General features: G+C 47.0%; 9 protein-coding genes, 7 long non-coding RNA genes, 1 other non-coding gene and 1 pseudogene across 44 annotated transcripts; 8 read left to right on the top strand and 10 right to left on the bottom strand.

The window, feature by feature from the left end:
- The first annotated feature begins 204,680 nt into the window (after positions 1-204,680).
- Positions 204,681-218,720, top strand: LOC144367573 (uncharacterized). 2 transcript variants are annotated; one of them, XR_013427100.1, is made up of 2 exons: positions 204,681-206,122; positions 212,575-218,720. It is a non-coding gene; the product is annotated as an uncharacterized LOC144367573 (long non-coding RNA). The 2 variants fall into 2 exon arrangements; XR_013427097.1 differs by lacking the exon at positions 204,681-206,122 and adding an exon at positions 206,657-206,987.
- A 60,820-nt stretch (positions 218,721-279,540) lies between these two features.
- On the top strand, positions 279,541-286,783 carry LOC144367572 (uncharacterized). 2 transcript variants are annotated; one of them, XR_013427096.1, is made up of 3 exons: positions 279,541-280,141; positions 280,492-280,886; positions 281,079-286,783. It is a non-coding gene; the product is annotated as an uncharacterized LOC144367572 (long non-coding RNA). The 2 variants fall into 2 exon arrangements; XR_013427095.1 differs by having other exon boundaries at positions 279,541-280,886.
- Positions 286,784-291,166: 4,383 nt separating this feature from the next.
- LOC144366169 (uncharacterized) lies at positions 291,167-292,424 on the bottom strand. The gene is made up of 2 exons (XR_013425081.1): positions 292,153-292,424; positions 291,167-291,464 (listed from the first exon to the last, which is right to left on the bottom strand). It is a non-coding gene; the product is annotated as an uncharacterized LOC144366169 (long non-coding RNA).
- A 41,178-nt stretch (positions 292,425-333,602) lies between these two features.
- On the bottom strand, positions 333,603-335,428 carry LOC144366168 (uncharacterized). The gene is made up of 2 exons (XR_013425075.1): positions 334,807-335,428; positions 333,603-334,515 (listed from the first exon to the last, which is right to left on the bottom strand). It is a non-coding gene; the product is annotated as an uncharacterized LOC144366168 (long non-coding RNA).
- A 21,040-nt stretch (positions 335,429-356,468) lies between these two features.
- Tex36 (testis expressed 36) lies at positions 356,469-369,736 on the bottom strand. Its single transcript, XM_005320829.4, is given in 4 exon segments — positions 356,469-358,044; positions 363,849-363,929; positions 364,635-364,766; positions 369,686-369,736. Coding segments are annotated over 4 exon segments (618 nt in total). The 3' UTR covers positions 356,469-357,690.
- Positions 369,737-374,207: 4,471 nt separating this feature from the next.
- Positions 374,208-382,999, bottom strand: LOC144367571 (uncharacterized). Its single transcript, XR_013427093.1, has 2 exons — positions 381,949-382,999; positions 374,208-377,645 (listed from the first exon to the last, which is right to left on the bottom strand). It is a non-coding gene; the product is annotated as an uncharacterized LOC144367571 (long non-coding RNA).
- An 18,752-nt stretch (positions 383,000-401,751) lies between these two features.
- Positions 401,752-445,839, top strand: Edrf1 (erythroid differentiation regulatory factor 1). Of its 4 annotated transcripts, none has more exons than XM_078024384.1 (25): positions 401,752-402,700; positions 403,559-403,688; positions 405,093-405,159; positions 405,767-405,892; positions 407,314-407,438; positions 407,953-408,109; positions 411,817-411,918; positions 412,173-412,294; positions 412,955-413,066; positions 415,968-416,115; positions 416,823-416,931; positions 417,316-417,427; positions 418,469-418,729; positions 420,809-420,880; positions 421,137-421,287; positions 423,663-423,851; positions 424,200-424,400; positions 425,559-425,777; positions 427,234-427,457; positions 428,892-429,050; positions 429,207-429,356; positions 430,702-430,855; positions 438,226-438,341; positions 439,452-439,603; positions 444,998-445,839. In XM_078024384.1, exons 1-25 carry the CDS (start codon positions 402,271-402,273, stop codon positions 445,170-445,172), a joined length of 3,963 nt encoding a protein of 1,320 aa, XP_077880510.1. In that variant the 5' UTR covers positions 401,752-402,270; the 3' UTR covers positions 445,173-445,839. The 4 variants fall into 4 exon arrangements, with proteins under 4 accessions (XP_077880510.1, XP_077880515.1, XP_077880516.1 ...); XM_078024390.1 differs by having other exon boundaries at positions 402,464-402,700; positions 403,480-403,688; XM_078024389.1 differs by lacking the exon at positions 411,817-411,918 and having other exon boundaries at positions 401,753-402,700.
- LOC120885926 (U6 spliceosomal RNA) lies at positions 408,325-408,427 on the top strand. Its single transcript, XR_005728725.1, has one exon. It is a non-coding gene; the product is annotated as a U6 spliceosomal RNA (small nuclear RNA).
- Mmp21 (matrix metallopeptidase 21) lies at positions 444,460-457,217 on the bottom strand. The gene is made up of 7 exons (XM_005320762.4): positions 455,601-457,217; positions 453,959-454,478; positions 452,842-452,981; positions 452,433-452,574; positions 451,262-451,519; positions 448,962-449,131; positions 444,460-448,723 (listed from the first exon to the last, which is right to left on the bottom strand). The coding sequence occupies exons 1-7, from the start codon at positions 455,760-455,762 to the stop codon at positions 448,424-448,426; spliced, it is 1,692 nt and encodes a 563-aa protein (XP_005320819.1). The 5' UTR covers positions 455,763-457,217; the 3' UTR covers positions 444,460-448,423.
- Positions 457,218-459,162: 1,945 nt separating this feature from the next.
- Uros (uroporphyrinogen III synthase) lies at positions 459,163-483,433 on the bottom strand. 2 transcript variants are annotated; one of them, XM_005320763.5, is made up of 10 exons: positions 483,292-483,433; positions 477,956-478,043; positions 477,681-477,764; positions 476,532-476,628; positions 474,222-474,296; positions 469,749-469,823; positions 464,452-464,532; positions 463,694-463,779; positions 462,655-462,753; positions 459,163-459,609 (listed from the first exon to the last, which is right to left on the bottom strand). In XM_005320763.5, exons 2-10 carry the CDS (start codon positions 478,016-478,018, stop codon positions 459,472-459,474), a joined length of 798 nt encoding a protein of 265 aa, XP_005320820.1. In that variant the 5' UTR covers positions 478,019-478,043; positions 483,292-483,433; the 3' UTR covers positions 459,163-459,471. The 2 variants fall into 2 exon arrangements, with proteins under 2 accessions (XP_005320820.1, XP_013212057.1); XM_013356603.4 differs by lacking the exon at positions 464,452-464,532.
- Positions 483,434-483,801: 368 nt separating this feature from the next.
- Positions 483,802-497,963, top strand: Bccip (BRCA2 and CDKN1A interacting protein). Its single transcript, XM_005320765.4, has 7 exons — positions 483,802-483,969; positions 488,808-488,882; positions 489,522-489,602; positions 493,939-494,031; positions 494,943-495,130; positions 496,456-496,627; positions 497,526-497,963. Exons 1-7 carry the CDS (start codon positions 483,802-483,804, stop codon positions 497,694-497,696), a joined length of 948 nt encoding a protein of 315 aa, XP_005320822.1. The 3' UTR covers positions 497,697-497,963.
- Dhx32 (DEAH-box helicase 32 (putative)) lies at positions 497,921-551,763 on the bottom strand. 5 transcript variants are annotated; one of them, XM_078024420.1, is made up of 13 exons: positions 551,636-551,763; positions 537,952-538,026; positions 536,751-537,273; positions 528,159-528,352; positions 522,109-522,481; positions 516,184-516,429; positions 514,958-515,057; positions 514,712-514,870; positions 503,153-503,344; positions 502,348-502,497; positions 500,587-500,774; positions 499,394-499,575; positions 497,921-498,272 (listed from the first exon to the last, which is right to left on the bottom strand). In XM_078024420.1, exons 3-13 carry the CDS (start codon positions 537,069-537,071, stop codon positions 498,101-498,103), a joined length of 2,277 nt encoding a protein of 758 aa, XP_077880546.1. In that variant the 5' UTR covers positions 537,072-537,273; positions 537,952-538,026; positions 551,636-551,763; the 3' UTR covers positions 497,921-498,100. The 5 variants fall into 5 exon arrangements, with proteins under 5 accessions (XP_077880546.1, XP_077880538.1, XP_077880551.1 ...); XM_078024412.1 differs by lacking the exon at positions 551,636-551,763 and adding an exon at positions 551,062-551,312; XM_078024425.1 differs by lacking the exons at positions 537,952-538,026; positions 551,636-551,763 and adding an exon at positions 551,062-551,312.
- Positions 551,323-621,666, top strand: Fank1 (fibronectin type III and ankyrin repeat domains 1). Of its 10 annotated transcripts, none has more exons than XM_078024462.1 (11): positions 551,325-551,458; positions 602,049-602,226; positions 605,204-605,328; positions 611,452-611,533; positions 612,542-612,616; positions 613,367-613,432; positions 617,540-617,705; positions 620,358-620,501; positions 621,084-621,161; positions 621,278-621,322; positions 621,429-621,666. In XM_078024462.1, the coding sequence occupies exons 1-11, from the start codon at positions 551,446-551,448 to the stop codon at positions 621,489-621,491; spliced, it is 1,035 nt and encodes a 344-aa protein (XP_077880588.1). In that variant the 5' UTR covers positions 551,325-551,445; the 3' UTR covers positions 621,492-621,666. The 10 variants fall into 10 exon arrangements, 6 of the variants coding, with proteins under 6 accessions (XP_077880588.1, XP_077880572.1, XP_077880591.1 ...); XM_078024446.1 differs by having other exon boundaries at positions 620,358-620,549; XM_078024455.1 differs by lacking the exon at positions 551,325-551,458 and adding an exon at positions 551,866-556,510 and having other exon boundaries at positions 620,358-620,549.
- Positions 621,667-625,070: 3,404 nt separating this feature from the next.
- Adam12 (ADAM metallopeptidase domain 12) lies at positions 625,071-936,212 on the bottom strand. The gene is made up of 23 exons (XM_078024409.1): positions 935,559-936,212; positions 890,973-891,070; positions 845,367-845,440; positions 752,247-752,325; positions 737,645-737,721; positions 726,798-726,981; positions 720,294-720,359; positions 719,122-719,193; positions 714,422-714,591; positions 711,859-711,943; positions 708,228-708,376; positions 690,006-690,183; positions 685,555-685,644; positions 683,761-683,956; positions 673,721-673,829; positions 673,415-673,613; positions 671,447-671,524; positions 669,045-669,153; positions 665,957-666,092; positions 665,273-665,381; positions 663,309-663,482; positions 631,503-631,630; positions 625,071-629,806 (listed from the first exon to the last, which is right to left on the bottom strand). The coding sequence occupies exons 1-23, from the start codon at positions 935,644-935,646 to the stop codon at positions 629,746-629,748; spliced, it is 2,709 nt and encodes a 902-aa protein (XP_077880535.1). The 5' UTR covers positions 935,647-936,212; the 3' UTR covers positions 625,071-629,745.
- Positions 936,213-953,248: 17,036 nt separating this feature from the next.
- LOC120885604 (uncharacterized) lies at positions 953,249-956,505 on the bottom strand. The gene is made up of 2 exons (XR_005728317.2): positions 955,353-956,505; positions 953,249-954,030 (listed from the first exon to the last, which is right to left on the bottom strand). It is a non-coding gene; the product is annotated as an uncharacterized LOC120885604 (long non-coding RNA).
- Positions 956,506-967,781: 11,276 nt separating this feature from the next.
- C1H10orf90 (chromosome 1 C10orf90 homolog) lies at positions 967,782-1,153,195 on the bottom strand. 9 transcript variants are annotated; one of them, XM_040272139.2, is made up of 10 exons: positions 1,152,385-1,153,195; positions 1,132,034-1,132,106; positions 1,034,115-1,034,206; positions 1,025,158-1,026,274; positions 992,622-992,912; positions 989,669-989,853; positions 987,491-987,668; positions 971,337-971,400; positions 968,278-968,377; positions 967,782-968,192 (listed from the first exon to the last, which is right to left on the bottom strand). In XM_040272139.2, exons 1-10 carry the CDS (start codon positions 1,152,673-1,152,675, stop codon positions 968,154-968,156), a joined length of 2,430 nt encoding a protein of 809 aa, XP_040128073.2. In that variant the 5' UTR covers positions 1,152,676-1,153,195; the 3' UTR covers positions 967,782-968,153. The 9 variants fall into 9 exon arrangements, with proteins under 9 accessions (XP_040128073.2, XP_040128075.2, XP_077880480.1 ...); XM_040272141.2 differs by having other exon boundaries at positions 1,152,457-1,153,195; XM_078024354.1 differs by lacking the exon at positions 1,152,385-1,153,195 and adding an exon at positions 1,149,975-1,150,082.
- Positions 1,026,041-1,030,115, top strand: LOC144367559 (uncharacterized). The gene is made up of 2 exons (XR_013427067.1): positions 1,026,041-1,026,177; positions 1,026,762-1,030,115. It is a non-coding gene; the product is annotated as an uncharacterized LOC144367559 (long non-coding RNA).
- Positions 1,099,908-1,100,008, top strand: LOC120885935 (U6 spliceosomal RNA; annotated as a pseudogene).
- Positions 1,153,196-1,153,433: the final 238 nt, after the last annotated feature.

Raw genomic sequence — 1,153,433 nt, 5'->3', positions numbered from 1 at the left:
ATTCCACGTGGCAAACCCCAGGTTGGGCTTCACATTCACCGGGAGCGTTCTCCTTCCTCACTGGAGGAAAGAGACGATCGAAAAAATAGCTCATAAACCCAAACCAGTCATTATTAGAGCAGCAAAAACACAGTGCTTATGCACAGAATAGTTTACGTTAAATTAAAAACCATAACTTATCTCTGAGACACTCCATTTAGTACATCTGAGGTTAAATATGGTTCAGAGCAGCTCCTTCAATTAAATTGTTCTTCCTTTGTTCTGGTAAACTATATTAAACATAATTTCCTGAAAAGTAACAGAGATCATTACTCTGTTTGCAAATTGATACCATGCTATTAAAATAGAAAATATTTGTAAGGATATTTAAGATAACTGTGTTTTTACAGAGACTCTGGGATCTGCCCTGATTTCTGGCTTTCTGGCCTGGGTGCGGGCAGGAACTCTGGACGCAGCAGGACAGGAGGACTGGACGGGCCAGTGAGTCTCCAGGCTGGTCCTGAGAAACCAGGAGAAGTTTTCTGGAGACTTCCTGCTGTGACCCCACCCGGTATCTCCCTGGCCGGAGAGCTCCAGCCTCGGCTTGGGTTGGTTCTGAGCTGCTCATTTCTGTTTGGCTGAGGTTCCTGTACTGAAGCTGACTCCATGGCCGAGGCTGGCTCTTCTCTTTGCCACCTGTCAGGGAGGCCGTTACAGTTACCTGGAGCGAGGCTGTCTCTCACCTCTGCAACCCGAGTCTTGCTCACAGGATGATTGCAAGTTCCTAAACAGCCTCTGGTTGGTGTCCCCAGGTTGGTGAGCCCATCATGCAGGTCCGGCTGCCATCCGGAGTGACCGGCCATGGGAGGAATGGAAGGCCCTGGTGAAGGACTGGGGGACACAGCCTGGCTGAGCTCTGGTACTTTGTCAGGGACAGAGGCTCTGGGAACCAGGTGGCTCACCACGTGGAAGCCACCTGTCCAGGGCAGTAGGGTGCCCGGTCCCGCCTGCCAGGGACCCTGTCACCAGAGGCCGAAACTGGAGACTGATGGGATTGCAGAGGTAAGAGGAGGGTGGAGCCTCCTTTGAGTGCAGGAGTAGACAGGACGTGTTCCTTGCTGCTCTGGCCTCAGCTGTGTCACCTGAACGCCATGGTGCAGGAAGGCAGCGCCTCACGTTATGTGGAGAACATGCAAGAACAGTCTTCAGGGCCACCCGCTCGCACGGTGGAGACTCAGCCCACCAGGGGGCCACTGTCCCTGGGACAAGGAGAGATACTTGAAGACCTGGGGCCTCCAGGCTAGAAACTGCTGCTGGGGCGTCCCGTGGCCGCTCTGCGGGTGCCTGAGTTCCAGGCCCCCTGCCTGTGTGCCCCAGCATGCAGCAACTCCCAGCTCTGTCCCGGGCCCCCTGGGCCCAGCCGTGACCTGGACGGGGTGTGTGGTCTATAACAAACGTCAGACAGTGTGTCACGAGGGTCACTGAGCCGTGGGGAGATTCCAGGTGTGACAGCCACACCGCGCCCTGTGCCCTCCCCCCAGCTCTCGCCAACATCTGACGGGGGCTGAGGGCCGACCAAACCTCCAGCCACCGGTGAGTAAAAAGGTTTCTTATTAGTGGCTTCCTCTTGCTTTTTCCGACACCAGTGAGGTGCAGCGCCCTTCACTCGCCTCTGGGCCTTTTCCATTTCCTCTCTGAATGGCCGTTTTGGCCCGTTTTTCCGTGGGGCTGTCATGGAAAGCATTTCTTTGTGACCTGGCGATGAACACCTTGTCTTTCATGCATGTTGCAGATACTATTTCCCAGTCCACTTCTCTTTTCACTTTGTTTCTGGTTTCTTTCTTCCCACAGAGGTAGGTACTCACTGTTTTCTCTAGAAGGACACTCATCTGTGCGGAAGAAGCCAAGAGGGGACCGGTGTGGTGGCACACTCCTGTGATCCCGGTAACTCAGGAGGCCGGGGCAGGAGGATCGCACATGTGTGAGGCCAGCCTCAGCAACTTAGAAAGACCCTCCCTGGCTCAATATAAAGTAAGATGAAATAAAATAAAGTAATAAAGGGTTGAGGATGTAGGTCAGTGGAAGAGCAGTTGGCTAGTATGCAGAGGCCCTGGGTTCAATGCCGTGCACCACTCACACACAGCAGTCAAGGATACCCATTGCAACCTTATTTTTAATAGTGAAGCACTGTTAAAATAAAAAATAAAGCAGAATCTCATATATTTATCAATAAAAGACTAGTTACACAAATGAGTGACACATCCCTACTAAGTATGGGGCCACCACGTCGTAGAGAAAAGACAACTGAGGCCAGCGTGAGCTCACTGATTGGGAGCATCGTGCAGAGTGAGGTGCAGAGCAGGTTGGGGGGCGAGAGCGTTTGGATTCATCAAAGCCCAGCAGATAGGAAACTCAGCTGTGTGTTTCCCTATGTGATGTGTTTTATATTTATTTAATTTTGTTTTCTATGGTGCTGGGAATGAAACCCAAAGCCTCATGCATGTGAGGCAAGTGCTCTTCCACTGAGCTGCCCTCCAGCCCTTTCTGCTAATAGTTACAAATGCACAGCAGCACAGCTAGAAATACCCCCACGGCACAAACGCACGCCAGCAGCCCCAGGGAGTCAGATTCCTAGGGAGCTTGAGTTGTGTGTCCGTATTATTATCTGTTTTATTTTATCTATATTATTTGAATATTTCAGAATGGGCTGCATTCCTCTTTCACTTGAGTGGCTGATAGAGAGACGCTGGTGTGTAACACAGGCTCCAGCAAACGCTTCGAGATCAGCAAGGAAGCCAGTCCTCGGGGTCCACCTGCTTCACCTGCGCAGCCCAGAGGAGGGGGAGGAAGGAAGCGGCATCTAGTGAGGGACATCTCCTGAGCGTCCAGGCTGAGTCAGGGTCTGCCCTTGCGTGGACATTAGTTCAGAAATCACTCTCCCTTAGTGCACGTGTTACCCTTGCTGATCTGTTGACCTGTGTGACCTGGAGGGGACACCACGCCATTCGCTCCTTTGGGTCTCAGCTCCTTCATCTAAGAGAGGATGCTGTCACCTGGGTTGTCCAGGTGGAGCTTGAGCTGCTACCAGAACAGCAGCCTCAGGGAGCCCATAGCCCCAGGGAGAGAGGTCAAAGGCCTGCAGGAAGGGAATCCAGGGGCTGGCACTGCTCGGTGGCCACGGGGCCAAGGAATTTTCCTGGAGACACCGTCAGATGGTGCTGCTTATCCTCGGGGAGGCCAGAGGCTTGGCCAGGGCCGAGACCCTCGCTGTTCCCTTGCCCTTGAACCCTTGGTCCCAAAGAGGCCTGCAGACGACAGAAGAAAAGTGAGTTCTGTTGGCGGCGTGGCACTTAGAGAGTTAAATCCACTCAGGGAAATCGGGAGGATTCCAGATGGAGAAGACCCTCCAGGGGGAAAATTAAGGCGAGAAGAGCCATCCATTAGGGGCTGCGTCCTCCCTATCGGAGGCTGTCTCCAAGGCCATCCGTCAGTGCCAAGGCCAGCGAGAAAGACCTGCAGAGATCAATTCCTCTGTGCAAGATAAATAGTTTAAAATAATTGTATCTATGTAAAGGGTTTGCCTTCCGTAATTGAAGAGAACAGAGGGAGCCACGCACATTTCAGGGCGACTCTCCCCTGCTCCGAGCTGCCGAGGCTGCAGCCTTGTACAGATGGGTTAGTGGCTGGCACAGAGCCAAGGCGCTTAATCAGTCTCCAAAGTTTATTATGAATAACCCCCAAAGCTCATGGATCATTCTTAGCAAGAACAGCATCCTGGTGATTTCCTCATTTTTATAAATTGATCCATAACTTTGAATCCGGGTCCTTGAGAGCTGCAGGGGACATTAAAAATCAGCAAATCCAGCTGATCTTTTATTCTCGAAGAAATCAAAGCAGACTGTTCTTGTTGACGTCGGGGCAGGTCCCTGTCCTCTCAGACCCCGCTGTCCTGTGCCCTGCAGGGCCTCACAGCGGACCCAAGGGCTCTGAAGGATGCACTGAAAACCACTGGTTCATCAAACTCCCCCATTTTCAGATGGGGAAGCTGATGCCCAGAGAGGGCAAGTAACTTGACTAAGGTCACACTCAAGGTCAACGTGGTGGTCACGATGGGTGGCTCCCTCAGCAGCCTTTGCTTTTTTCTTGACTGAAGAGCCTGTTCCAGCCAGACCCGGTGGTGAGGGCCTGTAATCCCAGCTATCTGGGATGGCGAGGTGGGAGGATCTCAGAGCCCATCTCACATAGTAGGGACTGAAAGTGCTATTTCTTCAATTTCCCGACCTGCCTTCTAGCTGGAGCATGGGCCTTGACCTAATTCTGGAAGGGTTTACCTCCTAGCAAAAGACTCAAGCAAAGAGAAATCATCATTCTTCTTGACCTTCAATGTGGCTGTGTTGAGGATGTGTTGACTGGAGCTGTGGCAGCTAACTTGTAGCCATGAGAACAAGCTTGAGAATGACCACTGTATGCTCTAGGAAATATAGACCACTCTGGGTGTTTAAGGCAGGGGAAATTAGGGATTGCTCACAGAGATGATAGAAGAGCCAACAAGTCGAATGGAATGATGAGGTACACCTCTCCTCCAAGAGGTCAGCAATGTTAGGATACTGTGAACACTCCCAGGGCTGGGGGACAGAGGAGGAAGAAACGAGAGCTCAGGATCTGCACTGGGGTCTAAAATCACGGCCAAGAGCCTCTTGGAAGGAGCTGGGCACCAGGTGTGGGTTGAGGGGAGGCTGGGCCATAGTACATAGAGACCCAGGCACTGCTGGGGTGCCTCAGGAAGCCAGGGAGAGGGGGAGAAATGGCCCCACGCTACTCCTCTCTGTCCTCCAGTCCTTCATTGGTGCCTCCTGTTGGTTGAGGGTCCCCAGAATCCTGGGAACTGAAGTTCCTCAAAGTGTAGTGGAGCAGGGAAGGGGCCAGGGACACAGTCAACCCTTGCCAAGGATGGGTGGCCCTGGAGGGTCTCACCGAGGCCTGGACCAGTCCGTGCCTCGCCTGCTCCTGAGGACAGCAGGGTCTGAGGTCGTCCTCTTGGACTTGCTGGGCATCGAATTCTTGCAGCTGAAATAGCTCATGGTCACAGCCAGATCAGTACCAAACCCAGTCCCCGCCTGGCACCTGCCCCTGCCCGGCAAAGTCAGGGACAGGTCAGAAACCTGCATCTTGCCCACTTGGAGCAGAAAGATGCTGCGCAGGCGGCCGGGCGTCGGGTTCCAGCTCAGAGGCAGGAGGGCAGGGTGCTGGGCCACCCACGTAAGTTAAAGCAACAAATACGATCCCTTTTAACTCACAAGGCCCGAGGCTTTAGCCCTGGACAGAAGGCGCCTGCAGGGCCATCCCCGGAGCCCAGGTGGACAGCCCACCTGAGCTGGTCATTTGACATTTGTTTAGACTCAGAACATTTCTTGGAAGCCCAAAGTGGGGCTCCCCCTCCTGTTTGAAGCCCCCGAGGGTCTTCCTGGTACTTTGAGGGGGCAGATCAAAAACAATGAATTTAGTCCCAGCTCAACTGACAGACAAGGAGACTGAGACACAGGTTCCCTATTATCTCCCCCTCGAGCCAGCCTGCGAGGTCAGGGGACTTACTGGGGTGGGCACAGGCAGAGCTGGCCTCAGGGACGTGGACCTGGGGCCCCAGCAGCTTGTGCCGTTGGCTCTCTCCCCCTCCCCACGCCCACCCTTCCCCTCCGCCTTCGCCAGCCTTGATGCTGCCTTCAACCCTGACCCTGACCTGATTCTCTTTCAGGGTCAAGAACGTGGCTGCTAGTGTCTCCCGACTGGCCTCTGCAGCCCAGTCAAGGTCAGAAATCTGAATGTCCCTCTCTCCATTCCAGGATGAGAACTTCTGAGGACACACTAGCAGGGTCAGGGACGGAGATGTCTGTGACCCGCCTTAGCCACAGGCACAGCCTGGGGGGGCGGTGATACCAGGGGTGATACCTGGGGGGGGGCGGTGAGACCTGGGGTGATACCTGGGGGGGGGCGGTGATAACAGGGGTGATACCTGGGGGGGGGCGGTGAGACCAGGGGTGATACCTGGGGGGGGGCGGTGATACCAGGGGTGATACCTGGGGGGGGGCGGTGAGACCAGGGGTGATACCTGGGGGGGCGGTGATACCAGGGGTGATACCTGGGGGGGGCGGTGATACCAGGGGTGATACCTGGGGGGGGGGCGGTGATACCAGGGGTGATACCTGGGGGGGACGGTGATACCAGGGGTGATACCTGGGGGTGGGGCGGTGATACCAGGGGTGATACCTGGGGGTGGGGCGGTGATACCAGGGGTGATACCTGGGGGTGGGGCGGTGATACCAGGGGTGATACCTGTGGGGGGCGGTGAGACCAGGGGTGATACCTGGGGGGGGCGGTGATACCAGGGGTGATACCTGGGGGGGACGGTGATACCAGGGGTGATACCTGGGGGGGGCGGTGAGACCAGGGAACTGGCAGACGGCACCTGGGAAGGACCCAGGTGGGACGGCCCCAGCTGCTCCCATTCCCGTGATGCGCCAGAAGAGTCGGTTCAGAAACCTGCCCGAGCCCCGCGGGTCACGGGATGCCACCTGATCTTGACGTCCTGAAACTCTGGTCCTCGCTGTCCTTGGCTGTCAGACAGGAAGTCATTTCCCATCTCTCGGTCCTCGTTTGGTCACGTAGGATCAGAATCGCGGGATGCTTCACACTGCAACCGAGGAGGAGTGTGGGCAGCGGTGGGCTGGCCCTGGCTGGCCGCTGCCCCAGGTTCCTTCCCAGAGCCCCTTGAGGAAGGCAGGTGGGGCGGGGCCCAGCCCAGCGCCTGCAGCCTCCTGGAAGCGTCTCCCCCCTGGGCTGGGAGCGCTGGTTTCCAGCATCTTTATTTCTGGGGCTGTGATTCTTATTTGGTTAAATAACACATTTTTAAAAATTGTTGTGATTCCATACTGAAGCTTCCCATATGGTTAATTGGAAGTGTTCTCACCAATATTGCAGGCTGTAAAAACTAATGAGGTAAATGGAAAATTTATCAAGTGCCACAGTTAGAAATTAACTTATAGCTTGATGCTGCGCTCATGGCTGATGCAGTCAGAGGGGAGCCGGAGTCAGGCTTGGCCACCCTTCTGGCCCCGGGTGGGGAGAGCCTTCCCCCTGCCCATCTTGAGCTCTGTGCCCACCTACCCTCTGCACACAGCGAGTGAGTACAATGAATGGCGTAGCAGTCCATTTCCTGTGGCTGAAAACACAACACCACACCTCGGGCTGGGTGTGTTGTAAAGAAAAGGGGGTTTATTCTGGTTTATGGCCCTAGAGGTGCAAGGCTGAGCCATCTAGTGGCCCTGCTGGCACAGTGTGAGAGGACAGGGCATCCCACAGGAAGACACAGGGAGCTGTGCATGTGGGTCCCTTCTGGTGTCTCTCCCTCTTCTTATAATTTTTTTTTTTAAATTTTTGGTACTGTGGATTGAACCCAGGGGCACTTGATCACTGAGCCACACCCCCAGCCCTATTTTGTACTTTATTTAGAGACAGGGTCTCACTGAGCTACTTACATCTTGCTTTTGCTGAGGCTGGCTTTGAACTCACGGTCCTCCTGCCTCAGCCTCCTGAGCCGTTGGGATTATAGATGTGTGCCAACCATGCCTGGCTCTCTCCCTCTTCTTATGAAGCCACCAACATTCCATCGTGGGGGGCTGTGCCCCAGGACCTTACCTGATCTTAGTCACCTCCACAGCCCCACCTGTAACAGGGTGGGGTTAAGTTTTCATGCTCAGTACCCCACGGTGGGGACGACTTTCCACACAGGAAGCCTTGGGGACACTCGAACAAGAGCAGACCAGGCTTTCTAAGACCGTCACTCACAGTACGTGTGTAGCCGGCCATCGGGTCCCCAGTGGTGACTGCAGTTAGCAGTTATGGTCCGGGCACCTCCTCTGCAGTCTCTTGTGCTCCCCTCCCCTGGAGGCTGTGGGGAGGTCTGCGACTGTGGTCATCTTCAGGTCAGGAGTCTCCGAGGGCCGTGAGTTGTCGGAGGTCACGCAGCCCTAAGAGGCGGGCTGGGATTTAAGTCAGCTCTGGTTCCCGTATCCGTGTGTCCCCATCCACGCAGGAATCAGTCCTTTAACCCAACCATACACAGACGCAGGGAGCCATGTGGTGTGGGCACCATGCTCTCCTGGAGACACCAGGAGGGAGCAGGGTAGTGACCAAGATCTGGCTGCGAGTCCCATTTGCTTTGCCACTCGCTGGCCTGGGTGGTGCCCTTTTGGCTGCCGCCCGCCCCCCCCAGATCTGTCTTACCCTCTCCAGTTTCCGCTCTGTGCCCCGGGAGGCTGGCCTGTGGCCCACGGATGGACCCCTTGCCTGTGCTCCTGTTGAGCTTGGTCGGTGGCAGGTGTTGGATAGAGATGGAGATGGCAGGAGGGTGAGGCGGAGCCATTTATTCTTGGGTCCCCAGTAGTGACAAGTCCCTCCTTGCCAGATGCCGTAGACTGGCTGTATCTCTCCAATGAAAAATGTGGCCTCCCCTGTTAGTCCTTTAGACCCAGGAGGGGGCGGACCCCTGCCGTCGACAGCCCTGAGAGTCTGTGCCGTCCCTTCTTGCTTTCTTAAACCTAGCCTCCGCTTCTGCCATTTCCTCCTTTGAGGACCTCCTCTCAGCTGACTACTTCGAGTGACATTTCTTCCCTGCTGGGACTGTGGGACGGTGGGAAGGCGACTGGCATGGGCCTTGGTTCCTTCACCCCGAGGTGGGTTCAATAAAGAGCTGACATGAGAATTGCAGGAATTTTGCAGAAAACATTTGCACATAACAGAGGCTCAATAAACACCAGCTCTTTTTGCTAAGACAGGATTCTGCCTTTAAGGACAAGTGCCGAGGGACTCCATGCTGAGTGTCCCATGGGACCACCTGCATGTGTAGAATCCAGCCCTAGATTCTTGGCCCAGGACTAGTCACACACAGGTGACGCTGGAGACCCTCAGAGGCAGGCTCCAGCCATACCCCTGGGAAGCCACAGGAGACTGGGCTGGGAAGACTTTCTGGGAGCTGCTGGTGAACCCACAGGAGCTCAGGGAATGAGGATGGGCAGGGGGCAACCTGAGGTGTCGGGAAGTGGGTTGCGGCGGGGCTCTGGCCGCTCTGCTCTGTGGTCTAGACAGCAGCACTGGGTGGAAGCGGTCCTGCGGGTTCTCACTGGAGAAGCAACAATGGGCAGCAACACCTGCTGGGGCAGGGCTCCAGGGTGTGGGTCTCCCGCCCCACGCTGTTAAAAAGAGGGACTCATCATGGTGGGTGGGCAGCAGAGAGAAATCTACCTCCCGCAGCCCACACTAGACCCTCTGATTTGGGAGCTGTCATAATGTGGAGAGGACTGGGTGGAGGGGACGGAGGGCAGGACGCCGGGTCTTGGCTTGCAGGACATGTCCCTGGAGGAGGTGGAGGAGGTGGCTGAAGGGGTGAATTCGAGGGCTTCTGCTCGCGGCTCTTCTCTCGGGGACTTCCCTGCCAGCCTGCCCCCCCGGTTGACCTTTAGTGCCAGCTCTTTCCACCTGCGTCACTCTACGCCACCATCACCGTTGTCCCAGGCCCCCTCCTGGGATCAGGAAGTGCATCTGATGGCCACAGGGTCCCCTCCTGGGAAAGCCAACAGCAAAGCAGCGTCTTCCGTCAGAGCCCAGGCCTTGGTTGGGTGCCCATGGGCCCTACATTCTATGTGGGGTGCAGGGTCTGGAGCCCACCAGCCCGGGTTTCAATCTTGTCCTCAGACAAGTGGTGTGACCTCTCTGGTCCTCTGTCTCCTACTCGGCAACACTAGGTAGCAATGCTGACCTTATCCGATGGCACATATTGTCACCTCGTTGACTAGTCTGAGTGCCGATGGGGGACAATCCCATTGTTTGAATCAGGGTCACGATGCTGCACTCAGAAGAAGGTCTAGGATCAGACCCTGACAGGGTGGAGAAGGATGGAGGTCTTTACTTTTGTGTTCCCGTGTTAAGCTCACCACAGCCCTAAGCAGAGCAGGGATGTGCAGAGGGTCATTCCTGCTGTTGACCACCTCTGGGCCGGGCCTACCTGGCCACCTGGGCTGGCGTGGTTTCCTCCAGCAGATCCAAGAAGGGGTCTGTCTGCCTTGGGCCTGCTCGACCTCCCTGGGCACCCCCTCACCCACCCAAGTCGGCTCTAACACCACCCTCTATGGGCTCAGTGTGCCCCATCCTCTGGCCAGTTCATCCTCCTCCAGATCTCCAGCACTTGACTCTGGGGGAGGGGCGTTTCTGGGACCCCTCTTTGCTCTTCTTCCTCCGCTCCTCTGTAGCTCGTCCTCTCCTGCTATCTCCCCTTACCTCTGTCCACTATGGCTGTCCCCAGGTCTGCTCACTGCCACCACCCTGACCACTCAAGTCCCTCTTCTGCCTCCCACATGGACAACACCACAAAATAAGAGCCCTCTCCTCTCGGCCCTCCACTGGATTCCCAGTCTCTCTGACCCTGGCTTTTCCCAGAGAGACCACGTGCCGACGGCTGATGGCCACAGTCACCAAACACAAGGGCTCAGCCGGCCAAATCGCCCCCCTCATGAGCCCTTGGCACAGGGGCCAGAGGTAACCCCCAGGCCTGGAGGTGCCGTCTCCCCTGCAGTCCCTTGGGCGGCGGCCACACCTGAGTCCAGGCCGGGAGTCCCGCTTCCTGGGTGCTGCTCACAGGATAGTTGAGTGCGTGAAGCCAGATGGGCCTCTCCGACTCTGAGGCTCGGGGACTGGTCTCTTCTGCACTGTGCCGGGAACTCTGGACAGAAGAGAGGGACTCCTACCTGCCCCTGGCAAGCCGACGACCCTGCAGCAGAGAACACTCAGTGCACACGTCCCTCCCGATGCCCTGGATGCTCTGCCTGTGGCAGGACACCAACGTCCCAGTCTTGTCCCATCTCTGAGGTTACTTACCTCCCCCTGGCCTGCGGCACCACCTCCAGGCTGGCCTCTCCTCTCCAGTCCTGCCAGACTCTCTGAGCCGACAAGTCTTCTGGAAGAAGGCAGGTCACAGCACGACCCTCCTGAGCCTCAACAGTCATTTGTGAGGAACCCACAGGTGGCCACCAGGTGGGTGCAGGCCTGTCTTTGTTCAGCGGTCTCCCCACCCTCCAGCCATTTCCTCTGTCCCTGGGATGTCCCTTGCTTAGAGCAGTGCCCCACCCCGCAGCTCCACCCTTCCTGACAGTCTCCTGCGCACCTTTTAGGCCCCTTTGCCAATCCCACTTTCTCCTGAGGAACTTCTGATTAAACAGGTAGCAGGAGAATTTTCAAAAACCGAGAGCACTCAAAGTGGCCCAGCAGGCAATCACTTCTGTTGCAATAATTCAGAAATCCAAATTTGTCATATCTATCCAGAGATTTTAGAGTTCTCTGCTTAAACCCAGTAAATCCACTTGTGAGAACCTATATTACAGAAATACCTGGAAGTGCCTTCAGATATTCCTACAGAAGGAGGCTTGCTGCAGTGCGGTGTGCGTCCGATCCTGAAGAGCAGCAGTCTGGGATGCACCATGACCTAGCTGGTCAGCGGCAGGGCTGCACGGGTGACTCTCCCGCTGGCAAACGTGTTCTCAAGATGTATCCACGGACGTGGGCAACTGCTGTGGCCTGCGATGTGCACAATGTAGGCTACTCAGAAGATCTCGATATTTACTACGTGTGTGTTGATACGCCTGTATACAGGCACAGACACCGGAAGGAAATAGGAACAGGCCAGACTGTGGACAGTGGCTTTCTTTAGTTGGTGGTTAGTGGATTATTTCAGGTTTTATTTTCTATGATTTTCTCTTTGTATTGCTTCATGATGGAAAATAAAATAAACACCTTTCACTTCAAAAGAAAGCAGACTCCAAGGAGCTCTGTGCATCTTTTAAGGAGGGGACGTTCCTGCGATGATGCAGGGTTTTGGGGTGTTTGTCTTGTTTCTTCTTAGAGGCCGACTCCCTGGAAGCACATGGACTGGCCTTTGCTTCTAGCTCACCTAGAGAGCCCTGCGTGCCTGGACTGCGGGACGTGGGAGCTGGTGGGAAGAATTGGTGCTTCCTTGGAAAGCAGCCCTGGCCGGGGCCTGTGACTGCTGCACAAGATCTTTTTGTTCTTTAAGGACTTACTCTTGTTTTTGCTTAACCATCCATTTTTATTTCTTGCTGATTTGGGGGTCTATTGTTGTGGAGATTAAACTATTTTATTGTTAAAACCCTCCAGTCTCCTGCCTTTTCCCTTTCCATTTCAGTTTTATTTTCCGATCACCTGATGGAGAGGGCTTTACCGTCTCAGATGGGTGAGTGCTTGAAAGTGAACCTGAACAGGCGCCCCCACACAGGGACCAGGCGGCCCCACACGGGGACTAGGTGAAGGTCCCTGGACCCGCAGGGCTCTCCCCCTTGCTGTTCTCTTGGCTCTCTCCTCAACTCAACTCACGTCCCGAACCCCAGGGGAAGTCAAGTGCACAGTCTTCTCTAAACTCTGAAGTAAAGAAGCCGCCCCTCTGATCCACGCGGCCCACCTCTCCCTGCAGAGAACCGAGGGACATTGGTTCAGGGGCCTGAAGACACAGAGCATGCTGCTTCTGGACGCTGGGCACTCCCCCAAACAGGAGAAGGACCTTACCTTGATTTTTAGGTGACAAAAAGAAGTTGAACTCAAGTTGGGGACAAATGTGGGACCAGTGCGACGGTAAGGGCAGTAGCTCAGTTGAATGCACCGCACATTCGTTCAGTCCACAAGAATTTGTTGAGCACTTTCTAGGTGCCAGGGGCTGCTACAGACTCTGGGAAAAGTAGTGGGCAAAGCCAGGCTGGCTCCCGCCGTCCCCCAGAAAGCAGTCCTGTGGGCATCCATCAAACACAGACGACGTTGGAACTGTGGCAGGCAGCTTCCACGACACCCTGTGGGCCCCAGGTCCAGGACTGCTCCCTGAACCCGGCTCTGTGAGTGGGCCCCTTACCCACACCTCTGCTGCTGAGGCACCAGGATGCTCTAAGGAAAGGGAAGGAGGCTCACAGCGGCAGTCTGTGTTGGGCTGCTCTTCAGAAAACCAGGCAGCGGGCAGTTTACAGAGACAAAACTTTCACTGGCTAACAGTGTTGGAGACTGGGGGGTCCAGAGCAGGGGTCAGCTCTGGCAAGGGCCTTCATGCTGTGTCATCCCATGGCGGAAGGCAGAGGACAAGAGAAGGTGCGGACCAGAGGGAGCCCACCCTGAGATGACCTTGTTCCTCCTGACCTAGCAGGTCTTAGACCCCACTCCTAGGACCGTTGCACTGTGGGTGAATCTTCCAACATGGGAACTGTGGGCGACACCTTCAGACATGGCATCTGGTCGTCTCTGGCATCTGAAGGCAGCTGCCTCCCTGGATGGGGGGGGGGCTCATGGGGGCCCGGGTTTGGAGCCTCAGCCTAATGGAAGAGTGTCAGGGAACCTGTGTGGGTCCTTCCAGTCAGGACTCGGCCACCCTGGGACCAGGAGTGGGAGCCAGAGGAACAGGCTGGCTGTGGGGGTGTGGGGGCTGCGGGGGCTGCTTCTCCCAGCCATGTCGAGAGTCCTGAGCACGTGGCCCCACCCACAGGCCCCTGGGGCAGGGGGCTGGTGAGCACCATCCCATCAGGCCAGAGAGGAGGAAAAGGCAGAGAGAGTCTGTCCAGAGCATGGCCACACCTCTGCGGAGCCAGCTCTGAGATTAGACAAATGGGTTCTGGCTCCCAGACCTGCCGCCGAGCCCCAGACCCACGCTGTTTCTTGGCAAAGTCTTTCCACATTCCTCTAATTCAGATCCACCCTAGTTTCGTCTCTGGAAATATTGTAGCTGTCATAATCCTTGTTCTAATAAAATACTCATCTGACGACCTATTAGGAAGGCATATTGTTGACAGGAAATGTGCATTTGCCACGTTTCCTATTATATTGTCTATTTCCTGCCTCATTTTTCTTGGGAGGGCAGGAGTCACTGGAGATAATAGCATATTGACAGAAAGAGAAGGCGAGGGAAGGGGATCGTTGGAAGTGGGGAATTTAGTTCTCTTCTTCAGCAGAGGCTTCTAGCAGGAAATCCACCACTCATTTCCTGTCGGTCTGCTCAAAATCACATCTGCCCCTTCTCCCCTTAACAGATTGTCCCCAGCCCTGGAGGCCAATGCCCTGGTAATACGTGGAGGCCACGTCTGTCTTTTCTGGGGGTGATGGCCAGATGAGATTCCTTGTCGGGGTGAGAAGGTGTCCCGTCAGTCAACAGGACCTAGTTGAGGCTGCTGGAATAAGAAGAAAGAGATCTGACTTTCTAGAAAATTCTTGCCCCACACCTTTTCTCTCTCAGTATCAAACTGCAAATAGTAAATTGCCAGGGTGTCAAACCCCTCTTCCTGGCGGTGGAAACACCAGTGGTGTCTGAAGACTGCAGTCTGTGGATGGGGAAGCCACCGGCTTGGCCCCCTTCTGGAAGGACCCTGCCCTGCACACCCTGGTGGGGCTCTGGGTGGCAGAGTTCTGAGAACGGCCAGTGGAGTGTCCCCAGGAGGGAGGGGGCTCAGACCTGCCCATGGGGCTAGTGTATGAGGAACCCAGAGCTGACCTTCCCCTCCAGGACTTCCTGTCTCCTGTTTTTCCTTAGCAGGTGCAGGTGTATCTACAGCTGGGAATGTTGGCCGAGAGGGGAGACAGAGCAAATCTGGGGTGGCCCACCATCCCGGTTTGCCCAGACAGTTCCTCTTTTAGCACCGGAACTCCACAGTCCGGGGAAGAATATGATGGTGGGTCACTCTCAACATGTGAATCTTTTGTTTATCAGTCACGTACAACGCTTTCTAACTCCATGCCAGCCTCCGGGCTAGGCTCCGGGGAGCAAGCATCCTACAGGTCTGGGAGGGATGGAGATAGGTATCTAGATTGATATATAGAGGTCTGCCTGGATATCTAAGTAGGTGGGTAGGTAGACAGAGTGGCGCTGGGGATTGAACCCAGGGCCTTGTGCACGCTAAGCAAGCGCTGTACCACCGAGTTACATCTGTGGCCTTCTTTGTTTTATTTTGAGGCAGGATCTCCCTAAGTTACCCAGGCTGGCCTTGAGCTTGTGATCCTCCTGCCTCAGCTTCCAGAGTAGCTGGGATGAGAGACGTGCATCCCTGTGTCTGAGTAGCTGAGAGAGAGGTATGGACGCAGGTTGTGCAAATGACTCAGATGGTCTTAGGTGAAGAGTTGAGTTTCTTGGTTCAGATAATCTAAAGTGGGGACATGTTGCTTCACAGGTATGGCTGGATGGGGTGAGTGCATTGCTGTGAGGACAGCACTCCCTGTAGAAGATACCCAGGGAGACAGTCAGCTCCATGCCAACTGAGGGTGGTAGCAGGGGGTCCCCAAGGATCACTAGGGTGTGCTTGCTGGAAGCAAGGAGCTGATGCTGTAAGGGCACAGAGAGCAGAGGACCCTGCTCATCTGTCAGCGCTCTGCCTTCCCCAGCCTCCATCCCCGGCCTCCATCCCCGTCCAACCCAGAGTTCCAGGCATGCTCCCTGTTTCCCCTTTGAAGCATTTTCCTGCAGATTCACAGTTGTTTGTCCCAGGATCTGCACGTCCTCCAGGGCCGAGTCCTGTCTCAGGTGAACTTCTCCCATGCCTTAGGAGATTCTGTGTTCTGAGTTAGGAGGGATGTTGGCCATGGTTTGCCTTTGTCACTTATCTGGCTTTTTCCTTCCAAAACTCAGTAGAATGTTGCCTTTAAGGAACCCACAGTGAGCACGATAGAGGAGTAAACAGAGGGAGACTCATCTGAGCACCTGCTGGTCCGTGGCCTGGGCAGGGCTAGTGGCTGGGTGAGAAGGAAGTTGGCCCCTGGGCCTGGGAACTGGGCAGGAACATTCTAAGCCAAATTGAGGGCACCTGAGTGAGTTCTTGCTCTGTGTCCACAGGCTCCAGGTCCCAGTGGGATGGGAGCCTCCTGTGAGTTTCCCAGCCCCCGCCAGGCACTCCTTTTGGAGCATGCCCCTGCCTACAGTCTGGCTCCTGGTCTGGTTCATTCTTCTCCCCAACACCATGAAAGCAGGAATAAGCTCTGTTCACTGTGGGAGCCCAGGACTTGGCATGGTGCCAGGCACACAGTAGGCACTTACTACATGTCATAGCTACTATTGCTGGGATTATGCTGTCACACTGAGGTAAACACATTACATATGTTATTCGGTTTAGTATTCACATTAACTCCATAAGGTCAAGGTTGGTCTTTATTTCTTAATTAAAAATAATTAAAATACATACCAAAGTCTCCCAATTTTATCCCTTTTGAGTGTACACTTTGGTGGTGTTAAGCACGCTCACACTGTTTTGCCGTCACCACCACTGTCTGTCTCTGGAACGCTTCATCTTCCCAGCCTGAAACTCTGTCCCCATTCGTCAGCTCCCTGCCCCTCTGCCCATCCCTGTCAACCACCCTTCTACTTCCTGTCTGTATGAATGTGACGACTCCCGGAACCTCAGAGTGGCTCCCACCACCTGCGTCTGGCTCCTCCTGTTGGTGTGGCATTTTCCTTCTGGGGTTGAGTCACATTCCACCGTGGTCCAGCCCACGCGTGTCTGCCTGCGATGGACGCTCAGGGTGCTGTTGCCCTTTGGCTCCTACAGATAAGGACCAGGAGTTTCGGAACCACCATCTTACGGAAATGAATGTGGACGGTGAGGGAAGGTAAGCGACCCCGCTAGGTCTCCCCGGTCACACAACCCCCCACGGCAGAAGCAGCTGTTGGCTTCACCTGTTGGAGGCTGCCACCCCACAGTTCCTCGCAGCCATGGGGTGAGAAGTGCTGCAGAAGGCTCTCCATTGTACCAGTAAGGATCAGAGCAGCTGCTGTCATCTACGCCACCATTCGATGGGCTTAGCCGTGGAGTAGAAGTTCCCTTCTCATTTAGGTAAAGTGCAATTGTGGGTTGGTCCCGAGCGAGGGCGCTATTTCTCCATGGGGGTGACTCAGAGGCCCGGTGTTCTTCCTTGTTTGGCTCCACCATCTCTAGGGTCCTGGGTCTCTGCCTCCAGATGTTGGAAGGGGAGGGAAATCAAGGTGGAAGCTTCTCAAAGCCCCTGGCCTGGAAGCGAGCACCCCACTTCTCATCTCTCGGTCTCGAGGGGCACTGGGAGATATAGTCCCTGCTGGCTGCTATTGCCAGCAGCTCTACCTGCTGCAAGTTGGGGCATCTAGTTTTGCGTGGGTCACTTGTGCCTCTGTCACACCAACAAGTGCTGTGAGAATCTGGGTGCGATTTCTCACAGAGGGAGCTGTGTGTGTGCAGGAGGCCGAGATCTCGGGGTGCGCAGGAACATCGTTGGGATCCGACGCGGTCTCCGCTGGTGAATCTCACTTTCCAGGCTCCCCCAATGTCACGGGTTATCCCGAAGGTGACTTCTTCGACGGCCTCGGTGTGGAAGCGTTTCCATAGGCAGTAGATAAAGATCTCTTAACCTTGTGTTTCCCTCATATCATCATAAATAGCTCATGCAATGCTATTTCAGTGAGCCTGACAGTTTCTACAATGAGATCTGGATGCAGCGGCGTATCTTCTTGTTATATATAAAAAAGAGTGACAGCATCCATCGTTTACGGTGACACCAATGAAGTCTGCTCCTAGAGGTTCCCTCTCCATCCATTCATAATGCCGTTTATGACTTCAGGCTTTTAAACACGGCGCTCCGGTCTATTTTTCAAATGTACCACCATTATCAGCTCAGGAAGCCATTCTTCAATATTTCATTTTTCTAAGAATATCTGGAATATCTTAATTCCTATGAGGTTTCTCTGTGGGCGAGGCTGTCAGATAGGCCTTTAATGTGAAAAAGGGGGAAAGGAAGCCGTGGCCGGATCACTCTCTCCTTCGGGAGGCTTCCATTTTCCCCTTCTTGTCACGTTCGCCCAATAAAGACCCGCAAGACGTGTGGCTCCCGAGCGCAGCCGTCCACGCTGTCTGGGGAAGCAGAGGAGAGTCACCACAGGGGCCGACCCTGCCCCGGGTGCGCGGTACCTCACCGAAGCCATGAACCTGCCGCTGGAGGTGAAGCAGAGCCCCCTGGTCCCAACGGGGGCTTGGAGTGAGGAGACCTGCTCTCTGCGTCCCGAGAGACCCCTGCTGATTAGAAATGCCCACTTGCACCCCCAGGAGCAACCATATGGATCCAAGGAGAATCACAACTGGCATGGCTTCCGGATGTCCCAGGCCTTGCAGGCACACGGTGTCTCCCTTGGGCCCTTGTCTGCCCATCTTGCCAGAGCCGGGCACGAGCCACTCCAGCGGGAGCAGAGTCTCCAGCAGCGGGTCTCTCCACGGGCTGAACACAATCAAGGCAACTCCCACAGAGACGCAGAAGGACCCTGACCTGAGTTCCCTCTAGGGAGAGAAGTTGTGGAGCACCCGGAGCTGCCCACGAGCAGCCACTGAGGGTCTGAAATGGACATGCTGGGCACTCGGAGGATGGGAACGTTTGACCTATTTTAGCAGTAACAAATCCTTTCCCTCACTCGTCCGTCTTTAATTACAAATGAGTTCTTGGTAGGCTTAGCCAGGGTAAATAAAATTGATTCTCTCCACATAGTATCAGAGATGATAAATGTGTTCAAGCCAGGGCTTCAAAAGCCTGTTTGCTGATTAGAAAAGGCAAAATAATTGTGAGATGGTGACTAATAGGTGGAAGGGATCGTGGTGGAATTGGTCTCCTTGCAGAAATGTCACAGGTCTGATCTTTTAGAGATAATTGCCACCAGATGTCTGTGTTTTATTTTCTACCCTTGGGTTGGCTGGGGCATTATAGGGGCTCTGTCCCCCGGGGGTGTTCTGCCTCTCTTGGCTTGAAGTTTGTAATGGAACCTCTCTGTTTCCTTGAAAGTAAGGGCTGTGCCCCATTCATTTGTTCCCTGGTGCATCACTGGGTCCAGCCGGCAGTGCCATGGAGAAGTAGCTGGCAGGTGCTGCCATGGCTTCCCGTCCAGCTGCGGCACACACCCACCACAATCTGGGAAGTCACATGACCTCGGAGAGCCTATTCTACATTTTTGGAATGAGGTTAAACAGCACATAGTTTGCAGGATGCATGTAGAATGAATAGGATAAAATATTTAGTTTGACTCATAAGAAATTGCTGATATTTAACTTTTTAAAACTTAATAAAACAGGGATTCTATATGGTTCCACCTAAGATGTATTAGTTGTTCATTACTGCATAATAAATTGTCCCTAAACTTAGCGGCTGGAAACCACAAACATTTGTTATCCTGTAGTTTCTGTGCATCAGGAATCCAGGTTGGCTAAGGCTGCTGCCTGTGCCTCATGGTCTCCGGCAAGCACAGCCAACGTGTGGGCTGGGCTGCGTCTCGTCTCAAGACCCGACTGGGTGCACCCCACCGGTGACGCAGGCTCACTCACCTGATTGTGGGAGGTTTCAGTTCCTTGTGAACTGAGGGAAAAGGATCCTCAATTCCTTGATGGCCACTGGCTGGGGTCCCTGCCCTGTCAGGTCTGCAGGGTGGACTTCTGCAGAGGCTGCCCCAGGGCATGGCAGCGGGCTTCTCCTGGAGTGGGCAGTCGTGGGGCACCTAATCCAGAAGCCATATTCTTTATAATCTAATCCTAAGAGTGCCATGTCCTCACCCCTGCCATGGTCTATGTGTCAGAAGTGAGCTGTGAAGTAGCTCACTCCACACTCAAGGGAGAGGTGTTACTCAAAGATGCACAAGCCAGGAAGCAGGGTCACTGGGGTCACTCAGGAGCTTCCTCCCAAGGTGTGTGACCCTCAGCATGGAGTCTGACACATGGATCTCAGAAATGGTAAAGAAGATCAAGGAGGGGAAAGAGTTGCAGTTTCAGAGGTGTTTGCATTTCCATTTGTGTGTGTGTATGAGTAGGTATATGTGTATATGCATGTGTATGTGTATGTGTGTGTATGCATGTGTTTATGTATGTGTGTGTATGTGTGTATATATGCATATGTGTTTATGTGTGTATATGTGTGTATGCATGTGAAAGCGTGTGTATACGTGTATGCGTGTATGTGTGTGTGTGTGTGTGTGTGTGTGTGTTTGGTGCTGGGGATTGAACCAGGGCAATATCCCAGCATAGCCCAGCCTCCATTCACATATATTTTTTTAATATTTATTTTTCAGTTGTAGTTGGACACAATATCTTTATTTATGTGGTGCTGAGGATCGAACCCAGGGCCTTGCACATGCTAGGCGAGCGCTCTACCGCTGAGCCACAACCCAGCTCCTCCATTCACACCTTAATTTAATTGGAATGGAACTTTTTTCCATGTGAAATGATGTGGATGAGATAATCCGGAGTAAAAATTCCCAGTAGCAGCAGTCTCCAACAATCCCTTTACGGAGTGCCTTTGGCCTGCTCTGCCTTGTTCTCTGGGGTCTCCTCAGCATTCTGAGCACCTGTCTTCTGGGAACACCTCCGTGGCTGTCCAAGGGACCTTTCAGTGCCCTGGGTCAAAGCCTGGGGTGGGGGTGCTGCCAAGTGCAAACGAGGTAGAGACTTCTAAAGGAGGGACCAGGGCTGAGTTGCCTGACCTTGTGATGTTGGGGTGTGGGAGTTCCAGCTAAGGGACAGACCCCTCTGGGAGAAGACGCTAGGGAGTGGAGGGAGGAGGAGGGGGAGGGGATCCTGTGTCTGGGCAGGTACGGGGCTCCCTAGATGGCTCAGCACTTCCTGAGAGCACCCGCTGTTCCCTTGACCCCTTTACACCCAGCAGGAAGCTGTGGGGCGGAGCCTGCTGGAGCCGTGGCTTGGGACCACTGGAGCATTTGACACTGGCAGCCGCCATTTGTTGGGCGAGCTCTTCCTGGTTTCTCCAGAGCAGCTTCTCTTCTGGGTTCACAAGAGTGGACGGAGGGGAGAGCTGTCATTTCCCATTCACAGACTCAGAGAAACAGGTCAATTGCCCAAGGCCACTCAGTGAGGCTGCGTTCAGCTGAGACAGGGTGTGAGGAGAGCATCCTGCAGACCTGCAGCGCTGGGGAGCTGGGGACGCTGAAGGGGCCACCCAGGGTGGTGCAGCCTGGACTGCTTCTGACTGCAGCACTCTCTTCTCCAGGACCTTAAGTCTGAATTTTGCTGCTTCATCATAACCAGCCTAGAACCCACCCAGAGGCCCAGGCCAGGTGGAACTGTGGAAGGGGAGCGAGGCAGGAAGTGACACAGAAGCGTGCAGGGAGCTGCGCTGGCAGCTGGGGACCCCTGACTTGGTCTTGACTTCTCCTCCCCCGGGTCGCCTGGGCAGGTCCCCTAGCTTTCTGAATGGGTCTTTCCCACGTTCCTCTGATGAAATAATCATACTACCTGAGGCTGGATACTACGAGTTTCATGGCCTGTGGGCCCCAGGAGGACAGTGGCAGCCTCCTGAAACCTGTGTTGAGGACTTGGATTTGATCCCAAGCTCAGATGAAAGCTTTGGCGTTGGCCAGCCCTGTCTGCCATGGCAAGGGAGGGCAAAGCAGGGGTGGTACATACACCTGGCTTTTGCCAACCCTGACCTAGGCTCCCGTGAGGGTCCAGAGCGAGGATGCGTGCGGAAGGTCCTCATGCCTGCTTGGTACCAACGGACGCCTAATATTTTTCTTTCAGTTCATTCTGATGCAACTTATGACCAAGTCAGTACTTCACTTGGGAAGCACTGAACAGGCCACAGCAGGTGCCCAGTCAGTATCCCCGGAGTGCTGACAGAATCCAAGGCAGGCCAGGATCTCTCTCGGCCATGCTGACCCCCACCGGGGATCCCTGCACCCACCGACTTGGCAGAAGTAACCCACCAGGACCCCAGGGCTGCCCACGTGAAGCCAGGGAGGAGGCATCAAAACGGCCAAGGTATTAAGTTGGTGTATTTACACCCCAAGAGCTTCACTGTCACCAGGAGCAGCCCCTTCATGAGATATAAATAATTTGTGCAGGCTGATCCCGGTTTTCTCATTAATATGCAAATGAGGCATGCCAGTTGTTAGGTTAGAAGAAAGCTGTCATGTTTATTGTGACAGATTTAATGGATGTGTTTGGATTGTGCATTCAATGTGTTTTCAAGAGCATGTCTTATCTTTGTTTAGGCAGTAAATCAAAAATGTAAACAACAATTCATTAGCATCTGTCAGAAGCTCAAAGCCACATTGTTGTACTTGACAATCTTCCCAGAGGTGGGGGAAAACCTATATCTGACTTATTCAAGATTAGTTAGAAATCGCGCTGGTATTTCTCCTCTTTTGCTCACCAGTGGGCAAGTGGCCGTTGTAGGACAGCAGCTTTCCTTGGAAAGCTTCGAGGGTCGCAGGCCATGGCAGAGACCAGGCAGACTCACCTTGCAGCCTCCAAGTGCCCCATGGTGACCAGGGTTCTGGAATGGACACATTGCGTCATTCCACCAAACTCCACCAGCAGCCTGTCGGGAGAGAGAGTGGAACAGAGACAAGTTGAAAAGTAAAAAGATAAATTAGGGACCAAGGGAAACATAGACAGAATGTCATGATGTGGCTAAGGAGAAAACGAATTCAGACTTTTATTTTCTGTTCTTCCATGTGATTCTTTCATTTGGCTGCAGGCTTAGCTCTGAGCTTCCTGGGGACCAAAGCAAAAAGGGGCATTTGAGGTTATAGTGTTTCCTTTTAGGTTGTAACATTTAATTTAAAAATAAAAAGCAAAACCCGGGGAGGGCAGCCCATCATCCTATTTAGGAGAGACAAAGATTGTCACGAGACTTGGTTCTAAAAGCTTCCTGAATTGTGCAGCCCAGGGTAGGCACACAATTGGAGAGTCTTTAGATTCTTTATAAGACAAGGACCTAACATCTAGCCTCACCTGGTTCCTCTCTCTCCTGGCTTCTCATCAACACTTACACCCATCCCTCAAATCTTTCTTTGCCTGCCCAGGCAAGCTCCTGGGAAGGGCAGGCTGACTTCCCCGTCCTGTTTCATGTCCTTTCCTCCAGCTGGTTGTCCTGCTGTCCTGGACTGGCTCCTGCCCCAACCCTGCCCACAGTGCTGGCCGCTCTTGCCTCCTCCTTTGTGACTGCCGGGACCTTCTGCCCCTGGAGCTCCCCCCTTGGGCACAGTCCTGGTTTCCACTCTCTGGTGTGGCTCTTGGTGGCCTGCTCCTCTTCCTCAGCCTTCCAGCCTCTTTCTCGGAGTCCGTCTCAGTGCTATTTGTCCTCTACCCTTTGGTCACCTCTTTGGGTCTCTTTCATCTGGTTCTGTCTTCTGGATTTCAGTCCTCACGCCCAGTGTCCCCTGAGGTCCCTGAGTTGGTACCACCCTGGCTCAGAGCCTCCTTCTGGCTGCCTGGTGCCCAGGTGTCCCCTGAGGTCCCTGAGTTGGTATGTACGATGGACGAGGCAGGGACCACGCCTCCACCTTCCCTGGAGGCCGGGCTCATGGGCTGGGGGTGGGGAGCACGCAGTAGGTGGGCTGTTGGGAGCTTCTGGTGTCCACCCTACCTCTTTGGGCGGCCCCTCCCTTACCTGGCTTCTACGCGGTTGGCTCTCAGTCTGGTGTGTGGAGGTGCAGGGGGGCAGAGGAGGATGTCAGGGGTTCTGGGGAGGGGGGGGCACTGGGAGCAGACTGCAGGCAGAGGGCCCTCCGGACAGGCTGCGAGGCTGTGCTCAGCCAGTCCCGAGGCTGAAGCTGCACAAAACACCCCAAAGGTGCAGAGGCCCCGCCTGCCCTGGGGTCTACAGAGCCACCCAGCAGGGGCCGGGCCTGGGAGGGGCTGTGGGAGAAGAAGGTTAAGAGCCTTCACTCTGAGCCTTCATGGAGATTTAAACCCAGAGCTAAAAGGGTGCATGAACCTTCCAGCAACTCTGGAAAGCCAGCCCCGTGTCCAGCAGGAGTTAAAGTAATTGATGAACTTGTTCTGCAGACGTAGGATCACATAAATAAAGAGCTGCGGGTTCTAAAAATAACACTCTGGGGCCTTTTTTTTTTTTAAAGTAAGGTAAAGATTGACTCTCAACACGCCCCGCCCCGAGGCTCTGTGTCAAGCATTAGGAAGAGAAAGGACGTTGAAAATGCTGATTCAGAAATCAATCAATTTATTCTAAAAGGGGTTAGAGAACCACGGGAGTAAAAGCTGGTCCCCCTGCAGCCCCCAAACGCTCTGGGCAAGGAAGCTCCGGGCAGGAAGGGGTTAAGGTATGGATTTTTTTTTTTTTTAAACTCTGGATTTGAAGGAGGACCCCTGGGTGAGCTTTTCATTGTGTCGACTAAAAATGTTTTAAAAATCAATATAACAGTATATAAAAGGATCTTCTAGAGATTGAGACAGCCCAACCACCGCCCAGTGGGCTGCAGGGAGCAGAGCCAGAGGGCGTCTAATCCTCCCAGGTTCCCCGCCAGGAGCAGGGAGGATTTGGGTGATACTCAATGCTCAGGGTGGAGAGACCATTTCTAAAGAGCGCTAATTACTTCTGCAGAAGCTGGTGATAAGACCCTGGGCCCTTCCCACTGGCCGAGTTTGTGCCCAGAGACAGTAATTACACACTTTCCCTGACCCCAACTGGGTCCAAGTTGTACGTGATGCTGTCACCTAATAACTATGATAGGGACAAGGATTCAGTCAACAAACACTTGCTGGCCTGGGCGCTACACATGGGGATGGCTGTCGGGCTCAGGAGGCCAGAAGTCTGCCCTCAGTGGCTCAGACTCGGGGACAGTGCACTTCCCATGTTATCACTTGACCCATTGACAGAACCGTGGCTGCCCCTGTGATCCAGCGCACATTCATAAGCTTCCGGAAAAGCCACTGGCAGCCAACGCTCACTCTGCTTTGTGTGACGTTCTGATCTTTTCTGTTCTTGCCTGTTATTTCATTGAAAAAAAAAAAAAGTGTGCTGGTTGCAGCCCCTAAAATTGATTTCATGACCACTACCAGTAAACAGTGACCGGAAGTTTGAAACATTCTCATCAATGAGTGGGCGTGAGTAAAAGGTGACTCAAGGGGAATGCCATGTGATAGAGTGGCAATGGCCACGGCTTCTAGCTGGGGCATCAGGGAGGGTGTCACAGGGGAGGTGGCATTTGAACTGGGGCCCGGAGGACAGGGTGCTGCTTCCTCTTTAGCTGGGCTGTGCTGGGCAGAGCCATGAGGTCCGGGCTCGCCTTTCAAGGGCTTTCCCACCTGTGGCTCTACCTGGCACACCTGGGACCCACTCAGACAAGGTGTTCGTCATATTGTATCAATGGGGAAACTGAGAGTCAGAGAGGAGGGACTTGGCCGGGAGACACACGGCTTCTAGGCTTGGGTGGGGCCACTACTTTGCAGCCCCTGCCCTGCTGCACAGCGGGAACCCTGGGCTCTGACTCTGCTCGGCTTCGGGTGCCCGGTGGCTGAGAGCTGGGCTTGGGAGCAAAGCTTGGCTCCTATCCTGGCCCTCTCTCCTGCTTCGACAGGGACAGTGAGCGACATGTCTCCCAAGCATCACCAGATAAACCTTCTGCCTTCTCCACAGGGAGATCTGAGTGAGGCAACTCTAAGGGTCCCACCTGACTGTGGACACCCGCCCCTCCTTCCCTAGACATCTCCTGCTCCCTGTGATCTAACCTCCCAGGTTAGAGGCCAATGTTAAGGTCACGTCTCTCTGTTCCTTAAGCAGAGGATCTCCTCTCTCCTAGCCACCAGGCTGAATCCCAGCTTCATCTATTTGACTTCCTTTCTCTCAAGGAACTTACAATTTAATCAGGAGTCCCTAATAGTACACGCATTCTAAATTGCAATCATTTATTGCATCTAGCCTGGGGCTTTTCTGTCTGTTAGAAATATCAGGGTTATTTCCTTCTTTTTAAGAGTTTATGTTGGAAAAAAAAAAACTTTACAAATAATGTTTGCTGTTTAATGTTCTCCCCTGAAATATCAATCTGCAAAAAATAGAAATCCTTTTTTACAATTCATCTTAAGGATAGAGTTCCAGTTTCTTATAATGTAATGAATGTACTGCAGATAATGGTCCAATCGTGCAAATGAAAGGCGCATATAATCAAAATGATAATGGAGCGTATTGTACTGCTTGTATAATAAAATCCATACCAATATGGAAATCATATCTCAAGGCAATATTCCTCTCTTTGATTTTTGTAATAATTGTACATGTAGGAGCAGGGCAGCGACGGGTGGGGGGAACACAGGCCTTTATTGCTTCATTAGGCAGCTGGCCTGTCAGCAGCCGGCCCTTCATTTCCAAGGGAACTTCTCTTCTTCACAGGGATGATTCACTGCTCAAGTCAGCTCCCTTCTCGTCCTCGTGGAAAAGAGTCACAAGGAGAGGAAATGGGCTTGCAGCACCCTTGGAAGGGCCCCTTGTGCCTGCTGGGTCAGGTTTCGCTGGGCAGGAGGCAGGTGGCCAGAGTCTGAAGGGAAGAGGGAAGTAGTCCTCATCTTTGGTGGGACCTGAGAGATCCCGGGACTGGGCGGTCTCCCCTGCCAGCTGGGTATGGGGCGCAGGCAGGGTCTGAGCCTTGCAGCGTGCTGGGTCAGCGCACACCAGCTGGCGGAGAAGGTCCCTGCTCAGCTGGTTCATGCACCAACTTGAGTAAGACTTTGGGTTTGACCTCTCCGTTCCACTGAAGGAGGTGGATCCCATGCCCTCTGCTCTTTCCACCGCCGCAGGGTGGGCTTTGCTGTGTGCAGCCTGGGTGGGGGGCGCAGGCCTGTGGGTCTGGAGTTTGAAAGGCAGTCTTCAGAGGCTGGGCACTGCCAGGGTCCTGGTGACTGGTGGGCCTCACTCAGAATCTTGCCCGTAGGTCCTTGGTGCCCGACCTGTTCTGTGGTTCCTGTCCTTAGCCAGTCTTGGTCTGACCATCCAGGCATCCCTTGGCCCCCTTTGGGCACCAAGGCTTTGGGCATGGATGGGGCAACCCTGCCCTACAGGACTCGTGTGGGCCAGAGCACCAGCTCCTTCCTGGGTGAGTGTGGAGTGCAGTGACAGCAGCTGCCATCGACACCTGCTGGCGAGAGCTGGGTAGCATTAATCCTGTGGATTCTTCACCAGCCCTTTCAGGTGTGTGCTTTATGATCCCCTGTTACAGATGGGACACTGAGTCCATGGCCAAAGTCACAAAGCTGGTAGGCAGAGGCTAAGGGAGAGTCTGACTGCCTAATGAGGTGGACTCTGGTTTCCCTTGAGTCCTGAGAACAAAGGACCCGGCGTGAAGCAAGTCAGACCCGTGTGTCCAATGCCAGAGAGGCAGATGCTGTGACAAGAAGACTGAAAGTTACTCCAGGATCAGGAAGTTGCTCCTTGCTCCTCATCCTGAATGCCATGTGTCTGGCCCCTTCTCCTGGCCCAGTGGGGCCTGGGGCTGTGTCTTCTGGGATCCTGGACAGTGTGGGTGGGCTTGGCTCTGGAAGTCCCCATCGCTGTGTATGTGTGTGTGTGGGGGCAGATAGTGCCCTTCGAGTGCCAGGTGTCAGCTCTGGGCAGGGACAGGAGGAGGAACCTGGGAGGTCCAGAGCTGCAGCTGAGTCCATGGAGATGACCCAATGATTGAAAGGGCACCTGTGGCCTGTCATAGGCTGGCTGAGGGACGGCAAAGGGATACAGGAACCTTGCTTATGATAGGGCAAGATGCTGGCCCACTTCTCTGGAGGGATGACTTTTTTTTTTTCTTTAAGGGGGAAAGTTTCTCTGCTACTCAAGGTTTCAGAGGTCTCATTTTGTAGATTACCAACTCCATTCCTCAGGACCTGATGATAAGGCAGGACATTATGGCAGAAGAATGTGGTGGACAAATGTGCAAGCAGGGAACTCCACTGGTCTTTTCTCAAAGGAATTTTTACTTTCACACCCTTGAGACTGAGATGTGTGTGATCTTGTCAATTCCTGAGAACCCTCAAGTCATCTTTCCTATTTCTCTGGGCAAAGTCTTTAGCATTTCTTCAGTGTCTGTAATGACTTTAACAACCACATATTCCTTAGCCCCAGTTTTACTAGCAGATTTCTGGTCAAACTGAAAGTTTTCCAAATCTTTCTGCTTTGCTTTCTGCTTCTTATTATCACGATAAATTTGACTAAAAAAACTGCCAGCAATTTCCATGTCACCCCCCAAAGGCTGTGCTGCCTTAAAAATTTCTCCATTAATTAGAATTAATTAGTCCATTGCCTTTAAATTCAGTCTCACAGAAAGTCTCAGGACATGGGCAAAGTGTAGATAATTTCTTAGCCAGAACTAACAAGAATGGCCTCTGGTCCAATTTCTAATAGAGTCCTCCTTCTCTGAAACCTCATGACCCCAGTCTTTACTGTCCACAGTCCTATCAGCATTGGTCTTCTGAATTTCCACCAGAAACACCCATTAAGCTTCACTTACAATAATTTATAAAACCTTTACAGCTTGCATCTGTAAACTCAAAATTCCCCCATAAATTCCATAAAGTTTCAAAAGCTTCTGAACTACATGGTTAAGTTAGTCACAGCAACAATTCAACTTCTCGGTACCAAATTCTGTTTCAGTTAATTTTTTTTTTGCTGCTGTGACCAAAATATCTAACACAAAAATTTTACAGGAGGAAAAGTTTATTTGGCATTCACAGTTTCTGAGGTCTCAGTCCACAGATGGCTGACTTCATTCCTTAGGTCTTGAGGTAAGGCAGGACGTCATGGCAGAAGAGTGTGGTGGAAGATAGCAGCTCAGAACATAGTAACAGCAAGTAGAGAGTGGGTGACTGTAGTTTGAAGTAATACTACTTCCTAACCTTGGCCAGGGGATGCTGCCAGAGAGCCAGGGCTATCTGACCCCTCACTATACGCTGAGCCCAGAGTGGGGAGGATGGCCTTTGGCCACATGGTGAAATAGGGTTCAACAAAAGCCGTGTTTCCACTTTCAGGTCCTTTGGCTGGAGCACGGTGGCCCACTGACTTCTCCAGTGTTTCCAGAGCAATCCCTGTGGGCAGACTCAGTTCCTGGGGAGACAAACCTGCCAGGTCCCACCCTGTCATGTTGTCTTTCCTGCCAACATCCACTCAAGCCTTGTCATTCCCAAGTCTGTAGAGGCTCAATGGAGGGCAGGAGAGATTAGTGGTTAGGTGTGCACCCTCAGGGACTGGATTTGCTGAGCTTAAGTTGTAGTTCTGCTGTGGTCTAACTGGGTGGTCTTGGCCAAGCCCTGGCCCTCTGAGTCACAGTTTCCTTCTGTGAGACACAGGGCTTGATGGGAATAACTCCTGCTGGGAGGCGTGAAGGGCTGAGTGAGTCCATCAGGCAATGGACTCTGGCCATACATGCTCTAGTGCCTCAAGTGTCACCTGCAGGGGCAGCAGGCTCACCAGCCTGGGGAGGTCCCCAGCCTGCTGAAGGTGGTGCACCTGCAGCAGGAGGAGTGGGAGTTGGGGAGGGGTGGCTGTCTGGTAAGCAAGCACCAGCCAGGGTAAGGTGGGCACTGTGGTCCCGCAGAGCCCTTTACAGTGAGCCAGGGTGATGGCCTGCTGGCAGCTCCTTGGCTGCGTCACTTTCCTGGAATTGCCCAGAGCCAACTTGTCCAAGGTTGTGCCCACTCCCCAGGGGTATCTGGTTCACGGTGGAGAGGAATAAAGACCTCAGAGCCCCAAACGTACCGTGTACTCAAACGAGACCACTGTGGCAACTTCACTATCCTCGTTCTCCCATGGTCCAACCTTTGCCTTGTATAGGTGCTGATCTCGAAGGGATCCCTCTGCCATGCACACCTCAGACTATTTCTGGTGCCCACCTAGGACATCATTCCAAGCACTTCATATCCTTGAACCCAATTACTTTCCTGTGAGATGAGTACTATTATAATCCTCATTTGCAAAAGAAGAAATTGGGGATACTGAGTGATTGAGTAACTTATCTAGGATCTAATGTGACTACACTTTTTTTTTTTTTAAGAAAGCTGTACAATAAGTAAGCCAAGGTACTTCTCAAGGTGTTCCAAGGAATCCTGCATTGGAATCACCTGAATTGCTTGTTGAACGAGCAATTTCTAGACTCTGATTGAGTCAGACTCTCTGAAGGTGGAGTTCAGGAATTGTATATTTTACAAACAAATTAATGTAGGTGCCACTGAACTCTGGGGATGTTATGGTTTAGATGTGGTGTCCCCCAAAAGCTCACTTGTGAGACAATGCAAAAAGATTCAGAGGAGAAATGATGGGATTGTGAGAGTCTTAACTCCATCAATAGATTAATCCCGTGATAGGGATTAACTGAGGGGTAACTGAAGTGGTGGGGTGTGGCTGGAGGAGGTGGGAACTGGGGGTGTGGCTTTGGGGTGTGTATTTGTTTCTGGAGTGGAGTCTCTCTCTCTCTCTCTGCTTTCTGATCATCATGTGAGCTGTGTCCCTCAGCCTCACTCTTCTACCATGTTGTTCCTGCCTCACCTCGAGCCCCAAGGAATGGAGCCGGCTATTTATGGATTGAGACCTTTGAAACCGGGAGCCTTTAAATAAACCCTTCCTCCTCTACAATTGTGTGGGTCAGGTCTTTCAGTCACAGAGGTGAACAGCTGAAAACAGGGGAGACGCTCCTGCTGTGGTAACTAGAAGGGATGTTGAGGATCGTCAGATGCTTTGGGCTGCAGTTACGGAAACAGGGCTTTGAAAGGCAGGAGTCTCGTCCAAGTTCAGGAAGGCACCAGAGAGCCCGGGTCCAGACTCCAATTCTCCCAACTCCCAGGACAAGCAACTGTTTCCACCCAGGTGTGGACGTTGCTCACCTGATGCTGCACATGGACAGGATTACAGCCGAGACTTAGAGGACATCTTCAGTATTTTAAAAAATACTGAACCATAGTTTTGGGGCTGGGGATGCAGCTCAGTGGTAGAGAACATGTGTGAGACCATCACTAGCACTGAAAAAAGCACTTTTTGATAGTAAAATAGACAAAATTCAACATTTTAACCACTTTAAGCATGCAGTGGTGTTAAGTACATTCACGTTGTTGGACAGCCATCACCCCATCCGCCTCCAGGACCTTTCATCTCGCCAAAATGAAGCTCTGTGTCAGGAAGCACTCCTCATTCTCTCCTCCTCCGGCCCCCGGCAAACCCTCTGCTTTCTGACTCTGTGGATCTCATGGCTCTAGGAACCTCACAGAAGTGGCCTCAGTTAGTAATCATCCTTTCAAGACTGGCTTACCTCACTTAGCGGGACGTCCTCAGGGTTCTTCCCTGTCATGCCAGAATCAGCCCCCTTTGTTTTCGAGGCCGTGTGACATTCCACTGGGATCCATCCCTCCACCTGTGGACACGAGGGCTGGTCCCACCTTTTGGGTATTGTGGACAGTGCTGCTGTGAGCACTGGTGCAGAAGCTTCTGTCCGAGTCCCTGCTTTCATTTGTTCTGAAAGTATACCCAGAGAGAAAGCTGCCAACATCGAGTCATTCTGCATTGACTTTTTGGGGAAACTGTCAAATTCTGGTTCAGCAGGTCTGGATGGGGCCAGACCCCGACAGCTGGCCGGCTCTCAGGGATGCTGCTGCTCCCTGGCCCACCTTCGAGTCCTGAGGACCTGGCTGATCTTGCTGCCTTGTCTCCAAGGCCTTCAGCCCTGGGACCTCTCTGCATACTGCTTCCCAAGCTCTTTCTGATGAACTTTCCCTGCAGCTCTGACAAAGGGTATGATGTTACAGTTCCTGTGGCAGCTGACCCCCCTGGGGCTAAGGACATTTCATTTATTACGTATGGAACCTGCTCTAAGGATGGGGACTGGGTCTCACCTGTCCTTTTGCAGGTCTCAGAGGACCAGCGACGGGCTGCACAACGAGACTTCTCAGTGCTATGTTTTTGAGTAGTGGTTACAGCCCTTCTTTAAGTATAGATACTTTGCATTCAGACACCTTCGTGTACTGAATTCATGACCTGCCGTTTCTTTTCCCACGGACCTAGCAGTTCCTCCCAGCCTACGTGCTGGGCGTGAATTTTCTCATTTTTATCATCACAACAGTTCTATGAGTTATTCAGACAGGTATTGACCTGCCTGCAAATAAGGGGAAGCTGTTGTTTGGAGAAATTCATGTGCTGCCCAAGGTATCCTAGAGGACAGTGGCAAAAATGGGATCTGTCCCCAAGTAGCTGCTACCACTTCCCCAGGAGAGAGTTGGGGTCACCAGCAGGAGCAGGGTCTTGGGCTCCAGACAGGGGTTATTCCTTCTCACTGGGCCGTCCTAACATTGGCTGGCCAGTGTTTCTAGGTGCCAGTCCTGTGGGCCTTCTTGCCTGGTGGCATAGATGAACCCACATGGCTTCTTTCCTGTCCTGGCAGCACAGGCCCTAGCCCTGCAGGGAGACAGCTTGGCAGAGTGGACACTGGCCTTGCCTCTGTCACTTTGGACCCTGGGGTCCTCTGAACTTTGGCTTCCTCTTCTGCAACACGATGCTGTGTAGGTGGCCGGGCAGCTCCAGGTGAACATGCTTCGTGAGTGTCCAGAGACGCACCTGCTGCTTGCTGATCGAGAGTGCACGATGTATGATAGAATTGCTTTAACGTTTGAAAAGTTGGGTGGTCTCAGGTGGCACTGCCACAAGTCTTCATTTGAGCAGTTCATGCCTTGCTGTGTGGAACAGTGAGACCCGAACCTCTGTGAAGTCACCGGCGTCTCCTCGCAGCTCAGAGAGCCGATTTCCTTTGTCGTCCTTACAGTTCCCCAGGGTTAGCCTGAGTCATCCCACATCGATGGCAGCTTCAAGTTAAAAGTTAATTATTCTTCTTCATCATACTGAAGACTCTTAACATTTTTAGTGATTTACTTTGCTTTGTAATTATAGATGTGGTGATTAGAATGTCTTAGTGTCTACATTAGATTTTTTTTTTTTAAAATATGATTTACCCCCATTGCTGATTTAAAACTCTTCCTTAAGTTTTTATTCCTGTTTCTGTCTCAGGTTTAGGGACTCTGGTCCAGCCCGGTGCCTCTGTGGGGGCTATTAAAGTCTCTGTGTACATATATAATTAAGGAATTTCAAAACACAAATTACCGCCTTTGGGGCCAATCGCCAGCGCAGTTACCATCTATCATGTCAGCTCTGGAGACGGTGCTGTGTGTTTGGCAAAGTAAATTAACATACAACAACTTTGCTTAAAACAATGCTCACATTTAAGATGCAGCAAGAATCAGGAAAAACAAACAATAAAGGGTCCCAGGGACAGCCAAAGTCCCATGTTTAAAGGAGGAGAAGATTCCTGCCTGGCCCCTTTTATTGTCTGTAGATTTCTGCACAAAGCTGTCTGTCCACCCAGGCTCTCTGCACCTCTTTCTGTTCCTGGCCAAAGTGTTTTGTTTACATCACCTCTGAGCGGACCGGGCTTGGAAGAGACTTTGGAGCCTCATCTGTGTCGCCTGCTTTATCAGGACTTATTATCACAGAGACCACGGAGCAGCTTTTCTGAGTTTGGAAAGCAGGAGGGAAGTCTCCCACTGCTGTCTCCAACCTCAGCACAATGGGAGGGCAGCCTCTGGCTTTTGCGTCCCAGCTGGGACTCTTGGCCTCAAAAGCCTGCTTCTGGTTTTCAAAGTTGGTCCCTTCCCAACATCATTGCATTAAAAGATTTTTTTTCCACCAATAAAACCACATTCAAGGCTAATACTCATGCTTTAAAAAATTCAATTGTCCTTTGGAGGCCAGTTAAGAGAAACACATTTTTAAAAACAGATGTGTTTGTGGTCCGATGCTGATGTGGACAAGGTCCTGTTGGGATGAGTGAAGTTTCCCCATCTCAGTAAGAAAGATATAGGTGATGGTTCCTCACACACAAAAGTCAGGGATCAATGGTGTTGTACAGCTCAGCTAGTATTTTGGTGCGTATTTTTTAAGACCTACTTCTATAGGGATTGATTGATTGATTGATCAATTCCAGTACTGGGGATGGAACCCAGGGTGCTCTACCACTGAGCTACATCTGCAGCCCTTTTAATTTTTACATTTTGAGAAAGGATCTTGTTAAATTGCCCAGGCTGGTCTTGAACTTGTATCCTCCTGCCTCAGCCTCCTGAGTAGCTGGGATGACAGGGGTGGCCACTGCTCCTGCTCTATACATAAAGATTCATCTGCTTAAACTGAAAATCTGCTTCATAGCCTTTTTGCTCTACTTACCTACCTTGAACAGCTTCACTAGTTAGTGAATTTTTGATTTTTAATGGTTGCACATGACTTTATCCCTCAGCTGAGACCATCATTTCTATAGTCTTTGTTGCTGATGAAAATTTAGACTCTTCTCTCTTTTTTTGGGGGGGTGGCTATTAAGGATAATGCTTCAGTGAACATCCTCCTACATGCATCTCTGTGCATGTCTATGATAATTTCCTTAAGATAGATTCTTAGAAACGGGGATACTGTATCAAAGGTTATGCACATTGACATTACCATTTATTCCTCTTAAAAATAGCATTTTCCTTGGTAAAAGAAGCAAATTGCTTTAAGACAGATGTGCTGCACTTCTTGTGGTATTCATGCAGAACATCTTGGTAAGAAGGGCTCAAGGCATGTTTTTGATGGCAGCCCGACTAAGGAATGTCATCCCAAGAAGAGACTAGCCACCTGCAGGAGAAGTGGGAGCTGAGAGGGCAGTAATGGAGACTCTTTCTCCCCGGAGTGCTGGCACCAGTCCCTACCCAGGAGCAGAGACCAGAAATGACAAAGGGAACATGGAGCCACAGCTGTCTGGGTAGGAAGATGCCAACTGCTCCCAAGCCACGGGCAATCCTCATGGGGAGGGCAGACACCAAGGATCTTTACCTTTGGGAGGCTGTTCATCTGAAATGGTCCAAGAGTTGTTGTAGCAGCATTGTGAGGGCATCACAGTCACAGAAGTTTCCAGAAGTTTTACCAGTCAGACAGTTGCAGAGTGTCAGATTTCCATTGGGTGGAGTTCTGCGGGATCGGGCACTAGGAAGTGAGCAGTAGGTAGCAGTGGCAGCTTTGGCTCAAAGCTTTTTTTTTTTTTTTTTCCCCCAATTCATTAGAGAACAGCTGAGTCCCCCAGGGGTAATTCACTGGCTGGGTTAGATGATATCCTTCCTGGTGGGCTGTCATCTCAACGAGACAATGTGGTTTCAGCCCTCTCCGCATGCCGCCATCCCTGTCTTCTGATAATAACCGCCCTGAATTTTCTCAGGAGACATTCATCACCCCATTGTTGGTCCTTGGGTTTGGATAAGGTTGACCCCACTCACCTGGACCACACAATTCTCATCTTCCTCATCACTGTGATTAATCTAGGGATGGGCACATGACCCAGTGCATCCAATCAGAATGTTCTCAGGATTTTTGCTTGAGCACCTGTAGAAAAGTGTTCCTTCTTCCCCTTGGAAATTAGCTCCAGCAGAGGCAGGAGCTTCCAGGAGCCCTGGTCCAGGAGAAGCACTGCTTGGTTTGGGAAGCATTAAAAATATTTTTAGTTGTAGATGGACACCTTTATTTTATTTACTTATTTTTATGTGTTGCTGAGGATTGAACCCAGTACCTCCTACGTGTGAGGAAAGTGCTTTACCACCGAGCCACAACCCCAGCCCCTTGGGAAGTATTTTTAGAGAATAAAGTCAATGCAAAAAAAAAAAAAGTGAAACAGAGATCTAGAAATACAGCTTTGTACAATATAATCTGAGCCCCTGGACCTAGGTGTACTTAAAGTAGAGATCCATGTGGAGTGTTCTGTTACTTGAGCCAATATATTCGTTTTGTTTTCCCCCTCAAGCTGATTTGATTTGGGTTTCTGCCACTTACACGGAAAATTCCTGACTACTACAGTGTATTAAATTTCAACTTGATCCATACTCTAGATGAGATAATGTTGCCCCTGAGCTTCTGTGAAAGGGCTAAGTCCTATGCTTAAGGTTTCAGGCAGGAGTACAATGTCTCAGAGACAAGGCAGTAGTTGGTGAGTGCTAGATCACCAGGGAAGGGAAGAATCCCATTCTTCTGGTAGAATAAAGACAGGGCTCATGCAGAAGGTGATATTTTCTTTGAGATTTGGGAAAATGTCTCCACTTATAAATGACATGATGTGTACATAGAAAATCCAAAACAATCCATAAATTTTTAGCATTAATAAAACAGTTTAGTAATGTCTGGATACAAGACATATAAAAATCTACATATAAAAATCCTTTGTATTTCCTTATAGCAGCAGCAACAGCAACAACAACAACAGCCCAAAACACAAAACAGAAAAAGAAACTATTGCCAGTAGCACTCAAATCAAAACCAGCCCAGTATAAACAAGCATTCCTTCCAGATCGGTATCAAACATCTCAGAATTAATCTAATAAAAAAGTGTAATGCTTCAGCACAGGAAGTACCAATTTATTATAAAGTGAAATTCAAGAAGATCCAAATAATGGACACTCTGTGCAAATAATGGAAAGAAAGGTATACCATGTTCATGGATTAAAAAATTCAATACTGTAAAAATATCAATTCTCTCTCAAATTAATTTGTAGATTCAATGCAATTTCAATCCCAATTTTAGGATGTTTTTTTTTTGAAATTGTCATTCTGATTCTTACATTTATATTTATACAGCAAAAATGAATGAGCAAATAAATAAGACAGTCTTAAAGAAGAACAAAATTAGAGGACTTACACAAATAGATATCTAGGCTTATTATATAGTTACAGTATGGTAACTAGAGCATGATATTGCACAAGGGTGAAAAAATAGTCTATCAGAAGGGAATAAAGTCCAGATACACACCCACCCATACAAATTTAGAAGACTTTTCTCAAAAGTGAATGGCACTGGGGAGTATTAGAGATAGGATAGCCTTTTAATAAATGGTACTGAATTATTGGGATATCCATATTGAAAAAATGGAAACCTGGGTCCTAACTCACACCATCTACAAAGAGCAGTTCTCAAAGGAATGATTCCAGAGTGATCTTAGATCTAAATTGGGAAACTAAATTATTAAAGCTTCTAGAAGAAAATGTAGAGAACATTTTCATGGCTTAGGCATAATTTCTAAAAAATGGTCAGAAAAAGCACAAATTATAAAAGGACAATTGATATGTTGAACTGTGCTAAAATTAAAAGATTTTTGTTCTCCAAGGGGAGGAGAATGTAAGCCTCATATAAGATATTTGCCATATATATATATATATATATATATATATATATATATTACCAAAGGCTCATGACCACAATATATGAAGGACTCCCACAAGCCAATAAAAGATAACAACCCAGCAGAAAAACAGGAGAAAAAGTTGATAAACATTTTACAAAAGAGAATATTCAAATTACCAAAAAATAGCTGAAAAGGGGCTTCATTTGTCAATCCTCAAGGAAATGCACATTAAAGTCATAGTAAGGGGCTGGGGTTGTGGCTCAAGTGATAGAGCACTCACCTTGCATGAATGAGGCACTGGGTTCACTCCTGAGCACCACATAAAAATAAAATAAAGGTATTGTGTCCACCTACAACTAAAAATATACTTAAAAAAACTCATAGTTAAACATCTACCAAAATGGTTGATATTAAAAAGGCCCACATAAGCATGAGTTGGAGAGTATATGAAGTCTTTGAAACTTTTATTCTCTGTTGGTGGGAGTGTAAATCATCACATCTGCTTTGGAAAACCTTTAGGTTTGTATACTAAGTTTGAACATAACACATACCCTGTGGCCAAGTATATGCTCAAAATAATTGTGTACATTTAGTCAATAAAAGACACCTCACACAGTACTATTTGTAACAGACCCAAACTGGCACTATCACACATGTCCATTGATAGTAGTATAGATAATTAAACTGGGGCCCATGCAACACCATACAGGCAGGATCTTGGCTAGTGGATGGTAGTTCCCAGGCCTTTAGCGCTTCCAAGGTCATTGGACACTGACACTCTGCGCAACAGCTTGCATATTTGAGCATTTTTCTGAGAAAGAGAGCCAGAGTTTTTTCTTTTCTTTTAAAGTGCACTTTATTTTTGAGCATAGTCTTAGGCTCACAGCAAAACTGAGGTGCAAGACACAGAATTTCCTATATACCCCTTGCCTCCTACACACACAGCCTCCCCCATGGTCAACACCCCTGCCAGGACGGTGCCTGTTACGAGAAACCCTCAGAGACACGTTGTTTCCTCCCCACACCACAGTGTACCGGGGAGTTCACTCTTGGGGGTGTACACTCTATGGGCTTGGACGTGTGTAAAGACATGTACTCGCCCTCACACTATCATGCAGACTATGTCAGGCCCTTAAAGTCCTTATCTCTCTCTCCTGACCCCTGACGATGGCCGTTCTTTTTTACTGCCTCCACAGTTTTCCCTGGACTGACGTCATCTTGTTGGAATCGTACTCTAGGTGGCCTCTTCACACTGGCTACTTTCTCTCAGCCCTATGCACTGAAGTTGCCCCCATGCCTTTGGTGGCTTGATCGTTTGTTTCTTTTTGGTGCAGAATAATGCGCCTCCGTCAGGATGAGCAAGATCTTATGAATTGGCTTACGAAGGTCTTCTTGGTTGCCTCTGAGCTTTGGCAATTACAACTTGAGCTGCTATGAACCTCTCCACCCTTGGCCGTGCACCAAGGAGTGGGATCTCTGGACGGCGTGGTGAGGGTCAGTTCTGCAAGAAGCTCACAGACTATTTTCCAAAGTGGCTGGGTCATTTCCCAGCAGCTGTGACTGAGAGGTCCTGTTGCCCCTCCACACCCTGCCCATCATTTGGCATTGTCAGGGCAGAGATTTTTTTAAAATCAAGTTTTTAAAGGTGCCTGGAGCCTACAGAGGTGAAGAGCCACTGGAAAGATGACCTCCAAGACACCTCCAGCTGTGCTGGCCACCGAGACTGCAGGCAATCTGGAATCCGGACGGTCAGCGGTCAAGGTGAGGCTAAAGCAGTCTGTGGCTGATGGTGGGAGAGTGTGTTGGAAGGAAAAGTGAGACCCCTTCTGCCTCAATTGCTGGACACACAGAGGCAGGTGGAGAAGAGGCCGTCTCTGTTCTCCAGCAACACTGTTGCAACTGTGATTTCTCAGGCCTTTGTAACAGCACTGCCTAGTTTCTGTAACGTACAGAGATGTGGCTTTGAGGGCACCCAGAAGTTGTCATAATGGATCAAGTCATCCATGAGCGCTGGATACAATGGGAACTGCTAGACGCCATCCCAAAAGGGCATCTTTTCTCTTAGGAAACAGGTCACACGACCCATTACATCAGGAGGAATTAGAAGCAAGTCGCTGAGGCCAGAACTTGGCCTGAGGATCGAGAGAAACCTTTCCTTCCGCTTCTGACATGAAGTGATCTGACTTCTTTGATGACAAAAATCTTGTTGTAGGTGATGGATAAATGCACTTTATTAATATTGACTCATGGCACTGTTCTGGAATTTTCAGCAGATTTCACATTTGCATGCTCAATGTGGCAATTTCTAAATGAAAACAGGCCCACGGAGGGGGGTGGCCTGGGGATGGGACGTGTGGCTGGCGTGTGGCAGAGTTGGGAGAGCCATTCACACAGCCTTCTGAGGCTTCTAGCTGTGGTCACAGAAGTCCTCTCGGCTGGGGTGCCTGTCTGACCTCCTCCTCGGATTGCAAGGGGCTTTTCGCGGGGTTTCACAGGGAGAAAGACGTCTCACAGTGTCTGTGCCCACTGGCGAGCCTCTCTGCAGCTGTGTGAACTGGAATTCTCTCCCCGTTGGCTTTCTCCTGGGTAAGACGATGCAGAGGTGCTGGGCTTTGGTGAAGTTTAGGTGGCACACCTGGATGACGGGCCACCAAGCGCAATCAGCAAGTGCCCATGTGGTCATGAAAGACAGAACAAAGGAGGAGCCTCCACAGCGAGGACTGGGGGAGCCCAGGAGGGACAGTCTGTGGAGACCTCAGGGACATGATATTCGCGATGAGCTTTGAAGGATAAGGAGGGTTTTGGTGGAAGTGGCAGAGAGAAGGCTTTTAGGCAGAAGGAAAAGTCTTGAAAAGAAATGTGGAGACTGCAAATCCATTGGAGATTTGGGGACTCTTGGTCCAGGCCACTCTTTGAGTTGCCTAATGTGACCAGAGCTGAGGGCGTAAGGGAGGATGCCCTGGGGCGGGATGGTGAGTAGCTGGGGAAGTCCTCAGTCCGTGGGCTGAGCAGGCATTGGGGGCGGGAGCTTCACATTCCATTCTGGAACCATGACTGTCCTCCTAGTTAACGTGCCAGCAGTACCTGGGGCTGAGGTGGTCGACTCTCCGGGCCACCCCAAGAGGACGTGGCGTCATGCCTCTGCTCCGCTGGCTAATTTTATCCTAACATTAAAGCAAAGGCTAAATTAGACTGTGAAGGTAAATATACACAGAGAAAGCTACAAAATTAAAAATAGAAGGGAGGGGTTGAGTTGTTAATCATATTGCAGCATTTCAAAAAGAATGGGCTGAGTTTTCCTACCAAAGGATGACTCCGGCATATGAATTAATCTTTTGTATAGGAAGAAATGAAAGTCATTAAATGTCATTGTCTTATTTTAAAAGCAGCAATATCCTGCCTGATTGCAAGTGCTCAGGGGAGGATGATTAAACAGAAACCTTATCTCCGCTGTTGCAAGGAGAAAATTGGAGAAAAGTTATCCAATTACAGATGATAAAACTGAGAAAAATTCTGAGAAGAGGCCAGCTTGGATTGGTAGGTCGTGCAAGAACATGGTCACCTTGGTCCTACGATGTGCTCACAGTCAACAGCCAGAAACACACAGCCTTGGAAGTTACAGCCTCACTCCAACCTGTGGTCGAAGACATTCAAAAAGTCTTGCTTCCTTGAATCCTTCTGCAAGTTCCTGTTTTAACAGAAGAGGCCCATGTTGTCATGTGCTCCTATAGAGTAAGCTCAGGACTTTCAAACCTTGTTCATGGCCCCTGCACTCGGCCACCCTCTCTGTAGCCTGGGTCTATAAGTGCCCCACACTGGGTGTTCCTGATGGGTTACGCTGGGTATTAAGTGACATCTGGTACAGTAAGGTCACTCCTCTCACCCTCTTGACATTCTGGGCTGGATGACTTTGGTGGTGGGGGCCTATCCTGTTTTTTTGTAAAATGTTCAGGAGCGTCCCTTGTCTCTATCCCCTCCAAGTCCCATTCCCCCCACCCAGTGTGACAACCGAAAAATGTCTTTGGCTCTCGCCCTGATGGAGAGCCATCTGGGTAGTCAGTGCTCTGTCTCTGTGCTTCCTGGAGTTCACCATCAAGAGTAGCTGGAATTCTTACTTTTGTTACTGTTGTCACAACCTCCTAACAGTGGCTTTCTAGCCTAATGTTGTTGCTAATGTACCCAGTACATGATTTCTTTTCTTTCTTTCTTTTTTTAACTGTATCAAAGTATTTAATTTCTAACTTATCAATCTAGGATTCTAATAATTTTTTTTTCTGCAAAGGAATAAATATTTTCCTAAAAATTAAAATTTGGACTCCACATTTTCCTTGTGAATAAAACCTCAGGGACAGGTATCATCTCAGAAGAGAATACCACATGAATCCCATCTGGTAGTATAGAAAATTATTGAGCTATCACCACGTGAAGCTGTCACCTCATAGGTGACCATTCCAGGAGAATGTGGGCTTTACTGGATACAATCATAAAAAAGCACATTTTAAATAAAAATCAGCCGGATAACACAGGTATGAAAATGGGACCATGGCCACAGGGGTCCCTCTGGCAAAGGAGGGACAGAGCTGCTGTTTCTAAATATTTACATCCGTTTAGGTAGTTGGGACTCTATTTCCTGGAAGAAAAAAATAATTTAACTATAATCATCCTTTTACTTGGACCATTCCCATTCCCTTTAGATAAGTTTTTATCACCAAGGAGAAGTTAGGGGAAGGGGAAACGGGTTTTATCAGAGTTGGTCCACACCGGCCACAGCTCCGTTTGGGTGATTTAGAGAAAGGGGCTGCTGCAACCGATCACCCGAAGTGCAGTGGCTTTCAGCAGCAGAACTTGACTCTCACCATCTGGGGGTTGGAGGTCCCAGGTCAAGGGACTTCTGGGCTGAGCTCCCCCAAAGCCTCCAGAGGACCCCTCTTCCTTCCTTCCTCTTCGAGTTCCTAGTGGCTGCAGCCCTGGGCTTGTGGTGGCAGCTCTGCCTCTTTCTGCACAAGGCCACCTCCCCTGTCTGGGCTCTTCTTTTCCTGTTTCTTATGGGACACTCATCCCTGGATTTAGGACCTACCCTCATCTGGTGCTTCTTGACCCTAACCACCTCTGCAAAGACCTTCATTTCAAGTCAGGTCACATTCTGAGTTTCAGGGTGGACAAGTCTGTTGGGGACAATCTGGTCACTACGTCGTGTACTTCCAGGTGGAGCCCTTGAAGGCTAAATCCACATGGCTGGTCACACGAAGAAGCTCCTGGTAAAGGGGATCCTTTTTCCCTCCCTCAGCCTTCAGATTTCCTCTCCAAACAAAGGGATCACAGACAAAATGAGAAGAATATTAGGCATCCCCCCTTCCTCAGGGAGTTTCACCTCTTCATGGGGCTTTGAGGGTGAACCGGGAACCCTCTGCTGATGGTGACAGCTCTGTTAGGAGGGTCGACAGAAACTCCCCAGGGCTCTTCCCCCGTCCCCCAGGCAAAGCTAGAGGGAGGACAGCCTTGAAACTCTAGTGCTTCTAGATTCACCGATAGTGGCTGACGCACTGACCAAGACGGGAAGTTAAAATAAATGGTGGGCCTTAACTGGAACACGACTGACTGGCCATTTGTTTCCCCTGCTTTGAATATCAGTTAACGTCTGCTCTGTGACTACCGTGGTCTCCTCATAAGCATTTCCTTGTGGGTGGCTCAATGATGGAAATTCCCGATCTTCTGCTCAAGGTCCCGTCCAACTAAGATCTAGTTTTGCATTGTACAAACTAACTTAAGATGGAACTCCTACCCTTTAGTCAAAAACTTTCAGGTTCTCCTTAGTTCTAAATGTTTCCCTGCCTTTACCCATCCATCCATCCATCCATCCATCCATCCATCCATCCATCCATCCATCCATCCAACTATGCATCCATCCACATTTCCTTCCTTATATCCATCTGTTCATCTTTCCTTCCTTTCGTCCATCCACCCATCCACCCATCCATCCCTCTATCCCTCCCTCCATCTATCTGTCCATTCATTTTATTTCCTCCCTTCCATCCATCTGTTCATCCCTTTATTTATCTGTTATGATTGGGATTTGGAATGTCCCCTAAGGACTCATGGGTTGAAGGCTTGGTCCTCAATGAAGCAATGTTAGAGATGGGGCTTTGAGAAGTGATGGGTCATGAGGGCTTTGACTTCAACACTGGATTAATCCAGTTGTAGCTGAATGGACTCTTGGAAGGGTGTTCTTGTCCCCATCCCTCTCCTCTCTCTCCTTCCTGGCTGTCATGTGCGGAGCAGCTTTAGTCCACCAGGCACGTTTAGCATGATGTTCACACTCAAAGCAATGGATCCAGCTAACCATGGACCAAGATCACTGAAAGCATAGCCTTAAATAAATCCTTTCTCCTCTAAGTGGTCTTTCTCAGCTATTTGTTATGGTGATGAAAGCTGACTAACACATTCTCCTTTCATTCAATCAACTATTTATCCACATTCTCACCTTCCTTCTATCCCACTATCCATCCATTTATATTTCTTTCCTTCTGTCTGTCTATCCACCCATCCTGTGCACTAAGTTAAGAGTTGCCTGTGTCCAGGGACAGTGCTGGAGGACTCCAAGGACATAGTGACTACACAGAGCGGACCCAGGGATTTGTGACCTGAAGCTAATGCAATTTGGGGGTCCTTTTAAAAAGGGTCCTGCCAGTGAAGAGCCCTGAAACTTAGGTTTCAATAGCTTCTTAGCAAATCCTCCTTTGCAGGTGTGGCCTCTCCTGTCTTGGAGCTCATACCCTGGTGCCACCGAGGAAGGCTGGGTCTCAGCCAGGAGAGGATTTTGGTAAACATGGATGAAATCCCCAAGACCATGGCCCAGGAGAATCCTGAGTCCCCTGTCCCCCAGCTTCCTTTTCAGTGCCCCGTCTGACTCTGTTCAGGGTGCCTCAGCTCTCTCCCCACTGCTGTACACAAAGCTCCCCCTCCCCTTTTATACAAGATCACAGGTGCTTCCTGGTCACTCTGCTGCCCCATGGTGCTTTGCATAGCCTTGCTCCCGTGTCTCTCCGACCCCTCCCCTCCTCTCCCTGTTTCTTTAACTCCTGCCCTTGTCGGGCATCTTCACAGCCCCTGGGTCCTGGGACCTTCTGTTTTAAGCGGGTTGTCGATTGATTCTTCCCATTAAAGAGAGGCGTCTGTCTACCTGAGCGGGATCCACGTGTCAGCTGCAGGAGGACATTTTCTCCATCTTGTCACACTGGTTAACATCGAGTTACTGCCAGGGTGACACTGGACCAGGAAAGGGGAGCTCTGTTTCAGGTCACCTTTGCTTTTCCATCCGTAAGAATGGGAGCCACACTGGTGAAGCTGCGGGACACACACCTTGAGGTCCGTGAGTGCACAGGGCTCAGTGTCAGAAACAGTCAAGGTGACCTCATTTCTCATCTTCTCTCGCCTGGTGTCCAGGGAGCTGATCTCCTCTGACCTGAGCGTGGACTTGCCGGAACTATGCAGTTCCAGTTGGGATTCTCGGAAGGCTCGGATTCATCTGGGCTCCTTTTTGCTGGTGTTTTGTTTCTGCTATTGTGCTGGAATCTTCCAACTCTGCTGGGGCAGGGCTTGCCCTTTGTTTAAAGCCTGCAGTCATTCACAGTATTGTGTAGCGATGCCCATGTGGCTTATATAAATAACAGCAGAAATAACTGTAAAAACTTTGCTCCTCAATAGCGCTTTTCATCATCAAAGCGCTTTGAAAATATTAATTAATTAATAAGCAAAACAAAAAGCCATAAGTATATTTTGAGCAAAACAGACTTGGTGTTCCTGGGTGGGAGACCTCGGCAAGTTTGCAGGTGCAGGTCTAGTGGTCTGGTCCAGGGGCTACTTGATGAGCTAGGGAGTCAGGTGGAGCAAGGCCTGCAGGCCACCGGGCAGGTTGAGGGATTCTGACCTTCTGTTTCCCGAGGGATCCCTACCCAGCTCTGCCTTAATGGGGGGACCGCCATGTTCCTTCCGTTCCCAGCAGAGAAAACTTAGAGATGTCAAATGGGTCCCCAAAGTCTGAGTGTGATTGGTTCCAGATTGCCCACAAACCATAAACCCAACTTGAAAATCACCCAAGGTACAGCTCAGTCTGACCGTGTCCCCCGTGGGCTCAGGGGGCAGGCCTGCTTCTTTTCACCCTGATCTATCTGGCACCCAGTCCCCGATCTTTCTGATACACAACCTGAATTGAGCCCGATATCTTCCAGTTGCCTGAAATGGCAGTTATAGAAAGGCATGTGTGTGACTTTAGAGCTCAGAGTTGGGGTCACTCTGAACATCTCTTCTTTATCACCTGGGAGTGGGGTGGGATGTGGAGGCTTGATGGTCCCTCAGTCAGGGCTTGGGTGGGGTTGGGCCTCACTGTGGTGACTGAGCCCAGCGCTCCTCCTTCCATGACCAGTGTGTACTGTGCACTGATCTTTGTTTGCATTTTGTATGGGTGCGTCATAGTTAGTCATCGTAGTAGGACTGATGATGCTCTGTTTGTACTTGTGCACGACACGTTCGATCAATCCCACTCCCCAGCACCTTCCCTTTCTCTCCTTTCCTCCTTCCCTGATCCACTTTCTCTACTGACCTCTCTTCTATTATTATAATTATTATTGTTCTTAGTGCATTATAATTATATGTGTGGGTGAGATTCATTATGGGATATTCACACACGGACGTAGCATAACTGGGTAGATTTCTTTCCCCAGGGCTTCCTGGTTCGCTCCTCTCCTCCCTCCCTCTTGATTCCCTTCTTCTTCTCTATTGCTCTCCCTTTTATCTTTGTGAGACAACTTTTTTTTAAAAAAAATCTTTCTTTTTTTTTTTAAACTCTAGTGTTTACATGTGAAAGAAAACATTCAATCCTTAACTTTCTGAGTCTGGCTTATTTCATTAAGCATGATTTTTCCATCCATGCATTTATCAGCAAATGCCATATTGCATTCTTCTTTATGGCTGAGTAAAACCCCCTTGTGTATACGTACCACGTCTTATTCATCCATTTACCTGTTGATGGACACCTAGGCTGTTCCCATTACTCGGCTATTGTGAATCGTGCTGCTGTCAACATTGGTATGCTTTGGTCACCATCGTATGCTGATTTTAGTTCTTTTGGATAAATACCAAGGAATGGGATAGCTGGGTCATATGATAGTTTCATTCTTATTCTTTTGAGGAGTCTCCAAACTACTTTCCAGAGTGTTTGAACTAATTTACATCCCACCATCAATGTAGAAGTTTCCTTTTCCCCAAGTCCTCACCAGCGTTTATTGTAGTTTATTTTCTTTATGACTGCCACTCTAACCGCAGTGAGATGAAATCTCGGTGAAGTTTTGATTGCTAATGATGTTGACCATATTTTCATATATTTGTTGGCTATTTGTATTTCTTCTTTTGAAAAATATCTGTTTAGATCAGTTTCCTATTTATCTATTGGGTTATTTGTGCTTTTTTTTGGAGTTTAGTTTTTTGAGTTCTTTATATATTCTGAATATTAATCCCCTGTCAGAAGAGAAGGTAGAGAAGATTTTCTCCCATTCTGTAGGCTTTCTCTTTACACTCTTGTTTCCTTTACTGTCGGATTTGATGATGTCATTCTTGATTTTATTTCTTGAGCTTTAGGAGTCTTGTTGAGGAGATGGGTGCCTGTGCTTATATGTCGCAGGATTAACCCTGTGTTTTCTTCTAGCAGTTGTGGTGTTGCCCATTACCCTCGTAATAACATCCTGACTGCACCCCAACCTGGACTTTTAATCTAATCTTATTACAAAATTTAAAAAATTACACTCCAGATACAACACTGTAAAACCCCTGACTTACTACTGATGCTAACTTCTAGGAGTTTACCCTGCAGAGGCCGAGAGATGAAGGGAACCAGTAAAGTATTTAGAAACATTCAACCCCAGAAGCTTTCAAATCTGACTCTATGTGGTGGCCCCTCAACAAACTAAATCCTGCACTTTAGACAAAGTGTTTTTTATCTGCAAAGAATTTTATCAGCTACATGAGAATCCGTGCAGATTGTATACTGAGGCTGCTTACCGATCTTGCACTTCTCTCTCTTTCTCTCCCCCGTCTCTTATCTTCCTCTTGCAAGCCATCCATTGCAGCCAAGCAAAATTCTGAACCCAGGCCTCTCTGCCTGCATGGTCCCATCCTTTCCCTGGCCCCCAACTGGAAGTCCAGGTCCTTGAGAAGTCTTCCCTGCACTCTGCTGTGAGATCTACCTGTCTCCGCACTTGCCTCTTCCCCCTGGAAAGGGGTAGTTTGCCTCACTTGAGGGATCTTTCTGGGCTGGGAGCCTCTTGAGAGCCAAGGCAGGTGTCCTTCAAGGTCCCCACTCACTCCCGCCACTGCCCAGCGAGGTCGTGTCTTGGTGGGCACTGTGAGCGACACTATCCCTACTCAGTGTCTGCCTTCCCTGGTGCTCACCCACCCAGCTGGTGGCTCAGATGCCTGGGGCCATTTGTCTCAAGGGTCCAGAGGGTGAGCTGCGGTTTCCATGACAACCCTCACACGTGGGTATTGGAGGTCATGTCTGCACAAAGGAAGGGATAAGCCCACTCTGTCGACATACGTGTTTTCTTCGCCTGCCACATCCACAGTTTTGTTGCCATAACATCCAAAGTATATTTACCGGGGCTCCGGCTAATGCGGCTTCTGCTGTCTTCTGACCTCTGCATGCAATTTTAGAGAGTCTATTTATAACACCTTCTTATGGCTCCCTTTCCAGAAAACTGAAATTCGGCCCCTCAAGTATATTTTTTAAATACTTTCAAGGAATCAGAAAAGAAAAAAAATAGGTGGATTCGGTAGTGAGTAAAGGAACGGAATTCTGCCTTCTAAATAACCACTCCAGGTTCCGCCGCGACCTGTTACTCTGGAGGGAGCGGAGACCAGGACTCTGCCTTTGCTGAAGGGAGGCTCAGTCTCCCCTCCCCTCCTATCAACCCCACCCACCCCCAGCTGGCTTCCCACCTACTTCCCAACAGGGCTTTCTCCTTTCTTTTCATCTTCGCCAGCGATGGTTAGGAATTATCATCCGCGTGGCTTTAGAAGTGTATGGATGTAAAACAAGCACTTTCTGAAATCACAGTCGTGGCGATCTGCTCTGAAATTCCTGTTTCAAGTGGATGTGTGATGTTTTACGTCTCCTTGACTGAGTTGGGGGTTAGTAATTTCTGCCTATTGGATTTCTTCAAAAGAAAAAAATTCATAGCTGTATTTATAAATTTAGAGGATGGCTTTTAAAAGGACATAAATTATGCAAATCTTCTGAAAGTCTTCTGATCTGAAAATGAACTTGGGGTCCTCCCCACCTGTCTCCCATCATGCCAGGACCCTCCCTCCCGACCCCTCTTCTTTCTCTTAGCACATCAGGCTTGTTCCTGTTTGGGGGCCATGTCTCCTGCCCTGGTTCTGGCCACAGAGTAGACATCCAGGAGCTTTTGTTGAGGTTGACAAGTGGATTCTGCAGATTTAAGATAAGTGCTATGACACACAGGAAAGCCAATGTGTTGGGAGTCGGGGCCCAAGTTCAAGTCCTGGCTGCAGCCCTGCCTGGCCTGTCTTGGGCATCTCGCTCCACCCCAAGAGCACCGCCTTTCCATCTGAGATGGGGTTGGTGGCACCTGGTCCCCAGGACAAGTTGAGGGAGTGAAATCCTGGACAACGTGTTGGCAAGTGTGGTGCAGAGGGGAAGGGGTCTGTCTGTATTGACAGTCACAGTGACAGCTTGGCAGGGCCGGGGGACGATGAGCTACTGTCTTGCAGATTAGGTTTCATCTCAGCTTTTTTTTTTTTTTTTTTTTTTTTTTTTTAAGCACCTTTGGAATTGGTTCCAGAATGATCTTCACTCCTGTTGAAGTTGGGCTGATCAGGGACAAGAACTGTTGTATGATTGTGGAGGGGTGGAGTCACCCAACCTCCCCATGTGGTCTGGCCAGCCCAGGACCGCTCCTCAGAACTCACTTATCTGTTCCAGGCACTGTGTGGAGGACAGAGAGGCCAGATGACCCTGAGCCTGGGCACGGCTTTGCCAGCAGCCCTGGAGCAAGTTCCCTCCTGGTACGAGTCTCTTACTCTGTTTAATGCTCCTGTAAAATGATATTGACACTGGGAAATTGATAAAGAACAGAAAGTCATTTCCTCACGATTTTGGAGGCAGGGAGGTCACAATCAAGGTGCTGGCATCTGGCAAGGGCTTTCTTGCCACACTTCCGAGGGGAGGAGCACTGAGTCCTTGTTGTTGAGGGTGGACGGGCAAGGCCATGGGTGCCGTGAGAAGCAGCCGCCGTTGTTCAGCCTTGAACACTCACCAGGGTGGGCACCTGAGTGGCCTCATCACCTCTTGGGGCCCCCTGCACAGGGCTCCCCCACACAGGGCGACACCTGGACTTTGGGGGAGACACGTGTAAAGCACAGCTGGAATGTCATGAGGGGGCGCTCTTTGCACATCTGCCAGCATCTGCCCCTTGCCCCATCAGGGCCGCAGGATTGTGGCAGATATGGACTGTCACCTGCACCAGGCACATGCCTCCCAGCAGTGGTGGGACTCAGCGGAGAAGAGAGCAAGATGTGTGCACAGGATTGGGGGATGGTGGTGAGGCAGCCTGTGGGCTGAAAGGGCCCCTGACTGCCATCCAGCAGGAATGGGAAGGGCCTGGTAGAAATGCAGAAGAGGGCTGGGGCTGTGGCTCAGCGGTAGAGCGCTCGCCTAGCATGTGTGAGGCCCTGGGTTCAATTCTCAGCACCACATGAAAATAAATAAAATTAAGATATTGTGTCAACTACAACTAAAAAATAAATTTAAAAAAATGCCGATGAAATGCCGTTTCTCATCTTTCCACCCTTTGTCCACCCATCGTCCATATGTCCATCTGGTAAACATTTGAGCTAAGCATCTACCACATGCTAGGCACCATGATTGACACTGACACCCCCAATTGAAACCATTGCCCATCGATTGCCCATCCTGGAGGCTTAGTGGACACAGTGGCTCATATTGAAGATGCCACATCAGTTCAGAGTCAGGGAGGCTGTGTCCATTGGCAAGTGCACTAAGTGGAGGTCAGGGAAGGCTTGGGGAGTTCAGTGGAGAAGGGCCTCACAGATGAGGATGGGCAGGACTTGGGTGCGTGGAAGAGGGTGAGGGAGGAAAGGGCTGCCGGGAGGAGGCTATGTGTGAGCGGGGACCTGTGGGCAGGTTTGGGAACTGCAGTGGGGTTTGCCTGGAGAGCCAGCCTTCGGAGCAAGGTGCCGGGATCTGGCAAGGGCTTTCTTGCCACACTTCCGAGGGGAGGAGCACTGGGTCCTTGTGTGGTGAGGGTGGATGGGCAAGGCCACAGGTGCTGTGAGAAGCAGCCGCCGTTGTCCAGCCTTGAACACTCACCAGTGGAGGAGGGCAGAGCTCATGGCCACACCCAGCTGGGCTCGCCCCTGCCCATTCTACCACACTTAACCGCTCTCTTGCCTGGGAGGACCTTGGTCCCCCTTCCCCTTCGCCATGAGGACACAGAGGCAAACCAGATAACTGCTGGGGAGCTCCCAGTGGCCCGGGGATGCACACCCAGGCTCATTTGGGCCCATGAACTGCACTCAACCACTCTGGGGCCACCTCCAGCAGCTGTTCCCCATGATCCTTGGCTGCCGACCCCCTTTGGGAGGCACTTGGCTTTGGGGGTCCTTCCTGGAACACCCCCACACACAGTCACACATTTCTTCCTGGCAGGGGGGAGAGGCCAACCCCAGGCTGCCGAGCTCAGCCCTTCCCAGCCCACACCGACCCTTCGAGAGTCCTTTCTCCTTGCTGCCTTCACGCCAAGGTGATCTGCTCACGGATGTACAGAGTAAATGAGGTTGTTTGGCTTATGGATACAAATAGATACTGCTTTTTGACTTGCAAAATGAATTCCACCGTGACTGGCTCAAACTTAAGTATGCTAATGCTCAATGAACCAGTTGTCTATTTATTTCTGTTTACGCCTGCAGACCCATTAGCAACTTTTTCTTGTTTTCTTTTAGAATATTAAACGGTTCCAACATATTCTAAAAATTAGTTGATTAGCTTGTTAGGGCACATTTTAACTGCTAGCTCTGCCGAACCAAAGGAGAAAATGAAGGTAATTTTGTTTGCAAGGAATGTATGATTCGGAGCTGACTGTTGAAAGATGTGCGGCGTCAACGTAATGAGGGAGTGTAATATCTTAGTTTGCATCAATATGGAAATAACCGTGCGCTTTGACAGACCTGATGCTGAAGGCATCACCAGCCTGCTCATTATGCATGCCGGCTCTGATTATGAAAAATAGTGTGTTTTCTTTTAAAGAGGAATCCACATTATCAATCAAACCACACCAATTATTTCAGAAGGGGATCACAGTGAAACAGACATGGGGGCTTCTCATCGAGAGCAGCGCCTGATAGGCAGGCGGATCTTAAGGGGTGTGATATTTTTATTTCGTGACAGTTGTTAGTATTAATTAGGAGCGCTAACGAAGTATTTTGTGTGGTGGCACCCAGACAACCTTCTTTCCCTGCTATCATCTGGATCTTTATTATTTTGTTTTAATGAGCCCTGTCTTCAGTAATATCAATGCACCTCTAATGATACCTCTCATCCAGTCTGACTACTGCAATGCTCTTCTCACGGGGCTGTCATGTCAGGGACACATGGAAAAGAAGGGAGATGAACAGAGAAACAATAGGAAAACCGCAGCCTGCCAGGCACAAAACCCAAAGAGGTATGCAAACAAAGTGACGTCCACTGCAGTGCGCAGCCTCTCCGTTCACTGGGAGCGCGTGCAGGGGTGTGGGTGTGTGAGCTGTCCGTGTGTGGGGCAGGTGCATTTGAAGATTACTCAGTTAATATTTTTATTGCAACCTTGCAGATGGGTCATCAGAAGACAGGATCATCTTTAGGTACAGTCACCTGGGATTGCTGTTCTTCCCCATGGCCCCCCTGGGTCTGTGAGCTGCATGGGGAATGGACAGGTCTTATGATTTTGGAGGGAGCCCAGCCACTATTCTCACTCAGGAGCTGATGTGCAGTTGGAGCTCAGGCCTGGCTGAAAGAAGGAGCTCTCTCCTTCCGGTTTAAGCCAGCATCTCCATACACTTGTCTGTTTCACTGTGGTCCCCTTCTGAAATAATTGGTGTGGTTTGATTGATAATGGGGATTCCTCTTTAAAAGAAAACACACATGTTTATCTAGAAGGAAACACAATAAAAAGTTAATGAGAGGGGCTGGGGTTGTGGCTCAGTGGTAGAGCTCAGCTAGCATGCATGAGGCACTGGGTTCGATCCTCAGCATGACATAAATGTAAAATAAAGATATTGTGTCCATCTAAAAAACTAAAAAAAAAAAGCTAACGAGAGGTGCTGATGAAGTGTGAGGATTTGGGCAGACCTGGACACACTCATCTGGCGACCTTGCATTGCGTCACTTTTCTGAACCTTAATTTCCTGAAGAATAAGCAGGGGTGTGAATTAAGGATAATACACCGTAGGGTGACATGTGACAATACACGCTCAGGGCATCCATCCCCAGAGGGTCAGCACTCAGGGAATTCTTCTTGTTGCATGAAACGTGGAGGCAAGAATGCTGCACCTCTTGGTGATCTTCCTCTCGAGTCCCCCAGCAGCTGGACAGACCGACCAGAGTGGGTCACCTTGTGGCACTGGGGCTGCTCGTGGCCTGGCATGTTCTAGGATGGGGCCCTGGCACCTTGGACACGCGCTGCCCTCCATGGCGTCTCAGAACTGCTGCCCAACCTGCCCTGTTGCCCCCGCTCACCCTCCCACTGAGCCCCAACCTGGGCTTCAGGGCTAGTGACACCCCCCAAAACAGACTTTCTCTGAGTAGATTGTGTTGGGTTGGGGATTCCGTCTTTCTGGGGTGTCGATGTGCACATTGGGGATTCGGGCCAGGGGAGTGGCTGCATAAACCTGGGCCATGAAGCCAGGGGTCTGAGTTCCAGCCTGGATGGAGAAGCCATGTGAAGTCAATGCTGAGAGCCTTGAACTGTGGTGTCCTTTCCCAAAGCACTTCACCGGCCCCAGGGACTCAGCCCAATTGCCTGCACCTGCTCATGCCTCTACTGACGCGTGCATTCAAAACACACATGCTCATAGTCGCCACAGAAGACTGCAGGCTTGGGTTCCACCTGGTAGAGACTTGCAGTCTAATGGGAGGAATAAGACATCCTCTATAATCCCAGTCGGAAATGGCAGGTGCAGTAGGTAGCTCTACTCTGTGCCAGGCCAGCTCGGAACCTGGAGGGATCGCAGGCTGCTGGACAGCTTCCTGGTCGAGTTGGCATGGTGTTCATTGGATCACAGCATTTTTGGAGCAGGCTTCCTAGGGCTCTGTACTTGCCAGGCCCTGGGTTATAGGGTCCCTGCTCTAAGGGGTGTTGACCGAGTAGCAGGGGTGAGGTGCAGAGACTGGCAATGAACCATCCAACAAGTGCCTGGAAGGGACACTTTGCAGAGTGGAGACAGCGGCGGGCAGGAGGCATGTGCTGAGCTGGGTCCGTGGAGAGGAGCAGGCCAGGCCCTCTGGGCAGTGTACAGGGAGCAAGGTCAGGAGCAGCACCGAGTGCAGGGGAGAGAAGGCGGGAGGGGAGGGCTGGGGTGTTGGGACGCTGGCTAAGGAAAGAGCATTTTATCCAGCGATAGTGGGGGACTTGTGCAGGGCATCATGTGGGAAGGTGCTTGCAAGGGGCAAAGGTCCTGCAAGCTGGGAGTAGCCTGAGGCCCTCTGAATGGGGAGAGGAGGCGGCTTCCTCAAAGGGTGAGCAGGGGTCGCTGCAGAGGTGGGGCAATGGAGGGAGATGCGGAGGCAGCCAGGGACAGGGTGCTTGACAGCAGTCCACTCTTCAGGGCACCTTCGGCCTGCTGCTCCAGGCTTGGTGACCCCAGAGGGACATGCCGTGAGTGGGAGGCAGGGATCCCTCCATGGGCCTCTGCGGGAGACAGCACACCACACCCCTCCCACCCCCGTGGCCACGTCTGCTCCGTGCCTGAAGTCATCAGCAGCGGGGAGGGTGAGATGGTTAGCCTTGGTCGTCAACTTGCCTGGATTGAGAGATGCCTGGGGAATGAGCAGAACGCTTCTGGGTTTGCCTGTTTCCAGAGATAACTGGCATGTGGGGTAGGAAACCGAGGGGGAGCCTGCCCTGAGTGTGGGCAGCACCGTCCGGTAAGCTGGGGCCTGGATGGAGCAAAAGCGAAGGAAGAAGGAAGGCCCTCACCCCCCAAGTGCAAGGTCTTCTCAGGCAGGTGTGTCTCTTGCCGTCGGCGTGTCTCTACTTTTTGGTATTGAGAATGAACCCAGGGGCTCCCTACCACTGAATGACATCCCCAGCCCTTTTTAATGTTTTATTTTGAGACAGGTTGTTGCTAAGTTGCTTAGGGCCTAGCTAAGTTGCAGAGGCTGCCTTAAACCTTTAGTTCTCCTGCCTCAGCCTCCCCATTGCTGCAACTAGAGGCGTGCACCAGGCAGGGCCCAGCTTGGCTGTGGACACCAGAGTTCAGCTTCTGCAACCTCTCATCCTAGACTCACACCAGCGGCTCTCCAGGGGCTCTCAGGCCTGCCTCAGCCTGGGCTGCTCTGGGTCTTCCAGCTTCTTGGACTGAGCTGTCCTGGTCCCTCCAGCTGTCCTGCCTGCAGATGGCCTTTGTGGGACTGCCCAGCTTCTCACCATGTAAGCCAATCTAATCACCCCCCTCATAGGTCTACGTATTTTCTATTGGATCTTCTGTTCCTTTAGAGAATCCTGACAAATACAGCAGACTCGCCAGACTCAGGGTAAAAATACAGGATGTCCAGTTAGATTCCAAGTTCATTAAAATTTATTTATTCATTGCTTATCTGGAATTCAAATTTAACTGGAGGCCTTGTGTTTTATATTGTCTCTACTCTTCAGTAAAAAGAATAGAGAAGCCAGCCACGTCCTGGGGAAGAATGTGTTTTTGGGTGTAAACATGAGAGAGAGAGAGAGAGAGAGAGAGAGAGAGAGAGAGAGAGAGAGAGAGAGAGAGAGAGAGAGAGAGAGAGAGAGAGAGACAGGGTTGAGGGGCAGAGGGAGAGAGAAGGTCTGTATATCTGTATATATCAGTTTTGGGAATAGAAACAACAAAAATTAAGAACAAGTCAGGTTTGAAAATGTCTTACCAAGATGGATGCTTGGACTCTTTCCCAGCAGCAGCCTGACCCGCAGGAGAGCCCATTCACTGACGGTGCTTTTGCTCAGAGCCTGGGCCATGGCGTCCCTTGCCGACAGGCTCCCTCCTTCCATGGTCAGTGGGCACCACACCTCAGGGGCAAGTCTGAGGAGGTCTCAGAACATGGCCATGTTCAGGCTCCCGAACCCCAGGAATGAGCAGAGGGCTGACATCCCTACCTGCCCAGTGCCTGGGCCCAGGAGGTAGTGATGGGGTAGGAGCTCCCGGGAGGCGTCGGTGTCAGGTTGTCCGTGACTGTCCTGAGGGGAGCAGGACCCCCTGGGTGGTCCGAGTGTACCAAGCTACCCAGCAGAGCTGGCCAGGGGGTGTTGGTGTGTCCTTAGGACCTCCTGGGTTTGTCCTTCCACTGAGATGCTCAGACATGACAGCTCTGAAGGCTTCGAGGCAAACCCAGCCCGGCACGTTGTCGTCACAGAGAATGAAAAGGTGAATTTAATAATGGGCTTGCTTGGGTTCTGGGTGCTGCACAGCCTGGGAAGCCCCTGGCAGTGGGTGCTGAGGGTGGGCCTTTCTTGGACGCGGGCAACCTGGTGGTGCAGGAGGGGAGGCAGGAGATGGCTTCAGGAGCAGCTGTTCCTGAGAGGCCTCCTGCTGCACAGAGAGCCCTGAGCCCCTTCCAGAGAGTAATTTCAATGAACCCAATGGGTCGATCTTCACTCTGGACCACATCTCACACCACCACCCACTTGGACGCAGCCGTGGGGGCTCAAGGTGGAATCAGGCAGGACAGCAGGGCGGAAGGTTGCCACAGTGCCGCTGTGATGTGAATTCCTTGACTGGGGCATTTTTTTTTTGAAGAAAGGGCGACGTCCCTCCTCGAGATTCAGAAAGGGCACGGGGTCAGGCCAGGCTCTGGATAAGACAGGGACGGCCTTAGCTCAGGGAGTGGGCTGGGTGGAGGAAGGGCACTTTGGATTCAGAGCTAGGAGTGGGGACCCAGACTTCTACTGGGTCAGTGGCTTTGGGGAAGCACTTGACCTTGGTGTGCCTCAGTTTCCCACCTTTGAAGGAGCTGTGAATGGTGTGGGAACAGTGAGGCATGGAGCACGTAGAGGCCCCTGACCACCGCAGAGCACCTGCTTGTGCTGGGTGCCTCCTCCAGTGTTCCGTTTATACCAGCTCATCCTCTCCCAACGACCCCGAGATGTGTCTATGTCCATTTTGCAGATGAGGAAACTAAAGGAGAAATGTTCTTTCCCCCAGATGAGTTAGGATCCGGTGGCAGGTGCAGATGCATATACAGGTCTCTTTAAATGGTGTGTGTGGCCTGGCAAGTACCATCGAAGGGCTGTGAAAGGCACGTGGATTAGGGATCGGGCTTCTTGGCAGTGGTGGGTTTTAAGAGGACCTTGACGGATTAAAGGGACCTTGCTGGGGAGAGACAGGAAGAGGGCGTCTCAGACAGAGCCTGAGCAATGGCAGGGAGCAGGAGAAGATGTGCCGGTCCTGCTGAGCTGCAGCTGGGTGCAGGCTGTGTGTGAGTGTGTGAGTGTGTGGGCTGAAAGCTCAGCCAAGCTCTTTGGGTGTCTTTCTGTGGAAAGTGGGGCTATCTCCTCCCCGATGCAGACTGACCCTAAACTCTGCTTACCTCTCCGATACTGGATCTGTCCCTCTTTTTAATATGGTGTTTTGGTGTGCTGCAAGTCTGCCCTTTCTGATCAAGATGGGCTGCCAGACTTGACATTTCAAGGGAAATAGATCCCTGTCTGCAAGAGAAGATGAGTGAGCTGGGCATGTGCTCTCTGCCACCTCCCTGAAGTGGTGGGCAGGTGCGGCTGGTGCCAGGGTCTTTGCCGAGCTCAGCCACGTTCATCAGTAGAGAGCCGAGTCGCTGCACACCCACCGCCCTGGCAGGCACCTGGGAGACTTCTCCAATAGCTTGCTCACAGCTACCCCTGTGGGAGGATTGAGGGACAGGGGTGGAAACAGCTGTGACAAAACCCCAACGTGCCAGGTGTTCTGAAGTGTGCATGTGGAATGCATGGGGGAGGGGAGGTCCTGTCCACCTGAGGGGGACAACCCTGTGTCAGGTAGTCCCAGAGCTGGCCTCTTAGGGTTATAGGGCTGTTCTAGTTCCTGGGAGCAGCTGAGCAGGTGTCACTGGCCATGTGGGGTGACCTTGGGCAGCACAGCAACTTAGCTCTGATGAGAAAAGTTTACGGGGGGGGGGATAGTGGGGGAGGACTGGTGAAGGTGGAAGCTGGGGCAGGAGGGGGCTTGGCGGGGGCAGGGACTGCGGATGAGCAGGAGGAGGTTCTCACAGCTGCTCCTGGCTCGGGGCTTCTCAGCAGCCTCTGAGGACCTGGGAGGAGCAGCGGAGCCCAGGTGCCCAGGCTGCACACAGTAGAAACTCACTCTGGATGTAAGCACCTCCATTATTCCTGCACACCTGGGCTCCCTGCTCAAGACCTGTACTCGGCCAGGGCTCAGCCCAAGAGCCCTTGACTTGGAGAAGACAGGCCCTACCTCTAGTCCCTCAGGTAAAGTAATTCCACTCGGGGAGACAGGTGTGCCCTAAGGAAGCGATGGGAGCTGGTCACCCAAGGCGCACCAGAGTGTGCTGCTTGTCTGGGGAGCCATGGCCTACCCTGGTTGCCCAGAGAATCATCAACAGACCCGAGTTCTCCTCTGCCCTTGAGGGTAACCTCAGAGTTTTCGAGTGCCTCACCTTTGGGTGGTGGGCCAGGGCTCTGGGCAGGATTGTCCACGTGTCCCCTACACTATGGAAAGTTCACATCCTGGCAGCAGCAGGCCCAGGGAAAACAGGAGAGAGCCCACCCGCGGTGGCTGAGCCAGGAGCCAGCAGGACAAAGTTTCAGCGGGTTTTAAAAAGAATCTTGCCGCCTGAGCCGTTATTCCCCCAGGAGTACATGTGTTTCATGAGAACTGCAATAAAAGCTGGGAAAATATGACAAGTTATGATAGACTGAGCCGCACGGAAATGACAAGCCATGTGACAAGATGGTATTTTGGGGTTGGGGATAGAGTTAGAAATAATTACAGTATAACCAAGCACAGCTTTCCCACCCCTCTCACTGTGCCACTGGGGTCTCGTGCGCGCGGATTGGAGAGAAGGGGGAGTCGTTTGACTCTAATTTCAAGCCTTGTTCCTCTGATGGTTCCTTGTGGAATGATGTTAAATAATGATAATTATTACAGAGCCCTGAGCTCCGAGCTCGTCTTGTCATCGCAGCTGTGGCCCGTGGGGTCTGCCATCTCTCTCTGAGCCTGGCTGGTGAGGCTGGTCTCCAGATGTCCGCCCAGGACTCCTCCTTCGTCCCTGTGACTGTGATTTGGTAGGTGCCAGCCAATGAGCACAGGTACCTTGAGGTGGCACGGCACCCACAGAGCCAGGGTGGGTGCCGTGAATTGCAACAGGCAGGGGTACTAGCAGCAGGCACATTGCAAGAAGAGGCGAGGGGCACGAGATGCCAAGAGAAGGCCAGAGCCTGTTTTAAATTCTGTGTTTTCTGGGTTAGGTGTTGTAAATGATGAGACCCACGGCTGTGTTGGGTTCTGCTCTCTTTTCTCCTGCCCATACCCTTCCTCTCTGCGTCTGCCCCCTTCTGCTTGGGTGTCTTCCCTCAGTCAGTATGTCTCCTTCCCTCCTGCTCCAGAGCTGGGGTGAGTCTGGGCAGAGCCACTTCCTGTCGGGCTTACGGATCCGGAGGGCTATCCCCCATCTTCAATACTCCTCCTGGGCACCGCGGGGAACGGCTCGGAGTTATCACCCCCTATGATCACACCGCTGTTTTCTAAGCTATTCCTACACTGTGGAGCATTTAGTTTGTTTTCAGTGTTCTGCTTTATAAATAACACAGCAATGAGAGACACTTTTGTCCACGATTCTGAGGATTTCTCTGGGAAGAATTCCTAGAAGTCTAGAAGTGAAATTAACGGGCATGACTATTTCCAAGTTTCTTGAGCTACATGATTAATTGAGCTCTTTTTCTTCCCCCACAAAAAAGTTCATACTTTTTTTTTTTTAAAAAAGGAGCCCATCCCTTCAACTCGCAGGTAAAGATGGCAGATTGGACACGCTAAATTTGTCCCCCCAGTACAGAAAGCTGATTTTTAAAAAGGCATAAACTTTCGAGAATGTGCGAGGAGAACAGCAGTGCTGTCTGGAAGCCTGGGAACAGATGGACAAGGGGCGACGGCTTCAGCAGATCTGAGCCGGCCGAGTCTCCAGCCGGTGGCTGAGAAAATGGAAAATCAACCAATGTACACAGCGGCGCCCTCAAGACCCGCGGGAGTGGGTGGCAGCCGCGAGTCTCAGGCTGGCTGAGGCCGACCCTCCTCACTCCTGGATCTCCCCCCCTCCCCGGGGGCTGGGCCAGGGTGCTCCATCTTGCCTCCCGTTCTCTCCACTCAGATTCCAGGGACGCTGACATCAAGGCTGAGATGGGAGGGATCTCCTTTGGGGAGTCTGGCCAGCAGAGGACAGACTGCGAAGGTACCAACGTGCGAGGCCACTGCCAGGTGATTTCCGGGTCCCACATGCTTGCAGTTACTCTAGACGGAGTTTTAGTTCCTCCAGGTCAAGCATGAGAACATGACCAAGGATTGCCCCCCTTCTAGTTTCCCACCTCAAAGAGAGAGGCCAAGACAGACCGTCAGAGAATAGTGACCCCCCCCTTAGGCCACGCACAGAAGCCAGTTGGAGATGGACAATAGAAGCCCACTCGAATGACCCAAGAATAAGGCTTCTAGCAGAGAGAGGGAGACTGTGGTCAGGATCTTAGACCTGCGAAAAGCACAAATCATAAAATAAAAGGCTGGTTGTTTGGAGTTCACTAAAATTTAATATTTCTGCTTCTCAAAAGATGACCATTTACAGAATATAAAAGTAATCCAGGGAGTAGGGCTAGATACATACATTAGACAAAGGCTTCTATCTAGATCATACAAAGAACTGCCAAAAATCAATAATTAAAACTGCTGTCCCCAGAAAAAAAAAAAAAAAAAGATTGCTCGAAGACTAAAAGTCTTCTAGAAGTGAAAAACCCAGAATAAAGATTGGAAGAAAAACTTGAGGAATCTCATGAAAATTGAACAAAATTTCGAACAGGTGGAAAAATTAAAAAGACTAGAAAATGAGTGGACCAGCTCTGAGAGTAGGAAGAGAGAAAACGTAGATGGAGTTCAAGAAAAATCACCAAAACAAAGGACGCACGTTTCAGATGAAAAGGGCTCATGGATTTACAGTCCATCAAAGCAGACCCAGGTGATGAAGTTTCAAGGCACTGAGGACAAACACGGTGGAGAGCAGACATAAAACACAACCTCCTACAGGAGAAGCTGTGTTTGGGGATCAGGTGTCACGGTGGCCTCGGGTTTCTCAGCCCAGAGGCAACCCCAACATCTGAAAGGCAGTGAGCAACCTGAGGGGAGGGAAAAGGATCCCTCCACCCAGAATTCCACCCAAACTATCAATCACACTTGAGGGCAGAATAAGCAGATTCCGACTCGAAAAGCCTTAAAATTTTTACATCTCATGCATCCATTTCCCAGGAAGCTGCAGTAGTTTGTACTTCACCAAAATAATTAGTTAACATAGGAAAAAAAAATCTGGGAGATGAGGAGACGCAACAAGGGGTCAGACGAAAGGATTTGCAGAGGACCCAGATCAGGGCCGTGGGAGCCAAGGTGGGCACAGGCTGTCACCACAAAGATGACCTTTGCTCTTTTTTTTTCCTTGCATTTTTGGAAGTGTTTTTTTTGTTTTGTTTTGTTTTGTTTGTTTTTTTAGTTTTAAATAGACACGGGTTTGGGCCCCAATCCTGGAAGACACAATCCCTAACACTATAATTCTGAATGTTGAAATCCTGAAGGAGACACTTACCTCTCAGAGGAGACACTCTGATCTCAAAGGTGGTTTTCCCCAGGCAGGGCTTATCTGCAGTCCAGATGTGCTGACCCTTGCGATTTCCCCAAATATCTTGGCTTAAGAACCTGATTCCTCAATGAGGCTCCTAAAGCACAAGAAGTAACAGCAAGAATCAATAAATGGGATGGATTCAAACTAGAAAACTTCTTCTTAGCAAAGGAAACCATTAAGACCATGAGGAGGGAGCCCACAGAATGGGAGAGAATCTTTACCACATGCACCTCAGTTACAGGGTTAATCTCCAGGATATACAAAGAACTCAAAAAAATGTAACACCCAAACCTCCAAATAACCCATTCAATAAATGGGCCTGGGAAATGAATAGGCACTTCACAGAAAAGAAATACAAATGGTCAACAAATGCATGAAAAAATGTTCAACATCTCCAGCATTTAGAGAAATGCTAAAGATTTCATCTTACTCTAGTCAGAATGGCAATTATCAATACAAGGAACAATAAATGTTGGTGAGGATGTGGGGGAAAAGGCACACTCATACGTTGCTGGTGGGACTGCAAATTGGGGCAGCCACTCTAGAATGCAGTATAGAGATTCCTCAGAAAACTTAGAATGGAACCACCATTTGAACCCGTTATCCCACTCCTCGGTTTATACCCAAAGGACTTAAAATCAGCAATACTATAGTGATACAGCCACATCAATGTTTATAGCAGCTCAGTTCACAGTAGATAAGCTATGGAACCAACCTAGATGCCCTTCAATAGATGAATGAATAAAAAAATACCACTGAGCCATAAAGAAGAATGAAATGACGGCATTTTTTAGTGAATGGATGGAACTGGAGAATATCATGCTAAGTGAAATAAGCCAATCCCCCAAACCAAAGACTGAATGTTCTCTCTGATATGCAGATGCTAACATGCAATAAGGGGGTGGGAGAATAGAAGTCCATGGACTAGACGAAGGAGAATGAAGGGAAGGGAGGGAGGATGGGAGTACAACAGACAGTAGAATGAATCGCACATGACTTTCTTATGGTCCTATATAATATAGGACCAGTGTAAGTTCACATTATGCAACCACAAGAAGGGGAAGTCATACTCCATGTATGTATAACATGTCAAATACATTCTACTGTCATATCTAAAAAAACAATACTAAGAAAAAGGAAATCCTAAAAGATCAAAATTATATCCAGATAATTCTGGAAGACATGATTTTAAAATTCTTTTAAAAAACTTTTATTACATTTTAAAAGGGGATTTATTTGAGAAACATAAAAATTCAATAGAGCACTTCATAAGACATTTTGCACAATAAAAAGGGCGATGATAGATATTTTTGCAACATAAACACTCAGATATACCAACAACAGATGCACAAGCGTGACAGTTATGAGCTGATGGACTGTATTCACAAGGAAGTAGGTCAAAAAGAGAAAGGCACAGACGCATGTTGGGATGGCTGGTAATTGCGCACCCGGCTTTATAACCAGCATCATCCAAAATGCCCCGACAGACGACCCAAGTCTTTGAGGAGATCAGTCAAGAACCCCCCTGGGTCATCACTGCATGTGAGTCACCAGAAAGCCAATGTCTTGAGAAATTTTGCCTTTTGTAAATGCAATGTACAAAAGGACATCTCTTTATCTATTGAAAGAGTTTCCACATTTTTATGTCCAGGCACAATACTTACACACAACATCAGTGTTCTGCTAACGTACTTTCTCAGCATCCAATTTGTGAAAAATGCATAAAGCAAATTACAACTCTCTAAAAGTCTCTGCACAATTTACGTCTCTGCCATTGGAAATGGGACACAGCCACGCAAGATGAAGTGCGCGGAGCTGAGCCTTGAGAGACCGAGCTGACGGGAGGGGAGCGTGGCTGATGGCATATTTGTAAAAATGATTTGAATTCATTTATACGGTATTTATGGGAAAGCCTACTCAGGGGTCAAGACCTGTTAGGGAGAAAATGAAGGAAAGGGTAGAGGTGATCCATTCGGGCTTTGTGGAGATATAGCTCAGAGGAAAGAGGAGAGGGTCAGGCTCCGACAGTCATAAAAATGAATATATCGTTACAACCTGTGATGAACACCGTAAAGAAGAATTTCAGGTTGTAAAAGGATTGTAAAACAAAAGAATTGACCTGCACATTAACATTATATCAGTAATATGTTTTCATAAATTGTTATCTATTTCATTTTCTTCAGCTTTTTTATTCCAATAAACTGATGTCGGTGCATAGAGTAGATATAAAAATAGCTAGCTATTTAAGTCTCTAATGTCAGAGAATAGTTTGGAATCAACTTCTTTTGCTAAGATTTTATCTCTAGAATTTACTCCGATGACTTTGTGGTGCTGGTTACAATCTGGAAGGATACAATCCTGGATACGGCTTTTCTTGTGTGGTTTCTAGGATTTTATTGTTTGGGATGGCGATCTTTGGGATTTTAGACTTTAGGCATTTTACCTTTTGGGATTTCAACAGGATTTGGAGGCTTGGAATTGTCTTTCGGGATTATGATGGACACAGTATACACACACACACACACACACACACACACACACACACACACACACACACTTACAGATGCATAAAACTTGCCATTTTGACCATTTTAAGAGACAGGTCAGCGGCCCTGGAAATGGTCACCATGTCCTATGACCATGGCTGCTGCCTGTTTTCAAAATCTTCATCACCTTCCGCAGAAGCTCTGTGCTCTTCAGTAAAAACCTCCCCTTTCTCCTTCCCCTAGCCTCCGGTAACTTCTATTCTACTTTTGTCTTTCCGGATTTGCCCACCGCAGGAGCCTCTCGCAGGTGGAACCTGTGCTTTTGGGACTGGCGTCACTTTCCTAATGTCTTCAAGCTCCTCCAGGCTGCAGCCCGTGTCCGAGCTCCAGTCCTTCAATGGCCGCATGAAATCCACCGCACGCAAGGCCACGCGTGGTGGGTGCTATCATCCGTTGATCGCCGCCCCTGTCATATACTGGGGGGTCTTTCCTGCCTTGACTTCCTCGTGGGGTGCCCTGGTGAGGTGCTTCTGCCGTCCCTGCCTCGTTTCAGAGCTGTCTGCTGTGACCGGCCGCTGATGGCCGTTATGTGAGTCCAGGTGCAGGAAACCAGGAGCGGCCCGTCTTCCACACCGGTTCCTGTGGGACGCCCATGTGGATCCGCACCCTACCCCTTGCTGATACCTTCGAGAGCGGGCTGTGTGTCACTTGGCTCCTGATGGCTTCCTCCACCAACGTCTCCAAATAGACTCAGTCTTTCTCAGGGAAGCTGGAGCCAGACTATGACCAGAGACCTGTCCATCTTCTCTCTAGGGACCGTCACACCACCCTACGCAGTGAGCCTTATGCCTTGATGTTCAATTTTCATATAAATTGTCACACCCATTTACGTAAAAGAAGCTGTTGATAAAATAGTAATATCCTATTGAGAAAAAGGAAAGTTTAAACTAATCTGATTCTAAGAAGGGTACTCATTTACCGTACAATGTAAAGTTTTAATATTTGCTAATTTGATAACCTCTGCATTTGGAAAATGTTCTCATCCAAAGCCATGACCCGTGGGTAAGGGCAACGTTTTTTAAGAATGGCCTCCCTTCCGTGTGCTCCTTTCCGCCATCTAATACATTTTGAGAGGAGGCAGAGGGCTGGACCCTGCACTTTAGGCAATATCCTGCTGAAAAAGTATCTGAGATGCTGTCCTGCTGCCCTGGAGAGGAGAGTTAGAGAGGCCAACTCGTGGGCTTCACCTGCTTGTTTCCCACGGGTGCCCCACCCTGCGTGTGCCTTGTCTGCTTTTTGGTGGGTTCTTCAATTATGGGCATATGTGTTAAGGGCAAGAACTCTGAGACATGGGCACGTGCTGATGTCCTCTGGATGCTGCTTATTGGTGCACTGTTGTTGGCCATGGTGACTGTAACTACACATCACGCAGGGGAGCAGGTCTGCTGTGTCCCCACCACTCACAGGAGGAGTCTGCACGTGTTAAAATTAGATTGCTGGAGTTTGTAACAAGAGTCAAAGGTGCTTAGAGTGTGTTGGTAAATAAAACCACACACCGTCTTATTACAACGACAGAACTGATCTATCCACAGGGGAAAAGCATGGAAGGAGGTCCAAAGCAGTGCTCTGTTGGCTGATTGTGGAAGTGGAACTCTGGACGAGAGCCTGGCTCCCGTTCTTTCCACTTCCTCAATTTTTAATGAGAGAATGGCAATTATTGTGATGGAGTGATCTATCAGAAATAAGGTGCATGCATGGGCCAAGATGTGGAACCAACCTCAGTGTCCACGGACAGATGAACAGAAAAAGAAGATGCAGTATACACACATGATAGAATATTATTCAGCCACAAAAATGAAATTCTGTCATTTTCAGCAACATGGATGGAACTGGAAGACATTATGATGAATAAAATGAGTTCAGGCACAGAAAGACAAACACTTGAGATTATTACTTATGTATGGAATCTAAAAAGTGGATCTCAAAGAAGTGGAGAATAATAGAACAGTGTTTTTCAGAGCCTGGGAAGCGGGTAGGCAGGGAGGGATGGAGAGAGAATGGCTAATGGGACAGTTGGATATGAGGAGTAATTTCCAAAGCTCTGTAGCACAGTAGGGTAACTGTGGCTGAAAGCAATTCATAGAATATTTCAAAAGAGCTAGTAGAGAGGGCTTTGAATGTCCCAAACACACACACACACACACACACAAAATCTGAGGTTTTAGATGTGCCCAATTGCTCCGATCTGATCATGACACATTATATCCATATACTGAAATGTCACAATGCAATCCATAAATGTGACAATCATTGTGTGTCAATTAAAATGAAAATACATTTAGAAAAGGAACTAAGGCGTGTGCTAATACTCCTACATTTGTCCAGACAGCTGGTGTGTGGACGGGCGCCTCCTCGGAGCTGCCTCAGCCCTGGCCCAGCCCTGCTCACCCAGGGCAGCCTGCAGAGGTATTCGACCACCCCTTGCTTCTGTCCCTCTGCTTCTCTCCCCTGTGCAGACACTAAATAACTAGTGCTGCGCAGAGTACAGAATTGTTCTTAATGAGGCAGACAGGCCCTTGAGACTGGAGTCCAGGCACGTTTTGGAAATAGACATTATTCTCAGGAAGTGCAGGAAGTGAATCTGGTGGCAGAACGGGGTGACCCGAAGGTTCTCGTATCTTATAAAAAAAAGTCAGATCTTACACTGCAACTTGCTTGTCTGTTTTGTTTTATTTTTTATGAACAGGGCCAGGTTAGTGTGCCAGACGCAGGGTTCTCTTGCTCTGCTGGCAGGAGGGTGAATTAGCACAGTCTCCCTGGGGGACACTGGGTGAGTCCTCAAGGTTCTACACGTCCATTGATAGAGCAGTTCTACAAGTAGGGGCTCATTCGAAGGAAATAATCCTGGATATTTGTAAACAGAGAGTTGTAAAGTCCTTCACAGCAGGACTTACCATAACAAGCAATTGGACATAATCAAAAAGGTTGGTTTGATAAATTATGGAACATTTATACATGGCATATTATATTTTTGAGGAATATAGAATAAAGAGGAAATTATTTGACATCCATTTTTATGTGAAAACAGACTATAAAGTGGCATATGGCAGCATGATCCATTTTTGTATTGGAAGTAGATACTTGCTAATTTAAAACAATGGAAAATTACACACAAAGTTGGTAACTATTACTCTGTTTCTGGATGGGAGATTGGGGTTGATTCATTTTCTACACTTTGTTTAACAGATTCTTTCATTCACCCAACACATGTGTCTGAGCTGCCCTGCTCCACGGTGTGCCTAGAGGCCACGGAGGCATGCCCTAGGCGAGGTCTGTTGTGCTGGCCTGGGAGCTGCGCAGAGCAGGGCTTTCAAAGCCAATGGCCTTGACTTTGGGGAAGGAAGTGATGTAGTAGGTTGGCCAATGGGGCTTTTAAGTGGGTTGGCTTCTTCCAATCCACTTAAAAAAGATGGAAGTCTTCCTTTCAGCCTTTTTGGAAAATGATGCCCTGAAGACTCTTTAAGATCATGTTTTTTCAAGTAACCAATCAATCAATGGGCCAAGGAACTGAGCAGAGGCTTCACAGAAGAAGAAATACAATCAATCAGCAAACACACGAAAAAATGTTCATCATCTCTAGCAAGTAGAGAAATGCAAATCAAAACTACTCTAAGGTTTCATCTCAGTCCAGTTCGATGGCAATCATCAAGAACACAAGCAATAATGAATGCTTGAGAGGATGTGGGGAAAGGCACACTCATACATTGCTGGTGGGACTGCAAACTGGTGCAACCACTCTGGAAAGCAGTATGGGGATTCCTCAGAAAACTTGGAATTGAATCACCATTTGAATCAGTTATCCCACTCCTTGGTTTATACCCAAAGGACTTAAAATCAGCAATACTACAGTGATACAGCCACATCAATGTTTATAGCAGCTCAAGTCACAATAGCTAAACTATGGAACCAACCTAGATGCCCTTCAACATGTGAATGGACAAAGAAAATGTGGTACAAATACACAATGGAATATTACTCAGCTTTAAAGAAGAATGAAATTATGGAATTTGCAGGTAAATGGATGGAACTAGAGAATCTCATGTTAAATGAAATAAGCCAATTCCCAAAAACCAAAGGCCAAATGTTTTCTTTGATAAGTGGATGCTGATCCATAGTGGGGGAGGAGGGAAGAATGAAGGAACCTCACATCCAAACCATAACACCATCTATCATCCTCCTGCCCATCCGTGCATCCACCCCACCCATGCACCCATCCATCTGTACACCCATCCTTTGGTTTCTCCATTCACTCCTGTGGATTGTGCAGAGGGGAGTGAAGGGAGGGGAGGGGCTGTGGAGTGAGACAGACATTATATACATTATATACATGTAGGATTTTACTAGTGGTGTGACTCTGCACCATGTACTGCCAGAGAAATAAGAGTTGTGCTCCATTTGTGCATAATGTGTCAAAATGCATTCTATGGTTATATGTAACTAATCAGAACAAATTAACACATTTAAAAAATCATGTTTTTTTTCTAGTGGGTTATTCATCCATCTACCAGTCAATCCATCCACCCTTTCATCCACTTATCCACCAACATACATCCATTTACCCACCTGTCCAACTACCCAAGAAACTACCCATTCATCCAGTTATCTACTTATCCATCAACCCACCCACCAATCCATCCACCTCTCCACCCACTTATCTGTCTACCTATCCACCCAAGCGTCTGCTTTCCTCAGCTTTTTCACTGCTGTGACTAAAGGACCCGACCAGAACAACTGTAGAGGGGAAAAGGTTTATTTAGGGGCTCACGGGTTCAGAGGTCTCAGTTCATAAGAGGCTGGCTCCATTCCCGGGGGCTCAAGGTGAGGCAGGGTATCATGGCAGAAGAGTGAGGCAGAGGGCAGCAGCTCACAGGGTGATCAGAAAGCAGAGAGAGAGGTCTCCACTTGCCACACACAAAGCCACACCCCAGTCCCCACCTCCTCCAGCCACACCCTACCTCCAGTTACCCTTCAGTTAATCCCTATCAGGGAATTAATTCACTGACTGGATTAAGACTCTCCAGCCCAGACATTTCTCCTCTGAACCTTCTTGCATTGTCTCACCCATGAGCTTTTGGGGGACACCTCACATCCAAACCATAACAGCATCCATCATCCATCTCTCTGCTCAACCAAACACCTGCCATCCGTCATCCACCCCACCCATGCACCCATCCATCTGTACACCCATCCTTTGGTTTCTCCGTTCACTCCTGAATCACTGACTGCGCTTCTCGGACCTCATACCTGGCTGGTCCCGGGATACAGGCTCACTCCCACCCCTTCAGGAAGCTCAGTCTAGGTCGTCTCTAGCACCTGAGCAAAGGAGGGTTGGGAGCCCGGTGTGGCCTGGTGGGTAAGTGGCAATCTGTGGCCACCCCACCTGGACTTCCTGGGGGTGTGGCAGAAGCCAGGAGGCTCTGCAAGATTCACTTTCCGGAAGGTGCCCATCACACTCACCCCCAGTCCCTGCCCTCTTGTCAGCACTGGATCTATCAACAGGTAAGATCCCGGCTTTACCACGGGTCCAGCAGTGGCCCTTTTTGTGCGTTTCTCTGACTATCGATGAGGCTGACATCGTTCTTTCATTGATTGTCGGCTTCTCCTCTCTCTCTGGCTGCGTGTTATACTGCAGGCGATCTGCCTTCTGCCCCGGGAAGCCTGTGTTGAGGCCTAAATACCCGAGAGCCGTGCTCCAGACACGGATGGCCTCACGTGGCAGCCACGGCCGCAGCGCTGCGAGAGGACTGTGGGTGTCCTGGTAAACCACGTGCAGGGTCAAGGCCGCTGAGGTCAGGGACGTCTCCAAAGGCAGAGTGAGGAGGGCTCCGTGAGGGATTTTGAATTAATTATCCGTGAATACAAGAGTGGGGTCAGTCCAAGGCTGGACAGGCAGTTCTCGGGCAGATGTCCTTGCAGAAATGTCTTCTGTGTGACGTTGTGGGGCCTCCGAGCAAGGCCTTGGTTCTGGCAGAGCCTTTGTGAGAGTTCTTTTTATCAGGCACGCATGGGGGACACCCCTCCTGCAGAGCCTCCTGGATTTATTTTGTTAGTGTGGTGTGTGTGTGTGTGTGTGTGTGTGTGTGTGTGTGTGTGTATCAGGGTTTGGCAGGAGGAACTCCATTTTGTTTCTGACAAGTCTCATACTTCTCTCGATTGTTGCATTTGGAAGCAGATGTTTCATTCCTTGGTGCTGCAGTTGCTAGGACCCCTGCCGCACCCTTCACTTGGTGTGGCTGAGTATAATGGGAAGTGCTCAACTCAGCTCCTTTTCTGCTCCCTTTCACAAAGCATGGGGCCTGGGTGTGTGTTGGTGTCTTCCCTGACTGGACTTCATGTTGGCTGAGACTGGGGCTCTTCGATTTTGTGCTTTTATTTATTTATTTATTGGCACCAGGGATGTAACTCAGAGGCACTTGACCCCTAAGCCACACCCCCAGCCCTATTTCTGTATTTTATTTAGAGACAGAGTCTCACTGAGTTGCTTAGCGCCTCGCTTTTACTGAGCCTGGCTTTGAACTCGAGATCCTCCTGCCTCAGCCTCCCCAGCTGCTGGGATTACAGACTTGCGCCACCGCCCCGGGCTATGTGCTTCTATGTTTAACCAAGTGCTGTGAATTGAGGTATCAAAGTGTTTATATTATTTAGTAATCATAAAGTCTTCTTTAAAAAAATATCTTTACAGTGGAGAGATTTGGCAGACAGAGCTTAACTAAGTGATGGGAGCTGATGTCACCAATGGGGGATGAATTGGCCCACAAGCTGAAGACCCGGTGTCATTTGTATTGCAGTTCTGCCTAGAATTCACAGCCTGGATCTCATTCTACTCCAACAAATTCCCATCGAGGAAGGTACTGGAAAACCACTGGCCTGTGCCTTCTAAGCTGTCTATGTGGGAAAGGCAGACGGGCTTCGGATCTGGTCTATTCTGACAGAAACTGCAGCCATGACAGTCAGTGTGACACGGACTCACAGTTTGGATCCCAAGGCCCAAAGATGTTTCTCTAAAGGACATTCTTGGGACAGCTGGGAATTTGCAAGTGGACCCTATGGTAATAGGATCATGTCAAAGTTAAATTCCTGAATTTAGTAATTATACTATGGTTTAATAAAAGAGAGTTTTTGTTCTTATAAAAAGCAAGGCTCAAGTATTCAGGGATGAGGGGATCATTATTATGCAATGTATTTCCAATGAGTTCAGGAAAAAAATCAATAATGAGAGAAACAGGGTGGGGGGTGCGGGGTGGAGGAGAGAGAGGGAAAGGGAGGAGGACGAGGAGGAGGAGGAAGAGGAGAGAGAGAGAGAGAGGGTGGGGGGAAGCAAATGTGGCCCCATGTTAAAAGTTGATTTGATGAATCTGGGTTTTTTTTAAAAAATGAGAATAATAAAAAATAAAAACTTACCACGTTTTTATTTTTTATTATTCTCATTTTTTAAAAAAATTATTTATTTTATTCATTTTAGTTATTGATGGACCTTTATTTTTTATTTGTATGTGATGCTGAGAATCGAACCCAGTACCTCACACATTCGAGGCGAGCACTCTACCACTGAGCCACAACCCCAGCCGCTTATCACATGGTTTTATTTTATTAATTTATTTTTAAATAAATAAAAGAGAGAGAGAATTTTTTAATATTTATTTTTTAGTTTTCAGCGAACACAACATCTTTGTATGTGGTGGCTGCACGCATGCCAGGCGAGCGCGCATCCCCAGCCCTTATCACATGCTTTTAAAAAGTGGATTTGGCATTTTCCAAAACAAAATCTAGTCTCTTATGCTTGGAAAGGGGATCGACACCTCTCAAGTACTGTTGAAATCAAGTGTTTTTCTGGAGTGGTCTGGGCGTGGTATCTGCCAGAGCATATCACCCACGACACTAATGGAGACGCATGGAAACTTCTCTTCCCGTCAACGGGAATGAGCTCTGCACCAAGGAGGGCAGGCTGCATTCGAACACTGCTTCCCCATCATCTCCTACGGACCAGCCCAGCATCCCTTGATCCCAGGCCAAGTTCAACCCCAATGCTGTGGCTGCCGCCTGAAGAGGAGGACCTGTGTTCCGGGAACTCTGACCAGCTCTGGCCACTGGGTAAGCCACTGCTGCGGCTCTTAGGTTCGTGCCACGTGCTGGGTTTAGTTCAGTGATTTGTGGTAGGCGTCTGTGCTGGTCAAACTAGCAGAATGACCCCTGTGTCCTCTGTACTGACTCCGGCGTTTGTTTGCCAAACGTGGAGTCAACACGATGAAGGACGTGTGGTTCACAGTGCACCAGAACAGTAGCCATCTGACAGGTGACAGGTGTCACACAGAGAAGCAGAAATTGCTGAAGCCATGAGCCTCTCGCCTGGGTGCTGGCGGGAACGAGGAGGCCGCTCACTGCAGCGCTTTCGCGGGTCTCTGGGGCCTGTTTCAGAGCAGAGAGCCCGCATCCTCGGCACCAGCCCTGTCAGGAACTGCTGTGGGAGGCAGAGTTAAGTTTAGGGTGGTCTTCCTTAGGGTCAGGGGGGCTGGGGACACCAGGCTGGAGAGACGGCGGAAGCCAGGGGTGAGTTCAGCAGGCCAGGGCTGCTCAGGGGCCGTTGAGAAGGGCACGTCCAGGAAGCCACGCTGCAACAGGAGAGTGAGAAAGTCCTTGGGGTAAAGTTGGAGCCCAGGGGGTGGTCGGAGCAGGGAAGTGGGTCGGCCGTGCACCCAGCGCAGCCCTGTTCTGGGCACCAGCTCTGGGCTCAGCTCAGGGGTGCTCCAGGGCCCATGGGGTTCACAGAGAAAGCCACAGAGACTTTTTAGAGGAGAACAAAGAAAAATATGAAGGAAGGGCTGAAAACTAAGAACTTGGGTAAAGGTCGTGGGGCTGGATTTCGCCAGATAAACGAAGCCTATGGGGCAAGCCCATTTTAGACACAGGGGCACAGCGGAGCATCAAGGGAAGAGGGACAGGGACACAGGTGAGACCACTCCTGCAGCAGAGACCCACTTATTTGGTGTCTCCCACTGTATAGCTCTTGTGGAATGGAATGATCCAGGACACAGCCCGCAGGACACTTAGGAACCCAGGTCACCTCGGCCTTGAACACGGGACTCTGCCATGGCCGAGCTGGGAGGACAGGCTCCCCTCTGGACTTGTCGGGTTGGGTCTTATTTTTCTTTTTCTTCAAACTTCCTCAGTGTGGCAGGTGCCTGGGCTCCGGGGCCACCTGGACCCAGAGCCCAGAGCTGTGTCTTCAAGGGGGTGATAACCTGGGGGTTTGTGGTCCTCGCCTGGTGGCTCCTTTGTCACCCTCTGGAGAGTCCTGGTCTTTTGCTTAATGCAACAGGGAGGGCTCTGTCGTGCACCGACAAAGGACTGAGGTGATTGGAAACAGGTGACTCCTGGATTAATGTGGTGATTTGATTTGATTTGTGACCTTTAGTCCCCATTTTAGGCAGAAGAATGAGCAACCATAATTGTGTATTGTGTTATTTTTTCCTGCACTTAACCTTCGACATTACCTCCAGGCGGTGCCTGCTTGTCCTGGGCCCAGGAGACGGAGGCCTTCTCTACTCATTTCATTCCCAGTCCTCCCTCCCTTCCAGAGCTGACCATTGTCAGCTGACGTGGAAGATGAGGGAAGAATGTAGGTGAAAATGTCAGATTCTCTGCCAAAGAACTTCCCCCTTGTTTCAGAAAAACAGAGATGTCTGGCTTGAATGATTTCAAAATTCTTGCCCCATTCCCTTTAAGCCCGTGTTGGGGTGCATCGTAGGCAGCTCCCCCTTGCCCACGCCCCCTGTCCCACCGTGGGGCAGCAAGGCAGTGGGGAAAGATGACCCTGATCTTTCCCCACTGGTGAGACTGGCCTAAGGCTAAGGGTTCCCCTTGCCATTGACTGACCATCCAGTTCCAACCAATGAAACTTGAAATATTCTTCTGGAAGTTTCTGAGAAGATTCTGCCTCCTTCTTAAGATAGCCAGGATTTCCTCCCTCTGAGTGTGGAGGAAGAAGCCTGTTTTTTGGATACTACAGTCAGCTGAATAGTGTCAGGATAAAGCAAACGATGAAGAAGGCAGAAATGGAGAGAGAGGGAGGGACATTAGGTTTTGGTGAAATTGTTGGGCTTTCTGGTCAACCGTCTCTGACACCCACTCTACCCCCAGTTTGGTGTTCTATGAGCCTAATCCAGTTTGTGCTGGGGTTTTGCTTCTTGTGACCAAAGCCCTTAGTTAAGAACTAAAACCCTGCCCTCCTTTCCTTCTCCCCGCCCCCAGTTTAACTGGAATAGGCAAGCTTTCTTCTGCTGCTCAGGAATCCCTCTACCCTCCCTTCCCGCCTCCTCTGGGGTCTTGCATGTGTGTGCATGTGTACACAGATCTGTTCAAAAAATTGATAAATACATTGTTCTTTTTCCTTTCTGAGTCTCCCAATAGATCCCCTCTCCAATTCGGTTTGTCTGGGCCTCACATTCTCCAAGACCCAGTTCAAATATCACCTTCTCTGAAGCATCTTCCCAAGGGGAGTTGCTCCTGCCCTCATTCTGTTACCCTTGTCCATCTATTAAGGGGAACTAGCCAAGCCAACTTGAGGACCAGTCTTAGGGTATGGTTTCTGTTGTGTGGGATAAAGACCTACCATAGTTGAACCAAGATGGGTATCCATTCCCACTCACACCACAGCCTGAGCAGGAATGGGGGGCTGGTCCATAAAGTCGCCAGGGCACAACTCCTTTTCTCTCATGGCTCCACATTCAAGCCTTTGTGTGCATGGTGCAAGGTGCTGGCCACCCCGTCCCTGTTCTGGCCAGAAGTGGGCAAGGAGAGGGAAGGGCATATCTTTCCTTAAGGACACACCTGACTTTTACTCATCCCATTGGCTAGAACTTAACTCAATAGCCTCAGCTAGCTGCAAAGAAGTCTGGGCAATGTCGTCTTTGCATTCAGCCATCAGGTGGCTGAGAACCTTGCATTCAGCCATCAGGTGGCCAGCTGAGAACTTGGTTACAGTGGAGGAGCAGGGGTTAGGTGCAGGGATGACTCTCTTTTCGGCAAACACCATTGATGCCAACTGCAGGGTAGCTGAGGCAAGTTTCCACATCTGATGGTTTACCCAGCAGGTAAAAGGTAACTTAGTTCTATTTGCACCTGGAGCAAGCCTGTGCACAGAGAGTTCCTTGCTGGTGCCAACCCAGCGAGCGATGCTGCACTGGACACAGGCCAGGCACAGAGCACCCGTAGGTCACACCCTGTAGTCTGAGACCTGTGACTGACAGCTGCCTGGCATCTCAGAACACCCACATAGTGCACGGCAGAGCTCTATTTCCTGGGAATGAAGCGTTCCTTTCCTCATCTGCATGGAGACAGTCTAGTCTAACTCCACTCTGCAGACAATACTCTCCTAGTTTGGCAAAACAGCAAATGAAAACTGCAATGAAAACAGCACTATAGCAACATAAGAAGCATCCTATTGGCAGCAGAACCTGGGAAGAACTTTCAGTTGCATTTTGAATGGGACTTAGTGGCCAAGTCCATGCAGAATACCTCGGTTCTTAGCACAGGGAGGGAGGGACCCAGGCTCTCCAGATTGGGGCATCAAAACTTTGCTGAGAAGAGACACTGCCAATCAAGGTGCTTGGAACATGTGGTGAGTTGTTGATTTCAGCCATAAAGAAAAGGCACGCTATTCTTATTAATAATAATTCAAAAGTAATTTCCTCTACCTCTCTAAATGTTAAATATTTAAAACGAGTTGCTTTAAAAGGTGGGTGGCAGATAATTAAGGGAGCCTGCTCTCAGGTTAGACAGTCTTTTGCTGGATCCTGGCAGACACTGGCTGACTGTTATTTGTCAGTGATTCTCATATCCCCAAGGTCAAGGTGGTGCTTTAAATCTTAATCCCCTAGATACTGGGTGCTGTGGGTGATGCCTCCAGAAGGCTTTCTCGCAGTGGCCTCTCACCTGAGAACTCCCGTGGCCCACTGATTTCCAGGAGCAGGTGCAGAAGGCCCCTGCTGATCCCTTCAGCAGGGCTGCCACCTTGTTTCCCGTACCTGGCCGCACAGATCCTGTCCAGGTGAAGGCCTCCATGGGGTCAGTGGGAGACTCTGCCTGTGACATTCAATATCTGGAAATTCGTAGCCTGCTCTGGAGTATCAGCAGCTCTGAGAGGGGTTGGTGTGTGGAATTGATTTAGCTCTGGTCGCGCCGGCGTGTCCCAGACACACATGAGCACCCTTTTGTGGAGTTATCTTCTGGCTTCTTTGAAGCAGTGCCGTTGCGATGTTCTGAGCACTCAGGGAGGTACAAAGGACAGCATGGTGTGACTCTGGTCCCTCTCGGGGCTGTGCTCGGTCTTAACGTTTGGTCGTATTGGTTCCGACCTCTAAAACATCCAGCCCCCTTCTGACCTGACGCTTGGTGAGGTGGGGAGGACCTGCAGTGGTGAGGCTGGCCTCCTAAGAGGGCTCTCCCAGCAGACTGGGTCCAGTTCCCGCCCCGCACTGCTGTCAATCAGCACTCCCCACGCATTGCCATGGAAACCCCATCTTTCCTCTCAGTACCTTCCTGGCTCCCCATGGCTCCCCAGGGAGAGCCTCCCCCTCTCTTCCAATCCCAGGGTCCTTGTTTCTGAGCTCGACATCCACTTCCTGAGTTGTGGAGGACCACTCCCTGGACAGTGTGCGCACACAGGTCACTCACGCTCTTTGCTCATTCAGGCCCGTCTCTCTTGCCTGTGGACAGGTCTGCCCTTCCCAGCTCAGATGTGTCCTCCTTCACTGTCCTCTGCGGAGTCATCTCATGCTCTTCAGGCCTCAAGGCCTCTGCAGACACCTGTGTTTTGTGGGGTTTTGGTCACTTTCATGTTCAAGCTTTGTGAGGGCAGGAACTCTGTTCCCCAAAGCTGAGGATTTCCTAGTTCTGGTGCGGACAATGAATTAAAGAATGAGGGCAGACAACCACCTGCCTTTGGATGCTGCTGAAGTCTAAGATTCGGAGACTGGCCTGAAAGAAGAATCTGGAATGATCTTGCAAACAGTGTTTTGAAAAGATTTGCCCTGGGCAAGGGTTTTAGGCTATAAACCCATTGGTGAAGTAGCCCATGTAGTGGGGACCACCAGCAGGGAAGGACCCAAGGGCTGGGGTGGGGGCAAAGCCAGTTCCAGCCCTGGAGGTTTGGATCACACCTACTGTACAAGCCCAGGTAATTGGATTAGGGTTGCAAAGAGGGTTTGGGAATGACTCAAAAAGTCAAGTATGGCATTGGCATAAGACTGTAATTCTCCTCCTGATACATACCCCAAAAGATTGCAAATAGGCATTTAAAGAATAAGTATGATGTCCACAGCAGCACAACAGGCAAAAGGCAGAAACCAAGTGATTGTCCATCAAGTACACGTGCACAAACAAATTGTGGCATCTCTGTACCATGGGATATCGTTCCTTAGGAAGGAACGAAGAGTATTGTCTGCAATTTGCATATTCCAAATTGGGGGCCTTTGAAGAAACCAGATAGAAAGACCAGGAGTGATATGATTCCACTGAAACCAAACGTCCAGAAAGGCAAATCCACAAGACAGCAAAGGGCTGCGTGGGTGCCAGGTCGGGGTATGAAGGCAGGAGGAGGAACTGCATAGTTGGTAGAGGGTCTCTTTGGGGGTGAAGAGACTGTTCTGGAACTTTATAGAGGTGGTAGTGCACAAAATTGGAATTACTAAATGTCATTGAATTATACACCCTAACATCTTTACGTGTATGCTATATGACTTTCATCCCAGTAAAAAAAGAACACTTTTTTTAAAAGTGGGGGTCATGGATTTGGGAATCCCCAGCTTGGGGCAATGATGGCCTCTATCGAAAAAGCACCAGAGAAGAGGTGACCAGGGATCTGGAAGTGGCCAGGGAGCTAGAGAGACACGGGAGCATTTAGGAAGAGGTGCTAAAGGCCCTGGGAACTGGAAGGAGGGATGCGGGGGGTGCAGTGTGCACCTGGCTCAGGGTGGCAGAGCAATGGGGAGGCTGGAGGAAGGTCACCGGGTTGAATTCTTTAACACATCCTTAGTGAGCACCTACTATGTGCCAGGCTCTGTACTGGTCACAGGAATTTCAGTGTTTTTGGTGGAAGAAGCTTCAGCCCAGGGCTAGGAGAGAAGCAGCTCCTGGTCAATTCAGGAGGGGACAGTCAAAGGGGAAAGTGACAGACACAGAGGGATGGAAGTGGAGGTGGTTCTGGAGGGGGCTGCAGATCAGGTGAGGATGTCCCTCCGAAGATGGTAGGTTCAGAGGATCATCAAGGATGGAGGGAGAAAAGGACCTCAGAGGGGCTAGACCCCCAGAGGGGCAGAGCAGGAGGGAGCCAGGCTGGGTATGGTCAACCCAGAGAGGGGTGCCTTGACGGGGTGAGGTGGGTGGGGGTGGTAAGGTGGTGGATGGTATTTCTATTTTGGATGAAGCCAGAAGCTGTCAGGCATAGCCCCACTGATCCCTGGCCCCTGGGGGAGGGGACCAGAAGTGTATTGAGTGTCAGACGCTTGGAACTCTCTAAGTCCAGTTGGGTATCCCGTTCCTGTCTGCCAATCATGCCTTCTTTCCCTAAATTATCTGGCCAAGGGGGCACCTGGCAATTGTAATCATTGCTATCAGATCACTGAGGCCCAAATTAAGCCCAAAGGTTTGAAGACTGTCATGATAGTTTTTATGTCTCTCTGCTACCATCCCACTGGCCAAAAAGTGTTGGCATATGCAACTCCATTCTGTCCAAAACTAATTCAGTGCTTAAGAACACTAGCACTTCCCAAAGACCATCTGTTTACGCTTCTGTTGAAGGACCTCCCCTCTCCCGCAGTCTCCCAGGATTGGATTCAATAAACCCTGACACGGAGGGATGTTTTCTTGGCAGGCCCAAGAATTGAATGTTTTCCAAATGGTACATTATTGATATTAAAACCGATTTGTGCATTGCCAGCCATCAAAGAAATATACTAAATAATATCTCCAGGAATGAAGAGGGAGTTGAGAAGCCTGTCCAGGTGCATTTATCAGCAAAAACACCCGACTTGACTGTTAAATTCAGCAAAGCAAGCCATCTACGAGTCCCTGCAAATCAAGAAAATCTTCTCAGGATGTTCAGACCTTAAATCCAACTATGTGCACCTCACATAGACCAAGCTTCCCCAGGTAGCCCTGGCTCCAGCTCCTTCTTCCAGCCTTGGCCACCTTGGGACCCACCAGGGCAAGATGACCTCTCTACCTTTGCACACATGGAAGGGTGCACGTGTGATCTTGCATGAGTTATTCCAACCCTACCGATCCTCATTTGGTTGGGGTGAGTGGTGAGTGACAGGGCAGTAGGGGTCTTGCTCTCACTTTCTTTCCCCTGGTGCTGTGGGCTCCCCGGCCTGTGAGTGGGCACTGGAACAGTGCGCATTAGCTCCTCCTGTCCTGGCTGGGTCGGTTTGCTTGCTCCTGTTTGCTGACTCAAAGAATGTAATTTCCTAACGCACAGCACTAAACAGAGTGGTGGATATTTAATCAACGTTTTGTTGACTGCATAAGGATCACATGCAACATAATTCCACGAGTAACTTAAGCACAGCCGTGACATAAATATTTAAACTCTTTGAGGGTACAGCTGCAAGACTGTATTGATCGCCACTACACACTTTATAGAATGTTCTGAATTTCTATGGATCATCACAAGAAAGAAGGGCAGATCTCCCTGTGATTTGGAGGGGGCGCAGTTTCTGCTGGTCATGGGAGAGAAGGCTCATCTGCCTTCCTGTCACTGGGGTTTCCAGGCTGGTCAAGGGCGCTGAGTGAGCCTCCCAGGGTGGAAACTGTGCACATTTCTTCTGAATTTTCTACTGTTATTTAAATATCAAGACAGTGGTATTCATGCCAGAATCACCAATGGCACACCAAATGTTTGCCTTAAATTTTATCTTTAGAATATATTTATTTGTGACAAGTGTTTTAGAATCATATTTTTTTTTAAAAAAAGCAACATGCTTATTTAATTGTGTTATAATCAAATTTAATTGGTGAAGGCTACTGGCTCAGTCACTTGGCCTAACCCTGGAATAATGTCCAATAAATAAGCAGATCTGTCTGAACTCCTAATAAATGTGCCACTGTGAAAAACAATCATGGCTCTATGTTGGCTTTTTTTCTGAGTTTGGGTGTGTGCACCCAAAGAGACCACAGGTTTATAAGTTCAAGTGCATCTACTTGGCACCTCATCCCAGATAACAAAATTAGTTAATGGTGATGTTGTCTAATGATGGTTCTAGGACTTGTGAGCTTCGAGTGTTTATTGTCTGACTTACACTTGACAGATCATGTCAAGGCAAAATATTATGTTGTCTAAAGGAAAACTGAGTACCTTCACAAGGGTGGTTTAGGCAAAGCCACAGTGAATAGGACTCGTACATATAAATTAATTAATTAAAATAAGAGGTGGCCAGATTTACTTCATTAAAATTAAGAACTTCTGCTTATTAAAATATAGTTTTGAGAGAGTTAAAAGTCAAAGATTGGAGAAGATATTTGTGAGATGTATATCTGGTGAAGGACTTGTACCTAAAATATAAAAAGAACTCATATAAGCCAAACAGAAAAAGATAACCTAATTAAAAATAGGCAAAATAAAATAAAATAAAAAAGCAGGAACTTCATGAAAAAAGGTTTTCAAATGGCAAACAAACATGTGAAGAGATGCTGAGTATCATTACTCTCTGGGAAATGCAAATTACAATCATTAAAGACCCCTCTGCACCCTCTCCTGAGTGGCTGAAAGACTGTTAGTGACTGAATGACTGTTAATACTAAGTGCAGGTGAGGACATGGGGCAATAGGACTCTCACGCTGCTGGTGGGAGAGTATGCTCTTTGGAAAACCATCTGGCAGTATCTACTAACACTTGGCAAACTTACACACTGTGCTCAGCTACTTAATTTTGCCCAAGAGACAAAAATGCATTTGCCACCAAAAGAATGGGCAAAAATGTTACCAGTTTTATTTAAAAACTGAAAATAATCCAAATGTCTATCAAGAGCCGAATAGATAAATATGTCGCAGCACATTCACACAATGGAACACTCCACAGAGATAAAGAGAAAAAGTACTGCTACATTCAACAACATGGATGAACCTCAGCCACAATGAAGATTGAGAAACCAGAAAAACAGAGAATACACCGTGTGTGGATTTATAAGACGTTTAAGAGTAGACAAAATTCACCTATAACAGAAGAGGTCAGGATGAAAACTTCGTGTGTGTGTGTGTGTGTGTGTGTGTGTGTGTGTGTGTGTGTTGAGAGCAAGAGAGAGAGAGAGAGAGAGAGAGAGAGAGAGAGAGAGAGAGAGAGAGAGGGAGGGAGGGAGTTGTGAACAGCAAAAGGCACGCAGGAGTGTTTTAGGGTGAATGCATTCCATTTTTTGTTCAGAGTGATTAACTTAAAGGCTATTTGGTGCATATATATATATATAAACCCATTGAGAAAACACTTAAGATTTGCACTTTATGATGTGTAACATTGCATTGAAAATGGAAAGAGGGGCTGGGGATGTGGCTCAAGCGGTAGCGCGCTCGCCTAGCATGCGTGCGGCCCGGGTTCGATCCTCAGCAGCACCACATACCAACAAAGATGTTGTGTCCGCCGAGAACTAAGAAAAAATAAATAAATGTTAAAATTCTCTCTCTCTCTCTGTCCCCCCCTCTCTCTCACTCTCTCTTTAAAAAAAAAAAAAAAAAAAAAAAAAAAAGAAAATGGAAAGAGGATGGGGGCCAGGGGTGGGCTAGCCAACCTATAACAACCTGCCCAGTGTCTCAATAAAACCCATTGTCCACACATTTTTCATCATGTGTGAGTCGATATGTAGGATAAGTCATCACAGAAGAACGGCTAAGTCAAGCGACATGTGCATTTACATTTTTATTGATATCCTTAAATTGTCTTCCTTAGAGCCTGTTGCAATCTGTACCCCACTATCCATTTATAATAGTCCTCCGTCATGGGAGAAGTGTTCCAAGACTCCTGAAGATGCCTGAAACCCCGTGGGGGCCTAATCCTATCCATACTATGTTTTTTCCATTGTGTCTATGCCAAGATACAATTTAATTTATACATTAGGCATGGTAAGGGATTAACAACAATAACTAATATAATTATAACAATATATTGCAATAAAAGTTATTTAAAACTTACTCTCAAATTCTCCACTTGATGTTTCCAATCCTCAATGGCCTGCAGGTAACTGAATGGGTCGGAGGTGAAACCAGGGACAAGGGGCTGTTGTAGTGCTTTGGAGGGTACGAAAGCCTTTGCATTTTAAGAATCAAAATAGAACAAAACTCAAACTACCCACCAGTTCTAAGTCTCAGCATTGTGGAGACCAGGACAAATCATATGTAAGTGTTTAGGATGGGCAAGCATTAGCAGGTAGAAGAGAGAGCATTTTCCAGGTAAATATTATGGCTGACACTAACTTTTGTTTTTGTGGGACTGTAATCCACAAGAAGTTCCCGCACGGCCCAAATTTAAAATATTTAAAAATCACTTTATGTAACACAGCGTAAGTCTCTTATAACCCACCTCATCTCTTTTAGTTTATTTAAAAAAAATTCTTCCATCTCTTAAAATTCCCTTGCTGGTCACAGTATTTTCGTTGCCTAGTTGACCGGAATGGGGAAGACCTAAAAAGTTGGCATGTGTCAACACATGAACCACCTATTTGGCAGTATTTTCAATAAAGTCAACTGCTCAGAGGATAAATTTACCACGTATCTATCATACATACGATTTCTGAAAAGTGTTTGTTTCTGCTTCAATTTAAGCATTCCCATTGTCTAGAAACTGCCGGGTTTTTATTTTAATGAGTCTTAAATTCCAGGAGGGTGATCATAACCTGCGAGATGATCTTGGCAGCTGACCAATCATGAACAATGAGCCAGCTTTCCCGAGAGAAGCTGACTGTGGCGGGGTGGCCTCTGGGCCGTCGCCTCCCAGGGATTTTGTTGTACTAAACCCAGCCAATCATATCCCATGCTGGCACTTTCTTCAAAAGTTCTTTCTTCTTCTTCTTTTTTTTTTTCTTTGCATTTTTTCCTCCACAGAAAGCTTGCAAGTTAAAGGAAAAGCAAACAAACGAAAAAATAAAAATAAAAACAAAAAAACTGGTGCAGAGAGGATTTTTCCCTTGCAGTGGACCTCAGATCCCAGCGAGTCATTTTGCAGATGTGAGTGACAGATCAGGAAGTTTCTGTGGAGAGGCAGAGGACCCAACAGAGCCAACCCCACACGAAGGGGGACAGCCCTGGAGGATGGACGCTGCCTGAGGTCAGAGCTTAGGCTAGAACTGCAGTGAGCAGAGGCGGCAGAGGGAACAGAACAGGGATCCCAGAAATCAGACGGTGCAAACGCAGTCAGCTGACATTGACAAAGGACCGGGACACCTGGACAGCCACATGCAAAAGAGAGAAAGACAAAGAAAGACAGATGGAAAGAAAGATGTCGGGGAGGAAGTCGGCAGAGGCACCAAGGGCACGTGGACTTCCCTAGGAATTCCCAGCCCCGGCCCCTGTTGGCAAGGTCAGCATGGCTGAAGTTCCTGAGACGCCGGAATTCTGCAGGACTTTCCTTCTCTGACTTGCCCAGGCTGCCTCCACTGACCTTCTTTATGGTGCCCATGGGCGATGCAGAACCATCAGAGAGTGTCCAGGCTTATTACAGCTAACCAGGGGCTTCCGCTCCTAGCAAATCGGAGTGTAAAATAAATACTCATTGGCTTGGTCCAGGCTTATCTAAACAGGCTCGTTAATGGTTGCTTCCAAAAAAATATATTTTGCTTTTCCGAGTAGAGGAAAATCAATAACAATATGAGGTTTATGTGAAGGTCAGTGGGCTTGGCACTTATCATCTCTTATCCCCGGGTTTTAAAGGAAGCCATGAAGCCGTGATTTCTGACAGTCCTGCCTGGGAAATGTCTTCACTGAGATTCTTGGACTTAATAAAAGATTTATGGGGGGAATTCTGCAAGTAATATCTTGTTAAAATAACTTCTGTGCTAACCTCAAGTGACAAGCGATTGCTCAGACTTGTTCCTGCACTGCCTGGCCCTTCTCTTTAATCTTTTATTAGCTCGGTTCTCCAAACTTGAAATACAAGGGACAGCAATTGTTTGGGTCCATTATCTTTGATGGGAGTGTCTCTTTGCTGTATTCGGATATGTGTTTTCTTTTTCTGAATTACAAATGAAGTAAATGTCAGCATTTGATGGTAATGGATGGCATTTAAATGCACACTGAATGTCGCATTGCTTAAAAGTCAAGACCCTTGTAAGCACCATTAAGTGATGGGCAGAGAGTGTTTTCTGGGATAGAGAAGACGTGGGAAGGGTTCACAGCTCTGATGGCGACCAGCAGAAGCTCTGCCTGCTGCCGGCTCTGCAGGGACACGCCGTGCCAGGATCTTGATTGTTACAAACCGAAAATAAAGAAAAACCTGAGTGTGTGTACACACAAGGCCTGGATAACTCAGGAGGAATGTTGGCCAGAAGCCCCTCACAGTCTGGTCATTAGGGCAGATAACCCTGATGGTCTGCTGGTAGGGACAGAGCAGGTCCTCCCCATAGCCATGTATTGAACCCTAATCCCCAAGGGACTGTCTTTGGAGACAGGGCTCTGCAGACGCTAATGAAGGTGAAATGAGGTACTGAGGGTGGGGTCCTGGTCAATCTGACTGGTGTCCTTACAGGAAGAGGAAGAAGCACCAGGAGTTATGTCCACGGGAAGGGGCCACGTGAGGACGCTCTGTCTGCCAGCTTGAGAGAGAGGCCCCAGGAGTAGCCAAACCTTCTGGCACCTTGATCTTGGAACTGCCAAAAAAAAAAAAAAAAAAAAAAGATCATTGAGTGAGTGCCCCAGTCTGGGGCATTTTGTTACAGCAGCAGCCTGGGGTGACTGCACATCGACCCCTTAGCTCCTCCCCTGCCTGGCAGGAGCACCTCCTTCTATGTGTGGAAAGTGCCGGATACTTGCTCCCCAGCCTCCCTTGCAGCTCAGCCACGAGCTTGAGACTCAACCCCGGCCACCAAGGCTTAAGGAGAAGACCCCTGGAACCCAGGGAGGCGGGCGAGGGGGGCCCTCTGAGGGAGCCCTCGCCCTGTCCTTGCTTTTGGAGGCCATCGCATGCGGAGGAGGAGCCTGGAGCTGCTGTGCTGTCTTAAGGCCTGTGGGGAAGGACCAGAGAAATAGGAGAGTCGTCCAGAGCCCCAGCGCTGTGGAGCCACGGAACTGGCCCTGGAGATGGTTCACCTGCCCTCCGCGGAAAGCCAGGAAGACGGATCACATGTTTAAGCCACTTTTACTTGAATATGCATCGTTTGGGTGAAAATACTGACCCACGCTTTTCTGTTTTAAAGGAGGTCTTCTTTTGAGAAGTCCGTCATACCACGCAGGCAGACATAGAGAATTCATGGTAGAGACTTCAAATTAACCCAGGCCCTTGGAAAGCTTTCCGTGTTGACATCTCTTATGGACCGTGAGCAATCACAGCGACGGTGCGTGATTCTTACAGAGGTGGCACGGGTTGATACTCGATAGTCCCCAGCTTCTACAGATCACTTGAATTTGGCTCCTTTCCCCATCTTTTAGGAGCAGCCCGACCCAATACCCACACAGCCCCGGAGCAGGTCTGCACCCCCACCCACTGGCTATCATCCACCTAAAAGATTCCAGATCAAGGTGATGCATGCACATGGTGTGACAAAGAAAGTCAAGGGGCTCAAGAGGGCTCCTGCCTCCCGCCCCCGCCCCTCGCGCCTGCTCTTTCAGGTCATCCCTTCAACTGCGACACCGTCCTTTCTTAGCTTTATGCTCCCCCCTCCCTTCCCCATGTGCACGTCTCTAGTCACTATTTTAAATGTTTAAAAGCGAGTTGTGCCTATAAAAATCTACTTGATCTTCTCTTGTTTGGCAGTTTCTTAAAAAGCTAGACATAATTTCAGCAGGTGACTTGCTAATTCTTCTTAATATCCACACATCAGGAAGAATAGCACGTCCACACAGCGGCGACTACGAGACAGTCCCAGCAGCACTGCCGGGGGATGGGTGTCCACCACCAGGGAGTGACTGGTTCCAGGAGACGAACGTGTGTGACCGGTTTAACGTTACCCCGTGAGTCCGGGTGTCGCAGCGTCACATACCCCCCAACCAGGTACAATTTTGGTGTGTCAGTCAAAAAATAAATTTGATTAAAACAAATTTTACCTAGCCCAATAAAGAACAGATTAACAACCTATAGAGAGTGGCAGCCACTCTCTATGTCCACAAGCTGAAGAACAGATAAATGTGTAAATCCATACAAAAATATGATTTGCCAACCACAAGGAGGGCAGGGCAGACAGCAGAACCCCAGGAGCAGCCGCGGGACACAGCTAAGGGAAGAAGCCGTGCCCACCAGGCCATCTGCTGTGCGGTCCCATTTAGTGTCGTGTCTGGGAAAGGCCAGTCGACAGAGACAGCAGCGGCGTTTGCTGGAAGCTGGGGTGGACAGGGAGAAACTGGGGGCCCGAGGATCTTTCTGAGATGATGGGTGTCAGACAGGCAGTCCTGACGGTGGCGCAGCCCTGGGAGCTTAATAGTCACCGAATCTGCCTGTGAAGAGGGAATTCCATAGTATAGAAATAAACCTAAAGAAAGCTGCTGAAATTAGACGTTCCTAGTTATCCACTTCCTGTTCCATTGCCTAGAGAAGGTACTCTTTGTTTACTTCTTTGGAAGGTGGAATGATCTACTTCCAACTTCAGTAAGTTGTCTATTTACTCTTTCTTTGCAAAGAATGCTAACATTTTATTCTTTAAAAAAAACTTTTTTTTTTTTTTCCAGTGTTGAGGATTGAACCCAGGGCCTTTGTGTGCTAGGCAAGCACTCTGATCATTTTATCTAAATGTTAATTCTATATTTTATCTAATGTTAAAAACAACTTGCAGCATTTGCATTAAAATGATTTTACCTTTTTTTTTCACCGGAGAGCCACGTCTGTGCTATGGCTGTATTTCCTTGCCTGAGGCTCGGAAGTCACCTTTCCTGGGCCGCTCACAAGAGGGTGTTCAAATGGATTTTCCATTTTGCTTTCCATCATTTGCTTAGAGTCTTGTCACATTTTATTTTTCTTCATACTGGAACAATGCCTCTCTTACACAGTTTCATCCTTCCTTTGCCCCTAAATTATTTAAAAAAAACTTTATATTTTAAAATCGTTTTAGATTTACAGAAAATCTCTGAAGGTAGTACAGAGGTCCCACATGTGCCACACCTAGTTTTCACCATTATTGACATTTGACATTACTATATTTGTCAGTATTTTTATGCCTGATATTGACACATTATTGTTAATAAAGCCCATACTTTATTAAGATTTCCTTAGTGTTTTTTTTTTTCTTTTTTGGTTCCAGGGATTGAACTCAGGGGCACTTGACCACTGAGCCTCATCCCAGCCCTATTTTGTATTTTATTTAAAGACAGGGTCTCACTGAGCTGCTTAATGCCTCACCATTGCTGAGGCTAGCTCTGAACTCGTGATCCTCCTGCCTCAGCCTCCTGAGATACTGGGATTAATAGGTGTGCGCCGCGGCACCTGGCGGGATTTCCTTAGTTTTAATGTATTGCCCCTTTTCTGATTCCATTCTGGAACCATTTTACATTTAAGTTATCATGTGCCTCTGGCTCCTTTTGGCTGTGACAGTTTCTCAGGCTCTCCTTGGTTTGGATGGTTTGAGGAATAGTGGCTGTGCGTATTGGAGAATATCCCTCCGTTGGTATTTACCTGATGTTTTTCTCGTGACCAGACTGGGGATCAGGGAGGAAGACCACCAGGCAAAGCACCGTCCTCACGATGACTGTCCACATGATTCATCATGGTCGACGTTGACCTTGATCACCTGGCGTTGACCTCGATCACCTGGCTGGGGAGTGCTTGTTACTTCCCCACCTCCTTCCTGGACTGTTTGGAAGAAGGTCACTATGTTTAGTCCACAGTTAAGGAGGGGAGAGTTCTGCTCACATAAATTATTTGGAATTCTTCTTAATGGAAGCTTTGTATATTTTCCCTTATGAACCTGTGGAAGTATTTATATCGGACTTAGGAATAAGGACACAGTCATATTGGATTAGGGTCCAACAGTATGATCTAACTTACTTACCTCTTTAAAGACCCTCTTTATGAATACAGTCACATGCTGAGCCATTGGGGGTTAGGACTTCAACATGTGAATTTTAGGGGGAAAGAACTGAGCCCATAACATCCCTTAATTCTAGTAACCCCTTGAATCTCTATGACCAGTCTCCAGTCTTCAGGCCTATGGGAGAGGCTTCCGAGCGGTGGTTACAAGGTGTTCACTTCATAGTAATACAAATTGTGTAATCTAGGAATAATAATGAATTATTAGGTAACACACTTGCTTTTTTGTGTTTTTTACATGTATCATTCTACAATAAAAAGGTATAAACAATTATAAGAGGAGAAATGGGGGGCTGGGGTTGTGGCTCAGCAGTAGAGCACTCGCCTAGCATGTGCGAGGCACTGGGTTCCATCCTCAGCACCACATAAAAATAAACAAAATAAAGGTATTGTGTCCAACTACAACTTAAAAACATATAAAAAAAACAGGAGAAATGGAATGACTGGCAATTTCATGAAACCTGGGAATATAAAAGAAGGTGAAAGAGGACACAGTACTTGAGTTAAATAACAAATGAAGAAAAAAATAAAATCAAGCACCTATCATTATACGAATGGGTTAAATTTAACCACTAAATACAGAGATTGTCCTACCAAGTGCTAAATGCCAAAGCCAGTCAAGTACAGTTTACACACCTTCAAAGGTAAGTGACGAGTGGCTGAGCGCCAGTGTGGGTGGACCGCCACTGAACAAACGCCACCAAGCCCTCGGCAGTGGGCCTGGAGCACAGAGAAAGAAGAATGAACACGGACAGTGTGCGACGGTGACAGCAGGGCTGACAGTAAGTTACAACCGTGAACACGTCCAGGCACCTAACAACCGAGTGACTGGTTTCTAAACAAAAGTGACGTGAAACGCAAGAAAAGTCTGATGTAAAAATACAGTGGAGAGTTGAGTTCACATTTATCAGAATTGGACAGATCTGGTGGATAAAAATAAGTAAGGCTATAAAAGAATAAAATACCAAGATAAGAAACTTGGTTTAATTAGTACATGTAAAAAATTATATGCCTCCACGAGATGAGATATATTTTTTTTTCCTATATTCATTGAACGTTTGCAGAAATCAATTATGTCTAAGTTGGTTTGCAAAGGAAACCATATTCTCCAGTATAAAAAAATTAGAAATAACTAAATAATAGAAGGGCAACAGAAGAGTTTTAACTTGTAAGAAATTAAGTATACTACTGATTAACAGAACAAAAAGTCAAAGAGAAATTACCTACCATCTAAACAGCAAGAAGAATACAACATTCTGTACGCAAATTGACCTGAGAGTAAACGTTAATTACCAGAGGTTGGGAAGGAGAGAGGGTGAGGGAGGTTGGAGAACAGGTACCCAAACACAGTTGGGGGAAGGACTCAGTCCTGGTGTCCGCAGCACAGAGGGAGGTTGCAATTCACCATAGCTTTTTACATGTTTCATGTGATTCTACAGGAGAGGGGCTCAAAGGTCCAACCATGAAGAATTCACAAGGAGGGGGAGATGCCGATTTCCTGGGTTCCACCAGTGCCTGCCATGTTGGAACATCACCCTGCCCTGCCTAGCCGGTAAATTAGTACATTAAAATAACGACGGGGGGGGGGGGGCCGAGAAGCTTGCATTTACAGAAAAGTTTAGAGCCTTAAGTGTCTTCTACATTAAGAAATAAAAACAATGAAAGCATTAAACATTCGTCTTAACAAACTAGAAGACACTGAAATCAACCCAAAGAAATAAAGAAGAAAGAATTAATAAAGACAAAAAGCTAAAATTAACTCAGATATGGTGGCACATGCCTATTACCCCAGCTACTCATGAAGCTGAGGCAGGAGTCTGAGGTCAGCCTGGGCCACTTAGAGAGACCCTATCTCAAAAAATAATAATAATAAAATGCCACAGTCCGGCTGCAGCATAATAACCGGGGGATGACGAATAACTTGTGTACGTTGATACAGCAGGAATGGAAGCCGTTTATTGTAGGACAACAGAGCTATTTATACATTTTGCACAGCTTATCTTAATTAGCATAAACTAGATACATCAGTCAACCAATAAGGAATCTCCACACTTAATGGCTCGCTTTTATTACTTCTCAAACCACTCCCTCTGACATTTTGCCAGGCACCATCCAGACTTGTTTACGAACTCTAACATTTCTCTGGCAAAATACCACGTGTTATTTTGACTTGTCTACAGACCTTAACAATAAAAAAGGGATGAGGATGAAGTTCAGAGGTAGAGCACTTGTCTAGCATGTGCTAGGGCTTGAATTCAATCCCTAGTATGAGAGTGAGGGAGGGAGAGAGGGAGAGAATATAAAATTAATGGGATAGAAAACAAAAATCAGTACCAAGAATAGATAAATCCAACTGTCTATTGAAAATACCAGTGAAGCCAGGCGTGGTGGTGCATGCCTGTAATCCCAGCGGCCCAGGAGGGTGAGGCAGGGGCATCGTGAGTTCAAAGTCAGCCTCAGCAATAGTGAGGTGCTAAGCAGCAAGTGAGACCCTGTCTCTAAATAAAATACAAAATAGGGCGGGGTGTGGCTCAGTGGTCGAGTGCCCCTGAGTTCAATCCCTGGTACCAAAAAAAAAAAGAAAAGAAAAAAAAAAGAAAAGAAAAGAAAAAGAAAAGAAAGAAAGAAGGAAACACCAGCGAAATAGACAAACCCCATATAACCCTAATTAAACATAAAATGGAGCAAAATATGTAATAATAGGAATTAAAATGGGGATATAAATTGGATAAAGACATTTTAAATGTCACAAGAGGACACTGAGTGCCATTCTGTGATAGCAGACACAGATGTCCCTGAAGGAGTGGGTCCCCCAGGGTTGGAGAGCCGCTGGTAGGTATGAGCAAGAGACAGGGTCGTCACCTGCGCGAGGGACAGTGCTCAAGGCAACACCTGGCCAAATGGAGCGAGCTGCCTTCTGGGGACGGGCCCATGTTCTCGGGGGAGGCTCATCACCACAGGCAGACGGGGGCACACTCTGGCGCGTCTCAGGGCCAGGCCATACCTCGCACATCCAAAATTGTGTGGTGGGGAGTGCGTGGGTCATAGGAGGAGTCTACTCCAGGTCACCTACGGACGGTGAGTCAGAGTGGCCGCACGATCCTGGCTGGTTCTTGTGAGGCTCTCGAGGGCCCTTTCTAAACAGCACAAAAACAGCTCTGGAGGAGCGTGGCACTCACACCCAGGGCAGCAGCACCCCAAGCAGAGGCGATGGCCCCAAGAGGACCTGTGTATCGCACCAACACCAAAGCCAAGTGCAGTTCACCAAAACGGACAAAGAAGAAATGAAAGTCTGAAAGGACCAAGGATCACAGAGGAAATTGGAAAAAATGTTTAAAGATTTATTATTGACGAGGCCCACAGGACCAGACGATTCCAGCTGAGTTTGATCTAGTTGTTAAAGAGCAAACATCCAGTGTTTTTAACCCAAGCTTTAGAATAAGACAAAATGTTTGCTGCCTGAATCTAGTATACAGCAACAAAGGTACTAACAAAACTATAAAACTGGTTTTACTCACAATTATAGTTGTAAAGTGTCAAAGATTAACAAATAGAATCGACACCATTACCCTACATGCATATATGACTACAGGACTGGTGGGATTCCACATCCCGCACAACCAGGAGAATGAGAAATTATACTCCGTTTAGGTATGACGCGTATGATGTGTCAAAGCGCATCCCACTGTCATGTGTCACTAATCACAGCAAACTGAAAAAGAAGAAAAGAATACACATACCTAACAAAAATCGTACTCATGTCTGTGTAAGGCTTATTCTAGGAATCATGGTGGTTCTGCACAGGGATAGAAAATACAAGGGGAGGTAGAAAGGAGACCAACAGGGAGGGACAGGAGCTTGTCACTTTAAATGCAGGTAGTCTCGGGAGCACCTCCCCTTCACTCCACAGGAGAACTTTCTCCAGTCCTAGATTATTTAAAAGCCCTGATTATTCCAGGATTTGAATCCAAATGATTAATGCCCACGCACACTGCTAGCTTACACAACATATTTTCTTTAGATTACATAAAGCAAACGGAAAATATCATGAGATACTCATGTCATGGGTGTGTTCCAAACGTTATCTCTTGTCTGGATGACGTCAACCTAGAGACCCTGAAAGAACCAGACCTGCACTCCACCACGAAGAGCTGAGCTCTCCAGGCTCACAGTTTGCCCTGCCCGACCCCTCGGACTTCTCATGTTCACCGTTTACAAAGATTCCTTTAAAAAGAAGAGCCCAGGACACCAATGTGCATCTCACTCTTGAGTGCCTGCCTCCTCCCTGGGAGTAGGCGTCCCGCTCTGTCGAGGCTTTCCTGAGGGAGCTGCTGGCTGTCCTAATACATCTTTGTGCCCACTATTGTGTCCTGAAATCCCTTTCTGTGGCAAAAGTCAAGAATCTGCCAGCGTGGAGTAGAGGCCCCTTTTCCCTTCTAGGGGGATCTCTTCGGACCCCTGTCTCGTGACAGTCCAATCTCAGGAAATGTTTGACTCCAACGCATTACATCAAAAACTAAAAAAAATCACATGATCCTACCAATGGATGTTAAAAAATTCATTTAGTAAAAGCTGGCAGACATGTACATGAAGAATTCTCCGAAAAACAGAACTAGGAGGATGCTACTTCAATAAAACACCCTTTACCAATACTTACTCGAAAAGACAAAATCCTAAAATCATTTCAATTAAAATCAGAAACTAAGAAGGCCCACTATCACTATTACAGCTGACTTTTTCACAGAGATTTTAGCAAATGAAGTACAATAAAATTGAATAAGTTACACGAACAGCAGAAAAATAGGAAAAACTCTAATCTTTGTTGTTGATACTTTAATATGCCTAGAAAACAAACAGGAAAAAAATCTTTAGTGAATAAAGAACTATATTTTAGCCAGGTGTGGTGGTGCATGCCTATAATCCCTGTGGCTCAGGAGGTAGAGGCAAGAGGACCACAAGTTTAATGCCAGCCTCAGCAACTTAGCAAGAGGCTGTCTCAAAATAAACAATAAGAAAAGGCTGGGAATGGAGCTTAGTGATAAAGTACCCCGGGTTCAGTCTCCAGTACTGCAGAACAGAAGCAAAGACAAACACAAAAAACACCAAACACCAAACCAAAACCACACTGAAAAACTAATAAATCAAACTATACCTTAAAGAAAACTTGGGAAGATGAATGATTTTAGCATAAATATACAAAAAAATAGCAATAAGCAACTTGAAATAAAATGTGAAGAACATATAGTTGACAATAAAATATGAAGAACACATAGTTGGCAAAAACCTGTAAAATACTTACAAATAAATTTAACGGACCCTTGACCTCAAGGAACTATAAAATCTTATTGAGAGACATAGAGATCCGAACAAAAGGGAAAACAACTATTATTTTGCATAGCATTATTTTACATAACATGCATACTAATACCATATAAATTATTATACACATTTAATGGAAAACTAAGCAGATTTGTTTTTTAAATTGGGCGAAATAATCTTGAAGTTTTCTATAGAGGAGTAAGTTCTAGAATATGAGTGAGCTTAATGAGGGGAAACTCACCTCATTGGCCTCTGCCCACACTGTCAAGGTACTGCTGTGAAGTTATTGAGTGAAATAAAAATCAAATATCATTTTTATATGACTAGGCAATTAAATCAGTAGAATAGAATAGTGAGCTGGAAATTAGATCCAGGAGAGAATCTAATATGGAACAAAGGCAATGGTTTACTTTGGTGGGGGAAAAAAAGATTATTTAATATACTTTGCTGGCACAACTCCTCACTCAGCTAGAAGAAAAAAAAGTGAATTCCTATCTTACTTCCTACTCAAGAACAAATTACAGTGGCACTCTAGAATAGACGACAAGAAGCCAAATGTAACAGACTCCACATACAATTTGGGAATGGGTGGCCTCGTGTACCTGACTGGACCATTTGGAAGCTTTCATGAAAAGATAGACATACCTGGACATATAAAAATTAAAACCCTTTGTGTGGGGAATATTTAAATAAATCAAGGAACAGATGTGAAGAATGTCTGGTAGAAATGGTGAAGTCTATGCCTATCTATCATATACAAAGAGTTCTTACAAACTAATAGTAAAACACTGACAGAAGCAACCCACTAGAATAATGAATAAAGTATGGGAAACAGGCTGCTCACCAGAATACAAACAGAAAGGCCGGCATATGGGCCTTAACTTACCAGGGGTACAGAAGTTGCAAACTGCAGTGCCCATGTGGTAACCTGTACATCCCAGTGTTTAAAATTGAAGTAATACTGTTTGTGGAAGAACGTCTACCTGTGTATGTGGATATGTGCAAATGTGTACACGTGTAGCCATGTGCCACTTAACAATGGAAGCATGATCTGAGAAACGCATCATCAGGGGATTTTGTTTTGTGCAAATGTCAGAGTATAAACCCTAACCAAGATGGTATGGGTCACTCGCTCCATGGGGCCTTTTGATGCAATCGAGAGTCATGCACGTGCATGTCGGAGGCCGTGTGACACCCTGTGCTTTACAGTGAGCTCGGTAAATACGCAGGAGTCCATAACAATAAAGTACAGCATGAAAGACCTAAGCCAGTGACGGCTGCTTGTTTCATCGAGTACCATGAACTACACCTGACTGATGTGCCATTATGTGTGTGACCAGCAGTGTGGTAGGCTTGTTTCCCTGTCACCACACGTACGTGGGTACAGCACAGGGCTTCGGTGTTGGGACTGCTGTGACATCACTAAGAGGTTGGGGGGTTTTGGCTCCACTGTCATCTTCTGCGTCCACCCTGCACATGGGGCCCGTTGCTGACTGTCGTGGTGTTAGGTGGTGCTCGGCTGCTTGCACGCTCCTGTCTGCAGGTGAGTTCTCGGGCATCGAGGGCGTAGAAAGCCTTCTTCCTCGATGGCTCACCAGGTCGGTGTTGGAGGGCCGCTGTGAGGGGTTGGGAGGGGAAGGGGCATGATCAAGCCAGGACACAAAGGAAAACAGAGAAGGAGAAGGACTTTCATGCACTTATGAGAAGCTATGAATGTGGACCTATACATACACCGACATTCAGAAAAATCACATTTCCTTAGAATCTTGAAGCCCTGTCTCTTCCACCATTTATTAAAAAAAAAAAAAATTTAAAACAGAAAACTTGAAGTAGTAATACAGCGTCAGCTGGATCTCCTCTCCCTAGTCAATCCTGGGCAACAGGTGGGCCTGTGGGCTACCTGCAGGTGTGTGCACAGGTGTGCACGCATCTGTCTCACACCTGCATTGATTTTCTAAGCTATTTGAAAGCAAGTTGCTGGTAAGACGTACACTTCATCCTTGAATATGCCAATATATGTACCTCTTTAAAATAAGGACATTTCCCCACTATAACCAAACACCGTCATCACACTTAGGAGACTTTGTGTGGGATTTCATGTCATCAAACACATTCCATGTCCATTTCCCGCTGTCCCAGGGACACATACATCATAGGTTCACTCTTTTGGAACCAGGATTCCGTCAGGTTCACACACTGCGTCATGTTGTCATTCCTCTTGGGGTTCTTTTTTACGCCATCAGCTTTTAGAAGAGGGCCGCTGGTGGCTTTGTCCAGTGGCGCTTAGCACGGGCCACTCCTGGTCTCCTTTGACCACATCCTTATCTCCAGTCGCCTGGGTGGAGAGCTGATGCCGTTTCCGCATTTCTTTCTGCCTGTTTCTCTGTCCTGCCACGTTGTGCAGTGTTTCTTGTTCTGGTCATCCAGGGTCCTTGAGGGTGGGCCAGCACCCCCGACCCCCTGCAGAGCTCTAACCTCTTCATGCTAAGTCTTGCCTGTGGCCTCCCCAGCTGGGCCTGGGCTGTCACCACCCGCTGCTTTCTCTCTCCTCCATGAACTTTGTCCTGGGCCGGCCAAGCAGAGGCGAGTCATGAGCTGCCACCTCATTAGGAAATGCCATCTCAGGTAGAAGGGGGTTGGGCAAGGGGAACATCTCGGGAGAGCCAAACAGGACAAGCTGGCCAGGTAGGCACCACAGATTGCCGATCCCATCCCCCCACTCCAGGGGCCCGAGGGTTCCTGTCTCCCAGTAGTTTAATGTTTACTCCCGGGGCTCCACCGCCCCACCTCCAGGCTGCATGCTGGCGGAGCCCTGGGGGGCCCTGCACAACCAGGCCTTGGCATCAAGGGAAGCCTGAGGCAGGGGACAAGGCTTGGTCAGGCCCTGCCTGCTGGAGCTCAGCCGAAGCCCTCCAGAGACGCTTTGCTGTGGTGTGGCCAGGACTGGAGGCTTCTGCAAGGGTGCCTAGAGGTGTCCTGTGTACCGCTCCTGCCGATGGTCTCCCTCTCTTCATGATCATTGGCCTCCACCCTTGTTGCTGCTGTCCACTGTAATTTTGAAAGGAAGATGGACACGGATGCTCATAGTCAGTCCTTCACCAAGAACTCTCATATCCTCTTCATATGCTTTGTGTGCTTCCTGAAATAGGAAGATGTGAATTCTGTGGTGTGGGGGCAAATGCTCAACAATGGGGCTCTGTGGGGGACAAGCCTGACATGTGGCCTTGGCTGTGCAAGGTGTAATGCTTCCACGGTGATCATCGTGATGTCACCACGGGCGGAGTTAAGGAGAAAGGCACATGGGAGTCTCTGTGAGCTGGAAGGCACTGGACCGTGGGGAGGGAAGGCTGTAGTGGGCATGGGAGGCCTGCTGCATGGTCATGTTGAGTGGCAGGAAAAGTAAGCAAGGCCAGCAAATCAAAACCAAGCCAAAGGACCTCCTCCAGTTACTGACCCTGTATGTGCAACGAGTGATCAACTTGCCAATGAAATTGGGGAAAACAGGTTGGCCCCAAGATGCAGGAATTCTGTTTATATTTCTCAGAGGTGCCTGACTTTGGGGGGTATTTCCAAATCCAAATACAATATCAATGGCTGTGACAGAAACTAAGGACGGTTTGAAGGGGGGTGAAGAAGTGAGTCCCGCTCATTGAGCCCAAGGGCTTCACAACCAGTCAGACCTAGGGTCTTCTCTGCACTCCTGGCCAGGCAGCTGCAGGACTTTGAAAGGACCCAGCCTTCCAGCCAGCACCCCTCCCACAGTGTCCCCTGGTCTGTGCATTCGACTCCCACGCCCACCTCCCCGAAGAGGGGTTTTCTCTGTGGAGGACACTAACGTCACCTGCCAGCTGTGGATGGAAACCTTCAACAGGCCCCCGTCTAGACTGATCAAATAAAACACCCAGTGATTCTGATGTGACTCCAGGGCCGAGAATCACTGCTGTTGTATAAACACTTTGGTGGACCTGGGGCCACGGAATCAAGTCATTGCAAGACTCTGGAGGGACATCCAGGGACATCACTGAAAATGCAACTGCACCTAAGAAAATTCTTCTAAGGGCTTCAGCTGTCCCTGGCAGATCCTGAGGGTTAGGGTTCGGGTTAGGGTCAAAGGCCAAGGCTGGTGGTCCAAGGGCAGTGGTCTGGCAGTTGCCCACCTGTTCCAGCTCTGCAGACGTAGGCAGCAGTCGCTCCTGTCGGGGAGGGAGGCCTCCGGTGCTGAGGTGTGTTGGGGCTCTTCTTGTTCTTCCGAGTCCCGACTGGCCGGAAGTGGTCATAGTCCTGAGACACAGTCCGGCTGGCCTGGTTCCTACGTCTTGGGCACTAACGTCCACGTGTGACCCTCAGCTCCTCCTGCAGACTCCTTTCGCATTCGTGCTTTAGTTGTCCCAGCGTTTTAGCACCTGGTGCTCAGGTCCACTGACCTTATCAAGGACACGTTGACCATATTTACTCCCAGATCCTGCCTTTCTAGACCACAGGCCCAGGGCTTGCGGCCCGTCCTCCTCCGTGTCCCCAGTGTCCCTTCCTCACTTCCATGGGCCTGCGGTGGCAGATTGGCAGCTGTGTACATGGAGGGCTGCCCAGTCTTCTGGGATCACTTCTGTCAGTCGATGCTCTTGGGAACAACAGAAAACCCAGCTGGAAGTGACTTAGAGAAGAAGTGATCTCATGCTGGGGGAATCCTGGAGGTAGGCGGGTTCAAGGGCGGGTTAATTAGGCGGTGCAGATGTTATCAGAACTAGGTGCTTTCTGCTCCCCCCTGGCATCCCCCACACGCTGCCCATTGTTCTCGGGCTTGTTCCCTGATACGCAGACAGGCGCTGCCCTCCCAGCGCCTTGGGCAGACTCAACCACGCCAACAGGAGAGGAAGAGCCATGTTTCCCTCTTCCTTTACCTTTAAGGAAAACCTTGCTCAGGAGTGATCTGCACGGTTCCCCTGGTGTCTCACGGCAGAATCTCATCATATGCCCACTCCTAACTGACCGGGGCGAAGAGAATGGATGCCTGGTTTAGCCTAATTTATAATTGCCCTTCAGAGACATTGCCTGAAAGCACACTGTCCTCTTGAACTGAAGAAAATTGGGGTTTGTTAGCCAAGGGGGCGGGGGTTCGTGGGCCAAGCAGCCTGCGAGCCTGCAGGCCTGGGTCTCCATCCCAGCAGTGGGGTTGGGAACAGGCCCATCCTGGTCTGTGGGAAGATTTCTCCAGCTCTTTCTGCCATATGCAGAGGCTCCTCTAGCTCTGAGCGCTGTCCCGCAGAACTGGAGGCACTGTCCACTGTCTTGCCGAGTCCGGTGTCTGAGGAGAAGGCTGAATCCAGTCTGACGCCTCTCCAGGAAAAATGCTTTCTCCTTCTCAGAAGGGTCAGGAATTTTCTCTTTAACTTTGGAGTCCTGAAATGTCACCCAAAATACCGAGGTGCCGCCCTTCCTTCCGCCATCCCCCAGGGCTCTGTGGGCCCTGTTAGTCTAATGCCTGCACCTTGACTGGCTCCTTTATGGACTCCTTTCTGCTGTTGGAATTCCAAGGACATGGGCTTGAACCTCCTGGGTTGTTGGACTTGTGACTTCCTCTCTTCCAGCACTCTCCTGCTTTGTCTCTGCTGTACCTCGTCCGAGGCTTCCTGGTCTAGATCTCCTGGACCTGGCAGACGACAGCTCCCTAAGCAGGTAAGTCCACGGCGCGTTTTGTGTGGACCTCGAGTTAAGAATGAGTGGATTTCATATTTTCAAATGGTTTAAGAGAAAAATAGTATTTCACCATAGGTGAAAATTATACGTGATTCAAATTTCAGCATTCATAAAGTTTTATCAAAATACAGCCATGCCTGTCCATCACGTGGTCCTAGGCAGCTTTGTGCTCCAGGAGCAGAGCTGAGCAGCTGTGACAGAGACGGTGGGCCACGGCGCCTGTTGTAGGGACAAACCAGACAAGGCACTGAAGATGGCAGGAAACAGTTTTATTTACTGCAGCCAGGTTCAGAGGGCACAGCTTTTGCTGTAATCAATTAATCCCCTGAACCCTGAGTTCAGGGAATTTCAGAACTTTATACCCAGCATGTAAGGGGAGGGGCTCAGAAGTTCACAGTCTGCGGAAGTTCACATAAAGCAGCACCTCGGTATTTTTGGCGACATTTTTCTTTCACTGTTCTGGGCAAGTTAACTCTTCAAGGACAACACCTGAGAAGGGGAGAGCTTCTTCTCCCCTTTTTTTCCTCCCCCTGCCAGATGTTACCATGAAGCCCAGTGTAACTTATCTTAAAAATGTAGACATCTCTGTGAAGCCCAGCTCAAGGCCAGAGGGCTTGTTTGCACATTTCTACAAAGTACTATACTGGATATGTTTGTGAAAAACTAGTGAGGGGGGTGTCCAGCACCTGGAGTGCTGGTATCTTCTCGGCCAGTGGCCAAGTAAACAGGGCGACAAGAAAATAGGAAGTTTATCTACAATGGACTCTTTCTCAGAGACTCTTTTGCTGACAGTCCTAAAATCAGCCATGGGGAAGAGGACTTTTGGAGAAAGGGGGTGCAACTTCACGCCCAGGATGCTCACTCTCTACCCTTCACAGGGAGAGTTTGCCGATCCCTATTCTAGACCATCAGCTTGGGGTTCAGCCATGATCATTCTACTCAGGCAATTCACTGAATATTTCTTTTCAATAATGATAATTTTAAATTCTAAGAATGTGTGTTCTTGGGTTATTTTTAAAATCAGATGGGCCAGCTATTTTGTTATGGGTTTAATATTTATTTTTTATTTAAACTTTCTATGTAAGTTCAAAAAGATACATTATATGTGTAATGATAAATGTAAAATCCAATAATCTTCACAAAGGTCAGTGGCACCCCAAGAGCCCTGTTTGTATTCCCATTATTCACTGTGCTCCAAAAGGTACCCACTATCCTACTTCCATCTGGCTTTGGATTTTGTATAAACAGAAGCACTCAGTAAGCATCCTTTTGAGTACATGCTGAATTTCATTCAACTTACTGTTTGTAGAAATTATCCATGTTGTTGTGTATAGCAATTGTTTCTTCATCTGCATTTCTAAATCCTGGGTCATAATTTCCTAATAATTCTAGTGACATAGTTGTTTCCAATTTAGGCTTAAAATACCACTGCTACAAACATTATTGCATGTGTTTTAAGGATCAGATTGTGCACATTTCCATTAAGCAGGAGTAGATTGCTGAGCCTTAGAATGTAGGTACATCCAGCCTCAGGTAGTGCTGTCAAATCCCACCAGCAGCACATGAGGGACTCTTGCTCTGTCTTCACCAGCACTTGGTAGTATTAGTCTTTTTAGTTTTAGTTATCTTGGTGAATGTGTATAGTCATGTGTCTCTTAGTGATGGGGATGCACTCAGAAATGCATCCTCAGATAATTTCACCATGTGCAAATGTCATAGATTGTACTCACACATGCTAAGATGGCCACAAAGTCACTAGGTGATATAACTTATACGAGCATGATCAAATGTATGGTCCATCATTGACTGAAACAGAACAAACATCATAATTTAATAGAGAAATACTGAGCTCTTTCCCCACTGAGGTTAGAAATGAAGCAAGATTGCCCACTATTATTTCCATTCAGCATGGTACTAGAGGTTTGAGCCAGTGCAAGAAGGTAAGGGAAAAGTTTAAGAATAGAGAAAAAACCCACAATTTGCCATTATTCACAGACCTTTTTTCCCTCTTGGTTGATACTCTTAAGGAAGTTCTCACTGTTCCCTTTTTATTATGAACGGGTATTGAATTTTATTAAACGCTTTTTCTGCATCCATTGAGATGATTATATAATCTGATGATGTGGTACATTATGCTGATTGAATTTAGTATGTTAAATCAACTTTGCATTCTTAGAATAAACCCGACTTAATAATGATGTTTTATCCACAATTGAATTTTATTTGCCTGTACTTATTTATGTCCTTTGCATCTATGTTCATGAAGGACATCAGACTGTAATTTTCCCTTCTGGTTGGCTGAAGATTCTAACATAGCCTGTTTTATATCCATGTTTCTTACAGAAAGGACGGCCAGCTTATAAATGCCACGTGTCAGATGTGGAGAGACTTCAGCACCCTCCACGACTTTGGCAGCCCGTGGGTGAGTATGATTGAGCTTACCCCAGGCTTTCACATTTCAGCCAATGGGGTCTCCATCCACCGTCTGGTCAGGCCAAAGACTTGGTACTCATTACTACTGCTGCCTCCCCTCTTACCTGTGTCCAGCACACGAGCAGCTCCATTGAGGTACCCAACATGATTTAAAGTTCAAGCTATTCCTTGCATCTTTACTTCTCTGCCTTCTCCCAGCCATTGTCTTTGTTTGAATTACTGAAACTCTCCCCAGACTCATTTCCCTACTTCCACTCTTGTCTTCTTCCCACAATCCACCCTACATTCAGAAACCAGGGACCTTCCAAACAGCTGTGTCTAATCCTCTTCTGGGCTTTGATCCCTCTGCTGGCTTCCCATTGCAACTGAGCAAATTCCAACTTCTTATGGGGTTTTAAACATGGTCCAGCCCCTGTCCACCTCATAAACCACCTGTCCTGCTCCCTGTACTCATTCCTAAATACTCCATCAAATCTCCAGCTGTTATTTTCTTTATAGCAACTATCTATATGAAACAATGTTCGTCTGTTCCCTGTTCATTTCTTCCTACTTTGCCCGCAGTCCCTGGGACCGGGACATTCGCTGACGGCTGAGTCTCAGCACTTTGGCCAGTGTCTAATCATAGGTGCTGGATACACGCTTGTCGATTACCTGCCTTGTTTAACTGTCAGTTAAGTCCCACCTGGAGCAACCAGGTTTCCCCCATCTCCCAGCCAGTGGCAGTCTCCCTCCCTTTCTTATTTTTCAGGAATGCTCATTTCCCCCTTCCTTTAAAATATAGGTGGCCCTGACGTAACATTGGCTCAACTTATGACTCTTATGTTTCTGGTGGTGCAAAAATTAAAAACAGAGGAAGAGGCAAGGGGACCAGACAACACAGGCGCAGAGGGAATGTGCATTCAGCAGAAACCTTCCTTTGAATTTTGATCTTTTCCCAGGCCAGCGACCTGCTGCTTGGTACTGTCTCATGACGCTGGCCAGTGGCAGTGAGCTGCAGCTTCCCTCCCCGGCAACCCTGCAGTCAGTCAGGAGGGGACACAACCTCACCCTGCAGCCCCATCAGGGGACTTTGTCGCCTGCTATGTCAAGGAGCACCTGCATCTTCTTTCTGTCCTTTCAATGGGGCCTTGCAAAGGAGGAGAGAAGTCTGGCCATGATTTGGGCGGCAGCCGTTGTTACAGTACACGGTGTTTCTCCAGGAGCACCACATGTGTTCGTTGCCCTGGTTCTCCAGGTCCTGCTATGAGCAGGCACTGAACTGGGCAGTTGGGACATATTAGGGAACCAAACAGAGTCCTATCCTCAAGGAGTTCACGATCCAGTTGGGAGGACCCAGGACAGATACTTAACACACAATGAGGAAAACGATGTAGGACATCAGGAGACAAGGAAAGAAGGAGAGAGCAGCTGAGGTGACGGGGAGAAGGTAGGTGGCAGTGTGCAGCACAGGGCCAGGGGTCTCAGTGGGAGGTGGCAGAGCAGACTGAGGAGGAGAAGGAGCTAGCCCAGCAGGTGTGGGGAAGAGGGTCCAGGCAGGAGGCTACCAGACTAGGGTGGGCAAGGCCAGGGGTTGGGGGGCAGCCAGAGAGGATGCGGCTGGTGCTGATGGGTGAAAGGAGAGGTACAGGAAGGGCCCAGCCCAGGTAGATAGGCCGTGTTTGCCCCTGTGAGGGCTTCTGCTTTTCCTCTGAATGAGTTGCCACTCGAGGGTGAGAGTGGAGGGCTGGTGTGTCTGAGAGGGTGTCTCTGGGTGCTGTATGGGAGTAGACTGGGGGGCAAAGGTGGAACCAGGGAGGACTATTTGGAGGCTAGCACAATGTTCCCAGCGAAAGATGACAGTGACTTTAAACAGGGCGATAGCGGAGGTGGAAATGTGTATTTTTAACTTTATCCAATATGTTTTTATGAACATTTAAAAATATAGAAGATGAGACAGCATCTTCTGTCTGAAGAAGAAACCAAGCCCATGAGTCTGAGATCAGCCTGGGCCACAGAGCAAGATCCCATCTCAAACAAAACAAAGCAAAGCAAAACCACGATAACAAAACCCAGGGAGTCGGCCTCTGTAAAATTGTACTGTCTTGAAAATGGGTTGCATTTTCCTGCTCTCGTCATGAGTGATTTGGGGTTGTATGCTAGACATGGTGACACGTGGTGTAGAGATGCTGGGTTCTGGTAGAAGCCTTTGAAGAGTGCTTGTTGTCACAGCTGGCCCTTGACTTGCTTGGGAACAAACTGTGAGCTTGTCTTCCCTGAGTGGCAGGTCCCTCAACGTCACTTCTATCCTTCTGGCCTTGGCTGAGCCTTTTGGATTCTCACGCGTGACTTGGTGTTAGCCAGAGATTCAGGTTGCGTCTATACCCAGGACTTGGGCCTCCACTTTTCTGGCTCTTCTTTCCAGTATTTTCCCCCTCATTTTTCTTTCTATAGGATTTGGTTGCCTTGGGCTCCCTTCTCTAGTTATTCAAACCAGAAAGACCATCAGTTTTCTGTCGGACTTCTAACAGTGCCACGTGGTGTCCACTCGTGCCTTCACTTGGGGAACGCCCATCACAAACAGGAACCTCATCTAGCGACGTCCCCTCCTTTGAGAGTCCGCCTGCTCTGAGTCACTTTCCAATGCGTTTGGGGGCCATGTTTTTATATCTTACTCTCTGCATAACAACTTGTTGGATTGAAATTTCTCATCCACATTATCAGAGCTATTTTGAAGTTAGAATGTGACACTTGAGGGAAATTTGGTTTTACTCCAAGGGGTAGGATGGGAAATTAGTGAAGATGGAGCTGGCGCCATTGGGCTGGGGAGAATTGAGGTGGGACAGGATTTGGGGAGGGAAGAAGTTTGGTTTTGAGGACAGTGAGTTTGAGAGGTTTGCTGAGCAGGCCATTGGATACATGAGTTTTGGGAGGTACATCTGGGCTAGATGAGTCATCACCCCACCATCCTCGCCTCCCGATGTTCACACACGGGGAACACATTTTCAGGGGATCAGGGCTTTGGGAGAGAGTAAGGCTGCAGTTTTATTATTCTTACAGACATCAGGGGATTATTTCTGCTCCATCATTCACGTCTTTAATACAATTAGTCAATACCACGTGCTTTTCAGCCCCAGAGTCTGAGTGCTTGGCCTTCTGTACTCACCATGTGTTTGTAGATTGATTGTTTAGTGTTTTGTTTTACTCAAACTTTTCAGGGTTAGTGATAAGCCAATGAGCAAACGCCTCCTCTCCCTAGTTTCCTGTTTCTCCCTCCTGCCTCCTGCCCCCCATCTCTCCTGTGCCTGGTCCCTGGTGCACTAAGGTCTCCTCAGCTCCCAGCTTAATGGTGCCTCTGAGCTGGATCTTCCTGGACTGTCCTGGAGAGTCTCCCAACCCTCTTCCCAACCTGCTTTCCTCGGTCTCAGCGCCCCCTTTCCGTCACAGTGCTTACCGCGTTGTATAATTATTGATTTGCAGACTTCCTCATCAAACCCTCTGTGTGTCTCCTTAGGGTCTATCTCTCAGGGAGCAGGGCCACCTGTCCTCTTCAGCAGCATTCCTGCACCTGTTATAGCATGTGGACATAGCAGCCATTTGGTGAATGATGGCCGGGCAGGTATTAACACCTCAGTTTTACAAATGACAAAATTGAAACCCAGGGAAGGGGCAAGCTGGATTCCGGGGCAGGTCACCCACGTTTCTTCCCATTTCCATGGCTCCCCAGGGAAGTGGGCAGGATCAGGGTCTCTTCCTCCATCCTGGTGCACTGAGACAGTTCTTAGCACACCCTCTGTCGAGAGCAGGGGCTTGTTTTCCCATTCTCAGGGTCTGGGCTGGTCCTGAGACTGAGCTGGCCAAAGGACGCCGTGGACGGAAGCTGCAGCCGTTCCAGTGTGGCTTCCTAAGAGCACTGGCAGCTGGGCTTTCTCCCTCTGGAGCTCCGACTGTTGGGAGCTGCCACATGAGTGGGCTACCTTTCTGCAAAGTCCACAAGGCAAGATCAAGTGGAAGAGGCCCTAGAGCACGTGGAGGGAGAGGCCCAGCTGACTGGCATTCCAAAACAGTCCCCAGAGAGTCCAGTCCCACTACCCATCCACTACAATTGCAAGAGAGACCTGCGGGAGACCAGCGGAAGAACCAGCCAGCAGAGCCCTTTTATAGACAGAACCACGAGGGATTAAAAAGGTGTGGAGCAGGTGGGGACAGGGTGGGAATAAAGGCCTCCAGGGGGTGCTCACTCCCAGGGGCTCCTTCCCGGATGTGCTGGACCTGGGAGAGGGTCCTTGTCCTGAGCTGGTTTTCAGCCCTGGTGTCTGGTGAAACCTCCACGGCACCAGCCTGAAGCAGGCCCTCAGCCACCACGCTGACCACTTGAGATGTGCCACGACTTCCCAGGAGGTCTTTCCACAGGAACTCGGGGCTCTGGGTGTCTGCACCGGACCTCTCCCCACCCACCATCCCCCACTTCCTCACACCTCTTTCCCAGCTCCCAGCTCTGTCTTCTTCTCTGCTGGGCTCAGCGCTGACCTCGGTCCCCTGGGTGTGTGTAGGGAGGTGGGGGAGACACACAGAGAGCCTGCTGAGGTCGCTGGGGTCAGCCAGAAGGTCAACAAAAGTACTTGTAAGCCTTCATGGCCCTTGGGGATCAAGGTCCTCTAGAGAAAAGCACCGTGTTCTGGGGCCCATGGCTTCAGTCTCAGTGAAAATCCCGCGGCAATGATACATGTCGCTGGTGATGCGAACGTGCACCTGGTTCTTGATGCTTGTGTTTACGTAACCATCCTTTGTTATATTCCCATGTCCAGCTGAAGTGTGGCCAGAAAGAGTTAACCAAAGACTGGACTTGCGGACCCTCCTCATCTGGCCTTGGGAGGGGTCGGGCGGTCCTCTTCCTTCAGCCTCTCCTTGCTCAGGAAGGCTGTGAACTCAGTCCTGGGCCAGGCAGGTGTCATAAGCAGGAGCACATGGAGGATGCCTTGGGCTCCTCTAGAACAGCGGCGAGATGCGGCAGATTCCTGCTGTGGCGAGCACAGGCCTAGTGTCCTGTGTGGTCAGAACCTCTGAGTCCACTCAGAGAAGGTGGACATCTGGGTTCTCCTTCGAAGTCAGCAGGAAAGCACTGATGGATGGAACAGCGCCTGTCACGGGTTCCCGCTGGGCACCAGGCTGAGGACAGGGGGTCAGGCTCTGGGTTCTGGTCAGGCCTCTGGCTGTGTGAAGCTGGCCAAGCCACATCCTTTCCTGGACCTTAATTCCCTCATCTGGAGAGTTGGGAGTCTAGAAGGGTCCACCTCCAACTTGTCCCCTGCAGGTTTCTGAACCTCTCGTGTGCAGTGGGAAGTATTTTCATTAAACAGTACCCCGGTGTTGAGTTCATAAAAGAATAGATTAGCCATCTAGCCTTTTTTTCAAAGATAATCTACCTTGTACGAAAGTCTTCGGCCAGCCCTTCCTCTTCTCTTCACAAGTTCTCCATTGTTTCTAACTTTTCCTGGATGCTATTTACACCCCTTCCCCAAGATTTTGGTTTCTTTTTCCATTAAACCACAGCTTTTGAAAAGAGACCCCCAGACGTCCACACTGGGAACCCAGGGAGGGTCGACTGCGCTGAACCTGGCCCATCTTCTTGGGTGGTCCGGATGGGCCCCACAGTCAAGGGTCACTGATCCATGGACACGCACCTCTTCTGCATCAGATGGACGTGAATCTCTGTGACAGCAGGAATCCCCTGAAGAAGCTCAGGACCAAGATTGGTGCCAGCCTCTGAGGGTGGCACCGGTGGCCCAGGGGCCAGATGGGACCTGGCTGGTGTGCTCCGTTCATCTTTTGGACGTGGAAACTGAAGCTGGAAGGGCAGGCGGTGTCCCATGCACAGAATCCCCCACTGTGCAGAAGAGTCAGCCCGACCTCTGCTGGGCTGGAGAGTGTCCCAAAGATGTCACTCATTGATCTGGGGTCTTCCAGCATATGTAGAATCCAAGAAATCTTACACTGAAGGGACTTCAGAACCAGGACAGCTGGAAGAAGAACTCACCTCCCAGCCACCCGTCTTCTGAGAGCTGGATTCCACGCCATCCGCAGCTTCAACGCAGTGTCATCGTGACACCTTGCTAACCAGAGGATGGAGGTGCAGGTGAGGAAGGGGCTCTCCCCACATCCCAGCGCCCTGAGCAGCAGAGTCCAGACTCAAGCTCACTCCTACTCCTCCGTGAGGAATCCGGGACGGTGTGGCCCCTGGCTGGTCTCCTTCCCTGGCAGGTGAGCCAGCGTGGCCCCCGGAGTTCGGTGGCCGAGGTAGAGCGAGTGGCCCACAGCGGCGCTCTGCCCAGGGTTCCCCTGTCGGAAGGCCTCCTGGAGTCCTTGGGATGTGTCCAGCTCTGGGTGACACCAAGTGGGTGGAGGCGACCCCTGAGGCCCACTGCTTCCTCTTGTTGGTGTCCTCAACCCCAGGGGTCCCTCTGGATTAGACCACGCCAAGTCTCCTTCCAGAACAAGCAGCTGGGGTGGCCATCTAGGCTTGGGATGAGGACTGGGGGCAGTGGTCCTGGTGTCGGCCCCACCTGCTGGTCACTTCTCCCTGCAAAGCCCTCTTTCCACCTCTGGGTGCTGGTCTTCTGGAGCTGTCCGGCCTGTGGTCCGGGGACTTCACTGGGGGCCACAGCGAGGGTGACCCAGTTCCTCATTCCTGCCTCTCCACCCTGCGCCGCCAGCCTCATCCGTAACCTTGCTGTGAGCCTCCACGTCGCCGCAGCCAGCCCGTCTTCAGATGATCTTGGCCTGGTGGGTCTCCCTGCCGCTGACCACCTGTCTCCTGAGAGGACCCACAGCCAACGCCTCCCACGGCAGATGGCCGCCCCCTCCTGCTCCACTGTGGCCTTCTAGCCAAGGCCAGGCCCAGCATGTACAGAAGAGGACCTGAGTGGCCTGCCAAGGTCCAGGTGTCCATCTGGACACAGGTGTCAGCAGGGCTGAGGGCTGCCACAGACACGGCTTGGCACAGAGCCGTTTCCCAGGTGCTGGGCTCTGGGTTCCTGCTCCAAAGTCTGAAACTGTGCTCAGAGGCACGGCTCCTCCAGCCAGCGCCTTCCAAAGCCCCTCCTGGGTCAGCCACTGCAGGTGACCGCCGCGTTCCTGTGCTGGAGGGGAGCGTGGGTGGAGAGGGAGCCCCTCTGCCTAGCCCAGGCCTGGGGAGGGAGGTCCAGGTCACAGTGGGCCCTGGTTCCAAACTTCCCTCCGCAGCCTCTCACCTAGACACTCCCTTCTGGCTGTCAGTCTGACCCCAGTCTGCCAGTCGGTCAAGTTCAAATGCGAGGCAACAAGGTCCCACCAAATTGTTTACAACTGGAGACCTGCAGAGGAAGCCGCCTTTGTTCTCTGAACAGCGAGGAGCCTAGACAGACTTGCTGCTTTCAATTTTCTCATTTTTGTATCCAGACGGTCTTGTGAGAGCTTGTTTTTAAGCCAGACCTTCTCCCTTCAGATCCCGTTGGCAGGGCTTGTATTCAGGATTTTTAAAGACCCCCCCCCCCCCGAAAAAAAGCATAAAAACACCACTGCATCCGGAAAAACTCATTTCTTATTCCAAACAAGTGAGCAAACATTTGTCTTCAGGGCCAAGATGTCAGTGTTAAAAATATGTTTTAGGAAAGAAAATGCAAAGCTGCACCTCCAAGCCCGGGCAGGATGACTGACTGGGAGCCACCAGGCTTGTCCCAGGGTCCCCCCCGGTGGCAGTGGCAGGAAGGCGTCTTTGTCTCCATCTAACATGGCCCTCATGGGGTTCATGCCTTCAAAATGGCACCGGGAACGGCTCATCAGCTTCCCCTGTAACTGGTGCCAAGGAGATGGTCCCCGACCCATCGCTCTCTCTCCTGGGTGACGCACGTACGTTCGGGTGAGGAATCTAATTCTCCTGAGCCCGTGGGGGGTGGCGGTGGAGTGGGCATCAGGGAATCAAATGTCGGACTTGCGCTCCTGTTGGACTTCAGACTGACATCAGCGCTGACTGGTCGCGGGCTCTCGCGGTCCTTTCCACTGGCTTCTTTCTGGATGGGCAGGTCACCTGACAGGAGCCGCCTGCCACCGGGCTGACACGGCAGCTTTGCCATTCTCAATCGGCTTCATCGGATGCCTGCCGTGGCTTGCCAGCCTCATTTACATGTTGCCAGTTCTAGGGGGGAAATCAGATCTAATTTGAGCACCGTTTTATCTGCTTATTTTACCCACAGACGTGAATATATCTCTCTATATTATGTAAGTATTTAAACTCTCATTCCAACTGCCTTTCAGCGCTCACTACACAGACAACCAAACAGACAACCTCACGGCGCCAGAAATACCTTCTCATGTGCCTTTCTTCTTCAAAAGCGATGACACTAAAATGTAAGCAAGACTAGGGGAGGTCACAGTAAAGTCACCAAAAATTACCCGAATGTCTCTCTGAACTTGTTCGAATGTTCCACAAGTGTGTGCTGAGAAGTGGGGGTGGAAAAGAAGTCTTCTGTGTTCCTGGTTTTGGCTCCTTCAAATGAAATATTAATAGTATTATTCCTGGTGCATCTGGCAATACGGAGAAGCTTCGAGTAATAAGTTGAGCTTACAAAAATGTTTGTATTCATGGCAGGTTAGCAGAACCACAATTTATGTAATAGAGTAGGTGCGGTTCCCCAGGCACGGAAATTGATCCCGAGTCACTGAAACCTCTGGGGATGATTCATTCACCCACATGAAGCATCACCCAGAACAGAGAGTGAAGGGCTATGCCACAGGAAAACCCGGCTCCTGTGAGGCAGGACTCACCACTTACCCTGGAGACTGGTCCCAGGTGCAGACGACTTCCTCTTGGTGTCCGTGAAGTCAACTTTACAGGTGCCGAGAGCGTCCGAGAGCAGGCAGATGGCTGGGGTCTCTCTCTCTGGTGGGCCCTGTGGGCTGGGCTGCCTCGTGGTGTGGGAATTCAGAACAGAGACCCCGGGGAGATGGGGAAGCAGGGCTGCTGATGGCCCTTTGGCTGGAAGTCAGGAGGGGCCTGACTCAAGGCCAGCCGGACACGAAGAGCCCAGGAGCAGCTGCTGCCACAGGGCGCGGGTGGCTCAGAGCTGAGATCCCCTGACCCTGCCAGGAGGGGGCCTGTGGAGAATTTCAACTGCGCTGCACTCCTGGTCCCCAGCTGGCCACACCCAAAAGTTAAGCACATAAGCTGGAGTTTGTGGTTCCAGTTTTGAGATCGAGGAAAAAGGTGGTTCAGGGTTGAGCTTAAAACCTAAAGGACTCTAGGGGGAGGGGTTCCCATGGCCACCAGGGTCACTGAGATGGGGCCTCTGTGAGCACCTTAGGCGAAAGCCCCTTGGCCGAGCTTTGCTGTCCTCAGCTGCGGACCAGCTGTGGGCAGGGAGAGGAAGGGTCCCTTCTTTCAGGGTCACTTGGGGTCTGTGCAGAATTCTGGGTCCAGACATCGTCTCCCTGCTGTGAGATGCTTAGGTCTTGAGACGGGACAGCTCTGGTGGCTAGCTCCTTCTCTCTCCCTGGCTTCAGGGCCAGGCAGACAACCGGAATAATGTAGGACTGGGCTGTGTCTAGAGCAGCTCTTGGCCAGCGTCTTCTGGAAAGGGCCAAGTGGGAGCTCTTTTCTGCTCTGCAGGGCTTACAGTTTCAGTAGCACGGCTCCTCTCTGCTGTGATTTCACCAAAGTGGCCACAGATAACAGGTGACTAAGTGGACCAAGGGCAGGATGTAGCCCCTGCTGAATTTGCTGATTCCCACCCTAGAGGATGTTGGTTGGTCACGTTGCCCAGGAAATAAATCATTCATTCATGTAGCAAGTGTTGACAATGTGTCCACTCTGTACCAGGCACAGTCCTTGGTCTTGAGATAGACCAAGGAGCAAAACAGCCAGGTCCCCACAACTCTGTGCTTTCAGAACTTGCATTTTAGTTGGGGAGACCGAAAATATACCAGTGTGGTGATGATCACCTTCTCTCTCTGTTTTCCATCCCTCTCCATCTGCTCCAGAGATGCTCTGTATCCTGGTGGCCTATATGGACAGCTTCAGAGGCTCTCATGCCTGCATTGTCCTCCCATGGCCAGCTGTGAGAAGTGTTTTTAGTCTTTGAGCTCATCAAATACAGAGTCCATGATGTATATTAGAGTACAGAGCTGGGGGTGAAACACAGCTGCATACATGCTGTGCTTAAGCAGCGTAATTCTTCTTAAGAGACCCTGCGGCCATCCCAGGGCTGAGCAAGTGGAGTATGTGGTCAGCTGGGTTCAGGTGTCACTGGGAATTTCTTAACTTGATGGAGCCTCTATTTTCTCATTTGCAAAATGAAAATAATAAGAAAACGGCCAACTGACGGGGTTGTCATGAGGAGTAGATGTGACAGCACAGGTACAGCGGTTGTCATGGTCCTGGCACATGCAAAAGCCTCCGTCAATGGTAGTGATCATAGAATCCTGTGGTGAGCTGTAGGCCATGCTGGTGACTGAATCATTGTGCTGATGGTGAGCTTGTCCCTCTGTGTAATGAGTACATTGGCCTAAGGAAGGTGACATGAGGAGACATTCAGTTAACTTTGGTGCAAGTGTGTCCTATATTGATCCTGGCACACTTCTCCCCAAAACATCCCAAATCAAAGCAGATTCCCATAGCGAAATAACCCTGAGACATCAACTCTCATTCTCTCATAGTAAAACTTCTAATTTTAGGTCTAAAGGGGACCACTCTTGCCAACTAGAAGCTTTAGGGGCTGCCTGGGAGCAGCAGAAGGGGAGTCACCATCTTGCCAGGGTAACTGCCTGGCCAGCAGGGAGTGGCACACTGACCTAAAATGCTCTTTGTGTTTCATTGTCTAACTGCTTTAAATTGTGTCAGTCCAAGGTCAAGACTTACAAAAATGCACTTACGTAAATATGCCTTCCATTCTTTGACTCAAGATGATCAATAATCAAAATCAATAAACACCATTTACGTTATTATGCCTACATGACTGTTATCCCAGTGCCTAGTCATATAGTGAGTTGAGATTACATTTTTGTCCCTAAGTTCCCAATGTCACAATCCCTGAGACATTCAAAGGAGAATGTTTATTTGGCTCCATGTTTGTGTTGTGATTTCCTTGTATAGTTTTATTTATTTGTTTTCTTAAGAGTTTGTGATTGCCTCTCTTTTTTCTTGTTTATAGGCAAAATATAGACCTTCCTTACCATAATGTTCATGGCTCTTTCCTAACTTATTATTGCTTGGGTTTCATTCCAACCTTCCCCTTGAAAACATTCTCCTGGTTGGTTACTGATTTATGGTATACCTGTATTATTTCCTAACCCTTCTATGGAGCATTATTCTAGGATTTCCTAATTAGTTCCACTGTTGCTGTATTCACTCCTTTTTCTTTTTTGGTTTTAACATGTTTTTTCTTGCTAAAATTACATCCTTAATACTCTTTCTCAAAAGAATGGATTTAGAAATAAATTCTCTCCATCTTGAACTTGTGAAAATAAATGACTTTATTAAAATCTTTCCAATTATTCTGTTTGAGGGTGTTCAAGCCAGTACTTGATCAATGCATTAGTTCAAAATTATATACCTGCAACCTCTGTGGATCTTGCCCTACTGACTTCTTGCATCCGTTTGGTTGATGAGATGTCCGATGTCAATCTAGTTCCTTTCTTGCTGCTATGAAATTTTCTGTAGATATGTTATTTCAGTTAGGAATATTTGTAGCTGTAAGTTAAGGTAAACAATACTCCGTCAACAGTGGCTTCAGCAATATGTTTAAGAAGTAGGCGGTTCCAGGTTTGGGGCTCCAATCCGGTAACTGAGGGCCTAGCCCTGTCTGACCTGCCTGACGCAGCATGTGGAGGGAAGGGAGCCCTGGCGTGCTGGTGCTGACTGCCTCCTAGGTTGCAGACAGCTCCCACGTCACGTTCTTGCACTAGTGCCAAGCAAATCACTTCTTTTTGCTCTGGGTTTTATTGCGACAGAAGCCATGCCTTCACCATTTACCAGCCAGAACCTGGCCATGTTGTTGACTCCTAGATGCTCATGGAATAAAGTCAGATTTACTATGATTGGTAAGATCCTTCTGTGAAGCTGGTGTCATGGGATCTCTCCAGCTACCTGAGCTCAACATTTGGAGAACTGTTAGCAGGGAAGAAAGAGGAAAATATTTGAGGGTAGGCTGTGGAAGGTATCTGCCTTTTATGTCAAGGGATCATCTTTTTTGCTATCATGCTTTTTATTTAAAATCTCAGTTTGCCTTTAAGCTCTAGGAATCTGCCCCTCATTATTTATTTGATAACTTCCTCCTTTGTGTGTATTTTCTTCCTTCAAAAAGTTCTATCTGGAATACTTCCAAGTGCATGCTGTATTTCCTAGATCATTCTTTGTATATATTAACTTTCCTTCTGAATTTCTTGGGTATCTGTCTTTTTTATTCTTCTTTGTTGTCTAAGAGTTCCTTGAGATTGTCTTTTAACCCTTACATTTTATGTATTTTATTTATTATTTTATCATAGGTATACTATATATATATAAGATCTATGATACATACATAGTAGATACTATGCCATACATATTTTTAAACTTCTGTTCTCTGTTCTTTTTCAGTAGCATCTTGGTCTTGTTTTAATGATGCAGTATAATCTCAGATCTCTTGGAGAATGTTACAGGGTTTAAAAATTTTTCTTGTCTATTTCCTAAGTCTTCTGTTTCTTACAGAGTCATTTTTGCTGACGTTGCTGTTTATCTATCTTTCTCTTCCACGACGTATACATCCTTAAATATCTGGTGTAAAGACAGGCGAATGGAGAAGCTTGCTGGGGAGTGGCAGCATGTCTGGGGCTTGTTGACCTGAAGCCTCAGCATTCACTAGGGGCCTGATCCCATGTGCAGAATGAGAAGGTCTCTGTTCTGGACCCGACACCCCCACTCAACACCCTTGTTAACTGCAAGCTCTTCAACACAGTTTTAGAGAACCCTGGGATTCCTCCTTAGGTAGAAAGGCCTAGCTGGACACTGGCCGGCCTGCAGAGAAGGGCTGTGTGATGGTGTTTGAGGCTTGACCATTCAGAACAGAGGCCTTTAACAGAGGCCAGTTGGTCAGCGCTGCTCACCAGGGATCTGCAGTGTTCAAGTTTGGCGGCTGTTGGGCACTTTGGGGGCCAGCTGGCCCTCCTGCCCACAGCTCTGCTGGGGTCTGACCCTCTCTGCTGCCACCTGAATAGGATCAAGAAATTGACTCGAATCCTTCTTCTACAATGGTTTCCTTCACTGGTGTGGGCTGCTACATTTAAAAATTCCTTCAATATTGTTTTAATGGATTCTCAGGAAGGAGAGACTGGCCTGGGATTGGTCTCCATCTTGCCTTGCAAGGCTCTGTTTTATTTTTTAAAATCTATAGCTTCATTGAATTTAAAAATTCTTATTTTTAATTGTGGCAAAATACATATAACATAAAATCTTTCATCTTAGCCATCTGAAGTGTGTAGTTTGTTAGTATTAAGTACATTCCCTTTGTTATATATCCAATCTCCAGAACTTTTATTTTATAAAACTTCAACTCTATGCTTCCTAAGTAACTACTTCCCATCTTACCCTCCCCCCAGCCCCTGGAACCCCCATTCCACTTTCTCTGCTATGAATTCGACTGCTCTAGTGACCTCACGTGTCTTTTTGTGACTGGCTCATGTCACAGCATACCGCACTCAAGGTTCACTCTTGCTGTGTGTGTGTGTGTCAGATTTGATTTCCCTTCCTTTTAAAGGCTGAATACTATTCCATTGTGTGGATATACTGCATCTTGTTTATCTTTTTATCTGTGGTGGACCTGGTTTCTTTTACCTTTGGCCGTTGTGAATAGTTCTGCTTTGCAGGTGGATACTGTACTGCTGGGTTTTAAGAGGGCTGTGAGGTTCTCAGCCACTCAGCTCCAATGCAGTGTATGTGCATATAAAGTCCCCTTGGTGTTGGGACTAAAACAGCACCATCACCATCATCCAGGGTTCAACTTTTCACTCAGCATACCTCTTCCATCATCATAACCTAAAGGAGCTAGGATGGACGGAGTTGCTTCTGCACTACATGGACGGCTTTGAGCCACAGAGATGTTAAGCAACTTGAAAAAGCCAGTAAGGGGCGCAACTGAAAGTACTGAATAAGTCTATCCACCTGAAAAGACACTGCGGAAAGGTGTTGTTTGCAGATTCTATTATGGGTTGACTATGTAGACAGGACTAGAAAACCATTATCTTTAATCTAGTAAATTTAATGCAACTTTTCCTAACAGATGAGCCAGGTTGACATTGTAAATTTCATGTGGAAAAGAGAAACCTGTCTGAAGCTCTGCCAGCTAAGATAAGACAGAATAGCAGATAGGATTTAACTATTAAAATTACAGAGATGCGTTCCTGTTTATTTTCCAGGGAGGGAAACAAGGTAAATGTTCTTGGGTTGTTGGCGCTGTCTTCCATTTGTATATTTCTTCTGAACACGAGCATTATGTTGTTTATTCATCTGTTAATGACAGCTGATTATCAAACCATAAATATACATGTTGGATCTAATGGTTTATGAATGTTAAGCATCAGACAGCAACATTTGCGGGTATTTAGAGAAACTCTGCAGCTACCTCCCAATCACTATCTAGCTTGTCAGTTTTCTGTGGAATTATCTTGATTCTTTGTGCTGTCAACTGAATCGTGTGTTAGGTGGAAAGAAGATTCCCCACCATCACTATTGCTATTTTTTCCCTTTTCATCAGTAAACAGACTTTAAAAAAAGAAAAGGCAGTGGTGGTGGGGGGGAACCTCCACATAATTCTCCTGTGTAATCTAAGGCTCCAAATATCACATTTTCTCAATTTCTTCTGGAAAATAGCAAATGTGATTTCTTAAGGCTTTCATTTTCAAATCATCTCAGGAACATTAGCAGATACATGTGCTCAGTACTTTTGCACCCTACACAGGAGAAAATAACAGATAGGGAGAGGCTGAAGTTCAAATTAAAGGCATCCGTCCTGGCTGCCCTGAAGTTCCAGGGTTCTTATTTAAAATTAAAAAATACTGGGCCCCCCGGGGTTTGCTCCCTGCATCCTGAGGTGCAAGGGTGGACTTCCTAAGCAGAGAACCAGGGTCGCCGGACGCTCAGGCTTCGGCTCTATGCTGGAGAAGTCTGGCCCCTCCCCAGGACGCAGCCAGGAGGCTTGGAGAACTTTCTGTAAGTGCCTTCATTCTTCCATTTACCCTCCACCAGAGATGAAGCATCTACTCCAGCCAGGTCTGCACTCGGCCCTGGGCACATAGAAAGCCCTGTGCTGCCCTTCTTGAGGCTGGTCCAACGGGAGGCAGCGCAGCAGAATCCCAGCCTCCCTGCCAAGGGCCTGGCCGTAACCTCCTGGGGAGCTCTGCTTGGGTGGGGATGGAGACACCACTCCTCGGAGCTGGGAGAGTGAGCGGTCCTGGACGCTCTGGTTCATTTCCATTTCTTCCAGCCCCGTGGCCCTGCCCACCCGATTTCCACCCCAGACATTGGACCTTGCGGACCTCAGACTCCTGCCGTCTCTGAGCCCATTTTCAGCCTGTTAGGGTCTGTCTCTCTGATCCCTTCTTCTTTGGGAACTTGGCTTTCTTTCCCTCTTTGTTTCTTTTCTCTGTGGATCTTTTCCAAGTCTCTGCTGGAGGAGCCCTTCATGGTGTTCTCTCTGAGCATCAACCTTTTATTCTCTAGACAGTATTGATGTCTGTGTTCCTGTCTTCAGCTGCCATCTTTACTCCCAAGAACCTGCAGTTAACATCTAAATCCTCGGCCTTCTGGGTTTTCCTGAGATGATTGGCATCTGTCTCTTGCTCCTCCTAAGTTCTCCTTCTTCCCTTCATGGACCCTGAACCACAAGTGAATGGCTATTTCCTGATGATGCACTTTTGCTTTTTCACGTGAGCTCTTTTCTCGGCTCCTCCATCTAGAGAGATCTTCGTCTACCTTCCAAACCCAGCCCCTCTGTCCCCTGTCTGGGAAGCGCCCCAGCACCCTCCTGTACTATAACATCTGTGCATGGTCCTTGGTGATCAGAGTGCTTTGGAGTTTTCTGCTTTGGTTCAGGGGAGCCTGCAGAATCATAGCTTTCAAGATCCTCAGACTCTTGCCTTCAGGAGACATTTGTAATCTTCCCCCCGTTTTACTTTACACCTGTATCTGGGCTTTGCTCCAGTCCTGACAGTCTAGTCCTAAGTACAAGCGTGGGGCCACCAGACTCTTGAAATAATAAGTGAATGGACGGGTGGACACTCCTCGCCTTTACATATTAGATATTTCTTATTCAAACACCTGCAAACATAGACAAGCACGGTGATTTAAATGACAGTGTCAGGCATGTTGACTTGAATCATTCCTATCAATCACTCTTGGAATACTTAGCAATTTTATTTTGTAGTCATAAAGAAAGCCCATTCTTGTTTTAAAGCCTACTTTTAAAAAACATCAAGGAAGCTGAAATTATAGAGTAAGTAACTTGATTAAATATGATAGCTTAAGCACTTGACAGCTTTGTCAGTGAAACTTGTCTACAGAGAGAACTGCAGGGCCCTCGGTCAACTCAACTCGGCTGTGGAACAGGAGCAGAAAGAGCCCTGCCTCGGGGATCTTGAGCTTTCAGCAGGGCAGTTTATGGAAGAGGTCTGAACACAGCAGGGGCCCGGCAAATCTGAGTTTAACTGAGTAAACTTCCTTGTAAGAACAGAAACATATGGGAGCTGCCCACAGTCATTCCCTTGGGCCAGCGACTCCCCTCAGGTACCAGCCCCTGGGAAAGTTCGCAGAGGTGCACCAAAGATGTGACAAGAGTCCAAACAACGTCACAGAATGGAGAAAGGCAGCGTGCGACATTCCTGAGGTGGAATATCAGCATGGAGGGGGAATGAGGAGCCAGGGCGGATCTCCTGAGCCAGGCACCAAGGGAAGAAGTCAGCGGTGGAGGTGCCCAGGTGGTGCTCGGGCCCCTAGGAATCGCGCGATGCAGAGGCCAGGAGGCGCGTGGCACCAGGAGCGCTGTGACGCTCCAGAGCCCGAGCTTTGGGGGTTCCCTGGGATGGGTTCACTTTGCAACAATGCCACGAAACTATCCATGAACCCTGTGCTCCCCGGGGTGGATGTCACACTTCAATGAAAGCTCAGCTAAGACCAAAGACCAACTGGCTGGGTGTCCGAAGGATGGGCCAGGCGAACACAAGGACGAGGACTTGCTGGTGTTCAGAGGCACAGCAGAGGTGAGGGGAGGCAGCCGGGGTGCATCCAGGAGAACTAGAACCTCTGGCAGTGACGGCTTTCAACAAGAACGCTGGCTGCCTGGTAGGACAGTAGCCACCTGGAAAGACGGATAATCTAAACTTCACAGTGTGATCGGGACGCATGCTACGGGAGTCAAAGGTTTATATGGAGAAGGGAAAGTCCTGAAATACTAGAAGAAAAACGGGAGAATTCCCTTTTCATCCTGGAGTGGAGAAAGCCTTCTTAAGCATGACCCACCAGCAAGAAGCCATGGAAGAGAACACAGTTTGACAGTAACAAAACCTCTGTGTGGCCAGACAACCACAACCCCGCTCACAGTTGCTTGACCCGCACAAAAGAAGCCAAGAATCTCAAAAACAGAGGCCACCTGTGTAGGGAGGTGGAGGTGATATGCAAATTGAGTGGGGAAGGGGATGGGGAGGAAAATTTTCCCGGGGTTCCCTCTTCATATTAAATAGGTTGGTCTTTGTGGATATGTTGGCTGTTCGTCTCTGCTTGCGCTAGGCACAGGTTTATGTAGAACATCCTGTCTCCTTTTTAAACTGGAGAATTAGAAAAATAAGATTAGAGAGATAGTTTTTGTTCTTTTATGGGTTTGGTTCTTTTCCTTAGTAAAAGAGCAAGTAGAATGCTTCATACCAAGCATCAAGACAAATTCTAAGTGAGTCAAAGGTTTAAACACGAGTACAGGATCCATGTTTCCATCCCGCGGCTCGAGGTGGAATTGAAGGAGTCCGGGTGTCGCCCAGCTGACTCCCGAGCTTCATCTTAAAGGGCAGGGATTGGAAGCCTGGAACTGACAAGGAGCCAGAGCCCGCAGAAGAGCGGGAGCTTGAGGATCGCTCGCTTGTCGCTTTGTAGGTGGAGACGAAGGTGGACGAAGCAGAGGCGGCGGGCAGCCGGGATTGGCAGAAAAACGTCACCGACTCCAATTTTACCCAGTTACTTGGATATTTCAAACTAAATTAGCTTTCAGGTGGAAATAGTTCTGGACGTGATTTCTGACTTTATTTTGTGGGACTCAACAGAGCCCCCGTGTCCGAACTCTGCAGCCCCTCTATGAAGGGCAGGATCTGGTTGGTGCCATTCAACAGGGGCCTCTGAGTGAAGCCCTGAAGGAAACGGTGCGGCGGTCTCCGTCAATGGGCCAGACCTCCAAGGGCACAGCCAGCAGGTTCAAAAGCAGACTAATGTGAGGTCCATGGGCTGGTGGCTGCTGGGGGCAGCGTGGGGGGGGGCTGTCAGCTTGGACAGTTCTCCTGAGTGTCCTGTGCCTCTGTGCTAGGACTGTCCCTCCCGAGTGCAGGGCCAGCGTGCACTCCGCCCTGCCTGGCTCTCCATTAACTAGAGAACTTGAGGTGAAGTTGTCCTCTGCAAGTTTCAGGTTTTGAGAAATGATCTTAATAAAGGAGAACTTCATTTGGCCTTAGGTGAGAGCAGATCAATAAATTAGTTGGCTGAGGGCAGAGATGAGCAGGCAGAAAGAGGGTCAAGGTCTACGTAAAAACCAAGAGACAGTGAAGAGTCAACCCGTGTCCGGGGAAGACGTGCCATTTACAAAGGCAAAATAATAAAATAAAAATCACTCCAACCACGGCACACGGTTTCCTTGTGATGTATAAACTAGCGGATCTCCCTTAGCCTTGGGAAAGGCAGAGGAGAGGGGGACTGTGTCATAGGACAGTGGTTATCTATTTCCTCTTGTGATTGTCCCCATTAGGATTGGGTAGAAGGGAGATCAATCAGAAAGCCACTGTCACAGAGAAGACGTCCTGGGCCTGTAATTCTGCTGTGAGCTGTAGCTGATGATGCTAATGCAGCTCCGAGAGGTGTCCCTGCCTAGCCCCAGGCCTGAGGCACAGGCTGGGCCAGGTTGCTGAGCCGAGGGGTGCTCTATCACCGGGGGTGGGCTGGGGCGACGGCCCTGGGCTCCCAGCTGGCCTTGTAAAACTTGAGTCATGGCGACAGAATTCTTTCCATCATCGTTTATGCCGCGCCTTCCCGGCTGCATTACTGTTATTTAGCATCCTGCCGTCATCCATAAAGCACCTCTCTGCCATTTGTTTTTTATTTCTCACTCTCCTGAGGTTGGCTGTTCTCATTCCCTGTCTGGAGCGGAGACACAGAGAGAGAGATTAAAGGGCTCTCTCCCGGGCTGCTGCACACCAGCTCCCTGCGGGGTTGGGAGCCTGGCCTCCCCTCTGAGGGCCCTGGCCCTGGGAGGTGCACCTGTCAGGTGATGGCTGCAGGGCTAGCAAGACGGGGCTGGCATCTGGCCCACTCTCCCCTACAGTTCCGCTTTATGACCCCGTGCAAATCTTTCCGTTTCTTTTGTGTGTCCTGAGCCATAAAACAGACAAATTACCGTGGTCCCTGTTTTCCTCACAGAGATGCCAGGCCGGATGTTATGTTTCTCCCTTATGTAATAAATCTGAGAGACCAAATATGATCATCAAAAAGAAAGCTCACTGAGTTCCTGAGAAGGGCACAGTCTAGACTCTCCTGCTCACCTGGACCCTTGCCAAGCAAGGCTGCTGTCTGGGAAGTCACCCCAGTGCTCCCCCTCCACCTTCTCAGCTCCTCTCTGCTCAGAACCCCCCAGGGCTAGGCAGCATGTGCAGAGTCAAAGCCGGTCTTTGGAATGGCCTGGGCTCTCCCAGGTCTGCCCCGCCCCTCACCTGGCCTCCTCTCCTCTGCTCTCGCACACCTGACAGCACCTCTGCCACCTGGCGATGCGACTTCACAGCGCTGCGCGGCTGCTCTGGCTCTTTTCCCCAACGTCCCCTTTTCTGGGAGCACTTCCCTGGCCACCTTGGGCACCCCTGCCTCAGTTTCTCCACAGTGCTTAGCACCATCTGTGCGCTCGGGATCCTACCTGTGTGGTCTACCTGTGCATGTCCTTGTCTCGGCTCCCCAGGCCACACCTGAAGGCCTCCAGAGCAGGGACAGTGCTGCTTTGCCCCCTACTTTGCCCCAGGACCTTCCTCAGTGCCTGGCGCATACTGGGTAACAGCTACTGAACGAGTGGACTTGGCTCTGTTCGCTAACAACAGCACAGCCTGTGCTACAAGTTGCAGAGCGCTTTGGAAGCAAAGCCAAGTGGCGTTCATGTTTTGCAGTCACAGTTGCCAATCAGGGATTCAGACCCACCAAAACGGTCACTTTATGTGCACTGGGAGTGCAATTGCTTCCCCATCCCTAATTCCACCCAGGGGAGAACATTCCATCTTGCCAGCACAAGGACACAGCGTTTCACTGTCCTCCTGGCCCTGTCCCCAGACTGCTTCCAAGGCAGCAGCCTCTGGCAGCACTGCATCCTCCGACTGGTCTACCTCCCTCTGTGCAGGCTGCCTGGGGCAGAGAAGGGCTCTCCTCCACCCTAGCTCTCCTGCCAGTGCCAGGCTCAGCAGCCTGGCAGCCTTGCTCTGGAGCCCCCCGTGTACCAGGTGCCAGCAAGCCCTGACTCCTCAGCTACCTTTTGCATGCCACCTAGAACAGGCAGGGGACACTCTCAGGTCTTCTGCCCACTCGGAGGAACAGTTTCTTCCCTTCTGTCTACGGCGGCCGCTCAGCCATTGTTTCCCTCTGATTCTCTTCAAGGCTCTTTCCTCTCTGCGCGCCACTGGGGAGTAGTTTTGGGTCTCCAGATCCATTAGGAGGTCTCAGATGTCAGCCTTGGCGTTGGGGAGAGGAGGACCACACCAGTTCTCCTCTTCCTGGCTTCTCGGGCCTTTCCCTGAGCTCGGCTCGGGCTCCTGCTCCCCGGCTCACCCCCTTCCTGGCACTGGGGTCCACACCGCGGCCCACCAGGTTCAGCCTTGATGGACGGGCCAGCTAAGTTTCCACAAGACCTCCTGGTCCTCTCTCTGCCAAGCCCTGGGCACCTCAAGGCTGGCTGTCACACAATGGCCCAGGCCTGACCTTTCCAAAGTCTGTTTTGAAACAGGGAAAAGCAAGGAAGCATCCAGAAGGGAAAGTGTTTTGAGCCACGTATGAAAGCGTTGCCGCCTACAGACCCGTTTCTGACCGACAGTGTCCCCACACATCTTCACCTCCAGAGAACATTCCACCGGCACAACCCTCTTGTGCAGACAGAGCAGGAGGCCCAGGGTCATGAGGGGCACGAGGGCGCTTCCATTCGGAACCCTCAGTCTCTTGGTTCCCAAACTGGCATTTCTTCCCTCTGGCCCTTAGTGGGGTCTGTGACGACTGTAGTTGACACTAAATAGGCGCGAGGCCTCCTGCGTCCTGATGCCTTACACTTCACAGACGGGAAAAGAGGGAGTTCTGTAGGTGAATTTCTACCCCCAAATGCAGCCACCCCGGAATCACCTTTTCTCTCTTAGCCTGTTGCTCTCGGTCTGTTTTCCTTGTGCTGATGTCTGGGCCTCTTTTCTATCTGTCTGGAACGCATCTTGCTGGATGATGTTTTTTTGTGTATTTCCTCATCCAATGCCAGACAAATCAGTACTTCATAGTATGTTCGAGTAGTAAGGGTCTTGTTAAATTTCCTCTTTCATAACTATAAAGCAGATAATAAGTTGCTTTTTCAAAGAAATATTTTCTATGGGGCACAGTGGTGCATGCCTGTAATCCCAGTGACTTGGGAGGCTGAGGCAGGAGGTCTCATTTGAGGCCAGCCTCATCACCTTAGCAAGGCCCTAACAACTTACTGAGACCCTGTCTCAAAATAAAAAAATTAAAAAGGTCTGGGGATGTAGTTCCCCAGTGGTAGAGCATCCCTGGGCTCAACCCCTGGTACCAAGAAAGAAAAAAAAAAAGAACTATTTTGCAAACAAAAATAAGAAGTCCCTTTAGTCTTCAAAGCAGATTTTCAAAGAAGCTAAAAACATAAATATCCAGTTATTTCCTAGACGGCTGCCTTCTTTTAGTTAGGGAAATGATGTGTTTTTGCAAATGGGGGATTTTATTTTATTTTTCAAAGCAATAGGACAGGTTTTGTTCAGTAATAGGGTTGCAACAGGGAAAAGATAAAGCATGACCCGAACTCAGATCCCTGACAGCAAAGGCTGGAGACATTTCAAGTTTGGGGACAAATGGGATTTTAAAGACAAGTTTCTGGCTTTATTTTTCTCCTGCTGCTCCTCCCCCCCTTCCACTAATCTCAGTCTCTATTCTGCTCACGAAGAACTTTTTTTTCTAAATTTTGTTTTTTAAAAATTAATTAATTTATCTGCTCTAATTTGTTGTACATGACAACAGAATGCATTTCGATTCATAGTACACAGATGGAGCAAAATTCATAGTACAGAAAGTAGAGTCACACCATGTCTTCCTTCATACCTGTACTAGGGTAATGATGTCTACCTCATTCCACCATCTTTCCTACCCCCTGCTACCTCTCTTCCCTTCCCTCCCCTTTGCCTTACCTAAAGTCCCTCCATTCCTCCCATGCCCACCCCCATTATGGATCAGCATCCATTTATCAGAGAAAATATTCGGCCTTAGGTTTTTTGGGATTGGTTTGCTTCACCTATTATGATATTCTCCAGCTCCATTCCTTTACCTGCAAATGCCATGATTTTATTCTCTTTTAATGCTGAGTAATATTTCATTGTGTATATATACCACAGTCTCTTTACCCAATCATCTACTGAAGGGCATCTAGATTGGCTCCACAGTTTAGCTATTGTGAATTGAGCTGATATAAACATCGATGTGGCTTTGTCCCTGTAGTATGCTGTTTTTAAGTCCTTTGGGTATAGACCAAGGAGTGGGATAGCTAGGTCAAATGGTGGTTCCATTCCAATTTTTTAAAGGAATTTCCATACTGCTTTCCAGATTGGTTGCACCAATTTGCAGTCCCATCAGCAGTGTAAGAGTGAGTGGGCCTTTTCCCCACATCCTTGCCAACTTATTGTTGCTTGTATTCTTAATAACTGTCATTCTGACTTGAGTGTGATAAAATCTTAGAGTAATTTTGATTTACATTTCTGTAACTGCTAGCAATGATGAACATTTTTTCATATGTTTTGTTGATTGATTGCATATCTTCTGAGAAGTGGCTCACGACCATCTTTTGGTGAGAGATTGGGTTGCGAATGCCTTGGAGTTGCCTGAAAAGTCTTACTGCATTTCTCTGGTTGTTAACTATGCATTATGCTGGGAGTTGCATGTTTAACACATTTGAAAGGCTCCAAAATGTGGTTTCCCAATTGGTGGGTGATGCAAGCTATAGTTCTAATTTTAGGGATAGCAACAAATTAAGGTAACATTTCATAGTCATTTTTATGTTGTAAAAGTACCAAAGTAGGCAAACATAGTATCAAAATTATGTGCTTGCTTTTCTCTCTACTCCACCTCTTTATTTATCAATTCATTTAAAAATCAATTCATTGAACGTATATTTATTGAGCACCTACCATGTCCTGGGGCTGTCTGGGTACCTGCCGGGTGCTGGGATGCAGTCTCTGACCCCTAGGAGCCGACACAGAGGAGGCGCTGGGGTCAGGGAAAGCTTCCCCAAGAGGAAGGAGCTTGAGGTGGGCTCTGGAGGAGAGGATTGGGGAAAGAAGAGCCAAGGGAGAGAACCTTTTGCCAATTTCCAAAAGACACTGTCTCCCCCACTTTTACTGCTGATCCTGCTTGGTTCTGCTACTTCATGCCTACACCCGTAGACCACCCTTTTGTCAAAGCCCCCTCCGTTGACAGAGCCACAACCTGTTTTCTATCTCACGCCTTACCCTTGTCCATACAGCGGTGTGGAAAGCCATGGGCTGGGCCCCAGCTCAGCAAGGCAAGAGCCGAGGTGTCCTCGGTGTTGGTGTGAGACGGGGACTGTGGAGGGCCCCCCAGGATGGACCTGATGGGATGGGGTTCTGGAGGTGGAGAAGACTCAGGGTGGGAAGCAGACAGGAAAGGAAGAGGGTCCTTGGCTTCTCCAGGGTGGCCCACAAAATGACGCTCCAGGAGCCAGTGAGGTGGCCTGAGAGTCTGGGTGCAGAGCCCTGTCTGGCCAGGAGCTGGCAGAGCCTTAGAGTAGAAGAGCCATTTCCATACCCCCATGTCCACCTGGAAGGGGACATGGAGGCCTACGTCATTTTCCTGAGCTTTCTGTGAATGCTCAGCTAACCATAACGTTATTTGATGATGGCTCCTCCCCCACTTCCACCGAAGGGAGCACAGTACTGGATCCCTCTCTCCATTCTCCCCGAAAGATGGAAATATCACCAGAGGCTGAGGCAGGAGGATTACTTGAGCTCAGGAGTCTGAGGCTAACTTGGGTAAGGCAGTGAGACTCCATTTTAAAACGAAACAACCCCAGATAATTGGAAGCCACCAAATGTTCAGCAACTGGGGATAAGTTTATATTTGTTCAGTGAAATAAAATGTAGCCACTGAAAAACAATAATCACAGAGATAATAGTGGACATGGAAAATGTTTTGATGTATCTGTTTGTTTAAAATGAACAAAAAGGTCTACGTGCTATAATCATAGCTGGGTAAAAATAAACATACACAGACCAAAACCTAGAAAGGAATATGTAAAAAGTAAAAGCAAGTTTAATTATGGCGATTGTATTAGTTAAGGTAATACAGGAAGTTATAGAAGAAAAACTCTGAAATCCCAGGGGCTTGATGTGCTCCAAGTGAAGTTTTGCTCACATCAAGTCCAAAACAAGTCTCTAGAGACCCAGCTCCTTCTAGTCCCTGGCTGCTCACCTGCTGGGGCCTTGAAATCCCCATTCATAGGTGGACCAGGAGCGTACTCTAACCCTCTGTGGCCTGGAGGTGTCAGTGTATTTCTGTTCACGTTTGATTGACCTGAATGAGTCACGTGGTGCCGTCCGGATGCAAGGAGCGCTGGGAAATGTAGTCCCGCTACTTCCCAGTAACCCGCCCACACTAAGAAGAGGGGTCAACACTTTAGTCTTGTACTTTAAACTCTTGGATGCTTTTAATCCTTCAGTATTTGGTCATCTACCCCAGCTCCATTGGCTCCAGTGGTATCTTTTCTTCCTTTTAAGCTTCTTTAAATTTTATTAGTTTCTTTATTTTAAAAGAAACACAATTAATGACTCTTGTGTGTTCTTTTATTTCCCGAAAGTAAAGCAGGGGCCTGTCCACTCGGGAAGCTGAGGTGGCTGGGCAGCAGAGAGGTGCAGGCACAGCCCAAGCCGAAACCAGGGAGCATGTCAGACGCAGGGTTTCCTCTGTCTCTAAACTTGTTGGATTGATTGTTAGGGACGGAACTGTGGCCCTCTCTCTTCCTGTGCAGAAGTCTTTGCCCTCCATGTGACAGTATGTACAGCCTTTAAAGAGGTCCTGAAGGTCACGTGAGGTCAGAAGCATTCTGAGGAGAGGAGCAGACACCAGGGAGGGGTGCACAGGAGGAAAGCCACCCAGAAGGCAGCGCCTGCAAGTGAAGGTCAGAAGCAAACCTGCCAAGACCTTCAGCTGGGGCTTGCGGCCTCCGGAGCTGAGAAAATGAATTTCTGTTCCGAGGCCACTCTGGCCTTTTGTTGGGGCACCTCTGGGAAAGGAACCCCCAGTTGCCCCTCCACCAACTTCTTATGAAGACTCTGCCCTTAGAGCTCAGGTAGGTGCCACCTTGCTGGACGCCATCCCTTGGCCCAAGCTGCACTGACTGTCACTCCCTTGAGCCCTCTCCGCGCCCTGCTGTCATTCTGCCCTGTTGCTTGTGAAACCTGCCAGCAAAGCTGCCCCCTTATCTGGAATGCCAGCCGCACAGTAGGGGGAACCTGACCTTGTACCTCCAGCACCAAGAACAGGGCCACACAGTGGGTGCTCCTAAAAAGGGGCGAGGAAGTGAGTGGCCTGCTGAGAAGCAGGTCATCATTTTGACTGGTTGAAGCTGGCCAGTGGCTGTCTTTGAGCCAGAGGAGAGTCAGAGAGGCGTCTTCTGTACACTGCTGAGCGTGCAGGGCCCAAGCACAGCACAGGTGCGCTCTGGTGAAGGAGAGGCTCCCTCAGCACCTACCTGCGGTGGTTCGGTGTGCTCCGTGTGTCCTCCAAGGGCTCCTGTTGAAAGTTCTACCTGTTAAGAGGTGAAATCACCTCCTGTGATCCAAGGTGAGCCTTTGGGAGGTGCTTAGGATTCCATGAGGCCATCAGGGCAGAGCCCCCAGGATTTAACACTGTGCGCTGTATGAGAGGAGGAGAGAGACCAGACACGCCCAGCTGCCCTCCCCCGGGGGCCCTGCACAGCCCGGAGACTTCTAGCAGGAAGAAGCCATCAGAGGTGGCCCTTGGCTTGGGACCAAGCCCTTAGCAAAATAAACCTCTTCTGCTTATAACTCATTCAACCTTGGGCGTTTGTCACACTAATACAAAAAGGGGTAACAAGGTGCTCAAATGGGATAGGCTTGCAAACTTTGGAAAAAAAATTTTTTTGGTAGTTTTTGAAATTAAGTCTCTGGTGGCCTTCTTATCTGAACTGATCAAATATGAGCAGAAAATTTCTTAGAAGAATAAGTGCCCCAGGGTTTCCCCTTTCTGGAAGGTGCCATCCCCCCTTCTTCCCACCTGTCAGGTAGCTGCTCAAAGTCCTGTCTTTCTTTCAAGGCCCCTTCTGCTTCATGGGGCCCACCCTAGGGCCTGGCTGTTGCCAATCTCTGTGAGGGGTCTGGATCTCAGAAATCTCCCAGGAATTCTACTTTGGAGGCAGGGGAACCAATCCTGCAGCCACTCCGCTGTCCGGAACACAGCCTTCCCAGACTTAGCCCTGAGTGTATTCACACACCCCTATGCCGAAGTCCGGCTGCAGCAAAATAACCTGGGGGTGAGGAAACTGTAAAGGTAAAATTTCTAAGCTGATTCTAAGCTGCAAAAGCTTGAGTTAAAGTGTAAAAGACTGGGCTAAAAAGTAAAGACTAGGTATTGTTAAAATTCTTCTGCTACCCCCGGAACCTGTAATCTCTGTAGCTGTTAGGACAATGCTGGAACTGCCCAGTAAATATCTCCATTGATTCCCTGGTTGTTTAATAGCTAAGGGCTCCAGGTAGCATGGCACGTAAGCATCTAGGCTCCAAAACCAATCAGTTTAAATGTGTCCCCCCCCCCTTAGAAATGACCAATCACCCCTGCCCAGATTGTTCCCGCCAATGTATGTACTAATCCTGTCTCAGAGTTGTTGTTCAATTTTCCCGCGCCTCATGATGATTTGTTCTGATGTATGCAAAGCCCACCGCCCTCTCCAGAAAGTGTACTTAAGCTCCGCTTGACCTCTGCTCTGGGCTCTGGGCTGCTCTCCCTTCTTGAGCGAGCACGGAGCCCCAGCGCGCTGGAATGGATCCCCAATAAATCCCCTTTTGCCAATTGCATGGAGCCAGTCTCTTGTGTGGTCTCTTTCTCCGACGTACCCCTTTTACAAAACAACTTGTGTACATTGATACAGCAGGAGTAGGAGCCATTTATTGTAGGACAGGAGGGGTATTTATACATTCCACACAGCTTATCTTAATTAACATAAACTCAATACAGCAGTTAACCAATAAGGAATCTCCACACTTAATGGCTCGCTGGCATTACTTCACAAACCACTCCCTCTGGCATTTTGCCAGGCGCCATCTTGACTTATTTACAGACTAACACCCCTAATCAAATTTCTGATCTATTTTAGCCGCCATCACATGAGAAACCAGACTCAAAAGAGGAGTCAGGTCCCTCTTTGCTTTTCCAACTTGAATTCCCAAGGTACGATCTTCTGTGTGACTGTCTCATGCATGTTCTGCCAGGTACACCCTAGGCAAGTATGGCGGTATTTGCTATGACCTTCCGGCTCTGCTGCGGTAGCTGCTCTGCCTCAGCTCCCCCAGCCAGTTGAGAAACACAGGGCACTTTTCAAACCCAGCGCACAGGGCAGCCTCTGGATCATCGGAGTTCAAACTGCTTTTCTGATCAGGGTTTCCTGTGCCAGATCTGCCCATCAGGTCTCTTTCTCTTTGCTATCCCTTCCCTCTGTGATGAACTAGCTAGTACCACCGTTGCCACCACTGCTGTGGCCGCTGCCCCAACTCCCTGGGACCAAGGTGCTCTTTCTTTTTATTTGTTCAAAGCACCTAAATTTCTGAGTCTCTAAGATACTCGACCGTACAGTGTTAACTTCACTGATTTCCCTCTTTCACCCACCTTGTTGAGCAGCTTGAATCCTGAGTCACAGGGCAACAGGAATGTAGCCTTTCTCCCATCCTCTTGAAGTTGCTGTAGGATGGTAACATTCAAAAGACCCTGGGTTTAGATGATGCCAGTAAAATGGGTGGAGTAAAGATCTCTAAAAATCAACTCCTCTAAAGAAGTAATGAGAACACTGACAAAAGTGGTCCTAACCAACTTTTCCCAAACTCAGGAAACCAAATAAAGGCTTGCAGTAACTTGGGGAGAATTTCCTCAAGAACAAAAAATGGCTGAATCTGAGTATGAAACATGGAACTTTATGGTAATTTAATTTGCCCTGTTTCCATCTCCCTCTTCTTAGCACGGCAGTGTAACCAACGGCGGGCAATCATGGTGAGATTCACCAGGCTGGCAACCCCTGGAAAAGGAGGAGCAGAGCCGGAGCTCCTTCAAAGCCCCACACCTAGAGAAGTGCCCCTCCGAGATTGTCCAGTGGTCTCCTGGAAAGCCCCACTCCCAAGGCTGTGTTTATTTATCTGTTTGTAGCTCCCCCAGTGCAAACAGCCTTGTCCTCATGGACAGTTCACTAAAAATCCAAGCAATGATTAAACATTGTAACTTCCCTAGATGGTAGATAAGAGTTGGGGAAAATAGTATATAAACCATAAACAGCAAGGAAAGCTAGGAAATGAGATTCCCATCAGGAGCTTTGAACAGTTCTGATTTATCATTAGCAGCCTAGAAGTTCATGCATACATTTATATCCATGCATTGCCCATGGCTAAGCACATACCCAGGAAAAGTTCTGGCAAGGCCCTCAACTTTTAGCTTGAGCTAACTTTGAGTCTCTGCAGAAGCAGGAATTAGAGGCTATTTGTAAACTGCCTGGCTGAGTGTTGAAGGAGGGACCCAACATGCACACAGGAGCCCTCAGCAAAGCCTGGAGACTCATTGGCTATAAGCATTTAAGAAAATCTCCAGCCAATCTTTAGCTGACCACTGAACAAACAGACTTCAGTGGCTTCCCACAAAAAAGAATAAGACTTTACAGAATTGGCTCAGAGAAGTTACTAAAAAAATAATAGCTGCAATAAACAGCAACAACAACAAACTCTGGGGAGGGGGGAGAATCTAATTTCCCACGTTGCCACATTATATTATTTTGACTATCTAGTTTTCATCATCAGCAGCAACAAACACCAAAAACCCTACAAGATTTACAAACAAACAAACAAATAAACAAAAAATGATTGAGACATAGGGGAAAACCCTCAGTCAATAGAAACTATTCCTGTGGAAAATTTACTATTTATATTGAATTTTCTTTTGTGTGTGTTGCTGGGGATAGAGCCCAGTGCCTCACACATTGTAGGCAAGTGCTTTGCCACTAAGCCCCATTCCCAGCCTGGATTTACTATTTAAATGACTTTGACTCATTTATTTAAAACGTGTTCAAAGAACTAAAGAAAACCATGCTTAATGAGCAAGGGGAAAGCACGACAATGATGGCTCGCCAAGTAAAGAGAGATCACGAGAAAGAACCAAATGGGAATTCTGGAGTTGAAAAGTACAATGACTGAAATGAAGAGTTTACTAGAGGGGCTCAGCCACAGATCCGAGCAGGCTGGGAAAGAATTTTTTAGTATGAGAACAGAAAAAAAAAAAGAATGAAGAAAATGAACAATTTTAAGATCTGTGGGGCTCTAAAGAGCATAAATATATATGCACAGTGAGGATGCTAGAGGAGAGATGGGAGGGGGAGGGGCAGGAAAAACATTTAAAGAACTAATCACACAAATCTCCCAAATTTGACAAAAACCATTACACATGCATGTGTAATGGTCTCCATTCTGCTTTCCACATTGGCTGCACCAATTTGCAGTCCCAGCAGCAGTGTATGAGTGTACCCTTTCGCCCACATCCTCGCCAACACTTATTGTTGCTTGTGTTCTTGATAGCTGCCATTCTGACTCAAGTGAGATGAAATCTTAAGAGTAGTTTTGATTGGCATTTCTCTAACTGCTAAAGCTCAATGAAATTCAAGCAGATGAATTCAAAGGACTCACACCTAAACAAATCATAATCAAATTGCTGAAAGCCAAAGACAAAGAAGAAATCTTAAGATCAGCAAGCCAGAAGCAATTCTCATCACATACAAAAGATCCTCAACAGGATCTTAACAGCCGCATTCTCACCAGAAACTATGGAAACCAGAAAACAGCAGGCGACATGTTCAAAGTACCAAAAGAACAACTGTCAAACAAAAATTAAATCCAGCAAAATTATCCTTCAAAAAAGGAAGGAGAGGTTAAAATATTCCCAGGTAAGCAGAAACTGAAAGATTTTGTTGCTAGTAGACCTAAGAAGAAATACTAAAAAGAGTCCTAATGTTAAAATGAAGGACACTAAACAGTGGCTTGAATCCATTTAAAGAAATACAGAACAATAGTAAAAGTAATTTCTTAGGTAATTATAAAAGACAATAATAATGTATTTTTTGTTTGCAATTCTTTGATCTGACTTGAAAGAAGACTGCATAAAGCAATGCTTATAAATTTGTGTTAATTGACCTACAATGTGTAAAAATGTAATGTATATAACAATAACATAAAATGGGAAGAGAACTACATAGACACAGAGTTTTTATATAATATTGAAATAAAGTTGGCATTAATCTGAATTAGATTATTCAGTTAAAGTGCTAATTATAACCCAGAACAAGCCCTAAGAAAATAACTCCAAAAGGCAAAGAGTGTGAAAAAAATGCTAATGGAACAAAAATGACATATGATTCTACTTATAAAAGAAAGGAGTAAAGGAAGAAGAAAGATGTAAAATGGAGTGGATTAAATGCTCTAACGAAAGGACTGATGTTAGCAGCATGAAAAAATGATTCAATGATATGCAATCTATAGGAAAAACACTTTAGATTCAAATATACAAATAGGTTGAAAGTCAAGGGATCAAAAAGGTATACTGTGCAAAGAGTAATTAGAAAAAGAGCTATACTGAAGCCCCTCTACTTATGATGGGGTTACATTCTTATCAGTCCATTAGTTGAAAAATCAATAGTCAAAAATGCATTTAATACACCTAACCTACCACTCAGGCTCATCAGAGCCTGGCAGCAATACATTGGGTTGCTTACCCTGTGATCATGCGGCTTGGGAGCTGTGGCTCACTGCTGCCGCCCAGCATTGTGAGAGAGTATTGCACTGCATATTGCTAGCTCGGGAAAAGAGCAAAATTCTAAATTTGAGGTACCCGGTCTACTGAATGTGTATTACTTTCATACCACCATAAAGAAGGAAAAAACCCCACAAACTAAAACATTGCAAACCAGAGACTGTTTGTACTAATGCCAGACAAAATAGACTTTCAGAAAATAATTTTTCATTAAAGATAAATAAAGGTATTTTATAACAAGGAAGGGGTCAAGGTAGCAAGAACGTTTAATAATAATAAACATACATGCACTTAACAACAGAGTTCCAAAAAGCATGCTACAGAAACTGATAGAAGAAAGAAATAGACCAATTCAACAATAATAGTTGGAGACTTCAATAACTCACTTTCATTAATAGACAACCAGACAAAAGATAAACAAGGATATAAAAAATTTGAGCAGTGCTATATACCAACTAATCTACAAGATATCTATAGACTACTACACCTAACGGCAGAAATTCATTCTTCTCAAATGCAATGGAACATTCCTGTGGACAGACCATATATTTGCTCGTCAGTAAATTTACAAGGGTTGATACAATATAAAGTATGTTCATTAACCAAAATGCAATGAAATTGGAAATCAATTATGGAAGGAAATTGGAATATTCACAAGAATATAGGAATTAAATAACACACCCCTAAATAATTGATGAATCAAAGAAGAAATCACAAGGGAAATTAGAAAACTCTTTGAATCAGTTAAAAACAATCCAGCTCCGTAACACACCAAAAACCATGGAAAGCAGCACTGGTTTCTAGTGCTGGAAACTAGAAAAAGGAGAGCAATTAAATCCACAGCTGGCAGAGGAAGAAAATAATACAAACTGGAAAGAAATAAAATAGAGATTAGACGATTGACAAAATCAACAAATGAAACCAAAGACCAGCTTTAGAATGACAGAGATGAAAGAAGGGGCATTACTGCCAAATAAAAAAGATGGCAAGGGAGTACTGGGAGCATCTGCATTCCTAGAAACAGAAAATCCGAGTAGAAGCAAAAAGATTAAAGTGTTCATTTAAAAACTTCCTTCAAAGAAAAGCCCAGGACCAAATGGCTTCACTGCTCAATTCTCCCAAAGCACAGAGAGGAATCAACAGGAATCCTTCACTGTGTCTTCCAAACAGGATAGTGAGGACCACTCCCCAGCTCATTCTAGAGTCCAGTAGTACCCAGACTCCAAACCCAGAGAGGATATCACAAGAAAAGAAAACCCAAATCTCTTATGAATAGAGATAGAAAAATATTCAACAAAGTTCCAGCAAGCCAAATCCAGCAACACATGAAAAGGATCACCACCATGACCAGGTGGGATTTACCCAAGAATAGAGGTTGTAAATGAATCTTAATGCACTATACCATCTTCATGGAATGAGGGGGAAAATCCATCTAGTTGTCTCAATAGATTCCAGGAGACCCTGTGTCTGAATCCCATCTCTTTTGCTCACTGCTGTGTTATCTTGAGCAAATGGCTTGGCATCTCTGAGCTTTAGATTCCTCAGTGGTAAGGGATGAAATTGGTTAACATGACCAGCATCATCGATGGATGTTAATGTTTCTTATTGGAGAGTATGAGAGAGTCTCATGAGTAGTGGTGCCCGTTATGGGGTATGTACATCTAATTAACAAGTTTCAGTTGAAAAGAAGAAAAGTTCTTCTTAAAAAATCACAAAGGCGTAAGTGGTTGAGCCCCTCCCTGTGGTGAAGAGTCTCTGGCCTTTCTGGGGGCACACTTTCTCACTGGCCCACTGGGCTGTGACGTGGGAGCCACGGGGGGCACCCTGCTGAGTTGAGACTCAGACATGCAGGAAGCCTCCTGGAACATGGAAGAAGCGCGGTGCACGTCAGTCCTCCTTGTGTCTTGTGCCTCTGGACTGACCTGGACGTGGCTCGTTACTGTGCATCTTCTTGGGCCCTGAATACTGGGTCTGTTGGACTCAGTCATTAGCTCCCTTATGTGTGTGTGGGGGGCTCCATCTTCTGCCTCTGTTGTGTTCACCACAGATTATGTGCACAGTAGTTGCACAAGATTTGCTTTAAAAAAAAAACAAGTTGTTGAGAACTTATTAAAATTGGCAATCTACATGGCACAATTAATTTCTATTTTATTCTAATTTGTAAAGTCATTTGGAAATGTTATCATCTAGCAGCAATGAGCTAGATCCATCAGAGAGGCCCTTCAGGTCTCCCTGCTAGCACAGGATTGGCGGCAATGGCTGTGCTGGGGCTCTGTGGGGGCACAGCCCTGACTGCTTAGTAGGTGCTTGATAAACAGTGGTTAAATTCACGGAGGAGCGGGAAAACGTGGGCTCATTTTTATTGATGAGAGAACAAAGGAAAACACAGAACCTGTTTAAGACATGAAAGATGTTAGTGTCAGGATGAGCAATGTGTTCTTACCTGCACCAAATGTGCAAAGCAGACTTTAGGAGACAAAAATAAAAGGTTATTTTGAAGGCAATCAATTCTGCTTAATTTTAACATGGCCACACTTATGCCAAGCGATTAGTGGTTTTCACCAGCTTTGCAAATGTGATACAGTTAAATATTTGGCGAATGCTGATTTTAGAAGTTAGAAGTTGTGCCAGCCTTGCTAAATGATCTGGATATAGTTTTTAAACCACCCAACCACTTCACCATTGTTTAAATGAGCCCTAATAGCTGTTCATCAGATGATATTTTTTTTTTCCTTGATGGAAAAGAAGATATTTAAACAATGGAAGATAATGTCACAGATTAAGAAAAAAGGAACGAGTTTGAGGCATTTGAAAGGTAGATATATTGGATATTAAAGAAAAATCACTCCCTAGAGGAATCTGTCATCCTCATTCCCACAAGGCTGGGTGCAAGACTCTGAGTGAGATACCTTCCTAGGTGACTCGGAAGCCGCTCTGCGGGTTGCAGCGACGGTGAAGAGTTCCTACCGTTCACCCTGGAATTCCATTTTGACTCTGCCTTTTCGTGTCAATTAGAGACTCTTTGTTAAAACGATTACATAATTTTCGCAGAACGATGTCACTGCAGACTGGAGGATATTAAGCCTCTTAAATGTGACTAATGTCCTCACAAATTCCTGCCCAGAGCACACTTTCTCACGGAGGCTTTCCGCACCCCATCTTTTAAAAGTATAGCAGAGGGAGACGCAGATACCCAGGAGACACAGGAGGCTTGGGGCTGAGAGGGGACAGACTCCTTGTGGAGACCTCGGCTGCAGAGTTTGCGGGAACTAACGCCCGCTTTGCCTGGGAACACATCTCCAGCTCGTCCCCGTCTTGTGATAAGGTTACACTGAATGGGGCTGGCATCCTTCAAGGTTACTGTTCCAGAAAATATTTGCAAATAATTTGACATGCTGTCAGCTAGCAGGCTGCAGTGAATCCTTATAATTCAACATACTAATGTGGGTTTTCATGCCTTAAGCTATAAATAAGTCGGATATGCAAAAGTTTCTGTAATGTTTATTTAATAACAATATTTTAAAAATAAATCTTGATTATCCCATCGCGCTCCAATGGAGACCTTCCACTCTGATGGCTGTCTGTGACCTCGGGCGCTTCCTTCCGTCCTCTGTCTCATTGGATACCACTAAAGAAACACGCTTGCTTTTCTTTTCAGGCCTTTGCAGCACCACTCGGTGCCTCTGCCTACTTGCTCCCCATCCAAGACTCGGGCTGTGAAATGGTTGAACTCAATTCAAGTTGAATAATCCCAGGGGATGGAGTCCCTGCGCGTGCGCCTGGGCGGGGACTCGCTGGGCATGGGAAGCTAGAGGCCAGCCGGAGCCCTATGCTCAGAAAACAGTGTAATGGCACAAAATCAGTGTCCCTGACTTTAATAGAACACGGAGGGGGCAACTGATTGGCTTGTGGGGAGGGGCCTGCGTGGGACCTCTGCAGATGTGCACTGCCCAGGACTCCTCCAGGTGGAGGTGCAGCAGCCAGGGTGTGAGGCCGAAGGCCTGATGACAGGGGGCTGGTGACGGGGGTCCCCGATGGCAGGACTGGTTGCATGGTGATTCTCTCACTGACACTTTTCTGGAATGAGGCCATTTCAACTCCCAGCCAGCAGAGTGTCCTGTGTGGCTCTGGGGAGTCTTTACTGGGTCTCCTGGAGCTGCTGTTCAGCTGACCGCTGGGGTCGAAGTTCACAGGTTCGCAGGACCCTGGAGGATTGAGTGGCATCTGTCAAGCCGGGGCCCTTCTGAGTGTCCCTGAAGGTCCTTGGCTACGTGCACCTCCCTGGGGTGCTGCAGCCTGTTCTCAGGAAGCCTGGCGACTGAATGGAAGGACACTGGAGGGCGGTGTCCCACTTGTGACAAGCGCTTGCCCCCGACCCACATTTGCATCAGGCTGAGTGGGGTTCTGGGGGCAGAAGGCAGCAGGTGGGGATGACTTCCTGCCTTCACTATATCCCCCTGGCTGCTTGTCCTCAGAGCCAAGGCAGCTGCTCTGGGGCACATGCACAGGAGCAGCTGGTGTGCTAGGGACACCTGAGCTGAGGCCATGGGTGTTCACCTCCTTGCTGGGATGGGTGGCTTCTCAAGGAGCTGTACCTTTTAAAAATAAAGGACCTTTATGGAGCTAACTCACACAACCCTTGCTCACTTACGGAGCCAGGTGACTTAAGCACTGGTTCATGAGGACATTCACCAAGGTGTGCCTCTTCCTCGGCTATGGATTTTAGAGCATTTCACCAGCCTTCAGAGAGACCGACCCCTCACCCCTGCCGGTCCTTCTTGCCCTCTTCCGTCCCGGCACCCTCACGCGTCTCCTCTCTGTTCCTCTAGGTCTGGCTTTCTTACCACTGCCTGTGCTGGGGACAGAGAAGCAGGGGTCTTGTGTGACAGTTTCCTGGCGTTCTCTGGGTTCACTCTGGGGGCGGTGAACTGCAAGCTCCCAGCCAGCAGGAGTGGTGCTTTCTTGCATACGCTATTTCTACGGTACCTACTAAGCACCAGACACACAGTAGGTTTACGACATGGTGCAGATAGTAGTGGCCGTGGGGTCGCTGTGCTCCTGGACTTGCCAGCTGCAGGCTTGGGTCCGATCTCATCTGCAACCTGGAGGGCCATAGTCTCTGGTTCATGGAGACTTAAAATCGACTCAGAGATTTGTAAATCTTAATGTGGTTCCCAAATTTAGGGAAACGTGTTGAAGAGATCAGGTAAGGAATATGAAATTCTTTCAGCCTCTGGGGCAGGGCTGGTGTGCCGATAGTCAGTTCACAGCGCAGACAGATTTATCAAGAGTTTACAGGTGATGTAAAGGTTAAATCAGCTTTGAAAATGTCTTTGTGGCTTTTTGGGTATACACAATATAGTTGGGGGAAAAAAAGCACCCATTAGTTATACTCTGCTAAGTAGAAACATATCTACAACTATGATTTCTTTTTATATTTTAAATAAGTAGACTGGCTTTTTTTTCTCCTCAAGCAAAGTCATAATTGTATTTATTTTAAATTTATATCCTGTCTGCTTCAAAAAGGAATTTGAGGCAGCTAGGAAAATCATAAGCTATAAAATGAGCAAGCTCCATTTTATACTAATAAAATAAAAGTTAGGATCTCATCAGTGAAACAACTTCTCTTTGTGCTGTACTGTGTGCAAATATTTGGATTACTAAAGTGAATTTATGAAGCAATTACTTTTAATGCTATAAGAGGAAATTAAGTACTCATTGATTCTTGATTTATAAGCTTGAGCTAAAGATCATGAAAAAGCAAATATAACTTAATTAAATGTCCCTTGGCTTTGCTACTATTGAGGTCTTCACTCATAAAGTTAGTAAAACAAACCATTCCTAGAACATAAATGTATATTGGTTCTTCCAGTTGGGAAGGCAAATAATTTACTGGTTAAATATATTCAGCAAAGTTAACCCAAGTGAGAGATTTTCCCAGTGTCCTCTGGGGCTTGAAGAGATAAAAGCTATTGTAGTTTTAAGGAAACCATTGTCCTGGGAATGATAGGCACTAACTCGATGTAAAACGGAGTAAACAAAAGGGTGCTTCATTTTTTTCTTCTATTAGAAAATATATTTTAATATGCTAACAAAATAGACTATAGATTTGTGAAGGAAATGGAGCTTTATAGCCTATTCATTGGCTGTACACTGGTGGTTATTCATTGCTGACAGTGAACACATTAACCTGGGATAATTTAATTGAATCTTCTAGTAATGTTGCTATTTTTCTACTCTGAAGTGTAAATGATTTTTAAAAATTGGGTTCTAAAATGTAACACTTCAAGTGATGTATACAGCAAATCAAGGAGCCACGGTGCGAGTCCCCCTTTGTACTCCATGAATTGTTGACTAGAAAAGAAAGAAAAGGAAAAAATAAGAGAAAGAGAGAAACCCAGCAGCAAAAGAATGTCAAGTGGAAATACGACCCCCGAGGACAGGGAGGGTCGCTGGAAGGAAGCCCCGCGTCCTGCAGCCCTGCCTCTCACCCACAGTCAGAGCTCAGGCCTCCTGTCGGGCTGAGTTACGGGAGGATTGAAAGGAGAACAAGCCTCATGGGTTTCAGTGTCTAGTGGAAAAACCAAGGTTCTGAGAGTTTTTCTTCCCACCTCGGGGGCAGCTTGGGATCTCATCTTCAACGGCCCATCCAGCTGGCTGTGGGTGGCCACAGCAAGAGCCGGGGAGGGGAGGGACGGACTCTAGACTCTGGCCAGGACGTGTCGGGGTGCTGGTCACAGGAAGGGGCCTCCTGGCTTCACGACGGCGAAGCCACCTGGCAGGGCCTGAACTGCAAGGGCACTGTTTGGGGGGTACTGATGGGTGCCAGCCTTCCTCCTGGGTGGACATTTTTGCCTGTGGCCAGTTGGGATCAGCGGCACTTTTCAGTGGTGGAGATGATTTTTCTCTTCGGGTCCTGTGACCAAGCCTGTGGTTTTGTCCTCATTGACACAAGCACTCACAGGCCCAGATTTGCATGCCGGGCCTAGCAGCGCACTAGGACGACAAGAACATCAGTGTAAGGAGGTGTCTTAGTCTTCAGGGCTGCCGCAACACAGTACCACAGACCGAGTGGCCTGAACAATAGATATTATTTTCCCCCACTTCCTGAGGCTGGATGCCCCACATCAAGGTGTCTGCGGGTTGGTTTTTCTAAGGTCTCCCTTGGCTTACAGATGCCCTCTTCGGCCAGTGTCTTCATGGGGTCGTCCCTCTGTGTGTGTCTGTGTCTTAATCCCCTCTCCTTATAAGAACATGGGTTTGTGTTGGATCAGGGCCCATCCTAATGACCTCGTGGAAACTTAATTCCTTCTTTAAAGACCCCATCTCCCAATGAAGTCCTATTCCAAGGACTTCAATGTGAACTTAGGACTTCAATGTGAACTTTGGGGGTAGATGGGAAGACGAAGTACACTACAAGCAGAAGATGAAGCTGAGATCGCATGCCCAGGTGGATGAATGAAAAAGGAACTGAGTGCCCACTCCCATCTTTCCTACGATCTGTGTTTTGTCCATTTTGACAGAGGGGTGCTGGCAAAGGCTGGAAAGGTTCTCCGAGAAACGAGAAACCTGACAGGTAGAATTCATTGATTTCCGTGGTGTGGCTCCCCCAGTTGTATGGCCCCTGTCAATCCACCAGTGTGGCTTCCTGGAGTATGGAACTGAGGTTCTCCTGGGCCATCAGCTCTCAGCAGCTGTCTCCAGAATGTCATTGGTTTCAGAGATTAAGACCCGAAGAGTAAAGGGGAAGAAACAGAAGCTCGGTTTTGGTAATTTCAAAGCTATCTCTATTAGGCTTGATAACAGGCAGAGGTTCAAAAATGTTAATTAAAATAAATTATCTATAATTTTGTGATTGTGCTCTTATTTTATCATAAAAAGTCAGTTTATAGAAGTGGGGAGAACAGGGACCTGGCACAAGGAGATAATGGTATAAAACGTGTCGGAGGCGCTCCTCTTCTTGCCTCGGGACCTGCAAGCACACACCCAGGCACACACCTGATGAGTCGGTCGGGACGACAGAGGCCGAGAGAGAAGGAGAAACGGAGGTAAGACAAGGGACCGGGAGCAGAGGGCATTAGCTAATCAGAGTTACCTTGAGCGTTGGTTCCCACAGCTCCAGGAATCCAGAGACCAGCTCAGCTCCACCCAGCATGCGGTGGGCACAACCCCTCCTGGAGCTCCCAGGAGCCCTTGCTTCTCACCTGGGCTGACTTTGCCACCCTGGGACTCTGGCGGTGTCTGGCAGGAGAGGTTGCTGCTCGACTCTGGTGTCTGAGACCAAGGACGCTGCTCAGCCCCTGGGGTGCAGGACAGCCTCCCTCAGCGCAGAGTCATCAGGTCCACACGGCCAAGAATGGCCTGTGAGAGACCCAGCCCTGAAGGTAACATCGCCAGAAGGAGAGCCGTCTAGACATCAGAGGTGGTTACCTTTCTCTCAACACCCTCCACAAAATTACGTCCTTGAACATGATTTTTCTGGGGCTGATGTACCTCCGTGGGAGTCAGGAGCCCAGGCTCGCTCCTCACGTAGACCTGAAGCTCAGAGTCATCCCAAGGCGAAGTGATCTCACGAGGCTCAGGCTGATTTAAAGTTCCAGGCTGGTCGTCCTCCTCGTTGCTTGGCCGACACAAGCCACCTCCATCCTCTCTGGGAAAATCACCTTCAACCCAGACCACAGACAACCCCCACATGTAAAGCGCTGACAAACAGACACACCTAGTAAAAGACTCGAGAAAATGCCTCATTGAGAGCGAATGCTGACAGAAAGAGGAGAATCAGACTCCCAAAGACTTTACAGGGTACAGGAGAAAAAAAAAAGATAGTTAATATGCCTAAAGAAAGGACACGAGTGAAGAAAAGGATCAAAGAATAAGAGATTATAAACAACAAATGAGCCGATTTGAAAAATAAACAAGAAAACTTTAAAAATTAAAAAAAAAGATTAATTTAAAAAACTCAATAGAAGACAATCCTGATGGGAGTCAGCAAACTAAAAGGTAGATCTGGAAACATCCGGAGCAAAGCAGAGAGATGAAGGAGGCAGGGAGCGAGGAGGAGAGGTGGAGAGGGAGGGAGGGAGGGTCCCGCGTGTCTAGGCAGGGTGCTGTGAAGACAGGAGGGGGAGAGCAGGCCGGGGAAGAGGTGAGGAGAACTCAGGAAAGGGGCCAGAGACTCCAAATCAATGGGCAAATAGAAAGGAAGGAACCCAGACCCACCCCAGGGGAACCCAAGGACAGGACACGGGAGCAGAGGCCATTTCCAAAAACCCAGAGGAAAAGCAATGACCCTCTTGTCTTCCAAAGTGACAAACTGACCGATGACATTGCATTAGGACAAAAGAAGCCCCAAAGTGGGAACAGCAACATCACTACTGCAGGAGAAAATAACTCCCAACCTAGAGTAACGTGCCACGTGAAGTCCTTCCGAGGGACCGGGTCCCTGCTAGCAGGCGACTCGAACCTGAAGGAAATTCTGAAAGACAGACGCTGGGCAGAAGGAACGTGATCCAGATGGACGGCGAGACGCAGGAGGGAACCCGAGTGCAGACAGTGTGTTCGGGAGACCACGGGGGCTGGGCAGAGCCATACCAGCCATGCCCCAGGCTGAGAGAGACAAGTGAGGACACATCCCACGGCACCTGGGTCTGGAGGACCTGGCCGGAGTGAAGGTGTTCTAAGGTCTTACGTGTGAGTCAGCTTTTTGTCACTGTCACCAACATACCCAACAAGGACAATTTGGTGGAAGAAAGATGGATTTTGGCTCATGGTTTCAGAGGCCTCCGTCCATGGTCGGCTGGCTCCCTGGCCCTGGGTGAGGCAGATCACCAGGGCAGAAGGGCACGGGGCGGTGGGGGAGGAAAGCTGCGGGCTCCTGGCAGGCAGGGGGTGGGGTGTGGAAGAAAGCCCCTTCTAGGGCAGCCCCACCTGGGAACACTGCTGCATCGGGGATCAAGGCCTCAACACCTGAGCCTTTGGGGGGACACTTCATATCCAGACCAGAGCATCACGTGTGGTGTGATAGGAGAGTCAAACAGGCCCGGGTTAGACATCTGGTATAGTTTAGCACGCGTGTTAAGATCTCTAGTGTGATTATTGAAATCACAAAAGTGGGATGCACGATTTCTAATTTAATACATAGGAAATTAGAAGTTTAGATCAAGCAAAGCTAAAATACACACACACACACACACGCCACATATATATGTGTTCATGTATATACATGTTTAGGAATCCAAGGATAGACTGTAAGGAAAAATAAGAACATGCCTGACACGGTCATGGTGTTTACTTGGCGGAGACGGAAGAATCAGATCAGAGAGGAGCACCCAGGGGACTGGCTTCAGAGACAAGCCAGACCTTTTTTACATTGGGTGATGGGTTCATGGTCATTGAACAGTTATTTGCATTTTAAATGTAATCAATACTATTTCTTATCCATTCCCCTCTTACAGGGACTCTCCCAAAGAAGAGGCGCTCCCAGCAGGTCCCACTTCCCATGGTGCCGAGGACACTCTGGGAGTCCCAGGGATGGGGTAGACACAAGCCCTCTCCCCAGTGTCTGGCCCAGCACATCCCGTGGTGAGGTTGGAAACACGTGCCATTGGATTTCTGAGCTTAAATAAAAGAGAAGCCGTAACTGACTGGTATGAGGTACTCAGAAATCATTCATAATTCTTCAAATAATTTAAATAAACGATTTTCGGTGTGGAAGCATCCAATCGTTCTTTCTTCTCTCCGGGATGCTGCCGTGATTTGGGTCCCCCAGCATCAGATCAGGGAGAAGGACGAAGGCACAGGTAGGTGGATTTGCTCCCGGAAAGGCCAGGGGTGGGGAAGTGAGGCTGGGAGGCCAGGGAGCCAGAAGGGCGAGCCAGGGAGCCGGTTCTGCAGCCCTCGGCCCCAGGGGCAGGAGGTGCAGAAGGTGCCCAGAACTCACCAGGGCGGCCCCTGGGTCAGGGCTCAGCTGCTTCCCAGGCCTGCCCTCACCAGGCTTCTGGGTCCTGCATGGAGTTCAGCCCACTCCAGCCACATAAGCTGCTTGCAGGGGAGGCCACAGCCTTTGCAGAGCGCCTTTGACTGGCGGAGGGGACCCGGGGGCGAGCAGAGAGACATGTGCCCCGGCAGGAGGGGCTTCACTTGGGGAAAGTAAGTCAGAGAAGAGCTTCAGAGACTCAAGGGATTGGAATGAAGGGACAACCTCGGCCAGCGTCATGGTCCCCGTAGCAGGAAGCGGCAGAGGTGCTCAGTCACACAGACACACAGGTGGGACCACGTCAGCCTGCACACACTGGAAGCTTAGGAGCTGGGGCACCACAAGGATGAGCTCTGGACATTCGACCAGGTGCGTGCTGAAGTTATCACTGAAAAACTGGGAACTTCTGCAGGGAGGGGTGGAGGGTCCTGCAGGAGGACAGTGGGTGCGGCTCATTTGTAAAGGACAGAAGTAGACTAATATGCAGAATCATACTACAAGGGTCGGGCAGAGCGTGGCCAGCAGGATGGAAAATACAAAGCAGGGAGAGGCTAAGTACGGATATCAAATGAAGATTTCAAGGCAAGAAGAGGCATTGAACCAAACAGTCTTGGCAGGAAGGTAGTGTCTGGACACTTGTGGGTTGGTTTCCCCTTAGTATTATCTCAGTTTCCCGTGAAGAACTTGTCATCCTCCCATTACTGTGTCTTGGGGTGGGAATGATATCCTTTCAGCTTTGGGAAGAATACAGGTACCTCAAAAGTAAGAGTAAAAAGATAGAAACCACCTTCTTGGTGACATCTTTAGGGGCTGCTGGATCAAGCCCCACCTAAAGATTGTTTGTTAGTTACAAGAATCAGTAGATTTCATTTTTTTTTAAAAAAAGCAAATTAGAGCTGGGTTTTCTATCATTTGCAAATGTTCAAGATTTTACTAACACTAACAGTATTATTAGTGTTAGTAAAAAATTAACATAAAATCGCTATGATTTTTTAAATTAAATCATATATAGATCACTGAAATACATAAAGCAAAATCTCTGGAAGTGCAGGAAAAGGTAAATAGAAATAGAATTGTAAGGGAAGACTTTAAAATTCCTCTTCAGGGGCCAAACATGGAACAAAACAAGCATGAGTAGTGGAACTCACAGACCCACCGAATGGATACGTCAGCTTCACACCGCAGGCCCCCGAGGCTCCCGGTGGCACACATGCACATTGCCACAATTAAACCACCATAAAAGCTTAAAGCAAAGTCCCATGGTCCTTGTCAGACAATCAGTCTTGGGGTTAATGACAAAAGTATCCCCAAATCCTCCAAACCAAACCAAAACCTCCTGTAGGCCTTTAAAAATAAAAAATAAATAAATAAATACAATAAAAAGAAGGAAATAAAACTTGTAATTCTAGATTGACTATCTAGAAAATAATTCCAAAAAAAAGAAAAAAAACTCAAAGCCTTTGAGATGTAGTGAAAGCTGGACTCCTCCCAGGGCATCTTCTACTAAGTGCTTTATTAAAAAAAAAAGAGAGAGACTCAAGCATCCAATTCAAGTGATAAAAAGAAACTGCACTTTGGGCTCAATTTTGCTATGAACAAGTTTCCATTGTACCCTTGATACACCTGCAGCCTATAATGGGGGAGCTGAGGTCGGGGTGCGGAGCGTGGCTACCTCCTTTTGCAGCCTTGGGTTTGCACGCACACAGCTGCTTGTTTCCTTGGTCTGACCACGGCCGCCAGGCACAGGTTGTTCTAGAATCCAGCATTAGAGGTTCTAATAGTTGCTATTATTCTAATGCAGATTGTTTTCTTGAGTCTCAGAAATGAGTTCTTGCAAATTAATTTTAAAATTACTTTGTCAGCATCCAAGAAAGTTCTGTTGACATCTGTCTGAGTGTTGAATTCTAGTTTGATTTAGAAAGAAATAGAATTTGTAAGAGTAAAATGTTTCTCTATTTTAAAAATCTCTTTCATTTCCCTCAGTACAGGCTCATAACTTTATTTATGAGCATCCTATGCATTGTTCTGTTACTTCTTTTTTAAGACCCTTATATTTTTGGTACTATCGTGGTTTTACCATTCTATTTTTAAACTCATAACTGTTTTCTAACTGGTTATTGGTTATATATTAAAAGTCATCCATATATTAATTTTAACTGGTAACCTTAGTAAATTCTACCATTCTTCCTATTAATTTTTGAGTTCACATAACAGTACTGATCCTATCTAAAAATAATTATTTTGCCTCCCCCTTTCCAATATTTATACATTTTATGTATAAATAAAATCTATTTTTTCATAATGACTAATAATTCCAGAACAATGCTAAATAATAATAGATTGCAATTGCTGAGCACGAATTATATGCCAAGTGCTGTACTAAAGTCTATATAGATTAACTCTTTTGATTCTCAGAATAACCTAATAAAATTAAAATTATTATCTCCACTTTTTAGATAAAAAAATCAAAGTTTGGGCAGGACAAGTATTGTACACAGATTTTCACAGTTAATAAGCTAGAACCAGAGTTTGGGCCCACAGAGTCACTCCCTTTGCGGAGCTGTGATTTTTAAGACCTTCCAATTTGTCTCTGCCTTATTATTTGATTTTTATAATTTTGTTTACCACATGCTTGGATTGATTTTCTGTCTATGAATTTTGCTTGGAATTAACTAAATTCCTAGATTTGTGAATTGCTGTTCTGTTTTTCTTGTCAGAGTTAGCCAGTGTGACTTCAAATGTATCTGGATCCTGTTGTTCTCTTCTGAGGCTCTAAACACAGGTGTGTTGGACTCCTTCAGTCTGTTCTGTAGGTCGTGGAGATTCTCCTCACTTATTTTCCATTGCTTTTCTACCTGTGCTTTGGATTGCACAATTTCTGCGGACCCATCTTAGAATTCACTAAGATTCTCTCTGGTCGCATCCCCTCAGCTGCGAGTCTCATCAGCGACTTTAATTCCCACTGTTGTAACGTTCCGGCTCTAGAATCTCCACTGGATCCTTTGTGACGGTTTCCTAGTTCTTCTGCAGGTTCCCCGTAGTTTCACCATCTCGGTGGACTTCGGCACATTTCCATAGTTACCTTAAACATGCGTCTCCTGCGCCCACACAGGTGCTTTCTGGGGTGTTGGTCACCATTGCTCTTTTGACTGTCCTCTCTCTTCACTTGTCAGAGGTTTTTTAAATCGTATTTGTTCTTTTTAGTTTTACATGTCAGAATGTATTCTAACACACACACACACACACACACACACGGAGTGCAACTTCCCACCCTGTGGTTGCACGTGAGGTGGAGTCACGCTGGTCGTGTATTCCTGTCGTCCTATTCCCCTCCCTCCCTCCCTTTCCTTCATTCCCCTTTGTCTAATCCAGTGAACTTCTCTTCTTCCCTATTGTGTGTTAGCATTCACACATCAGAGGCAACATTAAGCCTTTGATTTTTTGGGATTGGCTTATTTCACTTAGCATGATAGTCTTCTTCCATCCATTTACCAGCAAATGCCATAATTTCATTTTTTTCTTTATGGCTGAGTAATATTCCATTGTGTACATGTACCACGTTTTCATTATCCATTCATCTGTTGAAGGGCACCTAGGCTGGTTCCATAGCTTAGCTATTGTGAATAGAGGTGCTATGAACATGGATGTGACTGTGTCACTGTAGGATGCTTATTTTAAGTCCTTTGGGTATATACCAAGGAGTGGGATAACTGGGTCAAATGGTGGTTCCATTCTAAATTTTCCGAGGAATCTCCATACTGCTTTCCAGAGTTGGTTGCACCAATTTGCAGTCCCACCAGCCATGTTTGAATGCACCTTCCCCCCCACATCCTCGCCAACATTCACTGTTAATTATATTCTTGATAACTGCCCTTCAAGTCAGGGATTTCTTATTGACAGCAGGACGCAGAGCTTGGATCCTTCTGTCTTCCTCTGAGTTTTCTTGTAGCAGGGGTTAAATTACTGACCGATCGCCTTGAACGATTGATATTTGGTTTGTCTTTCTTATGGATCTCTGTGGGGATCTAACTTTTTCTTCTAAGGCATGCCCCTCTGAGATTCCAATGGAGGGTGCAAGGTGTTGGCCAAGCCCATAAGCTGGGTGACGCTGGCCCAGTCCTGTCCCCTGTGCTGAGCAGCACTGCCGTCCCGACCTGCTCCTCCAGGCCCAGGCTGCTGTTCTCAGGAGTCCCGGGGTTCTGACCTGAGCATGTGCTGCTTAGGGCTTGGCCAAGAATTTGAGGTGAATCTTTATCACATTTTGAATTTCCCTTCTCTGTGGTTCTCCTTTTCAGGATTCATCCCTCAATCTAACCCTCCTGGTTGTCCCCACCTCTGTCCTCTAACTTTTCAGTCCAACGACCCTTAATCTTTTCACCTGAATTCCTGTTGCCCTGAGCCAGGGAGAATAAGGAGAACCCCCAAGGGGGAAGTCCATATAACTATGGGTTGGCCTGTTCTTGGTCATTTTCTAGGCCTTTGAAACTTTTTTAAAGACAGTAATTCTACTTGAGGGAGAACTAGTCTGACGCACATTGCTGATCAACGTAGGGCCTCACAGCTGTCAGAATGGCCGTCTCCACTGGCCCACAGCTCAGAGGGCCTGCTCTAAACTAGTGTCACTCAAAATTGAAATCAGGATAAGATTTTTACCTAAAAACCATGACATGCTAAGGTCAATAACAGAACTTCATGGAAAACAGTGGTCTTTCCAAAAACCAATATCATAATAAACGGAGTGGCGTTGGTTTACTTTTTTTGTAAATCTCTTCAGTGTTTGCCCTGATCCAAGATTCTCTTTTTTATGGTGACATCATAGAGCACGTGCCCTTTGAAATTCCACTATAAAAGAATGACCGTGAAAAGGACAAATGACATCATCGTGTTATTATGAAATCCTCAAGATTCCCGAGGGTCCCTAAAGCGCACTCTGAGAACCACTGCTCCAAACCCCGGTTACTGATACGGTTCACACGGCCAGAAAACACGGTTCAAGAATGAAAGCTAGCTTAGGCTTATTGAATGCCAACTCTGTGCCTATTTAGTGCTGGATTCTATTTAAAATTCCAGAACCACCCTGCCTGGTAGGCACTGTCACTGCCTGCCCCACCTCCACCTTGCGCCCTGTCCCCGCTCCTCCGCATCTCAGAGGAGATGAGCCAATTGAAAGACTTTGTCATTTCCTCAGCGTCATAGATCCCGGTGGGTAGAACCCAAATCGAGAGTACCTAACGTCAAAGCTCAATGCTTCTTGTCATCCCTGTCTCCCAACACTCTCCTCCTTATTAAAAATTCTGTCTGAAGGTGAATGACATGGCAGCGGCCTCTGCTCCCCCCCTGAGCCATCTGTTTTAATGCCACAAGCCCCCGGGGCTCTCTGTGTGGCCAGGAGCAGGGCTGGCCTAAGCCCTTCCTGGGCTCCCTCCAGGAGCTTCGCCACTGTTAATTCTGATAAAGAGCTCGGAACATATTTTAGCATATTGCATCACCCGCTTTGGCATAAGGACGATTATTCTGTAATAAATGAAAGGCTCACATCCCCCCGTGAAGAATAGGCTGCGATGGTAGATCAATTCCTTAAAAAGATTTTCTCTTTATTACCGTCAAGGGGTTAGATCTAGGATAGTGTAGCCTACAGATAATAAAGGTGAAATACAGGATACTTTGCAGATAACTACTATCCGCTTTCTTCTTTCTGACAGTTATGGAGGGAAAGGAAAACCACAGATGTCTGATAAGACCCAGAGACATCCTTTCATTATGTGTCTTAAGAGATAGGAACAAGTGAGAGGAGAGTAGAAAGGCGCACAGGAAAAAAGCAGGAGTCTAAAGAAAAATCGGAGCACTCCTCCATTGTCAGGGCAGACTCTGGTTACTGCAGATCTGTGGACGATACGTGAGGTCTATTTCTTCTCTCTGGGGACTCCTTGGTAGGCTGAAGTTGATGTCTGGTGCTATATCCGGCTTTTGAAAGGATCCCTTGGCAAATTAAATTCCACAGTTTAGTCTTCATTCATAATGCATGCTTTATACATCTCTGCAAATAACCGTTGGAATTTAAACCAGAAAGTGACAGAGGAGTCCTGGCTGTGGGTCTAAACAAAACTGGAGTGTTCACCTCTTCTGAAGTCATCTCTGGTCACTTGAACATTAGACTCATCCTTTCCCCGTGGAGATGGTTCCTTTTCACTGTTAGCATCATCAACAGTGAAGAACGGAAACAAAGACGCTGCCGCACAATTTCTCAAAATAAGTCTCTATGTTAGTGTCATCCAAGTGAAAGATGGGAGACAACCGCGGTGAAAATTTAAACTTGAGAAAGGAGACAAGACGAAAGCCCACGACTCGCTCCTTCCCTCGCCGGCCCGTCCTGGTGAAGAGCAAAGAGACTTTGCGGGTGACTGCAGCCACCGTGGGCACAGTCGACTTTCAACAATGATTTCAAGGTCTAACCTTAAGGTTTCCATTAACACAATGCATGACCTGTCACTCCTATAACTGGAGAACTAAGACACCCTCGCACTGCCCTGGCCATCGAGGAGGTCACTAACTTAGAGACGGGCGCTAAAATGTCAGAGCAGGATCCAAACTGCTCAAAACTGAAGAACTGACGGACTCTTCAGTCAGCCTGGCAAGGTGTGACCTAAGCAGATGCATTGGAAGTTTAGGTAAAACGTGTTCCTTTTCTTTATTTGTTTGATATGTATATATATGTGTGTCTGCACACATATAACGAAAAATATGCATAAATATATTTTGGCATTTGGAAGTGAACCCAGGGCACTCTACCTCTGAGCTACATCCCCAGTCCTTCTTTACTTTGATACAAGGTCTTGCTAAATTGCTGAGGTTGGTCTCCAACTTGCGGTCCTCCTGCCTTGGCCTTCTGAGTTGCTGGGATTACAGGTGTGCACCACCACGCTTGTCTCAGCACACTGTTTTAAGGAAAGAGAAGTAAGAGATAGATTACAAAGAATCATGAAACAGAGGATATGAAAATGAATATTATAAGAATGTAGACATAACAGCGAGGAAAAGAGTTGCCCATAATCTTACCCTTTTAACACTAATACAGCATTTTAATTTTTCCCTCCTGCTCTTTTTTCTCCCATGTGTATATATAGTACATGTTCTTTTTGGTAAAAAAATTATATTCATGTTATAATTTGCATCTTGTTTTTAAAAATTATACTCCATGTCATAAGCATTCATGAAGTTCCTGTGCAATCTCAACAGTCCATTTAGCAGGTGCCACGAGAGATCATTCTTGGTAACCATGAGTGCCAGCGGTGCCTGGATTCTGTGTGTGATACTGTGTGTGGAGTGCCGTGGTGCACACTACTCCCTTTCTGCTTCCTTTCCCCATTTCCTTTTGTTCTCAGTCCCTACCAATACTTGCAAAATGCGTGTTCTTGTTTTTTTGTGTGTGTTTTAATTTTGTGTAAGTGGATTTGGTTACATCTCCTTCTGTTTCTTACTGTCTTCACTGAGCACCAAGGTTGAGGTCCACGTTGCTAAAGGTGTGTCTGTGTCATTGCTTCTGACTGCATGAACACCCCGCGGCCGGCCATGCCAACTCTGCTCTTCCAGTGCTGGGATCTCAGATGGTCCCAAGTCCCCACTTCTCCTAACAACCCCATCTTTGTAGGCACCCCTTTTTGGAACGTGTTGTGCCTGTCTCTTTCTGGATCTGTTTGAGAATTTCTTGGGGTTTACATCCAGGGGGACACGGTGGAGTTGCAGGGCTCCTGTAAATTTTGACTGAGAACAACGAGGTGGTGCCTGCCGCGGCAGGGACATTCTGACTTGCACCGTGTAGAAGTTTCTCAGCTCAAACCCCCTCCAGCGCTTGGAGTCCACTCCTAGTTTTAGCCAGTCTCTTAGACATGAAGTGGAATCTCATTGCCTGAGTAATTGTCACTTGATTACAATTTTTCTTTATATCTACTCGTTAATCTTTGGGGTGCCTCTTCTGTAAACTTCCTGTCCATATCTTCTGTTTTCCTACAGGCTCTTTTTCTTTTGGTTTTCAGGACTTCGTCCAGTGTCCTAGACACCTCGGGTGACTTCTATTCTCAATCCTCCTTTGATCTTCGTCTAGTGTCCCTCGTGGACCAGGACACCTTGCTTTTAGTATCATCAGACCCTCCTTGTGCCTTCCTCCTGGAGCCCAGACCCATTGCTTTGTGCTTTATTGTTTTGACGTCATCATTTCAGACTCCACTCTTACATTTCAGTTCCTCTAGAATTTGATTTTGAATATGGTCATTGGCAGGAATCTGACTTTCTTTTCCCTTCACAATGAGCAAGCTTTCCCAAGCCTGTCCATTAAAATCACCTGCCTGTCCATGCTGGTGTGGTGTCCCTTCTGTCCTGAGTGTAAGTGGATTTGGTTACATCTCCTTCTGTTCTCCTTCAGGTTCTCCTGGATACTTGAATCAGTCTCCATTCTCTTCCTTGTTGGTCCTTTGGCTTTGTAGCGGTTCTAATGCTGTTAACCCTTCTTTTCACAGTTAATCCAGCTAACCACGACCCCTCCCCATTTATATGTTAGATCAATAAATACAATGAGTTCCTAAAAAAAATTCCAGAGGGAACGCTGATTGGGATTTCTCTGTATTATATTAAAGGAATTTGGAGATGATCCACATCTTATAATATTAAGTCATCCCGTCCAAGGGCACAAAAGTCATGCTATTTATGCAACTTCTGAACTATGCACTTTACTAAAATTTTAGTTCTCTCCATAAAACTTTTATTTATTCTTTCTTAACTTCTAGACATATTTTTTTATATTATAAGTAACATTTTAAAAATTATGTTTTCTAGTATATATATTGCTGGTATTCTCTAAATCTAGCAATCTTACTGACCTTTCTTTCTTTCTTTTAAAATATTTTTTTAGTTGTAGTTAGACATAATACCTTTATTTATATTTATTTATTTATTTTTATGTGGTGCTGAGGATCAAACTGAGGGCCTCACATGTGCTAGGCAAGCGCAGTACCGCTGAGCCACAACCCCAGCCCCTTACTGACTTTTCTTATCAGTTATTTTGTTGGTTATTTTTTAAAAAAATACTTATTTAATATTTATTTTATCAAAAATTTTAAATTGGCATACAGTACTCCAAAATTTTCATCACATTTTAAAATTTCCATTATGTTGGTAGTAATTTTTTCTATCCATTTGATAATTTTGCTCTTTTCCTAAATAGATGATTATATGGTCTGCACAGAATAACCAATTAGTCTCCTCTTGATCCCTCTAATCCTGTGTCTCTGTTCTGCATGAGACAACACTGGTATGAGTGGGTGTTTTCCTCTCGTCTGATCTTAAAGGAAATGAATGCAAAGCTGCTTCATTAAGTATATATTTTGGTGTAAGTTTTTGGTACGGAACATGCACTAAGTGCCCTTCTATGCCTAGTTTTCTAAGAAATATTTTCAAAACCACAAATAGCTGTTGTTTTATTATATAACTTTTAGCCTTCGATTTTGACAATCATTTGCCTTTCTCCTGGAGGTCATGAGAGGGGTGAGTCCTGACCAGCCCTCCTGGATCCCATGTGCAGTTAGACCTGGCCCAGTTACAAGTTTGTTTGTCCATCTGTGTTCATAAATAAAGTAGACGTGTGGTTTTCCTGTTTTCTTTAAATCTGACTGGGGCGCTGGGGATGTGGCCCAAGTGGTAGCGCGCTCGCCTGGCATGCGTGCGGCCCGGGTTCGATCCTCAGCACCACATACCAACAAAGATGTTGTGTCCACCGAGAACTAAAAAATAAATATTAAAAATTCTCTCTCTCCTCTCTCACTCTCTCTTAAAAAAAAAAATCTGACTGGGGAATTAAAATACACTAGCTTCACCAGATGATCTAGGCAGCTTCTTCTGACTTCTGGGCAAGTTGTTTAAATGAATAAATTTTTTGAAAGATTGGTACCAACTCACTCGTAAAATTGGTAAGGTGTTTGCTGGGGGTGCTGAGGAGGGAGATAAAGTCTTTGAACACTTTTCAGTTAACTCGACATTTTCTTTATTAATGTTTTAAAGCACAGGTGCACCTTGTTGTTCTTTCTTATTACACCTTAACTTTTCCATTGGGTTGATGGTAATTTTGTTCTCTACTTTTTGATATTTATTTATTTGTTTTTTTTCCTCTTGATCAATAGTATAATGGTCCATCCAACTTGTTACTTTTTATTTTAAATATTAAAAATTTTTTTTGTCGTTAGTTGTTGATAAACCTTTATTTTTTTTAATTTATATGTAGTGCTGAGAATCGAACCCAGTGCCTCACACATGCCAGGCAAGTGCACTACCTCCGAGCCACAGCTCCAGCCCCCTAAAATATTTTTTTAGTTTTCAATAAACCTTTTATTATTATTATTATTATTATTATTATTATTATGCAGTGTTGAGAATTGAACCTAGCGCCTCACACATGCTAGGCAAGCACTCTACCACTGAGCCCCAGCCCCAGCCCAGCTCATCACTCTTTTGAAAGAAGTTTTGTCTTTCTTTAGTCTCCTTTATCATTTCTTTTTTCTCTACTATATTACCATTTATTGTTTCTTGTTATTTGGCTTAGATTATTCTATAAGCTCATTTTCCAATTTTTTTCCTTAGCTTTATTTTAATCTGTGTTGGACCTTAAGCATTTGTTTTTAACTGGGTATGATTTCTATAGAGTGACCTGAGTGACCTTCAGCATGTCATTTGATGAATGTCAGCAGCTGTAGGTTTCTATGTGACCCAGACTCCAGTAGACATTCAGAGTGCTTCCGCCACTCCCAAGTTTTCTTCTGCTTCTTTCCATTCAGTCCCCACCAGTCCCTTGGGTCTTGAAGGCACCACAGTTGTGACCTGGGTCTTGAAGTCACCACAATTGTGACCCTCACCATGTAGAGGACCCTGCAGAATGTGCTCTTGGGTCCGGCTTCTTTGGCTTAGTGTGGTCTTGAGACTCATCCATTTTACTGTATGGATCAGTGGTTAGCTTCCTCCTATTACTAGCAAGTATTTCATTGTATAATTGAAACCACGGGTTGTTTATTATTCACCTGTTAATGGTCATTTACTCCTCCCCCACCAGATCCTCATTAATAAATATGCCAAAATAAATTTGCATAAGTCTTGCGGTGGACAAATGTTTTTTTCATTTTTATTGAGTAAATCCCTAACAGCAAAATTACTGAGTCTGAGAGCAGATGTATGTTTAGTTTATGGGAAACCACCAATGTGTTTTCCAAAGTGTTCCAAATGCCGTTTTGGGGTCCCACCTCCAACGTGGGAGTGAGGGAGTCGCCCTGTACCCTCGTCAACATTTGGTATTGGCAGCCTTTTCAACTCCAGCCACGCTAGTGGATGTGAAGTGGTTTGTGACTGAGATTTCAATGTACATTTCCCTCATTGCTCACGATGTTGAGCATCTTCTGGGTTGAGAAGACATTCATATGTCTTCTTTTGTAAAGTATCTGTTTATGGCCCCTGGCCCAGTTGTAAGTTGGGTTACTTTTCTAATACAATCATGTGACGCAGAATGACTTCTGTCAACGACAGACCACGCGTCTGAAGGTGGTCCCATGAGATTACGTCACTTTTAAGTACACTCTATGTTTGCACAGTCCTGGTGCCTAATGACACACTTCTCAGATGTGTCCCTGTTGTTAAGTGGTGCCACACCACTCTGGCTGCATGAATTGTTTGTGTGTCCTCCATTCAAGTCCTCTGCCAGTACACTCATTAAGGTGCTTTCCCCCGACCCTGTGGCTTGCTTCTCTCTCTTAAGGGCATCTTCTGAGCCACAGAATTCTTAAATTTTTATAATATGACACTTATTAATCTTTTCCTATCATGGCTAGTGCTTTTCAGGGCCCTACTGACAAATATTCAGGAAGATATTCTCATGCATATTCTTAACTTTTATATGGCACCCATGCAAAAATGGTAAGGGTGCCAGCAACATTTTGTGGAAAGATTTTTCCCATTGAATTGCTTTGGTGCCTCATCAAAATTCAATGAACCATTAAAGCGTGTGTCTTTGGACTCCCCATCCGGTGCCACTGATCTGTTTGTGTTGCTAAAGCCACGCTGCTTTGATGACTGCAACTTCATACATCTCCAAATAATAGAATGTCTTTCAACTTTGTTTTGGTTATTTTAAGTCCTGTGCATTTCCATACAAACTTCAGAATCACCTTGACAACTTTCAAACACTCACTCACACACACAAACATAAATACACACACACACACACACACACACACACACACAGACTTTGAATTTGAATGAAATTGGATCAAATCTATGGGTTAATTTAAGGAGTCAACAATTTTGAATCTTCCAATCCATGGCTGGGATACATTTATCTATTTAGGTAGATCTGAACAATGTATCACAGATTTAATATATGGGTCTTGCTCATGTTTTCTTATATTTATCATTAAATATTTCATGTTTCTTGATGTTATTGTAAATGGTATTTTAAGATTTTTCATTTTATAGTTGCTTATTGTTGGTATGGAGAAATAGGTTAATTTTTTAAATCCTGCCTGACTATAATTTTTAAGTTTGTTAAGTTTGTTTATTAATATTAATATCCTTTTTGTGGTCTCCTCTATAGATTATCATGCTACTTGTGCATGAAGAAAGCTCCCCTTCTCTTTTCTAATCTATATGCCTACTATAATTATAATCATCATTATTACTTTATTGCATTGGCCTGGACATGCTAAATAGGATAGAAGGGCTGAGAATAGACAGTGTCCAGGATTTCATCATTAATGTGAGATAGCTACAGGTTTTTTGTAGATGTGCTTTATCAAGCTGAGAAAATTCTCTTTAATTCAGTTTGGTGAAACTTTTTTCCCTTGATTGGGTGTTGAATGGGTTTCCTCTTGGGTTTCTTACATGATTTTTCTAAATCTATTAAGGTGATCATATGGTTTTCTTCTTTATTTGGTTTGATGTGGTGAATACATTGATTGATATTTTTAATGTTACATTAAACTTGCATTCCTGTAATAAAAATGGAAATCAATTAAATGGAAAAATCGATAGTGGGGAAAAATCAATAAAACCCAAAGATGGTCTAGTTTTGCTTATATTTGCAAATCAATCAAGGTTTGGATCACCTAGAAAGCCTATATTATTCTTTTTATGTAATATGGGATTATCCTTGATAAATTATCATTTTATATAATAGTGGATTCAATTAACTAATATTTTGCTGAGGATTTTTGCATTTATATACTAAAGAATACTTTCATTTCTTGGAACATTTTTTGCTTGGTTTTGATTTCAGTATAATTTTAACTTCATACAATCAATTGGAACGTATAACAATACCAATTATTTTGTGTGTGGTATAAAATAGGTATTGTTAAAGTAAATTAAAATGGAGACCAGACCTAAGAATTCATGAGCAGACAAAACCAGCTATGACCAGTAAGTGACCTAAACCTTGTTTGATTTGCAAATGTAAGCAAAGTGCAACTTGAGTTATTTCTTATAAATGCCTATACTTATTTTTTTTGGGGGGTGGCATTAGGGTTGAACTCAGGAGTACTTGACCATTGAGCCACATCCCCAGCCCTGTTTTGTATTTTTATTTAGAGACAGGGTCTCACTGAGTTGCTTAGCACCTCGCTTTTGCTGAGACTGACTTTGAACTCATGATCCTCCTGCCTCAGCCTCCTGAGCTGCTGGGATTATAGGCACAACATCCGGTGCTAATACCTAAATTTTAAAACAATGACAACAACAGACCTCAAAGTCAACCAATCAGAAATAGTCAACAAACTTAAAATTTTATGTATAGGAACTTTCCAATGGGACAGACCAAATTAGGCAATTGTATCACTGTGATCAATAAATTAATTTTTATTGTGCTTCTACATTTTATCCCTAAATATTTGCTTCTGACAGGTCATCATCAGAGCACTAAACTCTTTCTATTATTCCCAAATCATGAATGACTTCTTACTCAAATAAACTCTAAGGTTGGGCTGTGCCTCAGATTTTTTTCTTTTCAATGTTATTCCTTCCTTAAATGTTAGATTAAATTAATCAGTGAAACATCTAGATCTAGAGTTTTCTTTGTGGGAGGAATTTTTTTTTTTTTACAAATCACATTTTTAAAATTGATACAGAGCTGTGCGAATTTTTTATTTTGTTTGATGACAGTATTGGTTATTTCAAGGGCATATCCATTTTATTCATATTTTAAAGTTGTCCATAATAGCTTCTTCTTGTTATTTTCATATCTGCTGTAGGATCTGTAGTGATTTCCCCTCTTTCATTCCTACTATGGATATTGTGTTATCTTTGTACTTGATCAATGTAACCAGAGTTTCATCATTTTATTGATGTTTTCAAAGAACTAGCTTTTGGTTTCATTGATTTATTACCACTATTTGTTTGTTTTCTATTTTTTAATCTCCATTTCTCTCTTCACTATTTTCTTCTTTTTATTTACTTTGGATTTAATTTGTTTTTCTTTTTCTAGATTCAAACAATCTTTTAAAAGTATGTGTTTTCCTCTAAATATTGCTTTCATTTCAACCCCCAAAGTTAATACATTACATTTTTATTTCTTTCAATTTGAAATATTTTCTAATTTCTCCTGTGGTTATTTCTTTGTCCCACAAGTGATCTACCAATGCATTATTATAATTTCAAAATGTTTGGGCCTTTGCACTGATTTCCCATATAATTCTGCATCAGTTAGAGAACATGTTTGTATAATTTCAAATTTAGAAACACTCTTTCAGCGAATGTCCCTGAATTTTGCATTGTTGGGTGGAGTTTGCTGCAAATATCCACTAGCTTGTGTCTGTCAATGGTGTTATTCTTTGCCGATTGTCGTCTCCTGGTCCATTAGTTACTGAGAGTGGAGTATTGAGAGGTGACAACACTGGTTTCCTTTTCCCTACTTCTCCTTACAGTCATTTAATTTCCCAGATGTGCCCTTGTGCTCTGTAGTGGTCATGCTGACACATTTAGGGTTGCTATGGCTTCTGAGTGGATGAAGCCTTTCATGATGAAGAATCCTCCTTTCCATCGATTGCAGTGCTCCTGGTCTATAATTGGTTAATCTGTTATCATGGGTCAGACTGTGGTGCGCCTTGTTCTCTCCACCTGCTCTTAACCCACCAGGGCCTTAGCAGCCTCTGTGTTTGGAGCAGAACTCTAGCAGAATGAAGGTTTGGGTCTTGCTGCGATTGAAGGCCAATGGAATTAGGTCAGGAGAAGACAATTCAGAGTAAAGAAAGCATTATCCTAAAGGGGTCCAGAAACTGGTAGGAAATGGGAATTGCTTCGGTAACGGAGGCAATGTCTTGTTAATTTGGAATAAAGAACATCTTAAATCCAACTATCCAAGTGGTCTGAATTCAATAAACCATCTCTTAACTCCTGGAATCCTGTTTTCTTGACAGGAATGTCAGAGTCTTGAGAGAGAAAGTCACTTAATTTCAACATCTTTGAGGTAAAAACAAAAAAAAAAAAAAAAAGAAAAAGAAAAAGAAAAAAAATCAAATCAGGAATTTCTGATTGTTTCATCCAGACCGCTGCCTCTCACTGAAGGTGGGCTCCCTGGGTGGTAGGCACTGGTGATAAGGGTTGTGGTGCTGACTCTGAGAGGCAGATTTCATTATTTTCCAGTAACCCGTGGTCTCTAGGCTTAGGGCTCCTGAGATCATGCTTTTATCTCTGCGGGGGCAGCATCTACTCCTTTTGCTACAGGCCCAGCATTGCCAAAGAGGCCACTGTTTCACACAAACAGTCACCAGTGTCCATCAGTGGGCAACAAAGTGCTCCAAAAATGTAAACTCCCATTTTAAACAGCCTGACTTTCAGTGGTTTTAATGAATTTTTAAAAAGAAAATAATTATCAACATCAAACAATTGGTTTTATCAGTTCTGCAAAAAAATTATAAAGATCTGATTGCTCTTTGGTAATCAATTTTCATGACATTCTAATAACAGTTATAAGACTACGTCTCCCAGTCTCGTACCTCAACAGTGGTATGTAAGCTGTAATTTTCATGAAACCTAGTCATTTCAAAATACAAATCCTGAACTCATCCTACCTGCTAACTTTTATGCAAGAAATATGGCTTAATCTACATATGTCCTGCGCTATCCTGTCAGGCACCTAATAGTAAAATTAAGGTTCATCCAAGAATTTTTATATATTAGGAATGTTTAACTTTGGCTCATAATTTAGTTTCAAAGTTCTCAAACTAATGTGGAATATATTTTTTTCCCATTTTGGAAATATCATTTTAATAAATGTGCAATTGCAACACAGGGTTGATGACCTTTTTGAAAGAGTTTGCTAAATGATTAAAATACCAATTTTAAATTCAGGCTTCAAGAAACACATTGGACCATAAATTGAATTGCTCTTTATAAGACTCTCCCTGAATATGCTAAAATTTTCTATTTTTTTTTAATTTTCTAAATCTAATAGGTTCTCTGCCATGCTGAGTTTGAAATCAGAAGGAGCAAGATTTCATTGCTGCTGTGGTTTCCGACTACATGTCCTGGTGCCCCTGACCTTCACTCCCTCTACCCTCTGAACTTACTATACCACTCGATAGATCAGTGGCCGAGGCCCCTCTTGGTAGCTGAAAAATTGATGGAGAAGGATGTCATTCCATAAATATGTAAGACGTCCTCAAGCTGAGAGAGCCATCATTTTGGCCTCATTTGTCAGAGACAGAGCAGAAAAGCTGTTCTCCGGAGACCCTGGGGCTCCCGTTAAAGCCCTTTTCTGCAAAGGAAAAAGCTGTCCAGCGACTCTTTCCTTCCTGGCTATGTTGCCCAAAAGAGAAAGGCAAAGAAGCCATATTCAAAACTGTGCAAAGGGAAACCCCAGCAGTCAGTACCAGGCAACCCTGACCTCTTCCCCAGGCGAAGCCAGGTATAGGGGCAGGAGATTGGTGTAGGTCTGTTTTTAGTTTGGGAACGAAGGACACTTTAATTCCACTGTGTGGAATTGATCTCTTGCGATTAGATGTGAATACGCATCAGAGGTCAGAACTGAAATTTGGGGCTTAATTTCTTCCTTTAAGCATTTTGAGATGCATGCAGAATGTGCAGGGTAAATGTTTAGAGCTGGCTTTCTATGAAAGCGATTACACATGATTCCAAATAACTACAATTTATGGTTCTCTGGGAAAACAGGAGGAATCAAATTATTCATGAAGTCAGAATTAACATGGTTATGAATGGGCCACAGGAGACTGACTGACAGGTTAAAATGCTGCCCGTCAACACCAAGTAGATAACGTGACCTTAAGTTCCTTCATATTCCACACGCCTCCAGGATCGAGCCTGTCTTCCAAACACAAAATAGAAAGGCTGTGGGAGGGCGCAGCCCCCTGACTCAGGTGTATTGAGGGAATTATTTCTGCCGTCATCTGCTCTTGTGAGTATGCTGCGGAGCATTTACCATGGAGGTGGGGATAGACGGGGATGTAACAGAATTGCAGAGAAAAGTAAACAAAAGGCAAGCAGGGCCTCTTGTATTTGAAGAGAGACTGTATCCTATTTTCCTTTTCATTCATGTACGCCGGATACGACAGTTGGACTTCAGACAAAACATTCCACGCTTGTTTTTGTCCCTTGATTGTGTTGTCTTGATATTTTTGAGGAAGAAGGGGCAGGGAGTTCTGCAGTTCAGGGTCCCCCAGGTGGGGAGTGCTCACAGATGGTCTCTGACCAATTCGTCCTGATTCCTTCCAAGTAACCGACACTTCTCCCTCGCTCAAGGCCACCTGTGAGCTGTACTGTCCGAAGTCTCCTCATGGGATCAGAGCTCCCGCGGCATCTGTTTTGCGATGCCAACCACGGCCTCTTTAACGGCAGAGACACTTCTGATGAGATGACCCTTCAATGTGGGGAGAAGGGTTCCAGAATCTTCCAAAGTCCCCATTCCAGGCTGAAGAGTTAGTTCACACCCTTCTCCTTAGAAAGCATAGTGAAGCAAGAAAAAATGGCTTTTGGGGCTGGGGATGTGGCTCAAGCGGTAGCGCGCTTGCCTGGCATGCATGCGGCCCGGGTTCGATCCTCAGCACCACATACAAATAAAGATGTTGTGTCCACCGAAAACTAAAAAAAAAATAAATATTTTTTAAAAATGACTTTTGGTCTCCTTTGGGTCATTGTGCCCTTGAAAAGCTCAGATGCAAGTTGAGGAACTTCTAAAGAAAACAGATGGGTGCCTGTGGTCGTAGAAATGGACAAGGACCTCAGGACTGGCAGGACAGAGGTCCGTAAACCACCCCTCCTGGGTCTCCTGGCATCACTTGGGTCATCTTGGGGACCATGAGAGGCCACTGATATCAAGGGGGAGCGGTCAGCTGAAGGAACATTCAGCCCAGGAAGGAATGGGGACATTGACGTCTGTTTTCTTTTCCATGGAGCTGTTGACTCCGGGCTGCTTGTTTGAAGGGCTGAATGCTGACAACTTCTGCTGACAGAAGCTGAGGGAGCACCAGGACCTTGGGAAGCCGTGCGCATTTGAAGGCCATTTTCCAGAGAGTAGCAGCAGGGTCATTGTCATGCATGAGCCTGGCAGGAGACCCTGTGATTGGCCACTCTCCCCCTTCCTCTGATCATTGTGAGCTGCGTGTGACGTGCACGTCCCCACTGGCAGATCTGCAGAATCTCCTTGTGTAGCATCTGAAACTTCAGAATCGCTGCAGCGATGCCGGGGCCTCACAAGAAGCAATGGTGGAGAGAGTCCATCCCCATCTTATGGACGGAGACGAGATGGGGCTACAGAGGTGGAGGTGTCTGCATGCGGCTGCTGGACGTGCTGCGTCCCCACCCACAGCTCTTTTCCTTCACAGAGCTAATTCCCACCTCCTAGCCCACGGAGCTGAACATAATGTAGTCAAACCGACCCTTGGCCAATGCCACTTGTCCAAGGCCATGTCTGTATAGCAGATGGTTTCAAGTCCCAGGAGCAAACCTGTGTTAGCTTCTGTCACAGCACACAAATTACACACAAGAACAACTTACAGGAGGAGAGGTTCCCCTGTGCTCGTGGTTTCAGAGATTCAGTCCCTGGCCTGCGGACTGAACTGTTCTGGGCCCAAGGTGAGGAAGGGGTGGGGAGAGGTGGGCCAGGGATGGCCCTGGTGACCCACCTCCTCTAGCCATGCCCCACCTACCTGCTGTTGCCACTCAGATAGTCCATTCAAATCATTAATCCATCGAATGGCCCCATGGCTCAGGTTACAGTTTCTATAATCTAATCATCCACCTCTGAATATTCCTGCATGAACACAGGGTTTTTTTTGGGGGGGGAACCTCTATCCAAACCATAACAAAATCCTTTACTGCTGATCCCAGCGGAGCCAGAGGTGGTCAGAGGAGGAGAAGCCCTAGGAGGGGAGGTGACTCGGGAAAAGAGGTGGCCCTGTGCCCTGGGGGAGGTGGTTTGCCTGACTCCTGCCTCTGGGTGGTTTGAGCCCTGTGGCTGGGAACTGGATAACATCAAACAGAAAACAGGTTTCTCCAAGAAACCCGCCCTGCCCCTGGCCCACCCAGGGACTGCCCCAGACAGCTCCGTGGGTAAGACTGGCAACAGCGCTATGGCAATCAGTGCCTGGAGGTCGTCTCAGCTCTCGGTTTGGTTGTTGGGCGGCAGACTCCGGCGACTCCAGCGGTGCCTGCTTCACATTTATGCTCCTTTATGACCTTTCTGACCTTGAAAATGTTGGAAAATGGTTTTGGGACTATTCACTTGGAGCTTCAGCAGTGAGGTCCAGTCATGGCCAAGAGGGAGCTGGCCACTCCTGTGTGGACAGGAAGCCACGTCCAGGACAGCTTGCTAGGCTCTCCAAATAGCTGGAGGCCACATGCCCTGGGTCACTGGGCGGAGAACGATGATGCGTGGGTCAGAGAGACGGAAACAGGTAGGTGTCCTGCCTGGGCCCCACAGGACACAGGATGCTCGGGCACCGAGGGCCCACAGGCAAGCTGTTCTCTTGAAATCTGTCAGTGAGATGCTCCTTTGGAGAAAATGAATCAAATAAAACATTTAAAGAAAATGCAGCTGTTTGCTTATTTACTTATTTATTTATTTTTGAGCCTCAGAACGTCTGTGAATTCTTCAAGAAGAATCTGGACCATGACGGAGGTCATTCCCTTCCCAGTGCCTTTGCAAGGCTCTGACTTCTGCTAGGACCCCAGTCCCAGCTGCTGCTGGTCTTCTACACCCTTCTCAGCCGGGCCTCAGGATCCTCTCCTGCAGGGCAGCCAGCTCTTTAGGGCATTGTTTAGCTCTCACTGCTGCCTTTTTTTAATAATATTTTTTTTCTTATTTGCGTCAAGTGATGTTTTTTTCCATTTATGGAGTGGCCTAAAATCAATGTATTGTTTAAATGAAAGGTAATCAAAGAAAAATATCAAGTTAGAGGACGGGCGCACAAAATCTTCCGAGCTTTGAAATTGCTGTACAAGACCAAGGGTGCAGACTTGAACTTGAACCCTGGTTCTGTCATTTCCTAGCCTGTGCAGGCCACTTAATTACTGTGAATTCTGTGAGACTGTGCGTGGGAGTTCTCCTTGAACTGTAAGGAAATAGTCGGTGATCACTTGTCACTGCCGTCCAATCCTTCTTAGGAAGCACCTCCTCCCAGGCCGTTTGCAGTTCTCCTTGTTGCTGTGACACTGTGGGTGGGCAAGGGTCTGCAGAGCTGCCAGCTCCAATACTCTTAGGGATCACCCCCTGGGTGGAGAGCCCAGGGCTGGGGCTGAGGCAGCGGGGCGGGGGGAAGGTTGGTAGTTGGGCCAAGAGCAGGAACTGCAGTTACCGTCCTTCTAACAGCTTCCTGATGGTTTCACAGAGCAAGTGCTGTCTGTCAGCTGGGCTTGGGACCCAAGCTTCCGGGCTCTCACCCCAGGGAAGGGGTGGGTCCCTGCCAGCAGAGGACCCCGAGGGGGACATCAAGGACTCCAGAGCCGGAGGCCCATCTCTCTGCTACAGAAGGGAGCCCAGGCCTGGAGCCAGGTGGACTGTGCATGGAGAGATGCCCACCCTTCCTTTAGACCAGGCATCCCGCCCCTGGGTGCCAGGAGTGTCGTCTGCTACAGAAATTTCACTCGGAGGAGGGGGGCTGCTTCTCCTGAGCTCAGCCCCTCCCCGTGGGCAGGGCACGTCCAGGACTTTATCCTGGGGGTTGGGGGAGCAAAGCCCAGCAGCCTGTGCCAACATGGGACAAGCCTGTGCGTTGTCCCAGCTCCTGGGCTCACGAGGCCTGGCTGTGTGTTCCATGGTGGAGCCACATGTCCCCACCCACCCAGACTCCTTTGTGCCCAAGTATCTGTGGCTGGGAGCCCTCCCCAGGGCCTTCCTGCACCCAGATCTCCCCTCGGAGTCCGTTTCTGCAGAACATGACCCATGACAAGAGGGACCAGGCTCCCTGGTGGCCACCTGTGTGCTGCTGGCCGAGCAGGGCTCTGGACCTGTCCTCTTTGACAGTCTCACGTAGCCCCCGTGGGGTCTTTGGATGTGAAGCAGCCCGTTTTCCAGGCTACATTCTTAGCGTGGTGCGTGTTCAAGTCCCGGGTGGGCAGGCGACATTCCCCAGCTCCTGGCTGAGAAGGGGAAAGCGAGAGCCCCTCACTGCCCTCCCAGTCTGACTCCCGATTTGCTTGCCTTAACATTTGCTGCTCGCCAGCCAGTGTGGCCCCAGCTTTCAAGTTAGAACGGGGACGCCCACCTCCTGTGGGTTGTCTTCCAGGGTGGACATGATGATAGACAAGGCGAGAGGTAAACTTCTTAGGTGGTGAGATAACGGGGTGCGTGTGTACACCGCAGGCAGGAGGTTAGCAAGGGCCTTGCCGAGGGGGGACGTGCAGGCAGAGAGCAGCAGGGACCTCCTGCCCCTTGGGACCCGGCTGCCTTCCTGGGCCAGGTCCTTTCTCCTGTCTTCATGGCATAAACGCACTTATTTCCTGCCTGTGGCAGTCATTGCCGGTGATTCAAGAACCGCTTGCCAGGTACTGTGATGGTCGCTGGAGTTAAACCCATGAACCGGGGGGTCTGGACTCTAGTGCTGATAGGGGAATGGGGGAACCAGCCGGCAGGCAGCACATGACCAGCGGAAGGACGCCTGGCCGAGGGGCTGGGCAGGAAGAGTGGCAGGAAGAGCGGAGAGAGGGAGGGAAGCTGGGCCTTCCAAGAGGACGGCTGGAGAGGGCCCCCGGGTCCAGGATCTGTCAGGAGGTTGGGGCCAGGAGCTGGGGAGGGGGCGTGTCAGGTGGAAGGACCAGTTGTGCAGAAGCCCTGAGGGTGGCAGGCCCGAGGAGCCTGAAGTAGAAGCCCTTCTACGGTGTGAGGGACGCTAGTGACCTGGTGGTCCCCTATGTAAGGCCACAGCTGAGGCTCATTTTCTCCCTCATCCATTGTTTTGTTTGCTTTTCTAAAAAACAGCTTTATTGAAGTATAATTGACACATAATGCACGACACATATTTGAAGGGTGTAATTTGATGAATCTGGGCATGTGTGCACGCCCGCCGTCTCCACCGTCAAGACAACGAGTGATCATCTCCTTCCAGCGTTTTCTCATGTCCCTTGCTAATCCCTTCTCCCAGCCCTCCCTGCACGCCCCATCTGCTTCCTGTCCTTGTGAATGAGTGCACATTTCACAGAATTTTATGTAAACAGAATCATACAGTATGTACTTTTTTTTTTTTTTAATTGCTCCTTCCACCGGGCATGGCTAATCCCCGACACATCTTGCTGTAGGTCTCGCTCATCAGTGTTGAACCTCGGCCCGTCGATGGATGTACCGCAGCTGGTTCCCACGATCACCTGTGGGTGGGCACTGGGCCTTCCCCCCGGCTCTTGGCTATCATAAACAAAGTTGGGACGAGCTCTTGTATACAGTCTTTGTATGAACATATGTTTTCGTTTCTTTTGGGTAAATACTAGGAATGGAATGGCTGAGTCATATGGTAGGTCTATGTTTAACTTTTTAAGAAACTGCCAAAATGTTTTCAAAAGGAGGATCATTTTATATTCCAACTGAGAGCGTCTGGGGGTTTATTTCAGCTTCTCAGGTCCTCGCCAGCATTTGGTGTGGTCATTCTTTTTCGTTTTAGCCTTTCTGATGGACGCCTCGGGAGACACATTGGGTATTTCCGTGCCATTTGTAACTGAGTACTGACTCCAAGATGTTTCCACGGGTAGGAGTTTTCTGGGTGTCTTCTGTTAAATCATTTTCCCCATTTCTAAATTGGGTTGTATGTCATCACTGTTTAGTTATAAAAGTTCTTTCTATATTCTAGATACAAATCTTTTGACAGATGAATTTTGACAAATATTTTCTCCCAGTCCGGGGCTTGATGTCGGTAGGACTTTTGCTCATGCTTGTCATTAAGAAATACGGTTGTTCCAGCACCTTCCGCTGAGAAGTTTACCCTTTGCCCGTGAATTGCCGAGGCCCCCTGATCCCTGGTGTGTCTCCATCTTGGCTTCTTTTCCAGGCTATTTGGGAAAGTCTAGTCCTTGGGATTCCCACATTACTTTTCGAGTCTAGTTAACATTTTCAGGCTGCTTTCTGCTTGACGGCGGCTCCAGGCATCTTTGGCTTCTTGGTGTGGGGAGCAGCCCCTCTGCCGGGTTGGCAGAGGCCTGGGCAAGGTGTCCGTGTGTCTGTCCCTCTCTTTCCTTGCACCCTCTACCCCTAACTTGTGTAATTATTCAAGGAACAGTGGCAACTAAAATCCGGTTGATAGCAAGTGTGTCTCCTGGCTGGTCTCCCACGGTGACTCTGCAGTCAGGACTGGCAGTGCAGGTGGTGGCTGGGGACACTTGCTTTAATCATAGGCTAGAAGATTTTCTGGGATGTTGTGGGCAAATTGTTCTTCGGTGATGCAGAACGGGGTTAAAGTCTGCGAAGAGTGCCAGCCGGTGTCACTGGTCACACCTCCGTCTGCTGTGTTTACTGTTGTATTGTCCCTCTGGAGTGGCAGGAAAGGACTCTGTGACTGGATTCGAGAGAGCTTTGTCTCATGGCTGCAGACAACACACAGGACCTGGCTCTTTGGACTCAGGTCAAGACCAGATAAGAGGTCTGGGGGTTGGAGGGGACAAAATGAAATCCCCAGGAATGGCCTAAAGCAAGGCCCCACCGCTGTGTGCCCTAGATGCCTTGTCTCCTCACCCTGGTCCTGGCCCTGCAGGGACGTCAGTGGGATGGTTCTGAAGCCCAGCGACTTGGTCCTCAAGAGTCCCCTTCAGTCAGGTGTCAGGCATTCCCTAAATTCTTTTAAATTGATTTTTTAAAAGTTTCTTGGCCGTCCCCAAATCAAACTCAAAGAACAACAACGATAAAACTCACTCCCTGAATTCAGTTCATATGTTCATGGGCTTAAATTCTTTCATAAATCAAACTTTTCTGGTGGGGGTCCCTCCTGTGTGCCAGGCCCTGGCCCTGACAGGAGAGCACGGCCTAGGGGCAGGGAGAGCACCCACAAGTGAGAGGGGTGCTGGGGAGGAGGGCGGGGGCCGCGAGGCACTGCAGGGAGGGAGCCAGGGAAGAGGAGGCACCTTTGAGAGGGGCCGAAGTCCCATCTCAGCCTGTGGAGGCCAACCAGACCCCAGCCCCACCCAGCAGGTGGCAGGAGCCCAGGGCCCTCCGCCTTCCTCCTCCACCCCTCATGGCCCTGTGTATGCACATTGCACATCGCCCATGTTGCACAGGGAAGAAGACCAGGGCTCAGAGAAAGACCAGGTCAGCTGCTGCTAGTGAGCTTTAGCTGGAAAGTTGAAGAGCTGAGAGCCCGGGGCTCTTCCTTCACAGAGAAGAAGGTCTCCTGTTTTTTTTTTTAAGAATGTTTCAATCTTTACGTTTAAGTGCATGGAGAAGGCCAGCAGCACGTGCTTCCTGCCTTGGGTGCGTGTGCGCTGACGCTGCGCAGGCCTCACCTGCACACGGCCCGGCTGAGCACCGGCCGCACTGCTCTTTGCCCTTCTGTGCATTCAGGAAGCTAAATAAGACTTTCCCAGCTACCAGAACCCCGTCCGTCCGTTATCTGTGCTGCAGTGTAAACAATGAAATGCTTATTATGTCCTCAGAATCCACAAAGCCATCGCCATGGAAACTGTTTTCCTGTCATATCTTTAATGAATAGGTAATGAAAGAAATGCTGCATTTACAACTTCATTACGAGTTTAAGAAAAAGAGAGGCGCGTGCGGCCGTGTGCACACACACACACACACACACACACACACACACACACACACACCCTTAGCCATAAATTTAAATCATGGTCCTTGTCACGTTTCAGAGCATGGTGAGCATCACAGAGACGTTTCCAAGGCTGTCATCTTGGATTGAATGAATGGAGAGGGAAAACAGTCATTTCCGAGACCCCACACTCCGGGCTGACAACTCAGGGTGTGGGTTTGTCTCGTTAGGATTTTCATTACTGTGGCTCAAAATGATCCCCTGCCCTTGCCGCCAGCGAACGTAATTGGGAGTGGAGGGGGCTCTGGGTGAGCTCCAGCTGCCCGGCACTCCTGGGCTGTCTCCTGCAAGGCTGTCCACGAGGAGGGTGGCCCGAGCGGGCGTGGTTTGCTGGGGAACTGCTCTGAGCTGACCTACAGGATCCACTGTCCCAGCATCGACTGCTGAGGGAGTCGACCCTTGTGGCGTCAGGGCAGGCACCTTAGAAAGGAGTTTTACGAGAATTATGAACAGAGCATGTCATCTCCAAGAGGACAGTGTGGCCGGGACAGGGCCGGGCCCAAGTGGTGGCTGGCAGTCAATGGCAGCGGGATGGCACCATGCCCGTGTGTCTCTGGACAACCCTGTGGACAGGCCAGTGCTGTAGCACACTCTGCTTCACCCTGGACCCCGATGGAGGGGGCAGGTGGGTAAAAAAAAAAAGAGAAAAGAAACCTCAGCTGCTGTTCCATCAGCACAGAGAACAAATGACACCTCAGTCTGCACTCTGTCAGTCTGTCCCGTGCCTCGTTCTTGGCGCCGGTCAGGTTACTCAGTGCCCGGGCGAGCCCACCTGTTTCCCAGTGTAGCTCTCCGTCCTCACACCCCTGAGCTGTGGAACCCCCTTAGCTCGAGGCGCAGCAGGTCCTCCTTCACCGGACCCCACTTTGGGGCCTGTGACCTCTGCAGTAACCGGCTGAAGCTCCCCTCTGTCTGTTCCTGGGAGCGCAGGCCAAGAAGATTCACAGGGAAAGAGAAATGTCGGAGAAGACATGTCGGCGACTTTCAAGTGCCCTTGGGGGAAAATGTCTATTTGTCTATAAAGCATGTTGTTTATTCATTAAAGTTCTTCTGCTAAGAGCTTTGGACCAGAGTTTTAAAATTTTCTCAGTGTGATTCTTAAGTACTTGAAAATAGTAGAGCCGTGTTTCTTTAATAACGCTTCCTTGATGAGCGGACCCTGCTTCAGTGGAAGAAAACACTGCCCGGGCTTTGTCGCTAACTGCTGTGCCATCTTGGGAAACCCACTTCTCTGGGCTTCTCGGCGCTTGGCTTCCTCATCTGACCTGGAATGGGATGGATAGAAGAAGTCGATTGCAGGACCTTCAGCTTTGATATTTTATGAACTCACGGCTTCTCACAGAACCCCAGCGCCACCTGTGATCTGTCCACGGTGCCCTGGGAGGACTCGGGGCTCCTTCTCCAAGTGTCAGCCATCCAGCCTCGGCTCACGCCCAGCTCGGCCCCTGGGGGATGTGGACCTGGGCCTGCAGATGCCCTTGATGGGAACGGGGTGGACTACGTGGCCGGCACGTTGCATGGTCCTGTCTCTAACGTACCCTCCAAAGGGTGTCCACTGCGGGGCAATGTGGTGGCCCCGAATATAAACCACAACATGCCATGCTCAGGAAGGAGCTCACGTCTTAGGGGTCTAGATCTTCCCTCTAGAGCTTGCAGGCTCCGTGCCCTGAGGCCCTTGGGCTGAGGCTCCCGTGGTCTTCGAGTCAGGGTGGCTGCGGTCTCCAGGTCCTGCCACGGGACTGCTACAGAGCAGCCTCCTCTTCCCTGAGGGCAGAAGCCCTTCCCTGCTTCCTGCCCTCAGCACCTTCCCTGAGGCTGCGGCCCAGGACCTGCACACCCCATGAATGTCTGCGTCCTTTGGAACGAGCATTTGTAGAAACCTCACAAACCCAGAGCCCGTTCCCTGCAGGCGCTAAGGGACAAAGGCCCCTGGCTGACATTCTCCTTCTAGGACTCAAGGCTGCCCCCAGTTTTGTGAGTAAAGATGGGGAGACAGTCATCGCCTGTGTGATGACGTTCCCTGCAGGTTTCACCTATCGGGACAGCATTTTAACTGACTTGAGCATCCGGAGGATCTCCACCATGGGGCTGTCCTAGTCACCTGGGCTGCTGTGATGGCTCTCCACAGACGGGGTGGCTCTCATGGGGAGACGGGAAGGCCAAGACGAAGGGGCCAGCGTGGGGGGCTCCCTCTTCCTGGCTGTGAACTGCTGACTTCCTGCCGGTCCCCCGTGGCTCAGCTCCTGGGCCTCTTGTACGAGACGCCAATCCCCATCGTGGGCTGCACAGTCACGACGGCATCACTCCCAAAGGCCCTGCCTCCTGACACCTCCTCCTGGGGTCCTCCCTTGTCTACAGTGGACCTCAACTGATGTCTGAATCGCAAGATGGGGACATACGCAACAGTCAGTGCAGTCTAGGCAGAGGAAACAGACAGCGCAAAGGTCCTGAGGTGGGAACAAGACTGGCTCCTTTGAGGAGGAAGCAGGAGGGCAGAGTGGCTCTGGTGGCCACTGGACAGGGTGAGCAAAGGCTGGAGAGGAAAGCGGGACAGATCCTGAGGTCTGGTAAAGAAGGGCCAGCAAAGGAGGTGGAAAGGGGCCTAGGAGGGAGCACAGGGCAGGGACGCCATGCTCAGCCCTGTGTGTGCAGCAAAGGGTCCAAGAAGCGAGAGCAGGGACGCCGGGGTCCTCCCAGCAGGGGAATTCATGGCAGAGGCCACTAGAGACATGCATCCCTGGTGCCCAATCAGCTGCTGGGCTGGAGCACACGAAGGAGCTCTGCTGACAGGAAGCGGAGATGGCGAGAGCAAGAGGGGTGACACCCAGCGAGGACCGTGCTCCCCAGGAGGAGCCGGGGCAGCCCTTCTGTGCTGTCAAGCTCTGTGTGACATGGGGTATTTGTTTCCCAGGGCAGCTGTGACAAAGTGCTGCAAACCGTGTGGCTTTAAACAATTGCAATGTATCGTCCACAGGTGACCACGCAGTTTTCCATTTTGGAGGGAGAATCTGATCCACATCCCGGTGTTTGCAGCCGCCAGGGCGTTCCTTGGGCTGTGGCAGAATCTCCGCTTTCTGCTCTGCCTCTGTCTTCCCGCGGCACTCTGTGTGCGTGCGTGCGTGTGTGTGCGTGTGTGTGTGTGTGTGTGGCTGGGCCCACCCCATCAGTCCTGCCGAGTGCTGGCTCATTTACTGACTCACCGGCCTGCGGGACAGTTGCTTTCATTAGTTTCAACTTGCCGACTGACCAAGGCTTGCAAAGGCGTAGGATTCGCCCAAGCCCCGATGGCTTCAAGTGGCCCTGCTAGAACCGGTCTCCAGACTCTGTCCTCTCTCCACTCTCAAAGCCTTTCTCAAACTGGGATTCGAGGACATCCACAATAATTTATATTATTTTCTTTGATTCTGACAACTCTCTCTGTCTTCATGTTGTAGAACTTTGCCATGTAACCAGAGGCTGCCCTGTGACTCCTGTGTCCATCTTGGAATGAGGCCAGGGTTGTGTTGGGCTCAGGCAGACCAACAGGTCTGAACCCAGGTCTGACTGTGCACGGAGGAGTGGCCCCAAGAGGCCCGGGCTCTGCGTGGCTTGCTGACACAGGGTCCTGGAGCTGCGGTGGAGAAAGGTGAGGTTGGGTGTAGCCCCTTTCCAGTGCGGGCTATGAACCAAGGTCAGGCGGGTGAATTTGGGGTGACAGGAGATGACCATGCAGACATGGAAAACATCTTTTCTGGGCGTCAGGACGGCTTCCCTGCCTCCAGCCACAGGCTCTAAAGCATCTATGGGCCGAGAGAAGCGGGTGAACAGTGGCCCACGTGTCATCCTGTGCCCACCCAGCCAGGGCTTGCAGGAGGCCACCAGGGGTGCGTGGGCTTGGGTGGCAGAGGTGGCCACCCCAGAAGGAGACGGGGCGAGACGATGGGAAACAGAAGATGGACATCAGACACAAACCACTGACCACCAAGGGGGGGAATCTGCAGGGGAGGTGGCAGGCCACTCCCTGCATCTGTCCCCGAGTCTGTCCCCAGCTCTGTGGCTTAGTCCCAGAAGCTCCAGGTGCTTGGTGCCCACAGGAATCACAATGCCCGGCAGGTGGGTTTCTGTTTGGTAAGAATTAAACCAGCCGCCTCTGGGACAGATGTCCTCGGCAAGCAGTCGCTGTCACCAGTGGCAGTTTTAAACTTGTCCCTAAACAGGACAAAATAATGATGAGGAAGACGCCTGGCTTGGGGCTGTGGGACTGCTCCAGGCTGGACCAGAGAACAAGCCGCACTTGTTTAGGGGAAATATCTGCGAGTCACACCACCCTTGGGAATGGGGTTGCTGGCGAGGTTGATGGGGGAGAAGCTCAGCTTCCCAGACGTACTGGGTCGGTGGAGAGCAGACAGACAGACAGACAGACAAGAGAGAGGCTCCTTTGGCTGCCAGCCATGTCTTTCCTCACTCTCCCTGTTTGGTACGAAAATGACAAGTGGCCCCTCCAGTGGGCATCGGGGCAGTGGGCACTGTACCATGGGCCCAATATCCCTGGGACGGGCAGGACCATCATCCCACACTGGGTCAGAGAGAGGGACGCTGGCTGCAGGCCCCTTCTGCTCAGGTGGTCGATCGGCCGCTCACCCGGGGCTGAGGGGCACTAGGCTCTCTTAAGACATTTTGGTTTTCTGGTTAGGGGTCTAGCGCCCGTCCACGGGAACAGCCAATGGAAAACCGTAACGTGGAGTGGACAGAGAGGGTGCCCTTGGGTGAGCGTGGCCGCTCCGTAGAGTGGAGGGGTCCCTCCCCAAGAGGGTTCGCTGCGCAGGACTGAGAACCAGTTTTGAAGATGAGCACAGGAAAAGCGACGGGCAGTGGGATGCCTCCTTAGCAGCCTCTGACTCACGGCAGGGCTGGGAACAGAGGGACGAGGTCAAGGCCACCGGGCTGTGGGTGCAGGTGGACCTTCCAGGTGGACGTCCAGCCCCCAAAGTGAAAGCCGTCTCACTTCCTGACACCGAGAAGGGCTGGGATCCTGTTCCTGCCGCTGCCGCTCACCGGACTTGGATACAGTTGTTAAAAATAAAACCCTGGGACTGTCCACCAGAGCAGCTCTGTTGTTTTCAAAGGAAAACGCTCCACGGCTCTCACTGGCTGGCTCTGGGCTTCCGTTTTACATTTTTTAATTAAATTTTCAAAAATGTTTAATAACAGACAAATACCCAGGAGTTAATGCTCAGTGTGAAAATGCAGTTTAAACCCGTCTATAGTCTGATTCCCATTGTGTTCAAAATGCACAGGTGGAGGAGGCCCCCTGACACACAGGGCAGTGAGATTGGGGTGCACTTACCTTCTTCTTTCTATTTTCTTTCTGGTTGTTGCTGCACCTGAACACCTGTCCCATTCCCATGCACGAAAGCCATTTCAAAGATACTTAGCTAACAGGAAGCCAGGGCCCCAAATGCTGTCCTCTTCTACCTTTAAGTGACAATTAACCTGGTGGCCCAGGTAGAGGGCCACCTCCCTGGTGGAGGCCTCTGCACCTGGCCTGGACGGAGTCCTGGTTCACGTTCCTGCTTCCCTCGGTGACAGGGTGGTATGGACACTGGGCAGCCGAGTAATGGGCGCTCCCGCTGCAGAGACCAGCTCTCTAGGGACTCAGAGTCCAGCAGTGTGCTCAGCACATGACGGACACGCAGGAGAAGCCTGTGGCATGTGCCCAGGGACAGGCCCAGGCTGTGCACTCGGGTGTGCGCTTGTTCACCTGGAGCCGGACACAGCGGCGGGCCTCCGTGTGCACCTCGGGGCTCTGAGGGAGGCCGCAGGGGCTGTGGATCCAGGCTCCTTTCTTTCTTTGCCTTGTTTCTCTGCATTCAGCGTATTTTTTAAAAATTATTTTGAACAACATGAAAACATACATCACCATCCCACATGTAGTGTATAAAGTAAAAATGAGTATTCTTGCCCTTAGTCTCTCTATGCACACGTGTGCTTTAGAAAAGTAGAAAAGGATTATGCTATGTTTATTGTTTTGAAAATAGCCCATACCCCTTAAAAATATTCCATTTTCCCAGTCAGTTTCTATAGTTCTTGCTCATCCCTTTTGGCAATGGTATAGTATTTCAGCATGTGGACATTTTATCTTGCTCTTCTAATGCTGCAGACTTTGGCAATGTAAAATGAAACGTTCACAACTGGAAGTAATATATTATTTTGAAGGAATGGTAATCCCAATAAAGAGCCATGGGCCAATTGGGAAAACAAAGTGTTAAAATGCCTTCTTGCTTCAAAACAATGCTCCGTAGTAGAAAGAAGAAAACCTTCTCCTTCCTTCCCTCCACAATCTCCAGGCTCAGGTGGTGCTTGTTGGAGAATCCTGTGGTATTTCCACACTTATCACTAAAGTTTACAAAAGCTTGAGTAAGAGATTCTCTTCCTGGCCCGAGTCTCCCGCCCTGCCTTGCCCTCCTCCCCAGCCCAGTGTGTACCTCTGCCTCTGGAGCAGGTCACTCCACAGGAGGAGACGGGGTGGACAGCCCTCCAAATCGTTTGGGAATTTCTGAATTTTGACTTCCCGAGGCAAACAAGTACTCTAGCAATTAAGAAGTTCCCAGAATTGTTTGTTCGTAAACAATCAGACTCAACGGAACTCTAGAAAGGCCTTTTGTCCTGTCTGTTGACTATGACAATGAAGTTTGGTGGGAAAGCTCCTTGCTCCTTAGTTTTCAAAATAACAAAGTGGAGTGTGCCAGGCTCCCTGTTTTTCTCTCCAGGGTTCCTGGAATTTGTGTTTCTCATGACCAACGTGTAGTACCCAGGTCACTTGTAACGTCCCCTACCCGGGGACCACGACAACGGTCCCCACAGGAGTTCCAGGTGGGTTTCTTTCGTGGGAAGTGTGTGGCTGATATTGAACCACGGAAACCAAAGCAGCCGATGGGCGGGCGGACCTCACCCACTGAGGGCAGAGGCCACGGGCAGTGGGTGATGTGCTCACTAAAGAACTGGAGGCCCATCTCCTCTTGCTCCGTGGTGCCGGCACCTGCCTGGGGAATGTAGGTGACTTAGGTCTCATTGTCATCATGAGCAGTGTGAAGAAGAAGCGCCCAGTCAGAAGCCAGTGTGCTGAGACATCAGTGACCACAGGAGGTCCTGGGGTCCCGGGCACTCAGGCCGACTCAGTTTCCTTGGGCTTCTGAGGACTGGAGGAGTCCTTAGGGGTCACCGTGGTTCAGAAGACCACAGCCCACTGGCCACAGCAGCAGATGAGCAGGGCTGCTGGACGGCTGAGGGGAAGCGCTGGGAGCAGAAGACCCCGGAGGGCTGTGCCCAAGTCCCCGGGGGACTGCTAATGTGAGCATGTGCACAGAGACTGCAAGGAGCCAGCAAACACCGACTGGAACTAGGGCCAGGGCCTATTCTGAAAGTCACACTGGACCTGATGAGATCTGCCGTGTCCTCAAATGAGTTCCCAGACCCAGGAGCCTTCCTGGCTAGAGGCAGCCAAGGGAAGAACTTGAACTTGGCAAAGTAACTAGAAGTTGAGGGGTCCACAGGGAAGAAGAGTCCCAGGTCTGAGTGGAGCTGGGTCTCTGTGCTGATTGGACTATGCCGTGACCTTCTAACAGCTGGAAGGTCTGTGCAAAGGCTTGGGCACCACTGTGGCCACTGTCACTGACACAATCCTCCCACTGTCACAGCCGAAGCCAGGTCTGCAGGTCCTCAGACGGCCCTCAGCTTCTCTGACTCCCGGGCAGCAAATGGACATAACTGTTTAGCCACCTCCCACAATTCCATAAAGTTGAATCCACAGGACAAATTGAGCCCTCTCTGTTGTTCCCAGTGGCTCTTGCTGTCACCGTGGTTGTGAACCACATTCTGAGCAAGGCCCCTTTTAAGCCGGGGCGACTGTATTAATGTCACCTGAAATAAGTTTAAGCCAAAGAAAATTGCCAGATACCAAGATGGATAGTTCACAGTGGCAACAGGTGGATCAAGGCAGGAAGTCACACGGCTCTGAATGTGGGTCTGGGTGACAACTGTCACAGAACGGACAGGACAACAGGAGAAGCAGAAGAATCCACAGTGAGGGTTGGGGGTCTCAAGACTCCTATTTTAGCATTGATTTAAAAGAATCAGTAAGGATCTAGGAGACTTGAGCAATATTGCCGACCCACTGGACTTAAATGACCTTTATTCCGTCCAGTCAGAGCTGAGCCCAGTCTTTTCAAGGACATATGGCCCAACTACTGAGATAAACCACACGCTGGGCCATGAAACGGGTCTCAGCCAATATAAAAGGATCCAAACAGCGCTACACCATGTTCTCTGACCGCAAGATAGTTAAGCTGGGGTCAACAGAAAGATCTCAGGAATGTCCCCAAGCATCCGGAAATCAAGCAAACACTTCTAAGTAACCCATAGATCAAAGAGATTTCAAGACAAATTAGAAAATGAAAATGTAATGAATGACATAGATATAATGAAAATGAAAATACAGTTCGTCAAAATTTATGATGTGCAGCTACGGCCAGGCTTAGAGGAAAATAAGTAGCTCTCAATGGTTACGTTAGAAAGAACAAATTCTGAAATCAACGAGCAACCTGAGCTCCCCCCCTTAAAAAGCTAGGAATATAAGAGCAAATAGCCCTAAATGTAAGCAGCGAGAAAATCATCCAAACCAAAAGGTGGTTCTTTGAAAACATCCATCTGTTGAGTCAACTTCTGCCTAAACTAAGGGGATCACAGAGACAGAGGATGAAAGGCACCAGCGTCACGGACGAGAGAAGGGACATGGGCACAGATTCTACAGACGCTAAAAATCCAGGGCTCGTCCCCCACAACGATGCCAATGAAGGTGACGACGCAGAGGAGACAAAAGACACCAAATGTCAGAGTGAATTCAAGGAAGGACAAGGACGTGAGCAGCTCAGGCCATGAGAGAAGCTGACCCTCCACGCATCCTTCCTGAGAAGACTCTCCAGGTGTTCAGGAGCTTGGGGGTGAACGGTGCCAAGAAATTAAGGAGGAAAGAAGTAACGCCCATCTTACAGAAAACAGAGCGGGAGGACGGCTCCCCTCCCTCCCTCCCTCCCTCCCTCCCTCCCTCCCTCCCTTCCTTCCTTCCTTTCTTTTTGGTGGTATTGAGGATTGAACCTGGGGATGCTCTGCCCCTGACCTGCCTCCCAGACTCCCCCACTCCTTCACCATCATCATCAACGTATCCTGAGATCCAAACACGAGGTCAGCCTCCAAGAGTCAACAACACTTTTATGGGCCAGCAATGAACAACTGAAGAGTAAAATATAATTTTATTATTTCCTTCTTACTACTTAATTTGGGTTCAGTTTGCTCACTTATTAAAGCACCAAAACCACGAAGAATTAATTTAACAAACTATGTATGACACCTGTGCACTGCAAAACACTGACAAGACAAAAATTTAAACACAAAGAGAAGGGGAGACGGAACCTGCACGTGGACCATTGTGACCACGTCAGTGCCCACACACACTGATCTGTAGAGGTAAAGAAATTTGGGTCAAACTCTTGATTGGCTTTTTGTGTGTGTGCATAAATTGGCAAGTTGATTCTAAAATTTCTATGAAAATTCAAAGGAACTAGAATAGCCAAAGTGACTTTTTAAAAAAACCACGTTGGAGGATTCGCGTTACCTGATTCCGGACTTGGTAGAGAGTCACAGTTATCCAGGAGTGGGGCACTGACATTAGGAGGGAACCTAGTCCACGACTCTTATTTATACGGTCAACTGTTTTTCCACCAAGGATCAGGGTGATTCACTGTGAAAACTGGGTCTTTCCAGCCTCTGTGCTGGGACAATTGGACGGTCCTATAGAAGATGAGGTACCTCACCCCTTACCTTCCACCATGATAAAAACTAACTAAAAATAGCTCCTGGACCTGGCCGTGTGAACTTAAAACTCTAAAACTTTCGAAAGTCAACGTCAGAGAAGGTCAATGTGACCGTAGCTAAAAAAAGAAAACACACACACACACACACACACACACACACACACGAAGTGAAAGTGGTTTACCTTTCACCAGAGTTATGGAGGCCAACAGGTGAGCCCCAGCCTGGTATATTTGTAAACCCTGCTCCGGAAAAGGGCTGGTTTCTAGAACGTGCAAAGAACTTTGCAAAAAAAATAAATTGAAAATAAGAAAACCACCCAATTTAGAAAATGGGTTGGAAGATTTGAACAAACACTTCACAAAAGAAGAACTCTGAGCGGCCAGTGAGCAGACAGCGAGTCACAGAAGCAAGTCAGCCAGAGTGTGACCACTCACCAGCCACGGGAATGGCTAAACGGCCACCAACCAGAACTCAGGAGGACGCGGGGCAGATGGAGCTTCAGCGTGTGCTGGGGAGGGTCCAAGATGGAGATGGCAGCCCTTCAGAAGAGCCCGGCAGCTCTGCTGAAGCTCAGCATGTCCTTGGTGAAGGATTCCCAGTACCAGGTCCCTACTCCAGAGAAACGAGTCCCGTGCCTTCAGAGACACGATGTGTGGACGTCCAGGGTCCCTGTGATCACCTGCAGCCACCGCCAGCTTCTCCTTTCCTGCTGCGACTTCACCCCACAAACCCTGGTTTGCACCTCTTCCCTCTTGACCAGCATGATGCCTTCAGGCAGGAGCAGCTACCGTCCCAGTTCCACCACCGTCTGTCCCCATCATCATCTGTGATTTCCTCTTATCTAAAATTTTATCCAAATCCCTAATGCTTCCGCCTCCTCTCAGTCCCTTCCCTTACGTCCCTGAAAGTCAACGAAGCCAAGCTTCCAACCATCTTCTGAAAATAACCTTTCACACCATCGAGGAGAATCAGAAAATCCTTCCCATCCCTCCACCCTGAAATAAGTACTCCTCCTATCCTGCTATTTGCGTATTTCATATTTCTCCCTAAAGAAAGGCTTCTGGGGCTTCTAGTTGAGAGGACACGGTGGTAAATGATGTTGTTTGCCAGGAGCTCGGAATTTCAGGAAGCAGGAAACGAGTTTAACTTTAGTTTATGCTACTTAATCCTTGTGCAGCCTTGAGGCAAGTGGCCTCTCTGAACCTCAGTCTCTTCATCTGATTATTGGGTGTCATACTATCTATGAGAAGTGCTGACAATGAATTTGTATTCTCCACCTTTGTTCGGTAACATAGAAACATGCTGAGTCCTCTTGTCCCTTGGAAAATGTTCCTTGGAGAGTGCTATGACTGAACTCTACTTATCTGGGTGATTAAGATATTGCTTAGACACTGTACTTTTGAAATTAATGTAGCAAGATAATAATACCTAGTATTGATATAGTCTTTGATCTGTTATCTTAATTATGCTTTATGATGCTACTATAAAACTGTTAAGTAAGATTACTGCAAATTAATTAATATTTATTATCCCCCTGGAAGCAAAGTACCGCCTTTATAAATCAGGTAGGATGAACAGTAGAAAATTCTTCCTGAATTTGCAGCATCAGTGGTACCAAAGCTGTTGACTTGCAGCTAAATTAACCCTCAAATGTCAGCCAAGACTACTGGACTCATCAGAGACCCTTTTGTGTAAGACCTGGCCAGAACTGGGAGATAAGGACTCACTGGGCTTCCTGCAAAGTGGCAGTAACTGTGATTTTTTTTCCATTTTATTTCAGGTAGGATGAACAATAGAAATTCTTTAGATTTTCTTGCTTTTCTTTAAATCTCAATGCTGACTTCCTAAACTTTGTTTTCCCACTAGCTCCTACCTGTTGTTTCAGAAGGTAGAGGAGGGTGCAGTCAGGGGTTGGGAGGGGCTGAAAGATGGCAAAACATTCTGGACCCAGAGCAGCTGTCAACATGTCAATCAGCTCGATTTGTACTGCTGCAGCCGCGTTCTGTCGCCTGGTGGTACCTGCAACTTGGTGACTCAATAAATAATAATAAAAACAAATAATATTTGGTTTCTATCCATGCTCCGGGTCCATGGCCACACGGATGCCTTTGGTAAGGCGTGAGTGTGCTCTGCACACAGTCTCACTTATCGCAGATTTTCTATTTGAGTTTGTTTCAAAATTGGTTCACGTTTAATTCTCTAATGTAATCTCTTGACCAATGCAGGGAGAGAGGGTGGGTTTTTCTAGATCTAAAAGCCTATCCTGGGCCCAGAACAGGCGTGTGTGTATGCGTGTGTGTGTGCGCGCGCGCTCTGTGCACACATTGGTTGTATATAAATATTGACATAGTACCATATGTACAACCCATATTTCTAGGATTTGTTTAGATGTTGGGATTTGACTACAGTGTGGTGTAGGGGAGGAATGACATTCACTAGAACAGCCCGAGAGCAAATCCTACTCTCGGAATGTCAGGAAGTCACCTGGGCTTCCCCTGCCTCGGTTTCTCCTCCTGAACAGGAGAACAAGGCGGCAGTTACAACAACCCCACCTGCCCCTCCCACCTCGGGCCTCATGGCACTTCCCAGGCACATTCACCAGGCACACGAAAGTGCTTTGTAAACTGTGAAGTTCTGCCCAAAGGTGGTTAGTGCCTCAAGATTTTCCGGTAACAGATATGCAGACTCTGGGATAGGAATGGAATTGCGTTCAACATGAATAACACCCTCTCTGAACTAAAAGACAGAAAGTCCGTGTTTCCCACATGGGCCACCCCTACACACCACTAAGACGCTACGATCAAAGAACCCAGGAGAGAAAAGAAGCATGGGCAAGGAGGAGGCCACACCCGAGCCCTGTGCCCACTGATGGCTGCAGCACCGGGGTCGTGCAGAGAACAGCAGGGCGGCCCCCAGAGAAGTCATCGTAAAAATACCACACCATCCGGAAACTCCCTCCCCAAACCTGAAAGAGTTGTGGACAAGGGCTTGAGCAGATGTCTGTCAACCAGTGGTCACAGCAGCAATATCCACAGTCACTCAAAAGTAGAAACCACCCAAGTGCCTGTTGGTGGATAGATGAATAAATAAATTCGACACATCCAGATAATGGAATATTATTCAGCCTTAAAAAGGAAGAAAATCCTGATACAACGTGGACAGATTTTGAAGATATGCTAAATGGAATAAGCCAGACACAAACGGACAAATAAATGCCACATGGTTCCTCTTACGTGAGGCGCCCAGAGCTGCCAGATATAGAGACAGACAGTAGAGCAGAGGGTGCGGGGGACTGGGCTGCGGGGGACTGGGCTGCGGGAGGGCAGGAGTCATCCAACAGGGCTTCAGGTGGGGACGGTGCCGCGCTCAGGTGGAGGTGATGGGCGCAGGAAAGCGCCAACAGCGCCCCCCGAGGAGGAGCCAAACCTGGACATGTTCAACTTCAGAGCCTCCCCTCCAAAAGCCTCGGGAGAGAACTTGGAGGCAGCTGATTTGGGGCGGAGGGATCCAGGTTCTGCGGCCACACGTCAAGTCGCCTGTGCGCAGCTCGCGCCACGGCATGCTGGCCCCGTGGTGTCCCTCCTGGCCCAGACGCCTCAGTTTGCATTCCTGGTGACCTTAATGGCAACCGCGGGCCTTCTTCCCGTCACTTGTCACTTGTGCCGGCTCTCTGCAGCTCTAGGGATTCGTCAACCCCACGACCTCCCCCTGCGTTGGAGCTTCAGCAGGTCCTCAGAGCTGTCGGGTTTACCCCTCCCCGTGTCCCCGGGAGGCACTCTCCTCCCCTCGTCTCCTCCTCTCCTTCCCGCCATCCTCCTCCTCCTCCAGGGCCTTCCCCCTGCGGGTGGCGGGTGGTGACGTTTCCTCACATCTCCGTTCACTGTCCTGCTTCGGCCTCCGCCCTGGACCTCGCAGCCCTTCCAGCGCCATTGGCCTGGGTGCAGCCCGGGCACAGGGGACATGTGTGAGTGCGCGCCCGGCACAGGGGACATGTGCACTGGGCTCGTCTTCCCGGCTCCTGCCTCTTCTCATCTGCGAGTCCTTTCACTGGTGCCGATGCTCTTCACGGTGTCTGCACAGGACGCTGGAAATCTGAGGTTCCCGTGTTCCTCCCGATGACGCTATTACAGGAAACACAGGTGGCCCCGAGAGAACGCGGCTGTCCTGGCGGCTCACCCCCCCCTCCCCCAGCCAGGTTTGCTGTCCCCTCATCACCCAGGGCCGTGTCGCTCCATGGGGTGATTCCAGCCTCCACCTGGCCTCTCGCTGGCTGTGGGTCGCTGGATGGAAGGTGGGGCCTACTGCCACGGGGACAGGAACCCTCCGGCAGGTTCACCGTGCGGCCCTGAGCCCGGGGTGCAGGTTGGCCACTGGCCACCTCCTGCTGGTCTGCTGTGGCTCTGTGAACCTGGGACTGTGACTCCTCTCAGTGGGCCTCTTTCCTGGTCTGCAAACCAGGTCTTTCTGGTCTCCAAGACCCAGTGGGACTCAGTGGACCCTGCTGTGGACCCTGTGTCCAGCCTCTCTGGGCCTGGGCTGCCCAGCTGCCCTGGATGGGGCCTGCCTGGCTCACCACAGCGTCGCTGGGCCTGGCACCGCGCCAGCTGGCAGAAGGGTGGAGGCAGGGAGAGGGGTCAAGGCAGGGGATGCCTTATGGAGCCTGTGTGCCCCCAAGGCTCCAGAGCCAACCCAGCGCCTTCTCTTTCTGAATGTGGCTCCGGGGTTCGCTGGCCTCGTTCTTGTGCCTGAGTAGAAAGGCACAGGCCCTCCCTGTCGCCCTCCGCCCTTGGACTCTGGCTCTTTGTGTGCCAGCTTCTCAGGTTTCTTCTGGACTTGGGTGCCCCTGTTGGTCCCTGTTGTCCCGACTGAGAGGGGAGCCTCAGAGTCCTGTGCCTCCCCCCAGGCTCACCAGGTGGCTTCACTCTTGTGTCACCTTTGCTCTGCCTCTCTCTCTCCAGGGAAGGAAACCGCGACCTGCCTGGCTCGCGTTCTTGGGCAACCCTCAGGCTTTCTAAAGAGAGCCCTGCATGCTGCTATGACCTGATTTTAATAAGGCGGGGGCTCCCACTCCTGGGAAACCTTTTCCCGTTTTTTCAAGCATGTCTTAACTGCTGTCCTCGCTGCCACTCAGCAGGCCATCTCGGGCGCTGGGCAGCCTCTTCTCAGATGCAAGCGGTCACTGTGTCCTTTCTAGATTCCCCAGAAACCTCCTAACTGGGCTGTGCCCTGTCAGTCCTGGGGTTCCCCAATCCAGTGTCCAGCCCAAAGCCAGGGAGATTGTAGCAAAACAGAGCTCTGACCACGGCTCCGTCTACAGCCCCTTCTCGGGTTTCCCACTGCATCGAGGACACAGATCCCAATTCCTGCCAGGACCCGTGGGCGCCTGTGATCCCAGCCTCCCCTCCCACCCCTCTGCCCCGGCTCCCACCAGCTTGGCCTCTCCCCACATCCCCATTCCTCCCGGCCTTTGTCGTCTTCCACAGGAGATGTTCCGCGCCGCAGCTCCCCTCCCAGCTTCCTTCAGAGCTCTCTTCAAATGCCAGCCCAGGAAAGCCTTCCCTGACCCCCAGGGCCAGGTGGGCTCCGGTCAGAGTGCTGGAGCCCCCTGCTCCTTCCCAGCCCCTGCCGTGGTTGGTCACGTCACAGTCATTACTGCCATTCTGTCTTTCACGAGACCACAGGTTCCCTGAGCGGTGGTTTTGCTCACTCCTGTCTCCCCGGGGCCTGGGACAGTAGTAGAAATGCAATATAAATTAATGAGTTCATTATTAATTTAGAGGCCATCGAGCAGTGCCCCACCAATGGGCTCCTTCAGAATGGAATTTGGTGCCAAATTCCTATGAAATTTTAAACAGCTTTTACTAAAATTTGGGGAGACCTGTCATAATGAGAGCCTGACACGGGGGAGGGGTGCATTTCGCATATATTTGCAGAGGTGATAATGTGTATCAAACGACATCCTCTGGAAAAATTCCCAGACTATTAATATTAACTCCAGGTTAACTCTAAAGCCATTCCCCCAGTGAGTTCATGGAACCACCAAATAAGGCGTGAGGGAGTGGCACCGAATCAGAGACCCCCAGCTTCTCGTGACTTCAGGAGAGGGAGAAGAATACTCCCGAGGCAGGAGGGAGCGAGACAGTGTGTGTGCAGCCACTGCTGTAACAGACTCATTTTCGGTTGCGAGATGGTGCAATACGGACGTGGAATTCATCATGTCTATCATTAGGGTGCTAATGAGAAAGCATCACACGCATCTCACCTGAGAGCTTCAATTGAAAGAACCAGGGTATCACTGGAAGAAGCTAGAAATAGAGTAATCAACATCAACAAAATCTATTGTTCCCAGGTTGCGAAATTGAGGGATTATTTCTACGGCAAGTCAAAATGAAACCTGTTTACATTTGTCAGCAAAATGATCACATTTTACACCATTAACATTTGGCAAGATGGAGCACCCTCCATTAGCTAATCTGCAGATGCCCCAGCAGCAGATCCAGGAAAACAAAGAGCAGCGAGCACAGGGCGGCCTCTTCTCCATCACGCCACCTCAGGGAGCCCAGGCTATGCCTCAGGTGTGGTGGGCAAGATGGCCGTCCACACTGTCAGGGGCTGTTGATGGCTGGGAGGAAATGTCATCGGGATGCTTGGACGTCAGGTGGTCCTCAGGTGGGGACTGATACACAGAGGGTGGCCAGCAAAAGCTTGGGACATAGCAGTCCATAAAACGAACACCCCTCATTAAGTGACTGTCCCAGGGATGGCAAGTGGTGTCCCTGAGTTTGGCTCTAATGTCCTCTCTTGAGCACGCTGCCCCATGCTGCAGCGCCCACTCCACCATGATGGCTGCTGTGCAGCTACCCAGGCGTCATTGTCGGCCCTGGCGTCTCCCAAGGATGTGGCCACTTCACGGTGTCCTTCTTCATGGGACCTAGCTAATGGCTTTCCAGCTTAAACTGCCCCCACTTCCAGCTGTGCTTCTTGGCTCAGAAGTAGTCACCTGGGAGCTGCAGCTCACAGGTACCCAGTCCCTGGCCACTGTGCATTCTCCCCAGAGCCACCAGCCCTCCTGAGAGGCTGCCAAGCAGACCTTGCTGGCCGGGGAGTGGACGGGGCCCCACAGTGAGCTGTGAACCCTGACACTGAGGATGCTCCTAACGACTCAGTGGAGATTATCCCACAGATCCATCCAGAGCCCTGGGCCAATGACCAAACACTGGTCATTGGCCCCCAAGTTGGTTTTAATAAATGGCAAGCTTTATAAATATGAGTCTACGAAAATATTCTAAAGTATAAATGCTGCAAGATTTATTAAGAGAGAACCATAATCCAGAATTTGTGCTGACACACAATGGGTGCTGAATATATATGGAAGGAAGAACAAATGAGTCCTGCCCCTAGGAATAGACCCCACAGGAGGGGCAAAGCTAGGCACTCCGTCTTAATACTCTAGTCGTCTTCCTTGGCAGAAATATGACAAGAACCAGTCTACATGACGTAAATAAAAATAGAGTCCAGGAAGCAGAGCTGCCACAAATACCTGCTTCATGCATAAAGCTTGTGGAAACTGAGGACCATAGGTGTGACCTTCCCTCAGTCGGCATGAGGCCATTTGGTATGTACCAGCAGGACAGCTGCCATTTGCAGCAGAATGGAGCCTCTGACCCAGAAGGCCACACTAATGCTCTGCCAGTGTCACCCCAGACCTAGGAGGAGACATGGATGAATCTGAGCTCTGGACACTGGAGGTGGGGTTTTGCATCTGAGTGCCGCCTTGCAAACTTAACGCTCTCCCGTGTTCCATTTGCACACCCAGCGACTCTGGGAGGAGAGGGGGGCAGAACTATCACAAGAAGGCCTACGCCTGCCCCTGATGGCCACGGCTCAGGTCACTGGGTGGGGCCACGCCCTCCTCTCAACTCCATCTGAGCCTCGCAGGGTCCCAGTGCCCCAGGACTGCAAGTCTTCCAGCTCGGGCTGCTGGTTCCTGATGCTCCCTCTGCTCAGAGAAGCCCCCTCTCCACCTGCCCGTGCTCATATTCTGTAAGTGGGGCCTCGTGTCACCCTTCACCTCTCAGCCTGAGGAACTCCTCCGGAGGCCTCCCTGTCCACTCCTGTCCTCTTATTTATGTCCTTCCCAGAACTTATCAAACTCTGTAATCATGTTCTTGTATATTTTTCAATTTCTGTCCATCTCGGTAGCAGAGACCTTTCCCATAGGTTCATCGTCTGCCCCACACTGTCTGTAATGAAGTCCTGTCCATCAGCCCCAAAGTCGCCTCTGTACTCGGGCACCGACAGATCTCTGCGAACCCCTGTCCTTGGCCATCAGGTCCCGAGCAGGCACTAGAGGGAGCTCAGGGAGGGAGCCGGCAGGGGCAGGAGCAGGAGGGGACCAGATGTCCCCAGCAGTGTTTCTGTGTTTGTGGCTTCCTCTAGCAGTGTGCCGTGGGGTTTTTCTTCCCTTACCACACTAGAAGTTCTCGCTGTGCCCCTCGGGGCTCAGAGGTCTGGTTCTCAGCTCAGCAGGGATCTCAACAGTCGGGTTAGATAATAGAACAGCAGAGCCTGGCATGGAATATGACAATATAGGTAATAATGTCAGGGTCCCCGGCCCCAGCGGGGCACAGCTGCTTCTTGCATCACTCTGTTACTTCCGTGGTCCTTCATTCCTTCTGATCTCCAATAATTATTTAACCAGTTCCTTACAATATATTCTCTCTGTTAAAGTAGCTGGTGCAGCTTCTGCCTGCCTGATGGATGTGTCTGCACCTTCATCATCCTCGTGGCTGGCATTTACTGTTTATTACATGCCAGGTTCTGTCTCAAGAGTTTTTCTTCAGTCTCTCTAATTCGCCCGACTCTGTGAGGGGTGCCCAACCCCTGCCCTCAGTTTAGGAACAGAAGTGGAGAAGTGGAGAGGGTCAGTGGACTGCCTAAGACTTCACAGCTACCAAATAGCAGAGCTGTGTCCCTTCCAATGGTCAGTGAGCCGCCCAGTCCATCGGGGACCAGCCACACCGAGAGCTGCCTGGTCAGTGTGGCCATGGGATTGCTGGGCCCACTTTCTGGGGCTCGGGGGCTCTTCTGTTCGTGTTGATCTCTACCCTGAATGTTTCCGGCTGCTGCTCTGTGGGTCTTTCTCAGAGATAGGCCTGGAGGGGACCCCAGTCCTCGGTGTAGCCTCTACCTCCACCCTGGTGCTCCTTAGGTGGCATGGGAAGCATGACTGTGGCCACCAGGGAAGTCGCTGGGATCCTGCTGCAGCACTGAGAGATCTGTCCCATAAGCCTGGCGCTGTACTTTCCTCTGCCTCACCAGGCCCCGAAGACCCAGGAGAAGGGCAGAGCGCTTGGCAGGGCCATAATTCAGAGAGAGGATGCTTCAAAATGTTGGTGAGAGCCCAACACTTAGGTGGAGCTACGGTTTTGGAGGAACGGTTATTAGGAGTTCTGCTGCACTCTTTGTCTAGGGTACTCTGGTAGAAGAGGTTTTCCTCTGCTCTGCAAGATAATTACTTCAATTTCCCTCTCTCACACGGATATTTAATTTTATAACATTGCTTTTGGGCCCAGAAAAATCCCTCCAGAGTCCATTATTAACATCCTGAAAATGGAGAGCATAATCTCAGGACAAATAGCTAAAATAATATTTTGTCAGGGTTTTAGTTTTTGCGTTGTGAGGGAGGAATGGGTAGGCAGTCTCTCTCTCTCTCTCTCTCTCCTCTCTCTCTCTCTCTCTCTCTCTCTTCCTCTGAAGTTTGATGAGCTCAAATAAAAATGCTTTAGAAACAAAGGATGCTAGATGGGATGGGGTGGGAGAGGCTCGGAGACTTCTTTCCTCCCACAGCCTGGAGTTCCGTGTGACCATGGCCTTGGCAGAGAGGGGGCTAAGGACAGCTGCAGAGGTGAAGCCTCTCCTGGGAGAGCCTGCATCCTGTACCTTGCCTACTTGCTCCTGTGTGGTGGCATGGTCCCTGGATTGTCCCCCCTCCATTTTGCCTCTTGCATCTGTGAGCTCAGAATCACCCCCCCCCCCCCAAATAACCAATTATTTCAACACACTGCATCCTTGGTCATAGCTGGGCTGGGAGCTCCATGTACATCCTCCCCGTCTCTAGAGCTTCAGGCTGGCAAATGGGTTTGGGCCCATTTCCTCAGTCCCAGGCTGGGAGTTTGGATCAACCTTATCCCAGGGCCCCAGTTCAAACAAAAAGCAAAGGAGAGGACATGGTCTTCCTTTGCCTGAGCTCCTTAGCTGTCTGCATTGAGTTGGTGCCAACAGAATTCATGCTTGTTGGTAGGTGGATCCTCATGGATCTGTGGTGGGGCCGCCAGTGCCCAGATCTTGCCCTAGGAGCAGGTGAGAGCTCTAGCTGTGTCCCCTCCTGCAGCCATGGTGTCTGGGAGCACACGTGGGTACTTGACACCACACTGACCTGAAGCAGCCGTCGTCTTGAAGTGATTTACTAAAACACAGGTTTTAATAACATCCAATTTTATCTAATAAGCAATCACAAGAGAGGGATGTATAAAATACATGCACTAATTTAGTGGTACAGGAAGCCCTCACTTGGAGACTTAGGCAGAAAGAGGCATTAAAATCACAATCTGGAAATACAATTTAAATGGTAAATAAACACACGAAACGGTTACTGCACTTTGAGATGTGGTGACGCCCGAGTCTTTGCTGGCATCCGTCCTGGCGCGCTGGCCGCTGACTTCCAATCCCTGCATTGCGGGTTGGATAGATTGGAGGTCGTGCGGGAACCTTCGAAGGCTGCAGAACCGCGGCCAAGAGAGAGGCCAAGACGAGGGACGGGCTGGCTGCGCCACAGAGAAGGCCAGTTCCTGCAGAGGCCCGTTTTAATCACATCTGCAGCGTTGCACGCTCCCGTGTCTGAGGCGCACGCGGCCGCGCACACGGGGCTTTATTTCATCCACTTAACGCGCCGCGCTTGGCTCAGGTACTTACAATCTCCCATTACTACCGCTCTGGCTCCTTTACGGCTTTTTTTATTTGCTCTATCATTTCACAGTCCAGTTGTTCTTTTCGGTCAGGTGGACTATAAAATACTCGGATAACAAGTTCACACCGGCAGCCGGTGGCGGCCCCATCCGTAATGACCGCACACTCTTCCCTTAGAGCGCGTCCCAATCAGGGCTTTCCACGCCGGCCGCCTTCTCCTCCCGCTCTTCCCGGCTGCTCGGAGGAGAGCTCTTTCCGCGCTCACATTTTTCTCTTAAATAATCAAGGCTTTTCCACCCTTGCCTCTTAATTACCTCTCTGCTCTAAAGGTATTTTAATCTATTGCTATGCATTTGATATTTTCCCTCTCTGCATTAGCGTTCATAAATATGAAGGAGGGCCAGCTCGGTGCCACGGCTTCATTAGCATGCCGCCTTCGTCCTGTCTTCAAGGCGCACTTTCCCAGGCTTGGTACCCGGTGGTGAGGGATGCTGGCCGAGAGCCTTGTTCCCAGAGTGCAACTGCCCTGGGTCTCCCCACCCCCAGGCTGTCACTTCTGTGCAGTGACCTTGACCTCAGGGTTTTCCTGAAGACCGAAGGAGATGGCTTGGAGAGCTGGTGCCCCCACTGGTTCACACCTCGCCGGTGACATCACAGCCCATCCCTCTTTGAGAATGATGGCTCAGGAAATGGCGCGGTCCTTGCCTCTCCTGCTCAGCTTGTTCCCATCTCAAGAAAGAATCACCCAGCAAGGCCCGAGACCCACCATGCTGGTTCTGAGAACACGCGGTCCTGAGCAGGTGGCTGTGACATGGAAAGTGGGGGCATTTGTTACAAGGTCATCAATTCAGGGCTAAGACTATTTTTAGGCCTGTGTTGACCCAATAACAACCTGATTTCTTATTTCATTTTACACCACCAAATTTGCTTTTATTTTACAAAAAACATACCCAATGGCTTATAATATCATTAACCCAAATCTGGTATCCATCAGGTCAAATTCAAGAGTATTATTGTTGCTATTTTTCCTTAAATCTAATTTATTGCATATTATCTGTATGCCAGGCTGAGTGTGAGGTGCTTGGTAAGCGCTCTTAACTTGTAGCACCCTGTGACATGGGCATTAATTTCACCCATTCCACAAGTAAGGAAACTGAGCTCTCAGAGAGGCTAAATTTCTTTGCAAGGTCAACTAAGAAACTAAGTGGGTACAGGATGCAACCCCAAGGTCAACTAAGAAACTAAGTGGGTACAGGATGCAGCCCCAAGCCTGCCACCTCTCACTCTCAGATGCACTTCCCAAGTCCACCTTCTGCAAGGGAATGGGCTTGGACAGGCTGAACCCTCACTTCTACGACCGCCTCGTCTCCAATTGCCTGAGCGAGGAGCAGAAGGTTCCGGGGGTTGAGAGCAAAGTGTAGAAGGCACCAGAACATCAGCTCTGAGTGTGAAGGATGAAGAATTCATCGTCTGTGATCATTCTTCACATTGAACTCCTGCCATGCTGATTACCAGCCGGAACCTCATTCAGCTCCACCTAACGACCGCAGTCCATTCGGATCACATCGATCTTGTTTTGCATAAAACTTGGGAACTTTTTCCTCTCAATTTATTCAACTAAGAATAATAATCTAAAGTTGAGATTCTTCAGTCTTCCATCTTATTTTCCTCTAAGATATTTCATCCTTCTCTGAATAGAAAGAACCTTGAAAATAAGATGAATGGATAATTCATCAGCAGGATGTGCAATCCACTGATGATTGCAGATAATCATATTAATTTATAAGATACCCCCTTCATTTCTTAAAGTTATTTGAGGTGACTTATGGTAACAAATTTACAGAGGCCAAGATCATTAAAACAAGTAAAAAAAGAAGTCGAAGCCCATAGATTCGTAGGGAGCAGGCAACACCCAGTCAGTCGAGAGCCCCAGAGAGCTATATCCCTGGGAGATTGTCACAATAGCAAAGGTGACCTCTGCTACTTCTTAGCGCTTGCTTGCTTTGGTTTCATAGAAACTCTAGCCATGTGTAGAACAAAGGTGTTCAGTGGATGATGGACCACACATGTCTGGGGTCCTATAGGTTGTGACAGAGCCAAAACATTCCTATTGCTCACTGATGTCATAGCAGCCTTGCAGGGCAGAGCCGTACACACCTGCCTGTGGTGGTGCTGGTGGGCAAGCCAGCTTATGCCAGGTGTTCAGAACAGGAACACACTGCAGAGTCCTGCTGCTCGGAGCCATGGTCCGCACATCAGCCTAGCTGTGGTGGGCTGCAGCTTCCTGGCATACTCAGGGATGTTCACACAGAACTGGTCCAACTATTAACACATCCTCCCTGTTAACCACACAAGACTGTATTTCACCAAAGCTGCTAAAATGGCCTGTGGATGTATGTGTTGTGCCCCCGGCTTCAGGATGGGACGACAGACCTGTGACTATGGGAATTCATCGACGCCTCGGGTTCTGAGGTCCCAAGGAACATGCTCTCTGCAGTGTCAGCTCACTCGGCTGCACAAAGCCCCACCCCTGGTCTCCTCGCCCCCCACGTCTTGGGAAACTGCTCTCTCCAGACTGAGCCTATGGACCACTGGCCTCCTTCCCCTCCCTGTTCTTTGACGCCAGTCCATCCTCCCAGATGCCTCGCTTGTGTTCGGCTCACCCCTGTGGCCATCTTCCCTCCTGTCACACTTCCAGCGCTGCCTGAATCAAGGAGCACGGCCTCCTTGGGTCACAGGGCTACTCTTGCCATTGCAGTGTGACCAGTCAGCACTCTGACCATGAGGCTGTTGGCCCCCATCACCCCGAGTAGGTCTTGCTCTACCTGCGCATCACCTGCCAGACCATCTTCCTTTCTTCAAGCTCCCAAGCTCTCCACCTGGGTGACAGGTTTATTGCAAGGGCCCAGGGAGTATGTGGACTCAACCACTGAATGACTAAGTGATGGAGAGACCACACCTGCAAGGTGCAGTACCAAGTTTGCCATCTCCAAAGCTTAGGCTCTTTTCTCTGTGCCCTGGCCTCCTTGGCATGCTGTGACTTCTCGAACTGTATCCAAGCATGTTGGGCTCCAAGTGTGCTGCACGGCCTCGGTCCTGTCCAACCTGGATTCCCTGAGGATGGCACTTCCTGGACATGTGCAGAGGCCCCCCATCCTCCCTCCACACCTTGGCCTTTTGCAACAGCTCCCCAGCCACAGGAAAGCCCACCCACTGCAATTCCAGAAGGCTGGATGTGCCCTGGTACCCTAACTCCGCCATCAAAGATGTGTCTGTTACAGTGCGACTGGCCAGTCTCAGTGGGAGAGACTTAGAGGGACCAAACTGCACAGGTGGTGGTGGCTGCCTCTGCCCTGAAAAGCAACAATGGCATCTTCTATGAGAGTCACACTTGGTTTCCTTATAAGGCCCATTCAATAGATTGCTTTGATGGAAACATCACAAATCCATTTTGTGAAAAACCAATGATATTTGCACCCGAGAATTCAATAATAGGACATGAAACTCAGGGAAAGAAATAATCAAATTGTCCATCCAGAGTAGAGTTAAAATTGTCATAAACATTGATCCCTCATTGCAGGGAACAGAAATAATAAACAGTTGCTGAAATTGCATAGCTGCAGAGATTTCATTCTCTAATTGTCAGAAAGCATTAAACATCAACTATTTATTTTGCAGCGGAGGAAGCCGAAAGAGACTTCAGTGCGTCCCTTCACTAGAGGTTGTCCCTAATTGTCATGCATGGATTGCAACAGAGGTTACTGAGAAAAATTGTTTGCATTTATTAATCAAAAGGAGTCAAAGACACACAAAGATATCATCAAGGCTCCCTTGTGCTAGGGGGAGGCTGACAAGGAACATTCCTGATGAAGTGTTTGCAGAGTGCTCGCAATCTGTTCAAAGCCTTTTTTCTTTGCAGGTGCAAACCTTTCTATCTGAAACATCAAAGAAACAATTGAAAATTAAACAGAGTAAACATCGCGATGCAGGTTTCAATCTTCCATTTTTTAAGACAATGGGAGAGGTATAATTAATTTCAAGGCAATATTTGTGTTCTTTCAAAATTCATTTGTGCACATTAGCATTTCATTAGCTGTGTAGGAAGCGCTGTTGCTCTTTCCCCCTCTTTTTTTGCCCCTTTTGTTTCTGAAAAATTAGAAAGTTGAACTGCTCCCCAGACGTCCTTTACTCCAAAGCATCCATGCGTAGATAATTATCTTGTTCTGCCTGTTTGATCAGTAGAATAAGTCAGAACTGCTTGGGTAAAGTCAGGCCGCAGAAAGTAGATTAAGGGAGAAAGAATTCCTTTATGGTGACGGGGATGTAAGAACTTCAGAGGCAAATGTGGCCTTGCTAAATTTTGCTATTGAATAATGCATTTTAATATACTCGTGGTAGGACCTTTTAATATGTTAATTTTCTTTAATTGCTTCTCCCCAGCCCCATACCATTTAGTTTTCGACTCCTTTCCACTCAAGGTAAGTTAAATGAAAAGACAACCTGCAAATATTACTTTGTTTAACGTCTGAATGTTAGAAGCTCATTTTGCATATTTTGATTTTAATCATATCTGGTCTTTGGCTACTGTGTTCAACTGGTGAGATTTTTCTGAATTATCTGAGTTGGACACTAACAACTTTCTCCCTTAAGGTATATTAATTTTACAGAATTTAGACAGGCGGTAGTCTTTCTCAGGGCACAAGGTCACTAATCTTAATAAAAACACGACACTTTATTGTGCACCATGAAATGGCATGATTTAATGTGAATTCTGTGATCATTAACATTTTCTAGCAAATAAAAGTAATATTTCAGATTTTGACTGAAAATATCGAGATGACGAGTTGTTCCGTTAATTTGCCCATTACTCAAACATGATAGAGACAACTATTCTACTGGTGTTTTAAATCATTAATTTGTGTAGCTCCAGTGAGTGGGAAATTAAAGTTTTGTTAGAGAAAATTTGACATTGAGACCAAATGACCTTGACCCTGTTGGTGGCAGATTGCCTTGGACCTGCCTCCTGCCGCAGCTCCCATCACAGCCTCGGCCACACAACAAGCTGCGATACCATGGGATTCCACAAGCTGAAATATGCTCATGAAGATCATGTCCCCTTCTCGGGTAGCATGCCCTCCCCAACCAAGGCTGGGTGGACAATGGTTTATGTTCAGGTTTGCTCGTTATAGCATTTTAGAAGGGCGGTAATAGGAGTTCCATAAACATTTTATTTGGCTGGCTTTTGCAGTGTCACAGGACTGTTGTCATGTCCTCCTAATCAACCCTGAAAATGGTAGGAGGAGCTGACCCTTAAAACAGTCTCCACCTGGTGTTATAAAACTGCAGTCCAGCAAAATAGTCCTGGACTGCCTGGCCGGCGGTCAGAGCCTTGGAGAGGCGCAATGAGCACATGCGTCCTTGACTTCTTCTCTTGCAGGTGGACATGTGTCTTTCTGATTGGGCCCCTCACCCAAATGTCCATCCTAAGATCTTAACCAACTGCAGTTGAGGTGGAGTTTAACCCTATACTCCAAGGAAAAGGGAAGAATAAGTGACAGTGTTTTTTGATATGAGACGCTTTGGGTTTCTCCACCTTTATTGAAACAAGCAATGATTAGAGGAATTTTTTTTTTAACCCACAATGAAGCCTCGAGTTTTCCTGAGTGGTGGGCAAAGCCCCCTGTTCTCTTGCTCCTGCTCTCCCGGGTGGGCATGCCAAGCCCCTCATTCATTGTCCAAACAGTGCAAGGAAATGGGGGGGGTCAGACCAGGCCAGGGAGTCAGTGTTCTGGAAAGCTCACTCCAGCCTTGCTGTGTCTTCCGACCTGGGGCAGCACCCGCTCAGGAACAGAAAGCCGGGCTCCCACAAAATGTGGCAAAACCTACAGGGAAAAAGTCTTCAGGAGAGTAGTTCCCTGTCCCCATAGGACCTTCCTGGGATATGTGACAACTCTGCGTCACCTGCATGGTGCCCTCCTGCACCCTGTGCAGGCTCAGGGCCACTCAGATCCGTGTCCAGCATCAGGCCGGAACACATGGCACAGTCGCTGGGTCGGGCACTGCTTTGAGGCCGCCAGCCCCTCTGGAGCAGGTGGTGAAGGAACAGCTGCAGCGCTGCACTCTCCTTGTGGGGCGTCCTGGCAGGTGTATTTTGATGCTAGAGACGGTGGGCAGAGAGTAGTGTGCAGATGAAGGAGACCTGCTCTCTGGAGGCCTCACAGCTGGAGCGGCATTTGGACATCCTCCAAGGCGTCCAGGACAATCGGGTGCACATGCTTCGTGTGCCCAGGAGTGAAGGGTAAGTCTGGGTAGGGTAGCTTTGTTTATTTGCTAGGTCAATAATTTCAATGACTCTTTTCAAAGGCCTCCTTCAGAGAGGAGAGAAGTGGTCGGCTCAGATGTGGAGTTAAAGGATCTTCAGTGAGAAATGCTGTGTTTTTCTTTTGAGAGCCTAAGGCCACATACTGATCAAGAAATACAACTTCCATTTCATACGGAGTACGGTGATTTGAACTGCGATGAAAACTCAAAGTGTAGAGTTCCCCCAAATTTCGTGTGCCTGCTGAGACTTGAAAATGATTCAGTTCTAGGGAGATTAAAATTTTCCATTCAAGTAAAAAAAGAACAGGATTATTTTATTCTTTTCTGTGGTTCTAAAGTGACTTGCTGTGTGACTAAAGAGGACGGCAGTCACTCATTTTGTAGGAAACCTCTAGCGAGCACCTACTGTGTGACAAGCCCTGAGTTCATTTCTAGATGTGCAGATGAAAGCTCTGGACTTTCTGGGGGCTGAATGCCCGGGGAAGATGAGCAAGTCACAGTCAGGAAGACCAGTCCCTCCCAACAAGTGGCAGAGGGGCTGCAGTCCCCGGTGCCATCGCCCTGGCGTGGGGCACAGAGCTGGATGGGGTGGATGGAGGCACAGAAACCAAGCCAGTGATTGCACGGTTATCTAATGACGATGTGGCCAGTGTTGTGAGGCATGGAGTAGGGCACTTGTCCACGCCCAAGGAGCCTGGAGGCCTCAGGAGGAACTAACACGAGTGCCAGCCAAACAAGGCCACCGAAGGCAGAGCTGGTCCGAGATCCGTATTTATGATAATTTTTTAAGAGCCTCAGAGTGGTCACTGTGTGAAGATCAGAACTCTTTGGAATGGCCATCCGTTTATGGCACGATCCAGTGTTGTCTTTGGATCTCATGACATTTTGCAGAGAGGCACGATCTGTCACTTCAGGGCTTTAGCTTTGAAAAGTCTCATCCTGATTCTGGACTGGGACCAGAGGATACTCATCCACAGGGACCAGATCAAGGGTCTGGGGCATTGCTCTAAAGAGTGAAGAGAAACACCAGGAGCTGACTGTGCTGTCAGATCTCCATGTTAGGACCCTCTATCTGCTCTGCGTGGCAGGCAGAGGGAAGCCAGGGTGCACCTCTTACCCAGCCAGCCTCCCAGGCCCCTCCAATTACTGCCCCGCCTCTCCCCACCCTACCCACAAACCCTGGTGTCACTTAGCCACCTGCTTACCTGAGGACAGTGCCCAAGCTACTGAAGTGTGCTGCAGGAATGAGCTCTGTCCTCATGATTGGCACCTGAACTACCCGACAGTCCTTCTGACCTTCCTCTGTAGACTAGGTTTTCTCATCTCTACAATAACCATTTCATACTTTCCCTCTTTCCCAGGCTCCCCCACCAACCCCAGGGCTCCTACTGCACTCGCCTGTCACCATCCGCTGTCACTACCCAATCCCTGCCCTCCTACCTCAGCCATCCACGCCTCCACTGCTGACCATATCTGGGTCTTTGGGGTCTTTGTCTCTTCCATATGTCGAGCCCCTTGCTGCCTGGGCCTCTGCACCTCCAGTTCCCCCTGCAGAGAGCGGTTCCCCAAGACCCTCCGCTGCTCGCCTCTCCTGCCTCCCTGTCCTGCCACCGAGTCGGTTCCTTTATTGCACTGTCACCGTCTGCCTCATCCTAATTTACTGGCTTTCTTGTTTGCTGTTTCCTCTCCCACTAGAATAGAGGCCTCAGGAGGATCTGGTTTGCTGGCTTGTAACTGGGTCCGCAGCCCGGAGCAGTGCCCAGCGTGTAGCACTTGCTCAGGAACCAGTCACATAATAAGGATCGTGTTCAACAGGAACCCAGGTAACTAAGGCGACCTTAACCTAAGTGACTGCAACACAGGAAGGAAAAACTCATGCTCCGTGCCCTGGGAAGGGAAAGGAAAGGAGCTCGGTGACGTTTCAGCTCTAGATTCAGCTCCGAGCCAGTTGTCTCCGATGCCCCTTACTATGTGTTGGGGTTATGGCCCCATAAATCCATCACAAGTTGGAAATATCACAAATCCAGAATACATTTCATCCATCCTGGCCCAGCAACGTGGTGTGCTGTGGAGTGCCGGTTGCCCGCCCCGCCCCCCCCCCCCAGCCAAGGCGCTGCCCGGAGGTGCGCTACCTACCCCTGCAAAGCACCCAGGGTGGAGCAGCACGTTGTTAGACTGGGAAAAGATGGAGATTCAAAATTCAATGTATGGTTTCTGCCAAATGAATATCCATTGCACCATGGAAAAGTTGAACGATTCTTAAGTGGAACCTTGTGAGTGTGCGTAGGAAGCATTGATGACCCCAGGATGTGGACATTTGTGGTCCCGTGGTTTAGATGAGGAAGATTGAGGACAGGAGGCAGGCACTGGCCCAGTGCACTGGTTGGCTATGGCCAAAGTCCAGTTCTGACTTGGGATGTGGCACCCAGATACGGAGTGGAACGTCCTTCTGAGTGCTTCTGTGAAGTGTTTTGGGATGAGATCAACATTTACATTGAAGGACTTTGAGTTAAAGCAAACCACCCTCCATTCTGAGGGCCACATCCAGGCAGTTGAAGCCTTAACCGAACAAACAACACGACCTCTTCTGGCAAGGAGGAATTGGATGGGCCACGTGACTCCCAGGTCTGACCCCTCGGATGTGGGGACCTGCCGGGCCTTTCTGTCTGTCTGCCTCTCTCCCTGTTCTGTTTCCCCAGGAGCCCTGACTCATGGAGCCTCAGAAAGGAAATGGGGTTGGTCCTCTGGGTTAGAGAACTTCAAAGCCCATATCCTTTCCACTGGCCCATGTGCTTCCAGATAAAAAGGGAAGAAATAGGCTCATTAGGAAGAGGGACACAGGGATATGCAGAGGTGTGTGAGGGACTGGGGCCTCCTCCTGGGGCCCCCGAAGCTGGGTCAAGTTCCCAGCAAGAGAATTCCTGGGCCCACTGAGGGCTAATGGTGGCCAGAGGGGGTGGTTTATGGCAGGACCACAAGTGGGTAAAAAATCCCCCCCAGCCTCATGTGTTTTCACTGCACCAACGATGAGCTCTGACATTGCATTGCCCTGTGATTTCCCAGCCACCTGAGGAGAAGGTCCTGCCTTCATGGGAAAGCTGGGTTGAGGGCTGTGGCGCTAAGGCCCGACTGTCAGACTGAGAGCAGGACTCTGACGTGATGGTGTGCTCCTACAGTGGGTCTGTGACCACATGACCCAAAGAGGCAGCTTGATGAGAAGTTGGGAATATAATCCAATTAGCAACTCGAGCCCTCGATGTGCAATTATGTCCAAAAATGCTTTTAAATTGCTATGTTTTTAATGGAAAGATGAAAAACAGGGATATTTTATTAAATATTTATCTCATTAATAAACACAGGATAATCATTGCTTTTTATTTTGAATTAACTTTTCCATTTGGGTTCAATGCACATTTCACAGACATTCTTTTCTCTTGATGTGCGGGACTTAATTACAAAAGCACAATTGGACTTCTACTCTGTATGAAAATGAAGCAAATGAAATTGCTTTTCTCCCCCCAATGGTTGTTGCTGCAAAGAAACACAATTGAATCTGACAGTTCTCGGCTACCCAGGAACTGTTTGTGGATGAAGTTTGGGGATTTTATGCAATTATACAACGGTACGCTTTCCATGACCACTCGTGTTCAAGGACTTATTTTAAAAATAAAGTCAAAGCCAAGCTACAGAATCAATGGAAGCCTGATAACACGTGCCCTGGCCACCTCTGCCGTATCAGCGTGGCAGAGAGCGCGACCAGTCTAAGAACCCAGGCGGCGGGGAGCCGGCGCCCTCCCTGCTGATCCACGGTGGGAAAACGTGTCCTCACGGCTCGGCATCTCCCGCACTTCCACTGCTGTGTCCCAAATATTCATGGCTCCTCCTTATCACGCAGCTTCCTCTTCTTTCTTGTGTGGTCGGTTGAGATGAAGGGAAAGTTTAGGCATCTGGCATCTAATTGGAGCCGTGTAGCCCCCTGAGGTAGATGGATCAGCACCCTCCGTCTCCTGGCTCACACCCCAGGCCCTGGCTATCAGGTCCGCAGATGGTTCCCCCAGCAAGAACCACGGCCCAAGAATGATGCCAAAGCTGCGCGGGGCAGGTGAGGGAGGGGCCGCACTCACGGGCTGCGGGGTGAGCGGGCCCTGTGTGTGGTGCGGTGGAAGGCCTGCTTTCTAAAACAACCCTCAGGGGAGGGGTGACCCAGCCCCCACCTGGTGGGCTTCTGGGACCTGGCCTTTAGCTCCTTCCATCCACTGGAACCTTAGTACTAGGGCCCTTCCTGGTGACCAGCCCAGAAGCCCTTTGTCCCTGAGTGGACCCTGGAGCCACCACACCCCCCTGGTCACATGGATTGGCTCAGGGCTCTGGGATCAGTCATTGACTTAGTTTTTCCCACCGCGTTACAAAGGTTGTCTGGCTCTGGAGCCCAGCTTCTTGCTGCAGTGTGGAAGCCCCACCCGAGTGGCCCCAGCTCTGGTTCACCCCTCCCAGAGTCCCAGCCTGCCCAATCCCACCCCAGGGGCAGGGTCAGATCCTCTGGAAGGAGTGCAGCCTGTCCTGCCCGGGTTCTGATCTGTGCCTGTTGGGCCCCATCAGTCTAGCTGGACAGTCGTCCGAGATCCCAGAGCTGGGGCCTGAGGGGTGCCTTCGAGGACCGTGCCCCCCCCCCCATGATGGCATTCCTTCCACCTGGCTTCCATCTCGTTCTAGGAGCAGGCCACTCTCCAGGCTGCCTTGGCGGGCTGCCCCTTCTCTGACAAATGTCCCTAGAGAGGAATTCCAGGAAAGAATTTTATCTGATCACTACAGGCAATGATCAAAGAGAACTAATTCCACTGAGTTTGTAACAACAACATCAGTGAGAGAAGTCAAGAATATCGTCTCAGAAGGAACATAAAGTATGCAATCAAGGCCGATGCATAATTAACAGAGGCTCGCCTCTCACGCAGGGCTCATCCAAACCCAGCCCACCGAGAAGTAGGGAGCGGGCAGAGGCCTGTGCCTTGTGTAAATAAGCCAATGGGAGAAAGTCCAGGCAATTTTCCCAAAGGAAATCACCATAGAAAGAGAATGGAACCCAGTCACCTCGAAACCCAGTTGCAGTTCAGTGAAGTACCCCTCCATCTCCGGCTCCCCCTCAGGCTCCCACTAATCCCAGACAATCATTTGCCTGTTTCACAGTTGAGGCGGCTGAGAATCCCAGTGCTGTCCCAAGTTCAAACCAGTCTGGGTGTCACCCAGGAAAACTCACTAGTTAGAAATGGCCCCGTGGCCCCGTGGGTGCTGCTTCCGTCCCTGTCCCTGTTCTGCCCGGCTCACCTCACGAGCTCCTTGGAAGGATGGAATTTGGAGGTAGGTGGGTCCCCAACTGAAGACTAATTAGCACACGGTGCACACCATATGGGCAGCTGCTCTAGCAACTGAACTGCGTCCACGTTTCATTCCACTCCAAAGTGGGGCACTTGGCCCAGCTGATCACCCTTCGTTCTCATCCTAATCGATTCAGAAGGGTCTTGTTGCTGTTTTTGTTTTGTTTTGCAGCACTGGGAACTGGACTCAGAGGTGCTGTGTCACTGAGCCACATCCCAGCCACTTCAATTTGTTTTTAAAGTTTTCTTTTACTTACTTTTTCTCATTAAATTGCCCAGACTGGCCTTGTACTGTGATCTTCCTACCTCCGCTTCCCAAGAAGCTGGATACATGTGTGTACCATATATATTTATAGTGATGTAAGCTGAATACATCTAACAAAATGGTTTACGTGATTGTAAAAGCAATAGGATTTTTCTGAAGGTGGGCAGACTCCAGTGTCTCCAGGTGGGGGTTAGGGATATGCTAAGTGTGGGCACAAGACAACCACCCTGGACCGTGTGGCTGAGCCGCACTTCAGGGGGTGTACAGTGGGCGCCCACTCATGATGAGCTGGTCACACGTACCACCTGCCCCATCGCACTGTCCTCTCCAGGTCCCTGCCTCCCTCTCACGTTCACAGAAGAAAGTTTTAAGAAATGTTCACATGGATCACACTCAGTGTTCAGCCTTTCCCTTGTCTTAAAAGAGCCAAAAGCCGGTTCTGGGTGGGAGGTGTTGGTCGCCTTTGGCTGCGGGGATCCCCGTTCTCCCCGCAGCGCCCCAGCCTGCCATTGTCTATTGATGTCAACCTGACGGGTTCTGGGGGATTGGGGTTTTCATGTGCTCCCTTTTCTCTAGTGTTGGAGGGAAACTCCTCCAGTGTAACAGCAGATTTCTGCTCAGCCTCAGGAACAAACCTACTATGAAGCACCAAGCCATATCCGGGGCTGAGCTAGGCAAACATGAAAGGATTTCAAAGCTCAGCCGCGCCGCTCATCCATCAGTACCCAGTGCATGTGTCTTATTCCACCGAATCCTACAAAGGCCCATAAGGCCATTCCTATTAGGATGCTGTTTCCCAGAGGGGAAACTGAGCAGAGAGAGCTCCACACCTTACCCAGGGGACACAGCCGCTTAAGGCAGACTTGGGCTGAGGACCACACTTGTGTCCTGGGAGACACACCTGTGCACAGCGGCTGCTGTGACTGCAAGGCCCCCAGCGTTCCTGGGCAGAGCGCCTCGCTCCCCAGCACAGGCACTTCCCACCCGACCTTGGAACATGAGCAATAAATAGCGAAGGGCAAGGCTGAGCCACAGCTCTCTTCCTCCTGCCCCAAAATCCTGCACAGAGCAGGAAAATAGTTCTGTCATTGTGGTTGCTTTTTAAATAACTCCATGGCATTGAAAAGGAAAGGCTTCTCAGATGAAAGACAACAAGAGGGACAGGTTCAGGGAGAATGGTGACTGGAGGCGTCATCGGCAGCAGGAAGCACTTCCTAGGAACCCACAGGTCAAGCAGACGCAAGGCCCGAGGACAGCGCCATGAGTAAGCCCGAGTCACTATCTTTGCTACAGAACTTTCTAAGCCGAAACAGAGAATAAACACTCTCTTCAAACCTCCTCGAAGCAGTCACGGAAATCAAACATGATTGATGCTGAAAATGGAATCCCAAGACGTCCCCAGAGGCAGCAAGCTCAGCGTCCACCCTGGCTGCGGTGCTGCATCCAATAAAGAGCAGGGAGACTTAGAAATGGGGGGCTGTGGTGTGAACGTGCCCCCCAAAGCTCAGGTGTTGGGAACTTAACCCCCAGGACAACAGGGCAGGGATCAGACCCGGGGACTCCACCCTCAGGATGGATGATGCTGTGACTTCAGGAGTGGGCCGTCGGGAGGGGTGGGCCGGTTGTGACCCTGAGTTGGCCACACTTGATGGCTTGTTCTCTTGCCCACCCACCTTCCAAAGACGCAGCAGAAAGGTCCCCACCAGAAGTGGCCCTCCTGGTCCTCGCCCGACTTCCCAGACTTCAGAACTTCAAGACAGAGCTCTTTTCTTTACTAATGATCCAGTCTGGTATTCTGTGAGAGCAGCACAAAACCAGTTAAAATGGGGTAAAAAAATAAATTCATCTTTTAAATTTGTTCTATATTGTTTTAAAATGACATAATGTCTTTATTTTTAATTAACTAATTAATTTTAATTAAGTATATATGATAGCAGAATGCAATTGATTCATTGTACACAATTGCAACCCAACTTTTCATTTCTCCGGTTGTACACGATGGACGTAGTGTTGCACCATATGTGCGGTCACACATGTACCTAGGGTCATGGTGTCCATCTCATTCCACCATCTTTCCTGCCCCTGTGCCTCCTCCCCACCCTTTCCTCCTCTTTGCCCAGTCAAAGTTCCTCCATTTTTCCCATGGCCCCCCACACACCATTATGGATCAGCAGCCACTTATCAGAAAGAACATTTGGCCTTTGCTTTTTGGGGATTGGCTTACTTCACTTAGTATGATATTTTCCAACCCCAGCTACTTACTTGCAAATGTCCTAATTCTCTTCTCTTTTAGTGCTGAGTAATATTCCATTATGTATATATACCACAGTTTCTTTATCCATTTATCTATTGAAGGGCATCTAGGTTGGTTCCACAGTTTAGCTACTGTGAATTAAGTTGCTATAAACACTAATGTGGCTGCATCTCTACAGTATGCTGATATTAAGTCCTTTGGGTGTAGACGGAGGAGTGGGATAGCTGGGTCAAATGGTGGTTCCATTCAAGTTTTCAAAGGAATCTCCACACTGCTTTCCAGAGTGGTGGCACCAATTTGCAGTCCCACCAGCAACGTATGAGTGTGCCTTTCCCCCACATTCTTATTGTTGTTTGTATTCTTGATAACTGCCATTCTGACTGGCATGAGATGAAATGGGCTTCATCTCATGAAACATTGTTTCTTTTGCTGAGAAGATTTTTAGGTTGAGTCCATCCCACTTATTAATTCTTGATTTTATTTCTTGCGTTTTAGGAGTCTTGTTAAGGAAGTCGGGGCCTAATTCGACATGATGAAAATCTGAGCCTACTTTTTCCTGTATTAGGCACGGGGTCTCTGGCCTAATTCTAAGGTTCTTGATCCATTTTGAGTTGAGTTTTGTGCATGGTGAGAGAGAGGGGTTTAGTTTCATTTTGCTGCACATGAATTTCCAGTTCTCCCAGCATCCTTTGTTGAAGAGGCCATCTTTCCTCCAACGTATGTTTCTGGCAGCTTTGTCCAGTATGAAGTAACTGTTTTTATGTGGGTTTGAATAAATGACATGATATTTAAGTGCCATGTATATAAGTATAAGCAAAGATGTAGTGAGGTCAGTTTTATGAGGCCGTGACTGGAGATGGAAAGAAAGAAATGGACAGAAGATCAAACCCAAAGAAAATCAGAAATGAAGCCCTCATTGCCTAGGGTCCAGTCTCACTTTGCCTGAGCACGACCCCCTCTTGCCCACCGCTGGATCTCAGAGTCCATCAGAGACCAAGTGACGATTTTTGGTGTAAGTCTGTACGTAGGCCTGTCCACTACGAATGGGATCCCACTTGATGGAGCCATTGACGTTTAGCTACAGATCCCGTGCCTGGCCAGACCTGGAGAGACATGACCGTCTTACTGGATGAAACTTTTCCATGTCAACTATTTAGTTTCAAACCTTAAAACCAGATTATTATTCCTATTTTTGAGATGCTGAAACCCAGGCCCAACTTGTCCAATATCTGGCAAGTGGCAGTGCTCTGATCTGGAGTCATGTACTGTACAGGGTAGCTGAGGAGTCTAAGAAAATCAGTAAATAAACGAATGTGTGCTGAGGGCCTACTGTGCACTAAGCACTGTGATAGGTGATTCTTTTATGACCTATTTTTCCTTCACAAGGACCTTGGAAGGACATTTATAATCTGTATTAATGTTCTGTACCCACGAGGACTCTGCCCGGGATCACACAGCCAACGAGAGCAGGAGCTTGAACGTGAACCCAGGTCATGGGTCAAGGTCATGCTGTCCTTACTCTGACCCAGAAGTGTGGTCAGAGCGCCACCGAGTAAAATTGCCAACGCGATTTACATCTGACCTGGATCTTTTCTCGGGGAGGATGCTGCCTTTGTAATTTGAAAGTGATGCTTTAATTCTGATTAACTAAGCAAAGGAACTAGTTGAGAAAGGGAAATGCTATTGATGGCTTAATAGCGGCTGCATAAATCACCAGGGGACACAAATCATCCTTTGCTCCCCAAAGAGCAGGAGCCGAGCATCTGGGAGAGGAGAGCCAGTGACGACACAGGGGTGTTAGGATCCCCAGGAAGGCTGGCCACGGGGGCCGTGATAAATACTTCATAGGCTCAAGCGTTGTTTATCCTATAGTTCTGGTTTTTATAGACAATCCTGATCTGTTATTTTTAAGGGAACATCCAGAAGAGGATCTTAAATTCTTATAGGTAAGTACAATCATATTATAAAAGCACAAATCATCTGGGTTAATTTTAAGTGAAGCATAGTCTAAAAGATATCAATTTATTGATTTAAGAAATAAGTTTGGAGACACAAGCAATTCTTGGAGCTCTTCATACAGCAAAATGAATAGCTTTAATTATTAAGCATAACACCCACTCTCTGTTTGCTACAAATTTTGCAGCCATAAATTTAAAAGCTACTTAGTGCTCCATATTTTAAAAGTGAACTGAAATTAGGATCAATTTCCACCCACTCTGGAATATTGCCTTGAAAGAATAAACACCAAACTCCAATTTTTTTTTCATTCTGGAAAAAAAAAAAAACTGAGGAGTTTATGTTGGGACATAGGCTAGGCTGGTGAGGGGGTGTGTTTATTCATTCTCTTACTCATTCACAACTTCAAGGAGCATTTGTGGAATAGCTATCAGGTGCTTTTATTTGGGGCAGAGATGAGGTGTAGGTGAGCTGCAGGTAGCAGGAGCCATTGATTAGTATCCCTTAAAAACTTTAGGGACAGTTGGTGTCTGGCGTGGATCTGGAGCTGGGTTGAGGACTGGACCAATGCAGTAGTGTTCAGGGCGGGCTCTGGGAAGTGATTGGCACCCGAGGGCTCTGACCTCATCACTGGATCAGTCTGCTCATGGGTTCATAGCCGATGACATTGTTAAGAGGCGGTGCATACTGTAGGAGGTGGGACCTAGCTGAAGGTCATGGGTCTACGGGGACTGAGTTAGCTTTTCATTGCTGTGACCAAAATATCTGACAAGAATAGCTTCAAGGAGGAAAAGTTTATTTTGGCTCCTGGTTTCGGAGGTTCAGTCTGTGGTGACTCCTTGGCTGTGGCCTGAGGTGAGGCAGAGCATCGTGGAGGAAGGGACTGGGAAAAGCTTCTCAGCTCATGGCAGCCAGGAAGCAGAGAGACAGAGAGAGGGACAGAGAAAGAGAGGGAGGGAGGAGAGCACTAGCCGGCCAGGAACAAAGTATAACCCCCAAGGACATGCCCCCATCTACCTACTTCCTCCAATCACATCCCACCTGCCTGCAGTTACCACCCAGTTCATTAGTCCTTTCAAATCACCAGTCCTTCAAATGGATTAATCCACTGATTAGGTCACAGGTCTCATGATCCAGTCATTTCACCTCTGAACATTCCTGCATCGCCACATGAGCTCTTGGAGTGGGAAGAACATCTCTTATCCAAACCATAACAGAGACTCTATCTTCTCCCCGGCCACTTCTGCTCTCTTTCTTATAGATTAGTATGTATCTTGTAGAATTTCATGTAACTGGAATCATGGCATGTAGTATTTTGTCTGTTTTTTTTTTTTTTAAACTCAGCATAATTATTTTAAGATTCATCCACATGGTTGCATATATTAATAGTTTAATTCTTTGATTTCTGAGTTGTATTCCACTGTGATACTGTAATTTCCATATCCATTCACTTGTTGATAGACATTGTGTTTCTAGTTTTGGTCTATTGCAAATCAATCCACAGTGAACATTTGTGTACAAGCCTTGGAATGAATTTAAGTTTTTATTTCTCTCGGTCAAATACTTAGCAGTATAATGACTTGTTCATATGGTAGGTCTAGGTGTGACTTTTTCAGAAATTGAACTTCACCCAAACTTAACTAGGTGTACACAAACACACTGGTTCCTTCCACCAGTGGTGGGAGTTCTGGTTGCTCCTCCTTCTCTCCAATGCTCCTTTGGGTAGTTGTTTACATTTTAGCCACCTGTCATTTGTAAATAAGTTCTGCAAGTCTGTAGTCCATCTTCTCAGCTCTTAATGATGTCTTGTGAAAAGCAGGAAGATGCGTATAGCTGGATCTTGTTTTATGTTTCTAAATCCAGCCAGATAACCCCTGCATGTTGAAGTGCTTAATCCAGTCAAGTTGAAGCCATCGTTGGGTGGTTGGCTGTATGTCTGCCATTTTGTTCTTGTCTTCTGTCTGACCAGGGCTTTCTGTTCCTCTTTCCTTCTTTACTGCACTCCTTGGTAGTACGAAGGCATTTCCTAGTCAACCTCCCTCCTCCTTTCTTTGTGCTATGGTGGTTATATACATTTCATCTGTGCATGTTACAACATGTAGTTTTATAATTATTGCTTTTTAAAATCTTGTAACTTTTAAAGAGGTTAAGAGAAGAAAGAAGGAAATGACAACATAGTCTTCTACGTAGCCCACATGCTTGCCATGTTGGTGTGCATTTGTCATTTACGTCACACAAACATGTTGTATGTTCAGTTGCACCACTTTATAACTGTTGGTTATGCAATTGTCACTTAAATAAATCAATGGAGAAAAGCAGAAAAGATTATTATGCTGTCCTTTATAATTACTCATGCAATTGCTTTTACTGGCACTCTTGATTTCTTTGTGCGGATCTGAGCTACAATCTGTTTCCTTCCGACCTGAAGGACTTCCCTTAGTATTTTTGGGTGTGAATTTTTCTGCACTCTGCGCTACATGAAGTCAGCCCTGGTAAACTGACGGCACCATGGAGCCGGGGTGTGGTGTGGGGGGAAGAGAAAGGCGGCAGCCCTGGATAAAAACCCCACAGGCTCCCCCTGTGCCTTCCAAGCCCCAGGAATTTTTTTTTAAACCACTTTTCAATTTGTTGCCTGTGTTTGGACAAGTTTTAAAAAGTCTGAAATGACCACACTTGACCAATTTATCTGGCTCTAAGCTGCTCTGTGGACAGCAGATTGCCTACAGCTCTCCTGTCCTCCTTCAAAAGTTGAAAGCTGTCATTGCTGTTTCTTCAGTTGTCCCCTCAGTTCTCTGTGCCCCTCTTCTTCTTTTGCCTTCTTTTGGATTGGTTTTAAAATTTTCTGTTTTATCTCCTTTGTCATCTTTTTAGCCATTATTTCTCATTGAATCATCTCAGAGATGGCTTCAAGCCTGGTTATCCATATTGAACTCATCACAGCCTCGGTCCAGTGACGTCGGACCACGTGACGTCCGTCATCAGAGCCCGTCAGGCTGTTCCTCCTCCGCCCCTTGTTTCAGCACCTCCATGTATTTTATGTCCACATGTATTATTAACCCATGATACTTTTTAATTTTTAAATTTAAATGGTATATTATTTTTTGAAGAGATTTTAAAAAATCTATCTACATTGTTACTATTTCTGGATCACTTCATTTTTTTTTTTTTTTTTTTTTTTTGCATAGACCCATGTTTCCATTTTCCTTCCACCGAAGGACTTCCCTTCACAGGCTTGGCGCTCAGGCCGGCTGCTAATGAACTCTTTCGGCTTTCGTACCTATGTGCGTGCATTGCCCTTATTTTGGAAGATATTTTTTCATGATAAAGAATTCTAGGTTGAGATTCTCTTTTCATTTCTTTTCACTCCAGTACTTTAAAGCTGCCATCATTGTCTTATTAGCTTTCAAGAATTCCATCAAGAATCTGTCACCTGTAGTTTTGTTCCCCTGTGTGGAAGTCTCTTATTAAGACTTTTTCTTATCACTCATTTCCAGTGGTTCGATCCTGATACACATTGGGTAATTTTATTCACGTTTCTTTGCTTGGTTTTGCTGAGCTTCTTGTATCGACGGGTGGATCATCTTCATCAAAAGACTGGAAAGAGACTAGTCATTCTTTCTCCAATTTTTTTTTCTTCCCTACTTTCTCCTTTCCGTTGGCGGCTCAATTACAGCAAACCAGGTGGCTTGAGCTCTACTCCAGCTCTCTGCTGCTCCGTTCATTTTTCTGTTCAGGTTTTGTATTTTCCTCTGTGTGTTATTTGGGATGGTTTCTGTGGCCGTGTCTTCGAGCTCTCTAAACTTTTCTTCTGAAATGTCTCATCTTCCATGAATCCCACTTAGTGATTTCTTGTCTTTTTATTACAGTTTTCAACCTCAAGAGTTCAACTTGCATTCTTTTTTAATTTTTTTTTGTATCTTCCATGTCTCCGTGTAAGGTGCGCTGTCTTTTCTCTAGCTTCTTGCTATGAATACAAAATACCCTCACAGTGTTTGTTTTAATGTCCTCGCCCACTGATTCCATAACTTTTGTTATTTCCTGGCCAGTCTCCATGTATCGATTGTGTCTCCACTGTGGGTTTCTCTGTGAGCCTTGTTATTTTTTATTGTTTGTTTATTCCTAAAGACATCCTTGGGCTTTGGTCTGTGAGCCGGCTTAGCCATCTGGAGAAGTCCCATCGTTGGGGCTTTGTTAGGTGGAACCAGGGTTAACAACTGACCACTGAGGCCAGGCCCCTCATGGTCTCCACTCTGGCAGCTGGGAACCGGCACTCCATTCTGCTCTGCGTGAACTTGGGGACCCTTCTCTCTGATCCTTTCGGCCACTCTAGTTTCCTCCTGTGGGTGCTCTGATCAGCAGTCAGTTGAGAACTTCCGTGAAACCCTCCGTGGTCGTCGGAGCCCCCTTTTCCCCGCTGTCTCCCAGGCCTTTCAGACGCTCTGGCTTCAGGACTCCCTCTGGGTCTCTTCTGGCCCTGTCTGGATGTCCCTTATTTGCTGTGGCCTGAAAAGTCTACCCAGGCCGACGGCTGGGGCGATTACAGCACACAGTTCATGAGTCCTCCAGCTCTCAGGCTCTTTCTTTGTTCTCGGTAGCCACTGTCTCGGGAGTCATTGCTTCCTATGTTTCATCTTGCTTCTTAGGCATTTGTGATGGGAGAGTAAATCCAGTACCCGCTAGTTCATATTGAAGCAGGAGTTTGATTTCAGAGAACTTTTTAAGAACACCTACTATGTGCAGAGACTGTGCCTACTATGTTCAGGTCCTGTGGTTTTTGTTTTGTGTCTTATTCTGAGGGGGACTAGAAAGTGGACATGCAAAGTGGTATGAAAGCACCCCCCCCCTGCAGAAATCTATAATCTAGCTGGAAATACAGGACATATTCACAGATCAGTAAAGATACCTAATAATCAAGAATGACAATAACTCAGAATCATCTTTTCCATAAGTATTGATTGAGGCTCTGCTCTTGTTGCTGTGAGAGGAGGCTGAGCCACACGAACACACCTTCCCTTTTGAAGTTTACATTTTAGCAGGAAAATAGACAATAAGCAGATAAATAAAGAGCTGTTATCTTGGGAGGTAACAGGGACAGTGAAGGAAGGTCAAGCAAGGTCGCGGACAGGATGACCAGGGTGTGAGATGAATAGACAGTCTGGTGGTCCATTTTCAGAATGCAGTATTTAGCGTTAAATGTAAGACTACTGGGGATATAAGAAAAACAGCCAGAGGGAAAATCGAGCAGAGTGGAAATTTACAAGCAGTTAACTCACATAAAGCACCACAGCCTGTGGAGACGGTGCAGTCCAAGTCCACACACCTGAACAGTCCTTGGCAATCAGGAGGCTGTTGAGGAATAGTAACTTAAGAAGTCAGCACCGCTAGGTGCCACAATGCACTCACCCCCAAAGGCCTTCCAGCCACAAGCGACCAAGGGGAGGTGGGGACAACTAAAGGTGCATTTCTTTAAGTAACCCAACAGGAGACAGTGAAGCCGAGGCAACGTCTGGGGAGATTGTGCCCCTATCACACTCAGTCAGTGTGGAACCGGGACCTTGCACACGAGGGCATGAGAGGCTGATTGTGACAGCCTGGGTTGCTGCCCACCAGACCCTGATCTTGCCAGACCATCATTAAAGTCTCACCTCCACTGTCTCCGTGTCTCCCAGTCCATTCTCTGAATTTGGGGAGGTGAGTGTGTTCCTCACAGGTGCAGGGCCAGGGGCACAGAGAACCTGTGTCTAAGGAAGCTAATAATAGCAGCAAATGACCCTAAGCGGTCCCTAAGCAAGACACGGGCTTCCCCTGAGTAGTCAGGGAATGTCCACAGCTATGACATTTGGACTCCCTCAGGATTTTCTCAGAGAATGGTGCATCCAGGGGCAGGACCGTGGTAAGAGCAGGAAAGGCACCATTGTAGGGCAGAGAGTAAAGAGGTCTGCCTGCAGCTGGCCACTCTGGTCACTTGGGCAGGGGAAGTAAGAAGAGGGCGGCTGGGGACCAAACTACAGAAAACCCCAATGGACAGGCTGGAGAGCTGGGCCCCTCTGTGGCTGGAATTGTGCAGGAAATCCAAGTTCCAGGAGCTCCCCTCAACTCTGCATGTAATATAAGTGTAAATTCAAAACCTGGGGTCTTGGTGGAAGCATGATGCGGGGCGGGGACCTTGCCCAGCAATGGTTGTGTGAGGAGGGGTCACGTCGGACCTTGAGTGGGGTCAGGAAGGGGACAACACAGCTCAGAAGAGTCTTCAGCACAGGGACACGTGGTGGGGTGTGGGGGTCCACGATGCCACTGGGTTTTTAATTAATTGTAAAGGCTCAGGGACCACAGGATAAGGTGGAAATGGAGCCTTTTCTCAAAGAACGAGCCAACTTAAAAAAACCTCAGGTCATTGATTCTAAACTGGTTTCCACTCTTCCTTTTCTGGGTCCCCTGACAGGACAGCGGTGCCACCCAGCTCTTGTGATGAAACAGATTTGATGTTCCAGTGAACAGCTCCAATCCTGCATCTTTGAAAAGTCTGAAGCGTTCCTCCCTCCCTGCCAAGGCAGGGCACCGTGTGATCAAAACCAGCACCTTCAGAAAAACTTTTCAGTTTCATCATCAGGACAAAGATTTCTAAGAAGACAGAGGCCAGTTTCTTCAGATGTCCCATCACGCGGACCACACTGAAGGGACAAGTAGATGAAACATGACAAACAACCATCACTTCCTAATGGTCCCTTGAGGGCCGGAGCGGCCTGAATGAAACAGAGGCCCATGAGGATGGAAATGATGATCTCAGGACAAGGGACACTTAATGATTTGCCAGTGTAAGTACACAATACATATTCATCCATGTCCAACCGGTCACTTTCAAGTTCTGGCCATTTTGTACGGCTGAGAGCATTACCTGGAACAGTGGGGACACTTGGAGAATGAAAGGAGAAACAAACAATTCATCTTTCATTTTAATTTCAATACAATTGCAGAAGACGGTGGTACCTACAAATGTGAACGATGCACAGAGGGTATCTTTTTTACATTCCAGAGTATCTCACTGTTTGGGCAGAATGGTTCTCTTACTGGAATTGTTCACAAAGCAACCTATTATATGGTGAGAGGTACCCTCCGGGCACCATTGAAATTAATATGAAAGGAACAATGGAGAATGCCAAGTGCAGCACATAAAGCCCAGGTAGGTGGTGGGAGACAGATAAGCAGCCGAGGAGGTTTAAGTTTCAGAATCTGAGGCAGCAGAAAGATGTGTTGTACGTTTTGCATCACCAACACTCAGGATTTTAGAATGGGTAATGAAAAGCTCATATAGTTAAGTATTGAATCCATAAAAAACACAAAAAGCTTTGCAGCACAAGGGAGCTAAATGATGGGTCAATGGACAAAGGAGATAATCAGAGAGCAGGAGGGGAGAGCTGGATGCGCTTGCACAAAATTCCTCTGGTTTTGGCAACTTCACCTGCACGTTCAACATGGCGATGTGGCCACAGTTGGGTAATTTGAAAAACGGGGTTTGTCAACCTTGGCACAGCTGACGTTTTTTGGCCAGACGAGTCTTTGTGGCGGGGAGTTGTCCTGTGCATTGGAAAATGTGCAGCAGCATCTCAGATCTCAGTGTCTGGGTGCCAGTAGCACCCGCTCCCCAGTTGTGACAAACCAAAATACCTAGATGTTGCCAAATGGTCCCTGAAGGGGAAAATGCCCCCCGCCCCCCGTCTTTGAGGACCATTACCTTAAAGGAAGGCAACAGTATAAACCATTTCAGCGAGTTGTTTCTCCTTGTGATCATGTCTATTTCACCCCTTAAAGACCATTAATTATGATAAAATGTTATTGGTCAAAAATTGAAATTCATCTGGACGGTTAACTGATCATAGTTTCAAACCACCAATTTGCAAGTGATCTAGAAAAATCTCTTCGTTGACTTCTCCCTCAATCTATCTTCAAGTGACCGGGGAAGTATTTAGTCTCCCGTCCATTCATGTAGTGAAGCGTTGCTTGGTCAACTGCATGGATCCGAGGGCCGGCACCCTCCTAAGAAAGAGGCAGAAGTATGGCCCAGCACTCTCTCCACTTGAGGACGTGTGAAAAGAACGTTTCCTGTTCCGAGAGTGAGAGAAGGAGAGTCATAGAGAGGGGCAGGTCTGCAGGGCTGAGGGCAGCATGGTCTCACTGTCAGGCAGCTCTTGGAGGAGCGAGAGGGGCATTGGATCTTCCCTAGTGAGCTCCTCTGTAGAGTCGCTTGCACGGTGGCCACTGTCACTTGTGCTGCATCTTTTCCTAACCTAGAGATAATTCTGGATCAACTCCAGAGGGCAGGGATGTTATCTCAGCCTTGTCCACCTCTGTACCCATAAAACCTGGCCCAGTGCCGGCTCCATCCCGATCACCCAACCAACCACTAATGCTTCTTGAATGAATGAGCAGGACAGAGATGCTAGCTCCCACCCCAGTAGGTCTCGGGCCTGTTCCTTCACAGGCCTTTTCTGACCTCTGTGCCCAGCCAGCTCCGAGGGTGACACACAGTTGGGGTCAATGAGTGTCTGTGCAGCTCCTGGCATGAGGTTCCGTCTGTGTTTTGGGGGCAGCAGAACCCGTCTGGCTGAGGCCTTGGCAGTGTCCCGCCTGAAGCCTGTTTAGATGGGCAAGCAACGTCTGGGCCACTGCTCACCTGGTGGTTGTGTCCTCGTGCATTAGAAGGACAGTCTCCCACCAGGAAGAGCCAGATTAAGACATCTCGAGCGAAGGATGTCAGCGCAGGCTTTGCCCAAGCGTATCACCACTCGGTTTGGCAGGAGAGGACACATTCGGAGTTGGTTCCTCCACATCACAGTCCTGTTACTGGAGAATTTCTCAAATGGCACTACGGCCACCACATGCAGGACGGGACACATGGGTCATGCTGTAATTTAGGCAAAGTCTGTGCAAATCCAATCCTCTGAGCCATCAAGAAGCTCATCCTCACCTTGATGGCTTTATCTCTCATATTGAAACTCTAACAAGCAACTAGAGAAACCCAAAAGCAGAGCTGGGGGAGGGATGTGCCTGCGGCTCTGGGGAAGGGGCCGAGGCTCTCCCCAGGAGCACAGGCTCCCAGAGTGGCCCGTGGGGATGTGCATTAGGCTGGTGGGATGACAGTGCCCAGAAGCTACTGTGAATGGCAACGACAGACAATAAAATACCCCTTTGAAAATCCAGCAAAAGATAAAGACAGTAGATTGTAGCAAAGCTGCAAAACCAACCATTGTAGATTAGCATCGGCAGGGCAAGAAAACACAAGTAAAAATTATTCAATCATACCAAATGCTTGCAGGGAAACCAGGCCAAGAAAGCAATCAAAGTCAAATAGAAGCAAGGTGTGTTTATATAACTCAGCGGTTCAAAAAAAAAATCGAGAAATGCATTGCAAAGATGTTTCAAGGGGTTCTAGCTCTAATTTAAGAGGGAAAAAAGTTAATGAAGCATTCATTAACAGAGGGAAAAGAATAACACCGTTCTCTCTTCTTACCCCCACCTCCCAAGCAGTCTTACCAGAGTCATCGTATTTCCTGTGAAAATCCCAGGATGTGATCATAATACAACACGTACTTATGCAAGTTTGGTGGTACCACATACGTGGCAGACCTCTTGAATTAACTGCATTAAATGTTTTCAGTTATAGAAAGAAGATTCATGACTCACGAAGACCATAAATGAAACACGGCACACAGGTGGTAATTACCTCGAATTGCATTCTTGGGTCTTTGCAGATAAATTAGCCAACAATGAGGATTTGATAGCTAATGTTGCAATTAGTTATAGATACAGTATGGTGACCTATATAACTTACTACTTTTTTTTTAAAAAACCTAAAATTTACACAGGTTAATAGCATAAAGAATTCTTCTCTATTACTCACGGCAGAAATGCTGTTCTGTGAATGCTCCGGTATGGCCTTCTTATAATAATCACTGAACTTCATAAAGAGGTGGAATTACTCATGCTAATTCTTTGGCTTTGAATAGGAAAGGCTCTGGTTTACATTCACTTCTGTGTCCTAGACACGGTGGGCTCTTCATTCCATCTTTTGGTGGGTGGTGTGCGATGAGATACATCCCATTCCACAGAGGAGGGAAAGGCAATTGGTGGTGGTAACAGGGATCCCAGAGGAGACGTGGGCAAGGGCTGGAGGCCCTGTGAGAATGCTCTGGGTGAGTCAATAGGCAGGTGGCCACGGACACAAGCTGGGGCTGCCGCCCACTCCTTCTTCTGGGAATCTTCCAGCTCTCCCTCAGTCCCCAAGAATCTTGCTGGCCGCAGAGTTGAGTGGCATTGACCCGAGTCCAGGAAGGAACACATGGTCCTGGCTGGCCACTTGGCACAGGACAATGCTGGGTCCACCCCAGAACCTATTTCTATGCTGAAAGGACCACAGAGTGCGGCACCTGCCTGAGGAGAGACCACACAGGGACTGGAGACAGAGACGCCATCGGCATCAGCCAACTCTGTCCATGAAGAATGCATTGTGAAAAGCCCACCAGGTTCCATACACGATTAAAATGTCATTACTTTCTTCCCAATGACCCCTTGCCGTCCCAGGACCTCAGCCAGGCCACCGTGCGATACTAAGTCACCAGGTCTCCCCGGGCCTCCCATACTGTGGCAGTTTCTCAGATCTCCCTCGTTTGGGTTGACCTTGGCGGTTTGGAGGAGGGCTGGCCAGGAACCCAGTGGGATGCCCTCGATTTGGGTTTGTCTGACCTTTTCCCCAGGGTTGGGCTGGGGCCATGGGTCTGTGGAAGAAGACCACGAACGCCGAGAGCCACTCTCATGCACGCGTGTCAAGGGTACGCGATTGTCCCCAGGGCTGTGAATGTCCTTCAGAGACCTTGGGGACACACCGGCATGCAAACAGGTTCCGTGCTCCCTGCAGTGAGGGAGGACACCCGCCAAGGGACTGTGGGTGTCTCCCTAGGACGAGGTTGGAGAGCACTCGAGGTAGAATCCAGGCTTTGGTGGGGTGATTTGGGGTGGATCTAAGGAAGCAGAGGCCCACCCTGTTGTCAGGAAGCAGGATTTGATAGCTAATGTAGTTCTGTGGCCAGGCAGCCGCATGAGTCTCACCTACAGAGAGGAGAGACCAGTACAAGTGGTTCCACACCCTCTTCTGTGCTGAAATAAGAATTTACATCGAAAAACTGACTCCAAAAATAAAATGAAAGTTTCATACTTTACTTTTAAAAAAAAAGAAAAACTGACACCAAAATAGGAGGTCATTGCTAATTGTATTAGTCTGGTTTTCTTTACAAGAAACTAACTGAGGCTGGGTAACTTATAAAGAAGAGGGGTTTACTTAGATTACAGTTTTGGAGATTGAAAATCCAAAGAGCGGTGATGCAGCTCTGGCGAGGCCCCTGGCTGTGTCGCCTCATGGATGACATGGCAGGACCGTGTGCCAGAGGAAAACAGGAAGCCAGTCACTCTCTCAGAACTGAGGTCCCACAGGGACGATGTGATCCCCTCCAAGGATGATGCTCCCAATGACCTGATCATCTCCTAGCCAGCTCCACCCTTTAAGGGTCCCACCACCTCCCAACATCATTACACTGGGGACCAAGGAAACCCTTAGGGGACCCACTTAAACCATATCCAAATCATGCCAGATCATTGGAACTGGATTTCATGGAGATGTGAGATGGGGACCACCATAGCATCAGTTGGCAATGCACTCCTGGTGTGTGCCACCCTCCGCCCGAGTCTGCCTTGCATCATTGAAGTCAGGTGCCCTTGAATGTTCTTCGAAGAACAGCTGGAGTGCGTGCTCTTGAACAGCTGGGGTCACGGCAAGGGGCAAGATGCTGGAGTTGAGTACACTGTCCTAAGCCAATCAGCGTCCCCACCCCTGCAATGAGACAGGCTCCCTTCTGTGGTCCAGGGAGCCAGGCTGACATCTTGTCATTGGAGCTGTGTCTCCCTTCCCAGACGGAAGCCCCAGGGATAGTCCTGCCTGTGTTTGCTCTGCTCTGATTTCGCGTCCATTATCATCCGGTGAAAAGACCCCAGTGTCTGGCATCAAGGCGCCTGGGTTTCCAAACCCCAGAACTAGAAACTTGAACTCTCTCTGCAACAAAACACAAAGCCGGGAAGCTGCATGGGTGACTGCTGCTGCTTGAACGAGCGTCCTTTTCCGAGCCTGCCTTTTCCCCTTGGCTGGCACAGCCCTGCTGAGCAACCTCCGTAAGGAATTGCTGCCTGATGTGGTGGCGAGTCGTGATGACCTGTGGCAACCGGACATTTTACATCTCCAAAAAAAAGCACTTGGATTTTGAGCTGCTTGTTTCTTTTTATATTTTTTCTTTTCCGTTTCCAGGGATGGATATAATAAGTCTCTAGCCACAGATACGCTGATCCTCGCCTAGGCCATCGACCTGCACGTAGTGGGCTGGAGCTCTCGGAATCTCATCCCTGGGAAGCGAGACCAGCTCAGGGGAAACCTCTGGGTGTGAAGGGGTAGCAGGCGCTTGTTTTGGCGGGCCGAGAGGGAGTGTTTGGTACTTCCTGGGAGGCAGAGTGACATTGTTTTTATCTGTGATTAGACAAAATTATGAAGTGCTTTGTCTCATTTTATCACCGTCTCAGAACAACTTGGAGTTCGCTTTTCGGAGAGATTGTCTCTGTCAATTGGAGAACAGCCTGGCCCAGCTGTGGAGGCAACCAGCTTCTGAATGGCAGGGTGCCGTCCCTCAGTGCCACCCAGGCCCCTCCGCTGGCCAGACTCCTCCTCCGTGGGGGCACCGGCCCTCTTCCCACATGCTCTAAGGGAAGCCTTAAGGGGTGACCAACGTGGGGCGGGGGAGTGAGGCTCTGCCTCCTGCACGGTGATCTCTGAAGTCCTGAATCTTTCTTCTATGAGCTGATTCAAGTTGGAATGGGGAGCCCCAGAGAGCCCTGGCCACTGTTCCCAGCCTCAGTGTCCTTCTGCAGGTCCTTCCCTCTGCCGGGCCTGGCCTCCTATCTGCAGTTCTGATCCAGGCCTGCCCCTGACAGGGCATCATGTCCACCTGGACTCAGCACCCGGACAGCTACTGGGCAGACCAGCCTTTCTCCCTACTCTGGTCACCTGCTCAGTCCTCTGCTGCTTGGGGTGGCTCCCCCTGCACTGTCACCTGGCTACAGGTGGGGGTCCCTCTGGGAGAGCCATGCTGGACAGAGTTAGTGCCATCGTGATGCCATCGAAGGGGAACTTGGGCTGCTTCCCTGGGAAGGACAGTGACCTGAGATGGGATGGGGGTGGGCGGAGGGCTGCAGAGGTGGGGACTCCTGGGGCCTTTCTCCCCCTGGTTTTCGTGAACATTTTCCAAGCTCCAGGCAGAGCAGAGCCTTGTCAGCTGCTCTTTCTGGTTCCCCAGCCCCTTCCCCCCACTTCAACCAAGTCACAGTCCCACCTGGGTCCCTCCATGTGCTCCTGAGCTTCAGGGCACTAGGGGAAGCTTCAAATGGCTACTGCCTTGGGGCAGAGGACAAGGTGCAGGGACAGCAGCCGATGTAGGAGGAAGGCTCTGCTTCGTGGTGAAGCGTATTTGGCGTCTCCCCCAAGGCCTGAGTCTGATGCCACCAGTGGTGACTGAGTGACTGCAGGTTACTTAACTTTCCAGTGTCCAACGTCCTCGTCTGTAAAATGGGAATAAAATCAGGACAAAACACACAAAACGATCTCTTCAACCACTTTAAGTGACAATGACGGCAGTGTCACGCATCCGCCTGACAGCACCTAGTCCTGTCGTGGGAAGATGCAGGGAGAGACCCAGCCGACTCCCGCCAGGTCAGGGCTCAGCGTCAACCCCACCCCAGCGATAGGGGCAGCTGTGTCTACCGCCCTCTGGTTAGTGAATTCACCAAGATTTCTTTAAAGACAGACTAAGGAAGATGACGTGTCCAGACCCATGAGCTGGGCCCTGGGTTTTCCGGGCCTGGTGCCGGGGAGAGGGCCCCCTGCGGGAATGCAGACCCTGTGGGCGAGGGGTCCTGTGTGTGGACCAGGAACATCGTCACCTCTGGGAGCTGGGAGTCTCCTGGGCTCCAGAGAAGATCCAAGGCTGAAGGTTCAGCCCACGCAGAAAGCCAAGTGCCCTCCTGTACCGTGCATCCTGGAGCGTCCCGCCAGCAGCAGGAGTGTGCCCGCTGATGGATAAGCAGCCGCCTTGTGGCCCCGGCTGGCGAGATTTGAAGAAATGACGTTGCTCTTTAAAAAAGAGAGAGAGAAAAAAAAATAGGAGAGAGAAAAAAATAGGAGCTTTTGTTCTGCACTAGAAAAGATAGAGTTCTTTCACTTCAGCCGCCACTTTCCATACACCACGGGCATTCTCCTGCACAGGAAAATCAATAAAGACAATAAATAAGTGGCAATCCCATTGGGGGCTGCTTACCCAGTGATTAAATGTTTCAAACCCCAAAGACTTGCACGCTTCAGGGAGACAGATCTGAATGAACATATGTAAATGGAATTAATGCTCAAATAATTTTCTAGTTACTTAGCACAAATGTGCAATTATTAATACCACCATAATTTATGTTTGAATATTTATCCCCATTTTCCTCAGCATAAAACCTTTAATCTACTTTTCTGACATAATTTGAAAATAGACATGGGAATCTTTTTTAATCATCTTATGCTTTTCATGGAGAAGGGAAAGAGACAAAAATTTGGGGAAAAAAATCCCAAACAACAACAAAAAAACCCCAAATCTAAAAGCCTGTCAGGGCACCTGTACCCAAGGTGAGGAGGGACAGCTTCCACTGTCCCCACTGGAAAGACATGCTCCTGGTTTCCCCAAACCCATGCTGAATTTGGTATGAGAAACCAGATTTCTGTTTGTCTCCTACTTGCAAGGATTGACGATGCAAATAGGATTTCACAGGTCAGCTGTAGGAAAGGCCCTTGTAGTGATGAGGCTGCTGCAGGGGTGCGGTGCTGGGCGGCACCCCGAGTCTGCCCACACCGCTGCCTTGGAGGCAGGGCTTGCACCTGCAGAGACAGTGCTTTCTGCTGCTCTTGCTCCCTTGGTGAGCACCCCAAGGCCACCGTTGGGGTCAGCCTGCACCCTGCCTCTCTCCAACAGGCTCGGGCCTGTGCATCACTCCCAGCCTGCAGTGTCCTTGTCTTGGCTTAAAAACTTCAAGGTGCTTCCCAAGCGTTGCCTAAACTTCCACACAGGCCCGGAACACCCACACCAGCTCCCTCACCTCACGGTCCCACCACCCCCTGGAAAGAGACACAGCAGACACTCTGCAAGGTCATGCAGACAGCCTCACTGTCTATGTCCCTTCTCTGAGAAAGGAGATTTGGGTTTGAGTTCCAGTTCTGCCACCCACTCCCTGAGTGACCCTGGAGTAAGTTCTCCACTGTGAACCTGTGGTAGGGCAGGGGACAGAGGTGAGGAGGGGGAGGGGAGGTGGGGAAGGGAAAGAGAGGAGGAGGGGGAGTGGCCAGGAGGGCTCTGAAGCCTTCCTCTGGGCTTGGCAGCCCATGATTCTGAGTTCCCAGGTCCCTCAATCCTCATTTGCTTCGCCTTCTGCTGGCCCACGTGCCCTGCCACCTCATCTCTCCCATGGTGGCTGCTTTGTGACCGTGATCTTACTCTGTCAGAAGGTCCAACCAGATAAGATTAGACTTGAGAACTGTCCACAAGGCTCCAGAGTCCCAGGGACCTTGGGATGGGGGAAGGAAGCTGGTCTGAGGGCCAGTGGGACCAGCGAATCCCTGTGGGACCAGGGGATGGGGTTGATGTGGATTTTAATCCTGGAGCGTGGAGATCCAAGAGGAGGAAAACTATTAAAAGTGGATTTGGCTATAAAAGTAGATCATATTGTCACTCATGTTAAACCCTTACTTATCATTGCCACCAAGAAATAGATGCCAGATTAGAGTGCTCAGAAATGTAAATACATGTGTGTTGTTGATTGCTAAGCAGGGTCTTGTTCCCAAAGGTGGAGCAGCACAGGCAATGCCAGCCTCCTGCCCTCCCGCAGCCACCCCGTCCCCCTCCCTAGAGGCAGACAGCAACACTGGGCTCCTGCTTACCTTGTTTATGAAAGAAAACATATGGGTTATAAATAACGAGCTGCCATAAGTTGTGTACATTTATATCATTAAGAAATCAACTGGTCATGTGGGCTCAGCCCTCGTAATTGCTCATTAACTTGAAGAAACTTGGGCATATTGTGATCATCACTGACTGCACTTGTTTGTTTATGTAGTGAACATCTCCAGGGCACGCTGCATCTCAGGCATTGTTCTAAACTCCAGGTTTTAACCAGCTCTATGCTCACCTATCCCGCAGTCTGGCCAGTGCGTCCACTCAGCATGTCCTAAGGAAGACTCAGCTTGTCCTAATGAGTAATGCTGGGGGAGGACTGTTCGCCACCCCCCTAGGGGCCACTGTGTGAACTTGCAGTGATATTTTGGGGTTTTGCAGATGAGTGAGCACCAGGGGTATCTGTCACACATGACAAAGCACTTCCATCTCTGTACCAAGTTTCAGTGTCCCGTCGCACATTCCAGTAGGGGAAAAACCCTGCTTGTGATTGTCCACTCCTGGACCCTACCTGTGTGAGGTGCTAGCATGAAACACTTTTTAAAAAAATATTTATTTTTCAGTTGTAGTTGGACACAATACCTTTATTTATTTATTTATTTATTTTTATGTGGTGCTGACGGTGGAACCCAGGGCCTCGCACGCACCAGGCAAGTGCTCTACTGCTGAGCCCCAGCCCTGGCCAGCCCTGGTGTTTTTTATATACATCGAGCATCCAGGAACACAGTGTGATGTAAACTGAGGGAAGTTGTGTTTGTTTCACTGGTCACTTGAACGCAAGGTCTTCCTTGAAAATCAGCTGCCAACACCCCGGCTCCTGCCAGCCTGCTGATGCCCGTCCTCACCCTGATGCTCAGGCTCATTCTCTCCAATCATTATCTAGAGATGGGCATCAGGTACGTTTTCAAACATGTGGAATGTTCTTTCCCTTCACAAGCCATGGCCATGCCAGAGGTGGGAGTCACTCAAGAATTGCAGAAGGTGCTGGGTGAGCTGGTCACACCAGTAATCCCAGTGACTCAGGAGGCTGAGGTGGGAGGATTGCAAGTCCAAGGCTAGCCTCAGCAACTCAGTGAGACTCTGTGTCAAAATGAAAAATAGAAACACTGGACAGGTAGCTCAATGGTAGGATATGCCTAGCTTCAGTCCCCATCACTGGAGGTAAAACATTTAAAAAGAATTCCAGAATGTGTGTGACTTTTATTTTAGGACTTGTGATGTATTTTGGATGGTCCCCAAGGCTACCTCAACTTCACTTCTGGACAACTGGGATCCTGGAACTTGGTCCAGGTGGGATTCTCTCAAAGCCAGGTGTGGAGCGGGCAGAGCCACTGAGGTGTACGTCCTGGCCTGTGCTGGCCCAGAAGCCAGCAAGGGCCCCAACACCCAGGTGAGTAGGAGAGCAGAGGAAGCCGGAGTTTAAAGAGATTCCTGGTGGGGTTCAGGGTGAGGGAGCCTCGTGGTAACCTGAAGGAGAGCCCGGGAGCAAGAGGGAGGCTCCAGGACCCTGGGTGGGCCCCTCACAGAGCCAGCACAGAGCCGGTCAGCAGCTAGGTACGATGGAGCCAGGTCGGACCTCACCCCTGGGCTCTGCGGCATGGCGGACGGACATCAGGGTTGTTTAATTATGGTGCTCTACGTGGAGATGCAGAGAAAGAAAGTGCACGTCTCCCCTAGGAGGACTTAGACGGCATGTTAATTGATTCTTTAGGGATTTAAATATAGGACCTACCATTTGTGCAGTAAACTTAATCCAGTGTGCATATTTGGGAAATTTAACCTAAAAACTGTTTTTCTTTAGTGTAAGACTAAAAGTGAGGTTAGCTTCTCTTTTTCTGTTGGGCAGGAAGGAATAGGAAGGAACAGACCTAGAGGATGAAGGCCAGTGTTTGAGGGGTGCCTCTGCCCCCACCCCCGCTCCTCCCAGAGGGCGCCCTCCTCCCCTGTAGGTGTCAGCCTAAGTGGTTTCCTCAGAACGGTCACGTTGTCAAGGAGTCCCCAATGCCAACAGAAAACGGGAGACTAAGGGAAGAAGTTATAGGAGAAATAAATTCTACTGCAGAACTAATCAATCCATTGTGATCAATACGAAGAAAAATCAGCTTTGCAGAAAACTGAGTCAGAGACGCAGGGAAGAAATTTGAGAAAGGTGAACAAAATGCAGAAAGAACCAAGAATGAAAAGATAAGAAGAGTGATGGCAGCTGAGGTGGGCAGATCACAGAGATGAGGGCAGACGGGTAGAGCAGGGACAGGGCAGAGCAGGGACAGGGCAGAGCAGGGACAGGGCAGAGCTGGCACAGGGCAGAGCAGGCACAGGGCAGAGCAGGCACAGGGCAGAGTGGGCACAGGGCAGAACAGGCACAGGGCAGAGCAGGCACAGGGCAGAGCAGGGACAGGGCAGAGCGGGCACAGGGCAGAGCGGGCACAGGGCAGAGCACAGGGCAGAGCGGGCACAGGGCAGAGCGGGCACAGGGTAGAGCGGGCAGAGGGCAGAGCAGGCACAGGGCAGAGCAGGCACAGGGCAGAGCAGGGACAGGGCAGAGCAGGGACAGGGCAGAGCAGGCACAGGGTAGAGCAGGCACAGGGTAGAGCAGGCACAGGGCAGAGCGGGCACAGGGCAGAGCAGGCACAGGGCAGAGGAACACGCCCCTAGGACCATGGAACCAACCTTTGCTGAGGTGACAGAACTCACACTACTCATCCCGTGGAGTCGCTAATTCCATGAAGCAATGACCAAGAACAGGAAGACACATTTCGGGGGAATTGACTGAATTTTGGAGATAAAGAAACTGCACTCACTGAAGATGGAACAAAGTTTGGAAGGGAAGAAGTCAAGCTGGCCGGCTCAGTATCTGAAGCCAACTGATCTTGATAAGTTTTGGAGGAAAAGAGAAGGGACCTGAGACTCGCTGTGTGCAGTGACACTGTCACCTATCATGAGAACACAGCGTGTCCACAGTGTGCCAAGGGGACAATTTGCCTTCATAGAGGAGTGAGAAAAGTCTGCCTTTGAGCAGCCTAGTGAATTCAGAGACGGTGTGAACAGGAAAACTGATGTTTGAAAGGATTAGAGGTGAACAATCCACATAAACAGAGCTAAGTGACTATGTAATCATGTTACTGAACACAGTGTAAGTTCATGTGCAAGAAACTAAAGGATTTCAATAAAAAGTTAATTTTTATAAATTGTGTTGTGATAAAAAATATAAATGTTTGATGTCAAAATAAAAACACAATGGAAATAGACTAGGATAAAAATAATCCAGTTAAATATATTGGAATCTATCAGTTAAAAATAGGGAGCACAGAAGTGGGGAAAGCAGAAGGGAGGTCAGGGTGCTGGTGACCTCCGATGGTTTCAATCCCTAACTGGTGTCTGGAGAGAGACTGAAGATATTGTGTGAAGTTGTGAAGACAGACATTAGCTGGGTGCTAAGACAGGCCAGGGGTCTCCCATAGGCCCCTCCAGCCACCAACAGCCCCAACAACAAAAGATAGAACAATCAAGAAGAAAAACACAGAAAACATGAAATAAGATTACGAAGTTGAATCAAAACATCGCTATTTTAAAAATAAATGTGAATGTGACAAAAGTTAAGTTCTATTTTTAAAAAGAGAACCGACCTACAGGATCAGAAAGCAGATCCGGCTGTCAGCAGTGAGGGACAAATCAGAGAGTCAAAGGTTGGCCAAGGGTACTGTCAAGCTAAACAGCAAGCAGAGTCTCCTGGGGTGTGAGGGAATCTGCAGATGCCGCTCTGGCTGCCAGGCGGGGCCATGGGCTCACCCAGGGAGGCCAGGGAAGAAGGGGTTTTAAGGCACCACGAGGGGGCTATGTAAGTCGTTCTGAAATGTTTCCCCTTGGCTACCAGGATCAACCCCGAGGGTGGCGTCTGTCCACGGTTGCAGGTGACGGCTGGGCCTCGTCCTCATGGAGGAGTGTTTGTGGGTGAGGTGGTGGTGACCTGCATGAGGTTGTGGTCTTCAGAGGGTCCTCGTGAAGTGTCTCTCATAGGTGTGCGGACGTGTGCCCACACGTGTACACTCTCCCTTCGGGGCCTCCTGATGCGTTTTATCAGACTTCCACACAGCGACCTCAGTTTTATTCTGACAGCTTTCACAACGGGCAGCTCACAGGAAGAAAGCAGGGTTTGCAATCTCAATACTGGACAAACTGGATTCAAAGAGAAAAGCTTTGTGATGCTGAGGTATAAAACCTGCAGTGAAAAAATACATTTGATTCATCTTTATATGCCAAATAATTAAACATCGAAATAAAGTGAAAATTTCAGGAAATAAAAGGATAAACTGAAACAAAATAATAAGGGAGGCTGTAACACACTTTTCTTAGTTGCTAATGACTTCCATAGGCTAAAAATAAGTAAATAACAAAATCTCACTCAATATGACTAATATAATTAGGAGAAAATTTTTTCAAGTGTCCGTAATTTGTAAAAATTGAGTAACAAACAAAACCTCAATAAATTTTAAGGAAACAAACATCATTAAGGTTTTTTTGACCACAATGCAATAAAACTAAAATTAATAGCAAATGAGAAAAATAAAGCTCCAAATGTACAAACATCTCCTAATCTTATCTTAGACCAAATAAGAAATCGAAGCCATAAATCACAGTAGCTAAAAATAATAACAAAAACAACACATATTAAATCCTTAAGCTGAACTCAGAGAAAAATGTAGTTAAGATTCTCTCACTGCTAATCATTAGAGAATGAAACTGAATGGGTGAGGCTTCCAAATCAAGTGGGTAGAAAAATACTGACAAAATAAACACAAAAAGAAAAAGTAGGGAATCGATAAAGATAAATGCAGATATGAATAAATTTGCAAACAGAAATGGCAGAATAAAATCAAGAGCTGTTTTTTTTTCTTAATAGGAAAGAAAGCCACAGTAAAATAAACTAACTACTTGCTAGACAAATAAAACAAAATGAGAAAGTATGAAAACATAAAGCCAGAAATAAAAATAGGAAAATAACCATGGTTATAAAGGGGAGTTCAAAGAATTCAAATAATGCTTTGCCCAAATCCAGCTGGAGGGGCTTGGGATATGGCTCAAGCGGTAGCGCGCTCGCCTGGCATGCGTGCAGCCCAGGTTCGATCCTCAGCACCACATACAAACAAAGATGTTTTGTCTGCTGAAAACTAAAAAATAAATAAATATTAAAAAATTCTCTCTCTCTCTCTCTCTCTCTCTCTCTCTCTCTCTCCCCCCCACTCTCTCTTTAAAAAAAAAAAAAAATCCAGCTGGAACATCTTTGCAACCATAGGAAGGAGCAGGAGGCTCAGACATGGTTGAGCCACGGAGTGAATGAGCGTCTATCTCTGGCTTTCTTGTTATTGGAGAAAAGGAACTTTTTGTTAGACTCTCTGTGACTGCATTTTCTTTATCCACTCCTCTGTTGAAGGGCACCCAGGTTGGTTCCATAGTTCAGCTGTTGTGAATTCAGCTGCTATGAACATTGATGTGGCCGCATCACTGAAGTATGCTGATTTTAAGTCCTTTGAGTATAGACGGAGGAGTGGGATAGCCGGGTCAAATGGTGCTTCCATTCCACATTTTCTGAGGAATCACTGGATTAGACAAAGGGGATTGAAGGGAAGGGAGGGAGGATGGGAATGGGAAAGACAGTAGGACATAAATCTCCTATGTTCATATATGAATACCCGACCAGTGAAACTCCGCATCATGTACGACCAAAGAACGGGATCCTAATAGGAATAAGTTATACTCCAAGTGTGTATAATAAGTCAAAATACACTCTACTGTCGTGTGTATCTAAAAAGAACAAATTAAAAAATCGTAAGAAAAAAAAAGAATCTTGTTACCCAAGTCTTCTGTTATTTGGAATAAAATGCATCTCTAACTGGAAAGTTTCCCTTTTCACCTTGCCAAAGCCAGTGCCTCGAATTCGTTTAGGCAAGGACCCCTCTGTGGCAGTTTCCTTTTGCACTGAAAGCACCGGCTGATGAAACTTGATAGAAAACCCAATGAGAAACTCAAGTGGAAAACAGAGAAGGCAAATCATCATTATTTTTGACCCTATGTCTGATCATTAGAGAACCCAAATGAATTGAAAACAATTAGAAGTATAACTTAATAAGGTGGCTGTCTACAAAATTAATTGACAAAAATAAATGAATCAGCTATAAATATGATCGCTAATTAGAAAATACAATGGAAGAAAAGATCCCACTTATAATAGCAATAAATTGATGAAACAACTAGGAATACATTTGGAAATAGGGCTTAAACCTGTATGATTTTTCTCATTCTTAAAGGGTAATGCTTAATATTATAATGTGAGTCCTCTCTATACAAATTATAAATTCAATGCAATATTAAAAAGAAGGTTAGTGGAAAATTAAAGCAAACCCAGATGGAAATCAGGAGGAAGATATTAAATGGAACAAAGATACTTGATCTTATTAGAGAAACAATCAACTAAGCAAATTAAACAGTTAAAATGTTCGGCATGTTTAGAATTGTGAAATGCAAAAACTATGAGAAAAATCAAAGCAATACTAGCAAAACCAAAATAACAGTGAGAGAATTTAACACGATTCTTTCAGAAACTGAGAGTGAAATGAAGACATTGAGGGATTTGAATAACATAGTGAATAGTGGAAATCTAATAGGTTCACAGAGTTGCCCAGCACACAGAACATGCTCATTCCACTCAAAACCACAGAACATTTCAAAATATATGTTCACATGTTATGCTACAAAGAAATCTCAGCTTGTGAAGGAGGCAGAAATCGTAAATGCTGCTTTCCCTGATTGTAATTAAATAAGAGAAACTAGAAGTTAATAACTCTAAAACCTTGGGCATTTAAAAACTTTCCTCTGGATAACACAAGTTAGAAAAGAAAATACAAATTAAAGTGTAGAACACTTAGAAACTAACAAACACCCAAATACAACAAATCAAAGTTCTCGGCATGTGGCCCAAACAGTACGAATAGAGGAAAACCTACTGTCTTAAGCAGATTTATTAGAAAACAAGAAAGATGAAAGTTAAATGAGAAGCACACGGGTCATAAGGTACAAAAGGAAGAGCACTAACATAAAACAAAGGCGAATCTACGCCTCGCTCAAGAATAAAGTTAGAAGTTAACGAAATGGAAATCAAAAAGGAGAACTTGATAGGCACCTCTTCAATATAGCCAGTGAATAGGACCAGTCTCAGGAGACTCTAACCAGAGAAAACACAATTAAAATATTACAAAAGAAACACAAGTCATAATCAAAATCGGGGGGAAACATCACAATAAAAGAAAATGTACACATTTTCTTTCTTCTAAGAAGAGGTTTTAATAAACAGTGTGAATTACGTTACAAGAAGTCACACAGCTTCCAGACAGAGTTGTGCTCAGATGGCCACTGGCTACTGTCACCTGCACATGAGTGAGCTTAGCTTTGCTTAGAAGCTCTTTCTTCCTGCCACTGTGGCCTCAGTAAAGTTAGTAACACTGGTGGAACCACGAGCAGTTGGGTTTTTAACCTAAATTTACACCCTTCATGTCACAAGAAAGACACCCGATGTCTTCAAAGCTGAGCACACCTTGACGGAATATTGACGAGCTGGGTCAGCTCAGAAGTCTCCTCAAATTCTCATCTGCCAGTGCTGATATTGCAGACCCTGATTTCTTTCCACTTACTGCCCAGTGTATTGTGAAAGTAGTCAGAATAAAAATGGAATCACTTACATCAAACTCTAGTAAAATGAAGTTAGGAGACCTTGAAGGGAGAGTTTCAAGGTCAAGGGTCCATCTTGTTGCAGAGACTCAGGAAGCAGAGAGGACCCACGGGTGGCTGCTTCCTAGGAGAGATCGAGAGTCGCTGGATAATTCCAGCTATGAAAACCTGATTGCATGACCCACAGCAAGTACTTATACCCAAATAAGTGGAAAGAAACAATGCCCAAGCCAGATGGATGCAACAGCACTCCTAGGAGCCAGGGCTTGTACCTACTCACGTTCTTCAATAAAGGAACCAGGCTCCTTGGAGAAACAGAATTTCTAGGACAGGAGCAAGATGCAACCTGGAGTTTCTGTTAGGACAGAAAGTAAGATGGTCTCAGAAACAGACCAAAAAGACAGTGGTGGGGGAGAAGACCCACCATGAGAGGAGGTGGTAGAGGGACACAGGAGCTAATTGAAAAGAAGTTCTAGAAGCTGAAGCTGGAGCAATTCGAGCAAAAGTGAATAAATAAATAGGAGTATTGGACTATAATCCAAAGCATAAAATAAATATCCAGGGATTCATAGTGATAGTAGCACATGACTGAACAGACTAATCAGTGGAGATGGAGAGAGGATCTCCCGCAGAATCCCAAGCAAGCAGGTGGCACTCTGCCCTGGACGAGGGAGCACAGGCTCCCTCCATAGGTGACAATCGCACACGGCGCCTTCCTTCCCAAGTGCACAGTGTAGAGGGGGAAGAACAGTCTGCAGGGGAGGGACCTCACAGGCTGACCTCAGCGGTCTTCAACCAACACCACAGTCGTGAGTCACTCGGGCAGCAGGTGCGCGTGGACACTGAGAAACAGCACTGCACCTCTGTGGCCCTCCTGCCGAGACCCAGAGCCCGATCTTAGGATGGAAGGAAAGTGGATGAATTCCAATGGGGAACCTCTGAGCAGTGCTCCTCAGAGCTGTCAAGGTCATCGAAAACAGGAATGTGAGAAATGCCAGGACAACCGGGGGCTAAATGTCACGTGGGCTCAGAGGGGGACCTTGGAACAGAAAAGGGGCACTAGGTAGAAACTAAAGGAATCTAATCAACTATGATCTCCAGCTAATGATAACGCAGCAACCTTGATTCATTTAGTACTGCAAACACACCTACGAGTGTAAGTTGTTAATAATGAGGGAACTGGGGGCAGGGTGTATAGGAACCCAGTTTTCCATACATCTAAAACTAAAATTAAAAAATGAAGTCTGCTAAAAAAAATAGTACAGTGGTGGTGGTAGGAGACAGACGCTGTAGCCTGAATCCTCAGACCATACTGCGAACACAGTGAGTCACATCGTAGGAAAATAAAAATGACCAGTTTTCTCCACAGAGGGAATAAAAGCCAGTAAAAAGCCTGTCTGTCAGTGTGCCTGATGCCTAGAACAGGTAGAACAGGTAGTCAAAACCAGAGGCCTTTGGCCTTCCCTCCCCAAGAGGCACTGGGCCATGTGGCTTAATAAACAGGTTTGGCCCAAAGTACTCACAACACTTGTGACACTAGATTTTTCTAGAGACTAAAAACAAAAACAAAAACAACAAACAACAAACACTATCACAAATATAACCCAATGCCTTTTGTGGACATTCACAAGAAATCTAAAGTAACAATGTTATGGGGGTGCTGGGGTAGCTCTGGCAGGGTGAGCAGGAAGGTCACAGGTAGCAGCTGTTTACCAGCTAGTATGGAACTAGTTCAGAATTTAACAGCTTCCCTGGTATGTTCTGGCTGATGGTCAGCCCAGCCCTGGGATAGCCCATTTATATTGCTTATCTGCACATGCTTATATTTTTAAGTCTATTAATGTATCTAAACTGAGACTGGAAGAGTGCACCCCGAGCTGCTAACAGGGGCGAAGAGAATGGAATGGGACCATGGTTGGTAGTAAAGGCAACTTGTGCTTCTTATTCAATTATCTTCTGTTACTTAGTTTTTTAATAGAGAAAACAGGACATATGTGTTCAATACAGTCCAATCAAGATTCCAGTGAAAACATGTTTGATGTGACGTAAGGTGGGTCGAACACTCAGCTGTGAAAACAGCATGCGCAAGTGGAGAATCCAGAGCTTAGGAGTGAGGGCTCGCCCCAGCTCATCTTCAAACATATTGGGATCTCGGCGTTTTAAAGTGTCATACCGACTCGGGGCGAGGGAGAAATGTCGATAGATCAGAACACACTGACCAGAAATAGACTCCAGTATATACAGAAATTTAACGCATGATAAAAGTGGCATTTCAAATCAATGGGGAAATGATGGATGAGTCAGAGGGCTAGCCATTCGGAAAACATAAAGTTAGATCTCTATTGCACTATTTACACTGAAATAGGTGGTAGACGCTTCAAGGACTTAAATGTAAAAGTCTAAGACCATGAAAGCACTAGAAGAAGACATGAGTGACATACACTCTGGGCGTGGGGAAGGCTCGTCTAGGAAGTTGAGAAAACCAGAAGTGCAGAACTGGATGATGAACCCCCCCTGAAAACTGAACATTTTGCACATAATCGGAGTTAAAAGATAGATTGGGGGTGGGGACAGGGACCTTTGCTCTATGAAAAGGATTGGAATTCATATCCTTTGCAAGTAATAAGAAAAGGTGAAGATTCCAAAGACCAACTTAAAAGGGAAGTGGTGAGGGGGAAATGGCTAACTCCTTCCGGCATGCCATTTCAAGGTTCTTCTTAATATAAAATGGGCACACTCTGGCCTCAACATTCACTTCTAGGAACCCACTCTCTAGAAGTACAAAAACTGCAGCATTGGCTGACAAAAGAAAAACCTGTAAAAATCCAAACGTACATAAATAGAGTATTGATTCAATAAACTGTGGTCTACCCATAGAAGGGGGTATTCTGCAGGCATAAAAAATAAAAAGGTAAATCTGTAGGTGCTGATGTGGAAGTGCTTAAGATAATTATTTAAGTGAACAAAAGTTATACAGCCAAGTGGTCACATTTTTGTCTAATAATTAGAACATGCATATTTTGTATGAAAGCAGAAAAAAGTATCTTGACTGCATACCAATCTGCTGCAAGGATGATTTCTGAAAGGTGGAAAAGTGGAATTACGGGAGACATCTCTATTCTGTTCTCTACCTTAGATTACATTGGAATGTTTTTTTCTGCTTGCAATCGATCATCAAGAAAAACAACAATTAGAATTCAGAAATGACTTTGAAATTGTTAAGGTTCTTTTCTCACTTCCGTATTCTGCAGTATTAGCAAAAGGGACATTTCTAGATGGGCAGGCCACCAGCCTGACTGATAAGACACTGAATGAGTTCAGTGTCGTAGGAACCTCAGTTTGGGGCTCAAGTGTCTTTCAAAGGGAACTTTCAAACACAGGATTAGGAGAAAAGCACCCTGGGGCGGGGCGGGGGAGGGGGAGGACCATTGCAAGCTTGTCCTTGTCCATCCCTATCCTAGCAGGCTGATGGTGGCATTAGCCGGGGACAATGAGTGGTGAATAAATAGCTTTGGACAGGAAGTTGCCACTCCAGTAGGAAACTTGGCAGAAAAACCAAATGAACAGGGCTTTGTGGAGGGAAGAAAGCCCTCCAGCCGCGGAACAGGATGGGCAAGCAGGGTCCAGTGAAAGGGCACTGGACGTGGGTCGGGCGTGCCCCTGGTGAGTAAGATGGAGAATCAGATAATGTTTTGGAGCCTCGTTTCCTTCATCTAGAAGTGGGATAAAGGCTGCCTATCTCACCGGGTTGGCTGGAGGTGATATTTAAATGTGTGCGTGGAATACTTCATGAATGGCGCATGTGTAAGTCGGTGCTCTGCTACTTGTGGAATGTGCTAGCTCACCGATGCCCGATGCCGAGTGGGGCCACAGCTCTCAGCTCCTGAAGACAAAGCACCACCCCAGGGCTGGGGTTGCCAGATAAATGCAGGGTGCCAAGTGGAATTTGCATTTCAAATATCAATGAATAATTTTCTAGTATAAGAAAGTCCTGTGCTAACAGAGCCTGTGAGCATTTAGTTTTAACTATTTTGTTGTTCTGTCTTCATTTCTAATAAATCATCTCCCCAGTAAAAGTTTTAAAAGCTCCACAGAAGTAAAGATCACCTGGGGTACTGATCTTGGATCCTCCAGGCTGCTTGAGCACTGTCTCACGCTGAACAGGGACTAAATAAATGCTGCCCAGAGCAGGATCCCTATGGATGTATTAGCACCTCTGATCCCTTCAGGGCTTGTGCACACATCTGGGTATCCTTCGGGCCCTGTCTGTCTTCTGGCTGCTCTGAAACTGGGAATCTGCTGGTGCTCAGGAGCTTAGGTACTGGCCCCACCTGGGAATCAGGGAAAGATCTCAGAGATGTCCACTCCCACACGAAGCAATAACTCTCGGGTGTTACTAAGTCTCCTGGACCTTGGCTTAAAAATCTTAAAATTGCTTTCTGGTTATGATTCACTGGGTGATAAATAGAAAAGTTTAAACTTCATTTGAAGCATTTAAAAAGAAAAGACGATTTACGCCTTTCAACACAGGAGCTAACTCAAATTTGGCTGGGTGTTAGGCTGCTGGATTTTGAAAAGGAGGCAGCTTTTCCTAAACACTGGTCTCTGTCATTCTTTCTCATTTGGCTCTTTTTTGCTAAACTTCTCAATGAGGTTTTGGAACTGCCACAAATATCCCTGAGTTAAAAGAACATATTGAATCAGTGTTTGTAAGAAGGGAGAGAAAAACAAAGAATATGGGAGTCGTTCCAACCATGGACAAGGCGATAACCTGGATGCACTATGCATAACCAATGGTATTTCTTTTCTTTTCTTTTTTTTTTTTTTTTTGAGGGACGATACAAAGCTTCCTCCAGAATTCTTTGATAAAATATACACTGACTCATGAAAAAGAAAACATGGCAAGGAAATACTTTGCATACAGAGCTATGGCCATGGTTATGTAGGAGTGTACACCATTTCCAATTAAACAAAGAAATAGGCAGTAGAAAACACTTAAAAAGAAAAGAAAAGAAAACCTCAGAGTCTCTTTGAAAGAAGAGTGGAATTTTCACTCTACCTTATTCATTAAAGTTAGAAACTGCCATCCCTTTAATGAGCAGCCTGAGGGTGGACAAATGGTCTTGAATAGCTATATTCCAGAGAGAGCTTGGCATCATCACTGAAACATAATGTGGGATTGCAATTGTGTGGCGTTTTTTCCCAGTGAATAGGAAGTGATCAAAGATAACATTGCTTGAGAAAGAATTAAAATAGTGTAACATTGCATCAAGTTATAGCCCATGCCAATCATTACACGGGTGAATGAACAAGATCCTTTAAATAATGGTAAGGACGTGCTGTGGCATTCAAAATACAATGACCAACTTCAGTGGGGTTCAAATAAAAATGCAAAAGCATGTGCCCACTCATCTGGCCAGAACAGTGAAGTATAAGCACGTCGCTCTCAGTACATCTGCAAGCCACATCCTTCATTGACATCATCTATAAAACACTGGACACAGGGAAGTAAATGAATTCACAATGGCTGACTTAGGAATTTTATCTTCGCAATGGAAATGCTATCTATGAGGAATCCAGAAAAATTAGAGGCACAATCAGGAAAGAATAAAGTAAAAAGGACTTAAATAATTGCCTGTGATCACCTTTCCCTCTGTCAAAGGACGGGAAGGCACAGTGGAGGAACTGAATTCATCAGTGTGCAGATGAGAGCTCCTGGCATATAATGCCAGACAGAGCTATTTACTGGAAAAAGTGTTGGTTTATTTACATGCTAAACAGCACCACCTTCCAGCCTCCACTGAGAAATAACAGCCTCGCAGGGAAGAGAGAGAAAAGGCGGTTCCCCCCATTCTGGGGAGAAGCAGGACAGGACAGGCAGGGATTGTCACACGCGCTAAGGTCTTTCGCCTTGACCCCGTCAGTCCTTACAGAATGAAATGCATATATCTCCAGAGGTAATCTTTGATCTTTTTGTTTTAAACAAGAATCCTAGCAAGGAAACCTGACTTCGCATGCATAAGGCGTGAGAGAGGAGGAAAATCAACCGCTCCTAAATTCAGGAAATCTCTGTGGTACAACTCTTCAAAACCAAGGGAAAAGTGACATTTCATCTCGGTCTGAGGATTCATCAGCAGGGCCAAATGCATCCCCTTGTGCACTCTGCAACAAACAACAACAACAACAACAAATAAAGCTGAAAGAAACTGCCCTGATGAGCAAAGGCCAGCCAACGAATGGAGTGGATTGTTTAATACAGTTAACAGGAGATCTGAGCAGAGATCAAAGGAGCCCAGAGAGCAGGAGGCACCCACAACCCCTTCGCTCCCAGCCAGAGGCTGGAGTGGAGCTGGGCGAATGAGCTCGGGGAGCACTGCCACGGATTCTAAACGAGTCAGGCACAACCTTGGCGCTGCCGTTGCAAGTTTTCACTTTTTTGACTTAGAAAATAAGGCTTGAACTTGCAGCTGGTGTGTACAATTCTGGAAGACACCAGGAGGAGCACTGCATGGGCAAATGCCAGTCCTGTCATTCCTGACATACAAGCTTTGACGAATAAGTTTGTCTCTGGTTAGTTTTGTGTGCTCACTTTATCCTAAACATCGTATTTAACGATAATGTTTTAATACACTAAAAAGAGATCTTTTCTTTTTCCTTAAAAACAAAACAACAACAACGACAAAGACTGGAGAGAAGACTGGCTAGGGAGCTGTGTGGACAGACCTCCACATTCCCCCCTCATTCGATCGGTAGCACGGCGAGCAGGGTGAAGTCTCGGAGGAGGGAGTCTGGGTGACACTGTCCTACACTATGTAAAGACCCTAAAGGGGTGACTGGACTGAGAGGAACAAGACTTGTTTGCGTGGCCCTGTTGAGTTTTCATTGGCATGGCCAGAAGGACAGCAACCTCGAAGCCGAGCAGCCCCTGGGACGGAGGTGGCGCCATGACAGAGGAAGGCAGGTGGCAGGTGGCCTAGAACTTGACCATGTTCTTCCATCGACGCAAGAACTTCGGTGTGTCAGCGAGTGGCTTTGCAGATGGTGGACACTCACCAAGGGTGTGCCCCGCGAGGAAGTAGGCCACACGTGGCCAGAGTGTTTCTGGGCCTTGGTCGGGCAGCAGGGCCTTCACCCAGCCACCATTGCTGGGGGCCAAGATGACAACCTGTGGCCCTGCTGGGTTGAAAGGGGTGCAGACGGTTGTGTGCACCATGGACACTTCACTTTGGGGTGGGGGGAGGATGCTCTGAGTCAGACTGCCCCAAGGGTGGGACCACCATAAGCTTCTGCTTTCCCCAAACAGGGCGGCCCTGCTGCCCACCTGTGTGAGTCCGCCTCTGAGCTTCCCCCCACCCCTCATCCCACCCATAAGTAAATCTATAGGATGGTGCTGAGCAGTGGAGGAGGAGGACTTGGGTTCACCAGGAGTGTGTCACCCTGTTGCGTTTCAGACCTGAGCTTGGTCACTCTGGTGTGGGTGGGATAGGTCCATATCAGAGGTGTCCCCGTGAGGCATGGAGTGGAGCAGAGCCCCAGAGCATCGGGAGGCCTCGTCCACAGCAGCTGAAAAGGGTGGGGAGAGCCAGCAAGCGGCACAGGGGTCCTGGCTCCAGGGGGAGAGGAATTAGGGAAGGGGCTTGAGACCGCCCTGGGGCTGTTTTCTCCCCAGGCTGTGCGGCCTGGGAATGCAGGCGACTGAAGCTGCCAGGGCACCTCTGAGGCTGGACGTTTGGCAGACAAGGCCTGGGAATGCAGGCGACTGAAGCTGCCAGGGCACCTCTGAGGCTGGACGTTTGGCAGACAAGGCCTGGGAATGCAGGTGACTGAAGCTGCCAGGGCACCTCTGAGGCTGGACGTTTGGCAGACAAGGCTGGCCGAGACCGGCTTTGGAGCTCACTCTGCAGCAGGCCCTGTGGGGTGAGTCAGAGGGAGCCATCCCATTCACCTTCCAGTGTCCAGGAGTGGCCTGGGCTTTGGCCCCCTGGACCAATCCAACACACCAGACGTCCCCAAGCTCAGGGGGCCGCTCCTTTCCACCGAACTCATGTGTGCCCGTTGGGTTTGGCTCAAGTGTTCATACTGATGAGGTTGCCAGGCCCAAGCTCCAGCGTAGAATGATTTCTGTGAAGAAATCAATGGAACCTGGATTTGTTCCTCTTCAAGAGTTTTCAGCACCCACCCCAGACCTAAATGCAAGTTGCAGAATTGAATCACGTCCTAGGACTGCATAAGGAGGACAGGTTTTGAAGGAGAAATGGCCCCTCCAGCCTGGATGTAGGATTTGGTCTTGGAGACATCAAGGCCATAAGCGTACCCCAGTCTTCCTGGTGTGGACTGATGATGTCAATGAAGGGGTGCCGTCATTGTACCATTTCTGAAAGTAAATATCAGGCGTCACTAGCACCCCCTGGTAAGGTCTACTTTTTGGTCTTGTTTCATATTTTTAGGAGAAGGCATTCCTGATGGAAACAGAATCCACGAGGAGATGGTCCAAGCTCCTGGAGGCCTGGCCGGGCGCCGTGGGTCTTGAGTAATACCCACCGTGATCTCAGTGGGCATCTTCACTCAGGGCTGGGGCAGAAAGCACGGAGACTCCTGCTGGGATTCCCAGGGTAGACTCCACAGCGAGGGGAAGAAAGACCCTCCCCAGACTGCTGTGCTCCTGATAGGAATGAGAGACGTCAGAGCTTGACAACATCTTTGCTGGCAGGATGTGCGAAGGAAAGACAGGGACCATGTAAGTCATTAAAAGAAAAAAAAAAAAAAGGCAGAGAAATGATCCTAAATATTAAGGAGCAACTTAGGCAGAGAAGATGAGCATATAAAGGAATAAACTTTGATATAAACTGATGGAAACTTCCAAATATCTGCATTAAAAAATTCATCTCTATCACATTAGAAAACTTCTGTCTTCAGCAGGAACGAAGGACCACGGAACCCAACATTTCCAAAACTGAGGGACTAAGATAACGAAATCCACGTCCTCTTCCTTATTTTTAGAACAAAATAAACTTAAACCTAAATTTGAAAGCAGGCAAGTATTCAGATCCGTAATACTGTGATTTTATTCTGAATAATTGCCTTTTATTTTCAATGCCTATTGTGTCTTTACTGCACCTCATGTCACAATTTAATCTCTCTTTAAACTTAATTTAATGCCCAATTTAATCTCAATATGACAGCTAATAATTAAGAGAGCTCATGTTGTGTAGCTTAATGTTTGGTTGTGCTGGTCATGTGTATGTGTCATGTACGATGTTGTTTCATACCATGCAATTTAATGAACAGCATCCCTTGATGTGTTTATTTCCAAAGAACAAAAAAACAAGACATCATTGTTTGAAAGTCAAAACATACATTCTCCTGGTACCGTTGAGAAGAGCAAAAGATGTCACAAGTGACGGAGGCCCACTTTTGATATTTGTATATCACATACACAAATAGGTAGATTACCTGTCCCTTACACGTACAAATCTGAACATCATATGCACAAATCTGAAATAACCATTTTATATGTGTGGTAATTACTTGAATTCATAATTTGTATCTTACTGATACAATAATTTATATTAGATACAAAACTAACAGTAATTTTTATTGATAGTGACTTTTATTGTCAATCATTTTTATTGCCCATGAAAACTTTCAAAGTAATCCTTACCGGGAAGCCCAGTTTGCAAAACAGGCCAGGGTGGCTCTGCTTTGATGAAAGTGCTGGTGGGGACTGGACTTGGGTGCAGGGCCCGGCAGCAGTCTCCTGATCTCCTCAGTGGCACTCCTGTCCCTCCATGCAGCCTAGGATTCCTGGAGCACACTGGGAAACATGGGCTTAGACAATGTCCTACATGGGCAGAGGGCTTCCCTGTGTCACCGCGTCTCAGCCTCACGACATGGGTCAGGGTCATCCACCCTACAGGTGGACAGGTGAGGACATAGAGCCATTAATGTTCCAGCAGCCACATAAGTCCCAAGCGATGAGAGCTGGGATCTGAACCCGCTGTAGTGTAGTATCTCTCGCGAGGAGCTCTGACTCCAGCCTCCCATCCCCCGTTATCTACACTGATTATGACAGTAGAAAATGAGGTCAAGAAGGACGAGATGGAGTTCATGTGCAGCTCCAGGGCTCCCTCGGCCACTCTGACCCATGGTCCTCGTGAGTGTCACACTCCCGTACTCCCCCAGATCACCAGTGGCAGAGGGCCGTGAGCAGTGTGGACCCTGGCTGCCAGCTGAGCACCTGGCCCTTTCTGTCCACTCCAGAAGGCCTGCAGAGTACAGGGACGAGGGTGAGGTTGTTATCTGAATCCATTCCTATTTACAAACAAAGTGAACAGTTCATAAATTTCAGTGGTTTCCCTATTAGTGGAAATAATGGCCTTTTGTCATCCTCGAGAGAAGATACTATATATAAAGAAGTAGAATTGGTGCTCAGCACCTTGAGAAATGACATTAGAACCAAAAGTTACCTTGTGGGAAAAAAAAACTTGTCAGAGTCAAGGGAAAAAGGCAAATCCAGAAAGAAAAATTAAACTGCATATAAGATGGGGAACGCTTAGCTGGGATGAAGGAACAGAGACAAGCCCTTAATTTTGCATGTTGTCAGATGTTCCCGAACCCCGTGAACAAGCGTGGGACCATCGTGCCCCGTGTCGGACAGGCGGGACAGGCATCAGGTGAGCGGCACCAGAGACCTTCCTGGTGATGGACAGACAGACCAGGAGGGGAGGGAGTGCAGCCGAGAGGTCCCTGTAGGAAAAAGTCTCCCCCATCTCAACAGCCATTTCTGAGGGTGAGGGTGAGGAACAACAATGCCCTTGGATCTTTCATGAAAAGTTTTATGACTCCTGCGGCCATCAGAGTGCCAGAGAATTTTTAGCAGAGGAAGTGTAGAAATATAGTAGTGTCCCATTAAATGTTAATAAATGCCACAAGATACTTGGTTTTATGTCCAAATCATTTTGGGAAGTAGAATGTTTGCAAGTTATACAAGTGTCTTCCAGACAGGACTTTTCAGAGCTCTGGATGTATTAATTTGCACTGTAAAGCTCTGAGCACAAAGAACTAGAGGCATTTTTTAATATATATATATATATTTTTTTAATTTTAGGTGGACACAATATCTTCATTTTATATTTACGTAGTGCTGAGGATCGAGCCCAGGGCCTCATGCGTGCTAGGTGTGCACTCTACCACTGAGCCACAATCCCACCCCAAAGAACTAGAGGCATTTTATAAACTTAAGAACCCTTCACACCTCCCCAACACTAGAGTTCCACAAACCAGTTTGGGAAGTGCTGATGTATGGCAGTGTTTTGAGCAAGGATGCATAGTTAGGAAATTGTCAGATACCTCTTAATTAATAAGAAAATTAGTTATGTCCAAGGCTCAACTTAGCAATTTCACTGCAGTTCTTCTCTGCCCACCACCAAATCACATAGGATGAGGGTTCTGTGGGACACATGGTCCCTTAAGACATGTCATCGCACACAAACAACTGTTTCTACTTTCCCAGTGCAACCTGTAAATTCCCACCCTCCCTTCCTGCTTACCTGGTGTTCCTCTCTTAGGGTGGCCTGTGCCAGGCACTGACAGAGCACAGAGCTGCAGGCAGGTCAGGAAGCAGAAGGGGAAGGGTCCTGTGCTGGTTCAGCACGCAGCCTGACCAGGGACTTCCCAAAGCCCTCCTTGTTGTTGACTCTTTGGATCCTGCAGCTACCAGGTTCACCCCTCTCTTGTTAACTCTCACCGTATTTTGATTTGCACAATAGTTCTTTTAAGTTTAATATTGACTGAACACCTACCCCATGCTGGGCACTGGGCTAGCGCTACAGAGGGCGAGGAGGAGCCTTGTCTTTGGAGAAGTTAGCATCAGGGGACAGTGGATTACGTGCAGAGGTAGGTGTTGATTGTCACACAGGGCTCATGTCCCTCTGTCTCGGGAGGAAAGGCACATGGTTTCTGTTAGTTTGAGACAGACAGGCAGATGCACAGGCACACGCTCCAGGGCTGGTTTTTCTCTGCCTGCCCTTCCTAGCCTCCGTCCCATACAGGAAATGAAAGCCTCTTTCTAATTTAGCTTCAAGTTCATATCTCTGTACATAGACATGTGACCATGTCTAAAGGGCCCTGAACCAACTTTTAAATTAAATGATTTGAAGGAGAGGTAGAAAATTTAATATCAATGTTGCCCAATATTATATTCTTTTTTTTCTTTGCAATCTTTTGCATTTACCCTTTATTTCTTAATTGTTTTCTTCTTCCACACATATTTTTTCCACTTGAAGTCAAATAACACAAAATGAGATGAAAGTGGAAATATTAAAAAGGAAACAATTATTCAGTATTACCCCTTAGAATTTAGCTTTATGAAAATATTTTTAAAGCTATTACTCATGTTGAAGTTTTAGCATTCATTAATATAGGCATTTTGTGCAAAATCAGCAAATTCTACATTCCCAGTTTGGCTGTTATACACACAAATTAATGAATGTACTTAAATGAATTTGATTAATATGCAAGCAGTTTAAGATCCACTTTGTATTATTAGCACAGAAATTTCCCTCATTGAATGCTGCTGAATCAGAATGTTGTGTTTGCTTGGAGAGGCCTATCACACACCACACACACACACACACACACACACACACACACACACACATACACACACACTACAAATAATGTAAAGCTAAGATTTTCATAATTATCATAATTCACTCATTAAGATATTAGCAAACTGTCATAACCACAAGAGATTCTCCATGCATGGAATTTTCCATCTTCTGCCTACACCAAAGATGTACACACAGCGCCAGTGCCAGAGAGTGTTAAATGGGAACTCCTGCATTTTATTAGCAAATTTTGCAAACTACAAACAGCTTGAGTGTTGTATAAATTTATAGTTGTACTTGCACATTTGTGACGATGGTGTTCAGCATGCAAGTTTTATCTAAGAGCTTTTACTTGGAACTGCACAGAGCAATTCCAAAGCCTCAAAACTAAAGGAAAATAAAATTGAAGTGCCTTTACAATTGAGTGATTTATACATTAAAGTATTTATTTTAAAACAAGATTAAAAATATTGCACTCTTAGAAACATTCTCTCCCGGTAGAAGCACTCAGATGGAAAATTTCATCCATTTCAAACTGATTTTTTGCCTGAACAGCTCTCCAATATTTTCCTAAAACCTAGTCATGTCAAATGATTTATTCTACTTTAACAATACAGGGCCAGTAGCCTGGAAGCTCCGAGCGCTGAAGGGATGGAAGGTAGTTGGCCAATTAGGCATTCGACTCTATTTTGAATTTTTATGCTAACTCACATTTAATCTTTTCTTCCCTTCCGATCCCCTAATCTGCAGTACCTTCTTGTAGATGAGAATTTCTGCATATTTCTGTCCTGGAGATTTTAGCCAAAGTTGAGCTACGGAATACATTGTAGACCAAAATCCCAAATAAAGATCAAGTGGGAAAACCCATTTTCCCGTAGTTTAGGAGACAGTATCAGGAGATCAGGTATGCCACATAGAGAGCACACCCGTTCCGATGTCCCCACAAGGCCCGCCCCACCTCCACCCTCATGTCACAGCACAGTGCCATCTGTGCCATCCCAGGCCAGTGGGACACTCTGAACCTTGTCAACAATGACTGACCTGCCACCCAGGAAGTCATTTTTCAGATAACATGCCCTCCAGATTTTTTTCTCTTAATACAAACTTTGTTTTCTACTATTGTCCTTTATTCCCCATCCTCTGTGGCAACCTATGTTGTTTCTGGAAACTTGACTTTAAGGGAAACAAGTAACGTGCAATGTTCCTGAGATACGATTAGTAGGCGGAAAAGTTAATGGGAGTCTGTTTTTCTCTGAGGGGGTTCACGTCATGAACGGAAACCTCCATTTATGGTCTCAGATAATGAAGGCCACAAACAGGTCCAAACTTTGAAATATGGAACTTCCTCTGACTGTAGGAAGAAGTCGGCTGTGATAGCAACGCCCGTGAGTCTTATTAGGTGGGTGTGCAGTTGTTTTGATTCCACTCAAATAATCAAGGGAGCCATCGCTGTTTTTGTAGGTAGCAGGACCAGAAGCAAACCACCAGACAAGCATTCCCGATGCGGTTCCTTCCTGCATCTGCCCGCACTCTAGAGCAATCCCCTGAGTATGGAGCTTCCTGGGACCAGGCCGTCCACAGAGAAAGAGCCACAGCCGGCAAGGCCTGCCCGAGGCACTGTGCTGCTCTGTGATGCCGGCAAACTGAGCAAGCCTAAGCCTCAGGCTGCCTCCTTTACAATACCCCACTTGGAATAAAGTGATTGAGAAAATGGGCTCTTTCTTGCCACCCTGACACAAGCCATGCAGGGGCAGGAAACATGACCTGTCAGGCCGTCCATCAAACATTATCATGACTTCTGTCTACTCCCTGAGGACTATTTTTATTTTTCCTCATTCAAAGACACTTGTTTAATTAAAATGGAAATATGAGGTTGCCCAGAAAGGGTTTGCCTTTTTCCACCGTCCAATGACACTTTTAACTTTGCAAATCTACTTATTTGTTTACAACTTAAACGAAAGTTTAATGCACAACTTGTGCATCTGTGCCTACAGCTAATTTGGAATGCCAGGAGAAAAATATCTGTGTGCCACTAAATCTTTGTAGAACACACAGTTAATAGCATTATTTTCCAATTTGGGGAAATGTATGTTGTACATGTATCAGTCAGGGTTCTGTTGTAAATAATCGAGAGCATTTTCACTATTTTTAGCAGAAAGAAATGCTGCACAGGGAACCAGGAACTCGTGGATTGGTACTCTTGGCTGGCCTGGAGGGCTACCCCAGGCAATTGTGCAGAGCTGGCTTCCAAGGACCCCGAGTCAGGAAGCTGCAGTGCTAACTGCCTCCGGGATCCTCCAAAGCTCCAATTTAATTGGTTTCCAGAGATTGAGAGGTCACTACTACAAGTCACCTAGGTGATGACCACTTAGGCTGAAGTCTGCAGATGAGAAATGTCAACCAGAACTGTGGGACTCCCGCGAAATCCACAGAGGAGAATGGGCATCTCCTGCATCATCGCCTGTCTCCCCCTGCCCCCCGCTTGGGTGGGTGAGTGCCTCTGATGAGTCAACCCTAAATCCTATCTGGTTCTTAGCTGCAAGGGAGTCCAGGAAATGCAGTTCATAGGAGTTTTCTAGCCTTTTCAGTGAGGAAAGGCTACTGATAAGAGGTTAACCAGAAGCAAACCATCCGTCAGAAATGACGTAGTTTACAAGTCTACTCCAATGTCTGGAGACTCTTTTTCTATTACTGGTTAGCTCTGCACAAAATGCTTCATAGTTCATTTAAAAATTGACATTGCTCCCTCTTTTACTCAGTCCTTACATGGGGTTATCCTAAAGCCATTTTGAGGTTGCCCGATCACTTCCTCCTTCAGGAGCAAGCTGGTTTTTTAGTGTAAAAAGCACCTCGCATCCTCAGGAAGTTTTCCACATCCTAATCTCGGGACCTGTGAAAAGGTTACGTGGAAAGGGAGCCGTGGAATTAAAGTTGTTACTCAGCTGGCTTTCGCGTAGAGGGCTTATCCAGGATTAGCAGCCTGCGTCTGAGCAAGTGTCCTGAGGTCCGGGTGGGGCAGCGTGAGGACTTGCTGCTGCTGTTGGCTGTGATAATGATAAGTTTGTGGGATTTTTTTTTTTCAGTATTTATTTTTTAGTTTTCGGCAGACACAACATCTTTCTTTGTATGTGGTGCCGAGGATCGAACCCAGGCCGCACGCATGCCAGGCGAGTGCGCTACTGTTTGAGCCACATCCCCACCCCATAAGTTTGTGTTCTTTGGAGCCATTAAGTTTGCAGTAATTTGTTACAGCAGCCGCAGGACACTAATACGCCTGATATTTGAGACAGCTGGCGGCTCTTCCAGCTGTTTCTTCTCCCCTTGAGCTTTGACATTTCAGCTCACAGAATTATCCTGAGTAGTGTTTCCCTCTCTGGCTGTTTGTGCTCAGTAGGAAGCTCCCAGGACCCCAGGTCTTCACCTGGCTCTTCAGTGTCCTGTCCCACAGTGCTATGGGCCAGCCACCAGGCTAACATGTCCCTCGGCTCACTCTGGCCACATCAGAACGCCCGACCCCGCCCTTGGTTGGATGAAGAAAACCAACTCTGTCCCCGGCTGCATATCTTGTGCTCCTGCTCAGATTTCCCCACAGGATTCAAGTCCTCCCACCCCACCAGCCTTGAGTGCCCAGAGCCCTGCCAGCTCATGGCTTGAGACACAGTGTGTACCTTGTAGTTGTGTTTCTGGTACCCAGAGAGCTTTCGCGCGCTTCTGAGCACAACCATGCTTTTACACTTACGTTATCCATTTAATATGAAATTCAGTTGGTCAAAAACATGAGCTATTGCCTGTATATTTTGTGGCAGTTGTGTTTGGAACAGAGGGTGAAACTCAAGTGCTCCCTGGACCAAATAACTGCCCGTGGAGGATGGAGGATGCGCACTGGACATCCCACCAGCTGCCGTGTCCCAGCGTCCAGCCTGGCTGAGCTGAAGAGATAATGTAGTCTGTGGCAAGAGAGCTCCATCGCTGTTAGCAATCGCTTTCTGTTCCCAGGCATGTCACTTTCTGTAACAAATAATACCCTCTTGGCAAAGGCTCGGCTGGTTGGAAATTATAAGAGGAAGTTTCATTGTATTGCACTTTCAGGTGGTCGTTGGAGAAATTCATCTTGAAACTTGCTATTTCAGGAAGCTGGCTCAGCTCCTCCAATTCTTCTATCGCCCATCCATTCCATAAATTGGTGAGGCGAGATTGGAGGATGATTGTTAGGGTCAGGCGTGGGGAGGAACAGAACACCAGGTGTTACATTAAAAAGGTGGCATAAGTCCCTGGTTTAGTCATGTACTTTAAGAGTGTGGAAAATAGCTGTTCACAGTTAACACCAGAAGTGCTCATTAAACTGATTTTCTGTTGGGAATGATTCCTCCAAAATGTCGCAAGCTATCAAGTAGCTAGAATTCTATCAGGATTATGATGCCCACTGAGTTGCGAGTCATAAGAAATGATACTTGAAATAAAGGCTTTGCAGGCAAATTAAAATAGTAATAATTTCAGTTAATGTAATGATATCTTTTTTTAAATCCCTTAATATCATTCAGCCAAAATTACATATTTGGAAAAAAATGAGCCACTAAAGAAGATTTCCTAATTGTATGTAATATGCCTGAAGGCAGATTGCGGGTGTAATTCGGATGCCTGGACACCGAGGAAGATGATGACACTGTGCGACAGAACACATTTTAGTCACAAACAGTCATAATGTCGCATTATCTTCAGAAAGAGGAAGCCAGGAGCATGTGACGGTCTCCACGGTGAGCTCTGTGATCCTGGCTGTTCTCGGGAGATCATATTTCTGCACGTGCAGACTTCTCGGTGAGCCCCAAACCCTTCAGATCAGATTTTGACACTTAACATCTCAGTATCGTGTAACGACACTTATTTTCCTGAAATCCAGCTGCGTCTTTAGCTTTCTTCATTTTTTTTTTTTTTGCCAAGGTGGTATTCTTTCAGTTGGTTCACTTTGGCTCTCCCCATGTCTCATCTACAGGCTAACGAAACACCAAATACATTTTTTTTTTTGAGGTGAAAGGAGAATTATATAAACCATTAATCTTTTTAGCTATTTACAAGGGGCTGGTGCTGTAGCTCAACGGTCGAGTGTGTATTTAGCCTGGGTGAGGTCCTAGGTTCAGTCCCCAGCACCACAAAAATAAACAAACTAACCAAAAAACCCCAACTTAAAACAGTTTGCAAATTGTGTGTGTGTGTGTGTGTGTGTGTGTGTGTGTGTGTGTGTGTGTGTGTGTTGCTGGGGATTGAACCCAGGGCCTCACTAACTTGTTTTTATCTTTTATGTCATTCTTGAGCTACAAAGTGCTACCTATCAATCTGTGCACTAAAGCTCTTCCATTAGTTACAGTTCAGTGACCACAGGATTTTGCAGACTCTCATGAAGATGCACAAGTGATCTTAAATAACTGCTTTAGTGTGCCATGCTCTTACCATGTTGTGGTTCAACTCGGGAGAGTGAACTTGCCATTGGAGTTTTGTTTGCTGCTCAGGCAAGGCTCTGACGCCAGGTTGGGAAGTGTCCTGCTGGTTCAGTCACCGAGCTGCCCAACACAGAGAATCATTAAAGCACCAGGCTCCACGTTCCCTTCCAACCCCCAAATTCTGTGGTTTCTTTTCTTGCTTTTGCTGACTCAGAGGTCAGATTCCACCCCTCTATGGTGCTGATTTTAATCTTCCTGAGATAAAGTCTCAAAAACCCGTCTGGTCTGCACTGCTGTGAGCTCAGCCTGCTGCCAGCTCCTGGCATCATGGTGGGGCCCTCCAGACAGAGGAAGCCAGGAGCATGGTGGGCTTCTTTTCAGCAAGGTGGGCTTCCTTTCTGCCTTCCCACACCCCTTCTGTCCAGGATAAATGCAGCCCATGGGGCGGCAGAACAGAGGGCTCTACCGCTCCTGGTTGCCTCTGGGTAGTCCCAGCTTCCACGGGCTTCTGGGTTGGTGAGTCTGGGCTCACGTCCCGCCTCCTTCCTAGGCCTGTGGTCCATTTACACCTGTCTCCCAAATGTCGTGCAGCTTTGTGGTGGCTCTTCAGTGGCGACTCAGCCTGACGGGAGCCCAGCTGTGGGCTCTCCTTGGCCATTTGGTCAGAACTGCCATGGGTTGGGCTTCATGCATCCAAGGCCAAGCCCAGGGACGGGAGAGCAAAGCAGAAAGAAGAGTCGGATCAGAAGTCTCTCAGCTCCTTCCAGACGCTTGGAGAGGAAGGCGGCGTTCAGGACACTCCAGACTCGTCCTTCTAGGAGATGGAGATGAAGGCCCATTCCTAACTTCAGGGCAGGCCTTGTAAGCTTTCCTCCACTGCAGAGGCTGGGCGAGGGGCCTCCAGAACACAGGAGGCCCTGCTTCTGTGATTCCAGGGGCTGGTGGGCAGGTGTGATGAGGTCGGGGACGGCACAGGTAGCAGGTATGACCCACAGCGAGGAGGGAGGTAGAGGGAGCTGGGGTTTCAGAGGCCCCGTGATACTTTGAGCAAGGCAGAGGCTTTGGCTAAGCTAGGGACAGGTCCAGACTTGTGCATGACCTCTCATCTCATGACGCCCGAGGTCTGCCCTCCCGCCTGGCCTGTTGTCAGCATGATGATAGAGACTCGGGGTGCCTCCCCGGCCCCTCCCAGGAGGGAGGTCTGTGTCCAGGTCTATTTCCTCCATCTACCTTTGTGTTTGTGAAGCTCCACGGATGCAGCCTTCGTTCACATGGGGAAGGATTGGATGAGGACCCTGAGCGTCTAGGGTTGATTCAGCACCTGTGAGCCAGTGCTCCCTGGTTCTCAGTTTTTTCCTCTACAAAGAGAGTTGGCAACACAAAAGCTGTTCTGGTGTCCGGCTTTGTCTCGGGAAGGCAGATCAGGAAAGGGGTGTGCACACCCTCAGAAAGTCCACAGATGTGTACAAGGACTGTGTGGTGGGCAGCAACCACCGTGCCAGGCACTGGGGGTTAAAGGTGAAGGTGCTGAGCCTCTTCAGGAGACCCGTGATTTCAGCTGTTGAGAGGTGGTTCCAATACCCAAGGTTATGGCGTCATCGTTATGACCTGATTGCTCCTGTACACCCACCTCTCCCTGCAGAGACGTAGTATTTGGGGGAATAAAGGGCAGGACACCTGGGAAATGTGTCCGGTCTCCACTCTCATCACCAACAACTTTCTCTTTTAAAAATTTGCAGGTGGAGTCTTGGTGCTGATAGTGTATAGTCTGCTGTTCTTAGGAAATGCTGGGACAGGGCTGGGGGCCTGCCGGCGTGAGGTACAAACCAAGAAGATGATGATTTGAGATCTTAAACAAAAGGCAGTTCTCAGACTTGAGAACATACCGGGGAAGTTCTCTAAGGTCCGGCTGCCTCTAATTCATTGTGTGATTTATTGTTATTTATTTGGATCCCCTTCACTGAGTGGTAAGCAAAAGAGGTAATTTCTTATTCTTTTTTTTTTTAATAAGTCAATAAAGAAGAAAGAGTTCCTCTGCTTTCTAACCTATGTGGTCTCCCACAGTGCCCTTTAATTTGAAAGATGAAGAATTATTATAGAAATGCACCAAAATATTTTAATGCAAAATGAGCAGAGCTGTTTTGTTTCTGGGCTGGTGGTGCAATATTTTCTCACGGTTATGTTCTCGAACCATGAATCTGTGATAGTTTAAGAGCTGAATACATAATTTAATACTGCCCAAGGCCAGCATTAGCTAAAGCAGATGTTTGTGAAAGATGCATGCCTTTATGGAGGGTTGTGCTGCCCTAATTTGGTCCATTTCACTCTGCTCCCTCTCTGTGCTCAGCCCATCCTCTCCTCCACCTCGAAGATGATTGGTGCCTCCCTAGAAGGTCTACCCAAAGGGTGGCCCTGCAGGCTGCCTGTTAGGCACCTGAACGCACAGCTGCCCAGGATGGACTGGGTGGTCATCTTTGGGGGTTGTATTCATATCCTGCCTTTAGCACGCCATCAAATCCCTGAATTTCACAAGTGGAAGGCCCGGGAAGGCCCATGGGTCTCCTGGATGCCTGGGTCTTCTGCAGTGCCCCTGGCAGACGGCTGACCACCTCCACTGATGGGAAGCTTCAGAGTGGCACATTTGCTCTGTGACAACATAACTCTCACAGGGAAGTGGGTGGAAGGTGGAGACAAATAGCGAGATCCCAGCTGAGGTCACGGGCTCCAGAGCCCTCACTCCCCACTTGGATGGGGCATCTGGATGCCCTTGTGCTGGCTAACTCAGCTGGCCTGCATCTGCCTTCTCGGGAGGTTTTCCTCATGGGGCTGCTCTGAGGTCCAGCGGGTGGTGGATGGAAACCTTCAGCAATGGCTGGCACACCCTGGGGGCGAGATCAGGACAGCCATTGCTGCAGCCTTGTTCTAGTGGCCATCTTGCTGGGATTTCCACCCACTGGTCCTGACTCTTCCCCTTAAAACTCCCAGCTCACAGAAGAGCCCCGTCCCTCCACCCGGGACCCTCTTGCAGAGGTTTGAACAGTTGTTGTTTTTGCTCTTTCCCCTCTACCTTGGACTCTGTTGCCATCACCCGGAAGCACTTGGCTTTCTCGGAATGTCCCTGTTTCTCACCTGCCTTTTGCATGCGCTGTTTTGGCCCAGCCTGGGTTTCTTTCCGGAAAGTTCCTCTTCCCTTAAGCCTTAGGTTAAATTCGACGTGTCCTTCAGGTCTCAGCTAGATGTCCTCCTCCCTGGAGGCCTTCCTGGTTGTCCACCCTGCTTTGTGCTCTGGCTGCAGGCCTGTCCTGGTGTGCTCCTTTTTATTCTGCAGCAGACTGTAGTATCCCAGGGACAGAAGCTGGGTCAGTGTTGCTTGTTGATAAATGCTCAGTGCCTGCCATGGTGTCTCCATAGTGTCTCTCCCCCACCAGGTGCTCAATGAATATTTACTGGAAGAAACCCTGATAGATTGTTTCTGCCCATTGATAGACTCCTGTCTCTATTGACCCTTGGGGAGTTTCCATGAGATGCATTTCAACCCTGCTTGCAGGTGGCTAGTCATCAGAAAACAGTATTTAGAGTTCAATAACACGTGTCCCTCTCTGAAATCCAATGAAGTACAACACGAAGAGCCATCAACTAAGTGTCCTTTCGCCATAGCCTGGTACACTTGTGGCTGATGAGGGTATTTTCCATCAGGATGAGGAGCACAGGGAACCCAACAGAGCAAAACTCAGAAGAGTGGATTCTTTTCTCCTTTTAATTGAGGGGAAGTGTTTCATTCCCCACCTCTTTCTTCTCCCCATGAAACAAAGTACCTTTCCTAGGTACTTGCTCAAAGTCTTGGGTTCTGACCCTTTCTTTCATGAAGGAAAAACCCCTCTTTTACATACATGTCAACAGTATATGCAGGATGTATGCAAAACCATTGGATTTGCAATAATTATTTCTTATTTTATTCCTTTTGACAACTTTTAAATAATTTTTGAGGAGATTGTTTAAAGAAAGGTATGCCAGGGGATTGGAGTGTAGCTCAGTGGTAGAGCACTTGCCCAGCATATGTGAGGCCCTGGGTTCCATCCTTAGCTGCAAATAAAAAGAAACAAATAAAATAAAGATATTGTGCCCAGCTACAACTAAAAAAAATTTTTTTTTAAGAGAAAGATACGCCAGTAGCCCTTACATAGAAGTAAAGGTTTCATCATAAGGACTCTGTAGGTAACAAAGTGTCTCGACTGGAAAATCATGTCAAATGGAAGTCCTGCAGGTGGAATTGTCTTGAAGAAAACTCCACCCACCAGCACCAGCAGGGTCTAGATATGGAGGAGCAGAGGGCCTGAGATGGAGGACAGAGCTGTACAGCTGCAGGCAGAGCCGTACTGTAATTATGTCATAATGGGACACAATTATTTATTCACCTAGCAGAGCCCAGGAAACAATTTTTAGACAAAAAACACAAAATAGTTTGTTCCTGCCACAAACTTCCCTGCCCTGTTCAGCATCCCTGCTGCTTCCTGTCAGGTCTAAAGCGCACGGGAGGGCGCTGACCACGGCCAGCTGGGCTTAAACGCCATCAGTGAGAGGCGGACAACTCCGGCCCCACAAGCTGCTTGCTCCGGTGGCTGGGAGAAGGCCAGGGAGGGTTGATGTGGGCACTGGTGGGACTGAAGGAGTCTACGGTGTGGGCAGGCACAGGGGTGCTGCTCTGCACCCAGAGACCACGGAAAGCTGGCCCGTGTGGCCCTGACCCCAGCCAGGACCTGCAGCCTGGCAATGTGACCAGCCAGGCCCCTGGGCATGTGGATGACCCCGTACCAGAGACTAAGTGGCCGGAGGAGGAGATGTCAAAGACAATCCCGGCTTCCTGTTCACAGTGCCACTGCCTGACTCTGACCACATGGTCCATCAGTGAAGTCCACAACCCACAGGAGTGTCTTTGCCAAGCTGTTTCCCCTCCCAAGTCGTGCTTGATTTGAGATCTATAGTATGTTCTGTCAATGTTTTTTTCCCTTCAAAAACCATTTCTCAGGTTATGTGTGTGTGTGTGTGTGTTTGCTAAAACTGGAAGACATCTGTCAAAAAATTATTTCATTTACAATAGATTCTGTGTTTGTCTTTTTGTGGGCTGAGAAATGTTTTATTTTCCTTTACTCTTTGTCTTCCTTCATCAGGCAAAGCCGAAGCCGTCTGTCTGTCCCCAGTGATTGAGAACAGAGGAGGAATTCCTATCAGGGCCTTTGTGTAACAGCAGTGACTACGGCTGCCATTAAACAACTTTGACTTCCTCTCCGAGTAGCCGAGAAACTGTCTTTCCTCAACCGAAATGTCAAATGAACACCGTCCTTAAATAAGAACATGAATTTGACCTTTACCAGATGTCTTTATTCTTTAGCATTCTTTGGAGATGCATGCTTGGGAAGTTAGTGCTTGTGCTACCCAGCACGGATGCTTTCTTGTCTGCTGTTTCCAAGCTGCCTGAGGCTGTCTTCTGTGGACAACCGACTCTTTCTGTCATAATGGGACACAATTATTTATTCACCTAGCAGAGCCGAGGAAATAATTTTTAGACGAAAAACACAAAATGGTTTGTTCCTACCACAAACTTCCCACAAAAGCAGAAATCTGATTTCCTAAGTAGAACCAGACCCTCACTCCATTCTTTGCCCAGCAGAAAAAAATTACATGGCTTTTAGCTTTAATGGCCTTTTAGGCTTGTCGCCAGAAGAAGTTCCAAAAAAACTTTGCTGGTCCCAATTTGCCCTCTCAGCCCAGCTCTTTTGTGAGTGGGGAGAGGAGTCGCTGGAGAGCGGCCAACAAGGCCAGGGGAACTCCATGAAACGAAGCCAGGGGCTGAAGCACCACTCCACACAGTTGAGAGGAGAGAAAAGGAGCCCCAGGGTCACAGTGAATCAGACTGCACAGGGCAGGTCTCAGGACAGCGGTGAGGCTCAACTGACGGAGCGAGTTGTTGGGTACATGTGTTATTAAGGTGGTGCCGCTCAGCGTGGGCTGCCCAGTGGGCTGTGCGCACCTGGCACAGGCTCTCTGCCACCCTGTGCCCTAGCTCATCTGTTTCCGCCTGCAGTAAACAAGCCTGGCCTTTTTTCTCTGGAAAGTTTCATCTCCCTATGTCACACCCCAGCGCTGAGCCGCCATGGCAGCAGAGAGCACCCTGCCTTCTTCCTGGGGCTTCAAGTGTGGAGATTCCAGGAGAGTCTAGGAACGGTGAAGGCAAGGTCGCACGGGGGCCATGTCCACCCTCGCCTGGCAGGACATTGTCCTCCCACACTCCCTCAGGGCCTCCTCAAGCTGATGGTGGCTGCAGGTCATCTGTGCCCATGCCAAGCACCTGGTCCACTGTTTTCCCTCCCCCAGTCGCTGGCCCCCGTCTCCATGTGCGTGTGCTACTGAGGTTTGAATCAGGGCAGTTCCTGGCTTCAGAGAACCCAGAGTTCTGCAGAGATCCGAGGGTGAGGTACATGGACAGGAAGAGCCATCCTGCTTTGTCTGAAATGGCAAGTGGCCTTGGAAGACACCGGAAGGACAGCTGAGCTCCCCTGCAGTGGATGACCGCACAGAGGCACATCCCTGTGTTCAGGCAGCCGCCGGAGCATGGAGAGTCACGTCTCTCCAGTTCCCGAGGGAGCTGGAAAGTGCCCCAGTGAGGCTGGTGGCTGTGCCCAGGCTCCCCACAGCCATCCAGGGTGATACGTTTTTTAAAGCTGATACAAATAATAAAAATAAAAGCCTTCACAGGTCTGGATTTGCAAAACTTTTTTAAAAACAAAGATGGGAATGCTACTGTGTGGACTTCGGCTGGGATGGAAACTGTGCCTAGGTGCCCTTTGGGCCCCACCTTGGAGTTGCTGGAATGTTCTGGGCATCTGGGAGATTCTCGGACAGGAGGTGCAGGTTAATGCTCCGCTATCCTCAGGGGATGGAGTGGTGTGACTGTCAGCGACATAAAACACGACGCCCGAGAAACAGAAACCTGCCAACGGCCGACAATCTCACACCTCGGGTTTCGCAGGCACACACCTGAACCTGTGACTGGAGCGTGCTCACAGTTATTAAGTTCCCAGAGCGCCCGCGTTGACTCCTAACCGTGTCATTACTGTGGAGACATAAGAGGAGGAGAGCTGGGAAATGACACCCTTCTGAGTAGGTGTCGGTGAGCCAGAGATGTCATCGTCCAGACACAAACATCCCCAGACCTTTCAAAGAGATGACAACACAGTCAAATCATTTTTATTATAGGCCTAAAATTAAAATTAGTATAGAATATTAAATGTTTATGAGTGGAGATGATGCTTTTTACAATTTTCAATTTAGATGGGATGATCTTGGCCATTGAAATTATTTCGCTATTACTCTCCTTGATTCATTAAGTCCACCCAGTGTCACCTCCAGGCATCTCATGGCAGGAGACAGTGGCATCTTTATCTCATTTGAAATAGGCTCTGCAGTTGGGGAGACTCTCCCACAGGGCCTTTCCTCTCTGTCCCCTCTCTCCCAGTGGTGCACAGTGGTCTGGTTCCAGCCCCTGGAGCGAGCGCTGGGCCCAGAGCTCCACGCCCCCTCAGACAGCAGCTGCACCCTGGAATCCTGCCCTCAGCTGCACTGAGACAGGGCGCCTCAGGGGAAGGCAGCAGTTGCCGTGGAAAGGGCTGCAGGTGGCAAAGCTCTCCTGTTGCAAAGGCCACTTGTCCAGGCCTCCTGAGGTGTGGGAGCTTTCACCCAGGCAGGCCAGGTGGATGGGGAGAGCCTCCACTGCCACCCCCATTTCCCGGGACTGTGCAGCCCCCAGACGCCTCACCTGGGTTGCATCTTGCTAAGGCACTGTGATTGGTAAAGGGGTGGTAGAAACCCATCCCAAAGCCCGTTGGACTGAGCAAGGTGGACACGACGGCATGGGAGCCATAGTGGCCAGAGCAGGGAGTCTCGGGGGTGCTTATGCTGGGGACAGAGTGGCTTCCCAGTGCAGACAGGGCAGCAGGGAAGAGAGGCCTTGTGGGGTGTGGGTGGCTCATGAAGAGGTCAGAGCCTGCGTGAGTGAGGAGGCCAATGCTTCCTGATGTGGGTGAAGGGAGCCGGGTCTCCTGTTGTCGGAGAAGGAGGGACAGCGCTGGGGAAGAAGAAAGCTAAACCTGGTGAGGGCTGGCCTGGACACGTGGTTTCAGTGTACACCCATCCGTGGGCTGTGTGCACGTGTGTGCACGCAAACTCCCCAGCACCATCCAGAAAGGACAAGGAAGCAGGGCCACCACGGCAGCACTGACCACACCCTCACCAGACGCTTGCTACCAAGTACCACTCTCTGAAGAAGAAACCAGGGCCCCTGGAGAAGCGGCCGATCTCATGACTGGTGCAGAGAAAGGGCAAAATGAGCTCGGAATTTCCTTTTGTGCCCCAAAGTGAGCAAATGCCTGATGGATGATGAGGGCGAGGGTGCCCAGAGGACACGAAGTCAGGCAGAAGGGGTCTTTGAGAATCAAATTAAGTGAGTTTAGTGATGGATCCTAACCAATTGAGTAAGATGGGAAACCACGAGTCTGAGTCCATATGGATAAATGAGCAAACTCTGAGGAGGAATGGGACGGTGACAGTCCCAACTTACCTCTCCACAAAACACTCGTCCACTTCAAAGGGAAAAGGGCAGACTCCAGCCTCATGGATAGGTCAGTGGGCAGCATCCACAAGAGGACCACGGAGACAAGTGCCACTGGAAGAGGGCAAGACACAGTGTCGTGTCTGTCACAGATGTCAACCAGACTCGGACTCTCATCACCAGGAAATATCAAGCCCCAACTGAAGGAAATTCCCCCAAATGGCAGCCTGGGATCTCGGAAGTGTGAAGGTCACGGAAGTCAAGGCAGAACTGAAGAGGTTCAAGAGAAACGACAACTACGAGTCACGACTGAACGGGACCTTCTGCTGTAAAGGACATTACAGGGACAATTTAAACCTTGAATGCAGTCTGCAGGCCAGTGAGTGCTACCGTGTCTCTGTTAAAGTCCTGTCGTACGGCTGGGTTTTATTAGGTAGGAGTCCGCAATACAAACTGAACGTTCAAGTTGGCCGCTTCTGAAACGGTTCCCAGAAGAGTTCTTTGTACCACACTTGCCTTTTCTCCTGTAATTTTTTTTTTAAGTACCTGATCAATGGCTTCTCTCTTCTATGTACGTTGACTCTAATAATGAAGTCTGCGATGGTCCAATCTGCAATACTCACTCTCATGAGAAGATGGAGTTTGGAAGCATTAAGAACAGTTTGCTGTATAAACAATTCAATTTCTGTTCTTATTACTACAAATAGATACTGAATTTTCTTTGTTAATCATCTATTCTCTCAGGAATTGCCACGTTGCAGAAGATTTCAGCTAGCGACAGTGCCAGTTTAAATGCTCCTGTCACATGGATATAAGTCTTCAGTAGAGGCAGCCATGTGATTTTTTTTTTTTTGGAAAAATGATATCCTAATGATGCAAATTATGTATGAGTGTATCATCTTGATGTATCTCTTCCAGTAGAGATTTGCCTGGTTCATGGACCTTAGGTGCACAGGACCTGATGCCCAGTGCGTAAACACTCAGTGAGTGAATTGGCCATCTGGCTACTTCCTTCTTGATCTAAACCATAGCATCTCTTAAAACCATGCCGTGGTTTATCTCTTGGAGAGAGCCTTTGATAGTTACCCCTCCCCTTGGAATTTTCTGGATTTCTGTTCTGTTTTGTAATTGCTTTGTTTCTCCATTAGAAAGTAAACGGTGTTTTGGTATGAGTCATCAATGAAGTTACATCCTTTTAAAGTGGAATGATTATTTTTATTTCTTTCATATGTTTGCATTATGTCTCAGTAGATTGTATGCACTCATTTTATGTTGTTGGCAAACTTAATAGTTTTTAATACTAATAATTTCATTTTTTATGTTTCAGTACTTATACATAAAAAGGATCATATTATGCACATATTTCTGCATCTTGCTTTTGAAACTCAACAAACCTCAAGGCAATTCCTTGCAAACAACTAGTATAACTTTAATTCATTTTTAAAGTGCTGCGATAATATTTTATAACCTGGGTGTGCCTTAATTTATTCAGGCCTTCTCCTACAGAGGATATTTAATTCCTCCCTCCTTTTTATTTTTGTCAAGTTATGCACATGTAAAACAGTCTTTTATGTATGTCCTCATGTGCTGCTTTTATTTCTAAGGGTTAGCTTTCTTCTTCCTTTTTGGTACTAGGGATTCAAACCTGGAGCATGGGGCTCTGTAGAGTAGATTCTTTAAAAGTGATGGCTGTAAACCTGGTGCGGTGCACATGCCTGTAATCCCAGCAACTCAGGATGCTGAGCAGGAGGATCACAAGTTTGAGATCAGCGTCTGCAATTTATCTAGACCTTGTCTCAAAATAAAAAAAATAAAAAGGGATGGGGATGTAGCTCAGTGATAGGACACCTCTTTGTTCTATCCCCAGTACAAAAAAAAAACAAAAGTGAGGGCTATACATTGCCTCCCAGGAGTGCCACACATATAGATTCAATCAACCACTTAATGTTTCAACCATTCAGTATTTTCATATCGAAACTATTTGAGACAATACTGTGTCTGTACTGAAGCTCAGACGTTTCCCCTCGTCATTATTCCTTAGGCAGCACAGAACAGCGAGTATTTACACATCATCCTTGATGCATTAGGCCCTGGGAAGGTGCAGGAAGCTCTGTGGGGGTACATACAAACACTAAGCCATTTCGTATCTAGGAGCTGAGCATCCAAAGACTTGGGTACCATGGGGGTCCTGGAAGTAATCCCTGAAGAAACTAGGGAATGACGCTGCATTGTTAATTTTGACAGGTGCTTCCAGATAGCACACATCCTTGGCTCTAAGGATTTACTCTGCACACATCCTTTTATGCTCATTCCTAATAATACTCAATGTTAGAAATCGAGTGACTTAAGCCTTTTTATCGTCTGGCTGTATTGCCATTCACTCACTCGGTTAATAAACATACATAGGACACCGTCTGCACACTACGCACCAGTTGTTGGCACTCAGGTGGCAGCAGTGAACTAAGCTGGTCTGGTGCCTGCACCCACACAGCTTCCAGTACACACCAAGGTCCCCTCTGGTGAGTCAGAGGGGACCTGAAGAAAAGCGTCAGGAAGGGCAAAGGGGCTGCTATGCAGGGACGGTGCTGGGAAAGGTGCCTAGAGGTGACATTCGAGCACAGACCTAAGCAAGTGTGGAGCTGGGGCAGCGGGGAGGACTCTGAGGCTGGTCGAGGTGGGGTGAAGGAGGGAAAGCCAGGGCAGGCAGGACTGCAGAGGAGCCCCCTGCACACCTCTGAGCTTCCTGGAAAGACACCGAGGGAGGCCGTGTCCCTGGAACTCCCTGGGGCTGGGCACTGCCAGGTGTCCCACATGCCACCCACAGCAAGTGCCCGTTGACGACCCGCTGGGATCAGGAAGAAGGACCCCTTTCTACCGTTCCTCTCCGGTGCCTCTATGGTGAAATTGGCACCTAACCCTTGACCTTTTCCCAATGACCTTCTGCCTGCTGACTGTAAAGAGCCAAACTTGTCTTCTAAAAGCTTAAAACCTGGACCTACTCATATTTACCTTTCGCTATTGTTTTTGTAACCTGTTAACTTTTAGATTTCTAGCCATGGTCAACAGAAACAGCTCCTCAGTCCTGGATGGACAGTGCAGATCCGAAGGGTTTGTGGGAATTTGATTTTTTTACATTAAAGTCTGGAGTCCACCTAGGTTTTGTTTTTCGATGTGATGTACAATAGGGATCCAATTATATTTTCTTTCAGATACCCTTTGTGCTGACACTACTTATTAAATAATCCATCTTTTTCCCACGGCAACGAAACTTTGACACATATTATATTTTTGTATTTGCTAGCATCTATTTCTGGGTTCTCTATTCAGATCCACGGATCTATTTGTCTATTCCTCTCGGACACCCTGTGACTTGATTGCAGGGCTTTATGTCTCAAACTGTTATTCTGTAAGGCAAATGTACTTGCTGTTCTTTTCCATAACTTTCTCAGCTGCTCGGGAGGCATTATTCCTCTACGTAAGCTTTAATATAATTTCATTCAACTGAAAAAAAAAAAAACAAGAAGAAAGGGATAAAAACCCTCACTGAGGTTCTAATCAAAATTAGATTTCTTTTACATATTAGTTTGGGAGAATTGGCATTTTGGGATTGTTTGTTCAGATCTTATTTTACGTCATTCAACGAGAGTCTTTGGTTCTCTTCTTTTCCAAACGGCATTTGGTTGCTGAATTCATTCTGAGGTCTTGCGGCTTTTGCCATCTCTAAGAGCTCCATCAGTGTCCCGGCAGGCCACACGGGAATGCTCAGCAGGCCGGGGAGCCCAGGAGAGTTTCAGAAGAAAGTATCCGGAAAGGTACTGGTGGGTCAAGGGCAGCGGAGAAGCCCCAGGGAGAGCCGGGGCCCAGCGGTTCCTAGAACTGGCAGGGAAAGGCGGTCACTCAGGAGAGGTCCCTGGAGAGGGGCTGAGCCCTCGGTAGAGGAGGCTGCATGGCCACCCCTCAGTCCTGTAGAAAGGACAACCTGTGTCCACCTCCTACCTTCATTCCCCTGCTGCATCCCATTGGCTGAGCCAGCTGGAAGCCTTGCGTTGGGCCACCTTGGGTTTTTTCCATATTGATTCTATTAACCTAAAATAATTGGAGCCCTTAGGTTTCGTAGACCTAAAATGTGTCATGGTTGAGAATGAGTGATTCTGTCCCTTCTTTTCCAACGTTTGTATCGCTCACTCCATTTTCTTGTTCCATTAGATCATAAGCTGGCTAAAACACCTGATACTTATCATCTTACGTTTCTGGGGCAAGAAGTCCAAGATCGAGGTATTGGAGGGGTCTGCTTCCTCTGAGGCCACGTGGTGTTTCGTCAGCTCTTCATTGCTGGGACAAAATACCTGAGAAAAACAGCTGAAAGAGGGAAAATTGATCTTGGCTCATGGTTGCAGAGCTTTCAGTCCACGATTGGCTGGCACCAACAGTCTCTGGGCCTGTGTTGAGGCAGAACATCATGGCGTAAGGTGGATAAAGCTGCTCACCTCGTGGTGGCCACAAAGCAGAAAGAGGGAGAATGAAGGAGAAGGGCATGAACAGGATACAGTCCCCAAGGTCACACCCCCAAGGCCTACTGCCTCCAACTGGTTCCACCTCCCACAGTTTTCACCACCTCCCAATAACATCATCAAATTATGACTCCACTGGGGATTGATCCATTGGCGAGATCAGAGCCGCCTGACCCAATTACTTCCCCAGCCTCTGAGAACCGCTGCTCTGGGCACCAAGCCTTTAACAAACGAGCCTTTGGGGGACTGTCCAGATCAACCTGCAGTGGAGGTAGAACCTGTTCTGGCCCCTCCCCTGGCCGCTGGCCACTTGCTGGCCATCTTTGGTGTTTCTTGGCACCAGGGAAGGGGGACTCACTCCCAGCCCTCCCTGTGTGTCTGCAGGGTGTCCTTCTGTGTGTGCCTGTGTCCAGAGTGTGTCCCTTATGAGGGTCCTTGTCATACTGGATCAGGGCCCAACCCCAGGGACTTCATCATAACTTACCTTCTGTGACGATCTCATTTCCAAATGAGATCCCATCACAGGTGCCAGGGGTTAGGACATGGACATCCTTTGGGAGGTCAAGTTTGTGTATATGGGATTTATTTATCTAATCTTTAAATTTGGATAAAATGCAACGTGAACCCACCTTATCCTGCGTGTCCTTAACGGCACATCTCTAAGCAGCCTTACAACTTCTTCTACTGTCATGGGTTTATTAAAAGTTTTCACCTCTTGTTGAGCCATATTTAGGCAATTTCTAATCAGTTTTTTAAATCCACATTTTTAAAGTGTTTGCCACATTGTTTCACAAAAATCTTGTATACTTTCACTCTCTCACTATCCCATCCTTAATTAAGTGGGAAAGGAATTGATCTTTTTGGTTGTTCTTTTCAGAGAAACAGCTTTGGGATTAATTTGCCTTTCTACTATTTTTCTTGCTATGGTTTTTTATTTTATTAGTTTCACCTTTTAAATTAATGAATCTCCGTTTTCTAGCTTCTTTTTATTTTTTGTAGTTCCTTTTCTAATTTTGATTTATTTTGATTATTTTACCTTTTAATTTTAATGCCTTATTTTCAAACTTGATGATTAAATATATAGACTCAAAAGCATGTATGTGTATGCCATAAGTATTTATTTATTAAAAATTGTAACATATTTAAGGTGTACAATATGATGTTTTGATTTACATGTACCACACATAATACCACATAGACCCTATATTTTTACAGATCCATCCATCATCTCACATAACTAACTGTTATTTTTGGTATGGTGCAAACAATTAAGATCCATTAAGTTCTATTCAATAACAAATTTCAAGTACACCATTCAGTATTAACTACAGTCACCTTGTAATTCAGTTGACCTTCAGAACTTGTTCCGCCTACAGAACCGAAACTTTATACCATGGACTGCACTTTCATCTAGCTCACTGCCCTGTGTCTGGAAATCGCATTTACTTCCTGCTTCTATGAACTGAACTTTCCAGGATTCCACCTCTAGGTGACACCATCCAATATTCTCCTTTCTTTATCTGGCTTACTTCATTTAGCATAATGTTCTTCAAGTCCATCCACCAGTGGTACAATGTCCATTCCCGTGTGTGTGTGTGTGTGTGTGTGTGTGTGTGTGTGTGTGTGTGTGTGTGTACAGACCCTTAGGTGGTTTCCATATTGTTACTAGAACCTATTGTTAACAGAGCTGCACTGAACTTGGGTGTGAAGGATTCTCTTCCACATACTAGTTTCACTTCCCCTGGAGACATCATGTTCTGGACTGTATGGAAGTTCTAGTTTTGATCTTTTGAGGCCCCTCCACGCTGGTGTCCATAATTGCTTTATCCATTTATCACGAGTGTCCTCTTTTCTCCCATCCTCACCAACACTTGCTGTCCTTGCCTTTCTCAGAGAAGCTGTCCTGGCGGATGTGAGAGGCTGGCTCACAGTGACTTGGGTTTGCATTTCCCCAGTGATAAGTGACATTGAGCGTGCTCTCATGTAGCTATTGACCATTTGTCTCCTTGGGAAAATGTCTGTTTAGGTATTTGCCCCTTTTGTGATTGGGTTGTTCTAACTTTATTTTAGTTTTGCTGTGGATTCGCTTGTTCCTGACTTTATCCTGGACGTTGACCAACGAGGGCCTCCTCCGTCTTTCCCCTGGTCGGTGGTTTCTTTGCTGTGCAGAAGCTTAATTGGACAGAGTGCTGCTTATTGTTGATTTGTCACCAGTGTTTTTAATGTCACATGCAAGAAAACCATTGTCAAGCCCTGAGCCACGGAGCTTCTTCCCTGTTTTCTTCCAGGAGTTTCATGGTTTACTTTTTGTCATTAAACGTCTAATCCATTTGAGTTGGTTCTCGTGGGTGGTATAAGATGATCGTCCTGTTTTGTTCTTTGCTCACATGGGTGTCCAGTCCCAGCACCAAGAGACACACGTCCAGGTTTGCTCCTGGGCTCTCCATCCTGTGCCAGAGGTTTTTAGAATACAGCGTTTTCCTCATTGATTTCTAAGTAGTTTTCTATTCTTTTAAATTTTCTATTATTTGAACCAATGATTACCTGGGATTGTGGTTCTTAATTTACAACATTTTTCATCAACATTTAATTATTTGTTTATGACTTTTTAAAATTAAAATAATTATGCTTTTTGGTTTTAAGATCTGTTTATGTTACCAAGTGGGATGTGAGTGGTTTTTAAAAAATTATTATTGTATACAGAAACAGAGAGTACATCCTCATTTGGAGATATAAAGGCTCAGTGTTTGCCAGTGGAGTTGAATTTATTGATGGTATTATTGAGTTCCTTCACAACCTTACTTTATATCCAGTACGTCTGTATCTCATGATAATACTATTGGGGGTGGGGTACTGGGGATTGAACCCAGAGTGCTTAATTACCAAACCACATAGCCAACCCTTTTTATTTTTTATTTTTATCTTGCTAAGTTGCTTGGGGCCTTGCCAAGTTTCTGAGACTGGCCTTGAACTTGTGATCTTCCTGCCTCAGCTTCTCAAGTCACTGGGACTATAGATACGTGCCATCACATCAGGCCATAATAGTATTTTTTTTAAATATTTTATTTTTTAGTTGTACACAATACCTTTATTTTGTTTATTTATTTTTATGTGGTGCTGAGGATAGAACCCAGGGTCTCACACGTGCTAGGCGAGCACTGTACCGCTGAGCCACAACCCCAGCCCCCATAATAGTATATTTTAGATCTGCTTTCCACAGCATTTCTAATAGTTTACACATTTAATTAATTGCTACATTGTTGGGCACACTTTTATGACCATCATTTCTCCTTTGTGAGTTTTGCCTGTATCATTATACAAGGCACTGATCATTCTATTTAGCGTTTTGAACCCAGAGGTCTATTTCATGATATTAATATTGTCATGCCAACTGGTTTTGGTGTGCTTTGTCTGCTAGCTCTTTGATTATGAGCATATCCAATTTTTCGACTAAACTTTGCTCCAGTGCATTTCTTGTAAACACAGAGAGCGCTGGGTTTTGATCTTGAACCTGATCGGATTCTCCGTCTCTTACTAGGATCACTTGACATTCTTGTTGTAATAACCGATATCCTTGGTTCTTCAGGCCCATTTTTCGTTTTTGATTCCTCTTTTTCTTGTTTCTTTTTTTTTTTTTTTTTTTGGTCAGATTCCTATTTGGTTTCATTTTCTTCTGGTTAATGTGGAGCTTCAACCAAACATTTTTATTCAATTAATGGCCACAGGCTTTCCCCCAGAACTCTTAATCAGAACCAGATTTCTAAATGATTATTTGAAATCGAGATACTAAGGCAATTCCCCTCCTAAGAATGAACTAGTTCTTCTTCTACTCCCTTCTAGTAAGATGAGACCACTTTCAAGATGTTCTTAATTATTTTTGAGATTTTATTCCCATAAAATTTAGAGTTGATTTGTTAAGCAAAAATAAACAAACAACTCAAAACTCAGGAGAAAATTGCGATCGCGGTGGGAATCGCCGTGAGTAGAACTTGAGGAGTGGTGGCACCTTCCAACATTGTCCTTTCTGATCCGAAAACATCCATTGGTGAGCCTGTGTTTTCATTCTTTTTGTTGTTTTGTTTTTAATTTTTATTTTTCTGTGGTACTGAGGATCAAACCCAGTGCCCCATGCATGTGAGGCAAGTGTTCTACCTCTGAGCCACAACCCTAGCCCAGATTTTACAGCCACTGAATTTTGCATAATCATCATTTTGGTATGTGTAGCTGTAGGTGGTGGGGGTGGCTGGAGGAAGTAGGCCACTGGGGGTGTGGTGTTGGGGACCATACCTGTCCCTGGACCCTGCCCTCCATGGGCTGAGCGGCTTTCCTCCACCACACCGTCCCCCCATGGTGTCTCTGCTTTAGAGGTGGAAAACCATGGACTGAATCCTCTGACACTGTGAGCCAAAATAAATCTTTCCTCCTCTAAGTTGTTTTTGTCAGGGTTCTTGGTCACAGTGGCGAAAAGCTGACTCACCAAGGATAGTGTAACTGTTCAGAAAACAGCCAGCATCAGGACAGAATGAGTCATCATAATTCTCCCATGGATCCTCTTGAACTTTCTAGAGAGACAATCATATGATCTGGTATTCATGATGATCTTCCACATTGATATCTTTTCTATTTTTCTTGTTCCTTTGCTCTGGCTAGACCTAAAGCACAGTGAGGAATAAGGATGTCTTATTCCTGACCTCATCTTTAGTGCAATCCTAGCAAATAGTAATTTGTTGTGTTCTAATATATGTTCTATAACACATCAACAAAGCTTGATTTCACAGCTATTTTCTAAGAGTTGTTTCTTTTTTTAAAAAAAAATTCAAAATAAATCTGAATTTTCAAGGATATCTTGTCTCTTGAGACGATCACATGAGATTTTCTTTCTTAATCTCAATGTAATAATTTGAATTTGCAGAGTTTCTAAAAGTTGATGATCTTCACATTTTTAGCCTGTTTTATATCCTATTGATTGATTTGCAAATATTTTGTTTTGGATTTTGCATTTTGGTTCATAAGTGAGAATGACCTCTAGTTTTCCTATCCTGAACTGCATTTGTCTGATTTTGATATAAGGGTTATATTAGTCATCTGAGATGTCTGAAAGGCATTTTGTGATCTAAAAAAAAAAGGAATACATCTTAATTGTATTGAGATGCGTGAGGCAGGCCAATAAATTCTCCTTGAAAGGAAGGGATTCTATGGTCCAACAATTCTGAAAATGTGTCTCTCTGTTAGAGGTTATACCATGGACACAAACTCTAAAAGTTCCTGCAGGGAAGAAGCCTATTTCATCAACTCAACTTTGGTTAATTCAGCCTTTTCCAAACTAATTCAAGCACAGGGTACTTGTAAGGGGAGAGGTGAAGATTACCTATTAAATCATCCTGACGGCTTTTTCTTTTCTCCCTCCCTCCCTCCCTCCGTCCCTTCCTTCCTTCCTTCCTCCCTTTCTTTTTGGTACAGGGAATGGAACTCAGGGGGCTCATTATTACAGAGTGTCTTGCTAAGTTGTTGAATCTGGCCTCCAACTGGCAATTTTCCTGCCTCAGTCTCCTGAATTTCTGGGATTACAGGTGTACACCACCGCCCCCAACTTCTATAGACTATCTTTTTAAAAAGCAGTTTCAGAAATGCTGCTTTAAGCACAAAGATGCTTTTTGCAAATTATTTATAATAGCAAAGATTAGGGAACAATAGGGGAATGTTTCGGTAAATTACAATAGAACGGAACATGACATGATCATAAGCTGATTGTACAAAGATATTATCAAAAGTGTGTAAATGCATTCATTTTAATATTAAGTGGAAAACCAAGACAAAAATTCTATGTGATCACACCTATATTCAAACCAAATAAACAATAAAACAGAAAGAAAAAAACTAGGATTGAATTCACAAAGATATCAAATAGCTGTCTTGGATGTTTTTTTAAAATTGTTTTCCTTCTTTTTACGTTTTGATAAGTACGTATTGCTTTCATATTTTGGAAGAGATGACAATGTCAAAATAATAAAACCTTCCTTATCCACCCAAAGGGAGTATGAAAGAAATAGTTAGTTGACAGAGGGAAGAATGTCAGGAGAGGGCGGGGGTATCCGTGCCTGGAACATTCTTTTTTCTACTGCTGCCAGTGCCCCTGCTGTGCCCTTGAGTGACGGCTGATCCTGCTGCAGACCGGCCTCAGTTCCACCTTAGCTGCCGCAGCACCTAATACACCCCCCTCCCTCTTCCCTTCCCATCCTGGACTATTTGACTGTAGGCTTCTCCAAGGATAGGGACCTGGCCCCCTCTGGCAATGACCACAGGGCTTTACGCAGGACTCGGGTCAACAGATGTCTGTTCACATTCTAAACATCAGGTGCTGTTGTAAGTGTACCCTGCTCAGCACAGAACACAGAAAGGAAGCAGCAGGGTCAAACAGCTCTGGGGGAAAATGGAAGATTTGGAAGGGACAACAGGTGCTGTGAGTTACTGTGGTACTTCAGGATCTCACCCTCCAAATCCAGTTTGTCCCTCTGGAACCTCGGTCCGCCTTACTTTCAAAGTAAGAATTTTCGTCTATTGAAGGGCACCTAGGTTGGCTCCATAGCTTGGCTATTGTGAATTGAGCCGCTATAAACATCGATGTGGCTGCATCATTGTAGTACGGTGTTTTTTTCAGTCCTTTGTGTATAAACCGGGGAGTGGGGTAACTGGGTGAAATGGTGGTTCCATTTCTAGTTTTTTGAGGAATCTCCACACTCCTTTCCAGAGTGGTTGCACGAATTTGCAGTCCCACCAACAATGAGTGAATGTGCCCTTTGTATTCTTGATAATTGCCGTTCTGAATGAAGTGAGACGAAACCTCAGTGTAGTTTTGATTTGTATTTCGCTAATTGCTGGAGATGCAGGACATTTTCTCATATATTCGTTGACCATTGTATTTCTTCTTTTGAGAAGTATCTGTCTAGTTCTTTCCCCCATTTATCGATTGGGTTATTTGATTTGTTTAGTGTTAACTTTTTTGAGCCCTCTGCATCATCTGGATATTCATGCCCTGAGGAGGGGTGGCAAAAATCTTCTCCAGTTCTGTCGGCTCTCTCTTCATATTCTTAGTTGTTTCCTTTGCTGTGCAGAAGCTTTTAAATTTGATGCCATCCTATTTACTGTTTTTTAAAATATACTGGGGAGTGAATCCAGGGCACTTAATCACTGAGCCACATCTTAAGCCCTTTTTCGTATTTTATTTAGAGACAAGGCCTCACTGAGTTACTTAGGGCCTTGCTAAGTTGCTGAATCTAGCTTTGAACTTGAGATCCTCCTGCTTAGCCTCCCAAGCTGCTGGGATTACAGGCATGTACCACCATGCCCAGCTCCACTTACTGATAATTTCATTTCTTTAGGAGTCTTGTTGAGGAAGTTGGTTCAAGGGGCAAAAGGCTGAATGGAAAAACAAAATGTAGTATGTATACACGATGGAATATTATTCAGCCATAAAGAAGAATGACATTATGGCATTTTCCAGCAAGTGGATGGAACTGGAAACTATCATGATATGTGAAATAAGCCAATCCCCCGAAGTCAAAGGTCCAATGTTTTCTCTGATAGACGGAAGCTAATCCAAAATAGGAAAGTTGTGGGCAAGGTATGATAAAACAAGAGACAGAAAGAGAGAGAAATGGGAGAGGGAATTTCATCAAAATAAAGGAAACATTAGTAGAGTAGGTGACAGGGAATGAGGAGGAGGGAGAGGGGACTGGAAAGGAGAAGAGAGTGGGAAGGAATCTGAAGGACTTTCCTCTGCACATGCAAGGACGTGGCCAGTGGGTCCTGGCCTCGGCGTGTCCACAGGACACTAATTTTTTTAAAAAAAGTAAACCGTAAATTGGTTGAAGAGGGGTTGTGGAGTGAAGGGAGGGGAGTGGGGGGACGTGCTGGGAACTGAACTGGAGCAAGCTTTTGTGGGTATCAGGGTGTGTCCTGGTGTTCTACATGATTGAGATAATAAATAAATAACTTGAAAAGTAGGATCTTTTACTTGCATAATGGAAGTTTATTTGACTACATGCGACTATTACCCAGTGTCAGAGTAACAGTGAAATGCTGTCATCAGTGAGGGACAGCTGTTTTTCAGTCATGGAGAATTGGTTTATGGGGTGGCAGCTCCAACCCTTGGCATATGTATTAATGGTCTGCTGATTCTAATCGATTATACAAAGGTTGGCAAATCCTTTACCTCTTCTAATACGGGGAGCTCTTGTTCTCCAGTGTCTGAAGGCCAGCAGGACCAAAGGACCTGGAAGGGTTAAACCCACAGCACAGAAGTTCAGGGAGGAATCCCTGTCCACCTTCAGAACTCACGTGTGCAGTCCAGAATCCATCTGGCCACTCTATCCCTCTCCAATACTTTTATCTTCTCTGTCAAATAACACAAAGTCTGGTTTCCTAAGTTCTTAGCCCAGACAATCAACAGCTTCACACCAAGAACAGCATCATCATGCGAGTTCCCATGGGCTGAGTTCTTGCTGTGTGCCAGGCCCTGGCCCCAGGCTACGTGCATCACAGACCCCAGGTGGTGAGTCATGCTGTTAGAGATGAGCCGGCCAGGGCACAGGGAGGTTAAGTCACTACACAGGATAACACAGCTAGGAAGTCTGTGGCAAATCAGGCATTGGATACTTGATAACTTTGGATTCTTGATAACATTGGATTCTTGATAACTTTCTGCAAAGCGGGACCATTTGTTAATAACTGCTGCATGGGAAAAAGTGCAATTAGCATGTAGATGCCTGTCATCGGAATGGCGATGGTAGAAGGAAACCCCAGGTGGCTAGCACCCTGGCACTGAACACCAGCCAGGCATGTTCGAAGTTCTCATCCGCTAGGAGCCACGATTGACTCTACGCGGTAGGAACTATTATTTCCAGCTTACAGGTGAAGCTACCGAGGGCTGTGAGGCTTGACAACTGGCCCAAGGCCAGGTCCCTGTCTGCAGCAGGGCAGGGTCTGGAAGCCAAGGAGTCCAGCTGCACCTCTGGGGGAGAAGGTGCTCTACCTCTCACGGGAACAGCAGGACCTTGGGGCTTTCTTACAGCTGTTGGTTGTCCCCATTAGTCAGCGATCTCCCTGCCACCCTCAGCATGGAGGGTTTTGGGATGATCCTTGGAAACCAGTGCATGTGTCAGTCAGGCAAGCTACTGAGGCTCCGCTCAGTAGAACGCATCTTCAAGCACCTTTGGGGGAAAAGGGAGTGGAGAAAATCTGGCTATTAAGACAGCGTTGTTTAAATCTGCATGTCATTTGGGCTTCACAGGGACCTTTTGTTTGGCTCCAACATCTCTATTCTGGTGGGCTGTGTCCAGATCTTCCTGAATCCAGCAGATAATCAGACGGCAGAAGGAAGCAAGTGATGTATTTTTCATCTTCACATTTTGGGCCATCAGCTGCCCCAGAGCCACATTACTGACCCTATGAAGTACTGTTTTTTCCCTAAGAGATTTTTGTCGTGAGAAAGAAGCCTCACATTCGCATTTTCCAAGAGCTTCTATTCCCTTCACATTTATTATTTGGCTTCAAATTACCTCAGTCAATAAAATTACCATTGTTGGTTCGCACCTTTCAGAAAATTTGTGTGCATTAAGCACTTTGGCAATATTTATTTATTCTGCCATCTGTCTCAGCATCTACACATTCTCAACAGTCTGGCCTAGAAAGAGCCCAAAATCACCTGAGCATCGTAAAATTAGTCCATGGCTGTCAGAGTATCGCATGGAGAACACAGCTGCTGTCCTGCTGCCTGACTTAATGAGGTTCAGAAAGTATGTGGACAGGAGGCTTTCCCTTGGTCGCCATGGAAACAGAGGTGCTCCGAGCCAGTGCCAGCAGCATGGAAATCAGGATGAATCAGCTGATGGTTTGTCATCTGAGGAGGAGCTGGCCACACCCTGGTGGCCCCAGGGCTGGAGTCTCTGTTCCTCAAGAACAGAAATCCAACTCTTTCCTGACTTCGTTCTGAACATATTGTGTTGCCGTATAAACTTTATCAGCCTAGAAGGACTTACTCTTGGAGGGTTTCAAAATTAGAAATTTGGAGTGCTTCTGCTCTTTCAGATCCTAATTAATTGGTGATCTGTTGTTTTATTTAAAAAGACAGAAACAATACAAGATGGACCCCAGCCCCAACCTCCTCCAATCTGGGTGTATTTCATTTTATTCAAAATCAACTTGCTTCAGGAACAAATTTTTTGTTTTAATGATCAGGTTAGGATAACCAGGGCTCTGGCTGCACTCACTACGGGCAGGGTCAAAGCTTTTTGCACAAAGCTGGTTTTCCTCCTGAATTCTGCTATCCAAGGTAGCAGCATAATTGATAAACTTCAGTGTGAGCTCTATGAACGACTTCTCAGACTCCACACCACTTGTAAAGAACAGAAAATTCGCTTTGGTTCACTATACTATGTGCACATACTGCTTTCAGGTGAGAAGACTGGAGTGGAGATTGGGTAACTCAAAAGCTCCTGCAGAACCAAGGAAAGACAGGAAAGTTCCAGTTTGGCACCAGACCCTTAAATCAGAATGACCCCTGGTAAACACAGATCTCTACAACCTTTGCAAAGGGAAGGGAACTTTAACCCTCTAGCTTTATCTTCTTAAGATTTGTCTCCATCTTTGCACGGGATCAAATACAATGGCATTAGCCAATTAGCTCAGAAAAAAAAAATAAAGCAGTGTCTATGCTATTTCATGTAGAAAAAAAGAGCAAAGTGTTCAGTTTTTCTGCTTTTTTGGCTGAACTGACAGATATTCTTTGTTCTTTAGGAATGTGATGATTTAGGCCAAAATTCCGCTTCCCGAATAATTCAGATAATTGCCTCAACGCCACACTTCACTCGAGTGTAAGTGATTTGACTTCAAAAGGCAGGTGGTCAAATTAAAATGTTTTGATGGACTTTAAGTTCTTTTTAAAAGAAAAAGATATTTACTGCTTAATTAAACATCTTGATGTATTTTGAAAACATAAATGAACCACACAAATGCTGCACAGGATGAGTGGAACTCTGAGTGGTGAGCTGTGGAAAGCTCTTGCGGATCGAGTGGAGACCGTGTCTGGAACACCAGGCTTTGTTCCCCAGGAATCATCCAATCAGGCGCCCTTGTCAAGCACATGTTAGTTCTGATGTTTGAGGAGAGGAAGCTTTCATCCTGGCCCTCGGGAGCTGTGTGCACAAAGAGATGCTTGTTACGCGGCTCTGTAGCTGTCAGTCTGTGTCATGTCACTCAGGGCCATTGTCTGTCCTGTGCTGTAAACAGAAGAGGTTGCAGGCTGGAGTGACATGAGGTATTTCTTGGGGCAGTGTTGACCTAGGAGCATATAACATGCACACATAGAATAAAAGTTACCCCATAAAAAGAAATTCAATAAAAAGATTTAAAGAAGCTGTTATGTCGTGAGACTGTAACAGAACCCGCGTTTCATTTTGTTGTCCCTGTGTGGTTGTTTTTTCCCTTTGTGGACATTTTCCCAGCCTTTGGGCGATGCTCCTAACTTAAAATAGCTTTCTATACCAACATAGTTTAAGCACCCGAGTTGTCCGGCTGGCAGAGTCCATAATCTAACAGGAGCCATCTGCATGGTGTCCTGAGGGACCCAAGGGCCAGGTTTGCTGCCAGAGTAGACACGTGCACCACTAGCCAGAGCAGAAAAGAATCAGAGGGAGCTCTGTGGCCCTCGCAGGTGACACTGGGTCAGAGTGCAGCTCAGAGGGCTCTTGCCACAGTCCAGGAAGGAGGTGATGGGGCCTGAAGAGACCTGTCAAGTAACAGAGTCAACAGTTGGTGGGTAACTGGGTGTGGGGTGAGGTAGAGGAGTCCTCCCACACCCACACACGCCCACATGCATCTCTAAGGCATCTGGCTGGAGGCTCTAGAAATACACAGACTTTCTTCCTGGAGGGGACCCCAGACACAGCTGGCCCCCAGACCTTGGTTCATGTGATGATCACACAGGAATCACGGCTATAAACAGATCAAAAGTGGAGCCTCCTGTGGTGGGCTACTCAAATACTGCTGCAAGCCTCCTCCTCTCCTGCACTGGGGACTCCCGAGTGTGCCCAGCAGGGCCCCAGCTGCAGGCAGACAACATACAAGAGCCAGGCGGAGCGCAGCCCCTCTGGACGCTCAGAGACTCTGCTCTTTCTGCAGGACCTTGGGCAAGTGGCTCAAGCTCTGCAGGCTCCTCAGCCTCATCTGTAGATAGGCGATAAAGATGGTCCCGCCTGCTCGGTGCTGGTGAACTTGACAGACAGGCCATAGAGCCCACTGTGTGTGCATGGTCTGCACAGCTTACACACTGCTGTGGTCCACTCTGCCCAGAGCACCTGCCTGGGGCTGGGGGTGGCCCGTGGCTCTGATGGAGTGGGATAGTGGCCCTGTGCTGGCCTGTGCTAGCTTGGCGGGGCGGGGGGGGGGGCACTCATCTGCCAGAGGCATTTCAGTGGTGTGTATTTCCGCCCTGGGGGCCCTGTGGTCTGTACCCCAACAGCTCACCCCACCGTGTGGGGAGGGAGCAGCCACCCACAGAATGTAAATGGCAGGCCTGGCTGTGTTCCAGTAACACTTTATAAACCAGGGCAGGCCGTGGCTCTCCACTGTCACGGTTACAGGGCATCTTTGGTCACGGAATTCTGGGACGCCTGACTGCCCACGGCTGGGGGTAATTCAGCCAGCGCTCAGCCTGGCTTGGTCACCATGACCACCTCCTGCCGGGGTGAGGGGTTTGAGCAACCTCTTCCTTGATGCCCCCTCTGCCTGAGCAGGTCGGACCCCTCCTGGTGCACACTGCCCCTCAGGCCCAGAGGACCCGGCCAGTCCTCAGGGGAGCCTGCTAGGCCTCTCTGGGTGGTGTTGTCTGAGGTTTCTACTCTCTCGACCCCAGTGCTGCCTCCTCGTTTGGGTCCCCCTGGAGCAGAGCATGGGTCAGGGCCTGGGTGCGGTGGTCCATAGGAGAGCGTCCCAGGAAGCACCAGGAGGAGAGTGAAGGCGTGAAGGACAGGCCATGCAAAACAGACCAACCTGGCACCGCAGGCGGAGCCAGTGAAGGCCGTGCTCTGGGAAGGCCACGGGGCCTGCTTTCCTACAGCAGCGGCCAGGCAGACCTTCTGGGAGGGCTGTCCTCCACGTTCCAAGGCTGGAAAAGAACCTTGGTCACCAGAGGCCGGTAATCAGGGCTGCAGTGACCTGGGTGGACAGACCCGTGGAGTCATCCTTATCTTCCACTGGCTTCTGTCCCTGCTCCCATATCTCTTAGTGACCGCCCTGGAATTTAACCCTGGACCCATCCTTTCTTCTCAGACTTGCTGGTTTTTGTCTAGAAAGTAAAGGGCACCATGCTTTGGTCATTTCTTTGTCTTCACTCTCCCAGGAAGACCTCCACGTACACGTAACAGTAATAAACTGTGCTTTTTCTTATTAATCAGCTCTAGTATTAACGGGATGCCCAGATCCAGCCACAGAGCCCACATGGGAACTAAGGGAGGGAGGAGGACGCTCTTTCTGCTGCAAGAGGAAAAGTGCAAGGAAAGGGAGAAGCCAGCAAAGGGTGCATCCGCAGAGACTTGAAGGAACTGTGTGGAACCTTCCAGAACTGGCCCACTAGGAAACAGAGGGGGGTTGTTTAGCCAGCCCTTCCTTCCCTCCTGACCTTGTGCTGTGTCCCTGGTACTTCTGAGCAGCCCTGCTGGTGCAGGCTGCTGGACGGGCTGCAGAGAGCAGAGCCTGCCTGGGGAGAGAATTGGAGAGACAGGACCCTCGAGGCTCGGAAAGTCCTTGTGCCAGAACCTGACCCCAGCTGCTGTCAGCGACGAGGAGCTGTGGGTGGCCTGGACAGCCTGCACCTCACCTCTCCCCGCCCTTCCTCGATGTCACACTACCTGGCTGCTGCCTCCACCCTGAGGCAGCCATGGGCTCAGTGACTCCCAAGTCCCCAAGGTGGCTGTCCTGTCTCCTCGTGGACCCCTGAGTGCCACATACCTTGCCCCTCCACACACACACACCTGTCAGCTCCCCCGCCAGCAACCTCCTGCTCCGACACTGCTAAATGCACTCCCTTCCCACTTGCCGGCCAGATGCCCCGCCCGACCGCTGCCCTTCCTCCTGACTCACTGGCTCACACTCCACTCACTCCATGCCGCGTGCCTCAGCGGGTGTTTGCCAAGCACTCTACCAAAGGCTGTGACTCAGGGTGAGCAGGGACCAGACCAGACACAGCCCCGTTCCCAAGGGCCGCCACTCCACACTGCCCTCCCCGTGCATGTCCCTCACTCTCTGTGGGTCTTGAAGCCCTGCAGCTTCTCCCCAGCCTTCAGCTTCCTGCCCACCGGCACTGCTCTCCCTGGACGGCAGAGACCTCCGGATTCAGCTTCTGCTACACTTTCGCCACCACCATGCATCCAGGGACCCACAGGCAATAGCCCCACTGACTCTGAGCAGCCCCCGCCTGGCCCCAGGCAGCTGCCTGATGATGCTGCACACCCAGGATTGCAGCCTGTGCCTGGGCAGCCACGGCCACCCCCGCAGCTCCTCCCAACACTCACTGAGGTGACACTGAGTGTGGGCTCCTCCAATGTCTGCCCCCTCACCCTCAGCCACCCCTCACAGCAGGAGACCCTGCCCCTAGTCACAGAGAAAGCAGAGCCTAGGTGGGAGCCTGACTGACCCTACACGCCACCCGGGAGTCCCCATCCTGTCCTCATGTCCCCTGATCTAATCACGGGGCCACAACAGGGAGCTCATCCAGCCCCTTCCATGATGCAATCTGCACGTATCACCTGTCTTCATCCTCATAACAGCTGGGGAGGGCAGCCCTAGGAGGCTCCCCATCTCACAGATGAAGAAACTGGGGGACAGGAGGGCCATGGTCCTCTTCCAGGGCCACACATGCCGGGTGTGGCAGGGCCAGGATGTGACCCACTGTGCTAAGATGCATATCAGCCCTTTGCCTTGGACCAGGCTCTGGAGCCTGCCCCACCCTAGCTTCTGGGGACTCCTGCGAGGCTCTTGTTCTTCCCATCAACCACCAAATACATGCAAGTCCCACACCCCACCACCCATCTTCAGAAGGTGCTGGAGCCCCCTCCTGTCCTGGCTCCCTCTGCTCCCTCTTGCTCCTCCCCCCTCCACAGAGCTGCTGCGTGCTGACGTCACTGGCCACCTGGGCCCCATTCCCTCCCCTCCTGCCCACTCCTCAGACCTCAGGGTCCTGGGTGGGTCCCCTGCTCACCCCACGGCGCTCTCTGGGGGATGCTGGGCTGGGGTCTCCTGGAGGAGACTCTCGGGCACAGAGGAGTTGCGGGACCACAAGTGCCGACTCGGTGATCATCCTCCAGGGATGGGGTTGGAGACCCTGCTTTGAGAACACCCCCGGGTACAAAGGAAGGCCAGCGCCACCCTGATGGTGGCTTGCTCCTGATGGTGCTGGGGCCTCATCCGTGCTGGCCTGGGGACTGACGCTCTCCCCTGCACCAAGGCTGTCGTCCAAGGTCACAACAGAACTCCAGCAGGCGCCATCGAGGCCGCAGACGAGGCTCTGATGGGCTTCTGCTGACAACCTGGAAACCCACGAGCTGTTCTCTCTGCTCACACTTTTGGGAACAAGAGGATTTTATTTAGCAAGAGAATCGTGGATGAGAGAGCTCTTCCCCTTCTGTGAAGTGCTCTGCCTTTCCCGTTCCCTGTAATCAACGACTCCGGGACTTCCTGTCACTTGCTGGTTTGCCACTCACACCGCGCCACCTGTGCCCCAGGATGGGGTGGGCGGGGCCGTCTACGCGTCACTCTTCTGTCACACCCAGTGGGTGCCATGGGAACAGAAGAGCGTCTGAAGAGGGTGCTCCTGGGCTGCTGGAGGAGATGAGCCACAGACACAGCAACAAGCACCACGTGAGACGAGGGGCGAATTCCTGGAAGTGGAGAAACAAGACCATCTTTGTAACTTTGTTGCCAAGCCCAGTGGCCGGCGGGAGTCAGTGGTCCCTGAATGTGGTTAGATGAATGAAATCCTCAGGTGCATGGGAAATTGGGAGTTGGGTGGGATGGGGTCAGGGCTCACTGAAGGTGGGCCTGTTTGGACCTGCAGATCTCTAGAACCTGAAGGATGTCTCACCATCTCTTTGCTCAAGCCTTGACAGAGCGCTCAGGTTTCTCTCAGAGTGTGGACCTAGATATATTTCAGCCTCAAGAGGCAGAAGGCTTTCTCTGGTATTGTCTCACTTTGCTATCAATTTCAAAGGGTTTTCTCCTCGGTTTGTTTGCTTTTACTTTATTCTGTGCTGCAGTTAGGATGTTGAATGTCCCTCAAAAGCTCTTCTGTTAAAGTCGTAGTCCCCAGGGTGACACTGTTGGGAGATGGTGGGACCTTCAGAAGTGGGGCCTACCAAGAGGTCCTTAGGTTGTTGGGGTGGTGGTCTCACAGGGGATTAGGGGACCCTGGCCTATCCTCATTGTTACTACTGTTTCCTGATTAAAGAGCTTGAGCCGTCGGCTCTGCCACACACTCCTACCACATCTGTGGCCTTGTTAGAGACCAATGTGATGAGGAAACCCAATCGTGGACTAAAACCATGAGCCAAAATAAATCTTTTCCCTTCATAAGCAAATTGCTTCAGGTATTTTGTTATAGTGACAGCAAGTGACAGCAAGTCTGAAGTGGAGTCCCACATGGCCAGAGCCCAGGAGGGTCACTAAAAGTGAGCTAACATATTTTGATTAAAACAAACTAATGCAGTTTCATTATAAATTTTGAAAGTAGAAAATATTTTGAGAATTAGGGGAACAATCACCCATAACCCCATTACCTAGATCTGAGCAAGATTGATATTTTTGGCATATTTCCTTATAGTGTTCTTATATCTATGTGTTTTGAATGTTGATAAACATATATTAAACACACAATTTAGAGTCCTTTCCCTCTGTCATTAAAAACTTAATGTGAAAGAGGGCTGGGGGTTTATCTTAGTGGAGAGCGCTTGCCTAGCATTTGCATGGTCCTGGGTTTGATCCCCAATGTTGCAAAAGACAAAGCCAACCTCAACTAAAATACTCTCAAAAACTTGTAGAGACACCACAGAATCTGACATTGCTGATGCCATAACTTAAATTTCCATCACCTTGGTGTATGCACTGCTCTGATTTTACGTTAACACGAAGGACACTGAAGTGACGTCTCTGGAAAGTGCAGTTCACACTCTGGGTCACTTGTAGCATGAGTACCTCAAGAGGCCATGTGGGATCACAGAGGTGGCATTCGGGGTCTTAGAGAATATTGCCCCACTGCTTTCTAGGCTGCCCCCTACCAGCTTGGAGGGGAACTGCAATGCTCAGCCCCGGGTCCTCCTGCACACCACTGCAAGACCAAGTGCCCCCCCCCCCATTGAGGGGACTTAAAGTGACAGTCCTCTATTATCTCTCACAATTCTGAGGGTCAGGAATCCAGACAGGCTCAGCAGGTTCTGCCCAATAGGCATGGACTGAAGTTTTCCGGTGGAGTCTAACCAGCAGCTGGTCAGAGGGTCCAAAGTGGTGGCCCACATGGCCAGAGCCCAGGAGGGTTGCTGGACAGAGGCTCAGTGAGCTCCCTTCTCCTTCCACATGCTCTCAGGGCCTCTTCCTCGGTCCTCGGCCACAAGACTCAGGACCCCATGAGTGAGTCAGGGGTCCCAGAGGCCAGAGGTGGAAGCTGCCACTCTCTTCAGGCAGGGTGTCACTTCCACCATACCCTGTTGCTCAAAGCAGTGACAGAACGACCTAGGTTCAAGGGCAGAGAATAAGACTATTTCTCAATGGAGGAAGTGTCAAAAAGTGAGCGCCCACCTCCTATTTACTATGTTGCTATTGAATATATCACATGAAATATTTATTTGTTGCTGATTTGAAACATGAGACACAATAAACCAGCGTAGCTTTCATCTGAATTCGCTCATTCCAATCTTCAGCTTTTCATACGTGCATCAGCCATGTGAACGATCCCCCCTGTGCACTGCTCGGCCCTGCCCTTCGGGTCTCCAGCTCTGCCACTTACCAACATGAGATGTGGGACAGGCTAGTTGGGCTCTGAGGCTCCTCTGGGGCTGTAGATGAGGGTTCTATTATTACCCGTCTGCAAACCCGAGAGGCCTACCACGAAGTCCAAGCGAGAGAAAGAGTCTGCGTGCTTATTTAACACCACACGGGCCACGAGAAACCCTTGCCAACCTGCTGCTAATCATGCCATTTGTCCAGAGCCTGTGGCAGTGCTCAGGTGCCATGTATGTGGAAAAGGCAGGCCCCGGGTGGCTGGAGGACCTGGCGGCTCCAGAGGAAGGAAAGCCAAGCATCCTCCGCGTTCCACCCTGAGCCAGTTTAAGGCCACGATTCCTGGCACTTCCACTCAAGGGCAGGAGCTGCCTGCTTTTGAGCGGGCACCATGCCATCCTGCGAGATGGGAATGAGAACAGGCAGCCAGGGGATCATGTGTGTCCTGCTGCGTTTGTTAAACAAACCGTTCCCAGCCGGGGAGCCCTGAACCAGCTGTCAATCCTGGTCTTACAAGCCCGCGGTAGGGAGACGTGCAGGCACGAATCCATCTCTGCGAAGAATCACCTTTCCAACTTTGTTTTTTTTTTTTTTTAAGAAACAATACAGCACTCCCCCAAGATACAGAGCAAAAGGGGGCTTGGCATTGATGTATACCTCCACCAAAATCAATGCTGTGCCAAAGAAACAAGACCAACACAAACAAGGCAATCCATCCCTCCAGGGCCTGAAGGTAGTAAACGCACCTGCAGCCCCGACAGAGGAGGACTCACCTTGGTCACTCCCTCCTCTTGTTTGAAGGTGACACTCTGCACCTGCCACCAGCAGCCCAAGCGCTTCTAGTGATTCTTCCTCCCCACGGTGACAGTGGGCTGTGTCTGTTCTGCCACATGCTCCCTTCTTGATTGGAGCCTCTCAAAGCTGACCCCAGCTGGTAGCCTTTTGGGTGACATCCTGGACCACAACCAGCCACAGCCTTGTGGACCCTCAGGAGGCAGGCCAAGATCTTCCAGGTGAGTGAAGGGCCTGGGTGGATGACAGGCAGGTGACAAATGTGACAGAGAGGGAGAGGCAGGCATCGAGGACTCAGAGGGCAAAGGCACCTGTCACCAACACCTGCTGACTCGGGCTCCCTGAGCCTCAGTCTCTACACCTGCAAAGTGGAGATGCCTGTGCTGTCCTGCCTGCTTCCCAGGGCACAAAAGCACACAAATCGGGGTCCCTGTCACTACACGTGGTGCCGCCCGAATGGAGATAAGCATCACATGCTCTTTCTCTGTGGTCCTCTGAAAAGGGCTTTTGCATCTGGCGTGCTATGGTATCGGGTCTGGAAGGCTGAGAAGCATTATTTTTCATTTGATAGAGTGGACAGCTGAGGTGTCTTTACAACCCAGGACTCGTCAAGGCTGTAGAGTGGAGCCAGGTCTCTGATTTTCCAGCTGCCCTACCCTGGACCTCTCTGTCTCCAGGGGGGAGGAGGAGGCAGGGCTGGGAGAGCACCCTGGTGTCACCCTCCAGGGGTCAGTTCCGGCTGGGCCTACTGAGCCACACTCAGGTCCTGCAACTCAAGGTTTGTCACTGGAAGCTCCTGGAGGTCCTCCTTCCTCCCTGTCAGCCCTCAGAACCTGACCAGGCCTGGGCTTGCTGGGAGGGACTCGGGCTGCAGTGTGGCAGTAAGTCTTGAAAGGCAAGTGCTCTCCTGGAAAAGCCAAGCTCATCGGTCAGCAAGGTTGGCTTCACTCTTCATCTACTGGCTGGGTGAGTCACGCAACCTCTCAGAGTCACGGGGCTGACCAGCTGGGGGACTAGATGATGCTCAGCGTGGGGAATATCAGACCTGGTGCCTGGGGCAGGGCAGCGGGACTGTGTGTCCCTCCCTCCCTCCCTCCCTCCCACCCTCCCTTCCTCCCTCCCTTCACACTGTCTCTTTCTTTTCTTTCTGCCTTTCAGTTTCAGCTCTTTCCCTAGGGATCTTGGAAGGTCTCTCACATGAACCAGAATGACTTGGATTTGAGGATTCACTGAACAGACATACCTAAGTTCATGTTCTTCCAATTTGCTCAGACAATCCAGCGCTCCAGCAGATGCACGGTGAGCTCTCTGGGTTCCACTGGGCTTCAAAAGGACCAAGCGACAAAGCGGGAGGAGGCGTCTGCACCTCACACAACTCCCTTCTCTGAGTGCTCGTCCGCTGGCCGTGGCTCCTCTCATGCTGGGCAGTAATGGTCTCAGAGTCCTCAGAGCTGTTCATCCTTTTCCAAGTCAACCGAGTGTAACCTGAGCAAGTCCTCGGCCCCATGTGGCCAGTGTCAGCGCCGTGTCATGTTAGAAACTGCTGAGCAAGAACAAATGAGTGAAAATACTTTGAACCTCCTTTATAAGATTACCAGTGGAAATCCAAATCACACTATTCAGAGACACGTTCTCAGCCTCTCCAGGTCCCACGCCATCCACACAGGGGCTCGGAACACTTCCCTCTCAAAATATGGCCTCAGGTGTCCCAGGAACCACAGCCCAGGGCCCTTCCAGTCTACTCCTGTGCTTCCTCTTCCTCTCACCTCTGCAGCCCTGTCCTGCTCCACTCCATCTTCTGGCTTTGTAACTCAGAAGTCTGGGGCTGAATTCTCCTTAGAAGGCAGGGAGCAAGGGGCAGAGGAGCCGAGCACACCTGGTTGTCTTTTTCAGTCCATGTCTGGGGCCAATGAAACTCCAGCATGTGCTGCTTGGGAAGGCCAAGATGATGGAGCAGAGATGGGACATGGTGCTCCCCCTGCCCACTGGTATCCCTGCAGGTGGGAATGGCATGCCAGGGACCTGTGTGTAGGGATGCCCAGCTCTATGCAGACAGACCAGGACTCTTAAGGTCTCTTCCTTTTGCATAGAAGTACTGTGCAATTTTAAAAATCACCTGAGTAATCAGGAATAAATTTTGTAGATCTCCCTAACATAGCTCCTGGGTTTCTGTACAAACAAAGACATTTTTTTTTTTCATCTTCCTGCATGGAATGCAGTTCAGGCAAGGCTTATCATCTTCCAGGATCTATAGCAAGGCCTTTCTTCCCCTGGATGGCTCATAATTCCACCTGACTCTGCCAAGTGCTTAGTAACATCACTGCCTTTCCAAACTGTTGTCCTTAGCAGGGTGTACCATCCGCAACTGCTCCACTTCATGTCGCTGAGCTTTGCTACAAGAACACTGGCTTATAAGGTCCCTGCCTTTTCATTTAACATGGTGGTTGATGACAGAGTCCTGCTGAAAGGCAGCAATACAGAAGTGCCACACCTCTTGTATTTACCCAGCTGTCGCATTCTACGTGACAAAAACACTCAGGTTCATTCCAGGGGAACTGGGCTGCACGGAATATCCACACAAGAGACACAAATACCTTTTTCTTTGGGGGTCCTGTGATGGCTCCTCTGACCTTAAGGGTCTGCAGAAAGAGAGAGAGCCAGCACCTGCTGACCCTTTTATTGAGGAGAAGTCATTCAAATGAGTCAAGGGTCAGGTTTCAGGAGGTTTAGTCTAGCTTCCTAATATCTGCTGTCAGCAGGTTGACTGACATCTTGGAAGGCCACACAGAAAGGAAGAGCAAGAGAAGGGGACACACAAAGGGCGTTTCCATGGAACATTCTATCCCAAACAGGGCAAAGGAGTAAAATCACAAAGGAACAGGTGAGCAAAGCTCGATCCCTGGGGCTGCAGGAAGGCACGCCTACACATGAAGACACAGTCCGTTACTTCGAGGATCGGGGTAGCGTCTAGGACCACTATGAAAGTGACCAGATCACTTAGAAAGTGACTGACAGAGCCTCTACCAATTATGGGAAGAAAAATGCTAGTTATTCAGTGCAACGGCCTCCCACACCTGACCTCGTAATCCTGCAGACATTCCGCTCCCTCTGAACAGCACCCTGTCCCCACACCTTCTTCATCCAGCCACTGAGGCTCAGTTCAGACCCAGGCAGCCCTTCCTGGTACCCCTCATCCTTCATTCAACAATACGTACAGGAGACTGGGCAGAGCCTGCCTCCAGAGCTTTCTGCATCAGGCTGTTGCTGGGTCGTCTCTGCACCCTGCTGTGTGAACTCCTGGGTGGGGTCTTGGCCGCCTGCACACCCTCCAGCTTTGCCATCCCAGGTGCTCACTGAGTGCACAAGGACCAAGTGAGCCCAGGATCCCCACCAGAAAGTCCCCCCCAGGTTTGCCCTGCACTGTACGATCCTAGTTGCCACCATTAGAGGACTGTCCCATCAGGAGGTTGCCAACAGCCCGTCGTGCCTGGTGTCAAGTGGAGAAATCCTCTGGATCTCCCTGGGCAAACACTCCAGAGGCACTCCCTTCCGGGGAGACCCCTGTGAAACACCTGCTTCTTGCCACTTTGTGCCTTTCCTGCCAACTTGAGCCAGGTTGGGTTCCTTCAAGACAAGCAGCCAGCTCCACAAAGGGATGATGAAAGGCGCGCTCCTGGGGACACAGGTGGTAGCAAGGTCAGGGAAAGGGAAGCGGGAAGGGGAGAGGCCGAGACAGAGCAATTCCTGGGAAAACCCCAGCCTCAGCCTGGTCCCCTGGGGAGTCCCTAGCTGGACTGACACCTCAGCTTTGAACTCGCAGTGGGCTTCGTCGCCCTGAGCCCTGGCATAGGCTGGGAGCTTCAGGGGAACACAGTCCCTCAGGTCCTTTGGGCTCCGGGACCTGTGGCCCTCAGACAGCCCTGTGAAGGAGCAGAAAGGGCCAGGTGCAGAAGTGGCCAGGAGAGACAAAGCCTGCAAGGTGGGGGCCTGGGAGGGGAAGGAAGGTGTCCTCTACGGCCTGTGGGGACAAGGAGGCCGAAGAGTCCTAGGGGTGGGGCTCTTGTTTCTCTGCCTACTTCGGGGTCTGTGCCTAACTCACAACCAATGCCAAATGCCATGCTAGGCAGGGACCCGGCTCCCTCTGCTTGCACACGGCAGGTTCGTGCCATGCGCACAGCCTAACCCACCGTGGGCTCCTGGTCTGGTTCCACAGGAGCCTCTACTCCTCCTCCCAGCCCTTGGCCAAGATGAACTGCATCATACAGTGCTGGGCAGGAGTGGCCTGGTCACCCTGTGCCTCACCAGGAGGACAGAGAAACATCTTCCCAGGGAACAGGGTGCCGACTGCGTGAGAAGGAACCGGGGAAGCCGCCTCCGCTGTCCCTTCTCTGGGGCGAATTTGTTTCCAGAAAAGATTACTTTTTAGAAAATCATTAAGAGTTATATTCACGGACACCATGGGCAAGCACAGTAGGACGTATTGCCACTGTTTTAGTCCCTATTGTCCCCAATTCGTGGGAATGAAAGTGTTTTTCTCCAGGAAGATGAAAACCAACGTTAGAACTAACCACTTGGGGAATAAAACCACTTAACTAATTTCTTAAGTGTTTACAGCAAACAGAGCCTCGGTAGAAATTTGGGGAGGCAAGAGAGAGCCCTTCAAAGCCTTTGCATGAGGTAGCAGCACCCCTCTGACACCAGGAACAAGGCGGGCACACATAAAAGCGTGTCTTCAAACTCCAAAGGAAGAGAGGATAGCGGCCAGGGGAGGGAGGCCACGCACACATAAAAAGATATTATTCCCACCAGCGCTGATGGCGGAGCCCACGCCAATCCTCCCACGCCGGAAAGAACAAAGTGCTCATTTTTAGCAACTCAAGAACAGAAGAAGGGGATATTGGCGGAACCTCTTCATATTAAGGAGCAATTAAGTTATTAGGAGCTTTCAGAGAAGTCCCGGCAGCTCAAAGCCCCTTCCACATCAGCATGCACGGAGCCGTAGGAAATCTCCAAGCCCAAGGCTGCCACGCTGCTCGGTGGCTCACTGACTGTTAGATTCACTCGTTCATTCAACAGATATTTATAAGGTGACCTACATGTGTGGGTCATAGAAAATCATCTTACGGACACAACAAAATCCTGTAAAAAAAGAAGAATCTAAGAGCTGGAGTTGGGGACCCTAGGTCAGAGAGACTGCTTTGACAAGCAGTGATTTTAACTGAAATGCCAATTCCTGGTCTTGGTTTTCTCATCTGTAAAATGGCACCGCAATACTGTCTTGCCGAGTACACGCAGTGACACTGCAAACGTTAAAGTCCTTTGAAAGACAAGTTGTCATTATTTTTGTCAAATGCCCTGGCAGCGAGGAAAGACTGCTCACCCTGGTTTGCCCAAGACATTCCCAGATGCACCTCCTTTCCCAGCCCCTTGCCATTCCCACAGGAGTGCCAACATAGCAGACAATTACACAGGCCCACCCACGGGGCCGTCTGTGTAAGAGGAAAGTGAGAGGGTGACCAGAGTCCTACTGCTGGGTTGCAGTCAATTCCCATTCCTTTCTAACGGTGGAAATTTCTCTCTGCCCAACAATATCAGAGCTCTTTGAAGTTACAAGCAACTCAGATGTGAAAATTAAGTGTGTGCAGAAGTGAGTATTCCATGGAGAGTTAAGTGCACAGAGGTTTTTTTTTTTTAAAAAAAAAAAAAAAAAGGAAAGAAAGGAGCAATTTGTGAAGCACTCATCACAAATGCAGAACCTGGATGCAAGGAAGTGTTCTGCAGAAGGGACCCTTTCAACAGAAACGGAAACATGTTTGAAGGCAACAGCACTGCCCGCCGCTATGGCAGACACAGCACTGCCCCAGTGGTAAACGTGGGTGATTTGGGTCTTACAAAGTGGAACTGGGCTGTGGAGTCGCAGCCAGGTATGGACACGGGCCGAGGGGAAGATCTTGCACTGGACTCTGGCTCTGCTGCCTTGAGCGGGGTCTCACGGCCTCGCCCAGTTTCTGCCTCCCGACCGGGGGAGCGGCTCGTGTCTGCCTCTCCTCGTGTTGCTTTGAGGGTTGGGAGGGCCTCCAGCACCTGATCTTGCAGACTGTCCGTAAGTCACGGCAAGGCAGTGTTCTCAGTTCGGTCCCTCCTGATAGAACTTTCTGTCAAGGCAACAAGTAGGTGGCAGAGCTAAGGGGCCTCCCCTACTTACGCCTCTCCCCTTTGACCTCGTTTCCAAGGAGTTTGAAATGGACCCTTGAGTTTGGATCCTATCTATGTCTGTATCAGTCAATCATCCCTGAGATTATCCCATAAACTAGCACCCCAGACCTGGTGGCTTATGACAGAATGATGTGCTCCTCATCGGTGTGGGTCAGCTGGCATTGCCTGACCTGGACTGAGCTCTACTCCAAACTGCTGTGGCTGGAGAAGGAGGGAGGAGCTCTGTGTGGACACATCCTCATCCTTCTGCCACCAAGGTCCTATGCAGGGGATGTACTTGTGATGACCACAGCAGGAGCCCTGGAGGACCAGTGGAAACCTCCAGGGCTCTTAGGTCAGAGCTTAAAACCAGTCACTGTCCCTTCTGCCTGCGTATCATTGGCCGGATCAAGTCACATGGCCTTGCCCAAAGCCAAAGAACAGGAAGATGTCCCCAAAAAGGCATGGCAAGGATGTGCAGGGTAGAGAGGAGAAGAAGTGGGTCAATAACCCACCAACCCAATCTATCTCATCTTCCACTGAAAAAGGGTGCACAAACAAATGTGGAGCACCCACGGGTGCCAGGGCTCCTCTGGGCCTCAAGAAACCCTATGAGGGAACGTACCACTCACATACACCAGAAAAATAAAAATGTGTCTCTCATCTCCTATGGGTCTGCCCTGGGTTCATTTGTATGGGGGTGACCTGGTTCCAAGGGCAGCAAGAGAGCTGGCCTCAATGTGCAAGCACTTTTGAAGCCCTTGCTGTCTTGTTTGCTAATGTCCCAGTGTCCAAAGCAAGACCTAAGGCCAGCACAGAGTGTGGGAGGGGACTATAGCGGGGGTTGATAGAGGAAGTCAAATAAATCATGGCTATTTTTGAATCTGCCACAAGCACCTTGCTCGAGGCACACAGTAAATGCATGTCAGACCTTCTTTTGTCCTTGGGGCTGACAGGCATGTGGCAAGCACAGCCTTACATGTCCCTAATGTGTTCCAGACCCACATATCACTTCCCACATGGCTGTGTAAACTGCCTGGTCCTCCTCAGACCTTTTGGTCTACTGATCCCAAGAGCCTCATGTCTCAGGAGTTAAATAGAAATGAATGAATAAAAGCATTTGCACAACCTTTGGAAAAACTCTGTTAATGTCTTCAAAGTAACATTTACTTTCAGAAAAAGAAAACTTGCCTATGTGATTTGAGACTGAATCCCTGAAAGCATTTTTATACAGTGAAGTAGGGGTGGTCCGCAGATCCCTGCCCGCAGGCCCACAGCGATGCTTCGGCTTCTCGATTAAGGCTAGGCCTGGTTTCTCAAGAAGCACCAAGGAGTCCCCAAGGCCTCAGTAAGTGAGCTTCTACGATGTAGGTGTGTTTGGATCAACCCACACATTTTGCATCATGTATCTGGAAAAGGGCAAAATCATTTTCCAAATTGGAGAGAACAGAGAATGGGAGAAACATGTTCAGAGTTATTGCAATTCGTCACACTTTGGAATATCCTGGAGGAAATCTACCCTCGAGTTATTACTGACCCAGTGAAATGGAAGTGGCTAAAAAGACCGCGGGCCCCGTTAATTAACCTCCCCGTTATTTTTATTTCTCTGTGCGTTGTTTCTGATGGCCAGAAGATCATGGGGTCAAACCCTTCTAGAACTGCTGGCATCTCTGCATTCACAGAGCCAGGGCCTGTGGCCAGAAACAGGAAGCCAGAAACAGGCAGTGACCACATGTAGTGGGCAGGGCTCCCAGTGTTTGTCAGGCGGGTTCCTCCCCATGTCTGCTCATGTCCCAGTATCCAAAGCAAGACCTAAGGCCAGCACAGAGTGTGGGAGGGGACTATCAGGGGGGTTGATAGAGGAAGTCAAATAAATGATGGCTATTTTTGAATCTGCCACCAGCACCTTGCTCGAGGTACACAGTAAATGCTGGCCTCCAGGGCTCACAGGAACCTTCTGGATGTATTTCTCCTTCTCCTATAACCCTCGGCCTTTCTTGGTGCCTTGCAGTAGACACTGGGACTCTGCCCTGATCCTCTCTGTAAGACCAAAGCACTCCTTCCTGAGCTGTCCACAGCTGCAGCACTCATTGACAACTGCCACCAGCCACGGAAAATCGTCTCACCCAAGTTTCTGTCCCTTCTGAGGGCATTCTGCAGCCAGCAACTGGTTGAGGGTCAGAGACCCAGGAGATAGCTGGGGCCCCCGCTGCACCTGGGTTACTTCCTGATGGCTTCACGTCCAGAGGACATTCCCTTGGAACCTTCCCTGCAGTTCCCACCTCCTGTCCTTCCAGGGAGCTAGAGCTGGGACACGTCCTCATGGCCCTGTATCTTATTTTCTGTTTGCAAGCTGGGCACTCTGAGGCTGAATTCACAGTTTTTAAAATCTTAATGGCTAAAAATGAGGAAAAACTCTTATTTTTGAAGTTGTCTGCAGTTTCCTATTTGCCTATAGAAAGAGGCCAACCATGTCCCTGGGGACAGACTACACAGCTGTTTGTTGGAGGGTGGGAAGGACATTTCAGTGTTCTTGGGGTCATGTAAGTAGAACCCCAAGCCCATTCTGGCATGGACAGGTTGAGATCACAGCATGGCTGAGTTCAATGTCACCTTTGCCAGGCAAGGAGAAGGTGATGATCCTGGGGAAAACCAGTCGGGGCGGGAGTGGGCTTCCTTCTTCTCCCTCCTCCCAGTCGAATTGACTCAGGGTCAGAGGAGTCTAATGAAACTGTTCCTACATTCCTGTGACCAGCTGGCCTGCCCTGCCCAGAGCAGCAATGCCAGATGGACACCAGAGGAGACACAAAAGCAGACCCTTGTGAGCTGTGGTCGCGGCCACCCTGTAATCCCAGGGACTCAGGAGGCTGAGGCAGGAGGACTGCAAGTTTGACACCAGCTTCATCAACTTAGTGAGACTCTGTCTCAAAATTAAAAGTAAAAATGGGCTGGGGTAGCTCAGTGGTAGAAAACCACTAGGTTCAGTTCCTAGTTTTGAAAAGGACATGGCCAGGGGACTCTGTATGGGGGTTTCAGAAATGATTCAATCAGTCTCTTTATCTAGCCATGCCCCTGGCCACCATCAGGGAGTGGTCTTTGCTAAACTCTGCAGGATTGAGGTGCCTGGCTCACACTCGGATGAATGAGGGGAGACCAGCAGCCTTGATGTGGAGAGTGACTTGGGGATTCCTGGGCCATGGGGAAGCTTTGGACTTGGGGGGTGGGGGCGGGGCATTGGGGGGACGGTCCTCCTGGAGAATCGGGCTTCATGACTCTGGTTAGCTGGGCTGTTTGCCTACTGGAGCTTGTAAACTCCTCAAGTGCAGGGATCGTGCCTCACTCCTTTCCTGGGTCACCCACAGGGCCTGGAACGGCATGTGCACAGCGGGACAGCCTGTGCACAGTGGGACACCTGTCTAATATTTGTTTTTGAACTCAAAACTACCTGGGAGCACAGGGATTGCTCAGAGGAAATGTGCACTGCCAGGGTCCCTGGGTGAGCAAGTGACTGGCAAAGGCCTGGGTTTGTGGACCCCAAGCTGTGCTCCTCCCATCTGGACCGCCCTCATGCCCAGGGCATAGTAGGGCTAGCTTCAACCTCCGGGAGGAAGGACTTTGAGTTACCTTGAGCCAAGGATGCACCCCCAAGCAGCCAGGGGCCAGCAATTCCCAAGGTCTCTGAGGTGGGCAGAATTCTAAGAGGGCCTGCCTCTTGTGGGACTCCCCTCATGCAGGTGCGATGAGACCCCACTCCAGTGATCACGACATGGGAGGGGACTTTGCAGCTGTCACTAAGTGACCTTAAGGAAAGGACATCATTTAGTTTGGTCTAACAGTTTTCTTAGGCTGATGGTACACAGGGAAATTAGAGAAATTTGAAGTGCAAAGAGGATTGAACATGCTGCTGTGGACTGGGAAGATGGAGAGGCAGGCGCAAAGCTGGAGAGTGTGCCACAGCGCCTAGAGCAACCCCATCCGGCCATCGGCAGGGGCCCGGGGCCCACACGACAACCACAAGGGAACTGAATTCTGCCAGTAACCCAAAGGCAGCAGCTTGTCTTTGAGACCCAAAGCAGAACCCTACTGAGCCCAGGGGTCTTGTGACCTACACAGATGTGAGATGAATACATGGAACTTACCCTAATGGAGCCTCGGTCACACTGCTTATTCCCCATATAGCTCTGAGCCTACTGCTCTCATCTGTAAAGATGAGTGTAAAATCTGCCTTGTGGGGTTGCCCCGGTTACTGGAGTCTGGGAATCTGGGGTTACAGACTCCATTCCTCAGGAGATGGCTGCTCTTGGTAGGAAATCACTTCACCATTCTGCACCTTAGTTGTCCCCTCTGTGAAACGGCTATGTGATCCCTCACCACTCTTCTAAGGATTACATCAAGGGAAGCAGTGATTCAGGGCCCAACATCAATGCTCATTATGTGTCCCACCAGCCCACACACACGACACAGACATCCCACGCTCCAGCACAGGCTGAACAGGGCCATTCCTGCAAACACTGTCAAGCACCATTGCTTTTGTATAACTTTTTGGAGGTTTCGGACCCTCTGTTTAAGAAATGTGTTAAACATTTAAGGAAAGCCATCTAAATACCATGTCATCCTTTTGGTAACCAGGTATCCTGGTGTAATATTTTCTTCAATCAAAAATTAAGGCATCATGGAAGCCACAGGAGGTCCTGAGCTTGGAGCCTCTATTAGGAACGAGCTGGATCGGCTTCGCTCTTCTCCAGAGAACCCTATCGCCAAATGAGTTTTTGCCGTGAGAAGCTGTCAGATCAGAAACTATGTTGTCATTCATCTTTTCACTCAGATCCCCTCCTCGATGTCACATAGGAAAAGCTCCTGATTAGCATCCAGGTGGGCTGTGAATTAGGTCACGGAGCTGCCTGGCTCTGCCTGAGGAAGCCATGTGGCCAACTGATGGACGCCCGGGACGTGGCTGTTTCCCACGCGGTGCACCCTCTCTGAGCAGTGGCATCCCATGCAGTGATTCATGGGTGCCCCGATCACAGGCCCCATGTTATCTAATAGATTGCTGAAGTTTTCCACCAAGCATTTTATTTTAAATGACAGTTATTTCTATTAATGGGTGGGCCCTGTCAGTTTCCTGACCCCGGGCAGGAAGGATGTCTCTCTGTTCAAATGGCAGTCATCATTTCTGTGAAGTGATGCATGTAAAAGACACAGCCACTGCGAGGCACCTCGCACAGGGCTGTCACTCAACTTGACATCTCCATGTCGGAGCATTTTCTCAAAGTTTCCTCCATGTGACCTGCAAGTTAAAGATCAGGGGGCTCCCTTCATCCAAGCCATCCACGTGCCAATCATCCTTACCTAAAAATGAAAGTTACAAATAACCAGTGCTACTATTTATACCCTGCCTGGCCCGTCTTCTCCCTGTCACTCGCACTGTCCTGGACACAGGACGCCTCAGCCGGAGATCATGGATTAGCTGCTCCTGGCTCTATGGCTCTTTCCCTGCACCTTTTGAGATGTTTTGTAAAATAATCATGTCCTCTTGGCCTCACGCCTTCTCTCTACTAAGGGGAGAAGACAATTTTCTCTCTTTTGCTTTTCCTTTTCCCTCCCTTCCTCCCTCCCTTTCTGGCCGGCCCTCTTTTCTTCCTTCCTCAACCGCCTCCTTCCATCTTTCCTCTTTTCTCCTTCTTGCTTTTCTCTGGTCTCCTCTTCCTCTTTCCTCTCCACCCCTCGTTCTTTCTGTGCCTTTGTGTCTCTTTTCTTCCCTCCCTTTCCCGAGGTCTTCCCAGGAGGACGGTGAGAGGTCCTTTCTGCAGGCCACTCGCTGGCTGCCCTCGCAGGGGCCCCTCCTGCACACCGCCAGGCCTCTTGCTGGGCTGACAGCCTGAGCCTCAAGCAACACCCTCCTCTGCTGGAGCTGAGCTGCCCACTTCTGGCTGACTCATCTCCTGCTGAGCCTTTCCTGTCCCCTAGGACCAGCCTCCCCTCTCTACCCGGGCTGTGGCCTCCTTCAGTGTTGCCCCCAGGGATTTTTCCAGCTCACCCTGATGGAAGCTCCGTCTTGAGTTAACACCCTGCTTGTTCCCTGGACAAATGACCTCGATGCAGCTCTGGAGAGGCACTGGAGCATGTGGTGAGTCAGACAGAGGGGACCCTGCCAGCAAGAAGTGTGAAGTCCACCAGGGAGAAGAGACTTGTGCAAGTGTCCATGGACACTCTTACCCACAATTGTGAGTGTCACAAGGAAGTGTCTGTCCTCAGTCCACACCTGGCCTTTCATGCCCTGCTCCACACAGGTCCTCCCGACCCCAGTGCTGCCCGTCAGTCAAGCCACTCCTTAAGAATGTTCTGGTTTGAAGACTCTCCCTCCCTTGAGCAGGGTTCCCACCTCAGGGTGGAGGCCCCTTGCTGTTGACAGACATCTTCAGAGTCCCACTGGATGGTGGGAGGGGACCGGAGAAGACCTGCTGCGCTGTGTGGTCCCTGCTGGCCCAGGGCGCCCAGGCCTGTTTACCGCCACATCTGAAGTGTTTTGCTCAGTCTCAAGTGTCTTCTCAAGTGTTTGTCCTGAAGAGAAGCGAGAGAGCACTGTCCCGGCCCTCCCCTCCACGTGGGCGCTGCTGCCAGCCCTGCCCAGCAGCCCCGGCTCTGCAGCCCTGCCACCCACCGGGGAGGCTCAGACACGCACCTGAGCCCAGGAGCCTGGGTGCCAGCTGAGGCAGCCCACGGTGCCTGTTCAGCCACGGGAAGGGGAAGAAAGCAGAGCTAAGAAACACCGAGGTAGTGAAGGAGACCTCCCGGGTGTTAGAAGGGGTGCCAAAAGCCGACTCTGGAGCCTCACGTGCATCATTTGTCCCAGTAAACATGGACCCTCTTTCCCTGGTGTCAGGGTTGAGAATGTAGCTGTAAGGCGTCACGGGGGGTGGGGGGCTCTGTACTGGAAGTGAACACAGTGGGGGCAGTGCTGGGAGGGGAGCTGCAGGAGCCTGTTAAGAGGACAGGACAGGGAGAAGGGAGGGAGAGCAGGGGGCACTCCTTTTTCTACTCTTCCTCTACTTCCTGGTTGTCGTGGTGAAAGGAGGTCCCTGGGGTGAACCGGGGAAGTAGTGACCTAGGGGGATGGACTGCACCCGGGGCACTGGGTTTGCAGGGCTCAAGCCAGCCTTGGGGTCTCCTGCAGAGATACTGGCAAACTGAGACCCGTGACAACTTTGCGAGGTTTTCTAATGGGTGTTTCTCTTGGTGACTTCAGAAAGTTGACATATGTGCACAGCTATCGGAGGCAGACCTTGCTAACCTGACTGACGAGGTGGCTCGGGAATCGCCCACTCGACCTGCACAGCTGACTCAAACGTAACAGACAGACGGGCTGGGCTTGTGGCGCAGTGGTAGAGCGCTGGCCTAGCATGTGTGAGGCACTGGGTTCAATCCCCAGCACCACATACAAACAAATAAATAAAATAAAGAAGTTCATCAACAACTAATAAAAATACTTAAAAAAGGAGATAATAGATATTTAAAAAAAAAACTACTGTTAACTTTAAAATAGCAACCCTCAGTCAGACAATTAAATGGGAAAGCCATGCACAAATGCCACAGAAAGGAGAGGAGATCAAAGTAACCTCCCTCCCTGATAAAAATCAAGAGGATGGCTCAGATCTTTAGAGCATTTGCTGACCAGTGGCTGAAGTGGAAAAAACCCACCACATGACTCGGTTTCTCAATCTCTCTGCAGAAAGGACAAGAGGCTGCAGGGATCGAAGGTCGGCCTCCGACACAGTGCACCACAAGAAATGGCATGTGCTTTGTTTTTATTATTATTTGGGGGGCAGTTTATATTTCACACCCAGACCTCAAGGTGGGGAGCCCAGGAGCCTGTGTTAGGAGAGGCGGAAACAGTGGATACTGCCCGAGAGGCCTGTCCTTCTCTTCTCTCAGACCCTCCGGTGAGGCACGTGCCGGGTGCCCTGTCACTGTTACTTCTGGCAATTCTTTCTCAAAACCCCCCTGAGCCTGGCCTTGCCCTTCACCAGCTCTATCTTCACATCGTTTTCATCATCCATCGTCCAAGGCTGGTCTCCTTTGAGTTGCCATAGTTACGTCTGCGTCCACAGCCCTGAAAGTTAGCCATCCCCTGATTTGCCCACATGCCTAGCCGGCAGATGAAACATCCAGATGTGAGACTCCTTGGGTTCTCATCTGGAACCTGGGCGTCAGGTTGTGATATCTTGGGTGAAAGCAGGGACAATCTTTCGATTTTCCATACTCGTTACCATTAGGCTAGTTTTTGTTATCTCTGTGTCTTTACCAACTCCTCTAGGTAGCCATCGATGAGCATAATAATTTGGTTAATATTTTACACAAACCATTACCCTTCAAATGTAAGTTAGTAAATGGATTACAAATGAATCCAAGAATATTTTGGCAGATATCCCTGGGAAGCTGCATTGGGACTAAAGCCATGGTAACCGAGCAAGGTATTCCGGCTGGGGAATCAATGGTTTGTTTGAAAAGCTTAATAAACATTAAGATTGTTGATATTGCTTATGCCAGGAAGGCAGGTAGAGAAGTTTAATCCGTGACCAGGTGACACAGAGAACAAAAGTAAAATAGAACAGAAATGTATGTCCTATAATCATGATATTTATTTCTCTCTGGTAGAAAATTACATCACAGAACAACGCTCAGATTTTCATGATGGATTAGAAGCAAAACCATACGTTGCTGGTGGCGCTCCCGATGGGCGTGGCCCAGAGCCTCAGGACAGCACAGAGCTCCCCTCCCCCATGCACTGGGAGCCCTCCCTGTGCAGACTGTGGTTCAGTCCGAGCTCCTATGTCCTTTTTACATCTGGTCGCTCCAAAAATCCAGATCCTCCCTGGCTCTTCCTCAACATGGCTTTTGCTAAAAAGAGCTATATTCTTTTCTTAGTTGCTTTTTTTGATAGATAGTTTCAAGCATACACTTTCCTAAATTTTACTCCATTCTAAATGTATTTACTAAATTTATTCTAAATGAATTTTACTAAATTACATTTCACTAAAATAGAGGCAGCAGCATAATGAACTTCAATGGACCCACCACACAGCTTCCACACTTAATGTCTTTTCAATCTTAGAGCTTTCTTCTTTTTTTTATTGTAGTAAAAAAAAAAAAAAAACCCACACGACATAGAATTTACCATCTTAACTGTTTTTAAGTGCACACTTCAGTAGTGTTAAGCATATTCACGTTGCTTTAAAATAGATCTGCAAAACTTTTCCATCCTGCAAATCAGAAACTAGACCCATTACACACTAACTCTCCATTTCCCGCTCCTCGCCACCCTGGCAGCCACTGTACTTTCTGTTACTAGGAATTTGGCTACTTTAGAGACCCATATAATTGGAATCATAGAGCATTTGTCTTTCTCATCGCTGGCTTATTCACTTAGCATAATGTTCTCGAGGTCCGTCCACGTTGTAGCATGAGGTTTCTTAAGGCTGAGAGACGTTCCGCTGTGTACATACATCATCACACTTACCCATTCATCCCTAAAGAGGGGCAAGTTCCTCCACCTCTGGGCCATTGTGAATAGCGCTGCTATAAACAGGGGAGTGAGTGTGTGTCTTTGAGACCCTGCTTTCAGTCCTTTGGACCGTATACCCAGAAAGGGATAGTTAGATCCCACGGTAGCTCTGTTTCTATTCTTCGAGGAACCTCGGTACTATTCTCCACCACGGCTGTGTCGTGTTTCAATTCCATCAACCAGGGTCCTGTTTCTCCACGTCTCTGCCAACACTTCTCATTTTCTGTTTTTGACAGTAGCCAGCCAGGGGATGCTAGGATGCATTCACATTTCCCTGATGATTAGCAATGGAGCATCTTTGCTTGTGCTTGCTAGTCATTTCTCTATTATCTTTGAAGAAATATTTATTCAAGTTATTTGCCTGTTTTTCATCCAGGAACCAGGAATTGAAGCCAGGGACACTCAACCACTGAGCCACATCTCCAGCCCTTTTTATTTTTTATTTTTGAGACAGGGTCTCCCTAAGTTGCTTAGAGTCTCACTAAGTTGCTGAGGCTGGCTTTGAACTCGTGACCCTCCTGCCTCAGCCTCCCCAGCTTCTGGGATTACAGGCGTGCACCACCATGCCTGGCTTATTTGCCCACTTTTTAATTGGGTTATTTGATTTTTTTGCTGAGTTGGGATTGCTTCAGGAGAGACATAAGGGAGGTTTTCTGTTTTGTTTTTAACCATAACAAAAGAAAAAGAAAACAAATGGCTAGATTGTTGTAATGGAGACACAGATGGTCACACAGAGGTGGTTTCCAACAGGAGCCAGAGACAATCAGTAGGCAAATGTGGACTGTGGATATGGCCAGTCCTCGCAACAGACCCCTGAGGCGCTGGGATCTGAGTGTGTGAAAGGCGAGACTTCCACCTTCTCTGAGCCTAGAGCGATTCTGGGTTTTGTTTTGATTTTGTGTTTTATTGTTGCAGTGCTGGGGATCGTGCCCAGAGCCTCACCCGTGTTAGGCAAGTGCTCTACCACTGAGCCACACGGCAGCCCCTCGGTTTCATTTTGCAACCTTATTGAGACAGACTTCCTATACCACACACTTCATCCATTTAAAGAATACAATTAAATGGGTTAGATACAAGACATGATTGATTTTTAAAATTATGGTAAAATATAAATAGCATAAATCTTTCCATCTGAGCCATTTTTAAGTTGTCTGTTGGATTTTTTAAATCAAAGGACTGTCTAGCTGTGTCAAGGTGCCTGCCTGCAAGGCCTGCGGAGTCTTCGGGAGGACCCACGGAAATGGAATAAAGGACAGACATGGTCAGGAGGCCAGTTCCGAGCCCCCGGACGCACCATTGGTAGGCCTGCTTCAAATGCAGCCCCAGACACGTGCCACAGCGGGGGGAACAGCAACATGGACCTTGGCACAGGCCTTCTGTGGGTGCTGTGAGCCGCCATCCCAGTGACCCAGTCCTCCTGCCACCCCAGAATAGAAGGTGGGGTGCTCTTCTTGGTTGCTTGTGAGAGAAGGGAAACACAAAGACCTCATTCCTGCCTCCATTGTTCCCTTGGGTCAAAGGTCAAATACAAGAGTATCTAAATGTGCCCCTCTGTGGTCACTCATCACTGGTTACTTGGCATTACAGATTTTTCACTAAATAATTATTCGATGTTTTGACAAATAATTCCTTCACTTGCTTCAAATATGGAAGGCACCAAATAGAAACCCTTCCGTTCCTTCCCACCCCATCTGCTGATGCCCAACCCACAGGGGACCAGGATTATTAGATTTGCTTTTTGTTGTTCTTTATTCCTCAAAAGACATTTAAAAACATTTACAAGCCAACACAGATGTGTACTCTTCTCCTGCCTACTTTTGCCATAAATGGTAACATATTATATGCATTGTTCTGCATCTTGCATTTTTCACTTAACAATATATTTGGAGAGCTTTCATGATGAGTTTTTGATCATCACAAATAGTAAGAAATCAAGCCCCCTGATGGGAGTAATTTTTGCAAAGTGTTTAGTTATTACTTGATGACTACGTGAGTCATTTACAATCAGTGTCTACAGAGTGCAACACAGTTCACAGCCCGAATTACCTGGATCACTTAGGTGGAGAGAGACCCTGTTTCCCTGAATTATCCAGGCAATTGTGGTTGATTAGAGTGGATCTAAAAATACATAGCCCCTTCCCATTTCCCATCAGGGACACTCCGAATCTTGATCCTGTCATGATCAGTTACTATAGTCTCAGTCTGAGGTGCAGTTAGAGTCAATCAAATCTATTTTATTAGTGCTCAACACACTTCAGACACACATCCTAATTCTAAGTCCTAACTGAGTCTACACCCAAGGGTCCCAGACGCTCACCTGTGACATGTCTTAAGTCAATCTGGGCCCGAGGAGTCTGGTGCAGGGGGAACGACAGCGATGGAGGTCTCGGTCTCTTTGATCGGGTCCTGTTAGTCCTGTCACCCCCCAGAAGTGTGGGTTTTGAGTCCTAGTTCAGTTGTGCTTACAGCTGACAACTGGGTGAGGTCTGGGGTGTATGCCCAGGTGTAGACGCTTACATCCCTAACTTAAGTCTATCTAAGCTCTGCAATTTACCTAAGTTTTGCAGTTCACATTACATCATGGGCACACTGCTTGCAGTCTTTTACTCAACACACACACACACTAATTAATATAATCAATATAATTAATAATCCCATAATGTTTCTGGTGCTCATATCTGATCCCAACTTATTTTCAAAATGAGCCTAGCTAGGAGGAGGCTCAAATTGATTAGCCAGCTTTTCAAAGGCAGGTGGTAGCTCAGAAAGAGAAATGGCTCAACGGAGCCATTTTGTATTCTAGAACACGGCAGAACACTCTGAAGAGTAAATAAAGAGTGCCCGAAACATGAAAGCCATTCACGAAAGTGAGGTGGCAGGTTCTGAATCAGTAGATCAGCTCCCCCAAGCTAATGGCATCATTTATCAAAAGTGAAAGGAATTACCTTTTCAGGAGGGATATATATTGTGGGAAACTCGACTTGAAAATTCACCTCGTCACTCCTGATGGGCTGTTCTTGAGCCGAGCTTTTGATTCTCAGCCAGAGTTCAGGCCACAAGACAAAGGTGGGTGGGATTAATTCCGTCAGAGGAAACAATGGAGCACAGAGGTGGGTTATTGAGGATTAAAAGGGACTAACGTAATGCATAGCAAATAACAAAACTTCCCTCTTGACCTTATGTGGGGAAAAAAAACAGGTGGAAAAAAATGGGAACGTTTCATGGGGGGGGAGGACAATCCATGTGTAAGTCTCCATGATAACATTCACCATCACCCACCTGCAAAATTGCCTTCTCCCTGTAAAATTGTCACCCAAGTCAGACCAACAGCTACCACCCTGCCTTCCTTCCTCCATTCTTATCCTCTCAGCTGTCAATCCATCTGAAATCGACAGTGCCACGCGCTCCATCTCCCCTTCAGCTCTAATGAAGGAAGGGCTTCGCTGGTGTGTGTGTCCTGGTCCAGGTGGACTCTGTTCCCGAGGCTGTTTCCATCTCCGATGGACAGCGCCGGCTGCCTCGATCTTTCACCCCATGAGCAGCTCCTTCCATTCTTCCTCTGGCAATGCTCAAGAATTTGCAGAATTTTAATATCGTCCCCAGATGTCCCACAATTGTGCCAATCCAGTGTTATAAAATACTCTTTATTTTATTTCGTTGATCCTGTTAAACAGATTTATGACTTAACATTTCCTCAGTAGCACAAATTTGTGAGGGTTTTAACCAGAGGAAGCGGGTTAAATCACTGGAAATTGTCTGTTGCCACATTATTCTTAAACCTCTGGTGAGAGGGGCTGGCTGAGAGTCTCCCTGTGTGCCCGGGGATGAATTCATTTGTGCCACCTGCCCCAAAGCCATGACACGGTTTGAGCGAGGAGAAAGCTGGGGTTTGCAAGCGCATTGTTTTGGAGAAAGATAACGTGGCAGGAGGTTGTTATTTAATAACCAGTTGCCTTCTGAGCTGGAGAGTTAATCACTACTATTAAGCAGGGATCGCTCCAGGTGAGACGATGAGAACAGCTCCACGTTTTTGAAAGTTTGAAAGTCAAAAAGCTAATGGGATGATGCAGCCAGAGCTTGACAAGGATGCTGTTTTTTTGTTCCAAGTACATCCAGCTTCAGTGCCTTGCTTTTGGGTTGAGTTCTTTTTGTTTCTAAATGGGAAATTAAAACAAAACAACTAGATACCAGGAGACTGGCCCTTTCTGGGCTTTATCTGCCCATCATGCTTGGAAATGTCGACAATACGCCTGTATAATTTTTTGTAATTAGAAAAAGCAATTGACATTTTTGAAAACAAAAGAAAACAGTTTGTATTTTCATTCTTGCTTTTTGTCTAGCTCCCTCTTCTGTGGTGAGCAGTAGGAGCTCAGGGTTCAAGGCTGTTGATCCAATTGTGGTAAACAACAGCAGATTCTTGCTTGTGCTTCCTGACTCTCTGAAAGCTGAGATCCACGAAGACCGTTTCCAAGTCAGACAGCACAATTAGAAACAACAAAGAAGATGGAGAGGAAAATAGTCATCATTTCTATCCCACTAGGCATTTGTCTTTCAGTTCCCTGAAGCCGTTCGAGCCTCTGCCAAGAATCGGCTCTGGCATAAAGAGCCCGAGAACTCAATGTGCAGGTGGGAGTGGTGTGGTTCATGGAGGGATAAACTCGGCCGATTCTGGCTCCGTGACACTGCCACTCAGCCTTGCCTCCTTTTTAATCACCTGGGGGACTTGACAAAACACTGATGTCTGGGTCCGTCCCCGGGGATTCGGATGCTGCTGGTCTGGACATAGGCCAGGTACTTCTATTGTGCAGTGAGGGCTAGAACCTTTCGCTGTGCTCCTCCCACTGCCACCCGCTGCCACTCTTCTCAGCCTCAACCACCCAAGCTCCCCACTGTCCCCTAGGGGCTCTCCTTCTCAAGACCGTCTCCTTATTGAAGGGGTCCAGAATAAGCCACAGAGACAAGATAAAAATTATTTTGAGCTAAAGGCATTTGGGTGACTGAAATCCTTTTCTCTGCCTTAAAAGCAGAGATTCTTAAAAGAACTCAATTATCACAAATTCCCTTCTGGAAGCAAATTTAATATCCTCTGAGGTGAGAAATCAGCACCAAACCCAGAGAGGCATCGGGGCAAAACCATCAGACCACCCATCTCTTCTCTTGAGGGCACATTTATTTTCCAAAAGAGGCATTTGTTTTCCCATAAGTGTTGTCCTCCCAGAAGTGCCCATCTAGCCCTTGCAGTCCCTTGCTAGGATGGCATGTGAGCCCCAAGTCCTAACCACCTTCTGAGTCACATCTCTTTGTGAACTCTCAGTGGCAGCCATATGGAATTAAGTGTGCTCTTGTTTCTCTTGCCGATCTGTCTTCAGGTTGATCTGCAAGTCTTAAAGCTGAACTGAGGGGCACAGTGTAGGGCCTTCCCTCCCCGGCACTATCCATGATGCCCCACTAACGCCCATCCAAGGTGGCAGCAAAGCCACCTGGTGCTAGGCTCTGCCTGCACTTCCTGTGTGTCCCTGGACACTCAAATCCTCGTCACCAATCTGTTCCTCTTAGCTAGTTTTCTCTCTCACTCGTCTCCCCTAACAATCACCCATTCTTCAAGCCCAGCCCCAGCACTGGCCCCCACAGGATGGCTCTCCCTGTTTTCTTCCCAAAAAGGCCGCTCCTCTGGGTGGTGTCCTTGGCGTGTTGCTTCCCCTCCCTTTGCCCACATTCTAAATGCTAAAGAGAAGCCGTGCCTGAGTGACGAAGATGTTGACTGCTAATAATCTGTTTTCAGATTTACGGAAACCAGGACATCCGGTGACCCTCGGATAACATGGGAATGCACCGGGCCCCTCCTGAGACTTCAGTCCTGTGCATGAAGCGACACGAGGCTCTAAGTCACTGTGGGCTTCACCTGTGGAAAAGTAATATTTGTCCACAGAATTAGAGGAACTGGCCCCGGGAGGTGGAGGTCAATCATGAAGTTCTGTCAGAGAAAGAAAAGACCAAGACACCGCCCGGAGGACAGCCGCCCAGCACCTAGTCTCCACAGCCCCCGAACCTCCCTTCCTCCCTAGTAAAGCCTTTTCGAGTACCTGGGTTCCCAAAGATGGTCTTTTGGGGGGATAACTCCCCCATCTTCTCAGAGTGCCGACTCGTGAATAAACTTCTTTCCTTCTGTCACTGGTGTCGCTGAGTGCTGGCTCTCCAGTGGTGGACAGACAGACCTGGGTCTGGTTACAGGTGCCCAGTGCTCCCGTCCCAGAACCCAATGTGGTACCTAGTCCCTGGGAGGTGCTCGGAAAACAGTTTTGTTTGAATAAACATATGGATAGAATAAAAGCCTTTTTTTCCAAAGCTGCCCTCCATAATATTAAGGATATTTGAAGATCAGACCATCATTAGTTCCCTGCAAGAAAGGCTCTATTCTGGGTTCTGACTTTCCAAAGGCTCTTCATATCATAAATACACATGATGAATGTTTTAAAGAAGCATGGGTGCCTCTGTTACCCAGAGTGTGACAGGTAATGTTGGCAGAGTGTCAACCCTAAGTGTCCCTGCAGGTGAATAACAAGGAAGCACCTGTCAACATCTGTTTCCCTATTCCTCCAAACAAAAAGCAACTGAGCTCCGGTGAGAGGCTCTGGGTGGTGCCTCTCCTGTCAGGAACACACTGCCTCAGAAAGGGGCCCAGCCAGGGGGCTGGAGAGCAGGAGTGCTTAGGTAGGATAAATGACTAATTAACTACTCCTGAAACCCATCCTCCTAGGTAGGTGGCACTCAGTAGATTCCTGCAGGAGCAAGCTTCTTTCTCTGCCGAGTTGCAAATCCATTTCCATGTGCCTCTAATTTCCATGTTTTCTAATTTGTGGCCCAGAGGTACTGAGGAATTAGTGCATCCTTTGCAACAGTCACATCCGATGTCTAGAGAGTATTTTGCAATACTGAGATAATTCATATTACCTTTAAATTCATGAACACACGGATCTAGATATAACAGGAAGAAATCCTGATACTGACACCTGTATTTGCAACTAGTTGGACATCGAATACCAGGGCTGAAATGCAATCTGTTTTTGTTAACTATTTAATGATACTTAGTTGAATTTTCAAAATTAAATGAAAATTTCATGTTTTAAAAATGTTCACTTTTAAATAGTTAATTCTATTTTTCTTTTTAAATTTTAATATTCAATCTTGTAACTTTTTAAAACATAAAATTTGCTTTTACATTCTTTTTGACATGAGCATTTACATTTTATTTACTTTAAATACAACAATGTTCTCTATATTCTCTTTTCAATCTTTAAATCACTGATAATAAATATTAGGCCATGTTGTCAGAGGAATAAAAAAATAGAAGGCAAAACTCATGGGAAATAAATCAAAAACAGAAATAGAAGATCTGCCAGCAAGTGGCTTACTTGTATTTTTAAAGCTAGAAACAAGAAAAGTGAAAAGTCTCATATCAAGCATGATTTACATAAAATTTGCTAGTACAACATTATAAATTCTATAGTGAGCAAGTTTTAATAACGGATCAAAACAATAAAAATGAACAAGAAAATTATTCTCATGAAATTCACAGTTTCACAAGGTCAGTGGAAATATCCGGAGCCTCGTGTTCTTCCCTACGGGGAGATTTAATTAGTGATCAAAGAATGAGTCTGAGAAAGGGGATTGTTCATAACTAATCCACATTAAGAAGCAGCTAGTGTAACTGGCCTGTCCATCAGAGGAAGAAACAAATCCATTCATGAATTCAGCACATTGAACAGGAGGTCACTCCAGAGTTTCACTCACATAAGATGATAATCCCAAAAATGGTGTGGTCATATCCTCCTGACAGCCTGAGACTCTTTCTAGAAAAATGAAATCTGATTCAAATTAGAAAATACAGTTTTTCAGAGGATGTGCATGACAGAGAACTTACTATTTCATTTTATACCCTCATTCTTTCAAATGGAAAGAGCCCCTAGAAGCAGATTTTTACACCCCATGACAAAAGGTAAAGTATTTTGTTACATCTGCTATGTGAATCACACCAATTTTCAAGATGAATTTTGGCCCAAGAAGTTATCTGTGAACAGAAGCATTTGAATAACACAAAATATCATTCACACATTTGTGATAAAGTACACATGCAAGTACCAGCGATTTTTAAATAGGCCAAATAAATAGCAAACTTCTAACGGTGTTCAAGAATGATAAATGCCGGTTTAGAACACTGTTATAATGTTCTAAAAATATATATTGGGTCTACGATTTAGTCGGGAGTAATGTGCTTTTCATAATACTAATAAGCCCAATACCTACAGAAAGCAATAAATAGTTTCTAGGCTTAATTGAAATAATTCCAAATTTTTGTTTTAGAATGGTAAAAAAATTTGTAAGGTGGACAAAAAATAATGAAACAATCACTGTTTACGATTTAAAAATTAAAGATGAGATTATTAATTTAGTGTGTAAGAATGCGAGAGACTAAAACATACATAACTTTCAAACATAAGCAAATATTAGCGTAACTCGCTGGTACCAGAGACAAAGGACAGGAGGAAGAACCCTGTGTGCTGTTGAAGAAGGAAAGGAGAACTGGTTACATTGTTGTTACCCCTGGAAGTACCAGTTTTGATGTCCGTGAAGAGCTGGAAAGAAAATTTTTAATTTTAGGCACTGAGTTGAAAGATTGCTGAGGGTAATGTGAAAAATAAAAAGGGCGGTGGTCCATTTTGAGAATACGGTATCTAGCCTTAAATGTAAAACTGGGATGGAAGAAGGCAAAGGAGGAGAGAGCAGAGCTAAAATAACAAACGGTGACACTTGGGTGTGACAGATTCACAGCCTCTTGACAAACAGGAGATGAAGAGGAAGGGGCCGACCTGGCCAACTGCAGACCCCCAAAAGGCACTCCATCCTGGAAGACTTTCCTGCCACAGGAGACCAAGGGAGGTGGGGACAACTAAAGGTGCACTCTTTAAATAACCCCATAGGAGACAGGGAAACCCAGGTGATTTTCGGAAGGTTGTGCACCCCAGAGAGCTCAGCCAGTGAGGAACTGGGGGGGACCTGGCACTGGAGGGGATGAGAGGCTGGGTAGCACTCTGGGGGTGTCTGCTCCCCCAAACAGAACCACAGCCAAGAGACAGTCCCTGGGTCCTGGAAGCCTCTGTCCACACCTCCATCCCCAGCACACCCACCTTTCATGAAGCCTGGGACTGCCCCCACTCCAGGACAGCGTCTCCGATTCCTGAGTCCCTGTAGTGCTTCCTGCTTCCCCAACCCCTGGATGGTCCTGGAGGGAGATTAAACCAATGCTAGTTTAGGAAATGCCCTAGCTTTGTAGACTGGGGACCATACCTTCAAGGAGCTGTGTTTTATGCTGTAAACTACTCTCAGGTCTATATGTGGCTTTTACGTTTGCATGATATTGACACTGAGTGAACTTTATGTCCATCAGGCACAGTTATAACCTTTGGGATTTCTGATCAAGTTGCATCAAACAACTTTCGACGATGATTCATTAGGGCAAAATGGTCCCACCTGACCTCTAGGTTTAACTATTATACTCTGAGAGTGAAACAATAGAACATATCTCACTGCCTTAAGAAAAGAAGCAGAAAGAGCAGATCATTAGAGCATTTTTCCTGCCTGAGAGACTATCCTGTGACCCTCGCTTCAATTTATTTCTCAAAGGAGGCTATGAACACAGTGGTCCCTTCTTATCCACTGTTTGCTTTCTGAGATTTCAGTTACCCACAGTCTAAAAATAAAGTGGGATATTCTAGAAATAGTCAGATCATATTTTAAATTGCCTGAGGAGCGTGATGGATTCCTGTGCTGTCTGGCTCTGTCCAACCTGACACATAACTCCTCTTATTGTCCAGGTATCCACGCTGTGTATACTACCTGCCCGTGAGTCATTTCTCTCGGTAACCATCTTGGTGATCAGATGACTGTCCCGGCATTGCAATGCTGTGTTCAAGTGTCCTTATTCTATCTAATAAAGGCCCCAAATCCCCAGAATAGTGATGCTGGCAATTCAGATACACCAAAAAGAAGCCACGAAGTGTTTCCTTGAAGTGAAAAGGTGAAAGTAGAATAAGATATTTTAAGAGAAAGCTCATGTTCACGTAACTTTTATCACAGCGTGCTTTTATATTTGTTCTATTTTCTTATTAATTGTAGTTAACCTCTTACTGTGCCTAATTTGTAAACTTTATTATAGATGTGTATACGAGAAAGCATGGTATGTATAAGGTTCAGTACTACCCGTGGATTCAGGTACCCACTGGGGGACTTGGAACACCTTCTGCTCCCGTGGATAAGAGGGGGCTGCTGTAAATACTGGTGAGCGCTCACCAGGCAGGCAAGACTAGATGTTATTGTTTTTTCCCTAAATAACACTATCCTATTAGTTAGGATTCTGGGGCAAATGACAGAAACCTGACCTGAAAAGCTTGAGCTCAAATAAGGGGGATCTGTCGGTTCTCAGGCCTGAAGGAGGCAGCAATGGGGTATTCGAAGGGCACTGGGACCCCATCTTCTTGTTCTTGTCTGATTCCCCTGTGGGTCTACTGAGGCTACCCTTGCCTGTGCGGAGGGGGAGAAATCACGCACAGCCTCCCACTGGAGACCTTGTGGTCCAACCATCAGAGCAGGAAGGGGAACTTACTCTTAAGCTAAACACCACAACCCAGTGGAAGGATTTAGTGTGACCTGTCCTGAGTTCTTGCCCATTGCTGCCCTGGGGCCAGAGTCTGGGGCATCGTTACTGGCTCCTTTTGGATCACACATGTGCCCACACATGTAACCAGAGGAACAGTGACAGGCACACAGCAGAGGGCCAGGCAGAAGCAGAGGATGAAGGCTTCCAAAGGGTCTCCAGGGCTCAGCAGGTAGTGGCTACAGGTCTTCAATAGTCTAAGTCACGGAAAAATCTTGAAATGTGGAGTGAAATCATTACCCATAACCCCGTCATCTTGAGACAAGGTGACCAACACTGTGGAGTATTTCCCCAGGTGCACATGCATGCTTAATATGGTCAGACCAGACAGAAAGAGAATTTCACGTCCTGGTCATTTTACTTGAAATTAAAGCAGAAGAGTTTTCTAGAGTTCTCTGTTCCCTGCACAATCCACCCCCCTGCCCACTCAGCCCTCGTAGAAAATGTTGCAGACTGCACAAGGAACTTGAAGGAGTACTGGCTTTGGGGTTGGGGGAATTTAAACAAAGAGAAGAGAAGGAAGGATTAAAGGGCAGGTCTCTGTGACCCTACAGAGCTGCTGAGATGACCAAATGGTGTGTCAGGTGAATGCCTTGGGGCTGGCTAGGTCTATCAGAGTCAGAGTTCTTAATCACTCCATGTGCCTCTCCCAACTTTTAAATAACTGAGTCCATCAGATGATCTTGAGTGCTGGTGGACAGCTGTCCTCTCCTGACACAGGCCACAGCAGGGAACGAAGTGGTCTTCCAGAGAATCTGTGGAGCTGTTGGCAGAACCAGGCAGGACTTTCCAAAAGCTCTTCCAGCTTTGGTAAGGAGAGGATGCTCCGCTGAGAAACTCTGTGGATCCAAACACAGGGCCCGACTCCGCCTGCTTGACAGCCGCATCAAAACCGAATCCTGGCTGAGTTCTGCTTGACTCCTAGGGATGACAGGGCACAGGGGTGACTGATGGAGCCCGTGTGCTGACATAGATATGACATTTCAACTGTAATTAAATCGTCCTCAGTTAATAGAGCCACATTTCCTGTCGTTCTCTGACGTGGATTTGCTTGGTGTCTGAAGATAACCAGGACAGGACCCAGGTATTCTCAGTTTGGCTCTGGGCTTCCAGAGCACCCCGCAGGCTCCCCCTCAAGAAGGGAGCCTTGGGAAGGTGGGGGCCTCGTCCCATCCTCCTCTGCCTCCTCACCTGGTCCCACCAGTCCTACCTCTGTGGCCCTTTCAGCTACCATCCGACACCACGCCGTACCCGCCTCTCCCCTGGACTACCGCAGTCCCCAGCACCAGTCCCACAGAGTAAGGGCGACTTTGCAAAAAAAAAAAAAAACCAAAGGCACACGTGCCATGCCCCTGCTGGCAGCCCCCCAACGGCTCCCTGGAGCACCAAGACCAACATCTCCATTCTTTGCCATGGCCCTCCTAGCCCTGCCCCTGGAGCCCCTTCCTCATGGGCCCACAGGCGGTGCCCCAGTCACTTATGCCTTCTCTGTATTCTTGAGCACCCCAAACACGTCCCGCTTCAGGTCCTTGGCCCCTGCTCATGCCTTCCCCCTCACCACGTGAAGAACCCCTGATTATCTGGGCCTTGACTCTGAAGTCCCTGGAACACACTCCAGAGAGAGGTCCTGGTTTTCCACACTGCCTGCTCTCTGTTGCCCCAAGGCCAAGTGAGCAGCTCTGTGAAGGCAGAGATGCCCTTGATCTCAGTGCACAGTTTATTAAGCACCTGCTGTCTTCTTAAGAGTTCAACAAAAGCATGGACATTGGATTCTGAGCAGTTGTGTTCTGCATTATCCCACAGGGAGGACGGTATTCTGGAGCTGGTTGCTCTCCAGTCAACAGCCCCTGGTGGTGGTTGTTGTTGTTGTTACTTTTATTGTTTTTTGCTTTGTTTTGGTTTTGTTTTGGCACCAGGGATTGAACCTAGTGGCTTTCAACCACTGTGCCATGTCCCTGGCCCTTTTTATTTTTTATTTTGTTTTGAGAGGGTCTCGCTAAGTTGTTTAGGGCCTTGCTAAGTGCCCCTTGGGTTTTTCTACTAGCTTCCTGAATGTTGGATTAATCTTTCAGCTATGAAAGGGCCCCTAATATTCAATAGGGTTAGAAACGTGAGAGTCTTATTTCTAGTAAGGGAAAGTAAAATCTAGGAATCTAACTAAAATGTCAATTGCCCTGAGGTGTGAAAAATATTTTAAATTTCTCCATTTGCTCTTTTGTGATAGCATTTTTTGTCAAAACCTCTTCTCCAAATTATATTCATGTTTGATAAATGGAAAAAGAGAGTTTCCCTGTATACCATAAAACACAGCCAGCTAGATGAAGCTTAGCAGTCTAACACCTTCCCAGCTGCCCCAGTGCCTGCAGGGCTGAAATTAAGGGGTGGAAAGGGGAAGAGGAAAGTCAGGATCTACAGAACTCCAAGACTGCTGGGCAGGAAAGGGGCAGCCCTCCGAGGGGGAAGGAATCAAGGCCCCCAACCCCCTCACCAACGGTGCACATTACTGAGGCCAGCTAGATTGGCGGGTGCTGGCCAAAGTCCCACGGCCAGGAAGGACCACTCGCTTCTCCTGGCCTTACTGGCGGTCACTAGGGATGCTCAAATGATCCATCCTGGGCCAATCATAACCCTCCATCACCCTGACCACCGTGATTGGCCCAGGGAACAGTCACATGACCCAACCAGGCCAATCAGAATCCCTCCCTGGGATTTCCCTGGTGGGAGCTGGAAAGAAGAATCCTTCTTAATATGTAAAGACTCAGCCCCCAGAGGCTTCGGATGAGTTTCCAGAAGAAAGGCCACTGCTTCAGAGACAGCCAAACAACCCAGCAGGGACGGACGAAGGAGACCGAGCGGCATGGGTGTCCAGGACAGAAGGTGCTGCGCCCCCTGCGTGGCCCTGGCCGCCTGGGTCCGCGCAGCAGCAGCCGCCACCCAGGGCAGCTTCCCAGCTCGCACCCCGTCTTGCCTCTCTGCCAGAGGCCTCTCTCCAGGCTCCTGGCTCGGATGCAACCCCAAGCACAGCCCTCGTGGAGACGCCTAGGTTCCCAGGGCAACCCTCAACCAACACGGGAAGGGAGGTGATGAGTCTGCTCCCACAGAGGGAGGCAGCCCGAGAGCAGACGGAGCCCCACTCAGACAAGGCCGCAGTGACACGTGCTTCTCAGGGCAAGCAGGGCATCCCCCAGACCTGGGTGATGGCACTTTTGGAGCAGCAAACTGGAGAAGGCCACGGGGAGGCGACTGAATAAGAAGCACAGACCTACTGGGCCCTTCCGCCTGAGCTTACTGCTCAGGGAGCGGCCCACTGAGTCCAGGGCATGGAGTCCCTGCTGGGCCTGTAGCCCACACCTCAGTGCTGTGTCATTCCTCAGAAACACAGTGCCTTTCATCTGGGTGACGTCTAACCATAAAGCACTTTCGCTCCTGTTATTTATGTCCATCTACTTCTTTAAAGTTTTTGTTCTTTTATTATTATATTTTGTATGAGGGATTGAACCCGGGGCGCTTAACCATTGAGCCACAACCCAGCCCTTTTTTATTTTGAGACAGTTCTTCCTAGATTGCCAAGTTGCTAAGTCTGGCTTTGAACCTGCCATTCTCCTGCATCAGCCTCCTGAGTTGCTGGGATTGCAGGCATGCACCACTGCACCCGACTACATCCATCTTCTTAACCTGGAATTCTAGAGCGCTGGTTCTGTGCACATTTCACCCAGGATGGTGATAAGGTTCTGGCTCTGGAGGGTGGGGTGGCTGCCAATTCTGCAAGAACAAGGACCATCCATGAGAAGAGAAAGTAACTTCCCTACATTCCAGAGGACAGACATGCCATTCAAATACACATACACAACTTCAAGTTTGGCTGCTCACAGACCCAAACTGGGGCCCCAAATGCACTGTATTTTTCTTCTGATGATTTGAATGAACTTGATGACTTAATTAGTCTCTTAAAAGTTCACTTTATGAGTGACTCAACTGTATACACCTGTCGGCACAAATCCATTTGTTCACACAGACAATCAGCAAATAAACCTCAGGAATTTGCTGGGATTAGGAATCCAAAGACTTCTTGAGATGTCATTTTTCAATGCTTATTCACTTTGGGTTGCTAGGAGATAAATTGGATTTTTTTAAAGCAATTTGCATAAAGACCAGGAAAGCATTTTAATAATGTCGATGTATAGCCAAATGGACTAAAGTGCTAAAGTGACCATTTTTCTCTAGATAATTAAGCTTCCAAATTTAAATGTTATAAAAAAGATATACTTGTATTCCACGAAGGTCTATTCCACTTAGGTAGCTAATTATTTCTCAAGAACAACAGTGAGTCATGTTAGACATCTTCTTGCTAATCTAATAATAGGCTACTGGGAGATGGTTCCTGTCCCACCTCATCCTCAGGAATGGGAAACTGGTAGAGCTTTAGTTGCAGAATTCCAGGAAATTCATTCTTCTAATCACTAGTACAAATGTGGCAATCTGTCCAGCAGCCAGCAACCAAATTTAAGCTTAGAAACATAGAGCCCATGCCTAAATTGAAGTTTTCTTTCCTTAATACATATGCTGTAAATTTTATAATTCACACTCAGTGAGAGGACAACTGTCTTGGTCTACTTTTGCTACTATCACATAATGCCTGAGAATGGGTAAAACAACAGAAATTTATTGCTCATGGTTTTTGAGGATGAAAGCTCAAGATCAAGGCAGTGACAGGTTTGGTGCCTGGTGATGGCACGGACTGTGCTTCCAAGATGGCACCATGTTGCCTCATCCTCCAAAGGGGACAAATGTTGTGTCCTCACAAGGTAGAAGGGACAGAAGGGTAAAGGACTTCATCCCATTCATAACCAAAAAGCTCTCACCACTTAAATCTACTCCTTAAGGCCCCACACCTTATACTGCCCATTGACTGTCAAGTTTCAATGTAAGAATTTTAGGAGACATGCTTAGACCCTGGTAAAAAGCTAGTTGATTTAGGTAAAGCATAGTCAACCCTAAGACCTACCTAATACTTTTTTAAAAGGTTGCCCCCTTAGGAAGTGTGGCACTCAGAACTCAAGACCCCAAAACACAGCGCCTTGGCTTGCTGAGTACTGTGACCTGAGTAGGAGGCCCAGGAGCAAGGTGTCTCCAACCTTGTCCTGCTCATTCCCACCCAAAGTGATTCACAGAAACCGGAACTCCTTTCCCCCAGAGTTAAAACCTGCAGGTGGGTCCTCTGATCCCCTGTCTTTCCCCCAAAGTCCTCAAGTGACAAGTGTCCTGCCCCATCCCTAAGGGAAGAGTCGGAACAAACAGGCCTGGCTGAGTTTGCGTAGCAATCTCTCTGAATTCTCTTTTAAGGCCAGTTGATCCTCTTGGGGTTTTCAGGTAAACAGCTGTAACACCTGTGAATGACGACAACTTTGTCTTTTTCTCTCCAACAATGCCATGTAATATTCCTGTCTCTCCCAGGGGTCTCTTCCTACACCGAGGTACAGTTTCCAGAATGCAGTAGGTAGTGGGTGGTAGTGGCCAGCTTTGTCTCATGACTGACAGTCAGGGGGTCCCAGCATGGCACAGTCACGTGTGATTAGGGTTGACAGGTTGAGCAGATACTCTTTAACAGTATGAAGAGGTGTCCTTCCATTTCTGATTTACTGACAGACTGTTTTTTTTTTTAATTTAATCAATACTGGACATGAAGTCTTAGTAAAATCTTTTCAGAACATAGTCAGAGAATCACATTTCTCCTTTGTCGTTTTTGATAAATTGTACTGATAAATTTCTAACCTTGAACTATTCCTGCATTCTTGAAATAGTGTGTTAAGCTTCTGATAATAGTGTACAATTCAGTTACGAGTATGTTAGACAGGATTTCTGCATCTCTTATGTATATTCACGTGAAGAGCTACATAATGCTTTTTGAGGATTTTGTTTGTTTGTTTTGTAGGAAGCTCATTGTATGACCCTGGGCAATTATCAGAATAATACTGTCTGATGCAGACATGCAATTCATCTAAGCTGATCTTTTGACCGACGTGTTTGTGAAGTCTGGCTGTCACGACTGGATTGTTCTTGAGCAATCTCCATCTTTGAGTGTCATTTTCTTTTCTAAATTCTGCCTAGTCGAGTCATAGCTTAGTTTCACAACCAGCACCACCTGTCTGCAGGGTGTCGGCAGGGAATCCACGTTTAGTGGATTCTCCTCTATTATTTAAGAAGGGAGGAGGCAGGTGATAATAGTCCTGTCTCATGGTAGCTGTGTTTCCCCAAGGATCAGAAGACATTTTATAAAAACCATAGCATGATATTCCAGAGTAGGCGCTCAGAAATGTGGCAGATCTGACTGTTGTTGCTGGGCCAGTCCCATCTGAAGGGAGCAAACGCTAAGATGTTCTTCCTCGCTGCACCTGCCCGCTGTGTGTCTTGTGAAGGCTTGAGTCAGACCATGTTTGTGAAACTGCGTTAGAAGCAAAAGCACTACACAGAGGTCTGATGTTGTCAGAACCACATTTCTAATGGGGAAACGTGACTTGCTCCGGAACACAAAGCCTTTGGAACTGATGTGGTGGGCAAGAACACACCGTGACACAACCCAGAGATACATACGTGCACGCATATGTAAATGATGCTTTACCAAAGTACTCAGAAAGTCGCTCTGTCGCACAGTTTAAATGTTCCCCTGCGGTTGTTACAGGAGTGGTTTTAAAGGAATACATATTTTGCCCACACCTGGCTGGAGGGAGGTGCTCTTCCCGAGGAGCTGGCCTGTGCCCCACACCTGAGAGACGGCACAGGCTGGTGGTGGGGGCAGGGATCGGGAGCCCATGGGTGACAACTGGGATCTTTGCTTTTTCCTTCCTCTCTGCCTACCGTGAGATGCGCACAAATGACTGTCTTCTCTGCATCTTGGAATGATATTGACAGAAATCCACCTCATCTGGAACTGTAAGAATCAAAACGTGAATCACTAATGGCAAAAGGTTTAAAATCATGCCCGGCTTCTGGGAAGCGCTGGGTGAGGGGGGGGTCATTCGGTTATTTTCATTACTGTGCTGCACTCTTGAAAATCAACCCCTCGCCATTTAGTTCTGACCTTAGTAACTGGGAGCCAGCCAGGCCCAAGTTGAGGAGCCCCAGGCTGCACAGACACGTCCTGCAGATCTCTCCCACAGAGGGCCGTCAAGAGTGTGGGGGCTTCACTCTCTGTGTGCCCACACCGGGGACCTCCCTGAGAGATGCCACTGGGTCTGCATGGTTCTCCCTACACTCTGATTTATCTGAATCAACAGGAAGTTGCAGCTCCCGTATCAGAGCAGACCGCAGCCTCCCCTCGACGGTGCACCTGTAATGCACATCTGTTATGGTTTGGATTGAGGTGTCCCCAAAGGCTCACATATGAGACAATGCAAGCGGGTCCAGAGAGGGGATGATTGAGTTATGAGGGCCTTAACTCAATCGGTGGATTAGTCCCCTGATGGGATCAACTGAGTGGTCCCTGGAGGCAGAGGTGTGGCTGGAGGAGGTGGAGCTTTGGGGTATATATTTTGTATCTCCCAAGGGGAGTCTTTCTCTGCTTCCTGATCATCATGTGAGCTGCTTCCCTCTGCCTCTAGCTTCAGGTTCACAAATTCAACAGGAATCTTTCTTCACTCAGGCAAAATGCAGTTACTTGAATTTTGTGTTTCAATTTCTGTAGGAGAAACAGAAAGAAAACAAAGCACAGTGTTTTTCTTATTCTCTTACAAAGTCATTCAACTCAACGTTTCTGAAGCCAGATGCACAGGGTTTACATACACACACACACACACACTCAGCAACTGCCCGTCCTGTAATTCAATTCACTCTGATAATTTCTACCTGGAGGTAGCGCTGGATTCCAGAGGTGGAGTTTCAGTGCCGCTGGCACCCCCCAACTTTCAATGGCAATTGAAACCCCCAGGTGGTACCCTGTGCTTCTGAACTTAGGGCTCTAGAGGGGAGCCTATGACCCCCTCTTTCAGGTTGGATTAGTTTGCTACAGGAGGTTCTAGGACTCAGGAAGCACTTTGCTTAGACCTGATAACAGATATCACAAAGGATACAGAGGAGCAGCCAGATGTTAGAGAGCCCCAGGGCAAGGGCAGTGGGAAGGTGCCTTCTAGGCGGCCATCCTGCAGGACCGCCCCACTTCTGCAGCCTCACGGAGCTTTATCACCCAGCTCTCCCGAGGATCCCATGCTGGGCCTCACTTCCAGGCTTGAAATGGGGCTGGAAATTCCCACCCTCCAATCCCGCAGTTGGCTCCCCTGCCCCACCTGAGGGGATCTATCCCAGGGCCTCGGGCTCCAGTCATTCACAGCATACAAAAGACACTGAAAACTGCAGATTTTAAAGGAGTTGTGTGCCAGGAACATGGGCAGAGACCACATATGATTCCCTTCTTTCTTTTTTCTGTTTTATAATGCTGGGAATTGATCCCAGGGTGCTCTCTACCACGGAGTCACACCCCAGCCCTTTTTATTTTTTGAGACAGGATCTCACTAAATGGCCAAGGCTGGCCTTGAACTTGCAATTCTTCTCCCTCAGCCTCCTGCGTCATTGGGATTATAGGTGTGTGCTATCGGGCCAGCTCTATTTCTTATTATATCACATCAGCAGATTTAAGAAGAAAGAAATAAACCTCAACTTCTGAGAAGTTGCCACATTCTAGGAAGAATAACAGAATCTGAAGATGCAGGCTTCTGTGCTGCTTCTGCCATTGCTGTGTGACTTCAGACAGCACAGCAACTTCTCTGGACCTCAGTCCATTTAGGGTGGCCGTCCCTGGTGAGGTTGCCCTCGGGGATTGTTAGAGGACTCAAACAGGCGGATCATTAGAAAATCCTTAGAGGGTGCAAAGCACCACACAAGATAAAAGCTGTTCTATTTAAAGTGGTGTGTGAGGTTCACTCTTAAGTAGGCTTTGATGAGGAATTGTAAAGTAAAATTCGTAAAGTGAACAGATGCACAAAAGGACAACTGTGATTCCCCTGGGATGCGGCCCCTTGAACAGGCACATTCTTAGAACGGTGGTCATCTGGGAGGAGGAGCGGGGAGTGCTGAATGGTGGAAGTCTCCTTGCAGGACGAGGGGCAGCCCTGGAGATGGATGGATGATAGTGGGAGGAGAGCGTGAGTGTGTCCAGTGACAGAACCACCATGGAGAGGTTAGTTTTACGTCATGTGAATTCCATCCAAATCTTGTTTGAAAAAGAAAAAGAAAAGCAAGGACATGGGTTTTCCTAGCAGAGCCAGGTCAGGGATGTTGGAGGAGTCCAGAGGAGGGGTGAGTGTGCTGTCCTTCCTGGGGCAGAGGGGCCCCTGAGTGGAGTGGGAGCCCAGCTGCCACCTGGGCCACACTGGCGGAGGGGCGTGCCACGCCTTAGCCCCCAGAAACTTACAATTTAAACTTCTGGTTTTTAGAATAGTAGCCAATTGTCTTCTCCGACAAGGACAGTGATCGTCCATTTACTAGATCATTCCTAAATAAGGCAAGGTGGGTGTGTATGAATACACGTCCCCGCTAAGAAAGACAAAAAGAAAGCAGCTGCGTAAAAGGGACACCCGACAGGATCTTCATGGTGGAAATCATTAAAGGAGACAACAGGGATATTTAATATTGATGGAAAGTTTAAGCTTGAGCTCTCCTAGACTCAGCAACGCGGCTCCAAATCTGTGAGATCAGAAGGGATTGATAAGCCCACAGTTGTGGGTTAACATGTCTCTCAGAAATTGATCCAGCATATAAAGCAGTTTCCACCCAAAGAGCCCCCAAACCCATGTATCTGGAAACTTAAAAGCACAATTCCATAGAAGGCATATTCAAAGAAGAAAGCATGCCGACATTTTTAAAAAAATATTAAGATGTACCTGGCCAAGAAAATGTAAAATATCAAAATCTGTGTGTTTTATTTAGGGAGAAAATCAGAATTATATCTATTTGAAAAAATAAAAGATTTTACATGTTGATAAGTTTGGCTTAACCTCGAATATGAAGAGAAGCAAGGAAAGCAGAGAGAGGACATGATGAGACCAGCAAGAAACAGAGGGGACGAGGGCCAGGGCTGGGCTGGGGGCAGAGCGCCAGCCCAGCACGAGGGAGGCACAGGGTTCAATCCCCGGCACCGCATAAACATAGACAAATAAAATAAGGAAATTGTGTCCATCTACAATTAAAAAAAAAAAGAAAAAGAATTGGGTGGAAGAGCGGAGGAGACCACGAAGCCCACACAGGCTTTATTTAACTTAGATGAACATCTGGCAAGGTCGAAGAAGAGAGTAAAAACAGAGGGGTCACAGTAAAGCGTATTAGACCTAGAAAAGGGATTTAACTACAGCAATAGTTAAGGTTTCAAAACTCAAAGGAATGCTTTGCAGTAGGTAAGGTTCTTTGTACCACAATGTTTAAAAACAAGTGAAATAGATAATTTCCTATAGATACAGATATTACGAGTAGTGGATTTAGGAAATGAGAATGTACCTATTAAATAAGTGGAATGTGAGTCAAACATTCTCTCACACCAAAGGGCTCTGACCCAGCCATCTCGATGATTGAGTTTTACCAGACCTTGGAATAGTGAATGGATTGTTCCTTCTTGTATAAACCACCCTCCCTCCAAAATAAACACGGACAGGAAACGTCCACGTTCTGCAATGCATTCTGTGACGCTAACGTCACACTGACATCAAAAACGGTCAGGAGCGTTCAGAGGATGTGTTCTGCATAATCTTCAGCCACCGGACTATTCTCCCAGCACTGTTCTTGTCCCCTTAGGGTTTATCTTCATTGCGGCCCGTGGTGATCCACTTAAAGAAAAGTAGGTTATGTCAGTGCCCTGCTCAGAGTCCCCTTCTGCTCAGTAAGTCCTGCATGTCTTCCTGTCCTTTGCTGCTGACTGTACAATCATTTGCTGCCCCAACACACCAGGAGTGCGCCCACCCCAGGCCCTTTGCACTGGTCCTTCCCCTGACATTCACATGACCCACTCCCCTTCTTTCTCCACCCTGTGCTTAAATGCCCCCTTCTCAGAACAACCTGCCTGAACCCACAATCTAAGGTGCCAGTCACTCTCTACTTCCTTCCCCTAATTAAAAATAATATAACATGTTTACATATTAATATAACGTGCATAGAATATAACAAGTCTTCAAACAGTAAACATTTATGTGCACTTATTATAATCTCTGCCTATATAGTATAAATGCCACAAGAAAGAAACTTGTCTATCTTATCTCTTGATGAATCCTATGGTCCTGGAACAGCCTCTGATATATTATTAGCACTCTGGAATTTTTGTTAAAGAAAGAAATCTCATTTATAAAGTTAGATGCCGAGATCCTCATTAAAATCAGCAATCTGAGTGGGCTGGTGTTGTAGCTCAGTGGCAGAGCACTTGCTTAGCATGTGTGAAGAACCGGGTTCAATCCCACCACATATAAATAAGTAAAATAAAGCTATTGTGTCCATCTACAACTAATTTTTTTTTAAAATTAACAATCTGAATACAGAAATTGCTTAAAAGTACTAATCATAAATGCATCCTGAGTAGGTTAGTGTTTATCTCAGGAAAGCAAGGATGGTTCAACATGAGAAAATGTGCTAAAGGAACTGTGGTGACTGAACAATGGTCCCCACTCACAGCCACACTCTAAACACCTGGAACCTGTGGGTATGTGACCTTATATGATAAAAGGACCTTTGCAGATGGGGTTAAGGACGTTGACACTGGGCTATCATCCTAGATGATTCAGGTGGACCAAAAGTCATCACCAAGATCCTTCTGAGAGAGCAGGGGTCAGTGTCAGAGAGCGGGATATGAGAGCAAAAACCGAGAGGTAAGGGGGAGGGAAATGGAGACGGAGGAGAGAGAGAGAGACTGACATTTGAAGATGCTAAACTGTTCACTTTGAAGATGGAGAAAGGGGCCATGAGCAAAGGAATGAATGCCAGAGGCCCAAGAAGCAGGAGAAGACAAGAAGACAGATCCTCCCCCGAGCTTCCAGAAGGACAGCTGACAACTTTCTAAGACTTGGGTCTCCAGCATGGAAGGCCCAGCACCATTCTCTACAGAACACTGTTGCAAGTGCAGCTGAGAACCCGTCACCTGGGACTGGATCCAGGCCTTCCTGGCTGGGATTCTGGACTCAGCACTAACTTGTAGGTTCTCCTGCTACTTTCCTCACCTGGAAGACAGATTGAAGAATAAAACCGACTTCAGAAACCCATGGTCCCCACTATGGCATGACGTGGCCCAGCAACACTGCTAGAATTCGCTCCTACCAGCCGCCTGCCCAGGAAGAGTGCTGGCTGGGCCCCGCAGGTGAGCCTATCCAGCTTCAGGGTGGTGACCATTTCGAACCGCTGATGTCACTGTCACCAGAACTACAAAGCACTCACACCTTCTGGCTTCATGTTCCACCTGACTTCTCCCTCCACTGCAGGGGGCGTTTGAACCCGAGGCCTGTCCTCCACATCTAACCTACATCTCTCCACCAGGCTGTCAGCCCACTGTCCCACTTGGTCCCTCCCTCCAGAGCCCAGCCACTTCCTCAGGTTGGGGCCATCTCCATGTCTGATTCTAGCTTGCTGCCAGGGACAGCAGGACACACTGGCCTCCTCGCTCTCCCATTTGTGGTCATTTGCTGCATTCTCCAGCTTACATTTGGGGACGGGACGCCAACAGTAATGGAACAGTGAAGGTCTTCATTTAGGCTGGGACCTGCGCACCTGTTGTTTATAAGGTCACAACTACCCCAGAGGGTAGCAACAGTGGAGGCCCCAGGATCACAAAGACAGAGCCAGTCACCCCATCCGGGTGACACCGAGGCCACTGCCCCTTCTGTCTTCACCCTGGGCCTGGTCTGGGTCTGCACGCTGTTCAGGAGCCAGGGCCCACAGATCCCTAGGGAGTGGATCCTTGGGAAATTGTGTCCTCCCGGACCATGACAAGGCCAGCTCCCCAGACCAACAGGGCCCATCGCTGACTGTCCATTGCCAAAGTGGCCAAATTTTTGTGCTGAGAAAATAAATTCAGAAAGTGCATTTTTACCATTCTCAACATCTCTTTTTAACTCCATCTTTTGCTAATCAGTAGGTTTTACTGATTTTTTTCTTGGAGGTTTTTAGAGACCCAGCAGATTCATTATAGGAAATCAAATCCACTCAGAAAATGGCCAGGCCATGCTTGATCACTAGCCAGGCTCAGAACTGCCTCCACAACCACTCACTCTTCCTGAGTTCAGCTGCAGCTTTGCTGTGGTGGAAATGCAAACATTGGGTTGCCTTGAAAATTCCATCCCGTGGTCAGAGCCCCCGGGTCGAGAAGTCCCTCTCCAGTCCTATCGGACTGCAGCAGATCAGGTAAAGATGGAGTTGACCACATGCCCCACATTCCTCCACAATGGGACGCTCCCTGCCAAGTGTCACTTTGTCTCAGCTGCAGCTGTGTCTCCCTGCCCCATGCCCTCTCCCTCACCTTCCTGAAGAACCGCAGAAGATTAAAAGGGGACTCATCCGGAATTTCTTTCCTCAACAAAATAGGGGTGACATCCTTTTGTTATAAAATACAACCACATTAAAAATTTGGCACATGGAGAGGGAAAAATACCCCGCCCCATCATCCCTGCAAACACAAACAGCTCGTGGCACGTGTCCACATTGAGCCTCTTGAAGATATTAAAACTGAAATCCAGTTCAGTGTGTAACCATGGAGACTTGTGTCCCTGGCCTTGGGATGGACTGAGGACCAGATGACATGGGGGACAGGCCACCACACCCGCCCATGCTGGGGCAGCGTCCTAGATTGTCCATCAGCTAAGAACAAAGGCCCCTCTCGGTTCCCTGGTGGGGGCTCATTCCTACTCATTTTGTATTTTCAGCTTTGTTTTCCTACATTTCCTTGCAGGCAAGGTTGCTGAAAGAGGAGGCCCTCATTATACACATGCACGAGCCCCGCCCGAGCAGGACGTGGGGAAATGGCGGATGGGACTTGTCCATCTGCTGTGGAGAGATGGCCACCCGAGCTCCAAGGTTCACCCTCCCCCAGCGCCACGCATCCCACTGAATTAGTAGCATTTCTGCTGCTTCCAACAACTTGCTAGAAAATTCTTTAACAATATCTCCCCAAAGTGCAATAGCACTTTGTATTATGTTTGTGCAAAAACCACTTTGTAACCCAATATTTGGGGATGGGCACTGGTCAGAGGCTCCCACAAAATGTCTCTGTTTCCCTACCAGTAAATATGAGGGGTCTCTCTGGGCCCCTCAGGTGGGCCTTCCCCAGCTCCCTGGCCACCCTAGCCCTCTTCAAAGGAAGCTGTAACTGAAAGACCCTCTGCCCCTGGCTCAGCCCTGTCCTAGACTGCAGGCCCATGAGCTTCAGCCCCTCACTCCAGGATGTCCCACTTGATCCAACCCTAATGTCCCTAGTCCAGTTCAGGAATCTGGACTTAGGTTCCATTTATTCAGGCAGCAAATACAAATGGCCACCTTTATTTCTTGCCTGGATTATTACAATGAACTTTGTGCCTTCATATTCTCTACCCTCTAGCCAATGTGATTGTCCTAAAGTGTAAATCTATCTGGCACCCCCCCCCTGCTTCAAATCATTCAGGGGTCGCTGCCTAACCACGGTGGGGTTCTCTGGCATCACCTTTGCCTGGCTGTGCGCTTACCTGGTGATAGGTGCCTGCCACACTGGCCTGTTTTCACTTGCTCCTGCAGTTCCTCGTACCTCAGGACCTTCACACATGCTGCCCTTCCTATCTGTCTTCCCCCAGCTCCCTCCCACCCTCTGGAATCAGTCCTGGTCACCAGCCTGCCCTGACAGTCTGCCCCACTGCTGCCCCCAGTGCACAGTAGTACTATGCACCACTGTGGTGGCTCTCAAAGAGTGGTCCCTGGATCAGCAGCAGCAGTAGCACCTGGAAATGCGTTAGAAATGCAAATCCAGTCCCACCCCAGACCTCTTGAACCAGAGACTGGAGCCAGACCCAGCCATCCTTCCTTAACTAGTGCTCCACTGAGATGCCCTTGCCTTCGAGAACCCCTGCTGAGTTCTCATCCCATGCCTTTGGTCCTCCTGGCTCTTGTGAAAGCTTCGAGAGGGGTAGAAAGACCAGGGCATCTTCACCAGCTGATGCGGTGGCCAGCACATGGTAGTTTCCAGGTAAATATTTGTGAAAGGAAGGAAAAAAGAAAAGGGGAAAAGAGGGAAGGTGGAGGAGGCAGGGAAAGAGGTAGGAAGGCGGGAGGCCCAGTCCCGGGAAGGTGCAAGATCTCAATACATCTGGTCATAGGTAAGGAAGCCGAGGGTCAGGGAGACAGGGGACTTGGCTCGCAAGGAAAGTTGCCGAGACAGGAAGTCAGGTCTGCAGATGCATCGGCTGATTCTCATTCCGCGGCCCACATGCTTTGCTCAGTCAGATGAGGGCAGAACAGACACAGAAAATGCAAAGAAGGGCCTGTGCAGAGAAGCCTCTGAGAAACCTGGCCCAGAGAGAGAGAAGGGCTCAAAGGTGGCCCTGGGTCAACATCCTCCAGACGTGGGAAGAAGGTGGGAAGCAGGACAAAAGGAAAGAAAATGCTGAATGCATCTTGGGGTATTTTCTGGGCTATCTCAGGCTGCTTGCTCCCTGGAGGACACGTCACTGTCCCTGACTTGCTGAGAAGTGCAAGACAACTCCCCTCTCTACTCCAGGCCACACCCAAGGAGCAGGCAATCGATGCAGGGGGAGCCTGTCCACAGGCTGGTCAGTGACTCATGACCAGTTTCACTTACTGCAAGGAAATCCAGGGCATTGGGACAGCCAGCTGTCGAGACAGGAGATGCAAGAGAATCTGTGTGGAGGGCCAGGAGGTCCTGAGGGGTCTCATGCAGGCTGATGAGGGAGCAGAAAGTGGGACCTGGGGCAGGAAGAGCCAGACCTGGGGGCAGAGTCACAGGGAGATGGAGAGAGGTTCAAAGGACAATCACCCAGCCGTGCCACCTCCCCCTCGTTCAGTGAAGTCCACTCTATCATCTGCGTACTTCTAGTATCTCCTTCCTCTACTTGAGCTACTATGAATGGGTTCTGTTTCGACTTGAATTATTTAAAAATAAGAAAAAGGGAAGGGCTCGGGTCTACGTTTGTGGAAACCGAGCATCACCAGCAGGCAAGTACTTGCCCAGACCACCCAGTGATACCCCAGGATTCCATCACAGCCTATTGAGTCATAAGCACAAGGGGGCAGCCCTCCCATGTTTAAACTACACAAGTCATTCCATTTCTAAATATAACCCCACGGTATGAGCTGAAAATCTCTGGGCATAGAATACTTGAAGTCCTATCTATGAGACTGTATAAAGATTTGGTTTCACAAATGTGAGATACTGACTACCACAGCTGATGGCCATGTGGGTCTTACCTGGAACTGCATTAATTCAAGAGCCTAGCTAATGCCTTAGCAAGCAAGACCAATTGCTAAAGAATAGCATATATTTTCAGAGTCACAGAGAATTTTATCTTCGTTTACTTGTTTGGCCAGAGGAATTGAGCATGTGTACATGCTGATTCAATTTGGCTCTCTGGTTGAAATAGGAACCTGGGAAACTAAACATATTTGTGATATCTAAGCATATGTGTGTCTCTATTAATGCCTATATCCTAATATTTTTGATCTACCTTTCAGTTAATAACAACAGATAACATTTATTGTATGTTTACTATGTACAAGGAACTTTTAATTAATATTCACATTTAATCTTTACAGTAACCCTATGATACAAGCATATTATTGTAGAAACTGTGATAATGACTACACGGGGAACTTCCTGTAACTTGCTGAAGATGCACAGCCAGGAAGTGGCAGCACCAGGTACCTACCCTGGAGGTCTACCCCTTCCAGCCTTTTAGTCTTATCCTCCCAAAGAGGGGTAGCTAAGGAAACAGATGATTGCCCATTTGTTTGAGGTACAGATACAGAAGATAATTCAGGAATTTGTAATTGCTCATCCCTGCTGGGGGATATTAGCTGGCGTTAGCTGTAATGTGAATCACAACACTTGTTTCCGGCTGAGTTATCACCTATGCATAATGGTACTCCCCAGCTTGCCAGCTGAGTTTAGAAAATACTGGGGAAAGATGGTGCTCACTGCTTCCAGTGGCTCCTACTCCTGATGGCTCAACCACAGAGCCATGGTCCCATCTGCCCTATATTGTTAGCTGGCCATCTCTGGCCTCAGTCCTACCTCTGGAGGTGGGTTAAGACCCTAGGTCATTTTTAAATATGTTGATGTGTCACAGCCTATGGACTCTGCAGATGCCCTGGAAGAACACTGAACTGCTAAAGCATGGAAGGGCAGCACTGAGCTCAGCCATACTGGTTGGAAAGCTTCCTTGGGGTCTCCTCCCTGAACAGGGCCCAGAGGCGCAGATAAACTCTAGAAGCATCTGGGTCCCTGCTCTCATTGCTCTACAGGAGACAAGCACCATGCCCTTGCCCCCAGCAGGGAGGTAACCAGACTCCTAGCAAGACCCACGGAAGCTGCAAGCTGGTGCCAGGAAGGCCTACCCAAGTGTTCCGTCTCCGCGCTGGGCAAGTCGCTGCCCCTGTCTGAGCCTCAGCTTCCTGATCTAACAAAAAAGAAAAAGCAGGGCAGTCCTGGGGTGGACAGAGAGAGCTCAGCTGTAACAGGGGCAGAGACACCTCCCATTTCCTATTGGGATGTGGGTTATTCCAGTGCCTGTGTCCTAGCAGGTCCACCTAGAAATAAACAGGGTGCTCTTTTGCCGTGAAATTTGTCATTCTTTGCTTAAAATACAGGAGGGGAAACCCTCTTCATCTATTAAATAAACTCCCAGCTTCTAACATATCCCTCACCGCTCTGTGCTCAAGCCAGAGAGGGAGGGTTTTGTTCTGTTTTGCCCAGGCCAATCTCACCTCACAGGCTCAAGTGGTCCTCCTGCCTCAGCGCCCCAGCAGCTGGTACAGCAGGTGCCAGGTGCGTGCCCCTGCACCAGCCCCAGGGAGGCTGTCCATCACTCCCTCTGCTCGCAGGAAGCTCCCCACCCTTCCTCACAACCGAAACCCTGAAACCCTCCGGGTGCTTCCCAGCAGAGCCCCAGGGTTCTCGGCCTCGCGTTTGGATCATTCATTCAACAACCCGGCCCTGAGCGCCCCAGAAGTCAGCAGCAGGGAAACGGAAGAAGAAACACCCCCAAACTCTCCTGGCAGGTTTTTTGTGTATTTTTAAATTCTTGATTATATTCCCATACTCTGGAAATTTCGCTCCATTTGGAAAGAATTACATCTTGTCCTTGCCACCGAATACGGGCGAATCCCCGAGAGGCTAGTCCCGGGAGCGCGCCCGCGCGGAGCATCCCGCGGGGGCGCGCGCTGCTGGCCTCAGGTCCCTGCCCCGAAGGCGCCCCCTGCGGTGCCGCCCACAGGCCCACCCAGCGCCCGCACCCGCGAGCTGGAGGGGCGGGAGCGGCGGCCGTTTTCCAGGAGCGATTCCCCCTGGGGCAGGCCACCGTCCCAAGAGTCGCGCTGCTACGACCAAGACTTGAATAAAATGTCCACCCCTCCCCCCGCCCAGCGAGAAACTAGCCGAGGAGATGGTTCCCCTAGGACCCTGGGACTCCCACGGACCCCTCCGGGAAGACGCGCCCTTCCCTGCGCCAGAGAAGGGGAGAAGGGTCAGGAGGAAGCCCTGGGCTGCCCTCGCGCTCCGCGCCCCTCTCTGCGCCCCTGGCTGTCGCCCTCGGCTGCACCTTCGGCCCTGTCGCCGCTCCCCCCATGGCCACCCAATATTCTTCTGTAACGAGGCCCCAAAATTTGCCGATTAACAAACTGCAGTGTGCACCACTGTCGTTCTGACTGACCCCGAAGTTTGGGAGGGCCACACAGCCACAGTGCAGTGGGAGTGGGTCGGTGCACCTGGACTCCGCTGCCTTGGACCTCAGTAGGAACAGTCTCCATGGTTCTCCACAGCCCAACACCCCGACCCCACAAGCCTGTGCTGCTCTCACAACGACTGAGAGCAGGACCCCCAAGAGGACCCTCTGACAAAGCGCTACAGTCCAGGTAAAAGGGAGGCCTGGGTGGGCACAGAGGGCCGCTCAGTTACAGGGCATTTGACTCTGCCGCTGCAGGATGAAAATTTGAGCCTTAGTCTCTAGTTCAGTCCAGGCCTCTCCAGGGGACCGGCACCAGGGATCCTCTGAAAAGACCTGGTGAGAAGCGTTGGAGGAGGATCGGTGTGCCAGTGTAGGTAAGTGGGAAGGACGCCTCCGGAAAAAGATGTTTCCTATAAAACAGAGTGTGATAGAATTTGGCAAAAGCAGGCGGGGGTTGTGGCTCATGGGCGGGGGTCGTGGCTCCGGCAGAGCTTGCTTAGCGTGCGTGAGGCACTGGGTACCATCCCCGGCACCATATATATATATATATTTAAAGTAAACAAATAAAATAAAGATATTGTGTCTCCCACCACCACCACCACTCCAAATTGGCAAAAGCAGGGAGAAAGAACTCGGTATGGGAGGAAAGAGGAGGATGCTGGAGGGCTGGCCATGTGCTTGCTCCTGCTGGGATAGGGCAGTGGTGCCCAAGTCCCCCATCTCCCACCCCTCTTATGTCCTCCCTCACTTTATTTGTCTTGCCAGACTGTGAAGTCTATAAGGTTAGGACCACATCTTCCCAGTTAATCTCAATACCCAGCATGGTGCAGTCACATGGTAAGTGCTTAATACATTTTTTTGTTGAATGAAAAAAAAAAGTATAAATAAATGATGGAAGGAATGAAGGAAACCCAGAGTCCAAAACTTGTCTACTTTTAGATTCCAGTGGCAGAGAATCTCTCCACAGTTCTGCTTATTTATCAAAAACAGCTTTTGGGCTGGGAATATAGCTCAGCTGATAGAGTACTTGCCTTGCATGCATAAGGTGCCAGATTCAATCTCCAGCACCATGAACAAAACAAAAAAACAGCTGTTTGAATTTTCAAAAAGCATTCAATTTATTCATCTACAAAGCTTTTATTTAGTACCTACTATGTACTTTTTGTATTGGGGATTTACTAGCCCTGTGGGAACATTCTTAGATTGTATCAACGTTCTAAAAATCAATTCCTAAAGTACTGACAGTCATGTTAGTAGGAAAGGGAAAGTCCTTCTAACTGAACACCTTGGTAGGATTATTTTTTTCCTTCAGTGAAATATATTCAAGAAAGACGAGATGTCAATAGAGTCCTAAGTTTTCAAACATGACTGCAAAAATCCAAACCCTAGACCACATCTTCCTGCCTGTCCAAACAGGTAATTATGCTTTGTGTATTAAAGCCTTATATCTTTGACCTATCCAGTGCACCAAAAACAGTTTAACCTTTAAACCAAGTCATGTACACCATTTTACTCCTAGAAAGATGAATTTGTGTTATTCCGTCAAATCAGTATCAACCTGACCTTTAAACACATCAGTGTTTCTTGGAAAAGTATTATGGCTGGATGCCTACTGCGGTAAACAATATTAGCTGCGCCTGCCCAGGGTTGAGCCATGCTGTGCTGCGGCTTATCAAAATAAGGGGTTGGGAGCCAGCAGGGACCAGAGCTCTTCTGACAAACTCTACAGGATATGAAGAACAATGTAAATGCACCAGAGTTGGCAGATATATTCCTATATTACTGTTCCAGAGATAACAGCTAAGGTGAATCATTTCCCACCACCTACCATTCCAAATTATTTCAAATTCTGAAGGGACCCTATTTATTTCATTGGTAGCTAGCAATTTACTTAGCTGAAGATCATTATATTTATGTGTCTGTGAAATCCTCACAATAATTACACATTTGAGCTGTCTCAGATGTGCTATACGTATTCTCATTAGTCATATACTTGCAAGGATATTATCACATTTTTTGTAGCAACCTTCACAACATACATATAAAACGCCCAACTGGATGTGAACTTTGATTCTTGTGGTTTTCTTACATATCAGATTTATCAAACAGCAGGACAGCCTGCATTCACATGCAAATGCTTACAGAATGCTGGGAAATTGTCTTAATTTCCCTTTTCTCTGGATCACTCAGTGCCGCAGCCCTGGAAGATATTGTATTGGGCAGCAGGGAGAACAAACCTAGCTGAGATCTGAAATTACTTTAGGAGCTTACCAAAAGTTCCATAATAGGAAATATTTATAAAGCAGTGCGCTTCCTTCCAAATCATAAAGTCACTGAAGGGTAAGTCTGAAGCATTTCTAATTTCCAGCGTTCTCGAGCGAGCATCCTCAGGTTGAATTCTGGACCATATTTGGGAGGCTGATAGGTTTATCTGAAAGGTTTATTTTGTCGTTTTAAAGTCCGATGTCATAAAGGGAGCAGCCTGGTGGCTTTGCTTATTTCTGCCTTCCCTGTGCCAGCTACCATCATAAATGTGGTGAGTCTCAGAACATCTTTATCCTTGACAGCAAACAAGAACGGTCCTCTCTCCTGAGCAGTGACTTCAGGAAAACATGGGGATTTTTCATGTGGCAAAGAACATATAGAACCTGAGCTTAGGGTCAGGTTTATACTGCATTCACCATAATCTAGCAACACACATAATATTCTGTGCGGTCTTTGAATTTACCTGGCTTTGAAGCCCCATGAGCCTGTCTTCCTTCATTTCCCCTGCACAGAGGTGCTGCATGAATATTTCCTGGTTAGTAAATGAGGGAGGTATCTAAACCAGCTCCCTGTCTTTTCTCTATAATTCACCTTATATCTGACCTGCCTGAGGCTGAGAAGTCACATGACTTTCCTATATAAGGTTGAAGCCAGAATGAGAAATCCAATCTCCAGACCCATCAGGTGCTGTCCACACTCCTCAGTTCATGCAGCGATGATTTAAAGAGCACCTACTAGGTGCTAGGAACAGCCATGTTGAACAAATCACACAGCTGGGACCCTGTCAGCTCGGAGTCTTCACCGGAAACACGTTTAGCAAGAGCTCACAAAAAGGAGATTCCAGAGCAGGAAAAGAGACAAGAGCTGAGTACACCCTTCACAATAAAAAGAGTGTGGCTTCTGTTGGCTGTGAAACCAAACACCCCAAAGGCTAGTTAGTGCCTTAGGAGGGACCCTGCGGGTGGTTAAAAAGGTCTGTGTTTCTGTCAGTGGTCATTTCACCAGGTCTGTGCATTTGTCCAAGTTCATCAACTGTACTAAATTTTACTAAATATGAATAATTTCTTGAAAACTGATTTTATAGACTAAACAACCAGAACACAGCAAGCACAGAAGGTATCCCAACTGGGAATCTGGGGTGGACATGGTGGAGAAGTTGGTCTCCCCTCCCTGAAGCTGGGACCTCTGCTGGGAAGCCCCACAGGCTGGACGTGGCTAACCCTGCTTGGTTGCTTGGGTGCTGGAGTCCAGTGACCGGAAGGCGAGAATGTCACCCGAACGTCTCCACGTCAGCCTCTCCATTCCACAGATCCTCCTAGCTCCGGGCACTGTTGTGGACACTAGGGACACATTAACATCACGGGCAATATCCCACCCTGTGGACGTTCCAAAGGGAAGACAGACGAGAAACCAATATCATCAGTAGTCAAGAAATGGAATGTTAGAGGGAACACAAATGTGGAATAAAAAAAAATTGAAGAAAAGAAAGGAGAGTGGGGAGGGCGGGAGGGAAGAGTCCCTGCGAATGCCATCTCCTAGAGCTGAGCAGCTGGTGGCCCTGATGTGTTGTTTTGCCAATCTGACAGTGAAAAATGGTTTTAATCACATTTCCTTGGTTACTAGTGAGCTGAGTAACTCTTCAGAAATGTGGCGGAGACTGCTAGCTGGTCAGCCAGCATGGTGCCTTTTTCTGGGACACCATTTGACTACATCTCCCAGCCTCCCCTGAAGTTAGCCGGGGCCCTAAATGGAGTTCCAGTGAATGGGCGTCGTGAAGGGAAGTGCAGGTACCATGTGATGCCAGGTCCAGCAGAGCTTTGCCTCCTCTCACCAGCCTAGAACATGTTCCCTGTTTATATAAGCAAGAAATAAATTTCTGTGACAGGGTCTATGAATTGCAGCAGCTCCCCCATCCTAATACATGTTTATTGGTCTTTTGGTTTCTCTCCTTCTGAGAATTGCCTGCTCAAGAGCCTCTGGCGCAGTTACTCTGAGATTTTTATTCTTTATATTTACTCATCTGTAGGAATCCTTTATAGCCTTTCTGTTCAAAGTGTCGTCTATGGACCAACAGATCAATTGCACCTGAGACCTTGTTAAAAAATGCAGAGTCTTGGGCCCCACCCAGACCTGCTGAATCAAAACCTGTGTTTCAAAAACCTCCTGGTGATTCCTGTATACATTAAATTTTAAGATGCACTGCTTCAAATGTTCAGAGATCATTCCCCCTACTTTTTTAAATGTGCACTAAATTCATTTCTGCGGGTCTGCAGCTGCCTTTGCATTTTTTGGCTCTGAATTCTAATGTACAGATTTTTAAACACGTTTGAGCATTGTAGTATTTACCAATATTTTGCTTTATGGTTTGTCGGTTCTCTTTGTCTCTTAACAAATACCTGTTTATGAAATATATTGTTGTACCTTCAATTACATAAAAGCATTAATTAAAAAAAAAAGAAGAAGACTTCTTTCCGAGGTCATCCAGATTTGTGCCACCTTGTCTGCTAAGAGTTTTAGCTGTCCCTTCACAGGTTGTCATTCCTCTGGAACTTATGTTTGTCTGTGATGTGCTGAAATGTTTATTTCCATATGGATAATCAACTAGCCCAGTGTCATGTCCTGAACTATCCATTCCTTCTCTGGTGCTCCGTAAAGTGGCCCTGGTCATGGGCGGCAAATCAGGCTTCCAGGCACGGGGGTGTGGTTCATGTCTTTGGTCTCTCTATTTGCTTTGTTCCCCATTTAGTCACATGCTGTGAATATGTCCCACATCGTCAGGTGTTCTGCCACGATGTCAGTTTTAATAGTTGCCTGGTATTCTGTCACTGTTTATTTTGTTAGACAGTTATGTTGTTTTCAGTTTTCCTCTTTTGTAAATAATGCTGAGGTTAATATCCTTCTCTCCTTCTCTGCACACAAGTGCATTGATTTCCTTAAGACAAATTCTTTGGGTGAAATTACCAAGTAGGCATATTTTTAAAGCATTTGATGGATACTGCCAAATTACCTTCCAGAAAAATTTATACCAATTTATATTCCTACCTGTTTCCTGCTACTCTCCTTCAACACTTTAATACCTCGGCACTTAAATCCCTGTCAATTTCAAAATAAATAAATAATAACGGCATACTATTGTTAGAATTCATTTGCCTTTGATTGCGACTGAAGGCAAACGTTTTTCTGTTTCTTGGCCTTTTATATTGACTTATTTTAATGTGCGTGTGAGCTATCCTAAGTCCATTTGTTTGGGTAGGTATGTCTTTTATTGATAGATACAGCTCTTTGTATTTGAAAATTACAACTCTTGCTTGAGTTGAATGTGAATGGTTTTTTCTGGTTTGTACGTTGCCTTTGACTTTTGCTGGTAGTGATTTTTCAATGCAGACACTTCAAATGTGGACAGGGTCAAATCTAGCAGTGGTTTGTTTTGTTTGGTTGGTTGGTTGGGGTTTTTTGGTATGGTGCTAATAGCTAAATAAGTCCTATCCTTCAATTATTCCCCTACATTTTCTTTCAGACTTGTTTTTCACATTTTTCTGTTTAATCCACTTTTTAGCTATATTCAGCTCTCAAGTGGCGACTTGTGTCTTTCCTAATTTCCTGGGCCAGGCAGAGTCTCCAGCGATGCTCGGGCACCAGGCCCTCTCCTGCATAGCGCTTGGCACAGGGCAGTGTTTTCTGGGATGGGTGTTGTGTCCTACAGTAGCACACAGGCCCCACGAGGGTAGTGCTCTCTCTCGTTTCCAATCTTGTGTCCCCAGCATGCATGGAAGTGCCAGGTTCCTGCATCTGCTCAGGTGTGACCACTCAGGGTGACTGAGGGTTTCTGTTTCTCTCTACCAGCCCCCGCCTGAATCTAGTTATCTCTGTCAGTGCATCTAGCCAGAAACATGTATGTGCGCACGTGCATGCGCACACACACACACACACATACACACGTAGTTTCATGGCTGTACAGTGATGTCCTGTCAGGTCTTTCATGATGAGTGTGCAGTCAGGGAGGGGCCAGCTGAGGCTCAATGCTATGTTGTCCCCTTCTTACCTACAGTAGCTTTCTCCATGATTCTTTGGGTTTTAGAAGCAGGCAGATATAATATCTGAAAGTAACTGAGGTCATCTTCTACCGTTATAACTCACTTTTTTGTTTATTGCATTGGCTAAAACTTTCTGTACACATAGTTCTTTTATAATCAGAAAACAAAGTACCTATAACCAAAATAAGAGGTGGTTTTCATTTAGGTTGTAATTTTTTTAAGTTTAATTTTTAAAAGCTATCCAGAAGATCTCTGGATGTGCACCCAAAGGTACTCTTCATTTAGTAAAAAGCAGCCCCAGCACTCCCCGCCTTCCCCCTCCCCAAGCCCACTCTGGTCTCATTTGCACCAGCACAGTGAGTCCAGTGCTCCAGCTGGAAGCAGGGGTCGTGTTCCCCTCCACCCCCACCAAGAGCTTGAGTCGGGCAGCTGTGGGTGCTGTGTGCCGGTGCACCCCCAGGCTGTCAGGAGCTGCCCCTGAGCTGGCACCCTGTCTTAAAAAGTCACTGTCCCTCTGCAGATCCCCTCCCCACTGGAAAGTGGGGAGGACTGCCAACCACCTTGCACCCCACTACACGGTAGGGCTCCCAGCTTCTGCTGCAGCGGCCCTCCAGGCAGTGCAGGTCCTGCCACCTCTCATCCTCAGTCTCCTCTGAGAAAGGCCAGGTTTGCTGAAGGGGGCGCAAGCCAAGGGAGGACTTAGGCAAAGGCTCACTGGCACCCTGTGGGGGTGAGGGTGTTAAAGGGACTCACCTTGGCGTCTCTGCTCCACTGCTGGGGTGAACCTGCACAGGTCACAGGGAGAATCAGCCCTAAAACCCTGTAAGCCCCACCCAGGAGCAGAGCACTCGAGACAGTGAGGCCAGGAAGAACAGCAGCAGCGGGCACCCCCGCCAAGGCCAGCAGAGGCAGAGACCAGCAAGGGCACCACCCTCCAGGAGTCCCTCCTGGTGCCATCCCAGGCCCCAGGCAGCGCCGACGCTCGGCGAGGTCAGGGACCCCTCCTCTCTGTCTTCTCTGAGATCTTCAGATGCTCAGATGATGATGTATTTTTTCACTTTTTTCAAATCATGTTTTTTCTAGTTATGAAAATATCAAATGCTGGCTTTTGAGAATTTAGAAGCTACAGAAAATCAGCGGAAAATTCATCATTGCCACCTCCAGAACCCAGAATCCAGAAATCCCAGCTCACATTTTGGTGTATTATATTTCTTCTCTGCTTTCTATAATTTTTTTGTTCATTTTGTTTTGTTTTGTTTTTGTACAGATCTAATCCTACCATACTAATAACCTACATGCTCATGTCATTGTAAACATTTCTCACATCATTAAATATCCTTCTAAAATATGATGGCTATCGCTTGGATGGAAGGTGTCCCCCAAGTCTAACATGTGAGACAATGCAAGATTGGGAGAAATGATGGGACATAGCCTTAACCTAATCTGTGAACTGATCCCTGATGGGATTAACTGGGTGGTGACTGCAGGCAGGTGGGGTTTGGCTGGAGGAAGTGGTTCACAGGAGTGTGTGGCTATGGGGTATATATTCTGGGTCTGGCAAGAAGAGACCTTGCTCTCTGCTTTCTGATCATCATTTGAGCCGCACACTTCTGCCATGATGTTCTGCCTCACCTTGAGCCCCGAGGAATGGAGCATTCGGCCTATGGATTGAGACCACCTCTGAAACTGTGAGCCCCCAAATAAACTCTTCCTCCCCTATAATTGTTCTGGTAGTCACAGTGATGAAAAAGCTAACTAAACAATGATACTTCAATCAAATTTTTCATCTTGTTCCTAAGCCTTCTGTTTTGCCAGATATTTAGTCCTGGTCTTGACCTGTATAAGTAACTCTGAAATATGCATCTTTGCTCCCAAATCTTTGTCTAAGTATTTTGTTGATCCTCCAGACTGATCCTTATTGGGTCAAATGACATGGACTCTTATAGGGCTATTGATGTGGGCTATCACACTTCCTTACAGAAATGTGCCAATTCTCAAGTTATCCATCTAACAAATCCTTGCCAGGATTAGGTATTTAAATTATAATAATAAAAATCTTTACTCGTTTCATAGTGAGAAATGGAAACTCATTATTGCTTTAATGGGCTTTTCTTTGATTATTAGTGAAGCTGAACATTTTCTCATTTGGTGACTGTCCATTTGTAATTTATCTTTTGTGGATTCTCTATTCATTCCTTCTTCCCTTCCTCCCTCTCTCTCCTGATTCTCCTTTAACATCCAGTAGAAATGGGCTGAACATCTATTTGTTGGACCCTGACCAGACCCCAGTAGACACGAATCCGGGAGACATAGTTGTTGTCAACACAGTGTTGAGACCTGGGGCCAAAACGCTGCCTGGCAGCTGATGACAACTGCTTTGGGAAGGTAGCCATGAATAATTTTTGAATTGTAATAAAACTTGCCATCTTAACTTTTCAGTGCTGGGGTGGAACCCATGGCCTTGTGTGTGCCAGGATCGCTCTGCCACTGAGCTACATCCTAACCACTTTAAATGTTCACTTCCGTGCTGTTAAGCATATTCATATTCTTGTGCAATCAGTCTCTAGAACTTTTTCATCTTGCAAAACTAAAACTCTGACCCCATCAGATCACAGTTCTCCCTCTCTCCCTCCGCCCATCTGGAAGCCACCATTCCTTCTCTGTCTCTACGCACGTGCTGACTTTAGGAACCTGGCATAAGTGGAATCATCCAGAGATGGTCTTTCTGTGGCAGCTTGCTTCATTTAGCAGAAAGGCCTTGAAGTTCACCCACACTATCACAGGCATCAAACTTTCCTTCCCTTTTGAGAACATGGTCTTCCATTCTACATATGGACTCATTTGTCTGTCGGTGGACCTTGGGTTTCTTCTACCTTTTGGCTATTGTAGCTAGTGCCGCTCTGGAAGTGGCTGTACCGATGTCTTCAAATAACTTCTGGGTATATATCTGAAATATGTTGGAAAAAGTGGAATTGCTGAATCATACAATGATGCTGATTTTAACCTTTTGAGGAACCGCCGTGCCGATTTTACATTCCCGCCAATAGTGCCCAAGGGCTCTGGTTTCTGCGTGTGCAAATCAACATTGACATTTTGGGCATTTTCTTCCCCTCCTCCTCCTCCTTCCCCTCCCCTTCTCTGCCCTCTTCACCTCCTCCTCCACCTCTACCTCTTCCTCCTCTCCCTCCTCCTCCTCCTCCTCCTCTTAGTAGTCATTCTGATGTGTTTGAGGTGGTACCTTGTGTGGTTTTGATTTGCATTTCTCTGATGGTTGGTGATGTGGAGCATCCACTCGTGAGCTGCTTGGTCGTTTGTCTGTCTTCACAACACATAATCTGTGGCACTGCCCCGTGTTGGTGTAGCCTAGTGATGCTGGGGGAATTTGTCCTTCTGCATTAGTTCCCAGCTTTAGGAATACCTATCATCTGAAGCTGGCTTGAAATCGTCCTGAGATGGGTCGATTGCCAATGGAAGAAACAGCTTGTGTCAGCCTCGGAGACAGTGAGGTGGGAGGCTCTGCAGGTCTGATAGGTAGGGCTGAAGCAGCTCTGTGTGTGAGAGAAAAGCACTTTGCCTTCCTCCCAGCCTCACCGTGAATGTTGTATCAGCAAATATGTACCCAGGGATTTAATAACACATTAAAGAAAGGATTGGAGGTAAATTATTTTGAATGACTGTCTATGCCGCTTGAATCTACAAATACGGAGTTGCCTCTTTGCTTTGACTCTGGAGGCGTGGGGACACAGGACAGCAATCACCTTATCCCCACCTTGGAGTGGACACGTGAGGGAATCAGCAGGATTAACACATGTGGACCACCAGAAGGTTTTCTAAGACATTGATTCCCCCGCCCCCAGGCATCATCAATTCCTAAGTCTCTGCTGTCAGAATTGTCTGCAGTAGTAGTTTTTGATCCTCAGCTGGGCAAACGTTGCAGACCAGTTCCCTTCTCCCAGCTGTGTATGGTTACAGGCTCAGAGAAGCCACTTCACCTCAGCATTCGTGAAAGCAAAGCACATTCGGCTGTTGGATCTTTTGATCTCCTCCCAAGACCTCCCTGCAGTCCACTATCAAATAGACCAAGAAGCTCCCAATGATAGCAAAGGACCCACAGATGCCTACGTGAATTTTGGCAGGATTCTCCTTCCCCTGAGTGGGAGCAGGTGTGACTCGGCCCTGGGTGAGCTGGTTACCAAGCTATTTGGGGTCAAATAACTTGATTCTGCCCTGAGTTCTGCAGAAGAGATCAGTAGGGCTAGAGGAGGAGACGGACAGGTCACTGCTTGCCCAGCTGGCTGGTAGCCAGTCAGAGGAGACTATCTGGGCTCCCAAGGTCTGCCAGGCCCCCGTCCAGATTATTCTTGTGAGCTTTTCCTCGAGATGACCAAATACAGTTCTGCAGTTAAAAAAAAGGCATCAACGCAACAGCTGAAGCCATACAAACCACATGAACTTGTCCAGGGAACGTGAGGAAATGGATGCACAGAGGGCTTTGTGAGAGGAGGCTCAGAGGCCGAGGATTCCAGGAAAAGTGACTGTCCCTCCAAAGGCAAGCTCAGAGATCTGAGAGCAAGCCGCCTTTGTGCACAGAAAGATAAGGACGGGGCACAAAGGCAAGAACAGCAAACCAAGGAGCCCGACTGCAGAGAGGTCCAGGGTGACCTTGGCATTGGGAGAATAAACACGAGCAAAAAGCAGTTTCCAGGAGACGAGCCAGATAGTCTAGATAGCAATCTCGCCCACGTCTGGCACCTCTTCCAGAAAACCCATGCTGACCCTGGCCCTCCCTTGTCCTCTGGTGGCTCAGCCACTACTTAGCTCTTCTCATGACACACACCTGAAGCTCCCACCACCCAGGAGTCTCTCACAGGCAGGGAGTGTGCCTCATTCAGTCTGTTTCTAGGCCCAGAGCCAGCAACGGTGCACAGCACTAAGGAGATGCTCAATTAAACTTGGAGCAAAAGGAACTGAAAATAGTTGAAATCCTGCCCAAGGGTCTTGCCTTATTTTTTAGTCTTTAATTGAGTGAGATGGAAGTTATTGAAGAGGTTAAGTAGATAATGGAGAGTTGTTCAAATTTAAAGTAAAATTCAGGTTCTATCCAAAGGTTATTTTGATGTCCTGGCTCAGTTCACAACTTAGCTCTAAAAAGTCTATTTTAGACATTTGGTGGTTGGCAGAACTGTGTCTGCCTGTGATATTTTCCCTTTTTAAAGGAGTGATAGGCTGAATGGAAGGTTAAACAAATGCAGTTGTTACAAAGCAATTTTAACAGCTTTATTGAGGTGTAATTTCTATAATGTATAAGTAGAAAGTAAACATGTCATAAGTGTGCCACTCAATGTAACCCCACACCCAGAGCAAGACACAACCTGGCCAGAAGCCCAGAGGGCCTGAGCCCCCAACGGTCCCAGCACCTGTCCCAGGCAGTAGTCCTGTGGCCACAAAGACCCTCCTGTCCACCCAGGCTGCTTTTCCAGTGGAAGCCACTGCACTGAGGGTGAAGGGTGTGTGGAACCCACCTCCCTCAGCTCCAAGAGTGTTCCCTGCGAGAATCAGTGTGGTGGGCACTGGTGTGTGCTGCCCAGACTCCCTTCGTAGAGGGAGGCCTTAGCTTCAGGGACCACAGCTGTGAAGAGCCGCTTCAAAGTCTCGTGCCTTCCTCGGGAGACTGTCAGTGCAGGGTACGAAGGCCGAGCCAACTCGGGGCAACTCCAGAGGGCCACTGGAGCTGGGGGCTCCCTGGGCCAACCGAGGCCATCCCTGAGCTGCCAGCCTCCCAGCTGGGCTGCCAGCTTCCCCCTCTGCCCTGCCTCACCCTCTCCCTCTCCATCCTCTCCCGGGTCGGGTCCCCTGGACACTCTACCACAAACACCCTGTGCCCTGAACTCACTTCAAACTCTGTTCTTGGGGCCAAGGCCTCCAGTGGTGAGCCTCGCTCCGCTCTCCCGCCTTGGATTCCCCTAGAGGGCGCCGAGTGCCCTCTCCATCCAGGTGAGGTACAGGTGGGGCACCAGTGCTAGCAACCACAGGGAGCAGGCATGGCCCTGGGTTCTCCGCGTCGTGCTGTGCTGTGGACAGTGCCGTCCTCACACCGTCTGGTTTGCGTCTTCATCTCATCGTTCATTCACTTTTTCACTCAGGGGACATTGCCAACCACCTGCTTCTCCCAGGAGTGAGGTAAAAGGAAGAAAGAGAACTTTGCCCTCTCAGAGGGCTCACATCCAGGGCAGCAGGCTGACGGTCAGCCAGAGGATTCTCCCAGGCACTGAAGGCCAGCACGGGAAGGGCCAGAAGGATGGCCACCGGGGAGGACTTTCTGTGGAGGCCAGGCTGCTGCTGACCATGCAACCAGCCACAGGAGCAATGGGATGGACAGAGCCCAGAGGCCCCCACAGCAAGCTCTCCTGCACGCACAGCCGCAGGAAGTGGAAGAGACCGGGTGAGCTCCGCTCTCCTCCAGTGAGGCCCACTGCGGCTGGGCTCCCGGGAAAGAGGGAGTTTCCGGTGGTGGGCAATGGGATCTGAAGAAAGAGTCACATGATCTTGGCAGGCTGCCCACGTCCCACTTCAAGCACTGGATTAACTTAAATCCTCCTTTGTGACTTTCCAGGGTCAACAGGATTTTCTTAATTTTGTATCTCCGATAGGGGAAGAACCTTGGAAAAAAAACAGATGAAAAGACACTGGGAGGTGAGATGTTTTCACTGATCTGAATTTGGGGCATATTACACTTGGAAAAAAACTAAATGCTAATTGTGGGGTCAGGCACTCTTCTTTAGAGCATATCCAGAGAAAAGAACAATGAACATCAGTTTGTGCTTTTAGATGTTGCAAAGATGAGAATATGTCTTGGCTATTTATCAACTTAATCACCCTATAATGTAAAGACAAATGGGATTCCTAGGGCAATATTCAGCTGGTAATTTAATGCCCAAGTTTTTCTGATCAATAAACCATTGGCCTGTTAGAATATTTAAGTCATGCTTAAAGTCATTCAGGAAAAAAAAATCTATTAACTTAAGTTCTTTGAAAGCATGTCTTTAATTTAAAATGTCATTTTCTATTTAAGCATTGCATTTTACATTATTCTAAAACTACCATGATCTTAATTTTATTAAATAAGGATTAAAACAAATATTTTGAATCAGAAATGTCATAATTTATTGTCTTCTATTCAACAAATATTTGAGGGACTATCTATGTGCCACCTCATTGTACAACTCTAGGGAATGCCATTGATGTGGTGATCCCAAGAAATGGGTCAGGTCTGTGTGAGGCTCTTGGGATACCAAGGGATAAAAGATATTCACTTGGGAGCTTTGGACATAAGCTCAGGGCCCTGCAGATCCCAGAAGGAAGCCGTGACCCCTTCATGGGATTTGAGAAGGGGCCTGGTGGTGACTCCTAGCATGTAAAACCTGCAAGACTCTTTGAAGATGATCCAAATGAAAGACTAAGAGAATTGTCCATGTTCACCCAAGTGACTTTAATCCTGGAGTCATGATTTATTGCCTGTCCAGATTCAGTATGCTTATACTCATGGGCTAAATGTGATGTAAATTATAGGTGCCTTTAAAAAAAACCTAATATTCTATATTTGACATCATACAATGATAAGAAACATTTGGCATGTGAAAGAGAACAAAAATGCAAGTGTAAAATTCTTCCCTATAAAAACATCTGCTTTGTGTGCTTGTTCCGGAGGAGCGAAGCTTTCAAGAGCTTCATTTGGAGCCACAGCATAAGCCAGGCCTGCATAATGCAGACAGGCTGTAGACCAGACCAGTCCCCGGGAAACGGAGAATGATTTCCCGCCCAGCACCTGGAACAGGAAAACACGGTTAACCCCCCACTGCGTCTTATTCGTCACTGTGGCCTCTGGTGGGGTCTGGTGGCAGTTGTGCAAAACCTTCCTGTCGTCATACTGCAGCGACCCTCAGAGAGGGGAACTGAAAATGAGCCATTTTGGAAGTTGCTTCCTTTTGGAATAGATCAGCGTGTAGGTCCCTGGTGACACGGATCAGGAAGACAGCCTGAGACGGCGTCATTCTTCTTGATGTTTTCCCCAGGGATAATAGATCTTTAGGTGCAAAGGAAGCATGATCGGAGCATCCATTTTGGAGGAATCTTCTAAAAGACCTTGGAGAGGTTGTGCATGTGTATACAGTGGCTGAAGGAGGCACAGCATTTATCTAATGTCTTTGTCTTCAACCCTTTAAGGCCTTTATAGAACAGAAAGTGGAGCAGTAAAAATTAGCAATAGTTAACAGTCTAGCAAGTGTCTGCTGCACCCCAGGCCTGTGGGCATTCGGCAGGTGATGTGTGACCTCAGGGAGAGCTGTGGGTGGGGTGAAGCAGTCACTGAGTGCTAACCCTAGGCCAGGCACAGAGCTTGGGGCTTTATCTCTGTTATCCAATTCCCCCAGGATTCTCTTGGGAAAAATAGAACTGTGAATCCCACTTTACAGATGGGAAACTGAGGTTAGGAGGAGCTACTGAGGTGCCCAATGGCACAAACTCTCACCCATGCTCTTAGCTCTTAGCCTCCATGAGCAGCTCTGGATTGGCGCAGGGCAAATGGCAAGAGGGTGGACCGGTCAGTCCTTGCTCTGTCGGTGCTGCCTCCACCGTGACAGCCATCTGTCAGGAAACAAGTGCTGAAGGTGGCTGGGTCAGGAGCACGCTCCGAGCTAGGCTCTGCAAAGCCTCCACATCACATTTTGAGAAGACAATTTGTAATCAGAAACAGCACAGGTTCTGAGAAGCCCGTTTCTTCATCTTTCTTGGAGAAATGAAGGCAACTTCAAATTACCCAACAAATTAGTTCATTTTAATGTCAGAATGCATGGGGGTTCTGAGGTGAAAGAAAAATAAGTGTAATTGCTTCTTCTTTTCAAAATCGCATATTACTTTGTTCATTATGAAATAATGAAGCATTATTTAATCCCATTATGAAGTAAATGAGATTGAGTAAATAGCACATCTGCATTCATGCGGTGACACGGAGTCAGGAAATGTTTATCCCACTGACATTTAAAAATAGCAGCTCAATTTTTCTTAGTAATGAAATTGTAGGTGTTTTCATTATAAAAATATATTTTATAATAAACACAAATATGGCATTGTTAAATTAACTGTTAGGGAACTCACTGAAGGCTTTCCTAGCTGGCTGGGTTTTGAAATGCAGATTCACTTCTTCAAAACCAAAGCTTGTCTGTGGGCAGTGATCAATAGGAAACAAAGTCATTGGTGAAATTAAAAAGAAAGAAAGAAAGAAAAAAGTCCGTCAGAGAGACAGGGGTGAAGTGGAGGAAACCCTATTCCAGTATGAACACCTGCCCTCTTGTGGCACGCATCTGTACAATCATGGAGCATTTTTAAGACTAAGAAATAGGGTAGCCCAATCAATATTTGATGTGGCTGTCCATACAGCCGGCCACAGAGCCTTGTCTCCAAATAGTCCAGATTTCTTTCAACCACCATCTCCTAGATGCAGCCTCTGCTGGGCCTTAATCCCCCCACCCCACCCCAACACTAGGTGCCTAGAGCTAGCTGGTGATGGCATTTTTGGAGCAAACTTCTCCTTTTCATTATTTCGTTTCTTTCAGGCACTAAGGCTATGCAACATATCACCCCAACACTTAATGGTGCAAACAACCCTTCTATGAGTCAGGAATTCAGACAGGAGGTGGCTTGTGTGGGGCCTCAGGTGGAAGACTCAAGGGTGGGGACGGGTTCTATCTGAAGGTCTGTTGACTCAGGTCAGATGGTTGAGGCTGGCTGTAGACATAGTTCCTTTCACTATGTGTAGAAATGTCACATGTGCTGGTTGGACTTTCTTCATATCAGAGTGGCTGAGTTCTAAGGCTGAGAAGAGAGACAGCCAGGCAGAAGCACTGTCCATTTTCTGACTTAGTCTCAGAAGTTAGAAATGCCGTTGTATAATGTATTGAGATGCCACACTTTACCCTGTAAATATATACCTCTGTTGCATGTTTATTAAAAGGAAGAATCAGAATATATACAGGAGGGTGTGTATAGATTATATGCGAATGTTACACCTGGGCATCCACAGAAGACGATGTCCTCAGCCGTCCCTGTGGGTACTGAAGCCAGGCTGTACCTGCCCTGTGTGTCATTCTGACTCCTGATCGCAGTGAGCAGAGCTCACACAAGCTGCCTCCAGGAACGGGGGGGTCTGTGGTTCAGAGACAGGAAGCAGATGTCTCAGGGGCATTTGGAATCCTTGGTAGCTTTTTTTCAAGTCCTTGTTCTAACGAGGATCTGTTCCTCGGCTCTGCCTTACCTGTCTCTCCGCCCACCTCTTGGCCCACACACTTTCTTTGTAGCTTTCTTGTTATTTCTCCACTCATGGGTGGGTTCTCCCCATATTTTCTCATTCAAATTCCTAATGAAAAAAAAAAAACCTGATGGGTCTAACCAAGAGGAAGAAAGGCAGAGAGGATGCTTCCCACAGTACGGCACTGGTCCCAGGGCCCAGCCCTGTTCAGGGTGGGAAGGGAAGAGCCAGGACGCAGGGAGGCCTGGGCCCTGGGCCTCCCGAGGACTCCCACCTGCTGCCATCAGAGCAGTCCTGTGGTGGGTGGGCACCCATCTAACGCCTCCATCCAGCGCAGACCCGCAGGAGAGGATCCCTGTCCTTTCCCCTTAACGTCTCCAGGAAAATGACCGCGGGAGAAGTCCTGAAAGTGGAATTGGTCCCAGGGAAGAGGCTAAAGCTTCCAAGATTTGGTTCTGGAAGAAAGAAATGGGAGGGAGAGGAGGGACCCTCACGCAGACGATGAGGCTGAAAGGCTCCCGGGGAGGGGGCATGGGGACTTGTTTCCGTCCTCCCCTTCTAAGACGAGGTCTACCTCCGAGACCCCCTTTCCCTGCTGTCCTCCGCCTGCATTTTAAGAGAACTCCATCATCGACTTCTCAGAGAAATATGAGGGATTAATAAACACATTAAAAAAAAAAGAAACAACTCAGTCTCACCAGTAACCCTGGAAACAGACACTGAAGCCACAATCAGACACCCTGAGAGGGATTTTTAGGCAGGAAAGGTGTGGCCAGAGGCCATCTCCAATGCAAGTGCATTTGATCCCCAAATAAAAGGCTGTCTGTAATTACCTACGCAGTCTCAGACAATGATCCAGATTTATTTTTTAAGAGATGAGTGTCTTAATTCTTAAATGTATAGCCTGATGTTTAGAAAGATCAGATGCTGGTACAGTGATCACTACTCACAAGTTATCTCAGGAGACAGCCGGGAAGCAGGTGCGCTCTAGATAGAGCCAAACCAGTAAGACGGAGGAGGTCTCACTGCTGATCTCGAATGTTCTGTTGTCAGAATGAGAGATGAGTATAGTCTGCGAATATACTCCCAGAGGCAGGAATGGCCAACCCAGAGGAGCCCCAGGAGACTGCCACTCATCCTGCCTGGGTCTGGGGTAGAAAGATGGCCTTGGGTGGGGTTTGGAGGTGTGAGGGTATGGAGAAGATGATTTGCCCTGGAGCCTTGAACGACAGGTGAACAGGGTGTGCGACCTCCTTTCTTGGGAAGCATTCTAGGTAAAGGGAACAGTGTGCGCCACCGCCCAGCGGGTGTTGAAGAGGGATTGCACGCGGGGCCCTGGTTGGTGACACAGGAAGTAGGTGAAAGCAAGCCAGCCTACAAGTGGAGGTTGGCCAGAACCACTGCAGGGAGGCTGGACTGGATCCCCTCACCAGGAGCCTTCGGTGACCCTCTGAGCAAGGCTCCATGGCGTCAGTGTTTAGGAGAAGCACTCTGTGCAAGCGAGAGGTTATGCCTGAAGACAACAGAGGGAGGCTGAAAGAGGGATAACTGGGGTGCCAGCCATGCACAGGGGAAGAAGGAAATGGCCTAGGGACATTTCTCAGGCAGGACAGAAGCCTGGCAGGAAGGCCTGTGGCAGGGCTCTCAGGCTGCTGCTGGCTTCTAGGACTACATAGATGGTGGTGTCTTTAACCAAACTGTGGGCTCCCGAAAGGAGGAATAGGGAGTCTGGGGAGAGCTTTAGCTCATAGACAGCCAGAGAGTAAGTCCAGGAGGAAGCAACCTTGGCCCTGCCTCGGGACTCTGGCTCATAAAATCAGTGGGCTCCTCCATGTGTGTCCCAGCCTCCAGAGAGCACGCGTTCCATGTTCCCCGCGGAAAGACACTCCGTCTCGTTGGTCTTGCCTGGCTCCTTGAAGGAGCTCTGCAACTCTGCCGCATGAATGGCTGCCCACAGAAGTGCAGGGGAGAGGAGAGGAAGCAGAGGGCAGGGGAAGGGAGACTGTGACTCTGAGACCATGGTTAGAGAAGCATTGGAAAAAGAGAAGCCAGAGAGGGTGATGGACAGAACAGAAGGGATGGAGCAAGAGAGCTGGCCAATGGGTATATTGTCCCTCAGCTCTGGTCCCTGCTCAATCTGACAGCATGGCCGGGCTGGTCAGAACCGGTTCTGTCCACATGCAAGCAGGATGAACTGTCCTGGAAACATTCCTATTCACCCAAGCCATTTTTTACTAAAGGTGGGAATCCTGTGCACAGTCGATGGCCTCTCCTCCCACATCATCTCTTCTTAAAAAAGACACGGAAATGCATCTTAAATGCTTTTGATGACCCAAGAGAATCCAACAGGTGGAGAAACCCGATGAGGGCTTATTTTTTTAATGAATGGCAGCACCTTTGGACATCTCAGGAGTCCACCACCCTGAAAGCTAACAAAGTCTCTTATGACATTTACTTGAATTTCCCAGATTGAGCTGATTTGCCTAACATTGCCAGCCTTGAGGGTGCTATCACTCTGACTAATAATGTCTATTAAGAAATCAAATAATTGTTTTATTTTATTTTTAAGTTTTGTCGAGAAGCTAATATAGCAGCAGAAAGCTTAGAAAACAGTGAGCGACCTCCCACCCCAGCCCCAGCACAGCTGTGCTGAGAGGGCCACAGGCCTGCAAACCCGCGCCCCAGGCGGCCGGCTCTGCAGCTGCGGGCAAGCGGGGCCTTTGGCCTGCTTTTTTTCACTTAACATTATCTGATTCTTTTTTATGAGCAATGAAATGTGATACGAGGTGCTGCTCCCACGATGTTTTGAAAGACCATTGTTGGAAGCGTGGTGAGCACTTTCTAAGCCCCATCAACTTCGGGGAATCAGGAAATTAAACTTTTTATTTATTGGTCTTTGACTTTCCCATAAATGGACACAGTTCTACCTTGTTTGACTGCTTTGTTAAAGCAGACCCGGGCAGGGCCCACAAAGGCATGCCGACCAGTCATTAGGCACTGGGTGGGAGGTGGGGCGGTGCTTTATGGGCCATTAGTACCCACCCTGCTGCTGAGGTTCAAGTCTGCTCCTCTGCCATCTGATTCCTTTCGTTTCTCTGGGTTTTTTTTTTTTAAATGACTTTACATGATTTTTGCTTTGTCTTAATGTTTGAAAACAACAAACTTATCTTTGCACAGTCATTTAAGGGAAAGAAGAAAGGAAGTTTGTGGTCTAAAAAGAAGAAGAAAAAACTGCTCTCTGAATCTGATTCATCTTTTTGTAGCACTTGAGTGTTTGGGACTTGAAAAGGAGGGAGTGGCATTTGTTCTGCAGAACCAGTCCCAAGTTGTCCGTGTCCCTCTTTGGCACCAAGAAGAAGAGATGCTCTGACCTTGTTTCCCTCTGTGCACTCTGTGACATACTGAGAGGGTGTGTTGTGACAGCAGGCTCCTTGGCAAGCCCACTGGACTTGGTAACCTCTACCAAGTCCTGGGAAAGGCAGTGTGCACTGCAGGCCCTTTCCCTTGTGAAATTCATCTCTCAATATGCTTCGTCTAGAGCAAAATTGCCATCTTCCCTACCTGTGATCACAGCTATTAAATAAATAACTGGAGGGAATCCATCTTCAGAGAAGACCCACTGGAGAGTTCTTTCCCACAAATACAACCTTAGTAAAATGTTGTCATCTTTGCAGGCACATTTTTACTTACTAATGCAACTTTGCAGAACAAGTGGCTAGTTGCTGCTTGCTAGAAAATTAACGTCCACTTTGTTAAAAACCAGATGGTTAAAAATGCCCAGATCTGCAAACACTGGTTTAGTGGTTGGCTGTTTTGAAAACACTCATTCATTAGTGCACTAACTCCTTCAGTGCACCAAATCATTACTGGGGGTCTGTGAAAGAGAACCCAGAGAAAGAGAGAGGGGTGGGGAGCATGCTGATCTCTGTGGCTAAATATGTATGGCTTGAATGGACAGTGAACCCAGGCTCTTGCAGCCCAGGAGGAGAATGAAGCTTGTGCAGGTCCTCAGCAGCCAGCAGGCATGCCAGGGCTGGGAGGGGTTCAGAGCAGGGGTAATGTGAGCTGCAGCTGGGGCTGGGAGAAAAACGACCAGACCTTTTCTTAGTAAAGGAAGAAGGGGCGAGGTCACATCAGGCCCACTGCCAATCTAACATCTCTCTGTTCTCCAGGAACCAGCAGACTCTACTTGGATGCAAACGCACTGTAACTAGGCACCTGATTTCATGACAATTTAATGGTAGAGTCTTGACAGGAAGTGTGCACCATCCCATCACACCATCCATCTGGAAGGGACACTGAAAGGTCACCCTGAGGCCTCACTGACTGGCTGTTAGAATCTTCCAGGTAATTTGGAAGCAACTTGCCCAAGGTCATAAAGATAGACAGTAACTGGGCTGGGTACCAAAGCTTTGCTCCCAGCCAGTGAGCCGAGACCAGCCTCCACATCCACCCTTTGCAAAGACATTCTGGAATGCTCCTTTGGCCATCCCCTATAATAAGGCCCTATGTGCTGGGCAGGGTGCTACATGCTGGGGTTGGAGGTGGAACAGAAGGGGGAAGTCTTTCTGTTGTCCCCAGATACTGCCCCGTGGTGAGCCTAGGAGCCTGGCACTGTCCTGATGTCACCCTTCCCCTGGGGCCTACCTGCTTGCTCAGCTCCTCCCATTCTCTGTGCACACTGGCCGGCGCCCAAGTCAGGACGTGAGTGAGATTCTGGGATGACGGATTCCACTCACAGCCTGAATTTCCGAGACTTTCCTAATATTTACACATTGTGTTTGCTAAACCCAGCTACATAGGCGATTCGTTAAATGAATGGCCAAATGAGACTCGACTTGGATACCTATGTGTAAGTTCCAAACGACCTCACAAGCATGACTTTTTAAAATCCTGTTTCTGTAAATCTGCTCCACATATCGCTCTGCCCCTGCCTCCTCCCATCCAGGTTGGTCTAGCCTTCTCCAGAAGTGCCCCTCTCACCCTCACACCCCTCCTAGCATCTTCAAGAGCCCTGGTGTATTTTCTTGTGACTGTAAGAACACTTACCATGAGATCCAGCCTCTTAAATTCTAAGTGTACAATACTCTGTCGTTGGCTCTAGGCATGGAGCAGCGTGGCACAGCTCGGGAGCTTATTCATCTTATTTAAATGAAGCTTCTTGCTTGTGCCTCAGTCCCTCAGAACCATTATCGTAGTCTTTGATTTTATGAATTTGACTACTTTAAAGACCTTACATAGGCAGAATTGGGAAGAATTTGTGCATCCGTGTCTGCTTATTCCGCTTCACATCTGCCCTCAAAGTCCACCCATGTTGTTGCCTGTCACAGAAGTTTCTTCCTTTTCAAGGCTGACTAGTATCCTGCAGCATGTGCACACGTGGTCTTTATCTGCCCGACCACTGGGGAACATTTACGGGCTTCCATACGGGGACCATAGTGTGTCACGCTGCAGTGGAATAGACGTGCCTCTTTGAGCCCCTGGTGTCAGGCCTTGGAATACACTTCTCTTTGCATTCCACGAGCAGTGCCCAGCCTCGGCTGACCCTAGAATCACCTAGGGAGCTTTTTTAAACTGCTGAAGCTGGTCCTACCTTGGCGGGTCCTGTGGGACCCAAGAACTAGCAGGCTGTAGTTGGACTCCCCGAGAGACTTGCAGGACAGCCAGCCTCGGGAGGACAGCCAGCCTCGGGAGCCTCACCCCAGCCTCCTCTTGCACACGCTTCCTAACTTCCCCACGGTGGCATTCACTCCCTTTGATCATTTCCTCTTGCCCACTCTGGACCTGCTGAGCCCAGCTGCGGAAATCCTGAAGCAGGACCATGAACCATCTATGACTCCAGACCATCTTTCTGCTTCTGGGCCTCCTCTAGCTTCATCTGAACGGTGACTCCACACCTGCCCGCTTCCCGTCTCAGGCACCTCCTTCTCAGCCAAAGCCCCACCTCCACCTCCCTACAGGAAGCAGCTGCTCCCTGCTCAGCTGCCTCCCTCTCCCCTTTGAAGTTCCTCTCATCTCTTCTCAGCCACCCATGCACCATGTGACCCCGTCCGGAGGTGGGTCTCCTGGCCAGTGCACACTGCCCAACCCTTGACAGCCCTCTCACCGCTTTTCCTCTCCTCAGGAGAGCGCTGTCGATTTCTATTGCCTTCTTTGCCTTGTTCTGGAAGCATCTCCCTTTCCCATGTTAGGAAGGAGGGAGGGAGGGAGGAAGGGAATCGTAAAACACAGAGAATAAGGGGAGGAACTTGAAGACAGAACCAGAGACCCCGCGTGCGAGGGACTTGGCTGTGCGTGGCAGGCCCTGCAGGTGACAGAAGGGGCCACACACTCAGGATACCTACAAAAGTTGAGCCACTGGCCTTCCCCTGGAGACACCAGAGAGAAAAGCAGCCCTGCTGATGCTGGGATTTTTGCCCAGTGAGACCTGTTGTGGACTTCTGACTGCCCTGGAAAACCATAATAAATTTGTGTTGTTTTAAGAAAATCCTTCTGCTGACTGTTCCCCCATCAAGCGTCCTCGCGTCTCCGTCCGTGTCTCATCCTCCTCCTGAGCTACTCCAGAGCTGGACCACCACGCTCGGCCCTGTGCTGGAGACCTCCCTCTGCCTCCTCCCACACCTTGAACTGAGCCTGTCTGCCACAGGTCTCATGGTCCCCCAGCCTGGCCCTCCGCTGTCCCTGCAGACCACTCAGTCCGAGCAGGAGCTACACGCTGCCTGGCATCACCCAAGAGCAAACCCTGTAACTTTGAGTTCCCAGTCGTAAGGTGGGAAAACAGCAGACCTCGCTCCATCTGCTAAATAAATCCATTATCCCTCCCTGTTACACTATTAATTCTTCATTTTACCTATCATTAGGTTTTCAGTAAATAAATAAATGAAGCCAAAATAACTGTTTATATCCATAAGTAATCAAAATGTATTTAGTGCTTTAGTAAGTAGTTTGTTTTTCTAATTTTCCTCTAATTAGCAGAGAAAGAATTAAAATCAATTCCTTATCCAACAGACAAAAATTAAGCTCAGCTTTTGCCTTTACATGTATCCAAATTTTAATGTATATAAGAAACAAATTCATAATTGTTCCATAATATAATATGTATCCAATATTAAACACGTTGCTATGACATTTATCTTCTCTCCCTGATCACAGCTTACTACAATTATAATTATGACCTTTCAAAGTATCATCGCCTGATCCACACTTCCTTGACATCCTTAGCTTAGCCCAGGCTGTTATAAGTGGGGGGGGGGGGCGCTGCACTCTGCTGTCTGACAGTGTGGTCTGGATGCACTGTGAGCAAGGAATGGATCTCCTGCTGTCTGCCTGCCCTTGGACCCCAGGGACCAGCAGAGTGCTGACCACAGAGCCAGGGCTCAACAAATAGTCTGTGAGTGATGAGTAAGAAGGTGAGCCTTTGGCACGGCTTTCAGCACGCGTGTTGGGACACACAGACTGTAGCTGCACACCCATCCCAAAAGGAAAGGAGCAACTTGGAGGGGGAGCAGATGGGGGGTGGGAGGTGAGAGGCAGGGCCCTGTTTGGGATGAGTTGTGGTACAGTTGGCAAACTGTGTCTGCTTTGACACAAGCTATCTTAATTGACTGAGAGACCAAACTCTCAGACTGCTGGGTGTCAGCAAAGCCAAATCCTTCCTTGAAAGACTTAGAATGTCACAGATATTGCAAAATATTCTTTTGAGGAACAAGAAGACTTCCCCTGAAGGATTACATTGAGACAACTCAGTCCCCTTTGGAACCACAATGGCAACTGTAGGGAGCATGGCTCAAGGTGGATGCCAGCCTGGCATTTTAGACAGAGGCTATAGACGGCACCAGATGTCTCAGATGGCTCAGTGTTTCTTTTTCTGGCTGGAGAATAACTGCATATTCTCCAGAAAAGAAGGCTGTCCTCCGCCCTGGCCACTTACAACCCAGCCGGTAGCTTGCAACGTGGAGAATGAGCAGCCTTGTGCCTTCCCTCAGAAACTTACATGGTCCTCCACAACAGCTTGGGCAGAGCAGCGCCCAGAGTCGTGGAAGTGACAGTCCTTGGACCCCAACCTTCCGAGGCCAGCTCCCCTTGGGGCGGGAGGAGCAGCTGAAGGGAAGTCAACACAATTTGCATCCTTGAGCCTGGATTGGCCAATTTGGAAACCAGGGTCTGTTTCATTTTGATCAGGAGAGACAATATGGCAGTGAGGTGACTTCGGTTACTCTGTAGAAATCACACGCTACACCTCACAAACTCAGCAGCTCCGCACAGCTGTAGGCAGGCGCGCACGTGACGAGTTTATTCATTCCCTTTATACAGTGAGTCAGGCTCTGACAGGAGCTTGATTTGTTATATTTGGGGGGATTATTTTGGTGGATCGGTCAGATGTGTGCTTCAATACTGTGCGTGTGACTAGATGCTCTTGTTTTGACGGGCTCCTGCGAGGGCAGCATGCGGCATTCATGCTCAGCACCCTCTAGCCTCAACAGCACTCCTGGTGCCGGGACCCTGTGTGTCTGGGAGGCGCCACCCTGCTCCACCCAGAGAAAGACAGGGCTCCTGCAGGACGGCCCAGCCTCAAGGCCCAAAGCAGAGCTGCACAGGTCTTCCCGACCACGCGAGGACCAAAGAGGTGGGCAGCGTCAAGAGCCTGGAGAAGAAAATCGATTATTCTTGCTTGTTTTATGGTTCTTAGGGTGTTACCATAACAGCACAGATTCCTCGCGCACTCCACGGAACATATGGGAAGGCTATACTTAGCTAACCACTTCAAGCCCTCCTCCCCACACCTACCTCTCCCCCTAGGAATCGGCAATATGGGACCAGCTCTTCTGTGGATGGAAATAAAAAAGTTGAAGTGGGTGAGATGTCCTTTCCTCCTGACCCAAGGGCTAGCAATGATAAGCCTGAACTTTGGAGTCCCCTCATGATCACTGAACTGTGAGGTGGAGAAGTTCCTGGAATGGCCAGATTGTTCTTGTCTGCCCCAGGAGAACTGTCACTATGTCTGACTCAGGAGCATGGCCACCAGAGCAGAATGACTTTGGCCAAAGCCAGTCCCAAGTTGCTCTAAACAGAAAGAAGTCACAAGGCAATCTTTAATCGTCCACATCGACGTCAAACAGACCCGCTGAAAGTGTGCTTCTCTGTCTAAATATAGGTGGCACTGAAGAGTTGGCTTCAGAGAGAAAATTGTCACTCTGCTCCTTCAACCGCGGTGTCTAAGGACCCTTAGATGGGACTTTTGTGAATAGAGAGATTCAGCAGTTAGACGTGTGCCTACGATGTCCTGGAGTGACCAGGACTTCCTGGGATGGTTCTGGAACAGAAATCAGGCAGCATCTCTCCAAAACGCGATTGCGAAGCCATCGGATGTTCCTTGAGGTGTCTAAGTGGTCCACTTCTAGATGGCACAGGTCCAAGTCTAATTCATTAAAACAGGAGATCTATAAACACCTGCATGTAATTGATTAGTAAGTTGGGGTTTTCTTAACCGGCTGCTTGTTTATTTCTCTGTTCTAAACAACCCACCCAAACGAGGAGCCAGCGATAGCAAGTCCTTGGCACTATGCCAGGCTATCGAAGATTTTGATTTGCCCAAAGTGAGTTATTGTATTGGGGGGCCCCAGATCTACCCTCCATTAAAGCACCGCTTCCTTTTGTTTGTGGTCCACCAACTTGAGAATCATGAGATATCTGAATGATTTCATTCTTTTACAGAGAAAACATTTGAGTGAAAAAAAGATGATAAAAATAACTCCCATCCATTAACCCCACATTCCTCCTTCACCTGATTGAAGATTTGGTTCTGTGTACCTTTTTGGTAATTTTTTAAAATTTTGATTCCCAGGAAATTGAATTACAAGTCACTTGTTTGAGACTGTTGGTGTTTGGGCAGTGTAAGAAGAAGTGGAAAGCTGTGTGAGGATTTTTTCTGAGGACTTTTGGGAGAAGAAAAAACAGAGGAAAATGAACTTATTGAGAACAACACTCCTGCACATCAGTGGGGCAGCAAAGTGCTTCATGGGCAACGTGCAGAGCTGAAGGTGTACGGCCCCGTGCATCGGACATGAACTTGAGAATTTATACATGCTGCAATCCCAAAATGCATCCAAGGACTGGGTCTACAGAGGTGAGACCCAAGGGGCAGGAATGGCCATCAGAGGAAGCTCCATTGTCACAAAAGCCACCTGTTTCCAGGCCTTCTGCTAAAAGGAGCACCAGAAAAACTGAGTGCTTCTCTGAATCTAGGGACAGGTGGGGAGTGTTACCGAGGCTTCCCTCGGAAAGCAGAAATTACCATGATTACTAACTTGGGTGCCTAAGGTGTCATTTGATACTCTGCATGTCTGTTTTTAAAATTTAGTTTTTCTAAGCATTAAGGCCCTTAGTCTGTATTTCTTAAGGTATGGGAAAGCAGTTTTTAGGTGGTTGCCAGATGCAGCATCAAATAATATTGACCTACATATTAAGAATTTATTTTTCTATTCTATTTCAAATCTTCTGTTGAGGTCAAGCAGAAAACCTTGGGTTTGGTGATAATATGTTTAACATCTCTCTAATACTTACTAATCTCCTGTTTCAACAAACCGAGGGCAGGCCTTGACACCAGCTGGAATTCAATCACATCGGCTTGCTTGTTTGTTTCCCTCTGTATTTGCTTTGGGATTACCCTCTATCTATGACAAATTATCCTGGTTTTCTAAGCGATGGAAGACTGTCAGGATACAATTGTGCACCCATCATATCTGTACAAAAGTGTTAACCTTTGCTCCCCAGGTGCTGGCATGGAGGCGGTGAATTAGGGTCCAGGGCAATGGGATTCTCCACCTGGGCAGGTTCCCATCAGGTTCTCTGTACCACGGACAGGGTTCGTGCCAGTGCCTCCTGAGTGAGTCCAGAGTCAGTACTTGGGCCAGGGGATCAAAGCAGTGTCCCAGGAAGATGTCAAGAGACAATCCGGGAAGACTCCCCAAGAGGAGTCAGTAGCCACACCCACAGGCATCTGTCCCAGCCTCACGCTGACAGTGTGAGAACATAAACACTGGATGAGCTTTCACGGATCCTCAAACACAAACACAAAATGTCTGCACCATGCAAGAAAAACAGCAGCTCCTGTGGAGGCAAAGGGAGTGGAGGAAAGCAACAAGGTACTGTAATGAGGACAATTAGAATCAGGCAGAATTAAACAGGGCTCTGTCACCAAGACAGAGTCCTAGGAGAGAGTCCAGAGAGAATCCTTGGAGATTAAAATGCTTAGTTGTAGGAAAACTTCAGTAAATTGGCCAAAGAGCAGAATGGATAAGTGAAGGGCTCTTTATTGAACTGGAAGATGAAGCTTAGGAATTCTTTCCCTAAAACCCTATAGTTATTCTCCCCTCAAAAAAAAAAGTTATTTAAAAAGGAGATTTCACATCCATTAAATATATATGTAGAACACTCACAGAAATTGGCTGTGTATTGAATCACAAAAACATTTTAGAACTTTCAGTAAACAGAAATCATACAAACCTCAATCGATAGCAATGTAGAAATTAATCGCCAATCAATTAATAAAACGTTGACAAAAGAACACAGTTTAAAATACACTGTTTAATAGTTCTTGGATTTAAAAAAAAAGCAATTACAAGGTGTGTTAGAACGATACAAATGAACAAATTGAGAGCACCAATGATGGTGATGATGGTGGTGGTGGTGGTGATGGTGATGATGGTGATGATGGTGGTGGTGGTGGTGATGGTGATGATGGTGGTGATGATGGTGATGGTGATGGTGGTGGTGGTGGTGGTGGTGATGATGGTGATGGTGATGGTGGTGGTGGTGATGATGGTGATGATGGTGGTGGTGATGATGGTGGTGGTGATGATGATGGTGGTGGTGGTGGTGATGGTGATGATGGTGATGATGGTGGTGGTGGTGGTGGTGGTGATGGTGATGATGGTGATGATGGTAGTGGTGATGATGGTGGTGGTGGTGGTGATGGTGATGGTGGTGATGATGGTGGTGGTGATGATGATGGTGGTGACAATGGTGATGGTGATGATGATGATGGTAATGGTGATGACTATGGTGATGGTAATGATGGTGGTGGTGGTGATGGTGGTGGTAGTGATGACGATGTTGATGGTGACGATGGTGATGATGTATGTATTTGAAAGAAATAGCCTTAGTTACATTTGTAAGAATATAGAAAAGACTAAAAATAATCGGGTTATGTTTTTACCTTGAGAAACTATAAAAGGAAAATCAAAATAAACCCAAACAAGGAAATTAGTAAACACCAAAGCATAAACTGAAACCAAAAGCAAAGAACAGCAACAAACTGTGGATCTGGTAAACAGCAGAGACATGTGAACATCACTCAAAATGTCACAGAGTGGGACATGACTTCACAAACCTAAAGAGAAGAAATTAAAACACTGAAAATGGTTAAATCCTCATAGAGCAAATGATTTCCACCAAAAATAAAAATGATCAAAATTAGAAAAGAAATAGCACCATACAGACCAAGCTTCGTGAAATAAAGTGAAACAGACTTCAAAGATCTGTACTGACAGCAGCACCAGCTCCGGGAGCTCCTTGGCAAATCCCGCATTTTCCAGAAAGGAGCCAAAGCTCTCTGCAACTCACAGCTAAAACTATGAGTGCAGAAGTTAAGCAGAAGGCTACAGGTGGAATATTCACACAAATCCTGAATGTATCAAAATAATTAGTCATCATAGTCAGTTACAGCAGAATGGCTCAAGAGTAGGAAGTCCCTCACTATGCTTCTTCCTTAACAGATTAATGTGCAAAATGTATATGATCCTTTCTATAAATGCTAGAAATTAATTGCTATGTCACCACATACATACACAATAAAAACTATAACCCAAATTTAGACTGATTTAATAATATCAAAAGAAATTCTAAGCAAGGCAAAAAAAAAAAATCCAGAAATAAGAGTCATTCTTTTTACTACATTAAACAGTGTGCAGGGCTCCAAGATACAGGTATATACTGTTACAATTCAAAATACTAATAGGGGAGAAACTACAAGGGGAGAATAGCAAGAAGCCTGGTGGGAATTCTATACCTCCCATTCAATTTTTTCTTTAGACTTAAGACTAAAAAATATAGTCTCTTAATTTAAAGTGTGTGTGTGTGTGTGTGTGTGTGTGTGTGTGTGTGTGTAAAAACACAGGAACAAAAACCAACAAACTACATAAATTATTTGGAATATGTTTGATTTTTAAAATTTAATACAAGAATATATATATATAAATTATCCAAGGGATTGAAGGATAATATACACTAAAAGAAAACTAGTGAACGGTTCACAGCAAAAGAAATATGAATAGCTTTTCTACAGCTACACATAATGAAGGAGATGTGGATTAAAATTCAGTACCATTTTTAGGCTAACGAATTGGCAAACATAGAGTTTGATCATACAAGGGTGTAGGAAGATAGGCGCTCTCTTATCGCACGTCTCCTTAGTGAAACTGGAAGCTGGAATACAACTTCTAGAAAATTTAACCATATGAACAAAATTGAAAACCCACATACTCTTTAATTAACAAGTTTATTTTCATGGGTTTACCTGTAGAAATGTTCATAGATGGACACAAATGCTTACCTAAAATGTTTGTCCGAGATTGTTTATAGTAAGGAAAGACTGGGACTTGCCTAAATGGCCATCAGATTACAGGAACGACGGCACATCCCTGGGCACAAAGATCATGTTTTCTTCAGAAAGTGGATTTGTCAGTGTTAACAGGGAAATCTTGGAGGACACATTCAGAAGCAAGGGGTGGGAGAGAGGCAGGCATCAGGAGTGAAAAGGGTCCACCCTAATGTTCTCTAAGGGGGGGTGTGTAAGAGAGAGAGAGAATCTATGCGGGGACTGACCAGGGAAGGATGCAGAGATATGAGGGAGGATTTTTACTATTTTTTAAATATTTTTTTAGTTGTAGACGGACACAATACCTTTATTTTATTTTTATGTGGTGTGGAGGCTTGAACCCCATGCCTTCCACATTCGAGGCAAGCACTCTACCACTGAGCTACAACCCCAGCCCTTGTGTTTTTACTATTTATTTTTATTTTCTTCAAACTTTTCCCATGTACATAGACCTTAAAATAAGGCCAAAACAAAAACCGAAACCTAAAAAACTAAGACCATCAGCAAACGTGCTTAACTAGATGATTAAGTAAAAGTTACCTATCTGAAAAGTAAAAGCCAGGTGTTTTAGTGATATATTAGAAGCAGCCACCATTAAATTCAGATAGAAAATAAAGATATTTACTGTCCATGATGTTAGCACCGTACCCAGGCCCCCTTCATTGCAATAAGACGGGTGGTAACATAAATGTTAGAAACTACACTAAATTATCACCTTTGCAAATGATTTGATTGTTTAGATGGAAAATCCAGAAAAGAGTCAACTGCAACATTATTAGAACTTAAATTTTTATTAACTATTAGAAGGTTTTATTTATTAGAAGATTAGAAAGTGAACAAATACAAGGTTCACATACAGAAATCAATGACTTTCTCACACCTTCACCAAAACTAATCTAAAAGGGCAACTGGAAAACAACATTCAAAACAGCCACAAGTTTTCAAAGTATGCAGGAATAAGGATAGGAAAAAACATGTCAGGACTATGTCGGGAAAATTATGAACTTCACCAAAGAATATAAAATAACATTAATAGGGAGATATACCATGATATAAAATTGTCAGCTTTCCCATAAATTGGTGTCTAAATTTGGAAAAATTCCTAGCAACCTGGCAGTGGATTTTTTTTAACTTGACAAGCTTATTATTAAATTTATGTATAGGAAAAAAATATCAAGAATAAACAAGAAAATTTTGGTATAGAATAACAGTGATACTGCTCAGTTAAGAAAGGGAAATAAAAATGGCGGTTGTATGGGAAAAAGATATCAAACTTCACCAGTAATTGGAGAAATGCAAAATAAGAAACATTGACGTTTTTGTCCTTAAATATCCAAAAGACCCTGTAAGGGGAGAGAATCATAAGCTCGCAGTTAAGGGGCCACTCTCAAGGGCAGTTTGGCAGTAAACTCCAACTGTGTCCTGTCCTCTCAGCACTAGTCGGATACAGGTTCAATGTCTGCTCCTAAGATGGGGCAACCCCAAAAGTATGGTCTAACATGCTCTTCTGACATCATGCCTGTCCCAAAAGGTTAATCACAATTCAAATTCCCATTAATAAAAATTAATTTTAAAAAAATAAGCTGGATGTGATGGGCCACACCCTTCATTCCAGCTATACTCAGGAGGCGGAGGCAAGAGGATCACGAGTTTAAGGCCAGCCAGGACTACTCAGTCAGATCCTGCCTTAGAGGTAAGAGCAACCGTGTTCAATCCCACATGGCAAATAAATAATCAGCCTATTTATAGTGACACAACAAGAATGCCAAGATGCATGATTAAATATCAAAAGAGAGTTATAGAACGGTGGATATCGTGAGACAAAGTTCACATTGCAATGTCACACATACATGCACGTGCATAAAGGCATGGAATAAAAACAACGTCTGAGTAACTTGGGGGACAAGGACTGGAGATGGGATGGAATTAAGGGACCTTGTGCTTCGCCTGCATTGTTTGAAATTGCAAAATGAAAACATAACCATGTACAAACTGTTAATTTCTCAAGTTCCCCCAAAAAGTAAATGGGACAATTTTAAAAGTTTATTTATATAACTGCACATCTTATTTTATAAGGATCTGAATATTTTTCCAACCTTATTAAAAAACATGAAACTATTTCAAAGACCAAAGGGTAGCACTGGATCAGAAGGCATATGCTTTTAGAATGACTGGTTAAATGGTAACATCACAAAACTCCTCATGAGTCTTCTGGGAAGACTGGGGTTCCCGCGGAAGGGCTGCACTTTGGTCAAAAGAGAACTTTCCTTTGGCTTCTTTTTCAAAAACTCTGTGTAGCTTCTCTAGGGAACGAACGTGAAGCAGCTCCACAGCTCGTTGTATCGTCTTGGAAAGCGTCTGAAGTTGGGGACCATCATGGCCTCCTTATAGACATAGGATATTTGGTTATTTGAAAAGCCATCGAGACAAGATGGAACATAGTCACTTGCCCAGAGATTGAAATTTCTAGAAACCTGTTGACTTTTATCTGGGGGAATCTTCTTACGTCCCAAGCCCTGGGGAAGAATGACAAGATCAGAGGGGAAATATTCAAGATCACATAGTTTTGAGATTTGCAATAAAACCAGCTACACGATGTGATACGTTTAAATGTACCCTGCGCCACCCATCACAAAAGGTCCCCTTGGCCAGCCTGCTGGATTCCACAAACCTACACTGCAGCCTGGTAGTGTCTCACGCTTTCCCGTGCTACCAGGGGGCTGGACTTTTAGAGACGTGGAAGGCAAAACACAGTGAACCCAGCCTCAGTGCCTGCTAACTGGCCTCAGATCCCAGGGCCCCCAGCAGATCTTTGCATCCCTGGTTGCCTCCTCATTACGCAGCAGGACAGATGCATCTTTCTCTAACAAGATGGAGGCTGAATTCCTTCCCAACCCCGGGTTCCCTGGAAGGAAACAGAACCTCTGTCTCTGCCCACAGGCTCACATGTTAATTTGTGGCACCAGACACGGGAATCCGAGAATTACCATGTACTCAAAGTTGTACACTTGATTTTATCAAAGTGCAGAGATAAACACTTTGAAAACGAAGAAAGAAAACACTGTGCTAACACAAGGACCGAGAGGAGGTGGCCACTAGGTCACCCAGACTTCACATCAGTCAGTGAGGGCTCTGTTCACAAGGGCCAGCAGCGGTCAGGTTTGCAGAGGGAGAAGAACAGCACACCTAAACTCAGACCATCAGAGCAGGGTTTATGAAGGGACTGCAGGTGGCCCCCTGGGTTCTCAAGTCCTACAACCAAGGATGCAGGCAGCCAACCTCCAATTCAGCTGACTGTGGGTGGAAAATATATATTTTTTTAAATTGAACCTGTTAGACGTATACAGATTTGTTTGTGTGACATTATACCCTGAACAATACAATATAACAATTACTGACCCTGCATTTACATTTTTTGAAGTATTATAATTAATGTAGAGATGATTTGTAATACACGGGAGCATTGCCTAGGTTACATGCAAATCCTACACCATTTATACAAGGTCTTGAGCAGGCTGATGTCTGGAGGCCTCAGAACCCAGTTCTTGTGTAGATTGAGGGACGAGTTGTGCATGAGGGGGACCTGCAGGGGCTGTGCCACGGCTCTAAGGTAGTCCACACAGACCAGCCTGTGGGGGTAGGCGGCAAAGGGCTCTGGAGAGACAAACAAGATGCTGGATACACAGAAAAAGAAAGAAGACACGACAGGAACAACGAAGAGCAGGGGGAAGAGCAGGAAGGAGAGCAGCAGGTGAAACTGCCATTATGTCCAAATAACTGGTGACTTGGTGACGGAGAAATGTGCTGGGACGTTGAGTGAGAATTCACAGAAAGGGGGGCTGGGGCGGGGGCTCAGGGGTAGAGCATTTGCCTAGCACATGTGAGGCACTGGGTTCGGTTCTCAGCACCACATATAAATAAGTGAGTAAAATAAAGGTCTATTAACTACTTAAAAATGTTAAAAAAAGAAAAAGAATTCACAGAAAGGAAGAAAGGGAGGGAGCAAGAAGGAATGAGAGAGAGAGAAGGGGGAGGGGATGAATCTACATCTGAAATTGCAGGATTTGCCCTGTCTGGGGAAGCCAGGTCTGCAGCTCCCATGTCCAGGCGGAAGCCCTGGAGTGGCACCTCTGGGAGCGATCGAGCCGAGCTAGAGCCACCAACAGCCCCAGGAAGGGACATGCAGAGACAAGCACTTTGAAAGACTTGCCTTCTCCTTGGGGAAGAGCTAGAGATATCCATTTATATAATCAGAATAACATGATGTAATGTATGTATTGAACATTTACACTTGAAGGTAACTACTAGCAGAAAAGCAACAGAAATCAAAGGGAGCAAATAAATTCAGCCAATCTAGCAAAATAAGGAGAGGGGGAAAAAGAATCATGACCTGCACATGAGGGCTGTGGCTGTAGCTCAGTGGTAGAGAGCTTGACTCACATGTGTGAGGCACTGGGTTCGATCCTTAACACCACGGACATACATACATACATACACAAAATGATATCGTGTCTGTTTACAACTTATATATATATATTAGTATATTCACACACACACTTGATTTTATCACATATGCCTCTCTCTCTCTCTCTCTCTCTCTCTCTATATATATATATATATATATATATATATATATATATATATATATATATATATATATACACCTATGACATGCACACAATAAACAAGAAGCATGAGAGAGGACAGAAATAAAACCAAAACACAAGCTGTCATAATAATATGAATGGGTTAAATTCTTACACAAAGAAACGAAGATTCCTGGATGTTTTAAAACGCAATGCTGTTTACTATCTATAATGGAAGACAAACCCAAAGCAATATCACTGAAAATGATGACGACAAAGGAATGCAGCATAACCTAAATAACAGACATTAGCAACAAGGGGGTGTAGTGCCCTGGCAGACAGTTGAAAGCACTGAGGCCCGTCAGGAGCACTCCGGGCTGGTGGGCGGGGCAAAGGCTGCCTGGAGATAAAACAGTTGGGGTTATTGTGCTGAAAGACAAGGAAAGGCAAAACCAAGATTGCTTAGAAAATCAAGAATAATCTTAGAAGCAGAAACTGGAACATCAAGTTGAAAAATAAGAATAAGAAAGGTTGCAATAACAAGTTGGGCATTAATAAAAAAACTTTGTAACTCAAAGGGGAAATTATGCTCTTTTTAAACCCTGATAAAACACTTCAAAATTACAAAGATAATTTCTATAATTCAAAAATTTCAAAATCACAGATCATACACTATAAATTACTATAGCCCATAAAACTGGATAGTAGCAACATCTATCAACTTTGTTAGATGGCCTAACCAAATTCTAACCATCTAGAAAATTTCAAAATACTCTATAAATCATTTTTTTAGTTAAAATGGAAATTAAAAATTAGATCATAGACTACTTAGAAGCAAATAATGATGATAACTTAATTAGAAAAACTTTGCAACGTAGCCAAAATAATAATCTGAAGAACATTCATGGTTTTCATAGATTAATAACCAAAATAACAACTGAAAACATTTCCAAAAGAATAGCAAAATAATAGTATTTTTAAATATTTTTTTTAGTTGTAAATAGACACAATACCTTTATTTTATTTGTTTATTTTTATGTGGTGCCAGGGATCGAACCCAGTGCCTCACACATACTAGTCAAGTGCTCTACCACTGAGCCACAACCCTGGCCCCTAAATAATAGTATTTTAAGAGATATTATACCTCTAAATTTAAAATGAGTTAGATATATTTTAGGCAAATACAACAGCAAAATCTACCCAAAAGGAGATAGAATGTTTGAATAGATTAATTCTCAAAGCAGAAAAGAAAAAAGTAGTTTTAAAAAACTTACTCAAAAAGGTATTGAACCCAAGTAATTTCATGGGCAAATTCTGTCCAATCTTCTTTAAACTTAAAGTCTCAATGTTATGTAAACCATTACAGGACACAGAGAAGGCTGAAAAGCTTGCAATGTCTTCTGCAAGACTCTGGTGACCCTGGTGAAGTGCCTGTGGCAGGATCCTATCTGAGACACTAACAAGGTACATACTCACACGTGTGTGTGTGTGTGTGTGTGTGTGTGTGTGTGTGTGTGTGTGTGTAAACTGCAGGCAAAGCTCCCCTTCCATCTGAAAACCATCACTAGCAGTGAGTCATCAAGGTGAGATGGTCAGAAGGGAAAACAAGGGAGTGAATTTCATTTCTAGTTTTTTATAATTCCATGGTTTTTGAGTTCTCTTTTAAAGGCATGCTACTTTGGTGATTTAGGTAACAACATTAATCTCTTCATTAGAAGAGGCAGGCGGGTGCATGTGTGGGTTCTATACTCAACACTGCCAGAGGAAAACCAGAGATCGGGTGGTTGGTGCTGTTTTAGGTTAGAGCCACTTAGATTTAGTTAGGACACTGTAGACTGGAGGAAAGGGTAACTTTGGCAAGTTGTTTGACTTTACTAGTTCTCAGTTTCCTCATCTCTAAATTGATAAGAGTAATTAGCCCATAGAGTTGCCTTGGGGATTCAATGACACAATATGAGACGCTGGCCTCTGGCAGTTTAAGTAAATGATGGCTATGACTAACAGCATCGTCCCCACCATCCTGGACTTTCAGGTTTGGTGAGGATTCCCAGAGCTCCCCTGACCACCTTCTACTTAAGGCCCGCAGCCTTGAATGTGCAGTTAGGGACCTGGAAGGACATAGGCATACCACAGTGCTACTGGGCACTAGGGAGTGTGAGTCCTCAAAATAGGGGTGTGCAAAATACAAACTGGAGTTTAAAGACAGCTTGGATTAGTTAATTAATATATCATTAATAACTTGCCTTATAGATTACATGTTGAATTGATAATTTGGAGGAAATATTGTGTTGAATAAAATATACAAATTCTAGGGCTGTGGCTGTAGCTCAGTGGTAGAGTGCCTACCTCCCACATGTGAGGCACTGGGCTCAATCCTCAGCACCCCCACATAAAATTAAATAAACATATTGTGTCCAACTACAACTTAAAAAAATTTTTTTTAAATACAAATTCTTTTGACATATCTTCTTTTTTTAAAAGAATTTCTATTTTAGTTGTAGATGGACACAATACCTTTATTTTATTTATTTATTTTTTACGTGGAGCTGAGAATGGAACCCAGTGCCTCACACATGCTAGGCAAGCACTCTATCACTGAGCCACAATCCCAGCTCCTCCTTAACATATATTCTGATAAACCTGTTGGTAGTTGAAAATATCCTAAGTCACAAATGCATATAAGCTGTGCAGAATGTATGCATGCCTATAATCCCAGCAATTTGGGAGGCTGAAGCAGGAGGATTACAAATTCAAGGCCAGCCTCAGCAACTTATCAAGACCCGGTCTCAAAATAAAAAGGGCTGGAATGTGGCTCAGTAGTAAAGCACTCCTGGGTTCAGTCCCCAGTACCCCCCCAAAAAAAAAAGAAGAAGAAGAAGAAAAAGCCTCTAATGTTATGTAAAACCTCCTGGCCAACCTAGCTCAGCACTACAGGGTACTGTTGTGGCCTGGCAGTTTCCATGGTGAGGCTTCCCAACCAGACCTGCCTGGGAGCTGCGGCCACCTGCTACTGTCAGTCATCCCAAGAGAGTGTGGTACCATATATTGATACCTGGGAAAAGAGCAAAGTTCAAAATTTATGTTTGGTTTCTCCTGAAAGCCTATTATTTTTGAACCACCATTATGTTGAAAAAATCAAACCTTCATAAGTAGAAAAACATTATTAACTTCACCTGTTTCTTTTTACTTACTAAAGCTCCAAGAAAACTTAAAATCACATACACAGCTTGCTCTACATTCCTATCACAGTGCTGTTAACCACCACCAACAAGTGCTATCAGACTTCAAGTTCAACAATGACAGGGAACTCACCACCTGTAGAGAAAAGGTAACTAGGTACTCGGAAGTCCTTCCTTCTATTATGTTAGCTTTTTCCTCCTGGATCCCTCCTTGAGGGTCCGGCTCTGCCATCCAGAGACATGCATGTCCCTCCTTCCTAGGACAGATCTTCACAAGAAAGCTCACAAGAGACCATGTATGGGAAGGGCACTTTGGAGAAGCTTGAGAGGCACCTTAACAGGATGGAAGGTTGGTGCAGACTTGAAAACTGCTGGCCATTTTGTGAACTCCAGGAGGCGTTTCTTATAACCTGTCTGAGTCTTCTTGAAGACCCCACTCTGTTTGGACCTTGTTCAGTTTCCGAGATCAGTCCTCTGTCTCCCGCAGGCCTCTGAAAATCAAGAGCCCTGAGGCTACTCCCCCGATTTATCAGTCATTTGGAAAGAAATACTCACAGAGTCAAAGTAGTATCCAGAGTTCTCAAGACTGTGACGATTGTCATGCACAGAGAAGGGGAAGTTGTCCTTCGCTGCTTGCTGGAAAGAGTGAAGGAGGAGATGGGAAGGCACACGTCAGAACTCCCCAGGACTCCGGGGCACTGTCAGACTAGTATGTGGCAGGAAGGAGGCCCGATGGGGCAGAGCGATCGCTCAGTGAGACGACTCAATCCGCTCCAGCAACAGCAGGAACATGGGGATGTGGTGTACGTGTACATGTCGGGTTACGTGTACATGTCGGGTGTACGTGTTGGGGACCTGAAACTCAGCCTTACTGCCAATTTTCTGAAAATCAGAAAAATCCTCTTTCCAAACACCTTCTCTGGAGGCAGGGATAGGGAAAACATTCAGGTTCACAAAATAAAAGCTGAAAAGGAATTTTGAGGAATTTTGAGACCAGCTTCTCTAACAAGTAAGGATCCCGGGAGACCAGAACCCTGGTCTTGGCAGGAATAGGCCCACGCCAGCTCTTCCCCATGCCGCCACAGTGCCCTGAGTTGCTCATGAGCTGGCCAGGGAGGTGGACAGGGATGCCAATGACCCAAGAGCACCACCCGAGATGACTATAGGGAGCTCGGCTCACTGTGGACTAGGAGGCAGCCGCTCTTACAGAATATCCAGCCTGGCACAAGGACCCGGCAGGAAGTGGTCACTGTGCAAGAGCCTTGCTAGGAAGAACTGCCGGCCAGAAGGCCACGGGGCTGCCCTTGAGAGCCACAGAGCTTGCAGCTGCAGCCGACTCACCTTCTCCCGGACTTTGTATATGGGTGGCAGCTTCCCCTCCACTCGTCCAGATGAGTGTGGATAATGAGGCTCTTTCAAAGTAGCACTAGTGAGGGACTCTGGTGTCGTCTGCGTTAGTCCAACGTGAGGGAACTGGAAATCAGCACACGCCCTGATTAGAGCTGGAACCCCCCGACTATAACCAAGGCTTGGTGTCTCCTCTGTAAGGTGACTAAAGTGCACTTTGGGTGCTTCTGGCATGCAGTGGAAATGGTATAGTTTGGTAATTTTCAAGTATTTTGTCCAAGACAAAAAAAAAATAAAATAAAATTGTAATAGTCCAGATCCATCCCTGCGGTTGTCTCAGGTCAGGGCCATCCTGCTGTGTGTGGGGGAGCCTGGACTGTTTCCACAGCCTGGTGAGGAGGGTGAGGGCCTGGAGCGTGCACCTGCGCACTGGGAGGAGACACCAACAGGCTCTGCGATCCCCGCTATTCCAGGAGCTCCTGCCAGGATCCCATCATAGGGATGGACCACCTCCCTCCAGGTAGGCACGAAGGGGGCCTGAGGCAAGGGGAAGGTGAGGGTGAGGACGCTGCCTCCCCACTGCGATGTGAGGCAGAGGATAGGAGAAGTCGAGGAGGGAAAGGGGGAAGAGAAAATGAAGGAAAGACAGGATAAGGTTATTGGGGTTGTCCTCAGCATCTCCCTACAAAGGGAAGAAAGGAAACAGGGCTGGGCAGAGGGGGTTGTCCCTCAGCAGAGGCTGTGGCAAGCTGTGGGCACAGTGTGGTCCTTCCAAGTTGCCCTGCATTGGGGTGAGGGGCTCTGGCCTCTGTGTGCTCCTTGGCCATGGGATCCCTAAGGTGTTCTTGGCACCCAGAGCAATGGTCCTTCATCCCTGAGGCAAGCATGACTGGCACTGGATGCCCCCAGAAGCCCACCCTAGTTTATGTGAATGGCACTTCTTAAAACCGCCCCAACAAAATGAGCTTTGAAGTAGGGATCTCTGGGAGAAGAAAACAAATGGAAGATGATAAAGCCAGCAAAAGTCAAGACCCGACTCCAGGTGGAAATTCTCCACCTAGGGAAGAAGAATCGTCGCATGGTGGCTGGGACCAGGCTATAGGAGCAGAGGGCCTGAGTGCAGTCCAGCCCTCTCTCTCCTGCTAGGTGACAGCTTTTCCAAGCCTCAGCTTTGTTCATCTGTAGAGTGGATAATCATGCCTACTCAACAGGGTGGATTCGATTACAAGAGAAAATGCATGTACCAGGTAGTGCTCCAGCATGGTTGGTAGGTTCTATAGTTGCTCATAGCTGTCCTCTTCTTTGTCCTCAAACCTAAGGCCATTGCCTTGGGCCAGTCCCCCCTTCTTCCCTTTGGGAGTATGACGTTGCTGTCCACCCTCTCAAGTCACCATACCACTGTGTATTCAGGAGGGTTTGATGAATGTCTGCCCAAAGGTGTGTTCGGTATGTTACATTTGTGTAAAAAGCCCGGGGCGTCATGTTATAAATGTCATATATGTGAGAGGAGGGTGTGGAGGCCATAGGAAGCAAAGGACACACAGTAATGGGTGGATCAGAGTGGAAGGAAGAAAGAAACAGAATGAGACGTGTCAGCCATCACCATGGATGTGAGTAAACTGTCCAGGCACACAAACCCATGTGTGGTGGACAAGGACACACAGAAAGAGAAGAACTCCCCCTGAACACGTGTAAATGGCTGCCTGTGGGTGAGGGGACGGGAGATGGGGGTCAAGGGCAATATACTCCTACCTGCCTCTGTGTGCACAAACTCTCCAGAGGACACACAGGGAACTGGCCACCAGGCCCTCTGAGGAAGGGCCCCAGGGAAGGGGTGACTTTGTCTCCACTGACTACCATTGTACACTTAAGTGTTTCTTAGCTAACTTGTGTTATTACATGGTCTTTTTTCAACAAAAAATAAATGTATTTGTTTCGGTTGAGAAATGTCATATATATTCCTGGTTTTAAAAACTCGGAAAATAAAGAAAAACGTAGGAAGTAAAACACCCCCGAGATCCTATGGCCCTTTCCCCTTAACCCTCTGGAAACCACCCCTTCATGATCCTATGCAAATGTGCATCTCTAGGCCCAGATCACTTGACATGATGTGGTATGATACATACATGATATGATATGACATCATGGATGATTACTTCATCTGTCTGACTTCCAAAAGCTGTGGATACCTTTTTATGTATTGGTACTTCAGGTTGCCTTCTGTGCCCTCTCTGTCACCTCCACTGCACCCCAGAGGACAGTACTGAGCCCTCGTGTGACCACCAACCCGTATACACATGGAGCTTTACACTACTTTACAAACACCACATGGCATCGGACCTGCTGCCTTACCTTGCTTTTGTCATTTCACATACACCCTAGAGGTTTTCAGTCGACTCACACAGGTATGTTTCTAGCTCATTCTGTGCCCTGTATTTTAAATGTTTTTGAAGCTAGATACGACTAACACCAAGGGACTGCAGGCTCACCATCTTTCCCTGTGCCTCTCCTTGGGCCTGGCTGAGCCCCACTCAGTTGGGGACACCTGTTCTGATATCAGGAATGATGGCTCTCACCCGATAAATGACGGACGTCGGACTTGAGTTCATTTGTATTCTGCCAGTCCGTGGACTACTAAATCGCTGTTTTAAAAAAATGGCACCAGCATTTTAATTTCCCTCTTTTAACATATATATTTAATGGCTATAACATGATAGCTATGAAATAAACCCTTCTGTTAGATATTGTAACCGTGAAATATAGCTTTTTAACTAGTTGGCGGTGAAATTTTTGCTGCATTCAATCACTCAATGACTGAAATATTAAATAGGAAAGTGAAAGTATGTGGGAAAAAGCCTTTGCTGCGCAGCGACAGCCAGATTACAACCAGCAAGGTCAACTGCAAAATGACTGTCACCTCTAATGTGGCAATTACAGTCCTCCCAAATGGGCTGCCGCTGACTCCAAGCCAACAATTTCTTTAATTTTCTCAACTCGTCTACGAGTTACTTTGGGAAACTTCCTGATCAGCAATATTCTTTTTATACTCCTAGGTGCTGACAGCAGAGAGGACCCATGCCAAAGATCCAAGTCAAACACTGGGGGACAGTGGCCTTCCCCCAAACCCGGGCACCAGGCTGCATTCCCAGGCTCTTGACTGGAACATGGAATGAACTTTCTACCCTTGAAATGCGGACTCTTGCTTTCTCTAGACTGTTTGAAACGACAATGTGGTTGTCTCTAGACTCTTGCAGCTAAAGTGGCCACGTGACCCTGTGAGCCAGAGGCACGAGCCTGCAGGCCCAGCTCCTAGGAAAGCTCTGGATAAGAAAGGGGCAGCCTTAGCCCACTGGCGTCTTGTCTTTTTTGTCCTTTGAACTTCCCCTATTTTCTTTCCTGGGCTGTGGACTCACTGCCTGGAGTTGGAATAGCCCTGCACTAAGGATGGCAGGACAAAAGGCCGAAAGGACCTGGGCCTCAGAGGACGCGGGAGCCCTGTCCCAGCCCTGCACCCTGCAGCCCTGCTTCTGGATTCTACTGTTACTTGAGAAATCGAAACCCTAACTGGTAAAATGCTACAGTTGGCTTTTTATAATATTCAGTGAAACATGATCCTAAATGATAGCTAAGTGATAGAAAAGTAGAAGCTACTTAGTTCAAGAAATTTGCATTTTTCTCTTTATAGGAAATTCATGTTATATAGTGGACACTACTTCCCATTTTACTTTGGAACTTAGAGTCAAATTCTTCCTAATCTCAGTCTCTTATTCGAACATACATTTAAACTGATTATTGATTTTTATTTTAATTCTACTTATTTTCTTGTGCATATTTTCCAATATCAGTGAAATGAAACAGGGTGTGCATTTTGTGTGTGTGTGCACGTGTGTGTGTGTGTTGTGTGTGTGTGTGTGCTGCTGGGGATGAAAGCTAGGGCCTCGTACAAGCTAGGCAAGAGCTCCATCCCCAGCCTTACACTGAGCACTTCCGAATGAATTATGTCATTAATCCCACCTTGGTATACTATGCTCCCATTTTACAGGTAAAGAAACTGAGATTAGATTATTTGTCTTAGTCCAAGGTTACATCTGACTAGCAACAATCAGTTTTTTAAAGACCTAAATTTGCCAAGGCCTTTCTATTTTTTTTTTTTTTTTGCTTTAAATAAACAAAAATTGTAACCGTTTTCTGCATATTGCTGCTCTGAAAAAAGGCAGCTTTTCCTCAGGGTTTGCTTCTCCCACGGGTGTTATGGAGGGCACCTGGAGGACTTCCTTTTGTGAGTGAGCTGTAGCGATTGAAACACTTAGAATGCTCACAGCAAAGAGCCAACAAGAGAAGCCAGGGTCTGCAGGGCTGGGCCGCACGCAGGAGGTATCCTGGAGGTGCCAGAAGAGTGGCCGCCCCCTGGACTGCGTCAGGGCTGCTGCAGGGGGGTCCTGCTGGCAGGTTGCCTTGAGCCCAGGGTTTGGGAACAACCTGGGCAACATTTACAAAGTGGGGAGGGGCTTGGGGTTGTGCCCAAAGCCGGGAAGGGAAGGTTTCCCAGGGACAGGACACAAACCGTCGGGAATCTGTTTAGGTTTCTAGTATAGTATTAACTCCTTCAACAGGTATTTATCAAGTGTGTCTTGTGCATGAGATCAAATTCTAAGCTTTGGGGAAACATCAGCGAGCAAAAAAGACCAAGGCCCAGCCCCCATGAAGCTTCTATTCCAGGAAGCAGAGATGACTAATGTTCGTCACATATCAAGGTGGGTAGAGGCTGTCAGAAGATAGATGTTGAGGAAAAAAGAAGGACTAGAACAGGCTACCCAGCGGGCATCTACACGGTCCAGCGAGCAGAGAATTTTACCCGCATTATTTCATTTAATTCTCCTACAAATGTAGAGGTTCCCGTTTCACAGAAGAAGGAATTGAGGCAGTGGAAGGGGCTTGTCAAAGGTCGTGCTGCTTTAGGCAGAAGGGGATTTGCACTCACTCCTGTGCCCTGGACCACACCCACGTGGTGTGAGGGGGTGTCTGGAGGGCACCGGCTCTCTTACCCATCTTCCGTCCTTGTCTGGCGGAGGGTTGAAGCGTCTCCCTTTGGGCATTCTCTCCAGGAAGCTGGGGCAGGGGGCTGAGGTTGGCAGCCTCACTGCTCCATGGCCCCAGAAGCTCTATTCACTGGAAGGGCCAGGCCTCCTCTCCCTCCTGGTCTCTCCCCTCAGCCTGCAGGGGCCGGGGGCATGGTTGCCGTGGAGCGGGGCTCACCATCACAATGGGTGCACAAGACTTCTGAAGCCCCTGAGGATTCCTGTCTCTGGTTCCTTGCAGGTGAGGCTCCCCAAAGTAGGAAGCAGAGAGCTACCAGGTCCCAGGGCAGGAAGTCCCAGGGATGGGTCAAACAGGGGAGGACAAGGTAAGGTCATTTGGGGTAATGGCGAACACTTGGCACCTCCACATCCTGGAACTAATATTATTTGAGTTGACGTCCCCATGATAACTCTTTGTCCAGCCTCTTACTTACCAGCCCTGGGCAAAGGGCGACCTTGCCCATATCAGGAGCACTTCTATACCAGGTTCCACACCTGCCACTGTCGCCTTCCATGGCTCTCTGTGTCCCGACACACTCACAGGTGCTCGCTCCTGCCTGCACAGCATGGAGGCCCAAGGAAGTAGCATTCATGAATAATTGTTATCTGCCTCGTGCTACACTAAAGGGGACACTTCCCTGTGTTTTTATTTGTTTTCCATGACAAATTTCAACCTTTATAAATGGGGAAATGAGGGCCACCCAGCCAATGGATGGGGCACTGGAGGTCAAACCAAGGTGATGGGTCAGTTCCAGAGCCCAGGAGCCTTTCCAAGGACCACCTGGCCTCCCCGAGGCTGCTCCCGAACCCTGGCCGTCCTCCCTGGGCCTGGCCCTCCTCCCTGGACCTGGCTCTCCTCCCTGGACCTGGCCGTCCTCCCTGGGCCTGGACACACAGGCACCACCTTGCTTCTGCTCCTTACTATGCTCGGCTGCCTTTCTCCTTTGCTGTCTGACAGACTCTCAGTTGCTCCATGGGAGGATAGAGTGACACCCACAGGAGCCCCTATCCAGCTCTGTCTCTTGCTAAGAAATTATGTCCTCAAAGCTCCCCTCCCAAATCATCTCCCTGGGTTCTAACAGGTTGCCGTGGAAGGGAGAAGGGAACTCATCCTCTGCCAGTCAGTTGGAGAGGTGGGCTCCTGGCTCTGAAGGCATAGGTGCAGCAGGCTTGCTGCAGCTGGGACGCTGAGAGCCGCATGTTGGGAGAGGGTAGGAGGGGACAGAGCAGCTCTGCTGTGCTCCAGCTGCTGCGCCCGCCCCAGGCCAGCCATGCTGACCCCTTCCTGGGACTCTTCACCTTCAGCGGTGCTGCTGCCTGCTCCCCAGTGCCCCAGTGGAACTCCTCCCTCCCAGCAGCACCACCAGAGTCCTGTTGATCCCCAGCCTGGCCAAGATTTGGTGTATGGATTAGGATCAAGTTCAGCCGGGACAGGAAACCCAAAATAACAGGGCTTAAGCACAACCCATGTTTATTCTCTCTGTGTGGCAGATCTGCCACATGATCCTCAGAGATGAGGCTCCCTCCTACTTGTCACCACTCCACCATCCCCGGAGAGCAGCTGTTACCTTGTGGCCCCAAATGTGACATCTGGATTCCAGGCAGCACAGTGGAGGAAGGGAAGTCCCAATATATCATGTTAGACCGATCTCGACCCCTGGCCAGGACACACACTTGTCATGAGTTTACCAAAGTCCCTGGCAGCTGCACACAACACTTCTTGTCATGTGACGCAGCCTAAGCCACAGGACCACACCTTCAATCGCCTCCAGTGGTGGGGACCAGGACTCAGCTATTCCTGTCCCTAGGGTTCATGTGGAATAGGCTTTGTTCTGGTGGGGTCTCTGTCCGGCTAGGAGTCCTGTCACCACCACAGGAGAGACAGAGAATGCATGTCAGAGGACAACCAGTGGCCCTGCCCAAAGGGTGCTCCCTAACCTTGAATTTGAATTTCCTTGTATCTTAGAGGTAAGCCTAACTTCATTCCTCACAGCAAAGTTTGCCAGCACAGCAGAAGAGGAGGAAGCCTGCCGTCCACTCTCAGCACCATGGCAACATGGCACCCAGAAAATACTTGGTCAATTTTAAAGCACTTTGCAAAAGCAAGAAAAGTGCATGTGGAAATCCCTTCAATGTCTACTAAGTTCTTCACTGTCCATTTTAAATAACTTCCCCATCAACCCCAAGATATAAGCTGGTTACTTTTCTTTTGCATGTACCACCCACTCCCATTCACTGTCCATCCCCACTCTGTTCTGCACCCCCAAGCCCAGCTACAGAGACTGTATCACCTATTCCTTGACCCTTTGGTTGGATTTATCCAGAAGGAAGGACCAGTGTGAATTGGAACTAGAACCCAGGTGTACTGAAGACAAGGTCAATACCAGCACCAAACAAGGTTTGTTCCACTACAGCTCTTTGACCCTGTTAGATCTTTGGGCAGTTACTTTACAGAAGGATGCCTTTAACTCCCTTTCCTAATCTTTCTGAAACAGGCCCTTTGAAATACCCACACTCGGCCATAGTGCCCGCCAAGATGAGCTCTTCTAGACCAAGGGCCAATTGATTGACATTATGTGCTACTCCAGGGCTCTCTCCTGAAGCAAAGGCCAGGGTCCGGGTGGGATCCTACCAAGTCGAGGAGGTGGGGGTGGTACGGGAAGCAGCTGGTCCTGACCCTAGGGTTAAAGGTGAAGCCTGTAAGAGGAGGGGAAGCCATAGACCCATAATCTAAAACCTAAAACCAGCACCGTTTACAACACAGCCCTTGTTATATGTTACCACCAGTCCCCATCAGTGGACCAAAACTCTTTTAGAAACAAAACCTCCTTTTTAAAATATGTTGTGCATCTTTTAGTCTTATGCTCTGTTAAACCATGTAGATGAACACTGATTAAGTACATTCCAATATCCTTTTGAAGGGTTGTTATGACTTCTAATAAAGTTGTCCAAGAAAATCAAAACCAAATAAAGAAACCTTGGCCAGGAAAACGAAATAGAATTTTTCTTCAACTAGGAGTTCTCAGTCACAGATTAGGGTGGACTTTGTTCATCGTTGGGGCTGTAAATTTTCAGAGGTTAAGTGACTGGGCCGCACTTTGTGACTTGCTATTCTGAAAACACATCCTGCAGCGCTCCAGGAATTCAGACCTCGGGGCTGAGCACACAGAGGGTCAGGTGCGGTCCTGCCTCCTGCCTTTGCACGTTCTGTGTCCAAAATGGCCTGCCAGGGAGTACGTGCAGGGCAGCACGAGTGCATGGTGGGGCTCACCAGTTCCTTCAACAAACATTATTGCCAGTCCACTGTAGGCTAGCGTGATTTCTAGATAACATGACAGCAAACACCAAAAAGCAGTTCTTTGAAACAAAAAATCATGACTTTGCAATGCATTCAATGACCGGTGCCCCAGATTACTGATAAACCAAAAATTATTTTCGTGGAACCGTCTACAAGATTTTATAGCAAATTATTTTGCTCACTGTATTTTTTTTTTTTTTTTGATATGGCAAATTTTGTGTGTTTGGAATTTTAGATCTCTTTCATCCACTGTGTTAAAGATTTCATAAAAGGTGGATATGTCTGTTTTGGGTCTTTCCAGTGCAGTGTGCCATTCCTTGTCTTAATTAATGATTTGTTGTCTTTTGCAGAAGATAAAGTGGTAGAATTATCGCTGCTCTGCAGAAACGTTCTCCCACGGGTGTGCACATGTTCCCCCCAGGAATGCACCCACAAATACCCAGATTCTATACACAGGCACACTGTGTTTTGTCACACTACCAAATAAAATTGCATTTTCAATTTGTGTCTACAAACCCTGGACAATTCAATAGGCACTTGGGGAAAGCCAATCCATTTGCATGTGGAGGGCTGACCCTCTGAGAAGTTCTCAGGTGTCTGAACTAAATCACATTCTGTTTCACCCTGCAAGGATGAGTCTGGATTCTTTCTGCAAGTAGCCTACAAATGGAGGGGATCCAGTTGCACTCACTTGGTCACAATATGGGGTTCCTATGGTACCAATGGAAACTGGACTGGAGGAACAGCATGTTAGTATGACATCTTGAAAAGTCCTCAGACATCAGTAATAGGAAGCAGTTTTTTATTTATCTTGAGTTGCAAACTCTCAGGAAGATTCACTACATCTCTCCCTCATCCTCAAGAGAGCAATTCCTTGAATAACAGCAGATGAGGGAGAGAGAGAAGATGGGAGGGATAGTAGGGGCTAGGAAAGGTAGCAGAATACAACAGTCACTAATATGGCATTATGTAAAAACTCGGATGTGTAACCAATGTGATTCTGCGATTTGTATTTGGGGTAAAAATGGGAGTTCATAACCCACTTGAATCAAATGTATGAAAGATGATATGTCATGAGCTTTGTAATGTTTTGAACAACCAATAAGAAAAAAAGAGAGAGAGCAATTCCTGGCTGGAGACAAGTGAGACTATCTGAAAGACAAGAAGGATAAGACAGAAAGTCAGTAAATGGACCGTACAAACTCACTGTAACCTTTATTTAAAAAAAAAAAAAAAAACTCTTGATTCTGCTGACTCTTGACCAGCCTGACACCCCAAATTCAAATTTCGTATAAAACCGTCATTGAAATTACTAAATATTTGATGTTCTGACTGACACACAAATTGCTATAAACTTTTCAGATGCATTCTAGAAAGGCTCCTGGTTGATAATTTGGACAAATGGTCATGGCAAATGCTCCACGTGGCAACTTGTACTAGGTGCGGCGATGGTGGGTCTGTGGATACAGTCCCTGTGCTCGTGAAACTGGCCCTGGTGGGGAGAGAGACATCTCCATACAGGTAATAGATGAAAACTGTGAAAGGTATGGGGGCCTCCCAAAGCATGTGACAGGGACCCTGAGTGAATCTGAAAGGCTAGGAGGAGGTGAAGGAGTGAACCCAGGGAAGGGGAGGGAGCAGCCCCGGCAGATGGAGGCCTGATGGGAGGCCTGGTGCTGGGAGGAGCTTGGCTCAGTCAAATGAATGAGGCACATGGGGCTGGAGCCAGAGGCAGGCCATCCAGGCAGTGGACAGAGCTGTGGACAGCACCCGGCCCTCTGTGACTTTGACCAGCACAACGTCAGTAGGAGGCAGAGATGCCAGGAGGAGGCAAGAGTAACTAACCACAGCAGGAAAAAGGAAGAGTTGAGCTTTGGCCTTTTGATGGAAAAAGCATCTTTTCTTTTGCAGGGTGAGAAATGAGACTCACCTAAGATGCAGAAGGCAGGCTGAATGTGTTTGTTCCTTCTCTAAATTCTGAAAGAAAAAACAAAGACGGTGGAAATCGCTGGTTCAATTCCTGCTTCTCAGCTTGCCAGAGTTTGAGGCCCATTTCCCCTTCTGCTTCTCCGTGTTTGTGGGGGTCACATGAAGACTCTGTGCCCTGCTTCACCCCCTGGAAACCCAGCTTTGGGTCCTTGCAGTTTGAACAGGATGGTCCTCCGAAAACCCAGCATAAAAGACAGCTGTAGTTATGATTCAGAAGGAAGAGCCCCAGGATGGAGGACACCAGCCTCCAGAATTGCACCACAGATTAAATGTCTTGGAACATGACAGAAAGTTCACGTGTGCCTCACACTGAGCAAGAGAGAGGCAGGGGAGGAAGGGCCCCCGAAAGGAAGAGATCTTTAACAAACCTCCCTGATTCTCTTATTTTGCACTATAAAACATAATGGAGATTTCATCAACTTGGCAGGAAATCGCGAGCTAATAAAAGAGCCTTGTTACAAAGATAATAAGAAGACAAAGTCATAAAAGAGACTTGGCTGAATTCTGGCTTCAGGCCTCACTCTCTCCGGCTCTGCGGGGACCCAGGCTTCATCAACTCAGTTAATCGAGTGGATGGTCAGGCATTTGTCCTTTCTTGCTTTTGTTCTTTCTTCACATTCCAGGGCGCTTCGCCCACAGGGTGTGCTTCGAAAGGCAGACAGGAAGTGCTGCGGTGTGAAGCCTCCCTGTGCCTTCTGTCCCCCTGCTGCTTTAGCTGGGTGCCGTCCCCTGAAGGAGCTGGGCATCGACCCTCCAGCCGGCTCTTCTTCCCTGGATTTCCACCTTCCCACTGGCTTCCAGCCAAAATATCAGCTGCCTTTCTCCCCTCCTTCCCTGGAATTTGGGACCCTCCTCCCTGCTCCAGGTGTGGAGTTTCTCCCAGGCCCAGCCCAAACCTTCTGAATCAGAATCTACATGTTCACAGATTCCCTGGTGATTCCCGTGCACCTTGAAGCTCCAGTGGGGCCATCTCAGAGAGCCAGGACGTACACCTTCGCCATATCTGCCTTCAATGCTCTCTCAGTTCTGGAAAAGGACCATATGGTGAGGGTGCCTTCAAGCACAGGAGACCTTGCACCTGCAGGTAAGCACCAAAGCCTGGTCTCAACCTGCTACCTTCAATTGGACAGCAGTCATTGGACTTTTAAAAAGATTTGAAAGCCAAAGTTGGAGGCTGAAGGGGTGAGTTTGCCCCATGTGTATCTAGCAAGCTTTCCCTTGGGAACTATGAAACTCTGGGGGACACCATGGCCACCTTCCGGTGCAGTCTGATGTGGATGTATCAGAAGGAAGTGGATAATGTACTCCCCGGGGGGGGGGAGGTCCTCAGACGGGCTACGGCCCTGCACAGATACATAAACAAGCTGCAGTGTGCTTGTCTTAATGTTTGATTTAGATTGCTGCCCCATTGATTCAACTGTGGCTCAGGCAAATGGGACTAAACCAAATTCATGGTCTTGCCATGCCGTGGTCCAGCCGTTTTGACTGTACAAGAATGACCACATAAGGGCTGTGCGCCTAATTAAGCACTTAGTCAATAACCCACTCCCTCTGGACTAAGTCATTTGCTTTATCCATTGCGAGAATGAGATCAAGCTGGGCAGTGAATGTGAGTAATTCATGCAGGAAGAACTCATTTAAGGTGCAGCTGGATTGATTGGAATTAGTTATTGCAGGCAGCAAGAGAAAGTGGGTTCCCTCCTCAGGTGATTCCAATACTCCTTTACAAATGGTCATGCAAGGTCTGAATCCAGATGCCCAGGACCACATGTATGTGAGGGGACCCTAGAGGACCAGTATCCCAATGCAGAGGAGATCATCTTGCCACAAGAAGCTCAGATACTTGGGAACAGGCTTTGCTATTGGTATGCATGGAGCTGGCTGCTGTATGATTTTTTTAAAAGTAATTTGATGCGTCTAATTGTTCTGCGGTGAGATAAGAACACTCCATTTTATCTGAAGTCACAGGACAGCTTATTGACTGCACTGTCTTACTGCTGCAGCACATAATGGCATTGTTAGGGGAAATGTCAGCGAAGGCACTGGAGGGTGGAAAAACACGAAATCAAATTTCTCACATGACAATAGCTTGAATATCTGTTGGGCTTTTGCTTCCACTGAATATGGCTGAGCATTCTTCTCCAGCTGATTCGATCAGCCACGGTACAGTGTTTGTCCAGCCAACCTTGCCAGCAGTTACACATTTTAACAAGCCCCCGACTCTCCTGCCTCTCAGGAAGAGGTCTGGACCCTCTTCCCCACACTTTTCCTCCCAGAGAAATCAGTTTCCCAACATCCAGTGTCTATGAGTTCACGCTGTATTCTTTTATCAGCCATCTGCCAGGGTAGATGCATCCGCAAGACGTCTTCCTTCGCCGGCATAATTAGAAGAGACTCTCTCCTTTCGAATGTTGTGTTACATTTACATTCAAAGTTATTTTGCCTTCTCTTTGCCCTTGCCCTCAAGGAATTGTGGGAATTCAAGTTAATAGGCTTTTAATGGTTCTGTGATAACTGTGATTATAAACTGTGAATCAGATCAGGGGGAGCATCCAAGTTCAGCGGAATCTCATGCGAAGACTCCACCATTGCTTTTGATCCTTGGTGGAGATCAGTTTTCAGTGTTCAGACACCACCAACCTTTAAAAATAAAAATAAAAAAATAAAAAATAAAAATTTAAAGGCACCTCATTTGCTTTGCAATTGCCTTGATAATAATTTTAAAGCCTTTAACTACAATTCTCCTTTTGATATGTTAGCAGTATTTAGAAACACATCCTGTCGCTAAAAATTAAATTTCAAAGTCTACAATTGTATTTCCTGCTTCCTTTTAGAGGGGAAGATGCTGAGTTTATTTAAAACACATGCAACACGTTGGGGTCACACCACACACACACACACACACACACGCACACATACCGCCTTCAACCTTTCACTGCCAAATATTTAGAAATAAATTTTTACTGTGTTCTCTGAACATATAATTATTGCTTTGAGGCTAGTTAATGAAAATACACTTTTCTTTGAAACATGTTGGCTCTACTAAATGAGCCTGTCCTTGTGAGTCCGTAGATGAATCGGTTGTGAGCCTCCTTGAAAAGAGAGGCATCTGATCATTGTTGCCAGATGTCTCAAGAAAGCCTGCCAAGCTGGGGCTAGAAACGCAGCCTTAAAATAGTAGGCTCGAAATTGCACCATCAGCCAATTAGGACCCTTAGAGCAAATTAGCTCTTGTTGCCATTGGCCAGAGCAGCTGCGACTTTTGCCTGGCTAGCCCAGGGCCATTCCCACAAGCCTCGCCTCCTTTGGCCAATTACTGCTGGCATCTGAAGAGGCCACACAGCATGGCAGCCCTAGGTTTTAAAACCAGCTCCCTTCCCAGAAAAGTCCCTGTGGCCACCCCTGGAGTCCAGGCCATTGTCAAGGCAGAATAACTCCTGTGGGTAGAGTGTTCCCAAATGGGGAAGGCCTTGCAAACCAGAGCTTGACTGCAGGGGTGCCCTAAGCTGCAGCACCCCCACCCTCTTGGAGACCTGGAGAATGAGAGTTGAGCAAGGAGCACAGTACTGCCTTCTCCATGAGCGGGTCTCGGGTTGGAGACTGCATCCCCACAATTTTGAAAGAGACATTTGAATACAAAGCAGTGGGGAGGAGGGGAACCTTCCAGGCGAGTTCATCTGTTGCACTGAAAGCAAGAAGCCTCCTCCAGCAAGTCTGGCTCCCAGAGCACAGGGCCACAGGGCAGGGAGGGGCACTGGGCAGTTGTTCTGCCAGAAGTGGCACTGGGACCAAGAACCAAGAAATAACTATTGGCAGCAAGGCTACTACTGGTAGCAAAGGCTCCCCAAATCCTTTATGATCCAGTAATTCTACCTCTGAGAATTTACCCCAAGGAAATACCCATGTATTTGCACAAAGATTTATCCCTGAGTATGCTCATTACAGTATTTGTTAGGAGGGAAAATTGAAACATAATATAAATGCAATTGAACCCAATGCAGTCATGAAGAATAGGAAAGAATGGGACAGAAAAAATATATTGTTCCATAAAAGAGAAAGGTAAATACACATATAGAATGATCCTAGTTTTGTAAAAATTATATATAAGATCAGTGGAAAAAATGAAGATTACACATATACTTTAGGATTGTTCTTTTTTTCTTTATTGGGACTTGCCAAATTTCTAATAATGAATGCATTTTGCTATTGAGATCAGAAAGAAAGTTAACTTTTTCCTACTGGGTATTGAACTCAGGGGAGTTTTACTATTGGGCTACATCCCCAGCCCTTTAAATATATATATATATTTTTTTTTTCAGGGTCTTACAAAGTTGCCAGGGCTAGTCTTGAACTTGCAATCCTCTTGCCTTGGCTTCTGGAGTCTCTGAGGTTATAGGTGTGCACCACCATACCCAGCTCAGCTTTTAAAAGAAAGCTTTAAAAAGACTTCTTTTTAAAAGAGACAGCGATGGATCAAGCAATAGATTGCCATGTCTTGCCATCATTCAGCATCCAGACAGGAAAGCCACATAATTAAGCTGCAACGTACACAGAATCGATTACTTCTGCTAAGATCGGAGGGCAAGACTGACCACGGTCAAAAAGTGAGTTTGCATGAGTCCAGAAAAGTGTTCTGCAGGTAATCCTCCAGATTGCCACAGGATGAGAGGTGTCCCTACTCTCAAGGACTCACAGTCTGAGGAATATGTCCCCATTTCCATGGGAGCATTGTCACTCCACCCCTGTGGCGGGCACAGAAGTTCTCCTGCCAGCTCCTTGGAACCCACCGTGATGAGTCTTGCATTATGGAAAGGGAGATCATGAAAAGCTTCCAGTCTGCTGAGGCATGACACTTGGCTTTGCCCCGGACTCTGAGGAGAGAAGACTTCAAGTCCAGCAACCAGGACTCGCAAAGCTCTGAGCTCCAGCAAAGCCTCTGACGAGAGGCTGAGGCTGGAAATCCAGGACCTCCCAAAATCTCTCCATGGGTTTCTCTGAACACAGTTGTGACACTTTTAAAGCTTCCGCCCTTAGGAACCAGACCCCCAAATGGTATATGTTGTTTACTTTGGAGGGGTGTGTGTGTGGGGGGGGGTGTCCTCTCTCATATTGAAAAACTTTTGCAGCTTTTGACACAGTTCTTTGAGTATCAGTACTAATTTTTATAATAATTATACCACCTGACGAACTCTTCCTTATAGGGTTTTGGGCAGGCTACGTGATCAAGGCCAGGGATGAGTGCCAGGGACTAGATCTTATTTATTTATTTGATATCAGGGATTGAACTCAGGGGCTCCTAACCACTGAGCCACATCCACAGTCCCTTTTATTTTTCTATTTTGAGACAGGGTCTTGCTGAGTTGCTTAGGACCTTGCGAAGTTGCTGAAGCTGGCTTTGAACTTGATCCTCCTGCCTCAGCCTACTGAGGTGCTGGGATTATAGACATGTGCCACCACATTCAGCCCAGATCTTATTTAAAGGGCAATCATGGGTTACTTGGAAGTACGAGAAACAGGGGTATCAGGGAGAGTACTTAGTGATTGCCTCTCCAGCACCCCTCCTTTTCCCAGCAATGACCCCCATTTCCTTCTCACCCCCATCACCATTCCCTGTGGTTTAGGCAGAGCTAACTCTGCCACTTGCTCCCAGACCAGCCAATCAGAGCATTGCCTTCCCCTGAGATGGTTTGTTTACAAAACCAGCCCATGACCCAAATCAGAGCAAGGCAGACTGCATTCCAGAACTCTTACTGGAGCAGAGAAAGAATCTCCACCTTTCCTGACAGGGCTGCTGTTTCTGCTGCCACCTTCCAGCCCACACCTCCAAGCCTTGAGAATGAGGCCCACTCAGGGGACCTGTGGGAGCCATGGAGGAAGCTGGGGTCCTGGCCACATGGCTGGAGCTGCACCAGAAGCCAGCGGCTCCCATGAACTGTTCAGGACACAAGGCAATAGAGTCTCCTTCTTGCTGTCAAAAGAGAATTAGGATTGAGGGAGAAGTGGGTAAAGAAAGAAGGGGTAGAGAGAAGGAAGAAAGAAGGAAGAAACTGCAGGTTGGGTTCCTAGATACTGCGTCTCCCCAGGAACAATGCCTATAGAAGGCTGAGCCTCTCTAGGGTGGGAGGAGGGAAGGACCCCCAGGTCCCGGGTGCTCACGGACCCTCCACACGCCCGACTCCAACTCCAGCCCACCTACTTTGGGTTTGAACTCATCCCCAAACACCATCTGTTTCTCCCTGGAAAGGACTACTCTTGGCAAATCCCAGGCCTCCATGACAGCCCCACTGTCCTGTGACTTTGGTTTTTCCTCCAGCTGGCACAGACAGCCCCAGACACTCGCCCCAAGGATGCAACGACCCCTTCTTATTCATAGCACATACTCACTTGTTGGCCACACGACCCAGATTCTGCCTCTGGGACATGAGCGGCGGGGTATGGAAATCACAATGACTTTAAAAGAGCAAATAGCAAAAACCCAGCAGTCCTGTCACCGAAGGATGTTAAGTTCCATATTAAATTTATTTCCTTACTAATCTTCATATCAGTATCATTAACATAAAGTTGTAATTTTTTTCTGTTAAAAAATAGGCAGTTGCATGCTGCACCTTTGTTGATCATAAAATGTTCTGGATTTTAGTGCACTTGGACTCTGGTCTGACCCAGTCTCCTGTGGAGGTTTATGCAGAATTGCCTGTTGTCTGTTCTCCAAGTCATACTTGGAAGCAAGCACCACCTGGGTGCTGATGCTTCACTATTTCTTTGAATAGTGGGAAAACCTTCCAGCCTTCAGATAGCAAGCAGAGAAAGCCCTGGGAAAAGCCACCCAGGACCTCTGGGGACAATACCACCCTGGGGGGATCAGCTCGAGTTTCAGCGGTAGACAGCCCGGCCCACCCCTGGCAGTGCCACTTTTGAGATGTACGGTCTTGGGCAGGTTACTTACCCTCTTCCCGCATCCGTTTTCCTGTCTGTAAGATGGAGATATCATAGCGCTTACGTGGACACTGTCGAGGCTGAGGGCAGAAGGCAGCGGTGCAGGGAATCAGAGAGGAGCAGGACAGTGCTGGGAACCTGGTCCAGCCAGGCGGCTCCGAAAGTCTGTCCTGGGTCCAACTGTGAGGTATCAGAGGCTGGGCAGAGGCAGGTGCCCTCCGCAAAATCTGAGGAACCACCTAGAAGGTCTGGGTTTTCCTTTTGGGCTTCTCTGCCGGCCCTGCTTGGCCCTGCTCTGGAGCTGCCCCCTGCTCTCATTCCCTGTGGGGCTCAGACACCAGGCCCCTGGCAGCATGTCAGCATCTGTCTTTCTGATGGCTTGGGGCAGGGGGCTTGCAGCCAGGTAGCTGGGAAGAAGGCAAGGAGACGTCCCATGGAGAAGGTCCCGGCAATAAATCAGGGGCCCGGAAGTCTCTCGGGCGAATATGGATTCCTTATGGCTCTCCTAATGGACAGGCTGGTTTCAGTCTGAATTCAGGTCCTACGAGAAGCCAGGAGCAGTGACAGGCTATCTGATATGTGTTCCAGGCCCAGGCCAAAGATCAAGCTTTGCTGAACCAGAGTGAAGAAAACAACGACCGTGAAACATCTTCTTTGCAGGCGCCCAGGCTGCAATGGGCTGTCCACAAGGTCATCCTGGAAAGCCAAGGACAGCGCAGACACCTCCTGGCTCCTGCTGTAATGGACGGAAGCAATGGTGCAGATAATCTAGCCAAATGGCGGGTAATCCAAAAGCCATTTCTGTTTGGCCTTGGGAGAAGTTCCTGTGCTCATTCTGAGTGTGGGTGGATGGGAGCATCCCTGCCAGATGGGTGTGCACACAGAGATCTGGGCACTGCCTCACATCCAGGCTGCTCTCCAGGGCAGGTGGCCCTGGCCAGCAGCAGCTGGGGTGGTGGGCATGGCAGGGAGCAAGTGAGGAAGAAGGGGTTCAAGAGGTGCTTCTCCAGTTGGCCCCCTTTCCTGGCCATTCTCATCCTTTTCAGCTCTGCCCAGAAGTGTAACCCCTGTGGGGAGCGTGGCCTGGGCACCTTTGCTCTCTAGCTTCCATATTGGTTTGAGCCACAGGAGTTGGGAGCAAAGAAAGAGAAGCTAGGGAATCTCGCCCCACCTCCCTCCCTCTCCTGGCAAGACTCTCTAGGTGCCCCTGTTGCCCTCCACCTGTCCCTGGCTTGTTTTCAATGGGTATTAGAACATTGTTCTTCCCCATATCCCTTTGGTCTGGGTGTGGTAACAGAGCCGCGCCACTCATAGGTCCCCTAACCTGCCCACACCTTCACCAGATCTTTTCCACTGAGGCATCTGAGGCAAGCTCTAGCTCCTGTCCACGACCTGATGGGGGTGGTACAGGGTAGGACTGCAGGTGGGACTAGGGAAGTGGGACTCTTTAACCAGACAGGGACCACCTAGGGACCCTGCTTGAAGGGCAGCCCCTTACTACCCAGATCTTCCTGAAGCCCAGGGTCCCTCTTTGTTCCATCCTGAGTCAGCCTGCCCTAGGTCAGGTACCTCCACCTGCAGCTCCATCCAGTGTTGGAGGCTGACTCACCTCCTCCTTTGAGTCACCAAAGTGGATGCAGCCCTCCAGTATGCTTGGCTTCCCTTGAAAATGATGGTGTCAAGTTTGAAGAGGAGGAATTTTCACAACCTCCTCAAAAGTTTTCTTTTTCAGGAGCTTCCTCCTCCCATCCTAACCTCTCAAGACTGGAATTGGGAATTTATCAACTGGCCCCTTGATCCATCCATGATCCTGACACTGACCCTGTTTCTAGATTCATGACTCACATTCTTCCTCCCTGGTCTGTCCGGCTTTCTGTTGGCCAAGGTCATGGCTGCTTTGGTTTTGCTTCTATCATAGTCTATTTGATCTTGTAATTCTGGTGATAAATGATCCTGTTGTTTCTGAGAGTTGTTAAATCCGGTTACTTTCTAGTTACTTACTCCTCCTGGGTCACCACCATCTATACACCAAAGACATTGGTATCATCCTGTCTTCTCCTCCACGGCCCAAATCAAGTCATACTCAAGTCCTGCTATGTCTCCCGACCCAGCTCCCGACACTGGTGTAGGTCACTGTCACTTTGCCGCTGCATGACTACCCCCTTCCTAGAAACCCTCTCTTCACACCATCCTCCCCACCAAGCCATGCTTCACCCTGTGGTCTTTGAAAAATAGGAATCAGACCATGCCAATGCTCGAAAATCCCGCCAGTGGCCTCCATGACACTGGGCGTTAGCGATGCATCCTGAGCGTGGTGTGTGTACCGTGAGGCTCTGGGCCTGCCTTGTCCTGGCTGCACCTCCAACCTGGACTCCTTCATCACTGTGCTCTCTGCCTGTGCTCCAGAGCTCCCCTCCCTTTATCTGTCCACTCCCATGCTTCCTTCTGCAGAGAACTGAGAACTCCTCTAGACCAGGTCAAGGGCCCCAGGTCAGCGGGGAAACCCAGACCCTCCTCCAGAGCAGCTGTCACAGTCTGTAATGCGACATGCATTTACGCTCCACTCTGGACGGTGAGCGCCAAACCAGAGCTCTCCCTGGTTTTGCCTGCACCAACACCTCCACCGCCTTCTCAGTCGTCCTGTGTGAGTGGTGTTTTCCATTGAAAACATACCTCAGAGACATTTCATGGCACATTGACCACATGCTTCTATTCCCTCTCCTTCTAGAAGTCCTCCACCAACGGGAGTTTTCAAAGGTACAGACCCACCGGGACTAAGAAAACCAAGCAGGAGACCACAGCGAAAGGAGCTGAGCGAGTCTGGAAATGTCAGACGCAGGCAGAGAAACCGTAGTTTGTGCAGAAAAGAACAGCCATATCCCAGGAGCCACCAGGAAGGTAACCAGGAGATACCCAGAGCCCAGGGAAACCGAGACCTAGTATCACAGCAGAGGGGAACTCAAAGCTGGGCTGAAATGGAAAGTCGCCTAAAATTCTGTGGGTAGAGTAGTTAAGCCCTCGCACCCCCTCGCCCTGGGGAGACAAGCACCCTTTCTCCACCCTTACACCCCCAGAAAGAAAGCAGAGGCTTATTCTCCAAAGAAAAATGAACCTGGGAGTCTCCACAGGTGAGAAGCTGAGGCAAGGAAATGAAAGTGCCCGCGGCTGCATGCAGAAGTCAAGCAGGATGGTCGCAGCTGGGGAAGAGCCCTCGGGTACCGGCCAACGGGCGCTGAGGGCTGAGAGCTGGCCAGAGCTCACAGAGTGGACTCAGCATAGGGGGCAGCATCGTGCCCCTTACCAAGAGCAAAGTTTCCTGTGGAAGCTCAGTCCTATCCTGGGTCAGAAAAAGAGGCAACTATAAAGGAGGACCTGCGAGCTTCTAGGGAAATTGGAATTTGGCCTCTATATTGTAAATACCTTGCTAGGATAACACTACTGGGGAAATGCAGGAGAAGGTCTGAGTCCTTAGAAGAGCCACATGGATGTGTTTAGGATGGAAGCCTGATGATGACTGCACCTGTCAAAAGTTCAACAAACGGATTATGTAATGCAAATGTGTGTGAATATGTGCATAGGTAGGTACAGAGACAAAATGGCCCTAAGAGAGAAGAGAACGGAGGAAGCCAATGTACCAAAATGTTGCAATAATGAATCAAATGTGTATTCAGGTGTTCATTGTTTTTTTTCTTTAGTTTTTTTTAAATTAATTTTGAAATTTATATATGACAGTGGACTGCATTATCATTCTCATTACACAAATAGAGCACAATTTTTCATCTCTCTGATTTACACAAAGTATATTCACACCAATTCATGTCTTTATATATGTACTTTGGATAATAGTGTGCGTCTCATTCCACCATCATTTATAACCCCTGCCCCCTCCCTTCCCCTCCAACCATTCTGCCCTGTCTACAGTTCATCTATTCCTCCCATGCTCCCTCTCCTACCCCACTATGAATCAGCCTCCTTATATCAGACAAAGCATTTGTCATTTGGTTTTTGGGGATTGTCAAAAGTTCAACAAATGAATTATGTAATGCAAATGTGTGTGAATATGTGCATAGATAGGTAAATAGATAATGCTAACTTCACTTAGCATTATCTTCTCTAACTCCATCCATTTATCTGCAAATGCCATAATTTTATTCTCTTTTATTGCTGAGTAATATTCCATTGTGTATATATGCCACATTTTTTTTATTCATTCATCCATTGAAGGGCATCTAGGATGGTCCCACAGCTTAGCTACTGTGAATTGTGGTGCTATAAACATTGATGTAGCTGTGTCCCTGTAGTATGTTGTTTTTAAGTCCTTTGAGTATAGACAGAGGAGAGGGATAGCTGGGTCAAATGGTGGTTCCATTCCCAATTTCCAAGAAATCTCTATACTGCTTTCCATATTGGCTACACACATTTGCAGCCCCACCAGCAGTGTATGAGTGTGCCTTTTCCCCCACATCCCCGCCAACACCTATTGTTGTTTGTCTTCATAATAGCTGCCATTCTGACTGGGGTGAGATGAAAGATTAGTTTTGATTTGCATTTCTCTAACTGCTAGCGGTGATGAACATTTTTTCATATATTTGTTGATTGATTGTACATCATCTGAGAAGTGTCTGTTCAGGTCCTTGGCCCATTTATTGACTGGGTTATTTATTTTTTTTTTGGTGCTTAGCTTTTTCAGTTCTTTATATACCCTAGAGATCAGTGCTCTATCTGATGTGTGAGGCGTAAAGATTTGCTCCCAAGATGTAGGCTCTCTATTCACCTCACAGATTGTTTCCTTTGCTGAGAAGAAACTTTTTAGTTGAGTCCATCCCATTTATTGATTCTTGATTTTAATTCTTGCACCAAAGGAATCTTATTAAGGAACTTGGAGCCTAATCCCACATGATGGAGATTAGGGCCTACTTTTTCTTCTATTAGACTCAGGGTCTCTGGTTTTATTCCTAGGTCCTTGATCCACTTGAGTTGAGTTTTGTGCATGGTGAGAGATAGGGAGTTAATTTCATTTTGCTGCATATGGATTCCCAGTTTTCCCAGCCCCATTTGTTGAAGAGACTTTCTTTTCTCCAATGCATGCTTTATGGCACCTTTGTCTAATATAAGATAATTGTCGTTTTGTGGGTTTGTCTCTGTGTCCTCTATTCTGTACCATTGGTCTACCAGTCTGTTTTGGTGCCAATACCATGTTGTTTTTTGTTACTATTGCTCTGTAGTATAGTTTAAGGTCTGGTATAATGATGCCACCTGCTTCACTCTTTTTGATAAGGATTGCTTTAGCTATTCTGGGCCTCTTATTTTTCCAGATGAATTTCATGATTGCTTTTTCTATTTCTATGAGAAATGTCATTGGGATTTTTATCAGAATTGCATTAAATCTATATAGTGCTTTGTGTGTGTGTGTGTGTGTGTGTAAGTTTGAAATTTTGCAAAATAAAAAGTAACATAAGATTTTTCAACAGCAAAATTGAGAGCTTAAGACCAAGAACAATGTTGTTTTATAGGATACTAAGGAAAACTGATCTTCAGCCCAGAATTCAATTCCCAGCTATGCCATCTACCAAAATAGTGAAGCAGAACAAATACATGTATATATATTTTGTTTGTTTGTTTTTGTGGTGCTAGGGATTGAACCCAGGACTTTGTGCATGCTGAGCAAATGCTCTACCACTGAGCTACATCCCCAGCCCCAGAATAAGTATATTTTTAACACATTTGAAATCTCAAAATATTGATCTCCTGTGTGCTTTCCTTATGAAGGTATTAAGAGATACAGTTTGAACTACAAAGTTGGGTTGCAGGAAACAGCATCAAAGAAGGGAAGCCTTGGGACACTGGAAAACGGGAGCCACAAGATGGCAATAACACAACTCATACATGCTGGTGGGACTGCAGATCGGTGCCACCACTCCGGAAAGCAGTATGGAGGTTCCTCAGAAACTCGGGGTAGAACTACCATTTGACCCAGCTATCCCACTCCCCAGTTTATACCTAAAAGATTTTAAATCAGCATACTACAGTGATGCAGCCATGTCAGTGTTTACAGCAGCTCAGTTCACAATAGCTAAGCTATGGAACCAACCCCAGGTGCTCTTCAACAGATGAACAGATAAAGAAAACGTGGTGCATATACACAATGAAGTATTTCTCAGCTACAAAGCAGAATGAAATGCTGGCATTTGCCAGTAAATGGATGGAGCTGGAGACCATCATGCTAAGTGAAATAAGCCATCCCCCAAACCAAGGTTGAATGTTTTCTCTGACATGCAGAAGCCAATCCAAGATAAAGTGGGGGAATAAAAAGGAATGGAAGGAAGATCAGTAGAGATAGACAAAGGGGGATGAGGGAAGGGAGGAAGAGTGTGAAGGGAACCTGACCCAACCTTCCCGTGTCCACATGTGAATGCCCCACGGGGAATCTCCACATCGTGGACATCCACAAGACGCTCATTAGAAAATAACTGTAGGCTCTGGGCTGGGGATGTGGCTCAAGTGGTAGTGTGCTCCCCTGGCATGCGTGTGGCCCAGGTTCGATCCTCAGCACCACATACCAACAAAGATGTTGTGTCCACCAAGAACTAAAAAATAAGTTAAAAAAGAATCTCTCTCTCTCTCTCTCTCTCTCTCTCTCTCTCTCTCTTTAAAAAAAATAGCTATAAGTCAATAGAAAGATCAGTAGAGTAGAGGGGAAGAGAACCGGGAGGGAGCGGGGGAGGGGGAAGAGGACATACTGGGGACCGAATTAGAACAAGTTATGTCCCATGCTCCTACAGTACGTCCAAATGAGTTCTATCGACATGTATAACTAAAAAGAACCAGTTTTTAAAAGATAGCCAAAGGGAACATCCAGACCAGAGCTGAAGAATACTTGGATTCTGGAAAAAAAGAAGGAAAAGAGAACAAAAGAAGATAAAATAAACAAAACTCTGGGTTCTAATCAAAAAGAACTTGTTTTGGTGAACATGCAGCAGGGTGTTGAGGAAAGGGTACTGATGAGACATGGAAACTACAGCAAATGTAAACTGACACCATTGTTAACTCCAGAAAAAAAGTGACAGTACTCAAAAACAGAGACCTGAGTCTAAAATACGTTTGGCTTCACAGCTAACCATAGTTACCGACATCTGTGTAGTTATACTAAAGATCATGCTGATTATTAACAAAAGTGGGGGTGTGGGGAGGAATGTGCAGGCAAAGGGGGAGGGAGTTGATTGCAGTTAGAACGTCTTCTGCTCATTTACCATGCCTGGAAGTCAAGAGATAATGTGAAAAACTGGTGAACCAAGAAAGTGTTGCTGGGCATGGTGGTACATGCCTGTGACCCCAGGGACTCAGGAGGCTGGGGAAGAAGGATCACAAGTTCAAGGCCAGCCTGTACAACTTAGCAAGGCCCTAACAAACTTAGATCTTATCTCAAAAAGTAAAAAGGCCTGGGAATGTGCCTCAATAGTAAAGTGTTCCAGGTTCAATCCCTAAAACCAAAAATGATCTGCCCCAAAGAATAGAACAGGTCTTCAGCAGTTACCTGGGCACCCATGCTTACAGCAGCTTTTTCACAGTAGAATAGGCAGAAAAAAAGCAAACAAACAAATATCCATTCCTGGATGAATGGTCAAACAAAATGTGGTATATCTACACAGTGGAATATTATTCAGCCTTAAAAAAGAATAAGCTTCTGATACACGCTACAGCATTAATGACCCTTGAGAACATTTGCTCTAAGTGTAATAAGTCAGTCACAAAAGGACAAATGGTGTATGATTTCACTTCTATAAGGTCCCTACTTTAGTCAAATTCATAGAGACAGAAGGTGAAATGGTGGCTCCCAGGCACTGGGAGGAGGGGATGGTGAGTGTTTACTGGGGACAGTGTTTCAGTTGGGGAAGGTGAAAAAGGTTTAGAAATGGGTATTAGTGAAGGTTGCACAACACTTTGCACGTATTAAATAAGACACTTAAAACAGTGAAGATGGTTTTTAAAAAATAGCGGTATTGGGTTAACTTTTAAAGTTGTGGTAGGAACCATCCGGAAGCCGAGCAGTCGCTAATACACAGTGCTGGGAGACTAAGGACGCTGCAAGACACTGAGGTTTTCATTACGATCCTTTCAGTGCTACCTTACTTTTTAAAGTGCCGCAGTAACATTTATACAGTGCTTACTGTGTGCCCGGCGTGCTTTAAAGTGGTAGCGCATGTGCCCACGGATCCCACTGCTGCTGGAAGCAGGTGCCGCTAAGGGTCCACAGGTTGCAGAAAAGGAAATGGAAAGACTCTGAAGTAGAAGGGCTCCGCCCAGGCAGGCTGCCCCAGAGTCCTCCCTGCCCGCCATTGTCCCTTTTCCCTGCCTCTCTCGTATCTATATGACGGGGGGATGAAAGGAAAAAACTAATCGCAAAAATATGCTGCAGTGAAAATCCTTATAGGCATATTTTATGTGCTTGTGTGAGGATATCTGACTCCCAGGAGCAAAATAACTCCCACTTTTATAAAAAGACCAAAATGTGACATTGAATTCATCATATAGGCATTAAAAACTATTAGAATAATGCCAATACTGACATTATACTCACTGAATTATGGAACTGAAGCACAGAGACAAATGACTTTTCTACGTATTCATAATTTTCATCAGGTTCCCTCTAGTCCCTCTAATTTGCCCCCTCACCTCCCCGTACAGTAATCATCAGGATGGCACCTGTGAATAAAACATAAGAAAAAATGAGCGCTGCAGGCTAAATCCTGCTCCGTTAGAAGGAGAGGGACATAATTCTGCATTTGGAAAACATGTTGAAATATTATTTTTTTTACAGTGAAAATAGTTACATCACAATTTTAAATTACATTTCCATTTGAAATGGAGTCGATTTGCACCACCTACTGGAATAGACAGCTCTATAGAGTCACAGGTTTAGAATTACAAAACCACTTTTAAGAGTTCAGAATTACATTTCCGGTTATCTGTAAGAGATCAGCCCCTTTGACCTGTTAGAAAGGCCAGACAGTGATTCACTGCAGGGACCATTTTCTAAAACAAACTCTCTTTAGAAGCCAAATTGAATCGTCTAGTTGAATTAACGAATTGTACAACTGCTTATAAAAAAATAAAATGATTAAGCCAAATACATCAACCAAAGAGATAAAAATGTAAATTAGAAGCAAAACTGAAATCAATACACATTATCAGTTGCTAAATCACTATTAAAAAACGGGATTCGGGCAGACAACTGGAAAATGACAGGAAACATAGGCAAACGGGACGATAAACAGAACATAACTCAACATTAATTAAAAAAGAACTCGCCCAATGAAAATTTGATAGAGTTTATATCAAAAGCAATAATCATTGTCACATCTTAATTACAGCCTGAACATCAAGATATAAAGTATTCATATTCAGATTCCTTGACATTTTAAAGGAAGTCACAACAAAAATTCTCATGTTTTACGACAAACTACTCCAAGCAATAAATTTCTGACTATCGAGTGGCAACATTTATTATTGTATAATTGACAGAGATTTGTAAAAAAATTACATCTACAACATCTACTATTCTAGATGAAATTGCTTTAGAATAGAAGCCTAAATATATTACATTTTAATTTCTTGAAACCTATTACACCATTTCACTTATTTTATGGGTATTTTGTCTGAAAATTGATTTTTATTTTTATATGTCAACTAAATGAGATGTCAACTAAATTAACTGAAGCATAAAATATGCTGGCAAGATATATTTACAAACCCACACGGCAAAATGGCGTATGAGGAACAGGAATCTGATTTCGACTCCCAGGCGAGAAAGGATCCCGGCTGCTGGGACCTCACCAGCCCAGACCCTCTTTGCTCTTGCAGGCGATTCGTGAAGGACAAGGACAGTTCTAGGTCTTCCCTTCTCATCTCAGTTCAGCGCTCACGGGATTTCGTTTTCCAGGTTCTCACGGGTCTTGGAAAGCTTGGGTGGGCCATTTCCACCGTGGACAGGAGGTCAGCAGCAGCTTTGCCCTGGTCTCCCCCTCCAGCTGAGTGGAGGTGACTCCGGCGCCTGTCCACCCGTGACCCCACCCTTTCCACAGTGCAGCCCCTATATCCTCCCGCCTCCTGCTGCCCTCTTAGATGCCCCACGGGGAACCACCACCTCATCCCCCCTCGCGTCCCCGCCTCGTCCACCTGTTCATGCAGCCAGGTATCCCCACTCCCTACTTGTCCTTTCATTCTTGACCCAGCAAAGCCCTGGCTTTCTAAATCTCCAGGACGCCAGCCGCCTCTCTCCATCCCCACCATACCCCACTGGGCCAGAGAGCAAGCCTGTCCCCCAGACGGCTGGTCATCCATCTGGCCTGGCCTCATCTGCCCTGCCCAGGTGGCCCCTTGCTGAAAGGCCTTCGCTGCAGACCAGCTTGATTAAGTGCCTTTCTTGGTCTGGTGTCCCTGCCTTGAAGCCCCTCTCCCACCTTGGTTGGGCCTGCCTCTGCCCTCCCCCCCTGGGTCTTTCTGTTCCTCACCAGTGTGTTCCCTGCTGCGTGAGGACAGGGCCCTGGGCCCTCCTCTCTGCCTGCCATTCTCTTCTTGCCCCTTGTTTGCACAGCCATTGACTGCGCCAACTCACACCCTAAGTCTATGTTCTGGGAGGAACTGGAAGTTTCTGTGTGACCCACGAAACTTTTTTTACTCGGCTTTGTGTTCCCTACACCAGAGAAATATGGAATGACTCATTCACGCAGAGCAGAGCCAAATTACAGGTGCCCCCGGGGTGAAGAGAGGGGCTCACCAGGAGCGACAGGGGGCCTGTCCTGTGAGCTACAGTCCTGGTTCCAGGACCCTCTCCAGAGGAGCTGGTGTGCACATCCGGTCCCGGGGGTGGCCCGGGGGCTGCTGTTGCGGAGGTAACGTAGCGGGACACTTTGGAATAGTTTCCAAAGGACGGCTGTTAGGAACATGCTTCAGTGAACAATTTGTTAGCCCAATCCATGAAAACCTTAAGTATTTAGACAGAGGCTAGGCAGGCCTCCATTTCCAGTCTTCCCCAGGCCCTGCGAATGTTGGCATGGGGTTTATTTCACCTATCTGACAATGAACTTTATTCTTCTCCTGACCCAGTAAAAAATATCTGTACAAAAAAGGGAAGAGAAGAGAATTCCAGCCAAGGTAGTCATCAAGATGGTCCCCTGGGACTGGGGATATAGCTCAGTTGGTAGAGTGCTTGCCTCGCATGCACAGAGCCCTAGGTTTAATCCCCAGCACCACAAAAAATAAAGAAAGAGAGAAGAGAGAGAGAGAGAGAGAGAGAGAGAGAGAGAGAGAGAGAGAGAGAGAGAGAGAAGGAAAGTCAGTCCTCTGGAGCCCTTGTGAAATCTGAGGTCAGAGGAGGACTGATTCTCCTCGTCGACAGAACTGTGGTGGGCATCTTGCCCAAGCTCACTGACAGCATGATGGAGCGAGAGGGGCATGAACTACTTGAGTCACTCAATACCAAAAAAATGTGGCAAAATCATTATATGACACTGTACAGATTATGTTCTTAGGGTAGTGGGACAAAGAATTTTCCTGCCTTTTCACATTTGCTACTATTTCAGTTTTCTTTTGTAAACATGCTAACACTTGTAATGAAGACCTTTTTTAAAAAAAAAAAAATCGTTACTATTCTGTTTCATTTACAAGATGGGAACATTTTGCCAAAGCTTTCCATCTTCGTTGTCAGCCCTCACGTGACAGCATTGAATTAATTGCTAGGAATGTCCTGTCCATGAATTTACTTCCCTGGCAGAGGCAAACGCCTTACATTTTTCAGAACTTGGTGGAAAGCACTATGGCTTCACTTACGTTATATATCAGAAATCAGGGACAAGCCTCGTACACAGATTTAAAAGAATGTGTTGTTTACAACCCCAGCGGCTTGGGAGGCCGAGTCAGGAGGGCTGCAAGTTGGAGGCCAACTTAGTGAGACTCTGTCTCAAAAAAAAAAAAGTGTCGATGTGTTCCCTGGCGAACGGACCAGCATCCACTGAGTGTGGGGGGCTGCCTGGCGTTACCCCTGGCGCCTGCTTTTCCGTGAGCCAACCTGGGTTCCCTTGTTTCCCGGTTGTGCTCTGGAGTTGGTTTTCCAGGAGCCGGGCTTCTAGATATCCAGCTTTGCTTTTCGTTACTTAGAACTAAGAATCGTCTGGTTACTAAGCTAGGAAGAATGCCAGGGGTCTTTCAGAGCCTGACTGCCTGTCTCCCACCCTGGGGTCCCCCACGGGGCCCCTTCATCACATTCCACCCCCTGCCCAGCCCTCCCGCTCTCCAGGGCCTCAGGCTCACAGTGCTTCTGAGCCTCCTCCACTGTCAGCCTCTGCGGGCGCGTGCTCATCACGCAGGCTACCTTTCCTTCTTTTCTCAGTGACCTTCAATACCTGCCACTGCCCCACCCACTGCCCAGTCCCCCGAGGTCAGGTATCACTTATACTGTTGAGGCCCTCAATCCAGCACTGTGTCTAGGACTCCAGAACCTGTGGGATTGAGCATACCTGTGGGTCAACCCCAAAGTGCAGTGTCTCGGAACTGCCTAAAGCCCTCTGCAGTCGTGGGTCTTTTCCTGGCTAACTCGACAGACGGTCTGACTGACAGCACTGGTTGACAGAACAGAAGAAACGCAGCAGGGAGGACTAGGTTAAATGTAACCAGGCCTCAGCTCACTTCCCTGTTGACCTGGAGAAGGGAGGAAGGCGGGTGGAAGGAAGTAGATGACCCCCGGGAGGAGGGTGGGAGGGGAGGGGTCATGGTGATGGACACCACTCGGGGCTGGTTTACTCTTCTGTCTGCTTTGGTTTGAGTTTGAAATTTTTTGTGTTGAAGACATTTGAAGAAGATAAAAGAGAAACAGAAGCAGCAGCTGATTTGCCGAGTCTAAGGAGGTCCCAGGCTCTGGACTGTCGTCTCCCACCCTTGCCCTTTCCTGTGCAGCACCCCAGCCCCATTCATTCATACGGATCTGGTATCAGACTTTTGACCCAAGTAACACCACCAAGGCCCTGCCCTTGGGTTGCTCCACGGCCTGGAACATTCCCAAACGGGAATGGATCCTGTCGGAACCAGGCTCCACACCAGCTGATCCAGCTAGCAACCCTCCTTTGACAAGATGCACACCGAGATCTTTGGGGACAGAGAGTCCCTTTGGTTACCTCCTAAATCACACTGGGCAGAGCCCCCACTCTCCCTGAGAAAGATCACGAGAGTCGTCTTGGCAGAACTTCTTCTTGGACCTAGGAGGCCCCTGAGGACTGTGCCCTGACCCAGGCAACCACCTTCTAGACCATTCCGCAGAGCAGCCTCCCTCTGGAGACTCTCCCAAGAGTCACTGCCATCAGTTCACAAACCTCCCGGCAGGTTTTCCCAGAACAATTCATTAGGCCCCACCCATCAGATCCAACCAGTGTTGCAGATAAGCAAGCCTGAGGCCCTCCAAGGCAGGAGCCCAAGTTTCCCTCCTCTCCTCTGTGTGGCCGTGTCTTCCCTACCTCCAGAACATTGAGGAATGATATTGTGATGTAGATGAGGCCGTCCTTTCACCCAGGGTTGACAGACAAGAGGAAGATTCCAGGAGAAATGCCACAGCAGCAAATGAATATCAATGATGTTTTTCCATTTCGTGCTTCTGAAATGCCTTTTGTAGCAGAATCTCAAAGCTCTCCAGGAAGCAGGGCTTTGACTGGCACTTTCGCTTGGGGTAAATGTGAATGGTCAGAGCTCCCTAAGTCATTTGTGATAAGAAAGAACAAACATCCAAGGCTTTTAAAATGCAATATTCTTGCCTTCTGGGTAGTAAACAAAAGTGTGCAGATGGATAATGACATCTGTGGATTCTGGCTCCATTTCCTAGAGAGAGGAAAAATGTAAATAAATATGTAAAAAATTGTCATATGTGGGTAACACCCATGGTTCTTCCAGTGGTCACCGTTCTGCTCAGCCTTCACAAGCAACGGATTCCATGGCTGAGTGCCTTGAGACCACATGACACTGAGCAGGCCAAGCATGTCCCTTCAATGCCCAGGGGAAGACAGATGCTATGGAAAATGTTTAGTAAAAGGTCCAAGCAGTGGCTTTGACACTTGATGCCTTGTACCAGGGGCCGATTTCCTTTTGTTCTCTCCATTGGAAGCCTCCTTATAAATGTTTAATAGCTAAATGATTCATTCAGGTCTGCAAAGGCCACACCCTCAACTGGAAAGACAGGGAGACCCCCCCCACACACAGCAGTGTCTGAGTGCCAGACTGACTGGAAGGTTCATTGGAGAATTCTTCCCTGCTCATCCTCAGCTTAAAATGCACGTGCAGCAACACTAATAATCGCTTGGGCTCCAGCCACCGACATGCCTGAAGAGCAGATGTTAGTGACTTTGAAACCATTTCTAGGATTCCTTTAGGGTATTCATCAGCCTCAGAGGATAAAACTCAAAGACTCTAAGAATATTTTCTGCTGCTGCGAAAGTGATACTGAACAATCTGCCCTTACAATCCCTTGCCTAGTTATTCTGAAAGTCAATGCTAAGACTTTGCAAAAGAATCTGGGTTCCTAGGAGTCAAGAAACTCCTTCAAATGAAGTCCTAAATGCTGTGCTTCAATGTTCTTAATCTTCAGAACAGCAACACTGATCAGTTAATAACTAAATATGATATCAGGTAGCTGTGACCAAGAGTATCTTTCTATTACACTGGTAAACAGCACAGCCAGATTGCATTGTCTTACACACGAACATTTTTCTACTCTTGTCAAATTAAAGTGTAAAGCAAAGTGTAGCTCATTAACTTGCTAATTGTTCTTGACTTGAACAGTAGCTAGCATTTGGTTGTCGGCACCACAGTGAGTCTAAAATAGTCATTCTAAAAGCAGTAGTCTACAAACTTTTTAAAAATCACTCCTCATTATTAAAAAGATGTTTGAATGTGAAACCCTGACATATGCATATTTATCTGTTTGTAATATGTATCAGCACTAATCATTGACATAAAACATAAAATTTAAAAAAATGTAAGTGTAAAACAATACTTGAGACATTTTATTCAGGGACTACAAAACAATTCTGCTCACATTAATGTTTTTGAAAAGAAAGCAAGGTGGAAAACTTGGTTGACAAATTTGCTATATAACAGACTGAAGTCTCCTTCCAAATTAGTTTATTTTAAAACTTGACTTAATGGCTGTCATTCCTTAACATATCTCAAAAGACAAGAAGACCTACTAGAAAGAATTGCATGGGCTTAGGGCTCACCAGATGAAACTGCTCAATTCAAAATATGTACATACAAATTATGCAAAGGTTTTAACTGAAATTTGACTGGTTAAATTTCCATTTTCTTTGAAGTCCATCAGTCGTCCTTACAAACCAATTAAATAGCGTCAAGGAATAGCTCAGAAGTCACTTGTCAGTTATTTTACGTGCAATGTACTTGCTCATACATGAAACAGAAAGGTCGACAGACTGTTGTCATGGAATAAAATTAAGGCAGGGTTGTGAATGACAGGAGAAAGGGAAAGACCTGCAATCTGCCTGCAAAGAGGAGCGTTGCAGGTATGTTCTTGGGTAAATAAATCAGTTGGCAGCTGATGGAGAGATCTCTCTGGGTGTATGAGTTAGCCAACTAGTAATATCAAAATCACAATTAGGTGTGGGAATTTTTTTTTTTTTTTTTTTTTTTTTTTTTTACAATTCCTAACCCTGATGCCGAGAAGCATAGGAGCTTGCTGCCTCTGTGTGACCTCGTCCGGGTCCCCTCCCTTAGCACCTGCCCTTCCTGGACCAGACCAACAGCCACTGACCTCCCAAGAAAGCCTCCATGTTTGGTTACCCAGCTACCCCTCGGGAAGGTTTCCCCAAGCAGTGAGAAACTTCACTTCTAAGTTGGGTGTGCAGATACGAGCTGTTAACAGCAACACACATCATTTTTGGCAACAAAATCACATAATGTTGGAAAGTTTTCCAAACATCTATTTTCAAAGGTGCTGCCTCCATAGGATAAACTTCTTCCGAAAGCCAAACGCTTTCTCCCTCGCAGCTAAAGCAGCACCTTCGTCTTGAAGGAACACATTAAGTCTGTTTGTTTTCGTGAGACTTTCTCCTCAGTAGCATCCTAATGACAGCTACTTGTCATCACAGACAAGAAGAGAAAATGTGGGGCGCTCTTTGTGAAGGAAAACAGCCACTTTCTTTTGAGCTCGACAACTCTTCTGAGTGCTTCCTCACAGAAGATCTGTGACCTCTGTGGCACACGAGGTGTTCGAGGTCACTCCTCCTGTCATCACAAAACTCCAAAAAAGATCCTCCTAGCAGCCATGTCTTCTTACCAAATTCAGCCAGGCGATGGCATCTGGCAGCAGCCTACTCAAGCCACCCTGTCCTTGGTGCAGGCTGCATGATGGTCACCAATAGCCAACGTCCTCCGCAGGGGGGAATTAGTCTTTCCTTCCTCACTGATGCCAGGGTTGGCCCTGTGATGTATCCCCACCCCTCAAAAAATGGAATGGCAGTAATGTTTGTCACTTTCTTTTCTTTTTAAATCTTTTCCATTTTTTAGTTGTAGTTTGTTTGTTTGTTTGTTTATTTATTATATGGTGCTGAGGATCGAACCCAGGGCCTCACATGTGCTAGGTGAATGCTCTACCACTGAGCCACAACCCCAGCCCATGTTTGTCACTTTTGATGGGAGGATTTATGAGATAGCAGACAGTTCCCAATCTCTCCTTGTCTCTCTACCACTCCAACTGGCAATGCACTATCAGCCTCAGTCCAGAACCAAGATGACTCGGACTAGCATAAGTATGTGTCAAACATTGCATGGGACATACTTATGCTACATTCTCAGTATGTTTCTCACCCTAATTTTTTTTTCACTGTTCATCTGAAATTCAGATTTAACTTAGTTGCTTGTATCTTACCTGTAAACTTTAGCTATAAGCTTCTGACATTTTGAGATCATTTGTTCCAGAGGCATACCAAATCTCACTTGACTGATAGACCATGGCCCAAGGAAGGGCTCCTGTGTTAATCTTATGTTTAGTAAACCTTAAATTTGCCGTTATTTGCAGATTTTAAAAGGTGTTATAGTTCTTCTTGCATCCAAAGGATCATTCTAGGAGACCCTGTTGCCAAGGTGGTAGTTACAGACCAAGGTCCGCTAGAACTAGCATCTCACCAAACAAGGCAGATTCCTTAGCAGCGCCCCCAAAGATACTGATTTAGAATCTGCTGGTGGCTGGAAGATCTGCCTTTTAAACAGGTAGTTATGAAACAAATTAACTGTGGACTATACTTGCAATGAAACGTTTTAGAAGGCTGCCTGAATAGGAAACCTAAGAACTGGTCCTGGCTTCGCTACTTACTAGTTTTGTACGATCTTCAGCCAGTCAGTTCTATTTTCCCTTCTTGGTTCAGTTCATTGCTCTCTTCTGAAGGAAGAGGTTGGCTCAGATCATCTCAAAGCCCTCTCCCAGCTCAGTCTAGGATCAGGAATCAGAAACAGATCCTTCTAGGATCCAGCAAGCAAATTAATGAGGCTAGTTAGGCGGAAGATAGTAGGTCATAGAGGAGGCTGTGGCAAACTGAAGAGCAAGTACCTCAAACTTGCCTGAGTGTAGAAGTTTTGGAATTTGGCATTCTCTGCTGGTGTAGCTGTACAGGCATTGAATATGCTGGGCACTCCTATTTTCTGCAGCACCCCCAAACCACATCTGCCTTTCATGTAGTTGTCTTATTGTAAACGTTTTTGAAAGGGTTTCTAATTTTGCTTGGAAAACACTGTACACTGTGAATAACAAAATGAATTTAGGATTGACTGGGATTTTGCCCAAATCATCCTGCATGCTGGGAGGAATTCTACAAACTGAGAAGTCTAACCTACAAATTGTTTTAGAATAGAACAAACTGTATGTCAATACTGACTTTAATAATTAATGTCATTGACAGTGCAATGTTTTAGAGTTACTTCATTAGACAGTCTTAGCTTTGATTTTGCTGATTAAAAAATATTTTGGAGTCAACAACATTGTGTTCATGTCTCATACATTTTGATAAGCATTTTTAAAGCCTGTCATCCCTAGTCATTTTCCCTACATTGCCTAAGGGCTAAAACAGTTCTGTCAGCTGCTGCTGTGCTTGGTGTGGGTGAAACGGAGATGATCAGACAGGACACCCGCCTTTGAGCTCACAGGCAGCAAGAGAGGCAGATACAAACAGGTAATTTTTCTATAATATGACAAGTGCAGGATAAAGCCATACAAGTGAAGAGAACAACAACAAAAAAAAAGACCCTGAGGGTTAAGTCTGGAGAGGTGTGAGGAGACTTATTAGAGATGATACCTGAATCTTGAGGATGGGTAGGAATAAGCCAGGTAAGGCAGGGAAAGGTATTCTAAAGCAGAGGAAAAGCTCCTGTGGAGCTTATGGAACAAGTTGTCGCAGCAGCCATTCTGGACAGCTCATTAACTCAACAAACACCTAGTAGGCAGCGAGGGCAGCAGGCAAGCACTTGAGCACCCTGGCTAGGTCCCAGAACCAGTGCAACTGACAGGGCATAGATGGAGGAGGCCATCCCTCCTGAGCTGGGGGTGGGATATCCTGATATGATATAAAAAGGAAGATGAACGAGGGTCTTTAAATTTGAAATTGTGGAATGTTTTAGTAATTTACTTTAGAAACAATAATGACTTTTAAAAAACAGCATGTTAGAGTATTTGAATATAGAAAAACATGCCTTGGAGTTAGAAGACTGTTCAAACTTTATGCAACCCAGATGTGCCCAGTTTCTGCAGGCCTCAGGGATCACCCTCCTTTACTAAATTAGTCCCAGCCCGTGGGTGGCTGCAGACAGCCCCTGGCCAGGCATCCCTCAAGTAGCTCCTGGGGGGTGAGGCCTTCATTTCCCTCAGCCTCTCCCCGGCTGCAAGTCTTCCTTTTTCTGTGTAAGATCTTCATTCTGTCTCACTCCTCTCTGGCTTTTCACCAGTGGTTTCCAGCCCATCTTCCCACCAGCCATTATAAACAAAGATCCAGGAACTCCCTTTTCCAGGCATGTAAATTTGAGTTCTGAGAAAAGAATTCCTGCTACCTCACTTCTTACATAGAATTACACAACAAAATTGAAATATTATCAAAAGCTAAATTACATACGTGCAAAAGCTTAATAAAATTATAGTTAGTTACAAAATGAAAGAAAATAGGGGAGACTTGAAAGAACAAAAATTTAATCACTCCATCTTTCCATTCAGATCTGTTTATGTGGACAAAGACATAGAAATAGATGTTTTTGAGACTGGGATCATAATGCATATTTACTTTTACAAATTTGACTTATTTAATGTGATATGTACAATTTATAATTTGAATATTCTTGAAAAATGAGGTAATGATTGCATAGGTTTTGTTAGGTACCCAAAATAAGTTTAACCATCCCGTTTTAGATATGAGTTCAACATTTTACTGAATAATGTATAACTTGCAAAAAAAATTGACAGCAAAATAGAACGAATGATTGTAAAGATTAAAATCAATACATGTTAAATAGCTCCAAAATATTTTGTCAAATCGTATATTAATCCATAATTTTTTTTTACATTTGAAAACAAAGTAAGTTAGGCTTGCTCATTCACAAGGATTCCTGAAGATGCACACTATCAGTCAAATGTAAATTACAAACTAAGGCATACTTCAAAGCAAATTTAATTAAAAAAAAAATTTTATTACTGAAAAACCGATCAAGATTTGCCAAATTTTCGAGACGTTTCGCTGTTTCATATTAGTTGATTCGTCCGAAAGAGTCCAGGCTCTCCAAGATTTAAACAACCCGAGCTATTTCTCCACCCCCTTGCTACTCTAGGAACTGGCAGCACCTCCTGGGAGCTCGGGAGAAATGCAGACGGTCGGGCCCCTCCCGGAGCCACCGAGTCGGAACGCGCACGCCCGCTAGAAGCCCAGGTGTTCCCAGGCGCTCTGACGTCGGAGGCTCGGCTCTCGCCCGGGTTCTCAGCAGACGCTCCCTGCGCAGCTAAGCAGTTTACCATCGGAGAAGGTGCTGCCAGCTCAGAGTCCGCCCGGCGCCCCACGGCCCGCGAAGCCCCCGCCCCTGCACTCCTGCATTGTGATGCAGGAAGAACGGGCCGCCGCAGGGCCCGGGTTGCAGCGACCGGCGCACCTGGATGCGCCTCTCCCTTCTGGGCCTCGGCGTGCACCGCAGGCCGGGGAGGGAGCGTGCTGACGCCGCTAACTCTCAAAACCCTTTAGGGTAGTTCACCTCCCACGCAGAGAGGACCTCGGGATTCGGACTGGGTCCAAGCTCCGGCACCAAGAACTCTATGCCAACAAAGACTAGCGGCGTGCGAGGGGTGGAGCCTGGGCGGCAAATACCGCGAGAAGTGGTCTCCCGGAGCGGCTCTGACAGGCGCGCCGCCGCTCTCGCCCCCGGAGGCGGTCTCCGCAGCAGGAGGCGGGGCCGAGCCTCTGTTGCAGAGATCGCGAGATTTGGCCGCGTCACCGCAAGCCTTCCTGTCAGGGGCCGGAAGCGCTCTTCGCGGAGCGTCTCCTGCACCTGGTCGGCTGAGCTGCTGCGCCCGTGGGCCCGGTTCCCGGTGCCGCCCCTCGGCTGCCGCTGGGCCGCGCCTGTCCTGGGCCGCAGTGATGGAGGACCTCAAGGAGGCCGGCGCCGAGGCTCCGCCGGCGGGGACCGGTGCTCGAGGCGGGCTGAGCCTCCTGTCCCAGGGAGATTCCGAGGAACCTTGCGCGCAGGTAAGTCTCCCGCGGGGCCGCACCTGCCCGGGCTCCGCGGGCCGCGCGGCCGGGGACGCTGTCACGGGCCCCGCAGCCTCCGGCGCCGCCTCCACGCCCCCGTCACCTCCGAGGCGCGAAGCGGAGGCCGCTGCCCGTCCCGGGCGTGCAGGTGGAGAGCCTCAGCCGTCTCGCTTCCCCCCGGCGCCGCCGCCACAGCGCGCTCCGCCATCTCCGCCCCGGAGCACCCGGCGTGAGAGTGGGTCCGAGCGGCGGCGGAGCCCGGGGGGCGGCGGGAGGGTGCGCCGGGCGGGTCTCCGAGGGCGGGCCGGTGCCGCGCTCCTGTGGGGACCGACGGGCAGTTGGCCCTGGCTGCTGGCCAAAGAGGCCCTGAAATCACCCGAAACCACTCGGTAGGCGGCGCGCAGTGTGGACACGAGCTGTTTCTCGGACCCGGGGAGCGGCGTCGTGGGATCCTGCGGGGACCCACAGGGCGCTCTTCAGTCTCTTCTGCTTCTGGGTTTTACATAAGTACATTGAACGGGGCGGGGTGGTCGGCCTGCTTCCCGGCCGAAGACCGTAGCCATCGTGCTCCTTGACGCATCCGTCTTTTCCTCCTCTGAAACTATTGAAGAAGAGCTAGGAAATATGGAACTGTGTGCTGAAATCAGTATTGTTAGTGACAGGCGACACGCGTTCCCGGTGAAGCTGGAGGTAGCGAGTTCCTGTGTTCTTTTTGTAAAGCTGAGATTTTCATTCCTAAGAGTGTTCATTATAGTGTCATTCAATATGTTAACTAGGGATCAGCTTTATTTCTTGGAGGCAATGAAGTGAAGAGCCGAGCTGTGGTGAAATATTCTTCCGCCCCTCCTCGAACAGCATTTGCACGCCTGGAAGAGAAGACAGACTTGAAACTCCCACCTGCCAACTGGTTACGAGAGAGTGCCAAACTAGGGCCAGCAGGAACTACCATTCTTGGCAATAGTAAGAAAAGCAAGCCGTTTTCAAGGTAAATATTAATAGATGGCATTTTTAACCTACCCCTTTACCCCACTTAAAACTCTTAATACTTTCCAGTTTAATTTGTGATGTACATTAACTTGCTGGGATTTTTTTCTTTTTCCTAAAGATCACATTTGACTTTCAAAGCTTTTTCTCCCCTGCAGAATATGTAATAATATGAAGATACCAACTTCATGTGTTCCTTTCATGTCTGCATCATGTTATTAACATATATTAAATTTTTTACTAAAAATGGACCATTTTATTTTTAGCTAATTTGCTAACTTTTGAATGTGAAAATAAAACAAATCAGGGTGGTACATGAGAAGGAAACCCTTACCATGGTCTGATCTGTTCTTTGGAGTTTTTCTTTGAATTATGGTATATTGTGTAGATTAGAAAAACCTGATGTAAAATTCCAGCATATTGGGTGACCTACACCTTTGACTCTGAACCCAAGAATTCTGCTAGTGGTATTTAAAAATGAGAGAATGGCCTGGCATCTTACAGAGAAAAATGTACTTATGTCTCTATTCTTGTAGGCCATTTAATATGTGGGGTCCTTACTGCCTCAGAAAGTTATAGTTATGTATACAAATTGTTTATTTGTGGCATTTATTCTAGCAAAAACCTGGAAATAACTCAAATATCTTCTTTTAGAAGAAAGCTTAATAGATTATATTGTTATGAGATGATTTAAATAATTATATTGACTGTAGAAACACAGTGCTAGATATTTTATCTCATTTAATGCTCATAGCAATCTTTTGAACTAGATACTGTAAAGTATTTTGCATGTGAGAAAATAAGCTAAGAAAGTTTAAGTAATTTACTTAGAGCATATGATAGATTGTAAGAGCATGCTCCAATATTAGACACTCCTGGGTAAGTATCCTGACTGCTACTTCTCCACCTTATAGACTGTAGGTGTATCTCATATGGTACCTGGAATGAGTTGGATGCACACATTTCTTCTTTTTTCTCCTTGTTTCTAAATTGGTGTCAGGTGCATTTATCTCATTTTTTTTTTAACGATATCTTTCTAGAAACAGTCCAGTCCTAGAAACTAAAATCATAATAAATGTTTGTTTTATCTAAAAAGAGTAAAATCTTAAAACAGTTTTCTCTTGGAAGAGATTTTTTTGAGTTTCAGAGGACAAAAATAAAAATACCCACTAAGTATTTTATTCTAAATCTTTCCTAATGACTTCTTATAATTATTACTGTTTCATTAAATCTTAAGATATTTTTTATTTTGAGACACTGTTTTATATATTCTGAAAAGGAAACACCAGTCAACCTACTACATGTTGATTTCAGAGATGTTAGAATGTGGAAAATGTGAATCCTAGAAGCAAGGATATTTGGTGTTCTGTTCACCTTTAACTTGTGGCCTCTTTTCCTTTGGTAGTTTTGGCATGGCATATGACTTTATTGATTCTGTGGGAAATGATGTGGATGTTGTCTCTGATTCTGAAGTAAGTTTTCTTATTGTTTAAGTGGAACTCCATGAGTGTTTTATACTAGGTGTTACATGTTCTGTTTCACAGTCTTGAGAAATTCCCGATGAAATGATACGATTATCTGATTTTCAGATACCTTTTTTGTTTTTAAATTATTACTCCTTACCACATGGTCTTTCTTCAAAGTGGAGGGAACAGTCCCCAAAACAATGGTAGTGATATTAATACTAATATGAACTGCTGTATTTTAATAATAGTAATTGAAATGGATTATACTGCATGTTACCAATTTATAATCATATTTCCAGTAAATTCTATTGATCTTTAGTTGGCAGTTTTTTTCTGATATGCTAAAAGCTTAGGTCAGTGCAATAGTGTTATCTGTATGCACTTACCCTTGAGAAATTCTATCTTGTAAAAATAAATCTTTGATCATTGTTTATATTAACATGTTAGCATGGCTCATAAAGTGTAGTGATTCTGGTTTTAAAGGTCTATTTTCTATGTAGCTCTTTGTGTAAATTACAGTTTGTATAACCTTGAGATGAATGAAATTGAAATTTGAAATTACAGATAACTCTAAAAAGGTCTTTCTAAATTATTTTTCCTTATTTTTTCTAAGAACATAAAAAAGCTGCTGAAGATTCCCTACAGCAAGTCCCACGTAAGCATGGCGGTGCACCGCATAGGAAGGACACTCTTATTAGATGAGCTGGATATTCAGGAACTCTTTATGAGATCATCTCAGGTAATACTTTGTGAAAGACATCCAGATAAACATTAACAGCCTAAGAGCGCTAGAAATATGATTGTGTTCCAGAGAAAGGCCAAAGTAGAAATGAAGCTGAGTATTTCAGCAATCAAAAGTTGAAAAAATTTACTGAAGATAAGAAAACTTCAGTTTAAAAAAAAAAAAAACACAGAATGGGGAAGAAAATTATTTTGTTCATGCTGACAGCCAGGATTCTTACAAGGAAAGGAGTGAAGTTAGTGAAGAAAAAGTTCAGAAAAATATGTGAAATTATTATTTTTACATAATTATTATTATGTTTAAATTATTAAAAAATTCTTTGTCTTCATTATAGATTGTCCTGAAACGTTGTTACTAGGCGATGTGAAAAATGTCTTAAAGCCTGATTTCTAAAACTGTGTTGATAAACTGCTATTTTTCCTTCTTGTGTTAATGTTGGACACTTTTATAAAATATAATCACAATGGTTCAGTTTCTCCAGGCTTGTTCTCTAGTTCTATACTTAATCTTTAGTTTACTCATAGCAAGTGGTTAATGGTTCTACTGGTTCATAGGGCTACTCTTTAACATCACTTCAGTGTTTTCCAATAAAGGAAAATGAGTGATTTAAACTGACATTTAAAATATTCTTTTAGAGAAAATAGTAGTTAAGTTCAATCTGTGTGTGCACAGATATACAATGTTTTGGGAGATGTGAATGAGTAAATTATAGCCCTAGTTCTTCCGTAGTTCACAGTTTTGATGTAAGAACACAAGGGTAGATATTTCAATGAAGTGCAAAGTAGGTTATACTTCAGGCACTCAAGAAAAGATAGAGAAGGGTTACCTCTCTGGCCTGGCCTAGGAAGGGAGGAATATGTGGGCTTCTTAAAAGAGTTAAAAGAGGCAATATGAATTGAGTATAGAAATATAGGTGTTTTGTGAGTGTGCTTATGCCAATGATATTCAACAGAGAATCGATTATAAAAGAGTAATAGGAGCTTGTTAGCTTTCAGCCATTGTGACAAAATACCCAAGATATTCAGTTTAAGAAGAGGAAAGGTTTATTTTGGCTCATGGTTTCAGAGGTTTCAGTTATGACCAGCTGGCTCCTTTGCTTTGGTCCTATGGTGAGGGAGCATATTATGTTGGGGAGCACATGATGGAGGAAAGTGCTCACCTCATGGTGGCTAGGCAGCAAAGAGGGGAAAGTAGGGGCTGGTGTCCCCATGTTCTCTACAAGGGTATGTCCCAGTGACCTAACTTCCTTCCACAAGGTTCCACTCTTAAAGGTTCCATCACCTCCTAATAGTGCCACAGGCAGGGGACCAAGCCTTAAAAACAGAAGCCTTTGGGAAAATTCAGGATCCAAACGATAGCATAGTACCAAGTTGTTTCCGCTATGTGTGTAATATTTATTTAATTTTTTTCTTACTCAGACTGGTGATTGGACATGGTTGAAAGAGTTTTATCAAAGACTGATAGATCAAAAGTGGCAGAGGAAGAAAAAGAGCAAGGAGCACTGGTACCAGAAGGCTATTCTTTCCAAGTTTTTATATTATAGGTACTTGACTACTTGTTTATTTTTACCTTAAGAAAAAGGAGGGGCTGGGGTTGTGACTCACATGCGAGGTGCTGGATTTGATCCTCAGCACCACATAAAAATAAATAAATAAGATAAAGGTATTGTGTCCAACTACAACGAAAAAAAATATATATTAAAAAAAGTAAATTTTGATCTAAAATTTAATTTGAAGCTAGTAAAATTAATTTTTTTTCACTATGATGTATTTACATTTTTCATTTTAATTTTTGTTAAGAAAATACATACTTGATTACAAAGTCTGGGGTTTTTTAAAAATTCTAATTAGTTATACATGACAGCAGAATACATTTCATAGTATACAAATGGAGCACAATTTTTCACTTCTGGTTGTACACGAAGGAGAGTCACACCGTTTGTGAAATCATACATGTCCATCTCTTCCACCATCTTTTATAAATGGTAGATTGTAACATAAAGTTAACTTTGTCAAAAGTCGTTTTTATTTTGTTTTTTTAATTTCTGATTTGGGCAGTATCAATGGTGATGGAGCAGCTCAGCCTGTCCCTTCAGCTGCAGAACAACAGGAATCATCAAGTTCTGATCAGACACATGACTCAGAAGGGGCTTCATGGCCTGCTCCCTTTGAAATGCCTTCTTCAGTTTCTGAAGACCCCAGTGCTTCCAGTCAGGTTTGTTAGTACTTAAATGCTACTTCCATGAACTCATATTAGGAAAACAGAACTACCTTATTTAAAGAATAGACAAATGGAATAAGAAATTGTTTATCAATTTATTTCACAATTAGGAAAAAAAATACATTTTAGTTTTTCATTGTAGAACTTACAAGAACTATTACAAATAGCCAGATCAGTTTTTTTATATTAAAAAATTTTAAAGGAGCCTACTGTGCTTGCACACATACTAAAAAATTGGAATGATACAGAGTAGATTAGCATGGCCCCTGCACAAGAGATGACACACAAATTCGTGAAGTGTTCCCCCCAAAAAGCCTATTGACAAGTATAGCAATACTGATTTTCTCCTTAAAGTCATAGGAATACTTTATAGCATAGTGATAAAGTATATTTTTTAATTTAGACATGTAGTAAGCTATCAAATATTGAGGCTGATAGGCCTGTTCATAATGTATATATTATTTTACCAGAACTTCTAGTCAAATTGTTAGAGCTAAAATATCCCTTAAGATTTTCTGAATGAAATTCCTAAGTTTTAGCCCACATTCCTAATATAAAGCTTTTAAAAAGGATAAAAGAAAGAATATGCTGTCTGATTTGTATTTTATATTCTTGATTTCTTATTGTTTGTTATCCTTGTTGTGTCTATGAAAGAACAAAGTAGCTCCATAGACATAACTGTGGCAGCATGTGTATATTTAGGAACAGATATTGATAAACCTGATTTAAAAAAAAAACTGTGTGTGTGTGTGTGTGTGTGTGTGTGTGTGTATATATGTGTATATATATATATATATATATTATTATTTTTTCCTTATATCTTCTTTTTTTTTTTTTTGGTTCTGGGGATTGAACCTAAGGCCTTATGCATGCGAGGCAAGCACTCTACCAACTGAACTGCATCGCTAGCCCCTCTCTATATATTCCTTTATATATATATATATATATATGTTTGGTTTTTTTTTTTGGGGGGGGGTATGTATGTGTAGTACTGGGGATTGAACCCAGGCTCTCCTGCCCTCCTGTATGCTAGGCAAGCACTCTGCTATTGAACTATATCCCTACCCATTTTTATTTCTTTGTGAGTGTACTCTTTTTAAATTTTTTTCTTTTTACTTATATTTGACAGCAGACTATATTTTGACATATTATATATGTATGGAATATAACTTCCCATTCTTGTGGTTGTACATGATGTGGGGTTTCACTGGTCGTGTATTCATATGTGAACATAGGAAAGTTATGTCTGATTCATTCTATTGTCTTTCTTATTCCCATCTCCCCTCCCTTCCCTTCATTCCCCTTTGTCTAATCTAATGCCCAGCCCTTTGTATTTTTTATTTTAAGATACAGTCTCAGTAAGTTGCCAAAGCTGGCCTTGAATTTGCCATCCTCCTGCCTTAGCTTTCTGAGTAACTGGGATTATAGGAGTGAGTGCCACCATGCCTGGCTGAAAATAAGATCTTAAACTTGGTAATTTTTTTTTTTCTCTTGCTATGTGTTCCCATAAACTGAACACTATTCAACCAGATTGTTTTAGTCTTCACAAATTATAGGGTTATAGGGAATGAACACATTTAACTTGATTTTAGTTATAGTAGGTTTTAAAGTGTGAAAACCTTCTATCAAACAACACAATGAATTTTGAAAGTAATTAACATGCAGGTCACAATGGTAACCACCAACAGGTGGGGATATTTTGTGATTGAGAAGGGACATATTAGGGTACTAAGTACTATAACAGTGTCCCATGTTATGATTTGGGTAATAGTTACATGGCAATTTGCTTTGTAATTAAAGAGGCAGGGGTGTAGCTCAGTGGTAGAGCACTTGCCTAGCATGGTAAAGCCTTGGGTTCAATCCTCAGCATTGTCAGAAACATAATAAAACCTAAATTTATTTGTACTTTTTTTTTTTTTTTTTGAGGGAGCTACTGGGAATTGAACTCGGAGGCACTCATCCACTGAACTACATCCCCAGCCCTATTTTGTTAAGAGACAGGGTCTTACTGAGTTGCTAAGTGCCTTGCTTTTGAGTCTGTCTTTGAACTCCTGATCCTCCTGCCTCAGCCTCCGAGCTGCTGGGATTACAGGCATGCACACCAGGCCTAGCTGTACTTATTATTCTAAATTCTTTGGTTTTTATACTTTATTATATGTTATTATATGTCACCAAAGATTTTTTAAAAATTCATCTAGTATTCCTTGTTTCCAAAGCCTATACCTTACAAAAATGACCAAGTAATAGAAATATTGCTCTGCTGCTGCCCATTGTCCTTCTGCTAACCTTTTCCTTGTGTCCTTACCTTGATTAGGAGTTGTTGTGCAAAATCTTAAAAAAGAGATTTTTAAGAATCTGTAGACTTGCATGTGCCAGAAGCAGACCAGCATTTACTTAGTGCCCCAAAAGCCATGAACTTTAATATATGTTTGTATAAATTTGTTTTCACCTGTGGAGTTGCATATGCAGTGAGTATCAATGATATCATTTTACAAATCTGTTATTGAAAGCTTATAAGCAGGAGATGATTTTCTTTTGGTCACACAGCTGGTGAAATCTAGGCTAGGGTTTTCATACACATCTTTTCTGACCTCAGAGACCTGTTCTTACAGCAGGACTCCACCGTGTCCCTAAATGCCACCCATTTAGGAGGGCTCTAGAAGCAGATTGAAGTGAATTTCAAAATTTGGAGATCTGTTTGCAAGCTGTCGCCTCTTTAATTCTTGTTCTCACAACTAAAACCACTAGGTTGAGGCCTTTGTTTAGCAGTTACAGAGGTTACTTGGGTGTCTGTGGTATAGCCTTGGAGCCAAAACTTTTTTGAGACCGTTGAGCCTATCATAGTCTAAAACCCCTCTGAAGCTACCTCACAAATATAATTTTGGGAACTGACCCCATAGCTTGATCATGTGTCTATATAAACAAATGATTGAGGAGTTCAATGTCCTTGTAGGACTCCTGAGGGAGAAAACAAGATGGCAAAGATGCTGGCAGTCTCCCCTGACTTGAATCGTGCCCACTGCACAGGCACACACATAGATGAGGAGTAGGATGGATCTTCATGGAATAAGCAGCACATACACATGTCCATCTTGGGGTCAAGTAGAACACTGATATTAAATTAAGCTTAAAGTAGTATTTCTTAATACCAACTGTCCTAATGGTTGAAAAACTGAAGAATGCAAAATGCATTCCATAGAATATGTTAAGAACAAAAAGTATTGTGAGATTGACTATGTTTGGCTTAAACCTTGGATTATATAAGGATGAAGTAGATTTCTATAGAAAGACCATTTTTTAGTCCTCGAACAATAAACATTGTCACTCTCAAAAGCAAGTATAAAATGGTAAGTAGCATTTTTTTCCAACCTGACTCTGATAAGATTTCAGTGGGTGTCCAGGATTGGAATTCTTTGAAGCTCATGTAGGACATATTAAACTAGAGACTGTCTGGATGACAGGACTCTCAAATTATGACTGAGGTGTTTAGAATTTTCTATTGAGTAGAGATGGGGTAACCCAAAAGAGCAGTAGTAATCAATGTTACTAAAAAAAATGAGGGAATGAAAACTGTATTGGCTTAATTTACAAAGGTAGACTTGAGATGAGTGCTTCGGTTTTTAGGTAATACTCTTTAAAAATGGGTCAATTTTAAGAAGTGTTGGCAGCAGAATCACTCCTTATCCTTGCACTTTTCACAGGGAAGTGAGCCTCTTGAGCCCTCATACATAGTGGGGCATGTGGCCTCAGCACCCAAAGAACAAAACCTGACTACTTTATTCAATGACGGGGAGAACAGTCAGGTATGCTTTCCACATGGCCAAGTCAAGACACCTAGTCCACGGTCCACTTCGTCATCCAAAAACTAGTATCAATTGGAATTGATAGGGAAAAAAAATCCACTTGATCCTGAGAATTCCTAGTACACATCTCTCTGATCTTATAGCTCTGGGAACTTACTCTATCTTCTTGTTTTTTTTTTTCTGGTCTTTCTGTGGATCATGGGGGATACTGTGGATCTTTTGTTTATTATAATCTCTCCATTTTTAAATCAAAGGGTCTTAAAAATGATTTTGTTCGGAATATCCTGTGGACATTTGAAGACATCCACATGTTGGTGGGATCCAACATGCCCATCTTTGGTGGAGGCAGGTATCCAGCGGTCAGCTTACGTCTCAGGTAAACGGCACCATGCCCCTCTTGTGCTTATGTTTTTTAAATGCTTCCTTTAGATTTAGTGTTCCATTTGCTTTTCCTTATTTGTCTGGGTAGCCTCTTTTTTCCCTAGATTTTCTCACCTCCCTTGTTCCCATGCCATTTGAAATGGTAAATGCTGAAAGCCCCATAGCTAAGCTCTCATTCTAGACCTAATTGAATAGAGCCAGAGGTCTGTTGTACTGGCTTATTCTTATGTGTCAATCTGCAACCTGTGAGAATACAAGAAAATTTATTAGTTAAGGAGATATTTTGCTAACTTCCTATTAAATAATTGTGAGCATTCTTCTTAATGCTTCATGAGTATTCATATTAGTGTGAATTTTTGCTTGGGCATTATTGTGTGTGCTCAATCTTGCCTTAGATTGTGTAAGGAACAGTATGTTCAATCATCTTTCTGTTCGTACTGAAAACTTAGTGCCAATTAGAAATAGGAAACAGCTTTTGGAAAGATGTGAAAATATAACATCATTGAGCTATGTGCCTGTGTCTCATCAAACAAAGCATTTATGGCATTTTCATCTAGGGAGCATAGAGTAAAATACTTACATGGGGAAATAAGTCACAGATGACTCATGGAACATCTCAATGAAAACAAATAACACTGGAAATATATATTTTTAGGGATAACAACAAACCAATCAATGTGCTAACTGGAATTGACTATTGGTTGGACAACTTGATATGCAATGTACCAGAGCTTGTGATGTGTTTTCATGTAAATGGAATTGTACAGGTAAGATACACTGACTTTTTAAATAATCTCTCAAAAGCAAATTGATTGGTGCAGAGAGTACCTCACCAGAGTTTTTAAGGCTTGTGAATACTAAGGTGTATTTTGGTAGGGAATATAGGTGTAAATTAACTGAAACTTGAGTGTTTTCACTTTTAAGTTCGTAAGTATACTTAAGCATGGATTTGTAACCATAGAACTCTTAAGTGCCAAGTTCATGATGGCAAACCGAAAATGCCAGAGCAGTGGATGTGTTCATCCTTGCACAAATGTCTGCTCGGTGTATGCAAAATTCTAGGAGTAGACTAGAGTGAGAATTGCCTAAGGTAGATAGGTAGCCTATGTAGCAAATTCTTACTGAGCACTTTCTATTTAGGGAAATTTTAATCCCCATTAAAAGCACTTTTAATGGGGATTAAAATTTCTGGGAAACAGAGTATGTTTGATCACTACTTACCTATGTTCTGATGGGAAGTAATGATGTGCAGAGAAAACAGTACGAGACAGGAAGCGAGTACTGTAAGTGTACACACCGGGTCTGGGTAGTCAGAAGGGTGAGATCACTCTGGGTCTGGAAGAAAGGCTTCATGCAAAAAGTGGCTTATTAACTGGGTCTCAAAAGATAGCTAGTGTCTCAAAAAGTAAGAACTTGGATTTGAGAAGAGTTGAGTAGGTAAATGATAGGATTGGTAATAAATCCAATTAGGGAACAACAGGATTCAGGTAACAGAGTTGAAAAAGTCTTGGCCAGGTAATGAGGAACCTGGAATGCGGTGCTGAGGAGTTGGTCATGCGGGATCAGTGAAGGCTTTGCTTCTGGGAGGTGAGATTTGTTGTGCTGGAATGTTAATCTGGGATACTATGGAACAAGCAGGGAGGACTTGGGGACAAGAAGATGACCAGCTATGGCATTACTTTAATGAATGGCATAACATTGTGCTACAGAGGAAGTACTGAGACTCAGCATGGTGGTGATGGCATTTGTTCCTTGCCAGTCCCTTTGTTAAGGGCATCACCTTTTTGATCTTCTCAGCTGTCTCATGTACCTTTATTCCCTTTTGGTGGGGAAGGAAATTGAGGATCAGGAGCTCAAGTGAGTTGCCCAAGGTTATGTTGCTAGTAAGTGGTGGTTCTGATGTTTGAGCCTGTATCTGCCAAGATTATTATTTTTTTCTTTTTTCCTTTGTTTTTGTTTTTTGTTCTTGTTTTTGGTATTGGGAATGAACCCACGGTGCTTTAACATTAAGCTACATCATCCCGGCACTTTATATTTTTTGAGACAGGGTCTTAATCAGTTGTTGAGATTGGCCCTCTGCCTACCTCAGTCTCCCAAGCCCCTGAGATTATAGGTATGTACCACCACACCCAGCCAGAAGCCTTCCTTTTAACCTTTATAACTTTTTTTCACCTGGGCTTCATCAGAATCACTTGGGCCTCCAGGGTGCCAGGCTTGGTAGGATTGTGCATTATTATTTTCCCCCAGTAAGTTTTATAGGTGATTGATTTGCAGCCTTGATTGAGAACCTCTGTCACACCATAACTTTAAGTGGCAACATTAGTGAGAAGCTTGTGGTGAGGCAGGGGAAAGGGGAGAGGTAGGTACAGCATTAGTGAGACAGAAGGGAGGAAGAGACCATGGAAACCCAGGGCCCTGGGACAAGGATGATGATGGTGTCTCTTGCTAAGAAAGGGGCAGTGGGCTGGTATAGTCTGGGAAAATGATGTGTTTTTAACACACATTCAGCTTGAGGAAATTTGAGAGGTTCAGTGAGCATTCTGCATTTACAACCTTCAGAGAAGATGGGCCTAGAGGATAAATTGAAGCACCCCCTGGGTACAGTTGGGTTCATCACCATTGAATCTCTCAAAATCACGCATCAGAGACTTACCCCATATAAGTGGAAGGGGAGTGGGCATTTGAGAGGGGAATCAGAGTGGTGCAGTATGAACTCTGGGGGGAAGGGAATAACAACTTTGGGGCCTTTAGATGATCTCAGGAGGATGAAAATCAACCTTAGGCAATCTTGTCTGGTGTCCCAATCCAGTTGCTTTAGGGCTTCTGGTTTTACAGTATTTCAGGAAATGTGGTAAGATGTGTTTAGGGAAATCTGCACAGAAGACACCCTGGAAAGAAATATGGAGGCACTTTAAAGATAGTAGTAGTACCAGCCATGCAGCCTTCATTCCTGTTGCCCCCTCCATCTCTGTGCTCTATCCCTCCAAAGGACGAGTCTCTAACTCAAGGGAAGAGAAGTGTCTACAAGGAAAACATCTCAAGTGATGCTCTTCCTTTGAGCCATTCACTCTGGTGTGTGTGTAGGTGGGTAGAGGAGGCCAGAAATATATTGTTTTTAAAATGCTTGTAAGGTAAAGTCTACCTTCCCTATTTAAACCAGCAAAGGCCTGGGGTTGTGGCTTAGCAGTAGAGTGCTCACCTAGTATGTGTGAAGGACATCCCGCAGAATGAGAAAGGAAGTGTTCAGTACAGTTAGAATAGAAGCAGTGCTAAACCTGAAGCTCTAGACCTGGTGTGACCCCCCCTCAAGAGTGTCTTTAGTGGTAGGCCACCATCAGTACTGGGCCTGGATCCTAGGGATTTGGAGCAGGAAAAGATAGAAAATCACTGGCTTAGGGCTGGGGATGTGGCTCAAGTGGTAGCGCGCTCGCTTGGCATGCGCGGGGTGCTGGGTTCGATCCTCAGCACCACATAAAAATGAAATAAAGATCTTGGGTCCACTGAAAACTAAAAAGTAAATATTTTTTTAAAAAAAGAAACTCACTGGCTTATACTCTTTAATGCTGCATGGGTCTCTGTTTGCAGATTTGTGTTTGGTTGCTTTGTAAGAGGAAAGATGTTGCTGCCTCAGGTTCTCTCTTAAACAATCTCCCATCTGTGTTTTACAGAAGTATGAAATGATAAAGACAGAAGAGATTCCCAATTTGGAAAACTCTAACTTTTCTACTAAGGTCATAAAGGACATTGCACAGAATATTTTGTCATTTCTGAAATCCAATTGTACCAAAGAAGGACATACCTATTGGCTCTTTAAAGGTAAGCTATTTCTTGGAAACTTGGAATGGAATCACCATTTGACCCAGCTATCCACTCTTTGGCCTATACCCAAAGGACTTAAAATCAACATACTACAGTGACACAGCCACATCAGTGTTCTTAGCAGCTCAATTCATAATAGCTGAACTGTGGAACCAACCTAGATGCCCTTCAGTAGATAATCAGATAAAAAAACTGTGGTATATTTACACAATGAAATATTACTCAGCATTAAAAGAGAATTAAATTATGGCATTTGCAGGTAAATGGATGGAGTTGGAGAATATCATGCTAAGCAAAGTAAGCCAATCCCAAAAAACCAAAGGCCGAATGTTTTCTCTGATAAGTGGATGCTGATCCAAAATGGTGGGAGTGGCAGGGGATGGCATGGGAAAAATGGAGCAACTTTGGGCAAAGGGGAAGAAGGGGAGGGGTGTGGGCAGGAAAGACGTGGAATGTGATGGACCTTATTACCCTAGGTACGTGTATGGCTATACATATGGTGAGGCGCTACATTATGTAAAGAGAAAAAAAGTGCTGCAGTTGTGTACAATGAATCAAAATGCATTCTACTGTCATTTATACCTAGTTAAAATAAATAAAGAAATATTTTTTAAAAAAGAAAAAAAGGTAAGCTAGTTTTTGAATAGACAATGATTAGTTTGTGTGACTGCTATAAAATGAGGTTTATTTGTTTTTCTTTCTAGCCAGTGGCAGCGATATAGTGAAGCTCTATGATCTCACAACTCTTTGTGAAGAAACAGAAGACAAATACCAGAATCCATTCACAATGCCAGTAGCCATTCTCTTATATAAGTGAGTGCTTTAAAAATTTAAGTTGAAGTAGCCTTATGTAAAAGTGTAGTATGCAGCCATACTCTTCAAGCCAAGCCTTTAAAATACCTCTTCAGGTTTTCAGAGTGGGACAAATGCTTACATACACGTGAGTATATACATGAATATATATGTGGGTGTATAGGAGAGACAGGCACACAGTCACACATATAGACACATTGTACCAAATATCATTCAACTTTCTTATGAAAGCATAGTATAAACTTTGCAGGTAGGTGGGTAAAGTGCAATCTTTAGTTGTTTCTTATAGCCCTTATTCTGTTGGGAAGATGCAAGAGTGTGCCTAGACTTGAGCGCTGTAGAGAAGGATGAGGGAGAGTAAAGTGATCTAAACATCTCTTTCAGGGTTGCTTGTAACATGATGATGAAGAAGAATCAAAATAAAAAACACTATGGGACTATTAGAACATTACTTCTTAATTGTGTGAAATTGCTGGACAAAAGCAGACATCCTCAAGTAAGATCACATTCATATGCTTTCTGACAGAGTGCTAACAATCTGATGAAGAACTGCTGCCTGGGCAGTGAAGGCCTCTTAGCCAGACTCTAGCCCGCCCCTCCCTTCATGGGTGCCTGCAGCCTGTGGCTGTGGAGCACTTAAATGTGCCTAATCCGAATTGAGATGTGCTGTCAATGTAAAATACACACTGAATTTTAGAGAGTGTGTGTGTAAATGCACACTGAGTTTAAGTATAGCAGTATCCAGTTTGTAAATAGATTATCCTGAAGACCAAACTTAGAAATAGTTTGTTGAATAAAAAAAGTTGTGTGTGTGTGTGTTTTGTTTTGTTTTGTTTAATGTTGGGGGCAGGATCTCACTAAGTTGCCCAGGCTGGCCTTGAACTCCCCTTCCTCCTTCCTCAACCTCCTGAGTAGCTGGGATTACAGACACAAAACAATTACTGACTTAAGTATCTAATTGCTGTTTGAAGTTTTGGTATTTAGTGGTACTTGAGTGGTTTATGCAAAAGTTAAAAAGTGATGTTCAGATTATTAAGTGTCTATAATAAAGAATTAGTCAATAATAGTGAGATAAATGGTAATATGTAGTGCTGATTTTAATAGCAATCAGAGAAGGACTTTTCCTTTTTTAATCTAGTGAGGTTTTTTTGCCTTTAGAGCTATAGGTCATATTGTAACTATTGCCTTTTAAAGGTAAGCTATAGTCGTTTATAAAGGAAAATTCTCATTTCTCACTTGGTTTGGGTAGGATTTGCTAACATTTTAGATAATACTTAAAAGCTTTTGCTTGTCCCCTGTGAAGGCTCAGGGTGGAATAATTTCCAAAAATGAAACTCAACCATAAGGATCTCACAGAGCACACTCAAGGCTAGCTTTGGGAACATTTCTGTGTGTGTGACAGTCTGTGTGGCAAAAACAGACTAACTGCCGACAGCTTCCAAAACTTGTGCATGTGGTAGTAAAACTGCTTTATCTTTAGATGATGAGACAATTTTGGTGATAGTTTCTTACACACATTTGTTTTTCTTTATGTAAGATTATTGCTTCAGCCAATTACATGCTTTCAGAACTTTTTCAATTGGATGAACCTAAAAAGGAAGAAAATTCTGAATCTCCTTTACATGAGAATTCGGATGAAAGTTACAGTGAAGAGGAGGAGGAGATGCCTGACAGTGATGAAAATGGATCCTATAGCACCAGCTCTGACCCGTCAGACGACAACAAAGCAGTAGCTATCATTAAGTCTGTTGGGGAATTGTCAGTACCAGAAAAATACAAGTCCATCCACCAAATCAGGGTGAGCACACAGGATTTATATTAAAGTTCTATTGGTGGAAAAACAAATAGGTGTTAATTGAATGCAATTAGTTTCAAAGATGCTAATTGATATTTAGCAAATCTGTGATCCGGAGTATAATAATTCTTAGCTTTCTGAATTCTGAACCTTGGTTTTAGAACCCCGCAGTTGAATAGTCTTGTTCTGGGGTATCTGACCTACATTGTCCAAGGCTGGTGGCCCAAGTACACCAGACAGCCACATGTTGATTTTTATGTGGGAGATTTTTCTCTCCATTGGCCAGTGTGTCTGTCCAAGTTTTGTGTTGCTAGGAAATAGCATATGTGGGTTGCTTGGTGAACAGAAGTGGGGGGTTGATCCATATGTAGCGCTATCTGGTACGTTGTCCTTATGCTGTAAGTAGGACAATACTTTTCTGTGACCTGGGGCATGTTCTGCCCTGGTCAGGGCGGATGTCCCTAACACTGCCCACCCTTTTGGTTTTCCGTGGCATGGGCTACACTGGCTGTTGTATCAGTCTGTCTCCACAGTGTACTTTCCTGTGTGCTGCCTCCCTATGATTAGATCCAGTCAGCCATGGGAGAGTTCTGTCTGTTCCACGAACTGAGATAGTCATATTTACAGATAATGTCTGAATTCAAGTTCCAAGTCTAACATTCAGTTGGAAACTTTATATCCAACCAAGTTTTGTGAGGCCATCTCTCTGTTACTTTAAAAGATTGCCTGTGTCTCTGCCCTTCTCTCCCTTCACTTTCCCCTTTCTTTTACCACAGCCATCCTGGGGTTTTTTTTTTTGTCACTCAGAAGCATGAAGATTGTCTGGGGGCTTTTGCCTTTATTGCTGTGCACCTCTGATCAGACACCCCTTTCCCTAGATCTTTTTCATGGCTGCCCTTGTGACTGAAACGTCACCTCCTAGAGGAGGTCTTCCCTGACCATTCTGGCCACAGCATCCTATGTTGGCTCCTTCAGGGAGCTTCTCTGTACCTATTTTTGGTATGTGCTGTCTCCCATCTCTGAATCATAAGCCTGTTGCAGGTAGATCCTCCTCAGCCTCCCATGTCTGGGACATACTGTGGGTGCTCAGGAAATATTTGACTACATGACTGTAGAGAAACGTCATTAACTCTTCATCTAAGATTTTAGTTCACTTTCAGCCTGAGCCCCACAGTGGAGTAAAACATGTTTTTCTGGTTAAGACTTCTATTGTATAAGTTATGTGTACTTGGGAAGCTGCATTGTAACATAAGGCCCTGGACTTCTGGGGCAATTAGATAATTAAAGGTGCAGCAGGATATTAGTGTCCCTCTTTTGTAGAGACAGCACTTTTTATTAGTGTTAGACATTCAGAAATGAAGTCATAGTAGTCATGAAAACATGCTGTAGCTAGTTTTAGCTGTGTTTGATTTGAAAAATGGGTAATCAGTGTGGATTCCAGAGTCCCTGCTTTTCCACTCACTCAATTCATCCTCAGATTCCTCTGCCATCTTGTGGGCTTCTATGAGAAATCTAGTAGGAGTTACTAGTAACTCCATTCTCCCAGGATTCCGGAAAATGAAATGCTTCTAGAGGCCTATACACATACTGTTACTTAGTGGGTAGATGTTGGTAACTAGATTTACTCCTTAATTAAGCAGGTAAATTATATAGTGAGCCCTTGGGTGATGAGTGATTCTTGTTGACCTTTTGCTAAATTAATGATATTGTTAACTATGCTACCAAGTATCAATGCTAATTAAGAGTTGAATTAATCTATTGGATTTAGTATGCATTTTATCTAAAACATTACAACTCTCATTCTTGCTTTTTTGTTATAATAGAATTATTTTTAGAAATTTAAGTACTTAAAGCAGCACATATACTGGAAGATCTTTTTGTTAAGCTAGATTTGTTGATATGCTTACAGTAATTTAATCTGCAAACAAAAACATTGCAGAAACTTTTGTATCAGAAACCTTACCAAGTTGAATACAAAAGCATATTTCTAAATTATTGGTTTGTAGAGTTTTAGAAATTTCCAGAAGTGAGTCAGGAAATGTGTTGTAGCATGTTAATAACTTCAGCTGTTTGTTTCTAAAGCCCAGTTGTGCATTTCCAGTTTGCCATGATACAGAAGAGCGCTGCAGACTAGTACTTAGCTATGTTCTGGAGGTAAGTCTAAATTTAGATTTTGTTTTTTCAGTAAAGTTTGTGGTTGATATGCAAATAGCACTTGTTCATTGGTGTCTAGATGTTATTCTAAATGGTGGTCTGCTGAGATTTTTTTTTTTCCAAGCCTAAAGTGAAAAGCAAATCAATGTTTCCCAAATCTTTCAGATCAAACAGTTTTTCGAAGTCTGTTTCTAAAATAGAAATTCTGTCTTATTCTCAGTAAAGTATATAATAAATGTTTTTCCTTTTTTTAAAGGGTTTAAAATCTGTAGATAACAGCATCAAAAAAGAAAGTGACCTTCCAGCCGCTGACCCCAGCACCCCAATCCCCTTAAAATATGAAGATGAATCTGCAAGGGGGGGTCCTGAGGGGCTAGAGAAGCAGATGGCCTTGTTTTTGGACAAAAGTAAGTTGAATTGATGTGCAAATAAGGCCCTCAATAGAATAATATACTGGTCCTTTATGTCAATGAAGGCATTCCATTGAAAGGAATTGAGAAAAAGTATGTCATGTGAATGAGAAATAGGGTGACATATCTTTTCATTCAAAATATAAAACAAAGCAGAGTAATTTTGATCTTCCATACTATTTTTCTTTTAAAAAATTTTTAGTTGTAGGTGGACATGATACCTTTCTTTTATTTAATTTATTTTTCTGTGGTGCTGAGGATCAAATCCAGTGTTCCACGTGTGCGAGGCAAGTGCTCCACCACCAAGCTACAATTCCAGCCCCCATAAATATTTTAATAAGAGCATAAGGACCCTGGTTCTCCCTTGCCTGCTGTGAGGAGCTGATGCCGTCAGCCCAGTGCAGTTCTTCAGAGCAGTTGCATTGGTAACAGCAAGGGAAGGTGATTAGCACAAGCTGTGGCTTCGCCCGGGCATATTTCCTCACTTCCTTGAGCTGCCTTTTCCTTCTCAAATTTGACCTAATAATAGTGTCTACTTTTGAAGGACATCACAATGATTAAATGGTTAACATAAGAAAAGTGCCCAGGACCATATATAGAAGTGGTGGCTGTAGTCATTTCATATGTGAATAAGCTGGCAAGGTTAATTTCAAATGATCTATGTGTTCCTCAGGAATGTCCCTTTATGAAAAACTTGTAGACTTTGAGATAAAAGTCTTGAGGTTTCTGGGTTTTTTAATCTGTCATATTTCTTATTCCAGCCTTATCTCCTCTCCGTTTTTAAAAAGTTTCAGTTGTTTTAAAAACAATTATTTTGAAAGCCTGTGTATTTGAAATACTACCAAGTGCTTTCTGGACCTTTCTTCTCTTCATGAACAAAAGTGGTGGAGGTGGGGTGGCTTTGCTCCCCCAGCAACTGTGTGTGGTGCTTCTTGTGTGCTAGGCTTATTTGCCTGCAGTGAGAATCTACACTGTGACTTTCTCCTTTTTTTTTTTTTTTTTCTGAAACACCTTTTCTATCTCTTATTCCCCCTCATTTGCCCCAGTTGAAAATCCTGTTCAAGTTCAAAATCACCATGCTCACCTCTCTCTCTAGTTGGAGTTTCTTGATCCATTAACACTGGAAGCGGGGAGCACCCACTAAAGCCTTGTCTTGTGAACAGGTGTTAAATGGTTTTCAGCACCACAGTTGTGAGCACAACCTGCGTCTTGGTGTCTTTGGTTTTATCAGTGTTTCACATACAGATAATGCTTATAGCAGTAGAGGAAAAGGAAATCAACCTACAATGAAACCATCATAGAGACTAAGTACTTTTTCTTGGCTTGAAAAATTCATAAGTCTAGCTAATAAGAAAATGGGGCATGGGGTGCTGGGTTTGTGGCTCAGTGGTAGAGCGCTCACCTGGCACATACGAGGCCCTGGGTTTGATCCTTAGCACCACATTAAAATAAATAGAAAAATAAAATGTATTTTAAAAAAGAATATATTCTTCAAAAAAGAAAGAAAATGGGAATTCTGAGGGCTGAGAGAAAGGCGTGTGTTTGGGGGGCTAGGGTTGTAGCTCAATGGTGGAGCATTTGTCTAGCATGTTCTCATCACCACCTAAAACTTTATTATTATCAACAACTAAAAAAAAAATTTTTTTTTTAAACAAAAGCATGTGTTTTTGTTCTTTGTTCCAAAGCATTTTGCTCTTACGTCTGTAATCACAATGAGTATATTTGGTGTGGTTAATGTTATCAAGGCAAAGGCCTTAGGACTCCATGTCATGGTTCCTAGTGCCTGGCCCTGTGCTTGGCACAAAGGTGGTCATTGGTGGAGTGGAGTAGCCTGCGCTTTGAGTGTTCCTGGTGGGGAAACCAAGGGCTGCTGTGGGAGCCAGGAGGAGCCAGGCATCTGCGAAGGCAACAGGTAGTGACTTGAGTCTTGCTGATGGGCAGTAGGAGTGGAGTAGTAGAAAGGCTAGAAAAATGGCATGTAGAAAGTAGCTTGGATGTATATGGTTACAAGTGCTAGAAGCCCTGTTCTGTCTAGTGACCTGCTTTGACTGAGATTGGGGCTGTGCTTCAGGAAGGCATAATATTTGGTAGGTTGATTTCAGACTGGAGACAAGAGGCAGATGTCAGTCTGTAGGCATCGCAAAAGAGAATGTCAGTTGCCCCTCGCAGGGATGCGGAAGGTTTGGAGCTTCAAGCAAGAGTTTGAGCGCTGCCATTTGACTACTTTGAGCTTAGGCAAGAAGCATAGTATTCACCAGTCTCAACATGGCAGTAACATCTGAGTCTCCAGTGTTTCTGTCAAGCAACAGAGAATATCTTTTTATTGTAAGACTTGTGCTCAAGTAAAATGTGCTCTTTTTCCCCTGTCACAGTGGGCTCCCTTCAGAAGGGTAATTATTCCAGTCAATCTGGAATGATCCCTGGTTCTTGGCAACATAAAATGAAACTCCAGCTGATTCTCAAGTCATCAAAGGCCTATTATGTCTTGTCTGATGCTGCCATGAGTCTTCAGAAATATGGGAGAGCACTGCGATACATTAAGCTGGCCTTGCAGAGCCATGGTAAGCCACCAAGAGTAAGTGGGGTCAGGGAGGGAGGCTGAAGGCATCTGAAGCCATAGGTCACGGTGGGCCCTCACTCCTACTCCTGTTGTGGAGTTTGATCTTAAAATGGCTTCTCCCAACCCTCTGTATGTTACCTAGAATTTTGTTTTGTGCTCTGCAGCTTAACATCTCTTCATTTTGAAACACATGTAGCCCCCTGAAATATATCTGCTACCTGGCACAAAATGAACTTTGAGCAGATGCAGTGGTATCTAGCTTTCAGCTGGTAACAGATTTTCTTCATTTACTGTGCGCAATAATTTTAATGCCTTTGTGTTTTTCTCCTTCCTACTATTTTCCAAATAGATACTTACTGCTGCCTGTGTACCAATATGCTCTCTGAAGTGTTGCTGTTTCTTTCTCAATATCTGACCCTCTGTGGTGACATCCAGCTCATGCTGGCCCAGAATGCAAGTAACAGAGCAGCACACCTGGAAGAGTTTCACTACCAAACCAAAGAAGACCAAGAGATCCTACACAGCCTCCACAGGGAGTCTAGTTGCCAGGGTATGCCAGAGAGGCCTTGTGTGCACAGTGGTGCTGTCCAGAAGCCCATGCTTGTTTATGTCCAGACAAGTGCCAGAAACCTAAGTCGTTCGGTGTTTGCTGTATTGTTTCATTCTTAGTTTTAAAACCAAGCATGATCCTCCTGTTTTTATCAAAAGGTTTTTAAATATAATTATTATTGCTGACTGTAAAATAAGGTGAAGACAGTTATGAGTTTCTCTGAACACTCTTCTTTTTATGAGGGTTTTTTAAGTGGTCAGCAGACCAAGCCATACATTTTCCTTTGGAAAATAGTAAGTTGGTGAGAGTGTATTAATTACCTTCTGAAAGAATGTGGGGCCAAGATAAAGAGACCATTATTTTTAACATGAGTTCATAGCCACTGTCTTGTGTCATTGTCAGGGTTGTCCAGGGCTGCAGTGGGAACTGGGGCAGCACTGCACAGTAGCAGTACCTCAGCCCAGTGCTGTGAGTGCACAGGCTGCGGTCAGGGGCAGATGAGGCAGAAGGCCAGTCTTCTGAAGGTGCTTTTGAAATGTATCATGTACTTGCTTCTTTATGCTCTAAAATTATTTATAACATTTGATATCCGCTTCCCAGAAAATCCTGGACAGTTGACAGCTGGAGGAGCACACGAGGGTGCTGTGTCCTTGCCTAATGTTTGCCCTCCTTTTTCCCCTTTTCCCTCTCTCTTTTAATTGGTCATTATATTTTAATAGACACAGTAGAAAAACCTCAGTGTGCTTTGTTTCCATCACAGTCTCCCCATATCTGAGTGTCAGTGGGAGGAGCGCTGCCTTTTTCCCCTTGAACTTGGGTTCTGCGCTTGCTTACTCCAGCCCACTAGATGGCATTTGTAAGTTTGAGGACTTAGCTAGGACTTGTCTGCTTGTGACTTAATATTAACTTTACTTCAAGTACTATTTCCATTAAAACTAAAAACTGTTTACTATGTATCAGTGGATAGCTTTTGGTGTGTACTAGTCCAGCTGGAAAAATCTGGGTATTTATGAAACTATAAAATTGTGTATTATTGATTAAGACAGTATATTTATGCAGCTTTGCATTTTGTATTTTGACTAAAATCTCTGACCCACTTAGATATTATGGAAGAAGAGTTTATATGGCTTCTGCTAACTTTTTTTTTTTTTTTTAAAGGATTTGCATGGGCAACTGATTTGTCTACAGACTTAGAAAGTCAACTTTCAGTTAGTTGTAAATGCTATGAGGCTGCTAATGAAATCTTGCAGTTTAGTGACTTAAAAAGCCAAAATCCGGAACACTATGTACAAGTATTGAAGAGAATGGGCAACATTAGAAATGAAATTGGTGTGTTTTACATGAATCAGGCTGCTGCATTACAGACTGAGAGAATGGGTGAGTATCTTGGGATTCTTCTCTTTAATCTATGTTCTGTTATATAAGTCATGCTGATTTTATATGGGCTGGCTAAGAACTGTTGCACTTGATTGTTATTAAAAGGAACTCTGTTTAAAAAAGCTTTTACTATTAAAATTCTCAAGAAATAAAATAAGGGGAAAACATAATTTCCCTTGGGCTCCATCAGCTCCGTGTCTTCTTTCTTCCCAACTTTTATACTTCATACACATCTGGTCAGTTCAGAAACCACTTGAACAGTGAGCCACGTGCCAGGCTCTGTGTTGGACGTATAACTGGTCCCTCTTCTGGTTGGAAAGCCTGGTATGAATACAGATCTCTAAAAAGTGCTGTAAATAAGTTCAAATGCAGTACAGTAGGAGAGTGGGGAAAGGAGATATTCAAAGAGGTTGTAGGGTTCTTAGAAGCTGTGGTGGAGGGGAGCAGTGTGTGCCGAGTACACCCCAGCAGGCAAATGTGAAGGAAAAGGGCTTTCCAGATGAGGGAGCACCAGGAAAGTGCCGGTGGAGAGTGTGGTGCACCCAAGAGTAGCAGGGCCATGGTGGGCTGTGGGACCTGTGTGTAAAGAAGCCCAAGTTAGAAATCTGGCTGGGAGCTGCCAGGGCTTCTACAGCTCCAGCGAGGGCCCTTCCTGTGGTAATGGCAGAGGCCATGTGAGCGGATGACAGCCTGAAGGCTGGCAGTGAGAAGGTGGGGCTGGGATGCGGCTGCAGGTGACTTGAAAACAGCTAGGCGCCTGCTGGGCTGTGAACGGAGCCTGTCCAAACAGTTCACTGCAAGAAGAGTCTGTGCAATTAAGGGTATCTGGAGGAGGTGGCCTGTGGGGGAGCATGGGGCTGGCTCTTAGGAACCTAGGACAACTGGATAGAACAGACTCTGCCCTCGTAGAAGTCCAAGGGACAGCATTTGAATTTGTACAAAATAGCACCTTGCTCAGATGTCTTAACCTTGCTTGTCTTAATGTCAGTCCATTAATAATGAGAATATACATAAATGTTGTACCATGTTACCGGGGCTGATATAAAATACACAGACTATGACTTGAACCTCAGAAATATACTTCTCCTGGTTCAAGAGGCCAGAGCCCAAGATGAAGGTTGGATCCCTGTGAGGCTTTCAGTGGCCTGCTGTGTCCCTACTTGACCCTTTCTGTGTGCACGGGACCCCATTTAACCTAAGTTTCCTCTTTAGAGGCCTGATGCAAATATAGTCACAGTCTAAGATGGGGGTTAAGGCTTCAACCAGATGGATTTGGGAGACACCCTTCCCTTCATGTCAGTCATTGGTGAGAGCAGAGCACTGCAGTGGCCCAGGTAGCTGGCTTTCCACCAGGCTCCTGTCAATGCTGTGCTCCTGTCACCCTCACCTAGAGGGACGGTGCTGAGTTCACACTGACATCTGCTCATGCAATTGTTTTCTTTCTTTCTTTGTGAAGTGAGCAAATCTGTGTCTGCTGCAGAGCAACAGTTGTGGAAAAAAAGCTTTTCTTGTTTTGAAAAGGGGATTCACAACTTCGAGTCCATTGAGGATGCTACGAATGCGGCTCTGTTGTTATGTAACACAGGAAGACTGATGCGCATCTGTGCTCAGGCACACTGTAGCGCAGGGGACGAGTTCAGACGGGAGTTCTCCCCAGAAGAGGGCTTGTACTATAACAAGGTAACCTGCCTGCTTGTGGTGGGCCTGGTCTGTTCACTCCTGGCTTCTGTTTACCTGTGGCTATCACTCCACTAAAATGTTACACAACTAAAAATAATTGAACCATCGCCCCGGATTTGACATACTTATAGAAATTTGCCTAACGGTGGTGGTGAGAATCTACTGCTGAAGGAATATCTTGAATTGTTAGGGAAAAGATGATTCAGTAAGTTATGTGGGTTATCAGAGAAATGTCCAGTAGATTAAGGATTGACATGGAGAGGGGGAAGCTAAAAGCACCAGAAGAAAATGGAGGTAGAGGTTGGCATGGGGCGGGGGTGGGGGGAGGACTTCCCCAGCATGGCACAGAAAGCCTAAGATGAATTAACTTAAATGTGCAAATGTGCACAGCAGCAGGTAAAGTTAAAGCAGATCATGATCCAGGGTAGTAAGAGCGACACAGATGACAGTCAGGTTAGTATATCCTTACTATATGAAGAATTAAGAATCATTGAAAGGAAACCACTCCAGTAGAAAAAGGGCAAATAAATGTGAACAAAAAATATGTACATGTAAAAAAAAGTAAATGCCTAATATGTAAGAAAAACATCAAAATTTTAATTTATATAAAATTTTTCTCTATCAGATGGCCACATGATAGCATCCATTGTCAGGCACAGGGAATGAGCACTTCCATAATTGAGTATTTTTACGCTGTCTAATGACATTTGTGAAAAATGTTCATGGCATAGTAAATTGGGAGATAAAAGCAACCTTGTTTTTGTTTCTCTTAAGTATTTAGATGCACAGAAGGAAACAGCAGAAGTATAGTAGATACTGTGATTTGTTTTAAGTGCAAGGGTCACATATTTTAGGATGGGGGAGATAGGGTGAGAGAAGTGACTTTTTGCAGGAAAATCTCAAATTATTTTCTCTTATTGACTCATTCTACAAACTGTAACTTTTATTCAGAAAGGGAAACAAACTGGAAAAAAATACATCCTTGTGCACCAGGCTGTTAGAAAATAGCACTAAGGACTGACCTGCTGGAGACTCAGATAAAGGGTTCAGTCCACTGTATATAAACTTGTCAAAATATTTTCATTGGCTCTTTTTTTCCTTTCTTCATAATGTTGTCCTTTTATAAGTTTTCCCCGTCATTAAATTGACATCTGGGTAGTTTTGAGTATTTTGTGCCAGACACAGTGGTGCACACCTGTGTGCACCAGTGGTTGGGGAGGCTAAAGTAGGAAGAGCACAAGTTCAAAGCCAGTCTCAGCAATTTAGCAAGGACCTACACAACTTAGTAAAACCCTGTCTCAAAATAAATAAAAGGGGCTGGGGATGTGTCTCAGGGTTCAGTCCCTGGTATGAAAAAATAAAAGTATATTTTTAATGCAGTATTGGTATATTTATAAACAAAGTAAAAAATTCTCACCTTTTCTTTCCTTGCAGGCTGTTGATTACTATTTGAAAGCTCTGAGGTCGTTAGGAACGAGAGACATACACCCAGCCGTCTGGGACTCGGTGAACTGGGAATTGTCCACTACTTATTTTACCATGGCAACTCTACAACAGGATTATGCTCCGTTATCCAGAAAGGCTCAGGAGCAGGTCGGGAGGTTTGCTGGATTATGAAATGAGTCTTCAGCCTTATTTATTCCTTTGTTATCTTTTCGACAGCCAGTATTTAAACATTGTGAAATTCTTAGTCTGTGATTGTGAGCTTGTCATTTTTTTCTCCCCCTTTAAAAAAAAAAAAAAAAACAGATTGAAAAAGAAGTCAGTGAGGCTATGATGAAGTCCCTGAAGTACTGTGACGTTGATTTGGTGTCTGCCCGACAGCCTCTCTGTCAGTATCGAGCAGCAACCATCCATCACAGGCTGGCTTCCATGTACCACAGTTGTCTACGGAATCAGGTATGTCTGTTCCAGGCTAAGTTGCTTTCCAAGACCATTTACAAGTGTTCCTTGTTATGAATTCTAATTAGCCACTTTAGAAAAACCCATGGAGCCGGTGTTCCTCCTCTCATTTGTGCCATGTTTTTCTCTACTACATTTGATCAGGTCTTGGTTTGAAAATTATACATTTGCTGGGTGTGTTACTTAGTTGGTCTTAAATGCCATCAGAACTATAGTAATGGTTCTGAGCAAACTTTGAAATAACGGTCTCCTGGTTTGTTTTATTGTGATACAAAGCATGCCTGTGAGAGCACAGGTGGAGCAGAGGTGCAGGTAAAGACTGATGGAAGGAAACCCCTGTGACCTTGCCTGGAGTTAGAACAGAGAGCTCTTTAGAGAGCCCCTAGCACCCTGCTAGTATTGCCCTGCCAGGCACCCAGATTGGTGCAGAGCTGTCTGGTATCTTGCCACTTGATGTGTTGGGTTTTACGTGGCTGTGAGACTTATGGAATGCCTTGAACTGCAAGGATCCTTCTGTGGATTACTGTCTTTTGCTTAAAGGCATGTTTTTGAGATCCACACATCAGTGCAGGTACCTCTTCATTTCACAACTCGGTAGTGCTTGTGCAAGGAAGATAGCATAGTTCAGTTACCCATACTGTGGCTACTGAATTTGGTGTTTTCCAGTTTGAGGTGGATGCTGGTGCTCAGCCTCGTGGATTTCGAGGAAGCACCTGATACCCAGGTTGAAGCTGCCCTCTTTTAGAGAGTCTGCTTTGCTTCTGCAGGAGACTTGTCCTTGTAGTTGCTCAGTCTGTTGTGCATTGTTTTCCCCTTCCTTGGCTCGATACCTGGACACCATGCTGTACAGTTGCTTGGGCTTTGTTCTCTTATGGACCCCTCACCCTGAGTATCAGCCTTTGAGACCCAGCTTTACCTGGAAAGGGTTTCTTTCCACTGTGCTGAGGTGCTCCCCATCTGAGGTCCCCTTACCATAGGAGACCCCCACCCCCAGCCAAAATTCAAGTTTGCCCAAATGGCTTAATATCTTTAGGACAAAAGCAATCTGAAGGATGTTTAGGCAGTTCAGTGGGGGAATACTAGTAATCTCCTCAGCAAATGGAACTGGCACAGATGGCTCTCCACGTGCAGAAGAACAGAAGTGGGCTACTGCTTCACAGCATAAGTGAAGATCAACTTTAAGTGGCTTGAAGGCCTAAGTATAAGAGCTAAAACAAGACTTGTAGGAAGAATGTAAACAACTGAAAAGCATTTAGTGATCCAGTCAGAATACTTGAATAACTAGTTACTATGAACCCCAAGCCTTAAGAATTGCATTTTTAAATTTTGTTTTTGGTTCTAGGTTGGTGACGAACATCTTAGGAAGCAGCACCGGGTGCTGGCAGATCTTCATTACAGCAAAGCTGTAAAGCTCTTTCAGCTCCTCAAAGACGCTCCATGTGAACTACTTAGAGTGCAGTTAGAAAGAGTGGCATTTGCAGAATTTCAGATGACCAGTAAGTCTGATGTCTCACTTTTCAGATCCATGTACACTGGCTCAGTGTGGAATTTTTCTGGAGTCTTAGAGCCTCTGGATTGCTCTTGGATGTAACTGATGATGTTTTCTTATTAATTTGCCTATAGGCATGCCTTATGCAGGGACCTGGAGAAGTTATTGTGCTTTTTTTTTTTTTTTTTAACATTTATTTATTTATTTATTTATTTTTGTAGTTGTAGATGGATAGAATGCTTTTATTTTATTTATTTATTTTTTTTATGTGGTGCTGAGGATCGAACCCAGTGCCTCATGCATGCTAGGCAAGCACTCTACCACTGAGCTACAGTCCCAGCCCTTTGCTATGCTTTTTGAGGTGCATTTTAAAACAGAGCAGTCAATTTAGACAAAGATTTAAATCAGCATGCAAAACTTGGGGATGGAGAAGCAGCAATAGAGAAGTAGAGGTTCTTGTTGAATGCCTTTAAATATGGAACTAACACTCAGTTTTTTGGGTTGTGGTTCTAGAATAGATGCTAAAATAGAGCCTGATCAAACTTAGGATAATTTGGGACGTGGGGGAATTGTGAAAAGAAGTGGGAGTGCTTCCTGTGTTGCTCCATGTCCGATACCAAGGGGCCACTCTAGTCACTTAGTGCTTTCTGAATTCTCATCCTCTAGTGCTCTCTCACTAGCTTTCTTCTTAACAGAGAGGATTTTTGAAAAATACTTTCTCTTTTGTTTTCCCCCATGCTGGGAATTGAACCCAGGGGCACTTAACCACTGAGCCACATCCCCACCCCCTTTTCATATTCTTATTAGAGATAGGATCTCACTGAGTTGCTTAGGGCCTCACTAAGTTGCTGAGGCTGGCTTTGAACTCATGATCCTCCTGCCTCAGCCTCCTGAGCTGCTGGGGTTATAGGCTTACGCCACCGTGCCCGGCTGAAAAATATCTCTTCTGTGGTAAGGAAACAATTTATTTGGAGTGCAGCAATTCATTTGGCTTCACTTTGGTATTTTGCTTTTTAAATTTTTAATTTTAAAGTTTCAGATTTTGGAGAATTTCAAATTTCTGATTTTGTGATTAAGGATGCTCAACTTATAAAAAGTCTATGCAAATATTCCAAAGTCAGAAGTTTGAAACACAGTAACAAGCCTTTTGGATAAGGAACAGTCAACCCATTTTTCAAAATATGTGTGTATGTGTGTGTGCATACATACACAATCGTACCCGTGTCTTAGTGTGTAGGTGCTTAAACAGCCTTGGAAGGATGTGCCTGAGTAGGGGAGTGGGAACACATTCTCACTGCCTTCATTCTCACATTGAACCTTGTAAATTTGGGGAAAGTATTACCTTTTTAACAGTTTCTAAAAATATTTGATTTTGCTATATTTTGCTGATTATTTGCCAACATAGTAATGCATGGTGTCCACATGGGTTGGTCTGCAGGATCAGCAGCATCTCTTTCTGGGACGGGTTTGAGGTGAATTATGTAGCTTGTTTGAATGCTTTAGAAAAAGCAGGCATTTTTTTTTTTCCTTTTGTTGGGTGGGGACAAGGTGGGTATTGGGGTTTGAACTCAGAGGTGCTCTACCTCTACCATGGAGCTACATTCCTTTTTTCTTTTCTTTCTTTCTTTTTTTTTTTTTTTTTGAGATAGGGTCTCACTAAGTACATAGGCTGGCTTCAAACTTGTGATCCTCCTGCCCCAGCCCCTGAGTCCCTGCATTACAGGTGTGTGCCTTCACACCTAACTTGAGTAGGCCTCATTTTTATAAAACGAATAGAGAGATTCCAAGAATAAGTTTGATGATGTAACTAATTCTGGTTTTTAAATTTTTTTTTTTTTTTTAGAGAGTGAAAAGTTTTATATTTATTTTTTAGTTTTTGGCAGACCCAACATCTTTGTTTGTATGTGGTACTAAGGATCGAACCCGGGCAGCACATATGCCAGGCGAGCATGCTACCGCTTGAGCCACATCCCCAGCCCATTTTAAATGTTTTAATAGCTGGAGTGTAGCTCAGTGGTAGAGCATGATCTCCTGGGTTTAATCCCAGTACTGCCCAAAAAGAAAAAAAGTTTTAATAGCAGTCTGGCTGGGCACAATTCAGGAGCCACTTGTCAAAAGAAACGAACTTGATTTTTAGAACACACACACACCGCACCACACAACTCTTCAGGAAAACCCTCAGAGCCCAACTGCCACCACTGGCTTCCCACAAGCCTCTCAACCTCCCCCACCCCTCCTGCTCTTGAGGCCAATTGGCTGGGTTGCATGGGCGGAGCCAAAAAAAGCCCCCCAATGAGCAGCAGCTCCGTGGACTGAAAAGGCGGGGAAACAGCCCAATGAGCATCACCACAGAGGAGCCAATCAGTTGGCAGCTAGAAGTTTGCTGGCAGTTGGAAGTTTGCCAGGGTCCCTTTGGCTGTGGCTCTCAACATCTCCCCCTCTCTGTTTCAACAAGCATGTGGCTTAGGGACCGTGCCTGCCTTAGGTTGTCCAGTACTACATATGGTTCTTACCTGTCATCGGATGAGCTGACCTCAAGGCATCAGACTCCTGTCTTAGGTTGGTACCATTGCAATTGGATCTTACCCGTCATTGACTACCGGTCCAGCATACAGCCACACCTGTGGATAGATCTTTGTACCAGCAGGCAGGGGTGAGGTTCTTTGTCTCACCTCTGTTGGCCCCCAAATTTTAGCTTTTAGCTGAACGCCATCACAAGCAGAAGGGAGGAAGATACACCAAGTCAATTGACAGCTCCTTTTTGGAAAAATTGTACCACCGATGACACCATCAGCAAAAATACCCCAACACTACCACAAGTCGCTGCACCAACAGATAGTTCACAATGCATACAAGTGAGTTCACAATGCATACAAGTGATACATAGTCCAGGCAAGTTCTGCAAGCAGTTCAGTGATAGCTATTGCAGAAGCTATAGATTGGTTTTATCTTTGTCTTCACTGGCACTGGGATGAAGATAGGAATTCTGGCAATAATGGCTAAAGAAAAAATTATGTAACATTCCAGAAGGCACTAAAAACAATTTTCTGAACAATTTACATTATCTTGAACAGAATTATTAAATGTAATGAAAAGGAAAGGTGAAAGTAAACAAACAGATCTGTTAACCTCCTTTTTTGTTCACATATTTAAATTAAACTATTTAAATCACGTGAATAAAAAAAAAATTTGGATTCATTTTTTCATGAGCGCTTATCATATATGATGTATGGACATACATACATACAAACATACAACACAAAACACAAGTGTGCACACATAATACATACAACGCATAACATAATAGTAACTTTTTACAGGTGAAATCTCCATTGCAATGTTTAAAAACTCTATAGTCAAAAATAGAACTGATCAGCAAAACATTAACCTAGGTCTGTAGGAGCTCAAAAAAACAAAATAGAACTTCATGGTGTGGGAAAGGGTAATAATAAAATAGATATTGAAAAAAGCATTCTGGTTCTGTTGCAGATGTAAGGGTAGCCAAACTGGAGTTCTGGATATCAGCTGTTATGGATTTGAGCCAAATCATCTTCTTTTTGGTCTGTAGAAATGGCTTTAGTTAATCTCTCTGGAATCCAAATCGGCTGCTGTTCTCCTTGTGGAAACACACAAACAGACCCCCAACTCCAGACAGTCACTGGGTCAGGACCTTAGTTAATCTCTCTGGAATCCAAATCTGCTGCTGTTCTCCCTGTGGAAACACACAAACAGACCCCTGACTCCAGACAATTACTGGGTCAGGACCTTTTTCCATTGTCCTGTTAGAATATCCTTCCAAAGTACCTTGGGCTTATGTACATTTTTTTGGACACATATGCCTTTCTGCAGCACTAAGTCCTGATGAATCCAAGTTTAAAAAGTTTAGAGTAAAAAGGATTATTTTAAGTTTATCTTTGGGGAATATATACCCCTTCCCAATTCCCTCTTTTTGTTTTAATAAGTACATTTTAATAGTTTGATGAGCTCTTTCAGCTATGCCTTGTCCCTGTGGTATGTATGGGATTCCTGTTATATGAGTAATGCCAAATGATGAGCAAAATTGTTTAAAAGAGGTAGAAGTATAACCAGGGGCATTATCTGTTTTTAACTGTTTTGGAACGCCCACAGTGGCAAAATTTTGTAAGCAATGAGCTATAATATCTTTAGTTTTTTTCTCCGGCATGAAGGGAGCCCATCAAAAATCCGGAAGAAGTATCAAGTGTAACATGCAAATATTTTAATTTTCCAAATTCTGGCAAGTGTGTGACGTCCATCTGCCAGATATAGTTATGTATCAGACCTTTAGGATTGACTCCAAGATTAACTTGTAAAAAGGACACTGCTGATCCTCATAAGGTCCCTTTCCTAACAACATATCTAGATTTCTTTGAGGATAACCAGCTGCTGCATTTCGCCTAGCTATCTCCTTGCAAAATTCCTCATTGGCAACCTTTCATAACAGGTATTGTCCTCCATTTAGCACAGCTTTTACACATATTAGCCCAATCTGCTGGCGTTATGTTCAAGTTGATAATGGATTCGACCATGCTTACAGTGAAGGGTGCTTGAGGACCATAGGTTGTTACAGCCTCTTTTAGCTGCTTCACTTTTTTGAAATTTAAAGCATGGTGAATTCGCTGCCCTCCTGCCTGCTCAAATACAGGGCATGTTAATATTTGAGATCCTGTCTCAGGATCCCAACTATCAACTGCGGGGGTTGGGGGCCTCCCAGCATATGGAGGTGGTGCTGTTGGTTGGACACTTATGCCCTCTGGTGATAGAAAGGTGTTAGTAGCAGTCTCCTGTAAAGGTGGCACTGTTGGTTGGACACTTACGTCCTCTAGTGATAGAAAGGTGTTAGTAACAGTCTCCTGTTGTAACTTTTCCCAATGGCTTTTTCTGCTCTAAACTTCCTTCCTCTGTCTGACTAGCTCGAAAGACCTTCTCTTTTACTTGAATCTTTTCCTCTGTCTGACTAACTTGAGAGACCTTCTCTTTTACTTGAATCAATATGTCTTCTTCTTCCTCTACCATTGTCTGAACTGAAGGCTTTGGACTAAGCAAACAAGATATGAACGTCCACAATGGCAATGTGCCAACTGGCAGAGTTCCTGGGCTTTTCTTTTCTATTCTTTTTAAATCTTCACCATGATGGTTCCATTGTGATATATTTAACAACTCCTCCTTAAAAAGCCATGGGCTACATTTTTGTATTTATCAACGTATGCCCTGTGTTCTTGATTTTACTGAGATGCCTCCTTCCTCTAACAATTTACTTAACACTCTTTCGGTTTGTTTTTTACTAATTTCTAATCCCATATTTCTACTATAATACAACCCAACAAGATGAACGCCAAACAAAACCGAGACAGAATGAAACAAAAATGGAACAACACAAAATCATTATATCAGCCTTTCTATCCTCCTGACATGTGCATCCGTCTTTTCTCCCTATCTGTTCCTCAGACGTAAATAGTTTTTCCTCAGATGTGAGCGGTTTTTCTTCTGTCTCACTCATCTCCAGGGACAGGCAACTTAAAAGCGAAACAAAAGAAGAATCTTAAAATGGCTGGCTATCCTCTCGCCCTTCCCTCAAGGGCGAGCAGTTTACCTTATCACTTACCCTCAGTCATTCCCCGTATGGGCCACCAAATGCCGCAGTCTGACTGCGCACAATTCAGGAGCCACTTGTCAAAAGAAACGAACTTTATTTTTAGAACACACACTCCGCACCACACAGCTCTTCAGGAAAACCCTCGGAGCCCAACTGCCACCACCGGCTTCCCATAAGCCTCTCAACCTCCCCCACCCCTCCTGCTCTTGAGGCTGATTGGCTGGGTTGCATGGGCGGAGCCAAAAAAGTCCCCCAATGAACAGCTCTGTGGTCTGAAAGGGCTGGGAAACAGCCCAATGAGCATCACCGCAGAGGAGCCAATCAGTTGGCAGCTAGAAGTTTGCTGGGGCCGCTGTGAGCCAATCATCAGCTGGCAGCTGCAAGTTTGCTGGGGCCCCTTTGACTATGGCTCTCAACACCCCAGTGACATTTTTTATTTGTTCTTGTTAGATATACTTGGCAGTACAGTGAATTTTGACATACATATGTGGAGTTTAACTTATTAGGATTCCATTCTTGTGGTTGTATATGATATGGAGTTTCACTAGTCATATGTTCATATGTGAACATAGCAAAGTTATATCCAGTTCATTCTAATGTTTTCCACCGATTTTTTAAGATTTGTTGTTTTAAAGTTTGAGATTATGCTGCAAAGGAAGACAGCAGCAGTTGTCCCAGGCCCACTTTCACTTCTGACACCAGCCTCAAGTCTGAGGGTCCCCATGATTACCCTCAGGCTCAGCAGTTCACTAGGACATCTCAGTTCACTGAAAGCTGTTCCACTCTTGACTGTGGCTTCTAAGAGAAATAGGGTACATGTCAAAATCAGCCACAAGAAGAGGTACATGGGGCAGAGTTCAGGAAAGTGTTAAGCACAGAGCTTCCAGTTATCTTCTCCAGTGGAGCCACAGGTAGAATGGTACTCCCTTCAGTGGTATGGAGCATTATGTGCAAGGGAGCTCACCTGTGTCTTGGTGTCCAGAGTTTTTGTTGGGATTTAGTCACATAGATGTGGTTAATTGCCACATGGCTGACCTTAGTCTCCCGGTTCTCTGGAGGTTGAGCTATTACCATGAGGCCCAGAAGCCCCCATGATAAGTTACAGTGTTAGACTATCTAGCATGGCCCAAGGCCTCCCAGGTAAACAGAGATACTTACCATGGGGGACATCCCAAGTGCTAAGAAAGCATTCTCCAGGAGCCAAGGACAAAATGTAGCCCTCCCTCTGGAGAAGACTAATGGTGTAGTGCATGCCACTGCACACACACTGAGGCAAGCTCCAAGAAAGTAGGGTCTAAGGTGCTCTGTGCTTTCTGATAGCTTTAGAAACTTTTTAACAATAAGCCCTAGAGTAAAAGTAAACTCATTCATCAGGTCTGACTTCCTGACTGAACCGAAAGATAACATGCTTACTGTACAAATAAGTGCTAAGTGACTTGACCAATGTCAGGCAGCTGGCAAACAGTGGGACGGCTTTCAACCACAGACTCTTCTTGACCCTAGTGCTCCAAATAGGGCTCCTCTTCCAAGGTGTGTTCTCACCTTGACCAAGTCAATAGTGAGGCTGGGGAACAATTAGTGTTTATTACTTTGTCTAGACTTAATACTTCTCTTGAGGGAAAATTAAACAGAAATTAATTTGCTGGGATTCTCATGAGTTATCCCTATCACATTTGAAAACCAGTTTTTCATTACAACATTAACATGGATGAGTTTCTAGGTTGATGGGCAAAAGAAAGATCATTTTGTTTTTACTGTTTTAGGTCAGAATAGCAACGTTGGAAAGTTAAAAACACTCTCTGGGGCTCTGGATATCATGGTGAGGACTGAGCATGCATTCCAGCTCATCCGGAAGGAGCTTGTAGAGGAATTTGACCAGGTAATGAAGAAAATCACCATTTTTATGTGTCTTATGCTAAATGGTGAATGTATATATGATCATATGGCATTCTTATAAATGTGTCTGTACACACCTACATGTGTGTGTACATATATGCTCTGCATAAAAACATTTTAAGAGTGGTTTGTGTATGTCATAGTCTGTCTTGTATTGCTATAACAAAGTCCTGGAGGCTGGGTAACTTACAAAGAAGTATTTGTGGTTCATAGTTCTGGTAGCAGAGGGTCCAGACAGCATGGCACTTTTGTCCTAGCAAGGCCCCCCTGGCTGTGTCACAACATGTTGGAGAGCCAGAAAAGGAACTCAACCTGTACTGAAGGGGCCAAGGCACGAGGTGGCTGCTTTCTAGTAGCCTGCTCTTGTGAGAACTAAGCCTATTCCAGGACACCTGACCCACTTCTGAGAGAAGGCATTAATCCCTTTGTAAGGGTGGAACCACATGACCTAGTTGCCTACCACTGGACTGCACCTGTTAAAGCCTTGCCAGCTCAGCACCACCACCTGGAGACCAACCCACTCCAAGGGTGAACCATAGAGGTTATGTCTTCAGGGTAGAACTAAAAATTTTGAATCAGTTGCAAGTATATCTTTTATGTATTAAAAGTTTTTTAAGACTATGCTGTATTGATTAGCAAGTTATAAAGGCTCTTCAGCTTTTCTGTTTGGGGTTTATTTTGGTTTTGTTCTTTAAGAGAAAGAAAAAGCCTGAGCTTCTTTTCATAATTTCCACTATACTTCCTGGAACTTTTGAATGGTGAATGGCTTAAACAGGCTCCAGGGGAAGGAATTTCTAGTTTTCTGGTCAATCTAGAACTCAAGCTGCCCAGAGAGTCCTGGGTAGTGTCCTTTCTGCCAGGTTCCTGCAGGGAATGATGCTGGGGAGTCAGGAGCTTGTTGTGCAGGGTTAAGCACTTGGTAGGTGTGGGACACGTTTATTATGTGTTTTCCTGTATCAAAATGATTTCAGGTCTGCTTTTTATTTTGTTTTGGGGTTTAAATTAATGGATAAATGAAACTGCAGTTTTGTCATTTTGATATGAAACTACAGTTGCTGGATAGCTTAGTGAAGTTTCATTTTGTTGTTTTTAGCCTAAGGGTGGTGAGACCAGTCCAGCTGCTGATTCTTCTCCTAGTCTTAACAGAGAAGAAGTGATCAAACTCCTCAGTATATTTGAATCTCGATTGTCCTTCCTCCTCCTCCAGTCCATCAAACTGCTGTCTTCAACTAAAAAGAAAACAAGGTGAATTACATGGTTATTTGTGAAAACTTTTTTCTCTATGAAAAGAATATGAATAATCTCAACTGACATTGTAAAGAAATGGTTGTATCCTTTCTTGTCTTTTATTTGGAAAATTCATGATTTTAAGTGGTATTCCTTCTTATCTTCTTCAACTAGGTGAGAAGTGTCTCCATCTGGCCCACTACATGTCAGTTATATAGCTGGAAAAGTCTTGCTGCCTAGGGGTAGATACCCTATGGTGATCTGTTCCATTGAAAGGATGAATGGCCCTGAGCTGAAGACTCTAGATATTCCAGATAATACTTCTAAATGTCATCTTTAGTGAGAAGTCTGGGCTGTAGTTGGCTACTCTGGGTGAATTGTACCATAAAAGGAAATGGCAATGGTGTAGGCCTGTAATCCTGGCAACTTGGGAGGCTGAGACAGGAGAAGCACAAATTTGAGACCAGCCTCAGCAATTTAGCAAAACTTAAGTAACTTACCAAGACCCTGTCTCAAAATAAAAAACTAAAAGGGCTGGAGATGTGCCCCTGGATTCAATCCCCAGTAGCCTCTTGCCAAAAAAGAAAAAAAGATGGGAGAACACTGCAGTCCCTCTAAAGCCAGGAAATTGGGAGAAAAAAGGAGTGAACACCTTGGCCAACATGTTCCCAGGTCCCTCTGTCATCTTGTGCAGACATGGGTTTGCCCGAGCTTTAATTATGAAAGTATTGACTTAATTTGAAATTGCAGTAAATCAGAAAGATAGTGGGAATAGTGTACCTTTCTTCTTAAAAATATAAGTGCAGTCTGGCTTGTATTACAAAAATTGGAAAATAGAGAAAAGAACTCTCCCATGCATCCATTGTTAGTTATCCTATTTATGTTTACCAATTTATGATATAAGGGTACCGATAATTTTTATCTTTTATTTACAGTGAAATTCTGTGTGGTATACAGTTCTTTGAAGTTTAATGAGTACATAGATGTATGGCAGTCATATTTGGGACACAGTACCATTCCTTCACTCCAAAACCTATTTCTCTGCTGAAATTATAGGTCTGACCTTGAACAAGACCACATTTTCATTGGAACCTTAGACATAATTGACCATTGTCATTTACAGTCCTCTGTAAGCAGTTCCCACCTTGTCATCTGAGTCTGGTTCCGTGGCTCCTTCCTCTCTTGCCAGGATGCTGTTGCCACCTTTCCTTTCACAAACTGAATTATTGAAAACCAAACATCTTGTGTCAGTCAGGAGAGACTGGGGGAAATAATTAGTTTGTCTGGAAAGTTCTTATATCTTTGACCTGCTAGGCCGTTGGTGAGGAGAATTGAGTTCATTCTGTAGCCTGGAGCTGAGCTGCGGTTAGGATTTTTTCTTGTCATGATTATTACGCATATGTCACAGGCTTAGTTCTAGCAATGTAATAGTCCCCTGTTAGCTGTAGTTCCCCTCACTGAGATTTGTTTACCCATGGTCAGCTGTGGTGCCAAAATACTAAATGGAAAATTTAAGAAGCAAGTCTTTGCACAGCATTCTGAGTAGCATGATGAACTTTCATACTGTCTCATCAGGACGTGAGCTGTCCTGTGCCCAGAGTGTGCATGTGTGTGCACTTCCACCCACTGATCATTAGCAGCCTCCAGTCATGAGTTTCTCTGTTGCAGTGGCTATGCTTGCGTTTCAGTCACTTAGATTACATAGTAATGACTCAAAGCTCAACAGTAGCTGTGGTGGCAACTCAAGATACAAAGAAAAGTCTAAGGTGAAAAGGTGATAGTTCTTGACTTAAGAAAAAGTAGGTCTAGGTCGAGGCGGCTGAGGTCTGTGCTCTTTCTGTGCCTAATTTATAATATACACAGGTGTGTATATATAGGAGCAAACGTGGCATATGTGGGGTCAGTACTGTATATACTTTCAGGCATCTACTGGGGGGTCTTGAAAAGTATCCCTAGATAAGGGGAAATGACTGTACCTGGCATTTAGAGTGGGTCAGGTCTGCAGGGGTGGTTCTCAGTGTCTGTTCCACTTGGAGCGATAGATCATCCCTGCATGCTGCACCTGGCAGAGTGCCTCTCTACACTGTCACGGCCTTGCCAGCTATATTCCACTGACACTTGTCCTTTGGTGCTTGTTAGTCTGTTTGGGAAAGGAGGGGACCAGTTGGCCAGACTTCTTAGTTGTTTGGGGTGCACCTCAGTCTTGGCAGACTTGTTGCATTTGAATCATTCTCTGTAGCCTGAGGAGCGCTCTTCTCTGGGGAAGTCTCAGTGTAGAGTATACTGCCATCTCACTCAACCCTGTGGGTGATCTTCAGTGTCTGCCACAGCAGGTCCTGGTACACAGTAGGGTGTGCTGATGTGTTCAGTGAAGTTGACAGATAAATCCATCTTTTCAAAGAATCAGAAAGGAAAGTAGATAGTGCATGTAGTGACACACAGTTATTAATATTCTGTTGAAGACAGTTTATAATTTAGAGTTTCATGCATGATACATAAAGTAATTAGAAAATTTGGGATTTTTTTTTTTTTTCAGATTTATTAAAGACTGTTAAATGTTGTTACAGCAAAGCTGAGTACAGTGGCGCACACCTGTAGTCCCAGCCGTTGGGAGGCTGAGGCAGGAGGATTGCGAGTTCAAAACCTGCCTCAGCAAAAGTGAGGCGCTAAGCGACTCAGTGAGACCCTGTCTCTAAATAAAATACAAAATAGGGCTGGGGATGTGGTTTAGTGGTCGAGTGCCCCTGAGTTCAATCTCTTTACTTGAAAAAAAAATGTAATTACAACAAATATATCGAAGGGTTAGAAATAGAACTTTATTAGTCATTAAGTCAGTGCCTCTTTCTGTCTCACTTCACTAAACAGGCAAGTAAAACCTCTGATTCTGTGTGAAGAGGCCTCCTGCGCAGGCCTCGTTATTCCACAAAGCAGTGTGGATCCCCTCGGAGATGAAAGGGAAATAAGAATGAGACCTTAAAAGAAAAGAAACATTAATTTGTTTCATTTTGACTGCTATTCCTCTCCAGCCCCTAAGGGAAGAAATAAAAATAAAAAGCAAATTGGACATAATAATAAGAAATCCCAATTTTCTTAAATTGCTACAGAATTACAGTGAAATCTAAGAAAATTAAGATGCATTTAATTTGTTCAAGAATTTTTATTTTCAGCTCATGAAGGTACTTCATCATGTGTCAACTGCGTTGGCATTGTCCTGCTAGAATAATAGTTCATTAGGGTGTGGGGGGTCTGATTTGTTGTTTTTCTTTTTGGATTAAGAATTTATTTGCTCTTATACTGTACTTTTATATTCATTGCTTTAGAGAAAGAGACCTCTTGACATTTTGGTGGCTTTGGGGTTTAATTTAATGAAAAAAAAAACATGAAAAAGTAGAAGTAATCTCTGCCAATGACACCTGAAGAGAATGGATTCAGGAAGGGCATGATTTGTAGAAACTAAGAGATGAAGATCTAAGATGTAGAAGTACCATCTGAAGAAATCAAAGGGTTTAGAATTTGATCCCAGTGACCATCAGTTATCTTTAGGCACCCAGCTAAAGTAACCAAATGATGTTATTGTCCTCAAAAAGTAATTTATATTTCAAATGCCTTTTCTTATTGTTAAATGCTATTGCCTGATTACTGTCAAAAATAATGTGCATTTCCTATAAGGTTATCAGGAGTTCTGATTAGTAATACTCCCCCCTCCAAAAAAAAACAAAAAACTAAAACACAGCCAGTCTTAAGTCCAAGCACAGACAGTGAATGAATTGTGACTGGTATGCTGTGGCAGGTTTGGGGGAAGAAAGACTTTCCTGATACAAAGAAGTGGGAATTGGAAGGGAGGAATACCAGGGGGTAGCCGGACTGCGGAAGAGGGATGAATGGAGCCTGGAACCTAGGAAAGAGAGGAACCTGACAGCCAGGCTTGGTGGGGACGGCACTTTAGCACCCAGGTGCTCTCTTTGGCGGGCCCAGAGGTCTCTTGGGCAAGGGGAGAGAATTTTCACAGTAGGAAGGAGAAAGAACACAGCATTAGAAATTGGGAAACGAGCCCTGCATGGTGGCACATGCCTGTAATCCCAGCAGCTTGGGAGGCGGAGGCAGGAGAATTGGGAGTTCAAAGCCAGCCTCAGCAACTTAGCAAGGTCCTAAGCAACCTAGTGAGACCTGTCTCAAAAGACAAAAAGGGCTGGCGATGTCACTCGGTGGTTAAGCACCTCTAGGTTCCATCCCTGGTACCAAGCGGGAAAAAAAGGTGGGAAACATGACATTTTGACCCTGATCCAAATTGTCAACTTTTGGGGGCCTTATCTTTTACGGTAAAATCAAATCAGTCCTTGCTTTGCGAGGGGCAATATTGTCCTGTGGAGGTGTGTCACATTTTGCTAGGAGCCGTGAAACTGCTGGCTTGTGAGCTGGGTCTCTTATACATGTAGATGCATTAAAAGGAGGGTGGCTAGAATTGAACTGCCATGTAATTACTAGTCTTGCATCTCATACATTAATCCATTATAAGGGGTAAATATTTTCAGAACCAATTAAACTTTTACAGTGGAGTGGTATAATATGTACCTCAGTGGAGGAGCATCTTCACCAGAAGGTGCACCAGTGTCCTTAGACAGCATGGAGGTGCTGCCATCCTGTGACTCTGCTCGATGTCCTAGGTGGCTCCAATGCAAGAGCTGGCGTTCTGCAGTTGGTTCAGAGTAGAGGAGACAGGAGTGGTGGCGTAGGCCCATGATACCAACTGCTCAGGAGGTTGAAGTGGGAGGATCATGAGTTTTAGGCCAGCCTGAGCATTTTAGGAAGCCTCTGATTTAGAACAAAAGGGCTGAAGGTACAATTCAGTGGTAGACTGTGTGTGAGGCCCTAGGTTCAGTCTTCAATACTGAAAAAAAAAAAAATACATAGTAGAGGAAAGCCATCTGGCTTCCCAGTGCCCTCAACCATATCAACTCTGTTTCTTTTAGGGGATGTGACAGTCGTCTGCCACTGTCTGTTTTGTTTTCTTCTGGTGCTGGAGGTTGAACTCGGGTCCTGGGGCATGCTAGGCATGCACTCCACCTCTGAGCTGCATCCCCAGCATAGTTGTCCACTGTACATCTTCTCCCAGTGTCCCACCACCACCCCTCACACAAAACAGGGACTTTTGTCCATTTGGTTCACTACCAAGAGCAGTTCCTGGCAGAGGACGTGAACAGATAAAAGGCTTTAACTCAGTTTTAGTTGATGTATTGACATGAGTGTCAAGACAGGTCTAGGAACAGAAGATAGACGGTAGGTATGGGGAGGCACTGGGAGACCTGCTTCTCTGTGTAGCACCACTGCTGTGCTGTTACTGTTTTCAGATCCCTTTACTGTGCCCTTCACCTGTTCTTTTTTTTTTTTTTTTTTTTGGCGGGGGGACCCCAGCAATAACATTGAAGAAGATGGACTTCTCAAATCCAACAAGCAAATTTACTCCCAGCTTTTGAGAGCTACTGCAAACAAAAGTGCAAGTCTTTTGGAAAGAATTGATGTCATCATCCATTTGCTGGGGCAGCTTGCTCATGGGGGCAGCGGAATAAGCAGCGGCGCCGTTCAGTGACCTCGCGCAGAGCTGCGTCTGCAGACACGCTGACAGTGCCTTCTGACCACAGGAGTGGCTTTGTCCATTCGGTGCTGAGTTTCATTAAATGTGAGGAAATACCCATTTGAAACAGGCATGCACTTATTTCTCATGACAGAGAGACAATGGCGGAGTTCTTTGGCTTCTTCGTTTGAAGTGCTAAAGCCAGAACTGAACTGAAAGCTTCAGCTTTTATTTCTATGAGACGTACATGGTACCTCAATATTAGTAGACTTTCTGTTATGCAATTATACTTTCAGATATTTTTGAAGTATCTTGGATAACAAAGGTTTAAGATATTATTTTGGATAAAATGTTGCTTCCACCAAGAGAACCTTTTATCCAAATGATATTACAGGTTCAAATGGGTTAAAGAAACTTCCTATAAATCTACAATATTTCCTTCCAAATTGCACAAGAATGTCCCCTTTGTGAATTTCAGTGCAGGAGTTTTGAAGACTAGCCATTGTGCACTATTCTATATTTAATGCATGTTTTGAAGGGATTCACTTTTCTTCAACTTTATATGACAGTTGATCAGGAATAGTATTTTTTCCCCTCCCCTCCTTTTTCATTTAAACTTGAAACTGTGAATAAGGTAAAAAACAAAACAAAACTATTTTGAATAAACTATTTATTTAAAATATCTTATTTTCCATTTTTTCATTCCTCACATTAAATTGTGATTTGAACTCAGTTTAATAATTACAAAATAAAGATCATAACATTAAAAGTAAAACTTTGCCATCCACTCAGTTTTCACTGGAATATTTCACTTACTCCTTGCTGTGTGTGGGTCTTGTCTGATTGCATACATACACTTCCCCCCCACCCAAAGCCTCCAGTGTATACAAGGCTGTACTTGTCCCTTATGATCAATACTCAATTTCAAGAAATGTTGTAACAACGTGGGAGTCGGATCTTTCATGTGGTGGTGAGAGTCTGGGCCCCCGTGCCACTGACTGTGGTTATTTATTTTTTTTTTTTTTAAGAGAGTGAGGGGGGAGAGAGAGAGAGAATTTTAATATTTATTTTTTAGTTTTCAGCGGACACAACGTCTTTGTCTGTATGTGGTGCTGAGGATCGAACCCAGACCGCACGCATGCCAGGGGAGCGCGCTACCGCTTGAGCCACATCCGCAGCCCCCTGACTGTGGTTATGACAAGCCTGCTGGCTGGGTTCAGTGGCAGGAATGGATGTCACCTGCCCCTTCAGGCCCAGGGATGGTTGGTTTCGTTGTGCAGATCCTCTGTGTTGACCAGCAGCCCCTCCACACCAACCCCACCTGAAAGAATCCAAGCTCCACCACAAAGTTGTCTGGAGTAAACTGGTTTCAAGCTGAATTTTCACAAACTGCTTGTTCCTTACATAGAGAATCCTGAGTGTTTTCATGGAAAATGAATTGACACCTAGCAGCTTGGCAGAACTCTTTTGCCATTTGTCTAGTTCTTTGACTTACATCATTCTTGGGACAGATTTGCATCAGTTTACAAAAGTTAATCATTGAAGCATTTAAAGTTTTGCCTAAGTGGTTAAAGCATTTGCTCCAAATCAGCAGTGTCTCCTTCTGGCAGGGCTTCATTCTCTTTCCCTGGCAGCCGGAGTCCACACAGAACAGTGCTGCTTCCCTCTGCTCTTTAGCCCCGGGGCACCTCCAGTGGTTATATCGCCCTCTGGGTTCATGGATTCAAAAAGCATTTTCCTTCTTGGGTAGAACGAGCTGGAGTTAGGGATGTTAGGGTTATTTTTCTTGTCTCCTATCCTTTCCCCTTAGCTAAACAGACTTTTAGTTGAGAGAAAAATTGTTTTTAAGCAAGAAAATATAAATTCTATCTTCTTTTGTCAAAACAATGACATGAAGATTTCTACAGAGGGAATAAAAAATTCCTTTTTAAATATATTTGTAATTTGTTGGTTTTAATTTAAAGCTTCTTACAGTGCCTGTGTTTCAAATGTTCCATTAGGAGAAATGTGGTTATTTGTGTCCTGGTCACTGAGGCTACTGCATCTTTCAGTTAATTTTATTGCCAAATTTTGCCCACATCATTACATATGGGATTATGGTTTTCTTCCTTTTTTTTTTTTTTTTTTCTTTTCCCTGTGTGTGTGTGGTGTGTGTTAAGAATTAACAGCCAGGGCTGGAGATATGTGGCTCACCGACAAGAGTTCATGCCCAGCATGCATTAGGTCTGGGTTCCATCTCCAGTACCACCAAAAAATATCATATTAAGCATATTAAACTTGAAGGAACATCATGCCTGTCCTAAATATAACTGATATGGAGGAAATAAAACTATCCAACTAGCTCCCAGAGCTCTATTTTGGTGGTCTGACTATCACACAAGTATTTGTTGCTCTGCAGGGAAAGTAGAACACCAAATGAATTTCAGCAAGACAAAAGCTCCTCTGTTCAGGACCAATGAGATGCAGGCCTATGTGTGCAAACAGCACAGCTGGCGTCAGGGCCAGAGGCCATCACAGGTTTAAGAAGTAAACTTCAGCATCTCAGGCTGGAAACGTGCACTGTGTCTGTCCTGCCTTGCAGGAAGATCAAGACAGACACGTGAAAACCTTTCATATACTTTCACCTATCATTATGACAAGGGGTGTGTGTGTGTATGTATGTATGTGTATATATATGGGTTTTTTGTTACTGGGGATTGAACCCAGGGGTGCTTAGCCACTAAGCCACATCGTCAGCCCCTTTTTATATTTTTGAGACAGGGTCTCACTAAGTTGCTGAAGCTGGCTTTGAACTCGAGATCCTCCTGCCTCAGCCTCCTGAGCTGCTGGGATTACAGGCATGTACCACTGCACCTGGTACTTAATTTAAATTCTGTGGCTTTTCCCATCACATTGTTTTAAGTGCAGTAAACATACACCATGGCATTGGCCTGCTCCCCGGTTCCCTTGCAGCAGGGCTGGGTGACGTGTTGGGGTGCAGCTGCAGAGTTCCACGAAGAACCGAAAGCAAATGTGAGGCTGCCTCAGGGTGCTTGTTTGTGTGTGGGGGGAGATTTTCTGAAAAGTTAATAAAATTATTTGGCAATTGATTGGTTTTGCCTGAGCAATTGATCTTAAAACCAAATATTTTAAAAGTTTAAGCAAGTTTTTTTTTTTTTTCCCATTGATTTTAACTTGGGGAGCTATATTCACTTCTTTGTAAAAGAAGTCAGACTTTTTCTCTTGGGAAAAAATCTTACCCTGTTTGAGTTTTCCTGTTTTTCTCATTACATGTCCAGTGTGGAGGTGTGGACATCACAAACATCAAACCACTTGTCTGAAATAGACCTTTTTGGAAATACACCATTAGAAGGAAGCCAGGAATTCTGTTGTTTGTCTTTGTCATTAACTACTTTCCAATAGGCATTGCCTTTGAAAAAGAAAATGGAGCCATGTGCATAGGAATAGTAAGCTGAATCTATATTTCTAAAGGGATGGTTGTGTGGTCTTATTGCTGGAAAAACTTCAGTAATCTTCTTTGGATAAGAATTCAGTACTTGGTTTCTGTTGACATCAAATGCAAATACCTGCAAACAAATTAGAGAGTAAGACTGTTCTGAAGTTCATTGATATTTAGGTTAACTTCAGCAGTGAGTTAATTACATCCACCTGTGCACTGAGTTCTTTAGACCTGAAATTCTAAATAGTTCTCCACCTAATGATCTGCCACTGCTGTTAGACCTGAAGCAAGGAGAACAGCTTTCAACTGAGAATTCTGTTCATTCGACACATCTCAGACGGGAGTACAGAAGCAGTGCTACTTACAAAGGACACCTTGAAGAAGTAAATTAGCTGTTGCCTTCTGTCATAAAAGGCAGTGTCCAGGGGACTGGGGATGCCAGGAAACCCTTCTGAAATCAGTTTGGGGTAGCTTCTTCCTTCTTCATCTGTGTGGGCCTGGTCCTTGTCACTGTCATATCTCCAGTATTGATTTCCTGAGTGTCAACCAAAAATACAAATATGGCTTTTAAATCACAGGAAACCTGATGGACAGCCTCCTGTTCTGCATATGCTCTGCCGGATTCCCAGAGAAAGCTGGGCTCGTGGCACCTACTGAAGTCTCAGTGGTTTTCCCAGGTTTTGGATGACTTCTCAATTTGACCCCAGTAACATTTTCTGTACTTGACACTGCTGCAACTAGATTGTTGATGGTGTCTCACAGAGAGCCCTGATCTATTCACATCGTCCTGTTGGCTCTCAAAAATGACAAAAATGTGGTCTCTTTCACCTGAGCATCTTGATTTTTTTTCCTCTTTCATGGTCTAACAATGTCCTTTTGCATGTTAGTGGCCCACGTGTTGGCCAGAATCACTTTCCTACTCTAATTGATACAAGGTCTCTTGACAGAAGAAATCCCAATGCTTATTCCTGAGTTATACCTTTTCCAGTGTTTTTTAACCATCTGTCTCTCCATCCCCATTTTGCAAATAAGGAAACTGGAGTAGAGCCTTGAAGTGACTTGTGCAAATTCAGAGTCCACCCAGACCCACTATCCTGAGAAATAATATACTCTGGTTAATTTTGTTTTAACGTTCAAATGCTAATTTAATGCTCTGAAACAGGAGAGGATTATTCTAGGCTTTCCTGTTTAGTTCTTAAAGATATGACCTGTTGTCAGCACACAATAGAATAAGTAAATCTGCTGAGTTAGACACTTCTGTTTGCACAACTCATGGCGTACTCAAGTAGTGGCATCCCTTAGCAACAACACACGCACTACAATTAGCACTGAGATGTCCCAGTGGAGCAGCAATTCACTCTAATTGGTATTTTTTTAAAATTTAAAATATTTACAGCAAATTAAAGGTGTTTTTAAAGCAGTCCCCCATCATGACCTAATTCTGCACTGACTCCTTGTTACCAATGTAAGTTCTTTAAAGCATTGAAAAAATCTCGTGTGATATGAAGGGAACTAAAGAGCAAATCTAGACATTGGATCCTGATAATAAAGTTTGCATATGACGTTCTCACAGTTTAGCTCTTGCTTTGTTAACTCTGAGCAGTTTAAAGCAGCATAGTTTGGATCACTGAGATTCAAGTTCAAGAGGTACACACAACATTCCTTCAAAGGAAAGAGCAGGAGCCACAACATCACGTTTGGGATTGGATTGCAGCCCACTCGGTTTGCGAAGCAGCGTGTCTGCATGAGCTGGGTGTGGAGATGCTGGACAGGGTGGCTTGTGAATAAGGAGAACAGCAGCAAGACAGCCCCAACCTGCTCTTCACATGGTCACCCCACCCTGGCCGAATCACCTCCTGCAAAACACTGCTCTTCCCTGTTCAGAAATTGATTCCTTGCTACCCGCTGAATGAAGTCCAGACCCTGGTTACTCCATTTGAGGCTCTCCAAGGTTGGACCACCAGTCTTCTCAGAATCTCATCCCGTGTGGGTCCCCTGTCCCCCTTCAATGGATTCCACAGATGAGCCTTTTCCATTCCCCTCTCCTGCTGCTTGTCTCTGGCCACTGCACACACCCACACTGCAGTCTGGGTGCCCTCCTCTAGGCATTCCGGATCTCTCCCATCCTTAGTCCAGGGCAAGTCCTGACTTTTGGAATACTAGCATGGATTCCAGGTGGCAGTGGTCACCTCCCTGCTCGGCCTGCCCCCTGGAATTATGCCTGTGTTGCTAGCCTTCCAGGGCATCCTTTTTCCTCCAGAACCAGGTAACGGTGCTTTGTCAACCACTTCAAGTGTCTAGCAAAGTTCTTTACACATCCATTCAATGACGTTAAGTGCCTTCTTGTAAAAGATCAGGGACAGACCCAACCCCTGTTCCCACAAAGCTCGAAGTCCAATGGGGCAGACTGGAATCAAGCAAGTAATTACCAGAGCATTACAATAGATTCCATGGTAGGGACTTGGAACATTTATTCTGAATGCCTTTCTCTTATAAAGAGAAATGGTGAGGGCTGGGGTTGTGGCTCAGTGGTAGAATGCTTGCCTAACATGTGAAGCCCCAGGTTCGATTCTTAGCACTGCATATAAATAAAAAATAAAGTCCATAGACAACTAAAAATAATTTTTAAAAAAGAGCCATGAGGCCACCCATGAAGAATCTTTACCTTTAAAAAAATAACGTTCGTCTCTTCTCCATGTCCAGATGTGGACGAACGCATCTATCTTTCGTGCTGGGATTCCGTGCCAGCCAGTGAGGATTGGAAGAGGATCCCCATAGCGGGTCCTGTTGTTTCGATTTTCATAAAGCCAGTACCAGCTGTTGCGGAAGAAATAGGTGCTGAACCTCACCATCACCTCACCATATTGGTTTCTCTCTTTGCGAATCCAATCAAATGCAGTATCAAATGATCCTTCACATGAACCTGAAAAGAAATATCCGGCCACCTGTCACATGGTACAAATGTCGACTTTCAGGTGTGACTGGATAGAGATAATTGCAAATCTGGGGTTTTCTATTGACACACCTTAAAGCAAGACACCATCTGCTATTAGACGTGGGCTGAGCAGGAACAGGGACCCAGGTTGCCTGCAAGAGTCCAGCCACACGAGTTGCTCATAATGCTCTCAGACTTGGTCTGAATGCCAAGGTATAGGACCACCTGATTTCTCTTTCGATGGCCAGTCAGACTTCATTAGAGGAAGGCCCTGTGGTTCTGGGCACACGCTAGAGGAAGAGCTCCACTGGGGAAATAAGTGTGTCCTGGTTCCCATGTCTCCAAAGGCCCTGAGTGCCAAGAACAGAGACAGGGTGGTCTCTGTGAGGCTCCTTTACGTGGGAAAGGGAAGTCTAGCTTTCCTGGCCTTGGGCATCTGTGTTAAATCACTGATCATTTTCATTAAATAATGACCCATAAGTACCTCAGCCTGAACAACTAAATAAAAATTAAAGCTGCCGCTGCAAGCTTAATCAGTTCTTTGCCTTAGAATTGCTAGAAAGCTCCCAGTGGCTTCCCCTTGGTGCTCCTGTGTGATACTGAGGCACAGGTCAGCTTTTCTCCCAGCCAACACAGGCGGCATATGGAGGGGAGGGCTGGAGGATTGTCCACGGGGAGTGTGCTTTGCCCACCCATGTCCTTCACCTGTGGCTGCAGTCAGGGCAGGGCCACATTTAACTAAGGAAATTGTCCCGTGGAGTTAGGGGACAGATACTTAGTGGAACCTTGTGCTCCTTGGGGACCTGCCTCTCACTGAGCGGCAAGCAGGGTCCTGGTGTATCTTGGCACCCTGAGTGTCCTCTGGGAGCTCTGGGGAGAACCAGCCCAAGAGCTGTCTTACCATACAGTCTCTGAATTGCTTTTCTATCTGACCAGTCCAGCTCAAACGCAGGTTTCTGGGGAATGTAATTTGGTTGCATTATGGATCCCATCCTGTAGGTGTGAGGCAGGCCGAGGACATGGCCAATTTCATGGACAGCCACCTAGGAGGGCAACACAAACCATGGGTGCAGGGCCAATCCTGGGCCTTTGAGTACCACTGGGACTGGTCCCTGAATTACAGAGGACAGGCTTGTGCCTCCCTGGTGCTGTGCTTTTTCAGGAAAAGGGGAACATGGTGAGAACTAGGAAGCATCCTCAGACCCTCCAGCCACCTCAGGGCACGCACATGCCGTGGTAGGCCCTGGCTTTCAGACTGGGCCCATGCTGCCTGCGCTTTCCTGCTCAGTAGAGCAGTATGAGCTACTTACTTTGAGAAGGCTGATGCCTGTGTCACTCGTGGGTGGTGTGAAGTGCTCATCATCATCAAAGTGAATATCGCCCAGGTGCCAGGCATGTGCGAACTCCTGTCCGCTCCCATCAAACACCCGAGGACAGCCCAGGTGCCGGCCTGGCAAGGGGACAGAGTGGTTCTGGCGAGTGAGGGGTGCCCATTGCAGATTCCCCACCTAACCCGACAGACTCGACAGCAGTCAGCCTCCAGGAGCTTGCACCAGGGGCAGGAGCGGGCAGGCCACAACTCCAGGAGGAGGAGTGCGGAGCCATGGTCACCTACAAACTCATCATGAAGTACAGACTGTAGCAAAGGAGCAGGTTCCAAAGCTGGGAGCAGCAGGGAGAGGAGTGTGGGGACCGGGAGATGGGTGCTGTCTGAAGTGCTCACGGAGGGGAGGGCACTGGAACTGGGTCCTGACAGCTGGAAGGTCCCTGAAGGTCGCTGTCCCTGATATGCTTTTTCAGCAAACCGTGCCCCACGCACTCTCACTGAGACACTGATTCAGCAAGACCAGGACAGCCAGGAGCTGCCCTGGTTCACACACGAGGCACAGAGATGTTAGGATATTTGTCCAAATCTACCAGCCAAGAGTTGGTGGTACCTGTGGGGGACCCTGGCTGTCTCCTTACTCAGGTCAATGTTATATACCCATGGCTTCTCCACAGGACCAGGGAGGGCGCGTGTGTGGAGTCTTGGTGGCATACTGAATGCTCCAGGTGAGCAAGCTCCACCGCTGGCCTGCACCCATGGGTCCGCCTACTCTGAGGGGATCAGGCTGGCCTCCGTGTCCCCTGTGACCACTCCAGGTGCCCTGCTAGGTGACAGGTCCATCCCTTTTCTGGTAAGTTCTAAGATGGTAACATTAATAGAGGGCTTACCTCCACCTCTCCCTGTTGGGTGTCGCCTCAGAACAAGCCAGGGAGAGCAGGTGCACCTCTTTTCTGCAGGTGACTGAGGCAACCAGGGTGGGACGGACTCCAGGAAGCCCAGTGCCCAGCATGCAGGTGAGGGCCCCAGAGGGAAAGGCCGAAGGTGTGTGCTGGCAGAGTGGGCAGGAAGCGTGGGGGGTCCTGAACCTGCACCCTCATTACCTCTCCCAAAACCCAGTTTTATGTCCACTGTGGCCCCAGGAGCAGTGAGATCCTCCCGGAAGTCCAGCGGTGTCACCTCACTCCACATCCTGAAGGCCAGTCTGAAGATGTATCTCTGCTCGTCCACAGAGAGCTGGCTGCTGTAGGCCTCGCCCACCAGTCTCCAGGTCAGGGTCTTTTTGGAGAAGGCCCTCATGGCCCCACTGTCTGAGGAGTCCTCCTGCTGCCCACCTGGCCTGGGTAGCAGCATTTGTAGGAATCGCTTTGACCGGGCCCTGGGCCGTGGGTCTGAAGGGGTGGACAGGGCTGGCAGCCGGGTGTCAGGGACACCACAGCGAGGCCTGTTCATGGCCTCCAGGGTAGCTGCGTCCAGCTTCCCACTGGCCGGCAGCGCATTCACTCTCTGGAACCTGCGCACAGCTTCGGCCAGGGTGGGGCCCGCAGGGGCTGCTGCTGGCTCCTTGGGGCTGGGAACCCAGGCTGAAGGCCCCTCCGACCAGCCATATCTGGATAAGAACTTCTGTGGGAGAGAAATGCACCCAAGTCCAGGGGCTGCCACCCGCAGGGCCTTCCCACTGCCCCATGCCTGCCCTGACCAGGGACTATATGGCAGAAAGGAGACAGAGGGAGAAGAAAGAGACAGAGGGAGGGAGACAGGGTGTGGAGAGAGTAGCCGAAGGTGAGGGCAGTGTGCAGGGGGTTGGCTGGGCTGGCTGAAATCATGGCACCGTGTGGCCTGAGGAGGGGCAGAATTGGAGCAGGCCGGGTGGGAGTGGGGATGGCAGGAGGAGAGGCATGTCGGGAGATGAGAGGTCAGGACTGGAGGAAGCACACCGAGGTCATGGGATATAAGTAGGGGAGGCTGCAGCGTCTGGCCCAGGTGCTACAGACTACAAGTGAGGGGCCTGGGAGTGGCAAATTCCACCCCAGCACAGGGAGGGGAGGGAGCACCGCAGCCCTTGGTCCTGGCAGCCACAGCAGACCCAGCCAGCCCCCTTCTCAAGACCCTCCACCTTCAGGGACACCAGATCCAGGGCTTAATGTGGGAGATTCTGATCATCTGCTTGTGGAGTATGGTGACCACTAGGACTGCAGGGTCACGCTCCCTGTCCAACCCATGTCATGAAGAAATCTCATGAGAGCCTTTGCCCAGGTCATGGTGGAGCTCCAGCAGAGTCAATGGATGCCACCCTCAGATGGCTCTGCTGAGGATCCTAGATTTTGCAGTAGGGCGTCTTTGCTAGAGCTGCCCCTTTCTCCAGAGAGCGCTCTTTGAACAGTGCCTTAGCCTCTTATTACCTCGCTTGCGTTTAGAAAAGCAATGATATTCAAGTCTGTGGTTCTTTTGCACAGGGCAATATTAATCACTGACTAGAGGCTGACCCAGGGGTTGTCAATCAACATTAGGTTGGGTTAGGGCGTGGTTGGTGGTGGAGTGCTTGCCGAGCATGCACAGGGCCCTGGGATCTAGCCCAGCACTGCAAAAACCAATAGTGAACATCAGGTTAAGCACAGAGCCATGTCCTGCTAGAACCATGGAAATCCTGCTCCCCACAAGGCCTGCAGCCACGCCCTGCCTGTGGACACGTGTCCACACATCATGTGCATGTGGACGATGCTACTCTTGGAGTCTTTCTCCTACCTGAGCAGCATGGAGGTCAGTGATGGGCTTGGCCCTGCGCAGCGGGGATGGTTCCAGGTCCGAGCGGTCCCGGCTGTGGAAGAGGGTCTCTGCCTGGGCCGGCCAGGGGACAGCCAGGCAGCTGAGCAACAGTGTCGGACACAAGACAGAGAAAGCCAGCATGGCCCAGCCTGGATTCTGGCCCTCTTGTCTTGCTTTGTCCCCGTCTCTCCTCCTTAATGAGCAGGGCCTGGAACGCTTTTATGAGCAAACAAGCTTTCTCACCCAGTCTCGAAGTGTGCCCTCTGAGAGGCTTCTCAGCAGCCCTGGCAGGCTGCCTTTGAAGACCCCAGGGCCACCCTTCTTGTTAGCATGAGAACTCTCTCCTCATCCTCCTGTGTTTGCCACATCCTCAGGGAATTCCTTCCCCAAGTTGCAGATACCTGAGAATCTCAGCACTCTGGCGATGTGCACGTGGATGAGCACTGCATTCTCCTGCCTGAAGTAATATCCGGGAGGGCAGAAGTCATCATGAGAAGATGAGATCTGAGCACAGAGACAGGAGGGAGGCGTTCCTGTTCCATCTGGCTTGAAGGTTGCATTGTAGGCAAGGGGCAGGAGCAAAGGCCCTGCACGGGAACCAGCTGGGCAATTCTGTAGCACTCGGGAAGGAAGGAGACAGCGTGGCTGGACCTGAGTGATGGGGAAGGAACTCAAGAGGGGAGGGAGGGAAAGCAGGGGATGGTCCGGGGAAAGACCTGTGTGGCAGGGGAGCTGTTTGGATTTTGTTCTAAACTGCATGGAACTTTTGGTGGAGTGAGACTAAGTCTTAAGGAATCTCCTGAGTAGCTCTGTGGAGCTTTGAGACGGGTGGAGCCTGGGTTTCCTAGGTGGAAACTTCCTGGCCCCCTGCACCCTTCTGTGTTGCTCTTATGGCTCTACAGCCCAGGAACCCTCACCGGGGCCCAGGACAGGGGCTTTAGGGGGAATGGGACTAAGTGCCAGGGGATCTGTTTGTCTCACACTTGATAATTCAGCAGCAAGGCAACACCTGTGACACTGGGAAGGGAAGTGGTGCTCGTGAGGAGCTTGGACACCTCCAAGGTCCATGCACAGCTGTGTTCTGACCAGCAGAGAAGATGGAGCTGGCAGTCCTTCCCACTTTGCTAGCTCTGGCCAAAGTCTGTGCTTCTCAAAGTCAGACCTTAAACCCTGCATGACAGCCATCCCTCCTGGGGATAGGATGGTCTCTCCTAGGGCTTGCTGTGGATTGAATGTTTGTGTCCCCTCCTAAATAAACATTGCAACATAACCCCCAAAGCAAGTGTCAAACTGGGGGGCCTTTCAGGGGCCATTAGGCCAGAAGGGCTCTGCTGTGTGAATGGATTGTTATGCTTATAAAAGAGGCTTCAGAGGGCATTGGTCCTTTGCCCTCCCATCCCTTCTGCATGTGAGGACAAAATTCAAGGCCATCTTGAAGAGGAGACCAGGCCTCCATGAGACACTGAAATTGCTGTCATCTTGATCTTGGATTTCCCAGACTCTAAATTTTTACTATTTAAAAATTACTAAGGTATTTTGTCATAGCAGCACAAATGCACTAAGACAGAGATCGGAGACTTGAGGAATTCATTCCTAAAGAGTTTTGTTCCTTAAAATCATTTGTGTCTGTGTATGCTGTTGGCCTTGTGCTGCTGTGGATGGCCACACTCAGGCAAGTGTGGCTGAGTATAGGCAGCAGGAGGCATGGGGGAAAGGCTAATCAGCCCAAGTTGGGACACCTGGAAAGCCATGCTTGGGAGTATGGCCAAGAAATTATTTGAAATATTATAAGAATGAGGTCACAAAAGGAAACATGAAGCAGGAGGCTGCAGCTGTCTGGGTTGTACACTTTTGAACGCGTGTGTGATTTCTTGTGGCACCTCGGTATTTCTAACAAAAGTGAAAAAAGAAGCTCTTCAGGCAAGTTGGTGCTGCTCTGACCTCCTGCACATGACCTCATCTCATCCAGCACAGGATTCGTCAATCCCCTGGGTAAGTCTTTTGTGGCACAAGTGATAGACTTGTCTTATCTGTAGAGTAGAGCCACATTGAAATCTGCAATATTTTAAGGTTGGTTTCACCATCTCTAGTCCCAGAAGGGGACATTAAACCAGGAGAATAGCCTCAAGACCTCGATGCCTGCTCTTGGCACAGTGGGCTCCTGCATAGCCAAGGATGCCAAGTGGCATCATGGAGGCTCTTGGAGTCTGGTCCCTCGATTTCCTTCGCTGAGGGACCTTAGAGTGCTGCCAGAGTCCTCAGCATGGACTGCTGGAGCTGGGTTCTTCCCCAAGAACAGAAACTTCTGTAGAAAAGGGTTCCTTGACAAAGGAAATATTGTAAACTTACTCTAGGTTTGACTTTCAAATCAGGAAGGGGGACGGTTCTGCCTATGTCTGGGCAGAAAATCAGGGGGCATTATAGGCCTTCGTTGAGAAATTTCTGTACAAGTGTATATGACAAAATGTTAGAGGCAGGCTAACTTTAGAAATAAAAGAGGTTTATTTAGCTCAGTTCTGGAGTCTAAAAGTCCAAACACATGCCCAGGGTCTTACGAGGACACCCTCATGCTACACTGCCTCAGTCGAATGGCAGGGATGGGAAGCCACACGGGGAACAAAGACAAGAAGCCAGGGAGGGAGTGGGGTCCTGCAACCCCTTTTGAGGGCACACCCCGGTGACCGAAGGACCTCCTGCCAGGACCTGGCTCTTGAAGGTTCCATCAGCTCCCACACCATCATACTGGGGACTAAGCTCCTAACACACGAAGCTTTGGGAACACATTCAAACCATGTCAAGTATCAAGTCACAAGTGTGAAGTGTCAAGTCACACTGAGGTCTAGAGATCTAGAGAACCACAGGAGATGTCCTGGCCCTTGTGCTGCATTCATAAATGTCTTTTAAATTTGTCTTTTTTTAATCATTTATTAGCTATGACCTTGAACATTTATTCTCACCTCTTGAAGAGCCTGTTTTTACACCAGAAAAGTAGGAATGATAGCAATGCCCACCCTCCAAGGTTGTTATGAGGACTGTCACAGGCATAAAGCTTTCCCTTCCCTGGGGGCATGGTAGGTGCCCAGGATAAGATCATTCCAACCTGATCTTTCAAGGAGACAAGAATCCCAAGGGCATAGTGACCTTTTCCGCTATAGGCTATTAGAAAACAAATGTGGGTCTCCTTAACCCAGCTCAAATACAGGGCAGTATTAAAGAGTGGAAATAGAGTTTGGAGATAGATTCTCTAGGGACACTACATTTCTAAGTAAATCCAGCCTCTAGATGCCAGGGGCCAGCTGGTCTAACTGAGCAGTGCTGTAGTTACATTTCTGAATGAAAAAAGAAAAAAATTCTATTTGAATCCCAGTTGACCACAGCTCACAAGCAGGAACTTGAAGGTCTTTTTTTTTTTTTTTTTCCATACACAGCAAATTTTACCATTAATACCAGGCTTGTCAGTCAATGGAGGTGGGCATATCTGTTCCCCCCTCTGAACACAGCTTTGCACTGAAAACCACACAGGTTGAGTTGAGACACACACTCGGTGGGCACATGCAGCCAGTGTGCTTTATTTGATTTCCTTCCTGCTGGGCACAGGAAGCTCTTGCACAGTCGAGGAACCACATGCACCTGGCTGGTTTCAAGCTGGACTTCATGGAGGGCAATGACATGCAAGGAGGCCTGACACTGGCCCCGGGCTGACCCCACCTCCCATCCAGGTGCTTTCATTCAGGAATGAGGTAGGAGTTTGATGGTGGCAGCTTCTCCAGAGCCGCTATCTGATGTTGCCTTCCCCCATGGGGAAGAATCCAGGTGGAGAAGGCCACATGGGGCCAGGGCCACAGCTGACTCAGCAGCAGCCTTGGGGCTGCAGTGCCTTCCTGATGCCAGCAGCCAGCGCTTGAGGTGTGGGGCTCTCTGCTGTGCAGCTCACAGGCAGGCCCTTGGCAGTCAGAGCGTGGGCTGTGGTGGGGCCAATAGCTGCAAACTGCAAAGAGGGAAGAGACAGAGCCTCAGCCAGTGCCTTTTGGTACATCACGCCTATGAGGGGTAAGCAAATGACAGCACGGCACAGCTCAGCTTTAGTCGGTATAGACCAAAACCACTGATTTGTACACTTTGAAGGTACACATACTAAATTAGTGAAGTAGTGAATGCTATGGTTTTAATTGCATCTCAATAAGAGGTTAAAAACATAAGAAAGGAGAAAGAAACTGCTTGAGACTGGAAACCAGCAAGCAGCCAACACATCTCAGCAGAGCAGCTGTGACAGAAGAGTGGCCAACAGTGGCCAACAGTTGGGTTGCAGAGTGATTTTTCCACCTGAGCTCTTTTCCTCTGTGGGTGCATCAGTGGTCACAGGACAGCACCCTATGGGGGATGCAGTCTTCCCACACTGGCCCTGGGAAGCCCAGTGCTAACGCTCCTTCCCACCGCTGACCACTGATAGGAGCTGAGTGTGTCAGTCAGCTCCATGTGGCAGTCAGCAGCCTGCTTCCCAACCAGCTCTGCTACCGCCAGCCTGCGACCTCCAGTCACAGAGGCCACCTCACAGGCTGCATGTGAGTCAACTGTGAGGGGCATGCGGGAAGGATGCAATGCAGTCACTCTGATTAGTTTGTTGGTGGTAGTTGTTATGAAAGGCTCACCTACTGCTCTGAAATTACTCCTTTGTGGCATTTACAGACCTGTGTATGGTCTTCCCAAGTCACTGTAAGTAGTGAATTCAGGCCAGAAGTTACCCTCTTGACTTTTTGAGATGACCACATTCTGTGCAGAGCTGTATACAAACAATGGGTCCCACAAAGATTCCTCGCAAGAGAGGAAGAATACCTTGCATATTTGGGGCCGAGCTGAGGCAGAAAGACCAAGCCACCAACCCACAGGTCTCAGTGCCTGTGAGCCAGCGCTAAGTCCTAGTGATGAAGGAGTCCACAGATGCACACAGACTTCATGGCTCAGGAACAAACCAGGAACTGTTGACAATGTCATCTCTGTTACTTCTCCTTCCCAGCACTGGCAGTGCTGATGGCCCCAGTGGCATCTAACTACTCGTACGTGATATGTTGACCTGCAAGGTGACTGTGGTTGCTGAGAACTGGAGGATGTCTGGAGGGGCTGAGAAATGGGCTGTGCCAAATCTAAGTCAGGCATCTTCACCAGGCCCCAGCTGCTGTGTGGTCTTGGATGATGCCAGCAGTAACCTACTCTAAACAGCTTGAGTTTCACTTGAGATTTCAAGGGTCCATTTGTGTTTTTAAACAGGTTTGTTTAGAAAGAGGGTGAAGTGCTAGGGAAGTGCTCTACCACTGAGCCACAACCCCAGCCCTAAAAAAGTATGAATGGAAATGTCAGGTTCCCCATGAAGCAGACAAACCTCAGGAGCCTGGGTGAGTTCTGTGGCACCCACAGGCCTGTTCAGGTTGCCCAGGATCTCAAAGCTGTGGCATGACTCAGACAGGGTCATTTTTGGGGTCCATGAGAGCAGCAGCATGGCGTGGAGGGATGAGAACTAGAAGTGCGCCAGCGCAGAACAGCTACTGGCCCACTCCGATGTCGTAAGTGCTCACTATGTGCCAGTTACCAACTGAGCACTTTCTGGGTCTTCTTGCTTTCCTCTTTCTAACAGCAAGACTCAGGAATTTTTTCCCTTTTCAGGGACCCACATGTGAGTCTTAGGCCTCCTAGTAATTCATGATATGAGTCGGGCAAATTGTTCAGCTTCTTTGGGCCTTAGTTTCCTTACCTATGATGAGGACAATTGCCCAAATCTTCCTGGATACCTGGGCCTGGACTGGCTTGAGAATCACTTGAGCTACACCTAGAAGAGCTTCATCCACCACCCAGCAGCCCTGGGACTACCATGATGTACTGCCATGGATGATGCCAGCAGTAACCTACTCTAAACAGCTTGAGGTAATAGCCTGAACACATCATCCTGGGTTCCAACTGTGACTCTTCCTAGCGGTGAGATGGAGGGCAGGGCACAGCTCTGACCCTAATACACCACCTTGAAACTGGAAAAGTAGTCTGGAAGCCCCACAGAAGATGCACCTGTGATAGGCAGATAAAGCTCCTCATTTCCCTGATGACAGGGAGCACTCAATGGTGCTGGTAGCCTCTTTCCTCAACCCACTTTGGGCCAATTCAAGGGAAGGTCCTTTATAAATACCACAGGGCTGCAATTAGTTGTGAATTTGTAACAAATACAGTCCCTAAAAAATGTGAATGGACCTTTATTTTATGCATTTATAGGTGGTGCTGAGAATCGAACCCAGTGCCTCACACATGCTAGGGAAGTGCTCTACCACTGAGCCACAACCCCAGCCCTAAAAAAGTGTGAATGGAAATCCTTAACATTAAAAGACATGAAAAAGGGATTTTTTTTTTAAGAATAGGTAACTATTTCAAAATGGCTAGTGGCTAGCTGGGAAAGAAAAAGGGAAGGGAAGGATGCCAAAAGTTGCACCAAGTCTAAGCTCAGCACCAAGCTAAGGACTTCACTTGAACTCTCATTAGTCCCGGACTGGTGCTATGCAGGGAAGAACAATGTCTACACAGATAATGTCCACACAGGCCACAAAGAGATAATTATCCCCGTTTCAAAGAGTTTTAGCAACCTGGCAGAGCTCCAGCCAGAAAACCGTATTACCTTCCTAACTCTACAGAGCTCTCTGATGGGCATCTGCTAGGCCTATCCAAGGTGCTGTGACTTAATATGGAAACCTTATCACAATCAGTGAAGATTCAAAAACAAAACAAGCCAGGCCTGGTGGCACACACATGTAACCCCAGCAACTGCAGAGGCTGAGGCAGGAGGACAGCAAGTTCAAGACCAATCTTAGCAATTTAGTGAGACCCTCAGCATCTTAGCAATACCCTGTCTCAAAATAAAAAAAGGACTGGGGATGTATCTCAGTGGTAAAGTACCCATTCAATCCTAGCAGCAAAGAAGGAAAAACAAAAACAAAAACAAAAATCCCCCAAATACTAATCTTTTGAAAAAGTCCAAAAGCCCATAGAAAAACCATACCTTAATTTGATCAATGCTGTCACCAGACAACTCTTGAATATGCTTGAGACTGTATGTAAGGCCGGAGGGACTGAAGAACGTGATGCTGGCTGGGACACCCTGGGGGAAGAGCAAACAAGATCCATCCTTTGCCAGGAGACTGAGGGGAGACGATGCCCCTGACCCAGCTCCATCAGCACTAACACCCCAAGCACAGGCATCCAGCAGCTTCAATCAGGAGTAGTTCACAGTTATGTTGTGATTTTTCTGCCCCACAGAGGCAGAATTCTGGTAAGGAACTGTTCAAAGAGTAGGCCGTGATCAGACAGGTTGGTGAACAGGGCCCCTTGGTTGCTCTGCTGGCCCTCAGGGCTGTGTCTGGCCAGAGAACACGGGCACCACAGAGCCCACAGGCCCAGCAGTCTGGACAATGCCCCTAGGGCCTGTGGTCCAATGGCACTGAGTCAGGCTGACTCACTGTCACCTCCCTCTCCTCTAGTTGGAGCAGATGGCCTGCATGGTCTCTGATTTGGTTTGTCCTGTCAGGACCCCCAGAATCAGGCAAGGCATCAGGAAGCCTGTCCCAGGGGAGCAGAGGTGTCTTCTGAATACAAATGGTAAAGACATCAATCAACTCAGTCTGAGCTGTCCACTCTCCTGCCCTAGGCCTCCCCAAATCAGTACAGACACGACAGAGGGCTCCTCCCAGCATGGGCTCAGCCTCTGCCCCCACATGATGGAAATCAATGGCAACATCAAGGCCATTATGCACCTCAGGCTTGCATATACCTTGAATGCTGTACAAAGAGGTTTGCTTAAGTATCTCCTTATTAATTATCTCCTTATTAATCCTTCCACAAATTTACTAGATAAGTCTATTCCTTTCACAGACTAAAATGGAGTCTTGGAAAGGCCACTTCCTCAAAGTCACTTATCTGGGAACATTGCAACAATGTAGACAATAGGCATCTACAAGTTCATGCCACTCAGCCTATACTCTCACCACAGGGGCGGGGTGGGAGGCTGTCCTGCCAGGTGTCTCCATGGAAATACCACATACCTGCTTGGAATAGTAGCTGTCCAGGTTCACTTGGATTCCTGGGTGTGGAATCGTCTGATAGACAGTTATGCTTTCCATCTGAATTCCTAGGCACAATCAAAACAAGCAAATAGGGGTTGGGGCTCAGTGGTACAGTGCTTGCCTTGCATGTGTGAGGTCATGGGTTCGATCCTCAACAACACAAACAAACAAACAAATAGATAAATAAACAAATAAAAGATATCTTGTCCATCTACAGCTAAAAAAATATTAAAAAAAAAACAACAACAACAACAAGGAAACAGACTTTACTGCCCTAGGAACACGGTGGAACCTCTACCACCCAGTATGCAGTTGGTAGGGATCTCCCAGTGCAGCACAGTCCTCCTGGAACAAAGAGCTCAGAATCTGAGAGGCAGAACTGAGGGCAAAAGGACCAGCTAGTCCTCTGCAGCCTGCTGAACACTGAGGAGCAGCCCCCACAATGGAGGAGGCCGAGAAAAGATAAAGATCCAGAAACTACAGCCTTTGTTTGTACACACAGGTGCTTTTGCTCCCATGTTTGTGTAAATTTGACAATACAGGATTGTCTCTGGCCACTCCATGAATTCCACACAGACAGGATGCTTATGCCAGGAAACAAAGCCCAAGGACAGCTCTTGGCAGAGACTATGAGTCAGGAGCTCCAGCTACATCCCAGCTCTGCCTCTCCATGACCATGTGCACCTCTTGGTCTCAAGGTACTATCCCCAGTGATGTGGTCAATGTGCTTTAGTCACCTTTGTCCTTCAGCATTTTTGGCAGGATTTCTCTTTTGAGGTTTCCACAGGGAAAGAGAAGAGGAAATGCTGGTGACTCTCCTGCAAACACAGAACCAGACTTTTAAAAACTTTGTAAAAATTCAGGGGGCAGGCCTGTGCACAGGGCCTGGGGAGGGCAGCTCCTGGGAGGATGAAGGTGTCCAGGTCTCCAGGACCAGCTCTGCTTCTGGATCTCAGTTCTGGCATCTGTAAGTGGGAAGAGCAACTGCTACCTTGCTGACCTTGAAGACGATTATATGAAGATAATGAGAGGTATGTGGTGAAGGTGCTTAGAAAACCAACATCCTCAGGAAAAGAAGCTGCTATTCTACATACTTCCTGCTCCTGCTGGTCCTGAAGTGGCTCCCAGCCTGTCGGCACTGTTTAGAAAGCAAGTTTGCAATTTACCTTAGTCAGAAAGGTAAGGATCAGTGGTGTTGGCATTGAGATGATTTTCCACTTCTAGAGGAGGCCTTGGAGGGGTCAGCAGGGAACTGGCAGTCAGGGTGCTGTAGCCACTTCCAACAAAGACAGGCTTCCTGTCCACTGCTCTCCTAGCTATGCCAGCAGCCATAAGACCACATGCCCAAAGGGCTTAGAGACAAGATGCTCAGAAGGACCCTGCCTCTCACCACGCCCCTCCACCCCATCTCTATTTTGCAAAGACTGAGGACGTTTTTGGCTCTAAAATCTTTGCAGAATAGCAATGACAGCAGGCGATCTGAATGCTGACCTGCAGCATTACTATTCAACAATACTAACGGGCTATAGACACCAGAATCTTCCCCAAATATGAAAAAAAAAAAAAAGGCATTTTGGTAGAATCAACTGTTTCCCCCCACATCTGTCTACCAGATGCAAGAAATTTTAATGGGTGTTGGTCATGCACAGACATTACATATTTTTTCTATATCCTTAGGGTCTCCCTGAACACATGTTTTTTGGTGAGTAGAGCAAAATAAGTTCTCCCCACCCAGCAGCATCTCCATGAAGCAGCAGCTAAGCAACTAGAACATGTATGTTACTCTAAGTCAGTATGTATAACAGCTTCCTACTGCTGGATGTTTTCTTCATCTATAATACTCTGTAAATATCAGTTCCAACATAAAAGAATCAGGAAATTGTTAAGTATTGACCACAGATGCCTGCTGAGTTCTCTTTTCCAGTGTGAAGAAATGTTTCCCACACATAGATGCCATGTTCAGGAGCTGTTTTCTTAACCTGGGCCCAGGCATTCCTCCCTGTCTATGTGTGGTGGGACAGCGGGTGCAGGATGCTGGGGGTTACGGCTCTCCATGGGGCAGCAGTGGGAATCCAGCAGCAAAACACGAAGTCTAACTTTCCAGCAAGCCTAGCCCCAAAGGCATGCAAGGGACCTTCAGAAGATTCAAGAATCTCCCCACTGCCATATTTCCTCCAAGGGCCCACTGGAGCACTGAGTTGCTCATTCTTATCCTCTGATTCCTAGATGGCTGGAAGTCCCTCCATGGCACTCAGGAGGCTGGGCTGCAGGGATTCCTGAGGTGAGTGCTTATCTCTCTCACATCACTAGAGGTGTCTGGCCCAGAGTCTGGCTTGCAGGCACTCAGGGCTCCCACAGGTCCAATCAGCTCAGCTGGCTTCACTGTAAAGGCCTGGCCCTACTGACATGATAGAAAGACCTGAGTACGTCCTGGGGAAACTCTTTGTTGTGGAGGGGCCATCTGCTGCAGTTAAATCTCCTGAGCTAGTTTCCCTTGAGGAGTCAAAGACCATCCATTCTTTTTTGGGAAAAGCTTAAGGCCTGTGGACTTGCCTTCAACCTAAACAGGGCAATGCAATAGTAAACTGCTGGTTTCCAATCTGAAGAGACCAACACAATAGCGAATGCCAGCACAGAATGGTGACTGATACAGTCCAAAGTCTGCCCTCCCTTCCTCTCACAGGAAGGAGGCCTGGCATTCTGGGTTATCAGGGCTGAAGGGCAACAATGCTGCAAACTTAGGAGAGTGTTATGAAGCTGAAGGTAGCAAACAAAAGGTGATGGTTTTTTTTAATAATGTCATCTCACTGGAGAAAATGTGCCTGTCTGTAAAACTAAGATCATCTCCAGGTCTCCAAGAGAGTGCAATCACTGGGCCCTGGATCACAGATAATTGGGATACAGAGATCAGTTGAGGGCATGGAAGAAGAGCCCAGCAAGCCTGCCTGGCTACAAGGTCTTTACAAGTCCAGGAGGACATTCCACATGAACTGCAGTGCACCGGGATTGAACCCAGGGGTGAGTAACCACTGAGCCACATTTCCAGCCCTTTTTATTTTGAGACAGAGTCTCACTAAGTTGCTTAGGGCTTCACTAAGTTCTGAGGCTGGCTTTGAACTTGTTGATCCTCCTGACTCAGGCTCTCAAGCTGCTAGGATTACAGGTGTGTGCCATCGTACCTGACTGTAATGCTTTTGACTCTCCCTCTTCTTTCTTTTTCAAGTTATAACTGTCCTCCAGACTTTACCATTTAACTTGTGATAATTGCTTTTCCATTAGAATAGAGGACCTGGGAGAGAAAGAGGATTTCTACACATTAATAGATTAAATAATTTATCAGTTTCACATGCTTACAATAGTGCCTATCTCATGGTAAATCATAGTTAAAATAAATAATCAATAACTAAGAATCAGACTGTTTACCACAGCATTGGAAGTAGATTTTTTGGCTTTTGAAATTGGTCTTCAAAGTTGGAAGAGAAAATCATTAATGCTTTGATAAAACCAAGGTGAAGATCCTTGTTAGCAGTCAACTTGGATTTTATTTGGATATTGTAATTGCAAATGGAAGATTTATCAGGGCCCCCAGACATGCTGGTGATAAATTAGAGGAAGTTAACAAAGGCTTTGCAAAGAATGCAGACCAGTATCACCCAAGATAGGGGCAGAATGTTTACCAAGCCTGTGTCAGTTAATTGGCATCTCTGCCTTTATATTTCGTCTGTCTCCTCTGCTGCTTTAACCTTTGAGTCAAATGTAAACACTTAGATCACTTGAGAAATATTTCATCCAAAACTCCAATATAGGGTTAACATGATTTAGATTTGCCTAGACTCTCTCCCTCTCCCCACTTCAAGGCTAAAGACAATACCAGCCACCATGACTGGAAACATCAGACCATGAAAGGTGTGACAAGAGGTGGCACCCAGTTGCTGGAAGCTCTCCTCCTATTTTTCTTTCTTTCTTTCTTTTTTTTTTAAAGAGAGAGTGAGAGAGGAGAGAGAGAGAGAGAATTTTTAATATTTATTTTTTAGTTCTCGGCAGACACAACATCTTTGTTGGTATGTGGTGCTGAGGATCGAACCCGGGTCGCACGCATGCCAGGCGAGCGCGCTACCGCTTGAGCCACATCCCCAGCCCCCCTATTTTTCTTTATTAGTCCCTCTCTCTCTCTCTCTCCCATTATTCCTTTTCTGTATCTGTAACTCAGCTCCCAGGAATAGAGGAGTTGATCCTCTTCTATTCTTTGGCCACTGACTAAAGCCTTCCTCACTAACACTCATCTCTCAGAGATAGTTTTTCCATAATGAGCTTCCAAACCTGGGTTCAGTAACAAAGATAGTAGACAATTTGAGATACTACTCACAAAATGCCAAGGTACGCCCAACCAGTTGGCCAGGCTGCCGGGACTTTGCAAGCCCAGGAGAACATCTAACACAAACTACAGTGCAGCCTGCCTTTGGTTCTCTTTTTTCTTTACTTGACCTTCTTTTGGACACCCCCTCTGTGACACTGTGGTGTAATAGGAGATATGTATTTGGCCTTCACCCTGGTTCACAGCTTTTAAAATCCTTGGAACTTCCTGAGTGACGGGCGTGAGGAGTATCTTCCATATCCAACGCAAGCTAATGAGGTGACTCTGGGTGGCCCCAGACAGCTTCAGAATGGATGAGGGTTCCAAAGGAGCCAACCATGTAATCAGAGGATTTTCAGTCCCTCACCCTGGTCTCCAAGGAAGAGAAAGGGCCCAGGGACTGAATCAAACACAAATGGTCCATGACTGACAATGAGGCCTACACAGTGGAACCTTTATAACCCACTAACTATGGGTTTGGAGAGCCTCTGGGGCCAGGGAACACGTCCACATGCAGAAGGGTAATGTCCCCCAACCTTGCCAGGAAGAAGCACCTGTGTTTGGTCTTTGCTTTATGTGCCCCTTTTTCTGGCTGTCTACGGGTATGCTTGCGTACTTTATAACCGACTCGTTAACGTAAGTGTTCCCCTGAGTTCTGTGAGTCGATTCTAGCAAGTTACTGAGCCTGAGAAGGGAGCTATGGGAAGCTCTGATCTGTAGCCCATTGGACAGTCTTGCAAGACTGAGCCCTTAACTGTGGGGTCTGCACTAGCTTTGGGCAGTGTCCAGCTCATATCTGGAGAGTTAGAGAACTGGTGTTTGGCATAAGGAAAAACCTCACAAAACTGGTGTCAGAAGTAGCTTGTGGGTAGAGAGAGATCCCAGGAGTAGCAGTAGCCAAACTAAGACACCAGTTCTGAACGGATGACATCTGCCAGCCTAGGATCTTGAGGAGCAAGGCCCTGGCTTCCTCTTCAAAAATATAAGGCAAGAGAATTCTAAGCCTCCTGTGGTTGCGTGACATGCTGCGAAACCTGAGTCTGCGGGTGGATTAGATGCATGGGAAGAGAGAAAGGGAGGTGCAATCTAGAGGAAGGATATGTGCACATCTAATCTCTCCATCCCTTACACTATAAAAGTCTTTGCCCCGCCATCCTTCAAAGGCCTAAAGTTAAAGTTTAATCCTCATATAAATGCAAAAATCCCTAGAAACAGCCCCATTCTAAATCCAGGTCTACCTACTGCTGCCCAAAAGTGAGCTTACTAAAACAGTCAGCTCTTCACCTGGGAGCAAGTTTTAGTGGGAGGGAATTCAGAGAAGGAAGCAGTACCTCAGAGGACGGGAAAGGACAAGATGGAAAAAAGTCTCCATCTGCACCAGCAGCTTCTGCTGTCTTAGAAGTTACAGATGGCCTCTCTGCTGTTCTCGTTGTCAAATATTATATTATGTGTAATGTTCAAGTTGTCTCCAGTCCTTTGGTATAGAAGGAAGTGGACTAAATCCCAAATTAGTACAGCCAGACACATATAGCAGGTTATGGTCGGGAGTGGCTTACAAGCTGATTGTCAATCAGCATTACTACTGAGAACACACCAGGAGTATTTTTCCCTAGGTGATGGCTGTGAAAGGTCAAAAACAACACAAATGGGCTTCATTTGGGGTGATATTTTTCTACTTACTGGAACAAATATATTCAGCCAGCTTTTCTGCATTTCCACAGTTTTCTCCTTCTACATCCAGGCCAATTTTACTGACTGGAAAACAACAAAGAAATGTCATTTCTTTAAGTGGTTATTGAAGTCCTTTGGTTCCTGTGTTGTTTTTTAGTATGCAAATATACAGACATGCACTTTACAAATCAAAAAGAAAAGTCTCTTCTCAAAGCCAGGTAGGAGGATCACTCAGACATGAAGGACAGATCATGCCCCTCACTCCTGACCTTAAATTTTGGGTAAGGACTTAACTCACTTCTCTGAAATCCACTTGCCTATCTATAAGAGGTGAAATGTCAACCCTATGGGACTGTCTCAAAGATCAAGTGAGATAATGACAGCAAACTACTGGCATCCTGGGAGGAGCCCAATAAAGGTTGTTTTCTTATCAACCAGTCAGGAGATGGTGAGCATGTAAGAGCTACTGCTTTTTGCAGGAGTCATTAAACAGCCTTCATCTGTGAAAAAGACAAGCCGCATCCAGAGAGGGATTGTGGGCTGACATACCCAGACAGAGATGGAAGGGAGGTCAGGAAGGGGTTCACAGCAATCTAACAACAGGGACCCACACTCTACAAATGTAGGTCATTTAGGGTGAGAGGTGTCCTTTTTTTTTTTTTTTTTGAGGCTCATATTCATGAACTGAGTAAGGTGCAGAAGACCAAGGCACTTTTCCAGATAGCAAACTGGTGGCTACTCTGCCGAGAATGACGATTGCTGTCTGTGCTCCAGAAGTGGGACTTCTTGGAGAAAAGCGGTGTGGGCATTCCATTTAGAAGCACAAAAGGCTGGCCATTAACAAATGAGAGCTGCAGTGTGAATACCATTAGCTTTTAGTTTATGGATGATAAAATCTGCTGAGTCAAAGGGGGAAAATGCCGTGCATATGTAAACTGTTCAGGCTGTAGTGTAAACACAGACCCAGTCTCCCACATGTTTGAGTCTTTTTTTTAATATTTATTTTTTAGTTTTAGGTGGACACAATATCTTTATTTTACATTTATGTGGTGCTGAGGATCGAACCCAGTGCCTCATGCATGCCAGGCGAGCACTCTACCATTGAGCCACAACCCCAGCCCTGTTTGGGTCTTAAAGGGCTCAATGCACAAAGGAATCTTAAAAAACCCTAGGAACAGAAGAGAAACCTGAGAATTTCCCCTAAGATTGTAACTTAACACAGCAGATCTGTTCCCTTGCTCTGTCACAGTGTCCTTAAGGAGCGCCAGGCAATAATGAAGGTTCTTTTACTGAAAGATGCAAGGGAGGATTATTGTTGTACTGGAGATTGAACCCGGGGCTTGTGCATACTAGTCAAACACTCTACCACTGAGTTACATCCTCATCACTTTATAAAAATTTTGGGACAGGGTGCCACTACATTGCCTAGACTGACCTTTAACCTGGGAGCCTGCTGCCTTGGCCTCCCAGGTAACTGGGATTATAAACATGTGCCACCATGCCTTGCTACTGTTAACCATTACTGTCTAATTTATAAATTAAATTTCATTTTCAATTTTCATAAAAATTATAGGTATGAACATATAGGAAAAAATATAACCTATGTAGGGTGGGTACTATTTGAGTTTTCAGGCTTCTATTGGTGGTGGTGGATCATATTCCTGTGGTGCAGGGGACTATTGTATTGACATCAATATACATTTTTCTCTTAAGTACTAAGACAATGGGAACCATGCCTAGAATACTAATGCACATATACTTTGCTGTCTATAAAGTCAGCACTTGCTCATTTGATTCCTACTACAACACTGTGAACAAGACAATTACTCCTGCACCTGAGAGAGGAGGAAGCTGGGGATCTGAGCAGTTAGTGGCTCTAGCTCTGTCTGCAAGGCCAAGGACTGGGAATATTTAGTCTGTCCTAAAGCCTATAAAGACTCTCAAATAATGTTCGGAGAATGTGTGTTTGGTCTAGGGCCTCAGCCCTGGGTGTAGAAAGGCTAGATCTGCTCCAACTCAGTTCAAGTGCTTCAACCAACACTTGGGCCTGAACAAGTCCATCTGAAGGGCCTTCCCCAGTCAATGGCTGACAGAGAAACTGCAGATTATCTAAAGTTGCATTAAATAAATAATAAATCCCACCAATCATGGACAAACCTGATGTAGAATATTTTAACAATTGAGACATTAGGATATTTTCACAATGGATCAAAGTTTTTAGACTCGTGTAAACCGGTGGAGTGAAATCTGCCAGCTGATGCCTATACTGAAAAAGTGCCATTTGGAAAATCAGAAGGTAAAATGAAATCCTTGGTGAAAAATCAAAATTGATCAAGAAATGATATTTGAAGATATTAACAAGGATATGGGTAAGACTGTTAAAAATCTTTTCAACATTTATGAGAAACCATGGAAATGTAAATTATATCTATAGAAAGATAATGGCTTAAAATGGTAAAACATCTGTATGCTGATGCAGTGGGATATGGTGCTTTTGGAAAAATTTTGTCACAGATCAAACTGGTCAGCCAATGACTGTCTTTGTTTGTGACCCTGGCAAATAACATCCTCCTCCTTAGGCTCAGTTGTTTCATTTTATTTAAATTAGAAAACAGGACTTATTAAAGAATTTCTTTATGAAAATGAGAAACCATGGCATGGTTCCTGGTGGATAACAGAAACTCCAAACAGTAGGTGTCATGAATGATATTAATAACTGTAGATGACAATGTGTTCAAAAAGTGTAAATATATGTTTTTCTGAGTTCTGAATTGTTATTGCAAAGTTGTCACCCAGGAGGTCACTGGTCTGGGTTTATAAAACCAAGCAGCAGTGGCCACATGTAGCTCTCAGGTACAACCCTGCAGTCAGAAGAGGGAGGTGGGCACCCTCCTTTGGGCAGCCAGATGGAAGTGTTCCTTGGGATAGGGGCTGAGTTACAGTGTATCATCCCACAAGCCAACTAACCCTGATTCTTTAAAAAACCCACAAACTTAAGATAAAGGGCTGCACTGGATCATGCACTTGACTAGTTACTCAGCTGTTCTGGGTCTCAAGACAGTTTGCTCATTTTAATTTCATTTGACAGAATGGAAGAGCAAAATGCATAGTGATGCTGCTAAAGTCAAAGTGAAGGATATGTGATAGCTCAAAATCTTTATCAGCTAATGTGCAGAAATCTGACTTTAGAGTATAAAAATCCAAGTTGGAAAATTTATAACTATAATGTGTGTGGAATAGTTGAGTTTGGGGTAGATGAATTAGTCAGATTTTCATCACTGTGACCCAAATACCTAAACCACTTAGAGGAAGAAAGATTTATTTTGGCTCATGGTTTCAGAAGTTTCAGCCCATGGACTTAAGGTGAGGCAGAGCATCATGGTGGAAGGGTGTGGTGGAGGAAAAGCTGCTCAGTTCATGTCAGCCTGAAAGCAGAGAGAAAGGGGATGGGAAAAGATATAGGCCCCAAGGAACCACTCCCTCCAACTAGGTTCCACCACCTCTCAATAGTCTACGCAGATTATTAATTCTTCAGCGGACTAATCCACTGTTGAGGTCACAACCCTCAAGATGCAATTGCTTCCCCAAAGCCCCACCTCTCAACACTGTTGCATTGGGGACCCAAGTCTTCATCATATAAACCTTTGGGGGACATCCAGAAACCATAAGAGGACACAAGTCAGAAATTGCCTGTATTATTTTCTTTCCTCTTCTCATTAAAAAAAAAACAAAACAGTAAAGTAAAAGCAATTTCTTAACTTATTTTGGAGAACTGACATGGAGAGTGGAGGTGGTTCCTTTGGCAACTAAGCACTGAGTCCCTCACCTGGTTGACTTGCTGAGTTTGTGGTAAGTTATCAGCACACAAGATCCAGGAGTCATCTGTAATTAGTCTAACAACTTTCAACCCATTTCGTCCCTAATCTCATTTTGTTCTCTGGAAAATGTACTAATTTCATTCATACCACAATATTTCCTCCAATATTTTTAAACTCATTTGGACAAATGAACTATTTTGAAGCTAAGTTATAGGTTAATTTATTTGCTTCTGGTCAGCATTGTTCTAAATATTTAAAGTGTTATAATATTAACTCTCAACAATTCACTCTATGTGTGTTAGAGAACTAATAAACCACTACATGGAGATTACTATTTTAGCCATTTCTTCAAAGAATAATTCATTGGCATTGAGTACATTCACAATGGAATTCATGGGTCAAAGTTTACGAATATTTAAATAAAACTTTTGAATATGTACTGATCAAGAATTTCTTAAAAGATATACCAGTTTTTAATGTCACTTAGAAATGTTTTAATATATTTATTTCACTGCACCCTATCAGTAGCATTAAATACTTAACTAATTAATAACTTTGTGCAAATTTTGTAAATAAAAACATTTAAAAACTGAATTGATGTATTTTACAAAAATAAAGAAGGCTAAACCATTTGGGGCACTTTATTTTTACCTGACTTCCTTACCCAGAGAAGCGGTAGCATTTCCAACCACATACACTGACTTGGCATTCCATGTTTCTTTCAGAGACTTTTCCCAGACTGCAAAATATTAAATTAAATTTGATTTGTAAGTACCAAAGTTTTGGATTGCTGCCCAAGGTTGCTTAAGTTTTGGATTGCTGCCCAAGGTTGTTTGTTCACCCGAAGAAACTCATGAGCAAAGCAAACTATTAATAACCAAATGTGAAAGAATAGCATCTCAAACTAAAATTCCATTTTCCTGTTGTTCATATTCTGCAGGGTGTTTTAAAAATCACTTAGGTAAATATTTCAATATGACTGCTTGAAATAACAATTTCCACAATTGGCACAGAAGCATTTTTTAACATGTACTAGAAAATAAACATAACTTAAAGAATCAATTTGCATGGTGAGATTAAAATTTTAAAAAATCTAGACTTTTAAAGAAACGTACTGGTCGTTAAAAAATGACATTATTATTAGACTTAAATGTCTAATAAATCAATAGTTATGTTTTATTTGGGAAATAAATTTGAAAGTGATCAACAAAATATAATCTCAAATGAAAGGGTTCATTTACCCATGGTTCAAAGTAGAAATAATAAATTTCACTTTCATTAATAAACACAATATAAAAATAGAGTAAACTACCATTTTATGACAAGGAAAGATCTTTTAAAAATGGATTAAGGACATACAAAAAGAAAATGGATCGTATATATACATATTATATGGCTACTGTGGTTTCAAAACATTTTAAGAAGACAAATAATAGTGTTTTTTTGTCCTAAAATCTATTAAGAGCATAATTTCTCCCTAAATTCACCAGTGTTATGGTGAATTTACTTTTTATATCCCAATGGAAATTCCTTTTTAAACAACAACTCAAAATTGAATTTTACCTTTTTTCCTACCCTACAAATGTAAGTAATATTTATTGGGAAATTATCCATAGCAGGGTAACAAAGTGCTTCTTGAGGTTTGCAGCAGAACAGTGATGGAGTGAGCACACTGATGGATAGAGGAGCCTCGCTGCAGAGCCAGCTCTGCCCCTTCAGCAGCTGTGGACCCCTGGCTAGTTAATGTTACCACTCCTATCACATACCATTGTCATGAGAATCAAAATAAAAACATTATGGGAAATGCTTTTTAAACTGCAAAGCATGACAAAGTTGCAGGACTCTGGGGTTTTCTCCTTTCTTACAACTTTCTCCTTCTAAGCACATACAAATGGAAAAATACAACTGTAGGACAAGGCACCCCAAATCTTACTGGGGGCAGTGACAGGCTCTCTCTTCAGCAGGAGGCCCATATGTGTACAGGTCTGCAGAAAGCCCAGCTTGTGGAGACAATGACAATCCATTACCATGTGACTCATGATGACTATTCCAGGCAACCTCCTGGATGCCTTCTCTGGGACTTGGACTCTTGCAAGAGTCACAAACATGCAACTTAAGACTGTGCACTGCATTCCTTGTTCTTCAGGTTCCTCATCTTTCAAGTGGAACTACCAATCCACCTCACAGGGTAAAGACCAAGGACAGCAAGTGGCACAAAGTGGTAAGTTCCAGCTAGTGAGTAGAAGAGTACTACTGTGGTGTGAGGACTACTAGACCTGCTCAAAGGCAAGGGACCTGACAAGCAGAGAGGTCAAGGAGCTCACCAAGCTCAGGATGACTGCACTCCAAAGCTCTGGGCCAACCACTCTCCCTGCTGTCACTCTCCCAAGCCTCTGCATTGTGAGCTCTAAAGTGAGACTGTGGTATTGTATGCCTTGGGATGTTGTCTGGGGTTCAATGAGATAATGAATTGAAGTATTTTACACAGAGCCTGATGCACAACAGGCACTCCATACATGTTAGCTAGGAGGTTGCTCAGCAGCAGTTATGAATAAGGTGGCTGTTCAGTCTGCACCCCAGCATTCAGTGAAAGGGCTGTGCCTTTTTATATTATTGATCCAAAGAAAGGGAAGGAGAAAGGGAGAAGGGTCAAGGAGATGGCCTGTCATCAAGGGCCTGACAGGGCATTGAAGATTTTCTCATACATTGCCAAGTTTTCTCATCATTCCTTTGAGAAAAGTGGTATTTATCATATTTTCAGAGGAAGAAATTGGTATTCATATGTTCTGAGGAGATACAAATGCCCAGCAAGCTGCGGAGGCACCCTGTCTGCTGCCTTCCAAGAAACATTTGGGACCCAGCGCCACCTTGCACACATCTCTGTCAGGGCTCAGCTACTTCTGTCTTTAGTGTCTCAGTGGGAGAAACAGAGTAAATAAAAGCCCAGTGGAATCCAGATCAGACCCACCCTCACCTTCAGTTTTATTGTCTTTCTTCAAACATAATTCCATTGCTTCCACTGCTCTGGGGCTGGTAAAAATGAGTCCCCCGTAACATTCTGGATGAGACAGCTGCACATCAGAAAGCAATAAAGGCATTTTGTATGATAGCTTAAGTTCCACATTTACTATGGAGCTATGTGACCCAGAATTCTAAATGCTTCCCAGAAGTAGCAGACAAGCTAATTCTTTTCACCCATCCACCACCCCCAACACTTACTGAGGGCTCACTCTGGGCCTGGAACTATTCTAGGCCTTTTAGGATGTATAGGTGAATTACCATAGTACTTCCCTCAAGAAGCTCACAGTATAGGAGACAGACAAGTGCAACCCAGGAGATTGTAGCAGAGGGGGCAGGACCCAGCCTGGGAATGGCTGAGGTGCAGGAAGAGGGCAGACTTGATCTGTGTCTTAATGCAACTGCAATATTCAGGAGGTGATGCCTATACTGAAGACCTAAATTTCAAAACTAGTAATGGTGATATAATGCACTAAAAGTTAACTCTGAGGCAGGCACTGGGCTGTTGTACAGATCTGGTATCACTCAAACTGTGGGTACTGAATCTGTTGTTATGTCACTACATAACAACAGATTTTGTAGTGCTGGGCATCAACCTGAGGGCCTTGTACATGCTACCCCTCTACCACTGAACTACATCTCCAGCCTAAAGGCTTTAATCTGAAACATCTGGAAGACTTCACTGGGTATGTCTCCTGCAACATTTATTACTCCTACACTTGGATGCAAAGCTGAAGTGGTAGACAGAGCCCTGGGTTTGAGTTCTAGGTCTATCTTTGGCTGGCTGGAGGTCTCATTCTCTAAAATGGGGAAAATACCTGTCTGGTCTGCTATGTAGAGGTCTTTCAGGGGAGAATATGAACAGAAGATTCTAGAATTCTGAGAACCACAAAGGTATGGTGCTCTCATAGGCCCTGTTCTTCCTGGCCTACCTCTGGTTATGGGTGGCTTCCTAGAGGAGCCACGGGACGAAGCCTCCTGGAGCCCAGTGTGCCGTCCTTGTGTTCAAATCTGGTGGTAGAATAAGGGGCTAGGAAAATGGCTCAGGCTGGCCAGTTTCTAGAGACCAAACACTAACAGGGAGTTCAGACAAGACAAGTCTTACCTTCTCAGAAAAACTTGGAAGAGATAAAAACTCAAAGGATAAAACAGGGATCAATGTGGCTTCAAGTCCATACAATGCTAATTCCTGCAAATGAAAAAATAGTTCTGGATTGGCAGGGGCTATTCTGCAAATAAAGGGAATGGATAGTATCATGAACTTTATTCTGTGTCAAGTATGAGTGTTAGCAACTCCCCTCCACCACCCCAGCTCCAGGCCCTTGATTCCTTTAGCAAGAAATCTCCAGTTTAGGGGACAATGAATCTTGGGCCACTTACCCTGATGTATGGATCCTGGCCACAATCATCTTCCTTTGCATCTTTCAGTAAAAGAACCTTCATTATTGCCTGGTGCTCCTTATGGGCACTATGACAAAGTAAGGGAAGAGATCTTAATTGGATCTCAAAGAATTTCCCTAAGCAAGACTAGATGGGGGCAGCATGAAAAGGAGGTGATTAACTGCTCGCTGGAGAGATCTGTTCTGCCCACACAGTGACTTGGCGTTAATGTGCTTGCTCTTTCTGAAGACCCCTGTCACTGATAAGGCCAAGGGAGGGCATGTTAGCAGTTGATATCACTTGCAAAGGCAGATGAAAGCCATCAGTGAAAGTCAAGTGTCCCATGTCAGTGGCTCACCATAAAAAAATGCAAACTCTGGGGTGTATCTATAACAAATAGAGAAATGAGCATCTTACATTTATGAAGGTAAATTCATAATTATTTCCATTTCAAGACAAATATACTACGCAGCTTATAAGTACTTTAGGAAATGACTGCATTGGCTTTTGCACTTCTCAAATGATGTTTATAAATGTTGTCAAGTATAAGGAGATAATTTAGCAGCCTGAAGAATTATTTGTAGACATTTAAAGTCTTACAGACTTCATAATCTTTCTTCCTGCAATTTCATTTCTAAGAAGATAAACCCAGATGATACTCATAAATGTGTACAAAGAAAGATTGTTTAACAAAGATTTCATCATCCCACAAATAGCACTAGACCCACGAGTTCCTTAAATGTTGTGTAGTGATTGGTGAGACCGAATAGAGTACACTGTGTGAAGTAGAAGTGTGTTAACTCTGAGAGCCACTAATTATAAATGACTACTAATTATATTACTGGAATATTGGACTATTTACAGGACATTTTAGGAAAAGTTGGTTCAAAATGAATTGCTTTGTGTTTAAGCAACCAAACCTAGGTGAATATATTATTATGAAATCAAGTTCTAATTATTGTTGCTGTCCAGGTGTTAAGATTGGGGATTTAAGGAAATGGGCAGTATTTCCTCAATTTCTCAAAATGTGTCTGACAGAAATTCAGAGCCCAGTTTTCTGTGATGGTCTCTTTTATATGTCATCTTAGCAAGTTATAGTTTCTGGTTATTTACAAGTTTAATCTAGGTGTTGCTGTGAAGGTATATTGGAGATACAGTGCATCACCAAAGGCTTTCCATGGGCAAGAGCTCTACCACTGAGCTATACCCACAGTCTTTTATTTTTTTTACAGTGCTGAGGATTGAGCCCTGGGCATCTAGTATAGGCGTACCTCTGCCACTGAGCTCACCCTCAGCCCTCTTCCTGTTTCCTTATGGAAATAGTGTAAGGAGGGAATCATGGTGTCACAGAACAAGCATAGGAATAAGGGCTAAGGGACATGGGCTCTGGTCCCTGCTTTATGACTTACCATGGTTTGACCATGTTTTCTCCTGTGTTAAGCTGGAATAACCTCTGCCCTAGCCACAGGACTGCTGAGACAGCTAGCATATTTGTTGCACATGCCAGGCTTTACATGCATTCAATTGATGAGGTTTATGCAGAAGCTGAGGTACACTTGTTCTGTTTCGGAATGGCTAAGTGGCAGCTGGGGGTCATACCCCAAATTCTGTGTTTTAACTCCCCTGCTGTATCTGCCTCTTATAAACTTGGCAAATGAAAATGTTTAGGAAAGACAAAGGTATGAAGATATAAAGTTATCACTATAGTACCAAGTACTTCATTTAACTATAAAACGTGAAAGCCAAATCAATTTATCCACTGCTAGCAGAAAAATATTCCTTCTGAGTTCTCTTCTGATTTTCTTAGGATAAAACCATGTTAGCAAGAAGCTTGGGCTTTCAGATAGTAACTATTCCTCACATGTGCTGTAAGACTCAACAAATAGAAATCAAATTACTACCCTTATCCCTCTCCTGCCACTCCAGTTAAAATTAAGGGGACCTGTTTCTGGTGATGCTCTGCTGTGCTGAAGTCCCATAAGTAGGCTGAGAAGTCCAGGATAAGCACCTGTTGTCAGGTGAATAAACAGGCTGCACTCTGAACTTGAGGAAGAGGGCAGTGGAGGAGGAGCTTTCCCACGAAGGCTGAGGCTTGGGTTCTGGTCTAGGCTGCTTTTTTTCCCCCTTTAGTACTAGGGATTGAACTCACGAGTGCTCTACCACTAAGCTACATCCCAGTCCCTTTTATTTAAAAAAATTCATTTTCAGACTCTAGTCTTGCTAAGTTGCCAATGCTGACCTCAAACTTGGAACTCTCCTGCCTTAGCCTCCTGAGTGCTGAAATTCCAGCTGTGTGCCACTGAGCCCAGCTCAGGCTGTTCTTCTATGAAATTGGCTGAGGGATTCTCAGTGGCTGGATTTTCTGAGGGCCCCTCTTTCCCACAGTAGACGCTCAATACTTTTTCACATTGTGGGAAAACACTTTTAACTTTACCCAGCATTTCTGAAACAAGAAATGGTTGCTTAAAGAAATAGGAAAGTGACTGGATTAAGATGGTTTCACTGGTAAGAACGAAGCCCCAAACACTTTGTGTGTCCTGCTGCTCTTTGTATCAGCAGTAACAGCAGCTGCCCTCTATTGAGTACTTAGTGTTATTTACTATGAGGGTTCTGCAGAGAAACAAAACCAACAGGATATATCTGTATCTACAAAGAAATGTAGGAGAAACTTGCTCATGTGATTACAGAGGCTGAGGAGTCCCACAAATTGTTACTTGCAAGAGTGAAAGGAAAAATTCTGAGATGTCTTAAAGTGACCCAATCCAACAGATGTTCTACATTCCTGAATTATGTTAAAAACTTGAGTTAAAAACCTCTGGGAGCTGACCCCAGGCACCACCAACCTCTCTGGCTTCTGGATAGACTTTCTGGACTACTAACCCCAACCAATCCAGAAGTTAACAAGAACTTTTCCTTATGGAATGCCCTCCTATCCCACATTTCCTTTCTCACTTCATGTGATTCCCACCCCTTTTATTTATAGCCAACATAAATTCACTGGAAACAACTTTATGATTTCGTTTCCCAAATCTTCATTATAAAAGTGTTTTGGGCTTTTGTGGATATTTTTTCCGGTTGCTACCTAGCCTTGCTGTGGTAACTGTGGCACTCATCCAGGATTCGGTCCCTTTCTGGCTAGCATCTGTAGCAGCTCAATAATTTTTTTTTTTTTTTTAAAGAGAATTCTTGGTCTAGAGACTCAAGAAAGCTAGTGGTGTAGTATGAAGGACTAATGGAGTAGTTTCCAGTCCAAGTCTGAAGGCCTGGGAACCAGGAGCACCAAGGGCAGATGAAGGACAGAGGCAAATTCTCCTTCTCCCTCTACCCACTTTGGGAAGAACAATGCACTTTACTCAGTCAGTGGATTCAAACACTAATCTTCTAAAAATTCCCTCACAGACTCACATTGAAATAATCTAATATATCTGGGCATCCCTTCATCAAATCTAGCTGACACATAAAATTAACTTATTAGCTATCATACTGGGCTAATAATCATTTTACATGCAAGACTAAAACCTCATTTAAGTCTGCAATGTAGATATCATCATCCATATACTAAAGGACAGAAGAAAAAGGCTCTGCAAAGTTTGAGGCACTTGTCCATGATCACACAGATTGTAAATGACAGTCTGAATCCAAGCCTGAAGCTAATCACTCTAGATTGCCTTTCTACTCTTTTAAGGCAAATTCTGTACTAAATAGAAAGATTGAGACAGTGGTAATCAATCCATTCCCTAACTAAGGATGTCCCCTGGGATCTGTAATATATTTTTCTTGACTATCAAAACCATAGCCGAGCCATTTGTTCACACTTGCTACTCTAATTCATATTCTGACCATGATTTTGAGAGTAGGAACCAATCTGGGGGCCCAAAGAAAGACTGTTACTCTCTTCTCTTTGCACACACACAAAAGCAAAGTTTCTCAAAAAAATTAACCATATGATCCATCAGTTGTTACATACCCCCCAAAAATTGAAAGTAGGAGTTTGAGGAGATGGTTTTATACTCATATACATAGCAGAATTACTTAAATAACTAAAATGGTGTCCATCAACTGTCACTTGACAAACAAAATGTAATATATACACACAATGCAATGTTTTATTATTCAGTCATAACAAGGAAGGAAATACTGACACACAAAGACTACTATATGATTCCAATTAAAAACATACAAAGAGGACTGGGGGTGTAGCTCAGTGGGTAGAGTGCTTGCCTATCATGTACAAGGTCATACTGGGTTCAATACGGAGCAATGCAAAAACAAACAACAACAACAACAACAACAACAACAAAAACCAAGCAGGGAAATTACCAATAATGTCTCAGTGTCACACTATTGTCATGTTTGCATGGTGTATTCTAAGTCTCTTTTCTAATCTTAGCCTTTTTGAAAGGTGCACATTATAGAATTCTGGCACAACTGTGTGGCCCAATCGGGCCACTTCAAGCTACTCTGTCAGATGTGCAGCCCTAATTTTTAAGTATATTAACATTCATCACATGGCCTGGTGGGCACCATCATGAGGACTCTGAACTAATGGAGACCTTTAGGGTATACTGATTTTACTGAAGAACCACTGACAAGAAGTTCCCATGCTTCTACATAAACCTCTTACACAATGACCACCTTACTTCTAAGGACAGCTCATTCTGTTTTTCGAATCACATCTGGCATTCGTTTTCAGTATAAGAAAATGGATAACCGTATTATCTCATTCTCAAAAAGCTGATGGCTTCCCTAATTAAAGTTCTTCTTTCATATAGCCTTTGTAAGGACCTGAAAATTGCTACCCTGAGCGGTAATCCTGACTGGTGGACGCAATTTATTTGGGAGTATTTTTTTCTTTTTAATGAAGTTGGATTCCAGTATTTTATCGGTCCATTGTAGTTATGCGTAATAGTGGGGTTTGTTGTTACATGTTCACACGTGCACACGAAATAGCAACATAATTCGGTCAACAACAACGCCAGTATTTCTCCCTTCCCGTCCCACCCTGGTCCCCTTCCTCTTTATTGGTCTCCCTCTCATTTTCACGATTGGCTTTAAGGATCTTATTTCTTGTAAACGTCCGGAACTCCAGCTTCTCTCGAACTAGACACGTGACAACCCGGACCAGTACTTCCACCTGCGCACGGGCGGCCACTGAGGGGTACCTCTCCTGTTTGTCACAGGCTCAGGCCGTCCATTCGGATCACGTGACCGGCGCCCAGGCCCGCAAGGCGGTCTAGCCCCTCTCAGAGGGCTTCCAGGGGCCTGGCCGGCCGGCCCCACACCGCTAAGGCCCGCATGCCCGTGTCTTCCTTGGCACCCTGGGCAGCGACACCTACCTCGCGGGCCCCGCGAGGCCCCAGGGCTAAGAAGCGGGAGCCCGCCCAGCGCCACGCGCCGCACTCGGCCCACACCGGTGGGAGGCGGGACCCCGCGGTCCCAGCGAAGGGGCTCAGGGAGACTGGCAACAGAGTGGCCGCCCCAGGGAACTCAACGCCTCCGCACCAGCCCCCGGTCCGCCGCAGTGCACAGGTGAGCGGCCGCGCGTGCGCACCGGCGTCCAGGCCGGCGGAAGGAACCGGCCCGACGGGTCGAACCACTGCGCGACAGGGGTAGCCTTGGAGGGACTGATGAGGGAGGGAGGACGAATGAGAAATAAAGGGCCAGGCTGGGATTTATGATGGTTGTGACTCCGGAAGATCAAGGCTGTGAGTCCAGAAGGGTCTCTGGTGTTCATACAGGTCCAGTTAGCGCCGAGGGGCTTCGTGGTCCCCCACCCCCTCGGCCAGTAGGGGTCGGCCCGGAAGGGCGGGCCGTAGATCCTGCGCAGGCGCAGTGTGGACGGCAGCATGGCGTCCCGGGCCAAACGACGGGCCTTGGGGAACGGATCCCCGCGGCCTCCCGGAGACCCCGTCCGGCACGACGACGAAGAAGGGGAGGATGAAGTCGAGGATGAAGACGAAGACGATGAGGAGAGTGACGAAGAAGAGGACGAAGACGACGAGGTCCTTGACGAGGTGAGAAGCACGCGCGACCCCCGGGTTTAAAAGCTCCCTGCCCACCAGAGCAGGGTGAAGAGCGTGTGAGCTGCGTGGACTGGTGACGTCCCTGTCCCCGGGCTCGGCAGGCAGAAACGGGGGGCCAGGTGCTTGTGGAGTTCCAGTCCAGCCCTTCCTACGCCGCCATCGTGGCGACGGTTCCGAGCTCCTCCTCGCCGCTCAGCCGCCTCTCCCCTGCGTCCGCCCCCCTCTTGGGTCCTTGAACTTCCCGCGCTGTTGTTCCAGCCTTTTCAGAGGCTCGTAGTCGTGCACTTCTCCTTCGTGTTCAGAGCTCGACTAAGCGGCATTTTCTGCCTCTTTGGTTCTTTTTCTTTTCTTTCTTTCTTTTTTTATTTTGCCACTGGGGATTGAAATCAGGGGCTCTCAACCACGGAGCCACACCCCCAGCCCTATTTTGTGTTTTATTTAGAGACAGGGTCTCACCGAGTTACTTAGCGCCTGGATGTCGCTGAGGCTGGCTTTGAACCCATTATCCTACTGTCTCAGCCTCCCCAGCCGCTGGGATTACAGGCGTGTACCACCGCGCCAGGCCATTTTCTGCCTTTTTGGGACAGCTGACCCGGTCAGATGGTTTAGCCTTATGAACTCAGATCTGGTTTCCTTTCCTAGTGCCCAATATTATAGACATTTATTCGTTGAGTGAATAATGAGTAAGGCTACTGAATGTCTAAGCAGGTGCATCAAACTTAACTATCATAGTTTGGAATTCATGCCTCCCTCACCTAATCTTCAGCATTCTGTAAATGGCCCTAAATTGACCAGTTTCTCACACATCAAATCTAGGAGTTAACTCAAATCTCCTGTCTTTCCTCATTCCACATCCAGTCTATCAGTAAATTCTTCAGTGTCCAGACACTTCTCATTGATTTTGTAACCATCTTGGTCCACACTGCCATCATATCTTGCCTGGACTACTGTAATATAATAACTGACTTGCCTTTTCCATTCTTGTTCCTTTATGGACTATCTGCTTACAGCTGGAGATCTTGTAGGTCTGTTCTCATTCTTTTGCCCCGAATACTCCCGTGACTTCCTATTTTATTTATTTAAAAAAAAAAAAAAAAACATTTCCTCATGGTTGGCGGGCAGAAAGGCAGCAAGGATGGGTGAATCAGAATAAAGAGGAATGGGAAATAAAGTCTTAAGAGGTAAGCACGAGTCAGATTGAGCATGGAAAAGATGATACAGAGAAGTGTGGATGCAGGGTTGGGGATAAGACTGGTGTGGGCATATGACACATCTTCCCAATCAGATCAGCTCTTTACTTTGGCTGCTTGCCTTGTAATTACCATCTTACCACTTTTCATTTGGAAAAACGTTTGCTATTTTTCTAATTTTGTGTTTGTAGGAACCTGTGCTTGCATTAACATGGAAAATCTAACATACCTCCAGTGACTGAAAATGTGTTTACTCTAATAATAGTGTAGGAAAATAGGCACTTACATATACAGTTGGTGGGAATGTAATTGGTACAGTCTCTTTGGAGGTAATATGACATTGATTAGAATTTAAAGTGTTTACATCCCCTGATTCATTAATCCTATTTGTAAGAATTTACTTTCCAACAATAGTAATAGATCCTGTTCTAGACTCAGCATTTTATTTTTAAAAATGTTTTAGGTGGACATAATATCTCTATTTTTATGTGGTGCTGAGGATTGAACCCAGTGCTTCATGCATGCTAGACAAGTACTCTACCATTGAGCCACAACCTCAGCACATTCTGTGCATTTTATATTAACTTATTTAATACTTACATCAGTCCTATGAAGTTAGAATTATTGCTGTTTTACAAGTGAAACCACACAGCAAATTAAGTGACAATAACATGTATATAGTCTTTTATGTGGAGATTATGTGTATGCTTGACATTAACCTCTGGAGAGTAGGAGTAGGTGCTCTAAGGAGAAGGGAATAAGGGCTTTAAATCTCTTCTGCACCCACTGTAGTTTTTACTCTGGGAATATATGGCCTTTTGTGGGTTTTTGTTGTTGTTGTTTGCTTTAGTTGCAGTTGGACACAATACCATTATTTATTTATTTATTTTTATGTGGTGCTGAGGAGTGAACCCAGTGCCTTGCACGTGCTAGTGTTATAAAAGCTTCGTCCTGGGGTTTCATAGACTGACTTCCAGACCACCCACGTATAACGAATCAAGCCTTTATTGAAGCACACCGGTGGCGGCTAACCAGAACATAAGGCTGTTCCCCTGATCAGCCCTGAACAATTGCAAGGGCGCTCCTTATAAGCCTGAAAACTGCAAGCAAGCCAAGTTACAGAAGCAGGAGAGTGCAGTCAAGCAGTAGGAAGCCTAACCAATCACAGTTAGCCCAGTCACCCCAGTTACAGAAACAGAGCCCCGTTACCCTAGTTACAGAAACAATGCCCCATTAGGTAGTTCCGTGTTCTTAAAGGTTTCTATAGCAAAAGGAAGAGAACATCTTACCCCAGTCATGACCCTTCTACTTGGCATGGTTGTTTTACAGGATGAAGTCATAAAACAAAATGGAGTCACATTTGCTTCTACTATCACACTAGGAGAGCATGCTAAAGCTGAGCCACAACTCCAACCCCTATGTATGGCTTTTTTTTTTTTTTTTTGATGGAAGAAATTGTTAAAGTTTTCAGGGCAGTTCCCCATGCTGAAATACTAAGTGGATATTTATCTCTTTGTTTATTTGAAGAAGGCTTTAATTTCTGAGATGTTCACTTATTCACAATTTATTTCCCTTTTGTAGGAAACTATGAGAATTATGTTAAATTCAAAATCAGACTCAGGTCTTTTTTGAAACAAGATGGTATATAAGGACATCTGCAAATAGTCTAATTTAAAGAATAAGGTGAGGCAGCTGGCTGAGCAGCAATAGAAAGTGGTTTTTCAAACTTCAAGAAGGAACAGTGCTGATAATGAAAAGATGAGAAGAAAAGGCTTGGGCATATTTATTAAGGTTCTTGGGATCGTGTGGTTAGGACTGTTGTTTGTGCATAACAGAAACCCCTGAAGGATCACTTCAGCCGAGGGGAATGTATGCTGAGGATGCATAGTTATCTTAATTATCTCCAAGGGTAGGAAAGCCAGTGAGCTTCAGGATTAGATTGAGTCCCTGAGCTTGGAGTGCTATCAGGAACTTCAAAGTCTTTCATGTTTGTCATCCCTGTCATACTCTTCTCACTGTATTCTTGCTTTTCCGTTTCTACTCCATATAACAGAAAATAAAAATGCCAGTAGCTTCAGAGTTTCATTAGAAAGAGCAAGAAGGCTAGAAGCCACAGTCTGAAATCTGAATGCTGGGGAAGGGGGTGAGTGACAGGGCTGTTATACAAAGATGGCCGTTTTTGCTGAAACCATGTAAAGGGGAGCCTTATGCAGGAAAGAGGTGTGGACTGGTAATTTATTTGGTAGTCATTGCAATAGCTATGCCATAATAGTCCAAGATGCAGGTCTGAGACTTCTATCTAGATAAGAGACACTAGAGAGCATTATTTAAATAATTCTAAGGAATAAAGACCTGAATAATGACAATTTGTCATTTGGTTTAGTTTGATCCTATTTGGAATGCTCCCACCCAGTCTTCTGGGTTTTGCTATTTTTGTAATCTGGCCTACTTCAGAGAGTGAGATTTGAAGTGTGCAAGCTAGACTTGATGTCTGTGCCCTGGCAAGTTCACAGTCAAGAGAGCACTTAAGTGTATGCACAGTTAAGATGACAAGGCAAAAGTAGGTCTGTTTTGTCTGCAGAATCCTTCAGCTGAGACCCAAATTCCAAAACCTATAAAACCTGAAGTGCATGTAAATATATTGTATCATCAGAACTCATGTCAAGGTATGGTTTAAGGTATGATTTAGATGCATTTAAAAGCATCAAAGATTTTGTTGTTGGTGTGAAGTAATAGTTTCATTTTTTTTGTGGGAATATTTCAGTAGAATCTTGTTAGATTCTGTTGTTTTGCACAGATAGGTCAGGGAGCCCAGCTCCCCACTTGTTCTTCTAGTCCTTTGGACTCACCATATTACTCCTGACTTAGAGCCTTAGTATGTGCTGTTCCCTGTGCCCCCTTTGTTTGTTCTCAGTTCCTGGTTTGTGCCACTTTGTTAGGTATGTTTTTCTTGACCTTCTCACTCTTTTTCAAGTGGTAGCGCTATGTCCCTTTCTTTAATGGCACAAATAATTGTAATTGTAACTTTGCATTTATTTGTGAGTATCTCCTTAGTGTCTGTATCCCAACTAAACCATAAGCTTCATTGGGAGCAGGATCACTCATGTCTGCTTCCCTAGCCAATTTATCTCAAATGCTTGGTACCTGGTGTTATTTAATAAATAAGTAAATGAAGTATAGCCTCAAACCCATCAGCTAAATCAAGCTGTAGGCAGTACCAAGAACTTTTGAAGTGACTTTGTTTTTTACTTTGTTTTTTGGGTAAGTGACAGTTTCTCCTTTGTGACTGCTGTGGCTGTTATCTGAACTAGATTTTCTCAGCATTTAGACTAGGTCACTCAGAGTGTTTTGTTTCCTCAGGCTTTTGTGTCACATGAGGAAATGATATGAATGTCTTTGTAATCTGTACAGGTGACAGTCTTAGCAGTGTTTGAAAGCCTAGACATTTATAGTTATTCAGGTGACATCTTTCTCATGTCTTTTTTTTTTTTTTCCCCTTAGCATCTTCTGTACATGACTAAAAATAAGAACCTAAGAGAATGGAAGTTGATGAAAAAGAAAAATTTGCAAAGTGGAAAATAATGCCTGAATTGTCTTAGGAAGTTACATATGATGACCTGTTTTGTGTGTTCTTTACAGGAAGTGAATATTGAATTTGAAGCTTATTCCATCTCAGATAATGATTATGACGGAATTAAGAAATTACTGCAGCAGGTATTGTCTTTTACTTATTACACATAAATTTGTTCTTCTCAGAAAATGCAGGTTGTTTGATATACCCTTTCAAATTTCATCCTTTCAGAATTCGCATTTCCATCCTCTTTACTTTGCCTGGAAGGAGGAATTGTTTCCCTTTAAAGTTTTTTGTGTCCTGAAATATACTCATTTTCATCTGTTAATTGCTTGAGCTACTGTTCTGTTTCCTTTAATTCACATCCATATTTTGTGGGGTAAAATAATTTTTATATAATAATCATTTTAACTTCACCTTCTGGTGGTACAGTGTCATTTTTGCTGCCCCTACTTATCCCTTTAGCCATATAATATGGCTTTGGTTCTCTAACCTTTATAGCCTTCAGTGACCTGTCAGTAATTCTTTGACCCTATGTCCATCCTTCTCCTCCCTTGCTTCCCTTGCCCCATACACCTTATTACCACTGACTGCCACTTCTCAGAAGTTTCCTAACTCTTAGGTGCTTTAACACTCCTGGGCTTTTCTCTTTGTCTTGAAGTTGCTTTTCTAGATCATCAGTTTGGACATGTGATTTGACATTTTTTTTTTTCAATTAAGGGATTTGAATTTTTATTAGAAATCATGGTTTGATCTTAATTTAAATTTTTTTTTCCTCTTAGCTTTTCCTAAAGGCTCCTGTGAACACTGCAGAACTAACAGATCTCTTAATTCAACAGAACCATATTGGAAGTGTGATTAAGGTAAGCAGGACAGTTGTGTTCTTTTGTTCATCTCCAGCTGAGAGGAGGTACCACTGGAGAATGCCTTGGAAGGTCATTGTAGTGATCTAAGGATATTAAAAGCAATAAACCAGGAGGTAACAATGGACTCAGGACACTTGGGAAGTGAAATATGATGGGGCTTAATATGTGGTTCACTTGAGAGTGAGAAAAAATGGAGTCAAGGATGAGCTCCCAGGTTTCTGTTTGGAGCAATTAGGATAGCAGGCATGGAGGAAGATCAGGTTAGGAGGGGGGACATGACTTTGGCCGTGTACATTTTAGTTTGGGGGGCCTATGATGAGTGCAAGTGAGATACTGAGCAGAAGAGGGAGCCTTGGAGACTTGGGGGGTTTTCTGCCCTGTAAACTTATAGTATCTGTGCAGATTCTCTTACCTTGGTGTTGGGCTTCCACACCCTGCTGGTGTCTCAGGATGGATGCTATTGCAACTATAGGTGGCTGCGGCAGTAGCAGGAGCTAACTCGAGATAGCAGAAGAGGTGCCCCAAGATGGATGCAACTTCAGAGATGGGGCTGAAAGGGTGGGCCTTACACTGGCTTTGGGATACCCGTTCCAACATGCAGCTACTTCTTGGCCCTATCTGCTGCCCCAAGGTAGAGGCTAGTGCATGGGGAAGGTTATGGGGATGGCTGTAGTGTCTCAAGATGGAAGTGAATTAGACCTGGGCTCCCAGGGGGTGGTGATGGGGCAGACCCAGGCCTACACTGGGCCTGGGCTCCTGTGCAGGTCCTCAGAGGGGCTGAGCTCTGGGGGGTCTGCCGGTGGATCTGGGCTGGGCTTCAGTTCTGGCAGGGGTCTGCTGGTGGGCAGAGGTGATCCTGGGCTGGGCCTCAGCTCTGGCAAGGGTCTGCTGGTGAGCAAAGGTGATCCTGGGCTGAGCCTGAGCTCCCACCGGGGTCTCAACTTGGGGGTTTTCAATGGGTGAATAGTCACTGGAGTCATATGAGTGATTGGGATTGCCCAGGGAAGGCAGGGATAGACACCTAGAACTTGGATGTGGCAGGAGTACCAGAGGAGATTGACAGGAGTGATTGGAGAGGTGGAAGGAAAAGCAGTGCAGTGACCTTGTAAAATCAAGGGAGGAACATTTGAAGGAAGAGGGAATTGCCATCATAAGTGTCATAGAGTTCAAGAAAATAAAGTCTTGGTTGAGTCCTGGCTCTGCTGCTTATCTCCTAGTGGCTCTTTTCATTATTGTTTGCTGTTTAACAAGTACCCTATAGTTTAATGTCATAGAATAGCAGAGGGGATGTTTGGCTCATGTAGTTTGGACAGAGCTCAATGGGAATGACTAATTTTTCTTCCTGCTCTGGGTCATATTAGCTGTGGAGGCTCAACAGGAAGCTGGAGAATTTACTCTCAGGGTGGCTCACTCTGACTGGTAAGTTAGTGCTGGCTTTCTGTTGGAAACCCAGCTAGGATTCTGGGCCAGTGGCCTCTGTTCCTTTCCACGTGGACCTTTCTACACTTTGGTTGGGTTCCAAGAGCAACTAGCCCAAAAGAAACAGGTAGAAAATAGCATTTTATGGTATAGTGTCATTTCCTTTATATGTTTGATTTGCATGGACAAGAGATTTTTCTACAGGAGAAGGAAGGCCTAGCCAGGGGTGGGTACATAAAGACCATCACTCAACAGGCAGTGTGAAGTCACTTTGTCAGAAGAGAACACAGGATTCAATATGTCTTTGGAGCCATTTATGGAATATGCAGTCTTTCCCAGAGACTTTAATCCATCTCTGTACGTGAGGATGATCTATGCACCTTCCTTGCAGATAGGTGAACAAAATGAGTTGCTGAGTGCTTCGAACAGGATCTGGTACATGGAAGAGCATATATAATCTCTGTTGATATCTATTCCCATTCTTGGCACCTATACTCTAGGCTAATGTGAAAAAAAATAAGAACTCCCAGTCTGTGTCCACTCTAATTGCTCACTTTTAGCGGTTTTGCTTTGTCTTCAATACTTGAAAAGTATTCTCAGACCATGACCACTACTTCTCCTATTCATTTCTTCAAGCACCCTAATCTGGCTTTTTTGCCACTCCAGTTCTGACACTGAATGATAGGCTTACCAACATCTTTGTTGCTTAATACAGTAGATACTTTTAGACTTTCTGACAACATTAGTAATCTCTGATACTAAACGTAAAGAAAACAAGAAATGAAACTTGTGCCAGTCATATGAGTGTGCCCTCTGAAAGTGAGTCCTCCAGCCCTCTGTGAGTCTCCCCGGCTGATATGACACACAACAGGTAGTAGGAAAAGCAGACCATTTGCCTGTTCTTCCATCTCTAGCTTATTAATGTCTTTTTTTTCTATATTTATTTTTTAGCTTTAGGTGGACACAATATCTTTATTTTCATGTGGTGCTGAGGATCGAACCCAGTGCCTCACGCATGCTAGGCGAGCATGCTACTACTTGAGCCAAATCCCCAGCTCTCTAGCTGATTAATGTCTTATAAGGTCTGATGGATGTGTATGAGAAGCAGTTGCCTTTATCCTTGAAACAGCTTGACATGCAGTGGGATTTGCCCTTTAAATGGATAATCACACAAATAGCTCTTTAGTTATAATTAAGGTTTCTTTGATTTCCGAGACATTTAAGGTGTCCCAGGGATAGACTTTTTGTTCCTAGGAGCCTTGCTCGGAGCATTTGCTGGATCCTTGGGGATTAGGTGGATGTGAACTCTAATAGAGAGGTCATCTCTAAGGTCTTAGAGAAAAGGGCAAAGGGAGAATAGTAAATTGCATATGCTTGAGTCTGAGAGAAGCTGGAGATGAAGTAGTATCATTCAGTTCTCCTTGGCTGTCATGAATTCCACAGTACTTGGGTGCTAAAAAAACTGTTGAGTGTCAGGCTTAGGAATGGGGATGGGATGGGGCAGGAAATGGATTTAGCAGGGAGAACTCTTTTGCTGGAGAGGCATATGGTTGTAGATGTGATTTTGACTCTAGGCCCATAGAAAGGCAACTCCTTTATGGTCCAGCCTGATGGTTGACAGAGCCCCTTGTAAGGAGAGAACAATCAGGGTGAGCCAGGGGGAGTCCCATTTAACTTCCCCTGGTCTTTTGTCTGCAGTTATTGCACAGGTTTTGCTGCAATAGCTGGTGGTCTTCTGAAGTGCAGGAAAACTGTCATGTTGATCTTGGAGGACCAGGGCTGTGTGTCTATTCCTTTTTTCCTGGACTTCTTTCCCCTTTCTCCTTTATGAGCTAACATTCCCTTGTTCTTCTCACTGGAACTGTCAGTCTCATGAATTACCTTGTCAGTCTCCATTTTTGTGTCATCTTGTCTTGTTGAACTTAAGACATCCTTCTTAGGACTGTGAACAATAGTGAACAATATTCACTGAACCAGTGTAGGATGCTTCCCCTGAGAACAGGACCCTTCCCCCCAGAACAGGTCCCAGGACATGGGGCACCTCTGCTGTCCTTTGGTATGGAAGCAGCAGCCTCCTTTCCTTCCCAGGCATGTCTCACCTGAGTACTTGCTCTGTGCTGGGCTCTGGGCTGGGTATGGGGATGGAGTAAACAGGCAACACATAGAAGAAAAACCGAGGACAAGGCTTTGAGGCCTCCGGTGGAGGGGCCATCAAAGTAGAGCTGGGAAGTTCAAGTTGGAGTCAACCATTTCATTTGTTTTCTTAATTTATCATTCCCTTTCTTGCTTTTCCTTCTCTCCCACCCAAGGTGGTAGGTATAAGGTGTTAGGTATTAGTGAAGAATCTTGTTCCATATTTCACTGATGGTCAGTACTGGCAATTATTGTGGAGGCATGAGTTTTAGGTGGAACAGTTTCATGGACCCACAGAAAAATAAGGGCTGGCTCCATTTTTAAGGAAAATGTCTTAAAAACCTTGAAAAGAAATTTAGCTGGGCATGGTGGCACATACCTGTTATCCCAGTACCTTGGGAGGCTGAAGCAGGAGGATCACAAGCTGGAGGCCAGCTTCAGCAATTTAGTTAGGCCCTAAACAACTTAGTGAAAACTGACTCTCAACAAACAAATAAATAAATAAATAAGGGGGATTGGGAGTGTGGCTCAGTGGTAAACCACCCCTGGGTTCAATCCCTAGTCCTCCCTACCACCTCCTGAAAAGAAGAAGAAATTTAGAGCAGGATGAGCTTGAGCAGAATGTACAATGAGGAACAGTAGAGGGAGGTTAGGTGAGAAGCACGTCATACAGGTTAAGATATGGTGTGTTCTGGGTCACAGTAGGAAAGCAGTTTTGTTTTTGAAATTGAAAAGATAAAATGAGATAACCAAATATGAAAATTTTTTCTTTTTCAAATAGCAAACAAATGTTTCAGAAGACAGCGATGATGATGATGCAGATGAAGATGAAATTTTTGGTTTCATAAGCCTTTTAAATTTAACTGAAAGAAAGGTTAGTTTCACCGGGTCGCATCTGAATGGTTGTTCCTTAGGCCAAAACCACTTTGACTTCATGCATGGTAGAAGTCAGAGAGTGATAATTCAGCTGTAAGGATATGTGCTCTCTCAGAGTCTTACTGAATCCTTTCAATATGAAGGTGTTGTTTTATTTCTGAATACCCAGATGAAGTCGTGTACTCTCTGTGCTACAGTGTCTGACACTGGTACCGGCACAGAGTTCTGCTGTGTCTGCAGCTGGTCTCTTTGCTGTTTGTGCAGTGTGGCTGTTCTGAGGCTTTGCTGCTTCCAAAGTTGAGGGCACTTACTGACATTTACTTGTTTTGATTCATCTCCTTTTGTTGACTCATGATGAATTCTAATGGAAATTATGCCAGCTGCTTACTCTCTTGAGAATAAGGCCACACTTAATAATCTTTAATTTTTAAAATGAACTTTTTAGTTATTTCCACTTGTTTTTGTGAACAGATATAACTTCTTTGTGGATGAGTATTAATTATAATTCTGATCACTAGTCATGGATTGATAACTTAAGCAGATATAATTACTTTTCTTTCTTTGTTTTTTATTTTATAATAAATAGTTAAAAATTTTTCCACATTTTATTGGTGCATTATAGTTGTATGTAATAATGGGATTTGTGTTACATTTTCAGTCATGCACCCAATATAATTTGGCTAGTATCACTCCTTAGCATCTCCCTCCTCTCCCTACCTCCCTCCTCTGCCTACTTCCCATCCCCTGGATGTATAGTTACTTCAGAAGTAAGATGCAGCAGATGTTAGAAGCTATGGCAGGAAACGCCCCTTGGACCTATGGGATTAAAAAGCCATAGCTCTTGCTCTCGAATTTTCTCCTGTAAGCAATGGCCTGTAATAAAAAGCAAGTCTTATCTTTGCTTTCTAGGGTACCCAGTGTGCTGAACAAATTAAAGAGTTGGTTCTAAGCTTCTGTGAGAAGAACTGTGAAAAGAGTGTGGTTGAACAGCTGGACAAGCTTTTAAATGACACCACCAAGCCTGTGGGCTTTCTCCTAAGTGAAAGATTCATTAATGTCCCTCCTCAGATTGCTCTGCCCATGCACCAGCAGCTTCAGTAAGAGACTTCTGAAAATACCTTCAAACAGTAGCTTGTTTGTTTTTTCCCCCAAGTAGACTCAGAAATATGATATAAGTGGAATATGTAGGTACAGAAAAAGCCCTGGTCTGGGTTGAAACAAGTGTAGTGTGGGGAGGATAGAAGAAAGAGTCTAATAGCTGGCTTTTTGAAGAATTTGAATTATTTGTGACAGTAATTTTCATATTTTTTAAGATTTTAAATGGAATAAGGTGGATGAATTTCCTTAGACTTTTTATCCCATTTGCATGACATTTTTCTCCTGAAAGATTTCTGTAACATGAATAAAATGCTGAATAATGACAGCAATAACAAAAATGAAGTGAAGTTCCTAGTTTCTGTTGGTTTGTTTCTTACCTAATTGAAGCATAGTTCTGTTACTGAATCTTGCTTCTCAGCATTTTTGTTGTTTTTGTTTGATGCAGAAGTTTTAAGCTACAAATATGTTAATCTCAGAACTGTAAAATCTTGCACACTAATGAACTAGACATTGTGGCCTGTGCTTTGAAATAAACGATGGAATACATACATAGAGTATTGCCTCCACTGGCAGCACTTGTGTTGTTTTCCAATAATAGCTGTAGGACTGAAACTACACTCTGCAAACTTTGTTTGCCATTTTTGCTTCTTGTTTCAGTGGTTTTTTAGTTTTATATCCACTCTTCTATTCTCTACCTTCTCAGCTGCTACTCAGATTATACTTCTTTTGTCAATGGTTTTTGTTGATCGAGTTTTGCTTTTTCTAAGCAGTTGCAGCTCATGTTTGTTTTCACAGGAGAGAGATCTGCTCTTTTGATTTTCTATTAGAGATGACTTGGGTTGTTTTTTAATCTACACCTTTGTTCAGGGGTAGCCAGATGCATAGAGCTGTGTAATTTTTAGGAGGAAAAAACGATTTTATTACATTTCATTAACTGCTCTAGAATTTAGGATCTCCATGTCCATGAAGCTTCTGCTGTGTCAGAAATTAGTTCCCAAACTAGTGATTAGAGACTGTATAGTCATCATATGCTATAGTGATGTTGGTCATGTCTCTTTATAAGTTACATAGTTATTGCTTTTAAAGTTCAGATTCTTAGATATTTTAAGTTTGCACAGAGTAGCAGTACTGAGTGAATTTAAGATTCATTTACACAAACTTGGATTCATCACATTATTATAAAGTGGTGGCATGATTATTCTAAAGTGTAGTTGACTGCATAGATAAAAATCACTGCTTTAGGAGTGGGGCCTCGGTGCTCTGGTTTGTGGACAGATTTAACCTGTCTCACCAAGTAAACGTTGTGCGTGTGTGTGTCTTTTAGGAAAGAACTAGTAGAGTCACACAAAACTAATAAGCCATGTGGGAAGTGCTCTTTCTACCTTCTGATTAGTAAGACATTTGTGGAAGCAGGAAAATCCAATTCCAAAAAGAAATGGAGCAACCAGAAGGATGAATTAATGTTTGTAAATGCAGAGGAAGAGTTTTTTTATGAGGTAAGTAAGACTGTCTTGTTTGATCTATTTGGATGTTTGATCATCAAGATTTTTTATTCTCCCATGTTAGGTCAAAGTCCTTTAGGTATGGCCAGTCCATTTTTCTGTGTGGCCACTGACTAGCCACTAACAAATATAGTACCTGGCACACAGTCGGTACTCAGAAGGCTCTCCACCACCTTCCGGCCCATGGTAGTGACAGAGTATTTGGGAGGAGGAAAACGTGATGACTTGTTCTACCTGATCAGGCTTATTCTAAGGTCTTAATTCTAAAACCATGTCATGAGGTAGACAGGATCTGCTTTGTAGGTAGGATGTTGGGTGTAGGGAGATGTGGGAACTTACCTGAGAAGTATACAGGAAGTATACAGTAAAGATAATCTTTAAAAAATGTGTGCCTCACACCTCTGACCATTTCTGTTGTGTGTGGGTGTTTCAAAGTTGGTTGTGCATATTGAATCTGTTCATAAAATGGCCTTATGCTAAGGAGTGGCAGAGGGAGTACGGAAAGACCAGCATTTGAAGATGACTCTTCTTGTGGCTGTCAAATGTTAAGAGTCTTAATCTCACTTAGCTGCACAAGATTACTTTGAGAATTAAATGAGATGAATGAGATTGACTTTGGAATGAGAAACAGTTCACAAATGGATAAAAGTAAGCTGCCTGTTTACCTCTTAAAAATGGCATACCTCAGTCCCTGTTCCCAAATCTATTTGGAGAGTGTTTCATAATTTCTGCCTCAGTGTCCCATCAGAGCATATTTTATTCTGAGTTTTGCTTCCTTTAGCTGTCATTCTTACCCAAATATATGCCAAACATACTATTGTTTATTGTAGATTGAATGAATTTTGCCTTTGGTTTGTCCACATTTTTAATTCTTGGTTATTTTTTGCTGTAGAAGGCAGTCCTGAAGTTCAACTACTCAGTGCAAGAGGAGAGCGACACTTGCCTGGGAGGCAGGTGGTCTTTTGATGATATACCAATGAAGCCCTTGCGAACTGTGATGTTAATTCCAGACAGCAAGATGAGTGAAATTATGGATAAACTGAAATATCATCTATCTATCTAGCCCATTTTTCATGGACATTGATGGGCTTATTTTTGTAAAATTACCAGAAAACCCAGTGGAAGTTTACTGAAAAACTCGTGATTTTATTCATATTTAAGTCCTCTACAAAAGTAGGGTTCTCTTCCATGTGTCTATGACACATTCACAAAATATCTTTTTTTTTTTGTCAAATTATGAATGGTTGATTAAAAACTTCCACCAAGAAGAAAAACATGGAGTAGTAATTTGAAGAATTCAATAAAACTCCTATTTTTTATTTTAAAATAATATACAAAGTGTTATTTTTTCAAGACTATCCTGTGGGGTGGGACACCCATCCTCATGTTAAGCATTCATACGTGGCTTTAGTGGGCCCACTGTGGGCTCACTCTGGAATCATTATTGAACTTTGTTTGGCGGGCAAGTCACTGAAGAGTGCATCTCTGCTCAGTAGTCTCAGGGCACTTTTCACACATTTTCTGTTCCTTCTTTATAGTTGAAATGGGGGACAGGTGATCCACAACTTGCTGTAGAATATCCTTACTTTCACTAGGAGGCAGATTAGTGAAATAGTATTGTGGTGCCAGCTGCATAAATCTGTTTAAAACAAAACAATTAGATGGGGACAAGGTATGACAGATATCAAACCTTGTGTCTGGGCCCTTCCCAACCCTAGGGAATCTACTTACAGAACTAGTATTTAATTTGAATTCTCCAGCTGGACACAGTAGTACATGCCTAGCAACTCAGAGAGAGGAGGATCCCAAGTTTGAGATCAGCCTCTGTCACTTAGCAAGACCCTCTCTTTAAAAAAAGGCTGGGGATCCAGTTCAGTGGTAATGTGCACCTGGGTTCAATCCCCAGTACAAAAACAATAATAATTTGAACTCCCATCTGCCTTCATAGAATACGTAGTTTCTGGTTTTCATGAAACCAATCCAATCCTATTTCTAGAATAAGTTAGCTTCTCTAGCATTAGGCCAGATGATGGAAGTACTGCTCACCATTGACCCCTGGTAGAAATAGGTACTTCCCCTAAGGCCCAGGACCACATGAGAGGGATCAGAACTTTGGACACTTATGAAAAATAATCTCCATTGCTGCTTTGAACATCACTTTGCTCAGGCAGTAGTGGTACCTTTACCTTCAAAATGGATCCAGAATTTGCAGTAGCTTCAGAGATTTGTCTTCATTCTTGATTGCCCCCCCTGCCCCCAATCCATCTGTTTAGCAGCCATAGAGATGCTCTTGCTTAAAACTCCAATTGGTATGTGCTACACTCAGGATAAAATCCAAACCATTTATCTGACCCACAAAGCCCTACACCTGTGGTACCTGCCTGTCTCTTCAACCTCACCATCCCTCCTTTCCCTACCCTTCTAGCTCCAGCCATGGTTGTTCTGTTCCTAAAAGACAGTTATGCTCATTCTTCCTCAGTGAACAGTGCATTCTCCAGTAGCATTTTGTTCCTCTTAAAGATAACATCATGCTTTGTTTAATACTTCTTTGTTCTCATCTCTCTTTAAGCTGTGATCTCAAAAGCAGGAATGTTTCTTAGGTATCATCCACACAGTTGCCTGTGGTAGGTGCTCTCCAGAAAGTAAGAAAGTTACCAGTATAATTTTAGTATAACTGAAAATGAAATAAAACCCAAATTTGTCCTTTATCCCGACAGGTATGAATTCACAAGAATCCCCTTTCTTCTCCATTAAACTTACAGTTCAGGAGAGATTGCGGAGGTGACCCTGATGTAGTTGTTCTCAGATATGCTGAACTGATGGAAGAGGACCCACTCGGGCATCTTCTTGGTGATGGAGTAACCAGACAGGGGATGCAGCTGAGCTACCTGCTTATGTGTCAGCATTAAGTAGTTACCTGACCCATCCACATCCCGAGCGATCTAAAAGGTGTGATTTAAAAAGATTTGGCATCAGTATGGAGATTAATACACAAAAATTTCAAAGTATGTAATATAGAATAGTTTAAGATTTAGCACTCATGTTTCCTGTTTTCATAGAGAAAATACCACATAAATATGTTTTGCCCAGAACTATTTTTTTTGAAGATTTTTTTTTTTTTTAAGATGGACACAGTATCTTTCTTTATTTTTATGTGGTGCTGAGGATCGAACCCAGTGTCTCACATGTGCGAGCAAGTGCTCTACCCTGAGCTATTACCCCAGATCCCTTGTCCAAAACTTTGAGACAGTGATGACGTTAGCTAACTTGGGCAACTTCAGGGTAGCATGCTTAAACTACAGCTGTGAGGTGAAAGTTCTGGTCATGAAGTAAAATGGCATGTCACCTGCCATATTATGGAGCACACAGAAGCAGATGTCAGAGGCTTCGCCCTTGCTATGGAGCATATAACTATTTTTAAAATTAATTTATGTATTTTAATTAGGTTATATGATCATTTAACTCTTAACAGGACCCATAATATACTCCTTCCTTACAGATTGGGAACCCATACTGAAATATCATTTTTCTTCATTAAGATGACATTAGAGTTTTATGGAAATACTAGTTTGTGAGGGGCATACCGACTTCTGTAATGTGCTTTGATTAGTAAGCCTTCACTATGGGGAAAGAGCAAATAAGACACTACTTTTATTTGTTGGGCATTTGTATCACCACTGAAAAGGTGAGATGAGGGACTATGCCTGATGTTCAGCTTCCCTCTGGAGTGAAAAAGACTTTGTTTGCCCTCCTGGATGAAGTTAACATTTTTCTTGCTTGGCCTTTTATTTCCTTATGAGGAAGTATATTTAAATGTCAAGTCTTAAATAACATGTACTTTTAGTATTATTTAAACTTCAGGTCAATAAAACCATCACCCAGTGTGAGAGACAACTGGCCAAAAACACGCAGCATTTGCTACAGCCCTGCCCACACGGCCCTGGCCTGCTGACCTGCATGAAGTAGCCGGACAGCAGCGCTTTCTTGATGTTGAGGTTGTTTTCCTTGGAGCCAAAAGCAGGTTCTGCATAGGGAAGCTCGATTCGCTTGATGATTTCTAAGAGTTCAGCTCTAATGACATCTGCCATCCTGAGAGCGGAGGAGTTGAGGAAGTGATCATGACACCACTTTTCCACACAGTCTAGGAGGGAAAAAGGAACAAAAGGGTATTTAGAAGTGATCTGTCCTAAGCTTGAAAGAGCCCAGGCCAGGCTGGTTCTGTCCCTAAACCCTGTGTACTCTCCCAAGGAGATGTTCATGTGAGTGGGTGGCAGGAAGACAGCAGAGACAAAGGTCTCTGATGGCTGTGGGATTGGCTGTCGAGGTTCTGTAACGCAGTGCATTGGGGAATAGCACATTCCCAATGTTGATCAAAAGTGTAGTCCCCTTAATCCATGATGGTTGAGGCAGAGATTATGTTAAGATCTACATTTCCATCTCATGTGCACAGTAAGATGTACGTGGCCACAATATTTAATCAAACTAGGAAGGAGAGACAAGTTCCTCTGATTCATGCAGATATTTCATATTTTATTTAATAAGAAAAAGATTACTACCAGGCTGACTTGGGAGCTAATTATACTACAGTTAAGCTCATCTATCTACCATAGCTGCAACTTTTTATTAGAAGTCACTTACTTGGTTGACTTTGGTTACTCTTTAATGCCACTTCTAATTCTTCAAGCTTTGCCTCAAGCTGGGAGTGCACATGGCCTTGGCACAGAGGGCAGAAGGCTGTCATTTACTGTGTCCTTTCCACTCAGGCCTGCTTGCTGCAGTGAGAGCCCACATGTGGTCAGACACTGGCACCTCTCCTGATTGTTCCCAAAAGATGCCACCAAATCTCCCAGGTACTTTCTGGCTCCACTGACAACTTTCTACTCAGCTCTGAGACACTAACTCTGATTATGTAGTTCTGTTGCCTTTCACTTTGCTATCATCTCCCCACATCATTTCACATAGTTTTCAAACCAGTTTTTGAAGCAAAGGAGGTAAAGATTCCTTACGGAAAACAGTGAGAAAAGCCCTCCTTCAGGAGAGGAGCTTCTCACTGGCTGCCTTTGTGGGCTTCAACCTCTGCCATGCTGTTTTGCCCTCTGCCTCTTGCATAGGAGCTTCTGGTCACTTGGCATTAGTACCCTCCTGTGGAATTACTGTAACTACTGCCATTCAGGACACAGGTTCCTGCCTCTGTGTCTGCACATACCCTTCTGCTTTGGGTGGCACCCTCCAGACAGATCCTTTCCAGCTCCCTCAGCACAGCAGCCTGGTCTCCACTCATGCCTTGAGCAGGGTTGGTTTTCAGTGCTCTGTGTCTTCCATGTGAAGAGTGAATGTGCTAGGCTATGCAAGAACATGGCACAGCTCTGACCTGGAGGGTACCTAGAGATGTTTGTTCCATGTTGTCCCAAGTCTCTGTGTCCCTCTGTCACTGCACCCCAAGCAAATTTTATCTGAAGACTGGCTGAGCAGAGTACCAAAGCTCTAGAAACAGGCAGGCACGCACGGCAGCCCACCCGCACCCCATGAGATGAGAGTCCACCACTCAGCAGGAAACCACGGGTGTGCTGACAGCCTCCAGCAGTGCTCCCCTAGTGGCCCGTGGGGCTAGAAGAGAACAGTTGTGGATGAACCATAGCACTTAAGAACTCAGCCTTCTATGGGAAAAGATGGAATTAGGAAGTAGAAGCTGAGAGCCACCACCATCCACTTACGCTCACTGGTGGAGTTCAGAGAGGTGTCTTGGTAGGCCTTGTAAATGTTGATGAGGGTGAAGTGATCTCCTTCAGGGTGTAGAAATGTCTCCCAACAGGTCATGGCAGCCGCCTCAGCTCCGTGAGGCAGATGTAAAAAGCAGCTAGGAGCTTTAAAACACAAGGATCACACGGTCAGCAGAAATGAGGACATTCCATCTTGGCACAGCAAGGGGCAGGGTCACTATTGTTTATACAACTTCATCTGTCTTGGATCTCTCAATAAATATGTTATCTTTTTTACTTAGAAGTCAAAGAAATTTAGAGCCAGTCATCCTATAATTCTCTCTCCTCTTTGCTAAGGCCTGCATAATAGCTTTGACACCGTGCTTATAGTCCAAGGAAGCTGGGAAGCCCCATTGCAGGGCAGGATTAGTATAAAGGACTATGTTTTGCTGCAGCCCAGAGGCTGGTCTGTGCTGCCAGCAAAGGAATACACACACACACACACACACACACACACACGTATTTGGAGAAAAACTTAGTGACACTTTATTGATCTGTGCAGAGCCCTTGAGCAAAAACAAATTTGGTATATTTTCACATGCTTGATTAGGAAATTAATTGGATTTTTATTTAGATTTTTCATACTAAGATCATTTTTAACAATTTTTCTTTCTTAATCTACTAAAATACTTCACTATTATTTCAAATGATTGGATCTCTGTCTCTGCTCTGTACTCCTGGAATTATAATTTCAAATGGATCATTTAAATCTATACCTGATATAGATTCACAGTACAAAAGAACGGCCATCAAGGAATACCTGTTACCATGGCAGCAATGGTTAGCATTTCATCTACACAGTCAAATTCACAGGACGCCAAAATAGACTTCGAGAGCTGTGGATCCAGAGGAAACTCTGACATGATGATTCCAAATTCAGAAAGATTCCCGTCATTATCCAGTGCTGCCAGATAATCTAAGTCTTCTAGTGCCTGCATCAAACTTTCTGGTGCTAGGAAAGAAAAAAAACAAAAACCCAAAGTCTCATACATCTAAGATGGAATAATAGGTACTGGATTTGCTCTCCTGCATAAAAAAAAAAGTGAGCGATGGGCAAGATAGGTAAAACAACAGGTAGCAGGATGCTGAACATCAGGCAACCATGGACAGTAATTCCTGAGTAAAAATTAAGGTGAGCTTGGTGGTAGTCCACATAATGCCTTGACAGTTTGCAGGGAGGGGAGCCCTGGTGGAGCATTGGCCATGGCCCACAAAGAGTACCTGTCTACAGAGACAGGAAATGGGGCTGAGAGTCCTCCCTGACCAGTCAGCAGAGTAAGGTCCACAGACATATGAGGCACTGCTTCAGGCCAGAGGGGGAGTCGTGAGAGAAGACTAGAAAGAATGGTGCCTGGTACGCACACAGAACTAGGCTGGGCCCTGTGTTCATGAGCAAGATCAGAAAATCTGATTCACAGGCACAGAATCATGAACCAGATGAGCACTGCTTTGGTGCTACCAGACAAATCTACCAAGCAAATCCTGAAAGGTTCACATTGCAAACTAGGGCAAAGCTCACAAATATTTGTAGAAATACAAAAATATTCAGTGCCCAAGATAAAATATACAATACCTCACATCCAATGAAAAAATATGCATAAAAACACTGCATAAAAAAAGAGAAAAAGGAAAAAAGAACTCGGATGATAGAAATAGTAGACAGGATGTTCAAAATTAATTGCCAGTGCAAATAAAGATAGAAAACTGACTTTCTCCATTCCTTTCTGTTTTAGATTTATATAACATTGAAAATGGTATGGTGTTTATTATACATGTTTAATCTCCACCAAAAATCCATTGCTTCAAAGCAATCTATTCTCTTTGTTCTTGTAGAATCATATTAAAATAAATACATGTGTTTTTTCACCTGTTTGGTACTTGGATAGCAGCAAAGTTCACACAAGGAAGCAAATCACACAATATAAAGCTGCTATTCCAGAAACTGAAGAATTTATGAGAGGTGCTGGATTGCTTTCATTGGTCTCAATCCCGGTATGTGCAGGGTAGTGGGAGACGAAGACTGGGGCCCTGAGAAGCAATTTAACCTGTCTGCATTTGGGAATTCAAAGTAACAGATAGTAAAAATGTACTTACTTGTTGCCCAAACTTTGACCATTAAGCTATTTATCAGAATTTTAGGCAAACTGAGTAATTCAAAACCTAGTCCAGGCTCTGAGCTGAGCAGACCCCACCACTGACAGACCAACAGCAAAGCTGTGGAAGCCACTAGTGTGGTCTGAGGAACAACAATAACACTGTGCTGCAGCTCACCGCACCTTTGGCCCTGGGGAGGAGAGCAGAGCCACCAACAGAGATGATTTCAACCTCTGATAAACTAGTTGGAGCAAGCTATCAGTGCTGGGAAAGCAAGGGAAGGGCCAGAGGGCAGTAGAAAACCACCTGACACCAGCGGGAAGACCGAAGCACAGCTTGAACCCCCACCTGGGAAGAAAGATGCTAAATATCCCTATTCTGATTTTCACATCAGAATTTTAAACTGAGCAGAAATCATGGCTTCTCAAGAACATTACATCATGGATTTGGCTGCCCTCCTGCCTGGGTGCTGACATGGAACACTACTTCATAATCTTGGGGGCCCTTGGACTAACCAAATTGGTAAAGAAGACACCTTGAAAGGCTGCAACTCTGGGAAAGAACAGTCGAGCTACTCAGAAAAAAAGTTCAGGAGTCCTGTAGGGAGCCAAGAGAGACACGAAAGGGAAGAGCTGAACTATTAGAGAAGATGCAAGAACAGGTGCAGGAATTAGCAACTTAGATTGAACAGAGCGAGGGGGCTGGGAGTACAAAGTTAATCATTGAAACAAGTTTCTATAGATCAGCAAAACGGCTGCACTCTTACATTACAGGATCTTTGGCAATTGTTCCTATAAGATTCTGGCTTGACAACCAGGCTCTGTCCCCACTATTCATATTTATTCCCTAGAGTTGAGTTGGCTGCATACAGAGTTAGGAACAGAAATGACTTCATGATTCTGCTCCTGTTCCCAACGACAGGATATTTATGGTTTTTTTTTTTTCATTTCAGAAAGAATGAGTTAATGCAGACTAGAAAGAACCCTAATAGATACCTGAGCAGGATTTGCTAATATTACATTCTATATTTTAAGACATCTGGCCATTGTGGTCCATGAAACTATGTTAGCTAAAAAGCAGAAGGGTTTAGAAGAGTTGCGGTATGACAGTAGTCCTCACACAGTAGGTAATGGATTATAAAATAGGCAGCATGCCTCTCTTCTTCATGGCAGAACAAAAGCAGACTCGTATTCCAAAGGCAACGTCAAACAAAACATGGTCTTCATTCAGCTATCTTGGCAACAGCAGCTGACTGCCTGTGGTAAAGCTCACTGCAAGGTCAGGCGCCTTGTCCACTGCCATCGCTCACAGGAACTTGAAGGGCTATCTATCATCACAGCATTTCTTTGCTGTTCCGTGTGTCCTTTCTTCACAGAATCCCAGATGCCACCCTTCAACACACTTCTGCATTTTTCTTCCAGGGCATCAGCAGAAAGGCTGCAACAAGGCTGAAGCTCACCTGCAGCTGAGGAGCTGAGGCAGGGCTATCCTGGAGCAAAAGCACAGGACAAGTGAGGGGTCCCAGGGCTGCACTGTCACAGCCTCACACGGCAGATTTCCTGTGTTCTTGAAACACATGCCAAAATTTTAGGTGTGAAATGGGAAGGATCCCGGTCAGGCCTCCTCCCTTTGCAGGGGCATCTGTGCCCTCGGGGCTCAGCAGGACTCCTTGAGCTAGGTCACCTTTGCTATGACAATCTCTTCTACCCTCACTTGCCAAAATGACTCAGTTCCTTTAAAGGTAGCTGATACTATGCAAATTCATGTCAGTAACTTTATAAATGTAAATTCTTTAGTCTACTATTATTCCTGGGAATATACTTGGCAGGGCACCATGCCTTCTCGTGTCTGGAGTGGGCAAGCATTTCCAGCCATAGGGCAAGGAGTCTCTTGGTGAGTAGTCCCCAAAGCCATAGCTGTCCCTCTTTTTTGGTCATCTTCCTTAGCCTCCTTTTTACTAGCAAGGGCAGAAAATTAAGGCTCAATCTGTCATTAGAGATGGAGAGGGTTTTATGGGTAACGTGTCCTCCAATGGTAAACTGGAGAGAAACATTTTCTACACTCTGATTCTCAGAGCCAGAATTCTTTTGTGTCCAGCCCTGGCCCTAATGGCAGTGTCCAGTTAGGCCAAGCTTAGCTGTGCCCTGGGAACCCTCAGGTGCCAGCTTTGCTCCTGCCCATGGCATGGAAGAAAACATGAGCAGATAATAGACAGTCATGGGCAACTCCCAGAATTTTCTTTCTCTGCAAGCCACATCACCAACAAGCCCAGGCCTCAGAAAGGACCACGCAGGCAAGAAAGATGCTTAGTTCATCTCCCACACGTGTCTGCCTTTACTGGTGTTCTTGGGGGAACTACCAGCCTTCCACAGGGCACACTTCTGTCAGTGTTCCTCAAGAACAGGGCACTATGAATGCCGCCACTTCAAAAATTACAAGTGGCTCCACCCCCAGTAATGGATATGATAGCTGTCCCCTCTTTTAGGAACTGCACTTCCACTGCACGTCCCACACAAGGTGAAGCCACTGTGCATAAATGTCTCCTCCGTGCCTCTCAAAAACCCCATGATGCAGGTGGGCAGACGTTTCACTTTCAGTTTATAGCTGAGGAAAAGGTAAGTGACTTGCCAAAGCCACGTGGCCAGCCAGCCATTGCCTTACTTGTGAAATGAGGACTTCATGTGAGGTTTCACCGGGAGCTGGCAAAGCTGCTACTGGACCCTAGTAGGCCCCAGGGCCCATGTGCTTGCTGTCATCCACCACAACTGTCCCTGGGCAGCCTCAGAGGTGATCTGGTGACATCTCCTAAGACCCATGGCTCACTATCTGTTTCCCACAGCCATGAAAATTGCCCTTCTGTAGCTCAGGGCCTACCGGCCTTGCACTTCGAAGCTCAGAGGGGAGTCACTATATGCCAGTCACTTTTCTAAGGGGCCTACATATGTTAATTAATTTAAACTCTGTGAACCAATTACTTTGATTATCCTCATGTTAAATTATGTCCACTCTGTGCCTTTTAAAATCCCTGCCAGATTGTGTTTTTACTTTCTGTAACATTTCTCAACTGATTGCTTCTAAGATGCTCCCAAACACTGGCTCTCAGAAACTATGTTAGTGCATACTTGCCTTTTTCACACACACAACCCAGCTGAGTATGGCAATAAGTTCTGTTTGGCCTTTAAACAGATGATAGTATTTAACTTAAAAACCTAGGTGTGGTCTCATCAGTGCAGTGGTGGAGTATCTGCTTAACTCTAGGCTGTGGGTGGTGACATGCAGGTGTCCTGCCTGCAGTCAGGAACTGCTGCAGCAAGGCTGTGGGCGAGGGCCACAGTGGAGCCTGTGTTCTCCCATTCTCTACGTAGACTGTACAATTTTAAAACTGCTCTAAGTTTCAAAGCAAATCCCCAAGTTTCTAGAGATTTGTAAACATGCACATACAGCTCTCTAGTGTACTACAGATGGCTTTTAGCATGACAAGTGTGATTTCAGAAAGTCGTGGTTAACGGATCTATGAGTCCTCTGGTGGAAAATCTGCACCTTGCCCACAGAGGAAGCCCCTGCAGATCTTCCCTCCCTCTCCCCACCTGCGCCAGCTCAGGCCCCTGCAGCCCCAGCCTCCGTCTGCCTGTGCTTTCCCATTTTCAGGAGGCCAGATCTTGTCTTACTGGCAGTTTATGTTAGGTTTATTTTTCTTTTCAAATCCAAGGAATCAGGTTCCAAAGCCAGTTGTCAGGCCACCACCAAAAATTCTGAGTCTGATTACAAAGACAATATCTGGTGTAATCTGATACATTTTGGCCCCTTTTCTCTGCAAATTCCTAACCAGGTATCCTTGCCTTCCAAGGGTCCACTGAGATAGCCAGTTGATCCTGAGCCTCCTAACCCAGATCCATTAGTGGCTGTGTCATGATGGAGGTCAATCCTCATGCAGCCAGGGAAGAAAAAACCCTGGTTTTTAAAAAGAGGTCCATATCAAGGGAATTCAATTAATAGCCTGTAGCCTAGTTATGCCAAATTCATTTTTACATGGTTCATGAATCCAGAAAAGGGTAACAAGTTTGCTGCGTTTGTGCATTTCAATTATATGTTGAATTAAATGCAGCAGCTGCAAGCATTATTTATTTATTTAGCTTCCAAAATGATGAGTCAGACTTAATCCCGTTATATTTTCCCAAGCACAGCAGAAAATAGTTGTGTGGGTATTGTCAGAGGACAAAAATAAATGGCCACCGTGTTCCTTTTGTCCCCAGTTATCGACTTAAGCCTCAGCGAGAAAGCAGCACAGAGAGGCCCTAGAGAGCACACAGGGGTCCCCTAGTACCCCCACAGCTGGGCTTCTAGGAATGACATTTGAGCCTGCTTTTTCCTCTCCTTTCATGACAGTCCACCAAATATCCCCTTTCCTGAGCAGGAAGAAGGCTGGGACATCAACAGGTTGTGATTCCTGGGCCTCGGATGAGTAGTGGGGTTAGAACAGAGGAGGGTTCCTGGATGACTGTGGTGGCAGATCCATTGACTACAAGAGCAAAGCACTGGAAGCTCTGTGTCACCAGCGAGGCAGAGTGAAGGTGGAAGAGACACCCCGGTCCACCACAGACTCCTCCTTCAGGGCCAGGAGAAAAAGCTGAGAGGGTGACATTACTGTTCAAAAGCTGAAGCCCCACACAGGAACACTGCTGTCCTCATCTAGCCTATCTGGGTCACTGACCCTTCCACCATGTCCCTACCCAGCGCCCTAACTCATGGCCACTTTTCTCTCTCTAAAAATGTCTACATAAGAAAAATCAATTGGGATCAGAGTTTGCCACATACATCTTACAACTTTATATCACATTCGGTGACTGTTTCTTCAGAACCACCCCTTTCAGACAATAAATCCATCATGTAAGTAAGCTAGGAAGGGGTCAGGCCTCAAAAACCCTTTTCTAGGGAAGGAAACCAGGAGCCAAGAAAAGCTGGCTAACACATGCTCTGAGCCCAGCATTAGGAACAGGAACCCTGGAGCAGCGGGGATAGAGCCCACTTTGCAATCTAACTCTCCAGGTTGTCCTTCCACACATTCCCTCCAGGCTTCTCTTTCCTGCAGGCCTCAGCTCTTCTAGGCTCTTCCTCCTTATTCCAGAACTTCCCCATTTACACTGTGATCTTGATCCCCTAAGCTCTGGGGAGCCAGAGTCCTCAGCCCAAGGACACCTCTCCTCTAGTTCACTCCTGGATTTCAGGGACACTGTCTACTCCCACAGACTTAGCACAAAGGCAGCGTGTGTGTGTGTGTGTGTGTGTGTGTGTGTGTGTGACAGAGAGAGACCATATTTCTTGTGTGTGTGTGTGTGTATGTGTGTGTGTGTGTGTGTGTGTGTGTGTGTGAGAGAGAGAGAGAGAGAGAGAGAGAGAGAGAGAGAGAGAGAGAGAGAGAGAGAGAGAGCGCATATTTTTTGCAGGACCACTGCCCAGGATCCTTTTACTGCAAGGACAGATAGTCAGGTGGGGGGAACACCCATGGGAAGGAAGTCTATTTAGAAGAGACAGGAGCTTGTCTGGTTCCAGGAAGCTACTGCTAATTTAGGTAATGACACTTTTTGAAGATTCCAGAGTCCCCAAAAGTAAATTTGAAAATCATAAATTTTCGAAAAAGATTCTCACCTAGAGGAGCAGTGGCTTCTTGGAACATAGTAATGGTTTTTCAAGACGTTTATTAGGAGAATTCAATAGGGAACTCCTTGGGGGATTTGGGGAGGACTGGGCACTGTTGAGGGGCAGGATCCACTCTTGCTGGCCTGGTGGCTGCAGCTGTTTCCTGGGCCCCTCTGCAGCAGGCACCAGCCTGAGGACTTCAGCACTGCTCTTCCTCGGGTGGTAAACTGTCTGCGCTCCATCTGTCTTTTTACTTTTTCTTTTTTTTTTAATATCTTTATTTCATTTTTATATGGTGCTGAGGATCGAATCTAGTGCCTCACATATACTAGGTGAGCACTTTACCACTGAGCCACAACCCCAGCCCTTTACCTTTTTATTTTCAAAGTCAGCATCCTTAGGTGACCCTCTTCTTACTAAAAATTGGTGATTCCCAAGACAACCATAAGCAGCATGTCTTTGTTGTTTTCTGCTCAGAAACGGCCATTCTCTGCTTGAGCCTTACCCTGCTTTACCCGACTCTCGCCTAGCTTACACTTCACCTTCACTTATAAAATTCTCTTGTATAAAAAAATTTGTCCCAAATTCTACCATTATTGTAAAAAATTTTTTTTTGAGAAAAAGTAACTCTAAAATCATTTACATTTTCTTGAGTGCCCCTAAATCCTACTCATGCCACTGGGTAAATGATAGAAGAGAGGCAGTGCAAACAGGTAGAAATTGTACAGCTTCTACCCTAAGGACCCTCTGATTCCAAGGCCTATTGCCAACTTCTGTCCCTTGTGCAGAGTGACAACTGACAAGAATACCACAGGGATGCATGTTGGTTCAACATATGGAAATCAATAAATGTATACATCACATCAATAAACTTAAAGACAAGAATCATGATTATCTCAATAGATGCAGAGAAAGCACTGGACAATATACAGTACCTCTTCATGTTCAAAACACTAGAAAAACTAGGGATACTAGGAATATACCTCAACACTGTAAAAGCTATCCATGCTAAGCCCAAGGCCAACATCATTCTAAATGGAGAAAAATTGAAAGGATTCCCTCTAAAAACTGGAACATGACAGAGATTCCTTCTTTCACCACTTCTATTCAATATAGTCCTTGAAACTCTAGCTAAAGCAATCAGATGAAAGAAATTAAATGAATACACATAGGAAAAGAAGAACTCAAACTATCACTATTTGCCAATGACATGGTTCTATATTTAGAAGATCCAAAAAAATTCCACCAGAAAACTTCTAGAACTAATAAATGAATTCAGCAAAGTAGCAGGATATAAACTCAATACCCATAAACCAAATGCACTTCTATACATAAGCAATGAATCCACTGGAAGAGAGATTAGAAAAGCCACCCTAGCCTAAAAAAATAAAATAGAATATTTGGGACTCAAAAGAGGTAAAAGACCTCTACAATGACTTCAGAACACTAAAGGAAGAAAGTGAAAAAGATAATAGAGGATAGAAAGATCACCCTCCCATGCTCTTGGATAGGCAGAATCAACATAATCAAAATGGTCATACTATCAAAACTATTATATAGATTTAATGCAATTACTATTCAAATCCCAATGGCATTCTTCACAGAACTAGAAAAAGCAATCGTGAAATTCATTTGGAAAAATAAGAGATCCAGAATAGCCAAAGCAATCTTCAGCAAGAAGAGTGAAGCAGGAGGCCTCACAATACCAGACCTGAAACTGGTACCAAAATAGACATGTAGACCAATGGTACAAAATAGAAAACACAGAGACAAACCCACATAAATATGGTTATCTCATACTAGACAAGGATGCCAAAAACATTCACTGGAGAAAAGACAGCCTTTTCAACAAATGGTGCTGGCAAAACAGGAAATCATACATAGCAAAATGAAATTAAATCTCTATCTCTCACCCTGCACAAAATCAACTCAAAATGGATCAAAGACTTAAGACACTAGAACAGAGACTTCTATTAAGAAGAAAAAGCAGGCTCAAATCTTCATTATGTTGGCTTAGGACCTAACTTCCTGAACAAGACTTCTAAAGTGCAAGAAGTAAAAATCAAGAATCAATAAATGGGACAGATTCAAACTAAAAAGCTTCTCAGCAAAGGAAACAATTAATAACGTGTGGAGAGAACTTACATAATGGAAAAAAATTTACTACATGCACCTCAGGTGGAGCACTAATCTCCAGGATATAAAAAGAGCTCAAAAAAACTTAACATCAAACAAACAAAAAACTCAATCAACAAATGGGCTAAGGAACTGAACAGACACTTCACAGAAGAAGAAATACAACTGATCAACAAACATGAAAAAATGTTCATCATCTCTAGCAAGTTGAGAAATATGAATCAAAACTACTCTAAGATTTCATTTCACTCCAGTCAGAATGGAAATTATCAAGAATACTAGCAATAATAAATGTTGGTGAGGATGTGGAAAAAAAGATACACTCATACATTGCTGGTGGGGCTGCAAAATGGTACAACTACTATAGAGGTATCTCAGAAAACTTGGAATAGAACCACCATTTGGCCCAGCTATCCCACTCCTTGGTTTATACCCAAAGAATTTAAATCAGCATAGTATAGTAATACAACCACATCAATGTTCATAGCAGCTCAATTCACAATAGTTAAATATGAAACCAACCTAGATGCCTTTCAACAGATGAATGGATAAAGAAAATGTGGAACATACACACAATGGAATATCACTAGCCTTAAAGAAGAATGACATTATGGCATTTGCAAGTAAATGGTTGGAACTAGAGAATATGATGCTAAATGAGATAAGCTAATCCCAAAAAACCAAAAGCCGAATGTTTTCTCTGGCAAGTGGATGCTGATCCATAGTGGGGTGGGTGGATGGGGAAGAATGAAGGAACTTTGGTTTGTGTAGAGGCAAGGGAGGGGAGGGAGGGGCTGTGAGGCTGGGAGGGAAGGCAGAATGAGACAGACATTATTACTCTGTACAGGTATGACGACACTCCTGCACCATGTACTGCCAGAGGCATGAGAAGCTGTGCTCCATTTGAGTACAGTATGTCAAAACGCATTCTACTGTCATGTGTAACTAGTTAGAACCACCACAACAAAAAAGATAGGAGAGCCCCCAGGCCAGGAGGCTGTCATTTACATCTTTGGTAAAGTGCAAATTACAACCACCAGCTTAAAGTGCTGACAAAATTAAGGATGTTCCTTTAACATAGAGCCCCAGTGAAAACTAACAGGACAGCCAAGGACTGCCACACTCAGCCAGGGGCCTTCCCAGGAGAAGCCACCCCTTAGCTTTACTGAGGTAAAGCTGCAGGTCAGGGGGCAAAGTGGCAGGCGCAAGGGTATGGGCCTGGGGCTAGGGGCAGGCGCAAGCGGGTGGAATCCAGGACCATGGCAACTAGTGCTCCCGGGCTGTGTTGAGGGGGACCCAGGAGAAGCGCCTGCTGACTGGGGAGTGAAAGGAAGGGAGCGCCAGGGGACTGTCCCAGGGGAAAGAAGCACCAGAAGGCTCCAGGATTCGCCAACAGGGCTTCACGGAGACAGGTGGCAGTGTAGTAGGAGGGCTCTACACTGCCAGGGTTTGACGTTCACCTTCTTCAATGGCAGTGGGTTACCTCCTTTCTTTGTGACTCAGTTTCCTCATCTGTAAAATGGAGCAAATAATAGCCCTCCCTTCGCAGGGTTGCTATATTGTTTCACATGATACTAAACACCAGCCATATAAATGTCACTGTTGTTATTCCTGCAGGGACAGGCTGGTGTTGAAGTGGATAGGAATAAGCACAGCATTGCAGCCTGCAAACCACCAGCTGGCTGTTGACATTTAAAACCGAGTGACCCCATGCCAGGATGCTGTGCCGAGAGCTGAAGGGGTTTGCCCAGCACAGGCAGGTCAAACCACGCGGGAATGCGCGGGAACCACCGCCTGCTTCCTCCCCCAAGCACCCTGAGCCACTCTGGCCTGGGTGCTGCCTGCTCTGGGGGTTTTCCTGAGCATTTGGTGGCTCTGCACTGCACAGCCAGCAGTGGCCAGCACAGGTCCTGACAAGGCATGGACTCGGGGACAAAGCCAGAGGTGTGCTAGGGCAGGGCTGTTCTCAGTGTGCCCATTAGATGCAGGGAGGAGCGTGCTCAGAGTGTAACTCCACCCATAGTTTAAGAACGTCACCTCCCTCGTGTCGGAGTTTGACCTCAACTATAAAGGAGTGGAATTCTAGTGGCTCTTCCTCAGGTGACAGCATGGCTCATAAGGAAGAACCACTGGCCTTCAAACATCCCTTCCAATAATCTCTGAGCCGGGGTGGGGGGGTGCTGTCTCCATCTTCCCCTGCACTCCGAGACTCCACTGCCCCAGCTGTTTCTCAGGCCTAGACAGTCCAGTGGTCAGTGGCAGATATCACCCAGTGACAGCAAAGATGCTTCCTAGAGGTTTGGGGGCTTCTGTCAGAGAATGTTGCCTCTAATGGGAAAAATGCTTTGGACCCAACCAGATGCCTTAGCTTGCACTGCCAGGTGCCATCCGTTCTCAGAACTGGAGAGTGGGGGAGATCAACAGGTGAGCTGTGTCCCCCAGGTCCCGCTACCTGGCCTGTTCATGAAGTCGCAGTGGCCCAAGCCCGCGATGTCGATCCTCTTCATGAAGAGCACCATGCTGGTTAGGTTGGCTTCTTGCATTTCTGCTGGTTTCAGTGGCCGCATGTCTTTGGAGGCGAATTCTTCAGTGTACAGACAGAAAAGTTTCCCTATAAGAAACCAAGGAAAGTGACTTCAGTGCCTCTGGTGGCCTTCATCTAAACATCCGCATTTGGTTTCTGTGTCCGCAGTGCTACCTGAAGAGGATGCCCCGAGAATCTGCTTGCGAATCTCCGCTTGGCTTTGGCTGATGGGCTGTGTGACGAGGGAGTTGGCTCTGATCCTGGGGTTGTACACCTTTAATGGAAAGACAGCAGCGTTAGCCTCAGGCAACTACCATGCCATGCTGCACGTTGCTGTGAGGACGCTCATACAGGTGCCTTTCCTTTGTCTGCATTTACTATTAGTTCACTTCCATGAAACAGGAACTGCCAGTGCTTCAACACGTGGCTGGAAGGTTGTCTGCTCTCCCTGCGGCTTCCAGAACTCGGGGCCTTTGCACCATCTGCTGAGATACTAGCGCTGCTAACTTTCCAGTCACATGGAGAAAAGCGCTGCTGCTCCAAGTGCTGATGCTCTGATGTATCATGTGCTCTGAGCTTTCTCAGGTACAACACCTACTATATGAAACCACAGACAGCACGGACAGCAAGTTTTACGAATGACTTCAGGGGCAAGCAGCACTTGGGTTCTCTGAATGGTGGACTACTTCAGTCAAGATCAACTCTAACTGCTCCAAGGGAACCTTCATAACCTTTGGGACTATTTTTTTGTCACAGTAACACAAGGATATTTAGGTGTTCAACAGCTAATAATGGTAAATGAATCAATATTTGCTAATTCCCTTTCAGCTCTCAAAGGCTATGATATCTTTAGTCCCAGTGACTTTGGGGTTTGAGAGAGCTTATTTTCATTTTCCATAATTTTTTTATTTTAAAGGGATTGATAAAGTTATCTTATCTAAAAAATAGCTTTATTCAAACAATATATGTTCTAAAAAATTTAGTACATTGCAAGCCAATATTTGCTAAAATTAAAGATGGTGCGCTTCTGATTTCTAGTAAATTCCTGGGCAAGATGCTAATTGCTTTGATAAAGGGGCTACCAAAAATTATCTCGATGCACACAGAAGATAAGTTTAGGTATCCTACGCCAGGACCTTACCTAAAGAAAACACAGACAAAGAGAACTACTACCCTCATGCTAAAGTTTTGTCTTTTCTCCAAGCCTCCTCTGGTACCTCAATCAGATTAATTTGTTTCCAGACTACCAACATCACTCTTCTTTGCATGTGTGACCAAATTTAGAGAATCCAGGACACAATGGTGCATTCTCACTTTCTGGCCAGCAAAATGGTGGAAACCCAAGAAAGTGGATCTTCGTGATCATCAGCACGTTATTTAATCTCCTTGATGATAATTACCCTTCTTCTCTCCACACCCACATCAATAACAAATCTGACTGTGTTGCTCCAGATCAGAGATTCCCCAGAGCTGGTGGTCAACACCACTCTTCTTGGATAAACTTGGCATTTCTTCTCTGTTTCATCCATTGGCTTGAATAGTGCACACTTTTCTCTGGGGTATAAAGGAACCACCACCAGTTCTCCAAGGTCTGGGTTTAAGTTAGTCCCTTCTCGGCAGACAATCTCATAGGCTTTTCCAATATCCTAGCATTAAAAAAAAAAAAAATCACCCATGAGAATAAGTATAACACAAATTGCTAGTTTTTTAAAAAGTCAGAATTCAATAAAATTATAGCCAATTCTGTATAAAGCAGGCAGGGAAAGAAATGCCTTGGTTGTTGCCTACATATATCTTTAAATAAGATATAACTGGAGAAGAAAATTTCATTGGGGTCATTAAATATAATTTATAAGTTCTTTCATTGCTTTTGGTCCAAAATGGGTTTCCTCTTGTGAGATGTACTATCTTTGCCTTTGCCTCATTATCTGGCTATTTCTCCAGCTTGATGAGGCTGCTCATATCTATAAGCAATGACAGGTAGACAAAACTTATCCTCATATCAGTGAGGATGCATTGCTGCACTTTAACACTAGCAGACCTGGGAATTACACACTTGCTGCACATTTCCAATAAAGGCACATAGACAAATATAATCAGGATCCCCATCTGGATCATTCTAAAACTGATTTTGACTCATTAGCCCTTTAAAGTAGCAGAAATACAATAAAGTACAGAGCAAATAGTGCTTCTGAACATCTTTGCATGATTCAGGTGTCTAGAAATATGTTTAAATACATGTCAGATAGAGCATGGGGGAAAATGTAAATTATGGTCAGGCATGGTGGCACATGCCTCAAACCCCAGCAACTCAGAAGCCTGGGGCAGGTCGACCACAAATTTGAGGTCGGCCTCAGCAATTTAGCAAGACCCTGTCTCAAAATTTAAAAAAAATAAAAAGGGCTAGGAATGTACCTCAGTGGTAGAGCACCCCTGGGCTCAATCCCCAGTACCACAAAAAATAAAAAATGAAAATGAAACTATCTGCCATAAAACTATGTACAAATAATTGACAGAAAATGCTTAAAAGGTAAGTCATTTTAGAGAGTGTTTTTTTAAAAATATTTTTTCAGTTATACATGGACACAATATCTTTATTTTGTTTATTTATTTTTATGTGGTGCTGAAGATTGAACCCAGGGTCTCACATGAGCGAGGCGAGTGCTCACCGCTGGGCCTCAACCCCAGCCCCAAGAGAGTGTTTTTCTATTTTTTCAAATCACACTAAGTTTTTAGAAAGTCATATAAAAAAGATGTCACACTGTCATTTTGACTCCTCTTTATGTTTCCAAACTTTTAACCTTTTAAATGGTCTAACAAACTACCAAGTGAAAGAAGCTTCACTGACTTTGTTAGATTCCATTAAGTTGAAAGATGGCTTCCTGAGACCCTTAAAGTTTAGGACGTAACTGTACTCTGTTTTTCTACCTTGTGATGCCTTCCTTTCTATACCTTTTGTAGAATGCATTGAGTTAACTCAAGGGTTTTGGAGGAAGACAGATCTGCCTGAAAAAAAGGGTCAGGCTTCACAGATCTCAGAACTGGGGTCAGCTACTTTTTTCTTTTCTTGTTCCTTTAGGTACCAGGGATTGAATCCAGGGGCTCTTAACCACTGAGCCACATCCCTGGCCCTTTTGATTTTGAGACAGGGGCTTGGGAAGTTGCTGAGACTGATTTTGCACTGGTGTTTCTCCTGCCTCAGCCTCACTGGGATTACAGGCATGCACCTCCATGTCTAGCTGATTTTTTTTTTAACTGAACAAACAGCATGACTGTTGATGATAAATAAATGAAAACTTGCCAAATGGAATAGTAAAAACAAACTATTTTTCCACTTTTACAATTCTGATCACTTCATTTTATCTCACATATTTGTGAGGACAGCCTAGAAATTAAAAGGAAAACAACTGAGCCCTGAGCTCCTGGACCTTGCTGGGGCTGGCCTGCCCGAGACCCACCACTCCTCCCAAATGGCACGGTTAACACCCTCCGCAGCTAACCTGGGGATGGGAAAGGAGGCTCGATTCCAGGTACTCTAAAATATTTACTCTTATACTTAGAATACTGTTGAAAGAATAATTTTAATAATTAATTTTTAATTTGCTTTTAGTTGTCAAACTTTTTAGCTGGGGATAGGTTCAAAAGTTGAATTTTGTTCCAAAGTGGGATGGGGGATAAACCCTTAGTAGGAAAAAGCAGAATGAGATCTAAATATATATTTATGTGGGGCACTGGGTTTTAACCACATAAAAATAAAATAAAAGTATTGTGTCCAGTTACAACTAGAAACAAAATATTTCTAAAAAAACTCCCTCCCTCTCCCCCCCCCCCTCTCTCTCTATATATATAGTAAAAGTCAGACTTGCTGGGCATGGTGGTGCACCCCTGTAATCCCAGAGGCCTGGTAGGCCCTAAGCAATTTAATAAGACCCTGTCTCAAAATAAAAAATAAAGAGGCTGGGGATGTGGCTCAGAGGCTAAGTGCCCCTGGGTTCAACCACTGGTACCAAAATAAAAATAAAAACACACACAAAATTCAGAGTCTTCAAGCACAGATGATGGAGAGCTTTGAGGCCATAAGCTTCAGAAATTTAAAAATGCTTAAAACACACCTGGCGCCTAATACCTTTTGTTCAATCATTTCCTTGAATCCCCTTACTCCGTGTGTCCAGAGCCTTTGTATATATAGGACGTTACCTGTATAGCTATGCAAAACGGCAACATCTACTGAAGGACAATATTCAGTAGATGTCCAGCCTCCAAAACGCGAGGAGACCCTCAACTGCATAGAACCAGAAAATGCCAACCTGCCAACAGCTTCTCTGACAGTTTGTCACTGCAGGGTACTCTGGCTAGACACCACCATAAATCTCACCCTACATTTTCTACTTGTTTCAGTTTTTGTTTTCAGGCTAAACAACAGCTAAGGGATAAGAACAATACCCTGTAAACATTCAGGGCTGTAAGTCTCAGGTGCCAAGACCCTGGGCAGCAGGTGAATTATGGGGATTAATTCATAGCAGATGTGACACTAAGCAAGAACTTTGAGAAAATGTTACATACCTAATGTGAATGCATTACTGACTCAATGAAACCAAAATGTTTCTGCAATTTGAAATGTACTTTTTCAATAAAAAATCACAGCGAGCACTATTCCACTAAACTGCCTGGGTTTGTTCTCATATGCTACTTAAGCACTATGGAAGGTTTTAAAGCTTTATATAAGAACCAAGAAAGCTTCAAATAGCACAGGGAAATAATGATCCACAGCTGGGAACAGGGATTTCCAAGCAAGACAAACCTTTCCAAGCCCATCAAAGAGGAATATCTTAACAGTGATGGAATAAGAAGGGTAAAAGAAAAGCCCATAACCACACTGTGCTGCACCTGTTGGGTGGATGGGGAAAGGAAGCCAATGACACCTGTGGACTGTGGGGCTGAATCACCAGGAACAGCCAGCTTCCAGGGAAGGTCTGAGGAGCCAGCAGAACGACGGCAGCTACTGTCTATGGACCAGAGGGTCTCCAGCGTCTTCAGGGATCCTACTCTCAGAGGCCAGAACTACAAAATCCTCCTGCAGCTATCTGTGGGAGACCAACCTTACATGTGACTGAGACACACTCCCCGGCTGGGTGCTGAGGGGCTCAGTCGCAGAAATGTGGCAGAGCTTTCTCCACTCTTCTTGGGTGTGAGGGTCAGGGTCTCGTGCAGGGGTATGTCTTCCTACAGCCCCAGGGGTGAAGCTACACTCACCTGTTCCTTTGTAATATAGCCCCTTGCCCTGTTTAGGATAGAATCTTCCATGGAACTGCCTTGTGTGTGTCCCCTTCTCTTACTGTGCCCTTGGGTGTGGCCTACCCAGGTGTCAGTCAACCTGCTGACAGTGGACATCATGAAGATACTCAGCCCCCTGAAACCTGACCCCTTGCCTCATTTGAATAGCTTCTCCTCAACAAAAGAGGTCAGCGCATGGTCTCACTCTTGCTCTGGACCCTTAAGGTCAGAGGAGCCGTCACAGCGACTCCAAAGAAAAAGGTATGTGTGTCTCTTGCGTGGTTATCTCGTGCAGCCCAGTTAGCCCAGTTCAACTAGAGTGACCTCTGAGCCTTTAGTCTCGAGAACAGAAACCCAGCAGCTATCCTAGCATATAATTTTCAAGATCTTCAGATTGTAAGACTGAGAGTTTCCTGATAGAAATACCCTGGCAGTCTGGCGTCCTGTGGACTCGGTTAACACAACCTGCCTCAGTGAAGTTCACCTTCTAAAGTCCAGCAGGTCGACAGTCACTGCTGCCTTAGTTTATAGCTTATGTTACTTACAAAGATCAAATGCTTTAAGACCACCATTCCAATTCTGTTACAAGCTTTTATTTTCCAAAAGTTCATTCTGAAATTTTTGTTTACGTACTTGAAAGACAAGATAACCGTTCATTCCATCAGTCTTAATTACACTTTCTCCTTTTGCAGAAATGCAGGTCTGCTTTTTCACCTGGCAATTCTATATGCTTTAGATTTCTTATGTTGCCATTTTTCCCTTCCTTAGGTTCACTCAGAGACACTGGGGACCTCTGATTTCATAGATTCTCTGCCTCCTTAGTCATTTTATTATGTTCCCGAGGACTTTTTTGAATATCCTAAATCATGCAAGGTTAGGACATGACAATAGAATAAATCACTCTCATAGGTCGATTACTATTCAAGAGAATATTTATCATCTTTGTACAAAAAATTGATAAATACACTGTAGAACATACACATTTAAGATTCTAAGTGACTTTCTTTAAGGAAACAGGTAACATGTAAGTTGTAAGAAAACTGTCTCAAGTTCCCAAAGCTAGGAGGACCAGTGTTCCTCCTGCCCTGAGAGGCAGGGACTCCTGGGCTCTTCCTGGCAGCACAGCAATGTGCAGGCAGAGGCTCTGACAGAGGACCAGATGCTCCTCTCTTCAGCAGGTGACACAGCCTGCAGTGAACAGTTTCCTCCTCGGTTTCTGTTAAATCTCTAGAACCACTACCTGTTCGGGTCATGGTCTAAGAACTAGTACTTTTACTCTCTAAGTGAACAGATTTGAAGGGAAGAGGACCAGGCCACCAGTCTCTAAGAAGAGGTGGGATTCTGGTGATCTGGGGGCTTTTAGATTCTGCCCATGAATCAACGAAGAGTCAGTGTAGCTTCAATAAAAAAATGAAGTGACCCCAATGGCAACTCGCTGTAGAAAAGCAACCAAAAATGGAAAAGAGGCTCAACTGTACATTTCCAAGCATTCTTTTGAAGAGAAGTTTGCAAGAAATCCAAGTTAAGGTTCTTCCTCCATCTTTAAGTAAAGGAGGCTCATTCTAGGGAGATGGCCTTGTGGGGAGCACAATCCACCGTTTCTGACTCACACCCCACTGTCACAGGAACATTCATGGGAACTTTGTTGCTGCTGAACTCCATCCCAAGAGCTTAGGTTAGATTTGTGATCTCCACAAATGTGCCTGGGCACCAGGGAGCAGTTGAGAGGCCCTGTGTGTCTACTACACAGACAACAAGGAAGCCAGCAGGCCTGGGCCGGGCAGCCCTGGCCAGGGAGCTGGCCTGGAGATCACTCCCACAGGCACCTCGCAGCCTCGCTTTCTGTTTGCAGAAGCAACACTTCCCTGTTCCCCTCTCAGTGCAGGTTTTATTTACCCTGCCAAGGCTTTGGAAGTGTCAAAGAATGAGGTGTGATGGAGCTCAATGTTTAAACAGTTACCCGGCAGATGGAAACCGTGTGTTAGTTATTAAAAGCTTCCCAAATGAAATTCCTCATTACACACTGCTGGGTCAAAGTAGCACTTACTTACTTGCTCACAGGCCAGAAAGACTACAATGTCGCCCTCCTCACCCGAGTGGTGAATTTCAAAGATAAGGCGTAAAATAGACTGGAAAGAATCCTTTTGAGCCCCACTAAGGTACACAACTTCCACAGGGTGCTTATTTTTCACCTCTATGAGAGGCACGTTTCCATAGTAAGAGCTGAGTTTGCTGACCAGGAGAGGGGAGCAGTTAATTATGAGCTTCAGCTCTGGTCTTGCCAGCAAGACATCCTTGAGAAGTCCGAGTAACACGTCGGTGGCAATGCTGCTTTCATGGACATCATCCAGGATGACGACCCCATAGCTACCCAAGAAAGGACTGGACATCATTTCTCTTTGCAGCATGTCGTCAGTACAGTACCTGTAAAGAAGGCACATTGCAGTTAAAATATTCTGAAGAAAGTCATGCAGAGAACTTTCTACAACAAACACGCCTTTCCCTTGTATCCTTTTCTTTAAATCAGTGGCTCTACATCTTCACTGGGACCAGGAAACTGTTGAGGTGGTAGAATCTACAGGCCTCCAACATGGGAAAATAGACATCAAGAAAATTTACACCCAGTTTGTGTGTATATATATATATATATATATACACACACATATATTCATGGGTTCTCTAAGGACGATCGCAGGTTGAAGACTTCTGCCTAAATGCTTATTATAAATAGTAACAAGAGCTGTGTTTAACATGGACCCAAAGCTTTATACATAAAAAAACATTACCACAAAACACCCTCACAGGTAGGCATTGTCCCTTCCCCTTCATCAGTGGGAGAATTCTCCCTAACAGCATACGCTTTCCAGGCTCGCAGCCGGCTCCTGCAGGGAGAGCTCCATCACTGGCGGTGCACGGTGGAGTGTGTCCCTAATATGTTGCCGTCAATAAGCTTGGGCTCTCACTCCAATACTAAACAAACACAAGTCTCTAAAGATAATCTTCATATGAGAACAGCATGCAAATTGGCCAAAATGCCTGGAGACAGCAGGAATCATTAATGATTTTAATGGATTTTTTCAGCAGTTCTTGAGATTATATTTTTAAGAATAATAAAAAATAACCTGTCACTCAAATATCTTTCTGACATATATTTACCTATGTGTTGCTTAAAGAAAGCAATTTTACACATTTTCTAGCTATTTAAGGTATCTGCTATTGTTTGTCTTTGTACATAATGGTTCTGAGACTGCTATTCTCAGAAAGGACTGATTGCAAGGCTTTTTCTCACTAGCATTTGGAAACTCAGATTTGGGGAGGGTTTTCACCCTTTCTTCCCAGAACTGATAGCACTGGCCCACTGTGCCCAACCCACACAAGCAACAAGACTGAGGCTGCCCTGGTGCCTTCCTCCAGGGGGTCTGGAAGCTTGCACTGTACTAAGCAGAGGGTGCTTACGTGACCATCCTCACTCAAACCCCTGGGCACTGAGTCTAGTGAGTTTCCCAGGAGGACACCACTTTGCATATCGTCACAACTCACTGTGCTGTGTGACCCTGGGAGAGGACTCCTAGAAGCTCATGCTGGTTTCCTCTTAACTTCAGCCCATATCCCATTTTCTGTGCTGGTCTTGCTTTGTATCCTTTCACTAAATATATCTTGATTGCTACACATCTTAGGTGTGAGTAAACTATATTCTGAGTCCTCCTGGCAAATCATCATACCTAGTGGGTCTTGGGGACCCTGGCACAGCTCTCAGTTGACCACTTTAAAGGAAGAAAGAGAAGAATAGAAACACAGTTTTAGCTCCTAGTGCATCAGGCAAGCTGCCAGTCCAGGGCAGACGGTTTCTCACTTAACCTTCAGAATAAATCTTCAAGGTAGATTTCTTACCATCTCATTTTTATGAATGAGGACCTGAGATTCAGAAAGCTAAACACCCTGTCACAAAGCCAGGCACAGAGTCAAGATCTCAACCTGAACAACTATCATGTCTGATGCCACTGTTAAATTACAGATTGCCTCCCTGGCCTCTACATCTTGGGGATAAGGTTCCTGCTTTTCTCTGTTGCTCTGTGGGATCAATGCATTTCCTCTTGGCCTTCCTTTTCATACGTATTCTCGTGTCTTACCAAACGAGCAGTGACAAACTGCAATCATTCCTTTCCTCAAACTTAAAGAAGAAAGTATCCTTTGACTTCTTCAACATTGCATTTTATTCAAGATACAGATGAACAAATGTAGGCAGCAAAGTTTGGCCTTCAGGTCCCCTTTTGCTAAGGTTAATTAGTAGGATACAATGCCATCTTGTTATTGGTTCATCTTAAAACAAATCATTTTAATCTATGCTACTTCTTTAATGGTAGAAACTGAATCTCTGTTCCTTTTTCAGCGAAACCCATCTCAGCAGTGCCGCTGCAGGACACGGAGCTCACCGTCAGACAGGAGGCATGTGTGTTACGTAAATACACAAAGGTGTAAATAGAAAAAGAGAAGAGGGTGACCTATTTAAAACTCAGCAAGCAAGGCCTGGCTTCCAGATGATCATATCAAACTAAAGGAATCACAAAGGCTCACCCTAAAACCTACTACACAAATCTCCAATTTTTTTCTGATATGGATATATTTCAAAGATATATTTCTTACATTTATGATAATAAGGTATCATGTATATAGTGCTTTAAAAAGTGCTGTTACTGATAACCATGAAAAACATATAGATACACTGCCAAGGTTTCAGGAAATGCAGTACAAATTTTAAATTCTTAAGACTGCTGGGTGCCGTGGTATACCCCTATAATTCTAGGTAGGTAGAGTGCCCCTAGGTTCAATCCCCAACACTGCAACAAACAAATAAACAAACAATCAAAAACCCCCTAAGACTTAAAAATGCTAAGAATATGATAAAATATTTAAAAGTTTTATTAACATTAATATTTTCTAAAATTTTATATGTTGAGTTTGATCTTAATGGAAATTTGAGAACTTTCAGTTTTCAAAACTAAAAAGGTCAGTATTCAAAATCCATGTGTCACTTCCACAAGAAGACTACTTTGGGTATATAATATTCAGGTGTCTTCTTTTTTCAAAAAAAAGCCAGGAAAAAAAGCTTAAAAATTGAAACTGTTATATATAGCATCAAAAAAACCAAAAACCAAAAAACAAAAAAACAAAGTAGAGGACATAAGATGGCTTTTCTGAGGCCCACTATGTGCCTGATGGATTAGTTTTCAAGGAGTTATGAAGAATACTGCCTCCTCTAATCAACAATCAACCTTAAATCCTTTGCCTTAAGTAGCAATTCAATCTGAGCTTATTCAAAATTATGGCTAGCATACCTCCCCAGGAAAATGAATCTGGCTCCAATTATAAAAATCTAATTAGAAATTTAATTATAATTACAAAATGGCTACCACCTACATACACTATGTGTTGGTCCCATATATGGACTCACCCAGGCCTCACAGTACCCCTCTGAGCAGGTGCATCAGTCATCCGATTTTAGGGGTGAGGAAACTGAAGCACAGAGGATAGGTTCATTATATAGCCACGCTGCCTCCTCCAGAGCACAGAGCTCCAGGAGGAAAATGAGGTATTGTTTTTGCCTCCTACTCAAGACTGCACCCCATTACAGCAACGGCAAGCAGGACCTCTCCTGACTCTGCTTGGGGGAGTCAGGGTGAAGAGAAAGCCCCAGGTCCCAGCAGCAGAGCTGTAATATGAAAATACAAAAACATGAGCGGCCAGCAGCCAGCAAGAGCCCCAGCAGACCTGCAGCGGCTAAAGCAGGCTGTCATCAGAGTGCCTTGCACTGCAGCCCCACTCACCCAAAGCTCTTGTCCCTATTAAGAAAGGGACACTTTAATGTAAATTGTGGACCTTCCTTTGGCTGTCAGAATTGAATGCTTGGGTTTTGCACCCTGGATAATCTCACAAAAGCAAGTCCAATACGTGATAGATGTTTAAATGGTAGGAATGTCTTGACCTACTCTCAAATATGATTAGATTTCCAGTTATTCATCTTTGTAGCTTTCTTTTTTAAAAAATATTTATTTTTTAGTTGGACACAAGTTTTATTTCGTTTATTTTTATGTGGTGCTGAGGATCAAACCCAGGGCCTTGAAAGTGCTAGGCAAGCACTCTACTACTGAGCCACAACCCCAGCCCCTCATCTTTGTAGCTTTCTAAAAAAATAAATAAACACACACACACATACACACCTGATTTCATATTAAGATAAAACCATTATTCTATTTTAAAAATGACTATGTCCCAGGGTTTGCTGATCAAAGAATTTTCAAAGTCTAAATGGCATTAAAGATATAAAAACACAAGCACTTACTTCAGAACCTTTAGAACAATCATTTAATTAAAATCATGATGGTGGCGCACGCCTGTAACCTCAGTGGCTCAAGGAGGCTGAGGTAGGAGGATCACGAGTTCAAAGCCAGCCTCAGCAAGAGCGAGGCACTAAGCAACTTAGTGAGGCCCTGTCTCTAAATAAAATACAAAATAGGGCTGGAGGCATGGCTCAGTGGTCAAGTGCCCCTGAGTTCAAACCCCAGTACAAAAAGAAAAAAAAGGCTACTTTAACCTGTAAAAGCTGAAGAATGACAGCTACCCCCAGGGCTCCTCCCTCTTTCAGCATTGTATGTCGTGCCTGTCCAACTGTGCAGCTAGTCTGTGAGCTCCCAAGAGGCAGAGAAGGTTTCCATTTCTTGTCAGTCATGCACCATTTACATAACAGGAACTTTATAAATATTATTAGAAATACTAGCTTGATGACTTGGGCCAGCAGGGCTATATCACTAAGGTAATGTGTTCTCAAGTCACAGTGCTTTTGGTGTGAAGATTCCCCATAACTTGACCCTAGCCTGAAGATAGAGTCTTCTATTTCTGACGACAGCCATTTGCAGGAAAGCAGCTTAGTACAAATGGAACAAGTCACATGGGCTTTTTGAATGGACACGGAGCCACATTCAAGTCTGCAGCAGTAGCTGGGCCAGAACAGTTCTATTTCCTTCCACTAGCAAATTTGCTAGCATCCTCTGTGGGACAAGCACATTGAACGCTGGGGATATGAGTGTGCAGAAAGCCATCTTTGTCCTGTTCTTCTGAAGCATAGCTGCCTAACGGCATGCCATGACATGCTGGCATGCCACATAAGTGGGTTATGGATGTGCAGATACACCAATACTGATCCCAGTACATGCAGATCCCCTCAGTTCCTGGAGAGGCAGGCAGCACCCAGGCAGCTAGAGCCTACAGGTGGTCACCTCTGGCTGTAAGAAGCACCCACCATTTCCTTGAGGTGCTGGACAGATACTATCGCTGTCTATGAGGGTTATGATATAAAACTGCTCAAGAAGCACTGGTCCAGGGCAGTAACTTTTCTAATTTTCCTACTTCCTATTTCCTTTCCCTTTTCTCTTTTCTTCTTTGTATCAAGCTCTCGGAAGCCTTTACTTAAAAGAAATCTCACACAGAAGCTAAACACAAAGAAGAGGTACCACAACTTACAGTAGCACAGAGAAGGCTCCTGGGATGCCTTAAGACACTGAAAAAGAAAGCTGCAGAACACAGATGGAAAGGGTGTGGTGGAGGCTGATGCACAGGAGCCCACAGGGTTTCAAATGCCTATCAGCAGAGGGTCAGGAAGCCTCCTGGTGTGGGTGACTCTCCCATTGAGTCTTGAGTGACTGGGAGGAAATAGCCATGCCCACAAGAGGCCTGGTTTCTCTGCATAGGGAAGCACAGGTCAAACACACAGACGTGTAGAGGCCCCCACAGCTGGCACACAGGCGATGATGTGGGCGCAAGAGCAGGCAGAGCTCTACAAGTATGAGCTTGAAGGTCTTTGGGCACCAACCTAACAAGCTGCAACTTTTTCCTGAGGATTATGGGGAGCCATGGAAGAAGTTTTGGCACAGAATCTCTGATGGTGCCAAGGTGGGGACATAGCTGATTCGATCAGGCTGGACACTGAGACACAGTTATTATTACCCCAGATGCTCAACCCACAGAAGTAAGAATAATGCTCTTCCAGGATCACAGAGCCCAGGCCAAGAGTCATCAGGGAGCCGATGAAGCCTCCAGAACTAACCTCAGGATCGTTTCACTGGTACAGCAGTTTTCAAAAGGGATCACGTAGCCAACTTCATGCCCGATGTTCACATCCATCTCATCCGCTACCCTCAGGGCGAGCTGGACTGCAGTCTGCTTACGGACCTGAGTGCACACCACGCCCCCATGCTGGTAGTGAACGGAAAGGCAATATTCAGCACACCACTGAGGAACCTTAACAGGGAAAAATGACACAGGGTCAGCTCCCACTATGACAACCACGACAACCACAGCAGGGACAGCTCTGTTGTAGTAGGGTCCGACTTCTAAGGGACTGTTTCTTTCACCAGTCACCAAAGGACTGTACTGAATCTTCTTAAACGGAACTCTGATCAAGCTGTTCTTATGTATGCACTGTCATGAATTAAGAATACACCAGAGTTAGTAGGGAAATTGAAACTATTTAAGTTTGACTCTCAAAGAAAGACAAAAATAAAGAGAAAAATAAAAAATATTCTTAACCTAAGCTATTTCTGAAAGGCTAATCTATTTACAGATTATTATTTTCTTCTGGTGATAAGAAAGCCTCATCAAAAATATAGCTTCTGGCATCTGCTATTATGATTTAAGAATGTAAATATTAAATAGCATTTAAATGAAAATGAGCAACTCAAAGCACTTACTTTTAAATTTAAATGATCATAATAAATAACTAAGTAAACTGGGTGACCAACCATTCTTCTGGTATGAAGACTAAAATATTCTGGTAATTTTTTATCTAAATACAAATGATTTCCCACATAGATTTAGAAAGCAAAGCTGCTTAGAAAATACTTTTATCTAAAATGTGTTGTATTGGGGCTGGGGATATAGCTCAGTTGGTAGAGTGCTCGCCCTCCATGCACAAGGCCCTGGGTCCAATCCCCAGCACCACAGGAAGGGAAAAAAAAATATGCTACTAAAATGTGTTATGAATCAATTGCTTTTTATCAAGTTAATTTGTGTAAGAATTGTTTTAGCAGAAAAGTACTGAATTTATTTGTAAGCTACAATCTTAAGATACTGTCAATAAATTATGCCTTAAATGCATTAAAAAAAATCATTCAAAGAGTATTTTTAACTAGGTCTAAAGCATCTGAAAGTTGCAGAATTTTTAATGATCTGAGGTCTCCTATTTACTAGTCTTATTGTGGAATTCTTAGATTTTAATCCTTACTATAATTTGAAATATTAGTAATTTCGAGATGAGTGAGTGTGGCAGGCCCTCACTTGTATTGAGAAGAAAGAATGCACTCCCTCCATCTGAAGACAGGGGGCAGCCTTGTCAACGGGTTGAAATTACCAGTAATTATCTACTCAGTGTCTATTTTGTTCTACGAAAGAAGCAGGTTTAAGATGGTGTGCTCAGGAAATCTGGAATCAAGGCAGAGAGCCAGGAAATCACAAAGCACCTACGGGGCCAAAGCCAGCATAGGCCTGGCTTATCACTGACCTGACCCACATCAGCCACGTCTCCCAAGCTTCAGCTCCCTTGTCTGTGGGGGAATGTGTTGAATGGCTGAGAGCTGTCCTTCAGGCCCGCGCTCCATGGGCTTCGTCATTCCCAGGCATTAGATCCCGGTGCATTTCCTAATCATGGCAGAGCTGCCACCCCCCAATTCCCCAACTAGACTCTGAACTCTGAGAGCAGAGATCTGTCTGTCTTGGTCACCAAACTATCCTAGTGCTCAATATATGTATGATAAATGAACAAATTACTTACTTATACTTTCCAGAAATATTTTAAAATTTGATGATTCTACAGTCTAGAATTGTTTCACAATCACCAATCTGAGAATTCACATAACATTTTGTTTCCCTCGTTCCTTAACAAATATAAATATATATATATCAATAGGACAAATATAAATATATATATTTATATATAATATATATGATCATATATTTGTTTCAGTCATATAGAATTATAAAATATATATTTTTATAACATTTCATATTATAAAATATAGTCATATAGAATAAAATCATAATATATATTTATAATATTATATATGTGTGTGTGTGTGTGTGTATATATATCTCCTAGTCAAATCCTTAGTTTTTAAAGTGACTTCCTTCATGTAAGGGTCCATAATCCAGGGTCCCTAGTGCAGACCTCAGATAGCACTCATGTGAAAAACTGCATTAAAATCACTTTTTGAACTTTGTCTTCCCGCTAGACTGGAAGATCCTTAAACTGTACATGTATGTTTTATATTCGTCCTCAATATTTAATAGAGGACCTGACACATGGAAAATAAATATTTGGATGGATGAATGGATGGATCATAATTGAAAAGAAGGCAGAGAAAGGCTGGGCTCAGGACTAAGCATGAGAGGCTAAGACCTAGGAGAAATAGGCAGTACCCATTTACTAATTATGCCTAGGAAGAAAAAATAAATATTCCATGGTTTCTAATATAAAACCCCAGAATAATGGTATAAATTAGCAACAACTGTTGATTAGAAAGTAAAATAAATGAGTGAAGCAAGATAATAATACTAAGTTCTATTGAGAGGAATGCGGAGTTAGGAAGGAAAAGAGATGGCCTTTGGGAATGTCAGGAGGATGGTCAGTATGACAGTCCCTGACTAAGTGACAATGAGAGAGAGACATTAGGTGGAGCTGTCCTGAGGTCAACTGAGAAGCAGGCCTGAGAGAGAGTCGGAGCTAGACACAAAGGCATGGCAATCCTAGAATTTCAGAGCTAAAAGGAATCTCTGGAAGCCGTGTAGGCCAATCCCCTCATTTGATTTACTTGAGAAAATAAAATGGGAACAGTCCTTCCATATGTCAGATAATATCTAGGGCAAGGCTGAACACACACGTTTAGTGGCCAAGTTCCTAGCTGTATAGAAATTACAACTAATTTCAGAGCACACACTCCACTAGGGTTCTGACTACATAAGATGCGTCTCCGCTTTGGGCAACAACTGATTGTGAGTAGGAACAGTAAGAGATGAGAATGCAAACTGAAGGTCCTTCCTGAATATAAAGGAATGAGACAGAGAGCTAGCTGTCCTCTCTGTATTAGAATTCCTGCATGTTGTCATGCCTTGGAACCCCTCTAGGAAAGCAAAGGTGCATTCTCAAGTTTGATTCCTCAGCAAATTCCAAATATTGGCTTAAAAAGTTATGATGCAGCAAATGCTGGAAATTTGGATATTTTCTACTTTTGAGGGACACTGAGGCTATAGCTCTTTAAGGAACCCTGGAATTCTGTGCCATAATTAACAAGAAGCCTACTGCTGGTGTCTGTGCTCCTTGTCCTGTCTGCGATTCTCCTCTGAGTAACCACTGTGCAGCTTTTCCTCTGTCCCTCAGAACACCTTCCTCTCCTCACTACTGAATTGCCTACCAGATAGAAGTCTCGAAGACATTCCCCATCAGGAAGTGTTCCTCTGGACAGGTTCGTCACCAAGTTGACTTTATGGGAACTAGGAAGTACAGCTAACTGTGTCTTTCCACAAATCATTTGGTTTTAGCTGTCTTCAGAGAAACACTGAATCCTGGGCCATTTTGTGACTTAAATGGCACTGAGCATTTAGCAAAAGTTATGCAATATAGTGATAAAAATAGGAAATCGCGCCTTTAACATATGCAAAAAATAATTTATCTACAAAGCAACTTGCTGGCAACTTTGGCAATAAACAACTCCCAAGTTTATATGTTGGACCTAGAAACTCTCCCCAACTAGAAATCAATACTTTAAATTTTTCTTTCTAAGCTTGCTTAATAATTTCTCAATTCATTTTATAGATGCAATTTCCTGTACTGTATGATATGCCAAATATGTTCAAGTCAGAGCAGTGAGGTGTGCCTTATACTATGCCCCAAAGCCTATGTCCCAACCCTGAAGCCTGCAAGGCAGGCAATCAGTGTTAAGCAGAGACCAAAATGTGCATCCCAGCCTTGCACCTCCTACCTGGAGGAAAATGTCTAGGACTTAGGCTGATCTGCTGCTGTGAGAATAGGAAACAGGAGACCCCTGGGTGACTAAAACCCAATCCACGGATAGCCTTGATCATTTTCAGTTACTGCAACTTGTACCAATTCGGAAAGTGAAGCAAAGGTGCTCCATTCCTGACTTTGAGCAGCATGCACAGAGGATGGGTTACTGGATCCTGGGGGAGATAGAATCCAAGGTCCTTGGGTTGGCTGCAGATTTCCTGTAAGAATCTGCAGCCAGTTCCAGATGGGAACTAGAGCGTATCAGCAGCAGCAAGCAGCAAACATGGTCTTATCACTGACGTGTGCAGGAGGATATCCATGTGAGCTGTAATGGTATAGAACCTTCTGCCTGTCCATCCGCAGCTAGAGATCTTTACCATATCTTATGGCAAAATGGTTAAGTAAGAATAAAGAAAGTGAGAGAAAAGACCTGTCTCTGTGAGACAGGATACGACTACTGTTCTTTTCAACACATCCTAGTCCCAAAGGGCCCAAGCCTTATTTTTAAATCACTAGTCTGTCCATGAGGCCAGACTCCTTTTCTGCTTTCTTTTCTTGGTGTCACTAGGGCCCCCAGTTCTGTGGCAAAGTGCCAAGGTCCCAACCACCCACTCATATTTCAGTACCAGAATCACAGAATTCACAAGGTAAACGAGACTCTGAGGACCACCAACTCCCCAAAGGAGTGACTCCCTTCAATGGGGTCCTGGCAGAGTGCCTGTGCCTAAGGTGGCTCGTCCTGCCCAACAGAACTCTTTACAAAGTGGTGGGGCCCTTCTGAATCAAAGGTCACACACCCCTGGGTATCGTCATTCACACACATCTTGATTTTGGGTGAATCCAGGTACAATCTACCAGCAGAAAATGGCGGGAAAGTTCGCCCAGTCAGTAGGATGGAGATGTTCTATGCCATCCAGCTTCTGAAGTTAGATCTTTTATTTTTTAATTTATTTTTGCATTATAATTCTTAATATACCATTATACCATCATTTATCATATCTCTGATTATATATGAGGTATGCTGAAGTTAGATCTTAGACATTTCATGCTTATTCACTTCACTGACCCATCCCCTTGTGGGGAATTTCAGGACAAGTTAGAGAAGAAGCAAGCAAAATAGATGGTTCTAAAAATGTTTCACTTTCTTTCAGGCTCTTTCACAAGCCTGCCCCAAAAAAAGGTAATAGGGAAAGGCTCTACAAACAGATGAGACACTGTCCTCTTTTCCCCTAGGGCAGTCATAAAATAGCCTCCATAACATCTGCACCAAACAGAGATGGAATTTTTAGGACCTTTGGAAGACTTGGCTCTGGAGACAGGCTTTTCTTTGAAAGGTTTTAAAACTGTGAGGAATAAGGAAATAGTCTTAGAACCTCTAAAAATAAATAAGTTACCAATCTATTTCCAGAATTAAGAAAACAACCAATGAACAGACCTACTTCTCATCATTTGAGTACAATTTTTATTTCTCTGAACCTGAAGATACACGCTGCCCTCCCACTGAAGAGAAACAGGCGTGATTTATCTAAGTTATTGGGAAGCTAAAAATATCAGGAGAAATCATGCCTAGGTATTAATGCATTCCAAAATACATAACAATTTCTTCTCTTAAAGATCACAAATTCTGACAGAAAACTCAAATAGTATATGGGAAATTAAAAAAAAAACTGTAGATGTGGGTTAACAGTTCTGAAGCTCTGAGTATTCTAAGACTAAACATGTAATAAAAATATTGTAAACAATGAGAGCCACGTTTCTCATGGAGAAGGGAGTTACAAAAAATATGGAAATTGACAGGGCTATGATGGGCCCTGTGGTGCTGAACTGGTATGGGAGGCCCCACTAGGAACTCATACTGAGATAGACAGACAGACAGACATGAGAGAGAAACTTTTTCTTTGCTTTATCCACCAACAAGGCTTTGAAGAAATGACAAACCAATGGCAATGGGCACAGCTAGGGTCCAGGTCCTGGTTTCTAAATGCAGCTTGCTGCTAAAAGGAGCCACTCTTCTTGAGAAGAAGGGCTGCTGCCTAGACTGGCACAGGGAATATCCTGGATGAGCCTGGCACATCTCACTGGGCCAGAAAGCAAAGAAGTGTTCGAGACGGATGCAGATAAGTCAAGGACACAGAAGTGACTTTGATGTTCCCACTGGGCATATCAGGGACAATTTGAGTAACAAAAATAAATTGGAAAAAAATAAATAAATAAATAAATAAATTGGGAGGGCCCACTATAGCCCTCCCAATTTCCATATTTTTTGTAACTCCCTTCTCCATGAGAAACGTGGCTCTCATTGTTTACAATATTTTTATTACTTGTTTAGACTTAGAATATTCAGAGTTTGAGAACTGTTAACCTGCATCTACAGATTTTTAAAATTTCCCATATACTATTTGAGTTTTCTGTCAGAATTTGTGATCTTTAAGAGAAGAAATTGTTATGTATTTTGGAATGCCTTGTAATGAACTACAATTAATAGAATAAAAAATATAAGAGTCTGCACTGACATAAATAACTAAATAAATGACAAAAAAAGAAAGCTGACAAATTCTAAATAATAAATGTAGAAGGGATGTTGAAATGAGAAAAATCATCATCTGGCTACCACCAGAGCAGTCCCGGAGAGGTCAGCCTCAGCAAGCACACTAGACCTGGAGTGAACGCCAAGAAGGCATGTCACAGCAGCCTCCAAGTGCAGACCTACCGAGTAAGGAGGGGACAGTAGCGCCACAGTAAAAACCAGGCAGGCACCACCTCACCAATGATCAGATGTCACACCCCCAGCTGGGAAGAAGCCACATGTTAGGCCTCTGATAGGACGCTCTGAGGGGGTCACGGGGCACTTCTGTGGTCTTCCTGCCACAAAGGCAGAACCTGAATTTAACCCTGGGGATATATCATATCATTCAAACAGGGGAAGTTCCACAGAAGATCTCTCTCCACAAAAGTCAAGGTCATGAAGGACAAGGAGATGCTGAGGTGTTGTTACAGACTCAAGGAAAAAAATTAAATAATATGGAAATTACAACACAATTTTGGATTGGATTTTTAAACTAGAAAATAATTTTTTAAAATAAATTTATAATTTTCCCCCATGGGTAGAAAATTGATTAAATGTGAATAACTAGAAATTAGATAATAATGAGAGGTCAGAAGTACACTCCCTGTTTGAGTAATTACATTGTGACTATGCTCTGTTTTTTAGTACTTGCTGAAGTATTTGGAGGCACAGGGCATTGTGTGATCAACCAGTTCTTCAAACTTTCAGCATAAAAATGTGTGTGTGTGTGTGTGTGTGTGTGTGTGTGTAACAGGGCAGGGGGAGGGAGAGAATAATAAATCCAATATAGTAAAATATTATTCTTGGGGAATCTGAGTGAACAAAATATGAAAAATCTCTGAACTATTGGGAATTTATTTTTTATAAGTCTTAATTAACTGCAACATAAAATTTAAAAAATTTTAAACTTGCCATTTGTTCACAATAACCAGGAAAATTATACTCATTTAGTTCTACTGAAGACTTGAAAATGAACCCTCATGACAATTAGCTTCTTGTGGTGAACTGAAATCAACTGTTATAACAATAATTTATCATGAACATAATATAATAGACTCTTGATATTGGCAGTTATAAACCAGATAAAAACACCTATTATCCCACCTCCTCTCCTAATTACATTTAAAAACAAGTAGGTCCAGTGGTCACAAACAACTTGGAAGTGATTCCGTAGAGTGGAGAGTATTCTTTTCATCCCAATTCAGAAAGCCACATGACATGAGACAGCCAATCATCAACTTCTTCTTAGCTACAGTTTGTCATCTGAAAAGTGACTTGGGCTGGGTTGGAGTTGTGGCTCAGTGGTAGATCTCTTGCCTAGTATGTATAAGGCACTGGGTTCGAGTCTCAGCCTTACATATAAATAAATAAATAAAATAAACATCCATGCACAACTAAAAAAATTGTTTTTAAATGACAGGTTTTTTAAAATATTTTTTCAGATGATTTTTGTGTTCTATTCTAATTCTTTCATTATAAATATTTATAATTTAAGAGTGAAGCATAGGTCTCACTTAAATCAAAACTCAAAGTTCCACTACAACAGTAGCAACCTGGACAGTAAAGATTCATTAACTCTTTAGTTTTGGGGCTGCTGAGAACAAACTATGCTAAAATATGACTGTAGGAGGTCAGAACATGCCACCCAAAATATGCCACTCTGGTGTATTGATTATCCTGAGCCAGCTTCACCAACCATCACAACCACGCATTTTGATTATCAGAACCCTGGGCACATACATGTATCAGTTAATCCCCAAATGCCCGGTGGGCAAATAACACCTACCATGTCTTTTAAAATATAACATGCAAAATAAGATAATTTAAATGGGTTATTCTAGAGATAATTCAGGGGTTCACTAAACACAATCAATTTCCATACAAGTATTAACTGTTTTTCAGTTGTCATTAGTAAACTAAAATAAGTTGACTTAATTATGATATCTGAATTGCTAATGCTTTTTTGTTTTAGCTATTATTGTTATTACAGCAGAACACTATGCTGTGACATGTAATTAAACACACACACACACACACAACACCTAAAGCAGATTGTTTTTGTAGAAGTTACTCACCTGAGAGCTCTTGCCACATTTAGCATCTCCTGAAATGATCACAATTTGATTTTGAAGCAGATTCTCCATAAAGGAGTATTTTTCTTTCCATATTGGAAGCTCTTCTCTTTCTTTCAGAAGTTTATAATAACGCGATGAATATGGCAATCCATCAAAAGGGTTCAGTTCCAAGTCCTCACAGGCCAGGACCCCTTCCTCATCCCCATCGCTGGAATCTAGGGATTCAGGAAAATAGCGCTTTTCCGAGGTGGAGTTTGGACACTCCAGTTCTTCCTCTTCCATCTTGTCCACCAAGGAGCTCAGGCAGCCGACACTCACCATCGAGCTTCTCCTCTCAGTAACCCATTGCAAAAGGGTTCAAAAGCCTCCCAACACACACGGGGATGTCCCAGTCCCTAAGACACAGTCCCAGGTTTCTGGCAAGTGAAACTCCTCAAGCCGGCACCAGTTCCTCTTGCTGTGGACCCACTGTGCTGGCCTCTTCAGGACTCTTCACATGTCAAATGACTGTCGATAAACCATGCTAAAAAATAAACACACGAGAGAGAATGCAAACTCAGGCATACAAACGAGAAGTTAGAAACTACAGGCATTCAAGCAAAAAGCAAGATTTTTTGAGCTAACTTGCTACAGTCTGTCATTTCTGCCACTGGCTTGAAGGACCATGAACAATTTTGGCTGGCTCTCACAGGTTAGTGCGCTGCCACTTCTCCTGGCCATTCTGGAGAATGACTCCCAGCAGGCCTGGAGCTCTTGGCCTGAGCTGTGCAGGCCTCTGCCTGCCCTCACCGCCAACAACGCCAACAACGGAGCTGCGGGTGGGGGTGGCTGTGATTGTGAGGCTGATCAATCACTGGTGACCTAATCCCATGACAAAAGAGAGCTGTGAAGGCCTGGGGAGGACTCCCTCATGAGGGCGCCAGAGTCTCTTATTATTCAAAAATCCTCTAGTTTAAAGAAAGGAGGTTAAAAAAACTTTTCATTTTACTTTTGTTTGTGCCAGTTTGGAAAGTAAAGTGAGGGAAGTGAAGGTATTTCTTTCTTTTCCTGTGTGGTTATGCCAGCCTTCACTAATAAGGTCTTTTGCTTAATTAAATCAGAAATTTCCTGCATATTTCTTGAGATTTTAGAACTTCAGCTCAACATGTCAGAGCCAAGAGCTAACAAAGGGCAACCTCTAATTTAAATGAAGAGAAATTACCTAAGAACTGGTAAGGTGCACCAGAAACTCATCCCCCATTGTCAGGCAAGTGGTCTTTCTTCCTCCACACACCCACTGTGATGAAAAAAGGGGAAAATCCAATCAGCATTGCTGGGGGTTGAAGGGAGTCCCTTCTCACATTAACCAGGTAAAAATTAAAGACATAAAACTCAAGAAAAAAGGAACAAATCGTAAAATACAGTTGGTGATATGCTTTCATTTAATTTCTCTCTCCACACACCACCTGGCTTAGCTATGGCTTCAGGCAGTAGAGCCAGGGCTAAAAGGACTAGCTGGTCCCCAAGGGAGAGAAAAGCCCCCTCCATTGGCCAAGTGGGGCTCCAGGGAATAGTCACTCAGGAAACATTTGCCTTTGTGGCTTAGATCGACAGATTAGGGGACACACACACACACACACACACACACACACACACACACACACACGCACGCAAGCGCACTTGGGTGCAAACAAGAACAAGGTAGAACTTTCATAACCTTACACATGAGCAAGTTGAGAGGGAGAAACTAAGAACCAAAGGAGGAGAAAGACTTTAGCTCTATGTAGGTAGAGTTCTTAGAAATTCATTCTGAAAGCCACTGTTTCACAATTAAAATGGAATTATAATGGTGTGTGACACAAACACCACACATGGCTTCACTTCAGATCTCGCTGCCCCTGTGGTGTGAGGCACAGACCAGCTGTAGGAAACACGTGGCTTCACATCCCTGGACAAATGAACTTCAAGATGGTATCCAAGAACCAGAACATTATACTGCCAAGACAAGATAAAATTTAGTATTTTATATATATATATTGTTCTAATTAGAATCCCTTCAAAGGGTTTTCATACTAAGTGTAAATTAAACTGCTATTACAATCCATGATTGCCTTAGGTATTATTTTGCTGCTATTTCTTAACTGTTTTGCCTTAAAAAAAAAACATTGATTATTTTTATTTTTACCAAATGTTTATTTTATTTTCTAAAACTCCCTCAGTATAATAATCCTGTAATTATAAGAAAGTCATATAAAGCAGGGACCCTTTGAACCTTCAAGGAACAGGCACACGTTCTGAACAGGCCTCTTTCTAGAGACCAGCGGCTCCCTCAGCCCTTGGTTACACATTGTGCTTTATCCTCACTGCACTAACAGCGGAACTAACACCGGCCACCAAACCTTAACACTGTTCCAGTGCAGAGATTTCCTCTCGCCTAGAACCTGAGCTGGCCCTGTGACTCACTAGGCCCCAAAGAATGTTGTGACGCTGGATCACTTCCAAGGGACCCCTCGCTTGGAACACTCCGTTTTGCAACCGTCTATGACTCTGAGATACCCAAGCCACAGCGACTGACAGCACAGACTCCCACCGTGCCAATGGGCTGTTGAAGATGCTGCGTCAAGTCTGCAGATGACTGCAGCCCCAGTCACCACCAGACTGAGAGGAAAAGGCACCCCTGGAGCCCACTCACCATAAAGAGAAACACATGAGACATAACACGTGGCCACCTTCACTGTAAGCTGCTATGTTCCAGGGTAGTCTCTCCTGCAGCAGCAGACAACCAAACTTCTACCTCTGCAGAAAGTACCCACACACTTTAAATTCTTCTTCATGATGCTGGGCACCATTATATTAGTTTCTACAACAGGATGATGACCTCAGATTTCCCTGAAATAAACAGGGTCAAAACCACACTGCTGCCCCAGAGTCCTTCCTGTCCAGGGCTTCAGTGCCCGTGCCACCTGTGGTCAGCCTGCCTTCCTAGGACGCTCTCCTAACCTGCCCACTCACGGGCACCCTAGATACCGCACAGGCTTGTCAGACAGGTGTAACTGTAATGCTTAAGTCCGCAAAGGGCAGAATAAAGAATCCAATGAGTCTGAGATGAAAATAGCAAGTTCACAGCCTCTGGAGTCCTTCAGCCAGTCCAAGGAACTTTTTGTTGCTATGCCACTTGGGTTCTCGATTTGGAAGGGGGAGTGGCTGAGACCCATGGAGGCTGAGTTTCTGGGCCCACCAACTCCACTGATACTCACACACCTCTCTCCATTAGTCCTGCATATGGACTAAGTCAGGCTAAAAGTCCCCCCCCCACCACCACCACCCAGAGGTCATTAAAAATGTACAAGAGGTCCATGTCCTGCTTTGGCAAATTTAATAGTGTCAACCAAAAGAAGGAAAAACACATAATATTGTAGGTTACAAATCACTCAAAACAAAATTTAATGAAAATTGTTCTGTTACCAGTATAAAGATTCCACTGTAAAAATTTTGAACCTAAAAACTGAATTTACTCCTTTTCAAAGCTCAGTTTGTCAGTGACTACCCTTTGAAGTGAATCTATTACAACTCTCAAATGGGCATCCATGAAAATACGTCTAAATAACAGACAACCTCAATAAGACAGAAATAGAAGCTGATTCCAGATGAAATCATGTCTTAGTCATTTATATATTTTAGGGCTAGATGGACAATTCTGGAAATATAGTTCATAGAAAAGGAAGGACAAAATTTTCAAGGGATTAAGCGAAACAAGATTGTAAAATTGATCCAGAGTAACATTTTATGTTTATGGTTGGATGTATCTTGTTAAAACTTTGGATGTGAGGTGTCCCCCCAAAGCTCCTGTGTTGATACAGGAATATTTGGAGGTGAAATGACTGGTTGCGAGAGCTGTGACCTAATCAGTCCATCCTAGTTTGATAGATTGGGTGGTAACTGCAGGCAGGTGGGGGATGGCTAGAGGAGGTGGGTCACTAGGGATGTGCCCTGGAAGGTACATCTTCCCTGTTGCCCCTCCTACCTCCACACCCTTCTACCATGATGTTTTGCCTCACCTTGAGCCCAGAAAAATGGAATCAGCCATCTGTGGACTGAGACCTCTGAAACCGTGAGTCCCAAATAAGCTTTTCCTCTTTTAAATTGTTCTGGTCAGGTATTCTGGTCACATGATGAAAAAGCTGGCTAACATATAGCTCTTCTGCATTTTTTTCCCTGTGTTCAATTTAATACAATGGATTCATCATACCTACCAAATCCTCAGCAGTCTCGCCTACCTTCCATTTTATGTCCTTAACATTTGTAGCCCTAAACTCTAGTCTCATGTATTCAACTACATTATCTTCCGCTTGGATATTTATTTAATGGGCATTTCAAACTTTGCATGTCTGAAACTGAGCTCCCAGCATCCACCCCAAAGCCACAAATCTTCCCCACCATCTGTTTGTTAATTCTTTCAGTTGCTCAGGTCAAAGTATTTAGTTATCCTAGATTTTTAAAATTTCAGACCCCACATTCGGTCTTCAGAAGATGTGGTAGACAGAAGAATGGCTTCCAAAATGTTCTAATCTCTGGAACATGTGAATCTGGAATGTTCTTTGCATGGCAAAGAATGTGACGAGGGACCTTGAGACCAGGAGACAGTCCTGAACACCTGGGAAGCCCTTAGAGGCAAGAAAAGGGATTCTCCTCAAGTCTCCAGAAAGGACCACATCCCTCTTGACACCTCGATCTAGTGAAGACTTTTAACCTAAAGAACTGAGTCAATAATTACCACTGAATTCATGATAATTCATTATAGGAATAGTAAAAAACGAACACACCCCGTCACATAGGCTCTACCTTCGAAAAATACCAAGGGCCCCATAAGCTGTACTGTGAATGCCTGGTCTGAGCTCCACCCTCTCTCACCTGGATTACTGCAATGGCTTCCTTTCCTCTTTTAGCCCCTTTCAAATTCTCCGCACAGCAATGATCCTGCTAAAAGTCAATGTGAAAATCTCCAATGGCTTCCCATTTCACTTTGCCTCAAGGAAAAACCTAAATCCTTGGTGGAATCAAGGGGTCCAGCGTCATCTAGTCCCGCTGCCCCCTGCCCCAGCTGCCAACAGTGGGCTGCCCAGCTCACTCTTCTCCAGCCCCAAGCGCCATCATCACGTCACCTCGGGAAGCTGGTGCTCACTCTTCCTGCTCTGAAGTGCTCCTCCCTCAGTTACCCAGTGGCTGGCTCCCTCACGGAGGTTTCCAACCGTGGCAGCTCAGGAAGGCCTCCCCAAACTTGACCAACTTCTGGCTGCCCAGACTCCCTTCCCGTCCTCTTCAGCTGCTGCGGTCTCCTCCTCAACATCACCACCTAACGCAGCACATACCCCCCATGTCCACTCCTGGTGTCCTCCACCAGCATGAGGCTCCAGGGAGGGGGCTGAGCCCCTCTTGCTCATCATATTCACAATGAGCCACGATGCTGGCACATTCAAAGCTTTAATGAGTATTTGCTGAATGAATGATGGCACTTCAGTGACATTTTATCAAGTTTTCCAGGTTGTCCCATGTTACATCAGTCACCAAGTCCTTTAAACTTTCTCAGAATCCTATCCCTTACCTTTCCCCAGGCCATCTACCCTCCCTCCTTCACCTCTCCACCTCACGCTGTCTTGCGTAGTTATACTTCTATCACCTCACTATTCTCCAAGTTCAAGGAATCTTGTGCTGACGAACCAAGTTCAAAACACTCCTGTCAGGAATTCACTATGCTTTTGGATTTTGTGACTTTTTGTGCCTTTTCATTGATGATGTAAAAGTGACTTGCTAGTCTTAGAGGATATTATCACCTGAAATCTGGGCATATCTGCAAACTGGAGTATTTATATAGGCTTTTGGTTTTCCCCTGAATCATACTAAAACTCAAATTAACTCCTTTTCAATGTTTGTTAAGGCTGTTTTTTCTTCCATCACTTCAGGAGAGTTACTGTGTAAAAATGAAGCTGTTCATACCATGACAGGTACCACTTGATCCAGCAGCACTAATGTTCAGGGCACCAAGCTACTGGCACCGAGGATGTGGACCATTTACTATCATTCCCTGACTTGTTTTTGTTTGGGGTTATCTGTATTTTTACTTTGACTATTATTGGAGCTATAGCTTCTTCATTAGTAATTTCCAGTCTTAAACCTAAATATAATGGGGCTCGGTTAGAAATTATAGGCTGTTGAATAACGAAGGAATAATTTTACAATCTTTAGGGATTTTTTTTTTCCTTTTTTTGTGCATTGGGGATTGAACCCAGGGCCTCTCACATGCTAGGCAAGTGCTCTACCACTGGGCTACATCCCCAGCCCTTTTAAATTTTATTCAGGACAGGGCCTCACTAAGTTGCCTAGGCTGGCCTTGAATTTGTGATCCTCCTGCCTCCACCTCCCACATAGCTAGGATTACAAGGGTGTGCCACTGTACTTGGCTGATTTTATGCCTTTAAAGCAAACATCTGGATTGCATTTCATCATAGGTACTGCTGATAATACCTATAATAATACCTGTCAAGGTTTTCTCCATGCTCAAGTTTTCTCATCCTCGATACCTACATTTCCAGGTCTTTCATCAACTAATTCAACCAGTACTTGAGTACTTGCTGTGTGTTTGCACTGTGACCTGAGAAAGACACGCGTGACACACAGCGATGCTCCAGCCTCGTGGAGCTGACAGGGCAGTTGAGGCTGAAGTGGGGTGTGAAGTGGGAATTCTTTGTCCATAACGTGCAGAGACTCTTACAGACAAGTAGCTAAAAGAAGCAAAGTTGGCGGCTACATAATAGGAGAGAGAGACTGTCAGAAATGAGTTCAAACATGAGATGGGTCACACCACAAAAGACCTATATGCTCTGGTAAGATGCTATGTCCTATGTAAGTGTCCCTAACTCACTGGGCTAGTTCTTGATCATTTTTTTTTTTTTTTACTCACTCTGCTTTTCTTTACAATTTTTCCTTAAATTTGATTTTACTCTTTAATATTAGCTATAGGTGGGTTAAAGAAAGAGTTCCCATATTAAATGAAATAACCCATATATTTCATTTATATGACCCACCTTTTTCATTTGTAAGACCCACCTTCGATTTTCTTAAAGTTCTTAGTGAGATCAACTTCTAGGAGAGCTGATGGCAGTTTAAGGCAAATGGCATCGTGGAAGTAGTTTTGAACAGGTACACCAAGAGAAACCAGGAAGTCCATTTTCACAACCCCACAAATGGAAGAAATACTAAAAACTAAACAACATTTCTCAACTTTAACATTTAAATAATTTTCCAACTGACAGTAAAAATAAGTCCATTCCATGATCTAATTCACAGGGAATATATAATAACACACACACACACACACACACACACACATATTATTTTCTGTCTAGAAAGGTTGTTCTTTTTTTTAGGATTCTCAAATTCATTTTAGCACAGGAAGAAGCTATAATTTTTATAAAAACTTGATAAATATTTTAACATCTATTTAATGTTTCTTCAAATTCTACAGAGCAATACATTATTAATTATTCATGTTGTATACAAGAGCAAACAGAGTCAGTGATTTAAAAACAGTTCTAATGAAGCATCTTCCATAAGACTAATCTTAAAAATTTATAATTTTATCATTTAGCTAAAGAGTCAGATATTTCATAGTTTCACAGATTTCCAGGAAATTCGAACACACCTTGCTAACATGACTGCTGATTCTATTATGATAGTACAATGTTGAAAAAGTTTTTAATTCTATCCTTTTATGGGAGCAGCTTAGCAAAAGGAAACCTTTGGAACCAAGCTGTAAAACTACTGCAAACACTGCATGGACTCCATACATGTATCCAGATTTTCACATCTTCCTCTTGGCCTGGGTTTATGGGAGTCTTCCTGAAAGGAAGATGAATTTCTAGGCCAGCTCTGCAACTCCTACAAAATTAGACATAAGGCTCTGCACAGACTATATGATCAATAAATATTTGCTAACGAATAGGCAATATACTTACAATCCATAATGATAAGGTTTAGAAAAGAGAAGGTCAATGAGGCATTACAAGTGAACAGTAACTGTCTTCCAGAATAAAAGGATTTATTTTTTTGGAGGATGGGATTATGGGTCCAATATTCCATGGAAATTCCACTCAAAGTGCAGTGAGGGAGACAGGGAGCCTTCACCAGGATGTGAAACAGCTCATGGCTTCCTTCAGTGAAAAAAACCCTTGTCATCAGAAAAGTCAGCGGAGCCACACACCTTCCATCCCAGTGATTCTGGAGGTTGGGGCAGGAGGATAACAAGTCTGAGGCCAGTCTGGGTAACTTAGTGAGACCCAGTCCCCCAAAATATAAAGATCTGGGAGTGGAGCTTAGTGGTAGAGCTCTGTATCCCTGGGTTCAATCTCAATACCAAAAAAAAAAAAAAAAAAGGCAGCTGGAGTACACAGAATGTTCAGTGATGTGGCTTGTTGTCATTCAGGTACCAACAGTAAGGCTGTGGCCTGGCACTGGTCTGCAAACCCCTGGGAAGCATGGTTGCATACTGCCACTGATATTGGACTAATGACTTTAATTCTACTGATTGGCATTTAGACCCTGCTTCCTTCATGCTAGATGCTATGCTAAGCAATTAAGTACTTTATATGGATTATTTCATTTAAACTCTTAAACCCCACGAGGGTTTAGTTTATTATTTCTATTTTTCAAATGAGGAAATTTAAACCTTCCGGGTTTTGTCTAATTTATTCAACTTCTAGCAGCTCGTCTGTGACAGAGCACGTGGCTGAAGTCAGGTAGTCTTGTCCTGGTGTGACCCAAGCTATGTGCATAGCACAAGTTTCACCAATAAACATGTTGCTGCCTGACCTCACTAAAGACAATGGGGTCGTGTTGCACCACCGTGGGTTGAAGAAATCTTGACACTGTGGGAGATGTCAGGCAGCATAAGACAGAAGAACATGCTGAAGACAGACCTGTAAATCTTTTTGATGTGTTTTAACAACACTGCTCTAATGGTCCAGGTAAAGTTAGTCAGATATTTAATATGTGAACTTTTTTTTTTTTTTTTTTTGGTACTGAAGTGCTCTGTCATTGAGCTACACCCCCAATCCTTTTTATTTTGAGATGGGGGTCTCACTATGTTGCCTGAAATGGCCTGAAACTTGTAATTCTTCTGCATTGGCTGGGACTTCAGGGGTAAGGCACTGTGCCAGCTTAATATGTGAACTCTGTCTTTTGAGCATGGTGTGCCTTACTGGAAACAATGGACTTAATCATTACCAAGACTTGGAAAGCCACTTTGTTTGCCTCAGTTTTAAAAGGCTCAAACTCCCCCAAAGATATCATACTTATTTTTCAACATCTATTTAAAATCTTGCTAGAAAACATAAGGTCAAAATTCAAAAGTTATTTTCAAAACCTTATTTCTAGACCTCTAATAAATTTACCTTATTTTGACTTCAAGTAATCAGATTTTTTTTTTTTTTTTTTTTTTGGTGGGGGGAATTTACCAGAGATTGAACCCAAGGGTATTTAACCACTGAGCCACATCCCCATCCCTTTTTATATTTTCTTTTGAGATAGGATCTTCTAAAATTACTCAGGACCCTGCTAAGTTGCTGAGGCCGCTTTGAACTTGAGATTCTCCTGCCTCAGCCTCCAAAGCCATTGGGATTACAGGCATGCACAACCAAGCCTGGCTCAGGTGTTTAAATAACACTCCAACAATTATTCACTTTTGGGCTGGGGTTGTGACTCAGTGGTAGAGTGCTTGCCTAACACACGTAAGGCAGCACTGGGTTTGATCCTCAGCATTACATAAAAGTGAAATAAAGATATTGTGTGTCTACCTACAACTAAAAAAAAAAAATTAAAGAAACTATTCATTTTTAATTCAATATTACTTCAATATACTGAATTATTTGAAGAATAATATATTTGAAGAATTCTATATTCTAATAGTACTTTAAAAATATTTAGACCCAGATATAGAAAGACCTCCCAAGCTCAGTCAATGCTTATGTATCATAATAATATGCCTCTCTCCACAATTAAGTTTGTGAGTCAGAGGTTTAGTTAGAAGTTCAAATAAATGGGATATTCAGTGCTTTTCAATAATATTTTATGATTTCTTGATTGCATAACATTTTAAAAAGCTAGTTTACTCTCAGTAAAAGTATAGTTAATGCAATATGCTAAAATATTGACTTGGCTTATTTAAGCTAGTCTAGTTAGATATTTGAGTGAATGAGTAAGATACAACAAACTAAGATCCAAAGAACAGAGTATCACCAGACTTTCTAAGGAAGTGAACATATTTATTTTACCTCTGACATTTACTAAGTTAACTTTTAGTCATCTTAAAAATAAAACAAAACAAAAAAACCCCCACAGTATTTGTTTGCAGTTTCACTACTGTTAACTTCTGAAGTTACATTTTATATGAATTATTGCCCTAAATGGAGTCTGTGAAAAATCGATAAACATAAGGAAACTTCTGTGCTGTTAACAAAGTAAAGGATAGTCCTATTATATTAACTTTAATAAAATAGTTGATGAACTATGATGTGCATCAGGGAATATCAAACATGAACTCCTCAAGAGTAAGGGCTCTTGCCAGGCATGGTGGCACATGCCTGTAATCCCAGCTACTTGGGAGGCTGAGGCAGGAGGATCACAAGTTTAAAGTCAGTCTCAGCAACTTAGTGAGGCCTTAAGCAACTTAGTGAGATCCTGTCTCAAACTAAAAAAAATTTAAAAAGGGCTGGGGATGTGGCTCAATGGGTAAGTGCCCCTGGGTTCAATCTCCAGCATGTGCATGCACAAAGAGTTGGGGGTCTTTTATCGATCTTTCTAGATTTTCAGTTTGCTTTTTTGGCTACTCTCCTTTAGTCTCTTGGGCTCTTCCACTACCAGCTATCCTCCTCCAGTGTGAATGTCTGTACCCCAGCGTTCCATTCTTGATTCTCTTCTCATTCCATATAATTTCCCTGGAGAAAATCATTCACATTTCAACTTCAATGACAGAATACTTAATCCGATAGCCTCTGTCTCAGATCTTTGATTCAGGCTCACAGATTGGGCTTGGCCTACCAGAGAGCCCCATGCAAACGTCGGGCCTGGCAGATGTTCAGATTCAAAACTGAATTCAGCATCCACCCTGTTTCTTAAAAAGAATATTTCTTCTTTTGTGTTCCAGACTTCAGTAAATAGAAGAACCCACCAAATCAAACACTAGGCATCACCCTGGCCTCTCTGTTTTCAGCCCCTCTATCACCAAACCTGCCAATTCAGGCCCTCACAGAGCCCCCCATTCCCACCACCTCAATCTCAATTCTTATCATCTCCTCACTAAATTACTCAAAAAATCTCCCAATTTTTTTTTCCTATCTCTAATTTTGGTTCTTCACCAACTATAATCCTTTTCAAATGCAAACTGATCATGTCAATGACCCAAATCCTCTTGACCGTTAGGAAAAAAAGCCCACAGTCCTTATATTCTTTTTGGTCTATTTGCCTCTCCAGCTTCACTTCCTCCCACTCTGTTCTAATGTACACGAAGAACACTCTGCTTCAGCCACAGTGACCTGCTTCCAATGGCTGCTCTCTTTTCCTCTTACTCTTGCCCAAGCTATTCCTCTGCCTCAGAAGCTCTCCTGTCCTCAGAAAATCCACTTGGGCATGTCCTATTCACCCTTTATAAAAAGCAAGCCCAGGAGTGAGGAATACCTATACACTGTGAATGCTCAATACATGTTTGTTCTGTGTCTGAATCAGTAATAATCTTTCACATACGAAAAGTTCTTTACAATATACAAATATTATCATTCATATCTATAATCATATTTATCTCGATTCTTTACAGCTAGACTGTTAGACAACCACTTTATGTTATTGATAATCAAATAAAAGTTCCTGCCTTTCCCAAGGTAACATAGCTAGAAATTAATGATCATCCTTGACCAAAGGCTTGTCCTATTACTATCCTACTCAAATTATCAGGTATCCAATAAAGCCCACTATGTGTTAAAAGGAATACAGAAGTCTTGCTCCAAACAGGCTTAATCTAATCAGAGGCACAAGATTCATAAACACCAAACAAGAGAAAAATCTACAAGACAGTATAATATAATACAGAACTAAGTGCTAAATTATGTAGCATCCCAGTGGGGAAGAGAAGTGCATTTAGTGGGTGTTGGCCATACTCTGGAAGACTCTGGGGGTTGTGGGAAGACAACATATTCCTGCAACAGGATTATATGATGAGTTGAAAGGGTGAAGAAGATGGGCATTTCTGTGAGTACAACAGTACAGTCCAAGATAGGTTTGTGGAACAAGGAGAAAACGTGCCCTAAGTGGAATTTTCACTGTATTCTATCTTTGACTGAACTCCTTATGAGTTTCAGAAAGTAAATTAGAGAGAAGAAAGAATATCCTTACTCTGGTAAAAAAATAAAAAATAAAAAAAAAAAAACAAAAAACAAAACCAAACAAAACTCTCAACATCAACAGAAGAGCAAAGAAAAACTTCCCTCAGTTTATGATAAAGACAGAACTAACACATTCCTTTGCTATAATTTTTGTCATTCTATTTACATTAAATTAAGTTAACTTCCCACCAGTTATTTGTAAGTTCTGATATGACCAAGAGGTAAGAAAAAGAAAGGCTACCACTGTTTCTTTATTGCTACCTTGTTATTCCTTGATAACATTCTTCAGTTTGCTACATTTAGTTAATCATCAGAGAAGTGAATAGCAATGTAACTATTTTATGCAGAGATGAGCTTGGAAACTCACACAAACAACCCCCCATAGGACTTCATTGTTTTTCCTTATCTCTATATGGGAAGCTGTTTCTCTGAGGCTCTTATTCATTAACAAACACTGTACAAGATGCTGGAATGAAAGATTGATTCTGAAAATTGTCCATGCGTGGACATTTCAGTGCCTCTTCCTTTCCCCTTGTACCTTCTAACCAGCCTTTTTTTTCCTAAGTGCACCAAGCCCTAAAATCAAATGTTGCTTTTCACAGTTGTCTTCTTTGATGAATACGACTTCTTCCAATTCAACTTCAAGAAATAAAAAATAATTCTTGTAAACCACTACAAAATACATTACTAGTACATATCCCCATTTTCTAACCTGGAAATCCAGGTGTAACTACCAAATAGAGTCCTTGTTGCCTTAGCAGGGAAATCTGCAATGCTGTTTCTTTTTTCTCTTTTAAAAAATACAACTGCCTAGTCTTACTGTTTAGGAAGATTTAACCTTAATTTTTTTTTTCCCGTCAATAATGCCAGTTTTTAAATCTTGACACTTTGCTATATTACTGATGAGCATCACTATGTTTGTATCTTGGGTGAGAAGGTCAGTTGGGTGATTTTGCTTATGAAAACTAGATCTTGAGGAACATCATACAGAAGTACTACTAATCATGGATACTGTCTAAAACCAAACTCCTCCCCCCATTCTTTAAATGTCAGAGCAAGTAGTTAGAGAGACATGAGATATTCAACCTGAAGTTATTACTTACACGTACTTTAGATCACGGATTATGAGTTCTGAATAAATCACGCTGCTTGTCAACATACATAAACCTTTTTGTTTGGACAATTAATCTGGAAAAAGTCCCGTATAGTTTGAGAGGGGGAAAGCCTAATTTAGCAAAATATAATAAATGCCCATTGTTTCCTTTTCCTTCAATTAACCTTTGCATGATTCCCCATTTAAGTGATTCTTCTTGGTGACCCTGTCACCATGAAGGGGACATCTCTGTAGTGGCAAAGATGAATAATCACTTTCATGACCCCCGAAGCCCATTTCCCTTAAACACTGTCTGCAGCGGCGGTGAGAACGGGTGGAGCGGCCGTCCCCTCCAGTCCCCTCCAGGCCGAGTTGGGCATCAGTCCTGCAGCTCGCCTTCCCCCTCCCGGCCGGCTTCCCTACCCCGCAAGGCTCCCAGCTTCCCCACCGCGACACCCGGGTCGCCTCCCAGCGCCGGGCCGCGAGCGCCGACGGTGCGGGGTGCGGGGTGCGGGGTGCGGCTGCGGCGCCACCTGTGGGCTGATTCAGCACCTCGGGGCCCGCGACCGGCGCGGGGCGGATGACACGGCAGGCGGCGCGCCGATCCCGGGCGTGCACGCGCCGCCCCGCCGCCCGCCAGGGCCGCGCCCCGGCCGCCCCGCAAGCAGGGCCCGCGGGGTGTCGCGGGGCGTCGCGGGGCTCAGTGGGGCGGCGGCCAACGGCGGGCGCGGGCGGGCAACAGGTGCGCCGCAGCCGCCGCCGCCGCCGCCGCCGCTCGGCCCGCCCCTCCCGCCGCGCGCCGCGCCTTTACCTGCAGCGGCCGCCGATCCCGGAGCCCGGCCGCCGGCGCCTTCCCGCGGGGGGCCGGTCACCCGGTGCTCGGGCGATCGTGGCCGACGCCTGGCCTGGGACTGCGACGGGCAGGCGCGGGCGCCCGGGAGACGCAGCCACGCGACCAGGCCTCAGGGACAGCGACGTCCGCCAGCGACCCGGCCGCCACTTCACTCGGTGCCCCCGGCGACGCGCGCTCGCCAGCGTTCCCTCGCGGCTTTTGGTCCCTCCCTCTCGCCGTCCTTCTGGCCCCGCCCCAGCCCCGGGTTGTCACGGCAACCCGCGCGACGCCGGCCGCGGAGGAGAGGCGTTAGGAGGGCGGTGGCGCCGGGGCTCCGCCCGTGGGGCCCGAGAGCAGCTGAGCATGGAGCCCCAGAGTAAGGGCGCCGGGGCGGCGGGCGGGGCGCGGGGAGCGCCGGGGGCGCGGGGCGGCCGGCGCCTGCGCTGCGGGCCGAGGGCTGAGTCGGCGGGGCCGCGGCGTCGGCCCGAGCTCGGGAGAGCGCCCTTGTGAACCCCGCAGGCCGCGCGCTGTGGTCCCCCCCTGCCCCAGTCACCGGTTCAGCGGATGGTTAGGAAGCCCGTCCTCCTTCCCGAAGGCCAGCTGCCCGGCGTGCGGGGCTGGGCCGCGAGTTCACCACGGAGCCGCGATCCGCCACCCGGGTCTGCCCTGGAAGGAGAGGGACCGAGCGGTCCCCAGGCACACTGGTGTTTTGTTACAAGTTTACGAGATAAGACTCGCAAATTTTTGTGCCTCCCTATCTTCCTTCCTTCCTTCCTTCCTTCCTTCCTTCCTTCCTTCCTTCCTTCCTTCCTTCCTTCCTTCCTTCCTTCCTTCCTATTATTTACTTATTTATTTTCTCGTTGTTTCCCCACAATATTTGATGTATGGCCAAATGTGTACAGTTTGCAGTTGTCAGATCTAACAGAACTATTGCTTTATTGTCCCCCCCACCCCCTGCAACCTTTCAGGGACTTTATACTATGCAGGTCTTTCCTTGTCCTGGCCCAGCGGTTTTATTGTCCTTTTTGTTTTTAAAAAATTGGCAGTGTTTTAAATGGAGATCAGAAAGATCTTAAACCTTTATACAAAAATGCAGTTTGACTCTCAAAACCAAGTCTTCTTTTCTTGAACAATTACAGAAATTAAGTATTCAGACCAAATCTAAAATTCTTTGTGGGCTATGCTGATATTTTTAAAGGGTCGTTTATTTCCAATAAGAAAGTTTTAAAAACCTTTTCCTTTCTTGTAACTCATTTGCTAAGGAGAAAGCTTACAAGTTGGGAGTTATGGCTGCTAGAGTTGATAGGATTTTTATACAATATTACATTTGTAACTTTTTGAATTCTACATTGTATCTAACCTACTGAAGGAAGTTAAGCATAAGCAATGCTAACATTTTTCTCTGTCAAAACAGATGCTAGGCTATGTATCTTCTCTCCTTGGAGAAGAAAATAATTTGAAATGAAATTAAAAAGAGCAGCCTTATTTCTTCAGGTTTATGTTATTGTTTAAACGGGCAAACTATAAATCTCAAAATCTCCAGTGCTCACTGTCTTTATCCATTCATTCATGCATAGTTCCTAATAGGATACAGCTCTATTTTAGGATTGGGGATTGAATGATCATCACAGGAAAACTAAGCAGAGACTTGCTCAAGAACTACTGGGGTCTGAGATGAAAAGAAGGCTCCCTGTAGGAAGCAAAACTAGGCTTGCAGAATGAGGGAGAGGGAGTCCAGACAGAGGAAATCCCTTGTGCATAGAGAGACCCTGAGACCTGAGAGAGTAGCAGGGCTTGGAAACTCAGAGTAGGGAGATTAGTAGAGCTGCAGCTTTGGGGGTGCCTGGGGGTGGGAGGGGTGGAGGAGTGTTGGTTGAGAGAAGAGAAAAAAAAGGATTGGATGCTGGAAGAAGGAAGTGGTAATGCTGGAAAAGTGAGCAGGATGCAGATCAGGAAGGCTTTGTAAAATTATATGAGAAATTTAATTCAGATATGAAGTGCACAGTATTATCTCATTTCATGGAATTTTTAGGTGGAAAATATTTATTTATTTTGGTACTGGGGATTGAACCCAGGGGTCCTTTACCACTGAGCTACATTTCCAGCCCTTGTTAAGTAATTTATGCCTAGGAAATGGTTAGATTTATTCCTTTTCACATATTTTAATGCTAATTAATTTAATTTCAAATAATTCAAATAACCACCACTTACCTTAGGAAATTCTTTCACAGTCTAATAAACACCATTTGGGGTAAATATTTACTAAGTCTTTCACAGTAAATTATTTAAAAGGACAATATTAAATTATCTCTAATGTTCCTTTTAACTTCACTGTTTATATCCAACTAGATTCTACCTGAGACTGAAGTTATTTCATTCTGTCAAAGATAATGGAAGCACTGTGAACATGATTACAATTATATTATAATTGTACTGTTATTACATTAGCAATACATTATTATACTTGCCTCATGGAACATATTTTTAAGGTTGGCATTTACATAGAACCTTTAGTTACTGAGGGTTTCAAATAACATTTTACAATAGTAAATTGATGAAGAGGAAAGATCCTTCTTAATTGCTTTTCAGGATGAATCACTTAAAGACACCAAGGAAATGCTAGAGATAACCCTGAAGCCAGTCACATCCATTCTGTTTCCACACCCTTGATTTTCCATTACTTTTAGGAATGACTTTTGTTAACTAAGTCATTAAAATCCAATAAACATAAACTCTTCAAACCCCAGAGCCAAATTTTGCTGTGGGAATAAGCAAAGGCGTACAGGGGCTGCCACTGTTCTACAGAATAATGACTGGTCAATGAGCCTAGAAATGATTCCTCAGGGAAAGGGCGAATCAAATAGTTTGTAACCTTGGACTGGGCACTTGGTTTTCACTGTTCCATCTTTAATTGTTCTTTTCCTAAACTAATTGCACTATTGGAAAGATAACCCATGCATAAAATAACATGGAAAAGGCACTTTTTTTTTTGCAACAGTACTATCTGATTTCATAGTGAGTGACAATACCAAGGCTCTAGGGTTCTTTACACCAACTATAAATACAAAGTAAATAAACAGACAAACCTAAAAAAAAAAAAAACACAATCTGGTAAAAACTATATCATTGAGATAAGACCTCTTAGCTCCTGATCCCCAAACCGTCCAGGTCAATTACAAATTTGGTTGATAATGTCAGATTGACTCTCTCTATATGTATATAATATATATCCTTTATATATAAATATTTCTTTTTTTAGAGAGAGAGGAGGGAGAGAGGGAGAATTTTTAATATTTATTATTTAGTTTTTGACAGACACAACATCTTTGTTTGTATGTGGTGCTGAGGATCGAACCAGGGCCGCACGCATGCCAGGCGAGCGTGCCACCGCTTGAGCCACATCCCCAGCCCATAAATATTTCTTAATATATATTTTTATACACACAGATATACACACATGTGCACCTGGTCCTGATTTAGGTAGTAGTTTTGGGCTACATATCAATCTTTTAAAAGAAATGCTAAATGGAGATTATTCTAGTCACTAGGGGACTGGTGCATACACTTAAACGAATGGACTTCTTTCTCTAAATGTGTGTCTCCACTGGTCTTCCCCAATTTCTCAGCTACACCAGCCTGAAATCTGAATCCTCCTCCTCCTTGGGTTCACTCACCATCCCTCACACCCACACTCTTTCCACCTCCATGTCTGTTTTTTCACCTTCGAAGAGTACCCTGAATGTGCTCCTTTCTGTCCTTCCCACTGGAACCCCCAAGTCACTATCTCACTTAAACAAGATTATAGGCTTTCTGATTTCTGCATTTCCTCTCCCCTGCTCCCACTGGTGCTCCATCTGGAAGCCAGAGTCACTTTTCCAAGATATAAATCAGACTGTGTCCCTCACTCCTTTGCCCCAAAACCCTCTCAAGTTCTTATCCTGACATAGTCCCCTCTTCAAACTTAGTACATTTTGGATCCTAGAGATGTCATCCTCCTTCTAATCACTCAAGCAGACCAAACTCCTTTCAGGACTTTACCCTCTGCCAGCACTGTTATTCCCTCCTTCTGTAGTTGGTATGACTCCTCATGTCCTTCAGGCTGTGTTTAAATGTCACTTCCTTATGGAGTCCTCTCCTGACTCCCTAAAGTAGTGAGTGCCCTGTCCCTTATGTTATTTCTCTCTCTTCACACACCTCTTCCTCGTCTCTCTCTCCTGGGGATTGAATCCAGGGGTGCTGTCTCACTGAGCTATATCCCTACTCTGTTTTTTTCTTTATTTTTAGGAAAGTCTCACTTAGTTTCCCATATTGACCTTGAATTTATGATCCTCCTACTGTAGCTTCCAGAGTGGCTGAGACAACAGGCGTGTCCACTACTTCCAGTTTGTGCTTTTCCCTTCAGAGCAGTAATTACAATTTGTAATTATTTTGTTCTTTTTATTTTTTTAAAATCTACTTCCTCTACCAGACTGTGGAGTGATGGAAAAGGTCAGGGACAATCTTGTCATTTTGTTCCTTCTGCCTAAAGGCAGTGTGCCCTAATCAAACATTGATTGAACAAATAGCATTGCTGTTAACAGCTGGATGCCTAATTTTATTTGCCTAACAATATCATAGTGTGCTTTTTAAAAAGCAGAAAGCCCTTCCACCCTGTAGCAGATATGGTGGTGCCAGTTTGAAGTGCCTCTTATGGAGTATGTGTAGGCAAAATTCATTTAAATCAGGTGCTTATAAATGTCAGGTCTACTTTAAATATGTGTTTCATTTTCTTATCTTAATGAGATGTTTTAAGAGTCTTATTTTATCCATGAGATTAAGGAAATAGGTGAAGTAGTCTAATTTTTTTTTTTTAACTAAATGGCTATTAGGTCATAAGACCTAACAAAATCTTTGTAGTACCATTGAGTACTTGCTCATTAATTATCTGGGAGACTAGTCAGAGTTTTAAAGTAACTTCTTACCTCACCCAGGAACCATTTAATTTTTATCAAGTGGTCCCTAAAGAATATTAACTATATCAGTTAGATTATAATTCACATCTCATCATTAAGAAATATTTTTGTAAGTCAAGTTTAGGACTTTTTTTTTTTTAAAGCAACTTGAAAGCATCACCTTTTAAACAGTTCTATTTTAAAATTCCCATCAAAATACTAAAAGTTGATGCAGTCCTGACCTCTGATGCTCAGTGAACACCCCAGGAAGGGACAAAATGATTCGGTGGTTAAAGCTGTGTCCCCAGAAGCTTGGCTTCCCCCACATTCTCTCAGGCCGTACCTCTTCCTGCTGACTTGCTGTACTTGATCTTGACAGGCAAAGGAAAGCACTGTTAGGACTCGTCTGATCTGAACCAGCCAACCAGATTCAAGGAGGGGCTTGTGCTCACCAGCATCATCCAAGAATGACCTGGATGACTCATTAAATTCAGAAGGTGGTGTAAACAGCTCATGCATATGTTGTGTGCTTGAGTGTTCAAAGGGCAGAGCTGAGGTGTTTATCCCGAGGATGCTGGGGACGTCTCAGGTCTTCTTTTATAGAAGGCACATCCTTTTTAAGACACAGGAGCCAGTTCTTCTAGCTGTGTCCCCTTCTCCTTCCAGGTCATCAGGGACCCTTCCTGGGCATCTCATTTTCCTCTTGGGTCTCCTAGCCTCTGCCTGGAATGCACTCACTGTCCATCTGTCTACCTCCTGGATAGTACCATCTCTTAGTAACTTTGTTTAACCTCCTCTCCTAAATACAAGTGAATTTCCCTCAGTATTGTGTCTGCTTTTTTATTGGTTCTTTTGTTATTCTAACATGCTCAGCTCTCTGGTGAGAAATTTCCTTGAGGGATTAGATCTTCACCCTTCAGATGCTAGTGAATCCCTTATTCGCATTATTACAAGTGAAAGAAGGAATGGGAAAATCAGTCACAGAATTTTAATTTTTAAAATGATCTGTAAATCTTGTTTACCCAAGACAATTAGGTACACTGCCTAAAGACTTGTACGAGTACTTTAGTTCTCTAGTTGACTAATGGAGCCCAGGTTGAGTAATATACTCAGTACTTACTGAGTGTAATATTCCTCCCTAGGCAATCAATATTTGCTTTTTATTTTTTTATTTTTTTCTTTTTTCTTTTTTTTTTAATTGGTTGTTCACAACATTACAAAGCTCTTGACATATCATACTTCGAACAATAGTTTCAAGTGAGTTATGAACTCCCATTTTTACCCCACAATATTTGCTTTTTAATTGAAGTTATGGATATAGTAGAACATCTTAAGTATGCAGTTTGATGCACATTTGCAAATTGAACATATCATGTCATCATCATCCAGATAAAATATAGAAAATTTCTTGTACCCCAGAAATTATCTTCCTGTACTTTTCCAGTAACTGCTATTGGGATTTCTATTATGGTGGATTAATTTTACCTCTTTTGAACTTTATTTGAACAGAGTGGAATAGCGTAGATTTTTTTTTCCTTTAGCACCTTTTGCTTTACATTTTATGATGGGCTTAGAGAATCTGCTTTTGCTAAAGTACAGTCTTTGGCCTGCAGATGCAGGTATCTGAAAGAAGGATAAAGGTTGGCATCTCTGCTACATTTTGTGTCTGACTCCTTAACTTTATGAACTGTTAAGCTCTGCATGGAGGCAGGTTGATCATTTAAGGAAGTCATACCAAAGAATTCATCTAAACACTAGTAATACAAGGTTGATTAGCCCTAAATTTACCTAACTGATCTCATCCTCCTTGAAGACAGGCAGGATTTGCCACATTCTGTTTCAGTCCCCTTGGGTTATGCCTAGAAGTCATTACCCTACTCAGTGGATACTTTTCCCCACAAGGAGACTGCCTCCCTAAGAAGGAGTGATCATCTCATGAATTCCTCCCTCAGGATCCCAGATCTGATGGATTAACACCCTAAGCAACAAATGGAAATTGGCCCCAATTGACTTCTTCAGAGACACTTTGCAGAACCAGAGCTAAGATAATGATCAAGCAGACCATAGCTCAACAAGACCTCTCACACCTGCCCCAATTCCTCCTCTATTTAAAACTAAAGCTCAGGCTGGGGCTGTAGCTCAGTGGTGGAGCGCTTGCCTAGCACGTGTGAGGTACTGGGTTTGATCCTCAGCACAACACATAAATAAATAACAAAGTTGTAAACAAAACAACAGCAACACAAAATAACTAAAGCTCATGTCAGGGCCCCCAAACAGAACTGAGATGCTGGATCTAACTCTGCCTTTCCAGCATGCCATAATAATTAGAGTTCTTTTCCTGATTTTCTGTTTGGTGTTTGAGGGGAGTGGCCAGACCTGGTCTGTTGGGCCCCTGGAGTCAAGCCTCCACTTAGACTCCAATTGCACTTTTACCTGTGAGATTCAGCAGGCTGCCACACAGAACAGAGGGTTTGCCTCTTTCATTATTATACAGTGTCATATGTAAGCATATCTCACAATTTATTTATCTGTCCTTTAGAGGGTAGATGTTTGGGTTGTTTTCCAGTTTGGGCTATTACAGATATGCCTCTGAGTATTCTCATGCACATCCACATGTCCTTCTGTGGTGTACCCCTAGGAGTGGAACACACTGCTCCTGAATCACGTTCAGCTTCAGTAGATGTTACCAGTGTTGCAAAGTGTCCTGCCAGAACTGCATGAGAGTTTAGTTGCTCTACACTCTTGCCAATGCTTGGGTTTTGCTCTTTCTTAATTCAGCTAGTTTAAAACATACACAGAAGTATCTTGCCATGGTTTAAACTTTTTTCTCAATGACTAATGATATTACATACTTTTCCATATATTTGCGTAGGCTACTTTCATCATGCACCCATTCAAGTCTTTTATTCATATTTCTATTTGGTTATCTGTTTCACAAAATCTAAGAGATAATAAAGGTTGGCTGTTTGAAGCCACTAAGTTTTGGGGCACTTGGTTCTGCAGCATTGAAATGTGATCCCATCTTGTGATATCATCTTTTATCATGGAACCTGGTCTTTCTGGTTCCCGCCTACACTGGCCTTTCCCATTTTTGATCTATGGGTTTCATTATACAGTTACAAGTTTTAAAAGTCAAAAATTTTGCAGGAGTGTATAGTGAGAAGCCATGTCACAATGCCGCTGCCCAGTTCCTGTCCTCAGCCTGCAGCCATTATTAGTTTGTTTACCATTTCTGAGATAGATCAAACATAATATGTACAAGCAAGTTATGTGTACTGCATTCTTTTATGCCCTGAACTTTGCTGTTTTCACCTAATGTTATGTTTTGGAGCACTTGCTATTTAGTACAAAATGAGTTTTCTCATTTTTTAAAAATAACTATTTTGTTGCATGAATTTATCATAATGTATTTAACCAGCCCACAGCTGATGGAGATTCATGTTGTTCTCATTGTGAAGCTGGGTGAAAGATGCCCACATCCACCAGGTGCAGTGGTGTACACCTGTAACCCCAGCTACTTGGGTGGCTGAGGGGAGGATTGTAAGTTCAAGACCAGACCAGGCAACTTAGACCCACCAATCTCAAAATTTTAAACTACAAGAGTGGGGCACAGCTCGGTGCTTCAGTGCTCATGCACAAGGCCTGGGTTCCATCCTGATAGCAGCACTAACAACAAAAACCATTGGCCCATTATCATCCAGGCGGGCCAGGTGTAAGCCATCACACACATCCTTATAAGAGGGAGGCAGAGGGCTGGAGCCAGAAAGGTGTTGTGAAGATGGATGCAGAGGTTGGTAAAGCAAGATCAGGAGCCAAGAACTGTGGGAAGCCTCTAGAAGCTGGAAAATCACAGGAATGGACTGTCCTCGACTGCCTGCAGAAGGAATCAGCATTGATTTTAGCCCTTCAAGACCCATTTTGGACTTCTGATCCCCTGAACTGTAAGAAAAAAGTCTGTAGTGTTTTAAGTAACTGTTTGTAGTAATTTGCCACAGCAGCAACAGAATACTAGCACAGTTTTACAAAGAAAATTGCAGTGAAGAACTTCCTGTGTCTGACATTTTACATTGGGTAAAAGTATATCTAAAGAATAAAAATCTAGCTGGGCACAGGGTGCATGCCCAGGTATTCAAGAGGCTGAGACGGGAGCATTGCAAATTCGAGACTCTGTCTCACTAAATTGAACGTTTACCAGTGCAGGTTTGCAGGTGCCACCCTGGGGACCATGTCTTTAACAGATGGACCTCTGGGGGACATTAAACATCCAAACTACAGCAACCCCCCCACAGGGGATGTACCAGTTTACACTTTCAGCAATGATGTACATGAGTTCCTTTTTCTCCAGACTCCTCCACACAGCATGTTACCAATCTTATGTATTTTATTCTTTCACTAATGAAAAATACCAGTTTCTTTCAACAACCTAATTACCAAATGTTCTTCATGTGACATGCTTAAAATCTCCTTCAGTGTTAGAACTTGGTCTTCTATTCGATTCTCACCATTTACCTTCCTGATTCTACCACCTTAACACAGAATGGGTTCTCTACCTAGACTGAGAAAAGGAAAGAATGAGTAATGTGTGGTGGTAGAACACATTCTATTCATCTGTATTTCTTTTTTTCTTGTCTATTTTTTCTCCTCACCCCTCTTTTTTTGTACTGGGGATTGAACCCAGGGGTAAAACACCAAGCTACCCCCCTGTCATTTTTATGTATTTTGAGACAGAGTCTCACTAAGTCCCTTAGGGTAGCCTAAGATCCTCCTACCTGTCGGTTGAGTCACTGGATTATAGGCAAGTACCACCAGGCCTGACTTTTCCCTGCCTATATTTCTATGAAGTCCTCTTTATGAGAAGAAAATGTTTTGTATTAAAATGTCTTAATCACAATTATTGATTAATGAAAACCAAGGAATCTGTAGCTTGGCAACATCCTGATCATTGTGGATGTTAACTCATTGATATAAGGTGGAAGCCATGAGCACATGGCGTGTACATTCTGTGCCGGTGGTAACTATTGCGGATCTTCCTTCTCTAAGGCTCACAGGACCTCAGATTCTGGAGGAAGCTGCTCCTTATCAATTACTTACACATGAGATAGAACCTGTTTGTCTTACCATATTGAAGGACTAACACCTGTGCCACAAACTCAAACATCTTCCAATGAACAGTGAACCCCCTGTATTCCTCCTCTCAGGGATCAATAGTACCTGCATTTCTTGTTTCTAATGTATTGGCAACTTGAATTAATTACTTTTTGTAACCTGAATTCTTTGAAATTTAAATTGGTAGGGTAAAAGTACTACTCATAAATCTTAAGCCCTTGACTAAAATGTTTTAATCTATCTAATATATGGTGCTTAACTTCAATATGAACCAACTTAGAGTACGTGGTTAGAATTTTAAGAAACTTCAAGAAACCATAATACTTCATGAATTATGTATCATGGAAATGCAAAACAAGACAAAAATCTATTGACAGCATGCACAATTATTTTAATTTTTGTTTCCTAAAGAGAATGTGAACAGATGAGGCCTTTTAAGAGAATCATGTGACTTCTTGCTATTCTGAATTGATGCATATTGACACAAACACTTAACAGATGATTCTAAAGTTACATTGATGACTCGTCATCCTTTTCTGAATATTCACCCACATTTTGATTGTTGCTCTTGCGTGACACCTAAACTCTCTTTTGGTGGTCTGCCAAAGGAAGGGATGTTTGTGAAACTGACAACTGTCCTAGGGCTTGGTGCTCCATGAGCTTTCTTCCCAAATTGGCTGTCAGATGGTAACTTGATTACCTTCAGCATGAGTCAGGCTGGCTCGCCACAGCTGTTTCTACTAACACTTTCTCCTCTGATAATAGTCACTGCCACCACTCTTTCCAACTGGCATCTGTTTACTTTAAGTTAATTTTAGATAGAAATGGAATAATGTACAAAATTGTGGCAATGCGAATGGCAGTTAGGAAAGGTAGCTAGGAGGGGCAGGGAATCTGTCTGGTCTGGGTTGCTATGTACCTACTGTGGGATATGTACCAAGTCATAGCAGTGCTGAGGCTGCTTAGACCTACCTTACAAGGTTCCTGTGAAGACTGAAGGAAATAAAGCCTTCTGGTGCCTACCACGGGCTTGGCTCGTGATCACTGTACTTGTTGCACAAAATGTTTGACAATCCATGATAAGACCTGTAAGAGGACAAATGTAGATCCCAACTGATCAGCTGAACAACTGGATGTCTGAAAAGCACAGAATGTTGAAGGTAGTAGGGAATGGACCTGTCTTCTTTCCAGAGCCGTGGGTATCATGGGGATCTCTCTATATGAACCCCAAACCTCTTACTGAAATTCTTCAGGTGTTTTCTGTCACCATTAGAATGATTACTTCTGAACTCCCTAAATCCTCATTACAGTGTGGAACACTGTTCCCTACCCTCAATCAACTTCTTATGGATGACAGTGTTTTCCAACATAGTGTTACTGGAGGCCCGACTTCAGGGATCCCAACAAACCAGCCAGGCCACTTGCCCCAAACACCAATCAGCAAGGTAATGGTGAAGAGCAGCATCTCAGCTCTGTCTGGGGACACTGACATGAGCTTTGGTTTAAAGAGAGGGAAAATTAGGACAGAGGTGAGAGGACTGCATGTATAATTTAGCAGTCTTGATTGAATGTAGTCTGGTTGATCATTCTCAGTTCTGGTTACGCAAAGTGGCCCCAGATAAGTCTCTATCCTTGGGAGGGGCAATTCCTACTTGCTCTCTAGGATGTTTATCCATCAGACTGTGATCCTGAAAGGGGGGAATTCACTTTCCCTGTGAGGACTGCCCCTGCTTAGCGGCAGTCTCCCTGTGGAGTGATGTGCCTGTCTCCTGCTCCTAGTGGAGTGGGACAATGACAGGAGATTGCTAACACTACTCCATGGGTCTGAAACTGGAGGCTGCAAAGCTTGCTTCATCTGCAGGGGAACAACATAGTTTGTTTCAGGCTAATAAACCGTGTATTACTAGTTTTTAGATGAACACTCCTTAAATGATTAGCATGCCCATGTATGAGCTGAGTAGGAACCTGAAGACAAATACAAAATGAAGGCAGACATGCCAAGCTTTATTCTGCCTTTAGCTGCTAATGTGGCATCTGCAGGCCTAAGAAAAATGTCCTGCTCTAGCAAAGGTAGCCTCTGTAAGTCCTTGTTTCAACAGCATATATAAGGTTACACTGTTCATGTTCTAAATTTGCATTGCTTTCTTCATTTTCCAAAACTCCATCTTAGCATCTTATTTTTTTTTCTTTTGTCCCAGTAGTCTTTTCAGATGGTCATTTCTTTATCCCATCCTTAGCCTTGGCTCCTCTGTGAGGTCCAGGAGGCCAGCCTCTTCACATTGTCACTAGCATGTTAGTGTAGCCAATTAGGCACCACAGAACTGGTTGAATTGGTAGTTGGAAGACCTGAACATGTAGGCAGGGGTGCATGCTTGAGGACAGAGAATGCTCAGTGATATGGGAAAGGAAAGAGTGGCTCAAAGCGTGTCTCTGTCACCATTCCTGGTGGTGCTGGGGTGAGCCCAGAGCCTCAGGCTTGCTGGGCAAGTGCTCCACGGCTATGCCACACGCCCCAGCCCCCAAAGCAAGTTTCTTAAACAGATTTTCATTATTAAGGGAACTCCCCAATTCTCTCTAAGAAATAAATACTAAGGAATATATATATTTCCATGTATGGTCGAGCTTTGAATAAAAACAAAGTTCCCTAAATAGCTAAGATCCTCCCCACTGTTTCACCCTCAAGAATAGGTTGAATAGGTTGTCTTCCCAATACTGCCCCTGTGGGGTTTCCTCATGAGGACTGTCATGCAAAATTTATATTAAATTGTTGACTTTTTTCTTGTTAATCTGCATTTTGTTAGAGGAGTCACAGCTGAGAATTCAGGTGGGTAGAGGAAAATCATATTTTTCCTGCTCTACATACAGTTCCATTAAATACGAGGCACCTAGATTAGCTAGAAGCAGAAAGTACATGGAGGTAGCCGGGGGTTCTGGGGCAGAAGGAATGCAGTACCATGTCTAATGGGGTAATTTAAACCAAGAAATCATAGATAAGGTTAAAATATAAGCAAAGCCAGTTTTCTTTAGGTGCAGAACAGAGCTGAAGATTGGAAAGCACAGGTCAAGTATTGCACACAAGCCTCCGTGGAGGAACAGTGGTCCTGGGCTTTTAGCTACAGGGAGGAGTGGGTCGGTGCTGCTTAGAGATCTTGGAGGGAGATAAACAAGATTGAGGCAATTCTACTGCTAGAAACTGATGCAGATCAGGTGGTCATAAACTTTGTTAAGTCCACTGGAAAGTCCAGCTCAAGAGGCAAAACTGGTTGCTCTAGTACTTCTCAAAACTTACACGGTGTTGTTAGAATCTAGACAAATCGGTCTCTCTGGTGAATTTAGTTCCTGATGATGTCTGTATGGCTATCTCCCTCCTGTCAGAAAAGGATTTTTTTTAACCATTCAGTGGCTATTTTTAACTATTTTACAGAGTTTGAGTTGGTGATGACAGAAAAGTTTGAGAGTTGAATAGTAGTGACGGCTGTGCAATGATATATACACACTTAATGCCACTGAACTGTACACTCAAAGATGGTAAAAGTGGAAAATCTCATGCTATGTATATTTTACTATGATGAAATTTTTAAGAACTACTTATTTCAGCACTGTTAATTACTAAGTGCTTTATGTGCATTTTATCAATTCTTCCTTCCTTTCTTTTTTTTTTTTTGTACCGGGGATGAACCCAGGGGCCTTAATCACTGAGCCACATTCCCAGCCCTTGTTTATATTTTATTTAGACACAGGGTCTCACTGAGTTGCTGGGGTCCTCATTAAATTGCTGAAGTTGGCTTTGAACTCTTGATCCTCCTGCCTCAGCCTCCCAAGCTGCTGGGATTATAGGCATGCACCACTGAGCATGGCATCAATTCTTAAAATAATCTTGCATAGAAAATATCCCTAGTTCACAGATGAGGAAACTGAGGCTCAGAGAGGCTAGCTGTTCGCCCAAAGAGTCACAACTGCTTTGATGCAGGCCTTTATAAAAAATGTTAAATTGTGTATTCTTTTTACCCCATTTCTACATGAAATAACCAATAGAATTAAAGTCATATAGAGACCAACTAAAGATTGCTGGGATAGATTCAGTCAGCTTATAATTAAAAGGTAAATCAATAGGAATGAAATGGAAATCTGGGAAATACATAAATTTTAGTCTACTAAAGGAACTAGAGATCAGCTGCCCTTCGTCACAGAAAATATTCAGTAAGGAGCTAACTTCTAAAATCATTATTCTGGGGAAGTACTTAATGTCAAATGCAAACACTAGGAAACGCCTCCTGGAGGTGAGAATGTTTCTGTGAATCTCTGATGACCCATCTGCACATCTTTAGAGGGATGGGGGGGAGGATTTTTCATCTTTAAACCACATGGACATCAAGACCTGCTAGCCTTCAAGCTAGTTAGTGGGGGTTGCTGCTGTTCCATTGTCAAACACCAGCTGTGACTTTTAGAAAGGACTGGATTTTTGAGGGATATAAAGAATTTGAATTGGATCAAAGATGTGTGAACCTAGCCAATCCTGATACCTTCAGGTGATTCTTTTTTCCCCCTGAATTTGATCATTTTCTGTTTGAGGTTTGTTTCTGACCTGATTTTTAACCAACTCCAAAGCTAGGTGATTTTACTTTGATAATTGTATTCATTCTCTTGGGAGAGTACAGTCCTGATTCCTTGTTTCTGTCTGTAATGATTCTGGAAATTCTGAAATTTTTATTACTGTGATTTTTTTTTAAATGAGTAGACTATAGATTTTGCTAATCTTATAATCAATATTAGTTCCTTAGTTCAAAGGACACTGAGAACCGTGTATAATAATACAGGAATAAAACCTGGGCATGGGACATCCCTCCTGCCTTTTGCACTCTCTCTCTCCTCTCGGGTGCTTTAACCTGCTGCATCTATTTTGTCCCCTTGCTGAGGGGCATTGTCACACAAGTGTAATTTTAGGCTACAGTGAAGAAACATGATATACTATGCTAAGAAGTTAGCAATTGTTTGGCCTGTACATTGTGCTTTTTGTTTTGGCTGGACTTCTGATATAGACCAAATCTTCTCTTCTGTGGTCATTGGGTCTTCCAGAGCTCTAAGGACAGGTTAGTTTAGTCTCATGAGGTAGATGCAACTTTGGATTAAATGCTTCCTTCCAGCTGTTCCCTCAGTGTCCAGGTGAATTTATGTTGCTCAGCACAGTTCACTAGATTTATTAAGTAGGAAACTTGGGGAAGCTTTTTCTTTTTTGCTGTAAATGTTTTCCTTGTTTAGAAAACTTGTACTACTCTGTCTCCTGGCATAATCCTAGTAATAACTGCAAATACTCTGGAAAGGTTGTTTTTGGCAGAAGGCCACATAAATACTTCTGCTTCTCTGTGATTTATGAGTAGGGCTGACAAATTGTTAAAAAACAATGATCATAAATAGAGAATGTGTCAGAGGTTGGGCTCTCCCACTGTGCCTGTTGAGCTGGGAAGAGCCCTGAGATCCTGCTGTCTCAGCGGTGACACATCAGTTGCACCCATGATTGGTTTTGCAAATTGTTTGCCAGAACCTGAATCTTTAGTAGATGAATGCTTCATGAAATTAGGTGAGACCTTTTGATTACGACCTCTTTTTCTTTTCTTTTTTAAGAGGTCCTAGATCTATTTAAAAATCAGTTTCTAGTACATTTTTTAAACATCTGTGTTTATCTTGAAACAGTGCTTATAGATGCTTCCCATTGTTCTTCTGTGGGGCTTTAGAAATTCTGGCTTAGTGGCACATACTAATTTTGCTGACCTTCTAATTATTCATTATTCAGCAAATATATCAACTTCCCTGCTTCCTCTTCTTGGCTATTTTGCATAAGTTTAGAAATGATTATTAAGTTTCAAAAAACTGGTTGGGATTTCTATTGGGATTACACAGGTCATTTTGGGGAGAACTTTACAATGTTGAATCTTCTGATTCATGAGATTCTCTTATCGCCCCCTTTTATTACGTCATCTTTGGTATATTTCAAAATTGCATGATTTTCTCCTTGAAGGTATTACACATTTTGAGGATTTATTCTAGATTCCACTTCTGGAGGTAGAAGGTCTACTGTAGAGCACATTGTGATTTGTTTCTTGGTTCTTGGGTATAATTGTGTAAGATTAGGCAATTACCCTTTAGGAATTGATGATTATTATAGTGAAATTTTGAGCTGTAGGCTATTTAGGATGATATTTCTCAATTTCTAAACACATGGTGTTTCTAGTTAGCATTTCATTTCCCATTCTTTATTGTGTTTTTATCAGAATTTGCAATCTATTATTTCACATCTTTGAAATTTGTTACTTGCTTAAACACTCAAGTATGTGGTTAATTTTTGAAATTGTTTCACATTTTCTTGAAGTATAATCTGCAGTTATTAAGGGATCTTGTGTTCTTTTTATGTCCACTTGAGTCTTTTTTTTTTTTTTCAAATTTTGTTACTGTATTCATCCTTCCTAATCATCTTTATACTTTGTTTATTGAGAAATATGTAAGTGAAATATTTGTGGATTTGTCTGTCTTATATTTTTGTCATCCTTTGCTTTTGGAAGCTGTATTTGCATGCATATTATATCAAAAATGTCTTTATGATTTGGACTATTATCAAAATGTTTCCCTCCATTTAGGAGTGCTTTCAATTTTATGTCTGATTAATATTGCTATGGTAACTTTGGTAAGACTCTGCACTGAGTTCACTATATTTATTTATTTATTTATCCACATCTTTCACTTTAAACAATTCTGTATCCTTACATTTCAAATATAACTCATAAACAACATGTAATTGGATTTAGATCATTTAATAATTTAAACTGGGTTACTTAGTCCATTTGCATTTATTATGTATCCTGACATATTGGAACAGTATGTATGGTTGTATGACTGGGTGCAAATGTATGTGCATATGTGTTTGTATCACCTTGTTTTGTGCTTTCTATTTCTCCTACTTGTTTCACATGTTTTGCCTTCTTGTAGGTTTTCTTCTCTAGTCATTTGGAAGTCTATACCCTTTTAGTGTCCTCCTAATTTCAACATGCATACTTAACCTATGAGAGTGTAAATTTAGTGACATAAGAACTTTACAATTAATTCCTCTTGAATTATGCTTTTGTAGTCTATTTTAAATTTATTTTCAACTTTTTATTTTGACAAAATTGTAGATTCACATAAAATTGCAGGAAGTAATATAAAGAATCTGGGCAGAGTGGTACATGCTTGTAATTCCAGTGACTTAGGAGGTTGAGGATGGATGATAAGTTTGTAAGCCAGTCTGGGCAACTTGGAAAGACACTGTCTCAAAATAAACAAAAGTACTAGGGATATATTTCACTGGTAAAGCACCCAGGGGTTCGATCCTTAGTACCAAAATAATAAAATGATGTAATAATTTTAGGTAAGATTCCAGATATCCTCTGCTCAGTTTCTCCAAAGTTATTGTGTAAGGATAGCATAGTGTCGTACCAGGACACCGACATTCATGCACTCACCAACTACTCGGATTTCGCAGTCTTCTCTTTGCTCATTTATGACATGTGGTAACACAGATATACCACCACCACCAAGACGCCCAAATTCTATTTGAAGAATCCCTAGGATTGTTTTTTATGTATGATATAAAGGAGTATTTTTTTTTCATATCACTAACTGGTTGACTTGACACTGTTTATTGAAGTGACCATCTTTACTGTGTCACCTTCATTATAAACCACACACCATACATATATAGACGTGTTTCTGGCCCTTTCTGTGGTTCCTTTGTTTGATTTGTCTACATTTTGTTTGATTCTAGGAATAAGAAGAGTAAGTCTTTGCTCTTAAGGTGTTTATAAGGTAGTGGAGGAATGAGTTAAATAACTTCATTATAAGGCAGTACAGTTGAAAAAAGAGTTAAAATTGTGCTTGTATTTAAGGTTTTAGAATTAAACTGTTAATTTCTTTACTGAAGTGACTCTGATAACGCAGTAGGAAAACTGTTTTCATAATTGAAAGTTATTTTGCTTTTGATTACTTGCCTTTTCTTACAGTTTGCCACATGTAAATACCTCCCAGCATCTAGCTGGGAAGGCTGGGTAGGACTGGGGCTGCGAGGGACAGTAGGTGGCGATGTTGTGCAAGCAGAGAAGGCTTCGAGGTGTCCATTTCCCGGGAATGAGCTGTAGTTAGAATTTCTGACCCGAAGGAAGAAAGTCTGGTCCCAGAACCCAGCGGAAGCCCACTGCGGGGTGCGGGGAGGAGTGAGGACGCGAGCCTTCGGTTCACTTCGCGGGGCCTCAGTGGCGCTGCCTGGCAGGCCTGTTGCCCTGGGCCCGCGAGCGAGCGGCCAGGACCCTCGCTGCTGCAGCCTGGCCTGGTGGAGGCTGTGCTGTCTGCAGCCCTGGTCCCATCTATGGGGGCGTGGGCAGAATTCCTCTCCCTCCCACTCCGGTGGAGGTGGAGGGCCGGGGAAGCCTCCTCCCTGGGATCCTTCCCTGTTCACTCTGGCCGTCCATAGCCCTCTGTTGCTGCATTGGTCCTAGTTTGTAAAGGGATTATCAGCTCCGTGTGTCTGTCTCCTGAAGTGTGGTTTTCGGGAAGGTGGGGGCCCTGTCTGCTCACTGCTGTGCCCCATAGCTTAGCCCCAGTCCGATGTCCTTTGATGTAGACGAATGCACATGAGATGACTTCCCAAATTAGCTTGGTTCTTAGTTGCTGGGTGGAACATAGATCACAGACCTGCTGTCTCTCATTTGCCATGGTGAGAAATTGAAGTCTTGCTGTGAAATAAATCCTATTCAGGGATAATCAATGCTTTGTGGTTCTGAAACAATTCCTTAAGAATTGTCCTTGAGGAAAAAAAAAATCTAAATCGTAAACACAAAATTGATTATAAAGGTATGTATTTATTTAAAATCATGAAAAGAACAACCAATTAAACTATAAATGACAAATATCACAAATACCAGAAAAATAACATTTGCTAACTGATCACCAGAAATATTTTCATAACTTTCCTACTATTTTGGCTGCATGTCATATCACCTTTTATATAACAATTTTTTCTTTTTGGTGCTGGGAATCCAACGGGGGGCCTCACACATGCTAGACAGATGCTCTTCCACTGAGTTACATCCCCAGCCCTTATATAACAATTTTGTAATAACTTCTGTGGCCAGAATAGAAAGATAATTTAGTTCTTCTATTAATATAGTTATTAAACTTTTTTCCTTAGTCTAAAACTGTTAGACTTCTTACATAATTTTCTTGCTATGTTATATAATATCTGCATTTTTTTCCAAGCTAATGAGGCCCAGCAGGAGGCAGGCTTGCCTATGTTACCTGCTCTGCATGCATCAGACTATCTGCAGGTGTGTGTGCTTGGCTGCGGGTTTTCAAACTAGAGGGAAATAGGGAACCTCCTTAAAGCATCAGGAGGTTACAGGCACAGAGCATGAGAATAGGATGCAAGATGCATATTAGTTTGAAACCTCGGGCACCAGACTTTACAAGGCTATAAATTTGAGCTTACAATTTAAATTTGGTATTTTTTAATCTAAATTAGTCATCTTGGCTTCCACTATAGCCCTTTAATCTGTTTTCAGGTATTTATCAGTACCTTTTTTTCTTTATTACATAAGTAAAATTTGAACATACTTTTAATTGAAGTAAACCATACACAGAAAAATGTCCATGTTGTAAGTATGGCTTGCTGAATTTTCTCAAAGTAAACCTGCCTGAAGTTCTCCAAAGCCAGAGTGAGGAGAACTTTGCCACACCTCCAGAGCAACCAGTGAGTTCCCTTCCAGATTCCATCTCCACTTCTACCAGAATCACCGCACCCTGACTCCTGAGAGCACAGATTGGTTGCTCCTGCTTTTGAACTTTGTACAAGAGAAGCCATAGACCAGGTGCTTGTTTGAATCTGGCTTGTTTTCCCCAAGTTAACATTAACTATATTGTTAACATCATCTATATTGTTGTACAGAGAGGAAGATTCTTCTCTTCATTGCCATCTCATTGTGTGAATAGACCACCATTTATTTGCCTGCTCTACTGTTAACTGACATCTGGGTAGTTTCCAGGTTTTGGAAAGTATAGATAGTACTATTATGATTATTCTAGTTCATGTCTTTTTGATGAGCATACATATTTCTGTTGAATATATGCCTAAGAGTGGAATTGTTGGATTATGCAGTTTGCATATGACTATCAGATACTGCTAAAGGGCATTCCCCTGCAGTGCATGAGAATCTGATTCCCTCCACATCTTCACTGACAGTTGGTATTTTCCATTCTTTTACTTTTAGACTTTCCAGTGACTGTTTAATGGTATCTTGTAGTTTCAATTTTCATTGCAATTTGGTTTATATTATTGACAGCTTAGAACAGGATCTGCTACACATTTTGGTTTGGATATTAAGTAAATTTTTATAATTATCAGATTTGGAAAGACCTCTATCAATTTTGATTTTCATGTATGCACCCTACGATTTTAGGTCCTTCCCATAAGTAGGATTCTGGTTCAATAAACTATAGTATGTTCACAGTGGTGACCATGCAACTATATTAAAATGAAAAAAAATAAAGACAATCCCTGAGCTGTTAAGTGTTTTGCTATGATATATGAAGCAGAAAAGCAAGAAGTAAAAGTGTAGTGACACCTTTTGTGTACATGTATATACTACTTCACAAAAATGAGCAGAAGAATATAAATCAAAGACTAATGACACAAAACACAATATGAGGTGAACAGGAATAAGGTTGAAGAGAAAGTTAAGACAGTGAAACTAAAAGGTACCTGTAAAAGCACAATATGAAGTTAAGCCGTGTAATATTTTACATATTTAAAACATAAAAATTAAAAGTTTGGGAAAAAACCCTAAAAATATAAGTGTAAATAAGAGTACCTGTTTTCCCCAGATTATTAAAAAATCACACAGAACAACAATTCACTTAACTTTTAAACACATTTTATTTTTCACAGTTTTGATTGGTGCACTATAGTTGTACATAATGCACATGATATAACAATATAATTTGGCCAATATCATTCCCCAATATTCCTCCTTTTCTTCTCTCCTTCTACCTGGTCCCTTTCCTCTATTCTACTGATCTCCCTTTGATTTTCATGAGATCCTGCCCCTACTCCTCCCACCTTTCCTTTCCTTTCTCCTCTCTAGCTTCTACATATGAGAGGAAACGTAAGATCCTTAGCTTAGTATAATGTTCTCAAGTTCCATCCATTCTCCTGCAATTGTCATGATTTCATTTTCATTTATGGTTGAATAAAAGTCTGTTGTGTGTATATATATCTCATTCTTTCATCCATTCACCCACTGATGGGTACCTGGGCTGGTTCCACAGTTGGCTCTTGTGAATTGTGCTGCTATAAGCATGTGTACAGATGTATTGCTATAGCATGATGACTTTAATTCTTTAGGATTAAGACCAAAGAGTGGTATAGTTGGGTCATATGGTGGTCCCATTCCTAATCTTTTAAGGAAACTCCATACTAATTTTTATAGTGGTTATTTTAATTTAAAATCCCCAAACAGTTTAAAAGTGTTTTTGTTTCTCCACATCCTCTCCAGCTTTTATTATTGACTTTTTTATTCTAGATGACTACCATTCAGTGTAGTTTTGATTTGCATTGTCATAATTGCTAAGGACATTTTTCATATATTTGTTGATTATTTGTATTTTCTCTTTTGAGAAGTGTCTAGTAATTTGTCAATTTATTAATTGGGTTATTTGGGTCTTTTTTTTTTTGGTGTTAAGTCAAACACATTTTTACCTTTATTGAATTATCCTTTTGGAAGAAGAAATATATAAATGTGGAAGGAGGAAAAAAATATTTTCATGGACTTGAATTTAAGTGATTGCTATGAACTTGAGATTAAAAGAAAATTCTGATAGTCTACTGGAAAGTCCTAGAAATAATAAATGACTCCCCAGCAGGAACGAACAAACTTTCCAGATCTTAGTTTCTAAATATATTTTCCACTAAAAGTAGTGAATTAAATGGCTGCAGTAGTGGGTCATAGAAAGTACAGGTGACTGTAGAGTATCCAGTTTGCCAGAAAAGCCAGGAAGTGCTTAAAGGGATATGCTCCAAAGGGACAGAAACTAGTGTGGAGGTTCTCCCAGTGGCCAAATTTGGAACATGATTCATACTTTTCTGTGGAGAGATCTGGCAGAAATCACTATAATCAAGTGATGACTTAGCATCACTTATACTGGAACATGCCAACATCAGGTGCCACCTGATGTATACAGGAGGTACACCTGTGTCCTTACCATAAGAATCCTCAATATGAGCTGATTGTGAACATGCAGTCAAACTCAGGCTGTGACACATTCTATAAAATAACTGGCCTGTACTCTTAAAAATATGAATGTAATTAGAGACAACAAAAATGGACATCTGTTCTAGAATAAAGGGACTAAAAGACCAACCAAATTCAGTTCACAATCCTTCACTAGACTTTCAATTCAAGGAAGAAAAAAAAACCTAGCTTCAAGGACATAATTACGATAATTGGGGGAAATCTGAATATGGACTATTAGATAACTTTGTGGGTGGGATTGGCTCATGTAGGAGACTCCCCGTCGTCTTAAAAGATTAATGCTGAAGTGTTCTGATGTATGCAACTTACATTTAAATGATGCAATGAAAAATAAAATGCACACATAAAGTAAGTGTGGCAACATTTAGATTTGGGGGATGGGTACCAGGGATTGAACCCAGGGTGCTTAGCCACTGAGTCACACCCCAAGCTCCTTTTAAAATTTTTTATTTTTTATTTTGAGACAGTTGCTTAGGGCCTTGCTTAATTGCTGAAGCTAGCTTTGAACATGAGATCCTCCTGCCTCAGCCTCCTGAAAAGCTTGGATAACATGTGTGCACCACTGCTCGTGGACTACATTTTTACACTGTTTTTGAATCTTTCTGTGGGTTTGAAATCTATGAAATGGGGAGTTGGAAAGTGATTTCAGGACATTTCAAATGTTTTCATGCAATACCTAATGTTCATCTTTTTTTCATTAAGGATACTAATTTACCATTTGTCACTGATAGTTCCTTAATAGCAAATCTGTTAATAATTCTAAGTATCAAAAGAATGGTGAAAAGGCATTTGATAAAAGTCAAAATCCTTCCCAGTTCTAGACACTTTTAAATGAGGCAGGAACATACAGATGATTCCTTTATATGACAGTTACATATGTTCTTCTAAATGCCAGCATCGTGATTTGAGACATCAACACCTGGAATCATTCTCATTAAAGACAGGGTCAGGAAAATAATACCTGTTGTCACTATTTTTACACTTGGGTGGTAGTAGCTCAAATAGACAAGAGAAAAAAATAGAAATAAAAAGAAGAGATTTTTTTTTTGTTTGGAGATATTATGAACATTTAGCTGGAAAATCCAAGAGAAGTGACAAACCATTATTAAATGATGTGTTCTTGTTAAAAATTAATAGAACTCTGCTTCCAAAACTGGGGAAAATGAGGTATTTGGAAGGACCTTCTCTACTATTACCAAATAGGTAGGTCCTGGCTATGACTCCTGAGTTGCTGGGCTCACAGGAAATGGATGATACTTTCCCAGACCTACTCCTTTCTGAAAGAGAACCACCAGACTATGGAAAGAAATGGAAGCAGTCAACTTTAGGCTCTAAAACAGCAATGAGGAAGGTTAATGTGCCACCAGCAATTAGTTTGTTTTGAAATAGGAGCCACAGCCTTGTAGAAACTCCACATTTGCAACATATCTGACAAAGGATTAGATTCCAGAGTAAATGAAGACCTCCCATGAATAAAAACAATAAACTCAGTGGAAAAACAATCAATGTGCAGACAATGGACATCTCACAGGAGAGAGAACATGTTGTAAATAAATATCACAAGCAGTCTCTTTGGTAAAGAAATTTAAGCCACAATGAGATTCCATTTTGCATTTACAGGATTGACAATAATTAATAAATATAATCTTTTTGAGAAACAATTTGGTATTATCTCATAAGGCTGAATATTTGTGTACTTATAGACCAACAGATTTCACTACTAAGCCTAGACAAAAAAAAAAAAAACCACTTGTGTGTGGAACCAGGAGACCATGAATGTTCACAGCTGTCCTGTTGGTAGTAGCAAAAAACTGGGGGTAACAACATGACCATTGTCAGGAGAATAGCTGAATAAATTACTGTAAATTCACATGATGGAATGCACACAGATAACTCCATAGGAAGTTGAAAGTGCATTTAATACACAGAACTACCAAACATCTGAGTGTAGCAGCACAGCATGGTTGTTTTCCCTTGTGACTGCATGGCTGATTGGGGTGTATGGCTCACTGCAGCTGCCCTGCTGGGTGACAAAGTATCAGTAGGCATAGGTCAAGTCCAGGAAAATATCAAATCAAAATCCAAGGTATGGTTTCCAGTGAATGTACATTACCCTCTCACCATCATGAAATTGAAAGATCATGAGCAGAAGCCCTCTTAAATTTGGGACATGTCTTGTATGGCAGTGGAAGATTGAGCTGGTTACTTGCAACTTGGTATATCTCAGTAATGACTCTTACTGAAACAGCAAGTCTCAGGAAATAACACAATTTAGTCCATTTTTAAAATGTATCAGCAAAACTACATAGGATCCATATATGTTAGATCACTTTTAGAATTATGGGAATAATCAATACAAGATCGATGGTAGTGTTATCTTTGAAGGGTAAGTGAAAAGGATAAGGTAATGTACACGTAGATCCCCTATGTCTTCTGATGGCCTATTCATAGCCCATGCTTGATTTTTGCTTTATTTATATATTCCATGTACTTTTTTAATGCCAAATAGCATGATTGTGATGAAGAGACAGTGAAATGACTAATAAGATAACTCATACATACGAACTGGTAATCAGTCAGAAGATGGAGGAAGGGAATGTTCCAGGCGAAATGCTAGGAAGACATCTCAGGAACTTCTGAGAAGTTTCCTGAGACCTGTGCAAGGCCACAACAGTGGCCTTACTGAGAGCCACAAAAGGAGACTTGAGCAAGTGAATGAAAAGGCATAATTAGAAAAATTTACTAGAAAAAATTATTCTCAGAAAGATGTCAGTTCTTCCTAAATCTATAAACTTAACATTTTATAAAAATGCTAAAGCTTTTGTCCATTCAGACAGACTGAAAATCCTCAGCAAATTTTAATTCATCAGGGGGGTGGGGGAAATTACTTAAGGAAAAGAATACACACTGAAACAAAATTGGGCACTAAAGTTAATATCGATTACCAATGAGCACATAAATACAAACATTAAAAAGTTGGCAGATACGATAAATATCACCAACTTCAAACATTCAAATATTTTTATTAACTTTTGGAGACACCCATTATATTTTCCCTGCAGTGTTTGGCTATGTATTTACTAATTTTATGGTATTTTCTTGGGGAAAGAAGATCATTGGTGAAACTTTCTGATAGTCTGGGAGAGGTTCAGCTTTGAGCTCCCTGTGGCTGGAGGTGTGTCTTTTCCGGATTGCACTCCCAATGGAACTCGTGGGGCAACCTTCCTGCAGGAACAGCACGTCTACAGGTTATTTCAGATGTAGGATTCTCCTCACATTACTACTCATTAAATTGAGGATACTTTCTGTTAACTGGTTTGCCATTGATGTCTTCATAAGAGTGACAGTTATGAGTTTCATTTCATCTTTAAGTCCATGTTTCATGAAAATTCAGGAGTTCAATATTTTCACCATGTGTTCATGATTCACTTTTCATTAATTACTAAATAATCCAAGAGCCTATTCATTCTATTTAAAATTTATCTTTCTCTTAATTATTGCTTTTAGTTCTGAGAAGTTTCCTTATCACTTGTTTCTTGATGTTAAAATAATTTTTATTAGTTTAATTGTTCATTTTTAATTGCTTGCTTTGTAGTCCAATAATTTTATATATTTTGTTATTTAATGAATAAATGGAATATTTATTATGGAATATTCATTCAATTATATATGTCTCAATAAGGAACTTAAAATTTAAAAAAAATTTAAACTACTCTGAAATTATTTTTCCAAATTTCAGTTAAAATGACATATTCAGACAGGTGCAATGGCACATAACTGTAGTCTCAGTGACTTGGGAGGCAAAGGCTGGAGGATTGCAAGTCTGAGACTAGCCTGGGTAACTTAGTAGATCCTGTCTCTAAATATAATAAAGAGGCTGGGGAACATAGCTCTGTGGTAGAGCCCCTGGGTTCAATCCTAAGTAGCATTCACAAACCAACAAATAAACAAAAAGACCTATATTCTACCTTTGTTAACTTTTAAATTATTGCAATATAATTGACATACCATAAAATTAACCCCTTAAAAATGTAATTCATGTTTTTTTCTGTATATTTAGAAAGTTGTACAATCATCACCACTATCTAATTTCAGGGCATGTTCATCGGCTCCAAAAGGATTCAATTCCCATTAGCAGTCATTTCTCACCTCTCCTCCCAGTTCCTTGCAGTCATGAATCCACTCTTTCATATAGTGTTGTACAATATGGGGCCTTGGTGCAACCTTTATTAACTTTTTGAGCAAACTTTGAGTCTTGTTTGTGTTCAAGTTTTCCTTTTGAGTCATAAAAAGTATATTATAGAGCCTTTGAAATATCATGTGCATATTCTAGAAGAGAGCCATACTTTATAATGGGCAAACCATCTCAGGACCCTTAGATTCTGAGAAGGAAATCCCAGTTGACATGGATGTTTAAATAAGATGTCTAATATAAGGGGAAAATCCAAAAAGAATGTGTAGCTCTTGCAGAATCTGAATTAATCAGTAACTTCGGGGAGGAGGAAGGCTGCTTTCCCAGTGATTGACCAGCTGGGCTCCATCCAGAATGTATTTTAAGTACTTACTAATGTTTTTGAAGAGCACTGGAAACTGCATCACTTCTTCTGATTGTTATATTGTTATATGATGGATCATAAGTGTGTATTACAGGCTATGTTATCCAGAGATAATGCTTTGTTCTGTAGAAATGCCAAAACTATGTTTGGTTTATCCTTATGTGTGCTTTAATTTCATATGGACTTTGACAAAGTTAAAACTTGTTTTTCTGTATGGCCGGTGGTTTCTAAGAGTAGCACACAGCAATGGAACACACACAGCAATTTGGATTGTGGAATTTGCAGCAGCAGTAATAGTTGGTGCCTGGTTCGTTATTTACTTACTTGATTTCTCACTTAATTTCACATGTTTTCCTTTATTTTGATTAATTCTCCATGTGCCGTTTTGGATAAATGTGTCACTTTTTTTTTGTCTTGATAATTTTCCAGGCATTTAAGTAAAAATAGATCAAATTGAGTAATTAACATGATGATTCCCTGAGACTTCTGTTATTTGAAGAGCATTAATTTTGAATTTTTTTTGTAATGCTGGGGATGGAACCCAGGGGTCTTGCTCATTATGAGAAGACAAATACTTCCCCATCCTGATCTCTGATAGGAAAAATCCTTTTCACTTATCAATTTAAGACCTCCCACTATTCTTTATACTATTTTAAGAATAATAGTGTATATTTTCTCTTGTCCATCCTTCAAGCTAATGCAAAGGTACCTTTCATTTAAATAATGTAATCAGAGTAAACATAGCTTCCTTGTGTTCTGTGATTTCTGATTTTGGGCAGCCCTCAATACATTTAATCTAGTGTGAAAACTCGCCCCATATCAGTAATGTGTGTCTTGTTACAAAGACTTACTAACACCCACACACGAGAGAGAACATTTAATCCTTGACTTTCTGAGTCTGGCTTATTTCACTTAGCATCTTGTTTGCCAGTCCCAACCATTACCAGCAAAAGCTGCAATTCCATTCTTTATGATTTCATTCTTTATGAGTAAAATTCCATTGTGTGTATATACCACATTTTCTTACTTCATCTGTTGAGTGGCATCTGAGCTGCTTCCATGACTTGGCTATTGGATATTGTGCTCTATAATCACTGATGTGCCTGTTTCATTATAGTAATAATAAGTTAGACCAAAGTAAGGGGAAAGGGTGTAAGGGGGATGCTCTGATAATAGAAGGGAGATCAGTGGAGCAAAGGAAGGGATTGAATGGGAGGGAGGAGGGACAGGAAAAGAGAAGAACAATAGAACAAAATTGACCAAATTATCTCTGCCCATGTATGAATATACCACAATGAACTTTCACCTTCATGTATACCTATAAAGTGGTATTTTACAAGAGAACTATAAATAGAAGTAAAATAAGCAGAATTGTAGGAACAGAGGGAAGGGGGAAAGGGAGAGGCAAGTACCTGGGGACTGAAGTGGAGTAAACTATACTCCATGCATATATGATTATGTCAAAATGAACTCTAATAATACGTACAACTATAATGCACTAATAAAAACATAAAAGACTTAATTATAAAACAATTTGAGAAAATTATTCTTTATTTTGGAAGAGACTTGCCAAATCTTATAACAATTTGTTCATGTTTAAGTTTGTTTTATGATACCTGTTTGGTAAGCATTTTTAGCAACTCATTAATATATTCTATTTGACTTTTGGTACATTGGAATAACAATTTTGGAGTTGAGAAATGTATATTCATCATGTTGCAGTGAAGAAATCTTGGTTACAGGCCAGGAGGAGACTTCTCCCACTTTCGAAAGTCAATACCTTTGTTAAAATGAGGCTATAGAAATGATGTTTCCTTTTTACAAGTTTCTGTTTTCTGATTTGACGTATTCTGATTCTTACCATATTATTTATCTCATTTGATGTCATTGTTCTACATATTTTCTGGGCTATTGTGATTCTTTTTGAAATGGTTTTGCATATCATTTCAACCATCAGGAGTCTGTAGTTTCCATTGTTGGATGATATGGAGTTTTTGACACTTGTAAGCTCTTGCCATTCTTTTAATTCATTTTTTAGCTTCAATCAGATACTTACTTTCCAGTGAGCTTAAATTTTGGATGATCAATAATTGTAGAAAAAGTAGAAAATTGATTTGAAATTAAGGCATACATAAGAGCAATTCCCATGTGTTCAGAAATTGCTACTGTGCCCACTGTGCCCCATAATTGTGTAAGCAGATTATTCATATACAACAAATATTGAATTATTGATGGGATATGTGTAGGAGTTTTTCACTGGAACATTTATTTCTTCAGGCTAGTTTGCTGTAATGGTGGCAATTTTCCATGCTGTTTTATCTGGAACTGTCAGACTTTGTGAGGACAAGATGCATCAGATAAGTTAAGGTTTGCATGAGAAATGCATAAATCATGGCACCATGTCCTCAGGGATGCTTGCTACTCGCAGTAGTACTTTGTTGGTGTCTGACAAACCCAGGATGACAAATTTTATTTTATGTGATTTGTTGCAAAAAAATGTGTGCTGCTTTATAAAACTCTATGCACTGTTTATTGGGTATATTTTTGAGAAGCAAAACTTTCTGTTTTAATTAGGTATCAATGAGAACAAAACTTTATGCTAAAAGCTTTGAAACTTAAATATTTCAAAGAATTTCCACAGACTAGGTTCTGGTATATACACTGAAAACCTGTTTCTTCTTTAACAAAGTGCACATTTGACTGTATGAACTTCCACCCTGTCCCAGTGTGATGGGGAGTGAACACTGTAGGTGGCAGGAGTACCCCAGAAGTAGATAGTTCCTGTTAAACCAAACTAACCCTCTCAGTCACTTTCCTTTTAGTCAGACCCAAGGAATACTTACATCTTCAATGTCATGAGACACAGTAAGTGGACAGAAGGGAATTTGAAATAGGAAGAGAATGTTTTCATGATACTTAGAGTTTGTACATTTCTTGCAAATTCTTCCTTCCTCCCTTCCTTCATTTTAGTTTCAGGACTGTGGATTGAAACAAGGGGTGTTCTACCTCTGAGCTCTGTCCCCAGCCCTTTCTATTTTTTAACTTTGAGACAGGGTCTTGCTTAGTTTCTGAGGCTGGCCTTGAACTTGTGTTCCTCCTGATCCTCTAGCGTAGCTTGGATTTCAGGTATGCAACATTGCACCTGGACTGTTTGCAAATTTCACAAAACGATTTGACCATGTGAACATGGGACCCTTTGTGGCCTTGAAAGGGGCCCATTACAAGTGAGAGTCTTTCACTTAGGCTCCATTAGCCTTCTAGCAAGTCTTCCTCCAGGGACCTCCTCCTCATATGTTCAGTAAATGTGGGTTTGACTCAACAATATTTGTTTATTGGGCCTTCACTGTTCCAAAGATCCAAGGTGCAAGCATCTTGTATGCTCCATCTCTGTGTGAGAGTTGCTTTCTGCCTGTTGTCCCTGCCAGCTGCAGGATTTTGCCCAGGTCTGCCACATGCAGTGTCTGGACTTGTTGCCTTAGCCTTCCCTTGGGGTTGGAGGAAGGGCAAGCAGAACCGTCCTCTGTAATAGAGGAAGCTCCTTTGGGTACCGGGTCCTGTTCCAGATATGGTTGCACCTTCCCTGTCCCCCATTCCCAGCTCAGTCAAAGCCTAGCATCTATAAGGACAAAGGTCCATAGCACAAGTTTCAGAGCCTTAGGTTTGACTGGCTTTCATCCTTTTCTCTATGGGTCCCAAATGTGGCTGATAATTTTTGCATGTACAAGGTCTCCTAGCCGAGAGCACTTTCCTGGAGCTTTCTGTATCAATGTAGGTAAATGCTCCCCTCCCCTAAAGGTACTCAGAGTTGCTCTATCTTGCCCAAGGGCACCATTGCAGACTCCAAAGCTTCCATTAAAAAAGAAAAGTGTTGGATGGTGGTCCAACCCCGTGAATACACTGAAAACCACAGAACTATCTGCTTTAAATCAGTAAATTTAAGAGTGTGAATTATATGTCAAAGCAGTTTTTTAAAAAAAATTCAGATGTTCTTGAATAAACTCTGACACAAACCAGCATCCCAAATGTGTTTGTCCCTGGTGTTGGGGGGAAGTTTGAATACCAAACATTCCTTTTGTCTCTGGAAACCTCCTATCCACCCTGCCCAGAAGCTCAGGTGCTGTCTTGGTGGGAGAGCCCTTTAGTATCTGAGGCAGAGCCGAGCATCCTGCCTGTTAGTAGACCTCTGTTGGGCCTGATCCACTGGATGGCATTCTATGGGTGTTTGCAGCAGGGGTCCTGGGGGCTGCAGGGACAAGCAGTGATCAGACCCTGGCTCTCCTTGAGAAAGGGCCTGTGGCTATGTACCCACCGAGGCTTGGGGTAGCAGCCTTCTCCCACAGAGATGTCAGCGGAGAGTGTTGTGCTCTTAGCTGTTTGGTTTAAGCTCTGCATATCTTCTGTCATTTTGTAGTGGTTCTCAGGATTGAATGGGTATCAGAACTACCAGAAAGGCTGTTAACCCCTGAAAGGACTGGCCCTGCCTCAGAGTTTGATTATTTAGGCCTTGGCTTAGAACTGGGAATTTGCATTTCTGACAGGTTACCAGTGATGATCCAGGAACCCTGCTTTGAGAACAGCTTGACCACATGACCAGGGCCCATCTGTTCTGGGAGGGGCCTGCCAGGTCCCACCTCTGGTGTGCAGATGCATGCAGAACATCAGCTCTGGCAAAGTGGAGTCTCCCAACTGCCCCCAGACCCAAAGCACCAGCTGAGTCTGAAGGGTGATCTAGTGCTGTCACTCTGCTCTCCAATCCCTCTCTGTAGGGCAGAGCTACCTGAGGGTGACTTCTGCAGATAGGGAGGCTTCCGGCTTTGTTCTAACTGGATCAGCTGTTTTTCTATCTTAGGCTTTATCTTTCTATCAGATCCTCCCAGGCAAGTTTGTTTGGAGAGTAAGTTACAGCACAGGAAAAAACAAAAACAAAAAGCTTCCAAACTAACCTTTTTTTTTTTTTTTTTTTTTAATGTTAACTTGGATCCTGGGCTCTGGAAAAAGAATGTTCTGGAATTTCCTTTGAGGTCTGAGTGCCAGAGAGCCAGGGGGCCAGAGGGCCTTTTGGGTACTAAGCTGTACTTTTCCATGTCACAGAGACCACCTCTCTAGGTCCAGTCTGGTCTTGTGGGTCAGAACTCTAGAGTCAGACAGACCTGGGATCATGTATTGGCATTGCCAGTTCTACCTTTATATATCATGGAGATTAATGTTCTGTCTGGGGTGACCTTTTATTTCTTTCTCTTGCCTGATTTCTCTGGCCAAAGTTTTGAGTATCACATAGGACTGGTGATAGTGGACCCCTTTGTCTTGTTCCTGTTTTTTTCCTCACTCAGTATAATGCTGGCAATAGGTTTATCCTATATAGTTTTTTTTTTTTTATGTTGAGGTAGACACCTTTTATTTCTGGTTTATTCAGGTCATTTATCATGAGGGGTGCTGAATATTATCAAAGGTTTGGTAACCAATGAAATGATCATGTGATTTTTGTTCTTGGTTCCATTATGTAGCCTATTTTGTTTTTTGATTTGCATATATGGATTCATTCTGAAAGAAACTAACTTGATCATACGTAAAGGTGTGTGATATTTTTTGTGTTGTTGAATTTGATTTGCAAGTATTGAGGATTTTTGCATCTATGTTTATCAAGGATATTGGGCTAGGGCTATAGTTCAGTTGGTAGAGTGCTTGCCTTGCATGCACAAGACTGTGGGTTCAATCCCCAGCACACCACCACACATGCGCGTGCATGCACACACACACGTGCACACACACGTGCACACACGTGCACACACACTCATGGATTATTGGTCTATAGTTTTCTTTTTTTTTTTTTGTTGTATCCTTACCAGATTTTGGTAGTGGGGAGTTTGGAAGGGCTCCTTCCTTTCATTTTTAATGAAATAGTTTGAGTGTTGTTTTCTTCTTTAAAAATCTAGTAAAAATCTGTGAATCCATCCCTTGAGAGACTTTTTATTATTGCTTTTATCTAATTGCTTATTATTGGTCCGTTTGCTTTTTTAATATACTCTGGGTTCAGTTTATTGGGCCATTTGTTTTAGTCAGCTATTTTGTCACTGTAACTCAAAGACCTGGCAATAACAATTAGAGGAGGAAAAGTTTATTTGGCATGTCAGTTCGTAGCTGGCTGACTTCATTGCTCTAGGAGAGAACTGAGACGGAGCATCATGGTGGAAGGGCATGGAGGAGGAAATCTGCTTAAGACACGGCAACAGGGACCCACAGAGAGCTCCACCTACCAGGGCCCAAATATAAAACCATGTGCACACCTCCAGTGATCTACCTTTTCTTGCTCGCCTATAATCACCATGCAGGTAACCCATATCACTAGGTTATTCCACTGATTAGGTTAAACCTCTCAAATCTATTTCACCTCTTAAAATCCTTATGTTGTTCACTCATGAGCTTTTGAGAGACACTTCATATCTAAACCATAACAGTTATAGGTATCTACAAATTTGTCCATTTCTTCTAGATTTTCTATTTTATTGGAATACAATTTTGAAAAATACTCCTGAATGATCCTCTGGATTTCAGTGGTATCTGTTGTAATATTCCCCCTTTCATCTCCAATTTTATTAATTTGGATCTTTCTTTTGGTTAGTTTGGCTAAAGGGTTCGTGGATTTTGTTTATCTTTTCAAAGAGCCAACCTTTATTTCACTGATCCTTTGTATTATTCTTTTACTCTATTTCATTTATTTCTACTCTGGTATTTCTTTCCTTCCACTGATTTTGGGTTTGCTTTTTCTTATTTTTCTAGGACTAAAGATGCATCATTAGGGTATTTGAGATCCATTTTTCTAATGTAGACTCTCTCTTGCAGCTAGAAATTCCCCCTTATAACTGTTCTTGCTGTATCCCAAATGTTGGTTGTGTTTTTATTTTCATTTGATTCTAAAAATTTCTTAATTTCCCCTGATTTCTTTAGTGACTCACTCACTGCTCATTCAGAACTGTGTTGTTCATTCTGCATTTGCCTATTTCCTGCAATTTCTCTTGCTGCTGATTTCTAATTTTATTCCAATATAATCTGATGTGATGCAAGGAATTTTTTCAGTTTTCTTGGATTTATTAAGATTTGCCTTATGGCCTAAAATGTGATCAGTTTTGGATAAGATTTTTAAGATAGATTTTTGTAGTTGTTGAAGGACCTTTATTTATAATTTATTTATTTGTGATGCTGAGAATTTAGCCTAGTGCCTCACACAGGCTAGGCAAGCGCTCTACCGATGAGTACAAACCCAGTCCTTGGAAAGGTTTTGTGTGCTGATGAGAATGTGTGTTCTACAGCTGTTGGATGTAATAATCTGTAAATTTTCCTTAAATGTATCTGATTTATAGTGTAATTTAACTCTGATTTTTTTTTCTGGAAGATCTATCTATTGATGAGAGTAAGTATTGAAGTCACTCACTATTATCATATTGTAGTCCATTTCTTCCTTTAAGTCCTGTAGTGTGTGTTTTATGAAATTGAGTGTTCTTACCTTAAGTACAAATATATTTAGAATCATTTTGTCGTCTTTATGGATTGTTCCCTTTATAAATATGCAGAGACCTTATTTGTTTCTTCTGACCTATTGTGTCTGAGTCTAATTTATTGGATATGATTACAGCTACTCCTACTTGCTTTGAGATTCATTTACTTGCTTTCCACCTTTTCACTTTCTATCCATATATGTCTTTGCCAGTGAGGTGAGTTTCTTGCAATCAGCAGATTGTTGGGTCTTATTTTTTAATACAATTAACCAGTTGGAACCCTTTAATTGGAGAATTGAGTCCATTACATTCAGAAGTATTACTAAAAGGTTGTTTCAAACCTATGTTCATTTCTTTCTTCCTTATTCATCTTAGAGATTTAATTGTTTACTGAATTAACAATATTTGATCTTACTTAATTCTATTTTATCTACTTGTCTAGTGAAATTTATTCCTTACCATATTCTGGTGATTGTGTTTATCTTGCTTTCTCTTCTGTGTGTACACTTCCTTTAAGTATCTTCTATAATGCTAGGTTAGTGGTCATGAATTCCTTTAGTTTATCTTGAAGGTCTTTATTCTTTATTTGATCCTGAAGGATAGCTTTGTTAGACATAGAAATCTAGATTGGCAGTTATTTTCTTTCAGGGTTTTAAATGCAGCATTCCCAGCCTGCTGGCCTGTAGAGTTTCTTTTGAGAAATGTATTATTCGGATGGATTTGGCTTTATAAGTAACTTGGTACTTCTCTCTTGAAGCTCTCAATATTCTTTCTTCTGTACTTTTGGCAGTTTAGTTTTCCCAAGATTTGGGAACTTTTCTGATACTATTTCACTGAACAGGTTTCTATGCCTTTAATTGTACTTCTGCTTCTTTGTCAATACTTATCATCTGCATGTTTGGTCTCTTAATCATGACCCATAGGTCTTGTATATTTTGTTCTCATTTTTTTTCTTTATTACTGTCTAAATGTGATAATTTATCAACTTTACCTTCAAGTCCTGATGTTCTTTTTTTCATTTGAACTATTTTATTGGTGAGGCTTTCAACCAAATTTTAAAATTTGATTTATTGGGCTTTTCATTTTTAAGATTTCTGTTTGGTTCTTTTTCTAAAATCTGTATCTCTTAATACAGGATGTGAAAGAGATCTCTTAATTCATTCAGCTTCTTATTTATATTCTATTTGAATTTACCAATCACATAAATTTTTTTAGTTATAGATGGACACATACCTTTATGAAATTTATTTATTTGGTGTTGAGGATCAAACCCAGTGCCTTACATATGCGAGGCAAGCACCTTACCACTGAGCCACAACCCCAGCCCTACCAATCACTTTTAACATTATGCTTTTGAACTCTTCTATTTCATCCAATTCAATATCTTTGGAATCAGTTACTAGGCATTATGAACTTTTGGAGGGGGTCATGTTGTTTTGTTTGGCCATATGTTGGATGAATATATCTTTTCACTTTTATTTGAGAAACTTTCTTGGGGAATAGTCTTCTCTTGAGGATGTGCCCTAGGCTACTGTTTATTTTGTGTAGTGATGAGTTTAATTCCAAATGGACTTAGTTTTGTTCTTTCACTGTGGCTTCTTTGGGTGTAATTGTACTATGTCAAAGCCTCAGGGATGCTTCCTGTGTAGGTCTTGAAAGAGTAGGGTACCTCTGGTAGTTGAGGTAGGTGTGCTGTAGGCAGAAGGGACATATGAGGTACATCCTGTGTAATTATTCCTCCGGTCTTGTCTACAGTGAACTGTCTGTAAGGGTATGAGAGTAACCTACGCTCCAGTCCTTCATAGGCAGAAGGTTCACAACAGTTTCGCTTTGGGGGTAAATGCCTAGGAGCAGGATTTGGGGCCTATCCCAGATGTGCCTAGTTGAGATCATTGGCTGGGAAGCTTTGTATCTCCCCTATTCTTAAAATTGAAGTTTCACTCGGGTTCAAATGTAACTAAGTCATGGCTGAAATAAAATGCAATTTCTCTCAACTGTGCTAGGGGTGCAACTCAGTGGTAGAGCACCCACCCAACCTCTTGAGATTTAAGGTTTCATCACTTGCTCCACTTAGAAAGGAAAAGGCAAACAACAGTAATATCTACAACATATAAACAAACCAGGTGTAGAAATATACTAACAATTGTTAAAAACTATAATGCCAGTAACTATAGTAAAGAAAGGCAAAATATTATAGAATGAACTAAAATATTAAAATTAATAGAATGAGAAGAAAAATAAGAGTAGAAGAGAGAAATCTATTAATTTTTTCTTATGCTTATTTTTTATTATGTTTAATAATATCAAAAGTAGAAGATAGAATAGATGGAAGAAAAAGAAAACGAGTCAAAATTTCCTCCTGGTTGTTTGGATTGCGGAGGCTTCTTTCCACGTGTGTGCACACTTGTTCCAGAGGCCCTTAGTCGGCCTGCTTGAGGGCATGGCCGATGACTGGGTCACAGCAAGCGATTCTCACCAGCCTAGCTTTGGTGTCATGGGGGTTGCACCAGTTGGATCGGTGTTCAGCTCTGTAGACTTCAGCCTTGAACCCAGGGGCATGACAAATATCCAAGCAGTGCTGTGTACCCAGGATGCCCCAGTGTGTGAGGGGGGCATAGTGGAACTAGTCACTTGGTGCTAGAGAGAGGCAGGGGACCAAGCATTTCCCACCTTGAGTCCCAGCATTCTCAGACCTGGCTCCAGGCCACCTTACTTGCAACTCGTCTCACTGCTTGTCACAGAGGATAGGACCACTGACCACTGTGTCTTCCACTTCTCCTCCAAGAACACCCTCGGTGCTGCTGGAACGACTTGGTGGGCTGTTTCTGGCTCTTCCCCAGGAACAAGTATCCTGCGTATCTCTCTCCTGCCCCGTCACTATGATGAAGTGTCCCCCGGGACACTTCGCTGAGTTTTCTGCTCCCCAGAAGAGTCTGTTCACTAACAATAGGATCCTTCTCAAGATGGCTTCTGGTAGTCTGAGAGTTTGCTGAGCAATGTGTTGACTTTTCTTTTCTGAAGTTAGTGTGCTGTGCAGGAGGAGGTACTCTCAGACCAAATCCCCAAGCTGGATCTGAAGCGTGCATAAACTGTGGATCCTCTTGCTATTAAGACTGCCAGCCTCAGCCATTACCAGGGCTAAACATACCCTTTGGCTCCCTGAGGCTTGTGTTCCCCTCCCCTCGCCTGAGATGGAGCTGCTGGGACTTGCTTTTCGTTCTCTCCCTCACCTCTGGCTCTCCACACTGCTCAGATTCCTCATCACTTCTCTGTTGGTCCTCAAAGTTTTTCCTCCCTTTCTCTCCCAGGAATATCATTTCCCCTTTGTTTCCTTGACTCTTCCCCCTTGCACAGTTGCACAAAGGGAACTTCTGCCATTTTGCATCAGCTTGTTCATAATTTAAAAGTTAGAGGAAAATGGAGATTCAGATAAAAAAAAATGTTGCTGTCTCACAGTTGGACTAGAAAGCATTTGTTCTACGTAGCAAGAAAAACAGTGCACATAAAATATCAGCTCTTGAGTCTTGAGCCAGCACTTCTGTAGGGTAGAGGGGCAACAGCCAGCAGGAGGATTGAATGTATTTGAAGTGGGATTCAAAGTGATATTTTCTGAGCACTTTAAGAAAGCCTTTGATTCTTTGCTTTTCTAAAGATTGTTCAGGAAATATGATTTACTGACGATATCCCTTGCCTGCAAGCCTCCATATATAATGCAAGTTATGCTAGTATAGAAAATGGGACGGAACAGGCAGATTTATTATCAAGTGTGAGCATGAATAATTTTTATTTTTATTGCTTCCTCACTTTAGACCAAGTTGGAATTTTTTTTGCTTTAGACCAAAGACTGTTAAAATATAGCATAGGTACATTTATTTATTGTGTATATTTGAAATGGTTTAAAGTAATTAAAGTAATTTTAACGTTATGGTTAGGCAGTTTTAAATTAAAGTTGTAGTTAGTAAACATAAGAGTTAAATAACTGGGTGGTAATCTGCGTGTGTATTTATTTAGTGGTTTTGGTGACATGAATGGACACAGTCAGGCTCTTTAGGAAAATTTCTGACTAACTTAGAGGGAAGATAGTCTAAATAAACAACTAAAGAGGAGAAACATGAACTTGCTACCAACTTGCACCAGGGCAGATCCTACATGGTATAGACTTTCAACCTATGATGAGTCTTTTCCTTTAGTGGTTACTCTAGGATTCAAAGTAGGCATCTTTAACTCATCACAATCTTTCTCCAATATCTTTACATTATGCACAAGAACATGGCAGCGTTCCTCTCGGCTTCTCCCCCACCCTGTGGGCTATTGTCGTGCATCTTCTCTATCCAATTAACCTCACAGTACATTTTAATTTTTTTGCTTTAGGCAGGCAACATATTTTATATTTACCTTTTTTATTTTAAGCATTCTTAGTTTTTCTTTTTTGTACAGATCTAGATTTGTTTCTTGTTTGCCTGAGACACTTCCTTTGACATTCTTATAGTTCAGGTGTCCTTGTGATGAGTTCTTCCAGTTTTTTTTTTAACCTAAAAAGACTTTCTTTTACTTTTATTTCAAAAGCATAATGTTACTGGGTAAAGAATTTTAGGTTTACTTTACCCCCTTGAGTTCTTTAAACGTGTTTCTGAACAGAGTTTTGCTGTCATTTGTGTGTGGCCCCACGTGTGTGCGCGCAGGCCTCTGAATCCCTCCCTCCCTGTCCCTGTCAGAGCTGTTTCACTCATTAACGACTTACACCAACATGGTGCATTTGTTACAGATAATGAGCCAACGTTGACACATTGACTTAAGCCCGTGCTTTATTTAGATGTCCTTGATCATACCCAGTGTCCTTTTCCTGTCCCTGGATTCCATCCAGAACACCACATTACACACAGTGTCATATCTTCTTAAGTTCCTCTCGGCTGTGACAGCTTCTCAGACTCTTCTTTCTGATGACCTTGGCAGTTCTGAAGCGGGCTGGTCAGGTGTTGGGCAGATGTCTCTCAGCTAGGATATGTCTGGAGGTTTTGGGTGGATTCCACAGGCCTTCTGGAGGAGGCCCACAGAGGCAAAGTGCTATCGTCGTCACATTAAATCAATGAGACCTGCCATCCCCATGGCTTGTCCCTCTGATGCTCACGCTGATCACTGGGCGTCGGTGGTGTGTGTTGGGCTTCTCCCTCCTTTCCATACTGTGCGTGGGAAGGAAGTCTCTCTGCCCACCTTGCTTAAGGAATGGAGCATGAGGCTCCACTTTCTTAGGCCAGAGTGTTCTTGTACATTATTTGCACTTCTCCTGGGTGGATGTTTGTTTTTTCCACTTCTCTTCATTCATGTGTTTATGTTAGTACGAACTTGTGAACTTTTTTCATACCTTCAGTTGTAATCCAGTACTATGTATTTATTGTTTACACATTCTAGGTTTGACCAATTTCAGTTTTTCCTATGCCCCTTGACTCCCCTTGGTGGGTAATGGGCTTTTAAATTTTTTCATTTTTAGCAATAATTAACTTTTTTGCACTATATGGTGCTTCAGACCCATTTTGTACTATTCCTCGTCCCAGTTCTAGAATTGGCTCTTTCTCCAAGGAACTCTGGTTTCTTCAACTGAAGAATACTCTTAGAAAGACCTGGATGCTAGATGTGCTCATTGCTGCTGGGGTATCATTGCTTTAGACTTTCTCAGCTGTCAGAGCAAAGAAATATGTGACCATATAGTGACTGTGTATCTACATGTCACATCTACAAACACTTGTGTAAGCTAAGCTGGGCATGAGTTGGTACTCACCTTAGTTCATTCGCCATGTGGATCATTCTGGTCTCCTCCCCCTGTTTATCTGTAACTCCCACTATCTGCCATCGATTTTCTTATTGTTTTGTTCCAGTAGATTCCAGTATACCCACACAGCAGCATGAGAATTACTCACCTGTAACCCTGTGGAACAATGTTATCCACTAGAGCACAGTGCTCACATCCAATTTCCTTTGCCTTTAGAGACTGCTCTCATTTAGAGTTACTTGGGGCGAAACCTTTCCACTCACCCCTTTAAGAGGCAGTTTCTTATGTTTGTAATACAGTTAGGTTGTTTGGTCATATTCTGTATTTTGTCTTGGGAGTTCCCAAACTCCTAGGTATTGCATGTGTTTTTATTCTTAGTGCTGCAAAGTTCTATGGGTTTTGACAAATGCAGCGTTGTGTACCCACTATTATAATATCACAAGAAAATAATTTTATTACCATAATAAACTCCCCTTTGTTTCACCTATCTAACCATTCTTCCCCCTGAAATCCCTGGCACACACTGACCTTTTTAACAGTTCTCATAGTTTTGTCTTTTCCGAAATGTCTGATTTAGAATCCTGGAGATGATGTATCCTTTGCAGACAAGCTTCTTTCACTCAGCAACCTGCATTTAGGTTTCCTCCATGTCTTTTCAGGACTTGACAGATTTTTTTTGTACCCAAGGGTGCTCCCACTGAGCCACATCCCCAGCCATTTAACAATTTTTTAAAATTTTGAGGCAGGGTCTTGCTAAGTTGTTTATGGCTTTGTTAAGTTGCTCAGGCTGGCTTTGAACTTGCCCTTCCCCTACCTCAGCCTCCTTAGCCACTGGGGTTCCAGACTTGTGCCACCACACCTGGCTTAACAGATCATTTTTTAAAAAATCACTGAATAACAAACATCCTATTGTTGGGGTATACAAGTTTCTTTATCCATTCACTTCCTGAAGGACCCTATTGGTTCTAGTTTTGGGCAATTATGAATAAAAGTAGAATAATATGTGTAAATGTCCACATAGTCAATATAAGTTTTAAAATCAATTGAGCATTTACCTAAATGCATTATTGCTGGGTCTTATAATAAGACTATGTTTACTTTTTTTTTTAAATGCCAAATGCTGTTCCAAATCATTTTTGCATTCCCACCAGCAATGAATGAGAGTTCCTGTTTTTCAACATCTTTTCTGCCATTTGGTAGGCTTTTGAGTTTTATACATTCTAATAGATGTGTAGTGTTATCATAATTTGCAATTTCTTAGTGACAAATGGTACATCTTTACATATGCTTGTCATCTATATTATCAAGTCAGATCTTAATTGCTTAATTGGGTTTTATAATTGTTGAAGTTTAAGAATTCTTTGCATATTTTGGCTTTACATCTTATATCCAAATGTTTTACATATCTACATGATAAATGTGCTTATTTCATCCTTATTCCTGAAGGGAATCTTGCTGAGTATACAGTCCTAGACTGACAGCTGCTTGTCCCTCTTTCTGAAGGTTTTATTGTACTTTGTTCTGGTTTGCATTGTCATCATTGAAGACTCTGCTGTCATTGTGACCTTTTTTTTTTTTGGTCAGTGGTGTGTGTTTTCTCTCTAGTTGCTTTTGGGGTCGTATCACTACCTTTGATGTTCTGCTGTTTCATTTTTACATGTCTAGGCATGTTTTTATTTATCCTGATGTGTTTTGCTTCCTGGAGTTGTGAATTCTTGTATATATAAGTGTGTGTGTGTGTGTGTGTGTGTGTGTGTGTGTGTGTGTGTGAGAGAGAGAGAGAGAGAGAGAGAGAGAGAGAGAGAGAGATTGAGATTTGTTTTGAGACAGGGTCTTACAATGTTTCACAGGCTGGCCTTGAACTTGTGATCCTCCTGCCTCAGTCTACTGAGTAGCTGGGATCACAGGTGTGGACCACCATGCCCAGCCTCTTCTATTCTTTTTATTTTCCCTTTCTGGCTCTCTGATTAACTATATGCTGGATCTTCTCATTCTACTCTCTTACCCTCTATTTTATATTTTTATTATTAAATTTGCCACTTAATCCACTCAATTTCATACTCCAACAATTTTTTTTTCATTTTTATGATCTCCATTTGCCTTTTTCCTTGAATATTTCTGACCATTCCTAGTTTTGCCACTGTATATTCAGTTTGTTATTGAACCCTCTACTTCTTCATACTTTGTTCCAGATCTTACAATTCCAACTCCTCTGTTCTTACAGACTGTGCATTCTGACTCTATTGCTTGCCTTCCTTGGTGTCTGCCAGTCTTTGCTTGATTTAAAACCATGTGGCTAACATGGTGAGCCTTGCCTTCAGGTAGCATTTGCTTCTGCCTCTGAAGATAGTCAAGGGGCTTCCCTGAACCAGGATTACTCTGGATGCCCTAAAGATTTTTGATGAGAGGAGGAGTCTCAAAAGTCTACTTTGTTTGTTTGTTTGTTTTTCTTGCTTGTTTTTTTGTTTGTGGTACTAGGGATTCATCCCAGGGCCTCGCACAGGCCAGCAGGTACTCTACCACTGAGCCACATGTCCAGCCCCTCAGAAGTCATCTTCTTGCTGCTTTCCAAGCCCGGTATCCCCGCAGCACAGTTGCTGTGTTTACCTGTCCTCATGGTCACTCTTCCTCCCTTTGGGTGCACGGCAGGGCAGCTTTGCTGCTCCACGGCTCTGATTCTTTGCTTCTCTGCCTCTGTACATTCCTGGGTTTCTGTTTTCTGAGTGTTCCTGCAGTGGCTTTGGAACATTTCTAGTCTCTCTGGTTCCTAATTAAATTTTAACTTTTAATTTGGCAGAGAGGGATATGGGGAGAAAGGCTAGGCTGTCTTTTATGGCCCTTTTGCAAGAATAGATGTGTCTTAAAGCGTCCCAAGTGTGGTAAAGTTACACTCAATACTATAAAGTGTAGTATTCTGGGTTTTTTTTTTTTTTTTTTTTTTGTCAGCTTGTCCTTCTGTCAAGCAGGCTTTCTTTTTTCTTATGACCACATCACTAATGTTGCACTGATCATCCTTGATGGGTCTTCTTGCAATTCGTGTGTCTCCAGACCTCACACCTGCTAGTTGTAGGGGTTGATAGCACTCCTGTTGCTCCAGGTGTGAGAAAATGGATCTCTTGCATACAGTTGTCAATACACCAAAATTAAACATATGTACATACAAAGACTCAATAATTCTACTTCCAGGAAATTGTCTTGCCAATATTTTTTAGGTAATATCTTAATCACTGGGTGAAATTAAATGCACAACTTATGTTAGTGTTGTCTGTCATAAATCATCATACAGAGAGGTTTCTTTTTAAAAATTGAGTTAAAGTCACACACGGCATACATAAACAACTGCCAACAGCTTAAGTTAAAAAAGCAGGCTGCAAAACAGTACCTTGAATACAATGCCTTGTTGGAAAAGTTTTGTAAAATTTTATCCATACTAATGATATTTTTGAAAGATTTTTTTTCATCAAGCTGCTATGTGCAGCTATCTTCTGTGGTCAGCAGAGGGTCTGTTAGAACTTTTGTTTCCTGCTTCAAAATGTCTGTATTGCTTGAGGCTTTGTTTGTTTGTTTGTTTGTTGTTTTGTTTTTTAAATCACAAGTAGGAATTGTTTTCTTTTAAGAAAAAATATTGCCATTTTGGAAAAATTTTTGTTAATGAAGAAAGAAGTTTTTGAAAAAATTTCCAATATCTGAATATTGAAATATTTTTTGATACAATAAACCTTGTTTCTGGAAGCCCTGTTACTTCATGGTAGTTATTATACTCCTTGTTAAGCAAGAGTATGTCAAAATACCCTGCATGTACCAATTGTCATTTGTGATTTGAGATATGAAAGGGCTGTATATTTACATACTATAGTAAGAGAGTGTGAATAAAAATAAAAATTGTGGTTTAAAGTTAATTTCAAGTAGAAGCCCTCTATACATTTTAGGAAATTTAATGAAATGGTTGAATGGGTAGGGGGTGGGGGAGGGGCAGGGAAAGAAGCTGGATGCTGGGAGAGGGACACCAGGTCTGAGTGGAGGTTGAAGGGGTTTTTTTTTTTTTTTGTCTTTGAGCTGAGATCAGAGCTGCATATTGGTGACTCGTGCAGAGAGGAAAATAAATTTTTCTTCCAGCTGTGTTTTGTAAGCAGGAGGAGAGACTTTTTGAAGGACATGATGACTCAGAAGCTACCTTTGAATTTTGTTTGCAGAACATGGTTAGCTGCATTTTGCAGAGAAGGGCTGAACATGAATTGTGACTGTGAAGGCATGTGTGGAGCCAAGAAACAGATGAACATGAGAGCTGTCCCACAGCAGAAGCAGGGAGTCTCTTAGATAGGATGTCATTCTGCTAATTGAGAAGAACAATAACCATGATTTATAATTAATATCCAGTTTATGGTCTGGATTCTTTATGTACTGACTACAATAGTACAGTATATTTTTCTGTGTAAACCCTGGTGACCTATTCAGAGTAAGTGTGTGTGTGGAAATTTATGGTACTAAATTTGTAGTTATATGTTAAGTTCATCCAGCTCTTCTATTTATTATTTTCTTTTTATTGCAAACCTGTCTTGGGAAAGCTGTTGGAGAATCAGGGACATGGTTGCTGATTATCCAGGGATCCATCCTATTTGGAAAAGGCACTGCAGGTGGCAAATATCATGGGTTAATATAAACAGAATAGGTTGTAATGTAGTATAAAAAACTTTATACTAAAGATTTCTCTATCAGGGATGTGAAGGTGAGGGTGAAATTTTTCTCCAGAGGTCTTGGTATTAGTTGGACTCTTCTGTTGCTATTATTAACTGGATTCATTTTTAGGCCTGGATTTTCGTTGGCCAAGTTTGCAGACCTTGTCACTGCCAACATAGGTGGAAGAAGGGTCCTTTTTCTCGCCCTATTGTTCTTCATTGCCCTCTCTGCGCCTCATCTTTGAGGCATGAGCGCAGACATCCCTCAGGTTCTTGGGCTTTTCCTTTAGTTCAGGGTCAGCAACTGGGGTGACTCTGGAGTGGAGCAACAGTCTCCTGCAACACTGCGGATTGGTGAGGGCTCAACTCGCCTGTCCTGCTCTCCTTATTCTGAATACTTGGCAGAGACCCATCACAGTAATATCCAAAAAGGTATAAAGAACAAAAGGACAGGGAATGGCAGGACAGGGGGCAGAGCAGGAAAGCAGCAGGGGAGGGCCACTTGAGGAGAAGATCCCCGAATGGTCACGCCCTGTTTCACTCTGGGCTTTGTGCTGAAACTGGTTCACAGATCCTCGTGTCAGTCTGCGTCATTTCATTTTCTATGTACGGATGAGAGAGAAGAGTGGAATGATTTCTGTTCCTTGCTGGATGGAGAGTGTTTCTTCAGGGTTCCTTGGAAGGCAAATGAGTAGCCTCAGAGTTGGAAGACTGTGTCACATTCTAGGGGATGACACGTTGAACTGGAAGTCAGGCTCATGAAATGAACTGAACTCGCGTGTCAGAGGCATTAGAAACCTCTCTGCATATTTGAAGTGAGTAGCTGTCTAGTTTTCATACCTACTGGTAAATAACATATAATCTAAATGTCAGTAAGAACTGAGAGCCAAAGAATAAAATGCGAGATTGTGTGCTAAGATACTACTTATCTGCCCTGGTTAAATTACCTGCAACATATTCTGTGGAGTAATGCAATAGAACCTCATGAATATCTGAATCCAATCTGATCAGCTCAAACTAAAAACTGTATTGAACAGGGCGGGAGAATGAAGGAACCTCAGCTTATCTTCCTCAAAGGAGCTTAGTCTCTAGGTGGACTGAGAAGTGTCATCAGAACACAGAAAATACTAGGCTCCCAGCTCTCGTGAGTTTCTGAATTTGAGACTGAATTACTTTAAGTTCTACTTGTTTTGAAGTATACTCACCTGGATACCCATTTTCTTGGGAAATGGGTAAGAAGAGAATAAGGGTGAAAGTATATCCATGAATTCAGGAACTTGTTATTTTCTTTTATTAAATAGTTTAGGCATAAAGTATATGAAATAACAGAATAAATATTCATTTGCTACCACCCAAGCTTAAGAAGCAAGACATTGCCAATAAAATGATTCTTCTGCCATTCCAGTCCTTTCCTTCCATTCTACATGAGCACAGATTTTTAAATCAAGCTTCACGTAGATTGTATCTTGCAGGTCATTTTACACCTTTCTTTTGTGACTCAACCTCTGTAACAAGGAGGGTATTGCTGTGTCCTCCTGAACTCCGCTCAGCCTCCCCAAGTCACTCCTAGAGTCTTCGCGGTCTGCACTTTCCAGCGTGGGGCATTCCCACTCTTCTCTTCATGGCTGTTGGCAAATATCGATTTGAACAAATTTGACAAAAATGAAATGTTGTCATTTTAATTGTGTTGTTCTGATGATCAGTGAGGTCAAGTGTATTTTGTTGGCATTCGTTTTTTTTTGTTGAATTTGCTTGGAAATTACCTTTAGTATCCCGTTTTTCATAAGAATGCATATAAGCTAATCATATGCATCTTGAACATTTCCTAGTGCTTCAGATAAAATATCCCACCATTTTCACTGTAATTTAAATGTCAGTGACATACTGTTTTGCAAGAATATATATAGCAGTTTGGCTTTACATATCTGATTTTGAAAGACTGTCATTTTATAGATTCATTGTTCCTTTACATAGTAAAGCCCTGGAGCTCCCTGTTAGGCGCAGCCTGGGAGGAAAGAGTGTAGAGTGTGAAGTTAGAGACCTGGGCCGGAACCTGGCTCCCCACACCGGGATCTGAGCCTTGAAAGCTGCTTCCCCTCTTCAAGCCATGGTCTCTGCCCCTCCTGCCCTCAGCGGGGGTTGAGAACACCATGGATGGAGTGTCCTGTACAATGCCGTGCCTAGCACACACCGGCAGGAAATTGACGTTATTACAGTTAAGCAAAAGAAATGTCTTGGAAGCACATTTCCTATTTTGCCTTCCACCCATTACTGCATGGACTCTCAAGCAGGGTTTCCATGTACAAAAAGTGAAATAGGTGTGTGTTTTGGTGTTTTTCAAAAGCATTACCCCTACTTTAGGTTGGAGGAGGCTTTTTGATATTTTATCATGTTATTTTTTTCCTCTATAGTAAATCTGAGAGGTAGGGCAGGATCCTTATTTATTCCCATTTTCCTGATGAGGAAAATCCATGGTAGAGCCAGGACAGGAAGCAGTTCCAGATTTCCACTCTAGGGGGCAGTGTCTCTGGTTGTCTTTTATGTTTAAGCTGATTTTTGTCCTTGAAGTGAAGGGCCTGGCTCTGGAATCAAGTTCCTGGGCTCTAATCCTTGCTCTGCTGCTTGATAAGTGACCTGTCTGGCAAGTTATGTGACCTTCATATGCAATAGTCTTATTTGTAGAGTGGGGGAAATTCTCCCACTTCATGGGGGTGTTGTGAAGTTTAAAAAAACGTGTAAAGAGCTTAGGGTGCAGATACAAAGTGACATGTCATTAAAATTTAACCATTAAGTAACCCAGGTTTGGGGAGAGATGGAAGTGAATGAAAGGTAAGGCTGGCCCTGATCATGTTGATAATAGGATGATGGCACAAGGGGATTTGCTATACTATTTGATGTTTTTATTTCTGAAAATTTCTTCCATAATAAAAACTAAAAGCATGTATAATTCAAAAACATTTTTGCCATTTACACTTTTTGGTTTCTGAATTCTTTCCTTTAGATGCTTTTTAGGAGTAGGATCAGCAGTGGGATGTCTTACAATCATTGTAGAATGTGGCTGAACTGCTTTGGTACCTCGTGGCTACAATCCATGATTACACCAGTTTCACCAGAGCTTCAAACGACATGGGGTATCACAATGACATGTTTTGCATCCAATGTTATAAATAAAACCATACCTCACAATTATTTTAATGCCCCCTCTTTGCTTAGTAGAAACTGAGCATTTCCTTAATTGTGTTTAGAGGTGGTTATCATTTTAAAAATCTCTATATATCTACTTATGTGCTTGGCACTTCCACCCATCAGGGATTCATAGACTCCATAGAGGAGTGGTAGAAAAACTTATTTTAGCTGCCTAATTTTTAAGTGAGGGAGAAACTGTCCTCACTGGGTGGCTCTTAATATTTGGTTTTAAAAATTCCTTCAATATATATTCATGGCAAAAATGTGTTTGATACTTTAAAAATCCAAAATGCAGGAATGCTTGTGATTGCCGTAGTATCTTGATTTTGAGTGCTTTTGATTCCTGGGGGTCAAGTTTTATGCTGTAATTACTGGGCCAAGCGTGGTCAGTTACTCTGAGGTGCAGCCTCTGCTGCTCCTCATTCAGTGCTCCTCACCATGGTGTCCCTTTCATTGTGGACATCTGCTGCAGGAGCCCAGTCTGCAGTGGTCCCTGTTAAAGTGAGATTTGGCCTCAGTAAATTTTCAGGTGTTTTTCTGGAAGGACAAGGAAACAATTCTTCTCCTGGTGTCTCTACCTACATGATGAATGTACTCACCTTTTCTCTTTATTTCCCACTTTTCATGACACCAATTGCAACTGCTAACTCCAATTCAGAGTATGCTTACCAGTCATCTCTAGAGCTTTTGAAATAGGATCAGCTGGTTTTAAGAAGACTCCTGAGTGGTCTGATATTTTTCAGGAATTTGAGTTTTATGGGATTGGCACTTTTGTATTAATTTTAATTATTATGACCCTTTTAAGAAAACTTGGATGCTAAATCTTCATATCATATAGTAGCTTATTTAAACTCTACGGGTTTCTTCTTTTAAAACCATGATTTGTAAGATAGCTTTTTACTATGGGTTTCTTATGTATTTGAGAGTCAAGTTTTATGCCATCTATTAAGTAACCATGGGGACTGAATGGTGACAGTGCATGAAGTCTTTCATTACTCATGTTCACATTATTTACTGCTTGGCAAATGGTACCAGGGCATAACAGTATTTTATTTGTCATATTTGCATGAGGACTTTCTTATGAAAAGCTTTTGTGGTACGTAACGTACATAAATTCTCGTATAATCACTCTTTTGAGCTACTTGTAGTATTGTTGTTTTTTCATTTTTGGGGAAAACATTCAAGATAGGAAAAGTTGGAAGATCATGTCAATCACTTAAAGGTTACCATGCCAACTTGAATGCAAGTTCTGTTATAATTTTTGTTTGTAATCTTTAGAAAATTTAAATTTTAAACCTTAATTTATGACTTGAGATTGAGATAGTTTCTAACCTGGTTATTAGACTTAAAAAAAACTGAGTAAAAGCTCCTCTTAAAAGATCTGAAACTTCTAACCAGGAAAAAGTAGAGTTTTAAAAGTATTGTGTTAAAAAAAATTGTGCAAATGGTGCCTATGGATGTCTGTGGGGATAGGTTGCATACATTTTATAAAACTCATAAAATGTTTATGAAAACATTCTGGTTAAATAAAAACAAAATGGTCAGCTTTTGAGTTTTTCAAAAGAGTTTTTGTCTTAGGGAAGCTATGTTACTTGTTATGCGGACAGTAGGTTAAATCCCAGGTCGGAGGAGCCGGGGCTGCAGTCATGCATTCACGCGCCTGTCTGCAGTCCTGGCTTGCTAGGAAAGCTGGGACCGCGTTTACAGAGGAAGAGCTTGCTGCACCTTGGGACTGCCGAGAGAGTGCCTCCCTGCTGAAGTGTGTTCTCTGCTCAAGCTCGGAGTTCTCCTGCTGTAGTGGCACACGGCCTCACTACTGGTTTTACCCACATTCTGGGACCTTTCTTGCTTGTCACTGTGGCTCCTGCTCCTCCATGTCCCATGCTGAGCCTGAGAAAGCAACTGGCTGGCTCTTGCCCCTGTGGTGTCTGGAGGTGGACCTGGGCCCAGCCTGGTTGCCCTCCTGGCCTCCACTTCTGGTGGATGTGGACTTCTCGGGCCCTCTTCCTTTTCAAGGACGGGGTTCCTGAAGGTCAGGGGACTGGACCTCCCGTGTGGGAAGGCGCTGCCTTCACACCCCCCCCCCCCCTGCACAGCAGCCCTGGACTTCGTTCAGACAATTTCCTGGCTTGGCTTTTTTGGGTCAAATTTTCTTATTTTAAAATTTCACTGTGGTTAGATCTGAGATAAAAATGAATGATTTGGAGAATGTGTCAATAAATGGCAGACTTTCTTCATCCCAGGTCTACACTTTACCCCTGTACTTCTCAGGGGCAGTGGGGCATGGAGTTGAACGTTGGGGACTCGCAAGCCAGACCATTTTTTTATAATACTGATTCTGCTGGTTACTTCTGTGTGGTCTTGGGCAAGTTACTTAAACTCTTTGTGTCTGAAACTGTTTGGAGTTGGTGAAGTTGAATGAATAAGTGTAAAAGGTCTGGGACAGTCTCTGGCACAAACAGTTACACAATGCCACTGTTGCTGCCTCCACCCAGTGGCTGGGCCTGTGACTTGGCACTTCTGTCACTCTCATTGCAGCTCTGGCCTCTGCTCTCGTGCCCTGGTGAAGCCTTCACTTTGGCCAGTTACTTTAGGATCCTAAAACAATGTGCTCACATATATATTTTAGGATGTTTATGATGAAAATACCAACACCCTTATCACAGAATGCACAACTCTGTCTGGGCGTAATGCTGTAAGGTCCTGGTGGGTAGTATTTTGGGGATTCCAGGCCAGCTGTCTTTGGAATTGACATATTAATTAGCTTCTGAGTTTGGTGTCCCCTCGGCTTTCCAGGTGTCAGCGCCCATGTGTGCCTGACGTGTGAGAAACAGTTGGGTCACGGAGCAGCTGAAGTCCACTCGGCAGTCTCTCTTCCTTAGGGAAACCAGGTTCTGAAATTCTGTATTGTTCTTTTTTTAGAAACCATGCCATCCTCAAAGCCTCATCCACCTGTTGTGGGCAAAGTGACTCATCACAGCATTGAGTTATACTGGGATCTGGAAAAGAAGGAGAAACGGCAAGGTCCTCAGGAACAGTGGCATAGATTCTCAATCGAGGAAGAAGACCCCAAAACGCACACTTACGGTATCATTTATACGTAGGTGCAACGTTGGATTGCTTACCCTTTTGCTTTGGTTTTCTGATCGTCTAAAGCAATTTCTATTATCTCTGAAAAGCCATTGCTTGTTTTGAAATTAGAAGAATGAGTCAGCACAATTTGCATTCATGCTCTTTTCTGAATTATAATTTTCAGAAAAAAGCATTTAGCCATGACTTTGAAATTAAGCCTCCTGTACCTTGAGCTCCTTTGACTTTGGAACTATTTTGAAGGTATGTTTTAGAAATCCAAAATGTAGAGAGAGAAACAAAAGATAGTCTGATGAAATCAAGCAAGGCTTCTAGCAGGCCATGTTCAGAGTTGTGGGATGAGCCCGCATGTGGTCCACGGTGGCCAACTTTCCTGATCTTACATTACACAGTGTCCCCTTGCCAAGTGTCTCCAGCTCCCTCCCTGTTCACATGAGCGCACACAGGAAGCATGTTACCTAAGTGTTAATATCTCCAATATTTGAGCAACACTTCTCTGTATCAGAGGGAGGAAAAGGTAATCTGAAATGTAGTTACCATGGGAAAATAATTCCTGGCCTGACCACCTGAAGATGTTATTGTAATCATGCCATATATTCCTCTGTGATGGTGGTTTGCCTCTAAAAGCATGAATCCCACTAGTTTTAAGAATTTCTATGGAGAAGGAAACAAGGTGTCACCTTTTTCCCTTAGCCCTCCTGCCACCGTTGTGGCCTGGAGGGAGCCGTCCCAGGTGTTGCTTTGCTTCCTCTTGGCTCTTTCCTTCTGCTAGGTGGCCAGGTAGATGCTCACCTTGTCACAGGGAAGGCAGGTGCTCATGTCCCAGCATCATGTGTGCATTTGCACCGTTATATTCTCCCTCGAGACCATGTTGCCCTGGGGCCAGGGAATGGCCTCGGATGCTGGCTGGTATTGCCGAGTGATGGCCCTGCTGCAGACCCCAGCTCCAGGGACATGCCTGGGCTCCTGTGGTCCCTGAGAGTCTTGGATGCTCCAACTTGACACTAGGTGGCAGGCGTGCACTATGTTAGCCTTGACCTCTTTTGTTCTGTTCTGGCCTGTGCTCTAGATTGCATTAAACCAGCAAATGTCTTCCTTTAAAAAAGCAATTATCCAGATCATCTGATGATGGGCCTGTGAATTTAGGAACTCCTTCCTGACTTGGGCTCCCCTCCACGGCTTCTCAGAGACAGCTACCTGGTTTTGTGAGCTGGCCCTTGGTGAGGTCCTCTTCTACCCTCTCATTAAGCAGGGCATTTTAGTCTGGTAGAATGCAAGCGCCACCGTGGACCCTGGCCCACAATGCCCAACACCCATGTCGCCTTCAGGAGTGGGCTTTGCTTCTCTTTTCCTGCCTTCTCTTCCTTTGTTCTATCTTGTAGGTTAATTTTCTTGTTAAATCTCGTTTTGTCAAATTATCTCCAGCAGGTGTCCTTGGCCTGCAGGATGAAGGTCAAGCTCTTTAGACTAAGGTTTGCTTCTCTTTACAGTTTGCCCACTGCCTCTCCTGTTGCCTCATCTCTGAGCATGACCCTCCTGTTAGGTCTGCTTCCTGTCTTGAACATGCCTTGACTTTTTCTACAGGTGTGTCTACTCTTCTCCCTGTGTGTCACGCGTCCCCCTTCATCCCATCCTTTTTCCTGCCAGGTCAGAGTCTCCCTCCACTGAGAACGTCCCTGTGGTCTGCCCTGCCTATCCATTCCTGTGGTAACTGGCCCCATCTCTCATCTCTGCATCCACTGGCATGTATCATTCAGTGCCAGCCATGTGCCGGGCACTGTCCTGGATGCTGAGGACATGGCACTGGGGACAGGCAGAAATTCCTTGTGGTGAGGAAGACTAGTCATAAATAAATGTGCCAGGTGTGATCTCTTAAGGAGAAAAACCATAGGAAAAACTGGGGTCTAGGTGTGGGGGGGGAATTTCACAAGACGGTAACTTCTGAGTGAAGACTTGAAGCAAGTGAGGGGTACCTGGAACATTCCAGGCAGAGCAAGTGGCCAGCGGAAAGCCTTGAGGTGGGGGAGGGCAGGCAGCGGTCCAGGGACTCCGGGGTGGCGTGAACAGGGGCGAGGCTGGTGAGGTCACGAGAGCCTGTGGGTTGTGGGGAGGACCTCTGGCTTCTAATCTGAAGTGGGAAAGCCAAAGGAGATGGGTACGCTGGGCAGGGCAGGCCTGGCTCAAGCTCTGCGGACACACTGGCTGCAGGTTGAGCTCGGGCTGACGGGGGCAGGGCGGCATGCCGTGGGAAGGAGCAATTGGGAAACTTCTGCAATAACTGAGGTGGGAGAAAGCAGAACATGAGAAATGATGGAATCCAAAATACATTTTAAAGGGTTTAAAGACTTGCCAGGGTAGCTGGGGAGGCTGAGGCAGGAGGATTGATAGAGCCTGTACGCTCAGGGTCAGCCTGGGCAACAGTGGGACATTCTGTCTCAAAAAATAATAATAATAATAATAATAATTAAAACAGAGTTTGCCTGGTGGGCTGACCTCATCACAAGCTGTCTGGGTTCTTTTCCATGCACCTGGCCCTCCGGTTGCCGTGGGGTGCTCCTGAGCTGCCAGCAGTCTTTAGGGCACTGCCCTGGGGCCTTTCCCTGCAGCACTGGGCCTGAAGTCTGCAGCTGAGAGGCGGCCTCCCCCAGCCACGGAAGATCCCCCTTGAAACTCAAATACATGCAGGTTCAAATGTGGAGCTTTGTCCTTTAAGGATAAGTGACATGGGTTGGAATGATCACTTCTCCAGGGTACAAAACTGTATGCAAGCGAGGGGCCAGGCGTGGGTGAGGCCCTGTGGACAGGGAGGGCATGTGCTGGGAAGGGATAAAGGTGCAGTGTGACCTGTCCTTTGTTCTCAAAGCATTACAAAACCCATGACCAGCTCTGTACTGGACACAGACAGTATTCAAAAGTCGCTCCCCCCTGCCCTTGTCACAACCTACGCAGGATGCCCGTCAGATGACCTGGTGTCTCCTCCCGTCTAGGGGATATGCAACGAAACACGTCATTGAAGGTCTGGAACCGAGGACACTCTACAGATTCCGACTGAAGGTCACCAGCCCCTCTGGAGAATGCGAGTACAGCCCCGTCATCTCGGTATCCACGACCAGTGAGTACCCGGTGCTCCAGGCGGGCGAGTCCAGGGCACAGGCACCAGGCGAAGTGCAGAGGCAGTGTCAGGCCTTTCCCTGGGCTCACAGAGCAGGAAGGATTCCGTGTGTACGCACCGTGGGAGCATTCTTACTGCCCGGGCTTCCTGTAGTGTGTGACACAAGGGACGTCCATTATGCTTTCACAGAATGGGAGACGCCAGACTTTGTTCTAGGACTGTCCTGGTCGTGGACACTGGCACCATGGCGGAGTTGCCTTGCTTCGGAAGAGGCCAGGAGTGTGTGCTTGGCCGCTGTGTGTTTGAGTGTGCTCTCTGAAGGGGTCAGTCCACTCGGTGTGTGTCTTGACTGACCAGACACATCGGATTCTTGGGGTCCTGTGAGGAATGCACAGTGCTGCCTCCAGCCACAGAGTGTTCTGGAAGGAATCCTTGCAGAGGGGGTGGCCAAGGAGGCTGGCCACAGAGCCTTTGACCACTTTGTCCTTTTCCCAGTTTTATAGTATCTTCTGAGATTGACGTTTGAAAACCCTTTAACGATGTAGTGTTCAGTGTCATCTTTGGGCTACCATATTGAACAGGTTAAAATGATCAGGAAAGTCCTTCATGGCCACTCACAGTACAGATCGGTCTTTTTTGGGTTATATAAAGAAAATATTCCTTTTGTGAGCAAAGTATTTTTCAGTTATATTCAGTGTGACATTTGGCTTTTATGTACATTTTATGTGGCTTTTGATTGTGTCCTGTAGGCATTTATTCATGAGTGGGAGTTAAGAGTATGAAAAGAAATGTTGGCTTTCTTGGCTCACACTGGTGTCCACTAGGAAATACTGGGGCCCATCCACCTGGACCTATGGGGGAAGTGATGATGGCTGTTCTGAAACCAACTGTGGTGGGCTTCAGGTGGTCACTAGTGCCCTCTTAGCAGCACAGCAAAGCCAGAGCAGGGACTTCCAGGTCTTTTGGCTGGAGTTTCCCTGTTGCTGGTGTGCCATGTGGAAGTCCTTCAGGAAGGCAGAGAGCAGCCGGACTGCCTAGCTGCCGAGGGTTCCTGTGCCTCCTCCTGCCTAGCTGCCTGGGGAGAGGCTGCAGACATAGCTGGTCCAGATGCTTGTGCTTACCCCCCACAGCTTCTGTGGGCAGTTAGATAAGACCCCTATGGAACCAGGGCATGCTGGTGATGGCCCACTGTGCTGGAGTGTCACACTGTCTCATTGCTAGGTCCAGCACAAGTGCCTGCAGGCAGGCAGAACAGGCCTCCTGGGGTGCTACTGGGTGGTAGAAGTCAGGCATCCTCTGCTTTCTGAATGAGGCAGGCTGTGCTGGCGGGATGCTGATCCCTTATGCTATTGTTACAATATTGTGCAGACTCTTTTAAGGAGGCAGATCCTGCTAAACAAAGAATTAAAAATGCACACATTATACAGAGCAAGTGAAAATGCTTCTGTGGGTTGATGATTTGCATTCGGTTGGAGAGCGTTTTAATGAATCACAAAAGCATGTACTTTGTTTGAATAAAGGATGCTCAGCCTTTTTTTTTTTTCTTCTTCCCAGGTAAAGTACATGAGACTCTTGCTTAAATGAGGCATGCAATTTTAATCAGCTGGGCCCTTAAAAAAGAAAGAAAAACAGCTGCTACTTGTTAATTGGCAAATATCTTCCCCAATGAGCTCATGATTTATTCACTGCTTTTAATAAAGATCTAAATTCCACCAAGAAAGGTGTTATTGCCATATTATAATATCTGTGGGCACATCTTGCAACTAAATGACCCTCTTGGATAGAATGAATGATGGCTTCCCAAAGACTGCTGTGCCCCCACTTCCAGGTGTCCAGGCCACATGCATTACTTCTAGCTCAGAGGAGCATCCAAGGACATTCTTACCAAAGAAGGATCAGTTTGATGTTTGTAATTGTAGCACTCATAACTCTTAGAAACAAAACATGCAAAGGCTTGCCTTCTTTATATTCAGTTGCACTTATCAATGGCATTCCCTGGGCCAGGCCCACAGGGTCTTAAAGGGCTTGGGGGTGAATGGAGAGGAACATTCTGTCCACTCTGGAATTTCCTTTCTGTTCTTTGTGACTCCTGCCCAGAGTGGGAGTAGAAAGAATTGCTGTGCATTGCAAACAAAGGCCTTCTCATTTCTTTTCTGTGTCTGTCAAATTCATGTAATCTCTTGAATGTATCTGTTTAAGGTTAGTTCACATGGCTCCAGGGGACAGTTTCCCTTTTTCTTTGCCTCCTGGGGAGGAGGGTGAATGAGCTAGTGCTGAGAAGGGGCTCTTATTTCCTGACTAATGGCTATTGCGGTCTTCTGCTGAAACTCAGCAAGCAGGGAGTGATGAACAATTATGTTGTCTTTCCCTCTCTTCTACGAGGGGCCCCTTTGTTCTCAGAAAACGTGAAGTGCTGAGTACCTCCTTCGGAAGCTGCAATAATACATAGATTTTAATTCTAACATAAAATCAAAATACCCTGGTCTTATAAGCACAAGATGAACTTACTGGGATGTCACATTTCCATGCTGCAGAGTTTCCTGGTCAGGATGTGCTAGGAAGCAAGCCCCCCATTGGGAGGGCCTCGCTGAGCAGGTAAGGTGGGTGATGTGGAATAGGAGTCATCAGTGGACAGCTGTGGGATGCGGCAGTGATTTTGACTTTTTCTCAAAAAGCCCAAGAAATTGGCATTTTCTGAAACTTCTCAATCATCCCTTCAATGAACACTTTGGCAAGGGATCACTGTTTTAACATGTCTGTATTCAAAATTTATTTAGAGTGGAAGTGTGTAGCAAATTGGTCAGATACCCCACCACTCTCTCCCTCCTTCCTCCCTCCTTCCTCCCTCCTTCCTCCCTCCTTCCTCCCTCCTTCCTCCCTCCTTCCTCCCTCCTTCCTCCCTCCTTCCTCCCTCCTTCCTCCCTCCCTCCTCCTCCTCCCTTTTCCCCCCTCCTCCTCTTCCCTCCTCCTCTCCTCCTCCTCTCCTCCTTTCTCCTCCTTTCTCCTCCTCCCTCCCCTTCCCCCCTCCCCCTACCCCCCTCCCCCTTCCCCCTCCCCCTTCCCCCTCCCCCTTCCCCCCTCCCCTCCCTCCCTCCCCCTTCCCCCCTCCCCCTACCCCCCTCCCCTTCCCCCCTCCCCCTACCCCCCTCCCCCTTCCCCCTCCCTCCCTCCCCCTTCCCCCCCTTACCCCCCTTCCCCCTCCCTCCCCTTCCCCCTCCCTCCCCCTTCCCCCTCCCTCCCCCTTCCCCCTCCCCCTTCCCCCTCCCTCCCCCTTCCCCCTCCCTCCCCCTTCCCCCTCCCTCCCCCTTCCCCCTCCCTCCTCTCCCTTCCCCCTCCCTCCTCTCCCTTCCCCGTCCCTCCCCCTCCCTCCCCCTCCTCCTTCCTCCCTCCTCCCTCCCCCTCCCCCTCTTCCTTCCCTCTTTCTTCCCTCTTCCTCCTCCTCCTCTTCCTTCCCTCTTCCTCCTCCTTCTCTTCCTTTCTTCTTCCTCCTCCTCCTTCCCTTCTTCTTCCTCCTCCTCCCTCCCTCCTTCCTTCTTCCTCCTCCCTCCCCCCTCCCCCTCTTCCTTCCCTCTTTCTTCCCTCTTCCTCCTCCTCCTCTTCCTTCCCTCTTCCTCCTCCTTCTCTTCCTTTCTTCTTCCTCCTCCTCCTTCCCTTCTTCTTCCTCCTCCTCCCTCCCTCCTTCCTTCTTCCTCCTTCCTTCCTTCTTCCTCCTCCTCCTTCCTTCCTTCCTTCTTCCTCCTCCTCCTTCCTTCCTTCCTTCTTACTCCTCCTCCTCCTTCCTTCCTTCTTACTCCTCCTCCTCCTTCCTTCCTTTTTACTCCTCCTTCCTTCCTTCCTTCCTTTCTTTCTTTCTTTCTTTCTTTCTTTCTCCTCCTTCCTTCTCTCCTCCTTTTTATTTTTGGTCCTGGGGTTTCAACCCAGAACACTCTACCACTGAGCTGCATCCCCATCCCTAGTTTTATTTTCTATTTTGAGACAGAATCTCATTAAAATGCTGAGGGCCTTGTATAATTGTTGAGGCTGGCTTTGAACTTGTGATCCTCCTGTTTCAGCCTCCTGGGTTGCTGGGATCACAGGCATGAGCCACATCACCCAGCTCCTCTTCATAAATACTAAAGGGAAGTGGCCGTGGACTCTGATGCTGGGTGACCTTGGGCAATTTAGCCTTCCTGATCTCAGAATTTTAAAAGTACTGTGGGTATTTGGTGGGGGGTGGGGAGACATTGTGTAAAGTCCTATGTACACCTTAATTTATAGGATTGGATTTGGGATACCACACATCTTAACTTCAGTAGTGGCAGGATGAACTTGCATGTTCCTACAGACAGATATCCTGCCTTTGACAGTTAGTTTGAGGGTCACAGAAATGGGGGCTGTTTGGTGGGACAACAGACTTATAGCCACATTGCTTTCTCCCTCCTTCCAGTTAGTAAGAGGGAAAGGAAAACAGTCTGTGGTTAGTTTGTCCACTGAAAGTGTGGGTGGGTCACGTGGCAGGTGACTTAAGTCCATCTTCATCTATCCCAGGGTTCTCGGCCACTGTGCTTTCAACACTGTGGTGGTTGGTGGACTGTGCTGTGCCCTGCAAGGTGTTGAGTGGTATCCCTGGACCCTCTCTGCCAGCTGCCAGGAGCACCCCTTCAAGTTGTGACAACAGGGTCACCACATGTTACCAAGTGTCCTTCAGAGTGTAAACCCTGGCCCTTTCCTTAGCCCGCTAGTGAAACCCCTAGGCTGAGGTTCTCCCTGGAAGGCCACAGAGAACCCTGGGCCTTGGCCTTTGATAGTCTATCATGGGGCTTTTATTAAAGACTTGGTCTACACATATATGTGGAATGATGAATAGGAAGTACAATGTGGCTAAAAACCTTTTAGAGATTGACAAACTCGGAATTGTTGTTTCAAATAATTTTAAACTAGCAAAAATTGATATTTACCTGAGAAGAGAGAAGGCTTCTCTGGTGAAGGACTCCTTTATTCTTGCCCATTGTTCCCAGTTTGTGCCCTGCCCAGTTGACTTCATGACCAATGCTGTCCAAAGAGGCCAGGAGAAAAGGGGCTGCTATGCCTGGACGGGACTGACATCCCGGAGGGCCGTGCTGCCTGGGAGCAGCGTAGGGGGGCTGACTGACCTTGCAGGCCAGGCTGTGAGAGGCGAAGTGAGCACAGACCAGGAGGCAGCTGCTGTGGTGCTGGACGGTGGGTGGGCTAGGTGCAGGTGTTCTTGTGGGATTCAGAACAGTCACAGGCTGAAAGTGGTCGCTGCAATGTAGACCAGCAGGGAGAGGACCCTGTTTGGTCCTCGGCGCTGGAGTCTCAGAAAGACACTCAGTGTGCAGGCTGCTCCTAGTGTTTCTTGAAGGGTGGAGGAGGCCTATGAGAGGGACAGAGCAGGGCTGGTCCACTCAAGGGCCTGGGGAGGGCAGTGGGCTTGCAGTGTGGGTGGGGAAGGAACAGGGCGGGGCCAGAGCGACCACAATGGCAGCTGCCACCGGTGCTCCTGCCTCGACAGGTCTCCCACGGGCCAGGGCCAGTCTAGGTGCTTCCCTTACATTTAAGCTTAATCATGATAGTTCAAAAAATCTGAAAGGCCTGGTGTATGAGACAAAAGAAAGCTGAAATAAACACCTTGACAGACGGCGCTTCACGCGTGGGCCCGATTCCCACACTGCCCCTGTTATCTCCTGCCTCATTCTCCTCCCTGCAGAGGTGATGGTCACGCAGGGTCCCCCACCCACTTCACTCACCCCCTGGTCTTCTCTAGGCTTTCTCTTGGGATTGGGTTTTCATTTTGGCAAATAGCTCCTTGTGTCAATTGCTGAGCTTTCTCTTGCATGGAGGAGACATTTACTGAGCCTGATAAGATCCGAAAGTGTTATTTCAGATATCTGAAATAACACAAAGCGAGACTTACCAACATGTCACCGTCCCAAGCTTTAGGTCAGTCGGAGTGTTCTCTTCTCTGGTGCAAGTGAGATCTCTTTGAAAGAAGCTGTTGTGTAGAAAACTCAGGATCTCCTTGAGGGGAAAGCCCAGAGCCCACGCGCAGCTGTGGGAGGAGCACGGTGACTCCAAGTCGTCTTCCCTGCTTTTGGATGATTGCTTTCCATCTTGTTTCTTCAGGAGAACCCATTAGCAGTGAGCACTTTCATCGAGCTGTCAATGTGAATGATGAAGATTTGCTTGTTCAAATACTTGAAGGAGGGTGAGAGAACTCTGCCAGCTTATTTTTTTAAAATATATGAAGTGCATAGAAATATGTGATATAGCTTTATTTTATTTTCCTAAAAATTCCATGCCATTCAAACTGCCTTCAAAATTGATCTCAGGTGCCTGGTGTGAGTTAAAGCATAGTCAATAGAGCCGATCATGAAGTCCCATATCAGTGTCATAGTCATTATTTAATGAAAATTGCAAAAGGTAATTATAAGTCTGGGTGTTATATTTATTCCCCGAAATAATTTCTGTCCCTTGTTTATATGCTATAGCGTTTAGGCAAATTTTACTCCAAAAATAGTCGCACCTAATTCTGATGAGATTAGGGAATCAGTAAATGAGCTGCCTTCTAATTGAGGAGGTTGGTAGGACACTGGAGAAAGATGGTGGGCACAGCTGCTGCGGATGAGAGGCGCGAAGCTGCCTCCCAAACGCAAAGACGTTATCTAGGTTCCTTTTTAGTCAGTAAATTTTTGAGCTACTTATGTGACAAGTGGTTTGTGAATTGGGGCTCTGTGAGTTGGAGCAGAGAAGGTTCCTACAGAAAGTCAAGCTTCTGAGCTGACAGTAAGAGCTCTGCTTTCCTCTGACAACACTGATTTATATCCCGTAGGTGAGGTGGAAGTCGAGGGTTAACCTTGGGTCTCCACCAATATGGGCTTGTGGTTGGGAGAGCTACGGAAGTCTGCAGTGAAGACACTGTCCCCTGCCACCTTCAAGAGGCTGTGTCTGTCATAGTGAGTTGTCCACGGCACCATGGCTTGAATTGAAGGGAATGTCCATTTTATGTGAACTTACAATTTTTCTTATAAATTTGAATATCTAAGAATATTAGGCAGGGCATTCTAAACAATAAAAACTTGATGGCCCAAAAGAAATGGGGATTTTTGGTAAAATGAGCCATTGTAGCCTCCTGTGCCTTGCAAGTGTCACCAGCTACAAATCTACACGGAGCTGCACTAAGCATATTGATCTCTTTTCTCTGTTTTTCCTCAAGCCATGTCAAGGTTGATGTTCCCAATAAGTTTGGCTTCACTGCTCTGATGGTCGCTGCCCAGAAAGGATATACCAGGTACGGCACTTTACTCATCCCGAGTGACGGGTTGGACATGTCCCTCCCCCCAGAGGCGCCAGTCGGGATGGGGATGGAAGGGAGTGGGTCCAGGGAACCTAGCTCCTTTTCTCTTTCCCAAACTGATCCCTCTGAATTCAGCTGCTTTTATCATAAAGCTATATAGCATGCAGGAGAGAACATCAGGTGTGTGGTTGTATATTAGGGAAGAGAGGAGCCAATTAATTCCGTGCAATTTATCTTATATCTCCTGGGAATACTGGCTATTGGAATTTGAATTTCTTCAAAGCAATTTAAAAAGGATAGGTGAGGAACGTTTTGGAAAACAAATTTCCCTGGTAGGTGCCAAGATGTGATTTTGGTAACACAATCTATTATCTGCCCCACAAAGTTAGGTATAATGCTTACATCTATTTCCCAAACATATTTATATTTTGCTTAATACAATTGCATTTTGAAAAAATAGAAATGTTTTTATTAAATGCTGTCATTTTAAAAAAAAACTGTTAAAATGATAGTTTTGAGAGTCTGAGTTGTATCATGTGGGTAGTTTGATTTATTGACTAAGATAAAAGTATAAATCTGTTTTTTGGTGTGGTGGGGGTTTTCCAGCTTAATAATATCCTGTTCTCAAAACCAGCTGTCTTTTGAAGTTGGAGAAGGTGTTGCAGGATGTGATATTTACTGCGTTATCACAGGTTCCACGTCATCCAAGCCATTTACCTGTATTTTCAACTTTGTTTCCTTTAGGCTTGTGAAAATCTTGGTTTCTAATGGTACAGATGTGAATCTGAAGAATGGCAGTGGCAAGGACAGGTAGGAGGGCGTGACTGAAACTGTGTTACTCGGCTGGGGCCCAGAGGGTTTCTGACCCTTTAGCTTCTTTTGGAAGTACCAGAAAGCAAGTGGGTCCCAAGGGAAAGGTGGTGAGAACAAACCTGGTCTGTCCACTGAGACTCTCATTCATCAGGGTGTTTGGGGGGAATCGGTCACACTATTTCTGCCTTCTCTAGCCCAGTAAAGAACCCTTAAGACGGCATCCCATCTCTGCGCAGGCCTTGGCTACGAGGGCTGCCCCAGATCTGTGTTCCTCTCTCGGCGCTCTCCTTGCACCTCAGCCCCTCTCTGTTTACTGAGAACCCCTGGTGTTCTACAGAAGTAGCCAAAGACACAGCATCAAAAATACAACCACAAAACTTTCCTGAAGTTTCCATCTGGACTGGCCGAGGGCAGTACAGGAAAAGTTCATGGAAAGAGTGTGATGCTTGTAAAGGAGAGGTAAAAGAATCTTTTTGAAAGACTGAAGTACTTGACAATTTGGATCTAATTAGTTCATCCAAACCAACCAACATTTATTGAATAACTCACACATGCCAGGCACTGTGCTTGGTGCTTGGGTAGAAGAGGGAGCAAAATGCAGAGGTCTGTTCTCAGAGCTCAGGGTCACAGCATGCACACAGACCACAGGTTAGGACACCACATGTGACTATCATGGGATAGCGTAAAACACCAGTCATCTATAAGTGGCTCTGCAGGGAACACCACTTTCTAAAGCCAGAAAGCTTACCTACTCTACTCTTGGACACAGTGCAGTAACAGATTTTAAATGACATTTAAAAACTTAAATCTGAAAAGTATTTTCCAAATAATTAGGCTAGTTGATGGCTTAGTTCCAAATTTAAAAAGTTTAAAAAGAATAATGACAATTTACAAAGAAAAAGGGACAGGGGAAAAAAAGGAAAGAAAGAAAGAAAGAAAATAGAGATAAAACTTAATTAACCAAAAGTGAAAGATTATTGAGAAATATAAGAGTTGCCTCTTAAATAAGAACTTGTATGATAACATAAAACAGTCTCTTGTAAATCTAAAACAAAATTGGAAACATGGAGGGAAAATAACAGGAAATTTACACATGAAATGGTGCATTTGTGTCTAATAGATTTGATAATTTCATTGAAATGGATACTTTATTGGCGAAACTTTAAACCACCAAAATCAACCGTGAAGCAGAAAATCTGAAATAACCTACATCTATACAGAAAATTAGAAAATTTATGGAAGCATAGTTTCTGTGGCTTAACTATCCCACCATTAGTTTCTAGGGACCATTAATAATCTTGAGCTTTTCCAGGGCATAGAGGAAACTGCAAACCTACCTATTGCCAAAACCTGGTAGTAAGAGAAGGATACCTGTGGGTGTGTTTGTAGGCATTGACAAATCTCCTCCTTCAACTCAGAGCATTAGGAAGGTAAGGAAATGTAGTATTAGATTTCCATGCTAACACTTCCCACCAGTAGGTTAAAGGTGACAATGAAAATAGCATCAACTCAGTGCCTTAAATGAGTAACCCAGTGTCTTATTTTTTAAAGTGAAGGATGCTTCCAGCCCCCTGAGTGTCTGGTACATGGCTGGTGGAAATGTATATCAACACTTAGCAGCATACAATAGGTTTGTGTTTTGTTTTTTGAGGCAGGGTCTCACTGTGTTCCCACAATGGCCTTGAACTCACAAACTAACTGCCTTGGAGTTGCTTGGATTACAGGTATATGACACTATGTGTAGCACCATACAAAGTTAGAGAAGATCCCAGACGGTTAGCCAGTGTCATTCTTGGCATTGGTGAATTCCTTTTCTCAATGATAGTGACACCCATCAGAAAGGTGTAAAGAGCACAGGCAAAGCAGACATCTCGATGTCCAATCCTGATCCCGGTATGGATGCCGTGTGTGACCTTGGGCAGGTTACTTACTTTCTCTGAACCTCTATAAAATGGGGAGAAGTACTTTATGATTGTATTGTTGTGAGCATTTATTGAGTTTAATATATGAAAAGTGTAAAACAGCACTTGGAATATGGTAATGTTATGGCAAGATTCCAATAAATCACTGAGTCGATCTTAAAGCAGGAGATGGAAACTTTATTCACCAACTGCAGATCCGGATCCATCAGCTGGTGGGCCAAGGGGTAGGCTGCAAGTCTACACCCTTCAAACTCCTCTTGAGGTTTGAGTACACCTTTTATAGTCCAAAATCATTTTAATCAGAAGTGGCTGTTGTTCAAAACCATAAACGTCATGAGATCTAAAATCATAAGCAAAAAAGGGAGTGGACCAAAATGTCCCTAGTTGAGTACAAGTTAAAGAATGGTCACTAACATCTGGACAATCAATCTCTGACAGGCTACATTGCCCAAGAAAAATGGGAACCAAAGAGAGAACACTTTTACATTGTATAAGAATTGGCATTTTGTGTTGCTAAACATGCTATGCTAAGCAACTAGTGATGGGTACAGCGGCAGGGCTTTCCCATGGGAGAAGCATTTCTTATATGACATGGAATCTCAGGGAAAAATGGAGTCTCTTTGGTCATTGCCCTTATAGTCTGGCTCATAACGGTAAGTATAGGTTGTGTTTTGTTAACTCATGATCGGCCAGTACTTTGGAAGTCTGATCATCTTGGTGAGATGTGAAATAAGAGTGTGATTCCTGTCCTGCAGAACCCAAGAGAATCAACTTTCAAATATTTGGACTTAATGAGGAGGTTCAGTTATATGACCAACTATACAACAAAAATTTTAAATACCCAAAATTACTGCTTAATAAATATAATAGGAAAAATAAAGTATAATAAAATATTTCTTTTAAAAGCAAGATATTTGCTGGGTGTAATGGTGCATACCTATAATCCCAGCAACTCAAAGGCTGAGGTAAAAGGACAGCAACTTCAAGGCCAATCTCAAAATAAAAACATATAAAAAATAAAAAAATATAGCAATAAATAAAAGGACTGAGATGTAGTTCAATGGTAAAGCATTCCTGGGTTCAATCCGCAGTATTAACCAAAAAATTTTTTTTGAATGAAAAACTAAACCTATACAACTATATTGAGAGAGAGAAAGACTTAAAAAAATAGACATATTTTAAGTTTTTCCAAATTAACATACAGATTGAATATAGCTTCAAATGGAGTTATTCCTGGAAACTTGTCAATAGATGATAACAGCTAATGTAACTTTGTTATAGAGGACTGTGGAAAGATTTGCCTTGGCAGTTATTAAAACGCCCTAAAACTTACAGTAATTAAAGTAGTATGGTACTGGAACCAATAATTGGAAAAGTAAATAGAATGGAATAGAAATCCTAAGATAGATCCCCGTAAGAACTTGGTATATGATAACAGAAGCAACACAAATCAATAAGAAAAGTTTTGGAAAAATAGGCTTTTTGAAGAAAAAAATATTAAGTTAGATCCTAGCCTTAAAGCATGTACCACAATTTCTTCCAGGTGAATGAAGTATTAAATGTAAAAAAAGAATCATAAGCTACAAGGAAGGGGCATATGCTTATCTGATCTTGTAATATGAAAGCAAAAGAATGAAGGAAATCAGTGGGAAAAAGATTGTGCATATATCACACACTTTAAAGAACTAAATTACAGACACAGTTAAGGGTAATCTGAGGGGATATTTGAATGTCATAGACATGTGATGAACATCTTCAGTGTGCAGAAGTCAGGCACACAGACACAACACTGAACAAACAAACATCTCTACACAGTAGGAAAAAAGCAATTTAAGTGAAAAGACAATTTTAAAGCAAAATCACTGTAAACAATTTGTATGAAAAATGTTTGACTTGGCTAGAATAAAAAATACCACCTGTAACATTTGTAATTGGAAAAGGTAGAGTAAATAGATGTTTTCAGAAAGTGTTGATAGAAGTGTAAATTGATATAACCTTTTTGGAAAGCTATTTGGAAATATGCATTAAAAGTCAGTCACAGTCATTGACAAGAGATTCTACTTAAGGAATTGTGCTCTCAGGAAGCAGTCACAAGTGTGAGTAGGATTCACCTAGTAAGGGTACAGTGTGCCTGAACTTGACAGCTACACTTACAGCCAAATGCTTCTCCCATGTGTTGCAGTCTTATGCTTGCGTGCTACGCGGGACACCTGGATGTTGTGAAATACCTCCGCAGACATGGGGCCTCCTGGGAGGCTAGAGACCTGGGCGGCTGCACAGCTTTGCACTGGGCTGCGGATGGAGGCCACTGCACTGTGATCGACTGGATGATAAAGGATGGCTGTGAGGTACAGGGCCTGCCTTATTAGCCACACAGGACTGTTAGGAACCTGAAATTCCATTCCACAGGGACTAGGAGAGTCAGGACCTTTGATTGGCCCAACTTAGAAATGATGGAGAAAGATCTCTGACCTAACTTAGAAATGATGGAGAAAGATCTCTGACCTATCAGTGAGAAAACTCCTGAAATCTTAGAAAAAAAGAGATCATTGTGGCATTGATTTGACAGTAAGGCTTCCGGTTATCTTGGATTTTGGTTTCCTCTAGGAAGAAGGAACGAGGCTGGAATCGGAGCTGGACCAGATGTGTCTACTCCTTTGTTTATTCCTTTGTTCATTTGCTTATTTGTCTCTTATGCAGCCTGCCGCCAAGGCTTCACTGAGCATCTTCCACCTACCAGATATCATCTTAAATGCTGCAACACAAAGATGTTAAGAGCTCTCCCAGGCTCAGCAGTTGTTGTTGCTTCTAAAACTAGATCATTTTTACTTAGTTTGCATTAATCATTATAGTTTCCAAAGGACAAGTGGCCATGTGAAGAATGGAGGCTCTCAACTGTCAATCTTTATCCAGGCCTGTAGATTTGCTTGTGTTTTCATGTCAGCAGGAGGTACAAATCTGATTTAGCAAATAGAAGTCATGTTGTATGAACTTCTATAGATATGTGAAAATGGCTAGTTATAATTAGATCAATTATAGTAACTGCTGATAGCTCTGGAAATTCTCCAAAGGCTTGGACTAAAGATTTCAAGGCATAGAAATAAAGAATGACGGACAAAATGCCATGCTAACTGATTACCAGGCAGCACAGAGTCCTGAGAAATTAAGTTGATGACCTGGAAAATCAATCCAATTCGAGCAAAGTCACATCTCCCAGAAGATGGTAGTATATTTATTCTAGTTTGTTCCCAAAGTGTGACTGAAAGAAAGCAGGTCTTATGCTGTGGAATCTCACTGGTTCCTGCCACTGCTTTGGGAGGGTGGAGAAAAAGGCCCCCTTGAAGGGAAAAAAATTCAGTTATTAAGATAAGCCCTTTTTCTTACCTTTCATGTTTCCTTATATTTTAGAGACATGCACAAGAGGTCAGAAGGCTTCGCCTCTGTGTGCTAGCAATAACACCATGTTCCCCTGGTTTGGTTTATGATGAGCCGCATTCTGCTCTGGACCCAGTAAGAGTCTGATTAAAGAAAATCAATCAATCTCAGATGATTGAAGAAAAGGATCCAGATGAGGGCAGGTTTCTGCTGTGAGCATCTCAATACTGGAGCTCTGGAAATGTAGGCTCTCTGGGCTTCAGACGAGCCCAATTCTCTGGGATAAATCCATCATCCAACAGAAGCTGTGTTGCAGATAATAAATCCATAAGTGTAGGTGTGTGTGCTGAAGATCTCCGTGTGGCTGGCTAGTGGGGGTGTCAACGCATTTCTGTGTGCTTGCAGATGGCTCACCTGAGACTTCTGAAGACTGGAGCCCAGCAGGGTGTAGCCGCCCCGTTCCCAAGTGTGATGGTTTTACACTGAGAGTGAATGACTTACTTCATTAGGGAACGTTTCTACCTATGAGCCATGTGACTTCTGAGGTTTGGTTTGATCATTTCTAAACCAGAAGTAGAAATACCTACTCCTGCTTAACCCTCGGAACCAAAAGAGAAATTGTGTGGGAGTGTGCTGGGAAGCGTGGGCGGCAGCTGGTATCCTGATTTCAGTATTGGAATGGGATGAGCTCTGGCCTGTAGGTGGTTTGTTTGCACCAGGGAGAGCGCTGCTGCAGTAGGTCATCTCCTGCCAGGCCTGTTCGCCATTCTCCTCTCAGGCTTCACTAAAGCTGGGCCTTCCGAGTCATTCTTTCAGTCTGTGTGCGAGGGTCGGCTCGCCCGTGGCTTCAGCACCTCTCTTCATGGGTTGGTTAGGGCTTCGATGGAATTATGAGCAGCAACATTTGCACTTTCTCATTCTACAGCATTTCATTTAAAACACTAAATTGATAGAGTTCAGTGAGGAGCAGATGTTTGGGAAGTGACCAGCCGTATTACTTCTTGGAGAGGCATTGGGTAGTGGCTCTTCAGATTGGAGTTTGTGTAATGGATCTGGTCACTGTGCTTACTGTAGTTCTCCTGCTTTGAACAGAAGTCTCGTTAAACACAAGGGTGTGTACATATCTTGTTCCAGAAAAGAACTGAAGCCCACCTACAAAGATGCACAAAAATAAGCATTGTTTAGATGGGTGAAGAAAGCCAGGCCAGGGAATGCAGTTCAGGGAGTTCCCATGGGCCAGGAGCAAGGTGCCAGATGAAGAGCCGCCCCAGCCTGGCTGCTTCTGCACCTCACAGAAGGAAGGTCCGCTTGCCCCGACTCCCCGACTTAGTGGCAGCCTGTCAAGACTCGGTACAGGTTTCCTGGACTGCATTCACCTGATTCTCACCTAGGTGCAGTGAGAAGATGCAGAAGAATCACATTAGGGGGGGTCCCCCTCTCAGCAGACGCCCTAAGGTGATTCTAACACATCTATCTTATCACTGCACCTGGGCAGGGATTGGGCGAGAACCTGCACCCAGCCTGGACAGGCTGCCCGCTGAGTCGGGGGAGTAGGGGCAAGCGGACCTTCCTTCTGTGAGCTGGAGAAGCAGCCAGGCTGAGGCAGCTCTTCATCTGGCCCACAGGTGGATGTTGTGGACACTGGTTCAGGGTGGACGCCGCTCATGAGAGTCTCTGTGGTGTCGGGCAGCCAGAAGGTGGCCTCGCTCCTCATTGAGGCTGGGGCTGATGTGAATGTGAGAGACAAAGATGGGAAGACGCCGCTCATGGTACGCCTTTCCCTGGAGGCCAGAGCTTTTCTACGATGGCACCTTCTTGTGAGTTTGGTGGCTCATTCCCAGGCCCTGGGTTTGGTTGCGTGTGCTCCTGCCAGCCAGCCTTTTAATAAAGGTATGAGGGGGTCACTTTTTTACTATGAGGTCTCATTAGATTGCTTTGGCTGACCTCAAACTCCTGGGCCCAGCGATCCTGCTGCACAGTTGGAACTATAGATACACACGGCTGTGCCTGGCACTGTGGTGTTTCTGTCGTCTTTCAACAAATCATCCTTTAAGGATTGTCAGCCTTGGTCCCTAGGGCCACGGTAGGATCAAAACAGATCAAAACAGCTGGGTTCCTGTGCTGGCCTGGTCTTCCCAGGTCGTTTCAGTGGGGGGAGGGAGGTGGCCCTTCCCTCATCCTAGCAGTTGTGCTGCCCTAGATGCAGCAGCACACAGGCCTGGCAGGCAAAGATGGTGACCCAGCCAGCTCTGCCCTCCTCAGCTGCGGGGCCCTGCATTTGCCCGGGCACCCTTCCTGCGCCTGCACCCCGGGGAGGGGAGCGGGCCTCCCGCAGCACTGCTGTCTTTCAGGTGGCTGTGTTAAATAATCACGAGCAGTTGGTTGAGTTACTTCTTGACAAAGGGGCAGATGCAAGTGTGAAAAATGAGGTAAATAGTCTCTATTGAAAGATTTTCCTTGGGGAAGAAAGAACTATATCAACATGTGTATATAAATATATGCTTATGTACATTCTAATCTATATTTTCATTGCTTCCTCTTTCAGTTTGGCAAAGGGGTCCTAGAAATGGCCAGAGTGTTTGACAGACAGGTGGGGATGCCCTTCTGCCCAGCAAGGCTAATTTTGTAGTGCTTTCCAAATCACAAAACCCACCAAAAGCTGGGAGGACATTCACTTGCTTGTCTTGTTTTTCTAGAATGTAGTCTCCTTATTAGAAGAAAGGAAAAAAAAGCTGCCTCGGAAGTCCTGTGTCCACTGATCAGAGCACCAGCTGCCTGAGAAATCCAAGCAAAATAAAACAGAGTGACTGTTGAACTGGACGTGATATTCTGCGTCCTTGAGGGCTGTATATTTATTTATTTAGTTGAAGACTCACAGTATTTTTTTTTGTAACAGACAGCTATTCCCACATTGAAATACATCTTTTTACCTAAGCACGCGCACATGTGTTCTCATCATTGGGCGTCTATAGAGCAGGACTGTTTTCTTGCACTTGTGCTTTGGAGTTAGACGTGAAACAAAATATTTATGCACTGGCGCTACATAAACATGCATGGGGCCTCCTGGTTTCTGGCCTGCAGCTGTCCTCTGAGCCACTGCAGGCCCCTGGCGCGCTCTCCCTCATGTGTTTTCTGTTATCCGCCCCCACCCCCCTGGGCCGCACTGCCAGGCTGCGTCCCCCTGTGCAGTGGTGCTCCTCCTTGGAGTCCAGGAGTCTTCTCTTCGGCTCTTGGCCTCACATCAAAGCTCGAGGTGCTTATCTCAAGACTCCGGTCCTGTCCTGCTCATGGTGAATGGTCCAGGTCAGTCTTTGCAGAGTGGACCTGTCTGTGCGTGTGTGTGCACACGCTGAAGCTCTGATAAGGAAAGCCCCAGCTGCCAGATCTGATGACTTTGCTGAAACGTAGAGCAGTGTACTGAATTTAGTCTTGAAAGCAGAGAGCTTTTGAAGCTGAGGGCGCAGTTTGTAGACAGTTGGGGTGACTGCAAAAGGACTGCTGGTTGGGAGCTTAAGACAAACTCGGTGGAGCTTTCCCTCAGCAGAGGTGTTAGATGGCCTACCATATGCATTTCTCCTCCTCAGAGACAAACTAGTTAACTTGGCCTCTGAGTAGACCAGCTGCAGAGGTCTGCACAGGACTGAGATTTTTCTGGATAATGGAGAGACCGGTTAAAAGGTCATTAGAGCTCCAAAACCTTTTAAAAATTCATTTATTTTTTATTAGCTACACAGGACAGTACAGTGGTCTTGACAATTCATCCATTTGAATCAAACGGGGTATAATTTCTCATTTTTCTGATTGTACAGGTTGCAGAATCACATTGGTCATACAGTCACTTATACACATACAGCAGTAATAAGTGTATTTGATTCTGCCCTTCCAAAACTTTTGAGAAGGGGCATAGAGAAAACACATGATTAATTTTATTGATGCTAGCAATTTTCAGCTCTGTTCCATATAGTTTATGGAACATTCACCTTAAGTTGATTCATTGGCATTTTACCTTTTGTACAAATGCATCTCTCTATATTTGCTAGATTTGATTTTAAAACCTAAAAATTAGAGCATCTTCACACTTTGTAAAGCCTTCCTCTCCCTTTTCCAAGGTCATTGTCAATGTCCCCCTTGATTCTATGCTTTGGTCTGTTGTAGGTTGCGTTTGCTAACCAGGCATGCTCGGCACATTCCTTCTGGCTGACACCAAGCTTGGCCATGTCTTGTACCCTCTGGGCTAGGTTTCGAACCATCCTCACACCAATGAGACTGTCTGGTTGGTTATGGCGGGCTGTTGGGTTCTATGAGCTTATGTGCTATGTCTGTTTGCTCTTTCTCTTCTTTTTGCTTAATGATATTTGAAGGTGGTTAATAGCCTGTTTTAATTTTCCTTAGGAGCAACTCATGGTTTTATTCGTTTTCTATTTTATAAATTCATTTCTTCTGTTTTTTGTTTTGTTGTTATCAGGGATTAAATCCAGGGGCTCTTAACCACCGAGTCACATCCCTAGCCCTTTTTATATTTTATTTAGAGACAGGGCCTCATTGAGTTGCTTAGGACCTCACTAAGTTGCTGAAGCTGGCTTTGAACTATCGATCCTCCTGCCTCTGCTTTCCGAGTTGCTGGAATAACGGGTGTGTGCCACTGTGTCTGTTAATAACGAGCATTTTGCAGTTCTGGCTTTGTTATTATTTGTTACTGTGTTGGTGCTGGGGATGGGACCCGGGGCCTTGTGTGTGGTGGGCCAGCACTCTACCCCGAGCTATATTTCCACCTTCTTCTGTTCCCTTCACCCCCAGGAGGCTTATTTTGTTGTCCCTTTTATGACTTTTTTGTTAGGCATTAAGTCCATTCATTTTCATCTTTTTTTGCTTAGTAATACATATTTAAGGTCTATGAATTTTCCCCTAAGCACTGTTTGTTTTATTACTGTGAGAATTTTTTTTTCTAAGCCTTCTTGATCCAAAGATTCAATTGTGAGTGTTTTAGTCGGCTTTTGTGAAGCTGTGACCAAAAGAAACCTGGAAAGAACAATTTTGAGGAGAAAAAGTTTATTTTGGCTCACGGCTTTAGAGGTTCAGCCTATGGTTGGCCAATTCTATAGCTCTGGGGCCTGAGGTGAGCAGAAAATGGTGGCAGAAGGGTGTGGCAGACAAAGCGGTTCAGGGAATGACAACCAGGAAGCAGGGAGAGCTCTGCTCTCCAGAGAGGAAACAAACCCCAAAGTCACGCCCCCAGGGACCCACCTCCTCCAGTCACACCCCACCTGCCTACAGTTGCCACCCAGTTAATCCCTATCAGTGGATTAATCCACCATTAGGTTATGGCTTTCATAATCTAATTATTTCACCTTAACATTCTTGCATTGTCTCACACATGTGCATTTGGAAGACTCCGCATATCTAAACCATTACAGAGTACTTACTAAATACAAGTTTCCTGGGCCCATCTTGGGCTCACTGGATTGGAATGTCCCAGGAAAGGGACACCCACAATGGTGTGGGTGAACAGGCACCATTCTCCTATGGGTAAGGGACCTTAACACGTATCACAGATGAGTTCTTATAGTGCAAGGATTTTTGAGAAACATACCCAGACTGTGTGCTATTTCAAATGTTCTAATTCGTTTTCTTCTAGATAATCTGTAATACACTTTTGACTAAACAATCATTACATTTCTAGAACACAGCATTATTATTATTTTTTTTTGAGGATTTCTTACTCCCCCCAAGGCACTTGGAATAAAGTTCTATTCTGTGTGTTTGGAGTATCCCATCCCATAAACTTATTCCCTAGATTTAAGGTCATCCTTGCACTTATATTGTGTCTAGTTTGTCGTGAGTGGAGAGTGGTAAGAATAAAGACCTTTTGTTCTTGTTACCATTTTGAATAATATGTGTTTTCTGCAGTTTTTCTTTATGAAGTTGGGTGCTATTTTTATAATTTATAAGTATTTATCCATCACATTTAGATTTTCATTGCCTGTTTGTTTGATATGTCTCTACTGCTACTTTTTGAATTTCTCTTACCTGAATAAGGTAAGTTTTAAAATGTTCTTCTCTGGGTTATGAATTAATGTTATTCAAATAATCAGTTTCCCCCCACTTATCAATGGTGTGGGTGAACAGGCACCATTCTCCTCATCTGCCCAGTCCCTGATGATTGGCAGATGCACCCCTTGCTTATCACCCATCCCACCTACTAGCTGTTCTTAATTTCTTGTGCATTGCTCCAAAATGTCTTTATGCACTTATAAACAAATGAGAATATAGATACATTTTTTTCTACTTGAGTTCTTCCCTCCATTTTCATAATATCCTCAATAACAAACAAGACACTCTTTATATTTACCTGTTTATCATTTATTGGATATAATATTCTTAACAATGACTTTTTATTGAAATAGCAAGTTGTGTTTACCTATAGATCCCCAATATGAGAAACGTTTACAAAAACAACAGAATGTAACATAAAAAGGTATGTGAACAAATTAGCAAACCAAAGCATTATAAATGGTTGAAGCACTACAGAATGACTGTGCTGGTTGATGTAGCTGTAACTCTAATCTGTACTGTGCTAAACAGCCTGTGGTCAAGTTAAAGAATGGCCTTTCAGCTGCCACACGCCTTCAGACACAGGCTTCCTGACCACCTGCCAATTTGACCCTATAGAAGGAGCTAAGGAGCCGCTAGTTGTGCTCCCACCTGTCCTGCCTTGGAACCTTAGGGGTCGTTGTCTTTCTAACTTGTTTTTCCTGTGGCTGCCCTATGAAGGGACCTGCTTATGACTGTGAACACAAAAAAGGGATTCTTCTTTCTTGAAAACTAAAATGATCACATGATATTTATTCTTTTGTTTGAATTTAAATATGCTAAATTGACTAAAAAATTTTCTTTGAGAGTTACAAAGAACATAGGACAAACTTCTTGAAGATGATGTGGAAAATCAGGGTGAGTTACAGGGCCTTCAGCCTGGGGAAACCGAAGCAGTTTGAGAAGTCCTTTGTTCAATCTTTTGGCTGTCACTCTCCATTACCAAGGATTTTAACAGGCTCTATGCAGTATTTTAGTTTTTCTCATATGAAACGGGTTTATAATGACTGGATTTGAAGCTTCCAGAAGTAAAAGGGGGGCTTCCTCTACAAGAGGCAGGGAAGAGGCACATGCTCATGTGGGTAAATGGCTTGTGGAAATAATCTTCACTGTACAGAAATGGTTCTGAGCATGCGGCTCACAAATCTTAGTGTTTTGTATTTCACTATTGGAATTTTCAAACAAGTTTAAAAGTAATACCTGTCGATGGGAACTTTGGAGTGACTCAGAGCATTTTGCATGCATAGCTAAATTGATTTCCTATGGCCAACTGCCCCTTCTCATTAGAACAAGGCATGGGGCGGGAGGTCACTGTGATTGATGTGCTTGCAGGAGGGATCTGCAGGGGTCTTGGGTGCTGGTGGGGGTTGCTCTGAGCTGTGATTCTGGACAATGTTGGGCTTTGGATGTCCAGTAGGTGGACCCCATGGGGCTGCCATACACTGCAACAGATGCCACTCAGGCTGATCTGAAGTAGTGACTTCACTGCTGGGATTGCAGGGCCCTTGACACTGAGTTTGGCCCAAGTTAGGCACTTGTCTGGTGACAAGGAAAGGCAAACAGATTTGAGCTTCTGGCTTACTGTGTCCAGGTGAGAGGATGCTGATGACACATGGGGAGTAACTGGCAGCACGGGTATGGAGAAGATGATACCGGCAGTGTCCCCCAGAGTCGGTCACTGTGTGTGTGAGACTTCCAGCCTAAGTGGCTTCTGGGAGGGCTGGTGGAACATTCATCTGGGTCACTTGCATGTGGCTAGAGCCATTGTGAGAGCAGTGAGGAGGGTTCTGCAGAGTAAGTCTGCCCTGGACTCTAGCAAAGCTTAAGAATGAAATGGGTCTCACTAGGAGAGTCTGCAAGAGATCAGGGTGCATGAGGACAGTCTGGCCCAGCTTCCCAAGCATCACACCTTCCCCATCATTGGGGTCTGCTTGGCTGGGAGTGCTTGGTAAGCATCAGTGCAGTGGCTGGAGGAGGCGCAGGCATGACGGTGGGGGTCAGCACCATGGGGGATCTCTAATCTCTGGTGCAGATCAGAGTCTTAGCAATTTTAGGGAATGTGCTGATTTGATAGAGAACAAAGCCTGTAGTTTTAGCCTGAGAATTCCGGATGAAGTTAAAAAGGCATAATAATGTCCCCTTGGAGACTAGTCAGGAATATTCATTCCCATATAGTTTAATTTGTTGCTTTGCGGTCTCTCTGGTGTCATCTATATGTGTATGCTGGGGAAGTCCCACTGGGACAAGGGACAGCACTAGGCATTGTTTCTCTGGTTCAATGTGTTGGGAAAACGAGAACATTTCAGCAGATAAATGGAGTGCCTGGAAGGTTGGCCATGCACCTCTCCGTGGAGTGGGGCCATGTAACCTGCAGCTGCGGCTGGATACAGGAAGAAAGGTCAGTGGCCTTCCAGCCTGCTTTTGAGTTTGGGCACTGAACTTTCTCAGTACTGGTTTTATAAAACCCAAAACAACTGTGTCATTTGTCCCTATGAAGTAGTTTAAAGAATAGTCATATTGCCACTAAAATAGAAGTACTATTTTTTGTTCCCATTGTTTATAAAAAATGAGAGAAAACCCCTTCCCACCAAGAAAAACCAACCCTAGTTATTGGTTCCTAAGTTACATTAAAATGGAAGTTATTGCTAAATATGCTTTATTTGATAAATATTGAATTTTGAAAGTATTCCTTTAATATTATCTGTGTATTATAAGGCTTTATTAGGCTTAAATATATTCTTATTCAGAAATAATTTGCATGGCTCTATAAAAGCAATTAGTATTTAGAGATAAAATTGTGTCATCAGCCATAACCGCAAAGTGGCCATTGATGACATGGCAGATGATCACAGTTTTAACCTCCTTTAATACCAAACTCTTCCTGGTTCTCTGGAACAAAAGCACAGTGATTACAGTTCAGAAAGAACAAAAACGGAAAGGGCAGTTCCTAGCCTCCCAGTTCCGTGCAGTAGGAGGAGGGTGAAAGTGCCGGAGCTGAGGTGTGGGCGAGAAGGCCACAACATCCACACCAGGAAATTCTGTAAACTTTTCAATAGTGTGTGTTTTGGCCTTGACACAATTACTAAATGTAACATCAGTTAGTTACAATAATTCTGTATGTATCTCATCCACAGTAATATCATCTAACATGGCTTTACTTTTTAAAGAAAATAATTGCATCTGTTTATAAAACCATATGCATGCTGCAAGAGTTGGAATGTCTTTGAGTTGGGTTACCTTTTGTGTGTTTGTGACATAGATTTATTTATTCATAGTCATGAATAATACCACATTGCCTAGATATATGGGGGGAACATTGGCAAAGTTAAATGTAGTTTCTTTTTCTGGAAGGCAAACCAAGATTCCTGGTATGTATTTTTCTTTCTGCTTCAAGGCATAGGAAAACCATTGAAATGACCCTAAAAGAAGTCTCATCATGAAACACTCAGTGAATTATGGAACTGCTGTCAATTGCCTTCTAATGTGAAAACTAGTCATTCATGATCTCACAGAAGACGGTGAGGGCCAGAATGGCATTTTGCCTTATCTGAGTATTTTTGTATTTTTCATGCTATTAGATCCAGGCATCTTAAACATCCTAGGAAATGAGACACTGGGAGAGTGAAATGTTTGGAGGGGCTGCTTGCCCCAGCTGGCCTTTGGTGAAAATACGGGGTTAGGAAATTGGTTTCCTGATCATACCTTGTGATGCTCAACAGGTAGGTGCAAATGTTTAAGATTCCAGCTGCCTAGCTGAGAAAATAGGGTGCCCCAGAGAGAACTTCATGGTCACTTGTGGTTCTTTGTCCACTACGTATTAATAAGGACAGCAAACAATCTGTGCCAATGAGCAAGGCATTCCATTTAGTAGTTGTTTCTGCCTAATTTTTAATAAGTTGAACCTTGCAGTAAAAGGAGATTTTTATCTAAAGAATTGATTGACTAGATCCGGTTACTAGTTCACATCTGAAAAGAATTATGGTCCCATGGAAAGCCTCATCTATCTGTCTGAACACAGGGTCATCATATTACAGTCGAGAAGACAAGGTGGTAATTTGCTTAGCTCCAAACAGCACAGGGAGAGGGTGGTTTGCAGTGCTGGGGCGGTGGCTTTCTTGTAGAAACACCACCGTTCCCAATCTAAATAATGTGCTGATGCCAGAACTGCATAAAGAGCAGCCAGAGAAAGAAGTTCTTGATGTTTCTATAAAGAAAACCTTGAGCAATCCTGCAGACTTCTTTCTTGTTTGTTTTCCAAAGGGGCCCATGGCAGCTCAGCTCAAGGTCAAGTTCCTGCCTGGCCTAGTGTTCCAGGCTCTGTCCTGTCTGCAACCCAGGTTCTCTCCAAAGCTTCCTGGCCCCAAACCAGGTCATTCACTGCTCCAAAGTCCAGCTGCTAGGGGCTTGTCAGCGTGTAGGCACCGAGGGCCTCACTGAAGGCCAAGTGCAGCCCTGGCCTGCGGGTTTCAGAACATCACTTGAGGTTCTACCAGGGGTCCTGAGTTGTGTCTGGTACCATTAACACAGTCGTGGGGAATTAGCAACTGCTTTCTAATAAAGCCTGATCAGAAAGTAAACATCTGGTCCAGAATCCCATCAAGGAGGATCTTTCAAGTTCACTAAAATATTAAAAGCACAAGAAGCCTTCCTTCCATGGAAGACTCCGTGATGGGAACAATGCCTAGTACAGTGCACTGCACTGCAATACACATTCTGCATAAATTAATAACTTACAAGTACCTGAGCGAATACACAGAGCACCATAGCACAGCACCGACGGCAGTAGCTCAAATTCTTGAAATAATGGTGTTTTAACATATTAAAAAAAATTCTAAAAGTTGGTACAAAAAGTCTCTCCACATGGAGTTGAAAGATAGTGCAAACTTCTGTCTTCACTGTTGAACGAAGGTGTCAGCTTGCTCCTCACTGAGGATAGGCGCTGTGGGTGGGTCTGGGCACGTGGTGTGGGTACTTAGGAGCGGGTCTGAATTGAAAGCAAAGTTGTAGTTAGAGGTCTTGAAGAGTTTCTGTAGACATGGAAATGTGGGGTGGGAGAAGTCTTTTCCTACACTCCTAGGCCAGATCCCATGAGGGACTTTTCTAGAGCTTCAGAATTCCCAGTGGTTTACAACAGATGCCACCAGAGGAGCCCTCTACAATGATACCCTTCTCATGCTCCAGTTGATTCTGGAACAGCACCGTCCAACAGAAAAAAAAGGGTGTGAGTCACTTAGGTAATGTTTTCTAGTAGCCACATGAAAAAAGCAAAGAAATAAATGAAATTTATTAAAACTAGTTTAATCTAAATATATGTAGAGTATCATTTCAAAACAGGTCATAAAGTTGAGAGAATTGGCATTTTAGAGGAACTAAGACTTCAACATTCAGCATGTGTTTACACTGACAGCAGAGTTTGACTTTTGGCCAGTCACAAATGCCCAGTGGCTACTGGGTTGAACAGAGCAGCAGATAACCAGAGCAAAAGGAGGGCACATGGGATCCCTCCAAAATTAATGTGCAGGGTTGGGGTTGTGGCCCAGTGGAAGAGCGGTAGCCTGCATGTGAGAGGCACTGGGTTCAATTCTCAGCACCACGTATAAATAAAAGAAAGGTCCATTGACAACTAAAAAAAATTTTTTTAAAACGATGTGCAGGACAAGATTAAATAGGCTTGCCTTGCTCTCGGTGACAACAGAGGCAAGACAGTCCCCTGCTTGAGGGCATTTAAATGAGGAGCCTTTCCTCCATCGAGTCCATGGAAAGTGGCATATTTTACTTTAAACAGAATAAGGAAAGTAACTTTAAGATCAACATATAAACCACAATGAAATAACTAGGATGCTATGCAATCTTCCCATGTTTCTGCAGTTGGGAATTGTACTGACCCTTTGACCGGCTTTATCTCTGAGATTTATTAGGCAGCTATTTCTTCCACAGGCCAAAAATTCTTCCCAAGAGCTGTAATGAAATCACTAGTGTGTCCTCCCCTCTGGAGAGAGGAATTACTGAGCACAGGGCCCAGCCAACAGTACCATTGGTTCTTTTGAGCTTGAAAAGCAAGCGTCCTGCCAAGGGGCACACAGAGGAGCCCTGGGCCTCTTTGTGCTGGTCAGCGTTGGCCAACTCGCCAGGGGCTGGGGGAGCCACGCTGCAGTGTTTGACCATTTCCTTGGTGTAAATGCTCCCACTGTGGCCGATTCCAAGCTACCATCATCTTGTCGCCAAACATGGAAGAGCTACGAGGGACCACCATGTCGTCAGATGTCTGCAACCCGAGTGGCGCAATTAGAGCAAAGGCAGTGAAAAAGAAGTGGAAGGGATGTTCTCAGAGTTCACTGCCTGTGCTTTCCCTTGAGTTTATGCAAACATTCAACGGTAAGTATATGCGATGCTTAGCAGTGACCTGGTTTAACACCTACCTTGCAAAATTTCAGCACATTTAATAGCCGTCACCAGCCAGCTTGAGCCAGCTCCAAGTGTGGAGGTCCCTGGCCCTCGCTGAAAGTGCCCTGGCGGTGCCTGCTTTGGTGACGCACGCTGACTGCTGCCCGTTTTTGTAACCTTTCCTACCATTCCCAGTTGGTTGGACTACAGGAAGCACGGCCTTGCCCACCACGCTTGTCCTGCCTGAGTTGCTTTAGCTGCCTTCCCCCATTTGAGGGGGAGAGAGAGACCCCTACCTGGTCGGTGCAGGGCGGAGCCCTGGCTCCTGCTGTCCTGGGTTTCTGGAGGCATTGGTGAGGCGCGTTGTCCTGCTCAGAGGATCAGCAGGCAGGGGCTTCTGAGGAGGGTTGGGCTTCCGAATGCCCTGCAATAAACGCAAGATGACATGGGCTTCAGGAGTGTCGGAGGCCCCAGGAAAGTGGGTTTTGAGAATGGCAAGTTGCTGTGAGGGGGTTTCAATCCTCTCACCAGAATTTTCTCTAACATTTAAAAGATGACTCAGACTCATGTAGTTACAAACATTCAAACATGGGTCCTCTGCTCCCGTGGTACTCACCAGCCTTGGGCATTAGTTGACATTGGGGTTCTCTGCCAGTGCTCCCCAGGGGATGCACACTGGCCTGTGCCTTCAGGTGGCTCTTTAATTTATAAAAGCCCCAAATGAGAAGCTGGTGGAAGTCTTTGAGGCATCTCACTGATCCCTTCATGGCTTCAGAACGGCATCATAGGACTGGCTCCGCTCTGGCTGGGCTGAGTGAGGATGAGCCTCTTTGCCCCTCCACACAAGCTCAGTACTCCACGTGCCCATCTGCACTGCGTGGTGCCATGGCCCGGAGTTCTTCCACCCACATACTGTTGGTGGTGTTCAGAAAAGTGATGTAGCAGTTTGAGGGACAAGTAAAGCTCTCTGAGGAAGCTGAGGGGAGGTAAGCCTTGACCAGGGGCTGGTGCCTAGAGGTGGCAGGCACAGCATGAACGTGGGGGCTGTCTTACAGGGGGTTTTAGCTGAAGACCAGTGCATCTGGGATTTGTGCAAATCCCTCAACCTCCGAATCGGAATTTCTTCCTCTGGAAAATGGGAGGAAACAAGACCTATTGCAGAGCATAGTTGTGAGGACTGAATCATAATGCATAGGAAGTTCCCAACCCAAGGCCAGTACTATCGGCATTCCCTCATGCCACAACTTTTAAAAAGCTTAATGGAAATATGAGAAGAGCAATGGAAAAAGTATAATAGCAAAACCTCAAGTCGTGTCTTTTCCTGGGGCTCCACCCTTCCCGGGAGCGGGTGGGTCAGTAAGTGCCATAGGCAACTCCCCCCTGGGGTCCAGGGAACTGGGAGATATCAAGGTAGAGTCTGCTTTGGGCCACTCATGAATGCATAGAAGTTCTATAGGAAACGGTGCTGGGACCTTCAGAGAGAGAACAGTCTAACAAAAAGATCTAGTGCACTGGGAAGTTGGGCTGGAGGACGGGTTGATCCCAGCCTGGGCAACATGGAAGACACTCTCAAAAAACAAAATCCAAAATTGTGGCATTTGCAGGTAAATGGATGGAGTTAAGAATATCATGTTAAGTGAATTAAGTCAATCCCCTCAAACCAAAGACTAAATGTTTTCTCTGATAAGTGGATGCTGATCCATAATGAAAGGGGGCATGGGAGGAATGGAGGAACTTTGAATTGAACAGAGGTCAGTGAGAGGAGGGGAAGGGGCATGGGGGTAGGAAAGATGGTGTGAGTATGAGTGCATGAATGGCATATGCAACCAGAGAAATGAAAGTTGTGGTCCATTTTTGCACAATGAATCGAAATGCATTCTGCTGGCATATATAACTAGTTAGAACAATTTAAAAAACTAACCAAACAAAAAACCCACCCCAAACAACAAAGCACTATCACAGGAACTCTAAAATGACTTGGAAAGATGGCAAGATGATGACAGTTCAGAGGTACTCGGCTCTAACCTGCTGTCCCATGAGATCAAACCAAATCAACAGGTGTGCAGATGAGTATTGGGGGGTTCATAGGAACCCTCTTTGCCCCTCCACACAAGCTCAGTACTCCACGTGCCAGTCTGGACTGCTTGGTGCCATGGCCCGGAGTTCTCCCACCCACATACTTTTGGTAGAATACAGCTGCAGGTGATTCCCCAAATACTGGATTTTAGAAGAGAGTACCCTGACACCGGGATGGGCCCTGGGCTGGGAGGAAGACACCCTTCAGCAGGCTGAAGAGCGTCCCAGTGACAACAGAGTCTGGCACCTGGCGAACATGAGACCTGAGAGCTGCACCGTGGGCTGTTGCAGGAGAAGAGGTCCCCAGCGTTTCCACCAAGTTCATCTGGTGCTGCAACAGGGAGCCATCTTCAGAAGATCTCATGGAAGGGACTTAACTGCTTGGGAGGTAAGAAGTCCCTGTATTTTTTACATATCTTGGACCTAACAGCCTCTTCTTTTCACTGGCTCTGTGGTTGCCAACACTGAGAGTCAGTTTAGGTCCAGGGAAGTGACTGTGATAAAAATCTTTGGAGAATTCTAGGCAGTGGGAATTGTGGCCCATGAGGTACAGGGGAGCAGAAGACATTTCCATTTAAAATTGGCGAGTTGGCCTCCGTGAAACCAGGTGTGTTAAGATTCACAAAGGGGTTGGGCCTGGGAGCACTGTGGCTAGGATTGACAGCCTTGGTTCCCACGACATCCCACCCTGGGGCAGAGGACACACTGCAATGGCTTGGACATTAGTCACACCCTGAGCCTTTGAGTCAAGGGTGTCAAATCCCATCAGCCTACAGGCTTGGTGTATGAGAGGAGCTAGCAGGAGGCTCCTACTGTCACCAAGCCCCATCCCTGGGTACAAAGACAAAAAAAAAGCCTTGAGAGTGGATTTAGCCCTTTTATGGATAACCTTACTTTAGCCCCGGGAAGGGCAAGAAGGGGGGAGCTCACCTACAGACCCCCGACTGGTTTGGACAGTGTAGGCTGCAACTGAGAAGGGGGTTCCCCATTGCGACAGCCTGACCCGCCACCCGCCTCCATGCCTGGCGGATTCCAAATTGAGGTCCCAATTTGGAATCTACATTCCAAAGGGTCTACATTTTAAATACCTCAGCAAGGAAAAATATTTAACTTTTTCTTTTGTTTTCCTTTACTATTCTTTCATACTTTAATTCTATATACTTTTAAAATTAATTTTTAAAATTTTCTCTCTTCTTTCCTTCCCCCTTTTCAAAAAAAATCTTTTTTCATTAATGCCTAACAGTTTAGTCTGTTCTATATTATTGCTGCCCTTCCCTCACTATGTTAGTGGTGGTATAGATGTTGTTTTTAAGAGGTTTTTATTGTTCATTTTAAGTTGTTGCTGGTGGTGGTTTTATCCTCTCAAAGTGGGGCTGAGGATTGAACCCAGTACTTTGAAAATGTTGGTAAGTGCTTGATGCTGAGCTATACCCCAGCCTAGTTGAAAGAAATTGAAACTCACTCTATCCAAGACCTTGTCCTGCTCAAACCTTGGTGGATATCTCAACTTAAAAAAGGGGTGGGGGCGTGAGACTTCAGTTGCTGTCCCAACCCCAAAGTAGGGCAATCCTGAAGATCCACTACAGGACCATTCACCCCCTTAGAAATAACACAACTGTCATGCCACCTCACTTAGGACAGGCCCTCACCTAGGCTGCTCCCAGACCCTAGCAGACAGCACAGTGCTGACAAATCTGGAGGCGTAACTAAGAGTGTACCCACTATGCACCACTGTCTGTGTCATACCTGCCTGAACCAGCAGCAGGACCCCACTCACTGGAGTCCAACAGAGAAAGGTGGTCCCTCAGGTTCTGACACAGTACCACAGTCAAAATTCACCTAAGCTTGCCTAAAAAGCCACAGGCAACCTACAAAAACCTACAATGCAAAGTCCCTTTGGAATTAAGCTCAACACTGCACAATAAGCCAACAGCCCAGGGCACATCAAGAAAAAGCTGCTGCGAGCCTTCCATAATAGAGATACTTGCAAAACTGAGCAACGAAACACAAAAACCAGGAAAAAACAAGGCAACACGGCTCCTTTCAAATCCATAACTCCCTAGTAACTGAACATGGATATTGAGGTGGATGTAATGCCAAAGAATTAAAAAATTGTTAAAATGATCAATGAATTTAAAGAAGATATGAATAAACAGCTGGAGGGAACTAAGGAAGACAATGGATATGAAGAGCAATTCAATAGATTCTGACAAAGAGCCAAACAGACATCTTGGAAATGAAAAGTCCAATAAGTCGAACAAAAAATTCAGTTGAAAGCTCACTGATAGACTAGTCAACAGAAGAAAGACTATCGGGACTTGAAGACAAGGTGGATGAGCAAGCACTTTTAGACAGTAATAAAAAAAAGTATGAACAGAACACTCAAGATCTCTAGGACAGCATTAAAAGACTGAACTTACAACCCATGAGTTTATAGGAGAAAGTGGAACTACAGGGGAATGTCATCAGAACCTCAGTGAAATAATGACCAAACATTTCCCAGATCTTGGGAATGATAGGGACATCCAGGTGCTGTGGTCATTCAGAACCACCAATAGACATGACCAGAAAAGCACCTCTCCGTGACATATAATAAGCTGCCAAAAATATAGAATGACAAAACAGAATATCAAAGACTACAAGAGTGAAGCTTCAATTCATGTATAAAAGCAGAACTATCAGAATAACACTTATCTCAGCAGAAACTCTAAAGGCCAGGAGGGCATGGAATGGTAACTTTCAAGATCTGGAATAAAACAACTGTCAACCTAGACTCCTATCTCCAGTAAAGTTACACTCCAGAAGGGAAGAAGAAATAAAGACCTTTCAACATGAGCATTTGACTGAGAGAACTATGACCACTAAACCAGAATTGCAGAAGATACTCAAAAGAAGATAGACAAACATAAGGGCGTGGAAAATTATAAATCTCACTAGAAGAATAATTAAAAAATTAAGCAAGTGAGGAATAGGGAAGACGGGGCTGAGGTTGGGGCTTAGTGGTAGAGTGCTTACCTAGCACATGTGAGGCCCTGGATTCCATCCTCAGCATCACATAATAAACAATAACACCCCCACTAAGTCAAATAAGAGAAACAATTTTCAAAACAACAAAAATAAAAACAAATGGCAGGATTTTGTAATTTCTTTAAGAACCCTGAATGTAATGGTCTCAATTCTCCAATAAAAGATGCAGAACAGTTGGATGAAAAAAAACCCCTATTTTTAAGAAATTCATCTCACAGGCCAAAAGATGCATATTAAAAGTAAAAGGATAGAGAATCATATTCCAATCAAATGGAATCCAAGAGCAGGCAGGAGGAGCTATACTTGTATCCAACAAAATATACTTCAAGCCAAAATTGGTCAGAAGAGACAAAAATTGTCACTACATATTGATAAAGGGAATAATCCATCCAATAAGAGATACTTATTTTAAATATATATGCACTGAATGTGAGAGAATGCATTTTTTTTTTTGGTACTGGGGATTGAACCCAGGAGTACTTAACCACTGAGCCACATACCCAGCCCATTTAAAATACATTCTTTTTGACACAGGGTCTTGCTGAGTTTCCAAGTGCCTCACTAATCTGCTGAGGTGGGCTTTGAACTTGCAATCCTCCTGCCTCAGCCCTCCGAGTTTCTTGGATCACAGGCATGTGCCACTGAGCCTGGTAGGAAGACCCAATTTTATAAAACAGACCCCAATGAAATAAAAGTTGGGTGACTTTAATACTTCATTTTCACCAAAAGATTGATGTATTTTGTTGTTTGGAAAATCTGAGTTAGAGTTGGTCTCCTGGTAAAGAGAGTCACATACACCCGAGTCTCTCTCACTTTGTCATCAAGCCAGAGGGGCAGAGCAGAGCCGCCGCCTGCGCCCGGAAAAGGCCCAGCAACCCACTGGCGCGGCAGTCACGTCACCCCATTTGGAGTAGGGGCAGAGCAGAGCTGCCGCCCGAGCCTGCAAGGTAGGCAGACCTGCGACTGACCGGAGGAACAGGCCCAGTGGCCTGCCGGCATGGTAGACACATCACCCCAATTAGAGTAGGGGGCAGAGCAGAGCCGCCGCCCGCACCCGGAAGAGGCCCAGCGACCCGCCAGTGTGGTAGTCACGTCACCCCAATTGGAATAGGGGCAGAGCAGAGCCGCTGCCCGTGCCCTGAACAGGCCCAGCGACCCGCGGGCGTGGTAGGCATGTCACCCCAATTGGAGTAGGGGCAGAGCAGAACCGCCGCCCGCACCTGCAAGGTAGGCAGACCTGCGACCGACCACCCGCCAGAACAGGCCCAGGGGTCCACGGGCGTGGTAGGTACGTCACCCCAATTGGAGTAGGGGCAGAGCAGAGCTGCCGCCAGCGCCTGCAAGGTAGGCAGACCTGCGACCGACCGGCAGAACAGACCCAGCAGCCTGTCAGCGTGGTAGAGAGATCACCCCAATTGGAGGAGGAGCACAGCCACCGCCTGCCCCTACAACGGAGACTTTTCAACTATACAAGAGCAATATAAATATATAGGGGGAAAATTTCAAAAACACAACAGTTTCACCAAACAGAAAGAAACGTGAGCAGTATGAAAAGACGAGGAAAGAAAGGACCACAAGCAATGCAGGTCAAATCAACTTTAGAAGAGGTAATAGCTGCAGCAGATGGAATGTCAGATAAAGAATTCAGGATATACATGCTTCAGATGATCTGGAGTCTCAAGGAAGACATTAGACAGCAAAATCAGACAATGAAAGATCACTTCGACAATGAATTACATAAACAAATCCAAGAAGCAAAAGATCAACTATACAGGGAGAAAGAGGTAATAAAAAACAGAAATCCTAGAAATGCAGGAAGCAATAAACCAACTTAAAAATTCAGTTGAGAATACTACCAGCAGAGTAGAACACTTAGAAAATAGAACATCAGACAATGAAGACAAAGTATTTCAACTTGAAAAGAACATAGACAGCTCAGCAAGACTGTTAAGAAACCATGAGCAGAACATCCAAGAAATATGGGATAACATAAAGAGACCAAACTTGAGTCATTGGGATACAGGAAGGTATAGAGGTCCAAACCAAAGGAATGAGCAATCTATTCAATGAAACAATACGAGAAAACTTCCCAGACTTGAAGAATGAGACAGAATCCCAAATCCTAGAAGCCTACAGAATGCCGAATGTGCAAAATCATAAGAGATCCACACCTAGACACATTATAATGAAGATGTCCAACATACAGAATAAGGAGAGAATTTTAAAAGCTACAAGAGAAAGGAAGCAGATTACACTTAGGGGTAAACCAATCAGGATAACAGCTGATCTCTCAACACAGACTCTGAAACCTAGAAGATCCTGGATTAACATATTTCAAACACTGAAAGAAAATGGGTTCCAACCAAGAATCGTGTATCTGGCGAAATTAAGCTTCAGGATGGAAGATGAAATTAAAACCTTCCAAGAAAAACAAAAGTTAAAAGAATTCGCAGCTAGAAAACCATCTCTTCAAAACATCCTCAGCAAAACATTACAGAAAGAGGAAATGGAAAATAACAATGAAAACCAACAGTGGGAGGTAGGACAGTAAAGGGGGGAAAAATAATCAAAGAGGAAAACAAACCATGTTTAGTAACATAAATGAACAAATATGGCTGGAAGAACAACCCATATCTCAATAATAACCCTAAATGTTAATGGCTTAAACGCACCAATTAAGAGACACGGGCTAGTAGAATGGATCACAAAACAAGACCCAACAATATGCTGCCTACAGGAGACGCATTTGATAGGAAAAGACATACATAGACTGAAGGTGAAAGGTTGGGAAAAATCATATCACTCATATGGACTTCGGAAACAAGCAGGAGTGTCCATACTCATATCAAATAAAGTAGATTTCAAGCCAAAGTTAATCAAAAGGGATAAAGAAGGACACTACATACTGCTCAAGGGAACCATACACCAACAAGACATAACAATCATAAATATATATGCCCCAAACAATGGTGCAGCTATGTTCATCAAGCAAACTCTTCTCAAGTTCAAGAGTCTAATAGACCACCATACAATAATCATGGGAGACTTCAACACACCTCTCTCACCAATGGACAGATCTTCCAAACAAAAGTTGAATAAGGAAACTATAGAACTCTATAACACAATAACCTAGACTTAATTGACATATATAGAATATACCACCCAACATCAAGCAATTACACTTTTTTCTCAGCAGCACATGGATCCTTCTCAAAAATAGATTATATTATGTCACAGGGCAACTCTTAGACAATATAAAGGAGTAGAGGTAATACCATGCATCTTATCTGATCATAAAGGAATGAAACTGAAAATCAACGATAAAAGGAAGGAAAAATCATGCATCACTTGGAGAATGAACAATAGGTTACTGAATGATCAATAGGTTATAGAAGACATCAAGGAGGAAATTAAAAAATTCTTAGATAAATGAAAACACAGACACAACATATCAGAATCTATGGGACACATTGAAAGCAGTTCTAAGAGGAAAATTCATTGCTTGGAGTTCATTCCTTAAAAAAAAGAAAAAAACCAACAAATAAATGATCTCATACTTCATCTCAAAATCCTAGAAAAAGAAGAGCAAAACAACAGCAAAAGAAGTAGAAGGCAAGAAATAATTAAAATCAGAGCTGAAATTAATGAAATAGAAACAAAAGAAACAATTGAAAAAATTGACAAAACTAAAAGTTGGTTCTTTGAAAAAAAAAATCAATAAAATCGACAGACCCTTAGCCATGCTAACGAAGAGAAGAAGAGAGAACTCAAATTACTAGCATACGGGATGAAAAAGGCAATATCACAAAAGACACTTCAGAAATTCAGAAGATAATCAGAAATTATTTTGAATCCTTATACTCCAATAAAATAGAAGATAGTGAAGGCATCGATAAATTTCTTAAGTCATATGATCTGCCCAGATTGAGTCAGGAGGATATAGACAACCTAAACAGACCAATATCAAATGAGGAAATAAAAGAAACCATCAAAAGACTACCAACTAAGAAAAGCCCAGGACCAGATGGGTATACAGCAGAGTTTTACAAAACCTTTAAAGAGGAACTAATACAATACTTTTCAAGCTATTTCAGGAAATAGAAAAAGAGGGAGAACTTCCAAATTCATTCTACGAGGCCAACATCACCCCGATTCCTAAACCAGACAAAGACACTTCAAAGAAAGAAAACTACAGACCAATATCTCTAATGAACCTAGATGCAAAAATCCTCAATAAAATTCTGGCAAATCGGATTAAAAAACATATCAAAAAAATTGTGCACCATGATCAAGTAGGATTTATCCCGGGGATGCAAGGCTGGTTCAATATACGGAAATCAATGAATGTTATTCACCACATCAATAGACTTAAAAATAAGAACCATATGATCATCTCGATAGATGTGGAAAAAGCATTTGACAAAGTACAGCATCCCTTTATGTTCAAAACTCTAGAAAAACTAGGGATAACAGGAACATACTTCAACATTGTAAAAGCAATCTATGCTAAGCCTCAGGCTAGCATCATTCTGAATGGAGAAAAATTGAAGGCATTCCCTCAAAAATCTGGAACAAGACAGGGATGCCCTCTATCACCACTTCTGTTCAACATAGTTCTCGAAACACTGGCTGCTGAGGGCCATTACCAAGTAGGAATGACGCATTGAAATCCTTGCCAGCGTACCCCATGTTAAATGGACTTGCCTTGGAAATTTGCTGCGACCTTGCTTGTGTGTTTGAGAAAGGTGACCCTGCTCAATGACCAGGGTGGATCCAGGATTAGGGTGTATCTTGCAGGAAGTATCCCCATCCTTGGGTTTAGGGCGTGACAATAGGAGTTTTAGGGAGGTTGAAGATTATTCCTGCTGGGAGTAGGGCATGCCTGCTGCCTGAGTTCCCGCTGAGTTCTCCTGGAGAGAAAGTATTTAGGACTTGAATTGTGCAGGAGATGGGGATTGCCCCTGGACCTGTGTGGAGGCGGTGTGAGAGCGAGAATAAAGAATTGCTGTTTGAACCTACAAAGATGTGTGGTGGCTCGTGATTCTGGTGCCAAGCCGAGACCTTGGCAACTGGCCAGAGCAATTAGACGAAAGAAATTAAAGGCAAAAATAGGAAAAGAAGAACTTAAATTATCACTATTTGCAGATGACATGATTCTATACCTAGAAGACCCAAAAGGATCTACAAGGAAACTATTAGAGCTAATAAATGAATTCAGCAAAGTGGCAGGATATAAAATCAACACGCATAAATCAAAGGCATTCCTGTATATCATCGACAAATCCTCTGAAATGGAAATGAGGACAACCAGTCCATTCACAATATCCTCAAAAAAATAAAATACTTGGGAATCAGCCTAAAAAAGAGGTGAAAGACTTATACAATGAAAACTACAGAACCTTAAAAAGAGAAATAGAAGATGATCTTAGAAGATGGAAAAATATACCCTGTTCATGGATAGGTAGAACTAACATCATCAAAATGGCGATACTACCAAAGGTTCTCTATAGGTTTAATGCAATGCCAATCAAAATCCCAACAGTATTTCTTGTAGAAATAGATAAAGCAATCATGAAATTCATATGGAAAAATAAAAGACCCAGAATAGCAAAAACAATGCTAAGCAGGAAGTGTGACTCAGGTGGTATAGCGATACCAGACTTCAAACTATACTACAGAGCAATAGTGACAAAAACAGCATGGTACTGGTACCAAAACAGGCGGGTGGACCAATGGTATAGAATAGAGGACACAGAGACTAATCCACAAAAGTACAACTTTCTTATATTTGATAAAATGGCTAAAAGCATGCAATGGAGGAAGGATAGCATCTTCAACAAATGGTGCTGGGAAAACTGGAAATCCATATGCAACAAAATGAAACTGAATCCCTTTCTCTCGCCATGCACAAAAGTTAACTCAAAATGGATCAACGAGCTTGATATCAAATCAGAGACTCTGTGTCTGATAGAAGAAAAAGTTGGCTACGATCTACATACTGTGGGGTCGGGCTCCAAATTCCTCAATAGGACACCCATAGCACAAGAGTTAATAACAAGAATCAACAAATGGGACTTACTCAAAAAGTTTTTTCTCAGCAAAAGAAACAATAAGAGAGGTAAATAGGGAGCCTACATCCTGGGAACAAATCTTTACTCCTCACACTTCAGATAGAGCCCTAATATCCAGAGTATACAAAGAACTCAAAAAATTAGTCAAAAAGACAACAAATAACCCAATCAACAAATGGGCCAAGGACCTGAACAGACACTTCTCAAAGGAGGACATACAATCAATCAACAAGTACATGAAAAAATGCTCACCATCTCTAGCAGTCAGAGAAATGCAAATCAAAACCACCCTAAGATACCATCTCACTCCATTAAGATTGGCAGCCACTATGAAGTCAAACAACAACAAGTGCTGGTAAGGATGTGGGGAAAAGGGTACACTTGTGCATTGCTGGTGGGACTGCAAATTGGTGCGGCCAATTTGGAAAGCAGTATGGAGATTTCTTGGAAAGCTGGGAATGGAACCACCATTTGACCCAGCTATTCCCCTTCTCTGTCTATTCCCTAAAGACCTAAAAAGAGCATGCTACAGGGACACTGCTACATCGATGTTCATAACAGAATTCACAATAGCAAGACTGTGGAACCAACCTAGATGCCCTTCAATAGACAAATGGATAAAAAAATGTGGCATTTATACACAGTGGAGTGTTACTCTGCATTAAAAAATGACAAAATCATAGAATTTGGAGGGAAATGGATGGCATTAGAGCAGATTATGCTAAGTGAAGCTAGCCAATCCCTAAAAAACAAATGCCAAATGTCTTCTTTGATATAAGGAGAGTAACTAAGAACAGAGTAGGGACGAAGAGCATGAGAAAAAGATTAAACATTAAACAGGGATGAGAGGTGGGAGGGAAAGGGAGAGAGAAGGGAAATTGCATGGAAATGGAAGGAGAGCCTCAGGGTTATACAAAATTACATACAAGAGGAAGTGAGGGGAAAGGGAAAAATACAAGGGGGAGAAATGAATTACAGTAGAGGGGGTAGAGGGAGGGGACGGGGGATAGTAGAGGATAGGAAAGGCAGCAGAATACAACAGACTAGTATGGCAATATGTAAATCAGTGGATGTGTAACTGATGTGATTCTGCAATCTGTATACGGGGTAAAAATGGGAGTTCATAACCCACTTGAATCAAAGTGTGAAATATGATATATCAAGAACTATGTAATGTTTTGAACAATCAACAATAAAAAAAAAATTTCATCATGAAAAAAAAGAAAATCTGAGTTAAATGATACTATAGATCAAAATGAACTTAACAGAGATCTACAGAATATTCCATATAACAACCCTGCTACATTCTCTCCATTAGCACAAAGAACCTTATCCCAAATCGACTACATTTCAGGCCATAAGGGCAATATTAACAAATACAAATACATTGAAATAATTCCTTGCATCTCATCAGATTATAATGGAATGAAATTAGAAACCAGCATCAAGAGAAACTGCAGGAAATGTGCAAACATTCAGAGATTGAACACTCCCTTATAATCAGTGGGTCACTGAAGAAATCGGGGGAAATTAAGAAATTCCTAGAATCAAATGAAAATGAAAACACAACCTACCAGAATCTATGGGACACAGCAAAGGCAGTTATAGGGGGAATACTTACAGCTGTAAGTGCCTACAGTAGAAAACAGACCTCAAAGAGCTAACTTAGTGGCCTAAAAAGTAAGAACAAATTGTTGATTCAAAAATCAACTGAAGGAAAAATACATACCGGGGTAGCAGTAAATGAAATAGAATAATAAAAGAATCAGTGGAAACAGAGTGGGTTTGCTTAAGAAATAGACAAAATCGATGACCCTTTAGCCAAACTAATCAAAAGAAAGACCCAAATTAATAAAGTTAGGGGTGAAAAGGGACACCATGGAAATCTAGAGGATCATTAGGGGCTATGTTGAATAATTACGTGGCATTAAGTTGGAAGGAATGGGCACAATTTTAGCTACATATATCCTACCACTGATGAACCAGGAGCATGTAAAGGGCCTAATGGGACACAGCCCGAGAGTGTGTAGCAGTAACAAAGAGCTCCCAGCGAAGCAAGGCTGGGAGGGGCTGGAGTCACAGCTGAGCTTACCAGACTCTTAAAGAACTAACACCAATGCTCCTCAAACCACCATACAAAGTAGAAGGGGAGGGAACTCCTCTAAAGTCAATGTGGAGCTGATATTACTTTGCTATCAATACATGCCAAGGACACATCAACTGTAGACCAATATTTTTATGTACAAAAACACAAAGAACACTTGCAAATTGAATTCAGTATCACATTCAAAAGTCTCATTCTAGGGAAGGAAGGTGGGTTCAATGTGTGCAAATACATCACATTTAGAACCAAGAATAAAAGTCACAAGATTATCTCTATAGATGCAGAATAATTCTTCAATAAGATTCAACATCATGATAAAAACCCCGAATAAGCTAGGTATAGAAGGATCACACCTCAACATAATAAAGGTTATGTATGTCAAAAGCATTTCCAGCATCATACTGAATAGGGAAAACCTGAAAGCATTTCCTCTAAAATCAGGAATGAGATAAGGGTCTTTTCACTCTCACCACTTCTACTCAATGTAGTATCAGAAACTTTATCCAGAGCTGTCAGGTAAGTGAAAGAACAGGAAAAAGGAAAGGGGAGAGTCCAAATGCCCCTATGTGCAGATGGTAGGATTCTATATGAGAAAACCTGGGAGTCCACCAAAGTTCTCTTAGAGTTTGTAAGCAAATTCAGCAAAGTAGCAGGATACAAAGTCAATACGCAAAATCATCAGCTTTCTTATACATCAACAATGAACTCAGAGAAAGGAAGCATCAAAACAATCCCCTGCACAATAGCCTCATGTATGTATATATATAAAAACCTACAAAGACACCTAACCAAGGAGGTAAGAGACCTCTACAGTGAAAATTATAAAACACTGAAGAAAGAATTGAAGACACCAGAAGATGGCAAGGCATCCCATGGAATGGAATGGGAGAATTAATATTGTAGATCAATATAATCCTATCAAAATACCAAAGTCATTCTGTATATAAAAACAGCAAAAACAATCTAAAAGAAATTCCTAAATCTCTATGGAAGCACGAGAGACCCTGAGTCTCCAAAGTCATCCTAAGCAAATGCTGGTGGCAACATAGTGCCCAATTTCAAATTATAGTGAGCCACTGTAGCAAAACCAGCATAGAAATAGACATGTAGACCAATGGAATGGAATAAAGAACCCAGGAACACACCCACACATCTACAACTCCGGGATTCTCCACAAAGAAGTCAAAAACATGCGAGAGAAAAGACGGCCCCTTCTGTGTCCACCTTGGAAGACTGAAACCAGATTCCTTTCACCCTGTAAGAAAACCAACTGAAAACAGTGATCAAAGACCTAAATGTAAGATCTAAGTCTTTGAAATTATTAGAGGAAAACATAGGAGAAACACTTCATGATACAGGCACAAGCAACAATGTCCCAAACAGGCTCTAATAGCTTAGGAAATAATAGCAGGAACGGACAAAGGAATTGAGTAAATTAAAAAGTGAACGGCAATCAATAGAATGAGGGGACAACCCACAGAATGGGAGAAAATCTATGCCAGCTATTCATCTGACAGGATTAATATGCAGAATATATAATTGAACTCAAAAAATTCAACAAAACAGCAATCCAATTAACAAACAGGCAAAAGAGTTTAAAGAGACATTTTTCAAAACAGGTATAAACAGCAATAAATATGTGAATAAAATGCTCCACTTCTTCAGCCACAGGGAAATGCATGTCTAGTTACATTGAGATTCTATCTTACCCTAGTCAGAATAGCTATTATCAAGAACACAAAAAGATTAAAAATGCAGAAATAGGAATCCTATACACCATTGCGGGGAATACTAATTAGCACCGCCACTGTGGAAAATAGTATGGAGGTTCTTCACAAAACAAAAACGAAACTGCCTTGCCACACAGCCACCCCGCTCCTGGTTACATATCTGAAGGAACCAAACGCAGCACACCACAGGGACACCTGCCCTTCCGTGCTCACTGCAGCACTGTTCATGCCAGCCAGGTTCCGGAACTGGCCTAGATGCCCATTAGCAGATGAATGGAGAGAGAAAATACGGTGTATCCACACCACGGAGCATTGTTCAGCCGTAAGGAGAAGGACGCCATGTCATTTGCAGGAAAATGTTAAAATCAGTCAGACTTGGACAAGTAGCACATACTTTCTCTCATGTGAAACTAAGGAAGGAAGGAATAAAAGGACCCCATGGAAGAAGAAGAGGGCTTATCAGGTGAGGACCAGGGGAGGAGGGAAGAGGAGAGGAGGGGAGATGGATCATACACATGTGTGAAACTGTCACAGGGAAACCCATTGTCCTGTGCAATTGATAAGCACTAATAATTATAATAAAATGACTTTAAAACAGTTGAGTTGAACATCCCATAATACTTATCACCACTAAAATGATCTTTCTCCAGCCCTAGAGCTCAATTGGAAAATGCAGCAATAGGGCACATCGGGCTAAGAAAGAGCCACTGCACAAGGGATAGATTTACAAGTAACATTTCTACATTAGACTTCATTAAAGGAAATACTAACAGGTTCGAGCACACAGAGCCAATTCCTAGCTAGGGATGAAGCCCTGTACGGCCTCCGAGCATGGGCTGCATATCTGTTCAACCAGGCTGCATTCACTAGTTCCAGGGGATGTGCAGTTCCCTTGTCGGCAGGGAGTAGTTGATGACTGTCCATTCTTCAGGTTGACCCGAGGACCGAGTTAGGAAGCTGTCTGCCCATTTACTCTAAGGAGTAAGTGCCAGTTGCTTGGCTGCTCTGCAGCTGATGGATGGGTGGACTTACCTTCCAGAAGCACCATAAACTACTAACAAACCTTGGGTAATGAACTAAGGCTACAAATCCAGCTCCTTTCCTGTAGCAGAAAACTAGGAGCAGGATATCAGTGTTTATTACAAAAATGAATGTGCACACTCATAAAATTAAAGGGCTTTAGGGATTAAATAACTCATTACTAAATGATACGAGTTTTGCTGCTAAGTATGACAAAGTATCTAGTCTTGGCAGTAAAGATAATGTCAGCTTTTCATTGCAGCTTAAGGAAAAGTGAGGTAATATTACATAATGTATCATAATATATTTGGTTTTATCATAAAATGGAAGATAATTAGGTTGGCTATTCATTCAGGTTTGTTGGGACATCCTCAATTTATGCTGATGGGCCTTTTTAATTATTAATCATCGTCTTAGATGTATTCCTTGCTTTAGAGGAAAAAGGACGTGGTCACCATAGCTACAAAAGCCCAAGCAGCTGGATGCTGATAGAAAGCTCCGACTCTGGATCTGGGGATGGCACAGGCTGCCATTTGCTCCTTCTCACCACGGCCAGGACATGGTCTAAAGAAGCAGAAAACAGGCTGTGTGCAAAGGTGGTGCCTGGGCAAGATGCTGGCTTCCTGCCAGTCCTAATGGGACAAGACGCCATGGAAGAGTAAGCAGTTTTGGTGGGAAAGGTGGCCCTTGTTTTTCAGATGTCAGGCGTGGAGAAGAATCTGGAACAGGAAGCCCCTGCTGCACGTGCTGTGACCTGGTGGAAGGTCATGTCCCCTCTGGTGTCACTTTTCATGCTGCTTTCACAAAGCCGGAACCTGGGCTTTCCTGGGGCAGCCCAGTCCAGCCCCCGGGCTTGTGGCAGGGAGCTGAGAAAGGGCTCCAGGCCACTCATGCTGATAAATATTTCTTTAGATGTGTTTTCACTTTAAACAAGGAAAACTCACTCCTCTGCCCTCTCAACTCCCGGACACTGAGAAAAGTCCAGGGACACTGTTAGATAGTTTGGTCCCACACTTTCTGTTCATGTTCTAGCAACAGCGACATTTCAGATGTTTTAGACATTTACAAATGGACATTTTAAAATCCTTGACCATCATTCTAAGGAATTCTCAACTCCTGTCAGCCTCCATCTGATAAGAACTAACACGACCTGTCACCAGAGATCTCTACAGCAAGACTGGATGTCATCACGAGAAAACACCACACAGGGCCTGCATGGTGTCAGCACATCTCACCGTATGTGTTCAGCTGTCTTTGGCTGAGAGAAGGAGAGAGATACAGACAGACGGACTGGAGGGGGTAAAGAAAAAAAACTGGGATTATGGGTAAAGAACAGAAGAATAGAAATGTTGTAAGCCATACCAGTGTAGGCATTGTAGAACTAACCCAAGTTGAGTGGGGAGAGAGTCTTCCACATCCAGTAATATGGCAGGCTGGTTATTGTGACCCATCCTTTCTCTGAAAACCATGCAATTGTTGGATAAGATATACATTTTAATTTTTTAAAAGCATCAATAGCTACAAGATGGCCAGAGCACACAGTGTTATCAGGTCAAAACCTAAGCAGAAGTGGCATGGAAGCTGGAGGCTTGAGCAGATACCAAGGGCCTGGTTTATGGACATCATTGTCTCCTGACCCTTCTCCAATAAAGCTAGGCTCTGCCAGGGGACCTCAGCTTAGGAGTTTCCTAGAAGTAAATGAATCCTACTGTGTATCCCAGGGACTACAAGGAGAAGTCCCTTGGTGCCGGGCAGACTATGCGAGGAAAATGGACCTGTAATCCCATATCATCCTTGAGGTCTAGAAGCTGAAATTGCATCATGTGGACAGTTCAACAAGCACAGAGTCATTTAAGGTGCTGGCCTGGACAGCTGGCAGGGGCAAACCAACCCTCAGTGTAGGGATACCTCACAGGTTATATCCTCCTCTCCCACCCCCACCCCAGGGAGCTCATGGTAAATACTGAGCAGCAGCAGATACCCCAGAAGCACCGTACCCCAAGACTTCAGATTCTGGAATTATTGGAACAGATTTCCTTACTGTGCTTAAAAAAAGACATGCCGGCATATTTCAATTGGGGACAAAGAGAATGAGAAAAAATAAAACTAGAACAAAGATGAGTATGAGCCCAACCTGTATGAAGGTAAGGATAAGTTGACCACAAACACAAAATACTATATGTTGCTCACAAATACTTTATATAAAAATATACAAAGGCTCTATAAAACATCAAATTGGGGACACTGATTTTATCTGGAGAGGGGCTGACTATCTGTAATTTTTTTTTTAGGGAACATACACCAGATATAAATTTTATATATATCTTATACACACACAGGCCAATGGTTATTTTTGTAAATAAATTTACAAAAATTTTAGATCATTTTTCTTTTAAATATTGTAAAAGCTAGCAAAAAAGAAAATGATTTCGATTTTTGAACTAAAGCAGAAAACAAAAGAGAAACTAAAAACTATTTTAAAAATATAAAATTCAGTACAAATTAGAACAAATAAGTACAGGTAAAATGTGTAGAGGGAAATTATTAAATTCAAATGCTCAAATGTATTGAGAAATAGCAAAGTATAAATAAAAATAGGATCTAATAGAAATTAGAGAAACAAAATAAGGAAATAGCAAAGATAAAAGCATAAAATACTTAGAAAAATGGTTACTTATCCAAGGTTTAGTATGCATGTTTTCTAACAACGTTGGATATTTTAAGGATCATGAAGTCACACAAGGCAGCTGCCCTCACCATCTGGGCTCTTTGGAGGGGAGATCATGAATGTGTTGAGGATTTCCAGCTCATCTAGCAAAAAATCTTTGGGTTCGTATTTTATTTGATACACTAATATCAACAGCAAATGGATCAAATATTTAAATGTGAAAATGATAATGAAACTAAGAAATTAAAAATATGTTTGTAATCTTGGCATGGTCAGGCTTTTCTAAACATGACCATAAACAAGGGCAAAGATAAAAAGGCAATTCATGAAAAAAGGAAAAAAAAATGGATCTTAAGTCTGTATAAAGATGCTCTACTTCACATATAGGAAGGAAAAAAATAGACGCCATCTTTTGAAATCTATTGGCTCATCAAAGACAAATCTCTGAACATACTGTTATTGGGTGAAGAGCTGGGGAAGGAAAATTGATTTTAGAAGGGTTCTGCCCAGTACATCAACGTTGTAAATGCACGTGGCCTCTGTACAGCAATTGAACCTTCGGGAATTTATCCTACAGTCATCTTGGGCAGAAATATGTCTGTTTGAAGTGGTAAATGCTGGGGGCAAATCTATATGGCCGTCAGTCGGGGACAGGTTAAATAAGTCATGTTGCATCTCTGCAATGAAACACCTGGCAGCCAGCGGAAAGAATGAGCAACTGAAAGAAGTATGTGATATGCTGTCCTCTGATTCAAACAAGGACATAAGGTGAAGCAAGGACAACGGGAAGGTGATGGTTGCTAAAGTTGGGTAGACAAAATTTCACTGTCCCCTTCCCCATTTTAGGTGTTTGAAAATTTCCATAATCGAGAGCGAGAGCGAACGAACTTCCACTGTAGTGCAGACCTTTAAAGACAGTTGATGGGGATCCAACATGGCGGCGGGCTCGGAGAGATCAAATCTCTGACCTCTTCAGCTGCGTGGGCATAGGGAGTCGTAAACTGTCTAAATGCTATTTTCTCAGGATCACTAGGCAATGCAGAGCTGACGTGGATCTGGGGCGAACAGTCCGGGACTCTCAGAACACACAATGAGCCAGGATTGGCTGCATTCAAGCTCTCCTTCGCCTGCTTCTCGCAGCCAAACCACTATGACTCAGCACTAACGATCCCGCCGAAACAACTGGTCGGCCCTTCTGATCCTACGGAGGTAAATGCCAACCGAGCCTACATAGGCAGTGGCCACAGGATTGAAACGGGGCTTGGGAGAGACAGACAGGACCCACCTGTTGCATTGGTCACCCGGCAAAGGGAACGAACTGTCACCATTTGCATGGGATACCACCATGACAGAGAACTGACATCACCAAAACACGGCGGAGGAGATAAATTCATTGAAACCAGCGGCAACAGGTGTGTGATCCCCTAGCCTTCCCTCTCCACACATTGGGGAAACCTTAAGGGCCCCTCCCCCCTCCCAGCTCTCTCGTGAGCTCAATAGCCAGACCAATCAGGAGTGGCGCGGGACTCGCAGTGTGGAACTCCCTGCTACCGCTCCCACCAGTGCTGACAACTGAGGTCCCTTGCACCAGCTACCTGGGGCATGGCTACCGGAGGGCAAGCAAATTCGCTGGGGGTTCTCAGCCCCAAGCTCTACAAACTTAGGGTCCGAGGGAATGGCAAACAGGGAGAGTGTGCCCAGGCGTTCATGAAAACAGAACTCCCAGGAGCAGCAGACCTGGCGTGTAGCCAGTATTGTGGTGAGCGTCACCAGCGAGCGGGGGCCTGGCTTGAGGAAAAGAGGGGAAGTGTCTAGACACAAGAGAAGGCCCAAGGCACCCAGGATTGGAGACCCGCCCAGTCTGGGAGGAAGAGCTGCTGCACAGTGATTGGTTCCCACCTATTGAGAGCAGAAGCTTGGCCCAGTGGGCACAGCTCCACCTACTGGAAGAGAAGTTAATCAAACTCTAAGACTGCATTTATTAATTTTTTTTAAATTTGGTTTTTTTTTCATTTTCATTTTTTTGTTGTTTTGTAAATATTTTTTTAAATTTTTTTAATTTTTTTAAATTTTTTTTATTATTCTATTTTTTTTAATTTTAATTTTCATTTTTTAATTATTATTTGTCTTTTCATTTCTTTTCAATTCTCTTATTCCCCCTTTCTTGAATTCTATCTGCTTACTCTCATTCTCTTTAGTGACTTCTTCCCTTCCCTTCTAATACCTTTTCTCCCAAGCATCAAATAAATTTATAGGAGTAAACAGTAACTCAGCAGTCAAACAGAACAAGAAGTAATAAGAGCAGCATGAAAAAGCAAGGAAGAAAAGGAGTACAAACAATGCAGGACAGCCTAAATATTCAGGAGGACCTAGAGCCATCAGAAAAATGGTCATATAAGGAACTCAAGGAATACCTTAGACAGATGGAATGGAACCTTAAAGAGGATACGAGACAGCAAATTCAAACAGTGAAAGAATACATTGAAAATGAATTACATAAACAGATAAAAGAAGAAGTTAAGCATCTTTATCAGGAGATAGAGATTATTAAAAAAATCAAACAATAATTCTAGAAATGAAAGAAACTATAAACCAAATTAAAAACTCAAATGAGAGTATCACTAACAGAGTGGAGCAATTAGAAGCCAGAACGTCAGATAATGAAGACAAAATATATCATCTTGAAAAGAGTCTAGCCAACTCAGAAAGGCTGGTTAAAAATCACGAGAGAAACATCCAAGAGATATGGGATAACATAAAAAAGCCAAATTTAAGAGTCATCGGGATAGAGGAAGGCACAGAGATTCAAACCAAGGGAATGAGTAACCTGCTGAATGAAATAATTACAGAAAACTTTCCAGAAATAAAAAAGGAAACGAATATACAAATTGAAGATGCATACAGGACACCGAGCACATAAAATCACAGTAGACCAACGCCAAGACACATTGTTATGAAGATATCCAATATACAAAACAAAGAGAAACTATTAAAAGCTACAAGAGAAAGGAGGCAGATTACATTCAGGGGTAAACCAATAAGGTTAACAACGGGTTTTTCATCACAAATGCTGAAAGCAAGAAGATCCTGGAACAACGTATTTCAAACACTGAAAGACAATGGATGCCAACCAAGAATTCTGTATCCAGCAAAATTAAGCTTCAGGTATGACTACAAAATAAAAATCTTTCATGATAAACAAAAGCTAAAAGAATTTACAGCTAGAACACCAGCATTGCAAAGCCTCTTGAGCAAAACACTACATGAGGAAGAAATGAAAAACAATAACCAAAACCATCAGTAGGAAGTGCCTCGGTAAAGACAGAGGATGGGGGGAAAGCTAATCATGGAGAAACAAACTAAATTAGAAAAAAAAGATAGATAATCAAACATGGCAGGAAGTACAAACCATATATCAATAGTAACTCTAAACGTTAATGGCTTAAACTCTCCAATAAAGCAACATAGGCTGGTAACATGGATTAAAAAAACAAATCCAACAATATGCTGCCTCCAGGAGACACATCTGATTGGAAAAGACATACACAGGCTGAAGGTGAAAGGTTGGGAAAAAATATACCATGCACACGGTCCTCATAAGCAAGCAGGGTGGCCATCCTTATATCGAATAAAATCGACTTCAAGACTAAGTTAATCAAAAGGAATAAGGAAGGACATTATATACTGTTAAAAGGAACCATTCACCAAGAAGACATAACAATTATCAATATTTATGCACCAAATAATGGTGCTTCGACGTTCATAAAACAAATTCTCCTCAAGTTCAAGAATCAAATAGACAACAACACAATAATTATGGGTGACTTCAACACACCTCTCTCACCATTGGACAGATCCTCCAAACAAAAGTTGAATAAAGAAACTATAGAACTCAATATCACAATCAATAACCTAGACTTAACTGACATATATAGAATATATCAACCATCATCAAGTGGATATACTTTTTTCTCAGCAGCACATGGATCCTTCTCAAAAATAGACCATATATTATGCCATAGGGCAACCCTCAGTAAATATAAAGGGGTGGAGATAATACCATGCATTTTATCTGATCATAATGGAATGAAACTGGAAATCAATGATAAAAGAAGAAAGGAAAAATCCTACATCACATGGAAAATGAACAATATGTTACTGAATGATCAATGGGTTACAGAAGACATAAAGGAGGAAATCAAAAAATTCTTAGAGATAAATGAAAATACAGACACAACATATCGGAATCTATGGGACACAATGAAAGCAGTTTTAAGAGGGAAATTCATCGCCTGGAGATCATTCCTCAAAAAAAGGATAAACCAACAAATAAATGAGCTCATACTTCATCTCACAGCCCTAGAAAAGGAAGAGCAAAACAACAGCAAATGTAGCAAAAGGCAAGAAATAATTAAAATCAGAGCGGAAATCAACGAAATTGAAACAAAAGAAACTATTGAAAAAATTAACAAAATTAAAAGTTGGTTTTTCGAAAAAATAAATAAGATTGACAGACCCTTAGCCATGCTAACGAAGATAAGAAGAGAGAGAACTCAAATTACCAACATACAGGATGAAAAAGGCAATATCACAACAGATGCTACAGAAATACAGAAGACAATTAGAAATTATTTTGAAAACCTATATTCCAATAAAATAGAAGATAGTGAAGACATCAATAAATTTCTTAAGTCATATGATTTGCCCAGACTGAGTCAGGAGGATACACACAATTTGAACAGACCAATATCAATGGATGAAATAGAAGAAGCAATCAAAAGACTACCAACCAAGAAAAGCCCAGGACCAGATGGGTATACAGTGGAGTTTTACAAAACCTTTAAAGAGGAACTAATACAATACTTTTCAAGCTATTTCAGGAGATAGAAAAAGAGGGAGCTCTTCCAAATTCATTCTATGAGGCCAACATCACCCTGATTCCAAAACCAGACAAAGACACCTCAAAGAAAGAAAACTACAGACCAATATCTCTGATGAACCTAGATGCCAAAATCCTCAATAAAATTATGGCGAATCGGATACAAAGGCACATCAAAAAAATTGTTCACCATGACCAAGTGGCATTCATCCCTGGGATGCAAGGATGGTTCAATATACAGAAATCAATAAATGTTATTCATCACATCAATAGACTCAAAGATAAGAACCATATGATCATCTCGATAGACACAGAAAAAGCATTCGACAAAGTACAGTATCCCTTTATGTTCAAAACATTAGAAAAACTAGGGATAACAGGAACTTACCTCGACATTGTAAAAGCAATCTATGCTAAGCCTCAGGCTAGCATCATTCTGAATGGACAAAAGTTGAAGGCATTCCCTCTAAAATCTGGAACAAGGCAGGGATGCCCTCTATCACCACTTCTATTCAATATAGTTCTCGAAACACTGGCCAGAGCAATTAGACAGACGAAAGAAATTAAAGGCATAAAAATAGGAAAAGAAGAACTTAAATTATCACTATTTGCAAATGACATGATTCTATACCTAGCAGACCCAAAAGGATCTACAAAGAAACTACTAGAACTAATAAACGAATTCAGCAAAGTGGCAGGATATAAAATCAACACACATAAATCAAAGGCATTTCTGTATATCAGTGACAAAACTTCTGAAATGGAAATGAGGAAAAACACTCCATTCACAATATCCTCAAAAAAATACTTGGGAATCAACCTAACAAAAGATGTGGAAGATTTATACAATGAAAACTACAGAACCCTAAAGAGAGAAGTAGAAGAAGATCTTAGAAGATGGAAAAATACACCCTGTTCATGGATAGGTAGAACTAACATCATCAAAATGGCGATACTACCAAAGGTTCTCTATAGGTTTAATGCAATGCCAATCAAAATCCCAATGGCATTTCTTGTAGAAATAGATAAAGCAATCATGAAATTCATATGGAAAAACAAAAGACCCAGAATAGCAAAAGCAACTCTAAGCAGGAAGTGTGACTCAGGTGGTATAACGATACCAGACTTCAAACTATACTACAGAGCAATAGTAACAAAAACAGCATGGTACTGGTACCAAAACAGGCGGGTGGACCAATGGTACAGAATAGAGGACACAGAGACTAATCCACAAAGTTACAACTTTCTTATATTTGATAAAGTGGCTAAAAGCATGCAATGGAGGACGGATAGCATCTTCAACAAATGGTGCTGGGAAAACTGGAAATCCATATGCAACAAAATGAAACTGAATCCCTTTCTCTCGCCATGCACAAAAGTTAACTCAAAATGGATCAAGGAGCTTGATATCAAATCAGAGACTCTGCGTCTGATAGAAGAAAAAGCTGGCTCCGATCTACATATTGTGGGGTCGGGCTCCAAATTCCTCAATAGGACACCCATAGCACAAGAGTTAATAACAAGAATCAACAAATGGGACTTACTCAAACTAAAAAGTTTTTTCTCAGCAAAAGAAACAATAAGAGAGGTAAATAGGGAGCCTACATCATGGGAACAAATTTTTACTCTTCACACTTCAGATAGAGCCCTAATATCCAGAGTATACAAAGAACTCAAAAAATTAGACAATAAGATAACAAATAACCCAATCAACAAATGGGCCAAGGACCTGAACAGACACTTCTCAGAGGAGGACATACAATCAATCAATAAATACATGAAAAAATGCTCACCTTCTCTAGCAGTCAGAGAAATGCAAATCAAAACCACCCTAAGATACCATCTCTCTCAAGTAAGATTGGCAGCCACTATGAAGTCAAACAACAACAAGTGCTGGCGAGGATGTGGGGAAAAGGGTACTCTTGTACATTGCTGGTGGGACTGCAAATTGGTGCGGCCAATTTGGAAAGCAGTATGGAGATTTCTTGGAAAGCTGGGAATGGAACCACCATTTGACCCCTATTGCCCTTCTCGGACTATTCCCTGAAGACCTTAAAAGAGCGTACTACAGGGATACTGCCACATCAATGTTATATCAGCACAGTTCACAATAGCTAGACTGTGGAACCAACCCAGATGCCCTTCAATAGATGAATGGATAAAATATGTGGCATTTATACACCATGGAGTATTACGCAGCACTAAAAAATGACAAAATCGTGGAATTTGCAGGGAAATAGATGGCACTAGAGCAGATTATGCTTAGTGAAGCTAGCCAATCCCTAAAAAACAAATACCAAATGTCTTCTTTGATATAATGAGAGCAACTAAGAACAGAGCAGGGAGGAAGAGCAGGAAGAAAAGATTAACATTAAACAGAGACATGAGATGGGAGGGAAAGGGAGAGAAAAGGGAAATTGCATGGAAATGAAGGGAGACCCTCATTGCTATACAAAATTATATATAAGAGGTTGTGAGGGGAATGGGAAAATAAACAAGGAGAGAAATGAATTACAGTAGATGGGTAGAGAGAGAAGATGGGAGGGGAGGGGAGGGGTGATAGTAGAGGATAGGAAAGGTAGCAGAATACAACAGTTACTAATAGGGCATTATGTAAAATTGTGTATGTGTAACCGACGTGATTCTGCAATCTGCATTTGGGGTAAAAACTGGGAGTTCATAACCCACTTGAATCTAATGTATGAAATATGATGTCAAGAGCTTTGTAATGTTGTGAACAACCAATAAAAGAAAATAAAGATAGTTGATGGGTTTGTCATGTGACATGAAACCAAGGAAAGTTCAGTTAAAGTTTCTCAAGTGCAGGGCAGGCAGAGGTAGAGGTTAGCAGAAGTCTAGGACCTTGGGAGACACATTTTAGATTTATAGAAGGATTAGACTCAAATTTTCATCAATCCCTGACTCGTTGAATCTGATGGGCCTATGGAGAATAGCCGATACTGCAAGAAGAGTTTATTTTCACGGGGTAAAATTCACATCAGCATGTTTCCTACAGGTCTAATGTGTACAAGGGGCTGGACTGTGGTGAACCAGCCCTGCCAGGTCTCTGGACGGGGCAGAGCAGGCGTCCAGGTAGCTCAGCATCAGAGGCAGGGGGCCTCCTGGGCTTTGGGAAAGCTCCCTCCTTATTCCGAAACAACACTCTAAACGGCAGAAATGATGGAGGAGCAGAAATGAATCCTGCCATTGCTATTTTGCTGAAATTTCTGATGTAGACACATAGTACCAAAAATTGGGTCGGTAAATATTATCATGGGCCTATCAGACTTTTCAGGAAAAGATTTCAGTTCAATGAAATTCAATCTGCAAGAGATGGATTCAGTTGACCTTTTAATTTTTTTTCTATTGTTCTATCAAGAAGCAGTGGCTATTCTGAGTGGAAAAAAAATCTTGGCCCTTAGTTCAGCTCTGTATTCCACTGAGGAAAACTACTTCCTAACATTTTCCAGGGAACTGAGGGTTAAGGAAAAAAAATTCCCAGAATGAGCATGACAGGCATCCACAGGGAGAGTTCAAGTGCACTCTGCGGGGCCAGCGTTCAGGACAGCGAGTGGGTAGTGCTTGGGAGCGCCTGGGTGTGGGCATGCTCCCCTCTAAGCTCCCTCCATCCCGGTGACAGCAGGAAGCTGTCTTGATCTGCTGCTTAGTTCAGCTTCTCTAGACACAATTTTCTTTGAGCTGAGAAATTTATTTCTTGGATGTGACACTGAGCATGTTTCATGTTTTTTTTTTCCTTTTTGAGCATGTTTTTGATTAAATGGTAAATGAATCAATTAATCCAATGAACTGGAGTAAACTGTCTAAGGGTCTCGGCTGGGCATGCCCCGGGACCCCCAACACCCCCTGCAGGCCTTTCCCCTGCCCCTTCCCTCTTCTGCGCACTTGTGCCTGGCCGTTGGGAATATGCCCTGAGTGCCCTCATATTTTTAGCCTTTTGTGGGTCACACTTATTTTTCATTTGAAACTTAGCAATTTGAGTCCATCTCTTGTGGGACAGTGGGACACTTGGCCTGTGTCCCTCTGCTGCCTGCCACCTCCCATCCTCCAGCAGCTCCCTCCTCTCCCAGCAGCTCCATGCCGACTCAGCAGGATGCTGTCCTCTCCCAGCACAGGGAACCTTCCCTTCCTCCCCCCAGCTGGCCTCACCCTAGCAGCGTTTCCAGGGCTGTTTCCTTTTTGACGTTCAGAGAATTCCCAGGTCCAAAAGCCTGGTCGGGGGGGGGGGGGGGTTCACGCGGGTGTCTGAAATCACAGGGCTGACGCTCTCTCCCTGTTGTGCCTCAGTGTGTGCCCTGGTCCCCACCCTCCCGGGACAACCTTTTAGGATTCTGCTTAAGACATGTTCTTGGTACGCTCTTGTGTATTCTCCACTTCATATAATTCTTTTTAAGAATTCTGTAGTAAAATTGGCTTTTTCAGTCTTACCATGTAAGTCTCTCGTAAGCCCTCTCAGATCTGTCCTCAACTTCTCAGCCCCGCCTGCAGCTTCTTATTTTAACGTCCTCTTCTTTCCTTTCTAGAGCCCAACATGAACTCTGCCCGGCCTCAGAGGGTGCAGGGAGCCTCCCCCTTGCTTCCAAAGGGGCTTGACACATGCAAGTGTGCACTGACTTGTCTTAGCCCCCACTCCAGGGCACATTCCTGGGGAGCAGCAAACCTAACACACAAGTCAAGGCCAACTCAACGGGAGGCACAGAGATGTTCTGTTGTGCTCTCTGCCCCCGCTTAGGGGGTCAGATGCCCCCCCACCTCTTATTCTTTTCCTTGTGGACCGTTCTTTTCTGCAGCCTGCACTTGACCATTCACGCTTGGCTGGGGTTCTGGAGAAATTGTTAGCAGCCAGCCAGCAGTGATAGGAATACACTGAACTTATTTTCCTCTAGAATAGCTGATGGGGATAAAAAAGAAATTAAAGTCTGCCTCCTTTATCAAGACTGGGGAGGGTGGTGGTGGCTGGGATGAGAAGTTTTAATTCCAAGCCCTGTTTTACCATGCAATAAATGGTACTTTGGAAAGGTACCTTCACAGACAAGAGAACGACTTGATTCAACTGTCCTTGAATTTTAAAGCCAAACAACATTTTAGAGAAGATGAAATGTTTTCTACTAAGAACTAGCTTACCTTTTAGATGTGAGCTTGATCGATATAGTGTTAGTAATGGTGTTCTCTTTCCTCTGGGAATGATTATGTGATGAGTTTGGACAAACCAAGCAGAATTAGTTGTGTGGCTGCAGGTCAGAGCACAGGGAATTCTAAAATGCAAAGCATCAGTGGATTCCATCTGTGCTGCTGAACAAGACCACCTCCACACACTCCCCACACCTACGTGGAGTTACTCCAGGTCTACGTGTGATGGGGAAGAGCCTCGTCCTCACTCTGTGTCACTTGTCTTGGAAGTTTCCAGACAGACACCAACCTGGAGTGAACAGGTGGATTTTTCAGTGAGTAATGGCTAAAGGATCACAAAGGCAGGTCTTTTCCAAAGCCTGCTTGAAAGGGAATCTTGAAGACTTCACTTCTGTGGGCATGCACAGCTGGTGGGAGAAAGACTTCCCTGGGGACTGCCACCCACAAGTCGTGTGATCAGGGAGAAGTGGCTTCTCTGATGACACGACATGGGTGGCAGTCCCTGTTTGGCACATGCACAGGTGGGCTACTTAAAGGCAGGAATAAAAAGCCCCAAATAAGGGACTCCACGGGGCTCCATGGACACGGGAGAGCATGTGCGGAATGCTGATTGCTGCTATTGACTGCTTCATCGGGTCCTCAAACAAGTCCATGGGCCAGGAAGTGGAGGAGGGGCCACTGCCTTGCACCCACTTAACCCTGGCAGGTTAGCAAGACACATGGAAAAACAGAACCCTGGACAGCCCAGCAAGTCAGCAGGAGAGACTGCATGCGGGCCCTCCCGGCTCTGCAAGCATGGAAGGCATGGGAGGGTTCACAAGGAGCCATTAATACGCGGAATATTCAAAACTGGAGCTCTTCTGTGCCAAATGCAAAATAGAATTACAACAAATTACATGATCTATTAAGAAAGAAACTCATACATCAGGGAGCCAACTTGACCTCTTAATAGAAGCAAAAAAAAAAAAGTCAAAGGATAGCGACAGATAATGCATAGAACAGATCCCTGAGAGTGGGTGTGGGAGCTGGTCTAGCTTGTGACAGCGGATTCCCTGCTCCTGTGCAGTGATGTCACCTTAATAGTTTGTAATTGACTCTGCGGGATGGGGGGGGGGCGTTATATGAAAGAGAAACCTGCTATATGTCAGGATTTTTTTTTTTTTGGTACTGGGGATTGAACTCAGGGGTGCTTTACCATTGAGCTACATCCCCAGCCTTTTATTTAATTTTTAATTTTGAGACAGGGTATTGCTATGTTTTTGATGATCTCACTAATTTGCTGAGGCTGGCCTTGAACTTGAGATCTTCCTGCCTCATCCTCCTGAGACACTGGATTACAGATGTATACCACTGTGCCCAGCACTGCATTTTATTATTATTATTATTATTTATTTTCTTTAGTGCCAGTTTACCAGCACACCATTGGCTACTAGACATACATGAAGTGGTTTGAATACCAGTAACCAAAGAAACACAAAAAGAATTGAGGTCTAACAAGATGGAATGAGAATAGTTCACCCTATTCTTCCTGTTAATTACAACAGAAAAGTCTGGACAGAATTCACAAGACGGCTAACGGAAGACTCTGAAAGCTGAGAAAGAAAGTAGACTGGCCAGTGGCCCCAGGACTAAAGGAACCACCCGGTGGTGAGTCCCTGCGAGGGTGCCGGTGTCCTCCTCAAGGTACGTAACAGGAAAAAACACATAAGCACACCCGACCTGGAAACAACTAAAACACCAAGAAACAAAAATGAACCCAATAAACCTGCCCTCTGAAGCGGAAAGTGTGATGGATGGGAAAGACCTTCTCTGAGAACACTGAGGGTATATGAGTACCAGATAAAGGAGGTTTCAGAACAAACACAACCAAAGAGGGACAATTCATAATGACAAAGGGGACCTTACAGTTCCCCAAGAAGACACAACAATCCTAATGATGTGTACCCACAGCAGGAGAACGTCAACACACTTGAAGCAAACACTGATGGACTGAAAGGCGACCCAGTTACAGCCAGACCCGTCAACAATCGTTTCAGTCCCCGACTGGCCCACTACACAGGAAGGAAACGGAGTGGTGTGTGCATCTATCAAACTGGAAAGGCTTTGAAAGGCTGATATTTGGTACTAGCATCCTGTTAGGAAGACAAAATCAATGTGGGAACAAACACATAAAACAGTTCCAAAAAACATTGAACTATGAGGCTTTAAATGACCAGTCCTTTTCCCCCATGTTTCACTTTTAAGACTCTCCTAAGGGAATAAAGAAGTCCCAAATTTTATCTACCTAGACTTTCATAACAGGCTGCTCATAAGAGCAAAAACTAGAGATATCCAAATATGCCCACTAATGGCAAGTCCTTAAAAAACCTTATTTTGGGTTCTGGGTATGAACCCCGGGGTGCTCTAACAGTGAGCTATATCCTTTTTATTATTATTATTGTTATTTTAAAATTTGAGACAGGGTCTCACTAAGTTGCTGAGACTGGCCTTGAACTTATGATTCTCCTGCCTCAGCCTCCTGATTCACTGGGTTTACAGGTGTGTCCTACCACACCAGGCTTCAGAAACTATTCTATAGTCCAAAAGAATGCTATTGCTAAAATAACGTTTTGTAGGATTAATAATGCCATGATAAATGGGAATGATTTTAAGGCAAAAATGCAGGAGATAAAGCTGGTATAGAGCATAGAACTTATTTTAAAAACAGTATATAAAAATTACTAGAAGAAAAATAACAAAAGCAATAAAAAATTACCAACGATCTCCGTTTTTCATTTGCTGTGTTTTCCCCTTCTCAAGTGTCCTATCATGAAGTGCCACATTCACACTCAAAACAAACCATTACTTTCAAAACCGGCAAAAAAATGAGAAGATAAGCACAAAATAGACATCCTACTTCTAGAAGAGAGAGACTCAATAGGTGATGAAATTCTTGTGTTTAATTTTGAAGATAAAAAAATGTAAGGAAGTGTGACCTTTATTATTCTAAGAGCGACCATCTGCCTTGGATTGCTGTCTCTGTTTTATCGTCCAGGCTACTTAGTAGTAGTGCCCTCTGCCATTCTCAAATGTGTCATGGGCTAAAGGACAAGTTGCAGGAACACTTTTCCTATTCTGAATATTTTAAAACATTACTCCTAGTCAATTAAAATACATCGTACTCTGTCAAACGCTTCATGCCCATCATCTCATTTAACCGTCTGAATAGCTGAATCATCTCCATTTTATAGAGGTGACAAGAGGTGGAGCAGTTTGCCCAGGTTCCCAGCGCGGCAAGCAGCAAAATCTGGATTTGCACTGGACCTCACGGGGCGGGGCTTACCCACCGGGGCGGGGCTTACCCACCAGGGCGGGGCTTACCCACCGGGGCGGGGCTTACCTGGGTCTGCCTGGGCACCGGGTCGGCGGGCAGGGGCCTGGCGGGGCCGCTGGGCGCCCGCGGGGCCTGCTGGAGGGGCGGGAGCACTCGCCGCGGTGACTGTGGCTGAGGGACAGCCAGGGCGTCGAGGGGCCTGCTGATGTCCACATTCTGCCCCTGTGGCCATCTCCTGTCCTGCCCGGTCAGAGCAAAGAGCCGTGAGGCGGAGGGTTCAAGGATGTCCGCGATTCCCAAGGGGACGCGGCGGCTCCTCTGCTGCAGCTGCAGGCGGGGATCCAGGGCACCCCGAGGAGGACGGCCCACACCCACCTGCCCATCTGCAGTGGAGGAATCCATGTTTTATTCAGATTCTTAAAAACTGCTTTGATTGGTCAGTGAGGGCAGGACCCTGGGCAAGTGAGAGAGAGACCCTGGACCCTGCCCCTGCGGGGGAAGAGAAGGAGGCGGGAGGGGCAGCCTAGCCTGACCAGGCTCAAGGCACCCCAGAAACAGAAAACTAACCCGGAGGGGGGCCTGGCCCCGGGAAGCCGCGCTCGGGGCTGCTCTGGACCTTGGCCCAGCGCCTGTACTGCAGGCCCCACCCTTCCCTCCCAGTTCCTCGCTCCCTTCCTCTCTTTTAAAAACCAGTTTTCTGGAGGGCAGTGCCATGCGCTTGCTGCACACAGTTCATGTGCAGATTTGGTAGTTGCTGACCTACCTACACCATGAAGCCGTCAGGACAGGCACAGTCATGGACCAGTCACCCCAGGGCATCCTTGTCATTCTCGACTCCCCCACCTCCACCTCCTGCTCCCTGGCCACTGCTGATCTGTGCTCTGTCCCCGGGAGTCAGCCTGCATTTCCTAGAGTTACATATGCATATAAACGGGGTCTTTTGTTTGGTTCTTCACTCAGAATTATTGAGACTCATCCACAATATTGTGGACATCAGTGGTCGAGTCCTTCTAAATACCAAGCAGTGTTCTGCTCTGTAAATATATCACAGCTTGTTCATCATTTTCCCTGTTGATAGACACTTTCAAGTTTGGGGCTCTTTGAAGAAAGCTGTGTTTTTGGCTGTCCTAGAGCAAGCCATTCTTGCTCACCACCCCAGGTTGGAAATGAACGAACGAAGAATGAGGAACCCCAATGAAACCTCACTCTACTTTCTGGATCAAGGGAGACGGAACTAAAACAGTTTATTTCCTGCTAAGTACAAGATGATGATTTTTAAAAAAATAATTTCTCATTTCTTGACATCGGTCTTGTCCCTGTTATAATTTGAATTCTTTCATTGGATGACTTCAACATTCAAGAATTCTTACAGATACATCAGAACCACTTGGTGGGAGGGCTGGGGTTGTGGCTCAGCGGTATAGCACTCGCCTCACATGTGTGAGGCACTGGGATCCATCCTCAGTGACATAAAAATAAATAAAGATACTATGTTTGTCTACAACTAAAAAAGATTAAAAAAAAGCACTTGGTAGAAAAAAAAAAACAAGTATGAGAATGAACTCGAGCAGGAGGGACCAGGAGGGGCTCTGGCCTCAGGATCTCTCTCTTTGAAAGAATGGGGCAGACTGGTTTCCCCAGCTCTGGGCTTGAGCAGAAGGGGCACAGCTGGGGCTGAGTGAAGCTCACAGAATATTCCAGGAGTCACAGCAGCTCCCCCAAACCCAGCTGGTGGCCTCTGGAAACAGCAAGGAGGTCCCGGTGACAGGAGCCAGCTTGGACCAGCCTGGGACTAGAGGGGTCGGGGCTTACGGTACCCCACACACCACGTCACATCTCTGCAGGGGCCAGGGGGGCTTCCATGGAGGCACTGTGGGCCTCCTTCCAGGCCCCCCAGCCGGCCAGCCCTCAGTGACCCGAGTGAGCCGGCCGTTTCCCGGAAGCAGCTAGGATCCCCTCCCGAATCCATCTTGTGTCGCAAGCTGCGTGTCCATGAGCCCAGTGAGTCCCCATGTTCATCCCACACTCACCTTCGGTATGTTGGAGTGCGGTGGCCTGCTGGACGGGCCTTTCCCAAGGTGGGCGCGATGAGCCTGCGCGGGCTGGGAGCGGCTGGGTGGCCGGGAGGGTCGCACACACCTGCAAGGCAATCCGACTTGCTAGCCACAGCCGTTTCTTTTCTCCCTGGTGTTTATAGTGACACTCAGAACATCACTCACTCATTTCAACTTACTGTGGCAAACTTGCAGAGGAAGAATTATCTCATGCTTTTATCAGATTAAAAAAAAATATTGACCTTCTTTCCCCCAGAGCCACCCTTCTGTCAAATTAGTTCTTACTCCCCGTAGACACAGCCATGGGGTAGCCGGGGGGGGGGGGGTGTTTGGAAAGAAGCTGGAGCCAGAGCAATGATGGCTTTGAATGTGCTGGGACCCCCAAGCCACCCCCTCTGAGGAGAACCCACAGGGTCCCCAGGTGGGGCACAGCTTATGAACACCAGGGTGGAGAAAACACCGCACCCTGCACCCGCACCCTGCACAGCCCGACAGCCAGCAGCCAGGTCAGAAGCTGCCCCCGGTCTTCCTGTGCAGAGAGCCTGGCCCTCTCTTTTCTAAGGCCCCCCCGGGAGAAGCGGCTGGCCCTGCATCCCTTCAACCATCACCTCGCCCCCGAGGACCCTGCTAGCCACAGCCACAGCGCGAGGCCCAGCGCACCTCAGCTTCTCGAAGGTGGTTTTCTTGTTGGTAAACAGCAGCCGTATCAAGGTCCTCCTTTTGAGGTAAACCCCAAACCCAGCAGCGAGAAGACACAGCACGGTCACCAGGGTCCCTATGGTCACGCCTCGGTTATCTGAAACACAACACACTGGGCTCCAGAGGGCGGCAGTCAGAGTGAAACATGGGAGGTATCAAAAGGTGACATTTACGGCAGAACGGACTTTGAAGGGACAAACGGAACGGAGGTGAGCAATCCCCGAGTGATGGGCCAATAAACCAGCTTTACTCCAAAGGTCACAGTCGAGGTTCAACCCACGCAGCCGTCGTTCGTTGTGATGCTTGCTGAATAGGAACATGGGGGGTCCGAGGGACAGGGCAGGGCCACGTGGCCTCCCATTCAGGGCAGTGGCACAGAGAAGGGTAGAACCACAGAAGGTAAAGGGACCTGCCACTCGCGTCCCAGCAGTCGGAAGTCCCAGGCTGCGATGGCTGTGGCCTGGTCACACAGCCACCCTCCTGGGCTCCTCCTCCCAGGGCCCAGGGTTGCCGGCTGCTTTATCTTTTCTTATATTATTATATTATCTTTTCTTATATTATTATATTATCTTTCTTTTCTTATATTATTATATTATCTTTTCTTATATTATTTTTAGAATGAGACTTATTTCTGAACATCTCAAATCAGTGAAAAGAGAAACAGAAAAATCATAGCTTAAATGAAACACCCTGGGTTCTGTTTGGCCATATTAGGGACTTAGAAATGCAGCTTTTTGTTGGAGACCCCCTTTCTCTGAGAGGGGGCTGTTTATTTTCTCTGTGGAGACATCGCCTTGTGTAGGTGGGTCAAGGGTGGGAAGGGAGGGAGCACTGAACCCAGGTTGGTCTTTGACGGCAGCTGTAGTCGGAAGCCTTCTGGGGACACCGAAAACGTGCAGATTGAGAGATTTACTCCCAGTTTTCCCTGGTCTGTGAATGGCTTGAGGGCGGGCATCGGGATTCATTTGTGTGTGTTTACTACCCGCAAAGATCTGGGTGTGCTTCACATAGCAGGTGCACAACAGGCTGCTGGTGGTGACCAGGAAGGTGGCTTCAGTCACCAGCCTTGCTGCCTTCCACACTCGGCTGGCTGCGGGTCTGACACAGCAGCCCCCTCTGCCCGACACCCTGACAGTGCTGCGACTCCATGCCCCCGTCTGTGCCCTGCCGTGCTGGCCTCCCTCTCCCTCACTGCTGCCATTCTCACCCCTGCCCGCCCCAGCCAGACTCTAGGCCTCTGCACAGCCCCTTCTTTCTGCCCCCTGCAGATCTCTAAAGACACATGGCTCCCCCCTGTTCCTGAGCTCTGGGATCGCTCCCCTCTGATAATGCCCTCACCTTCCCGTCAGGCTGGCCTTGTGGCACCTGCCTGACCCTCCCTAGGAGCTGCACAGTGGCGGGCAGGGGGCAGGACTTGCTGAACAGTGACTGAGCCCAGGCCACTGAGCAGGGGGGACACAGTGGCTCAGACCTGCTCCCTTGGGAACGTGTCTGAGGTGAGGTGCTAAAAGTGCACCTTCTTTTACCAGATGACAGCAGAGGGGTGGGTGGGGTGGGGTCAGCTCTGCAGAGATCTCACTTTTACACTCTAAACAGGGGCAAGGGAGAGTGGGAGTCTCGTGAGTTGGACTTTTTGGAAACCCTAAGACCTGAGTACACTGGTCACGCACGTTCACGCCCAGAGACAGAGTGTGCAGAGATGCACTGCCTTCTCCAGCTCCTCCCACCACCGCCAGTTTTACTTGATCAAAGACAGTATGGGTGGCAGCGTCCTTGATGGACTGCAAAATAAACCTTGCTATTTTTTTTTTTAAATAAAAAATGCTTGCTGTCCTGCTAAGGTACTAAGTTGCAACAGGAGGCCAGTTGTCATCGAGGCCCAGAGGTCACTGAGGAAAGGGGATGCCAGGCTTGGCCCTGCTCACCCCCACTGCAATGGAGGCTCCATTGGGACCAGACCCTCTGGTCCTTTCTCTACTCGCTCGGGGCCCGGGGCTCGGGGCACGAGGTGGACTGGAGCTCTCACGGGAGCAGTGCCGAGTCTTTAGGGGAAGGGGACCAGGCACTCTTTGCCCTTCCTCTGCTGCTTCTGCAGATGTGCCTGGGACGCTGGCCTGCCCTCTGGCCTGTGTGCTCTGCCTGGCCCTGCAGAGTCCTGTTGTGTCTGTTGCCAAGGAAACGATAGCAAAGCCAGGGTTTCAATGCTGCCATTCACAGCAGGGTTTGGGGACACGTGACCTCCCCTCTGGCAGCATTGGTCACGGTCTAAGCATCATGGGGGCTCAGGGTTGTGTCCAGAGGGCCAGGCAGCCTGTCCCGTCCATGCCACCTCTGGCTGCCCAGCTGCATGCTTTCTGGCCTCTTTTTTCCCAGCTTCTTTCATTTTAAAAGGGACATCCTTCCGATTTGTCCCTAACTCGCCCCCCAAAACCCAGAGAAAACAGCACCGTACGAGGAGACCATTTTGAAATTGCCCGAGGAGCCTCTATGGGGACGGACAGACTTGGATCTCAATCTTAGCTGGTTGATGTTGGGCAAGTTACTTCAACTCTCTGAGCCTCAGGTCCTGTATCTAATGGTAATCTCTGCTTCAGAGTTGTGCGAGGAGCAGGTGACATCCAGCGTGTAAAGGGCTTGGCCCGGCACCTGGACACCCCTACTCCATGTGTACAGCTGCTGCTGTTCCTGCTGCTACCTCCATTAGGAGAAGGCTTCTGCCTGGTCAGGAGTTTAAAAGGCATAAACTTCACACCTTGTGCCCCAGTGCACAGAGGCTGGCCCTCTCGGGGCCTTCAGACCTGCAGATGAAGCTCATACCACTTGGCAGTTCACTGTGGACACTGCCTTAGCTGAGCAGAGTGTCACAGACCAGGGAACCTGCAAACCCAGCCACTTGTCAGAGCAGGGAGCTAGGAGCCTTGGACGGTCAGGTGAGAACACAGGTGCGCTGGGAACTGGGAGAGGCCTCAGGCTGTGCAGAGCCACTCCTGTACCCACACTGACTGCCCGTGGGCTGTCACTTCCCCTGGGACACAGGGACCTCACTGACCTGCTTGCCGGATGGGGCCGCTGTCAGTGCTTCCTCCAAAGCCGAACTTGTCGCAGAACGGAGGCGCCCAGTGGGCCTCGCAGTGGCAGTTCTTCCTGTTGTTGCACACCTTTGGGGGCAGGGGACAGTGTTAGGGTGCCCTCTCTAGCAGGGGGCCATGCTATATGCTTGAGCCCTAGTTGAGCACCACACAAAAACAAGGGGACCGTGGCCGGCCCCCACTGGCACCTGCCCAGCCAGACGCTAGATGTCACTGTGAGATCTGGCCCCAGATAGCACAGGTGAGGCCAGCCCTGAGGCTGGGAGCGCTGCACCATCCACCCATCATCTGCCACCCAGAGGATGGTGGGGTGAGGAAGCCTTCCCGGCTCTCCCCCCTGCCTCTTCTTGCTCTCCCCATCTTTCTTCAATCTGGGACACTGTCACTATCGGGCTGTGATGAGAAACCCTCCAGTAGTAAGGAGGGGCCTGCTCAGGGGCCTGGAACCAGACTGCTGGGGCCTCCGAGACCCCACAACCTCCTGGCAGGAGGCGCGGGAGGCCAGGCGCTCTCTGGTCCCCTTAGGCTGGAGCGCTGAGGCAGCCCTGCAGCTGGACCCCCTTTTCCTGATGAAGGCTCTTCCCACTCTGGTAGGACTCACCATTGCTGGTTATGTAACTTAGTGAACTGGTGCATGAACCCATGGAATGTGACCCTGCAGGCCAGAGGACCTTGTTTCTAGGGCGATTTGGGAACACAGGAGAAAAGCCAGTCACTAAAAAGCACCTGACAACTTTGGAGTGCAAGGGACAATACAGAGTGGCCGGGGAAGCCAGGACAAGAAGCACTGAGCCCTCAGGTGGCTGTGGAGTGTCCAAGTTTCCCTCCACTTAAGGAAACAGACTGTAATTGCAGGTGCCGAACTGCTGCGTGGTTTAGTCACAGAGGTGAAAGAGCAACCATCAGTGAACCATGAAGTCCCTGCATCAAAATATGGGATCCAAACACATACCAACTGATTTTAAGGCAAAATGAAACGTTTGGAGCGTGTGTCTCACGGGAGGGTCCCCTGCTTTAACTGACTTTGATGAATTCAACAGAGGTAGTCACTCTTTTGATGAAATCACCCCCAACTGCTTCAGATATGAAGCCTGACGGTCGAGATCGCCTGTGATGGTTTGGGAGACAGCTATGAAGCTAGAAGCAGTTTTAACTAGCCAGTGGCGTGGCTCGTGCTGTCTTGACTATTCCTGGAAGGTGCAGCTGATAGGGAACCACCGGAGATTCCCCTGCTGCAGCATGTGGACCCCTCCCATCTTGCAGCTGGTGTCAGAGAAATCACAGCCCTGACACCCTGCTTGGTGGGGCTAGCAGTGAGCCTGGTCTCATCAAGGAGGGACTGTAGCCATGCCCTTGGCACTAAGTCATGGCCAACTGGTCCAGAAAATGTGGGCCTTTCCTCTCCAGAGTGTGGATGAGGTGCCAGGGACATCAGAAAGGGAGGCTTCAGTCCTCCCTGCTCGCTGCTGACCAGTCAGGTTACTGTGCACACATCATTCCCCCCATGTACGTCTAGATCTGTCAGTAAAACGACGGGGCTGGACTAGCTCGCCTCTTATGGCCAATCAAGAGAGATCTATTATCCAGGGAAGACACAGCCATCCTGAGTTAGGCTGTGCGTCAGCTAAATGCTGCAGCCACCAACCCAAGAGGTGCGGCAGGTGTGATCCATCATGGCTGTGACTCCCACGTGCCACATGGGAATCACTGGCAAGTGTCTGGAGATTTCAAAAACAGACGTCAGAACATGACTTCTGTAGAAAAGGTTTCAGGAAACCAAATGAACCACTGGCATGGCCAATCAAGATTAATATGATTCCACTGGAAATAACTGAGCCCATCAGGAAAAATAAACCTCATTTTGGACTGTTCTCTTCTCCCTTAAAGCTTCTGTGAAGTAGAACACAGCCTGTTGAGTCAGGGACCTGTCGTGAGGGGCTTCAGAGCACACGGTCACGATGGTGGACCGTCTTGGCTTTAATCCCTTCCCGAAAAAGTTTGGTTCAGACACGTATTTGGAATGATGGGGGCAAGACGGACAGCTCTGTTTGAAATGCTAATGTGAGGCACTTCACAAGCAAGGTGAGCTTTAAAATGACTTTGAAGATGACAAAATTCTCAAAATCACAGAATGCTAATTTAAAAGATAATGACCACTCAATCTGATTTTCTCTGTGAAATGAAGATGACATTTCTTGTGCGATGTAAAGGTCAAAGAAAATTAACGTCGTTAGAAGAAAATATGGAGAAGACGCTGGCTGCTCTATTTTTAAAAAGCTGTGGGTTGCAAGAGCCTTTGCGAAGAGTGACTTCCTGCTCAGCTGGGTGGCTGGTCTCGGATAGGGCAGGGCAGCCTACTTACCCCCCGGCCGTGGCATCGCATGGCACAGTCCTGAACACCGAAGACGCTGGTGTTCTGACACCGCCGGTTGAGGCAGATCTGCAGGAAGAAAACACAGCAAGCATCTCAGAACTTCTGCTGAGGAGGCTTGGAGAAGACTCCCCTTTCAGGTACCTGGGGGCAGTAATTGGTGCATTTGCCGCACGGACAGGCTCCCGCTGTCTAACTCCAACCTCGGCTCCTGGCAAGACCAAGTTCAATGACTTGAATTCAATACTCATGAATGTTCTTATGCTTTATGGGGTTTAAAATGGCTTTAGTGCATCCTGAAGCTGTATCTGATTTTCTCCTGACTTTTGTTTAGAGATGACAATGAAACCTACATATTAGAGCACTTTTTCTCCATTGAACAACACGGGAGAGGGTGAGACGGGTTAGTCCTGACCCTGGGGTCTGTGAAGACTCCAAGAATCCAGGGTCCAAGCGTCTTCAAAGAGAGATGTCTAAACGGGGGAACATTTTCAGAATTCCAACTGACAAGGAGCATCACTTGACACAAACCATCGACAGAAACGTCTGGCAGAGGGAACCAGGCTCCGTGTGTTTATCAAGCATGGCAGAGGCAGGAATTTGCCAAATGACACTGGACGGGTTGAGAGACACAGTGTCACCTAAGGTATGTGACCGGCTCCCGACTCCAGGGATCAGGTCCTTTCGCCTCACAAGACGAACGGTGGTGTCGAAAGTGAAGGGTCTGGTGTTTGGGATGCAGAAGCTTTTTAATTAGGTAGAACCTTCCTATGGGAAGAGTCCTATTTGACCCAACAGCTCAAGTAAGAGCAAGGGCCGACCCATGCAGGACTGAGGGATGGGTGGACCCTGGCCAAGCAGACTGTCACATTCCAGCGATAAGAATATCATCCCAGGTGGCAGAGGACACAGGTGCTCCTGGTCAGAATCGCAGTGGTCGGTGCTGCTGGCCTCCGATTCCAGGGGCAGGGCCAACGATGCCCCCATGGTCAGCAGAGTCCTTGGACTTTTAGTGTCCTGGCACTCCTGCCTCTGGCTGCTAGACAGGTTTAAACTCTGGTGTCACTGTAACATCAAGGCCAACGTGGCTAAGGAGGCAGGCAGGACACACAGCTCGCCTCCTGCACCATCCTATCGCAACAGCCTGTGGCCACGGGAGGGCGGGCTGGGGGGCCAGGCTGCAGGCCATTCCTGCCTTCCAGCTTCTCAAGGGAAGCAGTCCACATCTGTCCTTTCCTTCTTTCGACCTCCACACTAGTGAGAGATTCCAAATCGTGCTGAAAATGTGCCTAAAAAAAGCATTTGGGAGTTGATTCATCTTTTCCCTAAAACATCTGATTAACTTCCTATCATTTAGTCTGATGAGAAAAATTTGGTTTAAAAAAAAATCAGTGGGCCAGAACATGAAAATCTCAATTTCTTTTTTCCACTAAAAAGTTGCTTTTATTTCTATGCCTTAAAATACTTCTGGTTACCTTTTCCTGTGTTTTGCCAGGACCCCCTCTGGTTCTCAGCTGCCTCCCTCCTAGTCTTCTATGAGGACTCTGAACATACATCTGACTTCCATCCTGTCCAGGTGAGAAAAGTCCCCCAGAATCCTGTGCCAAACGCCAAACCACATTTCCCAGAACAATATGCTACCCCACCGTATTTCTTTCCAGAGTTATTTCTTGCCTCTAAACTCTCATGACATCCAGGGTATAGAAATGACTTATTGACACTAAAGGGTCAAAGAGACGAGCTGGATTTCCCCAAATCTGTACCTCAATGGTCAGGTTGGGATCTTGGATTGACTGACTTTCTGTTGTAGGTGCAAAGAACGGGATTCCAGAGACCACATTCTGAGAAGTGGATTCAGGGAAACAGGCCAACCTCACACCCTGTTCTTAAATGGGCCGCCTTTCAATGGGCCCAGTCCCAGACTTACATTCATGATGCAAGTGAGAATTTGGGTCTTACTTTTCCATCTGCACACTTTGTCCCCGCAAGCACAAGCCCTGGGTCTGGCATGTCGTCACCCAAGTACACGTGGGTCCCCCGGCACAGAATCCGGCCTCCTTCCTGCAGTGGGATATTTGTTTCTATGGAAACAGCATTGGTACCAATGACTGGTCGGCTGGCACCTCCTTGACACTGGATTTTTCCACATTTAGCATCTCTGGAAGAGTAAGAAGAGAAAGCCCCGAAGAGGAGCAGTTAGGGACCACCCCTAAGCCACGTGGGAAGGCACAGCGATGACCTCATCAGGATGCATGGATTCCTTACCTCACGTCACATTTGGCGAAGGAGCTCTTGGAGTCCTTGCCACAGTTGCCGTAGGGATCACCTGCAGAGTTGACCCTCTCAAAGCAGATCCCGGGGGCGGGTTTAGCACCTGGAATAGAAGCACAACAGCACCTTCGTCTCCAGCAAGTGTTTGTGGGTTTCTTGGAACAGCCCTGGGCTTGGGGTGAAGGGGAGACAGGTTCTGTGTCCACAGGAATGGTGCCCAGCACCTTGGCCGACTCCTCGGGAGCTGGCAGGTGGAAGGCCGGAGGTCAACAGCAGGCACCCACTCGGCTCAGCTCCCCACAAAGCCCAGGTTTCATGGCGTCTGTTCTCGAGGCCTGCTGTCCAGGGCCCAGGGCACGTGCAGCCTCTCAGGGGATGTGGCCTGGCTGTGCAGCCAGATTGGATCCAGAGCAGGAGGGAGTTGGTGGCTGGCTGCAGAGACGGGGAAGATTGCACTCTTTAGCAACATCCCACACAATTCCGGTGAGAAAATGCAAGCTAGGGCAGGCTCCAAAGAGTCACAATGACTAACGCGGGGAGTGATGAGAGAAGGAGAACAAATGAGCAAAGCAGCAATTTTGTACAATACTTTCAGTCCCAGAAAGCTTCCTATAGGAGCAAGCACTGGCTCAATTAGTGCCTATTCTTTGCAAGGCAGAGAATGTTCTGGGAGGCCACACAGTCATAATCCCTGGTAGTCATTGTGCACAGCATGACAGGGCCCCGCAGAGAGGGTCATGGCAGCTGGAGAGCTCAGGAAGTGGCCATTTTTAGCTCATCTTCCAGCCAGGGAAGGAGACAGCACGTAATTGGAGACTGCAGTGCCGACACTTTGGAGAGCTCTCGACTCCTGTGCACAGTGGCATGTGGTGAGGACTTCAAGGGATGCAGGAAAAGACAGCACATCTTCTCTCCCACACTGGCCTCCTCCTTGGGCACCTCCCCTCGCATCATTTCCAACTGCCAGGAAGCCAACTTCCCAGAGCCCACCTCTGGCCCTTGCCCTTCTCTGCTCCCAACTCCGGGATGTTCCATTGGCCTTCCAAGGTGACAGCAGAGTTTAGATTCTGACTGGATGATGGGCAAGGCCTCCTCCCTGATCACACCCGTGGTTCTTTAATGTCTGCCTGTTTCCTCCTCCTTGGCTGCTGCCACACACAACTGTCCCACAAAACAAAATAGCTCAGCACAACCAGCCCTTGCCCCAGAAGGGGTAGGCAGCATTATATTTTAAAAGCCATTTTAGAGAGGCCTCCCCAAACTCTTTTTTTGTGGGGTGGGAGGTACTGGGGATTGAAGCCAGGGATACCCTACCACTGACCCCGTCCCCAGCCCCTTTTTATTTGAATATTTACCAGCACCTTCTGCCTTCCAGACACCAGGGCCACGGAGTGACCTGATTGCACAATACTGCCTGCTTAAAAATTGCAACAAGAAAAACAGGGTAATGAATATGTTCCTCTGAAGTCGAGTGGCAGTTGCTATGAAGGGGAGTAAAGTGGGTGAGAGGGTCTGGTTTTTAAAGAAATATTGGTCAGGAAAAACCTCCTGAAGAGGAGGCTCTGAGCTGAATTCTCATCCTAGTACATGGACGGAAAGCCTGGGGCATGGGGGTAGAAAGTGCAGCCTGACTTCATGGGGCCGTCAGGGCAGGAGGCTGGGCCCTTCCCTCCAGGGACTGGTCATGGAGGCCTCCTCCTGTGGGCCTCACCCTGGGTCTCAGGGCTAGAGAGCAGAATAAACCCAGCCCATAGCCCAAGTGAAGCCAGATTCCATGACATGGGACGCATGGTGCCATCGCCACCTGCCAAAGGGCTGATAAAATGGGGTAGGAAATAGCCAGTCGTCCTTTCCCACTTCATAAGACCATGACCAGGAAGGCCAGGAGCTCCTGGTGGACACAGGGTCCCTGGGACCAGGGGCGAGTTGGTCCCACTCTGCCATCAACTCCATGCTGTCCTGATGTTCTTGTGGATCCTGTCCCTCTTACGATTTCTCGCCCGGGAATTATAAAAATATGGGGGCTCTCTTAAGATTGTGAGCAGATAGAAACAAGGGGGAAAAGACTTCGGGGAGTCCTGGAGTTGGGGCACATGCTCTGCACAGTGGCATCTGTTTGAAAACCCCGAGTCATAGCTCAGGGACTTGCCTGCACCATCTCTTCCTGGCTCCTAACTGTGAATGAGGCTCCTTGTGGCTCCCGAGGCCTGGTTCATTCTGGGAGCCCTCACAGCTTGGGCCTCCAGAACCTTGTCTTACTGAGTAGGCACCAGGAGACCCTCAGTAGACACCCGAGTAGATTGCTTTGTATTCCACTGGAAACAAAGGTCATCTTTCCCATGGTTATTCTCCTCATCTTAGCAAACATTTTAAGTGAATGCCACATCTCTGGTCATCAACCTGCCATTGGTGGGCACCCACTGGTAGTAATTGTGCTGGGAATGACATGTAGTATCCTTAGTCCTTGAAACCATCCTGTAAAGGTCCCCTTACCCTCATTTCACAGATTTTAACTCCAACGCTCAGAGTTTAGCTTGCTGAAGATCACCATAGATATGGCAAAGGTGGGCTTGACTCATGGAGATACAGCCCAAAGCATGGTATTTCCGCCCAGCCACAGTCCTGTGCTCCTCTCTTAGAACCACTTGGTTATCCACAGACCCCTCTTGTTCCTTCCTCTACAGGATGCAAACATGCTCTGATATGCCACCAGATGCAAGACCAGGCTCCAGCTCCACCAAATCTTTTTCCAAAGAATGACTTGACAAGCTATGGTGCCAGCTGCTATGTTTGCATATTGGGCGCAGAACTGAATTGGATAATGAATCCCTTGATTCTGAGCATGCTCAGTGGTGTTTCCTCCGAGAGAGGGGAATTAGAGATAGTTTATGCCTACTGATTTGGGAAAAGAAATAAATCCTGAATAGGATGACCAGGAAGCTTCTGAGAGAGAATCAGTTCCTAAAGTCACAAAGCTTGTTGGAGTTCGGCCAATAAAACTCATTCCATCCTGGGGCTGGTTTGTCCAGTGTCTGGGACGATGCAGGATTCGAAAGTTAACTTTCTGACACTTCCAGGAAAGCTCGAATGGCCTCCTTCCAAGAGTTTTCTTCCCTTGATCTGTCACCCAGAGCATGAGGGAGCAGAGATGCCCTGTCATAGTTTACTGTGGATGTATGGCCAGGACATGTCATTGCCAGTGGGTCACAGCAGTGACACGGCTCTCCGCCATGAGGATGCCTGTTCTCGTCCACTTAGCCTGTGGTTTCTGCCATGGGGTCTCCAGGTTGTGAAGAGAAATCCCCAGTTTGAAACAAAGATGTTTAAAGAGCAAGGGTTTAAAACAAATCAAACCTATAAGAACACAAGCACTTAAGACTTGGTCCACTTCACAGCCCGCCCTCGCTAGCCCACCTCTGGTGTTAACTTATAGGATGGTGCCGTGAGAGGACAGCGAGGTCCCAGCTAGAGCTCTCCAGCGAGGCCTGCTTATGGGAGAGCTGTGCAGTGGGAGGGCTTCCTCTGGGGGCCGGGGCCAACTTCCAGGTTCACAAGAAAGACCTGAGCTGCAAAAGACATGGGGTTGTTTGATGGCTATGAAAATGCCTCTTCCATGCCCCTTCTTCTAGGAGCAAGGACGGGGAATCCATTTTGTATGGTTCAGGCGGAGTTTGCTTTCCCACCCAATGTCAGGCGGGTGAACTAAGATTCAAATTTGCCTAATCAGAGAGGTTCATCTCACAGGCTCTATGACTGGTCAATCCTGGGCACGTGGCCAAAGTAGGCAGGTCAGTGTCTTCCCTGGATCATGGCTGCTGACAAGGGTCCAGGCGGCCTGCCGTGTCCTTCAAGGTCTTCCTCCCTGTGGAGGCTGGGCTCGACCTCCCCCCTCCTCCTCCTGCAGACGTGACCTCTCCTGTGTTTACTGTGCTGGCTTTTGCCCCTTGGGGAGCTCTAAGCCACGGTGCATGGCTGTAAATATCTTGGAGCAGGGACACTCGGGCCAGCTGGGAGTACCCGAGTGAGGACAGAGTGAGGGCAAGGCCCCTGGGGCCAGCCCGCCCTGCCCCAGCCCTCCCACAGGGGGCCACGTGTGCCCACAGTGAAGAGCCCGAGCAGATGCCCGGGAGATGGCCGTCCTGGGTCACCTTTTCCGAGACTCTGGATTTTCAGGTATTCCTTCCATGAACTCGAATGAAGTGAGTTCATGAGGAGAGAGACGACACTTCACTTCCTTGGAAGAGGAATCATTTCCTCCAAGTTGAGGCACCGTAAGATTACTTGTAAGCAGGGAACTCAAAGTGGGCTCTCGCTGTGGCTGGGAGTAGCTGCTGCTGGAGCTTCAGAAGAACACGTTACAGGAAACGGATGCCAAGGTGCCACCCCCCAGCCAGCCTTCCTCGGGCAGAGCTCTCCTGACCCCAACCAGGTTACAGAGTAGAGGAGGGTCCCAAGAGGGAGTGATGCTGGTGGCTGCTGTGTGAGAGCTGTCGGCTGGCACCTGTCTTAGAGGCAGAATGATGGATAATTTGGGAGCGTGAATGGCTTGTGTCCACTTGTAAGACGTGACAAAGGCACACACTTGGGTTCACAGTTTCTGCACTTAACATGCCCGTCTTCAAGCCTCGACGGAGACGAGAGATTTCAGGTCTATCTCTTGGAAAGAGTCTCCTCTCGCTCCTACATTACATCAATTTCATGTCTGTGAGTTCTTAATAATGGAACACTTAGATGTTTTGCCATTATCAAGAGATAAAACTTAGCCTTTCAGAGGGAATTTCGACAGCATGCTGTATTTTGTAATTATGTCAGAAGTGATAGATTTTAATTACCAGTTTTACCTTCAGAGTGATATGACTTATATTTGTAATTGTGATTTGGAAGTTCCCAATGTCATTATGTCTTTGAAGGAGACATGACGGCATCTCAAATGAAGCCCACAATTTACTCATTCTAATCTTTTACTTAAAATGATTCTATTATGCAAATGTACCTCTCCAGCTCAGTCAGTCAGCTCTTCTTGCCTGCTGCTCGTAACCCCCGTCCCTAACATCCACAGACAAGGAGCTTCCACAGACAACTGGAGACTCTTCTTCCCGTCTCTCTTCTGCAGAGTGGCCTTGGTCTTCATCAGAAAATGAAGTCCAAGGGGACGCCTTCGATCATTTCCTTCTTATGCACTGGGATAAAAGGGAGATTTTCTCAATTCCTCTTGGCAAAAATGTCTTTTCTTCCCATCTGTAGTCACCAGCATTGTAAATGATTAGTAGATGCGTGGCCCCAGGTGGGTTTCCGCAATCCAAACTCATTTAAACCAGCCTTGCAGATAAACACTGAAAGTTTACCAGCCCATAAAAATCGTCTGGCCGGCTCACGCTGCATAAATCAAATGACACTAGGTTCTGGTGAGTGACAAAACAGATAACACTAACATATTTCAGGACTTCCCCAAGGCAAACTGTTTGTGGCTTTAGGCATGTAGTTATCATGGAATTATCTGTGAGATTAATCGTTGAGTCCCGTTTTCAGTCGCCCTGCTGGGGCTTCTGCCAAACAAAGCACGAAAGTAAATTTGCTGCTTAAAGAAAAATATCCAGCCGTATTTCAGCAGAGAGAAAGGTCATGTCACAACGACAGACGATCTTTGTGGATATTAAGACTAAGCTGGACAAAGAGAGCTAAACCAAGGGAGGCTGTTTGAACTGCAGATAACATTTATGTTTTTGACATCAACCTATGAAGTCTTGAGATGCAAGACTTGTGGGAGAAAAATTGATGAGAAAAAAATTAAGCCCCCAGCCAACAGAAAATTATCAACAGTATCAAAGAGAGCAATTGACAAATAAATTAGTAAATAAAAAAATCCAAAAGGTATTCTAAAAGCATATCACTTTGCCAGTTAGGAATTGAGGCATATGTTTTGAATTTTCTATCATTTCGTTTGCAGAATGATTTGGAAGCGGGACTATTGTACTGAAATATAATGCTGGATTGAGAAAAGCCCATTTCAAAAGGGAACGGTTAGTTGGAAGGAAGGGCTGGTCCTGTCGGCCTTTGGGTAGCCAGCTCTGGAGCGTGAGTAACAGACCTCCTGGATGTGGCTGGAGAATTCTGCGTGACTCAACAAGTTGGCCAGGTCTCCAGGGTCCAAGTGACATGGCCATCAGGCAAGGACTTGATGGGTCCTAGGCTCAGTTATTGTGCTTCCTAGGGGCCTCCAGTGGCCCCAGGGCAAAGTGTGTCCGGGTCTTGGGGCATTCTCCAACAGTGGGGAAACAGACCCTGAAAAATGCATCCTCCACAATAAGTCCCCTTTCTCAATCAGGGAAAGTGAACCCAAACCCATCCCGGCAGCAGCGTATCTCACTGCTCTCAACCCAGGACATCTGGCTGGCCAGGGGCCCAGCCGAGGAAGTCACCTCTGCCCTCAGGACCGCATCTGCCCAGGATCAGCGCTTCCCGAGAGGACACTGGGATGGAGTCACATCCTGACTCCACTCCAGGGCTGAGCAAGAGCACACAGGGACTGTGGGAAGCCTGTTCCTCTGGCAGAATCGGGGCTGTTGAGTCAGCATCTTACACAGAGCAGGACGTCAGTGAATATTTCACAAGTGAGAGAACCTGGTGGCAGACGAGGATCTCTGCTCTCCAAGTCCCAGCTGGAGCTTCCCACCCACGGAGCTACGTGCACTTCCCTGGGTTGGTCCCACGGACCCCGTGCACTTCCAGCTGCCCCACTCCGGGTGACGGAAACACCCTTCCTCTTCCACTCTGGCACGTGGCTACTTGCAGGCCACCTCACCAGCGATGTCTCCTAGGTGGCTGCTCTACCCAACGTATCCTGCCCACGATCCTCTTACAACCCGTTTTACGAGCCCCAAGGACTTGAGCATCTTGCCCACCAGTCTGTGAGCAAAGTTCCAGAGCTCAGAGGCACTAGGTGCTGTGCATCAGGAATGATCCTACAATGTGTTACACAGAACCGACTACGGGCCGTGAAAACAAGTTAAAAATCTTGAGAAGGGGAGAGAATCCTGGATGACCTGGGGGACCCAGTGTGATCCCAAGAGTCCTCATACAAGTGAGGTGGAGGATCAGTCAGACAAAGAAATGAGACTACAGACGCAGAGGTCAGGGCACAGACAGTTACAGATGCTGCGTCAGGGCCCTGAAGATGGAAGGAGGGGCCGTGGGCCAAGGAATGCAGGTGGCTTCTGCAGGCCAGAGGAGGCGGGAAACAGCTGTTCCTGGAGTTTCCAGGAGCATTGCTGCGCTGCCCTCACCTTGATTTTAGGATTCCTAATCTCCAGAAATGTAAGGTGATAGATCTGTGCTGTCCTAAGCCCCTGGGGTTGTGATCATTCATTTACAGCAGTTACATTAACTTACATGGTGCCCTTCACCTGGAGAACTGGGCAGCCCCGCCAACGTGCCAGGAGAGGGTCATACTGCACTTGCAAGGGAGTGTTAAAAGGCCCATTCCAAGAAGCCCCTGGCACCGAAGGCCACAGCTGGTGGTGGTCCTCCATTTTCTTGGCTCTCCTGGGAGGTTACTTGGTGATCTGTACAGAGGAGGGGCTGGAAGAGGGACCTGAAACCAGGGAGTTCTGTGCCTGGGGCAGGTCTCCAAACCTGGTCCATGTGGTGTGTTTGGTGCTTTGTGCACTGAACCACTCTTGGCAAACCCCACCATGGCCAGGCAAAAGTCTGCCCAGCTACCAGCAGGAGGGTGGGCCGGAGCGAGCAGAGCTAAGCTGGAGGGGGCCGGAGGAAGACCCCTCCCCAGGGAGCTGGTACAACTTCCAGGGCAGCCTCTGTCCTCCCCCTTGGCTGCCAGGATGATGACTTTAAGCAGTGACTTCTCATGGCTCTCACTTGAGCGAAGCCCATCTGTGGGTAAGGCTGTCTGTCTGTCGGCCTGTCTGCCTGGCTCCTTCTCTCCATGGCCAGGCAGCTTGGGAAGGATTAGTCTGATGAGATGATAAATACCAGCCTTGGTCACCACGACCCAAGGGCACACGGCCAGCTGAGTCACACGATGCAGCGGTTCAGAGAGAGCCGCGGAGTTCCATCTGACCTCACTGTGGAAACGGGGCCAGGCGTTACGTCACGCAGGGCATGGAAGAGCATGCTCCACTCCAGAGCTCCGAGGGCTGCGTGTGCTCTGGCCACGGAATGCTCCTTGGAAGGGAGCACAGGACGGCCCTTGTAACTCAAGAAGGGAGATTACTGACTGCAGAGGGCCGGGGCAGATGGCCGTGGGTGATGCTGGAGGCCAGGAGGCTTGGGCCTGCAGCAGCCGCCACAGTCTCAAAGTGACCCTCCTCGCCAAAAAGGTGTCTGGAGTCACTGAACCACTCAGAGCCCTATGGCCATGTGGCACGGTATGGCGAGTGCCTCTCAGTGCTTGCCATTACAACGAGGGTGCCCACCCTTGTGTGGAGAACCTCAGGGCTGCCCATGAAGGGGCCAGCTGAAGGCGCTCAGGGTCCAAGGATGAAGCACCGAGGCCAGAAACTGCAGGCCCCATTCCGCCTGCACGAGCAGGTCCATGAGTGAGGGTCGCCGTGTCCAGCCTGCTCTTTCTTCAGCCTCAGAAGCGCCAAGTGCAGAGGGGCGTATCGGCTGGCCGGGGCATCGGGCTCCATGGGGACCCAGCTCCTGCAGACCTCCGTGGCTGGTCACTGCTTCCACACATCACATTGAAAATCTTCTGTGCTTCGTCACCAGCTTCGGCTCCAGGTTACTTCCCTCATCACCCCTGAAACCAGAACCTCACAGAGGCGCCCGACAGAGATCTGGGTCAGTGTCCCTCCTGCTAGAGCTGCTGTCTGAGCATGCTTGGCTTGTGGCGTGAGCCTGGCTGACTACAGTAGCCTTGCCATCACTGGGGCCTCTGGCCAGGACTGAGGTCATCTCTGGCCAATGGGAGGAGGGAGCTCGCAAGGCGAGGGAGAATTACAAGATGCTGAGAAAACCTCCGCTTAGGATTCTCAGCTGGAATTCTGAGCTGGAGACAGGCAGCAAAACCCAAATGGCAAACCAGGGCCGAGGTGCCTGGGCCCTGCGGGGCCCTGGATCTGCACCCTGGGGTGGAGCAGTGTAGGGGACACAGGCAGGGTGCTGGCTCCACCGTGTCCATCCAGGCTTTGTTTCCTCTTAAAGCCTCAGTGGGACTGTAGACCAAGACCTCACTTGCTCCTTGGGGCGACTGTGCACCGTGGGAGTCACACCTGCACACCGGGTCACCACGGTGGGGCTCCAGTTCCAGTCACGTGTCCCTAGGAAGCCGGCTTCCCACCCCAGAGCTTGAGCCCTTCCTGAGGGCTTATTGGAGGGTCAGAAGGGACAGATAGGCTAGTGCCCAGCTGAGGATGCCACTCTAGGATCTGCTGGACAGGGCACTGTGGCAGCCGTGTCCTGGCCACATGGGTGCCTTTTCCAGAACACACATCAAGCCCATCAGGCTGCCTTCATATCCAATGGCATCCCAGGCCCTCGCACTCCCGCCTCATGTCCCCCATTAGGGCCTGGTGCCCAGCCTCCCCGCTGCTGGCCCGTCCACATCACAGGCTCCCATCTGAGTGCTGCCTGTACTTCCTGGTCATAGACCCTCTGGAGCACCAGGTCCCCCTGGGGGCCCTCCAGATGCAGTGGCTCTCCCCTTGGCACCCTCAGACCTGGGCTGGCAGCCTTGTTAGGGCACGAAGCATCCCCACCATCTGAGTGGTGGTGAAAAGTTCTGTCTGTCCGTCTGTCCTACTCAGTACCTGTGGTGTCCTGGCGGACCCATCTCTGTCACCCCATGGAGCACACAGTAGGTGTTCATGCCTCTCTTGTTAGACTGCACTGAGCTCCTTGGGCGGTGGCCAGTTCGCCCACTTCATCTCAGCATGTTCCCAGCCCCTTCCCGGGGGGCAGCTGTTCCCAACAGGATGGAATGGTTGTTTTGTGGGCGGTTCCTCCAGGAGCAAGGACTTAGGAGCAGACCACAATCCCCAACACCCAGTGTCAAGCTGGTGGCAGCCACCTACCTGGTCCCCAGAGTGTGACACACTGCTGCTCGTGGGTCTGGCAGATGCCATTGTAGCAGTAGCCATCCACCCCCTGACACGGGTGTCCGTCGTGCAGGTACACGTTGGCTGGGCAGTGAGGACTGGCTCCCGTGCAGAACTCCGGGAGGTCACAGGAGTTGCCGGAGCCTCGGCACGCGGTCCCCGCAGGCTTCAGCTGAAAGGAGAGGGTGGCTCAGTGCCTGTACACAGAGGGCAGAGCAGAGCAAGGCCGTCTGAACACAGCCTGCGTGAAGGGGCAAGGACCTAGAGAGAAGATGCCTTTATAGCAGAGAGCACTCACAGCCCAGCCCTGGGCTCTGGGATTGACCTCTCTGCCATAAGGGGGTGGGGCAACCAAGAGCAATGCATTTTTAATTGCAGGCAAGCAATGAGCACACAAGCTGCTGGGTGGCACCTGTCACCTCGGGTCACTGGGCAGGTAGATGCTTCTCTGGTTGCCAGCATCTTCCCCAGGTTGAAGTTGACATCGGCATCCAAAGTGCTGGCATTTGTGGGCAAGTTGACATAAATGGTTCCGAGAGCATAATCTAAATGGCAATGTCACCTTGTCATGAAGTCATGGGACTAGCAACCTCCCTTTAGCACTTACTGGGGAGGGCTGGAGCGGTAAAAAGAGGGCGTGGTAAAAGGCATCAGATCGCCTCTGACCAATACCTCATCTGTTTGCAGTTGGGAAAATTAAGGCTCCGAGGGCCTTTTCTGAGGCTGCGCAGCCAAGGAACCCCCTGACCTGGGTGAGGTTTTCTGCCCACTCCTCAAAGGCAACGAGGCAAGACTCCAGCCAACTTCTGGAAGGTCTAGGAATCTGAACGAACTTGTTCAAAGTTGTCAATGTGGACCACACTGGTAGTGCCACAAGACCCTCCCACCTCTTCCTCCCTGTGACCATCTTGATCCTCACCTGGTCGAGGCTCAGTCCCCTTCCCACCTTAGCAAGCCCCTTCTAGGCACCTCTCACCACCAGCAGCTGGGCCAGGGAGTGCCAGCTTCTCATAACATTCCCCACAGGCCAACGGCCACCAGGAAGGGTGTCTTAATGCTGAATGTAAAAGGTATAATACTTCTAACTGACCAGGCCCCAGCAGGGCAGCTCAGAGGGAGTTTCTTGTAAGTGGCCTGCCACGATCAACTGCTTAATTAACAAGAAGTACAACTCTACCCTTAGAATCAGGCTTCTATTCTGTGAGACATCAGCTGTGGGTAATGAGACAAGGGTCTGCCAAAGCAAATGCACTCAAAGGTCAAAGATGGCCAAGGCCCAAGGCTGCCACCCTGACTGTGCTGGACAGGGATGACATTAAGGTTGAGATATTGATGCAAAACCTCTGAAACAGCCCACATGGGTTCTGGCCCCACCTGCCAGATGTTCTTGGCATCAAGCAGATGGACTTAGCGTGCGTCTGGCAGGGGTATGAGTCTGATTCTCTGTGCACTGTTCTGTCATGGGGACAGGACCCCCATGTGCCACCAACGACACAAATGTCGAGTGCCAGTGCTTTGGTCCTACTAGTTTTCAGCTGGTATGTGAATAATCTATCCCAGATGATTAGCAATTAAAGTGTAACTTTCACCCGAAGCTTAGAAGATATTGAAAAATAAGAGGTGGCTAATATGCATTTACTTGAAAAGGAGTGAGTTCATACCGCACGAGTGCTGAAATCGTCCTGCCCTATTGCTTGCCCTGCATTGGATTGGATTTGAACCACATGCTCATCTGTGACCTTGGCGCCAACTGTCATTCTGCAGACTCACCTGACAGTCCTCGCAGCAGAGCCCGTGTGCGCACACAGCGTCTGGCTTCAGGGTGCAGGTGGTGGCGTTGCAGCAGCGATTGGTACATTCCTGGGGGCGGGGAATGGGATCTGTTTGACAGGGCCACACAGAGCAAAATCTCACACCAATGTCACACCCTAAAGGACTGCGAAAGAACCTGCTGCGGGTCTAGCTTCCAACCTGCAAACCTGCCCGAGGGTCAGTGTCATCTGAAGAAAGCAAAGTTTCTGTTCTGTGTGGAACGGACTGGGTCTGCGAGCCCCTGGCAAAGTCAGGAGCACTCGGGGCCTTCAGGAGAGGTAAAGTGGCTGGGATAGGAAGGCAGGGTGGCCAGACAGACCAAGGCTGGGCAGCAGGGCCTTGGGCCTTCAGAGCGGTCTCTACGCAGGGCTCATTGAAATGAGCAGCAACAGGACCCTGGAGAACCAGGAAATTACTTATTCAAACACAGACAGACAGCCTTTGCTCCTCCAAAGTGAATGCTTTCGTGGGACTGGGGCTGCAGCTCAGTGGTAGAGAGCTTGCCTGGCATGTGTGAGGTCCAGCCACTGGCACCACAAAAACAAAACAGAGCAGAAACAGAACGCTTTCCTCTTGGGTGAAGTCAGATCTCGAGTTTGAGCCCCAGTTCCCTGCAGTCAAGACAGGTGGATGTGGATGAGCCCCTTCCGGCACAGGTAGGCTGTTGGCTGAAGGTGCTCTGGGAGCCAGAACTGGACATCAGAACGGCTAAGAAGCCGGAAGGAGGGCTGGGGCCAAGCATACTGACTGTTGAGGGGTTTAAGCAGGTGGAATGCCAGGTGCCCTGCCCCCTCTGCAACAGAACCGAGAGAAGGGCTCCTTTACTGCCCTGTGCTTCATAAGAACCCATTTCCTTTCTGACAAAAGAGATATGAGGTTAACACCTTTAATTTAGTTCTCAAAAAGCCTGCATGCATTTAGCCCATTTATGAAGTCTGTGTAGAGCAGAGCATTCCAATGACTGAAAGACTGTACATTTTAGAAGAAAGTATCCTAAGATGGATCGATTCATAGAATCCTCAATACTGTTTAATTTATCAATGTTCTTTTTGTCAATGTACAATATGCTCTGATGAATTTATGGACTATTGGCTAGGGTGAAGCTAACTGTAGACAAGTTTAATAGTGTAATTGTTTACTCCTGAACACTATCTTTTATGAAAAAATTATCATTGGTATCATAAATGCAATTAAAAAATTTTGTCGGTAATCAAGATTTATGGTGAGCCTGGGTACCTGAACTATGTCCCATGTGAAACTCTATGAATTATGCTCTCATTTGGTGTTTACCATTTGCCCCTATCATACATACTTCCAAAGTTGTTAAATTTTAAATGTTTGAGAACTTTATAAACATCCGGAATGTGTAATATATACAATAAGATAGAACTGCCAACCAGAAGTCATAGCTATAACTTTCATGCCAGCAAGGGTTTCCAGCTCGTGGACTTACGATTATAAAAAAAAAAGTTTAGCAACTTGCTTGATTTTTTTCCAAAGAAGCTCATTAATTGCAATACCGATAGATGCCATCAAAGGGACAGCCACACTGTATTGCTTGTTGCGGTCTAAGTGGCTCAACTGGTGATGGATCAACCAAATGAGAGATGTCCTTAAAATTCTAAATGAAGCCAGCCATCCTATATCTGGGTTCCCAAGTCCTTTAAGAACCCTGCCCCCTCCCCAAATCACCAAAAATATAAGCAGCCGCTCAAATGGAAATAATGGAAATGCAGCCAAGTAGAATGTCTGACTTCAAAGGGGATTGATAATGTGAGAAAGATAACTAAGTTTAAGAGAGATTCGCAAGCTCCCGGCATGCTAGCGACTCTAAACAAGGAGATAAGGTTGCCTTCCCATCCTGCCGGCTGGAGGAGTGAGCAAGCCGTCAGGATTTCCTTCTGCGGATATGAATCCGACTCCCTGTACTGCAGGGCTGCGACAATCACTTGCCTTTTAACTACCCTGCATCCACTTCCTCTGCAGTACCATATTTCTCAGAAGAGACAAACTCTTCATGGGGTAATACATTTTTATTTTAGTACTGCATAGAGACGCAACAGAACCAATGAATACCAAGTCTCCAAAGAAGAAAGAATAATGGAGCCATTAGGAGGCCTCCCTCCGAACGGCCTAATTGTCATTCCACACAGTGGTGGCAGATGTGGATTCAGTCACAATGAACTGGGATACAACTGGAATGCATCTTCCTGAAATGAAACTGGGGGGAGGGGTGCCGTTTCTGGGAGTGGGGGCTCAGAGGCAAGGTCCAGCTTATGCTGTGTTGCCCACCCACGTGGCAACACACTGAGCCTTTCCGTGGGCCAGAGGATCCAGGAATACCTGCAGGGCCCAGGCTCTGGGGAGCAGGAGAGAGCTCAGGTAACAGGTCTGAAAGTCCAACAGACCGAGAGCTCTAATGAGACTCAAAGTCTCCGCCCGGGTGGGGCAGTTTGCAAACTGGAAATGGGCTGCCACACTGCTAGTTGCAGCTGGAGCTACAACCTGGAAAAGCAAATCATGCAAAATTTTAAAGAACAAACCAGCAAGTGGGGCAGAAGGCTGTGACTTGGACAAATTTCTTGGAGGGGAGAACATTACAGGAAGGGAAGGAGAGACCTCTTTAAAACATCAAGAGCTCACTTTACAAAATAAGGATCCCTAACCACAGAAACCCAAAGGTGGGAGTTACAGGCCAGTAGAACGTGGCTTGCCACAGGAGGAGTTTACAACCAGCTGTGATCTGGGGGGAGGGTAGGCACCCTGCCAAAGCTGCGCTGCCCTTCATGGAGACAAAGCGGATCGGAAGAGAGTGGCCAGCAGGTGTCAGGTGACATGATGGTGGTGGTGACGGCAGCTACGGAGGTGGCAGCGGCTATAGGAGTTATTGTCGGGGTGCTGGTTAGTGGGGATGTTGGTCTGGTGATGGGGATGACTGCGGAGGTGGTGATGTTGGCCGTGGTGGTGGTAGATGGAACAAAGGACGGCTAATGGAGCATTCCAAACCTGGGAGTTTATGGCTCCATGAAGAGCCACCATTAATAAACAATTACAAGGAGTTCAAATCAAAGACAAACCACTGTAAGTCAACATGGCCTCTCCTGAGAAATATGGGTAACTTAAGCTAATTACGTTTCCTATTTAAGTCATTTTCAAGGCTCTTTCCCTGCGCATGCCCCATCCCAAGCTGGTTCTACGTTTTCCTTTGCTCATCTTAAGGAGTGTCTGCAACATGGTAATTAGGACTTGCTCCGACACAACAATCGCTCCCGGTGCATCCCGAGCACAGTTAACCACCGCTGTGAACAAGCCGTTATCCTTAAGTTCCGAGTTTGACAAGGGCATGAAGGATGGCGCAAAGCCACCTCCACAGGGTTGTAGAAACTGTCGGGCCAAGACCAGTCGCCCCGGTATGGAAAACCCCAGAGGCGGGTCATGGCAAGCCTTCTCCTACCCACTGGTTGGGTGAGGGACACAGGGACATGCTGGATGCTTTGGAGTCTAAGCTCGGTTTTCCTTCCCTCCTGGTCCCCTTCAGAGCAAACTTCTGAGACACTCTAAACCGCTCTTAGCCCATCTGCAAATTTAGCTGAGCTGGCCTTGCACCTGATGAACACTTTGGCTTGTCTATGCTCTCAGGGAGGGAGGGGACCCACAGGCAGCTGCCTGCTACACAGACTCCTTGCTTTGATTGATTCTAAACACCACCTCCTCCATGCTTTATAGGGAGGTGCTACTGTGTCCCCCCTTTCCTTCTCAGGACTCTTCAGACATTAAAAAGTGGCTGCTAGACTTTTTTATGTTGATTATCTTGGGACCTATAGAAACAAGAAAATGTCCCGAGATTGACTGGCGTTAAATAATCCCTGGGCTGGATGGAAACACTCCCGCCTTCACTTATTGCTTCTGAGAGCTAACAAGGGCCAGCGCCAGGAGCCCTGGGAGCCTCAGGCCCTGCATGCAGAGGAGGCTGCGGCAGGATTTCAACTTGAGAGCAAACTCTTGGCTAAAGAGCTCTGCTTATTCAAATCCCCCTCTAGCAGCCTGCCCTACAAAGAGGGAGAAATGGTGCTTAGTGGCTCTTTGAAGCTACAATTCCAAGGCTTTCTTCTGGGTCAGACTCAAAGCTAAAAGCTTTTTTATTGTTCTTATCCTCACCTCACTGAAGGATACGGCTCCCTTCAACAGGGAAGATTCTCTCTCTATTTAAGTCAAGTGATACAACTTATTTTGTGCCATAGTTTAAATTCAAGAAAGCCACCCTAGCGCGTGGGGCTCATTGAAGGTGACTCTCCAGGACGTTTCCACCCCGAGTTTCCAGCACGTTCGCTCTGTTGCCCAGTTTCTCCAAGTTCTCACTTCCTGGCCCAGCGAGAACGAGAGGGAAGGTTCCGGAGACGCCCCCTTACCTCGGGCTCCCCGCAGTCACACTCCTCGCCTTCCTCCACGTATCCGTTCCCACACTTCTGCCCCCCAAAAGCCTGCTTGACCTCCGGCAGGTTGAAGAGGCACATCCCCATGCCCTTCTCCAGGCTGGCCTCCAGGTCCTTCCGGCTGCAGCTGCTGAACACCATGGGGAAGGGGAACCTGCGCGGGGGAGACCACAGTGAGCGGGGCGCCACGCCCTTCCGGCCTTCTCCTGGGCTGCTCAGGGCGACACCGCTCAGGTGTCTCGGTGAACAAAGGCCGGCTGAGGCATACAGGGTGAGAAGAGGACCTTCAGAGCATGCGACACCCGCCCCACCCCGTGCCAACGCCACCAACCAAGAAGTGCCCTGTCAAAACAGAAACGGTCCTTTGAAAGTTTTCAACCCAACAATGTCAGAGTCTCTCTACAGGCGTCAGTTCAGGCTGGAACCACGCAATGCAGAGCGAGTTCTCAGGATCTGGAGCTCGCCGAGAACTCCTTTGCATTTGTCCTTACTGGCAAATGCAAAGGACCGAAAGACACAAATGACTGTGCTTCTCAGGCCCAAGGATCCAGGGACACATGGTCCCTCTGTAAATCATGGCCGGCTGAGATTGGCACTCAGGCCTCCAGAGGTCGAATGGTTGGCTTCCCTGGCGCCTACATAGGGGGGTGAAGGCGGCCCATAGATGCAGCTCCTGCCTGTGCCTCACGTTTTCTGGGCAACGAGTGAGTGTGGCAGAGTTGGCCGACTTCCCAGCAAAGCTATGCCCCCTTGGTCTAGAGAGGCCGCCCAGGCCCCTGGTACCTGGGTGGGCCGCGTGACCGATTCTTGGCAAGGGACACGAGAAGAAGTGGTGTGGGTCACTTTGGGTCTGTGGTGTTGAGGCAGGAGTGCCTTCCCTCCGGCCTCCTCTCCCTGCAGTTGAGATCAGGAGAGGCAGAGCCAGATCCGGCCCCAGGTCCTGGCTTACTGCAGGGAGGGCAGTGGCAGCCTGCGCCCCAGTGCCACTTGGAAGGGAAAGGCACCTCTCACCTGCAAGCCACTCGGCATTAGGGCTTGTTCCTGCGGCAGCTGGTGTTGTGGATGGGGTTCATGGTGGCCCTGGGGGTTGATGTGCTCAAGCTTGGTCCCAGTGTGATGTTGTGAGATGGCCTCTAATGGCATGGCCTGGTGGTAGGCAGTTAGGTCACCTGGGGATGCCGCCCTCAGAAGGGATTCATATGGTTTCTGAGGGACCCTGGTTAGTTCCTCCAAAAGTGAGATGTTGGGAAGAGAGCAACCTGGGCCCTGAATCCCACTTGCTTCCTCTTTCGCCATGTCATCTCTCCCTCTTGCACACATTTCTGTCATTGTGATGCCATCTACTGTGAGGCCCTCACCAGAGTGGAACACACGATGGCACCATGCCCTTGAACCTCCAGAGCTGCCATCTAAATAAAGCTCTTTTCTTTATAAAGTAACCAGCTTCACATGTTTTGTCAACAGAACAGGCTGATTCAGTTACATGACACAGAGCACGTCATTGCTGCTCTTTTACAAATGCATTTGTCCTTGACTTGAGGCAGCCAGGATGGAAAGGGGCAGGCATGCCAGAAACGCAGGTTTTACTACTTAGTGAGGGAGCAAGGCCTGCTCTCCAGGAAGCCCAGCCTTCTCTCCCCATGGAGACATTTACAGGATGATGCTGTAATTGGATCTCAATCAATTGGCCAAACCAACACAAGTGCTCTGCTTCCCCGAGGATGGCAGACTAGCCACCAAGTGATGACAGGGCATGGCAACTTCTCGAGATCCTGTTGATGCCCACAGCCGAACAGAGGACACTGCTCCAGCCCCATGTGCTTTCTATTTATCCCAGGCTTCAACCTGCGGAGTGTGATTCTAATCCACAGATAAATTAATGGGTGGAAGTCCCGCTCTGTCCAATGCAAAGGCAGTAAACCAGAACGGGCTCGTGCTGTAACAGAGTTAGCTCCCTTCGAAGGCTTTGCAACTTTCCTTGGCAGATAGATTGATGATTCCTGGTATCAAAATGATGATGAGCAGCTTCAACCAACTACCGAGTGCAGTATTTTCAATTTATAAAGTTTTGTGTTGAAGAGACCGATTACCCAGGGAACTGAGAGCAGTTCTTCCCTCTGCAAGGAAACAGGCCCAGATCAGACCTTTTCCCATATTGGAGTTTCCCCAGGACACACACACATCTCCAGGCCTGATCCGGGAGATGGAGCCTCACGCTCGCTCAGTGTCGTGGTGACCTGCTGTTCTGGAAGGGAAGTGATTTCCAGACAGGGTTAAAAGTCAGTTAGCAAAGACACTGGGATAAGCTGTAAGGCCCAGGAAGAGTCTCAGCGAGGATGACAGAAAGGGAGGCAGGAAGCACCCCATTCCTCAAGGGGCCGAGGCAGTCCGAGCCCGGCTCAGGCAAGACCCCCTCATCTCAGTGTCTTTCATGGGACACACTCGTCGATTTTGAGGGAAAGGGGTTGATATTAAAGAAATGGAAACAAATCAGATGCATGAGCTCAGTTTCAGGGCAGGGATTAAACCGCAGAGGTCCTGGGAGGACCTGTGCCACCAGCGGGAGCACCGTTGTCTGTGACGCTAAATTCCCGTTTCCTTGGCTTTTTCCGGTTCTGTTGAAGGACAAACCCCACGTGCTCACACAGTTCTCTGTCTTTTAGATCACCGGTGGACACTCCCTGCCCCGAGCACAGGGTTCTGGTTGTGCTCCGAGGAAGGACTTTCAGGTGTCGGTTCCCTGAGGTGTTTCAACAAGGTGGCAGCACCCTCCTCTGATGCCGAGGAAGTCGAGAACACCCCTGCCCTTGGGATCCTCGGTCAGGGTTGCTCACATGCAGCCCAGAGCAGGCCTGCACCAGAGAGTCCCTGGGCGTTCACAGACGCACAGCGGGCCCAAGGTCAAGGCGATTCCTCCTCCCTCCAACCAGGAGCCTGGCGACTCTCTCAAGGAGTCCTGCCCCTCCCTGGCCTGGGCCCAGCAGGGCTCCATCACTGCGCCTCCCCGAGGCAGGCAGAAGCCACTGCCAGCATCTGAAGACCAGTGCTTTTGCTTCTCCTTCTGTGGTGCTGGGGACGGAACCTGGGGCTTTGTGCGTCCCACGCAAACCCCTCACTGAGCCTAACTGCAGCCCCCGAGTGCTCTTTGGAAGACAGATGGTGATCAAACCAAGGAGCACTTTCTGCCACAGGTAACCTGCTGGCCCTGTCCTGTTGCGGTTCCTCCCCAGGGAGGCAGCCCCCCCTCATAGACCATCCCTCCACCTTCCTTGGACTTGGGCAAGTCGGGGTTTGGAGGAGGAAAAGCAGAGCGCCTGCCACTCATCCTCCCACGGTGGTGGGAGCACGACTTCAGCACACAGCTTACCAACCCCAGGTGTGGCGCCTGCACGTGCCCGGGGGTGGGTAAGGAAGAGGAGTGGGTGGGTCAGAGAGGGAAGGACTGAGGGGAAGAATACGGCAGCGAGGAGGAGAGGATGTGTGCAGGAGGGTGGGTCCCACCACAGAACCCCACCTGGAAACCTCCCTGGGAGGACACACATCTGAGCCTCTCATGCCAAGGACAAGAGGAGGAAGCTGCTGGCACACTGGGGAAGAGCCGGCACCAAGGGCCGTGCCGGGCCGGGCCTGTCCTGGAGAGTTATCCAACAGCGGGAAGGAGGCTCTTCTTGCAAAACCACACTCAGAGAGGCAGCCCCTTCCCCAGAGGAGCCCGAGTGAGGTGGTGTCATTGGAGGTTAGGAGCAAGGCCCTGCGGTGGCAGGACGGCACCTGGGTGTCATTAAACAGGGAGTCTGGCCTGGCCTGGGTAGGAGCAGGCACTGCCACAAGTGAAGGCCGCTCTGAAGGGCTCCGAGCCCTTATTCCTGCTTCTTAGCAAGTATTTTTGAACTATGAGCCAAAGGCCTCACCCTTCTGTGCCCTGAAGCATCCTGAGTGGATTGACGCTCAGCACTGAGAAAGTCTCAAAAAGTTCCTGCTAGCCCGGTGACCCCCCCCCACCATGCATGGAATTTAATAATCTAAAGTAATTTCAGTTCTCAAGAGAAGAACTTAATAGCACCAAATATTAGCTTGTCCTCATTATAATCCTGTCCTGAGCTACACTTACCACAATATCCCTCACATCCCAAAGAGCCATTGGACCTACTGTGTGGGGCCCAGTAGGAGCCAAGGACTCGGGCTCAGGTGACCTTCGTCAGTGGGTTTGTATGAATGACGGGCCAGATGAACACGAGTCCCGTGGTCCCAAACACCCTATCGCTGTGACTGCTGATGATCACTGTCACTCCAGCCCGGCCACACCAGGGGGATCTCAGAGAAGACCCTTGGCAAGCCCAGTGTAGTATCCTGCTTCCTGGTCGGCTGCCTTTGGCCTCTCTAGGATGGCAGGGTCAGCCGACTTGGGTGGTGTGGTGGCCTCTCTCTCCTTCCTCCCCTCACTCACTCATTCACTCACCGAGAAAGTGTTGTTCAGGGGTCCACAGTCAAAGCTCTGAGCAGCCGATATGGCCCGAGTGTGGCCCACTGTCCCTGCAGCAGGTCCGGGCCCAGCCCCTTCCCTATCCATCCCACGCTCCAAGACCCTTAAGATCCCTCTCCTCCAGAATGGTCCTTGAGATGCCGAGCGCTCAGGCTCACTAGTATTCAGGCCACGTAAGTGGAGTCCGCTGGCTTCCCATGGCTTCCCGTTCTTTTCCCCGTCATAGTTTTCCTATCACAGTTGATAGATTCCCAAGATTAGCAATTGAGCAAAAAATTACATTTTAGTGTAACTATTGAGCCCTGCTCTGAGGCAGGCAGTAGGGTGGTGCTTTTCCAGAGTCATACTTTTCTTCTTTATATTTTTTAAATTTTCAAAATAATCCAGTGAGACAGGCCTCCTTATCCCCACGTGGAAAGGGCCTTAAGAGTTCATGGTCAGGGGATGGTGGACACTAGATTTAATCAAGAATTTTGGCTCCAAATTCATTGATGAAAAACCATTCTCTTTATTCCAGATGTCAGGTCAGCACTGGATGGCCTTTTGGGAACTGCAGAACCGTGGAAGGAGATCAGCACCCTCTGGACTTAGGTGTGGATTCAGGGAATACTCTGTCATGACCTAGCACATGCCCCGGCCAGGTTCCCACTGTGTCCCAGACCAGCAGCACCAGCGACTTCTACAGATAGAAATCCCCAGCCCAGAACGACCGAGTCGGGAATCCTCAGGGAAGGGTCCTGAAACCTGTGTTTTAGCTAGTCCTCCAGCTGGGTTGCTTGACTTAAAAATGCAGAGAACTTAAGAGTCACCCCTTAAGCCATTTAAAAATGTCCAATTCCATGGTTCCTAGAACATTCACTGCCAGGCAGCCTTGCCACTTTGATTTCAGAACCTCCTCCCTACCTACCAAACACAGCCCTGCCCATCAAACAGCTGCTCCACAGTCTCCCTCCTCCCGCCCCGACTATAAGGACTCCACAATTCTGTTTGCTCCATGGAAGTGGAATCGTACGGCATGTAGCCTCTGCGTCTGGTCCCTTTGCCTTAGCATAGGTTTTCCAAGGTAGCACGAGGGATACACGTTCCTGTGGCTGAGTAGCCTCCCAGTGTAAGGCCACAGCAGTTCACCTGCTCAGCAGATGGCCCAGAGAATTTGCTGTCCATTCAAGTTGGTGAACAACTTGCCTAGATTTAAAATCCAATGTTTTAAGGGTGCTCTGTGGACTAATGCCCTCCAGGCTCATCATAGATCACGCTCATGTAGTTTGCTTAGACAGAGTTCTGTGGGACACCCTGGTTCCCATTTTTTTTCCAGATCTTTTTTAAAATTAATTTTTAAAAATTTATATAGGACAGAGGAATGCATTACAAATCTTATTACACATATAAAACATAATTTTTCATATCTTTGGTTGTATACAAAGTATATTCACACCAATTGGTGTCTTCATACATGTACTTTGGGTAATGATGTCCAACACATTTCACCATCATTTCCAACCCCCTGCCCCCTCCCTTTCCCTCCCACCCCTCTGCCCTCTCCAGAGTTCATCTATTCCTCCCATGTTCCCCCTCCCTACCTCACTATGAATCAGCCTTCTTATATCAGAGAAAACATTTAGCATTGGTTTTTTTGGGATTGGCTAACTTCACTTAGTATTATCTCCTCCAACTCTATCCATTTACCTGCAAATGCCATGATTTTATTCTCTTTTATTGTGAGTAACATTCCATTGCATATAAATGTCACTTTTAAAAAATCCATTCATTTACTGAAGGGCATCTAGGTTGGTTCCACAGTTTAGCTATTGTGAATTGAGCTGCTATAACATTGATGTGGCTGTGTCCCTGTAGTGTGCTGTTTTTAAGTCCTTTGGGTATAGAACTAGGAGAGGGATAGCTGGGTCAAATGGTGGCCTGGTTCCCATTTCTAAGAGTCCAAAGTACAACATTTGGAAACCTTACCTGATTTTAGAAATCAGTAAAATTCCATGAGTATCTGTCTCTTCAAACCAGGAATGACTTGTCAAATGTCTTTAAGAATTATACTCAATGGGCTCATTCTCATCCTGCACACTAATGAAGGTGCCAGAAAGTGTCTGGTTGTGCACAGATGGATATTTCCCTTCCATTTGCTTCAAAAAATCCAGCGTGGCAGTTCTGCCTTCCTCTCACTTGTATTTTTCCTTTCTTATTTAGTAGCATATTCCCTGGGGCCTCCATGAAGGGAACCCTGACCTGGGCTATGGAGCTGTTGGTAACATCCAGGACTGGGCACAGGTCATGGTCTGTATTCAAAAGACAAGCCCCTGTCTCTTCCACACTGTGGAAAGCTCATCACAGGGTACTTTTTTATACATCTAACGAATCATCCCAAATATGCTAGGACAGCAGCTAATTGAACTGACGTGCAGCATTGATAGACTGGGGCAGAGCCATAAAATTGGAGAATCACTCAGAAAAGGAGCCATCTCCAGTGCTTTCTCTTGGCACAAAAACGCTTTAAAATAATTATACCTGAGACACAGAAAAAAGTGCTGCTTTTTGCTCGCTCGGGGCAGAGAATTGCTCTCAGGTGCTATGGCAGGGTGTTGGCGGCCCCCGCTGGGGGGCACCTCTTTGGCTGGACACACTCTCCTCTTTATGACTTAACTACTAGGGACACTCGGGACAAGTTTGCCATGCCGAATGCAAGGTTAGGCATAAAAAGATGATGAAGTGGAAAGCTGGTGATTTGGGGGGCAAAAAACCCACCATTTTTAAAAAGAGGGTTGCCACTTAGAGCTTCCCACCATGAATGCAGTCAGGGCTTAATATTCCAGCTGTCACGAAACTGCCAAGCGAAACATTGTTAGGGGTTGCTTTTACTTTGACAAATCTGCAGTCAGAAAATTCTTTTCTTGTAGGAGCCTATTGTGCGTTTTACCGCTGCATTCTTTGGGGTGAATCACACTAAGCCCATCCATCAACCCTGACAGTAGAAGTTGGGAGTTATCTCCTTGCAAAAGCTCTCTGGGGAGAGCTGGAGACAACTGCTTTTCTGTTGGAAGTTAGGCAGCCAAGGAAAGCATCTCGGATCAGGGTGGATTTGGAGGTCCTGCTCTTTCTGGTTAATAAACAGGCAGCAGCATTGGTTCCCCGGCAATGAGCTCTGGGTGGCGGTCAGTCCAAAGGCCGACCACGGGGTCCTCCTGGGAGTGATGGTGGGAGAAGACCTGGAGAGCCAGGCAGCTGCGAGGACAACTCCAGGCTGTGGGAAAGCCAGCTTGCAGGACCCCGGGGATGGGAAACCGTCCAGGTAGCTCTCTTTAAATCAGCTGGGGGTGAAAAAGTCCAAAAGTCTCAGTGTCTGCAGCTGATAAATGACCAGAGGGTGAAGGGCTAACTGGTTTGGGGAAATAGGTCCCTGAATTTCTGAGGCCACTTCTTTCTTTTTGCAGATCAAGACAGAGCTTCATTTTCTCACAGTGGAAGCCACAGATTGGCAGGCCTGAGGCCCTCCTCTACCGGGGCGTATGGCCCGGAAGGACAACCAGAAGACTGTGCACCCCATCTCAAGGGGGATTACCACCCCCACCCCCACCAAGGAGGAGGGGAGATGAGCCTCAGCCAGAATGTGGAGGCCTCTGGTCAACCTTGCAGCACTGTGAAACGAAGCTGCCACGGCCCCTCAGAATGCCCCGCTCCTTCTCTCTTAAGAGTTGCCACTTTGCCTACTTCAAGTTACAGACTCGGGCTCAGAAACACTTCCGACGTGGTGCAGAGCACAGTGCAGCACAACCGCAGCCAGCATGGAGCAGCCTCTAATCTGTTAAACCACAAGAACAAGGAAACTAGAGACTCAAAGACTCAGGAGGCGAAGGAAGCAGTGATCAGTGGTCACTCCACCCCTCAACCTGATACATCCCCGGTGTTCAAGAAGCCAAAAGACCCTGCTCCTGGCTGAAACGGCTGGGTTTTCTCTAATCAACAAGAACCAACCCGGGACCAAAACAGAACCATGCACTCAACGCGCAAGCCCGTGGCTCGACGGCGGTTACCTGCCTGGGCTTTCATTTGTTTTCAGCTCCTGGACGCTTCTTCCAAGTGTTTCCCCAATGCTCACCTCCCACGAGCACACTCCACCTGTTCTCTTGTCCTTCTGTCCACAGCCAAGGCCAGCCACAGAGCTCAGACTGCGCTATGGCCACAAATCCTGGGCCCCACGCTCCCAAGCACACGGGCTCCCGCCACATCCAGGGCTATTTCAGGCCACTCGGCCACCCCCAGCGCAGAGCTCTCTCCTCCTTCCTGGTTCCTACGCCCCCACCTTAAAGCTGCTTCTCCCAGGTGAGAGCGAGGTCCTCCTAGAACACGAGAGGTCACAGGTGGATGGACTTGGCTCTGATAGTTTTCAAATCAGAGATTCTTGGGCCATCTTCAGAAAAATCCTTAGGCCTTTCATGATTGTGACCGTGAATAAACATTTTAAATCCCATACACAGAATTTATGTGCAGCCAAGTAGCCTGTGCTGTGGGCCTGGTGTGGGTCTGCAGTCTGGGGCACAGTGGGAGAATGGTGCAGCTCAAGGAGGGCACCCCATTTGGGGGGCTTTTAATATCTTCTCACCTTCATAAGAATAAACGCTGACAACAGGTTGTTTAGTGAACCCCTGTCATGGGACACTCTATTGTGCTGGCCCCTCCCCGTGAGTCAAATTATATTCTTCCCATTTCACAGATGAAGAGACTGGTGCTCAGAGAGGTCAGGTGTTTGAAGTTATGCATGTCAGCTAAGGGCTGTGAGGAGCCCAGGCAGGGGGACAGATGGCTGTACCAGGAGCTTTGGCAGGGGAAGAGGAGGCAGGAGGCTGCCTGTCCTGAGATTCCTTCCTTCCTAGCCCACGTTGAGGTGCTTCCCTAAAGATCTGTGTGGTGGAAACGGGTCAGGTTTGGGGATTTATCCAGTATACCCAAGGCCAAGCACCGATCACCATGCACAGATCTGAGGGCAGCTTGAGTCCATTCAGGCCCTAATGAGCTGCAGGCAGGGGAAGAGGGACTTGTAGTAGTAGTAGCAGCCTGAGTCCTCATGGGGTGATGGGAGAGGGGCAGGGACCAAGTCCACCCACTCTGCCATGGGAGGGTGCCCACGCATGACACTGGGGACACTGGGCACAAGTGATGGAATGAAAGCCTGCAGTTTATGGGCCAGACACCCTCACGTCCTCTCCAGAAACGGAAAGAAGCAGAACTGGCTGCTGACCCAGCGGGCCTGCCGGATGGGCCCCAGAAGGCTAGGGAAACCACGGGACCAGGAGTGAGTGATGAGAACTGCCCTTGGTGGGACAGTTCCACTGTTAACAGCAAACACCTGGGACCCAGAACGGAGCCATCTGCAGCACATTATCATTCATGGTCTTCACTTGTGAACTTCGACCTCTTCTCCTCCTCCCTGGAAGCCAATTAAAGTGCAAATAAAATCTCCCGGAAATTTTAATAGAGACACCCACTGAGCTCTGCTTAGCTGAGTGGCAGGAGGCCTCTGGGTGCTACCACCTTGGTTTCTCACTCTGTGCCTTGAGGCTGTCTCCCCGGAACCGAGTCCTGCAAGGCACAGAACGTGAGGGCAGGGGACAGAGCCCACAGTGAGGGCCCCTGGCCTCTCCCACCCGTTTTCTCAGCTCTAAGAAGAGGGGGCAGCTGCCCTCCCCCAGGGCTGCGCTGACAACATGAGGAGGGAAATGACGGAGTTCTCTGTGCAGTGGCGAGGGTCCCTGGGCCCCGGGATTTTGTTCTTAACAGTTATGGCTAGCTTTAGATTCTATACTCTCCATCGGCCTCCTCCTGCATTGGCTAAGTCAAGCAATGGCCCTAAGAGAAGCCCTGGCTGGAAGGACAGTGGCTTCTGTCACCTTGCTCTCCATGGAGGCTCAGCCTCCTGGGTACCTGGGTTCTCTTGGGTCTCATTTCCTGTTTTTTATTTTACTTTATTTCCTATTGACTGCATTGTGTCTTGTAAGCTACTGAAAACCTATTGTGGAATGACGTCGGGTGTACATAAAAATGGAGTTGAGGGTGCTCAAGTTCTCGACTTTATAAAAGACAGTGGCCTCGGACCTTCTCCCCAAGGTTCAGCCATTACTCAAGCTGTGAGGAGAGAGCCTCACTCTACCTACGTCTGCGAGTGCTGCAGTTACCACCCATCCAGTCACCTACCGACCCATCCCTCATGCCACCCATCTATCCATCCTTCCTTCCACCCCCACACTATCTGCTCATCCACGGACTCACATCCGTCCTCCCACCCATCCATCTTTCAGTTCATCTATCTCTCCATCCACCCACCCACCCTTCATTCCACCCCCCCATTAAACACTCTTCCACTGACCCATTTACTCATCATCCCCCCCCACTCCTTCTTCTATTCATTTCTCCATCCACTCACCAATCCATGTATCCTTCACCCCAAAGTATTTACTGAGCTCTGCCTCATGCCAGGTGCTTTTCTGGGTGCCGGGAATCCAGCAATGAACAGATCACGAATTCCTGACCTTGTGGAGCTTAACATGGATTCCTCTGGATACTGTGGTTGCAGAGGGATCCAGAAACTACCTTTGACCTCACACTGCAGCCTCCATTCTGTACCCTGGGGAGAAGAGGAGGCCAGGGGGTGTGTGTGCAGGGAGGGCTGGGGGGATTGGCAGGGGTTCAGCTGTAAGTCTTCACTCATGCTCCACCATAGATAAAATGCTGGGTTAGTGAGCCAGTGACAGGAAATGACTCTCTGCTGTTGTGATATAATTTGAGGGAGGTTTGCAGAACTAAATGATTTAAAACAGGGCTGACCTCCGCCTTCTACAAGTTGTTCAGGGACACTGCTTTGTCCTGCGAAGGCCTTCGTTGTCTCAGGAAGCCCAGACCTACCTGTGGTCACTTCCCTGTGGCCAATGCACTAGGAGGCAAGTCAGCTCGGGCCCTGGGGCTTCACGGGACAGTTTTGACAGTGCAGGCAGCTTGCGGAGCTTTCTGAGTTCTGTTCCTTTATCTGTAAGATGGGTACAGTCACACCCACTTCACTATCTCACTGATGCACGGAACACAGGTGCACTCCTTCAGGGTTAACGTCAAGTGGGCCGTGTTCATTTTCCCTGAACTGGGAGTTCGGAGAGCAGTGCCCATGCAGAGCCAGCCCCCTTGCTTGACTTCTGTTTTGTGTCCAGCTGGAGAGAGGAGGACAATTCTGCCATGCCCTGGGGCAGTGGTGGTTAGCATTCCAACTGCATTGACTGCGGACAAATTCCTTAATTTTCCAGTGAGCATGCTCTGTGTTGATGTGTCCTTCCTCAGGGTTTTCCAGAATCCCTCCTGCTGGCCCTGATAACGCAGGACGCAGCTGGGCAGGCCCCTCCGGAGGACAGTGCATCGATGCTGAGCCCTGGAGCTCCCCCCCCCCAGGAGTCCTCCCTTGGCAGCTCCTCTGTTCTCCTTCTTCTTAGATAGAAATTTCCCATTTTTCTTCCCCTTGAATGACATCGTGATCCCAAACAGATCCTCAAAGTTCAAAGAGGAGTGGATTTCAGTGATTTCCAAGACAGCGAACCCTGCTGGTGTGGACTCTCCGGTTTCCCTGCATTGTTATCAATCACGGCAACCTCCCAGGTCCTGGGACCTCTCCCAGGAAACCGCTGCTCACCTCAGCCCTGGACTTGCATTCTCAGGCAGAGGTCCTCCCAAAGAGGAACCTGGTCTTAGCACAGGGTTTTCAGGGAGGGGCCTGCTTAACCCCCATTCAATCCTTCAGAGATCATTTCCAACTGGACTTCAGTCCTGCCCACACCCCTTCCCACCTTGGCATCTTGTTCACTAGGAGTTATTGGTCATTTTAAAAAAGATGTCAAATAGTATTACGGTCATGTTGAAATTTTTCTCATTACCTTTTAGAGGTGTAAATTGAAATCCTTATAGTTGCGATGCTATGGTGTCCAGAACCCTGCAAACAGATCAGGTAAGGTACCTTGAGGTCACACCCCTGGCACCCAGTGTACCTTCTGTCAGAATCCTGTGCCTCCCAGTGTGTCCTCCCCAGCTCTCCTGCCTGTCTCCCTACTACCGTGCTAGTCCTTTGAAGTGAAGGTGCTCCCTAGGATCTGGCTTGTAGAGGTATCCAGTAAATGCTGGCTGAACAGATAAATGGTTTCACTCTGGTTTGTGGCCATTGCTCTTGTGTCAACCCTGTTTCCTGCAGAGGGCTTATCCTGAGTCTGAGGCATGGCTGAGGTATTTTCAGCTGTCGGGAGGGAAGATTGAACTTGGATGGAGGTCACGCAGGTCCAGTGGCTCATCCAGATGCACTCCATGTCCAGAAGCTGCGGAGCAAATAGGTGCAGCATGCATGTGACCAGGATTGAGGTCAATGGAATCCAGTGAGACAGGCACACAGACTTCTGGGGAAGGAGAACGGCATTGCTTGTCCTTAAACAGGGGTATTTGATCTCCTCTGTTATTGCAGAAGGTGCAGCCTCGGTTTAGTGTGAGCTATTGTCATCCCTGGGGAATGTGGAGTAACCCTCGTTGGCTTACCTTCTCCATCTACACTGGATGCTCAACACACTGTTCACCATGCCTGGACTGTAGCTGGGGACACATTCTTTGCTTAGGAGACATTTTCATGCCTGGACTAAACAGAGCAGGATCAGGTCCAAACCCCTACCAGAGCCAGTGTGGAAATGTGGCAGCCATTCCTTTCAGATGCACACACAGCGAGGTGGGATGTGAAGGTGCTCTTTTGTGGCTCTTTGGTGGGGTCCTCAAAGGATGCCTAATGTAGGAGAGGGGAGGGGACTGGAGTCTTACAAGAGAATCCTGCCCCCAGGGCACGAGGGTGTGGTGTAAGCCACCCAAGGTGCCAGGAGGAGGATGCAGGGTCTCTCCTCTTTCATATTTCCTGAATGCCTGTTAGTTGCACCAAAATAAAACTGGGATTTATGCACTAATACTTTTACAGAAAGTCCCTTAATTTGGCAGGCTACAGTAGCTCAGAAGCTATAACATCCTCTTAAAAATGAAACAATCTTAAGAGAGAACTCAGATCATGTTACTGTTTTACCTCCTGAAAACCCTCAATGATTTCCCACTACTCTGGAGAGAAAAAACCTGAGCTCCTGCCTGGGGACCTGGCTCCTCCTGCTTCCCACCCAGCAGCAGCAGCAGCAGCAGCAGCATTTCCTCCTGCCCCAGGCCCTGGCCTCTGACTGCAAGGCTCCCCCCCAAGCCCCGCATCCAGCCCCCTCTGCTGAGTTCACTTCATGCTCTCTAGCTGGTGTGGCACTCTCTGCAGTACTGGGAGGTTGGACCCGGGTAGAGCACTTAGCTTTACCACTGAGCTACACCACCAGGCATTTTTCTTCCTTTATTTATGTTCATCGAGACAGGGTCTTACTAAATTGCCAAAGCTGGCCTCAAACTCATGATCCTCCTGTCTCAGCCTCTTGAGTGGCTGGGATTGGGCATGCACTGCCACACCCAGCCTCTTCACTGGTGCATTCTCTTTCTCTCTCTCTCTCTCTCCTCCCTCCTCCCAACCCCTTTCACCCCTTCTATTCTCTTTGTTTGCTCCCTTCACAGCCTTCCTTCCAATCTGCAATGTTTTCATTTGTTGTTTTCTTAGGATGTTTTCCCCACTGTAAGTTCCACAGTGTGTCTGCCCTGTTCAAGGTGCGTCCCCAACACCATTAAGGAGCCCAGTGGTGGCAGGAGCCCAGTTTACAGGTGCTGCAGCTTCCACCGCTTTCCCCCTCACAAGATGGCCCTAGCCCCCCGACTCTCATTTTAACAGAAAGATCTCTGCAAAATAGAGGAATCTGCGGGGTCGATTTCGGAATATAACGTTGCCGTCTCTCCCCTCCAGGAAGCGGCCTTCACTGTGGTGCCAAATGTTCTTCACTAAAAGTGCTCACATCATTCCCATTTCCTTATTGCTACTCACGCAGCATCCTCAGCCTCAGCCCTGTACCAGCAAGTGCTGCAGGAAGGTCATTAATGGACAGACTCCAGTGAGTCAACTCCCACAGGAACCCCCAGATCCTGCATTTGCCAAGAAGTGATTTCCAAGACAGGTCTTAAATGTTAACTACCCGAGACACAAAACACACGCTCACACACACGCAGGGGCGCTCGGTAATTAATGACACGACCCATCAGGAAACTCCCTCTGACCACTGCTGCAACATGTAAAGGAAGTCACAACACCCGAGTTCACACGGGACCCCACTCTATGCTAGATGTACGTGCAGGCCCTGGGGTCCATTCATCTGAGGTGACAGTTGGCCGGTGTTTTCAGAGCTAGGATTCTGCAATGCTCTGATAAAGGATGAACCTCGTATATCGGCAGACATATTTTCCCCTTTAAACCACTTATAATACTTGGTTCTTTTTGATTCAGGGACTTTAATATTAAGGCAGTTGTGGGTTCATCTCTTTCTGCGTCCCTTTGAGGCTAAGACTTCAATCAGCACACTTTCTTAACCCTTGCCACCATGGTTGGATCAACGTGGGCAGGAAGAAGTCAGAGAGAAGGCTGGTACGTGGACGTGGCCAGTTTAACATGAGCCCTTCACACAGAAACTGGATGCATTGCTGAGGGACAGTACACGGCCGGGAATTCTGGAAAACCCTTCTAAGGCTTTGTTAGTTCCGACGTCTCTGTGAACTATATAACAGGAATACTGCCTTGCATCTGTGGGATGATTTACAATTTACAAAGACACATGAGCTCATTTAATCCACTCTCCCACTCTCCCGGGGACACTATGAGGTAAGGGAACCACCGCTTGGAGATAACGCTGGAGCAGCCTGGGAAATTCCACTGCGGGTGATGGATGACTGGGGGCTGCCTGGCCTCCCCCTCAGCGTGGGCTTTGTGATTAATTCACCCACTTGCTTAGGAAGTTGCTTTCCATCTGAGAAAATTAAAAACACCACTCTCTGGACAGGAATGTGGGATCATAAATGAGAACCAAATAGAAAAGATTTACGCAAAAGCACAAGCTCAGCAGAAGAGGAAACTTAGAAATTGCTAATAAGGTATAAATCAAATAAAGGCTGTTAACAAACCCCTGGTAACAGAGGGGAAAAAAGCCTTTTAAATGTTTTGCTGAGCTCTTTACAATACCATTTCTACCTGAGGTGTTCGAATGCCTCTGGGGTGCCTTGGCTGGCTGTGGTCAGCAGAGAGTGAGCCTTCGGGACGCACTTGGGGCTGCGGGGTCTTCTGCCTCTGTGCTCTCCTCCTCACAGTGCACAGGGGCAACACCAGGGGTGGGTGGGGAGGAGGGAGGAGGGGAGGGTCGATGCGTGAACCAAGACTGCCATTCTTTTCCCTGACTGGGCATGTGAGGGCCAGAGGGGTGGCTTGTCAGCCTGGTAATAGCAAAGGAACTGGGTTGGACTGGGGACAGTCAGGTTTCTTCCAACGGTGTTCCCAAACCGGCTTCCCTCTCTTCCTCTTGTTTCTTTTATGGAGAATTTAAAAGCATTAGCAACTTTGATGGACAACGAGATCCTGGCCACTGGGGACCAAATTCCGGAAGGCAGGAGGCCGATATATTTGTGCCCACTTGATAATTAGGGAAATTACGCGCACAGAGCATTTGCTGTGGCCACTTGATGAGTTCATCAGGACAAGAAAGCCCAAAGAGCACTTGGTTCCACATCAACTTCCTGTCCACTGCCCTCACCGAGAGCCACACACCGAGAGCTGCCCAGGGACACTGGCTCCATCTGGGCTCATGGCCTGTTGGAGTCAGAAGGCACCAACAGGCCCCTGGGGCAACCTCACACCCAAAGAAGGAACTCCGTGCCCTAAGTGTCCAGCCGTGATGCTGCCTCCGCTGGGACACCCTAAATGACAAGGGCACAGTCACGCTTCAGAGTGGCCGGCTGAAAGCTCCACTTTTTAGTATCTAGAGCTTTGGAATATTTCACTCCCTGTTGATGCTGGTCTAAAATATTTTGGGCGCAGTCCCTGTTTCTGTTGTCACAACGCAGCGAGCAACTTCCTCCACAAATTCTCCATGACTCCCTTGAATCATGCTTGACCCCCAACTTGAGTGGAAAAGATGGCCCCAGGCTGGAGTGGACATTTGATGGTGGCCATGGACACGAGGGACACGAGGAAGCAGCACCTGCTGGAGAAGACACCTCACTGATGGCTCACGTGAAGTGACGGTGCCTGGCATGCGCCGTGGTCTGCCTGGTCTTTGTTGCGGGGCAGTTTGGTGCCCTTCGAGCCATTTGGCAGGAGGCCCTTTGGCTGTGGCTTGCAAAGCACGACCACATGCTTTGATGACCCCTCCCTCTTCTGGGACTTTGAGACTCTTTTGCAGGTCTGTGCCCGGGGCCCCAAGGCCTCACAGAGCCCAAGTCTTCAGTCCACTCAGTCAACACTCACTCCTTGTCCCCAGTGTCTCCTTTCAGCAAACCCAGAGAGCAGGCTTGGAAAGTTCCACCAAGGAGGGTGCGAAGCCTCAGGGTTGCTGAAGAAGATGGCATGGCCCTGGGGCGTGTTTTCCCTTGCTAAAGAGATCCTCCTGTGCTAGCAGGATGTGCTAGTCTGGGGTGGATGCTTAGAGGTTTGTTATAGTGGAGATATGCAGTGTCCCCCCAAAGCGCATGTGTGATGTGATGCAAGAATTTTCAGAGATGAAATAGACACATTTTGAGCAGCACGAGCTATCAGTGAATTAATCCACTGATAAGGATTGAGTGGATGGTAACTGTAAGCTGGAGGAAGTAGGTCCCTGGGGGTGTGTCCTTGGAGTTCACCTTGTCCTTGGTGCCAGGAGCTCTCTCTCTGCTTCCTGGGTGCCACCTACAGAGCTGCTTTCCCCTGCCCTGCCCTTCGGCCATGATGGCCTCCCTCATCTCTGCCCCAGACTATGGAGTTGGCTGACCATAGAATGAACCTTTGAAATCATGAGCCCCCCAAAACTCTTCCTCCTTTACGTTAGTGTTGTCAGGTCTTTTACATAGCAATGAAAAAGCTGAGGAAAACAAGGTACAGCAGATCTGAATCTCTAGTCACTCCAAGTTGCATTTGTTTCCATCTCTTTGGAGGGCTCCAATCATGGTGCTCCCTCCCTCTGCTTGAACCAAGACCAGAGATTCAGAGAGGCAGTAAATAAGGAGAAACAACCTGATTTACGGAAGCAGAAAATGATTTGATTTAAACCTCTGCGATCCGGTAAGGTAATACGTCTCGTGCAAGGACACTACAATCCCCAAGCTACCAACACATCGGACATGCCCCGGGCCAACCCAGGGGGAGCAAATGCCTCACCTGCACACTCTAGGGCCAAGGGACCCACCCCACCTCGGCCCACTGGGTCTGCAAGGCCCTCTCATGGCTGGCTGTTCAGATTGCTAGGGAGCCTCTGTAGGCTCAAATCAAAACCACCCGCTGGCATTATAAAATCATTTGCAATTTCTAAACAGACACAGCATCCAGCCCCACCCCTTCCAGGGAATGGGCCGTGCCGTGTGGCCCTGCACACTGGCTGCGCGGGACTCTGTGGAGCAGCACCGTTCACTCTTGCTACTTGGGCAAGGATTTTTTTTGGAAGTTCCGGGGAGGACTGACCAGAAAACCAGGGGAGCATTTTGCTGAGCTCAGCTGTTACCCACACACACTCCAAGCTCTGCACCACTCTTGGAGCCCTGGGAGCCTTAGTACTTGCCCGGTGGAAGGGTTCATGATGCAGCCTCCTTTGTCAGCAGCCATTTTGCAGCTACAGCCTCTCTCCAGTGTGTCGTGGTTCATCCCGAAATTGTGGCCCAGCTCGTGTGCCAGGGTCACGGCCGCACCCAGGGGGCTGTCTGAATGGTCCTCAAAGAAAACACAAGAGCACAGACATATAGTTCACATCTCCTTGGGTTCCTTGGTCTGGTCCTCCCTCCCTGCTGGACAATTTCCTATCATGAGGTCATCAAATTCCCTCTAAAGGACCAACATAGACACCTGTTATTGACTTTGAACCTAGAAAAATTGACATACTTTATTAATCCAGTTTGGGGCCTCTTCTCCTGGGGACTGGATATCTCATGTACACACAGGATTTTCATATATTTTTTTTATGCTTGGGGATTCGAACCCAGGGCCTCATGCATGCCAGGCAAGTACTTTTACCTCTGAGCCACATCCCCAGCTCTTCATATCTTCATATGAAAGAATCACTGTGGTGGTCTCCACCCTGCACCCTCAAGCTCTCACAAAACATCCCACTGAATGAAGCAGAGCTTGCTCCATCGCGTGGAAGAGAAAGCCCACTCCTTCCTGGGAAGTGGAAGCAGGTCTCATGCCTGATTGAGAGGCTACCTGAAGGAAGGAGCATGTCGGGAAGGTGCTCTCTGATACGCAACCTACGGCCTGAGCGGCTGTGACGGCCCTGCCTCGCCTGTCGATTCGGTCAGGAGGATACTGGCAAAGTTCACGCTAACTCACAGGGAAGGCTGACCACATGGAGTCGTCTGCTTGAAGACTGACCGAACCCCGATTACAATCAGCTCCCACTCCCGCTGGCCCTTTGTGTGGTCAGGTTGCCTGTGGACGTGAACAGAGGCGCCTGATGCTCCGGGTGCTGCTGCTGGGGGTTCACTTTCGGCTTTGCCAGGCTGAGGAAGGTGGTTCCCCATTCGGCAAGCCCTGCCTGGCCACCCAGCTAGTGGTGTGCTTGGCGGGCTTGGCTAAGCAGACACTAGAAACCCACTAACAAGCAAAGTTTCTTAAATGTTAGTTAATTAGTGTATGTGATTCACAGAAATTGTGCTCCTGGATGGTGGTTTTGAAAGGGCCTACTGGCCACAGAGTAAGAAGAGCATCTTTCTGGAATCTTCATTTGTGCTCCCCAGGGAAGAGAGAAGAGGTTTTCCAAAAGGCATCCAGGAAGCAGTGTGGTTCTGCATGTGAGAGAAAACACTCTTCCTGATTCGCAGTCTTTGTGAGGACCTGGATAAAAGCAGTTCTCGTAAGATCTTGGCCAGTGGTATTTACGGTGGTAGCTCTCACCCTGCTAGCCCTCAACTTCAGGAAAAAATGGCATGTCAAGGAAGAAAGTTATTAGAAAAGATGGAATTCCTAATAAATTATTTTTTTAAAAAAAATATTTTACAGTTTCCCGCTTTAGGAAGCTTTACAAATACGTGTTCAGGAAATCAATTCTTAGGATCATACGCATTGGTAAGAGAGTGTAGCCAGCCTAAGAATGCAAGGATTGACCTGAGCACGTGTTGGCACAAAGTTCTTTCACATCAAGGATTCTCTTGCATCACTGGAAATCACAGTTTGGGTTTTAATTGCAGTTACTTTATATTTTTTATGCATAAATGATTATAAACAGAATATCTCTTAAGAGACCTTGGTAACAGTTTGAATTTGTAATAAGGAGAAAAACAACCTCTCTATTTCTGGTATAGTCCCTGAATCAAAACCTATTTGGGGCCAGTTAGATATAAGGTTACTATTTTAAGTTGCTGAAGTTAGTGATTGAAAATTGGAGAAATAATACCAGAAACCATATTCTACATTTTTTTGAAGATTTCTGCTTCCTGGTCACGTTATTTCATTCCTCTTAGATCTGAGAATCCTCAAGCAAGACATAGTCACATGTAATGCCCATGAATTTAGGGAAAGAAGAAGAGAAAATCAGCATAGAAGTTTTAGACCTGGTCAAAATGTTGCGCTTGCTGGTTTCATGAATTTATAGAAATTAAAGGGCATTTCCACTCTGTCTGATGTTTCTCTTATGCGTTGTATAAAACAAGGAATTTGTTTAATTCGATGTGAATTGCTCTCAAATTGGTAAAACCTGTCTCTTGATAACTAACTTTGGTTTTGACTAGATTCTCTTGGCATCACACATAATTTGCTTCTATTTCTCACGCCATACTTATACATCTTTAAAAAAATAAATTTCCCAGCATGCTTTTAAAGCAGAAATCTTGATAAAATGCTTCTACAGAAACAGAACCAGGATGAGAGCTAAGGAAAGCCTTGCGCCTCTCTGAGGGGTTGTAGGATGGTTTCAGCCCTACACAGTGACACTGCTTTGCTCATGGGGAATTTGGTTTCGGCTCTCGGAACTTATCTCTGCCAATTTTAAGTGACAAAGTCAGTAGCAACTAGCCATGGAACCATGCAACAGAAAATGATCCCCTCTTTAAACTTTATAGGCTGCTCTGTAAAAATACAGTTGTGATTGACTTGAAATTAACATCGCATCAACCCCCCCCCCTTAAACTTTCTAATGACTTCCAGGTTCAAAGGAAACCAGAGAGTAGCTCCCTGGAGCCACCATCCAGTGAGCAGGCATAGTCCCTCCAAATAGGAGCACAGGAGCTACCAGGCCCTGCACCTGGAGAGGAGGACATGCTGAGCGCACTCCCTGTGAAGACTAGAGTGGGCGAGACGCGGGGAGAAAGTCACAGTCAGCAGAACACAATTCCTTCCGCCCTTCTCACAACCCAGCACTCGCAATGTTCTGTTTGGAAAACGTGGAGGAACTGCGGTTTCTTGGGAGGGCGAGGCTGTGCTTGGTGAGTGGAGATGGAGGAAGTGTCTGAGGGTACTCCCTGTCCAAGGGCTGCTGCCGTCCCAGCGCCCTTCAGTTCAGAGCTGGACAGCAGAGGGGGAAAACCTCTTCTGGAGTAGGCCCCCCTGTTGGGCAGCCATCAAAGCCCCCTCCCTCCTAAATCCATAAGAAGGCCCAAATAGTCTTCCTGTTTTATTTCCTTCTACAAACATGCACAGCCTGTATGTGACAAAGTTCCCCTTGTAAAGCAATAAACTTAGGTCGCTGCCTTCCAAGAATAAGGTTATTATAGAGACAAATTGTACACTGGCCAGAAGGTATGTAAAGCATTTGCAGTGGTACGCGGTTGAAAACCTCAGACTTCTGGCTGTGGGGCTTGGAGGCAGAACCATCAGGAAACCTTGAACGGTAACATTTGGAGGGACCACAGTCGATCCAAAGAGCTGAGGAAAGAGGGCAACCCCGATGCCCTGGCTCATCCCGGCACTAGAGGCATTTCTGGATTGGAAGGCGCTGACGGGAAGTCCCAGTTGAAAATGTTTTCCCTGACAGGGGAAGGCTGGCCTCCACTGAGATGACTGGTTGTTTCTTTATTACATGCCCATCTTTACTGGGTGCAATTTCTGTTTTCTAAACAGTCCCTAAAATATGATGGGATACAGAAGATCATAAACCCGGCTAGAGTCAGAGCAGATTAAGTCTGAACAGCATGAAAGGAAGTCTGCAGAGAGCAGTGGTTTCCTGGGGACCATCACCCAGGGAAGCCAGCCGCTCGGCTTACCATGACCACGCCTCCAGACTGCTCCGCAGTGCACATGCTCATGATGGGCGCCATGCCGATGGTGGTGCCTTGGAAATAGACCCCACTAGGAAACAAAAGGAAGGGATTTCTTTAATATCGTGTAGAGTGGACGCGTGTTCTAGTGTTTCAACCTTTGTCCCGCATGCCTGCAGGAGACTGGGCGGTCATGGAGACAGCTGCACGAGGGCACGGCACACACTCTCCTGCTGTTTGCTGATCGAGATGCACCGAGGTAGGAAAACTATTCCCATCTTTTTTCCTTTACTCTTTATTTTTTTCTGGTTGCAGTAGGGTCTCATGGTTCCTACAGAGTTTTGTTGTCTACTTGGACAGCACCCAGCTGTCACTGTGTATTTATAAGCTGCAGCCAGCTTGTTTTCCTGATGGACCGCAGGGAGTTGCTCCTTTAGACAACCGAGAATCACTGTTAAGGAAAGGGTACACCTGAGACGGTGCAGTAGCTTTTCTGTCATGGATGAATACTGAGGAACTCCTCATGGAGAGTTTTGCCAGAGACCCAAACTCCTTCAAAGTGTCCTGCCAATACAGCCTGCAAAATTGAAATCCACAGAGAAGTGGTGGTTCCCTGGGAGCTGGTGTAGCATCCATAAGCACTCATGAAATCAGCACCTTTGGTGGAAGATTCTAGAAGGGGACTCTGTGGCCTTCGTGTAGCTGCCTTTTATCTGGACTCTTAACCTGATCACAGATCCAATAGCCTGTTCACGTGAACCCTGTTAGTTCCAACCTTATAAACTAAGTATTTAATATTGTATGTGCTGAACCCTTTAAAGGAATTAAACCACTGACTTGTGCTGTGTTGGTCAAGTACACAAACAGATAATCCTATGTTGTTGGAAAATCCAGCTATTTTAGTTGTGGTCTATTGGACAGAGGTGGAGAGTGAATGTCAACCTCATCTATCCATCCACCCTGCTACAGTCATCCCTGCATATCAACAAGGGATTGGTTAAGGCACCCCCAGGATGTCAAAATCCATGGATACTCACATCCCCCATGTAAAACGGCATAGTATTGGCATAGAAACTAAGCACACCCTCTGGCAGAATTTGAATCACCTCTAGATTATCTATAATGCCCAATGCAGTGTAAAATCAATGTAGATAGTTCAGGGAATAATGACTAGAAAGAAAGTCCGCATATGTTCAGTGCAGAAGGAGTCCCCCCACCAGGTATTTTCAGCCCAAGTCTGGCTGAATCCACAGAGGTGAGATCTACAGAGGTGGAGAGTCGACCCGATGCTCATATTTGTAGAAGGAGGGGATTTAGCCCTTATATTCACACCTACGTACACCACCTTCACAGATAAACAGACATGCATATAAATAATAAGGCTTATTTCCAGATGTTCAAGTTGGATAGACTCCATTGGGGGAGGTGGGGGGGCACGGGGGAATCGAAACAAAATACTCTGACTCAGAACCCATGAAGTGGCCTTTTAGTAGTTCAGGGCTAATCAATGCATAAAATGTGAGGCAACCACAAATATCCAAGGGAGGGAACCCCTGTGAGAATGGCCAAAGTAAATGACGGGGCGTGCCAGCAGCCTTGGGCAGACCAGGCGCCTCCTGGAGCAGGGGTGGTGCGGGCTGGTTCTAAACTCCCCAAAGTCTTCAGCCAACTAGATCCGAGGGCCAAGGAGCGCTCTCTCCGTCCCTGCAGCCTCAGCGCTGGTGACGTAAGCTGCTTGAGAACCGAAGGATAGCAGCACAAACTGCTTTACCACCCAGATGAACACGTACCACCTCTGGAAACACCTACGTGGTACCTATCGGACTGCTGTGAGAGTGCTCCTTGCTTGGGAGCCTGAAGGTGCTGTCATATCTCACCGTGTATCACGCCAGGCCACAGCTAGCTGTCCCTCATCTTGCTAACTTCATGACCCTTGTCACCCTCGGGAGTTTTATATCTTGCTGTCTTCTCTCCAACGCCTCAGAGCAGGGAGATTTAGTGTGGGTCACTACCGTGACCAGAGCCCCACAGCACCACCTGGCTCTGACAGGTGCCCACTGCATGCTGAGTAAAGAAGGAACACAAGGCCAGCCGGTGACCCTGCCAGCATGCTCTGACCTGGGAAGTCCGAGAGCAACAGCTCACAGGAGGAATGGAGCGGAGGTTTTCCCTCCCAAACCTGACAGTAATCACCCCAAAGTCCTGCCCTGAGGTCTTGTATAAACATGTTTTTCATCAATAAAGAAAACAAGTGAGTCTTTGGAAAAGGTAACCTACGCAGGTGGATTTTATATCAAGACCAGAAAAACTGGCAGAGAGGAACGTGCTCCGATTGTGGAAGAAGGGACTGAGACCAGACTTCGGTAGAGGGACAGATTTCCCCAGTGTCCCAAGGGGCTTTCCTAAGAGACCTGTGACTCCAGGTAGAGACGACACCTGCCCCACTGATGTGGCTGAGAACCCCATGCAGGAGCCGGTGGGCTCTGCAGAGAGGGTCGGGATGCAGGTGCAGCGGAGGGGAGTGTGCGGAGGGCAGTGTTTCCCTAAGCCAGGGCGGCAGGCTACCCACCTGATGAGCTGCGCATTGTCATGGGATTTTCGAGGTAGAAGCTTCATTTTCCTCCAGTCCAAGAATTCATGGAGGCTGGTAAACGGGTCCTGACTGATGGTGCACTTGTCGATGTCATTCCATACTTCCACGCCCACCAACACTATGCGAATGTTCAGTGGTCTGTAAAACTGAGAGAAACAGGCACCGTGGAGGATCACATTTAAGGGAACTTAAGATGAAGAGAAAAACAGATTTGCATTCCTTGGTATTCATTGACATGGGTGAGAAACACACCTCTGGGAGCCTTTGTCCCTGTGTTTTAGAATTTAAGAAATATTAGCTGTGCCTGATACAAAGTGGTGTGCTACGTGGATTCGAAAATTTAGACTAATCAGGCTCTGAAGTCACCAGCCTTTTTGCTGGTCTAGAAACACACATTTCAAATAATTCACTGGTGATTTAAATGTGCAACTAGATGTATACTATAGCAAAAGACTGTCAGTTAATATGCAAGGAAAACAAGAAGTGAATTAGGATCTTTTAGAAAATTTCTGCCAAGGACAATAACATTCATTTGAGCAGAATGTTCTCCTATGAGGTACTGAAAATGAATCTGTATTAATTTTTCAGCAGAGTCTCAGTCTTGGCTGGCAATATTATATTCTGCCACCTATAATCAACCTAGGAGGTTTTAATTAAATAAACAAGTCAGTATCTTTCAGAATAATACAGACATAAACAGTCATTCTGCAGGACTTCAGTGGCCGTCCCCCTCCACCCCTGCTGGCAGCTGTTTGGCCCTTGTACCACAGGACGATGTGCTAGAATTCCCCTGTGCGGGGGCTTGTGACGTGGAGCGTCAGGCATCCCACGCTCGGCTCTCCCCCCGTCCTAGCCTTTAGGGGGCTGTGGCTTCAGCCACTCCTGCATTCCACAGGAGACAGCCCTGGGCCAGGAGGGAGATCCACTGTTCCCAGGACCAAAGGATGGTCTTGTCTCTCAGGATCCTAGATGGGCAGGTGGGTGTCAGGGCAGAGACAGGAACTATTCATTGCCCCCACTGCCCCCATGTGCTTCACACAAACAGGGACAAGGCTCTGTGGTCACAGTTGGTAGGGAGAGGACACGGGGTCAGTGGTGGCCTGTAAAATCTTTCAGTGTCTATAACGTATGAGGCAGCATGCAATGACAAAGTCCTCTCCCCGCCACCTTCTGAGAACACTAATAATCAAGGAGAAAAATGTCGCTGTGATAGCAGCCAGGGCCAAGCTCCAGATGTGAGCAGGACCTATCCTCAGTTGCTGTAAGCACCTGGCCAAAAAGTAACAAAAACCCTAAGAAGCTCCAAATTTGAGAGTTAAGCACCATTCCAACATGGTGAGCTCAAGTTCAAGAAACTCCCCAAGGTTGAGCCTCTGACCCCAGATCCTAACCCCCACCAGGCAGCGCCTCTTTTCCCTTGCTGGTCCCCACAGTCACGTGGTGAGTGTTGGCTCAAGCTGAAGGACAGACCTGGAGCACAATGGCGTCACAGGGCCTCTGACTGCAGAGGTCCAACCTGGTTTCAAACAGATAACAACGACAGCATCTCATTAATAAGCTAATGGGACAATTACACAACCAAAATACTGCCCAAGAGTGTGTTTCTCATCAAGAATTGCTTGACCTGCTGTCTCCTCGCAAGCTCCCAGCCCAGGCTTCTCAGGCAATCCAAGCCCCTGTCCTCCCTACTCTGCACACACGTGTTCTTCTGGCCTTGGCCTGGTTACATTTTAGCTGCGTCTTACACAGGGGTAACAGTGACCAGAAGGAGGAAATGCAGGAGATTCAATGCTGGTGTTCACAGTAGCTTGCTAAGAGATGTCCTCAGGGCCAGACACCTGGGTGGGCTTCAGCATTGCCCTCTGAGGAGGGAACTCCATTGGCCTCCCAGGCCTGTCGTAGGGAATCGGGAGCCAAGGTCTGCAAAGGACGGATCTGTCATCCTCCTTCAGTGCTACTTTGCTGCTTAATAATTAGGGAGCTTCTCAGAATAATGAAGGGGTTCACACTTCCACTGATAAACCCTCCCAAGCTGCGTCCCAGAACAGATGTTGGATGTAGCAGAATACAACACACAACCCCTCTCGCAGGTGAGGGCCACTGACGAACTGCCCCGTGTACTGGGTCACATCGAGCTGCCGTCACATCCTTCACTGCTGATGGGAATGTTTGTGGCCGTGGGTTCCTTTGGGTTCTGCTGCTAACGACAGCCACAGCTCCTGTGCCGGGAGGTCGCCACCCTCCAGGCTAGGCGCTGAGGTGCTCTCTGAATCGTAGCTCCGTTCTCAGAAGGATTCTGAGTTATGAATTGTTATCGTCCCCATTTATCATACAAGGCACTGAGGCTGGAAGAGGACAGGTTTGTGACTGCATGGCTGGGCTGGGGCACAGGAGGCCAACTGACCCCTTTGAACCACGTTGACCCACGAGTAACGGTGCCACCCTCATGCAGATGCCGAAGCTCCTGTGGGCCCAGGCCCAGGAGCATGACAGCTGCCTGGCTGGCCTAGAGATCCCAGAGCTAGGTGGACAGTTAGGGACCAGGCATTCTCCTGTTTACACAACAGCCACAATATTTGCTCAGCTCTTGCTGTGGGCTGGGCTTGGCCAGCAGAGAGGGAGCAAAGAGCAGGATGCCCTTACCCTTGCCTTTGCCCTTGCTACTGCTGAGAGGTCACCAAGAGGCTTAAGCCATGGACATCACCATTGTTCCAGTTAACTCTGATCTTGGCCTTCCAAGTGACCCCCACCCCAGGGGGTCCAGGGCATGCTGTGCTGGAGGGGCCAAGGAAAGCTCTCTGGAAGGAGCAGATCGGAAACCAGAGCGTGGCATTCCCTGGGGTTCAGGGAGTGCTTTTGTGTCCTCAGGCAATGGGCTTGGGGAGGAGGGTCAAGAAGCCAGTCACAGGAGAGAAAAGGCCCTCAGGAGTCAGAGCAGAGGCTGGGTCTTTCAGAAGGTGGCTGAGGCTGGCCTTGGAGGTGCACAGCCAGCGCTAACTTCTTGGGCGCAGCTGCTGGCGTGAAGGGCTCAGGGGCGAAGGTGTGGAGGTCCCCTGCTGGTAGTGCACACGCTGCTGCTTCCCACACTGCGTGCTTCCCCAGGATCGTGCGGGGCCTCACCGCTTGGCCTAGGAGTATCAGACAGGCGTCTGCCCCTCACAGGGGGATTTCCTGAATGTCACCCTTGTCACCCAGTTCCTTCCCTCTCTTCCAGCCTGGTATGTCCTTCTCCCCCTCCCAGCCAATGCAGCCAGGCAGTTATTAATGTAGAATGGCCAGCGGAGTCAGAGTGTCAGAAAATGAGGAAATGGCCTCTGGGAAGGTCAATATTTTGGGGGCCAAGACTGTCCCTCGTGTCGAGTTGGGAGACTGAAATTTGGACTGCTTAACAGACCTCGGGGTCATCCGTCAGCAGATTTGGGTGTACGGAGCCTAAGGAGCCTGGGTATCCCCCCCAGGGTCTCTGGGGCTGTGTGCGTGGCCAACAGACTCTGCCAGAAGCACAAGAGCCCTATGGGCACACTGGCCGGAGCCTGCCAGGACTTCACCGAAGCACGTGGTTCTTTAACTGGCAGTGCAAGTTATTAGCAAACCCCCAATTGCTCATTTTTGTTTTGCAAACTAAAGCAAGATCTATCCTAGAATAATATGTAAAGACACAGAGGACCCAAACACATCACTTTCAAAAATGGGGTTTCAGCAATTTTGAGTTTGATTTTAATAGAGTCAAATGGTTGTTTCCTTTTACTTCCAAGGCCTAAGAAGAACTCACGGTCACTCCCTTTTGTGCTACAGCCTGAGGCCTTTGGGCAGTGGTCAGTCACCCTGTCCTGGGTGTGGCAGCTCGGGCTCATGGATCAGGGATTGTGCTCTCCTGCCTGGTAGTCATCCGCCTTGGTCTTGCCCCACATTGGAATCCCTGGAGGGCCCTGGATGGCAGCTACCTGTGCCCTGCCCAGGCCAATCAGATCAGAGACTTGAGAATCGGTATCTTGAAGAGTGGACACCAGACAAGCAAACAAAACTGCCCAGGGATTCTAACCCCTGCTGGACACGTGTGACTCAGCTGTAACTCTTCATTGTCTTGCAGGGATCCGGATCCGATTGGTCTGGCTCGGGCTTGGACACAGACACTGTCCAATTGGCTTAGGGAGGAGGGTCCAAGGTCCTCTAGTGATACAACCTTCGCCCTCCCTCAGAGGGGCTTACCTTTTATCAGGATTCTCCTGCATCTGCTTGACTTTGAGATCAAATTTAATGTTCAAAGAGTTACTACTGAAAATAAATCAGTAAGAATGAGTCTCCTGGAAGTTTGACTTGCCTTGAAGGACTGGTGGACAGGAGCAATATCACCCTGGGATATCAATGTCCATCTGCATTTTTCTGACTTTCCAAAAGTTCCAGCTGGCCATCGGCTCCCTGAGTTCTGAGCCCAGATCTCTGCCTCCCGAGTCCCCGAGACCCTCGTTCCTAATCCTTCCCTGGGCAACCCCTGAAGCTGCATGTACCTGGGAGTCACCTGCTCAGAGAATGGGACCAGCTTGGGGACCCAGGGGTGGGGACCCAGGGGTAGAGCCAGTCTCCTTGATGCTGCAGACAATGCACTTAATTCTCGCGACCTCATTTCCAAACATTTACATGATTTGAAGGATTTAATCACCTGAGAATGAACTCACCTTGTCAACGTGATTAGCGATCTCAATTAATCGCTGCTTAACTTTTTCCAGATCTTTTCCTTGCCTCTGAAACTTAACAATTTTAAATGTCAGCATTAATAACAGCAAGAATATCAATCAAAAGTCATCTTCCCTGCTCCTGGAAATGCAAAAATCTCGGCTTTTATGACCCCCCTGCCGCCCGCATGGCCTACAGTGAAGTGAGCTCCCACCCTGCTGAAGGCCTCCCTCGGCTGGGGACTCGAGAAACTCCCTGAGACGCACCCACCCACGCCAAGTGCTCCCAAGACAGGGACTTCTGCAGTTTTTCCAGGCTCATAAATGATGGAGGCAGTGACATGTTTTGGCAAAGGGAAAATGGACAACAAGAAAGCAGTCCAGAGCCATTTTTCATATCATCAACTTGATTCTAACTTGCCCAGAAACTTCCTTTATGTTTGTTTTTAAAAATTAAACAGTAAAAGCAATAGGAGGTCATGGCACCATGTCCCAGTGCAGAAGGTGATGGATAAAAAGTTAATGAACTCCCCACTCTCTTCCCCCACCTGCACTTCCAGGACAGAAACAGTTCTGAGAAATTGTCAAGACCGTTTCATTGCCGCGTGTGGCATGAGTCTATGGGAAAATGTCACCTGATTCACCATATGTCAATGACACAATAAATAAGCACAGAGAAGATAATCTAAGAAAAACCTAACTCAAAATTAACTGAAAGAAAAATCTAACATAGTAGCACCAAGCCGCAGCTCAGAGGTTAGGACTTTTCTGCTGTCTCTATAACCTTCATTCATCCATTCAGTCTGGTTTAGGACATAGCAGACATTTTAAAAGCTTAACTTTTCTCAAAAATGTTTTAGAACATGATCAAAAGCCATTCATCATCATTTACCCAATTAATTCTTGTTTGGAGAGCTTAGCTACAGAGAAACTTTTTTTTTTCCCTTGCAGGCTTTGCTAGTATTTGATAACAGATACATTTTAGTACTCTGTATTTTATATAATTAGAAAATCACTTTGTATATGGGTTGTTTCTGATGCTTTTAAGTATGTACTGGCAATGAACTTAAATCCTAATTCCTTCAGCAAATCATACCTTGCTAAATAAACATTTCCATTTTTCTTTCTTTTTCTATCTTTACCAACTCTACTGAGAAGTTTCTAGAAGGTCTTACCTCTCTGTTGTCTGCTACGATAACCAGCTCTACGTACTTGGTCATCTTGAGGGTCTCTCTTTTATGCTGCCAAAAGTAAACATGAATTTAATTTCCTGTACCTCCTCCCCGAGGCTTCCAGAACACTGCCAATGTCTCCCATCTAACCACTTAAAGCTGAGAGTGGACCCCGACCAAACCTACCGGGCCCACCTCCTCCAGTCCAGTACAGGTAGACCCCGCCCCTAGCCATTTTTGTAAAACCTTCTCCACATGAGTGAGTATTTTCTGTTTCCACTTGGGAAATCCTAAAAAGGAGTTACACCTTCCTGCTGAATCCTTGATTATAGGATCAGCACAGGTCAAGGTCACTAAATGAGGACACTAAAGAACAGGAAGTCTCTCCCTGCAGGGGCAGCCGGCCAGAGGCCACCACTTCACACATGTGGAGGTCCCAGAGGAAGAGGGTGGGGCTCAGTGTGTCACGGGTGTTCCTTTCTCCTGTATGATCCAAAGGTACCTGTTCTGTGATTGGGAAAGCTGGAGGAGGATACTTTTCAAAGAGCAACTGCATCTTCTTAGCATCCTCTGGGATGCTAAGAGGTCCACCCCAGGAGTGGCTGATCATTTAAAACCTAGTTAGAAGAAATGGAAGAAGGAGACGGTCTGAAGGGAACAGCCAGGCGAGAAGGAGGGGCCAGGAGGCACAGCACAAGGAGAACAGGAACCGGAACCAACAAACTAACTAAAAAGGACTGGAATGTGCCCTTGAAGAACCAGGGCTTGGTTAGAGCAGAACAGTTGAGAAGAACTGGAGTCAAGGTCTGCATCACGGCACAGAGATGGAGATGAGGCGGCGGGCGGGGCAGCCTGAACTCCATCCCAAACAAGGGGCCTCTGGGCTGGGTGACCTCTGAACCAAGCTTCCTCAAAGAGCATTCACAATCTTCTGTGATTTGCCTTTGGCAAATCCCAAAGGCATGTTTTTTTTTTTTTTAAAGGAGAAATAAAGCAATTCATGGAGGGTGGTCTCAGAAAGCAAACATGAAAAACAACCCCAAAGCCCTCTGTTTCTGCAATAACATGCTGCTGCAGGAAGTGGGAGCTGAACGCTCTCTGGTCCTCCTGAATGAAATTGCTGGTTTGTGAGTTAAGTGCGTGCTCCCCGCTTGGCAGAAGGCTTGCCTGTCCTAACCACTCCTTCAGACAAAGCAAAGGGACTCAGGAATGCTTTGAATCAGATTTCCAGTCACATAATCCTGAGGGAAACATCTTTTATAAAACGAATCCCCATCCATCTGGGATCTTCCAAACAGATTTTTACAAGAAAAATGTTTGTCTTTAAGCTGTGTTCCTGCTTGCCACCCAGCTGTGCTGATTCATGAAGTTAGGTGTCCCGAAAGAAATCTGGACGCCTCGGGGAGGAATGAGAACCAGGCTCTGGGAAGGTACCGTTTCCTATGCTTTCACAGTCTTGCAAGGAAGACGTCAGTTCTGTAACTCCGTGCCCAGGCAGGCTTTGTGGTGATCATGTGCACTGATAAAGGAAAAAACCCCAAACAAAACCCAGCCCCATGGTGCCCATGTGTGCTCAAAATGAGACCCTTTCTGAAGTACAAAGGTCCTGCCCGTTTTCCTAGCCAAAGGGTCCCAGAAGCAGGAATCTCTCTTTTGCCCCCAAATTTCCTGATTGACCCATGAACAAATTTAGCTAATTATGCAGAAGAAAATACAAGTCTGAAAATGAAAAATTAATCTCTCACTGAAAAACTTGTTGAAAGGGCTCTGGCTTTTCAGACTGGCGGGTGAAATCAACGACCAGGAGATATTTCCAACTGGCCCCGGATCCTCATTTAGAAAATACACAATTCCAGATAATGAAAACAAACACATGAACACAATTTCCCTGTCTCTGCAGTTTTCAGAGAAGTCCAGATTTTCTCACGAATTCAGAGAACTGCAAGCTCAGAGAGAAGCTTAACCACATCATAATATAAAGCCACGAGGGAATGGCCAGCCACGGAGGGTTGCTCTCACCGACAGAGAGCCTTAGATTACCTCCCCAGTTTCCACCTATCCAGGATGTCCAGGGAAAGAAAACCACAGTTTGAATTGGTGATAGGCAGAGCAGCCCCAGGAACTGGTTGCCTGTCTCAATTTCCTTTTGGGGGGGCTGGGAACAAAAGCCTGTCCCCAAAGAGTAACCTAAGTGTCTGGGGATGGCCCAACCATCTCTGCGCCAAGATGGAGACAGAGGACTCTTTGAGTCTTGATCAGGGGCACACCAGTTCCTGGGCCTTTCAAAGTCAACACAGCCAAGTTCCCAGAGACAGACCATCCCCCAAACAGGCTGCCACCAACTCTGGCCCTGAGAGCTCGACCTGATTCTAGCTAGAAAAGCAAGCCGAGATCAGGGATTCGGTAGTTGCCTGGCGATCTGTGGTTCACGTGGGGCAGAGCATTGCAGAGGGTGCATCCTCCCACAAGGCCTATGGGGAGCTGGCTGTGTGCAGGTGCTGTGCTGGGTGCTAGGGATACCGGGAAGGGCAAGGCCAAGGTGACTGCCCACACGAAGCTCACATTCCAGTGGGGTTGGGAGGAGGGGTAATAGTAGAGAATTAACACAAATAAAACTCTGTGAAGAGGGCAACCAGAGGAATAAATAGGGGTCAGCCATAAGGATGGTGAGGAGCCAGGCCTGAGCTGGCTGGGGCTTGAAGGATGGGGAGAGGGCACGTGGGGCAGGCATTGTGGGAACAGTGTGCCAGGTAGGTGGAACAGCAGCAGCAGGAGGACAGAGGTGGGAAAGAGCCTGGGGACCTGTAGCCACAGGCAGGGTGGGCGAGGTGAGGGCTGAAGTCAGCCCAGGGCACGGCCGTGTGAGGAAGCTGATGAGGATCTAATAACTGAAAAGCAGCAGAGCACTCGAGTGTCTCTCTGGCTGCTGGGAGGATCATCTGTGAGTTCCCACCCAGGTGGGCACTGGGGGAGGTGAGAGGGGGCCAAACACAATCAGGCCAGTGTGCTGTGACCGGGCAACAGAATACCGTGGCAATGGCCCAGGTTCCAGCTCTGGCAAGATGGGCAAGTTAGCTGAACCGGAAGCTTGGCTTAGCTTCCTGAGCCAGGGACCATCAGCAGCAGCTCAGCCCCAGGCCTGGCTCCAGGGTGGCTTTGTGCATATTCACAGTGAAGCCCTGGTCTTGGCTCTGAAAGGCCACCTCCACCCCTTGACAATGACTTGAGTGGGGACCGTGCACACCAACCACATCCATGCAGGATGCAGCCCGAGGCCTGGCTGGTGTGCGAGCTGGCAGGACGCGCCAGCCATGAGACAGGTCACCAGGAGCGGCTGGACCTGACCAGCTCAATGCTGACAGGGACAAAAGCGAGTTGTAAAGTTGAGTCCCCAAACCCCAGAGGGCCGAGGGAGAGGTGTTATTCATTCAGAGTTTGAGTGAATTTGAGACTCATAGGGACCCACACCTGGACATGTGGAGCCTCTGCCGCCGCCTCCCATGTGAAGAGCAGCCACGGCAGTGGGTACATGCACAGGCTCCCTCGGGGTGGAGCGAGGGTGGTCGGGAGGGAAAGGGAACTTTCAAACAGCCCTGGTGGTTCCCGAGGCCCGGCCACGGTCAGGAGCTGCGTTGGGAGGTGTTTCCATCACAGCTAACACCGCCACAGCCCGGGGCTCCTGGGAACTCCTGGTGGGCGGCTGGAAACACAGAAGTGGTGCCCAGTCCACCTGAGGACGCACCGCAGCCTCTCCCAGCCCTGCTCTCCTACGTGCTCCGGGGCCCAAGCCAAGGCTTCGTCCCAGAGAAGGCAGCAATTCAACATCTGACTCTGACCAATGCCGGGGAGTGATGGTAGAGACAATTCCCAAAGAAAGGATGGCTCAAAAATAACTTCCCTTTGGATGTATTGTGGGATTTTCTCCAGTAGCAGGCTTAGCCTTTGCCTCCTTCAGGGCTTCATGAGGGTGTGTTCAAAGTTTCCATTCTTGAGTGCAGAGCCCTGGAGAGGGAGGGCGGGGCAGGGGGCCGGAGCGGTCAGGGAGCTCTAGGAGGAGAGCGGACAGTGCCACTCCTGTCTCTCTGTGCCCCTCCAGAAGCAGCGTGGGCTCTCATCGGAGTCTAATGTAGAGCCTTGTAAAAATGACAAACAATAGCTCACATCCATATCGAGGCTGGTGTGACTCCGAGTGTGGGTTGATTTCTGATGCTTGGGGAACAAAAACCCCCAACATCTGCAGAAAATTCACATCCGTAACTGCGACACTTAGCACTGAGCGGGGCAGGAAACCTGCAACCCACAACGCCGTGCTGCCTAACGGAGATTGGTTAGTGGCAGTTATACTGGCTTTTTTTTTTTTTTTTGGTGTAAAATAAAGGCAACGATAAGTTAGGCATCTAACATATTGGTGAGTGGCATCTAACTGTAAAATGTGCCTGTCATATTTATCAGGTAGTATCCAAAACTAACTCTGGGTGATTCTAATTTCCAAGTATTCCACTTATTTGAAAATGATTTTTTTTTTTTTACCATTTTCATTATATAAACACAGTTGAGGTCAAGGACACTTCTCTTGCATAAAAACAATTACAACTATTTCTAGAGAGATACGGAGAACCAAGCTGAACAGCATCGATGGCGCTCCCTTTTCAATTTAAAGGTTCATTTACACTCCAATATGCATTATTAACAAAACAGCATCGTTATCAACTTCTTCCCATTTCGCTATCAGTCAAAGTGACTGGAAATTGTAGTGCCAATCATAGTCCTGGAGAACTGTGCTTTAAGAACTGAAATACAGTGGGAAAGTACAGATCAGGTTTGTTCTAAATGAAATGGCCCACATATTCAAGTGTCATTTAAACTGTTGAGTAATAAATCACAGAATGTGGATAACAGTCATTCAACCAGGTCCTCAAAGCCGGGAGCCTGGGAAACAATATGCAGATGTCCCTCTTGTTCCTGATTTGTCAAGCTGTGGCTTCATCACATCTCATCCAAGGTCTGCAACCAAAGGCAAGGCTGCCCCAGGGGTGAAACTCACAAGCTGAGACCACAGAGGCCCATCCCGGTGATTCCAGCTCTTAGATCTGACCCTCAAGAAGGGCAAGGCAGAGGCACCGGGTGGACCTTCCTTAGGGGCTGCTGCTGTTTCAAGACCCGCTTCCTGGTTTTCAGACACAGCCTCCCCCACCACCCAGCCAGTGAGCCACCGCGTCTGAGGGACAGCTCTCCCCTCCTGTGCTGGTGACAGAGGTTTCAAGAGGGAGCTTTCAAGCACCCACCATGGAAAACCTGGGAGCCCGATCGATACTAGAAAAGGTCAGGGTCAAACGGGCAGAACACCTGTGCCGAGTGTCCTGGACTGGGCAGTTAAGAGCTGGTGAGGGCCCAGACACTCCACAGGTATGAAGGGAAGGTTAGGACTGAGGGAATCCTGTAGGATGTCCCTTACTGTTGGAATCTAGAAAAGGGATTGATTTAGAATGAACCAAGAATAATACTCCTGAAACAGGGACTATTAAGCAGCGGTCGACTTCAATTCAAGTTAGAGAAGATGGAACGTGTCGAGAGGCACAAGGAGAGCACCCCGATAGTCAAAGGTGAGCATGACATCTCATCTTCGATGTGTTTTGGTTTCCTGTCCATTGAGGAATAGGAAATCTACACATAAAAAGACCAGGAAAGTGTGGACGATGTCCTCTCTGGCTGTGCTCACTTAAATTCAGAGCCTCCGACCTCATGAGGGAGGGACCCCCTTCAGTTCTACCCGAGTGCTGCTGTGGCTTGAGCAGCGTCCATCCCGTGGACGGCAGGGCGGCCGCCGTCTGGGGCAGAGGTCTTGCCACGTCACACGGGAAGGGTCAGGGAGGGGACTCGGTTAGCAGCCCTCTTCCCACGCTGTGGCAGGGGGATGACCTTCTAAGAGCAGAGCCAGAGAAGGTGCCCAGAATATCTGGACTGCCGCCCAGTCCCAGGAGGACGGGGACAGGTGCTGGGGCACGGTCTGTGGGCCAGCAGGGTGGCTTAGCAAGCAGCACAGACGAGGACCGGGGCAGCTCTGCCGGGCAGGTCAGCCAGCACTGAGCATTTTCTGTGCCCTCTTATGGGGACCCAACTGGAAAGCAGACTGAATGAAGAAACCTCGTGCCGCCCTTCCCTCACAGCAGGAGGAGAGCAGCCACAGAGTGCCGGGCCATTTTGGTCTTGTTTGCCCTTTGGTGGCCCAACCTTGAGACGTGACAAATGGCAGCGTTGTCATCCAGACCCTGAGGACGCCATGTTACTAGTGTATCTTAGCATGTCTGAGAGTGACATTTGCCACACAGCAATGGAGACTTTGGGCCCTGATCGTGCTCTGCAATGCCACGACGTCCTCCCCCTCCTGACAAACGGGGATGACCATTCCTTGTCCTCAGCTTCCTGAGGCAAAATGTCCCCAGAGCTCCCGACACCCCTCGCTTGAGCTCTGCTTCCCAGAAACGCGAGACTGGGTTTCCCACGTACCCTCCTCCACGGCGTCTGGGTGGCGGGGTGGACCACGTCCGCAGGGTGGCCAGAGGTGTTGTGCTGGGAGCCACACCAGCCCCAGCTTCTCCTCAGGTCCTTGGCTGGGAAGAGTTTATACCTATTGGTGGCATTTGCCATTGGCTCCAAGATGTATGTTTTATTTTCAAACATAATAAGTCCCCTGTTGAAAAAGAAGTAAGAAAAAAAAGTTGTTAAGGACAGCTCCTCGTTCATGGCCATGGCACAGCTCTCCATGGGGAGAGAGAAGAGGGAGAAACACCCGCTTGACTCAGAAGGACATTTTTGTGTCATGTGTTCACACTCATTCATTTTGCAAACCTTCTGAAAAACAAGTCTGAGGATTTTTTCATTTGAAATATTTTATGGCAAAGAACAGATTGTATTTTGCCTTTATGTGTGTGTGTGTGTGTGTGTGTGTGTGTGTGTGTGTGTGTTTCAAAGATATATTGCAAGGAAGAAGTGTCCAGAGAAACGACGCCTCATCTGCCAATGACCATGTCCAAATTAGCAGACACGAGTCAGAGGGGAAATCTTTCCTTTCTTATTTTAAAGGACAAGCATAAATAATCTATCCTGAGCAGCCATATTTCCTAAATATTGAAGAGATTCAGACGAGTACAAATTTATATATTTTTATTTATATAATTTGTGAAATAAAGAAACCAATATGTTTCCAAAGTGTTCTAACTGCTCCTTGGAGGCCACGTCTGGCCTATCGATCCTGCGGTCAGCTCTTTATAGAACCCAGGGACACCGTGCAGAGATGCCCCAGCCCCACATCTGAGAAGGTGGCCTCTGGGGCCCAGCGGCCCTAGGCTTGGCTCCAGCTCGGCCACTTTCCAGCTGTGAGACCTACCCAGGCTCTTTGGTCTCACTGAGCCTTGATTTTTTCACCTGGAAGAATAGCAAATAGCAGCTACCTATCAGGTGGCTGTGCCGTCGTGGGAGACGTTTGAGCCAGCGGAGGGGACAGTGAGTGCTTGATCAGGTCAGACCCGCGGGGGAGGGTGCTGTGCGTGGGTTATTCCAAACACTGGCAGTTTCGGAATGTGTTTGGAATGTCAACGTCTGCCCATAGCAACGCTGGCCACCTGTGACTCCCCAACACAAAGTTCAACCCTCACAAGGCAAACCTGCTTCTGGGAATAACACCAACTGAGAAAAGAGCTGTTTGGGGGGCCAACATCTAGGTTTGGGAATAAAAGTATAGATTGTTTTTAAAAATGGGCTAATTTGCCGAACATTCTGATTTGCAGGGACAGAGGTGGTGTTTAGCCGTGGTCCATGGCACTTGTCTGACCTCTGGGGCGCAGAGCCTTGTCCCTGGACCACGCTTGCTTAAGGACATCCGCTTCCTTCAGGCTGTAGGGGACATTGGCTGGACTGCTGCTCTCCTTTCTCTCTTTTCCAATGTGGGACAGCTGAGTGCTTTAATTTAAAAGGTGCCCCTTGATGCCAAAGGGAAGGTTTTCCTGGAGAGGTGGCAGTTTGGTCACAGTTAAACTGGCAGCTCTGTGAGTTCCACACTTCCAGTTCCTCCCACTACCTAGCAAGGGGGTCACAGTCTTGGCTTCAGAAACACACAGTACTTCCATGCAAATTCACCTTAGTGTAAAGCGGCATTCCCAGCACACCTGAGTGTAAAGGGACACTCCAACACTGTGACTCAACCTTTTTTGAGGCACGAACCTCCACAGACTCAATGGCATAATTCACACGTATTCTGTATCAACCACAGGATTTTTCACATCACGTTAACAGATTCGGGCCTGAGGGGATGGTCCACGCACTGCAGTTCAGGGCATTAGTTCTAGTATGTAATTTTTACTGCATCCACCCAAGGGTGTGAGGCCACCTTTATCCTTCAGAAAGAGCTGGTGAATCGCATTCTCTATCAGTGTCTCAGATGACTCGGCTCGTCCCGGAGGGGGCATCTTGTGAGGGCTCCTCTGTCAGTCATACGTGCTCACTGGTTTGTCCAGCCCACCACTCATCCTCTGCTTCCTGATGGTGCCTCGGTGGGTGGCTATTTTTCCATTCTTAAGTTTTGATAGGATGCCAGAATTTCCAATACTTAAATGGAAGGGAGTGGGCGAAATTGGCCAGCATCTATTTCTTTTCTGTTTTTTTGGTATGGGGGATTGAACTCAGGGACACATAACCACTAATCCACATCTCCAGCCCTTTTTTGTATTTCATTTAGAGACACCAGGATCTCACTGAGTTGCTTAGGGCTTTGCTAAGTTGCTGGGGCTGGCTTTGAGTTTGCAACCCTCCTGCCTCAGTGTCCGAGCCACTGGGATTAGAGGTGTACACCACCGGGCCCAGCCAGCATCTGTTTGGAACAAGGCTGGTGAACTAATGCACACTAATGGATTCATATGATTCAATGGGTTCATTCACCAAAGCTTTTTGGTGAGGTGTCAGGGGCGGTAGGAAAAAGAGGAAGACCAGGTCTGGGCTGCTTGTACCCTAACTGAGAAGCAGCACCAAGGCCAGAGGCCGTTAGAAACCTGGGAGGGCTAGGCTGTGCAATACCGTGTCTAAGCATATGAGTAATTGGGGGCTATTTCAAATCCCAGAGTCGTCATGCGTGGACCCTGACCCCCAAGCTAGCATCTGCAAGTATCACCAAGTCAATCACTTGGGCCTGACTTTGGTCATCACCTCCCTAGGGCAGCTGGTGCCTCTTTCCTTGAGCTCTTCTTTATAAAAAGACATTTCTAAGTTTAGAATGGGTAATGGGTTCTTCTATTTATCAATGCTGATTTTTGGAGGCCTAAAGAAAGAGAACTTTAAAAAGCAAGCAAAGGGAAAGTGGAAATGAACCCAGTTGGAGAGGAATTATAGATTTGCTACAACAGGGACTCTCCTTCCCTGAGCAAAACGTGGCACCCGTGTTTTGTTTGGAGTGCATCGATCTATTTCTATTTTGCATTGATCTAAATAAGCTGAAGACTTACAGTAAAATATGTCAGCATGTTCTAATCACGAGGAGCGAATTATTGCAAAAGTTCTCTACTTAGTGGAAAATTTCTAGAAATTGTTACTTGGTCATAAAAATGTTCACATATCTCCTTTTATCTTTTAAGTCATCCAAAGGCCAGATGTTGAGAAACGCGGGTGAAGGCCTGCCCTGTGCTCCACACCATTGGCAGCCTGGAATACAGCATAATTAAATAAGTGCTTTGGACTATCTGGGGTATAATCAATCACTTCACTGTAACGATTGTTGGAAACAACAGTGGATACAAAACTGAAGCACTCGGGGGTTCTGAGATGCAAAAATCTGATGTTCTCACAGTCCTCTCTGGCCCCAAGTTAGATAAGGCGATGTAATTTGTTTTAAGTTGAATGTCATAGACATTTAGTTATAAACTTGGAAGAATCTCAGAATATGGATTTAATTCCAGCCGTCTTTGAACTTTCAAGGGGAAAGGGCTTCTTTTCCCTGGATGGATATAGGGGGGAAAGATCGGAAGGGAGGCTCCCGTGTTTGGGAAGGATGGAGAGTGTGGGCAACTGCTTTAAAGAGACAGCAGAAAGGGATGCCGACTAGGAACAGAGGAACGTGGCTGAGGTCACGTCTGGGGCCACTGGGGGTGAGGAGGGCTACCCTGTACGGTGCCCTCCTGGAGTCTGGGTGCCGGCTGGCCTCCTGAGCCATCGTCCCCTGCCCAAGGTGCCTGGTGCAAAAGGTGAGCTGGTTCTGAGCCAGGCCTGTGTGTCTGAGGCTTGGGCTTCTCAACCCCACACTCTCCCACCTCCCCAGCACTGTTTAGAGAGGGACAAGGTGCCCAGAGCAGGGACAAGAGCCACGGCACAGAAATAGAAGACAGGGGCCAGAGAAATGAGCTGCTCCTGTGAGAAACCACAGCCTTCCTTCAAAATTTAAAATCCTGTTGTTTTCTCCTTGAATGGCAATGAAGCAGAATTTATTAAAACTTTAGTTGGCTTTGTCAGTTTTCCAAGTGAAAACTTGGGAGACCTACATTCCCTAAAGATAAGTTTTGGTCCTCTGAAACTCAGTTTTAATCCCGGAAGCAATGGTGCATTGGGCAATCACACAGCTTAATGCTTTTGCTCTAATTATGGTTTTCTTACTCCTCCCAGGTGAAAGGGGCCCGTGGATTCTGACTACCTGCAATAAGACAGAGATTAGAGAATGCAAATTATCCTGGTTAGTTCAGTGTTTAACCACTAATTGAATTTCCTGGAAGAAGACTTTTGGTCTCAATATCACACTGGCAATCATAAGTGAGAAATGCAGTTGGCATGAAATGAAATTTCATTTTAGTCCTTCTTTTGGAGGAGCTCGTGGGTGAAAGTAATATCCTATCCTACCTCAGATGTGTTTGGTAAGTAGTACATCAGTGAGCACGTCCACACGTGAGGCTCTTTCTCAGTGTCACGTCTGTGTGAACTACCCACATGCAAGCAGAACAAATGCTCATCACCCCAGCAAATGTACGTGTATGTGAGGCTCAAAGTCCCCTTGCCTGTGGCTCCTGTTTCAAGTGTAACCAGGGTGGCCATGTGGGAAAAAAGTGGAAGTCTGAACTCTCAGAGACAATTTTAAGAATAGCGTCTATGGGTTGAACATCCTCATCCAGGATTCAGAATTCTAAATGCATGCAATCTGAAGCACTTCTGGTCCCAGGGATCTTGGATAAGGGATACTCAACCTGTCCTGGCACATCCTCAGTAACAATAGGAACTATGAAGAGACTGTCCCGAGAGAGAGCCCCTTTTTAAAAAATAACAGCTTAGCTGAGTGTTAACCTGTATTCCTTTGGCTTACCCCTTTAAAGTGTGTGATTTAGTGGCTTTTGGAATACTGAGTGGTGCAAACATTGCCCCCAATTTCAGAACACTTTAATCAACCCCCAGAGAAATTTTATTGTTAAATATTAAATCTTTGTTATTAGCAGCCCCTGCCCACCCACCCCGCCCCATGAGCCAGACTCTTGAATGTATTATTTTTCTCTAATTCTTGCAGAAATACTATAAAGCCTTGATCCCATCTTGCTAATGAGAAAACAATGAAGAGAGCCCAAGGTCACTGCAGCCAAGGTCACCACCCCACCACAAAAGATATGCTTCGGTGCTAATCCCTGGTACCTATGTGAATGGAACCTCACGTGGACACAGGTTCTTTGGAGTTGAAATTAAATTCAGTTTCTTAAAACAAAACCATTCTGGATGAGGGTGAGCCCCAAAACCAATGACATGTGACATGCTCAAGTCAAGGGACACAGGGATTAGCAGAAGCCACCAGCAGCTGGGAAAGAGGCACAGGAGGGACTCTCACTTGGAGCCTCCATGGACACCTGGACCTTGGACTTCTGGCCTCCAGATGGAGAGAGAGAAGTTTTGCGGGCCAGCTACTCAGTGTATGGTAGTTGGTGATGGTGGCCCCATGGTCAGTGGCAGAGCTGAGGTTCCCCAGAGGACCTGCCTCCTGAGCCTGCTCACTGCCCTTAGCCACACTAGCTGTGGGCCTTCTGCTGGGCCCTGTGCACTCAGGCTTGGGAGGGCGCCACTGACTTGGATACCAACTGCAGAGCCGTTCAGTGCTGCCTGCAGCTGGGTGGCATGGAACAGGGGTCTTGAATGGCAGGGAGGACCGAGGTGGGGAGCACGGGGTCTAGGTGAGTGGCCATGAGAAAGAATGCAGGAATAAGGAAGATGGACAGTGGGAGACACAAAGGAGGGTGGGGGTGCTGGACCATGGAGGCCAGGCTCTCTGGGCTGCGTTCACCAGCACTAGGCCTCCCTTGGCCACCAGGCCTCAGACGGCTCATCATTGCACATGCCCTTCATGCAGACTGAGATCCTGCCTGTCACTCACACTCCACCTTCCCAGCTTCTAGGACTCTGCTCCTGTTGCACCCTTCCCTAAATCTTTCTCCACACCTGTCCCAGGAGCCTGACCAGTCCACCTGCCCCTTGGATTGTGACTGTTGGTGGCCACACCACTGGCCTCACTGGATGCAAGCCACTTCAGGGCCAGGTGTCCCCACCCAAAGGCCTCAGGCCATTCCCCGGGTAGGCGTCTGCTGGAACAACCTTCCAGAGGTGACGAGCAGAGAGTCGGGAAGGCAAAGGTTAAGGTCAAACAGGTTTTACTTCCTCTCTGTGCAAATTTCTTCCTTGACATGATCTACTGCATGTTAGACAGGACGGGCTGGGATGGAGGGTTCCTGGCACTTGGTTGTGTGGGTGGAGCACATTATCCCACCGACACTCCTGAGGGTCAGTACACAGCAGAGTCCAGGCCCTGCTTCCTGCCTTCTCAGAACTTGCAGCTGGCAGACAGGAAGGTGGCGGCAAGGCCACCACCATGAGCCTGGCTTTCTAGGGCTGTAGGCCTCCTGGCAACAGGCCATGTAGGCTGCACCGTGAATCTCGGAAAGCCGAGAACTTCAGCTGCGAGGGGCTGGAGGGGACAGTGGTCACACGGCACCCTGGGCCGTGGCCTGGCCCCGCAGAAAGGCTATGCTCATTCCCAGCCCTCTTCCCCTCCCTCTTGTTTTCCTCCTAAGAGTCTTTTCTCCCTTTAGTTTCTCAGCTGAGACTTCTGTTTGGATTTCTTAAATGTGCCAATTTGTTAATTATACACAATAATGCTGTGTCCATGCTGTACTTACGTTACAATGACTGTGTTTGTCCTGATTGTTGCCAATTATTATTTTCATTATAGCAGTCGTTTCATTGTAGAAGTTTCAAGGGACCCCAGATTCCATGGGCCGTAACACTGATCAATTCTACACCTTGAAAAATAGGTTGATAGTGTGGGGCAAGAAAATTTCCCGCCTTGTGTGTCATATTGTTGTTTACTGTATACAAGTTGGTGTAGTACACATCGTATGACACAGTTAAAATGGATGCAAAACTTTCAGGAGCACAATAATGTGTGTTCAGGTACAAAGAGCCCCCCCCCCCATCTGGACATGTTTATTTAATTGACTTTCTAAAAGCATTTTGTGCTGTTTTTACTATCTCAGACCCCAGGGTTGTCCCAGCGTACAGCCAGGGGCTTCGAGGAGAGTGTCAGAAATATTCTCCAGCCTGAAGCCTGTCACCACAGAGTAGGTGGAGGCAGATCAAGGAATCGCAACCAGCTCTCGTGGGGACAGGGAAAGGGCACAGAGGACAGGTTGTGTACAGGTATTCATGAAGCACCAACTCTGTCACAGGAAGCGGGACCTGTGAATAAAGTCTGTTCACGATAGTTGAAGGTCGTACCACGCAGTGGGGAGGCGGGGGGGTTAGGGAAGCTTCAGGGAGAAGGGGTCGTTTGATCTGGGCCTTGATGGAAGACAGGACCCTCCAAAGCCAAATGGGAGTTGGGGAGAGAGGTTGTCGCAGATCAGAAGGGCAGCAGGGTCAGAGTCAGCAGGACACATGTGCAGGGCATGCTCTGCACACAGCTGGCAGGAGCCGGTGGCTTGCTCGGGCAGGGGGGTGGTGGGATTGAAAAGCCATGCTGAATCCAAATTGTGCAACAGGAACAAATACGGACCAGGAGTCGGCAGACGTGGGGCAAGGCTGGGCTTTGCCTATGATCCCTGCGGGCTGTGAGGAAGACGTGGGCCCAGTCTGCTTCTCTCTGTAAACCAAGGAGCCTCGCACCTGCTCATGGCTTCCGTAGCAGGCCACAATGACCTCTTCCTCCCCCTTGAGGTGGCAGTGGGAGAGCCGGGGGTGGGGGGAAGAGCTGGTGAACACCTGCTGCATCTAGGGATGGGGCTCCAGGTGATTTCAAGCTGTGTGACAAGCATGTTGGGGTGTTTGAAGGGTCACAAGAAGGAGCACCAGGCTTACCAGCTCCAGGCTGCAGCAGATACCAGGCCCTGAGGGTGCTGAGCCCCTGGCAGCTCTGTACAACAGCAGCCTTGATGCCTGCCCCTGCCCTCCTGGGAGCAGAGACCGGAACAGGGATGAAAAGTAGAGTCTGACATATGCCAGACATCATCACCCAGGTAGTATGTGCAGGCGTGAGATGCACATGAATGTGCATGTGTGGGGGAGTGCGTCTGTGTGTCTGCGTACGTGCACACCTGGTGTTCAGGAGTCAGTGACACAACCTGTATCCATAATGCCAGGGCAACAACGCGCTCTGATGCTCCGGGAGGATCAGCTGGGGCTGGACGTCTGTCCCAGGTCCTCCAGTCTGGGAGCTGGATTCCCTCCCCATCACCGTGACAGGTGGCTCACGTGCAATTGGTGTGGTGGAGCATCGTGTGCATCACACGCCTGGGCGCTTACTCGCTAGGTATGGGGGACAGGAGCTGTGGGAGCCCCTGAGAGGACAGGCGGGAAAGGGAGAGGAGAACCAAGAACGCTGCACCAAAACCATAATGCCCTGGTGGAGCATCGTGGGGAGACTCCGGACACAGGGCCAAGTAACTCACAGCGGAGCTTCGCTTCTGGCTTGGGGTCATTTCAAAGTAAGAGCGAGCCCATGGCTGGCCTTGTTTCTGTGACTTCCTTCCGTGTCCCATTTCTTGCCTCCTCTTCAACCCCTCTTTCCGCTGGGCTATTCTGCCTCCCCTGGCCCCACCTTTTCTCTTTTTCCCTGTAAGCATCAAGTGATGAAGGGTGACCTGCTGGTCTCTTCCCCTGGGTCCATTCCAGGACAGTTCGCCTCGCCCTCCCATCACCCAGCAAGCCGGCTAGCAGCGTGGGCAGCTCCCTCCCTGCTTTGACTTGGAGCACTGGACCCTGTGGGGTTCCTGCTACTGCGTGCCCTGGGGCGCCCGCTTCACTCCACCTCCCTGGGCCTCGGCGGGCTTTCAGAGCTCACCATATTTGACATCATTTTTATTCCTACGTTCTTTCTTAATGTCTACCAGCCTGGTGCCACTATAGATAAAGACATTCTCCCTTCCCTCCCAGCCCCAATTGATTCCTCTGTCAGGGAGCCGTTGATGGAATACAGCTTCCCCAGGTCTGATTTTCAACTAGCCAGACGGTAAAGCTCGACTGCGCGGCTGCAGAATTTCTCTGTTGATGTATGGTCTGCAGCTTCTGTAACAGCGGCACAAAGATCTGGGTACTGGAATCCTCAGGGGCACAAGTGAGGTGCCCCTTAGGCCCATAGGGTACTCCCCAACCCTGTCACAGTCTCTTTTGGTGGCCAACACCAGAGAACCAGCACTTACTCTTATGAGTTCCTGAAGTTCCCATCCCGAGACTCTCACAAGGCTTTACCAAATTTGGAGACACACCAGGTGCTGGGGGCAGAAGTGGATGCTGACATTCAGACCCTCCAGGTTGGCCCAAAGAAGGTGACCCTACCACGTGGGAGGAACTGGGGACCCTCAGTTTTCTGTGCTCTTGTGGGGGACTGGGAGCTTTGTCAGCAGGCCTGGGACAGAGGGACTGTGGGGCAGCCTGGGGGTGGAGCTGTAACTGAATGGCGTGACAGGTGCTAAGGGCAGCTCTGTCCCATATGGACCTTACTCTGAAACCACACGACCCAGCTGTTCATCTAACTAGCCAATGACCTGGTCCATGAAGAGTTTTATGGAATGTAAGAAGGAGCTATCAGGAATCCCTTGGAAAATCCCTTTTTTCTTTACCCAAAAAGGATCTGATTTCCTGTGGGAAGCACCTGTTGAAGATCAGACCATCAGGATGTGCAGGTTTCTGTGGGGCCCAACCCCTGCCAGCCTCGTGGGGGCTTCTGTCTTTGTTGGAAGCCGTGGCAACTGCCACTGCAGTCACTGCCATGCTCACATTTGCAGAAGTTCACCGATGTGTGCATGTATGTGTGTGTGTGGTACCATGTGTGTGGTACCGTGTGTGACATGCTCTATGTTGTGCCACATTATATTATTTGTGGTATATGTATGTTGTGTTGTACACATATGTGTGCACTCCCTCGTCGGTGTTGTGTTGTTATTGTGTGTGTGCACTCCCTCATTGGTGTGTGTGAGGCGAGCTGTGTGGCTATGTCATCTGTGTGCTGAGCGGTGTCCCCTGCTCTGAGTCCCGCAGGGAACTCACAGACGTCGGGGTGGCTGCTCGTGTGCAGGCACAGTCCTGCTTTCTGACTCTGGCTGGCCCCTTCCTGCAGCCCCTCCCTCCCCTCTTGCACAACCACACTCTGGTGCCAGTGCCCAAACCACCCTGGGATTTGAGGGTACAGGCTGTTACTTCGCAAACTCAATAAATCAGCCCAGTAAGAAGGCTGAGGCGGCTGGATATTTGTCAGACAAATGGTTTTCCCGGGGAGCATAAGAGCCAGCTGATGGCTCACTACTGTGATTTGCCAGGACCGAGCTGTGAGTCATGCCCAGGGTTGGCCTTCCAGCCGCAGAAGGTAATTATTTCTTGCACTGTGCCCGCAGCCAGCAGCAGCCCCTACCCATGTGCCTGTATGCAACTCACCCAGGTCACTGTTAAATTAGTTCTTTTATTTTGTTTCCTAATGAGAAGAGGCCCTTTACCATTTTTATGAAGTCAGCAGCTTCAACATTAATACCTAATGTCCAATCTCTCACAGCGGGAATGTGGAAGCGTCAGAGCCAGGAAAAGGAAAGATAACTTACCCGATGCTCCGGTGCGGAAACTCACTAGTTGAGTGGCCCTCAGCCCACCAGGCCTGAGGACAGCATTCAAAAGGAGCAAGTCACGAGAGGCTAAGATCCCAGTGCCCTGTGCTGCTATGAACAGGCCCCTCCCTGTTGTCTGGGTGGGGGGTGCCTGGCCTGCGCAGCCCTGTCACTCACTCTCAGTGGAGGGAATGGCAAGAGGCAGGGGTGGTCTGTGGTGGGGGTACTTAAGACGAGAGCCGCCGGGGTCATGGCACTTACCTGAGACCAGAACAGGCACTGATGCTGGCCAAGGAATCATCGTGTCCTTGCACATGTCCATGGTAGTAACAGTGACCCTGAAAGGGATGGGGAGAAGGCTGGTCACTCAGAATGCTTTGTGCCGACTTTCAAGCCAATGGCCTCTAATCCTCCACTTGTTTTGAGCTGTAGAATGTCTTTGTTCTGACACATTCAATGCTAAGCCCCATGTGACCTAGCCAGGGGCACGTGATTTACTTAGAGATTAACAATCGGACTTTAAGATTCATCAGTTCCATTCTTGCCCCTCTGAAGTGCTACAGGGAAGCCCCCCGATGCAGACTGTTTTACAGAATCCAGAGTAGAACAAGACACGTTGACATTGTCGTCTGACCCTCATATCAATTGTCTTTTGTAATGAGATGAAGAACTGTAGCGAGGTATTTCAGCACCTGTGAAGCAAAGTAGATGGAGGCCTAAATCTATGGCTCGTGAAAACAGGAAAGCACAGGCGAGGAAGGGGGAGGAAAGAAAAGGAAGAGGGGCGGCACCGAATACCTGAGTGAGAGGTGAAAGGCTCTCATCAGGAAAGCAAAATAGGAAGCTCCTCTAAGACAAAAGCGCCCTGGGACGTGCCTAATGTCCCGCTTGCAGAGAGAACCACAGCGTGATGCCTGCTTAGTGAAGACAAATGTCCATCCAGAATCCAGCTCACTTTCACTGCTGGACACGGGTCATGCAGTAGCGCCCATTAAGGGACCACTGAGCACATCCAGTGCTCCTCCCCAGGTTCTCTGGAAGCCGGCTGCCTGCAAGGTCCCCGAGGGTTTCAGTCTGTTTCCATCTCAGCAAAAGGCTCTCTCACTCACGAGGACACAACTTAGTGGCCAGTTGTCCTGCCCAGCAGAGACTATCTTGGCTTTGCTAAGAATAAAGGCCCAGTTTGAGTGATGGAAGAAACCAGATGACACCTTAAGAATGATCGTCACAAAGTGGAGGACAAGATTTGGGGATCATCCGAAAGGTGATGGAAGGAGGGAGCTGTGGGGAGATTTGTTATTTTGACTTTTTCTTATTGATTCAGAAGTTCTTTTTAATCCAGAATATTAATACGGTACCTGTTATTATGCGGGAAGTATCTTTTATCTTTCGTTGCTCTTGACATTTTCTCGTTTTGAGAGTTACTGCTTTTTGTAAATTCAAGGCTATCCATCTTTCTCTTTCTGAATTTTGTGTGTTGGTAAAGATGGCTTCCTGAAGGTCACAGATACTTCCTTCTTTACTTTCTTGTTTTTATAGTCCTGGTAATTAGCTCTTTAATCTTTCTGGAGTTTATTCAATACCTGGAAGTGTGAGGTTGGAATCTACTTTCCCCTATGAAACAAACACCAGCTGTTCCCATTGCCACTTGTCCTTCCTGATTTAGGGTGCTACCTTGGCACACGCTGAGTACCCACAATAAGTCTGTGGCTCCACTTTGGGGCCCGGGAGTCTACTGAGGCAAACCCCCATTGGTTTGTTCCTGTGCCAATACTCCAGTGTTTCAATTATGATTGTTCTGTATTACACTGATATCAGACAGAACGAGTTCTCCTTTAAATTTAAGATGAATGCCCACCGCGGATCTCCCCATGTCCACGTGGAACCCTCCAGCAGCTCCTCCCCTCTCCCTCCCCAGCCTGGCTCCTGTCATTTCATAGCCATAGAAGCACACAATACCTGGTCTCCTTTCTGGGTTCTTTCATGGGTAAGAACCTGAGTTTGCACAATAGAGATCTGTCCTGTTCCTGTACGGGGTGAGCCTCTCCTTCTAACTGGGTCCTTTTTATGCCCTTTGGTTAAGAACATTTTTTACATGCAGTGATTAGAAAGTTTTTAAGTTTATGCATAGGTACTGTGTAGCTTTGTCAATATTATTATAAGATCTTTTTTCCTATTCTGCCTTATAGATGGTTTTTAATGTAAAGGGAAGCGTTGGGTTTTTGTAAGGTGATCTTATATCGGGCACCTTGCTGGACCATCGGATCAGTTGGACAGTTTGGGTTTTCTCTTGTTGATCATATCAATTGCCAACAGCACAAGTGTTCTGGGCTCCTCTTTGGGTCTTCCCTAGCATACTGGGGAGTGTGATGGCTGGTGTCCAGGGGCCAAGGCCGGCAAGGGAAGGAGGGGGCAGGACAGGACATAGCCAGCAGAGAAAAAGCACATTTCAAGGCAGTGGGCAGTGGTGGTGGGAGGGTTGGCAGATCAGGGATGGGCTGAGTTCATCCTGGCTGAAGGTGCAGGGGCAGGGGTGTGGTACTCACAGTGCCCTTACCACCCCCGCCCCAGTGAGTCTGGCCTCTTTTGTGAGCATGTGGCTTGGGCATGGGATACTGGGAGGGTGGCAGCCACATCAGCCATCCCCCACGCCAGGAGGGAGGGCAGCCCTTGCAGCCAGCATGCCTCCCGACACCTGTGTGAGATGCTTTGGATGCTCCTGTGTGTCCCCTCTCTAGACGACTCTTGGTCACCTACCTATGGGAGGCACAGTGGTGATTCTCCAAACAATTCCATAACTGGATTGCAACACCTCAGGGCACCAGAGGGGTCTCACGGCTCCCAGGCTCTGCACCACAGGCAGATTCAGCCCCGTGGATTTCAGGAGGGGATTTCAGCCCTAGGGACACTATAGACACATGAAGACCGAGGACAATTCCAAGTCATCGGCCGCTGGAGTTCAGGTGCCAGGGCTGCCCTCCGTCCCAGAATCGCTGCCTGGGGTTTGACTGTTGCTGACCTTTGGGGTCCAATGTAGAAGTTCCCCCATCTTAGAAAAATATGACATGGCAGAATTGGCAGCTAGATACTGCTTAAAAATTAAAAATCAAATTATGACAATAATCTTTAGTGTTTTTTTGCATTCAGTGACAATAATCTTAATTACTGACCTCTGAAATCTCAAACTCATCTATTTTCAATCTCAATTTATTTTTAATAGATTATTTATCAAATGTGCTTTCAAATTAAATACCCAGAAATATGAGCTCATTAAAGCAGAAGCCGAGAACAAATTGGTATCAAATTAATTTCCCATCCAACACCTGGGTTGAATGGCTGCTTGTGAAAGAAGAGGGAGTGGGCTGCAGCTTCCACAAATTGTTCCTTAACGGAAACCCTCCCTCCTCTCCCACCCTTGACCCGAGTCAGCCACCGTTTCTCAGCTGATCCCACTTTGGTACCTTCCGACACGGGCTGACACGCCCATGTCACTCCATCGGGATTCACTGCTAAGATGACTAAGCACAAGTACCATGGCTCTAACTGAGGAGTCTCTGGGATAACTCCAACTTCCGGAAATGGAGTTCTTTTCACCAGGACTCACCAAATGGGAACAGATGTGATTTGGTTTGTATCACACTGTGAGTGGATCATGGCATAGCTCTCAACAATGTGCTTGTCATACCAGGGAAATCTGTGGGAGTGAAGGAGATAGCTTCTGTCCCTGTAAGGGGTCATGACCTCCAGGGAAGGGGCAGAGGCAGAGAGGGCCACGAGGGCAGTACCCCGCCCAGTGTGCACCGGTATCTGAGGCCAGGTCGTCTCCGCACACTGAGGCTGAGGCGGGAGCCAAGCGGGTCTCCTGAACTCATGGACGCTTGGCCTCTTGGGTCTGGAGGTGCCACACCAGTGGGTGACATGGCAGGCAGCATCGTGCCAGAGGAGGACTGTGCCTCAGGGCCTGCTGGTCATCACTGCCCTTGCTGGCGAACCGTGGCTTCTGCTCTCCACACTTCCTGGCCCGAATCCTCCCTCTCTCTGATGCCCCCAAAGACAACAAGCCCCGTGGACTTTTTGTTCTGCTCATCTCTCTAAAGCCACTGTCCCATGAGGGCAGCCTACTTGGCTTTATTCTGCTGATGCACTGCATTCCATCTCTACCAACAAAACCCAGCGTGGAGAGGAGCGCCAAGCACGCATAACCACAAAATTACACCTTTCCCTTTGCAAAGCCTCCAACCATGTATTTTATATACTTATTATTTAACCTAATGCGTTTCCCCACTCCAGTAAAATACATTTTCCTTCTGTTTAATACTATCAATCAAATATAATGCTGGGTAAGAAGAAGATGGAGCAAGAACTCTTGAACTTGAAAATTGGTAGCCCTCAACTGTATGCCCTGTGGGAAGTCAGAACAAGCTCCTGTTACTCAACTCTCAGTGGACCAGAAAGCAGGGAATTTTATGTGCTAAAGTGGTAACAAAAATGGCCCAACCTTGTGATTACAAAGGACTGTGACCAGACAAGTCTGTAAGAGACTCTGCTGAGAGAACATATTTTCAGGGCTGTTTTTCTGGGGGCTCAGAGGGCTCCTCACCCCTGCCACAAGCCACATGGCAAACTACCTGAATTCAGCCTTGGATCATAAGATGCTTTAGCCAGAAGGAAACGTTGGGCCATCTGAGGCCAACTTTGCTCTTCCAGCCAGATTCTACCCTGAACAGACAGATGTGGAGACTGAGGCCCAGTTGCCTAAACAGTCACCAAAGGTCACAGAGGCAATGGATGGCAGGGGGGGACCTCAATCCAGCCTCTGACTCCAGGCCAGACAGCATCCCTCCAGCCCTCCTTGCTGGGAACACAAGCTCTCACGAGCATCTCTTCTTTTGACAAGAAAAGCTTTCATATAAAATGCAGACTTGCAAGGTCCACTGAGCCTCCTCATGATGTCCCTCCAGGGACGGCAGGACAGTGAAGTCATCTGCACACTCAGAGCAGACAGGGGGGTAGATGGCATGTGGCTTGCAAACTGCTGGCCTGCATTTCAGCACGACTGTGGTCAAGCCCTTGTCCCCTTGTGCGGGACACCAAGCCTCCACAGACCACATGTTGGCTTGGGACTCAAACACGGTGACAGGCACTCAAGCAGCCCAAGTGCCTGCAGAGCTGTCACCCCGTACTTGGCCCTGTGCCTGCGCAGGACAGGATGGTTAAGAGCAGTCGCCACACCCGTGCTTCCCGGCCATCTCTGCTCCGCAGCTCTAACAAGATCCAGGCCTAGTTGAAGACTGTACAGAACAAACCTCGGGCCGTTTGAGTTGTATTGCTGCGCTGGAATGCTGCACCAGGGAACACATGCTTAAGAAATCCTGCTGGCGTTCTCGGGACCTCCCTGCAAGTAGACCATCCCTGGAAGCAGGATGCCGACCGCTGAGACACCACGAGACCCACCCAGAGGTGGAGCCTTGGGTTGAGGCTCACATGGAATAGGTGCTTACTTTCCCAGGGTTTTGTGGCTTGAATAAACAAAACTCAGGGAAACACAATGACGTGTAAAGTATTGCTACCAACGTGGAAGGCCCATTAACCCAGGATGCTGTGGGGCCTATTTTCCACCCACTGTTTTCCTCCTATGAATCTTTGCTCACTGTGGCCTTGCTGGATGAATGGGTGGACAGAGAGAGAAGTGGACGCCCTGGACGAGGGGGCTACTGGCTCTGCTCTCTCTCTCTCTCTCTCTCTGGTTTTGCACTCCCAGCTCCCCATGTTCTTGGGTGCTGTGTAGATTTTTCTGAAGATCCTCGAGGGGGCAAGGGTGGGTTGGGGACAGGGACAGAAGACCTAAGGGGCCAGCCGCTGTTCAATCAAGACACGCAGCCTCGAGAGCCTGGTGCTCAGCTTACTTGTGGGCCTTCCTGGCCGCGGCTCATGTTGTCCTCTGTCATCATGACCTGTGAGGGATTTCGCAAGGAACTGGGTAGGAAAGGCACGTACTGTGCACTTGATCTCCCACGGGCAGTGGCTTCGGCTGGCCTGCCTGTCTCCCAGTCTCTCCTGCATATCTCACGGCTGGGTGAGTGCTGGTGCAGGGATGTGGCGACACAGTCACGTCCTTGCCATGCTCCTGACACCCACAGCTGCTGCCCCAGGTCTGGCTCAGGACAGTCACCACATCCTGCAGGTCCTCTGGAGCCTGCTGGGCTCTGACATTGCCCGGCCCCCACCGCATTCTGGTCACAGTGCACTCTGCCATCTGTTGTCGGCCTGTGAGTTCCCCGAGGAAGGGGCTTGTCCCCCTCCCACCCTCCTACAGCACCACAGAGGCCCTGGGACCTTGCCCATGTGAGCCCAGGGGCCCTGCAGCAATGTCGACATACTTGTGAATTCCCAGGGGGCTGCTCCGGCCTCTCCTCTCTTCCTGTCCCAGGACTTGTTCAGTCAGAGGCCCTCTGCTCTCCCCTGGACGCTCCCCAGGGACTCCCGGGGTCAATGAACTCCATGTGCCCCAGTCCTCACCACTGCCTTGACAGGCTTGCTACAGCAGGCACCAGGGACAGACACACAGCACAACCCCCTGCTCTGTCCAGGCGAGTAGAGGCAGCGTGTCCCGGCCGGCGCCCAGGAGCTCAAATCCTAGCGCCAGGCCACAGGGCTGGAGCCCTCATCAGCTGTGGGCATGGCCTGCTTACTGTATCTCCATGTCTCAGTCTCCTCCTCGGGGTATAAAATAGCAAGGGCTGACCTCGGGTGAGGATGGACAAGTCCACCTCCGAGGGGGCTGCGAACAGGACCTGCGCTGGTGCTCCTCGACATCAGCTGTCATACCGACACACCGTCAACCCCATCAGGCCCCTCGGGTGGGTGACCGAATGCAAGCATGGAAAGGTGGGTGTGTCACCGCTGTCGATGGGGCGTCTAGAAATTTGGACTTGATCAAGAAGGCATTGCGGGGAACCTTTGGTAATCCAGGAGGATCAAGGTAAAAATGTAAGAGTGATGACATGCATGATTTAGAAGGGTCCTTGGCAGGAGGGGTCTGAATTGAGACTAGGTGAGGTGGGAAGTGGGTGGAGAGGGGTCAGGCATCTCCATGTGAAGCCTGAGGTGCAGGGTGAGTGGGGGAGGCGGAAGTCCTGTGGATGTGGGAAGCAGGGGAGAGGAGTTGGCATGGAGGTTGGTGGTCAGAGAGGGGCCACGGGAAGAGCTGGGGAGGGGGCGTGGAGCTCAGTGACGGGCAACCCACGCATCTCAGACCGTCTTTGGAATGTGATGATGAGCTGGCTCACGCCTGGTGTGCTCCTGAGACGTGACGCTCTCTGGCTTCCCTGTCACTTCCAGAACCACCCCTCTTCTCTTCGGAGGCTCTCTAGCTGCAATGGACAAATGTCCATTCGTCTCACATGTGGAGTCCAAGCCGATGGCCCAAGGTACTGCTGCTTCCCAGGAAGCAGTTGCCATGGAAACGCCCAGGCTGTCACCCCTCAACAATTTCCATCAAAATCCTGAACCCACCCTCCCGGATGGCTCAGCCTTGGTTAACTCTGGCCCCTTTTGACATCTCTCCTGGCAAATGCTGTCACTACTTTTTCCCAAGCAGAAGCACAGGGGACACCTGGGACACAGAAGGCCTTGGGTGCTGTCACACGCACAGGGGGCGTTCTCCCTCCTCTACATCTCTGCGCACCTGGCCCCGGGCAGCTCCCCTCACCAGGGGTTCTGATGTCCCCACAAGGCCTGCCTGATCCCACACTCTGTTCCTCACGCTGCACCCACAGGTGTCCTTTCAGAGCCCCATGTGGTTGCTACACCCCCTTGAGGACACCCTTTAATGGTTGCCCATGTTTCCTTTATCAAGATCAAGTCTGTCACGTGGTCTCCAAGTCCTGTACACCCAGGCCTCTGTCAGCACCCACACCCAGCCTCCCTGCCCCGGGATAACCCTGCTCGGGTCTAGAAGGTTCTCTTTCTCCTGGTTCTTGTCTCCTCAACCCTCAGACTTGGCTGGAGGGTCCCCTCTGCCACTCAGCCTTCATGATCCCTAGGTCCAGAATCGCCCCCCTCGGCCTTTCTTTCTGGGTCTTCAGCGGGGATTCTTCTGCTGTGGCCATTGGGTGGTGCCGGTCTCCTCCCGGCCCCAGTGAGTCTCCTAGTCTGGTTCTAATCCCTGCTGCTCTCAGCGGCAGGCGCGGGCCTGGCACAGGCCTGTGGTTCCGTTAACTGCATACAGCAGACAAGCATTTCCACCAGGGCTGGGGGCATCTGGGGGCCACCCTGGATGAGGACTCCAGCTTCCCCAGAACTGTTTGGGGGATTTAAATAGCACAAATGGCATGTGTATTCTCTCCCATTGGCATTATTAGAAGTGACAATATAAAACATAATCCTCCCTTACATGTGGCCAGTGAAGGACAAAGTCACAAATACTTTATCCTGTCAGGGTAACAGAGAGAAGGGACAAGAGATCAATTCCAAAATTAAAATCAGCCCCTACTCTGAGTCAACAGCTCACACTGCTGTTTAAAATATTAAAAACAACAACAGCTAATGCGCTGCAGCCAAAGTGGTTCTTATTTTACATATAACTTTTGGGAGAACGCAGTAGGGGCTGACTGTGGAGGATGGATGAGTGAGTCAGCAAACTTCTTTTTGTTTTCCAGCCTGATTCAATGAGAACAAAAGCCCAGGCTGCATCTGTCTCTTGTGCACCAATAGCAGGGCCAGGCCTTGGCCTGGGCTTAAGGACCAGCTGTTCAGGCCGGGGGCTCTGCAGAGTGAACACTCTTGTTCACGCCTCATCTTTCCAGTAACCTGGCTGGTGGCTTGGGGTGGCACTCAAGGAATGGGAGGAGGTAGCTGCTGGGTGGAAAGAAGAATCACTGTTTTTCTAAATAGAAAAGCAAATGTGCTATTGTTTGCAAGGGCTTGGTGATGTCAATCCATCATTCTCCAGTTGCTTCACCTACTGAGGATATACTCAAGGAGTCCACTGAAGAGCAGAATATAGCTTTGGCTTCATTGCCTTTGCAAAGGGGCTTGGGGCATATTCTGTAGAGGATACCAGCTTGGGCCTGGGCAGAAGGGACGCTCCTGGCAATTTCTGGTACCCTCTCCACCTCCTCTTGTTAGATCATGCCTTGGGACCCTTCCTGGGGAAGGAGGCTTTCACAGTCACCTCATGGAGAAATAAGGAGAAGGAGACACCCCTGCCCCTGTACATGCATCAATCATAGAAAAGTACAGCGCTCCCTTTATGAAGATGGTGGCTACGAAGATTCTGGGACCTTCTATCCTGGCTGTATTCTAAGACACCTTGATTTCCAGCCTTCAGCTTTGCAATCCACATCCAAAACAGACCTGCCACTCTTGGACCCTCGTTTACTGAGCCCTGTATTTCTGCTGCTTCTTTACTCCCATTGCATTTTTCCTTGCAAATGGGCAATGAAGCAGTGCAGGGTGGGGGCGGTGCTGGTGCTTAAGAAGAAAATAAGGCAGATTAAAGCAGAAAACTGCAGAAATAACTTTAGCAGCACATCTTACATGTTCTACATCTGTCACGGTCGGTGAGCACCCTTCCCTGCCCTAGTGAGTATTTGGAGGACCCGAACCTGTCGGCAGACAGGTGCTTCCTCTAGGAGCTCCCTTTTCTGTTAATTTTTGGAATAACAATTTGCTTTGTGGAGGTAGCCTCGGTGCCAAGTCTCAAAATATATTTTAAATAAGATCTTAAGAAAAAAATAGAAAGTCAAGTGTGAACTTGTGGCACTGTCGATTATGTACGAGGTGAGTCCTCAGATCCAAGGTTGGTCTCCGTCTTTCTCCTGTGGTGACCTGCCTGCCGACACCTGTGCCTGGTTGTCCCTGCCGTTCTGACACAGACACACCAGGGCTCATGTCCTCTCTGCCTTGCAGCCAGTAGCTGCTTCTCAATGGCACTAGTGAGGTCCACGTTGCCCCTCTCCCGGGCTAGGTGGAGGCAGCACCCTCCTGCTGACATTCCCCCCACCCACCACCACCAGGCCTGACCTCTCCCGCTCCTCTAAGCATCTGGACCCTTGTGTCTACACCAGGCTGCGTCTATGGATGGACTCTTCATCGACCACAGCAGGCCCCTGGCAAATCCTGCCTTCTGTCTCTGATGTTCCTCCCAATCTTCTCGTTCTTCTCGGAGTCCCCGAAGCACAGAACACGTCATTCTGCTGTGTGAGCCCTCTCCCTGGTTCCCAGATTTACAGTAAGAGAAAGTCCAAACTCCTTAGGATTGAGGATTTCATGCCAAACTCGCTCTTCTTTACCCACTTTTATAGAGCCAGATAAATGTCCCTTCCTCAGTGAACCGACTCCCAGGAGTTAAAACGGTTCCTTTGCACACATTCTTATCATAGCAGGTGAGTGAAAACATACTTGCTTTTATGTCTTTCAAATGCCATGCCTCTCCTGTAGAATTTTTCCCTTGATTAATATGCTGAGGATACATTTTGTTCCATGTCCACGAGCCCTGGGTGAATGAATGGGTACGTGAACGAATTCCGGATGGCATCACCTCAGATGCTGAAATGGGCAGGTGAATCATTTTTTGAAAACCTCTTATATGAACATGCTCTGTGAGGCTCTCTGGGGCAGAGAGGAGACACCAGAAACATCCCCACCCACACAAGCTACTAGAACCTATAAATGAAAGAGTATAAATGCTAATAATATTATAGTAGAAGAAATAGCACCAAGCATAACAACACCACTCATCTGAAGCTATTAATGTACAGAATGACATTTGAAGATAGCTCAATGCTACGGATCCTTGCTTTCTTCTTAAAGGATTTTTAATATACACACTGTAGAGGGTTTATACTTCTTGTAATTTTTGCAACTCTGTTCATACTTCAAAAGATTCATTTTTTATTTATTATTTCTCTAATTTTGCTAGTTCCTCTTCTACTTTAAAAACTTTGCTTCTTTTTTTCAGGAGCTATTTATTTCTTATAGATTTGGTAAAACTCACCTGGTATTATTTTTATGGGTAGAATTTTAAAATACTCAATTTAATTTCTTTATATAGTAAGATTAAAATTTTTCTTTTTTCCTTGTGAACCAATTTTAACAATTTACATTTTTAAGAAAATAATATGATGATAAAGACTCACAATTTTAAGGATCTCTATTTAGCAATAGCTATATCCTTCTTAGCATCCCTAAAATTGTTTGAGAATTTTTTTCCTTGATTAATTTCATAAATGCTTTGTTAACAGTTTTATTAATATACCCAGATGAGCAGTTTTTGGTTTAACTAATGCTTTCTCATAATTCTTTTGTCTTCCTCGTAATTTATGCTCATTTTTAAAATCTCCATTTCCGAGAGAGATATATTTAAGTCTCCTGTTTTGTTGTGAGAGTGTCAAGGTATTTTTAGTGTCTTGCATTATGAATAGGTTATATCAACTGTATATTTAGAGAATTTTTCTCTTGAAATTGCTAAGTTCAAGAGTTCCATTGATATAGGAGTTTTTCTCTTTTTTCTTTAAGTAAACATAACTAAGAAGGAAATCAGATTCAGCCCATAATATTTTTAATGGGGTCATTACATTTTATAAAAACCTTTAATTAACCTAGATTAATTATTTTTAAACATATTTGGAGACTCTTCTGCTGGTACTCATAGTTTCCTGGTCTTTCCTGACCTTTTGAGAGATTTCTGTTATCAGGACGTTGTGATCCCTTGGTCCCTAGTGGTGACACGGTTGCCTCAAGATTGAGCTTCTCTGACGTCCCTAGACCAAGGCAGCTTTCCTGGGCTGAGATTTTCAGTCCTTTCTTGTTCCCATTCCTTTCCTGTCACAAGCATCTTGTTTTGGGGGTGGGGTGTGAGTCTTGTAAAAATTACACAGCTGGATTTTAAGTTCTAAGGAGATACTTTATTTTAACGAACAATAATGAGATGAATATGCTGTCTCTTTTTTATCTTGTTATTTTGTTTTCTTTACCCTGTTCTTTTTCTTCTTTCTTTCCTGCTCTCTACTGATGGATGCACTATTTCTATTCATTCTTATTCGGAATTCTATACTCTGCCTTTCTGTTCTTTAAAGGGTTATGCTTAAAGTTGCCAAAGACATACTTTAATTATTGAAATCTAATTAGTACGTCTATTATCCTCCAGAACAATAGAAATTCTTAAACTTTTAAATCTATTTTTTTGTGTGTTTCAGAACACACAAATTCAGTCATCACTGTTTTAATTATTATTTTAAATGGATTGTTTGGACTTATTCACATGCAATTATTTTGCTTATGATTGCTTTTGACATCCTACCCCAGCTCCCCCCTTCTTACTAAGAATTCTTTGTTAGTTATTTTTTGGGTAGATATTCTTTGTTAGGCTAGAAGAGAAGTAAATCTTATTCTTTTTACGTGAAAATGTCTATTTCACTCTTATTTTTGTAAATTCATTTGAGTATAAAATTGAGGGTGACAATAGTTCATACTTGGCTCCCTGAAGCTCAGTTCCATGGCCGGGGCTGGGGATCTACTGTTGCTTCAACAGAAAATATCTGCACGAGCGTCTCCTTGGTCCCACGTGGTTTCGGGGCCCCCTTCCTGATGCTCTGCCGTCTCTCTGTGACCCACCCTGGAACGGGGGGTTCATCTTTGTTCCTGCCTGGGATCTGGTGCATTTTCTTCAAGATTCATGTCTTTCTTCAGTTTAGGGTCATTTTCTTGTTTCTTTCCTGTTTTTAAAACGAGTTTTAATCGTGGCATTTCTATCAGACCTGCTCTGTCCTCTGAACCGTTTCCCCTGGTTTTTCTATCATCTCGGGTTCCTGGAAGCACCGATTCTCTGGTTTCTTTTTCCACAGATGCCTGCTGACAGGGGCTGTGCTCCTTGTTTGGTTTGTGGTTTGGACTCGGGGCTGATCCTTACTATTTTTATGGCGCTTTTTATGATCTCCTTGCCGGGGCATCTCCTGTCGTCTGGGCCATGAAAACCTCCCCCTGGAGCGCTTTGGGGCTGGCTTCAGCGTGGGCCGCGGGGCTCACTGATCTGGGACCCGCTTTGAGGTCAGGATCTTGACGGGGAATTCCATTCTTATGATGGTATTGAAATTCTGGCCCCGGGCCCAGCCCATTCCCAACATGCACACAAGCTAGATGGGGTTCAGTTTCCCATTTTTTTTTTTGGAAATCTTTTTTCAATTCAGAATACCTGGCGGACAGTTCTTTCGTGCCCCTCTGTGGTTGGAGGGTTCTTCCTGTCTGTCTCTCCCTCTCTTCCTTTTTTTGTAACACAGACTGGGGGCCACAATCTGCGAGACTCACAGCCGCACACGCCCACTTCTCTTGTCCCTGTCCCACGTACCGGGTTCTCTCTCTGGTTCCTAAACAGCCCTTTGGGGTCCCCTGGCCCCACTCAACGCCAGTGCTCTGAGCTCATTTCCCCTCTTGGTTCCCCTCTGGAGGATTCCCATGGTTCTCTTCTAAGTCTGACCAGGCACTGACATGACTCCTAGATGCTCATGTTCCATGCGGGATTCCTGTGGGCCTCATCTGGGCTATGTTGATTGGAAGGTCCCCCAAAGCTCATATAGTGAGGGCTTGGTCCCTGGTGCTGCTGTGTTCAGAGACGGAACCTTTGGGAGGTGACAGGGTGGTGAGGATCTGTCCTCATCCATATACTCACCAACTGGCGGAATCTTAACTGAACCGGCTGTTGGGAGGTGGAAACATCAGGAGGACGCAGGTCCCTGGGGTGTGCCCTGAAGGGAGTATTTTGTCCCAGGCCCCATTTTGCTGTCTCTGCTTCCCAGCTTCGCCTCGGCCTGCATTCCCTGCCACGCCCTGCATTCCCTGCCACGCCCTTCCACCTCATCACAGGCCCAAAGCTGCAGGGCCAGGCGACCATGGACTGAAACCTTTGAAACCAGGAGCCAAAATTCATCCTCCTCTTTTTTAAGATGATTTTTCTCAGGAATTTTGTCACAGCAACGGAAAGCTGAACAATGCAGGCTGGGAGGTCTGCAGCAGCATATCCCACTGTGTTCCCGGGAGGGGGAAGCGCCAGTTCATAAGTGCTGGGTGCCAAACACACTTAAAGAAAGGTGTGGGCAACATGCAGAAAGAGAGGCCTTGGAGACAATGAGGGTGACCTGCCAGCACTTCCATGGCAGACGTAAAGCCTGACTCCACCACATACTTCTAAACCAAACCCCCACAGCTTTCAGAGCAAGGGAACTTCCTATCCTCAGAGGACAGTGACTTTGTCTTTTCCTCTCTGAGTCTCTGTTTTCACACACGGGGCCATATGCACACACAGACAATGCACGATAATCGCTAAAGGAACAAATAAAATGAGCATTTTCTCATTACATGTAAAAGTTCAAATACCAGAAAAGCTGATCAGGCAGTGAGGAATGCCATATCCAGTAAAACTCTTGACATAGAATCCCATCAACATTGTGGGTGCATTTACAGTAAGTTAAGCAGAGTCAGTCAGTTTTCTCTTAAATTTCTTTAAGGAACTTTAAAGTTTAATGTGCCAAAATTCAGCCCAGGTAGGACTGCTTTGCAGGTGACCTCTGACTTTGGCTGGGTTTTCTAAAAAGGAACTCACTCAAATGAACACCCGAGGCCTCGAAGGGGTTCCAGGGTTGTCCCTGCCATAAACCCTCCACAGCTGTTCTGACACGTACATTGGACAAAACCAAATTTTTCTGGAGTGACAAAGGAATGGCTAAACATTAAGGGATGTACAAACTCTTCTTGGGACCTAAGTGAAAAGTCTGGGCTTCTGATTCTGCTCAGAATAAAATGGCTCCCAAGTTTAAGCACAGATTCCACAGCACAGAGTTCCGCTGGTCTGAAGTGAAGGAATTACCGTGTAATTTCGAGTGAGGGAGACATCAGTACCGTCTTGCAGATAATGGGTCTCCGTGAAACCACTGGCAATGAGGCCCCTGTGGAGACAAAAACAACAGAAAAGATGAACGTCAAGTTGCAATGATACGTGCGTGTGAGCTTCCAGGCTGTGCTGCAGGCAGGGGCTGACCTCCTCATTTTGCAGATAATCTATGAGGCTCCCAAAGGCCCCCACAGGGGCGGGTGGTCAGGGAGAACTCGGAGGAGACCCTGGGGGCTGGTTCAGAAGTGTGTACTTTGAGCACTCCCCTGTGGTGCGTGTGGGGCCACCCCCACTCCTGCCACCTCATCCTCCAGTGCACACACGAGCTCACTGGCACATGTGCCCACGCACACGCACACTCTCCCACGAATAGCGCAGACTGGGTCCTGAGCTGGGAAACACCAGGTGCCAGGAAGTCATGAGGGTCAGGGACTGTGACTCATGTCTAAGCCACCTGCTGGAAAAAGAAGTGCCCCTGCTGCGTGCCCCCTCAGGAGAGAGGACAGGTGTCGGTGTGGAAATCCCACAGAAGAGATTAGAGGAGCAGTGCAGTCAGCAGTGTGTGGCATTCTAAGAGGTCTGTCTAATTTTAAAATGTTGGGAAGTCAGAGGCCCCTGGAGAACACTGAAGGGCAGATGGCCGGGGGCTGTGTGGAAACAGGACAGCAGGGATCCCGAGATGTCCCCACAGAGCAAGTCAGTTAGATGGACTCTCCCGTGTCGGCAAATGGAAACAGGAGGTGAAGGCTCGGTGTTATGAGACCCTCCTATTCTAGGCTCATTAGATGGGCTGGTCTAACCAGGCCTTCTGTCCTCCTGACACCAGGAAGTAAAACACACTCGAATGGTTGACTCTGTTGTTCTCCATTTGTTTTGCTGTTACGCATGACCACCCAAACAGTCTCATTTCACCAGGGCATATTGTGCTGGACACTGGGAAAAAGATACCCAAGGTCTCCCCAAATGGGAGGGACAGGCCAGAGAGCTCAGTGCTCACCACAGAGACGCCCCAAACTCACGGGTAGTCAAGGGAGGGCGTCCAAGCCTGAGGCCAGCCCCGGGCACAGGAGTCCTGACCCAGGGTCGGGAAGGACAAGTCACGCTGCGCAGGTGAAGGTGGGGGGAGGAGAGCTATGCAGGTAGAGGCGGCAGCAACAGAAAGGCACAGAGGAGCAGGCTCAGCAGGCTAGTGGGCTGGGAAGGTGGGGTCAGCTCCCTCAGATGGCATTGGCTTGATGCTGTGCCATAGGGAGCCCTTATGCACAGTGACCGGGACACACAGCAGCTTTAGAGCTAAAGCCACTGTGACCCCATGTGGATAAGACTTTGGAGGATAAAGAGGGAAGACGACAGACAGCGGAAGGTGAGTGAGGAGACTGGTGTGAGAGACCAGGACACGGCTCTCAGGAAGCGCAACTCTGTCGGGCCCAGCACTGGAACACAAGGGACAGCAGGGCCTAGGGGTGTCGCCAGGGACAGGAGCGGAGATCATGAGCTCAGACATGTCCATCCGCAGCTGCTGCTCTACGCGTGAGGTCGGAGAGCTGCTTGGAGTGAGGACAGAGGCGGGGACACTGGGCAGCCCTTCCTTTATGAGGTAGAGGTGCATTTAGAATTTGGGTTATGACGTCACGATGCCGGTAAAGTCCTTCTATTTTTTTTTTCCATTTCTGAAAAGATTTGAGTATTGACCCCCCCCCCCAAAAAATGACCTCCAAGTTGGTTTTTAGAACAATGTTGAAATGATCCTTCTCTACATTTCCATTATATAATTTAGTCATATAGTTTGAATGAGATGAATTTCATGAAAGTGACAACGTTTTATTCCCCACTGCACAGGACAGCAGAAAGGAGCCCTCGGGGCCTTTCTCTATCCCCCACTCTTCTCCTGGGCCCACCAGGCTCTGCAGCAGGACTTTCTTTCTTCTACATTATTCCTTGTTTGCTTGTCTTTTCCCCACTCAGCGGAGCCAAAGGACAGGAGCGCTATCCCCCACCTAGCGCAGCGGTGACTCAGTGATGGCTTAGCACACAACTAGAACAAACAGATTCGTTATTGTGGAAAGCGACTCAATCTGGATAGAGTGCGCCCAAACTAATTGGATCAATTAAACCTAAAGGAAACCTAGTTCCAACGGCCTCCACTGATCCTCCGGGGGAGGGGCTGGGCGGGGACCCTCTCAGCACTACCTCGTTATTTCAAGAATCCCAGTGCTCTCAGGTCATCCAGATCAACCCCGACACCTTGTTATCTATGTTGGAGCTCTTTAAATGAGCAAAGCAGAGAAAGGAAAGGCAGAGATTGGCATCAATTGCCCAGACGATAAAAGAATTCATTGATGGCTTGTCAACATTTTCCTACTATTTCTGTGAAGACCATACATATGGTTTGTGGGTTTAATTATTCTGAGCAATATGTTCATACGAAAGTGTCACAAGACAGTCCTGGTTTGTCAATTAACACCAGCAAGCACCGTGGATCCTCTTTTCAATTAAATCATAATGTGACACGCAGGCTTTGGTGGCTCTCCCTGTGAGTTGACCCATTTGGTATTCAGAGCATCCAACCTGGTTCTCTGCTGAAGATTCACTTTATCACACGTTATTATTCTGCAAATTACAAAATCATTCACATATAAATTTAGGTAATGGTTTTCTCCTACTAGAATGCGGGTATTAGCTACTGATGCTCTCCTTTGAGGGCTGAACTGCTCAGAGCTTTAACAAGGCATGGCACGCACCCAAAATCAGAATTAAAAACCATGATCAGTATTTTCCTAGTTACTAAAGTGAATCTTCTATTGAATATTATCTATTTCTGAATCTGAGCTAAATAAATTTAGAGGAAAAAAAATCAGGAGGTGAGCCCGTGTGCACCCTGCTCAGGCCTCATTCTCTGAGGACCTCTCTCTGGTTTTCAGCAAAAACCCTCGACAGGTTGGAATCGCAGCCTCTTCCTGCTGTCGTCCTTGGATCACCTGGACTATTTTGCAGAGGGTTCAGACAGTGTACTACAAACCAGTGCATCGAGGCAGGAAATGGAGGGGGAAAAGAGAGTCCAGAAAAAGAAATCAGAGCTGGTTCTTGGCTTGTTTCAGCTTTGTCTCAGCTTCTTTGGGAACTTGGTCTTTGCAAATATGTATACTCATTTTTCTGTTGTTGTTGTTGTTTTTGGTACTGGGGATTAAACCTAGGGGTGCTTAACTACTGAGCTACATCCCCAGCCCCTTTTTTATATTTTATTTAGAGACAGGGTCTCACTGATTTGCTCAGGGCCTCACTGAGTTGTTGAGGCTGGCTTTGAACTCATGATCCTCCTGCCGCAGCCTCCTGCCGGGATCACAGGTTTGGACATTGAGCCCAGCACATACGCACTTCTTGTTCTCCTTTTGGAGGATATTAGCATCTCCTGGCAAATAGCTTACGTTCTGGGCTCATGATTTGGGGAGGCAAAGCAAAGCATCACCACTGTCACCTCTGCAGCTTGTCACTGTCATTGGTACTGCCACGGCCCTCCTCCCTGTCTGTCATTGTGCAGAGTGTTAGCCCCTATAATACTAGTCCCCTGTGTTTTTATATGCACTGGAGGGATGACGGTCGGCATTGGACTGATAGGAAGAGGGACCACTCAGAGAGGGTGAGCCACGTGTGCAAAGCCACACAGAGCAGCCCAGTGGGACTGAATGTGCCTGTCAGGCTCTGAAGCCCACCCCTTCCTGGCCACTGGCCAGCACTGCCTTCCCAAAGAAGAGGCAGCCCGCGGTTCTGAAGGCCTGAGAAGGAAGCAGCTGCGAGTCATGTTCTGTATTTTTCTGCAATCAGTGTTTCCACAATGCTAGAACAACGGTCGAAAATGGGCTTCTGCTGTTTCTCTTTGCATTCAATTCAATTTACTCACAAAATTCAGATTATTTTTGGTTATAATTTCAGCATTTTGGGATCCTAACTATTTAGAACTGCACATCTGTGAGAACAATGGAGCATTCACATTCCATTTCTTTTGTTATTCTCCATTTACTAAAATACTCAAAATGATCAAAACATTTTTTTTTGGTTGTTGTTTTCCTTTGGGATAAAAGCAGCAGCAGCAGCTCCCTTTGCCCAGCTCTTTTTCATTTAGTTTCGAAAACTATAATAAATAAAACTGTTGATACAGCATTTTGGAAACTGTAGGGGACAATTAAGTTTCCTCCAAAATAATTCCTTAAAACACTGCTTGCATTACAAGTCACAAAGACACAGGGGTTTGGATTAAGTCTTGGGCATCTAGGCTGAGATAAGCTGTCATTACTGTCATTGGGGACTGCCCAGATGACTTTATTTATTCACCCATGCCACCTCTGACACAGAGGATGCACTTCTGGAGCTCATCTGTCAACTTTGTTCTCCGGCTGTGACATAAAACCAGGTGAAGGTGACGGGCTCCTGCACCACGTGGCCCCAAGACCTCTGGTGACTTCTCCCCTTTTGCAGGACGGTGGCTTCATACTGATGGGCTATGACTCTCTCCAAAGTATGAGATTTATCACGTGAAAGTAACACAATTTTAAGAAAAAAACAGGGCTGTAGACACAGAGGAAACGTCAAGACCCCAATAACCACTGTTCCCACAGGTAAATAAGATCCCCGCCCACTTCTCCCAGGATGCACGGCTGCGTAGCGTTAGCAGTTCAGCAGGTCAGCGCACACTGCCCCCTGCCACATTTCTGCCAGTACAGGAAATGCAGGGTTTTCTCTCAGGCTTCAGAAATTTCCTTTAAAGAAATAACCTTTGGCTCTTACAGGGCAGCAGGAGCTAAAAAACGGTTTGAGCTCTTACTAAGCCAAGCTTGAGATTCAACTTTTACAACAACCTGGTAGTGCTCGTTTTGAGATGAGAAACAGAGGCGAGGAGAGCGTAAGCCACCTGCCCAGGGCCACACTGCTGGCACTGTGTTCGACCTCAGAGCTCAACCTTTTGTGCTAAGCCTGCACAACCCCCACGTCCACTTAGTCCGCCTTGGCCTTTCCTGCCTGCTTCTTTTCCCCCCATGGGTGACATCATCTTTTTTATTTAATTTTTTAATTTGTTTTAATTTGTTATGCATGAGAGTAGAATGCATTTATGTACTTTGATATATCGTACATAGATGGGGTATAATTTCTCATTTTTCTGATTGTACATGTTGCAGAATCACATCAGTCATGTGGTCATATATATATACATAAGGTAATAATGTCTGTCTCATTCTACTCTCCTTCCTATCCCCACTCCCCTCCCCTCCCCTCCCTTTACTCCCTTCTACCTAATCTAAGGTGACTCTATTCTTCCCTAATGCCCCCCTCCATTTTGAATTAGCGTCCACATATGAGTCTTCCTTTAATTTGGGGGGATTGGCTTATTTTGCCCCAGTCAGAATGGCAATCATCAAGAATTTAAGCAACAATAAATGTTAGTAAGGATGTGGGGGAGAAGGCACACTCATACATTGCTGGCAGGACTGCAAATCGGTGCAACCACTATGGGAAGCAGTATGGAGATTCCTTAGAAACCACCATTTGACCCAGCTATCCATTCCTCTGTCTAAATCCAAAGGACTCAAAATCAGCATACTATAGTGATGCAGCCACATCAATGTTTATAGCAGCTCAATTCACAATAGCTAAACTGTGGAACCAATCTGGGTGTCCTTCAGTTGATGAATGGATAAAGAAAATGTAGTATAAATATTCAATAGAATATTACTCAGCTTTAAGGAAGAAGGAAATTATGGCATTTGCTGGTAAAGGATGGAGTTGGAGAAATCAATATAAGTGAAATAAGCCACTCCTGCACACTTGTTTTAAGTGAACAATTGTACATGACTTAGCAATCTCTGTCTTTGTAGGCAGAAATTAAGAATTTCTAGTTGGGTAGGTGGGTCTATTTCCCACTTATAGCCAGAGGAGAGAAGCAATAAGGAACGTATGAATCAGGGTTCATTTGATTTCATTCTATTTACCTCCAATCTGGAGAATGTGTGCCACACATGGTCATTTTATGAGTATTAGGACAGGAAGAGTTGACACTATACCACACATGAAGGCGTATGATAAACTAAATCATGCAAGTGAAGAACCTCACCCATTTGTATTTATACTATTTCATAATCTATAACTACTAGGTAATCTAAATATCTCTGAAAATAAGCAAGTAGGTTTGAGCCTATAGGCAAAGTGAACCTTTCATCCATGGTCCAATAGTCCATCCCGCATTGAACTGGGAGTGGTGTTTATGAGCCGCTGTTCACTGAGCACCCACACGATCTATGATGGGCTGGGACCTGTTACAACAGCTCTTCTTGAAACCTTTACAAAAACACTGTGCAGTAGGTAATGGCCATTTGATGGACATAGCAACTGAGGTCCAGAGGTGTTGTTGTGTTCAAGGTCGCACAGCTCTTAAGAGGCAGTGGACAGTGGTTGCTAGATGCCGAGACATCACCTCTTCCGCCCAGCCTCTGCCCACCACCCCTGTGAGAGGAAAGCACGCCTTCTACCCTCAGTCGACACAGTCTTGCTTGATCATTAGGGAACACAGTTTGCCTGGCAGAGTACTGGGTCTGGTGCCCAGAGGAATTGGCGCTGAGGGATGGGCTGCTCAGCTGGGCTCAGGGCTGTCCTCGTGGGTTGGGGTCTTCCTCATTCACTTCTGGGACAGTTCTGGCTCCCAAAGGCTTTCAGTTACTAACTTGAGAATGTTGGGCAGAGAGAGTTCCAAGTCATAAAATGTGGACAAGACGACAAGTCCCCTTCAACCCCCTTTGACAGCCACGCAGCCCTGCGGCTGAGAGCAGACCTGGGCCGCCGTTTTCTTCTTCTGCGACTTGGGGCATAGGATTTGACTCACGCTGGAGCTTCCTCGTCGACAGTGCAGATGCAGGCACCTGCCTGTGAGCGCTCGTAAAGGGAACGGGTGGTGACCGCTTGAACGCGCCTGCCCCAGGACCGAGCGGTGGCCACGGTTGGTAAGCCTGCCGCTTCCTTCTGCAGCCCCCTCCCTCTGGTCCAGGTCGCCATTGCCCTCCTGAGGAAGAGCCCAACCAGACCCTGTGCTCACTCTCCCAGTTTTCCTGTCCTTTGTCATACCGCAGCCAGAGCAGTTTTTAAAGCAAAAAAACTCAAGCCATGCTGGTCTTCCACCTAAAACCCCGCACTGCTTCTCACAGGAACTGGAGTCAGGCTCAGCCTGCCCGTGGGCACACCCTCGCCCCTCCTTCCCAACTCAGCTCCCCCGGGATGCCTGAGGCTCCCAAGGCCTCCCGCTTCCTCATCTTGGTCCCAAAGTCCTTCCCTCTTCCTCAGCTGGGCCAGCTGCTGTGACCCACAGGCCCCTGCTCTCTGGCTCGCCACGTCTGCCTCTCCTCCAGGGCCCTGCCCATCCTGGGAGCACTTACTGCCATGGGCCTTCCTTCTCTGCCTGCTCTGCAGGTTGTTTGAGGTTCACGTCCCCATTAAGGCCATTTAGTGGCCTGTCTGCATCCTCAGTCTTTGTGCCAGTGCTGGGACTTCACAGTAGTCAGTGAACATCTGTGGGGTGGATGTGATAATGAGAAGACTACATCACAGGGACGCACGGATGGTGGTATCATTGTTGGTTTGCTGTTACTTTAGGGTACGAGAAGGTTTTTCCCCCCTACTCTAAAAATTAATCACCATCCATAACAAAAAACCCAAAAACTCTGATGGGTGGAAGATTCTTTGATGCTTAAAAGGTCCATATACTTCAAACATAGCTGGCCGTTAGCTCAGACTTTAGAATAAAAACATACATACTTAATATATGTCTTCAAAGGGCATTTTCTTAATTATTAGCATTATAACAACACTTAAGCGTATTATCAGGAACCGTCAAACAAAACACCTTTTAGTGTTTAGCTCCAGGCTTGGATCCTGGAGCTTCCTTCCCCTCGCGCCAGCAAGGCCTGGGAGGCCGCGTGGCCAGGGCTGGGAGGCCGGGAGGCCTCAGATCTGGGGCCTGGTAAGTGCTTCCACAGAGGGCTGGCAGCGTGTCAGCTGCATGTTCCTCACCCACGCTAGTCCATGAAGGACTTTTATTAATTGGTGTTCTGAGGCCAGAGGGGATTTTCTTGGCCTCGGAAGCCATCCAGCCGGCTCCCAGGCTGACTTGCAGACTGGCCAGCTGGGCGCTCTTAAAAACTGACCTACATCGAACCAAACTTGTAGAATGTGTATTAGATCAAATCTGTTCCTTTTCACTCAAAGTCAGTTATGCTCTGCAAATTTCCATGCCATCCCTGCCAGAGACAGATACCAGGGGTGTTTTCCTGCAGGGAAAAGGACCGTCACTTTCTAGAGTTTTCTAAATTGGCTGATGGAATGACTCAGATCCTCTTGCTGAGGCTACCAAGCTATGTGCTTGGGTTTCAGAAGAGATGACTTCCTCCTTTTGAAAAATGAGGCCCCCAAATGCAAACCCAGGCACAGAGAGCTACCAGTGACAGCACCTCTTGTTTTCTGAGAGGCCTTTGCCTGCTCAGAGATATCCAAAAATAGCCACCCACTTCTGCCAGCACTAAGTGGGTACCACCACCTTCAAGATAGCTGTTGGAGAAGAAAAGAACGTGTCTTTGAGCCAACACATGGTTGTAAAACATGAAAGTGTAAAATGAAATCATAAATACCATCTGAATTCCAGTTGCTGGGTTCTTTATGGAGAGTGTTCTTCTGTTTTCCTTGTTTTAAAGAAACCACTGAGAAAAGAACTCATAATACCCAAGCTGAAAGTCCGCTTCCCAGAGCTGTGCTCAGAGTTGAAGCTGATTTAGGGCCTCATCAGCAACTGGGCTGGTTTTTGTTTTTTAAAGTAAGTCTGGAAAGATTTTTGCATTTAGAGCAAATGCTGCTGAAAACCATGGAGAAGAACTAGTAAAGGACAGGCCGGTGACAGTGGCCATTGATGGATTTCTATGACAGCCACCCCAATCAATATTCCCACTGCTGGGCCTTTGAAGGAGCTCCCTCCTCCATATGGGCTCTCCCAGGGTGAATGAGCACTTTTTACAGTGCCTTAATTTCTTATTCAATTCCAGCCCTGTAGGTTACAAAAGGGGTCAACTAATTCTAACAGCTAATTTTCTACAAGCACTTAAGTGCTTTGGTCAGAACAGTGGTCGGGAATATTTTATGCTACTTTCACTATTTTTAAGCTACAGCGATATGAATTACCTTGTGAGTTTAGTTAGTGAGGCAATACAGGACAAAATATTACCCTGGGTCATGGAAAAAAAAGAGACTTTTAATAAGCATCATGGTCTCAAATTGTAAAATTAGTTAAAAACCACGACAGGGTGATTAGTTGGTTCATATTTGATTGAAGCGGTAATCTATTACATTTATGAAAACTTTAGAGTTCACAGCTGTGCAGCCACTCCAAAGCATTACTCCTTGGAGCACATTTTAAAAGCTGCTGGCAGCCGGGCAATAGCAAATCCACAGCACCTTTTCTCTTCTCATGGTGGCTTCTCCAGTGCTGTGTCTTACTATGTCCTGGGCACAGGGCAGAAGCAGATGCCTGCTTCACACACTGACCCCAAACAAAGCTTCACTTCTCCGGTGGACCTGGGTCAGACCTGCTTCCAATCTCTGGCTTTCCAACTACGGATCTGCTCCTCAGATGACAATGCTATGGTTTCTTTTAAAAAAGGGAAAATTGAAGAATACTTCCTATAAAGAACCCAGCAACTAGAATTCAGATGGGATTTATGGTTTCATTTTCACACGACCATCTTGCACGCAAAGCTGGGAATTGGGATTACATCATGTGTGCTACTAAACTCACATTCTAAAAGCATGCTCCAGAAAGAAGTTCTTCATTAAAAGCTGAAACCTTTCCATGTGTCTGGGGAAAAAAAAAATAGCTAACTATGTTGAAGAGGAGGGAGGCACAATTTTAATGACTGAAAAATGTAATTTACAATGATCTGCCTCAGTAATCCCTCCTAATAGCTTCATGGAGAAAACGCTACAATCACCTGCTGCAGGCTTACTGAATTAATCAACGCTTCTCGAGGTCAGAAAATAAGTATTAAGTGCACTTCTGTCCATTCAAAGACCAAGGGAGTGGATCCATCCAGAAAAGGGATAAAATATTGCATTAGTGATCTTTACTTTTCATAAGAGTGGATATGGCCAACGTTAAACCATCACATTCCAACTGTCTGCAGGTCAGAGCATTATTTGAATCTGGACCAGTCATTGGGTGACCGTGTGGAACTGTGATTGATTTGGCTGGGTGTGACAATGGTACTGGAGTTACATAAGAAGTTGCCCGTGTTATTTCAGAAGGGCATGTTGAAGTGTGAAGGGGTGAAATGACGTGATGGCCGGTGTCTTTATAATGACCTCAGGGAGGGAGCATGGGAAAGCAAGTATGGCGAAGTCTTGGGGCCTGAGTCTGGGGACGGGCCTGCGCTCCAGCTTCCCTGCCTTGCACTCTCAATACTGGCTCCGGATGGTTCTTTGCCTGTACAATGTGGCTGTCAGCAGCAGCCTGGGCCTTCGCCCCCTAGACTCAGTGACAACCCCCTCCTGTGGCAATTGTCTCCCAAAGTTGTCAGCTGTCCCTGGGGGGTAGCATCACCTCCAGCTGAGAAACTTGGCTACCTGGGAGGGACTAATATACCATTTTTTTAAAATATTTTCTTGAACGTATTTAAAAGGCTTGGAATGTAAGTTTTAAAGTCAATGGAGGAGCAAAAATGTGAAAAGCTGGCATGCTCCGTCAAGACTCCTGAGGAGGGAGGGGGCGGCATAAGCCTGGGCATAGAGACCAGAGGCCCCAGGTGGCTGGGACCTCAGCACCAGAGCACGGGGGGGTTTGGAGTCCCCCGGGCCCAGGCAGTCAGCTCTGGGACCTGGGGTTCAGGAATGTGCGTTGTATGAAAAGAGCATTAATATTTCTTAGAAAATAATTTCAAATGTACAGAAAAACCTTCAGAAATAAAAATCATACAAAGATACATATGTGCCTCTAATATCCAGATTCATCCACAGTTGCATTTTATTCTGCTTTATCCTTTGCTTTTTACCTCCCTTGGTCTGTCTACACACAGGCACACACACACATGTGCACACTCACATGTACATGTACACACACACACACACACACACACACACACACACACACACACACTTTTTTTCCTAAATTTCTTATGGGTAAGTTATACACATCATGGAACTTTACCCTCGGATCCTTCACTGGGCATCTCCTGTGAACAGAGATGCCCTCCTGGTAACCGTAGCACAGTCAGCAAAGGTCAGCAGTGTCCCTGGGTGGGATGCCTCCCAGCATCCCCAGCTTACCCGGCACAGCTTACCACCTCCTCTTCCCCCGCCACACAGTCCTGTCCGGGGTTTGGCCTTGCATTAGGTCATCAGGGCCCTTTGCATTTTCTTAAAACAACTTACAGTGCAGTGTTCCTCAGCAATTTCACAGACCCCTGTCCTCGTCACCACATGACGGTCTCGGAATGTTTTGTTCCCTCTTTGTCCTTCACCCTGTACTCATTATCCTTCATCTCTGTGAGCTTGGAACTTCTGCACTGCTTTTCCGTCTTTTCTGATAATGACATTCTAGAAGAGCACAGTTCCTCTTTTTTTAAGTTAAAAAATTTGGGTTTGTCTGATATTCCTTGAGACTCAATTGAGGCCATGTTTTCTCACCCCAAACACTTCCCAGTGATGTGTGTACCCTTACGGCGGTGTCCTACTTGGAGAGGCTTCATGTCCCTCTGTTCCTTGCTGACGTTAACTGTGGTCACTTGGGCAGGGTGGGGGCTGATTTCCCCACTGCACCTTTACATCAATGGGGGCTAGTCTGGGGAAATTCCAGGAGGAATAAGGCTCTGCATGATCATCCAAGGTCTCCTTACAGACTGCTGGCCACTTGGAAGGAGAGGGACAAGGACATCTTGCGGTGCCACCTGCTGCTCTCTTCTCTGGACGCACCTGGCACGCACCTGCTTTTCCAGCCCTGATTCCCATTTGTAGCCTTCCACTCTGAGGCCACCGGAATCTGGGCTGCTGTTGTGCACGATTCCGTCTCCCACAGACCCCTCCAGGACACAAGGGGAGAAAAATAGCATACTTCTAGAATGTCAAAGGCCATCGTAACTTACCCACGGCACCTTGTGCCCCTGAATGAGCCACCCAGCCCAACCTTCATTCGACTTGGGTGGCTTCATGAATGGGTCCCCTGAAATGCTCAGCTCTCCTGCGAGAGTCCCGCATGTCCCCAAGGCCTCTTTCTTCTGCTCTCCTTCAGGCATTTTGTCACCTCCCTAAAATCTCCAGAGCAGAATGCCAGGGAGGGCAGACTGCCCCTGCCCTCTCCCAGCAGCCGGAGGCAGAGGAGGCGAGGTCGAAGGACATCCCAGGGAGCACAGGGCTGGGGGCTGGGCAGCAGGGAGGGCGACAGATGGTTCCTGTGGATGGCTTTCCCCTCAGGCTGCAGCTGACCGGGGCCTCAGGACTTGCTGCCCTCACACAGCTGAGAGCCAGAGCAGTGGGGCGGACCCCCACGAGCTGAGGATTCCTGTTTGAGGGGCGTGGGGGCCGGGGAGGAGCAGGCCAGACCACCTCAGAGCCGGCGTCCTGTGAGCTCGGACCCACAGCCAAAGGAAGCAGAGGCACACACGGGAGGGGGGTGCTCACAAACAGGGAGGGACACACCCAGAGCGGGACTCCACGGGAGAGCACGGCGGGCCACACAGCCAGGTGCCGAGAGCCCCAGCTCGCCCGGCTCTGGCCTCCCTGCTCCCAGGGCAACTCCACAAAATATTATTATTATTTAATCATAACAATAACAATGGCTCAGAAAATAAAAACCAAAACAGGCAAACTCTTGGAATACCAAGAAGAGATTTCTAAAGGTTTTTATTTTAAACATATGTTTCTGAAAGTCAGGGAGAATTGCCAAAAACTCAGCATCCAATCTATTTTCCTTTTTCTGTGTACAGCATTTGCTTTGGAAACTGCCTGTAAATGCCCTAAAAGGTTTTCTCTCATCGAGAACAGCCCGGGACAGCACAAGGAGTGCTGCAGCCTAACCTAGTTAGCTCACTGGCGGGGGTGAGGGTGAAGCCTCAGATTCTCAGGCCAGGCCAGGGTCAGGGTGGGGGGTCTTGCTGCCCTGCAGGCCGAGCCTGGCTGGGGAGGAAGGCCTCCATTCCTATCCTGGAATTCCACGGGGCCACGTCCTCCTGCCAGGTAGTCCAATGGGTGTGTGAACCCCAAAGACTGGCAGGACACCTTCTTCCCCCTTTTGGCAACACGGGCCGTGGAGAGAGCCATGAGTGGGCATGGACACTCGGTGTGTGCAGAGTCAGCGTCAGGAAACAGCTGTCCTCCCTTCCCTTGCCAGCAGAAAGAACGCCACCACAGCCCAGGGAAGAGGACTGGGCAGCTCCTAAAAGACCACAGGCCATGTTCTGTGATGGCTCAGTGAAGTCACTGAGCACGCACGACACCCAGGGAAGGATCCCAGGTGCAGAATGCTCGGGGACTCCACTGGAAGAGCGTTGTGAATCAGCACGCGTTCAACGCCCTCCCAGGACAGCCGCCTTTTGCTTCCAAGGACTCACAACACAAGGGAGAGGGACAAACGTTGCTTTCTGCCCAAAACCATGATTCAGGATTCTGGCTGTGTCATTCTTCAGGGTGGGATTTATTATCAACAGGCCTCTTAGGGGATTCATTTGTATGTGTTATTAAATAGAGTTTACTGTCATTTTAAATAAAGACACTGGGTGAAATTCAAGTCATATGGAGGTTGGAGGGGATGTAAAAGGAGAAAAGGCAGGATGTTGCAATTCCAAGGAGGACTCCAAGTCCTCCGTCCAGGCGCATAGTTCATCTTGCTTCAGAATAAGCTGAATTAAGTGCATTGTGTGTGATTTATGGTTCGTGGAGTGATGCAATCCTTTTGTTTCGATCACATAGGAAGCAACAGTGTAAGGAAAATATGATCATCTTCTTGTAGCTTAAAAGTAATGACCTTATAAAAATAAAAGGGAATAAAAATTTCATAAGGCCTTGGGATAAAATCTCTCACGGTCTCCCACCATATGGAGACTCGCAGGGTTAATTGTCAGGTGGCTCTTCAATGTGATGTCAACGGGCTGTTGGGACTTTCCTGGAAGAGCTGACTGCAGAACCCCAGGGAGAAGAACATGCAGAGAGAAACCCACAGCTGTGACTTTTACTCCTTCCTTCATCTAAAGAAGAGCCACCCCTGTGTAGGGGATAAGAATCAGTTTGTTAATTAATTCAATAAATATCATGTGCCTATGCATGCTAGGCTGGGAAGTGGAAGCGGGAGAATTAGACCACGTTCCATATACTCAAAGATCCTTCTTGGCCAAGACGTAAACAAGGGTCACTAAGACATTGCAGATGCTGGGTTATCAGTCTGTGCATGATACATGGGCATGACAGAGGAAGGGTCAAGCATCACTGGGTGGACAGGCTGAGGATGGGGTGAGACCCTACGAAAGGCTCGCTGGACATGATGGCTACATACAGGTACTCCTCTATTTGCTTCCAAAGAAGTTCTTCAATTTTTGAAACTTATGCAAAAAAGATAGGCATTCTTCAAAGAGAAACATTCCTTGGGTCTTGAGGTCTACAGAACATCCATCTAAGTAATACTGATACAGATGGTAGAATCAAAAATAACAGAAGCTATTTGGATGACTGTCATGTCCCAGGCAGACATTGAAACTTTTAAATTCATCCAACAACCTCAGGCACTACTGTTCTCCTAATTTACACATGAAGACTGATGCTTGGAAAGATCAAGCATGGACCAAGGGTCACCCATCCAATGAGCAGCTGAACCAAGGTTTGAATCTGAGCTCTCTTTCCAAGTGTTCAGTGTTCTGCATGCAAGAACCAGGCTCTATGATTCTGCAGCGACACATGCACACTGACCTCAGGAACCACCACCTGGCTTGGTACCTGTAAGTGTGTGCATGTGTGAATGTCTGTATGTGGGTGGCATGTAGCTCTCATCACCATATTCAGGAAAAAGCAAACATGAAACACTGAAGTGTCAAACAGAGTAAATATGGGAAATCTGAAGGTGAATGTTACATGTGGTTTTTCCTATAATATGCATCATTTTTTCCAAGGAAAGAGAAGTCCTGGTGTGTGTCCGGCACTTGCTCCAAAAGGATTTAAGACCGAACAGCACAAGTACCTCATTTTCCTCCCATAAATATTTATGAAGTTTTAATTTGCATTTGCATTTGAAGTTACTGGTCCATTGCCTTACTCAATTATAAAACCTTATAATGTGCGAAGAAGTTCCTTAGAAAGAAAGTTAACGAAGGGTGAACTTGCCTCGCATGCTGGTCGTCAATTTCCTTCATGGTGCTGCACCTCTGCAGAGGGGTGCTATTATTGCAACTAAACTAAACACATTTGCCCTATTTAACAACCAGCCAGCCACATGCTGGAAAAAGAGGTACTACTAGAGTTTGGATGAAGAAATGTTAAGGATTACTTTTAGTCTGATGATTTAGATATTGAACAAAGTTATGCTAGCTTAGTAAGATAAAAACTATAAAAATATCTAGCAAATATCAATACAGATTGTGCTGCACAAGTATTTTGCTCATGATTTTATTAATTCCTCAAAATAATTCCAATAATTATATTCATATATGTTACATGGTGTCCATATCCTACTCAATACCTTATGATTACTATTATTTCCTCAGTAAGTATTTGTGAATATATCAGTTCATCCACCCACCCATCCATCTACCCAACCACCCGCCCTCCCACCTACTCACCCATCCATGTATCTAGCCATCCATCTTTCTCAGGCAGCCACCCATCCATCCATCCACCCTCTGTCCTTCCACCCTCCATCCCACCCAGCCACCCACCCTCCATCCATCAACCCTTCATCTCACCCACCTGGCCACCCATGGAGCCACCCACCTCTCCATCCATCCATCCATCACCCCAGTACCCCAGCCTCTGGCCGTTCAAGGACTGTTACTGGTGTGTGTGCCAAGTGTCAGGCACTCCTTCCTGAAGGCAGAGAAAGACAAATGAATCAAGTGAATCAAAGAAGATTACCCGAGGGAGAGGAGAGCCAGGAGAGGCACACTGTGGATTTCATCTCCATTTCTTAGTTGGTTAAAATTGCAGCTTTGGGTTTGCCTTAACCGGCACTGCTTCACCCAGGCCTGAGCCTGCTTGTGACCACCAGATCAGGCCCCCAAGGGCGGTTCTTCTGGGCAGGTGAATGGTTGCAGGAATGTCTCCTGACTTGGAAGGAGCTGAGAACCACATGGAGATGTGGTTTTCTCTGCTTTAATTGCACGGCCTGGTGGGTACTGTCAGTCTGCTGCCCGCACAGTGCCCATCTCTCTCAGGTGGTGGCAGAGTCTGTACAGTCCTTGAGGAGACATTTGAAACACATGACTAGGGAAACTTAACCTCGCACCCCGATGGCAATGCAGCTTACGCTCAGGGAGGGACCACTGGAGGGATGGCATGCACGGGAAGTGGTGGCCCTGCGAGGACGTATTAATCTGCCAGGTGGCCGGAAAGCTTCCTCTCACATGGCTTGTCAGGAACACTTTTATTTCAAAAACAAAAATGTGGAGGGAGCTTGGGCATGGGGGCACAGGCTTATAACTCCAGTGCTTCCAGGAGGCTGAGGCAGGAGGACTGTAAGTTTGAGGTCAGCCTCAGCAACTCAGTGAGGCCCTAAGCAACTTAGTGAGACCCTGTTTCAAAATAAAAAAATAAAACCAAGGACTGGGATAGGGCTCAGTGGTAAAGTGCCTCTGGGCAGAAGAGCAGGAAGGGGCACGGCCATTAATACCACCTAGTCTCTGCGCAGGTCCACTGCCAGCGGCGAGGAAGAGTCAGGTTGAGCCCCAGCTGAGTGCGGGCTCGTGGTCCTCTGTCTCCTTGTCTGTGTGAATCCCCACCTGAAGAAAGAGCTCCCAGGAAGGGCAGAGCGTGTGCAGCCAACTTGCCCTGATCCCCGACAAACAGCTATTTCTACCCGCTCTTTTCCAAGCAGGGCAACGTTGTGAAGGTCACTGTAACGGAGGCCAAGAGGCCAGAGCAGGGAGCGGCTGCGCTCAGGTGAGCCTGCGCCGGAGCAATAAGTGACCCACAGTGGTTTGGTAGAGCAAGAAAAGCAGGTGCTGCTGTGGCCCATGAGAGAGAGCAGTGGAGCTCATGCACGGGCCATGCTGCTGCCATGAACCCAAGAGGGTCGGGTGGACACTGCACACACCTGTCCTAAACACAGGCCTGGAGAACAGAGTCTCCAGAGAGGAAAGAAAAAGAAAGGAAATTCCTGAATCAGAAGAAGAAACTGGGGAAGTAGAAGGAAGTGAAGGCGAAGGGGAAGAGGCTGCTCTTGATGGTCTCAGTGGGCCACAGCATCCCAGCCGACCAACACTAAAGGGGAACAGGCATGGAAACCCAAAGCCGGGTTCCCAGCACCAGATGGCTCAAGATGGCCAGAGAAAGAGGAAAATACTGTCCCTCGGGGAGGAGGAACAACTTAGTGATTCAAATTTATTTATTATGTAAATAGCATTAAAATAAAACAAATCTTGGAGTATAAAGTTCATTGGGGATTAAAGATTCCTTTTAGTGTGTCTAAGAACACTTAATACCAAATAGTTTTTTTTAAAAAAAAACTACAAAATAGTTCATGGAATGTTTAAAAATAATTTTAAAGCATTGTGTTTCTGTCTTGAACTCCAAAGTCCAGAATAATTAAAAATCCTCCCAAATCCAAACATGCACCAACATGCCTCCTGAGGTGGAGAATCCCATACCATACAACTTTTTCACCTATGTTATTAAAAATATTATATGAGCCACGTGTGGTGGCACACACCTCTAATCCCACTGACTTGGGAGACCGAAGCAGAAGGATCACAAAACCTAGACCAGCTCAGCAACTAGAAAAACCCTATTTCCAGATAAAGAATAAAATAAAAAATGGTTGGCAACGTAGCTCCACTGGGTTCAAACCCCAGTACTGTGAAAAAGACCTTTTTAAAAATAAAAACATAAATTTATCTTCATGTTATGTGCAAAAGACACATGAAGCAAAAATGAATTTCATGCTTAAATTGAGCTCTCATCTCTAATATATCTCAATTTTTTTAAAGAGAGAGAGAGAGAATTTTTTAATATTTATTTTTTAGTTTTCGGCAGACACAACATCTTTGTTGGTATGTGGTACTGAGGATCGAACCTGGGCCGCACGCATGCCAGGCGAGCGCGCTACCGCTTGAGCCACATCCCCAGCCCTGTATCTCATTATTTATGTATAAATATTCCAAACTCCAAAATACTTCTGAGCTTAAGCATTTTTTTTTATAAGGGATACTCAACCTGTATGAAAAATCAGGATTTGTTAGTGATACACTTGTAAAGAACTAATTGTAATAAAAATAAGAAAACTATTATAGTAACATTATTGTTATCCCATGGAAAAAGGTAGATATTAAAATGACTTATTTCAAAACTTCATAGTAAAATTTTTTCAGGTCCAGTTGGATTATATGAGGAGTTTTCAAATAAGTTTAATCTCTAAAACAAAATCTCATAAAGACTGTGAAGTTGAATGGTTTATTAGTAATGATATTAATAAACTTTTCAAGAGAGATTTCCCTCTAAATATGGGTGCTTCATTACCTTTTTTCTTTTAGCTAGATTTGAATCTGATGTTATAAATACACATAAACTATAAAGTAGCTCTAAAAATCTTACACCGAAACTATTTGACTGCTCTTCCTAGCACCAAATTCTGTTCCCTATAAGCAACTACTTTTAACTCTATTAACCATTTCTTTTCATGTTTATGTACATATTACTAAGTGAAATGTGTATATTCCTCTCATTTATTCACTGAGGGATAAGGGAGAATTTTTTTCAAGCTTTTACATCTCCCTCTGTCTTCTCCAGTTCCCTAGTATGGCTAAGTTAAATGGTTGGTTAAACCATATTTACTGTTTTGTTTTTTTATGATCATGTGAAAAGTTTTTATTTCATGTATTTATCACATTTCTTTCTAACTATGACCCCGTCTTTCCATACCTCCCAGAGTTGGTCACATGGGAATGGGATTTTGGAGCCTTTAACTTTCAACTTTGTTTCCATACGTTTGAATGCTCTGTAAGAACACCACATATGACCTTTTTAATTACTAAAAACAATGAAAATAGTTCTACTCTAGAAGAAGCGGGTCCTAAGGCTCAGATTCTGTGGCATTATGGAGCTCTTGCTTATCCACCGTGTTGAACACATTACAGATGTCTAATAAGAAATGTCAAAGAGACCAAAAACACATTCATTTAGTCTCACACAGATGGACCTTCCCTTACAAGAAACCTTCGTTTATTCAGAAAACAAAAAGTGTCCCCTCTGAGTTACTCTCCTCCCTGCATTCACTCAGTGAAGACCGATCAGACCCTTGATCTCTCAACACCGCCCTCTGCATGATGTGGGGAGGACATACAGACTGCGTCGGCCTCTGGGAAGTTTCACAGGTCACCGCGGCTGGAGACTACCCACACGTGCAAAATCGAGAGGGAAACCGAGGAGGGTGTGCAGAGCCAGGGTGGGCGAGCTGCTGAGCCACGCCGTCAACCATGATCACGGTGGAGCAGGCGCAGGCAGCAGCGGGGGAGCTTGATGGGCGTCGTGGGGCGGGGGGCTCGCTCACATGGTTTGTCAGTCAACTCCTGTCTGTGACCAAAAGAGCCGACAACAACACACCGGAGGAAACGCTGATTTGGGCTCAGGGTTTCAGAGGTTCAGTCCCTGTCTGCCCTGTTCCATTCCATTCCATCTCTGAGCCTGAGGTGAGGTAGAAAGAACATCATGGGGAAGGGCACGGGAGGTGGGGGAAAGCAGCTCAGGACCTGGCAGCCAGGAAGCAGAGGCAAGAGAAAGCTGGGCTCACTGGGGCCCAATATAACCCCCAAACACCCACTGCAGCGACCTACTTCCTCTAGCCACACCCCACCTGCCTACAGTTACAGTCCAGGTAACCCCTCTCTGTGGACTAATCCATGGATTATTACAGCTTTCATGATCTGGTCTTTTCACCTGTGAACATTCTTGTGTTGTCGGGGACACCTCGTATCTAAACCACAGGAATCAGGAAGGGCCCGTCTACCCCATGATGGACCTCCTAGCAGAAGAGCAGCCATCTATGAGGACCCATGGCTAGGCAGGCAGAGATTTACATTTTAAAACACCCTGGTCCAGTCCCTGGCACCTACTCTGGCCAGGTGGGCTTCACTTCCTGCCTTGCCATTTACAAACTCTTCTAGAGGTGAATCGGGCATTTGCGGGAAAGCAGGAAGCAGGAGGCAGGAGCTTTCTGAAGTTGTACCAAGCTAACCAGAGATAGGCTTTCCATTTAGATGTTTAGCCCAGACCTCCACTTTTAAAAAAAATCTATTTCTCTTACTTCACTCGGACATTTCTTGGACGTCTCTTTTTCCCACGCACTATCCCAAGTGTTGAGAGTGTGACAAAGATAGAAAATGAGGGGTTCACCGCCACCCCCATGGCGGCAGGCAACCCACGGCAGCTGTTCTCCCAGAGCCACACAACAGGCACCAGCAAAAGTCTCATGAATGGATGGACTGCTGGAAAAATGAATAAATGAGAAGATGTTTTGAAATCCAAACAGAGAGATGTTGGGGCAGTTTCCATGTAACTATAGAAGAATCTATTACTGAGTTCTGTGACTAACACTCAAAAACTTGGCATCCCAGATGTTTCCTAAATCCACACTTAATAAATGATTATATAACACAATGAAATATTTAATATTCTTTCCTTATTTTATTACTATCCTTATATTTTTTTCTTGAAAAAGAGCATGAAATCTGTACTAACGCCATGACTCATAAGCCAAGGAGTCTGGACCTCATCCCCACGTCTGTACCAGAACCAGGGCTGTGTCCTACTGCAAGGACACATCTCAGCTCCTTGCAAGCACCGTCCCAGCTGCCCGGCTCCCTGGTCCTCAGGTCTTTCAGGTTTAATCCAGAGCACATCTAAATAGAACTACCAGAAAACAATGAGACTGCAAAACTCCATTTCAGTGGCATTAAGTGTGGTTTTGTGACATCAGCAACTCTTAAACAAGACTAACACTTGAACCTGCCACCGGCTTTATTACTTTCTCTAAGCAATGAGGGATTCTCTACAGAGAGCCTATGGCCCTTAAGTGCTGCACTGAAGTGACCTCAGATTTTTAATATGGCACCCTGCTTATTAATCCTGCTCAGATTTCATGCTTAAGCATTTGTTATTAAATTACTGTTGCAAATATGATTTATTTAGACCTAAGTATTCCAACGATTATGATGAAATGGCAGATTCTGTATCACATTTCACAAACTGAAAATGGTGCTTTCCAGTCTGGATCCGAGGCATTCAGCTCTAGAGCTCAACCTTGCAGCCCATGGTCTTGTGGAAAGCTTTGCCCTGGGGTCCCTTCGAAACTCAATGGCCTTCTGAGGCCTCCCCTGACCAGCACTGCCTCTTGTTGCTGGGTCTTGTCTGTGGACAAGGAAAAACAAACCGAGCCCAGGGCAGCGGAAAGTACAGAGGGTCCAGGTGGGAAGACCAGAGTTCAGGGGCCAACCTGCCACCTACCTTCCCACTGCTCAAATCCAATGGGATAAAAGGACAACAGCCAAGCCTGCCCCTCCTGGCCATGTGAAGACACAAAAGCTAAACCTCGGGGATCGACAAGGTCCTACCTGGGGGAAGCTGGGCATTGCAAGGAGAGCCTCCTGCAGGATTTAGACCACAGCAGCACTGCGGCCGACTCTGCTCTTCTGGACTCTCATGCTCTATCTCCTTGGGCCTTAGCTCTGGCCACACTTGCCTTTCACAAAGGTGGGGTTTTACAACACCCAACAGAGCCCTAGCTCACATCTGGGGTAAGGAGTGACCTTGGGTTGTTGCTTATCTGTCCTCTAAGTCATGGACTACTCTTTTATTCCGACATCCTTGAAGAAAGAAAGGTGTTGCTACAGGTTGCGTGTCCCTGATCTGAAAATCTGAAATGCTCCAAAATCTGAAAATTTTTTAGCATCAACAGGTGCAAGATCCCACCCCTGACTTTACGTGACGGGTCACAGTCAAGAGCAGGACACTAAAGGTATTGTATAAAGTTAATGTCAGGCTACAGTTTTAGGTGTATAGGAGTCATGAATGAATTTCACGTTTGCTTGAGCTTGGGTCCCATCCCCAAGGCACTGCATCACATATGTGCAAATATTCTAAAATCGGAAAAGAATTGGTCCCAAGTACTTTGGATAAGGAACACTCCAGCTCGGCTGCATGGCATTTCTCTGAGGTCTTTTTATTACTTAGCAATGGTGCACCAAGCCCTGGAGCCTGAGTTAAGTGATTTGGTGGCCCGACAGAAGCCGGGGACGGTGTTCTTTTCCTGATGCAGCGCTCCCCCTGTGCAGGGGCCGAGGGTCGCTGGAATATCTAGATCTCTGTTAACATCTGTGTTTTAGAAGAGGGGGAAGTAATTCCTAGAAAATATGCTGAGGGCCAGCTGCGTCTGTTATGTGCTCATGTTGCTCTTCAAGGGGAGATCACGGCAAAAGGCCTCTAGGAGACAGAATGTGGCCATCAGGAGGCCACACAGGTGGCCGGGGGCGGAGACAAAGGGGAAGCCGAGGGCACCGCTGGAGGGTGAGGAGGGGCAGTGGCGAGGCTGTCCTGGCTGCTCATTGACAACTCAGTATTGTCCCTGTCCCCATTGTAGGCAAGGCTCTTTGCTTTGGTTATGAATGAGACATTGAGGGAATGTTTTCAAAGATATTAGAAGTCCAAAGGAGCAAACTAGGTGACTATCAATGTCCCTTGTAATCCTTTTGTGTGATGACATTTTGTTTAAATGTGCCACCCAGACTCACTGTGTCTTGGGGATGTCTACTTGGAGTGCTGCCCACTGCCCTGGCCCACGCAGGGCTGGAGAGCTGACAGGAGGCACTGCTTCTCTCTGCATTCCCAGGGGTCAGGCAGGAATGATCACCAGCAGGCGCCAGTCTGCACAAGGGAGCCCATCTCTGCAGCTTTCTGTCCTCCAACTGGACGGCATGCGATGGTCGGCTGCCAGGCTCTCCCGGCAGCCATCCCAGTGGGACAGTGAGATCCTATTAACAGCGCTACCTTTGGGGGTATCATTTACAGTAAGGAAGAACAAACAAGAGCCTGTGCCTGCAGAGCAGCCACTCGGAGCTTGCGATGAAGACTTGGAGTGCCATGTCTGGTGGGGCCGTTCGCCGAGTGGAGGAGAGTTCACTGCTATCAGAACCAGTGCTGTGGTCTGCACAGGGGGGGCCACCTGAACCTTGGGGAAGAGTTTGGCCCCCCATCCTGGGTTCACTAGAACAAAGTACATTTCTTCTTTTTTTAAAAAAAAAATTTGTAGTTGTTGATGGACTTTTATTCTATTCAGTTATTTATATGTGGTGCTGAGAATTGAACCCAGTGCCTCACACATGCTAGGCGAGCACTCTAACCACTGAGCCCCAGCCCAAGTGCATTTATTCTGCACTCAGTTCTGTGTCCGCAGTGGGGAGATGGGTTGCGTGGGGTTCTGTAGTAGGAACTGCACTGTCTGGGATCAATGGACACCAGGGATGGCCAGGTCCAGGGTTTGCCAGGCAGGAGTCAGGTGGTCAAGGGAGGAATGGACCAATAACAGAGACGGGGGATCAGGGGGTGGGACGCACAGGGAGGGTGGACAATGACCGTTAATCTTGTGAAATAAGCTGACCTGGCCACAGACTCGCTAGCTGTCACTCTTTCCACTTATCCTCAAACAGCCCTGGGAAGCAGGCGAGGCCTCTCTCTCCTAGATGGCAAGCCCAGGCACAGTGAGTGAGTGGACTACCCCGGGGCCACAGCGGGGAGGTCTAAGCACATCAACCTGCCTCACTCCAGCGACCTGCTCACAGTCTCCTCGGGGTACTGCAGCTTCGCCTGCCTGGCGGCTCCTCTGCACCATTTAAAAGTGAATTCTGTTGACTGATGTGGTGATGTAGTAAGGAATTCCTTCCCTCCGCCTACTGCTCAGGTGCTGTGGAAGGATCTTACGTGGTGGAAATGACTGCGTAGGTCGACTTTTTATGCTTCGTCCTAAATGCAGACACCTTAAAGGACAGGCGTCCCCTGAGAAATTGTCCACCTGGGGGAATTAGTCTCCAGGAGACTTTTATGGCTCTCATTCTCTCCCTTTTTAAAATTCTCCCCAACTGTGAAGGAAAGGAAATAAAAAATAAATGTCATGCTGCACATGAAATATCAAGTGCCTTCTTTCTGCTGGGGGGCATTTTGGCAAATGATTTCAACCTTCCTTCTAGCTCCTTGGGAAAGCTAAGACCAAAGTGCCGACTCGCAGGTGCTGGGGCACCCTGGCATAACTCTGTGGTCTGCGTGCCAGAGCTGGGGACCTATGCAGCCGCCACCACCACCTGAGGAGGGGGAGGAGAGAGCTGGGTGGATGCGGTGGGATGCCCTGGCTGGGAGACCCCCGCCTGAGGCAGCGCTGCTGCTCTGCCCTGAGGGTGGTGTCGAAGCTCCTACCCTTGGCCACTTTGAATGACCTCAAAGTCAGGAAGGGGCAGGCTGAGGGATGGGCGCCCAGGGGGGCGTGTTCCAGCACCCCCTGGTGCAGAGGCGCTCTGGCCCAGTTCTCGGGTGAGCTCAGTTCAGAGCCTCATGTTCTGCGGGGTCCAGGGTAGATGGCACATGGCAGTCATGCTCTGCCCCGTGTCCTGATAACATCCCAGCCTTGTCATTCCTGCTAATGACAGGGGCACCTGGCGTGGGACAGGCAGCTGAGGAGAAAGTCCACCCGGTTTAGCTCAGAGAGTGCTTAGCGCCAATCAGACACACCAGGGGCCTGCAGAGAGCAGGTGTTTGTCCCAAGGAGACCTCATCTGGAAGGCCCTGTGAAGGGCCCCACCCATGACAAGAGCCGGTGGCACTCTGATGGGTTCTTGCTCTTCGTTGTCCTCTTCCTCCTCTCAACACAGTCCCCTGTCACTCACCACCCAGTTTCTTTCCTCCGATTAGTCTGGCTCATAAGGAAAAGATCTGTTGGGAGCGGATGCTAAGGCCCAAGGTGACTCGTGTGCGGTCGATAAGCCAAAGCGAAGCCCCCAAGTTCCCATGGGAACTTCTCTGTTGGGCTAGGCATGTACCCCTGAGTGTGTACAATTGTGATGTCTTGGTGACATCACAATTGAAAGGCCCTTGGGGACTGAGTGTGGCCTCCTGCGGTCACCCAGACACAAGGTGTGCACTGGCCCACTTCTCTCCCCACTCCACAGCAGGCCTCGCAGACGGTCCCTCTGCCTGTCATCCATGGTCCTTTAAACCAGTATGTGCCAGGCACTCTGCTGGGTGCTGAAGGAAAAGCAACGACCCGGCCAGCGTGGGGACTTGTGACTTGATGTCAAGAACACTCCGAGCTCCCAAATTCTAAATTCAGGGAACTTTACCAATCACAGGTCTCTTCTGTAATGGAATTATTTTTCTTTTGTTTGACCTTATGACATGTCTTTGTATACCTTTTGATTCTTTCCTCTTGTCTTTGGAATTCTTTTTTTTTTCAACCTGCATTTTAATTTTTCTGTTAAAATTTTATCATTCATCATTGATCCTTCCCTCATCTGTCTCTGCATCCATCCTCCCTATCCGTCCATCATGTCACCTATCCCTCTGTTATCCATCCATCCATCCACCCATCATCCATCATCCGTCTGCTGTCTCTCCGTCTGTGATCCACAGCCCGGTCATGACCTGATCTTGGCACCGGGGCAGTATGAGCTCTGCTGCACAAAGGTCCCTGCTGCCAAGGAGCTCAGCCTAGAGAGGGGGAGTCGGGAGAATGTGAGGAGAGTTGAGGTGCTCTGAGGAGGGAGCCCTGGATTTTCTCAAGGAATTAAGGGAGGCCCTGCACCCCAAGTGGCATAGAGAAGGATCACAAGGAGAGGGGTCCCAGGCAAGGGAAGGCAGTGGGTGTAGAGACGGCAGGGACAGTGCACGGAAGGCACTAACGCAGGAAGGAGCACGGGCAGCCATGGAACAGAAGGAGGGGCAGCAGGCGCTGCATGGTGGGGGTGGCGATGGGGTAGGAAGGACGAGTTGTCATAAGAGTGTTCAGGCCTCCAAGGCCAGCGTCCCTCCAGCGCCAGCCTGGCTTCTTCTCCGTCCTCTCCTGGTCTCATCACAGCAATGGCAGCCGCTCTGGCTCCTGCACTTGCTGAGACTAAGGGTCGTGGCTAATTTTCAAGTTGGTCAAGTTGCTGCATGTGCATGGCCTTGTCCCCTCCTTCCAGTAGCCATGAGTAGATGCTCTTATTTTTCTCCCTTCAGATGACAAAGCGGGACGGGCAGCCAACACTGCTGCCCGAGTCCGCCCTGGGAAGGCGCACTGTGGAGTGCACGCTTTCAACCCCACACTCGTGCTCCACTCGAGCTCCAATCTCTGCATGGCCTTCCAGACGTCCAGCTGCTCTCCCACGTTAGGCTGACCCTCCTGCAGAAGCTTCCAGAAGATGGCCCTGCAGGGATCCCCAGTGCTCTGACTGCCCTGGCCATCTAGGGGTTGGTTCACTCTGTGCTCAGGCATGGCTCCCACGCAGTCCTTAGGCCCCTGTAGGTCTTTGCCACTCTACTGAGGTGGACTCTGATGGCACAGCATCCTAAAGTGACTGTGAGCCCACTCTTCCAAGTGGCTGCCAGATGGGCACTGAGGGCCCATTCTTGCTTCTCCCATGGCTGAGCCATGTCCTCGAGGCAAACGCTCTGCTGTCACTCCAGCCTCCTTGGGTTGAGGCAGAAGGGACTGGCAGATGGCAGGGGGAGGGGCCACGATGTGACACCAGGTCAGCAGGCCCAAACCTCAGGGTGGAGAGTCTGGTCTTGGTAGCAGCAGGAGCCTGTAAAGGCCTTGAGAAGAGCCTTCACCTGGCTTATCTTCCACTGTCCAGCTGTTGAGTGGGATCTGATGGGTGGCCCAAGGGGAGCCTGGGGGTCAGGAGGCCACTCTGCAAGTCCAGATGGAACATGGTGCTGGCTTGGCCTGGATGAGGGCAGGGACCCAGAGGATGGAGGGAGATGGACAGACAGGAGATGGACACAGGTACAGGCCTCAGGGAGGACTCGAGCATTCTGGTCGAGCCACATTGTGACGCTCTGTCCTTCTGTGGTGGGGCAGAGGGGCCAGTAGGAGGACAAAATGCAAGGGTCCCCAGGTGAGATGCCGAAGAAGTTCCCACCATGCAGAATGCGGTGAATGCCAGCGGGACCTCGGGTTTGAGAGGCTGGAACTCGGGAACTGGCGAGCTCAGGGTTGAATCTTGGCTCTGCATCTTTTAAAGTTCTGAACAATTCGATGACTTGCTTTTTCCATCTTAAAAAATGGTGATAGCTTTTTTGTGGTTATTATGAGAATTATATGAGTTAACAGATATATAAGGTATTCAAACTTCGTCTGGTCCATAGTTTAAAAAAAAAAAAGGCACCAAAAGATGGTAAGTATTGATATTATCCACAGACGCACACTGAACTCCCTCATGACAAATGATCCCTGTCCTGGGAGCCAGGGGACATAGGTGGCAGGCTAACGTTCTGTTGGAAGAACACACTCTTGTTTAGAAGATCACCCTTCCGCTACTCCTGCTACAGCGGATGACCCTGTAACCACGGGTAGAGACTGTCAGGACGCCCAGAGGAACATGCCCTAGGAATCTGTCTATAGCCACCAATGCCACTTACAAAATCTCTATTTTGTATTCCAGTGATATGATTCTCTCTGGGAGACTGCCCTCCACCCCGGGTTGAGCACACAAGTTCTGAAGTGCTAATGGAATCTTTGAAAAGATCCAATTTAAGCAAGGAGGCAGTGGCATTTTATAAAATGGGCCCAAATCTCATTTGCACATGGAACTGGTTCTCCACAGTGGCCGCGCATCTTGACTGGTCTTCAGCTGCGGCTTCTCCCATGCAAATTAGAGAGAGACAGAGACACTCAGCCAAAGGCAGGATAGGCACAGTTGGCCAAAGGAATACTGTGGTGGGTTATTTAAATTAAAACAAATAAATAAAAGACCAAGCATATGCAATGAGCATGACTAAGCAGATGATTCCAGGAGACCACGAACTCAGGTGACCCGTGTGACCAAGGGCTCTGGTTAATGTGCAAAGTCTGCAGTCTGGTGACAACAAAGGAGAGACTCAATCTAATTCTGGTCACAAATTAGATGCACTGGAGCACACAAGAAGAGTAGGAGTTGAATGTGAGGCAGCCCAGGGAACCCGTGAATCTTCCCGAAGACAAAGCAACAAAAACAGCATTAACACCACCTTTAAAATGCACGGGAAAGGCCAGACGGGGAACCAGCCTCGAGGGATGGATTTGGGAATGGGGTAGGGACGATGCTGACGTGTGCACCCGGAGTACTTGAGATGAGTGTACCTCTTCCTGGGGAATTCACACTTGTGAACTAGGGAGGCTGCCATTTCACAAACACTCCAGGTGCTCATCAGAAGATAGCGGAAAACAATCAAAAAGAGAAACTCTGTGAACATCGTGCCTTACGTGAGGCAATGTTAAATCCAACCTTGGAGTGTCCCAGTTTTAAATGACGAAATGTCTCCTGTCGCACACCTGACAAGAGCCCCACGTGCGTGGGGGACGGAGCTCTCTGGAGCTGCTAGCGCTCTGTATGAAGACAGGAAGGCTTGAGGCTTCCCAGACCATCCAAGGCCAAGGGGGAAGGGGAGGCTGGATGGGGTTTTGTGGAACCAGTGGCGGATCCAGCAGGTGGTTTAAGCAGTGTTTCTCACACGTGGAGAAAAACTCTGATTCTCAGACTCCCCCAGTGTGGACGTGAATTATTTCTAATACCATTTAAATGTGTGCAAGTGTAAAACAGGCCTAAACAGATGCTCCTAGCACTTACGTCAATCAAATTTACAAATGAAATACAAAGTCAGCTACAACCGTCCCCCACCCCCGTAAACTCGGTTGAACAACATTAGTTTAGCCTAATGATGATGCAGTTTTGTTGAAACAAAAGTTCTCACATTAAATTTCAGAGAAAAAAACATGCAGCCCTGTCCCCAGTTCTACATTGAATGCTTCTGTGTTTGATTTTAATGAAACACTGTGCAGGTCTGTTTGCACACTTATATAACAGAATGGTATGAAAGTTCTTAGAACAGGACAATCAGCTTCCTATAAGACTGCTAGTAAGCAGTCTTTGAATGACTGTGGCAATGAGGTAGCATTGATAACTGTCATTTGATGCTAAGACAGCATGTTCATAGTGTTAAAAATGTGCACAGGTTATGTATCACCTTAAATACTGTTCTCATTTACATGAGGAATCTGAAAAAGTCAAATTCATAGGAACAGAAAGTAGAATGGTGGTCACCAACGGTTCAGGGAGGAGGGTTGGGGACATGTTGATCCAAGGACATCACATTTCAGTTAGATAAGAGGGACGGGGTCAAGAGATCTGTTGTACAACTTGGTGACTACAATTAACCACAATGCATCGTGTTCTTGGCAGCTGCTGAGAGAGATTTTAAGTGTCTTCCAAACAAACAAAACAAAAAATTAAATGTGTGAAGCCAATTAGCTTGCCATGGCCATTCTGTGCCATTCTGTTTCAAAACAACAAGAACATGGCAAATATATACAATTTTCATTTATCAATTAAAATAAATTGATAAATGTTTTAAAATCTGCATTAATGATGTCTCAATCTTAAATATTGTTGATCTCCTGGAAAAATGTTTTTTAACTTTTTTTTTCCCTTCTATTTATGAGATAGACTCTTGGGAACTGATACCTAACAGACAGCGGTCATGAAACTGTTAAGAATAAATGATCTAAAGCTTGGAGATAAGGAAGAAGTTGACTGTGAACACTGGTAAAGCCCCCAGAGCACCATCCGGCCTGCACTGCAGCCACCTGGGTGAGGACAGCAGGGTCAGTGAGCTGCCACTGGAGACCTGACTCTTGAAAATAAAGCTTTCTAGGACACAACCACTTATGAATCATTCAGGCCACTTTTGTGCTTCGACGGTAGAGATGAGTCATGGGACAGAGACTCTGGGGCCTGCAAAGACCAAGACATGTAATACTTTCCCTGTTGCAGAAAAGGCTTGCAGACCCTTGTGCTAGATGCTAAATGGGCTGACTTGCCATTTGCTATTGATTACAGACCAGATTCTGTAAAGTTAGAGGCTAACTTGTAGAAGACTGATAAGCTGCCCGTGATTTCTGACAAAGTTACGATTTTACTGTTTCCCTGCTTCACCTCCCAGTCAGCCCACAGCTTGTCCTTCCCTGTTCTCCTCTGAGCTGGCCTCGTCCTCCTGCTGGGGACCTGGCCCATGAGCTGGATAAGCCTCTGACAGACTCTGGCTACATCTTTGTATGAATCATGATTTTTAATACTCTGGAATTTCCACTGAAATACATAATGTATTTGCTTACATTTGATCAATGAGGACACATTTACTGAGCAACTTTGATTGGCTCTCTGGCCTGCAGAGCCCTTTCTGTAGAGAAGCATTAGGTTAGACGCTATGTGGAACTTGAGAGTGAACCGGGGTGGGCAGGGCCGTGTGAAACAGAACCTGTCAGCTCAAGCCTTGCTAAAGCACTGGGCTTGGAAGCTCGGGATGCATTTGCAGGGTGAATGCCAGACAACAGGAACAGGATGGTTGTTGCAGGTACTGGTTGGTGAAATGGTGAGCAAGTGAAGTTTTCTTCCTTTACTTTCTACATTTTCTATGAAGTTTCTGTTTGTTACTTCTTGTAAATTGATGAAGAAGAGTGACGGCTAATTTTACAAAAATTAGGTCCAGGCCGAGAAGGCCTTGCTCACTGTGTGGGTGTTTATGCATCATTGGTATCCCCAATTAATCAATGAACTTGGACATTTGCTCATTCATTTAAAAAATACGTGCTGACTATCTGCTGTCCTAGACATGGTCCTGGGCACAGGAATACAGTCGTGGACCACAACTCAGGGGTCTATCACTGTGCAGTTTCACTGTGTTCGCAGAGGCAGACAAACACAGTGAACTGAGCCTGTCAAAACTTAGAGGAGAAGGTACTGTAAGGCCACCAGGGAGCACAGGCCGGGCTGAGAGGGTCACCCTTCTACGTGGTAGGATCAGAGACACTCAAACATCTGATTGGAGACCCAAGGAATGAGCTGGGAGACTATCGAGGGCAAGATGGGTTTGCCCTGAGCAAGGTGGGAAGACCTTGGAGGGTTGGGAGCGCAGGCCAGAGAGAGCTGATGGGTGTCTTACAGGGACACGTGGTCCAGCCAGGGAGGATGGTGACTTCCATCAGTGAGGATGTGGTGCCAGGGGGACAGGTGTAGGTCCTGATGCTTGTAAGGTTGGCCTGATAGGTGTCACGGTTGGGCTGTGTTTCGTGGTCAGCAATAACAGAAAACCAGGGATAATCCCAACTGTCGGCCTTGGTGGGTAAGTGACCTGGAGTGCTTCTTACTGAGATGGAGGAGCTCACAGGTGGAGCAGTGCGGAGAAGTAAGAATTGTATTTGGGATGGAAGTTAGGGCGCCTTCCCTTAGGGAGGGCTCTCTTGAACTGAGTGAGTGGACAGCCCCGAGTGGACAGCCTCCTGAGAGGGAGAAGGGAAGGGGTGGGCTGGGTACTAGAGAGGGAAGAGAGCCTGCCGGCCGTAGGGCACAAGGTAGGGAGGAAGCCAGGCAGGCACAAGCCGAGGAGCAGCAGGAAAGCTCTCCGGGCCTGCGTACCTGGAGGAGGGCCTGCATCTGGTGGGCTCAGCCTGCCAGAGGTCACAGTGCCTTCCAAGGCTGCTGGAAGGGGTGGAGAAGGGCTGGGGTTCATCCCTCTCCCATGACGTCACTTGATCGGAATGCACATCACTGATCTGTGAGAGCATGAAGATGCAAACCAGGGCCCCCTCGCACGTCGGCCAGCTCTGAATCAAGACCCGCAGCCGTGATGAGGACCAGACCTGCTCAGGTGGCTCTGCGGCCCTCCCTGGCCAGCTCCCACCCCAGAGCCGGCTGAGTCACTGCTGGCAGATGCCCGTGATCTCTAGCACCCGCAGACACATTTCACAGATTTAACTTCAGCCCTGCCAGGGCAGAGGAGAAGTCACACTACCTGGAGGGGGTCTGATGAAGTGTCAGATGACAGAATTGATATGCCAGGAGAAGGGGTGGGAGCGCCCCGGCGAGTTCCCTCTCTCAATGCCACAGCGGTTCCCAGCCCTGAAAGGGAGCCATCAGGCGGGGGCCAGATGTTCCGCGTCGCGCTGGCTCTCGCAGTGAAATATCTGCCATCTGGTTTGCGGAGGCAAGATGTGCTGCCCGGGCCAGTGCGGCCTCTATCTGCATGTTAATCCTGCTGCTCCTGTTTCCTCCCACCCCAGCCCGTGGGTGCAGGAATTACTGCCTACACCTCTACCTTAGGGCCCAGGGCCTGGCATCTGTCCCTGCAAAGCAAATGAATGGCCCATGAGAAACAAACTCAGTTTTGTCTCAAGGTACGTCTGGGCTTAACCCTGACAATATGCTCTTTCAATTCTATTTTTCTTCAAACCCCACCAAATTTCATGTGTATTTATGAATATACGATTACTGCCAAATTCCTGGCGCTTTATTCATATTCTGAACTCCCAGCTGTGGTGAGAAAAGAGGAGAACGTTCTTCAGGAGGGGAAGAAATGACTTTTCCCAGGATATCAGAAATGCATGACCACATATCTGGTATCAAAGAGGAAGGAAGCAGGTCTGTAGCAGGCAGAGCTTTCCTTCTGGGGAACTGGAGCCTTTGTACCTCTGGGCTCCAGGAAGAGGGATGTTATGGAGCGCGTCCTCAGTCTCACTTTTAAAAATCCCTCAAAAGTGTGGGTTTGGACTCCCAAATACTCCACTACACTCATGCTAACTGAACGAAGGCTTGGTGTAGGGCAACCATCTGGATAACTCAGTAAAGCATAAGAGAAGGTGAGTTCAAGGATGCAGACCTGTGGCGATGTGAGGCATCACGGGTAAATCCCCACCTGACCCCCAGCAAGGGAGGCAGGACGAGTGTCCTGGCTGAAACGGCCGTGTCTGCGTCACACCCACGTCATGGCTACCTGCTGGGCGTGGGCAGCCAGCCAGTCTCCCTGGGAACTGCTCGGGACTCCAATGGTGCCATTAAGGGCCTCCTGGCTTCCAGGAGACGTGCTGGTACTCCACCATGGTGCCCACAGTGCCCACGGGATGCCAGGGGGGTGCAGCTACGTCCTGCCACAAGCCTGCTCCCCACCAGCTATAGAGGCTGCCCTGCCACCACCCACTCCCCTGCTTTCCAGGCTTCTACCTGCCATGGGTGGCTGGGCTTCATGTGGCCCGGCGTTAGTGGGAAGCCACCACCACGTGCTGCGGGTTGTTTCCTGACCCAGGTCTCAAGGAGCTGAAACCAGGTTTTCACTGGTAGACTTCAGTGAGTTAGTTTTCCACTAAATCAGCGAAAAACAAATAGACGTTTAAGGTCGTAAGTAAAATACTAAAAAATAAATAAACAGAACGTTTCCTCACATGTCAACAACGTTCTCTAATAATGGGGCAATGAGGACGCTTTTGTTTAAGATAAGTGTGCCCCTCGCTCTCTGAGGTCATGCACGATCTGGAAACAAGAGTCAGTGTTTGTTCTACAAACAAATGTAGGTAGTAATTATCTGATCAAAGCAACAATCTTTGTTCAAATAACTGGCTAATAAAAACAAGATGTCCACTAGCTACACTCAACAGAGCGTTCCCCAGGCCATATGTGGTTCGGGAATGGGGCCTTCAACAGGCATTGTGATCTGTAGAATCTACTCGCAGTGGAAGGACGGTGACCTACATGGTTGTTGGCAGACCACTGTCCCCTAGAAGATGTGCCTTGACATTCATTGCTCTGGTGGTTAGAATGTCCCACTGGTCGGCGTTTCCTTGCAGGGCCCCTCCTGAGCCACGGTGACATGCAGCAGGTGAAAGCTGTTGATCTTGGGGAGAAGAGCAGTCACCCAGGGCCAAGATAGGGGGCAGCAGGGGAAGCAGGAAGAGTCCTCAGCTACCCCGAAGCTCATGTCTCTGAGGGCTGACGGGCACCAGCCTGGTCACCATGTGGTTGACCCTCCCAGGATCAGACACCTGAAGATTCACCAGAGATTCCAGGGAGAGTGTCAACACTCCAGAAGTTCCCGTTCTAACTGTGAAGATGAAATCCAATAGGAACCAGCACCAGTGGAAGTGGGGGCGTGGAGGGTTAAGAACCAGAATTCTGGAGCCAGAAAAATCAGCATGACTCCCAGCTCTGTCTCTCACCAGTGTGTGAGATCTTGGACGAGGCATTTACCTCTCTTAGCTGCATATCCCGACCTACGATGCCAGGACCCCACGGTGCCTACATCGAGGTGCTGCCGTGGGACTTGACAGGTATGACGTGTGCCCAGCACTCAGTTACAGAGCTGTGTGCTTTCTCCATGGATGTCAGCTATGCACGGCCCAGGGACGTCAGCATGGAAGGAGCACCAGACGGTAGCACCATGTGGTACAGAAATCAGAGGAGAGAAAGGTCCCAGCAGGCTGAGGCCCTCCAGACCCCAAAGAAAGAGAGCCAGGGTGTGGCTTGCGGTGTGGCTTGGAGAGCTGCTAGTACTTAGATTTGAGTGGTGGGGGACAGGGAGGTGGCAGTTAATTTACAATAACAAGGGCACTGTGAGCAAAGATACAGATATGGAGAATGCCCCTAGAATGTTCTAGAACAGTGTGTGGCTCAGGCTGGGCGGGGCACAGGGCTCTCTGGTGGGGCTGAGCGTGCAGCTCTGGAAAGACAGGCCTGGCTAGGCTGTGGGCATCAAGATGAAGGAGCCAGCTGCTTTCATGAGCCATGTTTCTAAGCATGGGTGGACAGGAAAAGCCACACTGGAGAAAGACCACACGGTGGAATTCTGTGGTCCAAAGAGGAACCGTCAACTTCTAGCCTCAGTACCCGTGAACGTGACCTTGTTTCAAAGGACATCTTTGCAGATAAAGTCAAGCTAAGACGACGTCAGGCTGGAGTAGGCAGACCCTCGAAGGAGAAGACCATCTAGACACAGACACCCAGAGAGAGGACACCATGTAAAGGCCCAGAAGAGACCAGGGACAAAGGCCATGGGACAGTGGAGGCAGAGGAGGCTGGAGAGATGCAGGCCAAGGAGCACAGGGAATGCTGGACGCCACGCCAGTGGGAGGAGCAAGGCAGGACCCTTCCCTGCCACCTTCAGAGGCCACATGGCCCCGCGGGAAAGAAGAGCAGTCAGTGGAAAGCAGGAGCTGTGGTTTTGCGCTTCCAGCTTCCAGAACGGAAGGGAATAAGCTTCTGATGTCTAAGCGGCTCAGGACGTGGTGCCAGCCCTGGGAAGTCATGGAGCTGCCCCAAGGCCGAGCAGGACGGAGCCTCGGACGCCCTGGCCAGATGAGATGGCGGCCATAAGGGGGAGCTGAGAAACCCTCCCGGAACAGCCTTGGAGGTTCAGTGGCCATGCTGAGAAAGAGAACGGGAAACGGTCAGGTGCCCGGGACGAGGGGGCTCCTGCTGACCCACAGACAGCCCACAGAAGAAGGCTGTGGGTGAGACCTTGTCACCTTGGTGAAGGACATCCCTGCCCCAAATGGGTGCCTGCCATTCAGGGTCAGGTCAGAACGCGCTCAGTGGCAAAGCTCTGGGCTCTGATTCAGAGCACAGGCCAGGCGCCCGCCCCACCGTCACCTCCATTCTGGAAAAGCCCGGGATTGGAAAACCACAGCTGTGAGCGCCGTGGCCGGCCTTGCCCATGATGGCTGGAGACCCACCCGGGTGGGTGAAGGAATTCTCCACCACACAACTCATGGGTTTGGAGCTATTAGTACCTGCGGAGAGTCGTTTGCTTTGTCTCAAGATCTTTAGAAAAGTAAACAAGTCATGCCATAATTGTGGGTTAACTTGTTTCCAGTTAATTGATTCCAGATTTTAGCCTTTCCCATCACTGCCACTCTCAACCTCTTTGGGTGCACCCTGAAGTTCACCGAACTGTCATTTTGCATAAATGGAAGGGCTCTCCAACAACACGACGAACCTGACAAGGCTCCTTTTTCATCTTGAGGTGTCCCACCCTTAATCCAAGGGTTTGAAAAACCCCAAACTGCTCTTGTCCCTTTTCATCCTTCTCTCTCTTTTTTTTTAACCAGAAGAAAATAAAGGTTACTCTCCAGTCGGAATAATTGCTACAGTGGAGAGAAGATATTTTTAAAAACTTTCTCTCAAAATTATAGATTCACGATAACGATGAAAGTAAAACTGCAGTTCAACCCCCAAGCAAAACCTTCAACTAAAAATACAAGCCACTCACAACGTGCCATTTTGCCAGGGCCGAGAGAAGAAGAGCACTTTGCCATAACAGAATCCTTATCATCCTCAGTGTCTACAGAACCCAAGAAGCTTCTTCTACTCATTCCAGGTCCCCAAATCACCACAGGTTCGCGTCTCCAAAATGCTGCCCTGACTTCTCTCCAGAGGTTAAACTGAGACTCGATTCTCCGCCCACTGAAAAGAAAAACATGTCTCTTTTCAAAACTTTCCTTTCATTTCACGTGGTTGCTGCTGGGAGCACACAGCGGGTTACAGACCAACTTTCCCTCTGGCTCTTACGGAGGTGTCTTACGTGAGGTTCCTGTGTCCACAGCCTCTGGTTGGAGGCAGAAGGTTGTTGAGGTGGCAGAGCCTAAGCAGGTCATTTCTAAATTGAAAGGTTTTGAATACCTTAATACCTAATGACAGTACGAATTTTAGTTAATTGATGGGAATCCTAGCTGTGATTTCCCATTAAGTGGAAAGCAGTCTTTACTGGACACGCGTATTAATATGCTATAGGCCATCCCTCCGTCTATTCCTAAGAACTACAGTTTGAGGGGAAAAATACCTTGGTTCCATTGTAACAAAACTCATATTTAAGGTGAATACTGCAACAGACGTTTTAACTTTATTTTATAAAAACAAGTATAGTGGAATTCCTATGGAATGTAGGTGCTTTAGCCAAGAAAAATTATGTTTTACAGATTTCAGACATTCGTTTTGAGCAAATATAGGAACATAAACATGCGGAAACACAGAAGTCAGTGAGAAAAGTGATTTAGGCAGATGCTCCATCAAAGGCTCAAATGCCGTTTTACTGAAGAGCCATTCAATTTTGAGATAAGAAGTCGTGTTTCACAAACACAGCCCGAACGCCCTTTACGAATCTGACAGGGTCTGGCTGAATAGCTCTCAAGGTACACTTTTCCCTCCCACTCCCACAAATTCCTCAGAAACTGCTCAGCGGCACTCTTGCTGAAGTTTCCTAACCCTGGGCAGCAGGAGGGTGGCCGCAGAGACGGCACCGGGCCCAGTGCTGGGTCCAGCTCCAGGCAGGGACCTCACTTTCTGTGGTAGACGAGTTGGAAAAATGGAGGAGACCAGGTCGCGGGTGTGTGTGGGGGCCCAGTGGGTTCTCAAAGCCCTCGGGAGTGCACCCAGGAGCTGCCGGAAAGCTGCTGTGAATTCTCTGCAATGGCAGCAACCAGGACGAGACGGCCGGGGAGGACAGGGGGCCAGGAGCCCCCAGCTGCCCGTCCCTGCCCTTATTCCACAGGAAGGTGCCCCTTCTCCCCATGGAGGCTGAGCATGGGGGACAGTGCCCATGGGCAGGAGAGTGTGGGGCACTCTCCTGAAAAGGTTTCCTTCCTAGAGAAGAGAGCACTGCGTGGGAGAAAATGTGGTCCCCTTGGCACTTAAAGGTCCAATGGTGCTGGGTGACAGGGTGATGCATGGCCCCACAGCCGTGCCCTGTGACTGGAAGGAAAGGCCCGGCAGTCTCAGAGAAGCTGCCCTGGAGGGCAGGGGTGCCAACTCCTAAGTTAACCAGTCCCTGGGGTGCTACGGTAGATGGGGGGTTGCACGGGGGACCCCTCACCACCCGTCTTCATAGGTGAGGGTCCTCTGGGAATTCCACTCACCCTCAAGGCCTAGTCCATGGTGAACTTGGGGAGTCTCATCTGACCCCACCTGGGAGGAGGCTTGTCACCCTTCCAGGGCACCCGTGAACCATGGGTGACTGCTGGGACACAGCCACCTGGGACAGAAGTGATTTTTGCACTCCTGGCTTCTTCTAGGCCCCTGAGAAAAAGCCCCTGTGAAATAGATTTTAAATGTGCTCACGATTGTCTTTGAAGAAGGTCTTTGATGCTCTGAAGAAGCTTCTGTTTTGATACGTCCACCACTGCCGCTCTGGTCACCACTTCCTTTCTATCTACTCCTTTGTTCTCCTGTGGATTAGGAGGTTTGACCCCACCCACGGTCACAGGAATGGGCATGAGAGCCACATTTGGCCAGGACAAGCCCGGGTTCCTGACTGTGGTGCTTGGTGCTGGGAAGGCCTGGCCACTTGTACGCCCTCTTGACTTTTTCCCACGGGCTCTTGGAAAGACAGCTCTTTCTCCTGGGGTTCCAGCAGCCAGTGTGTGAGCATCACAGTGGGCAATCCGAGCCATGAGACAGCCCGGGGACAGGGCCCAACGGCATCTGAGCCCTTTAACTGGCCACAGCTGAAGCAGCTTGTACCTTGCTTCCCAGGTAGATGCACAACGTCTTTACCTTTTGTTCAAGAAGCTTGAGTTAATTTCCTGGCGCTTGTCACCAAAAAAATTCTGACTATAAGGGAAAAACCCTGTGTACTTTTTGGCCAATTTCAATTACCTTAAATTCAGTTTGTTTAATCACAACAAGCCACTTTACATAGGAGGGAGAAAGACTTGATGTTTGCTGAAGACGTAGAACCGGATGAAGGGATCACACAGACCCGCTGGCTTGTTCCCACTTCTTAAAGCCCAGCTCAGGCCACACCCAGTCGGCCTCAGTGCACAGGCCAGACAAGACTCGTTCTTCATGCGGAACATTCTTCTGGAGTAGGTGGGCTCCTGCCATACTTTGGCTCTGGAAGGCCTCCCAAAGGCTCAAGGCCTGGTCCCCAGGGTGGCAGTATTCAAAGGTGAGACTTTGGGCAGTGATTGTACCATGAGGACTCCAATCTAAATAGTCCATGGACAGAGTCATACTTAATGGCATTATTGGGAGGGGTTTAAACTTTAGGAGGTGGGGCCTAGTTGGAGGAAGGGGGTCTTTGGGGCTGTTCCCACCCTGACCCCTGCTTCCCTGCTGCCTTGAGGTGGGCCGCTCTGCCCCATGCCTTCTCTGCCACATTGCTCGGCCTCACATAGGCCACAGCAATGGAGCCATCCACACATGGACTGGAACCTTGGAACCCACTTTTGCCAAGACAGATCTTTCCTGCTTTTAGTTGATTTTCTCAGGTATTATGTCACAGTGACAAAAAGCTGACGGACACAGCTTCTTTAGCCCCAGCATCAGGTAAGTGAAGTGCATACTCCAGAAGGGAAGCCAGAACCCAGGCTAAGACATGTTGCCTCAGATTCTGCAAAACTTCTCTTCTCTCTGCCCCTCCAATCCTTCCTGGCTTTATCTGGCAGCCTGAGAATAGGCATCAAGCTGTTGTTTAGGAAAAGCTGACCAGTATCAGTGGCAACCCTCCTTTTTGTTGTTTATGAGCTGATATCTTTTTAAATTTGAGAGGGTCTGGCCACCAGATGAGCAGATTTATAGACAAAACATTGCTGGTATCTGAGCACATTCTAGCAATGCATGCTCGCACACATGCTCACCCACATTAAACACACCCACATCATAGTCTAAAAATCTTGGTGGAAAGACTGAAACATAGCCCTTCCAGCAAGACTTCATGAGTCTGGATGAATGTCTTTTTTTTTTCCAAAAGCATCTAAACAAATTAGCAAAGCTGGATCTAAACTGAACTCAAATAACTGGCCCACAGAAATCTCTGATGCTGTGTGGTAGTTAAAATTTCACTACTGAGAGGAAAGAGATGGTAAGGAAGCATCGTCATCTGGTAAGATAAAACCACTGGTCGATAGAACTAGTGCCTAGATATGAACTTCTCTCTTCACTTTTAAGAAAGTGCTTGCCACCCACACCCCGAGAGACCTCAAGATGCTAAATCAACAAGCAGTGGCAGGCCATTAAGTTCTACTGAGTGGGGACATCTCTTGCCTAGAGACATGAATCCAATTTTGATAGCATTTTCAAACACAAGCATTAAAGTAAAAGTTGAGTTCCCAGTACTCAGCCTGGGAGCCAAGCAAACCATAACATCAAACAAATAAAGATAAATGGTCTTCTCTTTCCAGAGCAGGTGTATTCACATGAGTATGGAAAAGCACAGCACCAGACCTCCATCAAGGTCACGTCCTGGCCTGTCTCAGGATGTGTCACTTGCGTCTGCTGAGACCAACGCTGGTAACTATAAGATTAGCTGGAGGACGTGAACATTCAAAGAAAGAAACACCCGAGGGTCATGCTCTAGTCGACGTGTGCCTCAGGAGATGGCTTTTCTTTTTCAGGAGGACTTGACGATTCCCTGGAGACTGGCGGGAAATCCAGGGTGAAGAACAAAGTGAAAGTCACTCAGATGGACATTTTTTGATCTGGGCTTAGGGGAAAGGGAAGGGGAGTAGTATGCATCTTGGTTGAGAAAATGAAGTGCTTTTGATGTTATAAAAAATAAAGGTGCATTAGAGTCTTTTCATGTAGCCTTAGCTGTGTTGGAGTACACATCAGGCAAATCATTATAGCAATTGATATCTTCCGTGAAACTACATTAAAATGATGATTTAGGAAAAAATTCTCAAAGAAATGCTCAGCATACATCTGTGAACTTCAGATGTTATTTCCTCAGTTTGACACGGCTCTGGTTTGGAGGCCTCAGCCCAGGCTTGGTCTATTGACAATAAGCTCAACATTAAATAGGACTGTTTCCACTCCAACTATATTGACTCGTATAGCAACGGGTTCCTGGCACACAATTGCTCTTGTGGTTAACATTTTTGTAAAAGTTTATATTATTCTAGATTATTTACCGATATTAAGAAGATTACAGTTGCTGCTATTTATTTAAATGGTTGCACAAACACCAGATTCTTGTTCCACTCATCTCCTTATCATCGTCCCTTAGGAATTAGAGATTAAATTCCACAATTAATTGCTGATAAGAGTACAAGAATATACAAAAACTTACATGTTTTAAAATGAATAATACTAAAAGGAAAAACAGTGGACAGTGAGCCTTCCAAGTAAGGAACATAACCTCTTCTGATAACGCGTGGTTTAACCAAGGAGAGTTATTCGTCTCGGTTGCGTTTTAGCATCACGCAAGTCTGCAAGTCCTGGGTTTCTTACCAAAGGTCTCAGGCTGGTCTGATGAAATTTATGCTTCTATCAAGTGACTGAGGGAAGAGAAGGAAATCCCCAGCATATTTAAAAATGCTGCCAAAATAGTTCCTTATTTTAAAGAAGTGTTTCTCCAATGCAGTTGAATTTGGACCCCTAGGGAATATGGGCATTGTCTGGAGACATATTTGGTTATTGCAGCCTGGGGTGTGGGCTGTGGTAGAGGCCAGGGATGTGACTTCACATCTTGCCACGCACAGAGCAGCCCCACAAGAACTCTGCCTGTTGACCGTGCCGAGGCCGAGGAACCTGTAGGATGTCAGCAGGTGCTCTGTCTGGCCTGGGTGAGCACCTTCCAGAGCTCTTGAAAACCCACATGCAGCTGTGCACAAGAACAAGTAAATGTGGAGGCCCCAGAGAGGCCCAGCCCAGAGTTCTTCATGAGGTTCAGGTGACGGGAAATAGCATTGGGGTTCTTTATGTCTTTCAATGGTAGGTGATTGGCCATTTGGCTAATCAGATATATTTGTGAGGGAGTCAACCAACACCCCAAAGTGCATATAGAAGGGAACAGAGCCCACCACTGGGGAAGCTGGAGAAGAGCAATAGAGCAACCTAGTTAAGGGGATCATTTGGATGTTGCAGGAAAACGCTCTGTAGCCCGAGGTGGTGGCCTCTTCTGAATCATGTCCATCAGAAACCCCTGCCCGGCGGATAAGAAGGGAGGTGAAGAAATGTGGAGGTATTTTCTTTCCTGTTACCTCTCACATCTTTCTCGGTAATTCTCTTCCCTGTCCTACACAAATAGAGCTTTTTCTCAATTATATGCCAACTTCTTGTCACAGAACACTCTCTGAGAATGGCAGAAGATTTCTTTTCAAGAATTAATGAAACTTTCCTATGACTCATTATACTGCTGTCAAAATTGAGACCAGCAAGAGAGCAATGAAAGCCAGAATTCTAAAGGCAGGAATACTGTCAAGTCACAGTTGGGAATTTTGGCAGTGAACCAAAATCCCATCAACGTAGGAGGTACATTTTTCATCCTTTAATTGCTTCTCATGGCTACTTCCAGAAAATATAAACCGTTCACACCTTGACAAAGGAGGGTAAAAAGATAATGCGGATTTTGAAATCTTTATTATGGCAGAAAGCCTGGGTATAAATTTTCTAGACACCTCAATAAAATTCGGTTGGACATGTGAATTGTTTCAGACTGATAAAAATGCATACAAATTATGTGATTCTCAATGCTGTTCCTCTCTTGTCCTGAAAGACAAGACAGTCTCAAGTGGCAACTCTCTTTTAGAATGTATAAGGATTATTGATGGTGGAAAAAGAAATCCTGGGAGTTTTATTGTCACACAGAACGTATTAGGATTTATCCCAATAACCATGATGTGATGATTTGTCATGGCTTTGATTGTGACATACACAGGTCAGATGTTTCCAGCTTGGTGGGGCTTGAGGCAAATGGTCACATGTTATCAAAACAGTCCAGACATTTCAGCTGCATTTGTCAACAGCTATTCAAGGTTTCAGTGAGGATGGCAAAATAGGGACTCCATGCTACACTGGGCACAGGCCTTAAGCCTCAGAGGATCAAGAAAAAGATCACAGCAAACAAGAAGCCCTTCCCCGTTCTGTTCTGTTACTGTGACTCTCAGTCCTCTGAGTGTTGAGCTCAATAGCAGAAGCCCTGTTTGAATAGAGATGGGGTTGGGCCATATGACGTTCAGACTGTAGCTGGATATCCCAGCTAGATAGGGGGCACAGCACCTCACGGGACAGTCCGTCCTGGGAACGTCCTGGAGGGGAGCCCTTCAGGAGCAGGGCATTCTCCCTGGTGCTCTTACTGACGCACAAGCAGGTGACCACACCTCGGGATGGATTCTCCTCCACCATGTTAATTCCCAGGCTCAACTCTGGGTCTTTTGAGTGCAGCTGTCAATTTGACCACAGAATCCCCTGTCCTCCCTGACCTGCCAGAGCCCCCCAGCATGCTGGCTTCTCCCCGGCTGACCCTGTGTGGTGCGGGTCCTTCCTTCATCTCTGCCTGGTGAACTATTGCACTCTTCCAAATAGAGCACCTGACGAAGGAGACGGCAGCAGCTCCTGCTGATTGACATTCCGTTCGGTGCCTGGTGCTGAGCCTGAGAGAGGGAGCCACTGCTACAGCAGCTCCTTCCTCTCCCCACTGGGTGCCAGCCCCACGTGAGTCACCTCGCGCCTGGCCCCAGCACATCCCATTTGGTTGGCGTGGCCGACTACAGTGCACCATGCACTAGATGGGGACAATAAAGTGTGACAGAGTGCAGTGGGGGCAGTGCCCAGGAGAAGGTGGAGGAAAGTGTTCCGGGACAGGAAGTGTGTGTCTCTCCTCCTGGTTGAACGAGCCAATGAGAAAGGTGGAGGACTGGTGAATCCGCACTTTGGAAGACAGTGGGGGAGTGGAGGGTGGGTGGATCCAGAACTGGGACCTCTCTGTGCATCACGGAAGGTCAAGAGGGAGGGGAGCCCTTCGGCTGGAGTTTGAGCTGTCTGTGGTCCACAACCCTGAATCTGTTGAATCCCGGGTTCTGCTAAATTCTACTGGCTTCGTCTTGAACCCAAGATTAAAAGGCATATCCTCAATACACGTGTGTCCTGCCCATTAGTTTTATGAAAAATTGAGTATATTTGATTAAACATTAGTTTGTCTTTGGTAATTATCTCCAAAAGCAAATAAAAATTAATGGAGTGTTAAGTGACAGCTCTTCTTTTTCTTTTCTTTCTTTTTTTTTTATTTGTGTGTGTGTGTGTGTGTGTGTGGACCAGTCGTTCTATTCCTGTAAATGTGAAGAAAATGTTGCTGGTGCAGCTTCACGGGTCTCCATGGCAGTCTTGCTTTGCTGTCTAACTTCAGCTTTCCAGTGACTGACGGAGGTGTCCCTTCAACATGCACATTTGGGTCCCTCTGAGCTTAACTGACTGGCTTTGATTACAGAAAGAGCGGTTCTTTTCGACCTCGCTGATACAGTGGGCAAAGGATTTTCCCTCCTTGTCATGACTACATACAAACAAGAATTTAGAATCAACAGTTGCAGGAGGAAGGCGGCCATAATTTTAGAGGGGGGCCAAGGTCAGAGATCTACTAAATCTGGAAAAGTTTGCATCCTGGCAAAGATATTATAAGTTAGAACTTTATAAATAATAAGATATTATAAGTTTTTGGTGTGCTATATGTAGGTTCTATCTTATTAAAAAAATGAATACATTTACTTTTCTCCTAATTTCAGCCTAGAACATTTCAAAAATCTGATACTCAGATTATGTGCCAGTGGGAGTTTGCTGAATATCACCAATTCGTGAGCGTCTCCACCAGACAGGAAGAAAACACAGTAATTGATAAAATATTTGCTTCAAAGGGTATTGTGAGGCAACGTGCTAGAATTTCTCGACTCATTGAAATAAATAAGCCACCCACTGAATACATTCAAACTTTTCTCTAGGGGGTAGCAGAATAATTGCTGGGTATAAAAATATGCACAGGCTAAATTACCCATAAAACTGGATATTTATTCTTATCCTGAAAACTCCGTGTGACTACAACTAATAATTATTGTGATTAATAATCCATATTTTTAAAAATTCCCAGGATACCGAAAGCACTCGGACGGAAGCAGAGCCCCAAGCAGGTTCTCAGGCTGATCTTGGGCTTCCGAGCCAAAGCCCTAGAGAGCACCTGGTTCAGCCCTGGACACCGCACTGCCTGCTGCCTTGGCCCTCCCTGGACACATGAGTAGCAAATTAAAGCAGCGTCTTTTCCAACCCAGCCTTCGGGCCTCAGACGAGTTCCAGCCTTAGTGACACCAGCTTTGCAAGGCTCTTGTTACCACTCTTAAGAAAGTGACCTAGTGACAACCACAGCCCAGTTTTATGATGGGACCCAGTAAATCCCTTCGAGACAAGGCTAAAATCAGAAGACCGGAAACAACCTAAACGTCCATCACTAAGAGGCTGGTTAGCTGGACTCACATGGCCAGCGGCGTTCTGTGCCACCACTACAACTGGTCTGGGTGTGGCTGGCGAAGAGGGACGGCTGTGGGGCTACGGGCAGAACCCCGATGCAGAGGAACAAGTGTCACACGGTCACATCCCAGCTCTGCCCTCCATGAGCTACGTGTGTCTCTTAAGCAGGTCGCGTCCGTCCTCTTCTTTTCCACGAGTACAACAGGGGCAGGGGTAGGAGCTGCCCCCACAGGGTGGTCACGCGTCGCGTTTCTGTGGGGTCAGGTGTGTGGAGCCCTTGGAAGGCCACTGGGCGTGATGAAGCCGACCCGAGCATTTGCTACTCCTCTTGCCGCCATCGCCATCATTATCACCAGAGCAGAACACAGACACGTTCATCTGGGCCTAGAAATGTGTGGAGGGAAGCAGGAGCCGTGATTGCCCCTCAGAGAAGGTTCTGGAAGCTCTGGGACAAGGTGGTCAGAGGAAGACTCCCCTACTCACAAAATCCCTTTGAAATCATTGAGTTTCTAGGTGTGTTTGTTAGTTTAAACAAAGTGAGTTTTTGAAACATGGAAAACTAGGACCGCTGGCCAGAACAAGTGTGTTTGAGTGTCTGCGAGGCTCACGGTGACTCAGCCTGGACTCTGAGTTAGACGCCAAGTTCCACCTCAAACCTGAAGGCAAGGGGCCATGCACGGGCAATGTCCAGCCCTGGAACAGCCAACACTCTGGAATGGGACCCTTGGCTCAGCCAAGGACCATTACGTATTGGCATGATGGCTGCCTGGATTAGGGCCCTTCTCTCCTGCCGGCCTTCCTGTCTCTGCTCATCCTTCTACCTCATCTTGCTAGCTCTCATCCACCTGTGAGACTCAGCTTGGGACCCTCGCTGGGCAATTTCCTACCCTAAAGCATTCTCTCTTTCTCCTGGCACCTGGTGAAGACTCCTGGGCCTGGCTTTCAAAGTCTTCCAGCTCATCTGTCCTCACACTGTCTGCCTGAGCCAGCCTTACCTGCAGTCTGCTCTTTCTACCTATGCTTTCTTCCAGGGCGTGTGTGGCACTGAACTATGGGTCCAAATCAACTCTGTCACTGACTGTTGTGTCTGTAGAACCCAAGAGGTGCCATTCCTTTCTGTCCTCAGCCTCCCCAGGGTGCACAGGGATGATAACCAGCCACTGGCAACACAGGCAAGAGGGGGAAGGAGGGATGTGTGGGCTTGGGGACAATCCCGTGTCGTCCCTCCCCTGGCTCCACCACATCAACTTGGGGTTTCGGCGGGGGAGATGGAGCTGAAGTCAGAGTACCTGATGGGATCGTGGAGGGGCGTGGATTCTGGAGGGTTCGTGGGAATGTGGGTGGGTGGGTTGCCTAGGGACCAGGACATGGGACTAACTGGATGGTCCAGGAGAAGAGAGAAGGGACTTTGTGGGAGGGCAGGAGGTGACCAAAGAGGACTCAGCCCCAGTGCAAAACTTGAGCCCTTGATGAGAACCAGGCCATTTTTCAAAAGCAGATTGTGCACTAGTGACAGTGAAGGTCCGCCAATCACCCTCGAGCCACAGCAGCTTTGTATACGGTACAAACAGGACCACCTGGGTGCCCCCCGTGGACACTGACAAGTGAGAGCTCGTGAGCGTCCCCATTCTCTGGCCAACATCCTCATGCTCATGACCCCAGAGGACACCTGTGTTGTCGTCTGGACACGGACACAACCCATCCAAAGGGGCAGCTGCCGCGGCATGCCCACGTCATCTCACGCTGGACTCTGGTCTGCCCTCTTGTGTGCTCGCATTGGCATTCGGTGTTTAAAAGTATTTGCTTACAACTTGCTTCTTTTGAAGTTGTTGGAGAGACCGGAAGATGGCGAAACTCCCAAGTCACACACTGCCCCAGTACAGAGTGTTGTCACTGTCCCTGAGGAGGCTCCGCCCACTCGGGCCCACTTTGTGGGAACACTGTCGTGGAACTGGGGAGATGAAGCTGGGCTGTGGGCAGCGAGGACAAGCCACGTCCTTCCCTGGGACAGGAAAGCCGCCTCCAAAGTCAAAAGAATTCCCATAAAGATTAAAAACAAACCCCAGGCGCACACCAGTCAGCCTGCGGGGGCGTGGCCACTGGTTCCCCGCGGTCCGCGCTCCTGGACTCTCCATTTCACCTCTAACAAGATGTATTCTGTCGGCACTTTCTCCATAAATCATGGCTTGTGAGCGGCCTTTTGTTCCAGTCTCAAGAAACTGTTGGGTCTGAGTAACTCCAGGAAAGCGCTGATGGTCCAGGATCATAAATCTTCTCCGCCTGGTGTGCTGCGAACCACCTCGCATCCCTTCAAAGGTTGCTGCGGACCTGTCCTTTATTAGGGATGCCTTTGGCTTTGACCATTTGGAATGCTGATTGCATATCCAACCACCCGGAGGGACAGGTAGGTCAGGAGGACCCCGCCCTGCCTGGAGCTCCGCCAGGTCTCTGGGGTGACCCTGGGTGAAGGTCAGAGGACATGGCCTTGGAGAGAGGTAGCCAATTCCAGATTTTGAGAGATGAGGAGTCTTGACATGTCCCCAGCCCCCCGGGATGCTCCAGGTTCAACCTTATATATACCCCAAATCCACAGAGCTTGGTCCCTCCTCCTTCCACTCTGCCTCAAGTCCCACATGACCAAGGAGAAGGCTTTTCTGCGTCTCCTGTTTCTGGTGTTCAACTTTCTGACGCTCTGTGCTCCATAGTCAGGGATGCTACCAAATAACTCCTGCTGCATAGAGGGGCTTAGTTAATGGGCTGAGGACAAAAAGTCAAAACGTCTTTTATGATGAAGACAGATGCACTTTTATAACAATAACCATGAAAGGCTACACTTCAGTCCCTGATAAATGTCCTAAATATACATGACGTTTGAAATGACAAACTAAAGTTTACCTAGAAAAGAGTAAAGGTAACTGAGAAAGAGATGATCAATCCCATAGGTTTTTACAAAAGGAGAAAAATAAACCCTCCTTACCAACAATAAAAGCAAATACAATATTTGTTGACAGTGACATCATCCAAACTGCAAAGGGATGCTGTTAATAAGCACCTCCTGATGGTGGCCTGACTGGGCCAGGTAGAACTGGACAGTCCTCCTGCATGCCTGGTAGGTATTCTTACCCCCATCTCACACAGGAGGAAGCAGAGGCTTGCTCCGTGTCACAGAGCTACCCATAGAAGAGCTGGGTTAGTTGGAACTGGTTGCAAAGCGTTTGCCTCCTGGGCAGACCCCCAGCCAGAGACACATGGTGGGTGTCTGGGAAAAGGACCAGGGCAGGTCAGACAAGAAAACTCCCACTCTGCCAAAGAGTCTGGACAGGGGCTGCAGGAAGAGGAGCAGAAAGGCCCCTGGCAATAGGGCTGTCTGGCCGGTGCCCTTGACCTTGTGCAGGATTTATATGTGGTTTCTCTATCAACGGAGACTTGCTTATCCACTGTTTGATTGAACACAAAGGGAATCCCAGAAACACACCCTTCAAGGGAAAAGTGCACTGCTCTTCCCCATTCCTCACAGGCGGTAGGATGAGAAGGACACCTGGCAATTAGGAGGGTAGAGGTGCCAGGAGTGAGCGAGGCCCGGGAGATGCCTGCAGGAAGTCCAGCCTTCAGGGCTCCCGTTGGCTCTACTGCTCCGTGCCTGGCCTCGAGTCCATGCTTTACAGACTTATGTCTGGCCCCACCCCATGGGTGATGAGGAGGAGCTGCAGAGATCACAGGTGAGGAACAGGCCGGAACGTGGTAGCGGGAATGGAGAACTCTGTACCCACGCCCTGCGCTCTCTGGCGGCACAAACCACAAGGTCCAGGCTACCTGGGGGCTGCACCTGATTGAAAAAGAATAACAACGAAAGGAAACCCACTGCTGCCAGCCCCAGCAGATTCATCACCCCGGTGTAATGGGAGGCTGCAGGACTTTGAGACAGAGCCTGCTACCGTGGCCTCCATGCTGCACAGCCCTCCCGATGGCGGCCTGGAGCTTCCACTCAGCAGCCAGGTCACGCTGGGGCCTCTGCTCCCCAGGCAGGTGTGTTCACTGGCTGATCTGGACATACATTTATCTCTTTAGCTCTGTGCAACATGTATACCAACGGCCTTTTCCTTTTCCTTTTCTTTTCTTTTCTTTTTTTGATGGTAGAGCTATAAAATGCCGACATTTTATGGAGAAAGAGAATGTCCATAAATCCAATTGTAAGCATTACTATATTATATTTTAACAACTCAGAGGCGTCTGGTGAAAATCCTTATGGCTGAACCACCTCGGGGCAATACGACAGCTTGCCCTGGCTCAGAATTCACCTTCTCTGACGATCCCAGCGAAGTCGTTGATGTTATAGGTGCATGGATTGATTTCGCCTATTTAAAAAAGTTGATAGAATCTCTTTCCTATTGTTAATATCAGACAGCTCTGGGCAAATGAAAAATGACTGTCAGTTTGTAGGGGTGTTTCATTGACTTGGACAACCAGCGGTCTAATCTAGGCCACTGGGAATTGGAAATCAGGGGAATGAAGGGAAATAGGAGCTGGGTAACTCTGAAATTTGTCATGGAAATGAAACAGCGTCTCGCCAAAGCAAGTAGGGCGACGACCTCTGCAGACTCCACTGGGCAGAAGCACACTCACAGTCCCCTCCAGGACCCCACATGCCCACCATCTGTCAACCATGAGGGACTGCATTCTTAGAGGGAAGCAGAGTCACCTCCACGTGGCCACATAAAGCAGGACTCGAGTCCCATTCACTCTAATAACGGAGGTGCCCTTTGTATGACAGCCAGGGTGCTCGTGAGACTTGCTGATCCCCGCCAGGTGCCACGCCCCTCCCAGCACTCCCTAAGGGCAGTCAGCTCTCCAGGTCTGCGAGTTCCACCTTGGCAGATCCAACCACCCAGGGATGGCAACTCTTTCAAAAATGGCATTTGTACTGAGCACGGACGGACCCACCTTTTCTTGTCATCACACCATGGACATCACAGTGTAGCGACCACTTACACAGGGTTTACCTGGCCTTAGGTATTGTGAGTAACCCAGAGATGATTACTCTGCCCAGGGGGACATACACAGGCTGAGTTCCTGCCACTCAATCCAAGGCAGCTGAGCCTGTGCAGGTGCTGCCACCCCCCAGGCTTCTGGGACCAGCACCCCGGGGATACCAAGGGATGACCTTGCTGCAGTCCTTTGTGAGGTGGAGGAAGAAAGGTCAGGAGTGTGAATCAGCAGCCTTCACCTCACACTTAACAAGGGCACGGCCACACTTGTTGTGCTCGGAGAGCCACAGCTGCTGGATGAAACGCAGGAGGCCGGGCGACATTTGAATTTCACATCAACAGTGAATACAATTTTTCAGTAAAGCATGTTTTACATACTAGTTGGGGCATACTTATAGAAAACTCCTCTTTACTCAAGTTCAAGTGGGGATCCTTTACTGGTGTCTGCTGTGTTTGGCTGCCCTGGGCATCTTCCTTTCTGTGATGCTGATAATCGGCTGCAATGTTATCAGTGCTTTGTTCATAAAATGCCTTTGAAAACCTGACCCAAGCAGCCTGTGCCGGGGAGCTGCTCCCCCGAGATGCGAGCCTGGCATCCTGATGGCAACATGAGGCCCTTCTTCTGCCCAGGGAAAAGGAAGTTTGCCTCTTCAGCAGGCCACAGAAGCCCAGGGACAATCATATTTTGGTCCCTGAACTTTAAGGGTTGAAAAGAACCCTGTCTCCTCCTGGAGACACTCGTACAACCTCTTGGGAAGGAACTATGAATGTGCCCCAGCCCTGCCGAATTCCTGTGACCCTGTCTTGGAGAGCAGTCACAGTACTGTAGGACCTGGCTGCCAAGATGCTCACCCCAGTCTAGTTTATAATATTCTAAACTCAAGACTCATCTAGTTGCCCAGCAATAGGGGAATGGCTCCAACAGAGGGCCAAGGCACTTGGGGGACTAGTTCTCAGGCTTTAAGGACCGCAATGTTGAAGATTATGCAGCAGCATTTGAAATGCACATGGTATATTATGTAGAGAGAGGGATGCAAAGTCATGTTGACATTAGGGTGTAACACACATTAAAGAGATCTGAGTGGGACACATAAATTAACAGTGATGCTCAGGTTATTGGATTATGGGTGATTTTAATATGCACCAGTTTCTACTCATTTTATAATGTTATAACATGTGGACAAGGTTAAAATGCTTAAAATAAACTCTTCACCATCTGTCTTTTCTTTCTCACTTAAGGAAAAGGAATTTGGCCAGCAAGTTGCTGTTCATTGTTGAGATCCGACAGAGAGGGGAGAGAAGTGTTGAAATCTGTCTCGGGGAACAGGAGGCAGGACTGAAATTCAAAAGAGCTGGGATCCCCCTTGCTCCAGGAGGTTAGACCCTCCTCCCCCCCTCCAGAGCCATGGGTCTGGGCCAGGTGCTGTGAAACCCTACTGGGTTGAAGAGACACAAGTCCCCAAGGCTGTCACAAAGCACATGGAGGAAAAATGGTGGCATCTCTGTCTTTCTTAAGTCCAATGTTTATCTCTAAGTGACACATGTGTCACAGAATGTCAGAACCAACAGGCCAGATGTTCCAAGGTCATCGTGTCCTGTATCACCTGGAGGGCAGTCTCGCTGTCTCACTCCTCCTGACTCCTGAGGTCCTCGGCAGTGGGGTTCAGCCCCCTTTGAACTGTGATGTTGTCACATGTCACACAAACTCAGAGTTACGTGGGACTGGGGCACTTCCTCTCCCTAGTGAAGCCGGGAGGCAGGTGATTCCCCCTGCTCACAGTCTCCTGGCCCTGGGCGTACTCGGGGCATGTTCCGCTTCTGCACAGAGCTCTCGTCTGCAGAGAGGATGCCGGGATTCCACATCTGTGCAGCATGGCGCGCTCCCCCATCAAAAGCATCCCACTCAGGGAACTGGCCTTTGGAGCCCTCTATGAAACGAACCCGCAGGTTCATACGGTGGCCCCACACCTGGCTGTGATTCCAGGGGCGAATCTCTTAGCCTCTGGGAGTCAGTTTCTTTATCTGAGAAATGGGGACCAGGCCATCAGGTTGTGGAGGAGGGGCCTCTGGCGTGGCCACCTATGGGCCAGGTGGGCGCAGGGGGCGTGTCTCTTCCTGTCACCAGGGCTCCTGGCTTCCCAGCAACCACTGAGCTCTGATCACAGCTGCTGGGGACACTCACTGGGCTCTCCTGGTGGGTCTGATGGTGCTGCTGACCCAGGCAGTTGCTGTAGGCTTCCGTGTGGGGCTGGAATCCTGCGTTGGGTTGTTCTCCACCACGAGGAAGATGGGCCTCCAGGGATGACATCCTCCCCTGGGAGTGGCCGGAGCAGAGTGGGTGCTGCAGACCTGCTATGTCACCCTCTCCTGGCGTCCAAGGCAGTGGATAAGAAGCAGAGAGACTCTGTCTTTGTGCAGCCTCCCATCACCAGTTACTGTCCGCCTGTCCCGGGAGACCTCCGCCTTTATTCAATGCGTATTCCAATTTCCTGGGAAATCAGACTTGCGATAGGAAATTTTCCATCGCCTCACTCAGGGACGGGGAAAAGCCTTTGTCAGCTGATTCATCACACCAGCTAATTGTTCCCCGTCCCCTGGAGACTCAGACAGCCCTGCTCTGCCAAAGCCACTGCAAATGCTTTATTCAGACAAAAAATATTCTTCATTTTGCCTCGTGTCATTTTTCCTATCAATTTATGGTTGAAAGTTTCTACGAGTTCTTCCCCTCAGCATGCCATCCAGGGGCGGGGGGTCGACAGCTTATAATGAGCCCAATTCTAAACAACTGTGTGCCATCTACTCTAGTGGTTCCTCCCTCCTTAATAAGTCCAAAGGATAATGTCTCACAGACACAAATGGGATTCCCTCCTGGTGTGGCTCCTCCGTGTCACGTCCTTCCCTTCCTCACTCAGTCAAGCCAAGTGCCAGCAGCAGGGGCCCTGATCGGGGAGGGGTGTCGCTCCTCTATGGAAATTCTTTTGTGGCCAGTCTTTGCCATAGAACCACGTGCAATAAAATGAAGAATCACCTCCATTTCAAATGCCCTTGAATAAGGGAGCCGAGAACCTATTAGGTGACTGCATCTGATTTTTAAAAGGCCACAACTCACACTTGAGACAGCGCAGTGAAGGCTGGTAATGCTGGGGAATCTCTTCAGCACACGCAGGGTGCACCTGCAGGCCTGGGAAGAGGTCGTGCGGCCCTGCTTGGGCGCCTCGCAGTGCAGGAGCAGGCTAGGCCAGGCCAGGCTGGACAAACTCGGAGAAGCCCCGCTGGACTAGAGGGAGTTTCCCAGGGCCTTCGGACCCTACCTGCTGGGCAGGGCAACATGGCGTGAGGCACAGCTGCTCTTGGGTGTGATTATAATAATAGGGGCACCTGGGCGTGTGCTTTCCATGAAGCCACGGCCGACATTTCCACTCTGGTACTTCACCCATGACTGCTGACCTAGTATCCCTTGGGGACAGTGCTCAGGATGAGGAAACTGACTTCAGAGAGGTTGGCCGAGGGTCCAGGGTGGTGCAGCCCTGGAGAGGCCAGGTCCGAACATCTGGGCTGCTGCCAGGGGGAGGGGACAGTGCCGGGAGAGGGTGGAAGGGCACTTTAGGGCAGGTCATTGATGTCCAAGGGTGCCGTCATCCAGGTCTCTGCCACACAGAGGGCTCAGACGTGGGGCTGGCTCCCCTCGGGGCAGCCTGGAGAGGCCGCCTGCTGGGCCCCGCTCACCTCCCCCCGCCCCCAGGTTGGAGCCCCACGTTCAGCTTCTCCGTGGAGTCTGGAGACCGCAGCCTGCAGCTTCCAGGGGGCCGTGCTGATGAGAGAGGGAGAAGGGCCCGCGGCCCCGTCCCAGGCCAGGCATGGCCTTTGTCAGGCCCTGTCCCCCTCCTGGAGCTGGAGCCACTCTGGACAGATCCCTCTTGGGTGGGGCGTCCCCAGGCGGGAGAGGCCGGGACACACCCGCAAGCGGGGACAGTGTGTCGGGAAGCCTCCAGGACGGGCGCTCACCGGCAGCCGGGAGGTCAGGTGCCCTCCCACAGCACCTCGGCTCTCAGCCCATCCGGGTGCCACCACCTGCAGGGCCTCTGCCTCCCGCCTTCCCTGCTCACCTCGGCCCTGCCGGCCACAGTGCCAGTCAGGGTCACATGGTCACGTCGACCTGGTCAGTCACAGACACGGCTCTGGCCACCTGTGAGCAGGTTTGGGATGAGAGAAAGGAAGGGGCTCAGGAAAGGGCAGGAGCGGGGCACTGCCCTGGGCACTGCTCCGGGCAGAGGCTGCCCTGGAGGTGGCCGTGGGAGTGCTTCTCCCAGGGAGGACGATGACACTTGTCCAGCCCTGGGGAGGGGACAGTGATGACCCCGATGACACGGCGCCAAGCTCATGATTGTATGGGCGACAGCAGGTGGCACTGGTTAAAGCCTTGTGTCTGTATTACAGGCCACGTCCTAAGACTGCAAAGCAAGGGGGTGAAACGGAAATGAGGAGAAAGAAATGATTTCAAAATGTGTCACACACTCAGGGACTGTGGTCTGGCAGTCACAGAGTTTCAAAGCTGAATGATCTCTGCGTGGTGTTCTTGTTAAGTGACTTCATTTTACAGGTGAGGAAACAAGCTCAGAGAGGTGAAGAAATCTGAACAAGGTCACACAGCAGACCAGTGTGAGGTCAGGAGAAGAACTTCTGTGATTCTTTTATTATCTCACCTAATCACTTGGAAAATCAGTCTGGTTTGACTTTTCTGCTGGGAGCCAGCCTCCCCTGCAGAATTGGAGGCACACACTGTGTTTATCACATGGGATTGGAAAGCAAGCACACACGGAGGTCGCACAATTAGGATGGGGGAGCTCGGAGTCCCTCGCACAAAGCGGGCTGGTCTTGTCGGACAGTCTGATAACCAGCTGGGGTCTCAGCACATTCCACGGTCAGCCTTGGCGATGGAAAAAAAGACCTATGAGCCGCAGCTCACAGATGTGGCTAAGAGCACTGCTCCGCTCTGACCTCCCCGGGATCGCAGCTGGGAATTCCCAGGTCACAAAGCCACCGTTATAGTGCTGTTCTCAGGGTGGGAGAGCCCGTTGGTGGCCATCCCAGTCTACTTCCCCAGTGGAACCAAGTGGACGCCTTTCGTAACTGGAACTGAAACAGGGATGTGCAGTGAAGTCCAGCCTGAGACCCCTTAGGGGACAGCCAGTGTGGGCATCGTGCTGGGGACAGCTGCAGTAGGGGACACCTGGGATGGTGTTCCGCACACACACTACAGATGACATAAAGACAATGGTGCTACAGGGACATGGCAGCCCGTGTCACTCCCAGGGCCAGTGCTTTACTTCAGCTGCTGGGCGTCTGCCTGAGCAGGCTCAGGACCACGTGGGCAGGATGCACGAGTTCCTGGGTGGGAGTGGGAGTGACGGAGGACAAGGTGAGCGTGCATGTGGCGGTGAGCACGTGGCCCCGGTCCAGAGCTGCCCTCTGAAGGGGAGGAGGTGACTGCTGTCCCCTGGTCCAGAGCTGCCCTGAAGCAGGGTGAGGCTCTCACCCACGAAGTGGCAGCGTGGCTCCAGAACCTTCCATCCAAGCAGCAGGACCAGGAGGGCACAGGGCTAGGGTTCAGGAACTGGGAGGCGGGGCCTGAGTTTGAACTTTGGCTCCACCCCCACCAGCTAAGTGACTTTGGGGGAGACTTAGTAACTACAGCCCTGCCCTAGCTGTAAGGCTGAGTCAGAAAGGTGTCTGGCATAGAGTGCGGCTCAGGGATAAAGTGACAGACGCTTGCTGAGGGGTCAGTACAGTCCAGGGGCCTTCCAGGGGCCCAGGACACAGGGACAAAGAAGACAGACTGATCCATGGAACTGCTTTATGAGCCAAAGAAGGACAGCTGATTTGCAAACCACTAAGTTTGCAAGTTTTAAAAATATGAACACAGCCTATACTTAGTTTCACTTTATTCCCATTTTACTTTTTGTTGCTCATCCTCGAAAATAATCCCTTATCTTACAGCAGTTTCAACAATGACATTTCTATAAAGATAGACAGTTACTAATATCATCAACATTTTGACATCACCACTACCACCATCACCATCACCACCATCATCATAATCACCATCATCACCATCATCATCACCACTGTCATCATAATCACCATCATCATCATCATCACCACCATCATCATAATCACCATCATCACCACCATCATCACCACCATCATCATAATCACCATCATCACCACCATCATCATCACCACCATCATCACCACCATCATCACCATCATCATTATCACCACCAGCACCACCATCATCATCATACCCATCACCATCATCATCATTATCATGTCCATCACCACCATCATCATTATCACCATCACCATCATCATCATTATCACCATCACCATCATCATCATTATCACCACCACCACCATCACCACCACCATCATCATTATCACCATCATCATACTCATCACCACCATCATCATTATCACCACCAGCACCACCACCATAATTGCCATTATCACCACCAGCACCACCAGCACTTCCATCACCACCGTTATCACCATTGCCACCACATGTTCACCATCAATCCCATCACCATCATCTTCCTCAATATTGAGCACAGTATTAAGTACTTTCTATATACCAGGCCCCTTACTCAAACCCCCATGGATTAGTCATTGACTTTCATGTAAAGTGACCTTTACATTAAAGAGGAGGTTGCATGCCCCTGCCCACTGAGGAACCCCAACACCCTAGCACTTCCCAGGGTCTCCAGTGAAAACCAACTCTTGTCGGCAAAAGCAAACCAATGTATTCTGAAAGCTCACAAAGCCCAAGAATGCCTCTGCATGCCAGCAAGTAATTGGTATTAACAAAAGCTTAACACTCGTAATGTGAGGGCTTTCCACCCACTAACGTGCACCCTAAGATGTTTTTCCATTCAACTCCTATTAAATGTGTGAGTCCAAGAGATCATCCCATACAAGACCAGGAACTGGCAGCTAACAAAAACAGAAGCAAAACAGATTTTTTAAAAAGTAACTTCAAATGTACAATGCTCAGCTCAGATAGAAGGATTTAGTTTTTATAAAACCCTGAGAAGGTTTAGTCATATTTTTTAAACATATGTTTTTGAAATACTTAAATGGAAAACATCCTACTCAGAAGTATATTTCATACCAGAGTGAAACCAGACAATTAGAAATCCTTTCTAGTAGGGTATTTTACACTCAATAAATGCAGGGGAATTCTCTACTAAATGACATGGTCACACATCTCTGTCCTTACTTCTGGCACTTTCGAGTTCTAAGAAGGAAGGGGTGAACTTTATGCTCGTCCTTCTGTCCTATCGCCGACACGGCCGAGCCTCCCACCCGCACAGCCAAGCGTCCTGCCAGCCCACGACTTCTCTTTCTTTCACCGAGGCCGTCTCCCTCACAAGCACACGATGAGCAAACGGGAGTCCAGGGATCACTAGACTGAGATTCCATAGACGATGTTGAACATCAAAGGACTTGTCAGTAACGCCCACTAGGGGACCCAGGTGACGCCGAGTCCACAGGGGCAGAGGGGAGGGAAATCCAGGGCCCTCCTGGGATTCCACTTTTTGCCCAGGAAAAAAAATCAGAGAAGCCCACATTGATGAAGCCTAGAGATTCCCTTACTCCAGTGAGCACAGGGGTGGCCCACAGCCAGAGAGCACTGGACAGGGCCACAGTGGGGAGGGGGAGCACAGACCCCAGAGAGGGGAGGAGGTGCTGTGCAGGGAGGGGTGGGAAGGAGAGCAGGCCAAGAGGCACTGCAAGGGGCAGGAGCTTGGGCCTGTTGGGGGACAGGAGGCCCATTTCTCAGGCAGGTTTCAAGGCACATTCTTATGGCCATATGGAGCTGGGAAGGAGGAAGGGGCTGGAGACGCAGGAGACAGACCCGTTATATAAGAAATGGAACCCGTTGGCCTGGCCCTCCCAGAGCCTCAACAATCCAGCGGGAGGGTCAGCACGCGACGATCACCCAACACTTGTGAGCCAAGCGCTCCTCCCCGATCACTGGGCTGCTTTAGGGATCCCCCCCACCCATGTTGCTTCTCATGCCGCAGTGAAGCAGCTTTTGATTTACGGTAGCAGATAAAGAGGTAAGTGACAACCGTATTTATGCGTCACTCTTGATATCATGAGGCTTCACAGTCATAATTCTGTATCCCAGAAAGTTCCATAGGGAAGAGCTTGTGCAGACGGCTGTTCGCAGGTGTAGGACAGGAGCATCAACGTCTACCTAGGTGACTGAGAAGGAAGCTGCAGCTGTCCCTCCTGGGAAAAGGAATGAAGATGTGGAAACACCCGTCAGCTGGATCCGGAATCCCCAGGCCAGTCGGCACTGGTCCCACCCGGAGGAAACCACTAGCCCTGGGCTCAGCACGTCATGGAAAAAAGGCAGGAAAGAAGTGTGCCAAATAGGGCAGGACGGTGTCACTTCTATTCTGCTTTTGCTCACCTGTGTTTTCTCTCTTTTCTATGACCATCACGAATTGCATTCATAATAGAAAACTAATAAAAGCAGTTAAAACATACATTGCCTAAACTCCAGATGGCTCTTTAAGCACACATAAGACAGCTCAGTGGTTTTTAATTGCTTCAAAGCGAGTCAGATTGCTGTTGCCCCCTCTCACATCTACAAATACATACAACACTCTGTGATGCTATAACCCTGAGAGGTCTTCAAACGGAAGCCACAGGACCCAACATCCAAGTTCAGGCTTAGGAAGTAGTCTGGTCACCCTGTCCATAGTCCAACAACACGATTCCTTTATTACTTCTTGATGCCTCATCTGTGTGAAATATTGAGTTGGTGAATGGAGAAAATAAAGATAAGCACAGTCTCATATCAAAGCTCAAAACTTGCCTGGCTGTGGGGAACGGAGGAGCTACATACTCCTGATGCTCTTGGCCCATCTGGATGCTCAGACCTCTAGAGCATGGACTTGCGTCCCTACCCTCATCGGGATAGGTAAGGGAAAGGGATTTGCTGGGACAGCAGCAGGTTGGTTAATCTGAAAAACAGGAATAACTTCAAAAAGTGGGAGGGTTGACCATGACGTGGGTCACACCAGGCCACAGCCAAGTCTAACCAGAGAGAATGAGAGGGTGGCTCAGGGGCCCAGAGCAGGTCCCCAACTCAGGGAAGAAGGCTGGGGGCAGTGACAGACAGCAATGAGGCATTAGTAGGGCATGATGCTGTGGGTGCGGACCTGTGTCTAGAAGCCAGCAGGAGCTGAGGCTGGGCTGGGGAGAGTCAGAGACAAGAGGAGGACACATGTCCATGTTGTTCACAAGCCAGATGACTCACAGGGTCACTGAGTCCACACTGGGCACCCTGAGAGCCAGGGTGCCTCCTGCTCTGTGGCCTTGGTCAGGGAAAGACCTGGCCTGATGGGGCTGAGGCCCTGAGGGGTGGGGCTCCATGGTGGGGAGCCTCAGGCCTGCCTGGTCTGCGGAGGCTCTGTCCCCTTCAGGAGCAACACAACCCAGGCTCAAAGGTGGCTTCCCAGAGGCAGGAGAAAACCTGTCTGGAGGAGATGGGAGAAGGGTGGCGAACCGAGAAAGCTGCTGCGGAGGGCTGGAGGGACTCCACTAGGGGGTGACAAACAAATCTTGGCTCTGCCTCCTGCCTCTGAGGTCCCCCGGTGACTTAGACTTTCCGTGTGAGTGTGTCTTCATCCGTGGGATAGGGACCTACCTGTCTGATGGGGCTCTGAACAGGCCAGCTCGGCGTGTGCTCACTGAACACTACAAAGACTCAATTCCTTGGGAGCCTCAGCATCCATTACTGCTGTCCGCCCACTTAATGCTCTGGGTTGTGTGGAAGAAACAGCTCAATTGGTAAAAAATGTTTGGAAAAGCATTGGTTGATGAGAAAAATGATGGCAGTGTTCCAATAGGTGGTGGCAACAGCAACAAGAGACTCAGATCACAGGCCAGGTCTCCTGTTGGACGAGAGGAGCCAGAACCCAGAGGGTGCAGAGATTCAGAGGGAGGGGCTGCTCGGGAGGTGATGGCTGGATGCATCCGATGAGGCCGAACCAAGGGACAGGGGAAGAGTACACCAGGGAGGGCAGCCAGAGAGGCCAGAGTCCAGGCTGGCGAGTGTGGGGCGCGGTGCCCTGCTGGGGAGGAGGGGCATGCTCCAGGAGAGACACACTTGTGATTCAGAAGGGACCCCTCGCTCCAGGGCTGAGCACCAACAGAGCCTGAGGCCTGTCCCTATTCTCCCAGAGGAGATGTCTGAGCCTGGGGTGACCAGACAAGGACAGAAAGGGAACCAGAGGCTGGGTACAGTGGGCCTGGTGCATGTTGGGTGGCTGAGGCCAGGGCCTGTACCTGGCACCCCAGGGTGGAAGGTCAGGCTTGGATTTGCTGAATCTAGGTGCCTGTGGGACAACTGAGCTGGTCCCTGGAAATCAGACTCGTTTGCAACTCCAGAGAAGCTGGGCTGGGGACTGAGATCTGTGGGTCACATGGCAGAGGGTGGAGGAAAGGAAGGATGGAGAGAGGTGGATAGACGGGCACCAAGGGAAGGGGCCTGGCATGTAGACCCCTCAGGGTGCAGCATGGGAGCCGGGGGAGAGAGCACCTTCACATGGCACTGGAGCACCCCTCCCTGGGAGGGCGGTCAGAGGGCATCTCCTAAGAGGCTCTAACCCTGACCAGAGTCAGCCTGCTTTCCACTGTCACTGAGTGTTGGCAAGCCTCAGCACCGTCAGCCTTCCCACATTCCTCCTGCCAGGCCAGTCCTCCCACCGCCCCATCCCTCTGCCCCATATGCCTCTGCCTTTATTAGCGTGACTCCCAGCACTCTTTAAATAAACACCCTCGACATAGCATTTAATGTGGGGACTTTAAAAAATCCACCATACTTCCTGTCTGTACTGAGACCTAATCCAATATTGCATTCTTTGCCTCGGCTATTGGAACTACGGGAATTTCAGCTTTCTCCTCTTTGCCAGCCTGACAATTTACAATTTAGAAATTTTTTTGGAGACTTTAAATCACATATACAAATAGAGAGCCCCCCATCCATCACCCCCTCTCCCCCATCAGCCCCATAGACTCATCAGCCAGAGTCAACCATCAGCAGGTCAAGGCCAACCGGAACACCCCATGTGCAGCTGGTCCTCTGCCTCTCACTGGACTCATAGGAAGCAAATCCCAGAAGTCTTTCCCGAAAACACTCAGCCAAGTTTCCAAACAGGCGTTCTCTCTAGCTCCTTAGTGTGTCCTGTCCCCTCCTTCCCTTTCCCTGGCTTTCAACTTCATGCCAGGCTGTGATGCTCGTGAGTTTGCCTCTGCCACTCAAATATCATTCAGCTGTAGGTAGGGACCCCCCAAAATAGCACTCAGGACCAAAACTCCCCTAATGGTAATGATTCTCAGCCCACTGCAGGTGGAGGCCTGGCTTATGTCCTGCACCCCGTCAGCAGTGGCCATTCAAAGAACACAACGTAAACCCCTGTCCCCAAGCCTACAGTGATGACAGGTGGTGGCCTGGGATGACCCATGAAGATGAAAAATCAAGGTGTGTCACGCGGTGCTCTCTCCTGGCCTGCACTGGTCTTAGGAGTGGCTCAGCGATGACTGAAGTTAGGACCAAAGGGCCAGGGAATGGGTGAGTGCAGTGCCCTCACAATGGTACAGAACTAACAAAGCTGGATGATTCTTAACTCCAGAAAGGATTCATCCAAGCCTTCCTTTAAGAAAAAGAAATCGTTCTGAAAAATTCAACTTTAATTCCACTTTAGAAATGCATAGATCACTTTAAAATGAGGTCCTTCAAAATTCTTGCTTCCATGGAATTTGAACTTAAATCAGGAGTTTAAGCTATGGGTCTGTATTGTCGCCATTTTACCGCCTGCCCATACCCTATAACATTGCACGGTACACCTTAAATACGCACGATAAAAACTTTTTTAAAAAAGTTGTGAGTCCGAAAACACATAGCACACTTTAGAAATTAACCCAAGAGCATGCAATGTAATATCCAGAACAGGAAGCTGCCTGGCCTTATGCTTAAACGTCTCTGTCGTTCCTTCTTCCAGGCAAGAGCTCGGGAAATAAATCCGAAATCATCTACAGCTTCAGAGTCACGATAACCAGAGTCTGAGCTCGTGTCTGAGGCAAACCTGAGACTTCACCAGCTCTCACTCTGCTCTGCACATCCTCCCTCCTCTTTCTTTCTTTCTTTTCCTTTTCTTTTTTTTTTTTTTCCATAAGAAGGGTTTTCTTCTGAGGCTAGGCAGACACACGAATTATTCATACGCCAAGAGATAAAGGGGAGAAAGTTTCAGGGACTAGCAGAGGCCTCGGGTTCTGGGAGTGGGATCACATTGACTGAGTGGGCACCTTGGGGCTGAAATAAACCAAACAGGCAAAAACTGTGTCAACAATTTTTTCAGTAGAGAGAAGGGGGCAACAGTGTGTAAGACTAACTTTCAAGGCTGAACAAATTTCAAGTGTGTGAATTTAAGTACACTATACACACACAGAACAGCGCATTTTCCAGCTGCAGGTAGGACAGAAAGCGCAGAAAGAGAATCACATGGAAAACGGTCTCATGGCCTCCTTGGGAACCAACGTGCTGCTGGACAAGATGGCAGCGTGGGGCACGGCGGAGATGGAAAGCCCCAGGTCCTGAGAGTCGCCTTGGGAAGCGCGGAGGCTGCAGCCCTCCTCCCGCTGTGCCTGGGAACCCTGTTCCTGGATTTGCACACATCGACTTTCTGCCTTTATTAGGGGAGCATCCCTAATCTGAAAATCTGACATGAGAAATTCTATAAGAGCTGACACTTTTAGAGCATTGGGAAACTTTGGGAAAGTTTCAAATAGCAGAACACTTTGTATGTTGGATTTTTTTGGATTAGGGATGCTTAGGCTATAATAATTTTCTGAGGGGGATTCAGATTTGGTTCCCTTCTAAAGCAAGGCCTGCACCTTGTCCCATGATGGGCAGGTGGGATCTGCACAGTGCTCTGGTTCGGGTGGCTTCCAAGCCAGGAACGTACGCTAATTGCTGGGTGTCCACACAGTACCTGGTGGCCTCCACCTCCGCCCTCCTCGATCCTTCTGTGCCTAGCTCAGGGGGCATGCCTCCAGGACACATGCCCAGGCCCTGTCTGAGTTGGCCCAGACCCTCTTGCCAGGCTCCCTCTGGCACATCCACGCTGCCTGCCGGTGCGGGAGGTGTTCAGAAGCAAGGCGCACCATCTACCCTGTAGCGGCTGGCCCAGGGACAGCAACCTGACTGAGCACAGTCCTTGCCCGAAGCCTGGATTATGCATTGCTAAGCGTCATTGCTAGCTGAAGAAAAGGCATGCAGCCAAGTCACACACACCCTTTACAAAATTTCATTCATCTGCTCTGGGCACCATGGATGCAGGCAATTCTCAGAGGGAACATCAGCCCCAAGAGGATGACAGAAACCACCCCATAAATAAGAGCCATCAGGGACACTTTAGGATATCTGTGATTTCAGGAGAGAGATCAATGTCTGGAAATCCTCAGGATGAGAACTGGTGCCAGGGAGGTTCTATCTCCTAATGTGACACGGTGACATCCCACACCCTGTATCCAGGCTAGAAGAGCCCAGGTCCTCCTTTCCTTTGCCTCCCCAGATTTATCCAGGAATAATTGACAACTGCACATATTTATGGTGAGCAGCACCATCTCTTGATGTGAGTGTGCACTGGGAAGTGGTTCTCACCATCAAGCTAGGTGACCCATGTCATCTTTTGGTGGTAAGAACATCTCAGCAAATTCCAAGTGTACAGACCATCCATTTACCACACTGCAGACAGGTCTCCAGGACTTATTCTTCCTCCTTTACCAACATCTCCTCATCCTCCTACTCCCAGGCCTCGGCAACCACTTCTCCACTCTCAGCTTGTGTGAATTCCACCTCTTTAGATTCCACACTGAAGCAATCATTCAGCTCTCGTCTTTCTGTGTCTGGCTTATTTTACTTAGTACAGTGTCCCCAGGTTCATCCATGTGGTTGCAACGGACAAGATCTCCTTTTTTCTAAGACTGAATAGTAGTACGTTGTATGTGTCTGTGCGTGCATGTTTCTTAATCCATTTTTCAGTTTATAGACAGGCAGGCTGATTCCATACCCTGACTGTTGTGAATACTGCTGCAGAGAACATGGGCGTCTAGGTATCATCTCTTTGAAATCTTATACTTCGTTTCCTTTGGACATACACCAGAGGTAGGATTTCCAGATCACACAGCAGCTCTTTTTTCTCATACTGAAGAAAGAGCCATGCAATATGTAGGAGGCCTGGGTGCTGCTTACACCTTCAATGGGAGACTTAGCAACCTCTCCTGACCTCTGTGAGTCATTCTGAGGACCAAGGGTTCAACCTGGAGAGGGAGTTCTGACACCAGGGTAGTAATAAGAGTGGACTTGGGAGGGTTTCCTTGGCAAGTGCTTTTCAAATGCTAACCACCACCAGAATCCCCTGAAGGGCTGGCCTCATCCCCATAGTTCCCGGGGAGGCCAAGGACCAGCATGGCTAATGAGCTCCCGGGTGATGCTCTTGGAGCTGATCTGGCTCCTGGACCACTCTTGGCCAGGAGCATCAAGGTAGCCCTCCGATATGGACTGACCCCACAGGTGCTGACTCAGCTACTCTGAGAGAGAGAAAGGGTCCCCATCAGTAGTGACTATGGGTCACGGAGGAGGCCAACATACAAAGAGAAAACCCATGATATGATACAACCGTAGATTCTGAAGATGCACCAGGAGAGAGTAAGCAGTGGGCAGGCCTCATTCAGATGGTGGTCAGTTGAGCTCTTTCAACATTTAGACAGAATCAAAGGCCAAGAGTGCAGCCAGCAGTGGGAGGCAGAGCTGTCCAGGCAGAGAAAACAGATCATGGGAGACTCTGCAGGGTTGACAGTGTGTCTGAGGAACAGAGAAGCGCAGCAGGAGCTCCTGACGAGGGGCCCAGCCGAGGCTGAAAGGAGGCAGAGGGCTGGATAGGCAGCCTGCAGAGTCATGGTCAGGGGTTTCCACGGGGCAGTGGTTCATTGAACCGTCAGCTTGATTGGATTATGAGATGCTGGTGGTTAAGAGGCTTTGGGGTGTGAATCGTCGGCTTGATTGGATTAAGAGATGCTGATGATTAAGAGGCTTTGGGGTGTGTTTTAATGAGGGCGTGTCTAGGAACGATTGGCGTGTGGGATAGCGAACTGAAGTGGAGACCCGCCCTCAGTGTGGGCAGGACCATCCAATAGGATGGTGGTTTGGATGAAATAAAATTTGGAAGAGCAAGGGAGCAGCGGCAGCAGAAGCAAGCTCGAATCTACTTGAATGGGTTCTTGATGGCGGCTGCGATGGCCTGAGGACAGCAGACTCTTGCTCCTTCACTCTTCCAAAGCGGACTCTGCGTGAGTCTCCAGGGAGTTTCCAGAAGCTTTCCGTCTCAGACTGGGTAGCACCATTGATCCCTCCTGTTCTGGGGCCTCAGCCTCTTGGACTGCGCAGCTACCGGTTCCTCCAGCTCTCCAGCCTGGCGATGGCCACTGTGGACTGTCCAGCTTCTGGTCGTGTAAACCAATCTAATAAATCCCCTTTTTATAATCATACTTCTTGTTGATTCTGTTCCTTTAGAGAACCCTGACTGATACACATGGTGTTCCCAAAGCAACAGGAAACCACTAGAGAGCTTCAGCTGCTGGGCCAGTGCTGCTGGATGAATACATGGCCTCCATTTTGAAGTGACATGCCTCACTTTTCTGATTTTCTAGAGCTTATGCCAAACTCCTTGAAATAAAATTGAGAGAAGCCTCCACATGTCATTCTGCGACTGGCAAATAAATAAACAGACAAAACATACCCATACGATGGAATACTATTCAGCTATAAAAAGGAGTTCTGGCACATGCTACAATGTGGATGACCTTGTAAACATTCTTGTCAGTAAAAGAGGACAGACAGGAATGGACAGATATTGTATGATTCCATTTATAAGACATGTCTAAAAGGCGAAGCCACAGAGACCAAAGGATGAGCACTCAGCAGCGCCTTGCGGAGGCGGAAAATGAGCAATACGAAGTGAATTTCCCAGGCCTGGGTTTCTTTGGGGGATGATGGAAATGTTCTGGGATTAAACAGCGGGGAGAGTTGTACCTTGTGAGTGTATCAAAACTCACAGAAACCATGGCCTTTAAATGGGGGAAGTTTACGTTTTATGAATCATACATTAGAAAAATCATAACCGGTCTGACTTCTAGGAAAAAAGTCATCCAGTAAATTGTCTGCTCCGTCTTTCAGAAACCACGACTTCTACTTGAATGGGCAGAACCTCCATCTTGGGTTAAATCTCTTCCTCACACAAGTGGAATGCACACACTAAGCCTCTCAGTCCACTGCTCCAAAGACGTGCTGGGGCCACGGCAGGAAGTGGCCTATCCCTGCCCACGGCTTGGCTGGAGGCCTTGGGAGGTCCTGGACATGCAGGTGTGGTTAAGGCTAGTGTGGACGGAGCCTGGATCATGACTCTGTCTCTCAAGAGCTATGCGACCTGGGGCAAGCTTCGTGAATGTTCTGAGCAGTGTCCTCATCTGTAAAATCAGGACAAGATACTTGCAAGAGCATTACTGTAATTTTAGGGATGACTTCATGGAATAGAAACAAGCAGCAGATATTTGCTTCATGGTGTTATTATATGGATGCAGTGTACAGGGTTGTGGCAGTTTGGGGATTTCATAAATACTCTTTGGAATCCTTCAAGGCAGAGAAAGAGTTACTGGAGTAAAACAAAGCTTTGAGTGTTTTTTCTTTTTTTCTTTTTCCCGAATCCAGTAATCATCTCCCGACATACACGTTTGGAACCTTAGACTGATTTCCGCCCCACTGTGTGAGTCAGTCTGCTTGTTTCAATTTACACTCACAAAGCTGTGTTTCTAAAAAGTTGCATGCAAATCAAATTTTTACAATTCTGATAATATTTTCCCATTGTTCCACATTATATGCTCAGGGGTGATTTATCTTCATTTGTGAATCATTTCCAATTGGCAGCAGCTCCCAACACTTTAGCTTTAAGCCTCTTTTCTCCCCAGACTTTGTCAACTTGTAGAAACATACTTTGCCATGCCCTTGACATTTTTGGGAGCCCCCCACTCACCTACTTTGTACGGTCAGACTTTGACTTCTAAGGCTTCTCCTCACGCAGGGGTTGGAGCTGCATTTCTGGGTCAGCCATGAGCGGGCGGGCTTGCTCATTTTCCATGGAAATTCCCCAAGGACTTTCAAAATCAAGGCAAAATGATGCAAAATTAAGCACAGTGTGAGCAGCGCTGGCCCAGCACAGCGGGGGTGGGGGGTGAGGTCGCTCCCCTCGTGACAGTGCCAGCTCAGCAGTGTGTAAAGCTCAGGCTGCCCGTCCCGCCAGAGGGTCCGGGCAAAGCCTTCAACACCAGCTGCGGGAACCTAGTGAAGACCATTTGCTTTATGTGGGGTAGGTAGGGGAGTGCTCTCCCTGAGATTTCCACACAGATAACAAACAAAGCTGCTGCCAGGGTCCCAGGCTCCTCAGGATATCAAGATGTCCATGTTTGAGCAGAAAGAGGTGGACCTGATCCGCCTCCAGTTCTGGGCTCAGACATGGTGAGAAATATCGCCCACTGGCTCTTCTGAATGCCTGGTTTTAATCTCACAAACTGTGGTGGACTTTTGTGATCTCATGCAAGAGAATGTGTCTCTCGTCCCCATGTTAAAGATGACCCCTGAAAGCAACGTGACCCAGCCATGGCTGTGACACAGAGACATACATGCACAGGCAAGCCCGGAGCAGCTACCCGCCACCCGCTGTGCGACTATGAATGAATCTGTCCTTTTTCTCCCCCCCCCCCCCCTGGACACGTCCTCCTGTCTGCAGGCCGAGCAGCTGCAGCAAGGCCCCTGCAGTGCCACTTGGTGCAGCATCAAGTCTTCCCCTGCCACAGGGGACTCCTGCGTGAGGCTCCTGCCCCATGTTGCTCATGGTGCTGACCTTCAAGACCCACCAGAAGTCTGGTGCCAAACTCTTGGATGTTTAAGCAACACAAAAATAAAATTGATGATATTTAGAGATAGCAATTTTGAGTATAACCATAACCAGAACCTGGGTTTGGCTTCTTACTGTACACTAAGCTGCTCTGGGGCATCATCTCACTTCTCTGGGTGCTCTAGGAGGCAGGGACTAACACTGTCCTCAGTGCCACCTGGGGGGGAGCCACTGCCCGTGAGTCCCAAGACTCATTTAGCCAGGTCAAAGTGTTTAGGCAATGCCTGGCTCACTTTCAGGCTGAATAGATCTCTACCCACCTCTTTTTAGGGGTGATTCAAGTCATATTCTTGTAGATATCAACTTAAGAAATAGGAGAATGGGAAACATGCTCTGGGTTTCAGAGACATGCAAACACCTGGAGGTTTGGGAGGGGGAGCCCAGTGGAAGGCACTGCTTCTCTCTCTGTCCTGTGGCGGGGCCTTGGCTGCTTTTCAGGGGTAGAAGGGTCTTTGATTGTTCTGGGACAGCACAGACACTGACACTGGGAAGCGTCAGGCTCAACACCAGCGACCGACCTCAATGAGCTTCTAGAGTAAGCGGTTGAAAGAAGATTTTCAGTGCTATTAAAATCTGCTGGAGGGCACGGCACCAACTGGATCAGGAGGATTAGAGGATTTCTGTTGCTCAGATTCTAGTCATTTCTAGACTGTCTACTCATGCTTTGGCAGCCCCATGATTAGGACACAAGGGTTCAGCCATAAAACTGTGGGTTTGACTGTCTTGACTACTTGGAAATGAAGCAGGAGTTATCTAAACAACTCAGCAGGTTTTGATTTGCTGCTTGGTGCCTGCCACAAGTCCAGCGCTGGTGGCGGTCAAGGCAAGCGCACAGCACAGCCTCTGCCTTCACGTGGCTCAGAGCCGCGGAGACAAGACAAAGAGCACGAGACAGCTGGAGAGCAGACGCACAGGCTGGCCGTCAGGAACCGCCTGCGTTGATGTAGCACAGACTGTGTGGACGAGAAAAGGAGAGGAGAGGGGACAGCCAGGCCTGCGGGGAGGTGAGGAATGGCCTCATGGAGGTGAAGACGGGCACAGGCCGGGGACGTTGTACTGAGAAGAGGAAAGAGGTGGGCAGCAGGTGGCAGGAGCAGGAGGTAGGACAGGAGGAGCCTCCTGGAGGTGCAGACGTCCCCTCCCCAGCCTCAGGGGACCCCAGGGCGAGTGGGCATCACAGTCATGTGCTCCATTCCGTGCCGTGGGAAGGACACTCAGCTGGCAGGGGACAGGAATGTGAGAAGTCTGGGGATCTAGTCTGGCATCTCTGTAAGAAAAATTAGTGGCAGGGAATTTCTGGAAGGTTATAGAGAAGATTGTTGGAAGAACCCAAGTGTGTACTGATGGGGACCCGCTGGGGGGCAGGAGGGGAGGGCCAGGCGCTTGGACTAATCTATAAGTGAAGGAGGTTCCTTCGGACCCACAGCAGGAATCACACCAACCACAGAGGCATGGGAGAGACCAGGAGCTCATGTTCGGAGAGGCCAGCCTTGGAAGATAAGGGGCCATCTCTGAAGGACTGGACAGGGGGCAGCAGGGCAGGAATCCCTTTGGAACTGATTGCAGTGGGAGGTAGGTCTACGAGGAAGCCTCCAGAACTCAGACCTAAGGGCAGGGGACCCGGTGTCCTGGCACCCACCCACGTGCAGCAGAGGGAGGAGGAGAAAACAGAAGGGCTGGACAAGCTGGGGGCTCCAAGAAAGAGACCCTTATGGAAGTCAGCATAGGAGAGTCCTCAAGAGGATGACGGGCACCCGTCAGGAGGAGGAGGCAGTGGGCTGGGGGAGAAGGTTGGGTCTGGCAAGAAAGGGCTCTTCCTTGGGGACCTCTGAACAAAAAGGAGAGAAGGGAGCCAGAGTGAGAGGGGAAGGAGCAGCAACAGTTTGGCTACCAGATGACGGAGAAAGATGGGTGGATGGATGGACGGACAGGCAGACAGGTAGGAGGCAAATGGAATTTTTTTCCTAAAACAAACAATGGTGATACCAGCAGTATTTAGCCGTGGGGAGGAGAGAGTGGATGGTGACAGCTCTGGAAAGACAGTGAAGACTGAGAAAATACCTAGGAGCCAATCTCTGGTGCTCTGCTGAAGAGAGGCAGAAATAAATAGGACCTAAGACAGTGCAAAATGGCCCTAGGGACAGAAAGATCATGTTATTTCTCATAAACTGGAGAAGGATGACAAGGTAACTATGAGGATGCTGGTCTGTGGGTGTGAAGTTACAGGTAATTGCTTCCTTCCCCTCTTTATTCTGAACCCGTTATAAAGTGCCCCAGATTTCATAGTTTTACCCTCAAGAAAATGGCCCAGACAATCCCAGGTAGATTCTGCAGACACCCAGCTATCCGTGCAGGTCCAAATTTATACTTTTATTTTTCTATAGCAATGAAGAAATGTCACTGGATATTTAAATGAAAATGGTTTCAAAATTGTATAAAATCACATCTTGTTGGAAAAATAGCTACAATTATCATTTAAAAGATCTAAAAGTGGTCCCTACGTCAACCTTAATGTGTCCATCACAAATCAACTTTGCTAATACACTAAGTTGGAAAACGTAAGGAGGATCGGGTGTAAGCTGTATTTAGCACGACTACTTCTGGAGAGAGCTTGAACATGTTACTGTATAACACACTTGTGCCTGATATTAACTCTTCTCACCCTGTCCCTCGACAAAAGGATGAGAAAGATTTCACAGCCCAGATCCACTGACCAAATTTCACTCAAATATCGCACAGTAATAGCAGGAACTTGGAGACCCCAGTTCACTCAACAGTCATCGCTAGATACTTAGGAGAGAGCCTGCCTCTGTCACATGGGGTTTTCCCAATGCCCCTCAGTCCTGAGAATCTCATGTGCTTTCTGGCCCATGTCCTGAGGAGCTGCTGGCGTTCCCCAGCCTGAGAAGAAAGCAAATGATTTACGACAGGGCTCGGCACCAACCTTGAGAATATGTCACCCACCAGGAATTCCTTGCTGTTATCTAACTTTTAGTACTAGTAAAAATGTCAACCATGAGTAATGAACATGTGACTCTAAAAATACCTCTCAAATCAGTACAGTGGCAACAGCAGATTACATGCTGCTCGGTGGCTGTACCTCGCTCCCTTTTCTGTCCCATCGTTTGCAGAAACTCCAAGAATGAAAACGGAGCCCACTTCCTGTGACCCCGTGACTCAGTGAGCCTGTGACTCAGCGGCTCCTCACTGAAGTTCAAGATTTCTGAAGTTCAGATTGAAAGCTGAAGAATCAGAGGGTGTCTGCAAGCCATGAGGGCAGCGGCCCAGGAGGAGGAGTGCAGGAGAGCGTTGGTGCGCTGCAGGCTGACCCTGCGCTGCAGGCTGCAGTGCTCAGGGCTTTGTGCACCTGGGCTGCGTACCTCACCCTAAGCTCCTTTATGTGCAGCTGCAACACGAGGGAGGCGGCCTAGCTCCAGGCCTACCTCCTGCACATCCCTGGCCTGTGGGCAGAGATGAAGGCCATGATTTGCCTGTGCCTTCCTAGAAAGTGCCTGCTCTCTGTGCCAGGTGCTGGTCCAAACACTGGGACTGAACAAATGAGCTCAGAGATGAACAAACCCAGCAAAATACCTCCTTCCCCCTCCCACCACCCTGGGAGAGCACTGAGCAAGGACCCGGCACACGGCTGAAAATCCTCAGCATCTGGACTCTCAACCAGGACTCACACGTACCACTGGCCACGGGTGCAGTGCCACGGGTCCACAGGGTCATGGGTGGACCTCCCAGAAGCAGGCCTCGCTCCTCGTAGGCAGCTCAACTCTCTTGGGCAGAGCTGTGATTACTGCCCTCCATTCCTCTACTGCCACTCACTGGCCATTTCCACCCTCAGTGGCCAATCGGAAGACGTCTCTGCCCTCCGTCAGGCTCGTCGACATGCAAAGACAGTTAGTATTTTTGACAGTGATTGCACATGTGCCTCAGGCGAGTTTCACCACCTCTGGACTATCATTACTACCCTTACTTTGCAGGTGGAGAAAACTGAGGCAGAAAGAAGTGTAAAAATCTGAGACCAGGCAGCGTGGGTTTCTCCTAAGTCTCCTCTTCTAGGCCAAAATGTCCCTATTCTCCCCTTCCACTCAGCTCTAGAAGATTTTTTCTCTCCTATAATCCATTGGCCCTCCAAAATCTAGCTACACTGACTGGCCAATAGCATCAAATGCAAGCAGTCCTCAAGACCACAGAGGGGGCTGTGAGTGGGAGTTAGTGGCCATGGTGGTGGCAGAGTCTATGAGGGGGAAACAGAAAAAATGCCTTAGCAAGCCAATACCAGCATGCCACCCTGGCCTTCAGCAAGGAATCCTAAATGCAGCTCAGGGCTAAATTGGGTAATGCACTGGACATACAGACCTCATACCTCGACTGGTCATCCCTGGATTACAAGGCATGGTCCACTGTTAGACTGCAAGTATCTCTAGGGTAGATACTTGGGTCTTGGTAACCAACTGCCTGGCTACTATTTAACAGTAGCTAGAAGAAATAGGAAGGGGGAAAACAAACGAGTGAGGATCTGGTGTGTGTCCTGCAGATGCGTTCCACCAGGACAGGGCTCCAGGCAGGCTGACCACGGGTCTCTTCAAAGTCTTTGGATGAGGTTCTTCCCAGCATAATCCCAGAATGTATAAACAGGGACTCAGGACTCCATTTGGGAGGTGACACTCCTTGGGGCCCACCTTCACATAAATAAACGAACTAAAGTTGGAGAGATAAGAGGAAACAAACAGCTCTCCCTAAGATAAACCACCGGGGACCAAGCAGGCTGGCGGTTTGTGCACACGCTTCCTGCAAGGCCAGGAGCCTGTGTGTGGGAGAGGGTGTGGTCAAGCTCACCAAATGTCCCATGATAAGCATTTTTATCAAGGGAATACTCTGAGCTGGCCTTGCTCTTTTATCGTACTGAAATTTTCCTCAATGTTTAAAAAGAATTTTTAATCCATCAAGACCTTTACACTTAAAAAAATCAACAGAAAAATGCTGTTTAAGTATGGAAAATTAAAAACGATCAATTCCAACAGGGAGAACAGACCTGCTGGGATTTTGAAGTCATAATTATTAGCTTTTTGGTACTAAGTGAAATCTTTGATGAGACCATTGTAGATTCACAGGCGGACATCAAGAAATAGTTCAGACAATCTCTGTACCCTTTGTCCAGTTCCCCCAGTGGAAAGGTTTCCCAAACCCCCACTATAACAGAACAACCAGGAGGTTGACCTGGATGCAATCCAAGGATCTTATTCAGATTTCTCACTTAAATTGAAATTGTGTGTAGACATTGTTAGCTTTTATTCAGAAAGTTTATATTATTGATCAAGTACTAATCATCCCAGTTTATAACCGTAAATACACAACTGCTCAGTGTTCAATTCTTGCAATGTGCTAGCCTTAGTGCTAAGAACCTGACCTGCAGAATGCTAATCAATCCCCACGAAATCACAAAGTGTTTACTGCGGCTCTTAATGGAAACCCCGTTTCCCCTCTAGCCAAATCAAGGTGGTTTGCTCTCTGATCAGGTGGTTTGGATGTGACCAGAGGCACCTATCTGCTACTCTCTCTGGACTTGACCCTGACAAGATGACACAAGGGTGGGCCTTACCAGACCCTGACAAGCCTGTCCATCAAGTCTCATTCCAAGACGCCCAGGTGGTAGGTTCCTGCCCTTCCTGAGACCGGCTGCTCTGTGCCTCCCCTTGTTCTGGGAGCTGCTCCACATCCTTCCTTTCATCTCTCTGCTTAAGTCAGCCAAGTCTGTTTCTATCGTCTGCGATGGAAGAAACCTGTCCACAGGGTGGGTCCTGGGTTTCATTCTCTCCAGATGAGAAAGCGGGTTTAAAGAAGCTAAGGAAATTGCTCGGCCCATGGTTGGAGGGCTCAGCACCTGGGGGCCAGTGGGCCAAGTCCTAGAATCTCAAGGCCAGAGAACCCCGAGTTCTGGTGTCTGAGGACAGGAGAAGCCGGGATTCCCATCTTCAGAAGAGGGACAGCAAATCCACGCTTCCTTTCTGTCCTCCCCAGGTCTCCTCTGATTGGAGGACTCCAACCACATCGTTGAGGACAGACCTTCCTTCTTCTGTCCACTGACTCAATGCCAGTCTCTTCCATGAACACCCTCACAGGCACACCCAAAAGAATGCTTCGTCGGCTCTCTGGGTGTCCCATCAGATTGATGCCGAAGATCACCCACTGCAGTCACAGGACTGGGAAGGGGAAAAGCAGGGACCCCGAGCTGGTTGCCCATGCAGACCCGATGCCAGTCCTGGGCGTCCTGTCTGGTGCTTGTGAGAACGAAGGAGGGTAGCCCTTGCACATGCACACCTTCTTTGGACACCTCTGACGGTAAGTCCGTCCAAGCTCCAACCCACACTCTGGAGCCTTGGAAGTGAGGTGCTATCCCGGCTGCTTTCCTGTGGCAGGACATCCCTGCAGAGGACTGCAGCCCACGTTTCTGATGCCATTCCAGACTTGCTGTGCAGAACTATCTTTAGAGCTCCCCCCCAGGCAGCAGGACAGGGAAGGCTGTTTTGCCGCTCTTGACATTTACTGGGAAACAATATTTTTAATAGAGAGAGAAAGGGGGAGATGCGCACGTGATGCCTCGAGTCAGGGCCCTGGGGTTCTGCAGCACGGGCTTGTGCCCTTACAACTGGTCTCCATCAAGGCCTTTCATCTGCTCACCAACGTGTCGTCTGTCCTGACGAGTCACCATGGGGCCTCGTTCCTTTCAGCATGATTTATACCAGCTTATCATTTCCTCGTTCTCGTGGGGTGTGTGTGTGTCGGGGGGGGGGAGCTGCTCTACTGAGTGCGCTCAGCCACGCAGGAGTACCACCGACCAGCCGTCTCTTCCTGTTAAGAAAACCAGCTAACAGCCCTGCCCAGGAACGAACCAGTTGCAGATTGGACCCAGACATCCGCTTATACAGGAGGGAGGGAAGGACAGAATGCCGGCCCCAGAGGAAGCTGGTCCTGATAGCTCTTGGACTCTCTTAGTTAAGGACATCGCTGGGGGTGGGGTGCCAGGCTCTCCTCCTCACACCCACCCCTCCTGCTGTAGGGGCTCCTGGGGGACAGGACATTGTAGAGAGGAGCCAAGGGCTGGGCTAGAAGGGGAGTAAGGCGAGGTTCCTGTCCAGCCTGAGCGCAGATAGGCTGGGCGAGAGAAGCCTCGGGTACAAGTGAGGCAGGTCCCAAGCCTCCCCATCCCTCTTCTCTGGCATCTGGTCCTGCCCCTGGGATAATAGCAGCATGGACCTCACGGGGTTTGTGTAAGGGAAGAAATAAGGGAATGTGGATAAAAATGCTCGCACACATCACGCACTCCAGCCAAGCCTGCCTTTCCACGATCCCTCAAGGCGGGTGGGGGGACTCTTCCTGCCCCCGCCCTCGCCCGCAAGCATCTAGCCCTCACAGCTCTGTTCCGCAGCATCAGCCCCAGACTCAGCCCACACCCAAGACGCCATCCTCCCTCCCAGGGCTACAACCATTCCTTCCCTGGGGTCTCCCTGGAGTGCCATGGGAGCTCGGCAGTCACGTTCCCAGGCCCCCTCCCCCGAGCCCCGCGAGGCACCGAGAGCCCCGCTGCTGTCTAGGGGCTTCCTCGCAAGTTCAGGAAACGTTTCCCCACAGCAGGCCTCAAAAATGTGCTGAGGGGAAAAGCAAACTAGACAGACCCTCCTCCCGACATCCACCCGCTGAAGGTGCAGTCGCTTTCTGGTGGGACTCACCCTGGTCACCAGACCCTGGTGGCTTTTGGAGAGGCAGCCACACTCTGAACACAGTCTCCTGCAGCACAAGTCCCGGGACCGTGGCCAGCCTTGGGCGTGGCTTCCCTGAGCCCACAGGCTAGCTTGCCCCGCAAGGGTCTACCCGGTGGGTTCCCAACTGCCTCTAAGTGGCCTTGCTGGCCCAATGGCACTTGGGGGCCAAAAGGGGGCAGCACTGAGGCAGGTTTCACTCCCGCAGCTCTCCACCAGAGCTAGCGAGCCCGACAACTAAACAGAACAGCCTCGGACTCACTTGGGAAGTCAGCGGTGGCTCCTTGTTATTATCCCAACAAGTAACCCCAAATTTGCAAGAGCCCCAGACGATGTCCTGAGTCCAGCTCACGTTTGCTTTCGGTCCCAGCCCACTCCTGGCCGCCATGGGGAACACTTCAAAGCACAGCCCGCTGTGGCAGGGAGGGCTGGGGAGGCCCAGTGAGGCTCTTCAGTTGATGATAAGACATGGGAAGCCAATGGCAAAGCCTTCCAGGCACAGAGTCTTAAATCCCAGCGTTAACAGAGCAGCCGGTGCCACCTTGCTGTGTACTGACCACATCAACCACGGATCCCCTGCACCAAAGCCCCACCCTCAGGTCTTGACCTTGCTTTTGTCTGGATCCCCAGCAAAGCACCTGGCCCCAGGAGGCTGTCTCCAGGACAAAGAGCGGCAGTCTGAGATGAGATGATGAGGCAAACTGGAGCTGGTCTAAGAGACCGCTGCACCAAGACCGAGGAGGGGGCGCATGAGCCCGAGAATGACCGCGCCCTGCCTGGAGTGAAGCCTGGCGAGCTCAGCTGCTGAGGGCCTTCTCACGAGGAGCAGAGCAGGGAGGAGGTGGGCACCCAGCCACTGGCCAGGAGCAGCCAAGCCGTCATCTCCCCCACCTGGAGCCCGTGCTGCTGATTGGTCCAGTCCCCCACCACCGTCCTCACTCCTGCTGCCTCTTGAGATCAACTGGGACGCTCAAGGAAAATACCGACATCTAGGTACAAGTACATCGACCAGCCTCCCTACCTGGGGACTTTGTTTTTTAAAACTGTCCAGGTAACTCTGCGTCCAGGACTTTACAGCAGTGAATACCAAATCCAGTGCATTAGGACACAGCAACTCCGGGCTTACAATCTGGAGCTCAGGGCTTAATTTCAACCTCCACCACCAACTGTGTGAACTTGGCAAGTGCCTGGCCCTCCAGTCCACCAAATCATCTCTACAAGGGTAACATGGACACCATGATCTCGATGTCCCTGCACTTGAGCACCCAACACTCTGAGCACCACTGCATGCCAGGCTCTGTCCTGGGCTCTGGGCATGCAGCCAGGGGCCAGCCAGGCACCTGTCTTCCAAGAGCTTATGTTCCCATCAGCCCGCTCACCTCCACCTACTTCTCCTTTGGAAACTGCAAATCTAGGGGTCTGCTTCACTTATCTGGACAATAGCCCCATTCAGGGAAACAGTATACTAACCAAAATGTTGAACAAATAGGGGAAAATGTTGTGTAGGTCACTCTAGAGGACCTTAAAATTATGGAGATGAGGTTAGGTAGATAAGGTCAGTAGTCACTGGGGATAGGGAGATAATGGATTTTTCCAGAAATCTTTCCAGTTAACACCAACACTGCAAAGGCTATATCTTTATGTCTCATTCACACATATTCATTCCTAACAAGTACTGTTCCTACAGCTTCGAGGAGGGACTAACTACAATAATAATGATAATAAAGGGATTTCCTTTATTATTTCCTCACAGCAGGTGCTCATCCACTCTAGCAGCTACCCATGCATTGGGAGCCACCCGGAGCTCCCCAGCCCACCTCTGCATCCTGCCCAAGGCCACAACTCCCACTCCCACACTTTTTCCCCAAACATTTACAACTCCTGATCTGGGCTACCAACTGGCATTCACTCCCACTGCACAGCAGCCACCTAACCCTAAACGTGCTCTGCAGAATTTGCTCTCCAAAGGCAGGACTGGGAAGCAATGATGTCACCCTAATGCCACAACACCATCATGTCCACTCCAACCTTCCCACCAAACACACTTAAACAAAGGTCCTGGAGCACTGACATCACCTCCAGCTCAAGCCCAAATGCTCCATTTGTATTAAGATGACCTCTTGAATTAGAGAAAGCAGGGGCTGAGCTTATTTTAGGAATAAAAACCATTTCTGATCCAAATAATCTTAGAACAAAGATTTCAAGCACGAGAGAATCTATCATTTTCCCTAACTTTCTCAGGTGTTCAAAAGTGGTATTTTGATATTGTACTAAAAACTTGCATGCAATATTTTATTGACTCTTTAAATAAAATTCAATCCATAAAAATAAAAGAAAAATGGGAAAACGTGACCTGTCTTAGCAATCACCTAAGAATTACATTGCATGTAAAATACTACGGTAGCTTCATGAAATAACTTTCATCCATCAACCATGGAGATGGGCAAGGAAATATAACCGTCCTCATTTTATAGAGGTAATAACAAAGATAAAGATAGAAATATATAAATATAGAATTTTAAAAAAAATGAACCAGTCCTTGACTCAGGAGAGACCTGGCAGAGCAAATAATGGCAGGCGTTTAGCAGCGGGTGATTTTTCAACTAGAGGTTGCGGGTTTCTGCACAATGTGGGGTGTCCTTCTGAGCATCATGCTTGGGGACAGCTAGAAAGAACCGCATCCACTGTGCTTGCCAAGAATAAGGGCACTGTCACTGTTAGTCAGCTTTTCACTGCTGTGACCAAAATACCTGATGGGAACAACTGAAAGGAGGAAAGATTTATTTTAGCTCAAATTTCAGAGGTTTTAGTCTGTAGTTGGCCAGCTCACTGCCTGGGGTCTGAGGCAAGGCACAACTTCATGGTGGAGGAAAGCTGCTCAGCTCATGGCAGCCAAGCAGCAGGCAGGGGAAGGGGCCAGGGACAAGACAGAGTCCCCAAGGTCACACCCCTGGTGACCTGCTCCTACAACCCCCACCTGCCTACAGTTTCCACCACCTCCCAGTTGTCCATTCGGCCTCAATGGATTAATCCACTGTTGAGTCAGAGCCCCCATGATCCAGTCCCTTCCCTGCACGGGGGACCAAGCCTTAGACACACGAGCTCTGGGGGGCACTCAGATGCAAGCCATGACAGTCAGGTAGAAGATGGTCTTCTGATCCTCATCTCTAACCACCATGCCTCCATTCCGTCGGGTTGGTCCTTGGGCTTCACCAGGTTGCCGTCCTTAAGATGTCCCTGTGGTCCTGTTGCTGCCTCCCTGACCACTGCAGGGCTGCCCAGGGCGCAGTGTGGGCTGAAACCTGCCCAGGCTCAGTGTGCCTGGTCTTTGCTGCCCTTTCCCTCTCACCCAGGTTGTGCCCAGCCTGGAGCCCACTCTCTGCCAGGATGCCTGTACCACAGGCTTTGCCTCCTGTCTCTCCAGCTGTCTGGACTCCTGCCCCTGAGCACATCTGGTGTCCATGACGGACAGGACTGTCTGCCTGGCACCTCCCTGGTCCGCCAGCCTGCGAGCTCCTGGCATCGAGGACTGTTGTTCCTCTGCTCCCCACGGTACCCCAGCATGTTGTACAAGTCTTGGTATACAGTAGGAGCTCAGCAACACTGGCCGAGTTAATAACAGCAGCACCAGCTAACATTTGTGGGGCCTTGACTGTGCCGGCGATCAGGCGCTAAGTGCCTGGAACACCAGGTAAAATCGCTGCTGGTGATGGAGACATAATGGACACCCTCGTGAGGGGGCCTCCAGGAGGAGCACAGGGAATGGCCTCTCCTCTGCAAGTCAAGCTGGCCAAACCCACACAAAACGAACGTGTTCAGATGCTCACCGAAACCCCTCTCCCCCAACAAAGAGCTGTCTCCAGGGTCTGAATGCAGGGTGGGCTGCAGGCTTGTCTACCTCAGGGGCCAGCAGAGACCTGGCAGGCATGAATGCTGCTGCCAGAGGGGACTTGTGAATAGAAGGGGCTTCTCTGAATGAGACAGGAAGCGCATGGTCCCCACACGGAAAAGCAGGACTGCGGGTTTATACGGGCAAACGCTCTACGACATCATGGACTTTCACCCAGCTCCACTTTAGAGGAGCTACTTCCACTTTATGGAGGAGGAAACTAAGGAGAGTTTAGTGGTTGACCAGGTCACCAGGACAGAGTGAGGAGGGACCTCTGGGGTGGCTCTTTCACTCCAGGGCTTGCAGGTCACCCACCACCGGACTGTCACCACATCCTCCGAATGGGTGTCCTTCGCCCTTTGTTCTGGCCCTGATCATGGACATGGCTGCCCGGGGCCTCTGAGAGCACTTGCAGGGTCAGGTGTCCATCAGGGTGAGTCTGGGCCCTGTGAGTCACAAAACTTGAGTCTGTCAAGTATCATTTCTGGACTTCGGAAGCAGAGATGGCATTGCAGAGATAACAGCCCTGCCTGTGAGGTCAGCCACCCCCTCAAGTGACACCTGGATCCCATCTGCCTACAGCCTCAGCATTTCTGCCACATGCACTAACTATCCATGGAGGGAGGCTGAAGAGGCACCACCTGGTTTTCCAGATCTGTCCTGGGATGACGGGGCCAATGACCAGGAGCCAGGGCTCCAGGCTGCAGGCTGAATTATCTGTGCTCACAGGTCACTGTGAATACATGTTTGCATTTTAATGTTTCTGCCTGGGGTTGCCATGAGTGTTTCAACAGAGTCCAAAGAGACGTGCCCGTTGCCAGGCAGCGAGGACCACACAGGGAAGCTGCCGGAGCACAGGGTGACAGCTCCACACCAGAAGGTCTGCTGTTCAGATGGTCAGATCTCAGGACCATCAGCCTTAGGAGAAAATGGGTCACTATGGCACTGCCAGGGATGATGTCATCTCTACCATGTCCCCGAAGGTTCTGTGCAGAACAGACCACACCAAGACTGCAATCACACAGCAGGTGAGGTACATTTAGCTAAATGTGTGTGTACACGCACACACAGGTGCAGACACACACGTATGACAAGTGCAAAGCAATCAAGAATGTACTTAGAAAAAGGCCAAAAGAATTATTCAATTCTTTGGAGAAAAAGGCAGACAAAAATTATTGGGAGAGGAAGACTCACATATTGTTTATCTAATTTTCCCATAACATTAATCAGAAATCTTAATTTAGTTCTGCACCATGGTATTTGATTAGTCAACCCCACAAGCCAGTCCTTTGCTGTTCTCTGCAGTAGAGACGGATTTAAGCTTTGAGAAGAGCAGGAGCCCTGCCAACTGATGAATGAATACCAGCAAATGAACGGAGTGTGTAGTATAGCGTCAAGAACTTTAATGTCAAATGCAAAAATAAAATGTAAAAACACACCCCAGGTTAAAATCCATTTTTCTGTCAGTAAGCAAGGATATCATATTTTCAACACTCAGCATTTAAACGTTGGAGGCAATCAATGTTCAAGTCTTTGCTTCTAAAAAGCCCTAATATCTGTTTCTAAATAGAGAGCTATAGATTATTTTTAGGGAATAAATCAAATTTGCATTTCTGTAGAATTTTTTGAAAAGTCACTTAAGGTATAGCCTGAACTAGCAGATTTTTTAAAACATAACACTTTGTTTACTGGCTCAACCTAATAAAATGAAACATTGCCTCTTAAGCACAAAATGCACATTTATGTGACTGTGTATAGTAGACACAGAATGTGAGTGTATTTATGTATGTTCATGTAAGTATGGAAACTTAATTACAAATTCATTTGAAAAGTCCCACTCTCTAATATTTGTGTGTGCTTTCTCTATTTCCACTTATAAAATTTCGAAACCAATGATTATACAAAAAAAAGATGCCAACTCATCAAAATACTCAGCCAGGTCTTGTCTTTGGCAACCAAACGTGGTTGCTTTCCTTAAACTCGTTCCAATGACAGCATCCTCTACACATCCCTCTGGATTCCTACCCAACAAGGTCAGAGGGGAGAAGAAAACAAGTGCTCCCAGGGAGCAGAACAATCGCTCTTTGTGGACAGAAAACTGTGTCAGGCTTGGCCATCAAGAGACAGCGGTGTTTATTTTTGTGACCTACTGTGTCCATATAGGAGAATGTAGAAAAGGAACCGGAGATGAATGGCCCACACCCTCATAATCTGCTAAGGAAATGGCTTGCAGCCAGCATCCTGGGGTACCCCCTCAGTTCTCCCATTGCCCCCACTGTACTTTAAATGATATCAAGGGCTTCTAAGGAGGTCAAGGTTGCCATCATGTGTCAGAGTGTCATGAAGACCCTCCAACGGTCACCAAATGCCATCTATGGCTCAGGACAAGGGGCTTTGTCTTCCCTTGGGCAATTACCATCCTGCCTCCCTCCCATCTTGGTGTCAGCCAAGAGCATCCTGCAGCAGAGACCTCCCTCCTGTGGGTGCTCTGCACCGTTCTTAGGTCTCCAGGGAACAGCACCACGTGGAAGGGGCCACCAAGCGGGGTGTGCTGGTCCACTAGAATACAACTAAATAAGAAAGCTTGGGAGGTCTCCATGGCTAAACACAGCTTGTTCCACAGGGTCCTCATGGAGGTCCTGAGTTCAGTATCTGCCAGGGTGATAGAGGCGAGTGCATACCCAAGGCAGAAAGTTCCTGAGGCTGTCAACCTCAGCAAGGCCCAGTGAGCCCGACTTGTATCTGGTCCAGGGCTGGAACTTACCTTCAGATTATAGATGGGAGCACTCAGGACCAGAGAGGCCAATTCCAACCCCTCTGGTCCTGTAAGTCACATAATTTACCAGTGTTAGAGACTGCATGAGTCTTTCCCCTGGCCCAAGGCTTCTCCCTTACACCACATAAATCTCCTTTCCCTTAAAAAAAAAAATGTAAAGCTATTACGAGCATACAGTGTATTTCCTCAAATGATCATCTTCAGAATTTCTACCAACTGCTTTGAAAACAGAGCAAAATGCAAGAGAGCTACTTTATCAGTGAGGACAGGCTACATATGTGGAAGAAATTAATGTATGTGTATTTTAGCAACTTTGGATTTTTTCTATAATGTGATCAGGAATAAGTAAGCTGATTAACTAATTTAATAACACATTGTCCTCTATGTCAATGATCATAGATTCCTACATGCAAAATTATTGGAAAAAAGCTGAAGTCTTGAATAACTAATTTTTCTAAATATAAAGTAGTTTGTATAACATCTGTACAGGTGATTTATGGTCTAGTGTGGAAAATACAAGGCTCTTGGGTGAAGCGTTCATAGAATAGAAGGAGTGGTGGAATCCAATCACAATCGTTACCTTACTTGTAAGACAATAAATTTGGCTCAAAATTTTAAACACATTAACTAAATTAAGGGGGATAATATAGTAAAATCTTAATGACATTTTACATTTATTTAACCTACCTGACTTTATTCATTTTTTTGATGTGAATGCACAAAACCATCAAGAATTTACTGAAAACATGAATAATTTTTTTTAAAAATTTTGTGGAAACCTCACATAAAACCCTCGTCCCACCCTGGAGCCCACTTGTTCCATGGGTGCTGCTGGGCGACTAATACTGCACAGAGGCCATCTCCACCAGAGCCTGTCAGAGCTTCAAAGACAATCATGAGACAGGCCAGCAATATCCGCCAGGCTGCTGGAACAGAAGGGGTGGCCTTAGAAGGGCTGTGGAAATAATTCTATGTAAATAAATTATCTCCTGAAATAACCCTCCTGCTGCGGGGGTGGGGTGGGGTGGGGTCTCCTATCGTCCTCTATCTGCCCACATGGTTTTCATAAGGAAGAAAATCATAAAACAATAAAGAGGCTCTTGTTCTGCACTCACACCCCAGCTCATCCCACAGTGCACTGACCCTGTGCGGAGACGACGTGGGCACGCGATGGCACGGTGGACGGAACCCTCCTCCCTCTTCTCACGGTACCTGGGTAAGTGTAGTCACCACTGCGTCTTCCCAGGAATTGGCTTTTTGGTACCTGGGATTGATCAGCCCCATCCCCAGCCCCTTCTTGTATTTTGGAGACAGGGTCTCACTGAGTTGCTTAGCACCTCACTATTGCTGAACCTGGCTTTGAACTTGCCATCCTCTGCCTCAGCCGCTGGGATAAGCATGCGTCACCGTGCCTAGCTGCCACTGTTTTTTTGAGGAATCGAATCCCATTTTCCTTCTCCCTGAATGAAACAGTTTCTTCACTTTGCCGTCGCTGTGTGCGTGGACAGAGCCTCCCAGGACAGGCTACATCTAGGCTCCACTTCACAGCCCTAGTTTTCCTGCCAGCAATTCCTGGTCCTGCTCCGACCCTGCGGCCTCTGTGTCTAGCTATGCAGAATGCAGGGATGCTTTTGCCCCTGAAAGCACAAGAGAAGGAGGGCCCTGCAGAGCAGTTAGTCTGTGTCCCATGTGCTGACAGCTGCTCAGGGAAGGCAGCTCATCTGTGTTGCTCCATGTGCCAAAGCTTCCTCTATCCCTTTTTGAGGCTGAATAATATTTCATTGAATGTACAACCATGATTTGTTTATCTGTTCCTCTGTTAAAGTACATTTGGGTTGCTTCACTTTTTGGCTCTTGTAAATAATGCTGCTATGAACACTGGTGTCTGAATATCTGTTCAAGTCCCCAACAGAGTCCAGCCTAATAACAAAGGCTATTTACAACCAGAAATAAAGGAACGCCACACACTGTCCATGTGTAATGAATGATGATTGGTAAATAACATCACATTATAGCTCGTTATCATCACTAATTAAGCATGAACATTCAGTATAAATAAGAAACAAGTAAGAAGGAATCCAAAAAACAGAGACCTAATTGCCAAGTTTGAGTTTTTCCAAGCACATTGTGAAGCATGGCCAACAACAGACAAGGGCTCCAATTCCATTCAGGGTAATGAGTTTGAAATAAACATTTCAGAAAAAAAGTCATCCAAAGTGTTGGTTTCCTGTGGCGTTATATCACAAGAATCCTGCACAATCCGCGTCTATAAACTTTGTAAGATCTTGTTGGCGTTTCAAGCTCAATGGAGAGCAAGTGTGACTGTCTTGAGGGATCACGAAAGTCTCGAGTGTCACACGGTCAGAGGTCACAACCAGGAGAGGTCACAGAGAGGCCGCCATTAACACGGTGGCCTTCATGTCCTCTGTGCAAGGTTGGGGAGAGGGGTCCTAAGGCCATGGGAGATTCTCTCCAGAAGAGAGTCTCAAGAGTCCACTCAGCAACCCACGGCCACGTGAGGGACGGTAGGAGGGGAAATCCACTTCCATGTCAGTGACCCTTCCAGGCCTGCTGACTTGAAGGGTCCACTCGCAAGTCCTACTCTCAAATTGGAACGGGGGAACACTGTTTTGAAAAGGTCAATCTCAGCCAGCTCAGGCACTTTCAAGGTTATGTCAGGCTGGGGAACAAAACCTCTAAAAATGGCGCTCTGCCCTTTTCCAAAGTCTGCACCGTCCGAGGCGAGGGGAGGAGCTCAGGGAATTCAGCTCTATTCAGGAATCAAAATCTAGCTCAATTAAAGGCATCTTAAATGTTAAGGGAGGCTGTAACTTAAATCTAAAGGAGTCTTGTCCAGTTAGGCGATGGCTGCAGTCCGTGGGGCTGGCCTCAGTTCCACCGTGGACAGTTCCGCTCACAGCACTCACTCCTGGGCCTTCCTCTACTTATCAAAGTGCAGAGGTGGTCCCAGGGCAGAGGACAGGGCGTATCACTGCCACAGCCATGGGGAAGCGGTGGTCACTCCCTGTAGGAAGGACATTCCCACAGCTGATGCTTCTGCTGAGACAGGACCCCACACTAGAAGGATCCCTGGGCTGGTATTACCCAACCAGTCCCAGCGCTGCCCACAATACTTGCCGAGATGATGGAAGGGTCCCTCGGTGGTTGCCAAGTACTTGCATTGTGGCTGGAGCAATCCAGGAACTGAAGTTTTAATTTTATTTTAAATTAACTTTAATTTAAACTGCCACATGTAGCTAGGGCCCTCCAAGAAAAATGAGAATCTATTTCTTTGGAAATTTGTAAAAAATACAGATCCCAGGCTTTACATCTGGGGGTTTGGGGTCAACAGTGGTCCCCATGCCGGTGCTGGTGGTCCAGGAGCAAGGTTCTAGACTTCCAGGACCTCAGGAGCCTCTAAATGACACACAGAATGAACTCAGACTCCAGGAAAGACTTGAAAGAGGGGATGGGTGCTGCAACGGAGATGGAGACCGGAGGCTCAGCTCTGGCTGAGGCCCTGGCTTAGAAATTAAATCAATCCACTGCCCTGGGCTGTGACAGCTCTGTAGCTACCTCAGGGCCATTGTTCATGCTCCTCCTGGTCTACCTACTGCAGACTGCTGCTCTCCAGCTCACAGTCACGAGCCACTGCTAAACTTAGGTCAGCTGCAGACAACCCAGACCCCACAGGATGCCACTTGGATAGTTGCACATGACAGCCCTCTACCAACCCCCTCCCAAAGTTTTATCCTGCTACAAGATGCACAGGACCTGGCCACCACCATCCCATCCACATCTCCATGTCCCTGGCCACTGCTCAAGGGCAAAACCTTGGTCCTTTTTCCAGGGCTCTTGATTCTGGTGAAACACGTCACGGCTCTCCCAGTGTTTAGTGTACAGATGCCTGACATCTCCCTTTCCATCATCCCCCCCCCCCCGTTCCGTCCTCACCACACTCTGTCCACGCTGCTTCCTGGGCACTCTGTCCACACCTTTCCTCACCCTCCCACGGCTCCGGCCACTCGCTCTGCCCAGGACATCCACTCTTCTCCTCCTGCCACCTGCTCTTCCCATGCACCCAGGACGGTCTTTAAAAACTGAATCTCAGCTCATCATTGCCATGCTTAGAGGCCATTCTTCAGGGTGCACCACTGTCCTTGGAAAAACATCCTCCTCAAGGTGTGGACGGCCCTGCAGGCCTGGCTTCCTCTCCCTCTCTATCCCACCACTCTCCTCCTTGCTCACTAGCACAACACCCTCTGGAAAGCTCTTTCCTCCTCCCTCAGGCCCTTTACACATGCTCTTTTGGCCCTATTCATTCACAGCTGAAATGCTACTTAATACCATGGCCTCCTTCTCCAGACAGGCAAGGGCCTGCACTTTTCTTCCTTGGCCTTGTGCATAACTGTCACCCAGTTATTGTTTTTGGTGATAATTTGTTTATTGTTGGGCTCTGTGACTCAACTACAAAAGAGGTGAAGATGCTGCTCACTTCTACCTCCAGGGTCAATTGCAATGTGGAAATAATTAAATGTCTCTGGGTAAATGATCAGGGAATAGAATGACAGCAATGAGCTCATTGTTGTGTTAATGTACTGCATGCAGGTTGGGCTGCTTCTGCAGGATGAGGCACAGAAAGGAACGGCACTACCCACTCCAACAAAGGTGTTAAAATCAGCTTCCTGATGTCAAGTCTGTAAAATGAAGATCCTCAGACACCATGAACCCCAAAGATGAACCTGGCCAATTCTGAAGGTCTTGTCAGCACTGAGACATTCAGCTATCTCCAAGACCTACAGGTAAAAAGTGGGCGTAGCCTGGTCATTATTTTAGAAGGTGTGAAGTTACTGGTGGGACGGCAAATTACATTATTGGTGGGACTGCAAATTGGTGCAATCACTCTGGAAAGCAGTATGGAGATTTCTTAGAAAACTTGGAATGGAACCACCATTTGACCCAGCTATCCCAGTCCTCAGTCTATATACTCAAAGGACTTAAAATCAGCATACTACAGTAATGCAGCTATATCAATGTTTATAGCAGCTCTATTCACAATAGCTAAACTGTGGAACCAACCTAGATGCCCTTCAACAGATCAATAGATAAAGAAACTGTGATATATATATACACAATGGAATATTACTCAGCATTAAAAGAGAATAAAATTACAGCATTTGCAGGTGAATGGATGGAGTTGGATAATATCATGCTAAGCAAAGTAAGCCAATCCTAAAAAAACAAAGGCCGAATGTGGGGTGAGGGTGTATGGGAGATTCCGGTGGCTCTCACCTATCTCAGCAGCCACGTTGTCTCCAGGGCTCTTGCTGAGCTCGCAGGTCTCCTTCAAGAAATCACTAGCAAATATTTTCAGAACTTGAAACATACATTTATGTATGTATGTAGTATGTATGTTAACCTAAGCACAGGACTGCTTTATATCTATCCCACTAAATCTCATCTTGTTAGCTTTGGCCTATTGATCCAAACTGCTGGAAATCTCCATGATCCAGCTGGTGTCGCATGGAGCATAGTGATCCCCTAGCTTTGTGTTGCCAGGAAATATTCAGGACACCTTTTTACATCTTCATAGAGCAGCTGACGAAACCAGAGGCCAGAGGAGGCCATGCACACAGCCCTGCACCAGCAGCATTAGCAGCAGCAGCCCAGCTGCCCGACACAGGTCCAGTCATTGTGAGTGATGGGCTAATATCCTCTGGACAGTCACTTAGCCAGCTCCTAATCCATCCAATGCCATCTCCATACTGGCCACGTCTCCCCATGCAGTACATGGTCATCTGAGATGATCTAAAACACATGCCCTACCAAACATTTATGTCCAACGTTTGTCAATTTTTAAATGTCCTTTCTACTATGGTTGTAGAATGTCGAGTAATTAAAGTTGCCCCTGAAGAGATGCCTGGTGTCATCATTCCAGACAGAACACAAGTCAGTGCTGAGGTTCTTCCAGCCCAGAGACACCCCGGAATATAAATCCAGGGGGCCGTAGCCTTCCCATGGCCACCGCCATCCACAGCGCCGGGAACCAGGCTCGAAGACCCAGTGCCCCCGGGCCTGAGAGACGTAGGCAGTGTGATGTAGGGCCCTCACTTTTAATTACCCTAAACTGGAAAGCGCTGGCTGAGCTGGCCTGCCTGTCCAATAAAGCACCTGTGTGAGCCAGGGCCTGGGCGTCCACAGGGATGGGGTGAGTTATGGAAGCGATAAACCAGCCTCCCTCCCTGGGCAGACGGCAGGAAGAAAAACGCTTCCCAGTGGGGGCGCGGGGAAGCTGTGTGTTCCTTTAAACATTCAATTACGCTCTACAAACAGATTTTAAGTAAACAGCCGATCAGCACAAATTAGGGATGCTAGAAGGCAAATAAAACAGATTCCCTGAAACAACTATTATTAAAATTCGGTCCTGCTCCTGTGGACTGCTTCACCATGGAAGAGTTTCCGGGCACGGATAATTAGGTGACTCTCTTTCAGCATTAGCTTCAGAGTATAGCTCCTATGACTTAAGGGACTCGGGCTACTTTTATTTAGGTTTTCATTTCTAAGTAGATTTTACATTAAAACAGATTCCTAGATATTCAAAGACAATCTTCAATGAATAGGCCTATTTTGCCCTTTGGAAGTTTCTGGAAGTTTTTAAAGGCCTTGCAAAGTAGCCTTTCCCCTGTTTTCTCTTATGAACTGTGAATACTTCAACCTTCTTTTCAAGAATTTTGAAGCTTTTTATTTTCAAGTTTTTTCCCGTAACAAAAGGATTTTTTTTCTAATCTTAAAGTAATATTTTCTTCTTATGAAACATTAAGACAATAAAAAAAACTCTCACAATCGTACTACTCAGAGATCCATGTCATGTGTATGATTTTAAAATAAAAACTGACTACCATGTAAACTATTTTCTAACATAATATTTATGTGGATTGCACTATAAATTTCTTTGCAATGATTTAATTCTTCATCATTTTTAATTATTGAATAGTATTCTGCTCCAAAGCTGAGCTGTAATTTATTTAATTGAATTCCTATCAATGTACATCTAAGTAAAACATTCTGCAAAGAATATCCTTGAACCCAAGGCTGATTGCTGGCCCCAGGCACTGAAGCAGCACGTCAACCATATTGGTCCATTGGATGACCTTCAGATTGGTCAGGGGCCATTCAATTGGTCAGGCCTTTTTACTATACTGGTTGTTAAATATTTAAATAACCTCTGCTTATATTTTTTATCATTGGGTTCTTATAGCTTTATTTGAATAAGCTCTCTGAGTTGGTCCTATTGCACCAAAGGCTATGCAAATTAAAAATTATACTATAAACAAGTGATTTATACCTTTTATGTCTGATAGCATTAAAAGCTAGTAGCATAAAAGCATTCCATTTCACTTATAAAACTGTAGATTTTTTTGGTATTCATTGCCTCAAAGGAATTTTCCATTTGTAATAATGCGTAGTCTCTTTCAAAAACAATAGTTATACAGAAGTATTTGGGGAAATGCATTATTAAAATAGTAATATTGGCATGCTCTGACTATGAAAATAGTACTTTTAACAGAACACAATACTTGAAATTGGTACAAGTACTATTACTAAATAAAGCTATAGGACATCATAGGAACATATTTAAACATGTTCCGTGTGTATGTTTTTTAAATGTCAGCTGACAAAGCAGTTGGGAAGAGAGAAATAAATTGAGAAGAGATGGTTTATGTTTTCAACTTTCCTAATGTCAAGATTATCTTATATGAAAGGCCCAGGATTGGAAGGAAGTACATTAACACACCTTTTAAAATAACATTTTATACTAATTAGTCCTTGTTCAATTGTCCACGTATATTTTACTATCTGCAGCTAACGGAAGATAAATCATTTTCTGAGGGAAGCATGAATGAGGCTATTAAGCCACTTTCCACACTCAGAGGACCTGAGGGGCTCTGAGAAATCATTTCTACCTGGAACAGCATGTCCTTCACGTAGCTAAATGAAGACGTAGGATATAAAATCACACAAAGTCTACAATCTCAGAAAGACAAAAGCAGCAGAGACTTATTTTTGAGAAAATCATCTGCATTAGCATGCGCCATGTCAACCAGGGTCATGCTCAGTCGAAGGAATATCTATTTTTTTAATTCTTTGTTCCTTTTTTTTTCCCTTTATGGTGTTCAATTTTTTGCTGGTGTTCCTTTTATAGTAAAAACAAATAACTTCAGGATTTTATTAAGGCTATTTCCTCTCCTCTACCTGCAATACCACCTACAAAGTTTAGGATCAGCCTCCCCCATGCTGGGCACCGTGTCCCTGCCTAACAATAGGGTCGGGTCGGTCACAATACAGCTGCCAATCATGGCAGTGCCTCTGAGGGCATGCAGCCCAGAGGGAAGCCCTCTCTCTGCTCTTTCAAGGAATACCTAGCTTCCTCCATGGAGATATTTTCAGAAACACGTAAGAACAGTAATTTAAATTAGACAAAGAGGAATGAAGGGAAGGGACAGAGGATGGGAATAGGAAAGACAGTAGAAGGAATAGGATACGACTTTTCTGTGTTCTTATATGGATACACGACCAATGTAACTCCACATCATGCACAACCACAAGAACGGGATCCTAAGTTACAACACACATATGTAGAATATTTCAGAATACACTCTACCCTCATGCTTATTTAAAAAGAACAAATAAAAATAAGAAAATAGAAGCAACATTTATAAAAATTTAAATGCCCCATAATGTTCTTACATGAAAGCCAAAAAAAGAAAGACCCTGAAAGTATTGATTTTCCTAAGACAGCCATCAGAAGCAGCACACAGTTCACATGTTCAGTATGTGTGCTGGAATCTCTATTTGAAGATCAGTGGCACCAGAAACGCTAAAACACATTACTTATTTATTATTTACAAAGCTTTAGATACATCTAATGGTGAGGGGTGCACATGTAAGATAAAATATAAAGAGGCTTTTTTGCTTTATTTTTAAGTTCTGAATAAAGTTTAGTAAATATTGTCTCTACCACACAAATAAACAGTATCATTCTTCAAAAACATATACATTGAGAGAGAGGCAGCTTGTGGATCCCGAGGAGGAGGGTATATGATTTTATGTGACTCTAAGTACCCATGGCAAGAGATGCCAAATGCTAGGGTGGCCTTTGGTGGTCTCTTTCCTCTGCTCAGTACTCGCAAATCACAGTTCTGATGTCAATAAGTTGGTCTGACTTTTTACATAAAGATGCTAATTTGAGTTTGCATGATTTTCTCTCTCTCTCTCTCTCTCTCTCTCTCTCTCTCTCTCTCTCTCTCTCTCTCTCTCTCTCTCTGGAATGCCTTCCAGAGGATTCCCATCCACACTGCCATTTCAGCAAAAATGGGTGAGAAGAAACCCACACACTGAAAGGGTGAACGGCCATTTAGCATCAAGCACCGGGAAGCTGACCGACACCTCCACCTGCAGATGCTGGCCAGAAGGCCTTCCTACCTGGGAGCCGATCAAAGGGAATGCAAAGGGCCCCTCAGAGATGAGGCATTTGTGCTGACAGCCAGAGCATAAGAACTGACACCAACAGCTTCTCTGGGAGGCCATGCAAAATATGAAGTGGTACCCATGTGCTCCGGAATAAAACAAAAGACCATTTTCTGGAAATTTATATAATTTTTCCAGGAAAGAGTCAAATTTGTAAGTAAATAAATAAAGTTAATACCTGAGGAGACAAGCTTTGAAAGATAAAATAAATTCTTGGTATTTCCTAGGGACGAAAGAGTTTCTACCTGTTTGAAGCTGTCACACAACTTGGAAACTGACCTGTGGACACTCTGAATGAGCAGGGGATGCTTAAATTCTTCCCTTGAAAAATCAGACTGAACCAAAGAAACATCTGAACAATGAGAAAACCTGCTGAGTTACCAAGTTCTTTCTTAGAGTGATAAAGTTCTTTATTTTTCCTCTGGGTAACTGTTTAAAGTTAACTTCATCCTCAAATCTAAATCTGGATTACAGACCCATGCACGGAGTCCTGCTTCTCTAAACACCAACATAAATTACCCAGCACTTCCCAGTCCACGCTGTCTTAACTTTGTCCTGTCATGCCATAAACAAGGATTAGCTTGACTTACTCATTTCTTTCCAGATTTATGACCAGTTCTCTGCTTTCCAATTGCATTCGAACATTCAACACTTCTGGATGATCCTGAAAGATAAACAAGAGGGGTTGGTGGAAAAACATTTGGCTCTGACTTACCGATATCAGGCTATGCTCCTCTGGCAGTCAGCAGAGGGAGAAAAATCCACGTTCCCCTTTGGAACATTTGGAGACTTCAAGTACAGAAGAGCAGAGGAGCAGCTGGAAACGTGACACCAGGCCCTGACATGGCCTCTACACCCTTTCCTTCCATCACATACCCTAGGGCCCCTTCTCCATCGCACACGGCCCATGGATTCCTTCCTGGATCCTCCTGTCTCTATGAAGGGCACCTTCCTTTCCCCAGCTGCTCATATGAGAAACTAGAAGGTAAACTTTTTCATTACCGTGTGGCCCCCTCACGCTCACCAACTCCATCTAATCCAAGAGGAAGTCCTGTTGAGCAGCTCCTGAGTTCCAGTCCTAGTGACCAGCTCAACCTCCATCATCTCTCACCCTGGATTCCTGCAAAGCCTTCCAATTTCCTCCCTGTCCACCTGTGCTCTCCTCCTCCTCATTCCCCAATGACAGTGGAGGGATATCTTTAAAATCACCACCTCATCAATCCACCCCTGCTTAAAACAAACCACACTGATAAGACACCCACACTTTAGCACGGTCTGGAGCTCACCTGCCTCCACATCCACCTACACGGCCTTCTCCTCGCTCACCTGGTGCTAGCCCAGGCCTTTCGAGGTCCTCTCCCAAGAATCGAGGTGCAGTCCGTCCCTAAGGATGAGGTCCACCTAAGAAAAGCCAAATGCCATCGCAGCCCTGGGCACAAATTAATGTTTCTTAGCAGTTTAGGAAAAGTGTGGGGGAGGCACCCCTGGGACAGGCACCGCTGCCTTCTGGGCCTCTGGGTCTGATCATCAGCCCAGTATGAGCACCACAGGTGACCACTGCCTTGCGGAACTCGGCCACCCTCCTTAAGTCAGAGCTGACTTCAGTGGCATCGGCTCTGTCTGCCTCTGCTTTGTGAATTCTTTGGGTTCTCTGCTTTTATGAGAGCTATGAGAATAAAACGTTTATATGTAGTTTTCTAATATTCTGTATTTGAAAGGCAGTATTACTACAAGAGTCCAAGGGACATTTTTAAAATACCATGTTTCAACTAGATGATGAATTAACCACCCATATGTGACACTTAAGACAAAAGGAACTGCAAATTCCAAATAGCCAACATTTAAAAATTAGTTAAAAATGAAACAAAATGTGAAAAAAAACCACAAGTGAAGATCCCATGAGTTTTGGAGAAATGACAAAGCCTACGTTAACTAGTGCACATCACTAGTGTGGAAATGTAAAGCCCCCATTGTTAGCGTGGCCCTCTGACATCTTCTTGTGGCCTTACTGTGTCTAATATGGTAGCCACCAGCCACATATGGCCATTTAAATTTAAACAAAATAACATTTAAATTTAAACAAAATAACATTCAGTTCATTGGTCGCACCAGATGCATTTTAGAACTCAGCAGCTGCATGTGGTGAGCAGACAGCACAGATGTGGAACCCTTGCACCTGCACAGAAAGGTCTTTAATTTTATTATTTATATATGACAGCAGAATGCTTTACAATTCTCATTACACATGCAGAGCACAATTTTTCATATCTCTGGTTGTATACAAAGTATATTCACACCAATTCATGTCAGACAGCCCGAATGAGGAAAAAGACCCTCACCAGCAGGGTCCATTTGCTTCCCGAGTGGGGGTCTTCAGGGAGCATCAGCAGGTGCAAACCCAAGGTTAGAGTTTCATGAGCCTGGAGGTGGCTCTCCTACTTAACTGTCATCATCCATATAAATTATCATCTTCCACATCATATGGAGCTACACATTGTAATGATTTAAAATAATATCCTTTTAGTTGATGGATGATATTATTTTAAATAATGACTTGAACTAGAGAGTTAAACAGGTGAATTCACATATATATGAAATATTTGTGCACTTTTCTGGGTTTTAGATAGGATTTTTAAAATGGATTTTTAATTTTTTTTTTTTTTACACAAACACAGTTCTTAGTTTTTGTATTTTTACACTGTCTGGTGTTTATAAGAACTGCATGGATTTCTGGTGTTTGCTGAACTTTTAAAAATTAATATTACTATTCAATCCCATGTGACATTAAACACACACCACATCCTTGTAACAGTTTGTAGAAATGTTTTTTGTTTTGTGTCAGGGATTTTTCCCTATATACTCACTGACCCTCAGATTTAATTACCAACACTTACACCATGCTTACCAACACTTCATGAGTAATACAAACTCATTAATCATATCTTAGAAAAACAAGATTATTAATTAGTTTATAATAAAATATTAAAACAAAAATGTCTCAACATTCTGTCAAGAGGTGCCCAAACACCATATGTATGTATCTTCATCTAACTGTTTTGCATGTGTGTATATATAAATATTACTTTAGTTACAAATTGCATTTGCCTAAGATATTGACACGCAAAGCACTGTCTTAAAGAGAAATCCTGACAATTGTATTTGTAAATAAAAATAAAGTGCTGGGGATATAACTCAGGGATAGAGCAAGTGCTTAGCATATATAAAGGTCTGAATTTGATCCCCAACACCGCCAATAAATAATTTGCAGCACCCTTTAACCTAAAATAAGTGAGCTATTTAAATATCAATATTTGTGCTAATTCTACATAAAGTACCTACATCAACGTCATGCCAACGTCAACATGTTTCGAAAAAATACATTCCCCCCCAAGAAAGATGAGAAAATGTCTCTGTGTATATCTTAGTGGATGTATGGAGAGTAGAAGAGAAATCCAGTGGAGACAGGGAACAGAGAGCTACTTTATTTCAAAACCACTAATTGCATTAGACCTCTTAGCTTAAAAGCATGCATTCATTCCATTTTCTCTTGATTGTTAGCCACTGGAGATAATGAACTGGTGCTGGTGAAATAGACCATTTCTATTTTTTAAAATGATAAATTGATTATCCTAATGGAACCGTGTCTTGTGCTGAATGCCTAAAGAACTGTATTTGCTGAATAAATCCATTAAGTGCTAATCAATAGACTAGAGGCATTTGGGCAATAATTATAATTCTATCTCTTAAGTTTGGAAAAATAAATCTGAAGGAGTATATAAAATGTGTGTGGCTTCAGAAAACAACAATAAAATAATTGCCAGGGCACTTCCCACCCAGCTGAAAGCAAAATATGACCCAAATCTCAGACGCCCTCTGGGGTGGGGTGTGCTCATCTCTGCCTTATCAGTGGATAAATGTTCCATCACTCCATTTCCTTCTGAATGTCTGGCAAAACGTTAACGTCTGTCAAGACCAATCTGCCCAGCGTGATCTTGTGCCCACGGGTTTCAGCGTCCGCGTCCCTGATTAGTAACATCTTGCGTTCCTGGGAGCCCTGGCTCATGCTTGGACCGTGGCCCTTCCTCCAGTCTCTGTCCATTGTCTTGTCCTGTTAACTTGTATCTTCTGGATGCTACTCCCCGTCTGTTACGTGGGTCACAGATCCTCCTGGTGTGTCGTGTCCTTTCACCCCCTTTCCTGTGTGAAGGAGTGACGTCATTTTAATAAGCCCCTTCACGATTTCAACATTTGTGCCTCATGGGAGAAACTCTTCCCTGCTCCGAGGTCAAAGAGCAGCCCGTGCTGCCCGCCTGCCTCCAAGCAGATCGTCCCAGCACCACGTGGGAAAGCATCTGTCCGCCTCTCCCACCCCTCACGGCCTGTGTCCCCAGCTCTATCATGAGTCCTGGCATTTGGGAGGGTGGGTCTTCTTGCTGTCCCCCGCAGCACCCTGCCCCGGCCTCCAGACTTCCAGCTGCCCTTCTTGGTGTGGAGAAGACGGCCCTCGGGCAGCTCGGCAAGACAGTCTCTTCTCAACAACTGCTTCACCACCTTCCTTCTCGTCCATGTCCCTCCGTGTCCCACGTCACCACAGGAAGTGTGAGTGGGGGCTTCTTTCATTCCTTCTCTTCTGCCTGTCCTTGGGAGAAGGGGATCCCTCGCTCTCTCTTCCTCTTCCCCTGTGCACACCATCCTTCTCAGCAAGTGGAGACGGCCGGCAGGGAGCGGCTCAGGACCAGGGACACACGGACAAGAGGGGCTCAAGGCCAGGGCTGGGAGCAGGGCACCATCAAGAGCAGTCAGTGGGCCAGCAGGTGCTCCCCAAAAAGGGCCCACAGAGAGCTGGGACAGGGGTCTGTGGGGTGGACATCCCAGAGAACAGGTCCAGCTCCCACGGGATGCTGGGCAGCAGTGATGGAGAGAGCTGTGCAGAGAGAACCACTGGGCCTTGGGGCAAGTTCTCTTCAACACCAACCAAGAAAGTCACAGCAACACCAACAGCTTCCTCCAGAGGCTTAAGGAAGATGGTCCTTAAATTGTAAAGGGACGAGGGAATCCGGGTAGTTTCCCTATTGTACTGCCTCTTCAGCGCATGCACGAATGCCTGTACGTGTGTGTGTCGTGTGTACACAGGTCATAATGCAGGCCTCTTCGACACCCCGATTCCTTTTTTTTTAATTAAAAAAATATATATATATATGCATTAGTTGTAGATAAGCACACAGCATATGTATTTTTATGTGGTACTGAGGATCAAACTCAGTGCCTCAAACATGCGAGTAAGCGCTTTACCATTGAGCTACAGCCTCAGTCCCCCTGCTCCCGCCCCAATTTCTTACACAGTATTTCAAGAGCTCTCACTGTTTTCACTTTGGCTCCACTCCCGATTCTGCCCTGGACTCAGCTCCAAGTCCTTTCTTGGAGCATGTGGGCAGGGAGACAAAGCCCAGGCTGACACAGCATTTTCCCAGGGTCTTCCTTTCCTCCCAGGACAAAAGCTTTGTCCCTGGGCCACACTTATCAGACACTCCACCTTGAAGGTCTGATCTGCCGAGGCCAGGGGCTCCCTCCCTGGCCCTCAGCTGCCTGGCTTCAGAGGTGCCCCGCAGCGCACTGGGCCAGGGCGGCCAACCGGCCCGACTACAATATTTACAGATGGGTAAAAGTGATTCATTGATCAGCCATAGTTTCTTCTTCCTCTTGGCATCTTGCATGTTGTCCTGCCCTTTAATTAGTGTAATTGGGAAATCACCCAAACTTGAGTTTCAATTATGTCACCCATAATGGTTGTAAATATTTCTGGAGTCCATAAGTCTAGATGTACATAGGTGCAGGGGTGCATATCCTCCTTATTTCCGTCTGATGGACAGAATGATGCAAAGCACCATCTCCTTGGTCTTTGTCCTTAAAGCATATCCAATTTTCAATGACTTAGAAAAATCTGCCTCTGATCATGAAGTTGAAATCATGGGCACTGGAATCGCAGCAGGGTTTGTGGGCAGGAGGGAATCACCACTCAGTGACGATGTCCACTCCTGTAGGTCATCCTTTTAAAGACTGTGGCCCATCCTGAGCCAAAGCCATTCATCTTAACTGTCGATACTGGAAGCTCAGAGGGCTTTAATTTTTCAGGCAGAACAACAATATTAAAATATTGCATCCAAGGGAACTCTGAAATAACCAGGTCCCTCTCTAGCACTAAATAAATGCTTCCAACGGCAGCCCTGGCATTCATGGGGCACAGGGGAGTCATTTATTGCTATGAATATTTAGAGGAAATCTTGATCACCACTTGAATATTAGTGCACTAGTTCCAGAGCCAGGAAGACAGGCACACGGTGGAGTTTAGAGAGGACACAGTTGAACTAACTGTGGCATAACCTGAGAAGGAGCCAGGGCCCTGAGGCATTGTCATGGGATGTCCCTGATTTTTATCTGTGAGTTGTTATTTTTTTTTTTTCAATGGAAAATTGACATTAGCAAACAACTTGTCAAAACGTGCAGCATCACCCATTCTTAGGTAGAAACTGCTTTTGAACAATACGTAATGCAGCTTCAGGGCATCTGTGGGTTGTGGCTGGACGTTTGTAGCATGGACGCTTCTCAGTCCTCTGCAGCATAACCACTCCACTGCACCAGCCGCTTCCCGCTTCCCACCAGGGAAAGACTCGCCACAGCCTCCTTTGGCCCAGGCACTGTTCCCAGCCCAGTTCCTGATCCTGCTGCCTCAGGTGTGATCCTTAAATCTGCAGCAAATGCTTTCAATTTTCCTTCAGATCTGTGTAGCTGTGGTTTGAGTATCTTAAGGCCTTGCACCGCCATCTGCCTGTTTCATCTTACGTCTCCCCCTGCCTCTGAGAGCTGCAGGATGACCGTCCACTGAGACATCCCGTGCACCTGGGAACCACAGCAATTCTGTCGGCCCTGCACTTTCTTCTAGGAGTTGCAAACTCTCTGGTATAATTCCAAGGTCTCTGATCCATTTTGAGTTGATTTTTGTGCAGGGTGAGAGATAAAGATCTAGTTTCATTCTTCTACATATAAATAACCAGTTGTCCCAGCACTGTTTGTTATAAAGGCTGTATTTTTCTCCAGTGTAGGTTTTGCCACCTTTGTCAAGGACCAGGTGACTGTGTCTGTGTGGGACGGTTTGTCTTCTATTCTGTACCATTGGTTGGGGGCCTGTTTTTATGCTAGGGCCATGCACTTTCTGTTACTATCGCTCTGTAATATAGTTTGAAATCAGGTATTGAGATGCCTCTGGCAGTGCTTTTTGAGTTAGAATTGCCTTGGCTATTCTTTGGGTCTTCTATTCTTCCAAATGAACTTCAGGCCTCTCTTTTCTAGTTTTGTGAAGAATGTCATTGGTATATTAATGGGGATTGCATTGAGCTATAGATTGCTTTTGGCAGTATGGCCATTTTAACACTTAGTTCTGCCTGTTCATGAACATGGGAAGTCTTTCCATCTTCTAGTGTATTCTTCAATTTCTTCTGTAGTTTTTATTGTAGAGGTCTTTTCACTTCGTTGATTAGATTTATTTCTAGTTTTTCTTTTTTTAGGCTGTTGGGAATGGGATTATTTTCCTAGTTTCTTTCTCAGCAGATTCATTATTGGCGTATACTAAAGATATTGTTAATTTTGTAACCAGATACTTTGCTGAATTTGTTTATTTGCTCTAACTCTCTTCTGGTTAAGTGTTTCGGATCTTCTGAGTATAGGATCATATCATCTACAAACAGTGATAAATTTGAATTCTTCCTTTCTTATTTTATCAGTTTTATTTCCTTCTCCTGCCTAATTGTTTTGGCTAAAATTTCTAGTACTATGTTAAATAGAAGTAGTGAGAGTGGACATCTTTGTCTTTTTCTAAATTTAAAGGAAACAATTTCAGTTTTTCTCTATTCACTATGATGTCTGTTTGGGGTTTGGCATATAGAACCTTTATGATGTTGAGCTAGGTTCTTTCTATCCTTAGGTTGTTTTTTTTTTTTTATCATGAAGAGGTACTGAATTTTGTTACAGGCTTTTTCTGTATCTATTGAGATGACCAAGTGACTTCTGTCATTAATTCTATTTATGTGATGAATTACATTTATTTATATGCATACTTTAAACCATCTTTGCATTTCTGGGGTAAAACCACCTTGGTCATGATGTATAACCATCTTAATATGCTATTGAATATAATTTGCTAATGTTTTATTAAGGATTTTTGCATCTAACTTTATTGGGGATATTGGTCTGCAGTTTTCTTTCCTTGATGTGTCATGATTTGGTTTTTCTATGAGTGTGATACTGGCTTCATAGAATGAATTTGGACATGTTCCACTCCTTTATAGTTCATGGAATAATTTGAGAAGCATTAGTTCTCCTTTAAAGGTCTGATAGAATTCAGCTGAGAATCCATCTGTTCTGGGCTTTTCTTTGTTTGAAGGCATTTTATTACTGCTTCTATCTCATTCCTTGTTATTGATCTTTTAAGGTTTTCTCTGTCCTTTTGCTTCAATTTTGGCAGGTCATGTGTGTCTAGAAATGTATCCATTTTTTCTAGGTTTTCCAATTTATTGGAGTATACGTTTTCAAAAAAGTCCCTAATGATTCTCAGGATTTCTGTGATGTCTGTGGTGATTTCTCCTTTTTTCTCTCTAATTTTATTAATTTGGGTCTTCTCTCTTTTTATTTTGGTTAGTTTAGAGATTATCAATCTTGTTTTTCTTTTCAAAGAACCAACTCATTTCATTGATCCTTTGTATTTTTTTAATTCTCTATTTCATTGATCTTGACTCTGATCATAATTATTTCCTTCCTTCTGCTGGCTTTGGAATTGGTGTGTTCTTTTCCAAAGGGCCTTGAAATGCATCATTAGGCTGTTTATCTGAGGGGGGGGGGTGTCTGATATTCGAATGTAGGCAGAGTTAGAAACTTTCCTCTTGGAGCTGCCTTTCACAGTGTCCCAAAGTTCTGGTATGTTGTGTCACTATGCTTGTTTGAGGCTAAGAATTTTTAAATTTCTCCCCTGATTTTTTTCTGCCACTCATGTGCCATTCAAAAATGTATCATTCAATCTCCACATGTTGATATAGTTGCTGTAGGTTTTCCCCCCCTTTGGTGTTGATTTCTAATTTCATTCCATTCTGATCAAGTAAGATGCAAGGAAGTATACTGATCTTTAAAAATGTATTTAGTTGCTTTGTGAAACATGGTCTATCACACACGGATTCTGAAGCCAGCATCAGGAATCTGTTTCCTTCTTGAGTTCACAAGTTGGAAGGGGAAAGTGACGGTGTGACTTAACAAGGCAGTCTGGAAAGCAGGGGGATGCAGAGGCCTCAACCTCACCTGGAATTCAGCTTCTATCTGACCCCTCCCTCCCTATCCATCACAAAGAGGGGGACTGGGAGAAATCCACCGGTGGTTTCCACCAGAATTCCCCAGCTTAGTGATGCTCTTTCTTAAGGCCAGTTGATGCTCTTAGTGGTGCTCTTTCTTAAGGCCAGTTGATGCTCTTAGTGATGCTCTTTCTTAAGGCCAGTTGATGCTCTTAGTGGTGCTCTTTCTTAAGGCCAGTTGATGCTCTTAGTGGTGCTCTTTCTTAAGGCCAGTTGATGCTCTTAGTGATGCTCTTTCTTAAGGCCAGTTGATGCTCTTAGTGATGCTCTTTCTTAAGGCCAGTTGATGCTCTTAGTGATGCTCTTTCTTAAGGCCAGTTTGTACTTTTCTAGGCCATGGGCCTGGCACCCCCGGGCCTCTTGCTCAGCAGGAGCCCATTCCTAGCTTGCTCACTGTAGGACAGGCCAAGCCCAGGTCTCCAGTCCTGCTGATCCTCCACTGAAGTGCCCTGTTGGGGTGCTTTGTGTGGCCTCCACCAGCTGTGGACCTGGACCGACTGCCTCTGACAGGCCCTGACATCTAGTGGGGCTGTTTGCTCCTGCCCACCAGTTCTGCCTCTTCCTGGAGTATTTCATCATCTGCAGTAATTTTTTAGTTTTTATTTCACTAGTTCATGGTGTATTTTCACCTGGAAAATAGAATCTTGCCCAGTGGAACATTATTGTCCTTGTCCACACATGCTTTGAAGTCCAGAGCAGGCTGCCCTGGGGACAGGTGTGGGTAAAGGATACAGGTGGGAACCCAGGCCTTTGAAATCAGCCTTAAGTTCTGTTCCCAGGAGAGGAGGCAGGTCTCCTTCCCTCTTCCCCTCGCCCTTGCTGGGGACAGAACACAGCACATGCCACATGAGCATACTACTCTCCCCCAGAGCTATATCCCCATTCCTGAGACTGAAAGAAAAATGACCAATGCGCTCATTCCTAGCTTGGTCCCCAGCATCACTAGTGCTCTCGAGAATTCTGGGTCATCCTGCTCATCTTTAGACCTTAATAATGAAGAATCCAGAACAGGACAGAGAGAGAGATAAAGGCAGCAGAAGAACAAAAGGACTTTTGATAAAATGTGAATAATGTAAAATACAAGGCAAAGGGTGGAGGAGTGGAGCCGAGAGAGGTCATCAGGGCTGTGAGGATGGGGTGGTGTGAAGGAGGCAGGGTAGGGAGAGTGCAACTCTGCCTCCAGGGCTGACCCCCAGAGCCAGGAAATAGGTTATCTTACTTGGAAAAGGGATGAGAAGGTGTCATTAAGTTCAAGGACCTGGGACAGGGACATTGTCCTGAAATATTTGGTAAACCCAATATAATCACAAAGGTCCTTGGAAGCAGCCAAACTTTCATTGCTGGGGTCAGAAACAGAATGAGAGAAGGAGCTGACCAGGCTGCCCACTTTGAAGATGCAGCAAGGTCATCAGAGCCTGGGAAGAGCGCCCCACCCCAGCCTACAGGAGACAGAGATCTGTCTGTCAGCCTCAAAGAGCGGAATTCTGCCAACAGCTCAAGTGGGCAGGAGAGGGAGGGATCCTCCCTGGGGCCTCTGCCAAAGAAGACATCCTGCCTTCTTTCAACCCAGTGAGATTGGAAGCAGCAGCTCCGCCCCGCCAAACTGGACTTCTGACCCAGAGAACTGGGAGACAATGAACGGGTATTGTTTTAAGTCAGCTAAGTCCTGGCCATTTGTTACAGCAGCACTCAAATGCCAAACATGCCATCCAGATATAATTGGGATGATCAGTATGATATTCAAATGATAAATGTCTGGAAACTCTCATGCATGATAAGATGACAGCACATTCTTATTACAGAACCCTCCTCTTGTTATTTATTGCTATTTACCTGGATTGCACCCCTCTTATAAAAGCTTTTTGTATTCAGATCTAAATGGGCATAATAAATTAGTTTTTAAGGTTTTCTGAAAGGCATGTTTATGAATTGAAGGTCTATTTGTAAGCCAGGTACTGAGCACTTGATGATGGGAAGCAAATTGGCTTTTCCCTCCTTCCACAGGTGAAGATGATCTTATGTAATATATATATATATATACATCTTTATCTATATCTCTATATCTACATCCAGTGTCATAGAAGGAGATAGAAGCTTCTAAAACCCCTGGGCAGATACAGAGCAAATATGTGAATATGCTTCATGTTGATGTGAAATGTTTTATAGGCAATAACTCCTAAGCTTGCTTACTGATATAATCAGGATATTAAAATCTTATAAACCAGCATTGCTTTTTGGAATGGCTTGCCTACCCTTACAAGACAGCCAGCCGTGAAATAGCACACGCTGTGTTTATTAACCAGAAAGCTTGGTTTCCAATTCAAAGTTCATTTATCTAACTAATTTGATGTCTGGAAACATTCATGTACCATTTTTTTTCCCCTACAAACATTTCAAAACTGTCAGTCAGGGGAAGTTAATAGCTTAAGTTTCTGGTTTGTTTGCATGGCAGCTCCAGAGAATACCCCATTCACATGTTGACTAAGCGCCATTTACAAAGCATCATTGTGATCTCTTTCAAATAAACATTAGCAGAATATAATAAGCCCTTTAAAGCGTAATCCTGCTATTGATCACAGCAGCACTGCCAAGTGGCTGTGGACTAAGTGAAGCCAAGTGCAAACAAGTTTTTCTATTATAAACAGGGTCACAGCTAATTGCTAACTTTTTGTAAACCCCTTCTAATTGCACCATGAAGATTCAGGTTCCAGGCCTCACAGAGACCTTGCAAAGAAAATTCACATTTCGCAACATTCAGACAAACACCGAAGGAGGAGGATCACCAGCTTTTCCCTTGGCTTGCCTATCCTCTGTTTCTTGGGGTGCTGGAGCCTCAGAATCTGGAGAGAGAGGAGCAGGAAGAAGAGGTGAGGGCTGCAGGTGGGGCTGGTGAAGGAAACCCATGGAGTTGGGAGAACAGAGCACGGAAGAGCAGGGTCAGGGGGTGGTCCAAGCAGCCTGGTCCCAGTCTTAAGGACTCTAAGACAAGAAGAGCAAGGCAAGGACTCTGCTCCTTTCAAGTCACCTGGCTGTGTGTGTAGCCTCTGGGAGCCACCACGTGGACCCTCATGTCACTGGAGTATCAGGAGGACACTGCACTCCTTGAGGAGCCCAGGCCTGTCTGGGACAGTGTGGTACTCAGTCAGGATGATTTGCTAAGTGAAAACTGGGATTCAGATCATTTCCTGTTAAAACAGTTTAGTCATGAAGTCCACTGACACTTACGGAAGCCTGGTCCTCTAGGTAGAAAACGCTCAATTCCAAACCTCTCCAGCCTCTCTCTGGAGCTCGGCACGTGTGCCACCAACACCCTGCAAGATGTGCCCAACAGGTTCTCAGCAGCAACTCAAAATCCGCTGTGTTGAAACTCACCAGCATGTCCTGCGCCTACCCCAACATCCCCAAGCGATTCCTCGTCTTTGACCCTCTTCTTTTCCCATTGCCATCCTTACCCTTTGGGACCACTCTGGGACCATCTTCTGAAGCATGGCTGTCTCTTAGCTTTGTGCTGAGGGAGCAGTGGACCTCTGTGCCTCCTCCTCTAGACTCTGCAGTTCCGCCCTGCTGTATGGTCCTCGTTCCACCTCTCCTCTAACTGTGCTGTCAACCAGTCCCAGGCAGAGGCTCCTCATTGCGGGATGGGGTTAAGTCCCAATCAATGCACAGTAATTTGAAAGTACACTTACTAATCCTGACCTACTGAGGGTGATACCTCGGTGCAGCACATCCAAGAGCACCGTTGATCCCCCGTGTTGTCAAGGGGGACTGGAAGCCATGGCTCGCCGTTGCTGCTTAGAGCGATAATGTGCATAATGTAAGCCCAGGAAAGGAGCAAGATTCAAAATCCAAAGTCTGGTTTTCACTGAATGCACTATCATAACGTTGAGAAGCTAAGTCTTATGCTCACAGGTTGGGACCCTCTGTGCACTGTTCCCCAAGATGCTTAATGTGGGGCTCAATACTCACTGCCCCCTTCATCTTGGCTTCCTGAGCATCCCATACACCTCAGTCTGAAATCCCTTTGATTTATAGGGTATAAAGACAACGGCTAGAAGAGAGGATCTGGAATGTCCTCATCTCTACGATAAACACTTGAAATGATGGATCATCTAATATCTCTAGTGGATCCTTACACAGTGGGTACTGGTACTAAAACTTCGCACTGTACCTTATGAAGACGTTCAATTACCTGTCAACCTTAACAAGTCAAAGAGCACCTAGACGATGGCATGGAGTACAGACACGCGTGGCATGAACAAGCACCCCGTTCCTTCCTTCACCCCCCTACTTCCTGAATACCCCCCAAACTTAGGCACCCCCAGATGCTGCTGGCCCCCGTGTATCCCTGATGGCTCAGGTGGAGCTCCCCTCTCCAGTCTCTGCGGCTGCGCCCTCCCTGGGCCACCGACTCCTCAAGGCCCTGGGGGACTCTGGGAATCCATCAAGCTGCCATGGGCATTGCTGTCTTGTACACAGAGACACAGCATCAGGGCTTTTTATTGACCCTGTGGGTGCGCTATGAAATGCTGTTCACTCTTCCTCCATTGAATTTTTAACATAGCAGTCCTGATAGTGTGCTAAATACAGGCTGCCTTCCTTGGTAACCAGTCTCGGTCTCTACTAGAAAGTTTGGTCGTCATCTTCCTGTGCGGAACAAATGACTATACCGCTCCTTGGTGGTTGATGTTGTGTTGACAGCTTAGGTACTTAGATGTGCCCTTCACACAGGCAATTTTCAGATCAAAGTGGACAATCCAGTCCTCACGGAGGTGGGGTCCGGAATGACCACATGTATGTGGCTACCAAATCCTTGGCCCATTTTGGGCCTTACCGGATCCACCCACTTGAAAAGAAACCCGAATGGAAGTGTGGCAGCATTTAGGAGGTCACTGTGAAAACGGCAGGACCTCTACCAGGACAATGCTGACAGGCTCAAGGGGACGTGATAACAGAGACGACAGTAGTGGCTGTGCCCTCGCTTCATTTGCTTTGGGGAAGATCGGGAGGGCCACTGAGGGCTGCCCAAGGCTCCTTCCCAGTCCTTCAGGGAAGAGCAGAGATCTGCTCCCTTCCCAAGCGTGACCTTTTAAAAGTAATGCAAAATCAGGCAGATCACCAACTGAACTGGAAGACAAAACTAAATAAACAGAGGAAGAGACGGGACAGCTAACAGATGCAGCCGACGGGTGTGAGCAGCAGGTTCCTGACCTCGACTTCCAAACAGTGAAAACCAGAGTTCCCTTATTCTCTGGAGATAGAATGTCATACAGGGATTCTTGAAAATATCTTCTCTGCTGAAAGATCTTTTATTTACGATGATTTCAAAGAGAAAAGTTGAGAATACCTTTCGGGTGAACCGACAGCCAGAAGACAGGATTGCCCATGTGCGGTCCCCTTGTTGGGGGCAGGAGGCTCTTGGCCCAGGTGCCCTGGAACAGGACAGAACTGCTGCCTGGCCCTCGGGCTGCAGGGAAAGGCTTCCCTGCTGAAGCCTCATCAATAGAAAACCCACGTTTAGTGGAGGAGGAAAGTGGCCCATGAAACCCACCAGCAGTTTCACGTGAGATTAGAACTCATCTTTCCATGACCTCCTCTCCTTCCCCGCAAATGAATTAGGGTCACACAGACCTCGGGTTGAATCTGAGCTCCACCACGTACTCAGTGAAACCCAGTCATGGTTAGCCTCTCTGAGCTCCAGTTTCCTCGTCTGTAAATCATAATATACACAGTTGATACCACTCTGTGGACAAGGCTGCACATAGGGAGCCCTCCACGTGGTTGACAGAAAGGTTATGCCACTCTGCTGTTTGTACTGGTCAGACCCTGGTTGTCTTTGTGAACGCTTCTTTGTCCGCCAATCCAGCACCACACACCTGTTCTTCCACTTGAGTTTTCGTTTTGCTGCAAGATATCATGCATACACAAACTTATTTCTGTTCTCCTATCAGAGCTGGGGAAAAGAACCACTCGTAGGAACCTCATCCAACCTGCCAATCACAGTTATCTGAACTGGAAAGCTTACGACCTCCCTTTTCAGTAGAGGGCTTTATCCCTTCACCACAAAACACACACATACTCTTCGGCCCCCTTCCACCTGTACGTTTTTTGACTTATCCCAGAAGAATGTTGTTCATAAAGAAAACCAAAATGAACTAAACCAAACCATGGGACATGGAGTAGCCAGAAGACCAGCCCATCTTTCTTGTCAAAGCTAAAAGTGAACTTCTATGAGGTATGGAACAACAGAAAACGCACAGCCCAGAGGGAATCCCGCAGCTCCACCTCCTCTGCTACAACCCCTTCCAAGTCCTGGCAGGCGGGGGGCATGAGAGGCAGGGACCGGAGACAACAGCAGGCCCACAACCAACTCCAGCCCTTTGTGGGGACTAACGGGAGCGAGGTGTCAAAACAGTTTTCAAAATACAATATTTGGTAGGCAGCTTTCTAGTTCTTATTTTTAAATATTTCTAAATGCAGTTAAGAAGAAAAGTCATACAAAATCACCAGGCTCTCCTCCAGGTGCAGCTTTTGTGGGGACTTACCACTCCTATTCCTTCCAGTGTTTTCCCCAGAGTAAACTGACTGACCAGTCATCATTCTGTACCTGCTAGAACTGCACAGGCGCATCAGGTCCTTAAAATGCAGCCATACTTAGAATAGTTCAGCTGTGAGCCCCCTGGTTCACGGTTCACTGAGCCCCCTTGGATCTGCACCTTCTCGGTGTGTGAATTCAGCCCAGAAGTGCATTATCTCACCTATGTGCTCCCAAATTTTTGCATGTGAACTTCTATTATCCAGACTTTTCCATGCTAGACATGCTAGGCTGGCTTTTTCCTGGACCTCAGGCCTTGTCGTTTTACCTGTTGATTTACTCTGTGAGATTTGACCTATAGGTCCAAAGTATTGAGAACTTTTAAAGCCATGATTATTGTAGCCAGCCTGGTAGCTGCCCAAGGCCACGCCAGGTTTATTGAAGTATGAAATGCTAGTGTTGGTGTGGGGCCAAGAAATGGGCACTTTCACGCACAGCTGGTAAAAGTGTAAGTTGGTACCACCTTCCAGGAGGCAGTCTGGAAATGGTTATCATATGCCTCAAAAATGTGCAGAGCTTTGATTCAACAATTTTACTCCCAGAATTCATCTAAAGGAAATAACCAGAAAAGTATGCACAGATATGAGTAGCAAGATGTTCATCATGGTTCACAGTGAAAACCAGAAAATTCCTACACGCCCTTCCCAGGGTCAGGGTTGGAAAATGACACAAGGCCATAGGATGTGACAGGCACTGTGATTAAGCTGACGGTGCAAGAATGGAGGAGCTTTGCTTCTCCTAACAGTAGCCTACGTCATCTGCACCCACACCCCCACAGAAAGCAGCCAGAGAAGCTGGGGAAGTATTTAGAAATGATATTTGAAAGCAGTGCAGACTTTCCAAAGCAGTGTAGACTTGTGGGACATCACCCAGGTAGACAGGGAAAACCAAAGTGTCATCCCAGAATTGAGGCATAGCTGTCCCACTTAGGGCTGCTGATGGGCCAGGAAACTTCAACAGAACCTTCACAGGGCAAGGGCACAAGATGGGAGAGCCTGTTAAGAGGTGGCACTGTAACCCACTCTCTGGGCTTGGGAGCTCAAAATGCTGAGCCCTGGGAGAGAGGCAAGGAGAAGTCGACCAGCCCTTATAGAGACTGAAGGCAGCTCAGTCCTCTTCACAAGGGCCCGGGCTTAGACACTGCACTGTACCATCAGCCAGTGCCTCCAATTATCTTGAAGTTTGTCCTACGCCATGTCTGCCTCCCAGAAACTAGTCAGGTATATGTGGAAACCAAGATCAGACCAATCAGCAGGGGGAAAAAATAGGTCATAGAAATTGACATATAGAAGATCCATTCAAAGAAACCTAGACATAGAATTTAAAAAGCTTTGCTTAGTATGCTCAAGGAAGCTAAAAAACAGAAATTCCAGCAGAGAACTAGACCATGTGGAAATTCTAAAGCTAAGAAATGTAACTCAACTGTGAATGGTTTCAACAGTATTTAGACATCACCGAAGAGAGAAACCATGCCGTGGAATACAAGCATGAAGGAAAGAGGCTGGATTACAGCCGAGGAGGCAAGAGGCCCAGAGGTTAGAAAAGCACTTCTGAGACACATGAGGCATGGTGGAAAGTAAACGTCATCAGAGGTCCAGAGCAGGAGACAAGAGGAAGCACACTAGGAGGATACTGGAGGAGAAGATAAGAATTTTCTAAAATTGGCAAAAAAAAAAAAAAATCCACACATTTTTTTTAAAAAAACACCATAAATACAAAGTATCATAAAGAAAAAGAAAAGCCATACCTCAAGCAATCATAGCAAAATTGCTGAAAAACAGAGACAAAGACGTGATATCTTAATAGGAATGAAAATACATGACAAGATGTCAATATGGCATACTACAAGGCTTAAAGAAAATAACTGCCAGCTAGACTCCTGCATCCCGTGGAATAGCCTTCAAAACTAGGTGGGATCAAGATACCTAGACAAGGAATGTTGAATCTGGCAGCAGCGGGTCACAGCCCAGGAGCTCTGAGGGCCTCGTCCAGGGAGGGGAAGGTCACCTCCAACAGCAGCCGCAGACACTGGGAGACAGTGCTCGACGGGAATCTCTAAATGACATTGAAGCCAGGACCCAACAGGGAAAAAGGTGGAAGTCAACGGAGGCCAGTGAGCCCCGCACAGCAGGCCAAGCAGCCAGGGTGGCTTCCAGTGCCCCATTCCGGGCCACGCTGTTCAGCTGGGGGAAGGCTCCAGTCCCCAGGCCTTGGCCGTCCTGCCTGGCGCCTCGGGTGCTGGAGCCACGGTCCAGGCCAGCTCCAGCTCTGCCGCTCGACCCCTGTTCCACCAGCCTGTGGGGCGCCTGCTGGGCACCAGCTCTGTGCAGCAGGTCACCTGGCGTCCCTGTGGCAGAGCCCAAGGCAGAATCTGTTTCCTTGCCGTGGATTCTTCACTCGGCAACTGACTCCACTTACAAACAGCACGTGCATGGATGCTCGGCCAGCCTGTCCCCTTCTAACCTCCTGTGTCACTGCATCCCCTCTCGGCTCTCCCTCTCCCCGCTCTGCATCACCAGCACCAGATCATTCCCTGTAACCCTCTCTCCTACTCTTATGCCTCTTCCGAACGACAATGTCCTGAATCCACACTGAAACGTGAGCCTTCCCTTCGTGAGAGGCCAGCCCACGCACGGCCTTCTGTGGCCGGGAGATCCCAGCTGGATTCAGTGATGAGGCTCAAGGCGAGCTCTGTCCTCTCGCTCTGGCCAAGAGGCGGGGTCAGGGTCAAAGCCGAGGCTCCAAAGTGGCCGGGAAAGAAGGAAGGAGGCTGCTGCTTCCCCTCGTGCCAGAGCCCTCCCCCTGCCAGGGCGGGGTGCTGCGGCCCCACAGCAGGGGGAGAAGCCCAAGCCGACGCTATCGGTGGGGCGACCATCCTTCTCGTGTCTGTGCATAATGTATGGTCAGGGTCCAGTTTTAAAACACCAAAATACCGTTTCAACATTTCTGCTCTTAGCATGAAAGAGCAATTGTATTTACTGCAGAATGTAAAAACATGGGCCTCAGGGGCTTTTGTAGACAGAAAACACAAAAATCTGACTCTTCTGGAGATTAAAAGTCTACATGGAAAATTAAAATAAGCTTCCAAGGCCCGATACGGAAGTCCACGTTCCCCCTTCCCACACGTCCACAGGTGAGTGCTGTGTGTATACACGGCCTCCAGAGCATCCCGAGACTGCCCAGCCCCGTCACCAGGAGAAGGCCTGATGTCCAGGGGCCCAAACACGCCTGCCTACAGGCCTTCCCAGTTGGGTCTACTAAATCAAAGAAAGTGCTTAAAACACGCAGCCATTTCAATTGGTAGGTCACAATCAGCGGTGTCCATCTGGGGTGACTTTGTCTCCCAGGTGTGGCCATGTCAGGACATTTTTTTGAGTTGTCACAACAGGGTGAAGCTGCCACTGGCCTCTAGTGGGTAGAGCCTGGGGATGTGCTGGGGGACACCCTACAGGGCAGAGGACAGCACTCTCCAGAACGTCAACAGCACCCTGGTGGAGCAGCCGTGGCTTGAGTTGTCCTGCCTGAGTCACTTGTAACCGGATGGTCTGTAACTCAGGAGGACTCTCAACCCGCTGGCTCCACAGCTCCCAAGCCTGTTATTATTCTCACATGCTAACAGATGTCTTTTGTACTTTTGAATGAGAGAACACTGTCCAAAATGTAACGATACTTGACCCAAGTCGGTGAGAGCCCAGGTCCATTCAGCCCCAGCCGGGAGCACTTGCTGAGAAACAGGTGGACGTGCATTTACCTGGGAAGGCTTTCTCCTGCAGAGGGAGGAGAGAGGGCAGCTCCAGGTTCCAGGTCGAATGTGCAAAACCTGGGGCCAAAATGAACCTGGGGGCAGGAGTGTGGTGGTCAGGGTGGCTGCATCTGTGGGTTCTTAAAGGGAAGGGGTGTGTTCATGTGAGCTCAAGGCTTGCAGGGGGCAGCTGTCTGGCAAGAAGCTTTGGAGACTATCACCAAAGGTCGTGTTTAGTCCTGAGCCACGAAAAGGCAGGGACGAGTATGAGTCCCCTGAGAAATACTCAGAAAGCATGCCGGTCCACTCTCCTCCCGTCCAACCTGCAGGCGCCACCCTCTGCAAACACACGGGTGTCTTCCCTCATTTGAAGGCACAGTTAATACTCCTTAAATCATATTTATACTCTGTGACTGGGGTCCAAATACTAATCTTTTTCAAATTTTAAGGAATATACATGGGTTGTATGTATCATGACCGTGGAACAGCTTGTGCCACTTAAGAAAGATTTTGAGTCCAAATAAGAGCACAAAAACATCCTGGTCTTATCTAAAATATTTTCTGGAAAAGCAACGACCTATAGTGTGCTCTCCAGAGGGATCCTGGGGTCATCCGATGCTGAAGCTTAAATCAAACAATTCCTGGGCTCAGTTTCCTGATTGTTGCTCAGATTCTGCCCCCCGCAGGGCTCCACCCCCATGCTCCATCCTGCTCCACCAATGGAACTTCTTTGCCAAACTCTGCAAGTCCAACCTCTGGCCTCCACACCATCCTTCTGGGAGACAGGAGCACAGATGAAGTCTTCGCTGGCTTGCTCTGTGACCGCAGACGCGCCTCTGGATCTTGGGCCTCTTTTGCATGATCTCAAAGAGTTTGGGCCGAATGGGGAAAGTCAGCAATTTTTGGAAAGTAATTGGTCTTTTATGATATTTTGAACATGATAAACGAGTTTCAGCAAAACCAGAAATTAACAAGAGAAGAAAGAACACAGAGATGGAAAGAACTGACCTCTCGCGTAAGGACACTGAGATAATTGAATAAGGGTCCAAGTACAGATGGGTGAGAGGGAAAGGGGAATTAAGAGTTAGAAATGATCTCCGTCGACTTAAAAGCACAGTTGTCTCCTGTCTAATGTCAGCTTGGACTCCGTTGTTAAATAGGAAACCACCAGTGGTGGGGACACTGCACTGTGCTCCAGTATAAATCACTATGGGGAGTGACACTCAGGAAGGAAAAGGTTTGGAAAATGGGCTGTACGTGCCACTACCTAAGAATGTGTCTCTGCAGAATGAGCCACCCCCGAGAGTGGGCGCTTCTGAGTCTTAACACAGTGAAACCTCATTATTTCAATTTCCCCTCCTTGAACACAGTGGTGCGGACAGTAGAAGAGAAGGGAGTTCCCTGGCAGAGGAGGAGCTGGTATGGCTTTGCAAGGGCTGGACAGCAGGGTGGAGGGGCACAGTTCAGGAGAGGACGTGGGGCAGCCGGGTATCTGCGGGCCCAGGGAGGGGGATGAGGGAGGCCGAGTCGTCACTGTTTACATCTGATGTGTAAACATTTTTACAAATGTGAGATGGGTGTGGCCCACGGCTGCCTTGGGAAGCAGGGTCAGCTGTCCTCACACGTAGGTTGGTGAACCCCACCCCTGACAGCAGGCCGCCCATCCTCCTGGCATGTCCAGCTGCTCTTGCTGACCTGCGTCGGTCATAATGCTAACGTCTGCACAGCTGTTTCCCTGCTGCTGAGATGGTGCTGGGAAATATGGATGTGCTCTGTGGCTTCTCTCGGCAGAGTTGTCACTTTCCCTTTTGTAGGTGTTTGGTGATTAGTGGGGAGAGTTGAATAGCTGAGGAAATCCAGTGAGAAAGAGGAATGTAACCGTGGCATGGTGGCCCCAGGATGTTTGCCTAAATGGGTCATTAAACCACGTATTTTTAAGAAGAGAAGATCCACATGGATGCTTCTTCCCCGAGGTACTTAGTTGGAAGTTGCCTTGCCTGACTCCTGGCTCTTGAGCATATTTGGTGGGGGGGTACCTGGGATTGAACTCAGGGGCACTCAACCACTGAGCCACATCCCCATGCCTGTTGTGTATTTCATTTAGAAACAGACTCTCGCTGAGTTGCTTAGTGCCTCGCCATTGCTGCGGCTGGCATTGAACTTGCAATCCTCCTGTCTCAGCCTCCCCAAGCAACTGAGATTACAGTTGTGCACCACTTCACCTGGCTCTTAAAGGAGAGGCATTATGCGTTAGGTGGGAAAAACAGGGAAAATGGTAACAAGGCATCCAGCCCTTAGAAGACAGCAGAGCAGGGAGAAGCAATATGCTCGAACCTGGCCTGACCGTGAGCCAGCTCTAAGGCAGATTCACCTCCTAGTTTACGCACGAGGGCTCCAGCACCCTTCATTCTTAGCAACATGATGCCCACCCGCGTCTCCTCACAGTGCAGCACCATCATGCTATGCACCCTACTGACGGGGTTACAAAAGGGAGAAGACCCCAGGATAAAGATGTTTTAAGATTCTCCACCATGGTGTACTATTATTGGACAGTAGACTGAGGAACCTATTTTAAACCCCAAATCCTCTCTCCATCAGACCTCCCATGTGAGTACAGCATCATGCCTTAAAGCACCCATTGCACTTCATGAACTAACTTCTCTCCCATGCATGGAGAAGGATGGTAGGTATGTATAATTCTTGGGAGAAATGAGAAGATACTCAAATAATTTTTTTTTTGTGGTTCAGATGAGAAAATCAGGAAGATGCTATGGTTTATGCCTTTCACAAACACCAAAAGTAAACTAATTAGGATAAATAATAAATATAATGAAGACCAGTAACTAAGAAACCAACCGTCTAGAAAAATTAAATGCTTAAAAATAAATCCAAAACAAAGTAAAAAGAAGCAAAAAATTCAGTGGAAAAAGTGTTAAATAAATAACAATAACTTCAACAAAGTCAATGATATCAATAATTGTATTAAATATAAATGGTCTAAATACTTGGGATAAAAGGTAGAGATGGGCAGACAGTAAAAAAGCAAGCCTTAATTCTATGCAGTCAGCATAAAACTCACCTTATTTATAAAGATGCAGAAAGATTAATAGTGATAGGATAGAAAGTGATACACAATAGAAAGTGAAATATCTTATCATTTAGACTTTAAATTTTAATAATCTTGCTTATCAAAAGAAAACATTTATATATAATTGAGTCTTCCACACATAAACAGAATGGGAGAAAATATTTGTGATTTAAGGAGATGGTATACAGAATATATAAACAACCATTAATGCTCAAGAAGAAGAGTATAAACAACTCACTTAAAAATGGGTAAAAAAGGGCTGGGGATGTGGCTCAAGCGGTAGCGCGCTCGCCTGGCATGCGTGCGGCCCGGATTCGATCCTCAGCACCACATACAAACAAAGATGTTGTGTCCGCCAATAACTAAAAAATAAATATTAAAAATTCTCTCTCTCTCTCTCCTCTCTCACTCTCTCTTTAAAAAAAAAAGGGTAAAAAATTGTCCAGGTGTGGTGGTACATGCCTGTAATTCCAGTGTGACTGAGACAGGAGGATTGCGGGTTCAAAGCCAGGCTCAGCAAAAAAGGTGAGGTGCTAAGCAACTCAGTGAGACCCTGGCCCTGAATAAAATACAAAACAGGGGTGGGGATGTAGCTCAGTAATCGACTACTACTGAGTTTAATCGGAAGTACCTCCTCCACAAAATGGGAAAAAAATTGAATAAATATTTACAAAAACAAAAAGATACCAGAATGGCCAATGAATGTGTGTAAACACAATTCCCCTCATTAGATATCAAGCAAATATGAACTCAAACTACAAAGAGATACTAATATTCATTTATTAGAATGACGAGGAAAAAGACTAAAGTATCAAGTGCTGATGAGGGTAGGAGCAACTTCCCAGGAGAAGACACTGGGAAGCAATTAGCAGTTTCTTAGAAACTCAATAGTTGCTTAGCCTTTGAAACAACAGCACTGCTCCTGGGTATCTTCCCAAGAGAAATAAACATGTATATTTACAAAACCACCGACATGGGGTTAATCACAACAGCTTCCATTCTAACAGCTCAACTCTTGACTTAAAAGTTCATCAACAGGCGAATGTATGAACTGTGGAATATCTAACAAGGGTCACTACTCAGCATTAGAAGGGACTAGACTGATTACCACAAGCACAAATGAATGTCAAAAGCATCATGCTAATCAAGAGGCCAGGCACAAAAGAGTGTAGATCATGTGATTCCATGTACATAAATATAAAAGAATAATTCCATGATCCTCAAAGATTTCTTTGTAGTCTTACAGTTTCTTTGTAGTAATCTTTGCAGTCAGTCCCTCCAATCACCCTGACCCCAGGTGACCACCAATCTGGTGTTTGTTTTTATCCCTATAGATTAATTGAACATCTTTTCAGATATTGCTTCTGCTCCACTCTTCCTTATAGAAACCCAATTGCAGGGACCTGAGACCCCTCCCTGTCCCATGTCTTCTTTGCTCTGTTCTGTTCCTTCTTTCTATTCATTTTCTCTCTGCATTTCATTTTTGTCTGTTGTCTATCTAGTTCACCATTCCTAACTTCTTCATCCACTCCAATGATTACTTAACTTTAGACATTGCATTTCTCAGTTACAGAATGTCCATCTGATCCATTACTGTGACTTCTAAGCTACTATTGAAATTCTGCATAATTTTCTCCAGTTCAAACTTTTTTTAACCATATGAATCCTAATTGTTTCTCTCTCCCCCCCCTTTTTTTTTTTTTTTTTGGTGGTGGTACTGGGGATTGAACCCAGGGCTTTATGCATGCAAGGCAAGCAGTCTACCAATTGAGCTATATGCCCAGCCCAGTAATCCTAATTATTTGTAGATCCTTTGCAACTACTTCCAATAGCTATGGCATCTACTAGTCAGCTTCAATTTTTGTCTTGTCAATCAATTCCCCACCTTTTACAGAAATGTGTTTAGTGATTTTTATTTCGTGGCAGACATTGTGCATGAACAGTCCACAAGGCTGCAGATGATACTTCCCCCCAGAGGCAGTCCAGACTCTCATCCATACACGGATTAGACAGATGTGGTCGGTTTCTCACTTTTCAGGAACTGAGTCTGGCTGGGGCAGGGTTGCCCTTTTATAAGGTTGAGTCCACTTCTAGTTAATGCCTAGTCCTTGAGGGTGACCTTCCTAGGCTTTTGACTGACAGCCTGGAGGACGTTTGTCTTCCAGTCCCAAAAGATTACAGGAAAGGTTCTATTCCTGGAAGCTAGAATCTTAACTCTTTTGCTCCTTGACCATGCAACTTTAAAACAGGGCGTGAGCAGAGCACCCATCCTGTGTCCTGCATTGCATCTCCCCAACACCATGAGGGTGTATGTGGAACATCCCACGCCCTCCTCCCCTAGCACTCCAGCCTTCCAAATTCTGCCAGAACTCATGTGCACAAACTACGGATTCAAGGAAACTTTCAACAAGTCTTTTATTACTTTAAACATCACCACAGAAATCTTGCTTTTGCTGTTAATATTTTTTGATAGTATAAGAGAAAAATTCTATACAGTCACTGTTTAAAATTAGCTCAATTTTTGAGTAAGTAGTGCTTTGACTATTTTTTTTTTATCTTGAGTTTTCTCAAACTATATCCTAGAAGTTTAAAAATATTCATTTGCAGATTGTTTGGTGCCTGACGTGTTTTTAGAAGAGGACATTTGAGCACCTCAACTTGGATGAGGAGCATTATTAACTCACAGCAGCCACAAACAGCAGCTGTGCAAAGTCAAGGTCCCTTCAGCTCTGTATCCTTTACAGAAGGTCAGATCTTATCACTTACTAGTCCAAGGATGATGACCCTGCCAGCTGTCATGGGGTCTCTGGGATGACTGAGAGATGTGTTTATACAACAGAACAGAAGCGGGCTCTCCTGCCTGCTCATGTGCTGCACTGGAACACCGGACTCTTCTGTAGAGTCGCTGATTTCTAACTCAGTCCTTGAGATTTGGGTTGATCCCTTCCTCCTCCCGGTGCCAAGGGTGTATCTACAGCACAGGCTTGGACAGTCACTCTGTTCTACATCTTCAGGCCACATCGATCACTTGAAATGCAGACACAAGACCTAAATTAGTCCTCAGAAGACCTTTATTTACACCACTGAGAGGCTGTGCAGGCTTTGAGATTTTCATGTTGACCCATTCTCACGGAATGTGTGAGATGATATTAGAAGAGGCTACTACATCAGTAGCCTACATCAGGAGCTACTACATCATTAGAAGAGGCGCGACGTCAGTAGCGCCCTGGTGTCTCACATATAAAGCTGCAAGTATAGTCCAGCATTCTTCTGTTTTTGAATAGAGAACAGTTTCTGGTTGAACAGCAGCAGGCTTTATTGAGGCTTCCGTCATTGGTGACCAAGAGTGGGTTCCTTTATTAGATAATTCTCAATAATGGTTTATCATTCTTGGTCTGTTCCAAGAAAAAGACTAGAATGGTGAGTTTAGTAGAGAATGGAGATAAAATTAAAGTGCTCACATTGAATTTCAATGAATTAAAATTCATGGATCAGAGTTGGCCACGTCACAATGCAGATATGAACATCAGTAAGCCACTCGGCTTTGGATGAGAAGCAGAGAAGTTCAGTTTGGAGGCTAGTGGCCTGGGAGAGCGGTCCAGTAACCAGACGGAGACGGTCTGAGACAGCTGTCGATGTGTACTTGAACCTCGTCAAAGACCAGGCCTGGAGGTGAGGACTAAAACTTGGAGCGTGCCGATAGGGGCCAGGGAGCAATGTGACAAAAGGAAACGGGCTGAAAACAGAGCCCGGGAAGTTGCATCCATGAAAAGTCTTGTGGGGGAGCAGGAGCGAAGGAGAAAGGAAAACCCGGAACTGCAGGAGCAAGGAGGAGAAAGACCATCCCCAGAAACCTCAAGGCATCAGAGCCCACAGAGCCCAGGCCAGGGGTTCACCCCGCCATTGCTGACTTTGCCAAAAGACATTCTTCGACATGGCAGGGCAGAGCCAGGTTGTGAAAGCTACCCAGCAAAACCGTGGTACAAAGCAGACACCAGGAGCCCTTGACCGCCTCTGAGATGCCTGGTAGCCAGGGCGGGCAGCAGGGTGGACAGGAGAGGAGGCGGCAGCATGGAAACTGGGTGTCCACCCAAACACACGCGCCCCATCGGACTTAGGTTGCAAGTCACCATTCAGGATAGCATCATCATCATCAAGGGAGGTGGAAATCCTGGCAATTGAAGGAGTGAGCCTCTAATGCAGCGTCGTACGTGCCCAGGAAAACCCCGGACACCACTCACACATCCAGGGAGAAGGGACAAAATACGAAAGTGCGCACCAGGGTGGGAGGGATCCATTTGTACCGACCATCTACTGAGTAAGTGGACAGGACAGGCCCTCAGGTGGGAGCCACGGACCTTGCATTTAGGGGACGCCAGTCTTCCCTCAGGTTCAGTGTAAGGCTTGCTAAGCCTTCAGACCTAGCATTTCCTTCTCTGTGATTTTCACAACATTCTATTACTTATGTGTATAAATTAATTTGAAGAAAAGTCTCTTCAAATGAAAACGACATCTGAGCTGCTTTGCTTGTGACTTCTGTGGGGCTGCAATCTGAAGCCGCCTGGCTGAGAGGTTCTAGCTGGTGAGCCTCTCGTGGAAGGTAAGCAGATGCTGGGGGCTGTGCTGGGGTTGCAGGATCCACTGTAAGCTGGAGCACTCACAGGTGGGCAGGTGGGGCTGGCTGTGGGCTGGAGGCCTCAGCTCTCCACAGGGCCCTCCCCACCCAGCTGTTGAAGTAGTGACCTGGCATGGCGGCCGACGTCCCCACCCTAGAGGCCCAGCTGAAAATGGTTATGTTTGTCAGGCTTAAACTCAAGGTCACAAGCTGCTGCTTTATGCTCTTAGAACACAAGAAAAGGGAAACCCAAGAGGCGGCCAACCCTGGTTCAATGGAGAAGGAGACTTCAGAAGGACAAGACTCATTTTGGAAGCTGGTATCACAAAGGTCCTTGATTCAGTTTTGGAAATTCAAGGTACGCTAACTGGGGGCAACATTTCCCACATAGAAAACAGAAGGACATGTGAAGACTTTATGAGGAATAACAGGGTAAAAAGAGAGCAGATAAGAGGGAGGCAGGGAACACAGAAGCCACCCCAGCAATGTCTCCATCAAGGACACACCCATCCACCCTCTGACCATGGGTCTTTATCATGTAAGCTTTGACGGGGACTCTGGGGGACTCTGGTGAGCAAAAGAGGTGTCTTCCTCTCTTAGAGTGAAAAGCTCAGTTGAAAGAAGGAGACATTAAGCCAGAAAACAAGCCGATAAAGAAAACGGTGAGGCAGAGTGTAAATCACTGTAACCACCAAGTGAACGGGCAGCAGCTTCAACTGGACATAGAGGGAAGGCAGGTCTCCCTCAGGAGCAAGTTTAAGGGCAGAAACGAGAAGTGGCCCATCCATCAGTGGCCACATGGGGTGTCAATGGCTGCCAGTGTGCCCAGATACAACCCACTGACCTGAGACCTCTGCACTCCAGAGAGGACAGCAGCCCCCGACGTCCACCACAGGCATCCAGTGCCACATCAGATAGACTACAATACCTCTACCTCAGACCACCACACCCCCCCACACTGGAACCTACACAGGGAGCCCAAACTGACATTGAGAGTGCAAGGACACACACAGCTTTTCTTCGGTAGGGTGCACAAGACTACCCCTCCTGACTGTTGCTTAGTCACAGACAATTATGGACCAACTCCAAACCAGAAAGCTAGTGGGTACCTAGGCACACCAAAGATGGGAGGGGGCCTAGAATTGTATCAGAGGTGAGCTGGTGTGAACACTACCTCCACACTCAGGGAAACAGAGTTAAAGCTGAAGAATGTTGGACATCTCCCAAAGGGTTCCGAATTCCAATGGCATCCAAACCAGAGAGAGACTCAACTAGAAATCTCTTCACACTGGCATGGATTATTATAAATAGGTCAAATGTCAGCTTTTATCTCATTTATATTACTCTTCATTTTCAACTGACAGGTTTATCCATGCTCCTCTCAGTCCCCCTTTTCTCTCTTGCATTACTTGTTATTGCCTCAAAACCCACCCATTCATCTTTTTCTTCTTTTTACCTTAATTTGTGTTATTCTTTTCTATATTATTTTTTCTCTTTTTTTTCCTTTGCCAATTTTTCAATTTTCCTCTTTTCAGCTCCTAAATAATGTAATAGAAATTTTACTACCTTTAATAACTAATTTTGCAACCTCAAGTTACTCCAGAACATTAATACAATTTTATACCCAGTTTAAAGGAACTATGGAGAATATTGTCAAAAAGTTTTTTCCTCTAAGATTCATTAGGACATAGATTTGCTCTGAATTGGTTGTAGTTAGCAGGGTTCAAAATCTCCCCTCAAGGTGGTGCTGATACTGGGAAGAGGAGAGGATTCATGTTGAGTGGAAATATCAATACCTGGATATTGACTTAACTTGGGGCACTTAAGAGGAAGAAACTCATTAAATAGTCCCTTGCATGAAAGTTAAAGTGATAATCATCCCAGAAGATGGGTAATTAAACAAACAAAGTGAAAAATCAAGGGAACAAAACACTCCAAACAGCCTCTAACACTTCGACAACTGATCCCATTGACATCACAGTGGAGGAAGTGTCACAGAAAGGATTTAGATAGATCCTAGTTAAAATGTTCAACAAGCTGGAAGGACATGAGAAGAATGAATTTAGAAAATACAAAAAGTGAAAGATCATTTCAATAAAGAGATGGGGATTCTGAAAAAGAATGAAACTGAAATCCTGGAAATGAAATAAGTTTTGTCACATTAAAGATTCAGTTGAAAGCATCAAAATAAACTAGACCACTTTGAAGATGTATAACAGTCCTTGAAGACAAAATATATAATCTTGAAAATAAAATAAATGTTAAGGAAAAGATGTTAAGATATCATGACCACAATATTCAAGAAATCTGGGATAACATTACAAGACCAAATCTAAGAATCATTGGCTTAGACAAAGGCATCAAAATACAAAGTAAAGGAATGCACATAGTCTTCAATGAAATAATACCAGAAATTTTTCCACACTTTAGGAACAAGATGGATATCCAAATATCAGAGGCATTTAGAACCTGGAATAGGCAAGATTAAAAAAAGATTCTCTCCAAGACACATTATACTTAAAGTGCCCAATATATAGAATAAGAATAGAATTTTGAGAACCACAAGAGAAAAATGGCAGATCACCTTTAGAAGTAAGTCAATTAGGATTTCAACTGGTTTCTTAGCCTAGACCCTAAATGCAAGGAGGGCTTGGATAATGTCTACTGAGTCCTGAAAGAAAACAAGTGTCAACCAAAATTGTGATGTCAAGAAAAACTATCCTTCAGAATTGAATATAAAATAAAAATATTCCATGATAAACAGAAAATAGAAGAATTCATAACCACTAAGTCTGCACTGCAAAACATACTTGATGAAATATCATGCAGAAGAAATAAAAAATAATAATGAGAGCAGTATAGGAATGACTCTCACTAGAACAATAATTAAAGGACAAATGAGTCTGAATTAAGCATTAGAAATAAATTAAAATGGCAAGAAATAAAAATAATCTCTCTTTTAACACTGAATGTAAACAGTCTACTCTCCAGTCAAAGACACAGTTTGGCAGAATGGATTTAAAAAACAAGACCCAACCACATGTTGTTTAAAAGAGATTCACCTTATAAGCAAATAATTCCGCAGACTGACGGTAAAAGGGTGAAAACAGATATACCTTGCAAATGGAGACTAAAAACAAGTAGGAGCAGCAACCATCACATCTGACCATGTAGACTTCAAGCCAAAGTTGGTCAGAAGAGACAGAGAAGTTCCCTTTATGCTGGTTAAGGGAATCATCCAACAATAACATATGATAATTGCAATTATTTATGCCCCAAATGACAATGCACTTATGTACATAAATACACTCTTCTCCACATAAAGTATCAAAATGCCACAATAAAACTGGGCAATTTCAACAAATCTCTCTCACCATTAGACAGCTCATCCCAGCATAAAAATGTTAAGACCATTCAGAACTAAAAGGTACCTAATCAAATGGACCTAACAGACATCTACAGAATATTTCATCCACTGACAACTAAATTCACTTTTTTCTTAGCCACATGTGGCATTTTATCTAAAGTAGATCATATTTTAAAGCATAAACAAATCTTAGCAAATTAATAAAAGCAGATAATTCCTTTCATCCTATCAGATCATAATGGAATAAAATTAGAAATAAACAACAAGATGAAAACAGAAAGCATTTTAATACCTAGTCATTGAATAATATACTTTTGAATGAGGAATGGATCATAGAAGAAATCAAGGGAGAAATAAAAATTCTTACAAACAAATGAGAACAGAGATACAACATCAAAATCTCTAGGACAATATGAAGAGAATTCTAAGAAAAAAGTTTATAACACTCAGTTCCTACATTTAAAAAAATAGAAAGATCACAAATAAATAATGTTACACCTCATGTTCCTAAAAAAAACTAATTTCAAAATCAGTAGAAGACAGGAAATAATTAAGATCAGAGACAAAATTAATAAAATTGAGGATAAAATAACAATACAAAGAATCAATGCAAAAAGAGTTGGTTCTTTGAACAAATAAGAATGATAAACTCTTAGCCAAACTAATCAAAAGAAAGAGAGAAGACTCAAATCACAAAATTAGAGATGAAAAAGAAAAAAATCACCACAGACACTTCTGAAATCCAAGAGATCATTAGAAATCATTGTGAAAATTATACTCCAATAAACTGGAAAATCTAGAAGATACACACCAATTTCTAGCCACATATCATCTATCCAAATTGAACCATAAGGTTATAGAAACTTAAACAGACCAACATCAAGCAATGAGATTATTGAAGCTATAAAAAGCCTTTCAATTATGGAAATGTATGTTGAAAAAAACAAGCCTTTCAACAACAACAAAAAAGTATAGGACCAGATATATTCTCAGTCAAGTTCTATCTGAATTTTAAAGAACAAATGCCAATCCTCCCCAAATTATTCCATGAAGTAGAAACAGAAGGAACATTGCCAAATTCATTCTATGAAGGCAATATCACTCTGAACTGCAACCAGCTAAAAACACATCAAAGGAAAAAAAAAAGCTTCAGACCGGTATCCCTGATGAACACGAATGTGAAATCCTTAATAAAATATTGGCAAAAACGAGCCTTTCAAACCACATTCAAAAACACATGAAGAAGATTATACACTATGATCAAGTGGATTTCATCCCTGGGATGAAAATTTGGTTTAACAACACAAATCAATAAATGTGATTTAACAGAACTAAGAACAAGATCATGTGATCACCTCAATAGATGAAGAAAAAGCATTAAAAAATACAGCACTGCTTCGTGTTAAAAATGCAAGAAAAACTAGATAGAAGGAATTTACTTCCCCATTATACAGGCTGTACACAACAAAACCAAGACAAGCATTATACAAAACAGAGAAAACTACAAGCATTTACTCTAAAATCAGGGACAAAACAACAATGTCCTCTCTTGCCACTCTGATTCAACATAGTTCTTGAAACTCTAGACAGAACATAAGGCAAGAAGTAAAAACTAAGAGGATATGAATAGGGAAAGAAGAAGTCAGATTGCTGCTGTTTGCTGTTGACATGATCCTGTATCTAGAAGACCCAAAAATCTCCACCAGAAGATTTCTAGAGCTGATACACAAATTCAGCAAAATAGCAGGATACAAGAAAAATATCCACAAGCCTATCATTTTCCTTTACCCCAATAATGAATCTGCTGAGAAAGAAATCGGGGAAACTATCCCATTTACAATAACCTAAAAACAAACAAACAAAACGATCATGGAAATAAATGTAACCAAGGAAGTAAGATTTCTACAGTGAAAACTGTAGAACCCTGAAGAAATAAATTGAAGACGACCTGTGAAGATGGGAAGACCTCCCACATTCTTCAAGAGGCAAAATTAATACTGGCAGAACGGCCACCTACCCAAAGTATTGTACAGATTCAGTGCGATCCCCATCAAAATACCAATGACACTCTTCACAGAACCAGAAAAAGCAGTCCTACAATTTATTTGGAAAAATAGAAAACCCAGAATACCCAAAGCAATCCTGATCAAGAAGAGCAACTCTGGAAGCATCGAAATACTAGATCTCAAATTATCCTACAGAGCTATAGTAACCAAAACAGCACGGTACTGGCATCAAACAGACAGGAAGCCCCATGGAATGCTATAGAGGGCACAGAGACAAATTCATATAGATTCAGTCATTTGATGTTTGACAAAAATGCTCCCCCAAAAAATATGTTGAAGAAAAGATAGGTTTTTAAACAAATGGGATGGGAAAAATTGGATGTAAAATTGGAGAAGAATGGAGCTAGATCCCTATCTTTTACCCTGAATAAAAGTCAATTCAAAATAAGTGAAAGAACTAAAAATTATACCAACAACTCTGCAACTTCTAGAAGAATACATAGGGTCAACAGTGCAGCACATTGGTGCAGGTACCCAACTTCCTTAACAAGAATCCTAAAGATGCCATGAGATTACAAAGCTTCTGCAAAGCACAGGAGACGATGAAGAGCATGAAAAGGAAGCAAATGGGAGATGATGTTTACCAGCTATTCCTCTTAAAAGGGAGTTGATATCCAGAATATATAAAGAACTCAAACTACTCAACAGCAGGAAAAATTAACAAACAGGCAAACGAACTAAGCAGAATACAAATGGCCAACAAATGGATTTAAAAAAAGTTCTACAACCCTAGAAATCAGGGAAATGCAAATCAAAACAACACTGAGATTTTATTTCACTCCAACTAGAATGGTAATCACCAAGAATATAAATAATAAAATATGCTGGTGAAGATGTGAGAGAAAAGGTATACTCATTCACTGTTGGTTGGATTCCAAATTGCTGTACCCACTCTGGAAAGTAGCATTTGAGATTCCTTCAAAGTTTAGGAATTGAACCTCCATAGGACCAAGCTAGCCCGCTCCTCAGTATTCATCTAAAAGAACCAAAATCAAAATACTATAGTGATACAGTCACGTTAATGTTTATAGCAGCACAATTCACAATAGCCAAGTTATGGAACCAGCCCAGATGTCCGCAAATAGATGAATGGATAAAGAAAATGTGGTATATATACACAGTGGAGTGTCATTCATTCATAAAAAAATAAAATCATGGCATTTACTGGTAAATGTATGGAAATGGAGAACATTGTGCTGAGTGAAACAAGCCAGTCTCAGAAAGTCAAGGCCACATGGTTCCTCTCCTATGAGAAGCTAGACCAAAATATGGTTAAAACAGGGTGGGGACCATGATAATAGAAGGGAGATCAGGGTGTAGAGGAAGGGTTCTGAGGGGGAGGGAGGAGGGGGACAGTGGAATGAACTGGTCAAAGTGTACTATGTTCATGTATGAACACACCACAGTGATTTTCACCTTTATGCTATCTATAAAGCACTAATTTAAAAAAACTTTAAATAAATATAAGGAAGACCAGACCAGGCAGAGTAGAGGCAGAGAACAGGGGGAGGGAGGGAAAGGGGAAGCGCTGGGGACTGAAGTGGAGCAGATGACATTCCATGCATGTGTGATGATGTCAAACGAACCCGATATTATGTATAGCCTAATGCACTCATAAAACCTGACCCCCTGAAAAGGATGGGGTGGGGAGGGACTCGGGCACCAGAGCAGGAGTGGGAACTCCTGGGAGGCTTTCCAGGGATCCTGTGGACAAACGGCGGGAGAAGAGCGCAGTCAGGAAGGAGGTGAGAAGCGGGCGTGGGAGGTGAGGGTACAGAGGAGGCCTGGAGCAGCCTTGGGCTGTGAGTGTGGCTGTGTGGGGGAGGGAACCAAGCTGGGCGAGGGATGGGGACAGCAGTCTCAAGATGTGGAGAAAGGAGTCCCTTTGGTTGCAAAACGGAGAGGAGGCCAGATGTCACAGGTGAGGTCAGCGGACGGCAGCCAAGGGCCTGGGCAGGTCCCAAGGGACGGGGTAGAGGGAGTCTCAACACAGCAGTGGAGCAGAGTGAGCTTCAGGGTGACCTCTCTCTGCTTGGTGGGGCACACAAAGAGTCCTGATTCTCCCTGGGGACAGATTATGGGAGCACTGTCCACCCTTCAACTGGGACAGGCTTGAGTCAATCAAGAGGCAAGACCCGGACGTTTTCAAAGAAATACACTTTATCTAAGGGCCCAGGACTCATAAAAACATCGGCATAATAAATAAAATTTACTTTTAAACCTCCTCTAAGACTACAGTCCCCAAATGTCCCTTGACTACTCAAAAACCTTCAGCATCTCCCAACGGCCTTCAGAATGGAATTCTGACTCCTCTGTGTGACATCAAAGGCCCTGCTTAATCGGAAAACTCCTGGCCCCATACCAAAATCTTAAAGGTATCTCATCTGTAATAGGAACTTCAGTCATTTGTGAAAATGAACAGAGAACTACAACTGGTCCCTCAGAGCGCAGCCCTAGCACGGCCTGCTGTGATCCTTTCCAGGTGAGGAGGAGAGTGGGTCCCAGTGGGCTGCCTCAGTCTGCACAGGAGCTAAGACTTGTAAATGAACCCACGTCCTTCCCACGGGAGCCAAAAATACGGAACAAGGAAAGATTAAGAGTGGCCGCTCCCATCTTAGTTGCTTCAAATAAAGGAGTGAAATTAATTTGCTGTTGTGGCCATAGGAATTTCTTGCAAAGACTTGCCTCCGAGCTTAATGAGCATGATAGGCTACTGCTGTGCAGGCTGAAATTCTTGGGATTTAAAAAATATGGGCAGTTGTTGCTGGTAAGATCTCACTGAACAACGCACAGTGTTGTCTCTGGGCATAGTTACTCATCTGAAGCCTATAAGTCACCACAGCTTTTTGTCATTTATTTCATAAGAAAAGGTCTTTAAAATTTCTGCAGCTCATTTTCCTACTGGCCAGCTCCTTCCTCCTAAGGCCTTCTGGGAGCGAAGACTCGTCTCCACGTTCTGTCCTAACCAGCACAGGTGACTTGGTGTCATGTGTGACTTAGAGCACTCTCCTCCTTCCCAGCGGACACTTCTCCTATCGCTGTCGGGGCACTGGACAGGTGTGCTATGAAAGAGCATGCGTTTGGCCCTGGGAACGCAGAGAATGAGCAGTCTGTGTGTCCACTGCAGGCATTCCCACAGCGGCTGCGTTCCCAGAAACTTCCAGCCTGCCCCAGACGGGGCTCAGCACCTGCCCATGAAACAGCAGGGTGAAGAGCCAGCTCCAGGTCTCCAAGACCGTCCTGGAGAAGGACCTTGAAAAGCTCCCTCCTCAGACTGGACGAGTGGCTCAGAGGTACAGCCCTGGCCTGGCATGCCTGACGCCCTGGGTTCCACGCCAGCACCACAGGGGTGGGGGACAGCTCCTGTTTTCCTGAAGTCCACGAGGCAAGGGGGGCTCCAGAACTAGATTCTTGACTTCCAAAGCAGCCCCAGACTATGAAAACGGCACAACAGCAGCAGTCCCAGCATGGCGCTCCCTGCAAGGCACTCCCCGTACATGGGGACAAGGGCAGGCTGGGCTCCTGTTGCTGCAGCGACCACACCTGGTGCGTTCTCACTCAGAAATTTGCCTGTGTCAAAGAACACTCAAACAGCAACCACTCCTGGTGATGCAAACACACCCTCCCATCTGAGCAGCTGGGACCACAGAGTGCACGCCCCGGTGGTGGTGGTCTTGTTTGGAACTGTAAAAGAAGGGGCTGTGTTTCCAAGGAGCCAAGACAGAATCCTCACCCCCGGGGGCAGGGGGGGGGGGCTTACCTCCTCCTGTGTTGGCATCCTCCCAGGAGGAGCTGAGAATTCCAAGGGGCTCTATTTGAGCAAGTGCAAAGGCCTTCTGAGGCGCAATTGCCTATTTTTATGCACCTTTCAAAAGCACAGACTTCCTCCAGCACCTAGCAGAGGCTTGGCACATGCTAGATTCTCAATAAAAATTTGTTGATTAAATGAACATACAGAATGAACTCAATAGAGTTGAGATAATCTCCAATTAGTAATTATTCCTCTCAAAAGTTATTAAAACTCTTGGGTAAAATTCCATTGCATGACACCCTGGTCCTAGATAGGACACCCCACTCAGCAATAGAGCTGGTCCTATGCCACTCGACTTGGGATAAAACACCCTGCCAGTCCCTGATTCACTCAGGGCTCTGTTTGCTTGGTGGTATGTGGGCACCCTGATGAGATATTCAATAAACATCTATTGCCAAGTAGACAAATACAACCTAAGAGAAATACAGCTCACTTTATTTTAATCATTTATGTTCATTTTATGTGTTTAAGAAAACTATTATGCTTTAGAAGCTGCTTCTATACTTAGGTTAAGACTATGCCATTGGTTGACTGAAGTTTGGGAAACAGATATAAAATATGTCACTTACATAGGAAGATATAACCTTGCTAATCCATCATGAGAAATACTGCATGAACAATGCTTCCAAATTTGGGTCAATCCAACCACACATATTCAAAGGTGTCCCCTGTGAGATATCTGTTTGGGAAGGACAAGGAGCTGAGCTGTGCCAATGGCTTCCCTGGGGATAAGGAAGGCCATCAGAGACAGAATCCACCCTGGTCCTGTTAGCTATGGGCTCTCACCAAGTCTGTTTGGGTTCATGACCAGTTCTTTAAATTATATGCTCAGAAAATTAGTAGGTTCAAACAACAAGAAGACCCTGAGTGCCTCTGCTGAGTAAAGATTGCATGAGAAAGAGGTCATGCCAGCTGAATACAATCTTTCTGTGTGCCGATTTAAGAAAAGGTCAAATTAATTTCAAGTCATTAGCAGAAAGGCAGCCTTGAGGCACAGATCAGCTCAGGGAATACAAATGCCAGAGTTAGGTCAGATGCAGCAGAGTCGGGAGCTGATTTTCAAGAGGAGAGAACTTCATGATTAAGTTTCTTAAGAACTGATGACTGAAAAGAGCCCTCCTTATTTTGACCTCCATAGGTATAGGCTCAAGAAGCCAGATTTCTGGTATATTTTCTTTTATGCCATTTCTATGATTAATTATGTGAAAGGGTACAGTGTGCCTCAGCCATGACCCAGCATTTGAAATTGGTTTCTTTAAAATCTACTGAGTGTACACAAATGCACACGCACATGCGCGCACACACATGTCCTATGTTCTGACAGTGAACATGTCTAAGGCTACATCTTGATTTCTAATGCCATTCTCCAGTGAATCGGAACCCCTTGGAGAAATGGCTAATTTTACACAAACAGGAAATATATGACCCTGGTATATTTCAGGAAGAAAATGACATATACACGGTCACACACCAGCTAATGAGTGGATGTCAAAGGTACAGGGGAGTCTGTTAAAAGAACTCCCAACCACCAAAGCAGGAGAAGTTTGATCAAAATACATTTTAAAAAGAGTATTGGATTGCAACCTAAGTATAAAATCAATACCCACAGCGCCTTACTGATATGAATAAATTATTAAATACATAAATAAATAGGAAGAGTTGACAAATATCACAGGCCCAAGAATTCCGAGTCACTTATGCAGCTACTTGCTCCTCAAGGAGGGAAGCATCACTTCCCCCTCCTTAAGTGGGGGCTGGGCACTGACTAGCATTTAATGACACCTCCTGAAAACCATCAGTCACCCCAAACAAGGGAAGCCTAGAAACTGTCGCAAGCAAGAGGAACCTAAGGGGATGTGAGACTCAGTGGAGTGCAGAGTACTAGAAGGACTCCTAGGACAGAAGACAGACATCAGGAGAGAGCTTCGGGAATCTGATAAGCCTGGGTTTTAGGTAATAGCAATGCCTCAATATAGTTCATGAATTATAACGAACATAGTCATCCTGTCAGATGCTAATACAAGGGAACTATCCACGGGAACTCTGCACTATCTTTGCAAATTTTTTTTTGAAAATTTAAAATTTCTCCTTTATAAAAACTGCTCTTACATAGAAGCTTATTTCTATCAGTCTAGCAAGAGGAGTCTCTGGGTGGGGTGAGAGGTGGAATCAACTTTTATTCTATTTGCCCCAGATCTCCAGTGGGGGGGTTTCCAAAGAGGTAGTCTTTTACCCATTTACAGGGAGTGTGCACCGTGCATCTCAGTGGACTGGATATTGTCCCCCAAAGGGGTAAAACTTGGCACTCAGGAAGCTGGTGGGACTTCTGGGCATCACAGTCAATGTGTCCCTCCAACACTCGACAGGAGTCCAGGAAGCCTTATTCCTTAGGGTTCAATTCTCTTGTTAGGGAGAAATTAACTTTTAATTTTAAATAACGTGATTTCTCTTTAGGCAGGCAACTGTGACAAATAGTTGTAAGACACTTGTTCCACCACCAGGACACATGCCTGATGTGTGCAGCACAAGACGCAGGAGCGCCAGGAGCACGGCCAACCACACAGAAGGAGAACCTCCCCACGCACCCTGCCCTGGGTAAGCCACGTCTGCTGATGGCCCTGTACACAGCTGCTCTCTTTAACACCATGTTGCACACTTGGCTGCTCCCGTGAGAGGTCTGAAAATGTTGTCTTATCTCTAAAGGAAAGAACTGGGGGACTTTAAAAAATATCTTGAAATTTTGGTTGAACCAAAACATCATCACCATCATCACGAGGCCACTGAGCAGCCGTGGGGGAACAGGGCCGGCTGATTACACTGCAACTTCGTGGCTTCAGTGGCCTTCCTGTGACATGAAGCTATGAAACACACAGTGACACATGTGAAATCTCTTTGGGGAAGATGAGCTCTTTAGTTGAAAGTCAAATTTTGGAATCAAAATCCTTTCTAGAAGTTCTATTTTCTTTGAAATGACCTCAATTCCCTAAATCTCTCTCTCCTACCAAAAGATGTCAGGCTGAAAAGGAAAATTTATATTCTAAAATCAAATATAATCTATATATCCTTGTGTGTGCGCCCGCGTGTACAAAATCTGTTACAAACGTTGTGCAAATGTAAATGTGAATGGCATGGGAAAGAGGGGGCGGGTTACGTGGCAATGTTCTGCACATTCTCTGTAACTTTTCAGAAAATCTGAATCTGTTCTAAAATAAGTGGCTCGTGTTTTAAGATCACGTATCTCTCGGTGCTCACGGAACTGCACTACAATCTGTGAGCTTCTCAAGCATGAGACTAGGGCTCGCCCACCCCCGGGTCATGGGAACTTGACTCAGGCTCTGGGACAGAGCAGCGTCCATGTGTCCTTGGACAAGGGAAATACAGAAAACAGGCTTCACCCTGGTTCTTTTCTCCTGCCATCAAGAAACCATTCCCTACACGTCAGTCAAACGTGCAAAGTGTTTTCCCAAGGATGATTAAAAAATAAATAAATAAAACTGTAATCTCCAAACAATGCAGGATCTCCAACATCACCTAATGTTGTCCAAATATATTCAGGCATTTTTTAAAAAGACACAATATTAGAGGTTTATGCAGGAGTAGAAAAAGATGGAGCTGATTCAATAAAGAACACTTTTTAAAAATGGAAACACCCCCCGGCCCCCACAGGAAGACATGGAGAGCCTCCTGCTGTGGACCCCACTGTGACCAGCACAATTCCTTGGCCTGCTTCCCCCTCTCGGTGGGTTGGACAGAAAGGAAGAGGGAACAGGGCAGACCCTGGCAGGGAGCTGGGCTGGAGCAGTCAGGTCTTGAGGAAAGCCAGGCCTCCCAGCTGTGTGGGGGGACGGCAGGGAGCGCCCAGAGGAGAGCTCACAGTCTGTCCTCTGACCCCTGACCTCGCCGTCTGGAGTCAAAAGCTACGTGCTGGTCCTGGCACCATGCACAGGGAAAGAGAGCCAAGGGCTTGGGAGGCAGCAGAGCCACGTGGGAAGAACAGGAGACTGTGGGGTCTGACGAGCAGGGTGCTCACACAGCGTCCCCTCCACGCACTTCAGGGTCCTCATCTGCAGGTGTGGCCACGGTGTCCACCTCCAGGGTGGCAGGGTGGATCCAGAGAGAGGGAGGGCTGGGGTGTGGCTCAGTGGGGGAGGCTTGCCTACATGCATGAATGGGGCCAGGGTTCCATCCTCAGCACCAAGACAAAAAAAGGGGGAGGGAGGGAGAAACGAGGGCACAGAGCTCCGGCCACTGCCCTGGGGAGCACACCTCCTGGCGGGGAGCAGAGATAGAAGCCAATAAGGACAGTGTTGAGCTGGGGGATCCTGCCGGAGTGCCAAGTCCCCAGCAGCCTGGGGGCTAAGGCTGCAGCAAAGGAAACTGATCTTCAAAATACCTCCGTTGGCACCTTTCCTCCGAGTCCAACACGGCCACTGCTTTTCTCCTGAGCAGGGGAGCATGTGTGCTGGGTGGAGCCGGGTCGAGCCTCTTTTTGAGGCTGTGCTATATCATGATACCCAACAGGAAGAGCCAGCGTTGCTCTGAGGAGTGTGCAGCTCCTCTCACGCAGGCAGGAGGACCCGCAGACACCGCGGAGGCTGCTCTCCCCGGCACACACTCTGGTCCCGAGCTCCAGGGAGACGCCAGAGTCGTGCTCACTTATACCATTTACATGGTCTCTCTGCGGCATCTATTTCCACACGTCGACAGGCTGAATGTGCGAGAGGTGAATGTGCACGTAGTAGGACTGCACATCACAGAGATGTGTCTGACTTGCTAAAGCAGGTGCAGGGAGGATGGCCGGGCCACGAGGTCAGGAGGCAGGACGGAGTTCCCAAGACCAAGTGCTGTGTAAGCTGGGACTTCAGGAGTGAGTAAGACCTGGGGGTCAGAGGAACACAGGGACATGGTGTGTCTGGGCAGGATGGGGCCATTCGCACGTGGCATGGCAGAGAGCTGGGAGGTGCTTGAGACCCAGGACAGCCAGGCCTGTGAAGCACCGTGTCATCGTGCTAAAGAACTGGCTGTGAGGGCAGACATTATGGTGGCTTCTGCAGGTTTCGAAAGCAGGAGCAGGACCTGCCTCAGCAGTGTTCTAGCCGATCCCCACCTCCACCTATGGAATGGTGTGGGCCGCACGGAGCATGGAGTGCACGGGCCCGTTAGCCGAGCCAGGCCAGAGTCAGTTGCTGCCTCCAGCTGTGAGACTCAAGGACAGACTCAGGAAATGAGAGAGAACAGGGTCTCCACTGGGGTCAGCCCCACCAGCCATCACGCTTTGACACGTCTTCCTGGTTCTAGGCTTGAGGCTTTTCAAGATGGAGAATGGTCCCTAAAGACACTTTATCACTTCACACTCGGGTGGTAAGGTTCCACGCCCAGTGTGATTTTGAAGCCTTTGTTTCTTCTTGTTCCGACAATGACCCTTGGAAGAGGGAAGGCAGATAAGCTTATCGCCAGGCTACAGGCCACAGCCGGTGCAGACAGGAGGCGGGGGCCTTCCTGTGGGCACAGGCCACGTCCCTTCCCTTCCCTCCACTCTTTCAACTAAGTTCTCCGTGGCAGTGACGGCTTGAGACCTAGTCTGGAAGGGACCCACTGATATCCCACCCAGATCTGTTTCAGTCACAGACGTGAGAGGGGGCGGTGGCAAGGACAGCGCAGAGGCGGGAGGCCCAACAGCACCTTTGTCTAAATCCCTGGGTCAAGGTGGCCAGCCCTCCAGGGCCAGAGGCAGGCTCACCCCCCCAAGTGCTTCTGGACCTGGTGTGCTCACTAAAACCACCTGGGGGGCGGGGTTGGGGCTCAGTGGTATAGTGCCCGCCTCGCACGTGTGAGACCCTGGGTTCAATCCTCAGCACCACATAAAAATAAATAAACAAAATAAAGATATTGTGCCCATATATAACAAAAAAAATTAATAAAAAAAACCATCTGGGGCATTTTTTTTTAAGGGAAGATACCTGGGTCCTCCCCAAAACTGATTAAATGAACTCTCACAGAACGGACACTGAACACTGATATTTATCAACATTTCCAGGTGATTCTAATGTGCAGCCAGATTGAGAGCCAGTGTGCATGGCAGATTAACCGTGTAGTGAGAACCAAATGACACTAAGGGTTCTTTCCCTCTGAGGATATCTATGACAGCAGTCCCTCCCTCCCAGGTAGCCAGGGCCAAACCCCAGGGTTTGTCTTCAATGTCGCTACCACACTGGCAAATCTCATTGACCCTTCCTCCTCAATACATCCTCAGTCTGACTGATGACCACCCTCCTTATTTCCATCTAGGGACCCACGTGTGAGTCTTTGTGTACAGTCAGAGTCGGACAAAGCCCCTTTAGACAAATGGTCACAGTTCACAGACTACAAGGATGGCTCCTATGAGGATGGAAAGTCCGTGGAAAGGGATGCAGACCCGAAACTGGGTTGGTGGGCATGTGGGGCAGTGGTTAGACCATGAAGTTAAGTCCCTTTATGCCAAGACTGAGTTTGCTTCATGCAAAGTTCCCCTCTGAAGGGGAAGCAGATGGTGACGAGTTAGATCCTTGTAGGAAACTGTTCTGGCCATTTATCTAGAGGGAGCCCAAGCTGGAATCTGAATCTCCTTCTCTAGTGCCCAAGCTCTAGTGGCCTTCCCACGAGGCACCTGCTCTCTGCCCTGAATGCCGGATGGCCATGAAGACAGAAGAGATGCTAAGAGTTAGACGTGTCTAGCCGGAGGCTGGGGCAGGATGTCACAAGTTTGAAGTCATTCTCTGCAACTCAGCAAGTCCCCGTCTCAAAATTAAAAAAAAAATATATATATATAAAGGGCTGGGGATGGCGCTTGGTGATAGGGCATTCCTGGGTTCCCTCCCCAGTACTACAGAGACAGAGAGAGAGAGAGAGAGAGAGAGAGAGAGAGAGAGAGAGAGAGAAAATGAACAGAAACTCCTCTTACTGCTATGAGTTCTCCATGTGTCCACTCCAGGGAAGAATAATTAGAAAAAAAATTAACGTCAAGGTTTGGTAAGTCCCATCAAATCATGATGCAAATAATTACCTGCCAGAGAAAGAGGGCTACGGTTTGTCACCTTCTCAGGACAAGTGTGTGTTGTCCAGGCAAGGTCACTATAGAGCCCTGTGGGGCACAGCCCCGTGCTGTTCCTGCTTCCTCCCAGGCCTGTCTGCCTGTGGGCATGACGATCATGTTGGCGATGTGCTCAGCTCCCCCAGCTCCTTGCACCCCAGCCACTCACATACCACCCCTCTCGGGCAGCTCTCAATCTCCTGAAAAAAGTGAACATCTCACCATCGTCTTTCCTGGTGTCGCTCCTCGATTGGCTCCTGGACTAACCCACTGTGTCTTTCTTAACCCTTACCACAACCTGGAAGTAAGGTGCAGGGGGCGGAGGTGTTCCGCCTCCCTCACTCTCTGCACACCCAGCCCTGGCACATCAGAGGCCCTCTGTTAAATGTGGCTAGATAGCAAGAAGCAGGGGAACAAGAGGCAGATCCAAAGTCTGTTTACCATAGTTCAGCAGTTGTGCCGCAAAAATACTCATCAATATGAGTACACTTTGTCTCTATAAAGATACTCGGTGTTGATACAGTTGAAAACTGAAATTTTGACTGTTTGACAATAAGGACAGATGCATACACATACACCACTCGCCAGATCCTTAATCCCCCACTCACAGGCATCCTCTCCATGGAGAATCCTGGCAAACACACACGCACACGCTAACAGGCCACTTACACGCACCCCGACTCATGCAGGGTTTGGGCAGTTGTCCACCAAGTGTGAGTACACACAGTGATCACAGAGCCAGCACAGATGTCACAAACTGCCTGTTGAGCTGAGCCCGGTGGTATCACAACAAAAAGCTATTCCCGGCTCTTCTAGGTCCCCCTTCTCTTAAATAACGCCAGCACCCTGGAACTGCTCCAGTGCCTTTCTTTTACAACCTTCGTGGTTCTAATTCTGGAGAAGAGGCCCAGAGGAGCTGGGGCATCTACCCAACAATAATGGCTTTCCGACTTTTCTACAAGATGGTGCTCCTGACCCGTGTTCATCAGCTAGGAAGGAAGCATGGCCGGCAGAGGATGTACCAACCCTCCTCCTGCTGCCGGGTGGGCGGGTCAGAAACCAGAGCAAAGCAGCACCGGTCCATGCCAGTGGCAACCCACAGTCCTCAGCAACTCATTCCCTGATGCCCCTGAGACAGGGTGGCCAGATAAAAGACAGGACACCCAGTGCAATCCGCATTTCAGATGGACAATGCCCGGCAAAATTTCCACATAAGTATGTCCCAAATGTTACAGAGAATAGACTTATGCTAAAAAATTCATTGTTTATCTGAAATCCAAATTTATCCAGCATTCTGTGCTTTTATTCACAAAATCTAGCAACTCTACCCAGGGAAAGTCTCTGAAACTTTAGACCGTTCTTTATTTTCCTATTATTAGTACCTGCAAATATTTCAAGTAGACATATGTTCTCTATCAAACGGGATGCTCATCTTTTCTCTCTCTCTATCACATTGTTTCTGATTTTGCTAACAGGAAGATGTTACTATCTTCACTATCTTGAGCTTTTCTCCCAGGAAACCCATACTACCATGGTGGACTTGTCCTTTGCATATTCAGTTTGCAACAATCTCCATGAAACAGAAATGTTTAAAGAAAGTGCAGATTTGGCATTGAGATCCTTTAGTCAAACCACCCACCTTTCTTAAGATCCTTTCTAATACAAGCTCTCTAGAAAGTGAACGAATGATTTAAATCATCCTATCTCAACTCAAGAGAGTGCTGGGCCTGCAACCACTCCAGAAAGCTACCTAGGATTTTCACACTCCTGACTGCTCTTTTAAAAAAAAAATCTGTTTTCTATCATGAAAAATGATCTAAAAATAGTTCCAATAACACGAGGATAAAGCCATCTGTCTGATCTCTCCAAAAAGCTCATATTTCTATAGATTGTATCACTTTCCAACCGTTCCTACAAGTTCTGAAATGTAAGAAAGTCATGCCAATTTGGCAGATAATGCTCACTGAGATACTGAATTTAATCACTAATATTCCAATTATTTCATATTACTCTTTTGTATCATAGAAGGTGCAAATCAAACATGTCAAAATAAAAGAAAATGTAGACTCCATTAAAACTCATTACACATCTTGTAAGTTGCATGAAAACATTTGTACCAATAATCAATTGAAAAAGTGAGAAGCTGATTAAATAGAAATGAATCTTAAAACACTTGTCAAGTAAACTAAACATGGAAGTTGTAATATCTAGTAATGTATTCCTTGACGTTTGCTTGAAAAATAAATTTCAGTAGATGCTGGGTCACTCATTGGAACTGCCACATCAAAACTGGGTTCCATTTTATCTTTCTGGAGACTCAAGCTTTCATTCTATACAGTGAGGACTGAAATGGGGAAAGGCAAACTTGAATCAAAGAACATCAGTGCAGTCAATGCGATCTGAAAACTTGCGCAGTCTCAAAGATTGGGAAAAACCAAAGCAAAAGCAGCTGACCTTCACGCCGTCGCTCTTGACCGGGATGCCAAGGTCTCCGTTCAGAAGAAAGGCACTGGCGACTTCGTAGGCTCCTTCCTGGTCCCACAGGCTCACCCCTGAATCAAAAGAGAAGCAGCCTGTTTTATTCTCCCAGGAGCAGGATGGCATCACAGACTTATTTCGTAAAAGACGCAGTGGAAATATCTGGAAGTTGAGTAAGTCCAGGGAGACACGGTAATCCATTAAATCATGGTAGGTGTTAGAACTGATGAATTCTCTGTCCATCTAACCAAGAAAATACCACACCTTTAAAAATACAAATTTCATGTTGTCCTTCCAGACCTACAACACGTGCTGGGCTGCTATCGCGGTCCAAGTGTATAGGTCAGTCCCTCAACAGACAACAAAACCGCGCGAGCAGCGACTTCCTAAGATGATGAATTAACGTCTTACCTAAGAGCAGCTCTCCATTAAAAGTCTCAGGCTTTGGCTGTATTAAGGCTAAATCCATTTACTTAAGTCCCAGTGAATCTGTTAAACACCATGCCAAAGCTCCTTTCCGTCCTTACGAAGTCTAATTTTATAAGCTTCACTAAGTGACTCTATAGACAAAATTAATTTGCCAGTTCAGACTGACTAGACTGGTTTATGTTTTTAAAAAAATCTAGTCTTTCGATAAACTCTTAGGTGCTCTTTTTCTTGGGGTCCTGTCTGTCACACCAGTTAATAGACCCACACAGGTTCAATTCAACCCCATTTCCATAAACAATCCTAATGGAAAGTGTAACGTTTTTCTCTTCTGGAGACTATATCACTTTCCTAACAAGTGCCGTCACTTCTCGGCCTGCTCTCCTATGAGGTCATGCTCCTGCTATGCAGCGCAGCCGCGGTATGGCCCCCAAGGTAAAGGATGGGACCAGAGCCCCTCACATGGTATTCCCATTTCTTCATCCAGGACTCATAATTTTCAGACCTGAGTCATAATAGCACAGTTTTAAGTTACTAAAGAGTTCACATTTATTGGGCACAAATGGTATTGAAATTTTAATCCTAGACATTTTACAATTCCCCCAGTACTTTTAAATCCACACCATGTTATCATTCTCGAAGTGGAAATCTGCAGCTATAGTCAGGTTACAAAAGGATCGACACCACAGTATTCACTGTCTGATGCAGCCTTTCCAGAAGATTCTTAAGCTGGTCGGTCTGAAGGCATTTCTAAACTCCTAGTCTTTGAGGGCGAAGGGAACAGGGATGAACTGAAAGTCAGGCAGAGGAATGAGCTGGTCTCTCAGCTACATGGGGAGGCTGGGGAGAGAGGACCACGGGTCACGGGTGGATACGAAGGGTGGTGAACAGTGCTCAGGGCTGGGACAGTGGATCCTCAGGGATAAGTGTGTGCAAGAGATGAGGATCTAAAGTGCCACCAGATGGGGCTGGCTCAAGCAGGTGACACCTGTAGACATCATGGAGTGCTGCCTGGAGGAGGAGGAGTGGGCCCTCTGTGTGGAAGACATCAGAAGCCCTTCCTCTCAGGAGACCTGGAATCAAGGTACCTCCTCCCAGGCCTGAGCTGGAGCCTCAAAGCCCCACAGGTAGTGGGGCGGGGCTTTGCCTCCATCACTCATGGCCCCAGTTTGCTCACTCACCCACTCACTAGGCAGGGATGACCGGCTTCAGGACCGCAGGCTCTGCTGAGGCTTCCCTCAGAACACCCGTTACCGCTGCTTCGGACCAGCGCCTCCCCCACCCCCGCTACCCGGCCAGCCTCTTCTGTCTGCTTAACCCACGGTGACCCTCATCTCCTAGCCACCCCTTCACCCCTGGATACTCAGCTCTCTCAGGCCTGTGCATCCAAGACAGGGACACAGACAAGCTGTCCCCGTGACTGACATCCTTCTATCGGGTCAGAGACAACTAAATAAGCACAAATGGAGCCTCCTTATACCAAAAATATGAAATCCAAAATGATCCAAAATATGACACCTTTTGAGCCTGAAATGACACAGGTGGAAAATTCCACACCTGACCTCATGTGACAGCTCATGGTCAAATTGTAGGTGCACTAAAAGTGTTTGTAAGGTAAGTTGTTTATACTAGGCCACCAACATAAAGTGTACATGAAGTATGAATCAATTCTGTGTTTAGGCTTCATTCCTATCCCCAAGATACTTCATTATGCAGATGCAAATATCCCCACATCCACCAAACTTCTAAAAAATCCAAAACCCAAATGCTTCTTGTCCCAGGGGACCAGAAAAGGGACACTCAACCTGCAAGACATTTCAGAGCAGCCAGGGCTATGGAGGGGCAGGATGGAGCGAGAGGCTCCATACTTGAGACTCTCCAGCAAATCTATATCATCTTAAGATAAAAAGACGGAGGGTGGTGGAGAGTGGTCCTCTAGGAGGAGAAACCAGGAAGACCCTTGCTTTTGGTTGAGGATGGAGAGCACGTGAACTAAGACCTGAGGAGAACCACCCGGCCCCCTGGAGCCATGGGAAGAGCCGTCGGCTGAAGGAGGTGGAGTTTTGCCTTCTCCTGCAGCGAGGCAGAGTGTGTGTGGCAAGCCCTGGAGATGGCCCGTGGGATGTGCACACAGAGTACAGATCAGGCCCGAGGGCATTGCTCTCAAGGCTTTGCCAGCACCTGGTCTCTTGCTTAGGACCCCGTGGGATTCACGTGTGAGAGTGGTTTGGATGGGTTGTGCAGCTGCTGAAGAGTCATACCACAGAGTGCAAAGTGCAACTAGCTGCACTTATCAGAAAGCTCCATGCAATTCAAACTGGGTTAAAGCCTCTTTGAAACAGCAGCAACCAGAGAGTGAGCGGTGCAGATCCATCGGGACTCCCATCAACCACTGAGAACCACACCCTGCGCCCAGAGCAGCCATAGCATCTCACAAAGAAACCAGCTGAGTGACAAACTACTCCTGGCAGTTCCGGGCTTGCAGCGGGAGTAAGTTGTTAGTTAACTGCTAATCCAGTGTCCAAGGATTTGTCAAATTGAGTGGAGGAAGAGATCTAAATGCAGCCAGGGTAGGACAGCAGGTTTCCAAGGACACCTCAGCCACTACACTGAAGGGTGACAGATGTCACCCCAGGACTCATTCTTAGAGGAAAGGTCTTTGCATCCTCCAGAACTCCCCTGGAAAGCTGCCGCAGGAGGAAGGACATGGAGCACAAACCCGGGGCGCCCGGGCAAGCCCCTGTCTGCACCCTTGCTGTGAAGGAAATGGAGGCAGCAACCCCACAGCTTGACTTTGGGGATACTAGGGAAACTCGGTGGAGCTTGATTTGGTCAGGCTGAGGCTGCACAAACCCTAAGTAAAGAATATTCTGAATCCTCAGGACCCATTCCTTCAAGGCAAAATACTGCAACCACTGAGTATTTCCCTGTTCACCTACATATTCCAGCCTCTGAATCCCAAAGAAGCCCCTCTGGGCTCAAATGTGTTCCTCAAAGAGGCTTTATTTCTAAGTATTCCTAGGAGAATCTGAAGGCAGACTGGGCCAGCCCTCGTGGGACATGGTGCAACCCTTTTAAGAAATTGAGAAACTGCGCTATTTGCTGAGCACAGTACTTATTATCTATGAACATGGATAATGAAGCCATCTCTCAGCTTTTTAATTGGTTGTGCAACATCCCCCCAGCAGTGTCTGGAGTCAGAGACTGTATCTTGAGCGTTTTGCTTATGTATTATACACTGGTATTTCTTTTAGATGATGCAAATAAAATTTTTATTTGTGCTGCATGGATAGACAGAATAAATTCTGCACAGCTGTGAGATATCAGAAAGTAGTTTATGGAGTGATCTTGTTGACAAACCATAAAAGCAGGTCTTGAATGACGTGCACATTCAAAAATACGACCTTATAAAATACTCAGTTTGCATACATTTTGTTTTTTATCATATGTATTTAGGCACCAATGAAACTCACGGTTATCTAAATAAGAAATGGGGACAGCTTATCCTGGGGAGGAACCTGCCGCTCTTGCTGCCGGGTTCCCCAGGACTGCTCTCTAGGTTGATAAGGCGGCCAGTCTGTACTAGCCTTGCAGGGGGAAGAGCATAGGAGATATTTGGATTTTAAACACGTGTATCTTCTGTGACCACCAGCTCCACTGTCCCACTGGGTGCTTTGCTCAACTCTTCATCTGAGCTTGTTGTCAAGACTTCAGGCTGATGGAGAGAGAGTTACAGTCGTAGCTGCTCAGGGCAGCAGCTTTTGGTGGTGGCTCTGATTTTTATGGAAAATCTGACAAAGACTCCCCTGCCCGAAGGAAGCCCCTCCAGGAGTCACTCAGAACCTGGATGCCCAATGGGTTCCCAGCTCCAGCCACTCTGCTCCAGCTAGATCATGAAGGGAAGCCTGCAGGGAGGGGGGACAAGTCCACAGCACCCCGATGCCACCTAAGGGCTTCAGTGCACCAGAGATGGAGACTGGCAGAGCGGTTCTAAGATATACATGGTGAACCAGGAACATCTTGGAGCCGTGAGACCCGGCCCTGGTCCCAACTCCTTCACTCATTGCCTTCCACCAATGTTTGCTGGGAGGTTGGAAATTTCAGGATTCCATTCTCTCTCCCCTTATGATTCTCGTTGAGTTAAACACACCCACATAAAGCCAGCGCACCAAGGGCCTTCCAAAGGCAGAGTACATGAAATCAGCCCAGGGTATCAGAATCCAGCCAAGCTCCTGCACTTGGAGGCAATGTGTGGGGGACTATTGTTGGGAAAACCAGGAATTCCTGGGTTTAGATGCAACCCCACGGGCCATCAAGAAGACAAACCCCTGATGAGAATATTGTTGTGCTGTCAGGGGAAATCATTCCCAGCACCAACATAAACCTTAGAGAGAGAATTCATCAAAGATGCTAAAAGTGGACCAAGATGAACTTTTTTTTTTTAATCTAATGGAAAAAAGTTTTGAAGCAGCCATTATGACCTGCAAAAGAAGCCGGGGTCCAGGCCTCAGAAACTCATTTACCTAAACGAAACCACATAGAACTGATGGAACCACTCTGGTCTCAGGGTGACCCAGTGGTGAGGCACCAATAGAGGCAAAAATGTGCCTCGTTCCAAGTCACATCATCCGTTTCAACCTGTAGCGACATTCTCCCTTCTTACCTACACATCCCCTAAGTGGAAATTAGTGAAGCAATTTGGAAATAGCACAGCTCAGGAATTCCCCAAAAGAATCAAAGGCAAAAGTTAACCTGAAAAGAGTAATCGCACCCTGGAGAAACCTGGCCAGCCCGGCTTCAGCCAGGGGGTCAAGGCCATCAACCATGACGAAGCTCATGGAGGGCATATGCTATTGACGTGCGTGGGGAGAACGATACTTTAAGCCTCTGATCTTCCTCCTTAGGCCTGTAACCCAGTCTAACCATGAGATAAGCCCCCCAAGGGATGCACCCCACCACACCTCCCGCCAGTCCTCTTCAAAACTGTCATTGTCATCAAAAACCTGGACAGTCTGAGATGCTGTCACAGCTGAGAGGAGCCAAAGGAGACGTGACAGCTAAATACAGTGTGGGACCCTGGATGGGACGGAGGAGCAGAAAAAGCACATTAGGTAAAACCAAGGAAACACGAATGGATTGTGACCCTGGCCGTGAGATAGGAGGCCACATTTGTTCATTCGCTGTGACAAATGTGAAGTTGGAGAGGAGGGAAATGGGATATGGGGTATCTAGATAGCTCAGTGTCTCTGTAAATCAAAAACTGTTCTAAAAATGTAGTCCATTAATTTTCCAAATCGAACAACCACGTCACTCAGGAGCAGTTTGGTGGCGACAGGCTTAGAGATGGCAGGTGGTCCCTGGCTCCGAGTGTCCGCACACCATGAGCTCCTCACCCCACCTCCACATTGCTGGGTTCAGTGGCCACCGCCAGGCTCAGAGGCTCCACGACAGGTTTCCCAGTGGGTGGAAGGACAGAGGTGGGTGAAGACAGTCGTTCCTTAAGCACTGGAAGACCCTTCCCCGCACTCCAGTGCCCACTAGAGAACAAAGAAGCCACAAGCTGAGAGAGACAAGATCCAGGGCTCTGGGGAGGTAGAGAAGTGAACAGGAGAACTGCCACTTGGCTTGGGGAGGTGACACCAAGTGATAGTCACAGAACTATATTGGTAAAACTGTGTTGAAGTAGAGCCCAGAATCTCCCAGAGCTAAGGCTGAAGCTTCTGCACGGGGCACCATCATGATGCAGCTCGGGGGAGGAGAAATGGCCGTAAACTTCTGAGTCAGAGGCTATGTCCTGCACCCAGCGCACACTGAATGGTATGTGCCCTGGGGCAGGTGACTTGCATTTCTGAATGCTTTGATACTTTGAATCAAGAGATTCTATGGACCACCACAGAGTGCTGGGTAAGAGGACCAAGTTAGACCATAGATGCAAATGTGTACCTATCATTTAGTTCAGCCTTATGCTTTGTTTTTTTAAGACCCCAGTCTGAAAAACCAACCAACAAACCAACCAAAATGCTATTGTTGGTTTTCTTTGAGTGTTGGGGCCATGAATTCATTGTTTTTCTTCTCCATGTTTGTGTTTTTCTGATTTTTCTATAATCAGCACTTATTACTTTTATTATGGAAAAAATAAATTTTAAAAAAATCATTCTTCTGGACTCATGACTACAAACCAGCTTTTCAGCCAAGGAAACACGAATGGATTGTGACCCTGGCCGTGATTGTGACCTATGTCCATGACATAGCCATGGGCATGCCAAGGACAGAGCCCATTTGGAAATAAAAAGCAATCAAGTACCGTAGAACAATGACAATTTTGAAAAGATGTTTTATATGTCATTTGGAAATTCAAAGAAAGCTAGTTATAGCTTCCCATAAATGTTTCAAATGGATTCATAGCCCAAGCAAAAGTCGTCTCTAGCACACATAAACATCACTTTCCCTGCCTGTGGTGTCTCCCTGTGTGGGAGTGAGACCATTTACAACATTCGCTTACATTAGCACACAATTGACTCCCCCTTTGCTGTCGGTGGAAGCAAATGCAAATCCTATTTTTCAAACTGTGAGACTAAAATATAGAGTTGTACGAGTTTTTCTCAAAGTTGCTGATGATACAGATCAGAATTGATGGCAAAACCTGAACCCTTTGCACTTCCAAAGGCACTATGGCTTTGTCCTTTGGAGGAACAGTTTGTTCATTTGTAACACTTTGGGGGTGTGGAGCCGGGGATATCAGAATTCTTCAAGGCTTACCTTGCGGGAAACGATGTAAAGAGAAAAACTGAGCTGCTAAAATTTGTGCTCTGTGAACAATTTGGGAATGAGAACAGCAAAAGATCAAGAATGAGACCTAGTTTATCCCATTCTAGTTTATATCCATACTTAGTGCATTAAACGAAACTAAGTAACAACGAGAAAGATGTCACTCTGCCTCTAAGCCCTGGCTCCACCTAAGAGCGCTGACATCCTTGCTGGGTCGTGGGGCATCTTTGGCCATATTTACCAAAGCCCACGCCTGCTTCAGCAGCACTCCGCCGTTCTGGTTTTCTTTGATTCTCTGGCCAGATTTCACCTTCTCCACTTGAACATCCCCAGCCACAGCTCCCGGTCCTCTTCCCCTCTGTCCTCATAGTTCCCCAGGGAACTCATTAATCCTTGAGCTGATGTCCTGTGAATCAGTATTTTTCCATCTGGCCCTCACCCCTGGCACGGTCTGAACTCTGGTCTCTACTGGACTGTTAATTTCAGGGTCTGCTCGCCGTCACCGCCTCCAGTCAACATGTTCCAAGATCAAAGCTTCTCCTCTCCATCCTCCAGCCCCAATGCTGTCCACCCCACGTCTCGTCAGTGCCACCACAGGTCAGCATCCCTTGTAAGCCCCCTGGCTGGGTGACTTCTCTGACACAGTCTTGGTTTCACTGTTTCAAGTCCAAAACACTTGAATCGCGTGACCAGTGCTTTATTTTGCTCTTTTGTTTTCTAAAAACTCTCCCACTTCTTAAGTGAACCCTTTTAGAGAGTCTCAACACCTGCCACTTCTCCCATGTGCAATCTTGGAGGAGGGGACAGTGTGAAGGGAATAAGGTCTGTGGCAGGGTCCTCAATCAGGAGAGCAGGCGCAGGAAGCACAGAGAGTTCCAGAAGCAGAAAGGAGGCCCATGTGACCGACATGGGGCCAACGAGAGGCTGGGTGCAGAGAGGCTGGTGCAGAAGCACAGAGACACAGGCCCAGGTGGCTGCAGGCCCCCCAAGGCAGGGTTGGGATTTTGAGTGCGGTGAAACCCTCCTAAGGATGTGAGCAGGGTAACTCTGACTCATACTGGAAACATTCTCTGCTCACAAGGAGCACATGAAGCTTGGAGAAGAACGGAGTGAACTGCTCATGGCTCAGAAATCCAGTGCTGAGCAGATTGCGGAACCAATACTCGTCAATTACAACGGTGAAAGCTAAGGAAGCAATGGCCAAGCCGCAGGCCCCATTCCGATCCTCTATAAGCTCAGCTCGTCTAAGCCTGACAATAATGCTATCATACTTGCCCTCCTCCGATAGATGGCAAAACTGAGGACCAAAGCAGTCAAGCTCCTTGCCTAGGGGCACACAGGCATGGCCAGGCGAGAGGCCAACCCACACATTCAAGTTCTAGACCTGAGCTCCTAGTCATGCTACTGCTCGCCCCGGCCAGGAGACACTGGGAATAAAACTCAGACTTCTCCCTGAGTCCTGCAAGTTCTGGAAACTTAGCTCCTGACAGTGCTCACTCTGCTGTGCTCACTGACCACCTCCTGACCCCTCGATGTGCCCAGCTATAACCAACCTTAGGTCCTTCATGTTTGCTCTTCCCTCTGACCAGAAGACTCCATGCTCAAACCTTCCCGTGAGCTCTCGTGCCCTGTAGCCCCTCTCTGGCCCAAACCGCCACCCGCCCATCACCCTATTCTGTTCCTCCACACCTCTTCTCACCATCTGAGGTTTTCTTTGTTTATCCCTGTCGGTCTCCACCACCTTCCAATCAAGACGGGCAATACCAAGGGGCAGGAGCCTGGACCCGTGACCCAGGTACAGACAGGTACTTGTCCACTGAAACACTGTCCAACAAATTTCGTGATGATATGGACGGAAGCCCAGGACTCGCTCCTCATCTTTGAAGTTCTGACGGGGGACTTTCAGCCCAGCCAGCAATGTCTGGTCTCTTGCAGGTTATCCTGCAGAACCGCATCCATGTGAGCCTTATTTACAATCCCGAATTCCAACTGACTTATTTCTAATGAGAACGGATTGCCATGTCCACCAGAGCCCTCATCTAAAACATTTTGCTCATTATCTACCCAGCAGGAAAGCTTCCATGAGAAACCAAATTAGGATCAGAACAGGAAACTGAGCGACCATAACAGAAACTGCATCATGGTGGCCAGAGAGCTCCTTCTGTGCCCAAGAGTGGTCACCTGCCTCACTGGCCAGGGGAGAGCCAAACCCAGCAAGCAGGCCAGAAGTCGAGAGCATGGGCGGATTATTTGAATTTTAAACTCACACTCAGCGAGTTCCTGAAGGCTAGCTTGCAAATATTTTTTTTTTATTATTATTATTGTTTTGTCACCCAAACTGGCCTTGAAGTCAAGGTCTTCCTGCCTCAGCCTGCTGTTAAAATGCTCATTGACTCAAGATGTAGTGATTCGCATGCCATCATTCGGAACCTTTCGTTTTCTTTATGAGAAAAATGCACTTAGACCTCTAACTTGGGTCATAGTTTTCTGGACATAGTCTTCTGGGGAAGTCAGCCTAGAATTCCAAGAGTCAGAGCAGGTGTGGGTCCTCCTGTGCTCCAGCTACAGGCACCTTCCCGTCCTGCTTTCCATCTGATGAACTCTCAGTAGGGATGCTGTGGCTCGGCTGGGATGGGTGGGGACCTGGATGAGGCGGAGAGTAGGGTGGGACCGGACGCAGAGAGAGCAGGACGTGCCTACGTCCCAGCAACCAGGCAGCGAGACTCTCTGGAGGTAGATGCTGACGTGACTTTAACCTTTAGTTTTCTAGTTGTTGACTTTGGTCATTGAATTTGGGAAACCCAAACGGGAAATCTTCATTTATTTAACCAAATAGGATAGCCCCAACTATTACGGTATACAGTTAGAGTCCTGAGTTTAGAGAAGTTTTAATCCCGTTCCACTTGGCAGGCATTCATCAGGCATACAGATTGATTTCTCAGCAGTTGTAAGAGTTTTTATTAGAGATTCTCACACCCTCAGGCTTTGTGACTAAACAGTGCGCTTCGAATCCTGCTTCATCTTACATGGAGAAAGCCACAAAGAGGAAAAATAATGGTTCCATTTAGGAACTTTTATCAACTCCTCCCAAGGACACCCAGCTTTGTTGTGACCCACTCTCACAAACAGGGGACTCGGCCATCCTGTGGGATCAAGAGGATTTGCGGGCTGAAAGTCACTGCCTGGGTTAAGCTGCACACTAATGGATGTGTTAATTGTTCTAAATGGTTTTCAACTCTCTGTAAAATTAGCACTCATGTGTCAGCCAAGTGTCACGGGCTGTGAGTGGGGTGTTGGCAGTGCTGGGGACCGGCTCCGTTTTTTTCTTCCCTCGGCCTCCGATGGCGCAGTGCAGCCCAGTTAAGTCCACAGGAGGAGTTACGGTTCTCCGTGGCCGCCCTTGAATGCTGCAGGGGTGGCGGGAGGCTCCATCCTCCTCTGTGGGATCTGAGGCGTGGCTGGACACAGGTAGGCTGACAGCTTAGTAGCCAACTGTGACGTAGAGAGAGCCCACATTTGAACATTATAAGGGAAACCCCCCTGTTTGTATGAATGAGCAGCTATTGATCTCTTAAGTGGAACTATTTCATATTTTATCATAACAGTCATTTCTTATTCCTTAATTTGGGGATTACCTGCTCATATCTATTCACTATTTTCTTTTCTTTGGTGCTGGGCAATTGGTTTGCTCCTGAGCCACCTCCCCAGCACTTATTGACTTTTTTTAATTGGGCTATTTTTTCTGATTTTATATGAAACTCTATGTGACAAGGATGGCCAACAGGCTACCTCCGAAACAAAAACACTTGCTGGATCACCCTGAGCCCTCACCTGAGCCTCCCACCCACCCGGCGGTTCCCCCTCTGCTGTTCAGAGATGGGTTCAACTATTGTCCACAGGCAGTAAAAGCTCTTCCAGATTCCCGGACAGCTCAGAAAAGCCTCAGCCTCTGCCTTTCACCACGAGTGGGGCCCCTTCTGATGCACGCAGTGGCACACAGCTTGGCTCCTGGAGGGGTGGGGAGTGGACAGGGACGGCTTGCAGAAGGGCTGTCTCAATACTGGTGCAGGCGGTGCTCAGGTAGAGTCGGCATCTCGCAGAGCAGACGGACACCTGGTCTGGGCCTCCCTTGCCTGCCAGCTCCTGGCCTGCTGGCTGCTGGGTGGACAGAATCAGCTTCAGGGAACAAAGTGTCTAGTGGGTAGATGGGGTGGAGGGCACCCTGCTGCCTCCATGCAGCCAGGGTTGTCCTGGAGGCTGCACAAAAGCTTGGGTCGCACCCGACTTTGAGCTGGTACTGTTCACATGCATGGGGGCAGGGAGGGAGAGAAGGCTGCTGAACAGGGGGCTCACCTAAGGACATCCCCCCAGTCACCCATCCTGTCCACTCACTGCCTACCCAAGGCGGAAACATGACCAGAGGGGGAACATGAGAAAATGGATGTGCACAGAGAGAAGGGAAGTACCCAAGAGCAACCAACCAGAAGCACAGTGGAGGTGGCCCCGTCTGAGGCTGCCCCTGGTTCCTGGTTCCACGAGAGGCCCACGGAGGCTTCGTCTGCCTGCACACCCCAGGGCCCTCCAAACTCGCCTAGGCCATCATGAGGGATTTTGTGTGGCAGGCACTGTTCAGGCTGTGGTGCACAAGCTGGGATCCAGCGGAAGTCACCTGATTTAGAAAATAAGAACACAGCGCTGCCAGTGAAGTCTGAATTTCAGATTAACACTGAATAATTCTTTGGTATAAATCTATCCCATGTGATATCCATTGTTTATCCCAAGTTCAGATTAAACTGGGAGTCCTCTGTTTTCTTGGGCAACCCTAGACTCCGGCTGCCTGGAAGAGTTCATGGGCCCAGGAAGCCAAAGAAAAGTCTCAATAATTCCTCAGAAAAATGTTCTAGTTTCCCATCTTATAGTTAGCACAGGGATGCCTTACGCTTGATTATTCTCTGTCAATTCAGAGGACACGACAATTTCTATAACACAGAATTTGGAACCCAATAAACTGGTAATATTTGAAGGGGGAGGAAAAGGGATTCGCGCATAGTGATGAACACACCTCCCTGCAACCGGATCCGCTTAGTCTCCCAGCTTCTCCAGCCCAACGGCTGGAAGACAAGTCACACACAAAAGTGTTTCATTCAAGGCTCACATGACGCCATCCATCACCAAAGCACATGTCTGGCACGCACTGAAAGCCAAAAGCAGTCTAACAAATATTTCAAAACTGAATTTATAACTTTCTAACACATGGTTTATATACGGATGTAATACCTAGAGAGCTTTGCAGTTCTCAAATAATATCCTGGCTAAACTACAAATGATGTCTGCAGCAGACCACAATACCAAAATTATTTGCTTTTAAAACATGTTAAAGAAAGCTAAATTTCTGAGGGGCTGCTGCCAGAGATGCCTGCTTGAGGATGCAATTGTTATAAAACAAGGGACAAGAGTCCAAACAGACCCACTGGAAGCCAAATATTTGCATAATTCCCTATACAGAGAGGAAGCTGCCCTTTAAAGATCCAGCTGTACAGTGGAGGCGTCAGGAGCGGCAACTGGCGTCGACCAACTTTAGAGGTCCCTCGCAGCGCCCGCAGCTCTGAGTACCTCTTCCATCCGGAAAACCAAACAGCCGTCTAACAGTGCAGACGACACCATGTTCATCTCTGCTACTCCAGAGTAGGCAGAGTCCCCACCACGGCTGCTTGGTGTGCAGGCACTCGTGGGCCGGCCAGAAAGTCTCCAAAGTCCTTCCCCCTGTGAGACGCGTTTCTAGATGAAAACTGAAAACACTGTAACACGGGTACTTTGTCTTCAGGGTCAAACAGCCACCACTGTACACTTCTTTCTCATTTTTCCTCCAACTAAGACAGTGCGCAGGCAGCTCCAGCCGGTGCACCAGGGGCAGGCCCTGCGCCGCTAGATGGCCAGCGATGTTCGTGTGAATATTTTGGAACCCGCCCTCTTCCCAGGGAGAAAGTGGGAAAGTTGAAAGGACTAGGAGAAAGCAGGGTCCATGTGCTGGCACCGAGGCGATTCCGCTAACTCCCCCAGCGTGTCCTGGAAATCACGCTTCACGAGAAGAGCGGGTGGGGAGCAAGAAACTGTCTGCTGATTTCTGTGGAAATCATGCAATCGATATTTTTCAACTTGACGATATCGGTGTAAATCAGACCCACATGGAGGGAAAGTCCCCTCTAAGAACACCCCTGCACGCAGCAGGACCCACCAAGGCCAGCCGTGTGGAGGTGTGTTCTAGAAGGCCGCCCTTGAGGGAAGGAGATCTAGAGGAAGAGACAGCCCCTGGGTGCCTTGCCGCCAGGGGGCTCCCTTTGCCCCGCTGTGGTCATGTGGTCATGGCTGTGCCCAGAAGTTCCTGCACACGGGCCAAGGCTCCTGCTGGAGGACTCTGAGGTCACGGTGAGTGGATGGCCCGCGTTGTCGATGGCATCCGTGTGCTGATGCTGCCGAGGCACTTCTCAGTTTGCAGAGCCCCTGCCACAGCACACAGGTGCACAGAGACGCCACTGGAGGGTTCCCCAGCCTGTTCTACCCAGGGCAGGCGGCTGTGAGCAGCAAAACTCAGGAGGCCAGGTGCGTCTCCCTTGCCAGAGCCCACCCTCGGGCAGCGAGCATACATCCAGGGTGTCCGCTCACTTGCCCCCATCACCTCTGATCTGGAGTGGCTGTGGTCCCTACAGTTGGCTGGTGCCCGCAGCCCCGCCCTCATGTCCTACCTCTGTCAGGCTGGAACACCCCCACCCCAGCCCTCCAGGCTCATCCTCCACCATGGCTGAGGCTAGACCAAGCAGGACTTGGAGGAAGGCAAAGGTCAGACTTCAAGGGGAACTGGGCCGTGGTAGATGGTGCTGCGAACAGTAGCCCGGAGGTTCCCCTCCCCCACCTGGTGGCAGGGAATGTGGCTTCTGACCCCTTGCTCTGCCCTGGGCTGGCCTTCAGCTTCAGTTTTCCTGCTGCGGTCTCACCCTCCTCAGATGTGCCTGGTCACGACTGGATCCTGCCGGCTCTGACCTCTCCTGCCCTCCCCCAAATAAATAGGGTCCCCATTTTCACAGACGGGATGGTTCTTGGCCACTCTAGAAGTCACTCTGCATTCTTAAAATACAACAGACCCCCGTCCACGCCCTTCTCAGGAGCAACTCTGTCCTGCCTGGCCCTCTGAGCACTGGAGTCCCTTCCTGGTAGAGCTGGTGCCACTTGGCCACAGGGAAGCTGGCTCTTTGAGAGAGGGACCGTGGATCCTCTCCTCTGAGCCTATCACAGCACTGTGGACTGACCACACCGGGTGACAGAGAGGATTAAGTGGCCAAGCTGTTGGGCATCGTGCACCATGGAAATGGGCCCTGGATGATTGACAGGTCCAGGGGTCAAGAAAAAAGCACCGCTCCTAACTTGCCAGCACACCCACTGTGCGCTGCCTCCCCAGGCCTTTCCAGCAAGGGGAAGGCACCCCCACAGGCTTGGTTTGGTTCCAGGTGCTCTGCACATGCCCAGAGCACTGAGAAAGCACACTGAGGAGTGGACATGACATCCCTCAGGGTCCACCCGTCCACCTCAAGGCAAAGCTCCTGAGTCATTCTGCCTGGGTCATTCACTGAAGAGACTCAGACCCGCACTAGTGGGTACCTCTCCAAAGGCCAGGCCCTTCCAGCCAACTGGACGCTGGGTGCTCTCAGGTAGAACTGAAAACACAGGGTTGAGGTCATCCCTCTCCAGTTCCTCTAAGAAGAACAAAGTCCACTTTGTCATACACGCCAGAACCTCCCCAGCTGTGGGCCATCGCCCTCTCTCCTGAAGGAGGCAGGCCCTGACTCAGGGCCATCAGCAGACAGGACTGTCTGGCTGGAATTTATTAACATTGTTTTTCTTTCCTTCGATTTATTTTTGTGGTACTTATGTCAAGTGATACTGACCTGCTATTTATAATATGGAAGTACAATTTCCCTCTTAAATAAATTGAAATAAAATGTATAAGTTGACAAAGGAGAGTTTATGATAAAGTAAGAGAAATTATTTAATGGTAGCCCAGGTGTTGTATGTTATATGAAAATGCATGAAGGTGGTTCTCAGGGGACACCAGGGCGTGAGGTGCTGAGAGGACTGCTGAGCAGGACCACACTGGCCCTGCTGCTGTCATTACCTAAGGAGATGCCGTCCTGACCCAGGATGGGGTTCAAGAACGACTTTATAGCAAGCTTCCGGGGCATGGTTTCCATGCAGGCCATGAGGAAGACAGTGGTCTCAGAGATCTGGTCTTTGAGCCCAAAGTCTGACCACCACCCCAAATCAAAGCATAAAGGCTGCTCTAGCTGGGGACATGTCCCCCCTCCCAGGGTCCCCACTGCGATGAGAGCAGGCTTCTCGGCACTGCTCCGGAACATTCATTATTCCATCTATGGGGTGTTTGAGCATCTTTCACACACCAAACACAGCACAGCAACTTGAGGGGAACTTCCACGCATTCCCTAACCCCAAAGGAACGCAGCGTCCTGTGCGTGGAGATGTGGGGGCAGGAACTTGATGTCCATGGCTCTGTAAGGGCATCACAGAACATGCCAGCTTCCACCGAGCACCTGCTGTGTGCCGGCAGATCCTTGCTGTTGACAATCAGAATCACATGCGCAGCTCTGAGGGGAAGACAGCGGAGCACCTAGGGACAAGGCCTTCTGCAACCTGGAGAGAGGAACAAGGACCAGGTGGGGGGCAGAGGGCAGAAGGGTCCTGGGGATGGTGGTGGCAGGCACCAAGGGGGACTGCAAGAAGGCAGTCAGGGCAAGGAAGCAACCCGCACACAGAGGCGCTGGATGATAAAACGAGGCAGATGCTGCGTTTACATCAGCTTGACGTTGTTCCCATTTTATTTGCCAAGCCCCTTGACCTGTTTATGGAAGAGCTGAATTATATGAAGGCTGCTGGTAGCAAAAGAAAAAAGAAAAAAAAAAGATTTATGGCTCCTCTAATGCTAATGCTAGTGGTAAGCACTGTCTGTGAATAGGCAGACCTCATGGGATCCAGTCCTGCCGACTCCTGCTCAGATACCTGTGGGAGACTCGGTAGGGCACATCCCAGTCCTGAACCGACGGGCACCCCTGCAGCCCACGGAGCGCCCTGGAAACGGTCCGCTGGGGCTTCCGCTGCCCTGATGGGGGAGGACTCTCCCTTTCACTGGTCTGCGGGATCACGTTCTGACCAGCCAGAAGAGACACGTTCACAGCACGTTCCACGTCTCCAGGGTCACGCCAAACAACGTCAGTGTCAATGTGAGAGGACAGTTCCGTGTTCACGTTTAGCTCCCTGACTGATGTCTCCATTGCCAGGTCCCCTCTGTCCTTGGGAGGCCTGCTCTTTCACTAGTCTCCTACCTGCCTTTGCCCCAGTCACGTGCCCTTTCCGGCCTGGCCTCCTTCTCCTCAAAGACAACAGGTTCATGGGTCGTCACGGGGCTTCTCGGGATTCCAAGAACCCCACAGCCCGGTCCCAGGAGTCCTCTTTCTCACAGGACGAGTCCAGGGATGTGCTCTAGGGTGAGGCCATTGAAGGCGCTGGCTCCTGCCCTACACCAAGCCTCACCTCCCAGGTCACTCGATGCTGCACTCTGACGAAGGCCCCCGGGAGGCCTCCGCAGTGAGCACACCTGGTCTCTGCCATGCAGGTGCTCAGGGAGCCTCAGTGAGGGGACCAGGGATGGCTGGGACCACGAGACTCAAGGACGGGGGCGGGTGTTCTAGTTTCTGGTGTATTTCTAAAACTCTATCATTCCTGAGAGCTTACTGGTAATTAAATGTGCAGATGATATTTGAAAATTGTAACTAAAATATTAACCATTCCTTTTTTAAAAAGTAGAATTTTAATGGGAAAAATAATTCCAAGAGCATACTGACAATCTCTTCTTCAACAAGCAGCTCTGTGGGAGCAGACTTTAGGGAGGAAGAAGTATCAGTGAAAGTCCAAGTCTTCTAGAGAATGCCATGGAACTTCTAGAGTTTAGGTAACTACTAAACATTTCTGAAAAATGAGCACTCACAAAAGATATTCAATCAATGAAATTCTAAACTGAGACTCATTTCATTTGAAGGAGTGGCAAAACAGGAAGAGAGAAGTTTTTCCCGTTTATATTGGTCGTGAGATGTGCAGTAGTTCACAGAAAATCTGTCCCATAAGAGCTCTTATGTCAATTTTTAAACAGCTATTCACCACAGAAGCAAAAATTTTAAAGGTGGAAAATTTAAAAATTATGTTTAAGGAATTTACACATCAATATCCCTGGAATGGAACCAAAAATTTACTAAGAGAAAAGTATACAGTTTAGAATGCTTTTATTATCAAGAAGTATGAACATTGATGAGCTAAGCATCAACTAGAAAATCAAACAATGAAAATCAAGATGAAAGAGTCAATAAAAGCAGAAATTACTAAATCAGAATCCATAGAGGCAAGCAATAGATTTGATTAGTAAATTCCAGATTTAATTCTCTAGCAGAGCAAATCCATAACTAAATCTCTGACAAGTCTAAAGAAATAGATAAATTATACAGAGAAATGGGCAAAGAAGGCAGAAGGGGTTCCCAAGTTTTACTACTCCACAATAAAAAGTTCAACTACAACTATCCACAGACATGAATATTTTGAAGAAAACCTCAAAGCTCAGAATAGGTTTGAATATCTGTATGATCACAGAGGTGAGTAAACACTGCATTGAAAGGGTAGAAAAACAGTCTCACTTTGTCTCAGCACCTCTCCCCCTCCCCCAAGTCATCATGGCATTACACAGAAAGGATTCCCCAGGTTTTTCATGGTTCCTGTAGTTAAAGGGGGAACCACAGGCAGGATTCTTACATCTCTTGCATTTCAAGATGCTTCCCAAGAAGCCCACCTCAAGAGGAAGATGGGTGGGGGTGTCAGCAGGGATAGACCACCTGAGGTCAGGTAGAAACAAAGAAAGAAGACAAAGCCCATAACAACCAGCTCACAGCTCTTGGCAATAGCCATGCACCTGTAACTGGCAATGCCTATCAGAGGTACCAGCTAACAGCACAACCTACCCACAATGCCAAGCTGCTCGCTTCCAGAAGTGGCAGGAAATTCTACCTGGCATGGCTCCCTAGATGGATAACTTCCAGGTCTAGCCCCAAACCGTAAACCAAGAGCACATTGACTGTCTATTCAACAAGCCACCTCACATTTCAGAAAAGAACAGGAGTTAGTTCTGCCACACCCAGGAATTTAAACACTATTCAATGCATCTTGAAGCTTTCCCCAAGGCCCCACCTAGGAATGGAGGCGAATCTCAGCCATACATTTATAGTGGGAATAGCAGCTGGTCCTGTCCATCCCAAGTAGCAACTCCACCTAGCCTTAGCGACCATACTGCAACCCTATATAACCACAGAGCTCAAATAGCAGTATTCCTGGCTAAGATATGCACCCTGGGCTCTGGCCCACTCAGAGTCAACTGCAGAACACCCAGCATCTTTGCTAAAATCGCAGAGCTCAAAAAGTGGTCTTGCCAGATGTCGGAGCACAGTCAGCTGCCCCATCTGAATTCAGAGCAAAGACAAAAGCCAAGTCATCTAAACAACCTAAAAGAATGTTCTGCCTGCCCATTCCCATTTGGCCCATCCAGAGTCACAGGCTAGACTAAATAGTGAAGGTCTATCCCTGCCAAAGAATATCTGAAGAGGCCAGAAGAGGTGGTTGCCTCTTCAAGTGTGCAAACACTAAAACATGAACATAAGGAATACAAAGACTCAGGAAATCATGACACAAACAAAACAAACTAGCGAAATTCTACCAATGGACCATAAGAAAACATAGGTCTCTGAGATGACAATGAATTTATAATAATCCCCTTAAAAAGTTTCAGTGAATGAAAAAAAATATATGGATAAAAAATAAATGTAATTTGGAAAATAACACATGAACAAAAAGTTGGACTAAGAAATAGAAACATTTAAAACATAGAAATCCTAGAGGTGAAGAACACAACAACTGAATTGAAGAGTACAATAGAAAGTTTCAACAATGGGTATAATCGAGCTGATGACTCTGTGAGCTAAAAGTGAGAACATATTAAATTATACAAACAGAAAAACAAAAGAAAAGTTTAATTTAAAGACTATGGGATTTATGAGATATCATCAAGTGACCTAATATTTGCATAATAGGAGTTACAGAAAGAGAAAAGGGGTTAGAAAACATATGTAAAGACATATTTAACACTAAATATGTTAATATTTAACATATTAGCTGAAAACTTTCTTAATCTGGGGAAAGATGCCAACATTCATGTATAGGAAACTTGGAGCTCTCAAATCAAATTCAACCCAAAGAGAATTTTTCCAAGACACATAATAATGTCAATGTCAAATACAAAGAAAAAAATTTGAGAGCAGGAAGAGATAAGAAATACATTACATACAAAGGAGGACTAATTCAACTATCAGTGGATTTTTTTGGCAAAAACCCTTCAGGCAGGAGAGAGTGAGATGATACATTCAAACTGCTGAAGGGGATAATATTGCCATCCAAGAAATTTTAACCAGCAAAGCTGACTTTCAGAAATGAAAGAGAAGTAAAAACTTTCTCAGTGAAGCAAGAGCTAAGTAAGGATATTGAATCAGTAATAAAAAAGTGAACATCTGAAAGACATTCTGCTAAAATCTGGAGCCAGAGAAGGATGCCTGCTTTCACCACTTCTGTTAAACTGAGTTTTGGAAATCCTTGCTAGAGGAATTATGCAAAAGAGAAGATAAAAGTCATCCAAAGAAGAAAAGAAGTAGAACTGTCATGGTTTGTTGATGACATAATCTTAAATAGAAAAAGACTAAAACTGCCACCCAAAAAAACCTAATAAACAAATATAGTGAATTTGCAGAATACAAAATCCACACATGAAAATCAGTAGCATTTCTATACAATGACAATGAATTATTTGAAAAAGAAATCAAGAGAACAAGTCCATTTTGATAACTACAAAAATATGTAGGAATAAACTTAACCAATGTGGTGGACAACCTGTACACTGACAACTATAAAATATTAATGAAAGAAATTAAACAAGTGACACATGAATAGAAAGATATCCCTTATCCATGGATTAGAAAAAATTAACATTGCTAAAAGGTCCATACCACCCAGAGTTATCTGCAAATTCAACATAATTCCTAGTAAAATTCCTATGTCATTTTAAATATAAAAATCCTAAAGTTAATAAGAAAATACAAAATATTCCTGAGTAGCCAAGGCATTGTGAGCAAAAGAACGAAGCCAGAAGCACCATGCGGCTTGATTTCAAGCTAAGCTACAAAGTGATCATAATTAAAATGGCATGGCATTGTCATTCCTCCATCACTGGAATAAAAAGGAGAGCCCAGAAATGAATTCATGCAGGCACCGACACTTTTCAACAAAGATGCCAAGAACACACAATGGGAAAAGAATCATCTCTTCAATTGATAGTGTTGGAAAAACATATCAGTGCACGAAAGAATGAAACTGGACCATATAAAAAGATCAACTAAAGTAGATTAAAAGCTTAAACATGAGATTATAAACTGTAAAACCCCTAGAAAACAAATAGTGTAAAATCTACATAGCATTGGTGTAGAATGATCCTTTTAGACTTGCCCCAAAGGACACATAATAATAGCAAAAACAGACCAATGAGACAATATCAAACCAAAAAGTTTCTACACAATGAAGAAAACCCTTAACAGAATGAAGAGACAACATATAAACTGAGAGAAAATATTCCCAAGTTCTATATGCAATAAGGGGTTAACATTCAGAGTGAACAAGGAACTCTAACAATTCTGTAGAAATAAAAACAATCTGATTAAATGGGGCAAGGGATCTGCATAGACATTTCTCAAAAGAAGACATAAAAATGGCCAATGGGTGTATGGAAAGTGTCCAACTTCCCTAATCATGAGGGAAAAGCACATTAAAACTACACTGAGATTCTACCTCACACTGCCAGAATAGCTGTTCTCAAAAAGACAAAAGTTAACACAAGTTTGGGTGAGGCTGTGGAGGAGAGAGAACCCTGTACACTGTTGGGGGGAATGTAAGTTGGTACAGCTATTACAGAAAAAGAGATTCCTTTAAAGACCAAAGATGGAATTATCATATCATCCAGCAATCTCATGGATGGGCATTTAACCCAAAGAGTTGGAGTCAGTATGTCAAAATCATCCTGAGTGTCCATCAACAAATCACTGGACAGAGAAAACGTCATACATACACACAACAGAATACTACTCAGCCTTAAAAAATAAATTCTGTCGTTTGCCACCATAGGGATGAAGGTGGAGACCACCACACTAGGATGGGCACAGAAAGCCAATCCCACACACTCCCAGTCCTGTGGAATCCAACACATTCATACCCAGGAACAGAGGATGAAAGGGCAGTGACTCGTGGCATGGAGGGGGATGAGGAAATAGACCCCAGGGATAAAAAGCCTCAAATAAGAGAATAAGAACATTCTGGTTTGTTTTGAGATCTATTGCAAGAGCATGGCAAATAAAGCTAATAATAGAGCATTGCACATTTCAAAATCTCCAAGAAAATAAATTTCAAATGATCTCGCTAGAAAACATTATAAATATTTGAGGCCATGGACATGTTAATTAGCTTTATTTAATTATTCCACATCACATTCATAAATCATAACATCCCTTTGTATCTCATAAATATATATGCATGATTTGCAGTGAGATAAATTTTAAAGAGAAATGGATATAAATATAGCTAAAAAATTAAGTTATAATTAAGTATTACACATTCATTATTATACTGATGAATCTGAAAACATGGGTTTAGTAAAAGATTTTCCAGAAAATAGTGAGTTACCAAAATCAGCTCAATAACTAAGAGGAAGTCACTGAACATGAAAGAAGGTGAAATTTTTGCAAAGACTAATGTGTGTCCCATACAGACAGTGGGCCCTGAAAATGATAAGGGGGAGTTTTTAAAGCTTTCCAAACCAGATTGTTTTTTATTGTCCTAAACATACACAGACACACAGTCAAAGACAGGACAAAAGGAACTTTAGGACTCTGGCCCACTGCAAGCATAATTCACTTTCCCTCTGTGCCAGGCTGGTGCTGTTCCCAGGAGAGCATGCCCAGGCTGGCCTCCAGGAGGACCCAGCGCGAGACACATGCAGAAGGGCTGGTCACCTTCTCAGTGGTAGGTGGTGCCCCCAAATGCCAGCAAGCCTCGCAGAAATCAGAATCGCCCACCTAAATCCCCTACACATACGCTAAAAACAGGCTGCATTGTTTTAAGCCACTGAATTTGTATAATACTTAATTTATGTAAGACTGCTTTGTCATCTTAATATAGATACAAAAACCTATAATTCAAACACTTGGAAATTAAATTCAGCAGCATATTAAGCACATAATATACAATGACAACATTGGCTATATCTCAAAAATGTGAGGATAGTTTGACATACCCATTTCTATATCAATAAATATTTATATCAAAACATCAATAAATCTTTGAATCAGTAAGTCAAAGGATTAAAATAGAAGGAGAAATAAAGATGGCCCATGGTGTCTAAAAAGCAGTTCATTCTATATCCAACACTGTTTTTTTTTTTTTCAAATTGTTTAGAAAACTAAAAATAGATTCCTCCTTCAAATGATGTTCTCCCTCTCCTCTGCGGCACCTGCATTCTGCTGTGCCCTCTGCAACATGTTAAGGGATGGGGTCCTACCACACAGGACTCCAGCTGTCAACACTGCCAGCAGGTCTGGTGACTCTCCAACCTGGAAGTAAAGAAGTCACAGGCCAAAGACCTGAAGCCAAATTCTCTGATCAGCCTCTCAGTACAGCTGTCCCTCAGTGTCCACAGAGGACTGATTCCTGGACCCCCTGAGGATACTGAAATCCAGGGATGCTCAAATCCCTTAGGTGCCATGGCACAGTATTTGCACATAACCCATAAAATCCTCCTGTGTACTTTCAGTCGTCTCTGGATTATTTACAATGTCTAATACCATATAGCTGCTGTGTAAATAGTTACACTGTATCATTTAGCAAATGATGACATGGGGAAAAAAATCTGTGTAAGTTTACTACAGTCACAGAGTTTTAAAAAATATTTTTAATCTGCAGTTGATTGACTCTGCAGATGTGGAACCCCCAGACCCAGGGGGCCGACCCTAGTAAGTGACAGTGTCATCTCTAACCCAGCCTCCTGAGCAATCCTAAAACTCCAACAATCAATTTTAAATTCAAGTTGAAATATTTGAATCAAGAAAACTGGCAAAGAAAATGTGATAACAATTGATAACAAAAACACCGCTAGCTAGGGAGGAAGAACACAAATGAACATAACCTTTGGAAGACAAATTGCAATACCAAGACAAACTTTAAAAGGTGCCTATGCCTCTCGGAATTCACCCACAGTTTTGGTCCTGCCCACGGGGTTTATTTTAGACTCTAAACTTTATGTTGAAAGTAATCAAGAAGGTTCAGAAAGATTTTTGAAAGGATAAAAATGTCTAGATGTGCTAGATAGTAGAATTATCAGGTAGCAATAAGTAAACCTGCAGTAGAGTACTAGTACATAAATAGATGGGTCGACCCAAGCCAGTGAAAGTGAGAAGATTGACCTACATATGTATGAAATTTAGTATATAATCAGGTATTAAATCCAACCAACTGAAATGCAATGGCTCTCACAGTTGGGTAGCCAGGTGAAAAAATAAATAAATTCCTGTTCTTATTCTTTATATTAAAAATAAATGCTAAAGGAATAAATAATTTAAATGTAAAATATAAAACTACAAAATTGCCAGTTGAAAACACTGGCCCATATCAATTTCATGCAGCCTTTCTGGATCCCAGAGATGCATGTTCCTTCTATAACTTTGTAAGTTCAAGATACATATTCCCAACCCTATAGAAACCATTGAAATATAATAATAAATTTAAGTAATACAGCTAACACCCAGGGGATACTATTCAATGCAAAATAAAACAGGAAAAAAACAAGGACATGTTGGGCAAATATCTAAGAAATAGCAAAACAGTGAATTTAACTCCTATTATGAGTAATTAAATTGGATTAAATACTCCAATTAAAAGGCAGATACCCTCAGAATGGATTAAAATACAAAGCCAACTTATACACTATTGACAAAATCGATGTCTATAAACATCAATATAGACATGTTGAAAGTAAGAAAAAAATGGAATAAGATACTCTGCATACATGAGCATAGGAAAGTCAGAGTGTATTAAGATCAGTCACAGCAGACTTCAGGACAAGTATTACTACCAAAGGTAGAGGACTGTCCTACTGATGTATGTGTAAACCTTCAAGAGTTTCAAATACATCAAGAAAACTGATAGAACAGAAAGGAGAAATAGATAAATTGACAATTTTAATTAAAGGTTTTACTGTTTCTTTGGTAATCACTAGAAATGATAAAACAAAAATCAGTAAGCTCATGTAAGATTCAATAACACTGTCAACTAACTATGCCATTTGCAGAATACTATCCTGTCCAACAGCTGCAGAACATACCTTCTTTTCAAATGCCCACGGGATATTCACCAATATAAGCTACAAACTGGGGTTGAAATCAGCCTCAACAAGTGTAAAGATCACAATCATAAAGGATACGCTCTCTAATTGTAAGAAAATGAAACTAGAAATAACAAAAGAAAAATACTTCCAAAGAAGCCAAAGGTCAGAGAAAACATTACAAGGGGGATTTTTAATGTTTTGAATTAACAATGATTAAAATACATCCCATAGAAATTTTTGACATGTGACAAAAGGAGTACTTTTCGGGGAATTTGTATTTCCAAATGGATATACTAGAAAATGGGAATGGCTTTAATGTTAGTAGTCAAAGGACCCCCCCAAGAGCAGATAAAACAGGAGTCTGCCAAAGATAAAAGAGAGGGAAAGAAAGAATAAAGTTCAGAATTCATTAAAAACAGCAAGAGACCCTTTGAAACCCAAGTCAGTTGTTTGAAAACATTGATAAAATTGTTACATTCCTGGCAAGATAAAAGAAGAGATGAGAGAATAGCATGATTTAGCAATTTCAAATGTTAAGGAGGGGACCTCATTAGAGATAATGTGGGCACGAAATGGTAAGAAAACAGTATGAAAAATATTACGCCAATAAATTCAACTCAGATGATAGGGACATTTTTTTCTGAAAGCTGCAAATGACCAAAACTAACTCAAGAATGAGAAATACCTGCTTGGCCTTAGATCTCTCAAAGAAATTGAATTAATAATGAACCTTTCCCCAACTCACCCCAACACACCTTCTGCCCCAGATGGCTACGGTAATGAATTCTATCCACATTTAAGAAGGAAATAACAACAGTCTGTAACTCACAAAATACAGGAGGAGGGAAGCCTTCCTGACTGTTTTTATGAAGCCAGAGGAACACTGATACCAAAACCAGACAAGAATATAACAAGAAAAATGCCCCAGATCAATCTCTCTTGTGAACAGACACAAAACCCTTAGTAAAATATTAGGAAATCAAACCCAGATATGTGCGTAAATGCATTTGTGTGTAGATGTGCACACACGCGTGTACGTTAAACAGGATAAACAGAAAACTAAAGGGTTGCTAATTTGTGGAAACTAAATGGATCTGAAGTCCACATCCGCAGGCCCATAACTAATTAAGACATCCAGTTGCAGTCCATATTAAAACCCTTCCAAAAAAAGAATTTCTTTATTCCTTTGATGACCTCTTTGATATTGCATAATCCCAGCTTCGTTTTTTATGTTCTTACAAAATGATGGAAAACACCAGGAGAAAAAATGTATTATAGAGATAAATAGGGTATAACCCTAAGAAACACAGAGTTTATCCACAATAATCTTCCCTGTTAAGTTTTCAAACTTTTGTAAATAAAAAATGTGTTTTTCCCCAAACCATCGAAATCACCCGACATGTACATAAATGAAAGGAAAACCAAGGTCAATGTAAGGAGGCAACGTAAAACAGAGTAAAACTCCTGGTGTGAGAATTGGCCTTGGTAGCTGCTGAGGTTGAGCTCTGTTTTAGAAAGCCATTTTATCTCCCATATGAGTTTTTACTTCTTTGCGTCAAAAGTGACTTCTAAAGTTTAAAATGGGGGATGGGGAGATAAAAAGGAAACAAAAAATAAGTTAACATTTACCATCCATTGATCATTAGATCCAAGCTATAGAAAACCCAGTCCCAAATCAGCGCCTCGAGTCATTCCCAAGCGTCCTCCCACCTGAGCGTTTCCCAGGGAGATGAGAGGGACCAGCTGAAATGCAGAGCGACCCCTTCGGATTATCCTGAAATCAGTGCTGTGGAGTCCACCCAGTTTAAAAGTGAGCACTCAAGAACACAGCATGGCAGTACCTCCTAAAAATGTTTTTTCCATCCTTACTGCCTTTTCACACAAACATTAGGACATGTGTTCTTTTTAGAGGAGCTTCACACTGTGCTTGTTCATTTACACGAGAGGTCGTACAAAGGCAAAAAGCTTAAGAACAGAGCTATAGTAAGCCACATCTGTCAAACAGAAAAGGAAACATGAGGTGGGATTATTCACTCGCTGGGCCAGTGTGTGCCGAGCAGCTGAGAGGTGCCAGGCACCAGGGACCCAGCAGGGAACAAGGTGGGCCACTGTCTCAGTCACCGTGGAGCTGAAATTCCAACCAGGAAGACAGGTGCATGATTCGCCGTGGGCAGAAGTCTGGTGGAGAACCCCACGTGGAGAGTACTTGACAGGGGCCTGGCCTGGCCTGGGGATGAGTGGCCAAGACCAAGAACAGGAGGCCTTGGCAAGAGGCAAAGTCTCCGCCCAGTGTTGGGGCGAGGGTGGGAAAGAGCTGTGGGGCACGGAAGACTCTGTGGCAAAACAGAAGCTGGGGCCGCTGGGAGACTCAAATGCAGCAAGGAACAGCTGCTACCAGCACAGGCAGCAGCTGCCAGGCCCACGCCCACAGGAACCCCTGCTATTGTCTAATGCACGTGGCTCCCCACAACCCCACCTGCTGGCACTCCCTCCCTGGATCACCTGGTTCAGGTAAGAGGGGGTGCATACGGCAGCTTGCTTCTAACCAGCAAAAGGTGGCCCTGGCTTCTGTGACTAGATTACAAACTTTGTGGATCTTGTTTTGCTAGTAGACCTTCTTGGTGCCTTAGCTGGCATCCTCGATGGAGCAAACGGCCCTGCAGAGAGGGCACTTGTTTGGGACAAGAGAGAGGACTCCAGCAACAGTATCTAGGAACTGAGATCCTCAGTCCAGCAGCAGATCCTTCTAAGCCAACCTCCAGATGAGACTCAGCCCTGGCTGGACCTTGTTCTCAACCAGCAAGAGAAGCTGCATCAGAGGAGGTAGGTACCGCGTGGGCAGACTCCTGGCCCACAAATACTGGGATGGCCATTAGTGTTATCTAAGACTAGTTGTAGGAATTGGTCACACATGACAGGTAACTAATGCACTCATGTATGTGCATTTGAAATTTCCATAAATATTTTCTCCAGTCGTCAGAGGTAAACACCATCAGGCCGAGTCCTGGACTTAGCATACCTAGGCGACGGGACACTCACCTATGAAATAGTAAGTTTCTCCCACAGAGAAAATGCAGTTGAGATGATAAGTCTGCGTGTCCCTTTAATCAGGAAAAAAGTCAACAGTGTTAGGCCCTGAGAACGGGGCCCACAGGACCCCACTGTGAGAGTCAAGGACTGTCCCACCTCAGAGGAGTCTTCCTGGAAAGCTGAGTTTTTTTTCTGCAAATCCTGGGCCCTGGGAGCAGCACAGGCTGAGACAGTGGAGAAGCTCTGGGAGTCCAAAGGACACCTGGAAGTCGTGGCCCCATATGGCAGCCCACTGGCTTGTCATGGGGCTCTGAAGTCAACCACCACTTGGGTCCTGACTCGGGGGCTGTGTGCCTCATTTCTTCATCTGTATGATGGAGACCATAATGGACACACCTCGAGGGGCCACAGTGATGTTTTAACAGGATGATTCCTGCCACAGGCTGAGCCCAGGTCCTGCCCAACGCCAGGTAAGTAGGTTAATGGCCAGTGGCAAGTCCCCTTCTCTGTACCCCTTGTTGGGAAAGGAATTCACGGGCACAGGGCCAGCCATGCTTCCTGCTAGATGGGTGGCCCTGCGACACTTGAACTGCTTGGCTTTCCGGTCTGCAAGCCACAGTGACCCCCTGCCTGTCTCCCAGGTGTGTTGGGTGGACTGAGAGCACAGGTGAGGCTCTGGGAATGGGGTGGCCCAAGAAAATCACACAAGCAAGACTTCTTTACCCTATTCCTTTTCCTCTTTTGGTGTGTGTTTATTTATATTTGAAATTTTTTGATAAGTTGGAAGATAGGACCAATATCAGTCCATATAAATACACAAAACAGAGAGCTACAAGATGCTTATCAATATAAAGGGACTAATAAATGGGATTTCTCTGGTTTTAAAACTAGCTTTAGCAACATAAATGTGTGCATATAAATTATCAATGTGTGGCATATAACTTGCTCCAGTTCAGCCCCAGCACGCCCCCTTTCCTCCCCTCCTCCTCCTGCCCCCTGTGCCCTTCCTCTGCTGATGGTCCTTTTACAGTACTGCTTAATCCTGTCCTCACATGAAGAGGGCCCCCCAGGAGAGATGGCTGTTCCCCAGGCAGAGAAACCCATAGGAGCCCTTGGGTGTCACCTGGTTATATGTTGGACTAAGTGGACATTTTTGAAAACTCTTGGGCTACTTTACAACTCTGAGAAGATGGCAGCTGGAACTAAGAGATAAATCATATTAGTGGGGGGGCAGGGGGGGCAGGGGTCTTTATATTGTTTTTTTCTTCTATAAATTGGGAAAATAACACTAACACTAGGTCCTAGAGGGAACACTCCTGTCAGATTCTGGAATGTCTAAATCTGTAATGTTGAGAACCAGGAGGTTACAGGGCATCTCCCTGACTACGCTGCTGAAATCACTGCTCTCGTGGGTCAATAACACTGCAGTTAAGCCCTTCCCGTACGCTTCCTCCACAACACTGAGATTCCTACTTCAAGGGCAGTCCTTAGGCACAGCTGCCCAGCACCCTTGGGCACTCTGAGTTTTACTTACCTTTCAGTTCCACTCCTCAGCCTCCCTGAAAGCCCCCCAGTGCAAACTGGAGACTGGGAAATCCATTGCCCTGGCCTGGGCCTCTGCCACCTCATTCTCTCTCTCCAACCCTCCCCCTGACCAGCCTGCAGCCCCTGGGGAAAGAGGAGACTAACAATCGCTGTTGGCTGTAAGTAGGAGATTCAAAAGGGTCACCACCATGCAGACAGTCTAAACAGTCCTGGTAACACAACAGCCCTAACCCGACTCAGCCCAAAGACTGAACCTGAGACCTGGGGTGGGAGGAGAAGGAACAGGCCCTGCTCCCCCCAACCCCTGCTGCCCCCTGCGTTGGACTCTGGGGCCAAGTGACACCATCCACCAAGAGCAGGAGGGGAGGTGGTTTATAATGCTGAGAACCTGTGGCACGGAGTCCTCTGCACATCTAAAGAGAAGACCTTAGATGACAAAGCCTGTCCCCACCATTTCCTCATACGGCATTCTCCATATCCCAGTCAGGAGGCTGCGTCCTCACTCCGCATCCACAAATAAAGAAACTGAGTCTGAAGAGATTGCATGGGTTCCTCAGGGTGACAGGGCCATAAGGAGGCAGAGCTCAAAGCCACCTCTCCCTCCAGTGCTGAATTCTGGCCCTGATGGATCACCACCTGTCAGCTTCATAACTAGTGGGAGAACCCAGCACCCTCCACCCAGCCCGCCGGAAGTGGTGTCGAGAGACATAAAGGGCCCCTCATAACCGGATGTCACTGTCGTCACAGGAGGGGCAGATGCCCTATTAGGGATCTTTCATGCTCGGGCACAGTTGTCTTGATTTGGCTTTCCAACTCTTTCCCGCCCTGTCCCTGCTCCCACGCTCTTTTGAAATCACTCTTACCAAGCCTCTGCCACCAACGGCTTAGTCCTCAGCTGTGCCGAGGAGAAAGGAGAATGAAGGCTCTTTCCAAAGGTAGCAGAGCCAAGATGCAAAGGGAAGAGACTGAAATGTGTGAGCAAATTGGGAGAGGGCCCTTCGGGAGGACTGTCCACCCCAGCCGAGCAAACGATGCTCCAGGAACCGGCTCTGAGAGACAGAATGCAAAACTTCATCAGGTGGACGCCATCCAACACGACCAAATTTTGGTGGCAATCAGGCATCTGTTTCCTAATCAGTCGAGAGATCCCTGTACACAGAATCACAGCTTTCACTCCCCAAGTTGCAAAGACTTCAGGCGAGGGCTCCGTCACTGGCTCACCCCCCTGTTCAGCTCCCTCTCCCTATTAGAACTGTAAGCTCGGCATCAGCCGGTGCACATTCCTGGAAGGCTCATGGGTGGAATTCCACTGACACCTCTTCTGGCAGCCAGGCAGCCCCTGTTCTCCAGCTGTTCTCATTTTCCTCAGCCAGAGGGAGATGGCAACAGCTGACGGCTTCACCCCCAAGCTCTCTAGGCCTCATCATTAGCACATCTCGAATCTCGCCCTGGCAGCTGCCAAGCCAAGACTAACACGACAGCAGGGGGGCAGCTGACCGGCTTTATGACAGTGTTGGGAGCATTGGAAGCTGGGAATCGCGCCCCGGGGTTAACTCATCCCCTGCTCGTCGCTGGGATCCACTCACTCTCTGTGCCAGAAGGGGGAGGTCTATGTCGGGTGTTCGTACCACCGTATCCCCAGCTCCTGACACAACTCTGGGATTACAATAGGCAAAACACGAACGTGCAGACTAAAAGAACCAAAGCATCAATACTGGGGACCTCTCGTTCTGAAAACATGGTGGACTACATATTCATTCCTATTAAAACATAAAAATATGAAAGGTGACAGCATTTTTAGAGGACCTATGTAACTGAATTAGAAAGAAAGGAAAGGAAATTATAGGGAAAGAAAGAAATCTGCAGCGAGAACCCTGGACACTGCTGATGCCATGGGCATAGGAGGCCAGTGGCTACCTCCTAAAGTCCCAGGCGCTCTTGGTTTAGTGACAAGACACATGTGACCTTGAAGACAGGAGATGGAGTACTGCAGCTGAGACCCTCGAGTAACACCGGGGCTTTGTAAAACTGTCCTTGCCAAGTTCCAGGACTAGAAAAATATACTAAATGCTCAAGGAAGCAGCAATGTGGCTTATCTCTACCCAGAAGTCTGGTGAGGGACGGGGAAGCTCCCAAGAGAAACTGAGACTTAAAACCATTGCCACGTGGGTATCGAGACCAAAATTCCAGTAACCATGTGGTGTAAAAGTCCCAAGATGAGAGAGTCACACAAAAACTGAGCTCAGACAAGTGTGGGTAAGCTCTACTTCACAGGAAAGTTCCTGGATTTGTACAATAATCCAGCATGCAGAGGACTCCCACGGAGGGGGCAGTGGTGGGGGTGGGGAATACAAAAAGTTTACAATACAAAATTGTAAAGCATTAGAAAAGATAATCCATGATGATGAAGAATCTACATCCTAAGTACTTGAGATGATGAAATAATCTGAAAGGGTAACAATGTATCCTCCAAAATTATTAAATATATGAATAAATACAAAGAAACCATAATGAAAGTCATTGAAAGGACAATACTTTTAAAAAAGATCTAGCAAGTTTGAGAAAGAACAGAATAAAGCTTCCATAAGTGAAAAAATCATAGACATTGGATATTTTTTAAAAAATAAAAAATTCAATAGTTTAAAAGCAATTTAGACACAGATTAAGAGAGAATTGGTGAAATGGAATTTAAAGTTGTAGACATCACCTAGAATATAAAGCAAAAGGTAATGAAGAGACAAAGAGAAATTAAAAACAGAATGATTAGTAAGTTCCAATCATAAATAATAACAGTTCCAAAGGAGGTAACCGAGAAGAAAGGGCAAGAAGGTCATTGAAGAGATAATGGCTAAGAATATTACCTAATTGACTGAATTTGAAAAGTACATCAAAGCCAGATATGGATTTTATATATATATATATATATATATATATATATATATATATATATATATATAATCCATATCAAAACAGATGTTAATAAATGATAGAAGCATATGTGCACACACACAGGCACATACATGCACACACAAAAACAACAAAGAAATACCTTGATAGCCAGCAGAGAAAAAGGCAGTTGTATGGCAAAGGAATAATCATTAACACTACAGAGTTCTCAGCTATCACAGAGGCCAGGACACAACACCTGTCATCTACTCAAGGAAAACAACCACTGGCCTAGAACTCCACACAGAGCCAGGCTAACATGCATGAAAAAGACAAAAGGAACACTTCCCAGACCCACAGGGGCACAGGCTTCCTCTTACAGACTGCCCATGGAGGCTACTCATTGTAATAAGGAGCACACTGAGTCTGGAAGCAGAGTGGTGTAAGAAACCATGATGTAAGATCGGAACTGGTCGCGCTGGATAAGCCAGAATGACCTTGACTGCTAGACACCACAAGAGCCTCCTAGTGCCTCCTGGAATTACCTGATGAGTGGAGCGTTTCAAGAGGGTAGAACTGATACCAGACAAGAGTGATTAGGAAAGTGGGAGGAGCAACGGGAAAAGCATTAGAGCCTGCTCAGCCAGACTGCCTGCCTGGAGGAGGGGGAGGAACTTATTACCTCTATCCAGACTCTCAAGTGCAAATGTTAAAATTTAACAGTACTACTGAAATGTGGCAACAGAATAGGTGACCTTCAGTAGAACTAGGAGAAGGTGTACATGACCCTTCAGCAACATAACAGGAGACAGAAAAGAAGAAAAAGGTGTCTAAAAATAGTAAAAGCTATTCTCACTATTATTGAAAAAATAATGGCAAGGACACTTGCAATCACTGTTTCCGTGCAGCACTGTCACGGAGATGCTAGCCAGCAGTAGCAGCAAGACCCCCCAAAGTGCAGCGCTGAGCACTGCGCAGGAAGAAAGGCAATCTCACCAACTTCTTCATGTGATAATTCTTATAATTTCTATGAAGTAATCTATAAACTAGAGTAAATAAACATGAAGAGAAAAATCCATTCACAAAAATAAGTAAGAAGTGAACCATTAATCAAAACTTTTTAGAAAAATATATTCATGGAGAAACAAGAACAGCCATGGTTGGTGCATGCTGATGCTGAATAATAGGCAAGAGGTGTCAACTCCCGTCTGCTCCTTTAATTCAAAATTTAATTTCAAAATGCTTAAAGTTATCCACATTAAAGACTGAACATTTTAAAGCCCAGTGTGGTTCCATCCAGAATGATAACAATACAGTAGGTACTTAGGGTATCTAGATATATATTTTATGAAGATGTGTAAGAATTTTTGGAAGAAAATTATTTCGATCTTATTGAATAACATTAAAAAGAACAAATAGAGAAATGAGCACATTCGTGATGGCAGTCTTAATGCACTAAGGGTGCCAATTCTCCCACAAAATTAACCTTTAAGCCTGCATGGAGTATTTTGTAGAACTTAGAAAGAGGATTTCAAAATCTGCATGAAATACTGCACAGTTGGAAGCCTAATCAAGACAGCCTCCAAGGAGAAGAGGAGGGGAGACAGCCTTGCTGGGTGGTTAGCAGGTGCCAGGCACAGCTCAAAGCAATTTCCCTGCCTCTTCCCCTTGGTCCTCATGACACACCTGTGGGTAAAGTCTGCTGTGGGCACCACTTCACAGAAGGCGAGCAGCCTGGGGAGGAAAGAGCGTGCATGGGTTGTCTGAGGCCTAGGATAACCAACCAGCCCATGTGCCCAGCCCCGAGAGGTTTCCTGTGACAGGGATTTTCAGTGCTGAACTTGGAATGCTGGGCACTCAAGCGTAGTCAATTACCTTCCCAGCAAATAGGCAGCAGAGCTGGTATGTAGACTCCACCAGCTGACCCCAGTTCCCCCTTGTGTACCACAAAGTACCAATTGATCTAAACACATGACAAATATGAAGCACAGGACACTGAAAATGGTATGACATCAGAATCTGAATAAATAAATAGTCCAATAGAACCCAGAAGCCTATCTGTCTGTACCTGGTATTGATCAGAAGAGGAGAAGAATTCAACAAAAGTTACTAGGAGAAGTGGTTATCTGACAACAAAAAAGAAATAGAACCTGACCTCAAACAATAAATAGAAAATAAATTAGACTAAAAGTGAATGGCAGAAAGTTAAAATTTAGAAGAAATTATTTAAAAAATCTCTTTTGTAGCTCACAAAAGAGAGAATTATTGAAACTAAATTTTAAAACCAACACGAGCAAGTGATAAGTACTTCAAAGACAAAACAGAAAGAACGTGCAAACACATGAAAATAATCTGAGAATCTCCAGTAATCAGGAAAATGCCAGTTAAAACAATGAAATAGCCAGCCTATCAAAACTGAAAATACCAAGTACTGCCAGATTTTGGGTATCCAAAACTTTTTGTATAATAATTTGAGCCACCAAATTGGAAAGTAACTGAACAAACTGTATTAAAGTAGGGAATGGGTTCCTCTACGACTCAGCAGTTCACTTTAATAGACTCCCTAGAACTCACACCTGTGCGTTTGATACAGGAAGCAGAAGGCACCATTCCAATATCAAAGAGTTGGAGAAAACAGGTATTTACCAGCAGACATGTGAGCATTCATTCTTTTTCACTTAGTGAAAAAGATCGAGAAAGCTGAACACATGTAGCCACGTGAGTGGCCTTAAATATGTATTGATCTGGGGCTGGATTGTGGCTCATGGTAGAGTGCTTGCCTAGCATGGGTGAGGCACTGCGTCCGAGCCTCAGCATCAAGTAAAGATAAATAAAGGTATTGTGTCTTTCTACAAATAAAGAATCTATTTTTTAAAATGTTGATTTTTTTGGTAATTAGAACAAATTTTAAAAATTTAAAAAAGAAAGATATATATTAAAGAAAAAACAAGTTGTAGAATTTTGTCAATACAGTAGGGAGCCATATGACTAACATTTAAATCCAAAACCAATATCAGATATTGATTAGAGAGTGTGTGTGTGTGTGTGTGTGTGTGTGTGTGTGTGAGTGTGTGTGTGTGTGTGTGTGTGTGAGAGAGAGAGAGAGAGAGAGAAGAGGATGGTCCAGGGGAGAGGAGGGGCCTCAACAGATCTTTAACATTTTACCTCATTAAATTTTAAAAATCCTGCACATAATAAAATCTAGTTGGCAAAAATGTAAGTGTATAACTTATTGTACATGTTTTTTTGCAATTTTTCAGTTTTTTATATTTTATGAAAGAATGAACAATGAGGCCCAAATTCTTTTCCATTCATCATCTTCATGGTCATACATCAAATTATACTGAAATTGGCTGGAAAAAAAAAGTGATTTTAATTTAGAAAATTTACTTGGCAGGCTCCATTTCAGAAGTGCGCCTATCCCAGAACCCAGAGAGCAGGAGCACTGGCAGGTGCAACCCAGACTAAGCCCAACGCAGGTTCCCAAGAACACGCAAACACCCAGGATGAACAGCAAACAAGGCTCTTCCACAAAAGCTTGCCTCCAGATCACAGGTGGCACGAGGACACTGCTAAAGCAATGTGGGAAAGGAAGAGTCTTCAACATCAGTGTCACTGGACCCATAGATCAGGCCCAGTCCACGGTACTGGCATCTGATCTACGGTGGGATCCAAAAAAGAACCATGGAAAAATCTGAGGAGGAGGCTGCTGAGCCGGGAGAGGCCCGACGAGGCCTCAGTCTCAGATTCTGAAAGCTGGCGTGAGCACGGCGTCACCACTGCCATCCGTCCCCCTAGGACACGGGAGCCCAGGGAGTATCCTGTGACCACCACTGATGCACCAGGACGCAGAGACTTGATCAGGCTGAGTGCTGGGCTGACTTGCTGTCGGTGCTGGTGAATTGGTACTGGTTTCTCCAGGAACGGGCAGCCCACCTGCATGCCTCCCGGCCCTCACACCGGGTGTGAGACAACTAACAGTCAACAGTAACGAATCGGATTCCATGGAGCCACCCTCCAGCCAGAAGGAACACGAGGAGATCACTAAAGAAATGGGCACCCACGTTAAGAAGACTGGCTAGAACCCTGACAGCACTCATGTCCCTTTCTGATTGGAATGGCGGCAACGTGCTGTTGTCCAGGGCTAATATGCCTTGGATCGAGGGAGGGAGAGTCACATGAAGAGGGCAGTGCCAGCTGATCCACGTTTTGGAAACTTTAGATTACACCCTACCACCACTCGTCCAAGGGGCAAGCCTCTGTGTCTGCCCCACAGGACGTCTGTGACATTGAACTGAGTGGCACTGTCCGAGTGGGCCAAATGGAGACTGCCATTCTCAGCCCAGCATAGTGGTCACCTTTGCTCCAGTCAATGTCCCAACTAAGGTAAAGTCTTGAAATGCACCATGAAGATTTAAGCAAAGCTCTTCCTGGGGAGAGTGTGGACTTCAGTGTCAAGGATGTGTTTGTCAGATGGTCACTATGGCAACATTGTAGGTGACAGAAAAACAGGGCACCAGTGGACTCAGCTGGCTTCACCGCTCAGTTGATTATCTTGAACCAGTCAAGCCCGTCAGCCGTGCCCCTGCACCACACAGCTCACACTGCTTGCAAGATTGCTGAGCTGAGGGGAAAGGCCGGTACCACTCCGGAAAGAAGCTGGAACACAACCTGAGAGTCTTAAACCTGGGAGGCCCCTGTCATTGATGGCAACTACAGTGCAGAGAGCTCTGCTCACTCTCCCCCCTCTGTCCTTCTGCTGTCCATGAGACAGATAGTTGCCACCATGTCATCAAAGTATGACAAGAAGGCTGTTGGAGCTGGTGAGGTCATCCATTCTGCCCAGAAAGCTAAACAAATATCAAATCTAAACCTATCACCCTGTCTTAACCTTAGTAATAATCAACCACTCAGAGCCACATCTCCATGGTCATGTGAATTGCTACTAAAGGACAGGTTAGTGGCAACAAAGCATCACGACATCTTCCGAAGAAAAGGAGGATTTTTGTGAATCATTTGTGTATTTGTGTGTGTGTGTGTGTGTGTGTGTTTGCATGGACATTTTAAGCTATTTGTTTTTAAAATCAGTGCTTTTTGATGGAAACAGCTTGACCAAAAATCTGTCACAGAATGTTAAGACCCACTATAACAAAGTTTAATGAGGAAAAAAAATAATAAACAAACGAAAACAAACAAGCAGAACCTGGTTCTCAGATCACTCTCAGATTCAAGTGAGCAGAGATCCCAAGACAAAGGCTCAAATCCTATCCTGGCTTTAATTACAAACAGAAAACAAGGAAACATTTGGTTAAAGTGTGGGTCAGTGCTCACCATGCCCTGCTGGGGGGAAGGAATGTGCAGGGACATGGGCGTTCCAAGAATGGATCATCTGAACCGAAAGGGGAGGGCAGATCTTCCCGCAGTTGCCTGATGAGGCTGCCCGATGGTTTTAAACAGTCCTGAGTAAGCTAAGCTCTTAATGTAGCCCTGGGATGACCTAAGAGCTTCCAGGATAAAAAATATCAATATGAGGCTGGAATCTTTGGCTTCTCCACCTCGTCTGTCAATGGAAGGCAAGGTAACCGGGCATCGAGCAGAGCACAAGGAAACACAGGAAAAAATGACCTGCAGAAAGTCCGAGATGGAATCGGCAGCCTGTCAGAAGCAATATCTGAAGCACACGTTTCAACTGGAAAACAGAGTTCATTTGAGCTGCAGTGTCATTCGATCTGGAACCAAGCTAATTCTCCACCTCGTTGCCACAGGCGTTATCGTGATGCCAAAGAGAGAATGCAGCTTACAAAATGTTCACCGCCGCCTTAGAGATGCCCTCACATCCACCACGCTGCAGATGGGTCCTCTTCTGGAGCTGGGGGCAGTACTGGGAAAGTGGCAGGATTCCTGCACCAGGATCGTGCGAGACGAGCACAGCACCAATACAATGCCTGGCACCAGTGCGTTCCATCAGTGTCCTTGTAGGCGACCACATGCTGATGTGACAACTTCAGAGTAAATAAAATGCACAGAAACTGTCTCGTGAAACATTCTGTCTAGATGATGTTGATTTCCCTCCTCGACCCCTGAGGCCTGGAGATATAGCGCTGACCAACACTGCTCCCAGTGGGTACACAGAACCCGAAACGGCTGCTCACACCTGCCTTGTGAATCACGGTATTGCAGAACAGTGTAGCTTTAAAAGGCTCCAGGAACACACTCTGTACAAAAACACAGGGTTTTCTGCCACAATAATGAGTTCGTTACAGCATCACGTACATCAGGAAGAAACGTGCTTCATTTCTTTAAATGATGTAGCATCCTTTCTTAATTTTTTTTTTTTTTACAGTTTCCACAGCTGCAACACTTATCTAATTAGGTATATGTTGACTTGGAGTTTTTAAAGATGTTGGAAAGAAAGCTTCAAAACATTTAAAAGTGGATTTAATTTTTGTTTCCACAAGGAAGAAATAGAAAGAGTCAAAGGACAAGGGAGAGGAGGAAGCAGTCTCTATCTGCGGAGCATAGTAATAAGAATGTGGGCTGGCTTCTGATGGGCATGGCAAATTCACAGGTATTTATCTGTCACCACCTGAAATCCTACAACAAAGGAATACTCATCATGACAGCCAAGACCTGGGGAGAAGATAACATCAGGGAAGAGGAAGCAGAAAGTCTTTGAGAGATGGAAAGAGACAGAAGAGTAGAGAAGAAAAAGCTGGAACGGAGTACTCAAAAGGAGAGGAAAGAAGAGGAGAGGGGAGGAGAGGGGAGGGGAGGGGAGGGGAGGGGAGAGGAGAGGAGAGGAGAGAAGAGTGGAATAAATACCCTGGAAAGGCTCAGGAAGAGGGCCCTGAACATCGCTAAGGGCCAGTACAGGCTGGGGCTAAAACAGCAGCCGAGGAGACGTCACAGCCCTAGGTCCCTTGCAAAGCCAGCACCTCCAGGGGCCTGACCTCCTTCTGCACAGATAGGTATGCCATAAGCAGGGAAGTTCAGAGCTTACAGACTCTCAGACACAGAGGAATGTCAGTAAGTGCCAAACTAAAGCAAAAATATTGAAAACAAACAACAACAACAAAGCATTATGAGATGACATCATCTTTACCCTGTTCCCCTGCTCAGCTCACAAGCCGACAGACAGCCAGGCGTAACTCTCTCTAGCCAGAGGCCAAAGGACTTTTTAGACAAACTTACCAGCCTAAGGGGTGGGGGCAGAAATCAGGGGCATTGGGGGTTTCCTGACAAGATAAAGGCCTACCAGTCAATAAATCAAGCACCTCCAGTAGCTCATCAGCATCCCTTTATTAAATATTAAAAGAGCCAAAAGTCGCATTTGGGGAAAGTCAAAGATTATGGCAAATGGGGGAAAGAATCTCAAAAGTAATAGTGAACATAAAGTGAACAAAGGATGCTTAGCAAGTAAAACTACACTCAGAGTTAACAGAAATCTGGTATCCACTATTAAAAAAAAGAATAAGACAGTATAATAAAAGAAAAAACACTCAGATAGCAAAAAACATCGCTTAGAAATTAAATATATGGTAGCAAAAATTTTAAAAGAACCAAAAAAAATTAAATTAAATAGAAGGGTTGGGAAATATAGCTAAACAACTATGCCAGAAAATAGAACAAAAATGCAGAATGAAAAATAGATGAAAAAACTGAAGAATATTTTCAGGAGAATGAAGAAATAATACAAGAAAGTATACTAGAATTCTACAACATGAATTTTCAAGCTGAAATAGGTGACTGAGTTCCCAACACATTACTGGTAAGAATCTCACTAACATACATCATTGTGAAATGTAAAAACCACAGTGACAAAGGGAAGATAAAGCTTCTAGAAAAAAAATACAACATTTAAAGGATTAACAATCAGAATGTTATTAATTTTTCAAGCAGTAATGGCCATAAAGACAACAAAGAAATACCTTATAAAATACTGAGGAGATATGGTTTTCACCTTGGTATTTTATACCCAATCAAACTAGCAAACAAGGATGGAATGACTGGAAACTGTACATATGTAGTTGTAAAAATATACACATACATGTGTATAATATGTACACACATATGCATGCATGGTGTAACACATATGTTCCTATCTTTTCCTTACTCACAGAATGCTATTTTGTTTGAATCACAAAATGGGTACAGCAAAAAATATTACTTTTCTACCATCCTATGCAGCAAAAGATGGCCTCGTCATAGACTGGCCAATGAGATCTATGAGAATCTGCTAAAAGGCTTATGATGTGATTTTCCTGATAAAAATAAAATTGACTGGCTCTGGGTTTTTTGTTTGTTTGTTTGTTTTTTCCTCTTCTTCCCTTTTACTGCTTAGAATTCCAGCAGTCACCATGAAATCATGAGGTAGCACCATAGATTCAGAAGCTAACATCTAAGTATGGCAGAAAAAATGAAGGAGATTGCCTGATTATATCACTGACCTGCTGCTACCCAGTAATATCAGCTACTAACTGCTTACTTCACAACTGTTTGTCATGTAAAGAAAGAAAGAAAAACTTTGAAAAGTTACTGTGTCGGGTTTTCTGTTATTTGCAGCTAAAATCATCCTTGACACATTTACAAGTTCTCTCTCAAACGCTCTTCCTTAGGAAGTTACTGGAAGATGTGCTCCACAAAAATAAGGAACAACTTAAGAAAAAGTTATGGTGCTCAAAAAATGGGGGATCCAACATGGGAAGGGTAAGAGAAGAATTTCCAGCATCTTGATACTAAGTCATGAAACAACAGCTGAAATGTATACCTACAATGTAGCCTGTTCATGTTGGAACCAGAGGGTAAAGGAGCCCAGGAAAGATGATACCAAGTAAAAATAAATGATTAGTAGTTCATCTGGTGTGCTGAAAGGAGCATTATAGTATATTATAGTATTTCCAGAAAAGTTGGAGATAAAGCAGAGATTGTATGACAAGAAAAAACAAAAACCAAAATAGTTTTTTCCTGTTCTCAATCTCAATAAAGAAGGCTTCACCTCTGATCACCGAAATATGTAGGGATTTCTTCCCATTAATAACCAGTTCTTCAGTGAACATTCACTGGGTGTCCTAAACTTTAACTCAGTTCTGACACTATCTACCCAGAGATATCTTCAAAGGATCTTAACTTATGATCAGCACTTCAGATGCTAATCATAGTCTTAGGTTATCACCTCTACTTCTAATCAACTGGATATAAGTAGTAAACAAACAAGCAAAAAGAAAAGGCAACTATTAACTCTAGGGAGAACAATAAATTGCTATAAATAGGGGTCTCATGATCCCCTCCTCATGCCTGATTAATTTTCTGGGAGGGTTCACAGAACTCAAGGAAACATGTATTATATTTGCTGGTTTATTATATTAATGAAGGCTACAATAAAGGATGTAGATGAACAGCTAATTGGAAGATACATAAGACAAAGGAAGGAGGTAGGTGCCCTTCACATGTTCAGCAATCTGGAGACTCCCAAACCCCATCATAGTGGGTTGAAATGGAGATTTCATGACATAGGGATGACTGATGACATCACTGTCCATTAATGATCACTGGACATTGAGGTAAGGCTGAAAGACCCAACTCTCTTTCACTGGTATTTCTACTGGTCAGCCCCAATATCCTGAAGCTACTTGGAATCCACCCCTTCCCAAAGCCACTAGTCATCTTATTAAACATACAAAAGACACTTATCACTCCAGAGGTTCTGAGGAGCTATGTGCCAGGACAGAGTCCAAATATTTATTACTTATTATGTCATAGTATCACAGTTTGGTACACAGAAAACAAAATGAAAGTAAAACAAACAAACATACCAAAAAAGAGAGGCAACTATTAACCCTAGTGAGAGCAAAAAAGTTGCAAAAGGGATGAGATAAGAGTTATAGGACACTGCCTGGCTCAACTGTGAAAGATATTTGCAAAGTCTTCATGAAGAAAACGTTGAATTTTTAAAAATTATGGCAACACTATATTGAGAAGTTGGAAAGAAATATTGAGGTGTCTGTGGTAGAGTAAGCAGAGTGGAGAATGAGATTAGAAAGCGAAACAGTAAGTCATAAAGAGATTTTGATTTTCTTTCCCAAGAGTGAGAGAAAACCATTGATGAATAATATTAAATAGGAGACTAACATGATCTAAATCATGATTGAAAATAGTGACTTTGGCTATGGCATTGAACACACCTCGTCAGGAGGAGAGGAAAAGTCAGTTGCTAGTGAGTAGGTTGCTACCATAGAGATAAGAGTTTCCTAAAGAAGGAATTTTTAAAGCAGCCTGGATTGGCGGGGGCGGGGGGGGGCACATTTTAGTTTGAAGGATGTGGACAGATGGGAATATAGGCTGGAGTTTGATTGCTTATGATGAGGAAGGGGAGACTCAGAGTGACTTCCTAAGTGAAGGGGAAGTAGCCCAGAACTTGTGCCATCTGAGCCAGGCCTCTGGAGAAGGAAAAGGACATGACCACTGAATTGGGGACGACTTGGAAGGGGAAGCCCTTGGCAGGAAGGTTTGGAGTCCAGAGTTCTGTTTTGGGGCCTGATAGGGTTTATTTGTCACAGAAGGTACCAAGAGGGCAACTGTGTGGAACTCAGGATAATGGACAAGGCTGGAGGAGGACCCAGAATGTGCTCTGCCTTCAACAAGTTTTCATTCCTTTTGCCATCATGAAGAAATGTTTCATTATGGGTTTCTAAACAACCTCAATGACATGATTGGAAGGCACTGATTAATACTTGGTACTGAGAATCCAAGGGTAAAGAAGCAATGCATGGTTTCCGTCTGGGGTCACATCTATTCTAAGGAAAACTCTCTCCACCAAAGTTGGAGTCATAAAATGATAAAAGCCCAACCCCATGAAATAATTTCCTATTGTTCACTTGATTCAATAGACATTTTCCTCTAACAAACACCTATCATCAGTAGACTTTTGTTTTTGTGAATGGAGCATGTTCCAAATTAAAGACCACCTTATGCACACTTTGGGACTGTTTCTATTTTTTTTTTTTGAAGTTCCTTTACAATAAACATTCAAAAGGACCAATCTGTAAGACTTTCAAGACGCTTTTGACTACCATTATTTTCATTTGCAGGTCATGGGGTTCCTCAAGAGTCATCTGTGTTCTTCTTTCTGGGCTTTCTCATTCCTTCTTCCTTTGTGCAATCCTTTTATTTGATCACTAATTCCCAATTTGGTCTTTATTGCTGTGTGGATTTTAACAAGAACCGTGTTTTAGCCACATTACAGTAGGCATGGTGGGGGTGGAGGGTAGCAGTGGCAATTGCGAAATAAAACGTACCATAAAGTGGTAACGGTTCGTGATTGAGGCCAGTTGTTGAAAAATAAATGCCTGTTATATAGAATCATAGAAATGCGGAGTTTGAGGCCAAGGCAAATCATTCTTTGGTGGACTGACAGCGCCTCTAGCGGCAGAAAGAAGGCGACGGAAGCGGGGACCAGAGGAAGCTCACGAATTTTTAAAAAGGCACCTGCTGAGTGAGTCCTCATTATGCAAACAAGATCCACAGGTGTCCGATTTTAAGGGGATTCAACTCGAGAAAATCTAAGTCTGTAAAACAGCTATAAGATATGCACTTTGATTTAACTCTGAAATGAGGATCGCTTTACACGACGTTGATGTAAGCGAATACTATGGTCAAGAATCTGTGGATAGACAGATGAATTTGGCTGAAGTTTGGCCGCTGCCTACGGCTGGGAAGTGAGCTGAAAAGGGCGGAGAGGGATGTAGTAGGTAAGAGAGTCAATTAAAAAAAAAAAAAAAGGAAAAGAAAAGAAGGGAGACCACGGGGAATCCCAGCAGGCACCGCTGCGGAGGAGGGTCTGGTTCACCTGCGTGGCTACTGCCCGACCCCCAAGTGCATCGGTGGGGGAGGCAGGGAGTGGAAAGAAAACCTCCTCCGAGAGGGTTGACCCAGAAGGGGGGGTGGGGGGCTCACCACGGGACAGGTTCAGTAAGACAGCCCCACGAGCATCATTCGGGGCGACACGTGTAACTGTCAAGATATAGAGACGTTGGAGCAAATGTCACCCAAGAGGGGAGGGGACGGGAAGTATCCCAGAGCTTGTGCCATCCGAGCCAGGCGCTGCTGGCTGCTTCAGGGCCGCGAGCCAAAAGTCCCCCCCATCTTTCCCTTGGGAATTGGCACCTGGGAGGGGATCGCCTCGCGGCTCTGGGCACGCGAGCCCGGGGCTCCTCAGATGCGTCCCAGTGCGCCGCCTCTCGGGGTAGCCCGGGCACTCTGCAAGCCCCAAAGCCAGAGCAGCGCGCGGTGCCCCGGGCGGGGTGGCAGGCAGCCTCCTGGGCTCGGTGACTTACCTCGGGCTGCGCGGGGCGCGAACAGAACTGCGGCCAGGGCGAGCAGCAGGGCGCGGGCGGGGGACGCGAGCGGCGGGCGCGCTTCCATGGTCGCCAGCCTTCCGTGCAGCAGCTCTCGGGGCCCGGCGGCCAGCGCTGCACCATCCCACGCGGGCGGCGAGTCGGGGCCGGGCGTCGCGGCCGGAGGGATTTCCTGCTGCAGCGAGTCAGCTCCGACCCCTCGCGCAGAGCCCGCGCGGCGAGGAGCGAGTCTAGCTTTTCATTTTTTTAAAAAAGTTTCCCCGTGTGTGCGTGCGCGCGCGCGCTGCTCTGGCACGAGCCAGCCTTGACCGTTGCAATAAATGAGCAAACTGCCCGAGTTGGCCCGGGGACGAGGAAGATTGTTAGTGAGAGAAGGCAGGCCTGTGAAATGGATCCACGGCCAACAGTCACCGTTCTCATCACCACGGAACAAATTATCGTCTCCCCCGCGACCCCTCCCGCCGCCGGCGTCCCGCGGGTCCTAGAGACCGCTGCGGGGGCCCCGCCCGCCAGGGTCCCGCCCAGCGCCGCGGCTCTCCCACCCCAGGGGCGGCTGGTGCAGGGCGCCTCCTGGACCGCGCGAGCCGGCGGCACAGACGTGGCTCGGTGGCGGCTCGGGCCGGAGCGCACACATCCCCGCCCCGGGATGATGTGGCCGCGGGGCCCCGGGCGCCCGGCTGCCAAGAGCACACGCGGCGGCACGGTCCAGCTTTCCAGGCTGAGCCTGGAAATGATGACTCGGTCGCTCGCTGCCGGCTCGCCGAGAACCGGCGGGACCAGAGTAGCGGGTCTGAATGGCGATCCACAGCCCGGGCTGGCGCCGTGGCCCTAAGTCCCCAAACAGGCATCTCGCCCCGGAGGGATAGGTCTGGGACTCGCAGGCACGAGGCACCTGGGCATGGCGCTTTTCATGTATTGCTTCAAATTCCACGTTGATCTTTGACCCATTTGGCCTGGATTCCCAGAAGGGTAAACTGCGACTGTTCCTCAAACTTCCCTGACCTTAAGTATTTAGGTTGGCTGCTAAAAATAGACATTCAGGGCGCCCTCCTTTGTCTTCAGAATGAGGCTCTCAGGCCATGGTACCTGGTAGCACAGGGGTTGGGAGAAACACCACCCCATCGCAGGAATGGACCACCTTGCCTTCTAATTCTAGTGTTGGGCTAGACAGCCTCCTGACCCTGGGCGTTAACTCTGTCACAGGCATGTTGCCCTCACTCTGACCATGTGACCAGCAGAAAAGCCACAAGGACGAAATTGGCTGGGTATATTAAGAATGGTGGGCACCCACCTTATGGTGCTACTGTGGTCCCAACCCTGGGGACTTCTGCCACCCTAGTCCAGACCAATGAACTTAAAATCTCTGAAGATGGGCAAATGCCAGACAGTTTTCAAAACCACAGGTGATTCTACTGCTGCCAGGGCCAGATCCACCCAGGGAATCCACCCTGGTCCTGAAACCTCCCAAAGGCTCCTGCCACCCTCTACTGTGCATGGTCCTTTCTCACTATCTCCCCCTAACCGCCACACCTCCAGGTGTTTGCAGTGTTCCCAAACAGCAAATCAACCCCCTCATCAGATGTAGAGCTTTTTAAAGGTGTGGGGGAAAAAGTCAGAAGTACTAGCTCATCGGCCCCTTCCCAGAACTCAGTTTCAGGCCTGGAGTAAGGCCCCAGCTGAAATCTAGCCCTGCTATTAACCAGTTTTGCATGTCCTTCTTTGTTTCACTCATTCATTCAATCAGAACAAGCAGTGCCATGTAGGGACCTAGGAAGCCAAGCTAAAAAGAAAGGCCTCTTGCCTTCAAATTTTTCTGTCTCATAATAAGACAATGAATCAGCATTATCAGACAGTGTGAGCTGGTTGCTTAATAATAATAAGGCTGTTCCTTAACTACTATGGTATTTATTATATGCTTTGTATGACCTGAGTACTGTGCTAAGGTGCTTCATTGCATTATTTCAATCCCATGTCCAAATATCCAGATGAGAGAGTGTAGCATACAGAGTCAAGAAGCTTTTCCACCACATAGGGAAGAAGTAGGTCAGAGCCCAGCCTCAGTTCCGTTGGAGGTACAGCCTGTGTCTGTAACCCTGAGTTCCACCCTTTAGTTTTGGCATCTGGTAAGTGACATTAACATGCAAACCTCCTGGGGTGGTGAGCACAGAAGGAGCTAATGCACAGGTTTCTCAACTACCTGGTCCTGGGCTGTTTGCTAAGGTTTCCAATCCTCAGCCTTTGGGGGGCGATGGGGGGGGCGTTGGTTCTGATTTTGAAGGATATGTTTAGGTGATTCTGTTACTACTGACTTCATAGAACTTCAGAATCAATGAGTAAGAAAATTGAAAATTGTTTCCTTTGTGGTTCATGGCAGACCTGCTTTAGGAGGAGCACAGCTGTTGGCCTGTTGACTCACTGTGACTACGGAAGTGCCCTTTCACAATGGCCCTGATGTGTGCTGTGCCTTGGGCCTTATTCTCTCTCCTAATGATCCATTTGTTTTTTCTCTTAAATATTCAGCTGTTGCTCTTCACAGTAAAAGTTATTGTGTGTGTGTGTGTGTGTGTGTGTTTTAATCCAGAAGTTGCAAAGCTTTCTCTAAAAGGTTAAATGTGCCCTAAGACTGTCCTTACTTTTCCACTGAAACAAAATAGCCATTGTAGAAAAAGAAAATCCTAGCTGCAAGCCCCGGCTGGTCACCCCTCTAATCTGCCCTCTCTGTGAAGCCAGGAGCCTGGGCTGACACCCTATCCATAAAGACTTCACGCATGTCAACAGCAGCCAGCTAAGGCAAAGAGCAAAGCTTGTGTCCATCCGGCAGATGGTCTGCCTTTGGAAGGGAATTCTGCCTCCTCATTCATAGGAAATGGAAGCCGACATTACATTCAATACCGGATTGTTAGGTAATGGTGTAGGGTCAGAGGCCAGGATCTGCTCATTAAAATTTCAGATAGATGGCTTGTTGTCCCTTCCTTTCTAGAAGAATTGACCTTTGCAATACTGTTTCCTGTGTGCTATTTTTGTCTAATAGCCTGGGCACTCACAATGAACAGGGCACTTATTTCTTACTCAGGCTTACATTTAGCTTCATCCTCTTTGAGTACAAGCAGATGAAAAATGGAGGCAAAATTTCCTACCCCAGGATTTGACGGGCAGCCACTCATGATGGGGCAGTGAGTGAGTGATGGTCAGCTTCCTCACAGCTCAACCTCATGATGGAACTCCAGACACAAGCTTCCAGAACAGCTTTTATCTCTCCAAGCACAGTTCCCAAGGCTTGTTGCAAAAGTAAACAAACACAGTGGCCCCGTGATTAAGATTCTTGGAAATCCTTTTATTTCCATCTCTTGAGGAGATTGAAAGTCCTGCTCCCATCGGCCCATAAGAACACAGAGTCTGCTTTTCTTTCCATGGATCTCACTTCAAGAACTCGAACTTTCACCTCCTGGAAATCTGTCCCCCTATCAGCCTCCTGGGCAGAACCCACCCACCAGGTTCATTATCGCACCAAGTCAGTACTTAAGTAAGTAGCAGCCAGTCTATATGCTGAAGCAAGCCAGCTGGGGCAGGGAACACGATCGTGGATGCTCTGGGTCAGAAGGGGTGGGGTGGGGAAGATGAGCCCCTCTCTATGCAATGTGTCACCTGCCAGTCGACCCTCAGCTTCCCCACCTCCATACACTGTGATGGGAACTCATTACTTGCCCCCCATCTGCAGCGACTGAGCACCTGGGAGGAACCCCAGTGACTGACATGTCCCTCCTGGCTGCACACGGTGGTCTCTCCTGCTCTTGCTTGGGAGAAAGGAGTGCAAAGTCAGTACTCAAAGAAAGGCCAATGGAATGTCAAAAACCAACACAAGTTTAGTGAGGGCTGAGCCTGGTGACACAGCCCCCATGTGACACTGTGAGTTCTCAGTCTGACCCATGAAGGGCTTCCCCCTTTACTCAGGTCCCTCACTCTGGGGGAAGCCAGCCACCACCCCATGCTCCAGCAGCCCATGAGAGACTGAGAGACCCTTCTCCTGCAGGTGCCATGGCAGCAAGTCATCGGGGAGGTCACATTTCAGACAGGCAGCTCTGGGTACCCCACGGCAACTCCTGAGGGCCCCTGAGTAGAGCTCTCCGGCTAAGCTGCTTCCAGCTGCCCACCCCCAGCAACATCATGAGATCACAAATGTTGTTTTGAGGCGATACTGTGTGTGTGGCGGGGGTCGTGGCACAGCAACACTAATGCACATTTCAATAAAGCAAACGCTCTCCACGCTGTATCCCTCCAGCTTCCCGGATCCTGATCACCTCCATACCAAGGGCACCTCCCTTCCTGTGTTTCAGTTTTGAGCTTGGGTTTTAAATAAGGAGGCGGTGGGTTCCAATTGTGTCCTGCTGTAATTATCAGCAGCGCTGCGTCCCCTCTCACGAGCTGTTTTAGTCCGCTTTTTCACCACTGTGACTTAAAGGCCCAACCAGAACAACTGTAGAGGATGAAAAGTTTATTGGAGGGCTCCCGGTTTCAGAGGTGTAAATCCATAGAAGGCCAGCTCCATTCCTCAGGGCTCCAAGTGAGGCAGAACATCATGGCAGAAGAGTGTGGAAGAGGGAGGAAGCTCACATGATGTCAAGAAGCAGAGAGAGAGATCTCCACTCACCAGAGACAAAATATATACCCCAAAACCAATTCCCCAAAGGCCACCTCCTGCCGCCACACCCCGCCACTTCAGTTACCACCCAGTTAATCCCATCAGGGATTCACAAACCCCATCATTTCTCCTCTGAACTTTCTCACACTGTCTCCCACGTGAGCTTTTGGGGGACACCTCACATCCAAACCATAACACGGTACCTTAATCTACAAGCAGTGGCGCAGTCCTTACAGGGGATGTGTGGGGGCAGGAGGGGGCAGACACGTGCTGGGTGCCATCTTGGCTCTCTGCTCCTTCTGTGAGGATGGATGGGTGAGTGGGGGTGGACTCTCAGTGATGGCAGAATGACCGTAAACCCAGGCGTGGCAGGAGCCTCCGGCCCCAAAGCAAAACCACATCAGGCAGGAAGTGGCACAGATTCTCTGAGCATCTTCACTGCATGCTCAGCCAGTCACGCAGTGATCTCTTCTAAACCGCCAGTTCTGGAAGCTGCAAGCCATCTTCTTACCAGCTGCTGAAGAAGCTGCAGGCTTCGCTGAGGGCCGTGTCTTGAATGCAGCAATGAGAAACGGTGATGGAAAGTTCCACTTGCTCTCCAGTAGGGAGACCCTCCGGAGGAGGCCAGGGCAACCTCCACTGGGGTTCCCTTGTTCAGAGAGACTGCATGGACTGGGGGAACTGGGCAGGGGAGGACCTGAAGGCTCTCTGGGGACAAGCCAGTTTCCATATCTGGTCTCCAGCTGGTTTCCTCTGGGAAAGGGGCAGGGCCTCCTTTACAATAGCTGCAGGGAAGCCCATTCAGAAATGCTCACGTGAGGCCACTCCTTTACCTCATCTCGGGTGGCACGTTGGCCACCTGCCTATTATTCGGGGCTATTGAAATCAGAAAATAACTGGACACGGGTCTCTCTTCATGTACTTGAATCCAGTTCCTGCTTCATCTTTACTGTTTTAGACAAATCAACCCCAATTTCTTTAACGTGCCTCTCAGGTCCCATCACTCACGTTTGCTGCTCTCCTTTGGATCCACTCCAACTTTTTGATTTCTCTTAAATGGAGGCAGCTAAGGGAGGACTCAGAGCTCCAAGAAGGCTCTGTGTGAGGCCAAGGGAGGCCAAGGGAGCCCGAGAGCTGGTTGACAGCAGGTGGTGGGGTCTTTGTCATCAGGAGTCCTGGAGTGCTTCTGCTTCACCATGAAGGAGCAGTCCTGGGCAGTTCTGGGGACTCTGGCTACTAGACGCAAGTGTGGCTGGCCCTCCATCCCCTCTGCTGCACAGCCTCGCTGTGGTCCACAGGGCTCCTTCTCTGCCATAGTTATTTCAGCCACTCCCTAGATTTCAGTCTTCTGTGATTCTGATTCTCTCAATTCTGCATCCTGGTGGGCACTTTTATCTGGACTCCTTTCTCCCATTAACCCCTGAATGAATTCAGAAAAAACGTACAAGTTCTAGGGCTAGGACCGATTGTCCTTTCTCCTCCAGTAAGCTCTGGTTTGGCACCTAATGCAGCTTTCATTTTTAGCAGTTACCAAACATTGAAATGCTCATCTCCACCAGCTCCTGGCACAGCGGGACCCTGCCCGTTGCCTCGAGCCTACAGACACCCATCAATAGGGTAAGTACAGAGCTGCCTCCCTTGATGTAAATTTGCCAGTGTTCCTTTCCCATAGTGTTCCCAAGCCATTCTCACAAGTGATTTTTCAGCATGCTTTATCCCAGGCCAAATTGAAAAACCAAGAACCAAAAGTTGAGCAAACATGCCCAAACACTAAGGGCAGGGCAGTTCCTGTCCTAAAACACCTCTTAGTCTTATGATATAGAGAATGGCTTGAGCCCACAGAAAATCACCCGAGGATGACATCTGCCCTGCAGCTGCTCTGCCCCAGGCCCCAAGAGCTCATCGCCCTTATGGAACCAAATGAGCCTCGGAGTCATGCGCACAAGCAGAACACCTGGGACCGGAGGCTGAGTCTGTCCGGCTCCGAGGACCTTCTGTTTCATTTCCTCCCTGCTGATCCTGGCTCAGAACTTCACGGTCCTATTTGGCTCCTTCCCTATCTTTTCCCTTAACTGCACCCTTCATCAGGTCCCCCTGCCTCTGTCCCCCAGCCCCAGGGCTAGACAATCACGGTGACTCCTCTAGAAGTCAGTCCCTGGCCCCCGGGGCTCCCTGTGCTATCCCAGCCACTGCCATGCAGAGGCCCTCCCAAAACGAACACCCTCAGAAGTTTAGTGGTCCCCATTGCCTTCAGAAATAGATGAAATCTGCTTCCTGGGACGTGCAAGGCTCACTGGGGAGAGCACGGCCAGGGCTCCCAGGCTTACCTCTCTCCCACCCCCAGCACAGCCCCTCCTGCAGCCCAGCGGGCCCTCCGATGTCTACAAAATGCTTAACACTTGGTGGTTTTTCCATATGCTCCTCCCAAAGTCAGAACGAGCATCCTTCAAGGCCCACAAGCGGCCACTTCCTCTGTTATGTCTTTTCTGCTGAATGAAGACTTCCATTTTGCTTCCAGGTTCTGGGTAGCCAAGCTGCTGGGTGCCGTGACCACTGCTGTGCACCCCTGTAACCGCTGCTGTCAGCAGGACAAGACGGGGATCCCTGGAGGAGGCTCCTGTCTTGCTCACTATTGTATCTGAAATGCCTGTGCCTAGCCCAGAGCCAGGCAAAGAGAAGGGACAGTAATTAATGTGAGAAAGAGCCACTGTGCCAGCAAGTTCCCACTAGGGCCTTGACAAATTTTCCTCTTTTATGGTTCTTCCATCCAGGCTCAAGATCGGTGATTCCAACTATGTATATTTATTGCTGAGGTCCAAGAAGATAAGTGGACAATATTTTATTTCTCTTCGAAACCAATCCTCCAGTAACCTCTCTCCTTATTCCAGTTAAGGCCCCTGACCATTGTAAATCAAGTTAGAACTGATTTTTACAGAGCAGCAATCTGTATTGGGATACGTTTTATTGTCTAAAATCCTCGACTTTTTACTAAGTCTATTACTTCTGGTACTATTTTAAAATTTAATAGAAATAAAATGAAACTTACTTAAGGTTCCAAACAACCTCAAACTATGTTTTGTTCTGGTAATCAGACAATGGATACGGAGTGTGGTTACTTGAGAATATTGCCAACAATGGAAAAAACAAAGAAGAGCCTGAGTCAGAATAATTTGAAACCAGAAATGTGTGTGGGTAATAACTCAGAAATTTATGGTGAAGAGCCCTGGATATAAAATCAAATATGGTGGTTTTTTCCCTTCTTTTTTTAAAATCACAATCTCATAATATTGGACAGCCCCCCGCTCTGGGGGAGTGCCAAGAAACCTTACAAAATCTTGGGAAATCAAAATCCTGCACCATCAAGAAAGTGCTTTCTCTCCTGGGGTGAGATGTAGATGTCGTGTGTGCCACGGGGAAGATGCCCCATGGTTGTGAGAAAGCAGTGGCACCATGAGAAAGGAGGCCAGGAAGTCGGGTAGGAGCCAGTTCCGAGAACTGACCCTTCCGGGCACATCCCACAGCACCACGGCACCACCCTGGGTGGGGGTGTTGTGGAACTGGGTTCCACATCCAGCTCATTTGCACGGAAATACCAGAAGCATGATCTCATCATGTGGTTTTGCACTTCAGAACCAGCCATTTACTCACCTGTCCACAGAGAGAAGAAAGCGTGCTTCTCATTCACCCCCAAGCAGAGTGCGGCCCCAGCCCAGGCCGGGCTTCCGCGGGATCGTCAGGCTTAAATCTGCTGGCGTGGTCATGAAGACCAGCACCAGCAATCTCTGCATGGGGAAAGAGAATGCATATGACCGGTCCTGGTGTCACCTGGCCCTGACATGTCCCTTTAGGCCTTTGCAGAACAGGCATTAGGGTCTAAGCATGAAGGCCCAGGGAGCTAGGCCTGGAGCCGGACCTACTTCCTGTGGTTGGATTTATTGCAATTGGCCTACTTCGTGGTTCTTTTGCTGACCTACTTTTAAGTTCTATTTTGGAAAGTGACACAAAAGTCTCTTATACTCCTGCAAAAGAAGAAGAGGAATTAACTTACGCTCAGCATCCAAGGACATACACACACCCGAAATCAGGGCTGCAGTAACTCTCCACAAAGGAGCATTTTTGTGTGTGTGTCACAAAAACACAAAACAAAAAAACTTGTCGGAGAATACTTTAAAAACTGTTAACAGTCCTTTCAAAACTAGAAACATATATGTGTTAATTTATCAGATGCTTGTTTTCTGGGAAGATTCCCGCAGGACAATGTCAGTGTGTGTTGGTGGAAAGCCCCCTCTTACAGACAGGGCCAGGCGACTCGTTGGTGAGTCAAGTCAGAATCAGACACAGATGCCCCCTGAAACTCCCCCTCTGCTCAGGGTCACTTGAGTCAGAGGCTGAACATCTGAGTTGCTACCCCACATTCAGCTGGTGGAATAAAATCCTGTTTTATACGAGAGGTTTATGTTTTGGACCAGATATCAGGCATCCAGGTCCCAAATGCTCCTCACAGGCCTCCTGACAATACTGCTATGATCATGGCAATCACTCTTCAATGAGCACTTACGGGGGTCCCAAACTTCATTTGTTATGTATAAACTTCCCTATTGCCCTGTCAGGCACATTTTCTTTTCCTGTGTTACACATGAAACACTAAGGCTCAGTGATATTAAATAAAGTATTCAAGATCTCACAACTAGTAACAGATGCCCATGCCAGGACTCAAACCTGAGTGTGCCTAATGGCAGAATCTGCATTTTCTTCTCCTAAACCAGATCACCTCTAATAAAATAGATTTTACCCAGGTTTGTACTTCAACCCTGGGATCATCCTGCTACCAGTAAACTGCTTGGTTTCCGTCCCCTATATAGATTTTTAGGTAAATTAAAAATCAAAAGATACTGAATACAACATTGTGTCCTAGATTGAATCCTGGAACAGGAAAAGGACATTAGTGGAAAAGCTAGTGAGAGGGAACAAGACCTGGAATTTAGTTAACACAGCAGACTGACATTGGTATCTTAGTTTTTGCAAATATTTTCATGTTGTTTCAGATGTGGACAATAGGGGACAATGGGTGAGGGACATGGGAGAACTTCCTGTGCTGTTTTGTAACTTCTGTTAAATATGAAACCATTCCGGAATTTAAAAGGGAAAATAAAAATAGGAAAAACAGCAGATCTCTGTGGTTCCTGACTGGGCAACTCAAATCAACACTCAAATCAACACCAAGTAATATTTATCAAGGCCAAGCCGACATGTGGAATAACATTTTACAATTACATATCAATGCACTGGGATTAATAAATCTATTTAAAAGTGCTACTGAATGAATTATTGATTTTTATCTTTATATATTTCCTTAATCAATGAATGCTAAAAATGAAACTATGATATGCTTTAAAAATCATTGATATTTTCCAAAGCTAGATAGAGCATGTGGGGCTATGCTATTATTTGTTCAAGAAGTTGTGATATGAACATGTATCTGTACCATTATACAATTATTGTATTGCTTTAAAAAGAAAAAAGAAGAAATCACAAATAATTTTAAAAGTTATTCCATATAAGTGGATAAAGGAATCAAGTCAGGAAAGAAAGAGATTAGACTTCTCTGAGTATACTTTGGTACATAGATTTGGTTTTAAAACTGTGAAAATATTTTTACGTTATTGTAAAAGAAACTGACATAATAAAAAATTAGACCCTAGAAGTCAAAAATAAAATGAAATAAATTAACCTGGCTATATTTTGATTAACTACATGACCACAAATAAAGAAACTATTCCCTGAAACTTTAAAATATAAAAAGAACATAAGAAAAGAAACTATGTAACTAGTTTTTAACAATCATGATATTGGCTATAGGGTTAGGGTGGTTATTCTGAGATATAAGATTAATTAAATCCAAATTTAAAACCTAAATTCCAACTGAAAGTATTTGTGTAAACTCATGATGTTTTTTAATTTTCAGAAAAAAAAAACTTTTCCCAATTTTATGCCCTGAAAAGTTCAAAACATAGTTCAAAACATTGACCGACCCACCAGTAATGAGTGCTTCTAAAGCCAACATGGCAACTTCCAAGTACCATTGCCCCTTAAACTCAAGCAAGGCTTCCAGATCTAGGGTAAGCAACATATAAGGTGACCCTTTAATGTCTTGTCATAGCAGAAGAAAGAGGCTATCAAAGGTCACCACAGTCAAAAGAACCCCGGAGCTAACCTAGGCTTCCGTTATTCAAAGGTGGGAACATTTGAGTAAAGATAATTTAGTGCATTGAAACACACCAAATAAATTTGTGTTCATGAATTCCTTACAAAGATTTTTTTTAAAAAGGATTTTCTCCACTTCTGTAGGTTCTAAGAGAGATTGTTTCCTTTGCTGTGAAGAAGCTTTTTAGTTTGATGCCATCTCATTTATTCATTATTGATTTTGCTTTTTGTGCTTTAGGATTCTTATTAAGGAAGTCAGTTGGTGAGCTGACATATTGGCGGGTTGGGCCTATATTTTCTTCTAGCAGGTGCAGGAGTTCTAGTCTAATTCCTAGGTCTTTGATCCACTTTGAGTTTTGTACAGGAATAGCGATATGGGTTAAATTCCATTCTACTACACATAGATTTCCAGTTTTTCTAGGACCATTTGTTAAAAAGTCTATTTTATCTCCAACATATGTTTTGGGAACTTTTATCTAATATCAAATAGCTGTTTTTATGTGGGTTTGTCTCTTTATCTTCTATTCTATTCCACTGGTCTTTATTCCTATTTGGGTGCTAGTGTCATGCTGTTTTTTTTACTATAGCTCTATAGTATAATTTGAGGTCACTTTTCTCACTAAGGATTGCTTTGGCTTTTCTGGGTCTCTTACTTTTCCAAATGAATTTCATGACTGCTTTTTCTACTTCTGGGGAGAATGTCAATGGAATTTTGATGGGAATTACATTGAATTTGAGTAGCGCTTTTGGTTGTATGGCCATTTTGACAATATTTGTTCTGCCTATCCAAAAAACATGGAAGGTGGTTTCATGTTCTAAGGTCTTCAATTTTTACCTTCTTGTTAGATTAATTCCCAAGTATTGTGTGGGTGGCTATTGTGAATTTGATAGTTTTCCAAATTGCTTTTTCAGTAAGTTCATTATGTGGGTAAAAGAATGGTACTTACAGGTGTTAATTTTGTATCCTGCTACTTTCTTGAATTCATTTGTGAATTCCAGAAGTCTTCTGGTGAAGGTGTTTTTTTTTGGGGGGGAGGGGTCGACTAAATATATGATTTTGTCATCAGCAAATAGAGATAATTTGAGCTTTTCTTTTCCTATTGGTACCCCTTTAATTTCCTTCTCTTGCCTAATTGCTCTGGCTAGAGTTTCAAGGACTATGTTGAATAGGAGTGGTAAAAGTGGGCATCCTTGTCTTGTTCCTATTTTTAGAGTGAATGCTGTCAGTTTTTTTTTTTTCCATTCAGAATAATGTTGGCCTTGGATTTATCATGTGTAGCCTTTACAATGTTGAGGTATGTTCCTTCTATCCCTAGTTTTTCTAGTGTTTTAATTTCAATGAGTGCTGTAGTCTGTCAAGTGCTTTTTCTGCATCTATTGAAACAATCATGTGATCCTTGTCTTTTAAGTCTGTTGATGTGGTAACTTACATTTATTGATTTCCATATGTTGAACCAACCTTGCATCTCTGGGATGAAACCCACTTGATCATGGTGCTCTAACATTTTAATGTGTTTTGTATGCACTTTGCCAACATTTTATTAAGAATTTTTGCATGTATATCCATCAGGGGTATTGGTCTGAAGTTTTCTGTTCTTTAAAATGTCTTTATTTTTATTTATTTATTTTTATGTGGTGCTGAGGATTGAACCCCGGGCCTCATGCACGTGAGGCAAAAGCTCTACCACTGAGCCACAACCCCAGCCCCTGAAGTTTTCTTTCCTCGATATGTCTTTGGTTTTGATGTCAGGGTGATGCTAGCTTTGTTACTTGAAATGGATCTGTTTAAGTTTTCTGCATCCCCCTGGTTCAATCTGGGTAGATTATATGTCTCTAGGAATTTCATAAATGTACAAAGAACTAAAAAAAATACTGAACATCTAAAAACAAACAACCAAATCAATAAATGGGGAAAGGAACTGAACAGATACTTCTCAAAAGAAGAAATACAAATGGTCAACAAGTATATAAAAAACTGCTCAACATCTCTAGTAATTAGAGAAACGCAAATTAAAACTACACAGAGATTTCACCTCACTCCAGTCAGAATGGCAATGCTAAGTGAAATTAGACAATCCCCCCCACACCCCCAAAAAAAAAACAAATGACAAATGTTTTCTTTGATATAAGGAGGCTGATTCATAGTGGGGAAGGCAGAGGGAGCATGGGAGGAATAGACGAACTCTGGATAAGGCAGAGAGGTGGGAGGGGAAGGGAGGGGACATTGGGTTAGAAATGATGGTGGAATATGATGGACATTATTATCCAATATCTTCATACATGTAGGAAGACACGAATGGTGTGAATATACTTTGTACACAACTGGAGATATGAAAAATTGTGCTCTATATGTATACTAAGAATTGTAATGTATTCCGCTGTCATATATACATTTAAAAAATACTCAAATTAAAAAAAGCAACAGGAGGAAGCAGAGAAGCATGTCCAAAGGGCCCTGGGATGCAATTGGCCCTGGGAAGGCTGTGGGATGCTGCGTGGTGCTCTTCCACGTGGGTTCCAAACTGTCATCAGCGCCCCTCTGGAGCAGGTTGGAAATGCAAACTCTCCAACCCACTGTGTACCTACTGTCTCAGACCCTCTGGGGCTGGGGCTGGGGCCCAGAGCTCCGTATTTTGACAAGCTCTCTTGATGATTCTTTTGCATGCAAAAGCATGAGCACCACTGATGTGTAGGACAAGCAAGCCGGCATCTTTAATAAATGAATTGCAAGAGTGCAAGAAGGGGAATCCATGACTTAAAAAAGAATTTATGCAAAATTTGTTGGAGTCCTGGGTTTGAACATTCTGTAAAATCTTTTATGAAGGAAATCTGAACATGATCTTGGTATCAGATGTTAAGTTGTCAATTTTTAAAGGTCTGATACTGGTCTCATGGTGATGTTTTGTTGTTGTTTTTTTTTTTTTTTTTGTGTGGTGCAGGGGATTGAACCCAGGCTGTGTGCACACTCATGGTTATGTTTTAAGACCTACTACTAGTGATATGCACTGAAGTATTTGTGATGAAATGATGTCAGAATTGAAATTTGTTTCTAAGTAATTATTGGCAGAAGGTGAAGGAGGGGTGGGGGACAACTAAAACAAGGTTAGCCCTGACATCACCATATTGAGGCTGGGTGGTGGGTACATGGGGGTTCAATATAATTCTGTACTCTTTCTTTTCAATTTTTTTTTCAACTTTTCTTATTAGACATTTGAAAAAAATTCAGGAAATTAATACAGCAAATATAATAAAATGTTAACAACTGTTAAATTAGATTGATTAGGGTGGATATTAGAATTCTCTGTATTTTTATGTGCTTGAAAATTATGTTCATAATTAAAATTTTTAAAACTTCATAAAAAATAGAAATAGGCTCTCATGCTTTGAAACATGGTATCACTGTAGAAAACACTGACATATTCACTTGGGCAATTATTGATGAACTTTTTATGTGCAGAGACTATACTAAACAATTTTGGATGCTATTAGGTCACAGGCCATCAACACCAATTTAAAGTTGCAGGAGGTGAGTCTGTGGAGGCACCTCCCGGGTCCACAGTGCTGGGAGTGGGGCCAGTGCCAGGTTGGTCTCTGTCCATCTCCCTGCTCTTCCTAGCCCTCTTTCTGCAGGGACACTTAAAAATAAGACCTTTTTATCTGGCATATTGTTCATGTTTCCCACAAACTTAGGGATCCTTCAAGTGCTCCAGAGCATTAAGTGATAGCATTCTGCTTGTTATTTCTTAGTTGGTTTTTGAATTTTAAAAATTTCATTGAGCTACAGTGTACGTACAGGAGGGGGCATGAATATGAAGTTTACAGCTTCAGGAGTCTTACCTCTGTAAACCTTCCACGCCAGCAGATCACGAAGGTGAACACATGCAGCACCTCCGCCCTTGGGCCCTTCCTCATCCCACCTTCCCCCACAGGTAACAACTAGGCTGACTTCTCCCCACACAGATCCAAATGGCACCACAGTGGGGGTCTCTTGTGTCTGCTTCTTTCACTCATGTTTAAGTATGTGAAGTTCATGCATAGTACTACGTGGGGCAGTAGCTTATTCTTTGTTGTTACATAGTATTCCATTGTGTGAATAGGCCTCAATTTATTTATCCCATCCTCCTATTTGATGGGATTTGGGGTTGCTTCCCTTTTTAAACTATTATTCATATACCTGTGATTAATACTCCTATCAACACATTTCAGGGCACCTACACACTTTTCTTGGATGAGCCTGATAGGAGTGGCTCCCAGGAGCAGTCTGTTCTCACCTTAATAGATGACTGCCGAAGAGTCTCCAATGGGGTTGTGTCAACTGTCACTCCTGCCAGAACAACAGAAGAGTCAGTTGCTTCACTTTCACAGGGACACTTGGGGTGGCCAGTGTTTTAGCCATTCCAGGATCAGCCTCTCTTGGAAACCTCTAAGAAAGCCTGAGTTCTGCTGAATTTGTCGACCCTCTTGGCTCCCACAGCACTTCCTCCGTATCATGGCTAAATTCTTATCACTTCTAGCAGAAGAATGTGCTTCCTGTTTGTTTTTACTCATGAGAATCTAAGTCCCTGCTGGACAGGGGCAGTATCTTGCTCTTCTTGGGGTTTTTGTTGCAGGGCCTGACTCAAGCAATGTTTGAGTGAATGAGTGAACGAATAATCAACCTTCCGAAGAGCTAAAGCCTACTTACCCCATAGGACTTGAAAAACATTGTATAAACAACTAAATTCTTTGGACCATGCTTTCCTAGCTGTAATGAAGAGGGAGACTTTGGATGGAGATTCTGAGAGCCCTGGCACTGGGACCAGGTTTCTGGCTCCACGGCCTCATTTGCAGCAGGCCTGAAGGCCTATAGGAGCAGGATGGGCTGCCGGGGGAAGCCGAGCTGGTTGGCCCCTGGCAGACAATGCGGATCTGGTCTGAAAAGTGACCTCTTCTCTTGGGGCCACCAAATTGCCATGATCACAGAAAACAGCATGGATACACTCTGTGTTTGCAGTACTCACCGAGACCAGCCTTATTCTCTGTGCAGTACCTTGATGGGATGCAAATGCTGTGCTTGCCCAGCTCTGCCTCTGCCTCTCCAATCCCCAGCATCGACTCCAAGTCCAAGTGCACACGCCAAAAGAAGGATCCCGAGACACTCCTGGATTGCTCTAATAGACACGTCCACGGAAAGACTGACATTTGTTTTATGGGGGATTGAGAATTCACTGCTGGGTTAAGATAACCTGGTGCCTGCGTCCATCACTGTAACCAGCAGTTGAACCAAAAAGCCCTTCTTTCAAGCAAATATTTGGCTTTCGTTGAACTTCTGCAAATGATCACACCAGTGGACTGACACCTGCTGCTTGGGCTATGAGCAGTTCCTGGTCATTTCTAGAGGCAGAGGCTGCTGCAGAAGGAAAACAGCAGCAAAGACCTGAGTGTGAAAGAGGAAGCCCTGAGGACGGGGCTGCGGGCTGGGAGAACGCACTGCAGTGCTGTGGGGCCTCTGCAGGTCACCTCGGCCTGGGGTGAAAGAGCTGTGTTCTCCCTGCATCCTGCTGGCTCTCCACCGCCTTTTCTGTATGGCTCAGCGCTTTACTTCCAAGCTGTTCCCAGGACTGTCACTTGTGCTTCTGAGCAGGTGCCCTTGGCCTCCCAGCCCCTACCCCCACCTGCATGGCCCTCAGCTCCATGTCCTGGAGGAGATGCATCTGGAAACCTTGCAAGAGCCCGATGGTCAGTGCTGGGCTCTGACAGCGAGCTGGGACACACAACCCTAGTGGGACTGCCTTCTTTCCAGAGGATTCCTTGGAGTCTTAGTGAGAACAGCACCCGTCTGTTTGGGCTGAAGACGGTGATTCCCAGGGGAGCCTTCTCGGTGTTCCCGCGCCCACTTCCCTCCTCCCTAGGAGAAAGGAGGCCTGTGGACAGACCTCATCTTTCCAGGGGTAACTGATTTCTGTCACGCTAGCTCCTGGGCTTTGTGCTATAGGTTGAGGGTTGGCCAGAGGGGGAAGGCCAGCAAGGGGGCGGAAGACTCCAACTATAAGCCCGGGAAAACCCCCATGAGGCAGTGCCTCCGTAAGAGAGGCTGGAATGGGGAGGGGCATGGTGGGGGAGGGTGGAGTACAGGTGCCTGCTTAGTGGGTGGAAGAAGTTGTGGGGAGAACTGAAAATGAAGGACTTCAAAGAATGGCGTGTAAGTTCCTGAGCATTGATTTTGTCGACTTTCAAGACATGCTTCTTGAAGTACCACCATCCATAACCTGAGTTGGCCTCACTCACTGACCCCTCTTCCCCAGGATGTGAATGAATCCGTACAGGCAGCAGCCTGCAGCACACGGGTTCTCAGATGGCCCATCTTCCCAGTAGACCTGCAACCTTGGGTGAGGCAGGAAGTGGCCTGTGGTCTGCCCAGCCAGCTCCATGTTCCCAGAGCCAGCAAGGCCAGAGTCCAGCTGGTATGGGCATACCGGAAAGGAATAAATGCCTGGGCAGGGGCTGTGTTCAGCCACCGTGATGATCCACTGCTCTTCCTGTCCCGTCAGCCACTTCCTGTCCTGGACCAAAAGAAACCTGCCTTCACAGGAAGCCCCAGTCGCAGGTCAGCTTCCTGCTCCCAAGGCGAAGGACCAACCCACCCTCCAGCTCTTTCAACTGTTCAGAAAAATGTGAACAATATAAGATAGTCAATAAGAGCTTTTTTTTTCATTTTAAATCAATTAGACTGAATAAAAATTTTGGTGCTTGGATTCATAGGCTTAGAAATTGACAAAGGACCTCATATAGGTGACATTACTTAATAAAGTGACTATTAGGGAAATCATGATGTTGAAAGACACTGCAAAGTCAAGGAAAATTGTATTTTCCAGAAATAGCAAACGACATGAAATATTGCTAGTTAGATGAGGGGAAAACAAGCTTTAAAGAAAAGAATTTATGAATTCTGGATGGGTTTGCATTTTGATTCCATTTATCATTCTTTCTCTCTCTCTCTCTCTCTCTCTCTCTCTCTCTCTCTCTCTCTCTCTCCCTCTCTCTCCAATCTCCAGCTATGTCACTAACTAAATATAAAAATGCACAAAAATATACACCAAAACATCTCCACTGGTTATTTTGGGTTGATGGAATTATGAGTGACTTATGTTTCTTATTAAATTTTTTTACAATTACAATTTTTAAAAAATATATTTTGGTTAGCCTTTGCTGTGTCACAGACTACTTTAAAAATTAAGTGGTTTAAAAGAAAGATGCATTTCTCATGATTCTGCAGGCTCCTGGAGTTGTTCTTGGGGTCCAGGCTGGCTTGGTGGGTCTAGTGGTCAGCTGAGAGCAGGACTGGTCAGGATGCCCTAGCGTGGCTGGTACTCCTGTATGAGATGTGAGGCCGGCCAGGTGTCCCTACGCCCTGTTGTGTCTTGTTTTCCCATGGGTCAGCCCAGGACCCATCATGTGGTGGCCTCAGAGGTTCAAGAGTGGGGAAAAGGCCGACCTCTCAGCTGCTGTTTCCATGCCTCTGCCTGTAGCTGTTTGTTCATCGATGTTGGTAAGAGCAAGTCACATGCCAAAACTGGACTGATGGGGTGGAGAGGCCGTCACTGCACGGTGCATCCTGGGATGGGCAAGCTGTGGCCATGTGCGAAAACACGACATTTGGAAAGAGAAAAACAAAGTTAATTTTTAAAAGATGAAAATAGAAGCAACTTTCTGCCAACAGATCTGGAACTTTGGTTGAGAGTCACCAGAGCCGGAGTATCTAAGAAAATCAGACAATCACAGAAGTGACGAGCCACACTTTTAGCCCCAATTGACTATTGAATTATTTTTTTAAACGTCAAGAGTTGGTGGATGCTCCTTGACCTCACTTAAGTCAGCTCCTTTTTCAATGACATTTTTTTTCATTGATTCTAAGGAAACGCTTGGGGTAGGCAGGGGTCAGGCCCCATGACCTTCCTCCCAGTGTTAAGGCCTGCAGATGTGTCATGCACATGGCAAGAGAAAACCCAGGGGGCAGAGAGTTCAGGTTGCCAATATCTGTTGCCAATATCCCCAAAGCAGGGACTTTGGAGATTTCAGAGGGACTCCACTGCCATTGCTGGCTTTGAAGGGAGAGAGCAGGAGCCACCTCTGGTGGCTGGGAGTGGCCTCTGGGAGGTGGGCGTAGCCTTGTGGCACATTCAACAGGGAGCAGGGATCCAGGGGTCCTGCCACTCAGCAGATTCTGCTGACAACCTGGATGAGCTCAGAAGTGGAGCCCGCCCGGCGGACATCTGAACTTTTTCCCACTGAGGCTCCACCAGACCTTGAGCCTGCAGAACTACAACTTGCCAACACTGTGGTTCTAAGTTGTGCCCATTTGTTAGAGCAACTACAACAAACAAGTATGATCTTCATGACAAATACTATAAGAAACTGTAGAAAAGCACAAGGAAGGAGGCAAGTCCCCTCGTAGGCCACTTAGCCTCGGTAGCCTGATTCAGTTCACATACATCCTATCTCCTCACCACCCTAACTGGATTGGGATCATTCTGGACATATTTCTTACAATGGACATTTTTTGTTTTTACAGAACAGATATGGACCATTTCCCATGCCAATAAATTGTCTTTCCTGTTTCTGAAAACAGGGTTTTAATCAGATGGTGCAAGTGTTCATGTGGAGGTCACATGGGGCATGGGAACTTGGTGGCAGGGGCCAGGACTGCGCCCTGGAAGAGAAGAGAGCTTGAAGACAGTGGGTGTCAGGAGGTGCGGATGCCACATGGCTCTCCTGGCAGAGCAAGGAGGGTGGGCAAAAGCACCAGGACACCCCGGAGCGTGGTTTCTGTGCAGGTCTTGCTCCAGGACTGAGCGGGGAGGGTATTTGGAAGGTGACTTCCGGAAGATGGTCCTCTACCTGGGTCTGCTGGGCGTTTCCTTTAGGAGAGTCCTTCTTAACAAATGACTTACCACTTCCCTCTAAAGCGCCACCGTCTCCACTCCAGGAAGGACTGCACAAGCCAGAAGACCACGTCCCAACACCACCGTCCAGCCAGGACCTGGGAGCCTTCTGAGGAAGTGGGGTCACCCCAACTTTCTGACGACAGCCTGTGGCAGAGCAGGAATTGGCAGACGCAACTTACACACATCTGACTACTGCCAAGTTATAAGCAAAGGCTTGGCAGCAGACGTCCTCGTCATCGGTTGGGACGCGCCAGCCTTACACACTCTGGGGCTATGAGCTGGAGGCCGGTCTTGCTCTGCGTTTTCTTTGAAACTTGAATTTCAAGCAGCTACTTAAATGGGCACAGTCGGGGGAGGAGGAGGAGGAGGGGAGAGTTCATCTTTAGCCCCTGGGACACACACAAGACAGATGCCATCCATGTGAGCTCTCCTCTAGGTCCCCCTTCAGCCACTGGAAGCCACCTTTTTAAAAAAAATTTTAAGCTTTTTCCAGAGCAGGAGATATGCGCGGCTGGGTGTCTCCGCTTACATCCATTCTAAGCCTGTGCGTCCTGGAATAACTAAGTAGCTCCCACTTTGCCTCCAGACCCGGGAGGAGTTAGCGGGGTCGGGCCGCGTTCTCTGGGGCCACGCTGTCTGCAGTCCTGATGTGGCCGGGCCCTTTCTCCCAGCCTCTAGCCTGAACGCCTCCTAATCCAACCTAATTCCACCTGGGCACTCTGTCTGCTGCCCTTTAAGACATCAAAGCGCAGCTGCTCTCTCCAGTATAATGGCTGTCTTTGTTATTCCCGCGTGACTGGAACCTGTAAAATGTCACTTCCTAGCGGATCTCATTTGGTGTAAGTGAAACAGATTTTTAAAGTCGAAGCTTGCATTGGACGTTTATTCCTGGGGATGGTGTCCATGTGTCTCTTGCTGCCTTCTGCTGGCTCCCCTCTTGGACCCGACACTCTGACACAGACACATAGGGCTCTTTTGCAGATCCTGGCGGCTGGCCGTTTCCGAATCTTTCCTAGCTGACTTACAGCGAGGCGGCCCCCAGGACTCCCTCCTGACGCAGCTGCACATTTGGCCTGGTCTTTCTCTTCAAGCAGCAGTTGTGGCCGCGTCCATCTTGGAAGGGATTTCTCTGTGTGTGTGCAATGCTTGACACATGATCAGAGACGACCGGCCTCCACTACAGCCACGTGACCAACTCCGACTCTGCCCCCTGGGGGCCATGGGCTGGTCTCCTGCCTGCAGAGGAGTGAGGGCCTGAATCCTGGCACCACCCTGGCCCTGGCAAGAAGGTTGGCAAACACGGCATCCTACCTTTCAAGGCCACTGCCGCGCCAGGCTGTGTCCCCATCACGGCTGACTTCCACTGAACCCACCGCGGGTCTTCTGCTCAGGACTCAGGGGACAGTGACCACCCCCACCCAGGAAAGGTCCTAAACCTTTGGGTCCTTCACTCAGCCTAAAGCAGCAGCTTGGGAGCCATCAATGGGGGCCAGCAGCCGTTACAACTGCAAACCAGACGCTCTGTCAAGGGCAGCACCCTTATTCCTGAGCCCAGCCTTCCTGCAGGTGGGTCTTCATGGCCACTGCCAGCTGGCCCTCGGCGGCCCTCCACCCTGTCCCCCGACCCCCCGCAGGTATCATGGCCCATGCGCCTCCCCTGGTGCTCTTACCTCAGGCTCAGTTGGGTGGCCAGTGGGTTTGTGTCACAAAGTCACTTCATTCATGCGGTGGCTTCTGGGAATGCCATGCCCAGACCATTCTGAGGCTCCCTCTGGGCGTGGTGGGAAGAAGGCAGCCACTGGCCACGAGCTCTGCCGTGGGCATAGGCTGGGTCCCGGCTCAGCTCCCGAGGAGCCCCCTGTGTTCCCTGTCCCTGCTAGAGGGGCCCCTGGCAGGGGATGCTCGGGACCTAGGACTCTCTGTGGACTCAGCTTCCTGATGGGGGAGGTGAGCCTGGTTCCAAGAGCAGACAGTCTCACGTGTAGGGGTTTCCTTCCCATGGGCTCTTTTCAGGACTTTTCAGGACCACCCTGCACATGCACCCTCTGCCCAACCTCCACCCGTGCCGCCTGTGACCAGAGTTCTGCTGTGTATTTCCAGCAGCAAGGCGTGTCTCATAAGTGCTGTGTTCTTGGCTGTGTACTAGTTCTTCCCCTGGATGTACTAGTTTTCATAACAGTTAAACCATTTCATAAGCCCTTTGCCTTATTCAGTTTTTCTCTTAAAAAGGATAGTTAATGCATTTTGCATATAATGCCCCTTTAGGATTATGGAATAGATTTCCAGATAGTGTGTTAATTCAAAAGAAATGTAAAATTTTAGACCTTACATATATATATATATATATATATATATATATATATATATATATATATATATATATATATATATTCCTAAGTTGACTTTTAAAAGATTTGCACCGACTCATTGTCCAGCCTATAATTTCAAGTTACTTTAAAAACAGGCATTGATCAGTTAAGACTTGCTTCCTAAGGTAACATAAGAGGTTATTTTTGTCTGATGACAATTTGGAAACTACAAAGAAATAAGAAGATAATGTGATGGACATTAGGAGTAAAAGGACATGTTTTCTGCAAATTATTTTCAAATGGTTCAGAAAAAAGACATGAATAATTTTACATAACACATATAGTGTTACATACTCAACACCAAATGTCATAAAATATAAGTAGGCATGTTATATATATAGGTTACATAAAATTTAATGCTATACAATATTAGCGTGCACACATTATGTAGAATTGTGTTACTCTAGATGGTCCCATCAGATGTGTCACGTGTGCGTCTCTGTATGTCTGCGTGGAGAGAACCGTGCAGCACATGGAGCAGCATGTCAGTGGCTGAGCTAGGTGATAACTGCCCCCAGCCCAGCAGGTGATTCTTTGTGCTGGTCTTTTAAACTAACCCCAAAATGTGATATTATTGCAAAAGAAAAGATTCAAGATGTTGGTGACATCTTTTCAGGGTTTTCTCTCTTTGCATAAAACCACCACTTTCTGCTGACCTAGGGTCCACCTCCCTCTGCTTTCTGGGCAGCAGGCATTGCCCTGTGAGTCCACTGCCAATGAACGGCCATGACCTCTGTAGACCCCCCTGTGATGTAAACATCTGCCTCTGTTTTCCACTGATAAACCTTGGACCTGGTCTGTGATGCAGTCCCTGCCCAGCAGCTGGGGGCTGAGAGGCTCTCTCATCTGAAAGGTTGCTCACAGTTGCCAAGGGCTCACAGGGGTCTGCCATTCGCTTTGTCCTCCCACTTTCTGTGACGCAGCAGCCCTGTTTTTCCAATTTCCAAACACAGAGCCCAGCTCCAAGCAGCTTGGATGAAGCTTGGTGGGCTGCAGGCCCAGGGGACGAGGCACAGCCTGACCATGGGAGAGTCCAGGGCTGCCACCGTGAACTGTCTCTGCAGGGACGTCCCTGCTCCTCTCCCTCTCCCAGGCCCTGAGTCCAGCTCCTCCTTCAGCTCTGTTCAGGACCTCCGCTTTGCTGTGGCCTGCACACCCCACTCCAGGCCCCAGAGTGCAGGTCAGAGAAGTGCAGGACTGGTTAGGAAGGGCTGCAGAGGGACGGAGACCCTACGGGGCAGGAAACAGAGGCAAAGGGCCACACCTCCATGTCAGTGTTCCCTGGATTTTTCATAAGTTTCCTTTGAATATTAAAAAAAAAAAAGGTGAAGGAAATTTGATAGATTTAAATGTCTCCTTATTATTTTTATTGCAGTTCTTCCAACACCAGCCAGGCTTAGAGTTTCTGTGTTTGTCATCCACTTATTTATTTATTTCTGTGAAGGGCTTATTTTTCTTCTACTTTTCATTCTTGAGCTATAGGAAGCCTTTACAAAGGATCTGGCCCTTTGTCATGTAGCTTCAAATATTTGTCCTAGTTTTCTACTTGCCCTTCTGTTGACAGTGTCCTTTGGTGTTCAGCGGGGTAAGTCCATTTAGGCTTCTAAGTTAAACAGCTCAGACTGGTGATTTATAAAAGAAACCCACCTCTCACGGTTCAGGAGGCTGGAAGTCCAGGGTCAAGCAGATCTGGTGTGTGTGGTAAGGGCAGTGTGCTGCTGGCCTTCGCTGGTGGATGATGAGAATGCTCCCCGCGCTGTCGGGATCACTGACCCCATGCACGAGGGCCCCACTTCTTAGTGCCATCACATTGGTGATGAAACTTCAGGGTACAAGCTTTGGGGTGTGTGGGGGGGGGGTAGGGGGAGCCCATTCATACCACAGCAAGTGGTTTCTCATTTTCTACAATCAAATCTGGTTCATTCATTTGTAAATTCTTTTCTTCTGTCCTTCCGTTTTGTTTTTTTCTACTACCATTCTCTTACAGAAACGCTTCTTTCATTCATCAGGATGGTTTTGCCTTCCATGAGCCTATACGTGGTGATCTCTGCATTTGCTTCCACCGCTTCAGTCTTGGGCCCTGCACCCTGTCCATGTCCTCGGTGGCACTGGCACCGTGTACTAAGCAGGAACTCAGTTCACATAGGTCACTGCTGATTTAAATGAAGGGTAATGAAAACCCTTTATGGTCTAATGACTTTTGAAAATTATCCGCCAAAGGACAATTTGAGCAGCAGCATCCTAAACGCCTTCAGTCCTTATGTGGGAGCTGCCGCCCCAGTGCACGTTTTCCAGGCAAATACTTTCTAATTTTTCCTTGAAGTTCTGAGGCACGGCATTCCCTGGCCGCTGGTGTTGGGGAGCTTTTTCTAGAGCCTGGGAGTCTGGTGACAGGACCAAAGGGAAACTAGAGTCCATGCCTGCCTTCCTGCTTTTCAGAGGTAGGGCCATCACCTTCTGGTGGATGACTTCTGAAATTCCTGCACTGGCAGTTAGGGCTGGGGCAAGCAGCAGAGCCAGACCTGTTTTAAGGAAAAGGAGGTGGGCGCAAGCTCGCAGCAATGGGGCGGCGTCACGCAGGTACCTCCTGGTGTCTCTAAGCACTACATGTTGGGGACAACGTGGTCTGTGGGGGGCCCTCCTGTGGCTCCTGGGCTTGAGATTCCCATTTTAAGTCAAGTGCCCACAAACAACTAAACAGCCTCATACATTCCTAAAAACACAGAAGCCGTACCCCTGTGCTCTCCCCACTCCAGGAAACGATCTTTGATTTGAAATCTTGCTTTCTGGGAGGAACCATCGATTCGGAGCTGACTCCTTGACTGCTCCTTGATTATGGACTTTCTGGATCAATACAGAGCTACAGTGGACCTGTCTCACATCAAGAAAAAGCAGCGAGGATTCTAAATACGATGCCTAGAGAAAACCAGCGGGTGTGTTGCACAGATTAAGTTGTTAATAATACATTTTTAGATGAAGTTAATGTTCTATGGGTTATTATTAATTCATGTGTTTAGGGAAATGTATATATCCTACAGAAGGAAGACAAAGTTGTAGACTCTCACCTTTGTATCACAGTGCACTTGTGGTCTCTGTTTGATAGAACCTTGTCTTGGAAGGTCCTTCACTGATGTGACCTGCATGGCGGCTGCTGACAGCACCTCCCCTTTCCTTACCATTCACAGCCCTGCACAGAGTCGGCGCCCAGACTTCTACTGTGAAGCAATGACTTGGGCATATGAGTAGCACATGCTTACACATACATACAAAAAGCCTTTCGTGGCCAAACACGGTGGTGCACACGGGTAATCCCAGTGGCTCAGCTGGCTGAGGCAGGAGGATCACAAGGTCAAGCAATTTATCAAGGTCCTATCTCAAAATAAAAAGTAAAATGGGCTAGGGATGGAGCTCAGGGGTAAAGCACCCTTGGGTTCCATCTCCAGGACCAAAGGATGGAGGAAGAGAGGGAGGGATGGATGGATGGATGGAGGGAGGGAGGAAGGGAGGGGAGGAGGGAAATAAAGGGAGGGAAGGAAGAAAGGAAAGGAAGAAGGAAAGGGAAGGAAGGAAGGAAGGACCTTTCTCATCTCCCAGATGCAATTCAAACTTGGCATTTTCAGAGTTTGAAGAACAAAGTCCGCTGCCTTTGGGGACAGGCCTTGAGTGGCACGTGCTCTCTCAAATGGACGGACAGATATAAGAAAGAGTAGCCACAGCAGCTGGTACTGGCGCAGGCCATCTAAGCCAGATGGCTGATGACGCTGAGGTGAGGGCCTCCTGACACCCATGGAACCAGGTGGTGCCCCAGGGTGCTGCAGCCTGGCTGAAATACTGCACTGCTCCCTCATCCCCGGCATGACACCCCTGCTGACTCCCTTACTCTGAGAACCTGACCTGTCTGCTAAGGGTGCGCGTTTCCCAGGCAAATATTTTCTAATTTTTTCCTTGAAGCTCTTATGTATCTTGTTCCATAATTCAAGACACTTGAGGGTCAATGATTTTATACTTGAAAGTTTTAGTGAAATCCAAAATACGTCCCCACTTCCACCGCTGCACACAATTCTGCCTCTGCAGCCTGCAGTCCACAGGAATGCTCTTGGTTCTGGAGGGAGCCCGATGAGCTTCCGGTCACAGCCCAGCTCCAGGATGAAGTCGCCTGGTGAGTCACAGTGTGCCCTGCCAACTCCTCCCAGGTATGAGGAAAAGTGTTCAGTGGGAGCACTGGTACCCCTGCACCTCTCCGGTCCAGAGACGAGAGCAGCATCTGCCCAGCATTCCCATGGCGGCTCACACCCTGGGCAGGTCCGGCTGGGAGGCCTGGGCTGGTGCTTCCTTGCTCCTGGGCATGACCATCTCATCATGCCGAACAGATTCTGGTATTTTAAGGGAAATGGTTTTTGCCCATTGTGTTGCCTAAACATGCCAACATCTTCACCGGGTGGTCAGTTTGTTTCAGAGCTGGAAAGACACTGCCTGGGTGAGATGACCTGATGCTGTCAGCACCAAAGGGCATTTTAGGAGTGGTCTTGGCATCATAGCCTTCCACTTGTCTCTGACTTTAGAAACAGTCACCACCATGTTCTGCAGCCCCGATGAAACGGAAGCCAATTCAGAGCCTGCCTCCCAGGGTCTTCTGAGGATAGTGAACCTGAACTGGCCACGTTTACAAATACGTAGGGAATATCAGCGTCAGGCTTACTCAGCTCAGGCATCCTGCCCTGTGCTAGTCAGAAGCTAGACAGCTATGGCAGAAGTTACTGCAGCTTTCAAGAGACACATACCGGGCACCCTGACCTCAGTGGTGCAAAGCCCACATGGGTAGAGGGCGGCACACGCCAAGCCTCCTGGGCTACAAGCCCAGACCCAGAAGTGCATTTACAAACCCATTTCCCTGGGGTGGTTCTGAATCAAGTGGCATGTGGTAAGCACGCAACCAAGAGGTTTTCTAAGCTCTTATTGTTAAAAACATTTGGAGTGCACTCTGGCTCCTCTCTGTTCAGGCTCTGTCTTCTGCTTAGAGGTGGCTCACCTCTGAAGCCACTTCATGTACTGGGGCCCTGGGCAGGGGCAGAGTCCTCCTCCACTGCTAATTGAGAATCAGGCTGAAACACCTACATCTGAAACAAATGCCTTAACACAAACACATTTTACCCATCTAAATCAATTCCACCCTCCTATAAATATTGACATTCACACAGCTCAATTGAATCCATGCAAAATACTTAATATCCATTGTAAAGAGCCAGGCTCAGCCTTGACAATGAAATATCACAGGCTACCAAAACAAACAAACAAATCCTAGAGAAACAGCCTAAGTTATTTTGTCATTTTTTACTTAATAAACATTTCTACTAAGAAAGCAAGACCTAGTACTATAATTATGTCGGCAGATAATAATTAAACCTGGTCTCCTTAGCCTTCTGGTATATTTTTAAACAAAAACAAAGACTCTCTGTGTATATTCGGAAGCTTTAATGTGAAGCACACACTTGGCCGGGCAGACCTGTCAAGAGGGCTGTCACCATGAATCCGTTTGGTGTCCCTTTGGTGTCCGCACCATCAGGCGGAGGAGCCACAGAGGCTCCAACACGGGAGCGTGGGTTTACTGGTGCACAAGTCGGCAGTGTGAACAGACATGTCATTTCCCTCTCTCTGGTTACTGGGCAGGTAAGCCTGTGGCCTACTGATTTCCATGAAAGGACAATCCTCACCATGTGTGGTGAGCATGGGTGACAGCTGTGGCCTTTCCCCACGTCCATTTCAGCTGTGCCCCCCCTTGCAGGCATGTTGGGAAGATGCTGAGACAGAAGAGTGTCCCAAAGCCATCAAAGGGACACTTTCTCTGTGTTTACTCTTGGTGTCATTTACTGAAAACCATCTAGAGAAATTCATTTTGTTCCCTGGATGCTGTTTGGACCCTCAGCTTCTCTGTCTTCCCTTTCAAGTACTGATAAGAAAAGGCGGCACTCTTTCCAGATGCCAGACCGTGGATAGCGTTTCTCTTTCCCTCCCCTCTCCTGCTCCCTGATGCGCAAAGACCAGAGAGAAGGCCACGGCTGGAAGTCAGCTTTCCAGCCGCTCTGGCAGGTCAGGCGCGTGCAGCACGTGTGTGTGTGTGTGTGTGTGTGTGTGTGTGTGTGTGTGTGTGTGTGTGTGTGTGTGTGTGAACAAGGAGAGGCAAGGGAAAAGTGGAAGGATTTGAATGTCCGGCCTCCCCCTCCACGCACACCCCAGACAGCTACGTCAGGCAGTCCCCTGGGGTCTGAGGCTCAGATCTGTGTCTGAGAACAACTTGAGAGAAGGCCCTGGATCCCGGGGAGCCCTGCCAAAGCTGTTGCTCCATGTGGCTAAAACATCTGCCTGAGTGAAGGAGCCGCCACTCCCAGGCGAGCCGCTGGGCCTGGGAGAAGGGGGGCGGGAACCTCCAGGAGCTTTCCGACAGCCCGGAAACGTCCCTTCAGTGTGGGACAGACAAGAGTGGCCTGGAGGGACTTCCCAGACGATTCAGTTCCTGCAGCAGACTGCTTCGGCCAGTGACAGCCAACTCCAAGAGGTGCGGCAGAGCTGGACACTCACGGGCAAGTACTGACGAAAGCCGAGTCAGGACCGTCCTGTGCACCATCTGCTGCTGCAGCGCTCACTCTCAGCTCAACAGTGCGATTCCTGCACACACTACCACCCCCCACGCAAACCCAGGGCAGATCACGTTTCTAACTCATTCTTACTCTCTAACCCAGAACTCTCACGTACCGATGGTCAGAGCACCCCCGTCCACCCCTCCTCGCTGGGCAGCCACATCCCGTCCCCGGCTCCCCGGCTCCTGTTGGCCTCTCTCTAAAGCGCCTCATACTCAGACTCTTGGTCATCTGATGCGCTCAGAGGCCAGCTCCACTGCCGCGATTTTTCACCAAGTGCTGAAACGGGAGAACTGCATGAGACATGGACTTTCCAAGCACTCTCCCACGACTGCCTGTTTCACAAATAGCTCCTCCAAAGAGCCTTGTTCCGTCTGAGCAGGCATCTGCTGACTCACCCGGGCGCACACAACTTCCAGGAAGTTTGGCTGGCAGTGGACGCTGGCTGCAAAACCAAAGTGATTGTTTTTCCATTATTCCATTACCAGCTGGCAGAGAGGACACATAACCAAAATAGGAATTTCTGCTTCAACCTGAAGTCATGGCAACCACATGGACACAGCCTGGTGCTGTCACCACTGGGACATCCCTGTGATTCCAATCTTACCTTGTCTAAGCTCAGCTGAAGGTCTTTAGCCCCAGCTACCTGCTGAATTGTTGAGGACCTCTTTCCATGCCAGAACCAAACATCCTCAGATGCAGATAAATCAATTCCAGAACAGAATTTGTTTATTGAAGTTAAAGTGGTAAATTCCATTCAGAATTTTTAAAATTTTATAAGTCTTTCCTGAAGTCTTTTAAGAAAATAATCCAGCAAATGGTGACCAATTCCTAAGAGAAATATAAGGGATGGCTGTTTTGACTCCTCAGGCCTTTACTTCCATATTATTACATGATTATATTCTTGTTATAACCTAATTACAACAGAGAAGAAATGCTGGCACTAAAATTCACTTGTCAGCATTAAAAGCAATTTCTACAACAATGGGAAAAGTCAGTGCAATAGGAAACCAGACTTTAATATCTAGCCTGCCCTAAGCTGGCAGTCCAGAGGCAAGACCAGCTCAAACCAGACTGTGTGTCTTCCTGGTCAACATGCCACCTCAGGCACTTGGTTAGGGGCTGCCCCCAGAAGCACATTTTTCAATGTATTTAATCTCAGGTTGACTTGTATTATTCCTGACTTTAGGGATCTGCAACAGGTTTGCAAGGGGGACAAGCTCTTTTGGGACTCTTTCAAAGTTGGTTCCCTCTAGGTATTTTTCTTTTAAAAACGTTAGTGGACATAAATTCATTTCTTGAAAAGTGTCACATGACAGTCTGTAAGTGGTTGGGTCCTGAGTTTAAATGGTTAGGAAAAGCTTCTCTGAAGGTACTCAATAAAAGCAAGAAAAGGTGAGTCTGCCACATTAGCTAGGAAAGACTGTCCTTAAATGTCATGGACTTAAAATGTTTTTTAAAAAAAGCATTTAAGAGGCAAACTTGACTTGAGTGTAGCATCCTGGGAAAGTCTAATAGTTCAAGGAAACAGAACTGACCTTACTGCGAGCTAGCTGTGTGGCTGAAATGATCCTCAGGGTGAGACGAGCACCAGCAGGGTGAGGTACCTTTGCCAAGCACCCGCTAGTACACTGGCTGCAGCTGCAGCCAGGCCGTGAGCTCTGTGGCCTCCGAGGCCCCTCACCCCGAGGGGTTCCGAGATGAACACCAGCGGCCTCTTGCTCCTCCTCCCAACTTTGCCTATGATGGACAAATACTCCCAGGTGTGCTCTGGGGCCAGGGCCCTGCCACACACTCCATACAGGTTTATTCACTCTGTTTCCATAGCAACCCTGGGACGGAGGCACTATAATTCTCTGCATCTGGCAGTTGAGGAAACTGAAGCAAGGTTAAATGTCTTACTCTGCCAGCTCTTGATTGTATTCTGTCACCTCCAAATCCACCCTTTTTGCCTGCTCTTTTAAAATGCATCCAGGCCCTTTGAATGATCTCCCTTTGCCTGCTAGCACAGTGGTAAGCCTTTTGGTAGGAAACGCTACAGAGACACTGCGGGACAGGGAGGCACTGCTTTCTGGGTTCTGCTTAGCTCAGGCAGGCCCCTGTAGTGCACACTCACTGGCCTTCCTGAGCTGGTGGTAGAGCAGATGGCCACAGAGAAGACTGCTCCTTGTGCAGGTTTCTGGCAAGTTCCAGAAGGTGGATCTTCAACAAGTTCCATCTGCACAGCAGCACAGAAACTTCTGTTATCTGCTGAACCACACCATTCCCTGTCACCCGGGGCAGGAGGGGACTTTCTAGAGGTAGCACTACTCCTTTCACCTGGTGTTCCTACCTGTGTTCTTTGGAGGAGTCTTAACTTCTCATGGTGCCCGTCCTCTGTGTGCTTAATAAGTGCATTAAACTTTCTCAAACTGCCCTGTGGGTTCCTTCCTGGATCTTGGCTGATGCCCCTGCTGATGGCTGCAGACCGGGTGCCGGGCTCCTGAGCCTTGCTCCTGCTATCATTGTTAGCCTCTCGTGGATGGGCGGGAGGTCAAGCAGAGTGAGCATGGGCAGAGCAGAGCAGGAGGGTGTCGGGGAGAACCCTGCAGTGCAGTTCCGAAGGCAGTTGGCTAGCGGACAGGGAATGGACAGGCATCCTATGTGCCATAGAGGGTCGGACAGGGAGGCTGACACCATGGGAAAGGGACAGAGGGGTCCTGCTGCATCCTCAAAACTTCTCTCTCATTCCTGGGGGTACTCCTGGTGAGTCTGGGGGGCTTAGGATCCTAAATCTTGCTCCCAGCAGTTTTCTCTTTTCTCTTGTACGAGGTCTCTGAGAAGCAATGTTCTCCCATGGGGATCTGGAAGCCAAGGACTTCCATGGTAGCCAGAGGGGGCAGAGAAGGAGGGTGTCACCCTGGGGTCCCCACAAAGACATTTCCCACCATTGTTAACCTGTCGCCACTGTTCAATCCAGATCAGCATATGTGAGAGAGAAACACTTGAATTTTTTAATAATTGCATTTATTTCCTTTTTGCTGTAAAAACTAGCTTTTCTTAACTTCCTGAATACATTTATAAATACTGGACATTGTAAGTGTCTGGAAAAACAAATAGCAGAGTTGGAGCTGTTAGGCCACTTTAACAAAACAGCTTTTGAGGAAGGGGTGCGTGTGCAGAAAACACTGATGTTCCTACAGAGTTATCAGCTGATTCTGCCCTCAGCTTCCGGTGAAACAGACTCTAGCTAAGCCAGGTCAGGCGCTGTGGGGGGCTGGGGAGAGAGGGCAGCTGAGGGAGGCAGTCTGCTCTCTCTGCAGTCTCTGGCATTAGGGGTGCATGTTTTAAAACATGCTGTGAGGACCCCCATTTTGGATTTTGCAAGAATTGGCAGATGTTGGGATTTGTATATAAAAAGTGATGGATTTTGGTCCCAGAAATTTTATTAAAAAAAAAAAAATCCCCCAGAGACCAAAACACACTTGAGTGTATAAGGCCCATCTGCTTGGTGGAAATGGCCGGGAGAAGCCCTAGACACAAAGATAAAATTCAGAAGTAAAAAAAAAAAAAAAAAAAAAAAAAAGAAGGGGACAAAGACTAGCGGGTTCCATGGAGTCAATATCCCTGCAAGACTGCTGACCTAGTTCCTCAGGCGTGCTGTTTGTTTGGGTCATTCAGGAAGTGATTCTTTCCTTTATGGAAAAAAAAAATCAAAAGTAAAATACGTGTTTTCATGTTGTGAAGGTAATGCTAAGTTTAATGGCTTATCCAGTGTTTGAAGTCTTCCAAGGTCCAGGTTGTGGTCAGCAGGGCAGCCCAGGTCAGACTGCGTTCCTTTGAAGGAGCTGGTCCAGTAATTGCTGGAGAGATGGGGAAACAGAGATGTCAAGTGCATGTTCACGGCTCTGGGCCACACGCCTCATACCTGCTGGCACGAGCCGTTACCTTTTTGAAGACTTCAGCTCGGAGTCTGTTGCTCTGTAAGATAACCCTTTTCTTTTGCTCTTCTTTCTTCTTTTTAACTTCTGGCAAGTTATTATAGATTCTGAAACAGACACAGAGAACATTCTGGATGGTAGCAGAGCTTGTGTCTGGGCACAGAGCATCCTGCCTTGTCAGAGCCTCTGACACTTCAAAGAAAGACTAGGCACATGGGCTTCCTTCACGTGGGGAGGTGCCAACATGAAGGCTTCCCCCTGTCCCCAGAACAGCTCCACACTGGGGACAGCAGCTCATCTCTGTACTCTAGGGCCAGTGCAACAGCCAAGCTGGAGGGGCCAGGTCTTCCCTTGTCCCTCTACCCTCAGGGATAATTAAGTAACTTGTAAATCGGGGGATTCTAAACCTTCTGCTTTACATTCTGAGTGTTATTCAACCTTGCCTCCCAAAACCTTTTTTTTAAAAAATTTTTTGCCACCCAATGATTGCCTTCTAGAGACTCGGAAGGCGGAACAGATAGAAGTGGCAGGAATCACAATGCTGGAACAAACATGCCAAAAGGTGTGTGTGCCTCCTCTTACGAGACCACACGTCTAATTAAGCTGCTTCCAAATACCTCCTGGGCACAGTTATTATGGCCTTCTCTTATGTTAAAGTGGGAGTTCCCAAGTTACAGGCAGGGCCCGAGGGACACTTCTTCTTTCCTCTTTCCTAACAGAAACTCTTTCCGTGCCCATGTCAACCAGTATTGCTTCTAGAACCCACCGACTAGCAGGGCCACTGCAGCCAGAGCTGCTGGTTGCCATACACATGGCACTCAGCTAAAATATCTTTTTTTCTCTCATGTTTGAAAGCCCAATGCAATCTGCTCCATTATCAAAACTATAGAACAAAGTACAAAGATAATGATGGTAACAGTGTCAGCAGGTGACATCTTAGTTACCAGGCACCAGGCTGACCCTTGACATGAGTAAACTCAACCCACATGACCACTGGAGGAGGCAGGTGGTGTCCCACTGTTAGAAAAATGAGGAACCCAGGCCCTCAATTACCAGGAGACTTGGTGAAGCCCTGCTGCGGGCTCACAGGTTGCTGGCACTCAGACCTCAGTCTCTGATCCGTCCCTCTACACAGCGCTCCCCCAACTAGACAGAATGAAGCTGCTGGTGGGTGGGGAAATGTTGGGAACACACATCCTTCATGTATTCCTGAATCCTCCAAACATGATTCCAGAAAGGAGCCCATTGGGGATCAGAAGGAAGAGCTATCATGTCCCAAATCTCCCTGGTGGAAAGTCCTTCAGATCCACGGACGTCGCTTCCTGACTCTGGCCATCCAAATCAGCTGAGGAGTTTAAAACCCACAGACCCCTCCTTGGTTGTTTCTGATTTAGTAGTTTCTTAAAAGAGATCCCCCCAATACATCATGGTCTTACCCATCCCATGGGCCATACCCTGCCTAGAGTCGAAGCCGCAAGGAAGACAATCTGTGTCCTCTGACATATTACACTGTGAGAAAAGCAAGCTGTGGAGACAACATGGTATGACACCATTGTGGTCAAACACCATGTAACTGTCCGTGAACAAACACAAGTCTATTTCAAGGTGGAGAGAAGGGAGACACACAACTGAGGTCTTTGAAGCAGATGGGCTGGGGCTGGGGAGGAGGCTGCGAGGGGAGCAGGAGTTGTGAGGGGACTGGAGCTTTATCTCCATTGTCTCACTTATTTCCAACTGAAAATATAATTTAACAGTAAAATAAATAACAGAGAATGCAAAAAAAAGAAAAGCTCCAGGTGAGCCAGGGCCAGCATCCAGCTAGGGCACATCTCACAGAGCAGAGAGAAACAAGATTGTGGAATCCTTCAGAGACCAGCTGGGAGAGCAGTGACCCGGGTGCAGCGTCACCAGCTCTCCTGTCTGCTTCGAGCCTCAGTTTCCTCCTAGTGAAAGGATGGAGCAAGACTCTGCTACGACGCTGCTTTAAGATCTGTTATTTTAGTTGCTTGATTTGCAAAGCTCCATAGTAGTGGGTCTGGGGTTGAGGAGTGTGTGAGTGTGTGTGTGTGTGTGTGTGTGTGTGTGTGTGTGCACGCACGCAACACAACTTTGTACTTCTGAAACAGCAAGACTTCAAACCCAGCAGCCCTTATAAACCCTGGATAGAATGCTGTGAACCAGGCCTCTGTTACAAAGGTCCACCTTCTTGTCGCTTTCATTTCCTGATTGACAGAGGTGTTCCCTGGGGACAATCAAAGTGGTCTAATTATCATGGGAAACAACAAAATCACAGTAAAAGCAGAGATTTGGGGCCGGAGTGTATGTGGGGTTATTCTTTCTATCTCAGTGGTGTCTCTAAGTGCACTATCAGTTTGATTTAGTTATTATAATCCCTCCTCGTGCCAGATGCTTTACTGTGCCCTGACGACTGTCCTTGCATGAACGTGGCCAACACTGCTGAGCTTTAGCATTTTGGCTAAGCAGCCAGGTCTCTAGAAGAATGGCAGCTTTTGTGTGCACCAGGTTGGTGAGAATTAGTGGGAGTGTTGGCAAACCACCAGCCGAGCAGAACAGGGAGAATTCGCTGAACGGGGGCCGCCAAGCCTGCCAGAGCCAGAGCGCCAGGAAAGCCGGCTGGTGGCCCCTCCAAGGCCCCACTGGCTCCCACGCTCCAGCGGCTTCCAGCTTGGATCCTGTCTTTCAGGCTCTGGTGCTGTTGAGCCCTGGGAGAAACAGCGTCTGGCCTCCATGAAATCGCCTTCAGAGGTGCAGCAACACGGCTCCAGCCCACAGCGATGATGCCAGCTCGGAGCAGGGGATCTCTCAGAGACCAGTACTGGATTGGTCCAGAGTCAAAGACCACCCCTTTCTATGTTTCTCCAAGAGCAGATGAGCATTCAGAGGCGCACTCCTGCCGCTGTGCTCAGTTAAACCCGTGTTTTCAGATTTTCAGCCAAGAGGACCTCAGACCTCAAACATGGACCTAAATGACCTTATTGGTCAGCACTGTCATGCCACCCCAACTCCCTCCCCAAATTCCTCCCATGTCACATCATAACCAGGTACCTTTTAGATCTCATATGCATCTCCTTCTCTGAAATGCACCTTTCTTTGGGTTTGAACAAGTTATCTGGAAAAAAAAATAAGAAAGGCGGGGGAAAGATGATTAATTACAGAAGGTACAGAGTTATCACACAGCTCTGGAGTGCTGGAGCTGGCACTCTCCCTGGATCTCTCCTCCTCTAAGCCACAGCCTATGACAAACTCTGCAGGGCTCACACCCATAAATGGCTGCGCTGACCACTGGGCGGCCAGCAAAGGTCTGGGGTGCAGTGTTAACCGCTCCTCTGGGTGCTTCCTGCAGCCACAGTCCTGGTTTTCTGGGGGATGTGCCAGGGCCCATGGCCATTCCGCTCATTCCACTAGGTTTTCGAGGCCCCTAAGGACAAGGAAATCACCCAGCTGCCCTGGACATTTTGAGAGCAGGAGACCTCATCACACCTGCAGCCTTCCATCCAGGCTGCTCGGCCTCTGCCAGATGAACACCACCGTCCCACTTTTCTAATGTCAGAAGAGTCATGGACAACACCGTAGCCCTGTATCTTAGTGGCCTTTGATTAAGTGCAGAGTGGCAAAAAAACAAAAAACAACAACACTGTGGTACTGCAATGTTCTTCAGTGTGAGTGAGAATACATCACGATCATCGTGAGGTTCACATATGGCACACTGAAAAATGATTTTTTTTTAATGGCTTGTACTCTTTTGCAGTAACAGAAAACAAGTCTGAAATGCCCAAGACTCAGCCCTACAGATTAGCCAAGGGTGGGGCACACGAGCCTGGGGTGCTTGTGGCCTGGGGTAACCTGGGCAGCTGCCATGCTTCCTGGAGCACCCAGATGGACAAGCTCACTGCATCATTTGGCAGAAGCAGACAGGTGGCCCAGGATCCTTGCTAAGCTGCAGAGTAGGCGTGGGATCCCTGTGATCCCCAAGGAGCCCTGGGCTGTATTTCCGTTCATTTCTCCCCATGCCCAGGACTTTCTCCCTTGCTCATCTGACCAGTGGAGCCACCAAAGACAGCTCCAGGATGTACAGAATTTCCCCAGACTATGCAAGAAGGTGAGACAGGGCGACTAGGGAAGGCCTTCCCCTCTGAGCACAACAACTATGTACAGTGGCTGAGCTCACGTCCTGCCCAGGGGTTTGAACATTCGTTATGACCCCATTCCTCAAAGGAGATATGGGAGAAAAAAGAAAGAAATAGGAATATTCACAACTAGAGGAAACGTCGCCCATGTTTAGAAAGGCGGGGGACTCTCAGAGAAGGAGGAAGGTGACTTTGCCACAGACTCCTACCCTAGCCTCCACTCTGGACAGGACCAGGCAGAGACAGGTGCTCTGAGAAATCCCAGGAAGGAGTGTCATCTGAGTCAGCTGGGGTCTTGGGTAAACAAATATGTGAGAATTTAGGGCTCCCACTGAGGGACAAGAAACCTCGCAGGAAGACAGGCAGGTGCGATTGGGGTTCCCCAAGAACTACTCAAGATTAGAGTGAATTTGATGTAGACAGACAGGAAGGGATTAAAAAACACACAGATTTCATTTGATTTCACAACTCCGTGATAGGTGGCCTGTTCTGGAAATTGAAATTTTCTTTTTTCTTTTCAGTTTGTTCTTTACAGTATCCATACCACAATTACGTTTTGGTTTTATTTCTAAGAAACAACAACAACAACAAAACCATGAGCCCCCAGCCCCCTGCCCCCTGCCGAGTTTGATGCATCTGTTAAGGACCATGTCTTAGGAGTAAGGTGTTAAAGCAGATCCGCTTGTTACGGCTTGTGGATGATCACAGGCGCTCTTCAGAACAGGAACTGAGCGGCACACACTCAGAAGTGGCCAAGGGAGCCCGGGCCAGCAATCGCAGCCCTGTGGTGGGTGAACGATGGCAGTGCTTGGCCCAGAGTGCAGCCACGGGACTCATCTACCTTGGACAGGTAGAGAGAGCCGTAGGGCCTGGAGACATGAGTGGAGATGATTCCAGGCTTGGGGTGAGCGACACATTCATCTGACAATTGCTGAGTTTTTATCTCCTTGGTGCTAGGCACTAGGGACACAAAGATGAATAAGACCGAGAGCTCAGAGCCTGGTTGACAGATTAACGGGGCCTTTCAGAGCCAGGGCCAAAGACGCAGCCTCAGGGAGGATTGGGCAGGTCCACCAGGCAGGAGGGGAGCTGGGGAGACTCCAGAGCACAAGACAGCTAGAGCCAAAAAGAGGGGTCCCCCAGCAGCCTGAGGGGTTGGGTGTGGGAGGAAGGCGGCCAGGACCACTCCACCTGCCCCAGCCCCAGGGGTCTCATTTCATGGCATGGAAACCCACCCTGTGTGGTGTGCTCTGTTCAACCTTTCCGTGAAATCTCATCAACCCCCCCCCCTTTTTAAAGAGAGAGAGATAGAGAGAAAGAGAGAGAGAGAGAGTTTTGTAATATTTATTTTTTAGTTTTCGGTGGACACAACATCTTTATTTTATTTGTATGTGGTGCTGAGGATCGAACCCAGTGCCCCGCACATGCCAGGCGAGCGTGCTACCGCTTGAGCCACATCCCCAGCCCCAATTCCCTTTCAATCTAAATTCTGCCTTCATAAAATGAAAGTAACTGGAGAGAATAATTTTCAGCCTGCTTAGGGGTCTTTTAGAGATCATCCTTAAAGCTTCCCACGTGAGATTATAGTCACACTTACCTCCTACTGTTGTTCAAATGGAGGGTGATTTTTATTTTTTTCCCTGAGAGAAGCCCTAAGTCACCTATTTATACATTTCAGGGAACTTTTTCTCCTGAAAAAGAAAAAATCCTTGCACCTGGCTCCTCGCTGGACCCAAACCACGGGGCCTGCGGTCAGCGGACTCTGGTGAGGCCAGGCTTCCATAAGCCTCTGCCTGCTTCCAGGTCAGCAGACAACCAGGTTCTGAGGGGACTCGGAGCCTCCGCGAGAGACTGCTGCTGAACAATCAAAGGCCCGACAGCCGTCAATCTCCAGAAACACAAGTGGCATGCATGACATGTGGCACGTGGGTCTGCGAAGCACGTGCACAGACAGGGACAGGCGGCCTTCACATTCAACAGCTGTCAGAGTCACCAGGGAGCAGCCAGCATCCTCCGACAGCAGCTCTTCCTCCCTTGGAACCTGTGTCCACACTCCACAGCGAAGCTTTGCCCTCCCCTGGGGCAGTGACCTTGATGATGATGGAGTTCACAGTGGGCTTAGGAGGACACCCCCCCCAGGGGCTTTGTTTTCTGTAGTCACTGAGCTCTCAGAGACACTTCTTCCCCTGCCTTAGACACTCCAAAACCAAGACACACCGACTCGGCAGCTCCTGCAATGGCTTGGAGTCTACACCTCCCCAAAAAGAAAAGAAATGGGAGTGTTTTGGGGGGGGCCTGGGGTGTGTTTCTAAGACGGCTAGGCTGCTCGTTACACTGATTTCACAGCAATAAGCAGCTGACTGTGCGGCTGCTAGGGTGACATTCAAATGTCAAGATTCAAATTCTGTTCTGTGCACTGGGTTTTGGTTCAGCTCTCTGCGTGGGAACCTCCAACAAGTCCGATGCGAGCAACCGCAGAGTGGTCTACCTGGGGCTGAGGAGCCCTGAGGAACCTGGACAGGCACCCCACCACACACAGGCACCTCAAAGACGCACAGGTGGCTGGCCTCTGACGGGCTCTTGCGCTGGATAAACACTCTCCTTTCTCCAAACTCACGTCCAGCTTCCGCAGAATCCTGGCCCTGCTTGATGGTCGCACGAAGTGAGCAGCTCGCGCCACGGTCAGGAAGGCCAGTGCTGACCTTCACATGAAGACAATGGCGCGTGCCAGTTGCCATCCGGCCACAGGAGGAGATGGGGAGGGCATGGTGTGGACATGCCTGGAGGCTCCGACCCTTCTGGTGAAGGAATACAGACTTCAGAAACGAAAACTAACCCAGAGGGTCTCCAGAAATGGCCACTTCCTTTGCATACTCAAATTAGGAAGCAAGGTGTGTGTGTGTACGGTGGTGATGGTGGCGGGGTGTCTGGGTAGGAGAGGGTGACCCATTCTCCTTGCATAAAGCTCACCTCCTGCACACAGAGACCCATCCTTGGGCTTAGAGCCGAATCACTGCCTCAGGGCTTCCATGAAAAGATGGGGTACTAGGGAGCTACAGGATGGACTTGAGAAGGGGTGGTGACAAGAGAGGCCACCATGAACACAGCAGCCCAGCAGCCAATGGCAGATCCTCCTTTGAAAGAACCTGGATGCGACATGGGCCAGACCACAGTAAGGGGGCAACCCAGACCCCACATCAAACACGCCTGTGAAAATGGCCATTGGAGATACATGGTTGCATCCCCTGACCTCTCCTGCCCCGACTCTTGGACCAATGAGCACTGTCAGTGGCAGGAGAGGTCAGGGGATGTAGCCATCCCCTGACCTCTCCTGAAGGATGGAGCCTTCTCTCTCCAGCTCCCCTAGGTCTAGGCTTGGTTTATAGCTGTCTGTCCACCGACCGCTCTCCCCAAGTGGAGGAAGCTCCCAGAGGATGAGAATCTCTCCTCTGTCCCTCCCCTGCCCAGCTCCCTACTCCTTCCACTCACACTCCGTCCTGTGGCTGAGAACACGAGGTGCTTCTCATTTGTGTCTGTTGACTGGCTACTCCTCAAGAGACCCAGTGAGGGACAGAAAGGTCCAAGGAGCTCCATGGGTACCCTACACACACCCTGGGTACTGCTGGGAAGGCAGCCTGCACCTAGGTCAGACTGACCACAAGTTCCATTCACGCTGGGGCCAGCAGGATCAGAGACTCTACACTAAACCAGATCCCTATTTAGAACCAAGTCTCTCAAAGTAAACCCCACTGAAGGGCTTCAATTCGTTATCAAAAAGACACAAGTCCCCAGGAAGCCCTGGATTGGTCAACAAAGCACTACAGAGTATTTTGTACACAGAGAACACTGTTTTCTCAAAGGAAATCCAGCTGTGAAACGGTCAACTTCATCCAGCCCTTAGGATTTACGGGCCTCACTCATTATGGCAGGAACTTCAGTTTCTTCCTGCTTACATAAGACAACGGAGAGCTAGTAAGCTCGCATTAAGCTTGCATGATATACATAGGTGATTCTTTGGGCTTGCCTGGTGTTGTGCCCCTGGTACAAGCTACTCCAGCTCTCTGAGGTCCTGGTCCTCCTCTACTTAGCTGGGGCACAGGATCTGCCTTAAAGGTTCTTGGAAGAATTTATAAAAGTGGGCCATTTGAGAGCACTCTATAAACTGGAAAGAAGCTGATGGCATTGACAAACAACCCGGTGTCACCCACAAGGGCACTGAACACAACATTCCCACAGGGATGACACTCACCAGCACCACTCACCATGGGGACACTAATCAGAGCCACTACCTGAGTGCCCTGTCAAGGAGGCAGCAGCATTCAGCATCACCTGCAACCTTGTGACACAGTAGGTCTGCCCCACCCAGGCCTTCTGCACCAGGCGTTCTGGGTGTAGGCGAGCTGATTCTGATGTTCGCCCACAGCTGAGGACCAAAATTTTCACTTGATAAATCTGGAAACCCTGTTTTGAGAGAGCCTCTCCATGCCACTGTCTCAGAGCATCAGGCCCCGGCCTTAGGCCTCCCATGTCACAGTGTGAGCAGCTGCATGGGAAGGCAAAGCTGGGGACAGCAATATTCTACCACTGCCATGAAGTTATCAGACTGGCAGCTTCTTGCTCCTTCCCTTCATTTTGTCAGCTGAGAGGTAGGGCCAGGCTTTCCCCTACCTGATAGGATTCTCTCCTTTCTGTAGTCATTTCACATGGTGACATTTGTGATGCACTTTCCAAAAGGAACGTGACTGCCACCTCTTTTTCAGAAGACTAGGCACCAGCACAGTGGCACTGTCACAAGTTTTGGGGGTCAACAAGGAGACTGCTCGGGGCAGGACCAGTTGCTGGGTGAGCTTCCAGCCACAGATGGAAATAGGTACCACACCACACCTCCTGGGGGCCACCACTTTATGGCCTTGCTAGAACAAAGCACAACAGGTAAAGAGGAAGACCACTTTCCCACAGTCCCAGATTTCTGGGGGAAAATGACAAATTAAAACTCCAGCTGGATTTTCTTTAGCAAAGCCTGGTAGATACGTAAACAAAGAATCCTATAACAATGTCACAAAACAGGCTTTTGAGAATTAGATTAAAGCATTCCAAGGTAAAAGAAGCTTAGGGAAAACAAGGTTAAATGAATTTAAGCAATTTACTTAGCTGCAGGACTCCTACGGAAGTATAAAACTCACTGGAAAAAGTATATACATAGTCAAAATCAGAATGTTCTTAATACTATCGTGGTAGTATGTAAACAGCTTACATCTTCAGTAGAAAGGTTAAAAGACAAACTATTAAAAATAACCAACCAAAACAATTTAAAGGATCCACAATATAAAATATGTACATTGTGACATCAAAAACAAAAAAAAAAAGAATATGAGAGGTAGGAGGAGAAAAACTAGAGTTTTTGTATGCAATAAAGTTGAATTGTTTTGAGCCGTTTTAGTTGTTTCATGAAAGACTCACGGTAACCCCAATCCAAATCCTCTAGTGGATATAAAAGATAAAGTAATCAATGCATTCCACTGCAAAATAATCATCACATCACAAAGGTAGGTATCAAGAGGAGAAGAAGAATGAAACAAAGGGGTTACAAAAATAAAAGAGGAAAAGAAAATAATAAAAAAAAACAGCAGTAGTAAAAAGTCTTTACTTTTTAATAACTAACTTGAAATTAAACAGGTTAAATCCTTCAAAAGATATGGGGTAGATTTTAAAAGATCTATATGCTACTTATAAGAGGTTTGCTGCAGCCTTAAGGACACATGTAAGCTGAAAGTAAAGGCACCAGAAAGATAATCCATGTAATTGGAACTCAAAGAAAGCAGGAGGAGCTATACCTACATAAGAGAAAAGAGACTTTCAGTCAAAAACTGGAATAAGACAAAGTAGGTCATCATATAATGAAAACAGGGTCAATTCATCAATAGGATAGGACAATTATAAATATATATCTATCCAATATCAGAACACCTAAATATATCAGGTAAATAACAGCTCTGAAGGAAGATATAAAGAGCAATTCAGTAGTAGTAGGGGACTTCAATACCTCACTATCAACAATGGATAGATCATCCAGACAGAAATTCAAGATGGAAACATTGGACTTGAACTGCATTTTAGACCAAGTGGACCTAACAGACATACATAGAACATTCCATCCAAAAGCATCAAATGCAGGTTCTCCTCAAGTACACACAGAACATTCTCCAGAATAGATTATATGTTGGCCCACAAAACAAGTCTAGCAAATTTAAGAAGGTTAAAATTTATCAAATATCTTTTTTTAGCCACAATGGTATTAAACTAAAAATTACTCACAGGAGGCATTTTGGGAAATTTCACAAATATGTAGCTATTAAACAACATACTCTGGAACAACCAATGGCTCAAAGAATAAGTCAAAAGGAAAATTTAAAAATCCCCAAGATCATCTGGGTGTGGTGGTGCACATCTGTAATATTAGTAGCTTGAGAGGCTGAGGCAGGAGAATTGCAAGTTCAAAGTCAGCCTCAGCAACTTAACAAGGCCCTAAACAACTTAGTAAGACCATGTCTCAAAATAAAAATAAAAAAAAAATACTGGAGATATGGCTCAGTGATAAAGCACATTTTGGTTCATTGGCCAGTACCAAAAGAAAAAAAAATCCCAACATAATAAAAAAATAGAAACAGCATGCTAAAACTTTTAGGATGCATCAAAAGCAGTTCTGAGAGTGAAGTTTATAGCAATAAAATAAGTTTATTGCACTAAACTAAAAACAGAAGAAAGATCTCAATCAATATAACACTATGACTCAAGCAAGCAGAAAAATAAGGACAATCTAAAGTCAAAGTTAATAGAAAGAAGGAAATAACAAAGAATAGAGAAGAAATTAATGAAAGACAATAAAAAGATCAAATAAACTCGGAGTTCATTCTTGAAAAGAAAATTGACAAACATTTAGACTTAAGAAAAAAATCAAAATAATAAAATAAGAAATGATTGGAGACATATAACTTATACTATAGAAATACAAAGGATTATAATAGACTACTATGAATATATGTCTACAAATTGCATAACCTAGAAGAAATGGATAAGTTCTTACAGAAAAAAAAAAAGACCTACTAAGAGTGAGTCAAAAATAGGAAATCAGAACAGACCAATAACAAGTAAGGGTATTGGATCAGAAATTTAAAAAATTTCTCATTTGAAGAAAAGCTGAAGACCTCAGGTCTTCATCACTAAATTCTATCAAACGTCCGAGGAAGAACTAATACAATCCTTTTCAAACTGATCCCAAAAAATTGAAGAGAAGGAAGTACTTCCAACCCATTTTATGAGGCCAGTATTACACTGATATCAAATCTAGACAAGGTCACTACAAGCAAAGAAAATTACAAGACAATGTCCATGAGAAATGGAAATGTAACCTCCTCAACAAAATACTGGCAAACTGAGTTCAATAGCACATTAAAAAAATTAGTCACCATGATCAAGTGGGATTTGTCTCTGAGAAATGAGAATGGTTCAACATATACAAACTAACAAATGTAATACACAACAAAGATCAAAAACCATAATCTGACAAATTTCAACACTCTTTTATGATTCAACAAATTTAACAAATTAGGTATAGAAAAGATGAATCTCAACACACAAAGGTCAGATATGACAAGCCCAAATTAACATCACACTCAACGTTGAAAAGTTGAGAATTTTCTCCTCTGAAATCAGGACGAGGACAAGGATGACAATTGTGCTAATAAACTTTTCATAACTATGACCCAAATACCTGCCATAAACAAATTAAAGGAGGAAAGACTTATTTGGGCTCATGGTTTCAGAGGTTTCAGTCCGTGGTTGGCTGGCTCTATTGCTCTGACCTGAGATGAGGCAAAACATCACGGTAAAGAGTGCAGCAGAGGAAAGTTGTTTGCTCTGTGGCTGCCAGGAAGTGAACTACTTCTTCCAACTAGGCCCCAGAGACTACAGTTTCCACCACCTCCCAATCATGCCATCAAATATGAATCATCCCTCTATGGATTAATCCATTGATGCAGTCAAAGCCGTTGTGATCCAATTTCTTCACAGAGGCTCCACCTCTGAACATTGTTGCATTGGAGACCAAGTCTTCACCATATGTGCCTTCAGGGGATATTTCAGATCCAGACTATAACATCTGCATTCTCTCCATTTCCGTTCACGGTGATACTAGCCAGAGCAATTAGGTAAGAAAAAGAAATTCAAAGCATCTGAGTCAAAAAGACAAGTAATTTTTTCTCTGTGTGCAGATGTCATGATCTCATATCTAGAAATCCTCTAGAGATGTCACCAAAACCCCCGCTAGATTAAAAAACAAATCCAGTACATAGAATTTAAAATGAATATATAAAAATTAGTGTTTAAATATGCTAATAATAAAATATCTGAAAAAGAAACCAAGAAAATAACCTCATTCTAACAGTTTCAAAAAACAAAATACTTAGGAATAAATTTAACAAGGACATGAATGATATGCACTATTAAACACTGATGAAAGAAAATTTCAATGATTTTTTTTTCACAGAAATAGGAAAAAAAAAAAAAGCTAAATTCACAGGGAGTCACAAGAGACCCTGACTAGCCAAGGCCATCATGAGCAAAATAATAAGGCTGGAGGCATCACACTGACTGATTTCAAAATCTACTATAAAGCTACAGTAATCCAAACAGCATGATACTGGCATAAAAAGAGACATAAACCAACGGGACAGAATAGACAGCTCAGGAATAAACCCACGCATTTATGAGCTTTGGCAAAAAACATCAAGGACACACCATGGGAAAGGACAGTCTCTTCAATAAACAGTGTCAGCACAGTCACATGCAGAAGAATAAAATGTAAAACTGCTAGAAGAAAACAGTGGGGAAGCTCCATGACATTGGTCTGGGCCGTGTGACCCCCCAAAAGCACAGGCCTCAAAAGTAAACATTAGTAAAGGAGTTTTATCACATGAAAAACCTACAGACAAGAAAATGGCCAAGAGGACAAAGTGACTAACCGTGGGACGGGAGGAAAAGTTTGCAGATCATACAACTGACCATGAGTTGATATTCAAACTGTAGGAAGAAGGAAAAAAAAAAAAAAAACCACAGTAGCAGGAAAACCACCTAATTAAAAAAAATGGGCAAAGGACCTGAGTAGACTTTTCTCAAAAGACATACAAGTGGATAGCAGTTATAAGAAGAAAGGTTAATGTTACTCAACTATAGAGAAATACACATTGAAACCACAATACCTAAATTCACACCTGTCAGGGTGGCCATAGAAAAGTGTGGGCAAGAGAGTGGAGGAAAGGGACCTAGGGACCCTGTCACTGTGCATCTGCACAGCACAGCCCTCATGGAAAACGTGATGGAGGTCCCTCAAACAATCCAATCAGAACTGCTGCACGACACAGCAGCCCCACTGCAGACACAAAGGAGATGAAGTCAGGGTGTCAAAGAGGTATCCGTGTCTCTGTGTTCACCGCAGCAGTGTTCACAATACCCAAGTGTTATTCATAATTCCCAAGTGTCCACTGACAAATAAATGGGTGATGGAATGTGATGGGTGTCCCCTACCCCCCACATACTGCAATACTATTTTGCTTTAAAGAAAGAAATCCATGACACCGTGGATGAATCTAGAGAACATCAGGTTTCAGTCAGAAGTCAGTTCTGAACATCTATCACTCAGCATGGGGACGATTATACTTGAACATTGCAAAGACAGGAGATCACCTCAAAAAATTAGTGAACAACTTCATGAAAGTCCTGTTTGCTCCAAGTCCGGGGCTTACCAGCATCTTAAAGAACTCCAAACTATAATAATTTATAGATGACTAATAACCTCCATGCTCTTGGCCAAGTGGATTTATATCCTCAGAGTACTGCAAGGCTTAGTACTTAACTGCTTTATGAAATACAAAACGAAACCATTTGGAAAATAAAATCAAAGCAATTGGGAAACGCAATCTCTTATAGGCAATTTCCTTATCACTCTGCAGTTTGGCTTTTGCACCTTCTGCTACTTTAATCGGAAGTAACACTTTTCTTTGTTCTTTATTCTAATTCTAACCTATAGGCATAAATCAGTCTTTTGTTCCCACGTTTCTTTTAAAGATGCAGCACGCTGTTGCACAGTCACAGTGTCTGAAGGGCACTAGTGATAGTGTGCATGGGAAACAGTTTTTAAGTAACTCAGGCTTCCTGTTTTCTCTGTGGATGGATAAAATAAAAAAAAAAATTACTTTCATCTGATAAGTACATTTTGAAATTCCTTTGTGATTAATATTGGGAGTACTAACCACAAATATTTATTTAAATGTTTTATGGAAAAACATTCATGAGATGGGTTCAGGCGATCAGAAGGATGTGGCGGCCCCTGCTCAGCTGCTGCGTGATGAACGGCACATTTTTGTTACCATGATGACTTCTGCTGCCATCTCCTATCTGCTGGGTCACATTTCCAGCTAGATGCTTTGGGAATGCAAATTCATGTTAATACAGGCTCCAGCCAGGAACCATCAGTGAAGGCAGCTCTCCTGGAGAAGGAAATTTGCAGCGCCTTCTGGAAAATTCCATTCCTCTACTGGTCCGTGATTTGAATGGCTCTGACTTGGCTCCCTTTGGGAAGTGTGGATAATGCAATTCAGATTAACTCAGTGTGATGTGAGAGGTGCAGTGGGGAGTCTCGGGGCCACTAGTGCATGCTCACTAGTGCTTCCAGTCTAGGGAGGTCTCCCCAGCACACCCACAGGACCCTAATTCAAAGTGAAGAAGGAAAAGGCAATTTACAAGAACATGAGCCACGAGTGAGCAAATGGCAGTGGGGTCGGGTCAGGGAGGATGGGGACAGGGAGGGCTTCAGGGAGGAAGGGGATGCCCCTCAGGGGTTTTCTGCTCACCGGAGAGCCATGAAGAGCACCCCGACGGGCAGATAGGAAAGTGGCCAGGCCACACGGACTGAGTCTGGGCACTGTTTGGCTTTCCATGTTGCTGCAGCATTGAGCACAGGTAGAAGCAAAAAAAAAAAAATCATCCCTAGCAAAAGCTCTCAGCTGAGAAGTGAAGGCCAGCGCAGGCCAGGTCACATGTCATAGGGAGCAGAGGAAATGGCCTGGGGTAGGAGTCCAACGGAGAGGGGCTGGACTGGAGCAGGCCTGTGAGGTCAGGCAGGACGGTGGGATTCAGAGAGTGGATTGGTTCCCCATGTGTGAATGCTCCTGGGTTAAGGAAGAATAGCAAACGGGACCAACCAGGTGGGGCTGGGGTGGCAGGGTCAGGTGGGGAGGGGCCTGGGCTCCAGGGAGGCTCTGAAGCTGGGTACCCATCTCAGTGGGAGATGGTTAGGGACAAGTTTGAGGAGTTGCGGTGGGTGTAGGGTGAAGCCATAAACATGCCAATGGGATGGTGAGGGTTGCCACCCACTGGCCACAGGTACTGAACCCAGCTGCCTGCAGGTGTTGTACCCCTTCTGTCTACAGGGGCTGGACCTCTTCTGCCTCAGGTGCTGATGCTTCCCACTTGCTTTCACACTGTCCGACTTTGGATGTCATCTGCAAGGCTGGCCTCTGAACATGACCCAATCCCCGGGCACTGTGTGGCAATGATGGAAGAGCCTTTTCATGGCCCCTAGGTAACTCTAGGGGACTGACCCGGTGGAGCCCAGGCTTGGGCAAGAGAGGGGCCCTCATGTCGGAGACTTGGTCTTGTGAGAGGCTGAAAGCAAAGCCCTCCGCCACCTTCCTCCTGTCCTCCATCTCAGCTCCCCTCCTCCAGGTCTCAGCCTCTGCGCCTTCTCCTGATGACCCCCTCGGCCACCCTCGACTGCACCTGACCACACCTTGCCTCAGTTCCCAGTGAGGCAGTGGCACACCACTCAGAAGTGGTGCATGTAGTGTCCACTAGCCTCCTGGGCCTCACGTCCCTGGAGCTCTTTGTCCTCTGCATCTCCTCCCCCAACCCCATGATGAACTGAGCACCTCTGGGACCTCTCACACTGTGCTTCCACCTCCTCACCCAGCTGCACCGTGACCCGCCTCGTCCTTTCTACTCACCCGGCTGCATGGAGGTCTCCTCCATCAGGAGCCGGCGACTATGGCCAGGCCTTTCATAATGCTGCCTCCTGGTCCCTCTGTCACCTCCAATCATCCATGAACGTTCCCCTGCCCCACACAGGGACTTCTCACCCTCATCAACACACTCTCTCTCTCTCACACACACACACAGCACTCGACCCTGAACCTCAGAGCTGCTCAGAATTCATCTGTAAACCTGAAACACCTGCCCCCTGGCCTTGCCTGAATCATTCCTGCAAACTCAGGGACTTGCATCTCCTGGCTTTGGCAGCGGCTCGAGCTCCCACCTGAACCTCCGGATCTGTCCCTGAGCCAAGCCTGCTGTAAGCCCTGATCAGAGGCAGGGAGCCCAGCACCAAAAGCCAGCCTGAGTCTTCTTAGCAGACGCCTTGACACGGCAGCCAGCGCGCGCTCACGCTATGATTTATTAACTAATTTAGCATGTAAGAAAAACATCTGCATCTCGCTTTTATCATCCTGCCAGCAGACAGGCTGAAGACGAGATATGCACTGCAGACTTGTTTAACGGGCCCTTAAACGTCCCCTCTCACTTGCCTGAGCTCACACGAGGCTCCGATTTCAGAAGATGTCTGATTTAACTGACCTGACGCAAGCAAACATGAAAGCAAAGCTCTCATCTCACCTAAGTACCTCGAGGACGACAGGCAGGAGTGGCCACAAACCCAGGCCGGCCACGTCCCCTTGAGCACATTCCAGTCGCCAGGCCTGTCTTGGAATTTGGGGTGTAAAAAGGTGCCTCAGTTAGTTAACGCCACTGATGGGGCTGGATCCCCTTTTTATTATACACAGCTTTAAGATTTTCATTTATAAGAAGGTGAACTTGTGAGGATGATTGTTTTAGGGGAAACATCAAAGTTAATTGATGCTGAATTGTGACCTTCCCCGCCCCCAAGAATACACCAGAGTCCAGCCCCCACGCCCTGCGTCTCAACGTGAACTAGCTGAGGCTAGATCTTGTTGTGACCTTCTTAGAAATATGGTCCTTGCAGATAGAGTCAAATTGAGATGAGGTCCTGCTGGGTTAGGTGGACCCCAGCCCCACGAATGAGAAGAGGAAATCAGGACACAGGAGGAGGCCGCAAGAAGACAGAGGCAGAGAGGGGAGGCAGGGAGGCGCTCCCAGCCAAGGTCGCCAGGACAGCCGGGAGCAGCGATGGAGGCTGAGAGGGGGCCATGGGACCTTCCCCTGGGTCTCCAGGAGGAGGCAACTCTCCAGACACTCGATTTGGACTTCTGGCCCCAGAATGAGTGTACATCACCTGGGACACTCAGGACACTTGGAAGCCCCAGCCCGGGAGAGAAGGGACCCATCCTGGTACCTTGTAGGTTTGGGTCTGAAATGTGCCCCTGCTGGAGCTCTTGGAAGGTAACGGGAACTTTAATAAGCAGGCCTGGCAGGAGGGTTCAGGTCCCAAAGACGGTGCCTTCAAAAGGGTAGAGTCCTGGTGAGTCTTTCTCCCTTATGCTTCCTGGCTGCTGGGAAGTGAGCAACTTTTCCCGCCACACACAATTCCACCATGATGTGCCACCAATCACAGGGCCAAGAGCACCGGGGCCGACCAACCACGGACTGAAACCTCCCACACTGTGAGAAAACATAGACCTTTTCTGTTTTTAAGTTGACTTATCTTGGGTATTTGTTACAGTGACAGAAAGCTACCAAACACCACCACACTACACAAGTTTCCTTCTGCCCCGGCTCTCCGTTCCTTCCTACACAGAGTGAAGACACTTGGCCGAAAGGGAAGACCCTTAGATCCATTAGTCCGTGAATCTGAGTAGGGCACACTCTAAAGTGATCTCATATTGTGTTTGCTGGCATTAGCTTTGGTTGCATGGCCATCTTTATCCAGCAGCATCATCAGAACTGGAGAGAGTTAGTGGCCATTCAGCACGGACACCACCACCCAGCCTGCCCAGAGCAAGCCCAGCACTGCAAGACGGGACACACCCACTGGTGGCTGGCTTTCAGACCTTGCAGCACCTTGAGAAGTCTGTGCCTGAACCCGGTTGCTCTTTGTGGAGCTGAGGCCAGACAGTCCTCTGCCAAGGACCAGGGGAGCAGGAGGAATTCTATGGTAACCCCCTTTCCCCCGTCCCCCCAATGCCCCTTATGGGACCTTGGTAATGTCTGCTGAGCTGCACTTTGTTGAATACGGTCATTTCCCCAGAGGGATTTTATTTAGAATTTTACTCATGATTTCCCCTCCTGGGGTCCAAAACGTTTTCCTAGGAAGACAGAACTCGTTCCTTGGTCCAAAGGAATAAAACTGAGGCTTCTCCAGGCCTCTTGAGTCCCACAGGTGGGTTGGCAGGCTGTGAAGTGGGCACTCTAGTGTCCCCACCCCTGCCTCCTCTTTTCTTGGGATTCTTGCCAGTGTCATAGTCTGTTTATAAGGTCCATGAGAGAAGGACTGAGGTCAGTCTTGCTCACTGTGGTATTCCCAGCTCCCTGCATGATGCTGGCCTCGAGAAGGTTCCTGGTAACTCCTTCTCCCATGAGACTGAGTGCCCTTTCTCCCAGGGCAGCTCGGCCCTGGCCTCACAGTGACCCACGAGCTGGCCACCCCTTGTCTGAGCTCGCAGCGGGGAAGGGGTTTCAAGATGACGAATGTTGATGTGGACAAGCCGCAGCCTGGCCCTGAGACGTGTTTTGCCATCTATAAAGGGCAAAGGGGATCTCCTGCAAACACGAGCTAGGAGCAGGAGTGTGAACTTGCTGACCTGGCTGCTGGGGTGCTGTGGCTTCGTTCCCAGCTAGAGTGGTAAGCTGTGTCCCGTGATTTTTCTGAGGAGTGAGATGCCCACGTGGAATGTCTCAAAATGGGCTGGTCCCAGAACAGGCTCCATGACACCAAGGGTTGTCTCTGCACGTGTCAATGGCATTGTTCGGAACCACCCTCCCAGGAGAAGGCTCCGGCCCCAGGGTCCCCTCCCTGCCTCCTCCACCTCCCAGCCACCTGTGGCTCACCACTGAGAGGATGGGGCACGGTGAACTGCTTCTTGTTGGCGCGCACGGGGAGCCGGCTCTGCTTCTGCTCTGGGCACTCCGTCTGCTGGGCCTTCCTCTGCTGCACCCTGCGCTCCAGCTTTCTCAGCCGCTCTTGAGAGCGAGAGATGAACTGAGGCCTGTGGGCCTCCAGCGCTTCCTGGTGGGACACGGGAAAAGTTTTACTTTTAGGATAAGCGACATCAAAAGGGAACACGCCCATCAATCTGGCCAAGAGAAGCCAATCAAAAGTGTGGCGTTCAGAGACAATTTTCTGCCATGACCTCAAGGGTACAGTTGTGTGGACAACACGGGTCCTGGTAGTCAGTTCTGGCCAGCACCCAGAGCCCCGGTGCAGTGGCACACAGCAGAAACTAGCACCCAGATCATGAGAACAGCTGCCCCTTTTACTTCCACCACTCAAGCCGCTCGTGGCCAACAGACCCAGAGCTGAGTGCCCGGTGTCCCCCATTCCAGAGAGACATGGGTGGGGACAGAATGCAAGCTCTGAGTCACTTTCTCCTGGGGGGGGGGGGTTGAAGCCTTTAAGGCCACAAACATACATCACCCATCCAACCAGGTGGAAACAGGCCTTTCGGGAGAGGCCATGACCGTGGCTGGGGGAAAGCAGCTCTCCCCGGGTGGAAGCGCTGGGAGCGAATCTCTGCCTGTGCAGAATGGTCTCTGGGCTCCAGGACAGGTCGGAAGTCCTACCACGCCATGTGAGCCCTATGCTAAGCCCACCTCCCTATGCTAAGCCCCTCACACAGGTTTGCTGAAGAGACTGAGGGCCACTCTGCCAGACCTGGCTAGGTGCTCTCTGGGGACTTGTCCCTTGGAACCCCCACATTCTTTCTGGAAGGCAGGTGTGTTTATTCCACTGGACAGATGCAAACACAGAAGTAGCTGGTAGCTTAGAAGATGGCACAGTGGCCCTCAGCTGTGCCAGTCCTGTGCTTTTTCCTGTGCCACCTTTCCTGATGTAACTCCTGGTCTCTGAATGTCTCAGCCCAAGCCGTCCCCCTGCCTGGGCTACCATGCACAGCCATGCCGCCGGCTGAGTTCTGTCCCTGCTAGTAAGCCCTGTTGGATCTTCCTGTTTAGCCTGAGCATCCCAGGGCCTCACAGGCCACCTTGTGCAATGATGAATCACACCTGCTTTTCTCCATGGGAGGCTGTGAGCCCTGGGAGGCCCGGGCATGTCCCACTGACAACATCTCTCTCACAGGCCCTGCCCGGAGCTCCTCAAAGGCTCTCTGGGCATGCTGCTCTGACCTATCCTCCCCTGCCCCACTGGAACTCAGGGCTCCCTGGGACAGGCCATGGTGGCTTCCATCTGTGTCACATATGTGTCCCTGGCAGCTGTGGCAGAAAAGGAGTCTCCTTGCCATATGCCAGCTGTGGCTGCTGGTGGGACAAGGCACTTGCCCCTGGATGTACTAATGTCAGAGGAGGTCCCTATGGACACCTTGCTGGCCCAAGAGTGGCCGCTACACAGCTGTCCTCCCACCCGAGGATAGCCCTGGAGCCTCAGAAGCTTCGGGGCACCATGAACACTTCACAGGGCCCACTGAGGCCCCAGGGTGCAGGAGCTGACCAGTGGAGCCATCTCTGCCTCTGCAGGGACATTCACAGCAGCGCCTGCCGTGGGGTGTGGCTGGCCATCAATACACCATGGCAGGTCTGAGTTCACTTGCCCTCCTAATTTTTATAACTTTAAAAAATGTGCACATGCCATTTTTATAGTTAGGAAACATCCAGTCACATCATCTCTATCCTTCATGTCATGGCCACCTGTTTTTGGAAGCTTCCTTAATCTTTCAAAGTCCCATCTGAAGATGGGGTATTTAGGGACTCCTGCCTGCTAAGGGTCATTTGAGGATCAAAGGCGCTGAGGCCTATAAAGCGTCCTGTGTAAACTTTGAGCCCCTCTGTCATCGCTATGATCGCTGTCACTGTGGATAGCATTTGATCCTGATTCTAACCTGGAGTCAGTGTCTCTAGATCCATTCATCAAACAGTGAAGCAGAGGCTCAGAAAGGTTAGGGAAACTGCCCAGTGTCCCACAGCCTCCAGGAAGGGGGATCAGCTTCCAGCCTCAGAGGCCAGGGAAGGCCTTCCCCCCCGGCAGGAATCTGGCGGGACACACAGAGGCCTTACCTGCAAGGTCAAGGAGTTGGCAGGCGTTTGCTCAAGCTCAGAACCCTCTTGTGACAGGTCCAGGGTCTCTGCTCCCTGGGGTGCTGCTGGTGAGGGCGGCACTGGTGGGGGCTCGGGCACCGTGGGGTCCTCACTCTTCTTACATTCTTTTATTTTTACAACCAGGTCACAGCACGTGTACTCTCCTAGGAGAAATGCAGAATTCCATTTAGAGGGCACCGAAGGATCCTCACCTGCTCCTCCACACTATTAGACACCGAAGACAGTTCTGAAAATAGACACGCCGGTGGGTTAGTAATGGTCCTCGTCAAGCCAACGAGGAGGCCTCGTCCCAGACCCTCCAGGCAGCAATGGTCCCGAGGAAGAACCTTCAGTCATCTCCACCTCACGACTGGCTGACTGTGTCACGGAGGTGTCTCCTGCTCCTGGTGTTTAGAAGGCCTGGCTCAGATTGAGAAGAAACTTTCCTCTTCTGGGCTTCCTATCAAGGGTGCCCTGTGCAAGGCCGCGGTTGGGTTGTTTCAGGACAGCGTGTTCATCTGCCTCGCGTTTGCCGCGGGGATGACATGAGGACGGGGGACGGTCACTCATCCTCCCCTTGGCTTTCCACAGTCTGCTGCCGGCTTTACAGAAGTAACTGGAATGAGTGCTCTCCCAGGGCTGGTTCCACTCCCTTCCTGGGGCCATTTTGATTTTCCTTCGTGGAAACAGTCAGGAAATGAGTAGATTCCTCAGCCCCTCAGGTAGGGCAGCCTCTGAGGAGGCAGGAGGGAGATTCACGGCATTCACTGGCCCCTTCCTGACCAGCACTCGGCCTGGGACACACGAGGGGTCTCTATCCCTAGCCCCCCCTTCCCAGGCTCCCTCTGCTGCTCCACCTGCACCCTCCCCACCCAACCACAGCCACACCACCCCTTGCCCTGGGCTTGGCAGCACCTTCCTCATCTCCCACCTGCACACACCCCTTTAACTCCACTGCCCCGTGATGTCCAGCCTGCAGCCCCAGCTCCAAGCTTCCAACGTTCAGGAGCCTCCTCCCTCTCCAGGCAGAGCCCATGCCTGACTGCTGTGTTTCTGCAGAGTAGCACCTTGCGCCCACCCAGCAGCCTGTGCCATGAGGTGGGGTCAGAAGATGCCTGAGGCTCTCCAGGGGCTGGACCACGTCCTACTCAGTCTCCATCTGCCCAGAGCTCCACACCAGGTGTTTAAAAGAAGTTAGCCCTTCTAGGAGAGGTGAGGTGGCCTCAGGAGTCTCACGGGCCACCAGATACAGCTCATACAAACGAGGCTGTCACTGTCACTTTATCCTCTGTGGCACGACTAGCTGTACTGTCCACTCAAAATCCATCAACATTCCCTACTCCCACAGCCCAAGCTGACTAGACCTTCAGGCCTTCATCTTGTGAGTATCCACCTCACTGACATTCTCTCCCAACACCACTCCATTAGAGGCTCCCACACCATCTGTCCTTTGCTCTCGTCCCACTGGAGGACTTCCCCATGGCCCCTCCACTTTAGGAGTGACCACGAGGCCCAGTTGGCTGAGAGCTAGCACTCAGCCGAGAGGCTGGCCCCGTCCCACATGACCCCAGGCCTTGCTGGGAGGTGTTCTCCAGCTCACGGGGAAGCCACAGGCCGCTGGCTCCCTCTCCACTGCTGTCCCCACCGCATAACCAGCTGCCCGGGGGCCAGTCTTAACAATCCTGTCTTTCTCGCTGCTCATCATAAGACCTGTCTGTCAGATGCAGAAGGTCTCTACCACAGTGCCCCTTCCACCCAGTGACCCTCTGCTGTCCTTTCCTACTGGGTCTCGGCTCAGCCTTGCCCTGCTCCTGTGCGCCCACTCTGCTCCTGAGACAGTACCTTTAGAGCGAATCTTCTGACCTGACCCATGGGACCCTTGATGACCACTCCAGGCCCCGGCCCTGCACATGGCACCTGGCATGCCCCTTGCCGCTCCGTTGTTAGCCCTTGCCTTTCCCGAGCTCCGAGGGTGGGAGCCTCCCCTGGTCTGACTTTTAAATCTCTAAGGTTTCAGGGAAGGCTTCACCTTCTCTTCAAAACCATTTTTGAGGGGAAGACGCTTCTGCCCAGACCGTCCCCGAGTGCCAGGGCCGTCCTCGGCTTCCTCTGGGCACCCCTCAGACGCAGCAGCCCTGCTGCTGACCCTTCCGCACAGGACTGAGAGCCTGGAGTGGACGCACCGACCCCGGAGCCGGGCGTGCAGTGGCCGTTTAATAACTGCTTCTGTGATGGCTAATGAGGGAAGAGTTAGGGATTAATCTAGGTTCCGAGTGACACGACTTTTTATTAATTATGATCAGGCCTCTTTCTTTCTGCCCTGTCTGTAGTTGTTTGAGAACATCTTTAGAGTAACAGGAAACCCTGTTCTTATGCTGACGTGACAGGGCACCCAGACCATCCCATCACACACTTGTCTCTCTTTATGCATCGTGTTCTCTGCACATTCAGGTGGCCAGCAGCTCGACCGCCCGAGAGAGTGTACCTGTGTCCGACTGGGTTCCCTCCTCTGAGAGGGACCTGCCTGGAGGCATGGAGGTCCATGTGCTCATACTGTTAAGTGTCACATGGCCACACCCCTACACCGTGGTCCCTGCCCATGAATCACTGGGCCTGGGTCAGTCTGGCGGGCAGGCTGTCTCCCCAGCAGCCATTTCTTAGCAAAGCCAGGGAGCCTGCTGTGCACCTGCGGGTGGCCTTTCAGCCTCAGCTGGTACCAGCTTTGTTCCAGGCAGGGTGGGGACCCATGGCCCACGTGGGGCTGCCTCTGGCTGCGCACAAGGTAGAGCTCCGCCACCGTGAAGCCTGATGCTCTGCTCCCTCTCTGCTCTCAGGCCTCCGTGAGGCCAGCAGGTGAGCCGCAGCGGGGAAGGCTCTGTGCTGCCTCCCAGAGCATCAAGAAGGGACCCCCTGGACCGCCCCTGCTCCTTACCTTCGGGAAGCCCTCTTTCTATCTGAGCACCATTGTCTTCCTGCAGAGTCGGCCTTGCCTCTTGCGAGGGGCACAGAAACCCAGGCATAGGGACTTTGGGACTCAGGAGGCTTGGATGTTGTCTCTCTCTGGCCTCAAAAAGGTCGCTAGACTCACAGTCATCGCTTGGTGGCCTGTCCCCATCGGGAGGGAAAGGTTTAATGGGCTTCTGTTCCTCGGGGGGAGCAGACAATGACACACCCGCTGCTCCGTGCTGCTCCTTGGTGCTTCCAGAATATACTTTTGTTTCTACTAAAAATAAAATGAAAGTTGTGCTCAAAATATCGGCCAAGACCACATCTGAAGTACTGAGGTCTACTGCCCCCTGCTCTGGAAACGGCGGAGAGCTTTGCAGTCAGGGCCCCGTGGGAGGTTTAGCACCTCAACTATGGGGCCAAAGTACCTGGGTTCACATCCCATGTCTGCACTACCCAGCCTCCACTATAATGTAGATGATAATATAATAAATTAATAATATTAAATGGCATTCATGTAATTCTTTACATCACTCACTTTATATAATAAAATGAAATATATATTTTATATAGTTTACTTGATTATATATATATCAAAAATATCAACTATTAAAGTGGAGGTACTAACGTAATAATAATGCACGTGAAGTGTTTGGTTCAGTACCAGCATTTAATAGGCACTGTTATTGTTATCAGGCAAGGTCCTGGGGCCAGCACAGAGGTCGACCTGCCTCATCAGGTCACTGCACAGTCCGCAGGCAGTGGGCCCACAGGCGTGTCCGGTGTGCTGCCCGCCTCCGTGCCGCAGCAGCAGAGCTGGACACTGCCTCACACCCACCAGCAGTGGACAGGGTCAGTAAATCATGTGTGACATGCTTCACAGCAGTTAAAAAGAATGAGTCCATGCGGAATGATCTCTGTGACAAAAGTCGTTAGGGGACTCTCGCTCTGTTCCCTCCAGTCCCTTCTCCACAGTAAAGAAAGGGGCATGACCTCCCACTCTGCCAACAGCCCCGAGCTCCCAGCAAGGCCTTGGTACAGCGGAGCCTCCTGGCCCGTCCGCCTGAGCCTCTGCGTCCCAGCCGAGGGAATGCACTTCTGGTGAGGCCAGGCCCTCCGCCTGTGAGAAGCACAAAGACTCTGGGACCAAGCCCCCGCCCCCAGCACCCTCCTGGCTCTGGGGTCCAGCCCAGGAGAGTCAACTTGGCAGCTCAAGGTCTGATTCACCCAGGGGGTAAACTGAGTTTTCCATGTTCTTCTGAACAAACAAAATGTCATGACGTTCCAACCAGGTTCCAGGGGGGGTTGACACATTGAAAGGATTAAAAAGTACATAATAAAATAAATCAACAAAAAAGGCAATTGTTATTAGATCTTGTCATTTGGAGAGGAGATTGATCCACTAGTGGCAAAGTTGCACTTTGCTAAATTGTACAGAAAGAGCTTTCCAAACGTTTACCTCAAAAATCATCAATTCTATTTAAGTAAAAAACAAGTAGGTAGAAAAATAGTCACTAAAATAGTCACTCCTTTCTACGTGGCCTCTTTTGATTCGAAGCTCTCTTAAAGAATCCAGAAACAAATTAGTTATCAGTGATGAGAGACTCAGTCTGGCTGATGGCATAGATCCATCCTGGTTTGGTTCTTTAAGCTGGTGGATTTATTTACAGATTCATGGACATAAACCAATCAACATTTTCATCTGTGTATTACCTATTGACCTTTTCGTCTATCATCTGTCTGTCTGTTGGAGTTTGGATCCTAAATGGCCCCCAAAGTCCTTGTACTAAAGCCTCAGTTGGTGCCACTGGAAGTGGTGGAACCTCAAGCAGTGGCCTGGTGGAGGACGGAGGTGGGAGGGGGATTTGGGCGGCTGGCCACTCCTCCGCTCTCCTCTACCCCAGCCAGGAGGTGAATGGTCTGCTCTCCGATGAGCTCTCATCAGGATGCACTGCCCACCTGCACTCAGGGCCCCAACACCAGGGATCCACCCAACTGTGGACTACAGCCTCCCACACTGGGATCCAGACCAGCTTTTCCCCGGGTGCTGACTGCTGGGGTCTCTGCACTGACGAAGAGCTGCCGCTGCCGTAGGTCCATGCACATTCTCCTGGGAGTGGCCCTGTGTGCGGCAGAAGTTCCACTAGTGGCTCGAGAGCACTAAACCCATGGCAGAAAGTAGAGCGGAGTTCGCTTACTGGAGAAAAGAAAAACATGTGGCCAAGGAAGAGCTTTCCCACAGCTCTTGGATTGGGCCTCTTTTTGTGGACTCTGAAATGCAGAGCAGGACGGTGTCGCAGGCAGGCCTTCGCAGGGTGAGCATGTGCCCCGTCTCCGCCCGCACACCACGCAGACAGACTGGAATTAAGAGCTCTTCAGTCGTGCCCTACGTTGTAAACCACCTCACCCCAGGGAAGACCCGCGGCCACTGTGGGCTCTGAAGCGGCCTGTGTCCAGCATTTCTATTTCTCCACTAAAGCTTTGTGCCTCCTTCCTGGGTCTGGCGTGTGGCAGAGCTGCGGTAGCACAAATTTCCTTTAGAGTAACGTTCTCCTATTCCTTTTCCTAAAGTCAGTTGAGAGTCCACAGCTTAACCATCCAGCAACCCTGCCTATCCCAGAATTGAGCTGTGGACCAGGGTGAAAGAAAACCAATGAAAGTGTTCTGTCTGACAGCTATGAATGGCTTCGACCAATTTCATATCCTTGACTCACAGAAGAGACCCTTGGACCATAATGTGGGGCCTGTCTATGCTCTCCTCAAACTCACTGTCAATTTCCAATGTCAAGTTAACAGGGCACCCACCAGCCACCTCCTAGGCGAAACGTTACCCAGGCTTCGGACATGGCCTCTGAGCCCCTCCTGGGTGGTGCCCACGTTCTTCCCAAACACAACCTCACACTGAATCAAACATTACTTTATTAATTTCTTTTGTCTTCAGGACTCCTTAATCAAAATCCTGAATAGCCAGCACAAAGCCAGTTGTTTTCAGGGAAGGACGTCATTGTGCCTATTAGACAAAAGCTTCCAGCAGAGAGTTCAACAGATGGGCTGAGCCATAGTGTCTTTGGGAGCATATGGATACGATTCTGGGGAAGGTATTGTAAGTCATGTCCTGGACATGGGGGCTGACCCAGGTGGGCTTCAGGAAGGCGGGTTCATGCACATTCTCCCAGGAGTGGCTCTGTGTGTGACACTCAGTGGCCCAAGGCAGGTAATTGTCACATAGAACTCGCTTTAGAATCATGTGTACACAAATCATGTGTGGTAGGTATGCTGGCTGGCAGGAAGAGGATCAGGAGAGTGGGCCACTCCAGACTGTCTGCTCTTGACCTTGACCTGCTCAACTGAGGGCCTTGGGGACAGGTTTTCATGCAGGACATTCTCCACAGTCAAAAGCACATCCTAAGCCGACCCAAGCAGCAGGGCAGGTGTGGGAGAGCAGGCCCCTCAGCAATCCATCATCCGCACTAGCTGAGACAAGGCGTGAACCTGGGGTAGACGAGGGCACTCTACCTGCCCCACCAGAAAGTGTCTCTGGTATAAACCAATTTTATAGAAGAGGCGCTCTCCTGCTTCTTTCCCGGAATGAAGGAGACCCACAGATCTTTGGTGGCCTTCAAGGAGCCCTTCTTGAGCCACTGGCCCACCATGGGCACAGCCCTAACAACGTGGTACTTTAGTTCACATTAAGCCAGTATGTGCTGAATGGTTGCCAAGAAGGACCAGCACAGCTGCAGGACTCTGTCACCCAAATTGCAAAAGAAGAGCAAGAAAACCACAAATAGTAGACACACAAGCCCAGAGAGGACAGCTGACCAGGAAACTCAATGGCCCAAGGCAAGTAAATGTCATATAGAACTCACTTTAGAACCATGTGTACACAAATCAGTTTAAATTTTGTTAAAGGTGTTGAAGATGAAACGACATCTCCATACAACCTTCATCCTGGTAGAGAAAGATTGTCTCTTGAGGTTTTAGGGGCTCAGCTTTGTGCAGATTCCTGCCTTCTTGAAACAGATCTCAACCATCCCACTAACCAAAGAGGCACTTCTGAACAAAGCCTCCTTGAATCTAAGACATATTCCTCCCTCCCCAAGTTCAATGCTGCTGGTGGTGATTTTCCCCTTTGAAAGCTGGATCGCCTTACAACTGACTGCCTGTTTCTTAGTCATGCAGTAATTGAAGCTGGTGTGGGTGTCTCTGGGCATTAACATAAACACTGATTCCTGAACTTAACTGCATGTGGGCCTCAGGATCTCCTAAAAGTTCCAGTGCTATCTGCCTCTACCCTGTATAGCCCTACGCTGCTCTCCACCCCCACAGCCTTTCAAAGCCCGCTGTCTGCATTATATAGAGCTAACCATCTCACCTTCCTAGTCAGCAAACCCCAGAACTGTAGCATCAAACTGGAAACCAAAAAGTGGGCTTGATGGAGTGGGTGTCAATCAGACAGAAGCCTGCTCTGAGGGACACCTGTGGGTGAATGGAGGATTCTCTCTTTCAGTAGGACTTTGCCGTCCCTTCTTTTGGCACTGGGACATGAGAGTGCTGCAGTGGCAGGCTGGGAAGTCTTCTGCATGGTGCATGTGCATCGAAGGACACAGAAGTCACCAAAGAGGAAGGAAGATGGGAACAACGGGAGCTCAATAAGCACATATCATGGTTTGGATCTCAAATGTCCTGAAAGGCCATGTGTTGAAGTCTCGGTCACCACCTTTAAAAGGTGGGGCTATGTGGAAGGAAGTCAGGTCACGGGTCCGTGCCTAGAAGGAGGTTTCGTGACCCGGCCTCTTCCACTCTCTCTCTTTCTTCCTGGCCGCCACGATGGTAGCAGCTTCGCCCCTCCACATGCTCCACTGTGACGTGCTCTCTCACCCTCAGACCAGCAGCCAATCAACCACGGACTGAAGCCTCTGAAACCGTGAGCCAAAATAAATCTTTCCTCCTTTGAAGTCATTTTTATCGCAGGTATTTTGTTACAGTGAAAGGCAGTTGACTAACACAATGCGCAGCTTCCTAGCAAGTTTATTATTCTTCTCCTTTCAAAGGAGAGAGACAACCTGAAACACCTTCAGTTCCAACACATGGAAAACGAAATGAAAGAAAGCGGTTAGCTGGTGGCCTCTGGAGAGACAAGTCAGGGAAAACAGAACATGGTGCTATGTGCAAGGCTGGTTACATTTTCTCTGCTTTCTTTCTTTTTTTAACTGGTGAAGGCATCCTCTTTTTTTTTTTTTTAAAGAGAGAGTGAGAGAGGAGAGAGAGAGAGAGAGAGAGAATTTTTAATATTTATTTTTTAGTTCTCGGCGGACACAACATCTTTGTTGGTATGTGGTGCTGAGGATCGAACCTGGGTCGCACGCATGCCAGGCGAGCACGCTACAGCTTGAGCCACATCCCCAGCCCTGAAGGCATCCTCTTTTGGCTGCAGGTTAAAACAATTCCTCGTGTGAACGCGGGTCTCCCTTTGGTACCAAAACACAGCACTCCACCCTGCCTTCGGTTCAAAGTCGACATAATCGTTTCAGCACACTTCTGTTCAGCTCCTCCGGAGTAGCCCTGCAGCCGGGCAGGAAGGAAGGAGCGGAAGGAGGCGGACAGGGGTAAACAGCTCCGGCCTCAGGGTCCCAGAGACCATCCACACGGCAAGGCAGAGCTGGGGCTGGCGCCACTGGGAAAAGGAAAGACGAACAAAACGGGACCCCGAAGGCCCATCTGGAAGTCAGCCGGGAAGGACGAAGGGCGTCCGGAGACAAAGCGCACCATGAGCGAGTCCTCCCGTCGCAGGAAACAAGACTTCCTGCAGACGCCAGCCCTTCCTAGACAGCAAAGACTGCTTCTGCTATCAACATCAGCCACTGGAAGCCTCACTTCCTGAAGAGCAGACCTGACGGGGAGAGGGGCGATGACCAGGAAGACGGACTTGTAGAAAGCAGTGGCCGTCACTGGTGGTCTATGAAAGAGCTCTCCCGCTGGAAGCCAGGGAAGACGGCTGGGAAGGGGAGCTGTGTCCAGATGGCCACGGGGCATTAGGACACAAATGTGCAAGGCCAGTGGGCAGTCAGAGAAGGGGGGAGCCCAGTGTACTCGTGGAGGTTGTTCTGGGGTCGAGTTTCAAGATACCACGTGGGGGACTAACTTCAACTCTCACAGTAAGATTCACGCATGCAGTTGCTGCAAAGTAGGAACACATGTTTCCCCCAACCAGAGAATATCCAGAAAGGATGCTGGGTAACTGTCGAGGGCTGATTCTCCAATTATGTCTTTAGAGGTTTCAGCTTGAGGAACAAAAGTCTTAAAGCAAACATATTTAGATACCAGAAATAACACAACACAACACACACACACACACACACACACACACATACACACACACACCCCTGTTTTCTAGCAACAGGATGACATCCACTACATTGCAAAAGTTGATCAAGAGACACGTTCCAGGTAACTGTTAGCTTGCCTCTTTCAACCTTCCACTTTGGACATAATTCCAGGCTATCAATTTTCCCACTATCCTTTTTCTCAAAGCATGACTCAGATCCTGAAGCATGAGAAGTGTTCTAAGCATTTCTCAAAACTTGATCACATTTGAAGTGATCATTAGATTTTTCATCAAGACATATCTCTATTATTAAAGAGATAAATCTTTAATAAATTTATTAGGGTTTGGATGTGAGAAATGAAAGAAAGCAAAAGCTCACATGTAAGACAATGCAAGAAGTCTCCGAGGATAAATGATTGGGTTATAAGAGTCTTGACCCAATCAGGATTTAATCCTCTGATAGGGATTAACTGAGTGGTAACTGAAGTGACGGGGTATGGCCGGAGGACGTGGGAGTGGGGGGCGTGACTTTGGGGAGATATTTGTAGCTGGAGAATGGAGTCTCTTCCTGTTTCCTGAACACAGTGACATGAGCTGCTTCCTCTGCCACACACTCCGCCATGATATTTGAGCCATGAGGAATGGAGCCGGCTGTCTATGGACTAAGACCTCTGCAACTGTGAGCCCCCTAGTAAACTTTTCCTCCTCTATAGTTGTTCAAACAAACAAACCAACAAACCGACTAGAACAAAATTGTAAAAGGAATAAATGATTACTGAAAAAAATATTTGAACTACAGAAAAGTAGGCAAAAATTAAAACACTGGGCTTTGGGTTTGGATCAGTGGTCATGCACGTGCCCAGCATCACAGACACAACAAAGATTTAAAATGCTGACTGCATGACACTGTCCAAATGCCCTAGGGCACATTTCCAGTGAATTCACGTGCGGCCTTCTGCACTTCTTAATTTCCACTTTGGAGGAAGCTGGCTACAGAACAGGACTGCCCTCCTCATGCCCAGGGCACAGGCACATGTCCACCAAGGTGTGGCCACTGGGAGGGAGGAGGGTGGCTTACTGCTGCTGACAGCCACTCTTTCCCTCTTGCCTGAGGATCTCAGAGCTCTCATCTCTCCTCTGCTTTTGTTTACCCGGATGCTCTGCACAACTACCAAGCAGGAAATGCTGCGCATTAAAGCCGATCAAAATAAGCTGATCTCCCAGGTGTCAGAGGGAGGAGTAGAGGAGAATGTTGGTCAGGATCCTGCAGAGTGACTGTCTGCTCAGGGCTAGAGTCGCATCCCTGAATCACTGTGTGTGTGTGTGTGTATGTGTGTGTGTGTGTGTGTGTGTGTGTGTATACACGCACATGCATGGTGTGTGTGGTGTGTGTGGTGTGTGTGTGCACAGGCATGGTGTGTGTTTGTGAACATGCATGGTGTGTGTGTGTGTGTGTGTGTGAACACGCACATGCATGGTGTGTGTGGTGTGTGGTGTGTGTGTGCACAGGCATGGTGTGTGTGTATGTGTGTGTGTGTGTGTGTGTGTGCGCATGTGCTGAAGAAGGTGGGGCTTCCATTTCAGACTTTCACTGTGCTACCTGGAAACTCAGAGTTTTCAGTATTTCAGGGAAGAGAAAGAGGGTTGGATATTGGTCTCTGTGGTTCTCTTGAGGAAACATCAACATCTTTATCCTCAATTTGACAGCTCTTTGTTGAGAACCTACTATATGCCAGGCTCAATTATGGGGCACTTAGGATGCAGCAGTGAAAACTCAACGTTCTTGTCCTCATGAATTCTACAACCAATAACTGTCACCTCCATAGTCAGAGTCTCACCTCCACTCCGACGATTCCACAGATATCCAGTGTCCACCACCTCCAACCCCTCTCAGCTGGAGTGTATCTACACCTAGTACTGCATCATCTTGAACTAGTAAATTAAACCTCCTACCCGCTGATGACAATTACGAAACCTCCTACCTCACACACTGTAACTCTGTCTTTTACTCAGCATCATGGAGACTTCAAGTCCCACCACCTCTGAGGCAGACACAGCTGATTGCCTACTCTATAAACATCCTAGTTTTCTTTCCTTTGACTTAGAAAATCCTTTGGTTCAAGATGGCTACGTAGGTCTGCCATGCCTGCCCACCTCTAGATTTCTTCCATTCTTTCTTGTAGTTCCAAGCTACTTACTGTTGAGTGTCTAGTTGCTCAGTACAAAACAGTCCTACCTGGTGAGGGACAGGCCTGGCTAGCTACAGTAATGGTAACATAATCAGGTTCACATGGGCTGTTTGTTAAACCCTGACCACTGAGCCCACCCCAGGTTTCCAGTTCAGCAGATTTAGAGTGGAGCCCAGAACGTGTGCTTGAGTCCCTGGTACTGCCGATGCTACTGTTCTAGTAACCACACCTGAGAATCACAAGTCTAACTCATATAGCAGGTAGGAAATAAAAGAACAAAAGCAAATGAATACCAGTGGCTTGGCAGTGCTAATAAAAATGTATAAACTGGCAGCTCTAACAGCACCTGGGAACTTGTGAGAGCAGCAGAATCCCAGCCCCACCTCCTACCACCAGGGTCAGGATCTGCATGGAAGCCCATCCCCGGGTGGCTCCCAGGCGTGTCTGAGTCTGAGGTGCAGCACAAGCTACCTGACCTGGGTGGGCCCCCAAGAGGCTCTGCTTAGTCACGTGGGGTGGTGCCACCTGTCCCCAGGACCACAGGGGCTGGGAGAAGGAACGCAGGCTGCACTGGCCCACCAACACGACACTCATACGTGGCTCACGATGCTCAGAACTTCCTTGGCCAAAGACGTGATGTCAGAGATGGAGGCGTGCAGTCCACCCCGGGGCCCATGAGAGAGCAGAATGTGGGACACATCCAGTCTCCACAGGCCTCCCAGCTCCCCTTCCTTTCCTCCCCGCCCCCAACTACATGCAGGCCAGGGACCAAGAAAATGTAGAAAGGTTTAAGTATCAGTGTAATCACTAGTACAAAACCACAAAGCTGTAGAATACATGTGTGTGTGCATGTGTGTGTAGAAGTACAGATACAGGAAAGCTGAAAATACATACCTTAGAAAATAGAGTGAATATGACAAAATACAAATATTGCAAGTAAAGCATTAGAGAGGATCAACACCAGTCACGCCAACAAATGAAAAAGGACCAACCTCTCTTTTTAAAAGAAAAAGACTGAACATGACGGTCAGCAGGGGGCTTTGACTGTGGCTGACAAACCCACACAAACTTCCTGTGGGGCTCCACTGCGGTGGGCCTCACTTGGACTCATCATCATGGCTCAGTGTTCCTGTCCCGTCAGGCAAGGCTAGCTGCACAGATGCAAGGAGGAGGGGTCAGGGCAGTGGGCAGTGATGGCCTGGCCACAGAATGCATGGACATCACCGATCTGCACTTGGCCAGACAAGGTGGCTCCTGCAAGCGGCCAACTCCAACTGTGGCCTGGAGCTGAGGGTGTTGTCCCTGTTCCAAGCAGTCCAATTCACAAACAAATCCAATACGCAGGAGCCAGAGGACAGGGCCCAGCAAGATCTTACAGGTGAGGACATGGTCCAGCAGAAGTAGAAAAGAGCATCTAGAAAGTCACAAGACACCTCGAGTGAAGCTACAGCTCGTGGGCAGCCTGGGAGGCTCCAGCTAAGCAGTGGTGGTGGCCCAGCAAGATGGACTGAGGCCTTGCCCACCCCACAGCGGGCAGACACCTGGATGGTCCACAGGCGGCCAGCCTTGACCTATAGACAACGTCCACCCTCTGTACGTCAGCTCAGCATCACAAGCCTGCACACCACGCACCTCCAGCTGCCTGGGCTGCCTCCAGCTCAGCTCTGTCCTCGTTCTGTCTGGACAGCTGTTTTCTAGTAATAATCTGAGCGTATGATCTGCCTCCCCCTTTCACGGCCATGCACAGCGAGCGTCACGTGGGTGTCCTGGGTAAACTGAAGAATCATACCTAAATGGGGACGGAACTCACCCTCAACTCACAGTCACAGGGCTTAAGCCAGAAACCAGTGGACTGTGCTGAGTTAAGGAGGAAATGAAAATTTGAAATGTTCCATATACATGACCAAGGACGAAGCCAGGAAGTGTGCACTGTAAGAGGGGACTGTGGGCGCTGTGAGGGCTCTGGCAGCAGAGTCCCCTTCCTGATATGTTTAATACATGTTCAACTAACAGCATTTTCAGGAAATGGACTGTGGGGGATCTGGGCTGGTGCTCTGTAGGGCTGGGGCTGGAAGGACACACACCTGCCCGACAGTGTCCCCTCCCTGCCCTTCTGGTCAGTCAGTTTCCCCCCGCCCATCATCCAGACCTTTTCCATTACAAGATCTGGGAACCCTATTTGGGGAAGACAGAAATTCCTCAGAGGGAAAGGAAGTGAATTCCAAGGCCCCGGCTCAGGCTGCCAGCCGCTGGACGCACTTCCCAGCCAGGCCCACAGCATTTTCTGGTTCTCTCTGACACTTCTAATAAACTCCAGTCCCGTCAGGCCCAACTCAGCAGGAAACTCGGGGCCTGCGTGCGTCCCCCCCTAGGAATGCCGTGCCCTCCCAAGGGCTATTTTTGAGAATCAGAACTGGAGATGCTCCCGGGGCCTCTGAAGAGGAGCACATGCCACATGGAAATAGAACCAGGAATAAATCAAGTGAGAGAGGAGGCTGACTCAGCTCGGGCTGCAGTCAGGAAGCACAGAGAGACACGGAGCAGGCTGGTCTTCCCTGCCTCCCTCTCCCGGGACATCAGGCTTACACACTTAATGTCCTTTCATTCCTGTTCCCTCCCCAAATGACCATCATTTCCCAATGAAATAAACAGGTGGCATCACAACAAACGCCCGGCTTCCTAATCACTCCCATTCAACGCAGACTTCCCGCGTTACTTATTTCTCTTCACTGAGAGCGATTCATAAGCAACAAAGCGTGTTTCTTTTATGGTCTTGCCTCATGAGACCACTTAGGGTATGGAGAAATGGAAATGTTTAACTGTTTTTAAAAAGCTACTGTAAAAGCATTTCCCTTATGCCCTGAAGAAAGAGAGATTTCTTGTGAAAACAAATGTCACCATCTTATTGCAGAAAAAAAAAAATCATCATTTTGGAATAAGGTGGAGAAGACAGAAACCGTTGGTGAGGAAAGGCCTTCTCTAAGCAGATGGTTGCAGAGGAGGGTGGGGAGAGGCACAGGTGGCTTGAGCTCTACCCTGGCTAGCTCTGACAACCGCTAGGAGAAGAAACGCAACATGGCTGAGCGTTATCTTATACAGACAGCACTACTACTGGCATCCGGTGACTCGGAATGACTGAAGGACGTGACTTCTATCTTCGTACCTCAGCCCCATCCCCCACCCTACCCACTAATGTTTATCAGAATATTCTAGAAGTTCACATCATTAGGGAAGAGTGAATCTACTTCTAACTCCCTGACCATCCTGGTCAAGTTGTCCAGAGCTTCTCTTGGGACAGCAAGTGTGCTACGTTTCACACCAGTGAGCCTACCTCGTCTCTGCTGTCTGGGAGCCCTCGTTGTGTCCTCTCTTGATACCTTTCAAAGGACTTCTGGGTCAGGCTGCACTGGTGCTTGTTGTCTTAAGAAAAAACTTTAAAGGTCACACTAACAGCGTATGTGTGGGCATTCGGGGAAGCAGGGCTGGGGTGCAAGGGAGCTCTTGGTACTATTTTTTGCCCCATTTCTGTAAATATAAACTTACTTCAAATGGTCATCTCGATAGGTTTTTAAAAGCCCCCCACAAAAGCAGCAAGCAGTATTGTGTACAGTGAAAGCTGTTTCTCAGCAGCTCTATAAAATGACCATGTGTCCATACACCAGGAACAGCACAAGCACATTCCTAACGCCACATTCGTAAGACACCAGGTGATGCAAGTGTGGTCCACAGTGCCCATTCATCTGCTAAGGAGCAAAGAGGGTGTGCCAGCTGCTCAGAGCCCTGCAAGCGCAGCCTCTGGCTCCTCCTGCATATCCCCACCTAGAGCCTTGACCCACACCCTCCAGGGGGGTGCACATCCTGCATCACAGCTGGCTGAATGTGCAACGTGACATCATTCCAGCAAGACAGAAGGTGCTAGAAAGAAGGTGGAATACAGGCCCAGAGACTTGGTACCCACACCCACCTGGTCCTGCCACCCACCAGCTATGTGACCATAGGGCCACCCAACCCATGCAGTTTCAAGTGACTCATTCACACTGAGATAACACCGCCTGCTCTGGGAGGAGGAAATGGAACCACGTGAAACTCAAAAATGATGATGCGCTAAGCAAAGATGAAGCCTCACTCTAATCCCCAGCCCTGGGGTGGCCTGTATCTAATGCCTAATTTTAAATCTGTGACCCTTAAGTGATTTGGATAAATTTTGTCCTTGATTTCAAATTTTAGGGAAAAAAAAAAAACATGCACACAATAAGCCCAGAGAGGCAGAAAGGCAGTTTGCTAAACCCTTGACCAATGTCTCACCCCCTTGCCCCAAACTTTCCACTGTGTCAAATTTACTGGACGAAGGCCAGCTGAAGGTCAATGTAAGGTAGGGGTGTGACCCTCTTAAGTGGTGTCACGAGAGTTGTCTTTGGGGTAGAGCAAACCAAACCATCTTCTGGGTCTGGGAGGCTCTTGGGGAGAGGGCTATGCTATTCAAGCCACTGATCATGTTTTTGCCCCTTGAAATGCCACCTCTCTCCATGAGTCATGTCACCTGGGGAGCAGGTGAGTGAGAAGGATACGGAGTTAGAAAGAACTAAAGAAGACCTGCAAACTCCAGGCTGGAGAGTGTGCAACAAGAGCCTCTGCCCCTGCCTGCTCCCGGGGATGGGCTCCTTTTGGTAAAATACTCTAAAGCTTCCCACCTTCAAAGATGCCCCTGAGCACGTTAGGTCTTTACAATGGGGGTGGGCTGTTAGATAGACTGGGGCCAAACTTCTGCCTCACCCAGCTCCCAAGGAATGACAGACGTGGTGTCCACAGTCAAGGTGTGAGTAGAGATCTTTGGACCTTCTATTATAAGGCTGCAAGCACTCAGGAAGGGCCCACCTTACTCAAGAAGCAACATCCTGCTATGCCCCCATGGACCCTACTCAGGTGTGGACTGGTGAAACTGAAATGAAAGTCCCCTCAATGGCCAAGTCCTGCAACCCCCAGCTTCGCCCTGGATTCGGGCAGGAGAATGCACTAAGAGGGGCCATGGGTCTGAAATGCATGAGGTCTCTCCACAAGCACTGCAGAGCTTGCCCTGTCCAGACCTAGAGGGCTCAGAGCTGGACCAGGGAAGGCACTGCCGAGCTCCCATGAGTCCCTGGTCCTCAGGACCATTCACGAGTGTGGAAGCCCAACTCACCCCAACCAGGGGCCCAGGCCGTAATGTGCACAGCAGCCTGCTCTTGGGGATTACTCTTTTCCTCCACAAAGACGCTGTTCTTCCATTAAGGCTGATGGCAGTCATGTGGCCTAACTGAAGGCACTTCATTTTCCAGATTTTCTAAAAATAAATCCCCGGGAAGGAAAACATATGTGTCGTCTCTATTTGGGACTGCAAAAACACAAGCAAATGGGACTGGAGAGACTCGCTGCCTGGAGATCCAGTTCCATCCTGACGAAGGGGTCAGGTCTGGCACTTGCCATCAGACGGTGTGGATTCGGGACAAGGAAATCAGACTCGACTTGTGATAGGAACACGGTTCAGCAATGCCCTTTGCATCCCCGAATAAACTCATCCCGTCCTGTCTTGGGTGGCCAGGACACTGAAGGTGTGCTCTGGCAACTCAGCTACAGAACTGCTCTGCATTAAGGGTCCAAAGAAGAGATGCATTCCTGAAAAGCTCACGCTACAGAAAGTCTCTAAAATGAGAATTTTTAAAATGACTCTCATTATTCACTTGTGATGATGTATGCCAAGGGTAGGAAGACAGTGCCTCTTGGCTATAGTAATATCAAACACAAACATCCTTCCCTAGTGACACGTGTAAGGAAAAGGTGGTGACAGCGCCAACACCGATTAGAACACCAACACTGCTGGGGGGCAACTCAAGGTGTCACAAAATGGCAACACTGAAAACGAGTTGTTGGGCTGAGTGAGTAATTTCTGAATTTGGCTTTAACATGTCAATTTTCCAGGTGGGACCGTCTCCCTGTTTGGGGTCCTCTTTCCCATCCTTGAACTTGCAGGCCCCTTTGGTCTTGGCCTCACCTCTGCACCCAACTTGGTCAAGTGCTGGGGAACATTCGGGCACATTAGTCTCTGCCTGGCAGTGAAGGTTGTCCCCAGGGACTGGAGAGCAGTTAGCTCAGAGTATTTGAAAATAATCAATCAGTGAAGGGTCAGGCAGGGCCTGGGCTAACCCCCACATCCCTTAGTTCAATGACTTGTTTTCCTCCAAATCCAGGCGTTTCCTCAACTCCGGCCTTCCCCAGCTCTCCATGGAATTGACCAGCGAGTGCTGCCCGTGGCACCTAAGACACCCGGGGCCACCACGCACCAGCTACATGCATCACACTCACCTGGTCACCCTCTGGCCCTGCTGGCTTTACTGTCCCACCTGAGATCTGGAAAAAATCAAGTCACGTCACAGAGTCACAGACTCCTCCCTCCACGATCTGGCCTCTGCCTGCGCCTGGAGGGCTCCTCCCCAGCCCCCCTGCGCGCCGGCCCCCCTGTGCGCCAGCCCCCTGGCCCTGGTCCTGAGCCCTGAATGCTCCAGGTCCTTTCTTGCCTCATATCAGGACTTCGCCCCAGCTGTACCTCCTATCTAAAAATGTTCCTCCTCTCCAAGGCAGGCTCCCTCTTGCCACGAAGACTTTGGCTGGAATATCACTTATTTAGAGGAGCCTTCCTGGGCCACCCCATTTACAGAAGCCAGCAAGGAGTCACCCAATGCCATGGGCCAATTCAGGGGTCTGCAGAAATTCCTGTCACCACTTGAGACTCCTCGGGAGGAAGCGAGGGTCTGTCTGTCGTCCATCTCTAGCTCAGTAGCAAGCTCCATGGGGATGGGGACCTTGATTGCTTCCTGCAGTGCTGAGCACCTGAATGACACCTGGCACTCAATCAGCACCTGTCAAGTGACCAGCATCATCACTGAACTGGCGGCTCGTGTCTTTGGCAAGGGCGTTTAGCTCCTGAGGAGCCAAGCAAGCCCTGAAGACTCCCTCGCCTATTGCAGAGCAGATAATGAGGGGACCCGGAATCCTCATCCAGAAGCATCAGCAGGGGAACCCTGACAGTCTCCAAAGGGTAAAAATCAACTCAGTAATTCAAAAGTGTATTTGAGGTACTCCTCTGTTCAGGCATCCCGCGAGGAGGTGGGGAGGTGGTAGTGGGCAGACAGATGTGGCTGCTGCCCCAGAATGGGCAAGTTGAGAGGTCTGTGACAGAAGCCAAGGTGCTTCAACCTGGAGACTGTCCCTCCTGTTAGGGTTTAGCTGTGAAGAGTCCCCCAAGAGCTCACACGTGAAACAAAGCAAAACAGTTCAGAGGTGAAGCGATTGGATTAGAAGGTGAAGCGATTGGATTAGGAGAGTTAACATAATCAGTATTAACTTCCTGATAGGGATTAACTGGGAGGTGACTGTAGGCAGGTGGGGTGTGGCTAGAGGAAGGGTTCATTGGGGGTGTGACTCTGGGACACATATTTCATCCTTGTTGAGCAGGGCGCTTTCTCCATGCTTCCTGGGGCCATGTCCGAGCTGCTCGCCTCTGCCACTCTCTCTGCCATGACCTCGAGCTCCAGAGAGGTGGATAGAGTTGGCCGTCTATGGACTGAGGCGTCGGAAACTGGGAGCCCCCCAGTACACTTTTCCTTCTCTAGTTGTCTTTGTCGGTCTTTTGATCACAGCGGTAAGAAAGTTGACTCACACACTGCCCCACCCTCAGGAGAACAAAGCCTGTTATTCTCAAGAAGCTGGGTTCTCTGTTTCCATGGCCTCAAGGGAGAGAAAATATAGTTTTGAGACTAAGTCCACATCCCCCACAGCAGAGGCACTTGTGCACCCTGTGGGCCTTCTTTCCAGACCATTCACTCAGTGCTCAGGAAGATGGAGGAAACTGTGACAGGAGGAAAGAAATGTAAAAGAGGCAGAAAGAAGGAGAAGGAAGGTGTAGTTCACTCTGCAAGCTGGTGCTGAGGTTCCTCTTCCCTTCACCTGTGAGCCAAGAGCCTGCTCACTCCGGGACCTGTTGCTCCCAAATTTCTGGAAAATCTACAAATCCTCACTCAGAATCTTAAAATGTTGGTAGGAATTCAGCCACTTATGGAAATGGCCTGTGTCCCACTAATTAGCATAGCAACACATGTATTTTTTTGAACAGAGGAGCAAAGAGATATCCAGGATACTTTCTAATGCAACCTATTGATCAGATATTGGAGGAGATGTCAACCTAAGGATCCCGAGCAGCCAGACCGCCGTGAACTGTCCTGAGATCACCAGACTGACGTCATCCTTGCACCCCTTCCCATGCCACCCCCATTAAGTTCACCTTAAAAAGAAGAGCCCGAGGACCCCCAGAGAGCCCCCGACTTTCACGATGGCCCGCAGTCTCCCTTGTTTTCCAAGTAAACCTCTGTGCCTCAATATCTTTTGCATCTAGAAAGTCTTTTCTGGGAGTTGGTCAAGGACCCTGTCATCCTGAGTTGAGGTCCCCCTCTCTAGGAGCTCCTCAAATCCCCTCCAGGGATAGGAGAAATGGGGTCCCAAGTCACCTGGCCCAATGGGTGCTTGACGTGAGCAGCAATTCAAACATGCAGACGTCATTACGGCCATTTGTCACGGACATCAGTTCCCACCCATTTCCACTCTGGAACTTTTATCAAGCGTGTGGCAAGTTGGACCCGTTCCCACTTGGCCCCCTCTCTCTGGGCGCCGCCTTAGCAGAAGCTGACGAGCGGAGGGTTAGACAACAGCCAGGTGCAGCGTGAGCACAGAGACGCCGGGACCCGAAGGCTCGGCGGTGGAGACCACTGACTGCCCAACTCGCCAGTGGCTGTCGTGGCTGTCGTGGCTTCTCCCTGGATTTGAAATTGCACACTTTCCCTTTCTGACAAGGCCACCAGCCCAGCCCCGTGAGGGCAATTTTCAAAGGAAGGAGCAGCAGCTTCACAGGCCAGCCGACCAGACGGCAAGCCCGGGCGTCCTCAGGGACACGGCGTCTCGGCCTCATCTGCGTGAGGAGGACATCCTACCAGGAAAAAAACACTCCAGACTTCAGGGGGATTTTTTTCCTGCTGGAAAAAGGAGTTAAGCGACAAGTCTGGTTGGGGGACACTTCACTTTAGGATCCTGCACCCAGTGGCATTAGGTGCTTCCTGAATATGATGTAACATTTAGGAATCCGATGCATTTTTAAGTAATTAATTTCTGAGAGATACTCTGATTGAAGTAACAGTGCGAGACAGTTATGGAATGTGAATTATGCCTCCACGAATTAGAGTGCTTTAAACATATAAAAGCTGTAAGTTATAAATAAGTTATATATAAACTCATATATACTCATTTATAAGTTATAAATACATCTTTAAGAAAGCAAGTCTGCTCGCCACAGCAATAGGCATGTGGCCGGCAGGTCCTGCGGGAGACAGGGACAGCTGGGAGTCATGTGGTACCAAGCTGAAAGCATTTCGTGTTTCGCAGGTGGCGCCTGAGTGAATCCTGCTCTGCACTTGGCATTCCGGTCTTTGCTAGTCTTTGGACTTGTGCTCTAATTTCTTTTGGTTGAGAAACTAATTCAACTCAGCTGCAGAGACGCCAGTCTGTGTGCTTTAAGTTTCATAATGTAATTAACGATTCACATCCAATTACATCATGTTAAAAAGGCTCTCCCAATCCTTTCTCCACTAATCCCGGTCTCAGTGCCTCCTGTGCGGACTTGATGAATGCTCGGGAGGAAAGCAGAAAGCTCATTTGCAAGCACCGAGAGCTGAGCTTGAAATCATCAGTGGTATTTTAGCCTCGCCAAGGTTGTGTGAAAATGCATGCACTTTTTATAGGGACGTAGTTTTATAGGGATGTAGTTTTATAAGGGAATAGTAAGAAAGGAAGAGTACAACTTCAGAATAAGACACCAGCATTCACTCTACAAACACACATACCAATCGGATGGCAGGTATTGTACTCCTCTGTCCTGGAGAAACTGAGTGAGGCCTGAAATCTTTGGTGTGGAAGTGCCCCCTCCCCCTGCTGGGGTCCTGAACTTCCTTCCCATTAGAACATCCTCTTGACACATCCTCTTGGGCCCCCAGGGACCCAAGAACAGGTTCTGTTTATGAATCTCCAAGACTTTTTGCCTTTCTACATCTCCTGGGATGGCTCAGCACAGGGGTTGGATACCCCAGGGAACATTCTTTGGCTCATTTTGCTAATGTGGTTGCTGTTGACCCCTCTTCCTCTCTCCTTTTCTCCTTGTTCTCTCCTCTCTCTCCTCTGAATATCTCAGAACAGAGAAAGTTATCTTATTCTTCACTGTTTCACCAAGCCACCCAGTAGCTCATATGCACACTCAATAAAACCATAAAAAAAGTTATTTTTCCATTCCCGGTTTCTTCATGCTTGTGTCAATTTCCTCTAAATCCATACTTCCCCATTCTCTAAAGACAAGTCAGAATGCAATAGTGGAAATGTAAGACAAAAGTTCATGGTGACTTGGGGTTCACCGTGCATTGGCCCAGGTGGTGCAGGCTAACCACCCTGGTTCTTAGTGTCCTGAGAGTGAGGACATTAAAGTTTCCTTTTCTTAGGAGGAAAATTCTAACTCTCAAAGAGCTGAAGGGGATGTGAGATAGAAGACAATTTCAATAGGAGGAAATAAATGAGGTCAATAAGCAAATGGGAAGTCCTGCCTTGTTTGAGATTTGAAAATGCACAAAAATAAGGTGCTAATTTCGGCTATGAAATTAGCAAAATATAAAAATGTATATACTCAATTGCAGAGGTTGGAGGGAGATATAAATTTGACAGACCAATGGTGTGCATACTAATCAATGTTTTGCAAGTGCAGGAAATTCAGGCTTACCCCTGTGAAGGCTAGGGTCTGACTCTCCTGACCCAAACCGAACCTTGGAGATCAACTCACTTCAGTGGGTCAAAGCATTGGAGTATGTTTTATGAGCCCCCTAAAAGCCAATGAAAATATAACATCCAAAGTCTAAACAATGCACAAACCATTACCCAGCCACTCTCCTTCCAAGAATATAGCTTAAGAACATGAGTAGGCATGGTCAAAGTTTTATACATACAGATATGCAGTCAGTATTACTTAAGGAGGTGAAAAATTAAAGTTAACTGCTCAACATCAGGGAGATAGTTAAAAAGTTGACATATTTAGATGATGTGAACTTTAACTATGTCACATGTTTATGGAGAACTTTTAACAGCAATGGAAATAGGTCACTGATTTAGGACTTGATAAAAACTGTGAACAATGTTAGAAAAATCCTAACTGGGTCAGAAACACTTCTTAAACAAAGAATAGACACTGCACAATGAACTGGATATTCATATCTGCTCCCAGCCTGACCCAAAAGCTTGGATCCCAGTGTGGTGACACCAAAGAGCAGGTCCTGGGGGAGGTGACAGAGCCACAAGGGTGGAGGCCTCATGAAGAGGCACTGCATGCACCTCTACAGAAAATTAGTAGTGTAATAGTGACAATTCATCAAGCAATTTAATTTAAAAAACTCAAATGTTCTAACTTAAAAAAAATGGCTGGCCAATGTTCAAAACTCTAATAGAAAATAAATTCATGAGATCAATTGTTTCCTGCAATATGGTGAGCCAGATAGCCCACTCTCTCGTGCTATGAAGCAATTAAAAACCTTGGAAATAAGCATCAAAACATTTTAAATATATGGCTCAGCTTGCAAGGAAGTAAGGAAGTCCTCAGAGGTTAAGAAGAAAACTGGAGAAGAATCCGGCTGCTGTGGGGGGCTACTGCTGATTTCTGGGCACCTGGAGTTTGAGATTTAAGGTCAAACAGATGCCAGGAGACAAAGTTCTGGGACTTGAAAATGTGGAAAGTCACACTGGAAACTTGTGCATACAGGCACAACTCACCCTCGGTTGGTCCTCCGTCAGCTCCATGCCACGGCTTGCACAATCTGCAGACTATGCTCAACCCCAAGCTGAAAATTTACCATAATGTGAGCACAGGAGACCCTTCAGGAGGCCTTGATCCTCAGGAGAATAACCAGTAAGCATGGTCTGGGAATCACAGTGATGTACACATATTTTATATGTGTGCATGTTTGGGTTTGTGTGCATGTGTGTGTGTTTGTGTGTGTATGTGAAAATTTTTATTGAGCTCATCACAGTCAAAGAATTGAAAAATATGAAAGGTAAAGAGAAAGGAAAATAGAATGAGGAAGTATAAACATATCTACTTAGAGTCCTGGAGGGAGAAAACAGGAAATGAGGAAAGGAAAGAAAGAAATGTGTAGGAAGTGTGCAGAGCGAATAGACACAGTAACCACTGTGTTCCAGAAACACAACAGACCTTGAACACAATAGAAAGAAACCCACATTTAACTACATCACAATGCCAAGCACAAGGAACACACACACTGCCCAAACAAAAGTATGAGGGTTAGCAACTAAGAGTTGCCTTCTCCATAGCAATGGTGGAGGCCAAAGTCACCAGGATAAGATTTTCAAAGGACGGAGGGGAAATAACTCTCCACATAGAACAGCACAGGGTGTCAGGGCCCCTTTCAAGAATGTGGAGAAATAAACGTGTTTTTAGAATCTCTATCTTCCCTCAGCCCTAAACCAATCGGAGACAGTTTATCACCCAAAGTCCCTCCATTTCATGAACCATGGAAAAATCATCAAAAATGACATGTGAAACACATACTTCAGGGACATGGAAATCGGTAACTGATACTAGGAAATGAGACCTGTGTGCATAAAGGAGAAGAGAGCAAAGCTAATGGCAAGACGAGGTGACTCTACAGACCTGTGAAAGTGACCTTCAAATTGCAGGACTCAAAACAGAGAGGCAGGAAGGACGAAAGCACAAGAGGCCAGTAGTGCACCTGCTCCAGGGGACGAGAGTGACCGAGCTCCAAGACCAAACCGCTGGAAGGATGAGCAGAAACGCTGGGCTTGAACCTTAGGCTTCGCTAAGTGCACAAGTTCCAATTCCTGGTCACTCCAATAATAGAAGAGCACAACTTCCAACGACCAGAGACAGCGAGTAGGATGAGGACAAACTGACTGGACACACGGCGATTAGAGGGTGAGAAGACAAAGGGGCAAGACAGCACAAACCTGCCGAGCCCGACAGGAGCACGTTAGAATAACTAGGAAGGGCCTGCATTTTCTACCAAAGTAAGAATTGTTCATGGAATTTCCCCCAAATAGTGGTGATCATCATCTTGCCCTATCAGATATTAAAGCTCATCATGAAGATTCAACAAAATGAAGTGATATGGATGAGTTTATGCAGAAAATATTTCAAACTGAAGGAAAAATGAAAATGATACATATCCAAATTAGAAGGAAACTGAGCTTAAAATGGTTATGTGAAAACACTTGATATGAGCATTTGATCCAAGCTTTTTCCGGAGAGGCTAACAAAAATAAAATAAAATGTGGGGTCAGGACAAAGTAAATACAATGTAAATAAAATGTAAATAAAAAATTTAAAAGCAGAAATCAATATATAGGTTGAGTAGTCAGATCCTGGACCTTTATGGATTTTGGAATGTTTGCATATACACAATAAGAAATACTAGAGAGGAGATCCGAGTCTAAACTCAAAATTCATTTGTTTCACATACACCTTATAGGTACATAGTTTGAAGATAATTTTATACAGTATTTTAAATAATTTGTACACAAAACAAAGGTTCACAGTGTGAGATTTTCCTCTTGCACTGTCATATTAATACTAAAAAATTTTCAGATTTTGGAAAATTCTAGATTTTGAGTTTTTTGAATCAGGGATGAACAACCTCATGGTAAATTGACAAGATTGGAAAATATCAGTATAACAAAGCTTGGGTTTTGGGAAAATAATATCAATAAAATGGACAACCCTCTAGTTAGAATGATAAGAATTAAAGAAAAGGCACTAACTACCAATAAATCAGAGGACATCACTGGAGATCCAAGGATCATAAGAAAATAGTGAAACAACTTTATGCCAATAATTCAAACAACTTTGAAGAACTGGCAAATTCTTTGAAAGACACAAATTGTCAAAACAGACTGAAGAAACAGAAACCCTTACTGGTCACGCTGCAAGAAAGGAGATTAAATTCATCATTAAAAACTTCCCCACAAAGAAAACTTCAGCCGAGAAACCTTCACTGTTGATTTCAACCAAATACTTTCGAAGCAAAACCACAAAATCTCTTTCAGAGTCAAAGGAGAAAATACTCCCTGGTTCATTTTATGAAGCTGGTGTTTTCCTGGTACCCAAACCAAAAACATTTCAAAATAAAACTGTAGACCAATATTTCTAACAGATAAAATGAAAAACAGGTTCCTGGAAAATATTACTAAAGATGATCCAGTGTTATATTTATTTTTTAAAAGTATAATATATTCTAATCATTTAACATAGAAATCCATGTAACTCCTTGTGTTCATAAAACAAACTAGGAAAAAAAACCTATTATTATCCCAGTGGATGAATAAAAGGATTTGTCGATATTCAACACTCATGCACAACAAAAGCTCTCATCCAATTAGCAACAGAAACAATAACAATACAAAATGCAAACAACCTGCATAAAAACTGGACAAAGGAACTTGAACAGACACTTCTCCAAAGATTTTCAATGGCCAATAGGCACGTGAAAATGTTCAACATCCCTAGGGAATCACTAGGGAAATGGAAATCAAAACCACAATGAGACACCACTGCATAGCAATTGGAATGGATATTATCAAAATACAAAATAAAGTGCTAGCGATGATGTGTGGAAAACGGGAACCTTTGTGGATTACCAGTAAGGGGGTACCATCGTGCAGCTGCTGCGGAAAACAGCTTGACAGCGCCTCAAATCACTACCAACAAAATTAACCTGATTCGCAATCCTGCCTCTGGGTATACAGCCCGGGAACTGAAAGCAATGATGTAAGGGTGTTGGTACACCGTGCAGACTGAGGATTCTTCACGATAGTCTAAGGTAAGAGCAAACCAGGTGTCAGCAGATGATGCAGAAATGCAACATGCAAGACACGTGGGACAGAGCATTGCCAGCCTACAAGGAAGGGAGTCGTGTCCTACTACAACATGGACGAGCCTCAAGGGCAACATGCTAAGGTGGACTGCACGTGTCCAAAGGCCAGATGTTGTGTGACTCCACTTACATGAGGCACCTGGAGCAGGCGAATCCACAGGGACAGAAGGGGGAATGCTGGCTGACGGGGAATGGAAGCTAGTGTCTAAAGAGGACACAGTTTCAGTTTTGAATCTACCTGCCTACATGTTTTTAGAATCTCTGTGGCCACGAAGAGGTAAGACAAAGGTGTTCCCTCTCATTACTTCTACTCACAGTCCACTGAGGTCTTACCTCATGCAAAAGGCAAGGGAAAAAAGGTGGACATCATCAGGTGGAGAAAGAATAAATAAAACCCTAATCATACATAATATTGCTCTATCTAGATAATCCTAAGGAACCCACAAAAACACTGCTCTATTTAAGTGATTTTTAACAAAGTGGCAGAATTCAGGGTCACAATACAGAAATGGATTATATATACTATATATTGATTATATATGTATATAAATATTCAATCGAAAAGTTGGAAATAAAATTTTAAAAAGTTAATACCATTCATTCATAGTAGCATTCAGAATGTAAATAAGGATAAATATTACAAAATGCATAAATGATCTCTGCACTGAGAATCACAAAACATTTCTGAGAAACTGAAGATACACACAACGATTCGAAAGAATTTCAAAAGCATTTGTCCAAGTGGAAAAAACCTTACAAAAGGGTATGCCCAACTGGCTTCAATGTATAGGGATTCTTGAATAGTGACAGAAGGAAGTCCCCCGGGGTGGGATGTGGCTGGGAGAAGACTGACAGCAAAAGCGCCCCGAGTTTTTGGGGTGATTCTGTATCTCCCTGTGGTGTTGGTCTCGTGGCTATATGTATACAATATGTGCCCTTCAATGTAAGTAAATGATGCCTCCAAATAGCCTATACAAAAAGAGTACAGGACCAGACTGAGAGGGTATTTCAATATAAAAATCAAAATTTGAGCAAGTGTAATGGCAGCCAGAGACTGTCCTTGCCTATCTCCTGCAGTGAAAAGACATGTCAAACGCCAAAAGCTCACAGAGAAGAGAAGTTAAAGGGTCCCCCTAACTTTCAAATCACAGATGGGAGCAGAGCAACTTTTTTTGATTCATTTAATATTTAAATTGCATGAAAATTTCTACAAGGAAACGAATCTGAGTCAGGGCAATCCTTAGGTAAGCAAGATTCAGTACGTGAGTGGCACCACCAGCCAGCACTGCCGGATTGCCGTGAGAGGTGCTCTCACCAACGGTCCCACTGGCGAACCATTTAGGAACACTGACTCCAGCCACGCACCACGGATCTCAGCTTGCTGCTCTTGAGCACTAGCAACAGGGTAGGCGAGCCAAGTCCTTCCCAGGGCTGTCGGGGGAGAGGCCACAGGAAAAAGACCAAGGCCATAAAGAATCTGAACGCCAGAAACTGCCGATGACTAAGGGCGAGGTGGCACCCTGGGCTGAACCCTGGCACAGAGGGCATCAGTGGGAACAGGGTGAAACCTGAGCAGCGTCTGCAGTCACTGCAGAACTGGTTTCCCAGTTTAGATCAGTGGCTCTCAACGGGGCCCATGTTACTCCCAGAGCATCTGGCAATGTCTGGAGACCCTCTGGCTGTACACCTCATGGGCTGGGAAAGTACGGCCAGCATCTACAGGTGGAGACGCCCTACAACCACAGGACAGCCCCACGCTGCACAGTGCCCAGGGTGAGAGCATCTCAGTAGATGGACCATGGTTTAAAGGAGGCTCACAGGAGGAGGATCAGCGAGGCTGCTATGGGGACTCTCTGGGCTACCTTGGTGACTCTTCTGTTCATCCAAAAATCACTTCAAAATTTGAGGTTTTAAAACTTACCATGAACAATTTAAAAATGTACATACAAAAAGAAATTGTTACATAAGTAAAAATACAAATAAAAAAGCTAAAAGAAAAGTGAACAAAGAAAATAAAGGCAACTCACAAGAGAAGAAATGCAGATGTGAAATAAACACAGGAAGCTGGACCTCTGTGAAGAAGTGCAGACTAACATATCATAAATGCCGACTTTGACTCATCAGAATGGTCCAGAAATGTCAGCAAGGCCAGTACCCAGTGTTTGAGTATGGTTAGGGAAGCTGTGTCTAGGTACAGACAGTACAACTCAGTGTCACTTGAAAATCCTCATTAAAAGGCCTTAACGTTGTGCCCATCTTTTGATTAGAAATTCTAGGAATCTAGTTTTTAAAAATCAGATGAAATGCCCACATTTCTCCCCAAGGATGTTTATCAACACTCTGTTATAAAAATGTAAAAATGGAAATGATCTGTTTTAACAAGTAGTTTTAAAAAACATGTTTAGGAGACTGTGTGATGGGAACCTCTGTCACCACTAAATGACAAAGAGGGAAAGATAGACACGGAGCAAACCAGGATGCTTTCCAAGACCCCTTTTTTTGAAGAAAAAGAAAGGCACCAGGCATGGTAGCGCATGCCTGTTATAGCTTAGGAGGCTGAGGCAGGAGGATCACAAGCCAGCCTCGGCAACTTAGCAAGGTCTAAGCACTTAGTGAGACCCTGTCTCTAAAGAAAATATAAATTTTTATATTGCTCAGTGATTAAGAGCCCCTGGGTTCAATCTGAGGAAAGAAAGAAAGAAAGAAAGAAAGAAAGAAAGAAAGAAAGAAAGAAAGAAAGAAAGAAAGGAAGGAAGGAAGGAAGGAAGGAAGGAAGGAAGGAAGGAAGGAAGGAGGGAGGGAGGGAGGGAGGGAGGGAGGGAGGGAGGGAGGGAGGGAGGGAGGGAGGGAGGGAGGGAGGGAGGGAAGGAAGTAGGTAGGTAGGTAGGTAGGTAGGTGGGTGGCAGGCTTACGGGCAGGGAGGGAGGGGGGAAGGGAGGGGAAGGGAGGAAGGGAAAATATAAGAAGCCAACTGGTGAAGGTATAGTAAATATTAGTGACATTTCCCTGAGAGTTATAGTTAATCATCACTTTTATCTTTTTACTTTATTATATTTTAATTTCTACAAAGCACACGGTTTACTTTTTCAATAAGGAAAAACAAAGAATGATGAAAGTAAAGAAATTAAGGAAGAAACCGATTCCATTTAAACCTGCTTCTTCAGGGGTGACGTTGAGCCTGACAGCCCGGCAGGCTTTGGGACTGAGACGCTCCTGATGGGTTTTGACAGAGTTAAACCTGCAGCAGGAACTCTCCCCGATACCTAGGCAGCCAGAGAGGCCCTCCCAGACCTCACCTGAGGGGTCAGCTCCACTGTTCACAGTGGCTCTATTTCTGCACTGAAATGGTTCACTTGGTCTCCGGGTGGCCCAGGAGAGGACGCCAGAGAAACTCGAAGCCTCTTTTCACCATCTACGTCGGCCACCTGATCAAACCTAAACACATTCCACCACGGGCCAAATCGCGTGAGCTTCTACCTCCCTCACACTCCAAAGCATCAGTGTTGAACACACCCTGAGGCGCCGTCCACTCTACCTGCAGTGACACACGCGTGTATCTACAAAAATGTTTCTGCCTTTAACAAACTACTCTGAAAACCCAGTTTAAGATGAATTCACGAGCCCCTCTGCCATCTCCATTCTTCTCTTGTCCTCCACAGACATTAACACAAAAGGAAGTCATTTACAATTACTGAGGGGGAAGAAAAAAAAAAAAGCAAGCCAAAGGAATCAAACACACCATCCGCATCTCGCATGCTTTCCTGGTTCCTGAGTCATCTGTGCCTTGAAGACTTTCCCTTACAGAATCCATCACGCACCACCACTTCCTCTTCCCAGGACTGTGTCTGAACTGACTTCCTGGAGACAGGGAGAGGATCCTCCGGAGGAATGAGGATTACAAAACAGTCTTGGGTCTCCATCAAAAGCTCCAGCTGGGGCTGTGGCTGTGGCTCAATGGTAGAGCACTCGCCTAGCACATGCAAGGCCCTGGGTTCGAGACTGAGCACCACATAAAAATAAAATAAAGGTACTGTGTCCGCTACAAAAAAATATATATGTATATTAAGAAGCAGCAGCAGCAGCAGCAGCAGCTCAAACTGCCCACGGCTGCTCGTGGGAATGGCCTGGTAAAGGACACGGTGGATTGAAACTCACAAGGGCCCCAAACCCGTGGTGCTTCCTCTAGGCTACCCTGATTTCCACGGACTCTGTATAAATGGTCGCTCTGTAGTTACCTATTTTAACAGATCAAACTGTTGAATCAGGACTTGAATTTACTTCTCTTCATCTATCTCGCCAACAATGGCTTTCTCCAAACCACTGGAGAGACACAGAGAGGGTCACTCAGAAAACAAGGGCAAGGCCCTGTCTCCAGAGAGCTCACTGGGATGGTCTTAAGTCTTCATATACGTGAGACTCTAGGGAAGGATCTGAAAGCATATTTACGATCCTGGGGGAAATGCCCCAGTGTCATTAAGACTTCGCATGAGTCAAATAAATACAATTTTCAAAAAAAACCCAAAAAACCTTTCAAGATATTTTTGCGACATTGCTCACATGTTTTTCTCTTCTCTATTATTACATTTGGCCACCTGCAGGATAATCAAGTTGTTCCATGACAATCCTTGATCATTCTGGTTGAGTTTCTGAGGGGAAACGATATTGTGAGAGTTTGCCCTTTGGCTTTCAAACCCAGGGAGGGTCTCCAGTTCCCCCTTGACTTCACAGCCGCCCTCTTCGGGGGGCTCTCACACGGCTCCCACCTTCCTTGCCAGAGAGGCTGCAGGTGTGAGCACCAAGACAGGCGGTCTGACGAAGAAGAGACGGAGAGCTGGGGTGTCCCCAGTGTCACACCAGGGACTCTGTTGGGTCATCAGTGTGACCCGTCCTCTGGCACCCACGCCCTAAGCACCTTCTCCGAGCTCTGTGGCACTCAGGGTGTGACTCCAACCTGCCTCTGCGCCTGGAGAGGAGAAAGGACTCCACGGAACAGCAACTGCAGCTCAGGAAGGGGCTGTGACCCACCCGTGGGCACGTCGGGGGTTCGCCTCGGCACTGCGGCACCGCGGCACCAGAGGCCGGCCCGACGCCTGGTCCCACGGCTGACCCAACAGATGTCAGGTGAGCGAGGAGAGGCCGTCAGGTGGGACTCTGGACTGGAGCTAGCAGTAGGTGCCCGGCGGAGCATGGGCCCCATCCTTTTAGTGACAATGACAAGTGGCATTAGTAGCAGCAGTAGCTGATCCTGTTGCCGTCAGGAAGAGGCAGGAGGCTGGAGGCCAAGGTGGAAACAGGAGGCATCTACATTTAGGAGACAGGAAAGGAATCAGAGAGAACCAGGAAGGTGCTGGCCAGAAGTGGTGGGAGACCCCGGGGGAAAGGGATGGGAGGCTCAGGACAGAGAGCTCCCCCTTCAACTTGAGCTTGGCTCCTTCACCATATCCTGAGAATCACCCTAAAAACCTGGCTCATCTGACAGCTACCATGGCAGAAAAATCACAGCCCCTCGCCACCGTGTGTGTGTGTGTGTGTGTGTGTGTGTGTGTGTGTGTGTGTGTGTGTGAACAGACTACAAGAGAAGAATCTAAGACGTAAGAGGTCAACTGGCCCACCTCTCTTACTCCACACAGGAACAAACAGAGGCTTCACAGGCCAGTGGCTGCCCAGCAGTGCCTGGAGAAGTGGCCTTCAGCAGGGGTACATGCTTTTTCTGAAAAAGCCCATGCAGTCAATGTTTGGGGCTTTGTGGGCAGACCATCTGGGTCAGTACTGCTTATCCCCTAGAGCAGTCCGAGAACAGAATTCCAGCTGGGAAGGATTTCTAAGTGGATAAATCTTGACTGCTTCAAAGGACTTATTACATTTTATAAAAAATTCACTTGTAGCTCACTGGCCACCAAATACTGGTACTCCATGTGTCCCTGAGCACTCTTCAAACACCCCCTTCCACGGTGACAGTGGCGCTGGGCCCACCCTCTGGAGTCACCAACACCCTGACCACTCTGTGCAGGGCTCCCAAAGACAGGGCCCTGTACGGGCCAGACACACACAGCTCAGCACTTGACAGACACGTGGATTTGGGCAAATCATCTGCTCTTTGAGGCTCATTTGTCTCATCTGCAAAATAGGGATGATTATCCTCCCTTTACAGAATGGTTTGAATGAGTCAAAGCCACGGATGGCGCCCAGGGCTGGCACCTAGGGTTTTCACAACATACGCTGTGCTTATGCCTAAGATGGTGATGATGCACCAGTGACAATAATGAAGATAAGATGTTCCCTTTCTATCAAGGCAGAGATTGCACAAGGCCCACCTCCATGTGCCAGCAGGATGCTCATAGCACCTAGGGGATGAGCAGAGAGAACTAATTCCTAAACCTCAGGGCCAGAAGAGAATGGTCCCCAGGTGTCCAGTGGAACCACAGGGCTGTCTGCATGGCACAAACCCTGGGGAGGGTCTCAGTCCCCCTAATCATGGCAGTCTTCTGGGTGCATGTCCTGGAGACTCATCAAGACACACTCTGCAAGACTTTCTGCCCAGTGCCATGATGATGAGAAATAAAATTGCCCAGCCTGTTGGTAGACTCTCCCAGGTGGTACCTATGAAGCAGCTGAATGCCAGTTACCAGGGCCGAGAAAAGGCCCTGCTCAGGGGATGTTTTCAATCCTTCAGATAAAAAGAATCAGATTCAGTGACTATGAAGTACGAAGATGGCTAATAACATGTGTCACCACGGGAGGCCGTCAAGGATGCCCTGGACGAAATTCTGGTTTCAGGAAGGAAAATACAAATAGTTCCTCTGAGCTTTAATGAGCTTGGCCGGGGGTCCGAAAGCACTTGCATCAAGGCTCAAAAGCGTTAAAACTTAAGGTCAGCACACTCGCCCTGGAAACACTGTGTAGGTCAGGCGGGGACAGACAGCGGTCTTCAGAGTCACAAGTTGTGCTGGTGACTTTCAAGCAAGAATTCTACAGTGTGGATCAGGTTCTTTTTGTGCCCTCTGAGAAAATAAGTTTCTGAGTGAGAACATTCTCAAACTCAAGGGTGCCGATGTGGGTGTGTGCGCACTTTTGTTAGGTGTCGGGGGCACGTGTCCCAGTGGTGGGCCCCAAGACTCTGTAGCTTTGGACATGATGAAGGAGGGGCCCGGAGGCACATGGGGTCTCTTCCCCTCAGAGTTGCCACCTCCAGCAAATAGAGCAGAGATTCTTTAAGCTTGAAGATCTTCAAGAACACACAGCCCACCTCCTGCTCTTGTTACCCAGGGAGTAAGTCAGTCCAGCCCACTGAGCCAGGAAACGGGAGACTGACAACTCTCAGAGAAGGAACCCACCGCTCCCCTGGCCTCTGTGAATCTTTCCTTACATGCCAGAATGAGGCCACACAATTTAGAGCCATTCAAGTGCCCCCAGAAGTGAACCTTCAGAATACGCAGTTATTCTGAGAGATGTCGGTCCACGGGAAACAGAGTTAACTCACACGATTTGCTAAGAAAACCTCCTGGAGAAACAACCATTTCACAAAGTCACGATCGAAACCTCTGCACCAAAGCCAGAAATAAGTGGGGGATTGTCTCTGCTCTTGTTCCACTGCCCTGAGATGAATGCTGGAGATCTGGCTCTGGTTATTTTTAAAGATCCTTTGGTGAAAAGCGCTATAAATCTAAATTATTATTTCCCATCATGAGACACACTATCGAGACAAGGATGCGCTTCCACCGGGGAAGCACGTGACGGTGCAGGTTGTCTATTTCTGGAATCTTCATCAATAAGGAAGATGAAGTGCTTAGCACGAGCGATTTCTTTAAATACTAAAGTGGGTTTATCTTTGGAACAAGGACGGCGGCATGCGTTCTCCTTCTGGCGGTAAGTCTGTAAGACTCAGGGGCATTTCAACGGTTTAATCGATCTGAAAGCCATGTCAAAATTGCTTTAAAAAATCTCTGAGCATTCAATATATACACACTTGTTAAAATTAATTACATCATTTAACATTTCTACACACATTATAGTTCTAAATGTTTTACAGTCATTTTTTTATTAATTAATAAAGCTTTAATGGACAGAATTTGCACCATAAAATTATTATGCATATGCTGCGTTTTTAATTTTACTATCTTTAAATAGTTCCCCAAGTGGAAAGTCACTAATTCATAAACCAGTCTCTCTCTCTCAAGAAGTAAAGCTGAAAATCAGAAGTTTGCATACAGAGAGAAAGAAATCTGGCCAATTTCCTTCAAAATAGACTTGCTTCTTCCCTTGATCTCCCAAAGAAAGGGGAAGGGTCTCAGCCTCAAGCATCCTGCCTGACCTTGGAAACAGCAATGAATCTAGCCAAGTTACCCAGAAGATGCACCTGGGACTGAAATTGCTTTTGCTGCTGTTTGGCAAGGAGATTCTCTGGCTTCCTCACTTAGAAAATGTCCCATAGTTAACACACACACACACACACACACACACACACACACACATACACACACACATACTCCATCATGGGGCTTTGTGGGCTGGGTTTTTATGATATTTATGAAGTTAATTCATAAATATCAACTATGTAATGGAACAGTAAAAAGTGCAGAATTCTAGACACTCCCAAATATGCAGGTGTTTAACTCCAGAGAATAAAACATCTGGGCGTGGATGGTATTTTATTCTTTTCTCCTTACTTTGGAAGGTGGAGCAGGCATGGTCTGAATTAGCTTCCTTTTGGGGGCCGCTCCCTATTCTTTGCAAGTATCCTGGCACTATTGTTAGCAACAAGAATTTGAGGAGAGATGTCTCATATCTACAAAAGTCTCATCTAAAAAAAAACCCTATCCTCTTAGATGTCAAAGATGAGCTGTATCAGTTGCCACCTTGGTGCAGAGCGGTCAAAGCCAATCCTACTGCAAAACACCTCTGAGACTAAGTGATGTAGAAGCAGCTCACTTAACATCCCCGAGGCAGGGCGTTCACACCCCAGGCTCTCCTGCAGAGGGCAGCACCACTCACCTGCCTTGTAACTCCAGCCAGGAATGTGAATGGCCAGTTGCTCCGCGTGACTGCTGGTGCCAGGAGCCGCGTGGTCCTCTTTCCCTTTTCTCACAGTGTCCAGGTTAGTCCCAACATCTGCAAGCTCTATATTTTCCCAGAGAGGAGAGCTACTCCAAGGACATGCGCCAGTCCCCAGGTGCACCCGCCCCAACGATGGGTTTTCCTTGGAGTGGCTTTCTTGTAAAGCTGGGCTCCAGCGTGGGCTTTGGAGGTTCGGGTTTCCCTCTGCGAGCTCCTGCCTCAGGCCGCTGCTCATTGGCTCTCGGTTAGCTGGGCCGTCGACTCCATCTGCTGTTAACCCGTGGGAACTACAACTGAGGTTGAGGGACAGGACGGACCTGTGCACTTTGGGGCTTGCAATTTGAGGTGGCTCAACAGGGACAGACAGAGACTTGTCCAGGTAGTAGATGGAATTCTGACACTGCCGAGACACCTGGAGGTGGACACAGGAACTGAATGCCAGGGGGGTCTTTCCCGATGGCCGAGGGTCGGCAGAAAACCCGCTCTCCTGGTGGTCTACGTGCGTGACCCAGTACTCGTTTCCCGCACACAGCCCCGCGCGGGCCTCGGGAACCTTCAGCCTCGTCACCGAGCCGTTTCTGGGGCACTCTGCGCAGTCAAAAGGTCCGTGGTGCTGATGTGGCTGGGCACCGTCAGTCACCGCCGATGGGACCCCGAGCAGAGCATCCTCGGCCCTGCACCGGGGACACGGCGACTCCCCAACAGTGCCCCACACCAGGGCACTGGCCGCTGGGCGAACACGCCGGGCGGTGATGGTGATGGACGCGAACCCCTTGCGGAGGCCTGGGTCGGCAGTGGGCAGCCGTTCAGCTTCCGATCCTCGCTCGTCTGACCGTCTGTGGACCCCCAGCTTGCCGGGCAGTAACGCCAAGGCCCTGTGGATGCTGACTCTGCTGCGGCTCGTGGACGCTGGCTTGGTGGGACATGCTCGAGGTTGGGCGATCGCACATGGCAGGGGTAAGGCGGCCCCGGGTTCTCTGGGTTTATTCTCATCAATCAGCTGCGAAATTACTATGGATGAAATCATTCTTGAGTTCTGCGATGTCAGAGCCTCCTGCAAATAGAAAAAAGACCCCAAATGTTCAAGCAGTTCATTGTAATTCAGACAGGACTCCCCGGGGCCACGGCTCCGGTTCTCACCCACAGAATCTCACTGCACACTGTGCCGGGTCTGAGCGCTTGGGAGGGTGGGAAACCCAGATCTGTTTACGAAAAAGCTACATATTCTGCCAACGCTAGCCTGATGTGGCTGGGTTTTCTCAGTGGGGTGTCTAGTCTTAGTAGATTTTGAGAGTCAACTCTACCAGACCCAAGAAACTCCAGATCGGAATTAACAGATTCAGTGAGGAGGGAAGACCAAATTCTGGAGTTGGGCTGTGTGGGACTTGGGGTGCAGGTTTTGAGGGTGATGGATCAGCACTGAGGCATGGAAACTGCAAGAGAGGTTACAGGGAGCTCCTGCCTACCTCCATCTCTCGCACTGTCCTCCACCTTTGCTGGTTTAGACACTAACATAGTCTCCCTGCTGCTTGGAATCACAGGTGCCTGAATGCAGACAGAAGATGGAAAGCAAATGACCAAGCCCTGACAACTGCCCAGACCAACACTGTGATAATCAGGTGATTTCACTTATCAGAGAGAGGAGAGCTACTCCAAGGACATGTGCTAGTCCCCAGGTACACCCGCCCCAACGATGGGTTTTCCTAGGAGTGATTTCTTGTAAAGATGGGTTCCAGTGTGGGCTTTGGAGGTCCGGGTTTCCCTCTGCGAGCTCCGGCCTCAGACCTCGGCTCATTGGCTTTCTGTTTACTGACATTTTGCATTTCAACCTAAGCATGGGTTTTTGTCCACTGTTTTAAAATGATCACTGGCATTTCATGCTTTCTACTCAGCACACTGGAAGTCCTAACAATAAGTCACTGTTGTGTACAAAACTAGGTACTATGATTTTGTGTGTGTGTGTGCATGCGTATGCATGCCATGATTTTTTTTTAAAGAGAGAGAGAGACAGAATTTTTTAAATATTTATTTATTTAATTTTTTTTTAGTTTTCAGCAGACACAACATCTCTGTTTGTTTGTGGTGCTGAGGATCGAACCCAGGCCGCACACATGCCAGGCGAGCGTGCTACTGCTTGAGCCACATCCCCAGCCCCACATGCCATGATTTTTAACAAAGCACCTAAGCAGGCTGAGATCAGGAAGAGGCATCTCTTCTGTCCTCATTTGGTTTCTATCATGTTTATTTATAAAGCACTGCAAAAAAATGGCACGGCAGTCTGACCATACCCTAGCGTTTAGTGAATGCACACAGAGTCCTGAGCAACTTGACATTGTTACATGTGCTTAAAATGAACCCTTGAAAGAAACTGCATGAGGCCAGAACTACTGGAAACTACTAAGTTCCCACGGCTTGTAGAGAATCTTTTTTGCCTTGGAGCCTGAAGGCATAACTGTGGTGCTTAGTACATAAAGCAGCAGTTCCCAAGATTCTAACATGCATGAGAATCGCCAGCAGTCTTATTCATAATTGCAGGTTCCCCAGCTCAGGGATTCTGATTTGTGGGTTGTGGGTGGAGCCCAGGCATCTTCATCGCCACCCAAGTCTTGAAGATTCTTATATAGAGTAATCTGGGGAGCACAGAGTGAATGGTGAGGCTGCTGATCATGTCAAGAGATCACTTTTGGGAGGGGAAGGACCCGCTTCTGGTGAGAGGAGGGGACCTCTTTGCCCAGGATGTGGTAAGTCATCAGGGTAGCAGTTTTGTTCAGGGCAGGACTAATTTTCTCAAATAATTGACAGTTCTCCTCTGGTTGGACATTGGATCCTGCATGTCCACACATCTACCAGAGGTCCCTCATGTGTGATCTTGGCCACCCCAGGGGTAAGGGAAGACAGTCATCAGCTGGCTCTTCATGGCGTCTTGACCACCTTATGAACACTTACATTTTTAAAGATGTGTGAGAAGTTGCAAATTCAAAAGACAGGAAATGGGCAAATAAAGAATAGACAGAAAAGTCATTTAGAATCTTCATTATTTAAAAAATTAAAAAAAAATATATCTCTGGCTCTAAGACAAGAAGGAGGATACCTAACTCTCTCTTTGAGTCTCACTGCTACTCTCTGCTTCCAGGCTGCACCTTGTGGGTCCCTGGAGGGGGTCTCTAAGGCCTGCTCCTGGGAGCCGTTATAGGCAGGGCCTCTCCCCAGCACTTCTGAAACCACATTGCAAGACCCCAGTGGCTAGCCTCATCCCCAAGTACAGTGGAGTCCCTGAGAGAGGGGGCTTTAGGAGAAGAGCAAGAATCAGTGTTTCTTTAAGCCCTCAGCATGATTCCAGCTTCTGATTCTGCAGCACTCCCACCCCCTCTCCAGAGCACCTTTCCTGGGGCCGTGGTTTACATACAGAAAACTGAAACGCACCTGGGCTGACTTGACAGTACACAGTCCCTCCCATTTTAGTTAAATTTAGCTCTGATAATAATTGTTCCTGTGCACCCCACGAAGTGTATAATCATACCCAGTGGGAACTCCTTTGACATTGGTCTTTAGAGAAAAAGCAAATACCGATCTTAGAAACTGCAGCATTGATCTTAAGTTTCCCAAAGTTTAGACCAGTGATTACCTGCATAATAAAACACCTTGGGAGGGGGCTGCAGATTTGGGGGTGCCAACCTCCCTAGCCTAGGTTGAATCAGGGCCTGTAAGGATAAGGGCCGTCATGTAATGTGTATTCTTATCCGTTCTCAGGTGGTTCTTCCACGTGAATCTGGGGAAAAGAGGCTGAAATTACTTAGGCCACCTGTCACCCAACCAGAGCCAAGGGCCCTCAGACAGACTACCTTGCTTTCCATAGCTCTAGAGTAAGGGGGGGACACTGTGCAACGCCTGTGGACAGAGCCCTCCTTGCACTGCAGTCTCCTCCCATAGCAAGGTGTGTCGCTAAGGATAAACAGCTTGGTTGCTAAAAATAAACAGACGTCATCTCAGCTTGGAGCCGGGACAGAAAAGACCCTGACTGTTGATGCCAGCCTGTCCCCACTCTTGGGCTGAGTCAGAGAGCTCCCCAGGGGTGCACTGCTGAAGGCTTCCCTGGGGCTGCCTGAAGCTCAGGCCTGGGGGTCACCCTGGAGGACCCGGGAGGACTGAATCAGGAGTGAGCTACATTTCATTCCCTGGGACCTGGCAAAGGTGACTGTGATTTTTACTCTATCAAAAGAAAGAGGTGAAAGCCATGATGAACACTGTGATTTTGAACCAATTTCTGAAGCTCTAAAATCCTTCACTATGTCAGGGTGACACGGATGACAGCCCAATTTCAAAGAAAAAAAAAAAACAAAACTATTTGCCCTCTCTTCTCACAGGGAAGGTGTGGATAGCAGAAAAGACCCCAGGTAGAAAGGAAGTTCCTCTTACAACCCAGGGAATTTCCTTTCCCATGACTCAGCAGAAGCCAGTGGGTGATCCGCAAACCTAGCAGAGGGAGGTGGCAGCTCCACTAAACTCTGCTGTATCCCAGAGAGGGGCGCGATGGGTATGTTGGGGTTCATCTGAATTGCACGAATGGCACTACTTCAGCACATATCCAATACACGGAAATGTTATTACTGGGAATGTTGAGTTAGTCTGCTTTGATGTGCCAAATCTGTTATCCATAGCGTATAGTCATGGTTAGACCATTTGTTTAATTACTCCTCTGAAAAATACTTAGAGCACCTACTACATGCCAGGGGCCATGCTGGGCCCTGGGGAGACTCCTGGTCTCATGGAGTTAACAGCCTGGAGGTGACATGGAACAAGAGATCAAATATCAGGGCAGAGTATTTCCAGGATTTAGACTTCACTTTGTTTGACAAGAGCCCCAGAAAATAAATTGAGAGAAATTAAAAAGGAAACATTGGACTCTTTGCTCTTAAATATATATGCTCCTCTTATAACTCTTAGTCATCACATTCCTATTTTCTTATTGAGATGCATTAAATAATCAAAGATAATATCCAACCACCTAAAACTTTTACTGGTTTGCTAGGGGTGCTATAGCAACACCCCCAATCTTGTGATCTAAATGGCAGCAATTTATTGTCTCACAGTCTGGAGACTGGGAGTCCAACACCGAGGTGCCTGCAGCGCTCTTCCGAGGCCTGTCTCTTCGGCTTGTCGATGCTGTCCCCTCCCAGTGCCTCATGCCATCTTCCCCCTGTACTTGGGTCCCATTCTTCCTCTATCTATCTATCTATCTATCTATCTATCTATCTATCTATCTATCTATCTATCTCTGGGCAATACCAAAATTGAACCCAGGTCCTTGCACAGGTTAGGCAAGTGCTCTACCACTGAGCTATACCCCAACTCTTTTCTTTAAGGACCATCAGACATATTGGGTTCAGGCCCATCCAAATGGCCTCATTTTAACTTAATTATCCCTTCAAAAACTCCAATCACCAAATACAATCACTTTCTGAGTTGCTGGGGGTAGGACCAGGAGAACTGGGAGGAGGGGTCTGATTCAGCCCATCATAGAATATAACACATCATTTTGAGTCTGGGAAATTAAAGAGACGAGAAAGAGTGGTTGACATTCCTAAGTCACCTGCTACTTTGAAAACTGGGCAAATTTAAAAAGTAGTCCCATCTTTTATAGCAAGCACCTTCCCAAATCAAGCTATTTCATGGTGACACTCTATCTGCTTTTTAGATTGGGTTAACTAAACGCGGCTTTGTAGAGAGATTTCTTTCATCTAGAATAAAGTTAACTGATGTAAGGTTTGATTTGAAAGGACGAAGAGAATCATCTCATATTTAAAGTAGCACATTCAAGGTTGGAGACAGGTCAGATGAATAGTTGGGTTTAATGTCTTGCTTCCTCAGCAAACCATCCTTTGCCTGACCATTACTGACCAATACAGCTCTACATTTTCTTTTTCATAGATGCTGTTTTAAGTATTGATTTTTTTTAATGTCTCAAACATGATTTTGTAGAGCTGCTAACTGCTTTCATAGTTTTATGCTTTTTATTGACCGCTTTTAACTTTATATTTATGCCATAAGGCATATTACTAAGAAGGGCAACATTTCATAAATTGAAATAAGAAAGAGATAAGAGGTGGGTGATCAGAGAAATCAGATCCTGAGGCACTGGAGTGAGGATGCCTCTATTCCTGTAGCAATTTATTTCTCCAAAAGATAAGCATCTAATCTGATCTGTACCTTTGAAATCTGTATTTTTCTCCATGACACAATTCTTTCCTTTTCCACTGCTGTTCTGCAACCTACAATGTCTTTCCCATACAGATTCTCTGGATACGTCTCCCCACAGGTACTCTACAGCAGTTACCTCCACACCTGCTGCAAGCTGGCTCGGCCCTGCGGGGCGGACCTAGAATCAACTAGGTAATTCAGCAACCTAGCAGCATTTCATCCAGAACGTAAGAGCATTTCAGATGAGTGTGTCCACTCTGGTAAGAAGCAATGGGGAAACACAACTTTGAGATGAATGGAAAAATCCAAGCTCTCCTCACTCCTCACGGTGAACATCGTCTTTCCATGCAGTTACTACAGACTAAAAACTGCATGATAGACAGCAATGGAAAGCTGTTGAGAATTCCCCACCCCCCACCCCCATATTTTCACTGTGGTACAAACACAGTTTTCCATCTTAACCATGTTTAAGTGTGCATTTATTTTGGTGGCAGCCATCACTACACTCATGTCCAGAAATCTTTTTATCTTATAAAACTAAAACTTGTATGTGTTAAACAAAAACTCTCCATTCCCTCCACATCACAGGTCCTGGAAAGCATCAAGAATAATGCCTCTTAAAAGGTAAATCCTGGTACACACAACTGCAACTTACAGCTAGCGTCAATTAAAAATAAAAATTATCAATAATTTAAATGCCATGGAAAATTGCTTTGCAATAAAAGACAGCTATGGAAATCAATACATATTATAGTCTCAGACTTTTGTCAAAACAGACATGGGGAAAATAAGGAAATGTCATACACACATATATTTCCTTATTTATGTATGTCTGTATTTTCCTAAGTTTGCAGAGTTGTCATTTTATTACCAGGAAAAGTTAAAAAAAATTTTTAGAAGACGACTGGTCTCCATATTTCACTCCTTTTAAATAAGCACTTGGCAGAAGAGGTGCCTTCCTATCATTGCCGTGGCTCCGATGCGTTGTGGAAGGGAAAGCCATCAATCTTACGCAGGCTCTGGAGAGAGGCAGAGATTGATGGCACTTGCCCAGGCAGGGCATCTGCTGGCGTGTTCTATCATCCCACAGCCGCCTTCTGACACGCACAGGCATACGCTTTAAAGGCTCAAAGTTAGGAGGGAAACTTGAAAGTCACACTACCTATCAAATCAGATGGTCCAGGTCATTCCAGGGTAGGCGTTTAGAAGGCATGGTTTCCGGGACCCAGCTGGGTCATGGATGACCCTGTGCTAGTCCAAGTGTGTGCTCCAGGGATCCAGCCCCATGGCTCCAAAGAGCTACATCATCATTAATGACCAGAAGCTGACTCATTTTGACACCAACAAGAAAATACTAAAATCTGCCAGCCCGATGTGAAAGGCAGGTGGGAAAGATGATAGAGCAAAAATCCATCTCAGCAGTGCCCCTGCCCACCCTCGATCCCACCCCTCCCAGCCAGCATCTCTTCCCAGCCCGGCTCTCAAGGATCGGCTGCTCCTCCTCCTCAGTTTCCTTCCTCAGTCGGGGATCCTGCTCCTGTTCCCAGGAAAGAAGTCGATGGCAGTGGCACGTTTACATTTCTGAGACGGTGAGCTCATCGCTTCCCGCAGGAAGACTTTCACGTCCAAGACTAAGTATCAGGACCCAAGTAGCATCCTTTTTCTATACTGTGGATTTGGGGCCCGTGGTCCCTGAGGGACATGTCGAACTTTATTAAATGCAGAGCTAAATCAAAGTAATATTTGAGCCAAGTATTTTGGGGAGAAAAAAAACCCATTTTAACAAATATGTTTATTAGTTGAATCTGCGATCATAGGATGATTTTATAATTCTTTTTCTCTTAGAATTAACAAAAGTTGGCAACAGAGTATCGATTTGTGATTTGTGACAGACAGCAGATGTCTTGTAAACTGTAACACCTGGGACAGGTCTCTAAGGTGAGACCATGCATACTTTTATGTTCTGTTAACAGGAACAAGCCTTCCTATGTGACAATCCTGCAGAGCAAGTTAAGAACAGAAGCCCGGAGCCAGAGAGCTTAGGAGAACAAGATTTGGGACAAGTTAAATGGTGAAGCTTTGTTTTTCTCATCTGCAAAATGGATACAACACTGTCTGCCTCCCAGTGTTGGCAGGGGGATTAAGTGAGTCAGTTGATTAGATGGTGTGGCATGTGATAAGGTGACAATATTAACCACTGTGTGCAGAGCTCTTTGTTCTTTGGAATCTGAAATATTTTGTTGTCTAAATATGACCCCGGATTTTCTTTCCTGCTTCACACCACTGACACGTTCTGTAGTTAAAACAACCTATACCAGCTTGTTAGATTTCAAAGCATCTCTTCCTGATCTCAAAAAAAGATAGTAGACAGAATAATATCCCAACACACACATACACACTCTCTCTCTCTCTTTAAGACACTAATTTTGCTTTAAAATTGAGGTCAATCACCATATTCTTCTATGATACCACCAACTTAAAAGTTCTTGGTGAAGATTATAAAGGATTATTAAATACACAGTGTCCACATTCATGTAGTAATTCTCAGTCTTTGGTGGTTAACTGTTGTGCTGCACTAATTCAAGTTTAGATTAAACAAAACTAAAATGCAGACAGACACGTCTCCAGGAGGCCAGTGATCATGTTTCATGGTCAAGTGTGCTTGGCTGACATCTCCAGTCACCAATGTGTGTTACCTTGGGGAAGTCCGGTTTCCTCTCTAGAACATCTGATTGGAGATTCCGAAGGGCAATTGGATTGTTAGGACTGCAGTGGTTGTCCCTTGGTCCTAGACAAAAGAAGATAATATTGCTACAGTTAGCACATGTAAGGATAAAATGGAATATATAACTTTAACTTTACCATAAAATTTAATGTGCCCTACTATTTTATACTAGCCCACAGTGAATCTAATACATTCCAACCCGTGAGGAAGTTTTGTATATTCCCTCATGTATCCGGCTCCTTTCCATTTACAATCTCAACAGTCCATTATTATTTGGTTTGTTAGACTGCAAAGTTTCTTCTTCACACAGTTGGTTATGTTTCCTAGATTCAATAACAATCAGAATAGCTCTATCACATCCTCCAGCATCCGGAGTTTATGCCCAGCAGAAGAGAAAATCACACCTCCAGATTGCCCAGCACCACTGGAGTTCACAAGGAAGAAAAATCCCGGCGATCCAGGAGGATTATGAGTTCAAACCAGCCTCAGCAACTTAGTGAGAGCCTAAGCAATCCAGCAAGAGTCTGTCTCTCCATAAAACATGTTAAAAAGGAGGTGGGGGTGGGGTGGGAATGTGGCTTACTGGTTAAATGTCCCTAGGTTCAATCCTTGGTACTAAAAAAGAAAAAAAAAAAAAAAAAAGAAGGTAGAAATACAAGACCAACCTCCATCCAATCTCTTAATGGTGCCATAATTGCAGGGGCAATGTGACTCACACACTGCTATTAAAACCCTTCTAGAGCATCTGCAGACGACTTTGGAGACTGCCATGAGACGTACGTGTGTGTGCACCCCCACAAGCATTTCTACCAGGACAGCTCAACATGGATGCAACTCCAAAGCTTCTCAGCCTAAGCTTCCTTTCCCATAAATCTGCATTCCTGACTCACGCAGCCCTGAGTAGACATGGAGGAAGGGGTGCCTGAGTAGACATGGGGTGGGGGGAAGCACTCTGGAACAGAAGTCAGATTTCCAACTCTGCTGGGACCTCAGGCAAGACAGAGCCAACCTTAGCTGCCCGCCCTAACAACAACCCGTAAGATGTCACGCAATGTTGGCCACTCCTGTGGGAGTGTGAGCCAAACAGGAAGCCCCATGCAGGGAGGAGTCTGGGCAGGGCCCTGGAGGCCCAGTCCCCACACCCCAAGGTCATCTTTCGCCTCCACAAGGAGAAAGTGGTTGTTCAGAAGGCTACGAGGATGGCCTCCAACTGCTGGTGCCGGCATGAGGAAGAGGAGGTTCAGGGAGTGGCCTCTACACTGGAGCCCTACATCAGGAGCTGGGGTGGTCACGTGCACCTGTAAACACAGCTCCTGGGAGGCTGAGACAGAGGAATGCAAAATGGAGGTTAGCCTGGACATCAAGGCGAGACCCCATGACCAAAAAAGAGAAGGTTTTAGACAGAATTTAAAGCATTTTATGGAAAAAATGATATGCAATAGCATTTTCAAGTTGGTAGGTTTGCTAAGGGGTCAGGTCGTGGATGGAGAGAATTTAAAGGGTCACCATTGTTCCATTCAAAGCCTGGCTGACTCACTTTGTCCTTGGGTCTAGCCTAGATGTGTGGTCACTGTTCCATCTGTGGCTGTCAGGGAGGGAGGAGACGGTCATGCAGGAGGATGTGTCCAGATGGCTTTGGTGAAAAGCACACGTCAGAGACCTTACAGGTCTCAGGGATTCCTGTGCACAGTCCCTGTGTCTTGAACTGGCAGTAAAGCTGAAGGAGTCAGAAACCATCTGGCTCTGGTTTTGTGCCATTGTGCATGGGTAAGGACTTCAGAGTCTGCACAGCCTTTGGGCCCAGACAGGTCTGGGTCTGATCCAGCTCAGACCTGAGCTGACCTTCAGTAAATGAGCTATGTGCCCTCTCTGAGCCTCTTCATCCATAAAATGCAAACAATAACACCGCCTGCAAAAATGCAGCCTGTCCCTCAGTGTGCTGAGGAACCATTTGAAAGCTCTGGGCAGAGATGGGGCACGAGGCCAACGTTCCATGAAGGGCACCAGTTGCAGGTGTTAATGCTCACGGTCAGGGCAGCCCTCCCAGGGCACAAGTGGTCACGTGTGTGGCTTTGGGCAAGTTACAATCAAGCCTGGTTCCTCGCACTGGAGTGTAGATAGTGACGATGTCTCCATCAATGTTACTGAGAATGATTAAGTGAAGCCACCGACCGGCCCTGGGTGCCATGTACAGAACCTAACACTGTGCAGTGAGCACTGGCTGCTGGGATGCAATTCATCAGGAGCAGAAAGGAAGGAAACGGCCACACTCAGTTCTTCAGGAGCCATGTGTGTTTCCTGTGGCTGCTAGAACCAGCGATCACAGCACACAGGCATGGTCCTGCAGTGCTGCAGATCGGAAGCCTAACAGAGGTCCCACCGGCTAATATCAAGGTGTCAACAGGGCCGTGCTCCTTTCTGAAGGCTCCTGGGGGATCCTCTTCCCTGCCATCAGTTGCCATGTCCTCCGGCCTCTGTTTCCACTGTAGCAACTCCTTCTCTGCCTCGGCTCTCCTGCCTCCCGCTAATGAGGACTGCGGATCTGATCGAGCCCACCTGATAATCCAGGTACCCTCTCCATCTCCAGATTGCTGATCCCATCACATCTGCCCTTTTGTCACACAAGGTCATGTATTCACAGTTCCCAGGACTAGGACACACGATATCTTTGGGGATTTTTCTCGCCCACCACAATCTGATTGGGGAGATTCAGGTAGATGCATTGGTTGGAATGTGGGGTCTTTAAAATAATGATGTTCGTATAGCAATATGAAGAAGCACTTAGAATGTAAAGTTTATGGAAAGGAATCGAAAGCCTATGAACCACATGATGTCAACATTTAAAAAAAAAGTGTGGGGGAACCCACAAAAACAGTAAAATGGTCACTGCGAGAAATCGCCCTGGTTAAAACGAACTGGCAGCGGGTGCAGACCCTGAGCAGTGCAGGATAAATACCAGTAATAATAATACTGTAACCCAAGTTCAAATGAGAGCTGTGTGATTTGTATAATTCACTTAACCCCACTGATATGGTTTCCCACCTATGAAACGGAGATAGGGAGCTGGCGCTGTTGTGCCCGGCTCAGTTCCCCTGTGCTGGGGACCGCTGCTCTTAGGATGTCACTATCTCCTGGCTCCCCTCCTCTGAGAGTGATTCTGAACTGTGGACAAAAGCCCTAACAGGATCTGCTCTAGAGCATACACCAAAGGCCAGAGGCTGGGCCCTTTCCTCCCTGTGAAGCCTCCCTCACCCGCCCGTGGGCTGTTCCTGAAGGGGCGCCCCCACACCCACATGCCCTCAGTCTCTGCCACAGGCCCTGCTGTCTGGAAACCAACCCGAGGACATCAACAAAGCCGGCTGGGAGGAAGTGAGGCAGCATGGGCGGCGAGGCCCCAGGCTGAGAGCAGAGGTGGGAGACGCTCTTCCCCCCCCAACACACACTGTAACAGGAAGTCACAGCTTTGCTGCCCAAGGCCTCAAAGCACCTCCCAGGGATCTCCCAGCCAAGCAACTGGGAGTGGGGGGGATGGGGGAGAAGACACTTAAATGGCCTTGTCCCTGTGTGGATTTAGACAAAAGTAGAAGGGGGCAGGAGGAGGGGACAGAGCCCCAGCAGAGGTCCAAGGGAAACATGGCAATGCTCAAGGTCAAGATTCCCGCAAACATCCAGGAAAACCCAGCCTATGTGGAGATGAAGCCCAGCCTGTCTCCACAGAGCCGGCAGACAAGCACCACCGGGTACTGCCTAATGACCAATCCATCAAGGACGTGCGGATGCCGAGCTCGGAGTCCACTTCCCTCCAAGCTGGGCCACTGGTGTCAGAAACCTGACTCCCGCTTGAGGGACCTGCATCGCCTGCCCACGTTTCTAGTCTTACAGCAACCAACGATCACTCTGAAATTCTCACTCTACCTTTAATAACATCCTCTTTTTTCTTTTGTAAAACAGAATGACTTTTCAAATTTAAATCCAATCAGTCATCTCTGTGAGGTGTGATGCTGTTGACTCCCCCAAGCCTCTGGAGATTCTTTTAGCTCTGACTTGGAGAACATGGTGGATTCCTGTCTGCCTGCCTCTGGGCTGCTAGGTCCTGCCTGCTTTGGTGGCGTCTCCCTGACAGCTGCCCCTGCCTGGGCAGACCAACTGTGCACACAGCCCTCAGACTGGTGCCTCCCAGTCACCTCCAACTCAGCTCTTCAAGGGGGAACAAAGCCCCCTGTCTTCTTCCTCCTCCTGGGTCCATCACCTTGGGGAGCCACCACCACCTGTCCACCACTCACAAGGCCAACAGAGTCCCCTGTCCTCCCTGCAGTGCCCACCTGAAGCTGAGGCTGGTTTTGGGTTGAGGAGAAGGTCTGCTCATGGTATCAGCGGCCTCCCCATGCTGCCTGGTCGTAGCAAGGTCACAATCAGTCTGGTGACCCCAGCAGCTGCATCTCCTGGCAGGTTTGTCAAACCCCTTGACATGGCCAGTTTGTGACCTTGTGAGGGTCACCTGCTCCTTCAAAAACTCTTATGCAAGAAAACATTTTTGCCCCCAGGACAGGGCCCATGAAACACACAAAACCCAGGAACATGTGTTCCCAGGATGGGAACCTTTAACAAGCTACCTCCCCTGGCCGCACTCCTCACTCCCCACGCGCACACACACACAGTGTGAAGTTTCCTCCTCTGGCAAGGACTTCCTGATACACCCCCACCTGCAGCCCCCAAGCTGTGCTGGGGCCTGCACTGTCTCCTGGGGCTGCCACAAGTAATTACGGCAAGCCAGTGGCTTACAGCCCCAGGGATTTATTCTCTCAGTTCTGGGCTGGATGTAAAGTCAAGGTGTCCGCAGGCTCAAACTCCCTCTGGGGGCTCTAGGGGAAGGGTCTCACTTGCCTCCCAGCTGCTGGTGGTTGCCGACATGGGTGCTCCTCGGCTGGTGGAAGCCTCACTTGGGTCCCATGGGTGCACTTGCCTGGAAACCTCTCTCCTAGACACTGGTTGTGAGCTTTAATAAGGTCTGGTCTCATCCTAACTTGATAACATCTGCAAAGACTCTTCCTCTCCATGAGGTCACACTCACAAGCCTCAGAGCTAGCTAGGCCTCACACACCCTCTGGGCACCCCAGGTGTCCTCGGCCCACCGTGGTCTTTAGGGGACATCTCATCCTCGACCACATCTCATCCTCCTCCCTTCCCGCGCCCAGCACGGTGGCCAGCCAGCTGAAGGCACTCAGGTTGAGGATGAATATGTTATTATATTTGGATATCTGCAGGGGAATCGGAACATACCTTTCTCATACAGTCTGAATATATTCCACTGATGTTTCAAAGCCATTTTAGACAGATTCAAAGGCCTTTAAATGACAAGGATGTGCTTCATAAACAAACCAGAAAAAGCAGCCTCAGTTTACATCTGTAACTACCTTGGAATGGGCCAGGCCCCACCCTTCCACCCTGGGCCACAGGGCCTCACAGCTGCCAGGTGTGACGAGGTCACCGGAATGTTTGCCCGGCAACCAGAGGGGCACGGGCCGCCCAGGTGCCCCTGCTGGACAGCAGGAAGAGCAACCTCCACCCAGGCTCGCAGAGGAGGCTTCTCTGACAGGCAACGCCAGCTCACGTGAGCCTCAGCGTGGGCCCAGGGGCGGCCTGGGCACTGCCTGCTCTCTTCCCACCCAGGCCACGCTGCTTTGGTTTCCATGTATTTAATGATGCTGGTCCCTTGTCCAGCAGCAGTTTAGTTGGTCTTTCAGCATTAGTCTACCCAGACAACAACCCGATGCTAAACCGTTCAACCCACTTGCTGGCATTGTTGACAAGCAAGTTTAAGTCGCTGGGCAACGTGGTCTAGTCACTGTGCGGGTATCACGAATGACCAGTTTTCACGTCATCTAAAAAAATCTTTGACACTGAAATATGATGAATATTGTCTTATGATTTACATGCAACTAAATTTGAGGTGACTTACACAGTAGTCACCCTGTTATCTCAGGGCATATATCCCAAGACCCCCAAGTAGAGCCCCAAACTGTACACAGCATCTAACTACAGATATTCTGCTTTTTCCTATATGGGTATTTATAATAAAGTACAGTTTATAAACCAGGCACAGTAAGAGACTGTGAATTACTTCTGGCATTTGCTCCTCTATGAAAAAGGAAGACTGACATATACTTTGAGGGCCTGGGAAATATTAAATGTGGGAGGCTTTCACACAGTGGCTTTCACTCAGTGGGCCCTCCAAAAAGTAGAATGCATTAATATCCAGTTTCACATATAAATTCCATCTCTCCCAGAACATTATGGTGTGTCATACACGTGTTTTAAAAGCCTGTGTGCTGAATTCTGCAGCCCCAGGGGCTCTAGCTGATAGAGGCCCCTGGAACCCGAGGCACAGTCAGTCCCCCTGGCTCCTGGGGGTCAGGGCAGCATCCTGCCTGCTCCCACTTGGCTGGAGCATGGGTCTCCTCTGGGGACAGGCAAGCCCCCAGATGAAGGACTGTGGGCAAGCCAGCATGCTGAGGCACCTGGAGCCCAGAGCAGCTGCAGGGCCTGTTCCTGCAAACGTCCTCGTCACCTCGCCCCTGCCCTGGTGCAGCCTGAGAGCCTTGTCCACGAGGCCCTGCAGCAGGTGCCTGGGGTCAGTGATGAAGGTAGCACAGAGGTCTGTCCTCTGGAGAGCTCACAGCCTGATGCGGGGAGGAGACAAAAGTCTTTTCAACACAATGTGGATTTGATCATTTCCTCTCGGGGGTTGGTAAAGTACACAGGATGCAAAATTTGCCACTCGGTCATCGTCAAGTGTCTGGTTCAGTGGCACTGAACGCTCATTGTAGTGCACTGTCATCATCCACCTCCAGAACCTTCCCACCTTGCAAAACTGAAACTGTGTCCCCACTAAACCTTAGCCCTCATTCCCACCTCCCCATCTGTGATGCAAGGAGCTGCAGGGTTCTGCCCAGCTCTGCCATGGGGTCCTGTCCTGCCATGGCCAGGCCAGGGGGTAGGGGACTTGGAGAGCGAGGATGTGGGGCAGCATGGGGGTCTCCACTTGAACTTGTTCCTTTCATTAAGTGGAAAGTGGCGTTGTGCATGGGGGGGCACTCTCATCTGCATCCCACCCACTGAACAAGAATCATTATTACTGTATTGTTTGCCGCTGCAAGAAGGTGCTGGTAGGAAATTGGGCCAAAAAGAGGGAACCCCCACCCCGAATTCAGCCCAAGTGAGACCAGGCTGCAATAGGATGCCATGGTCAGACTCAGTGGCCGGTCCACTTTTTGCAGGATGAGCAAGGGTGACTATCTGGTGTTCGTTCAGGGCTGTAGGATAACCAGCTCACCTGGGAGAAAAGTGGGACAGCCTGGAATCCTCTTGCAAATGAGGCCGCAGCGAGAGCCCAGCTGTAAAGCCACATGTCCAGTGGGACCCGAGAACTCGTTGGCTCAGGGTTCATTATAGAAACAAGACGACAAAATATTCTCCTAAGATGCAGGATGGATTTCCTATGCAAGTGCAATGTGACCTTGACTGTGGGACTGTGAGCCTCCTATGTCTCCTCTGTTCAGAGTAGTGAGTCTGGAGCCTGGAGCTGGAGCCTCGGAGACGCACGATTACAGGCTCCTGCATGAGTGGGAGCCATGAGGCTGGCCTAGCATCTGAAAGCCCAGATTGTCAATCTCTCATTATAAGAGCCATTAGTGGCACACTGCACATTGGGGGTCCAGGGACGGTCACTGCCATGGACCAGAGCTGAGAGCCCAGCATCAAAGAAACATCTCAACCTGGAGGTGCCCGCCCACTCTGCCATTAGCCAGTATCCCCACTTAGAAACCCCAAGGGGCCTCTGTACAGCACTCTCAGCAGCTCATCAGCTCTGTTCTCCCCTGGGGGGTTTTCGTCCCGAGTTCTTGGAGCTTTGGTGGTTGTTGTTGCTGAATGTAGCCAAGCTCTCGGCACTTCCTGGGCCCTGCTCCCTGCCTCCTGCACACAGAACTCACCTGCACAAGAACCAAGGAAACCATCCCCTTAAATGTGCAGGCAGCCAAGGACCCAAGGCTGCCTGAAATCCCCAGGTAGCCACACCTACCCCAATGCAGAAAGGGGACAGAGGCTTAGGTAGGGGAAAGGACTTCCCAAGAAGCCACAGCTGGGAAGGGGCAGAGGCAGCCTGGCTCCAGCAGTCTGAGCAAGGCCCCAGATCTATGACTGTCTGGTTCTCTTCTGACCACATCCCTCCCTGCAGGGCTGAGCTGCTCTCTCCCCATCTCCGATTGAGCTTTATTGAAATGTCATGGACATAGCATAAAGTATCTCTGGAAAGGGTACAATTCAGTGGTTCCAGAACATTTTAATCATCCCTAAAACATGCCCCACACCTATTTATTCCCTTCAATCCTCTTGCCCCAGTTTCTGGAATTCACTAACACACTTCTTCTCTGTGTGTTCTCCTATGCTGGGCATTTCAGATAATGAGATTCTGTGACATGCAGCCTTCTGGGCTGGGCTTGCTTGACGTATAATCGTGCTCATGAGGTCCATCCATGTGTAGTACACGTCAGGATTTTGTTCTTTATCATAGCCAAATAATATTCCATGTATGGACAGGCATATATTGAGCCTTTGTCACCTGGTGGGATCAGGGTTATTTCCACTTTTGGGTTATGATGGATAATGACACTATGGATACTTAGGTACAAGTTTTTGTGTGGAAAAACACATGTGTACCTAGGAGTGGAACTGCTGAGGCACGTGGCAACTCCATATTTAAACTTCTGATGAGTTGCCCAACTGTTTTCAAAAGGGACTGCAGCATTCTGAATTCCCAATCGTGTATGAGGAATTCAGATTTGGCCAACACTTGGCTTTGCCCACGTTTTTGATTGCGGCCATCCTGGTGGATGTGATATCTGCTTGCAGTTTTGGCTTTTGTTGGTTGGTTTGTTTGAGTATGTGTCTCTGTTTTAAGGACACAAACACTGGGCCACATCCCCAGCCCATTTTTTGTTTTTTTTTTATTTTGAGACAGGGTCTCACTAAGTTGCTTAGGGCCTCTCCAAGTTACTGAGGCTGGCTTTGAAGTGGCAATGCTCCTACGGCAGCCTGCAGAGCCTCTGGGATGGCAGGTGTCACCACCACACCCAGCCCTTTGTAGTTTTGATTTGCATTCCCTAAGGATCAATCCCATCCAGTGTCTTTCCATGTGCTTATTGGCTATTTATCTTCTTTGGACAAATGTCTATTTCAGATCCTTTCCTCATTTTAAAAGTCTGTCTTTTCACAGAAGCTCCAGAGAAGGATGCCTAATGATGCCTCCCCACCCACCCCACCCCACCCCGGCCCAATGGGCACAGGAACCAGGGAAAGACGGCATTTCATAGCCATGTGCTTGGACTGATATAGGCTTCGAAGGCTAAGAAACTATTCTTGAGCTTGAACCTAGCTTGACCACCTACAAAGTTTTGACAAGTGTATGAGTCATCTAACTTCCCCATGCCTCAGTTTCCCCATCTGCTAAACAGGGATCATGACACTTTTTATTGGATTGTCACACGAGCTAAGAGATATGACCCATAGAGAGCCCTGAGCACACTACCGGGCGTGTTGGAAGCACAAGTCATTTATTCATTTCTGCATCTACTGTCTACACAGCATCTAGTCACTGAGGTTACAGCCATGAGCAAACAGGGCAGAAAAATCCCTGTCTTCATGGAGCTTATATGCAGCTTAACATTCTCAAAACAGTTAATGATGCTAATTATTATTATGATTTAACACTTTTGTTCCTAGTTGCAAAATAAGTAGCCGCTCATCAGAAACTAGAATGACAAGATAACGGAAGTTGCACTAATGAGCTTTATAGAGAAATGAGGCATTAGCATCAGTAACTGTGCTCTCTGCCAGCTCCGGTGTGAGAACTGAGCGCAGACTCAGAACCAGAGCCACTCCACCTGTAATCCCAGCTACTCAGGAGGCTCAGGCAAGAGGGTTGCGGGTTCAAGGCCAGCCTTAGCGATGTGGCAAGACCCAATCACAAGATAAGAAATAAAAAGGGCTGGATCAGTGGGAGAGTTACAGTCCTGGGAAGAAAGACACAGAAATGGGGATTTAAGGGACTGGCAGAGAAGAACTAGGATCTGGAAAGAAGCCCTCAGACAAGTAGAGATGTGAAAAGCAGGGAGGCTGCAGGATACCAGTGGATGTTCCCATAAAAACCAAACCAAACACAATGGGTCGTACCAGGACAAGCAGCTACGATCCTGAAAACCCACACCGAATGCCTACTCCCAACCAAACCCCCACATCAGCTGCAAATTCCCTTCAACCTTAAATGTGAAAGCAAAACTTGAAAAACTTCTGACGGGATAAAATAGCTAATATTCACACAACCCTTAGAAGGAAGGGCGCCTCCAGGGTGATCCCAGAGCATCTAAGGATTTTATTTGGGTACTTTCTGATGGTGAGTGGCTTCCATGAGGAGGTCAGCCACAGATCGTATGTCTGGGCCCCACGGAGCAAAACTGATGTAAAACTCCTGTAAATTAATCTGAAGAAGACCAGCAACCAGTGGAAAAGAGACAAAGACTAGTCAGGTTGATCAAAAGAGAAATAGTAAAGAGAGAAACGCAAAGTGAGATCACCACACGAGACTGTTTCGTATCTGCCGGGTTGGCAAAAAAACAACCACGCGAACCCTGGCGAGGATACGGCACCGGGGGCTTCTACTCAGGGCTGGGGAGCACAGGCCACAAGGCCACTGTGAAAGTCAGTGGTAAGCAGAGGACGGGACACCCACCAATCCAGCAAGTCTCAAAAAACAGCACTCCATGGACTGTAAGAGGGACCATTTTTTTAAAGTATCGCCAAAGAATTTAAAAAGCTGCGAATTATATGCTAAGATGTCATTAACTTGGGCTGGGGATGTGGCTCAAGCGGTAGTGCGCTCGCCTGGCATGCGTGCGGCCCGGGGTTCAATCCTTAGCACCACATACAAACAAAGATGTTGTGTCCGCCGAAAACTAAAAAATAAATATTAAAATTTCCCCCCCCTCTCAAAAAAAAGATGTCATTAACTTTATTTATTCTGAATTCAGGTATATTAAATATAAAATTTTTAAAATACATCTTAAACAAAATGAACACAATATGTGCGTTTAAAAAATTCTTGCACATCTGCACTGGGATATACAAGACTGTTCCTAGCATCGTTGCTTTTAATGGGATTTAAAAAAAGAAATATGAGAAACAACCAAAATGTTTTTAGCAGAAGAATCTACATGTAAGTTGTGTGCTATTCATTCCTCTATCAAGAATGAAAATGAACAAACTGGAGGTAGGCACATTAATGAGGATAACACAAAAGCAAATTGGAATAAGGACAGAAATCAATGAAAAAGTCATAGAAAAAAAAAATCAACCAAGTAAAAAATCTGGTTCTTAAAAACCGTCAACAAAATTGATGAAGAAAAAGAATTTAAAACCCACAACAGCCATTGTTAGGAATGCAAAGGGTGGCAGCATCATGAAGCCTTCAGATGCAAAGAGGCTGATGAGATATGCTATGCATTATCTCTATGTAAATAAGTTCAATGACATAGGAAAACAGATGCTCACTGCTTAAAAAAATACCCCTTACCAAAATGACACAAAATGAAACAGAAAGTCTTCTAAGTCCTGTATCTGTTAAGGGAATTGATTTGATATCAAAGGCCTTCCTTTTCTAGCCCCAGAGGGCTCCCGATGGCTTCCCAGGAGGTGGAGGGAAGGAGGCAGAAGACACAGGCACACAGGCACACAGGAGCCGCAGGCACACAGGAAATGGGGGTTCTGCAAACATTTGATAAGGACCAGGTCGGGAGCAGAACCCTGGAGAGCAGGAGGCCAGCCTGACTCTAAGAGCAGAAGCTGGTAAAGACATACCAGGAGAATAGCACCACGAGGAAAAGACAGCTCAAGCGTCTCCCCAACGCAGACCAACAGCCCCAGCGGTGACTTTGGCCCCCAGGAGGCATTTCTTGGTTGTCACCACATGGGACAGGGTGATGCTGGCATGGAGGAGGTCGCGGCCAGGATGCTACCAATGTCCTAGACACACAACAGAGGCCCCGGATGCCGACAGTTCTGCAGATGAGGGATCCTGACAGGAGCACAGAGATTCTTAATAAAAAATTATCAGACAGAATCCGACAGTACCTCATGGGGTCCGCTCATGCTGGCCAGGTCCTTTTCCTCGGGAACAGCGCTGGGACGGCCGGATATCCCACTGGGAGAAAGGGTGCCAGAGAACTCCACCTCCCGCTAGCTGACTGGAGGCGAGTCACTGACTGATGGAGCCTGGAGCCAAAGCTCTGAGAAGACAGTGCGGAGGACAGCCTCGGGAACTGCGGGGGCCAGAGCCCTCCTCCACCACACCCAGAAAGGAACAGCCCCAGAGGGAAACTGAGGATGACTCTGTCACAGTTAGGAATGGTCACCAGGAGGGAGGGTGAAGGCGAACCACAGACAGGGGCAGAGCACTCGAGAGCCGTCCTTCCGTGAAGGGACAGCCATCGGGGATATTTGACAAGTGACTCACAGCCGGACAGCCCAACACACAGGGAGTTAGGAGCACCCCACTCCTCCCAGGGGCTGTGCCCAGGCAGTCCCCGCAGCGTCCTTCCACCTCCCAGGGAGTGTCCCTGGGCCTCAGCTCACTCCCTCCCAGCCTCTGTCCCCCCCACTCGTGGCTCTGGGCTCCCAGGAGGCCGCCTTCCTGGCCAGTGGCTGGTGTCCCATCTGCATCTTCATCCCACGCCCATCCCTCGGTCCCCAGAAGCCATGGGGCCAACCGCACTCCTCCTCTCTGAGGTTTGGCCTGGGGGCTTTACAGGGCTTGCTTGATCACGGTGGGAGTGGGGTCTGGATCCCGGGAAGAGGGAAGGTTGTATGCAGGCAAGTGCCACCATCCATGTCACTCATCCCACGCGAACCCTGCAGTGCTCTGGCCACGGACCGAGTTCTGGGGTTCGCTCTGAGCGTCACAGGCAACAGGCTCACCCTTAGGTCTCTTCCCAGCCATGGCGTGCTCAAGTTAGCCCTGAGAGGGCACAGCTCTCCCACGTCCTCTGAACACAGACAGAATCCGACAGCACCTCATCGGGTCCGCTCACGATGGCGAGCCCTTCTCAGTTCAGGGGGAGTCCGCCTCTCATTTGTGGGTCAGAAGCTTTGTCCCCAGACAAAACATGCCATTTATTCTGGGTCCCGGCCCACCATGTGCTGTGGAGATTGGGGTTGCTCCCTGGATGGAGGTGTAGGCCCCCACCTTGTGCCCCCAGAGCCGAATCCTGGCACGACAGACCAGGCCGCGGCATGAGCTCAGACGCTGGAGGACATGGCCCCCACTCCGACTTTGGCAGGGAGCCTCTGGCCTGTTTGCCATCTGTGGACTGAGGGTGCCCAGCACACGGCCTTTCTGGAATTCCTACTGCTTGGAAAGCGCTTGGGCAGGTGCAGGACACATGGCAGAAGCTAAGCAGTGGCCGCTGCCAACAGGGGAGAGAGAATATTGAAGGTTTGCTGATCTGGGCTGCACCACCAGCGCTGGGTCTCGAGGACGGGCCAATCCGAGTGCTCAGACGGTATCTTTCCTTTGAGACCAGGACCCCTGAGGGACCAGAGTAGACCAGAACCAAACTGCAGGTCCTTCCAAGAGGAGGAGGAGGACGGTCAAGAAGGCCTGGTGAGAGAGGAACTGCCAGCCCCAGGCCAGCCCAGGCCACCTCCGGCCGTCTCTCGCCCTGTTACCAGCTCCCTCAGGAAGACCCTGCATGGCACGGCCAGTAGGAGGGTCCCAGCCCTCCCTGAGGCAGGGGGCTTGGCTGCTGGTGCCCTGGTCCAGATGCTCACATTCTGGGCTTCCACACGAGCCTCAGGACTACTGCATTTCATGGCCAGCTGCTCCTCTGATTCCGTCACTTGAGAATTTCTGGACTCTTCTGCCGTCTCATTTTCTCTGGTGCCAACGTCTGTCTGTCTTTGCAGGGCCTGCTCTGACCTTCGTGACTTCCCCCTCCAGTTCTCTACGTCCTTAGGCTCTGTCCCAAAGCTGTCTGTCCTGCCAGGCAAAGGCTCCTGCAGTGTGTGGGAGACACGGTTGCCCCTTTCACAGGTGAATCAGTGTCATATACCAAGACCAGGGAGCACTTGCGGCTCTCCGGGAGGTCGATGGGCCGGCTCTCCTCAACCTCTCCCTTCCAGAGGAAGATGGAGAGGCACCCGGGGCCCTGCGACCTCCGTCTTTCTACCAGGATGTCCAAGGCCCAGACGGGAGCTCTGGGCTTATTGGCTCGTCCTGCTTTTCCCTCCCCTTCAGCAAGTTGAAAAATGGGGAGCAACCTGTGGGGCTGGACATGCTCAGAAAGCTCCTGTCTGTCCTGCATCCACTCCCAGAGGGAGGCAATGTGCTGGGTCTCTGCTCGGGCTCCCCCTGCCAGCCTCTGCGGATGTCAGCCGCCCCGTCAGCCTGGTCCCCTGGGAGCCACTGCCGGCCCGGCTCCTGGAAGGAGCCCAGAGGGGCGGCTGCTCAGGGCATCTGAGACCCACTCCTGGAAGAACCACGGATTATCACTGGGGCCCTGGGAAATCGTAAAACAGATCCCCAAATGTACTGCTGCATTCTTAATAGATTCCTCTTACAAGACTGTAAAGCATGAAGCTGCACGCAGAGCTCTATCAATCAAGAGCATTGTTGGAAATTTCTGGGTGCAAAGGAAATGGTGAGAAAAGTATTCACAATTTAAAGCCATGGCAGCAGAGATTCTGAGATATATATATATTTATATGATATATATTGCAAGCAAAAATGGTAATTTTTTTTTCATTTTTCTTTAATTTATCTTGGATCTTCCTGTTGGAAATAAATGTGTAGAAAATATGGCCATTTCTTTCCTGGGTGACAGAGAAGCATTCTCCTTCTGCCTAGTCAGTCAGGCCTCTCCCTCCAGAACTTTCTCCTCAGTGAGCACAGTATGAATAACAATGAGCCATAAACCCCGTGGGAGGCAGAGCTGCCCTTGAACTTGCAGCACCTGACGGCTCAGCTCGGTCAAGAGCAAGAGCCAGCGACCTGGCCAGCAGAAGCTCCCTCCAGGAACGAGCCAAGCCTTCACCACTGAGAGTCATCATTCATGACAGCTGGGGCAGAACCTCGATTTGTACCGAAGTTTCCTCTATTAGACTGGAATAAAGAGACGGCGCCCTACAGGGCCATGGGGTACAGGAGGGCCACGGCTGGAAGAGGTCACATCCACAGGCACGTTATGGGTTTCCCAAAGGGCCTGGGTAGTGGGGTACTCCATGGGAATCCAGGGGCCTCCTTGGTCGGGGACAGTGAGTTCCACTGGGGGATACAGATGTCTCCCCTCTGGGTGGAAGCTTTTCCTAGGACTTTGACCTTGGGGAAGGGCAGGTGGTGGGAGCAGGAGGCAGGGTCCAGCTGGGAAGCCGTTCTTCCCGTCTCAGCAAGACAGGGACGACTCCTACTGCTGCTCTCAGCAGTCAGCCCTGGCCTTGCTGCTGTCCAGGGCCTCAGGGAAGAGCAAAGAGCACAATGGCTCTCAACTGAGCGCCTGGTGGCTGTGAGGAGTTTGGCTGCACCCCACCTAGTCCTCATGGTTGCCCTGTTCAGTGGGGGTGGGGGGATATGGCCCCCAGGTTAAAGAAAAGGAATCCCACACTCCCATCAGCTGAAGGACTCACTGAGAGAGAGGAATTCAAGCCAGACCCGCCACCACCAAACCCGCGGCCCCCATACTATGCTGGCCTCCAGCAAACCTCAGGTCACGGCCCTGGGCTTGCTTCATGGAGACCCCACATCACACACCAGTGAGCAAGGCCGTAGTTGGGCTTTTACACACACGACTGCTCTTGGATCCATTCACAGCCCTGCCTGCCTCTGATGAAAGCATCTCCTGTTCAAAGGGGCCCTGAAAATCCCCCAGGGAGTGGCCTGGCCCGGGTCAGAGGCTGGGGAACTTGGCTGTGCAAACCTGGTGTTTTCCTAAAACTCAAGGCTACTGAGGACTGGATTTGGCAATTCAGTCACTGCCCTGCCTCTGCCTAGGAACCTGCAATAGGAACACCCGAGATTAAACAAACCCAGGAAAGTAAAAATAAAGAGGACTGTAAGTGGGTTTCCCGTTTATCTTCTTTTCCAACAAAAGATAACGGGTAATTGCTTTTTTATCACCAGCACTTGAAATTTGAAAGTAAAGAAGGAGCGAGGAGGAGGCGGCGAGGCTCCATATCAGCCCACGCTCTGTCACGAAGATCCTCAAGGTCCACTTCTGCCGAGGACCTACGTCAAGTCCCTGATGCTCCAACACAATTCAATAAGGAATACGGCCAAGGCACCACAAAGAAATGTCAACCACATCATTTCCAAGAGGAGGGCTTCCTGTTCTGATCACACGCATAAATCCACCTCCCCTGGAAAGGAAGAGCAGTAAATGGCCATCGGTTCTCTAACGTAGCCTTTACCTAGGAAGGGATGTTGGACAAGGGGAATGAGAAGTCTGTGGCCTTGCCCAGACAGGAGTGCTATTGTCTATTAATCCAGCCTCACAAGCCCCTGCTGGTCCCCCGGCTGCCCTGAAAACGGAACAACTCAAATGGTCACGGGTCCCGCCTCAAGCTGCTGAGGCCGCCAGTCCTTGGAGGGCCGACAAGGGTGACACATAGGAAGTTTGTGTCTGAGCCGAACAGAGTGTTTCCTTCCAGGGTCGAAAGCCTTGGCTTCCACACTGCCTGGCTTGACAGACATGAACTCTCTCCTGTCTACCAAATTCTCAGGGAGCTCAAGAAATTCTGCAGTCTAGCAGAGCATTGCGTCTAGAGGCGATTCCCCAGATTTTAAATAACTGTTGGAAATTTGAAATTGAAAATGCTTATAAAACATTGTTATGGGTTGAATCAAGACCCCTCAGAATTCCTACCTTCAAATCCTCCCTAACTTGCAGCACCTCAGACTGCGACCTCACTTGGAGAGAGGAACTTAACAGAGGTGACCGAGTTAAAATGAGGCCATTAGGGTGGAGTCCAATCCAATATGACTCCGGTATAGTAAAGGTATAAAGGGAAGATCTGGAGGCAGGTCCACATACAGGGAGAAGATGGCACGAAAATGCCTACAGAGATTTGGTGACGCTTCTGTAAGCCCAGGAGGCCCCGACGGGCACTAAGCCACCAGCAGCCAGGGGAGAGGAATGCACAAAATCCAACCCTGCGGTCACCTTTCGCAGACTTCTGGCTCCAGAACCAGGAGTCGACACATTTCTGACGGTCAAACCACCTAATTTTTGTGGAACTTGGCCACAGCATCCCTGGGACACGTAAACAAAGATGTTCCCATGGCCATGAGTGGTTCTAGGTGATCGGTTCCCTTTCTCTGTTAAGTTATTTAACAAATGAGGAAGCTGTGGTTGGGAGAAGTCAGTAACTAGGTGCACATTCCGAAGCTTCCCAACACAGAGTAAGGATTCAAACCCAAGTGGGAGTGTCTGGAAGCCACGGCCTCCACCTGTGCCCTCTGCCTCTGCCTCCTCAAGAGGCAGCCTCCAGCACAGTGAGGTGGTTCTTCCAAAGTAAATGCAGCAAAACCACCTGCCAACAGGCCCAGGCAGCCCAAGGCCATGGCGCTACAAAATAGTTCATATGTTGACGGAGGCATGTGGCCAGCTGAGCTGGAGCCAGGAGCTGGTCCTTGGCTGACGGGCAAGAGATTCCCACTGCAGAAAACTGAGCCTGGAGCTCAGTCAGTTTTGAAGTTGATTAAACTTCCACAGCTCCAAGGAGAAAGAAGCTGCAGGCAGCCACTGGGTCCCTGCATTGAGCAGCACAGCAGGGAGGGACCTTTCCACCCGAATGCCTCCTGGGACATGTGGGAAGTCCTTCTGACATGGGGAATATTCAGCAGCCCTGTACTTTGGAATAGCGCATTTAGCAGGAAAAGCAAACCTATTGCGAATGGAGTGAAACCACCTCACCGTGGTTCTGTTCTGCAGCCGAGGAGAAGCAGAATTTCTATAGAAGGCCCACAAACGTGTGTGTGTGTAAGGATTCTTGTTAGTAGAACCTCTGCTCCTGTGCTGTATGAATGCACGAAGAGGAGGACCCCTCTCTCGAGGAGGACCCCTTCAGGGACTGCTGTTTAAATGGGAGCCCATGTAAATAAATGCATCTCAGTTCACACAGACCTTCAGTCAAATTACGAAAATAAATTCACTCCGTTACCATAGGATGAATGTGCTGTGGTTTGAACAGGAAGTGTCCCCTGAAGGCTCACGTGCAGGAATGTTCAGAGGAGAAATGATGTGATGCTGAGAGCTATCATCTAATCAGTGGGTTAATCCATTGGATGGAGTAATAATTAAAACAGATTACCGGGTGGTGATTGTAAGGGGGGGGGCATGGAGGAGAAAGTAGGTCACCAGGGCATGCCCTTGGAAGTTACATTTTGTCCCTGGCTCCTCTCTGCTTCCTGGCTGCCAGGAGCTGAGAAGCTGCCCTCCACCACACCCTTCCACCATCATGCCCTTCCACCTCCAAAACCTAAGCCCAGAGTTAACTTTTCCTCCTCTAAGTAGTTCTTCTCAGATATTTTGGTCACCATGAAGAAAAGCTGACTCGCACAGAATAAAATGGGCACATATTAAAAAATCTAGAATAAAATGTAAAATAAAGCAAAAGAAGTATAATGCTCATTTTGTGATTTCTACAAACGGGGCAAAATTTCAAAGACCAATATATTCTGAAAACTTTACAAATTCGCTTTTTTCCAGCATATAGTTATTAAACATGTTGCGTGACCCATGGATTTTTCGCAATCTCACCTAAACAATGAGCTTCCTGTGCCGAAATGTTAAGTTCCAAGTGAGCAGCCGGCAACTGAGCAAGCGTTCCCAGGCCTATGGGTGCCGCCTGCAGAGTGAGGCAGGCAGTGAGAGGAGAGGAAGGGCTGGAGGTGATGCCACAGGGCTGCCGAGGATGGCTGTCCCCCTAGAACAACTAGAGCCATCCACAGTAGGGAGTGTAACGGGAGTGAAAGCGACCTCCAAGAAGCCGCAAGCCGCAGTACTGAAGAGCACCAACACTCAATCAGAAAATGCCAGATGAAGAAAAACACAGTAATAACAAAGTGCACAGCATCTGGGCACCCAGCTAACACCGACCAGCAGTACCCACGTCAAGGGTGTCATAAAATTGGAAATTAAGGACCACGTGCCTGGGGAAGCACGACAGGTCCCTGGGTGCAAAAGCAAAAGTTATGAAGATTCATTCTGTCCAGATTCTTCTATGAAATTTCTTACTTCCTCCATAATGTGACAATCAGATTCATGAATGTATACGGACGGAAGAAGGCAGAAGAACAGCCAAGACCATTTTGATGGCAGACAATGAGAGAGGGATGTTGCCACCCTGCAAATCACAGCTTCGTCTACAGCGTCTTAATGACAATAATGCGGTCTTGGCACTGAAAGAGATGGGTGGATCAGAAGAACAAAACAGAGAGTGATTTCTAAGAGTGCGTGTTTTTAAGAATTTAGTTTACAAAAGACATTTCAAACCAAAGGAAATAGTTCAGCATGTAATATTTGTAGTCCATTGTGGAATAAAATAACGTAATGGTCTTTACTGAAAACCATACACAAAACTAAATTTAAGATGAACTAAAATTGCAGCGCACGCCTATCGTCCCATTGGTTCAGGAGACGGAGTCAGGAGATCCTGAGTTAGTTCAAAGACAGCCTTAGCCAAAAAACAAGGTGACAAACAACTCAGTGAGACCCTGTCTCTAAATAAAATACAAAATAGGGCTGGGGAATGTGGCTCTACGGTTGAGTGCACCTGAGTTCAATTCCTGGTACCTCCCTTCCAAAAAAAAGTGAAAATTTTACAAACAAAAGAACATTTTTGGAAATATTGAAAGTCTTTCTAAAGAAGACAAAATACCCAGAAGGCATACAATTGGACTATAAAATAATGAGTAACTTTTATACAAAAAATGTCATTTCATAAAACATTACAAGATGAGCAATAGACAGGAAGAAAATATTAATATCCAGCCTATAAAAGTAATTCCTGGGCTAGGGTTGTGGCTCAGTGATAGAGCACTTGCCTAGCATGTGAGAGGGCCTGGGTTCAATCCTCAGCACTACATAAAAATGAATAAAATAAAGGTACTGTGTCCAACTACAACTAAAAAAATATATATTAAAAAAAGTAATTCCCATGGTCCTATTAGAAGAAAACACTTAAGTTACAAATTATTTGAATATGTACTTCATTGAAAAATAAATATGAGATAATATTTATTAAAAAAAAGACACTAAAGCTATTTAGCAATTTGGAGAAATATAAATGAAAACAATAATCTGAAGAAAATGTATTAAAAGCATATCTAGTCATCAAAGCACATTATCAAGAAATTAAAAAGGTAATTTACCGAATGGAAGAAAACATTTGCAAATGATGTATCTCAAGGGTTTAACATCCGGAATACATAAAGAACTCTTATAATGCAATTATAAAAAGGTAAGCAATTTGATTTAAATACGGGCAAAGAACCTCAACAGAAATTCTCCACAAAGATATTCAAATGGCCAACAAGCACAAGATGTTCAATGTCATTAGTCATTAGGGACCGTAAATCTAGACCGTAAATCTAAACCGTAATGGGAAACCGCTTCACTCCCACTAGGAGGTTATCATGATGATAACAAAACAAAACAGAAATAACAAGTGTTGGTGAGAATGTAGGAAAACACACCCATTGCCGGTATCATGGTGAAATATGGTGCAGGGAGCTGCTGTGGAAAGAGTTTGGCAGTTCCTGGAAAAGTCAAATACGGAATCACCCTATGACCACATGACGTAGCTACAGACCCCAAATAACAGACAGCAGGCACTTGACAAACACTCTTCAAAAATGTTCTTACCAGCACTGTTCACAAGAGCCCAAAGGAGCCGACCCCAAATGCCCGTTGACGGATGAGTAAATACACAAATTGTCTCACACACACACACACACACACACACACACACACACACACACACACACACACAGAGCAGAATGCAGATCAGACAAAAAGGAATGGCTTGCTGGTGTGTGCCTCAGTGTGCACAGCCCTCAAGAACCTCTTCCTGAAAGGTGGAAGGCAGACGCAGAAGGCTATGCGCTGCAGACTCCTTTTATATGAAATGTCACAACAGGCAAATCCATGGAGATGGGAAGCAGATTCGTGGTGTCCAGGGACTGGGGAGCAGGGCAGGACTGTTCAACAGTTATGGGCTTTCTTTTGGGGCAACGGGAGGTTGGAGAGATAGGCAGCAGTGGTGGATGGCCACACTGTGGGTGTACTAAACACCCCTGGGTTGCTGGATTTACAATGGCTAATTTCAGGCCTATGAATTTTACATCAATTAAAGAAGCAATGGTGAGGGACCTCGGCTTTCTCTTAACTTGGTGCACACACACACACGTGGACACACACACACACATCCGTGTGGATCTGAGTGGAGCTGTGGGAGGCCTTTTCCCATGCTGCTGGCTCAGGTGCAGCTGGGCAGAGCCCTGGAGGGTGTAGCACTGTGTGTCAAAACCTGAAATGCACATGCCCTGTGACCTGGGGACTTCTCTTCTAGGATTCAATGCCACACGGATCTCAAGACAGGCAGACAGATATGTCCACTAGTTTTACTTGTTCATAGAATGAAACAAATTGAAGCTAAAAATCTGGCAACTGTGTGCTCCTGGTTACCTTGAGATCCCCAAAGAAAAACCTGAAGAACAGTTGGTCTTTAATTGCCCTTGAACACCCCTTAAATCACCCATAAACTACACATGCGGTTCCTGCAAACAAGTCCACACAGCCATAAAGGTGTATGCACAGAGTAATTTATAATACGATGTATAATGTGCAGTTCCACAATGTGGCTGTAATAAACTTAAATCACTCAAGTGCCACCCTGCTTGGACACGTCACCACATCCACACACTCAAACCTGCAGCTCTGCCTTTGATGAAGGGCCAGCCTGCTCTGTTTTTTTATCTGAAAAATGGGGATGATTCCCACACCTGCCTCCAAGGCCCCTTCAGAGGATGCGATGAGTTAATTCAGGTGAGCATACGGCAGTCCACCTGGCACACCGTACGTGCCCTGACTGTGGGGTGTCACGGAGCCCTCAGGGTTGACGTGTGGGTGGTGCAGTTTGATAATTCACCATGTTCTATGATCCCAGGCAAAGAGGACTGTGCAGCTGTGGGCAGAGGGGGCAGAGGGGGCAGGGAAGGGCCATAGCGGGCAGGCCTCCCCCCAGTCCCCTAGGCAGGCCAGTGGCTCACGGCTGAGGCCGGCCGGCAGCTAACATGCTGTCCCCTCTGGTGGCCACAGACCCAGTGACTCCCTGCCTGCGTTATCTACCATTAGCACATATGCTTAAGAGTTCCCTGTGTTTGTTCTCTGGAAAATAAACTGTTGGAGGGAAAAATCAATTTTCATTAGCCGTGCCATTACTTTCAAGAAAATCCTTTCTCAAACAGAAGTGGGACGGACACTCGGAAAGCTCATACCAGTTGACCTTCCCCGAAGGACTCTGCTGCTGCTGGGGCTCCCTCGGGGCCGTCTTCTCCCAGGCCACTCACCAGGGTCACCAAAGTCCGCCTCAGAAGCAGGGAGGGGCCACAAGGTGGAAAGTGGGCAAGTGGGGCTGGTCCTGCTAATTTGGCCGATTCAGCTCCGTTCATCACAGGCCTGGTGTTGCCAAACCTTCTAATTTTTTAAAAGAAACTCTGTTTTTTTTTTTTTTTTTTTGAGAAATCTTCTAACTCTTTAATACTGTCAGTGGATTCAGAATGAATGACAAAAGCTCTTTGAACCCAACCAAACACCTCCAAGGGATGAGCCTGGCTCAAGGGCGGCTGCTGGTGATGTAGGGACCTCAAATTTCCCTTACGATTTGAAACCGTGCTGCCCGCAGAGGGGGGCTGAGGTGTCGTAGGAGAGCAGTCTGCTGTCTACAGGTCTGGCCAAGCCACTCTGGGGTGCCACCCTCCCTCTCCGTCAGTGACTCACCCTGCCACAATGGTGCTCCAGGCTGCACTGGGGCCACCGCTAGAAATGACACTAAAAATAAGTCGTGAAACATATCCTCCAGAAAGCACCTGGGAGAGCCTTGTTCTCCTCTCCGTTAAGCATCAACAATCAGTGATATTGGCGTTTCCGCTTAGTCAGCGGAGCTTTTAGAAAGATTACCTTAAATAAAAATAAAGAAGAAGAATGGACTTAGGTGGAAAGAAACAACAAAGCCGCCCCACGGTGCTGGAGCACCATCCATTTTCCCTAAGTGAGCTGAGGGAGGACCACATGACGCAGGGCCTGGGAGAGTCACTCCGAAGCCATGCCTTCCCGGGGGTGACTGTCCCTGCCTTGGCCTACCCATCTCCTGCGCCAGCCACCAAAGGGGCGAGACCTCTGCTGGCCTGTGGTTCTCCAGCATTGCTCCCTCCTTCCTGATCAGCCTGGTAGCAGGGCTGCTGTGGAAGCCAATTCCCATCCCTGGTGCGGGCAGAACGGTTGGTAACCACCATCAATCCTGAGACAAGCGCAGGCACGTGCCTGCATCCCTGCAGAGAGCAAGCGACTTGTACTCCAGCCAAGACCCTGCGCGCGGCACCCAACCCAGGCTTCCCAATGACCTCCTTCGGCTTGGGTGCCTCGTCCCTCAGCTCATCACCTCTCTCACCCAGAGACTCACGGGACGGGAGGGGTGACTGCGTGCAGTTAGCCTCTGTACCCCTGTGATTCAACCAGTCTCAGACTGAAAATGTCTGAAGCCTGTCCTGAATACAGAGAGACAGTTTTCCCGTGTTATTCCCGGTACATCACAGGGTGACGACTCTTTCCATGGCGTGTATACTACCAGGTGTTAGGCGTAATCTGGAGATGACTAATGGAGTCCTAGGATGCAGGAACGTGTGTGGGTTATAGGAAATGAACCCCCCAAGGGGCTGAGCATGGGTGGATTGGGGATCTGTGGGAATGCTGGAAATTTCTCCCACAGATACCAAGGGATGCTGGACTACAGAAACTCCCACTTTCCAAAATATGCAAGCCAGCTGGTCTCCAGGAGGCTGAACCCTCTCCTCAGAGTTCCTGCCGCTTTAATTACTTATTCCTGCCTTTTTATTATGCTAAGCACAGCACCAGGGTCTAAAGGCCTGGCCCAGTGGACTGCGAGCTCCACTTTCATGGGTGACTGGGAAAGAAATCTTTAAAATCATCCTTTTTCTTACCAGTGTTGCCGTGGCTATTTCAGGCTCAACTCTGTGCATGGCCTATGATCCCGAGATGGTTTCAGAGCCCAGAGCAGAAACCCTGGCAGTATTTAAATAGTGCTCTCATAATATTTAAACAGCCGTCTCTCTCCTTTTCTCCCTGTGGCAAATCCATTCTCTGGAAATCCTCAGGACAAGTGAGAGTGATGCAGGCTCCCTGCACAGACAGCCTCCCAGTGGACAGCCTCCCTGCACAGCCAGCCTCTCTATATGGACAGCCTCCCTGCACAGCCAGCCTCTCTAATACAGCCAGCCCCTCTGCACGGCCAGCCTCCCTATATGGACAGCCTCCTTGTACAGCACTTTTCCTGCTTTGGCGCCCTCAGCATGGGATACCCCTCTCACCCACCCCCTGCCCACAGGTGCGGTTTCCCAGCTCTTTCAGACCCCCGAAGGTGTAGAAGGCAGAGGGAAGCTGCTCATGGGGAGGGGTGTCTGGGAGTGAGGGGCGCTGCAGAGCTGGCAGGGTCCACCTGGTGAGCTAGGGGCCTTGTCACAGGGCTGTGCCACTTGGTGGAAATTCACTGGGCTGTACGTGTTTGACTTCAGTTCTTTTGTGTATGAATATGCACTTCAATACAGATGACTTAAAAATAGAAAAAAAAAGTTAGAGTCTTAGAGACAAACTTTAAGAAAAGAAATAAGATAGCTCCAATGACTTCAAGTCATGGGTGACTCTGCTCCGGGGGAGATGGAGATATGACTTTTCTTTCTGCAAAACGCAATGCATTTACTGAGTGTTGTCTATAAAAAAGCACAGGTAGGTTCAGGAGGGGAAAAGGCACAACCAGCCAGGGTCCCAGGGACCCGGAACGGCAGGATGATAAGTTCCCTGGGCTTCCCTTTGCCTCGTTGGAGCTGTGGGGACCACAAACCTGAAAACCTTAAAGGGCAAAGAACTCCCCAAAATGGTCCCCTGACACCTGCTCTCCAGTGGAAGGACCAGGAGAGACAGAGGCAAGCCAGCTAGACAGGAAGCCCCCAAAGACAACCACCAACTCTGCTCCAGCCAAACCCCACAGGAAAAATCTGTAACCAGATACCCACATGGCAGCTAAGGCCAGTGGGGACCTGGACTTCCACACTGTGAGGCTACAGGGAAGAACCCTCTTGCCACTGGCCATCGGGGATGGAGGAGACAGCCAGGAAACTAGAGCTTTTGTCTCTGCCAGTGAAGTGGCCACCCCTGGGCCTGGGAAGGCCACCTGGCAGTGTGGACTTGACCCTCACTTGACAGTAACAGGGCACGGGGTGGAACCAGAGGAGGCCAAGTGGAGATGTAGGGCTTTCGCACTCACTGGTGACCACAGTGTCACAGTGGGAGGTGCAGGGAGCAGGCACTGCTCACCCCCCAACCAGGGAGCCATCAGTGAAGCACTCCATCGATCCCAGCAGTGGTGAGGGGCCCCAGAGCAGCAGCAGACCCCAGACCCTGGATCTTCCCCTGGCTGCACCAAGGCGGCCCCTGCCTCTTGCCCAGCAAAGGCTAAGTCACAAGGAGCCAACTCAAGCAGGAGGCTAAATAAGGTCGGGGGCTTCATCGCACAGTTCCAAAAATGTCCAGACCATCACTGAAAGTATCACTTGTCATAACAAGAAGCAGGAATATCTCAAAGTAAATGAAAACAGAGACCATCAATAGATGTCTACACAGAGATGACAAATACTCAGGAATTACCTGAGAGGATATTAAAATAGCCACGAAAAAGATGCTTCAGCAAGCAGTTCCAACCGCACGGGAAGCAAAGCAGAGGAACAGCTCAGCAAAGAAATAAAGCCTTTGCAAAGAAGTGAAAAAACATCAGACCCAAGGGAAGAAAATATCACAGTCAAAAATACAATAACAAGGCAAACGCTCACCATGGAGGGGACGGAGGGAAGAATCAGTAAGCAAGAGGACAGAACCACATCCCCACACTCACGACAGGGAGAAAATGGGCTGAAGGAAAGATGGAACACGAGGAGCTGAGAGACTAATAAAAGGTCTAACATGCAGGTCATCGAAGGGGAAAAGGGTAGAAATGGAAAAGTTCTGAAGAAATCGTGGCTTAAGTTTTCTCAAATTTGACAACAGACATAAATCTACAATATACAAACTCACCAACCCCAAAGATCATAAACAAGCAAGAAATTCTACACAAAAATCATCAGAATCAAGCTTTTAAAAGGCCAAAGAAAAGCTTTGAAAGTGTCAGGTCAAAAAACACATCTTATCACGGGGGGAAAAATTTCCTTGATGGTGGAATTCCCATCAGAAACTGGGAAGATAGAAGAAACACACAGTGATATTTCAAGGGCTAAATCAAAGATGTCAATCCAGAATCCCACACTCAGTGAAACACACTCAGAAATGAAGAGGAGGTCAAACCTTCTCAAATGAAAAGGAAAAAAGAAAAACCAAGAGAATTTGTGACCTGCAGACTTACCCTGTGACCAGGGCTAAGGGCAGGTGTCTACACTGGCCGCAAAAGGCAGAAGGAGGAATTATGAGGAGTCTGGGGCACGCCGTGGCTTTCCTCCCGCTCCGAGTTCTGGGAATTATGTTGTGAGGTTAAAGCAAAATTAATAACACTGTCTGATGTGGTTTTAAGTGAATTTAGACAAAGTATTTCAAATAATTAATAGATAAGGGAAAGTGAAGTGTCTGTGCTTGGCTTGAACTGTTAAAATGCCTGTTTATGGACGTCAATAAGCTGTAAGTGTGTAGGACACCTAGGTTAGCATGAGTTACAGAAAGCTACATAAAGACATATTCAAAAACACTACAGTTAAGTTATAAAAGAATTATTAAAAAATGTTCCAGTAACCCACTGGAAGGCAAAATTAAAAAAAAATCTTTTGAAATGAAAAACAGAACAGCAGACAACCATAAATAAAATGGCTTACTTAGGCCTCATAGATCGGTAATTATATTAAATGTAAATTGGATAATTTTACAAATTAAAAGAGACAGCTTAGCAAAGAAGATGACCAAGCATGACCCAACAATTTGCTGCCTGTAAGAAGCTCATTTCAAAGATGACAACACATCCAGGTTGAGAGTAAAAGGAGAGAAACATAACATTCAAATACTAATCAAAGAAAGATAAGAGCATACTGATATAAAATGAAGTCGACTTCAGAGCAAACGAAATTACCAGAGTAAGAAAAGACATTATGTAACAGTAAAAGGATCCATTTAGCAAGAAGACATAGAAATCATAAATCTGCATGTTCCAAAATATAGGGCTGAAAAATATGTGAAGTAAAACCGATACCAAGATAATTAATAGGAAAATCTGAGTCACATTTAGAGACTTCAAAATCCCTCTGTCAATTATTGATAAAACTCGACAGAAAATCTGCAAGCATACGGAAAACTTCAACAACATAATCGATTAACAGGATTTAATCAACATTCACAGAATACTGTACCCAAGAGTAGCATTGACACCAATTCTACATAATTCCTTCCTAGTTAAAAAAAAAATAAGAATACATCCCAGTTTATTTTACGAATCTTCTATTATCTGAACACCAAAATCAGACAAAACAATACAAAAGAAGAAAACTACAAGCCATTACATCTCAGGAATATGGACACAAAGTTCTCTAACAAAATATTAGTAAATAGAATTTAGTTAATATGTGAAAAAGAAGAATATGCTATAACCAAGATAGGTTTATTACAGAAATACAAGGTTAGAAAAGTATTCAAAAACAACATTTAAAAAGCTAAAAATAACCACATGATTCTATCAGTAGGGAAAAAGCATTTAACAAAATTTGACATACCTTCATGACAAAACTCTCAGAAAAATCTGCAAGATATACAAAAAAATCTACAAGTAACATTATGCCAGATAAAATTATACCTAATGGCGAAAGACTACAATCCTCAGCACTACAAAGAAAAAAAATAATAAAATCGCCCCTATTTACAGACGACATGACTCTGTACATGGAATAGTTCATGGAATATCCTTGTGAATTCCAAGGATTCACAAAATAGTTCTTAGAACTAATAATTGAGTCCAATGGTGTTGAAAGATGTAAAGTAAACCTAAAAAACACTAGATTTTCATATAATGACTATGAATTTATGAACACAAAAAATGTTCAATTATAGTATCATTTAAAATTGCTCAAAAGAATGAAATACTTGGGTAGAAATCTAACAAAATATGTACATTTTTTTTGTGTTGAAAACTACACAACACTGAGGAAAGAAATCAAAGATCTAAACAAGTGAACAGACATTCCACATCACGAAATGGAAGATTGGACATGGTAAGGACGTCAACTCCTCCCAAATTGATATAGAGGTTCAACATAATTTCTATCAAAATCTCAATGAGATTTTTCATAGATATAGACAAGATGTTTCTAAAATTTATATGAAAATGGAATTTATTAGAATGACTAAAATAATTTCATAGAAAAAAGTGGAATAAACCAGACTACTTGATTTCAAGATGGATGGTACAGTTTCAGCTATGGTGGAGGCAGGCACTTCTGTTAGATCTGGATTAGAGCAGAAACAGCCTGACACAGATGGCACCAACTGACTCTCAACAAAGGCACCAAAGCATTTCAGTGGAGGAAGCAGACATTTCAACAATCAAAAGCAACTTCACATACACAGGCCAAAAAACCTCTGGACCCAAGCCTCACAGCTTCATAACTCAAAATGGGTGTCAAACCATTTTTATATTTTGTAAATTTTTTTTAAGAAAACATGGGAAGAAACTGCAAGATCTAAGGGTAGGCAAGGAATTCTTAGAGGTGAAACCAAAAAGATGATCCATAAAAGGAAAAATTAACAACTGGACTCAATCAAAGTTAAAACGTTTTACTCTTTGAAAGCCCTTGTCCAGAGGATGAAAGCTACAGGTGAGAGGAATACCTGGCAATCATGTGTCTGACAAAGGACTGGTATTTAGAATATATAAAGAACTCTCAAAGCTCAAGAGGAAGATAAAAAAAAATCCAGTTAGAAAACAGGCAAAAGCCATGAAGGTTGGTTTCACTGAAGAAGACATAATGGCAGTAAGCACAGGAAGAGACGTTCCGCATCCAGAGCCGTCTGTGGTCGGTGAGAATTTAAAATCACACAGAACTGTGGGAAAGAGGGTGGCAGCTTCTGGAAAAGCTAAACATGAAGCTACTGTGTGACCCAGCCATGGCCATCCAGGACACTCGTCCCAGGGAAACGAGGCTTGAGTTCACACAAACACCTGCGTCTGACAACAGGAGCGACTGGAGAGCACCTGGGCCTCAGTGATGGATGGCCAAGCAAACTGAGGTCCAGCCAGGTCCTCACAACAGAATGAACCATTGACACAGGCGCCACCTGGTGAACCTGCCCGGGAAGTGCTGGTGAAAAGCCAACTCGAAGCCGACGTAGTCTACGATTCCATTTAGGCAACATTTTGGACGTGGTAAAATGACAGAAATGGAGAACATGTAGTTGCTGAAGTGTGGAAGAGGCAGGAGCAAGAGGAAGGTGTGTGTGACTGGAGCAGGGACCCCAGTGCTGATGGAGGTGGGCCAGTCTTGAGCATGCCCATGGCACGTCCTGCTGAGATACTGCACTGCAGCTTCCCAAGAGCCTCCCATGGTGGGGGCGGGAATAAAGTAAAGGGCTTCTGAGCCAGCTCTGTGCATAGAAGCCCACCACTGTCTCAAATGTTTACAATGTTAAATTTTAAACAGTTCCAAGGCCACTGATCTTCTCAATCCCGGAATGAATCTGCCCCTCTGTGTTTTCTCCTTCTTGGGGTACTAGGGTGAACAGAGAGGGGAGGGAGGAGCCAGACGGACCCAGGTGTAAATCCTTGTTCTTCATATCCCAGCTTCAAAACCTTGAATATGCCATTCATCCCTCTAATCCTTAATTCTCCCAAAGGAGGACCACTGGATTTACTTTGAAGGGCTGCCCTGGGGTTAGAGAGAGCATTTACAATGTGTGCTTAGGGTGCCAAGCAAATAATAAATGCTTAAATAAGTAACTGCTTCTACTGCTCCCTTCCCCCTGCCCCCACCACGCAGACTCATCCTCCCTGCTTGTCGGGATATGGGTTCTCATGCTGGATTGGAAATCCCTTAAACAGTGCACGGGGCTTATTCAATTGCTTCTCCTCCAGGATATGCAGTTTTCATGTGGCAGCCGTCTGGCGACGCAGTTGGATTGAGTCCATGGAATACAGTAGTGTATAAGGAGGACACGGGCAAAACCACGGAAGGCAGAAAAACTGCAAATCAGTAAAGAAAATGAAAAGAACCTCGTTGAACGAAATCCACTTGGATCTCAGCAGATCCCAGGTGTGCGATCCCAGTACCAAAGACAATTACTCTAAATTCACACCCAAGGTCACAGGCGGCATCGAGGTCATGTCTTATAATGCCTCAGAGAAAAAGGCAGAGGGGGGCAGAAACCAGCCGTTGACAGGATCAAGTCCCAAACTGTTTTCCTTCCTAACAAGGATGCCGGGTGCCCTGGCTGACCATAACCTGGAAAGATCTGCAGGATAGTGAGGGACACAGCCTCAAAAAGTATAGCACCCCAATAGCAATGCCTGTGACTGAGTTCACTGCAGCAGGACCCACTGCCCTCTCAAGGCACGTCCAGGCACCTTCCAGTTTCCAACCTCTGGAGACAAAGCAGAATTTACTAGAAATAGTTAAGGACTCAGCAGTCCAAACACCAGTGTGGGTGGAGAAGCTTGGGGTGGAGGGTGCTCACGTTCAGCTGATCTTTAACTGAAAGCGCTCCAGGTCTGTCAGCTTGCAAGAGCTTCTCTAAGGGACTCTTCCTCACACATAAGTTCCTAGTGACCAGGGGGTTGCACCTCTAATCCACTGCTGTTTGTCGATGCCTAGAACCGAGCAGGAAACACTCCGTAAATGCTTGCTGAAGGAAGGGACGGTTTGCCTGTGCTCAGGTGCTGACTGCAGCCATTACAGGGTCCACTTTTGCCGGTGTTAAATTCAGACCCAAGACTGAAGGCTCCTCGCTGGTCCAGAACCTCCTCCCCCAACACCCAAGCAAACGTGGGGGCACTAGAATGGGCACTCTCAGTCAAGGACGTCCTCCCGACGAGCGGAAGAGGACAGGACGGGGTCTCCACACCGGAGCTGTCTCTGCAAAGGTGGAACCCGGCTCCACCTTCCCAGGCTGCCAGACCCAAAGAAGGCGCTTCCCCAGGACACACCTCAGCAATGATCAAGTCTCCTCTCAGAGCCGGTGGAGAGAGCCTGAGGCCAGGCTGAGCTCTGGCAGGAGGAGCTGGCTTGCCAAGCACTCACCTGAGGTGCAACACCATCCCACTGCCCCGCAGTCTGATTGTCCACTCAACAGGCTTTCCCTGCCACCTTGTCACTCAGTTCACTCAGCATGGAGTGTGTCCTAGCAGAGGATGAAGCGCCAAGGCACAGCTTGCTACACAGCCAGGGCAGGCACTGAATCTCCCTGAGCCTCAGTTCCTCGTGGCAGGGATGAAGTCAGTACCCTTGTCTCGGGGTTACCGTGAGAACTGAATGACAGGAAACACGTCAAACGCCCTGCCTCCCACTGCAAGGCGGGGTGGGGGTGGGGAAGAGCCCACATCTGCTGGGGAAGGATGAGGAGCCCTGATCCCTGCCTCACACCGTGACCACAAACCCATTCCAGAGAAATCACAGGCCCAAGGGAGAGAGGTCAAACTGTGACGCTTCTAGAAGAAAACAGGAGAATATCTTCATGGGTTTGGGGCATGCAAATACTTTTTTTAAAAAGAACACCAAAAAGCTCTGGTTTTAATAGATAAGATGAATGAATCTGACTTTAGAGAAATCAAGAATATTCATCAAAGGGTACCATTAAGAGAATGAAGCATTAAGCCATACATGGAGAAAAGAGATGTATATCTTATGTCCTGAATATTTTAAGAACTCCTACAAATAAATAAGAAAAAGATAAAAAGCATGATTCAAAAACTGGTCAAAGGACTTTAAAAGGCATTTCATTAAAAAGGGTACCTAGTGCCCTCCCCGCCCATGAACAGATACCCAACCCCATTAGCCATAAGAATAACCAGAGTGAAAAACACAAGAGCTAAAACTAAAATGCTCAACAATGTCAGTGTTAAGGGGACACAGGACAGCCACGGCTCTCACATGATGCAAGAGGAGGGTGGAGTGGGACAGCCACCTTGAAAACTGCTGGGCCTTATCCACAGCATAAACCCCAGGCTGTGCATGGTGCAGCCATCCTATCTCTAGGCCTTTACGCAGGAGGAGTGATTGACACACCCACTGAAGACACACACAAGAGTGTTTATGTTGGCTTTGTTTATGAAGCCAAAGAGCTTTATAAACAGATACCCACCATCAGTAGGACAGGAAATAGTGGTATAATCGTACAGTGAAATATTTTGAATGTGAGGCCATCACACACATGAGGACAGGGGGGATCCCTTCCTTTGCAAAGCAAAGGAAGCCAGGGACCGGAGGACACGCCTCCTGATTCTGTTCCCATCCAGTCTTGGGGCAAAAGTAACCTATTGCAAAAGAAGTCAGAATAGGGGCACTTAATGAGGCAGCTGGAGATGGAGTAAAAAAAAAAAGTAAAGGACACAACATACTGGACACAGTCTATCTAGATTTGGTGATCGTTGTAGACGACATACACGTAAAAATGCATCAAGCTACACACATTTGTATACATATTGTGCACATTTGTGATATCCCATTAAACGTAATAAAAATCCATTAAGCACAGTGCAGTACACTTAGTAATTACTGAGAGAGTGAGCCGTCTATTACTTTTGCTAATTTTGCTATCACAATGATAGCTTCCTCGTCCAGCCCATCCCTGCTACTAATTTTCTCTAGAAATGCTACAGAGGCAATACAATACGTGTTAAGCTAAAAATAACTTCTGTTTTTAGTTTTGTCTCAGAAAATGTGTATGCAAGTCAAAGGCACTTTTATTTCAAATGACTACTCCTGCTGATTATACCTGGGTGAGATATTCAGCAAAATGATAGCACAATCAAGCCAGCATCAGAACAGGAAAGAAATGCAGAGAGGAAGGCTGATTATCCGGGGCCTCGACCTGGGAACCACAGACCTTCTTACTTTAATCTCACAGCACTCACCTTCTTCAGGTATGTTCAAAACGCTCAAAAATCTCTGAATATCCTCTTATTGAGGGAAGATGAACTGACTGTGGTCACACAATGGAAGCAACTTCTCCTGAGATGCTATCTGCACATCCCAGTAGGATTTCACCTGAGAACCAGGCAATTAAATAAGGAAGGTTGGGGGTGACAAAGCTGGTCCCACCTGAGCCATCAGCATTTCATTTCTTACTCATTCACCAGCTGACCTTGGGTTAACCTTGAATGTTTACAAGACGAGTGGATTGGGCTTTGGAGAAAAATGAAGTGGTAAATAAAACACAGAGGCATCCAAGAGCCAGCTTCAAAAAAGAAAAGGAACTGGAGAGGCCGACACATTCGCTTACAGGTCTCATCATAGGCTCTTCAACACGCCAATCAAACTAGGGTCACACTTGGTCAAGGTCACAGGTGAGTCAAAGCAAGTGGGATGGGCATCAGCTGAAAATGCCGGTAGGCGCTGGCAGGTGGAAGTCCCTCTCTCCTCGTGAACACTTAGCTCATCTCAGAGGACGCTCATTCTTAGAAATAGACAGAAATTATTACGTTCCACAAAGACACCACTCTGTTGATGCCCGAGTCCATTTAACATTTCAACCTGCCCTAAAACTTCTGTTAAATTATACAATTTTGGTGAATGTCTGTGAGTTTGTGAAGTGAGTCAGTCTCCCGTTAATCAAAACGGGTGAAAAATATCTGGCTCAGCCCGCATCGCATCACAAATGAGCCTCCACTTTCTGATATCATCAGAACCAGCTGGTGGCACGGGCAGAGCGGCCCTTGGCTGCTGCATTCCACAATGATAAGCTCACGTGCTCTATCATGCAAAAGAATGGTGCCCACCATGTCATCGCACAGCGGAAAATATCAACAGCAGGCACCACAGAGGTACTGGAACGTGAGGAGCAGGGACAGGGAGGGAGACGGGAGCCAGCGAGGTGCCATTACTCCCTTCAGGCTCAAAATAGAACCCGGATGGTTTCCCCCCGTGGTTATCAAACCTCGACATTTTCAGAGGCTCCTCTGGCTGCAAACTCATGAAATGATCCTTGAAATTATATTACCAAGAGAAATTTTCCTTCATTGCTTATTTTGATATAATTTCAATAAACGTATAGTATGTGAAATTATTTCTTCATTTCATCCTGGTTCTGAAAATGAAATTCAATTTATGAACCAGTCTGTGGAACTCCAGCTGAGCACAACACACCAGCAGCTTACTGCTAGCTGGAGAACCAGGTTCCCCGCACAGAACAAATAACCCTTAAGGGGCACGGTGGCCTTCAAGTTCCTGTCTGGAGGGTACAATCGTGGATTGGGGGTTCTTAAGCATGAATGGCAACTCACACACCTTATTTCTTGGATCTGTTTTGTGATCTCTGAAAAGAAGGGGCAGGAAAGGATCCTGCAGACGTCACCAGGGCCCAACACCATGAACACCTCGGTGTACTATCACCTACTGTGACCCCAGACCAGACCTGGGAGAGAGCCCCCATCCTGAGCCTGAGGGCCAGGCAGTGCCCTGGGTGCTGGGGTCCTGCATAAGATAGAGGAAAGTTGCTCCTAGGAAACATGATAAATGATGGTCTTGGGTAATGAGTTTGGGATGATTTTTTAAAAAATTGAAAATATTTAAGACATATGGAGGTATAAAGCACAGCAGATTGCACACACTCACCATCCAACATGAGAAATAAATGTTACCAAAACACTTGAAGCCTCCAGTACCTTCCCCAATTGCATCCCTCTTCAGATAAACACATCCTGAGTTTGCTGTTTATCCTCTCTAGGTCTTGGGCATCTGTACTACTCCTCCAGCAATGTGAGGCATTATTGTGCCTGTTGGTAAATGTTTGCAATGTTATTACACCACCGTTACACCCTACTAGAATTTTCTGGTTTTGCTTTTGAGATTCATTCGGATGAACTGCACCGAGTTCCCCTTCCCTGCTGTGTCATATGCAGAGACAACCTCTTGCTGCTCCTCCTTTTTCACTTCTTTCTCCCCACACCCCCAACTTCAGAACTGTCTCTTTCTGGAAGGCGTTACTATTACTCCGGGGGGAGAATAAAGTTCGCATCCTCGGATGCCTGCCCCCCGCTCCTCCGGGGTGCTCTCTTTGGGAATTGACAGTGTGGAATCAGAAGCCTTCTCTCCCCAGCAGCCAATGGCCCAGCTGCTGTCTGTCCCTCCTGGCAGCCCCCCTGGCTCTCTGGCTCACAGGGAGGCCATGTCTCCCTGCTTGCACTGCAGAAATGCACCCACCCAGCCCGCTCCTCGCTCGCTTTCTTGTGGTCCAGCTCCACCTTTATTCACGCCAGCTGCTGGTACCCCAGGCCAGGCTACCCTCATCTCCTATTATCTTACAAGCTTCATCAAGGACGAGACGAGAGCAGGCTCGGGCTCCATGCCAGAGCATCTTTCTAAGACAGAAACTTGAGCCTTATCAAGCCCCCTCCTTCCCACTTTGAAAGTCCTCCAGTGGCTTCTCATCGTCTTCAGGATGAAATCCAAACCCCAAAGCATGACATAGAAGGCCCCTTGTAATCTGCTCCCTGTCCACCTGGCCAGCCTCATCCCCTCAGTCCCCCCACCAGAGAGCCCTGAAATACCGCAGGGTGGCTGTGGCCACCTGACCGGACACCCAGTTGCCGCTCTCTATCTCCTTTCCCTGCTTGGGCACAGGGCCAGCTACTGGTCCCTCCAGACTCCTCCAGGCCTACTCACAGGCCATCCAGAGCCCTGGCCCGTGTCCCTCAGCGTGCCCTCCTGTGCCACCCTTGCATGGCTGGTGCTCATGTTCTCCTTTATGCCACACGGAGGTGACCACCAGGGAGCAGAGGCTCCGCCCACAGCTGGCAGTGAGGGGGAAAGTGGAGAACTGTGCCAGGCCTCCTGGGGACCTGGGGAAGGGCCAGGAGCTCATTCTGGAATCATTGGAAAACGGTCGTCCACATCACTAAAGCTCGTCCCTTTGGGCAGACACGCTTGGTGATCGATACAGAAATGCCCCTTGCTGGCTGATTTGGCCACCGTCCCTGGTAGGCTGGAGGGCCGCCTAGGACCTCGCTCTCCCTCGTGGTGCCACCTCCTGCTGCTGCGTACCGTGGGGTCACTTCTGGTCCCTTGCTCTCTGGAACCTTAGCGTAAGCAGCAGGACGTTTCCTGCATTTCCTGCTGCCCGTTAGCACCATCCACTTCCAAGGAGTGAGACTCACAGGGCTCCCCTGCCCTCGGGGCCCTGGGGCTCACCTTCCTACTGACCTCCCTTCCTCCCTGACTTTGCTCTCAGCGCCCCCTGTCAGTCGAGGGCAGGTCCTGTGCCGGCACATGCCCCTGACAGTGCCGTTCAGGCTGCCACTGAGCACAGCCCTGGAGGTGGCAGGGAAAGGCACAGGGTCAGGTGGCCGCCAGTCCACCCACTACCCCGACTCTTCCTCCTCTCCTGTCCTTCTGCCCCACAGCCAGACACAGCCCCTTGAAATGGTCACTAATGGCCAGTGTGGGTAGAATTGATCCAAAGGTGGGCCCGGAGAAGTTGGATCATCTCTGCTAAACCAACTGCTTAAAAACCAACCAACCTACCAAGGAGCCTCCACTAGTCCTTGGATGCGTTGACTTGGACTTAGCTGACTTAGATGATGTACTTTCCACTGCTGTCACAGAACACCTGAGACTGAGAAATTTAAAAAGAAAAGAGTTTTATTTTGGCTCATGGTTCTGGAGGCTAAAAGGCCCAAGAGCCTGGCACTGGTGAGGGTCTCAGGTCACTTCAGTTCGTGACATCTCTGGGTCAAGTTCTAGCCCTGCGGGCGGCACGCTTTCAATTCACAGTGTCCACTCTTCCTTACCAACGCCATCTCTTCACCCTCGTGCCACTGTCCCCTGAAATCTCCAAGAGGAAGCCACACAGAGAAAGAGACATTTCCCCTCTGGCTACACGGTCGCACTGGCCAGCAGCATCATTTTCAGGATAAAACAAGCAGTACCCAGCCCGCCACGGAGCGTGGGTGAGATTAGCCAAAGGTTAAACCGCAGCAGCGATTAGAGCCTTCATCTTTAATTTCAGTATTTTCTTGCAAATGGAGGAAAACTGAAATTAATTTTCCACTTTACTTCTTTGGCAAAACTATTTTTCACTTTGCTGAACGTCCGAGGCACAGTGATAAATGGCACATAATAAGCTGCTAGCGTGCTCAGAGCATGGCTGGAGGCCCAGCGACTTCATCTCATGACACAGTCACGTGTCCGTCCCCACCACAGAGCCTCCCCGTGGAGGGCGGCACTGACTCCCAGAAGCCAACTGTGACCCTGGAGGGCACAGGCTCCAACCCAGAGCAACCTCATTCGAGGGCATCACCAAAAAACAGAGCTCAGCCCCGAGGGAGAGACCTTAGCTGGGCGTTTCTCTGGCAGTGGCTGGGGTACCAAAGGCACCCGCACAGGGACACCTGCTCCTCTGACCGGGGGTGGGTCTGCAGAGGGTTAGGTGCCATAGGCTCCAAGGGGAACACGACCTGTGTCACAAGGGCTCAACTTGGCTCCTGCAGCAGCCGGGGACCCTATGCAAACAGATGGGCGTGGCTGTGGTTCTCCAAGCTTAATTTCTGAAGAATGAAACCTGACTTCTGCTTAATTTCCTCATCACATAAGATCACGCTTCTTTTACTGTATTTTCACCAACCCGTTAAGAAGGTAAAGAACGTTCTCAGCGTAGAGGCCTCGTGAAAATGGGCAGCAGGATTTCCTAGGACGATGTTCCCAGGTCCTCCAGGTTCCATGTTCCAAGGACACCACTCAAACCCTCGAGGGGACCTCTCAGAGGTCAGTTAAGATGCCAGCACCCTGCCCCTGGCTTCTCTCAAAGAGGTGCTCAGACTGAACCAGAATCGAGTCAGTGTGTGCAGCCAAATGTCTGAGAATGGCTGGGGGAGCCGGGAGATGATGTGGAGGAAGGAACCCTTGAAGCGCACTGAGAATATCATTCACGGCCTGCCGCGGGCTCCCGGGCGTGGGCCCTCACCCTCTAATTAATCTTAACGCCAGTGCCGCCTGCTTCTGCCCCCAGAATCGTGATGAGAATTCCCCGCACATTCCATTCAAGCACAGGAAGGCTCCCGGCTCCGCTCGGAGAGGTTCCACGGTGATGAGATGGCAGAGCGCGGCTGGCTGGGGCTCCAGCAGCACAGGCGAGCGTGGGTGGGAAACTGTAAGCGACTGCATTTTGTCATCGCTACACAAGCTTCGGTGCAAGTCATTAAAATCGGGTTGTAGGACTGTGGAATTTCGGTGGCCCTGATGACAAAAATTTTTGCTCTGTTCCACAGGGAACAGAGAATGCCCACGGTGCTATGGGACTTGGAGGTGATGGAGAAATGTCACCTCCTGGAACTGCAGCTGCAAATTAAACAAGGGACTCTCAGAGAGACAAAGTCTACCCTTCCAAGCAGAGCAGAGGGCAGGAACCCAGGCCGGGCAAGCCTCGGGCAGAGATGGGTGCCAGGCACAGAGGGGCCAGCCCCACTGGCTGGCTCCCAGCCGCAGACTGGAGATTTCAGCGGCCAGTGGCACGATGGGTGCTAAGCACCCATCAACACCTTCAGATAGGAATAGCAGGGAGATGGGAGAGGTGTCAATTTGGAAGATAAGTGAGAAAGAATCCCCCACTGGGAGCTGAATTAGGGAGGTAAAAGCTATAACCAGGAAGGTCCAGTAATCAGAAAACAGTGGTGAGAGTAAACACCAAGGCCAGGCATGGAACACTCATTTCTGGCAGCTGGAGAGGCAGAGGGGCCCCCTCCAGCTGAGGTGCTGACTGGCTCTGTCCCCTCTGCCCCACAGGACAGCCTGCCCAGAGGAAGGCACGGTCCAGCAGCTGCCTGCCAGGGTGATGCCTCGGGACCCTTGTTGGCCCAGCCAGAGGAGCTCTGGTGGGCGGTGGAGCAGCCCCCTCCCCTCCCCGCTCGCCGCACACTCACACTGGCCTCTGCTGGCTTCCCAGGTCCAGCTGGCTGTGCTGACCACCCTGCACCCCCTCAGGCAGCACACGAGCCAAGTCCCAAGGCCAGGCCCTGCCTGGGATGGATAGCCATCACTAACACTCCACGTGGTCTAATGCCAAGGTCTCGGCTTGGCACTGATCAGGAGGCACTCACACCTTGAAGATTCAAACAGCAATTCTTTATTCCCGAACTCACACGGGCCTCTACAAACACGTTCTGGGGAAATCCAAGTTCTCCCGCACAATTCAGGGTCCCAAAACTTTCTCTCCAGGAGAACTCAGCGGGAACTCAGGCAGCAGGCACGCCCTACTCCCAGCAGGAATAACCTTCAACCTGCAACTTCCCTAAACCCGGATTATCTTAAACCAGGAACGCCCTAAACCCAAATTATCTTAAACCCGGATACTTCCTAAAACCTGCAGGATACACCCTAATCCTAGATCCACCCTGGTCCTTGAGCAGGGTCACCTTTCTCAAAGACACATGCAATGTCCAAGGCAAGTCCATTTAACATGGGGTATGCTGGCAAGGAAATTTCGATGCGTCATTCCTACTTGGCAATGGCCCTCAGCATCTCCCCGCTTCTGATTAATTAAACAACAAGCAATGTGGCTTAAGGACCGTGCCTGGTAGGTTGTCCAATTCAACATATGGTTCTTACCCGTCATGGGAGAACTGTCTTAGGTTGATACCACTGCAATCAGATCAACCCGTCAGTCCAGCATTCAGCCATACTTGTGGATAGGCCTATGCACCAGTGGGGGGGTGAGGTTCTTGCCTTACCTCTGTTGGCCCCCAAATTTAGCCTTGGTGCCACCAAAACCAAACAGTTGCCGCAGGAGAAGATCCTACCAACCACATAGGAGCAGAGAGACCTCTCAACAGAATGGCTCCTGTCCACGGGCAGCATGAGGCAGAACACCCAGACAGGAATCTGGCTCTTCGTGCTACCTGAGCCACCCACGGGAGCCCGAGCAGCCTTGCGGACATGCAGACGGCCCCCTCTGTCAGATGGGCAGAGTCACCTGCTGGAAGCCATGCGACAGAAGCTCGTGTCCCAGGAAAGGGGCTTCCGATTCTGGAGTCACAGTCAGTCTTAGTGGGTCTGGATCATGTGGTTCCAGACACTGCTCCTCTAGCCTTCTGGAGCCCTGTGTTCCCCTGAGGGTCAGCAAGTTCTGGGAGCAAGTCCTGTGGAGCTGCCCTCCCTCTCCCGGGGAGCAGGCAAGCTCTCAGGAGGCCCCTCCTCCTATGATTCACCAAATGTCCATCATCTCATCTGCCAAGGGGCCTGCTGTTTGCCAACTCTGCAGACACTGAGATTCCCAGTGGGTGGGTGTCTGACTCTGGGAGCCCCTTGTGGGCCCTTGCAGGGCCGTGCCGTGGCCAGCTCCCACTGGCTATGAGGCAAGTGAGCGCAACCCTGCCCAGCACTGCGTTGAGGGGCATCCCGATGGGGCCTGGACGCTGGCCGTGGTGAGAGGATTTACACCAGAGGAAGCAGCGAATACCACAGCCCCCTGCCCCAAGCTCCCTATTGTCAGACTGACCAGCACACTGCTCACTGTCTGGGTGCAGCAGTGGACTCAGTGGAGAGAGCTCACCCAGTAACGTCCCATGTGTGGCCCAACACAGAGCCCAATCCACAGCAGGCCTGTCACACGACGCCACTCCTCTGACACCGCAGAATGGCCCCAAGGCCCCAGCTCTCATCCCAAAGGCACTGAGCAATGGATCCTGGGCAGCACAGTGGAGCCCTGCGTGACTTCAGCAAGGAGCAGGACTCCCAGATGGCCTGATGGGCACCTCTGGGCGAGAGAGGTCTGACCCCCCAGAGTCCATTTTTCCATCTCTAATAGGCAACTACTATTGGCACTCAGGACACACCCACACCCTCAGAATATTCAGTAGGAGACCAGAACATGCCACCCCAAAATAGACTTCAGAAAATTTCACTCTGTTTTTTCTAAGAAACTGCAGACTCAGGAATTGTTTTGAAAAAGTGACCCTTTGTTTAAAGTAAAAATTACACCTATTAAAAAATAAAAAGTTGGAAACTCTCTGCAGTAATAAAGGTACCTGTAACAGGAAGAGGTTTCTCACACGGCCCTGATGTCCCAGGAGAGTGTCTGCAGAGGAAGACAAGCCCTTTCCACTGTGCCTTCCCCTCCCTCTCCCACACCCGTCTCCCCGCTTCCCCAGCACCTGTTCCCTTCCGTAGCTCAGGATGCTGGGTGAGCCTCAGTCACCTGGCCCTTCTTCCAGCCTCAGGTTTCCTGGGACTCCCCGGTGGGCATGTAACTAAGACGGCTTTCCCCTGTTCTTCTGTCAGTGTCAATTCCATCTGGAACCCAGCCAAAGAACCCTCTGGGTGGAGGGAAGCCACTGTCCTCGCCCTAAACAATCCCAGTCCTGTCCCTGGAGGTCTCTCCCGAGGACGGCAGGAGAGGTCTGTCCTGAGCACTGCAGGAGACCGTCCCTGTGAAAATGTGAGGCCGGCATGAGGCACTGCAGCCCCGAGGATGGCGGTGACCGGTGGGCACCCGGCGAACACACTGCTGAGCCACCTGTGAGCTCAAACAGGGGAACGAGCCGGGGTCGCCCTGCACCCAGACCTGGGCACTTTGGTCCACGGAAGGAGAAGTCAGCTGTGAAGCAAGGACACGGGGAAGTACCTCCCTCCTCCTTCACTGGCCCTCCAAGACCGGCCAGAGGCAGCCCTGCTCTCAAGGGGCTCACCGTCTGGCACAGGCCAGGTGAGTTCAGGGCAAGGCCAGCACTGTGGCCGTCCTCTGTGTGGCCAGGCAGCCATGGCCCCTGAGGGCACTGGACTGACGCTGCCTCTGTCTGGGCCGGGCACGTGCGTGTCCTTTCCGCTGACTCTGCCTGCGATCCCACACAGCCCCTGAGATGGGTGTGGCCTTCCAAGAGGTCAGTCAATCTGCTGACCACAGGACACCAGGAAGCTAGACCCAATCCCCTGAAACCTGACCCCCTCATCATCGAGTGTTTTCTCCTCAATAAAAAGGGGCTTCTGAACGTCCTCCTCCTCCTCTCTTTTCTGCCTCCCCTGTGGGAGCTGCAGCGGAGGAGCCGTCGCTGAAGAACCCCAAGACAAAGGTGTTTTCTCTGCTCCGTGTGGTCGTTCATGCCAACCCGGATCCACCTGGGGTGACCCTGGATGACTTAGTCGTGTGTCGCGGCAGTCCTGTGCAGTGGGAGTGTCCAGCAGCCTCCCTGGCCTCTGCCCACTGGACACCAGCTGTCCCCCACACACACATACCATGGTTGTGACCACCAAAAATGTCCCCAGACATCACCAATGGCTCGAGCTGGCTCTGTTTGAGAACCACCTTCAAGGTAGCTGTCTGCTTCTGGGGCTCCGGGGACAATCGTTGGGGCTTAGGACACACACCCCACATTTGTAGGAGCAGAGTGAGGGGTCTAAACCCTCAAGTCCTGTGGATCCGTAGGCTCAGAAGCAGCGCTGGCAGTGAGGGTCCTTTTCAAGATGAGCACGTTGGAATGGGTGGGCTTGTGACCATCCTCCTAAGCAGCAAGATGAGGTCCGAAGTGCCCAGATTTCGGCGAGCAGAGCCGAGGGCCTGGAGCAGCACCCTGATCTGATTCCCAAGAGGCGGCAAAGCGGCAAGCCTGCAGCAGCAGCAGCAGGGACAAAGCCTCCCTGGACCCCAGCCTCCTGCCACTCCACGCACAAGCCAGTGAGCAAATGCTCGGCTCTCAGGGGGCCAGACTTGTCCCAGGAAGACAGGTCTCGTTGGCTTTCGTGTGCTGGGGACCCACCCGGTGCCTGGCTCTGGGCCACCACACCATCAGTATTAGCTGAAAACACTCACTTGCTTAGAACAGAAACCGGTCCCAAACTCAAGGTCTCGGAAGCTGTCAACAGTGAGGAGAAAAATCATCATGATGCATAAAAGGCATCGCCCCAAGCACAGCAGATGTCACGTGTCTAGTCTTCAAGGCACCCATGAGTTAGGTAGGAAGTGGTCCCACCACTGGAGTGACAGAGCTGGAAACCAGAGCCCACACCCCTGACCTCAAGCCAAATGGACTCCCCTGGGCAGAGGTGACGGGCAGGCAGTTCTCAATGGCAGAAGGGTGACACACAGGTCCCACATCCACAAATACACTACTGCCAGCCTCCACCTTTAACTCTGCTTCGATGGACGTCCACGCGCAGAAGGCCACGTGTGGAAGGGCTTGTCTTCATCAGGAAGGAAGGTCACTGATGGAAACCAGGGCCACTCCCTCTCCCCAGGAACAGGTGTGCTAACACCCGCGCTGACCCGCCTCCTCGAGGCATGTGATCACGTATGCCAACAAGGCCCCGAGTGGACTCAGGAACGGTGGGGAGTGAGACCGCAGGCCGCGGTTTGATCTGTAGACTTCGGAACTCAGAGCAGTCCCTTTGCTGTCCCTGAAAGCAAGGCACTTATAGGAGCAACCCTTCTGACACTCGGCAGTCCCCGGGTGGCTTAGGCACTTCAAAGCTCTGTGTCCTTTCAACAAACTGGCAACAGAAAGCAAAGGGATGAGAGAGCGGCCATCTGGGCCAGCAAACTCGGTCCAGCAGGGAGCCGAGTCCCCCGGCCTTTGAAGTGGCTCCCCAGGCTGACCCCAGCACCCTCCACTTCTCCTTTAGAAACTGAGCAAACGGAGGCTTTCGGATCCGTGTCCTGCAGTGCAAGCCAGCACTCCTGAGCAGCGTCCCCACCACGAAGGGCACAAACCTCCTTCTCTGCCTCTGCTCATCATGTCATGGTCCAACAGAGCCATTTCCCCTGCGGCTCTGTGTACTTTCAAACTAGCCTGTGGTCATTAGTTACTAATCCCCACACGGTGCTATGCGTGGCCCAGCCCAGAGCCCGGAGGAGGCTGCGAGGGGGACGCTGGAGCTGGAACAGCTGGGCTGGAACTCTAGCCCTGGCAGCTACGCAGGGATGACCATGGACATCATTTGGCCTCGTCCAACTTGGTTTCTTCACCATTCATTTACCTATTCGCAGGGCTGGGGGTTAAAGCCAGGGCCTTGTGCATGCAGGTCGCGTGCTCTGCCTCTGAGCCCCACTCCCAGGCCTGCTTCTTCCCCGTTAATATTCCTGCTCAATACCTAAGTGACGGGCTGCCAGCAGATGAAGGGAGCAGCTGTGGTTGAAAGACAGCAGGCCGACCTTGACCTCGTTGTTATTTTTTTTTAAGTCAACAAATATCCCCCAGGGCCTGTCACATGTCAGACCCTGGCCAAATGCTGGAGTGTGCCCTGGGTCCTGTACCACAGGAAGGGCACTGTCCTTCAGGAGACAGGGAAGAAGGACAAACAGCGCCTTTCAAGTGTCAATACATCCCAGGACGGAACCCCAAGGGCTACGGGAGTCTAGGCAGCCCTGCAGCACAGGCAGGGCCACCTTCCTGAAGAGCCAGGGGGAAGGGGAGACGGAGCGGCACTGGAGAAGGGAGACAGGCCAAGCCCTGGGCAGACCCCGTGAAGCAGGACCTCAGGGGGGACTGAGACGGGGCTGGTGAGCAGGGGGGTGGCATCTGAGACCAGAAGTGCAGGCCTTTCAAGGACAGCACCTTTGCAGGTGTGTAGAGGGGCCAGTGTGGGCCACGCAGAGGCAGGGAGGCCAGCGGGGAGTCCTGCTTAGGAGGAGGGATGGCAGGACTTAACGGTGAGCACGTGAGGCCAGGAATGGAAGGGAAGGAGTTTTTAATGGTCTCTAGATTTCCCACTGAGGCAAAGACTGGGGACCTTAGGGAGCAGCATGGAAACCAGTGGGAATTTCCATTCAGACAGGTCTACGCTGAGATGTGTATTGTCCACCCGAGGACGCCCCCGAATGGGACAGTTTCCGAGACTGTGACACAATACCCGAGACAAACAACTTATAGGAGGAAAACCGTAAGGGATCCTGTTTCATGGTCACTTGGCCCCAGTGTCTCTGGCCTGGAGAGGAGGGCATGGCAGAGCCAAGCTGCTCTTCCATGGTGACCCGGAAGCAGAGAGAGCGAGGAGGAAAACGTGGTGGGGGGTGATATTCCCTTAAGGACGTGCCCCAGCGACCTGCTCTTCCACTAGGCCCCCCATAAAGTTTCACCTCCAAATAGTGCAACAGCTGGGGACCAAGTCTTGAGGGCCTCGGGGTCCTTCCAGACCCACAGCATCACAAGTGTGGGTCTCAGAGGCCCCCGGGGGACACACCTGAGGACCGGGCATGAAGAAGTGACGCCCCCAGGAAGGGTGGCAGGAAGGTCCAGGCCAGGGCTGCGTCAGCTGAGGCGGGTGACGGGGAGCAGACGGAAAAGCAGGAGCAGGCGCCTAGAGGGGACCAGCAGAGGCTCAGCAGCAGGCCACGCAGCTGGGGGCCGCATGCAGGAGACGGAGGGATGAGGCCACTGTCGGCCCTGGTGGGGCAAAGCCAGGCGGAGCGGCAAGGAGGGCAGCTGTGTGCCACCAGGGGAGTGGACAGCTGGGCGGCACCTCGCGGGGAGCGCCACCAGGAAGGTGCTTCTCAGATGGGGGAGTTTGTGTGCTGAAGGAACGGTCCAGGAGAGGAGTAGAGTGCTGTCCAGAAAGGGGATAAAGCAGGACAGCGGCCACCAGGGAGGGACAGGCAGACAGGGGGACAAGGCCACACCCGGGGACAGCAAACCCGCAGGCGGACTCCGTTGGGACCACAAACTTGGCCCCAAGCCACACAAGCTGACCCCCGCACAGTTCTGGGGGCAGCGCCAGGCAGGGCCCAACCTCGAGGTCCACAAGGCTAAATGGAGCTGCCAGCCAGGGCGGCCTCTCACCTGGGGCTCAGGGTGTTGGCAGGTGGGGTTCACTTCCTTGGGGTTGTAGGACTGGGTACCTTTTCTTACATTCTGTGGGTCAGGGGTCATGCCAGTTCCTAGGGGCCTCTCTGAGGTCCTCACTCCATAGCCCCTCCATCCTTAGCACCTGCAGAAGAATCCCTCGCACTGAACGTCTGTGACCTTAGTTAGGGAGCGACTGGCTCCGCCCAGGGCTCACCTGATTAGGTCAGACCCACCCAGATAGTCTTGCTTTTGATTAAATTCAAATTTGATGGATGAATGATTTTATCATGGGAGTGGTATCCCATCATAGTCACAGGTTCTGCCTAGGCTTATGAGGAGGTCATCAAACAGAGTGTGAGCACCAGGGGGTCAGATTCTTACAATTTTGTGTGTGGAGAATTATAAGAATCTCCATATGGGGAAAAGGTGGAGAAGGGAGAATCAAATTCAAAAGCTTCGAGTGGGGAAGACCAGGGCCCTGTGGCCCCCAGTGCCCATTTCTCAATGCCACATGAGACAAGCTCATCTGCCGAGGAACAGGAGGAAAAGGTACGTGAGGGCGGCAGAGTGAAGAGGAGGAGATTGGGCCACCCGGAGGCCACATGGGCAGGAGGCGGGGGCAGGCCTGCTGGGTTGGGAACATGCTGGCCCACCAGCAGGTGCTGACAGCCAGAACAGGTGCATGGCAAATCCAGCAGGTACCAGCTTCACTCAAGGAGGGCTTTGCAAGAAGGGAAGGGAAAGTCTGAGGGCAGTCGTGGGGGCAGAGGGGACTGAGGACATCTCTAACTCCAAACATGGCCACCAGGGACGAGTAGCCCCAGGGCACCCACATGGAGCAGGATGTGAACCTGCAGCTCCAGGGTCAGGGAGCACCATACTGACACCCAAAGAGCAGCCCCTCCTGTGTCCCAGCAGATTCCGGCCTCCTGTCTCCACTGGACACACGGGCCACCTTCAGCTGGCTTCCAGGGCAGCGGCTCAAGCTCCTCACAAGCTGCCGGGTCCAGCTCGGCCCTTCCCAGGCCCTGTCCTCAGGGATCCTGTGGCCTGACAGGGACCAAGTACAGACCAGGAGACGCAGACAGGGCAAACAGGGGCCTGGACCAGGCAGTGCGGCAACCTGTGGGTGTCTGTGGCTAGTCTATGCTAATGAGCATGACAAAATGTCTTCTCCAACCAAACAGCATTGACAATGGCTCCTGAAACGATGCCCGCTAAATCCAACCCTTGACGTGGCAAAACCAATTCAGAAAGAGCCCCCAAATTCCAGAAGTATCTCTGAACCATGAAGAAGGCGAGTATGTATCACCTTCAAGCTTAAAAAGAAAGAGAAAGAGACAGGTAACCTTCCTTTTAGCTGGTGGCCCAGCACGTTGCAGGGTGGCTACACTAAATGATTCATTGTGATCCTTGCAAACCAGAGGCAACAGCATGCATCTAAAAGAAATCTCTCTTTAAAAATTAAATCAAGCCAAACTCTCCAGGAGGGCTGGTGCTGTCCTCCTGGCCCAGCTCTGCGCTAATCACTCTCTCTCACTTCATTGCCGACTCAGGTTGCCGCTGCACTCGCTCTCTTCTTTTAATTCCCCCGTGCCGCACACTTTATGCCTGCAGACTCAGAAGCTCCTTAGGGCAGGGACTTCATTAAGGTTTGTGTCAATCAGTAGAGAGCCACGTGCATTTATGCCCGACCTTCCTCTCCTCCTTCACTTCCCGCCCGCCCGCCTGTTCTTTAAGTTGCAGGAGTCAAATGCATTTAAATGGACCCCAAGAAGTTAATATATTATTACCCCGCTAGCACAGTTTTATTTCATGGTACCATATTATAATGCTCAATGATTCTTAAGCAATAAAAGGAGTTACTTTAAAACTTAATTAGGAGAATTTAGAGACCGTCTAGGGTTCTTCATGAATTTCTTAAAACTTTGGAATAGTAGACTGATATTCATAAGATTTATCTCCTGGAAATCCCAGAAAGGATTTTTTTTTTTTTAACATATTGCAAAATCATTCTCAAGGGTACTGTTTCTTTCAATATCACTGAAGGTAATTTGTGGAAAAGAAATTAAAAAAACCAAACAAGAATATCACCATTCCTGTGAGAAGCAAATCCCATATTTCTGACCCATTTCTGGGTTCCTGGGAGAGGTCTGTAAGTCTCCTTTGACCCACTGTACCTGGCTACACTGAGCCTCTGCCACGCTTCCAGGGTCCTCCACAGTCCCGCACAAACGTGATCACGTGTAAAAGTAAAACTATCTGAGTCCTAACAGAAGGTTCTCCAAGATCCCAAGATGCATCTCCCCCAAGCTCCCTGCAGCTCGGCCCCTGCAGCCACTTCCCTCCCTTCCCCTGGCCCACCCACCCAAGCCCTTCCCAGGCCCAAGACTTTATCTATTTCCCTTACAATAGATGCACTTGCCAGCCAGAGATTGGGCAGGAAATAAAAGTCAGGTTTGGTGCCAGTTCATCCCTGTGCAGCAACTAGAAGGGACAGTCAGCCGAGCAGAGGAACTCAGACACTGACCTTGGCCCTTCTGGGGACATTGGCCCTTCTTTATAAGTGTGCAACCCCTTTCCACAGAGAGGAATCCTACACTGGAATCTCATGGCAGGCCAAGGGGCAGGTGGGACTCACCAGGGCATCGGAGGACTGACCTGGAGCCCACGATGGGATTCACCTAGGACCCCTGCAGTGGGAAGCCTGGGGAGCCGAAGCTCCTGCCCTGGAGAAGGCTCCAATCCTCCAGGAGTCTGACAGTAGGGAGGAGTGGAGGAAGGAGGCCCAGAGAACAATGAATGGCTTCCACCTCCCACCCGCAGCATTCCATTCAAAGGAGCCAGGGCTTCCAGGGGTAATTACTTGCTGCCTCAGGGACCAGCCTGGAAGACCCCGGAAAGCGGAGCCTCAGCCACCTCTGCAGGTTGACCCTCCCCGGGAACCTGCAACACCTGGCAAGGTGAATGCCCACCCCAGGCCTCTAGCTAGCAGAGGCAAAGGGGCACCCACCACAGGTGGTGCACACATGGCCCGGGCCTGTAGCTTCTACAAAAAGCCATTGCCAGGTCCCTGCTGCATGTCCCCACTGACGGGCAGATTCACAGCCTTCCAGGGAGGAAAGCCCTGGCCTGGTGCGTGTTCTGGGTGCTCAGAAGCCAGAGCTGCAGAAACGACCCATAACCCCACACCATCTTGTAGGGCCCAGCACACAGGCCCAGCCCCAGCTCTGTGGGTTTCCAGCCTCCAAGCTCTTCAGGAGCCTCCGCGTGGGGGTGCTCCGGAGCTTCCTTTCTCCAGGGGAAGGGGGTCCCCCACGTTTTAGGACCCCGGCCCAGCCCAGCCCAGTCAGCACTGCTGTCCCCCGTCTGCTCCGGACCGCACCATCCTGAAGCAAGGAGTCACACTGAAACCATTTCGTAAGCACAAAATAAACCTCTGAACTCTGCCTTTTTAATCCTTCATAAACAGTGTTCCTACTGTGAGGTTGGTTGGTGAATATGGGAAGGTTCCCTCTGAGGCCCAGGAAGGAGAGGGCAATGCCATCGACAAGCACTTTGATAAGGCAGGAAGAGGAGACCAAGGCAGCAGCACTAGGAAAAAAAGGTACAAAAGGCTCATTTTTTAGAGATAACTTGATTATGTGTGTGGAAAACATAAATGAACTTAAAAAGTAGTGAAATCATAAGTCAACAAGAAGTTTCTGGGTATAAGAAAGCAGAATACAAATTTAATTGTATTTTATTTACTATCAATAAATAGAAAACAATTTTTAAAGAATGACTTATAATAGCACCGTAGAATCAAAAATCTAGGAGTAAATCTAACAGAATCTATACAAGATATCTGGGATAATTTTGTTTTAATTATTGAGATCAAGAAGACAAATATTGGAGGGAGATAGAGAAGAACCTATATTTTAATGATGTTAATTTCCCCCAAAATTAATCCACAAATTAATATGCCAGCAAAATTCTAGCACAATTTTTTTGACAAACTGAATCTAAGTTTCTTGAAGAAATCCCAGGCAAGTGTGAAGAGCAGAGTTGGAGGATTTACACTAACCAATATGAATTCATACTAAAGTCACAAAAATTAAGCCAGTATGGTGCCGTGGGAGGAGGGGGAACGACAGGAAATATGAGAAGGGTCCAGGAGCAGACGGTCCCCACGTCACGGCCCTCAGCATTCACAAAAGCCAATTCCTGATGGACAGATCTTAAGGTAAAAGATTACATAAACAAATAACTTTCCAGGAGAAAACTAAAACAATAGCCTCTTTACAATCCTGAAGTAAGCAAAGTGTCATACGAGAAAACAATCACCACCTTCACGAAGCATGAAAGATGAATAAATTGGACCTTGTTAAGAGCTCTGGAATGAAAGAGACCATTAAGGAAGTAAAAATGCAGTCCACAGTGTGGGAAAAGATATTTATAATCTGTATATCTAGGAAAGAATTTGCACCCAGGAAATAGAAAGAAATCCTACAAATTAGTTAGAAAAAGACAACACACTTCTAAATGGGCCAAGGACCTAAACAGACTTTACACCAGAGAGATCCCAGTGGCTAATAATGGAAACGTGCTCGTCCTCGTTAATCATCAGGGAAAGGCTCATTAAGACCAGGCGAAGAAGCCACTTTGCACCCATCAGAAGGGCTAAAGTCAAACAGCTGGGCAATGCCTGGTGTTGGCCAGGAGACGAGCCACCGGAATCCTCACATGGTGCTGCTGGGAGCGTGAGTGAAATCCTGTCATAGAATCATCTGGAATGCTCTGTGACCCAGCAACTGGCTCCTAGGCACCGACTCAACAGAAAGGCTTGCCCGAAGACATATGTAAGAAAGTTCACAGCTTTGTACTGTTGTCCTGGAAATGGTTCAAATGCCCAGCAACGATAAATGAATTCTACATTTGCACAAAGAAATTCTGCTTAGCAACGTGAATAAATGAACCACAGTAACGTAAGCCTCTCACAGTCATAGTGTGAGTGAAGGAAGCCAAATGCAATACAACAACAACAACAAAAAACGTGTCGCATGACTCTATCCCAAAATACCAACTGGGCCAACAGTCTGACCAGGAGAGAGCAATTGGAAAGAGACGCAGGGGAACTGTCTAGGTGCTGGTCATATTTTCCTTCTGAGTCCTGGTCACATAGGTGTGGCCATGTGAAAATTCATGAAACTGTGTGCAATGTGCATCGTCTCGTCCTATATAGATAATACGCCTCAATTTAAAAATCAGCTCTGCTCCTCCACACAGCTGTCAGGTGCTCCTTGCCAAAGGGAAAGTGCACACACCTTATCCTTTTCTTAACAGAAGCACAGGCCACTGGGTCAGACTTATCAACACGCACACATGGGTGTTTCGGTGAGATTTCTTTCTGGAAAGGGTTCACAAATCTACATTTTTTTGATGCAATTTCTCACTGACCAAATTTCATAAAGCTCTGTTCAAATCAAAGCTGATTGAAACTTATAAAAAGTTTACCATCCAAATATTACTCATGGCTACAGAAAAGACTTTAAAAACAAAAAACACCCAAGTTTCCAGGAGCAGTCTCTGATTGAGATATCCACCATCGTGATATAACATTACACTGTGAAGTATCTCATGTATAAACACATGTTGGTAAAGCAACAAAACACCTCTGCTTCTTATGAAGCACTGCTGTGGCTGGTTTTCACCCTCAGGATAGCCCCGAGGTGCAGAGATTATCACAGGTGGCAAGCTGGACAGTCAAGCAATGCGTTCAGAAGCACAAATCCCCTCTAGGAAGCTGAGGGACAGGCACTCTCAGAGGCCCCTGGGACGGTCCTCACCCACAGGGTGAGCTTTGGTCTTGGTGTGGAGGTGCCTCTCCTGGCCACGGAGGTTTCCTAAGGGGCCCCTGTCGGTGGGAATGGGGCTGTTTCACGGCAGCATCCGGAAGGGGACGTGAAATCTGTCAAGCGGGCAGGGTGGGCGCAGTAAAGACCAACCCACACCAGAGGGCAGGAGGCTTCAGGATCCCGGCTGCCCTGGCCTTGGGCTCTCTTTCTGAAACCTGGACCTTGTGTGATCTGGATCTTTTCCAAAGCTACATTGGTTTCTCCCACCACCATCGGGGGGCCACTAAGACCAGCTTTTCCTCTGCGTCTCCTTGGCAAAAACAAGTGTGCGTGTGCCTGCACTGTGTGTGCTGTGTGCCAGCAAGTGTGTGTGCAACATGTGGGCAGTGTGTGTACGTATGCATGTACCTACCTGTGCCTGTTGTGCAAGTGTGGGGAGTGTATATATGTGTGAGTGTGCGGCTGCATGTTTTCTGGACAGATTTCTGTCTTCCCTTCCCTCAATGCGTCTCTCCCTCTGCCCCCAACAGGTGGCTAGTGACACTGTCAGTTTTCTCCTGTGTTCCTGGCCCTGTTTTTCCAGCAGTTGTGATTGACATTCACAGTTGTTACATGAGGCATTAATTTACCTTCACAAGGGAGAACTGCAGGGGTCCAACTAGAGAGCTTGCACACAACTTGTCTGAGCAACAACCCCTTAGAGCAGTTGCTGTGCAGAGTGGAGACCCTGGGAACACACATGGTTCCCTGCTGTTTGCTGAGCCAGGGCCTCAGCTATCCCGGATCTCTCATGCCTCTGCTTCACATGGCACCTTTGCAAAACAGGACTAACAGGAACACTCATGCTGGGCCTTTTGTTCCAAAGAACTCCAGGGAGCCACATTCGAGGGGGAATGGCAGCTCCAGAGTTGGACTAGCAAGTGGGAGCCAGGAGACAAGGGATGGTCTGGCCCTGGGGCCCTTCTCTGGGTTGGGATAGCCAGGAGAGGGTTGTACAGAGCTTCCAGCTGGCGTGGTCCCCATCAGCTTCTGGCCCCCCATCCCTGACAGCTGGGGGCAATCTGTGGGGCAGCAGCTCTACCTTCCACCTTTCCACAGCTGCTAGGTAGTGCCCAAGGTGAACTCCCGCCCACATTCACCAGGGCTAAACGTAGAAAGTACACAGGCATCATATGCGGCCATGTAAATCATGCAGAACATTGTCTTCTGATTTTTAAATTCTACACTCTCAGTGTAGAATCTCAAAGCAGAAACCAATTGTACTTCCCAGCCTGCCTTCTGCTGGAAGCAGCCACTGGACTCAGATGCATCCACCAGACATACTCCTGCAGACTGTGATTCAGGAGGAGCCCCAGGAGACCCCGGGGCCCCCCTACTGCTGTGCAGAGCAGCAGCGCAGGCTCTGAAGAGCAGTGTGATTCTGGAGTCAGCAGCTGTGGTGGAGCAGGGACACCGTCCTGCCAGGACGGAGCAGGAGGATGCAGCAGCCTGCGGGAACGGCGGTCCCCTGGCAGCCCTAGCAGCTCCTCAGCTGGGGCCTCCCATGTTAGCCCGGGAACTCCTTCCTGGAGTCAGTCCACACCGTCTCCTGGGCCTGCACAGGTGCCCTTGACAAAGCCCCTGAACCTGCAGCAGGGACTTCATGCTCTGCAGCTAAGCCCCTTGGCCTTCCCTACACAGTCTGCTGATGTGTGCAAAAGGGTTTAAAGTCTAGGACTTCAGGAACCAGAAGCACAGGGCTGTCTTCCCTGCTCCTCCTCGACCACTGCACATGTTTGATGCCCCGCGTGCAGCTGCCTCCTTCCTCCACTCCCTAAGCGATCCCTTCTGGTTTCCTTTAGGCCCTTCCACAGTCCTCATGGAACCTGTGGTCGGTAGGTGAGCAGGGAGCACAGCTGTCCACATCTGCACCTGCTGAGGACAGAGCTGTAACCGTGTGTCTGTGTGATCTTGGAGAAGAGAAGGAGGGAGCTGGCATTTCCAGATTCCCTGGGGTTGCTGAGGGAGGTGGGGCTCCGTAGATAGATAACCATTAACTGAAAGAGGAGAGTGCATCTTTCCATTCGGGTCTCTACCTCCTTCTTCCCATTAGGTCTCTTTGTGATTATATTTACTTCCTGTTTTCTAATCATGAAAGTGACACAATCCAGAGGTACAGGCAGTAGCCCATGTCACCTCCAAGCCATCGCAGGCTCAGCCAAAACCTCACACTGAAAAGTCTATTGGACTATTCACACCTTGAAAATATGTACCACCACTCAGGAGGAGGATGTGGCATCACAAACTCACAGACCCCGAGAAGGTCCCCACGACAGTTCAGTCATCCTGCAGAGGGTTTCTCAGCCTCTGTGATGCTGTTGGAATTTGGAGCTGGGTATTTCCCAGCTGGGAGGGGCGCCCTGTGCACACAGCACCCCTGTCCTCCATACACCAGTGAGACAACCAAAGATGTCTCCAGACACTGTCACATGGCCCGGGGGGACAAAACCACCTGCAGTTACGAACCAAACCATGACTCAGAGGCAGAAGCACAAACCATTCTGCTGAAACAAATGCAGGAAGCACTTCTGTGAGAGCCCACGCCAACGCCATAGCTCCAGAAAACGCGAGAGTGGGCCACTAAATCTCAGGGTAATTTTCTTTTATCTCAAGAAGCAAAGTGATTACAAATTCTAATATAAAGAACTCAATAGTCTCTCATCCTCAAAAGTCACCTCTCTGTACTTGGGATTTCATATTGAAAACAGATCCTAGGCTGCTAAAAGATCCCTCATCCAACTTAATATTTCAGGTTTAAAAGCTCTACTTGATATTCTTGGATTTCGTTCTGTTTCATATTTATGAGGGTGAACGTTATCAGCTCTCTTCTTCCAATAATCATTTCCTGGCTGCTTCTGCTCAGACTGTAGATGGCGAGGGGCTGTTTTCTCAGTTGGAAGGAGAGGTGCCTGGTCCATGCCTGGCGCAGTGGGGCTGCCCGCCCAAGCTGGCTCTGGCCCCAGCTTGCCACAGCTGGTCAGGGTTTCTGTGCTGCCTGTCAGCTCTGCCAGGGCTCAGAGACCACCAGGTCACGTTTTCAGCACCAAACAGGCTCTTTGAAATGAGAAGTAAAACTGGACAATATTCAGAGCCCTCCCGTGGAGGGAAGAGAAGTCCAACAATGAGGGCCATGGACCCGCTGACCTGCCGAGTTGCCCAGCACACCCCCGAACAGCTCCCCCTGGTGGTGGGCTCTGGGAGTGTGAGCAGAGCCATGCGCAGGTTGAGGGTGCATTTCGTGGCCTGTGGGAGACCCCAGATGAAGCCAGCCTGCAGCTTCCAGCTGGGGGAGGCACCCACCTGGAGAGGTCACCCCACATTCTGGCCCTCGCCTGGGTGCTGGACAGCACGAGGGACCCACGCTGCCTCCTCCAAGAACACAGCCCACTGGAGAGTGGCTGATGCTTCTGGAACCCAGAGGTCAGGGGTGAGGAATATCATGGCTTTTCAGAATTTCAGACTTTTATTTAATTTTAGAAGTTTACCTTACTACTTTTCAGTGATTTGTTACAATTCCCATGGCTGTCTATCTCAATCCCCAAGTAACACCATACAGCATGTGTGTGCGTCCCTTGGGCACGTCTAATAAGCTTTCCCTCCCCCTCCCACACATGCACACACGAGGAGCCCCCACAGGTTGGTGAATACGGTCTGTGGACCCTGCAGAGACCCTGCAGGGCAGACACGCTGGGGGAGGTGCCTCTCCCTGCACTGTGGGTAGCATGGAGGGGCCCCTGCTGGAGACAGGATCTCAGGCTGGGGATCCAGCTGTCAGGGCAGAGATGGAGGCAGGGATTACTCTAATCCTTGAAGGCAGGATTTGGGTCTTGGAAAAAAACTGGGAAGGCAAAGGACTGAGAGGCAGTGTGTATGGGACAGGTGCAAAAAACTTGGACCAAACCAAGGAATGTAGGGACTGGAGAGCAGATTGGAGAGCCCACGGGGATGAGGGCGTTCAGGGCCAGGTCAAGGCACTGGAGCCTGAAGCTGTGAGTTGCTGGTCCTGCAGGCGGGCTCTGTAGCCATAGCATCTGTGTCAGCAGCTTCACCAGCAACTAGACAGAAAGGTAGGTTCTCAGGTGACCTCTCCCCTGTCCCCACCTGCAGCACCATGGTGATTCTGATGCTTGCTAAAGTTTAGGACTTCACTGGCATAAGAATCAAGACTGGGGCTGGGGATGTGTCTCAAGCGGTAGCGCGCTCGCCTGGTATGCATGCAACCCGGGTTCGATCCTCAGCATTACATACAAAGATGTTGTGTCCGCCGAGAACTAGAAAATAAATATTAAAAATTCTCTCTCTCTCTCTCTCTCTCTCTCTCTCTCTCTCTCTCTCTCTCTCTCTCTCCTCTCCCTCTCCCTCTCCTCTCTCACTCTCTCTTAAAAAAAAAAAAAGAATCAAGACTGTTTAACCTCTTCCAGATGCACACAATGTGAATGGCTAACTCAAAGTTGACATTGTTTCATGTCCTAATTCCAGAACTTTGAAGCCCATCAGGGTGACTTTAAATATTCAGGCCGATGGCTTCAGGAACAGTTGTGCTGTTGTGATATTTACAATGTAGAAACAGCCGTCATAGACGGACACCCAGGTGTGATGACAAGAGCCACAGGACACCTGTCCAGGCAGAAAGAGATGAGAGGACGCTGCCTTCCACCCGAACCTCAGCCTCCCGCACGCTGGTGCCACGGGAACTGCCAGGGGGTTGCGGAGCTGGGACAGAGGGGGCTGCGAGGCTGCCAGGAGAGGCCAGGCAAAACCTCAGAGTGCAACAGGAGCACGCGATGGCACTGCCAGCCGGCCCAGGGTCACTTCGCTTTGTTCACCACATAACCTGGTGAGAAGCCAGTCCCCCATAGTCACCCAGGCACTTTGAAAAGACCATCTACATCCTTCTTGTTCCTGAAGGTCTCAGGTTTCATAGGGTCCCTCGGAATCGGCCTGTAGGACATTTTCTTAATCCCAGAAGTTCAGAGAAAGGAGTCATATGTGGAGGGTCAGAGGCTTGACAGACTTGTTAGGTCCCTGGACAAAAGGGCGGCAACAGCCAGGAGAGCAGTATCTGGGTTTAATGAGAAGAATCTTAAATTTCAAAGAAGCCATGACTGCTTCTCTGCGGCTTCCCGCTTCTCCCTGTCCCCATACCGTGGGTTCCAAGCCTGGGGTCAAGGTTCAGCCTGAACAGGTTCCCAGAGACCTACACTGGTCTCTGCTCATCCAGAAAGGAGGCAACTGGGTTGTGGGTGTCCAAACGCTGGAGCCCGTCCAAGAGTGACATGATGGCTCCGTGTGCGGGCACACTTTGGCAAAGCTGGGAAGCTCGCCCGGCAAGAGCTCTCGGACCATCAGTCACAGAATCCAATCTAAGATTTTCGATGGTGTCACAGGCCAGCACTGTCACCCTAGTGACACCTCAGGGACCTCACTCTTCCTGGCCATTTCTATACTTTCCTACCTACCTACATTTTAAAGCACGATGGGACCGGGGCATCTAAAGACCTCTGACTTGGCCGCTCCCCTGCGTCCTCAGCAATGCCACAGAGGAGGTGGCTTCAACAGTAGGCACGGACTTCTCCAGGTTCTGGAGACTGGAAGCCTAAGGTCAGGGGGCCAGCATGGCTGGGTGTGGTGAGGGCCCTCCTGTCTCAGAGAGAGAGAGGGACCCCCCACGTGTGCTCTTCTGACCTATTCACCACCCAGAGGCCCCTTCTTCGGTGCCATCGCCCTGGGGCCTCTCCACATATGAGGTTGCAGGGACGAGCCTTGGCCTACCGTGGTGCCCTGCTGCAGCCCCAGGACGTGAGCTGCAGCTGCTCAGCTGATACAGTCTGACGGTTTGGAGATAATTCAGCAATTTTGATATTAATTTTGTGTTTTCTGTCTGGTGAAATGATCTGTAGGCTCCGATCACGTCATAGATGGGTGAATAGTGGGCAGTTAGTTAAACTCTGGGCCTGGAGGGCTCCCTATTAAGCCCTCTTGAACTACAGCCACGACAAGCCTTGCACACTCAACAGGACCCCACCCAGCCTGTGCTCACCCCAAACCCACACTCCTGGGCCCCCCGCAGGTGCCAAGAGGACAGGGGGGCTTTGTGGGTGGGAAGAGGGGGATGTGTGCTTGCTGCCGACAGCCCCTGGCTCACGGTTTGTGGTTGGGACTGACTGGAGCCAGGTGGGTGGAGTGTGGGTGAGCCACGTTGGAGAGGGTGAGCGGAAGCCGTGAGCCAGGGGCTACTTCCCGCTCGGGGGCGAGAGGGGTTGCCTCGATGGAGAAGTGGGCAGGTGAGTGGATGGGGCTCACCAACACTGGGCACCTGCGGGGAGGAGCCGTCATGGATGACAGAGAAGGAAAAGGAATAGCAGGTGACGGAGCGGCCTGGGGCACTGGAGCAGACGGAGGCTGGGGAGGAAGAAAGAAACCTGTAGACGCTTCTGAGAGAGGGCACGTCTCCTGCCCAGGTGGTCACAGGACCACGCAGCTGTCCACCCTCGTGACCTGGGCCAATTCAGTCTCAGTGGTGGGAAGGACACAAGCCCGGATGAGAGCAGACTGAGAATAGACCATGTCCTGTGTGTGCACTTTAAAAAGCTTTCCACCAAAGTTCAAAATTTGTGAAGGAACAAAACCAGGTGCAGGAAACAGGAAAAATGTCTGCTCTCTCGCAGCCGCAGGAGGATTCCCAGAGCTCTCTGTCCTTGCCCTGGAGCTGGGGGACTCAGTCCTTACTGTGTGTCCACCTGCACTTAGGTTATCAGTTAGGTTGCCAGAATGCAGAGCCTCTGGAAGCCCAAGAAGATCATTAGACTGTCAGGCCACGTCTCAGGAAGCGGGGGGTGGTGGGGGGATGTCCTAGTTGATACCCGTAAAGCTGACCTCTGCTCCTCGTCGATCGATCGATTGGGCTCTCCCATGGAGACTCAAAATGTGCTGGCCTTGCCTTTGGACAGCTGCCACCCTCCTGACAAACCCATGTTTTATCTCCCCTGCAAGTGATAGCATCAGAAAAAGAAAATCTGAATTATTCAGCTTTCCACGGTTCCCACTTTCAATACTTTAAGTGCCGGAGAGGCGAGAGCCACGGGAGGGACGCTGTGGCATCCCTGGCCACTGTCCACCAGAAGCAGCACAGGGTGGATGGGGTGCAGGGAGGGGACTCACTGGCAGACCAGATCTGGTCTGGACTCAGCTGGAAACTGGAACCTTCCCTAGGCCCCATCTCCCATCTCCTACTGTCGGGATTGAATAGATTCTAAGGTCATTGAGTATGAAACCCATTGTTCAAATGAAGCTGTAGGCACAGAACCCAGGAAGGCACAGAGAAAACCAGAGGCTGCTGGTGGGACAGGGGCTCTGGGACACCTCTGTGCTAGTGTGGCGTGTGTACCACGTGTGCCAGGGTCCATCCTGGTGCCTCTCAGTCCTCAAGCTGGGGGTGGCGGGGGGGGGGGGTGGAGTCTCTATCAGTCAGAAAAAATGAACCTCAACCCTTACCTCACACCAAATGCAAATATTGATTTGAAATGGATCATAAACTTAAAATTGCAACTATAAACCTTAAATAATAAGGTAGGAGAAAATCTCCCTACCTTGGGGGATGAAAGTTACTTTGTCAGAATGCCAAAGAAAAAGAACTAATTGGACCTCATCAAAACGGATATTTCCGCTCCTTGAAAGAAACCATTAAGAAAACGAATGGAACATTTGCATCACATATATCTGGCAAAAAAAAAATTGCACCATATTATAGAAAGAACTCTGATGACTCATTAGGAAGACAGATCAATTTTAAGAAATGAGTTAAATCTTTAAACGTGTCACAAAGAAAGATACGGTAATTACAAATAAGCACGTGAAAAGATGTCCAATATCTTATTCATCAAGGAAATGCACATAAAACCTCAATAAGAGCTCATTGATTACCTACTAGAATGACCCAGACTGAAAACACAGACAACGTGAAGGGCCGACGAGAGTGTGGAGGAGAAATCCAAGCTTTCTTATGTCCTCACTGGGGAAGTAAATAAGAGTTCACTTTGGAGAGCATATTGGCAATTTCTTATAAGGTCAAACATGGCTACCACACCACCCAGCAAATCTACCCCAGCACCCCCGTCACCCTAACCTCACCACAAAAGAAAACACACGTCCACAGGAAGAGTGGAGCGGGAATGTTCATGACTGCGTCAGTACAGTAACCGACCGTCCACATGATGGAGTAGCCCTCTAATGTCCCAGGCAGAGGAACAGGCTGCTCCTGTAACCCACAGAGTGCTTGGGGACTTGTGTGGCTGGGCCAGAATGCAGAGGAGTGTGGAGGCTGGAGAGGAGGCCGGCCCCGGTGACACACAGCCCTGTGGACCCGGCTAATAGTCCCGCGTTGTTCTCAGAGCAGCAAAAGGGCAGCGGCTGGCTAACTCGACCATATTTGCATATTTGAGAAAACAGCTGACCGCTGGGCAAAGAGAAAACGAGAGAGAGAGAGAGTGGAGGGTGGGGAGGGGCTGGGGAGGGAAGTGTGTGCCAGGGAGGGCTTTGGAGTGTGCCAAGGAGCTCCATGACCCGTGGCCTTGGGGTGGCCGTCCTATCTGTCCCTAGGAATTTTCCTCTTCTTAGCGGCTGCTCTTCATTCTGGGCTCTGTCACCCAGCACAGGAGCACTTCCTTAGGCTTCTGATGGGAATCGGCCCCTGTCACCCGAGTCACGGCTCCACATGTTGAAATGAGATGAGCTGCCTCCCCGCGTGACTAGGAGCCGGGCTCCCAACTCCATGGACACACCCACAGCCCACGAGGCTGCACTCCTCCCTCCAGGGACAGTGAGAGAGCTGGTCAGGCGCCCTGTGGGCACACCGATGCCCTCCTGCTGCTCCGTCAGCAGATGGGGAAGGAAGAGCAGAGCAACGCGACCTGCTGGCCCCTGGAGAGCTCCAGGGACTAGCTGGGGTCGGCGTCCCTCATCCCCAGCCAGCGGCAGAGCCGGCCCATACACAGGACATAGGCACCACTCGCCCCTGGCCCCCCTGGGCAGCGGGCTCCAGATCCAGGTGTGTGAGTCCATCCGTGCGCTCTTCTTGGAAGAGGGGGAGAAACAGCGAGCCCCCTCCCGACACCTGTCTTCTGTCTTTATTTTCTAGATGTCCAATCATCTGACCACTCGGGAATTCAGATCTTTAATCACCAAAAGAACAGAAAGTGGATATTGGGAGGAAAATGCGCCCTGTCCTCCGGCCAGGGGCCCAGCGCAGTGTGATTTAAGCACCCGTCAGGGCGGTGCCCACCCCCTGCGCTCTCCTGGGTTCACAGCCCTGTGTCCTCCTCCAGCAGACCTGTCACTGTGCCCCTCTTTCAGCACCAGGTCACTGGCGACTGCTGTGTGGCTGGTCCTTGGGAGGGAAGCAGTCACCAGCTCAAGGGTGTGCCTGTTCTCGGTGGCATTTCTAGGGTGGTTTTGAGCAGGCTGTCAAAACTGACTGAAATGAGGGAGCTTGCTGGGACACATTCCCGTCTCTGGCACAGGACGGGTGAGACCTGGGGGAGCAAGCCTCTTGGTTTTCCTTTCTTCTTTCCCTCCCTCCTTTCCTCTCTTCCTTTCTCTCTTTTGCTTCCTTCCCTCTCTCCATCTCCTCCCTCCCCACTACCTTCTCTCTTGCACACACACAGGAAGGATCTGCTGGTCCAGGAGGTCACCTGTCGGCTGGCTCCCCTCCGGCACACCTTCCTGGGTGTGTGTCCCTGCTGCAAACCCCCCCCCCTTGCCATAACCTAGAAAGAGCCCTGAACGCGTTCTGCTGGGGACACAGCCTCGGCTTCAGGCTGCCTGCTGCTGCCCCAGTCCTGGCTCTTTCTGGAAAGGTCTCCCCTGTGTGGGAAGCAGAGCCCCCCGTGTGCTGGAGGTGAGAACGCGGGCCACACTGGAGTTCCACTGCTGAAAGACAAACTCGGCAGCCTCCCAGAGTGCTTCACGGATGGAAGGCCAGACCCCAGGAGAGACTGGGGGCAGCGGCTGGGCAGGGCTGGGCACTCTTCAGAGACCGAGGGACACCGTTCCCATGTGCCTGCCCCAAGCCTGGTCGGTTTTGAAGTGCTTCACCCACAGCCGCACACACAATTAGGTGGATTAGACAAATTGGTAACAGGGGATTTGGACACTAATCCCTGACAATTGTTAATATTAATTAAAGTGCTTCCTCCTCTCATTACGCAGCAAACACTATTTCACTAAGAGAAGGGAAGAGAGGGCAGTTTGGTGGGTGGCGTTTGGTTTTTGGTCTCCTGCAGGAAGGCACTGGGTTGGTAGGAGACCACCTTTGACCCTGTGAAGCCAGGAGGAGGTGAGCAAGCCCTGCCTTCCCTCCTCTGCGTCAGTCTCGGTTCCTTCCTAGCACACTGTAAGTTCTAAGAGGTAGATATCTATCTTTCTCTCAAGAATGTTATTCTAGGCCACTGCTGTTAAATGGCTTAGGCAGAGAGGGTTCAGTAAGGTGAACAGGCTCCTGTGCGTGTGTGTGTGTGTGTGTGTGTGTGTGTGTGTGTGTGTGCAGGTGTGCTTGGCCAAGAGGCCTCCAGATGGCCCATGGGCTGGGGCAGCAGCTGAGCCCCGCTGTCCAGGCTGTGTAGGTCTGGCTGCCGGGAGAGGCTACGGAAAGCCTCCAGGGCAAGGGGGCCATGTGCTCTCTCGGCCAGTCAGATGGAAACGTCCCTGCACCTGCCGTGTCCCTTGCCGTGTGCAGAGAGGAGGGTCTCAGGGACAAACACAGGCTGCTAGAAGGTCAGGGTAACCCACGGCTAAGCAAGTGAAGCCAACCACAGTGACACTCGGGAGGAGCAGCCCCAGCCCCGCCCCAGGAGCCAGGGCACCACACCCTCTCTGCTCTCCATGGAAACTTCTGATTGCACTACAGACCCAGCTGCACCAAGATGGAATGTGAGTGTGCACATGTGTGTGTGTGCCCTCAGGCATCTATATGGGCATGTGTGTGCAAGTATATTCCACAGAATGATAAGACAGAAGAGAGGGCATGAGTGTGTGTGCGTGTGCGTGTGTGTGCGTGTGTGTGTGCGTGTGTGTGTGTGTGCGTGTGTGAGTGTGTGTGTGTGCATGTGTGAGTGTGTGTGTGTGCATGTGTGAGTGTGTGTGTGCGTGTGTGTGTGTGTGTGTGTGTGTGTTTGCGCGTGTGAGATGCAGCTGGGAGGCAGAGAGACGGAGGTGGGAAGAGAGGGCAGTTGGGGAGGGCTCCCTCCTGCAGGTGAGAACTGGAAGCCACCCAGGTCGTCCCATGTCATGGGTGAATAGTGAGCTGGTGAGCGGCTCAAGCCCCCCAGGCCTTTTTCCCCCCGGCTCACAGGCCAGCAGGGAGACAGAGTGGGTCCGTGCACACAGCGCTGAAAACAGCCCGACTCCCCGTCACTCCTAGATGTATCAACCTTTGTGTCTAGGGAAGGGGTCTTACAGAACTTCCAGGCCTAACAGCCCTCCCAGGGGTGTTGCTGAACCAGCAGAAAAGTTAGGGTTTGGGGGATGTGGTACAGGTGAGGAAGGAGTGGCCATCAAAGACAACTTGACTTTGGAGATTGATGCAGGGCAGGGAAGACACCTGGGCTCACCCAGAGTGCGTGGGCACAGAGCCAGAGAGGTGCGGGCTGGACGCCCTGGAGAAGGGACGCTGCTGCTACAGGACACAGGCACAGCTCTCTCCAGGCTCAGCTCCTGCAGGCTCCTCCAGAAGCACAGATGTGGAGAAATCCTGTGGCCACGAATCCTCTGGTGGCCACCTGAGCCTGACCTTCCACCCGACTGGCCCTCGGAACCTCTGAGTCTCCTGAGCGTCACCTGAGAGCCCTCTCCTGAGCCACGTTCCAAACAAGGAAGGGAGGGAGCCAGGGAGGGAGGAAGGGCCCCCTGGTAATTCCCCCCGTGTTTTTGTCTGAATTGTTTCCCTATCTTGGCTCCTCAATTTCTTTCTCAGACTTGATCTTTAGTTAAAAGAAAAAAAAATACGATCCCATATGAATGTCGTTTTCCAAAAGATAGAGTGGAAATCGCACGAGCTCCTGCACACTAGAAGATGACCCAGGGACCCAGAATCGCACACGTGGGCACTGGGTCTTGCCGCCCCAGGCCACCACCAAAATGGAGGGGAATTTATCCCCTAGAAGTCACAGACATTGGTTTTTACCACTTCTCTCAACATCCTAAGGGTCAGACAGCTGAAGCCCTGCTAATAGGCGCAGATCTTACTGGGTAACAATTTACCAATGCTTTCCTGCGAGCTCCACCAAGCTTGAACATCTATAGCCACATGGATCTGTTTTAATAACAGCTGACAGTGTAATCAGGAGAAATACGGCCCATGTTCACGACAGAGCACTTTTCCATTACTGGGATTTGGGCCCCGAGCCCCTGCATGGAATGTAGGCATTTCACTCCCTCTGCACTTTCGAATGGGTGCACACGAGGAAGTCTCAGGGGACAGCTATAACTGTGACAACACAGATCACTCACACCCAGAGAACTCCATCCTCACTGAGAATGTTCCATTTCAGACAAACACATCCTCTGCGTCTTCAATCACACAAGTCACCTAAGGGTCACTTCTAGCCCTGTGAGGAGAGAAACAAAATTTCACTCTGAAAAGGTCCTCCTAGAATTCTAAAGAGAGCCAGAGTTGGACCAAAAGTCATGAATATGAGTGACTGTCCACCCTCCAAGGAGCACACGCTTCAGGGTGACAAGCCGAAGACCACGTGAAGCTGGCCCCAGTGCTAGCCCAGGACCCTCAGCTGAGAGGCACCACCCTGGGCCCGTGGGGTGCTGCAGATCAAAACCCCGCAGGCTGCAGAGTGAGTTCCCGGGACTGGTGGAGAGGAACTGTCCGTGTAGAGCCCGGAGGAGGAGCCTATATAAGTAGACCAGGAAGACAAGAAGAAGAGGGGGAAGGATGGGTGAATCCCCCACTTCAGCCCTGGAGAAGGTGCTGACCATCCCCTGAAGCCAAAGAGAAGGGTGCACTCTGAAGTGTCCTGCTGGGGCCTGCAGGGCACCTGTGCTGAGGTGCTGAGCCGCCCAGCGGGGCTGGCACCTGGCACCACCGCCTCTGGCACCCCAGACTGGAGGCTCAGCAAGAGCCTTGGATTTGGAAATCGGCCCCCCAGAGTGGAGAAGCAACCAGAGGCCTGGGAAAGGCAGCTCCTCACCCATCAAGAGGCCAGGGAGAGGGTCCAGAGGGAGACCGGAAGGTAACCAACAGGAATTGTATTTGAGCACTCAGAAAGACCAAAATGTGATCTTCAAATTCAGAAGTCCCACCCATGAATTGAAGGAGAGGGAGACCCAAACTGGTAACCTTGAAATTAAGTGGACGAAGAGCTCATCCGCCACGCAGTTCAGAGACCACGCAGCTGATGTCCCAGCACTTTGTGTCCCGGGGACTCAGGCGTGCTCAAGAGTTCAGCCACAGTGTGTGAGCGGTTTTCTACCAGCAGAATGACTGTTGTGACTGCAAGTGTGATCGTGCCCTTTGAGATGAGAAGCATTAAGAGGATGAGCAACAGAGCTTGCTTTGGCAGCACATACACTAGAATTGGAACGACACAGAGAACATTAGCAAGGCCCCCTGCATGAGGATGACACACCTTCGTGAAGTTTCCATATTTTTACTTTCATGCTAAGTGAAGTAAGTCAACCCCCAAAACCAAAGGCCGAATGTTCTCTCTGATGTGTGGATGCTAACCCACATTGAGGGGAGTGGGGAAAACAGAAGTTCATTGGATTAGACCAAGGGGAAGGAGGGGAAGGGACGGGGTTGGGAATGGGACAGAAGGTAGAATGAATCGGACACACTATCCTGTGTTCATATGTGAATCCAGGACCCGTGTAGCTCAAATCTCCTACAACCACAGAATGGGAAGTCACACTCCATGTGTGTACCAGTGTCAATACACATTCTACTGTCATGTATAACTGTCATGTATAACTAAAAAGAGCAAACTAAAATTTCTTTAAAAGATGAATGATGTCACCCGTGTAGATTACACTTTGTATAATAAATCATTTTGATGTTGCAACACGGTGGGAGAAAACAGTTGTGGCCCTCTGCCATGGCACCACGGTCAGCCTCCTCCGGCTCTGGAACACAGCCCTGAAGCTCTCTGAACTTCCCGAGAGGTGTGCCGCCTTCCACCCGGCTCCCTCCTGCCTGGGCCAACCTCCTCAGCACCCCCTGGGTTTGTTCTCCTACAAATCTTCTCACTCTTTACAGGGTCAGGCTGCAAACGTTCCAGTCTTTCTGTTCTGCATCTCTTAATTAAAAATTCCACCCTTGAGTCATTCCGCTCCTTTTGTATCTTACTGTGTACAGTCTGAAGCAGCCGCACAGCTCCTCAGGGTTTTCCTTAGAAACTCTTTCCACCAGACATCCTAGTCCATCACTCTTGAATTCTGCCTTCCACAGTGCAGGGCCCAGGACGTGGTTCTGCTGGGTTCTTGGCAATTGTATAATAAAAATGGCCTTCACTCCCATGTCATTTCTGTTTAAACCTCATTGGAATGCCCTGTCCTCTCCACATTTCCAAATTCTGATCACAACCACTGAAGGGATTGCTGAAGTATCAGACTTTCAGAATCACCTTTAGTTCTCCATTCAGGTCAATCTAGGCTTGTCCTAGCTGCTCCTTCAATTTTGTCCACCTCTACCCATTACCCAATTGCAAAGACACTTCCCCACGGTCGGGTATCTGTTGGAGCAACCTCATTCCCCCCGTATCGTATTTCTGTCTCAGACCGTTTTGTGTTGCTATGACAGAATACCACTGACCGGGCAATTCATAACGAAAAGAAATTTACTTCTTGCAGTTTGGGAGGTCAGGAAGTTCAAAATCAAGGCGCAGGCCTCTGGCAAGGGCTTTCCCACTGCATCAGCCCATGGTGGAGGGGGAAGGGCAATAAGCAGGACAGAGCAAGGCAGCAGGGGTGGGGGGGTGGCGGGGCGGGGAACTCACTCTTAAAGAACCCACTGTTACAATAACTAACCCACTGCCACCACGTGACACCTGTCCACTCCCCAGGGCCCTCCTAACTGCTGCTGGAGATCAAGTATCCAACACATAAACTCTGGGGGACACATTCCAGCTGTGGCACCCTTGACCCTTAAGGACCCCACAGGGGTGGACACTATCAAGGTGTGCTCTGCCCCACCCAGCTGACGTCTGCACTGATAGGTAAGGTGATGGCGGGTAAGGCCTGACCCTTTACCAGGACTCCGGGCAGTGGCAGCCCAGTCTCTAGCGGTCATTGTGCTCTTTACCACCACACACTCAGGATAAAACAAAAGAAAAACCGCCAACTTCACTCAACAGTATTCCTGATGATGCAAGAAAGATTGTTAGATTTTATTCCACAGCGACCCTGGAGCCCTCGCCATCTCACTCCCGTGTGACGAGACGGAAAGTTCACGCAGCTCGCAGCACACTGACTTCCTTGATGAAAAACCCCGTGGAATGGCTCACTGTTGAGCTACGGCCCTGACTAGCTCCCATTTCCATGGACTGCCACTCGGCTGTGGGAGAACGGGGGCAGACAGACCCCGGGCCTCAGACCTGGGCATCCAGCTGACATGTTTCCCCAAACAAATAAAAGTGAGCCTGACATTAAGGAAAACATCTGATACTCGTAGTTGTCAGTGATCCAGTTTGAACTTTCAAGTAAAATTAGAATTTCGAAACTTCACGTACACTTCCTGGAGCCTGACAGCTTCTCAGTAATTAGGGACTTTTCTGATGAGTTCGGAAAGATTCATGAATTCTTGTTTTTGTTGTAAAATACAAAGTGTCAACATTTTGTAAATCTTCATAACTCAGGAAATCAATATTTCCCAGATCACCAATGCAGGGCCTTACCAAATCACACACAGATAAAAGATTCATTCACAGTGTCAGGTCTACCAATGGGTTTTAAGGTAACAAATTAAGAGAGTGTCACTAATGTGGCTTCACATTTGACATTACAGCTAACGTTTAAGGAGATACCGCTTGTCACTTTATGCCAAGTGAAATAAGCCAATCTCCAAAAGACCAGTACTGTACAATTCCACTTACGCAAGGTCCTTAGAGTGGTCAGCACTGTGGACATAGGAGGAGAGTAGTGGTCGCCTGGGCTGGGTGGGTGAGGAAGGGCTCAGTGCTTTGTAGAGACAGAGTTTCTGTCTGACGAGGATGGGGAAGGGTTGCCTAGCACCCTAACAGTGGTTACCATGGCCGATTTCATGTGAACTGATTTTTACCACCAAAAAAAATTAGAGAAAAAAAATCCCTGATGGAATTTTGGTGTAGTATGAAATAAGAATATCCAAAATTTTCTGAAAAGACAGTCACACTGGTAGGGTGGTGACCAGGGCCCCCTGTGAGGGCAGCATGTGAGTGGAGACCAGAGGGACAGGGTCCCAGCAGACACCAGCCATGACAGCTCAGGGCTGTGGCTCAGCAGGAACAAGGGCCCCCACCTGGGCTGAGATGAGGCAAGAGCGGTGTGACTCCAGGGATCACAGCGGATCTGCCCACACTTGGCCGGAACAGCCCTGCCAGGACCACTGACCTCACGGTGACCTCCACCTGTCCAGGCAGAGTGTCATCCTGGGTCTGCTCTTCCCCAGGCCCTCAAGACCTCCAGCGTCGGGATGAGAAGAGTCCCCTTGGCCACGTTGAGCGCTCTGCCTCTTTTCTGTGTGGCCACCACTCCAGATCCACCCCACCTCTGCCTGTCAGTGCCCAACCCTGGCATGTTGACCTGTAGGGGCCATGTCCATGGGCTCCCCTGCCCTTGGCTTCCCATTGTGTTCACCTGGGGAGGGGACCCTGGGTCAGGTGCAGGAGGGAGGGATCAGGTATCTGTTCCCGTGCTCCTCTGCTGGCCTCTGGGCTGTCCGAGTCCAGGTGCCACGGGGCTGTCCCTCTGTTCCTCTTGCCTCCTGCCCTCTGGGCTCTGAAACCTGGCCTTCTGTGCAGACCTTTGACAGGAGCCTGGGGGCCAGGCATCATCCCCCCAACAGCTTCTAAATGGCCTCATTTTAAACATAAAGTTACGCAGAGTGCATTCTGTCCCTTCCAGACCTCGGCCACGGAAGGCCTCAGGGAGGAGAAGAGGCCCAGAACGCAGGGGGCACTCAGTAAATGTTCACTGGAGGAATGAAGGAAACACGGATTCTCACTGCAGTTCTCTCCACATATTAAACCAGAAGCTTCAAAACACTTTAGGATGGGAATTAACTGCCTCCCCTGGTCGTTATTTAATCCTTAGCTGTAATCAGACCTGCCCTCACCCAGAGGCACACGCAGGACAAGGCAGCAGTGGGGCAGCGCAGAGGAGGCCCACGTGGGAACTCAGCCACGGTCCCCAGATCAGGTCCTGCGCCTGGAGGAGCAGGGGACTTCTCTGGATTCTGTTTTCCTTTCCTTGTTTTCACTTGTCTTTTATTTCTACTGAGGCTATTTTTAAGTATAGCAACTTGAATTAGATGTAATTTACATATAATTCACCCATTTAAAGTGCATCAATCAACGGTGTTTAGTGTTTTCCGTTATTCAACCACTGCCACTATCTGGATGTAGAATATATTCATAACTCCAAAAAGAAGCTTCCTACACCAGCAGGCGTTTCCCAGTTCCCACTTCCCCCACCTTAGGCAGCACTAAGCTCTTTTCTGGCTCTATGGATTCCCCGACTCTGGACATTTTATAGAAATGGAATCATAAATGTGGAGTCCGCTGCCTCCGGCTTCTTTTGCTTTAACATCATGTTCTTGAGATTCATCCGTGTAGTGGCAGAGGTCAGGACTCCATTCCTTTTTATTGCCAGATAATATTCTATTGTATGAATAGAACTCATTTTATTGATCCATTTATCAGTTGATAGATGTCTGATTCAATCCCACTTCTTGGCTCTTATGAATAATGCCGCTGCGAACATTTGTGTACAAGTTTTATGTGGACATATGTTTTCATTTCTCTTGGGTAGAACTGCCGGGTCACATGGTAACTCCAGGTTTATCCTTTTGAGGAACTGCCAGATGATTTCCCAACGCAGCTGCCCCATTTACATTCCCACTAGCATTGCCTGAGGATTCGCATTTCCTCGCCCTGCCAGCTCTCATTGTTACGTGTCGTTTCACCAAGGCTCCCTGCTCATCCTTACACATTCCTAAGGCAGGGTTTCTACTAGAGGAGCTTCCAACCACTCTCTGAACTCCCCACTCTAGGGGCCACATGGTGAAAGGAACCTTCTAGAATTCTTTCCCCAGCCCTTGACCACTTCTGGAGTTCTCTCTGGGCTTTAAGGACCCAGAGTAGTAGTGGTCCCAAGTAGCACATGTGGAACTCAGACAAATTCTGCACACAGATCCTGCATGCTCTAGAGGTCCTGTCCAATGTGGTCATCACCAGGCATATGTGATTAGAAAAGCTGAATTAATTAAAATGAGACTTAATTAAGCATTCAGTTGCTCAGTCACACCAGACACATTTCAAGTGCTCCGTAATCACACGTGGCTTGTGTCTTCTACATCGGATGATCAGAAGATGAAACACACTTCTGTCGTCGTAGAGATTTCCACTGGACAGCACGGAAAGGACCATAAAGGCCCATCATCCACCTGAGAGCGACGCTCATCAGAACGGCTTTGTCTCCAGACCCCTCCACTCGAGTCCCCCAGCTCTCCCTTTCTCCCCCCCCCCCCCGTCTCTCTCTCTCTCTCTCATACACACACACACACACCCACCCATTTTGCCAGTCATCCAGAGGAGCTCAGAATTCTTGGGGATGCTGGATGAAACGGAGACGGTGGGGTTTGTTTGTCTTATTCTTAAAGCAGAAATGCAGAAAGTTGGACTTCTGCATTCCCAGCAGCACTGTCTGAGGACTCTAGACATCTCAGGGGACTACAGTGTTTTCTGTCAGTTCAATGGCATTTAAGCTACTCCTTTCACTCCTCAGAGTCCAACCACCCAAACCTCAAGGTCTGGAATAAGACACGGTAAACACTTAACATGACCCGTTCTGGGGAGGACTGCCAACACTCATGCATTTCTAAAAAGAGAATGTGCTGCATATGTGCTATTAATAATTAGCAGTCAATTAACACTTTTTTTGCTTCCAGCATGTTGGAAATGTTAACTGACTCATTTATAGGAGAAAAACTTTCCCTAAGAGCAGTCATGGTGTGTTACATACTAAAGCAGAGCCGGCCTTGAGTTCTGGGGGTGGTACCCAGTGAGGCATGCCAAGCGCTGGACTCCACACACCCTTGATCCTTATTATTCAGAAAGCACACTCACTTATACCTTGAACAGAAGGCAAACACCTTCCTATTAGCATCTAAGATATTATGGGCACTAATCTCTAAAAATTATGATTCTACACTTCTGCCACAAGTTAAATGATATCCAAAGACCAAAGCTGCAGATGACCATTGGAATCCACTGTCACAAATGCTTTCAGTTACAAACTCAAATCTGAAAAACTGTATGAAGCAACTTAAAAGCCACATTCTACACAGAGATTGCTTTTTCCCCATTTAGATTACTATACACAAATGAGCTCTGGCCAGGGCTGGTTTTAAAAAGGCAACCAGCAACTTCTTCAAACAGGATGGATCAAATTCACAAGGAACCACCTTGCCCCCCTCCAGAGGAAGCTGGGAGACCAAGGGTTCTGGGGACACTGGTGTCACTCCTCGTCCTTCAAGATCCATGTCCTACTCTTCATGAATACAGAGGGCCACCTGTTCCCACCACCCTTTCCTCTCCCTGGTTTGCGGTAGGACGTCAGGAAAAGGCAGTGCAGTAGCACAGCAGGTTCGAGGGAAGGTGTGAAAGGTGAAGGGACAGAATGAGACCACAGCGATTACTACACAGAGCCCCCAGGACACCCCTGGTCCAAGTCAAGGGCTTACCATCCCTGCCTTACAGAGAAAGCCACAGAGATTGAACAACTCACCCAAGGCCACCAGGGTGGGACGAGAATGAAAGCTCTGTGACATCATGTCTCTGCTCCGTGGACTCAGAGACAGGCATAGGAAAGCCCATGGAAGTGTGCATCTCTTCCTGCTCAATCTGGAAGCTAAGCGAAGTCAGGTTTCCTCTGCCCTCCCCGGCTGTGGGCCGAGGTTGTCACGCAGGTAGAGATGGGGAGCCAGCATCCCGCTGCAGAGACCAGCCACCCCATGCTGAGGCCAAATCCCCCCATGGCCTCCTGCCCTTGGCTCGGGCTTTCGACACCAGAGAAGGTTCATGAAACCTGAGGGGTGACAGTGAATGGAAAGGACATCACTAGGCGACCTCAGAGCCATCCTTCTAGTAGGTGTGACAGAACTAGAAGGAACAGCAGAAGCAGCGTCACACTGTGACAGCATCCGAGAGTATCTGTGGAGCGCAGCAGGAGCAGCACCCCTTCCTCTCTGCCACTCCTGGGCTCAGCTGAGTGTCAGCTGGCACTAGGGCACACGTGCTCGATCCTCATGCCTGTGCATTGCGGGGTGCTTCTTCGGCTCTGGCTGGGTTGGCTGAGGCTAGGTGGTCAAGAGTGGCCTCCCTGAGATGTCTGGTCCGCAGCTGGGATGCGGCCTTCTCTGCATGTGCTCAGCTGAGACCCGCCAGAAGGCCAGCCTGGGCTTAGTGGCACAGAGGTTCTCAGAAAAGGCCAACTCAGAGGGGCTTCTCAGCCTCTGCTTACTTCTCATTCGCTAATGTCCCTCTGGCCAAAGCAAGTCACATGGTCCAGCACAGGGGCAGGTGGGAGGAACTGTCCAGGGGTATGGCTACAAGGCATCAACCAGCTGCTGTTTCTATAACAATCCATCCTTGGTTTGTGCCGTCCTGGGACCGTAAATCAGAAAAGTCCATCTCTTCTGTTGGTGAATATTGTATGAAGAACACTGCGATAGTGCTACAATCCCAATTATTATACTTGTGACATCAGAAAACTTCATCTTGATAAAAGATGCCTTTGGAGCAAGGCTGTAAAAATATAAACTCTAAATAAAATGACCTGATTCAGCTCATACTTCTAATTTCCATATATTTTACTGGCTAATTTCAAATCCCTGTGTTTTAATACCCTTAAGTTTCCTTCAGTTATTCAGCAAATGTCTTTTTCTAGCACCTGAGATATATAAGACATTGTAGAGACCAAAGATGGAGTAAGAGATGTGATTTCTGTCCCTCTAGAGAGACAAAGTCTGTATTTAGAACACTACAAAACTTGCCCTGAACAGAAAGAAAGGCACACGGAAGGTGAGAGAGAGAGAGAGAGAGAGAGAGAGAGAGAGAGAGAGAGAGAGAGAGAGAGAGAGAGAGATATCCAATGGCTCCAGGTCAGGCTCTGCACGCCTACACTGATACCCGATGGTTAAAGTGTCATGAAATCCCGAAGCACTTTCCACCCAGTTCTAATGTGGCCATGTGCCAGGGCCTCCCCGTCAGGCTGCCGCCATCTCTATTGGCGTCCAAGATCTTGGCACCTGCGATAGGAGCCTTCTGAGGTCCTGCACTGTTCATCAGGAAGTGTCCCTGGGATGGCCAGATGTGAGGCTGATTGACATCTCCGCACACAAACGAGCACTGTGTCTGCTAGACCACTGGCCAGTGACATGCCCGGTGCCCCTGGCCGCTGGTGTTGTGGTCGACAGGTCCCTGCTCCTCCTCTCTATGTGGACTTGTCTTCTGAGAGTTTTCTCTAACCTAGGGGTGGGATAAACTACTTCCTCAAATATGCATCCAGATGTGTTAGCCTCACACATAAACCAGGGACTTTTGAACGTATTAATCAAGCCTTTGTCTCCACCTGGGCTTCCTTCCTTTCCTGCAGGGCTCTCTTCCAACACACAGCAGGTTAGCCATGTCCAGCAGCCACAGGAGAGTGGTCTTTGGGACTCCCCTAAGGAATCTGATGAAGGAAGGGGTAGTAGGTAGGGGAGAAGTGTGCCAGTTAGTCCTCAAATATGATTCCACCCACCCCCTGAATCCCCCAGAGATCCCTCTTGTGGCTGGTGTGTGTCCATGTAAGAGGTGGAGGCTGAGCTGGGCCAAGGGAGAGTTTAAGAGAAGAAAAGCCTAGGCAAAGGCACTAAGGACAGCCATGCACAGATCACCCGGAGCCCCCAGCACCCTCCTGGCCAGCAGCATGGTGACGCTTTGTCCACTAACTTGACTCTGAGGTCAGAAGTAAGGCTTTCGGGTATGCGAGCCTCGTCTTCCTTGTCTTTACAATCCATCTCCTTAATTGATAGCTAGTCACAGTTTAAACCAAGCTTGTGGCCATTTATGCTACTTGAAGAGCAAAACCTTTTGATCTTTGCCCTTTATTAGTCGGATCCTAACTGAATCTGAGGCAGAAAGAAAAACAGCAGCAAATCTCCTCTCCTGGACCCAGTGACCTTCAGTGTCCTTGCAAAGTAGAGCCTGCAACACTGACACGGGACCTGCCTTCTTGCTTCCTGCACCTCCCCTGATCTACTCGCTGGTTTAATCTAACCCGGATGACAACATCCACGGGGCACAAAAATCCCTGGACTGTATTTTCTACTAAATCTATCAGGAAACCAAACTGACTCAATTTCTGCCCCGAGAAACTTCCTACAGATTCTCATAACCCAAAGAGACATGAAATAAAAAACACACCGTGCCCAGTTAAAAACTGCCAATTTCTCTCTGTGTGCTGGGCCAATTTTCTTTGACCTGATCTCCTCTTTAGCTTCCCCAAACCACTCTAGCTACCAACCCCCAACCTCAGCTGAGAAAATTTCAAGGGTTTGGTCTAATTTGGTCTCCAACCAGAGAGTGCAAAAAGACCAGGGCTTGACCCTTCCCCCCCGGCACCAGTGAGAAGAATATTCTACTTACGAACTAGCAGAAATAAGCATCATGGTGTGTCAACTGTCTCAGGGCAAGACACCACCACCCACCTGAGTATCACTGTAAGATACTGTGACATCCTACCCATCATGCCTGGCTTGGACCCAAACAACTGGCCTGAGCCATCCGGGCTTGTGGTCCTAGGCTTCTCTAGCCCAGAGCCATCTTCTTAGCAGGTATATATCACGGTGGAGTATTCAGTCTTTGGGGATGCACCACAGACACACAAAACTCCCCAATCAATATTCTCTGCAGGAGAAGCATTCTCCCACACTCCACCTCATTTGCTAGGGAGGCTTCTCAGGTCTTTGCTATGCAAAAGTTTTGTGTCCCGGGTTCCTCTCTCACATAGCATGTCCCAGGAGGATCTTCTCCATCATAGTGCTTACCTCTACAGCAAAAAGCAACCACCGCCACAGGCTCTCCTCTGTCCTACCTTGGGTTTGCTATTATGAGCATAGATTATACAGTCAGAGAGAGAGGGGGGGGGGGGGAGGATCATCAGTCACAAAATCCATGAGCAATAAATGTTAACGTATGCCAATTTTTATTCAGAACTGGCAGTGCGCCATGGCTGATGCTTAATATTTATTGAGTGCCCATAATGGACGAGGCCCCTTCTGACCCTCTTGTGGAACAATCCTCCATAAGGACAGAAAATGCTTTCCTAAGGGAATAAGCCTCTCTCACTGTGAGGCTTAGGAGGGAATCTTAGAGCCAGAAGTAATTTTATTACCATATTTCATCAAATTGAAGGTGCCTTTCAATCTCACAATCTTATATTGATGCATTATTATTTTCTAGACCCATGAAAGGAAGACACTACCATTAATTGTGAAGCGTTACGCATGATGGGATTCGTCTCAATTTCAGAGATGTTAAAATGCAACAACATGTGCACGTTGGAATCCATGAGACAGGCTGTTGTGATCTGGCTTTGCCCTTGACCTTGGCACAAAGGCTCTGAACCACTGGTGTGGGCGCTGAACATTCTACTGAAAACTCTGAGACAGAGGCCTCTGAACTCCCACAAGCCCTTGTTACATTTGAATCAACCCTGTTCTATAGAAACCCTTGATCCTGCCGCCACCACTTTAATTTATACTTGTTTGATTTTCTGCTTACGTGGATATAAGCTAGGCCTCTCCTTCCTTATTTTAAATAAAATCCTGCATTTGCTTAACAACAGCGAGCACCCTAAGCCCAACCTCTATTTCTTTTCCTGGACTCCTACATACAGAAGGGAACATATCACAAGTGTTCAACTATGTAATTTTAACAAAGGGAGCTCATCTGGGGAATCACCTCTCAGATTAAAAAAAAAAAAAAAAGGTCTGCAGCCTCTTAGGTCTCTGGCCTCCTTCTCAACGCCAGTCAACCAATTTGACTTTGGTCAGAACTGGTGCTTCATCTGCCTGGAGAGCCCAGTGCATTGTCCCCTGCCTCAGGCGCCCCTGCTTAACGTCACATGCCCACCTTGCATGAGTGGTGGCACTCTGTCCCACTAGGTGCGACAAGGTCAGCTGTTTCCCTTGTAATGGACTTGGGGTTGTTTCCTATTAACGCCACCCTGGAAATGCAGTCAGGGACATTCTAGTACGTCATGGGGCCCACGGGCCTGCACCCAGCTGGGAACGGAGAAGGACTGAACACCTGGTCACAGGCCCACACATGCTCAGCTTGGTCCCCACCACTCGGTGGTTTCCCAGAGCCCCTGTGCCACTTCTTACGGCCACTAGCAATGTGTCCATTGCCCAAAGCCCCGAATCTTCAACAGCACCGGCTGCATCCCCTGAGTTTTGCCCATTCTGGTGATGAATCTCATTATAGCTTTAACCTCTGTTTCCCTAATGATAAGTGAACTTAAATGATAATAATAAATTTATTGGCCGTTGAATATGCTCTTTAGTGAGGACCTGTTCCAGTCTTTGGTGCTTTTAAAACTTATTTTGTTTTCTTATTGAGTTTTAGAAATTCCTTTTATGCTCTGGAAACTGACTCTAAAGCCTTTGTGCTGCACTCCCCCCCCACACATATGTTTGGATAGCTATCTATTATCTCTGACACCCCGTGGCTCATGTTTTAATCATCTTACATAATGAATTTTGATGAGCAGGAGTCCTTGATTTCAATTTAATTTTAAAATAATTCAACTCAAAACCTTTTTCTTCTATGGTTAGTTAGTGGTTTACATCCCCCTCCTCCCATATCTGAAAACATTTCCCCACATCATCTCCTAAAGCCTGATTACTTTCACCTTTACGTTGAGGTCTACATTTCCCTCTGGAATTGAATTTTTGTGCAAATTCCCAATAGGTTCAGGACCATTTTCCCCCACTTTGGTGGCCCTGAGCTGGACCCCAGATACATGCAGGTCTGTCTCTGGGTTATCTATTTCTACACTCTCTTGATTACATTAGCTTTATTGTCTTAATTAACAGTAAGAATATGTTAATTATTAAGCGGCCACCTCTGTGTCAAAAGAACACAGTCCACTGAATCAAGGAATTTCAAATTAATTCAGCAACTTTGTCTGCATTCCTTCAACCCTGTCTCTTCTTCCTTCTGCTCCTTCAAGGCTTCTATTTTCCACCTCAGAACCCAGAAAAAAATAAAAGACCCTCCCTGGAGAGTGGGAGAGACAAAGTCAGCATTCAGAACCTTTTTTCCTGGCCACGTATTTGCTTGTATCGTGTTTGGTTTTCAACTTACAAAAGGCAGCAGAACAGCTCAGACATTTTAGTGGATAGTAAGGGGGGTGGTGATCTCCATTCTCAACTAACTCAATAATCATAAGTTTGTTGTATTTTGGCTGGTTTTTATTTTATACATACAATTAGTCATCAATTTCTAATGGTCATAAGCACTATAGGGTATTTGCATTACTGCAACTTCTTCATAATTTCCATTTAGATGAATTCAATATTTGATTGAATATATAACCAAAATTTACATAATCTTTTCCCTACTATCAAATTTTCAGTTGCTCCTTTTTCTCTGAATAAATAACATTGCACTGAACATCTTTAAGTATATGAATTCTTTTTCTCCCAATGGATTTTACTAGTTGACAGGGCCACTGGCAATATCCAATTTTAATACATAAATGGTGAATTAATTTGCATTTTAATGAGGTTGAAGATTCCTCAGTGTTTTTCTAGTTCCGTTGCACCTTCACAGAGCAGGGTCTTAATATTTTCCTTACCAAGTTGAAGTATGCCTCACCAATGATCAAAATAGTAGCTACTTGTATTTGCTAGACCTTGTGACCCTGCAGTACAAGGATAGTGTGGGGTGTATCTTCACATTGTCAGTGGTTGGCATGTGACTGGCGCATAGTGTGCTTAACATTTGTGGAGTGAATGAAGTTGTATTAGTTTCAAGTATCCTTCCCTGGATATTATTAGCATCTGTGCCTCGTGCATAGAAGGAACTAATGAGTGTTGATTGTTTATTGTGATAATGATGACATATGGTATATTTATTTTTAGTGGCATTTCTCATGAATAAGAGTCCCTAAATTGGTTATTTCAGTCTAACAGTCTTATGGATTGTTTTTCTGAGTCGTTCCATTTATTCTTGATATTAATAAAAATTCCTCAGTATGATTAATGTAGTATAAATATAGAAACTTTAGAGAGAATTCCCGATTTTGCTTTCACCCATCAATACACACTCTTCCTGCTTGGCAATTACTTTGCATTTCAGCAACGCCAGGTGATAAGTGCTGTCTCCTGCTTCATGACCTTGGAACAAGCTGCTCTGCAACTTGTGGAGATGGGCTCTCTGCTGCCCGTCCCTACTAGCTGGCTTACTCCCGGAACCTTCGACTCCCAGATTAGCCTGCACACCCTGGCCTAGCCCTCTGTGGGCTGGCACATCCAAGCCTGCCCCCACCATGGCTCTTGATGTCAATTAGAATTCTTTTGCTGGCTCCCACCCTTCACTGGCGAATCGAGTCCCTGAGACACAGGAGCAATCCAAGACCTTCTGCTCATGAGTGAAAGTGATTGAAATAAACTCCGTGGTCCATCAACCGCTGCGGTTCAACCAATGAACAATTTTATCAAGAAGGAGATGCTGGCCTCTCTCTGCCAGCCACTGGTGAGCTCTCCTCTCTGTCCCCTGAGACCCAGGCAAATCCTCAGATTTTTAAGCCTCGGTACTCTGTGACAATGGTTTGCAACTAGGGTGGCACCTACTCTCCAGGAATTACTTACCAATGTCCAGAGATATTTTAGGCTTTCATCACTGGAGGGAGGAGGTGCTATTGGTGGTCAAAAGCTAGGGATGCAGAAAGTGTACAGCGCAGAGGACAGCCACTTTATCTGCTTTCTTTCAACCCTGTCTCTTCTTCCCAAAGAAACAGACTCCTTTCCAATGACTGCCAGTCCCTGGCTCTCTTTCCCTACCACTGAGCCGTCTCCACCCCTCAGAAGCCCGAGTGTCAGGGCAGGGGTGGGGGTGCAGAACTCCTAGATGCAGCCACGGGCCTGGCTCGGCAGTGCCAACCACACGGCAGCCAAAGCTGCACACGTTCCTGTAATGCAGACACCTAACAACCCTTCAGATACACACTCAACGTCAAATTATTGAATTTCCAAGTGCAAGCTCATATTTTCATACATACTTCTCATTGCCACAAATTAAGTAGCAATATTGGAAAGTCTCACATGAAATATTAACAGTATGATTTGATTTCAGAATGTTCTGTGCAGCTGGCTTCCATAGGAAACAGGGAAGTTAGAGGAACAGCACTGCCCAATACCTCTGGAGCAACCCTGCCTGGCCGGTGGCTCCAAGATATGTGGCAAGAGCTTGCAGTTGGATGTCACTGCAGACCTCTGGCGAGCATTTTTAAAATGCAAAGAGAATATGCCCTCCCCTGCTGTAAACCTTCCCCGGCTGCTGGTGACCACAGGACCCCCAGCCCCAGTGATGTCCTGACCACTTCTCTTTTGTTCATCAGCTCCAGACTGGCCTCTGGACCATTATCAAACCCTCTATACACATGGGGCTGGGGGAGGTGGGGTATGTGGTCCTCTCTTGGTTTCAGCCTAGCTCACTTCTTCCCATCACTCAGGCACCTCAATGTCCGTGTCCAAGGGCCTTCCCCAAGCACCTGCGAGGCGGTGCACCCCATCCACTCTACCCTTGGACGTGCTTTTATGCTTTCTTTTTTGCAGGGCTCACCCAGGAAATAAACTCCATGGTCCATCAACCGCTGCAGTTCAACCCATGAACAGTTTTATCAAGAAGGACATGCTGGCCTCTCTCTACTCCTTAAAACCCCTGCCAGCCACCAGTGAGCTCTCCCCGCTCTCCCCTGCGAGCCAGGCAAATCCTCAGATTTTTAAGCCTTAGAACTCTGTGACAGAGGTTCTCAGCTAGGGTGGCACCGACTCTCTGGCACCGACTCTCTGGGGTTTATCTTCCAGTGTAAACCTGACAGTTTTCATCTTGATTTGTCTGTCTCCACAGCAGGTTGAAAGCTCCATGTATCAGTCCCAGCCCTGAGAGTGGTTTCTAGAACATGGTGGATATTTATTGAATCTGGTGAATGAGTGACCCCGTCATTGCATTGGGGGATCTATCCCCATAATGCAAAGGCACAAGGAGGCACAGGAGTCTCCCTGGGAGTCTGCCAAGGCCAGCACTGCAGGGAGACGGCAGGTAACAAGACACTTTTGTTGTTTTAATTTTGTTTTGTTTGTCTTCCACTCAAAGGTCTTGGCAGAAGCTGCCTGTGGCTAACCTAAGCCAGTGGGATTTGGGGAGTTCATAGAAATGTTAAGAAGACTAAAAACCACTCGGGCAGCTGGTAGAAACTCGGGGGGCTCCTGAGAACTAAACGGCAGGAGTTGGGGATGGTTGTCACAGCCAAACCCACAACCTGGGGGTCTCCTTCTGTTATTTTCACCTCGAGTTACTCATGAGGGTCTAAATCCCCAGAAGGAGCATCCATGGGTCACATTTGAGATACTTACTGAATATTCTGAGCAGGAAGAGGAAAGGGCTGGCAGGAAAAAACGCCACGCAGAAGACGCCTGAGGTCTATGGGAGGGGGCGGGCACCAGGTCCACACCCAGCAAGGCAGTGCGCTGTGGGCAGAGCTGGCCTAGAAAGGACTCAGCGCCCGGGCAAGAAGGGAGATGGACTCTGGGCAGCCAAAGATCGACAAATACCCCTCGGCCCTTGCCCTCCGAGAGCCATCTCTGGGACGATGGATCCCGTCTAGTGACCTGAAGCTAGGCCAATTCAGGTAGCTGAATTGAGGAGGGCACCCCTGGGGACCCTGGGATCCCCCGTGCCTGCTTTGGTCTTGGAAGCCGAGAGATTACACTGAAGCAGACCTTATCATCTCCCACCACCAGCCTCAGAGCCCAGCAAGAACAGGCATCCAGGAAATGTCTGGGGGCCCTCAAGTCCGAGCAGCATTTCCCAACGCATGGCATGGGGACACCTGTCTTACAAAATGCCTGTCATCCAAAGGCCATGCAGGTTGGCAGAGTTGTGTAGATGTGCCCATCAGCACACCAAGGATGCGAAACCTCAGCCAAGGAAGCAGCTCATCCCAAACCGATTTGACCAAGGGACATTTTAATACAATAGACAACTATTTAGCATCTGGCTCCAGTGACATCCAGTGTGTCCCCCACCCCCTTCTCATATCTGGTTGGTGTGGTATACCAGGAGAATCTGGGGGGCAGAAATGAGGCAGCACTGCTGGGTAGAACCAGCACACACTCAAATTGGCTGAGCTCACTTCTCAGTGATTCTTTCGTTGTTCTAGAATATTCTCTCTATGTTCTTTCATTGTAGTTAAAAGGGATTAAATGAGCTGGAACCCACTCTGTCCTTCAGGTGGCTCACTGGAGTTTGTAGTATGATCTCTGATTTCTATAGTGGGTGATTCTGAGGTTAGAGACCTTCCAGAGAACGAGAGGCTCTTCACAAAACGTGGGAAGGCTCAGGTGCCTTCCTCCTTAGAGTCAAATTGGCTAATCATGGAGGCCGGCCATGACCTCAAAAGCCTGTCCATCCCTCATCCCAGAGGATCCTGGACAGGCCTGGTTCCTTTATAATGACTCGTGACTCTACAGTCCTGCAGGGCCACTTGCCTCCCAGAACTCCCAGTTGTCCTGGCAAGAAGGAAGGGAAAGAGGTCATCTGGCCGCTCCACTGCTGACCACAGCCATTACACATACTGAGATTCTGCCTGCTTGGCACCAGTGCAGGGAACCAGGAGCCTGTTCCCTTGCCTGGTATGTGACAGGCTCATGATGGTGATGACAAAATCTTGCCATGGCTTCAGTTCCTCCAGTTTCAGACAGGATTACTGCATCTTTGATATCACAATTAAAATGGATCAGTCAGGGGACTATGATTGATCCCTGAACTATCGTGCGGGGCTGTTGAGAGTGCTAAAATATGCCTTGAGCAGAAACACTGAATCACAGGGATCAATAACCGGAGCGGTAAGGGTGTGACTGCTGCAGGTCCTGGGTAGGCTGTGCTGGCAATTAAAGAAACGGTGGACTTCCAAAGTGCCTCACCAGGAGCGTGTGACCTTGCTTTTTTTAGTGAAATTCTAGGTTTCCTTAGGGTGTCAAAACTTCCAAATTCTTCTCTGTCGGCAAGGATATTTCCGTCCAGCAGCTACGTCGGCTGTCACGACAAAGGCCATCTTGCTCAATTTAATTAAGACTTGGAATCCAGGTCAGCTATGCAGGAGTGGTGACTTTTTAAAAAATCATGGAGGTGATTTAAACTGACATGCTTATAAGAATAGCCTGCCTCCCGAGTGAACCTCTGGGGTTCTTGCTGGTGAGACAGCCGGCAACCACCCAGGTGCCCTGCGAGTGGGTCCTAGGAAACCTGGCAATGGGGCCACTTCTTGGTTGTCTCTGTGTGGCTCAGGCCTCCCACCCAGAAGCCATTTCAGACTTTTTAAAAAAAAAAAAAAAAAAAGAGGCAAGGCATGAGCAAGGGGAGATCCAGCATTAGAGAGAAGTCACCCCTAGTTCATGTCCACCTTCCGGCAATTAGAAGTGGCCGAGGCCAGCAGACAGATTTTGCACTTCGACTTCTCTGGTCCCCGAAGCAGAGAAACGTAGGCCCCAGCTGTGGGCACAGCTGATTTCATGTCGCAGTGAATTTACCTGCGTGAGCTGCAGGAGTTTTCTCCAAATCTGAGGCCAGTTGGTCTCTTGGTCAAAAATAGGACAGGTCTCTTGGACAAATGCGTGGAATTATTCCCAATCTGTGAAGCGCAAGTCTGCTCCTACTGTGGAGATGCCTCCTCTGTGACACGTGACAGCTCCTTCCGTGGGCACTGGAGAGTCCCAGATTCCAGCTCCCCCACCCCCAGGTGCATCAGTTATCTTCTGTGACTCAGTTTTTTTTTGCTCAAATCTGACAAGCAAGTCTCTAAAGATCTCTGTGGCCTTGACATTCTTGGGATCTCTAAAGCTCCATTTGGAAATTCAAAATGCCAAAGAGATATCTTATTTATTGGTGTATTTTTTTCAAGGTCTCTCTCAAAGTGAGCACCCATTAAATCCTGCAGGGGTGGATGGAAGGGGGAGGTGGGGGTGGGTAGATGGATGAAAGGATGGTGCAGGGAGGGAGGGAGGGAGGGATGGAGTTGGGTGACTGGTTGCTATGCCTCTTGCTATTTCACAGTCCTTTAAGAATTCCAGGACTTCTCATAAGGCCTCTGCTTGAGCTTTGACTGTCCCTGGAATGTCATGCAGAGCCCAGGGGAGGGTGCTGACCTGCTAAAGGTCACCTCCGGTGTGCAGAGGTACTCCTCTGGCTTTGCTTTCCAGCAGTTGGAACAGATGAATCAGTCCTTTGGGACTGGTTTTGCCAAGTGGACAGTTCTGACCGCTTGGGCATCTCTCTGGCTACTAGAATGTCTGTCTGTCCTTCATCTGGTCCCTAAAGCCTCTCTGAGGACATGGTTCACGACCCACCCTGCTGCTCCACTTTACCCTCAGTCAGGACTGCACCTGGCCATTCCAGGCCACTGCAGAGGGACTGGGCTCTGGGCTGTGCCTGCTATATTTCTTCAAGTCACCTTGCTAGTTTTGTGCAACACCCCCCCCCCCACCAATTGCTGTCCAGATAGCCATTTGATCCACCCTGTGACACACCCAGGCACTTATAGAGACCTTCTAATGGCCCTTCTGTAAGAATCTGGGGCCTTAAAAGGACTTCCTGTGACAATGGCCAAATTAAGATTCCAAACACAAGCTGCTGTTCCATGCAATTACATCCCCCTCAGAACTGGAAGGCAGAAGCAGCCTTCAAATGTGGCATTTAGGGCCCTAACTGCTCGTGAATGATGAAGGCTGATTTCTGCAGCATTAATCTACTGTCATTGACCTCTTGCTGCATTAATTGTGAAGGGTGAAAACTTTTATGAAGGCAGCTTCTTAAATGCTAATTCCATCTTTTTGGAGAGGGAACAAGAAGCCTAGCTCATCCTAATAGGGTGACACAGACACACTCCCTCCAGCCAAGATTTCTCTTGAGCAGCGTCTGATGGACACATTCTAATGATGGGAAAGCAGCTGGCAGGAGACCAGACCTTGGGCACCCTTCAGAGAATCCCCAGCCTCCTGCATGACACATCTCAATTACCTAGAAATGCCCGTGTGGGGACAAATGGCAGGTTCTGAAATCAAGAGCAAGGGACGGAGCTTCCAGCTGCCTAGCAGAGGCAGACATCTGAAGGGGTCTAGCCATGCAGTGACTTACAAGGGGGGACGTTTGCCATGCACTTTAAAATTCCACGTCTTTAAAATTTTAATTAAACTTATCAGAAAAATGGATGCTCACCGGTATAAGCAGCCATTTGCAGAAAAAAATGGACTTGTGCATCATCCGAGTTGTGATAATATGGGCTAATATATAAAATATCCATGCTTCCTGTTCTGGGTGCATAGGACATGCCTCCCAACAGTAAATCTGCATGCATACTTGGTAATCATTGCAGATAGGAGCCACCGACCCTGCAAAGCTCTGTCCATAGGAGGAGCAGGTCCGGGGGATGCCAGCTGCCAGAAGAGCTGAACATGGTGGGGTCTCCAGACCCCCAAGACTGCCCAGAACCTTACTGCAGGCCAGCCTTCCTCTGCATTCACCAACTTCTCTTTTGACTTGCAAATATGCCTCAGAGCTTTCTCCTACATTAACTAGAAGACATTGTTCATATTTCTTTCCTCTTAAAATCCAGATAATAAAAATCGTGGCCGCCTGCATGTGCACTATGTGCTGGGCCCAGTGCCAGCACAACCTCACTCACTCCTGTCTGAATGACTCAGGGGCTATCATGCCCTGTTCTAATAACAGAAAGCAGAAGGTGGAGAGCTGAACTCCCTGCACCGCCACTTAACCGGCCGCCCCTCTGCCTTCCTTCGGGGGCCAGGCAGCAACCCTGGACCAGACCTCTGCCACGGCTGAAGGTGCTGCTCAAGAGGGCAAGGGGGCCCCTGGGCTGGAGATGGTAGGAGCCAAGAGCCCAGCGAGATCACAGAGGGGCAGAGAAGGCAAGGACAGGAGGAGCTTCTGCCCGGCAGCTCTCGGGGCCTGGGGAGTGCCTGGCCCGACACCACCAAGGAGCCACCACAAGTCACCAACGTGCTCTCCTAGGTGCCAAAACCCCCAGGAGGCATGGTGACACGGCTTCCAGGCAGATGCTCGCGACAGCCCACACAGGCTTGGTCTGCACCTGACACTAAGTCGTCCTGAGACTCTGCAGGCTCGATCCCCTTGGCTCCGGGCTGAAGACAAGAAGCCACACCTCCTGGACCTGGAGGGGGGTGGGGTGTGAGGACACAGGTGGGGAGGTCCCCAATTGCTCCATCCCCCACCGCGCAGCCTGTGGATGCTCTGTCCAACACCTGTCTGAGTGCACCTGTTCTTGGTGGCTACCAACCTGAGCGTCACCCTCCCTCTGGGCAGCTGCGGCAGGCCTTTTGCGAGGCTCCCTACATTCACTTCTGCCCCGTGATTCCTGTCATCAAGGGCTCCACAGGAGGTAGAAGACACAGGAACTTGGGCCTTGAGACAAAAAGTCCCAAACTAAGGGGTATCTGCTTTGGGTCAGGAATGTCAAACAGAAGTTTGTCATTGAAGGAGCAAGGCAGGATGGGAAGTGTGTTGGGCCAAGGAAGCAGCATGTGCAAAGGTTCCGAGCAAGGGAAGGACCTGGCACACTCATGGAGCTAAGTTGCCCTTACTCTGTCCAGTCTGCCTAGAGGGTGCAGCCGTGTTGTCCTTGTCATTTATATTCCGCTTCTTAAACAGGGTTGCCCAAATTATACAGGTGTCAGGCCTCACAATGCCTGTCCCCCTAGCACATATGAGTGGCCTTCTCACAGAGCAGCACAAATCCTGTAACTTCTGCCTCTGAGACCCTTTGACCGCTTCTCCTGCACAAAACAGGGACCTGCCTGTTCCCTTGCCCCTTGCCAGTCACCTTCCCTGACATCCCCCTTCCCCTGTAGGATCAAGCCACATGAGTTTCCCTCTCACTCTGCGAGTGTGCCAGGCCCTTCCCTTGCTCGGGACATTTGCACATGCTGCTTCCTTGGCCCAACACACTTCCCATCCAGCTCCCTGGATGACAAACTTCTGTTCGACATTCCTGACCCAAAGCAGATACCCCCAAGTGTTGGACCTGTTGTCTCCTTGTGGCAACAATTTGCTTATTTGTCTTTTCACTTGATTTCTGTCTCTTCTGAACGAGGACAGAGGTCCCCTGGATGCTCTGTTCAGCACTACACACTTAGTGCCCAGTGGCCACTGGCATGTAGCAAGTGTCCTCTGAAAGGGAACCACTACCTGACTCACCCAGCCTCCTCCTTCCCAGGCCTGAGACCAGAGAACTTCTTGGAGGGGAAGGACTCGAATGCCAAGGGGCTGAATGCTGGTCAGGCAGCCTAAGGACCAGTCCAGCGGGCACAGGCAGCGGCAGTCGCACAGGAAGGAGTGGCTTGAAGGAGCCACGAGGCACACCTTCCTCTGCAGGGGAAGGACCAAGTGGCCAGAGCAGAGGGGTGGGGGCAGCAGGGCAGACGCTGACCTCGTCGAGTGGCCACGGGTGACCCATAGGGCTGGAGCACGGTGGCCTTGGGGAGCAGCCCCCCAGTCCTGTAACTTCTGGCCTAGAAAGGCACCCGTCTCAGACCCCGCGCCAGAGGTCCCACAGGCCCTGCGTGACTGGCAGACTCAGGCTCAGGCCTTCCGGGGCTCCTTGGGGTTCGTGTGCCGGGCCACGGCCATGGGTTGAGTCCTGGCACGGTGCTGGGCACGGGGCTGCCGGGACATCTGTGGTGGCAGGGTGCCTCGGGTGGGGAGGGGGTATCTCTGAGCCTCACTGTGCACCAGGCACAGACCCAGCACAGACCTCGGGATGGGAACGGGGACCTCTGCCTTAGGGAGAAGAGCTTCAGGGGCCTGTGAGCTACTTTTCTGGATCCCCTGATGCTCCTCTGCTAAGGGGGGCAGCTAGAGTTTCCAGGTGGGTGACTGTGGACAACAGCTCAGATCCTTGCAACGCCCACTGGGCTGCAGGATGTGGAGCTGGTCCCCATCAATGTGCCTAGTGGCCACAGAGGGCTGCAGGGCTGTCACTCTCCACACCCCCAGGTCTCTACTCCTCTCACGGAACTTTCTGCTGTTCCCAGAGATGTGGGGGCTCTTTTCTCATCTCTAGGGAGCTGGTATTAAACCCCCTTGGCCTGGTCACCCCAAGGTCACTGGCCTGGACAGGGCCTGTGTGTTCCCACTTTTGCTCTTGGCCCTGTCGGCACCTTGGAACATTCTCAGACCCCTAGATTGGGCACAGGATCACCTCAGCTGGCAGCCTGTTGATCCCAAACACAGGAAGAGACCACCACCCACTGCCAGCTCACCTGGGGGCTGCTGGGATGCTGACTGCTCTGTAAGCCACGAGGCTCGAGGTGGCTTGGTTTGGGGCCTTCATGGGTCCACAGATTCCTGAACCTCACAATTACAGCTTCTACTTCAGCCCTGCCTAGTCTTCTGACAAAATGTCACCTTGGGGTCTGACTGGTGCCTGCTGTCATCTCTGGATGCACCCCTGCCCCAGCCCCACCTGCCAAAGCCCTTCCTGGGCTCTGATGGCATTTCCCACTGTCCCTCCACCCACTGCCCGGAGCCCATGGGGCAGGAGCTTTGGCAACGGGTGTGAGCAGTGGAGAAGAGGGGCGGGTGGGGTGCTGGGCCCACGGTTCCCCAGAGAGGGCCTGCAGAGATCAAGGTGGGGAGGCGCACAGAGCAGCCAGGTCGCCCAGCACCTGGGGGCGTGGTGCACAGGCCGGGACACACCTGACCAGGGTGCCGAGGTCCCCACTGCAGGTCCTGGCCAGGGAGGATGTGAGGCAGGAGGCTGTGTGGGGAGCTGGCGGAGGACAGGAGCCCCGCTGAGGTGAGGCTGCTGGGAGAGTGAGGAAGGAGGCTGGGGAGGCCCAGGAAGGAGGGGCTTGAAGGACCCACAGGCCTGAGGACAGACCTGAGAGCGGGGACAGGCCTGCATCACTGTGAGGGAAAAGCTGCGTGGCCCCAGGTCCCCAGCGTGGCCTTCCACTCTGTGCCCCACCTCAGCCCACACCCTCCTACCTCCCCCAAACTGTGTGCTTCAGAAAAGAAAATAGTCAGAGTACCTGCAGACAGCTGTCCTTTTTACCGGTGGGGGGCGGTGGGGGGGGCGGGATTAACATGCAAAGCTAATTTAAAAATCAAAGATCAGGTTTAATCACTGATCCCTGATCTCAAAAATGGTCAACTGTTGCCCAAGGTCACAGACTCAGCAGTGGAAGAACTGAGGTTTCACCAGGCACAGACAAGAGTGTCATCCTTTGACACAAATGCCACCCAGCTCACAGACCACAGTCCACAGTCCCAGACCTCAGCCCTGGGGGGGGGGGGGCTTCTGAAGGGAGGTTGGAGCCCAGGGCTGCGGGTCCTCCAAGCCCCAGGCGCCGGTCTCCATCTCTAACCACCCTCAGAGATCCTCTCCTAAATCCCATAAAAAGAACAGAGAGCCATCAGGGAGCCACGTGGGAGCTGAGTGGGGAGCTGGACCCCGGCCAGCGCCCGTGGGAAGGATCCGGAAGAAAGGGCAGCGCTCGGGCCATTACAGCAAAGCCGTTTAATACCGGAAAAGGGAGGATTTTAAAAGGCAGTGTTATTATAGGATCTGACTGAGTCTGTCCCATCTTGCAGTTAAAACCCAAAGCACATTCTTCCTCTTCCGATATTCCCGGGGTGGGGGCGGCCCTCCACCCTGAGGACCCAGCAAGAGCAGCACATGGACTCTGGCTGGAGGCACTAAGACCATCACACTCGGCCATAAAATAAAGTGGACCTGGGATTTAGGAACTCCAGTGCACATCGGGAAGGAAGGAGGCTATCTCTGGATGAACACGGATGGTCCTGGTAATAACCTATTCATTCCCCGGGCCCCAGGTTAACCACAAGAAATGTAGCCATGCCCGCCCCCTTCCAGTTCTGTGAGGACAGATTTCAAACCATGGAGGGGGGGCCTGGGCGGCACCCCCTGCCCAGGGGCACACTCAACTGCCTGGTGCCAGAGCTCCACCGAGTCTGTGTGTTTCATAAATTGGCCTCTCCGTAAGAGTGTGGTTGAAGAAAGACTTTCATTTAAAAATAACATGAACTGCTCTAGGGAGACTCAGGGCCCTGTGATCCGCGCTGACCCCGCATGGTCAAGGTGGTTGGTGGAAAATAGAAACTTCACAGCTGAATCTGAAACTATGATTCAGGAGTTCCGCTCCGCACAGAGGTCAAACACAGCCTTGTCGGAAGCCGGCCTGGGGAGAAAGATCTGGGAGGTTTTATAATCACAAGGTCTCCCCTGTGCCTGAGATCGACGGGTGACATGAAGCCTGGGCTCTTCTACCTGTGAAGAGGCCAGCGTGTACCCGTCTCCTACTCCAACGCAAGTTTGCATGGGACGTGTGACATCCTCTCACCCCCTGGGAAGCTGCAGAGGGGCATTGGTCCTAATTTTCTGCTTATGGCAATTATCAGTTCTCACGGTCCTTACAAGCCCTCCGCTAGGCACAGGCCTCCCTGCCTACTGCCTGTCACCAAGAGCTGGCCCAGGCAAGCCATCGGCAACCACTGATAGGGGGGGACAGAGAGAGCCAGTCCTGACAAGCAAGAGGGGACGTGGGAGGGGGGTGATTTGTTCAGAACCAGATTCTTCAAGAAAGGCCTTGTGGCCAAGGTGCTGGTTGGTACCAAGAGGTAAAGCAAGTAGTGAGCAGCCCAGGTGCGACCAGGGAGGGTAACGTTTGGCTTCACGTGGCTGTTGCTTCACTCGGTGTCCGTGTCCTCTCTGCTGCCACAGTCTGGCTGCCAGAGAAGTATCCCTTCTGCTCTAGGACACTGGACATTAACATGGCACCACGTGACAGCACAGTGGGCTCCCCCAGTGTGTCTCGTTCCGTGTGCCACCTCTGTGGCTCTGATTCATGCACATCATCTTTTTGGATGCGCTTGCTAGTGCGTGACAGGGGGCCCATAACGGCGGCTCATTTGGACATGATCATATAAGCATGCAACATAATTCCTCCCATTTCAGCCCCTGCTCCCTCCTCCCCTCCTCCCTCCGTCTGTTCCCTCACTCTGTTTCTCCCTTCTCTTTTTTTTGATTGGTGCTTTGTAGAGTTGCATAAAGGTGGAACTCACTGTGGGGCTCTCACCTGTGTACACAGCGCGCCTTGGACCACTTCATGTGCAGCTCCTGCTTTTCCCTCCCTCCTCCCTCCCCTTCAGCCTCCTCCTCTACTGCGCTGACCTCCCTTCTGTTTTCGTGGAACCCTGCCTGCCACCCACACTTTTTCGCCTTACTTCTCTCCAGCTTCTGCACATGAGAGCAACATTCCACCCTTGACTCTCTGGGTCTGGCTTATTTCACTTAGCACGACGGTCTCCAGTTCCACCCATTTACCAGCACATGCCATCATTTCCTTCTTCTTGATGGCTGAGTAAAACTCCATTGGGTATTTTGTAAAGCCCCTTTCCTCAGCCAGCCGGGCAAGTACCACTAAAGACGTACCAACTCGTGACCGAGTGGCTTTTCTCCATGCCTGCTTAATGGTATTGCCCTTGAACAGGCAGCAGGCTGACGGCAGGGCCAGTAGCATCTGGGGACGTGCCTTCCATTCTCAGGACACCTGGCTGAGGCTCAGCAGGTGGACCAGATTCACTGAGGAGAAGGAGCAGGCCGCAGAGCTTGGGCGGGCTGCACAGGTGTCCAGGGGGCACTGGGGCAGAGGAGCAGGAGGCGATCCACGCACAGAGCCCGGGTCTCAGGGCCTTTTGGACCTCTTATTCCCAGGGCAACTGGACGGCATGGAAGGGCTTTAAGTAGACTGTGGCATGGCCTGAGGAGGCGCGTCCACCCCACATCCATCTCACTGTCCAACTTTCCCACACCTGGTTCAGGTCCTGTGACCAGCTCCTCATGTGCATACGAGGCAGGAACTGTGCTCACACGCCTCCGAGGAAGCGATGGAGTCCACCGGATGCACTTCTGTGGGACAGAAGCCACACAGACTGGGAACTTGCAGCTGGGCTCTGTGCTCAGCGCACGGTTCCACCAACAGTCTGTTAAGTTGGTTATGTGCTGGGAAACGGGCAAAGAGGAAGCCGGAGGCCAATCTCAGGGAAGAAGAGCTCCTCGTGGCTATACACACAGGTGAGGGCAAACCCAGGGGGAGGCCCGCGGGGGCTCAGCAGCATTCAGGAGGAGACGTGGGCACAAGGGCTCCTCCTGAGGGAGTGGGGGACTCGCTCATCACGGGGTGGCCTGGTCTGCTCTCTCCCTGTATGTCCTCCTCCGAGGGCACAACATGCCCACGTGAGCCTCTTCGCGTCTCCACAGGGAGGACGGAGTGTGCTTCATTCTTCTGTGGTCGGAGAAGTGGTGCCAGCCTCTCCTCCTCCACTTTCCAGAGCAGGGTAAACGTGGGCAGAGGAAGCACCCAGCAGACCCACAGTGGCCACTAAAGGGAACCTTTGTCCCCCTGGACAAAAGAGGCCGAGTCGTGGGTCAGGAGCCTGAAGCACGGGATAGATTCCTGGGGAAACCCCAGCACGGAGGCCATCCCTGCCTGGCTCTGGGCCTCTGCCACACATCGGGCTCCCTCCTGCCCTGTGGGCTGGCCCTGGGGTCAGGAAGACCCCTGACACAGAAATGGCACCAAGAAGCTGCTCGGTTCAAACCATGCCACCCTAGCCAGGAAGCCACTTCTCACACTGACGCCTGAACTTGGGGATGTGGTGAGGAGGGCAACCAGGTCCCGTCCTCAGAGCCCCCCCGCCCCGCCATGGAGAGAAGGAGGAGGGCTAGGGCCGTGGCCCAGCAGCACCAGGAGGACTCTGACGGCAGGGCAGAGGCGGGGCAGGGAGCCAATCGGAGGAAGCTTCTGGCAAAGGGTGGCTTTAACAATGACAATCCACAGTGGACGGGCAGGCAGAGGAGCCTCTGGACAAGGAGAGAGCCCACGGAGGGGAGGCAGCGAGATCGGAGAGAAGTGTAGAAGCACAGGCCTGAGGCGTGCTGTGCCCAGGAGCTTCTGCTTCATCCTCTGAGGACGGCTGTGACCTCAGACCAGAGAAGCTGCACTGACTAAAGACACTGTCCTAAATTGCTCAGGAGCTGCATTCTCCCCTGGGCAGCAGGGAGTCTAGGGAGGAGGCAGGAGGAATGAAGAGCCATCAAACAGCCTGGGTATGAAAACACGATAAATCCACGTGCTTCAGCTCCAGCCCCTGAGCCTTCATAAAAGCCAGGCTTTAGGGAGGGCCAGCGGATGCGCGTCCCTCCCCTTCTCCTCTAGAGAGAAACCGCATTCCCAAGCCACTCCTGGAAGAGGGACGCGGCTCTGCTCACCTCAGGCCAGGTGCTCTGCTTCAGGAAAACAGGGCAACGCTCCTCAAAGCAGGACCAGGGGCGTGTGTTCTATTGGAAAAAAATAACTGATTCAACGCCAACCAAACCAAACGATTGCTAGGGGACAGCGAAGCCTGCTCTTGTGAAAGCTGGAATAAGGGAACCGTTATCCTCAGGTTTTAAATGAAATGTAACTACATTATCCCTCCCATCCATCAAAGGCCCACCCTTTAAAACCTGCCATCTGTAAAGGTCGGGCTTAACTGATCAGGAGGAAGAAAATTTCATGCTGTCCCACTTCCCTCCTGAGCCAAGCAAGTCAGTAATTAAAAATTCCGAGAGGCCTTCATCAATCCCCATGACCTGCATTTCTGCTAACCTGTTTCCCGGGACGTGGCCCCAGTGAGGCACCTGACTCACAAATCACCCCGAGTCCCGCACCCAGCAATCTCCTCTGCAGACAGGTAGCACAGCAGTGTGGGAATGGCAAACAGAATCTTTTTATAAAGTGTAGAATCGGAATTTGAAAGGGACTTTCTACCTTCCTTCTGATTTTAAAAACAGATGTGAGTTTGGGTCGAAATAGTCATCTTTCCTAGATTTTTTTTCTCCCTTAGTGTTCCTCAGCATTCAGATCCTATTAATCATAGTAAACTGAAATTTTACACAAGCCAACAGATTTCAAAGGCCTCGCCAAAAGGTCTGTTCAACCATAAGAAATCAGCTCCCCACCCTGCCCAGTCTGGAAATTCCAAGGTGTAAGGCAGCAAATGGTCGCATGGTACAAATGGAGGAAGTAAAACCAAAACCTGGAGACAGCATTTTCTGCAGACTCCTGCCTGAGCACGGCGCATGCTCTTTGGACCCCAGACCCCACTGCTGCAGCCTCTCCAACAGAGCCTACTGCCCCATGGAGACCAAGAATCCTGAGCCCTCTCTGTGTCCGGGAGAACTGAGGAACGAGGAAGTGGAAGAGCAGTCCTAAAGAAAACCTGACCAACGGAGAAGTCCACAGTGGCACTGAAGATACCTCGATGTGACCACCAAGGCCGGGCCAGGTCAGTGGTTCCCAGGACAACACTCTTCCTCCCACGCCACACGTGTGAGCCCCTTCAGGGTTTGAGCCTCACCCTCTTCCTCTCCTGGGGTCATCTCAGCTGACCTCGTGGTCCCTCAAACCACCCACCTGTACATGACCATCATATGCAGACCTCCGAACCTGCCCTGTCTCCCAACCTCCCACCAGACCCAACCACTTCCTGGATACTAGAGCAGGGGCCTCACTGCCTCTCACATTCCAGACCACCCAACAGCATCCCCCTTTACCCCATCACCCCTACAATTTGCATTCCCTGCCCCATCATTGAACATCTTTAACTTGTCCCTTATCCCAACAGCTGGTAGGTAATTAGGTCACTTCCTGGGGCTCTGACTGTCCACCACAGTCCCTGTCCTGGCTGGACCCCTGTCCTCCCCTGCCTGGATCAGGTCATGGACTCCAACACCTTAAAATAGTTAATGGTCCCTCTTGGCCTACTCAGTGAGTACAGATGGGAAATAAATAAATAATGCCACTAATTTGCTTGGGCTCCCCACCAAACGATAGCTTCCTAACAACACTAGCTGTGTGAGCAGCCCGGGGGCTTCCTTAAAACAGCTCGCCTTCCACCCTGGGGCTGGCCACGCATCAGCCCACCCGGAGAGCATGGCAACGTTGCTGCAGGAATGACCTCTGCAGCGCCCGCTGACCTTGAGACACCCTAAGCCTACTCACTCCTTCGGGGACAAGGGCTTGGCCCTTGGTGCCCTGTGGGGGAGCTGCCCTGCAGTTAGTCATCCACACGCTGGGTCCACGGAAGGCATGCGCCCACTATTGGCCTTGTCTCCTGATCAGAGGTGACAATGTCAAGATGGAGCAGCTCGGGACGAAGGTCCACGCTCCTGCTGCTAAGGCCCTGGAGGTCCCGGTTCCCCCACGTCTGCATCCAGCGGATCTTCCTCCCTCGACATTTACTGGTTTCCTGACAACTTCCCTTTTGTCTCTGATAATGGGTTTCTGGTCCCTGACACCCAGGATTTGACCTAAAACTCTGCTCCTGGGTTTCCCAAAGTCCCAAGAAGGCTGAGCAAGACCTCGTCCTGTGGCCTTTTTACAAGCATGGGAGCGGAGTGCCTTGGTTTTTGCCCCTCCAGGGCTGTGCAGAAAGTGGACTGCCTCTACAGCCGCATGGAGAGGCGGAACCTCCAAGAGGTGTCAGTTCACCAGGCTCCACCCTCGTGAGCAGATCAGTGCTGTTCCCGCAGGGGTGGGACAGTTATGGCAGGAATGGGTTCCTAACAAAAACTCTGAGTTTGGCCCCTCTCCCTCGCTCTCCCCACCTTGTGCAGTTGCACCACGTGATGGCTTCTACCAGGTTATGAGGCACAAGAAGGCTCTGACCATGTGCGGCCCCTCCACTGTGGACGTCCCCAGCTCCAGAACTGCACCAAATGAACCCCGTTGTTTGTAATGTGCCAGGATGTGGTGTCCTGGTGCAGCCGGAAGCAGACTGAGATGGCAGACCAGCTTCCTGATGCAAAGTCCTCCTGCTTTTCTGGGGAGAAAGCTGGGCCACCACAGGCACAGAGAGGCCCAGGAGGCTGCTCCGGCCCATGCTCTAGGAGAGGTGAGGCAGGACTCCTCCATCTCTGTTTCAGTCCTGCTCCTCCGTGCCCTCTTCTTTTCAGGGCCTCGCCTTGGACTGCTGAGTCCAGTTAACAGCCAAGAGTTCCACTGAGTCCAGTTCTATCCAGACTACTGCCAATCCGGCTTAGGGAGCATCACCCAGCCTGGTTAAGCCCCCCACCTTAGCTAGCAAGTTCTTCTTAGTAATGTCCATGTGTTAAGGTCTGTAAACAAGTCAGGATGGCGCCTGGCATTTTGCCAGAGGGAGTGGTTTGAGAAGTAACAAAAGCGAGCCATTAAGTGTGGAGATTCCTTATTGGTTGACTGATGTATCTAGTTTATGCTAATTAAGATAAGCTGTGCAAAATGTATAAATACCTCTGTTGTCCTACAATAAACGGCTCCTACTCCTGCTGTATCAACATACACAAGTTATTCGTCACCCCCGGTTATTTTGCTGCATCCATCCACTTAGTAATGTCCTCCCCTGCCCTGTGGCTACACATGCCAACCGCCTTGACTGTATCCAGAGTTGAGCGCAGCTCCCTATGCAAGTCTCGCTTCCCTGCTGAAACAACTCGAATGAAATCTGTCTTGTCTCTTCACAAGTGCCAGAGCAACTGCTAATAGGAGAAAGAACCCTAGAGGATGATGCTCTGGGCACAAGAGGGCTCTGCGGAAAGTCCACTCCAGGGAAAGCATGGTGCCATGCAGCAGGGCTCCTTGCCTTGCCCAGGACCACCCGGGGTTCAGGACAGCTTTCCACTGGACCACACTGGCAGGTTTTTGGTTTTTTTTTTAAATGCCAGGAAACTTTTCTCCCTCTCCTCCAGGGTTGCTTGGGCACACTTCCTGAACTCTGGGTCACTAACCCTAGCCTGGGAACTTGGGGACTTGGCTCCTGAGTGATTAACCTGCTGATCTCCCCTGGAGCAGCACCCACTGTGCAGGTGCCCAAGGCCATTTTGATGTGGTCCAGGCCTGAGATAAAGAGGAGCAAGGTGGCCTCATCTCAGTCACCAGGTCTGATTGCTCTTGCAGCCCCCTTGATTGTTCTAGGAAAACTCATCACTCTCTCCTGGTCCCCAGGCTCCCTGCAGGGTGCAGAGCCAGACAGGCTTCCAGGGCTGCTTCTGCTAAGCCAGGAAAGCAGCCCAGCGCAGCCACACTCCTGCCACAGACGGTGGGGGGCTAGGATTTCAAAGGGTCCACACTAAACACCTGCCACCATAAAAGACTAAGCTACAAACCACGCTTGGGGTTTCCAGGGAGGATTAAATAGGAAAGTTTCTTTCAAATATTTTTGTCCTCAGTTGACTATGCCAGTTATGGAAAGAAATTCAGTTTCCCAACATCTTTGATATAGGCAGGTGGTGGCAGGTAATGAAAAGATATAAATGTAAATGTGTGTGTGCATCCAAACATCCAAAATGTGTGTGTATATGTACACACACATACAATATGTACATATATATATACCCAAACATACATAGGTATTTTCCATCTACAACAACTCATCTGCCACATGCAAGAATCAAAATGAGGATTAACAACAAAAATTTGCCACAGTAAAACATTCTTTTAGAATTGATTTTTGCAGCGAATTGAACGTTCTACTAATCCAGTAGTCCACAGTACCATCAGAACATTTGACCCGAATCCATGTGACTTCTAATAAAAAGGGGACGGAGGGAGCTTGTTTTCACATAATTTATGTTAACAAACTTAATAAAAGTTATGAACCGTAACCATCTCGCCTAGTGTTTCTACAGTTTAATAGCTATGAATTGAAGCTTCATAAAAAACTGATTCATGAACGCACAGCCACCATGCCCCAACTGCAAAAATGTCCACTGCGCTGGGAGAAGCCACACTCACCCGACGCTCACCCCTGGAACTGCCGGCTCCAGGAGGAGCGGCCCTGTCAGGAGAGCCCCAGGTACCGCCCGAGGGACTGACAGCCCTTACCCACCGTCTGCTTCCCTGTGGACGCTGGTCTACAGCCAGGGTGGAAAGGTAAGCCATTTCAAACCTTGTGGTGCCACTGAGCTAGCATGGCATGTCTGGGAGGAACCCAGGCTCCAAAGTACATTTCATTATGAATAAAAACAGAGAGAGAAGAGGTCAGTGGGGTCCTGGCGGAGCCCTGCTCTTTACCTGCGTTCAGAAGACTTTCACCTCTTTCCCGGGAAGATCGATCTTTAGGGGATGAGAAAACCCGGCTGTGGATCTGGAAAATAAACAGAGACCATCCCCAGTTTAATATTTTTATTTGCCAGATACATAATTATCAATAATACACATTATTAAAAAAACAACAGGAACACCCACAGACTCTCTCCTTTCCCCCAAGAAAGAACGTGGAATGAATACATATTTCCACTTTCTCCTGAGTTAACTCTGTCAATGAATAAAAGATAAGTATCTGATGATTTCCAGGAGGGAGGGAGGAAAGGAGAAAAGCTGTAATCAGCCAGCATTGATTCTGCCGTGGATTTTGTTAGCAGATCAAAAAAATCACATCTAATGTTTCTGGTCCCCCCCCATCCCAGGGCTGAATGGGTGTTGAGCTAAAACCGAATGTTCAATAAATATTGATAAATCAATTAACCACAAGCAATTAAATTTCAGGAATTAGCCTGTAAGGCCCAATGAAAATAAGATTAATGTACACAAAAGTATTCTGCTATCTACACTTGTGATCAGCTGATTCTCTCTGCTGAAAGGCAAAGATTTATTCTGCAAATCTGTCGTGCTTGCTGTGAGTCTCTGGGCTCTGATCCGAGTGGCAATGGAGCTCCAGAGCCTCTAGGGCCCCATGGCCCTCCCACACCCTGTGCCTCTGGCCCCTCAGAGCACCCCACGACCTTACCCCAGGGAACATGGCTGACAAGGTCCACAGCAACTGGGCGTGATTGGCAGGGCATCCCCAGCCCAGCTCTGTCCTGAGCCCAGGTTCCCTCCTTAGCTCCCAGGCGAGGTAAGCTCACTTCTCCTTCTTGGCCCCTCCACCCAGCTCCTGGGCAACCTCTTCTGGGATGGCAGGGATGGGGGAAGCTCTAGCCATACAGCTCTTCTGTCCCAGAGAGAAGGGTGGCCCCCGACCCCATGGGGACAGACGTGGAAGGTGCTGGGCTGAGCTCGGAGGGTTCACTGCTCCTGCCACTCCCCAGCGCCCTGTCCCAGGCCTCACCCTCCTGCTCTCAGCAGCAGAGAAGCGCTGACGGTGCTGGGACTCAGCGCTCTGTGTGCAGCACCTCGCTGAGCTCTCATGGCTGTTAGAAAGACCTGCTCTCATGAGCCCTCCTGTGACAGCCCAGACAGCTAAGCTTCAGCCAACTAACAGGCCAAGGTCACCCAGCTGGGCTGAGATAAAGCTGGGACGCGGAGCTGGCCAGGCAGACCCAGAGCACCGAGCTTTCAGCCCCGTTCCAAATACTCTGTTCTTACTGTTATGTCTTGGGGTCACCACTTGTCGAGCTGGCCGGACCTGCCAGCACTCACGTAACCGTACATCCAGCGTCCTTCTCAGATTTGGCATAGACAGGCCCCAGGAAGAAGACACGAAGGGTTTTTCAGGGAGGAAAAAAGAGTGTCAAGGCATTGGAGAGCAGCGGGCATATAACATGAGCCCCAAGTTCGACAGCAGAAGAGAGTCCCAGCCCGGATGCTCGGACGGAACGCATCAGGGAGGTCTGCAGTCCAGTCGTGGGAGGCGGAAGGGGCAGGGGAACGGGGCAGGGGAACCGGGCAGGGGAACGGGCCGGGGAGCTCCTGCTGTGCTCCTCCTGGCTGCTCTTCTGGGCTCTTCTGAGGAAGGCTGCTGTGCACACTTCTCCTGCAGCTGCGTCAAATCCAGCAGTTAACTGACCTGGGAGGGGGCTTCCCAGAATTACTTCCACTCGCTTACTCCCCCTGTGCTCTGCAACCTCTGGTCAAGAGCCCCAGTCCCACTGCAGGCAGGGAACACTGGAGGGGGCTGGCTGGGACTGCAGACAGGCGCTCTCTCTCTCTCCCTGGGGCCCAGAGTTCCCTGTGGATGCAAGTTGACGAGGGCCCATGGCCTTCTGCAAATGCCTGGCTTCTCCAAAGCTGAGAGCCATCTTCTGGGGCTTCAGGCTCTGGATCTCTGAAGTTCCCAGGGATGGGTGATTCGGGGCACAGTTCAGCACCAGCTCTGTGGGAAAACTTGCTTCCTGCTCTTTGTCATCCCTTCATGCTGAAGAGCACAACTCTTCACCATCCTTACGATAGTTTCAGGAAGGACCTGGTGTCTCCCCTGCCAATCCTGTGGATGACTGGGCACCTGTCTCCTGGCCACACGCCATGTGTGAACTTCCCCTCGCCTTGACTGTACACATGCTTACCCACCCCAGGGCCTCTGCACACCTCATTACATTACTGCAGCCTATTTCCCTGGTCCTCCTCTGGGTCTCAGCTCCCATGGCCTGACCATGTGAGTCTCTCCTGACACCACATTCAGAACCAGGGCAGGTTCTGATTTACAAGCTTTTTCTTTTTCCTTCAGAGAACGTGCCTCAGATTGTAAGTACAGTGATGTGAGTCTGCAGCCGAGGCCCACTTCCCCGCCACTAGAACCCCTGTTGGAGCAGAAGCAGTTACACTGTCCTCGCCCAGGACTCCCAGCTCCTGATATAGGGCGGGACACGTGGGGAGCCCTTAGTAAATATTTGTTGGAAAAAAATTAAGGAATGAATGAGTAAATAAATACATGAATAAATAAAAGCAAAGCCTCTTACGTAGGGAACATCTTGCCCAGAGCCCCTGGAGCCCACCACCCTGGCTTCTGGAGCTCTGTACCACCCAGGGTCCAACACGTCCACCCATGTCCAGCTCTTTCCCAGCCTCCTTCTTACATCTTATTTTGAGACGGGTCTTGCTAAGTTGCCAAGGCACCTGGGAGTAGTCCACAGTCTCTGCCCACCCGCCTCAGTCCTCAGCTTGCCAGGGTCTGAAATGAGCCACCCTGAGCCCCAACCCTGAGGCTCCTCTTGCTCTGCCACTCGGCTGCTAGCTCCAATGGACGGCTTCTACTGACAGCAACCATGGGTTGGTTCCATAGCTTAGCTATTGTGAATTGAGCTGCTATTAACTTTGATGTGGCTGTGTCACTGTAGTACGCTGATTTTAAGTCCTTTGGGTATATGCTGAGGAGTGGGATAGCTGGGTCAAATGGTGATTCCACTCCAGGTTTTCTGAGGAATCTCCATACGGCTTTCCAAAGTGGTTGCACCTATTTGCAGTCCCACCAGCAGTGTATACTTTTCCCCCACATTCCACCAACATTTACTGTTACTGTATTTTTGATAATTGCCATTCTGATTAGAGTGAGATGAAATCTCAGTGTAGTTTTAATTTGCACTTCTCTAATTGCTAGAGGTGTTGAACATTGTTTCATACATTTGTTGACTGATCATATTTCTTCTGTGAAGTATCTGTTCGGTTCTATGGCCATTTATTGACTGGATGATGATGATGATGATGATGATGATGATGATGATGATGATGATGATGATGATGATTTTGGTGTTAAGGTTTTTGAGTTTTCTATATGTCCTGGAGATTACTGCTCTATCTGAAGTGCTGGTGGTAAAGATTTCCCCCCATTCTCTTCATGCTGTGAAGAACTTCACTCCAATCTCTGGTGAAGATATAAACAGAGTGACCTTGGTTCTAAAGTAAGAGAACATCAGAAGTAAGAGAACATCGGAAGACCTCCACCTTGCAGTGGGCATGTGATCTACCCTGTGTACTCCCCTGTTTGGAGGGATGCATGGTCCTCCACTGTACCCCAGCCTGCCACCAGTAAGGAGGGAGTAAGAAAATGTCCTCCAAGTTCTTTCTCTGGGACTGGTTAACAGTGCTGGGGATGTGGGCAATCTTAGGGTTGAAGTCCATCTCAGGTGCCCAGCCCAGCAGCTGTGATGGACAGCCTCAGTGAATGCTTGCAGAAAAAGGAGGAGGGAAAGGAAGAAAAGGAGGAGGAAGGGAAGGGAGAGGCAGAGGGAAGGGGGGGGGGGTACAGGGAGGACACCCGCCCCTGGCCTGCAATGCCTGGAGTTTGTGTGTCACTCTTTCTGCAAGCAGGAATACTGGCTCCCACAAACCAGCTATTGCTCTAGCTGCTGCAGTGCACAGCACAAAGGGAGCTCCTGATCACCCCAGGCCACTTCCTGAGTGATCAAGTGACTTCTAACTCACTCCTTTCAAGCCTGTCAGCGTTACATCTCTGAAGCATGGCATGTCACTTAGTGAAAGAACAGTAATCTACCAAAGCCACACAACGGGGAAAAGACAAAGCCTCTTTTCAGCTGCCAGTGGCCCAGGGCCTGTTCAGCCTGAGGTCACAGGAGGAACCCTCAGGGCTTGCAGGAACCACCTCAGGCATCCTCTGGCCACTCAGAAGGGGGCAAAAAACTGCCAGCTCCAAGTACAGTTGGGAGGTTGAGAGGCAGAGAGGCTAAGCACCAGGTCCTCGGCCACACACACCCAGTGAGCAAGAAAAGGAGCTCAGACTGGAACCCGGGCACGAGGCTCCCACCTTGGGACAGAAAACCACAACTAGGACCAAGCCCCTTACAAGGACCTGAGGCTCTTTAGTAGCGCGGGACGCTCTTGGTGGCAAAGTCCCTCAGTAAGTTTCGATTCTCCAAAGTCCATGAGAAGCAGCCTGGACACAGAGTTCTTCTATTTTATTTTTTTTTAATTATTGTAAAAAAAACAAACGAGGGCCCAGAGAGGGTAAGAGATGCAAGTGCTCAGGAACAAGAAGACAGTGGCTCTGTCTTGTACACCCCCCTTGGCCTCTCCCACTGCATCGCCTGCCCCTCACCGAGCAGGGCATTTCCTCCTAGCGCCACCCCACAGGAGTTCTGGGGTCAGACTTGGTGGCTGCTAGGACAACAATGACATCTCTTGGACGGAGCGTCTCAGGTACTGTAACGGGGAACCGCGTGTGAGACTCAGTGCTCGCTGGAGCAGCTTCCACATTCTCTAACTTCATCTCCCAGAACCTGCCAGAGCAACTGCTCCAAAGAACATTCACGTTCTGGTTCAGCTGCTCTATGGTTTCTGCCCTCTCTTCAGGATGCTTCACTCTGGATCCACAGCTCTTTATCTGCAATTCTAAAACGCACAGGACTCTGAAATCCAAGGATTTTTCTCCTGTGTTTGTAGCAAATTAATCTGACAGCAGAACCTTAACTGAGGTAACCCGAGGCTATTTATAATATTAATTTATTCCATTTAGTGTGAATATTCATAAATTTTATTGCAAAAACATCAGTGAGCTTAATTACAAGTGCCACCTCAGATCCCACTGGAGATATTGCACAGACTCATCTTGGTGAAATCTAAAGGGCTACTGTTGAGTCCTGTTCAGTCTACAGAGTTTAGCATGCAGGATTGCAGATCAGTATGATGGGCATTTGATGAACACTTGTCACCAGACCCAGGCCTTAGATTTTTCCCCATGCTCCCTCAGTCAGTCCTGATAGCAGCCCCAAAACATGGGTGTCCCCTGAATGTTACAGATAGAGACACTAGTCACTTGCTCTGAGGCACGGATCTGCTAAACCCAGAGCCAGAGAAGCCGCATCTTGATTAAAATTCTACCACTTTACCCCTCACACTGCAGTACTTGGGCCTTCCTTCCCAACTAGTGTGAGTGTGTGTGCATGTGTGTATGAGTGTGCAAGTGTATGCACTTGCCTGGTCAAGGTCGAGAAGTTTCCTGGGTTCCTTAGGTCACTGGGCTAGCAAATCAGGGACTGAAACTTCATACACCCAGGAAAGAAGAGAGGAGAGAAAATAGCTGGGAGTTTCCAGGGCTACACAGAGCTCTGCTGCCAAGACCACCAACCCCTGCAAATCTGCTCTCTGGACGCACCATGCATGGTTCACAGGGAAACAGGAGATCTCAAATCTACTTGCATCCGAGGGAGCCAAAGACCAAGGGTGGACGTGGGGCTGGGTCTTCTCTTGGGAACAATGATCTGCATTGTTGGAATCCAATGAAAACAAGGAGATCTCTTTTCAGGACCCAGATGCCTTCTCCTGGCGATGCAGGAGGTTCCACAAGGGGGCAGACAGCTCGTGGGTAGATGGGTCCATGTTGGATGGCTGTTAGTACAGACTCTTTTGGGAATGGTGCACACCTTCCAACACCAATCTGGATGCATGACTGATCTTTGCCAGTGCTACGCATTTGTTTTCAATCTTCTGAACTCTCTTCTGCAATGATAATGAATGTCAGACAGTGTATTTTCAGGTTAATGCAACCCTGCACCTCTAATAACTCAAAACGGAGATTTATCTCTCCACCATGACTCCCTCTTCATGCTTCAGCTCTTCGTGTTTACATCTGGTTTAACTTTTTCTAATCTAAAATAAATCAGCATGAAAAGCATTAGATTTTTCATTTAGATTCTCAATTGCTTTTTATTACTGAGATAATGTCCCTTATCTGATTGCAAACGGTGGGATTGTTCCCTTGTTAGGATCTGAATGAGGATGCCACAGTTCAGTCTTTCCGACTCTCCTTGTTCTCCTTCACTCTTGTTTTCAAGGGTAGTGAGTATCTGCTGGGGTTCTGATTGGAACGAATCCACCTGTGAAGAGGCTATGTTACCCCATCATTCCTTCTCTTGAGAGGTCTACCGCGAGTTCTCTCTTCAGTTTCCCCCAGGGTAACTCCAGGACCACAGCACCCATCTGGCTGCAGGTACAAAGGAGGCCACAGGAATGAGGCACTTGGCTGGAGGGTCTGTGCAAGCCTCAGGCATGGGGAGGGGACAGTGACTCCCAAATGTGGGCATGTTAGTTACCCAGTTACAAAGCCAAAATTTACCCAACTGCCCTGTGTATCAGAGAGGTGGGTGTATATCAGAGAGGTAGGTGTATATCAGAGAGGTTGGGGTATATCAGAGAATAAGGGGTATATCAGAGAGGTAGGTGTCCCCTGACTTCTTAAGTGTTCCTTCCAGCATGTTCTGTCATGTTTCCTACCATTTGCAAAATGTCCAGAAACTGAGTCTGTTCCCTGGACCACGTGGAATCTTTCCCTGGTGATTGTTCGCCATGGCCTCCCACTTTCCCTCCATCAGAATCCTGCACAGTGTGAGCTACTTAAGACTCAATATGCTAAAGTCCCCTTGACTTTGGAACCCCTCAGCAAGTTCGGAGAATTCAATAGCTCACTCAGCTCTACAACTTTAACTCGAAGGTTGTTTTTCTTCTTTCAAAGCAATGCAAACAGAAAGAAAAACATCACCAAGAAGGATGAAGGTGCTTCTGGTCCCTTGGCTCACCCACTCCCACGCAGCTCCTTCCTGGCCCAGGGCAAAAGACTTAAGATTCTACACGATATATATATATATATAATTCATACTGGTGGCTGCATTTTGTGACTTTTTTTTTCTCAACCAGACTGACAGCAACCTAAAAGGTGCCCTCTATACTTGACTGTCACATCTTCTGCTAATTGCAGGATAACCTGATCTGGTCCTCAATGGCTCTGTCACTGCTGCACCACAGAGTGCTAAACGCTTCGTAAGCATCGTGCAATCTCCATGGCAACTCTAGGAGGAAGGGTCTACTCCAGTCTCGACTTCAGGGCAAGGAAGAGTATCCTTGGTATTATTATTCATAAGAATAGCAGCTGTGATCAACAGCTAAGTGTAAGAGGCTAAGCACGCACGCTAAGCACTTTCCACAGGCGACCTTTATCTGTGCCCACAGCAGGACTTGAGAAAGGTACCTTGTGGCTCCATTTGATATAGAAGCTACTGACACTGGAGAAGGCACAAATTCACGGAAAGTCACCAAGTTAAAACTGGCAGATCCAGCTATACCTGCATCAGGGACCAAGCTGTCAGCCCTTCGCTGCCTCAAGAGAACATTATGGATTTAATTGAAATGTTCATACTCGTAAGAGAAACCTATCACAGCACAAAACCCTGCTCACTGCGGGATTTCCATCATGGGACATTCCAGAACAGTCAAGATTCTGGCAGCAGCAGGTGGGTCAATGGGGGCCAGGGGCTAGGTTGGGAGGGCTCCCAGGGTACAGGGCGCAAGGGGACCTCTGAGGTTGGTGAAGATGTCCTAGATGGCGATTTGGTACTGGTTATACCACCATCTGCACCTGCCAGAAGAAAATGAGCTGCTCCTTTTAAATGTATGAATATTTATGAATGTAAATTTTACCTTAATAAGGCTGGCTTTTTAAAAACACTGACTTAGCTTAGAGTTGCACTTCAACAAGCCCATAGTACAAGAAATAAGACCCAGGAACTGCCCTCAGGGATCTCAGGGATCTCGCCATCTGGTGCAAGAGCCCACACAGAGACGGTCTCACACACTTAGAATTGTGTTCTTTAAGCACAAGCAAGGGCAGGGCCAGCTTCATGGTGTGGGACTTGTGTATTTGCGCAGGTGGCCCATGTACTTGGATTCATGTCCCCATCTTGAATGGTTTTTTATTGTGGTAAAATATGCATAACAGAAAGTTCACCATGTTCACCATTTCGGTGTATAGTGATGCGCACTCACAGTGCTCTGTGATCACACCGCTATCCACCTGCAGAACTCCTCATCTTCTGAATGGAACCTCTGTACCCACTATAGTAGCCCCCCCACCCCCTCCCACAACATATAGCCTCCCTTCTTTCTGTCTGTGAAATTGACCATTCTAGGTGCCTCCTGTGAGTAGAGTTCAATAACATCTGTCTTTATGTCAGGGTCTTTGACCCTGCAGAGTGTCCTCAGGCCCCTCGTGTTGTAGGTAGGTTAGTACTTCCTGCTGATGGTGTCCTTTGACACATGCTTCTCTTTAATCTGGATGAAGTCTAACTGGTTTTTTCTGCTGTGGGCCTACACCTTTGGCATTGCCATCTTGAATATTTAATCACTTTGCCTTTGAACTTGAAGTGCAGTCGGGCCACAGAGAGAACACATGCCACCTGTGTGCTCACTGCTTTCCTTGCTGCCCCTGGACATCATGTGTCCTTCAATCATCGAGACCAGGTGAGCCCACCGAGGCTGGGAGTCGGGCAAGATCCACAGGGAATGGGGTGTGATCAGGTGGCATCCAAGATGAATACCCAGAAACAGAGGCCGCCCCAGGCCTGGCCTTCCTGGACACAGGCCCACTTCAACACAGGAAGGAGGCAGGAGCTGGGGAGCACCAGTGGCCCAGCAGCCCTATCTTGCCCTTCTTACCCCTGTGACCTCCCGGGGTCAGCCAGCCACTGTGATGAAGTGGTAAGAGGGCAGGAAGGGGTGACCCTGCAGCCCAGAGCTACCGCTCCTTGGCAAGCCCAAAGCAGACAGACGCGGTTAGATCCAGGAAGGAAATAAAGCAGGTGAGCTGGGCTTGCAGTGCTTATTATGCCTTAAGAATGAAACACACATATGCTCAATGAGCTAAAAAACACAGATTATGTCACTTTGGTGATTCCACATATGAACTAAATGCTTCTTTATTTGTGTTAAAAATCAGCATTGCACCATATAAAGATGAACAGTAGAACGCAGTAGTAATACAAAACTATAATTTTTCTCTACCGAGATCACCATTAAGTAGAAAATTTAAAACATCATGAAAAATCAAGAGAAAGAAAGAATATGGAGAATGAGAAAGATTTATATTTTAATACCTTTAGAGACAGTTTTCCCTAGTTTTTCTTTGAACAAGGAGACCCACACTTTTATTTTGCAATAGGCCCCACTAATTTGGTAGACAAATGTGGATAAATGGACATCATGGTGGACCTTTTTCACGGAGAGCCTTTGTATTTTGTTCCTGTCCATGGGGAGCTCACAACGCTTCCTTCCTCACCCCAACAGTGCGGAGTTCAGCACACCGCATTCCCCAGGCTCTCCCGGGACCCTCTTTGCATGTCCATGTCCATCTCCAAGACCCAGTCCCCTCCCACACCTGAGCCAGCCCATCAGGCTGCCTCTTAGGAACTGCAGAGCAAGGCTAGGTGGCAAACAGGGCCAGCACCCAGAAGCCAGCCATGTCCAGACTCCTCAGCCAGGAGTCGAGCACATTTGCAGCTAAAACAATGATTTTCTTAACTTTCGGTAAATACGAGGCTGAATCCAAGGCATCTGGGTCCTGGGGCAGACAAATCCCCTGGGTGCCTGTGTGCTGGCCCTGGCTAGAGCCTGCTGGGCAGGGAGTGGCTTCTTGCTTTAGCTACAAAAGGGTGAACAATTTGCTGTCTACTTTGAGAAATTATTTCCCTGATTTGCTTTCAAACCTATTTGCTTCTCTGACATATTATTTCTAAATCCTGGCTTTTCCCCAAGATACTCATTTTTTGGAGCTGCCTCAAAGTCCTTTTTGGATGGAGAGGGGATATAAATTAGACTCACAAAGAGGAAAGGAAATTATTTCACTACTTAGAATTTGATTAATGAAAAGAATGATAAAACAAGTGACCTCCAATTTATGGCTTCGCTTGGGCAAGCTAGAGATGGTATCTGTCCATCCACCCATCCATCAGTCCTGAAAATGAGCACCTCTGCAGGGACCCTAAAGAGCCCCGAATCAAAGGGAAGATCTCCCCCATCACAACGTCATCAGCCACCACGCACCTGGCTTCATGTTTCCATCTGAGACTCCATGTGCTTTCTTAATCCTTCATTCATAATACACCCCAAATGTCTACTGCAAGCCAGCCCGGTGCCAGGAGCACATGGTGAGATAAAGCAGCTCAACAGCACCTTTCCTAAGAGCTCTGAGAGGACCCAACACAGGCACCTTCAATCCTACCGCCTCCTGTCCGTCCCTTTTCTCCACAGATGCACAAATTAGGGAAACACTTGGTAAGCAGAGAATGCAGACGATTCCCAGGAATCCCAGCTTTGGTGTATGTGCCCTTCCCTGAATGTGCACAGAAGCTGTGAATAGAATGGGCTTTCACTTTCACCAGGAAGTTACATTACACAGTGGCAGAGTTTTGCAGACATAATTAAGGTTGCTAATCAGCTGACATTGATTTATTCAAAAGGAAAAGCTATCAGGTGGGCTGACCTAATCAGGAGAGACTTTTACAGAAGGAAGAAAGATTTAAAGCAGCAGAAAGTCTTCGGATGACCTTAACCAGGCAAAAGAACGTGGCATACATGACCCGTGGCTGGAGCCACGGGGCAGGGACCTGAGGATAGCCTCTAGCAAGAGTGGTCTCTGACAGCAGGAAAAAGACACATAATTGCCACAACAAGAAACTGAATTCCTCCAGTGACCAGCCATCTTGGAAGAGGACCCTGAGCCGCATGGGAGAGCTGAGCCTTGGCCAGCACTTGATTCAGCCTAGACAGAATTCCTCTCAGCCGAGAAGCCATCAGTCCCACACCGGGACTTCTGACCTACAACACTGCAAAATAATAAACGGCTGTAGTTGTTCTCTGCTAAGCATGTGATGCGCTGTTATGCAGCAAAAGAAAACAAACACATATTGGGTTTTCCAGTTGTGGTTCCTCTGTGGCCGGTCAGACCTGAAGCCATCTGTGATTCTGCACCATGCGGACATCTGCCCAGAGATAGGAAGCTGCCTCGGCTGAACAGTGCAGGGAGGCCCTAGGCAACGAGCCCCAGGCTGGAGCGCCTGAGTGACAGCCCTGTGCATGTCACCTGGGGAGGCATGTGACTGAGGAGCAATGCTTTTACATATATTCCACTCATTTTGGAAAGATTTAAGCCATTATCTCTCTCTTCTCCCCACCCACTTCCACTCTAAGACTCTAATCATGTCTGAATCTAACCTCTTAATACTGGCCCATATGCCACCCAAGCTGTTCTCTCCCTATCTCCCTTTCTGCTCATTCTCATCTGCTATCACTCCAATCCAGTAAAAAAAAATAAACAAAAAAGTCCATTTTAAATGATGTCCTTTTTTCCTCCTATAGATCTTCTAGTGGGTTTTCTCAGTATACATATTATCTATTTCTCTCTCCATTATGGTGAAATCTCCCTTTAAATCCTGAAATTTAAAGGAAAAATGTATATTTATAATGTTTATAATAGCTTTTTAAAAGTTCTTGCTTTATAATTTCATTATTTCTGTAACTAATGAATCTGCTTCTATTTACAATCCTATTTTCTGGATCCCTTGAGTCATATTTTCTGGACTCTTTAAATGTCTAGTAATTTTTCACTGGATGCCAGGCATTGTGAAATTTTATATACTGGTCGCTGAATTTTGGCATAGTCTTGTAAAGAGTATCGAGCTTTGTTTTGCTAACCAGTTAAACTACAGGAGGAACGGCTTGGTTCTTTCAACAGCTGATTTTTAAATCGCTATGGGATGAGCCTGGAGGGGCCTATTCTTTGGGGCTAATTTAGTCACTTCCAAGCAGGATCCACTGGAGACTCTCCTAACTTGCCCCTGAATTCAGTGTGGGCCTTATGGTGGCGACTTGGATGACCCGTGACCCTACAAAGGTGCTGAGAATGGTTCATGCGACAGCCCCCGGGAGCTGTTCCTTGCTGGTGAGCTCTTCTGGGTCTAGTCTTGCAGCGTCTCCTTCACAGCACACAGACTCAATTTCAGCCGGACTCAAGGAAATGGGAAGCAATCTTGCTACGCCTGGCTTCCTCCGCTCAGGAACTGTGCCCTCAAATTCCAGTAGCATCCCCATCTCCTCGGTTCAGAGACTACAGAGTTCTATGGGGCTCTGCTGTCCTGTGCCACCACCGAGAAGTTGCCATTCTTTCTGCCTGAAGTGTCGTCCCCTGCCGCGGCCTTTCCCCATTTTACACGGAGCAGGGGCCCTTCCATTCTTATGCCAAGGATGTGCCCTCTTCCACAGCTCCATGGAGACACTGGCTGCACCCGCCAGAGGATCACAGGGCTAGGAGCTGGGCCTGCAAGCCCTGTGGCCCAGCCCCTGGAACAAAGTGAGATTTGATATGTAACTTCCAACAGGAGTCCCCTCTTTAACTCCACTTCTCTTTGGGGAAGGCACAGAACACGGCACTGCAGGAGCAGAGTGGCGGGACCCGTGCTGGAGGAGGCGCTCAGTGGAAAAGCCAGGGAAGGGCCACATCTGGTGCGCTCGCCTCTTGATCCTGGTGTGGCCAGGTCCCTTGTCTACACAGCAGGATTTTCTCCCTCCTCCCCCAGCACAGGCACACGGCACAGACTCACAGTAGGAGCAGGGAGGCCTGATCCCTCCCCTGCCACTCCTGACGCTGTCACTGAGCAGCCTACCTCATTGCTCGGGGACTCATAGAATTTTCTCTCTGTAAAAATAGGGCCAGGTTGGTCTCTGTGTCCTCTATTCTGTGCAGTTGGTCTACCAGTCTACGTTGGTGCCAATACCATGCTGTTTTTGTTACTATGGCTCTGTAGTATAGTTTAAGGTCTGGGGTAGTGATGCCACCTGCTTCACTCTTCCTGCTAAGGATTGCTTTAGCTATTCTGGGTCTCTTATTTTTCCAGATGAATTTCATGACTGCTTTTTCGATTTCTATGAGGAACGCCATTGGGATTTTGATTGGAATTGCATTAAATCTGTTTACTGCTTTTGGTAGTATGGTCATTTTGACAATATTAATTCTGCCCGTCCAAAAGCAAGGTAGATTTTTCCATTTTCTGAGGTCTTCTTTGATTTCTTTCTTTAGGGTTCTGTAGTTTTCATTGCATAGATCTTTCACCTCTTTCATTAAGTTGATTCCCAAGTTTTTTGTTTGTTTGGGGTTTTTTTTTTTGAAGCTATTATAAATGGGGTAGTTTTCTCAATTCTCTTTCAGAGAATTTGTCACTGATATACAGAAATGCCTTTGATTTATAGGTGTTGATTTTAAATCCTGCTACTTTGCCGAATTCATTTTCTAGTTCTAGAAGTTTTTTTGGTGGGACTTTTTGGGTCTTCTGGGTATAGAATCATATTGTCAGCAAATAGTGCTAATTTGTGTTTTTCTTTTCCTATGCATATCCCTTTAATTTCTTTTGTCTGTCTAATTGCTCTGGCCAGTGTTTCAAGAACTATGTTAAATAGAAGTGGTGAAAAGAGGGCATCCCTGACTTGTTCCAGTTTTTAGAGGAAATGCTCTCAATTTTTCTCCATTTAGAATGATGTTGGCCTGGGGCTTAGCGTAGACCATCTTTACCTTATTGAGATATGTCTCTATTACCCCTAACAGACACTTCTCAGAATATGATATACAATCAATCAACAAATATATAAAAATATGTTCACCATCTCTAGTAATTAGAGAAATGCAAATCAAAACTACTCTGAGATTTCATCTCACTGCAGTCAGAATGGCAGCTATTATGAAGATAAACAATAAGCATTGGCAAGGATGAGGGGAAAGGCACACTCATGCACTGCTGGTGGGACTGCAAATTGGGGCAGCCAATATGGATAGCAGTATGGAGATTCCTTGGAAAACTGGGAGTGGAACCACTATTTGACCCAACTGTCCCACTCCTTGGTCTATTTACAAAGGACTTAAAATCAGCATACCACAGGGACACAGCTACTTCAATGTTTACAGCAGCACAATTCACAATAGCTAAGCTGTGGAACCAAACAAATGCTCTTCAGTAGACGAATGGATAAAAAAAAAAATGTGGCATATACCCACAAGGGAATATTACTCAGCAACAAAAAGAGAATAAAATCATGGCATTTGCAGGTAAATGGATGGAGTTGGAGAAGATAATGCTAAGTAAAGTTAACTAATCTCAAAAAAACGAATGCTGAATGTTTTCTCCGATATAAGGAGGCTGATTCATAGTGGCATAGGGAGGGGGAGCATGGGAGGATTAGAACTCTGGATAGGGCAGAAGAAAGGGAGGGGAAGGGAGGGGGCACAAGGTTAGAAATGATGGTAGAATGTGATGGACATCATTATCCAAAGTACCTATATGAAGACACCAACTGGTGTGAATATACTTTGTATTCAACCAGGAAAAACATTAAAAGTAACATTAAAAATCATTTGCTATCACCATTTTAAAAAAGCGGGGGCTGGTGAGTCTCACGCAGCTGTGGAGAGGATCAATGCGGCCCTTCAGGGACCAGCCAACACCAGCCTCCTTTGTTCCCTCTCCTCCCCACAGTGATCCTTGCACACCCTGGTCCTGGCCTCTGGCCCTCAGCTCCGACCCCCAACCCCTTCACACACCAGCTTCTTTCTCACTCCCCTCTGGGCTCATGGGCTTGCAAAATATTGGTCTTGAGCATCAGATAAGGGTTTTGGACTGGCATGAAATTGGGTTTCATATTAAAAACAGATTTTCAGGGTGGGGCTATAGCTCAGTGGTAAGGTGCTTGCCCAGCATGTGCAAGGCCCTGAGATCCATCCCCAGCACCACAAAACAAGACAAGACGCTTAGTTTTCAGGACCCTGATCCTCCCAGAGCCCAAGGGTCTGCATTTTTAGAAAATTCTCCCCAGTAATCTAGATTATACTGAGGTGTGAGGGTCACTCAACCCTCCCCAGGTGGCAAAACCCCTCGTAAATCCCCTCGTAGGAGATCAGAGAGGGGACCAACTTGCATCAGAAATGCCTGTTCGTGCCCCAGGCTTTGTTCTGGCTTCACTGTGCAGGAATCAGAGAGGTGTGAACTCCTCTCTCCAAGAATCTCCTGTCGGTGGCAGAATTGGCAGCTGACCACAGGGAGGCTCTCGGCGGACACTGTGCATTGAACTCAGTGTTCACCTCTGGGTTCCTTAACACAGGGGATGAACCCAGGCCAGGCTGCTCGCAGCCCCGATGACCTGCCTCCTGGAGTGTGGGATGAAGGCCCAGGGGCTGTGGGGCTGCTCACATGGCACCCATGAGGCACGCGTCACAGCCGGCCCAGGCCCAGGGGCCATCTCCATGCCATGGCTCTGTGGCAGGGTTGGAGCTCAGGGGGTCACGATGATGGGATGCTGCCTTCATTCTGGCTTACTGCTTCAGATAGACTCTCTCTGTGATCCCTGAACAACCTGTAAGGTAGATGTCACCATGGTTCTCAAGATCATGAGTGAAACTAAGCTCAGAGAGGACAAAGAAACTGCCAAATCATTCACTCATCAGGACCCCAGAGGGTCTCGTCCAGCACACTCTCCCTCAATCCACCCACAAGCTCTATTGTCCGGCTTCCCCCTTGATCTTCCTGAAAGTGGCCATGGCATCCCCACCAGTGCCCAACGACCCCGTGCAAATCCACCAAACAATGTCAGATGGATCTCACAAGCCCTGACTGCCAACACCCTGGGCCGAGGCACACTCCATCTACCACAGATCAGGGCATGAGGCGGGAGGCTCCAACGAGAACATGCTCCTAATTCCAGACCCGACCTCCCGCACCTTTCAGGACCTCGACCTCTGACAGCAGACAAGTGAGAGACAGCTGTCGCATGGGGACTCACAGATTATTACTTTACCCCCTACCACCTCTAGAACTTCCCCTTCCTGCTGTTAGATAGAAGCCACCAGAAATCGCCAGTCCAAGCTACCGGCCATTGCCAAGGGAGGTTGGGCTGTGGAGGCTTCTAGAAGGAGCAGTAAGCACTTGCAGACAGAAGGCAAGGCCCAGGATGGGGCAGAGACTCATGGAGACACTCATGGTGAGAAGGTTTCTCCCAGGCCTGCTCTTTCCAGGGGGCCAGGTCTTCAGTGCAGACCGGTCACCAGCACACCCCAGCAACATCCCTTGAAGACCAGGACTTCAGGAAGAAAAGTGAGACTCGGGGGACTTTGATTTGGCTGAAGCTCTTCAGCTTGGTTGGAAAATAGGCAAAATTGTTTTGTACCTTTCGATAACTGGCAGGAGAAAGGCAATGTTTGGTTTTCCTCCTCTTTCTTCATTCCCTGAATCAAGTTACCTTGAAGCCCAAACACTTAAAACTTGAGCACTCTCATGTCACAAAACCCAAACCTGCTCCCAGCCACCCACAGGCCATCATCAGAGCCGGAGCGGAGTGTCCCAGCCCTGGGAGAACATCAGAGTCACCGGGCAGACATCTGTGTCCAAGATGGAGTAGCCAGGCAGGAGCTGGGCCACAGGGTTACTGGACACTGGCCAACAAGCTGCACAGGACCGTGACCCCTGAGAGGGGAAATGAGAGGGGGGCCCAACAACGGTCCCCACCTGGAGCAGTCTCCACGCTCGGGGAGGGAAGTTCCAGAGACCCAGGGGCCTCTCTGAGCAGGGGTGGCAGAGACAGGAAGCAGGTGACCATGCTTGGTGAAGAGCAAAGAACTGCGAGGAAAGATGACCAGCAGTCGACAGGGACCCCTGGGGTCTTTGGATAAATGCTGACCTGCACCTGCTTGAGGGATAACTACCTGAAGTCGGGAAGAAACAAAGAATAAAAGCTCCTAGGAAAGCGGTAGGTCAGACCGTTGGACCCCACACGTCCCCACCAGCCCAGGTGCAAACTGACCACACCTGCGGCATCAGGTAGACTCCTAGCAGAGCTGACTTAGGCCGAGCCTCAACACCATGGATAGTCCTCGGCTGGAGGGAGGGAGCTGCCCTGTGCCTTGGCAGGGTGTCAACAGCATCTCTGGTCTCCCTGCTGGAGCCAGGGGCATCTTCCCCCAAGATACACCAACCCCAACGGCTTCCAGACCTTAACAAATATCCCCATGGTGGGGCACAGAACCATCCAGCAGTCTGACCACTGCTCTGAGTCAGACATGCTTTGGACCTCAGCAGGACCGAGCTGTGGCCAAGAGCTTGACCTTCAGCCAGAACAAAGTTCAACACCATCCACAGGAATACAACCGAGTCAAGATACAACCAAGCAGAAGTCACAGTGTATCAAATCCAATTTAAAATTGCCTGGTCTGCAAAAGAGCAAGGCAAGACCACCCAGGTCAGGAGGAAATCCCTCAGTAGAAACAGGTATTTCAATGACAGAGACCTTGGGATGAGCAGAGCTCGACCTTGGAGAGGCATGGCCAAATCGTGACCTCCAAGTACAAAAGCTTTCCCTGGTTCACCTGGAGATGAAGCGTGCTACAGGCCATGGCCTATCAGAAGACAGATGGCCTTGGCTTGCAAGCCCCAGCCTATGCCTAGGGTCGCAGCATCTCTGCAGCCAGCTCAGAGCCACTCACCGGTTCTGGGGACACAAGCATATCATGAACTCTCCGTGGCTCCCTCCTCAAGCTGGTGAAAACGCCCCTGCTCTGCTTCCCAGGGAGCCTGGGAACATGCCCACGCTTGCCCTGGGGACAGCAGGCAGAGCTCAAGTGCGGGCCTAATCCGTGACCCAGTTATGGCTTTGTTGATGTCTGAAATTCACATGCAGAGGGAGAACTGCCCTTAGCACACCATGTTCCTGTGAGTTGGGGGCATTTTAGAGTCGCTGAGAGCTGGGCTTCGCAAATATGAGCACAAGACTCCCTAGCATCTTGTCTGCTTCCCGCCCTCGCTCCCTCCTAGCCAGCAACTTTTCTCCTGGCTCCTGCTGCAGGCAGTGGAAGGAAGGAAGAGGGTGGTGGGGGAGCGTCCCAGGGCCGCAGTTACTCTGCCAGTCCCAAGTGAGAGGAGGATTCTCCAGGCATTCACACCAGGCTGTGGTTTTAGAAAAACCCATCTATAGGCCTTGCTCTCAACTCCAGCAAATCCGCAGATTCTCACGGGGAGAATTTGAAATCTGTGAGGTTTTCACGGGAACAAGCCTCCCCAACTCACTTTTACTGGGAAACCTATTAGATTAAAGAAACAAGTTTATCCCAGGGAACCTGCTCCTTCCTCACCCCGTGGGATACTGCGTGGTGAAGCCCAGGGCAGGTTAAGGATGGGCCTCGGGGCTGATGGAAGAGGAGTCACCGGGCCAAGTCCAAGGGCAGCACCCAGAGGCTGTTAATTGGGCTCACTCATCTGTTCAGCTTGGGAAATTGAGCAAGGAGGTTTGCTTCTCCCTGGTTTCCTCAATCAAATGCTGTTGACATGCCCCAGTGGGAATAAGAAGACCAGTTCAAAGAATATGGAATAATTTAAATTCTGAAATGTTTGCTACTAAAAGTTGAGCAAAGCTCCAAATTCAGAGGCACAGATCCCGTCCGATAGTTCTCACATGGGCCTGTCCCCGAGCCTGGAAGCAGACCCCGCAGAGACCACTTCTCACACCATAGACCGTGAAAGCAGCCAGTGGCTGGGTCTGTTGTGGGGGAGGGGCCTGGACTCATCTCACACTGGTGGCTCCACTGTGGGCTGTGAAGGATTAAGCCACAGAAAAAAATGTAGCTGTGACAATCAGTGTATTCCAGTATTTTACAACCTCCTTTCGAGGTGCACATCATCACCTTCAGTGTGGCCGTAATATTGAGAAAACAGATGAAGTTTATGCATGAAAAAAAGCGGGAATGCAAGACAGGTTTAAAGTTGAGCCATGAACACTGTTGTAAAAATGCATGAAACGATGATTCAACAAGTTTTTCCCCCTCTGGAGGACTGAAAAATAACCTCAGTAAAAATTATAGAAAGATAAAATTCTGTCCCCATCTGATTAATTACTTGTGAATAATAACATCTCTGGTTTCTTTCAATTATATTCTAATTGCACACCTTTTGCTCTGGTTGATTGGGCAATGAAGTAATGAACAACTATTACTGAATTTAATTAACACCATTATTTCTGTGGCCTTTCCATCTCTGTTGTGAACATGGAAATTCAGACTCCAGGGGCTGGGGCTGGAAGAAGCCTGCCATGAACCCTGCTAAACCTGTTCCTTCCACATTGAGCTGGCTCCTTACTGCCAAGCATGGGTAACAAAAGATCTGAAGTATTTGCCAGCATTCATGAGAAGGCTCTCCTAATAACAGCATCAATATTCAGAAAGGTTAGCTTTTCATAAAGCATTAGCAATTTGCATGTTGCATTTATCAAAAGAGATGGGCAACTGAGCTACCTAGGAGTCAATTACAATGTCATTCATAATTTATTCCATGTACAATAAAGAGCTGATCAGATTTCATGTGTGTTTATTTTCTGAAGATAACTGCTTGTGGCTGATACCAGTTGCAGAATACAAATATATTTTAGAGTAATGTGTCTATTTCACTTGGACGTTTTAAGTCTCCAAAGTTCTCCTTTTTACAACAGAGTTTCTATGCTTGGAAATGAGAGCTCACCCTCAAAAAAATAGAAGTCTATCCCAGACTCATCTCATTTTAACTGGATCAAGCAAGCCATACAGATTCTCCCAAATAACAAATCAGGAAAACAAATAGGAATTTGTTTTTAAGACAGAGCTGACAGAGCTAAGAATTCCTAGCTCACAGAGTGCCCGGCAGTTTCTAAATGTGGATACGATGACCCACTGCAGACCTTTGGAGAGCTATTAAATGTTTGTAAATGCAGATGATTGCCGTGTGGAAGTTACATTCATCTAATATGCACTCCCCAAACCACCACCAAGTTGCAAAAGCTGGAATAAATTAAAAGATAAAAAATTCTTCTCCATATCCCCTGGGAAAGACTACAACATATGAGATTAACGCATGAGACCAGATCAACACCTGCACTGTCCGAGGACACACCGCAGCTGCATCTCTTGGTGCGCAGACAGCTCCCCCCGAGTCCAGCCGTACCTCATATCTGCTGGCGGGCTGCTCTGCCGTCTTCAGGCCTTGACACAAGTGGATGATACAAACTTTGGCTCTTCTCTGGGAGGGAAACCAGTTACTCTTCACCAAATCCATGACCATCACATGGTTTTTCAACTCTGTGCTGAACGTCTTTATTTGAAAAGTCTGATCAGCAGCGAGCCCCGCCCCAGGAGAGGTGCTAGGCGTCCCGGAATGCAGCATGACACTCGGAATCTTGTGACTTCAGTGAGCTGGCCTGGCAAACACAATTTTCTTTGTTTCATCCAGGTATTGAGTGCAGCAGGAGGGGTTTGGGAAGCGCCAGCTGGGGCATCTCTGCATTTCCCCTCCACAGCTGCGCTTCCGAGATCCCGTGGCGAGAGTGACCGACGTGGACGCAGAAACCTCGCAGGTGATCTTTACAGGCCACAAAAACCTTCTCAGGCTGCCATCTGACCAACTCCGGTCTCACCTCACGCCTGAGCCCTTGGGTCACTCTGTCTTCTCTGATTTCAAAGAAACATTTTTCTTTGCCGCTGCATTCAAGTTCTGAACGCAGAATTTGCCTGGTTACCAAGAGGCTCAATGTGCTTTTCCGTCTCTAGGCCCTTAAATCCAAATAAATTATTTACAGAGCTGGGTACAAAGGAACCAGGAGGGATAATTGCAGCTTTTCAGAATTCCTACTTTTTCTGGCCAGGACTGAAAGGAAAAAGTACACACTGCCTACTGACACAAAGAGTGTCCTCAGCCCTGGAGTAGATAAGAGACACATTCAAGGCATAGAGAGAGCTCCCGGCACACAAGAGACGGCTGCGCGTGGGCACGGGAACCCAGTGCAAGTGCGAGAGGCTGCACTAGGTCCGTGGGGGTGTGGTCCCTCCAACACGGACGGCCCCTGGCGGGTGGGCTGAGCCTCGGTTTCCCCAGGAAGAATGGCGAAATAAAAAGGCGCTGTCTGCCACCCACAGGGCTGTGCT

The sequence above is a fragment of the Ictidomys tridecemlineatus genome, chromosome 1, assembly GCF_052094955.1.
Source record: "Ictidomys tridecemlineatus isolate mIctTri1 chromosome 1, mIctTri1.hap1, whole genome shotgun sequence".
NCBI lineage: Eukaryota > Metazoa > Chordata > Mammalia > Rodentia > Sciuridae > Ictidomys > Ictidomys tridecemlineatus.
The sequence above is the reverse complement of the archived record's forward strand: the minus strand, read 5'-3'. Positions and strand labels throughout refer to the sequence as shown.

What these genes read in the sequence shown, in the direction of transcription:
- Fank1 (XM_078024446.1), top strand. An exon ending in CATCTCGGTATCCACGACCA is followed by an intron (nt 605,329 to 611,451) that starts GTGAGTACCCGG and finishes TTGTTTCTTCAG; the next exon opens with GAGAACCCATTAGCAGTGAG. An exon ending in GCCCAGAAAGGATATACCAG is followed by an intron (nt 612,617 to 613,366) that starts GTACGGCACTTT and finishes TGTTTCCTTTAG; the next exon opens with GCTTGTGAAAATCTTGGTTT.
- C1H10orf90 (XM_040272139.2), bottom strand. Translation starts at nt 1,152,675, where the DNA reads ATGCTGCATTCCGGGACGCCTAGCACCTCTCCTGGGGCGGGGCTCGCT. An exon ending in TGAAAGTCTTCTGAACGCAG is followed by an intron (nt 1,034,207 to 1,132,033) that starts GTAAAGAGCAGG and finishes TCTTTTGTCTAG; the next exon opens with GACCAAGGGACAACCACTGC. An exon ending in GAGCTGAAGTCTTCAAAAAG is followed by an intron (nt 968,193 to 968,277) that starts GTAACGGCTCGT and finishes CCATCTCTCCAG; the next exon opens with CAATTACTGGACCAGCTCCT.
- Adam12 (XM_078024409.1), bottom strand. Translation starts at nt 935,646, where the DNA reads ATGGAAGCGCGCCCGCCGCTCGCGTCCCCCGCCCGCGCCCTGCTGCTC. An exon ending in ATCATGAACCCTTCCACCGG is followed by an intron (nt 690,184 to 708,227) that starts GCAAGTACTAAG and finishes TCCCCCGCGCAG; the next exon opens with GTTCCCCTTCCCCATGGTGT. An exon ending in TGTCACACTCTGGGGACCAG is followed by an intron (nt 673,830 to 683,760) that starts GTAGGTGGCTGC and finishes CTTCTATTCCAG; the next exon opens with GTGCTAAACCCGCCCCCGGG.
- Bccip (XM_005320765.4), top strand. Translation starts at nt 483,802, where the DNA reads ATGGCGTCCCGGGCCAAACGACGGGCCTTGGGGAACGGATCCCCGCGG. An exon ending in TTAAGAAATTACTGCAGCAG is followed by an intron (nt 488,883 to 489,521) that starts GTATTGTCTTTT and finishes TTTTCCTCTTAG; the next exon opens with CTTTTCCTAAAGGCTCCTGT. An exon ending in ATATTGGAAGTGTGATTAAG is followed by an intron (nt 489,603 to 493,938) that starts GTAAGCAGGACA and finishes TTTTTCAAATAG; the next exon opens with CAAACAAATGTTTCAGAAGA.
- Mmp21 (XM_005320762.4), bottom strand. Translation starts at nt 455,762, where the DNA reads ATGCTGGCTTTCTCTGTCTTGTGTCCGACACTGTTGCTCAGCTGCCTG. An exon ending in AAAACTGGGTTTTGGGAGAG is followed by an intron (nt 452,982 to 453,958) that starts GTAATGAGGGTG and finishes TCCCCTTGCCAG; the next exon opens with GCCGGCACCTGGGCTGTCCT. An exon ending in CGAACGTTATTTTTTTAAAG is followed by an intron (nt 449,132 to 451,261) that starts GTAAAGATTCTT and finishes GTTGACACTCAG; the next exon opens with GAAATCAATACTGGAGATAT.
- Edrf1 (XM_078024384.1), top strand. Translation starts at nt 402,271, where the DNA reads ATGCCAACAAAGACTAGCGGCGTGCGAGGGGTGGAGCCTGGGCGGCAA. An exon ending in TGCAGAATTTCAGATGACCA is followed by an intron (nt 430,856 to 438,225) that starts GTAAGTCTGATG and finishes TTACTGTTTTAG; the next exon opens with GTCAGAATAGCAACGTTGGA. An exon ending in TCAACTAAAAAGAAAACAAG is followed by an intron (nt 439,604 to 444,997) that starts GTGAATTACATG and finishes GGGGGACCCCAG; the next exon opens with CAATAACATTGAAGAAGATG.
- Dhx32 (XM_078024420.1), bottom strand. Translation starts at nt 537,071, where the DNA reads ATGGTGAGTGTCGGCTGCCTGAGCTCCTTGGTGGACAAGATGGAAGAG. An exon ending in AATGTGGCAAGAGCTCTCAG is followed by an intron (nt 528,353 to 536,750) that starts GTGAGTAACTTC and finishes TTCCCTGTTAAG; the next exon opens with GTTCCTCAGTGGTGTGCTGA. An exon ending in CGACTTCATGAACAGGCCAG is followed by an intron (nt 503,345 to 514,711) that starts GTAGCGGGACCT and finishes TTTCTTTCCTAG; the next exon opens with CACCAGAAAGTTTGATGCAG.
- Uros (XM_005320763.5), bottom strand. Translation starts at nt 478,018, where the DNA reads ATGAAGGTTCTTTTACTGAAAGATGCAAAGGAAGATGATTGTGGCCAG. An exon ending in GCCAGGATCCATACATCAGG is followed by an intron (nt 477,765 to 477,955) that starts GTAAGTGGCCCA and finishes TTTCATTTGCAG; the next exon opens with GAATTAGCATTGTATGGACT. An exon ending in AAATGCTACCGCTTCTCTGG is followed by an intron (nt 469,824 to 474,221) that starts GTAAGGAAGTCA and finishes GTTGTTTTCCAG; the next exon opens with TCAGTAAAATTGGCCTGGAT.